At 35.7% G+C, this 1,153,433-nt stretch overlaps 3 protein-coding genes, 2 long non-coding RNA genes, 2 other non-coding genes and 2 pseudogenes across 23 annotated transcripts; 3 read left to right on the plus strand and 6 right to left on the minus strand.

The window, feature by feature from the left end:
- Positions 1–82,425: 82,425 nt before the first annotated feature.
- LOC141419961 (U1 spliceosomal RNA) lies at positions 82,426–82,589 on the plus strand. Its single transcript, XR_012444687.1, has one exon. It is a non-coding gene; the product is annotated as a U1 spliceosomal RNA (small nuclear RNA).
- Positions 82,590–101,759: 19,170 nt separating this feature from the next.
- On the plus strand, positions 101,760–937,666 carry LOC109686404 (teneurin-1). Of its 11 annotated transcripts, none has more exons than XM_074064014.1 (36): positions 101,760–102,281; positions 117,719–117,784; positions 231,092–231,121; positions 329,560–329,659; positions 346,249–346,528; positions 419,950–420,210; positions 422,321–422,377; positions 561,527–561,767; positions 588,908–589,146; positions 628,833–628,982; positions 647,959–648,158; positions 649,377–649,587; positions 654,392–654,493; positions 655,826–656,020; positions 658,829–659,029; positions 747,045–747,230; positions 749,286–749,309; positions 751,208–751,354; positions 761,271–761,487; positions 779,270–779,389; positions 785,946–786,207; positions 788,533–788,800; positions 807,190–807,333; positions 813,542–813,791; positions 832,797–832,817; positions 838,035–838,267; positions 865,126–865,280; positions 895,601–895,967; positions 897,375–897,885; positions 910,383–910,555; positions 911,568–911,803; positions 924,284–924,580; positions 927,997–928,384; positions 929,213–930,433; positions 931,001–931,143; positions 932,264–937,666. In XM_074064014.1, the coding sequence occupies exons 5-36, from the start codon at positions 346,312–346,314 to the stop codon at positions 933,020–933,022; spliced, it is 8,196 nt and encodes a 2,731-aa protein (XP_073920115.1). In that variant the 5' UTR covers positions 101,760–102,281; positions 117,719–117,784; positions 231,092–231,121; positions 329,560–329,659; positions 346,249–346,311; the 3' UTR covers positions 933,023–937,666. The 11 variants fall into 11 exon arrangements, with proteins under 11 accessions (XP_073920115.1, XP_073920114.1, XP_073920111.1 ...); XM_074064013.1 differs by having other exon boundaries at positions 101,760–102,277; XM_074064010.1 differs by lacking the exon at positions 329,560–329,659.
- Positions 179,074–190,285, minus strand: LOC141419889 (uncharacterized). Its single transcript, XR_012444612.1, has 4 exons — positions 189,685–190,285; positions 187,093–187,151; positions 180,866–180,913; positions 179,074–180,416 (listed from the first exon to the last, which is right to left on the minus strand). It is a non-coding gene; the product is annotated as an uncharacterized lncRNA (long non-coding RNA).
- LOC141420111 (small nucleolar RNA SNORD42) lies at positions 219,086–219,150 on the plus strand. Its single transcript, XR_012444801.1, has one exon. It is a non-coding gene; the product is annotated as a small nucleolar RNA SNORD42 (small nucleolar RNA).
- On the minus strand, positions 265,314–298,765 carry LOC141419888 (uncharacterized). 6 transcript variants are annotated; one of them, XR_012444607.1, is made up of 4 exons: positions 296,710–296,990; positions 288,891–289,010; positions 279,998–281,101; positions 265,314–275,563 (listed from the first exon to the last, which is right to left on the minus strand). It is a non-coding gene; the product is annotated as an uncharacterized lncRNA (long non-coding RNA). The 6 variants fall into 6 exon arrangements; XR_012444608.1 differs by lacking the exon at positions 265,314–275,563 and adding an exon at positions 298,660–298,765 and having other exon boundaries at positions 279,936–281,101; positions 296,710–296,822; XR_012444611.1 differs by lacking the exon at positions 265,314–275,563 and adding an exon at positions 298,469–298,518 and having other exon boundaries at positions 279,936–281,101; positions 296,710–296,822.
- Positions 937,667–939,851: 2,185 nt separating the features above from the next.
- Positions 939,852–964,919, minus strand: Sh2d1a (SH2 domain containing 1A). 2 transcript variants are annotated; one of them, XM_074064020.1, is made up of 4 exons: positions 964,688–964,919; positions 947,416–947,479; positions 942,514–942,646; positions 939,852–941,569 (listed from the first exon to the last, which is right to left on the minus strand). In XM_074064020.1, exons 1-4 carry the CDS (start codon positions 964,822–964,824, stop codon positions 941,532–941,534), a joined length of 372 nt encoding a protein of 123 aa, XP_073920121.1. In that variant the 5' UTR covers positions 964,825–964,919; the 3' UTR covers positions 939,852–941,531. The 2 variants fall into 2 exon arrangements, with proteins under 2 accessions (XP_073920121.1, XP_020019278.1); XM_020163689.2 differs by having other exon boundaries at positions 939,853–941,569; positions 942,505–942,646.
- A 14,594-nt stretch (positions 964,920–979,513) lies between these two features.
- On the minus strand, positions 979,514–981,142 carry Tex13d (TEX13 family member D). Its single transcript, XM_074062211.1, has one exon. The coding sequence runs from the start codon at positions 981,140–981,142 to the stop codon at positions 979,514–979,516; it is 1,629 nt and encodes a 542-aa protein (XP_073918312.1).
- An 8,964-nt stretch (positions 981,143–990,106) lies between these two features.
- Positions 990,107–990,287, minus strand: LOC141419977 (U2 spliceosomal RNA; annotated as a pseudogene).
- A 6,971-nt stretch (positions 990,288–997,258) lies between these two features.
- Positions 997,259–998,321, minus strand: LOC109686403 (ubiquitin-like protein 7 pseudogene; annotated as a pseudogene).
- Positions 998,322–1,153,433: the final 155,112 nt, after the last annotated feature.

Raw genomic sequence — 1,153,433 nt, forward strand, 5'->3', positions numbered from 1 at the left:
AGAGGCACCTGCACATCCATGTTTATTGCGGCACTATTCACAATAGCCAAGTTATGGAAACAGCCAAGATGTCCCAGCACTGACGAATGGATTAAGAAAATGTGGTATCTATACACAATGGAATTTTATGCAGCCATGAAGAAGAATGAAATGTTATCATTCGCTGGTAAATGGATGGAATTGGAGAACATCATTCTGAGTGAGATTAGCCTGGCTCAAAAGACCAAAAATCGTATGTTCTCCCTCATATGTGGACATTAGATCAAGGGCAAACACAACAAGGGGATTGGACTATGAGCACATGATAAAAGCGAGAGCACACAAGGGAGGGGTGAGGATAGGTAAGACACCTAAAAAACTAGCTAGCATTTGTTGCCCTTAACGCAGAGAAACTAAAGCAGATACCTTAAAGCAACTGAGGCCAATAGGAAAAGGGGACCAGGAACTAGAGAAAAGGTTAGATCAAAAAGAATTAACCTAGAAGGTAACACCCACACACAGGAAATCAATGTGAGTCAATGCCCTGTATAGCTATCCTTATCTCAACCAGCAAAACCCCTTGTTCCTTCCTATTATTGCTTCTACTCTCTCTACAACAAAATTAGAGATAAGGGCAAAAAAGTTTCTGCTGGGTATTGAGGGGGGGAGCGGGAGGGGGTGGAGTGGGTGGTAAGGGAGGGGGTGGGGGCAGGGGGGAGAAATGAACCAAGCCTTGTATGCACCCATGAATAATAAAAGAAAAATGAAAAAAAAAAAAATAAATAAATAAATTAAAAAAAAAAAAAAAAAAAAAAAAAAAAACATATAGACTCCAACACAGTGGTAGTGGGAAACTTTAATACCCCCATCATCAATAGATAGGTCATCAAAGCAAAAAATCAATAAATTCTAGAAATAAATAACATCATAGATCAAATGGAGCTAGTTGATGTCTACAGAATATTTCACCCAACATTCACAAATATGCATTCTTCTCAGCAGCCCATGGAACCTTCTCCAAAATTGATCATATCTTAGGGCACATAGCCTCAGCAAATATAAGAAAATAGAAATAATCCCATGCATTCTGTCTGATCACAATGTATTAAAACTAGAACTAAACAACAAAAACAACAGCAGAAAATACACAAATAATTGGAAGCTGAACAAAACACTGCTCAATGATCAGTGGGTCACTGATGAAATAAAAGAGGAAATTAAGTTCCTGGAAGTTAATGAAAATGAAAACATGACCTACCAGAGCCTGTGGGACTCAGCAAAGGCAGTCCTAAGAGGAAAGTTTATAGCCATGACTGCATATATTAAATGGACAGAAAGATCTCAAATAAATGACCTAATGCTACATCTCAGACTCCTAGAAAAACAAGAACAAGCAAAACCCAAAACAAACAGAAGGAGAGAAATTATAAAAATAAGGACCAAAATTAATGAAATAGAAACAAACAAACAAAAAATACAAAGAATCAATGAAACCAAAAGCTGGTTCTTTGAAAAAATTAAAATGATTGACAGACCCCTGACAAACCTGACTAAAATGAGGACAGAAAAAAACCAAATCAATAAAATCAGAAATACAAAAGGGGAGATAACAACAAACACCATGGAAATGCAGGAAATCATCAGAGACTACTTTGAGAACTTATATTCTAAGAAATTTTAAAATCCTGAAGAAGTGGACAAATTTCTAAATACTTATGACCATCCAAAACTGAACCAAGTGGATATCAACCATGTAAACAGATCTATAACATGAAATGAAATTCAAGCAGCAATAGTCTACCAAAAAAGAAAAGTCCAGGACCTAATGGAGTCTCAGCTGAATTCTATCAGATCTTTAAAGAAGAACTAATATCAACTCTCTGTAAACTTTTCCATGAAATAGAAAGGGAAGGAATATTGTCTAACTGATTCTATGAAGCCAGTATTACACTCATCCCAAAACCAGACAAGGACACCTCCAAAAAGGAGAACTATAGGCCAATCTCCTTAATGAACATTGATGCAAAAATCCTCAATAAAATAATGACAAACTAAATCCAACAATGTATCAGAAAGATCATTCACCACGACCAAGTTGGCTTCATCCCAGGGATGCAGGGGTGGTTCAACATACACAAATCTATAAACATAATAAACCACATCAATAGATGCCAAAACAACAACCACTTGATCATCTCAATAGATGCAAAAATACCCTTTGATATGATTCAACACCACTCATGATAAAAGTGCCAAGAAAACTAGGAATAGAAGGAACTTACTTCAACATTGTAAAGGCTATATATGACAAACCTATAGCCAACATCATACTTAATGGAGAAAAACTGAAACCATATCCCCTAAAATAAAGAATGAGACAAGGGTGCCCACTATCCCCACTCCTATTCACCATTGGCTACTAGAAGAATATAAAGCAAGCTACAAAGGAATGCTATATGTTACACCCACTGAAATGATTGTAATCAAAAACACAAGCAAAGCAAGTGTTAATGAAGATATAAAGGAACTGAAACCCTCATAAATGGCTGATAATAATGTAAAAATGGCATAACTGCTTTTTAAAACAGATTTTCAGTTCCTCGATTGCTCAATAAATTAAATATACAATTACCAAATAACCCAAGAATTCTAAACTTAGATACATACTCAAATTATGGAAAATAGGTGTTTAAAAACTTGGAAAAAATGTTCAGAGGGTCACTATTGACAACATAAAAAAAGGTGAGATCTACCAGATGTCCAACAACAGATGAATGCAAAAGCAAAACACGATATGTTCTGTTATAAATAATAATATATTATTATTTTAAAAAAGTGAAGGAAATAATGACTCATTACATCATGGACAAAACTTTAAGACAGGATACTATGTGGAAAAAGCCAAACACAAAAGATAACATGCTGTGTGATTCCATTTATATGAAACATGCGAAATACGCAAATAGTGAGAAAAGTGGATTCATGTTTGCCAGAAGATGACGGATAGGGGAAGGTAGAGTGACTGTTTATAGATATGAGGTTCCTGTATGGGATGAAGAAAATGTTCTAGAATTATATAATAAAGATCAATGTATAACTTTGTGAGTATGCTAAAAACCACTGATTTGTACACATTAAAATGGTAAATTTTATGATGTGAATTATATTCAATAAAACTTATATTAAAATATTATAATGTAATAATAGTTATAATTGAGTATGCTACATGAAAATTAATCATTTCAATATTAAAATATGTATTTTAGTCTTTAATATATATCTTTGCTATTGTATACTGAGGAAAATAATTTGCTAGTGCAGGAGATAATATCAAAACTTTCCTCTTTTTTCAAACTTTATCAGGTATTTAGTTGGAAATGCTTTCAGTTGTACATAAGAAAAAATAAGCCGGGCACCAGTGGCTCATGCCTATAAGCTGAGCTACTCAGGAGGCAGAGATTAGGAGGATGGCAGTTTGAAGCCAGCCCAGGTAAATACTTCTCAAGACCTTATCTCAGAAAAACCCTTCACAAAAAATAGAGCCAGTGGAGTGGCTCATGGTGTAGGCCCTGTGTTCAAGTCCCAGTACTGAAAAAAAAAAAAGAAAGAAAGAAAAGAAAAAAGAATTTCAACAATAGTAGTTTAAATACTGCCATTTAATTATCTTTCATAACTACAAATCAGGTTCTCTAAGAGTTGGTTTAGAAGTTCAATGATATTGCAATACTGCTTCTAGATTTCTATCACTTCTGTTCACTTGACTATTCTATTGTGATCAAAAGACTGTGATCATAGCTTCAAATACCTTATCTTTATACAAATGTCCAAAAAATTGGAGGAGTCCACAAAAAGAAATTTTTCCTTATACAGTTTTCACTCTTTTTGCAAAAAGGAAAATCTTTCCCATAAATCACCATCAGACTTCTACTTACATTTGATTAGCAGAATTAACTAACATGCCTCTAGCTAGACCAATCACTAGCAAAGCAAAAGGTAACTTGGAACACACATGACTCATTCCCTGTAGCTGGGAATAAAATAAAGGTTGACAGCAAACAAGTGGAGAATATATGCCACAGGGTAACCAAGATCATTTGCCACAATTTCATTGGTTTCAGAAAGGCTTAATCATTCTTAATAACTCTAAATATGATATGAATTCTGCCTTATTATAGGAAATACTGTTGGAGAAAATAATAAAATACATGCAGACAAAACTTTCATACAAATTTGACACGGCTATTTAAAGAATAAATTTCTATAAGTATAGTTAGTGCTTTTCCCAGATTATTCCCATTTTTGTTGAGTTCTTATTATTATTTAACTCAGCTCTAATTAATCTCTAACCAGAAGCAAATCCAAATTTTGTGGGGACTTAACTTATAGAATCATATTTTAGAAAAATATAAAATTAGAACCAAAAGTGAATATTTGTTTAGAATTAGAAAATCAATCATGACAAAGTGCACATTTTAAAAAGCTAACAAGCCGGGCTCTGGTGGCTAACGTCTGTAATCCTAGCTACTCAGGAGGCAGAGATCAATAAGATCATGGTTCAAAGCCAGCCCAGGAAAATAGTTAGCAAGACCCTATCTCAAAAAACCTTTCTCAAAAATAGGGCTGGTGGAGTGGCTCAAAGTCAAGGCCCTGAGTTCAAACCCCAGCACTGCAAAAAAAAAGTATACAACATTTTATTTCACCACATGACAGTTCATTCACTTGTTGGATCTATGCTCTTGATCATGTCTTCATATGACAATGATTCTGTAAATTATATTGTCTATGGAGGAAATAGAATAAATAATTTGGTCTTTCCTTAAGAAAATTGGTCATAATCAATGCTTTTTTTTAGTAATAGAAGCATAAAACACAGCACTTCATACACACATATTTGCTATTTATAATACTACCAAGATTTGTGCTATATAATCACAGAAATTTTGATAAATTATATTTTGTAAATTCCAAAGTGAAAAATCATAGTCTTTTAATTATGATATTATCAAGTAGATTCCCAACAGGAGAAAAATTTTAACTAGACTCTAATAAGAACCTCTCTTATAATTTTATACAATTAATGATTGGAAGACTTTTGCAGACAGGTTTCTTGCTTCAGAAATTTCAAATCTCACTTCTCCCCTACTACCTTCATATTTCTCTACTGGAAACTTTAAGTGTTCTTATCACAACATAACTCCAGCCAGCCATCTATGTAGATGTAGGCAAAGCAGGAGCCAGGGATAAGCCTATTAACCACCTCTACAAGGGCAGCCCATAATAACTATATGCAAAGCATCTCCAACTCAACTTCCCCTTAGACAGATACCTCAAATATCTCTGGCCATTCCAGCTGCATTCTATGAAAGGTGAAGGGAGTGGAGAGAAAAAGATGAAAAGAGACAGTGCTTAAAAATATCTTAATTTTTACACTTTAAAAAAAATGTAATTACTGGGCACCAGTGGCTCATGTTTGTAATCCTATCCTCTCAGGAAACAGAGAACAGGATGATCATGTTTTGAAGACCACCCCCTCCAGGCAAACCATTCGGAAGACCCTCTCTCAAAAAATACCCAAGAAAAAAGTACTGGCTGAGTGGCTCAAGCAATAGAGTGCCTGCTTGGCAAACATGAGTTCAGACCCTAGCACTGCCTCTCCCAAAATATGTGACCATTTAAATACATTGTTAATGACCTTTTTATTAGATAATTTTTCATAACTGAGACAAAATACCTGAGAGAATCAACTAAAAGGAGAAAATTTATTTGGTTCATGATTTCAGTCAATGGTCAGTTGGCTCCATTCTTTCTGGGTTTGTGCTAAGGAACAGCATTATTCATAATGAGGAGGGTATGGTGGAGGAGAGCTGATCACCTCATTGTTGCTGGGAAGGAAAGAGAGACAGAAGCCAGAGAAGCAGACAAGAAAGGACTGGTACAAGATTTCAAGATTTTCTCTTCAAAGGCACACACACCCCAGTGATCTACTTTCTCCAACCAGGCCCCACTTCCTATCATCCCATTTAGTATGAACTCTACAATGCATAGCACTGATGAAGCTAGCATTCATGATCTAATCACCCTTTAATTGTTCAAACCACTAGCTGGGGACCAAGCCTTCAAACACATGAGCCTTTGGGGGAGATACTTCATATACAAACCATAACAAGCCTGTTACGGGCCGAATTGTGTCTGCCCCAAATTCATCTGTAGAAATACTATAATCCAACATATTAGAATGTGAATTTATTTGTAGATAGGGATTTTTAAAAGTCAATTAAAATAAGGTAGTAAGCAGCCACAAAGAATGAAATTTTGTCATTCACAGGTAAATGGATGGAACTGGAGAACATCATCTTAAGTGAAGTTACTCAGACTCAGAAGGCCAAAAGTCTCATGTTCTCACTCATGTGGAATAAAGACCTAATACAAAAACAGCATTATTATTAAATACTGGTCACATTAAGGGAGGTCACACATGGAAAGGGTAGGGTAAAAGAAGGAAACTAAGAACTTGAATATGGTTGATATACTTTCCATACAAGAATGAATATAGAATTCTTAAACCAGCCATAAGAAAGGGACTAAGGTAGAAAGGAGAAAAATAAAGGAGATGAACCGTTGGAGTTATAATACATATATACATGGAAATATGACAAGTAAACTCCCTGTGTAGCTACCTTTATCTCAAACAAGCAAAAGTGTCATGTTTTTCTTTTTATCGTTTCTCTTTTTTCTTCTACAACATTGGAGAACAGGAGGGCAGAGCAGCTCATGCAGGGGCTGGGGGGTGGTGGCACCAGTTTGGGATGTAGAAGGAAAAGGGGGTAGGAAGGTGAATATAGTGCAAAAAATGTGTGCACATGCATATAAATAAAGAAATGATACCTGTTTAAACTTTTCCAGTATGATATAGTTTATTCAAGTATGATATAGTTTATACAATGTAAGAATTTTTGTAAAGGCCACAATGTACCCCACCCAGCACAACAATAAAGGAAAAAAATAAGGTAGATAGGTTAGACCCTAATGTAATATGAATGATATCTTTATAACAACAGGAGATTAGTGCAAAGACATACACAAAGGGAAGATAATTCAAAGACAAAGGGAGAGGGTGGCCATCTACAAGGTAAGGAAATAGGCCTAAGAAGAAATCTATACTGCTGATGTCTTAATCTGGGACTTCTAGTCCCAAGACTAGTGAGAAAAGCAGTCTATGGTACTTTGTTGGGATAGTCATAATACATTAATACAGCCAACATTAGGACCTTGTGAATGACCCATTCTAGTAAGGGTCCCCTGAACCTTAAGCTTCATTAGCTTTATATAATATCTCTATATTAACCACTCAATTTATCACTTAATTTGTTGTATTTTTTATCATTCTTTCCAATACTATTGTAATTGCCTTGAGGATACTCAAGTTTTCTGTCTTCAGCATCCACCCCTACCCATATCTTTCTTTCCTCTCTAGTATCTCAAAATAGGATTGAACACAGTAGGTATCAACTAAATAACTTTTGATAATTTATTCATTGAATCAACATGTAATCTCAACTGGAGTTATTAAAGGTTTATTAAGGACAGTATTTGTCATTAACTTTTCCCTATGAAATTGTGGTTATTGTTGCGTAGAGTTTCACATAAATATTTCTGTTGAAAGCCACAGTAAGTTTAGCATACTTAGGAGTGCTACAGTAGTCTGAAATTATTATATATATTGCTAAATATCAGATATCCAATAAATATTTAGTAATAAGGAGTAATCAAGAAGCTAAATTATATTGAGGAAGTACATAAACTTTCATGAGAGGAAATCTTCAGTAAGTTACATGAGTGAAGAGAGTGATTAACTTCATGTTTATTGAGGCAGAGTGCCTACTAAATAATTTAAAACAATGTGATGGTTAATTTTGATTCTCTGCTTGTTTGAATTGAGAAACAACCAGATTAGTAAAGCACCCTTGGGCATGTCTGTGAATTCTTTTGGATAGTTGATTTGACAGTGAAGGTTCTGACCTAAGCAATGGTTTAAACTATTGATCAATGCAAAGCTTGAGTAAACTATTGGGATGTGGTAAAACTGAGGAAGGTGGAGCCTATTTGGAGTAAGTGCTGCACTGGAAGTATACCTTTGAGCTGTGTATCTTGGCCTTGGCCCCTTCCTGTTACTCTCTTTGTTTCCTGGCTTCCAAGAGGTAAACACCTTTCCTCTGCCATGTCCTTCCTTTGTAATGTCTCTACTTTGCCTTGGGCATAAAAGCAATTGAGCCAACTGACCATGGACTGAAGCCTCTGAAAGTGTGAACCAAAATAAATCTTTCCTCCTTTGAGTTGTTTCTCTCGGATGTTTGTCACAGCTATAAAAAGTCTAACAAATACCCAATTTCTCAAGGACGATATCCCCAATCCACCCCATTCTTTAAATCAGAATATGAAAAGCATTTTTATATGTATGTAGAATGTTAGTTTCATTTTTCGTATTTACCCTCCTGTTGATTGCATGTAAATAAAAACTAGATTTATAAAGTAAATCTGCCTGCATAGATTTGAAAGTAACACAAACACCCTAAATCTTGTGTATTTGTAATGTGCTGCTGCAAATTTTGTTCTTTTTTTGATGGATTCTTAAAATTAGTCTGATTTATTTATTGTTCTTGTACATTACTATCAATTTAATTATTTTTCTGGTTAATAATTTAATAATCTTTATTCTCCCATTTCATTAAATGAAAATATGTAAAAATTTAAAACATAATTATTATTATTTTCATAATAATTTGCTTAATTTCACTGATTGCTTCTTAGGTATTGTCTAAGAAATAGAGTTTAGGGTATCTGGATCCATATTCAAATTTCTGATATCTGAAGGTAAGCTGCAGACAGACTTTATTATGACTAAATAAATACATGAAGTGAGATAACTGAGTAAGCAATCTGTTTCTTCTGAAATTGAACCTTTGAACTGTCTGACATATGAGAAATAGGCTATATGTGGTCCTGATGAAAGTGATATTACATTACTACAACTTTTATATTATTGTATGTTATTGCATATATTATACAAACAGATGTCATCCAAAAGAAGGAAAAAAAAGTAAACAAATACTACATATCTTGATATTATAGTATAAATTAAAATTATAAGTTTTGAAAATTTAGGAAAGGCGATGGCAACCTGAATTTTAATAAACTATATGGAAGAATGAAATGTACAATGAAGATATTGCAATAAGTGAGAAGCACTATATTTAATACGTATCTATACACACACTATCTCCTTTTTAGTCATGGGTCAATGTATATGATACAATGATAAAGTTCATGGATTTCTCAACAAAAAGATTATGGTACTAATTGCCAATTGCTTATTTAGTCAACATTTTATCATTGACAGTTTCTAATAATGGCTGTTCCAAACAAACAAAAAAAATCTTGCTTACATTTAATGTGCCATGCTAAAAGCCGAAAGTGTGTCTAATAAAGGGCTTCATATCAACCTATAAAAAAGTAAATGATGAATGTATTCTCTGAATCAGGTTTCATGATGTGAAGTGCTGAAATAATAAATTATTCTTTTATAGAGTCATAAACAAAATAAAAGTATGTTCTAAATGTTCAATCTTAATTGTAGCAATCCACTAAGGTCCCTTCAAAAAATATGCTTCCTGATTATAAAAATTATACATGTTTATTGTAAAAGATTGGGAAACCTAAAAAGTTCAAAACCAATACTCTGGCCAGTATATAGAACTTTATTTTTGCTTTTTAAAATTTTTTTTCTCTTTTCTGTATCACTGAGGTTTGAACTTAGGGCCTTGTAGCTTGCTAGACAAGCACTCTACCACTTGAGCTATAAGCCCAGTCCTGCTTTTACTGTTTTTGTAGATAGGGTCTTGTGGTTTTGTCCAGGTCAGCCTGGAACCATGATCCTACTCTCACTTAGCTGGGATTTCAGGCACGTGCCACCAGTCCTAACTTGTGTGAGAGTCTAAGTAACTTTTTGTCCAGGTTTGCCTTGAACCATAATCCTCCTGATCTCTGCCACCTGGGTAGCTGGGATTACAGGAGTGAGCTACCAGCTTCTGCCTACTTTTTCTCCTATATCACGTATCTTATGTACGTCCCAGTATTTTATAATTCTTCGCAAGCATCATGTTCAGAGTCCTGCTCTAATGGCAACTTGCAACAGTGGACTTAAATAAAAGGTTAAACTTTAAGAATTTATACATATAAAAACTAAGTATACCTACTATGGTCAAAAAGGATATTTGGGTTTTTATTAGCATATATTAGCATACAAAGCATATATTAGTGTAAAAAAGAGTTTCTTTATGATATTGCCATAGGTAGTTTGATCAAATTCACTCCCTCTATTATTCTTCCTTATCCCCTTTTGTTAAATCAATGATTCAAGAATTAAATCATTGTTAAAATGATTTAATGCAATTCATTATTCTATTTTCATACATGCAATGAAGCATTTTGATCATAATCACCCTCCTTCACCCTTGTCTTTAGCCTTCTCCCCTATTCACACCCCTAGAGAGTCTCCCTATTTTACACTTGTGTCATTCCTTTTTGTAAGTCTATATTCCACATATGAAAAAAAGCATGTAACATTTATTTTTTTCTGACTGACTTTTTTTTGATACGATGATTTTCAGTTCCATTCATATTTCTGCAAATGACATAATTCATTCTTCTTCATGGATGAATAATCCTCCATTATGCATACATATACTACATTTTCTTTATTTATTCATCAGTTGATGGACACTTAAGCTGATTTCATACTTTGGCTATTGTCAATAGTGCCACTATAAACATGGGTGTTCAGGCATCTCTCTTGTTTACTAACATATATGCATGTTTAAGAGTGGAATAGCAAGATCACATGGTAGGTTTATTCCTAGATTTCTGAGAAATAACATTTGTAACCAGAGACTATCTGCTGTTTGTTATCCAATGTTATATTTTTTAATAATCATTGATTTAAATGTTGTAACTTATTTGAATTCTCATTTATGGAAATAAATAATTGTGAATAAATGTGTCTAAAGTATATAACTAAAATATATCATTAATTGTTCCTCAGAAATATTTTAGCTGCAGTGGAAGTGGGAGTAGACTATTACTTTAGATTTCTCCTAACTGATAACTGTAACTTCTAGCTAAATTGATGTAAACATACAGTAATTGAAATGCTCAGCCACATGACTTTTACACCTTAAATTATGTCTTCCCTAATTAAGAAACTCATTAAGCTAAAGTTTCAGGTAACACGTGTTTCCATCATTTCACTAAACTTAGGTTAGTTGCTTGGGTTTATTTTAGGCACTTTCTATTCTGAGATATTTCCATTTTTTAAAATGTTATGGGCAAGACAAATCAGTGGACTGTCTGTCTATAAACCTGTCCAGAGTTTTTACCAATAATTAAGAAAAATATCCTACTTTGCTCTTGATGCAGTTCCCTTTTAGCAGAGAATATTCATAATCTTGAGATTATTTTTAGCAAAACCATTTTTGAGGAGAGAACAGGTGGCTTAAAGAGAAAGAATTTTAACTTATGAAAGTGACTAAATCCTTCTAAATCCATAAATAGTAGCTAGTCCTCCAATTGTACAATTCTTAAAATTTAAATGCTTTTGGCAAAAAAAATTACACCTAATAATTTTAAAGTATGCTTTCAGTAATGCATTTTTATTTTAAAATGTCTTAACACCAAAGTCGTCACTGTGACTTATGTAGCTTTTCTATATTTAATTTTATTCGGTGTGATGGGGCTATGAGGAAAAATTTTAGTGAAATAAAAGTTAATAATAACTTCACTTTAACCTTAATTATTTTTCTTTCTTCTATTTTTTACACTGGCTAATTGTTCTTGACTGGTCTTTAAATCAGGATACCAATGACACTTTGTTTCCAATTAACAGTGAAAACCTTCTTTGATCCTTTGACTTTTTATGAGATGAATTTATATTTTCCAGACTAACATGCGTAACAACATAATTCTCTATACTTATTAATATTCGACTTTGGTCCTTTAACGAGAGAAACCAGGAAAAATGTAATGTCATCTGCTTATCTAAGGCATTAATAATTTTCATAAATATAAAGGGACCAAAAGCCTTTTTGAATCATACAGTGCAATAGTTAAAATCAAATGAGTACTCACTAAATGTCAGATAATGCTTTAAGTGCCAAATATGTATTAACTCATTTGGTACACAAAACACCTTTATGATAGAAAAACTTTGAATAAAAACAAAAATAAATAAATATGCCTAACCTAATTCTGGGTTTATTCTTTTATTTATTTCATTGTTTTATATTACCATTAAAATAGAGAAAATAATCTTTTTAAAAACATTTAATGAAAAATATAATAAAGCTATTAAAAAGCATTTAATGACATTAAGTAATTTAATGCTTACATTGCATATACAATGCGATATTATCTCTATTATATAAGTGTATATATATATACATATGTGTGTATGTATATGTATAAGAAAGAGGAAATTAACCAAATATTAATAGTTTCCTATAGATAATGGAATTTCAGGTAATTTTCATTTTATTTTTTATACACTGTATTATGATTTGAACTCAGACCAAATTAATACACCAAACCTGATATAAGAATTATAACAAAAATCATATGAAAGATGTGTACAGGACTGACAGAAAAATGTTTTAATTTTAGTTTTTAATACTCCAAATCAGAAGAAAGACTAGGCTATAGAAATAGTTGACCCAGTTTCAGCTAATATTGTGGTTATCTGATAGGTGTATTTAAGTCAGAGTAAAATGTGTAAGGAGACAACTCAAACATTTTCCTTAGTTCTAATGAGGTAAGTGATCAAGTATATAATCGTTACTGATCAATTTCAACTCTTCTAAAATTAGGTTGAGGTATCCAAAGCTAAGGATACAAAAATAGAACCCAAAAGGACTTTTCAACTTTGTCCTAGATAAGTTCAAAGAGTTTCATTGAATTCTAATCCATATCTAAAAGGATTTGAGTGAAACATAATGAATTTGAAAGGGGTAATTATGTCCTTGGGAGAAGGTGTGTATTCATAAAATATGTATGTAAGTTTGAAAATATAATCATATATAGTGAAGGCAACATGTTTATCCTAAAAAAGAAAACCTACTATGTAAGCCACTGTTTTTCAAAGTATGATTTGCTAGATCATCAATATCAGAATCAATTCTAGTACTTGTTAAAAATCCATAGTCCTCATTCCTTCTCCCAGACTGACTGAATCAGAATGTCTACACATGGGACCATATTATATGAATTTTCTACAGGAGCCCTAAGTTATTCTAAAGCACACTACAGTTGGATAATCGCTGTCTTGAAGTAAGATTTAGTCTCTGAAAATGAGATACTGCTTACATTCTCAATACAGAACCATCATGAAGGATTCTGTTGCATGTTCCAAAATTGAATCATGTACTCAATTGTCTCTGAAGAACAAAGTACTGAGGACAAACCCCTGTCATTGTGACTCTCATATAAACTTAACCTAGTACATTTCAAATTTGTTTGGTTTTCAGAATTTCCTACATGTTTCTTTTTTCTTATCATCTATTACTTGTACAAAATAGTGAGTTTCTTTGTGGCCCATTTATTTCCATACATATATATAATGTACTTTGATCATATTCACCCTACCCTCATTAGCCCCACTTATCAGTACAGGTTTCCAGGCCCCACAAAACACTTACTCAATTAGAATCTTTGGGGGCAGAGCTTTTTTAATTTTTTTAAATTTTCCAGGTGGTTTTCACAATCAACTTTGTCAAAATCACTGGCCTACTAGTCCAAGGGTTTACTAAGAACTAGCTATCCTTTCTACCCAGAAGATAATATTTCTAGATTCCTGACTTTTCTATAAAATGAAGCTGTTTCTTTGCTATGTTTTGCATTTTTTGGAAACTGTTTTGAAAATACCTATTATGACATCTTGTAGAGGGTTTCTAGTGGATGTGGCAATCAATACATTGTTGGCTCCAACCCACTAACTCCCACTAACTGCATTGTGCAAATGGATTGTAGCACAATGATTTTATGAAACATTAATAGACAATAAGAGTTAGCTACTGTAATTAGTTTTAGTTTACATGTGTGTAAGACCTAAGATTAAATATTTGAAGCCAATTTGAGTTTAGTTTTAGTTATATTGAGGCATGGATTTAGGTTCATGAACTTTAATTATAATAAAAATTTCTATGAATTGTTTCATTTATTTTAATTGACATAGTAATTGTATATAGTTATGGTATACAATGTGATGTTTTTGATCTGTAAATACATTATAGAAAGATTCAATCAAGTTAATTAGCATATCTATCACGTCACAATTTATCTTTTTCATTTACCATTGATATATGAACTTACATAAAAATTAATAGTTCTCTCAAACACAGGAAATACAAAAACAATTATATAAGAAGCCTTTTGTTGGGCTCACTGGCACACATCTGTACTCCTCGCTACTCAGGAGGCTGAGGCAGGAAACGTAGCTTGAGTGTAGTAGTTCAAGGCCAGCTTGGACAATATAGGAGTATTCTGTATCAATAACAAAAAAAGAAGCCTTTTAATAAATATACCTTTACTCTTTCTGGTGCTTTGTGGCCTTAAAAAACCTTTTAAATGGTTTATCTCCTATTATTTAATACCAAGATAATGTATATGAGATAGGGATATTAAACATTAACTTCTCCATTTCATAGATATACAACTTATAAATATTAAACAATTTGTGTGTAAGAGACCTAGGAGTAATACAATCATAAATTCTAGACCAGAAACAAAGTCTTCTATGTCCTAGAGTTTTCCACCCACTACATGATGCTACCTATCTCCTTCAGTGAAACATGTTCGAGGAGGCAAAAACTAAACAGATTAGGTTTTGGGGTTCAAAAGTAGAGAAATTTCTGCCTGCATGAGGCCCTGGGCTCAATACCTAGTACCACAAAAGGAAAACAAGACAAATTATTTTTTCTCCTTTAGGAGAAAGGGAAATGTCATTAACTGAAATCTTCTCTAAGTTCCACCCTCAATGAATGCTGCCTTAGAGCAACTCATTTTCAGAATTTGTTCAGTCCAATCCCCCCTTGCAGATGTATCAACCACAAAAGCTACTATTATAGTGCACATTAGTCTTACCCTGGCACATCTCTAGTAATAATAATAAGTAGACAATAATATTTGTTGATAAACAGTTTCATATCACAAATACATTTCTTCATAAATACACTGGCAAGGAATATAACAAATAAAGAATGCTGTACAAAACTGCCCTAGTTATTCCCATTTGTGGGCAGCTAACAAAAAAAACCCAAACTGCTATGATCTAAGGGGGAAAATATCATTAGTCAGAATGGAAATATTGAGGATGAAGGAAGATTGCAATGATAGTCTTAATAAGGAATTGATATTAGGTACAAATATATTAGGTTACTGGTCCAAAGAAAGGGGGAGGGTATTTTGAAAAAGAACCTTTGTCCAAAGAGTGAAATAGAATGAAAGTAATCATTTTTATTTTGAAATCCTTTAAATTCTACCTACATTGTGACAGGGGCACCAAACAAATACAGGTCAACGTTTCCAACCCAACAAGAAATCTAGTGATATCATGGATATGTACATTGGTGGGATTTCAATAAGCTCATTCAATTCAAATTAAAGACATATTGGACCTTAAAAATCACTTCCATTGCTGAAGAACAAGCAAGCCCTTTATCTCATTTTGTAATTATCATTTCTTAGCCCATGATTGTGCAATAGAGGTTTCCAAATAGAGGAGCTAGATCTTAACAAAAAAGTACAAATGGGTTTTGAACCTTTTCACGAAGACTTTCCTTGATCAAAGCTGACTTTATCCAAACCAGATTTTTGTACAGTGTTTATATGTGCCTACAGGGTAACAAGCACTGTAAATGCAATGAATAAAATAAAATATATTTGGCCATATATTCTCGCGTGCCTAAGTTTCTCACTGGGAAGTGAGCAAAGTGGTTAAGGAGGTACATTAATGTTTTTAGGCTACTTATCGCGTAAATGCTGGAAGGGTCTAGTACTTTAGTGGGCTCCCTTCACCTCTAATTTACTCTAAGGCAGAGACTTACTAAGAATATTAACCTCCAAATTACATACAAGCCTGGATTGAGTGCTAAAGGTACAAAATATCATTTGAGATAAAGAAGGAATATAGTCTGCATAGCGTAACTTTTAGCCTATTTGGGAGGGGAAAAAAATGCTCCAGAAATTATAGTGGCTGTATTTCCCAAAGGAAGTAATAGTAGATAAGCTACATTGGATAAGTGAATGATCTTATTTTCTTGCACAGAAAGAATTATTTAATAGCTCTACTAAGGGTGGACCTCTTTTGCTCTGAAATGTGTCATATATACTGTCCCAAGTAAGTGTTTGTTATCATTGCTGTGTTTAAATTTTTATTATGTTGCTATATATTTACAGCATTATCATCTCCATTGTATTTAATGAAGGTACTGTATCTTTCAGGGAATTTTGTTGTGTTGTTTTTGTGCTTTGTTTATTCTTATATCTTTTATTTAGAAAAATAAGAATGAAAAAGAAGGAAAAACCATCCCTAAATCCTGTCACCTATAATAGCCACTGTTAACATTTACTGACCTTCCATTCATTTATCAGTATATTTTTTTTATTTTTAAATGCATGGTTTTATTATATTTTTCGTATATATTAATTGGGATTCACTGCAACATTTGATACTTGAATAATTGATATAAACTTAATCACTTCCTGGTTTACATGTTTTTTTGCCCTCACAGACAAAAATATTATATCTGTCCTTTGACATATATGGAAACCTCATTATAGAAATATTTAAATGAACATTAAACCATATTTTTCTTCCTATTACTATAAATCTGAAATGAGCATTGTGTGGTATTACAGAATTTTTAAAGTTCTACCAATTAATAGGTAACTGATACCCACCCCCCCAAAAAAAACAAGATAGCATTTGATGTCCTCAATGCAAAGGCACTAATGCAGAAACTTTAAAGCGACAGAAGACAATAGAAGAAGGGGACCAGGAACTAGAGAAATGGTTAGTTTGAGAAGAATTAGTTTAGAATGTAACACATACGTATAGGAAATCAATGTGAGTAAAGTCCCTGTATAGCTATCCTTATCTCAACTAGCAAAAACCCTTGGTCTTTCCTATTATTGCTTATATTCTCTCTTCAACAAAATTAGAGATAAGGGCAAAATAGTTTCTGCCTGGTAGTGAGGGGATGGGGGGAGAGGGAGGAGGCAGAGGAAAGGGAGGGAGCAGGGGGAAGGGGGGAGAAATGGCCCAAATATTGTATGCACACATGAATAAAAGAAATTTTAAAAAAAGAAAAAAATAGATAACTGATCACTAAGATAGATCCATCTTACCCAAAATGTAATAGTGCTTATAATAATTTTTCATAAAAGACAGGATTCAGCATTCATCTTGTACTGACCCTTCTTAGAATTTTTATCCTTATGATTAAAGAGTTGGGTATTTTGATTAGGAAAGAAAAAATGAGAAGGAGAGAAGGAACAGATGAAGGAAGAAAGGAAGGAAGGGAGGGAGGGAAGAGAGAAAAGCAGTTTTTTCAATTAACATGAGGAAATGCTTATCATTTGTAATTTGAAATAACATATCTGTGACAAAATATAAACTTACTAGCTTACTATGCACAAAAAATTGTGAGAGCTAGGAATGACATGTCAAAGTAGTGGAGCAATTGAGTTAAATTTTAAAAAGACACACATGAATGGAAATGACTTAATGAAAAGTACAAAAACAACTAGGACATTGCTGCTCAATGAAAAAATACACATACACTTTTGTTCTATAAAAAGGATTTTGACTGAGCTTTAATGTGCATGCATTCTTTTTTTTATTTACTAGTTAAGGAACTAAATTCAGTGAGATCTACTCTTCCATTGAGGCACGACAAAATTATATAATTAAGAAACTCTCAAATGAATCAATGAAAGAGCAAGCCATTTGGCATTTCACAATTCTCTTTATTCATTCATTCCATTTCCCAAATGACTATAACACCAAACCTCAGAATCAGAATCTATAAAATTATAACCTACAGTAGCATGCACTTTCCAGTAAAGTGCTATGTGCTAACACTTTGTGTATTTAGATAACTTATCTTAGAGGTTTTGGAACATTTAAAGTGCCCTATGCTTATAAACTATCCTTTTTGAGATGCACACTTTGAAATTATTGTTTTAAACCAATCCTTGCGGGGAACTCTGCTTTCTTCAGTTATAGGCCACACTTTTCCCTATAGCATTTTGCAAGGCTTTTACTGGCAAGGAATTTCACATGGCTTTCATATTTCAGATACTGGTTTACAGGAAATTCATACACCCTGGAACATTCTGGGAAAGAGCATTGCACACTTGTACAATTTAGTTTTTAATTTAAAATGTGTGCATTATATAGAGAAGTTAATCATGTTTCATACACAACACTGCTCCAAGCTGCAGGGTATTTGAAGGATATGAGAATGTGGCTAACACACACATTTAAAAAGTAAAGAATGTCAGGTGGTTTTATGATAGATCCTTTTATAGCAAAGAAAATAAAAACATTTAAATAAATTAGTAAAATAATAATTCTAAAACTACTTCACCTCATGTCAGTAACACAAATAAGAGATCCTTAGAAATTTCTCCTGGAAATGAAAATCAGCAACAGAATTAGGGACTGAGAAGATGTCTAACCTTAGGATCCTTAATGAAATTGGACTAAATTAAAATGAGAACTTATATACCATCACTCTAACCAGAAGCATTAACATTTCTTTCATCTGGTAATGACCAATTAAGAGTTTCTGATGATCTAGATAGATGTGGGACTGAAGTTGTAATAACTATGAAAGAAAGATTTTCTACATAACTGAGGGTTTGAATAAGATAGCAGAGGGAACATTGAATCTCATGGGCAGGTAGATTTTTCAAACCTTCCCCAAATGTTGCAAATTGTTTATATTTTCTTCATAATAAATGCAATATGAAAAACTTGGGAAAATACTAAAGTAGAAAGAGGAAAATAGAAATCGTCTTTATTCAATAATCCAGAGGTAAATACAACTGATATATTAGCCAGCAAGGGTTAGTAAACTTTTTCTGTAAAGTATCACATAACAAATATTTGAATATTTGTGGGCCACATAAGTTATTTATCACTTATACTGCATTTTTGTATTGTCTTACTTTGTTTTTAACAATCTTTCTAAAGTGCAAAAACAATTCTTAAATCAAAAGCCACATAGAAACAGATCCAGAGCGGGATTTGACCTGTAGTTTGCCAACACCTGTATATAACTTTTAACACACTTTTTCTTTCAAAGATTATTATTTTAGGTAAAAATATCTTGAATATTCAAAAGTAATATTTATAATATTAGTATTTTACATTTGTGATGTTCATTATTAGACTTTACAATATATTATTTTATCTAATTCTTCAAAAAAACTTCAATATTAGATACACCCTTTCCCATTAACCCAATAGCTAATGGTTCCATTATCCTGAACATGATTTTTAGGCCCTTACTATTCATATATAGAACCATAATGATACTGCTTTGTGTTATTTTTAAATTTATACAAAATAATATTTTTATATTTGCCTCAAATTTTTTATTTGATGTTTTCTTTTAGAGATGTTTGCAAAATTCTTCTTCTTATATAATCTACTTTGGTAATGCTTTATGTACTTGTATAAATTGTTAAAAGTCATTCTATTTTAGAGAACTTGTATTTGGCAATACTCTGTTAACAATTAGTCTCTGTTAGTGAATACATTAACCTCTTATCTTACATATCATTCTTTACAATTGAGGAACTCAGAGACTATCTAATCTAAATCCTTCATTTCACAAGCCAGGTATGGTGGTACACAACTCTAATCCCAGAACTCTGAACTCAGGAGACTGAGGTAGGAGGATCATAAATTGGAGGCCAGCTTTACCTAGATAGCAAGTTCTATTCCATCCTGAGCTGCACAGAATAATCTTGCCTCAAAGAAGTAAATAAATGAATTCTTCATTTTACAAATGAATAAACAGGCCTAATGAGATGAACTGTCAAGTCTAAGATCACACAACATGTGTATATCATATTCAGAATTAGATACATAATCTTCTTAAATATGTTATGTCATTTCCTTCCTCTGGCTGTTGTAATTGACAGTATTCCCCAGCCATTACAAATGCTCATATTGATAATGTCCTTTTTTGCTTTCTTCTTTATGCCCTTTGTAGGTTGACTTGACATGTTCACCAACATGTTGTATGCATTTTGTATTTTAACACTGACCACAAATGGAGAACATGTCTATTTCCTTGTTTTTTCTACCTAAGTCCTATAGAGACTTAATGAACCAGATTTAAAAAATTTTTTTATTCATTTATTCACATGTGCATACACTGTTTGGCCATTTCACCCCCCTGCTCCCCCACCCCCTCCCTCACACCCCACCACCTTCACTTCCAGGCAGAACCTGTTCTACCCTTTCCTCCAATTTTGCTGATGAGAAGACTTAAGCCATAATGAGAAAGACAAACTGTTTTTGCTAGTTGAGATAAGGATAGCTATAGAGATATTCTGTCACAACCCAAATTGATTGATCTCTACCAGACCTCTTCACTACTTCCAGTCACCTTCCCATATTGATCTCTGTTGCGTTAAGGTTTCTGTATTAGTGCTTCTGCATTGGGGACATCAAACGCTTTCATATTTTGGGTTTCCTACCTATCTCCATTCCTCCCTTATATGCTCTCCCCTTAGCGTGTGACCCAAGTCCTACAACATTGCTGTATTTTTTTAATGTTTATTTTATTCATATGTGCATACAATGTTTGGGTCATTTCTCCCCCCTTCCCCCCGCCCCCTCCCTTACCCCCCCTTACTCCTCGCTACCCGGCAGAAATTATTTTGCCCTTATCTCTAATTTTGTTGAAGAGAGAGTATAAGCAATAATAGGAAGGACCAAGCGTTTTTGCTAGTTGAGATAAGGATAGCTATACAGGGAGTTGACTTGCATTGATTTCCTGTACGTATGTGTTACCTTCTAAATTAATTCTTCTCAAACTAACCTTTTCTCTAGTTCCTGGTCCCCTTCTCCTATTGGCCTCAGTTGCTTTAAAGTATCTGCTTTAGTTTCTCTGAGTTGAGGGCAACAAATACTATCTAGTTTTTTAGGTGTCTTACCTATCCTTATACCTCCCTTGTGTGCTCTCGCTTTTATCATGTGATCAAAGTCCAATCCCCTTGTGTTTGCCCTTGATCTAATGTCCTCATATGAGGGAGAACATACAATTTTTGGTCTTTTGGGCCAGGCTAACCTCACTCAGAATGATGTTCTCCAATTCCATCCATTTACCAGCGAATGATAACATTTCATTCTTCTTCATGGCTGCATAAAATTCCATTGTGTATAAATACCTCATTTTCTTAATCCATTCATCAGTGGTGGGGCATCTTGGCTGTTTCCATAACTTGGCTATTGTGAATAGTGCTGCAATAAACATGGGTGTCCAGGTGCCTCTGGAGTAACTTGTTTTGCATTCCTTTGGGTATATCCCCAGAAGTGGGATTGCTGGATCACATGGCAGATCTATTTTTAGATTTTTTAAGAAGCCTCCATATTTTTTTCCAGAGTGGTTGCACTAGCTTGCATTCCCACCAGCGATGTCCCAGGGTTCCTTTTTCTCCACATCCTCGCCAACACCTGTTGTTGGTGGTGTCTTTGATGAAAGCTATTTTAACAGGGGTGATGTAGAATTTTAGTGTGGTTTTAATTTGCATTTCCTTTATTGCTAGAGATGGTGAGCATTTTTCATGTGTTTTTTGGCCATTTGAATTTCTTCTTTTGAGAAAGTTCTGTTTAGTTCAGTTACCCATTTCTTTATTGGTTCATTGATTTTGGGAGAGTTTAGTTTTTGAAGTTCCCTTTATACTCTGATTATCAGTGCCTTAATGCAGAGCTGGCAAATATTGTGATACCTCCAGCATTGCTCTTTTTGCTGATTATTGCCTTGTCTATTGGAGGTCTCTTGTGTTTTCAAATGAACTTTAGGGTAGATTTTTCAATCTCTTTTATAAATGTCATGTTGGGATTTTGATGGGAATTGCATTAAACATGTAGATTGTTTTTGGTAGTATAGCCATTTTTAATATGTTGATATCCATGAGCATGGGAGAGCTTTCCATCTTCTGTAGTCTCCCTCGATCTCTTTCTTCAGGGGTTTGTAGTTCTACTTATAGAAGTCTTTCACATATTTTGTTAAGTTTACTCCTAGGTATTTGATTTTTTTTGAGGATATTATAAATGGAATTGTTTCCATATATTCCTTCCCAGTTTGTTCGTTGGTGTATAGAAAAGCTAATGATTTTTATAAGTTGATTTTGTATCCTGCCACCTTGCTGTAGCTCTTTATTGTGTCTAGGAATTTTTGGGCAGAGTTTTGTGATCTTTAAGGTATAGGATGATGTTGTCTGCAAACAGGGATATTTTGACAGTTTCTTTACCTATTTGATTCCTTTTATTTCATCTTCTTGCCTAATTGCTCTGACTAGGAATTCTTAGACTATGTTGAATAGGAGTGAGCATAGGTGGAACCATTGTCTCTTTACTGATTTTAGGGGAAAGGGTTTCAGTTTTCATCATTAAGTATGATGTAGGCTGTAGGTTTGTCATATATAGCCTTTACAATGTTGAGGTACTTTCCTTCTATTCCTACTTTTCTTAGAGTTTTTATCATGATGTGGTGTTGGATCTTGTTGAAGGCTTTTTCTGCATCTATTGAGATGATCAAGTGGTTTTTGTCTTTTCTTCTATTAATGTGCTGTATTACATTTATAGATTTATGTATGGTGAACCACCCCTACATGCCTGGGATGAAGGAGGCTTGGTGACAGTGAATGATCTTTCTGATGTGTTGTTGGATTCAGTTTGCCATTACTTTATTGAGGATTTTTGCACCGATGTTTGAAGGAGATTGGCCAATAGTTCTCCTTTTTGGAGGTGTCTTTGTCTGGTTTTGGGATGAGAGTAATATTGGCTTCATAAAATTAGTTAGGCAGTATTCCTTCCCTTTCTATTTCATGGAACAATTTATGGAGGAATGGTATTAGTTCTTCTTTAAAGGTCTGATAGAATTTAGCAGAGAACCCATCAGGTCCTGGACTTTTCTTTTCTGAGAGACTCTTCATTGCTGCTTCAATTTCATTTTGTGTTATAGATCTAGTCAGGTAATTGATATCCTCTTGTTTCAATTTTGGATCATCATAAGTATCTAGAAATCTGTCCATTTCTTCTAGATTTTCAAATTTATTAGAATATAGGTTCTCAAAGTAGTCTCTGATGACTTCCTGGATTTCCATTGTGTTTGTTTTTATCTCCCCTTTGGCATTTCTGATTTTACTGATTTGGGTTTTTTCTGTCCCCATTTTAGTCAGGTTTGCCGGGGGTCTGTCAATCTTATTTATTTTTTCAAAGAACCAGATTTTTGTATCATTGATTCTTTGAATTTTTTGTTGTTATTGTTGTTTCTATTTCATTGATTTCAGCTCTTATTTTTATAATTTCTCTCCTTCTGCTTGTTTTTGGATTTGCTTGTTCTTGTTTTTCTAGGAGTTTAAGATGTAAGCATTAGATCATTGATTTGAGATCTTTCTGTCCTTTTAATATATGCACTCATAGCTATAGTTCTGCCTTTGCTGTATCCCATAGGTTCTGGTAGGTCATGTTTTCATGTTCATTAACTTCCAGCAACCTTTTAATTTCCTCTTTTATTTTATCAATGACCCATTGATCATTGAGCAATGTGTTGTTCAGCTTCCAATTGTTTACATGTTTTTTACTGCTGTTTTTCTTGTTGGGTTCTAGTTTGAATGCATTGTGATCAGATAGAATGCATGGGATTATTTCTATTTTCTTATATTTGCTGAGGCTTGCTTTGTGCCCTAAGATATGATCAGTTTTGGAGAAGGTTCCATGGGCTGCTGAGAAGAATGTATATTATACATAATTTGGATGAAATATTCTGTAGACATCAGCTAAGTTCATTTGATCTATGGTGTGATTTAGTTCTAGAATTTCTTAATGATTTTTTGTTTGGATGACTTATCTATTGGTGATAAGGGGCTATTAAATTCTCTCACTACCCCTGTGTTGGAGTCTATATATGTTTTAGGCCCTTAAGAATATGTTTGATGAATTGGGTGCATTGACGTTGAGTGCATATAGATTGGTAATTCTTATTTCCTTTTGGTTTATTTCCTCTTTTATTAGTATGGAGTGTCCTTCTTTATTTTGTTTGATCAACATAAGTTTGAAGTCTACTTTGTCCGAGATAAGTATTGCTACTCCTGCCTGTTTTAGGGGCCATTGGCTTGGTAAATCTTCTTCCAGCCTTTCACCATAAGTCAGTGTTTGTTTCTGTCGATGAGATGGGTCTCCTGTAGACAACAGATTGTTGGATCTTGCTTTATAATCCACTTTTCCAAACAATGTCTTTTGATGGGGAAGTTGAGTCCATTAACATTCAGTGTTAGTATTGATAGCTTTGTGGTGATTCCTGTCATTTAGTTGTTTTTGTTGTTTAAGGGTTTGATTGTGTGCCGCTGAATCAATGTTATTCTCTACTTTCTGACCTTTCTTTCTCCTGTGGTTTGGTGTTGCCTGTCCTCCCATGGTTTTGTTTGCTTTAATTTTCTATGTGCAGAATTCCCTGAGGAATCTTTTAGTGGTGGCTTGTTGGTCATATATTGTTTTAGTGTCTGTCTATCTTGGAAGACTTTCATTGCTCCATCTATTTTGAATGATAGTTTTGCTGGGAGAGTACCCTAGGGTTGAACTTATTTTCATTCAGTGCCCAGAATACCTCACTTCATTCTCTTCTTGCTTTTAATGTTTCTGTTGAGAAATCTGCTGTGATTTTTATGGGTTTACCTTTGTATGTTATTTGTTTTTTTCTCTTACAGCCTTCAATACTCTTTCTCTATTCTCTGTGCTTGTTGTTTAATGATAATATGTTGTGGGGTACTTCTATTTTGGTCAAGTCTGTTTGGTGTCCTGGATGCTTCCTGTACCTAAATGGGCTTAGCTTTCTCTAGATTTGGGAAATTTTCTGTTATTATTTTGTTGAATATATCACGAATTCCTTCTGCTTGCACCTCTTCTACTTCTCCAATGCCCAAGATTCTCAAATTTGGTCTTTTGACAGAGTTGGTGAGTTCTTGCATATTCCTTTCACAGGTCTTGTGTTGTTTGTTTTCTGCTTGTTCTAGTCTGCTGGAGTGGCCTTCCATTGTGTTTTGTATTTCTGTTTAATTCTTTTTTCTGAGGTTTTTCATATCATGGATCACTTCCTCTTTAATATTTTCAATTTTTGCTCTTAATTCATTTATCTCTCTATCTATGGTGTTTACTGCTTCACCTTGGTCTTTATTTAGGGCTCCTATGAGTTCATTTATTTGTTTTTGTGTCTTCTCATATTCTTTTTTTTGTTGTCTTGGAATTTCTTGAGTACCTCTTGTACTTTTTGGTTGGCCATGTCTAGTAACATCTCCATGAAATTCTCAGTTATTACTTCTAGGATTTCTTCTTTCAGAGTGTTCTCGTGGGCTTCGTTGGATTCCTTAATGTAGTTTATCTTTGTTTTGTTGGAGTCTGGAACTGGGTATCCGTTTTCTTCATTTCCCTCTGAATCCTGTATTAATTTATTTTTAGGGGAGAATGGTTTCCATCCCTTTTTCGTCTTCCTATCACTCCACGTTGTACTGTACCACTATGTTCTTGATAGGCTATTGGTGGTTTCAGTCACTTGTTTACTTTCCCTTGGTTTAATTTTGTTTAGTAGGTGTGTTGGATTTTAGGTCAGTGGATGTATGCTGTTTCTGTTCCTGGTCTGTGTGTAATTTAGTATTAGCTAACTTACAATAGTAAAACTAACAAAACAAAGAAAGAAAAAAAAGAAAAGAAAACCAAAGAAATCAACAGGGAGAGGTGGTGGACAAACAAACACATAAAAAAATTCCAGGTTAAGGAACAAAAGAATTTCAGTCTTAGTAGTTCTGGTGTTTCTCCTTCAGCATCAAGTCCTGGTGTTGGTATTTAAACAGAAGCTCTGTCTTAGTCTCGCCAGGTGGTTGGGGAGACTCGGCAGTTTTTTTTTCTTGTCTTTTGGTGGCAGGTGCTTAGTCAGCTTCTCCCTCAGTGAGGTGTGGCTTGTCTTCAGGTTCTGGAGATCAGCTTTGTAGCCCACCAGCCATCTTGCTTTGGAGTTGGGTTTCCACTGTGTTGGTTTATTGGGGGCTTGTTTCTTTGCTTTGCCCCCCTTTTCTGGGGCAAGGTCAGTGATCCATCAGCCAGCTCTCTGCTGTTGGTCTGCCAAATGTCTTCCAAGTAGATTTGGAGCCAGCGTCTGGCCCCACAGGAGCCCTCCTGTTTTTCAGTGTAATGTGGCATGGAGAAGCTTTGTACAGGCTGGTGGTTCAGGGTGTCAAAATTTTGATTTTTCTTGGTGCTTTTCTTCTGCCATGTGTGGTTGCAGCATCTCAGCAAAATTTTTGATTTACAGAGCTCATGCTGTCTTCTTCTGCACTCTAGTCTCCATCTTGGATCCTCTGACAATAAAGTTTAACCATCACAGACCCACATCTGGCCTCAACCATAATAGTCTCCCAGTAGTGGGAAGTCGTGGCCTTGGTCTGGCCTCACTCACCTGCTGTGCCCACTGACCACTCCACCCCTTCTCCTCCCCTCATGAAGCAGATTTTTAAAACTTGATTATGGCTTCTCTCCCTAGGCTTATAGCAGAAGAACATGAGGACTGGACAATGGAATAATGAAATTTACAAGATCACTCTTTTTGTATGGAGCTGACTATTGCACTTGGACAAGGTTTACTTTCCATAGTTTTTTCTTTACTGTTGAAGAACCCCACTTCTTCCTCCCAATGTAGGATGTGCCATGATCCTTTATGAAGGTTGCTTCCTTATAAATGTATTCCACCAACCTTTCAGAGATGCCCATATACTGTAGCATATAAGATGATCAGTCTATTTCTCAAACTGAAATATCCTGATATATCACATCTTAAAATTCTAAAAAGATTTTTAATTTGGTTCAGCCTTTCTTATATCCTCTTTATTCTGATATTAAAAATTTATAAAAGTTCATCTTCTTCCTCTAACCCAATCACTACATTCTTTTTGCTCTTTTTTTATGAAAAGTTCTTACATTGTATCAAATTTGTCATAGTTGAATTCACCCCCTCCATTGCTCTCCTTTATCCCCCTCCCCCATTCCTGGAATAGTTTCAACAAGTATCATTTTTGCATTTACATACATGTGTACACATTTTTTGCACCATACTCACCCTCCTACACCCTTTCCCTATAGTCATCCCCCTCCTGATGGTACAAACCTCCCCCTAGACAAGACCTGTTTTGCCCTCCTATTCTCCAATTTTGTTGAAGGAAAAAGAAAAACACAACATTTTTGCTAGTTTGAGATAAAGGTAGCTACAGAAGGAGTTTCCTTGTGATATATCCATGTATACATGTACTATAATCCCAATTGTTTTATCTCCTCTAATTTCCCTCATTCTATCTTAGTCCCTTTCTTATGGTAGTTTCAATCAGTTTAAGAATTCTATATTCATTCTTGTATAGAGAATATATCCACCACATTCATCTTCTTAGTTTCCTTCTTTTACCCTTCCCCTCTTGTATGTGACCTCCTCTAAGTATGACCAGTTTTTCATATATTCTTGATTCATAGGAAATAACATGTGAGATTTCAGTGTTTATTACTATGAATAAAAATTTAACTCCTATCAAAAGTTTTATTTTTTCCTTTTCTAAGTAACTTGTCAGGATAGTATGGTGAGGATAATAATGTCCCCCAGTATGTTCACAGCCCAATCCCTAGAATAGGTGCATATATAACCTTACATGGCATGAAGGACTCTACAGTTGTGATTACTGAAATTAAGGGAAGGGAAATTATCCTGGATTATCTGGCAGGCTCAATGTAATCATTGGGATCCTTAAAAGAGTAGAACCCTTCCAGGATATAATAAGAAGGATATATAACTACATAAGAATGATCAGTTAGATGTGACATTACTGACTTTGAAGATGGAAAATGGGACTATGAGCCAAAGAATGTAAGTAACTTCTACAACCTGGAAAAGCCAAGAAAAAAGATTCTCTGCACTACAACTTCCAGAAAGAAATCCAGCCCACCCTTCAGGTTATCTTGAGTTAAGTAAAGTATTATCAGCTGTATATAAAATGTCTTCCAAAAACACTCGTGTGTTGAAGACTTGGACCCAATGCAATGGTCAGAGGTGTGACTTTTGGGAAGTCACTGGATCATGAGGGCTCTGTCATAATCAGTGGATTAGTCCATTATGGATCAGTGGGCTCATAATTCAGTGACGTTACTGGGAGGTGGTGGAAACTAGGAGCTGTGGTCTAGTTGGAGGATGTAGGTCTGGTGGCATATCTTTGAAAGGTGTATCTTCTTGTCTCTGTCTCTCTTGCTCACTTTCTCTTCTCACTCTTTCACTCTATTGCTCTCCTTCTTAGACACCATGTGGCAAGCAGCTTTGTTAATGCCACATGTTCCTCACCATGATGTTGTGTTTCGCCTTGGGCCCAATAACAATGGAACTGGTCAACCATGAACTAAAACCTTTGAAACTGAGAGCCAAATAAAACCTCTGAAACTATTGGCCAAAATAAATCTTTCCTCCTTTTACATTTTATTCTTAGATATTTTGTCACAGCAATGGAAGGATGACTAACATATCCAGTAAGACTGGCCTACAGAAATGTTTAAGATAATTTTTCTTGTTTGATTCATTACACAAACTTGTTATACATCTGTTATAGCATGAGTAGAAAACTGATCCAGTTAACCTCTTTCCAAACTATTTTTATTTCTCTATAACTTGCTTTGTTTCTAAAAGATTAAAGCAACACAGAAGGATACAAACCATAAAACAAGAAGTATTAATTAAGTGTAGGCAAGATCTGGGAAATGAAATCAAGAATAAGAATATAAAATAAAACATAAAAATGATGTTAATTTTAATGTGTGTCCCATAAATGCTTATATTACAGTGGGCTTTAAGTTTTCTAACCAAAGTAAAAAGGAAAATCTCATCATTTTCATGAATCCACTTTACCTTAGCATTCATTATGTAACAATGAACTACTTGCTGAAAAGAAACTTATTTTTACCTGGAACTCACACTACTTGTGAATCTCTTCTGAAAGACTTTAAAATATATTATGCAATGATAACATTTCCCACCAAATTTCACATGTTCACAAGCCTCTACAAAATGATATCATTAGTGTTAAATTTCAGTGAATCCAACCCAATTTACAACTTCCCAAACCAGATCTTTATAAGCATTCTTGATCCACAGATAATGCACAGATTTTACCTTTGTCTCTTTCAAAATGACAGAGTTAACTGGAAAAAGAATTTTTTTCTTTTTTATTAGATTTATGATCCTCCCATAGCTAGATTCTTTCCTTCCCCATGGTACAGATTTTCTTTTCCCTTGCATACTTTTATAGGTAAAAAAATTCTGTATAGTTTAAGTAGAATAGTCCCTTGATAGGGAAAAAAAGGTGAGGTCACACTAAAGAAATGTTAGCTACTCACAATTTATTGAAAAAATGCTTTTTAGGTCAGAAAAATCACTGTGCCTTCATTTAGTCACATAATTCTGTCTCAAATCCTCCTGTTAAAATAGCAGCACCAACAGATTGGCTTCAACCAGATTTCAAAAATATCTTTGATCTTCTCATAGCTATCTCTCTTCTGAAAACACAAATCCCTGTAGAAACAATAAGAGCTTAAAACATAATGGGAGAGAAATGAGTGACAGATCAACTAAAACAATATTCAAAGATTTGTTATTAATTTATATTACTGGATGCCATTCCTTAGTTTTTATTATGATGTTTGATGGGTGAAAATTCATCATTTTATTGAACACTTAAATTCTGATGGTACATGTCTACTTCAATACTGCAAGTCATTGACATATTTAAGTGCTGGAAATTCATAAATGAAATCTAGGAATAAGTTATAATCTTTTAAAATATGGAGCCATATTTTCTTACTTAGAAAATTTCCATTCTTTCTAACTAAAACAATATTGTTTTAGTAACTAAAACAACATTGTTTAACATTCTGAAATCAGAAATATTGCATCAATGATGCAGATGGTGAAAGCATTAGTCTATACAATAAGATTTTAAAAGCAAAAGTAGTTACCAAAGAGCCATAGGGATGGAATGCACACAGAAGGTCCAGACATGAATTGGCAGATTATTAAGAATAAAACAATATTCTTTTTCAATATTTTTCCTTCAAGTCACATTTGTACTTATAGACTCTGACATGTTTTATAGGTATCCCTGGTCAATTTCCAAGCATGTCCCAGGTGCCAAACAATGTAGAAACTATTGTCCTACGTAAGGTGACATGTCTGTCATAAAGCAGGCCAAATCAGCCCTGGGAAAAGCAGAACACTTGGAAAAATTTCCAGGAACCTTAGACATAGTAGCTTTTTCAAGAAAAAAAAATGTACAGTTTTTTTTCCAGCCACCTGGCCTGATTCCAGGCAGTATGCTTTCTGGGGATATCCTGCCTTGTTTCCTATCAGATACAAATGCACTCTTCTATAGTCATTAGTTTTGGGTCAATGAACCTTAGTGCTGCCCTGGTAGACTCACATCATTTTTGTTTTTGTGGTGTGTTAAGAAGCTCCTAATGGGGCCTAAGATCCTTCAAAGTGTTCTTGTCTGGCTTCATAGATATAGTTTCTGAATTCCCTAAAACTTTCTGCAAATGTATAGGAATGTATATTTCTCTGATTGAATTTCTCTGATCTGAAATGAATCTTTTTCAGATTCTGGAAGAAATATGTTACTTTAAAACCTTTAGTATAGTTGACTAAACATCTTTGGAGATTAAAAAAGACATAGAATAATGACTGTACTATTTGTAAAACCTTACACACTATTACAATTACCTATGTTACAATTTCCATATTAGTGCCTATCTTTGAAAAGTTTGCAATGAAGTTGACCAAAATATATACAATACACTTCAATTATTTATTAAATATTATGTTCATACTATATATGAAGCTCTTCTAAGCACTTGAGATACACCAGTAAACAAAGCAAACATCTCTGCCTTAGAAAATTATCTTATATTCTTCAATTGACAAATGTAAAATATGGGAAGAGTATGAAAACAATATAAACTCACAAAGTGAATAGCAGAATGTAAAAAACTTTAATTTAAAACTTTACTCTTAAAATGCATCTTGTAGCTGGACATGGTTGTGCATACCTGTAATCAAGCACTCTCAGTTGAGTCAGAGGAATTGTGAGTACATCCCAGCCTGTGTTTCATAGAGACACCCTGAATCAATAAAACAAGAAGAAAAAGAACATTATTTTATATGTCAGAAGTAACTTGCTTTGAGCACTGCTTCCCACTTTCAAAAAGCTTTATAGAATCCAGTTTGAAATTGCCTGGCCTTGAATTCTAGATTGACCTTAATTTTGTTTTTGACCGTAATCTTCTCATTTACAGTGATTGTAGATACACCTGTTCTATTTTTACATAGAAATGTAGAGGTAAAATTGGGGACAATTTATTTTTTCGAAGCCCTTTCCTAGAATAACACATTATTTCACACTGTTGCACAATTATACCATGTATGTAATGGTTTGTCCCTTCTTATTTGGGTTTTATGCCCTGTTGGCACTGTGCCTGGTACAAGTGGTAAACAACAAAATATCACTTTCATTCTAATTAATAAAAGATGGCAATTTATTGTTAGCACAAAATGTAGAATGTACACATTTACATAACTTGTGAATAAGACTAAGAAAAAAATCATTAGCTGGCAAAGCCTAAGAAATTTGGATGATGAGGTATATTAAACAATAGAGATGAAAGGAATTTTAATCAGACATTGTATTATTCAGCATGCTGTTTCTGTGTTCTTAAAAGAAATGCATGCTACAGGAGGAAAAGCTTATATGTTAAGATAGTATAAGGTTTAATTATAAATTGTATTAATAAATAGTCTTACTAGTGGACTTTCCATCTCTTAGTCTGGACTAGTTATTTTAACTTTATATGAGCTTTAGTATAAAATTACCATTTTGTTCCTTTAACAGTCTGTTTGATAATCAGAGAGAAATTCTTATCTTGTCACAAGCTACACCTCTTACCCACTGTGCAAATGTATGTATTTACTGGGATGTGGAGGGCTCAGAACAGCGCATCACCTGGACTTGGAAATTTTTTTAAAACTGAAACACTTCACCTTATAATTAGCCAGAGATACCATCTTCATACTCAAAAGATGGCACGTATTGTCTGTGAATCACATTCATAACTTTGAGATTGCCAGAATCTTATGGTTTTTATTCTTCCTGCTCACCCCTCTTCTACATAGAAGATATATTCATTTGTGTCTGAATTTTTCAATTCCTGATATCACAAGAGGTGTTAATCTTTTCTCTAAGGGTTAGAATGGGTTCTGGTAAATCATAAAACTTATGTTCTAGGAAGAATTGCTGCACTTGCTGATCTAACAGAGTTCTCTGTGCCTTTGTTATGGAGGGAAGGAAAAATATTCCCTTTACTAATTGTATTTCCTTCTCCTTAGAGTGTCAATTTCATTTAGTGGTACTATTTTAAAATTATTCTCTAGAAAACGATTTCTGTTGTTCTTTACAATATCTCCTTTTTTATTTTTGTGCTGAATGGGGGTACACTGTGGCATTTACAAAAGTTCTTACCATATATCAAATATATTATGCTTGAATTCACCCCCTCTATCATTATCCTTTATCCTCCCTATCCCCATTCCTGCAATAGTTTCAACAGGTATCATTTTTCCATTTACATACATGCGTACACAGTATTTGCACTATAATATCTCATTGTTGTGGGACTCATTGCACAGGATTTCCACTGCCTCTTTCTTTCTGTATGATACACAAACATTTTCTACTCTCCATTTTCACAACCATAATATGCATATCCTCTCTACTACAAAACTGTATGTACTTTTCTTTTAATCATCACCTCTTTTTTCATTGTCACCTTGAATTTTATCATGAAATCACTTTAAATACACTAAACAAAAACTTGTTTTAAAAGTGCTCACTTTAGAGGAATATTATTATTGAGGAAGTGCCTATCAGAATCCATCCCACATGACCACAAGGCACGTCATACCTAATAAACCAGAAGAATCAGGGGGAAGAGCCCCCAACTCAGCACTTAAGAAGAGCTCATCATCAGAATCAATTATCTCTGTCTCCTGTCCAACTGCTTAGGTTCATGGATTACGTACTTATAGTAATCTGTTGGGGTTACCATAATAATATACCACAGACTCAATGGCTTCAGAAACCTAAATTTATTTTCTCATATTTCTGGAGGCTGTAAGTCTATGTTTGAGGTGCCAAGGTAAAAGTTCTTTCTTACCTTTCAGATGGGTGCCCTCATGATCTCACGATGTAACCTCACATGGCCATTCTTCTTCTATACATGATAGGAGACAGAGAGAGAGAGAGAGAGAGAGAGGCCTTAATGGTCTCTGTATTCCTGGTTCTTGGTCCCTTTGCCTACGTTTTAAGTACTATTTCTATAAAATAAGACAGTGTAATTAAATTATCCTGTATGTTGTCTTCCCAGCTCTTTCCTCAGAAGGGAGACTTTTCTGAAAAAGGATGGAATTATTTTCCATTTGATGGTAATGCTGTAGTTGAAGTCCCTTGTAAATTTGTGAAGCACACCCACTACATACCTCCTACATACTCACCCCTCCCAAGTATAGGCCAACACATGTCTTATCCTTCCCTGTCCTGGCCAGAGTCAGATAATGGAGCACTAAACTCCAGTGAGCAAACCCTTCTACCTGAATTTTATGAATCACACATAAATTTCAAATAAACCATATACCTTATAGTTTTTTTGTATTTGATTTTAACCATAAGGTAAATAACAAGTACCACTGTCATTTAGTGGTGACCCATAAAACCTACAAGTTCAGTGCTATGGTTTGAATATGAAATGTTCCTCACAGGCTCATGTTTTGAACACTTGGTCCCCAGCTGGTGTCACTATTATGGAAGGTAATGGAACCTGTAAGAGGTGAGACCTAGCTGGAGAAGAAGGTCATTGAAAATGTGCATATGAAGGTTATACCTAGTTCCTGGTCCTTTCCACACTCTCTGCTTCCTGTCTATCATGAGGTGAACAAGCTTATACTACCTTAACATACCTGTACTCTCCATTGCTATGACCATGATCCAAATGACCATGAACTGAACCCTCTGAAACTGTGTGCCAAAATAAATCCTTCCTCTTGTTAATTTTTTGATGGGGTATTATGTCACAAAAACTGATTAATACTTTCAGGGTTTTGGAAGGATATAATGAAGTCCTTTCTATTATTGAATCTGAACCTTAAGAGCTGAAGTCAATTACTGACAAAACTCATGACATTTTTTAAAAATAATTTTTCATGTCTTCCATTAGGATTTTAATACACCGTTGTGCCCACCCCATCAATTATATTTTATTTAATTTGTGCCATATGTATTAGATGGTACATATCCACACATTAAACTTTTACATAAAAACTGTCTGCAAGGTTTTATGATGTACTTTCTTCCATGTTAGTTTTTGAACTCTTTTTCACTATCGACTTTTATAAAAATTCCAGATAAATGGATTACAGTTTTTGAGGGATACGGGGTGGGTTTGGTAAAGAAGAGAATGTATTTCAAGTGAGAAATAGAATCCTCTGAAGAATTTTTTATTCTAGTGAATCCCAAAGAGAGAATTGAAATTGTTATCTCTAGGGCAGAACAGCTCATGTTGCTATAGGCAAAATTCTACCAACTTTTCTGAGCAGATCTACTTGATGAAAGTCTATATTGCCTAATATTCTTCTATATTCCCAAATGTGCTTAACTTAGGTTTCTATATCCTTTGTGCTTTTACTGGAAATACTCTAGGAAGAACTGATATAAAAATAGATGCTGGCCACACTTTTCTTTCCATATTTTGTGGCAAGTGACTGAAAAATAATTGAACAATTCAAATTCTAAAATATCCTAAACTTTCACTGAAAACAAAACACAAAAACCTTGAGTTTTGTGTGTTCAATGCTAATGCACAGTCCATGAAAAACAGAATTTCCAGTGTCTGTCACAAAAGCCAGAAAAATCAATGCCCTGTATAGCTATCCTTATCTCAACCAGCAAAACCCCTTGTTCCTTCCTATTACTGCTTATACTCTCTCTACAACAAAATTAGAGATAAGGGCAAAATAGTTTCTGCTGGGTATTGAGGGGGGGAGCGGGAGGGGGTGGAGTGGGTGGTAAGGGAGGGGGTGGGGGCAGGGGGGAGAAATAAACCAAGCCTTGTATGCACATATGAATAATAAAAGAAAAATGAAAAAAAAAAAACAAAACAAAAGCCAGAAAAATAAAATCAGTGCTTAAGGCTTCAGAATCTAAATGGCTGCCTAATGCTGAAGTATGAATACAATTTCTCTCCAGATTTATTCTTACTTTTCAGCATATTACTTCTTTAATTGTAAATATTTTTTGGAATAACATATATGTTACAAGAAGACAAATGTTTTGTGTACAGGTCATTTTCTCTTTTTAATATCTTCCATATAAAAATAATGCATACTCGTTTTGTAAATTTTGTTACATTTTTAAAGTGGAAGAAATGGTCTTTTCATAGTGCCAAGCATGGTAGCTCATGTCTATAATCCAGCCACTCAGAAGGATTACAATTCAAGGCCAGCCCAGGCCAAAAGTGAGTAAGACTCCATCTCAACCAATAAAGCTGGTATGGTAGCACACACCTGTCTTCCAAGCTACAAGGGAGGCATAAATTGGAAAATCACAGTCCAGGATTACCTGGGCAAAAATGCAAGACCCTGTTAAAAAAATTAATGCAAAATAAGATTAGAGCCATGGTTCAAGTAGAATACCTACCTAGGAAGTGTGACTCCCTGATCTTTTCTTAGTCCTACCATTTTTAGAACATCATGACTAACATTTAAATAAGAGTTTTTGTCACGAGGGAATACACAGTCGTGCTTGAAGGTTCTTGCTCTCAAAACACTTTTAAGAATAAGAGGCTGGAGCATTGGAGTTACAGACAGAAAGGAAACTTTATTAATAGAGAAAGACTGAGCAGAGAAAAGTACAGTGGGATCCAGAAACCGGGTGCCCCCTGAACGTGGGAGGGCTGAGCTTTTTATATATGTAAGGCTTCCACCTTAACACAAAGAAAAGAATGTGTTGTGATCTTATAGGTTCATTCTTGGAATGCACAGGGTTTCTGTATTTCCTGCTTTCTCTCACCTGGGCTGGTTCCTCTGCTTTTCTCAGTCTGTGTGGGTTCTGCATTCCTAAGTTGGGGCTGATTTATGTTATGGGACTGCTACAAATCTCCCCTTTAGGTTGGAGCCTCTAACTGCTGTTAGGGAGATGGGACATTGAGATCCAGTCTTTAGCTACTTCCTGCTGAGAGGGGGCAAAGAGAGGTCCCAATAGTAGTCAAGGGTCCAAACCCAAGGGGATGTCCAAAGGTCCACAGTAGTAAGAGTGGGTGTGGAGTAAGATTTGGAGTTTGACAGAGTATAGGCAAGATGAAATGAAACGATGAGATGGTTAGGGAGGCATAGACCAAAGCACAAGACAGCTCCAATAATGGCAAAGGTCCCAGGAGAGGGAGAAGGCATGAGAACCAGTTGTCAAGTCAATTGTTAGGTTTCCATCAATCCCAAGTTTGTACAGGGATGTGGACAATTTTTCTGATGTTAATGACAATGTTTGTTATTGATTGTCCATTATCATCAATTTGAAGGCCACAGTCTGAATGGTTGAATTTACCACATATGCTCCCTTCCTCAACTTGAAGATTGTTTAAGGCCAGGCTATTTTGATACATAGTGGCACACATTTGGATCTGTTGTCTGGCCAATAATTGTAAGGAAGAAGCAGTCTGGTTGGTGATAATTTCTACCACAGCTTGTAACCTAATGATTTGATTGAGCATGTAAATGGGAGTCTGGTAACCCCAACACCCATCTTGTGCCCAAATGGCTGGTCCATATGTCTCAATGATCCTCTGGGAAGGCCATTTGTCTTCTCCCCACCTCTGATCTCCTCTGACAAGACTTCTGTTTGTCCTGGTCCCCAGAGTTTCAAAAAGAGGGACTCCCAGTTGTTCTCCTTAAGAGTTGGGCAAAAGGAAAAACCTAGGCTGGACAATTCCTATAATACAACTTCCTTTTCAAGTGGGAGAGAGTCTGGAGTAGACCTGTTTTCCACATATCCAGAATAACCCATCTGGCATTTTCCACCATCCTGGGGTAGTGCTAGTGAGGTTATCCCAATATTTGCCATTCTCAGGAGTACCTCAAAATGGATTTGCCTCATTAGTATTAGAACAATTTAAGAGAGTGTGGTTGGTTAGAGATCTGTAGCATTGGGAGCCATTATTGGGTGGGGATGATGCCAGTACCAGGTAGACTTTTTGGACCAGGTTAAATTTGTCTCATTGTAAGGGAGTACCCATTTACAACGGGTCTCTCCCACCCATTTGCCATATGTGGGCCCAGTTCATTTGAGACACTCTTCCCTAATCACTTCTGATGTAAGAATCCAGGATTGGGGATAGTCACCCTCCTTTACAGTTATAGAGTTATTCCATAATAGAAATTGGTAAGCATTGAAACTAGACCTTTTCCAAGGCCATTCCCCACTTATGAGGGCATATCCAACAATTTGTAACATTTAATTCTCTGCCAGGTCTATGAAGAGATTCTTTCCTATTGCCAGGAGTTTTAACCTTCTCCCTATCTTGCCCCTCAGGTCATCATATAAACTGGGGCCTTGAGTGGCCATTGGCTTTGGTTGGGGTGAGAGTTCTTTACTGTCTCCTTAACAACCTGTTCTTCAGCTAAGTCCTGGACTCTTCCACCATCTGACATTCCCCAATGTCCCAGATAAGTCCAACAGACCCATTCTTCTAATCTCCCATTGCAAATATAGCCTGTTTTGTTTCCCAAGCTCTAGGGCTTCCAGTACTGCTTACAAGAGTGTATGCAAACCTGAGGGGTATATTTACCCAAGTAACATCCATTTGTTTGGTGGATGTAGGATGTAAAGTAAGAACATCTGGAGCCCCCAACATAGGAAGTTTTAAAACATTCAACACATGGAGGTGGCTGGGTGAGGGCCACACTGAAAAGTAAGAGTTCAAGTGTGTAGAGGAGAGTTGTGGTGAGTCTCATGGTTATCTGTCCCAAGAATGTGAGGCCCTGGAGGAGAAAGCAGGCAAAGTCACTTATCCTGAGGGACTTTCTTGAAGATGAGTCAGAGGTCATCTAGAGGCTCACAGGAGTACTGCACTTTGTCTGAGACTTGAGTCTTGAGGAGAAGTGTCTTTTGAGGAGTTCCAGAGCTTGATTCTGGAGTTGTGGATCCAAGATTCCAGTCCAACCACTCGGACTCCTGTTGGGGTGTGAAGAAGCACAGAGTATGGCCTCTCCCATAGGGGCTCTGAAGTCTCTCTGGATACGTGAGGAATGTTAACAAGCACTAAATCACCAGAACAAAAGGGTGGAGGATAAGAAGAGGGGGCATGAGAGATGCCTTGGTGTAACTCAAGATTTATTGGAACTTAGCTAGCTGGGTGATATGGGAGGTCAGTCAGGCTGTTTCACCATGCAGAATGAGGTCATTAGTGAGAAATGGATGACCATAAAGAGACCCAAAAGGGGTGATACTTAACTTGCCTGGGATGTTTCTGAGGTAGAAGAGGGCCAAAGGCAGGAGTCTGGGCCAGGGAAGATGTGTTTTCTGGGCCAGTTTGGCTAGGTGGCACTTGAGTAACCCATTGGCCCATTACAACTTCCCTGAGGACTGGGGCCTCTAGGCACAGTGATATATTATGCCTAGGGCCTTGGATACCCCCTGAGTCACTTCAGTTCAGAATGCTGGGTTGTTGTTGATCTGGACACTGTGAGGGAGACTGAATCGGGGAATGATTTCCTGAATTAGAACTTTGACCACTTCCCAGGAACAAGGAAAAGCCTCAACCTATCCCGTAAAGGTGTCCACTAGCACTAGAAGCAAATAGGAATAAGGGCTACCTGGCATGTGGTTGAAAGCAATTTGTTAGTCCTCTCTGGTATAGGAGCCTTGTCTTTGAGTCCAAGCAGAGGGAAGGGGTTGGTTGTGAGGGTTATTAAGCTGACAGTCTCATATCCCTTAATTATGTCCTGTAGGGTCTCCCTAATTTTTCTACTCTCAAACACGAGTTTATCCAAGGACAGGGTATTATCTACTCCCAAGTGGTAGGTTTGATGTAAAGTTTTGAGGACCTTCCACTGTAGGCTTTGGGATAGGAGAAGCTTGTTTATAGGGGAGACCCACCATCCTTGGTGGTCTAGGTGGTAGTCCTGAGATGAGGACATTTGGGCCTCAGAGGGGAGGTAATGAGGTCTCTTGGGTGAAAGACAAAATTTTTCCCACAAAAGAGGACCCAGTATATAGGGTCATTGAGCTGCTTCTTTTGTGGCTGCATCTGCTTTTTTATTGCCCAAAGCTATGGGGTCATCAGTCTTTTAGTGTCCTGGACAGTGGATAACTACAACTTGTTGGGACAAGAGGACCACATACAAAAGTTTTAGGACTGTCTCAGAATGTTTAATGGGAGATCCAGAGGCAGTGAGCATTCCCCATTCCCTCCAGATGGCTGCATGGGCATGTAGGATTAGAAATGCATATTTGTAGTCAGTATAAATATTGACTCTCTTGCCCTCGGAGAGTTGTAAAGCTTTGGTGAGGGCAATAAGTTCAGCTAATTAAGTGCTAGTGTTTGGGGACAGGGGTTCCGGCCCACAAGATTTGAGTGGACGTGACTACTGCCACTCCAGCCTGTTGCTCTCCATTATTAATTAAGGAGCTCCATCAGTAAAAATGGTAAGATCTGGATCTGGAAGAGGCTTATTGAGCAGGTCAGGTCTTGGGGTGTAATTTTCAGCCAAGACCTCCTCACAGGAGTGACTGACATTCCTCCTCTGTGAGGAGGAGGAAAGCAGGGTTTAGATGAGGGCAGGTTTTGAGGGTCACCTCTGAACAGTCCAGGAGCTGGGCCTGGTACCTGAGTGGTCAGTTATCAGAAAGCCATAATCCTCCCTTAGGGTTTATGATGCCTCCCAGATTGTGGGGGGTGTAAACAGTAAGAGGCTTTTCTAAAACAAGTTTTTGAGCTTCTGGTATCAGCATGCTAACAGTGGTGATGGCCCTTAGGCAGCCAAGCCATCCCTTAGCTACATTGTCTAGTTCCTTGCTTAGATACCCCACAGGTTGAGGAGTACTTCCTCAAAGTTGTGTTATGACCTCCAAGGGCTAGTCCCCCTTTTTTGTACACATATAGCTGGAAAGTGTCTTGAGAGGGTAGGATCAAGGCCAGAGCTGAGCCAAGGGACTATTTGAGCTTAAGAAAGGCATCCTGGATCTCTTTGTCCCACTCAAGAAAGGACTGAGAATGTTGTTCAGCCTCTCGCTGAAGGCAATATAGGGGCAAGTGAGCATAGCTGAGGATCCAGATTCGACAGAATCCATGACTCCCAAAAAAGCTCTTAGTTATTGAAGGGTTTTAGGGAGAGGATAGTCTAAAATTGGGCAAAGTTGCTCTGAGCCTAGGGACCTAGTTTGCTTTTCAAGAACCAATTCAAGATATTTGACCTTAGGGCTACATAACTGAGCTTTTTCTCTGCAGACCTTATAGACTCAACTGGCCAAAAAGTTTAATATGGATTCTGTAGCCCTGGAGATTGTGGGTTCAGTTGGACTACAGAAGAGAAGATCATCTACATATTGGAGTAAGATGGATCCCTGGAATTGCCAGTCCATTAGATTTTGTGCCAATGTTTGACCAAAGATGTGAGGGCTATCTCAAAACCCCTGGGGCAGGACCATCCATGTTAATTGTCCTGCAGGTTTTTTGGGGTCCTCAAAAGCAAGGAGAGGTTGACTATCAGGGTGGAGAGGTGTGCAGAAGAAGGTATCCTTTAAATCTAGAACTGAGTAGTACAGGGCATCAGAGGCATTCTGAGCCAGGAGAGTATAAGGATTAGGAAATGCTGGTTATAGGGGAACTACAGCTTCATTGATGAGTCGGAGGTCCTGTACTAACCTCCATTTATTGGGACACTTTTGTACTGCCAGAATAAGGGAATTGTAGGGACCAGAGCACTCAACAAGGAGGGTCTGTTGTTTGAGGTTTTTATGATAGGCAGGAGGCCTTTCTGGGCCTCCTGCTTTGGCAGGTATTATTTTTGGTGGAGGAGCTACAGGGGATCTTTTAGGTGAAACCAAACAGGAGGGGCTGTTTTTTGACCTCCCAGTAGTTGAGCCATCCATCCAAACTGACTGGTCCACCTGTTCCTCAATTAGGGGCATGCAGAAATACTCTCTGGAGGGGAGTAGTATTTGGACTTTAAGTTTGGACAGGATATCCCTTCCTAACAAGGGGATAAGGATCTTGGAGACTAGTAGAAACAAGTGGCAAAAGTGGAGTTTCCCCCAGAGCATGCCAAAGGCTGGACAAAATATCATTCTAGAGGCTGACCCAATATGCCCTGAACACTGACTTTGTTGTTAAATCTGGGACCTGGAGAGAAAGGAATGACTGAGAAGTGGGCTTCGCTATCCAAAAGGAAGATGACCTTGTTCTTCTCAACTGTTAGGACCTATGACTCCTTGGTCTGGATGTTGAGAACTGAAGCCTGGACAGGAGGCCCTGGGACCTATCATTCAAGGGAACCATCTGGCCTCTTCTCTGAGTGGAGATAGGGACAGTGTGACTTCCAGTGGTTACTCTTACAGAGAAGGCAGGATCCCAGAGGAGACTGTCTCCCAGGCTGCCCCCCTTGTGGACACTCCCATTTGAAGTGTCCCTCCAGTCCACAATGGTAAGAAGTCCTGATATTCGGTCCCAGTCTAGAAGGGAATTCTCTAAGAGCTGTCACTAGGTCATGATGCCTTTTGTCTTTTTCTCCCTTTTAATAAGGTCCCAATTATAATGTACAGAAATAGCCAACTGTACCTGCTGGTCTAACATTTTGTTGACCTTGGCCACTAGCTTTTGAAGTTTTCTACAAATGTCTGGGGCCAACTGGGTAAGGAATTTATCTCTCAGGAGAACCTCCCTGACCTGCGACTCAGGATCCACTGTGGTGTTTTGTAATGGCCTCTTTTAGATGCTGTAAAAAGGCCATGGGGGATTCATTGGGTCCTTGTTGGACAGCAGAACCCTGGGAGTAATTAAGAGGTTTGACCCTAGGCCTTTTTAAACTTTCAATGGTGAGGCAAATGAAATGTTGTCAAGCCCATTCGTTGACCTCACTTTGGGGATCCCATCGGGGATCTGTCCTGGGAACCACTTGGGCCCCTATCAGGACTCCAGGGCCCTTGGCTTCCCCTTCTAGGGGTGCAGGCTTAACAGAGGACTTTTGTAGGTGATAATCATTGTCCAACTGAGTGGCCTGATCAAGGACTCTTTGCCACTCCAGGGAAGTGAGGGTTTGATCTAGGAGCAGCATGACATCTTTCCAAGCCAGCTCAAAAGTTTGGATAACAGTAATAAAGGCTGAAATGTATCAGTCTGGGTCATCAGAAAAGCTTCCCAAGTCCCATTTAATTTCCTTAAGATCATTTAATCTGAAGAAGATATGGATTATTTCCAGGTGGCCATTCCTCCTCCAGGGAACTGGCTGGAGGGAGTAGCAGCTGATGGTTGCTGAGTAAGGAAGAAAGGGAATGGTGGGGGTTGAGGGGCCACTCTCCTCACTACTCTTGGGCAGAGGGGGAGAAGTGGCTTTTTAGGGTCAACTGGGGGTGTCTTAGAGGTATACCTTTCTTTACGTGTGTTTTTACAAACCATAGTCAGGGTTTGAGCATCTCCCTTACACTGTTTCACCTATCGGGGATGTTCTTTATGGAGAAAGAACAGCTGCACATAGGTTATTTCTGTCCATCTGCCTTCCCTCTTGCAAAACAAGTCTAACTGGAGAATAGTATTGTAGTTAAGAGTCCCACCCTCAAGCCATTTTTCCTGATGTCCAAGGAGCTATTGGGGCCAGAACTAAGTGCACAAGCAAATCAAAGCCTTCTTGTGACGGTTATCAGGATTGATATCCTTCCAGAACTTTAACAGGCAGGCATGGGGAGATCCCTCCAGAACTCAAGAGAAAGAAGCTCCCATCTGGAAAAAGAACATGTGGTCTACAATGGAGGGTTCATTCCTACTTATCGGTATTTGGATAAGGAAATCCCTCTCCAGGGAGAGAGTCCTCACCCCTCCATTTTGTCCCTTCTGCCATCTGTGACTAAGACCAAGGGAAAAGTTGAAAAAGTCTTCTGGGTTGTGGTCACCTTACTGAGGCGGCCTCAACCACTGGCAATTCTGCTTGCCTTAAAGCCCAAGTACTTATAATGTCACCAGTTAGTGAAGATATCCAGTTCAAAGAGAACCTGCTGGAGTAAAGGCTCAATGAGAGACATAAGGGCACAGATGCCTGGAGGGTGTTGGGTAAGCCTGGGGTTAGTCACATCTTCTAGAGAAGACTGGGAGGAAAGGGTGTGTTTTTGGAAAATATGCTGTCTCATGCACTCTGAGGGTGGACATGGGAGAAAACCAAAGTGGTGTATGCCATGACAATAGTGCAAATACATTCCCTGGGGTAGTCCTCAAGGATAAAGTTGGGGCAGTGGGGGTGTAAGGGGGAACAGTGCTTGGTTGAGTGTCATAAAACCCCCCAAATTCACACTCAAGGGGCATACATCATACCAGGAAAACCAGGGGAACAAAAAGGACAGGGAACTTCCTGAGAGTAAATTTGCTTTATTATCTCCCTACTAAATGCAGGGATGGTGTCCTGCTATATGTCCCTGAAGAAGGTCACCCAGCTTTGTTGGAAGAAAAAGGGCCATTGGGTCATAGTGTAGAAATGAGATAGGGAGAAAAAGCCTGGCATCTGGAGGGATTCAGACTCACCAATGTGGCAATAGGTAGTCCCATATAAATCCTGGGACAGGCTCAGCACACTGCACTCCAAGGAGGGATGTGCTGGATTCTGTTGGAAGCCTTAGTGGGCTCACGAAATTCCACCTCTGCTTTCAGGGGAAACCTTCCTACCAACAGAAGGGGAAGGTGGCCAGAGAGTTCTGCTTTTGACTACTCTGCAGCAGGGGCACTTTCCCAGTAGACAGAATCCATAGGAGTGCTGGAGGATCACAGTCACTTCCCAGGCAGACTGTCTCTGGTTAGGCACAACCAACACTGACCTTTCACTCTGAAGAGAAGAGGGTCCTGCCAGAGTCACCAAGATATCATGGGGAAATCCATGGATGTGGATGCACTAGACAGTTTGGTTTTTTTTTCTTTTATTCATATATACATACAATGTTTGGGTCATTTCTCCCCTCTTCTCCCCACCCCTTCCCTCCTCCCCCACCCCCCTCACTACCAGGCAGAAACTATTTTGCCCTTATCTCTGATTTTGTTGAAGAGAGAGTATAAGCAAGAATAGGAAAGACCAAGGGTTTTTGCTAGTTGAGATAAGGATAGCTATACAGGGAGTTGACTTGCATTGCTTTCCTATACATGTGTATTAACTTCTAAATTAATTCTTCTCGAACTAACCTTTTCTCTAGTTCCTGGTACCCTTCTCCTATCACTATATGGTTCTTGCTCTTAGAACACTCTTAAGAATAAGAGGCTGGAGCACCAGAGTTACAGATAGAAAAGAAACTTTATTAATAGAGAAAGGCTAAGCAGAGAGATGCACAGGAGAGTCTGGAAACTGGGTACCCCCTGAGAGTGGGAGGGCTGAGTTTTTTATATACATAAGGCTTCTACCTTAACACAAAGAAAAGAATGTGGTGTGGTCCTGTAGGTCCATTCTTGGCATGCATGGGGCTTTCTGTATTTCCTACTTTCTCTCACCTGGACTGGTTCCTCTGCTCTTCTCAGGTTGTGGGAGTTTCCACATTCCTAAGATGTCATGCAGCTGATGTATGTTATGGGACTGCTACATTTTCAAATATTCCAATAAGTTTTTATGTACTATAATAATATGTGTTTTTCTTATATCATTTTAGTTTATGATTATACAATAAGTATAGACTTATGTTATTGAGAGGATTTAGAACAATATTAAAAGGCCATGTATATTCTGGAAATCAATCATTTATCCAATGAATAGTGGGAAAAAATTTTTCCCATTCTGTGAGTCATCTCTTTATTCCTGTAATTGTTTCCTTTGTTGTGCAGAAGCTTTCTAATTTGATGAAATCCCATTTGTCAATTCTTGTTCTTTTTTCCTGGGCAACTGGAGCCTGGTCAGAAAAAAAAATCATCTGTGCCTATATCTTCAAGAGTTTTTCCACAGTAATTTCAAGATTTTTATGAATTACATTGAAATGTTTTATCCCTTTTCAATTGATTTTCATACAGGGTTTAATTTCAGTCTTCTACATGTGGATATCAGTTTTCCCATCACCATTTGTTGAGAAGCCTGTCTTTTTTTCCAATGTATGTTTTTCATTCCTATGTCAAAAATGAGAATGCTGTAGCTGTGTGAGTTTATTTCTACATATTCTATTCTTTTCTATTGGTCATGTCTTTCTTTTGTGCCAGTACCATGATTTTTGTTTTACTATGGTATAATAATTTGAAGTCTTGTATTGGGATATCTCCAGTGTTGTTCTTTTTGCTCAAGATTACCTTTGCTTTTGGGGGTCTTTTATGTTTCTATATGAATTTTAGCAACAGTTTTTCTATTTCTATGAAGAATTACATTAGGATTTTGGTGGGAATTGCATTGAATCTGTAGATTGCTTTCTGTACAATAGCCAGTTTCACAATATTAATTCTGCAGTTCCATGAACACCAGAGGTCTTTCCATCTTCTGGTGTCTTCAACTTCTTTCTTGAAGGTTTTATAGCTTTTATTATAGAGGTCTTTCATCTATTTTTTTAAAGGTCAGAGAAAGGAGATTTTTTTACCATGGACAAGTCATGGGAAGAGGCAAAGTATGCATTCAGCCCATCTTCAGACATCTTTGAGGTACAGACATGAGCTCTTGCTTAAAAAAAAACAAACAATTAGGGCAGGGGACAAAAGGTATGCATAGCAAAACCGTCCCAGCCCCAGGCATGGCCTAGTTGGTCATTATCTCAGTCCTTGTTTTAGGAGAGGTTGCTGAGGAAGTTGTTATCTAGAGTCATTGACACCTGGCAGGTGGTTCATCCTGAGGAGGTTGTTTCAGTCCCTTGTTATTAGTTCTGTTCTTCTTGGAATCCAAGGTGATTTCAAACTGAAGAGTTTTATAAATTGTTTCTTTGTTAGCCAGTCCTTTAACCTTGTATAGAGGCAGGTGACTTGAAAGATACTTATGACCTTTATGCTGGAAAGTGTAGCACTGGTGTTACCAGAAAAATGACCTACAAAATTACCTCAGTTCCTGCATCCAACAGGAGAAGAATTCAAGCAAGATGCAAAGATTCAGCAAAAGTAATAGTAAAGTTTATTAGGAAAGGATTACACTTTCAACAGACTGAAAGCAGGTTGTCTCCAGAGTGAGAGCAACAGTGTCAGCTGGGAGAGAAAAAGAGAGAAGCATTTCTTGTTCCCCATGCAGTAAATGGAAGCAAAGATTCAAAATGATGGTCCCCATCTCTTAGTCTTATACTCAAAAGCTTAGAGAACACATGTGGTCAAAGATAATGGATCAGGGTGCCTGAGATGGTTGTTAAAACAGGGAGGAATCATCCTCCCAAATCACATCCCAAATCATACCCAATCACACCCACATCCCACACAAACCACAGAGACAATAGGTGTGCTTTAGAATTTCTCTTTCATTACTCTCTACCTATCCAAGGATCCTTACAGTTTCTTAACATCTCAAAGAGGACAACAGAAGCAGGTAGCTCCTCTTTGTTTCCCTATTCCTGTAACTTAGCATCTAAAAGAAGATGAGAGGGGGCTAGCTGCTCTGACTCTATTTGTTCCAATGTCAGAGTCTGGCCTTTTAAACATTCATTGAAATAATATTAATTTCTCTGTGTTTTCATCTATCTATCCTGCCTCACTGGTATATACCTTGGTTCTTGGGTTTGGTAAGAGAAGAACTCAGGAAAGATGTGAAAATGTAGTAATAGAAGTAGTGAAAATTTATTAGGAAAGGAATTTAATATAGCAGGATAAAAGTGTGGAGAATTATTTCTTGCTTTCCAGGCAGGAAATGGGAGTACAGACTAGTTAAGTTTATTTTTGAGGGTATTTTGAATGGAATTGTTTTCCTGATTTCTTTATCAACTGTTCAGTGTAGATATATTGAAAATTTATTTTTGTATTTCCTGCTACATTGCCAAAAGTGTTCATCAGATCTAAGAGGGTTTTTTTTAGTGGGGTATTTAAGGTCTTTTAATTATAAGATCATATGATCTGCAAATAGGGATAATTTGACTTCTTTCTTCCCTATTTGAATCCCTTTTATTTCCTTCTCTTGTTTTATTTCTCTGAAAAGAAATGCCAGTAATATCCTGATTAAGATTGAATTTACAAAAAGCTCAAGAAATTAAACACCGAAGAACAAATAATCTAATTAAAAAATGGGCAAATAAATTAAATAAAGAGTTCTTAGAAGAAGTACACATGGCTAACAAATACATGAAAAAATGTTATGGCTACTATCCTTACCCATAAGAAGAATGCAAATCAAAACTATATTGATTTTTCATCTCACCCCAGTCAAAGTTGTTATCCCTGAAGAGAAAGTGAAGAAGCAGAAAAAAAGACAAAATGAGAAAGAATATGTGACCTTCATAAGCAGCAGGTCTTTATTAGGGAGAAGAAAACTGAGAGGGACCTTGCCATCAGAGTAACACTCTGAGGGGGGTAAGAACATGCCTTTCTTACAGGCTGGGGATTTTAGACATCCTGTGGTGGGAAAAGGGAGGTTTGAAGGGATGGGCATTAGGTAAGATGGTTGGGAAGGAGGATGGGGAGGTGCTGGACATTAGTGGGAAAGTCATTGGGGTTGAGTAGATATGCCTGTTGTTTTCTTGACATTCCAGCAATTCCAGTATTTGCATTGTTTTAGTGTTTCTCGAAATTCCAGCATTACAGGCTCTTTGATTGTATATATATCATGCATACACATATATACATATATATGCATATATACACATACATAGAGTGGCACAGGGGGAGCCTCCTGTCTTGTGGCTACTTCCTGCTGGCTCGGTGTGATGTGGGGGGTCATTGATTCTGGAAAGTTTGTAGAAGCATGATAACCTTGAACTGCTCCCCTGAGGTAGCCCAAGAAATGGCAGTAATACATTCCTATAAAAAATTTTGGAGGATATTAATGAGGCACGGTAGGAACATTACAGCCAGACAAACAAGGATGAGAGGGACAGCCAGCAGGATGAGCCATGGGTAAAAGGAAGAAATAATATTAGGAGGCTGTGAGGATGTTAGCTATTGTACCCTATCCCTGAATTTTTTTTTAATTCCATCCCTAACTATGCCATAGTTACTGGTGAAGAAACAACAATCCTCTCCTAGGAAGAGCCATAGCCTACATTTTTCAGCTGTGAGATCTAATCCCCACCTGTTTTAAAAGCAAGGTCACAATGGGAAAAATAAGGGATCACAGTAGAGGGAAGACCCATGGCACCCACTTAGCCCAAGAAGACCACTGTTCCCATCTGTCTGTTGTTCATTGTCAGAGACTGGCATCGAGTTCCTGAAGTCTCTTAGTGACATCATGAATGATTCTGGACTGGTTGACATAAAAGCAGCATTAACATAAAAACATTATTCTTTGTGCACTGTTTTGAGTGGCAACCTGTATAAACGAATGTAGCCTTTGGGAGATAAAGTAAGACACGCAGTTAAATACGTATGGTCCAATGGTTATCAGTATGCAAAGGAAAACCAAAGGCCCTTGCAGTAAAGACCTTGGCTACAGGTTTAAGTAGACAAAAGAACTGGAGGCAGGGGACCAAGTTATGTATAGTAAATGGTTCCAATCACAGGTGTGCCTGGTTGGTCATTACCTCAGTCTTTGTTTTGTAAGAGGTTCCAGAGTTGTTGTCTGGAGGGCATCTAGAAACACTTTTATCAAGTAGAATACAGAGGAAGTAAAAGAATGTTCCCAGTTAAATAGACTGCCTAAGGGAAAATAACCCCATGAGCATGGACTACTAAAAAGATAGTTTGGAGCCAGCAAAAATAATGATTTTTTACTTAAATGGAAGGCCTGAGCCAAAAATATGAGTTTGTCTTCTGTCAGAGGTGGCTTCAAGGACTTGAATGTCCAGTAGCTCTGTGTAAGATTACTTCTTTAAAACCTTTCATCTTTAGTAACTTTTGTGGGGTCTGGCACAGGTGAGTCCATTGGATTGTGACAGCTTTCCCCTCTTGTCTCCAAACTGTCTCTGAAGAGTTTCCTCTGAAGATTTTGTCAATTAACCATTCTGGTTAATGAGAATCTCTTGGTGCAGGAAAGCTTTTCCTGGATGTTCTTGGCATTGGAGAGGAAGCTTCAGGCAGGCCAGGTGGGAATCAGTGCCAATTAAGTCCCATTGGGCCAAATTATAAGTAACAAAAGAGGTTTAGAAGAAGTGAGCTTACCTGGCATTCATCTTTAGTTCTGTTTGGAAAATAGATGATATCCTGACAAATTAAAATGGTGTAGAATGTCAACAGACAATAGTTAAAGGTTTTAAAAGAAAGCCAACAAAAGTAAATATCTAGAAGGCTGATTCAATTGAAAAATAGGTACTGGGTAGAGTTATTTTGGGGATTTAATTGCAAATGCTCTGAAGAAGGACCAAGACTGAGAATGAAAAGACTTAGAATATCCATGGTTAAAATACTGAAAAGTAGTTTGGGAATTGTCAGAACATTTAGTTATTTCCATTGCAGATGGCATTTTTAAGAAAATAATTATGACTGACAGTGTTAAAACAGCAGCACTAAATGCTCCTTGTTACAATTAAGAATACATGGACACAAGCTTGCAAAAGTCTACCATCATTAACTTTAGATCTCTTATAAGTTAAGGGGACAATGCCTGTGATCCCAAATAGCCTTATTTTCAAATGTCCAAGTACATTTCATATATATATATATATGTATATATATATACAGTAACACTTATTTGACTAAAACTAATACAGGCCAGGTCTTAAGTAGCAGGATTGCCCAAATGGCAAGGTTTTTGTGAATGTTACTGATTACAAACCACACACCTGCCAAAAGTTTTATTAACCATTTTATATGTCAAAGGTTAAATGTAACACTTTTGGATAAAGACCTTTAGTCAGTTAAATATAATGCTTTTTGAAAAAAGAGAGCTTTAGCTCATCATTTTACGTAAAATAACACTTTTAGCTTAAAATGTTTGTACAATATTTAGATGAAGTCTAGACAAAGAACACAGTTATAAGGTGGTCATTTAAGAGACCTTTGCATGAGCAAATACATAAACAAACCCTGATTTAGCAGTACTTAAAGCTTTACAAGATCAACAGAAAACACAAGTAATTACTTTGATAAAATCTGTCCCTATAACAGTTTTTTGCAGATATTAGAGCAGAACAATATTAAGACAGTCTTGTTATTTTGTGGACATAGAGGATTAGATTTTAGCTTGACATGACCCTAGAAAGTCTTTTAGGCAACTCTTAGATTATAGTCAACTTTAACTTTATCACACACCAAAGCTTTTATTATAGACTTTTAAGACTTACTCAGAACCTTCATATAACATTCTGAACCCTCTGATGGTTTGTCTTTACCTCTTGTCTCCATATTTGGAGCAATCTTTAGGACAAACCCATCTTTACAAAATCCTTTCTCATCCAAAAACACTCATTTTTCTCTTTAACTTTTCCCAAAAAATACACTCATCTATGTCCTTTGTATTTGTTCACTTTGTAACTTGTATTTTAAAATAACTTTTATAAGAATTTTAAATTTAAATAAAATTGTTTTTCCAATTAGCCTTATTTTAATTATATAGACCCATATAGAAAGGTAATTTGAAACTGTGTTTATACAATAAGTAACTTATAAAGACACCATTTGTTAATAGATCTAATTATAAAAGAATTGAATGTACATTACTTATGATGAAATTAAGCAGATTAAGGTTACCATCCATATAATAATGCCTATAATTTAGTTAGACCTAATTGACATCACCTCTTAAAAATCTTGTTTTTCTTAAAAGTAGCAGCAGAACAGGTGGGGGAGAGAAGAGACCAGAAGCCTTTCATTTGTTTACATTAAATCTATAATAAGAATCATCCTAAAGATGTTTAAACACACACATACATAAAACAGTTTTAAATTAGGCATGCCATAAATGTCAATTTAAGTGCACATAGATTCAAGAGCTCTAGAACATGTAAAAATTAATTAAGTGGACACAAGTGCATTGATTAGTTTTTTTTTAATTTTTAGGAGCAGATTGAGATGTTTCCCATTCTGTTCTTTTAGGACTCATTTTAGGCATTTAACAGCTGAGGTAAGAGTCAATTCTAGGAAAGTGTTTTGACTCAGTCTCAGTCTCTAATAAGTTAATCATACAATAGCCATACACAAAATTTACACAATGAAATACAAAACAATTACATTAATTTCAAGTGCACTCTTAGATATTGAAGGCTTTATATTTACCTCTAGAGGGTTTTTTAATATTTTTTAATAATAATTTTCCTTGGGCTACAGTAACTTTGTTATAAGCCAAATCTTTAAAGTAAATTTAGGGAGCCTAGTCTTGGTGTATTGTTGGCATCCCATATCCTTGTCAGGACAAAGGATACAAGATGCATGAGGGGATGTACAAATCCATCCTCTTATTTTATGCTAAAAAATTTGGTTTTAAATTAGAATTTGTATGACAGGGTAGGAAGAGGGAAGAGTACCAGGTAAAAAGGATTATATCTCCATTGAAGCTGGTGATAGTAAGAATGAAAAAGGTAGAATGAATTAGCCCCTCAAGAGTTAAAATTTAGGTAAGGAGCCTAATGAAAAAAATCCAAATGCCTTATTGAATCTGTAGCAGAACTCTGGAAGGTTGCCCATTTACCTTTTAGTTTATGCCATAACCTAGAAAACAGATTTTAATTTTAAATACATGGGTATTTTAGACAGAGAATTGAAATTTTATCATTGGTTTATCTAGCCTCTGCTCACATGAGGCTGAGGTTGTGGGTCCATCATTCCAACTGTATGGTGCCTTGGCCAGGAGAGCAAATGGGCCAGTCCAGGGTCACCACCTGAAGTGACCTGGGTATGACCTGATCCCTCTCCTAGTCTTAACATGTCTGAAATGGGAAAACTGCCCATCTCAAAAGCAAGACTTAAAGGAGAAAATTGTTAGTAAAGTACTTAGGCAGACCTAGAGGCTTAGTTTTTAGCTGGGAGACCAGGAGGCCAGCACAGAAAAGTATCTCCAATCATTGACCACATGTCACTTAGATTTCCAACTGATTTTGTGGTCCTGGGACCATGTGAGTCACTCAGGATGCTGAGAGAATTGATTATGTGACTTGTGCAGGACTTTTCTTTCCCTTTCTCTCTGTCCATTTCTGTCTCTATTGTCCTCACTTGGATAGCCAGTCCAGGAGAGGAGATAGGGGCTGGACATGGAGTAAGATGGGTGAAAGTAACCTCTGCTATGGCTGAAACATATTTAGAGAGAAATTTTAAAGTTACATATTATTTATATCTTGTTAAATGAGGAAAAAGGGAAGGATGACATAGAGCTGGGTTGAAGTGAAAGGAGGAGGTTTTTAATGGTGATGTAGCTTGATGGTAAGGTGTTGGGTGGAAATCCAGCAGTGGATGATGGTCTCTGGTGGAGACATCAAAAAAAGGAAAGGGTGGAAGAGTGCTGAAAAAAAGGACAGAGACAGCAGAAACAGGGGAGGAAGGCTCAAGCCTCCATTCAGGGACCAAGAGTGAACCTGGGAAGAGCTGCTGCTGTTCACCACTTTTCAGGTTGTAATAGCAGAAAGCTGGAGTCAAACCTACAAGCTCCAGCACTTTGAACAAAGGGAGGGACAGGACGTGAGCTAAAAGAAAGCCTGAAGGCAAGAGACCTCTTGCCATTTGCCATTTCTCACAATAAAGTTGTCAAGGTCTCAGAGGTCATTGGGATTAAAAGTTTTAAATTTGGGCCATTTAGAGTAATTACATAATTTGTATTGAAGTCAAATTTAGAAAAATGGATGAGGATTTTTGGTTTTAGATTGCCCTTTAGGCCCAGTTTTGTAAGATTTTATAAAAGACACCCTGGGGGTGAATCAGAGTATCTTTGAGTGAGTATTACCCATGGCCAAGGAAGTCTTCCCTAGGGTATACCCTGGAGAAAACTTAAAAACCAGGAAAATGAACCTAGGGTGGTAAAGGTCTCTAACCTACATAGCCAGGGGCCCGACTTGCCAGGGGCCAAATGGCCAGAGGATGAGAGGGAGAAATAGAACTACCACAGGTTAGAATGGCTGGAGTCCAACACACAGAGGCATCACAGAGTGCTGGATGGAGAGGCTAGTTCTTATCTGTCCCTGTAGAAATTGGAGCTGGTATTTTGTGGAGTGAAATCAGCAAAGGGCCCTGTAGGCAGTCACAGAGGAATGGGAAGTTAGGGGCATATGTATGACCAAAATGTCAGGCCCGGAGCAGTGTGGCTATTAAATAGAAAAGGCAACTAACAATATTTTTAGAGCTTGAGTCCAATCAGAAGGAGCAGTTACTCCTAATCCTATGCCTAAAACAATTGTCAGTATGATGGAGAGGCCCAGCAGAAAATATAGTCATATAGTGGTTAGTGAGGTGGGAAAGAAGAGAGAGAGAGAGAGGCAGAGAGAGAGAGGTTCAGAGAGGTTGGAAGGTTTTGGAGATAGAGGTGGGCACCCTGATAGAACAATAATGTCTCCATTTTGTGAATCACAGCCAAAATGGCAGTGCCGCCCCTTAACAGAAATTCCCACACTCTAAGACAGCCCCACCCCTACTAGAGATTACTGTGCATGCACTGACTTCCTTGGCCTCCCTCTTCTTTAAAAGCTACACCTGGCCTAGAGTCTGTGCTGTGCTATCTTTCTCTGGCCAGCCTGGCAGTTTGGGCCTGCCATTAAACTTTGCTCTTGGACGTGAGACATTTCTCATGAGCTTTCTTTGTGAGCAGCATTTTTCCTAACATTTTGGTGCCGTGACTCGGATCGAGGTGCGCCCCTGGCACTGACTGCTCTCCCGGCCTCCCCCACCCCATCCTGCTCTCTCTCTCAACTCCCATTCCCTTCCTCTGGGATCTGAGCTGCTTTGCCAGAACCCCTGATCCTAGAAAACACCACTCCCTCACTGCTCACAGGGAATTTCCTCTGCCCCAGCATGCCTCCAATTGCCATCCACCACCACCCAATCCTCCCTCAAGGTCCTCTCTCAGTAAGTCCTCCTTACATGCAGAGATGTGATCTCTTTCTCATTTCCTCGAAATCCTAGTGCTAGGTCTCAGCTCGCTCCCATCCCTGGGAACCAGGTTCCCTAGGACTGTGGGTCCCCGTGATGAAGACATTCCTCCTGGGTGTCCCACATCTACTCTCTCCTGAGGAACTGATATTTCGGGGATGCCTGCCATATCTCTCCTCAGGTCAGGCCTCATTGTGGGAGTTGGACCATTCTAAATTCCTTCAGACTCCTCGTTGGGATGTCTCCTGGCCAACCTTGGACCCCTCCGCCTAATGCTTGATCGTAAGCTATGGAAGCTCATTTTTCTCTGTAATCAGGCATGGCCCCAATACCCCTTTGACAATGCCTCCAAATGGCCACTTAATGGCACTTTCAATCCCAATATTTTAAGGGATTTATACAATTTCTGTGAGTGTGCTGGTAAATGGAAGGAAATACCCTACACCCAATCCTTTTCCTATCTCTGCACCAAACCCTCCCTCTGTACTTCCTGTTCCCCTGTCCAGGTTCTATTAGCCTCTAAACCAGCTTCTAAATGAACCAAATCCTCTCCCTAACCTCCTACTCTCCCACGTAAGCAGACCTCTTGCGCTGCTCACATTGCCTGTCTCTTCCTATCTTCCTTAGGGACTTTCCCATCATGGTGTCAAGCCACTCCTTGCCAACTCTGACCTCAAGGTGGTTCCAGCTCTGGATGCCAAGACCAAGCCCAGGGTTTATTCAGGTACCCCTCATGCTACATTGGGGGAGTCCTGTTTAATTATGGCATCTAACGACTGCTTCTCTTTCCCCTCATCTAATGCCCCTTTTTCTTGAGACAGTGACTGGAGAGTGGAGGTTTTGTGAAAGTGTTGAAAGTGTTCCAGTACCAGTCAATGGGAGTGACCTAGAGGCACGGGTGATGGCTACACCCTCAGGCATGTGTTGTGCCTCCAGGATCTGCCTTTCCTTGCCTTACCTAAGATGTCAGGACACCTTTTCTGCTTCCTCCATGGTCTCACCATGTGTCCATTGTCTCTGTCTGCCTTCCCCTCCCTGGGCTTACTGGGACACTGCCTCCCATGAAAAACTTGTAGCATGGTACCTTATGACTTAAGTTATTCCAACTAGTTTGCCAGGCCTCCCAGTCTAAAGTAACTTTAAATCAGCAGCAAGGCAAAAGTGCTTACAAAAAACTGCAGCTGCCATGCTACTGCCCTAACTCCGCCCCAAAATGAGAGGAGGGAAAGCAAATAGGCACACTTGTGCACAGTGGGAATGCCTGCCATAGCTAAGAGATCCATAGGCCAACCCCATACACATCCTAGGCCACCAGCCGCACATGGTGGTGGCTGCTGCCTGCTGCCACTTCCCCTAGAATAAACGTGCTCAGGTACAGGTACACAGGAAGGGAGGAAGGGCAACAGGCCGCCGGATCAGGCCTAAGCAGTCAGGCTTGCTTATCCCAAGTGTGTGTGGAGGGGGGTCAGCACCTTGTGCACACCCTGCCTCTAGCCCCACCTCACACCTTGGGGCACCAGACCCAGCCCTTGTAAGCCAATCGTTATCTTAAGGTTATAGTCCCAGAAATAACAAAATGGACATTGCTGTGGTCTCTGAACTTCTCATTTAAAATTTTCTATACTTTCGGCCTCATAAAATTTTCCCTCCAAATATTAACACTAGTTGTCCCGTATTGTACTATTATTGGCCCAGGATTCCCTATGAATGTCTTTCTCTAACTTTACAGACCATTTATTCCTTTGTTAAAAAGGTAGCCTTTATTAAAGAGACTGCCTGCTGTTAGCTAAAAGGCAGGATCCTAGCATTTTCTTCTTTCTAGATAGGACCTGCACCTTCCAGTCTTCTGGCTTGTAGATGTTGTAAGCTTTGTACTAAAGCCTGCCCTCAGTATGCTTTGGGTGACCAAGAGAAGTAGACTTCACAGGGTTCCTTAAATTACAATACCATACTCCAATTAGACCTTTTCTATAAAAGGGTAAAAAAGTGAACTGAGGTCCCCTATACAAACATCTGGACAGCTATACTGATGCTCAGACAAATACATTCAAGCCTTTATCTCTGTAATCCAAACCTTTCAATTGGAATGAAAGGATATTATGTTTCTACTAGACCAAACTCTTTCCTCATAAGAAAAACAATGGATTCTGGCCCAGACCACTCAGGTTGGAAATGATTACCATTTACGATGAGCCCCAATATTAGTGGCACCTGGAAATGAGGGAATGAATGTGCCTACCTACACAGGCACAGGCAGTTCCCTTGACAGACCCACACCAAAAGGGGCTGCTGATATTGCTCAATCTGTAGAGTGCCACTTTGGAGACATAAAGTCCTGAGTTCAAGCCCTAGTACAGCCAAAGGAAAGAGAAAAAAATATTTGGGGATAAGGATGTAGCTCAGTGGGATAGTGTCTGCCCAGCATGTGCAAGGCTCTGGGTTCAATTCCCCAGCAGTGCTAAAAAAATGGTAATGAAGATAAGTGGCATTAATGTCACTTCAGCCATCCCATAGTGGAAGAAAGTAGTTTAACCTAGACCAAATCCCTCATTCTTCAAGTGAGGAAACTGAAGCCCAGAACGGTTCAGAGACCTGCTCTCTAGAGTATCAGGTGTCAATGTGAAATAACAACTTTGCTTTACAGCAACATCCTGAAGAAAATCCCCTTACCTTTCTGTAGCATCTTGAGGATGCTATCAGAAGGCATACCACAGTGGAACCAGAGTCACAGGTGAGAGAGGTTCTCCTCAAAGATAAATTTCTAACAGTCAGCCCCAGATATTTGTAGAAAACTCAGTCTGTGGCTGAAGAAGAAAAGTCATTGGATCAACTAATACAACTAGCCATGTCTGTATACTATAACCAGGACATTAATAACAGAGAGAAAGATAAGAGACATCGTGACCTCATTGCTGCCCCCACCTAACTGGGGCCTGTATACTGAACTTGCTACCATGGTGGACAGGAAGGGCATTTCTGCAGAGAATGCTTAAGGGGGACAGCCCAGGAGTTAGCCCCACCCCCAACTGGGACCCTGCCCTCTCTGCAAAGGTAACCACTGGAGGTCTAAGTGCCCCTGCCTCCAGATGGAAGGCGAGGTGCCACCCCCTATGGATTGATGGGTCCTGGCCTCCTGTCCACTCTCCACTTCTTGGCATTGATGTTGAGGAGCCTCATGATAGCCATTATGGCAGAAAAACAAAAGATCATTTTCCGGCTAGACAGTGGAGCTCATTTCTCTGTTATACTTTTCTTTCCAGCTCCCTGGTCCAATGACAAAAGTTATCATTTGGGGCAAATCTGGCCAGACCCTAGAGCACTATTTTACCTGGCCTCTGGCCTGCTCTTTGAGAGACCTCCTCTTCTGTCACCCTTTCCTCATAGTTCCTGAAACTCCAGTGCCTCTGCTGGGAAGGGATTTACTATCTCAACTAAAAGCTCAAATTCTCCTCCCCCAAGGCAGCTATTTCTGCTGCCCCCTCCTTCAGGTCCCACAGTGTGGACTGATGAGATGAGTGTAGGGTAAGCCAGGCTGGCCTTCCCTATTCAAATAAAACTCAAAGATCCCTCACAGTTTCCACGCCCAAAAACAATATCCCCTCAAGTCTGAGGGATGATGAGGCCTTATGCCTATCATAAATTCCTTAAAACAACAAGGGCTACTAATTAGTTGCTTCAGCCCCTGAAATAAATCTAAAATTCTTATAAAAGTTAATTTTAAAATACAAGTTATGAAGTAAACAACTGGAAAGGATATAGGTAGGTAGTGAATGTATTTTTTGAGAAGTTAAAGGAAAAAGGAATGTTTTTGGATGAGAAAGGATTTGTAAAGAAGGGTTTGTCCTAAAGATTATTTCAGATAGGAGGGATAAGGACAAGCCATCAAAGGGTTTAGTATGTTATATAAAGGTCTGAGTAAGTTTTAAAAGTGTATAATAAAAGGCTTCAATGAGTAATAAAGTTAAAGTTGAGTATAATCTAAGAGTTGCCTAAAAGATTTTTAGGGTCATGTCAAACTAAAATCAAATTCTATATGTCTATAAAATAATGAGGTTATCTTAATATTGTTCTGCTCTGAGTAACATCTATAGAAAACTGTTATAGGGAAAGATTTTATCAAAGAAATTATTTGTGTTTTCTGCTGATCTTGTCAAGCTTTAAGTACTACTAAATCAGAGTTCATTTATAAAAGTTATGGCTCATGTGTCTTAAATGACCACTTTGTAACAGTGTTGTGTCTATACATTATCTAAATATGATACAAACATTTACAAAGTTATATAAAAAATGAGCTAGAGCTCTCTTTTATCCAAGAGTGTTACATTTAAATCCTGACAGCCCCTGCCTCCCACAGGTCACTTACCTAGGTGTGTCCTTAAAGGGACAGACTCACTCCCTGAGTCATGAGTGCATCAACCCAATCTTCCATTTCCTTCTCCCCCATACAATAAAGCAGCTTAGAGCTTTCTTGGGAGTTATAGGATTTTGCAGAATCTTTATTCCTAGATATGAAATCCTTTAGCAGACACCTTTTTTGCTCCTTCTAATAAACCTCCAACAGACCCTGTTCCTCTGGCTGACTATCTACCTTACCTTAACCTTCTCAGGGATCTTCTCAGAGAACATGCAGACCAGATCCTGCCCTACCCTACAACAATTTCTGTTAAACCAGGGGATCTTGTTCTCCTAAAGGATCTTCTACCATCTCCATTGGGACTTTGGTGGACCAGCCCTCGTCTGGTCATTCTCACAACACCCACTGCTGTCAAGCTCAATGGAATACCCCAGTGGCAGCATCTCTCAAGGAACAGTTAGAAAAATGGAGAAGGGAGGTGGAGGACTCTTTGAATCCTCTAGGAAACAACATTTCACAGTGGTTCTCCTAGCTAATGCCCATCCTAACGCCTATGTTTCTTGCTCTCCTATTCTTAAACTTCCTCCCTTGTATCATACCACATGTCTGCCATTGCTAATCAAAAGTTTAACTAGTTGTATCTCCAGGGATACCAACCTCTCCAAAACTGTCCAGAGGACTGCTATGAGGGCCCCCACTATGATGCAGGAGTCTGAGGATCTCACCCCCATACAGTGCCCCCTGCCAGCAGGAAGCAGCTACGAGGCTGATGCTTTGCCCCAATTCCCGATCCTCAGCCCCTACCCTCATCATTATTAAAGAAAAAAATGGGGGAATGATAGAACAATAATGTCGCCATTTTGTGAATCATGGCCAAAATGGCAGCTCCACCCCTTAACAGAAATTCCCATGCTCTAAGGCAGCCCCACTCCTACCAGAGACTACTGTGGGTGCGCTGACTTCCTTGGCCTCCCTCTTCTATAAAAGCCATGCCTGGCCCAGAGTCTGTACTGCAACATCTTTCCCTGGTCAGCCTGGCAGTTTAAGCCTGCCATTAAACTTTGTTCTTACATGTGAGACTTTTCTCATGAGCTTTCTTTGTGAGCGGCATTATTCCTAACACACCCGCTGTGCCTCCTTGGGAATTGAGGCACCTAAATTCTAGCCCAGACCACCAGAGACCCCATGGGGTACACCATTGACTGTATAAGGATTACCACAGAATCACAGTAACCCAAAAAAGGCATTCCCCCTGCTCCCTCTCCCAGTTTTCTGCACCAAGGGAAGGGAAAGTAAAGAAGCAGAAAGAATATGTGACCTTCATAAGCAACAGGTCTTTATTAGGGAGAGGAGGAGACCTGAGAGGGACCCTCGGCCATCAGAGTAACACTCTGAGAGGAGCAAGAGCATTCTTTTCTTGCAGGCTGGGGATTTTAAACATCCTCTGGCAGGAAAAGGAAGGTTGGAGGGGGATGGGCATTAGGTAAGATGGCTGGGAATAAGGATGGGGAGAGGTGCTGGACATTAGCGGGAAGGTCATTGAGGTTGAGCAGGTATGTGTGTTGTTTTCTCAACATTCCAGCAGTTCCAGCATTTGCATTGTTTCAGTGTTTCTCGACATTCTAACAATCATCAAGAAAACAACAACAAATGTTAGCCAAGTTGTGGAGGATAAGGAATCTTTATGCACTGTTTGTGGGAATGCAAACTAGTGCAATTGTAGAAGGTGCTTAAACTGCTTTTGCTGAAAAGCATGGACTCCTTACTGGGGCCTATGAATTAACTTAAAGCAGGAGAAAAGCATGGCATCTCTACTCCATATTTGTGTCATTGCTCTAAGCCATTCTCTCTGCAGTGACCTTGTAACCATCATGCAATCAAGGAAGGACAGGAATGATCCATAATATGTACATGACAAGGACCCAAAACTACCCCCAACAGTAGACCCTCTTTTGGATGGACTACCTACCTGGATCCAGATAACTACTCCAAAACCTCTCCTAGATTAAGTACTAGAATGACCAACCAGATTACACCTGTAACTGAACTTTTTAGCTATGTATATTTTCCCCCTGTCCCCAGTTCTTTGTCTATTTAAATCTATAACTCATGTCTGTACCCTGAAGATGGCTGAAGATGATCTGAGTGGTTACTCTGCCTCTTCCCATGGCATATCCCAAGCTGAGTAATTAATCTCCTTTCTCTGCCTTCACCATGCTTCATTTGGTGTTTAGGGTTGAGAGGCTGGACCTGGCATACAGAACCTCAGCAGTTTGGGCCCTGGGTCCAAAACTCAGGTTTCACAACCACTGTGGAAATCAGTATGGAAGTTCATCAAAAGACTAAAAATAGAACTACCTTATAGCCCCGCTATATGGCTTTTGGGCATATATGTTAAGGAGTGTAAATCAACATGCAAGAGAGATAATCTACACACCCATGTTTATTGAAGCACTATTCATAATAGCCAAGCTACAAAATCAGACTAGGTGCCCAACAACTAATAAATGGATAAATAAAATGTGGAGTACTAGTCAGCCATAATAAAGAATAAAATAATGTCATTTTCAGCAAAATTGATGGATCTGTAGATCTTCATGATGAGTGAGATAAGCCAAGCTCAGAATGACAAATATTGCATGTTTTTGCTCATATGCAGAATATAGACCTAAAATTATAATAATAACAATTAGAATGGGGCATCAGTGTAACACAGGGACTGTTTGGGAGGGAGAATCAGTTGGAGGGGGAAAGGGGAATGAAGAGGCTAGTGGGGGATGAAGAAGCTATATATGCATACATATACATTTTTGTGTGTGTGTGTTTATACATATATTTGAAGCTAGCATAACAAAACCCACCAAATACTGTCTGAAAAAGTGGGGGAGGAGAGAGAAGGATTAAGGGAATATAATATAGGTAGTGAACTTGTTCAATGTACATTGTCTACATCTATGAAATTATCACAATGAATCCCTTGTACTATTAATGTATGTTGATAAAAATAGAGGCTGTGTAATATTCTATCATGGACATTCTATATACTTTTTAAGCATTCCCCTAATGTTGAGAATTTATGATGGTTTTAATCATGCCTTTTTATAAATAACACTATGATAAACATCTTGATACTTAAATTTCTGAGCAAATTTGTCATTATTTCCTCAGACTAAATTCTTAGAAGTATTAGACTAATAAATTATGGTTGTTGAAGCCAAGAGAACTTAGTGCTGAACTTCCTAATATTACTCTTTGGGTTTGTAGGCCCCTGTGAGAATCTGACATGTAAATTTGTCCTTTCAGAAAATGCTAATAATTATAATTTCCCTCACACAATATAAAGTGTTATTTTAATGAATTACATCTCTCATGCTCATAAAACATACTCAAATTACAAAAATAATACAAAAGGCAATGTTTAATTTTGCTGAAATGTAAACTTCAATAAGAATGTATTTGTTTTGAATAACACTTTAAATTTTACATGGAAAGACATGTAGTTGAGATCACATGCTTTTTGATGACCATCCATGCTAGAAACCCTAACTCACAAAATTATGTAGTACAAGAAATTGAATCAGAGCTTATGGAGCTTTGTCAGATGAGTGTAAACTTTTGTCTAAGTCTTAGCCTTGAAAATTTCCAAGATTCTTCCAATTGAAATCATGTCCTAACATGTCCTTTGTTCTCATCATTACTGTTGGTATCCATTTTAGCAAGGGAATATTTATAAATTGATGCTCAATTTTGAAATTATCTGGGCAAAAAGATTTTTTTTCCAATATTTGAGAAGATCCCAGTACATTGCCCATGCTAGCCTCTAACTCAAGATCCTCCAGCTGGCATTAAAAATGTATGGACTGTTCCCACTCCTTCACAGATGATTTAAGGGCAAACTTTCAGGAAGTTTATCAGGCACTATATCATAGATACAGTGAAAAAGAGAACAAAAGAGGACATAAATTTCTGTTGCCAATGTACAGGTGCACAAAACAGAATCTGAGGCAGGAGGATATCAAGTTTGAGGCTAGCCTGAGCTACATAGAGAGATCCTCTCTCAAAACGTCAAAAACAGTTTTGTTCTTCACCAAAGTGGAAAAGCAGATGTGTGGTCAAGTGCTATAGATAGTCCAATTGTATGAAAAGAGTCAAGACTATTTTCTGCATTGAAGTGATACTTGGAAAATAATTTTTCCTTTTAGACATAGCAATGGCATCTGAGTTTCTAAAGGGGTTTAAAAATATGAATTACTTTATGCCATTAGCATGCATATAACATAAACACTAAATAGGTCTATAATAAAAGATGTGAATGATGCTATCATGTTTCAGTTCTTGTTATAGGCAAACATTTCAGCTTCCTCCTTCATATCCCATTTCAAAATATTAGAAGAAAAATTATGAAATGGATGGACTTGGCAGAAACACTGCTGTCACTCAAATCATCAGGTAACCCAAGCTATTGTTCTAATGAATAAATGAAGGAAGGAACGGGTAAACAAGCCAACAAATAACCCCTGTGGATGAAATGCCTTATGCAATTTTCAAAAGAAAGGAAAAATGTTGAATATATATAATAGCTTACATAAAAGTACAAATGCACATATATGTTAGTCATATGTGAACATATTGACATATATACCTTATCACATCATTCTTAATACATTACTTGAATGCATTTTTCCAATTTCCAAAGCAACAGGAAAAATCACTGAAGTTATATATATAAATACATATATAGAGAGAATTATGTATTTATCTACAATATAGACTACATATTTATGTGTACAGTGATGTATACATATATATGATTCAATGCTAATAACAGTGAACAAAACTATTGTATTTTTAATAGTACCTATGAGCATGACTATATCTATATCATAGATATCACAGAATATGGGTTTTTATAATGAGGACGAGGACATAGACTCATTACCTAAATTAGAGTTATGTTCATTAGTAGTTCAGCTGTAAAGTCAGGGGCTGGGTAATCATTTCTATAAATAACTCCACCCAAATTAAGTAATTTCAACTTCCATTGGTAGGATTGTATCTCGTTAAAGTTGCCACACTTTTTGTATTCTATCATGCCCAGAAGTGAAAGGCGATATCAATGGATATTTAGATATTACCATGTTTTCTTTCTTTTGAAGGTTTATTGTAAGCAAAAGTAATTATCCATAATTATATTAACTTGACACCATTTCTTTTATTCATAAGAAGGAAAATAATTCCAGCTCCCATAATGTGGTAACAATAAGAATCAAACTGATAATACTTAACATACTTTTCCATTTGTATTAGTCCAACTGATAAAATTATTAGAGGGAGCTATTGGAAAATATCTGACAAATGTGAGACCTACCCATAAAGACTCTGATTCACTTGGTCTATTATGCTGTCAAATCTAGGGGTAATCTACCCTAGAGAAATCTCCAGAAGTGGGAGTAATAATAACCCAGAGAGGGGTCACATGAGAGAACACCAGAGTTGGAATGTGGAAGCCAACACGCAACAGAAATTAACAAGTGATCTATTACAAGCACCAAAATCCCATGATTAGGGTAGGTTGGACAGGTACTATGTTCAGTGTTCTTGCAGTAATAAAGTAAATTATCTGAAGAAAGTGTTTAGTATAGAGCTTGGCTCAGAACCAACCCTCAATAAATTTTTCTTTTCTTTGCCATTTCCCTCCTTCAAGAAGTTCTTAAGTCATTTCAGGAAGATGTAACTGATTTTAAAGTGGCATATCCTACTCTTTTAGGTGCAATGAAGTGGAAAGTCTCAAAACCAAAGAAAATAATCTAGTAATCAATCTGTACAAACAAAACAAAACAATAAGTATAATTTCTTATCTTATTAAGCTATAAAGCTTTGAAATTATAATACCAAGCCACCAGAAGTGCACAAGGTTGCAGAACCTCATGATAAACAAAAACGCTTAGCTTCATTTATCAAAGCTTATAAAGGTTAAAGTATGATCTGAAGACATTTCTGTAAAGAAGACAGACAAATAGCCAAATATATGAAAAAAAAACTCACCATCACTAACTATCAGGGAAATGTAAATTGAAACCACAATGAGATATAATCTCACTCCAGTTAGGATGGCATTATCATAGAGACAAAAAATAGCAAATGTTGGTGAGGATGTGGAGAAAGGGGAACTCATATACACTGTGGATGGGAATGTAAATTAGAGCAGTCATTATGATAAACAGCATTCAATTAAAAACTAGAAATAGAACTACCATATGAGTCAGCAATACCAATACTGGCTATACATCAATAGGAACTGAAATCAGTATGACAAAGAAAAATCTGAATTTGCATGTTTATTGTAACACTATTTACAGTATTCAAGAATGGAATCAACTTAAATGTTCTGCATATATGTGATATATAGACAGATTGGAATATTAGCTCTAATAAAGGATGAAAACCTGTCATTTGTAACAACATGTATGTTAAGTGAAATAAGCTAGGCACAGAAGGATAAATATAGTATATTCTTATACACTTGTGAAAACTAAAAGAATGCATCACATGACATTAAGAAAAGAATAGAAATAACTAGAGGCTGGAAAGGATGAGAGGGTAGAGGTACAGTGAGGGTAGATAATGGTTATCAAAATATATTTAAGGAGAGGGAATAAGTTCTAATGTTTGATCACACAGTCATACAACTACAGTATACAACTAGCTACAAATTTCAAAACAAGTAGAGAAGATTTCTAGCACATCTAAATAATAATATTTGAGAAATGAAAATGCTAATTTTCTTGATTTGATTATTACATACCGTATATGTACATTGAATTATCATTCTGTACCTTATAAATAAGTAAAACTTTTATGCCAATTAAAATTAGAATTAAAAAATAAAGGTATTTAAATATTAAAAATTCAAGGGCTGGGGATGTAACTCAGTGGTAGAGTATTTGCTTTATGTTTGGAAGGCCATTGGATTCATCTACAGCACTGAAAAATAAAAATTCAAGGCAGTGAGATCAGAGCTTTAAAGCAATTGTTGGTCCCTTTTGTGCCCTGTGTAAATGCTTTCAAGTGCCTTGCAGGGCTAAAGAAACCTTGACCTTGAAGGCTGAAGGCCTAAAAAATATGCTAACCTGTAAACACATTAGCTGCTTGAATTGAATTCACTCATTTATTTCCATGGGTATTAATTTCCACACCTGTAAAATAAGGTCTGGTATGCTATGGCTCTACGATACACCTTGCAGTTGCTCAGAAAATATGGTGCTTTAATTTTTCAATCCATTCAATGTTTTTAATGACATTGAACCCATGGAACAAAATCTTTTAGCTTTTTATTTCCCCCTCTGACCTGTCTTTTATGTAATGCATATTACCCATCAAAAGAGAAAGGAGTGCAGGGCTAGTACAACTGTTAAAAAAATTAAAGGCATTTTTCCAATATCTGAATATAAACAATTCAGATTTTCAGTTAATCTGTGTTATTGGAAGTAGTCATGCATACAGTTGCAGGTCCATTTCATCAGTCGGAGAAACGTGCAGAGTTGCATGGAAAATCAATGAAGATAGACACTAAGCTCTGATGATAATGTGATGCATTATTTGGACTCCTTTCAATTCTCTGAAATATTTAGTCTTCCTAATAGCAATAACTTTTTCCCCTTTACATTCAGTTCACAATATATTGAAATAGTAACACTGTTTCAAAAATTCAGGGATACATGAATGTTTATCCTCTTCCTCATTATCAAAGACCTACACTCAACAGACTAATCAAAGAGGGGCGTTTGGAAAAGCACAAGTGAGACACAAGCTTGGCATGTATGATCAAGATTAACTCAAAATTACTACAAGAGAGACAGGAAAGAAGTAAATTAATCTGCACCCCCTGCAAGGGATGAAAAATGAGCAAAAGGCTTTATTTAAAAAACTCCATGTCAAAAAGACTGTTTGAACAAAAGCAGCACTTGAACAAGATGAAACAGAATACCCCAGGCAGAACAGAAATGGTTTTCACTGGAAAGCTGATGTTCCCCAAAGAAGGAAACTCCCCAGAAATTCAGAACAAACGTAAAGGAATAAAGAATCAAAGTGAGCATTAAGAATATTAAATTCTACTAACTGAACAAAGCAAGCACAGTAAGGAAGGTCTCTATCAAGTACCACATTTTGCCCAAAAACATGAGCAATGAGTCCTTTCAAACAGGCATACATCACCTCCTGGAGACTAATGCCTTACTAAAATGTTTTCTTTGGGAATTCACATCATGAGACTACATTGCAAATTAATAATCTTACAATAGGGTTCTTTTGGTGCTCTGAGAAATAGCACCCCACCCTCAAAATTAAGTGACATAAAGATAGAGCTAACTTAAGCTGCATTACATGGTTTTGAAATTTTTTGTTGAGTAATGTTAATTTTTATGTTTGCTTCAATTAACCAAATATTTATTGAGTACCAATTATGTTCCAGGCTTTATACTAGAAATAATATATATATATATATATATATATATATATATATATATATATATATATATATATATATATATATATATATATATATATATATATATTTAACCCCATTTGGTTTATCTCCTTATTTTTCTCTTTTTTACCTTAGTTCTTTTTATGGCGATTTCAGCCAGTTTAAGAATTCTGTATTCATTCTTGTATATAGAGTATGTCAACCATATTCATCTTAGTTTCCTTCTTTTACCCTACCCCACTCATATGTGACCTCCCCTTGGTGTGACCAGTATTTCATAATATTGCTGCATTTGTATTAGGTCTATATTCCACATATGAGAGGGAACATGCGGCTTTTGGCCTTCTGAGTCTGGCCAACTTCACTTAAGATGATGTTCTCCAGTTCCATCCATTTACCTGCAAATGACAAATTTTCTTTCTTCTTTGTGGCTGAGTAAAAGTCCATTGTATATAAATACCATATTTTCTTAATTCGTTAGTCAGTAGTGGGGCATCTTGGCTGTTTCCATAGCTTATCTATTGTGAATAGTGCTACAATAAACATGGGTGTACAGGTGCGTTTCCTGTAACCTGATTCACAGTCCTTTGGATATACCCCTAGGAGTGGAATTGCTGGATCATTCGGCAACAGAAGTTCTATTTTTAAATTTTTGAGGCGTATCTATACTGTTTTCCATAGTGGTTGTACTAATTTACAATCCCACCAGCAGTGTATGAGGGTTCCCTTTTCCCCATGTCCTCACCAATATTTGTTGTTGTTGTTTGTGTTCTTGATGGTAGCTATTCTGACAGAAATGAGGTGGAATATTAACATGGTCATTTTTTTTCTTTTTTCTTCTAGAGGTGGGGAGAGGTTGGAACCAGTGGGAGGGGGGAGGTGGCAGAGAAAGGGAAAGGGAGTTGGAGGGTGAATACAGTACAAAAATGTGTATACGTGTATATAAATGCAAAAATGATACTTGTTGAAACCATTTCAGGAATAGGGGGAGGTGGGTAAAGGCAAGTGGTGGAAAGGGTGAATTCAAGTATGATACATTTGATACACGATACATTGTAACAACTTTTGTAAATGCCACAATGTACTCCCCACCCAGCACAACAATAAACAAAGACAAAAAAAAGAAAGGCAGTCTCTCAGGTGTGCAATAGACATAGAAATAAAGCCAAGAAACAAATGAAAGAATTGGAATTGCATAATCTATAATACAGAAAAAATAAAATTACATGAATCAAAAATAAATAAATACAGCATGACCCCTACCTTAATATACCTTAAAATTTTGTAGAGGATGGTATTAGAAAACTAGTTATATATATATATCACCAGTAGAAAGATAGACATTAATATCAACAAGAGAAATATGAAGCCTGTCCCTGAATTAAGTTTTTCAAAAGTAGTCTCCCTAGTTGGTTTACAATTTAAAGCCTTTTGGTGTCTGTGTTAGTCAGCTTTTCTTTGCTGGGAGAAAATCAACTTAAAGGAGGAAAGATTCACTTTGGCTCAGGGGTTTGGAGGATTTAACCCATGGTCCCTTGGTCCCAATTGACTTGAGCCTGAGGCAAAGCAGAACAACATGGCAGAGAGTGCATGGTGGAGCAAAACTGTTTGCCTCATAGTAGTTGGGAAGTGGAGAAACAGACAGGAGGATGGGCCAGGGGGAAGATATATTCCCTTCAAGGCATGTTTTTCAGTTACCTACTTCCTCCAACCAAACCCTAACTCCTAAGAGTCCATTGAGTATGAACTCATCAGTGGACTAATCCATTGATGAAGTTAGCATCCTTATGCTGCAATCACCTCTCAATAGCACCACCAGCAAGGGATCAAGTCTTCAACACATGAGCCTTTGTGGGGGGGACACTTCATACCCAAACCACAGCATTCTCTTATCCATACATGTATGGACTCTTTTTTTTTTCCCCATACATCCTTTGCTGGGTAAAGTTGTTGCCGACGTGAACTGGAAACCAACCTCTCCAAAACAAATTTAAAAAGTGCCTTAAATAGGAAAGCTAAAGCATTTTAAATATCCATGATTAATAGCCATAAATAAATAAGACTGAATTTAGGTAACATTTTTAGTGTGGCTCCTTCGTTCTCTTTTCAGAATACACCATCCAGACTCTTGGTGCCCTCTTGTGCCTCTCAGGAGCCAAAATTCCACCTTAAGACCAATCTTTTCTTCTTCACCTGCTCTTTTTCAGAACTAACAGTTTGCCAGATACTATTGTAATAAAAATTAGAGCTACCCTTTATTGAGTCTTTACTAAGTATGACATTTACATATAATATCTCATTTAGTCTTTACTAAGTCTTTACTTAGTCTTTACTAAGTATGACATGTACATATAATATCTCATTTAATTTTCACAATGCCGGAAAAAGCTGTTCTCTTCCTTCATTTTAGATAAGGAAAATGAAGATCAGTGAGGTAATTTAACTAATATTCCATAGTTCCTAAAGGGAATAGTATGCTTTCAACCAAGTCTATTTCAATGTTTCTTTATACTAAATGACCCTGAGTTTACAGAAAAATTCTTGTCATTTTGTTAAGGGTTAAGCAAAGTGCAATCTTTCTCTTAGGTATCTGCTTTTCCAAAAGCAGCATTGGAGTGAGTATTGGGGAGGGAACTCTTGTTCACTGCTGGTGGGAATTAAATTAATCAAAATCTTCTTCCTATAGAGATACCTATCACACCACTCTTCACAATAACCAAATTATGAAATCACCCTAAGTGTTCATCAAAGAACGAATGAATAAATAAGGAAAATGTGGTATACATACACACTGGAGTTTTACTTAGCCATTAAGATAAATGAAATTGGATTATTTTCTGGAAAATGGATGAAACTGGAGATCACCATATTTCTCTCGAAATAAGCCAGTCCCACAAAGACAATTGTCACATTTTTTTCTCTCATTGGCGGAAGTTAGGGGGTGAAAACAAAAACAAACAAACCAACAATCACAAAAAACAAGGCCATGATAATAGAAAGAGCACTACTAGGGAGGTGGCCAGTAAAGGGAAAAGTTGGAGAGGAAGGAGATAAGAGAGAATAATGAAGGGAAGCACATGATGATCAAAGTATATTCTACACATGTATGAACATGTCATAATGAAATTCAGTACTATGTGCAATTAATTTATACTGATAAAATACGGTTAAAAGTCAGCATTGGGAACAGTAAACCATTCATTTCAAAAGAAATATTCTCTAATTATGAAATTACTAGTACTAAAAGTGAATGAGTGAATGCCATTTTCAGGTACATGTGATTGTTTTTTACTGTACTCCTAAAATAATATTGAGGTGATGATTTTAGGCACTTTCTGTGCATGTGTAGAGGTTGATGTCTAGTTATTTATATATTGCATCTTTTCACTATAAAATCCACAATTACTAGAATGGCAGAGTTGTTGTTTGGTTAATTTACTTATTCATTCATTCACTTAATTCATCATTCATATTAAGAACCAGATGCTGTGCTAGGCACTGGAGATGTAATAATCAAAACCAGATTGATATTGTCTTTGTCCTTAGGGTTAGAGGATAATTAGAAATGATTTCTCTCAAAGATAATATCTACAAAATAGAGAAATGGCTATTTTTGTAACATTTACATTATAGGCAAAACTATTCATGTCACCTTGCTTCAAAATAATTTAAATCACACAAGATACATGCTTGTTTTCTTGAGAAGGTAAAAATTGATGCCAAAACTCTATAAGGGAATACTGTGAATTAGAAAGTATTCTTCAATGAATTATATTTTGACTGAGTAACTTTGGAGAACGTTCATATCAATGTGGTTTGTTGGGTCCTAGAAGGGAGAAATGACTGGATTATTTTAGAAAAATAAGGGAACTACTCCTACACTTCTTGATAAACTCTGAAATACACATATCTTTGTTTAAAGATGAGGAAAAGGACAGGTATTTTAAAAGTTATTTAGCCTTTAAATGAATCAATCTCAAAACCTTTGAGATTCAAAGATATTAAATGTTAAAGCCAAGATATAGTTGAATGCAGAGCCTACAGTAACAGATCTGTAGCAACACATTAAGACTATTTCCTTGACATATCACTTTTAGTAGATGCTCTTTCTAGAAGACTATTTAACTCTGTCCATTTAACAATCCATTCCTTGCCTTTGCTTTTAAAAGAGCATTGACATTTGCCCCTCTTATTTCTGTAAGCTATGTCATGAAGTTTAATTTTAATCACAAGGTTCAGCAGCTCAGAAAATTTGTACCCTTCCATTCCTCTTGTGATGAAAAGAAATGTATATATATTTTTTCTAACAGGGAAAGGGGTAATGAGGTAAAAGCTTAATGTTTATGATCATGATTTGTTTCTGAGTTTAATCATCTTAGTTTTTTTTAAATGTGGTTTTGCCTATGTGATATAGGTATAACAGATGTAGACATAAAGCATGCTTTTGAATTTCTGTTAGTTTTTATGACTTTTTATAACTTGTTATTTGTCATAAAATATGAATTACATTCTTGAACCATAATTTATATTAATTTAAGCATTGTTTGATACTTTCTTTAACTACTATAAGTGGATCATTCTTTCATCAATATTCATTATCTTGACACACCATTTACTTTTTAAGTAAAAATGAGAAAAGTGTATTTAAGGAATAAGCAATCAAATTAAAGTTGAACCCCCTTTTATTAGTTTCCTATGGCTGCTATAACAAATTACCTTAAACCTAGTATCTTAAAATAATACATGTTTATCTCTTTCAGTTCTGGAGACCAGAATTCCACAAAGTTTCACTGGATGAAATAAAGGTGTTTGCAAGTCCTGCTTTTTTTCAGATTCTATAGTGAAGAATCAATCCTTTGCCTCTTCCAGCTTCTGCTGGCTTCCAACACTTCTTGACTTGCAGCCACATCATGCCAGTCTCTGCCTTCCTGGTTGTGTTGCCTTCTTCTTTTCCATGTTTTAAATTTTCAACCATGTTTCTCTTATAAAAATATGTGTGATTATGTTTATAGCCTTGCCAAGCCATCCAAAATAGTCTCCCTATCCCAGGATCTTTAAGCACATATGTGAAATCTTTTTATTATTCTGATAATTTATTTTTATTTTTTACTTACTTATTGCAGCTGGTATTAGATAATATTCATAGACTCCGCAAACTAAGAATCTTTTGATTCCATCATTCAGTCTACCATACTATCTTGAAGTATGTACAAGGTCACATTATGACTTCTGTGGGCCATAAGCACTTTTGACTTTGTAATCCATTTCACTGCATTGGTACAAAAATGAATATTCGCTGTTATCTGGAATGTATATGAATTATTAGTATATTCATGATTTTTCTGATATAAAAAAATTCAAAGTGAAAACATTTTTTGTGGAGCCCCAAAAGTATTGTAGACCCTATGCAGTATTTCTAATGAAAAAGTCAGGTCTGCATGCAGAAAACATGCAGCTGATACAATTTTGAAAGTACACAAGAGCAAATTCTAAAACATATATGTTTTACATATATGTTTTATATATATCTTGTTTATAAACATATATCTTGTTTTCAAGAGCAAATTCTAAAACATATATGTTTCTTAATTGCACTTGGATTTTTAAAATTCACAGGATTTCTGTTTCAGTTTAGAAAATGGTTCCATTTTGTAAATTCTATCATATTTCTGTCATCTGACTTTTTAAAACAAGAAATACAAAACATTTTTTAAAAAGTTATTTCTTGCATTCCTCATTGAAGAAAAAATTACTGTGCAAGAACTTTTAAAACATGAAACAATGGTTTAATTCTGTCATCCCACTGCAGGTTCTATAAGTAACAATACATAGCTCATTGCATATATTTTCTTTTTAATTTTTAAAAGTTGGGATTAAGAAATATGTAACACTAATAATATTAAACTAAATCACATGGCTTCAGTGTGACCTGGTTGGATGCCACCCAATTTATGCCTCTTTCAAATTAGGTTTTAGAATAACAATAACATTATTCTACTGTCAAATTGTTTATAATTGTTAATGCATTTCATTTGTGGTTTGCAGATCTGCATTTCCTTTGGCAATACAAGGAGAGTGAGAACTCATACAAATTTTTATTTTTAGTGTGTTATGAAAGATTATGTTAATCAAAGAATTCACAGCTTGGGTAGCTAAGAACAAATCAAAGTTCAGTTTTTCTCCTTTAGTAAGGAAATAGTATTATTTTCATGCACTGTTCTTCAATTAGGAATTGTACAACCAGACATTTTCTAAAATATAAACTTTGTTTCACAAACTCATTTCATTAGTTTTAGTAAACTCCTTATGATATAGATTATGCAGCAGATGATATTTTGTATTACATTTTATTACTTCGACAGTTTTGGGTATACCTACACTAAGATTCCTTATTGCTGTATACATTCATTGCTTTCTTTGGGAGAATGGAATTCATAATTTAAAAAATATGAAATGGCATAAATAAGCATATTTAAAAATATACCTAATAATTACTTCTGATTTTATTTTCAATCTGAATTAAATGCTTCATATTATATAGTACTCAGCATTTTCAGTTTTACATATTTATGAAATACCAATAATGATATAACAATTGTAAAATTATTGGTGTTACATGTGCAATCTCATTCACTGCTCATAGCAAACATTTGAGACTGGAAGATCAGGCATGGAGGCACACACCTATAATTCCAGCTCTCCAGGAGGGGAAGATAGTAGGATCTCAGTCCATGACAATGTAAGCAAAAATTATCAAGACCCTATCTCAAAAATGAACTAGGCATGATGATGCATTATTGCTATGTGGGAGCCAAAAGTAGGATTACTGTCTGAGGCCAACATGAGCAAAAGTGTGAGAACCTATCTAAAAGACAATCTAAGAGCAAAAGAACTAGGGGTGGTGCTTAAATGGTAGAGCACTTGCCTAGCAAGTACAAGGCTTTGAGTTCATTCCCCAGTATAACAAAAAAATTGAGACAGGTACTTTTTTTGAGACAAGTACTTTTATTATATCATTTTATAAGTAAGGACACTGAGGCATAGAGCACTTTAAATTTTCCAATATTGCAAAGCTAGAATAATAAAGTCAAGGTTCAGACCTCAACTTAGGTCACATGAATCAAAACCTATACATGCAACCACCATATTACACTGTCTCTACATAGACTATTTTTCCATGCCTATATAATATGATTATTTTTGCAAAATTCTAATGCTCATTAAAAAGTTTGTGATGACTGCAAACCATCAGTTAAGTTGAATTAATGATACACAGTATGCCATGAATCAAATACAGAATACACTCAGAATGTTAACTAGAGTTTGCATAGGGTAGTGTGTGTTCAGTTTAGTTAACTGAAGAATGTAATTAAAAAATGTCAAAGTTTTAATACCTTCACTACAAAACCACAGACTTAACCAGTAAATTAAATTTGTTTCATAAATGTATGGAAGACACTAAGAAAACTTGGGTGGAAAGAGTGAACAACCCATAGCAACTGTATTCTTTCTACCACAAAGAAAGCCAATCAAAGACTATGCCCTACTGAAGAGGAGACAGTGGTGACACATTATATTGAAGGCCAGTATTAAAAAGTAAGTTAACTATAATGTTTAATTGAAAACCTTGTACTGTGCATTGATGTTTTAAAGATGGAGGGGTCTATTACTACACTGTATCCAAAGAAATAAAATACTACTATTGCTACTAAAATAATAATAATATATATGTAAATGTTTGCAGCATGCCAAATACTTTTTGGCTCACTATTTTACGCTGCCCAAATTCACAAGTCATTTTGATGCTATACAATCCAGGAGTTGGAAGGGACTGTAGGAGTAACCAAGCACAATTTATGAGCTGTACTTGTATACTACCCCTGACAGTGAACATTCAGTTTCTGCTTAATGCTACCAGTGATGAAAAGCCAGCAGTGCAACATGACAAGTAGTCTATTCCATTATTTTACTGTAATAATTTTTGGATTTTGTTGCCCTAACAGACTTTATGTACTTTCACTCATTTGATCTTATAAACTTTTAAAAGGATAGAAATAAGCTTGATCTCTTCTACACATGACAATTTTAAGATAGCAATTATGTTCTTTCCTTTGTTTAGCTGATAAGTTTTGCATTACTGTAATAAAACACCCAAGATAAACAATATATAAGGAGGAAACTTTTGTTTTGTCTTATGATTTCAGAGGTTTCCATCACAGGGTTAGTTGTTTCCATTTGCTTTTGGGTGGGTGGCAAGGTGGTAAATCACAGTGGAAACAGATGGTGAAGCAAACTGCTTACCTCATAGAAGCCAGGAGGCAAAAGGGAAGGGGGCAAGGTCCCAAAATCCCCTTCAAGGATTCATGGACATGCCTCCTATTACCTAACTTCTTTCCAGTAGGCTCAATCTGTCAAAGGGTCTACCATCTCCAAAAAGTCCATGGGCTGAAAACCAAGCTTTGAACACATAGGTCTTTGAGTGACACTTCCAAACCATAGCAGGAATGTTTTAATAGAAAGAACACAAAATTCTTAATTCACTAATTTATTATGGGCCAAAGAGCACATGCTGAGGGTTGTAAATGTGACAAAAAGGAGTTTCATTACTGCAGTTTTCCAAAGTTATTATCTATTATTTTTCTGAACCAAGTCTTATGAGGAAATCATCTTCCTCTGATGTATTTGTTCTTAAGCATCTGAAAACATAATGTTTTCACCAAAATTATTTCTTTTTTTTTTTTTTTTTTTTTTGTCTTTTCTTTTTTGGTGCTGGGATCGAACCCAGGGCCTCACGCATGCTAGGCAAGCGCTGTACCACCGAGCTACATCCCAGCCCCAAAATTATTTCTTGATTTGAAGCATTTGAATTTTTTGTATCTGATTATAAATCCAACCATTCAAAAGGTTTTCCACCTCATGTATCAATCCAACATGTTTTCTTTTGATCATTTATCACATTGGTTCTGTGCCTACACAATCAATTTTATGCATGTATGATGAATAGTCACAGTTATAAACATGAATGGATATCATGAACATGAAATTTTTTCGAATATTTCAAACATGAGATATTTTGAATAAGAAAGGGTGGGAATAAGGCTTCGAAGTCAAGCATTCACAATTTAAGGATAATCTGAATGTTTTCCCCTTCCATCTTTCTCATAAAGGAAATAACATTGAAGCACCAGAGACCAAGATTGTATTTAGAAATCTGAAGCCATTTAACTTATTTTCATCACATTGTTCTCAAACTTCCAAGACTATACTTATACAAATTTCCACCTGCCTCTGACTTTCAATGGGGTTAGAATTTTCCTGTCCATTTTTCCAACATCATCTTTCTTTAAAATGCTTTCCACTAAGCCTGTATTTCATGATAGACAGGATACTTCTCTTCATGAACCCCCTGCCATCTCTCTGATTCAATTGAAATCTTTGCTCTCCCTCAGTGACCTTCCCCAAGGAGTCTCCTAGAGGGAAAGTTACTCACCATTATGCCTTGGGTAAGGGAAGGCAGAAGGGTGTTCTTGGAAGTTGGTATGTTTCTAGCTCCCTTTTACCACTTTCAGACCATTACTTCTTCCCTCTCTTATTTATTATGCTGTCCTTCAAGACTGTATTGCTGTCATCTAACTCTTCCATCAGTGATATCTATCAATCTGCTTGCTAGTTTATTGCTATTAAGATTTTAGATGCCAAATCAGCTTATATCTGGAATATAAGATAGCTATATCTGACACAAGGGAGGGGTGAGGATAGGTAAGACACCTAAAAAACTAGCTAGCATTTGTTGCCCTTAATGCAGAGAAACTAAAGCAGATACCTTAAAGCAACTGAGGCCAATAGGAAAAGGGGACCAGGAACTAGAGAAAAGGTTAGATTAAAAAGAATTAACCTAGAAGGTAACACCCACGCACAGGAAATCAATGTGAGTCAATGCCCTGTATAGCTATCCTTATCTCAACCAGCAAAACCCCTTGTTCCTTCCTATTATTGCTTATACTCTCTCTACAACAAAATTAGAGATAAGGGCAAAATAGTTTCTGCTGGGTATTGAGGGGGGGAGCGGGAGGGGGTGGAGTGGGTGGTAAGGGAGGGGGTGGGGGCAGGGGGGAGAAATAAACCAAGCCTTGTATGCACATATGAATAATAAAAGAAAAATGAAAAAAAAAGATATTTAAATTTGCTGGAAAAATAAATAAATAAACAAAGGCAATACAACTTTCAAAAAAAAAAAAAAAGATAGCTATATCTGAAAGCCAAGATAAAAGAATAAAAAATTAATCAGATTGAGGTGAGAGTCTATTTCCACCTGCTACTGCCTGTCCTAATAGAGTATTTACTCATTGTCTCCATATCATCTTCCTTGCCTCCTTTTAGTAAACTAAATGTCCTATACTATACTGAAGCTTTTCACTAACATTACAAGTAAGTATTCTCATCAAGGTCCCAATGACTCCTTGTTGACAAAACCAATTAATTTGATATAACAGTAAAAACTGCAGGTTATTCTTCATTCTTAATTTCTTATTTTGTATCCCAATACTCTATTTCTCTCTATATTTACCTCCTATCTCTTGTAGCACTCGAACCATCTCTTATATGTTGGTGTTCCTCAGGATTGTCCCAGGAACTATTTTCTTTTTTGTTTAAAATTTTTATGTTTTAGAAGTAAAATGCCTTTCTTCTCATCTCACTCCACCTACCACTATTACACCTAACTCTGAACCTAATTTTGTCTGCTCCTTCATGGTTCAGCATAGGAAGTGTTTCTTCGGAGGAATCTCTCTTGACTTATTTCCCTCCTACATTTAAAGTATCTCATACTTCTCTTTCAGAATATATATTCATTGGGTCTTACCTTTATTTTCCCTCAACTTTTAAAATGTCACTTTCCTAAAGACTTGGATAAGGGGTTGAATTTTGACATTTCCACAAAACATTTTAAAACAATGGAACTTCAGATACACAAATGCAACAAACCAAAATCTTCCAACAGCCAGTGAGCATTTATTTCAGTTCTTGGGGGATTCATTCTCTCCACTGTTCTGAGCCTATCACTACTACATACAGCTTAAGTATTGCCAAAATTTCCCACATAAGAATTCCCTGAGATGCTTGCTAAAAACAAATTCCAAACCTCACCCCACACATATTGAATTAAAAAAACTTGAGAAGTTTTATTTATTTTTTTACTAATAATTCCTTTTAGTGCAACTTATCTGGGAAATGTTTATATCATGGTACAGAAAAATAGCTCCTAATATTTGATACCAGCTATGGAACCATCTAATAGAAAACCATATCTTTTATTTATATTTTTAAATTGTACAAAGTAAGGGGTTTAATTTTTTTTGTGTGTGTGGTATTGGGGTTTGAACTCAGGTCCTATACCTTGGTGAAGGGCTTCACCAGCCCTTTTTTGTGATCGGTTTTGTTCGCGATACGGTCTCGGGAACTATTTGTCTGGGCTGGCTTTAAACCACCATCCTCCTAATCTCTGCCTCCTGAGTAGATAGGATTACAAATGTAAGCCACCTGCACTCAGATAAGGGGTTGATACTTTGACATCATATTCACCCTTTCTATTACCATTTCTTATCCCTCACTTCATTTTACCTTCATGTCCTTATTTTCCCCCAAAAAATGTACATATGGAAGAAAACAGAATGTCTTTGCAAAACTGGCTTATTTCATTTAATGTGACAATCTTCAGCTCCTTTTTCCTGCAAATGACATAATTTCATTTCTCTTTATGGCTGAATGGAACATCATTTTATACATATATCACATTTTCTTTATCCATTCATCTATTGGATACCTAGGCTGATTAAATAATTTGACTATTGTGAATAGCACACTGATAAACGTGAATAGCATTTATCAAGCTGACTTTGATTCTTTATGTGTATATCCAGTAGTATAGCTGGATCATATGAAAGTTCCATATTTAATTTATTTGAGGAACATCCATACTGATTTCTAAAGTGGCTGGACTAATTTACATTCCCACCAGCAGTGTATGAGTTCCTTTTTCCATACATCCTCACCAGCATTTGTTATTATTTTCTTGATGATAGCCATTCTGAATGGAGTAAGATGGACTCTCAATATTATTTTAATTTGAATTTTCTTTATGGGTAAGGATTTTGAATATATTTTTCGTGTATTTATTGTAGTGAAGCAATCTGGTGGAGATAAATGAATGTAGGTTGTAATACACATGTGCATGGAAGCAATGCTAGGAATCTCTCTGTATAGGTATCTTTCTCTCAAACTAGCAAAAATGCCATGTCTTTCTTATTCTCTCTTATGTTTTCTCTTCAACAAAATCAGAGAACAAGAGGGCAGAACAGGTTCTGCCCTGAAGCAGGGTGGGGGGGAGGAGTGGGAAAGTGGCCCAAAAAATGTATACACATGTGAGTAAATGTAAAAATGATAAAATAAAGAAACAAATAAAAGTGTTCAGTCCATTTGCCCATTTATTGGTTGGATTATTTGTTCTTTTGGTATCTACAATAGCCTCAAAAAGTCTAGGCACAATTGTAACCAAAAATGTTAAAGACTTCTACAGTGAGATTCATAAAATGTTGACATAAGAAATTTTAAAAGACACTAGAACATGGAAAGACCACTCATGTTTGTGGATTGGCAGAATTAGTATTGCCAAAATGACCATATCACCAAAAGATATCTATAGATTCAATGCAATTTCCACCAAAACTCCAATGACATTCTTCATAGAAATAGACAAATGATCTTATATTCACATGGACACAAAAAGATCCTAAATACACAAAAGCAATCCTGAGCAAAAAGAGCAATGCTAGAGGTATCATAATAACTGACTTTAAACTACGCTACAGAACCATAGTAACAAAGTATAAAAGTACTGGTATAAAAATAGACACATAGATCAGTGGAGTAGAATATAAGTTGCAGAAATAAGTCCACAAAGCTTAAATCATCTGATTTTCAGCAAAGTCAACAAAAACATACTTTGGATAAAAGACAGTCTCTTTAATAAGTGGCACTGGAAAAACTGGATATCCATATGTAGAAGACTGAAATTAGATCCCTACTTCTCACCCTACCAAAATGAACTCAAACAGATCAAAGACCTTAATGTAAGTCCTGAAACATTGACATTATTAGAGGAAAGCAGAGATGAAACAATTTAAGATATAGGCATAGGCAATGACTTTCTGAACAGGACTACAATAGCTTAGGAAATAATAGCATGATTTGGCAACTGAGATTACATTACATCAAAAGTTTCTGCACATCAAAAGAAATAATCAACGGAGTGTGAAGAGACAGCCTACATAACGGGAGAAAATCTTTGCTAGCTATTTATCAGCAAGGGAAAATCCAGAATATATAAATGACCACATCCTTTTAATTCTTCCAAAACCCATGATATTCAAATAGGATGGAAATGAAAAATCCATCTGTATCCTAACTCCTTCCATTTCCCACCAAAAATTTCAAAATTGTTAGTGATTTATTATTGTTTAGCTGTGGTAATAAAACTTACTCTCTAGTACAGCACTATATTTTGATTGCCTCCTCTTTACCTCATTGATGAGAGAAGGATTCCCATTTTAGAATTTTGGATGTGGTTTAACACATGACACCTGACACTAGACAGATGAAAATGATAGCAATTTATCAATTACATATATTCACAGCCTTGAAGAGGAGGGTATAACATGCCATCCAGGATGGTTATATCAGGTTTGCACTCTGGACCAGAGTGAAAAATTGGGGGCTGAGGGAAAGCCACTTTGTAGTATTAGGATGGTGGGTGACTCCTAGTTGTAACAGGAAGATGCAATTCTCTTGATTGAATAAATTTATGGACTACCAGAGAACTGAAACCTGATACTCAGGGATAATTAAGATGCTCTCCTGGCCTCCTTGATATGGAAGGTTGTTAGATTAGGGAGTATTTATCATTGGGAGCAAAGTGGTGGAGGTGGGGGGAGCTTGTGGTTAGGCATATTGAGGCCCTCTCAGTTTCACCAGATGTCAAGGAAGCATACAATCAGGGGCCTTGATTTTAGGTAATACACAGCAATCTGCCTTCAATGAACAGTGGCAAATACGACCCTCAACATACCTTGGGTATTTGTACCTGAAAGATAGCTGATGTTCCACTTAACCATGCTGGAGGGATGATTCTTTAATGTATATTTACATGTAATCACTTCCTAAGTGTAACATTTATAACAATTAAAAACTATGTTCTTGTATTTTTAGCTGACTATATATTATGCATTTATTACTTATTAAAATATAAAATTGTTAAATTTCTTAATAGGAGAGTGATATGAAACTATGGTAATATCATCCCTTCCTTTCCTTTCTTTCTGTCCCATTATATAACTTCCTCCTAGGAGTGGATGTTTCTTGATCAAGAATCATTACTATAGTCTTGGGTGTAGCCATGAGTGTATCTGGAGGCAGAGAAGTTGATAAACCGTGTCCAACAGTATAGAGTATTTCCCTTTTCTTCCCTCTCTTTTCCTTCCTTTTTATTCCATTTTTCTTTCCTCTTTCTACCTTACCACTATTGTAAGTTAATTAATTATACAGAATTAGACTTCATAGGCAGATTATGGAATTAATCCTACAGAAAAGGCTTCATCAGCAGATTATAAAAGAAGGCAGATATTGTCTCTTTAGGCCCAAATTCTTATGGCCAAGAGTTGGAAGAGGCTTAAAGATTGAAGTACTAGAGCTATAGAATCTCTCTAGGATGGATATAATTCTAAACGTTATTGAGAGTGATATAGAGAGTAGTCTAATCAAAGTGATCAACCTGATGATTAAGAACAGGGTTAAATTAAAATGTCATTTCTAATACTTACCTGGGAGGGGAGATACCATGATCACAAAGGTGGTTTTCCCAGGGCAAGGCTTATCCATTGCACTCCGGATGTGCTGATCCCTGCAATTTCCCCAAATGTGGGAAACTCAACTGCATAATTTGTAGTAGTGGGGAACTGCGTTCATGCTGTCTCCTGAAAAAATAAATAAAAAAATAAAATGTCATTTCTGTTAAGGAATTCTGTGATGTTAGGGATTTTCTTCCAAACAACCTTACTTTAGTAAGTATAGTCTTTACATACTATTTGTTTAATGTCTATCTATATATATCCTTTAAAAAGAGGAGAAAGGTGTATCTATCTAAGACTCAGGGGACACAAATATTTTCTGATTCATTGTACCTCTGCCAACTGTGAGTAGTGTATCATATTTGCAACACAAACAACTGAATGAAAAACCCTTAACTCTGTTGAGCTGAACTTGAAAACCTCAGGTTACACAGTAATCACAAACATCATGTATGTCAATGTAATTGTTGCAAATGTGAAACATGATCTAGTTTAAATCATATTTAATCAGAAATGTGCAATGGTTCACATATGTAATGTTTCCATTTTAAAGATATTAAAATTCATTACTATATTAGATTAATGTTTTTAAAACTTTTTGGACGTTGGGCTGAAGCCCAGAGGAATTTTAAAAATCAAAATTGACAGTACATATTTAACTATCATAACCACTCCGCAATTATGCTTAGCTGCTATATTTTCATCCAATAACTCCACAATCTAGGAACTCATGTGCATATTGCAATTCCTATGGAAGTTATAGCATTAATGAAATTGAGTTTTAAATTTCCCTAGGCTCAATCTAGACATTAAGAATATAAATGTAAATTAACAGAGAAGAACTAGCAGCCATGAATACTAACACTCAAATCACATTCATTTTCATTTAAATTTTACACAGACATCAGGGAAACAATTTCTCCTCCTTTCCTCCGAAGAAATTATATTAATAATTCTGGCAGGCTTTCCTGTGATGGAACAACATGGAATGCAATATCTTTATATTACTTAGAAAACAGACATACTGAAAACTAATGCTTGATAGACCGTGCTTGTGTTGTTTGTGGGACAATTTTAGAGAATTAAGAGAAGTAGTTTATTCCTAAGTTTAAGGATTTTCTAAGATTTAAAAGTATAAGTTGAATATACTTACTATCCAGTACTCTGTTAATGAACATAGTACTGCCATGTATTACAAAAGGAAGCATAAATAGCTGGCAGTCCCCCTTCTATTATTCTAGATAATTCCATTGTGATCAGGGAGAGTTGCATGTCTCTTATGTGGATTTGCTGGACTTACCTTCTTCCTACTCTTCTTCAGATTTGAGTGAAAGGAAAGGAAGACAGAATAATAAACTGCCAGCTATTTCATGTTTAGTTTACTTTATTTGTTGAAGGAAGGTGTCCCCTACAGGTGGAAAGACAGGTACAAGGAGTTTGGAGCTCCTTGATGGATAAGCGAGTAGCCAGGGTCAAACCCCGCAAGAGTAAAAGTAAAATTTGTCAGTTGAATGGCTCCATTCTGAGGCTGTTTATTTGGAACATATATTTATTCAATTGAGGAGGTTTGAGTAAGGCAACAAGAATGAGTACCTTCCGTATCCTAACTCTCAGGTCCTTTGTTCAAGATAAGGATTTAATTCCTCTTCATTTACCTCATAGGGCCTCCCCTACTAATTTCTATGTGGGTTTCTCTTATGACCTCTCTCCCCTGCCATAATGCTATTCTTGGTACTAAAGACAAATTTCCTCTCGGAAGCACAACTATATCTCTAAATTTTAATTCTCTTATGATAATAACCTAAAGTCATAATCAATTTCCATAACACTCCCAAAGAAAGGAGGTGTCATTACAAAAACTCTAAGTGGTAAAAAGATTTTCTTTGAAGTTCATATAAGTGAAAAAACTACAAAAATACTTTAACCAAGAAAATGTAAAAAACAAAAAAAATAGACTAACAGAGAAAGAAGAATGTTTCATGTGAGAGGGGTCAAAACAAACTAAGAAATAATAATAAAGTTCAAGGAATGTCACTAAAATCAGTGGAACAAAAGTGAGAGTTTTATAAAGATATGCTAATTTGGTTTATGATAAACTTCAGATTACTGAGCAAAGAATGGACCTGTCATAAAAGAAAAATCAGCCCATAAAGTGGAAGAAAAAATATAGGCTGTACCTATAATTGAAACTATGAACAAAATAAGACTTTGAAGTTAGGATTTTTAAAATATTAAAAATAATAGAAAAATATAGGTACTTTAAAAAATAATAGGGTGTTAAGGTCTTCCTAAGCAAAGTACAAAACCCAGTCTCCACAAAGGAGAAGACTGATAGATTTGACATCAAGTGACAGACTGAGAAAAAATCTGCAATATATAAAATAAAGGAGTAATATCCCAAATATATCAGACTTCTAATAAATCCATGAGAAAAATGATACAGTAGTCATTATAAGAAATGAAAAGAGCTAACTATATAAAAAATTTCAACACTACTAACAATCAAGCAATTTTATATTAAAAATTCAATGAGATACTTTTATCCAACAAATTTAAAATGTTTCATGGTGGGAAATGTTGAGTATGGGAGAAGTGGATCCTTTGTTACACTTGCTGAAGCTTTTGTGGAGGGATATTTGGCAATATCTAACTCACAGTATTTGATCCACAATGCATCCACATTCTAGGGATGTATTTTAAGGATATTCTTCATAAGTGCACAAAGATTTAAAATGAAAATATATGAATATTTTAGAATAGTTTAACAATATTTATTTTAGCATTAATTGCACTAGGAAATACTTGGAAAGAACATATGTGTCCATTAATAGTGAAATGGTTAAAGAAATTATGGTATAGCCACATAATGAAATACTATGTAACTATTTTTAAAATAATGTGAATCTACAATTATTGGTATATCATTTTTCTATATTTTGAGTAGAAAAGGCATGTTTCAGAATCCCTCATATAATGTGATCAAATGTGAGTAAGGAAATGCATATTAATATATTATATCTATAAATGCATAGAAATAAGATTAAAGAAATGCATACCAGATTCTTGTAAGGGCAAAACTAAGGAGCACTAAGGCAGAATAATTAAGAACATAATTATGCAATATTTGGAAACTCGCTTAAAATCTATCACAGTTCCTTTGTCTATAAAATTTTCATGATATTATTTATTTCAGACTTATTGTAAGAATAAAGTGAAACAATGTATGTGAAGCCCACTAAATTAAGTCTGTCACATTGTATCAGCTTACTACGTAAGAATTTGCTGTTGTTTCTCAAATATTTTTCAATAATAGTACATTCATAGATTGCCTATATAACAAAACAGAAAAAAATGAGAAATTAAAATGAGTGTGGAACAGAAATGTTTCTAAATATAAAAAGAAGAAAAAGGAAAATAATTAGTTTAATAAATTAATTGGAATTTATATCTCAACATAGAAGAACAACAAATTTATGAGATATACCTTAAAGTATGCCTTTAGTACAAAGAAAAACATGGCCACAATATTTTGTGGCACCTCTTAAAGAAAGATGAAATCCATTTCTCCACCCTTTGAATCTGAGCTGGTCTTGTGATTACCTTTGACCAAAATGGCAGAAATAACACCAGGTATATTCTGGAGCTTAGGCCTTTTAAGACCTTGCAACTTCTGTCTTTGCCATCATGGTATGTTGTCCTGACCTTGGTGTAGCTTACTAGAGAATAAAAGACCATGTGTGGAAAAACTGAAAACTGAGGCATCCAGGCAATATACCCAGAACCTGTTGCCAGTCATGAGAATGGGACCAGTTTTTTTATTCAGTAGTAGGGTTTGAACTCAGGGCCTTGTGCTTGCCAAGCAGGTGATTTACAATGTAAGCCATGCCTCCAACCCTTTTTGCTTTAGGTATTTTTTGGATAGGGTCTTGTGTTTATGTTCAGAATGGCCTGGACCATGAGCCTCACACTTTCTGCCTAGTTGGGATGACAGGCACACACCACCACATCCCGATTTTATTAATTGAAATGTTGTCTCAAGGATCTTTTCTCTCAGGCTAAACCCAAACTGCTATCCTCCTGACCACCTCTTCCTGAGGAACTAAGATTATAGGAATGAGGCATGCAGCATGGCACACAGTCTGGGGCCACCTTTTACCTTCCAACCCAGCCAACTATCCAGATAAATGTATCAATGCGTCACAGAAAAAAATTAGTAGGGCGAATGTGCAGTTAACTCAGAATCATGAGAAATAATAAATTACTGTTGTTTTAAGTTACTAAGTTTTAAGATGTCTAAAACTAAAATTTGTTATGCAGCAATAACTGGTAACAGTAAATATGAGATCTCATGCAGAGAGACCACATGGAGAGAGAGGTCAACAAAATTCAGTTGTCTGAGCCATCATAGCTGATACACCAGACTAAGTGGGAAGAACTCAGCCCTAAGTGACCTATGAGCTGAATGCAGCTATTTTTGTGACCCCAGACAAGACAAGTAGAACAAATTCCCACCTAACCTACAAAATTGTAAGCAATGTAAAATTGTTTTAATCTGTTGAGCTCTCCAGTAATTTGCTAAGCAGCAATAGATAATTGATGCCATATCCAAGAAAGCTAATTTATTAGTTATGAGGAAAATGTTATGGTTTGGCTGTGGTTTGTTGCCCAAGGGTTCATATACTGGGAGCTTCGTCCTCAGTGTGGTACTATTGGGATGTCGTACGGAACATTTACCATGTGAGGACTAGTAGGAAGGAAATAGGTCATTAAGGTTGCAGGTCTTGGAAAGCATTAATGTAGTTCTCCTCTGATGCTGATTAGTTCTTATGAGAGCATTGTTACAAGGGAGCAACTCTGTTTGCCTGTCTCACCATGTGATCTCTCCCTGTTGTACACACTCCCACCATAATGTCATCTGCCATGAGATCTTGACCAAAGCTGAACTGCTGCCTGCCCCATATTATCTGGGCTTTCGGCCTCCAAAATTATAGACTAAACTTATTTTCTTTATAATTTACTCAGCTTCAGGTTCTTTGGAAAATGGACTAATACACAAAGAAGATTTCTTAAATTCAGTATTATCTCTTAGACATTTCCATGGCATTAACATGATGGTGTTAAATCAAGGCAACAGGTTTTAAAGAAAATTTCCTATATTGGGTAGGAAACATGAAAATTGTATTTACTAAATCTTAATTAGAAAATTAGAACATATTATATATACTTAACCTTAACTTCATCACTACTCTAATCCTTTGTTTTAGCAATAAAGTTCCTACATTCAAAGCTTATACTTTACTATTTCTAGATGTATAATCAAAACATGTAAAAGGTCATGTCCCTGTCCTCAGGTAGATAAAACTATATGAGAAGTAATCATCTAAATAACTATGATACAAAAGAGAATGGGATAAGAGCTTTGAAAGGAAAAGTGCTTTAGCAGTTCAGAGGAGAGCATTTCAGGACAGAAGTTCAAGGAAGGTGTCTTGACAAAGGTACCAATGGACATGATTCTGACACATATAGATATACAGCTAGAAATAGATAAAGAGGCACAATCCAGGAAGATGAAAGTGTTTTGAACTATACTTTTTAAGTGTTATTCATGATAGTATTTAAACAAAATGACAGACTGTTCTATTGTACCCAAATATCTTTCTGATGGCCTGTGGGATAAACTGTATTGCATACAATTTTGAGATAGACAGAGAGAACAGCAGAATCCTGCAGCATCAAAAACTTCAATGAAGGTATCAAGGGTCCTAGAAAATTGATGAGCTTACTTTTTGGTAACAGGCCACTCCTGCCTATGCCCATCCTGCAATTGGAATTCCTTTAGTGATAAAAACAAAGTTGTCCTGGAATCTACATTAGCAAAATTATATTTATGAAAAAGTATTTCATAGGCAATTTTGAGATAAATACTATTACGCCTTTAAAATGAAAGGTAAGGATAGGTAAAGGATTTTTTTGATACAAATATTTATTCTTTTTTCTATTTTTTGTTATGTGCATACATTGTTTGGGTCATTTCTCCACCCTGCCCCCCTCCCCCCCATCCCCACTCCCCTCCTCAGTTTCAGGCAGGTCCTGTTCTGCCTTTGTGACTGGTTTTGTTGAAGAAAAGACATAAGCATAATAAGAAAGAGAAAGCGTTTTTGCTAGTTGAGTTAAGGATAGCTATACAGAAAGATTCCTACTATTGCTTTCATGTACCCATCCGTTACAACCCATGTTGTTTCAAGTCCAACTGATCTTCACATTGGTTCCTGATCCCCTGCTAGTGATAACCTGTCGTTTTAAGGTTTCTGTATTAGTTCCTCTGGAGTGCGGATATCAAACTCTTTCATGTTTTGGGTTTTCTACCTATTCTTATATTTCCCGTATGTGCTCTCCCCTTTTCTTGTGATCTGAGTCCAATAACATTGCTGCATTTGCCCTAGATCTAAAGTCCGCATATGAGGGAGTTCATACGATTTTTGGTCTTCTGAGCCTGGCTGACCTTGGTCAGAATGATGTTCTCCAATTCCATCCATTTACCTACAAATAATAAGATTTCATTTTTCTTCATGGCTGAGTAAAATTCCATTATGTACAAATACGACATTTTCTTGATCCATTCATCAGTAGTGGGGCACCTTGGTTGTTTCCATAACTTGGCTACTGTGAATAGTGCTGCAATAAACATGGATGTGCAGGTGCCTCTGAAGTAACCTGTGTTGCATTCCTTTGGGTATATCCTCAGGAGTGGGATTGCTGTATCATATGGCAGATCTATGTTTAGATTTTTAAGAAGCCTCCAATTTTTTTTCCAGAGTGGTTGCACCAGCTTGCATTCCCACCAGCAGTGGATTAAGGTTCCTTTTTTCACACATCCTTGCCAGCACTTGTTCTTGGTGGTGTTTTGGATGATGGGTATTCTAACAGGGGTGAGGTGGATCTTAGTGTGGTTTTGATTTGCATTTCCTTTATGGCCAGAGAAGGTGAGCATATTTTCATGTGTTTTTTGGCCATTTGAATTTCTTCTTTTGAAAAAGTTCTATTTAGTTCAGTTGCCCATTTATTAATTAGTTCATTGATTTTAGGAGGGCTTAGTTTCTTAAGTTCCCTGTATATTCTGGTTATCAGTCCCTTGTCTGATGTATAGCTGGCAAATATTTTCTCCTACTCTGTGGGTGGTCTTTTCAGTTTAGAGACCATTTCTTTTATTGTGCAGAAGCTTTTTAATTTCATGAAGTCCCATTTATTCATCTTTTCTCTTAGTTGCTGAGCTGCTGGGGTTCTATTGAGGAAGTCTTTGCCTATAACTACTTGTTCCAGGTGTTTCCTGGTCCTTCCTGTAGTAACTTCAGAGTTTCAGGTCTGATATTTAGGTCCTTGATCCATTTTGAGTTGATACTAATACAGGGTAATAGACATGGATCTAGTTTCAGTTTCTTGCAGATGGGTAACTACTTTTCCCAGCAACATTTGTTGAAGAGGCTGTCTTTCCTCCATTGTATATTTTCGGCACCTCTGTCAAAAATGAGATGGGTGTAGTTGCATGAGTTCATATCTGGATCCTCTATTCTGTTCCATTGGTCTTCATGTCTGTTTTTGTGCCAGTACCATGATGTTTTTATTGCTATTGTTTTGTAACATAGTTTGAAGTCAGGTTGTGATACCTCCATCATTGCTCTTTCTGCTGAGTATTGCCTTGACTATTCATGGTCTCTTGTGTTTCCAAATGAATTTTAGGGTAGATTTTTCAATCTCTGTGATGAAAGTCATTGGGATTTTGATGGGAATTGCATTAAACATGTAGATTGCTTTTGGCAGTATAGCCATGTTTACTATGTTGATTCTACCAATCCATGAGCACAGGTAATCTTTCCATCTTCTGTAGTCTTCCTCAATCTCTTTCTTCAGGAGTTTGTAATTCTCCTTGTAGAGGTCATTCACATCCTTTGTTAAATTTACTCCTAGGTCTTTGACTTTTTTTTTTGAGGCTATTGTGAATGAAATTGTTTCCATGTGTTCCTTCTCAGTTTGTTCATTGTTGGTGTATAGAAAAGCTAATGATTTTTATAGGTTTATTTTATGTCCTGCCACCTTACTGTAGCTGTTTATCATGTCTAAGAGTTTTTGGGTAGAGTTTTTTGGCTCTTTAAGGTATAGGATCAAATCGTCTGCAAATAAGGGTATTTTGACAGTTTCCTGACCTATTTGATTCCTTTTATTTCTTTTTCTTGCCTAATTGCTCCGGCTAGAAATTCCAGTACTGTATTGAATAGGAGTGGGGATAGTGGGCATCCTTGTCTCATTCCTGATTTTAGGGGGAATGGTGTCAGTTTTTCACCATTAAGTATGATGTTGGCTGTAGGTTTTCCATATATAGCCTTTACAATGTTGAGGTACATTCCTTCTATTCCTAGTTTTCTTAGAGCTTTTATCATGAAGTGGTGTTGGATCTTGTCAAAGGCTTTTTCTGCATCTATTGAGGTGATCAAGTGGTTTTTGTCTTTCCTTCTATTGATGTGCTGTATTACATTTATAGATTTGCATATGTTGAACCAACCCTGCATCCCTGGGATGTAGCCAACTTGGTTGTGGTTAATGATCTTTCTGATTTATTGTTGAATTCAGTTTGCCATTATTGTATTGATGATTTTTGCATTGATGTTCATTAGGGAAATTGGCCTGTAGTTCTCCTTCTTGGAGGTGTCTTTTTCTGGTTTTGGGAGGAGAGTAATATTGGCTTCATAAATGAGTTAGGCAGTATTCCTTCATGTTCTATTTCCTGGAACAGTTTAAGGAGGGTAGGTATTAGTTCTTCTTTAAATGTCTGATAGATTTCAGCAATGAATCTGTCAGGTCCTGGACTTTTCTTTTTTGGGAGGCTCTTGATGGCAGCTTCAATTTCTTTTTGTGTTATAGATCTATTCAGGTGATTACTATCCTCTTGGTTCAGTTTTGGGTGGTTGTAAATTTATAGAAATTTGTCCATTTCTTCAAGATTTTCAAATTTATTAGAGTATAGGCTCTCAAAGTAGTCTCTGATGATTTCCTGTATTTCCATGGTGTTTGTTGTTATCTCCCCTTTTGAATTTCTGATTTTACTGATTTGGGTTTTTTCTCTCCTCATTTTAGTTAGGTTTGCCAGGGGTCTGTCCATTTTATTTATTTTTTCAAAGAACCTGCTTTGTGTTTCATTGATTCTTTGTATGTTTTCTTTTGTTTCTATTTATTGATTTCAGCTGTTATCTTAATTATTTCTTTCCTTCTGCTTGTTTTGGGGTTTGCTTGTTCTTGTTTTTCTAGGAGTTTCAGCTGTAGTCTTAGGTCATTGATTTGAGATCTTTCTGTCCTTTTGATATATGCACTCATGGCTATAAATTTTCCTCTTAGGATTGCCTTTGCTGTGTTCCACAGGTTCCAGTAGATCATATTTTCATTTTCCTTAACTTTCAAGAACCTTTTAATTTCCTCTTTTATTTCATTAGTGACCCATTCATTGTTGCATACCATGTTGTTCTGCTTCCAATTGTTTGTGTGTTTTTTACTGCTGTTTTTGTTGTTGAATTCTAGTTTTAATGCATTGTGGTCCGACAGACTGCATGGGATTATTTCTATTTTCTTTCATTTGCTGAGGCTTGCTTTGTCCCCTAAGATGTGATCAATATTGGAGAAGGTTCCATGAGCTGCTGAGAAGAATGTATATTGTGCAGAAGTTGGATGAAGTATTCTGTAGCCATCAGCTAGGTCCATTTGATCTATGGTGTGACTTAGTTCTAGGATTTCTTTATTGATTTTTTTGTTTGGATGATCTATCTATTGGTGATAGGGGGGTATTAAGGTCTCCCACTACCACTGTGTTGGGGTCTATATATGCTTTTGGCCCTTCAGTGTATCATTGGTGAAATTGGGCGCATTGATGTTCGTGCATATAGGTTGATAATTGTTATTTCCTTTTGGTGTATTTCCCCTTTTATTAGTATGGAGTGTCCTTCTTTATCTCATTTGATCAAAGTAGGTTTGAAGTCTGCTTTGTCAGAGAAAAGTATTGCTACCCCTGCCTGTTTTCAGGCACCATTGGCTTGGTAAGTCTTCTTGCAGCATTTCACTCTCAGCCAGTGCTTATTTCTTTCAATGAGGTGGGTCTCCTGTAGGCAGCAGATTGTTGGATCTTCCTTTTTAATCCTGTTTGTCAATCGCTGTCTTTTGATGGGGGAATTTAGTCCATTAACATTCAGTATTAGTATTGATAAGTATGTGGTGATCCCTGCTATGTAGTTGTCTTTGTTGATTAAGTGTTTGATTATGTGTAGCTGAATCAGTGTTACTCTTTACTTTCTTGCCTTTCCTTCTCCTGTGGTTTGGTATTGCTTGCCCTTTCATGGTTTTGTTTGCTTTCATTTTCTGTGTGCATTATTCCTTGGAGATTCTTTTGTAGTGGTGGCTTGGTGGTCATATATTGTTTTAGTTTTTGCTTATCATGGAAGACATTTATTGTTCCATCCATTTTGAATGATAGTTTTACTGGGTAGAGCATTCTAGGATTGAAGTTATTTCATTCAGTGCTTGAAGACCTCACTCCATTTTCTTCTTGCTTTTAATGTTTCTGTTGAGAAATCTGCTGTGATTTTGATGGATTTGCCTTTGTATGTTATTTGTTTTTTTCTCTCTTACAGCCTTCAATATTCTTTCTCTAGTCCCTGTACTTGTTGTTTTAATGATAATATGTCATGGGGTAGTTCTATTTTGGTCAGGTCTGTTCGGTGTTCTGGAGGCTTCCTGTACCTGAATAGGCATAGTTTTCTCTAGATTTGGGGAGTTTTCTGTTATTATTTTGTTGAATATATTATGCATTCATTTTCCTTTCATCTCTTCTCCTTCCTCAATGTCCATGATTCTCAGGTTTGGTCTTTTGATGGAGTCAGTGAGTTCTTGCATTTTCTTTTCACAGGTCTTGAGTGGTTTAACTAATAGTTCTTCAGTTTTTCCTTTAATTGCCATTTCTGAGATTCCGTTATCTGTTTTTTCTATTCTGCTAGAATGGCCTTCCATTTTGTTTTGTATTTCTGTTTCATTCTTTTTTCTGAGCTTTTCCATATCATGGTTTACTTCCTCTTTAATATTGTTAATGTTTGACCTTAATTCATTTATCTCTCTGTTTGTGGTGTTCTAAGTTTCAGTTTGTCATTTATTTAGGGCTTCTGTGATTTCATTTATTTGTTTTTGTGTTTCTCATATTCTTTATTTTTGTCCTCTTGGAATTTCTTGAGTGCCTCCTGTACATTTTGGTTGACCATGTCTAGTAACATCTCTATGAAATTCTCTTTAATTACTTGTAGTATTTCTTCTTTCAGGAAGTTCTTGTGGGCTTCGTTGGGTTCCTTTGTGTAGTTTATGTTTGTTTTGTTGGAGTCTGAGTCTGTGTATCTGTTTTCTTCATTTCATTCTAAATCCTGCAGTACTTTATTTTTTGGGGGGGAATAGTTTCCTTCCCTTTTTCTTCTTCCCATATTTCTACTAGGTAACGTTTCTATCCCTGAACTATGTGTATTTTAGTATTAGCTGGGTAGCAATATTAATACTAACAAAACCAAGAGAGAAGGATAAAAGAGGCAGAGAGATGGAAAGATAAAAGGAATAGAGAGTAAAAGAGAAAAAAAATGGTAGAGATAGTGGATGATCAAACAGTAAACAAGGCACCAAATCCCTTAAAGAAGGGAAAAGAATAAAAATTAAAAATTAAAAAAAAATCACCAGTTCTGGAGGAGTAGAATTGCAGTCTTAGTTGTTCTGATGTTAGTTCTTTAGCATCCAGACCTGTCTGTGTGTGTCTCTTAGGTGGGTTTGGAGCCTTCCTGTGGCAAGTAGATGGTGGGTGGAGTCCCACGGGCCTTTGGGTGGAGGCCTTTAGCTGAGGTGAAGTAGCAGGCCTTTGGAAAATTGGCTTGCTGTGCCTGAAGGGTGCAGGCCAGTGGAATGGAGATCCTGCATGTCTATGGATCCCTGGCTTGACAGGCTTGGGGGGTGCAGTCAAGCAGAACAGAGATTGTGTGTGTGTGGGTCCCCGGCTTGGCAGGCCTTAGGGGCACAGCCTTGCAGAGTGAATATTGTACAGTGCTGTGCAGGCTTTGGGGGCATGGCCAGCAAAGCAGAGATTGTGCAGTGCTAGGGAATGCAGCTCAGTGAGATGGAGCTCCTGTGGGGTTGTGCAGGCCTTGGGAGCATGGCAGGCAAAGCAGAGATTGTGCAGGGCTGGGGGAGGAATTTTAAACAAGAATAGTTTTGGGGGGCTTTGTTGTTGCTTTTTGATTTTTTTGAGATAGGATCTTGCTGTGTAGCCCAGGCTGTCCTCAGACTGTCTGTCCTTCTGCCTCCACCTCCTGAATGCTGAAATTGCAGGTGTGGGCCACAACACACCTATTTTTTAAATAATAACTTCCTGATAATGAAGTGAGGCATATTTCTTATGGAAAATAAAAAGCAATATAAAAAGAAATTTTAAGTTGTTATAGAGTTAATTAATTACCATTAATATTAGATTTTCTTTTCCCAGTCCTTCTCCCATACATCTATTCTTAGATATTTTAGTTTTTGATTAGTCATAGAAATATGAGGGTATACACTATTGCAACCTCTCTTATTTTTCCTATTTAAACAAATTGATCTTGAGGTAATTGTGATATATGAATAATGAGATGTCCAGTCAGTCATTAGAAATGGAGCCAAGGAGGAATGTTGGAACAAGGGATATGTTCTGGAAGATGTCAATCTAGAAGTAATTATTGAAACTTGGAAATAAGGTGAGATCATCCCTACTTTTCAAAGTGTGAATAACAGGGTTCAGAAAGCAATTGATTGAGTTGGAATAAGATAGATAATTTCAGAATTCACCACATAGTTGATGTAAGTACTCATACTTGATATTTCTATACTTGCAGTATAGAAATCAATTTCCTATTGTTAGTCTAAAGATTGAGATTATAGGAATAATAAAGACAGACAGGAGAACCACAAATAGATTAAAGAAAAGAAGATCAATGATTGACCCCTTTTACACTCTTGATAATTATTGATAACCCCAAAGTGCTGTTGTCTCCATAAGTTATATCTACTGATATTTTTGTATGAGAAGTTAAGTGACAGAAATTGAATATTTATGTACTAAATCACTTAAAATAATAGTAATATAGTACAATTTTTCACAAAATTGCTATATTTTCCAAAGCACAATATTATTGAGACATGGCATTGTTATCTTTTATGCCTGATTTAATAGAATTCAGCTGTATTTTCATATCTTTTTCTGCATTAAATTAACTAATCTCTACATGCAAGAAAAGGTGAGTGAAAGGTAAATAATACCTTAGTATTATTATGAAAATAAGTTTGACTGCACATCACATACACTCTAAGAAATCTCTAAAGGAACCCCCAGGAGCCTTTAGACCACACTTTGAGACTAGCTGGCACATGATACACAGAGGTTGAGAAGAATAAGGATAGGAAATATTTTATTGAGAGTTGATGAATATAGGATTTTATTAACTTGGCTAAAGATCTTTTGAATTATATATCAGATATGAACACACCTTCCCTGACTTCCCATTGTCCTTAGAACAAAATCCAAAATCTTTTCCAAGAGTTTAGCCTTGGATGATTTGACTCCTTTCTGTCTCACCTGCCCCATTTTATGTCATTTCCTTATCCTCATTAAATTCTAGATACACAAGTTGTCCTTGTAATCTTTGGTATGTCCAGATATTTTTCATAGCACTTACTCTGTTCTTTCTGCCTGGGATGCTAGCTACTACATGTTATCTAGACCTCAGTTTAATAGCACTGCTTCAGGGAAGCCAACCTAACCACCTCAATTTTAATCTAAATCAAGACTTCTCTGTTCTTGTGCAGACACAGTGTTCTGTTTCTTCAGAACAACCCATTAGTTTAGCACTATGTATTTCATTGTAGAATTGGCTATGTGTGTTTTATGCCAACAAACTACAATCTACACAAGGGTAGAAATAAGTCTGCTTTGTTTACCAGTCTCTTCTCTGTACATAGAACTGAGTAAGTCTATATTAGGTGTTTGTGAACCTTTGCTTAGTGAAAATGTGAATAAGAGAATAAAAGTACATATGGAGAGTCTGCTTTCTTAATCTGAGAAGAAGTCATTGATATTTATTACTCTACATAGAAAATGCTAAGACTCTACTTCTCAATTTTCATATGCAGTGCATTTTAAAATCTGTTTATGATAGACTATCTTAATAATTGTCAGTATCTAATAGTTATGTATTATCTAATAGTTATCTAATAGTTAATGTATATGACTATAAAGTCTTATTATGGCCATTATTAAGCATGTATTTTAGAAGCATTAAATGCTTTCATTATTTCAATATAAATTAACAGTTACCTGTAAGTCGATCATAATAATAATTCACTTAAAAGGTTATGATGATGATGTCACAAAGTCAGAGAGAAGTTCAAGTGCATTTAAATGCCAACAGAACAATCTTAATTGTTCTAAGCTCTTTTCATGTTCTTCTTTCTGGAGTATAATTTCATTTCTCAAACAGAAATCATGGTACATTTTGTAATCAATTTTTCTTCTTTTCAACAACTGTAATAGTTAAGTGCCAGAAAGTAATATTCTTAAAAGTATTTCCAATAAAAAGACAAACACTATCATGAAGCCAGCTTTCAAATCTGCAAGGAAAGGCACTAATTATCCTTATGAGGGTACAAATTATTATTGTTGTCATATTTGTTTATGCTCTAAGAAAATCAAATATATGTGAATTTTATATAAAGACTAAGGTACCATTCTTTCAACTGTCTATAATTTTAAATTTAAGCAGTCATTTGAATCCATTATAGCAATAATATGAATGAATTGCCAATGCACCCTATTGAGAAGCCTTGGTTTCTGAAGGTTATGATCAATCTGTGTTACGGATGCATTGTATTTTGAGAGTAAGGTGAAGCCAATTCATTGATGGAGCCAATGAAGGGTATTCCATACTAATGTACACTTCTTTGAGTAGGGCTTTGTATATGGAATATAAAGTGACTTGCTAAAGTCCAGTGTTAAAAAAAATAAAAGCATTTGGTTCTCCTTGGCACTTGGGGCACAGAAGTGGCTCCACAGGGTCCATTTGAATACTAAATAGGAATGGGTAAAGAGAAGACTTCAACTGGCTTGTCAGTTGTTCTCCTGAGCCTTACTTGAGAAGGTGAAAAATAACTTATCTGACTCTGTTGTGAACAGATGGATGCAGAATTCTGGCCATCAGCTGTTCACATCCAGGCTCAAGTGAGTATCCTCCAATGTGGAATGTGGCTGCTTTCCCCAGAGAGGCCCACAGCCTGCCGGAAATGGGCATTCTCTGGCAGCAAGCTGGTGACTGCAATTTTACAGGCTTGTTTATGGAAGCTATTTGGAAGCAAATCATCAAGCTACCTTTCCTGCTTCCAATCATTGTGGCCAGAAGTTAAAATGCCAGCTCCACTCATAACCTCTGATAGCTCATCTTTGGATTGTATTGTTATCAGTTGCAACAAGAAATAATGGTTCACCACAACAAGTACATATTGAAAGTATGCCTTTGAAAACATTTTTCCATTAGACGAGCAACCAAACAAAACTCTTTCATTTGAGATGGTGCACATTGATTTTCTTCATGTAATTGTTATTGACTTTAGTCTTCTAATATTATTATACTTATAATCTTACTTATGAGGGTACTTAGAAACAAGATTGAAATGAGTGATATTTTCCATTATGCATTCTTCTCACAAAATGCAACCTATGGATTAAACGAATACATTTAGAAAATCAAAGCCAGAAGATCTAAATATTGTTCTCTAAGACTGAATTGTTCTAGATACATGGTAATAGCCACTCAATAGATACTTGTTGATTAGTGAATTGTTCAAAACCCTTTGAACATCTCTTAGCTTCTTTAAGTCCCAATTTTGTTGTTATTCCCAGTGCTGGCATGGTTCCTGGAATATAGTAGATACTCCATAATCACTAGCTGAGTTGAATTTATGTAATTACATTAGTTCTGGGAATAAGCATATAAAGGTAAATGAGTATGAGTGTATGTGTCTCTGTTAACAAAAATGTATATCTCTTAAAATCCCTAGCAAATTATTTGAATAATATAAACTAGGCAACGGGGTAACTGTTCTATAGAGATTGCATGCTCCATTACAATCAGTTATATTACCCTTTACAATGGCCATTCTGAAACTAGTAATTTAGTGGGCCTTCTTCCTGATATCCGTATTTGAAATGGAAATTCTTGGTCCCTTGAGCAAAACTGCTTGAAAATTCTACAATTTCCTGTTGCTTAAATGTGTCTGGGAAATATCTAAGGTTGAATAAATGCTTTAGGAAATCCACCTATAATATCAGGATATGGACCTCTAGAAGCAGTGAATCAATTGTTAGAAAAGGAGAAAAGTAACACAGCCCTCTGTACTTTGGAATTAGGACAGGAAGCAATGTTTTGAAAGAACTAAAGGGAGACAGGTGCAGACCAAATGAATGAAGTACACCAGGGAGTCATTGGAGACCTGTAAGGAAAATAAGAGAGAAGAGTGTGAGAGAAAATATAAAGAGGCAGTAGAGATTTTCCTTAATGATTAAACAGATAATGTGAAATCGTAATCACATTTAAAGGTAATCCCCTCCTGGACTACTTTTAAACAGAGAAGCAGAGAGACAGCCAGAGCAGTGGTTTTAAATCTTATATTCCATGTTCATGGCTGTCATGGGTTGTCCACTTCCTATTTTGCCATAATTTTCTTTTTGTTTGTGGGGAGTACTTTCTTTAATCGCTGGATGTAGAATTTCCTTGGATTCTAGGGTGTTTCCAGTCATTGAAGTCAAGGGCCAGATGTTTCTTTTTTCTCTTTCTGGACTTCTGAGGTGGAGATGGAGGATATGTCCTGAAAGTTTTTCACTCCACAGTTTAAGGTTTGGGCAGTTCTTGTTTGGAACCCTTCATTTATTTAAGGTTCGTGCAATTATTATTTTGCATATTAAAGAACTTGTTTTTGTTTCAAAAGAGGGTACTGGCTTTTAGGAAGGTTCATTTACATACTGGTAGAAGGACACAGATTTTATAATCATCCCTTCTCCACAGCTTTTTCAACAGCCCAACAGAGAGACCACAGAAGAAGCAGTTGCTGTGCCCTTATAGAGGCTAGCTGTCATCTTTTGTTTCTTTGTTGGCAGGGAGGTGGGGCGGGCCTGGAGGGGGTAGGTTGAGCAGCAGGGATCCAAATGATTCCCTCCTGTAGCTGAAGGCAGCATTGGAAAAGGGACAAAGGGAATAAACGTGCTTTTGATTCACTGATTCTTCCCTTGAGAATGTTCAGCTCGGATGCACTTCGTTCTCTCAGCAGTGCAATGTACTTATAATGCTCCCTCTTTACAAATACCTGTATCAAAAGCCAGGAAGATGGGAGCACACGGTTCTGAGATCTCCCCCTGGCATCACCCTATACTACCTCTCTTTCGGAAACTGAACGCAGTACCCCTGCTCAGGAGCTCAGAGACCATTCAGCCAGGAAGCCCTTCTTGGGCAGCTGCGGCCAACCAAGGATGGGAAGGCTGAAAGCTTTGGTGGGAGGCAAGAGAGAAACTCTTCCTCATAATTAGCGCCAGCCACCGCTCCAAATACGCTTTATTGCAACCCCTAGTGGGTTCGCAACTCTGCAATAGCTTCTCGCTCACCTGTCTCTGTTTTGGGGGAAGAAAATTTAAAAATATGCGTGCATACATACGCATTTGCACACGTCCTTCTTTCTTCACTCAAGAAAACATCAGTATACGTCTTTCACCCAAAGAAGGTTTGACTCTTCCCTACATCATTTCTTTATCTAGAGGACTAACAGTCCCTGGGAATACACGCGGGGCTCTCTCTGGTCTGCATGTCCCCTACCTGGCTGTGGCTTGGGTGGTGCTGGGGGGTAGGGGCTTGGGAGTTTGCAAGACTCGTGTTTTTTTTTTCCAGTCGGTGCTGCTCCCCTGGCTCAGCACTTGGTATCTCCCATGGTTTTGCTCTTGCTGGGAAGCCGGGAATAAGGCTGCTGTGGGCGTCGCCACCGCCCTTCCCGGAACAGAATCCTGCTTCTTTCTAGAAGCGGGAGCCAATGCCTCCCATTTCTGTCACATTTGGCTCCGCCATGCAGATGTTAGCAGCCAGAGAGTGCCTCCAAACTAGGCACCCCCAAGTCCTGAGCATGCCCAGTCGGACTCCTAAGGTTTCTGAAGCGAGTTTCTGGGCTTGCAGATTCCGCTTATCCGCTTTTTCTAGGAAGCTGAAGAGGGTGGGAAGGGAGCGATCCTGGGCTTAGGGCAGCGCACTGGGTTTGCCCGGGTACGTGCCCTCTTGCCTGGCTGGGTGAGGGGCAGGGCTGTTTGGGGAACCTAGAAGCCAGTGCGGCCAGCCAGGCAGGATTCAGAGCGCCTCCTTCCTCCACAACCTCCTCCTTGGGGACTTTGTCAGTGCTGACCTGATGCGCCGCGCTAGGGTCATCCTGTCAGCAGCAGGCAGTCTGTGGGGCTCTCTTACTTACGGACTCAAGACATCTTGTGGGGAGCTTGGCTTTATTGGAAAGCGAGAAACAGAGTAAAATTAAAAAAAAAAAAAGGAGGAAGGCAATAAAATTTCCCCGCTCTCCTTTCTCCTTTTTTGTCCCTCACTAAAGTTATATTGGCAAGACTTCTCATTCTAAGTCAGTCCTGAGGCTTTACATATCAAAGCAGTGATCGAGAGCTGTCCTGTGCGTGTGTGTGTTGTATATGTGCATGCATTCGCGTGTTTGGGTATGTCATGACTAGAAAACACTGTCCCGGGTTGATCCTCGGATTAACAAATACTCCTCTGAACTCCCCACCCCATCTCACCCTTGGGAGAAATAATGATAAAAACTAGTCATGGGGATCCTTTGATCAGGAACCTACCCACTGTGATACGAAATCAAAATTTTGTTGGTCGATGTTTCTTTCTTCTGCTCCCATGCCCAGATTTCTCCATCCCTCTTTCGACTCTACAACACTCCGATCTTTCTCATCTTGACTTCCCTTCCTCGGCGGGCTACCTGCTCTTTCAGACCTCCTCCTCCCCCTGCTCCTCCCCCTTCCCCCCACCTCATCTCAGCTGCGGCTAAAACCTGGAGTCTTGGGGAAAAAGAGAAAAAAAAAAAAGACCTTCAGCTGTGGAGCCGTCAAACCGGGCATGCTCAGTAGACAGGGCAGGTTTTTTGGTCTCTAGTAGCAGAGAAACATTTTTTGCACCACCGCGACCAGCCTTAGAGCGCGGCGGCAGCGGTCACAGCAACATCAGCACAGCCATCAGCGGTGCAGACGCCCGGCACCCGGGAGCGCGGAGGGCTCTGGCTCAGTCCGGAGTTCACCTCCGAGTGCCCGGGGGTGGGGACTGAGTTTACCTCTTCTGCTTTCACATACACGCACACACACACTCTCTTTCACACACACGTACACACACTATCCGGACGCAAGCACGCTCTAGGCAGCGGTGATCCGCTGGCGCTGTAGTAACCAGGTTCGGTTCCTGCCCCCGGCGGCAGCGGACTGAGAGCACCGCCGCCGCCAGCCTGAAGAGAGCGATGCGGGGGCCGGAGCGGCAGCTTGAACAGTAATGTGGATTTACAGTCGTTTCCCGCAGGAACCGGCCAAGACGCCCTAAGTCCTGGACACTAGCAGCACCCGGCGGAGCTGAGCACCTGGCGAGCGGGCGGGAGACCACACCTGAGGACACCACGGAAACTTGCGCCTGGACTAGGTAGGTGCGTTTCTTCCATCTCTTTTGCTCCCACCTGCCCCCCACCACCACCCACTTCCACCCCAAGGACTCTGGGCGAACTTCGCCTTGAGGCTGCGGTGACAAACAAGAAGCTCAGGCTGTGGGGTTGTGCCCGCTCTGGGACTCCTGACCAAGATAAGAGAGCCTCCGAAATATTCTTCTCCTTGTCTTTGCCCGCCTTGGGGCTTTGGACCACTTGGGGGAGATGGGAGTTTGGCCTTGTTTGCAATTCAGGCTTCCAGCAGGCCCTAGGGACACTGCCCTCCAGGGCTTGCTGGGCTTCCCAGGCGGCACTTTTGCCAACCAACTCCTCCAATTCTGAGAGGACCCTTCACCTTGGCTCTCGCACAGACTAGACGCTCTAACAAGTGGATCCGGGCGTTAGGGTGGCGGTAAGGGACTCTAACCAAAAAAAGAAAAAAAGGGACACATCTCCTCTGGCATCCCTTCCATCTGGAGCGTGCACCTAGGGTTTGGACACTCAGATTCAGCTCCTGTCATTTCCAGGGGAGAAGATATCTAGGGACTAGGACTCATTTCAGTACCTGTTTGCTTCTGAATTTCTATTTGAGCCTCAGGTAGCCCAGATTCGAGAGGAACTACTGAACCCTTCTAATACATGCTATTGAAGGCCCCACTCGAGGTGTCCTCCTTATACCCCAATCTTTGTCAAAAGAAATAGGCAGTACAGGGAAGTCCGTGCTCCTAGAGCCGTCGGTGTTGCCTTTCACCACGCGCTCAGTAGCGCGGGTTTGTGTATTTTCTCATTTCATCCTGAGACATGGTCCCTGGAATCCAGCAGCCGCCAGCACATCTGCCAAGAGCCAAGCACCCGCTAGGCTTGCCTAGGGAAATGCAACCTCACTTTCCTCTACTCCACAATGAGCAGATTGCCAAGTGGGTTTTAGGATGCTTTGCCTAGAGGTGGAGAATGTGAGACTGTTAGCGCTACTTGGTGAGTGGATGTGTTTGCAGTCAGGATTGTATTTAAACATCTCAAGGATGGTTGAGCTGGTTGTTTACAATCGCAGAGACTGACAATCTCACTCCACTAGTACATTTCTTCTGGACGTCTATTTTTGCCACTGGGAGAGTAGGGGCGCGGGTGGGGACTGATTTGCAGCTCCTACTCACCCACCGAGGGCAGCTTTGAGTTTAACAGATCTGCATCACTGCTACTGACGATATGCTAATATGGATAGAAAAACACCATGTCTTCAATATGAGACAATTGGTCAAGGGACGCCTTGAACTTTACCTTTTTTCCCCCTGGGTTGCTAATCTAGAGGTGTATTTGGGGTTGGTCAAAGAAATACAAACAGAAGTTTCCAGTGTCATAAAAGGGAAATTAGATGCTATTTGGTTTTAGAGACCAAAAAGAAAGGAAATACCCCAGTGGACTCTAATAGGTACTGTTAGATTAGTATTTAATCATGTTTGTGGTAAGAATCATAGACAGCTTCCTTGAATTTTGGATTTTTGTTCCATGATTATAATTAACAAGCCAGGTACACTGTCGTGTAAGAATCAATTGGTACTTTAGCCAGTTTTATGAAGACATTGCAAATGCCTGCTCTATTATGTATTTTGACTGAAATATCCTGATCCACCTTCTTCTTCCCAAGCCTTCTGATCTGGAGCAGAGTGTACACTAGTGCTACCAAGGAAGGGTACAAGCTAAGAGAGAAAAGCTTTCTTTATTCTTTTAATGAAAAGATCCAAAGCTTTAACTTCTGCTCCATGATTTGCATGCTTACTCACCTCTGCACTTTGCTCTTCATATCTGCAATGTGGGGGGAAATGAATGTTTATATATGTATGACCCTTAAAGTAAATAACTGGAAAAACAGAATCTTAATTTTGTATTTTTGTCCAAGTTCATAACACTTTTTTGTGATGTGCTAAATAATTTACTATTGCAAAGTTGGTTTATTAAAGGATAGGGTTTTCAGGTATGCTAATATAATGTTGGAAAGTTTTAATGGCAATAAAATAAAGTCACAATATGCATTTGAGGAAAGGTCCATGTAATTTCTAAAATGAATCCATGTTATAATGTTATTTAAAAGTTTCCAGATTGTCCACCAGAATGTTTTTGAAAAACAGGTGTTTTCGGAGAACAAGTCTATGAAGAAATATTCAGTATTTTCATGATACTAAATATTGTTCAGTCCCTAGAACAATGCCAGGTACTTAGTTTAAAAAATAAGTATTTATAATATATGAAGTTGTGTTTACCATTGGGTCTAGGTCCCAATTGTGAATTAGAAATAGTTATGCCATTTGGCAAAATATACAGTATAGCTAAAGGAAAGAATGTTTTGTAGAATCACTATACTATAAGGATGATTATCTGAGATACCAAATATTCAAACCTATAGGTGTAAAGAAAGTAAAATCATATTTTATGGAACCATCACATAATTCAAGGGCCTAATTCTAAGTTTGGATACCCTAAAAGTCCCAGTGTTTCAATCTATCTATCATATGTGTAAATAACACTGACATGATGACAGCTTTCCTCAGTCATTGTACCTTTCTGATACCTTTAATACTAAGATTCTTGCTGAAACGGAACAGTCTAGTGTTCAAGTTTATTCTATACAATATTTCCTTAAATTATCAAAATGCAAAAATGGTATTTGACACATTACTTCTGAAAACAGAAGGCTTAATGGACATTTATTTTTCCATGACAGCCTTAAAAACTTGGAATTGGTGAGGAATTTTAGTATTAGTTAACAATTGTTTTTACTTCTATGTTAGAGATGGGATTTTAGAATTCGTGCAATGTGTGCTTGAAGCAAAAGTCCATCCATTTCATATTTAAGTATAGTTATCAAGTTCTTGGTATACATTTTGATTAATAAATTCCTTTTGTTTTCCCAAATGTATCAATTTATTATTTATGTATTTATTTGTTTACTTATGAATGACCTTAGGTAAAAGAAGTCCAGTGTATTGAATACCCCACCCATTGATTAACTTTTTAGTCAAAACAAATTTTCTTATAATACTCATACCTGTCCCCTTTCTCACACTCATATACACACACACACACATACATACACACACTGCAACAGACAGACACACACACACTTGCAAGTAATCTCGTATGGATGTCACTCATTGTATATAAAATGTGCAGGATAATTTTATTAAAATTATATATATTTCTTAAATTGTCAATTTTAATCTCAAATATAATAATATTAGCATACTTTGAAAAAGCTTCCCATCATTTGCCTTTTGGAAGAAAGGTTTGAATTGGATTACTAGTACAACTACAGGCAAATTAAATGATGAAAAATATTATAAGATCCAGAATTTAAAATTTGTGATTACCACCATATATCCATAACTAGAAATGGGGCTGTTAATTGATTGTAAGAATTAAAAACAATCAAATTTCAGAATTGTTCACATATACAATAACTGCTTCAAATTATTTGGTGACTCTGAGTATGAGAGTAGTTCACTATTTTGAATGGGTTGCTATTATTTTTCTTTCCTTTGAAAGATAAGATGTCCTTCTTTACCTAAATTAATAATTATGCTTTATTAATATAACATAATTAATATTTTACTCCTGGTTTAATATATTATTTCTATTCTTCCTGTTTTCCATTGATTTTTGTTAGAATAGAGAAAAGTAAACGTCAAATAGAACCAGCTAGAACCATGCTTAGTTTGAGCAGGTGAATGTTATAAAAGGCTTCACATAGCTTTCGATTATTCTTAACAACCTTGATGGCTCAACCAGAGGTGTCTCTTTAGTACTGATGTTCTGTTATGAAAATTTGCACTATGTATAGAGATTGTTTTAGTTTTCTAGGCATGTTGAGGTACAATTTAGCAAGACATGGAGATTGCTTACATTTAGAACTCATAGAAAATGTGGCTGAGAATATTGGAACATGATGGCATAACTGAAAATTATTATAAAACAATATTCATGTTAATTGCTTTGGTAGAATTTTTGTAAATAATTAAAGCAAGCTGATTTTAATTGGAGGCATAAAATAACTTTGCAGATTATGTGGATCTCTAATATTTAAAAAAATAGTAACATGGACTGTAATAAATGAGGTCTGTTAAATGCTTGTGTAACTTCAGGACTCATTTCTAGACCTGGAAGTATAATCTTGGATAATTTACAACTTTAAAAATTATTCTGAATCATACTTCCTGTCCAAGTATCTACTTTAGATAAACAATAGCATATGGTGAAATGTTCATATATGCCAACTAACCACTACCTCTTGGATGATGTTTTCAGGGTGATGTAATGATTCTGAAACATTGGGTTCTTTACCCTCACTCTACTCTAGCTGCTAAAGTGAAGAAATTAATTGTAAAATCGACATATGAAAATGTGTTTAAAATCTCTTTTCATATTAGTGGATCATCCTTGTGAAGGTCTTACTTGGAGCCTGCCTATCTGTGGTTACATTAGGTGTATGCAAAGATTAATATTTTTTCAGGGTACTTATGATAGATCTCAATGACTGTTTCTAGGTGACACCTAAATTCATAAATGCCAAATTCTATCAGCCATCCAGCTGTTTGAGATAATACCAAAACCATCTGGTTAAGTTGCTTGCAAGAATATTTTGTTTAGTGTCTAGATGTTTTGGATTAATTTATTAGGCTGATGACTATATATATGTATATATGTATGTTTGTATGTGTGTGTATCAAAAAAGAAAAAATAAAATATAACTTTAAAATGAATGTAAAGTATCTTAAACACTCCTGAGTTACTATAAAATACATAATGAACTAAATGTCATCTAGAATCTGCAACCTTACATGACATGTTGCTTGCATCCCACAACAATTATAAAAACAGAAATATATACTGGACTTTTCAACAAGCCAGAAAATTAAAAACTTTAATTTCCATTCTATAGTTCCCCACCCCTTGCCCATATTGATTCATCAGTTTAAAAAAATCAACATAAAGGGTTTGATATGTTGGCTTCTTACAATTTCCTCTACCTAATTTTCTACCAGTTCTTCTACTGCCATGGAAACTAGATGGGACAGACAGCTGGGAGTCACTAATTCAGGATGGGAACCTGCTTGTTAATTTAATTTCATGCCAGTCTGTTGGTCCCTGAAAGTAACTGTAAAGAGCTGGGGAATTGAATTTGCTAGAAATAAATGATTAAGCAGAACAAAAATCAGTCATTTTCCTGAAGATCTTACTGCAGTCCTCTTTGTCCCTACTCAAGCAATTCTTTTGAAATAGGCAAAGAAATAGATATTTGATTTGTTCAATCTTGTTAGTATTTATGTATTCTACAAAGTATTTTTGTGTAATAGTACATTCACAGCTGTGAAATGGTTTTATAATAGCTATTACATTGAAAAATGTGTTCTTTCAAAATTATGATTTTGTTGACTTTGAAGGACTCTACTTAGCGAACATAGTAAAACTAAATATAAATGATGCTTGAATTTTCCAGTAGGATAGGTTATTTTTCCTTTCCAAATAAAAAATATTTTGTTAAAATATCTATGCCCCACTTTTTTTATTAGAGTCTAAATGAATTTGAATACATTTATTTGAAATCTGTAAAAGTTACTTTACCCTTCACCATAAAGCATACTGATTGTTTTAATTTTAATCACCTAAGTTTTCAGTTGATAAGTAGTCAACAATGAGGAAGTTGCCTTTTAATGTTTCTCATATTTTGTTGTAACATTTTTGTGGCTGATTATGACTTATGAAATTGAATTTTGGAATCACAATCTCTAATATGAGCTGAATTGCTATCCATGTTAAGCCTTTTGCAATACCAACTATAGGTTCTACAAAACAAATATTTTTTCCCATGAATTATAGCTGCAAACAAATTTTTATATTATGGCTAAGAAAAAGCAATTTCCTAAAAATGATTCTGGTGATGAAAAAAAGAATGTGTGTGTGTGTGTGTGTGTGTGTGTGTATGTGTATGTGTGTGCGTGCATTTCTATTCCTATAAATGTCAGAAGGTCTTTTTCCATTTTAAAGTGAATATGATTTCAAAATATAAATATCCAAGGCAGAATTATTAGAGATGGTCTAGGAAATAATTATTTACGTGTTTATATTATAAGTAATGTTGGAGATATTAGCATGTAGTTACTTGGTATTGAATGGTGTGTTTTTTATTAGCTGGGTTTTTTGGTGAGGTCTATCTTTGTGATACTAAAATATCTGATAAAAGCAAAGAACTAGGTCAATAATTAAGGTTGAACATGCAGGTTCCTAATATCTGTATCTTCTGTCTCATGTCAATTTCCTCTAACCTTTCAGGAAATGCTTAGCATTTGGATGAACAATGAAAAACATGAGTCAATAATCTGGATGGTTCCAAATAGCTCATCAATAAGATTTGTTGTTCATATAAATGCTTAGTTTTTGTGGAGTTATAGCCTCGGTTTCCCCTTTGAAATTACCTTATTATTACTTTCCAATTTTTTCCTATTTAGATAAAATGTATTATAAATATTCTGCATGTTGGAGCAGATATAGTCACTCTCCCTGGAATGGTTATATTAAAAGAAGCCCATTTTCATTTGTTTGGAATCAGTTTAGTGTTTTAGTTGCCTATATGAATGAGGGTTTGCAAAGCAGCCAAAATAAAAAGTACATGGATATCAGTTTGCATACTTCAGGGAAAATCTGATTACTGACTAAGGTCAAAGAGAAAATTTCCCAGTTGCATGGTTTGCATAATTGATGGATTCTAAGTGTGTATATTACCTCTAATGCCTCTATCTGGTTTAGACACCTGTCGAAGATAAGGTGCCAGGTTAGATGAACAATTGGTTTATTAGATATCACAATCCCTACATTCCAGTTGCATACAGACATTTAAAAAAAAAACTTTTCAGTTGGTATGAGAAAATACAAAAAGATACTCAGATGGCCTATCTCAATAATCCATTTTATTCAGGTACATTTAAAATTAAATGTCCTAAGAAATGATTAATTCAGGAAAGTTATTGATAATGAACTCATCTTGTGCTACACATCCTTTGCATCTATGATGATGCCTTATTAATAATGTCTTAAAATCTTGCTAATTACCACCTGTGTTTAAATCTAGAGGTGTATAAATACACTACAACCACACGGTGGCTGGAAACATTCTAAAACTGAAATTTTGACTCTGTTCTTAGTTAACTCAGTTCCTATCAACAAAGTATTTCTGATCAGCATTGGGCGTTTATACTCTATGCATTATGCCCACCCCTTGTCTTTAATATTAATGATTTTGTAAAGCTGTTTTGCTTAATTGCAAGCATTTGAGTGATATTGATGTGTAATTTCCATGTCTTTTTTTTTTTTGACGGTACTAGGATTTGAATTTAGGGCCTCACGCATGCTAGGCAGGCACTCTACCACTTGAGTGTGTGATTTACTGTTCCGTTAAGTAGCCCAAAAGTTTGTTTGTGTGTGGTGATGGGATTTTTCTGAAAGAATATTTATTAAATGTATATGTACATTTTGACATGATTTTCACAAGCATTATGCACATATATATATATCACCTATTTACTTATTCTATGCTTCAAATGAATATATTTTTGTGACTATGCCTCATGATATGTTTAAAGCTTTAAGCAATCAATGTAGGAAGGTATTGACAAAATTACTAAGCAAGTAAAATAAAGAAATTACTTTTAGATAGATAGTACTAATTTCACTAATGAGATGTAGTGACCTCTAAGAGAGAAGGCTGTGCAGTTGATTGGGCAATTGATACTTATTGCTTAGACTTGAGAAGATTCTTATATTGTGTAACCAATAAAAGTCATTCTTCCTTCCTTCCTTCCCTTCCTCCTCCTTCCCCTCATCCTTCTTTCTCTCAGTCTCTGTCTCTCTCTTGTCCCTGTTCACAGGTTATGGTAGTACACCTTTGATGAGAAAGGAAGAATGTTTTGAGAAACTCACTAAACAATTCGTATTAGTTACTCTTCTTATTCTTTTACTGATTCTGACCAATTCTTTATTGATCTCCTAGAAAATTAAAGGTATAATGTGGAACATAATTCTTTATATTGTTTTTGGCTTACACATTCTTTTGGGTAGGAGCTCAAAATGACACACCAATTTCCTGAATTGGTATTTTTTATTATAGGTTTACCCTGTGCATATATCCATGTTTTTAGTACATTTGTGATTTTTGTCTCATGTTTATTACAATAAAATCTTAACACTTAGGTGTGACACCATTTATTTTTGGTTTGGAATCCATGAAGTGTTAACACAAGCGTGCTACATTTTTCATTGTTTTGTTCTTTCCCCCTATTTGATATATTGCCGTGATGAAACACTTGACAACTTGTGAAAGTTAGGTAATTTTAATGTAAACAATTAGAATTCAGTGCAAGGGAAATATTTTAACAGTTAATTTAACACTGAAGACAGGAAGTTTTAACAATATATTTCTATAAAACATGAAATAAAACATGTTTAAGATTATGTGTACAACAACAGTAGACACAATGAAAGAACACTGGTCCAAGACATTTAGCAAGAGTATTTGGTATTATTTTTTGTTGAAAAGAATCAACATTTACACAGAGTTCTGTAACAATAGGTCTTAAAAATCTCAAATATTTTCCACAAAAGCTCTTTGAGTATCATATACTGGCCTCTTCTTTTATTGAAGGCTCAGTATTGCACAAATTTGGTCATATATTATAGAACAATTTTCATGAAGGAAAGTCTTCTAATCTTTCATTCATTCCATTTATTCTTTCATTTATCAAACCTTTATGAATGCTTCTGTTTTTTCAGCAATACAAGACATTTAAAAGACTTAACATCTATTGACAAAGACAGAGATCTAATCATATTTGCTTATGTAACAAATGTTCCAGTAGAGGAAAAAGTAGAATGTTCTCCAAGTTCAAAGGCTAAATCATTTAAATAAATTGTTACTGAGTGTTTTTTTAATGTCAGAGAATATGAACAGTCACATTCTTCATGGTATAAGGACCGTGAAAGGGCACAAGGCTAAATTAGCAACAGAAAATATCTGCCCAGGAAAACAGTACATTTTTTATTTCCTTTCTAAGTATGGGTAAAAAAGGTAGGGGTAATGTCCTCTTTTATTGTGTGTTTGACATGCAGAATGTATATATTGTGTATTTGCTGAATGAATGAAGTATTACTATATTCCTGCATGAAAAGTTGTCCTAGAAAATGCAGATTTTCCTTATGGTTATACAAAATCATGCAATGTACTATATTGTAGCTGAGTTCACTAAACTATATGGGGGGCTTTGAAGTGAGGGAGGTGTGACCAACTTTGAGTTTTAAAAAGATAACTCCAGTATGCAGGGTAAGGTAAAGTGGATTAAGAGTAGTATCCATGAGCTAAATAAAGATACTGTATTGCAAATGTGAAAAATTATGAGGGTATGGACCACACAGTGACAGTGATAGTGGAGAGAGTAAGACAAATCTAGGCATTCAGATAGAGATGGATTGTAACAGATAGAAATTACAGATCTGAAGTTCAGGTCTGGAGATGGAGAATTGGATGCCATTAGTCAATATAATAAGTTGAAATTATAAGGTAGGTGAGGTCATCTAAGGAATATAGAGTAAGAGAAGCAAGTACACAATAGAGTAAGGGAAGCAGTATAAAATCTTGAGAAATTGTAATTATATTGTTAGTGAAATAAGGGGAGCCTTCAGGAAGGGAAGTCATATTAAGAGCAAAGTAGATGAATAAAATAATGAAATAGAAGCTCAGGAAGGAAAGGATCTTAAAAAAGCCATCTGTGGAAAGACGTGAAAAGATAATTCACAAGAGAAAAAATAGAAATAGACAATAAATATGAAAAAAGCTCAATCTTCAATAATCAAAATAAAAGTTATACAGTTAATAAGTTCTAAGGATATCTGTGCATCATGCCTATAGAGAGTAATACTGTATTGTACACTTAAATTGTATTAAGTTGGTGGATGTCATATTATTAGCAACATGATGGAATACATACATGCATACATACATGTATACATACATACATATGTATATATGCATTCATACATATGTACTTACAAATTAGAAACAATAAATATAAGGGATTTGGGTAAGATAATGCTCAGTGCAATTGTTTGAATCCCAAATCACAGTCATTCAACCAATGAGCAAATGATTGCCTGTGTTGATTCTGCCTTCTATTTTATTTGACTCATTTTCTCCTTATCTGCCATTAACATCTTAGACCAAGACACTATCATTCTTTCAACCGGACTACTGAAATAGTATTCTCATTGATGCCCCTGTATTGATTTGTGCCAGCATGTGGCTTTCCTCAAAGCAACTAGGGTGATTTTTAAAACTCAAAATAAGATCTTGTAATTTGCTTGCTTTCTGCCCTTCAGTGAGTTCTTCTTATCACATTTAAAATAACAATTTCACAAAAATATTAAACATCTTTATCATAGCCCACATGATTTTTGTCCTTGACTATTGACTGGACTTCATGTCTTATTATTCAACTTCTCAAACCTTCTTCATAATGTCCTAGCCACGTGGATCTCCATTTTGTTCCCTAAACATGCAATATATCTTTTCTCTCAGGACTTTTGCACATTTTTTTAATTTGCCTGAAATGAACTGTTTTTCCAAGAGTGGTACAGAACAGCTTTCTTTCAGATATTTAATTGAGTACTCCTTCCTTATAGAGGCCTACCTTGATCATCCTTTGTAATGAGTACTATTGTGCTACTTCATTTTCTGTCACGCTTTTGCTTCTATCTTTCTTCATATTACTTATTACTCTCTGTGTTTTTCTTCATTTACAATTTATCAACTCTTCTAAGCATATGAATTTCACAAGGGCACGGACTTTTTGCATTTTCTCTTCACCACATCGTGCAAATTTCTACAACAGTGCCTGGCACATAGTAGGTACTTAATAAGTATTAATTGAATAAATAAATGAATAATAATACATGAATAAATGGTCTTCATCACCAGCACCACAAAAAATTGTTCATACCATTTATTTCAATAATTCTACTTCTGGGAATTTGTCCTAAAGAAGTAACATAAAATGTAGAAGTAACTTCATTTATAGAGTTTCACTAAGCATTATTTGTAATAGAAAAAAAATGAAGGAAACTAAATGTTCAACAAGGGAAATGTTTGTGACACATCAAGAAAATACAGTCTTTTGTGGCCATTAAAGGTGGCAGTTAAAAATATTTTGTGATAAAAGGAAACTGTTTATGTTACACTGTCAAGTGATAAAGCTGTATAGAAAATTGTATATATTCAATCTGCAAGAAAGAAAAGAAGACTGGAAATAGATGCACAAAGGTACTAAAAAAGAAACTTCCTATTATTTGTTCCTAAGTAGAGAATAGTATTCTACTTCCTTCCTAAAATAAGGAGGTTCTCATCCTCTTGAATATCACATAGCCTTCATTATCAGAGTATATTTACAAAGTAAAGAGGGAACAAAAAACACAAAATAAATATTTCCACAGCAGAAGTGAGGTTTTGATGATAAATAAGAAACCCATTCTTGAGTGATGATACTGTGGGGAGAGAAATATACTAGTTGTAACTGGAATCAATTGTATTTTGTTTGAATAATTCCACAGTCTGGTGAAATAATTGAGATCCACTGATCTAATCTAGTCTTCATTCACTAGAGAACCAAAGAGGGCTGAGTATCCCGCTGGATTTGAATAGGATATTCAAAGAAGATTAGGCATGTTAAGCCTTCTCCTATCACTGTGGAAAGCACTAGCAATTTGCCTCACATAAAGCAGAAGTGATTACTCACTATATTTCTTCATGTCATGTACTAAAAACAATTAAGTGAAGTTAGACTATAGATTACTTGGCTATTCAGCCACAGTCACCTCTAATGGAAAAGAAGAAAAATAGCATTGACAACTTTTGGCAGGATTCATCATTAGAAATGCCCATGTTGCCAGAAAGAAAAGAAGCTGCAGCCAATAATGAAAACCTAGAAGTTCTTTAGGCCACGAGGAAGATAGTGACAATACAGAGTGTTGCAGCATTAATTGTCTAAGAACATTGGTCACTGTTACGGGGAAACTGTCTTTGTTATTAACACAATTATTTTTTACAAGGTCTTTGAGTAAATGTCCCATTAGAAAAATAGGATTAGGGATTTCAAAGCATGTGTAGCAATATGTAAATATATGCTTATTTGTAAAATATAGTTACCTATATGCAACCCAAGTTCCCTTGAATATAGAAATAGAGTTACTATAGATATTATAATTAGTATATGATTGAATGACTATTGAAAAACAAGAAAAAATTGTCCTTTGTCCTAAACTAATACAAATTATTTTAAAATCCATTCAAGATAGCTATCCTTACATGTATATGAATAGTAACAAGTATGCATATTCATATATTTATAATTTTATATCAATGTCTTGAACCAGACTTTTAGACTCTTCTGCTTACCTCCAATTTATGCATTTCATCTCAATAGCCAATCTTGATTGATCATTTCAAGAGGCTAAGAACTTCTTTCCTTTGTGAAGGAAGTAGAATATTATTCTTTGTATGTCCAAACAACAGGAAGTGGCACTACTTGAAGTCTGGGCAAGTCAATCTCTTGATGAGCTGTCTACATTTGGATCTAGGACCTTGCTGGCAGAATTTAGCTTATTCCCCAAACAAGCAGTCAGTTCTGTGAGATATATTTCTGACATGTGTGGCTCCTGCTGTTTTTGCCTCTGTTATGCATTATTTGATTGAGTCCAATGATGGTGTTCTCAAACATTCTAACTTCTTTACCTTAAAGGGTCGTTAACCTACATGCTATAATAAGACACTCAACAGTTTCTTTTTTAGAAAGAACTCTTGAGTGAAATATAGAGGTTAAAACTGTACAGGTTAGAAACTGGTAAATGATAACAAGTAATTGGGGTATCTGATATAGATCAATTTATGAACTGAACTTCTCTAATCATAAATGTGGTGATATGTTCCTAAAGGCTCAAGTTTGAAGGCAATCTAGAAGTGAGCAGGGAAGAGGTTAATCTTTTTAAAGCCCTTTTGCCTCCCATTCCTCTGTGTATCACACCAAGGCAAAATGCTACATATAGGGCAGCTTATTTTTTAAAGCATTTTTTGCTAGCTTCCTTGCAGAATCAGCCTGATGGGTATGAAGCCAATTTCTACAGACTTGCTCTGGTATATGTAGCACAAGAGCCAGAAATATATTTTGTAGTCTGGATGTGAGTACTTTCTGAAGTGTCTTCTCTTGAAAGAATCTAACTTAGAACTATTATGGAACCATATCAACACTTGAACAGAATTATATCTTTTTTGAACAACATTAACAGTGATGAAAAATGCACATCAGGCAATTAGGTTGCAAATAATCAAGAGCACCACTTCAGTCTGTTATGAATGATTTATATATAGTGCATTGGATATGGAGATCATTGGTAATAATATGATACTCTTTACAAGGCCACCTTAGTGATCTTTGTCAAAGGTGACAATGATGTTATTGACCTACATTTTAAAAAATTGCATTTAAATATTGTCTCCTGTCTTGATTTACTGGTACAAATTTAAAGATGTTTGTTCTTACTACTGAGGTTTTTCTTCAAATATAAAATAATAAGTTTGGGGATTACTTGATTGATAATTTGGGGCCATAATGTTAGTTAAATGCCAATCATAAAACATTGGAATGTTAAAGTTTAAATTTGCCATTTTCCTTTTTTTTGCTCACCACACTTCCTTCTGTAAAATAGAGTTTGTAAGAATTTAAATAACATTTTAAAATATATAAGTAATATAGAAAAGTTAGAAAATACAGATATATGGAAATAAGAATCATATATATCTTACATACGCATTTTCCTACAGTGGATTTACATAGAAATTACTTTATAATGTATTTTTCATTTATCAATATTTTGTGAACATTTTATGTTTATATATATATATATATATACATATATACACATATATGAGAGAAAGACAGAGAGAGGGAGGGAGAGAGAGAAACAGAGGCAGCGAGACAGAAGAGACCGAGTTGAAAAACAACCAAAAATGTAAAGAAAAATATATAGTCCTACCCTTCCTCATCTGTTTCAGAATATAGCTTAGGGACCATAGGTCAAAATTATAAGAAGTGACAATTAACTGTTCCCATACTAAAGATCTGCTTAGTATTTCATCATCTGGTAGTGCTTTGATCTATTTCACCAAATTTTAATTACTGAATATTTACACAACCTCCAATATTTATTATTATTAAGAATCATGAAATTTTCTTCTGTGTTTATTTTATTTTATTTGGCAGTACTGGAGTTTGAACTCAGGGCCTCAAAACTTGCTAGGCAGGTGATCTATCTCTTGAGCCATGCCCTCAGCCCCCAAATTTCTGATATACAACTCTTTGTATACATCTCTGGTGACTCCTTTATAAATGTAGATTACTGGAAAAAGTTTGATACCTACTGATGAGTTCCTTTCCATAAATATTATATCAGTTTACATCATTGGTGAAGGACTTTTTAAAGTTCAAGTGTTAAATATCCATCTGACTTCACATTGGGCACTATGTAAACTGCAAGAAATATATCTCTCTGCAAGAAGTATAAATTAGCAAGGATCATTCTATAACAGCACAGCTCATGTCTTAGTGCCAAGCATGGGACATGGGACACATATTTTATGTTCATTTTTATAATTGTTTGGTAAGGATATTGTTGAGGAAAAAGGAATGGACTAAAAGTTAGAAGACATAAATTCTAATCCTGGCTCAATCCTCTACCCCTACCATATACATGACTTTGTCCCATGGTGCAAGCCATTTAACCTTTCTTGTCTTAAGTTTCCTAAACTCACAGCAGAGTTGTTTTGAGAAATAAGTGAAATTTGTATATGAAGGTTTTATGTAAACTATAGAGGACTATCTTAATGTAAGAAATGACAGTTACTATATACTTTGCATTGGGGCAATCTTGAAATTGTGGGTGTTTCATAGCAAAATTAGTAGTATGCTGAGTGAAAATTAAATAGTGTTAAGTTTGTAGAATGAGTAAAAATTCCTTACTATTCTAAATATACTCTTCTAAAATTTATACATTCTATGACTTGGAAATGTAGCTCAGTGATAGAGTGCTTGCCTAGAATGCATGGATTCCATTCCCGTGCACCTCCAAAATTCTCTATTAGCAGTATAGTTAATATAATTTTTCAAAGTTTCAAAGCAAACTTTAAAAATACCTCATTCTTTGTGAATTACAAAATGAATTGTCTTATATTCAAAACCCCCATCTCCACTGATACCCTTATCCTACAGGTATCTCTTCCCTTCTCTCATGTAATGACGACTTTGGACTTCTTGGTACATATGTTTGGAGGATAATTTGGCTTAATTTGTTTACAGGAATTACAGGGATGACCTTTATTCAGCTGTCTCCTTTTTGATTCCCTTAACTTCTGGATGTACAAGGTATGTGCATTCTACACTGAACCTTAATTTGGGAATTGAACACATAGCTACATAATGTGAAAATAATGGGCTAGTCCAGCAATACAATCCATTATAGCTATTGAATGTCATGTAAATGAAATGCATGGTTTTAAACCTTTAAAACCTATTTTTCTATCTTAAAGTTAAACTTGTTCTTGTACCCCATAATGCTTAGAGTACTTGCAAAATTAAATATCCAGGCTGTCCTACATTTTTGAATAATTATGTGACCTTTTCTCATATACAGCATCTAAAACCAGGGGACCCCTTGACTAATGTGACCATCTGCAGAGTGTATAAGAATAATGGTAGCCAGTGAGGATGTTTGCAAAACTGTTCAATAGCTCTCACTGACTACAAATAAATATGGTGTTTCTCCATATCAATGGAACAAATGTTTCATTCACAAGATTTACTGATGAAACAATATTTGCCTCCTGTAATGATGTTCTGATTCTTTGGAAAACACAAGTGAAATATTTGTATTGACATAGGTATTGCATTATTTACCCTTCCATTCTTCTTTCCATCAACGCATCTTACCTATCCATATACCCAAAAAATTCATTGGGCAACTACCAGAGAAAAGTTATTGTGCTGTTTTTTTCTGATAAATGTGCAAATATCAATGGAATTTAACTGGAATATTAAGAAAGTGTTTCTCTAGTCAGTCTTCTTTTAGGTGGAATATGTAAGAACATGTGGAAAGATATCAGTCTTAATTGTTATTAAAATATTGGGCAATATTCAATTATGAATAATGACAGAATAGAAAGCATTGCTTTTTATACTTTGATCCTTATATCTGGCAGTGCTATGCATTATTAATCAAATATGAATTCTATTCCAAGTTGTAAAAAGTCAAAGGATTATCTGAATTTGTGGTAAGTTGTTAAGCCTTTGGCAGCACAACATAGTTTTTTTAAAAAAGTACACAAAATGGTAATATATAAAAAAGGAATCCCAGAGATCTTAGAATTTACACTGCCCTTTGAACAATATAGATAAAATATCTCATTAAGCATTTCATCACTTGGGTTTTACTGCAATGGAAATTTAAAATATATCTGCCAGTTTTGACTATACTGCACATAGTTCTTTTGCCATTCTTCTGGTTGTTCTGTCTTTAAGGGAATAATAATGCCAAAAGGTTCGAATCATTATAGAACAAAAAGTAAGATCAGAAAATAAAATGATAGGTTTACAAAGAAACTTACTAAGGAAGAAAGTCATCATTTTCACCTATTATATCATTTGTGAAAATTATTTTTGTAATTTGGGAATTATGTATCTGCCTGTTGTGTGATATTAACTGAAAGATATTTTTCACAATAAGAAAGCTAATGTTAATGAATAGATCAAAATGAAGAGGAAAAATGCCTGACAGGGCCCCAGAATGAACTCTTATAAAAATAATTGGCACTAAATATTTAAAAGGATCAGAGAGCAGCTAGTTTTCCTTTTATATAGAGACAACATGACATAGTAGAAAAGTTCTTGCCTGTCAATCAGCCAACGTGGACACTACTTCCAGTCTTATATTAGTAATATGTTCTTCCTCAGTTCGCTTATCCTTTATGATCCTTGGTTTTCTATGTCTTTGCTAGAAACCCTGGACTGGATAACTTTAACTTCCTTTCTGCTCAAAGTTCTGTTTTTTCAAATATAAAATTAAGAATTCTTCTCAAGTACGCAATATGGAATTTAGATTGGTAGTTAAATTATAATACACACACTACTTTTTTAAAAAGATTGCTGCTTGTTTAAGTGGCTTAGTGAGTTGATAATAGGAAATTTAGTTTTTTTTACTTAAAGCAACTATGTATCCTAACACCACTATCACTCACTCACCCACATCCCCCCACAACAGTACTGGCATTTTACTAAATGAATAAAGTCTAAGTTTAGCTAGTAGTTTAAAGTTTTCCTCCTTGATAAAAATGCTTAACTGTGGGATGCTTCCTTGCTGCTCCTCTGTCAGGCTCTTAAACATAAGCAAGCTGTATATTTTCTCCTTCTTGCAAGGTGGCCATTCAAGGTCAAGCTTCTCTCTGTACCTTGAAATTAGCCAAGTGCATAACCTGACGACTTCAAACTCCAATGCTTTCAATCTGGCACCTTTCATGAGTATTGAGTTCATATTAAAACACTTAAAATATAGTCTCCTTCATCTACATATCATAGCAATAACAACCTGGGCACAGGAAAGTGCCTGGGAGCAAATAACCACTTGGAGTTAATGATCTGAGGGGCAGCTGAAGGGCCATTGACTCTTCCTAGTCAGTCCTTCATCCCTATAAAATACCTATTCTGAGGTTCCAAACCTTCAGTAATTTTTTCTGTCTTCCATCAGGTTAAGTAATGGCCATAAATAATAGTGTTTAATACATAATAATGAGATGAGGCAATGCAATAAAATATCAACAGTTCTAATACTATAAAAAGATGGTTATTCTGATCAAACCAAAAGAAGGAGCACTAAATGAAGCTCATGAATTATATTTTAGAAATGACTTTCATCTTATTGATTTGAAGTGAAATATAAGTAAGAATTCATTTGGCTGGGGGAGGCAGTTCCCTTTCTTTTGCTCTATGAATGTAATAATTTAAAAATAATAAAAATGCCTCTGACATCTATTTTAAATAGATCTTTAAAATAGTATATGTTCAGCTTCCTCTCCCTTTTTAATACTAAATTCATTTTTCAAAATATGCACTAAGTTACAAATACAACTCTACAAATGTTCTTTTCCAGAGGAAGCACTTTTCATTTATTTATTACTGTGACAAACATTACTTCTCTACAATGTGCCAGGAAATGTTCTAGGTGCTTGGGAAATAAAAATCAACACAGGTTGTGGTCCCCATGTAGAAGCTCATGGTAGAGAGTTGAGGACTAACGTATACACAGAGAAATAAAATAATCAATGTTGTAAGTGTGGAGTGCATATGAATGTGTTTGCTGTGGAATTTATGTTTCTAAACATAAAAGATTCATAATTCAAAACCTATTTGGTAGGGCAACCACATATGTAATCTATAATAGCTCCCCCCAATAAAAAATTTTTAGGAATCCCTGGTTATGATAGGCAGAATGCACCCCAAAGATGTTCATGTCTTAATCTCTATAATTTGTGACTCCATTGTATCACATGATAAAGAGGAATCAAGATTGCATATGGAATTAAAGTTACTAATCAGCTAGACTTAATTATCCTTGTTATTTGAGAAGGCCTAATGTAACCACACAGGTCCTAAAAAGTGGAAGAAGGAAACAGAAGAGAGAGAAGCAGAGAGATGGTAGCAATAACTTCACCTGACATTGCTACCTTTGAAGATAAAGGAAGGTGACAATGAGTATGAGCGGCCCCTAGAAACTTGAAAAGGCAAGGACACAGATTTTGTTTCCCTAGAGTCTCCAGGAAGGAATTCTACCATCCTGACATCCTGATTTTAGCCTGTCGAGACTCATTTCAGACTTGTGACATCCAGAATTCTGAAATGAATTTATGTTAGGTGTTTGGTGTTATCAAACATCATTCCTTTTGCACTGGCAATAGAAAACTAGTACAGTGAAGTTTAGCCAGTACAGAAAATTTGAGAAGTCTTTGTTAGCAGGTCATGGTTGTTAAAAGGCATGACTCATACTGATCTTAAAATATCTTGTCTAGTGGCCATTTCCCCTGAATATACATATCAGAGCCTTCCATTAGAACTATATTTGTTAGGTTCCTGAAAATCCTTAGAAGGCTCTGTCACTCTCATTCTCAGTCTCAGTGAGAACTTTTCCTGTTTTTCTATGGACCACTTGTACTCCTCCTCCTATTGACTTGTCCTGTATCCCTTTCCTTCCATGTCTAGGGGATAAGATTTGTGGGTAGGTGAGAAGTAGAAACTTACTAATTGGGACAACTACAGCAGTGAGAAAGATGCAGGCACTACTATCTTAGTAGGTTATTCTGACTTGGATTGCATGACAAGCAAAACATTGAGAATTGAGGGTAGTGTGAAAAAATAGTCTCAAACTACTTGTCTACTGCTCCGAACTAATCCTTATAAATGTTTTGTTTATAACCCAGGATTGTTCCTCCTCTTCCTTCACCTCCACCTTCCTTTCCTCTCCTCCTATACTCTCCTTCCTTTTTAAAAATATCAGTAGCTTGAGTGTGCACTCTTTAATTACATAATATGTGTCACCCCTTATTGTCTTATTCCCTGCTTTCCTTATTTTTGTGTTACCAGCGTGGTCCTTGTGGTATAAAGGTTAAATCCATATGCTTTTGGATTTAAACACATGAGAATATCCAATTTTGCCAAATATTAGCTAGATGACTTGGATGAACAGATTAAGTGGGACATTCCAAAGCTCATTCTCCTTAGCTCTAAAAATGAAATAATAATTACACTTAATACATCATAGGGATGAAATGTTTAAAGTGATACATGGCCCATAAATATTTTTTGCATATTATATATATATATATATATATATATATATATAAGTTCCCTTTGAACACTCCTATGTCTCTACATTATTGCTTTACCAAAAGAAAAGTATGACAGAATATCCATGCTGAAACAATGTATACACATGTGTGTAAATGCAAAAATGATTCCGGTTGAAACTGTTCTAGGAATTGGGGGAGGCAGGATGAAAGAGAGCACAGGAGGGGATGAACTCAAGTATGATATATTTGATACATTGTAAGAACCTTTGTAAATACTCCAATGTACCCCCACCTATCACAACAGTAATATAAAAAACAAATATATAATAACTAAAACATGTTTTTGAACTATTATTAATGTGGAGAAATAAATACTTTGAAACTTTAAAAAAAGGAAGAGTAAAGGAGTAACATATATATATATATATATAGATATAGATATAGATATATATAAAATCAGTAACTATTAACTATTACTCCCACTACTATTATTGCCAGAGTAAGGGCACAAAAGGAGGGTCAATTCTATCTTGTAGAGAATGAGGGGCAGGCATTAAAAGTCTTCATGGAAGAGGTAAACTCGCACTACTAGAGCCAGGTCTGCAAGTGTTGGCCAGTGGAAAGTAGAGAATGGTAATTGGTATTATCAGAACAAATAGCAAGTATGGGAAGATATTCTGAGCAAAATCAGCAGTGGTTCAGAAATATCAAATATCCTGGTCTCTTAGGTAGCTGAAATCATTATATACAGCTTGAGGATATGGAAATTAGACATGAGAAAAGATACAAAGTATGCTGAAATCAATATAGAAAGACTTTTATGGCTTGAGTACTACTAAGTTGAAGCTCCTTTTTCTTGTAGGCCAGTGGCTTTCTAATGTTGCTTATGAAATTTGATGTTCAGTGTACTGAACATCAGTGTTCAGTGTACTGCCCTGAGCCTCTGTCTTGCCATAAGGCAACCCTTGAAAAAGTCCACCTAAGAACACAGTTTAAAAGCCACTGCTAAAAAGTAAGAAGGATCTAGCAAAAGATTTTGACAATCACATTTGGAATATAAAGAATTTGCCCTGGTGTTACTATGGATGATAGATTGGAGGAGTCAAGATTGAAGACCAAGAAACCAATCAAAAGGTTATTGCTATACACCAGATGAGAGATAATAAGGGTCAGAAAGCAATTAGCAATAGAGTTAGTGATGATTTGATGGTTCTCAAATTAGAGTTTGCATTACAGTTACTTAGAAGGCCTGTTGAGGCACAAACTACTGGATCCTACACCTGAGTTTCTGCTTTTGTTGGTCTAGGTTGGAGCCTAAGAATTTGCATGCCGACAAGTTCCCAAGGGATGCTTATGCCACTAGTCCACTGACAACACTTTGAGGATAATGGGTTATAAATATTCTAAGTATGTAGAGGTAACAGTCATGGGACACTCAATACATAAAAGGAGAAAAGGAAAGGTGTGGAAGGCTAGATGGATGGTGATATAATTTAACATTACTAAAAGTAAGTCTAGGCTGTGTTTAAAATTGTCCATGACCCTGGTAAGGGTAGGGCAAATAAAATTCTTTAAAAAGGACTTATTGTCATATCTTCAGCAGCCATCTGGACAACTTGACCCTGTACTTTTGTACTAACTTCTGCTCCTCCCACATACCCCACTGCATCTTTCTTGGTGCCATTCACATTCAAGAAGTGAAAGTACAGCTCTGGCAAGGCGGAAGAATAATTGGTTCTGTTTTATACGTATTGAATTTGGGGAACATATAGAATATTTAAATGAGAGAGCCTGAAAAGAATATTAGGCCTTAGCATTTATATTTATTTATTTTTAATTTAAAATAAGTTCATTCCCTTGTTTCAGTTTGGTCTTAAGCTCTTTCTTTTCCTACAAAATCAAAATTAGTCAAAACATCAGCCCAAATGTAGTTACACTGAGCTTTAATCTAGTGACTTTCTGTATATTTGTGGTCAATCCCATAAGGACTTCTGAGTGTTAAATTTGTTCATAGCTGACAATAATCCTTTTCATGCCATAGATCAGTGAATCCAAACATGTTCAGTTTTAAGTTCCCTTTGAACACTCCTATGACCTAGCTTTCTCTACTTTACTGCTTTACAAAAGGAAAAATCAAAGCATGGCAGAATATCCATGCTGTTAAGAAGGGAAGAGTAAGGGAGTAGCATATACGTTGCCCTTTTTTCTTTCGTTTTCTTTTTTGTGGCCTATTTCTGTAATGGTCAGATTTTCACTGAAGCTACAAGATAGCTCTCTAAGGTCAAGAGTAGGTAGAAGAAAATATCTTACAAATAGTATAAAATACATGTAATGGTGAGATGAAGAATAAAATAGGGACTATTTTAATTTAAAGAAATAATAGAAGTCGATACTAAGCAAAAAAGATTAAATTGATATATTTAATTTTGTTGCAAGGAGACAGTTGAACTGGTATGTTGATGTTTCTGGCATACACTATACCCTTCCTTTATTTCTGGCATACACTACACCCTTACACACACACACACACACACACACACACACACATAAACACATATGTATATTCTAACTTATTAAATTTCTCAATTCAGTTGTCAGCTTACAGTTCTATGAAGCTATAGAATCATTTTAATATGGAGAGCAGAAATATGGTAAGATGGTCAATTATAGATATTCACTGCCAAAAACTTCCTTGAAAAGATACATTTAACTGTGCCATTCATTCTCCTTTGAAGGCTGCTCATCTTAAAGACTGATTACATGCTTGTAATTTGCAAATATGACACTCATACACTTCCATCTGCAAGGCTCATAATGAACCTAACTTTTAGATTCAATTTGAGTTTCTTGTAACATTCAGCTCTGATATTTCAAGGAAAATAGAAACATTGCTCAGTTGATACTTACTCCTGTAGCCTAGAAAAAGATGCACACCGGCAAAGCAACCAAAAAGCTGAATACAAAGCCGAGGGGATTTGCTAAATGTTTACAGATAAGCCATAATCTGAAAAGTACCCATGTTTACCAACAAGCCCAACATGGATGCTCATGAAATGGGATAAGAGTTAATATGGCTCTTGTAGTTTCTAGAAAATCTCTCTGAGTAGAAGTTCCTCATTAGGAGTATTATTTCAGCCCCATGATATTTCTACAAACAGCTAAATGCAGCAATGTATTTTTTGGGTGGGCAATGTACAACTTTTTCATAAACCTCCATTTCACCTTAATAAATTTGAAATCACTACTTCTTTAGCCTAGCACACTTCCAAAGGATGAGAATCACTATATATTGTTTTTGATAAAAGAATAAAGAACAAAAAACAATGACAAAAATTCTAAAATAATTACTAAGAGGAAATGTAATCCAATGCCATTTGGCACACAATCTGAAGTAGCAAGGGTCTCTTCCATAGATGCTGAATTAGTGACCTTCAAATATTGTCCTATTTTCACTAGATATCTGACAAATGTCAACTGAAACTATTCAACTTATATGACTTTAAATGAATGTTTTCTGAAAATGCATCAGCTACCTATTTTTGTACCAGATTAATCATACTTCTGCATATGAACTTTAATTTTAAAAGGTATACTTTAAGTGACATGGCTGACTGTCACTGTGAGTAATAAATGACTAGCTTTTTGTTCTGTTGTTTGCAAAATGCTCACCTAGTTAAATGAGGTTGGAATAATAGCGTTGGTGTAAACCTTTAATAACAAATTCATATAAGTAATATAAGTTTTCAATGTCTATCTTAGTTTTATCTAATTTTACACCTTGCTTTGTTCAAAAGCACCTTGATTAGGGTTTTAATGTTTTTATTGCATTTTTATTCAGTGTATGAACAAAAAATGAAAGATATATGTATGCCTATGCCCTGATCCAAACTTATGTCTACATCCTGTAGGATCTGAGTGCCATTTATTAGTATTAATTTGCACCAAAATTATAGTTTAATCAAAAAAAAGAGCACATGAAGTTACTATTCATTTTACTTCTGACAATAGTTTGAGGAGGCAGAAGAAGGACTCAAAGACAATCCTGTAGTAATTCTAAGAAAGGCTGATTTTCAGTTAAGTACATTTTCATAAGTCATTTTTGTCATTTGGTAAACATACAGTGATTATTCCTTCAGATTGATGAAATATTCATTAGAAAGTGAAGTGAGGAAATCACAGTACTATTAAAAAATAGCAAGGAGTGGGAGGCCTTTCAAGAATATTCTGACCCTAGGAAAAATAAATCAGAATTACCATAGAGAGGGACCATAGAATGAAAACTTTTTAAAAGGTTATTTCCATAAAGTCTGAGGAAATCTTGGCCTCCATTAAGATTTTTGTCCCCAAGAGCCTAAACTATAAGTATGGTATCTGCTTTGTCTGCAGAATAAAAAGAAGATCTTCACTTAATCATTATCCTGGGAGCTGAGCATCCTGCTACATTTGAATGAAAATGCCTACTTTATTACTGATGGGAACACAGAGTTCACTGTACCAGATGATTTACAGTAGAGCTTACAGACTGACTATCTTATAAATGAATGGTCTGTTTAAAGAATAATATGTCTGCTAACTGGTTCATTATCAAATGAACCACATAATACCCACAAATTCTAAGAAATCTGCTAAATGAATTCTGGCTGATAAAAAATATAGTCTTATTATTTTTAATTTTTCATAAAATGGAAAGTCATAATGTAGAAATTAGAATTCTGATGTGTCGACAATATCAACAGTTTTTTCCTTCTAGTTAAAATCTCTTAAAATAACAGGAAACAGAACTATGATATAACAGAGTTCAGAGAACCTTGAAAAATCTCTAGGCTTCACCTTTCAAATTATCAAAGGATAAGTAAGGTAGATAAAATTATAAGTAAAAAATTCTTTACTTAGTAAGTGTATGCAGAAATCAGCTATGTGTCTGTCATTGTGCTAAGTACTTTATAGGAAATAACTGGGCACATTTGACATGGAACTATTTATCCTCTCCTTTTTCCGTCTTTCTCTTCCCCTTATTTTTTAATTTACACATCTTTTTCTGTTAACCTTTTCCACTCTTTGGCCTTTCTTAGTAGTACTATTCCAGGCTTGTTGAGTAAGTACAACCTGGTTATTGAACTCTTGTGTAAGTCTCTTTTCTAATTATTTTTTAAAGTATTATGGAATTCATGTCAAATTTCTTATAGAAATCAAAGTTTTTAAAAGTTATTTTGCCTTCATCTTTTTACCTTCTTGTTTTATCATAAAAATAAGCAAAATTGGCCCAGAATAGTTTGGTGTATACATACTATCTACCAATGATTACTTCCAGTATTTTAATATCACTTACTTCATGATGTTTTTGGATGAGCCTAACAAGGTAGGTTAGATGCAGAGACTTACACCTAGAATCCTAGCTACTCAGAAGGTAGAGATTGGGAGGACTAGGATTGAGGTTAGGCCAGGCAAAAAGGTAGAAAGACCCTATCTCAACAATCTTGATGTGGTAGTTCCTGCTGGCAATACCAGCTATACAGGATGTGTAGGTAGGTGGATGACAGTCTGAGGACTGCCCTGGACAAAAGCACAAGACCCTATCCAAAAAAGTAACTAATGCAAAAAAGGGCTGAGGGCATGGCACAAGTGGTAAAGTGCTTGCGCAGCAAGTACAAGGCTCTGAATTTAAACCCTAGTACCATAAAAAAAGACTAATGTTGTAAATAGGACTGTATATAGAATATTACTTACATAATAATTTGCCAATTTGAATATCCAGTTTGCCTAACCACAAAAGAATTTTGAGTCTCATTCCTGAAAGGGTGGATAGTCTTTCTTAATTTTGTATTTACTCTTAATCTTGAGTCTTTTTTTTTTAATTTTATATACTTACTAGGTCTTTAGAAATGACTGTTAAACTTGCTCTTTCCACTTTTCTCTTGAGGACAGATAATTCTATGAGATGAAATATTTTATATAAAAGTAGGAAAATCAATTTTCAACCCACTCTTCATTATTTTTCTTGTGTAGGCTTCTTTATGTATTGTCCATTGACAAGTGTACCTGTCTTGTATGTGTGCACATGTGCATGCATGTGTATGATCTTGAAAGATATGAGATAGTACTGTGTGCCAAGTACTGTGCTACTCATTTTACAAGAGTTATCTCATTTGATTCCCACAATAACATTATAACATTTGTACAGTTATCATCTCTACATTTCAAGTTTAGAAAACTGAGGCCAAGAGAGGCTAGGTCATTTGGCTAAGGTTGCACAGTGAGCAAGTGGAATAACCAGTATTCAAAGTGTGTTTTTAGTTACTATTTCCTTAGGTCCATTTGTTACTAAATCCATTAATGAGAGACTTCTTGTTTCTTTCAAAGTGATTTATTTTTTTTGTCTGGGTGTTCAAATTTAGGAATTCGTAAGTTAAGGCATCTGAAGTTTGGACTGAGCCTTTAGATATGGCAGACAAATTTCAGGTCCCCACACAGAAAGTGCTCTTATTGTTGGTACCGTGACTAAAGGAGCTAATGTGACTCTCTCTCTCTCTCTCCCTCTCTCTCTCTCTCTCTCTCTCTCTCTCTCTCACACACACACACACAAACATACACACTAAAAGTTTAGTGTGGCAGATTTATTTTGCCATAGCAGAAGGAAATCAAAGTAATCCGATTTTTCTGGTTTGCCATAATCTTTTGGCTACCTATATCATCATTCTCAGCAGAACACATTTGTCTTTTCTTTGTCTGGTATCAGTATTGTTCATTTCCTATAAAGTTTCCTTAAGTAAAGAGCATGGACACTTCTTTTTGGCTTAGTTCCCGCTTCCTATATGCAAACTATGGTTGTACTCAAAATCCATTATTTGTTTTTCTCCCTTTGTTTTTGTCCTTGGGGATTCCATCTATCTTTATGACTCTATCTTCTATTTTTCATATAAATGATTTTTGAAAAATATTACTTATAGTGTAGTACAATATCTCCAACCTCCAGTCACACTTGTACACTTGTATATTCTGCTGATCTTTGAAATTCTTTGTTTCTAAATGTGAGTACATCATGTTTCCAAGGCTGGATCTCTGTCCACCTTCCCAGTTTTTGTCATCATTCTTCCAGCTAACCAAGTTGAAAACCTTGAGGTTTTCCTTGCCCCCTTCTTGTACTTTGCTTTCCATATATAATCAGTCATTAAGGCCCATCAGTGCTTCATAATGTTCTTCATTTCCCTGCTTCATTTTTTTGCATTACTGCCATAAACTTACCTCTAGTTTAGACAGTTTAATATCTTGCTTATTAACTCCCTGCTAAAGCTTAGTATATTGTATTGCCTTAGTCATAACAGGAGATTAGTGTATTTTGGTTTTCTAATTGATTGAAATGCAGATTACCTCCTATAACAATGAGCAAGTCACTTTTGGAAACAGACTTTCCAGAGTCCATCATTCCTGAATGTGTGCATTATCTATCTATCTATCTATCATTGGAATCAGTCCTGAATACCTGTGGTTCATGAACTAGAATAAAGGGGCTGAAATTGATCCTGAACTACTGAGTTCCAATGTTGCAGAAAGATAATTAGTATATTTTATCCAATGAAGATGAGAAAATAAGCTCCATGATAATGGTAACTAGATAGGCTTTCTCATGGATGAGTATCCAGCAGCTACCACTGTACCTCACATTTGCAGATAGTTAGGAAATATATATTGAATGCACTAATGAATAAATGCCAGTGATAAAACTGTGCTGTTACAAAAGAGGAAAACAAAAATCTCCTGATGAGTTGCCTTATTCATGCTAATATGTTACACTGAAGGTATTATACCTAACATGCTGAGATTTTCCCACATGGTCATATATTTAAGGCTATAATTAAATCTTTAAGTAAAATTTATGCCCATATTAACTTATACTTCTTGTGTGATGGCAGGGTATGATTCTGCTTGTGTGCCACAATTTATATCAATAAATTTGTTTGTAAAATGTAGAATATTGTTGAATTACTTTAAGCGTCATGTTTGAGATGAGCTTAGTCGATTTCTTTGGATTTGACACATTTCAGTCTGTCATCTGGTTCTTAGAGATCTTGAAAATTAAATGGGGATACTTAAATAATTTAATTTATAAGCTTGCTTACAGCTATGTGGTTTATCAAGCCAGATGTCGGTACCCTCAATTTCTTGCAGCTCAGATGCTGCCAGACATAAATTAAAATTGGTGCTGCATATCAAGGATCAGCATGTAAAAAGAAGGAAACCTTCTTTCAAACAGCCAATATCAGTGTAGTCTCTGCTAGCCAATACCAAGTTTTTTAAATCATTGACTAATTTTGGGAAAAAGGAATCTAATTCATTCATGAAATATGCTCAATTACATTTCAGGGGAAATCCTGTTCCCTGTGTATATGATGATATAACTCACATCTCTGTAACACAAATTCTATAATAGATATGTTATTCTAGTTTCATGCCTCCCTCTCCTCAGAAGACATGTTCTGTTGTTTTTCAAATGCAGTAGATTTACTCGAGTTTTCATTATTATTTTATCAACATTTTCAGTTTCTCTTTTAAAAATTGGTTTAGGTGATGTTTTAACAGTGTATTTTTCCTAGTGAGAAATTATGCATTTGAGCTCATCTTCCCCAACATAAATGGAAAACAAACAGCCTCTATGTAATTTAAGACAGGTTGTGGGAGACAACTTGAGGTGATAGGAACAATGCAGAGTCTTTGCCAATACTGCACATACCCATAGAGGGACCTTGGGTAAGTCAATTGCTTTATCTTGGTTTGCTTCTTCTGATACAAGATAAGGAGATTAAATTGAATCATCTCTCAGTTTCCTTGCATAATATAGGATACTTTGAGATGTTTTAAAGTCTTAAGGCAGCCTCTCTTTGCATTATTAAATGCTATCCATTCTTTAAAGCCAATGAAATAATTCAAGGTTCATAGTTTCAACTTGACTTTTCAAATTCTTGCAGATTTATATAGTCACAATGTAGCATTTTGCATGTGTATATAGTTATGCTTATCTCATTATCTAATTATTTTTTGTACATTAAAATTATCTCCCCAAATAGACTACAAAAACTATCTTATAACTCTCCTATTCTCTTCATGGGATCTGTTACATTAGTTGGATCAGAATAGAAAACAAACCACAAAGCTTGTTTGTAATTTAAGTGAGGCTGTGGGAGACAACTCAAAATGATAGGACTATGAACTAGAATGTGAATGAGGGTAACTTCTTTTCATGGAAGACCAAATCAGTTGGTCTTTGAAAAATAATATAGAATAAAGTAAAATAAAATAATAAAGAATGGTTAAAAACGCAGACAAAAGCAAAAGAAAAAAGGCCTCCTATGTTAGTATCTTTAGGCTTCTATAACAAAAGTACAATCAACCATGTGGCTTATGAACAATAAAAATTTATTTCTCACAGTTCTGGAGGTGGGAAGTGCAGTATCCAAGATCAAGGTGCTGGAAAATTTTGTGTCATGTGAGAAACAGCATTCTGATTCATAAAAGGCTTACTTTCTGGTTCATAGATGACATCTGTCTGTATTCTCATATGGTGGAAGGAGTGAGGGATCTTTCTGGTATATCTTTTTAGGGGCATTGATAATAACTCATGAATCTAAAACCATACGGTTTAATCACTCCGCCAAAGCCACGTCTCCTAATAATCACCGTGGGTTAGGATTACAACATGTGAGTTTTGTGGGGAATGATGCAAACATTCAGACCATTTTACCTCCTCTGAAATTATTTCTGTAGAGTCCTTAAATTGAAGTAATGTTACAATTAAATGATTTTCTGTGTATTTAGAACTGAATATTTTATTTGTGAGAAGGAAGCCCTTATTTGACAGGACAGAGTTGTTTTGGTCATTTTTTCTTTTCTGGACCTCTAATGTTAACTGTCTAATCCAGTCTAGTCAGCACAGTATACTCACTATGTGTCAGGTATTGTGATAGATACTGTGGTGGGCTGGAGGGAGATTAGTGTGTGTAAAGAATAATTTTTGCCCTCAAAGAGATTGCAGTGAAATTGAGTTATAATAGACAAAACAAGCAAAAAAACTCTCTTACATAATATTATAAGAATAATATTAGAGCTATATATGAGTGATTTAGAACCACAGACAAGGAATTGTCTATTTTATGGTTTATATGGAACTAACTACTGAAGTTTGACAATTATTTGAGCTTTAGAATACTAAGGAACTTGGCTTTTAGGAAAGATAAGGAAATACATCCATGCTTGTTGTTTTAGAATAAATGAAAACACAAAGTCATGCAACCTATGCTATATGTGAGAGACCATTTGGTGTAGTCAGATGATAGGACATTAGGAGAAGCATTTCAGAAGGGACTGGAATTGGCAGGCCAGCTTCTTATCCTATCACTGACCTTACAAGTTCATTTACTTCCCAACAGGGGAAGTAAATGAGTAATGTAAGTAATGTAATGTAAGTAATGTAAGTAAATGTCCTTGAGTATTTCTAAAAGTAAGGAAGCCTTTGAGAAAGGATAAATGATCTGTACAAGGAACTTATAAAATTATATTCCTTCTTTAATAAAATTTTCAGGGTTGGCCTCTTCAAACATCGTATCTATTCCAGGAAGTAAGTTTTTTTGTCCTTTTTTTCTTACAAGTGTGTTAGGAATGGTAAGATTATCTTAATTCATTTTATGACTAATTAAAGTAGGAAATAACCTAAATATTCATCTGAACTAGAACTTCCACAATTTGCAGCAGTAAACAGCAGTGTAGACAGCTGCCACAACGTTGTTTTTAGGCTTAAATATGAGAGATATTTTGGGCAAGTTTGAAATGTAGACTTTTTTTTTCATATATTATTTTTCAAGTTCCAGTGTTCCGGATGTGTCTGGTTCCTTTCAGGTAACTAGGGATGGTGTGTGTGTGTGTTTATCCTGTGCTTTTTGGGTTTACTACATTCTCCCTCAAATAAGTCCTGCTCTAAGAAAAGGAATGGACAAACTTAGTGATTTGGATCTTCCAAATCTCTTATAGAGATTCCTATATATGCCTCAGTGAGAGAGTTTCCCAGTACTATTCACATTTTAAGAAGGAGAGAAAGATGATACTTAAATAATAAGCTTCAGAATTTCCAGCATCACCTCATCTACCAAGAAAGGAATTTTGAGTCTGATTTTAATGGCAGTGACTACCTCAACATTAACATCATTAAATCAGTTATACTACCTCATGTCTTTATCTTAACCAGTAATATTAAGCTATCTAAAGTGGGATAGTTCTTGGAGGCTACTTAAAAAGCTGGACATCGATCTACCATTTGATCCAGCAATACCACTCTTGGGGATATACCCAAAAGACTGTTACCCCAGAGGCACCTGCACATCCATGTTTATTGCGGCACTATTCACAATAGCCAAGTTATGGAAACAGCCAAGATGCCCCAGCACTGACGAATGGATTAAGAAAATGTGGTATCTATACACAATGGAATTTTATGCAGCCATGAAGAAGAACGAAATGTTATCATTAGCTGGTAAATGGATGGAATTGGAGAACATCATTCTGAGTGAGGTTAGCCTGGCCCAAAAGACCAAAAATCGTATGTTCTCCCTCATATGTGGACATTAGATCAAGGGCAAACACAACAAGGGGATTGGACTATGAGCACATGATAAAAGCGAGAGCACACAAGGAAGGGGTGAGGATAGGTAAGACACCTAAAAAACTAGCTAGCATTTGTTGCCCTTAACGCAGAGAAACTAAAGCAGATACCTTAAAGCAACTGAGGCCAATAGGAAAAGGGGAACAAGTACTAGAGAAAAGGTTAGATCAAAAAGAATTAACCTAGAAGGTAACACCCACACACAGGAAATCAATGTGAGTCAATGCCCTGTATAGCTTTCCTTATCTCAACCAGCAAAAACCCTTGTTCCTTCCTATTATTGCTTATACTCTCTCTACAACAAAATTAGAAATAAGGGCAAAATAGTTTCTGCTGGGTATTGGGGGGGGAAGAGGGAGGGGGCGGAGTGGGTGGTAAGGGAGGGGGTGGGAGCAGGGGGGAGAAATGAACCAAGCCTTGTATGCACATATGAATAATAAAAGAAAAATGAAAAAAAAAAGAAAAGGAGAACATACAGCTAGATTTTTTATAATAAAATTGTATAAAGGTCTTGAATTCCCAGGCATATTGTTATCCCTTATAGTAATGAGTAAACAAATGGCCATTCTCTTAGTGAGAGTAAAAATTGAAAAAAAAAGAATAAATGAAGAAATTAATTCCTGGGCCTGCAATTCTTTCCTATGGGACTATAATTTTGGCGTCTCCTGGCACTGCATTTAAGAAACTGACTTTCCACTGGGAAGGAGATTTTTTTAAGGTTTCAAATAGAAGATTAGCTATGGAAAAAATTATATTTTAGATGAGAAAATTAGGATGGGCTATGGGTGTTAGTTTTGAGATAAAACTAATACTATTTAAAATATCTAAGAGTCAGATATAAACTACACATTTCAGTTCCATCAAAACCAAAGCCAAATCCTGACTGTGAAGCAAATTAAGGAAGAGGAAAATAACTCTGATTTATACCAGCCAAGTGTGGCCACAATAGCCAGTTTGTTAGTCAGTTCATTGTAATTGCATTTCTGAATTATTTTTTTCATCCTACACTATTGCCATCTTTAAAAGGAATGTGGTCATTTTTCAGCTTCATGCATTGATAAATAGGTACACAATTCCCTCTGTTTTTCATATGTGTCTAATTTTTGCCACTCTGCTGAAAAATATGTGACAAAACAGAAGTCAGTGTATTGCATTTTACTCCTTAGTAGAAAACAGCTTCAGCAGGAAGCACAGTATAATACCTAATATACCCAAGTAGAAGCAATTCATTTAAGTCTTCAAATCTTCCTATGGTGTATTTGATCAAGCACTCAGCCTTCAGAAAAGGCAAAGCAAACAATGTAGCTTCTCCCCTCAAAATACTTACCCTCTAAGATGACAAACATGACCTGTATACACATAGGTTGTACTGGTTTTCTCTGACAGTATAAAGACCTCTCACAAACTGAATGGCTTGCAATTGTACCTGGAGATGACTTAAATGATTTTTCTGCTTAGAGTCTCACAGCCTGTAGTCAAGGTATTGTCTGGGATTATTCTCCTATGAAGGTTGACTAGGCAAGAATCCACATCCAACTCCCTCAGGTTGGTGGCAAGATAAATTTCTTTGTGAGTATAAATTTCATGGCAGCTCTTAATGAAGAGAATTTCTGCTTCTTCAAATCTCTAACTTCAGGGATGACCTTCACTCCCTTTCAATGTACTTTTTTGACTAGGCTAAGATAACTCAAGGTAAACTCTCTTTTGATTAAGCCAAAGTTGACTGGTTAAGTCCCCAATTACATCTGAAAATCATTTGCCTTTGTCATTTTCTGATGGTTAGAAATAATATGTTCTGCCCACACATAAGGAGCAGGCATTACATGAAGGCATGATTTATTATCAACCTAGTATGTGTTTTCCACAATGGTACACACTAAATATAAGCAATGGCAATGTAAGTGTCTTGGTATGGACAACAACTGTAAGTGAAAATTATATAAGGGCACTGAGAGGACACAGGGTGATTCCTATGGGGTACTGACTTACTTATTCAGCAAAAGTTTACTATACACTTACCAGAAAGTAAATGTGTACTTACTATGCATTTACCAGGTCCTGTGCTAAGTTTTGAGACTGAAGTAAATGTTGAATGGCAAGTGCCTTTGGCAACTCTTGAAGACAATGTCCAACCTCAGAAGACTTCAGAACCCTAGTAGACTTTATTGTCTGAAAAAGACACACTAAAGACATGGATGATTATATACTTACCTACAGCCATGAGTTCCTTATGGTTGGCTGTCCAGGAACAAAACACACACACACACACACACACACACAGAGGGAGAGAGAGAGAGAGAGAGAGAGACAGAGAGAGAAAAGCATGTCTACAAAGCAATGTATGTGAGTTCAACTAAATACAATAATCCCAAATATATCCCCATGACACCAAATTGCAATGGATTTATTCTGACTTCTTTGTTTACTTTGCATTGGGAGGTGGAGAACTGTAATGATCAATCCCAGGGTTTAGAAATCTCACTCTTGAATCCATTCAGATAATGCATATGATAAACAAAGCAGCTTCTCAGTGCCACCAATACATTTGGCTATCATTTACATTTGATTTGGATCTTTTTCTGCTTACCATGTTATTGTATATGAACACCAACCATACTACACATAGTACAAAGTTACCACACCTGCTTTACAAAAGAATTATTTGTTCAGATTTGGATAAGTAAGATGGTAGAAAACACAAGCTAAAACGTAGGTTTTGCAATATGGAGAATCCTTAAAAAACTAAACATAGATCTTCCATATGATCCAGCTATAGTACTCCTAGGGATATACCCAAAGGAATGTGACTCAAGTTATTACAAAAGCACGTGCACACCCATGTTTATTGCAGCACTATTAACAATAGCCAAGTTATGGAAACAGCCAAGATGCCCCACAACCGACAAATAGATTAAGAAAATGTGGTATTTATACACAATGGAATTTTACTTAGCCACAAAGAAGAATGAAAGTTTGTCATTTGCAAGTAAATGGATGGAACTAGAGAACATCATTTTAAGTGAAGTTAGTCATGCTCAGAAAGCCAAAACTTGCATGTTCTCCCTCATATGTGGATTATAGATCCAAAACAAATGCTGTAATATTATTGGACATGGGTCACACACTAGGGGGAGAACACACATGGGAGGAAGAGGGAAAAAGGAAGGAAAATGAAAACTTGAATGTGGTTGATGTGCTCACCGTAGAGGAGCAAATATAGTAATCTTAAACTGGCAGAGGTCTCTATGGGAAGGGGAAGTGGAAATAGTGAAAAGGTCTGGCAGAGATGAACCAATGTGGTTTGCAGTACACATGTGCATGGAAGCAATGCTAAGAATCTCTCTGTATAGCTATCTTTATCTCAAACTAGCAAAAATGCTATATCTTTCTTATTATCTCCTATGTTCTCTCTTCAACAAAATCAGAGAAGAAAGGGTGGAACAGGTTCTGCCCAGAAGTGGGGATGTCATAAACAATGTATACACATGTAAGTAAATGTAAAAATGATAAAATAAAAAGAAAAAAGAAAAAAATGTAGATTTTTGTCACTCCAAATCTATAGGTTTCTGTACCATGTTTATGAGTTGGCAATGAGGTAGTGGAATGGAGGGAAAATTAATACAGAGAGAAAGATTATCCAGTTTTATGAGTTCTAGAATGTAAGATTTCCCTTCTCTGTTAATTTAAAGCTCTAAATCATGGAGGCTTATAGAATCATATATATATACTCAAGAGTTTATGAAAATAAAAGTTGTTGACCCTAACAGGTACCCTTGGACTCACACAAAGTCCACTCACACAAACTTCCATTGAATAGATTTTCTGTGCTCCATTAGTTAGTTGATCTCTCTGAGAGCAACAAGCTTCCCATTTCCAAAATTATTGTAATGATGTGGACATTTGCTCATTGGGAATGAGACTGCAATCACCAAATCATTTCATATAAGCTATTACTCAACTGAGAGGGTAGTAAATTTCAGGATGCTGCAGACTTTTCAAATCTACTTTGGAATGTTTACAGTTCATCTGGTTTTCTCCCAGATTTTATATTCTTTCTATTATTCTGAATTCTTTATGCCAAATGTTTCATTTTTCATTTTGTAGCTGTAGCATCTGTACTTATGTTTTACATGGTGCACTGAAGAGACTCCTTGGTCACCTAAAGTTGCTTGTGAATAGAAGAGTATGTTGTTCACTGAATGTAGAAAGCCATGGACATTTGCTTCATATAGACATCTCACAAGTTATTTGCAAAGCTCTTCTCAGGAGTCTACTGCAATGTTTGTTTTCTGCAGGTGAAACTCAAAGGGAGAACAATGGTGTCATTTGTGACTGAAGCTAATGGCCCCCAAACCAAAGTATTGACAGTGGTTTGATTTTAGGTAAAATGGACTTTTATGACACCATAAACTTTTAGATATCAGCTAATCTGTAATTTTATCTCTCTTTAATTATTTGTAAGTCATTTCATAAACACATTAAACGTATACCAACCTTCTTATCCAAACATTTTTAATACCCAGTTAATCTAAAAATCTCTTTATAAGATTATTTTTTCCAGTATCTCTGTATTTAATATGCACAAATACCATAAGCCTCTCATTTTACACCCTAAGTACATTGCACTAGTAATCTTGAATGTTAGTTGCAGGCTTTGTTATAGCCAGTAGTTATGTGATAGTGAGAAAGTCACATACTTGCTTTAGTTTGTTTTTCAAGTCTCTCCTGTCAAAAAAAAGCCCCAAAATATTGTACACAGATAAACTTCATAGGAGATGAACTACAATGGGCATAGTTATTAATAAGAAGAATAAAATGTTGTTAACTCAGATGAGGTTGCTATTTAAATATATAATATGTTAAATCTTTTATAACTGATCAATCTCTAGTGTGAATATTGACAATCTTAAATTAAAATGGCTTCATGTGGACTTAAATGTTGTTTTCTACGGAGATTATGATGCTTTAAATTAATAGGTGTAAGTCGCAAGAATTTCATAAATGAAGCATTACATGTAATTAGAGGCTACACCCTAACAAGTGAGGTACAAAAGGAGGAACAGGTATTGATTTGTTCTGCCTGAAATGCTGTTATATATCCTAATACAGTCTCAAAACATACTATATCAATATATATTACATGTTCATACCTGGAGTGCCATTGACACTGAATCATTAAAGTTATTATTTACTAAAATTATTTTTCTCTCCAATGGCAAGAATTACTGCTCTTAAAAGCACTCAGAAGTAACTCAGGACAACCATGATGGCTTAAAAGTGTGACTACTTTATTAGTCATAGCCATGATAAAATATATGGTGTACAAGAAGATGACAAAATGTTGCTCAAAAGAAACGTCCATGTAATTTTCACTACCTGTGTTCTCTGTTTAAACAAAGTGGAGAAGTAAGCATAATGTTCTTCCTGAATTGTGGGCCTAGTGTCACCCAGTTTTCAAAAGTTAAGCAGAAAAACAGCTCAGATTTTACATTCCTACTATCATTCAAAGACTCTCTGCATCTCTTTTTCCTACCTGTAACCATGGGAGTCTCACAACATCAAGGAATATTATCTGTCATTGTGATGCATTTATGATGCAGGGTGTCTAAATTTTTCTTCCCTACTTTCTTATTCCATTTAGTGTAGTAAAGTAAATTTAGACTTTATATGGAGAGAATATCTTATAAATAAAATAATGTCTCAAATATGCATATGTATTTCTCAAAGTTAGTGTCTAATTGTTTTGAATCATGGGTATATTGCCTACTCATATAGCCAGAGAATATAGCAAAAATCCAATTTCTTCCACATTTCTGTTTAATATGCAAAACCAGTTCTTCTCCATTCTATTCTTTCCTGCCTTCTCTTTCTGTGTCTCCTTCCATCCTCATAATGGTGTTAAGAACTGGTATAATTTCATTAACTAGAGGTTATGCAAATTGATATAGAAAGTTTCTTTTGATAGCCTAGATAATGTGAATGAGAATCACTTTCTCACTGTAAAGTAATTTGTAATGACAGATATTCAATGTCATTTGTGTCACTGACAGTTTTTTGTGCCAGCCCTAGCAACCTGTACCCTACTGTAGGTTGTTTGTTTTTTATAGTCATGAATATGGTATTCAGCCATGATCACCTTTTTTGGAAGAAGTTGAAGGGAGGAGATGGTTGGTTATTGGAAATAAGACATACTTCCTTTCCAGAAACTTCCCATAATCAGGACCAACACAGATTAACTCCACTGTGGTATATTTACAATAGTTCCTATACCTATAGTTGTCCAAACTAGTGAATCAGCGGAAAAGAAGAGACAAATATAAAGAGATTTTCCCTGTTATTTATACAATGAAGTACCATTTGAAGATTATTAGTGTGCCTTAGGAACATTTTAAGTCCAATGTTAAGTCAGTCAAATGGCAAGTCCATAAGGTAAGTTTGCATGTGTTCACCTGTGTGCTAGGTGGTCTGCCAGGTACGAACTGATAATTTTGACATTTCAAATGTTAGTTTTATGTATGTTAGACTTTAAGTGCTATAGGAATTCAGAGAAGAGAAACATAGTGCTGTCTGTAGACCTTATAGATGGCTTTGTAAGGGACCTGAAATGGTAGGGTTTGAGGAAAATCTACAATTTGGAGAGGCTGAGTTGAAAATATTTCATTCATGAATAATGTCATAATTAAAAAATCAGATTTTTATTTGATAGGCAAGAAGAAATTATTTGACAGTTTTAAGCAGATATGTGACATGGTAAAATAACATTATAGAAGGCATTGAAAATGGCTGGGATAGATAGTTTTATCATTTAGAAGAGCATTACAGTAAGGTATGACGATCAGTCACTTAAAGAAATGGCTCATTCAGGCTTTGTGTACATATATTGCTGAAATCAGTCAAAGAACTAGTAGTTCTGAAACTACTTGACTTGGAACTGTTGTGAAAACAACCACTTTGATTGAATTCAGTTATGTCTCTCCAAATCAGCTCATTATTACAGAAGCACTATGTGTTAATTACATGAAGAAAAAATTCCTTTGAGCTTGTTGTTCAGTGGCTTATTGGCAGACCAGCTTGTAGATTACCTAAAAGATTGGCTTTTCAACTTGAAGTTTCAGTGTTGTACTGATAAATTCTTTCACGAGTTGTATAGATATTGACAAACAGTACTAAGATATGTTAGAATTAGTAGGTGTTAAGTATTAGACTTAAGTTATCACCCAAGGCAAAAATAAATCCTTAGGCAAAGAAATGACAAAAATCATATGTTATATGTTATTAAATTATCTTCAGTGATTTAAAATTTATCAACCTAAATTAAAAATTAAAAAATTGATCACAATGAGAAGGTAAAAGTAACCAAAAGTTACTTTTTTATGTATAATGTTTAAAATAACATATATTGAAGAAAATGGCAATTGTCAGCTTTTCTGAAGAGACGTTGTGCCCTTATCAAACACACAGTCCAAATGGTTAGTATCAGGCTTAGCATAAGCATGCATTATGAATATATGTTAAATGTTTATTTTCTCAGATCTGTATGTCATTTTGAACTTACTTTTTCTGAAAGAACACTATCCTTAATGATACCCTCCTTAGATCCAAACCAAATATAATAGTTATATTGATTTCTCTTAATCATTAGCTACTAATAGTTTCTAAATAGCTATTATGGTGGAATTAACAAAACTGAGTAAGTTATTTAGTTGTGACAACCTGTGGTGAATGACATTCAAAATGGGACAAAATGAGGCAAGAAAGTCCCTTTAGAGAAAGAACCACTTCTCTGTGTTAGTTCTTACCCCAAAACCACATAGAGCCACTACTGATTTTTCTTCAGCTTCTAGTTCATAGCTATACCAGTAATAGAGCATCCAGAGAGACTGTAGTCAGGAATGCCACTTAATCAGCCATTAGCACAATCCAGGAAAAATTGATGGTACCATGAATTAAGGTAGTGTCAGTAAGGGTTGTAAGAAATGGACATATGGAAAGGACACTGATGCAGTTAAATTTTCAAGGGTTTGTAATTCTTATAAGATGGAGTACTAAGAGTGAGTGGAGGGGGAATTAGAATGATTCCAATATTCCAGTGTTAGAGACTGGGAGTGCATGTGCTGTTAAATCAAATTGAATGTTCAGGAGGTACAGTAGGCTTTTAATGGAGAAAGATTTTCTGTTCTTGATGTGTTGTCTTTGAGGTATTTGCAAGGGCAACTAATGGGATTGCATGATTGGAGTTTAAGAAAGAGACTTGAGGTTGTGGATGTAGATATGAGAGTTATCAGTATCTTCAGAATTTACAGTGTTTCACTATGTGTCATGCCCAATCCATGGAACTTATCCACCATGAATTCAGTGAAGCAGTGAAATTCTGTGAATCATAATAATAGTTTTCATAGCAAAAATATTAAGCATGAACTCCCATCTTACTTACAACATTATTCACAATAACCAAGTTTTTGAGTATCCACCAAGGGATGAATACATAAAGAAAATGTAGTGTGTATGTATAATAGGATAGTATTCAGCCTTTAAAAGGAGGAACTTCTGTCATTTGTGACAATGTGGATGGAAATGGAAGACATTATTCTAAGGGAAATAAGCCAAACATAGAAAGATGCATGCCTTATGTTTGCATCTACTGGACTCTGAACCAATTGAACTTATATAACCAGAGAGCAGAATCTTGGTTACCAGTCTAGGGGCTGAGGGTAATGGGAAGATTATAATCAAAAAGGACAAAGCATCAGTTAGATAGGAGGGGCACATATGATTATTCTTAAGATCAATGGCACAGCATGGAGATTGTAACTGTTATTTGAGCAATGTACATTTAAATATCACTGAGAGGGTAAATTTTAAAAGTTTTCATCCTAAAAATGCTAAATGGTTTAAGTGATGGAAATTTTAGCTTATTTAATCATCTCACATTTTATTAAAATTATAACAGAAATTTATAATATATATGTATAATACACACACACACACATATATATAGGCATGACATAAAGGAAGCCAATTTTTTATTGGTTATTCATTTATTCATATGTGCATACATTGTTTGGGCCATCTCTCCTCCTTGCCTAAAAACCCCTCTCTCTCAGCCTCACCCACCTCACTTCTGGGCAGAACCTGTTCTGCCCTCTTCTCCAGTGTTATTGAAGAGAAGACATAAGCAATAATAAGAAAGACGTAGCGTTTTTGCTAGCTTGAGATAAAGATAGCTATACAGGGAGATTCTTAGTATTGCTTCTATGCACATGTGTATTACAACCTGAATTGATTCATCTCTGCCAGACTTCCTCACTACTTTCCAGTCACCTTCCCATAGTGGCCTCTGCCAGTTTAATATTACTATATTCTCTCCTCTACAGTGGCCATATCAAACACTTCAAACACTTTCAGGTTTTAGGCTTCCTTCCCTTTCCCTATTCCTCCTGTAGGTGTTCTCCCCTTAGCAGGTAACCCAAGTTCAATAATATAACTGCATTTGTTTTATGGCTAATTGGGAGGGAGAACATACGATTTTTGGCCTTGTGAGCCCGGCTAACTTCGCTTAAGATGATGTTCTCCATCACAATGATAGTTTTCATAGCCAATATTTACTTACAAACCCACTTACCTGCGAATGACAAAATTTCATTCTTCTTTGTGGCTGAGTAAAATTCCATTGTGTATAAATACCACATTTTCTTAATCCATTCATTGGTAGTGGGGCATCTTGGCTGTTTCCATAACTTGGCTATTGTGAATAGTTCAGCAATAAACATGGGTGTGCAGGTGCCTTTGGAATAACCTGGGTTGCATTCCTTTGGGTATATCCCTAGGAGTGGGATTGCTGGATCATATGGCAGTTCTATGTTTAGTTTTTAAGAAGCCTCCATATCTTTTTCCAAAATGCTTGTACTGGCTTACATTCCCACCAGCAGTGTATGAGGGTTCCTTTTCCCCCACATCCTCACCAACATTTATTGTTGGTGGTGTTTTTGATGATAGCTATTCTAACGGGTGAGGTGGAATCTTAGTGTGGTTTTGATTTGCATTTCCTTTGTGGCTAGACATGGTGAGCATTTTTTCATGTGTTTTTTGGCCATTTGAATTTCTTCTTTTGCAAAAGTTCTGTTTAGTTCAGTTGCCCATTTCTTTATTGGTTCAATGATTTGGGGAGAGTTTAGTTTCTTAAGTTCCTTATATATTCTGGTTATCAGTCCTTTGTCTGATGTATAGCTAGCAAATATTTTCTCACACTCTGTGGGTGGTCTCCTCAGTTTAGAGATGATTTCTTTTGTTGTGCAGAAGCTTTTTAATTTTATTTAGCCCCATTTGTCCATCCTTTCTCTTAGTTGCTGAGCTGCTGGGGTTCTATAGAAGAAGTCCTTTCCTATACCTATTGCTTCCAGAGTATTCCCTGCTCCTTCCTGTAGTAACTTCAGAGTTTCAGGTCTGAAATTAAGGTCCTTGATCCACTTAGAGTTGATACTAGTACAGGGTGATAGGCATGGATCTAGTTTCAGGGTATTGTGATAACTTGAGTGAGCATTGCTCTTTTGGCTGAGTATTGCCTTGGCTATTCGTGTTTTCTTATGTTTCCAAATGAACTTCAGGGTAGATTTTTCAGCCTCTGTAATGAATGTCACTGGGGTTTTGATGGGAATTTCATTGAACATGTAGATTGCCTTTGGTAGTACAGCCATTTTTACTATGTTGATTCTACCAACCCATGAGCACGGGAGATCTTTCCACCTTCTGTAGTCGTCCTCAATCTCTTTCTTCAGATGTTTGTAGTTCTCTTTGTAAAGGACATTCACACCCCTTTTTAAGTTTACTCCTACGTATTTGATTTTTTGAGACTATTTTAAATGGAATTGTTTTCATATATTCTTTCTCAATTTGTTCATTGTTGGTATATAGAAAAGAGAATGATTTTTGTAAATTGATTTTGTATCCTGCCACTTGCTATAGCTGTTGATGGTGTCTAGGAGTTTTTGGGTAGGTTTTTGGGTCTTTGAGGTATAGAATCATATTGTCTGCAAATAGGGATACTTTGACAGTTTCATTACATATTTGTATTCCTTTTATTACTTCTTGTCTTATTGCTCTAGATAAAAATTTCAGGACTGTGTTGAATAGGAGTGGGGAGAGTGGGCACCCTTGTGTCTTTCCTGATTTTAAGGAGAATGGTTTCAGTTTTTCTCCATTAAGTATAATGTTGGCCATAGGTTTGTCATATATAGCCTTTAGCATGTTGATAGAGTCCTTTAATGGGTTCTTTTAAGTCTTACACTATCTGGCACATAGTAGGCACTCAACAACTTTTAGTCAAAGTAAGTAAAATTCCTTGAGAATTTTAGTTGTTTTTTTGTGGCCAGGGCTACACATGTTACCATATCCTTCGCAAAACAAAAGGTGACATTTTAACTCTTCAGTGCCAGTGTTTGATACTTGACTAATAGCAAAATGTCCCTAGTTTCTTCTTTGTATGATTTCGAAAATAATTTCAAAAACTAGAAACTTCATGTGTACTCCCAGAAATCTCTTCACACACACACACACACACACACACACACACACATGCATTTATGTACACACAGCCTTAATGTCTATTGTGAAATAATTAATTTTCTGTCTGGAACTGAGGATGACTTAGAATATTTAATTAAACATTTGTTGTGGTTTCTCAGATAAAATATTGCTGGCATTATTTCATCTAATTGGCTTATCATCCAAACAGGCACATGGACTAAATCTACTGAACTTGATTACTATGATTATGACTACTTTCTAACTTATCCATTTTAAATATTTATAGTTTATAAACTTCATGCTGATGATGTTTTTGTACATGGCTGTATCATGTTAAGCTTTTTCACATCTGATTATGTGCAAATGAACTTCCTGTGAGTCAAGTTAAACACTGAAAAGTAATGGAGAGACATAGAGATGAAGAAAAGTGCATGCTTTTCTTAAAGTCTAGTAATGGTTTAAATAACTATTTCTCTGACAAATGGATTCAAGGGCTGCAGTCACATAGTGTTGCTGGTCACAGAAATATGACCTCACATGGACTTTTTCCATCTTTTTGACTTTAAATGATTACTTATCCACTTGAAGACATTTGGGATTAAAAGGAATACAAATAAATTTTATTATTTAGGGTTCTTTTGACCACAAGTTGTAAAAACACAACTAAAATTCTTAAATCACATACCCAAAAGAATCAGAGTCAACTTACTATAGCTCTAATTGCATATACATGTTTATCAATGCACTATTCACAATAGCCAGGTTATTGAATCAATCTCAGTATCTGTCAGTGGATTGATGGATAAAGAAAATTAGGGACCTATACACAGTGGAGTATTATTCAGCCATAAAGAAGAATGGAATTATATCCTTTGCTGGATAATGGATGGTGAAGTTAAATGAAATATATCAGTTTGAAAAAGAGAAATATTTCATGTTTTCTCTCTTTTGTGGAAGCTAGGAGAAAACAAAACAAAATAAATTAAAAAAGAAGATCTTGAAAATTAATGGGACCTATTAGGGAGGTGGAAGGGAAAGGAAAAGTAAGGGGGAAGAGCAATAAAGTGGGTGAATATAACCAAAGTACACCATTAACCCTCTTACTTTGTACAATTTCAATTATGCTAATTTTTATAAATGAAAACAAAAAGAAAATGGCTTAAACAATAGAGATTTATTATCTGACAGAATAGAACCTTCTAATGTAAAATTAGTTACTTCTTTGGCTTAATGACATCATTTTATTTCCTGCTGTTCTATTCACAGTATTTAGAATAGTTTGCCCCTCATAGTATCTGTATTGTTGCAACAGCTTCTGGCATGACATTCTCATACAACAATGTAAAGAAGAGCAGGAAAAAATAACTATTTGCTTCTTCTGACTTTAAATGCTAAGAAACCTTTCTCATTCATTTACCCCAAGAAGCTGTTCCCTCACATCTCATTGGCCAAAATTAGGTCACACAAATCCTTATCCAATCACTGGCAATAAAAATAGCATGGAATTACCATAATTCATTTACAATAAATCAGATTAAAACCTTGGGTAGGAGGCTGTAGCTTCAGCTTCAGCTGGGACTAGGGCTGGGACTGGGAATAGATTTTCCTTTGTAAACAGCTTTATTGAGATACAATTCACATACAATAAAATTTACCTATTTAGATGCATAATTCAGTGGCTTTTGGACTATTCACAGAGTTCTGCATGTAACACTACCATAAATTATAGAACAATTTCATCAACTATAAAGGAAAGCCCACACCCACTAAAGTCACTCTCCATTCCTCCTTCTCCCAGACTCTGAAAACCACTAATACAATTTATATCTCTATTTTCCTCTACTGGATATTTCATATGAATCATATAATATATGGACTTTGATGTCTGACTTCTTTCTATTAGTACAATGTTTTCATGTTGCACCCACATTGTAGCAGATTTTATTAGCACTTCATTGTTTTAATCTTCCCTTGTGTGGATATAGTACATTTTGCTAGTCCATTTATCAGCAGATGAGATTTTGGATTGTTTATACTTTTTGACTATTGTGAAAATGTTTCTGTGAACACTTGTATATGATTATTTATGTAAACATATGTTTTCAATTGTCTTGGACATGTACTTACAAGTGGAATTGCTGAGTCACATAATAATTCTGTGCTTAACATTTGGAGAAACTACCAGACATTCTTTTTCACAGTGCTTGGATAGTTTTACATTCCCATAAGCAATTTAGGAGATTCTGATTCCAATTTCTACACATCCTCTATAACACTTGTTATTAGCTTTTCATTACAGCTATCCTAGTAGGTTTCAAGTGGTATTTTATTATGACTTTATAGTATTTCTTGAAGCATATGGGCAAGTGTAGGAGCAAGTGTACCTGAAAAAAATCTGACATAATATTAAGGAGAAAGGAGGGGAAATTTTCCTTTGTAAGCCAATAACAGAATCTGGTCACAAGTAAATGCAAAAATATTTTTATTTAGCCTAATTTTATAAACGTTCTCATTTTCTTTCAATGTTTGTTATATTTTTGGGTCTTCAGAATTTGTCTGTAAGGAAGAATATTTGAATATAATCATCAATTCTATAATTAAAATATGTATAACTCTTCAAATTCGTTTGCCATAATCTATTAATTATTCTTATAGTTGATATGACTGATACAATAGATGACTGGTTTTATGACATCAACTCTTAGAGGACCAAAATATTTTTCAGCCTCTGAGTTGGGTTTGCTGAAGAAAAGACAGAGTAAAAAAAATTTAGAAACATAATAATGAGTATAAGACTTACTTAGGAGATATGTGTGTGGTTCTATAAATTCAAGGTTAAGGCTAAGTTCAGACTGAGGACATTCAGAAGAATGAAGCTGAGAATCTACAGCTTCATCCTTCTGATAAGCAACCATACTTCTATGGTGCTGTTGTGTGGATCTCTCTGACCATTGTACTCAATTTCTTTTTCATCTGAACCCAGTTTTCTGATAGTTAGTTATGCCTCTTTTGCGTTTCAAAATCTCACTTCTTCATGTGTTCATGGACTGTTTCTGCCTTTGCTCTCCTATGCAGTTTCATTAGCTAGAAGTTGATTCTAATCTTCCTTATTTAAATAAGCATAATGCGTCTATATGGGATTAGACACCCAAGAAGCATCTTCTCTTCATCTATTTTTAACACAATATCAGATTTTTCTCATGTATCCAAGAATCCTAGAGTTATAACCATGCTTTATTTTATAAATGGAAAGAAACTTGAAAGTCATTTTGTCCTGGTTTTCTTTATGTTTCTAACTGTGGAAATTGCATTCAAGCCTGTTGTACCCTTCATTTGCACTTGATACATCCAGCACTAATTTCCATTAGTACTCATGTCCACAACAAAGTTCCTTGGTTTCTTGACACCAGTCTGAGCTTCAGTGTGGATGGTTTGTCTACTAATAACATATTGGTCATTCTTCTATCTTGGGAATCTGTTAAATCAAAATTTCTCAATATGAAACCCAAAAGCTGATATTTTACAAGCTCCCAAGAATATTTAAAATGTGCATCTCATGTTGAGAACATGTGGACTACTCTAATTTACCAAAATTGCTTTGAGAAGCATAGATAGTACTTTCATGAATCACTGTTCTTGGGTACAGTCCTAAATTTTCTGATTGATATCATTTAGACAACCATGACCCTTTATTCCTGCTCCAGAATGCTCCTTCACATCTCCATAAAAACCATCTTGACTCGAAACGATCATGATTGACTTAGTTTTATATTTTTGTATGATTTAAAAATATGTGTTTATTATCTATGTCAAGATGTAGGGAGTAACTTATCAAAAAACTATTCATTCCCCCTTATAAATTTGATACTTCTACTTCCAGTTTAAGGATATGTTTCTTAGAAAGTTAAATATCTTCACATTAGTGTGATATATGCTACATACAAATAATTATATAAATATTATATATTATATATAAATATGTATATATTTGGTGTAAAAGACCAACTATCCATCTCTTTTGTCTTTAATAAGTTAGCCAGTTTATTCAAATGATGACTTTCCCCAAGATTTAGTGAGATTATTGCTGAGATATCTGCCCAAATGAAGTATCTGGGGTAATATCCAACTTTTCTTCCATGAACTGTACACTAATTAAGTTTTGAATAACACATGATGCATTTTTATACCTTGGAGCAGAACTCCTTTCACTTTAGAAATGCATTCTAACTATGGAAATTGGTTTTAAATTTATAATGCAGTTCTTTGGAAATTGAGGTATGTTAGTTTGTTCCCATCAATTACACTTGTGAAGAGGTCAGTTATTCTTGGAAATTGCCTTCAGAGAAATCAGTAATTATGAGGTTTAATTACATGTGCTTAGTGTAAAGTGCCCAACACATCTATACATAACAAAACATGGTATCAGTTGATAGATACAAAAGCATATGTAATGTGAGTCTGTCTGCAAGCAGCATTGTGATAAACACTTGGGTTATGACATCATGATTGCACTTATATTTTCAATCTGCCTTGAATATGGGGTTGATAGTTATAACAATCTAGTTAAACAGAAGCAAAACCTGTCCCAAAACTTTAAATATAAAGCAAACAGCAAATCTCTACATGTGTGACTATGAAACCACTTTCTAAGCGATTAAGTAAAATGATCAGCTAGACCAAGAGTTCTCAACTCTGGCTACATATTAGGATCATCTGGGATATTTCTATTTTTTTAATTAATTAATTTATTTTTCATTTATTCACATGTGCATTCACATTGTTTGGGTCATTTCTCCACCCTGCTCCCCTCCACCACCTTTCCCCCCTTTCCCCCCTCAGTTCCCTTATCATTATTTTGTTGAAGAAATGACATAAGCATAATAAGGAAGACAAAGCGTTCTTGCTAGTTGAGTTAAGGATAGTTATACAGAGACAGTCCTACTATTGCTTTCATGTACCCATGTGTTAAGACCCATGTTGATTCAACTCTAAATCAATGATCTTTACATGGGTTCCTGACCTTTAAATGGGTTCCTGATCCCCTGCTCATGATAACATCTGTCATTTTAAGGTTTCTGTATTAGTTCCTCTGGAGTGGGGATATCAAAAGCTTTCATGTTTTGGGTTTTCTAGCTATTCCTATATCTCCCTTATGTGCTCTCCCCTTGTCATGTGATCCAACTCCAACCACATTGCTGCATTTGCCCTAGATCTAAAGTCCGCATATGTGGGAGAACATACGATTTTTGGTCTTCTGAGCCTGGCTGACCTTGCTCAGAATGATGTTCTCCAATTCCATCCATTTACCTGCAAATGATAAGATTTAATTCTTCTTCATGGCTGAGTAAAATTCCATTGTGTACAAGTACTAGTGGGGCATCTTGGTTGTTTCCATAACTTGGCTATTGTGAATAGCACTGCAATAAACATGGGTGTCCAGGTGCCTCTGGAGTAACCTGTGTCACATTCCTTTGGGAATATCCCCAGAAGTGGGATTGCTGGATCACATGGCAGGTCTATGTTTAGATTTTTAAGAAGTCTCCAAATTTTTTTCCAAAGTGGTTACACCGGCTTGCATTCCCACTAGCAGTGGATTCAGGTTCCTTTTTCCCCACATCCTTACCGACACTTGTTGTTAGTAATGTTTTTGATGATGCCTATTCCAACAGGGGTGAGGTTGAATCTTAGTGTGGTTTTGACTTGCATTTCCTTTATGGCCAGAGATGGTAAGCATTTTTTCATGTGGTTTTTTTTTTTTTGCCCATTTGAATTTCTTCTTTTGAAAAAGTTCTATTTAGTTCAGTTGTCCATTTCTTAATTGGTTCATTGATTTTAGGAGAGTTTAGTTTCTTAAGTTCCCTGTATATTCTGGTTATCAGTCCCTTGTCTGATGTATAGCTGGCAAATATTTTCTCCCACTCTGTGGGTGGTCTTTTCAGTTTAGAGACCATTTATTTTGTTGTGCAGAAGCTTTTAAATTTTATGAAGTCCCATTTATTCATCCTTTCTCTTAGTTGCTGGGCTGCTGGTGTTCTATTGAGGAAGTCATTTGTTCCAGAGTGTTTCCTGCTCCGTCCTGTAGTAACTTCAGTTTCAGGTCTGATATTAGGGTCCTTGATCCATTTTGAGTTGATACTAGTACAGGGTGATACACATGGATCTAGTTTCAGTTTCTTGCAGATGGGTAACCACTTTTCCCAGCAACATTTGTTGAAGAGACTGTCTTTTCTCCATTGTATATTTTTGGCACCTTTGTCAAAAATGAGGTCGGTATAGTTGTGTGGATTCATATCTGGGTCCTCTATTCTGTTTCACTGGTCTTCATGTCTGTTTTTGTGCCAGTACCTTCCTGCTTTTATTGCTGTTGCTTTGTAATATAGTTTGAAGTCAGGTATTGTGATACCTCCAGCATTTCTCTTTTTTGCTAAGTATTGCCTTGGCTATTTGTGGTCTCTTGTGTTTCCAAATGAATTTTAGGGTAGATTTTTCAATCTCTGTGATGAAAGTCATTGGGATTTTGATGGGAATTGCATTAAACATGTAGATTGCTTTCGGTAGTATAGCCATTTTTACTATGTTGATCCTACCGATCCATGAGCACTGGAGGTCTTTCCATCTTTTGTAGTCTTCCTCAATCTCTTTCTTCAGGTGTTTTTAATTCTGTCTGTAGAAGTCATTTACATCCTTTGTTGTATTAGCTGCTAGGTATTTGATTTTTTTGAGGCTATTACACTGTTTCTATGTATTCCTTCTCAGTTTGTTTGTTGTTGGTGTATAAAACAGCTAATGATTTTTGTATGTTGATTTTATATCCTGCCACCTTACTGTAGTTGTTTATGGTGTATCAGAGTTTTTGGGTAGAGCTTTTTGTGTCTTTAAGGTATAGGATCATATCGTCTGCAAATAAGGATATTTTGACAGTTTCTTTACCTATTTGTATTCATTTTATTTCTTCTTCTTGCCTAATTGCTCTGGCTAGAAATTCCAGTACTATGTTGAATAAGAGTGTGGATAGTGAACACCCTTGTCTCATTCCTGATTTTGGGGGGAATGGTTTCAGTTTTTCACCATTAAGTATGATGCTGGCTATAGGTTTGTCATATACAGCCCTTACAATGTTGAGGTACATTCCTTCAATTCCTAGTTTTCTTAGAGCTTTTATCATGAAGTGGTGTTAGATCTTGTCAAAGGCCTTTTCTACATCTATTGAGATGATCAAGTGGTTTTGTGTTTGCTTCTATTGATGTGCTTTATTACATTTATAGATTTGTGTATGTTGAACCACGCCTGCATCCCTGGGTTGAAGCCAACTTGGTCATGGCAAATGATCTTTCTGATGTTTTGTTGGATTTGGTTTGCCATTATTTTATTGAGGATTTTTGCATCAATATTCATTAAAGAAATTGGCCTGTAGTTCTCCTTTTTGGAGGTGTCTTTGTCTGGTTTTGGGATTAGAGTAATATTGGCTTCATAAAGTGAGTTAGGCAATGTTCCTTCCCTGTCTATTTTGTGGAACACTTTAAGGAGAGTTGGTATTAGTTCTTCTTTAAACGTCTGATAGAATTCAGCAGTGAATCCATCAGGTCCTGGACTTTTCTTTTTTGGGAGGCTCTTGATGGCAGCTTCAATTTCTTTTTGTGTTATAGGTCTATTCAGGTGATTAATATCCTCTTGGTTCAGTTTTGGGTGGTTGTAAGTTACTAAAAATCTGTCCATTTCTTTGAGATTTTCAAATTTATTAGAGTATAGGCTCTCAAAGTAGTCTCTGATGATTGTCTGGATTTCCGTGGTGTTTGTTGTTATCTCTCCTTTTGCATTTCTGATTTTACTGATTTGAGATTTTTGTTTCCTCATTTTAGTCAGGTTTGCCAGGGGTCTGTCCATCTTATTTATTTTTTCAAAGAACCTGCTTTGTGTTTCATTGATTCTTTGTAGGTTTTTTTTTTTTGCTTCTATTTCATTGATTTTAGCCCTTATCTTAATTATTTCTTTCCTTCTGCTTGTTTTGGGATTTGCTTGTTCTTGTTTTTCTAGGAGTTTGAGCTGTAGTGTTAGGTCATTGATTTGAGCTGTTTCTGTCCTTTTAATATATGCACTCATGGCTATAAACTTTCCTCTTAGGACTGCCTTTGCTGTGTCCCATAGGTTCTGGTAGGTCGTGTTTTCATTTTCATTAACTTCTAGGAATCTTTTAATTTCCTGTTTTATTTCATGATGGTCCATTCATCATTGAGGAATGTGTTGTTCAGCTTCCAATTGTTTACATGTTTCTTACTGTTGTTTTGTTGTTATGCTGGTGCTCGACCACTTGAGCAACTCCTCCAGTCCAAGTTACCATTGTTTTTGTTGTTGATTTCTAGTTTTAATGCACTGTGGTCAGACAAAATGCAGGGAGTTATTTCTATTTTCTTATATTTGCTGAGGCTTGCTTTGTTCCCTAAGATATGATCAATTTTGGAGAAGATTCCATGGGCTGCTGAGATGAATGTGTATTGTGCAGAAGTTGGATGAAATATTCTGTAGACATCAGCTAGGTCCATTTCATCTATGGTGTGATTTAGTTCTAGAATTTCTTTATTGATTTTTTGTTTGGATGACCTATCTATTAGTGATAAGGGGGTATTAAGCTCTCCCACTACACTGTGTTGGAGTTTGTATATGTTTTTAGGTCCTTCACAGTATGGTTGATGAAATTGGGTGCATTGATGTTGTGTTCCTATAGGTTGATAATTGTTATTTCCTTTTGGTGTATTTCCCCTTTTATTAGTATGGAGTGTCCTTCTTTATCTCATTTGATCAATGTAGGTTTGATGTCTACTTTGTCCGAGGTAAGTATTGCTACTCCTGCCTGTTTTCAGGGACCACTGGCTTAGTAAATTGTCTTCCAGCTTTTCACTTTCAGCCACTGCTTGTTTCTGTTGATGAGGTGGGTCTCCTGTAGGCAGCAGATTGTTGGATCTTCCTTTTTAATCCAGTTTGCCAATCGGTGTCTTTTGATGGGGGAATTTAGTCCATTAACATTCAATGTTAGTATTGATAAGTACGTGGTGATCCCTGTCATGTAGTTGTCTTTGTTGATTAAGTGTTTGATTATGTGTAGCTGAATCAGTGTTACTCTTTACTTTCTTGCCTTTTCTTCTCCTGTGGTTTGGTATTGCCTACCCTTTCATGGTTTTGTTTGCTTTCACTTTCAGTGTGCAGAATTCCTTGGAGAATCTTTTGTAGTGGTGGCTTGGTGGTCATATATTGTTTTAGTTTCTGCTTATCATGGAAGACTTTTATTGTTCCATCTATTTTGAATGGTAGTTTGGCTGGATAAAGTATCCTAGGATTGAAGGTATTTTCATTCAGTGCTTGGAAGACCTCTCTCCATGCTCTTCTTGCTTTTAATGTTTCTGTTGAGAAGTCTGCTGTGATTTTCACAGTTTTAACTTTTGTATGTTATTTGTTTTCTCTCTTACAGCCTTCAATATTCTTTCTCTAGTCTCTGTACTTGTGATTTTAATGATAATATGTCACGGGGTAGTTCTATTTTGGTCAAGTCTGTTCAGTGTTCTGGAGGCTTCCTGTACCTGAATGGGCATAGTTTTCTCTAGATTTGGGAAATTTTCTGTTATTATTTTGTTGAACATATTATGCATTCCTTTTGCTTGCACCTCTTTTCCTTCTTCAATGCCCATGATTCTCAGGTTTGGTTTTTTGATGGACTCAGTGAGTTTTTACATTTTCTTTTCACAGGTCTTGAGTTGTTTAACTAATAGTTCTTCAGTTTTTCCTTTAATTGCCATTTCATCTTCAAGTTCTGAGATTCTGTCTTCTGTTTGTTATATTCTGCTGGAATGGCCTTCTATTTTGTTTTGTATTTCTGTTTCATTCTTTTTTCTGAGGTTTTCCATATTGTGGGTTACTTTCTCTTTAATATTGTCAGTTTTTGCCCTTAATTTATTTATATCTCTGTTGGTGGTGGTCTCAGTTACAGTTTGGTGTTTATTTAGGGCTTCTGTGATTTCATTTATTTGTTTCTGGGTTTTCTCATATTCTTTGTTTTAGTTGTCTTGGAACTTCCTGAGTTCCTCCTGTACATTTTGATTGACCATGTCTAGTAACATCTCTATGAAATTCTCATTGATTACTTGTGGGATTTCTCCTTTCAGGGTGTTCTTGTGGGATTCGTTGAGTTCCTTGGTGTAGTTTATCTTGTTTTGTTGGAGTCTGGATCTGGGTATTCATTTTCTTCATTTCGCTCTAAATCCTGCAGTACTTTATTTTTGGCAGGAGAATGGTTTCTCTTCCTTTTTCTTCTTCCCATATTTCCACTAGGTACCATTTCTTTCCCTGGACTATGTGTAATTTAGTATTAGCTGGGTAGCAATATTAATACTAACAAAACCAAGAGAGAAGGATAAAAAGAGAAAGAGATGGAAAAATAAAAGGAAGAGAGAAGAGAGGAAAAGAGAAAATACAATGCAAGAGATGGTGGGTGATCAAACAGCAAACCAGGCAGCAAATCCCTTAAAGAAGGGAGAAAAAAAAATTCACCAGTTCTGGAGCAGTAGAACTGCAGTCCTAGTTGTGGTGATGTTACTCCTCTAGCATCTAGACCTGTCTGTGTATGTCTCTTAGGAAGGTTGGGAGCCCTCATGTGGCGGGTGGCAGGTAGGTGGGGTCCCATGGGCCTATGAGTGGAGGTCTTTTGAGTCGAACTATCAGGCCTTTGGAGCCTGGGCCTGGCATGTCTGAAGGGCATGGGCCTGCAGAGTGGAGGTCCTGCATGTTTGTGAATTGCTGGCTTGGCAGGCTTTAGGGACATGGTCCCAGTGGAGATTGTGCAGGCCTGTGCAGGCATGAGGGGTGCAGCCCAGTGGAGAACATGGAGGCCTGTGCAGGCCTGAGGGCATGGCCTGGCGGAGATCGTGAATGTCTGTGGCTTGCGGCATGGCAGGTCTTGGGGGCGTGGCCCGGGAGAGAAGAGATCATGCAGGCCTGTGCAGGCCTGAGGGGCGTGGCCCAACAAAGTGAATATCAGTGCAGACCTGGGCTGCACCGCCCAGTGGAACAGAGATCAGGCATGCGTGGATCACCAGTGTTGTAAACCTTGGGGATGTGGCCTGGCAGAGCCGAGATCATGCAGGCCTGTGCAGACCTGGGGGCGGGGCTGGTGGAGCAGAGATCGTGCATGTGTGGATCCCCGGCTTGGCAGACCTTAAGGGCTCGTTTGGCAGAGATTGTGTGGGTCTGAGTGGTAGGAGTTCTGGGTAGCACTGCCCTGGCAGGGCTAAGGAGCAGGGTTGGAGGATTGGAGATCCCACGGTGTGCAGAGCATCAGCTCCTTGGGCCTGTGGGGTGGGGCTTGGTGCGCAGTTCCTGCTATTCTTTTAGTACGTTGTGGCCTGAAGCCTTCCACGAGCAAGGGGTTCAGAGTGCTGATGTTTCAGCTCTCCCTTGTGCTTTACCTCAGACCAGCATGTCTCCAGCTTCTCGGCAAAGTCCCTGGCTCACGGAGGTCAGGAGGTCTGTGGCTGTATCCTGGTCGCCATCTTGAATTTTTGGGATATTTCTTTTTAAATAATGATTGGTAGTCTCTACTCTCACAGTTTCTCATGCATTGGATCTCCACCGGGGCCCAGACATCCATATTTTATGTCCCCCAGGTGACTGTAATGTTCAACAAAGTTGAGAATTACTGATAATTACTATATGCCTTGTGAAAATAGGAGCAATTATGTGTCTTGTTTACCACTATATTCCTTCTGTCCAGGCCAGTGCCTGGCATAAAGTAATTTAATAAATATTTGTTTCATCCAAAGTTACCAGCTGTAGAATTTGTGGAGAGCTGCACATTTACTTCGTTGTTCAGGCATTCAAATAGTAACATTTGCTAAATGTTTATATATACTAAGAGGCCTGTGGATGGTTACAGAGGATATGATCTCACAAAAGCCTTCCTTACGGTTTCTTAACTAATGGTAGATATGGTTATCTCTTTGCTAAAATGCAAAATCACTCAAACAAAATGCACACAGGTTCTGCTCTGAAGACTACTGATTTCCCGTGTTCTTTTTGCATGTTTTGTTTCTTGCATATAACTCCATTAAGAAATGTGTGGAAGGCACAGAAAGAGTCCTGGCAAATGATTGTACTCATATGTGAGTGAAATCAACAAAAGAGCTGATCACATAGAAGTTGAGAATAGAATAGTAGTTACCAAATGGATGGAATTGGAGGACATTATGTTAAGTAAGCCAGCTTCAGAAACACGTTTATGTGTAAACATGTTTGTAATAGTGGAACTATTCTGTGTAACTCGGGGGAAAAGGGAAAGGAAAAGAGAATGATAGACACTCAACTATATTGAAATACATTGATTGCATCTGTGTAGGTAAATGACATAATGATAAGCACTAAAAGTTATTGACTAATAGAGGGTAAGAGGGAAACGTAAGGGAGAATAATAAAGGGGGTTAAACTGGCCAAAGCACAGTATGTTCATAGCTGAGATTCAGCAAGAAATCCCTATTTACACTGATTTTGGAATTAAAAATGAAGGATGGGACTGTAAAAAAGTCCTCTGAGGGGATGGGGACTTGTGGGAGTGGGGAGGGTGAATGGAGGGGAAAAAGGAGGGTGAATATGGTTGGTGTACTTTATGTACATATATGAAATAGAACAATGAAACCATTTGCAATTGTATTAAGTAGGGGGAGGGGGATGAAGGAAAGAGATAGGGTGGTGAACCTAACCAATATGCAATATAAGCATATTTAGAAATGTCACAATGAATCTCCCCCGTGTAACTAATGAAGTAATATATGCTAATGAAAATGCTTTGAGGAAAAAAAGAATAACAGTTACCAGAGGTCTGGGTAGAATAGAGGTGGGGAGGGATGAGGAAAGATTGATCAGTGGGTACTAAATTACAGTTAGAAAAGAACAAGAAGTCAGCAGACTGATTATAGATAACTGTAATGTACTTTACATTTCAAAAAGTTAGAAGAAAGGATTTGAAAGTTTACTTCATAAAAATCAACAAATGTTTGTGGAGATTGATAGGCATACCCTGATTTAGACAATACACAATGCATACCTGCACTAAAGCATCATATACTACCTCATAAATATGTGCAATTTTTATATTTTATGTTAAAATAAATTTAAATAAAAAATAAACATAATAAATGTGGAGCAATGCTACATTAAGTGGATCTGATTTTTCTTTTCATAATAATGTGAAAGAGAGGAAAGCATATATTTGTTAACAGAGCATTAAACCTTTGTGGAATTTTCAAAGACGTTTCCAGGCATGTTTCTACAGTAATGTCTCTCATTTATACTCATTGCTACTTTGTCTCAAAAACTTATCCAAACAGAAAACTAAAACTAGTTTCCATCTCTTGCACTTTGTCATGACTTCTATGACTTTGGTGTCGTATTGCAAACCCCAGGGTTATGACTCCAATTTAAATATGTAAATTTAAGAAATGTAATTCCAGTGCCCTTTCTTCTTAGGGTAGATTGGCTCCAAACACTGGCATGGCTGGGATTTAATAATTACTTTGGCCTATAGTAAATCTAGTTGGGTAGTGAATCAGGTAACATTTAACTAATTGATTGTATTTTCTTTTTATTAATTCCATGTTTGCAATTGAGTTGTTATGTATGAAGCAATAAAAACATCCTGCTATTCTTTGAAAATGGTGTTATACTTTATTATGCAGTGTCTTAGGAATACTAATGTTTAAGGACTGGAGATGTAGCTCAGTGGTAGAGTGCTTATCTAGCATCTGTAAGGCCTTGGGTTCAATCCACAGCATAGAAAAAAAAATCTAATATTTAGAAATGACTCAAGGATTAAAATGCAGCTTTAGCTGATAGATGAAATACCCCTTAACAATAGTTGATACAACATACATGTAGTGAAAATGACAATCAACTGATCTATTAAGCATAGAAACAGATGTCCTGTATAAGAGATTTCTGTGTCATTGCTGGGAAACGTGTCTGTGCATTATTCATCTCTGCTCAGTCACAACATTCAAATCATTTCCAAGTGAAGTACTTTCATGCTGAATTGCTGTCTGTGAGTTTGTTCTTTACATTTAACAGCCAATTTGACTCCTCACATAACCACAGTAGCAAACTAAGTTAGAAACCAAGGGTCAAAGAACAACTTAATCTGAAAATCCCAGCTTTAATCAGTTGGTCTAAAAGGATTCCAGTGAGGAAATGCTTTGTGAAACTGAAAGCTCTACAAATATTAGATGGGATTATTTTTTACTCAAGTATGCTTGGCATTTAAACACCTTATATTTTCCTGATTATGAAACTTTCTCTATTTATCTGTCAAGACAAAAAGGAAAAAAAATAAATAACTTTCAATTCTGTTTTAGTAGTCTCACCTGAAGAATTTAAACTAGTGAGGCTTTTTAATTTTGACTCAGGAGATTAATTCAGTTTATGTGTATAAGAGCAAAAGGCCTTTTTCTTAAAGGGCTGAACTAGTGTAGAAAGATCTATAATTAATGCAGTAAATGATTCTGGAAATTGCATTTGAGTAGAATTCCTCTTTCCCTCCACCCCAGTCATATACCTCAAGGGCATTCTAATAGTTGAAGCTCGAGGAGAAAGCTCTGCTTCCTTTACCTTTTCTGTGTTAAAAGAGAACACTTGGTGGCAGTCCTCTTTAAGCATCAGATGTTCTTGATTTAGCTCTTTCTTGAGGGAAACAAAAGAGTTTCCTCAAGCTTCTCTCTGGCTCCTGACAGATTCCTTTCTCCTTGAATCAGTAACTGAATATTACTAAGACATTTGCGCTAGTGAAGAAACAGCAGCTGGGATGCTACCTTTATGATTGCTTTTTCATTTGAGATTGGCTTGCTTAGGAAGGAGCTCTATGGGGGGGATTTGAAGACACACCTCTTCTTTGCACTATCACTGATTTAATTGTACTCTCTTCCTTTTATCTTCACCCTTCTCACAAGCAACTCTTCCAGCCAGTGTGATTTAAATTAGCCTTTTCATACTGCCCTATTCAATAGCATCTGCCACCCTCTTAATTCTATAATACATCTTGAATCCAGAGGTATTTTTGGGTGGTAATAATCTTGATTGTCACAGGCTTCCTTCTTCACAGTGTCATAGTTTGCACAAACTGTTCAGACACATCTTGTTCTATATGTTCTTAGAATTGTATGGCTATGGCTTCCCCCTTAGAAATTTCCCTATTGGAAGAATGAGAGTTATGCTGGAATCCTTTCTCTGAATACTGTAACCAGAGAGTGTAAGTGTGCGTGTTGTTGTTGACCAACTGAACAAAATCAAAGTTTTTTTCTATAATTCATACCCTTTCCTTTCATTGTGTTTGTGTGTGTGTATGTGTGTATATGTGTGACTTATTCCATTCAACTACACCTTCATTGGTCAAATCATTTCTTACCTTCTTAAACCTATAGGCATCCACCTACATTCCTCTGAACACACACTTACTCTTCACTGTTCTCTGTGTAGCATAAAGCTTCACTAGGTGAATATATAGAGTAATTTTATTATAATGTTCTCCAGGAAAACCCATAAATTCAAAGCAAAGTCAAATTATAAGCAAAAGCACCTTTTAATATGGCAAAAAGGGCATGGGCATGAGATCCAAGATGATTTTTTTTTATAATTTTCAGTCTATGCTAGCTAAGATTGTTGTGAGTACTCAGTATATTTACTTTACAAAGTTTATCTACCTTGACACTATTGTCATTTGGGGCTAGATTGTTCTTTGTTGTGAAGGAGCTATTCTGTGCATCGTAGGACATTTAACAGCATCCCTGGACACTAACTGCTGCAAACTAGTCACACCTCTTCTCCAAAGTCATGATAGTCAAAAATGTCTCCAGCATTGAAAAATGCCCCTGAAATGGGGTAGAGAATTTTGTCTTCTCATCCCCAGTTTATAAATACTGGTTTATACTCTCTGTGGCTTGGACTTTCATTGAAAAGACCCAATAACTTTTCAATATAAACCATATATTCAATTTTAAATTATTGCTAATTATACTATTTGTACCATTCTCATGATCCTCCATATACTTCCTCTACTTAAAAATAACACTGCCTGTTTTCTATGATTGTGACATAATTATTCAGTAATCCATAATATCCTCACCCAGTCTCCTTTCACAAGCCTTTTCTCTCGCAACGCAATAATCTATAATATGCTACACACAGTTCATCTGCATTGTTTCTGATCCATTGTGTTATACTGACTTGCCATTAATTTTAAGGCAAGGATGCTAACTGTTTTTGATACTTTCATTGCTTTGAACATTGCTGTATTTTAATATTTGAGGGATTTCTTTTCTACTAAGGATTTTTAGCTGGCATTTCTTTTTAAGATACCCATGCTCTGATTTATTTTTTAAGTTTACTCTTTCAACATAACTGCTGCTATAAACTTGAGATGTGTCATACATTTTCAAGACCCTTAGGTCCACTGAAATTTTGATTTTTTTCCCTTGACATTCACAGGAATATTACACAGACAGATTTTCTATTTAAATATAACTTTGATTTTGTATAAACCTCACTGTGCCATTTAAGTAATAAATATTGGTGTATGAACTGGTTTGACTTTCTGCTGAGAACTGCTAAAAGCCTTTTAATAGAAAACAATAAGGAATGTCAAACATTGAATCACGATCTCAGTGAAGCAATTTTTCTTAGAAAGACTTTCATCACCAGTTTTATTCTTGCTCAAATTTTGCCAGAAATTGTGTCTAGTTAAAATCTTTTGTGACGCCTTGTGAAGCTTGTTACCCATGTTTTTATGAATAAAATGCATATTTTTAATATGTTGCTAGTTTCAAATCTGATTAAATTTTATCTATACATGTATTTAGAGACAAACAAAAGTTTATAACTTGATTTTGGGCTAGGTAATCACTACAAGAGATTATTAATAGTCACATGTATGCTTAATAATATGTGACTGCTTGCTTTGAAACAAATAAGTTAGAATTCCCCCCAAATGAGCCACTAATTTTCATTCTGTCTGCTTACCAGTTTGTACCCTTCTAACCCAGGCCAGCTGTCTCACAACAAAGACAATGTGAAAGTAATGTAGACTTCTCAGAGTTTAGTGACCACTATAAAAAAATTGCCAGAATAATATAAACTACTAAGTTTATTTATTTTAGTGTTTTTCAATCCTAATGGGCTCTGTGAGTTTTGACTGAGCATTAGTTATTACAACTGATATAGATGTATTTGGGAAGGGGCAATAAAAATCAGAAACAGACAATAATTCACATTACCTATTCTGGCTTCATGTAAATATAGTCTGCATATGTGAAATGTGATAAGTCCCTTTTAACAGCTAACCACCATTTTTGTTGCTTTTTTTTTATTGTTGTACTGAGCTCACCACCTTTTTTGGACTTGTCATTTCCTTCCTTCCTTCCCCTCTCCATCACTCCCTCCCTTCCTTCCTTCTTCCTTCCATTATTCCTTTCTTTCCCTTCCTTCCTTCCTTCCTCTCTTCCTTCTTTCTTTCCTCCTTTCCTTCCTTTCTTCACAGCATTATTTAACTGGTTGTGGTCCTCATTAATTCTCTTACCATTAAATGTTATGGGAAGATTCTGAAGTCCTTTTCTTGGTGCTAAAAATATGTGTTAATTGCTGAAATTAAAAATAAGAATGTTGTCTGTGTTGGACCATAGAGAAGGTAGGCACTAAGAAAGTTAAAAGATTTAAGTTCTGTTTTGATTATATTTTCTCATTTCACACTCTTCCTAATTCAGTGTCCTACATATGGAAAGTTATTATTTTAATTTTTCTTTTGATCAGGATATCCTTACAGCAGAAATAATGAATATCCTATCTTCCCCTGTTTTCTTCAGTGATCTTAACTGCTATTTCTTCCTATATGGAGGCAGGAAATTCAGACATGCAAGTACATGACTAGTTTGACATATGCATCATATGCTCCAGTGTAGCATTGGGACAATTTGAAGGATAGAAGAGAGTCTTGAATGCCTATTAATGAGTTTGGAAATTATTTAAGCAAAGGTGACTCATTGCAGTATTTTAAGCAGGTTTTTTGGCTTAATATGATTTTCACTTGAAAAAGAAAATTTGGGAGCAGTATTAAGGATGGATTGGAAGGGAAAATATGAGATATAAACTAACCAGTTAGGAGTTTAGTACAATTATCCAGATGAGAGATGATGAGTCTCTGGATTAAGATATGGGCATTGTAAATGGAAATGAAGAAATATTTTGTAGTTCTGACAGGTAGAACTTAGTAACCAACTATGTATGAGGAAAAAGAAGTAACACGGAATAATCCCAAGGCTTCAAACTTTAGCTACTACCCAGAGAAGAACAGGAAGAGGATTAAGGAGCAGTTTTTATTAGGAAAGGTGATGTTGGATGTGTTTGTTGTAAGATCACTATAAGATGTGGGGCACTCTGAACTATGAAACTTCAAGAAAAAATTCGGAGTTTGAGGTACAGATTTGAGGGTCTTTAACGTAAAACAAGTTGGTTACAACCATGAATTGGAGTGAAATTCCTCAATGAGAGCATATAGAATAAAAATAGGGAAAAGACAGGTTTTAAGAGGATGGAAGAGAAAGAAAAGCAAAGAGATCAAGTTGTTGGGCTATGGATTTAGTAACTAGTCCAGAGGTCAACTAAGATACAATAGTGTTGAAGAACTCAAAGAAGAGAAGGAGCAGAAATGGAAGGAGAGAGAAATTAAGAAAGAGAGAAATTGAGCTATTTAGAGAGATTTAAAAGTGAATGAATGCTGGGATTAGGGACAGAGAGAAGAAAAGAGGGAAGCAGAGAGAGTGAAGAAGAAAGATACAGAGACAGAGGCAGAACAAGAGAGACTGAAAAAGAGAGATAGAGAGGGAGGGGTAGAAACACAGGACTGTGAGAAGGAATACTGAGCACATTTTTAGAAGAGTCAGTACAGATTAAAATCACAAATGAAGGTTAAAAAGGACAATTGAGAAAAATTCTTGGAAAATTGAAACCTTTCTCTGATGCAAAAGAGAAAGGAATAAGAATAAATTAAGGTACACTTCGAAAGTATTGTTAAGAGAAGTTGAAAGTTCATACCCAGTAACATGATTTCTCCATGGATAAAAGAAAATATCATGGATACCAATAAGATTGAGTTGGTCAAAGTGAAGTAGGGCTTAGAAAAGCCATCGATGATATGGTTTTGAAGATCAGTGGTGCAAAACAATTCATAAATCTGCAGTGGGACTGATCAGAAAGATGATATGGGTTTTCTTTTGCTCTCAGCTGCTATGCGCAGAAAAGGCAAGTACTGGAGGAAGAATGGAGGAAGGATTGTAAATTGGTAGGTCAGATATCCTATCAGGTAAGGTGCATAAGAGATCTGGAATCACCGATCAAGGTCAGGTAGGCATAGAAGTGAAGTCAAAGAAAGCTTGATAGGCTACAACTTAGAAACAGGGATATGACTGGAGATCTCATTGAGGTTGAAGAACAGATTCAGTAGGAATGAAGTGTATTTTAAAGTCTAATTATAAGGTTTGAGTCTTACAGATTTAAATAGATTCCATTATGGCTCAACTAATTTTTATAACTAAAAAGTAATGTTGAGTAAAACATGAAAAGAATCCTTAAACTCCCATGAAGCATTCACCTGTGATCAGATGTCTGAAAGCTTATAGGCTTAAGATTCAAAAAATCTGAAGCTGGCTGGGGAAGAAGGGGAAAGGAGATGGTGGGGAGGGGTAAAGAAGACAAAAGTACATAATATATATATGAATATGAAGATAGCATAATGGAATTCACCGAATACTGTTTTCAAAAGGGGAAGGAGTAAGGGAGTTATGGGAATATCAAAAAAAAGAAAAAGTAAAATGGAAGGTAGAAATGCAATGTGCCCTTTCTCTAACATATATGCATTGTATATAATATAAATGATTTCTTCCAACCTATTTAAGACAATATAAATGTGAAAAAATGGATGAATCTATGTTTAAATGAAAAGTGAAAGGTTGGACCTGTGATGCAATAACACAAATTCATTAGGGCTATGTTCAGGTCCTTTATAGGTAGGCCCAGAATTCAATGTGACTTTAATATATTCAAGAAATGGTAAAAAAAATCGACCAAATTAAACTAGGGTATGTTATGAGGGCTTCCAGAGGTAAAAAAAAACAAAAACAAAACAAAAAAATGAAGAAGACAGACGTGTTAATCATAAATACTTAAACTTTTTAAATGCTTTAATGCCTTACTAAATCCATGTTATCTGAACTTCAAATGTGAGTCAGTTCAATGTATTAGAAATGCATTTCTTAATTAATAGGAAACTCTACCAATTAACTCTATCCTTCACTCTATTTACCCTTAACTCTTTCTGTACCTCAGAAATTATCTTATGAAATACAACTTTATGCCTTTATTGGCACACATAAGTGGTTCTAATCCAAGCGCCTAGCACATCTTTTGGCACCTAATTAGAAATATAAGTAAATACTTAAATAGCAATAAAACATTTTACATGCTACAATAGCAGTATGTAAAGTAATCTGGCACCAAAAGGAGAAATGGCCAATTGTGTACAGATGTGTTAGGGAATACTTATCTTTAATCCCAAGATTCTTAAACTTCTTCTTTTGCCCCTCAGATCCTTAAACTATCCTTCCTCCCAGATCTTCTTTCATCTTCATCAAAATTTACCATGTGTTTTACACAATTCTATAATAATTTGGTATTGGTACCAATGAGTTCATATATTGACATATTGATGAGAGCCTTCAGAAAAACTTGTTTCAACCCAAAGAAAAGGCACAAGTGACATAAGTCTTAGCAAGGCAAAAACGTGAGAAACATTATTTCCTTTAAGCAGACAGGTTTTCTAATAACTTCAAAATCTTATTACATTAGTGCTTATGGTACTTATAATTAGAACTGACCTTGTGTTTGTATATAATTTACATATATTGCCATGTAAAATTTTGTAGATTGTTTTGTGACAATTAAAATTTAGTTTTCAGGGCATAGGCATTCTCCTGAATGGGCACAATGTCTTAGTTTTTACTACCATAATTTCCTAATGTAATATGGTTTCCCTGACTAAGAAAGTTAGAAAACAAGCTGTAAAAATTTAACTTTGTCCTATGTCAGTGAATTCAACCTCAATCAAACCTAACACAAATTCTCAGCTCCAAGAAGGCATGTTTTATGCTTGAATTCCCTCAGTTGAAGTGAAATGGATGAAGAATTTTAATATGTCTTTTTCCATTCAAATATAAAAAGTCATTGGGTATTGGTTGAAAATTTATGAAATGACAGTCTTATTAATAAAGATAAATGAGCTGCCTTGTTTTGTTAATAATAATGTTGCCCATAATATAGCTTTGCTAAGCAAATACAGGGTTATATTTTTCAAACTTTGCAAATTAAATATCTATAGCAATTATAGAGTTTAAGGCCAACTTGTAATTTAAAGGTGCATTTTATTTTATTCATTTATTCACATGTTGTTACATTGTTTGGGTCGTTTCTCCCCCTTGACTCCTGCCCTCACCCTCTACCTCCCTCCCCACTCGCTTCCAGGCAGAACCTGTTCTGTGCTTTTCTCCAGTTCTGTTGAAGAATAGAAATAAGCAATAATAAGAAAGACATAACGTTTTTGCTAGTTGAGATAAGGACAGCTATACAGGAAGATTCCTTGCATTGCTTTCATGTACAATGTGTTACAACCCAGGTTGATTTATCTCTAACTGATCTTTACACTGGTTCCTGATCCCCTTCTCATGTTGACCTCTGTCACTTTAAGGTTTCTGTATTAATTCCTCTGGAGTGGGGACATCAAATGCTTTCATGTTTTGGGTTTTCTACCTATTCCTATATCTCCCGTATGTGCTCTCCCCTTGTCATGTGATCCAACTCCAACCACATTGCTGCATTTGCCCTAGATCTAAAGTCCGCATATGAGGGAGAACATACGATTTTTGGTCTTCTGAGCCTGGCTGACCTCACTCAGAATGATATTCTCCAGTTTCATCCATTTACTTGCAAATGATAACATTTCATTCTTCTTCATGGCTGAGTAAAATTCCATTGTGTATAAATACCACATTTTCTTGATCCATTCGTCAGTAGTGGGGCATCTTGGCTGTTTCCATAACTTGGCTATTGTGAATAGCACTGCAATAAACATGGGTGTGCAGGTGCCTATGTAATAACCTGTGTCTCATTCCTTTTGGTATATCCCCAAGAGTGGGATTGCTGGATCATATGGCAGATCTATGTTTAGATTTTTAAGAAGCCTCCAAATTTTTTTCCAGAGTGGTTGCACCAGCTTGCATTCACACCAGCAGTGTATGAGGGTTCCTTTTTCCCCAATCCTTGCCAACACATGTTGTTGGTGGTGTTTTTGATGATGGCTACTTTATCAGGGGTGAGGTGGAATCTTAGTGTGGTTTTGATTTGCATTTCCTTTATGGCTAAAGATGGTGAGCATTGTTTCATGTGTTTTTTGGCCATTTGAATTTCTTCTTTTGAGAAAGTTCTGTGTAGTTCAGTTGCCCATTTCTTAATTGGTTAATTGATTTCAGGAGAGTTTAGTTTCTTAAGTTCCCTGTATTTTCTGGTTCTCAGTCCCTTGTCTGATGTATAGCTGACAAATATGTTCTCCCACTCTGTAGGTGGTCTCTTCAGTTTAGAGACCATTTCTTTTGTTGTGCAGAAGCTTTTTAATTTTATGAAGTCCCATTTGTTCATCCTTTCTCTTAGTTGCTGAGCTGCTGGGGTTCTGTTGTGGAAGTCCTTGCCTATACCTATTAGTTCCAGAGTGTTTCCTGCTCCTTCCTATACTAACTTCAGAGTTTCGGGTCTGATTCAAAGGTCCTTGATCCATTTTAAGTTGATACTAGTACAGGGTGATAGACATGATTTAGTTTCAGTTTCTTGCAGAAGGATAGCCACTTTTCCCAGCAACATTTATTGAAGAGGCTGTCTTTTCTCCATCATATATTTTTGGCCCCTTTGTCAAAAATAAGGTGGGTGTAGTTGTGTGGATTCATATCCGGGTCCTCTATTCTATTCCACTGGTCTTCATGTCTGTTTTTGTGCCAGTATCATGCAGTTTTTATTGCTATTGCTTTGTACTATAGTTTGAAGACAGGTATTCATACCTCCAGCATTGCTCTTTTTGCTGAATATTGCCTTGGCTATTCGCGGTCTCTTGTGTTTTCAAATGAACTTAGGGTATATTTTTCACTCTCTGTGATGAAAGTTATTGGGATTTTGATTGGGATTGCATGAAACATGTAGTTTGCTTTTTTGTAGTATAGCCATTTTTTCTATGTTGAATCTACCAATCCATGAGCATGGGACATCTTTCCATCTTCTGTAGTTTTCCTTGATCTCTTTCTTCAGGGATTTATAATTCTCCTTGTAGGGGTTATTCACATCTTTTTTTAAGTTTACTCCTAAGTATTTGATTGTTTTTGAGGCTATTATAAATGGAATTGTTTCCATATATTCCTTCTCAATTCATTTGTTGTTGGGATATAGAAAAGCTAATGACTTTTGTAAGTTGATTTTGTATCCTGCCACCTTGCTATACCTGTTACTGGTATCTAAGAGTTTTTGGGTAGAATGTCTTGGGTCTTTAAGGTATAGGATCATATCATCTGCAAATAGGGATATTTTGACAGTTTCTTTGCCTATTTGTATTCATTTTATTTCTTCTTCTTGCCTAATTGCTCTGGTTAGAAATTCCACTACTATGTTGAATAGGAGTGGGGATAGTGGGCACCCTTGTCTCATTCCTGATTTTAGGGGAAATGATTTCAATTTTTCAGCATTAAGTATGATGTTGGCTATAGGTTTTCCATATATAGCCTTTACAATGTTGGGATACATTCCTTCTATTCTTAGTTTTCTTAGAGCTTTTATCATGATGTTTTATTGGATCTTGTTGAAGGCTTTTTCTGCATCTATTGAAATGATCAAGTGGCTTTTGTGTTTGCTTCTATTAATGTGCTGTATTACATTTATAGATTTCTGTATGTTGAACCACCCCTGCATCCCTGAGATGAAGCCGTCTTGGTCATGGTGTATGACCTTTCTGATGTGTTGTTGGATTCAGTTTGCCATTATTTTATTGAGGATTTTTGCATTGATATTCATTAAGGAAATTGTCCTATAGTTCTCTTTTTGGAGGTGTCTTTGTCTAGTTTTGGGATGAGAATAATGTTGGCTTCATAAAATGAGTCAGGCAGTGTCCCTTCCCTTTCTATTTTATGGAACAGTTTAAAGACGGTTGATGTTGGTTCTTCTTTAAATGTCTGATAGAATTCAACAGTGAATCCATCAGGTCCTGGAGTTTTCTTATCTGGGAGACTCTTAATTGCTGCTTCAATTTCGTTTTGCATTATAGATCTATTCAGGTGATTAATATCCTCTTGGTTCAGGTTTGGATGATCGTAAGTATCTAGAAATCTGTCCATTTCTTCAAAATTTTCAAATTTATTGGAATATAGGTTCTCAAAGTAGACCCTGATGATTTTCTGGATTTCCATGGTGTTTGTTGTTATCTCCCCTTTTGCATTTCTGATTTTATTGATTTGGGTTTTTTCTTTCCTCATTTTACTCAGGTTTGCCAGGGGTCGTCCATCTTATTTATTCTTTTCAAAGAACCAGTTTTTTGTTTCATTAATTCTTTGTATGTATTTTTGTTGTTGTTGTTTCTATTTCATTGATTTCATCCCTTATTTTAATTGCTTCTCCCCTTCTGCTTGTTTTGGGGTTTGCTTGTTCTTGTTTTCTTAGGAGATTGAGCTGTAGTATTAGATCATTGATTTGAGATCTTTCTGATCTTTTAATATATGCATTCATGGTAAAGATGCATTTTAATTGTTGCCAAATTTTAAAAAATTTGAGAATAGCTTTTATTTATTTGAAATACTTGTGAGGAAATTTAGTAACAAACTTTATGAATTCCTGTATTTTTTGTTATACCCCAATCATCATTCTTATAGCAATGAGAGCTAATGGTAATAGAGGAGCACAATCTTGTGTGTAATACAAGTCAATGCCATCACTATGTGCTCCATAGAGGAGCCATTTGTTCTGGCTGTAGTGAAATGCCTGTAGTCTCCTAAATAAATCAGAACCAGATTTTCTGTACAAGAAGGGCATTGGATAAGTAGGCAGAAAATGGAAAGTGGGAAAGGAGAAGGACTTCCACATTCTGTCACTTCACTTATTCATACACTCATTAAATATTTATAAGCACTTGTCATGTACCAAGTCCTGTGTTACGTCCTATGATTGAGATAAATAAAGTCCTTGCCCTAATGGTTCACTTTCCTTCTCAGATGTGGTGTGCTCTTTTGTTCTTATGGTGCTCTGTTAGTTGTTGGGAAAAGTTGGCTGAGTCTTTCTGTTTCATATCCTGACTTAGTTAAGATGATTAAGATTTTGAAGTGAAGAGAGAGGAGTGTTGTACCTGAACAAGAGTGGTGAAGATCTCAACTGCTCTGTACTTACTTCTTCCCCTTGTCACTGCTGCCTAGGTTTCTTGGATTAACAAACATAAAAGCCTTTTTAGGTAGCGTATGAGTCTATTCCAAATTTTTCATGATAATTTTGTAAAGTGGCAGGAATCAGAAGCACAACATTGGCAGCTGAGGAGGTTAGGGGTTACCTTTATTTCAGCTAATTTTCTTTAGTTTCAGTTTTATGATGTAAGCTATGATTACTTGTGTAAGTGTGTTATTCAGTGCATAAATTTCTACATTATCAAAACAAGTATTAGTGTATGAGATGGCAGAGTGGCTCAGGGGTAGAGTGCTTGCTTCACAAGCCCAAGTTCCTCAGTTCAATCTCCACTACCATCAAAAAAAAGTATTAGTATCTGAGAAGCATGCAATGTAAAATTGAGCATTTATTGAAAGGTTACTTTTCACAACTTACATTTATAAATGACTTAGTGTCACTGACAATACTAATGAATTTGACCAAAAAGTCATAATCAGAATGAACTTCATACCTTGTGTACATCATCTGGATTTGATGAGGCACAATTTCATATTATATTTTGTAATAAAATCATTTTGAAAACATTCAAAATCTTTTTGTCTTGATCAGTTTAGTTACTTCTTGCTTCCCTAAAGGAAAAGGTTTGCTTTATAACCAAAAATTCCTCTCTGCCAATGAGATACAAGAGCTATCTATGACAGACAAAACTGTAAGAGTTATGAAAACTGAAATGTCCATGTTTCATTAAAAATTACATGAAATTTATATTTTTCTACCTAGCATCATGGTATTGGGAAAGAATCATTTCTAATCAAAGTTGAGTGCCTTTTAAAGATTAGTTAATTCACCTTTGCCAGGATTTCTAACTTATAATACATCTATATTAGTATATAGGTATTTGTTGATAAATGCTTTAAAAGAAAGCCACACATGGTTGCACTTCTTTTAACTTGTAGCTAATTAACATAAGTTTTCATGGCACAAAGTGTGCAAGTTATTGTCAGTCTTGACAATATAGAAGTAGGATCAGCTTTCTCTAGAATGTTTTCCTTTCAGTGAATATTAGCATAAATTCCCAACTGAGTCTCTATCAGGAAATCCTTTATGCTATGATATTACACATTCGAGAATAAAAACATTTCCTTTAAATAAAATTAGAGGCAGCTGATTTGAAGCTGTATAAAATATGTATTGGAAAACTGAGTAGAGTGGAGATATATAGTCTTGCTCTGTTGGGAATCCATTTTTCTCTTACTCTGAGACTAATCATATTATTAATAGACATATGCATTCAGGGCAACTTGAAAAATAGTAAGTTTGTTCAGTTCCAGAAGGACCATCTGAGATAGCTCTTCTTTCCTGAAAACTCTCAGTTTAACTCCATCATTTTATGAGATTATCAAGTATATTTTTAAATATTTTTTGCTTTTGCATAAGTATGCATCCCATGATGGTGCTTCATACTGGAATTTTTGTTGTTGTTCATATTCTTTTATCTGACTTTTTTCCTAGGTAGTCTCTGTCAAGCATTACCAGATGTTCTTCTCTTGGTGGGCCAGTTTAGGGACATATGTCTTATTTCCAAATCGTTCCCACCTAATCTCATTGCTATTTCCTTTGGGAGAGTTTTTTTTTCCTATCTGTGTATGGGCAGCATAGAGTACATTGATGCACTTAAAATCAGTTATATTTTCAGATGGAAGTTTGGATCCATGTTAGAATAACCTGAAACTTTCTGGTTTCACTAGGATGAGATGACTAAAGAAGTGGCAATGTCAGACCTAAGTAGAATTGCAATTCAGCCTTTACTGTCCATGCTAATAGAAAAAGGCAATATAGTACAGCATTGGGGATTTACAATTTTTTTATTAAAGAAGTATGATCTTATTTTAAGTAAAATCTGTTGTGGAATCCCAATATAAAGTAACTTTAAAAATGGAGTTGCCTGGATTGCAAAGATGGCTGAGGCCCCATCTCTCATCTGATGTACTTTCTGCTTGGCCTTCCTTTCTTCCCATGCCATAACCACTCAAAAACTTCTCTGAAGTCCTAGTGCCTTGAAGAATGAGATGGAAAACCCCTTTGGTACAATTGATTTAAAAAACTCATTGTTACTGAGTTTAGATTTTTTTAGTGTTTTATTTTACCTTTCAAAATTGGGTTATTAGCAATTTAGGCAAATCGTATCAGTTCAAATAAAAATAATCCTGCTCTACAAACTTAAATTAGGAAGAATTAAAAACCTATTTGTTTTATCATCCTAACAAAAATCAGATAAACATAAAATCAATGAATATTTAAGTAATTTGAAAGTTAGATTCAATTCCACATTCCACATCCACAGAAAGGAAATTAATACTTGTTGGGTATTTATCTGCTGTCCATCCATGTACATTATATTCTTTAATTCTTAAAATGTTCACAATAACCTTGGAAGGTGGCAGCTATTTGTATTTTTACAAATAATACATAGTTTGCTGATGGAGATAATGAAGCATGCCTAAGGTCACAAAACTAGGAAGTGGAAGATCTGAATGCTGAATCCTAATGTAGCTGGTTTAAACACTCATACAGTTTCTCCAATGCTTTGCTGTCTTTCCAATAATATAGTGAAGGTAGGCAAGGATATCATGAAAGGGCAACACAAGGTCATTCTGTGAAATATGCATGGAGATGCCTTTGATCATAAATTTATTAATACTAAAGTCTTTTTCTGTTTTATTCCTCAGAGCTCTAGGGCATCTGAAAGTTTTTCACTTACTACCTGTATACCACTGTGCCTCTTCCTTTTATTTTATTTGCAATTCATTTAATATATTCTTTCCTCACCTCTCTTCTCCCATGCCCTGACCCTCTTTTCTCCTTTCCTTATCTCTCTTTTGACACCTGCACATTTGTGCAGTCTGAAGGGAGCTGGGCTCCCCTCTCCTGTAGTCAAAGTTCTTTTAACTGTAAGAAATGAAAACTCACTTAAGATAACAAAATGGGAGATGATTAAAAGACTATAGAGACTCCTAACAAAGTGCAAAGACATGATATAACTGCCATGGCAGGAAGTGATATGGTTCTTTCCAAATCTCTAAAAATATAGCTTTTCCTATGTCTGCTTTTCTCTCATGGCTTCTCACTATCCACTTGCTGTGAATCCCGGTCACACCATTGCTTTTAGTTGTCTCCAATATTGCTCAGTATGGATATCCTAGCCCTAATTCTGAACGAACTCTCATCTCAGATTTAGTACCTTGAACTTTCCTACACATATATATAGTTTTAAATACCTGTGGGCATAGACTTGACTCAGCCCAGCTCATGAATGACTTTGCTTTAGGTATTCAGCCCTGCTCCAGCCAGCTATATTGGAGTGACATGTCACGGGTTCAAATGTGGTGGTCCCGTCAATAGAGACTATAAGTACAGTTTAAACCTAAAGACACATCTACAGTATTTTGCTTGATACTGGATTTTGCTTCTATTTATACTTTCTTCCCTTTTATCTTAATTATTCTAAAAAAAAAGAGGGAAGAGACCCCTGTGGTTAGGAGGACTTTATCCTAGAAAAGATATCAGATTACTCCACTCAAGACTTCACAGATATGTTTAACTTAACCACATTTGGAAACCCCACAGTATGGTAAAAGTTTAAGAAATTTTGTAGGAAAGTAAGTATAAACAGTTTCCTTGATAATCACTTTTACATAAGGTCAACACTTGTTTTAAAAAAAGCTTTTTGAATTTGAATGAACAACATGAAAGGCCTTTATCATGGGGCATACTTGCTTTAGACATGGATCAAAAGTATGGGTATTGGCTACCTTGCCTGAAATTTTCTAACCAGGAACGAGGTTTTTATGAATAAGATATGCTGGATACTTTGCACTCAGAAGAGAAACACCTATGATGCTTGTATAGTTCAAGTCCCAATAATACATTGCAAAGATGATTTTAAAAGCACTTCAAAGATCATCCTTAAAAAACAGCATGGCTTTTTCATACTATGTACATGTACATCTGTGTATATGTGCTAGGGATGGATAATTACAGTGTATATTAGGATAATGAGGTCATATAAAACTATGTCTTTAGGAGTTATGACTTGGATAGATGTTAAGGATTACAACATAGGATTTGGTTAAAATTATTCTAAGGTGCATTATTCTACTCGTCATGTATCACATTGTGAGAAAGCTATTCTCAGTTTTCTATAAAAAAAAATCTAAAAAGCTTTCCTTGAGACTCTTCAGCTATTCTTCATTTTGAACAGTTAACTAAGCAAGTAAAAACTAAGTTCATAATCAAATCCCTAAATATGGAAGCATCTCATTTTCAGGCTTGAAAGATTTTTTTTCTTGGAAATGCTTTGTTTCTAGATGACAGTGCTTATCTTCCCCACAATGTTAGCACATTTGGTGATAGCCAATCTGTGATTTCTTAAGCTTTTATACCTCAGGGCTTCACATATTGTGATTCTCTAAAACTTCATGAATGCTAACCTCTTACTTCAGGGAAACCCTCCCTGATCATCTTATTTAAAGCAGAACTCCTTTCTCTCATTCTCTCACTTTATACTTCATTTTATTTTCTACATGTTACTTATCACAATGTAAAATTATTTTATTTAATCATTTTATGTTTTATTGAATATCTTTCTCCTCCAACTATAAGATCTCATAGGGCAAGGACCGTAATTATGTCACTCTCCATTTGTGTTCCCAGTGCCTCATACAGTGCCTAGCATATAAAAAGTGCTCAATAAATATCTGAGAGGTTAAGTGACTGAAGAAAGCAAAAACACACCATTATCCATGATCACAAAAGAGCCACATAAGCTGTTGTTTGACTTTGGAAAACATGTAAGAAATGTATTGGCATATTTCCTGTGTTTCTTATGTTTACTTTAACCAAGTATTAGGATCATCCATGGAGAAAAGGGTAAGATATTTGGGCAAAACATACTATATACTACATAGAAAGACCCCACACCTACATTTTAAAGTAAATAATTTCAATGTTTAATATACTTATATAAATGTGTCTTGATATTAATTATACAGAATGGTAACTTTTCATACACTGAATATACTCAAGTATCAAACAACTTTATCAAGAAACTAAATATTCCCGATATCTTGGAAGCCCTCATCATGCCTGTTTCCAATCATTGTCCCTTCATGATGAATCACTATTCTGTCTTTTATCAGTATATATTAGTTTTCTCCATTTTTACTTTATATAAATGGAATCATACAATTTCTACTCTTTTTTTTTTTTTTTTTTTAGTGTACATTTTATTTTATTTTTTTTTTTCATTTTTCTTTTATTATTCATATGTGCATACAAGGCTTGGTTCATTTCTCCCCCCTGCCCCCACCCCCTCCCTTACCACCCACTCCACCCCCTCCCGCTCCCCCCCTCAATACCCAGCAGAAACTATTTTGCCCTTATCTCTAATTTTGTTGTAGAGAGAGTATAAGCAATAATAGGAAGGAACAAGGGGTTTTGCTGGTTGAGATAAGGATAGCTATACAGGGCATTGACTCACATTGATTTCCTGTGTGTGGGTGTTACCTTCTAGGTTAATTCTTTTTGATCTAACCTTTTCTCTAGTTCCTGGTCCCCTTTTCCTATTGGCCTCAGTTGCTTTAAGGTATCTGCTTTAGTTTCTCTGCGTTAAGGGCAACAAATGCTAGCTAGTTTTTTAGGTGTCTTACCTATCCTCACCCCTCCCTTGTGTGCTCTCGCTTTTATCATGTGCTCATAGTCCAATCCCCTTGTTGTGTTTGCCCTTGATCTAATGTCCACATATGAGGGAGAACATACGATTTTTGGTCTTTTGAGCCAGGCTAACCTACTCTTAACTTTATGTCTTTTAGATTCATCCATCAGCTATATAATTGCATGTTTCACACTTAAAATTTTAAAACAAGTGGAAAAGAATTCCAAGACCAAAGAGAGTACAAAGTAATGAGAAAAGAAGGCTGGTCATATGGAGTGAAGAATGGAGATTTCTATGTTGAAATGAGTCATGTTTTATTAAATTCACTTTGTCTTTCTATGCTTCTTCTAGCCTTGCTTCCCAAATCCTAAAAATTCAGCTTACAGATATTTGCCCTTAGATGAATATTTGCTGAACCACTGAAAATCCATCTCTGCTACCGAGAAAAAAATCTTTTGAGTCCATGCTTTGTCCCTAAAGTGTGTCAGTAGTGCCATTCCTTTTTACCAGGGGCGGCATTTAATTATTGATTCTTCATGCATATGTCCTGAAGGTGTTTATTAAACTGAGTTTAGGGACATTGTTCTTTCCATCTCAATGCATAACATTATAAGAAGACCTACCAGGGAGGGGTGATGAAAAAACTGATTAAGTTTCTGGATTTTAGACAGAAACATAGAAATAGGATACTATTCATGATTTAAAATTGGCAAGGATAGGCATTCAGCATGAAGAAACCTTTTCAAGTTATTAATCATGAGTTATATATTTTTGTGACAGTGAAAGGGAGAAGCTTTAATTAAATATACCTTAATCATTTTCCCTTAGAATATCCCTTTAAAAAAATAAATGTGGCATCAAATAATCTATGGAAGGTGCAGAATGACTCTTCTGTAGTCCTATATAATGAGAAAGCACTCCCTGACAGAGAAGGTTGCCAAGCACTTGCACAAATTACTAAAGAAGGCTGGGGAATCAATGGACATCTGTTCAGCATGGTTCTCATACAAGTATGTCTGGAGCCAGGGGGGCTATATGACATGATCTTTTAGAGGGAAAAGATCTTTTATTTTTCCTTTCATGATTATCAGGTTGAGAACCTTGTCTATTTCAAGTAAGATTCAGAAACAAGCACAACTTCTTATCCAGAAGACTAAAAAAGTGCCTTAAAACTTAAGAAACAAAATAAAGTGTTTCTTTGGCTCATGCAGTGTATCTATCTTTTTCTTTAGCATTTTCAGACTTCATGCCAGAGACAACTTGGAGGCAAAAACACCATTTATTTCACTGCCCCCACTCCTAGCACCACACATTAAAAAAGAAGAGGAAGAAAAAAGTATTATGCTGTTATTTGAGTAAAGAGCAATTATTTACTGGCCCTCATTTTAAAATGTTTTTATTGCTTTTTGAAGGGGTCAAAATGACACTTTTAAAACCCGCAATTTTGTGTGACCTGCATATCGAGCTAGTCCAGACACCACTTGAAAGTTCTTTGCGGGCCACTGTGGCTCCATACACAATAATAATCAATACCACTTAGACTACTTATTGGGTGTATACTAGGTACCAGGAACTGGTAGGCACTTTATATAGATCATCTCATTTAATTCTTTCAATGATCTGGCAAGGCAGATATCACTGTCATTGCACTGATAAATGAGGGAAGTGAGTGCTGACCAAGATGCATAAGTAGCCTTCTGTCAAATAGCTAGTTAGTACAAGCACTGAATTGTGAACTAAGATCTGTCTGATTCCAAGGCCCATGTTCCTGCTTTATATTATACTTTTCTGTACTTTCTTTGAGAACCTTGTCTATTTCAAGTAAGATTCAGAAACAAGCACAACTTCTTATCCAGATATATTTCTAGGTTCTTCTGTTTCCTTGCCTTGTCATGTTTGCATTTAGAATTGTACAGTTCTAGGTTTGAACCTTGCCTTTACCACTTGCCACCTATGTGAATTATTGGCAAATTACTTAACCTCTCTTCATTACTGTGACAAATACCTGAGAGAAACAATTTAAAGGAGGAAAGATTTATTTTAGTTTATGATTTCAGAGGTTTCAGTCCATGATTGACTGACTCCATTGTTTATGGGCCATGGTGAGTCATTCATCATGGGAGAAGGGCATGAAGGAACAAATATCTCACCTCATGGTAGCCAGGAAGAAAAGAGAAAGAAGTAGCTAGAGACAAGATACACCCTTCAAAGGAACACTCATCAAGTGACATAATTCCTCCAGCATGGCCTCACCTAAATTTTCCACCACCTACCAAAATAGTGCCACTAGCTCAAGACACAGCCTTCAACACAAAAACCTGTAGGGAACATTTCATATTCAGACTGAACAAAGTTCCCCTTCCATGAAGTAGATCAAATAACAGAACTAACATCATAGAGTTGTTTTAAAGATAAAGGAGATGATGCAAGTAGAAGCATATATTAAAATAATAAGAGCATGTAGTAAATGTTCAAGAAATATTAATAACCATGCTACTAGAATTTTTTTGTAACTTATAAGACCATGGCATTCTCACCTTCCTTGCTCAATAATTAAAGCAGTTATCTCCTGCAGAAGCCATCAGGGCCAGAAAATTTTCCTTCCATCCAGTTTAGCCTTTCTAGTTAAATAGAGGCTCTTATTACAAAAGAAACTTGATACTCATACTTGCATTTTTAGAAGACTTTTCTTTCACCCTTAAAATCCAAAGAATAACCACAAAAGTAAAACCTAATTTCAATCAAAGCAAATCAGATATATCCTAGCATCTCAAACCATTAAAATGTCATAATAGAAGAATGCCTTTTCACTTAGCCTTACGATTGTCATATATTCCAAGCCAAATTGGCACATGTGGTACAGCAAATTATTTTTATTTTGATGTGATATATATGGAGGATTTTTTAGTTAGACATTTTATAAATTGCTTCTATTGAGAAGAATATAGGACTCAATAATGTTGAACTCTCCTAAAGATCAGGAACATGTGGTACTCCACACTTTTATTTCACATAAAAACGTGTCATCAATCCTTTGAGTATCCTTGAAAAGTACTAAGGTAGAAGGTCATTAACATTAAATTGCTAATAACTTCAATCCAGAATTTACTTTGGTTTCAGTTATTTAACATCACTTGTAGAAGTCTTATTAATGTGAAACTAAGCTTACAGAAACACATACTTTATGTAGTTTTGGATAGTCATAAAAGTGATGCATATTCAGAGGGGGAAAAGATAATTAGCCCCAGGGTTTGATAGATATCATTTTGCTCTTGTCCTGTTAATCTAAAAATCCTACTTATTAACCAATTACCTTTATAATAAGAACTTTAATTTTTAAACTTCCTATCCAATTTCTTTCAATCATCACTGGAAAACATTTGAAAGCCAGCAATAAAGGAGGTGCTTTACAGTCTGTATTAGAAAGGGTCACATTCCCCAGAGAGCTAAAATTGAAGCAGATCACACATGCATACTGATCTTTTTACTTTGGGCATTATGTAATTTTAACTTTGGAAAAATTGTGCTAAGAAAGGAGGAATTTAGCAACTTTCAGTGATAAAATTTAAAAACACACATTTCACAACCATTGTTCATAAAGTACATACACAAGATCATTTTTTCCTATGATCTTTGGGAAAAATTGTACTATCTGAAGTGAATCTAGAAAAAAGTGGTTGAAGGTAGTGCTTGTTAGTAAGATTCTTCCTTTGGATTCTGCAAGTGCCTGTGTGGTTTCTGCTATGCTGGGTGCTGCAACACAGACAGACATGAAATGAACTCTTATAACCTTGTCTTTGAGACAACATTCATATGAACAAAACATTCATTTGAAGGTCTAATGATCTCTAATGTCTCAAGATTACCGTGAATGTGGACCTTTTCTTAGGATTCCTTTTTTTCTAGAAAATAGAATATAGTACATAGACTGATTCCCATAAAAGCAACTTTTAATATTTATAACTAAAGAAACCAATTTCTGTTGTAATGAAACTTTTTTTACGCCAATATCTTAGTCTCTAAGGGTAAAACTTTCCAGAAAGGAATTTTGAATGTGGTAAATTCCAGTGACCAATAAATTATTTTATAGCAAAATACTGGGTGATTTCAGGAACAGAAATTAATCTTTTCTTTTGCAGTTCTTGAGTCTAGAAGTACAAGATCAAGCTCTGGTGTATGCAGTTTCTAGAGAGGATACTCACCATGGCTTGTAGGCAGATGTCACTGTTTCTTCACATGGCTTTTCCTCTCTGTGCAGCATGCATGTAGGAAGAGAGAGAGTGAAGCTCTTTAGTGTCTCTCCTTATGAGGACACCGGCCCCATCAGATTAGGGATCATTTAACCTACATTACTTCCTTAGAGGCCTCATCTTCAAATACAGCTGCACTGAGAGGTAGTGCTTCACCATGAATTTTGGGGGAACAAAACAGTCAATATATAACAAATACCAACAGCATCACCACATTTCCACACGTATCACCGTTTTTTTGTCTTTATGCCAGATACAGTGATAAGCACTTTATATGAATATCTCATTTTATTAGTCAAATATTTCCATGGATTTAATTTATCACAATCCTATAAGTATCACTGACAGAGACTCTTCTCCATATAATTATTTAACCCCCAGGTTCTTTCCATATTGTGTTTCTAGCTTCCTCTGAGTCCTAGGAGTTCCTTTCATTTAACCAGTGAATGGGTAAACAAGTTGAAGATTACACATGGGAGATTTTTGTGGTCCATGCCTAAAAGAGGAACATTATTGCTTTTCATTAGTAAGAACTTAGTAACATGGTTGCACCTAATGGTTAAGAAATACAGTCAGACGGTGTGTTGAAGAAGAGAACAGGAAAATACACATACCAGAGAACATTGATAATCATTTAATGAGCACACTCATTTAATCTTCTCCACAACCTGGAGGTAGGTACCTCAAAGTAGGTAATATATTCAGTGTCACACTACTAGTAATTTGAATCTGAACACAATGTAGCTTCAGAAGTTAGCTCTTAATCTCTATGTTCTTTTTTATGAATGTTATCTAAGAGTATTATTTTATTATTATAGAATATTGAAATATTTGATTATTCTTCAAAAATGTTTTAACAAAGCAGAACATTTAGCTAAGTAATAGATCATTTTTTTTCATTATATATAATGAAAATATATATAAAATGAATCTATAAATAGATCATTTTGTTTCATCTTTATTTTGTTGATAAATGAAGGAAAGAAAGAACAAAAAAGTAGAAGGAAGGGAGGGAGGGTGGGAGGGAGGGAAAGAGAAAAGAAGAAAGAAGAATGCACTTTTTTTAGAAGTATTTAATGTAGTTTGTTATATGTAATCTTAATGTATACTTGTTAATATCAGTTTATTCACCACTATGGTCTTTTCTCTCACTGGCATATAGACATACTTTGAATGTACTTAAGGAATGGTTGTGATTTCAAAGTATATAGAGTCTTTAGTCTGTCATAGCATAACCACTTCTTCACCATGGAGGATGTACTGTAAAGAGATCATATAAACTCATCTCAGAATTGAAATGCATCCGTCCCTATTGGACGCAAGTTATAAGGATAAGGACTAGGATACTACTTCCCACTGAACTGAGGAATTCCTGAAGTGATCCAGGACAATAGAGATGGGAGATAGCTCTTCTCTTTTTTCTAAATATTTACAGTGATGAACATGACTTACTAGGCTGTCACTTGTTTGTTGGGTCTTGGTAGAACTTATAGCCACCTGGATCATGTTCCTTCTCCATTATACCACATTAAATGGTGTATTGACTGGTTTACAATGTTCAATATACATTGTTTTTCCTCTATTGTTATATTTTAGTTGAAATTAATTTACCCTAATTCTGGCTAATTTTCATTAACAAACTAGAGTATATGAAATTCTAAGCTTCTAAAAGTTAAGTTTCTGTGATTCGGATAATATGCTTCATAAAATGCCAACATGTCTCAAAGACTATTTAATTCAGCTTTCCTGGAGTGCAAGAAGGAATTATTTCTCCAGAAAAACTGTTTCCTACCATATTAAGTCAAATTTCTCTGGTATTCTGATAGTCCTGGTGGCTTTTGGAGGTGATGGTGGGGGTATAGACTGTTTAGACAGAGTATGAAAGAGCTTAAATGTTTCTTTCTTAATTTAGGGAGAGTAGTACTCTGGAATGATTTTATCTTAAAATAAATTTACATTCGGTAGTTGATGTTAAAGGAGTAGAGACGTATACTTGGCTTACATATTCCACTATTAAAAGTCAAGTCAAGATTGTTATGTGTGAATATATATGTGGCCGAGTGAGAGTTCTTAGACAAAGATATTATGTTATGCTTTCATCTGGCATTGTTAATAATGTCAATAATAGAGACCAAGCCTGTTTTACTAATCCAAAATGCCCTATAATCTGAGAAGCCACTGAAATCAGAATTGTAGAACTGAATTAGAGATGTGTGGCTATTAAAATACTCCATTGAACCCATTTCCACATGCACCATCTGTTCTTTCCAGCTGCAATGCTTCCTAGAGGCAGTTTTCATGAGCATGGTATTATAACACCAAAAATCAGCATTCCTAGTTTTGTGCCTTAATTCCCAGAAATACAAATTTTTATTGGCTACACTTCAGGGAATTAGACTCTTCTATGGCTACAGACATGCCATCACCAACCATGGTAACAGAAATGACCAATTCAGAGCTTATAAAATAGCAGGGAGCATTCAAATTGGCAGCAATACAAAGTTTCTCTGTGTCTGTAACTCAAGATAAGTTAGTACCACTATTAATGCTATCCCCTTGATGATTAGATATGCCTAGCCCATTGTAGATAAGGTGTTGGAGGTACCTCTTCTATGTTACATTTAATAAGGGAAGTTAGAAAATGCTCCAAAGACTCTAGAGTATATGCTTAAAGCTATATTATAGTCTAGCACCTTAATCTGGTGCTGTCTGTAAAGCAATGGGCTGTCACCTCCCTCAAGACCACTCCTTGCCTCATTAATACCACTGGAACAAATTATCACTTCATAGTCCAGAAATCTTCTATAGCAGTTGTGGTGATTGATGTAACAAGGCTAAAAAATAATGATGAAATGCATGTTCCAGAAGACAGATTCAAATGGCAGGAGCTTCAAAGGCAATTAAATGTGACACAGAAGGAGTCTTCCTGGAATAAAGTATTTTCAAATAAATGGTAAGATAAGTATGATAATCTCCTAGACTTGCATTATACATAAAATTAGTTTGCTATGAATAATTATTTCTGAAGGCTTAGTGTGCATTGAAGTCAAAGTTTAGAAACAGCTAGTCTGAACTATTTAAAAATATATTTTGGTTTAAGATCAGGGAAAAAGACATTTTGGGGCTGGGAAATATGGTAAGGATGGAATTTATTTTTTTGTAGTCAAAATATTTAAATGACATCTTCTGATACACTTTAAAGTTTCTTGCTGGTTAGAAAGTAAAGAATCATGACTACAGATGTCAAGCTTAACTGCCTTCCTCCAAAGTGAGTAAATTAGTTTTATGATGCATTGATTCTATACCACCAAGTTACTAACTATGCTGTGGGAACAACCTGCCTACTCAACAGAGTGAAGCTGCACATTAAACAGGCACATCAAGGTCATTGTGAAGGGGAAATTTAAGATGCACTGTCAAAGGCAGGGAAGCAAAGCGTGTGTCTATATGTTTGCTGAGGAGGTAGAAACTTAAAGCCTTGCACTTCTTTCCTGCGGAAAAGGCAAAGATCAGACTCTCATTTTGGATCTGCAAGTACTACTCCCTTGTTTTTAAAATTTGGACCCAGGACATAAGAGGAAAACTGGCTTAGATGTAGCAGGAGATAGGTAAGCTCTTTTTAATAGAGATTCTTGTCTAAATGTTTAGGTAACCATTGGATTAGACTTCCAAAGAAAGTTTTAAGAATGAATGCTAAAGAGTATTTTTTTTAAATCATGTTTGGGTTTTATATAAGATGATCAGAGTTTTACTGCATATTTATTTCAATTTATTTCTTCACTAATCTATATTAGTCAAAACTGATGAAATTATGTGTTGATTTGTTGGATCAAAGGAACGTGCATATTTAAGGCAACATATATGTTGCTCTCACCTAAAATTTGGTAGATATCAGTCAATGTAATTTAACAACCATTCATTCCACTTTAGTAATAATTTTGATATTTACTTTTTACAATATGTTGATCACCCATTTCAATGACATGATGAAGTTACTCAGAAGTTGTTTCTAATTATACAGACCATCATTAACACAGCTGTTTATTCTGACAGGGTTGAAATGTTCTTTTGAAATAAAAATTAAATGCTATTTTGACCTAGTTCTTTAAAACAAGTAACACTTGGTTAATTTGTAGGCTGTAGACAGAAATATTCATCAACTGTCAAAAGAAGCTGAGAAGTTATTTCCACTCTAAGATGTCTACAATTCACTAGGTTAGTCAAAAAGGCACACACACGAACAAGTGACTTGTCTTTTTTAAATGGGCTTTCAAAAAATTGCCTTAACCTCTTAAAAATTTTCAGTTCAGACTTGAGAAAGTCTGCCTTTTATTTACCTGTCTTATTAATTGGTTGGAGATACTGAAAATACAAACTTACACATCGTGGATGACAGGAAACATACATGACTAATATGGCAGCTGCTTGAAATAGAAAAGCAATAAAATGACTTTGTTCTTTTATGACACATTTATAGATTGGTAATAAAGTTCCTTCCTACTCTCATTCTCTCACACAGCACCCAGTGATTTGTGTAATTATCATGTTATCTATCTTTTTAAAGAATGGAAAAGCCAGAAGATGAACCTAATGACCCAGCATTCATTTTTATTGTTGCCATTCTTTAACTACATGCACAGTCACAGTTATTTTGTAAGGAAGCCCTGACTTTTTTCTATCTAAAAAGCATATCATTAAGTTCCCATATCTTGTGACACCTGACAAATAATAGCAAGAATGTACTTTTCCATTAATTGTGATTTTATTTTTATTAACTAATGAATTCATTCATTTATTCATTCATTCATTTTGCAGTACTGAGGTTTGAATTTAGAGCCTTGCCCTTGCAAAGCAGGCACTGTACCACTTGAGCCATGCCCTAGCCCTCTTTTGGCTTTAGTTATTTTTTGAACAGGAACTCACACAGGGCCAGCCTCCTACATAGCTGGGATTACAGGTATGAGCCCCCACTCTTGGCTCCTAATTATGGTTTTTAATCAACATTGAGAATTGGTTGCTTATACAGAGTACATTAGAATTTCTAAATAAGCCTTTTTAATTGAATACTTGGAACCAGCCAATTCAAAGTTAGTCATATATTTTAAGAAGAGAAAGATACTTGCGTGCTCTGAGTGCTTTCTCTGAGCCAAACACTGTCACATATGTAAACTTACTTAACAGCGACTTCACAAAAATATTGCTCAGTAGTTATTTTTATCCCTATTTTTATGGAGGAAGAAACCCAATCTCAGAGGCGTTAAGTAGCTTCTCCAGTGTCACTCTAGCTACTCAGTGGCAAAGGCAATATTCAAATGTACATCTGCCTAGTTTTAGCTACTACATTACATAGCTTTTCAATAAATATGGAAATGGTTTTGATAATAATGGCTAAATCAAAATACATGGGAGTAAATCTGCAATATTATTTATCAAAATAAAAATATGCATTCAGTTTATTAAATTGTATCTAAACACTAGGATAAATTAAATGCATAAGTGATGTAGGAATTTAGAGAATTGTGTTTATTATATTAAAGTTGTTTTATAAATTTTTATAAAGATTTAATTTATTAACAGTTTACACAATGATTCAATACAAAAATAAAATTAATTAAGGTTATTTGCACTCAGACATTCATAAAATTATGATTTTTAAAACTAGTATTTCTCTTTTTTGCAACCTTATATATGAAACAAGCCAGCTACCAAAACTGAAATATGATATGGCTTCAGATCTATACTATCTGTTGCTAGATATGAGGGCTGTTAAAGTATTCTAGCACAAATTACTTTTTAAGAAGAGTGCTTCAATTAAGTATGTGCAGTTGTATAATATACTTTTGGCTTTAGGGTACAATGCAATCAATTATTTGACTGTGATTCAATATTGACATACTTCAGCTGCAAAAAAAGCTCAGTCACTATGGAAAGAAATTGTGTGATTCTATATGTATATAAACATTGCAATATAATTGCATTCTTGTTATTTTTCTACTAATCATTTGTGAATATTTGTCATTTTACTAGTTTTTATTTTAATCCAAATGATTTTTTGCAAAATAACAGAAAGACTAACCTTGAAAGTGACTTATTATTTACTATAAATAGGAACTTTTCCAGAGTGTAGAGAAAAGTAAGTTCCAACTTCTTCACCACATAAGTCAGTGCTAAGTACTTACCTTTTAATTCCATATGACCTTGTAGTTCTGGAACCTCCCTGATCCCATAGTTTACTTATCTGTGAATAAGATAATAATGACTTTTCAATTTACCATGATAATTAAACAATATAAAGTATGGAAATGATGATGAACAGTATTTGGCAATGAGTAGGTATCAGATTGTTACTGAATCAATTAATGTGTTCAGCATGGAATTCAGAATTTTTGAAGTAGGATTTAGGAGCATTTTATAATCTGACCCAGAAATTGATTTTAAAAATGAATGAAATCTCAATTACAGTGGAGCTGCTTATCAGATTCCTTTGAAGGCTTCCTTAAACATTGATCAAAATGATATAGACCTCTCAAGAGCATGCCTCCTTTGCTACATCTTACTCTCTCTCTCTCTCTCTCTCTCTCTCTCTCTCTTCACTAGTTTCCCTGTCAAAATATGACTGTTTGATATAATTATTTTGATAAAGCAACATTGGCATAACCACATCCAAATAACTCAATCAAATATAAAAATCACTGTTTTTTCTTCCACAATTTGTATTGAGTATCAGATATTTCTAAGCTTAGGTCTATCTCTAAGTATCACCCAGTTTGTATGCTTTTTTCACTTCTTCCTTTATTCATATTTGTTTGTTTTTGTTAAATGTATTGCTTCTATGTTTTTAGGATGTGTACAGTTGAGTTAACTTTCAAGGGAGGGATGGTTTCTCCCCCTAAACCATCATCATAAAAAAGTTTTACTCATAATACATGTACCCACTGTAGAAATTGTTAAAGTATTCTCATACTTCATCCCTGTTGCCTTATGGGATTCGAAATATCAAAAGCCCTACTCCAAAAATAGGTAGGTATTAAATTTTTTTTCCACTAGAAAATGGGACAAAATGTACAATTACATTGCTAAATATATATTTCAGTAGAGATTAAATAAATATGAAAATTGTAATTTTAAAAGATCAGATAGCTTGAAATGGTAACCATTAGGCAAACAAAATGAATTATGACTGATCCCCTTTGTGAGAAATTCATGTGTGATAAGCATGTGATTCCTAATTTTCTGGTGTGAAAATGCCAGATGGTGCCTAATCCCAACCTCATTCTTTACCCCATTTCTGAATTTCTTTTCATGCCATGCTCTTCTGGCAAGGATAAGGCAAGGTTCAAAGATAGGATAAGGGATGTTGCTTCATGCATTGCTTGATTTAAAATAATCTGAACATAAACCTTATCACATTATCAAAATATCAGGTACCCCACCTTTCTTTTCAAAATGATTATATTCTCTCTCTCCCAAAATATAAAGTAATAGAGAAATGTACTATATGTCAGTGTATTTTGTCTGTGTTTGTATCCTGGGGCATGGGTGGCAAATGGAAGAGACAGTTAGAATGAGTCTGGGCATCATTTTCCTCAATTGTTTTTCTCTTAGTATGTTTGTATTTTTGTTATAAAACAAATTTAAAAACTTTAAACCTTAAATAAAATAGCTTCTTGGTATTGCTAAATCATAAGTAATAAAGAGTACCTAGACAGAAATGTCCTTTTGAAACTAAACATTAATTCCAATTCAAAGTTAATATCTTGAATAATACAGTAAAAAGGCCAGAACATCTGAAAAGGATACAATTTACTCATGCCATTATGGAAAAGATATGATCAATTGGAGACATTGTTGTATATATAACAGGCCCTATTTTTTCAAGAACTTGCCTGAATATACAGATAGGAATATATGCATATTTGAGTGAATAGAATAATAACAGAATGCTTCAATATGGTACAAAATGGCAGTATAGTTTATAAGGCCACATTCACCATAGCATATTCCATACAACAGGCAGATGTTAAGGTAGTGTCAGTAATTATTTGTTGAATATCCATGAGCAAAATGTTTTTGTCCTTTTTAAAAAATAATGCTTATAGATATTTTAATTCATGCCTTTAGAAGATTTGTAGTCCAGAGGGGACCATCTGACATGTTGACATACTAATTACAAAAAAGAATACATTTTTAAATGCTCCTTAGACCTTTATTTAAATATTGTCAGTGCATGAACTAATATAGGCTACGTTAATCTGAAAATTCTGACCCAAGTGAACCTTAAGATGAAATGTCTCACCATCTTATTTTTGAAGCAGAGGTATTGAAGACTGCTCAAGGGACCCTAAAATTTATATTATTTTCTACATCTAAAGAGGAAGAATGCTGTCATCAGAAAAAATTCATGAAGACTGATGGAGGATTTAGTTAAGTTCAGTGCACACTGACATTATGGTAGCACTGTGTCATAAACTAGTACTAAAAAGACTTGTTACCTGCTACTCACACAATTAGCATGTAACAACTATTCACTTCCGTTTTGATCATCTTCATTTTTCTAGGATATTTGTAGCTTATAAAATAGGATAACTTGATTAAAGTTAGTCCTTTGAATCACAAGGAATTCTACATTATTTCCTTTTTAATTCTGGGAGAACTTAAGCCATCTGTTGCCTTGAAGCAGAGAGATTTAGTAATCAGGCACAGCAGTAAGAAGATGTTTGTCTAGGGATGCTATTAATTAACAAACTTGGAAAGAATTCTGAATTTCTTACCTTAAAGTTAAAGCACCAGTCAAAAGTACATCGAACAATTAGATTAGAAAACCTGTCTTTGGTAAGATGCTCTTTATTCTCTGAAGAAAAAAAATGTGAATGGAAGGCATTATGTCTATTACCATATAAAGCAATAATGACAAGCATAGTTGACTGTGAGGTCCCAAATAAGTGTGCATTTAGAAAATCCCAGTTTTTCTCCATTGTCCTTTCTACTTAACTCCAAATTTTAAATTAGGAAATCTGAACAACAAATTTGAGGGAATTCAAATAAATTTTTGTTTCTTTTAAAATCAATTTTATTTAGGTATAATAACTATGTGTTAAAATGAACCTGTCTTAAATGCATACACTGTTTTGACAAATACATATTATCTCCAGAAACATAACCACTATTCAAGACATAGGATTTTACATCACTCGTTTGGCTTCCTTTTGCTCCCTAGAGTTAATTGTCACTATCGCCAGCCTCTGTGAATTTCTGATCTTATTTCTGTCACTATAGATTAGATTTATCTTTTCTGGAATTTCATACTGGTAGGACAATACAATATTTACTCTTCTGTGTATGACGTTTTATAGGCAGAACAAAAATTTGCTTTGTCTTTTGTTTCCACATCCTTGTAACACTTGGTATTATTGGTCTTAATAATAGACATTCTAATGGTGTATATTGGTAGGTCATTATTGCTTTAATTTTGACTGTACTAATGATTAATGATGTTTAGCATGTTTTTTGAGACACAGTCTTGCTATGTAGGCTGGCATTGAGCTCACTATATAATCCCAAATGACTTGGAACTTGTGATTATCTGCCTCAGTCTCCTGAGTCCTGGGGAGACAGGCTTGTGCCATCATGCCCAGCTAATGTTGAGCATCCTTATTGTGTTTATTGGCTATTTATGAATCTTTTTTGATGGTGTGTTCCTTCAAACATTCTATTTTTTAAAAACTGTATTATCTGCCTTATTATTGATGTGCAAGAGTCCTTTATATACTCTAGATACAAGTCCTTTGCTAACTATGTATATTGCAAACATTTTCTCCCAGTCTATGGCTTCCCTTTTTTATTTATTTTTGAATTATAATAGATTAATAGTTAGAGGAGATTCTTAATGTTATATTTGAAAACTTAAAAAAATTTAATCTTGAAGTTCAACTTAACCTTTTTTTCTCTGATGTTTGGTGCTGTTTATATTGTCCTGTGTGCTTTTGTATACACCAATAATTATGATAGTTTTCTCCTATATTTTCCTCTGATAGTTTTATAATTTATGTTATTTACTTATATTTATTTATAAGTATGTAATACATTTTGAGGTAACTTTTGTGCGCCTTGTGAGCAAAGAGCTGAAGTTCAACTTTGCCAAATTATTATCCAGTTGTGATAGTATCCTTTACTGAAATATCCTTTCCATACTGAATTTTACCTTTAACTTTCATTAAAAAATCATGACTATATATATGTAGATCTGTTTGTGAATTTTCTATTTTGTTTCATTGATTTTCTATTTTGTTGGTAATCATACCAAGACAAAACTATCTTAATTATTATAGTTTTATAGAAGTCTTAAAATCAGTGCCCTAAATTTGTTCTCCAAATAATTTCAGCTATTTTTCATATAATTCTGAAATTTCATATAATTTTACATAATTTCATATAATTTTGAAAACCGGGTTGCAAATTTCTACCACAAGAGCTCAATAAGGTTTTGACTGAGTTTGCTTAGAATTCATTGATCAATTTGAGGAAAATTGGTATCTTAACAATTTAAGCCTTGCAATCCAGGAACTTGGTATATTCCTTCATTTAATTTTAATTTACAGTGTTTTCTGTTTTCCAGTGGACAATCCATGTTCTCTTTTTAAGTTCATGCCTGTGTATTAGAACAAACTTTTGGAATCAGAGGGCACGAGAGATAAAGAGAGAGGGAGAGAAAGTTATGAAAGAATAACATCTGCTTTTGTGCATTTGATTTAATGTTTATGTTTGGATGATAGTACAACCTTTCTGATCTAAAATTTCAATGAGTATTCTCATGAGTAACTGTGATTTGTGCATATAATTTTCATGCTTTTAAAATTATTTTTCAAAGTATCTGACATATATTCTCCTTACAGGGACTCTCCAAGTGAACCTTTTGCTTTCTCCAGAAGGGGTTTACTTATGTTTGATTTCTGTCTTATGTGTGCTATCTATTTAGTGTCCTATTAACATACAGACCATAAGAATATTTCCACTGCTTTAGACTTCTCTTTCACATTAAGACCTTTAACAACCAACTCTGTTATGGATACTTGTAAGCTTACAACTCCAGCTCAATATTTTTTCAAATTTCTAGTTCTAGGTTATTTTCACATGTAAACAGGATTTGTCAGTTTAACTGTAACCAAACACCTCCCTTCCCCCCATAGACACACCAACAGACACACACAAATATTGTTATTATCTGATATACACAGATGAGTTTATAGCCTAAAACAAAAGACATAAATGTAAACAGGGCTATTTTATAAACTGATGAATTGCATAATTGAGGAAAAGAGAAATTTTTATATATGTATCCAACCATGATGGGTGTGTTCGGGCATTTCACAAGAAGGTTATGTGTAGACTAGGACCCCTCAAATCCATTTTTGTCCATCAGATAGAATAAATCATAAAGTTTTATTTTGTCATTGGTGCTGTTGGTCTACTCCATGATTGAAAACTTGAAATTATTCTTGATTCCTTTCTTTTCTTTTGTACCTCAAGTTCAGTGACTCATACCAGTTTTATGCATCATAGCACAGTTATTAAAAGGACTGACACTACAGATAAACTGTTTAGATTTGAATCCTGGCACCATTTGGCAAGTTACTTACCTTCTTTGGATATCAGTTTTCTTATCTGCTAAATGCTAATGATAATACCTACCTTATAGGGTTATTATAAGCATAAAGACTGTGAATATTAGTCATTTCAGTACTAAGCACACAGTGAAGCATTGCATAAATGTTTGTAATTATCAATATTATTGTTGTAGTTGTATCACAAATGTTTTACTTCCTTTCTAGAACCCTTAAAACTATTTTGACCACTCTGCCTTCACTAGTGCATCACTGAGTCTACATTTCAAAAGTTCATAGATAGGTTGGTTATTTAGTATACTATTAATGTTTTTTGATACAAAAATTTTGTAAATGATGATGACCTTATCAGACCTCAATCCAGCAAAAATAATGCAAAATCAGTGAGCTATATTATTTGGCTATTATTCTATAATCCAATTACTGCGTAACTTTTTTCAATTATTCAAGGAATGTTTATTGTGTGCTTAACACATGTCAAGTTTGATTACATGCTTATAATACATCAGTGAACAAAACTAAGATTCTTCACTTAAAGAGTTAATGTTCTAGAGAGAAAAGGTAGGCATTCTTCATAACCATTTTACAACTTTCTGCTCCCATGTTCCAAACTTAATATAGGCAAACAGCTCTTTGGAAAATCCATAGGGAGTTTTCAAGATGTGGTAATGAGAAAAATAACAGTTTCAAGTAAACTCCCTTCCATACTTTCTGGTTCTCATCCCTACCTTTGCTTCAGGAGAAACAAGTTGGCACATAAAAACTAGCACTGGGTTCTGGGATACTTAAGAGGAAGTTAGTTTTAGCTTCATTTGAGAGAGAAAGTAAAGTATTTGGATGGGGCTTGGACTGTGGGTGGGAAGAAGTTGGTGATGTGGAAGAAGAAAAATTAGATTAGGCAAAAGCGTCTAGCATAGTGTTTATGAGAACAACTGTTGGAGGTTTATCAATTCTTGCCTTTCTTTGCCCCTCTCCTTTTCCCACCATATCACTTCAGACCCTTTTATAAAATACCCCAGTGAAAAGACAAGGAGAGAATAATCCCATAGGCCAGGTAATGACATTTGATTTCAGGATGGAAAAGGAATGAAAGGAAGTTCTAGCAATATATACTAATGAAGAAAGGGATTTACTGTGCTCAAATGATTCCCAGGTACATACATAAGTCAAACTGGGGTTTGAGTCCCAGCTAGTCTATTTGCTTCCTTTTAACTTTTGGCAAGTTATTTAATCTTTATAAATATCTGTTTCTTCCATTCAGAATTAATGAAAGCACCTTATGGACATGGTTATTGCTAAGATTGAATGAGATAATATTTATAAAGTCCTTACATGAGTGACGGGCAATGAAAGTTCCTTGTAAATGTTACTCCCTTTTTTGTCTTCTGGTCCCCTAAGAATTAGCTGGATTCTTGAATAAATGGCTATGCATCTTGTCCCCTCACAGTCCAAGCCATGCTACATACTACAACCATAGGGAATCTTCTAAAATATCTTTTAGATTATGTTGTGCCCTAACAAACAATCCCCAATTACTCCTCATTACCTACAAAATAACATCAACACTTCTTCACATGGTCCTTCACAACCCGAGGCTATTTCTTTTCTGCCATCTAACCTGAACATTTTACCCATACCTGATTACTCAATAGCACTTTTTCTTTAGTAGGTCTGAGAACTCGTTGTTTAAGAATAGGAAGAAGTTTGATTTGGGAGGGGAGTCTGGTGATGACGTGGTATGGGTGCTAATAACATTTCTGCATTTCAAGGGAGGGCAGTATCAAAGAAAAATGATTTCTTTTTCTCTCTACTCACCCTCCCATTAAAATAAGCTTCCATGAACTATGCCTTAGACATGAAGTATTTATTTCAAAACTCAGTTATTAGGCACCAATTCTGTTCAAGACATTATCCTAGAAGTGAGGACGATATAGTAACTTTCTTATAGTTAATCACAAAGAGGAGGAGACAGACATGAAAACACAAGTACTTTTAACAAATTGTAATATGATGTGATACTGCCATTCTCAGTGTATATGTATATGTAAACATGTGTGCCTCTGTGTGTGTGTGTGTATGTGTGTATCTCCTGTGGAAACACAGAGAGAAGTGTGACAAAATGATGTAGACAATCATTTATTAAAGAAGCAAACAGTAGAGTGTGACTTTGAGGTATGTAACATTTAATGGCAAACAAGAACACTGAGTAATAGTTGGATCGGGAGGACACTTGAGACTGGAGGAGCAGAAGATGTAATGGGATAGAATTGTGAAAAGATGTAAGGTTGTCCAGGGAAGCACACAATGTCTAATTAAGCTTTAAGACAGGGTTGAACTAAGGAGGAAGTGGAAAATAATGAGAAATGAATTTCTGAGGGTAGGTTGGGGATTATCTTACAATAATTATTATGATTGATTGAATACCTAGTATGTGTGAGGCACTATGTAAAATGCTGAATTTATCTTATCATTTTCAAGGATTTCTATAAACCATATGAGGTATAAGAAATAGTATTATCCCCATTTTATAGATGAGCAAACTGGGGAAAAAAATACATAATTTCCCAAGTTCATTAGCTGGAAATGACAAATACAAGACTTAGGTTTACATGAGAGTTCATGAACAGGAGTGAGTAAGGTATTGCTGGTGATAAGGTTGAGACAGAGCACAGGTATTACACTCTGAGGCAAGGCCTGAGATGCAAAGATAGTGTTAATGTAGCTTGGTAACTTGTTTGATGTTGGGGTTAGGCGTAATGAGGCCAGAAAGACGACTCTAGTTTCTTGTTTGGAGACACTATTTGGGGGATATAGTAATCCCATTAGCAGTGATGGAGAAATTAGGGAAAAAAATACATTTACCCCTTTAGCAGAAATGGAGAACTTAGAAAAGGAAGAATTGCAGGTGGCATTAATGAATTTGGATTTAGATGTTTTGTGAACTTTGAGATCTGAAACATTGTGAAGGTAGTCAGCATACAGTTATAAATAGAAAACAAAAGATTTGTGCTGGACATACAGACTTGAAACTATCAGCATATGGGCAATAGTTGGAAGTGTGATCATGGATCAGATTACCCAGGGAGAACATATAAAGGTGAAACAGAAGAGCACCATGGATAGAGAACTCCTTCCTATTAAATCTTTTAGCACTTCCCTTACTAAATAGTATAAGCTTCCTATGTTCTGTAGGTTTTTTTAACCTCTCTGATCTCTATTAGATTACTACTACCTGAGGACAGGGACCTTTCTGATGAATTTCCACAAGTTAGCTACATTTGGCAGGAAGCTTATGTGTGGTATAAATTCATTTTATTGTGTTGCCTCAGATCATGGAATGGTGGTAAGGATGGGACTCAAAGGGACCTATAATGAGGGGCTTTGGGTTGTCAGCTATGAGCCAGAGTGAGAGCTATGCATTGGGAGTAATGGAAGTGAGAAGGAAGTACATACCTTTGGCCCAGTCTTATCAAGGGCTGAGTTATTTCTCCTATTTAAATGCGGCAATAGAGTTATGTAAACAAGTATAAGTGCTGTGTTTTATTCTTAGGTTGGAGATTTTATAGAACATAGTGGAGGCAGGGAAAATTCCTTCAACCTAAGCTTCCACATTCTGAAGCAAACTTCCCATTGTAGTAAGTAACAAGCTTAGTTCTTAAAATTTAAGAATATTTCAACTGTGCATCACAATACAACTGTTTGAATGAACTACTCACTGATTATTCTGGGATTTGAGAAGACACAAGGCACTGAATAAAAGCCAAGTATTGTTATTTCATTGTTGCTAAAAGACAAAATCAATACTTGATTACTCTGAATTAGTGTAACCAGCCATGCAAATCTTTAACCTCAGATTAACTAAATGTAGGACCATGACCTAACCTACAATAGTAACATTAAGAAATAGAAAATTAACTGTTGCAGAGCCTATTTGTAAAGCATGGAGTTGTACTGCTGCCCAAGCTAGTTTTGCAAGCATCATTCTGTCTACAGCAGCTGCAGAATTATGGCAGCACAATTTTAACTAATTGGCATTTCTGTGACCCTACCCTTCCTACTACTTCTACTACTCATTTTATAACACATCTCATAAATCAGGCCTTCCTGCCCTTAGTGGTACTTTTTATCAAATAACAAAGTTTGTTTCCTTTGTCAATTTCAAAATAGTTTTACATATTGCCATTTCTTATATTGCTAAGTATTCATAAATCTTTCAAAATTTAGCAATAATATATTGAATACCTGCTATGTGTTAAGTAGTACACTATCTAGTGGAGCTGAAGTAGTTGATACAATTGGTAAGGATACCTACCCATACATTTTGTAACAAGGAAGATAGAAAATATACAAACAAATACATAAGTAAACCAGATAATTTCAATAGTGATTTATGCCATAAATGCAATAAAACAAGGTAATAGGGTAGAATGATTTGGTAGTGGTGATTCATGGTTAGCTTAGAAACATAAGCTAAGATTGTCATCAGAGAAGGCCCCTCTGAGGACGTGAAATTTGAGCTGTAACCTGGGTGATGGGCAGTACTTTGAGGAGGTGAGAGTAAGGAAGAATTCCTAAACAAAAGGAGCAGCAAGTGCAAAAGCTCTAAGCTTGGGATGAGTTGGTAGGTCTAGAGAACAAAAGAAGGCCAGTGTAAATGGAGTGTAGTGAGGTAAACAGGGTTGAGTATATAATTTGAAGTTGGTGAAGCAAGTGAGTTCAAATCACTCAGAGCTTCATGGAGGATAGTGGGAGTCCCTGTTGAATTTTCTATTTGGGTTTCTGAAATATGTCTCAGGTCCCCCTTATTGTCTTAAGTCCTGCTTCTTTCTATGGTGAGTGATGTGTGGCTTTTACTGTCCCAGAAGACTGATTAGATCTCTAGTGGTTTAGAATCATCCTTTCTATGCTGTCACTGACCAGCTCCAATTTCACTTCTTCCCTACCCTTGCACTGAGTAGAATTTCCTGATTGATCTTAACGGAGGGCAAGTCCAGAACTTGTGAATCAGGTGAGAAAAAAACTCACCCAGATCTGAAAGGCAATATGAACTTTACTGGTGTAGATCATTGCAATTTCTTACAGCATCCCTCCCCTCAAGCACATATGTAAAGGTGTAGGTGCCAATGTGGGGAAATGCTCCCTAGGAAGGCATTCATCTTGGAGGGAATCATAGGAGGTAACTGAGGTGTCATAAGTTTCAACATGTGCTTAATTAGGAAATGTCAGGTAAATGGAAGCTTTTAATGTCTAAAAAGCTGAGCTAGAAATCTGGAACTTTGTCACATATCCAGCTTCATCTAAGGGAGAGAGACTGTATGTGGTGGCTTGATTCTTATAAAGGCAACCTCCATTGTTACATGGGATTCTATCAGAGTGGGTTAAAATTGCTTACAGAAATCCCTGGTTCCCCCTTTACAAATTCTGTGTGCACCAAATTGCCTTCTTATTGTCAAAAATAACCACCTTCATGTGTACTAGGCTCTCTAGTTTAGAAATATTTTCACATATGGGATATAAATCCATTATCAAAATAACCCTACATGGTATGTTTTATTCTATGTTAAAGATTATGAAGTTGATGCCCGTTGAAAAGACCCCCAGAAAAAATACCAATCTTTACATTAAATGTAAGGAAATGAACAAATATGGTGAATACTTTGGAAATGGAGCCAATAGGACTTTTATACTTTAGGAAAGATGAATGATACAGCTTTCTTTGTCATTGGTGCAGATAAAAAATTGACTTAGGTTAGTGTTAGTTTGTAGTTTTTATGAAGTAGATGTTAATTCATTCAACAGTTTGTGGTGTTTGAGTTTCTCTCAGCTAAAACAATACTTTTTAGAAATGCATTTCCTTTCTTTCTACATTTTTCTTTCTAGTTACTTCTCCCTTGATTGTGGGAAGCCAACAGGTATATTGAATAAGCTGCCTGTTTGAGTTTGGCACAGCCCCAACCCACAAAAAGGAACAAGTATAGCTATGCCCAGTAAAATTGAACACTTGATTAGCACAGCCTCAGCTGCAGAAGTGGGCAAGATGTGTACAGCTGCTTTTTTCTTTAAGGGATACTGCCTGGTAAGGGTGAGGCCCACATCCTACCTTGAATACTGAGGAGGCTTTATGTGAGGGAGTATGCCCCAAACAATCTTTAATCAAAGACCACAAAGCAAAAGTAAAAAATGTGCAGGCATTCCAGCTCTTCAGCCACATAGTGTGCCCTCAGCCTGTCTCCTACCTTGTTCCATGTTTCTAAATTTACAGTGCCTTCTTCAAGAAACCACAGGAAGGTATCCTGTACAAAATCTAAAATCTGTGTAAGTTGAAGCGACCTGACTCTTCTTCCTCTAATCTTTAATATAACTTTTAAAGCCTGTATACAGAGCTCTTGGTCCTTAGACTCACCCTGTCCCATGGTTTTATACCTGGCTGTGTTAAACTCATTCTTCCCCCACACATTACTTGTTTCTTATGTGTGCACTTCTCAGTGAGTGTCTCCTTGTCTAAGGCTTCAAGTTCCCCCTTAGTTTCCTGTCCAGCCATCACCTTGCTCTCACGTCCCTGGTCAGGCTCCACCTCTCATGTCCTGCACGAGCTTGTCCTAGAAACCTGATGGTGATGGGAGATGTAGGAAAGACAACAGACAGAAGACAAAACATGCATAAAGCTGGGGCCAGATAGGCTTGTGTGCTCAGATGGAGACATACCAGCACCCCCCACCTCCAGTGTATTTATTATATAAGCAACAGAAGGTGGGGAGGCATTTCTCGGGGGAGGGGGAGTGACATCGTGATCCTTGGGAACAGGAGGAACCTGTGACAGCTTCCCTCCAAACGTAAACATTAAAGAAAAAAACAGCTACAGTGCATCTTGCCCACTTCTGCAGCTGAGGCTGTGCCAATCAAGCATGCAATTTTACTGGGCATAACTATACTGTTATACTTGTTCCCTTCTGTGGTTTGGGGCTGTGCCAAACTCAAACAGGCAGCTTATTCAATACACCTGTTGGCCCTCCACACTTGGTGTAGTTCTTACTTAGGTCATCCAATTGTGAATATTGTGTATTCTGATATTAAGTACTCTATTTAATAATGTAAAATGAGTTCTGTTTTCAATGTGAAGAAAACCTGACTATTTCCTTAAGTGGATCAGTAGATATGGTTGAGGATGGAGGGAGAAGGACCTTTGAAATGGGAGGAAAAACTTTTACTAATGAAAAGTAGACTCCAGTTATACAATGATAAATGGGAGGACCAGAGGAGGTCTGGAAATTTGTGAAGGACATTTGACAATGTCTTATTTGGAGGGATAGTGTTAGAGTTAGATCTCAGTTTCAAGGCATTTGTAATCAGTGATATGCAAAATCATATCCTTTACATAGTGTTGTTGCTTCTAAGGAAGAGTTTGGAATGTAATTGTGATGAAGAAATTGAAGCAAGATTTTTCTGAATCCTACCCTATCTACTCTCCACAAATATACTGGGCATGTGTACAAAGCCCTTTTGACAGAGGAGAGGATGCCACTGACCTATAAAGAAGTTACATACATTGTTTAAGGGATAAAGCTGGTAGCCAGTTTCAAGATTAAAACTCAGGTGACTCCAAAGCCTATCTGCTCTTTCTAATACAGCTCTTCTGGTGAGATGAACAAATTTCTTAAATGTAATTCCTAATTTATTTGTAGTTTTAAATGTGCACCATAAACTAGCTTCTATAAATAAGTCATAAATTTACATTAAGCAAGCAAGATTATCTCCTTTAATTCTAAAAATCAAATGTTTGAGTTCTAGAAAGATTCTTTATGAATTATTTTTATCTGATACTTTCTTATACGATAGATCTAGCAGTCCCTTTTAATATTATAGTTTCTGGCTATTGGATTCTTTTTTTGGGGAGGGGACTGTCAGAGCATCTAAATGGTTTTAGTGAAACAGCGCCTTAAATGGAGAAAAATCCCACCATGGGCCAAACAGACTCCAAGCACTCATCAGCATGGTAACCAAACTGAGGTATGACATTAAGACCTATAGTGTTAGCACCAAATGAAAGCAAAATAGGACAAGAAATGTGCAAAGCTTTCATGATGAATTTATACAATTGAAACCAAGTTAATTTAAGATGATCATTTTATAATATCTATGTCTAAAGGAAAATTACTAGAGCTAAAATAATCTAGGAAAGACCAATAAGAACTCAAAAGGAAAATTTTTTTCTTTGTTGTCTCTTTTTTTTTATTTATTTATGTATTCTTATGTGGATACATTGTTTGGGCCATTTCTCCCCTGCCCCCTCCCCCTCCCTTTCCTTCCCTCCCACCTCACTTCCAGGCAGAACCTGTTCTGCCCTTTTCTCCAATTTTGTTGAAAAGAAGACATAAGCAACAATAAGAAAGACAAAGCATTTTTGCTAGTTGAGATAAGGATAGCTATACAGAGAGATTCCTAGCATTGCTTCCATGCACAAGTGTGTTACAATCCGAATTGATTCATCTCTACCAGACATCTTCATTATCCTGGTCACCTTCCCATAATGACCTCTGTCACTTTAAGGTTACTGTATTAGCTCCTCTACAGTGGGCACATCAAACACTTTCAAGTTTTGGGTTTCCTACCTTTCCTTATTCCTCCTGTATGTATTCTCCCCTTAGCATGTGACACATGACCAATAATATTACTGCATTTGTTTTAGGTCTAAAGTCTGCATATGAGGGAGAATATATAAATTTTGGCCTTCTAAGCCTGGCTAACTTTGCTTAAGATGATGTTCTCCAGTTCCATCCATTTACTTGAGAATGACAAGATTTCATTCTTCTTCATGGCTGAGTAAAACTCCATTGTGTACAGATACCACATTTTCTTAATCCATTCATCAGTAGTGGGGCATCTTGGCTGTTTCCATAACTTGGCTGTTGTGAATAGTGCTGCAATAAACATGGGTGTGCAGGTGCCAATGGAATAACCTGAGTCTCATTCCTCAAAAGGGAAATTTTTATAATTGGAGTTTTAAAATTCAGAAGTTTATAAATTTAATACATACCTTTCATGTACATTACAATCATAAAAATTATATATTTGTAATGTCAACTCTGCTACCTCAGTGAGACTATTATTAGATTCAAAATGTAGGATATTAAAATAATTTGAGATTGGATTTTTATCATGGATATTTGTTAGTTTCTTATATTTCCAAAGACTTTTCCTCACAATTTTAGCTTAAATTTCCATCTGTAGGATATACTCTTGCAAGATCACCTCTTACCTTTATCTCTTGGAGACTGGGTACTGATATAAGACATTATGAACTTGATGTGACAGCTTAATAAGATGTAATAAGACCTGAAATAAGGGCAGTGCCCTTTCAACTGAGAAGATCTAGATAGGTACAGAATCTTTTCAAGGGTATGTCTAACTGATTTCCCTTTAAGACTTTCCTTTAAAACATTAAAAGTCTTTTCCTATTTCAAACCAGAATGTGATCAGTTGGAATATTGGCAAGGAACAGGTCATTAGCAAAACCTCCAATGGAGACAATTGGGTTTGGGTTTGATTTTCCTGTTTTTGTGATTAGCTTAGCACCAGATGGTGTCCTAGTGAGTTCTGTATAAATAATACAATCATAGGGTTGAGTGATTCTTTACTAGTCACAGACTCAAGCAGAAAATAGCACTTGTCTTTCCACAGGAGCTCATGTAGATTCTTTTATTACTGCATTGTTCTTATACAGCTTTAATTGTTAAACTGTTGTTATGATTAGTGGGATTTTTTTTCTGTTTACTTATTGGGTAGGCAAGCAGCCAAATTCTCACACTGACTCAGAGGGAAGGGATGCTGGATTTGAAGTTATTTAGCAGATATATCCACTCATTGCAGAGAGGAGAAGCAAAGAACTAGAAATCTCTGCATTCCCTCCAGAAGGGTGGCCCTAATACTCCCTTGACAGTTGGTGCACACTAGGGAGTGATGGAACTGGCTTTGCTTAAGAAGCCCTGTGGCAGCCTCTTACAAGCTTTCAAGCTCTAACTCAAATGTCAACTATAACCCATGATGCTCAATAATCTTTTTCTGAGTTCAAATGGCAGTCACAGTCTGAACTTCAGATCTCACTCTTCTGTTTGTCATTTCCCCAGGCATCTTCCTTTAAATGGAAGTCTTGTTGCACCTACACGATTGTCAATTGCTCAAACTTATTTTCTTCCAACCCACACTAATTAACAAAGAATTGGCATTTAATAACTATTTGTTTACTTATAGCACATATATAGGTAACAGTTCCCACACAATGGGTCAGTATTCCATTGAATGAATAGAATTCATGTATCATGACATAAATGATTTTAGTTTTTTAAGTTGATAAATTAAAAGTAAAAAGGCTCCCTGTTCTTCCCTTTATCTTTAAGGTCCTAAAGATTTGGTCCCTATAGTAAGGAGACCACAGTAATGGTGATATAGCACACTGAGGGGAAATAGGCAGAATAACTAACAATCTTTCTTCTTTTGAAAACAGCAGCTACTTTTACATTAAAGCACAAATAATCATACAATGTGTCAAATCTTCACAGAGATCTACAATAAAATTGACCCATTGTAGTGACTTTGTTAGCAAATTGGGGTACATTTCTCAGCAATTGTTATTTCCTATGTTTTAAATATTTGAGATGACCTCAACAATGTCATTAAAGTCATTATTCAGACCAGGTTATTTAAACCAGTATTATACCAATCATATATAAAAGATGCATTTCTTATGACTCTTGAAGCATTACATGTTCTGCAGCAGAGTTCTCAAGAGTGTCCTGTGGAATATTAGTATTCCATAAGATATGAATAGATATCCCTTAGAAAAAAATGGTTATTTGGTTGTTTCAAAAAATTTTACATACTCTGTTGGTCTCCTGGGTCAAAAGGCTCCAAAGAGTCTTATAGTTTAAAAAATCTGTTTAATTTGTTTAACTTGGCATTTAGCAAACATATTTGACCTTAAGAAGACAAATAATGTTTAGTGTGTATTCTATGCCAGGCATACATTAGTTTATCAAATCTTTATGCTAAGATTCTAAATTTGGTATTATTATCTATATTTAAAGATGAAGATTGAGATTTTGCTGTGTTCAAGGGCACGTTCCCTATCATACAGTGACATTGACTTACCTACCAATTATCTGTTTGTGAACATTTTGGACAAATAAGTCAAACTTGTCTTAATTTCCTTATTTGTTAGTCACAATTAAAGAATAGGTTTTTCAAAAAAAAGTATCATATCACTGTTGTATTGTGGGCACATTGTAACATTTATAAAAGTGCTTACAATATATCTTAGTCAAATTTACTCCTGCCATCATTCTAGTTATCTCCCTCCTCCCAATTTTTGGAATAGTTTCAACAGGTCCCATTTTTTCCATTTTCATACATGAGTACATAGTAATTTTACCATATTCACCCTCCTTCATCCTTTCCTTTTATCCTCCCCCTTCCCATTGGTACCCAGGCAGGACCCATTTTTATCTTCTTGTTCTACATTTTTGAAAACAGGCATTTTTGTTTGTTTAAGAGAGCTATATAGGGAGTTTCATTGTGATAGTTCCATGTTTATGTGTATTATATCCTGAATTGGTTCAGTTGAATTTATATTACTGTAGATTGGGGAGAAAAAGGAGCTGCAAAAATAGCATTTGTATTTTACAAAATTAGAGGAGGAACATAAAAACTAATCCTAGCAAACAACAAACTCACACAAGCATATTATGCTAAATGCTACACTTATAAGAACCCAAGCAAGCAAACAATCAGCTACATAGTTGTAGCTGGCCCAAATGATCACTAGAACACATACATTTTCATTTCTAATACTGTACTTTTGTATACTCAAACACTTAGATTTATGGACTGATCAAATTGGGTAGTACAGTCTAAGGCACCCAATAGTGCTGTTAGGAAATGTTAAGAGTAGAAATATTTTGTGACTAGATATTGGAACATAGATCCTTAACTGCCTTAAGCCAAAAGCTGCAGTACTTGCAGTTTATTTTTGTATCATTCATTAATTAATGAGTCAGCACTATGTAAGCCATTTGTGACTCTGCCTCATGTTCACTGTCTCTCTAAACTTGTCAAATTCACCATATGAGGTAATGCCATTTCTACCTGTCCCTTCATAAGCTTAAATTTTAATGACTTTGATGTTTATACATTTCCCTTAATGTTTGAGGCTTTAAAATTGTTCTAGTTATAAATTCTATAAATTAATAAATAACACAGTATATAACTACTAATTCTGGCTGTCTCTAGGCTTATTCTACATATCAACTTCAGTGTGGCAAAGGGTTTATGATAAAGGGAAAGATGACTGCTAATACACATCTACCTTGCAAAATTGCAAACTGATTTCCTTGTTACCCAAGTTGAACCAAATCCCATTTTCAATCTAGAGGTAATTACCTAGGCAGTGCACAATTGAACTGAGGCAGACTGCATTTTGCATTCTGCATTCCTGAACTGTCATTAGCTGATATTATAAATATTGGTATATAGTTTAATACTTCACCAAGTTTATTAAAAGAATAATTTAGAAGTCCATAGTGGCTTTATCATCCAGGTTTCTACCATTCTCAGAAGTGTGATGAGTGTTTCTGTAGATTTCCTAGATTCTGTATTTATGAGTTGTTTATGGCTCTGACATTATTTTATGCCAGAATTCATTAACCTTTAAAAAGTTTCTGATATAGTAAAGAACTATTGTCAACTCTGGTTTCTAGACACACAGAATGCATTTTAAAAAGAGGAGATGGAACTGATAGCATTCACGTTCGGTGTAAACTGCTTTCTTTGGCCACTTAGTCACTGAGGTGTAATGTTGGATGTGCTGGAGACAGCAGAACTGTCTGGGACATGATGACATTCCAATTTTTTGTTATAGCCCCAAATTACAAGCTTCATTCTCTGATAATTATAGTTTCTTGAAAGATGTGTATCCATCTCTTTATTGTAAAGAATAAAAGAGAAATAACACCCCTGTTTAAATAATGGTTTTAATATATAAGAAAGGGTAATTGTCACAAATCTGTGCACAGGCTAAATGAGTTTGTATTCCAATAAAAGCATTTCTTTAACAACAACTCCTCAGGCAGTTAATGCTTCCGTCTAGGTTCTGCTCAACAGAGCTTAGGGGACTGAATGGAATAAAAAATAAAAACCAACAGATGTATAAAATATTCCTCTATTCCTTTCAAAAACTCTTTATAGGTTGTGTAGCTCCAAAGGTGATGCAACTATTAGAAGTACTTCTTAACACATTAAATACTGAACCTCTCATGATAAATAGTGACTTTGGAATGACTGAATCTGAAGCTAGATCTATTCTAATATTGACTCTGGCCTGGAATAAATGTTTATGTCCTTGAAATAATTTGTTGGTGGTTGTTCATTCATTATTGTCTTTGTATATTAAATGGGAAGTCCTTTGGTCTCCTTCAAGTTCTGCATGGGCTAATTAGCCGTTTTGTAAACCAATATAGTACAGTATTTCATCTCGATAAATTAATTTATAGTCTTGCATTGAAATGTAATTAAAATGTTGTTGTAACTAGTTTTTAGTTCCTAATCAGCAAATACCATTACTCTGTATATGAATTGGATGGTAAATTTTGTTAGCTTGTCTTCCTGGGCAAAAGATAGAGTCTAATCACAGTCTCTGATCCATAGAGCTGTGGAAAAAGTTGTTGACCTCAGCTTGCTAAGCAAAATTTGCCCATACCTCATTTTTAAGGATGTAATGGTGAAGATGCTCCTTTTTGCATTGATAGTACATTTTTCATTTCCTTGTTGTCTCTATGCTTGACATTTCCTAGCTTATGCAATTAAAAAATGCAAGGCTACTTTTGTTGTAGTTTGAGTCAATGTTCTTTTATTTTGTCCTTTCTCCATAGTACCAGGTACATTCATGATAAATACATTAATCTGTCACTGCTACTGAAAAGTCAGTTTCAGCTAGGCACTGGCCAGTAGCTCATACCTGCAATCCTAGCTATTCAGGAGGCTGAGATTGAGAAGACTGTAGTTTGAGGCCAGCATTGTCCAATAGTTCACAACACTCCATCTCCAAAATAACCAGACCAAAATGTACTGGAGCTAAGGCTCAAGTGGTAGAGTACCTGTTTTGCAAGTATGAAGCCCTGAGTTCAAACACCAGTTCCACCAAAAAAAAGTAAATTTCAACATTGAAGTTTACTCAAATTTAAAAAAATTTATTCTGTCACTCAGCAAATATTTATGCATGCCCACAGTGTTCAACATATTATGCTAAATACACCTTCTTGTGTTATTTAAGTGCACAGCAAGACAAAAATAATGTGAAATTAGTAGAATTAAAATTTTAAATGTCAGGTTTTTAGCAAAAAAAGGCCAAATTGATGCTAAAGTATCGGTAAGCATAGTGTATTTTCACAATTATAATAGTAAATAATTATGAACATGACACCATATTTGCTGAATTTTTGACTTTATTGGAAATTTAAATTGTTTGACTGATAGACTGATAGACTTTTCTGTGCAGTGGTCTGTGCAATCATGTGATTCACATTGATAAATCTTTTCCTGGGAAGAACATTACCTCAGGCTCAAAATGAGAAATATTTTACTATGTTTGTGTGTCACATACTTCATTTTTAACACATTTAGTAAATTCTATTAAAGGAATTAAAAATCAGTGGGACTTGGGTTGTGAGAATGTTATTTAGAATCTTTGGTAACAGCTCTTCACACCCTAGGTGAGATTTAATAAAAAGGTTTGTGTTGCTTTTACAATGTTGCTTGAATTTGCAGAAATGAGTTCTTGTAACTGTTTCTACACACACATACACACACACACACACACCACTTTCAAAAAGATTTGTTCTATTATGAACTAGTAGTGACAATGTACTTAATGAATCCATATATCTAATTCAATTATTACTTTCCTGACTGGTTAAGGGACAGGTCTGCAAAATATTCTGGAGTGTGAATCAGTTTACATTATTCTGAAAAGGGTAATGAAAGATCAAAAAACACTTCATTGAAGTTAGTCTCAAGCATAAGGTCATAGCCATCATTCAGCACCAAAGACTCAGTCTTTAGTTGGTAGGACCAATTTCCTAACATGAGGGTTGGGTGATCGTAGTTAGTGTTGATGGAGACTGGTCTGTCCTAGAGAGGCTCCAGTACTATCCAACCTCCACCCCCTACCCTCATGTTAGGAAGCTAGGTACCCATCTAATGATATGCCATCTGAAGCACATACAACAAGATGTCACTCTTTAACTTCTCTGTCTCACCAGGATTTTGTTTACACACCCCAATATCTAATGTCTTTTACCAAAGTTTAAAATGTTGAAAATACAGTCAGTATGAAGTGTGTGTTCATTGAAGTCATTTTTTCTCTTCATTGGGCTACCACTGTGGTAGTGTGCTAAAGAGGCATTACTGACCAGAAACTCTTTTCCAAGTGGGAATTAGGATTGTTCATTTGGTCTAGGTAACCTAATACTACAGACAGGCAGGGTAGGAGAAAACCTGATGATCATACAAGCCAATACTTTTTTGATATTTTGATCTGTTGTGTTTTTAAACAAAGTCCCAATTACAGAGAACTCATTATTCCTATCCTGCGGCAGCCCATATTTAGTGTTTTTTGAAAGATGTTCTCTTTAGTGCTAGTCCCAAGTGGTACTCTACAAAAAGAAGTGTTCCAAATGTCAAATAAGTTTGAGATGTAATCATTATCAAATAAGCTCTGAGTATTTTGTCAGAAAATGAACGAGTCTAAATTAATCTGGAGTTTTCCCCAAATGATTCAATCATGAAAACTTTCTCCTCTGTATCCTATACGAGTATTGTATTGCACTGAAAATATTTATGTATATGTTTTTCTAGATATGAATACCAATTAAAGTAACTTAAATTTGCATTGGGTTTTTGGACTCATATCAACCTGATATTGCCTCCTTGAGTCTTATTATTTTGGGCAACTTACTACTTAGTCACATCTTCATGTTTTTCTTTGCTTAGCTTCTTTGCCTTACCTATTGGTCTTCCTCCTCCTCCTCTTTTTTCCTTTTTCCTCTTCCTCTTTCTCCTCCTTCTCCTTCTCTTCTTTCTTTTGTTCTTCCTCCTTCATGCTATTCATTGATATCATGAGCATGCCTTGTACTCTCTATACTAATTTTTAGGTAGAGGTTAGGAACATGAATACACAAGGTTGGTATCATTCTATATAAGATCATCCTTGGTTCTGACTACTAATCTCCCTAATCAGTCACAAACTCTTAGGAAGAGAGTTTCACAAAGTCCATGACTCTAGATTTTGTGGACTGACAAACTTTTATTCAAGAAACAAATAAATCATCTTTTCCTATTTTAGCTCCCCCAATTTTCTATAGCAAACTTGATACTAATATGGCTTATAAATATAGTGGCTCTTCATTTCATAAGACTTATGTTTTTTCTTTTAAAGAAGTAATAGTCATCAAAATATTGCTTTATATTTAGAAAAAATTTGTAGAATGTGTTACAAACCCATATTATCTATCAAAGCCTAGGTAATTTAGTTTGTGTGGTTTCAGTACATTTTTATTGTAATTTTCTATCTGAAGGAATAGTCACACAAAGTTATATATACTAATTACTGTAGTTTGTAAAATAATATACTTTTGAATATGTGGGAGTAAAGCTTTCAAATAAAACATTTACATGTAATTGCTGCTTAAACATTACTTCACTTAAAAGATATGTATTATTTTTTCTTAAAACTACACTTTGGAATGGTCTATTGTTAATTAATCTCTGCACAAAGCAAAAACAATTCCAATGTGTTGCTCAAACTTACCCCAAGTATCCTATTTGAATGTAGTTTGTTTATATTTATGCAAGTATACTTACAAAGGTTCAATACCAAATATTCATGTCTTCTAAATTGAATCCTAGAGAAGAAATTTTGCTTTCTTTGCAAATCATCAGGTAGTATTATTGAGATCTTGAATCTACTTTTAAATATCAGAGCATCTTTAAATTCTCATTGTTAACGTCAACTTAGAAAAGAATCTGTCAGAACAAGTAGAGAGCTCAAGTTCTGAGACTGAAAAGACTTGAGTCTTGCATGATTGACACTATGCAATTATCTAGTCGAGGCACCTAGAATAAGTTATTTCATGTGTCTAAACCTCAGTTCCTCATTTATAAAATGGACATTAAGTTAATGATGGATACCTATCTTTTAAGATCATTTTGAAGAAAATGAGGGGTATTCAAGTAAAATGATTGCCACATTGCCTTATACACATTAAGAGTTGGATAAATGATTATCAAGCTGTTAAGTTTTATCTACAGGCAAAACTAAAAATGTACAGAAAAAGTTCTCATGTTAAAAATCAAAAAATTTTTTTACACAGGGCTCTGGAAAACCAAATAAACCAAAGCTTTATTTTTAAAAAGCTTTCTCTTTTCATGATGACTATGGATTATATTATCTCACTCATATATATATATAATGTCAGTATATTTTAAATCCAGACCATTCCAGAAAGAATTTCACATAACTAACATACCAATAAGTACCCAACACATTTTTCAATCATAAAACTTGCCACATTGGGCTGAAATGCATATTGTAAGCAGAATGGTAGAGTCTAATGCCATCGCATAACCCAATCATGGTCCAAAGAGTCTACAGGTAAACAAACGAACAAAGCAAAACAATGATCTCTTCTCATTGGACACACGATGATTCTGAATGTTCAAGGTAGAAATGAGCTTCTATAAAAGAAGTTAAGGATATGATTGGATATTTTGTTTCCTTATCAAAGACAGTTAATTTCATTAAAATTTTGTCTGGACAATTTTCGTGTCTTATGTATAACCAAACTTACAAAAAATACAGCAGGTTATACCATGGCTTTGAATAAAATGTCTTAGGGTGAAGTGTGCTCCTATTAAATCTTAAAAGCACCATGGGGCTTAATGAGGACAATCCTGTAAGGACCCAGATAAAGAGACCAACCAGTATCGTACCTCTGAAGTTATAGCTTCAGAGAAAACTCTGTAAATGACACGAGACTGTCATCAGACTCTTAGGGGTGCTTATGCAAATTATTTTCAGCACAAGGAGGCCCTGTTGGATGGATGTGAGTTTTGGGCCTTCACTCTATTCACTGTAGACTCTTTGTAGTTGCTCTGCCTGAAGGTGGCTCCCTGTGGTAAGTCTTTTACCCAGAGAAGATGTTCTATTTTGTGCAAAGGTGCTTCATGGAGAATGCAGACCTGACAATCAGTCTCTACTCAGCCTTTGGCTCTGCTCTCATGTACCTTCCAACTATACCTCAAAGAGACAGACCTGTTTAATAGAGAAGTTTCTCTGTGGTAGGAACTGAAAAAGAATAATCTGTTCTCTCCCAGAATGATGCACTTGATTCCAATGCTCTTGGTTCTAGGACATTTCTAGAAATGATGCAAAGATTATCTTAGTAGAACTGAGACTTTGTAGTCAGGGTACAAGATTTTAATCCTAATTCCAACACTTACAGGCTTTCTGACTTAAGTTAATGAAAAATGTGGGATGCACAAATAATCAGATTGAGTATAATATTTCAAATGGTCACATACATTTTAAATGTTATTAAATTAAATGAAAATTATAACATGAGTGGAAAGACGTGAATGATTTCTGACACAGGAAATTCTTATTTCTTGTTATTTTAAAGCAAAATAGTCACCCTACCTACAATACTTACATTAGGTAAAAATGATTTCTGGTCCATGGTGATTAATAGAATATATATACAATTCTTTACAACTGTGTGAATTCAGAGAATCATTTTCTATGTAAGTCCTCTGGGAGTTAAAGGAAATGAGCTTTAGAGAGGAGACACCCCACACTGCTGCATTTTGAATATTATCAGATTTGGGAATAGCAAATGAGATCACAAAAATCAGTTGATGCTCTGCCCACTGTGCTAACCCTACAAATACATTTCAGAACTCAATAGGTGGACTACAAGAGTCCTATTTTTCTAACGAAAATTTTTTTCTTTGATTTCTCTGTGGAGAACAGACCACTGTATATGGAATATACTTACCAGCAATAATATTCCAAAGTTGTTATTCACATAGGAATACCATGAGAAGCAGAGGTTCTTGGTAGCTTCCACCGTTGGAACATGCAGTATATTAATAGGTTCCATAGTGGTTAGTCATGAATAAGGTATTCTGTCTGAATCCTAAAACATAGCCTAAGAAGAAATAAATACAAAATCAAGCTCTAGTGATATCTTTATAATTCTTATTAGAATTATGGGAATACATTGGAAAATGATTTCCTTTAATTATGAACAGTTTAGTGAACATTGAATCATAGATGTTATTCTCTGTGTTGTTTGCTATATGATTCATGTATTTCATTCTTCTTTATCTGTTCCTTCTTTTCTGGTGGGAGTTGGGTCAGAACCCATATTAATGTATGATTTCACTAGATCCCAAGTTTCTACTCCTCTGGAGCTCTTTACTCTTAAATTGGACCACAGAATTAAACTTCATCCCCAAATTGTTTGTTTCTTGAATCTACATTCCTTGATATCACATCTGCTGTTGGATTTTACTTTCCTAAAGGGTACTGTCATTCATATGGCACCTTTTAATGTATCTTTGGGTTTTTTTATTATGTTTAACATTTTTGAAAGTAATGTAAAATTAGTTCTACAAATTTTTGGCTGCTACAAATGTGGCAAGTCTTTCCTTGTGAAATAATATCAATAATAATAAGAAAAAGAAGAAGAATAATCTTACACTGCATAACACACTCAATCAAGTTTACCACAACCTTTCCTTTTCCTTTTTCTGATTGAACAGCTTCCTTCTGTTGGGATCCTTAAATTGACATCTAGTTAAACAGGAAAGTATTTGATAGATTGAGTTGTGACATTCTAGAAAATTTTGCTGATGTGAGCTTTGATTACATTCACAATGTCATATTGGCAAATAGTGATGTAAATCTGTCCCCCAAAAAACCAAAACTTTTAACTATCATTTGTCCTAATAACTTCAGAATCCTCCATTTCTCTCCTTAAAATACAACTCATGTTAGATACTGAGGAAAAATTTTCTCTTCTGTTTTATTTCAGTTTTTTTTCTCTTTATTTTTCTTGGTGTGCTGGGTGGGGGTTCACTGTAGCATTTACAAAAGTTCTTCCCATATACCAAATATGTCATATTTGAATTCACCCACTCCACCATTCTTCTTTATCCCTTCTCTCCCCTATTCCTACAATAGTTTCAACAGGTATCATTTTTCAATTTACATACATATGTACACAGTATTTACCCTATATTCACCCTTCCATGCTCTTTCCCTACCTCCTTCCCCCTCCCACTAGTACCGGTCCCCAGACAGGACCTGTTCTGCTCTCCTGTTATCAGATTTTGTAAAAGAAAGCAAAAAAATGACATTTTTGTTTGTTTAAGATAGCTACACAAGGAGTTTTCTTGTGACAGTTCCACGTATATATGTATTATAACTTGAATTGGTTCATCTCCTCTATTTTTCTTCTTTCTGCCTTAGTCCCCTTCTTATGGTGGTTTCAAGAGGTTTAAAAAATCTATATTCATTCTTCAGTTTTGATTTTGGGTTCTCAAGCTGATAGATTTGGAGCTTGTAAAACTATATTCTGATGTCACAATGGGCTAGTACTTCTAATTCCTTTAAAAAATTAGCAGTACTGAAGACTTCAAGCTTGATAGGCAGGTGCTCTCCCACTTGAGTCACAACCCCATTCCTTTTTGTTTTAGTTTATTTTCTTGGTAAGGCATCAGATTTTACTTGGGGCTATCATTGGACCACTATCATCCTACCTACGTTTCCTGCATAACTTTGAATTATAAGTGTGCACGAGATGGGGGTCTTGCTAACTTTCTGCCTGGGCTGTCCTTGAAACACCATCCTTCTGATCTCTGCCTCCTGAGTAGCTGGGATTACAAGTGTGAGCCATCATGCCTGGCTTTTAGTCCTCCTAATTCCTAAATGGTTTTCTTGGTTTTCTGTCTGCTGGGAGAAGGTTTCTAGCCACCTGTCTTTATACTGCCCCATGGAGCTATTCTTTTGACTTTCTAGTGTCATTTCTTGAATAGATCAAGTATACTTGATTTCCTGTTAGTTTGTTATACTACAATTGAAGGTGTGCAAACTTAGCTGGGCCCTTGCCATTTCTTTGTATTCCTCCACAGTCATCTTCTCCCTTTTGTCCTAATAGATGTCTATCTGTGTCTTACTCCTTCACAATATATGATTAGACCTCCTTTTAAAAAAATTATTGTGCTGGGTGGGGGTACATTGGAGTATTTCCAAAGGTTCTTAAAATGTATCAAATATATCATACATGAATTCACCCCCTCCACTGCTCTCTTTCATCCCCCCTTTCTTGATTCCTGCAACAGTTTCAACCTGTATCATAGGCCTCCTAATTTCATTGAGAGAATGCAAATTATCCATTGTGAACTCCCTCAAATTTACTTATGGTCATCTTTGAAATATCATCAGGCATGTTCTCTTTCCTCCTATTTTTGAAGAACAAGCTTCTTTTGTCAATATTTTTATCTGTTCTTTTTCTTTCCGCTTTTATGCCATAGGTCCCTTAATAATAACAATAAGCTGTAATAATAATAATAGTAATTATTATTATTAATAATCAATATATTATTAATAACCATTACTACTACTAACAATAATAATAGGCTGTAGTCATCTGTCATCTCTTTACTTTTTATTATCTCCAGGTTTGTCCCTAAATCAGCCAGTCCATTCTCCACAATTTGGCCCAAACAATTCACCACTCATCATCTTCCAACTCTTCATTGCCTACAGATTAAAATCTAAATTAATTCATAGAGCAAACAACATCCTTCTTAATCAGGTGTGCTATAATCTCATTTCCCACCACTCTACTTGATGCAGTCACTGTTTCCTGGCCATACCATGTACTGTTATATAGTGGTATTTTTCTCTGTGCAGCTATATCTGTTCCCTTCACACAGATATTCTAACAATTTTCTCATCACAGTGAGCTCTTGCAAGACATACATGAAATATTATCCATGTGAAGCCTTTTGCAGGCAACCTCTAAGCAGCATTAATTCCTATATATTACCATGGTTGTCTCTGCATACGTTATCGTATCTTCATATTATCTTCCAGTTACTTGTATTTGCCTTTCTCTCTTTACTAGGTTAATGAACATTGTGATTTAATCAACTTTTTTTCTCAAGCTTCTGCCATAATTCTTGACATATAGTGGGTGACACGCTGTGCATATTATTGACTGAAAAAGTGGAAGAAGGACATGTAAGCAGCACAGGCTTAATTTTGGATAGTCATACTTAGCTGAAAGCCTCAAATGCCAGACATATGAAAGCACAAATGGCATTACAAGAAAACAGGTAAAATCAAAGAGGGAGGTATCATGGATAATGACAGAGGTTACTACTGGGTTGGTAATGACATACACCAACTGACACTTTTTTGTGCTGGTAGAGGAAGTAGGAAAGGCAAGGACAGAAAGGGAAGCAGGTAAACAGAATGAGTTGGTTGCAATGATGCACACACACACACACACACACACACACATATCCCTAGATCACCAAGCACCTTCTATTATCCTCTTAAGCATGAGTGCAATACATTAATATCTTTCATTTCTGCCCAGAAGTGTTTTTCTCAAGTGGACATGTTCATAATTTGACTATGTTCCTGTGCTCTTCTCATGGCAGAAACACCAAAAAGAGAATGGTTCAACTTCATCTTTTTAACAACCACAGCTATCTTCAGTCCCATTTTGGCTTTATTTCATACAGCATACTAAATATTTTTTCTTGTATCCTGTTTACCTCAAAAAGCTCTAAATATATTCAGCCAGCAAATAACAGGCATGACATCAGGTCTGGTGAAAGACTTTCCATTTATTATTCATTTATGAAAGCAACCATTAAATAATGAGAGGTTACTGTGTGCTAAACCACAGAGTACTCAGAAATATTCCCATCATGCCTTTAGCTGATAATATGTTCTCAATATAAAGTGAAATGACTCATATCTTGTGCCTTTCAGTTTTTAAGCAGTTTTTTTAGAGTTTAGTTATTATCTATGTATAAGGATGAATAAAGTCAGGTGTTCTTAATCAATAATCTTAAAATCAGAAATCTCTGACTAAAGATAACTTCAAGAAATTTTTACAAAATGGAGTATTAAAATTAATCAGTTTTAATGATCAATTTGGGAAAACCATAGCAGAGTTACCCTTAACTATGACCTTGAAAATTTATGGACTTTCGCTAAAGATCTTTATGAGAAACCAACACCCCAATACAATGTTATAGACCATGAACCTGGATCGATTGGTCTTCTTAAGTCATCTAAGCATTGAAATCTTATGGTTAGAATTTGTGTCTCATATGTCAGATTCTTAGCCAAACCACTGTGCAGAATGCTGATCCCTTTTTTGCATTCCTTTTAGAAAATGAACTAAAGAAAAAGGCCTGTGGCAAATTTGGATTAACAATGAGTTCTTTTTACGTCACTGGTGATTGTAAAAGAAGTGTATTACATCAATATTTTACTGTATATAAGTATTTTTGAGGCTATGAGTTGACTTGAGATATCTCATTTGCTAATATAATGATCTATGTTATTACACTGACATTTAGATATAGTGGATGTGATCTTAAGAAATGTTTACCTGGAGTTGTCTCTATACCCATTTGCCTCCAAGGGTTCAGTTTTTCTTTTTTCTTCTCTGAGCACCTTAATTTTTCTGATTTATTTGCTATTTTTTCCAGCATGAACTGTTACTTTAAAAAAACTATTTGTAGATTAGTTTGAAATTTGCATAAAAATTAAGCAGTACAGAGATTTGCTGTACCCTTTTGCAAAGTTTCCCTTATTCTTAGTATTTTACATTATTATGATATATTTGCCAAAAATAATTGATTCATTATAATTAGGTAAATTTATATGGAAACACAAGAGGCCGTATTGATTCATTATAATTAGGTAAAATCCATAGTCTACTCAGTTTCCTTACCCAATGCCATTTTTCTGTTGTAGGATTCCATCCAAGATACCACATTATAGTTGGTTGTCATGTCTCTATGTTCTTGGTGTAATAGTTTCTTGATCTTGAGGACCTTGCAGTTTGAAGAGTACTGTCAGGCCTTTTGTAGAATGTCCCTGGATTGGGTATGTCTGATGTTTTTTTCTTTTAATAACTTGGATTTGGGTTTCGGGGAGGAAGATCTCAGAACCATATAAAATGCCATTTACTTCATTATCAGTACTACTTATCATTATTGATGTTGGTCTTGAATCACCTGGCTGATGTAGTGCTTGTCAGAATTCTCAACTATAAAGTGACTCCTTTTCCCCACCTTTCTGTATAGAACTCTTTGGAGGGAAGTCATTATGGGCAGCCTACACTTAATGAGTAGGGAGTTATACTTCACCTCCTTGATGGAAAAGTATCTAAATAAATTATTTGGATTATTTCATAGAAGATTTGTGTCTTTATTTATCCAATCATTCATTTATATCAGTATTGACCTGTAAATATTAATAATTTGGGTTATAATCCCACTTTACCTATTTTTGTCCCACCTTTGACTTTTTCATTTTCTTCTTGTGTCCCTTGTACATACCTCTATCAATGCAGGGGTCTGAGGTTGTAATTGAGCATTTATTTTATATTATAACAGAATGCTCCAGGCTTCTTTTGCACTTCTTTGTTTTTAATCTCAATGGTCTTCATGGAAGCTGCTAGAAGATTATGGATGATCAGTAAAAATCTGAATAATAGCTAAGAAAACAAGTGTGATCTAATGCTTTTACTTGTCTCTTATCTATGAATTCAAGTTTTAGTTAACAAGAATTCATCTTGTGTTTCATATTGATTGCTTCCCAAATTTAACTGTTTTATATACTAGAAAAATGAAATTTGTTGCTGAAGACTTTCATACATTTACAAAGCTTTCAATGGCCTTTAAATTCACTGAATCCACACTTATCTTTAGAATGATGTAGTTGATATGTTTGCACCCAGATAACATAGGCATGATTTTATATATTGAAGAGTTAGAAAAGAACCAAACTATTTTAAAACTACCTTGTTACCTATATAAAATAGTGAAATATGATTTATTTTTAAGTAATTTAAACATTATGAGGAGTATATCTAAGAACAGTAAGCAATAAATGTTGAATATGAAAAATAAGACAATGATTTTTAAAAAGTTACTGGTTTATGTATTCTGCCTTTGTATGCAAGAATTATGTTATTTTACTCATAAGTAACATAAGAAGTCCTCATGATACTACAATCTTCTCTAGTAAGGACTGTCAGCATTTTCATTATAAACTTGCTTTTCAAAGGTATATAATGCTGCCTATAAAATTTCATTTGGGATTTAAACTTGCTAAACAAAATTGAAGACTAAAATTTTCTTTTGAAAATTTAATCAGAATCATTGGGTTTTTTTCCCCAGTGCTTTTACTTGTGTGAGAGCTGATTTCTTTTTTTCCTGTGTCTTGATAAATGTTTCTCTCTCATTTGAGAATAATGACTTTTGAATGAGAACATGGCCTTAAATTCTCTGAGTTTTATGGGTAGTGTGTAGTATCATAATTCTTTGATTCTATGGCAGGTAACTTACAGCAGAGAATATGTTTCCTAAATAGCAATGTAGTCCCTATGGGTTATGCTGAACTTCTCTGTGATGTGCCAGCAATAATTAATTAGATATTATGAATGTGAACAAATGTTATTGATAGTATTTAAAAATAAATTTCTTAAATTATAAGAGAAATTTTAACAAGAAAAATATAAGGTTTAGGGGCAGAGTGGGTGGTATGGGAGGGGGTGGGGGCAGGGGGGAAGAATGACCCAAGCATTGTATGCACATATGAATAATAAAAAAAGAAAATAAATAAATAAATAAAAAGTAATGAAACAAAAAAAGAAAAATATAAGGTTTATATTTTCTTAAAAGCTACCAAGTTTCCTTAAGTAATATTAAAAAAATTGTTTTCTTGACTAGGATGCCTCAATATTTTTAAATTACCAGTTTTTCCAGTTTTGCTGGTTTATAAGCATATGGCATTCCAAATTTATAGGTTTCAAATAACTTCAACAAAATTTCATTCTCTTCTACAACAATGGTTTTGAAGTTCATTTAGGAAGAATAAACATACATATTTAATAGGTAAAATATGCTTTAGAAACATCAATGAAAGATATTAAAAGATTTATGGTATTTACTAGAGTGATAAGGTTGTAAGAATGGAGAAGTGAATAAAATCTACCAAATCACCTTGAAAAATTATTTCTTAAAATAAAGGAAACATGACAAACAATGGGAAAACAGTCATTCCATAAATAGTTCTTAGAAAACTAGTACTTGTTAGATTGGAATAAACTATAAAAATCCCAGTTTAGAGTCTTAATTTACTGTGTACCCAAATAAAATTTTGATTCATTTAAGAATTAAAAATTTGATACAGATGATGGAAAACTCACTATTTGGAAAAGAATGGCATGAACAAAGGAATCACTGATGCACCAGAAGGGGAAAAAATTAAAAATTTGAAGTGTTTGGAAATAAAAACAATTGACTTTTCAATTGATTTTAAGATGAGCATGTACTTTCTATTCATAAGTATCTAGAAAAAATCACAAAAGAAAAGAATACTGGATTTCTATCTGTTACAACTAATATTTTTCTTAGAAAATATTATTGGTAGAATGAACAGACAAATGATAAACAGAGAAAATTCATGAATAAGTCTGCAATATATAAATAGCTCTCATCAATCAATAGGAAAAGGTTAAACATCCTTTTAGGAAAATGGCAATGATATGATTAGGAAATTGGGAACAAATATGCAGGGAAAATAAGCATTCAAAAATACAAGTTAAAATCTTTTTTTAGCCAATCATATTCATAGACATTAGAAATAAATTAACTTCTTGTGAAGGTGCTGTGAGATAAGCACCCTCACAGTCAGACTTCTGCATAAGTGTAAATTAGTAAAATCATTCTGGAAAGCAAGTAGCAATATGTACAAAGAGCCTGAAAATGCTCTTTTTTTGGTTGTTTTTTTGGTGATATTGGGGTTTGAACTCAGAGCTTCGCTCTTGCTAGGCAGGAGCTCTACCACTCAAGTGACATCCTAAGCCTGTTTTGCTTTTTAGTTTTCTTCTTTTGGTAGGGACTTAAGATTTTGCCAGATGCAGCCTCAGATTATGATCCTCCTACCTATAGCCTCCAACATAGCTGAGATTATAAGAATGAGCCACCAAGCCGGGCCCATTAAGCTACTAAACTTCAACCGAGTAATTTTACATATAGAAATAAGAGTATTTCAAAAAGAAATAGAATATGAACAAATATCAATATGAAATGAAAATAACTTTATTATGATTACTGATGATGAAAGACTTGAAAAAATATAAATGCCAACAATATGGAAGCATCCAAACCATTATGGCACATCTATTATTATACAATCTGGTATTTAAAATCATGTTGCATACACAATTTCAATTGTGATGTGACCCTCTAAAAATAAATAATAGGGATTTGAATCCATGAGACTTCACAGAATTTCCAGAACTGCATAGAGACACTATTTCCTGGTTTCCAGTTAGTCTTGTTGGCTTTGAGGCAAATGATGCTTTCTATAGGTCTGACAACATACTTGGTATGTACTTTGAGGACCTAACCTTGAAAGACCTCAGAAACTATGTCTATTAAAGAACTCAGGTTTCCCTCCCAAATAGGCATATAAAAAGACTGGTTTTAGTTTTCTGAAATTCTTTCCCCTTGACTTCTGGGTGACTACTCTCTCCTGGTTTTTCGCCCTTGTTATGGGGGAGTTAAGCATGTAGGTCCCTTAAACCATTCTCAGCCAAATCTGCCACTAAATAGTATAGTAAGTATGGGACTTGGGGATCTGATACAGTTCATCTCTGCTACTAGTTGTTTGAGTGGCTTTGGGCATATGACTTTACCTCTCAGAGCCTTAGTTATTATGGATTAAGAGGTGAAGAATACATAAAATAGTTCATTGCCAAGAATATAGTAGACTGTTAAGGGGTAGCTATTATCATTATTACTATTATGTTTTTGGGGACTGTGGGAGGCCAATGGATTTGTGAAGGAAATACTGTTGTTTTTAGGAAAAGGTACTTTAACTTAAAGCTACCAGAGAGGAAGAATATCAGCTGAGCTGCTGTATAAAATAGAAAAGAAAGAATTAGTTCTCAGGAAACATTCTAAGCAAGTTGTACTTAGGGACTAAACTTTATCTACTTCTCAATCTTCAGCACTTAACTCCATGCCCAGCAGAGCATAGTGCTTAGATAGGGTCTAAGACCTACTCTGTTTTCTAGTGTTCTCCAGATAGGCTTCATGCTACTCAAAATTTGGTTCACATAAAGCAGCACCAGAATCAGTATCACCTGATAACTTGTCAAAAATTAAGAATCCTAAACTTATGTCAGACTTAGTCAGGATCTGCATTACAAACAAGATACCCTGATGATTCTTGTGCTCACTAAAGTTCAAGAAAGATGACAAGATATCCAGCTAAAGAAAATATTTTATTTTGTGCTAGACAACTGACAAACATTTATGAAGAGACCTTGACCAATAAACCATGTAAAGCAAAGGGGTGAAATTAACAACAAATATGAAATCAGATGTATTTAAAAAGCATAGAATGCCTGTCACAAGTTCAGTACTATGTAGCAAAGGTTTCTTGATTGACAGACCTATGCCTTTATTAACACCATTTCTTCTCTTGGTTCCTTTAGAGGGAATATCAGCCTTACTGCTGTGGAAGATTCTCAAATTCTTCTGTCATCACAATCTGTATTATTATAAGCTCACATTTCCTTAGTGTTTATTATATAGCAGGCATCTTGTTAGTAGCTTTCATTACTTTTCTTCCCAGTTTTGAAGGTGGGAAAACTGGGATGCAAAAAGAGCAAATTGCCTAAGTAACAGCTAAAGTTTTCAAATATAAAGTCATGTATGTCTGCCTTTGGAGTCTGAGCTAATAGTCATTTGCTGCTTTTTGGTCCTTTCTCTACTTGTCACTGCAGGTTTTCTTTTCTGCCATTTCTTTTACTGTTTAGAGAAAGACATTTTCCCAGTAGGCTCAAAAATGCCTACTGAAGGTTTCAGTTTTGCTTCTATGTACTCTAGAGGTTTCTAATTCCACTCCTAGAGGTATCCCTGGCTCTTATCCTCTCTTGCTTCCCTCATAATTTCATGCTCATTTTTTCTGGCCTATTGGCTCAACTGGAGAATATTGACTTATAGTCATTAGGTTTCTTTTATTTTTTGTAAAGGTCAACATTTTAGTTTATTTTTCTCTGCTACACTTTTGCCCTGATTCTCTTATCTGCCATGTGACTTTTTATTCTAAGCTCTGTAAGGACAACACCTTTACCTATCTGGTTTCCCACTGTATCCTCAGACCTTAGAACAATGCCTAGCATATAATAAGCACTCAAGAACATTTTTAGCTGAGCAAAAAAATTTGGTGATAGCAATTTCTATAGAATGTGTATTTGTTGTGCCTCTTCTGTATCTACACTCATTCCCTAGATGATCTGATCTTGTCTAATAGTTTAAATACTATGTTTGTGTCCACTTCTCAAATTACAACTGCAATCTTGACCAACTGCTTACTCCTAATCACTATTTGGTTATAGTATAGACATCTCATATTTAATGTGTAAAACTCAGTTTCTTATATTCTCTCCAACTCTACATATGTAAATGTCATCTCTACTTATCTAGTTACTCAGACCAAAAGTCTTTATGTATTCTCCTACTCTACACTCAATCAACCAATTATATTGACTTTATCTTCAAAACACATTGTGAATCTTATCACTCTTCCCCAACTCTACCACTCCTAGCCTTGTCCACACCACTGTCAAGTTGTATCTGTACTTTGGCAATAACTTCTTTACTGGCCTCACTGTTTTAGTTCTTGCCTCAATAAAATCTCTTTTTGCCTAACAGCCGTGGTAATCTTTCTAAAAACTATAAATCATATCATTTGACTCCTCTGCTAAGTTCCCAATGGCATTGCAGCCTACTTTAAATGAAATGAATTTATCATAGTTTCTTACAGGGTCCCACACAAAGTGGTCCCTGACTCCTTCATATTGCTAAGATTCAACCACACTGGTTTGCTTTCTGTACTTCTATACTCCAATAATCCCTCAGGGCATAGTCAACTAGTAATCAATCTGTTTGGATTGTCAACCCTTCTTTCCAGTTTGTATGGCTGGCTCTTGTACTCTGTTCTTGTCTCTTTATGTGTTGCGTTTTTAGAGAGAAGGCACCCTGATAAATATAGGTAAAAATAGTGCTTCAGCTGCACTACACTATCATTTTTTTGTCATGGTTTATTTTTCTTTATAGCATTTGTCCTTACCTAACACATTATATGTGTTTTTATTCATCTATTTTTTGTTCTATGATTAGAATGAAAGATCTGTAACAGCAGGAAATGGGCAATCAGGTTCACTGTTATATCTCTTGCACCTAGAATACTATCTGGCTCATGGTAAGCACACCAAAAATCTTTCTTGAGTGAATGAATAGTGGTGGCCACCACCTTTGTTTTTGGAACTTTCCTCATTCTGTTCCTTTTCAATCCAACTGGATATGTGGACGTTTGCTGTTTCATAAAGCCCAACATTTCCTGGAGTCTTTCCACAAATATTCAGGCTCCCATTGAATAAATTACATCTATTGTTGGCTTATCTACATAACATAAATAATTATCGTACTTCATTCTGTTCTATTATTGTTTTTATTTCTGAATTTCTGAAGTTTAGATTCTACATTTTACCTTTATCAGTCAAGCCTACTTAATACCACATCTACTGTCCCCTGCTCGTTTGTCATCCCTGAGAATGCATGTCTCACTTAATATCCTTACCTGGTCTTCTGTATCCTGCTAATGAGAATAGGAAAAGTCTATGAATACAACATCTTGACAGACAGGACTTCTCACAATAATTGTGTGTGTATGTGTGTGTATATGTGTGTGTGTATATAAATATAAAATCTGTTAGATTACTGAATATTTGAAAGTCACAAAAGTCCTTATAGTTTAAAAGATTTCAAAAATCATTTCAAACATATGCTTCCAATTTTAAATAAGAGCCCTAACTTGAAGAAATGTTACTGTTTCCAACAATGGTAAAACACTGGAAGGTAATATAACACATACATCTCTTGAGACTATTAACATGAATCATCCACATATTGGGAAAAATCTTTGGTTGAACCATGTATCTCAATTTAGGGCTCAGAAAATAGGTCACTATAGCCATGGTCCTATCGCCCTGTTAGCCTAGATACTGGATCCCCAAAGACTTCAGAAATAGCTCCCTGGAATAGTCTCTGCCTTGTCATCTTGTCACTAATTTTCACTAGGAAGGTAGAGGTGAAAGGGGGAATCTTCAAGGCCATCAGTGAGATTATGAAAGCTTACTTTTCTTATTTGTTATCAGAAATTTTAGTTGGGTATAAAAAAAAGATTGCAAGGAATATAGAAGACAGAAAAGATTCTAGCTTTGTCTTATCCTTCCTTTCCCTTTACCAATACATTTATCCTCTCTTCTCCTCACACACATGCACTAGATCCCTTTACATTACTCCTTGGATACTAGCAGCTTTGATTTTTCACAACATACCTATCCAACAAATTATTATTGAGCACAATAAAGTCTCAAATAAGTGAGATTGTATAGCCATGATGACCCCTGCTTCTCATTTCAGTCTCAAGTGGTTGTCTTACATTATACCTAGTGTAAAGATAATATTTGGGAATGGGTAAAAGGGTTAAAAATGCAGGAATGCTGCACGTGATTCCTTACAGCTTCCAGGTTGTCCTGAAACAGATGTGAGTGCACAGCTATCTACTACAAAGAGAGCTTCTGAGGAAAGTCTCCATAGAGCAATATACTTTGCTTTTATCATTTTCCTCTTCATAATGTTTTCTTTTCTCAATCCCATGAAAAATCACATAATATGATTTTATTGTAACCTGTTTGTATGGATATGACAGTGGAGAAATAGTGTACTCAAGAATGTGCTTCCCAACTAAAAGAAGTTTTATCTAAGAAATGTTTGTGGAGAGCACAAGCAACTATTAGAAATGAAATTTGAAGAAGATGAAAAATCCTTCAATATAAATTGTATATTGCTTATCAAAAATACTTGCAATATACAGAAAGATTTTCATTATGATTATTGAGATAAAACATGGCCTTCAAACCTGTTGTTCCAATATGACCAGCATATTTTATTTTAAAAAACAGTTCTTCCACAAGACTTTGATAAATAGATTAAAATAAATAGTATATCCAGATGCTACTGAGTATCCTCAGACATCTTGCTTTTCACCAAGTTAACCAGAAATTGATGGTGACGGTGTTTGTCATTTTCTTTTTCACTGTGATCTCCCCATTTTATGAATGAAACATTGAGTTTCATTTATCTTAGATGCATTTATCTTTATATCTTGTTCAGTCTTTCACTGCTATATAACTTCACTTAGTATTCAATCCACAGCACTTTAGGTATTTTGTCTGTACTTGACTGACTGATTGATATGAGAGGCAGGGTAGTGACTTGTCTTAAGAACATGAACTTTAGAGACAGATTTATACTGCCACTTATTGCCTATGTGACTTTGGAGGATCTACTGAAGTTTCTTCATCTATAAAAGGATAATAATAGTAGTCTTTTCTTACATGTTCATTGTGGGGGTAATAAATGAGTTAATATATGTAAATCAGCCAAAACAGTGACCAGTATAGTTTGCAAATACTTACTAAGCATTCAGAATATATTGGCTAACTTTATTAATGATGTATAGTAGACTATTTCATATCAATGGTCATGTTTTATTCCCTTAGCTAGACTACAAACACATTTTAAGTACAGGATCAGAGTATTGACTTTCTGTATCTATTTTCAAGCATTTAGTATTCCTATAAAGTTTATCATCATCACTATGGATTTGGTTTATAGATGCAACTACTAAGAGGTGTATTATAAGTGAAAAAAATGGAAGCTACAATTAAGGAAAATTGCCACCAATAAGTAGTAGGTAATGAGGTAGAGTAAATAAAAAGCACTTATTTTCTTACTAATAATTAATGCTAATTATAATAGCACCTACTTATCAAGTATTTATTTTACTGTGTTGACACTTTATTTTATCACTTTTATTCTTCAAAATAATTCTGTGAATTAGGAAACTGAAATTTATATAGGATTAACAACAAGTTTTAGGACACTAAGCTGGGATTTATACTCATTGCTCTCTAATAGCAAATACTGTACTGCCTCAGTCTTTTTGAAGCACATTAAAATAGGATTCTTGGTTAAAATAGCTGAATTGGATTCACATAACAGTTCTCCTCACTAACCATGTGACAACTTGGAATTGAGTACTCATGTTTGCTCAGGAAAACACTAAATCTAAATCTGAAGCTTCTTTGTAAAACACTTCATACTCTGCCATTTCCCTGCCAAACTGCTGCTCCTGCCTCCAGAGTCACATGAGTTGATTATTTCCTGAAAATCCCCTAGTCATTGCCAACCTAACACTGCCTACATCCTCTGTTGGCATGCTTGAGGACTTGTCCTCCTTTCTTTAATAGGTATGATTTATGATGATGCATTTCTGATTTTGCATTCAGTGAGAATAAGGCAAATATGAGAACATTGACTTTCTCCTTCTGTTTCAACACTTAGGCACGCTAGCACATTTTAATTAGTAAGTACTACTCTGAAGCAGTGGTCCAGAACAGAGAGAGAATGATCAATACTGCTGCTTTAAGTCCAGGTGTACTGTAATGAGCATCTTGGACTTAAACAGGATTACTTCAGTTGATTTATAGTTATACAATTGGCAGATTACTAAACCACTAATTATCACCTAGTTCTACTTTGTGGAAAAATAATTTCAAGGGATTCACTTCTCTCCCTGATTACTTCTATTTTTACTTACTCTTATGGCACACATGTGTATTGAGAGGAGGAGGTAGCTACGTGTAGGAGCAGAAATGGTATTAAGTTGGAGGATCTGTGAATGTACTTCCTTAGTACTAAGTATTCTTGACATTAAAATACATTTTTCCTTACATTAATTCAGCCACCTGAGTCATACACATCTTCAAGGTTTGGATTATGGTTCCTTCACCTTTGCTTTTCTTCCAATTCAAGTATCATTTGCAAACTAAGAAATGTTTTCAATATCCTCATCCAAATAATTGCACTCACATAAAAATCTGTTAATGAAATATTAGAGCTAAGGGCTTAATTGCTGAAAAATCAACCTTTGGAGCTATAAAATTCAGTTAAGTTTCCATGGCAACAGGATCTATTATTAACTGCATAAATGTTATCTAATAACACTTTAAAATAAACATGCTAGTTTACGTACTTTTAAGACTATATATAAAGGAAGATGCTGTTTAAAAGTAAAATTGTTTAAGTAATATCTCTGGATGAAAATTATGGGGAAATTTTAGTTCCTTCAATTATTTTATTGCTTATCAAATTTTAGGCTCATTTTTCTGTCAGTTAATGAGAAAATACTCCATTGCTTTTGAAATACGACAGTATTTAATGTCCATGAGTAATATTTCTGTCTTAGATTTTTTTAAGAAAAATAAACCCAAGCTTCCAGAAAAGGAAAACTCAAACACAAATTTAATGAAGTCAGAAAGATACTGTAAGATGTATCCTAAGCATGGAATCCAGCAGAGCAGATTGCCCTATGAAGGAAGGAGTTCTAGACATGAGAAAATATTTTTGAAAAATTTGAGTATGATAAAGATGACAAAGGCATCTCAAGATGAATAAAAGATATTGCACACTTAGTTGCCATAAAAGGTGAAAACTATTTCAGATTAATAAAATGAGTATAGAAGGGTCATGAATTTTTAGTAGGCATATCATTAGTATCAAGGAAAATATGATTGAATATTGAAACTACTGCATGTATGACTGAGAGCATGCAGTGTCCATATTGAGAAGATGACTCAGGAGTGGGAATAAATGCTGAGATTTTCTCATCCAAATACTGCCCATATTGAAGATTGCAAAACAGAGTCCCATAGTTGATCAGCAATATTCCCAAAGATATGTAGAAAAATGACAGATTTTGCTATTCCACTTTTTGGGAGTAAGAATACATCATTTTGAAAGACTCCATGATAATGCTTCAAACACTAAAAGAAGGGTTTATTAAAAATTTATTTATTTTTCACTCCATTGGTTAACACAATATCCAAAATAAAAAGAAGCAGCATTTATCCCTGATAAGTTTTATTTTTTGAATCAGTTTTGGAAGACAAGGTCTAGCATAAATACATTAAAACTTAGAGGGCAAGTCCAGGTTCAGGTACAATATAAGGACCTAAAAGACTATATCATCCAGACCATGCTACAGGAACAATGATAAATAAAGGACAGATTTTTATGAGGTGACTCAGGAAGTGCTAGAGCTTCAACAGCTGGTGCTTTATGGACACTGCAGAAAAAGACTAAAAATGACCTTTATAAAAGTATAGATTTAGTTTAATCATAAGAAATAACTTCATTGATTTTAAAAACAATATGGACTCTTTCTCTACAGTACTTTTGGGACTAAAACGTCATCAGAAATATAGTACATATTCCTTACTGTCCAATAGCCTATGGTGTAGTTGTGGAGAAAAGATATTCATTTTGAGGTGTAATATATAGATAAGGAAGTTGATTACATGGCAAAGAAGAGATGTAGGCAGACAATGAAATGAGAGTTCTGAAATGACCTAAAAGAAGAGGTACTCTGAGGATTAGAGATAGCATGAGGATGTGGAAATGTAAGCTATGGAAATGTAAGCTATTCTACATTCTATCAAATGTAGAATCTGACACTTATCAGGTGTGTGATATTTGCCATAAAATTAACATGAATTCACTATATGAAAAATACCATATGATCAAGTACTCCCACTCCTATGTATTGATACAAGAGTAACAAAAACATATTTTCACATAAAACCTACACTCAAATGTTTCTATCAGCATTACTCCTAACATCTAAAACTCTGTTTCGTCAGTTTTTTTCATTGCTATGCTAAATACCTGAGGAAACAACTTCAAGAGAAGAAAATTTGGGGAGGGGGATCACAGTTTCAAAAGTTCATGGTAACAGGCTCCATTGTTTCTGTACCTGTGATGAGGAAACACATTATGGTGTAAAGAAGTGGTGAAGTAGAGCTGCTCACCTCAGGACAGCGAGGAAGCAAAAAGAGGAAAGACAGGAAGGGGTCAGGACAAGATATAGACCTCAAGGATAAGCTCCACAGTGACCTACTTGCTCTGGTTAGGCCCCATCTCCTAAAGTTTCCAGCAACTTCCAAAGTAGTGCCACAGCTGGGAACCAAGCCTTCAATACACAGTCCTATAGGGAATTTTTCATATTCAAACTATAACAAAATCCATATGTACCTTAACTGATAAATGCATAAACAAAATATAGTGTGTTTAGGCAATAAATTATCATTCTGCCATAAAATGCGTGAAGTTTTGACACATGCTACAACATAGATAAATCTCTAAAACATTGTGCCAAGTGAAAGAAGCCACAAAAGAGGTTTCTATGATCTCATTCATGTGAACTTTTCTGAAAAGAATAACATATAGATAGAGAAATCAGACTGGTGGTTAACAAGGACTGGGAGTGGGAGTAGGTAGTGAGTGAAAATGAGCACAAGGGATATTTTGTGGGTTGCATCAATATTCTAAATTTCGTTTGTAGCAATGGTTGTACAATTCAATAAGTTATCTAAAAATCATTGAATTGAAGATTTTTAAGTGGGTGAATTTTAAAGTATGTCAATTGTATCTCAACAAAGACATAAAGTACTCAAAGTATCAAGTTACATATGCCTATTAAACAGTAGCTTTCACCATCATTGAAGTAGTCAAGGAAGGCCTCTGAAGCAACAGGACCAATAATGGTAGGTGATGGGTAGAGTTGACTAAGTGATGAATAAATGGGAAAGGAAAGAAGGAAGGATAGATAAAATATATGATCAGTAGCCTGTAGTAAGAAATAATCCAGATGTTAATTTGTCTTCCTATAGATCTGACTAGAAGAAGGAGTTCATACTAGAGAATGTTAGGGTATTGGGATGTAAGAAATTATTAGAATTATACTTAAAATTAGAAAAGGACTAGTAAGACATGGCTGACATAAGCCATTGATAAGTAAGTAGAAATGAAGATGTTCAAGTAATTGAGGTCTCAGTGGCAGAGAGAGGTGGCGTAATGGGGTTGACAGGTGCTAGACATAGAGCTAGCCTAGTGACAACTGGCTTGTACTATCCAAACCATTTAAAGACCAAGTTCAGAAGAGTTTAGGTGGTAGGATGTGATGGGGTATCCTGTGGTGTGGCATGGTATGGCAGGTACGTAAGCAATAATTAGTATAACATCAGTTTTGCATCTGAGCAAGGAGGCTAGAAGGGACAGGCTGAGTAGCCAGGCACAGAGTGGTCATCTTGGAGTCCTTAGGGTAAATGTGGTCCTGGGGAGCCATGTATGTAGCAGAAGTGGTAATCCCACTGTCTATCTCTTCTCTGGCTGCTTGGGTAATCATATAAGCACTGACTGAGGATGCCTTCCAGTCTTATGAGGTATTTAAGTAAACAACCCTGTCAACATCATGCCTTTCAGCTTTCCAACAAATTCAATGAGGTCGCTGGGGGGAAGAAATCTCCAAATGTCTTCTGAAAGTTGTCTAGAATTTTAAAGATTTCCCACCCAACTTGAAGCAGTGTTTAATCCAAGTGATGTGATAAGATCATGACCTTTTCAGAACTGCCTTTGATGTCAATCCTAATTCTGATAAATTTTACTTGACAGAGTAAGAATGAAGCATTTTAAGCTCATTTGTCAAGCATCTCAGTAATCTGTTGTGGCAATAATCTGCTCCAACACAGCCCTGTAGTGATGGAGTCTGGTGAACGATGTACCTTGACTTGGAAGGAACTTATTAAGTGTTTGACCATTGATTAATGAAATAAAAATGCATTAGGTAGACCTTGAAGTGATAAACTGGACAGGAACCTTGGCAGAAATCAGTGCCTCCTGACTACTATCAAACTATGATTTATTTTGAGAATTATGACTACTCGTTTTCTTACCCACATACTTACAATGCCACAGGAAAAAAAGAGCTGTGACAATCAAAAGATACAGAAAAGAAAAATATTGTAGGTAATTCCTATTTTGAGTTTTAATCATTATAAAAGTGAAAACATATTCATAAAGATTAGAGTTATGAAGGCCCGTTTTTCCTCAGATGACCTTTCTGATGTTAAATTTAAAAACTATGCTATCATTTCTTATAATTTAAACATGAAAGATCAAGGAAATTTAAATTGCATTTTTATTTTTTCAGGTACACTTTATGATTGGTCATTACAGCAAAGTAAGTATGTAATATTTTTAGTTGATCATCCATTAAGTTTTACAATAGCATTAATCTTTTCTTCATCAGTGTTTACCATTTCTCCAAAGACCAGACACAGCAGTTCACAAACTGAAGAAATGGGATTAATTTTGTCGTTATTGATTTTCTTAGTATTTTCATAAGTTATAAGGTTTCTTTCTTATCAAATTTACCTGTGTTCACAGAGATTATTGAGTGTTTATAGGATTAACAGCATACAGCATACAAATTTTCCTGTCCTGTGCTTTTATACCTCAATATGAGGCACAAAGTTTAATATGAAATATGATGCTCATGTGTCCCTTTTGAAGCTTCTTTTCCATGAATATATTTATTTTATTGTCTAGATAAAAATTTTGCCTGAACATTTCAGGCTATAGATTTTGAAATTTCTTTTTTGTTGTTTTTGTGGTGCTAGGGTTTGAATTTAGGACTTCTCACTTGCGGGCAAGAACATTACCAATTGAGCCACACCTTCCAGCCCTTCTTGCTGTGGTTGTTTTTGAGATAGTGTGTTGCTATTTGCCCAGGCCAGTCTGGATCATAATTCTCCTATTTATGTTTTTCTCAGTAGCTGGAATGACAACTATCAGCTGAGATGGGGTGTTGTGAACTTTTTGCCTGGTCTGGCTTCAAACAATGATCCTCCTGATCTCTACCTCCTGAGTAGCTAGGATTACAGGCATAAGCTACTGGTGTTCACCTGAAGTTTCTTTTTATAGATAATCTCTTAATGTTATGATAAGGCAAATGACAAAGATCTCCCACTTTAACAGAAATAATGGTATTTTATGTTCATGGTCTTCAAAATAAAATAAGGTATCAAAACCTGGGGTGTATGACAGATTCCATCAGACCTGATAAGTGTTGCTTTATAATTTCTTCTCTCAACTTCTGAAGACTTCCTATTCAATTCACCCCTGAAATGTTTTAATACTACAATTCCAAACTTTGCCTCATGGTAGTCTTTTTGTAAGCAATTCATTTACCAAAAATTACAATTTCTTAAAGATGAAATGAGAAGTTATTAGTTTTTAAACACAAAGAAACTCTTCATGTTTCATCCCCAACAGGTACTCTTATAAATTACTGACAGATTATGGTTGATGGCAATTCCTGCACTGGTACCACTGATAGATAAATCTATGCCACATTATTTTGGCTTTATTGTCTCTTAAACCATTATCAGGTTGATTTTAGTGAAGCAAGGATATAAAATAAATACAGAAGTTACCTTTACAATAAAGAAGAGGAAAATTATCTTTCTTTGTGCTTGAGAATTTTAACATTCAAAGGGTCTGAGTACCACCTTCCTATTTCAGCACAAAACTTGTATATTTGCTTCTAATTTGATGTTAAAGGATATAGAGCTAGTTTGTTGTGTAAGAAAAATCACAGGACTCAGAGAATGAAAGCCTAATATTTTATCATACATTTATGTGACCTTAAACAAGTCATCCAAGTAACCTTAGTTTCAACCTGTATAAAGTTAAATGGTTCAATTTGATGACTTTTAAGATAACTTTTAGTTTTAATGTCCTATATTTTAATAAGATAAATGCATATAATACTTTATGTACCCTATTTATAATTATGTATCTTATTTATATGATTTGGTAAAAATATATGAATGTAGATCTAGCAACTTTTTGAATATGAAAAAAAGGAATATGGTTACTGAGATAAGTAACAATATCAATTAATATTTGTATATTAATTCACTCAAAATATTTATGAAAATCTAAGTACCATATCAGTAGTAGGTTTAAATGAGAAGGTTAAATATTCCTTTTTCCTTCAAACATAATAGTGAAGGATATAGATCTCTAATTTAGAAAAGACTTGATTAATTATAATACTTATGAAAGGGGTATTAATTGAGGCTTTTTAAAAATTAAGTAGCACATCTATCTTTTATTTCAGTCTTTGTGTTTGAAATATCTTATAAAACTGTAGTCCAGTTTATGACATCATAAGTAAAGTTTAGTGAACATAATTGCATTTTACTTTAGTATTCAAGGAATTTTCACAGGGTCTCAGGCAACTCATTCTGAAATCAGTTCTTATATAGGGAAAGTAGGAATTTGGGATGAATTTCCCAAATTCTTGGGAGATGAATTTGTTTTTCTTTGCATAAAGCTAAGATATCTGCTTGCTTCATTAGCATGTTTCTATTCCTGATAAAACTTGAGTGTAAAACATGAAATAAGATGTTTCATTTGTTGAGTTTGAGTTAATTAAGGTATTACAATACATAAAATCTTAACTAGTAATGTAGACATCTGGATGCCTTCTGGAGGAAGTATTATGTTTTCAGTTTAGTAGGTGAGATTTGTAGAGAACCATAAGTTGGCTACATGATGGTATTCAGAAAAGATCAGTCAGATAGGTGAAGGTAAAATATGTAATATGCAAAATGGTGAAATAAAGTCAAATTGTTTATGGTGAAGAAAAATGATGATCAAGAGATACAACTATTTGATGAGCTCTTTTTATGGAAGAGTGAGTACAAGGCTCAGTTTGAAAAGGACCAGCAGTCTTTCTGATCCAATTCCTGCCCTTTTGTGAATATTCGTATACTTATAACTTGAATCCCTTTTTACAATATTCTTTTTGGTGGAGGAATATGTGGAGAATTTCTGAAACAGCCATTCTACTATGACCCCTTCAGTCATTTTTCATGTGGAGCTCACATCTGTCATCTACTGGGGTGCACCATATAGGATACATCTAACTCCATCCACACCACAGCCTTTTAAATATTTTAAAACAGTTAATACTGTTGTCTTTGGACATGATTTTTATTCCCTTCAATCTCAAAAAGTAAACTTCTTATTCAGAAAATGGAGATACTACCAAGATCACTCTATTGCTTAAAAGCTACCATTGGCCCTCTGTCACCCACAACATAATATATAAGTTCTTTATCATGCCATTTAAAACATATCCCCAATATGTTTTTATGCTCCTAATTATAACCAATACTTCTATTAAATCATTTTTAATTTTGATGTATTTTACTAAGTAGAATGTAAACTGCTGATATTAAATACCAGATCTGGTTCATATTTCTTTAATATATTTGAAAAAAATAATGTACAAATGACATATCATTTCATTGTCATAAGCTACATTTGTTGATTTCATAGGATGTTACCTAATTTCACCTTTGTGAAATGTAATGAGCTTTTAGTCATTCAATCATAACTTCATTTGGTCAGAATTTCATCATATACCTTTTGTCTTAGCCTTTGCCTTTCCAGGTTAAAGAAAGAAGCAGAAGTTCTTTTTTTCTGGTCCCTATTTCACTATTTTCTGGATCTTTTCCATATTTACCAAGACACTGAACTTGAGAAGGTATAATTAAGGAATAACATGGAAACTGAAAGCACCATTTATCTTATATGAAAAATCCTAACATTGTCATACCACTATCACCACCCCTTTTCATTCTAAGTTGCTTCTTCAAAGAAAGTTCATAATTCTCACTGAATCACATAACAGTTGTGATTATCTTTAGGTCATTGACTTATAATTAGTTTGTATTTCTTTGCTTAAGAATGCAAATCAGAGAATGTTTTATTTAAATTAATACGCATTTCAGTGAATGGTACTAGACTGTTATTACTCTTGCTTTGAACAAGCTTCCTTCAAAACATTGTAGGTCAATTCTGAATCAACATTACACTGGAACTTTAGAAAATTACATGATATTTCAAAGCTAACTTTTATTCTCTTAAAAAAGAGAGGAAGTATAGGAAGGAAAGTATAAATGATTGAATGGAAGTTTTAAATAATTTTCTTTAAGTAAAAGTTTGAAAACACAAATAAACCTCTTCCAAAACAGAAAACAAAAACAAGACACAACCACTTAGAGAAGCCACTTCAGAATTTAGTAGCACTAAGAAAGCCATGGCCTGCTGCCTAGTTCCATCATGATAGACATTGGACTGCCTCAGCAATAGTCTTTGAATGAATATTGCCTTTGATGACTACACTTGATTTACTAAAAGCCCAGAAAAGTGATAAATAGATCAACTAAGACCCAAGATATGATGAGTAGAAGTTAATGATTTTTATAGTAGAGGGAGAGTAATAGGAAAAACGTTCATTAGGTAAACTATATATAACCCCCTCCCTGTCAACAAATAGCATTTTATATTCTCTCCCTTGTCCTTTCTTGCCAGATTTCCCATACCAGAAGTCTCCAATATAACAAGGTGACGTCTATTTGAGCACCAATGTTACTTTGGGAATAAATGGTTTAAAGTCCTTGGAAAGCTGTTCCTGTCATTGAATTTTTGATAAGATTAGATTTTTCCAAGGTATCTTGATTTAGATTCTAAGGAAAATTAACCCTTTCTGTGGAGTGTTGAGTAAGTGTGAGCTGTTAATATGTGCTCTGCATCTCGGCAAATCAATGTTCTCATATAGTGAGAAGTAAACATTGATTCTCTGATCCGCCATTTCTGTTTTTAGAAACACTACATTTGAAAATCACTAAAAGTGAGGCATTCATGCCTTAAATCTTATATCTATAAACAATATGTATTTGAGCTTTCTACTTTTTCTTTGTGCCAAGTATTTCTGCCTTTAAATAAATGACACATTTTAGCTCAAATATAAAAATGAAATTAAAAGCTAGAAGGAGGCATTTTAATTTGAAGAGCCCTTGCTTGGAAATTCATGTCAGAGGGTTCCAGCCTCACTCCTCTTCTTAAACATGGAATTTGGGTCATTAGTTTCTTTTTGCTTGATCTGGTATTTTCCATGGAAGGATGTAGCTCCTTAAAGAATCATTATGTGTGGTCCTACCAAATTGAACTAATGTTTTTATAAATGGACCTAAGTTTATTCAAACTAACCAAATAACACACAGAGCTTGCGAAACAACTTGGACTTGAAACAAAACTATGTTTCCATGGATCTCAGCACTTAAAATTTTTTGAACTGAATATGTAGCATGGCAATATTCATTTTAATTCACTAAGTGAAATGATAGTTAATTCTCATGCTTTTTTATTCTCTGAAAAAAATCATAACTTGTTCTTCAAAATTTACCACAATATCAATAGAAGTATTATATTTTCAGTCTGAAAGTGACTTTAGTGACTGTTTAATCTGACTTCTTCTATTACTGATGGCAAAACTGAGACCTAGAGAAAATAGACCGATGCAATTCTTATATAACCTTGATATTCTCTCAGTTCAGTGAGCTTGCCAATAATGCAAAATGTTCCCTATGCAAATAACCCTTTGGGGATTGTAAAGAATTAAACAACAATTAAGGAAGTTAAAAATTGATGCATGTTTTCTGTTTCTGTTCATTAACATAAGTATCAGGATCTTACTTATTGCAGAAAGGGACTCTAGGATAGAAGCCAATAAGAAATAGAAATGGGGCATAAACCAGACCAACTGAGTTTTAAAAAAGCCAGACCCAGACAAAAGTTATCCATGGATTACCAATAATCTTGTGGCACCTTTGTGTTCCAGAAAGCTTCTGACCAGCTTCTCCTAACTCTTAGCTTCCTGTCAGTTTGCCCTCTTCTAGGCATAGATTTGGGTTTAAAAGGATCCTTATAAGAAAGTCATCTATTCTTGTTGCTTGTAACTTTCCCACATATCTGTCACAAACAGCTATTAAACAAATGTAGGGATGACATATCTTGTGCCATTCAACTATCCCAATCTCTCTTCTAAACATATTCTATTTGGTCCATGGCATTTTTAAATGAGGATTTCACAATAGAACACTAGATTGAGGTATAGTTTGGTCAGCCTAAATCAGATTAAGAATCCATTTTTTAGGGCTGATGGCATTGTTCAAGTGTTAGAGTACCTGCCTAGGAAGCATGAAGCCCTGAATTCCAGCCCTATTACCACCAAAATAAGTCTATTTTTTTAGTCTACATTTCTACTCACACAGCCTATCCTCACATCAGCCTAAATTATCTTAGTTTCTATATACAGATACCATAAGCAAACTTCTCCAACTATGTATTTATGCAGTATGTGTTTTAATGCAAATGTAGAACTTTATATACTTGCCTTTAAAATTATAACAAGTTGTATTTGGCTCATAGTTCCATCCTAGCATGAATTTGAGGTATCATGATTCTATTATACTACAAGTTAGATATTCCTTCTAGGTTCTGTGTTATCTACAGACTTTATTTTCTTGACCTTGACATTGATAAAAATGTTAAATAGAAGAAAGGAAGAAAGATCACTTGGGACAGATTGATCACCTACCTTGGTATGGTTGTTCATTCATTTATGTGTCAACCTAATTGTACCATCATTAAAACATATATATATTTCAATAGTACTTCATGAATGACTTTACAAAATGCCTTCCTGAGTATGAAACACATCTACCCATTCCTCTGTCTTGTGAATTTAGTCAAACTGTACCAAAGGAAGTAAATTTGTCAAGACTTATTCAGAGTACTTCTAGTCTAGTTTCTGATGCTCATTGCTTCCTAGTCTCAGTGCTAAGTCAATATTCTTAGAAATCTTTCATGAGCGCTCAGAAGCATAAATGTTACTGAATAGTATCTCCTTGTGAATCACTACCTTCAATTTATTCTTACTGAGGATTCTGTTATTCTTTCCAGTCCAAAAATAAATCACTTTGACCGAAAAGTTAGGTACAAAATAGGGATTATCTATTTATTGATTTTAGGATTTGTTTGGAGCTATCACTGGCTGGCAGGGTCCTTATTCACCCATTTTGAATCTTGCCTTGAATGTGCCTAAGAAAGCCTCTGCTCCTGCCTTTTCTGACCTCCACATCTTTCATAAGTTGTATTAGGCTTAGACAGCCAGGCCTTCCTCTTGGTTATATGAAATTATTTTTTGTCTCTTAACATCACCTCTAAAAATATGACTTTGCCAAAAACTTCCATGTTGAAGCTATATCTTAATCTTGTGGAAATTTCCCATTTATCTCCTGTCCATATTGCTAAGATAGTGATGATGATGATGATGGTGGTGGTGGTGGTGGTGGTGACAATGGAGAAGGCAATGTCAACAACGAAAGTATTAAAATAGCTAACACTTATTATGAGTCAGGAACCATTTAAAGTTCTTTTGCCATATTAATTATTTTAATTTTTACAAAAACCCTGTCTTTTGTGAAAAGGATCATATTATTATGTCCATCTTGTATACGAGCATAAACAAGTCAAGCAGTTTGTTCAAAGTCTCATAGTTTAGTTAGTGTCAGAACTGGAAGCCCTGCATTCTGATTTTTATAGCTCAGCATCTAAAATTTTCACTTTATTGCTTAAAGACACTGGTTAAACACTGAAAGATTAAATTGTTAGGATAATCACTTTGCAGTCTCGGAATATACCACAGGCAAACTTGTAGAGTATGCAGAATTTCATTTTGGGCATGCCTTCCTTCTACTTCTGCACACTTAAATCCCTTCACTGTTTCTTGTTGCCCACCTCTAGGTTTTCTCTACTTGTATGCTTATCTTTTTTTTTTAAATGGTTCATTAATCATTTTAAGACAACATAAACATTATACTGAATGGCAAATTAGGGACACTTCATTTCACTTGGGGTTCTAATGTAGTTCAAAATGAAAGGAAACAAACACATTACTGATTTGATTTCAAGACACCACCCATTAAACTCATACACTTTTGCATAAGCAAAATGTACACAATTAGGTCACTTTCAAGGTTTATTTTCAAGAGTGAAAATAAGAATTACACAGTCCACCTATGTACTGCAGGAACAAACCACAATATGTATTTATACATTGTAAAACATTTCCTTTAGGGTGTGAATTTTCTGGAGCTTCCACTGAAATCATTTTTCATCAAGCTTTTCATATTACTTTTGTTTATAGTATTCTGCTACATAAGGAATGTTGACAGGACTTTGAAAATATTTGTAGGACTGACAACTTTCTTGTATGTTTCACATTCATAAGTTTTAACTCGACCTACATTCCTACAGGTACACCCAAACACCTTGTTGTCACAGTTTCTCTCTTTAACATGTCCTTTTTTATCTATGAATTGGTCAGTGGTGGCTATGGGTGTTTCCACATGCTTTATTTATATTGATGCGAGTACTCTCCACTACACCTTTTCCTTAGTGGCAGAAAGACTGTGTGATCTTCAAGATACTAATACAAACATTTCTTGACCAGGAATTCAACTGCTTAGTAGATAATAGAATTGACAAATAGGATTGCATCAAATTAAATAGCTTATGCACAGCAAAGAGAACAATGAATAGAATGAAGAGATGACACAAAATCCTTACGATCTTCCACAAGATTAATATCCATAATGTATAAAGAACTGAAAAACTGTTATCAATTAAATGGGCATATGAACTTAACAGACACTTCTCAAAGGAAGTACAAATGGCTGGGTGCTGGTGGCTCACACCCGTAATCCTGGCTACCTAGGAGGCAGAGATCAGGAGGATCGAGGTTCAAAGCCAGCAGGAGAAATAGGTTTGCAGGATGTTATCTCAAAAATGCCCAGCACAAGTAGCTCAAGTCTACTTGTCTAGCACCTGTCTAGTATGAGTATACACCCAAATATATCATTATTAGCAACTTTACAGATGCTCACATACCCATGTTTGTAATGTACTATTCATAATAGCCAAGAGCTGGTGGAGTGGTTCAAATGATAGAGTGCCTTCCTAGCAAGCGTGAAGCCCTGAGTTCAAACCACAGTACCATCAGGAAAAAAAAAAGCATAGTAGCCAAGATATGGACTCAATCTAGGTGTCAGTCAGAAGACGAATGCATAGAGAAAATGTTGTATGGATGGTATATATAATCACAGCTACTTGAGAGATGAAGATTAGAGGATCATAGTTCTAGGCATTCCTGGGCAAAAAGTTAGCCAATCCATTTCAACAAGGTGGGTGTGGTGAGGCAAACCTGTATTCCCAGATACACAAGAGGCAGATAGGAAGACTGTGGTCCAAAACTGCTCAGGCAAAAATATCAGACCCTATCAGAAAAATAACTAAAGCAAAAAGGGTGGGGGATGTGCCTAGCAAGCATGAGGTCCTGAGTTCAAGCCCCTGAACCGACTTCCCCCCACAATAAAAAAAAATATGGCACATAACACAATGAAGTATTAAGCCCTATCATTTGCATGAAAATGGATGGAACTGGATGCCATCATGAAAGCATCCATGACCCTTTAGCTAAACTGTAAGGCTCTAGAGAGTATGATCTATGCTATAACTACTCCTTGTTTCCTACATATTATCGCCAGTCATGGTGCTAAACACAGGGCATATGTGAAATCTTTGTGGAAGTAAACAAGTGATGAATTTTGCAATTCATGGTTTTAGAAAAGACAATGAGTCATGTTCTCCTATAGGAAGTGTATGTGTGTGTGTGTGTAGGTGTGTGTAGGTGTGTATAGAGTTCAGATGAACTGCAAGTAATGAGAACATGATGCCTGCCACAGAGCAAGTGTTCTGTGACTATCTGGTAAAAGAATAAATGAATGAGGCAGAGAGGCAAAGTGTGTTGCCCAGGAACAGGATCAATTTCAATTGCCCTCATGCCTTATTTCTACATGATATACACCCTTTTTTTCAGATCTGAGTTGAAGTAGTTGTGCCAGCAATTTTCAACTATTTCATTAAAGTTAAAGACATGAGTGTGTATTTGTGATATACATACATATATAACCTATCATTCAATAGGTTAGATATTCCTACTAAGAATAAAAATATTCTTAGTATATATATATATATATATATACATATATGCATACAGAGAAAGAGAGAGAGAGAGTCCAAGACCTCCTTCAGATCTCAGATACCAAAATTTGTGTATGAGCAAGCCCCTCATATAAAATGGCACAGTATTTGCATATAAAACACACACATCTGCCTATATATTTTAGATCATCTCTAGATTGCTTATATGGAACAAAATGCAAATGCTGTGTAATTGCTATACTGCATGTTTTAAGAAATAATGACAAGAAAAAAGTCTGCATGTGTTCAATATGGGCACAATATTTTACAATATTTTTGAGCTGTAGTTGGTTGAATCCATAGATCTGTAGAGAGCTGGGTGTGTATTTATACATGTATGTGTACATGTATATGTATATATGTATATAGATATATCCAAAGAAAGGTAAATGTAATATACTTTATGTTTTTTTGTTTGAGTAAACAAATTGACTCCTTGTATCCTTCAGCTAGGTGAATTTGCTTTATTATCTTAATATCTGGGTAAATCTTTAGGTGCAAATTGACTCACACCTATTCAAATTTAATATCAGACTTTAGACAAATCCATTCATAACAAAAAATAAATGGAGAACATATGATGGCTTAGGTCTTTTATATATAATTATATGGTTCCCAGAGGGGAATTATAATTGAATCATAAGCTACCTCATGAGTATTCTAGCCTGTATTTAGAGAACCACAAAGCAGAGCTGAGCCATTTTTTCACCAGCTAGAATGTGAACAAGACGCCCTATAATTCAATTATAACTAGCCTCCAGGAACCATATAATTATATTATAAAGTAGTTTGGGAGAACTAGTAATGTGAATGTTTTTCGACACATTGTATATATTTTAAATGATAATTTGATAATTTTACTTTACCTCTCACCACAGAGGTTGGGGGACACCTTTTGTGACCTTATTCCCATGTACTTTTTAAAACCTTATAGACTAATTATTTTCCTAGGAGGTCACTCAATTACTTTCCTTTCATTGTCATCTGTCTATGCATAGAGACAGAACACTTAAACCCTTTGATCATCAGTTTTTCAACTATAAAAATAATTAGCCTTGACTTAGACGATCTATAAACTCCTTCCTAATACCAGTACTCATTAACTTTTGTACTAGTCAAACCTTCAGAGAAATAGACCAATGATGTGTGTGTGTGTGTGTGTGTGTGTATCTAAATATATATGTATAGCAAGATGGGGGGTGAGAATCAGTGTAATTAACTTATGCAATTTTGGGGGTTGTAAGTCTGAAATCTTCTGGGCAGGCTGTTAGACTGGAGACTTAGGGAAAAGTTGACATTGCAACATGAGTCTGAAGACAGTTTAGAGGCAAAATTCTTTCCTCTTGGTGGACCTCAGTCTTTCCCTTTAAGGCCATGAATTGATTGGCTTAGACCAATCCACATTCTAAATGACAATCATCTTTACTCAGTGTTTTTTTTTTACTTAAATTTGAATCACATCTAAAATATTCCCCCATGGCAACATCTAATCTGGTGTTTGAGTGCCATGGCTTAGCTAAGTTTTCACATAAAACTAATCATCACAAATCTTGGTAAGAGAATGTAGTTCTTTTTTCCTGCTTTTCCAGATTGAGGATCATGTTTTAGGGACATGAATATAAATTAGGCAGGTGAAATTTTAGCATTGAATCTTTGGCATAATTTAATATTTTTATTAATACATTATAATGAACTAAGTACATGTTTTATTTTTAGCAAATAGTTAAAAAAATAAGTTCTCAGGACTTATTTTATTGAATGAAGTGCTGCCTGATTCTAGGACCAAAAAATAAAGCCAACTAAGGTGTTTTGAAAAAGCTTTCAAAAACTTAAAAATTATGTGCAGAAATCTCTTTCTCTTTTTTTAAAGTCAGTGGGTGTTTCTTTTATTTTTCTTTTCTCCTTTTATTTTACCATTTTTACATTTACTTACATGTTTATACATTGTGCCACCTCCCCCACTTCAAGGCAGAAACTGTTCTGCCCTTTTCTTTTCTGATTTTGTTGAAGAGAAAACATAAGAGATAATAACAAAGACATATAATTTTTGCTACTTTGAAGTAAAGACAGCTATCTAGGAGAGATTCCTAGCATTGCTTCCATGCAATTGTGTATTGCAACCCACATTGGTACATTTCTACCAGACCTCTTTGCTTCTTTCTGGTCCCCTTCCCGTAGTGACCTCTGCCAATTTATGATCACTTTATTCGCTCTACAATAGGGAGCACATCAACCACATTCAAGTTTTAGGTTTCCTTTCCTTTCTCTATTTATTTCGTGTGTTTTCTCCCCTTAGTAAGTGACCCATGTCCAATAATATTACTGCATTTGTTTTGGGTCTATAATCCGCATATGATGGAGATCATGCAATTTTTGGCCTGAGCCTGGCTAACTTCGCTTAAGATGATATTGTCTAGTTCAATCCTTTTACTTGCGAATGACAAAATTTCATTCTTCCTTGTGGCTGAATAAAATTCCATTGTGTATAAATACCACATCTTCTTGATCCATTCATCAGTTGTGGGGCATTTTGGCTGTTTCCATAGCTTGGCTATTATAAATAGTGCTGCAATAAACATGAGTGTGCAGGTGCTTTTGTAATAACTTGAGTCACATTTCTTCAGGTATATCCCTAAGGGTGGGATTGCTGGATGAAATGGCAAATTTATGTTTAAATTTTAAAGGAGCCTCCATATTGTTTTCTAAAGTGATTGTACAAGCTTACAGTCCCACTAGCAGGGTATTAGGGTTCCTTTTTCCCTACATCCTCACCATTTGTTGTTGGTGGTGTTCTTGATGCTAGCCATTCTAACAGGGGTGAGGTGGAATCTTAGTGTGATTTTGATCTGCATCTCCTTTATGGGCAGGGATGGTGAGCATTTTTCATGTGGTTTTTGGCCATTTGGATTTCTTCCTTATAAAAATTTCTGTTTAGTTCAGTTGACTACTTCTTTATTGGTTCATTGATTTTTGGGGAGGTTAGTTTTTTGAACTCTCTGTGTATTCCAGTTATCAGTCCTTTGTCTGATGTACAGCCAATGAATATTTTCTCCCATACTGTGGGTGGTCTCTTTAATTAAGAGACCATTTATTTCGTTGTGCAGAAGCTTTTTAAGTTCATGTGTCTCAATCGTCCATCCTATCTCTTAGTTGCTGGGCTGCTGGAGTTGTACTGAGGAAGTCCTTACTTATACCTATTGTTTCCAAGGTATTCCTTGCTCTTTCATGTACTAACTGCAAAGTCTTGGGTCTGATATTAAGGTTCTTAATCCAATTTTAGTTGATATTAGTACAGGGTGACAGGCATGGAGCTACATTCAGTTTTCTGCAGGCAGATAGCCACTTTTCCCATCAACATTTGTTGAAGAGGCTATCTTTTCTCCATCATATGTTTTTGGTGCCTTTGTCAAAAATAAGGTGGCCAGAGCTGTGTGGATTCATATCCAGGTCCTCTATTCTGTTCCACTGGTCTTCATTTCTGTTTTTGGGCCAGTACCATAATGTTTTTCTTGCTATGTCTCTAGTATAGTTTGCAGTTCAGTATTGTCTACATCCAGCAATGCTCTTTTTGCTCAATATTGCCTTGGCTATTCGTGGTCTCTTGTGTTTCAAAATGAATTTTGGAGTAGATTTTTTAATCTCTGTGATGAATGTCATTGGGATTTTGGTTGGAATTGCATTAAACATGTAGATTGCTTTTGGTAGTATAGCTATTTTTACTATGTTGATTCTACCAATCCATGAGCCTTTGAGAACTTTCTATCTTCTGTAGTCTTCCTCAATCTCTTTCTTCAGTAGTTATCCTTGAAGAGATCATTTACATCCTTCATTTACTCCTATGTATTTAATTTTTTTGAGGTTATTGTAAATGGAATTGTTTTCCTATATTCTGTCTCAGTTTGTTCATTGTTGGTGTATAGAAAGGCTACTGAATTTTGTATGTTGATTTTGTATCCTGCCAACTTGCTATACCTGTTTATGGTGTCTAAGAGTTTTTGGGTAGAGTTTTTTGGGTATTTAATGTATAGGATCATATCATCTGCAAATAAGGATATTTTGACAGTTTAAATTCCAGTGCTATGTTGAATAGGAGTGGGGATAGTGGGCACCCTTGTCTTGTTCCTGATTTTAGGGGAAATGGTTTCAGTTTTTCACCATTAAGTATGATGTTGTCTGTAGGTTTGTCATATATAGCCTTTACAATGTTGAGGTACATTTCTTCTATTCCTAGTTTTCTTAGAGTTTTTATCATGATGTGGTGTTTGATCTTGTCGAAGGCTTTTTCTTCATCTAATGAGATGATCAAGTGGTTTTTGTCTTTGCTTCTATTAATGTGCTGTATTACATTTATAGATTTCCATATGTTGAACCACCCCTGAATCCCTGAGATGAAGCAAACTTGGTCATGGTGTATGATCTTTCTAATGTGTTGTTGAATTTGGTTTGCCATTATTTTATTGAGGATTTTTGCATCAATATTCATTAAGGAAATTGGCCTATAGTTCTCCATTTTGGAGGTATCTTTGTCTGGTTTTGGGATGAGAATAATATTGACTACACAAAACGAGTTAGGCAGTGTTCCTTCCCTTTCTGTTTCATGGAACACTTTAAGGAGGCTTGGTATTATTTCTTCTTTAAATGTCTGATAGAATTCAGCTAAGAATCCATCAGGTCCCAGACTTTTCTTTTTGGGAGACTCTTTATTCCTGCTTCAATTTAATTTTGTGTTATAGATCTGTTCAGATGATTAATATCCTCTTGGTTCAATTTTGGATGCTCATAAGTATCTAGAAATTTTTCCATTTGCTCAAGATTTTCAAATTTCTTGGAATATAGGTTCTCAAAGTAATCTCTGATGATTTCCTGGATTTGTGTGGTGTTTGTTGATATCTCCTCTTTTGCATTTCTGATTTTACTGATTTGGGTTTTTTCTGGCCTCATTTTAGTCAGGTTTTCCAGGGGTCTGTCAATCTTGCTTATTTTTTCAAATAACCAGCTTTTTGTGTCATTGATTCTTTGTATTTTTTGTTTGTTTGTTTCCATTTCATTAATTTCAGCCCTTATTTTCATTATTTCTCTCCTTCTGCTTATTTTGGGTTTTTCTTGTTCTTGTTTTTCTAGGACTTTGAGATGTAGTATTAGGTCATTGATTTAAGACCTTTCTATCCTTTTAATATATGCACTCATTGCTATAAACTTTCCTTTTAGGACTGCCTTTGCTGTGTCCCATAGGTCCTGGTAGGTTGTGTTTTCATTTTCATTAAATTCCAGGAACCTTTTAGTTTCTTCTTTTATTTCATTGATGACCCACTAATCATTGAGCAATGTGTTGTTCTGCTTCTAATTGCATGTTTTCTACTGTTTTTGTGTTGTTGAGTTCTAGTTTTAATGCATTATGACCAGATAGAATGCATGTGATTATTTGTATTTTCTTATATTTGCTGAGGCTTATTTTGTGCCCTAGGATCTGATCTATTTTGGAGAAAGTTCCATGGGCTGCTGAGAAGAATGTATATTGTGCAGTAGTTGAACTATTCTGTAGACATCATCTATGTCCATTTGCTCTATGATGTGATTTAGTTCTAGAGTTCTTTATTGATTTTTTGTTTGGATGACATATCTATTGTTGATAGGGGGCTATTAAAGTCTCTCACTACCACTGTGTTGGAGTCTATATATGCTTTTAGGTCCTTGAGAGTATGTTTGATGAAATTGGGTGCATTGACATTGGATGCATATATGTTGATAATTGTTATTTCCTTTTGTTGTATTTCCCCTTTTATTAGTGTGAAGTGTCCTTCTTTATCTCGTTTGATCAGTGTAAGTTTGAAGTCTACTTTGTCCGAGATAAGTATTGCTACTCCTGCCTGTTTTCTGAGGCCATTGGCTTGGTAAATCTTCTTCCAGCCTTTCACCCTAAGCCATTGCTTGTTTCTGTCAATGACATGGGTCTCCTGTAAACAACAGATTGTTGGATTTTCCTTTTTAATCCAGTTTGCTAGACCATGTCTTTTGATGGGGAAGTTAAGTCCATTAACATTCAGTGTTAATATTGATAGGTATGTGGTGATTTCTATCTTTTAGTTGTTTTTGCTGTTTAAGGGTTCGATTGTGTTACTCTCTGATTCCTTGTCTTTTCTTCTGCTGTGGTTTGGTGCTGCCTGCCCTTCTCATGGTTTTGTCTGCTTTCATTTTCTTTGTGCAGAATTTCTTGAAGAATTTTTTGTAGTGGTGGCTTGGTGGTCATATATTGTTTTAGCTTCTGCTTATCACGGAAGACTTTTATTGATCCATCTATTTTGAATGATAGTTTTGCTGGGTAGAGTATCTTAGGGTTGAAGTTGTTTTCATTCAGTGCCTAGAAGACCTCACTCTATGCCCTTCTTTCTTTTAAGGTTTCCCTTGAGAAATTTGCTGTGATTTTGATGGCTTTACCTTTGTATGTTATTTGTTTTTTCTCTCTTGTAGCCTTCAGTATTCTTTCTCTAGTCTCTGTGCTTGTTGTTTTAATGATAATATCTTGTGGGGTAGTTCTATTTTGGTCAAGTGTGTTTGGTGTCCTAGAGGCTTCCTGTGCCTGAATGAGCATAGCTTTCTCTAGGTTTGGGACATTTTCTGTTATAATTTTGTTGAATATATTATGAATCTCTTTTGCTTGCACCTCTTCTCCTTCTTCAATGCCCATCATTCTCAGGTTTGGTCTTTTGATGGACTTGGTGAGTTCTTGCATATTCCTTTCATAGGTCTTGAGTTGCTTGACTAATAGCTCTTCAGTTTTTCCTTGAATTTCCATTTTATCTTCAAGTTCTGAGATTCTGTCTTCTGCTTGTTCTAGTCTGCTGGAGTGGCTTTCTGTTTTGTTTTGTATTTCTGTTTCATTCATTTTTCTGAGGTTTTCCATATCATGGGTCCCTTCCTCTTTAATCCTGTCTATTTTTGTCTTTAATTCATTTATCTCTCTATTTATAGTGTTTTCTGTTTCACTTTGGTGTTTATTTAGGGCTCCTATGAGTTCATTTATTTGTTTCTGTGTCTTCTCGTGTTCTTTGTTTTTGTTGTCTTGTAATTTCTTGAGTGCCTCTTGTACGTTTTGGTTAACCATGTTTACTAACATCTCCATGAAATTCTCAGTGATTACTTGCAGGATTTCTTCTTTGAGAGTGTTCTCGTGGGTATTGTTGGGTTTCTTGGCATCATTTATCTTTGTTTTGTTGTAGTCTGGAACTGGGTATCCATTTTCTTCATTTCCCTCTGAATACTGTATTAAATTATTTTGGGGGGAGAATGATTCCATCTATTTTTCGTGTTCCCATCCCTCCACTTGGTACTGTGCAACTATGTCCTTGATAGGCTAGTTGGTGGTTTCAGTCACCTGTTTTCTTTCCCTTGGTTTAATTTTGTTTTGTAGCTATATTGGTTTTGTAGCTAAGTGTGTGTGTGCTATTTTTTCCCTGGTCTGGGTGTCATTTAGTATTTTCTAATTCACAGTAGTAATACTAACCAAAAAAAAAAAGAGGAAAAGAAATCAATGTGGAGAGATGAACAAATAAACAAGAAACAGAACAAACAAACAGACAAAAAACAAACAAAAATTCTAGGTTCAGGAACAATAGAATTTCAGTCTTAGTTTAAGTTCTGGTGTTACTCCTCCAACATCTAATCCTGGTGTTGGTATTTAAGCAGGAGCTCTGTCGTAGTCTCTCCAGGTGGTTGGGTAGTGTTTGTGTATTTGTTTTCTTCTGCCTTTCAGAGGCAGCTGCTTGGTCAGCTCCTCCCTCTGTGAGATGTGGCAGTTTAAGTTTGTAAGTTTTACTCAGATTCAGGAATCAGCTCTGTAGCCCACCAGCTGTCCTGCTTTGGAGTTTGGTTTTCACTGTGCTCTATTACTGGGGCTTGTTTCTTTGCCTCACCCTCTTTCTCTGGGGCATGGTCAGTGATCCATCAGCCAGCCCCCTGCTGTCAGCCCTGTTGTGATTGTTTGCTGATTATTTTTCAATTTTGCAGTTTCTTTTGAATTTGGATGTTGCTCACTGGCTCAGGAGATGAGCTTTGTGGACTGCTATCTGCCCTATTTCAGGCAGCGGCTTATCACCTACCCACTGTCAGCCCTTCTGCCTTTCCAGCCTTTATTTACTGAAAGTTCACACGGAGATCAACTCCTTGCTCTTCCCCCCTTTTCCAGTGCACTTTCAGCAACTGCGCCCCTCTGCTGTGTGTTAGTTTTCAGTTCCTTGTTTATTGTTCTGTTTTTTTTTTTTGCAGGGGTGTGGGTCAGTCTGCCTAAGGTGCTATGCTGGTTTATCCCAGGGATGGCTGGGAGAATACTGCGTGATGCTTGGTTCTCACCTGTTTGGTCTGCTGATTGTCTCCCAAGCAGGTTTGGAGCTGTCATTTGGCAGTGGTGGGAGCCCTCCTGTTTTCTCAGTGTAACATGGCATGGAGAAGCTTTCCGTGGGCTAGGGGTTCAGGCTGTAGAAGTTTTGATTTTCCTTGCTGCTTTATTTCTGCCAAGTATGGCTCCAGCATCTAAACAAGGTTTTGGAGTCACGGAGCTCACACTGTCTGCTTCTGCGCCCTAGTCACCATCTTGGATCTCCCCTTGTAAGACATCTTAACATTAAGGAGTTTACCCCCTTGTTTATCACAATATTTTCCCAGATTCTCCAGTTTTTTATTCATCTTTATATTGTATTTATGGTAATTTGGGGGCAGACACTTTTGAAGATGTTTATTTTGTTGTTTTCAAATGGATTTTATTGTACAATAGGAAATATTGTCCATGCTAATATCACACTTTATGTGAATTATTTTTCAAATAATTGCATAAAGTTCCCTCTGGAGGAAACCTTCAAATTGACAGTGGTGCCAGTGTTCCACTGCACATACCTCTATCCTCATGAATATCAGGTATCACTCAATTTCCATCCTAAAATTTCTATTAAAAACAGTAAATTTTTGTTGTTTATTTTTAGTCACACATTGATTAATAAAACATTATAACATTGAACAGATTTCAGATTATTATTCCTTTGACAGGGCATTCTCTCTTCACTCAGCATAACAGCTGTCACACTGCTTATATTATTTGCTAATTTAACTGTGTGACTCTTGTCTTATATACCACTCAAGGGCCTTTATAACCCACAATTTTAACTTGGAGAGAGAATGACACATAAAATCATTTAATGTGGAAAATGTAACTAAAAGCATAAAACACCTGACAGTAGGGTGTCAGTTGTTAAAACTATCTTACCTTTGTCTTCCTCCCTTCTTTCCTTCCTTCTACTTTCTTTTCTGCCTAATCTCTATTTTCACTTTTTACTTCCATTTTTCCTTCTTGTCTGCCCTGCTATGAGTAAAACCATACCTGCTAATTGAAAAAAAAATACAATATAACACATGTGTATTGTTACAGACATATCATTGCTAACAGGGTATATAAAGTGAAAGTAAAGGCTCCCCATTCACCCTCTCAGAAAGTTTTCTTTATGTATTTTCTTTAAGTATATATTTGAAATTTTCTATGAGATTACAAACATGTATGTGAACTATAACAATATATGCATACAAATGAGTATGATTCCCTTAGGAATAATCATCTCAAGCTGTTTGCTGATCCCAATGCTATCATTGTTTATGCCTTTGTTGGAACTTTTTCCTTGATATTGTTTTTTGACCTTGAGAATTATTGTTAGATACTTTTAGTGGTAGATTTTTTTCTTTGAGCATGCATTTGATTTGGAGAAACAACCAAACACTATTTGGAGTCAAGCCTATTGAATATAGGCAGTCAATATATCTAGTATGCCTTTTGACAAAAAACAATAGGACTGAAAACCTCATTGTCTCAAGAAGTCAGTAAACAAACATTACAGGTAATGATCCATGAGAAATTCCAAAGATGTTTTTGAGTGTGTTTGTCTGTTTATGGCATCAAAAGGTGACAGAATCAATTAAGCAGCTTATTTACATTTGAACATATAAATTCTGCTGTGCTAGTTTGTGGCTGTCAGAGTTCTGCTGTTCTGGTTAGGTTCACCCTAGTTCCCTTTCCGAAGAGCGTAAGAAGCATCATTCTAGGTCAGCAATATAGTGTATCTAGCACTATACTTTTGCTTCTGACAACAGCTTCACTCAGCTGTTATGCTGAGTGAAGAGAGAATGCCCTGTCAAAGGAATAATAATCTGAAATCTGTTCAATGTTATAATTTTTTATTAATCAATGTGTGACTAAAAATAAACAACAAAAATTTACTGTTTTTTAATAGAAATTTTAGGATGGAAATTGAGTGATATCTGATATTCATGAGGATAGAGGTATGTGCAAATCACTGTGGCAGCTGCTGGAAATGTAGAATTGAAGAAGATGGCATCTTCCCTTTAGAAATTCTTAACATGAACACAGATGTTGCAGTAGGGAGAGATGTGGTAATATGGCAAAAATTATAAAAATATGCTAGGAAAGAAGTGTCTCATAGCACTGATTTGTAATTCAAAAAGTTTTCTTAATCTCTTCTTCCTGTACTCAAATCCCAGCCCTGCCTGCCACTTAGTAGCTGTTAAAAGCTCCTGCAAGTTACCCTATTTCTGTGGTCAAATTCTTTCTTTGTAAATTGCATAATAATAATAATCTTACCAAGTTGCAGTAAGCTTTATAATTTATGCACATATCATGACTAGTCTTTCATGAATACTCAATAAGTGACAGAATGCTCCTTATTTATGTATAATTTGCTTATATGGGTTGCATGATGTGTGACTGAGTTTTGTCTTTTTTTTTTCTATCCTGTAGCAAGATTTTTCAAAATTTAAAAAGTGACAGATACTGGAGAAGAAAATGACTGTATTTCAGCAAAGCCTTATGAGCACTTGTAGAACACATAAAACATACTTTATGGTGATACATTTTGTGTCTGTCCAGCTTGGCATGCATATTATACTTGCCTTAAACACAATAATTTCCCTTGCCACTTACCCTCTGTCTCACACATCTTCCCTTCATATTTCCCTGCAAGGGTTATGCCAAGAAAGTCAGTGCACAGAAAAATTGTACCCTCCCCTCCTCCACATGTCTCTTTTGATCCTCTGATGTCTTCCCTGTCAAATTGAAGCCTTAAAATTGGACTCCCTTTAAGACATCAAAATACAACATTGAATAAAGATACAAAATACTTCAGCCTGATTTATGACAGAAACTTACTTCTCTTAATGTTTTCTTTTCTCTGTACTTCAGGTGGTTGGTTCCATGTTTTCTCGACATAATGTTGAAATATTCAGCAATTTGAAAAAACTCACTAAATTAAGTAGGCAGTTATAGACAATTTTTATAACTAACTGAACTTCTGGAATTTTTAAAGTTTATGCTATACTGGTATATACTTAAATGCCTTTATTCAAGTGAGATAACATTTGCTTGGATCAAGAATGTCAACATAATCATATTTTTGGTCAACTGAATATTAAACCAAAATACATTTTAGTTATCCATAATTTAAAGTCCAATAAGTGATTTTCCTCTGTTAATAAGTTAAATAAAGGGCTAGACAGCATATTGCATGTGTGCATGTTAAGAAACATAAGTCTTGTGTGCAAGCTATTGTGGTACTTACTAAGTTAGCTGATTAGATGTTTCCTCCAACCCCATCCTGAAGGAAGGTCATTTTATAAATAGAAACTTATGATAGAAAGTTGATGAGTATTAGGAATACAAACAGAGAGGATGAGACTATTAACTAACATTCATTGATATAACAAATATTTGGACATTTACTACACTAGTTATAGTACAAAGCACTAGGAATATACCAATGAAATTGACAGACCCAATGTCTGCCTTCACTGAATTTGAAGAAACAGGTGAAAATAGCTATAAAATTTAAATTTGGTAAGTTTGCAAAAGGATAATTGCCAGATGCTATGAGAAAATATATCAGAGGCCTTAAATCTAGTCTTATTTGATATTTAAGTTGAAAGGTGAAGGAAGGGAAAGAGTGGCACATGCAAAGAATCTGGGACAACCCTTTGGAACAGTAGTTCTCAAGCTGGGGCAATTTTGCTGTCACCAGGAGACATTTGGATATTCCTAAGGACATATTTGAGTGCCACAGCATGGGGAAAATGCTACTAGGATCAAGTGATAGAGGTCAGGGATGCTGCTAAACATCTTACTCTTTCAATAAAGAACACCCCCAACAATAATTTCCAGCCCCAAATATCAAGAGTACATAAGTCGGAAAACTCCATTCTACAAGAAGGGAAGGTTGGTATCTTGGTAAAAGGGTAAAGAAATAGTACAAAAGAAGCCTAATTTCATTTCATCAAACATTTCTGAGTACCTATCATGTACTAAGTGTTGGGGAGGAGACATCACTGTGATCCTCATGAGCTCAATCTTGTAAAGAAGAAATAAACTCCAGGAATGATACAATAAGTGTTATAAATAATCATACTGTGCTTAGGAAACATTAAGAAGGAATGCCTAGTACATCCTGAAGAGATCGTGAAAAGCTTCTTCATGGATACGACTCCTTAATAGATTTTAAGTTGTGGATAAGAATTAATCTTTCTGAAACATCTAGAATCCTTTGAGCACGGAGTTGTAGGTATAGAAGGTTAGAAATCGACTATGGAGACAAAATTAGACATGTCATAACCTGCAAGCAGGCTTATCACAGTGGGTCTTGAGGGGCAATTTTTTTCTTTCCCATCCCCTACCCTGAATAAACAATTTGGGCAGGGCATTGTGCTCTACAACATAGTCGGGATGAAGGGAAGAAGTAGGCTCAGTGTGGGCATAGCTTTTTGGGCTCTATGGAATTCTCTCCCTGTGAGCAGAAGAGTGTCCAGATGAATGCCAACTCAGGATATACTAAGCAGGAGGACCAGGGAGACCCTGCCATCTCCTGAGACCCAAAAAATAGAGCTAGATGTTTGGAGACAGATGAGGAGTTAAATGTCAGTACAGGAAACAGTGGTTAGTTTTAGTTGATTGATATACTCTGGGTTTAGAGTAACTTCAGGATAATAAACATGACCTTGCTAACAAGGATATCTTCATCCTAAAGCTCCAAACATTGAAATGTTTGTCTCAACCGGAAACCTTGTGTATACCTTCTGTTGGAAAAGGAACCAATGCAAAAGTATAATCAGATAAGTGGGTGTGACTCCAAAACAATTCCAAATTTGGAGTATCTAATTCTTCTGAAATTCTATTTTTTGCTGTAAACGAATAATGTAGCTAGTTATGGTATAAGAGCTGTACTTGATCTTGAACTTATACTGTGACTAATCTATGAAACTAATTTATTTACCTTATTCTAGAACTATAGAATTTTTAAAACTGAAGAACTCATAATTTAAAGGAGTTTACAACTTTACCTTTTATTTTGAGACAAAAGAAATTTTAAAAAAATAATGTATTTCAGTGGTAATATACCTAAACAGTGGAGCCAGAATTCCTGGGTTCACCTTATGTGTCTCTCACTAGCTTTGAGAAGTTGGCCAGATTAGTTAACTTTTCTGTGCCTCAATTCTCTCATCTGAAAAATGGGCATCACACATTTATATCCATTAGCAGTTTTTTTGAAAATTAAATCAACTGATACATAAAAATAGAACAATGATTAGCACAAAAATGATCACTTAAATATTTGATATGTTTCATAAAAGGTAATATTTTATAGACACCAAATGTATTCAGCAAGCAAAAGAAGAGCTACTCTCATTGAATTGAAAAGAGTAGCAGAACTAACAATGCTGGCTAGCCACAAGCTACACTCCACCCTGCAGCCACTATGACTCTGGCTCCATTCACTTTTCCTCCAGTAGACAGCCTGAACATTGAACATACTGTGAAAATCACTATCTAAGCCAATCACCTTTTTTTCCTTACAAATGAGAAAATTACTTTAGGTACATTAACTCATTTAGTCTTCAGAATAATTGCCCCTTTTCAGATAAAGTTCAACAATTTGCTCAAGCTCATACTGCTTGCAAACTGCAGAGATGGAATTTGAAATAACACAGAAACCTAGTCAAAGCATACAGACATTTCTACAAGTTGGTTTCCACATCTATCAACAGCAAAGAACACAGGAACCTTCCAGAAAGAGGAAGTCAAATTAATTATTTGACTTTGGAGTCATCTCTTAGTTGTGTTGAATCTCAATTAAATTAGAGCACAGTAAACTAGAAAAGAGTAAAGGTTAAGTCATTGTTCTCTAAGATTTTCAAAGTTTACTGTCTTTTTGTCATAATCTTAGAAACTATCATGTCCACATACTACCTAAAAAGTTCTAAATTTAAAAAGGTAACGATGGGTAGTTTTGGATAATTAACTTGATTGTAGTAACCATTTACCAATATATACATGCATTAAAACATTATTTTGCAAATATACCTAGAGTATACATAATTTTTGTTTGTCAGTTACACCTCAATAAAACTCAAAAAGCAAAAAAGTTTAATTAAAATCCTCACACTTTTGAAAAATGTGCTTTAAGGAACAAAAATTTCTCTGCTTTTGTTTTCTTTTAGTCACACATGGAATATTCATCCTCCTCTTGAAAGTACGTGGTGCTTGTGGACTGAGGAGTGGATGTTACATTATTTGTTTTGAGGGATTTGTTCATTGGATTTGGCGTTTTATAAAAAATATTTTAATATTACCGGTCTTTATGTGTAAAATAAAGTAAATGTTCTTTTCTCATTATTAGTGTGCCTTTAAAGAGCTAATAAATGTGGTCTTTTCCTTTGATTAGGTATTTGGTTGTATGGAACTGTGGTAGAATTTCAGTTTGCTCCTACAAGAGGGCAAGCAAGATTTTGGTGATTTGGGTTAGGGTCCTGCTACACAAAGTGTCTTCACTTAAACCAAATGCATTAAATTTCTTCACTGCATCCAATTACTTTGTCAATTTCAAAGGACAGCATTCCAGTTTAATTATATGTTCTTGTTTCTACATTTCTTTTAATTTATGGATAGATAAAAAGTAAAGTTATGCAAAAGACAACTATTTAAAGAACTATTTGATACTGTTTCTCTGTGAACCTGTCCATTTGAGATTTCCAGATTTTCTGTGAATTTTGTCCATCTCCATAAGAATGGTTCGTTAGCTTCTCTGGTTATTTTCAACACCACATTAAACATCCCTTGAGAGCCTGCTTTCTGGCTGACATTTGATGTTATTTCTGCTGTCACTTTTAAGATTTTGTACTTCTCCAGCTGTCAAGTTCTGGACTAATTTAATTGTGTCCCCTGAATAATAACCATTGAGAAATTACAAGCTAATATGAATGAGAATTGATACTTCTAGTGAGCTAAATAATAATAATTATAATAATAATAAAAGGAGGAGGGATGAGAGGTGGACATCATCAAGAAAGTAAAACTATAAGCCATAATGGGAGAAAATACTTACAAACCATGTAGAGAATTTGTGGCCAAAGTATATAAAGGAATCTTACAAGTCAATAATGAGAAAATAAGACAAAAATGGACAAAAGATCTCTAAAAAGACACATGAATGACCAGAATGGACATGAGATAAATATCATTAGCCCGCAAAGAAATGCAAATCAAAACTACAAGGAGATGCGATGTCACACTCAACAGAATGGCTATAATAAAAAAGGCAAAATAACAAGTGTTGGTGAGGATGTGGAGAAGCTGGAATCCTTCATATATTGCTGGTGAAAATGTATGATAGTGTATCCACTGCAAATAACTACTTGTCAATTCCCCACAAATCAAAAGTTAAACATTTTTACCATATGTTAAATTTATTTCATAGGTATATACACAATTAAAAACATATGGCCACACAAAAATATGTACTCATCTGTTCAGAGCAGTATTACTTATAATAGACAAGAAGTAGAAATCCACAAAATATGCATATGATGGAAATTATTCAGACATAAAAAGAAATGAAGTACTTTTACATTCTACAATATGAAAAAAACTTGAAACATTATGCTAAGTGAAAGAAGTCACAGACAAAAGACTGCATGTTGTATAATTCCATTTATATGAAATGTCTAGAATAGCTAAATACATAGAGACAGAAAGTAGATTAATGCCACTACAGGGAGAAGGGAATGGGGAATGACTGCTAATGTACTGCTTTTTGTAGTGATGAGAATGTTCTGTAATTAGATAGTGAGGATAATTGCACAATTCTGTGAATACACTAAAACCATTGAGTTGCACACTTTAAAAAGGGGAATTTTATGACATGTGAATTAATAGATAAAACTGATGTTCAAAAAAAGGAGGAAGAGATAAATAGCCCATATGTATCACTTATTGGGTTCCAGATATTAAACTAAGCACTTTTGCACACAGGGTCATATTTGATGTTTACAATAACTGTATATGTGTACATACTGTTTATTTCTCCATTTTAAAGTTGAGAAAATTGAACCTTAGTAACATTACCCAAGTTACTTAAAAATGTTCAAGGTATGTAGAGTTAAAAGTTCAAGAACTAGAATTTAAAATCTAGTTATCTATCTTGAACTACATTTACTTCCTATCTACATTTTATGACACCTTTATTGCTATAATTATAGTGCCATACAATTCATCCATTTAAATGAACCATCCATTCAATGGTTTTTAGTATATTCACAGATATGTGAAACCATCACTACAATCAATTTCAGAACATTTTGATCATCTTCAAAACAACCCTCACTTTAAATGGGTAAATTTTATGTGAATTATGCCTTTAAAATATGCTTAAAAAACCATCTAGTACTCGTTAGCTATCACCTTCCTACTCACTCATCTCCCCATCCCTAAACAACTATTACTCTTTCTATAGTGGTAAAATTATCCTCCTGCCTATCTAATACCATTGTATTTTCTGTTCAAACTGTTAGTGTAGATAGAAACAAGGAATTATTAGATGGTAAGATTCCTTTGTAAAAAAAGGGGTTAGAAACACCTGTTGTAAGAAAATAGAATAACTGAATATAATTTCAGTAGACTCCTGAAGGCAAAGGGGGAACGTTACAGGTTTTGATTTGCCCTAAAATTACCTGCATTGTTTTTCTGAGGAGCTGAGTCTACCCAAGAAGGAAATTGTGATTGCAGAAAGTATATTTTTGCTTCTGGGAATGATTGCAGAAATTGTCAGGAACTTCTTTTGCCTTTAAAATTGACACAATGCCCTCTAGATAAATAGCTTTGCTAAGTGGCTTTGCTGGAAACCTTTCCTACCCTCCTTGTCCTGAAGCTACTGCTTTTCCTTCTGACCCTCTTGACTTTAGTCTGAGTGTATGTCTTCCAGTTAACAAGTAATTTAAGGGAGTGTCAAAAGGTAACTAGTGTCCCCTGGGTAACAATTAACCTAAAAATTAAAAGGTGGAGTTTAAAATCCTCATTAAGTATAACAAAAACATAAAAGGGAGCTTCTGAATTGCAGTTGGATTTAGAAAGTCACCTTTGAATTAATGAAACTGACCGTACTTGACTATGCACCAAGCAAGGTATTTGAGAAAGAATCTATGTAGCATAGTTTAGTGGTGATTAGTGGCTAATGCAAAATGAGCAGAAAAATTCTTTCTAGGAGCCTTTTGCTGTGATACCACTCACTCACACTACACATAATAATGACCTTCAGTTTCAATTAGCACTAATTTCTGAAATATGGTTGTGAGTGTTATATTATTTGAATTAGGAATTAGTGCTTTTTCATTTAACCTGGTCAGATGTTTAGCAATATCATATTTCCATAAAATATTTCTTTGATGATTTGTTTTTAAAGGAATCACAATAAAATCAGCTGGGGTCTCTAAAAATGATTTATAGTAAACTGTTACTGCTTAGTAGTAAATTCTGACTAATATATATTACTTATAATAGATACCTACAGCTTGTCAATTTGAGCTAAAAATGGGAAACAATAATGTTAATTGTTCTTACTATATAAACCTTAAACACACATATTGTGCTGGATGTCTTCAATGCATAGTGGATGTTTAAAATATTTATTAATTCAGGTCTGCTAATGTCTATTTTTAAATATTTCTAAAAAGTGGTTCTAAAAGCAACGAGCTTCTTACCGTAAAATATCATTTAGAATCCCATTTTATCAAAGTCAGTTTGAAGCTGCTAGAAGAAGAAGTACCTAAATGTCATAAACATCTACTAAGAAGGAAATTTTGGGGAAACATCACTGATTTTTGGGATATTCAACCCTGAATTGTTCTCACAGATATGCATACACCCCCAGTATTTCTATTAAATCGTGCTTAGGTGGTAATAAGCCTCATTTTCTTATTTTATTGTATTTCCTTGCCCTCATACCCTCAACACACACATACACAAACACATACATACACACGAATGAGTAAAGTTGCTGTCTGCTGTTGGTTGCTTTGTCTTAACCTCTTCAGTTTCCTGGCTTTTATGGAAATTAGTTCATTTTTGTTTAGGGGTGAAACAGTGATGAGCCCACTGACCCACAGGCAGCATAGCAAGTCTTTTAAGTTGTTTAGAAATACAGATAGTCTTGCTCATTTCTTTATGACCCATGCCACACATTTATGCAGCTGTTGGTTAAACATAGATTTTCTGTATTCATTGAACAGAGAAGAGATATCTGGCCCATTTGAGGTTTGGACACCACTCTTGGTCTCATCAGTGCTAGGCTTTCGCCAATGGATACAGGATTATATTGAAGAGAACAAATAGCACAGGATACCTAAGAATTTTATGGCTTTTGACAGAGGCATATTATAAGAATCTAGGATATTTTCTTTCTCATTAGAAATGCCTGTGAAGGTTCAAACACCAATTCTTTAACAAGCCATCCAAGATCTTTCATGTCTAAGCTTACTATTCTATTCAAACAGACTGCAGGAGTTTTCACTGACATCAGAAGACTTTTAGCTAGTGATCAACCTTGACTTTTTTTTGAAAATGTACGCATATTAGTAAAAATAGCACCTTTTCAAAACATAGTGTATGTGTACCTATTTCCTTCATTCTCTAATACACCTCTATGAAGTGAACAGATTTAGTTTTGTAGTGAACAGCCTCTTTTAGTTTATAGCACCAGAAATGGATCAAAACTATTTAAATTTCCTTTCTTATGTTGGAATACTGCTATTTCAATATTTTGGTTTTTCTGAACTACCTCCTACCATGAGGAGTTCAAATGAATGAACTGGTTGTTCTGCTTGTTCAAGAGAAAAAAAAAGTAGGGTATTTTTCCCAGTGTTTTGTAAATGAAAAATGATTTACTAATGCATATGCAGGGGGTCTTTTAATTGAAATTAATTGGAGTAACTGTTTTTTGCTTAGGCTGAATGACTCACTCGTGCTTTAAACTCTTACAATAAATGAATTGATGTTTCAAAAAAGGATTTGGAACTGACTGGTGATAATAATTTACTGTCTCGATTGCTAGGAACAGATTATTTTCTACCTACACTTAGGTCACAAAGATGGTTAGAATATCCATGTGAAAGAATTATGCATAATTAACAAATTCATTAAGGTACAGCTTTTCTGAATCCTGAATGTACATTTCAGATTTTCACTGGCATTTAATATAGATGACTGTAGCTACAAGTAGTAAAAGTATATCAGAGTAAATAAAAAAGTAAACACAAATAAATGTAGTTTCAATTATCCCCACAGATACATGGATATGAATTGATTATGTCTTTATTTAGAATCTAGTTTGTTTTCAACAAGTAATAAGAACAGCCCACTTTACGGCTTTGGGACTTAGTAGGATATCATTACTTTTAGGTATATTTTGTAAAGAAATGAAAAGAATAACCATCAAGAAGTGAATCACTAATAGAATACTAACATTGTATTAAAACTATAAAAAGCAATTGCCATATCTTCTCACAAACTTGAAATCATTCATCAGAATGCCATATTTGGTGCCACATTTGCTATTTATTCTCACATATGGTTTTCTTGCCATTCTTAGAAGGATGTCTTTGTATAGGACTTGACTTTAATACAATAATCTGAAAGTTTTCTTGGCTGACACCACAACCATGAATTTACATCATATTTATTGATAAGCTAAGTGTATGTATCTGTATTTTAACTTGGTTTTATTAAGGAAGATTCCATAGAATGTGATAATTTTATATATTTTTAATCTCTGAGTTGATAGATACCAAACTCAACCTTTTTGAAAAAAATTGTAGTGGGTTTCATTAGTCTGTAATTCTATATTCACACATTCATGTAATGTACTTCAATCATATTCAACCCCCATCACCCTCAACTGTTACCCTCTCCTCTGGGTAGTTCCTCCCCCCCACCAAGAAGTCTCCCTTTCACATTAATGTCACTTTTTTCAGTTTTTTAAGGTCTAGATTCCACATATGAGAGAATACATAATATTTACCTTTATGAATCTGGCTTATTTCAGTTAATATATTGATCACCCACTTTCCTGCAAATTACATAACTTAATTCTTCTTTATAGGTGAATACCCCATTTTGTATATTTGCCACATTTTCTTTATCCATTTATTGGTTGATGGACACCTATGCTGATTCCATTGCTTGGCTATTGTGAATAGGACTAATAAACATGGGTGTCCAGCTACCTCTACTCAATATTGACTTTGATTTCTTTGGGTACATCCCAGGAGTGGTATAACAGGATCAAATAGTAGTTCTAGTTTTCATTTTTTGAGGAACCTCTGTAAGGATTTCAATAGTAGCTGTACTATTTATATTCCCACCAACAGTATATAAGAGTCCTTTTCCCCCCCACATCTCCACTAGCATTTGTTGTTTGTTTTCTTGATCATAACTATTCTGACTGGGGACAGATGGAATGTTAATGTTTTCATTTGCATTTCCTTTATGGTAAAGGATGTTGCACATTTCCTCATGTATTTACTAACCATTTTTGCTTCTTTTTTGAGAAGTTTTTGTTCATTGCATATGCCCAATTATTTATTGGGTTATTTGTTCTTTTGTTGTTTAGTTTTTGAACTCTTTATATATTGTGGTTATTAAGCCCTTGTCTAAAGAATAGTTACCAAGGATTTTCTACAATTCTATAGGTTGTCTCTTGATTCTAGTAATTGTTTCCTTTGCTGTGCAGAAGGTTTTTAATTTTATACAATCCCATTTGTTAATTCTTGCTCCTATTTCCTGAAGTATTGAAGTTCTATTTAAAAAATCACTGTGTATGCCTATGTCTTCACAGTTTTTCTTTATGTCTTCCTATAGTACCTTCAATGTTTTAGCTCTTTAATTAAAGTCCTTGACATATTTTTTTAGTGGTACTGGGATTTGAACTCAGAACTTTATGCTTGCTAGGCACTTGAGCCACACATCTCAGCCTCTTTTTGCTTTAGATTTTGCTTTTCAGATACGGTCCTAAATTTTTACTCTGGGCCAGTCTTGGACCTCCATCCTCTTACTTTTACCTCCTGCTTAGCTGAGATCATAGCCATGCTGGCTTATTTTTGAGATAGGGTCTCGAAAACTTTTCTGTACAGGCTGGCCTCAAATAACAATCCTCCTATCTCTGCCTCCCACAAAGCTGGGATTTAAGACCTGTACCACTATGCCTGACTCTCTATATTTTCATTTTGAATTGATTATTGTACAGAGTGAGAGACAGGCATCTAGTTTCTGTTTTCTATATGTGGATATCCAGTTTTTCCCAATATCATTTATTGAAGAGGCTGTCTCTTTTACAAAGTGTGTTTTTGGCACCTTTGTTGAAAATCAGACGTCTGTACCGTGTGAGTTTACTTCTGGGTCTTCTATTTCGTTACACTGCATGTCTGTTTTTGTGCCAACACTATGTTATTTTTGTTACTATATTTCTGTAATATAATTTGAAATTAGGTATTATGATATCTCTGGCATTGTTCTTTCAACTCAGGATTACTTTGGCTATACTTAGGATCTTTTATGCTACCATATAATTTTAGAATTGATTTTTCTATTTCTATGAACAATGACATTGGAAATTTGATGGGGATTGCATTGAGTCTTTAGATTGCTTCCAGTAATGTGGCTATATTAATAATATTAATTATGCTGACCTATGAACATATGAGGTCTTTTCATCTTTCTTTCTTCAGTGTTTTATAGTTTGCCCTAGGGGTCTTTCACCTCCTTAATTTTGAGGCTATGTGAATGGAATTTTTTTCCCTGATTTCTTTCTCAGACTGTGCATTATTGTATATAAAAAAGCATCCAATTTTTGTATGTTAATTTTGTAACCTCCTACTTTGCCGAAGGTGTTTTTCAGATTTAAGTGTTTTTGATGGACTATTTAGGCTCATTTAAATAAGATCATATCATTTGCAAATAGAGATAATTTGACATCTTTCCAATTTATATCCCTTTTATAACTTTCTCCTGCCTTATTGCTCTGGCTGAGAATTCAAGCACTGTATTAGATAAGAATGGGGATAATGGACACACTTTTCTCACTCCTGAAGTGCGGAGACTTCAGAGGAATTGCTTTTAGTTTTTTCCTTTTTCTAACTAGGTAAGTAACTTACCATAGTAAAGATGTACTAATCTTTAAAGGTAAATAATTCAAGTAAACTCTTCCTAAACTTTCTACCCAGCCTTGATTTTCTGGCTGGTAATTGCTCTAACTTTCACAGTGTACTCACAAACTGTTGTCTAATTTTAGGTCTCAATCTGACTTTTGACATCAATTATCTACCTAGATATTTTTAAATATTTCCAATATCTAGTAAGACCTTTGAACTTTGTTATCTGATTCTGTCTATCCCTTGCCTAATGTTATTTTTTAGTAAACGATCATTCATATTTCCTTTATCAAGATTACTTTGTATATTCTACATTCCCAAAGAGGAAGGATTTCACATCAGTGCCCTCCCCTTTGCTATCTACATATTTTGTTTTGTTTATTTGTCCCCTCCTCACTATGGTAACTGAAATTCCTTCTTTAGTGTTAAGACATTATTACCAGAAGAGTCACATGCTAAAATTACCTGCATTAACATATTTTTTCTAATTATATCATCCAGGTCATTTTCAGGTTTCTTATTTGAGAGGAAGTTCATAAAAGATAGGAGTAGGAAAGATGGGCTTGGCACAGGATGAGAAAGAGGCAAGTTCTTAAATTATTTTGTGGTTAAACTGTGTAGATATTCACATATTACCTACGAACATAAACAAAGCTATGGATATGGAAATGGAGAAAGAGGATTTAGAAAGGAAAAGTACAGCTACAAAAAACAGAGTCACCAACTTTACTGTTCTTTCTAAACCAGATTCAAACATTTAGAATTAACTCAGCTCATTGCTGCCATCCACTTCAAGGTATAGTACTGCTTTTAAACTTAAACTTTGTCTAAACCATGATGAAGAGACATTAATGAATGAGCTTAGCTTTCAAGTAGATATTTTTCCTCTAACAGCACTGAAGTCATACTTAAAGCTGTTGAATAAAAAGTGCACATTAATTGAAGTATAGGATATATCCAGATATGAGAGGTTTTATTATCCAGTGAACAGTACAATGAATAACATAGTCTTTAACAGTCATTAAAACACACAGATTCTACTTGACTTACTGTATTTACATAAACTTAGTGAGCATTTATACTTGTAGTTATATCCACTTCAGTTTTTCTTCTTCTACTTTTCCTCCTCTTTCCTGCCTTACTGTTTATCCACACTTCCTTAAGTTATTCATAACATCACTAAACTAAGGAAATATATAATCCTGTAGGTGTTACCATTTGAAGTGTTGTTACAAGATCTATTTGCTATAAAGTGTCTCCCTTCTACCTACACTGATATCATAATTGCTCAACATTTTGGTTATGGTTTGTGTTAAGGCACTAGACATAACAATATGTAAGAAAAATCATAGGGCAAGTGTCCAAAGAAAATATGCTGACATTTATTCCTTAGGAGATGGAGAGAATATAAATTGTTATACTTCATTAAGTCTTATATAACCTAGTGTGTTAGAGTAGGAAAGAATCTTTGAGGTCATCTCCAGTTTTTAATTAAAGTTGAATTGTTTTGTTTGGTTTGTTTCAGAGTTCTTTTTTAAAATGATATTTGACATAAAAGTTCAATGTGAGTGTGAGAACATTACGGCTCACATTCTCTGCTCATTGTTTGCTCTATGGAAGCTTGGAGTTTTCATGCACTTTCTTTTTCTTTTTTTTTAAATTTTTTTTTATTATTCATATGTGCATACAATGCTTGGGTCATTTCCCCCCCTGCCCCCACCCCTTCCCTTACCACCCACTATGCCTCCTCCCTCTCCCCCCCACCCCCTCGATACCTGGCAGAAACTATTTTGCCCTTACCTCTAATTTTGTTGAAGAGAGAGTATAAGCAATAATAGGAAGGAACAAGGGTTTTTCCCAGTTGAGATAAGAAGAGCTCTACAGGGAGTTGACTCATATTGATTTCCTGTGCGTGTGTGTTACCTTCTAGGTTAATTCTTTTTGATCTAACCTTTTCTCTAGTTCCTGGTCCCCTTCTCCTATTGCCCTCAGTTGCTTTTAAGGTATCTGCTTTAGTTTCTCTGTGTTAAGGGCAACAAACAATGCTAGCTAATTTTTTAGGTGTCTTACCTATCCTCACCCCTCCCTTGTGTGCTCTCGCTTTTGTCATGTGCTCAAAGTCCAGTCCCCTTGTGTTTGCCCATGATCTAATGTCCGCATATGAGGGAGAACATACGATTTTTGGTCTTTTGGGCCAGGCTAACCTCACTCAGAATGTTCTCCAATTCCATCCATTTACCAGTGAATGATAACATTTCGTTCTTCTTCATGACTGCATAAAATTCCATTGTGTATAGATACCACATTTTCTTGATCCATTCATCAGTACTGGGGCATCTTGGCTGTTTCCATAACTTGGCTATTGTTAATAGTGCTGCAATAAACATGGTTGTGCAGGTGCCTCTGGAGTAACCTGTGTCACAGTCTTTTGGGTATATCCCCAAGAGTGGTATTTCTGGATCATATGATAGATCAATGTTTAGCTTTTTAAGTAGCCTCCAAATTTTTTTCCAGAGTGGTTGTACTAGTTTACATTCCCACCAACAGTGTAAGAGGGTTCCTTTTTTCCGCATCCTCACCAACACCTGTTGTTGGGGGTGTTGCTAATGATGGCTATTCTAACATGGGTGAGGTGGAATCTTAGTGTGGTTTTAATTTGCATTTCCTTTATTGCTAGAGATGGTGAGCATTTTTTCATTTGTTTTTTGGCCATTTGAATTTCGTCTTTTGAGAAATTTCTGTTTAGTTTGCTTGCCCATTTCTTTATTGGTTCATTAGTTTTGGGAGAATTTAGTTTTTTAAGTTCCCTATATATTCTGGTTATCAGTCCTTTGTCTGATGTGTAGCTGGCAAATATTTTCTCCCACTCTGTGGGTGTTCTCTTCAGTTTAGAGACCATTTCTTTTGTTGAGCAGAAGCTTTTTAGTTTTATGAAGTCCCATTTATCTATGCTATCTCTTAGTTGCTGTGCTGCCAGAATTCCATTGAGAAAGTTCTTACCTATACCTACTAACTCCAGAGTATTTCCTACTCTTTCTTGTATCAACTTTAGAATTTGTGATCTGATATTAAGATCCTTGATCCATTTTGAGTTAATATTGGTATAGGGTGATATACATGGATCTAGTTTCAGTTTCAGTTTTTTTGTAGACTGCTAACCAGTTTTCCCAGCAGTTTTTGTTGAAGAGGCTGCTTTTCCTCCATCGTATATTTTTAGTGCCTTTGTCAAAGACAAGTTGGTTATAGTTGTGTGGCTTCATATCTGAGTCCTCTATTCTGTTCCACTGGTGTTCATGTCTGCTTTTGTGCCAGTACCATGCTGTTTGATAAGATCCAACACCATTTCATGATAAAAGCTCTAAGAAAACTAGGAATAGAAGGAAAGTTCCTCAACATTATAAAAGCTATATATGAGAAATCTACAGCCAGCACTATACTTAATAGAGAAAAACTGAAACCATTCCCTCTAAAATCAGGAACTAGACAAGGATGCCCACTATCTCCACTCCTATTCAACATAGTACTGGAATTCCTAGCCAGAGCAATTAGGCAAGAAGAAGGAATAAAAGGAATACAAATAGGTATTTCTTTACCTGTCAAAATATCCCTATTTTCATGGACTTTAAAATGATCTCAGTTTCAGGGCTATTTTGTGAAGAAAGTGTGACCAGAATCCCAGTGTGATGATTCCCCTATCCAAGGTTCTTTATATCCATTGGACTAGTCCTAGTAGTTATTTTTTTGAACTTTGCTTTTTTTTTCTGTTCTGGAAATATTCTTGTAAGTATGGCTGCATCATAATACTGCAGCACAACCATATAGTGAAATGATTATCTTAAGGAAAATAATTCCAAAGGGGAAAACTGAAATGTGATTCTGATACAGAACCCTCCTGGTGGTAGGTCCTATAATTTCTATGAAAATATCTGAAATACTGCTGAGTATGAAGATTGTGTAGTGGTATTATGTTATTGATAATTCTTGTTTTAATGCCCCCCCCCATTGACATCAAAGCAATAGTTCAGTAAAGTGGCCTTTAATATAAAGGGGAATGAATTGTAGGTTAGATTCTTCCAACTCTAGAAGATTACTTTCTGAAAAGAAATAGCAATATCTGGTGAAATCCACTTTACTGAGGTCATGAGTAGCCTCAGTAAAAAAATTTTAAATTTTATTGTAAAACTCCAAATGATGAATAGAGTCAACTACTTTTATTTCAGCTCAGATTTTTAATATTAAAGAGAAGGATGCTATATATGGCAAAATAGACATAACCAGTAAAGCAAACTTGTTTTGTGCAGTGAAACACTGGATCTAAATAGAATTTTACTAATCAGAATATGTTATATCAATTAGGATGGTATAACCTATATCTAGTGATTTTAAAATACTGTAAGTGATGAGAGTTGCCTATACTAAGCTTATGAGTGGATTTTCCATTTTATTGACTTTTCAATTTCCCAGTTTGTGTGAACTACAATATGAGTGTTAGAGAGGTACTTGACCATGAGGCAGAGAAATAAATGTTATATTATGACATTTTATTGTGTTAACTTCAATATAGTTCCAATTCTTTCATTTTTTGTGTGAAGTTTCTATAGTTTTTCTTCCAGAAAGCCTTCTCTTTCTGGAAGACATGCAGGCAGGTAAAGATCCAGGTTTTGTGGGAGCCTCAAGTTTATACAAAAGAAAAGATACTTGATTACAAATATAAAATTAAGTATGAAAGTGAATATATAGAAGGGTTCTATGCAAGTGAGGTGTCCTGAAGTTTAAGCAGCAAGGTAAATCCACTCCTGCATGCAGAGCATACCACTAAATAATTTAGTAGTTGATCAGTGAAAGAGAAGGAATTTCTACATAAAATACAATCCTTTGATATTGGAAGGGTTTTGATATGTTAATGACATGTATAAATAAAAGTGACAAGATTGCAATCATTTGGTCAAAGAAAGACAGTATTATAATGCACAATTTGATAAGATGAGCTCTAAATTAGATCAAGTAAACGTAGATAGAGCTATGACAATCTGGTATCTCTTTATGCAATACATCTTGGGAAATTTAGTTACACTTATTTTAAATCACTAATAGCACATTTTATAACAACTAAATGAAAATTACCAAGAAATATATTCAATCTTGTCAAAGTCAGTAAGAAAAAGCTCAACATTTTCATACATGCCTTCTAAACAGATGGTCTTCTGTAACACATAAGATGAAAACTAGGATCAAAATAATAATTTGTTTTTTAATTTGAGGTATAAACTACAATGCAATTTAGAGTCATTATACTTTTAAGCAAATTATTTCACCTGGTCACTAGATAACAACATATGGCTATCTTTGCCCTCACTAAGAATCTTCGTACACATACAAATTTTCTATTCTATCCTGATTCATCTGTCTGTTTTTTAATTTACTGGAAGTTTAGTTTAAAGTCTGTTTATATAATTACTAGTGGACAATTAAAATATATGCTGATAGTATACTAATGGTGAATGAACGCAATTGAATCAGGCTTTGGGAAACAGCAAAAGAAGTGAGGGAAGAATTTGGCCCACTGAGTGGTTGCATTTGAGGGGTGCCATAAGGTCTACTTAACAAGTATCTGCCCATCTTTCCTACATTGATGTCTGAAAATTCTCACCATTCTAGTATGGTTTAGTTTAAAAACACTAGCTTAAAAATACAAATGATTAGAAAAATTAAACCTGCCAGAATTTTTAAAAACTCACCTATCCATGTCAAATATAAAACTGATAAGAACTTGGCCTTAGGTCCAAGGTAAATGTGTATAGTCAAGATGAAGATAATGGGTCCATAGGTGCACAACTAGAATTTAGGGATATAGGCATAATAAACTGGCTCATTGGATAGGAGACCTTGCTTCTAATCCTTCTTGATGTAATTATTAGCAAATTGTATGACTTCAGGAAAATCACTTGAATTCTGTGAGTTGTTTTTCTCTGTAACATAAAGGAGTTGGTTCTTTTTAGTACCAAAAATCTACATGGTGAGCATCCAATATTTTTTGTAATTTACTCCTTTGGAATATTAAAGCATAGTTCTTTAAATGCAAGTCTGTAAGCTGCTCAGCACTAATGGCCCTAGTCACCACCTTTTACTGATTTACTCCTAAATTCATATTAACCTCCGATTTTCCAATACTCACTTTGGGTGCAGAGGTCCACGTCAGTTACAGTTGTTTTATGAGATGAGAAATAAATGAAAAAAATAACAAATTTATAAGCATCTTAAAATTGTAACTTGAAAATCTATTACAATCTATCTAGTTGGGTGTGGCCCTGAGACAAAATTTTCCATAGAGGTCCCAGCTAAAATAGTGGAGTAATTGCTGTACTTGCAATCATTTGGTCAAAGAAAGACAGTATTATAATGCTCTAAATTAGATCAATTAAATGTAGATAGAGCTGTGACAATCTGGGATCTCTTTATGCAATATATCTTGAGAAATTTAGTTACAATTATTTTAAATCACTGAGTACATTTTAACAACACCATTTGCCTGTAATTGCTGTTATAAACAATTTTTGTGAAACAAATAATATGAATAGCGCTCAGTGTGAGTCAGGAACTGTTTTGAGTGCTTTAACATAATTTAATATTCACAAAAATATTGATGAAGTTTGGTGTTAATATTATTGCCATTTTACCGATGATGAAATTGAGCCAGCAAGACAAAGCAATTTGCATAAGGTCACAGAGCTCAAAGTGGCAGGTGGGAGATTGGTCTGCCTGCACAGACCTACTGAATGGAGTAGGTACAGTAAGGAAAAATAAGACTATACTGTTGAAAGACATAGAAACATCTCTGTACATCTCTACACAAGGCAATTTCACACCTAGAAAAATATATGCTAAAACACATACAGTGATTAGAAGCTACTTAAAGCAGTAATTTACTAGAATGCCTGGTGTGAGCTAAAGCAGAAATGTGAAACAAGTATGGCTGCACTGGACTAATGTGAAAACAGGTAAAACAGACTCACATGTCATTTGTGGTGACACGGCTAGAACTGGAGGACATTCTGTCAAGTGAAATAGTGATCACTAGGCTAGGAAGGGCAGGGGCAAGGCAGACTAGGAGTGCTAAACCTCAGGAGAAAGGGATGTTAGATAATGGATACCAAAGTATAGTTACCTAGGAGAAATAAATTCTAATATTCAACAGAGTAGAGTAACTACAGCTCACAATAATTTATTATATGTTTTAGAAAGAACAACAAGGGAGGATTTGGTAGGTCCCCAACACAAAGAAATGATTAAGGAGATGGAAATGCTAATTACCCTGATTTGATATAACCGATTTTGTATGTGCATCAAATTATCACACTGTACCACATAAATATACACAATTATTGTGTGCCAAAAATTAAATTTTAAGTATGTTAGAAAAACTGAAAATCATCACCATGAAGCCTGTGGTCTTACTGCCTGTCTTGAATGTGGAGTTCCGCATACCAACTTGAGACAGATAAGATTCATTCCTGCATTATTCTGTTGGAATAGCATGTTGAATACATGGCATAGTGTAATAAAACTCTTGGGGAAACTTAGGAAACGTAGTACACAGTACTGAGAGCATTCTTAATAACTTAGACTAATTTATGAAGAAAGATTAAAAGGATTAATTATATACAACTTGGGTAAATAGTGAATAATGAGGAACATGAGAACTATCAATAAGTATCTGAAGAACAAGGAGAAAAGAGATTTACTTAGTGGGCACAAATAGATGAATCCAGAAACATTTGTTGAAATTACAGAGAGGATCATTTTCACACGATAGCATATAAAACTTCTTGACAGATAATATCTGTTATATTTTAAAGTAGATTCAGAACATAAAACAAAACCAAAAAAGGGGCCCAGTGTAGCCTTTAACAATATCAGCAGCTTATAGGAAGTTCAGTGATGTACAGTAAAAAGTACAGCCTAGGTTGAATACTTTCATTCTAGAATCTAAAATCCCTTACATTTGGGAAGTTCTCTTCCCATCCCATCTCTTAACAGTGTTAGACTATAAGTTAAAGTTATGTTTGCCTTCTTATTGTCTAATAGCATGTGGACTATTTTTGTGCCTAGTCCTCTGAATAGGTGTTGCTTCAGGAAGATAGAAAGCACCAGTAAGAATCAAAAGCTTTTCTCATGATGGATGGTGTATTGTTTCAAGCAGAGAGCAAAGGCTAGAACTCAGGAAATTAGATAGTGCAAATTGGATACATTGTATAACATAGTAGACATTTACTTACTATACAGTGAATAAATGGATGGATGAGCAATCTCACTGAGTCAAAATATTCTGATGCCCATAACTAAATTTTCTAGTTAAGTAGTGTATATGAAGCCTGAGAAAGGTATATGTTCAATAAACAGTGGCTATTGTTATTTGTTGCTCAGTGTAATAGTACAGAATGATATTTACACTCTTCCTTTGACTACTCCTTGTTCATGCATCCCTTGTTATACCTACCTCACTAAAAAGGTGTGGACAGGGATCATAATACTCAAACAACTTGGAGGAAGAGAGGAATCCAGAGTGAGCCACCATTGAAGCATTCACTTTTGGATTCAAATTAAGTCATTTTGCACATATTAGAAACCTGATGGAAAATAAATTAGCATATTTTACAGTACCAATCTTGTGGAAGATACAAAGGTTTTATGTTATAGGTTTCCAAAGAGGTGTTCTATCCTTTTGATTCTCTATCAGTAGAAATCACCCATGATCATAAACTGAAAGTACCAGTTAGCCTTTGGAATAGTATCATTAATGCTCCAAGTTTTGGGTGTTATTGCAATACAACTGAATACAAATGTACTGGGTTCTAAACTTTCTATACCACTCTGTATTATAGTTGAACTCCACATAGTCTTTGTCTTTAGTGCTTCCCTTTTATAGTTCCTTGTACATTTTGACACTAACATACAAGCATTTCAAATTTAACTGTTTTAAATTCTTATCTGTTAAAAATCAACACAAATATATTGCAAAGCCATGATGCTATATTTATAGTGAAAAATAATTCTTTTAAAATATATGGTGCTTAAACAAAGGCACCAAAAATATATGATGGAGAAAAGACAGCCTCTTCAACAAATGTTGCTGGGGAAAATGGTTATCCTTCTGCAAAAAACTGAAATTAGATCCATGTTTATCACCCTGTAGTAGTATCAGCTCAAAATGGATCAAGGACCTTAATATCAGACCCAAAACTCTGAAGTTAGTACAGGAAAGATCAGGGAATACTCTGAAACTAATAGGTACAGGCAAGGACTTCCTCAATAGAACCCCAGCAGCTCAGCAACTAAGAGAAAGGATGGACAAGTGGGACTTCATAAAATTAAAAACCTTCTGCACAACAAAAGAAATGGTCTCTAACCTGAAGAGACCATTCACAGAGTGAGAGAAAACATTTGCCAGCTATACATCAGACAAAGGACTGATAACCAGAATATACAGAGAACTTAAAAAAGTAAATTCTCCCCAAATCAAGGAACCAATAAAGAAATGGGAAACTGAACTAAACAGAACTTTCTCCAAAGAAGAAATTCAAATGGCCAAAAAACACATGAAGCAATGCTTACCATCTCTAGCTATAAAGGAAATGTAAATCAAAACCACACTAAGATTCAACCTCACCCCTGTTAGAATAGCCATTATCAAAAACACCACCAAAAATAACAGGTGTTGGCAAGGATGTGGGAAAAAGGAACCCTCATACAATGCTGGTGGAAATGCAAGCTAGTGTAACCACTCTAGAAAACAATATAGAGGCTTCTTAATAAATTAAAAACAGATTTGTCATAGGATCCAGCAATCCCACTCTTGGGGATATACCCAAAGGAATGCAGCACAGATTACTCCAGAGGCACCTGCACACCCATGTTTATTGCAGCACTATTCACAATAACCAAGTTATGGAAACAACCAATATGCCCCACTACAGACGAATGGATTAAGAAAATGTGGTACTTATACACAATGGAGTTTTACTCAGCCATGAAGAAGAATGAAATCTTATTATTCTCAAGTAAATGGATGGAGCTGAAGAACATCATTCTGAGCAAGGTTAGCCAGGCTCAGAAGACCAAAAATCGTATGTTCTCCCTCATATGCAGACTTTAGGTCTAGGGCAAATACAGCTATGTTGTTGGACTTGGGTCACATGGCAAGGGGAGAGCACATACGGGAGATATGGGGATAGGAAGAAAACCCAAAACATGAAAGTGTCTGATGTCTCCACTGCAGAGTAGCTAATACAGAAACTTTAAAGCAACAGAGGTCAATATGAGAAGGGGATCAAGAACTAGTGAAAAGGTCAGGGAGAGAGAAATCTACGTGGGTTGTAATATACTTGTGCATGGAAACAATGCTAGGAATTTCTCTGTATAGCTGTCCTTATCTCAACTTGCAAAAATGCTTTGTCTTTATTATTATTGCTTATGTCTTCTCTTCAACAAAATTGGAGAAAAGGGCAGAACAGTATCTGCCTGGAATCGAGGGGGTGTGGAGGAGAGAGGGTGGAGGCTGGGGGCAGGGGGCAGAAATGGCCCAAACAATATATGTACATGTGAATAAATGAATAAGAAATTAAAAACAAATAAAATATACAGTGCTTGAACTTGCAACAAATGCATCCTAACATGAATAAATCAAAAGCAATACCAAGCATAAATTGCATTCAAAGAAAAATCAGGTGGAAATAGAAAAATTTGACTGAGTGCCAACTGCTACATAGTGTTGCAATGAGTTAATTATATATTTACATTTATTTAGTGAAGATTAAAAGCATGTCTATTTGTGAAATATCAATTATTAAGGACCTGCAGTTTTGTTGGAGAAAGCATGCAATTTAATATTCCTGAGGAATTTTAATTATGATTTGATTGTCCTTGTAACCAGATAACAAACCCTCAGTCTCCACTGTAGCCTGAGAGACAACACATGGAATAGTTCCCACAGTATTTTTTAAATAAACTTATCTACTGAGAGTTACATGCTATTGTTCCTAATAGCACACCATAATGGGAGGACAACTCACCTCCATTCACAAGGGATATGTGACTTTGTGACTTAATCCCCACATCCTAAAATATCACTGTAGCATATAATTTCCCTCATAAAATATAACTGAAAATTTTAACAGACCCTTTTCAGACCATTAATGATTCTATAAATACAAGACTAAAGTCATTTACAAAGACATTTTCTGGCTAATAGCTAGCACTTTCTTTTCATTGCCAGTACTAGCACTAGCAGTTGTTTTTCTCTTTTTAAGGTCATTCTTCATGTAGGAATAAAGTTAACTTTTTCCGGGTGCCAGTGGCTCACGCCTGTAATCCTAGCTACTCAGGAGGCAGAGATCAGGAGGATCACAGTTCGAAGCCAGCCCAGGCAAATAGTCCATGAGAAACCCTATCACAAAAAATTGGGCTGGTGGAGTGGCTCAAGAAGGCCCTGAGTTCAAGCCCCAGTACCAAAAAAAAATAATAACTTTTCTGTCATTACTTAGAATTGTTGTATATATCCCAATAAGTATAGCAGAGCACACATAGAGTTTTGATGATGCAAAAACTTCACCAAACAGTTTGTATCTGACCAACTCACCCATTAGATATCCTAACTAATAAACCAGCCTCTTACCACCAAATATCCAAATTCTGGCACCAGCAATGTTACCAATTACTACAGATCATGAACTCACAGATTTACTTTATGAATAGTTATAATTGCAAAGGTGAAATCCATAAATTCCAAAGATCAACTATGTTTAATAGCTTAATGAGTTTGGAAGTAGCTTTTCACTGGTTGTTATATCACAGTATCAAAAGCATTTGAGCCTTAATATATTCTTGGTGCTCTAATCAATTCTATAGAGAAATCTGGGAGATAGGTTTTCAGTCATAGGTGTTAAAGACCATCACTGGAATTCATGCTAACCCATACTCACTTTCTGATACTCCCAAACGCAAGTACAAGCATTTCTAGTTAGTACATTTCACTTATTGTATTATTAAGAATTTAAAAAGTGTTCTACTTACTCAAAAGTTAAATACATTGGCATCTAACAGTAGAATGTGTAGGCGTTAACCACCTGCTATACAGAACACTGTGTTGGCACTATAATGAATGAAAATATTAATATAGAAACATCCATTTGTTGATCATTTATCATATGTTAGATATTGGGTAGTCACTCTACATGCATTATCTCATTATTGCTAATGATGGGCCTATGAGGTATTCTCCTTGTCCTTAAAAAATTATAGTCTATTTGTAGTGACAAATCACAAAGGTTAGAATTGCTTATTTCTTTAGGATGGCTTAAGAAATGAACAATTTTCTTCAAAAATGTATATATGGTTTGTCAAGGTAAAGGGATTTCCCTTTTTTCCACAATTTAAATCAGAATTTCTGTACATTCAGGTATACATCTCTGATGTTAGCCTTTTTTTTATTCATATGTACGTACAATGCTTGGATCATATCTCCCCCCTGCCCCCACCCCCTCCCTTACCACCCACTCCACCCCTCCCTCTCCCTCCACCTCCTCAATACCCAGCAGAAACTATTTTCCCCTTATCTCTAATTTTGTTGAAGAGAGAGTATAAGCAATAATAGGAAAGAAGATGGTTTTTGCTAGTTGAGATAAGGATAGTTATACAGGGAGTTGACTCACATTGATTTCCTATGCATGTGTGTTACCTTCTAGGTTAATTCTTTTTGATCTAACCTTTTCTCTAGTTCCTGGTCCCCTTCTCCTATTGCCCTCAGTTGCTTTTAAGATATCTGCTTTAGTTTCTCTGTGTTGAGAGCAACAAATGCTAGCTAATTTTTTAGGTGTCTTACCTATCCTCACCCCTTCCTTGTGTGCTCTCGCTTTTATCATGTGCTCAAAGTCCAATCCCCTTGTTGTGTTTGCCCTTGATCTAATGTCCACACATGAGGGAGAACATACAATTTTTGGTCTTTTGGGCCAGGCTAACCTCACTCAGAATGATGTTCTCCAATTCCATCCATTTACCAGCGAATGATAACATTTCGTTCTTCTTCCCATTCATCGGTGGTGGGGCATCTTGGCTGTTTCCATAACTTGGCTATTGTGAATAATGCCACAATAAACATGGGCTTTGCTTCTTTGCTTCTGTTAATGTGGTTTATTATGTTTATTGATTTTCATATGTTGAACCACCCCTGCATTCCTGGGATGAAGCCTTCTTGGTCATGGTGAATAATCTTTTCAATGTGTTGTTGACTTCGGTTTGCCATTATTTTGCTGAGGATTTTTGCATCAATGTTAATTAAGGAGATTGGCCTATAGTTCTCCTTTTTGGAAGTGGCTTTGCCTGGTTTTGGGATAAGTGTAATACTGGCTTCATAAAATGTGTTAGGCAGTTTTCCTTCCCTTTCTATTTCATGGAACACTTTAAGGAAGATTGGTGTTAGTTCTTCTTTAAAGGTCTGATAGAATTCAGCAGAGAATCAATCAGGTCCTAACTTTTCTTTTTGGGGAGACTCTTGATTGCTGCTTCAATTTCATTTTGTGTTATAGATCTATTCAGATGATTAATTTCCTCTTGATTCAGTTTTGAATAACGTATGTATCTAGAAATCTGTCCATTTCTTTAAGATTTTCAAATTTATTTGAATATAGTTCTTGAAGTAGTCTCTGATGATTTCCTTGTCTTCCATGGTGTTTGTTGTTATCTCCCCTTTTGCATTCTTGATTCTACTAATTTGGGTTTTTTCTCTCCTCATTTTAGTCAGGTTTGCCAGGGGTCTGTTGATCTTGTTTATTTTTTCAAAGAACCAACTTTTTGTTTCATTAATTCTTTGTATGGTTTTTTTGGTTTCTATTTTGTTGATTTCAGCTCTTATTTTTATTATTTCTCTCCTTCTATTTGTTTTGGGATTTGCTTGTTCTTGTTTTTCTAGGAGTTTGAGATGTATCATTAGGTCATTGATTTGGGATCTTTCAGTCTTTTTAATATATGCACTCATGGCTATAAACTTTCCTCTCGGGACTGCCTTAGCTGTGTCCCATAGGTTCCTGTAGGTTGTGTTTTCATTTTCATTGACTTCCAGGAACTTTTTAATTTCCTCTTTTATTTCATCGATGATCCATTGTTCATTAAGTAATGAGTTATTCAGTTTCTAGCTGTTTGCATGTTTTTTGTCTTTACTTTTGTTGTTGAGTTGTAGTTTTATTGCATTGTGATCAGATAGAATGCATTGTATAATTTCTATTTTCTTATATTTGCTGAGGCTTGCTTTGTGCCCTAGGATATGATCTATTTTGGAGAAGGTTCCATGGGCTGCTGAGAAGAATGTATATTGTGTAGAAGTTGGATGAAATGTTCTGTAGACATCAACTAGGTCCATTTGATCTATTGCATGTTTTAGATCTTGGATTTCTTTATTGATTTTTTGTTTGGATGACCTATCTATTGATGATAATGAGGTGTTAATGTCTCCCACAACCACTGTGTTGGCGTTTATATATGCTTTTTGGTCTTTCAGGGTTTGTTTGATGAAATTTGGTGTGTTGACCTTGGGTGCATACATGTTAATGATTATTATTTCCTTTTGGTCTATTTCCCCTTTTATTAGTATGGAATATCCTTCTTTATCTCGTTTGATCAATGTAGGTTTGAAGTCTACTTTGTCAGAGATAAGTATTGTTACTCCTGCCTGTTTTGGGGGGCCATTGGCTTGGTAAATCTTTTTCCACCCTTTCATCCTAAGCCTATGTTTATTTCTATCGGTGAGATGGGTCTCCTGTAAGCAACAAATTGTTGGATCTTCCATTTTAATCCATTTCATCAAACAGTGCCTTTTGATGGGTGAATTAAGTCCGTTTACATTAAGTGTTAGTACTGATAGGTATGTGGTCATTCCTGTTATTTAGTTGTGTTAGTTGTTTGAAGGTTTGATTGTGTGTACCTAAGTTGAGGTTACTCCCTACTTTCTTGCTTTTTCTTTTCCTGTAGTTTGGTGCTGCCTGTCCTTTCATGGTTATGTTGGGTTTCACTTTCTGTGTGCAGAATACCTTGAAGAATCTTTTGTAGTGGTGGTTATTTTGTCACATATTGTTTTAGTTTCTGCTTATCATGGAAGACTTTTATTGCTCCATCTATTTTGAAGGATAGTTTTGCTGGGTAGAGTATCCTGGGGTTAAAGTTATTTTCATTCAGTGCCTGGAAGATCTCACCCCAGGCTCTTTTTGCCTTTAATGTTTCTGTTGAGAAGTCTGCTATGATTTTGATGGATTTACCTTTGTATGTTGTTTGTTTTTTCTCTCTTACAGCCTTCAATATTCTTTCCCTAGTTTCTGAACTTGTTGTTTTAATGATGATATGTAGTGGGGTAGTTCTATTTTGATCTGGTCTGTTTCGTGTCCTGGAGGCCTCTTGCATCTGTATGAGACTTTCGTTCTCTAGATTTGGGAAATATTCTGTTATTATTTTGTTGAATATATTACACATTCCCTTTGCTTGCACCTCTTCTCCTTCTTCAATGCCCATGATTCTCAAGTTTGGTCTTTTGATGGAGTCAGTGAGTTCTTGCATTTTCTTTTCACAGGTCTTGAGTTGTTTAATTAATAGTTCTTCAGTTTTTCCTTTAATTACCATTTCATCTTCAAGTTCTGAGATTCTGTCTTCTGTTTGTTCTATTTTGCTGGATTTGCCTTCTGTTTTGTTTTGCAATTCTGTTTTGTTCTTTTTCTGAGGTTTTCCATATCCTGGGTTGTTTCCTCTTTAATGTTGTCTATTTGTGTCCTGAGTTCATTTATCTGTTTATTCACTGTGTTCTCTCTTTCACTTTGGTGTTTATACAGTGCTTCTATGGTTTCCTTTATTTCTTCTTTTGCTTTTTCAAATTCTCTTTATTGTTGTCTTGGAATTTCTTGAGTGTCTCCTGTACATTTTGGTTGACCATATCCAGTATCATCTCTATAAAATTCTCATTGAGTACCTGTAGCATGTCTTCTTTTAAATTATTCTTGTGGGCTTCATTGGGTTCTTTGGCATAGTTTATCTTCATTTTGTCAGAGTCTGGATCTGAGTATCTGTTTTCTTCATTTCCCTCTGGTTCCTGTACTAATTTTTTGCTGTGGAGAAACTGGTTTCCCTATTTTTTCTGTCTTCCCATCATTGCCCTTGGTGTTGTTATTGTCCCTGTACTGTGGTCAATTAAGTATTTTCTGGCTGTAATAATAGCACTAGTGATATTTAGAATGGAAGGGTGAGAGGGGATGGAAAGCAAAGAAGTTAAAGGAAAAGCAAAAAACAAATAATCAAGTAGAAAAAAAACCAAAAAACAAAACAAAGAAACAAACAAAACATTTTTCAAAGATATAAACAGGGAGAGACTGTACTAATCAACAGTAAGGTGAAAAGGCATTAGATAGACAGAGAGAGGATTGAAAATAAAAAATAAAAAGAATAAAGATAAGAATAAAAATAAAAAATATGTAAATGAAAGAAAAAATATGTGTATATGTAAAAATAAAATAAAATATAAAATAAAAAATAAATAAAATAAAAAAAATACCTCTAAGTTCAAATGCAATGAAGTTTCAGTCTTAATCATTTTGGTTTCATCCCTCAGCCTCCAATCCTGGATATGGTGCCTCAGATGTTGTTCTGTAGTTGTCTCATCAAAGGGGTAACATAAGAAAAGAAAAAAAAAACCAAATATACAAAGTGTCCCAAGTTGAAATGCAATACCGTTTCAGTAAGTTTTTCAGCATGCAGGTGTAGTTCAGTTGTTTTCTCATCAAAGGTAGGGAGAGAGAAAAAAAGAGTCTGGAGACAGGTTTGTGAAAGGCTATGTGTGGCTGTGGCTTGCCTGCCCACTGCTGTCAGCCTGCTGTAGCTGGAGACGTTATTTATGCAGATCTCTGGGGTGAGCTTAGCACTCACCTGGCCCCACAGGCTTTGTTTTCTCAGAGTTCTCCTGTGCAGGAGCCACTGCTACAAGCTTTCCCCTTTCCAAGCACACTGGGGGAGGTGACACTGCACCCACTTTCTCATGCCGCCATGTTTGTTTACAGCTCACGTGGGAGGTGGGTCTTCCTCCCTCTCCTGTGGAGTTTTCCTCCCACCGCCAGTCTCACAAGCTTTCCCGTTCCTGGTTGCTGGACATGTGCCCCTGCTCCTGCCGGCGCCTCTCTGGCCAAGCCCGGCTTGTTTACGGTTCCAGGAAGGATTCCCCTCCCCCCCTCTTCGGAGCTCAGGGCACCCCACTCTCTTTGCTATGTGTCTTTATTGTTCTTATTGCTTATTACTCAGTTTCTCTTTTTTCCCTGGTTGGGGGTCGATCTGTCCAGGGGGCTACGCTGATCTGGCCCAGGGTTGTCTGTGGGAGTAACGCGTACCATTTACCTCACCTTGTGGTCTGCATCTTCCCAAGCCGTCTGGGCGTGGGCGACAGGCAGCGGCCCAGGGGCCCTCTTGGTTTCTCCGTTCAACGTGAAGTGAGATGCTCTGTGCAGGCTGGAGGTGTGGAGAAGTCAAAGTTTTGCCTCTTCTTGGTGGCCTTGCCTCCAAGGTGTGTCTCCAGTATCTCTCCAAGATTTCACTTTAGGAGACACGCTTTCTGCTTCCTCCCTTTAGCTGCCATCTTCTCTCCGCTCTGATGTTAGCCTTTATATATCTAATTTTAAGGATTTATTAAGAATACCAATAGTAAGATGTGAGTAAAAATACAACCTCCAGATCAATCTGCTTTTATGCTTTTTAGTCAAAACCATTCTGTTTCATGTAACAGGATCTTTATTGTTTATGAAACAATATTTTACAGTCCTGTTGGACATGCATTAGTTTGTGAATCTGCTGTTATTTTACCACTGATCTTTGATCAAAATTTTCATTATTTCCCCTGGGAGTTGCAGTTAGGCAGCAGTCACAAACTTGTTCCTGTATGACAAACCAAAGTTACTGAGCAAGAATTCAATGAGCAGTGCAGAGTGATGCCAAGTTTCACAAATGACAATTTTTGGTCTCCTGCTTCCTTATCTGTAGAGTTAGCTAAGAACAGTGTAATATAGAAAATCCTGCAAAACCAAACAGATTGCAGAAGTCTAGCATCTTAGATGGTATGTAGATATGCTGCTTTGCCTGAAGGACTCTTCCTATCTGTGAAGCAATAATGGTGGTCTCATGAGTAATATATTGTCTAGGGAGTCAAGAGTTTTGGCTTCTAGTCCAGGTGTTGACATGAACTGTGTGACCACTGGCAAGTGACTTTATCTCTGGGGGCCATGGTTTCTACAGGTATAAAATGGGGTCATGTCTATCTCACAGTGCTGTTATAAGGACAAATGCAAAAAGGTTATATTCCCTTCAGAGAGGCATAATATACATCCAAAGCAGTGTTATTGGATATGCAGGCATATGTTCCCTCACTGTTGGCATATATAATGACAAGTATTTGTCATTTTATTTAACTGTTGCAGCCCAACAAGAGGCATAGAAGAATAAAATTTGATAATAAACAAAGAATATTGTATAGATGAGCTGAGTAAATTTTTCTTCTGCAATGTATGCAGTTTATGATTGTTATAGTCAGGATGATATTAAAAAGAAAGCAAATCTAGAGCTATTCAGTACCAATCTGTACAAGGTAAAATGTTCTGTAGCAAACCCATGATTCAAGAAAAGGGATTGTGGCTTCTAATATTTTATCAACCTTCTTTGTTCACTTTTTCCTGCTGATTACTATCAGAAGCTGTTTTTTCCACTCCCAGAATTCCACAGCTGCCCCTAGGGAGGTTTAACAGACCCTATTGTCATGCTTTGTCATCTCCATTGATTTCTAAATGAGTGAGTATGCCAGGGTAATCTGTGGGTCCCTGATGGCACATTTTTTTGTTAAGATTTATAGTCTCATCTATATTGCTCCAGTCAGTAAGATTTTTCCTAGTCCCTTCTGTGTGCCAAGACTAGTACTTGACACCACTAGGGACCAATGGAAAATAATCAGCACAGTCCTGACACCAAACAGTATATTTGTTGGAATAAAACACTTTCATGCATGATGCTTGTGCCATCTTCCCTTTGAACCAATATGCTCTTTGTGGCTATGAGCTATGCCCAGTTCCTTTCAGAGTCTTAAACACATCTTGAAAGTAAGGATTCTTCACATTATGAGACTATACCACACCATTGCATGACAATTGTTATTCCTACCCCTTACACACAAATATCATGAGTACCTCTTAGCTATTTAACAACCCAAACATCTCCAATAGCATTCCAAATTTGGAAGAACTGCTCCTTCAACTGAGAGCCATTCTTTTTATAGCATCATAGATGTTAACTTGCACATGATAGTAGTGCCATTAACATTTCCTGAAAGAATTAATTCATGTAATGTAGTAATTATAGAATACTTCAGCAGAACATAATTACGTGCAAAAATCTTTGGGACAGAACACTAGTTCATTGAGGCTCTGGTAAATGAGATTGTTGTGTAAATCGTGTGGGTTACTATTTTGGTGTGTGCCTTAATGGATAAGCAGGCTTTCAAAATTTAGTCTGAAGGAGAATAATGGTGGGGATGAACCAAACCAGGGTATATTATTTGCATGTATGGAAATGTCACAATGAAACACCCTGTACAGCTATTATATACTAATGAAAATATTTTAAAATGCACTCCCATTAATTTTCCAAAATATGAGTCCATTTAATTTATTGCCTTTCAATGTACAGTTTAAAAAATCAATAAAATGTCCATGCTCTAAAAAAAGTGAATCTGAGAGTGGCAATGCCTATAATTTTTGGTTAACAAGATAAACAAGAACAGTGTTTGAAGGGAGTCATGCTAACTAGTTGGATGATTGCTTGGGATCCAAGAAGTGTCTGGATAGGCAGTGGTGCAGTGGGAAGACTGTAGAAAGCTGGACTTGATCCCATAATCTACAGTTTATTTCCAAGTACTTTTGTACAAGAATAGAATAACATGGAAGCATATCTTATGAAGAAAAATTAGATATTGAACATATGATGATTTAGGATGACACATACTGGAGACTGGTGGCTGGTCATGGAATTATTAGCATAATCTTATTGCAAAATACTAAGGTTCTCTCTCTTTGTTTTCTCTCTCTCTACCACACACACATATCAGTTTGTTTATGTTTTTGCTCACATTTTTTCCTTTATTGTTTCTTAACCTCTTTAGATACTAGAATATTTTGACACCTTAAATACATTAATGTTTATTTCCTTTTCTAGCCTTTCTTGTATTAATGGAACTTATTCTAATAGTTTTATAATTTTCAAATCTGCTTAGTATTATCTTCTATCCCTTAGATTAAAATTCAAAAACTTTAAAATTGAAATACTAGAAAATGGAACTAGAATCAACTCAATGATTAATCTACTTTTCTTTTAGAAGTGGGACAATAAGAGGAAACAACTCTAAATTCAGTGGTTCTAAACTATGAATGAATGATGTTTACAGAGAAACTGCCTTCTAGTTTGTGAAAAGAAAAACCTCATGAGATGTAATTTGGATATCATCTGAATGTCCACAAACAAGGGAGGATTAGTATTTTTACTCAATAGACCAATAAATAGACTATTTATATATTATATTTATTTATATATTATATTAAATAGACCAATAAATAGACTATTTTTATAGTTTAGTAATGAAAAAAAATCCCACATATTAGTAAAGTTAAGTCACAGAAACTATAATGAGACAAAATAAAAATGAAGGAAGATATGTATTTAATGAAAACCTTTATGGATGGTGTAAAAATACACCTACGAATGACAAATATCAAACTCCAGATTGTGATTATATCTAGGGTGATAAAGGAGGGAAATGTGATGGAGGCACAACATAAAAGATTTAAATTTTGTCTGTAATATTTTATTCCTGAAACTAAATCTAAAACGTATATGGTAACATAGATTTGAAGGAACTGATTAAAAATGTGATGAGCATGTGAGAATTTGCTATATGAAGTCTCAATACATTATACATATTTCTTCTAAAAGCAAAATGCTAAAGTAAAATAAAAACTATTTCATCCAATGTTCCTGAAAATTTCCCTCCAGTTTAGGAAAGATCCTGGCATTAAAAGTGCACATAGCTTCAGGTTGTTCTTCAGGCTGTTTGACACTGACCTTCTAGATAGTTCTTTCACCCTTCCTCTGAAAACTCTCTAGCTCTAGTCCCTTGATGCCTTATACTTACCCTGATCTAAATCCTGTTTAATTTTTCTTTAATTTATTTGTAAGATGGTTGTTAAGAATTCTAATTTATCCATTAGCTAAATCTCAACAACAGGTGCTAATTATCCTTTCCTAGGACCAGTTTGCTTTACATCAACTCTTTCCAATAACCAGAAGAAGTCCCATCTCTTCTCATCTCTTGCTGCATTTTAAAACCAACATATCTGAGTAGAATTGTAGTCATATGTTTCTAGCCATTTTGCAGAAGAGAAGTCAAGTTTCAGAGTGGTACAGCAGCCTGCCTGAGATAACACAGCAAAGGTCATGTTTATCAAACCTGGAAATGGAATTAAGGTTGGTTTGATTGCAAAGTCTGTATTCTTTCTACTGTGCTTGACATAACTAGTGAACCTCAAAAGTCTGTAGCACATTACTCTGTTCTCTTTATTTCTTAGAATTCATGCAGCCAATACAGTAAAGGGAAGCCACGAGTTCCCCATTAGAGAACACAGGCCCAAGTTCACTACGAGCCTCATTTATGAATCCAAGAAAAAACTGGTGGGGCTGCATATAGCTGTAGTATACACAGGACCTAGGCAAAAATAGGTCCTTGGAGTTGAGACATAGTCCAAGCCAGTTAATGAGGGTGGGGTTTTGATCATAATTTAGGACCACAGGTACTGTACAGGGGAACTTGGGCCATGGTAGATATTTGGAATTGGATTAGAGATCATTATCCTGGTCCATTTTCTGGTATAAGAAAAACAGACTTACCTGCAAATTAGATCCATGCCATTTGTGCTTGCTACATGATTGAAGTTGGTAAGTAATGGTATATAGTATTTCTGTTACTATTTAACTAATGTACAGAACATTTTAAATAAATTCATGTAGCACATTAATTGGTTAATGAAATTAATGTTTTGAGAGTTCACACACAGTAGGAGACCTCTCTTTCCCCCTTCAAAGCAGAGAATTCAAATTTGCAAAACATCATCAAACTTAAATCCTGAAGTATTCATTGAATGTTGGTATTTAGGAACCTATGAGGCTCAAAAGGACTCTTATAGGAAACATACATTTCTCATTCTCTCCAATATTGTTTTCTTTGCTCCATAAATGTTCTTTACTTGCCTGTTATAAAATTTCACTTCAAAAAGACATTGTTTATTTATTTATTTGTTTGTTTGCATTAGAGTATACATCAAGAAGTGGGATTTCTGGGTCAAAGAGCATGAATATCCGCAACTTTACTAGGTATTACCAAGTTGCTTTCCAAAGTGCACAAGATTAGACTTCTATGACTAGAATGTGAAATGTCAAATTCCCTACATCCTTATCAGCATTTGATTTGGTTAAAAAATTGCCAGTCTGCATGTACACTATAGTATTAACTAATTTAATTTATATCCTACTGATTGCTTATATGAAGCAAAATGCTTTTCCATAAGTGTATTTTTTTTAGAATTCCTTGTCTGAGAATTGCCTATTTGCATCATTTGCTCATATTTTAATTTTCACTTAGTTGTCAATTTTGAAAAAATTATCTTTGTCAGATACAATTCTTACAATATTTTTCCACATTTCCTACTTGCATTTTCAATTTGTCTCTTACATCTTTGGCATCTCATGAGATTTATAGGTATAATTGAGTACAGTTCATACCTTGATGATTTTGACTTTCTAATTCATAAGCATATTTATTTTCTCTTTCCTTTCACTCAAATCTGTTTACATCCTTCAGAAGCTTTTGTTCACCTTATAAAAGTTTTTGCTAGATTTATTTTTAGGTGTTTTTCAGCTTATTAATAATATAAGTGGAATCTTCAGGGATTTTTTTTGTTCCTATTGGATTGTCTAATTGGTTATTATTTGTATAGGAGTTTATTACTGATTTTAGTACACTGATTTTGTTTCCAACAACCTTGCTAAACTTTCTTGTTAGTTAAAATAGTTTGTATTCATGCTTGGATTTTTCTATGTAGATATTTATATTATTTGCAAATAATGACAATTTTGTCTAATCTTTTCCATTTTTATAACTCATTTATTTGCCTAGTTTTATTGCATTGTCTAGTACCTCCACTAAATTTTTAAATAGAAGTTGAGTGTATGTCTTTGTCCTGACATTAATGAGAGCATGTCTAAATTTATAACATCAGCTACATTTACTGCAAGGTTTAGTAGGTATCCACTGAAAAGTCAAGGGACTATTGTATTTCCAATTTTCTATTTAAAATATTTTAAAACATGAGTGAGATGCTGAATTTTGGTAAATGTTACTTCTGAATCTATTCACATAACACCTTGCTGTGTTTTTGTTATTTTGTTAATTAGGTTGCTTACACTGATAACTTTTTCTAATGTTGAATCAGACTTTTGTTTCTTGGCTAAAATCAACTTGTCAATTTCTTATAAATCTGTATAACTTTTGTTATTCACCTTTTATACCTCTGAGCACTTATATCATGGACATTCCTCTGGAATGGATGTCTTGAGTAATACTACCTGTTTCTCGACTCTGAATGCAGCATATCATTTGATTCAGATTTTTTCCAGTTTCCCTTCTGTTCCTGTCCCAGGACGATATAAATCTTGTCTTTGAACACAGTTATGTTTTCTAGCTTTTCTCTTTTTATCATTTTTATGTATTTGGAGTGAAAGGATGAATTATTTTGAATTTCAATATCTTTCATAGCTTAAAAACATTAACTCTGTAGAACTAAAGAACTCGTGTAACACTTCTCTAACCTTCCCTCCCCCAAAAACCCACTATAATATGTGTAATTAGAGGATATCAATTAATATTTTATTTTGACACAACACCTCACTTTATGCAGCAATGAGATTTTCTCTTTGCTTTATGGTTATGCAATATGGTACATATTCACAGAAATATTGGTCTTTGTTATTTGAAACTTCCAGAACTGACTATTGCCAAATGAAATTCATAATTTTGCCTTGTGTTGAATATTCTTGATGACTTTTTAAAAATATTTTAACTTTGAGGTATAAAACTGAAGGTCACACAGCCTGTTGATAAATAGCTCACTTATGAAACAGTGAATCATAAGGCCAAACAGAATTAACTGGAAATTGGCAGGCCACTCTGCATTCTGAGGGCTAAAGAAAGCTAATCACTTCACAGCTAAAACGTAAATATCCCCTGTACTTTTGGTAGAGCATATTTACAGTAATTAGATGAGAATAATAAAGCCAACTAACTGCTTCATCCTAAACATATTTTAATGTATGGATTTTGGTTTAAGGGAGGCATTGAAGACTACATCTTCTTTACGAGTCTCCATGACTGGAGTAGTGGCTACATACTTTCTGCTGATCTACCCAGGAGAACTCTCTCTACCTCTGACTGCTCCACAGAACTTTTTTACATTCTTCTGTCCTTATTCATGCAAAAATAGCTCATCAAAATTTTATACAAGTCATCATCTGTTATCATCAAATATTACTCTTCTCTAGCACTAGTTTCTCTTGTTCCTTCCAGAATCTTACCTGCCTGATTGTTGCAGAGCCATAAGATCTAGACCAGTTCTCTAAATTTAAACTCTGCACATGTTATGCCTAAAACTTACTCAAATGGGTATTTTACTGTTTCCTATGTGTGGCTTTCAGAACTAATATGGTCAACTCTTAGTGAACCACCTTTTCTTCCTGCATTTCCATATCTCAATATGCAGAATGTACAGCAGTAATAAATTGACATTTTAAAAAGATGATTACTAAACACCAAAAAAGAGAAATTAAAAAAGAGTTATAAAAGAAAGTTGAATTTCATGAAAAATCACAAAGAATATATGCACAATTTTGGTAGTCTTCAGCTTCTTGACTATAAAATCAATTGTACAGTAATTCATACATCAGAGACATAAAGTGGTCTGTTTTAGTATGAATTGCCTTGTATAAATTAGTCTCCTTGATGCTTGGGATATTAGAGAAAAAGTTTTTTAAATACTGTAGTTACAGAAATGTATTAAAATTGTTAATTATGTATCATATTAGAGGTTGGAGCTTTTGAAGCACTGGACTATAGAGTTGCTAAAACCAAAAACTAAAGTCTATTTATAGCAACAATTTTGTTATTTGGCCCCCACATGATAATGCTACCTGAATCTCTAAGGAATTAATCAAAACTAAGGTCTATATTCCACATATGAGAGAAAACATGCAGGTTTTGGCCATCTGAACCTGGTTCATTTCACTTAAGATGGTGTTCTCCAGTTCCATCCACTTACCTATAAATGATAAAATTGCATTCTTCTTTGTGGCTGAGTAAAATTCCATTGTGCTTAAATACCACATTTTCTTGATCCGTTCGTCAATAGTCGGGTATCTTGGTTGTTTCCATAACTTAGCTATTGTGAATAGTGCTGCAATAAACATGGGTGTGCAGGTGCTTTTGTTGTAACCTGACTTACATTCAGGGGGTGAATTCAACTATGATATATTGTAAGAATTTTTATAAATGTCACAATGTACCCCCAGGAAAACAATAAAAAATATTGGATCAGATATTTCATACATTTTGACCTGAAAGTTTTTGTTTTGTTTCCAGCCTAATTTTACTGAATGCTGAGCACCACTCCTGCTGATTTCTTTCTCTGCCCCCTTGCACAGGGACACTAGGGGAGGTAAATATACAAGACTGAAACCTATAAGGTTCAAGTTGTGTTTATTCCTACAATTTCAACTTCTTTGAAAAACTAATATGGATCTTTAAGTCAGTGAGTATAGAGTCATTAAGCTCTAAAGCAAGTCCAACTTTCTTGTGAAGAAACTTATTATTTAACTTGTTGGGATGAGACATAAATATGTGAAAGTTCAGGTATTGAAAGTATTGATGTTCCTTATGAGAAGTTGGCAACACTTATTTTTAGCCAAATAAGCACTCAAGAAGTATTTATGGAATTAGTGGGCGGTCATAAATTTTTGAAGAAGTAGGTAACCACTTTCACAACTTCTTAGGGTATTTGTCATCATGAGGGAAAAAGAGATAATTTCTCTCATCTATAAGTATCATGAGACAACTTAGAGCAAAGATTGGAAAAACTATAACCCTCAGCTAAATGTGGCCTGCATTGTGTTTTTGTATAGTTCTTGAGCTAAAAATGTTTTTTACCTTTGTAAATGGTTAAAACAAAAAAATCAAAAGAAAGAAAATGTTTTGTAAAATGTGAAAATTATGTCCAATTCTAATTTTCAGGGCTCATAAAACAGCTTTATCACAACACATCTACATTTGCTTACTTACACATAGCTTTTGTACCACAAAAGGCCTAAAACATTTACTGTCTGACTCTTTATAGAAAAAAATGCTTGCCAATCCCTAACTTACAGGATTGAAGAAATGGTTTTTATAAGGGAACCTGCTAGGGGAAAAACAGTGTGACTATTTCGTTTCTAAATCTGCTTCTATTATTTCTGAGCTATTTGCTTACAGACTTTATAACAGTAACAGGTGCTAATACACACGAATAGAACAATAACTCCTACTATAATCATCCACATTCATAGAAAACTGCAGGTATAGCTACAGCCAGATGTTTAAAGAATGAGGACTGAAATAAAAATGTAAAAGTCTTTATGGAAAAAAACAGAAATGATACAAGAATTGCACATGTGATCTAGTAAGAAGCACAAGCAAAAGAACTATTTGTCTTTAATTCATGTGTGTAATTGCTGGGATGGATTTTTAATAGACAGCCTCACAAAAACTCAGGGAATTTTATAAAGCCATGAAACATTTTTCTCTTGTAAGGCAAAACTTATTTCCTCAAATTTACATAAAATCAACCTGTGCAAGTAAAAGTTACATTTTATTTTACTAATACTGAGTCATATAGAAAAATGTTCGAAATTTACAATCATTATATAAAATTTTAGGGAAATGTTCAAATCCCTATGGGGTAGATGTAGAGTCTTAAGTCAGTAGTGGAGGAGGAAAAGGGCAAAATAGTGAAGTTTGAATACTGTCAGAAAATTGGAACAAACTATAGAAATACAGCCATTTTTAGGGCTAAAAGCTTACAACAGGGCCATGTTAAAACAGCACAAATGGAAGTGAAGTTTAACTAATGGAGTTCATTTATCTAACAAAGACAATCAAACAAGGTATTTCACTCCTTGAATAGGATTACATTTTGGCAGTTATCTAGTTAATTTGATTCATTGGGATTTGTAAATTGGATCATTCAGATTCCAAAGTGAAATGGTGATTTAAATGCGGCTCAATGGCCTCTAGAATTCATCTGAAGAATTAAGTTTTATCCTAATTACTCACCTGGAGAATTAACTCGAATTTTCAAGCATTTGAATAGTAAAAAAATAAACCTGGGTCTTCCATTTAGAAAAACCCTCCAGGGGAAAACGTTGGGAAAATTTGATACTATTAACAATAGTCATGATGCCTATTTTCTTGATAAAAAATGTATTCAATTATATTACTACATTGAGTTAACAGATCTATTCACTTGTTCACTTAATAAATACTTATGAAACCCTACTATGTATCAAACACTTGTGAAACCAATGAAAGTACAAAGATGAACAAGAGAATAATGAAATCAGGTTCCATGAATTCTTAAAACCAACATTCTTTGTGTGAAGTATTTTTATTTTATTTTAGTTTTTTAATGTGATTGCTGCTTTTTTAAAAAAAATTTTATGCATTTATTCACATGTGCATACATTGTTTGGGCCATTTCTCCCCCTGCCTCCCAACCCCTCCCTATCCCACCCACCCACCTCACTTCCAGGCAGAACCTGTTCTGCCCTTATCTCTAATTTTGTTGAAGAGAGGACATAAGCAATAACAAGAAAGTCAAAGCATTTTTGCTAGTTGAGACAAAGATAGCCATGCAGAGAGATTCCTAGCATTGCTTTCAAGTACAAATGTGTTACAACCCAAATTGATTTATCTCTACCTGACCTTTTCACTAGTTCCTGATCCCCTTCTCATATTGACCTCTGTTGCTTTAAGGTTTCTGTATTAGCTACTCTGCAGTGGGGACATCAGACACTTTCATGTTTTGGGTTTCCTTCCTATCCCCATATCTCCCGTATGTGCGCTCCCCTTGCCATGTGACCCAAGTCCAACAACATTGCTGTATTTGCCCTAGACCTAAAGTCCGCATATGAGGGAGAACATACGATTTTTGGTCTTCTGAGCCTGGCTAACCTCGCTCAGAATGATGTTCTCCAGCTCCATCCATTTACTTGAGAATAGTAAGATTTCATTCTTCTTCATGGCTGAGTAAAACTCCATTGTGTATAAATACCACATTTTCTTAATCCATTCGTCTGTAGTGGGGCATCTTGGTTGCTTCCATAACTTGACTATTGTGAATAATGCTGCAATAAACATGGGTATGCAGGTGCCTCTGGAGTAATCTGTGTTGCATTCCTTTGGGTATATCTCCAGGAGTGGGATTGCTGGATCCTATGACAGATCTATGTTAGATTTTTAAGAAGCCTTCAGATTTTTTTCCAGAGTGGTTGCACTAGCTTGCATTCCCACCAGCAGTGTATGAGGGTTCCTTTTTCCCCACATCCTCACCAACAACTGTTGGTGGTGGTATTTTTGATGATGGCTATTCTAACAGGGGTGAGGTTGAATCTTAGTGTGGTTTTGATTTGCATTTCCTTTATAGCTAGAGATGATAAGCATTGCTTCATGTGTTTTTTGTCCATTTGAATTTCTTCTTTGGAGAAAGTTCTGTTTAGTTCAGTTTCCCATTTCTTTATTGGTTCCTTGATTTTGGAAGAGTTTACTTTTTTAAGTTCTCTGTATATTCTGGTTATCAGTCCTTTGTCTGATGTATAGCTGGCAAATATTTTCTCTCACTCTGTGAATGGTCTCTTCAGGTTAGAGACCATTTCTTTTGTTGTGCAGAAGGTTTTTAATTTTATGAAGTCCCACTTGTCCATCCTTTCTCTTAGTTGCTGAGCTGCTGGGGTTCTATTGAGGAAGTCCTTGCTTATACCTATTAGTTTCAGAGTATTCCCTGCTCTTTCCTGTACTAACTTTAGAGTTTTGGGTCTGATATTAAGGTCCTTGATCCTTTTTTGAGCTGATACTAATACTGGGTGATAAACGTGGATCTAGTTTCAGTTTCTTGCAGATAGATAACCACTTTGCCCAGCAACATGTGTTGAAGAGGCTGTCTTTTCTCCATGGTATATTTTTGGTGCCTTTGACAAAAATTAGGTAGGCATAGCTGTATGGATTCATATCCAGGTTCTCTATTCTGTTCCACTGGTCTTCATGTCTGTTTTGTGCCAGTACCATGCTGTTTTTATTGCTATTGCTTTGTAATATAGTTTGAAGTTAGGTATTATGATACCTCCAGCATTGCTCTTTTTGCTGAGTATTGCCTTGGCTATTCATGGTCTCTTGTGTTTCCAAATGAACTTTAGGGTAAATTTGTCAATCTCTGTGATGAATGTCATTGGGATTTTGATGGGAATTGCATTAAACATGTAGACTGCTTTTGGTAGTATAGCTATTTTTACTATGTTGATTCTACCAATCCATGAGCACAGGAGATCTCTCTACCTTCTGTAGTCTTCCTGGATCTCTTTCTTCAGGGGTTTGTAATTCTCCTTGTAGAGGTCATTCATATCTTTTGTTAAGTTTACTCCTATGTATTTGATTTTTTTTGAGGCTATTGTAAGTAGAATTGTTTTCTTATATTCTTTCTCAGTTTGTTCATTATTAGTGTATAGAAAAGCTAATGATTTTCGCAAGTTGATTTTATATCCTGCCACCTTGCTGTAGCTATTGATGGTGTCTAGGAGCTTTTGAGTAGAGTTTTTTGGGTCTTTAAGGTATAGTATCATATTGTCTGCAAGTAGGGATATTTTGACAATTTCTTTCCCTATTTGTATTCCTTTTATTTCTTCTTCTTTCCTAATTGCTCTGGCTAGGAATTCCAGTACTATGTTGAATAAGAGTGGGGATAGTGGGCATCCTTGTCTTGTTCCTGTTTTTAGGGGAAATGGTTTCTGTTTTTCATCATTAAGTATGATGTTGGCTGTAGGTTTGTCATATATAGCTTTTATAATGTTGAGGTACTTTCCTTCTATTCCTAGTTTTCTTAGAGCTTTTATCAGGAAGTGGTGTTGGATCTTATCAAAGGCTTTTTCTGCATCTATTGAGTTGATTGAGTGGTTTTTCTTTTTGCTTCTATTAATGTGCTGTATCACATTTATTGATTTGAATATGTTGAACCACCCCTGCATTCCTGGGATGAAGCTGACTTGGTCATGGTGAATGATCTTTCAAATGTGTTGTTGAATACAGTTTGCCATTATTTTATTGAGTATTTTTGTATCAATGTTCAGTAAGGAGATTGGCTTATAGTTCTCCTTTTTGGAGGACTGGTTTTGTGATGAGTGTAAAACTGGCTTCATAAAATGAGTTAGGCAGGTTCCTTCCCTTTCTCTTTCATGGAACAGTTTAAGGAGGGTTGGTATTAGTTCTTCTTTAAAGGTCTGATAGAATTTAGCATTGAATCCATCAGGTCCTGGAGTTTTCTTTTTTGGGAGACTCTTTATTGCTGCTTCAATTTCATTTTGTGATATAGATCTATTCAGGTGATTAATGTCCTCTTGGTTCAATTTTGGATGGTCATAAGTATCTAGAAATATGTCCATTTCTTCAAGATTTTCAAATTTATTAGAATATAAGTTCTCAAAGTAGTCTCTGAAGATTTCCTGTATTTCCGTCGTATTTGTTGTTATCTCCCCTTCCGCATTTCTGATTTTGCTGATTGGGTTTTTTTCTGTCCTCATTTTAGTAAGGCTTGCCAGGGGTCTGTCAATATTATTTATTTTTTCAAAGAACCAGTGTTTGGTTTCATTGATTCTTTGTATGTTTTTTTCGTTTGTTTGTTTCTATTTTATTGATTTCAGCCCTTATTTTTATTATTTCTCTCCTGCTATTTTTGGGATTTACTTGTTCTTGTTTTTCTAGGCATTTGAGATGTAGCATAAGGTCACTGATTTGAGATCTTTCTGTCCTTTTAATATATGTACTCATGGCTATAAACTTTCCTCTTAGGACTGCCTTTGCTATGTCACATAGCTTCCAGTAGGTCGTGTTTTCATTTTCATTAACATCCAGGAACCTTTCAATTTCCTCTTTTATTTCATCAATGACCCATTGATCATTAAGCAATGTGTTGTTCAGCTTCTAGTTGTTTGCATTTTTTTTACTGTTGTTTTTGTTGAGTTCTAGTTGTAATGCATTGTGATCAGATAGAATGCATGGAATTATTTTGTTTTCTTATATTTGCATTATTTTAATTTTTAAATTTTATTTTAGCCAATATATAAAAAAATAAAAATTGTACATATTGTCATTTAATGTTTCAAATGCATGCATACATTGCATAATACACAAATTAGGTCAAACATATTTATATCCTCAAACATTGGTCACTTTTTCATTATAAAAACTTTCAAAATTCTTCTAGATTTTTAAACATATGGTGCATCATTATCTATAGTTATTATTAAAATGTCTTACTCCTATCTAAGTGTAACTCAGGACCTGCTGGTCAATCTTTCACCATCCCTCCCTTACCTCTATTCTCCCCAACCTCTGGTAACTACTACTCTAATCTCAACTTCTGTGACATCAAGTTTATATTCCACATATGAATGAAAACTTGTCTATGTCCTGATCATTTTACTTAATGATCCCCAGTTCCACCGATGTTGTCATAAATGACATAAAGGTGGATTGTATTTCATTGTTTATATGTACCAATTTTTTATCTGTTCATTACTGTTAAAAATAATTTGGTATAGGAGCACATCCATGTAATAAACAGGGTAGTTAGAGAGAAACTTAGAAGAGGGGCACTACTCCAGTTAGTGTAGTCAAAAGAAGTCCTTCCTGAATAGGTGGCTTTGAACTGAAACCTGAATAATGGGAATGAACCAGGCATGGGAATGTGCTAGAGAAGTACATCCAAATATATAAAATTAATCCCAGGATAGAATCAGATTTAATCCCAGAGATTATTTCATTGTGCTCATCATTCTGTGCTTTTTCAGTCAATTCTCAGATACACCTGTCAAGGACAATTATGATGTGTATTTATTGCCATCATTATTTTTGTTATATTATAATTAACATTTTCATAATTTGTAGAAGGTATGAGATATTTTTATACATATTATTTCATTTCAACCTCATGTGGTATAGGTACTATTAGTTTCTCTGCTTTATAAGAAGGAAGGCAAAGAGTTCAGAAAGACCAAGTGGCGTGCCCTAAACCACACAGAAAGTAGTTTTGCAATTGTGGAGACAGGGCCTGGAAGCCAGACTGTACATTCAAAATATCCAAAGTGCTCATTTCATTACACATTCTGACTTAAGTCATACCTGTAGTACACACAGCAGGCAATACATTTCTGTTCAATAAATTAGGACTATTTAATATATGCTAAGAATAACCAGGACAGAATTTTCAGCCTAAACCTTCATGCTGTTTATGATCAATAATATAGAGGATTAATTAAGTTTGTACATTATCACACCTGATGATCCAAGTTTAATTTTTGTACCCTTTTTTAAAAAGTAACTCAACTTTGAAAATACCATAATTGCTAATGGTTTATTTATTTATTTATTTATGTGGTGCTGAGCATTAAATCCAAGGCTTTAGATGCTAAACTTTCACTGTACCATTGAACTACATTCCAGTCATTTAACTTATCTTGAAAAGAAGAATTTTTCTTTTAATATAAAATTTGTCATAGTGTACATAAGTACAGATAAGTTTGCTTTGTTTTCTGTTCAGTTTTAGTTTTTAGCTGCCCTACTACTAATGCTCAAATGCCCTTATGCACTGGCTTGAGCTGGTGGGGTATTCATTGATTTTATGATATAGTAAAGTAGCCCACATTTTCTTGTGTGCAAAACATACTCGACTATGGCTGACAGGATTTTCATTTTCCATTCACGGATGTAAAGCATTTTCTAAGAAACACAATCCTCAGCACAAAAACGTCAACAATTTATAAAAAGCACACAGCTCTGCTTACCTTTCATTTGTCAAAAGTTGATGAGAAACATCCATATTGCTTGTTCAGTCTGTTAATTGTATGTTGTCATCTATGTTGAACTGACCAGCTAAGGTCTGTCCGTTCATATTAGTCTGTAGGAATGTGATTATCAATAAGGCCTTTAAATTGCTTTACTTGTGACCTATAACTCAAGTAATTCTTTATCAAACACTATTTGAAAGGTTAGCTACACTTTGACATTATATTTGTGGCACACTTTAGATTGAGTGCAGAATACAAATTCCAAATGCTGCAGTTTCATAATCTTAAAGGGTTGTGTTTTAGTTACTTTTAAATGAGTGAACATTAACTTTCAAGAAGGAGTTAGGAAATTTGTCATCAAAATAGTATGCTTTTAATTAATTATTAAATTACTCAAACTTTTACCAACAATTTAGGGAAGTGGGGGTAAATAACAATGATTTTGAGAGAATTTTCCTCTAATTAGGACGTCAAAACAGGTTTCCACTGTATACATTGTACTGTCATGCATTTTTAAAGAAAACCCAACTTGGATAATATATCTTAAATAAAAATGAAATCCATGGTTCTCTTGGTGCTAGTTTAACAGAATAACCAGAAACTAAAAAGCAAATGTTATCAAAGGCAAATCATTATGGTAAAACTTAGCATCTGATTTCTGTGAACCTGTCTCTGGATCTTCAAAGGTATCTTGTCATGATCAAATGTGTTGCCCTAGTAATGTTCAAAATCTGAGTGCCTTCAACACAACTCACTGCCTTGATTCATTCTGGCTATGAATTAAGCATAGAAAACAGACATCAGACATAATGAAATTTAAAAGCGCTGAATTCTTTTGATTTAAAGAAAACCTTTGGGTTTTGACTATTTTAAAGTTAAGATATATTAAACATGATCCCCACCTATAAAAAAACAGGATAATGCTGGTGCTCTTCACACAAGACTGCCCTTATTTCTTCTAGCTACTAGCAACCACTGCAAATATATATATATATATACATATGTATATATATATATATATATTTGATATATATATATTTATATATATATGTATATATATATATATTTGATATATATATTTATATATATATCAAAGTAGATAAAATAATAATCCTTGGAAGGACCCCCTCTTCAAGTTTAAATGCAGAAGAACCCAAATTGTACAATGTTCAACCTACAAGATAATGGACTATAAGCTTTTTGAGAGACGTATCTCAACTACTTAGCTCTGGGTCTAGTGTATAATAGGTGCTCAGTAAACAATGTATGAGTAAATCATCAATCTCACTTCTTAATTTTATTATTTTAGAATCTGAGACTCAAGATAACAGTAAAGGAGGAATGAGAATTCTTGTCACCTGAATCCCCTGTCCATACATTGTCCCTTCCTCTATAATACCATATTTCTTCTAATTTATTGTTCTTACTCCTTCAATTCTAATTTTAAGTGACTTGGGTTAAGAAGGGGGATGGCTGGATAAATTTTGTCCCAAAAGAAGGATGCACTCTCAAAACAAAGTGTAGTAAGTATATCAAAGCGTGTATACCTACCTTTTGAGATTAATAAGCACTTCTCCAAAAAGCAGGCTAGTTTTTAGTTATCTCCCTAGTATAGGTTGACTCTCAGCAGTAAGAACTAAAACTAGTCTGCAACACAGCCTTTTCTCATTAAAGAGCTATTGGGCAACATTTTGGGGAAGAATACTGTCCAAATAAATTATTAAGTTGAATTGTTTGCTCTGGTATTATTACTTACCTGCCTCTGTGACATTGCACAGCCCTTTCAGAACTGTTATCTCACTGATGTGCTGGAGGTAAAGTTTCAACTAAGAGTTGCCAGATAAAATACATTCTGCTTAGTTGAATTTTAACTTCAGATAAACATTTTTCTCAGAATAAGTATGTCCCAGATGGGAATTATTGCTAAAACTAGCAGCCCAAGATTACCTGTCATGCAAAAACTCCCAAGGATGTCCCAATTTGCTTTCTGACAGTCTGACAGCCTGACAGCTTGCTCTTCTTGCTTGGTTTTAGTAATTGTGATTGCTTTGCTCATCTCTCTCTTTATTGCATGTTAGTGAATCTTCAGAGCATTACTGTGGAACAATTGTTAATGCTTTCAATTTGCATGACTTGTTAACAGGTTTGTGATACAAGCATAACAGAAATCTTTGCCCAGAGTCCACTGGGAGCTGGGACTGAGACTTCTACACTATTTTTCAGCTTATTCAAGCATGTAACTCCTTTTGATAAACATAAAAACTTCTGTCCCTAAACTCCATTGAGAGTGTTATTTTCTGCAGCCTCTTTATGAAAATATTTTATCTTTTCCATTATAAAATTATATTATGATAATAAGCAAGCTCTTTTAACCTACCCTCCATATTACACTACTCTAGAGATTTTGAAACATTCACCTAAAGACTAGAGCCCTTAGTTGAGAATCTGTTGCCCATGAGTTGCCAAAACAAATCAGTGAAAAATGAATTATTCAGTCATTCTACCCAGATTTTAATCCTTAAAAAATATTTTTGCCAAATCAATGTTTCTCAAAGTGTGACTTCAACAAAACCTAAATAATTATATAACAATTTGAATGTGCATTAGAAAATTCTGTGCACAGTTTGTTGTAGTGATAAACAGTTTCAGTTTGCAAACCACTGGTCCACATAAAAACAAAGAAAATAGTTTGCCCTTAAGGAAATTTTAACTTCAATGTTTTCCCCCTAAATTGACCAGATTTTTGGTCATTTTATAGGTAAACTAGACTGTCACCATCAAAGATGGCAGTTCACCTACAAATCTGAAAGTTTTTATGTTGTTGTCCAAACTATAACATTACAATATCTTGCATTTCCTCTTGTTCACTCTTTCAACATGGAAATATAATTATATCATTCCAATTTTGCAGATGATAATATCAAATTCAGAGATGCCTTGTTTTGCTATTGAGCATCAGATTATAACCTTTGTTATAACTCACAGCTTGCTTTAATTTCTCTTGAAGTCATTTAAAAACCTACATTATTGTACATTTCTATGCCTCAGGTGTCTATTGATAAATGGATTATTAGATTTAAAAGCATAAATTTTTATGAGAAGATGAATATCTAGGCAATTACAGCCCTAGGAAAGAAGCTTAAAAATATGTATTGGTTCTCCTTCTAGATATTTGTTTCATTTTCACACAAATGTTACGTTTAACATCATGCAAAGAAATGTTCAACAAAAATGTTTTGTATTGCATTATCCACTTGTGGATTAATCTTGCTGAGCTTTTGTAGCAGACCAGGGTTCACACACTTAATCTTGCTAGGGTGTTGCCTGCAGATTAACTAGGATTTAGTGATTTTTTTCAAATTGGAGAATACAATGATTCAAAGAAATCTTTAGCGTCTGACTTAATCAACCTAAAATAAATACCAAACTTAACGTTCTTTCTCAGTTTATCACATAATTATCACTCAAGCACAGATTATCATTTACCATTGCAGCATGCTGACCCCTGGAAAATACAAATTATCTAATGAAAGTTTTTGGTGGAAATGAATGAAAACACCATTTTAATATTAAATTATACATCCAATATTGGTACTACTTGGTGACAAAATGCAGAAATGAATAATCAGGGCCTTTCTTGGTCACTGTAATACAAATTATGTTTAAGGTTGTTGCAGATTAAAGTATTAAGCACTGATCACTAGGAAAATTAAATGCTAAGATATTTATCAGGCTCACTTTAAAATGCATAGTATGTCTTGAAACAAAATCTCTGCAGCAATAAAATTTAGGTAAAATGTCAAAAATCCTAACCAAAAGCAATCATTTTGTAATTAGTCTTCATTTATGATTGCGCACCGCTGTTTGCTTAGACATCTTGATTTTTGAAACAATCAGTTAAATCTTCTCTGTTTATCCTCATAGAACATCTAAATGGGGACAGTGTGATGCAGTCTTCCTCAGCCAGCACTAGATGGAACTGTAGATGTTGAATGATTTGGAGTTCTGTCTTCCTGATAGCAAAACCATTCACAGAAAACAATAAACCATTGGCTATTAACTAAGCAGTTGCTCTACATAAGTCTAACTTATGTACTTTTAAAACATCTGGTTGATTGTTTTCACCTATAAATCAAATAGTTGACAACCTTATAGAACTCTATCTATTTATAGAAAGCTAAAATGCCATGTTAGCTAGTCAACTAAGTGCTAAATGATTTCAACTAATACCCTTGTATTGGTTTGTTCTCACATATAAACATGCTTCTTCTTGAGCTGTATCAATGTTTTCATTTTTCCTTTTTTAGCCTTCATTTAAATTAATTTTAACAATAACAAAGGATAATTAAGTATATTTGTCTCTTGATTTAGAGTGTTTTTTTTAATCATTTTACTAATATGTGTATACATTGTTTGGGCCACATCCCTTTCCCACCCTTCCCTCCCCACTCTTTCCAGGCAGAACTGCCCTCTTATTCTCTGATTTTGTTGAAGAGAAAACATAAGAGATAATAAGAAAGACATAGTATTTTTGCTAGTTTGAGGTAAAGACAGCTATACAGAGAGATTCCTAGCATTGCTTCCATGCACATGTGTATTACAACTCACATTGCTTCATTTTTACCAGACCTCTTCACTACTTCCCAGTCCCCTTCCCATAGTGGCCTCTGCCAGTTTAAGATTACTATATTCACTCTTCCGCATTGAGTACACTAAACCACGCTCAAGTTTTTGGTTTCCTTCCCTTTCCCTATTTCTCCGATGCACATATTCCCCTTAGTGTGTGACCCATGTCCAATGATATTACTGCATTTGTTTTAGGTCTACAATCCACATATGAGGGACAACATGTGATTTTTGGCCTTCTGAAATTGACTAACTTCACTTAAGATGATGTTCTCCAGTTCCATCCATTTACTTGCAAAAGACAAAATTTCATTCTTTGTAGAGTGTGGTTTTTTAAATATAGTTATACTATTCAGCAAATATCTATACCACTTCAATTAAATTTAATGAAATGTTGAGATCTGTATTAAAAAATATTTTCATTAAGTTATTATAGCCTACAGAACTGGCTCAGGGCACGGTAGTGTCATTAAATTATTATAATTATATGATAGTTTTATATGAAAGAATAATGATAAATATATTTAGTTTGACTGTCTACCTTAGTATTTTAAACTTGTAATGAGCCAATTTACTTCTAAATGATAGTCTTATTTTAACATTTAAAAGTAGGTGGAAATCTGTTCTATTTTCTATGAATAGAGTATTTGCATTATTTTTCCTGAAAAGTTTTTTTAAATTTGTAAAGCAAACCATAGATTATTCTAGGGGAGCATTTATCAGAATGTGTTTTATAGAACTGTTCCTCAAACAATTAAAACATCACACACACAGCAGCAGCAATGATAATCAACACATTCATTGTTTTATACATTAAAGAAATACTATATCATTAATGTAGGATGTTCTGGAGACTTCTGATGCATATAAATTCATTAGATCTCTAACAAAGAGTTCTTAATAAAGAAATCTATCTATTTAACTCAGAAATTCCCAGACTGATTTGAACAAAAAGCTATATAAGGGCATGTGTGTACCTATTCACATCCCAAGGAACAACTATTATGAGGAACCCACTTTGAGTTAGACCAAAATTTGAATAGCAACTAAATTTTCTGGGAAGAGCATGGAGCTAAGAGGTAGATTTCTCATTCCATATTCCTAATGTCTGACACAAAATAGTTGCATAATTCTTAAGCAAATAAATCAATAAATAAGTGAGTGATTAAAAAGACACTCTCTTCTGACACTAACTTGCTTTAGAATCTTTTGAATACTGTGTTTTATTCTTAACTTTCCTTAAGAAAGCAAAATCACTTGCCTTAATTTTTTCAGTTGATGAAAATAATAGAAGCTAAAATATTTCAAAATAAATATAAAATGTGCTCCTTTTATATACAGAAATATCTGGGGATAAATATCATGATATGGGAATATTACTTTAAAATACACCAACTAAAAATAAAAAAAGCAAATTTAGCAAATTATTAATTATTATTCAATCCTGGTGACAGATGTGTGCCTGCTTACTATATTAGTCTCTCCATATATATGTATATTTGAAATTTTTCAGAATAAAAAATTTTAAAACATTAGGTTATTGTTACATAAAACTGCAATTGCTAATCCAAATACATTTTGCATCAGTTTTAAAAAACAGCATATAGGATTGCAAAAAGTATGACTATTTTGCTCTCTCATCTTCCCTATGACCTTGGGCAGACATTTGTTGAAATGTCATGGCTGGTTACAGTGGTCACATCAAAATTTTCCTCTCTTTAAAACCTTCTGGCTGAAGTGAGATTTTAATTTTTATCCTAAAGCACATTATGATCATGCTTTTAGCACAATAATTCTCAAAGTATGTTCCATGGACCAGCAGCACTAATTTTCCTAGAATCTTTCTCAAAACACAAATCAACAGGCTTTATTCCAGACTTACTGAATCAGAAACTCTGGGGGTAAGGTCCAGCAGTCTGTGTTGTAACACTTTCCCAAATGATGTTGATGCTTGCTCAGTGCTGAACACTGAATGAACCTATTGTTCTCTAACCTATTGTGTTGATCTACAACACAAGACTGAAGTGCAATATGCAAAAAACATTTTCTGACGTTAGCATTTTGGTTATTATACATGGTGAAAATTCTCTCTTACCTGTATAATGAGAAATAGTTAAAAGGAATTCCATTGTTGATTGACTTAACATGTCTCTTCTTCATCTTTAGAGCATTACTTATATAAGTTAAGTATAAGACTGGGTTAGGGCCTAAAATAAGTGTACTTTGTCCATTACCTGAGAGCCATGATGCATGCCACAATGGCCCAGTCCACACAAGATATGCTTACCTGTAGAAGGACTTTTTATTGTGCAGATGCATTTAGACACACCATTTCAGTTGGTTTTGGTGCTTTATTATCTTGGCTTTGGAACAAACCAAGTGGTGTTCATTAATCTGTGGATGGTGCATGACAGCGTATCGCCATGACTGCAGCATGTACAAAAGTACACAACTCACTGGACTGCAGAGTTTGGCTCAGTTGCCATTTAACTAGGAGCTAGTCACTGAAATGGAACGGATCCTTTCAGTTTTGTTAAAAAGCAAAAAGAACCCATATATGATCAGGTTGAGGCTTCCAAAAATTTCTAAAGCAGCCTATAAACTCTTTCCCCATGAGGCTTTGTGATAGAGATGGATAATCAAACTTCTTCAGAAGAATTCATAAGCTTTGCACTCTACTATTAACTTATTATATTCAAGAACAGGACAATTATTTCTATACAGATAGAAATTGATGGATAAATGATAATTTGGGTACATTTCTCTTACTGAATACTTGGCATTATATATGTATACTAAATTCAAACTAATATAACCCTCTGGTCTTATATTTTTAAGTGAAAAAGGCCATTTTGTTGCTCCTATTTCTCTTTGTATGCTAACACTTGGCAAAAGTTCTTGCTTAATGACCACAGAAACACAGTATCAGGTATAACATCACAGGCAGTTTCCTAAACTTCTTTCCCTACTTCTTTTGACCTGCCCAAAATGGCAAAAGTTTTCGGTTGAGCAGAGACCGTGGCTGTTTATAATCCAGACAGCTGTAGTATGAGATTCACTGGCACTGCCTGCTGGCAAATCAAGGGTATATTTTCAGTGTTGTTCATTGTATCAGTATTTCAGTAGGTTTTTGGCATTTCCAATGTTTCCTTTCCTGCCAACTTTTAATTTATTCAATTCTAGAGTAATTAAGAACTACAAAGTACCAATCACATTTAACAAATCTCTTGAGACAGTTGGGAGTTAAGGCAATTTATGAAGAAATAAGGATTAAAAACAAGAGGGCCCTTTGATTTATAAAGACATGCCTGTTCCTGGGTCTTTATCTGATTACAACAGTTTTTAGTGAGGAAGCAAGTCTTAAGGAAGTGGTCTATTTTCTTCCTTTGCTTTATTTTCATTAAATCTGTATGAAACATTTTAACTGAAAACCATCTGTCAAGAGCATGATTTTGTGTGTCAAATACACAGCAATAAGTGTTGAAGCTATTTTGATTTAGGAACTCTGCGCAGGAAGCTGAGCTGTCAGTCTAGGACAGGTTAAAGGCAAATTTGTGATGAATGAAGATAAGGTTCAGAAAATCCAGAAGTACCACGATACTTTTGATCATTGGATGAAGCAGGAAGTGATTTCAGATTCTCAAGGGAATATAAAGTGACTCAAAAGATTGGTCGTATTGAGGGACAAGGACTCTTCTCTTGGTTCCAGATGTTGTACACTTACATTATTAAAAAATTACCAAATTCAGACATTGATTAAATAAGATATTCATGGAGTACTTTATTTTTAGAGAAGACAAACATCATATAGCAATTATGAAGTGATAGGTACAATTCACTCTTTCTTTTGTGGTATTATTTGTTTTCTTTGCATGTTTTGCTTTATTTTTGTTTTTTAAAATAAAGCCTGACTATGCCCAGAAAGCCTTTAAATTCATGATTCTCATGCCTCTGCCTCCTGAGTATCTGGGATTGTAGATACATGCCACTGCTCTTGGCTAGTGATAGATACAACTATAGTGCAAGGACATGGTACTGCAGGAGCCCAGCTGAGAAGCATTATACAACTAAATACCTTCACTCATTACACAAATATTTACATACACCTTCTATTTTCTAGGCACTAGGTACAGATAATGCAATGGTGAATAAGAAAAGATGTGATCCCTGCATTCCATAGACTTACAGTGTGGGGAGGAAGTAAGCAGTTATACTACTGGGTACCACAGAGGGATTTTCATAATGGGAATGATAAGAGGTAGGGCCTCATCTTTGACCTAACTTGGGTGTGTGTGTGTGTGTGTGTGTGTGTGTGTGCATATGAATATAGGAAAGCAATACTAACTGCTGTAACAAACAACACTCAAATCAAAGTGACTAATCATAGTGAAACCCCCTAGCCCAAGTGGATCCATGATGGTGCAGATAGAGGTTGAGGGATTCTGATCTTTGCAATTTTGCCTCTTATTTCATGTAACTTTTCCCTATCCTGCCTTGTTGTGTTTTGTTTTAAGGATATATTTTACCTCAATAACTGCCTTTCTCATTTCCTTTGGAATCTTATGCCTCTTTATTTCTCTAAGACCTATCTTATGTTGGAGATAATTTTCTAGAAATGTATAGATTATTAGATGAAATAATGGAACAGATCAAAGTAAGTTGAATCATAGATGTTTAAAATTGGGCATATTGCTTCATTTTTTATTACCGAACACTGCATAACTTATAAAGAAAAGATGTTTATTTCACTCACAGTTCTGGAGATTCAAAGTCATGGTACCAAAATCAGTTTAACTCTGGTGAGGGCCTGGTGGTGGATTGCATCACAATGGCAAGAATGCAGCACATGCAAGAAAGAAAAGTCAGGTGACCAGGCACAAAGTAAAAATGAACATGAAAGAGCAGTTTGTGATCTCTCACTAGGCTCTACCTCTTAAAGGTCCTACCATTTTCAATAACCCCACACTGGGGACCAAGCTGCCAGGATGTAAACCTCTGGGGGAAAATACTCAAATCACATACACACCTTGGCACAAGAGAAAGAACCTGAGGATCATATAATCTCAAGTATCTCATTTTACACATGAGGAAACTGAGATCCAGAAAATAATTGTGAAACTGTCAGTTGTCTCAGTGAATCTCAGCTGACTGAGTCAGCCCGGTGGTAGCCACATCTCATATGAAAAGGGCATTGTGGGATCAGAGGAGATAATAGGCAGTCAACTATGCTGTGCACTGTTTTTATTAACTTGTAAATTTCAGTGGAATTTTAGCTAATACACATTATTGACTGTTTTTGGTTCCTGGATGTCTCATTTCATAAACCTATCTATAAAAGTGTCCTTTCAAATACACAATAGAATTTTAAAAGAATTTAATATAGAAAAGATAAATAAATAAGAGCAATGCTACACATGTACTTAAGGGATATCTAGAGTATAGACTCTTATACAAGGTAAACCTTTGGCAATTGTTATGAGCAAAGTATCATAATTTAATAAAGATATTAATTTGAATGGAAACAAGTTAATAACTAGAAAGCTCATTCAACTATAGTAAATTGAATTCCAAAGACTCATTCTCGGTCTGTGATTGGAAGTCTCTGGAGGCCTCAAAAATGAGAAAGAGTAATCATAGCCTCATGGAATTAGCAGCTCAAGCTGAGTTTGGGAAAGGTTTTAGTTCAAAAGTTAGCTCTTATATGGCTGTGCTTATTGGCCAGTAAAAAACCATTTGGTTGCAACAAGTCCAACATGTGCACCATCATTTCTCATTTTTTCATTTTATGTAAAAAAAAAGACTCAGATAGTCTTTAGAATTTTCCACACAGTTTAGTACTCAGTGCAAAAAAAGTGACTTAACTATTTTGCTGTTAAAGGAAGCATCTTCTGTTTATGCCAAAATCTAACTTGATCTACATTAACATGTCTCCTTTCATATTTTAGCATGTGCATTTTAGAAATATGATGCTTTTAAAGGAATTCTGGAAGCATAACTCCCATAAAACAGCTTAGCCTTCCTTTGTTCATTTACTAGTATTTCTTCTTGACATAAATAAAAAGATGGTTCCAGTATTCAGGGAATTCTATTATTCTCAACCATAAGTTTCAGGAGAACATTGAAGTTTCAACATTTTCATTGCTCTAGGTCAAAGCATTTTCAATTATTAAAACTATAATCTTGAAGACAAACATAATTTTTTTTCATTTTTCTTTTATTATTCATATGTGCATACAAGGCTTGGGTCATTTCTCCCCCCTGCCCCCACCCCCTCCCTTACCACCCACTCCAACCCCTCCCTCTCCCCCCCCTCAATACCCAGCAGAAACTATTTTGCCCTTATCTCTAATTTTGTTGTAGAGAGAGTATAAGCAATAATAGGAAGGAACAAGGGGTTTTGCTGGTTGAGATAAGGATAGCTATACAGGGCATTGACTCACATTGATTTCCTGTGCGTGGGTGTTACCTTCTAGGTTAATTCTTTTTGATCTACCTTTTCTCTAGTTCCTGGTCCCCTTTTCCTATTGGCCTCAGTTGCTTTAAGGTATCTGCTTTAGTTTCTCTGCATTAAGGGCAACAAATGTTTATTGCGGCACTATTCACAATAGCCAAGTTATGGAAACAGCCAAGATGCCCCAGCACTGACGAATGGATTAAGAAAATGTGGTATCTATACACAATGGAATTTTATGCAGCCATGAAGAAGAACGAAATGTTATCATTCGCTGGTAAATGGATGGAATTGGAGAACATCATTCTGAGTGAGGTTAGCCTGGCCCAAAAGACCAAAAATCGTATGTTCTCCCTCATATGTGGACATTAGATCAAAGGCAAACACAACAAGGGGATTGGACTATGAGCACATGATAAAAGCGAGAGCACACAAGGGAGGGGTGAGGATAGGTAAGACAAACATAATTTTTGTAGCTTACTTGTAAATTTATAATTTTAATGACTGAGTTTATGCTGAACATGAATAGTAAACTATCATCTATTAATATGATTTACAATGTGCTGCAAAAATGGTATTCATTATTATCTTACATTTTACAGATTTGCAGTAGAGTAGTGTAAATAAGTATTTACTTTAATTAAGGAGATAGCAGGGATTTTGTAGGGAAGTATTTCATGTAGAAAATAATTCTCTAATAGCCAGAAAGTTCTTACTTGGTTAAAAGAATTGTTGGCATTTACTGACTTCTACCAGAAAATCTGTTCATCCATTTGAAAGACAATAAGGCATTTCTAGAAGCTTATCTACATGCTGTGGATAGCCCTTTTCAGTTCTGGCCACCTTGCCCTGTCTTTAAAGCAAGGTCAGTAGGAGGGCCTTTACTCAAGAGAGAGAGAATTTGAAGTATTCATGTTACTTTTCTTTTCTTTTCTTAAATTGCGTTTGCAGAGCAAGACATTTATTAGTGGGCCTTGACAGATCCTTGAAACTTACAAAATCACCTGTGGAGGGATAATAGGCTAACTTTAGATCATGTTCAAACTACTCAGTTGGTGTTCATTCAGCAACTCCCTCCCCCCTGCAATCTGGGCCCACCATCCTATCTATGCTTCTCTCATACTGCTCTTCCATATTGACATCTGCTTCGGTTAGTGCCTACTTTGAAAATGAGTTTTAAGAGCACTGCTGTTTTACTTGAATTATAGTCTTTTTCAAGTCTATTTTCATTTGCTAATCAAATCAGATTTCTCTATCCTACATAGTAGGCATAAAACTTAACTTGTTCTTTAAGTGTAGTTCATCTACTTCCTTCCATGAAGCCCTTGTCAACTAATCTATTCATGCTCACCTCACATATTCAAATATCCATACTACTTAATGTAAGGAAATATAGGCCCCAAAGTGACCACATGGAGAGGAGTGATCTGGCCAAGAGATTCTTTATTGCCGGGTGGGAGAGGGAGAGAGCAGAGAGCCAAGAGAGAGAAGCAGGAGGGGCAAGGGCTTAAATACCCCTCAGTGGGACTCAGCATGATCTGATTGGTTAGGATCTTATGGTTCAAGCTGATTGGAGGTTGGGGCAGAAGGAGGATTCAAGCTAGACTTGAGGCAGGACTGTGACCCTGGGAGGCAGGACCTTGACCCTAGAAAATAGAAGCTTAAGGGTGCAGTAAGAACTGAAACCTATCGGCGCCATTATTGCCAACATTCCTCCCTTTTTTGTTTGCTAAGGAAGGGGGGCGTTGTGTTCGCTCTGGCTTCTTTGAGCTGGCAAGGGGCGGTGTAGGGGAAGGGAGGGTTAGTTGGCAAACAATGTTGATGTGGTGAGCCTCATGATGGCGTACACCCAGGCTCCAAAAATGAAGATTTCCTCTTCCCTGAAGTTGATGAAGGTCCCTTGTAGCTATAGGTCGTAAATGGCCTCAAGCCAATCCTCTGAGCATGAATGGCAGGTATCAGCCAACTATCCTCCCATTTTGGAGAGGTTGGTATCCCTGGAAGTACAACTGGTTAAATTTTTGATTAGCAATAGCAGACATGTAGTAAGTGTGTGGCCATACATTATCTAAGACCCAAATAGGAATATTAGGAGGAGCATAAAAAGGTGTCTGTTCAGGGACTACCTACCTAGGGATCTAAATTCTGCAAAATCCTATAACTGCCAGGAAAACTGTAAGCTGTCTTATGGTATGGGGGTTGGGAAACAGAAGATTGGGTTGATGCATTTATGACTCAGGGAGTGAGTCTGTCCCTTTAAGGCCACACCTAGGTAGGTGACCTGTGGGAGGCAGGGGCTGTCAGGATTTAAATGTAACACTCTTGGATAAAAGAGAGCTTTAGCTCATTATTTTATATAAATTGACACTTTTAACTTTTTAAATGTTTGTACCATATTTAGATAAAGTATAATATAACACTGTTACAAGGTGGTCATTTAAGACACATAAGCAAATATGTAAATGAACTCTGATTTAGTAGTACTTAAAGCTTGACAAGATCAGCAGAAAACACAAGTAATTTCTTTGATAAAATCTTTCTCTGTAATGGTTTTTTATAGATGTTACTCAGAGCAAAACAATATTAAGATAACCTTGTTATTTCATAGACATAGAGGATTTGATTTTAGTTTGACATGATCCTAAAAATCTTTTAGGCAACTCTTAGATTATATTCAACTTTAACTTTATCACACACCGAAGTTTTTTATTATGCACTTTTAAAACTTACTTAGACCTTTATATAACATACTAAACCCTTTGATGGCTTGTTTTTATCCCTCCTATTTGAAACAATCTTTAGGATAAACCCTTTTTTACAAAATCCTTTCTCATCCAAAAACATTTATTTTTCCTTTAACTTTTCAAAAAATACATTTATTACCTACCTATATCCTTTCCAGTTGTTTACTTTGTAACTTGTATTTTAAAATTAACTTTTATAAGAATTTTAAATTTATTATAGGGGCTGGAGCAACTAATTAGTAGCCCTTGTTGTTTTTAGGAATAGGCATAAGGCCTCATTGTCCCTCAGGCTTGAGGGGGTATTGTTTTAGGTGTGGAAACTGTGAGGGATTTTTGAATTTTATTTGAATAGGGAGGGCCATCCTGGCTCACCCTATACTCATCTCATCAGTCCACACTGTGGGATCTATTTGTTCCTGAAGGATGGGGCAGCAGAGATAGCTGCCTGGGGGGAGGATAATTTGAGCTTTTAATTGAGATAGTAAATCCCGTCCCAACAGGGACACTGGAGTTTCAGGTACTATGGGGAAAGAGTGACAGAAGAGGAGGTCTCCCCAAGAGCAGGCCAGAGGCCAGGTAAACTAGTGCTCTAGGAGCTAGCCAGATTTGCCCCAAAAGATAACTTTTGTCATTGGACTGGGGACCAGGAGAAAAAGGTAAAACAGAGAAACAGGCTCCACTGTCTAGGAGGAAAATGGCCTTTTGTTTTTCTGCCATTATGGCTCCTCAACATTGATGCCAAGAAGTGGAGTGTGGACAGGAGGCTTGGACCCATCAATCCATAGGAAGAGGCACCTCGCCTTCCATCTGGTGATGGGGTCACTTAGACTTCCAGTGGTTACCCTTGCAGAGGGCAGGGTCCCCATTGGGGGTGTGGCTGTCTCCCAGGCTGTCCCCCCTTAGGCATTCTCTGCAGAAGTGCCCCTCCTGTCCACCATGGTAGCAAGTTCAGGATTCAGGCCCCAGTCGGGTGGGACCCTCTCTGAGAGCAGCAATGAGGCCATGGTGTCTCTTATCTTTTTCTCTCCTGTTAGTAAGGTTCTGGACATACAGACATAGCCATAAATACAGACATGGCTAGCTGTATTACTTGGCTCAATGACTTTTTCCTTCAGTCACAGTCTGAGGTTTTTATGAATATCTGGGACTGACTGTTAGAAATTTATCTTTGAGGAGAACCTCTTTCACCTGTGACTCTGAGTTCACCATGGTATGCTTTCTGATAGGTTGTTGCTGTAAAGTAAAGTTGTTATTTTACATTGACACCTGACACTCTGGAGGGCAAGTGTCTGAGCTGTTCTGGGCCTCAGTTTCCTCACTTGAAGAATGAGGAATCTGGTCTAGGTTAAACTACATTTTTCCACTATGAGATGACTGAAGTGACATTAATGCCACTTATCTTCTTTACCATTTTTTATTTTTTTTTTTTTAGTAATTCTGGGGAATTGAACCCAGGGCTTTGCACATGCTGGGCAGACATTCTCCCATTGAGCTATTTCGGCAGGCCCAAATATTATTATTATTATTTTCTACTTTGGCTGTACTGGGCTTGAACTCAGGACTTTCTGCTTGTAAAGCGGCACTCTACTGCTTGAGCCATATAATCATTTCCAACCGGAGTGGCCTGGGCCAGAACCCACTGCTTTCCTAATGAGAGAAATTTGTATAGGGGACCTCAGTTTACTTTTTTTTTTACTTTTATAGTAAAGGTCTAATTGGAGTATGGTATTGTAATTTAAGGTACCCTGTGAAGGCCACTTCTCTTGGTCACCCAAGGCATACTGAGGCCAGGCCTCAGTACAAAGCTTCCAACATCTACCAGGCAGAAGACTGGAAGATGCAGATCCCGTCTAGAAAGAACAATACGTTAGGATCCTGTCTTTTAGCTAAAAGCAGGCAGCCTCTTTAATAAAGGCTATCTTTTTAACGAAGAAATCATTTGTAAAGTTAGAGAAGTGCATTCAGAGGGCATTTCAGGTCAATAACAGTGCCATATGGGACAACTAGTGTTAATATTTGGAGGGAAAAATTTATGCTGAGGCCAAAGGTATAGAAAATTCTAAATGAAAAATTTAGAGACCACAGTAATGTCTATTTTGTTATTTCTGGAACTATAACTTTGAGCTAACAATTGACTTACAAGAGTCTGATGCCCTGAGGTGCGAGGTGGGGCTAGGAGCAGAACTCGTGCAAAGCGCCACTCCCTCCACACACACCTGGGACAAATGACCCTGACTGCCTAGGCCTGATCCTGCAGCCTGTCACCCCTCCCCCCTTCCTGTGTACTCTGTGCGTGTTTATTCTTGGGGAAGTGGTGGTGGGCCACAGCCATCGCCATGTGTGGCTGGCGGCCCAGGATGTACTGGGTCCTCTCTATGGATTTTCTTAGCTATGGCAGGCATTATTGCTGTGTCCAGAAGCCAGCATCCTGTGCACAGGTGCACCTGTTTGCTTTCCCTCCTCCCCTTGTGGGGGCAGAGTTAGAGCGTAAGAGTCGCAGCTGCAGGTTTTTGTAAGCGCTTTTGTAAAGCAGCTGATTTAAAGTTACTTTAGACTGAGAAGCCTGGCAAACTAGTTGGAATAACTTAAGTCATAAGGTACCATGCTACAAGTTTTTCATGGGAGGCAGGGTCCCAGTAAGCCCAGGGAGGGGAAGGCAGAGCCTGGAGGCATGATAAACGCTTAAGGGATTAGCCATCACCTGTGTCTCTAGGTTGCTCCCTTGACTGGTACTGGCCCACTTTCAGCAAAACAAAACCTCCACTCTCCGGTCACTGAATAAAGCATGAGCTCATTCAGAGCTGGAACCGCCTCGAGGTCAGAATTGGCAACGAGTGGCTTGCTTAACTCCATGACGGGGAAAGTTTTTCAGGAAGATAGGAGGAGATAAGCATGGTAAGCAGTGCAAGAAGTCTGTTTACATAGGGAAGGAGGAGGTTTGGAGAGGAATTGGCTGATTTAGAAACTGGTTTATAGGCTGATAGAATCTGCGCAGGGGAACAGAAAGTACAGAGGGAGGATTTGAAGTCAGAGAGCCAGATTTAGACAGAGGTATGAAAAGGCTTGGACATAATGGAATCTCTCCCCATCTTCCCGATCTCTCACAGTAGTTATATGTCCCGTAAAAGGCTGGGACTTAAAGACCCGAAAAGGAGCCAGTGATTTTGGTTGTCTAAAAGTTAAGTGGGCCAGATTTGAGTGCAAAAGTGGATTAAATTTTTTGGTTTTATGTCTGGGGTCAAACCCAAGATGTCTAAATTATTGAGGAGGCATCTCAATGGGGAGTCAGACGGCAAAGAGGAGGTGGCTCCCATAGTGGGAGCTGGTTTGAAGGATATATGGAGTCACAGAGCATCCTCACGTGGCTCGAATATCCTGAGAATGGTACAAGGCACACGAGAAACAGTCGTCACTGCGTCAAGTGTCTTGTAGGGCCCCCAGGGCCCGGAGGCTGTGGGTCACCAAGTGCATATGGGCAGTCCCCGAGACCGACAACAAAAATAGACCCAAGCCGAACAGAGGGAAGGGAACCCCCCTCTACCATCTGAGTCCCAGAGATATCCGCAAAGGGGGTTGTTGAAACCCCAGAGACACCAAAGGGAAAGACTGCAAAGGGAGCCCAATAAGGATATGTGGACTCACCAAAGAATGTCCGGTGTTGGATGCAAGCAGGGCAATCAGGAGGATGAGTCCTGGCCAGTCACATCCTCAGGGTGGTCATGGGGTGAGTTGGAATGGGGGTCCGACCAGGATTAGTGGGGAGCCCCCATCTGAATGATAGCACCAAATGTAAGGAAATATAGGCCCCAAAGTGACCACATGGAGAGGAGTGATCTGGCCAAGAGATTCTTTATTGCTGGGTGGGAGAGGGAGAGAGCAGAGAGGCAAGAGAGAGAAGCAGGAGGGGCAAGGGCTTAAATACCCCTCAGTGGGACTCAGCATGATCTGATTGGTTAGGATCTTATGGTTCATGCTGATTGGAGGTTAGGGCAGAAGGAGGATTCAAGCTAGACTTGAGGCAGGACTGTGACCCTGGAAAATAGAAGCTTAAGGGTGCAGTAAGAACTGAAACCTACACCCATGTTTATTGCGGCACTATTCACAATACCCAAGTTATGGAAACAGCCAAGATGCCCCACCACTGACGAATGGATTAAGAAAATGTGGTATCTATACACAATGGAATTTTATGCAGCCATGAAGAAGAATGAAATGTTATCATTCGCTGGTAAGTGGATGGAATTGGAGAACATCATTCTGAGTGAGGTTAGCCTGGCCCAAAAGACCAAAAATCGTATGTTCTCCCTCATATGTGAACATTAGATCAAGGGCAAACACAACAATGGGATTGGACTATGAGCACATGATAAAAGCGAGAGCACACAAGGGAGGGGTGAGGATAGGTAAGACACCTAAAAAACTAGCTAGCATTTGTTGCCCTTAACACAGAGAAACTAAAGCAGATACCTTAAAAGCAACTGAGGCCAATAGGAAAAGGGGACCAGGAACTAGAGAAAAGGTTAGATCAAAAAGAATTAACCTAGAAGGTAACACCCACGCACAGGAAATCAATGTGTGTCAATGCCCTGTATAGCTATCCTTATCTCAACCAGCAAAAACCCTTGTTCCTTCCTATTATTGCTTATACTCTCTCTACAACAAAATTAGAAATAAGGGCAAAATAATTTCTGCTGGGTATTAAGGGGGTAGGGGGGAGAGGGAGGGGGTGGAGTGGGTGGTAAGGGAGGGGGTGCGGGCAGGGGGGAGAAATGACCCAAGCCTTGTATGCACATATGAATAATAAAATTAAAAAAAAAAAAGAAATCTCACTTAAAAAAAAAAAAGAACTGAAATGAAACCTATCGGCGCCATTATTGCCAACACTTAAAATGTGTTTGTGCTTGGATATCGCATATAATATTATTGTCTAATGGTCTTACATAAAATTTGTAATTTAAAATGTACAACCTGCTAATTTTAATACAAACAATATTTACATTTTAATAATAGCACACATACTAGAACCAGAATTGATAGAAGTTTTCTTCTGTATAAGTTATTATCCAATTGAAAGATTTTGCCTCTGCTCCAGAATTTTGAGGGAATGCCTTCAGAAGAAAACTTCCATTTCATCTCGTCGTGCCACATCATGTCCTTAGTCCCAAATGAAATTTTCTAGCTTGATAACTCACTTCATTTGACAATTTGATTTCAGTGTTTTGGAGATATTTACAAAATTCAAATTCAACTTCAAAGAAATATTTTCCACTAGTAAATGGAATAAGACTATGTTTCAGGTTCAAATCACAATTACTAAAGAAGAGGTTGAAAAATGTTTTCAGCAGTGGGAAAGTATATGGTTCCCTAAGGTGAATACATTGAAGAAAACAATCTTTGTTTACATAAATTCTTTTATATTGTTAAAAATAAACCCATGATCACTGTGTTCACAGGAGGCATGTATTTAAAGTGTATATACAAGTCTTACTTCTTCAACCAGTATGTAACCTCATACTTCAACCAGGCATGTAACCTCAGGAAAGTTATTTAAGTTACTTCATTATGCCTCATTTTCCCATTAATCAGTTGGTTATAATAAGGCTTATCTCATAAGTGCTATTCAGACTAAATGAGACTGCATGGAAAGCAGTTATACATTGAACCTGCCATGTATTTAAGTACCTACTCAGTAAATGCTATTGTTCCTGTTAATGCTTTCAATTATTTCTGTGCACATACTTGCTCATGTTCACTATCTTTTCTCAAATCCTGTGGTTAAATTTCCTGTTTTGGAACCAACTCTTATATTTTGATGAACACACAGAGCACTCCTGCTAAAATCATCTATAATTATTTTCAAGTTTATTCCTTTTCTCAAGACTTCTTACTAGCTTCCTGTTTAATTCTGTTATAACTGCAAACCCCTTGAAGCCAGTTTCAGGCTTATATCCTGTTACACTCCTTTAAGTAAGGAACTAAACTTCTTTAAAGTGTCAAATATCATGTAAATTGCACTAATAATTAATAATAACACCATATGGGCTACATCAAAGAACTAGCAGGAATCTCAAAGGCATTTAGGGGAAATCTCCTTTTTTCCCCTAAAATAAAACTCTGTTTTAAAGTTACCTGGTGATTAGCTATGATGCAGAATCACTTGTGAAGCAAATGGAAAACTCACTGCTTCTAAAATAAACATGAACAACTGATACTGTTAATAAACAAACACAGGATCACTGCCTTGACCTTGCATAGATGAAAACAATAGTTTAGGAGATGGAAGCTTTCCAGTGGTTTAAAAAATGGTCAGAGGTTGTTCTACTTGAACAACCTTACTATCCATGTTGAAAATGGGCCAAGGGAGCAATCAAATCTAAAGTAGAAAATTACAGCCCAATTTGTTTTCAGGTCTTCTCTGTGTCTCATTTTGGTGTCCAGAGTCACTGACTCACACCAAAACAAAATGTACCAGGGAATGAGGGACTTTGGGAATTGTCAGAGCATACTGCCCAAGTTCTTATTCACTTGACCTAAATTAACGGCAGAATTCATGCACGAGTTTATCACAAATGTGAAAGCACATTAAATTAAGACCTTTTGTCTCTGCAAAATAATGTTCCATTTTGAGATTTCTCACTACACAAAGTAATGAAACAACCAAATCTCTATGTACATCTGTGTTTGTTGATATTTGACATTTGGTTTAAAAGTGAGATTTAGGAGGACCCTCATTTAATCTGTTGGACTCTCCTGTGATCCAATTTATTTGCTGCCATTTGGATTTCATTTCTATTGTTGAGCATCTAGTTGCCCCAACATAAAATTGAAAGGCCTTTTCCTTTAATTACTTATATGTACCCTATTCTGGACCAATATTCAGCTCATTCACCTTGAGGAGTTGGAATTAACAGTATCTCAAGGCCAGAGAGTGTCAATGGCTCCAATTCAAGCTCCTTAGTCTGTCATTCAAAGTTTTTCATAATCTGGCCCTGACTTGCCTTATCATTTCATAAATTTTTCTTGCTTATGCTCTTGCACATGATAGTTGCTTAATAAATCTGTAATATTCTTCCTTCTATCTGGCCATCCTCATCATACTTTAATCAGGCTGGTGTCTCTACCCATCTTTTAAAGAATACTGAAATTCCACCCTTTCTTTGAAAATTTTCCTTGGGATTAGGTTCCCTCATGGTCTCTCTCTTTTCTTTTTAATTTCTTTGGTGCTTGATACTAAATGCTGGTATCAGTTGATAAATGTTTCACATAGAACTTTTCAACAAGAGTATAATGGGAAAGTGGGTAAGGAATACATCCTATTATAGACTTATATATACTCCAAAGTACAGTACTAAGCTTATAAACAACACTTAGTGATCTATAATTAAGATACTGATTATCTGCTATAACTCTGAAATTATTTATTCAATGAGTATAGATATATTCCCTCTCATGAGGGGTTGTTTCACCATGTGGGAATTACATGATGAATGAAATATGGGTAGAGTTTCATTTGAAAGTGCAATTACTCTATTCTGGGAGAATAATAGTGTGTTTGAGGGATCATTTGCCTTTTTTGCTGTAAGAATCAGTAAATCCCTTCCTGATTTTACAAGAAATCTGTTGGTAAGTCACTGTTGGGTTTCTAATTCTGAAATCCAGAACACAAAATTCGACTTTCAACTGGGATATCTACTTTTAGGAGTGCTATATTACACATACTTTTTCTTACAAACTACTCAGGACCCAACTCCATCTGTAAGAGAGTTGCTAACATAGGACAATTTCAAGAAATTGTGGTTTCTTGTCATGAAAATATTTTCAGAGACTTAAGAGTGTTTGCGAAAATCTAGGTCAGAAACTTAATATGAAGAAGGATTAAAGAATTTGAAAGATCGGGCACCTATTAATTGATTATAGTACTTCAGGATTATAACTTGGATTTTCTAAAGGATGTGCACAATTCTCAGATTTCACCACTAAAGTCCACTTATTTGTTTAAAATAAAGCCTTCTATAAGTACTTTTTCCAGAAAATCATTTCATAAATTTTATTTATTATTTCATTTAGCTTTAAAAGTATCAAATGAAAATATTTTAGCTTACTTTCTCAAGGAATAGTATTTTGTCTGCTTTTAGTTTAAATAAGTAACAACTTAGTCCATGAAAGGATATTTGTGATATTTCTATAAAACATTAAGCATTTTAAAGAAAAATGTATTCAGAAACCCAGGTCAGTAAACTGAAAAGTGTTGGGAAATTTTTTTCAAAGGAATTTAAATATTCTTGTAACAGTACCACACATTTTCCCTTTGTAGTTAATGGCCAAATGCATTTCCCTTCAGAATTCACATATATACTACTTTGATTATAATAACAATACTCTGTACTTGCCTTCTTTACAGCATGTGATTTATTGTTCTGGTAGTGGGACTGAGTTGCTGATGCATTCATACATTCCCTTTGGTGAAAAATGTCATGCATATGTGTATCAGCTGGCAGAAGTTAGGGGGTTAGTTTGTAGCCAAGGAGTAGAAAATGCTAAATGTCCCAATTCTGTGTTGTTGACCTAAATAAAAGCAGCATTGTACCATGAAACGTTCTGCCTTAGGACTCAGGAAGCTTGAATTCTAGCTGTATGAACTTCTGTAATTTCATGTATTCATTTATTAAATTACTAGTTATTGAGCTAAGGAAAACATACTGGAGTAAGTATTGGGGATATGGTAAAGTAAAATATACAGGGTTGTTGTCCTGCCCTAATGGAACTTACAGTGGTGAAGACTGACGTTATTGAAATAATCACACTATAGAATCACACTATAGTATAGTACCCATAATAAGTGCATGTGAGGAAAGATATAGTGTTATATCTAAGCATATGGTAGGAGAATTTGACAAGGTCATAAAAATCAGAACATATTTCCCTGAGGAAGTGATGATTTTCTAACGTCTGGAGACACAACTAAGCAAAAGGGGTGGGGATAACATTCTAGGCAAAGGGAAAACATGTGTGAAAGTCCTGTATTGTGAGGGAGTTTGCTGAGCTTAAGGGACTAAAGGCAGGTTAGAGTGGTTAAAAGAGAGAGAGTGAATAGGCATGTGGCATAAGATGAGTTCGAAGCCACAGGTATCAAAAGGTGTAAGTTGGTATAGTACCTATGAAGTCATATTTAAAAGTTTTCTGCCAGGCACAAATGGCTCACACCTGTAATCCTAACTACTCAGGAGGCAGAGATCAGGAGGATCACAGGTTCAAAGCCAGAATGGGAAAATCACTCATAAGATCCTATCTCGAAAAACCTTTCACAAAAATAGAGCTGGTACGGTGGCTCAAGGTGAAGACCCTGAGTTCAAGTCCTAGTACTGTGAGAAAAAAAAGTTTTCTGTTTATCCTAAGATCAATGAAATACCTTTAAAGAGTTTTAGGCCAAGATATAATACAACCAGATTTGCAGTTAGACAGTGTGAAGAGCAAATCAGATAGTGGCTAGAGAAAGACCTGCATATCATTCAAGAAATTGGGGCAATTTCCTAGGATAGTGATGATGGCAACATGGACTAGGATGGTGGCAGTGGAATGAAATAGGAAGATTCAATAGGGAAGATGTAAAATTAGAATAGCTTAGACTAGATCTAAGCATGGTGATGAGAGAAGAAGCTGTCTGGGACAAGTCATAGATTTCAGGCTTAAATAATTTGATGGTTTGTCATTTCTTGAAATGAAAGCCCTATAAAACGGTTACCATTTTGGCAGGGATGGGAGGAGTCAGGAAGATAACAAAGACCATGCATTTTTAATTATATTTGTTAAGTTTGAGTATTTTTAACCTCTTTAGCCTCTAATTTCCTGATCTATAAGATAAGGCAATGAATTTCTGAGGTCTCTTCTAGAGCAAGGGCTGGTGAACATTTTATGTAAAGGGCAGATGATTGTTTGGTAGTACTGGGCCTCATGCTTGCTAGTCAGGTGTTCTAACACTTGAGCCATAGCCTAGTCCATAGTTTTGGCTTTGTGGGATATGAGTTTCTGTCACTACTCCACTCAGCTGTTGTAGCTGGGTTAAAGCATTGAACCTCAATTATCAGATCTAACAATCCTTAGACCATGTCAACACAAACATGCCAATTAATTTGATCAATGACATAAAAAATCATTCAATTCAACAGAGAACTGATTATGCCTTGAGTTAATAAGTCAAGTCAGTAAAAGTTCTTGGTTCAGTATACTTAAGAAGACATAACTGTACATATTATGAATATAATAAACACTGCCAGTAACCGAAGTGGTGACAATCAAGAGAATGTAACTTACTCACCAAGGCAAAAAGTAAAAAAAGCAAATCTGAGCAATCATCCTGAAATGAGGGCAAAACACAACACTTCTCTTACTGTTATTATTGATGTGCCTCCTGTTACAATTATGGATGTTATCACTGTCACTGCCTTAGAGTAGAACATGTGACCAGTGAGAATGGCCTGTAATGGAGACACTGTGTTTATGTGTGTGTGCACATGTAGGGACATAAAATTATATGATAAATATTATAAAATAATCTGCTTTAGTCACTCAAATGTCTTTAATCTTCATTAATTTCATTAGCTTTATTGAAGTTAAATTTTATAACAACTTTGTGGGTTATCTACATTTAATTATTATTTGCCCTTTTTTTTTGCCTCCCAATACTTATTTGATATACCTTCCTCTCATCCTCTATTGGCATGTAATTTGCCTGTGGCTAATGCTCAATAAATGCTTTGCAAAGGTAGGGTAGAAGCATCATATAAAGTACTCAAAAAAGCTCGACATATTTAGGTTTTGAATATGCCATTTTGGATGAAATGATTTTCTTCCCCTCAAAATTAATAGGATGATCAAGAGTTAACCATATTTGAACATGACTAACAAAATAGGTATGCAAAATGAGCATTCTGAATTCATGCATGAATAATTGACTATCTCAGAAAAAGCAAAAATTTCAATCAAATCATACCTATAATTCATTCTTATATAATACTAGTTCATTTCCATTCTTTACAACTTGTTATGAATGAATATATAAAAGCTAAGCCTAAAGCCAAATATTTTTCATAAAATTATTTCAAATTGAGACAGATATGTTGACATTTCTGTGATTAATTTAATAAAAAAACCTTCTCTCCTGTGCTATATTGTTGTTATTTAATATTTATTGAACACTATAGCATAGGATTAGGAGAAGGAGAGAAACAGTTTGTCAAATTTCAGTTTATACCATTTATGAGCAAATTTTTTGTAAAAAAAATGTAGCTGTAGCATTAAGTCAAATCTACTAGCCCTACTCATTATGACTCATGGCTGGCATCAGAGGAGACCCTGTTAGTCAGCTTTTCATTGCTTAGAAGGAAGAAATATTTATTTCATTTCATAGTTTAAGAGGTTTAAATCCATGGCTGACTGGCTCTACTGCTTTTAGGTCTGAGGCAACACAGAAACATCATGGCAGAAGGGCATGGTGAAAGAAAGTTGCTTACCTCATAGAAGCCAGGAAGTAGAGAGAGAAGGGGGCCAGGCATACAATGATATAATTTTCAAAGGCCTTCCTCCCAGTCACCTGCTTCCTCCAATTAGGTATCAACTCCTAATAGCCCATTCAGTTCTGAACTCATCAATGTACTAACTCATTGATGGGGTTAGCACCTTCAAGATCCAATCACAAATCAATACCACACATAGACCTTTAGGGACATTTATTATCCAAACAATAACAGAGCCCAAACTAAGAGTGGCCAAAAATTAGAAGCCAATAAGACAGATAAGAGATAAGCAGAGTATTATAGATTCATGAAGCTCTTGCAGTCCAGAAGAAAAGCACATAATTGCCCTCAAAGGAGGTTGACAATAAATGAAAAACCTAACAACTAGATTAAATGAATAAAGGAAGGATGCTGGAAGATACTTAGCTTCTGGTGGTCAGTAAACCTCATCAGGAGATGATAAGGCCTGAAACTGGAGCCAGATTTCCATTCCTTATAAGAACTGCAGTGAATCTTTGGGGAACTATAGTTTTAGGCAAGGGAGTTACAAGGAGACAAGACAAGGGCTTGGTTCCTGGAACTGGGATCAAGGATGAAGCTTAATATTAGAGAAACAATGCAAAAATATTGAAAGAGTTCACAGAGTCACAGCAGGTGCACCAAAAAAGCTAATTTGATGTAAAACAGTTGAGTCACTTAGAGCTTACCCACTTACTGTGTGACTGTGAGGAAGTTACTTTGCCTTCTCCAAACTTTGGTCTCCTTATGTATAAAATGGAGGTAATAAATGCTTTCCTTGTAAGGGGTTTTGTGAGAATTGAATTAGATAATCAATGAAAAGTTCATAGCACAATGCCTCACACATAGGAAATGCTCAATATGAAGCATTTATTTTTATGATCATATCTTAAATGTTCTACATCTTTCATGAAATGTTGGCATTATTTCATATACTTTTTCCCTATTTCAACATACCCCCTCCACTATTAGAAATTCTTTCCTAATTTTCATTCAGTGATAGTAGGTAATAATAATAGAAGTAGTCATTTCCATACTCTTGTTTTATTCCAGGCAGTATCTGAAGCACTTTATAGGCATTCTCATGTTCACACCTTACCAGTTCTATGAAGGAGGTCAAATAGTTGCTCCATTTTACAGATAGGCAATCTGAGGTTCAAGGTCCTGTGCACCTAATTTTGTTCCATGTCTGTATATAAAGTTAACATTTAATTTATTTTTGTCTGTAGCCTTAGTGACCATCATAGTGGCTGCCATAGTATAGGCACTCAAGGGGCTTGCTGGTTGAATGAATCAATGCTCTTCCCTTGCTGCTCAAAGCCACCATGCATGGTGGCATGGTGGGATACCTATGCACGAATACCTGAGATCATCTCTGGCCTCTCCCACATTAAATTTTACCTTTTTCACATTAGATACCCTCAGGGCCTTACATATACTGGACAATTGATTAATCTTGATAGGCTGATAGCAGCAGATAATGACTGTATGTTAACTCGTCACTCCTCCTACATAACTTATTTGCATTTTAATGGATCAAATCTGGAGATAATCCCTTAAGGCAAAGGAATGAATCTTGAGGGTGAGAAAGCCAGCATCAGTGCCAAGCTGCACTTGTGGGAGTGGAAAGAGAAGGTGGTGATATGCAGGTCTCAGAAGTGACAACACTACTTATGTGTGGTGCCAGCTTTGGTGAATAATTTTTATAAGCCAAAATTATGATCTATTGCCATCTTTTCTTAATTTTATATTAGATTCCTTGATTCTCTAGAGCAAAACCTCAAGTCCTTTTGGGCAAAGACAAATAGCTAAGCCTAATAAGATGCATGGTGCTGTGAAATTAGATTAATTAACCAGGATTTGAATTAAAGTTGTTTTTGAGATAAAATTGTATTCAAAATGTATCTTTATGAGCTATTTGCTTGAAGTACCTACATTGGGCCACACAGAATGTAATTCTGTGGAAACTGGCAACGGGAGCAAATAATGGGAGATCTCAGGAGAATAGGGAAAAATATTTCATTTTATACTCATTTCTCATGCAGGCCTCAGTTTAACTCATCATAGCATGTTCCATTTTGGTCAGCGATTTCTGAAATATGTTACCAAAATCTTTTAAATATTTACATTCAACTTTCTGAGACATATACACATACTCAGTTCTTTTACACAAATGATAAATTTTCAAGTAACAAAATGCTATAATTCATCACAGAGAACTAATGAAAGAGCTCCCAAATGGCTTACTGATATAGAGTGAATGTTTAAGATGATCATTTATTCAACAAATATTTAGTGAACAGAAATTGTTTGCCAGAACTAAAATATACAGTGGGAAAAATGTTATTAATAAATATATTTTATTTATTCTCATATCAGATCTGGGGTTTCAGACTTTTTTTTCCTGTAGAAGACTTCATTTGGAAACTGCTTCCATTTAGTTTGAATGCTCTGTTTCTGTATTCTTACATCAATACCAAAGTTTCTTGATTGCTGTCATTTTGTATAAGTCTTGAAATCAGGTAATATAATTTCTTCAATGTTGTTCTTTTTCAAGATTGCTTTAGCTATTCTGAGTCCTTTGAGTTTTTATGCCAATATTTCAAATTCAACTTGGTGAAATCTCTACAAAATAAAGCCTTGTGTAATTTTCATTGGGTAGGAAATGTGGAGAGAGTTGACATCTTAATGTTGAGTATTTCAGTTGTGAACGATGCATTTTTTCCATTTAACTATATCATACATAATTTCTCATAGTAATGTTTCATGTTTTTAGTAGAGCTCTTACAAATATTTATTAAATTTTTTCTTAAATACTTTATGTTTTGATGCTATTATAATTGACATTTTAATTTCAGTGTTTGTTTGAATTATTCATTGCTATGTATGGAAATACAACTGATTTTCATATATTGACTGTGAATACTGTAACCATCCTAATTTCACTTAGATCTATTTGCTAATTTTCAACACCTTAGGATTGTCTGTGTAGATAGTCATGTCATTTCCAGCGAAAGGCAGCTATAGCTCCTTTAAAATCTGTACTTCTTTTATTCCTTTGCCTTACCTTATTATGTAGTATAGAACCTCTAATACAGTATTGGGTAGAAGTAGTGAGACCACATAACCTTTCTCTGTTTCTGATCTTAGGAAAAAAATTGCCTTTCTGTTGAAAGTATATTAATGATAAGATTTTTTATTAGATACCCTTTATAAGTTGATGAAGTTCTTCTATATTCCTAGTTTGCTAAAAAGGTTTTTCTTTAATCCTTAATAGGTATTAATTTTTGCCAAGTATTTTTCTGCACTTATTTTGGGTGATTATGATTATTCTCTTTTATCTTCTTCATAATGTGAATGACATTTTTAATGTACCAGCCTGGCATTAAAGTGTTAAGCCTTTTTTTATATGTTGCTTGATAATTTGGGGTCTATGTTTATGATAACTGAGTGTAATTTTTTGTTGTAATTTCCTTGTCAAATTTGAGAAACAAGGGTTTGTGGCTTTGTGCCTCTTACAATTAAAGGATTTTGAGGGCTAGAGAGTAGAATCATAGTAGAATACTTGCCTAGCTTGCCCTAGTTTCCAGCCCCAGCACCATACACCCCAAAAATTTAATTATTAAAACATTTTGTAATGATACACACACATGTACACACATAATGTAGAGCATATAGTCAGTATATGTGATCCATAGTTCCATTATCTTAACTGCTGTCATTTTAATGTATTTATCATTTGGTCCTTTGTTATGGATTTCCATTTTGTCCTTTCAATACACAGATTTGTTTTGACTTAGTTGTAACCTATAGGGTATATCTATTTTTCCTTTACTTAGCATGATATCTAAACATGTTTCCGGGCTTTTATATATTTTTCTTTGACTTCACTTTAAGTGATGACACAATATTCAATTGAATGACTATAATATGTGGCTATTTCCCTACTTTGACCAGTGGATTTTCCCACTTTCTCATTTTCTCAATGCTGAGATGAATATCTTCATACAAATAACCTTCTCCCATATTTTGTGTTATTTAATTAAAAGGGATTCATAGAAGTGGAATAATAATACAGCATAAAGAGGAAAGACGTGATTTTTTTTTTTAAGACATGTGATTTTTAAAATTTAACTAACTTCAGAGACTTTCTAATCAGGAACATTCTATTGGAATTCCCCACATGTTCGGGGTAATCAGTATTGTTCTTATGGAATGTTAAATTTGGCATAGTAAAATAAAAATGCTTGAGATCCAAAGACAAAGTATAGTATAACAGAAACAGGAAAACTTGAAGCTTCCCAGGAACATAGATTTATAAATAACCCAAAGCTAAGAGAAGGATGTAGTGAAGGACTGATGGAGCAGAAATGTGTAGTTAGTCCCACATCTAACAGCTCAAGAAGTCCTCTTCAGAGAGAGCTGAGACACAACCTCTAGGAAAGGTCCATGTGCAATAGTAAAGGCACTTTAAATATTAAGTTATTATAAGAAATCAAAGCTACAATCAATTTAATTGCTTTAAAAATTATTGGGCATTGTATTGTCTTATACACAGAGGGAATCATGGCCATGGTTCTATAAGAAGATGCCTCAAAGAGAGTATGGTATGATCAAATAAATTTTAAAACAGCAGCCTCCATGCTTGAAAGAGTTAATGGGTCTTTCAACTTTTTCCTAAATGTAAGCATTAAGTACCATATGAGAGTGAAAACTCCATTACATTTTTTAGTAAGAAAAGAAAGCTTACCCTGACAATCATTCTCAGATAGATTTGTGAAAACAGCTCAGATGTATATGACATGATACCATTGAATTATCCCTGCCCAAAGAAATCACCTACCTTAATATTTCATTTTCATTGACTGAAAGGTGTTAAGATGAAAAATGAAGGGATGTAGTAAATAGAACACGAAATACTTCCTTATTTAAGGTATGTCTGATATTGAGTAGAATTATAATTAGTATTAATATTATTTCAAATAAATAATAGTTAATACCTCTCCTTATGTTCTCTCATATGTCAGCTTGCATTCCATTCTTTATAACTTATGCTCTGGCTATCAGTTAGAGATTGAAAACTTTTAACAACCAGATTTCTCCCTCAACCCCAAACTGGCACAATAGCTCAATATGATTAACATGTCACATTTAATTTTTATTGCTTTTTAAAATAATGTTTGAATTGTGATGTTGCATAGAAATGTCAGGGCTTCTGAGTTGTTAACCTCATTATATTGTGCCCCAGTGACTGTTTCCCAGACGTTAATTATATTGCATAGAGACCATGTCAATAGTTTTTAGGACTTTTCTGTAAACTATGAAGTTTATATTGACTTAAAAATTAAATGCAGCTAATTAGTGTTTACAATAGTCTCTTAATTAAACACAGTTGGAAATTCAAGCTATATATTATACAAAACACTAACAATATTGCCAAAAGATAGTCCATACCAACTCATTTTCTGTGACAAGCTGTTTGTAAATGACTAAAGCTCATACCACATTTGTCAACCTATGTTCTTTTGATGTCAAGATACCTCAGAGATATAAATGACTACTTATTGCCAAACATAGTGGATTTTGTCTATGTATTAGTCACATTTGCCCATAAGTAAATTCTTTAAGGTAGCAGTGTGTCAAAGAAAATGATAGTAGGCCTAGAAGGTGATTCGAAGGTGTATGCATTGATGGTAGTGTTTATACACATTCAGTATGATTGAGGAATCAGGTGCCCCACTTAATGAAATAATATGCTTTATGCCACTTACAATGAATGAGAATTTAGTAAACTATAAACTACAATGAATGGAGACTGGATACAGTGGCTCCCACCTGTAATCACAGGTACTTGGAAGATAGAGATTGAGAGGATCACAGTTCAAGGTCAACCCTGGCAAAAAGTTAGCAAGACACCATCTCAACAAATAAGCTAGGTATGGTAGTGTGCATCTGTAATCTCAACTATGGGAGGCTTAGGTAGGAGGATCATAGCCCAAGGCTGACCCCAGGCAAAAACATGAGATCCTATCCAAAAAATAACTGAAGTAAAAAAGGACTAGGGGGTATTGCTTAAATTGTAGAGTGCCTATCTAGCAAATACAGACTCTAAATTCAAATACTAGTATTGAAAAAAAATTACAATGAATGGATTATAGTCACTTCTAGTTTGTGTTATTCTTCCAATCATGTTTAGTAATATCTATTATTGTACTTACTGAATCCCCAATCAATAGAGATTCCTTGATGACAGAATGTCAGAACACAGAGTGTTGAAGAAGAAAAGATACTAGTCTGTTACTGTAGGCATTTAATCTTTGATATTTGAAATAAATACCTATTCTTTTTCAATAACTTCAAGCCTGGAGCTTTTCAAGCACTCCTACATCATTGGCAGAGGGAGAGAAAGAACCTGAGCTTTGTATTACTGAATCCTATTAAAGAAATTTATTTCAGGACATTAACACTACAATTTGTGAGAAATTCCAAATTCTTAACCTCTCTAGTGGTATTAATTCATATGTTCAAGGTACAAATGATGTACCATTGACTTGTTCTGAGGCTGTGGAGGGAAAAACAATCATTGTTGATTTCTATCTGGGGAAGAGCTCAATTCTCCTCACTTAATATTAAATCCTCAGAAGACATTCCATAAGTATTTAGGCCAATCCTTTTTATTCCCTAAGGGTCACAGAATCAGGCATGGAAAGAACTCAGCCCCATAAAATCAGTGGTTCCTGTAATACTTTAACTTTGTGAACATAAAGAAAAGCACTTTCCAGTCATAAGCTATCTCTTTTACTGGTCCATTATGGGGCCAGTAAACTACTAAAGTTTCAAAACTAAAAATTAATACCTTTAATCAAAGATGCAGAATTTCCAGATGACGTCTATAAAAGTTAACTTCTTTTGGGAGAGATAACCCATTTATTTCCAATTAGTCATTAATCACTTCAAATAAATTGTTGACAGGTACACATCTGGAAAACTCATGAGAGGAAAGATCATAGGCAGATTAACTAAACTTTTGATGAGAAGGGGGAATAGATGTATAGTAAGGATAAAGGAAAGGTGCTATATTACAATCTTTTGTTTAGACTGGAATCAGCAACACCTGTTGTTAGTGGTGTTGCTAATGATGGCTATTCTAACAGGGGTGAGGTGGAATCTTAGTGTGGTTTTAATTTGCATTTCCTTTATTGCTAGAGATGGTGAGCATTTTTTCATGTGTTTTTTGGCCATTTGAATTTCTTCTTTTGAGAAAGTTCTGTATAGTTCAGTTGCCCATTTCTTTATTGGTTCATTAGTTTTGGGAGAATTTAGTTTCTTAAGTTCCCTATATATTCTGGTTATCAGTCCTTTGTCCGATGTATAGCTGGCAAATATTTTCGCCCACTCTGTGGGTGTTCTCTTCAGTTTAGAGACTGTTTCTTTTGATGAACAGAAGGTTTTTAGTTTTATGAAGTCTATTTATCTATGCTATGTCTTGTCTTAGTTGCTGAGCTGCGGGGGAAAAAGGAACCCTCTTACACTGCTGGTGGGAATGTAAACTAGTACAACCACTCTGGAAAAAAATTTGGAGGCTACTTAAAAAGGTAAACATTGATCTACCATATGATCCAGCAATACCACTCTTGGGGATATACCCAAAAGAATATGACTCAGGTTACTCCAGAGGCACCTGCACACCCATGTTTACTGCAGCACTATTCACAATAGCCAAGGTATGGAAACAGCCAAGATGCCCCACTACTGATGAATAGATCAAGAAAATGTGGTATTTATACACAATGGAATTTTATGCAGCCATGAAGAAGAACGAGATGTTATCATTTTCTGGTAAATGGATGGAATTGGAGAACATCATTCTGAGTGAGGTTAGCCTGGCCCAAAAGACCAAAAATCATATGTTCTCCCTCATATGCGGACATTAGATCATGGGTAAACACAACAAGGGGATTGGACTTTGATCACATGATAAAATGAGAGCACACAAGGGAGGTATGAGGATAGGTAAGACACCCAAAAAACTAGAAGCATTTGTTGCCCTCAATGCAAAGAAACTACAACAGATACTTTAAAGCAACTGAGGCCAATAGGAGAAGGGGTCCAGGAACTAGAGAAAAGGTTAGTTTGAGAAGAATTAACTTAGAAGGTAACACACATGTGCAAGAAATCAATGCAAGTTATCTCCCTGTATAGCTATCTTTATCTCAACTAGTAAAAACCCTTGGTCCTTCCTATTATTGCTTGTACTCTCTCTTCAACAAAATTAGAGATAAGGGCAGAATAGTTTTTTTCTGCCAGGTAGCGAGGGCTAAGGGGGGATAAGTGTGGGGGGTGGTTAGGGAGGTAGCGGGGGAAGGGGGGAGAAATGACCCAAACATTGTATCTACATATGAATAAAATAAAAATTAAAGAAAAAAAGAGAGGGGGAAAACTAGAATGCCACCCAAAATTGGCAATCAACTTGGTGCCACACTGTTGAATACAATAGCCACTAACTGAATGCAACTATTTCAATTAAAATGAGATTAAATTCAGCTCTACAATTACAAAAAAAAAGTCACTGGGATTCTGAAGGCGAGAGGAAAGGATTTCTTCCATTTGTATGCGTATATGTGTGTGTGTGTGTAAACATCCACATGCCTGATTGAGAGTGATTGAAATAAGGTAATAAGTTCAGAGAAAAGCTTTTGCCCACTGGTTATTGTTTATAATTTATGAGAATTGTCAAATTATTATTGAAGAGCATTGTTATTATTTAATTTTATTACTGAAAATTTCCTCCTTCATATCACTTCATATCACTCCTTACATTACCCTTCTGTCAAAAATTTGCTCCATTTTAACAGTCCGATTCAAAAAAGGTTTATTTTTTGTTGGACAAATTTGGGTTGATGACTTGTTCAATCAGATCAACTTATTCATGATTCACAAAATGTGTCTATCTGTAAGCCTGTTTGCAGCTAATAATAATGATGGTGTTAATGACAAGAACAGTAACCAACAATGAATAAGTAAGTGCTTATTTGGTGAAACACATCACACTAGGAACTTCATACAAATTATTTTAAAGAGTACTTATTGTTCTTTTTTTCAATATAATATTAGAAAGCCTTTACTGATTAAAAAATGATTAAAATTATCCTTGTGCCACCATCTAATAATATACCTAATAACTCTGTCATCTAAGCATTGTTAATACCTTGGTGGAATGTACAATTTATTTTTTGCTACAAAATATATATGACATATGATTTTTTTAATTGTCACATAAATATGGTGAGGTAGATAATGTTGTTCTAATTTTATAGATGAGGAAACACCAGGTTAAGTGAATAGAGAAGCAGTTAGTAGAAACCATCACTCTGTCCAACCCAAAAACTTTCTCCTATACATTGCATATCATTCTTCTGTAATAGAACTTTTCAAGGGCTCATACTCCTCCCTTTAGAGCTATAAATTAGAATTAATGCCAAGGTATTTCTTCTTTTAAACAAACCAGCTTCCCAGTGGAGAGTATTGGCATGTAAGACAAAGTTTACTGAATGAAAACATTGGTATTTTCCCCAAACTGGTAGCAAAGATTCTTGTAGCACCAAATTAAAAATTGTGTTCTTAAAAATCTACAAAAAAATGTCTTCTTCAAACGCACCCTGGTTTCCTGCTTCCCAGTAGCTCCCTTTCTTTGTCCATAAGAGGTAGACTCACTTGCAAAGAGCAGATCCTTTGGCCTAAACGAGGGTTGGGGCATTTTGCAATTGTTTAGGATAGAAAGGGCAAAGATATTATTCTTCAAATGATAAACTAATTGCTTTTGATGTACACTTTTGGTATATTTGATTCACTTGATCACTTCCACTTTTACCTTTTATTTTCTTTTCTAGGGATTATTTTCATTCTCTGAAGTTAAAACAAAAAACATTCTCTAGCTAGAAGTAAATTCACTTGTATTTCCCTGGACTGATAGGGATTCCAGATGAAAATTTATAGTCCTTCCACACAGTGGCTAATCTGGGTAGTTTGTATCCACAAATGGATCAAACACATTGCATTCAATGTTCCATCAAGTCATGCCAAGTTTATGCTCTCATAGGTTTGGGCTTCAAAAGAAAGGGCTATGAGGTTGTACATTTCCTGGCATGGAGTATACTTCTTCGTGAAATGAAAGACACCACAGACAAAAAGTTGGCATGAAACATACCTTTGATTTTACCAGCAAGCATGCCATATGTCACAAAATTCTACTGCTTCCTCCCTGTTATTTCATCTGAGTGCTTCTTTCCTGCACATTGCTCTCAGGTGCAGTTAAGTGAAATGGACAGTACATTTATTTGAGGTAAGTAACTTGAATTTAGCTGATCTTAAGTTACTTATTTGATAAATGAATAGATATGTTAAATTCGATAACTCTTCATGGGAGGCTGCATAGTGTAGCAAGAAGAGCATCATTCCAGGAGTAATGAAACCTGGGTTCTTGTCCAAGTTCTAGTACCACCTTGTTATGTGACCTTTGGCAAATATCTGAGCACCGGTGGTTTCATCTGAAAGGGGGAGTAATAATGTCATCCTAAACTACTATGTCAGAGACGTGTCTGGCATGTAAACTACAATATTATTTGTGAACATTAAAAGTATGTCTTTTCTTCAACAAAATTAGTGATAAAGGCAGAACAGGACCTGCCTGGAACTGATAGGGGGGAGAGGTTAGAGGAGGGGGGTAAGGGGGAGAAATGACCCAAACAATGTATGCACATGTGAACAAATGAATAATTTAAAAAAGTTTGAAAAACCTGTGCTTTGTAACATGTGTGGTACTGTTAATATATACCTCTTGAACAGCCACAAATTAGAATATGAGCATGGATAAGAAGGGCAGAAAGGAGAGTGAAAATTTCAAATTTTTCATCTAAAACTTATAATTGTGTTTTCACAAAGGAAAGTATAGAATGGGGAGAATATAAAGAAAATAAATATCATTCATAATCACACAACAAAACCATACTTGTCATTAGTATTCTGATATTTCTTTTCATCTGTTAATATTAAATAATTGGTAATAAACCTCTGTGTATATTTAAGGGATCCTGTATTTTTCTGATGACACATTAACATAAGTTCAATATAGAAAATTTAGTAGAACATTACCCACTTCTTCCCATGAAACTAATACTAATAATTTTCAATATTAAATTAATTTTTAATTTAACATTGTATTCTAATATTTTCTCAAATCACTAAAAATTCTCCAAAACTTTTAATGTTTTATTATCTAACATTTTGAATACACACAAAAATAAAGCACATGATTAAATGAACCCAACACTTAGTCATCACATAATTCCATGATTTTCAACACATGGATAATCTTGCTTCCTTTCCATGCTTCCTAAATCCTTCTCTTTTCTCTGTAAATTTTTTAAGAAAATTCTAAATAAACTTCATATAATTTCATCCACAAAAGATTTGTATATAAGGTATAAAAATGCTTATTTACCCTAATTATAGTACCATATTTCACCTTAAAAATGAACAGTAAAATTTTAATGTCCTCAGATATCATTTACATTTCTTAATTTTCTAGGCTATCTCATAAATGTTTGCAATTATTTCTTTATCCAAATGTGAATCCACTTCAAATATACACATCGCAATAAGTTGATATATTGATATATCTTGTAAGTATCTGTATTTTCCTTTCTTTTTATATTTTGCCTTGCAACTTATTTGGTAAAGAAACTGGGTCATCTTTTCCATAGATTTTTCTCACATTCTAGATGTTGTCATTTGCATACCCATTGCATTATTTGACATGTTTTTTGGTACCCGATATTTCCTATAAGCTAGATGATAGCTTTAAACTATTGTTGCCTAATAGAAATATAATGCACAATACATGTAAAATTAAAATTTCCAGAAGCCACATTAAAAAACTAAAAGCTATAAAGTTAATTTTGTTACTATATTTTTCAGGCCCATTATATCCACAATATTATCATATCAATATATGATCAATATAAAAATCACTAATAAAACAGTTTACTTTTTCACACTAAAATCTTTGAAATCCTAAGCAAAAAAAAATTACTGATGTGTAACATTTCTATAGAACCTTGCCAACAAAAAAATCAGTCATTCAAGATCTTCTGGCTGTGGTCTTTTGAGGTGATCTACAAAAGCTCTTTCCAAAAAAAAGTAATTATAAAGCTTAAAAAATTGGCAAAACAACCCTTGGAAATCAACCAAAAGCCTACAGCAAACCAAGAATCACACTTGAGTAAACTATTGAGTTTTGTGCAATGAAAGTAAGAATATTTATTATTTTGTCTTAGGGCTGGATGTTCATGATCCCCACCTCACATGCCAAGATTGGTCAATGCCAAGGTTCTGCCATGGTGGAATAATCTGCAACAATAGTAGCTGCACTGTCATAGTTGAAGATGGTCCATATGATTTGGTGATGTGCATGATGCCCACATTCAATGTCATTGTTGGTAGAAGTAGAGTTAGGCTTCTGGGGAGGGACCACAGTTCTCATAACCTGTGGTTGTAGTTGTAATTACAAAATGTATTTTCCTGATTGAGGATGTGCCAGTGTGCTGTAGAAAATAGAAACCTGGTCAACACTGGGACAGAGGAAGCATGAGAAGGGCCAGTGGAAATTAAAAGCTGTGGCAAATTTGAAAATGGTATGAACCTTAAATATGCTCCCCTCCTGCAAACTGAACGATTGGCAGAGGGTAGAACTTTTTCAGCCTCAAGGTTTTTAAACACAACCCCTCAGCAATCATTGACAGAACCAATTACAAGGACACAAGGGTAACCCATAGGAAACCAGGCTTAAAAATTAGCATAATAATAAAACTGACTAGGGATATCAGCAGCTACATATAATAGTTTGTTGTATTTTGCAGAATTAGCTCAAACAAGTTAGTAAAATAAAAAATAACAACCATAACCTTTAGGAAAAAAAATCAAAATCCAGATTTTCTATATATTATCTAAAATATACAATTTTCAACAAAAATATGAGATATGTGAAGAAATAGGGGAGCACGACTCATTCTTAGCAAAAACAGCAACAAAAATAGTCAATATAAACTGTGTCTTAAGTGTCTCATGATGTTGCAATTAGCAGACAAGGCTTCAAAGCAACTGTTTGAAATAGTAAGCTAGATCATTAAGGAATTAGTGGAAGGTATGACAAAATGAACAAACTAGCCATTTGGGGGAAGGAAAAAACCCAACTGCAAATTCTAAGTTTGAAAAGTACAAAATTTTAATGAAAATTTAGTAGATATACTTAAGTCTGAGTAGATATACTCAGATTCGAGATGGCAAAAGAAATAGTTAACTTGAAGATTATCTGTAGAAATTATCCAATCTGAAAAACAGAGAATGAAAGGTTGAAGAAAATTGAACAGAGCCTCAGTGATATGAGGGACAACGTGTGAGACCCAAAAGGCAAAAGAGAAAGGGAAAAAAATAATACACGTGAAAAGGATTGCACTTAGAAGTAAAATGGATGTGATACTGTTACACAATGTGGATGAATCAGAAGAACATTATGAAAGCATTGAGAGAGAAGCCACATGGACATATCATATGATTCCACTTGTAGACAATGTCCAGAATAGGCACATCCATAGAGATATGAAGTGTATTAGTGGTTGTCAGGGGTTGGGAATATGCATATTAGGAGTGAATGTTTCATGGATGTTGGGATTATATTTAGGGTGATGGAAATGTTTGAAAACTGAATAGTATAATGGTTTCACAACTATAAATTAATCTCAAATATTGAATCTGATGCTTAAAATTGGTGAATTGTATGTTATAAAAATTATACTTTAATAAAGATGTTTAGAAAAATAAACGGTATGTAGACTGACCACAAAACCATAACAACAAGATCAGTAATTTGCTCTAGTGCTTAGTCAATCCAGTATGGTCACAACATCTGACATAAATATTGATGTCCTTAGTTGTATTTTGTCAAAACAATACAGTCCAGTTTTGATACATTTTTAACTGTAAAATTATTAACAATCATAACTGTACAAATTATCATTTACCTGGTACCTCAATATATATTCTGTTATTAGAGTCTTCTGTCAGCACTCTGAGGAAGGAAGGGCATTTGGCCTTTGGTGTGCAAAAGAAAGGGAAGTTAGCTGGTTTATCCTGTGTCATTCAGTAAGTGACACAATGGATCAAAATTCAAGCTTCTTCCTGACTCCAAGTTGAGAGCCCTTTCTGCTACATTATGCCAACCCTACTCTCTGTGGTAGCAACCTATTTACAATTACATTATATTACTCCCTGTAGGTGAATATGAAAACTTACATATAAGAAGAGGAAATCGCAAAGGCAAAAAGTACAATTCCATCTGTGCTGTATTCTTATTATTTGTAGATAAGGAGGTTGAGGATGTTCAGCAAATTTCCTGCTTGTGACCTGAAATGGTGCATTGATGTGTATCAAACTGATCACACATTGACCCAAGATCACCAAGTCAGTTGTAGTCCCCCTTCATGTGAGTAAGTCTAAGTGCAAAATGTGGTAGGCAGGGGAAATTATATTGTAGACTGATTCCTGATAAACTTATGAAACAGCTATGTGTTTATAATTTTTTTGCTTCTACTCATAGCATCTTAGGATGCTATGAATGAAATCAGATTTTCATTTCCTCTTTCCTGAGCATCTTTATGGCATGCTTGATCAATAAGATTATTCTCTTTGTTACTTAAGCAAGCCCAACTACCTTTCAGCTTCAGTAGCTTCCAAAAGTTCCTTGCCCAGTTTCTAAGCTGCCTGAGCTATTTGCTGTGGTTCCAGCAGCTTCCGTTATTCCAAAAAGTTGGTGACTATCATATTACAAAGAGATTAAGAGTAGTCTAATATTAGACCTATTGGATTTGAATTCTACTTTTAATAGTTTATTGTGATCTGGGAGAAATTATTTAACCTCTCTTGTGTTTTTCTCTTTTGCAAAATTGGAAAAGCTATCTCATGACATTTTTGAGGATTAAATTTTAGTCAACATTGCTTAAAAGAATATCTTACCTTTCTATTCTTTTTACTTTTGATAAAATAATTATCAGTTATTAATAGTAACTAATTATATTATCACATAATATTAATTATTATTAACAATAGTATTTAATAAAGCTGCCAACTTGAATTTATACAAGGGGCTTTCCTTTGCTACTTGTTTTTTTCTAAGACTTTCATTCTTATTTTCATTTGCTAACCATGAGAGCATTGTGAGGTTCATGGGATATGGGATTCATAATATTAGGTATTTTCCCCACATTATAGATATGAAATGGTGGCACACTACTTTGTCATAAACATGGTTCTAGCACTTGCATTTTAGAACTCTTATATAGGCCTTTTTCTGATATTTGCCTACACCCTTTGACATAGTTACTATTTGCCCACAGCAATCTTTGTTACTCCTATATCCATCTCACGAATCAGTCTCTAAAGAGATTATATCTTTGTAGCATATATTACATTAATTCTCAGTCTAATCTTTAGCATAGTTGAAAATGAGGTTCTAGTTGTGAGCAGCAAAAATGCTACTATTTCCAGTTGTTACACATGAAACTTGAGAGAGTTACTTATAAAAGTGCCAGTTTTGCTAAACTAATGCTGAAGATGGATAGCAATAGAGGACTTTGATTAATACTTGCTATTTGTAAACTATGGATGAAAGTGATAGCCATGATTATATAAGACCATATTTAAAACATAGTACTTTTTAAGAGTCTATATTAAATTTGATTCTACATTTTGGATAAGTATGTTAATGCTAAAATTACTATGAAATTTATAAAACCCCCGATGGATTTCACTGTAAGAAAAATTAGTACTATTATTTACTTGGGGAAATAAGCAGCTATTGCTCTTCTCTAAAGAGTAAGAAGGCTTTTATATATTGAGTTACCTTCAATTTTCTTTTTTTTTTTCCTTTAACTTTATATTTTTATTTTGAATTTTTCAGTGTTATTATAGCAGGGATGAGGGCCAGAAAAGAAGCAAGCAAGTCTGTGTTCTGATAATGCAGCAGTGGGGAGGGGATGGGATAGCAGGGTGATAAAACTTAAAGAATCTGAATGTGAAAAAGGTCACTTAGCACTGAAAAAAAGGTATTCAATGAAACAGTATGTAACCATATGTGGATTAAACTTTGCTTCTTGCTTCCTTTACCTACCTAGAATGGTATATATGGCAAGGCCCCTTTGTTCTCAGGGCTCAGCCTTTGGATGTAAATCCTCTGAGCCACTGCCAGCATGCTAATAAATATTGCTTCCCGAGAAGCCTTGGTGTCTCGTTTCCCTGCTTGAATATCCTGCAATACTACTAGGGTTTAAACTCAGGGCCTTGTGTTTGCTAGGCAGGTGCTGTATCATTTGAGCCATATCCCCCAATCCTCTTTAATTTTATTTTTTTTTTCTTTTATTATTCATATGTGCATACAAGGCTTGGTTCATTTCTCCCCCCTGCCCCCACCCCCTCCCTTACCACCCACTCCAGCCCCCTCCCTCTCCCCCCCACCCCCTCAATACCCAGCAGAAACTATTTTGCCCTTATCTCTAATTTTGTTGTAGAGAGAGTATAAGCAATAATAGGAAGGAACAAGGGGTTTTGCTGGTTGAGATAAGGATAGCTATACAGTTACCTTCAATTTTCTTGAAGATTGTTCCCTCTATTAAGTATTTAGAAGATCTACATAATCTACCACAAAGGACACTGAGAAAGTAATAAGAGACAAATAATTTGAAATTACTTTAGTAGGCTGTTCCAAAAGAGATGCTATAATGGTGATAGATGTCACTGCAAGTTAAATATGAATTATTATTTGCAAATTACTAAGGGATATAAATGTGCTGTATTTACACAATTACAAAATATAATTGCTTCCTCAATGTGATTCTGAGATTTCATTTTGGGATGCACTAAGCAATTGCCATTTATTTAATAGTGTGATATGAAATACTCAATAAGTCTTCAAAATCATAATATGTGTAGTGCCAGTCCCTAAGAAGTTTGCCCAAACTTGTGCATGTGTGTGTGTGTTATTTATGGAGGGCAGCAATAGAGAATACTAAATTAGAGTAAGCCATCAGTCTCCAAAATAACTGGTTAGAGTTGTGGAGCTCATGACATCACCATCTTTCCAATTCACTAATTTTTTTCCTCTCTCCACTTTTCTCATGTGATGTGCTATTGGTGTCCATCAAAATATTTGAACTTGTAACAGAAATAAAGAGAAAAAAATTAAAGGCACAAGCAGCCAGGAAAACCAAGAATATATAGAAAGAGGTATGAGATCATCACTATTCAGTTGTAGAATTAAGCAACTTCCATTTTTCTCTTTCATAAATGGCCTAAAGAGCTTATCAAGTCACCATGAGGATATCAGCTGCAGCTGTTCTCACAAATGAGTCAAATCAGTTTTGGAGGAATACTTTTCCAGAAGGAACCTTTCATCTTTTTATTGTAAGAATTTTTAAATGCTAATAGAACAATTAGCTTAAACAAATACATATGAATGAATGCAGTAAACAGAATTAAATTTCAACTCTGGAATATTATCTCCTTGATACAATAAAGTACTGTATACCACAAAAGTAGTCAACTTCAAAAGTCAACATTTTATGTGTAAGAAGACCTATATTCAATACTTAAAATTATCACCTGTATCCTAAAAGATTATTAACTATTTCTCTTTTCATTGGCTAAAATGTTATGTATATTCATGACACAAAAGAACTGGCCAGTTCTATGACAAAAATCAAACTAATGCTTTGACCTTATGAATCTATCTAGGCCATGATCACACAAAAATTGGTAATTTTGTTAGAATTAGGCCAATGTGCAGTACATTTTTGTGACTAGCTAAATGAATTCAACCAAACAGTAACTTAGTAATAAGATGGTAACAAATTATTTTTGGAAAAAAATTAATGAGTTTAGCAACTTTATCATATTTTTAAAGCAATTTCCTTATGTGCAGTCAGTGACTGTGTTTTCTCTGTTATTGCCATGCTCACTAAAGAAGGAAAAAAATCATAATTACAAAGAACAGACTGTGAAAGATAGTTTCAGCAAATACTATAGAAAAGGTTAATTTATTTGTTTTATTGCAGAAGTAGAGTTTAATTTTTTAAAACTCCCCAAGGTTTCCAGTAGGCAACAGTATAAAATCTATAAATAGTTCGAAAGAGAGGACATAGGATTAGCAAATGTGCAGAAAAATATTCAGCCTCACTTATAATCAAGGGAATGCAAACTAAAAGAAGGCACCATTAATTTACTTATTTTAAATAGACATTAAAATAATACTCAATGTTGGCAAGGGTACAATGAAAGGAGAGAGTATATTCACACACATTGCTAATGGCAGTGTATATTATTACAATCCCCCAAAGCCACAAAAATTTCAAACCTTCTGGCTCATTAACTCAACTTCTTGGAATCCACCCTAAGGAAATAATAAAAATATTGAAGATGTTCATAGTATCTTTATACGACCTCAGTTATAATACTCATAAATGCAGAAATATCCAAAAATAAAGGAATGGATATGTAAATTATGGTACAGCCACTATGCAGAGCCATTAAAAACGGTGGTTGTAGAAATTGTGTAAAAATATGCAAAAAAAAATCTAAATCGAAGGAAGCAACGTGAGTAAAGGGGAATGGACCAGATGACAGCAGTCATTTTTACAGGCTGGTAAAGTTATGAGGGAAATTTCTCCCTCAATTTTGTAAAGAATCAAGTGATTCTGTTACTTTTACAGACACACCACCATTGCAGTTTCCTTCAGGGAAAAAAAGGTGAAAGAAGAATCAGTTATGATATCACATTCCTTTTAAGAGCTATCTAAGTCCCGTATTATCTAATCAGTTAATCCACATTAATGCAAAAGGTCTTTGTTGAGTAAAATTGTATTATTTTGAAAGAGTACTATCCCTCTTTGCTACCTATTCTCTGGGTACTGTGTGGCCTCATTTCCTGTATTTGTTAAAAAGTCTTACTGCCCTTAGACAATGTTATATGTATCCCACTGCTTTTATTTTCTGGAGTGAAACTTTTTGATAAAGTCTCCAACTTATAAGCAGTCACTATGAGTCGGGTTGGCCTCTCTGGGTTGGGGATAAACCAGGACCATGTTTCTATTTTGAGAGGGCAATATATATAATTAAGAATGAGAAAAAGAAAGAAAAAAGATAAAGTGCATATATGTACAATATGTACATAATGTAGAATATGTACATATATACACAGACCCATGGATTTAAAAGTAATATTTTAGTTCAACTTCTCTATAATGGATTGGAGTGTACGTGAGAGGGTAGGAAGAAGAAAGGGAGAATAGGAGACATGTTGATTAATGTAAACATGCCCTTTGATATGCCCACTAATTTTTGGCAAATCAATCTAAGATTCTCTTCAATTTTATATACAATCATAGAATTTTACAGCTAAAGTGGTTCTTTGAGATAATTCAGTCTCATAATTTTGCATTAAGAGAAACAAGCCCTGAAAGAAAGGAATAATACTGCAAGGTATTCTTTTGAAAGACAATGTGGAATAGTTATTATGAGTGTGACTATTGGAAACAGAGTATAGGAATTGCAATCTTAGTTCTGGAGCTTACTACCTTTGTGATTTTGGCAAGTCACTTAACTGCTCTGTTTCATGGTTGTCATCTGTAAAATAGGGATTGAAAATAGTACCCACTTCATATGGTGCTATCAGAATTAAAGAAGTTAATATATGAAAAGCACTACAACAGTGCCTGATACCTGGTAAGTGCCATATGAGTTAGGTGCTGCAACCACTACCACTATTGTTTTTATTGTGATAATTCTGTCATTCTAAGGCCAATGACTTCCAAATACCAGGCTGTCTTTCCCTAGCTGTATAGTGACTAAAAAAAACAAGCATAGACCAACATGGAACTCTTTTGAAGTCACTTGGAGTTCTTCTTTTAGCTAATGGAAGTCAAAAACACAAGGGCAAACCACAGGAGTAACATTTGAATTTAGACCTTGTGAATTATCTGAATGGTCTGTTGCAGTATCTAAGATAATTGATTGACTTCTTTGCTTTTTCACGCTGTGTCACAACAGCATGTTTTTACAAACTCATTTGCTTTGCTAAAAAGTTTATCATCATTAAAGTAATAGAGAAATAAAAATTGCTTTGATGTGAATCGCATTATACATTTCATATTTCTGTGAGTTGACAGTATCATCATCGTGTCTAAGTAATATTAACAGTGAAGCAATTATGAGTCCACCCTTTACCACAGAATGTTTGGAACAAAATCTCTTCACAATTATTGTGTTTTCAAATTTTGTTAGATTTAAAATATCACTATTTTACATATTATTTATTTACTTTTTGTTTTCAAGAACTGTTTGCCATTGAATTCAAGTTCTGCATAATGAATTTTTGACAAATATCAGAGTTATATACTTCCAAAACCCTAGGCACAGTATATGCACCTCCATCTCATGTGCCTAAAAAGATGTGGAAAGTGTCTTTAGTTACTAGGATCACTGATACACATTTTAAAACAAAAAGTTGTATTAGAGGTCTCAGAGAGCTTTTGTCAGTTTGGGAGAGCAGTTAAATGAAAATTTCTGTCAAGGACACTTAGTAACCTTGAATAGGTATGATATTCCTAGCTGATTCATGGCTACAAATAGCTGCAATTTGAACTTTGAAAATGGATTATAATGGTTATATGTCTGTCTCTTCCTCTTCCTCTCTCTCTTCCTCTCTCTCTTTCTCTCTGTCTCTCTCTCTCTCTCTCTCTCTCTCACACACACACACACATATACACACACACACAAACACTTTCTGTTTGTGTCTCTCGGGAGTATACATGTTGCAAATAAACAGACTGAGGGAAAAGACGATGCATATGTTTCCATACAAAATAAGTGTAGATTCCAAATCAGCTAAGACTTAAGGAGGAGCATTATTCTGGCCACAGTGAGCATTATTCTGATCAGTGTGAATCAAAGACTCTACATTACAACTGAAAACATTTTATTACGTTCTTTTTAGTGATAAGGACCTTGATTGACACTTCTGCACTATCAATGTCCTTTCCATCTCCAACTTGTTAAATTCTCATTCATCAGTGAACAAAGAACTGCATATGACTATATATATGGGTGAAAATTAAGTTAAGTAAATTTTATTGATGCTTCCTTTTCTGGATGAAAGTCCAATCCTTGGCTACAAATATGCATCTCTGGAATTTTACAGTATGTACAGTTCTCATTTTTCACTGTTTATAGCAAACTCAAGGTCTAAAACTCAGACAACTGTTCACATTCTGAAGTATATGTTTTGGGACACTAAGAAAAAAGAGATTAAAATCGATCTGATAACATGGGTGCTCAGTGGACTTTCAGGGGTTGTGGTGACTGTACTGTTGATAAACAAGCTAAATCAAGGACAATCCTTTTCTGGTACCTTAATCCATAGAGCTCAAATGCAACACATCTTGCATAGAGTAATTTGCTTCTCCTTTGTGCTTCAGTTTTTTATTGCTTACATTAGGCTGTTGCATCTTGAGAGCAGAAACTATGGCCTATTCATTTCCACATTCTCTCTATGCCCTCTTGAGAGTGTTCAACAATTATTTATTTGCTAATTCAAAATGTGTTGATCAAGTGTCTACTATATGCCACACATTTTCCATATTCTGAGAAATGTAGCAATGAATAGAACAGATAATGCCTACTCCCATGGAGTAGAGGGGAAAGACAGATGCAATATAGCAAACAAATAAGTAAAATATAAAGTGTGTTTTTTGGTGGCAAGTTCTTTGAAAGACATTAAGGTAGGTAAGTAGTAACATTTTTGGTGATTTTTCAATGGTAGTTTCCAAAAGTCCTGAGGTGGGAGCGTGCCTCATGTTTACAGAAAATAGCAAGAAATTTAGGGCAGCTGCAGAGCATCAACTAGGGTAAAAATATTAGGAGATGAGTTTGAAGAGATTAAGGCCGGGCCCCTATAGGCCATTGGAAGCATCTTGGCTTTTATTTTGAGGGAAATAGGACACCAATGTTGTTTCTGAGCAAAGGAGAGACATAAATGACATGTTAAAACTTTCATTCTGGCTGCAGTGAGAAGAATGTACTATCAGAGGGTACAAAGGTATAAGCAGCAGACCAATTAAGAGATTATTGCAATAATCCAGGAGGGAAATGATGGCTTGATCCAATGTGGTGGTGAGGAAGTTGAGTGATATGGTTGGATTCTGGAAATTTTTCAAATATAGCACTAATAAGGTTTATTGATAAACTGCATGTGAAATGTGAAAGACAGGAGCCAGGGATGACTTTACCTATTTTGGCCTAAGCAAGGAAAAGAACAGAATGGCCATCTACCGATATAAAAAAGGCTGTGAAAGGATCAGGTTTTGGAAGAGTTGGCAATCAGGAGCTCAGTTTTAACATACCAAGCTTTAGATTCCTTGTAGATAACCAAGTGGAGATGTTGAATAGATAGTTAGATACTTAAGTCTGTGGCTCAAGAGAGAGATCCTTACTGAAGCTATGAATTGGGAAGCTGTGAGTATATAGACAATATATGAAGTCATAAAATACCATTAGATTAAAATAATGCAGAATCCTTAGCATTTATAGTTTATAATATTGTATCTGCCTTTTCTCTAAGCATGCTCAAGGCTGATGTTATTCAAACCATGTGTTCCCTTTAACAACTGATTGTATTTATAAGATTAAAGGTTAAATAGTTTCTATTGTGTATGTGCCTAGAATAGTGCAAATAGGTATAAGGAATATCAGGAGGTATGAAACAGAAGTGTTACCTTCAAGGATTTTAATATTTGGCAGGGAAAGAACACCCAAATTTATAAAATATTGTTCACACTTCAAGATAGGTGTACCATTTAATACATATCAGTCTGCCCATCAAACTTTGCTGAGTGATTTTTGTGTTCTGTGTGCTTGCCATAAATGCAATTGGAATTCCAGAAAAAGAGATACTGTGTATGATAGACAAGCCACTATCTAGATGTCTGTAAGTCTCTTTGAAAATGCATATGGAGAAGGGCTAAAGAAAAATAAAGGAGCCAATTTCACTGCAAAGGACAGTCAGTTACTCAGTTTCAAACTAGGTATTTAGCATTATATGAAAAGAGCAAGTAGTGGAGTTGCAACAGTGGGTAGAAATGATGATGATAAAATAACTTGAAGGAGGAAAATAAGAACCTTTTTATAGGTCTTTTAACTTTCCAGATGACTTTGACAACTTGGTTGGCACTTGATCTTTTCAAACCTTTCTGTGCTAAGTAGGGCAGCTAATGCCACTACTGACCTTAAGAACTTCAGGAGCTCCTAGATCAGCATTCTGTGGGGAAAAGGGGTTCTTTCAGTGATTTATCATAGAGTTTAATATTCCATTTCTAAACCTGATTTAGGTCCTGTTGCTCCTATACCAGTACAGTCACCAGAAGTATTGTTTAAATCCTCTCACTAATATGAAGAACACAATTTTACCACTACCTAACTCACTAAAAATTCTCTGTAGACCTGAGGCTCAAAAGCCACAATAGGAGCACAAAGAACTCAGGTCCCCTCAAGGACACTTTATTTCATGAGCTCCAGTAGCTACCTCTCTCACTCAGAATCCGTCCCTTCATCAGAGCCTCTGTCTTAAATATAATATTAAACCAGAGGCAAGAATTTGTTCTTTATGAAGGTAGTTCACTTACTAGTTTTCATTTCAAATGTGTATTGTGCTAGGCTAATATTTGTACACTTGATCACTTTCAAATCCGGTAACATTTTTTTAAATCTAACCACCTACTTTAACATTAAAAACACATGTAAACCACAAAGTTTATTATATTTGTATTCCAAAACAAATATTTTTAGGCTGTCTTACTTTTACTTTGAGTATTTTCTGATGCTGCAACCTCTGGTTTAATTCTAAATGCTTGACAATGTATGCATGTAACACATTGTTATTATTGCCTCCAGCTACCTTTGTGTTATCTAGTTTGTCTTTTGCTTCATTCCTTTGATAGTATTGTCAAGACCAATTGTAAGTCTGCCAGGTGTGTTTCCTTGCAAAAGGACAAATCTAAGACAACTTGTGTTTTTCACTCTCTTCCAGGACTGCTTTCATTAAAGGACTTCCTCATCCTTTTTTTCATGAAACTGAGCTTGATAATCAGAGATGGAGCAAACAGACTGCAAACCCTACCAGCCTCTATCAAAAGTCAAGCATGAAATGGATCTAGCTTATACCAGTTCTTCTGATGAGAGTGAGGATGGAAGAAAACCCAGACAGTCATACAACTCTAGGGAAACTCTGCATGAGTATAACCAAGAGCTGAGGATGAATTACAATAGCCAGAGTAGAAAAAGGAAAGAAGTAGAGAAATCCACTCAAGGTATGTTTATATTGAATTTTGACAACTAATATTTTCTATCAGGGAATGCTTATACACATCAACCTATGTTTCAAAAACAAATTTGCTGGTCTTAACTGGTTAGTAATTTCCACTGCTTACATATGTTCAGTGAATCTCTTTCATATGCTAACCCAAATGAGGTTATAGGTTACATGTGCTTCTTAAGGATTATGCTTGAATTTAGATGCAATGACCTTCTTATCAGAGCTTTCAAAATTTTTCTAATCCTACAAATAGCCATTTATACACTGAAGGGTAAATTATTTATGGTTAGATAAAAAGTAACAAACTAAGTGCTTTTCAAGCCATTGCTTATATGGGACAAAAGTCTTAAGTAAATATTTGCCCGCTGAAAAAGCTAGCAGATTAGTGCAAACCTTGAGTCAAGGGTCCAAAAACTCTATCAACAGAATACGGAAACACAATCCAATGGGAAAGTGAGAAGTTTCTGGAACCTTTCTTAAGCTTAGTCATAGTGTAATATATATTCTTTGGGCAGTCTTGCCTCTCAATTATGGATTGAAGAAATAGTTTCTAACAAATAAAAACAAGTAGATAGAAATATGATTTCTATTTATTTTCAATTGAGAGATAAGCAGTATTAAATACTATTTTAATACATAGAAAACTGATACTGACATTGGCACAGATTATTTGTTATGAATAAACCAGGCTGAAATTTAGAAAACAAGATTTGTTTATCTAAATGATGGATTTTTAATGTGTTTATGCTGACCCAGCACCTTCAGCATAACCTGGGAACTTATTAAAGATGCAAATTCTCAGCCTCTATTTCAGAAATCCTGAGGGTGAGACCTAGAAAATATGCTTTGAAAAGCCTTCCAAGAAATTCTGATGCCTGCTGAATTTTGAAGACCTGTACCATTCCTCTGAAATCTCTTTTGCTCAGATCCTTTCAATGATCATATCTATTTGGGGCGTTTCCAAATTTATATTTATTTTCAGTCCTCACATCCTTCCTGAATTCTAGTCCTAAATTTTCAGTTACCTGCTAGAATTTCTGAATGAATGACACACTGGCCACTCTACATTCAATGCATCTTAAATCATCTTAATACCCTCAAACCCAGTTCTCTTCTTTGTTTCATCACACATCTGTTATGTCCCCCTTCTCCCAGTTAACTACAAAAGTATGTTTCTAACAACTTGCCCATCTTTTACATGTTTCCTCCATTCTCATCAGCCTTACTCTCATTATATATTTTTTTGGTATTAAAATTTTGACTTTAATAAGAAGATATTAACGAGAATATTACAAACCAAAAAGTTCTGTTTCATTATGAGGAGCCATTCGTAGATGCTCTATGAGAATCAGATGATCTGTTTTTTTAATTTTTTAAAAAATTTTATTTATTTATTTTGTTCATTTATTCCCATGTGCATACACTTTTTTTTTTTTAAATTACTAACTGCTCTGTATCTCACCACATCCTTCTCTAGTCTTCTTGCTTCTTGTTACCTATTTCTTGGCAGAGGAAGATTCTTTTGTGGTATTAAGGATGGAACCCAGGGCTTTGTTAGGCAAGCACTCTACCACTGAGTTACAGCTCCAGTCACAAATAATTTTTCAGAATGTCCTTCTCTGTTAGCCTCCTTTACTCCTGTCCAACCTTCTTTCAAGGCCTAATTTATATGCATCTTTTGTCACTAAACCCTTCCTGCATCATCACGTGACCCCCATCAACAACACTATCCCATGATGTAGGTGGTCTCTTGCTCCATAAACTTTCAGGATACTTTATTTGCAACCCTTACCTCTTATTATGGTTGCATATATCTTCCTAGATTGTACACTCAATGAAGATAAGGATCATGATTTGTCTTTTGATGTCTGTTTTCCTGTAAGATTTGCATGTAGTATATGCCATATAATTATTTTATTTGTGGAAATAGTTGCTATGAACTGAAACCCAAGTGCTTATTATGCATTAAAAACTGCTGTTTAAATATTACCATATCAAATGCAGTTATTACAAATGAAAATTACCGTATTCTAATATTGCAATCTTGCATTAGAAAAACTTTAAATTGAGTCAAAGATTTAAGACATTGTTACTGACATTTAAATATACACTAAGTGCATGATGTTAAATATATTATTCGTTTTTATCTTTTGATATAACTGGTAAAAGTTATGTATCTGTTTTTTCAAGCAATTCATTTTAATCTCCCTTGAATTTTTAGCTAAAGATCATGTACATTTATTCTAAAATAGTTTTATACTTCTATGTACATGAAAATTGGTAAATGTTTTCCTATGTAAGTTTTGTAGCTCTGTTACACTTTAAAAAATGCATAGTTCCCATTAAAATATTTTGCTATAAGATTATCCTTACAGAATATGAACTCATAATTGTGAGTTATGAGATATGGATATAATATGGTTGATTTATGAGTTTATATTTTTAAAATGTTTTTAATAGTTTATAATAGTTGCACAGGGCATTTCATTGTGACATTTCCATATACGCATATAATGTACCCCAGTTTGGTTCACCCCCTCCATTGTTCTCCCTCTTCCTCCTCCCCTTCTTAAAATGATTTCTACAGAGTTCAATGTTCCATATTCATACACATGTAGAAAATACATCTTAAGAATGAACTCTGAAGATAGTTTTAAAAGTGAACAATTTGTGCTGAGTCAACATCAAGAGCTAGCCATCCTCAGATTTTGTCTCTGCAGTGTGATTGAAAGGAATTTGGAATGAGGGTAATTTGTCTTGTATGATGTCATGCTAACTTCCTTTCAATAAACTATTTTTATGCAATAAGCTTTTATTTAGCACTTAATATGTATCAGGCCTTGAGTCCCATGCTAGAGATGAAGAATTATTGCTTATAGGAATTGCATATGTGGTGAAAAATATAGGTATTCAAATAAATCACTGCAATTACATGTAATGAGTGCTTTTGTTATTGTGCCCCCATTCATGCCTTGATTTTCTATGGATTTTAGTTACCCAGTCAACTGACATCCAAAAATTTGAAATAGGAAATTTCAGAAATAAACAATTTATATGTTTTAAATTGTGTGCCACTATGTGTAGCCTAATGAAATCTAACATTATCTTTCTCTGTCCCATCCAGGACATGATCATCCTTTGTACTGTATGCTACTCATTCCTTAGTCATTTTGCAGCTGTCTCACTTATCAGATCATCCATCTGATATTGCAGTGTTTGTGTTCAAATAATTCTTACTTTACTTAATAATGACTCCAAAGCAGAAGAGTACTGGTGCTGACAATTTGGATATGCCAAAGAGAAGCCATAAAGTATATCTTTATGAAGGTGAAAGTTCTTGACTTAAGGAAAGAAAAAATAATATGCTAATTCTTCTTTCGGTTGAACTCAGGGCTTATACCTTGAGCCACTCCAGCAGTCCTTTTTTTGTGTTGGGTGTTTTTGAAATAGGGTCTTACTAAGGTGCTAATTTTGCTTAAGCCTATTCATGAAATTATGAATGAAGAAAGAAAAAGAAAATTATGATAGCATTGCTATTGCACTTCAAACTACAAAATTAACTGTCACAATGCATGATAAGTGTTTAGTAAAGGTAGAAAATGCATTAAATTTGTGAGTAGAAGACATGATTAGAAAATGTGTTCAGATTGATGGCAACATGCTAAGCCAAGAAGTATTGAGTCTGTACAAGAACTTCAGCAAGGGATTCTCAGAAACAAGTGACACAAAATCAGGGGTAAGTTTGGACTGAAAAGTACAAAAATTTCTAGAGATGCTGCTTCTATTGCTGAAGTTTCTTCCACATTCCTAGCTGAGTTGAATAAGTTTTTACAGAAAGGGTACCATCCAGAGCAAGTTTTTAGTTGCAATGAAACTAGGCTGTCTGAAAGATGTTCAGTAGAACCTATGTTCATAAAAGGCACAAAGTGTGGAAGGACAGGTTAATGTAGGTATTATGTGGCAACACTGCAGGGCACATTATAAATTCAGCAAAGAACTTATGCTCCCTCTAAAATAAAAGCAAAATTATCTGCTAATGATCAGGTAAAGTAATCAGGAAGTATGGGTGACAGCTATCTTGATTATGTCTGTTCACCAATGTATTCGTCCCAAAAATGAAAAAATATTTGGAAGAGAAAAGGTTTGAATTTAGAGTCCCATTAATAATAGAACAGACACCTGACCATCCTCAGTCCATTCCCTATGAAAGTGAAAATGTCAAGGTTATGTTTTTACCTCCAAGTACAATCTCTTGCTTTAGCCCCTTGACCAAAGCATTATTTGGCACATCAAAGTACATACACACTTGGTATTTAATCTCATTGGATGAGCTATTGTTGTTTTTGTTTTGGTGGTGTGTGAGAGGGAGCTAGCTCATATGCATGTTTTTGGGAGGCTGTTTTCCACTACTTTCCCATCCCTGGTTCAGCTTTGGGAGCTAATCATAATCTGGAAATAATATAATGATGGAAATCCTTCACTGTTGCTGATGCAATAACATTCATCAAAACTACAGCAGAAAAATTAAGACTGAATCTTTAAATACCTGTTAGAAGAACTTAGGAAGTCATGAATGATTTTAAAGGCTTCTCGAAGATTGATGGAGAAGTTGGAAAAATCACTCACACAGCAAAACAAGTTGATGGAGAAGGATTTTCCAATATGGTTGTTGAAAAAGTTCAAGAACATACTGAAGACCATTGAGAAGACTTAACAAAAAAATAACTTGTTGAGTCATCTACAAAGGAAGAGGAAGATGAAGAAGAAACTGAGGCAGAACCCATAATATGAACAACACTGAAATTTACCATGTTTCAAATTGCACAGATATTTAATGACAAAGTTATAGAATGTGATTCTCAGCTGGGACATATCAGTAAAGTTATATTGTACTTTCTACAGCAACCCTTTGATAAGTTACAAAGAGATAGCAACTTCCAATTACAATATTCTTTCAAACAGTTCCAGCAAAACTTAAAAACAAAACCTTCAAATATCAAGGATTTTCAACCACCAACATTGTCAGACTCCTGACTTATAATTATTGATACCATTATGGCTCAATGACCCAAGATCATCAAAAGTAGATGATCTTTCTTCTGACCTATCATCTGAAGGCCAGTGGTAGCCTAACACTCATCACAATGTCTATATCATTCACTTCATCTCATCATGTAAGCATTCTGTCATGTCACATCATCACAAAAAGTAGAAACATGAATATAGGGTGGAGACAGAGAGAAAGAGAGAAAAAAGCAGTAAGGCCACCCCAACATAACTTCTATTATAGTATATTGCTATAATTTTTAATCCTATATGTAATTACTGTTAATACCATACTGTGCCTAATTTATAAATTAAAATTTATACTTGTATGTAGACAGAAATATTATATGTAGGGTTTGGTATTATTGATGATTTCAGGCATCCACTGAGGGTCTTTGAACATGTTTAAGGTGTTTCTTGTAGATAAGTGGGAACTACTGTGCTGATAAACTGCCATGGAAGTACACAGGATGAAACAACTAACTTCTTCAGGGAAATCAATGTCCATAGAAAGACAACATTCGACATGGGTCTTAAAATGTGAATAAGCATTTACCAGAAAGGTACTCCAAGAGGGCAGATTAGTAGGTCAAAAGTAAAAAACTATGAAAAAGCCAGGGATGGCTGAGGAGATAAAGGGATGCATTCAAGTTATCTTAATGTGGTCGAATTGATAGGCCTTGGTAACTGATTGCTGGCCAAGATTGAAAGAGATGTCAGAGGTAAGGATGTGTCTAAAGCTTCAAATTTGGAAAACTGCAAAGATGGTGATCCATTTACCAAGAGAAAGACTAAGTTTGGAAGAGAAAAGGGTGACTTTGTTTTTGTACATGTTAAGTTTAAAATACGATGTTGGTGCGATTTTCCATCAGGCAGTTGGAAATGGGTGTCTTGGGCTCAGGAAGGATCTGGGGTGTGAATATAAGAAGGTTTGATCTCATCAGTGCTTTAGAGCAGGAGCTGCTTGGGGATGGATAAGATTATTCAGGGAACATGTGTAGAGTGGCCCTGGAAAAAGCCAAGGACAAAAATCCTAATCTATCATCCATGAATTTACGTAAACACATTTTAAACATATTTATATTTTAGCTAGTACCATCCTTCAGTGCACTACCTTATATAAACTAAAATATAAAGAACAACAAGGTGAAAATCTGGAAAATCTGGATCTCATCTGCCATTGACTCACTGATCTATAAAAATAGCTGGGAGGGAAAATATGCACTCCTTTGGGGGAGAAATGAGTTACTCTATGCAAAGCAAAACAAATGGGCCCAATTATTTTTTCTTTTAGGACTGAAATATTCTTTGCTATTTTATTCCATGTCTTATTACCTATAAGTCAAAGAAAATACTATTAACTTTCAAAAATATATGTCAGTGGTTATATCTTGTATTGGCTTAGCAAAAGCTCAGCCTAAATCATTATTTCTATTATTTTTATTTTTTAATTAACAAATACAATTGTACATACGTGTCATGCACAATTACATACATATACATTGTAGGATCTCAGAAAATCATTAATTTCTAGGTTAGAAAGGAAGAACGCAGACATAACATTGATTGGTCACCTGATAGTGTCAGGTATGCTAGATGGCTTTTTGCTAACTGTGTAAGATTAAGTAGGTTACTTCAGCTCTGTGTCCATATTCTCATTGGCAAAATTGACTTGTCATCATCAGCCTTGAATTCTATCCATTCTGTTCTAGGGCACTGCTAGGTATGGAACTTTACAGTTGTTCTTCATGTGCACCTTATGTGGTGTGAGCTATTATCTTCCCTTTCAGATGAAGCAACTGCAACTTTTCACTTCCTTCCACAACATTGCCAGTCTCCTTATGTTCCAGTGACCAAGGGTTTACAAGGAGTTTAAAAGCCTTTCCATTCTGATTATGATTGGAAAAGGATAAGTGATAGACTATATAATTTATCATGAAATATTTTTGTTTCTTTGTATCTATTAGAAAAGTTAATATTTTATCCAGTTAAGGACTAGTTTAGAGGAAATACTTTAGGATATACTTTACTACATCTGAAAATATATTCACAGTCTTATCTTTATTTGCCAAGAAAATAGCTACTTCCACCGTCACACACATGTGAAGGGTTGGATTCTAAAGATGATTTTGTTATCTTCCAAAAGCCTTTGAATGAGAAGATGGTTAATAATCTAATATTATTCACAACTCTTTATTAACATGATGAATGAGCCCTAGGCAGGCTGGGTTCATGGGATTTTTAGCAGGTTGCATAGCAGGGGCAGATTTCCTGGAGGCACTCAGACTAGCAATTGTTTCCAAGCAAGCTCACTTCCAAGGGGAGTATCACCTAAGAAATTAATATAAAACAAACTAAAATGTAAATATATGAATATATAAACCAAAGGTAATAATTTCAGTTATGATAATTGCCCTATCATTTTTATATAGATAAGATTAGTTTTGAATTTAGCCACTTTACTGGAAAGTAATTACAAATGAAAAGTTACCCTTGCATAAAAAGGAGGTATGGTGCGAAACTGTTTCAAATCAGACAAGATCATAAATTCTTAACAGTACAGCTGACACAGCATTTCATTTCTCCCTTTTTAACCTACTCCTTTATAGCTTCTTTTTCTCCTATATGATTTTTGTTTGTTTGCTTGATTTTTTTATTTTTCACTACTACAATCTAAATTTGTATCTCATATTATCACCACCTAGTGGAAAAAAATAAAACTTCTGAGTTGTATTTACTAATATTGCAAAACAAATTATTTTCCATCTATCCACCCATCCATCCACCCATTAATTTATTTATTTACACATCAACCTTCATTTAATGTCAACCATGATCCAGGTAATGTATAAGTGGATGAAGTTCACCTTGAAATAGATGCACCTTCATGTCTGTTATTTCCCCCCTCCTTGCCCCAGGTTAATGAGTCATTTCATCCCACACCAGAAGCCACTTAATCAGGGTTGCCATTTGTGGATTGAAGGAGTAGACGGAACGTTAAATTTGAAAGATATATTTTCTATTCTTATCAGTAGTCTAAGCGATTGTTTATATCTAGGTGATTTGGATAATAGTGCCTACAAAAATCTTAGAAGAACTCAATCTCAGAGTCTATATTTATGTGTTAAAAGTCACAGATGGTAAGTGTCATATAATGTAGCAAGACCTATAAAATGAAAATTTCAATAGCATTTGATCACATGTAATGAATTTTCTTCTGTGAGCATGTTAGGCTTGTTGTTGCCTCACATTGCTAGTGTCAAAATCAATAATGACTGCCCTGAAAGAACTCAGACTCTAAAAGAAAATTAACCAAATTATTTAATAATGACTTTAATTAGCTCATTTCTTTCAGCTACTAACAGTTGTTCATGAAGACTTATTCAATAAAAATGTTCCTATGAAGCATCTAAAATTGTAATGGAATGCCCATGACACTTGTGTCACTGCACAAGTGTATATCTGTTCCTTGGAAGATATCTATAATTAGTCATGGTGTTCTTGCTTGTTGAGGCCAGCTATAGCCTCACATACTCCTTCAACACAGCATCCCATGAAATGCTTGCCAATTAATTACAGTTGGTAAAAGGTGAACCTATTTCTAATCTGTGGTGTGAATGTTTAGTCAAGTTCCATGTGAAACTCTGAAACTACATCAAGGAATAAAAAGCAGTCTTTGCCCTCAAAAACTTCACAGTAAACATAGAAAGCACATACACAACATCAATGGTGATGCAGTACATTTAGTGCTATAATAGTGATGTATGTAAAGTGCATACTGTGAGGGGTCTGGAAGCTAAAATGATGCATTCTGCATAGAAATTGATGAAGATTATGAGGGAAGTAGTTAATATTTATTAAGAATGAGTAAAACACTTTAAATGGATTATGTTGTTTATTTTTCTCAACAATTCTATGAGGTTGGATCATTATTATTCCCATTTATCAAATGAATAAAGTGAGGCAGAGAAGTAGTAAGTGATAAAACTGGAATTAGGATCTAAGCGTTGACATAGAGCCCACTGCCATAGCTACTAAGCATAAATTTCAGATCTCAGGTTTAAGGAAATTGTGCGTGTGTGTGTATGTATGTATGTGTGTAGTCATTTAATATTGTTGAACTTTCTATACTGCCCAATGTGAGGTACAGATTCAATGCAATCACTATCAAAATTCTGCTGTCATTTTCACAGAAATATAAATAGGTGGCTCCTGAAGTTGTAGGAGCAGGAAGGATATGTACAATCAGAAATAGAACCACATATGATACCATGAAAATATCTGCATTAAAGATAGTGGGGAAAAGAAAAGTGGTCTTGAAATGCACAGAAAATCCAAAAGGAACATATATCACATAAAACAAGCGGGGAGATTATCCAGTAAGAAAATGTGACTAATATTTTTAAATGCTTCAGAATTAACAAGTAAAATGAAAACTGACAAAAGGCATCAAGTCAGGCACTTTAGCAGAACATTGTTGACTTTAGACCAGAGATTCTTCACCTAGACTGGATATGAAAATCACATGGGGAGATTTACAAGTCCAAGTGCCAAAACTCATTTTCAGACCAATTAAATCAAAATTTCCAGGGGTGGGGCCCTAGCATTAAAAATATCTCCTCACAAGATTACAATGTACATCTGAGATCCAGATTCACTACAAAGAAGTTTTAGTAATCTTAAAGAAAGAGGCCAAGTCACAAGAATTTGAAGAGAAAATGCAAGTGAATATAATTAAGTATAATAAGGTTGTATTGGAGGGGCCAGGCATGATGGTGCACACCCGTGATCCTACCTTCTCAGGATGCAGAGACTGGGAGGATAATGGTACAAGTACAGCCCAGACAAAAAACATTAGCAAGACCCATTTCAACAGATAAGATAGGCATAGTGGTATACATCTGTAATCCCAGGAGGCATAGGGAAGAGGATTGCAGTCTGAGGCCAGCCTCCACCAAAAATATGAAATCCTATCCAAAAAATAACTAAAGCAAAAAAGGACTGTGGACATGACTCAAATGGAAGAGGGCCTGCTTAGCAAGCTCAAGGCCCTAGGTTTAATCCCCAGTACACTCAAAAAATTATTTTTGGAAAATGACTCTTTTAATGAATGTTTCAGGACCTCAGGTGGAAGGAAAGGCTTTTAAAGGGGAATATTTGCTGTATCCTCTCAGACAGGAAGTAGGTTCCAAAACAGAGTGGCAAGAAGTTAAAAAATTCATGTCTTGATGTTTTCAGTTGTCTTTGATAAAGAACAGACAAGGTTATCTGCTGAATGTAGGTCAAGACCTTCAAATGAGTACTGAGAATTCTTAGACAAGACAAAGAGGGAGTTATACATGAATTTGTGGAGCCTAGGTAATGTGGGACTGAAAATGGAGGTATGGGAACATCAATGACAATGAATCTTATTGACCATGGCTGTTAAGTACTCTGCTAAGTGAATTTACATATAGTTTTTTTAGTCCTCATCACAACTCTATGATAAAGAAATAATCATTAAGACTATTTTCTTAATTTTATTTACTTGTTTAGATACTCATGATTTGGGGCAAATATTTAAATTTTTATTGATGATCCCAATTTTTCTAAAGTTATACAGCTTAAGTAACAAAGCTGAGATATATACCCATGGTTTTCTGAATAAAACCTGTATTCTTTCCACTACGCTATTAGGTACATCTCTAGTAGATAATGTCCATGCTGTGTTTTGAGAACATTTAGAAAAACATTTAGAAAAATGTTTGCCAAATATTATTCAATGTCAATCTGAAGTTGGCACTTTTGGAGTGCTATTCTGAATAGCTTATTTAAAGGATGTTATGATATACATTTTGTGCGTTAAACTTTCTTCTACTGAATGATGAACTTCCAGTCTGTCTTCCATCTTGTTGCCAGTGATCTTTCTAAAACACAAACAGATCATATCATTCCTTTGAGAATCCTTCAGTGTCTCCCAATGCATAGAATAGTAGTTCTTCATAGCATGGTATGGGAGGAGTATAAGATTTTTTTATATATAAACTTTTATTAGGATATATTCATTATACAGGGAGGATTCATACTGACAATTCTGATTAGACTTGTATTGTATGTTATGTACATTGCCCCCATCATCTCTCCCCCTCCGCCCCCTCTCCACCCCATTTAAAGCAATTGCAAGAGGTTTCTTAGTTCTGTATATGAAGTCCATCAACCAAATTTAAAGATGGTCTGTGTTTATTTTATAATAAGGAAGTAATATTTCTTTATGTAAACATTTATTATACAACATAACTATATAAAATGATAATTTTGAGTTATGTTGAGTATACACACACACACACACATATATATATTTACAGTGGTGCAGTATAAAAGTTGCACTTTTATACATCTTTTTGAAAGTCATCATTTCTGTAATCTCCCCTTTTCCTCTTTATCAGTGAATTAATAGTATGATTAGTCATTGTCTCCAAGATACCAATTTATTTACAGATGGTAGGAATCGCCTAGTAGGGCTGAATTTGTTTGCAATAATTCTCTGTATAGATTCTTAAACTAATTTTATGAAACAATATAAAATTACAGCTCATAATTAACATATTACAAAATTGTGATATTTGGTCATCAAGTTTCTTGATGGTGGACATTCTTTAGCCAGCCAACCATTCTTTAGATTGTTTTTTCAATTCTTTTGACTTTCTGCTGCTGAGGCCATATGGCTTTTGGCTCTCAATCTGAAAATATCTTTTACATCTGCACTGCCTATCTCTTAGCCCACTTTACTTAATGCTATGTTAAGCATATTAAAGCTTCTTCCCAAACCTGGATTGAAAACTACACCATAATATGAAGAATGATTTTGGTGTTCTCTTCTTTAAAAACTTTATTCAGTAGAATTATGTTTCCTTTAAAGATGTACACAATTTGAAAAGGAAGACTGACTCCCTGGCTAAGTGTCACATTGATAACTATTTCCTGGGAAGCAAAGCAACTCTCCTTTTTGAGGATAGATGATTTGGTTCCTCCTGAACTGATTCAGCTACAGGGCAGGATCAAATAGGGATATTTGTCTCTGGGATTGTGTAGACTGGTGAAAAAGTTTTTTGTCCTTTTAAAACATTGGGGCTCATTTTTTATATGGCTTACACAAAGACACAGAGACGAGTTAAGTCAGATAATTTGAATGTCAAACAGAATAGATAACATTGCTGAGGCAGACAGACTGCAGGTGATGCAAAAGGGAGGTTGGTGAAATGTAGAAGGAATCAGTGGCTAACCCTAAAAAGTGAAGTGAAAAGTCAGGGATTTTGGTTCAGTAGATAATGGAGAACCTCTGTAGCATCTTGAAATGTTTTAGTTCCTAGGGTTGATTGGGATTATATCTGTATTACATGCTGATTCTCTTTTATTATAAAGATTTGAGAAAGATTCAGAATTAGCCTTTAGAAATGTAGCTTTATATTCATTCGAATAGTCAAAATCAGTTTTAAATATCTGCAACAACATAAGTATGAGGTATGCCAACATGTCCTGTCAGGAAATTGTCCTGTCAGAAAACTGTTACTCTGTTTTTTGGTCATCTATAATGCAGAACTGGCATCTATACAAATAAGTTCTATTTATTTTCAGCCCTTTACTTTCTCATTTTAATTCTGAGACAGTCTAGATGTGGTAGAAGATAAATCTTGAATCCCCTGGAACCTTGGAAATATTTCCATTTGAAGCTTTTATACTAAAAGCTGAGGATTGTGTTGTCCCATCAGCATAAACTGAACCATATGCGGTTCTATTTTGGTGCCAATCATTCCTGTAACACATGAAATATTTAATTTTATTGCTCTTGAATCTAACTGAGTGAATGACCCTTCATTCTTTTGTGTCACAGAATAAAGCATTAGAAATGAGCTCGAGGCAAAAAAAATAAGGACACGTCCAAACCTTTCATAGAATTTAAAGGTTTGAATTAAGAATCATTTCTCAAGCTTCAAGTAAGACATTTACAAGGCCTCACTATGGAAGTCCAATTATGTCTTCTCATTAATGGTTCAAGTCCAGAATTTTAAGAACACTTAAAATTATTACACTGACATATAACCAGACTGAATGCTAATGTATCTCAAATTCATCAATAAATATGGTCCAAAATCACCTTCATTAATTGGGAAAAACATAATCTGTGACTTTGATAAATGGCATGGTCACAAGAAATGCAAACATTTATTGCATGTTTTATAAGTATACACGCACATATTTCTGTCATAATTTAGTAATCATAGATGTATGTGTGGAACAATGAGGTGGATCAATTTGTAATGGAATTGTGCTCTGATTTTTTTCCTATTGATTGCATTTTCTTATACAAGGCATACCTGTATATAATAATGGTAAGTAAAAAAAAAAAAAAAAGAAGAGAACCTCTATGGAGCCAGATATAAACTTCATACATGGATATTTATGCTCCTTATCGCTCTTATACCTTCCACTGTCAAACCTCAGGTATGCTTGCCAAGCATTGGCTTTTGGAAGCTGTTTCTTAGTGGTTGCCTTCACACCAGCTTTTGGAAACAAAGCAATAAAGCTGATTTCTAAAAACGTAATACACAGTCAACATGGTCAGTCAGCATGTTCTTTCCAATCCACGTTTTGAATTGGCAGGATCAGTGCATCTTTCCAATGGACCATGGAAGATATCTGATCAATACCATTTAAAAATACAAGTCAGCCATTTGTGCCATGTTTCTGCCTCCATGTTTTTGGAATTTACTTTAGAATGAATAATCATATTTGACACATAATAGACATTCAATAAATATCTATTGAATAAATTTATTAAATATATAACACTGAATGTTCAGTAAAGTAATTGAAAGGGGCTTTGAGTCTCTTGAAATTTGATTTGAATATTGGACACCTGGATTGTTATATACTTTATTTTTACTTTTTATAGAAATTTGCAGAGTTCTAGTATTGTTACTTTGTCTGAATGGTCTGTCTGAGAAATATATGTGGTAGTTTTAGTATACAAAAAATAAGTTTAGATAAAATAAATGCACAGCTAGATTATAATTTCATAATTTTGGCAGTTAATAGTATTTAGCCTAAAATTCACACACAAAAAGCTTTCTAAAATGTATGAGTGCTCTTTTCCATGTCTTTATCTTTTAGACTTGGATCCAAATGTGAAATTGGTTTAAGACTATATGTGTGTAGGAGAATGTTCTGGTCAGTTACTTCCACTTATTTCACTATAGACACAGAATCCATTGAAGAACAACCTCAATGTTAGAATAAAGAGAACCTGAGAGCTTAGAGGTAGCTTTGTATTCTTAATATCTGTTTCATCTTTATCCACTCCACCTGCCAGGAGTAAATAAATGTAAAAGTAGATGTTGTAATTCAATGAGATTCGCTATTATTTTGGTTTTTGTTAACAACTATGGTTGTACTGTACTAATGTGATTATCTAAAATGCATATTTGCAACCCTAATTTGCATGTATTTCTGTACTGTGCAATTGGCACCTATGTTTTTAGAATTATACCTCCATAAGAGCATTGTGAAGGCTGTCACTCTGGAATCTGGATTCACCATAATCCAGAATTACATGACAACTGGGTTCAACAAGAATGCCATCAGAAAGTTACCTTTTCAAGAACCTAAACAGATTTCTATAAGTCATTGTTTTTATTTAAATACTTGCACCTTTGCTAAAATAAGGCTTTAAAACACAGAAACTATAAAAAGAACACAATTAACTAGTTTTTATTACTTGGGTTCAAAACCAAAGTTCAAAGGACTTAAAATGAAATCACAAAATTTCTAAGGACCTTCACAGAACATGCCTTTCAGGCAACAACATACTAAGCCTGCCCCCCTAAAAATTACCTAAAATTTGATTCTGATTCAGTCCTAACACCAAACTTTTGTGATAGTGTGCCATTCCTAAAGTATTACAATTCTGGGTTTTTATTCTATATACCTTTCTCATCAGCATTCAACTTGGCAATTACTGTTTTTCACAAGAAAAATTCAGTAAGTATTGGTTGATTTTGAAGCCACCAAGAAATTTCTAACATTTTCTAGCATATTTTACAAAAAAAAAATCTCCCAATAGTACTGCAAGCCCTTTCCCTCCTCCCCTATCCTTAGAGAACATGGAGCATAACCATCTACTAGTAACCAGTAACTGGACCCTGTGATATCGTGCAGCACTTTCCTTAAAATAGATCAGACACTTAACACATGCTTAGTAAACTGAATGAAAAGCGTATTGGTTTTGACTTATTTGATGCTGAATTATTTAGGATGATATAATAGGGAGAATAATAAGTAGCAATTTAGATTGAAACTGCTCTTTTGCTTGATATCCTAGCACAGTGTCATCCCAGAATAAGTGCTTAGTAAATATTTCCTGAATGAATAAATGAATTGAGTTAAACCAAATCAGATTGAGTTGAATTGAATGAAGCTTGGAGCAACCCTACATCAGTTGGTGCTTCTTACTTTTCAGCCTGCCTCAATCATGTTTCTCCAACAGTCATTCCTTTGGATCCTCCTCTTTATTGTTTCACACTCCATAAACTTAAATCTCTACCACATTACTGCAACTCATCTACTCTCATGTTAAAAATTAATAATCATCAATAAAACAATAAACCTACTATTACTTGGTGAATGCCATCCAACTCTACCATTACCAGACCTACAACCATGGTCCCTCATGTCTTTAAGGCTGTGGATCTGATAACATTACTTGTATTGATTCCAAAGTTTGCTACCCTTCCAGGTACATTTTAACAGCTTTCATGTCTCACTGAAGCACTGCTTATAAACCCATTCATTCCCTCTCTGCATCTGGCCAAGTCCTTCTCAGCCTTCACACGTACTCTTAGACACTGCTTTTTCTGGAATGCTTTCCTTGTTCTTGTGTAGTATTGGCTGATATCCCTCCTAGATGCTTCTATAACACTTTACTTATTATTACTAGAGCACCAACCACTCTCAATTATAATCAAATATTACTTGCTTGTTTCTCCAACACAACTATCAACTTCTTTCGATACTAGACTATGTCTTATTTCCTTTTATAAATCCTGATATATCATAGGTGCTTGATGATTTTTTCATTTAATGAAATAACTTTTACAAAGTTTGTTTTCACTTATATAAAGTGAAGCTAATATTTCCTTCCTGTGGTGAAGAAAATTAACTGAGATTCTAAATGTAAATCATTCTGAGAACTCAGGAATAAATATTATTCCTGAAATCATTTCTCAAGTATCCTCAACTCACATAGTGCCTTTTATATACATTTTCAAGAGTGATCTTTTTCCCATTCTTAGAATCTAGGAAATTGTGATATTGGAAATCAGAATGAATTGGAATTTTATACATGGGAATCAGTACCTCCACACCAGTCAGTCTGATTTCATTATGGATCATAAGCTCCCAGGCCTTTGTTCCATAGCTTAATGAAGTAGGTGAGCAACAGGATAAACAGGTTTAACAACATACTTAGTCCTGTATTGGTGAATATAATTGTAATGCCTCCAATTAAACTGCTGTGAAATGTCACAGAATATCTTCATTTCAAGTTTTCTCAGTTTGACAGGTACTGCTCTTAAGCCACCTTGTTCAGAGCCCATGCACCCTATTCCTTGAAGACTATGCTTTCTTGTTTTCACTCACTCTTTTTTACTCTCAATAAAACTCTGCTGCTAATTTGAAAAAAAGGTTTTGCAAGAATATCTTTGCTAAAATGACATTATTAATATCCAATAATGAAATTTAAAATCCTGAAAGTGTATTGATGAGAATCAAATTTCTAAACATCTCTCTTTTACAGTCTTGTAGTCATGCACGCTGACCAATTGGATTAGAAATGTCTTACTTTGCTGCAACTTGCCAAAAGCATCATAGCTTTTATAGATTCAGTAAACTTCAAGCAAGCCAGATGGGAAGAGAACATGCACTTCAATGCTTGCTGATAACTTTGAGCCCCAGTAATGGAGTTTTAGTGAATCTTCAACAGTATATGAGTGTTTGTCAAGTTCTTAATACCTCCTTTTGCCTTCATGTCATAAACTCATTTGAGAGTTCATGACCCAATCTTATTTCAGTTACTATCATTATAAACCCATATTTTTTTCAAAATTCTGTATATTCTAATGGATCTTCATATTTGGAAGGCCCAGGAAATGAACAAATTAATGTGAACAATTTTCTTCATTGGTAAACTATAGGAGACACATTTTATTTATTCTATAGTTTAAAAAAGTGGAAATACTGCTTTTTAGTTTGTGGTCCTGATGGTCTTCCTAACTAAACATCCACTGGATTATTTTACAACTAAGTCTACTCAGAGTAAGAATGGGAGAGTTTCTAATCTTCTAGGGGATTTCTTTTCTTCCTTGAAACGTTATGATAACTCGAATTGGTAGCTCATAAAATGCCCAAATCAATATTGCCATTGACTTAATCCACGTAAGAGGCTTAACTTCATCGGTGACTTCAGAGCAGCAAAAATAAAACAAAAATCAGTCCCTGGTGAGTTCCCAAGTTTAAAATAAAGTAAAAAGCTGTTTCAGAAAAATGCTTTTGGCCTAACAAAAACAGCAGAGTAGGACTTTGCAAGCAACTATATTTCAGCAAACAACTCCCCATGCTTGCCATTTTAAAATAATAATAGATAATATTTATTATGTATTGTGCACTGTGCTAAGCACGATCTCATCCAATCTTTAAAACAACCCCATGTCAATTGGGCATACTGCTAATCCCATTTTACAGGTTGCAAAATTGAGGCTTGGAGAAGGAGGTTAACTTACCTAAAATGACACATGTAGTAAGTGGCCCAGTTGAGATTTGAGCATGTCTATTGGACACTGAAGGTCATGCTTTTAATCAATATACTATATGTGTAGATAGGTATTTATAACATGTACTATTTTATGTTCAAATAAATCTATAATAGAAGATAATGCTCCCTTTTTATTCCTTTCAAAATACCTATTAGTAGGGATTGGTATACACTGAGGCTTCTGCACTTTAATGCCAAGAACCCTCTGTGATTACCATCGGACTAATATAATTTACAAGATAGCTGTGCGAGACTAAATTGTATTCCATGACCAAATGACAATTTCCCTTTCTTCCCAGGATAGCAATCTATGACAAAGTTCAAATTCTCGACCCTGCCCTTTCTAAGATTATATACTAACTACCTGAATTAACTGAGTCAGAGAAAATTTACTCAATGATAACCTATTTATTCCAAGGTCTTCTGTTTAGCAGCTTCACTTCTTTTGAAATTTATACCATGTGACTTTTGTTTTCTCCTGCTTTCATTAACATGGCTTGTCAGTCTTCAGACTGACAGGCAGTTTTTTAGGATCTGATGGTTGCATCATAGTTACCTTCATTTCATTCCCTACTGCTATGTGCAAGAAACTCAACACTTAAGCTTAATAATTTTTCTGATGTCTAAACCTTAGAGTTCCTTGTTATCCTTAGCAACTACTCTTGTCAAGATCATAAAGGCCTCCCATGGTGGTAAAGTCAATGGTCAATTCTTAGTTCTCAGTTTGAACTTCCAGCAGCATTTAATGGCATTCATCACTCCTTCATTTGGTTTTCAGAATATCATATTCTCAGTTTCCTTCTATCCCATTGACTATCTCATCTCACTTCCATATGTTGGATTTTCCTCATATCAACCATTAAACATTGTAGTACCTAATGACCCAACCTTCAGACCCCTTCCTCTTCTACGTTTGCTACAATTGCTCCTTTGATCAGGGAATCCCATTGCATGATATTAATAACATATATGTGTGAAAAAAATTATATTTGCAGGTTTAACATCTCTCAAATTCAGATTCATGCACCAAGCTTGCTATTTTTGATCACTTCTTGGATGCCTGGTATTTCAAATTTAACATATATGTATCAGACAATTCTTGTTCTCCACCCCATATGATCTCATCCCACCTTTTCATTCCAGCTATTATTGCAATTACCAGCTGTGTGCAGACAAACACTAAAAACACTTCTTCTCAGCTCATCCAGATAGCTGTCATTTCCTGTATTTTCTTCTACTTGTATGTAGAATGTCTCAGTCATTCTGAAGCATGAGCAAATCTGGAAGTATGAGAGAATTGACACATCTTGGGGACAACCTTTCACCTATGAGAGAAAGAGCAATTAATGTATTGCTCTCGTTTCTGTATTCCAGTGCACAACTTTCCCCAGGCATTTTCCAAGCTCTTCACAGGGGCCCTAGTAAGATCAAACTTAAGTTACTCAGAGGTGTGAACAGCTCAAAAAGTAAGCAATGGATTGACTTAATTCTCCATTTCACTTTTACTTGTCTCCCATTCCTGTTTAGAAGATTACTTCCCAAGGTTCACTCACTGTGCACAATGCCTTCTCTCAGTTTTTATTTTTGAGATATCCGGGATGAAACAAACTCAAAACCAAACTCTTGACTGTCCTTTCAAAACCCGCTTCCCTAATCTTTCCCATCTCAAATTCTGGCAACTCTTCAGGTCCTTATATCTGTACTTGACAAAATCCCTGAGCTCATTTATTGTACCAGCAAACTTTTTGTCATTGCTACCTTCAAAACATACTCAGAATTTGACTAAATTCTCATTACCTCCTCTGCTACTGCCTTTGTCCAAGCCACTGTCATTTGTCATACTGATTTTTGCAGTAGTCTAACTGATCTATTTCTGTCCTTACACACCTACAATTTACTCAAAATACAATAACCAGAATGATATTTTTAAAAGCTAAGGCAGATTATGTCACTCCCTTCATGAGTACCTGTAATGGCTCCCCAGCTCACTCAGAACACAAGACCCTACATAATGTGGCTTCTTTTTCCATTTGTGACCCCATCACCTGCTGTCTCACCCTTATCCATTCTGTTACTACCATTCTGTAATATTTCTTGAAAATAGAGGCATATTTCTGCCTTTGCAGTCACTATTGCCTCTGCCTGAAATGTTCTTTCTCTTGATAGCTACCTGACTTGGTCTCTCACCTAAGGCAGATCTTTACTCAGATGTTTCCCTCTCAGTGAGGCATTTCTTGAGTGTATTATTTCAAATGATCATCCTATCCCACAATTGCTCATCATGTTCTTTCTTTTTCCATAATGTTTATCACTTAGATGTCCATATAATTTATTGTCCACATAGAAATTTTTCTGAGAGTAAAGGAGTGCACTAGAAATAAGTACACTAGAACCACAGGTATAAACCAAGACTGGGAAAGCTGAGACTTTAAGGTTACCCTACTTATCATCTGAAATATGATTTTATTTATACTTTATGTATTTATTTATAGTATATATTTATCTATAGTATACTATAAACTTATTTTTATTAGTATATTTTGTTTTATTTATTTGCTGTCTTTCTCAATAAAATTAAATTCTGTGAGACCAGTAATTTTTGTTTGTTTTGTTCTCTGCTGAATCCCAGTAGTTAAAACACTGAATGAAACACACTAGGCATATTGTAAATATTTATTTAATTAATGCAAACCAATAGAATACTAAAACAGTATCTAATACATAATTAGATCTCAATTAATGTGGATTATTTTTATCAATACTTATTATTCAATGTCATCAAACAAAGGGGAATGCTTTTAGCACTAAGAATGGTGTTGCTTGGAGGTAGTCTCTATTTTATTTACTCCTCAGTAATATTTTGATGGGCTACCTATGTATAGATGCTGGCAACTGCCAAATAATTTTTATTTAAATAATCTCTCCTACAGTTTTTGAATCATGATACCTGATATTTGAGTGACTTACAATTTTTTGTGATTCATAACATACTGATGGATTTTTCTTTTATATATTAGGGTAGGTAAATAATGAGCTGGTAAAGTCTAGTATGAGTTTGAATTTTAAAATATCTTGGATTAATTTATTTAAAGACCAATTGTGAGCATTTTTAAGATGTTTCAAATTTCTAACTGTACTAAAAGGCAGCACAAATATTGTATACTTTATCCAGTGGGGAACTGTGGCTAAAAATATCTTACAAGAGTGATTTCAAGTTCTTTCGGTAGAATTCTAGAAATGCAAATTCAGATAATTGTAATGATCAATCATTTACTGGTATGTTAATTTCTTAATGCATTCAATTTATCAACAGCAGGATTTTCCTAATTCTAAAGAAGCAATGCTTAATTCTTTTTTTACTGATTAATTGTAGAGAATTATACTTCTGGCAGTTGACAAAGGGACTTACATGGTTTGCTTCAATACCATTCAAGACATAGGTAAATAATAAAAGTAAACAATTCATGAGAAGTGGAAACATAATTAACAGCATTCTTACAAATGTTTGTCTCATCTTGCAAAAACCCTAGTAAGCTATGACATGAGCCTCTAGTTTTCTTTGGATGAGAAGTACTTGTTAAATAATCAATGTATAATCCCAAATGATCCTTAAACATTAAAAAATTGACATTAGCCAATTAGCTAATTCAATTGGACAAGCATTTACAGGGCATTTACTATTCAAGCAATTTTCTTTTGGTCACAGACACAAATAGAATATAGCAGCACCCCTTTATAAAGCTTATGTTAGGAAACATAACTGAGAGCTTTATATTTTGGCTTTTGATTGTTGAGCTTTTATATTTCAAGACACAGGATTTTTTCTATAGTACATCTGTAGCCTTATAATTGTGGGCTGTGTCATAATAGGATTGTGCTTTATTGAGATAGAATGCATGTATTGAAAGTTCACTTGGTAAGTTCTTTCATTTTAACACTGAATTCCATGCTGAGAAGCCTTGTCTTCTAACCTTTTGTGCAGATAGTGTCCCTTATTCCCATTTGCCCCTGTTTTGATTACCTCTACTATATGGTCTACTAGAAAGACTACATCACTGTGTCAAGACTCATGCTTTCATTTTTGCTTCATTCACTGACTGAATGACCTTAGGTCTTCTTTTAACTGCCTTTATTAGTATATTAATAGTCACCTGGGGTCTGTTGGCAGAGTTAATCAAAGTCCTAAAAATAATTTGAAATGTACAGACCTCCCTTCTGTCCCTAGAGAAAAATCTTTGAACCAAGAAAGAAAAGTAGGATGGAAACAGAGATTTGCTAGGATAATCAACAATATCTCTGTGTGATGATTTCCCTTTCAGCATTGTCCTGTCTGATCCTCCTTAGTCTCCTAAAACTGAAATAATCCCTTTTGAGATTCTTCTTTATAATTTTTCATTTAAAAACAGACCTTAGAAAGTGACAAGATTGACATCTATTTGAATTAAAAATAATAAAACTGGTGGCATTTTTAGGATTCTTATGTTGACATAAAAAGAAGAGAAATGACTTCCAAGTTACAGGCTGATTACATATAGTCATGTAGACATGGTTTGGCAGAACCATGTAACAAGATGTCGGATAAGTTACATTCCCATCTCGTTTTCTCCATTGTTTTTACCTTTCTGGGTAATGCTATTACCAGCACTCAGTTGCTTTGTGTTGCCATTAATAAACTTTTATATTACTATATTAATCATAATCTTATAAAAATAACTAAAAAATGCAAAGGTATTTTTAAAAACTATTCCTAGTAAGCCTAGTGGGAAAAAATGTTTAAAGTCAACTTTGATATGCTTTAAACACATTCTTCTAAAGCAGAGAAGATTTCAAAACATTTGTGGTTTCTGTTTAGAATGAGGTACACACATCGGAAGAGTGAAAAATGGATTGGAAAGTGACCAGCTAATCTAGAGGAAAGAATGAGAGGTTTATCTTAGGCATTTAATCATCAAATAAAGAAAAAGAGACATACATGAAAGATAAATTAGAATTGGCAGGACTTAGTAATAACTGGATGTGAGAGATAGAAAGGAATCAAGATTTCTATCTTTGGTAAGTCAGTAAAAGGAAAGGGAGGTAGCAACCAAGATAAAGAAGGAAAGGAATAAAAGGAGAATATTAGAGAAAGACTATTTTATTTTGAATATGACTTTGTAGGAGCTGTAGATTCTTTAGGTAGAAATTACCTAGTATGAAGTTTGATATAGAGGACATGAAGAAGTAGGGCTAGTGTCTGATTTGTAAGTTGTTAATGCAGAAATGATACATGAGGCTGGATGTGATCCAATAGGAAGAGCATACACAGTGAGTTGAAAACATAGAAAAAGAAGGAAATGGACAAAATCCTGGGGTTAATAGTCATTTAAAGTACTGGTAAGAAGAAGATCTTAGAGAAAGTACTGAGAAATACAAAATTAATGGGGAATAAATAAGTATACTAGAGTATTACAGAAGTCAAAGAAGAGTACAGAAAGACAGATAATGGTATCATATACAAAGAAAGGTCTAAAATCCTTACCAGATTTGACATTTAGGAGTTCATTGCTGACTTTAACAAAACTGTTAAACTGTTTAACTGTAAAGGTAGAATGAAGAGTTCAATGAGTTGAGGAATATACTGCAAGGAAGGAAGTAGAAACATGAAGTATAGGCTTTTAAGATGCTTGGCTGAGAAGAAATGGTATGGTTGAGGACAGAGGCAATAACTAAAGAAAAACACAGGTTTCAGGAAGGATTTTTGTTGTTTTCTCATTTATTTGTTTCTAGATAGAAAAAAAAACCTTGAATATGTATGATGTTCTTGTTCTGTGTCTTCCACAGTGGCAATGAATAAATATTTGAAATATGAATGAATGAATGAATACTTATAGACTGAGAATGAAGGACTAATGAAGAAAAATAAGTGATAGGAAATGTAGTATATGATGGAGAAAAGTCCTAGCAAAAGCCTAAAGTGATGGGACACAGAATACAGATGGAAAATTTAGTCTCTCAAACATGAGAGGAGGGATAATTGAAGGAGTTTGTCATGTCTCATAGCATCTGTTTTCTATGTTAAGTAGGAGAGGATGTGTCATCTGCCAGGTTTTGATGAGAGAAAAGTCATGAGTGGATTAAGAAACATTAGCAGAGCAAAAAACAAGAGATGGAATAGACTAAGAGCAAATACACTAAGTGATAATAGGACTTTGCGAAAGGTTAATATATATATAGATATAATATATTGAGGTTTATATATACTTACCTTAATATATTATACACACACACATATGTTAGGATCTTGGGGCTAAGTGACAGAAAAGTCAACTCAAACTAGCTTCTGCAAAAAGGGGGGGCTTATTGGCTCTTAGAATTTTAGAATATTTTGAATATCAAACTACAGAAACGGCAGGGATATGACTCACATCAGAAAAGCGCTGGAGCAAGCAGATCAAATACTACTGGCATACTTTTTAAATCTTTTCAGTGGTCTTTGGATTTAAGCTTCATTTTCTTTTACACACAAGCCTTCTCCACAAAGTGAGAAACATGGCAAGTAAAAGTTCTTAACCGTTTTTTCTCTTACAGTTATAGCCACTCTGATAGAGCAGGATTCAGTTCTATAAGACCCATGTTCTAATATCCTAAGCAAGAACTCTGTAGCTCTACTTTGTTCAGTTTCCCATTCATGGGTCAATCAAGGGTAGGATTTACAGAATGCACTTTAATTGATAAAACACAGGTTAGGTGTTGACAGTGAACTGATTGACTGTGGCTGTTCATCATTTGGCAATTATTTGTTTGGTATTTACAGTGTTTTATGTCATATGGTAGGTATTGGGAATACAGTGATGGAAAACATAGCTATGGTCCCTAGTTTGGGGCACTCACACTGTTTTTTTCATTTATTTTTATTTTTTTATTATTCATATGTGCTACAATGCTTAGGTCATTTCTCCCCCCTGCCCCCACCCCCTCCCTTACCATCCACCCCACCCCTCCCTCTCCCCCCACCCCCTCAATACCCGGCAGAAACTATCTTGCCCTTATCTCTAATTTTGTTGAAGAGAGAGTATAAGCAATAATAGGAAGGAACAAGGGTTTTTGCTAGTTGAGATAAGGATAGCTATACAGGGAGTTGACTCACATGTGTGTTACCTTCTAGGTTAATTCTTTTTGATCTAACCTTTTCTCTGGTTCCTGGTCCCCTTCTCCTATTGGCCTCAGTTGCTTTTAAGGTATCTGCTTTAGTTTCTCTGCATTGAGGGCAACAAATGCTAACTAATTTTTTAGGTGTCTTACCTATCCTCATATCTCCCTTGTGTGCTCTCACTTTTATCTTGTGATCAAAGTTCAATCACCTTGTTGTGTTTGCCCTTGATCTAATGTCCACATATGAGGGAGAACATGCAATTTTTGGTCTTTTGGGCCAGGCTAACCTCACTCAGAATGATGTTCTCCAGTTCCATCCATTTACCATCAAATGATAACATTTCGTTCTTCTTCATGGCCGCATAAAATTCCATTGTGTATAGATACCACATTTTCTTAATCCATTCTTCAGTAGTGGGGCATCTTGGCTGTTTCCATAACTTGGCTATTGTGAATAGCATTGCAATAAACATGGGTGTGCAGGTGCCTCTGGAGTAACCTGTGTCACAGTCTTTTGGGTATAACCCCAAGAGTGGTATTTCTGGATCATATGATAGATCAATGTTTAGCTTTTTAAGGAGCCTCCAAATTTTTTTCCAGAGTGGTTGTACTAGTTTACATTCCCACCAACAGTGTAAGAGCGTTCCTTTTTCCCCGCATCCTCGCCAACACCTGTTGTTGGTTGGTGTTGCTAATGATGGCTATTCTAACAGGGGTGAAGTGGAATCTTAGTGTGGTTTTAATTTGTATTTCCTTTATTGCTAGAGATGGTGAGCGCTCACACTGTTAAAGAGAGATTACAATGGGCCATTTATTTCTGGCTTTTGACATATTATCTGAAGAAATTAAAACAGATTTATAATGTAAAGAAAGTGGTGGTGGAGCATACTTCAGATTGGATGATCAGGTAAATCTGGGTAGTTAGTTGATTTCTGAATCACAAAAAGGAACCAACTATTTGAAGCTTTGGGTGAGGATCATTGAGGCAGAGGGAAGAACAGTTGAAAATCCCAGAATAGGGAATGAGCTTGGCATTTTTAATTAACAGAAGGTCAGTGTGAATGGATCTTAGTGAGTAAAGAGGGGCAGAAGCTATATCCTATAGGACCTTTTATCCACTGTAAGGAACGACTGCTGGGTTTGATCCACTTAAGCCAAAAAGTTGTTTTTACACTAAATAATCACTTAAATTAAGGGCAATATGCCTAGAAAAGGGATATGAAGCACAAATATATGAGTTTTCTTATCAGCCCAGATTCAGGAACTGGGCAAATTAAGGTAAAACCTCTTAGAGGTTTGACAGGACAAGTTGAATAGAAAGATAAGAGGGAAGAGAGGTAATATTGTTTGGTGACTAGTTGAAACAACAGATCCAGGATTCAAGATCACCATAGAAAAATAGCCAAAGTTAGGGGGGAGACCAATAGACTGGGAGAATAGAGAGAGGTTATTGATCTTAGGAGCTTTGTCAAGGCTGAACAGTAATGTTTATATCCATGAGAAAGTCAATATTTAGAAGGGTAAGACTGGCAGAGAGATATTTCCTCATCAAGGTATTGGAATGTCTTTTTTTATTTAGATGAAAGTTTGTTTTTATGTATTTATAACTAATCTAAGTCCATGAATATCTTGTTAATACCCTAGTTTCCAGGGACTTGCTGATATGAGTTCAAAATACGCTCTTTCCTACTCCCCACTGAATTTTAAAATTGTGATCTTTTCCATTATTAACCATTGGCTTTTTTCCCAGGGATGGCACTGAAGAAGGAAATCAATGACATATCTAGCCAGCCAGCTTGGACTGAATGGGCATCCAAATACACTCTGAGGGCCAAGTACAGATGGTGATTTATTGTGCATACAACTTCTGCAGAATGCCTTCATTTGAGCATTGATGTACGTACAATTACTCACCAGAATGCTGCAGTTTTACAATTTAGCCAGCAATATGTGGACAGATCATGTTCACCAAGAAATCCACAAATGTAGTTTCTACTCTTTTCAGCAATTCTACAAACTCTCAGTAGTCTTCTGCATGAAAAAAAGAGATTTCAAAAATTGTTCTTCCATTTTACCATATTTCTCACTATTGTCATCCTTACACAATTCCTATTTCAGAGCCAATTCAGATTTGTTAAACCATATTCCTCTCCTGACATGTAAGTAGATGGAGTTGCTAGAGGCAAATCATTTACTGTGGCTATTGTGAAACTCAAAATTGCAGTAGTCATCTACACGTATCATAGCCTTGCTCACTGTGAAAATCATTTTTAGGCAATGTTTATATGATATTGAAGCAACCAATTGAATCTCGAACAGTTTAAATAAACCAGACACTTGACATTGCATAGGCAGGAAAAAAAACAGTGTACTTCTAAATCGCATTTTTCTTAATAAAAATAGTTTGAGTGACCAGTTTGCCCTTATAATTTGAACTTCAATTAAAATTGTAAGGAGATTATTACCTTTCAGAGAATAATTTCCAAAATTCTTGCTTTTTCTCTCTGGCCAAATATTCCTTAATTGCTGTGTTATTTGGAGAATGGCAGTATGTCCAGACATTTATGGGTTTATATTACATTTCTGTTTTATAATATTATGGAGAATGAATTGTTCTAGTTTGCGACTGGAATTGAATTATTTTCTCTTTGCACCAACATACATTGAATTGTGTCAAAAATGTTTTCCTTAATATTTTTGCTAAATTTCAATGAAAATGTTAATCATTTTAATAGAAACATTTCAGACCTCTCTTTAATACAAAGAATACACAGTCAAGATTAATAGAAGCTATAAATAAAAAGAAGCTGTAATAGTATTGATAAAAATCAGCTCAGCAAATGAAAATGAGGAAGTTCAATAACAAATAATATACTGCAATGACATAATCCATCGAATTGCTATATGAGGCAGCGTGAGTAATAGCAGTTCAAGTTATTTATGTACATTAGACTGTAATCATCATCTTGGATAGTAAGCTACTAGAAGGGATAAACAAACTTAGCTTGTATAGTGCTAAGCCTAATACCATCCTCAAATTAAATATGAGTATGTACATTTTACGCTGCATGATAGTGCTTCTCTATGTGATTCTGCCCATAATTATTGACAGACTTTCCAGCTCTAGTTACTGGGGGTTTTTTTCATCCATATTTTTTCTTTCCTTTCTCAGGGAATTTCTCTGTATTAGTATGGTTTTTTGTTTTTCTTGTTATTACCAAAACTAAGGCAGGGTAAAAGTAAAGAAGTTTATTTTAGGTCACAGTTCTGGAGGTGCATGGTCTAGGGTCCTCACTGGAGATGGCCTTTTTGTTGTCATCCCAAGGTAACACAGAGTATCACATGGCAAAAAACAGGGGACATATATGTGTTCCATTCTCTCCCTCTTTTTATAAACCCACCAGGATTCAATCACAGAGACTTCATCAGAATGGCTTTTGTAATCTTAATCTTTTCTCTGAGACCCCACCCACTAAACACTACAGGTGAATTAAGTTTCCACCATTTATATGAAATAAACATATGAGTTTGAAGATTAAATTACTGCATGAGGGGGGAGGACAAACAATAGTATTTTACATCCAGATCTCAGTGTGAGCTTTACATTGGATAAACTCGAGGTCTATATCTGTTGTTACAGGGAAAATCATCTATTGAGCATTGCAATTGACATGCTTACAGTAATAAAAATAAAATGTATGAACACTTATCTCCACGTAGAGATAATAGACAGGAAAAATTTATGGAGAAGTTTAAACATGAATATAAATTACCAAAAAATAAAATTAGCTGATAGTTCCATTTTAATTTAATTTAATTTTGCTTTATTTTTTGAGTCAGTTTCTCACAAAGCAGGCCCAGGCTGGCTTCAAACTCACAATCCTCTTGCCTTAACCTCCCGAATACTGGGATTATAGGCATGGACCACCACACCTGGCTCCATTTTATTTTTAATTGGATTGATTTATTTATGATAACAGTATTTTTATGTGTAGATTCTCATAGTCATTATTGATTCTGTATTATACATCATTTATTGAATAAATGAGTAAAAATAATGGGTGAATGTCTACAGTGGTTCTTGCCAATATATATGGGCGAGATGGTGATACATAAATGTTTAAGACTTATGTACACATTTCAAGAATTGTGAATAGCTAGTAAAGATCTATTTATGAAGACTGCATCCCCATGATTATGCATATATTGATTTTTATCACAGACAGCACAACATTGCCATTACTTGCACTCTCAATTATCATCTATTCTTAGCATTGCATTCAAGAAATATAGAGAAAATACCTATTATGTACCAAGCATTGTGCTAAGTGTAGAATACAGTGGCAAATGAAACAAATATAGACCCTGGCTTCATTCAGCTTATGGTTAATTTGGAAACAGTGTTATGAAAATAACCAACAATATATATTATTAGAAGATAGCAGGATAAGGGTAGGGATCTACACATTATATTTATGGAAAGTTTAGCTAAAGAAGTAATTTTTCAGCTGAGATGAAAATGAAAAGAATGAGCCATGCATAAGAAGAGTCAGAGACTGAGTATTCCAAGCAGTGAGCGAGAACACAACATATGTAAATTCTGAACATATGAAAGAGTTCAGTGTTTTTTTTAGTAACCACAAGGAAGCCAATATAGTTATATTGTAGAAAGGGAGGGAAAAGGTGCTATTTGCTGAAACTAGAGAAGTAGGAAGATACCAGACTAGGACTCTGCAGATAATACTAAAGATTTTGTCTTGCTCTTAAAGGTAAGTGGAAGATATTGATGAGTTTTAATCAGTAATAGGAGTGAAGCTTATACATTTAAAAGATTTCTTTGGCAGTTGTTTGGATAAAAAATAAAAAAATAGAAAAATGAGTAGAAAAAGTTAATTATAAAATTATTGCAACATTCTATGCAGCAGGTGAAGGTAGAGGAAAGTGGGCTAATTTGAGATATATTTTGGAAATATATCTCAAGGACTTTTTGTTCAGGTTTATATTTGAGTGGAGAGAGAGGGAAAAGAATCAAGAATAGTCAGGTTTCTGGATGGAGAGACTGATGTGAAGAAAATTGAGAAAGGAATGATTTCAGGCTGGTAATCAAGAATTCAGGTTTAGCTGGGTGCCAGTGACTCACGGCTGTAATCCTTGCTGCTTGGGAGGATGAGATTGGGAGGATAGCAGATTGAGGCCAGTGAGGGTAAAAAGTTTGTAACCAATAGCTAAACGCAGATTCCAAGATAAACAGGAGGCTGAGATCTGGAGGACTGCAGTTTCTGTCATCCCAGCTACAGCGAGAAGCATAAAATAAAAGCATTCATATCCATACCTGCTCCAGGGAAAAAAAGACCATATCTCCAAAATAACCAGAGGAAAATGGGCTGGAGGTGTGACTCAAAAGGCAGAGTGCCTATCTTGCAGTCATGAAGCTCTGAGTTCAAACCTCAATATTGCCTAAGAATAAATTCAGTTTTAAACATTTTCATTTTGAGATACTCAGGAGATATCTAAAAATATAAATAGCTGCACTCACCAGTCAATGATGTAGCAAATTTAGATGTTTCACCATAAATGTACTTGATAAGAAGCATTTGGATGTCATTCTTTAATTAATTAATTCAACCAGAATTTTTGAGTTTGTACAAATAAGAATTTTATTATAATCAAGTTTGGTTATGGAAAAAATAGATAATTTAAAACACAATGTGATAATAATAGAAGGAGGAGCATCTAACTCAAATAGGGTTTAGAAGGTTCAGAGAGGAATTCCTGGAAGGTGTGGTATCGAATTAAGTTCAAAACTACAATCTAGCCAGTCATAGAGAAGCAAAAGGAATCCAAAACTTATCTTTATTAAAAAAAAGTTGTATTAACAATGGATGTAAGAAAGAGCTGAAATTTTGAAACATCTTAATGCTTCTGACCCCAGAATATTTTGTATATACAATATGATTATTAAATATGTCTATAACATCAGAATCATAGAAATGGAATAGCTATTAGAAATTGTCTAGTGTAGTTGCATAGCTTAACAGATGGTTTATTCATTGAGAAATTACCTACCCAAACTATGAATTCTGTAAGATTTCATTTCAACTTTTCTGTTTTCAAATAGTGTAAGATTACTGTCCATATAGTAAATTACTGCATGGAACACCAAGCATTAATTTAATCCTCCAAATTGCTTACCTATCACAAGAGAGTATTTTATTCTCACAGAGACAACATTACCATCAACTTTCCTCAGTTATTATTTCCCTCTTAATTTATGATGAACAATGTGAAGCAATCCTTCAATAAGTGATATCCATAATTAAACAGCCTTCTGAAACATAAGGAGAATTTTAAAATATAATCTGTCAAAAGAATGGTTGTGATCACATTGTTTTAATGTCCTAAATCATTTATACATCTCTGTTTTCTTCCATCGAGAATACCAGTGTTTTGGTATAAAGACAAAAAAGTTGACTACTCAGAATTCAATTATATTAGATTATCTCATAGTCCTATTTCTATGGTTGTTATCCTTTGCCAAACTGAATCTGATCCCCTGTACCACTAGTTTTCCACCTGTTCTACCATGTTTGTTTTTAATATTGTGCATACTAAGAACATACCCACTCACAAACCATGTAGGCACTAGTTAAAATGAATAGGAAAGTAGAAAACATAAATCATTTCCTTTTCCTTCTCCAACCTGCAATGCCAAATACACAGTATAACTGAGCTGAAAAGTTCAGCAAATGCACCAAATTGTACCGTACCAATAGTAGCAGTGTCTTTTCAAAGTCAAAGGATGGGATTTTATAGTAGGAAAGAACTAATTTATACCCAGTTGAAATGAAACTTATCTTAATGTTTGAATACATAAGCGAGAACTGCAATTTTATTAATTTAAAACATGTAGAGTCAAACACTCACTTGCAATGCAAGCCCATGCAATCTCTTTGTAGGACCATTGTGATAATATCTTACAAAAACAAACTGGGAATGCCTGAAATTCCTATCGTAGAGACTGGTCAAAAATCAATTATTCATTTATGTAGTAGTTAAAAAGGGTATAGATATATACATTGATGAAATATTACTTTGTTGAACAAAATACACCGAGCAATCTGTCAAAAGCTCCCAAATTTCATTGAAAATGAAATTTTCATACATGGATATGCACACATTTCACATTATATATATTTATAACCATATAAATATATATTTATATATAAAGATGCATGCACAAACATAATGATATCTATATATGTGTATATATATGTATAAGAGATACATAAATATTTTTGATTGCTACCTCTAAGGACTATCTCTTGGGGACGGGAATAGAAGGAAGGATAACAACTTGTCATCACACACACATACACACCCTTGTTTACCAGATGCAAATATTCTTTTTATCATAATAAACTGTGTAGGATTACATATGAAAATAATTATATGGAAAATAAATTATATGAAGTAGTGTATATAGTATTACATAGTCATATAAAAATTACAGAGTAAAAATTTGTAAATATGGTTTTAAATTCACTAGGACTTTAACTATATAAAGTGTGGCCAGGTAGACATCCTTTGACGCCTGCTTTTATGGACACATAAGAATGATTACTAATTATTAGAAAGTAAATACATGCTTTTAAAGTGCTTTTTGAAAGCTTGTTTTACATAGCTTAAGTTTCTCTTTTCCAAATTTTAATTTTGAAATTAATTTGTTTCATGCATATTTTTAACTAACTGTAAATTTCTAACCAAAGCCTGTTGAAACTTTAACAAATTCTAGGCTTGTAGAGCATTAATGAAGATTTTATACATCCTTTCAAATTAACAATGGATAATATCTCATCCCTCTGTTTAAGCAATCTTTTGAAATACTGAATTAAATATTATCTATAAATTTCAAAATCATTCTTGATGAGTCTTTAGGTTTATTTATCCTGATGAACTCATGGACATGTTTCATTTGCCTGATGATAAACCAAATGTTCATAAAGTTGAGTTGTTAAAGAAGGACTTTCCCAGTTGTATTTTGTTTGCTTTTCCTTCTCCTTTGACAAATGGCCTTTAGGACTTTTCACTGCTCATTAGCACCTTGAAAGTGTGGGTAACTGGGAAGAATGGTGAAATACAAACCGATTGACAGTGCTGCCCCAGGATAACCTGACAGCAGGACATCATGAAAAGCAGAGGTTAGTTTTCTCTACAGCAACCACAGGAATGATCAAGTGTCAGAGCTATAGAGTAGGAGGATTTGGTTTTAAGGTTATCCCTGGGGTTATTTTAAAATAGAATTTATGATTGGTTTGAGTGTGAATTCACCAAGTGCAGTGACTTTATTATGGAATGCATTCAGAGGCACCTCTTGGGATTTTTTGTTCTAATACTGATTGTGATCTTATACCCATGTATGCAGAGATGCCTGAAATTTAATTAAGGGAAACATTTTTAAAAAATTATTTTTCTTTTGGCATTATATGCAAGCTTAGAAAACTACACACATATTATGATTTATTTTTCTTTAATCTGTAGGGACTTTAATTTCCATATTAATAGGAACATCTATACTGATTCTTATACTCAGGAGTAAATATAGTGACTATAACTCATGCTGAAGGTCATGTTTGGAATATCATATTTCCTTTAAGTCTTAGTTATAAACATTCTGAAATATTTTGTAGCTTTTACAAATCCTGTCTGTCTTCAAGGCCTAACTCAAGTCTCCTTTCTTTGATCGTCTTCCTTCAACATTTCTGACTTCCACATAAACAACTCCTTGCCTTTTGTGAGCTCTTACAGTTTTTAACGTCTGACATTCACAGTCTTGCAGTTGACTATTTACTGGCTTAAGGATTATTTGTAAAGCTTGTCTCCCCAATAAAATAGTAAGTTCCTTTAAAATAGTGACTGCAAACTTTTTGTCTGTTTTTGGTGATACTGGAGTTTGAACTCAGAGCTTCATGCTTGCTGGGCAGGCACTCTACCACCTGAGGTATATCTCCAGCCCTTTTCTTTCTGGTCATTTTTTAAAATAATGTCTTGCTATTTCCCCAGGATAGCCTGGACCATACTCTTTCTATTTTATACTTCCTGTCATAGCTGGAATGACAGGCACATACCACAACACTCAGCTTTTTCTGTTGAAATGAGGCCTTGCAAACTTTTTCACCCCTGTTGGCCTCAAACCTCTATCCTCTCAATCTCTGCACCTCAAGTTGTTAGGATTACAAGCTTAAGCCACTGCACATGGGCTAAACATTTTTAATTGTGTTGATAAAGTATTTCTTGAATACTCTACAATAGAATGCAGAGTACCCAGAAGGTACTCAAAATAGTGGATTTTCAAAGTCCATTTTGGGGTTCTACACAAATTATATTTAAAATTCTTTCTTTCTTACTATTTTTCCTCAATTAGTCCCATCCCTTACTGTATCATTTTTTGCAGGGCAGGCCAAAATATTGCCACTGATATTAAACTCTAGTTTGGCTTATCTGCTGGCAGCAGGCTTTCCTGTAGGGCATTGTGAATGTTTACAAAGCTAGTATAGCTAATCTGTTACAGAGTTATCTTGCCCTTTTGGTCTGATTTATTTTCATGGGGCTGCAATATTCTCTGGATTACTGTGGAGGCTCAGAATTCAACTTTTGCAAGCATCACTGATCAGGTAGCAACTTTGTAGGAGCAGAAAGTATGGCATATTCATAAGTGACCATCCACACTCAAAGGCCAAGCAATTCCCATGGGAGGTTTGACTTTGTGACAAGAGGGTCTATGAGAGGGGTGGAAGAGAGATGACAGAGTGAGAGGAGAGAGAGAGAAATAGAGAGGAGAAACAGAGAGACAGAGAGAATGTCTGCCCCTCAACCTCTATCTATCCAGCAGTTCCAGTGGGCTTCATGTTACCTAAGATCCAACACCTTTAATATTTTAATATAGCACATAATAATTTACCTGCTTTCTTTGAGGTAGGCCATAGAAATTATTTGCCCCACTTCCTTTGTTCAGGGCTTTAAGGAATTTTATTCTATCTGCCAGAAAACTGATTTGAGTGACTATGAAATTTGAAAGACTTGTGTGGAATCTTCTGTATCTCATATGTAGTCATTCTTGCCAAGAAAATAACTGAAAAGGAGTCAGTGATAACATTTAAGGGTCAGAAGAGTCATGCTATCCTGTTCTTGAGTGTTTTCTGCTGTTTCAGCCTCATCGTTTCTCTCCCTAAAAAGAACAGGTGTTCCTGACAGCAGGTGTGTTTGTTCTATTTTTCCTATGGCAGCTGTCACTCCCCAGGTAACTCCCTTTTCCAGGTGGTGAATTCTTACAACCCATCATCTTCTTTCCTGGGCACCATTACTTAAAAAAAAAAAGGTTTGGCTATCAACTGTGCCTTGTTGGTCTTTAGATTCTGTTGAAATGTTATAATTGTTTTTCTTTCATGTTTTGGGAAGATTTTTAAAAGGGAAAATATGTCTTCAGATGGATTCTATTTATAAATAACACAAACTTAACATTTTTCCTTTTAAATGCCTCCATGAAAGTCAACAGCCCTCTTTGATTTGAATGGAGTTTTGAAGCCTTCATCTGTGATAGCTTTGCGTTTCTCCATTATTTTGCATTCTTCAGTAGATCTTGGGGTCTATCCTCAGTCAAGACACCTGCTGCTGGGACTGCCAGTAACCACATGCTTGGCTTTCATCCTCCTTCGTTTCCATTCCTAGCGTGCATTTCTCATAACTCTAAAGGACTGTTTGATGACCCACATTGTTTAATATGTACATGATTAAAGCAGCTGAGAGAATTAGCACATGTCCTAAGCCTAAGGAAAAATCCAGTCCAAAAGAAATGTATTGAGGACCCAGATCATTTTTAATAAGCTCTGCTGCTCACTCTTACCTATTCTTCTTTTGTGTCACCTTGGGAATTTTGTAGATATTTGAGAATTAAATTGAAAAGAATTCTTTCAGGCATGTGTTTGACTCTCAATGTAACATTTACTAAACCCCAACAATGTACAGCACCTTTACAATGATCCATAGTAAAGTACGAAAGAAGCAAGCTTACACTTAAGGAATCAATCAAGTGGTCTGAAACTTAGGATAGAGTGAGGACAACAAATTGCATGCACATAAAATACTTGTGTGCATTTTGAAGACATCAGATGAGTAGGTGCAATATGAGTACTAAGTGGGTACATAAGGGTGCATTAAAATGAATGAATGATTATAATTGAAAGGAGGTAGGCATTTTGAATGAGAGTTTCAGAGGAGTGAAAGGGTGTGAGCTCAAGAACTTTTACCATGAGGGTCCTCAGTGATTTCTGGAAAGCAATGCAGAGTGCAGAAAACAAATTTGTATTCTGATAGAATTATGTAACAGTAATAAAAGAGAGAGAGAGAGGGAAAGAGGGAGACAGATATAGATAAAAAAAAGAGAGAGAGTTATGGAGTAGAGCAAATTAAAGCAAAGCCTGGGAATTAGAGTTTATGGTTTAGCCTGACAGTAATTTAAGTGAAATAGAAACTGTTCAAAGAGAAGGGTTTAGAGTTCTATATCATGGAATTAAACTATTTGCCTTCTGAATGTGTTTTCATTGAAAACTTGGGCTTACTTTGCTCATTCATAATAAAATTGACCATTTAACTATGAAAATAGTTTGTACAGAATGAAAAGGTTTTCTTTAAAATGCTTGTTTTTCTTCATGAAGAAGAATGAAATGTTGTCATTTGCAAGTAAATGGATGGAACTGGAGAACATAATTCTGAGTGAGGTTAGCCTGGCCCAAAAGACCAAAAATCGTATGTTCTCCTTCATATGCGGACATTAGATCAAGGGCAAACACAACAAGGTGATTGGACTTCGATCACATGATAAAGCGAGAGCACACAAGGAGGTATGAGGATAGGTAAGACACCCAAAAAAAACAAGATAGCATTTGTTGCCCTCAATGTGGAGAAACTAATGCAGATACTTTAAAGTGACAGAGGCCATTAGGAGAAGGAGACCAGGAACTAGAGAAAAGGTTAGTTCGAGAAGAATTAATTTAGAAGGTAACACACATGTATAGGAAAGCAATGCAAGTCAACTCCCTGTATAGCTATCCTTATCTCAACTAGCAAAAACTCTTGGTCCTTCCTATTATTGCTTATACTCTCTTTTCAACAAAATTAGAGATAAGGGCAAAATAGTTTCTGCCTGGTAGCAAGGGGTGGGGGAAAGGGAGGGGTGAAGGGGTGAGGGAGGGCGCAAGGGGAAGGAGGGAGAAATGACCCAAACATTGTATGCACATATGAATAAAAGGAAAAAAAATAATAAAATAAATAAATAAAATGCTAGTTTTGTTCCCACAGTTCTGTGGTTTAATGTCCAACACTCCCTGCCTCACAAAAAAAAAGAAAATCTCATGTTGAAGCAGTGGGTGTGGAGTTCATGCCTGTAATGCCACCTCTTGGAGGAGGGAAGCAGGAGAGCATCCAGTTTGGGCCAGCTCAGACTACATAGTGAGGTCAAGGCCAACATGAACTATATGAGACCCTGTCTCAAAAAACCTTGGGCTGAATGTGTACTTTCATGGTAGAGTACTTGACTAGTATGTGTAAGGCTCTGTGTTCATCCACATCACCACAAAAACAAAACAAACAAAAAACTCATACTGAAGTGTAACTGCCACTGAGATAATCTTAAGAGATGGTAACATTAATGGGTGATAAATCTATCAGGCCTATCTCTTCATGAATGGATTAATATAGTTACCAAATGAGTGAGTTCTGAATAAAGAACTCTCACACTGGCTTGCCCTTCCACCTCCCACCAAAGAATGAAGCAGCCCAAAGGCCATCCCCAGAAGCTAGTGCAATGCTCTTAGACGCACCTGCCTCCAGAAAAATGTGGCAAAGAAACTGTTTTTCAAAAATTACCTAATATTTGGCATTCTGTTATAGCAAGAGAAAGTGGACTAAGATAGAGTGTGTCTATTTTCCACAAATTTGTAATCTGGGTAATTCTAGGACATAGCCTATTAGAAATTGGAATGCCAAAACCATTTTAGAAAGTAAGTTGGTAGGTAAAGATTTAAGTGAATTATTTGATATACTCACATCATCACATAAGTACATGGTTTATCTGTATTGTGACAGTGGAAAACCTGGCATAAGAACCTTCTAGAGCACCAAATAATATGCCTGAGGCCCCTTTCCTGCAGGTGAATTCTCTAGTGGCAGTTATCGCAATTTATTCCAGAAGCTTATTTTTATGCAGACATGATCTCTGGTAGAATTTTCATGGCCTCTGTTGACAGAACTGACAGTGTGCATAGACCCAGTCTATAAGGCAACAGCAGCAATTGGTTAGCAGTCAGCAAGTATTTTTTATGCTTTAACCATGTGCCTAGCACCTAATTAGAATCAAGGGAGAAGTAAGAGACCTAAACAATTACCTAAGGCATTTTGTGACACTGACATACATAAAGTAAAATAGCAATAAGTCTATATTTAATCAAATGCCACATTGAGGGGAAGGTGACTATTTTGAGATGTTATAAAAGGGAGAGATCAACTAGAGCAGTAGATTGACAAAATCTTCATAAAGGATTTGGGACTTGTCCTATAACTCAAAAGATAGATAGAATTTAAAGAGACATTGAAAAAGGAAATTTATTCAAATTGAGAGCAATTCAGATGAAGCTAAAGATACCTGATATTTTTATAGTAGAAAAGGATACCAGCTTGATTGGTGTGGAAGACATATTTCATTTATTTATTTTTTGGCAGTACTAGGGTTTGAACTCAAGGCCTCATGCTTGCTCTTGCTTGCTAAGCAGGTACTCCATCACTTGATCCACGCCACCAGCCAGAAACCATGTCTCAGAGCAATAGAAAATAAGCTAGCCAGAGCCAGATGATTAAAGAACATTGAGAACCAGCTCAAATACTTTGAATTCAATATATTAAGAAATGAGAACTGGAGGCACAGCTCAAGTAGTCAAGTACTTGCCTAATAAGCACAAAGCTCTGAATTCAAAAACCCAGTATTGCCGAAAGAAGAAATGAGTAACCTTTGCTACGTATAAGATAGGAGTATAGCATGACCTTTGAGGGATAAATACAGTATATATGTATTAGACATATATAGGATATGCACATATTTGGCTTCAATCTCATCCTTCAAAGTCATAAACCATCCTCAACAAAATCATAGATGACATTGTCAGAGTCAAGTAAATGGCTGAAGCAACTATGTACTTGCCTCAATGGAGAACATCTTTGTCTTTCAAATTTCATTCAGTCTGTACAGATGTTCTTTAAGGAACTGGCATTCATTAAATCCACCTCTCAAATCTTCTCGGAATATCTTGGAAACTTCCATTGTCCAAAATGTGGAGCATATAAAAAAGATGGAATCTTTAAAGAGAAATATGTATAAGAAGAAAAATAAGTAAAACAAAATAATTTATATGGATGACCTAAAATCTAGGAGAAAGCTGAAAATAGAAAAGTAAGCAAGTGCCATCCCAAATAAAGACAAACTAAAATAAGAAAAAAAGGCAATGCAGACAACTCAGGACATAAACCAAGTTTCACTTGATTTGTATTTAAAAATTGAGTCATTTCAGGTTTGATTCATTCACTGATTATTTTGCTGTCAAACTTCGTAAGTATAAACTTGGTCAGATTTATATCATCAAGGGAAAGTAATTTCTAGACTTGAGAGAGGAAATATTTTCTTTTAAAAAATTGAAAATTAAGACACAAGAAATCTACTTCTCTAATGAAAATTTGTAAAATACAATTGGTGTCAAGAATTGTGAAATTAAATGACTGACACAGTAAAGAAAGAGAAAAGTCAAGTATAGTTTCACTTATTTGTCTTTTGCTTTCCTTAATTATCTCTCTACATCATGGTTTATTTTCTTTAGACCATTGGTTCAACCTTGGCTGTAATTTGTATGGCAATGAGAACTTTCAAAAAATCTCCTGCCCGGGGTTGAGTGGTAGAGCACTCACTTAGCATAAGGGAGGCTCTGGATTCCATTACCAGCATTGCCAAAATAAAAAAGTCCACTACCCAGATGTTACCCTAAATTAATACAAGCTTTACTGTTTTCCAGAGCTCACCATAGGTTTCTAATAGGTAGGCATAGTTGAAAAGTGCTATTAGTTTAGTACTAGCATCTGCCCCCTTTCCCTCCTTATATAGTCTCTTAAGGCATAATACTTCTTGCAATGTGTACTTTAATTAGAATAAAAATTAATGTTACACTGATGATTGAAAGCTCCAGAGGTAAGGTCGTTGTTTTGTTCATTTGTGTATAACTTTGTTGAATTCAGAATAAGTAAAAGTGTAAATGGTACTGGGGATTGAAAATAGGACCCAAGACACTGTAACTTTTTATGTAAGAGGTGAGGGAAAGGAAAAAACCCAGATTATAGGACACAATAGCTATTGCTGTAGCAGTAAAATCTTGGTTTGGTACTGTGAATATAGAATACAACCTTAGAACTGCGGTTTATTGCTGAATCTCTTATTTATATTGTGACTTTTGGTGAGTTGCTTTGCCATTGTTTGTTGCTGCTATCTGTGTAAAATGAAGAAAATACAGTCTCATCTACCCCATGTGGTTGAGGTGAGATTCAATTAAAATTTCTAGTTATTAGTGTTCATTTGGAAGTACTTTGAAGTAGAATATGATAAATACCTGCAAAGATATTTTTACTATAATTCAGAAAGTTAATGGTCATTTTTTCTCAGGATGAAAAACCTTGAAGAAAAATTAATATAACACCACAAGTGCCTTTCACCATGAAATTCAGCAGAACTATGAAAAATAGACTTCCTTTAAAAGGCTATTTCCACAAAGATTACATTCTTTATAAAATTGAAAGATATTTATGTTCATGTAGAACATTGCATAATTTTGGCAGACATAATAATTCAATGGAAATAATCATACAAGAAATTTGATATGAATCCAAATTTCAGTTAAAGTATTAGCTTGGTTTATGAACTGGGACAACATGTACAGACACATACTTGCATTTGTTCATTCATTTAAAAAGTGCCAAAGCATTATCAGTTGTTGAAATCATTAATCTACCCAGCATATATTTATTTGAGCACCTGTTGTGTTAGAACATACTTTTGAAGCTGGGAATACAGAAGTGAAAAGAAAAAAAAACACAGATTCCCTGCTCTCATGAAGCAGTAGGAGACAGGGCCTAATATAATTCCAGGTATAAAAAATTGGTATTTAAAATAAAAAAGCAATGTTGGGCACCAGTGGCTCACACCTGTAATCCTAGCTACTCAGGAGGAAGAGATCAGGAAAATCACAGTTCAAAGGCCAGCCTGGGCAAATAGTTCACGAGACCCTATCTCAAAAAAAAAAAAACCCTTCACAAAAATAGGGCTGGTGGAGTTGCTGGAGGTGAGGGCTTGAGTTCAAGCCCCAGTACCACAAAATAAATTAATAAATAAAATAAGAAAAGAGGGATACAGAGTAGTGGCTATGTAAGGCCTTTATTTAATTTTGATAAGTATCTTATGCAGTAGATATTAATATCTTCATCTTTAGGAGAGGGGAACTAAGCCTCAAAGTTTAAACAACTTGCCTAAGGTTGCTTGCTAGTTCAAGTTAGAACTCAGATTTGCCTGAGTTCCTTTTTACTATGTGGCCAGCCATAAGTAATTTAATCTGTGTTTCCATATTCCTTTCTGCGAAATAAGAGTATTGGACTTGATTACAGATTTAAATCTTGCATTCTCAAGTGCTCTGTATGTCCTACAGATGCATGTTTTGTGTAGTATCATTTTAAAAGTTGAATTAGTCATCAGAATTTAAAAGTAAGAAGTTTCATATAAAATTGCTGATTTCCAACTCCCTCAAAGTATTGGAAAGTCTAGTGACCTTGGGCCCATGTTCCCACATAGCAATAAACAGCTGGAACTGAGAAGCATCACTATTAGACATAGAGTGTACTTTCTAGATCTCTATATCCCCATAACCCAGGTGGTCATATTTGACCAATTTCACTCATTTCTATTACATACCGAGCTACTATAAATGATAATTAAAACTATATACTAGCTCCTTTTTTCCATTTTAAAATATGATCCATGACAACACACACACAAAACACACTTTTTGGGTCTTTATTCAGAAAAAGGTAAAACTTGTTAAAATTTTAAAAGTCTCAAGTTGGCATATAAAACATAAACAGCATAATTAACAAGTAATTCATAATGGCAGTTACATTCTTCCAATGTGGAATCATGCAAGCTTGTTTAGAAGTCCATGTTTTAGTTAAGTCTGCAATTTACCATTGCCTTTAAAATTGAAGTAATTTATTAATCTAATATAGGTCAACAAAGAAAATCCAGTCATAACAGTGAAGGGGGGTATAGAAAAAGATTTTGTGGAAATAATTCAAAGTATAATTATTTTTAAGCACATTATTAAAATGTATTTCTATAATATGACAGTTTTTATTAGTGTTCTGTGATATAAGATGCTTTATGCATCATCATGTTAAATTCTTTCTCTTTCCATATTTATAAGTTTTATGGAGTTTATTTTACAGCAATAAACAATGAATGTCTGCTAGGCTCAGAGTGAATTACAGTTGTTTAGTAGTGTGGGTACAAGTTGTTCTCTCAGCTCACAGGCCCAATTATCTGTTCGTATGGTTGCCCTAGAGCTGCCCTGAGGCATTATAGCCTCTATGGCTAGCATATCTAGCTTGTATGGTGGCTCATACTCTGTTGGTCTTTGTTTGATTTCACACAGGTAAAGTAAGAACCCACTTGTATATTGCACAGTGAAGTATAGCACGTAGTCTTCTTCCTGGTCCCAAGTACAAATAACTCACTATATAGTCTCCCATAACATCTGTCATTCCCAGCTTTGAAGCATTATTTCTTTGGATTAAGTGATTGTCTCCTACTGGAAAGAAAAATCACTTAGTAAATGTTAAGCCATTGTCCCACATATAAACATTGTTATCTTCACTAATGATACAAAATTGTTCATTTGTTTGCATATCAAAATATCATGGTCCCTCAAGGAGAGCAGGACACAAAGCAGGCAGGTAACTCTAAAGGAAGTAGATAGAAAACTTAGGTTTAAATGCAAAGTATTTGCCACAAAGGTCATGCATGGAATGAAGCTCTATGGTGCAGAGCCTTGAAAAGTATGCATTTGGTTGTAAGATAGAGGGTTGGTGATTATGGAAAAGAGCAATAAAAAGGGGAAGTGTAAGTTTAAAGTTAACCTATTTCCTGTCACCCACTTCTTGTGACTAATCCTCATACTACCTCTTGCTTATAAATTAAAGGTTAGTGCTGGGTGGGCATGGTGGTATAAATCTGTAATCCCAGTTGCTCAAGAGGCTGAAGCAGGAGGATCACGAGATCAAGGCCAGCTTGGGCTACATAGTGAAATCCTAACTCAATATAAAATAAATAGGTCTTCAGTTAGCATGAGTTCTTGAGGGATGGTGCATTATAATTGTAATATTTGCTAATTTAGACTGAAATATGTATTACATATAGCAGTGAATTTGTAAATTGTTGAACAAGGGGAGATGAAAGAGAAAAGCTCAATTCAAAATGAAAGAAATGGAAAGAAGAATGAATAACAGGAGAATATTAATTTCCTTATTTGATTTTTTAATTGACTTTGGCCCATTATCATCCACTGCCCTCAAGAATTTGGAAATGTATTGGTATTTATGTTTTACAATATTATATTATTTTTATGTTGTCACTGAAAAAAATTACCATGAACTGAGTAGCTTAAAACAATGGGACTTGTGTTATCCTATAGTTTTGGAAGTCAGAAATTTGAAATGAGTCTCACTAGGCTAAAAATAAAGTATCACCAAGATTATGCCCCATTCTGAAGGCCCTAAGGAAAAAAAACCTGTATTTTTGTGTTTTCCTGCTTCTATAGTCTGCCCACATTCCTTGGCTCATGAATTCTTTCTCTACCTTCAAACCTAGCAATGTGATATCACTTTGATCCTTCTTCCAACATCATATCTCTTCTAATTTTTCTCTTCTACCTTAATTGTCTAAGTGCATTGTGATTACATTGAGTACATTTAGATAATCCGAAACAGTCTATTTTAAAGTCAGCTGATTAGCACCCATAATACCATGTGAAGCCTTGATTTTCCTTTGCCATGTAACTTAACAAATGTACAAGCTGTGGATATTAGCACACATTTCTGAAGTATTATTCTGTCTACCACAAATACAATAAGCATAAATTATTGCAATATGATTAAGACATGTTTGTCACAATAGACTAAATGGGTTAATATCTTTTATTTGCAGACGAAAGGACTCAGCTATACAAATTTTAGCTGAGTGCACATACAAGAGACAAAGATTAAATTAAATCATGAATATGTTTCAAAATAAAGGAACAGACAGGGATATTTTAGGAGATTTTACACTATATTGTTATGAGTTTTCTCTTTTTTGTTAGTTACTGTTTTTGATCACTTTCTGTGATTAATTTATATATTAAACTTTGTCTTTAAGCATGTGTACATATAAAAAACATAGTATATATATATAACTTGGGTTTGGGCATCCATTGAAGGTCTTGAACTTACCCTCTGCAGATAAAGGGAAACTACTGCTATATATGTAATTTTAGATGTTTCTAAGAGGCACATTTTTAAAAGTAAAAAAGAAATAGGTGAAATTAATTTAGTAAGATTTTTTTAGATACATAAAATATTTCCATTTCAATGTGTAACTAAAATAAATATTGTAAATGATATTTTACATTTTCTTTTTATGTTGTCTTAAAAATCTCAGATATCCTTTATACCTGCAGCATATTCCAATTCAGAGTACATGTCATGTAGTCAATAGTTATCTGTAACTATTATCTACCATATTGGCTCACACAAGTCTATAACTACAAAATATGGTAATGGAAGTGAGAAGAATGGGGGAAGTAAAAGTATCTAGGAAATCTCATGGGTTTAGAAAGAGAAGTGAGAGGGATGATGAATGCAACATTATAGACTTAGCAACAGCAGCAAAAGGAAACATCCTCAAAGTCCAGCAATAGGGTATTGGTTAAATAATGGCATATTTATAACATAAAATATTTCCAGATACTGAAATAATGAGTTGAAAGCATATCCTATCTTAGAGAATCATCCTTATTATATTGTTAGATAAAATTAGCAAGTATAAGTATAATGCATAAAATATCTCGTGTTTAGAAAAATAAAGGGAAAATCTATATGTGGTTACAAATTTGTATATATATTTTACAAATCTATAGTAAAGCATAGAAAGATACTCTAAAGTGAATATCAGTTGTCTTATAACAAAACTGGAGGGGGTAGAAAGGGAATTATTCTCTAATTTTGTCCTTATAAACATCTGTATTGTTTGAATTGGTATAATGAGGATTATTTGGTAATTTCTAAAACATTTTGCATACATATAAATGAGAGTAAGAAAGAAAGAGAAATAAGCATAAGTATCTCTTAATGTTTAAAATGTACTTGATCTCTTTTGATGGAGTTGGACAAAGCCTGTGTTCACAGTAATATTCAATTATTAATAATGAGTGTGTGATTCAGGGAAAATAGAAGCAAGATATCTTTTTAAATAATGTTGTTGCATAAAAAAACCCAGAATGTATAAAGGGAAAAATGGCAGATTTGACATAAAAATTGAATATCCATACACAACAGTAAGAGAAAAGCAATTCGTGTAAAATGAAATAACTGCAGATTACTAATAAATACGTGAAAATGTCAAAAAGAATGTAGATAGAAATACATATAAATAAAAAGAAAACAAAATTAAATACATTTTTACCCTTTTAATTTGTCAAAAGTGTAAAACAATCTTTGATAACATCCACTATTGGTAAGGATATACAGAAGCTGATATTTGCATGCACTATTGGTAAAAATGTAAATTAGTACAATCTTTTATAGCATGATTTTTGAGACTCTAATAAAACTCAAAAATGCACTGTGACCCAAGAATCAGACCTTGAAGAATTTATCTTACAGAAAGAATAGCAAGGATAGTCATTGGTCATTGCATTGTTTGTACTAGCAAGTATTTGGAAACAAGCAAAAGGTATGGGGCTGGTTAAATAAATTTTGATAACATTAGACAATAACATTCCTTACAATGTTAAAGAGAACAAAGTAGATCTGTATATTCGGACATGGAAAATATCCATAACATAGAATTGAGAAAAAATTGCAGAACAATATATATATGATGCAATACCAGTCTTACATGACACAAAACTGCATGTTTATGTGTGTGTGTATGTATGTTATGTTTTGTACATTGTTCAAATAAATAAAAACAGCAGAAGTTAGTAAAAGTTCAGTCAAGATTATGCTTAGGGAATGAGGAATTATAGTTAATATGTAAATTTGGTTGATTCTGAATTAGTTGTATTTTTTATTTTTGCCTTTGTTAAGTCTTTTTAAAATTACTCCTTTTTTTCCTTTGTGACACTAGGAAACATTTATGAGCCTTTATTTTATGACTGTAGGTCTTTTGTTTTATTCATTTATTCACATGTGTATACATTGTTTGGGCCTTTTCTCCCCGTGGCCCCCTTCCTCTCCCCCTCACCCCCTCTTCACTTCCAGGCAGAACCTGTTCTGCCCTTATCTCTAATCTTGTTGAAGAGAAGACATAAACATAATAAGAAAGACAAAGTGTTTTTGTTAGTTGAGATAAGGATAGCTATGCAGAGAGATTCCTAGCATTGCTTTCATGTACAAATGTGTTACAACCCAAGTTGATTCATTGCTAACTGACCTTTTCACTAATTCCTGATCCCCTTCTCATATTGACCTCTATTGCTTTAAGGTTTCTGTATTAGTTCCTCTGCAGTGGGGACATCAAACACTATCATGGTTTGGGTTTTTTACCTATTCCCATACCTCCCATATGTGCTCTCCCCTTAGCATGTGACCCAAGTCCAACAACATTGCTGTGTTTGCCCTAGATCTAAAGTCCGCATATGAGGAAGAACATATGATTTTTGGTCTTCTGAGCCTGGCTAACCTTGCTCAGAATGATGTTCTCTAGTTCCATCCATTTACCAGCGAATGATAACATTTCATTCTTCTTCATGGCTGAGTAGAATTCCATTGTGTATAGATAACACATTTTCTTAATCCATTCGTCAGTAGTGGGGCATCTTGGTTGTTTCCATAACTTGGATATTGTGAATAGTGCCGCAATAAACATGGGTGTGCAAGTGCCTCTGGAGTAACCTGTGTTGCATTCCTTTGGGAATATCCCCAGGAGTGGGATTGCTGGATCATATGGCAGATCTATGTTTAGATTTTTAAGAAGCCTCCAAAATTTTTTCCAAAGTGGTTGCACTAGCTTGCATTCTCACCAGCAGTGTATAAGGGTTCCTTTTTCTCCATTTCCTGGCCAACACATGTTGTTAGTGGTGTTTTTGATGATGGCTATTCTAACAGGGGTGAGGTGGAATCTTAGTGTGTTTTTGATTTGCATTTCCTTTATAGCCAGAGATGGTGAGCATTTTTTCATTGCTTTTTGCCATTTGAATTTCTTCTTTTGAGAAAGTTCTATTTAGTTCAGTTGCCCATTTCTTTATTGGTTCATTGATTTTGGGAGAGTTTAGTTGTTTTTTTTTTTTATTCATATGTGCATACAAGGCTTGGGTCATTTCTCCCCCCTGCCCCCACCCCCTGAGAGTTTAGTTTTTTAAGTTCCCTGTATTTTCTGGTTATCAGTCCTTTGTCTGATGTATAGCTGACAAATATTTTCTCCCACTCTGTGGGTAGTCTCTTCAGTTTAGAGACCATTTCTTTTGTTGTGGGGAAGCTTCTTAGTTGGCTGTAGGTCTTGAATGACTTAGGTTCATCATTCTGAACATCCATTTTTCTGTGACTAAAACCCTAATAATAGTAACTATTCTATATTTATAAAGCCAGTATTAAAACCCAGATGTCTCTGATGACAACTATTTTTTAATTTTTATTTTGTTTTCTTTTACCACAGCAAAACTCCTTGTAGCTGCTTTCACTGATTAAATCCCTGACATGAAAGTGTTCTCTTGTTTCACTTGCCTCCTCTTTCCCATAGTAGAAGGCTAAAGAGGAAAAAGACATTTGGTTGAAAATTTAGGTCTATTGAGTTCCAATATCTAATGTTCTTCATATCCACCATTTAGCTTAAGAAACAGAATATAATCCACATCTTTTGGGATTCCCCAGATCCTAAATTTCCACACTCCCTTCCCTACTAGGTAACCATTACTCTGAAATATATTTATCATTCTCTTGCTTTTCTTGGTAGTGTTACGGTTTATATATACACTCAAACAATGTATTGGTTAGTTTCGTATTTTTGTAATTTTTATGAATAGAACCACATTTAGTTTTCTGAGAATTGGTTTTGGCATGAAATTCATCCATGTAATGTGAACAGATTATTTATTTTAAGGATTATATATTATTTCATTGTACTATAATTTATCCTATAATCATTTTTAATGAATATCATGACATTGCTTTAAATAAATGGTACTGTAATGGGTACCACAAGCTAATGAATATCTACACAGTCCTTATTGCCTGTCACCTCAGTGTCATAGCAGAAAAAAAATAACAAAGCAAAAAACTTATACAATGTATTCAATAATGAATATCATATCACAAATCTAAATAAAGGATTATGCAAGAATAGAGGAGAGTCACATTGACTCTGGCCAGAACAAGCTTTTGAACAGAAATAATTTTAAGTGATCCTTGAAGAATAGATAGAGCTTTCAAGATGTAGATATAGGGAATTAGAGGTTTTTATTTATAGAATTTCTTGAACACTAAAATGCAGGATCATATTTAGATGTTGATTAGCACAAATGTGGCTGGAGTGTAAACACCACTGAAGGTCTTTCTAACCCAGTCTCAGAAGAAACGGATCTATGATCAAATCCTAGCTCCATATCTTTAAACCTGGCAATGTTATTTAACTTGACTCTGTTCTGACATTTGTAAATTGAATAATGTCCATGTCATTGTAATGATTTTATCTTCAAATGGAAATATATGTAAATATATGGCTTGGCATAGTATCTGACACAAAGTAGGCATTAATTTAATGTTGACTCCCTTCTTCTCTTTTATATTGACTTTAATAAATTCACTTTTATTTTTATTTATTAAGGGAGTTACTGGGTAGGTAATGTATCGAATATTTTTCTGGGAACTTCTTAGTCTCAAAGTCCCACAGTGATACTTTCTTTACTTCTCTTAGAAAACTGGCTATTCTCTGTCTCATCTTTTCAACATCTTCTTATGTTGTCTTCCTTTTCCCAAGTCCTACATGTAAATATTAATTCCTAAATTTCAAAGAAATCCCAAGTTAAGATATAAACTCAGGCCAGGGAGTCTGTTCAGAAGGAATAAAGAATCTAGACACAGTTTAGGTTTGATTAACCTCATCTAAGAAACCAGCATCAAGAACAGGGTTTGAGCGGCTGACAGAGTGACTCAAGTTTTAGAGTTCCTGTCTAGCAAGTGTGAGGCCCTGAGTTCAAACCCCAGTAATGCCAAAATTCAAGAAAAAAGATAAAGATAACAGGGTTTGAAGCTGAGTTAACATCTTATTAGGTACATATTGATTGTGAATTTAATTTCTAGGGACAGAGCTGATGTCACAGCTTTCAGAATTCTGAGCCTGTAGATTTACCTTGCTTTTGTGAACAAATGATGAGCAAATCATGACAAAGTGGCTTTATTTCACTTCATAATGGTGAGAAAGCTAGAGGATTCAGTGAATGCACTGTGAAGAAACACAAAGTTACACAAAGAATGAATGCATAAGTTAGAAGTATCCAGAATCAAATTATGTTAAGAGGGAGTAAAACAAGGAGTGACCAATTAGAAGGGCAGGCATGTAAATAAGGCATATTGGAGTCAAAGAGGCGATAAAGTTAAAAATCTACAGAAGGAATCTGTTTCAATTCAATAGACAGTCAAAAAGCAGTGAATATTGTTCAGGCTCTGCTTTTTGGTCCTGAGAATGTAAAAGTGATATAGAAAAAAGAAAATTTAAAATACACGTCAAAAAACAGGAGCCAAGAAGTTTTTGTGAAATTAAGCAATGAGGTCTAAGCACACAGTAGCAGAGTATTAATCAAAAAGACACTTTCTTAATCCAACTCCAGATTATTCATCTGATTTTTTTATTAGTTAAGACTCTGGTTACAAATACGGAAAACCAAATCCAAGTAGTTTAAGAGAAAAAAAGTTTTTTCAACCTATATGTCTAAACAAGGTGAGACACGATCTTAGCAAAAGGCAGGAAATAAGCTGGAACCATGGACTTGAACACAGCCAAGATTAACTCTTATACTTATTTCTCTATACTAATCAGCTTCATTATGTATAAGGTGGATATCTGGTTACTGCTGACTGATATAGGTTATCAGTTATAGATTAGCTAACTGAAAGGAAAGTGGTTCTCTTTTACCTGCTTTCAGTAAACATTTTGAAAATAAAGGAAGAAAACTTGAGGATAAACCTAGATTGGTGTTGTCTATCTATGTCCTATGCCAATATCTTGATAAGTCTCTGGGGACAAACAGTTGCTGTGATTAGTCTGTTTTGTGTTTTTATAGAATAACATGGATTGAATAATTTATAATGAACAGAAATTTTTCATCTTGTAGTATGTAAGCTAGAAATCTCAATGTCAACAGTGCTAGTATCTGCCAAGAGCATTCTTGTGTGTCAGTGTGACATCACATAGCAAAAGGCATCTTAAGACAGAAGGGCAAAAAGAACACAAATGTGGGGAGAGAGGAGAAGAAGAAGGAGGAGGAGGAGGAGGAGGAGGAGAGGAGGGGAGAGAAGGGGAGGGGAGGGGGAGAGGAGAATGGGAAAAGAAAGGGGGGCAAACTTGCCATTTTATAGTGAGTCTACTGTCATAATAATGAACCCACTCTCATGATAATGGTATTAATCAATTCATGAAGGAGGAATCCATATGGCCTAATTGCTTCTTAAAATCCCACTTTATAATACCTTTACAAGTGTAATTGAATGTTATCATGTGTGTTGGAGGGAGCAAACATTCAAACCATTTTGAATTGTGAGATTGGTCTAGACTGGACCAGGTACCCACCCCTTGAACAATCACCGTGGATACTAAGACTGCAATACAAAGTTAGGAGCTTCTTTATAGATCACAGGCTAAAATGGAGATAAGAAGAATAGTGTCTTCAATAACAGTGTAGACATGGTCACTGGGGAGAATTACTGGAGGCCAATTACTCCATTCCAATATATGGAAGTTTTATTGAGCAGGAACATCTTTAAATATGGATGAGCTAAAGATACTGAAGGTAAGGATTGGTTTTTGGAAGCACAAGGCTGAAACAGAGAAAACAAGTGCCATTGGGATGGCCACAGATTCTTTTTAAAAATTTTTTTTATTGTGCTGGGGGTACATTGTGGTATTTACAAAAGTTCTTGCAATATAACAAATATATCATACTTGAATTCACTCCCTCCATCATTCTCCTTTATCCTTCTCTCCCCCATTCCTGGAATAGTTTCAACAGATATCATTTTCCCATTTACATACACGTATACACATCATTTGCACCATATCCACCCTCACCCTTTCCCCACATCTCCAGGTGACTTTCTGGCCACTAGCTCAGTCTCTTCCAAAACTGTACTCTCACTGAACACATTTTCAGTTTCTGATTAGCAGTTCTGAGCCACATTAAACCTTCCTAATGTGCTTTCTATTATCTTCAACTAAATTCTGAAATACCTACCTTAATATTATAGCTTCTTCATAATCTTTTTTGTAATAGTATCTTCATTTTTGTTCTCTATATAGACTCTCTAAATGAGTCAGAATAGCATATTTATTGAACGATAAGCCCTATGCTGAAGATATACACATGGTATAGTCGGTCCTCCAGATAGAGCATCCACATTCCTGTCCATGTGCTATGCTTTCATCTTTGCTCAGAAAGCTTTTGCAAAGCACTCCTTTATTCACCAAATATTTATTTATGCTTCTGTGTGTAAAATGTTATTTTGTATACTTGATATACAATGAACCAGACAGATATGGTTCCTGTTCCCAAAGAATTTACATTATAGTGGAAATGCACAGTCTGTGCATAATATGTTCTCCTAATATTATATTTATAATTAGTATTCTAGAGAAAGAAAGACACTCTTGTCTGGAGGGTCAAGAAAGTGAGCTGTAAAGGACAGGAAAGAGAAGGGAAAATATCACATACAAATGCCATGAAGTAAAAAAGGAGGATGAAAAATTGAGAACCTGAAAGAAATATTGTGTTGCTAGAGCCAAAGAATAACAGGTCAGAGAAGTATAGAGGGAGCCAAATGATATATACCACCACAAACTATACAAGTAATAAGAGATCTATTCACCCATGATGAAGTGAATGCACAGCCTTTCTGCCACAAAATTGGTACTAGAAGCAAAAAGTGTTAAATATAAACAAACTTTTGACTTCACCTCTTACTATCAATAGTGATTTAGTTGACTTTGTTGCTGTTATTATTAATTTTGTGGGAATCAAAGGTACCATAATTTAATGATAGCCAGTGACTATAATGAGGCAACAAGTTAATAAAGACAAAACTTGGTAAAATCATGTCTACTTTTCTATGCTTGTTACTATAGTAAGATTTCCTATCTTCTCTGCTTCAGAGAGCAGCCAATAATTTGTCCCTCATATCCCTAGCTAGACTTTAGCGTCTGGTTTTGAAGAAAATTATACTAGGAGCCTCCTTCTGTTTTCATAAAGCATAAGTTAAGAAATAGCCAAAACTCACACTGAGTGAGCTGTGTGCACATGTATATATGTATACACACACATATGGACAGACATATGTGCTTTTCAATGATTTTTATTAAAAAGATTCATTGCTAGGCAGACACTTACTGCTTGAGCTAGTTTTCTCTCACATGTGGAAAATAGACCCAATACAAATACAAGCAATACTATGAAAAACAGATTACACTAAAAGGAGGTCACATACAAGAGAGGGAGGGTAAAAAGAAAGAAGTTAATAAGGTGAATACTTCCTATGAAAGAATGAATACAGAATTTTTAAACCTGTTGAAATCACTATCATAAGAAGGGGACGAAGGTAGAAAGGAGAAAAATAGAGGGGATGAACCAATTTGGGTTATGATACATATATATGTGGAAATGTCACAATGAAACACCCTGTATAGCTCTCTTAAATAAAAAAATATTTTTTTTTACAAAAATAGAGAACAGGAAGGCACAACAGGTCCTGTCTGGGGGTAGGTACCAGTAGGATGGGGGAGCATATAAGGAAAAGGTGTAGGAAGGATGAATGCGGTGGCAATATTCCATATACATTTATGTAAATGGAAAAATGAGACCTGTTGAAACTATTCCAGGAATGTGTGTAGGGGGATAAAGGCAAATGATGGAGGGGGTGAATTCAACTATGATAAATTATAAGAAATTTTGTAAATGTCACAATATATCCCCAGTTCAACAATAATAAAAATAAATTATAAAAAAGATCCATTGATTATAATCTCTACCATATATTGGTCATTATGTGACTGCCAAGTTAAAAGAAATTGTCCATTTTGGAGAGAGAAATACATAAACTCTTTAAACTAGTAAGGGGTGCTTTTAGTAAATTACCTCTTGCAGTTACTTTAATGGTGTTCTACTTACCCTACACTATGCATCTTGAATACAAAATAGTTTTCTGTCACTTCACCAAGAGAACTATAATATTTCCTTTTTATACATGAAAATACTTGGGAGGGCCATGGAAGATTTTGTAATTTACTTACATTAATGAAAATTTTATTTATGGAATCATGTTGAGAATGTATATGTGTACAGTAGATGTAAGTTACTACTTATAAAACTAGCATTATTTAAATGTATGATAATAAGAAAAATTATAAGTATTTTCCAAATTTTACATACCAATGCATATCATTGTTAGTTAACTTATTTTGTTTTTACTTATTGTAAAGGCAGACCTTTTATTTTAAAAATGTGGCCTTTGAATTAGTGATATTTTAATATATCAGTAGATTATGTATATTTCAATTTCATATATGAACAATTAGAATTCAAACTGACCGTTCAGGTTAGTTTTCCTTTCATACCTCTCATAAGGCCCGTTTGAATTTTATGTCGGTTAAGAAATAAAACTGATTTCCTACATTAATGAAAGTTATCTTTCTACAATTTTACCCTAATGCAAAAATTAAGCTTCACAAGTAGACTATTTTAAACAATGCTTCTAAGATTTGGAATTTTAAAGCAAATATTATTTGGCATTTATATAGAACACCCTATCAAGATTGGGCTTTTGTTCATTGATTATACCTCATGAAGTAGAACAGTGATATACTTTTAATTTTATAGATAAGCTGTGGTGTTTCTCAATTTTTCTTTTCCTTGCCCTCTCTCACCCCTACCTCAGGTCCCAATCTATAAAGGCTCCAATGATTACATTGATTGAGGTGGGCTCTGGTTTCGGTAAAAGAGTTCTGCTTAGAAATAAAAATCTCCTTTCCAAACTTTCCCTTCACTCCTCTCCCTTTATACTTCCTTTACACCTCGCCACAACACATTCCCTAAAGATATTAAGTTCTCAAGTATTTCTGGGAACTTTCTGGAAGCAAATTGAACATGGATCCTCAAATTCCCCTAATGGAGGTTACACAAAAGACATTGACATGGTTTTCACCTAGTAGATTTCAGTTGAGTGGGAAAAGCGACATTCCTGTATATCACTGCTTGCATTTAATATTCAGTTTCCCTGACCTTAGGAAAAAGTCCCGAATTAATATCCAGATGAAACACAGACATATAGCATGTAGATTAATGTACACATCTGTGTGATTCTGAAACTGAATTGTCTGAACACCATTATTAGAAATTTATTACCACTAGAATATGAGTTCTGTGATGGCCTAGATTTGTATTTCTTTTGTTCATTGATTTTTCTCTAGTTTCTGAAACAGGTTCTACCACAGTAGATGGTTAATAAATATTTTCTGATAATGGATTTTCTAACATTCTGTATTATGAACTCAGCTCCAAAATTTCCAGGCTGCTTTGTAGACCTATGAAAAATTCATTTGTGGTGCTGGGGATGGAACCCAGCATGCCAGACAAGTGATCTATCTCTGAGGTACATTTCCAGCCTAAACATTTTATTTTGTTTTGTTATGTTGTGTTGTATTTGTTCTTAGGTGGGGTTTGACAGTGTTGCCATAATGGCCTCAAACTGATAATCCTCCTGCCTCAGCTTCCTGAGTAGTTAGGATTATAAGCATGCATAGCACAGCCCTCTAAGAAGTCTTAAGACTCAGTTATCTGTGTTAAGATTAATGATCCTGGACCCTTGCATACAAGGATATAATTTGAGCCATGAAAGGCCCAAATCTTATATGCAGTGCATATAAGATCCTTTGTAAATTGACTCAGTCTTACTTTATTGGGCCCTCAGCCCTAATATCTATAGTACAGATGGAAAAAATTGTTTCTTATTCTTTAAATTCACTATTCCTTTGCATGTCCTTGTCCTTGAATATGTACTTAACTGTGTTATAAAAGCTCTTAACCCTTTTTAACACATGGGAGGCATATTCATCCTTTAAAATGCAACTCAAAATATCACCTCTTCTCTGGAGTCTGTTTCAGTCTTACAACAGTGAGTACCTCACTTTCCTTGGACTCCACAGCCCTCTAAGCATAGATCTATTATAGCACTTACCTCCTTGTCCTCATCATTTCCTTGTCTGCACTGGATTTCCAGCCCTTCTGTAGCAGGGGATATTATTTTCCTTCTCTCTAACATGCCTGGATCCTATCATATCATATCACACAATAGGTGCTCAAAAGTGCTTATTGAATAATTTATAAACTATGTGCATGAAAACTAAAGACTGAGGTGCTTTATTAAATATTATATAATTTGGCATGAATTTGGGAAGAGAAGATATAATAATCTTAACTTAAATTAATCAGATTTTATAGCAGTACTATACTCTAAAGCAATTGTCCATGAAATAAGAATGTTGCAAAAAGAAAGAGATTAAAACAAATGGAGCTAGGGTTCTAGAAATAAAAAGTGGTAACATAAAAATAATGAATGATGGGTATGTCATGGGAGAGAAAGTAGATGGACAAAAGGAACAAAAGGAACAGATCTCCCTTTGAATCATGCCTGGGAAAAATGGTGTAATGAGTAACAAAGTAACTATGTTGAAAGCAAAAATTTATTCAAGCAGGTGTTTTCTGAATATAACATAATTTTGGCTCTTTGTGAGTCTTTTTTCCCCCAAGGTGATAATTGGGAAGCAAATGCAGTCAACCTTCCAGGCCTTGTGTAGACCCGTGTTACATCTGTCCTCTGTATCATTAACATCCTTGGGCAATTTCATAGATTGGCCTTCACATCTTTCCAAATTCTGGAAAATGAACATGTGTTCATGTATATAGATTGTCCATTTTTAAGTGCCTAAAATGTTAATTTGATTGTTTGGGTTAAATGTTTAGGGGCAGTGTTAATAAGGATTTGGACTGTATGTATTTCCAAATTCAAAAGCACTAATGTTATTGCTACTGCTTGTATTTGCTTTCTAGCTTTAAGAGGTTTTAGAAAATACATTTGGCAGAAATCGCCTGCAGTGTTAGCACTAAATGATAGGATGTGAGCTAAGGAGAAGCATACCTTAACCAATTTCATACTTCCTTGACAAATTTAAAATAAAGAAAAAATGATCATAAACATTTAATTAGAACCTGCAGAATATTTTGAACTCAAACCCTTTCTCCCAATTTTTGATCCAATTGTCTCCCATGGCTGGATGGAAATGTACTGAAGTAATGCCCCAGCACACATTTCCCAGTGAATAATATTTCTCTCATCTTTGTTAATGTTGTTAAATAATTTCAAACCTCTCTTCAAGGCAGTAGCTCTGTACTAGAGAGCTAAACACAGGAGAGGCCAACGTTATCTTTTATTTGTCTGCTTGCAGACACAGATGTTTTTTGTGTTCTCTGGGAGCACAGAATATGCTCTAAAATATCATTGCTGCTTTCAAAGAGTCAAAGTGACATGACAATAGTAAAATTAATCCATAAGAATTAGTACAAAGTGGAATAATATTTCAAAAGGAAGTACAAAATAAATTAAAGTCACATAAAAACAATGAGTAGTTAAAGGTGCTCTCTTCATACTGTCAGTGACAGAGAAAATGCCCTTTGTCTCCTGGCTGCCATAGCCCTCAAAGTATTTTGGCCACTGACTGTGGAAATCCAGATGGAAGTAGCAGCTAACTGAATGAAACCTGGGAGGTGAGAAACAGGAGTTCTAGCTAGCATCCAGCACATGCACATTGCACAAATGAGAACTAATCTGTGAATTTGAATGTGCTACTTATAACTTCATATGCTAAATGAGGTGATTAGGACTTGGTGTTAAAGTTGTTCTGAGTTAGATTTTATCACTTAGTAACTATGCAACCTTGGACACTTTATTTAATCTCTCTTTGAGCCTTGGTGGCTTTATTTGAAAAAGCGGAATAATAATAACTTTTTTCACAGGGCATACTCTGAGGATTAATGAAATAATGTGTGTTTTGGGGCCTGGTACATAGAAGATGCTACCTATACATTTGGATTTACTTTCTTCTTTCATTAATATGTAGAATTGCATGTTCCTTGGTAGCTTGACCTCCATTCACTTGTGCCCCAGGACTGTGGAATGTGTGCTTTAAAATCAGAGCTAGTAGTATAAATTCTTCTTAATTTACAAGGAATTTCTTGGTAACTGAGGTAAATTAGCGTCTCAATTTCCACAGCAAATAAAGAATGGCCTTTCTTTCTAAATAGAAGTTTATAATGGTAGTCCTGCAATGTAAGCATCACTATAAAAGTTATTTTGCACAATAAAATACCCTTGTGTTATTAATATATGCTAATTCAAAATTAAAGTAAAATTTGAAGAAGAAAACTTATCTTAGCCCCCCCAACATAATATGCATATCCATTCAGAACTACTATACCTCAAAATGAGACCAACCCTGATTATAGGAGTGTTTGACTATAATGTAAATTTTTCCATATAATGTCATTTCTGCTCAGTAAGCACTGAAGTGTGAAATACTTGGATCATGTATTAGGTTTGCATGTAACTCATTCTGCCATTGTTCATACAACTACAGCTATCTATCTCTATATAAATATTGTATATATACATTCTGTCATTGACTATATATATATGTATATACATATATATATATATATACTATGCTCCAAAAAGTGTAGAAATTAATAGTAAACAAAAGGAACATTACTAACCTGTCATTATTGAGAAGCGTATTTTGTTTAGATAGTATGCTACATTGAATTTAGTTAACCAGAACCTCTTCTCTGGTCTTCTTGAAACAAATAGCATACAATAAATAGCATGCAGTTAGTATACAAGGTAATGGGAGACATCTGTAAATATTGAATAAAAAAAGGCACCTCACATCTTAAACTGGAAATGGTAAATACTGCCACCAATATCATCAAATCCACTTAATCTGTCATGGTACTTTGTAATTGAACTCAGATTGGCCCATGAATTCTTCCTGTAATAGTTAGGATCAAAGTTAATTTGTTAGTCATGTGAGCATCAGCCTATAACAATCTAAACTTTCAAGATTTCAGTGTACAGTGTTTAAACTCTTCTGATTCCATTGGAGTGCCAGAAAATGGCAGACAAGTTGAAAGAAATCTGCCATTTCCCTCATTCATGACAGTTTATGAACACAGACTGGATATTGTTCTTTATCAATCTTGTTACTTTGTTTCATTGCTCCCAGTTTTCTGCTGGTCCCAGAAATTAAGCACACAGAAACCATTCTTGTCTTCCCCTTATATTTTCTAAATCATCCTTGTGAATAATAATTGGAATATAATAAATTATACATATTTAGAATGTGCAATATGAGCCTACCTATTATCCTCAAAAGATTTATTTCTAATCTTTTTGTATCACCTTTCTACCCTTCACTCATTACCCACTCCCCCCAGGCAACCACTTATCTGCTTTTCTGTCATCATAGATTACTTTGCATTTTCTAGAGAGTCTCATAAATGGGAGCATATATGGTGTAGACTTCTTGTCTACCCTGTTTTTTTTTTTTTAGACAATATTCCACTGTGTAGCTTGGGCTGTTTAGGAACTTGCTTTTTATCCCAGCATGCTGGTACCATGAATACGAGATCCTTCTTCTTCAACCTCTCAAATGCTAGGATGACACACATGTGCCACCATGCCCAGCTTTGTCTGGCTTCTTTAACTTAGCATTATTCATTTTGATACTCATCCCTGTTGCTATATGTATTAAATGCTGCATTCTTTGTTATATCTCAGTAGTGTTCCATTTACAAATGTATCTGATATTGCCTTCCTTCACCAACTGATGGCTTTTTGAGTTGTTTCCAACACTCAGCTCTTCTACATAAAGCTGCTATGAGCATACATATACAAATCTCTGTATGGAAAGGTGATTTCATTTCTCTTTGATAAATATTTATGGGTGGAATAGGTAGATTATGAGGTAGGCATACATAAAACATTCTAGGACATCAAGGTTTAATTAGCCCTAAAATCAATACTGTGCTCAACCTACTTAACAAAGCATAATAGCAAAACCCAAAAGGATAAAACCATTTACACATAATTTACCCATGTGCTAGAACAAACCTAAATTATATATATACATATATATACATGTATTGTGCATATATATAGAATACATGCATATATATGTACATTATATATTCTAGAATACATAGAATATTAATATATTCTACATATGTATGTGTATATATATGCATGCATACATATATATATATAGAGAGAGAGAGATAATATATAAGTATTCTACTCAATGCCCATAAATTAGAGTTTTCCACTGTAACTGTTTTAACAGGAACTATTTACAGCCCTATTTTAGATTCAGAAGTTGTTTTCTTTATTGCTTTTGCTAGGTCTTTGTACAGTCTTAAGTGTTTTTTTCCTTGCATGTGTCTTCAGAATGCAGTGGAATATCCAAGAAGACCCTCCAAAGGTCTTGGGTGTTTCCTTTCTGTGTAATTGTCCTCTGGAGTACTCTGTATTGCAAATCTTATCTATCTTGGCCTTTCTGGACTACAAAGTCCATCTTCTCAACTCAGAGATACCACTAGGCTCCACTTATGTCTCCCCCTCCTTGACCTAAGTCCTGCAAACTTTGCAAGTATTAAGCTGGAGCAATTATAAGAATTATTTCTTTCATTTTGCATATTTAAGGATTACTGTCCTCCATTAACTATTGCCCTATGTCTGAAAACTATAGTTTTGTGTGGTCTTTGTTATCATTTCAGGCAGGAAAATGAATTTAGTTCCTGTCATTCTGTCTTGAATGGAAGTGGACGTCTTCTCCATAATTCGATGTTTTCCTGTAAATAAAATTTTAAACTTTCCAATGAATGTCCAAAGAGTCATTTCCTTAATCTTACTTACTTGAAGAGTCTCTTCTTCCTGTCCATGAAAAATGTTTTGAGTAACCTTCTCTGAGTTCCTTAAAACAGAAGCACTCAAAAGAGCTACATACATACCCACTTCAGAGCACTCTACAAACTCACAGAGATAGTGATACCATATGTTATATGTCTTGAATCTTACTGATGAGAAGGAAAATAGAAGTTTCTATTCGAGGCTTAAATATTATCTTTTTATGAAGGCTTTGTGACTGGTTTCAGTAAAAGCCCTTGAAGTCCTATACCCTGGGGCATATTTCTGAAGAATGTTAATAGGGAGTCATTTCCCAACTCATTAAGCCAAAAAGTATAGTAAAGAAAGCTCCCTTTGTGAAACTATCTCAGAAGACTATCCAGGGAAATTACTCTCTATTAGTCTAATATTGCTATAAATTGATTATTTTCCTGAATCCACAGACAGTGGGATGCTCTCTTGCCAAATTTGCAGAACATCTATTATTTGAAACACACAGCTAATTGACCAAAATAACAATTTTCAATTTGTATTAGTAGGCATTGTTTTGTTAAGCAAATTCATCTCATATGTGTCAGAATTGTATTAAAGATATTAACCCTTTCAAGAGTAGTTTCATGTTAACATTGATTTTTAAAATTTGGTTTTTTTTTTTTTTTTGCTGGTTAGCATCACTTTTAATAGTTCAAACAAGTTGATAGAAGTTCGACCAAGGCAAAACCTTGTAGTGAATCTCTGTCTTTTTATATTATTATTATTCATTTATTCACATCTGCATACATTGTTTGGGTCATTTCTTCCCCCTGCCTTCCACCACCACACTCTTCCCCCTTCCCCCTCGCTTCCAGGCAGAACCTGTTCCATGCTTTTCTCCAGTTCCGTTGAAGAGTAGACATAAGCAATAATAAGAAAGACATAGCGTTTTTGCTAGTTGAGATAAGGACAGCTATACAGAGAGATTCCTAGCATTGCTTTCATGTACAATGTGTTACAACCCAGGTTAATTCATCTGTAACTGAGCTTTACACTGGTTCCTGATCCCCTTCTCATGTTGACTTCTGTCACTTTAAGTTTTCTGTATTAATTCCTCTGAAGTGGAGACATCAAATGCTTTCATGTTTTGGGTTTTCTATCTAACCCCATTCCTCCCATATGTGTTCTACCCTTGTCATGTAACCCAAGTCCTACAACATTGTTGTATTTGCCCTAGCTCACTATCTCTAGCCATAAAGGAAATGCAAATCAAAACCACACTAAGATTCCACCTTACCCCTGTTAGAATAGCCATCATCAAAAACACCACCAACATGTGTTGGCGAGGATGTGGGGAAAAAGGAACCCTCGTACACTGCTGGTGGGAATGCAAGCTGGTGCAACCACTCTGGAAAAAAAAATTGGAGACTTCTTAAAAATCTAAACATAGATCTGCCATATGATCCAGCAACCCCACTCCTGGGGATATACCCAAAGGATTGCAGCACAGCTTACTCCAAAGGCACCTGCACACCCATGTTTATTGCAGTGCTATTCACAATAGCCAAGTTACGGAAACAACTAACATGCCCCACTACTGACGAATGGATCAAGAAAATATGGTATCTATACACAATGGAATTTTACTCAGCCATGAAGAAGAATGAAATCTTATCATTCTCAAGTAAATGGATGGAACTGGAGAACATCATTCTGAGCGAGGTTAGCCAGGCTCAGAAGACCAAAAATCGTATGTTCTCCCTCATATGCGGTCTTTAGATCTAGGGAAAAATTTGGTATTTAATAATAACTTTACCTAGAAATTTTCTCGGTTTTGGAATGATCTCAATGCTATTTATATTTCTATAGTCCCTCATAGACTACAGAACATTTTTCATTTCATTGTAAACATTTAAATATACAAATGTTGTTTTGATATATTTATCTTGATATTTATATGAGTAGTAAGTGACTACTACTGTCATGCAAATTAATATATCCCTCTACCCATATAAGTACTATTTGTGTGTTCATAGTATTATTACCAGAGTGGTGTCCCTGATCATAAAGCCTGGCTGTGGGTCTGAATGCTCACACCCATAAAGAGAAAATTACACTATATAGAGATCGAAATAGAAAAGTGAATTTATTTACAATTTTGGCTAAAACTAAAGAGAAAAATTCATAATCTGTCTCTGCCTTGCCTATAACAGTGTTACAACTGATACAAACAATTAAACAAAAGTCAGGAAATATGCTTATGTAGGTCCCAGTTAGGGAAACTGGGAGATCATCTTTCTCCTGGGATGATCCATTTTCACTCATAATATGTGATTTCCTGCAGGGATCCTACATCCTAGGGCTTCTATTTTACAGTATGAGCACCTAAAATCTACCCTTTTGACAAATTACCAATATACAGCTTTTAATATTGAGATATAAAAAATTTAGGACATGCTATATGAGCTAGAGGTCTAATTAAGGCGATAATACATATGATACTAAAGAAATATACAATAGGGTATAAAAGTATATAGTAAGGATTAGAAGTGTTATAAGGAAGGGTAAAGTTAATGGGATGGAGGAGAGGAAAATTGGAAAATACTTTGAGAGCATTCATACAGATATGAAACAGGATGGATATTAGGTAGTAGATTAGTGAAATATCAGAGGGAAGTATTCTAGGTGGTTGGCAAGAGATGTTCAAATATAAAAAGGAGGCAACAATTAATGAAGTATTTTGGGAAGGTGTTAAGAGGAATACCCCAATACAGTAGAATGTATTTTATTCAGTAGCTCTTCATGGACACTAACTCTGGTGCACAGTTCTATCTTGGCATCTTTACTCATTCACCACAAAATAAATGCTAACACAGAGGTGTAGAATGTTACAGAAATCACATTGTTTGCCTTTATGAGTGTATGTGTGAAGCACTCACAAGTGATTTTAATGGTTATTTAACTCTAGCTCATAGATCTTACTCTTCCACATGGAATTGTGCAGCAGATTAATGTACTTTAAAATTTCAGACACACATTGAGCAAATAGCTTCACATCTTTAGTGAGCATAATGGAAATACACAAGTATACCTGGAAGACCACAGTGGGCAGTAAGCATTCAGGTTCCAAAATGTTGTGAACAGCCAGAAAATTGAACCAACACAGATAAGAAATGAGAAATTTTTAGGGCCATTGAACACCATGCATTTGCAGTGTTCAGTAGCCCTGAAAATTTCTCATTTAGGCCAGGGAGTCCCTGTCTTGTTTGAAATTTGAAATAAAGGCAACATGTGCAGGTTCCCATTGATCTAAATTTCTGCAGTAGGCCAGGACTTCCCATCATCTTTTCTGGTTCCTGGCTCTTTTTCCAGACTCTTGTTACAAAGATTATAGAGCAGGCATTCCCCTTTGTCACTGTAGTAGTAACTGTTATATGAGTTAGCTTGAAAACAAGTTCTCCTATCTTATGTGAATACATTCTAAATCCAGGTAACCTTTAAGGTGACAGTTAGCAGTTATTTACTCCCACATCAAATTTCTTTCCTTTCCTTAGATTGTGGATGGATATTTTAACCTCTAAATATGATTGGGGTTTGTTTGGATTTCTTCCAGGTTCCTATCTCATCTTCCTTCTTTTAACTTTGTGCTACAAGTATTTATCCTTCTCTAATTTGGTCCTTTTTACAGATTAGCAATTTAGTGTAATTCTAAGAAAATTCTTTTTGATATTAGCATAGTCTTTTAACTATGTTCCGAGATATCTAAAGTTGCCCATTATTATCTAAAGTTACAAAGCTTAAATGTTTATATTTCCGGCATTTAACTGTGCTTAGGTTGCTTAGGTTGATTTCAGTATACTGAAAGATGGAGAAATCTTGAAAATTAAATAAGGCATAATTGGTAGGACCTGAGTGCTGAGATAATGGGTGCATTTAGAACTGTGAGGAAGATTAAGCTTCAGGAAGCTTAGTTATTTTATTTAAGTTCTCTGATAACCACAGGCCCCAGTCCTGCACGTTGGGAACATTTATCTTTCATTTCTGTGCCCCAGGAAAGGCTGATGAGCCCTCAGTAGAAAAACAAAGGTCAGGTTTGGGTGATGTGCCTTTATTACTTTGTTATCACTAGGCCCTTTAAGAAGGCTCTCTGTGAAACTTCCCAAAGGACATGATATGGTACTGTTAACACACTCTGCTTACTGCCTAGTAGAGCACTGTTCATTTGATAAAGCTTTTTCCCTGAACAGAAGAGGAAATTAAGTTGAACTAACCTTTTAAGATGAAGAAAAGTCAGAGATTATTTTGTTTTGTTTTCTTGACTTGAAATTGAGTAGGTATTCAGCAAAGCTATGTTTAAGTAAACTTACATGAACTGATTTGTTTGACAATTTTATATCATTTCCTTTTTAAAGCCCCCAAACAGAGAAATTCAAAATAGTATCCAGTAGTGAAAATTATTTGTTTCCTATCTACTGTTGCTCATTTTTCTTTCTTTGTATTTTTTGCTCAAGACTATAATAATACATTGCATTTTGCCCTGAAACCAGTAATGAATTAAGTGGTCAATAATATTTTTAATATTTCAATAATTCATTATGTCATAGAGCACTATTTGCAATTACCATTTTGTAAACTGATAATTTTATGTTTGATGAGTAACATTTACTGTTGCTTTTTTACATTTTCTATTTTAAATACTCTATTCATCTATTTAGAATCTTATAATTCCTAGTGGTTACCTAGCGTGTGTCAACATTTTAATGTAGCAGGATTTATAATCATGACACAGTTATTTAACTAATATGTATGATTATCCTTCACAATAGAAGTATGAATAATATCTTGATTCACAAAACAACTGATGCTCCTTTTGAATACTGACCACCCCACATTTTGTCATAACAGACTGGTAATAATTACAAAATTTTAGAGCAAATCAGCTACTTGGAGATTGGACATTTCACAAGTGAAGAAACTGATACCCACTCCTTAAGTGACTTATTCAAAAACACATGGGTAATTAAGAATAGTTGCTTTTGCATCTCATCCATGAGTTATTATGAGTAATAGTAATTAAAACTAATAATTTCATCTACCTTCCTTATTTGGAAATAATCTACACTCTTTAAAAATTCTATCCTAATTTTTTTCAGGGCATGGCTGAGATTAATCTTGCTTCTTGACCTCTGATCATTTACCTGGAACATGATACCTTAAAGCTCCCTTTCTTTTTTTTTTTTTTAATATGCATAGAAGGCTTGGGTCATTTCTCCCCCCTGCCCCCACCCCCTCCCTTACCACCCACTCCGCCCCCTCCCTCTCCCCCTACCCCCTCAATACCCAGCAGAAACTATTTTGCCCTTATTAAAGCTCCCTTTCTAGAGGAAGTCTAAACTAGTGAAATTTTAAGAAAAATAAAATCTTGAGCTTATCAGAAACTCAGAAATGGCATCTCTAAAAAATGCAGATATAGATAGCTGTTTCTTTCCCTTTCAAATTTTGATAAATGGCTTCTCCAAACTGAGCACCTAAAGATCTACCTCTACATGCAGACAGAAAATACAGTGGTTCATTTTATACTACTCTTCATAACATTTTTAAAATTAGTTTATTAGCATTAATACAGGTAATCTAAGGTGATCCTGTGTGCCAGAAGCATTCAAGTTAGTGTCAGGGTCCCCAATTACAGGACACTGCCTAAGCTGCTGAAATTTCAGCAGTGGTCAGGTTGATCTTAGTTTCCCAACTAAATTTGAATTACATCTGCTAATGTCCCTATGACAAAAATACTCCCTAGATGATCACTGAAAGATCATGCTGCAGTTAGTCTTGATTGCTTCTTGGCTTAGGTATAGACAAGATCACATTTGACTACCCTTTTGTTCATGTTACATGCAATTTCTTTGGGGTGTGGGAGCAGATCCTTCCTTCAGCTCTAAAACTCTTGGCTTCACCTGTGAAAAGGGACTAATTCAGAATCTCTTCAGAATTTTAATGGCTGATATACAATCCACTACAAAACCTTTATAGAAGTGTAATTGAAGTACAATAAATCAGACATCATTGAAGTACACAATAAGATAAGTTTGGGTATGTGTATATCAGTGAAATTGTTTTCACCATTAAGACCACAGACTTTTAGATTGCACACAAAGTTTCCTTATGTTCTTTTCTTATTTATCACTCCTTACCCTCTTCCCAAGGGAACCAGTCACTATAGATTATTTGCAATTTCTACAATTTTGCATAAGTGTAAACATGCAGTATGTAAACTTTTTGTCTGTATTCTTGCAGTCAGTATAATTATTTTGAAGTTCATCCATATTGTGCATCAAAAAATCATCCCTTCTTATGAATGACTAATATTTCAGTGTGTGGTTATACCAAAGTTGGTTTACCCATTCATCTATTCATGGACACTTGGATTCATTTCTACCTTCCAGCATTATGAATAAAGCTGCTATGAACAAACTTGCACAAATTTTTGTTTGAACCAATTAATTTTTGTTGTGATTAATGTTCAAGAGTACAATTGCTATCCTGTTAAGTATGCCTTTAACCTTTCAGGGAAATGCTAAACTATTTTCCAAAATGGTTATACTGTTTGCCTTTCCACCATTAGTATGTAAGAAATGCAGTTGCTCTATGTCCTTCTCAACACTTAGGTTTGGTGAGAATTTTTAAAATTCATTCTAGTAGGTGTGTACTTGTATCCCATTGTGGTTTTAGTATATATGTTCCTGGTAATTAATGATACTAAGCATCTTTTCATTTGTTTACTGCCAATTCCCAGCTCTTTTGTTGTGAAATGTCTCTTCAAAACTATTCCCCATTTTAAATAATGAATTTAAATTCTTTATTAATCTGCTCAAATTTAGTCTCTCAAAAGACCTCAAAATAGCTTCCTTCAAATAAAAATTAGATACATGTTTGTGAGATTGCAAATAAATCACTTACTTGAGCACATATCTACCTGTATATTTTTGAAATGTAGTTTCTCATGGTACAAATATGTGCATTTAAACCATAGATATTATAAGATTGTACTTGGATTTCTCTTGTGAATAGCTTTTTGGTAAGAATAGATCTGTACTAAACCCAGTTGAACTTTATCTTCTCTAGGGAAAATGTAGTATTTTAGATAACAAGGTTATATATCCAAGGCTAAAAAACAACTACTTAAGGTATATTGTAAGTGCTTGATAGATAATGCATCCTATGGGAATTTTAAGCACCACCAAGACTTTTGTGCCTTAGAAAAATATTTTACAAGAATAAAATTGCTTTCAAGAAAGGGATGTAATGCAGTTCAATGAACATCATTTGCAGTAAATAAGTAGAATATTTTTCTTTCTTCTTCCCACCCTCCCTTCTTTCCTTCTTTCCTTCCATCCTCTCCTTTTTTTTGTCATCACTTTTAAAAAAACAACTGATGGTTACCTTGGATTGTTTTTTTTAATTTTTTTAATTATTCATTTATTCATATGTGCATACATTGTTTGGGTCATTTCTCCACCCTGCCCTCCTCCCATACCCTTTCCCCACTTCCCCCCTCAGTTCCGGGCAGGTCCTGTTCTGCCTTTATCACTGATTTTGTTGAAGAAAAGACATAGGCATAATAAGGAAGACAAAACATTTTTGCTAGTTGAGTTGAGGATAGCTATACAGAAATATTCCTAGCATTGCTTTCATGTAACACATGTGTTATGACCCATGTTGGTTCATCTCTACCTGATCTTTACACTGGTTACTGATCCCCTTCTCATGATAACCTCTGTCACTTTAAGGTTTCTGTATTAGCTTCTCTGGAGGGGGAACATCAAATACTTTTTTGTTTTGGATTTTCTACCTATTCCTATATCTTCTGTATGTACTCTCCCCTTGTCATGTGATCCAAGTCCAACCACATTGCTGTGTTTGCCCTAGATCTAAAGTCCGCATATGAGGGACAAAATATGATTTTTGGTCTTATGAGCCTGGCTGAACTCACTCAGAATGATGTTCTCCAGTTCTATCTATTTATGTGCAAATGATAAGATTTCATTCTTCTTCATGACTGAGTAAAATTGCATTGTGTACAAGCAGCACATTTTCATGATCCATTCATCAATAGTGGGGCATCTTGGCTGTTTCCATAACTTGGCTATGATGAATAGTGCTGCAATAAACATAGGTGTCCAGGTGCCTCTGGAGTAACCTGTGTTGCATTCCTTTGGGAATATCCCCAGGAATGGGATTGCTGGATCATATGGCAGGTCTATGTTTAGATTTTTAAGAAGTCTCCAAATTTTTTTCCAAAGTGGTTGTACCAGCCTGCATTCCCACCAGCAGTGTAAAAGGGTTCCTTTTCCCCCACATCCTCACCAACACTTGTTGTTAGTGGTGTTTTTGATGATGGCTATTCTAACAGGGGTGAGGTGGAATCTTAGTGTGGTTTTGATTTGCATTTCCTTTATAGCTAGAGGTGGTCAGCATTTTTTCATGTGCTTTTTGCCATTTGAATTTCTTCTTTTGAGAAAGTTCTGTTTAGTTCAGTTGCCCATTTTTTAATTGGTTCATTGATTTTAGGAGAGCTTAGTTTCTTAAGTTCCCTGTATATTCTAGTTATCAGTCCCTTGTCTGATATATAGCTGGAAAATATTTTCTCCCATTCTGTGGGTGGTCTATTCAGTTTAGGGACCATTTCTTTTGTTGTATAGAAGATTTTTAATTTTATGAAGTCTCATTTGTCCATCCTTTCTCTTAGTTGCTGGGCTTCTGGGGTTCTATTAAAGATGTCCTTGCCTATACCTATTAGTTCCAGAGTGTTTCCTGCTCCTTCCTGTACTAACTTCAAAGTTTCAGGTCTGATATTTAGGTCCTTGATCCATTTTGAGTTGATACTAGTACAGGGTGATAAACATGGATCTAGTTTCAGTTTCTTGCAGATGGGTAACCACTTTTCCCAGCAACATTTGTTGAAGGGGCTGTCTTTTCTCCATCATATGTTTTTGGCAATTTTGTCAAAAATGAGGTGGGTGTAGTTGTGTGGATTCATATCCGGATCCTCTATTCTATTTCACTGGTCTTCATGTATGTTTTTATGCCAGTACCATGCTGTTTTTATTGCTATTGCTTTGTATTATAGTTTGAAGACAGGTAATGTGATACCTCCAGCATTGTTCTTTTTGCTGAGTATTGCCTTGGCTATTTGTGGTCTCTTGTGTTTCCAAATGAACTTTAGAGTAAATTTTTCAATCTCTGTGATGAATGTCATTGGGATTTTGATGGGAATTGCATTAAATATGTAGATTGCTTTTGGTTGTATAGCCATTTTTTCTATGTTGATTCTACCGGTCCATGAGCACGGGAGATCTTTCCGTCTTTCAACATCACGTCAAAAAGGTCATATACCATGACCAAGTCGGCTTCATCCCAGGGATGCAGGGGTGGTTCAACATATGTAAATCTATAAATGTAATATAGCACATCAATAGAAGCAATGCAAAAACCACTTGATTATCTCAATAGATGCAGAAAAAGCCTTTGACAAGATCCAACACCACTTTATGATAAAAACGCTAAGAAAACTTGGAATAGAAGGAATGTACCTCAATATTGTAAAGGCTATATATGACAAACCTACAGCCAACATCATAGTTAATGGTGAAAACCAGAAACCATTCCCCCTAAAATCAGGAATGACACAAGGGTGCCCACTATCCCCACACCTATTCAACATAGTACTGGAATTCCTAGCTAGAGCAATTAGGCAAGAAGAAGAAATAAAAGTAATACAAATAGGTAAAGAAACTGTCAAAATATCCTTATTTTCAGATGATATGATCATATACCTTAAAGACCCAAAAAGCTCTACCCAAAAACTCTTAGACACCATAAACAGCTACAGTAAGGTGGCAGGATACAAAATCAACTTACAAAAATTATTAGCTTTTCTATACACCAACAACAAACAAACTGAGAAGGAGTATATGGAAACAATTCCACTCACAGTAGCCCCCCAAAAAATCAAATACCTAGGAGTAAATTTAACAAAGGATGTGAATGAACATCCTTTGTTCATTCACAAGGAGAATTACAAACCCCTGAAGAAAGAGATTGAGGAAGACGTGGATTGTTTTGATTCTGACAAAGGAAGTGTACATTTATCTGGCTGTACTTAATTATAAAGTTTGTGATTTAGTCCTTGTTTTCAAAGCAAGGTATACTTCCAATAGAAAATAAGTTGTTTATCCTATGTATTTTTGTCTTATTAAATGACATTTCCTTAAAGGAAATGTTCAATTCCTTTGAATCAGAAAAAAGACTATTTAACAAAAAGGGGTTTTGTTTACATCTATTAGTGGTCTTTATAAAGCCTTATCTAGTGTTTTATTAATCTAGAATGATAAATAACTATATATTATTTTTATTTGCACATCCTTTTCGAACAGATGTCATGACTCAGATAATCATATTAAAAATCTTAGGAAAGTCACGTCTCATATAACATTGTTTGAGTGAAACTAAACACAAGTCTAGGCTTTGGGAAATAAATTTGCTAATTATACTCTGAACCCATGAAAAATAAATGGAGCAACTCAGAGAGGTATCTCTTATGTCTCAAAATACAATTAGAGCTAGTGTGGCAAAACTGTGGTAATGCCATGATAAGGTTGTACCTTCATCAGTGCCCATTTATTGGTTTCCATTAACTTCAGAGAAGTATGATGCCTGTCCATCAGCATGGGTCTGACCTAGAAACTCATTCAAAATGCAGATTCTCTGGCTGTAGGCCACATCAGTTGCATAAGAAATTGAAGTTCAATGCCAGATATGGTCATGGGGGTAGAGCATAGCAACTTATCTTATATTAAGCTATCCAAGTGATTTCTGATGCAGGCAAGTTTGAGAACCAGTGGTCTAAGTGCATGAAGGAAATTGAGAGCACAAACCTATATTATTATAGCTACAAACTGACATGTTACTATAGCAACAACTAGACAGTAGTATTGCATAATGAAACATTGTGCAATTAAGAAGCATGAATATTAATTGAAACCAATATTCTAAATTGCTAAAATTTATATTGGGCAAATGAATGTTTACTTTTAGCTTTATGGCATGAGAATCATAGTTTGATTAGGGAAGAGCATTTGATAAGTGGAAACCATGCCTGTTTTTTAAACATCATTCCTTTGGAATTTAGTTAAGTTTTTGTAGAAAAATAGAATCACTCTTAAAGACATTCATCGCCAAAATCACAAAGTAACTTACTAACCAGTGACTTATAACTTTGAAAGAGTTAATTTTTAATTGAACTCCTATACTACATCATATTAGACTTGTCAGTAATATGTTTTACAAAATACAGTGCTAGGCACCTAATGGCTGTTAAATGCACATTAAGAATTTATTTGTAGATCACTTGTTTGGGAATTTATGTGTCACAGAAAGTTATTATAGCAAATATATTCACATTCTGTAATTTTTTCTTTAGTATATGGTCTAAGATCTAGCATTTGCTGTATCCAAAGAATTAAATTCATGTTGGGGTTTGCATTTTATTGATATGTGCTAAGGATTAGATGCACTCAGTTAAGCTTCTTCCTGGCCAAATGACCAGATGTCAGTCTGAGAAAATCCTATATCGTGTACTACATCCCTGGATTATCTTATCTAAGTATTATGTGGACATTTCAGATGATATGCCTTGGCATGTGGTCATGTTTCATTAACTTATTAAGGATTGTTAAAGCATCTTTTTCCATTTTGACACCTTGCCACAATTGGATGTAAAATTGACTATAAGACTAAATACCTGATATTCATGCAGTAAGTAGAAGGGGCTTCATTGGTATCTAGGAGAAATGATGTCCAAATGGGTGTTTTAGAGAAAAGGGCTTGGTTGTCATATGATGTGGGATATGAAAAACTGGTGTCTCTAGTCTGCACTTTATTTTCCTCAACTATTAAAAGAGATGATTGGATCATGCTCATCCCCTCTATTTACATTATAAGCATATATAGAAATATATGAAACCCTTTATTTTGTATAATTAATATACTCAAATAAAAAGAAAGGATTTGTTACTCATCTTCAAGATTCTAAGTATTTTAAATTCTAAGATTTTGAAAGGAGGATAGCAGAAAATGAAAAACATAAAGCAACTCCATTGTGTCATATATGACTGGGTATTTTGTAGGTATTTGTTAAAAGAATAAATTAAACAAAATAATTAGTATAAAGTAGGCCTTAGCATGCTTTGCACACAATGGGAAATAATAATATTAGGTACTTGTAACTTTAGAGTTTAAGTTACATGTTTTAGGAAAAATATTTCTGTAATGTATATTTGAATTAAATACATTTCTCCCCTCAGGGTTTTCAATTTGATTTATTTATTCTTAACTACTATTCATATGAAATACTTAGAAAAACAAATAATTTTAATATTGTAAGTATAGGTGTGTTCTATAGATCATATATATTATATATTGTTTCTAGAAGAATGTCTTTTAAAACACTCTACATGTTATACTCTTCTGCACCTACTTATTTCATTATATTTTGTGTGACCAAAAATTGTAACTATAAAGCTATTTTTGGCATGCTTTTCCCAGAACCTTGTAAGAAACAGCAGGAGCATAATTTTAAGCTACAGAATTACAAAATAAGCACAGAATCCTAGCTACCATAAACAGAAGGACAAAATTCTAACTTTGCAAAAACTCATAATTACTAGCAATGGGGAAGGGTAGACATGAGGAAAAAAGTAGATTTTATGGAGTATTTTTTCATATTTCTAAACTTTTCTTTGAATTCTGTTTATTCTCAGAGATCGAATTCTGTGAAACCCCTCACACTCTATGTTCCGGCTACCAGACAGACATGCACAGTGTTGCTCGGCATGGCTACCAGCTAGAGATGGGATCTGATGCAGACACAGAGACAGAAGGTGCTGCCTCACCTGACCATGCCCTGAGAATGTGGATAAGAGGAATGAAGTCAGAACACAGTTCTTGTCTGTCCAGCCGGGCCAACTCTGCATTATCCTTGACTGACACTGACCATGAACGGAAGTCTGATGGGGAAAATGGTAATAAAACTACCTATAGTGAGAATAGTTGTTAACCTTTGCTTTGTTCTTTCCTGTATCTGCCCATCTTTCTTTTCTCTTTTGTTTTTAACTGGGGTTTGAACTCAAGGCCTCATGATTGCTAAGCAGGCACTCTACAACTTGAACCATGAGCCCAACCATTTTTTGCTTTTGCTATTTTTCAAATTGGGACTCCCATATTTTACTCAACCCAGTCTCAGCCTACAATCCTCCTACCTATGCCTTCCACATAGCCAGTATTACAGTTGTGCACCACCATGCCTAGCTTGTTTGTTGAGACAGCATCTCATGCTTTCTGCCTGGGCTGGCCTCAGATAGCTGGGATTACATACATAAACTGGGTTACAGTCATTAGCTACTGTGCCTGGTTCTGGATGGCTACTTTTTGAAGTGTTCATTTTGTTGCTTTCAAATAGATTGTAATGCAACATGGAAAAAAACTGACCATCTTTTATTTAATATCCAGAAAGGAAATGCAAATTAGTGGTGTCCAATGAAGAAGCTATATACCTGGATATCTGGCAAATAGACACATTTATTTATCATGATAGACAAAATATTCTTCCTTTCTAGGGAACCCCCAAGAGAAATAACCTCTTAGAGTGAGCAGCATTGTGCATTACTTATTCATTATTCATACTTTTCATTTTCATCTTTGCTTTCCAGTGTAATATCAGTGGTATTTATTACAGAAAGTACTCATTTCATATATTTGGAGTTTAAGTGCATGAACAATGATATGAACAATTGTATACCATGTATATATGAGCTTTCTTTTTTGATCCAGATTAACTTGTTGAATGTACAAACAGATTCAAATTGGCCAGGCTAAACTGAAATGATTTGAAAAACAGGAAATGAATTAACAATCCACCATTTGCAGACAATAAGTACTAACAATAGTATATATCATTATATTGTAATTATATATTATTTTATTTCTTACAACTTTTAGAAAAAGAAAGGTTTTGTCTTTTTGATTTTGGGGAGAGGGATTGATTTATTTTATTTCTTTTCTTCCATTCTTACTAAAGAAATAAAATCATTTCATAATGGGCACATTCATGAATATTAAATACATTAATCTAGTCTCTACATTCTGTTTGTCTAAATTTTATGACCTCCATCATGAAGAGCACAAAGCTTAGTCTGTAACAGTGCTAATTAGCATTTTCTCAGGTGGCAAAGAGGTACCAAATCACTTTGTACTGGCAGCTTTTGTATTCTATCCTCTTCTGCCTCCTTCTGCTCAAAGTAGATACTAGATACAAGATTATAAACAGGAATGTGTGGCTGCCCCACTACAAGAAATATTATCTGCTAAATAATTGGCTATAAACACCTTGTAATATCACCAAGTATCCTGAGAGCTTGATTTTTTAATATTTTCATATATATATGATATATATTTTTTTCATATGTAAGACATATATGTGTATATATATATATATATATATATATATATATATATATATATATAAACATGTGTGTGTATTTGGCTTTGCCAAGAGTGTAAGAGGTAATGTATTGAAATTAAGAAGGAACATATTTGCTATATGTATGCATATTCATGTAAGTGAAAAAATACTAGGATTGATATTAGGAGACTGGGTTAGTCACCAAAGTTTTCTGGGATTCATCTTGTCAATCAAGAAAAGCAATAACCAAAATTGTGTGAAATGGAGTGGTAAGTGATCTCCTATATCGCTAAGACTGCTTATACTGCATCATCCCACTCCTAATATGAATTTATAATGAGTCACTGGGTTGAAACATTAGAATACAAGACAGAAGTTTCTTCATTGGACTCTTTAATTCTTTTATCACTTCAGGACTCACAATGTGAGTTTTTTTTGGGATAATGAAAATATTGTAGCATTAAGTAGTTTTAACATTTGTACATCTCTGAAAATACTAAAAAGTATTGCTAAATTGTATGCTTCAAAAGTTGTGAATATTAAGTTACATGAATTATATTTCAATAAAGCTGTAATTTTAAAAAACCCTTGATGAAAAATTGTGGCTGTAGTTTCAGGAATTCCCAGATGACTTGGACAGGGATTAATTAGTCATATGCTTGCCATTACAGGTTTTAAATTCTCTCCTGTTTGTTGTGACATGGAGGCTCCAGCTGGCTCTACTCAAGGCAAGTGTTTCTAAATATTTGACTACAAATTGCTTTTTAACCTCACCCCATCTCCTAGTACCTAGCACACAGAAAGGTGAATCTTGCTCCACTGACAAACAACAACATACAAACCTGGTCAATGACCTTGTCAGAGATTAGTTCAGTGGCAGCTGATTGGTTTGTGTTCCTCCTTCATTGTGTGTATTTTCATGGTGAAGATAAAGCAAAGGTGAAGCTAGGGAGACACATAAGACATGATTTCAGGTGGAAACATTGATTTGGTTTGGGGCAGAGATTGAAATCAGGTTGTGTTGAGTTTAACTTCATGATTTCCTACGTATCCACCATTTTTGAATGATTTAACATTCACTCAGTAAAAATCTGATATTGTCATAACTTTCCAACGCCACCCAGCAGAAGTCCTTGGTCTTTTCCTTTAGATGTTCCTTGCTTGGCTTTATAATCACATTGTGTTTGTGTCATCAATTATAAATAATACCTTAAAATGAAAACAAAAGTTCATTTTTTTCTGTAAACTTGTGTTTATAGTGTCATTTTTCAGTGATAGGGTGTTGATGTTCTTGTAATTTTGCCTTTGTTGTACTCTTTGGGTTTTGCCACATTGAGGAAGGTTACTAAAAGCAACATTTGTAAATGATTTTCATTATTTAGTCTGTTCTGGGCCTTTCTTAAATGACTTGTAGTAGGGTCATCACATCCAACCACAGTGATTCAAAATTAGGAAAAGGCTGGTGTATAAAGGTTTAGAATAACACTTGTAAACATATATAGCATGAATATTCGCTATTATTAGATCATCATTTAAAAATTCCCTAATACACTATTTGTACTTTTATCTCATTTCATCCTCATGGCCACCTGAATTAGATCTATTATCAGTTCCCATTTTGCATGTAAAGAAGTATTAAGAAACAATTCAGAAACCAGGTAACTAAGTGCAATAGATTATTTTCTAAATAGTCATTTATTCATCATTGGGGTGGTACCTTTTCTTGGAGAGGACCCAGGTAGATATCAAGGCCACCTGTGGGATCCAAGTTTCCAGGTTTTGGAATGGTCCTCCAGAGGGACTTCTGACAAGCAACCCTCTGGTCATGACCTCCTCCATTGTCCTACCTAGTCTCACATTTCGTTTTAAAGCTGTGTGTCATCTCACAATTGTACTGTCCCCAGAATGGTCCACTGTAGATGGGAACACCTTTCAACATGATGTGAACTTGAACATATGGCTCTGTATGTTTTGCTCTGACTTCTATTACTATTTTCAATAAGAAGTATATAATTTGGAATCTTATCTATGATCTGTGGTAAGTTTTCATGGATTTCACAAATTTTCAATAGCTGATAACCAGGCCTGCCCTGCATTTAGCGTTCCCATGGGTTCGTATTCAGGAAGTTTGAGTTGAGATGAGTGTTTTCCAAAAACCTGTTAATTTGAAGAAACATGTTCTTTTCAACAAATTTAACTTGGTATCTGTATGAAATGCTGCTGTTTATTTCCCAGTGTTATCATTCATTCATGAACGTATGTTTACCAAGGCATCCATTTCATTAACTTTATATATACTATATTTGAAAAGTAAAACTGCTTAAAATATTTTGATCTATTTGCTTCACTATTTCAGAGTCTGTATTACCCTATATCTTTGTGCCTCAGTTAGAGTCAGTGACATTTTATTTTGTTCTGTTTTCCTATACTTTCTGATTTTTTGATTATTGATGAGGCACAATATTATGGACAAGTTTAGGATAAATTAACCTCCACTGCTGTGACTGTGGATAAATACGAAGGCAGGAGAAATTCTTAATTTGGGTGAGTTGTCCAAGTGAGAAATAATCTCAGAAGCAATTTCAAAGTTGCTTACAATTCTGTCTATCCCAGTAGAATACAGTATGACTTAGTTTTTCTAGTTATCCTTCAAAGTCATGTCTAAAATGACTTATTTCTTTCATTTCATTAATTGGTCGAGTCTTTCAGAATATTTAATTTTTTCTCATTGCATCACTTCTATTTGGTTGTCTTTAATTCAATTTCACTTCTTTGCATGTTGTAACCCCTGAAGAATTATAATAAACTCAACTTCAGAATTGGAGCACTTGGACCAAACGATCTAAAGTACAGGGAAGGGAAATTATCAGGTAACAGAAGGTGATACTCATTTCTAGGCTTTCACAGGACTATCATAATGTTGATATATATTGTTTCCAATGCCTCACATTTGTCCTAGGTAAATCCTTCATCTATTGATGGTTAATTATATATTAAGAAAATGCATATTCAATCAAGTTCATCCGAGGACCTATGGGCAGTCAATACCTGGGTGCCACTTTGGTATCAACCATCATGCTTCATTAATTCTACACTTTCCACACTCCCATTTCACCTTACTATTAATCATAAACCAGGGCTTGAGTTGTGTATTTTCTAACCTCACAATGGTTGTTCATAAGTACTAGCCTGGAAGCTACTTAAAGACAGAACCAGGTTTATTAGTGTTATAGCTTCAATACTTAGCCACAGGATATAGTATGCACTAAATAAATGAGAAATGCACATTGTTTTAAGAAGAAAACTAAATTAGAAATAATATATATATCATGGATCATCTATGATCTTATGAGACAAGATTTTGTAAGGTTAGAAAAACTTGGGTGGGTCAGATTTCTGGCCATCTAATGCACAACTCTACTTCTGATGAGTGATCCAATGGGCATTTCTTAGAACTTGGCACCCCTACCTGACTATCAATATCAGTGATCAGAGTATCATATCCTAAGTAATTACTTTTGACTGTACGTTGGGCTGAAAGAAAAAATTGTATCAGCAGCTAAATTAGACTAATCAACTTCCAAAAGCATTTTTCACATGTGGCCTAAATGAAAAAGTTAGAGTATAAACTGAAAATGAAAGTGTCAAGAAGCCAGAGAGAAATAGGTAGAGGAAAAACATTCATAACTTTTAATAAAGTATAAATTCTGAAAATATTACTTATATCTATATTCTTGATGATAATGACATTTTTGTTCAAGCAGTATTTATTGAGGACCTACTCTTTGCTAAGCTCTGTATTAGATACTAGGGATATATAAAAAATGAATAGTACACAATACCCAACCTCAAGGAATTTACAGACTAGTAGGAGATATTGATGCCCTATTAGTTAGAATGGTTTATTACAGTAAACCAACTTAAGGTAGCTTAAAGAAATACAAATTTATTAAATGGACATGGGAATGCTTCGTGGGAATCAAGGCAAGAGTGTGGCTGGACCACAAGTAGGGACCAGATCAAAAGAATTGCTAAGAGTTTTCCTTTTGCTTCTGAATGCATTTCCTTCAGCCCTGTCTCTGCAGATTGACATTTCTCTAAATCTCCATCTATAAAACAAGAATAAAACCTCATATAGTCCCCCAGTTTGTATTTCTTTCTGTTAGGAATAAGGTAAGATGAATTACATGTTTTATAGAACCATTGCTAACTTCCAAGGACACAAAATCATTTTCCTAGCTTAACTCAGATGTCTACCACTATCTCATCAGCTACAACCAGGGGATATGGTCAGTAATACAAATGTTGCCCACCCATTTGATTCCTAAAGCATTTTCCCAATGTAGGAGAGTCAGTGTCAAGTAGGCATATGTTTCCAAAGAGGTCAACTAAGTAGAATAAAAACAATTTAAATACAATTTAGTTTATACCACAAGATTGGAATTTATAACCTGATCTAAGAGCACAAAGAATGTAAAACCATCTACTAAAGTAAAAATGATTATGTTAATATAATGTAAATGAACAATACTCTTAATATGTTGTTAAGAACAGCTATAGTATAGGATAGATCCAGGCTTGGTCCCTATTTCTGCAACTTAACTGACGCTTGTCCTTGGACATATAACCAAAGCTCTCTTAGCCCCAGTTTCCTGGTCTGTAAAATAGAGATAGTACGTATTTCAAAGTTTTGGGGTTTTGTGAAGATTAAATTAGAAAATGGATAAGTAGTACTTTGTAATGTGTTTTTATAATTAAATGTGGTTATAATCAATCACATTCATTTATGGATGCACATATTGTGGGATAGGTGCTATAGTGTGCATTTCTGTTATGAAGGATTAGACAGACACAACTTCAACTTCTGAAACATCTGGTATCATAGGGAACTCACTAGTCTACCTGAGCCATCCTGTTTTTTACTCATTTTAAACTAGGTAAAAATCCTTACACTTATATTAAATAATACATCATTTCAATAGCAAAAAAAAATTGTTCTGCTAAGTGTATAAGACTGTTAGAGGAAATTCACTTCATACCTGGCTAAGGATTAACTCATGCTATTGTATTTCTTATTGTCATTGTAGAAGCCCTTTAAGGTAGGGCTAGAATCTGAAAATTTCAGAAGCCATGTTGATTTCCATGACTGTTGAGCAACTGGGCTACTTATGTGTTGTGCAGGATCTTTACAGGTAAAGGAATATCTGATACAATCTCATGACAGCCAAAGAATACATTAGTACTGTTTCTTGTTGCCTCTGCACTGCATACCATAGAACCCTGCTTTAGCTACCATGTGCTATGCATGTGCCATTCTAAGACCCTAAACTGCTTTAAGGGAACAGTTAAGTTGTGGAAAAAATGCCTAGACTAACACCTGGTTTTTTTTGACTGACATGTAATAGTTATACTTAAATGAGGATTTATTCCTTCTGATATTTTACCATATGGGGCCATTCATGTACATTTAGTGGAGGGAGTTTGTTTGTTTTATACTTCTTTCCTTTGCATTTTTTGTTTTCCCTTGGTAGTGTAAGTTACACAGGACACTTCCATAGCAGTAATAACAGTTCCTCAGGAACCATCTGAATGTCAAAGGAAGTGTGTGAAACAACGCAATGATTTGGTAATAGCTTTGGCAGGAGCCCTGCCATATAACTGACATCCTAATGGCTCTGTTGGAACCATTAGGCATGTATGAGACTGTGCAGTTGACTTTTGTAACAGCTCTTTTGGACATGTTACACTATCAGAGGAAGTGTATAAGTCATTGGGACTACTTTATGGGTGGGTGAGACACTTCTGTGGTTACTGCAATACTCTTACAATTGAAAATCATTTTGATAATACTGAACATCAAGTTATTATCAGGATAGATATAATAAGATCATATTTTTTCAGTAGATAATTTTTAACTAGTATTTTTATTATTAAAATAATATCAACTGATAGTTTAAATTAAAACAGTAAATCAGGTTTAAAGTGAAACGTCCTCTTTCCTCTTCACCCTTTAGATGCCACTGGTGTTAATAGTGTACTATGTGTCATTCCCAAATTTGTAATTACATATACAAATGACAGTACTTTGATCTTAAAAATTGTATTACCCGTAACATTTGTGCACACATCTTTTTTGCATATGTCTTGGATAATTTCTTCCAAGTAGAAATGATGGACCAAATATATATGCATTTAATGTTTTTATAAATATTACCAAATGCTCCTCTGAAAAAAGAATTGCCAGTTTATCTTCCTACTTATACTGTATGAACAGTGTCTATTTCCCCATATACTTATTAATTAGCTATGATGAAAAATATTTCTAATACATAATATGCTAGATAAAATATAATATCTGTTTGTGGTACTATTTTTTATTATAAGTGAGCTTAGGCATCTTTTTACATGGTACAAGCCCATTTATATCTCTTTTTCTCTGAAGTGTCTGTTGACATCTTTTGCCCACTTTTCTACTTATAATTAATAAAAAAATCGCAACAACAGAATATAAGTCACAGTAGAGAAAATAAGAATGGTTCTTGAAAATATTAAAAAATAATCTCTCTCTTAACAGAAATTCACATTAAAACTATAATGTGGTCTCATTTAGCAAATATAATACTGGCTATAAAAAACATTTGATAATATAATTTTTTGAAAAAATGTATATTAAGTATTAGTCACAGGAGTATAGTCTGTATGAAAGAAAATATTATAATATTTAGCAAAAATATAGCTTCTTTGACCCAGTGTTTTCAATTCTTAAAACTTATCCTATAGCTATTGGATGACATGAAGTGATGTATATGAGGTTGTTCACTGCAGCATTGTTTGAAATATTGATAAGTTATGGATACCAATCAAAATATTTAGCAACAGGAAGCCACTTGAAAAATTTATAGTATATTCATGCATTGGAATACTCTGTCACCTTCAAAAGAATGTGACATGCATGGTAGGAGAAGCTGGATGGTTCAAGTAGGGATTGTATGGTAGGTTAAATTCCATTGAGACTATTTGTATGGATTTATAATTTTTTATTTCTTAATCTAGGTAGTAGGGTACATAGGTGATTATATTATTAATCTTTATGCTCTTATGTTTGTGAATATTTTAATAAATTTAACAGAAACAAAATAAGAACTCTATGAATTGAAGTGGGACAATCTTTAAGATGCATCATTAGAGAAAAACTACAAGTTTTGAATCATTGTGTATAGCAGTGGATTTTTTGTCTATAATCTTTTATAAGAAATACATTTTACATCATAACTCAGTTCACAATGAGTCTATAAATAAAAAACAGAGATGAAAATTTCATAAGAAAATACCTGCCCTTACTATGAACAGCATACTTTGACATATTCTATTCTGTTCTATTCTATTATTTCTTTGTAACATTCATTCAGATTCAGTAAATTAATTTTATGACTCACTATTAGGTCACAACCTGAAGTTTAAAAACTATGAAGTCCAGTGTGCTACACTCTGTGTGTGATTTTAATAGAGATGTATGCATACATGCTTGTGTATGCATAGAAATTCTCTGGAAGTATTAATAGTAAATGAAGAATTTTAATGGAATTTATGGAGGGGAACTAGTTGGTTATGGAACAGAAGTTAGAGGAAGATGTTTTCCTGTGTGCTTTTTTGTCCTTTACAACTTTGTATCATATGCTATTATTTTTATTTGATATTGTTATAAAAATAAATGAAATGAAAATGATGTCACAGAAGAATGATCCAACTCACCTGCTTTCTGGACCACTTCTTTAAATGGCCAATAATTGCTGCTTACAGAACTCTTTCCAATGTTTAAAATAAATTTAGAAACAAAACCTTCTCTGAAATAAAAAAGAGACCAGGGTTATAAAATGCTCTATGGCAATCCTCAGCTTTAGCTCTTGATTTATTTCTTTAACATAACTATGTGTGTGTGCTTGTGTGTGTTCCTTTTGAAAATAAAGTGAAAAATCTATTGCAACATATTATTAGATGATATTCTGCTGTTTGCATCACTGCGAAGTCACCTGTTCCTTTTGATGTTCCTCATGAAATTTGAGCTCCATATGTAGAACGTACATACTTAAAAGAGCTATGTTTAGAGATCAAGTTTCTGACTTACAGAGGAAATAGGGCATGGGAAGTGTTGTAATCTGGTGGACAAGCAAGTCTTTAAAAATTAGCAGTTGTAAAACAAAAAGACAGCTGCAAATTAAAAACCTTTCATGTTATATATACCATGCTATTTTCCTTTGAAATGAAAAACATGTATTTGTCATTTCACAGTTTTAATAGTGCACACATAATTGTGCTTCTATGAACAAATGACTATTATCCTAAGTGGTTGATTTTAAGTAACATTTCCTTTTTTTCACTGAAGTCCATACTTTAAAATTTTTGTTTCTATTTCATAGCCAGTACAATCTGGAAATTTGTGCTTAAATACTGTCTATCTATCTATCATGAATTTATTTATGGTGCTGAAGTTTGAATGCAGGGCCTTTGAAAGCACCCTACCATTTGGGCCAAGCCCTTAAGTCATTTTGCTTATTTTAGTTTGTTTTTCAGATAGTGTCTCATGCCTCCTACCTCTGCCTCCCAGGTTGAACAATAATCCTCCTATTTACTCCCCCAGGTGGCTAGGATTATAGATGTATGCCACCATGCCCAGCACACTTTTCATTTATTTTGATTTTTGTAAGTGCAAAGCTAATTTTTCTGAGACAACTTATCCTTTATTTTCATTGTTACCTGACAAGTTTATATTTGCTCAAACATTTCTTCTTCTAACTCTAGAAAGATTTTGTGGCCTATACAAGAAATATATGTATGTCTTTAATCCCTTTACCATGAGAAAATTGATAGTGTTGTGAAATAATCCAAATTTTTTTCTTCTACTACATGCTTTACAAACCTGGGTTACCACTGCTAAATCAGGAGCAAAACAAAAATATAGATATCTCAAGGGTATCCTATTCCCTGAAGAACTTGTGCGTTCTCTACAATTTTTTCACATGGTTTCTGGGTTGCCATGCTCTCTTAGTTTTTCTTATCTGACTATTTTTAGTCACTTCTCTATCTTATTTGCTGATTCTTCCTGTTTTCCCCTGACCCTTTAATGTTGGAGTACCCCAGTGTTCAAGTCTTTGTTGTTGAGTCTTCACCATTTATACTCACTCACATAGTAAGGCTTAAAACACCACCTAATAATATACTGACAACTCTTCGGATCTTTCTTAACCAAAAGCCTGTTTCCAACATCTGTTTTTAACTACTTACACCATAATTTCATTTGAATGTTTAATAGGTATCTTATCTCAACTTGTACAAAACTAAGCTTCTGATCTTCCCTACTACCTGATATTTGTTCCACTTGCAAACTTGCCCATCTCAGTTGATAGATGCTCAATACTACTACTTAGTTGCTTGGGCCAAAAACCTGGTGTCATCCTGAACACTCTGTTCCTCTCAAACCTTTCTCAGCAAACTGTTTGCTCTACTACTGCTTCCACTGTTACCACCTTGTACAAGCCACTATCATCTATCATCTAGATTAATTCATAGACTCTTAATAGGACCCCATCTTTCTGAGAGTGATCTTTTTTTAAAAGTGGAGGTCTGCTCTGCTAAAAATATTACAATCCACTTCTCATTTCACCATCAGAATATTTACAGCAGCCTAAAATATCCTCCGTGGCTTACATCCCTCTTGTCTCTCTCACCTCACCTCCTTCTACATTTTCCCTGTTAAACTCTGCTCCAATCAAATTGACATCTTTGTCAACCTCCAGAAAAAGAACCTTAAACACATTTCTACCTAAGAGACTTCACTCTAATTGATCCCTCTGCTTGAAACTTTCTTCCTTCATATTTTGCATGCTTAACTATCACATTTTCTTCATCTTTGCTCAGATGTCTCCTACTAAATGTTTATTCTGACACATTCTATGTAGTACTAGAATTTTTATCCCAACCCCTGAACTCCCAATAACTTTACCCTACTCTACCTTTTTTTTTCCATAGCATGTATCATCGACTATATAATTTCCTTGTGAACTGTGATTATTATATATTGTCTGTTTCTCTCCCAGAATTGTTTTATGAAGACTGGGTTCCTTGTATGTCTTGTTCACTAAAGTATGTAAAGTTCCTAAAATACATTGGAACACTTAGCAGGTGTTCAACAAATACTGATGAATGAGTAAATATGTATAAAAATTTATTTCTTGATGTATAATTTCTGGCTTTATCTTTATGCAGAACAAAATAACTCTTTTTGGTTGATTTGAAATATTATTCCTCATGCAGTTGATTTTTAAGGGTGTTCTGTAAGCCTAAGCCAATTTGGCTTTTCAATGATTTGGTCAATCAGCTCAATATAATCAATAGTTTTTAAACCTCTAAGTTAATTGTTGAATCAGTCAAACACTATTCTCCTGTTTCCTGTATTTGTTTAGTTTTAGTTTTTGATAAGTGTGCTGACCTTCAAATATAAAATATTCAGTCTAATTTGTGCATGGAGAAACACATATGATTGATATGCTACATCAATGCAGGTAGACTTACTCATATTCAATCACAATTAGATCACAAGTCAAATGAGTATTACAGGAGAACTTTATATCAGTGTAGTTAAAAGCTAAGATACAGTAAATATAAATTGACTTAGTATCAATAAATAAATTAATAAATCACATGCATGTGTTGTTTTGAATGATTTATGAAAATAAACAAGCCAATCAAAATTGTCAAATAAGTTGATTTATTTAAGACATTTCCTAAATTGATATATTTTCTGACTGAATTGCCTGGTCATTCCAGTGGAAACTATTGAACCTTTTGTTTATGAAGACACAACCATATTTTATCAAGTATGAATCAATTGATTTTTTTAAAAGTGTTCAAAATATAACTGTATTATCCAAAGTTGTTAAGAAATGTGAATCTATAGGACAGTCACACTATCATATCACTATCATAAGAATAATAAAGTATAAGAAGATGTTACAGTGGGATTTTACTAATCCCAAATCATGTTAGAGTTTGAAGAAATGTCTGTAAAAGTTAAAAAAGGAATTGCTAATGAAAGTCTAGCATTTCAGCCTTACAGGAATTATAAGCCCATCAAGTCGTAACATTTTTACCAGTCTTGCCATATTTTTTTAAAGTTAAAACAACGCTGACAATGAGGTACCTGTATGATATACTTGAAACATTGTAAGAACTTTTTTAAATGCCACAATGTACCCCCACACAGCACAACAGTAAAGGGAAAAATTTTTTTAAAGTAAAAACAAAAAAGAAATCCAAAAGCAAACAGAACAAAACAACCACATAAAAGGCAAGGCAAGGAAAGGAAACAGACAATATTAACTTCTTAGATTAAGTACCTATGTATTTTCACTTACACTTGATATATGTGCATAAATTATTTTAACCTCTGACTGTTTTCATTGTATTCCTGGATCTATATGATGGATGTTTTGTTAATTTGTATACCTTGCATTGGGGGCAATAAGGATTTGGAAAGAAAATGTACCAAGTGCAGTTTTGTTCATAAGCTATGTCATTTGTACATCAAACTAAATACTGTCATTTTATCAGTTTTAGCCATAAGAAGTTTTATCAACATGTTTCTGTTTTATGTCTCATTCCAGGCAGCTTCCTAGAACTGGAATCACAAGTCTACTAAATTGGGCAGGCATTTGGAACTTTTTTTATCACATTCTCTAAGAACCATAATTTTATAAAAAGAAATTAGCCCAAGGTAAATCTCAGTAGAAAAGTGGTTTTCTCTGATAACAATTTGCCTCCAATGAAGGGATTGGTCTTTATCCATAAGAACTAGGAAGAGTAATATGGACATATTTTGTTGTACCTTATACCTTGGGCTCATGAGACTTAAAATAAAGAAATATCTTGCTTTCCAACAAGTTGGGTTTCAGTTGTTCCAGATTGAATTAGTGTAAATAAAATAGAAGGGCCCTAACAAATCAATGCTGCATTGGTAGTACACTGGAAAATACTGACAAATTATCCTTTTAGGCCTTAGCGAGGTTTAATCTAACCATCGTTTTCTCCTGACAGTATGAGAGAGAAGAGAGTAATTTATTACACTGTCCTGATATGGATGAGAAAAGACTGCTGCTTGTTCTTTGCTGTTCTAGCCCTGTCCCTTTCTATGCCAGTTCAACTTTTGTTTTACTCCAGAAAATCATTCTCTAATAGTACACTTATCAGTCTTTTAATTTTAATACCATAGCATCACTACCTTATCATGTATAGTGGAGTATTTACTAGCTTTCCTAAAAAGAATGTGGATTGTTATGTGTTCTAGTGATAGATGTCTCGTACTATGTCAAGCATGTTCCTGAGGTGTTGCATGCAAACCATTTCATAGATTTATATGCTGTATGAAATCACCATATAAATGAATCTTTTAGAAAATCAAGTAATATTTAACATGAATAAGTAATATTTAACATGATGTTCATAACTTGGGATTTCTGCTTATTGGGATTATTTAGCAAGCCTTATCTCTGGTGCAATTCAAACCTATTACACACAATTATGAGAAAGGGGAGATGTTTGTTTTTGCATGAAAACTATTTCACATTGTTTCTTTTCTACTTTTCTACTTTTTTATGGTTTTTAATTACTTCATTATTTAACTTATTCCATATGAAGTACCATTATGAGAACTATTTGGCAGAAATATTAGGTCAGCAATTTGTTCATCTTTCTCTTTTACATAAGTTAGTTGTGCTAAATATCACATTTTCAACATGGATATGATAAAACAGCATTTTTAATTAACCCAAGAGGGGCATGAACATAAGAAAACCAAATACTTTCTCCAGGCAGGATCTTTCTCCAGGCACTGCATTATAAACAATATTTAAATTACTGGTTATATTTATCCCCCATATTTTGCAAAACCTGAAGTCTTATTATATTACTTCAACAGTTATTATCAAAGTAATAAAGAAATGAAGCTCAAAAATTTTACATGTGTCAGAAATGGTATGCATATTAAATAGTAATAAGTGTTTTTCTATATATTGTACATTATACTGAATTGTAGCCTCAATATGTTTAACCTGCTGATCTAAACTAGAGAAATAATTGAGTTTCCAGGTACCTCTAGACAAAAGGTAAAAAATATTAAGTCAGAAATGGTGACCATATTTACAAAAGAAGGAATTTAAATTAGAAATTCGGTTAAACCCTGTTTTATTGGCTCATAGGGAAATGAATTTCTTCTGGAAAACATTTTCTAAATGACCAAAGTTTATTATAGGTATATGATTGAGACTATTAAGTATAAATGTTGTAACCTTAATCTACTACAGACCATGCCATGGTAACACAACTTTCCTGCATAAGTTAAAAACTCATTGGATAGGCCAGTGACTTAAAAAGAAACAAGAATATTTTGAAACCTTACAATATATGAATTTGCCACACTTCAGATATTGTATGGAACATCATTACCATTCTGTAAGACTTATTACATTATTAAACATTTTTAAATTACTTGTAGAAGCAAGTCAGTGTTCTTGAGAAAAGATAAGGAGATATGGGAAGAGATAAAAATTAAAAAGCCATGGTTTTTTTTTTGGCTGGCTTTTATTTTTATTAGTGTAAATTAGTTGTACAAAGGAGTTCCACTCTGTATTTCCATACATGTGTAAATTGTGTTTGATCAGATTATTTTTTAGAGTAGTTTCAATTTACAGCAAAGTTAAGCAGGTGTACAAAGGGTTCACATATACCTTATATTATCACACATATACATCCTCCTCCATTATCAACATCCCTCACCAGTAGTTCATTGGTTACAATGAGTCTACACTGGCACATCATCGTTATCACCCTACATCCATGGTTTACATTAGAGTTCATTTTTGGTGCTGTATATTCTATGGGTTTTGACAAATGTAAGTTGACATATATCCATCATTTTAATTTACAGAATGGCTTCAGAACCTTAAAAATCCTTTGTGTTCCACCTATTTATCACTCCATCTTTCACTGGCCCCTGGATACTTTCTCTATACTTTTGCCTTTTCCTGGATGTTGTATAGTTATATACAGTGTGTAGCTTGCTAGGCAGGCACTCTGACACTTGAGCCACACTTCCAGAACTTTTTGCTTTAGTTATTTTTAGAATAGGATCTCACATTTTTACAGGACCAGCCTGGACTGTGATACTCCTATTTATTTTTTTAATTATTCTTTTATTCACATGTGCATACATTGTTTGGGTCATTTCTATCCCCTGCCCCCCTCCCTCACTCTCTCCCCCTCCTCAGTTGTAGGCAGGTCCTGTTCTGCCTTTATCATTAGTTTTGTTGAAGAAAAGACACAAGCATAAGGAAGACAAAGTATTTTTGCTAGTTGAGTTAAGGATAGCTATACAGAAATATTCCCATCATTGATTTCGTGTACATATGTGTTATGACCCATGTTGATTCATTTCTAACTGATCTTTACACTGGTTACTGATCCCCTTCTCAGTTTTAAGCCTTCTATTCAGCAGCTTGCTTACTTAGACTTAATGGTGCTGATAAAAATAACATCGATGGCATTATCAGCTTGTTCCTATACAATTTGGCCAACTGACCAGAATAATATCAATGTTTTTTCCCAGTTGTCAAGATAGCCAGAAACTACAGTTTTGGTTGGATCACTGCATTGTTGATCCAATTCATTAAGATTACTAAAATAAAGCACATTTGGAGAAACTCAAGTGCAAGTTAATGGGCAATGCCAAATAGTACAAGAATTCTATAAGAGCAAGCTCATCAAATGATTTCTCCAAGCCATTATAAATGTTCAGAATTGATTCAGTGAATGAAGTTATTTGAAGGATCTGCAAGATACAAAGTAGAAAAAGTGCTTTTCAGACTTTAGCATGTGAACATTTGATAGCATTCATTACAATTTGTTTCAACACTGGAGTTTATTCAAACACCTATGTAAAGGACTAGGGACTCAGAAATGAATAATTTCACGGTTTCCCTGACCTTGAGAAGTTTACAATCAGTGAGAAAATTGGGGAGAAGACATACAAATAGATAATTATGGTGCAATAGAGGTAAGTTTTATAATAGAGATACATGCAAAATGCATGTAGTAGAAGCACAGAAAAGATTCCACATAGGTGTTTTTTGAACTATACCTTCAAATATGATGAATTCACTATGTAGAAAAGGAAGGACATTTCAGTCAGAGTGCACAGAATGCACATAAACACAGAGACATTGAAGGGCATGACATATTCTAGAAATCGCAAAAAAAATTGAGCTAGCATGCTATTAGTTAGCATGCTAAATGAGATAGGTAAGATGATGTTTTATGATAATTTGAAACCAGATTGTAAGAAAACCATTTACCACACTGAAGAACTTGGACGTATTTCTCTTGTAAAAGTAGAACCACCAAATTGTTTGTCAACATGAAAAAGTTGTACTCTAGATACACAATTCATAAGACATTTCAGAATATGGATTGCAACTTACTCATTAGTTTGACAAAATTTTATTGAACACCTACTATTTGTCAAGCAGTGTTGCAGATTTCTAAAACCCAAAGAAATCACAGTCCCTGGCCTGAAACTCTGATTGGTAGAAAGAAAGTATATGTAAACAATTACAATTCATTGTGATATGTTCTATACTATGATTATGTCCAAAATACAATGAAAATACAAAGGAAGTAGTATCTAAATTAACTTGAGGAAGTCAAATATAGCTTCATAGAGTGAGACAATAGAGCTGTGGTTTAAGGAATAATAAGGTGAATTCCAGTTTTAGGATGGCAAAGTAACTTTGGCCCTGCTCCCTCTTTTCTCTGAAATTTCACCAATACAATAATGGGGACCACAGTAGATGAATAAAGGCTTCCGAGTTCAGTTTTGAACAGGGAATGTAGGAAAATGCCTAGAGATGACTATTTTTCAGGTAAAGCAGAAACATACTTCAAAGTAATTGTCTCACGCTGTGGAATTAAGTTTACATGGGCCAAAATGAAGTCAGATCTGAAGAAGGGGAGCAAAAATACACATCACCTTTGTGGGAATAATTTTAAAGAATGATAGAAGAGAGAGGCTAAATATTGACTAACCCTACAGCTTCTGGTATTTATTGAGTCGAGGATAAAAAACTAAAACTCTCTCTCTATCTCTCTCTCTCTCTCTCTCTCTCTTTCTCTTTCTCTCTCCCTCTGTGCGCACGCGCGCACACACACACACACACACACACACACGCACACACGCACACACACACACATCCCATTGTCAAAAGAGGCTTCAATCTAAACCACAGAGAATCTGTGTCAGTCAGGAACAGATTTGGCCTGTCTCCTATGTCTCCTATGTGAACCTACTACAAATAGCTGGTCTAGGAAGAAAAAACTCATGTAAAGATGAATAGTAATCAAAAAGGAAAAGTAACAGAATCCAGACAAAGAAACTATAAGGAAAATAAATAAATAGGAAAAATAAATAGCAGATAAGCGCTTATTTCAAGAGAAATGTTGTCCCAAGCAGAAACAAATGAAATAAAAAGACATAGTATATAAACCAGAGAACTCAAAGCTCCCTTACTTTATTTATTCAAACACTATCATTTTAAGTCTATATTTCAAGCACAGTTTGTCATAATAGCTCTACCAAGCATCCAGTTACTTAATATTAAGAATTTCACACAAAACAATGCTTTTAAGTCATGCCAAATAATGGCTCAAAAAGATGGTTTCATATATAATCTTTCTAATTTATTTGGCAACCCCCAAATCAAGCAAGGAAAGACAAAACCACAGTTGAAAGTTTAGTATATGTTTCTGTTGATAAGGCTTATCTTGATTTTAATTAAGCATTATGCTCTCATACAAGTAGAGAGTGGAATAGTGGTTACCAGAAGGGGGGACATGTAGAAGATAATTAAAGGGTAGAGGAGTGTATTTGGATAGGAGGAATCACTTCTAATACCTATGAAATACCTTCATAGACCTATGAAATAACAAGTACAGTTGCAATTATTTATGGGCAGTAATAAATTTAATTAAGCCAGAATGTCTCAAAAAGAACAATAATGAAAATTACATAGGAAATAAGACTATATGCTGGACTTGAATTAATGATTATATTTTCCTTAGGGATCTTAGCTAACACAAAGTCTTCAAATATAAAAAATTCTTTACATGTCCATTTGCAAATGGATAATTTTAACCCATTCAATTTTACATTTTCTGTTATCCTACCAGCCAGGGTTGAAGGTAGTAGAGCTGGCGTCAGGTTATCTTTTATTGAATAAGTTTATCCTACTTGCACAGAGTTAATGCATTTTACTATTTTGAAAATCATTATTTAAGCTTAAATGTTTCCACTATTTTGCCTAACAACAGTTTAGAGTATCTATTTAGTTGAAGTATGTCTTCATATTTTGAGATTCCCTCCCCAAATAGCATGCACAAAATGCATTTTGTGCTGTTCTGTTGCAGTAATCTTTTTTATAATTGCAATTTAATGTTTTTTAGACCATGAGAATGATACTACATGTTCTAGATTTATACTTATCCTATTTTTGGTTTAGACAAGTCTACTTTGCTGATAGGAGAAATATCTACCTGCCATTGTTTTCTGACTGATAACTCATCTGAAACCTCAACTTCATGGTTCCTTGTCCTTTTTTCAAGCCACCTCATTTCCATTGCTTCCACTTTTTCACTCCCCTAGATCATCTCTGATCATATCAAGGCCCTCACAACTCCCTAGCTACCAAGCTGAGGGGGTCAACCCTTCAGACCATTTTATGCTTTATTTCTTACTACTTCTATTTCAACTGTGAACTTTTTGACACTTTGTGTTTGTTACACCATCTTGCCAGTCCTCAGCCATGGATCATTTTCACTTGATGTTTTCTTTCTTCTTTCTCCCATTGTGCTGATCATAGTCAAAGAAAATCACATACCTGATGCACCGTGCAAATTCACAATATCCAACTTTATCCATGACTTTAAGACTGCCTACCTGTCCTTCTTTTCAGGTCCCCCATTCTTCCTGTCCCCTCATGAGTAGCTGGAATTATAGATATATACCACCATACCCAGTTGTTTTTTTGAGATACTCACAATTTTTTTTGTGTGGGCTGCCCACAATTTGCAACCATCCTATCTCTACCCCCCAAGTAGCTGAGATTACAGGTGTGAATCACCATTCCTGGCACCTCTCCCCCTTTCTTGCTTTCAATTTTCTCTTTAATACATGTCACTATCTAACAATGTTCTGCCTTACTTTTCTTATTCATCATTTTACTTTTCTACTAGAATATAATTTCCACAGGGTAGGAATTTGTATATGAATCTTTATCAACTAGAACAATGTTTGACACATCATAAAGGAAAAATAAGCATTTATTGAATAAAATCAATAAATTAACTGTAATTTGACTTCTATATTCTATTACTGTATTATAGTCATAAAGATCACGATGGACATTATGGCTAAATCCAACCTTCAATATAGTTCTCATCCTACCTTCAGAAGAAGTTAGTGCTATTGTCCAATTGTTCCCTTCAGAAAATGATTTGTCTGTGTTCTTTAATCTTTTTGAACTGCTTCACTGATGTCCACCTGTTAAATATCAATGTTCTCTAGGGATCTGTCCTGGGACCTTTCTTCTTTTTTAATACACCTTTTCTGAGAAATATTATTCAAATCCATATTTTTAAGCACTGCTAGTAGCTTCCCAGTTTAAAACTCTCATCACTACTTTTCTCCAGAACTATTTCTAACTACTCATTTATCATATACTGATGTACATGTTCTTCAAACACAGCACAACAAATGCCAGTTCATTATCTTCCCTTCTTCCTCAGTGCTTCACTTTAATTAGTGGCATCTCCATCTATTCTGCCTTCTGGGGCATACATATATTTAAAAAAATTTATCCCAGGCTTTTCAGTCCTGCCACCACTTCTGCTTCAAGTTCTAACTAATCTACTTCCAAATTACATTTCTAATGTATCCTTTTTTCCTCCATCTCTACCACCTCTGTCTCACATCTAGGCCTGGTGATTTTTCACAGGTGATGTAGCAGTAGTCACTTAACCAATTTTCTACCTTCATGCCTGCCCACATCCAATCAAGCTTTTACACTGGCAACTGAAACACTAATGCAAATTTCTCCATGCTGGTTCCCTCTTGAAACTTTCCATAACTATCCATTATACTATGAGATAGGCTGTTATGTGCCATAAAATTTACTTTCAATATACCTCCAAGCTCTTAAACTCTATAGGCACATTTAGTTCTTCAGTTTTTCTCCAAGTACACCAAGCCCTTTCTCAATTCTAGACATATCATTCCTTTTACTAAGAATGTCAATTTCCTTCCCCTATCTCTGACAAACTTCTGAGCACTTTTCAGTTTTCAAAAACCAGTTCAAGGTCCTCTGTAGATCTTCTCCAAGTCTCACAGAGTAAATCACTTTGCTCTTTCATATTATAGCATTTTGTATCACACATCTCTATTAAAATATGTGTACTTTGTGTTTTAGAAATGCATTTAGATGACTATCTTTTTCACTGGACTATGAGCATTCAGCTCCCATGTAAAGATTTCCTACCTGAGAAGACAGAACATATATTTAAAGAGTAAATAGTGTTAGGTGTGAGTAGTGAGTATTATATGATAGCCATCATTGATTGAAATGGATAAAGAACAGAGAAATGGAAGCAATCAGAATTGCTTCTTGTGGATAGATGGTCAGGAAAGACTGCATAGAGAAAGCAGCTTTTGAAGAATGAATGGATTTTAGTCAAGAAGTAATGACTCAGTATGTCACTTGAGAAAAACATAGGGCTGCAGCATAAAGTTAAAATACAAGAGTAGCAAGATGTATATTTGGGACAAGGAGATTGTAGGTTGATTGTATATTTCCTGATTGTCATGACTTTATTGTGTTGTGCATGTATGTAAGGGACATATGCACACATATGTCCCTTAGATACAAGACATTTTTGATATACTACTTATCCTTCTCTACCCATTCTCATCTCCAAATAATCACATCTAAACTGAAAGTTTTCTGAGGTACTCAGAGAATATATCTGATTTTCCTCTTGAATTATCTACATTATTTAAAGGAATCCTCCTGGAGTCAACTTAGTTCCTTGTGGTCTCAGGCTGTGATTTCTGGGGCCAAATTAGAGAATGTACTGAATCTGATGAGATAACAGAAACAAAGAGCGGTTGTAAATGGGATGCAGTTTGGATTACAGAGATTGTTTTGTTGACATGGCAACAATTTTTTGGCTGATAAGAGTCAATAAAAAAGGTATTGCATGTGGTTCTGCACTTTGAAAACCAAATTATAGCTATCAGATTGGAAGTACTTCTTGCTGTCTGGTTGTCTCTTTATTCAGAAGTTTATGTTAACTAAACGTGGCTCTCCTAGTTTTTGAATGCCAGTTCTAAATGCCTGTGGTAAGAAAATTCACAACCTATAAAATCAGTCAAATGCACATTCTAGAAAAACCAACACAGATAATAGTGATATTTCCTCATGTCCTTTTGTCCTACTCTTCTTGTTTTTCTGTACTTTTTTTTCCTAATTATTATCTGTTGAGATTAGTGATTTGCCCTTTGTTTTCTGGCATGGCACACTGTAAAAATGCTTTGTGGTAGGACTTTAATTTGTTCATGGTGACACTATTTCTGCCTTTGCCCATGGGAAAAATAAAATTGAGTCATTCTTCCTCTGTCTTTCTTCAGCTACATGTCCTGTCAGTATGATGTTATCTCAACTTGCCTACTGATGATCACATTGATTGTGGTGTATTCTAGTATGCAGTGCTATGCTTCTGGCTTTTTAGTTTTGTTGAGTTTACTTCCTTTAAAGTCTTGTGAACTTAAAAAAAGTCACTGATTTACTGATATGAAAGAATAGAACGGCCCCTGACATGGTTTATTAACTATTACTATATCACGGTATAACTCAAAGGGGAAATTGCATGAATGGCAGAATATAGAAGCTGTGTGATAATGAGTTACATTCTAGCCAGACTGTACTATAATAACTGAGTTTTATTTTTACTCACTTAAAATGACTGCTGGAAAGATAACATATTTGGGAAATGAGAAGTAGGAGGTGAATGTCAAGACTACCTACCTGTTTTTGTCATTGATTTTTTGGGCAATGCTGGAGTTTGAATTCAGGAATTTGTGCTTCCTAGGCAGGTGCTCTAAAACTTCAGCAACATATCCCTAGCTCCCCTTTTGCTTTAGTTATTTTTTGGATAGGGTCTCAAGTTTTTAAGTGGGACAAACCTTGGACAAGAATTTTCCTGCCTATGCCTCCCGTGCAGCTAAGATTATAGGTGTGAAACACCATTCCCAGCTTATTTTTGAGATGGGGGGATCTCACTAACTTCTTGCCTGGGCTGGCCTTAAACTCTGATTCTCTTTATCTCTGCCACCATGCATAACCCTTTGTCATTGATTTTTTAAGTATTTTCTGAAAGAAAGGTGATATTTTAAAGCATAGATTATTTATTTTTTTCATTTTTAATGTCCTGTTAAATACAGGTTATAAATATGAATCTTGACTTAGCTACCCACTACCTTTGCGACCTTGAACAAATTTTGTCATCCCCTAAAGCTATGGTATCCTAATATATGGCCACTTCACAGGAGTTTTGTGACAATTGTGTGAGATAGGGAATAGTTCAAGTGTATGCACTTGGCAGGGGTATGGCATGAGTCAGTAGATCAAAATGCTGATCAAATGCTTTCTTTTGTTTTCCACTAGTGAGTATGACATTAGACAGATTGCTAGAACAAGGTAATAAATTATCACAAACTTCAGGACCTAAAACAATAATCTTATTTTATATTCCAGTTATTCTGAATCAAGGGTCTGGATATACACAACTGAGTTTTCTGCTTGAGGTCTCACCAGAATGAAATTATGATGCTAACATGAGGTCTCATCTGATGATCCTCTTATGGGTGTTTGTGTTCATTGGCAGAATTCCTTTGATTGTAGGACCAAAGTTCCCATTTTCTTCCTGGCTGTTAGCCAGATATCACTCTCAACTGCTAGAAGTAGCTTTTACCTCCTTAACCCACTCACAGCATGGCAGCTTCTTCAATGCCAGCTTGTGACACAGAGAGAGAAAGATAGAGAGTAAAATTAGTCTTATGTGTATATATAGTAATTTAATTATAGATATAAGCACCTTTGTCATATACTATTGGCTAGAAGCAAGTCACAGTTTGCACCCACACTTAAAGAAGGTTATATAATGGCACAAACCATGGGGAGTCTGTATAGTACAGTACTCAAAGAAATAACAAATAATTCACTGTCCTAAGGACTGAAAGAAATAATAATTAGTATCCATTGACAACAGTTAACATGCCTAATGAGAACTAAATATCATAAGCCTCACATTTCCGTTTTCTGAGTGTGTGATTTTTGAAACTAATGTTTTAGACAATATTGAAGAAGTATGTTACATAAAAATATTGGTTACTCAAGTAATACATGATTGTATGCTTATTATAAAAAAGAGAAATTAAGCCAAACAACAGTATTAGAAAACAGTCCTTTATTCTTCTTTCATATTTATCCCAACACATTTCCTTATCCAGAAATGATCAGTGATAATGCTTTGTTATTTATCCTTCTGTAATATTTTAAAATTGTAAATTGGATCATACTATATGTATTGTTCTATTACTTATCTTTGAACAATGCTTTTTGGAGACTTTTCTATGTCATTGTAGAATGATCTACCTCTATTTCATTTTTTCTTATCATCTTTCTTCAGGTATTTCATAGCAGTGATATTACAAATTACAGTAAATGTTCAAATTCCAGAATTCAAAAATTAAATAATTAACTTCAAACTAATGTAAAATGTAGTCAGCTGCAAAACATCAATTTAACACAATTCTAACTTAATTTACAAGCCCATGTTTGATAAAGTCTACTTAATCTACAAAGTAGACATGCATGACTGAAACCAAATATGACTCTCAAAGTCTAAGTAACCAAATATACAAAATACAAAAGATATAGGTAGATACAAACCAAAATCAAGCTTACAATATGATTACAAATAATAATAATGGCGTTCAGCTTTGCGACTTGACACTGAATATATCTACTGAATAGCACCATAGCTAAAACAACTTAATAAAAAAGGAAGGATAAGAATATTACCCCCATTCCCTAAAAATAAAATCCAGTAAACCTATAAATACATTGGCATATGAGAAAAATCAAGTCATGAAAGGGCGTTAAAAAATAACTCACAGGGAAGATTCAAGCTCAAAAAACAATTTACTCCACATCCATTAGTTCCGCCTCTATTTCTTTATATTCCTCCACGTGTACGGCCAATTAGGCGATTTCCAATATCTTATTTCAGTGATCAACACTATAATGAATTCTATGTACATATGTTTTTATTGCATCTTTAGGACTTATCCTGTAGGAATAGTTTCCCTAAAAGAGGAATTGAGTCAAAGGTATACTTTACACATTTACCATTCTGATGGAAAAATAAATGGAAGATAATTGATATTCAGATATTGCTAAAATATCCTGCAAAAGGAGTATGAGTTTACATTTCTACCAAGAGCTCTGTTTTCTTTTCCCATTGTTTTTTCAAAATGCATTACTATTAACAACTTGACGGGAGTGCAATAGAACTTAGCTTAGGAATGAGGGACAGGGGCCATTTGGCTGGCCACAGAAAATGTAAACCCACTAATAGTTTTGGAAACTACTTCCAAGGCTATATTACATCAAGAGATGCTATTTCTCATGGTATATAAAATTAGAGTACTCATTCTAATTCACCCCACATTATGTACACATACTTACATTTAAGGAGAGGAAGGAAAAGAGAGTGAAAATGAGAACAGTTCATTTAAAGAGTGAACATTTCAGAGATATAAAAAATATCATGGAATGTTGGTAATGCGTGTTATTAACTCAATAGCTCTAAAAGTCCTTCTTCAAAGGCATTTCCAAATCACCTATGATTACATGATTAGAGACCTCTTAAAACAAGTAAAATAGTTCTGTAAACTAGGTTACGTATCAGAGTACTAAAAAGTCTGTTGAGAGCTATCAGGTAAAAATGTCACAATTCATACCCCCCACATACAAAGGAAACACGATTGCCTTGATAATATGTAATTATGCCAATGTATATTTTGTAGGATGATATTGCTATGGTTGCATGGAGACTTCAGTTTGCTGATTACAAAACCTAATCAGAATCTCTAGGCTTATTTCTAACCATCATGATTAGTTGAGAACTGTATTTCTTTTTTCTTCACATTTCACATTATGCAATTTATTTCACATCAGCTGTCAATGTATTTAAGAAATGGTGCTTACCATTTCCTTCTTGGTGATTTACAATATATACCAGCATATGAAAAGTTCTGAGTAGTATAATGAAGAAACCTCTGTATAGGTATATTTAACACAAATTTCCTCAAATTTATTTGTATTGAGAATTCTTTTCTATTAAAATACTAACATTCCCATGAATTAGGAAGTGATGATTTAAAAGATATCATTCCTACCATTAGCATTATTTAGCTGTACAATTTTTATTTCAACATTTATCATGATAATTTTACATCATTAGTCATAATTCACTTGATGACATTTAAATTCCTTTTAAAAATACAAGTATGTTTTAAAACTATTAAAGTAATACATTTGGCTGACAAAGTAATGGCAGATTTGTTTATAAAACTCAGCATAAAAGGCTTATTAATTAAGATGCCAGAATTACTCATTAGGTGGGGAAAGAAGATAATCCTGGATAACCATGCCTATCTTTTCAAAAGATTGTTTGATTCATGTTTAATAAAAATACAGCTTTCAGAATATGGTATTTGATAAATCCTCATCTTTGAATTAATTTATTTTTGCTGTTATCACTGTTAACATTTTTTGTAAAGATAATTTGAGGGCACCTTAGGAATTAGATAAAAGAGGACTATAGGGTCACCTTCATTCAGGTGATGAACTGATAACGGTGATAGAAAATCATGGTCAACTTAAAACAACACAAAATAAAAAAGGAAATTACTGTCAAATAGAAATATAGTTTTAGAAGTTGAACCCTTATAAATTCTATTGGCAGGAAACCTGCACCTGAGCCACGGTGAATCACTTCACATGGATTATGTTTAACAGCAATTGGAAATATCCTTGTTCCTTATGCTTTTATTGTATGGCACTTTTTTGTGGTTCAGCTCAGAAAGTCAAGTTTATTGGGAAATAAATTTTCAATGTTTCATATGTTGTCTTTAAAGAAACTGTGTTCACCACTTGCTGCCTGACACGCACTGATGTTTTTCTTCCCAATCAAACAAAGCAGGTCAATTTCCTACCATGACAAAAGTATTAAGGGTTACTTCCCACCCCGCCCCCCACATTGTGTCATGGATAAGACTGATATACAGTATGACGTGGGGCATATATTTTCCTAATTTCCTTCCAACTACCTTACTCCCCCCCCCAAGAATGAATATAAAGTATACTGTTGTTATGTTGTCACAAGGTCTGAAATTCCACTCTGTCTTCTTTAGTTATGAATATAGTTTCTGTGAAGGTTACAATTTGGCCAAATATATATTTATGGAAATTTTTCATTATTTCTAAGCTTTTGTATGAACTTCTTCCTGTGCCTGGAACATTATACTCTCCTCTCTCCTTCCCCCATCCATTCACCTATATCCTTCCCAGCTTACCAAACTTCCATGCATCCTTTATATATGAACTTACATGCCTCTTTCTCCATGATGTTTACCCTAACACACTCAAACATACCCTGCAGTTCCTGCATACTTTCAAAAGAAGCATAACTCCTAGTTTGTTTTCCTTGCTTGACTCTGGGGTCCTATGTTTATCTTATAATCCATAATCATTCAGTGTATTCAAGGCACAGTTAGCCTCTCTAGGTTACTTGTGTCAGAGAAAGATCAAACCAAGGGATTTATGTGATGCTCTAAATATAAGAGCTTCATGCAGCAGCTTTTTGTTCACAAAAAATGTTACATTACATTACATATTGCAGATCTCCTGCAAATTTACACAAACTAAAAACCATATAGTCCCCTTAGATGCTATAGGATCTTGTTCCTCAAAGGATGATACACAAACAACAGCATCTATGCCAATTGAGACCTTGTTAGAAATACAAAATATAGGGCTCACCCAAGACATTGAATTAGTATGGATTTAACAAGATTCCCAGGTGATTTGTGTAGACATTAAAGTTGAAAAATCAGTGGTCCAGGAAAAATGCTAGCTGTGTGTTAGTTTTGTGCCTTAGTTAAAAGCATGAAAGATTGAAAGGGGATTACCTTTTATTTACTTAGCATAGAATTACTCTTTTAGAATCTCAGGTCCAAAATTAACCTCATTGCTGTTTTTGAAAATAAGACAAAATATAATTTTTAAATTTTAAAGTAAATACTTCTTCCGTTTTTATAACAACTGTTCAAAGATGCAGTGATTCTCCAATAGTAATGGACCTACTTATCACCTGAGGTGATTATTATACATATAGCTTTTCAGGACACAGCCCCAGAGATTCCATATGAGGTATCCTGAGATAGGATCTGTAGTTTTTAAGAAGCTGCATAGGTGATTCTGATACAGATAGTTTATGGTTCTTATTTTGAAAAACATTGGGTAGTCAAGAGTGATAGGAAGAAACAATGCAATATAAATATATTAAAATGAACACTATCTACTTCACATCAATTTTATATACTTCACTAAAAATACAACACCAGTTGGCAGATAGTCTATTTTTAAGAGACCCAGTGAAGAGCATATTTTACCTCCAGCACAATTTTTATTCATGTTTGCCAAAGTTCCATAATCAGTAACATATTATTTTTCAACATGAAATATTAGTTTTATGGAAGGACCTGTGGTTAAAATCCATAACTACCATTAGCTATCAGAGCATATATAGTCTTTTACTGGAAGCACTCAAAACATAGCACAGAAATGATCACCCCTTTCCTTCTACCATCAACCACATAGTCCATCAAGACTAAGAGATTGCTGGGGAGAACATAAAAGAGAATGTTGCAAAAGGAGAACTTTCTCTTAATAATCCAATGTAAATCTACAGACTATAACCCATGCATTTATAAGAATTTAAGAATGTCTTGAGTCCACTTTTTGTGTGTTGCCTGGCAACTGATCCTGGAATTTAGTAACTAGACACACTGGAAATGGTAGTCTGGAATGCACATTGACAATAGTTTGTACTATAAGAAGCAAAATAGTTCTTTATTTTATGCCCTTAAAATGGTTTTCTACTGTGCATAGAAGTTCTACTGTCATAAAATCTCTATACATCAATAATAAAGGAAAAGATTTGCCTATATCTATGTAAAGATTCTACAGAGCAGTACATTAGAGCAAGGCCTCTCTTACATAAACTGCATCTGGAGGGAAGGGTGAGGAGAGCCACTCATACATACTGTGGTTCCCCTGTGAACAGAACGAGAAAGTGGGGAAGTCAAGGAAGATGAAGTTCTTGAGTCTGCTCTGGTTGCTAATGGTAATGAATCGCTGAATGCATCTGTTCCTTGTATTCCTGTGGCATCCCAGGAGGAGAAGAAAATAAAATATAAAACTTCAAGGAAGTTAAACAACAACACAAAACACACACATACTAAAGAAGATAGACATCTCAGTGAACGGTCCTACAAGCATCAAATGGAGGTAGGATAGCACAGCTAAATTGTGCACCATGACTTATATGAATTTATAAAGAAGAAACAGAATCAAGCATGGATACCTCCTGTAAAACAGGAGCATTATTTGTTGAAAGGAAAGTACTATAAGTATCTGAATTTCTTCCCAACAGGCTGCTGTAATATTTTATGAAATATGTGAAAAATAAATTCATTAGCTTCATTCAGATTGATGCATTGTTTAAATTATCTAAAGAATCACTAAAGAAGATTTGTGATGTGAGCAGTAGATCTCTGAAATAAAGGAAATGGTGAAAATGACAAGGGAAGTAGACAGGCAACAAGAATCAGCTGTAGTTAATGTATTTCTAAGCTCTGAATGAACTGGGAAACCACATTATTTAAACTCTCAAGTATTGAAAGTATTGCAAATAACAGTAATAACCAGGGGTTCTAGGTGAACAGAATGCTTGGCAAACCTGCTCAGGAAATTAATGAAGTTGATATAGGACTGGTATGGCCATAGGAATACCTAGTACATGATCTATTGCATTCAAGCTTGGACAAGGAAAAAAGGTTACCCTGAATGATAGCATATCTCTATTTGAAGTTTTCACTACTATGGGCATATTCATGTTTGAGGAAATATACTGAGTTTTAAAAAAAGAGGTGAGATTGTGCAGAAAATGGCACCAATTCACTCAAGGGAACCCAATTGAATAACTGAAAGTAATAATGTCAAGAATTCTGTGCAGTTTGATGGACTCAAGGAAAAAATTATTTTTTTTCTTGGAGAACATAGTCCCCTTGCACTCCAACCTTTTGGTCTGGAAATCCTTGGTAATTAGCCTAAAAATGAAAACAGCATACTATGGACAATTAATTGTGTCCTTCTCAAAATTTATATGTGGAAGCCCTTACGCCTGATGTGATAATCTTTAGAGATAAGGCATTTGGTAGGTAATTAGGATTAGATGAGGTCATGAATGTGAGCCCTCATCATGGGATCACTGCTCTTATAGGAAGAAGAAAGACTGTCTTTATCTCTCTGCCACTTGGGGGCACAGTAAGAAAGTGGCCATGTGCAACCACAGAAGCAAGCCCTCCCCAGAAACTTGATCATCCCTAGTGTCCTGAGCTCAGACTTCCAACCTCAAAAACTGAGAAAATGAATATCTGTTGTTTAAGCTTCCTAATCTATGATATTTTGTTATAGGAGCTTGAGCTAAAACATAGTATAATTGTCATTCAACTTCCAGTCTTGTTTCCTTTTCATAAATAGAGTATCAGCAAAGGAATTCACTGCTTATGGGTAAAGATGAGTGACATTTGCATATTGAACTTGATTGTTTCAAGTCTATGAGTTTATCTGATTTCCCTAGCCATTTAGCAGATCCCTGAAGAAAACTGTCAGGCCTTCAGGGATTTTCCTAAATTCATGTGTTAATTTCACAAAAATTTATTTAGCATATAATTTTCACCAGAATATATACTGGGTATTGGGTCATGATAATTTATACCTGTAGACAGTAGAAAAAGAGTTCAGCACTCCCAAGGGTGAAGAGGAAGAAATATTAGAAGGTACAAAGAAAACTGAGTGAGAATGAAGAGAAACATTTATGTCATGATTTGGTCTACACCCATCCCTGATTATACTACACTCTGACATTGAACACTGCAAACTTTGGATATGGGGATATTTTCTAGGGGCCAATTTTATTTTTTTGGTGCAACTAGGGTTTGAACTCTTGAACTCAGAACCTTGCAGTTGTTAGGCAAGCACTTTACCATTTAAGTCATGGCTCCAACCCATTTTGTTTTAGCATATTTTTTAGATAGTCTTGTTCTTTTTGCCCAAAAAGGCCTCAAACCTGGATCTTCCTACCTAGGTCTCCCAAGTAGCTGGGATAGCAGGAATGAACCACCATGCCCAACTTATTTGTTAAGATCTGATCACACTAACTTTTTGCCCCGGCTTTCCTCAAACCTCATGATCTCTGTCATGCCTAAAACCAATTTGACTCTGTAAAAGCCAAATGCTCAATAAAAAAATATAACTTGCTATTGAAAACGGGACCACAGAAAAGCCAACCTAAGGTGAAGATGCATGAGAGACAATGTTACTCTACATGGTCTTGGTATGTGTCTGTAGGCTTTTGTGTTAAGTCAATTTTTTGTTGCTGTGACAAGTACCTGAGAAAAATCAACTTAAAGTAGAAAAGATTTACTTTAACTATAGTTTTAGAGGATTCAGTCTATGGTCAACTCTGGCTCTGGTGTTTCTGGGCTATGGTGAGGCAGAATATCATGGCAGAAGGACATGGAGGAACAAAGTAGTTTCAACTGATGGCAAGCTGGAAGCAGAGAGACAGAGAATACCTGTGCTGGATGAGGCTTTCTCCTTCTTCCACTTTTGTTCCATCTGGGCCCCTAGCTTATTGGATATTGCCACCACATTCAAGAAAGGTCGTTCCACCTTAGTTAATCTTCTCTGGAAATACCATCACAGACATACCCAAAAGTGTGCTTTCTGAAGCTTCTGGGCCTTCCTCAATCTAATCAAGTCGACAATCAAGATTAACCATCACAGCTGTGTTTACAGATCTTCAGGAGTTTGTCTAATCTCTAGCAAGATCCCTGTTTCTGTCAAAGTAATGTTGACACCATATTCCTTCTTATTCAGTAAGTAGACAATAGTTTGAGAGTCTCTGAGGTGATAAAGTCATTGTGAACCTTGAGTAAGGCAAAAGGGCCAGTAGGTGGCATGTTGATTCTATGTCTATGGAATCCTCTCCAGATCCAATTTTTTTTCCATTTCGTCTTTCTCAGAAAGATGTACCCTGATTACTCACCTGCTAGACAAGATGGGTCATAACCTATGTTCTGCATGCAGAGCTTTTGAGACGCTCCAGTTTACTGGGAATGGTGCAAAAGCAACTGTTTATGATTGGTACTCCTCTGTGCTGAGTATTGTCCATGCTTTCCTAACAACAGAGAACACATGTCGCTTGCTGAGGGAGTCTTTTTGCCTTTGCAGGAGTCCTTGCTTTAATTTACAGAAGCCATGCTCCCCCAATATTGTTCCTGGGATTAGCTGTAGTTTAAATTCTATTGCTTTCGTGTTTCTTCCTGTTTTCCCTTTCTTTCTGTAGCCAAAGGGGCAAAAGATGATGTCCTTATCTAAATGTGTGTGCTCTCCATTGAAGGAGAAAGGCACAGGGGAACCCGCTTTCTCTACCCAACTGAGGTAATGTTTAGAGATTGCTAACTCTTTTCTGACCATTTTTGTGGCCTACCACTTTACTAAAAAGTATCTAGTTACATGACAAGATTTTACTCTTCTGAACCCTTGGGTACAAATCCTCTGAAGGTAATTTTAAGCATAGAAGTATTTTTTCCATGATAACCGTGTCCCTATTTTGATCAACAGAAAAGTGTAAATTACCTTGAAATAAGCAAAGCAAATAATAGTCTAACCTCACTCCTATTTTGCTAAAGAAATTGAGATGAAATGTAAAAGTAAAATGGTGCCTTAAATGTTAATATCTAAGTAAAATTATATATAAACAAGTATTATGAAATTATAGAGTATATAATTATTGTATAAGCTATGATATATTAGAAAATTATATATATTATATGCATATCTACATACATATATCCAGATATTTTTTAGCTTTCTTTCACAAATTTCATTAACATTGAACATCTGGAGCTAAACGTGAGGTGGTCAAATAGGCAATTGGGTTCTGATTAACACATACTTTAAGCTTTTTGGAAGACAGGACATTTCAGAGGTGTTGCATCTATGTATTTGCAGATTGATGTAGTTTTTAAGCTATATGACAGCCTGTCTTTATTTTTGTGCATTTATATGCAAATGTACACTTAAGAAGTTAGTCTTCTTAACCACCTAACTTAATGTGTACACGTAATTTATACTCAGATGCTTGAGAATTCATTCTGATATCTTTTTTATTTTGTTTTGCATTTTGAGATGGGGTCTCATTGTCTTGCCCAAGCTGGCCTCAAATTTTCAATCCTCCTAGCTCAGTCTCCCAAGTCTCTGGGTTTACATACCACCATGCTTGGGTGAAGCATATCTTTTTAATATTTTTAAAGTTTTTTTATGTTGTTGGAGATCAAACCTAGTGCCTTCTGCATGCTTGGCAAGCAGTCTTCCACTGAGCTACATCCCCAGCCATTAAGCATTCATTGTGGAAGTTAAATAAATATTTGAGTATTTTCCAATACTTCTTCCATGTTTATTACTAAATTTAATTGCAAGTTGAAATATTTCATAATCACAAACTCTCAAAATATTCAGTGTGAAAGAGATCAGTTTGCACTTCTCTCAACAGTGTTTGTTGATAGGACTACCAAAAGAACTTACATAAGTGCTTTATTTTTCTGTAAGAAAAACACATACTACAGTCCCAATGACATCGTTATTATAAGGTTATTGTGTAGCACCTTACATTTATCTAATGGTGAGCATCTAAGAAAATAAATACTATATTTTAAAAGTAATGTTTGGTGATCGATGTTATTACCCTCATTTGAAAGATAGAAAAAGAAAGGTCCTGAGAGGTCAAGCCACATGTCCAAATTATAAGAAGTCATTGCCAGAGATTGAATTCTCAAGGCTCCAATCCTATACTCTATCTACTCCTGTCATTCAGCTCTGAGCCATCAAGGATTTACTATAAGCAGAACTAAAAACAGCAGGACCTCCTTCACTTGTGATGTACCAAAGAGATAAGATCCAATCACTTGACAGAATGGATTGAGGCTGATTGCATCTGAAGGACATAGGCCAGATGATTTGAAAGGACATTTTATTTTGTCCATGCCTAAAATGACTACTAAAATAGTTCATTTAAAAAATGTTGTAAAAATGACGTTTCATTAATTTCCCTGTTTTGAATGAGGTGCACTTTATGACTAGCTGTTAAATATTTTCTTTGGTTGAACAAAGCTAACTATGTCATTTCTGTCTAATCAACAATTTTCCATTACCCTTTTATCCATAGGGGCACTCTGTTTTCTCTCCCTGGTCATTTCTAAAAACAGATGAGGAAAAGGGGAAAGAGAAAGAGATACACAAACACAAACTTATGTTCTCATAACCAATATTAAACATACATATTCTTTCTTTTTAAAGAAACAGAATGTTAAAGAACTGGATAAAGCTCTACTCCCTTATTTCTTTCCAAGAATTAACCACACTCTGGAAGCTGATTTTGGTTTTTATCATTTCATGAATGTTTTAATAATTTTACTGTGCGTGTGTGTTTACCCATTACCAGAAATTTTTTTAAATTGATTTTGTTCCTAACTTTTTCATAAATATTAAACCTTTTTCTCTCTTTCTTTCTTCCTTCCTTCCTTCTTTTCTTCCTTCTTTCCTTCCTTCCTTTCATTCTTTTGAGACAGAGTCTTCCAATGTAGCCCAGACTGATCTCAAATTTAGATCCTACTGCCTCCCAAGTGCTGACATCACAGGAGTGTGCCACCATACCCAATGTGCAAATTAGTTTGAGCTGACTGAAAATAAACTTTATTCCTGAGATTTCTTCCATGTTCATACAGACAGATCTAGACAATCCATTCCTATGTGAGACCCTATTGTACGAATAATCAAGTTTATTTCTTCTACTGAAAGATTAAAAATATCTCAGTCTTTATAGGGTTTCAATGAACTTCCTTATGCCTATTTGCTAGTAAAAATATCCAAGTTTCTCTAGGATACATACTGAGAAATAGAGTTCTGTTTTCATCTTGAAGTAAATATATAATTACTTTGACTTCAAAGGAATTATATCTGTTTTACTCCTACCAGAGATACATATATATTCCTGCTTCCCCATATCCTCATCAGTTGTTTGTATTATGAAACATTATTTTTTTCCATTCTAATGGATGTGCAGTAGAATCTTTTTGTTTTAATTTGCACTGGCCTGAATTACTGGTGGGGTTACATAGCTTTTCCTAGTTAAATGCTGTTAGTGTTTCTTCCTCTATTAATTGCCTCATTTTATCCTTTTCTAGTTTTTATTTTAAACAGCTTGTGTTTTGCTAATTGATTGGTAGAAATTCTTTATATAGCCAAGATACTGATCCTTTGTTAGTTAGAGACATTGAAAATATTTCAGGCTGTGTCTTGTCTTTACAATTTGTTTATGGTTTTCTAATCTATTCCGATCTTTCTTTTACTTCAATTTTCAAAAGAAAACAAGCAAATTATGAAAAACTCAGGTCCATTCTCTACTAATAGGCAAAGTCAGATACCTGCTGTAAATACAATTGTTTTCCTCTTCCTTTCTTCATATAACTTCCAACCTAAATTCTGAAAATTCAGTGCAGCTCTATGATTACAAGGCCATATAAGATTTATTATATCCTACTAATGTGGCATGCATTTATATTCCCCTTGAATTTCTTTTGCCTTCAGCACAAAGCTAGTTGCTTATGCATTTACCAGGCCCACCTGCCGAGTTGAGGGTAGAATCTCTATCTAGCTAGATGACTGCTCTTCTTCACAAGTTTGACGAGGTGGGTGCTTGCGGGACATGTCTGGTGTCTTCCTATTCATGTTTTATCCTGTTCAAATTCTTTTCCTTAATTATTAGCTATGTATTTTCTGTTTGTGAATAAGGTTAGGGAGAATACTTTTCAAACACTATCTATAAAATGAAAAATGTTTAGCAATGCAATTATGATGTTTTATATCTAACTAGGCAGCAGCTGCTATCCATCTCTGTGATATTGTCAAACTCTACCTTTTTTTCCTATCTAAGCTTTAATTAAAATAGTGCTGCATTTAAAGTATTTTTCCATTGTCAACATCCTTGTGAGTTTTAGTAACTGCCTTTTGTCAACCCATAAGACCCAGCAGGTATTTTATATATGGTGGAAGCCATGTCATATCCACTCAAAGGTGATTAATGTTCCTGGATTAATGGTAATATGATACATTCAGAGGCAACATTTATATGATTTGAACATAACCCATTCTACTCTTCACTAATTTTCAACAAGCTGAGGACATTTTTTGCCTTTGTTTCTTGCACCAATGGAACCTCTTTAGAAATAATTGTCTTCAAGTAAAGTAAGAAGTTTTTAAACTCCATTTTATAAAATTTGGTGTTGCTGAACCGATTAATCAGAGAGTGATGGAGAAAACAGGATCTCTGTATCATATTTGGATGCCAAAACCTAGGGCTCAAACTAGAATTTAGATTATATTATCTTGAAGCAAGTGAGTGACCCTGGAACAAAACTTAACTGAAATCACAATTCATAAGATGAACAAACTGGAATCAGTAGAGTTAGAATCAAAATCCTGATGGAGAGCAAAGATCCAAAAGAAATACTGTGTGAATGAGAGTAAAGAACTGAAGTGAAAAAGCTAAAGCAGGAGGAAAGCAAAGATCAGGTAGTAGCAAACCAAGAGACTTCTTGAGGCTCTTTGTTTTCTTAAGCAAAACATTTCATTTCTCTGAGCCTCATTTCAACATCTCCAAATATAAGGATTTGATTATTAACAAGGGCTCTTCCAACTTTTATATGTTTGATTATAATTCTAGCATGCAAGACAATACAGAGGATGAATGATTAATCCAGATATCAAGGTGCTATCTATTTTATGAGTGAATACACCAACAGCCAGACAAGTAAGATACTAATACAGAATATGTAGGTGAATGTGCTGCATTTTGAACCTTTACAAATTTTCCAGGGCTTGAGAATAAAAGAGATAGAAGAAAACAAAAATAGGAAAGTATTCCCCTTCTAAAAAATAATCAAGCTGGGAGCCGATGGCTCACACCTATAATCCTATCTACTCAGGAGGCAGAGATTAGGAGGACCGAGATTTGAAGCCAGCCTGGGGAAATAGTTCACTAGACCTTATCTTGAAAAAACACAATACAAAAAGGGCTGGTGGTGTGGCACAAGATGAAGGCCCTGAGTTCAAGCCCCAGTACCACAAAAAAAAGAAAGAAAAAAGAACCAAGAATTTATTTGCTTTTAATATGAAGGATAGTGATCAGACTTGCAAAGAGTACTAAAATAAGGGGTGTGAGAAAAAGATAAGGCAAGAAAAAGAAGAAGATAAAAAATTTTTAAGTAGGAGTTTCGGGAATTTTTTTGGCAGTAATGGGTGTTGAACTCAGAGCCTCCCATTTGCCCTAATGTAGAAAGAAGAAAAATAGAGGAAATGAACCAATTTGGGCTATAATATACATATATATGGAAATGCCACAAAGAAACTCCCTGTGTAGCTATCTTAAATAAACAAAATGTCATTTTTTCTTTCTTTTACCAAATTGGAGAACAGGAGGGTAGAACAGGTCCTGTGGCTGTGGGATGGGGGTGGGGGGTGGTACCAGGGGAAGTGTGGAGGTGGTGGGGAAAGGGAGTAGGAGGGTGAATATGGTGCAAAAATGTGTACACATGTATGTACATGCAAAAATGATACCTGTTGGAACTGTTCCAGGAGTTGGAGGAGGAGGGATAAAGGACAGCAGTGGAGGGAGTAAATTCAAGTATGATATAGTTGATATATTGTAAGAACTTTGTAAATGCCACAGTGAACCCTCACCCAGCACAACAATGAAAAAAAGCCTCCCATTAGCTAAGCTGGTGCTCTACCACTTGAACCAGCCTTCAGCACATTTTACATTGGCTATTTTTGAGACAGTATCTCACTTAATGCCCAAATGGCCTGAACCACAATCCTCCTATTTGTGCTTTCCAATATACTTGAGATGATAAGTGTATGCCACTGTACCCAGCCATTGGTTAAGGTGAAGTCTCACCAACTTTTTGCCTAGGCTGGTCTTGAACCACAATACTCTGGATCTATGCCTCCTGAATAGCTAGAATTACAGCCACCATGTCCAGCCTGAAGTGGGAGTTTAAAAGATGGTACAGGTGAGGTTCAAACACAGTGAGCATTGTATAGGACCTGAATAGTTTGTGCTTTTATAAAGGGAATGGAGTTATTTTCCTGCATAATCATGAATATATTTCTCAGACATGCATGTATATACTCTCCTATAAAAAGTATTGGTGTAGACCTAGGGAGTGATGTAGCATATTATAGCCAACAATTTTTAATATGAAATTGTGGAGAGCAGAGTAAGAGAAGCCTATGAGGACATAAGCACAGTTGTACTCAATGTTCTGCAGGCTGATTTCAGAACAGCCCTAGTCTCAGAATAGGATGAGAATAAGATGCAGAGCAGCTGCTTTTCCTAAAATGTTTATGTCAAATAATATGTAGGCTGAGATTTGGCACAGCCCCAGCCACAGAAGAGAGTGAGAAGGTGAGATGAGCTCAGCTGCTTTTCCTAAGTTGTTTAATGCAGGTTTCTCTTGTTACAATGTCACGTCCCACCCCAAGAACCATTGCTCCACCTCCTTGTTTACCACTGGATATAAAAGACTTGCTGAAGGAGAATGTGAGGCTTTTTGGATGAATGGAGGCTTTTTGGATGTGGGAGGTTTTTTGATGGAGTTTTTTTCTGGCTGAAGGGAAATTGCTGGAGAGAGATTGCTGAAGGGGGAAAATAAATTGCTGAAGGGAGGATTGTTGAAGGGAAAAGAATTGCCAAATGGGAATTGCTAAAGATGGATTGATAGAATTGGTTGGCAGCTTGTGATGGAATGGCTGCTGTTGATTGTCTGCAAGCCTGAGGGCCAAGACTTTAAGAAAGCTAAAGAAAGAACATGGGACAGTGCAAGTCTGCACCGAGAACTTTATACATAAGCTTTAGAAAAGCTAAGCTAAAGAAAAGCTAAAGAGAACATGGGACAGTGCAAGTCTGAGCACCAAGGCTTTAAGAAAGCTAAAGAGAGAACATGGGACAGTGCAAGTCTGATGGGACAGTGCAAGTCTGGGGACAAAGACTTTAAGAGAGAGATTATGCTAAAGAAAAGCTAAGAGAAAACATAGGACAGGGCAAGTCCAAGGAAAGAGAATAAAGAGTAGAAAAGCAGCAAGGTTTTAAAGATTTGTAAAGGAGTAAGGCCTTAAAGATTAAAAATAGAGAAGAGAAGCAGAGTAAATGAGGAGAGTAACAGAGATAAGAAGCAATGAGGCTGCTATGCATCTCCACCCAAGCACCCAACACAACTGGCCCCAACTTTCTGTCTGTCAGTCTATCCTGTGTCCGTGTCCTTTCTGCATCTCCCATCACCCTCAGTTAGGCCTAGTTATGTTAACACAGGAGTGAGAAAAAGCAAACTCCATGAAATTATATTGAGTATTCATTAATGTTCTAATATGGAGAATTGTAATTAAATTTTCACCTGATTTTTTCCCAACATCACCTGTGGTCCATGGAAAAATCACTTAATTGACAAAGTCATCCTGAGCCTTTCCCTAGTATATGATATGTATTTTAAACCCATCTTGATATCCCCCAAAATGCTCCTATTGTATATGCAAAACCTATGCCTCTTCCCCATGTCCTTGAAGCTGCTTTTAACAAATGATAAAGCAGGATAATTCCCCTGAAGAGAGATATTCCAAAGACCATTTCTCACTTGTGGAACACCATTTTTGATGTTATTTCTTTAATTTTAATATTTCCCATTAACTTGAATCATTTATGAAGGTAACTGTGCCAACTCTCGGTGACCAGACAAACTGGAAACAAATCAGTGACCTCCTAGAAGCTAATGTGGTGAATATGTCGTATTGTTCCCAATAGGACAGGAAAGATTAACATTTAGGCTAAGAGGTTAATGAAAACTAGATTATAATGTTGTAATGAATTCATTCATGGAGCAGAAATGTATTTTAACATTTTGTAATATATATAAAACATTTATAAATATCAACTAATGTATATTTAATGAACACAGCAAAGATTATACTGCCTAATATTCAAACATTGTATTTCATAATTATGATCCACTCACTGAGCAACATTTCACAGATGAGAGGTCAAGGCTGAGAAAACAATTTCTAGAAGCATAAGCCCCAAATGTGCTTTTTATAACATTTTAACATATCACATTACTGTATTTACCCATGTTCATTTCTATTCCTTAATTTTAAAAAGGAGTTAATATTCATTATTGTTGTTTTAGTTGAAAGATATTTACTAAATACCTTATATGTGCTGATGAGTCTTAAAGGACAGATAGAAGTTTGCTTGGTCATAATATAAGATTGACCTTTTCAGGAAGTGGGAATCACATGTTAAAAAAAAATACCAGAGCATGAGAGACTATGGAATTATTGGAGAAACTAAGGCTTGTTTAGTTTAACCAGAGGAAAAATGCCTAGAGGGGTGATATGATGTTAAAAAAGGTAGCCATGGGCTATTTTGTAAAGGGCCTACTACATCATCTGTAGAATTCAAACTTTGTTCTGAATGCAGTGGGGAGCAAATGACATGATTGCATTTGCATTTCAGAAAGCTCAACCCACCAGCTGCCTGGAATAGACTGAGTGAGGTATGGTTAAGTTTAGCAGCAGATAGCCAATTAAGACGTTATTTCATTGGTCTAAATGAGGAATACTGATTTGAACAAAAACTGTGGAAAATGATGAGGTGAAACATCAGAAGTGATAAACAGAGGTCACATAGTATAAGCATGAGCTTTGGCATCTCCCAGAAATGATTTTTAATTCCAGCAATATGATTTGCTATTTCTGTGGCTTTTGGCAAGTTATTGGTTTCCTTGACGCTACAGTGCTATAGTACAGTACCTGCTGTGAGTGCTTAATAAATGTTTATATGATTATATTATTCATATGTTATATACAGGCCCTGGTGGCCATGTATATGTGGGGATTAAAAAAAGAACGTAGGGGATTCCAAGATGGCGGCTAGAGGGAGGAAGCAGAAAGCGAGCCTCCTATAGTGAAATCTTGGAGAGAGGCTGGAGACACACTTTGCAGGCATAATCACTGAGAAGAGGCATAATTTTGACCCCTCCACATCTCCAACCGGCACAGAGAATCACCACTTCACGTTAAACGGAGAAACCAGGAGGGCCCCCGGGCCGCCAGTCGTTGGCACCCAGACGGCTTGGGAAGATGCGGACCAGGTGAGCTTTGCGGTACTGCGGTACTCGCACAGACAAGCCTGGGCCAGAGCAGCATAGCCCCCTGGACAGACCGACCTCCACCCGGGAAAAAAAGAGAAACTGACTAGTAAGTAATAAGAACAATAAAGACATGCGGGAAAGAGGATGGGGTGCACTGAGCACCGAAGATTGGGGGTAGGGAATCCTTCCCAGGACTGTAAATAAACAAGCCGGTCTGGCCAGAGAGCCTCTGGCAGGAGCAGGGGCACACGCCCAGCAACCAGGAGTGGGAAAGCTTGTGAGAGTGGCAGAGGGAGGAAAACTCCACAGGAGAGGAGGGAAGACCCACTTCCCACATGAGCTGTAAACAAACATGGCAGCTGGCAGGAGCAGCAGCACTGCCCAGTAATCAGGAGTAGGAAAGCTGGAAAGCGGAGGTGGGAGGAGAACTGCACAGGAGAGGGGGGAAGACTCACCTCCCACATGAACTGTAAATAAACAGACAGGCCTGAGAATGCGGGTGCAGTGTTACCTTTCCCAGTGCTTGGAAAGGGGAAAGCTTGTAGCAGAGGCTCATGCACAGGAGAAATCTGAGCAAACAAAGCCTGCAGGGCCAGGTGAGTGCTAAGCTCACCCCTGAGATCCGCATAAATAACCCCTCCAGCAACAGCAAGCTGACAGCAGCAGGCAGGCAAGCCACAGTTGCAGATACCATTCTCAGAACTGTCTCCAGACTCTTTTTTTTTCTTTGTCTCCCTACCTTTGATGAGACAACAACCGAATTACACCTGCAAGCTGAAAAACTTACTGAAACTATATTGCGTTTGAAGTTGGGACACTTGGTGGGGTTTTTTTTGTGCATGTGTGTGTAGTTTTGTTCTACTTTATGCATCCCCTTTGATGAGACAACTACAGAACAACATCTGAGGCACCATCTCCAGGATTGGAGACTGAGATGGACACCCAAATTATTAAGACTGAAACTTCATTGCATTTGAACTTGGAGGTTTTTTGGTTTTTTGGTTTTTTAAAATTTTCTATTTTTTCATTTTATTTTAATACATTTTTATCAATAGATTTTTCTTTCATTTACTTATTTTTTTAATTCTTATCTTTATTTTTTTTATTTTTGATTTTCAATCTTCTCTCTGTCTCTCTAATGTCTGTTCAGCTTACTGTCGATTAGTACACTAAAGCTCCCTGTTTATACCTTTGAAACCTTCTTGTCTGATACCTTGTTCTGTTTTCTCCCTCCAGTCTGTGTATTTGTTTTTCCCATTTCTTTAACTTCTTGCTTTCCATCTCAGCTCATCCTTCCATTCTAAATATTACCATTGTTATTATTACAAGCTAGAAAATACTTAATTGCACACAGTACAGGGGCAGTAACAACACCAAAGACAATGACGGGAAGACAGAAAAAACAGGAAAACCAGTTTCCCCACAGCAAAAAATTAGTACAGGAACCAGAGGGGAATGAAGAAAACAGGTACTCAGAACCAGACTCCAACAAAATGAAGATAAACTATGTCAAAGAACCCAATGAAGCCCACAAGAATAATTTAAAAGAAGACATACTACAGGTACTCAATGAGAATTTTATAGAGATGATACTGGATAGGGTCAGCCAAAATGTACAGGAGACACTCAAGAAATTCCAAGACAACAAAAATAGAGAATTTGAAAAAGCAAAAGAAGAAATAAAGGAAACCATAGAAGCACTGTATAAACACCAAAGTGAAAGAGAGAACACAATGAATAAACAGATAAATGAACTCAGGACAAAAATAGACAACATTAAAGAGGAAACCAGCCAGGATATGGAAAACCTCAGAAAAAAGAATGAAACAGAACTGCAAAACAAAACAGAAGGCCAATCCAGCAGAATAGAAAAACAGAAGACAGAATCTCAAAACTTGAAGATGAAATGGTAATAAGGGAAAAACCAAAGAACTATTAATTAAACAACTCAAGACCTGTGAAAAGAAAATGCAAGAGCTCACCAACACCATCAAAAGACCAAACTTGAGAATCATGGGCATCGAAGAAGGAGAAGAGGTGCAAGCGAAGGGAATGCGTAATATATTTAACAAAATAATAACGGAAAAATTTCCCAAATCTAGAGAAAGATATTCCCATACAGATGCAAGAGGCCTCCAGGACACCAAACAGACCAGATCAAAATTGCAGTACCCCACAACATATCATCATTAAAACAACAAGTTCAGAAACTAAGGAAAGAATATTGAAGGCTGTAAGAGAGAAAAAACAAGTAACATACAAAGGTAAACCCATCAAAATCACAGCAGACTTCTCAACAGAAACATTAAAAGCAAGAAGAGCCTGGGGTGAGATCTTCCGGGCACTGAATAAAAATAACTTCAACCCCGGGATACTCTACCCAGCAAAACTATCATTCAAAATAGATGGAGCAATAAAAGTCGTCCATGATAAGCAGAAACTAAAACAATATGTGACCACAAAGCCACCACTACGGAGGATTCTTCAAGGTATTCTGCACACAGAAAGTGAAACCCAAGTTAACCATGAAAAGACAGGCAGCACCAAACCACAGGAAAAGAAAAAGCAAGAAAGTAGAGAGTAACCTCAACTTAGGTACACACAATCAAACCTTCAAACAACTAAGACAACTAAATGACAGGAATCACCACATACCTATCAGTACTAACGCTTAATGTTAACGGACTTAATTCACCCATCAAAAGGCACTGCTTAATGAAATGGATTAAAAGGGAAGATCCAACAATTTGTTGCTTACAGGAGACCCATCTCACCGACAGAAATAAGCATAGGTAGGGATGAAAGGCTGGAAGAAGATTTACCAAGCCAATGACCCCTGAAAACAGGCAGAAGTAGCAATACGTATCTCTGACAAAGTAGACTCCAAACCTACATTGATCAAACGAGATAAAGAAGGACATTCCATACTAATAAAAGGGGAAATAGACCAAAAGGAAGTAATAATTATCAACCTGTATGCACCCAATGTCAACGCACTCAATGTCAACGCACCCAATTTCATCAAACATACCCTGAAAGACCTAAAAGCATATATAAACGCCAGCACAGTGGTTTTGGGAGACTTTAACACCCCATTATCATCAATAGATAGGTCATCCAAACAAAAAAATCAATAAAGAAATCCAAGATCTAAAATATGCAATAGATCAAATGGACCTAGTTGATGTCTACAGAACATTTCATCCAACTTCTACACAATATACATTCTTCTCAGCAGCCCATGGAACCTTCTCCAAAATAGATCATATCCTAGGGCACAAAGCAAGTCTCAGCAAATATAAGAAAATAGAAATTATACCGTGCGTACTATCTGATCACAATGCAGTAAAAACAGAAATCAACAACAAAAGTAAATACAAAAAATATGCAAGCATCTGGAAACTAAATAATTCATTACTTAATGAAGAATGGATCATCAATGAAATAAAAGAGGAAATTGAAAAGTTCCTGGAAGTCAATGAAAATGAAAACACAACCTACCAGAACCTATTTGACACAGCTAAGGCAGTCCTGAGAGGAAAGTTTATAGCCATGAGTGCATATATTAAAAAGACTGAAAGATCCCAAATCAATGACCTAATGATACATCTCAAACTCCTAGAAAAACAAGAACAAGCAAATCCCAAAACAAATAGAAGGAGAGAAATAATAAAAATAAGAGCTGAAATCAATGGAATAGAAACCAAAAAAACCATACAAAGAATTAATGAAACAAAAAGTTGGTTCTTTGAAAAAATAAACAAGATCGATAGACCCCTGGCAAACCTGACTAAAATGAGGAGAGAAAAAACCCAAATTAGTAGAATCAGGAATGCAAAAGGGGAGATAACAACAAACACCATGGAGTCCAGGAAATCATCAGAGACTACTTTGAGAACCTATATTCAAATAAATTTGAAAATCTTAAAGAAATGGACAGATTTCTAGATACATATGACCATCCAAAACTGAACCAAGAGGAAATTAATCACCTGAATAGATCTATAACACAAAATGAAATTGAAGCAGCAATCAAGAGTCTCTCCAAAAAGAAAAGTCCAGGACCTGATGGATTCTCTGCTGAATTTCATCACACCTTTAAAGAAGAACTAACACCAACCCTCTTTAAACTGTTCCATGAAATAGAAAGGGAAGGAAAACTGCCAAAAACATTTTATGAAGCCAGTATTACACTTATCCCAAAACCAGGCAAAGACACCTCCAAAAAGGAGAACTATAGGCCAATCTCCTTAATGAACATTGATGAAAAATCCTCAACAAAATAATGGCAAACTGAATTCAACAACACATCAAAAAGATCATTCACCATGACAAAGTAGGCTTCATCCCAGGAATGCAGAGATGATTCAACATTCACAAGTAAATAAATGTAATAAAGTACATTAATAGAAGCAAAGACAAAAACCACTTGATCATCTCAATAGATGCAGAAAAAGCCTTTGATAAGATCCAACACCATTTCATGATAAAAGCTCTAAGAAAACTAGGAATAGAAGGAAAGTACCTCAACATTATAAAAGCTATATATGACAAACCTACAGCCAGCATTATACTTAATGGAGAAAAGCTGAAATCATTCCCTCTAAAATCAGGAACCAGACAAGGATGCCCACTATCTCCACTCCTATTCAACATAGTACTGGAATTCCTAGCCAGAGCAATTAGGCAAGAAGAAGGAATAAAAGGAATACAAATAGGTAAAGAAACTGTCAAAATATCCCTATTTGCAGATGACACGATCCCATACCTTAAAGACCCAAAAAACTCTACTCAGAAGCTTCTAGACATCATCAATAGCTATAGCAAGGTAGCAGGATATAAAATCAACATAGAAAAATCATTAGCATTTCTATACACTAACAATGAGCAAACTGAAAAAGAATTTATGAAAACAATTCCATTTACAATAGCCTCAAAAAAAATCAAATACCTAGGTGTAAACCTAGCAAAAGATGTGAAAGACCTCTACAAGGAAAACTATACACTTCGGAAGAAAGTGATTGAGGAAGACTATAGAAAGTGGAGAGATCTCCCATGCTCATGGATTGGTAGAATCAACATAGTAAAAATGTCGATACTCCCAAAAGTAATCTACATGTTTAATGCAATTCCCATCAAAATTCAAATGACATTCATTAAAGAGATCGAAAAATCTACCGTGAAATTTATATGGGAACACAGGAAGCCACGAATAGCCAAGGCAATACTCAGTCAAAAGAACAATGCAGGAGGTATCACAATACCTGACTTCAAACTATATTACAAAGCAATAATAATAAAAACAGCATGGTACTGGCACAAAAACAGACATGAAGACCAGTGGAACAGAATAGAGGATCCAGATATGAAGCCACACAACTATGAGCAACTTATCTTTGACAAAGGAGCTAAAAATATATGATGGAGAAATAGCAGCCTCTTCAACAAAAACTGCTGGGAAAACTGGTTAGCAGTCTGCAAAAAACTGAAATTAGATCCATGTATATCACCCTATACCAAGATTAACTCAAAATGGATCAAGGATCTTAATATCAGACCACAAACTCTAAAGCTGATACAGGAAAGAGTAGGAAATACTCTGGAATTAGTAGGTATAGGTAAGAACTTTCTCAACGAAACCCCAGCAGCACAGCAACTAAGAGATAGCATAGATAAATGGGACCTCATAAAACTAAAAAGCTTCTGTTCATCAAAAGAAACGGTATCTAAACTGAAGAGAACACCCACAGAGTGGGAGAAAATATTTGCCAGCTATACATCGGACAAAGGACTGATAACCAGAATATATAGGGAACTTAAGAAACTAAATTCTCCCAAAACTAATGAACCAATAAAGAAATGGGCAAGTGAACTAAACAGAACTTTCTCAAAAGAAGAAATTCAAATGGCCAAAAAAACACATGAAAAAATGCTCACCATCTCTAGCAATAAAGGAAATGCAAATTAAAACCACACTAAGATTCCACCTCACCCCTGTTAGAATAGCCATCATTAGCAACACCAGGAACAACAGGTGTTGGCGAGGATGCGGGAAAAAAGGAACCCTCTTACACTGTTGGTGGGAATGTAAACTAGTACAACCACTCTGGAAAAAAATTTGGAGGCTACTTAAAAAGGTAGACATTGATCTACCATTTGATCCAACAATACCACTCTTGGGGATATACCCAAAAGACTGTGACACAGGTTACTCCAGAGGCACCTGCATACCCATGTTTATTGCGGCACTATTCACAATAGCCAAGTTATGGAAACAGCCAAGATGCCCCACCACTGACAAATGGATTAAGAAAATGTGGTATCTATACACAATGGAATTTTATGCAGCCATGAAGAAGAACAAAATGTTATCATTCGCTGGTAAATGGATGGAATTGGAGAACATCATTCTGAGTGAGGTTAGCCTGGCCCAAATGACCAAAAATTGTATGTTCTCCCTCATATGTGGACATTAGATCAAGGGCAAACGCAACAATAGGATTGGACTTTGAGCACATGATAAAAGCTTTAGCACACAAGGGAGGGTTGAGGATAGGTAAGACACCTAAAAAATTAGTTAGCATTTGTTGCCCTTAACACAGAGAAACGAATGCAGATACCTTAAAAGCAACTGAGGCCAATAGGAAAAGGGGACCAGGAACTAGAGAAAAGGTGAGATCAAAAAAAATTAACCTAGAAGGTAACACCCACGCACAGGAAATTAATGTGAGTCAACTCCCTGTATAGCTATCCTTACCTCAACCAGCAAAAACCCTTGTTCCTTCCTATTATGGCTTATACTCTCTCTACAACAAAATTAGAGATAAGGGCAAAATAGTTTCTGCTGGGTATTAAGGGGGTAGGGGCGAGTGGGAGGGGGCGGAGTGGGTGGTAAGGGAGGGGTGGGGGCAGGGGGGAGAAATGTCCCAAGGCTTGTATGCACATATGAATAAAAAAAAATAAGAACGTAATCTACAATGACTCCCATAATTTCCCTTCAGATAAAATCATCAATGATAGTCAAAGCTCCATAGAAGTTGAAAAATGTGTACATCTCTGTTTCCCAATAATAAAAAAATGTACAATCTGATTTGTTCGTTTATATCCAAGGATAGGTTTAAAAATTGAAACAGTTGCTGTGACTGTAGGTAAAGAACTGTGTTGGGGGGAGAAAAGCTAAGGAAGATAGAAGAGACAGGACTGGGGGTATAGCTCATGGATAGAGCACTTGTCTGGCATGTAGGAGGTCCTGCATTCCATCTTCAGCACCAAAATAAAATAAAATGAAAAGATTGGTGGGACATCAGATGGTAATGAGTTAGGTTTTAACTGAAAGCTGATGTAAAGTTTTAAGGATGCAAGTAATGTAATAAAAATATGAGAAATGCTGTGAGTCATAAAATCATAGCATTCTAAAGCTGAAATGGCCTGCAGAGTCCATCTCATTCAATCACCAACACTATAACTCCCAAGATCTTACTAAGAACATAAGCACTGCTGCACAAAAGCTACCTTGTGGTTCATTCAATTCATTATCTTCCTGGACAGAGCCTTTCTGTAAACTATGGTGGTGATTTTCCATAAATTTGTTTCTCTAGACTCAAAAGGATCATTTGATAGCCACTCATACATTTATCATTTTTTTCTTTTTTGTTTTGCTAGGTGGGAATACATTGTAGCATTTTAAAAAGTTCTTACAATGTATCAAATATATCATACTTGGGTTCATTCCCTCCCCCACTTTCCTTTGTCCACCCCACCATTCTTGGAATAGTTTCAACAGGTATCATTTTTGCATTTACATACATGTGTACACAGTATTTGCACCATATTCACCCTCCTACTCCATTGAAAAATGTTGGTAAACACCTCTTCAGTTGATTTGGCCTGTCTATAAAAGTCAAATTCTTCAAAATCTACCAATTTAACCTACAATGTGTAACTTTTAGCTGTTGGCTGTTGCTCATTTCCACTTGTCCTCACATGACCTATAATTTCCTTCGAACTTTCCTCCTGTCATTATTTTGTGTTACTCTCCATGAAAATGTGTTTTGATGATCAAAATGCATGCAACCAAATTTTTATTACATCTAATAAGGACTAATAAAAACACCTAATGTTTATTATATACTTACTATGTGCCAGACACTGTTTAAAGAGCTTTACATATAAGAACTCCTCTAATCCTTACGTGAAATAGGCATTATTACCATTGCCATTTTAAAAAGAGAAAACAAAGTCTTAAGTTCCTTGTCCAAAGTCACTCAGCTATTAATTACAGAGGCTGTATTCAAACATAGGCAGTGGCAATCTAACCTCAGAGCCTATGCTCTGAACCACTTCATAATACTGACAAATAACTTTTGCAGGCTAAGAAAGTGACACTATGTTGAACATTACACAGCACTGCTCTATTCAGTTGTAATTATAACTCCCTTAATATTTATTTCTCTCATTTTGCTTCTGCTAAAATCCTCATTCTGGCAGTTAGTTCTGCTTTGACAATTGTCTGAAGATGTATATGTTTTCATGTGTCCTAATTGTGTTTAAGTTTACTATTATGAATATACACCCAGTAAAATGGCCAGGATTGCATTTTAAAAGGGGAGAAGGGATAACTAAGTAAATAAATAAGGCCCACTTATTGGATCTTGAGGGACTGTGGGATGTGATAAAGCAAAACACTGTCAAAAATTCATACTGATAACTTGTGTTGTATATTATGCATGGCAACTAAATTTTTAGTGTCTTGGCAAAGCCCTGGGGCCTCAGAGAGGTACGTTAGAACACAGAAAGTGCATTTGAAATGGTAATAAGATGTGAGCCTTGTGACAAAGAGCAAGTCAGCATAATATTTCTCTGAAACAAACATACATTTGGAAAGGATAGAAAGTCATTGACTGCTGCCATACTATGACCTATTTCAATGTTTACTCCCCCAACGCACACACACACACACACACACACACACACACACACACACACACACACACACAATGCTTGGACAGCTACACAGAGGGCACAATTTTAATAATTTGATAAATGCTCATTGATATTAATATCAATATTGTTAGTTCTCAGGATGCCAACTTTGGGTTTCATCATCTTAAAACAGCAATAGACTCCACATGAAAACATTTCCAAGATTTAGTACCCTTGAAGTACTGCTTCAAGAAAATTTGAAAGAAAATTCCAAAGGTCTTCTTCATCAGCCCCTAATAGACTGTAAACCTACTTTTTCTGTGGACTGTCGGATAAACAGTGAGTGAAGTTCCTTACATAACACATTTTTGTTTGTACAAAGTTTGTTGAAGTCTCAGCCTTCTGTTTGCTGATGAATAAATATAATGAAAGAGAAGTCGTTTCCAAATTTGCAAGAGTCATTGAGTACCATTTCTCATCACACAATATACATACTTTGATGTTCAGCACAGCCTCTGAGATAGTGGTGGTACAATAAGATCTCTTAGTTCAGCTGGAAATTCTAGATGCTCTAGGCTTTTTTGAGACCTTTTGAAAGGATGTCTAGGGAAGTTCTCCAGTCTCAGGCCTTAAGAAGAAAGTTAGGAAGGTTGAGTGGGAAAGTTGCAGTGAGTTTTGAAACTCAAGAAAGAGTCTCTAGAAAGAGGACACTCGGGTCAGAGAATGAGGTTATGGGAAAAATTTTTGCAGAACAAAGACAAATGCAAGGGATGTAGAGATCTTCAAAAATTGTCCTTCACTAAAGCAAACACAACTTTGACTGGCCACATACTAAGTCATCATACCCCATTAACTCTTAAAAGCTATAAGCCTATTTGGAATTGTCATAATGAATTCCCACTTTACAATGAATATATCTTAATAAAAAATTTAAGAAAGAAAACACCTAAAAACTTGGAGCACTGGTCAATAAAATCCTGTAAAGAACACAATGTCTTTTGGTCATATATGTGAGAGAGCTTGTGGAGTTCAGTATCCAAACTTTGCAACAATAAGAAGTGAGAGTGATTGTGGATAGGTTCAACAGTCTGGTTAGAAAATGATGTGATTTTTTTCTTCATTATATAAATACATTAAGCCTTCATCCATTTGAGAACATATGCGGTCACACAAATGTCAGTACTCATATGTCCCTAGCATCCTGGAAAATATAGACTTCCCCTGCAATTTATAGGATCACAGCTTCTCACAACCTGAGCCTCCCCAATTATTTCTGGGGTCACCAAGGTCTCACAAGTTCAAAGGCAGTTCTTTCATCGTTTTCTGCTTTAAAAATCATGTCAATAGTCACTACATGGCAGGAAATGTGAGATGCCCTTACCATTGTCATTGCTTCAATTAATGGAACTCTCTTAGAGTAGACTATTTCTATTTCAGGGCTCCCAAAGCTGCCTTCCCATCAATGTTCCTAATGCTGTTATTGCTTCTCAGCCCTCACTGTGTTGCTAGAGCAACTATGTTCCATGCACAAATGGGGAACTGCTCCCTCCCAAGTTCTGTATCAAATTTTGTCACCTGGTCTTTGAAGCAGCACCACTTATGCTCAGTTTTTTGTAAGCATAGCTCCTTCAACCTTTGTCAGGAGTACTTCAACTTTTGTACAGACCCAGGGAGCCAGGAAGAAAATATCAGGTGATTCTTAGTTCACCTTCTCTAGTCCCAAATATCTGCCACTACAAATTTGCTTATAGTGTATATACTCAGAGATCTTTCCCCCATCCTCCATATTCAGTTAACACTAATGCAAATAATATCCCCTGGAAGTTGGTATATTTCTTATTCTCACTTTCAATTTACCCTAACCCAGAACCACCTAACTCCATAGATATTTCAAGTTCCACTAATATTTATATGCATAAGAGGTAAGGGACAAATGGTTTTCATAGGTTTTATGTCCAATCAGAAGACACAAGGAACGATTGTTTAAGAAGATACTTAGTATTTTATATTTTGGGGAGGTGGAGTAGAGATAGAGTTTGTGATGAGTATTGCCCACAGATTATAACATAATTAAGTAACGGGCACTATGCAAGGATGAGCCTAAGCAGTTATCCTAACTGTTTAACTTTACAGAGAAAGAACATTTTCAGGAAACAGTAAAGATGTCCAAACTGAACTCTGCTTTACCCTTCTTTGGAATCCTTTACTCATCAGCTATTGTGTCCCGGTCCCTTTTAAAATAGAGGCCACTAGTCTTGTTTATTATACTGTCAAGACTAGGATGAATGTGGCTTGAAGAATGTAATATCTTAGAAGACACTGGCTGTGTCTCATGTGTATCTTTCTATCATCTAGCATGTGTGTACTCTCGATGAATATTAAACAATAAGGTGTGAACCTCTTAACGATAAAAGATGATTCCTTGTTTTGAGATGACGTGCACTGGGAATAAAGAATGCTTCCTTCGTTTTCCAAGGCTGTCAAACTGGCATCTTTCATCAACACTAAATTCCCTTTTAAGTAGTCGAATGCCTTACACAGTTTTAACAGGAAATCTCTCAGCACCTCTAGCTATTTGTTGAAAAGCGAAGAATCTCTTTTTTTCAGATACTTTTTGCGGAAAACCATTTCCCAAATAAAAATTTAAAAGTGGTATCACATTTAGAGGGAAAGAAATAAGCTCCTGAATCATAGTGCCAGTTTCATGTTTTCCGTAATGTTGCAAAGGTGATTATTTTTGCCATAATCTTCTTCTGGCTGTTAGCCCAGGATGGCAAGCTGCATAGCTTCTTTGTTAAACAAAAGAGAGAGGAGACTTTCTTGAAACCATTTTTTCAGAGGATTTGTACATATGTATGTAGGAAGACTGTGGGTGTAATCCTCAGGACAGAAATTTCTCATCTACTACTTTCATAATAATTCATGAAAAATTGAATTCTATCACTTGTTGCTACTACAAGCCCTGGAAATACACTTCAATCATCAATAGTGTTTTCAAACATCATATAAATATCGTGGTGTGTTTCAAACCATCAAATAACTTACACTTATGACGCATTTTGGTGCTCCTTTCTTATTTTCTTTCTTTTTATTTTTAGTTGGAAGTTTGTGTTGCCTCAATAAGGATAGGAATAGGTACATACAGAATGAGTTAGTTCTTACCCTTGGCCTCTGTGATAATAATTTACCATTTTTGGTCTGTTCAAAGGTATACAGTTCTAAAAAGAACAGATCAGGGCTGGGATGTAGCTCGGTGGTACAGTGCTTGCCTAGCATACGTGAGGCCCTGGGTTCGATCCCAGCATCAAAAAAGAAAAGACAAAAAACCAATACAGATCATTTGAAAAATGTCTAATTGGCATAAGCTGCTGCTGCAGTCATGCTGAAGTCCTGCTGACAAGGCTAAGGTTGGCAGAAAAACAAATAAAAACAACTGATAAATGTCAAAAATGAGTTGTAGTAAAATATACTGTTTGTTTAGTATTGCTAAAAGGGCAGGTAGAAAGTACATCAAATTCTCTTCTTATAGAGTTCTTGACTTATAAATTGCAAATGCTCACTAGAAATTAAATTTATGTCTTATTTAGTCATGGCTAAAACAATACAATAGCAAGGATAACAGATGAATAGCATATGCAGCAGGCATTGCTACTATTCCATACGTGTTCCTAACAGATCTGAGAATTATTAAAAACTGTGTTTCAAAAATATGATATTCCAGCATATCCATTAGTCATTATTAACACTTAGGTATTAATATCAGGTCACAAGAAGAACTGTGGTATTCCAGAAAATTAACCTAAAATAAGATAATTCACTGCTTGAAATGAAAACATTGTTGGAAAAATTTGAATAAATGGTTGTTAATTAAAGCCTGTTTTAAAATTGATTTTATTATACTCAGTTTTGAGATCTCTTGCATTCTTTTCTGGTCACTCTTAAATTAGCCATGATTCCTAATGTTTTACCCTAAGTTTTAATTCTCTACATTCTTTGTGACATCCAATGGTACTAGCACTGGGTCCTTCATATTTAATGGCTAGCCTATTGTTGAAGTGTATACATTGAAAGGATTTTGCTTATTCATTAAGTCTGTGTTAGTATATTAACTTTTCTTAAAGAAGAAAATTTGTGAAGAGTTAACTCAGGCCAGGTGCTGGTGACTCACATCTGTATTTCTAGCTACTCAGGTGGCAGAGATCAGGAGGATCGCAGTTTGAAGCCAACCTAGGCAAATAGTTATGCGAGACCCTATCTTGAAAAAACCCTCCACAGAAAAAGGGCTGTTGGAGTGTCTCAAGGTGTAGGCCCTGAGTGCAAGCCCCAGTACTGCAAAAAGAGTTAACGCAGCTCAAAGGTATTTTAAGTTACATGTTAATGCCTTTAATGCAGTAAGGCTGTGAAGTTCTGAGCTGGCATTATAACCACACTCTTCTCATAGCAATATGAGCACAAGCTGCTTATCTGTTTGACATTCCATTCCAAAGCAGGAGATATTTTTATTGACTTTGGTTTAAATCCCATAGTCAGGGCTTCCTTCATACAAAAAACAATAATGTGAAAGTTGGCTGCTGGGAGGGTCATAGACCTTGGATCTAAGCCAAAGATCTATTTTATTTAGGTCCCCAAAGCAAAATTTTCACACAGGATCTCCTCAAAATCACATCACTTGCAAAATGAAGGCACTCCCTCCCAGGTTTAGCATAAGCAACCTTTGTTGTATGGGGGTGCTGGGACAGTGTTTACACTTCCATATTGAGTACCTGTGAACTTCTAAGCTTAAAAGTAAAAGTAACTCAGGTGGGTTTGATAAAAATAGGAAGACCCACCTAAAAGTTTTAGCAAATTCACCCTTCTTGACTTGCTTCATTCTTGAACAGAATCTGCAATTCAGAGAGAACTGATGCATTTTTGCTATTGGAAATATTTCATTTTCATTCTCAACAATATTAATGTAGGAAACAACCAGGGGATGTACCAGAAGGCAAAATATGTAACATTTACAAATACAGATCCCATTAATAAACGTTAGATTATAAACTTTTGATATCAAGTGATTTTTAATGTTATTTCGCCTGATTTTTCAGAAAGTAAACGATCATTGTAAAGAATTTCAAAAGTGCAGATTGGTAAATTTTGAAAGCACAGTAAAGTATGAAAATACAAGAAGGAAAACTATTCTCCCACACCTAGAATGAATGCTATTAACTTTCTTATTTTCTCGCAAACTTTTTATTTTTTACATAATTTGTATCATATTATTTAGGTAATATTACAGCTATCTTTTGTTTAAAACTAGTTATATACAAGTTATAATACCAGTAAGTAACTTTTTAGCAGTCATTTAAATGACTCTATCATGGTCCCTAATTTACATAAATACTTATGATAGATATTTAGGGTGTCTTTAATTGTTCAGCACTCTAAGAAATTCTACATTGAGTATTTGCCTACATTTCATAGTATTTTCCCCAGTACAATTTCCAACAATAAAATAATAGATCAAACAGAATGAATGTATTTAAATGTCTGTTATATGGTTTCAAATTAATTTCCAGAAAACAACTAACACATTAAAACCAACAGTGAATGAGAGGACCTACTAATTATTCACTTTAATCAGAGCTGAATTTTATCCTGGTTTGCAGCTGGGTTAATTTGGTTGGTAAAGGCTGTTCCGTCTTTGAATAATTTTCAAACTAATATAAAGTCAATGGCAGACATAGGATCACATGCACTGTAGACTCTTCCGCAATAGATAAGACTCTTTCTTTATAATAAGAATTACTTTTAAGCACTGATACATATAAGAAATTATATTTAAGAGTACATAATGCCAATATATTTGATACAAGTTAAATGCAAAGAATGGTTAAGGTGGAATTAGAAAGGCTCAAAAGGAAAAATACTTGCATAATTAATGCTTGATCTTTTGGTATTTTTGATCATGGATATTATGGCCCATAGTCTTGAAATTTAAAAAAAAATTGGAAAAGTAGTAAACCTAAATTGCTTGGATCTGTTGGGTTGACATTTCCTGCCCAGTATTTTACCTACAAGCCCCCAAAAATCGACTTGTGCATGAAACAGAAACTTGTCAATTTCCACTAGTAGAATATCATTCAATCCAAAATTAATCTATAAGATAATATTTTCCTTACTTTTCTGTGTCTCATCATCTTCCCCTTTCATCATTTTTACTTCTGTGGAAGCAACATTTCTATGACAAGAAGAGAATCTCTGTCCATTTTCCAATTGTATTTTTGGAAGGGGACAGGTTGGAATGTGAAATTAATTTATTTCTAGAAATCTTTTAGTTAGAAAAATTTCTGCTCTTAAAAAGAATATAATTCTGACCTTAATGTGTGCAAAGGTAAAAGGTAATATTGCACATCAGTAAATGGCTTATGTTTTTAATTTTTGAAGTTATATTCTCTTATTTTATCTAGACATTTTAAGAATAGCCTCACAATGGTTAAAGGTGCTGGTGGCTCACACCTGTAATCATAGCTACTCATGAGGCAGAGTTCAGGAGGATTGCAGTTCGAAGGCAGGCCTGGCAAATCGTTCGCAAGACCCTGTCTCAAAAAAAAAAAAAAAAGCGTGGTCTGAAGCCAGACATGTTTCCAGCTCTGGTGTGCCCTTACCAGCTGTGTAACCTAAGATACTTTAATATTTGCCTTCTTGTAAAGTAGGCTTTCTTTTTTTTTTTTATTTTCCGCTGAGTACGGAAGGCAGGGTATCTCCCATGCTAAGCATGTTCTCCACCACTAAGTTATACCCCAGAAAATTTTAAAATCTGTTAAATGTAATTACTTATACTTCTCAGGGTAAGTGTAAAGATTATTAGATTGTTGGAAATTAAGTACATCACACTTTTCATTGCAGTTTTCCTATATACAGGCATGTATTTAGCATTCTTTTTTGTTGTGTGCTGGGTGGGAGGTACATTGTGGCATTTACAAAAATCTTACAATGTATCATATATATAATACTTGGATTCTTTATACTTACCTATTTGGTGCCCCAGCCTGAGTGGGTATGCTGCATGAACCTGACTAAGAGTGGTGAGGAATGAGAAATATGACACACACAGACATGTAGACATACAACAGAAAAGCTGGGGACCGGAGGCTGCACGTTCCTGATGGGAAACTTGAGTGCCCACCTGAGCCAGAGTGTTTATTTTATAGGTCAGTACAAGGAAAAGACTCAGGTAAAAATCAAGCTTCAACAATTCTTTGATTTAAGGTAAAAGGAATGAGGTTTGGTGGGCTAATTTTCCTTAGGCTATAGAAGTTTAATTACAACACATCAGTTCTGGAATCATCAAGGCACTCAGGACACCTTATCTAAGGTATTGATGAATCTTGCATCAGGAAGTCTCCTAACAGTTCTGGTACTTTATCTAGTTTTACATCAGGGGGCTGGTATGCGGACACAGCAGGTTGTATTATTCAAGGAGATGTGAGAACAAAGGTCAAGACACCAGGTACTGGGATAATTATGGTAGAAGAAGCTGTGCAAACTTCTACATGGAGAGGCTGTGCAAACTCCATTATATCCCAGTCCAGGGTTCATGCCTGGTCCACAACAATTTGTATATTAGTTTCACCAAGTGACTACTAGCCACACTTAATGCTGTGCTTCTGTGACTCCCTTGAAGTGCGTGAAAAAATGTCTAAAGTGGATACAACAACTAAGAAAAAGGGTTGCTGACAGGTATGGCAACCACAGGTCCATGACTTTTGCCTCTTTACTTTTAAACTGCTGAGCTAAGAGCTATCACTTTTTTAAAACCCTTATTAGGAAATTTTGGACAAAAAGAAAATTCCTCATAAAACATTTTATTAATTAACTGACAAGTATTTTTACTGCTACGTTTTTTGCAATTAGGTATATATGAAATAAATATGAATGCATAAAGATAAATAAAGAAAGAAGATGGGTCCTATAGTGTAATATGATTAAATAAATTATGGTGTATCTATACAGTAGGACATGATGCAGTGTTAATCATGATGTCTTATAAAACTACCCTGAGACATTCTTCATGGCATGTTAAGTTGAAAAAAATCTGATAATAAAACAGTATCTATGTGATGTTTATCATTTAAATCAATGGAAAGAATGTATACTAGATTGATTAGAATGGTTATCACTAGTGAGATTTTTCATTCATTATGAAAATGTATTTGTAGTATAATAACATTTTAATATTTTCTAAATTTGCATCTGAAAAATATTATAAATTTAAAATATTTTCAGTGAAAAAAGAAGAAAGCTAACACTGTAAGAATAATATATACACATACTACTCTTTGGGGCTCATAGATGAAGCTGCTTTTTAGTGTTTTATGGTTTTGCCTTTTAATTTCCATTTTTGCTTAGCATAAGGAATTAAGAAATGTTAATGGATAATGATATCTCAAATACATTGTTTGATAGAGTCCTTTTCTCCAACCCTTTTACTTTATGCTGATTTAGAATGACAGCAGAAAAATAATAATATCACCTCAAGGTCCTGTGTGCAAATGTGTAAGCCAATTTGTTTGTAAATAATTGAGTGTCAGCTTTAGCTAAAAGTTACTTTGTTCTCGATTGCTCATCTATGCAATTTCTTTGGCAATCTCAAGTAACATCAATGACTATTGCTCTTATTACCAAATACAGCATATAGATCTCTACCACATCATACAAGTAGTGGTGAGATGGGAAGACAGGTAAAAGAGAAGCACCTTAATGTAACACTGTAGGTGTTGGCTCAAATGGTACTTGTCCTGTTAGTACATGGCTCTAGGAAAATTTTTTAATAGGACAAAAGTTGTTACCAATGAAGACTTTTCCACAATAAGGTTAAGACTAGCTCATTAGCAGCATAAAACATAAGATAGCAGGACTTTTAGGAAAAGTTGTTTTACGTTCAACATTTTATCAATCCAAGAACCTGGATTATTTTCTGTTTCTGTTGCCCACGTCAAATGTGTACTTGCTCCAGGCTTACACAGTCACAACAGTAGATTATATACAAACAGCGTGAAGCTCAAATGTTTCAGTCCTTCGTTCAGTCAATAAGCACTTCATGAGAGGCAGTACTGGCATTATAGAGGTTATACAGAAAATAAGACATGAACTCATGCTCATGAAGTTTTTTGCTCCTGTAGACGAGATAAGACATACACAAACAGAACTTACAATATGAGGTTAGAAAATGAGAAATCCTGTGAGAAAGGGACAAATAAGATAATGTTCAGCTGGGGGAAGCATCCAGGTAAATCAGGAAAGGAGTTATAAAAAAGTTACATGTCAGTTATGGCCTAAAGTATGAGCAGTATTTTGTCACAAGTGGATGGATGCCATGGACACATGTTATAATAAGCTCTTTAGTCAGTTTCTGGTATATAATAAGTGTTAACTAAATTTGTTCTGGTAAAAGGCTCAGTCACTATAACAAAATAACACAATAAAGAATACTATTGCACTATTATGTAATAGGCTATAGAAGGTGAGCAGACACCTCAACCATGCAAAGTCTTTGACCATGCAGGAGACCTAATTCATGTATTCATGTCTTCTCTTCATCCTCTTGGGCCATTGATATGATCTAGGTGCATGAAATTCTTTCTATCACATCGTGATTCCAGCAGACATGAAAGAGAAAGAATGGAATACTATTGTTTTGACGTGTTAAGGCTTCCATGGTCTCCTACCTGAACCAGGACTAGAGAATATATTTTCTGAATGAGTAGACATGTGAGTTCCATAACTCTACTACTAAAGAAGAATGGAAGAACAGATTTTGGTGAATAGCTAATAGTCTCTCTCCCAGCTATTGTCATTATTGCTATCACTATGTCATAAATGTATCCTACTAATATGAGATGAGAAGTTCAACTCCCTAAAGGAGAGAATTTTCTATTGTAAAGTTGCTTAAACCCAAGATAGTCCTGTTTCAGTTAGTATGGAATGGAATAGGTTTCAAGCCATTCCAAAGGTCTCAGTTAATGCCCTAAACTATTTAAGCCTCATATCTTTATACCTAGGTAACCTGGGCTGTGAAGAAATGGATTATAAAGGAGTAATTTACAAAACTAGTGCATACACCTGTACTGAATTCTCTGCTTTTTAAATCAATACCTTTCACAATGAAGTGGCAAGGAAAAATGGGTTGAATCATTTTATTTTACACTAATTTCTCTTTTGCAATTTAAAAGTTATTTACTGAAAAAGGCATTCAGTAAATTCATTTTGAAATTTCAAATAGTAGTTCGCTTTTGTGAAATATATTGTAGAAGACTGAATGAGTAATAATGGCATGGCAAGTGTATAATTTCACAATATCTACTTTTCTAGTTGTTTTAGTTTTTCTTGATAATCTGCTCTGTGGTCCAGGCTGGCCTTGAACTTGTGATCCTCCTGCCTTTGCCTACTGAGTATTGAGACTACATCCTGTGCCACAATGTCCACCTAGTGGCATGCTATCTTAACCAATCTGAGGAATTGTACCAGTTAGGAATTTTGAATGCTGTACAAAAATACCTATTTTTAAACAACTTTCCATTCTATATCCTACTGACATAATGATTTATTTGTGAATCAGAAAAGGAAAGACAAGGCTATCTGTAGTGATCAACTGTCTTACAGATCCTTAATTGCAATGCTAATTCAATCCTGGAGTTAGTGATACAGTCAACTAAATGATAAGTACAACTAAATGATATTGATAAGTGACAGAACAAGTATTTATAAGTCATTGGAAAATCTATTTAATGTGTTGTCAAATTTGAAAATTATAAGATAAAATAGAATATTTATGAAATTTTATAAATGAATTAACTCCTGTGCCCCAGATATTTTTCTAAATTCTTTGGAGTATTCCTAAAGAAGGAAATGAAATGTAGCCTTTGGTCCATCTTTGCCCCTTTATCAACAAGATGAGACCCTGAGCAGGTTCCTCCATCTAAGCCTTAATTTTCACCTGAGAATGAGGAACTGAGATAAATTGATTGGGTTTCCTAACACATTATGTGATTATTTGAATTATGTAAATATATCCATAGTACAAACTACTTGCTTACATTGTGAAAATGCAGAGTATAGAGAGTAAACAATAGAAGATTGGAAGAAAACAAGTATGAGAAGTTCACACTCCCAGTAATGACAAGTTTATTTATTTATTTATTTATTTATTGGATATGATTTTTCTTTTTATATATTAGTATATAAAAAGGGGTTTCATTTTTGATATTTCAATTCATGTATAATGTGCTTTAATTGTGTTCATCCACTGTATTCCTGTTTTTTTATCCCTTCTCTCCCATTTTTATACCTGTTAATGGATTTCACTATGTTATTTTCATAAGTACATATAATGTACTTGGATCATATTCACCCTGTAATCTTACCTTTTCGAAAGGTAAGATCCTTTATGCCTCCTACTGGTTTCTCACAGTCTCCCTTTTACATTCATATTATATATGCATATATTTGGGTACAGATTCTGAATGTGAGAAAAAGTGTGATAATAGTCTTTCTGAGTCTAGCTTATTTTTCTTAACATGATGATCTGCAGTTGCATCCATTTCTTGCAAACAACATAATTTTATTCTTTACAGCTGAATAATACTCCATTGTATATATATGCCACATTTTCCTTTCTAATGACAAGTTTTAATGGGCAAAGATTAGCAAAATGATTACCTTCAATGACCTTCAAGGACCTTTCTAGTGCTTGGATTTTATGATTATTGGTGGGCAAAAAGGGAGCTCTGCCATGCTTTCTCTAAAAGTCCCTAGAAGACCTATATTAGATGCTATTTGCAAATCTGTATCTATTCCTCAAGTGAATTAGAACCCAAATGAAACAAAAAATGAAGATGTGTGTGTATGTGTGTTTGTAAGGGGGAGGGATTCTTTCACTTAGGTAAGATTAAAAATTTTAATTTATATGAACAATATAAGGAAAAGAAAGAAAATAATATTTGACTTACTAAAAAGTGTAAGTAAAAGTCAGCAGGAAGAATTCCCTGTCTGATAGAGGGAAGAATTGCAATGACCATGATAAATTGAATGTCATAGAAATGCAATCATTGCAGAACACAGAACAAAAACTTATTTCCCCATGTATAAAATGGTAATGGAGCTGAGAGATTTTTAAAGTCACATGGCTCAATATCATTCAGATTAATTAAAGAACTTGGAGCTTGAGAATTTCATGGAGTTAATATGTGAGAGAGAGCTAAGATTAGAAACAGTAAAAGAAAGAAGTTTCCTACAATTATATAGATTAGTAACATTTTCCATTAACCTCTCATGCCTTGTGTTCTCTTGCGTGTTGCCCTAAGAAGAGACTATACTGGTAAAGTTTCATTCACACAACTATGTAGTAAAAACAGAATTAATTTAAGACTGTAAGCACCAAGCCATTAGTCCATACTCTGCTAATGACATGGCAAGCAACTTTAGTCAAGTCGCTAAGCCTCTCTATGTAAGATTTTTTTTATTTCTTGTAAACAATGGGAATAATTGCTTCATGGAGAAATCACTGAGATTTTTAAGATGCTGTAGAAATTTGCTAGTTTCCTGTAGCTTCTTCTTTGCTTTTTTGTCTTGTATTTTAAGTGAATTGGTTCACAAGGCTGAGGAATGAAAACATTTTTAAATTTTAGGACTGATTGCAGTGCCCAGACGGTTTGAAATTCAAATGAATTTCTAGACTTATTTTCATGTTAGCCTTTATTGATTTTGTTGTTAATAAGAACTAATTTATAGTCTGCTTAATCCAAAAGCAGACACTGAAATTTGTGGTTGAATTGTTTAATATTTGTTAGGTTATATGAAATTTATATTGTCTCACCAGAATCATCTCATCATTGGCTTATATTGTCTGATATATGCCTGGGGTGCATACCCTTGCAATAACCTTACTCCTGCTTTATTCAACTTGCTCTTAGGCAAATTGTTTAGTTCCTTTTTAATACTTTTCATATGTAAGTCAGTGACTTTCTGTCATGGATTAGCATGAGCCAATTGGATGAGGCAGAAGAATCCTTAGATTCTTTTGTATAAATGATGGTAGCCTCTGGAGAACTCAAGATGTTGAGGGTTACTCTCTTCAAAGCCTCATTATTTGAATATAATAAAACCCAATCTCAAACAAATTCATATCAGACACATATTTATTGTTTAAACAGTTTTCACAATTTGGCATATAAAGCAGCATATTCCACATCTTCTGTAAACTCAAGAAAATCTCCTTTTAGGTGCTTTATAGATTTAGAGAGACAGCTTCTCTGAAGGGGAGCTATAAAGAGTGTATTCTCTTTTCTTGTCATGTAAAAAATACTCCTAATAGCGAGAAGATGTATGTAGTCATAGTATTAAGTTCTGAGATGGTGTATCTTTGGATATTGGTTGGTTGATAAATGATATTTATGATGATGATGACAGTGATAAGAAATAATAAAAGTAATGATGGAGGGGGTGAATTCAAGTATACTTGATATATTATAAGAACTTCTGTAAATGCCACAATGTACCCCTAGCACAACAATAAAAAAACAAAAGATGGTAAAAAAAGGATTACCTGCTATAGCAAAAAAAATAATAATAATAAAAGTAGCAACTGCATAAATGTATTTACATACCTAAAAGGTAAATTTCTCAAAGGCAGGAACTTTGTTTTATTCACAATGTTATCTCCAACATCTAGAATTATACCTAGAACATAGGAGGCACTTGGCAAATTTTTGTTGCATGACTCAGTGGCCAACAATGACAATGCACAATTTGGGTAATTGATGAGTCAGGCCCTGTTCTACGTTCTTTACACGAATTAACACACTTACTCATAGTATATATGTACGTAAGGAGCTGGAATGTATTGCTCTAGAGGTAGAGCACTTGCCCAGTAAGTGTGAGGCCCTCAGTTCAATCCTCAGTACTGAAAAAAAAAACTAATAATATTCTATGAGAAAAGCAAGTTAAATAGAGTAATGTCTTTATTAATATAAATGTTAAGTAAATGAAGTATACTAATTTAGTTTCTTAGTTAACTTCAATTCCTTTTTATTTTGGTCTTTTAAATTCCAATTTTTTTTAATGGTGAATTCCCTGCCTCAGTATATAGAATATAGAGGACATTCTTGAATTTGTGCTTAGCTGATTAAAGATTTTCCTGGGGTCTTAGGTTTTATGCAGAGTCATAAATTGAGGAGGTATCATCTATCAAATAAAATGCATAAATAATCCCAAAACATTCTCTAGAAGTTTTTTTCCTTTTTTTTGTGGGTGTGGAGGTATTATGGTGTTAAAGTCTTAGTAGAAAGTATACTCTTGTTTTCCTCTGCTAATTCTCTCATTTGCTTATAGATATTTCATAAATAGCCAGTAGTAGGTCATAGAGAAAAAAGCACATGCTTTGGAGGATGAAATGACTACATCAAACTCCTCATTGTTTCATTTAGCTTCTGTGTGATTTGGGCAAGTTTCTTAAGATCTTGGAACTTTAGTTTCCTTTTTGACGAAATTAGGATAAAAGTACTTAGTATAAAGTTGGTTGTAAACAATTGAATGAGGTTGTGTATGGGAATTTTCTCTCAAATAGTGCCACAGCTATAAGAATCCCATGCTGTGCAATCTGAAGTCAACTGAAAAAATATAAATTGCTTCAGAAATGCTTGAAAAAAATGGAAAAATTGGTTGATTTCATATGGAGTGTAAAAAAATCAATTAGAAATGTACTTTATTCTGTAAATAACAAATGATGATGATAAAACACTAATCCAAAATAACATGTTTTTTTAGCTCATATTATAAATTTTCTGTAGTAGAATGTATTCATTCTGAAACCATTAATTATTTATGATTATGACTACAGAGGTTGGGCTACATCTCCTTGCTCTATTTAAGTTGTGGAATGATAAACAAATTTAGACTTGAAGTAAGATGGCAGAGAGTATAAAATACTTGAGAGAAACCAAAGTGTTTTCAAATGCTTTGTAAGCACTTATTTACATATAAATAACATATGTAAATTATAAATCATTCTTCTGTATTTCTAATAGCAAGTATTTAAAGATATTTCATTAGCCTATGTTGAACTATTATACACTTTGAATGTGTTGTAGATGCATATAAACACAAAGCACGCATGTGTACATGCATATACATACATGCATATAAGTATACATTTCTTTTTAAATGATCTGTAGTTCTTATAAATTTTTTGCAAACTTGCCTGAGAAGTGGTTTTTTTTTGTATTTTATCAACACCTACTTATCATCTTCCTTTCTTTCCAGTATCACTAACGTAACTGCCCTTTTATGCCTAGTAATTGGTTGTCTTTATGACACCTGTACAATTTTTATTGTTATAAGTATCTCTTAAATGTATTCACACATAGAAAAATTTCCAAAATATTCTGGAAAACACAAAAACATGTTCTGTTCATTTTTAAGCCTTAAACATAGCTCCTGTTCACTAACATGCTTTTACAATGTTGTAAAATACTTTTACTTACCTTCTCGCTTATATTTTCTATAGTTGCATAGAAGTCTTTCTAGTCTATCTACTAATTCAATAAATATTTGACAAGTCTCTTCAGTTTGTTTCATTCGGCAGTTCTATTTTATTGAAAAATTCATAATGCTTTAAATTAGCTTTATTTTCCTGACCACAGTATTTAGATAATATTTTCTTTATTCACCTAAAATACTTTTTTAATTAACAGATATTCTTTGATTATTGATAAGTATGTCTAAAATACAAAATGATATATGTACATAATGATAGTATTTTAAAGAAAAAATAGAACATATTTAGCTTCTGCACATTTTTCTGGCAACTATTTCAAAGAACACTAGTTACATAAAATTTGATATTGTCTAGTGTTTTGGAAAGTTCTAATTTGAATATTATCATTTGCTGTATAATAAAATTAATGTCAGTATAAAAATCCCCAGCTTTAACAGCAGCTCATCTGTGTTTTAAGAAAGTTTCTTTAATACATTTTTATGCCACCCAACTGAAAACTGTATTTATGAATGTTGAAAAACACTACAACTTCCCTGGTTTTATTTTATAACACATTTGCGACTAGGTTATAGCATGTATTTTGATGGAAAATAGGTAGAGAGCAAGTCTTTTATTCTATGCATATTAGCTTCATGAAGTGTATAAACAAGCATTTCTAAAACACCAGGCTGACTCTGTAAGACTCAAGGTGTTGATGTAGTAGCCTGCCAGCCATCTACAGCTATGCATAGCCTCTTGAACTCCTCATTAGGAAATAATGAGAGAACAGTCATAAATACATTCAATTGATTATGCATTACTATTGATGCTTGCATTTGCTTTCAGTACTGGTTAGGCCTACTCTAGACTTTTAATTAATAGTTTGCAGCACTTGCTGATAGAAAAATTGAATGTGTAACATCAAGACAGAAATAATTTATCTGCTTGGTTTAGTGAAAATGTTAAACTCTGTTAAGGCATGGCTACCACAACTTTGACATTGGAAGTTACTTTCAGTTTGAGCTCATACCTATATGATTCAGTTAAATAAGACAGGTAAGGAACTGGAAACATTCCTGGCCATTAGTTCCAGGAGTACCTTGCTTCTCCTTCATCCTGATCACACTTTTTGCATTTGCCCTACTGTTTCAGTTAGTCTAACCAGGAAAAGAGAAATAGAAATCAAAACAATGATGTTTAATATTGGAACTTGGTTGCACAGGTCATGGAAGAGTTGAGAACAGGAAGCCGTCACTCCTCTAAGGTAGAAAGACAAGGGAAGAGTACACTGACAATGGTCTCCTGGGAATCAGGGGTGGGGATAAGGATCAAAGGAGAAGAAACATGAATACTGGATCTGAGGACAAGCAAATGCAAACAAGCCCATTTACAGTGGGCTTTTGGAAAGAAAAGAAGAGATCAAAAGGTGAAAGTGAATTCAAAGCCCTGGGAATAAACCATGTCAATGATAATAATAATAATGTAACAGTAACAATAATTATGATGATGATGAAAGCAGCAATCACTTGTTGAGCACAATGTGTCGGGCATTGTTCCAAACACATTATATGAGGTATCTATTTTATCACAACAGTGTCTTGATGCCTTAGGCACTATTAATATCTCCTTGTACTGATGAAGCCTGGCTTACTTCAGATCACATAGCCAGGATTCAAATGTGTAGGCACTCTGACTCCAGAAATAGAGCTCTTAACCTCTATGCTACAACTTCCTTTCCCCCAAAAAAACTATACTGTTTTCCTCTTGGTTAGCCCATCCTTCAGCCATGTGCACAATTGACCATATTCTAAGTTCATTTGATAGCACTATACTAGTTCTGTTAAGAAATAACAGAATATTTTGTATGCAATACATCTTTCATTAAAACACTTCCTTTTCAGTACTCGGCAGAATATGCACATGGTAGAAATTATAATTGAATTTTTGAACCATATGAAATTTATGGCTTAGTATGTCAAAAATTTGAGTACTGGCCATTTCTTATCATCCAACTTAATGTAAACAGTATACAGTTAAGGTAAATATCTCCCTCACCCCAATTTCAATTCAAACCCACTCTCTCCAGTTTCTAAGGTATCTTTCCAAACATATTCTGTAAATATACCATTATATATGCAGATATATACACTATCTTTTTGCCAAATAGCACTTTGTACTCACTGTTCAGTACCCTGTGTTTTTTCATTTAGCAGAATCTTTTTCATTGCTATGACAAATACTTGAGAGATATAATCTAAAAGGAAGGATTTATTTTGGCTCACCATTTCAGAGACTTCAGTCCAAGGTTGCCTTGCTCCATTGATGTGAGCCTGTGGTGAGGCAGAGCATCATGATGACAAGAGAGTGTGGCAAGCAAGGAAGCACAGAGGAGAGAACAACAGAGGACTGGGCCCAGGACAAGATATAGCCAGGCAAGAACACATTCCCAGTGAACTACTTCCCCAACTAGGCCCTACCTCTGATTTTCAATGAATTCCAATAATGTCATTGGATTATGAGTTCATCAATGGATTAATCCATTAATGAAGACAGAGCACTCATGATCCAGTCAATTTCCAAAAGCCCCACCTCTGAAGGCTTGCCTCAGCTAAGCTTTCAATACATGAGCCTTTTTTGGAGGATACTTCATATCCAAACTATAACATTTCACCCCTGGGCCCCAAAAATGTCCACGTCCATCTCATAATGCAACATACATTCACTCCATCTTGAAGAGTTCTCATAGTCTTAACATTTCGCCATTGCTAAAAAGTCAAAGTTCAAATACTCCTCTGAGACTCAAGGCAAATTTTTAGATTTAAGCCCTTGTATTATACAAAACAGGTTACACAGTTCCATGATACATTGGCATAGAATACGCAAAACTATTCCAAAATAGAGGAAATTGGGCATAAAAAGAGGGATGACAAAGGAACGCGACAGAGGTTACTCCAGAGGCACCTGCACACCCATGTTTATTGCAGCACTGTTCGCAATAGCCAAGTTATGGAAACAGCCAAGATGCCCCACTACTGACGAATGGATTAAGAAAATGTGGTACTTATGCACAATGGAGTTTTACTCAGCCATGAGGAAGAATGAAATCTTATTATTCTCAAGTAAATGGATGGAAATAGAGAACATCATTCTGAGCGAAGTTAGCCAAGCTCAGAAGACCAAAAATCGTATCCTCTCCCTCATATGTGGACTTTAGATCTAGGGCAAATACAGCAATGTTGTTGGACTTGGGTCACATGCTAAGGGGAGAGCACATACGGGAGATATGGGGATAGGTAGAAAACCCAAAACATGAAGGTGTTTGATGCCCCCACTGCAGAGGAACTAATACAGAAACCTTAAAGAGACAGAGGTCAATATGGGAAGGGATTCAGGAACTAGTGAAAAAGTCAGGTAGAGATGAATCAATTTGGATTGTAACACACTTGTGCATGGAACCTATGCTAGGAATCTCTCTGTATAGCTATTCTTATCTCAACTAGCAAAAATGCTTTGTCTTTCTTATTATTGCTTATGTCTTCTCTTCAACAAAATTGGAGAAAAGGGGGGGGAAGAGATGGGGGGCAGGGGAGAGAAGTGACCCAAACAATGTATGCACATATGAATAAATGAATAAAAAATGAGGGATGAGACCAAAGCAAGACTGAAACCCAGAAGGACAAACATTGGATCCAACGTTTGGGGCATATGGTGGTATAATTTGAGCTCCAAGAGCTTGGGAGACACATCCCTATGGCCTTGCTATATGTGGTACACATGACCTCTCTCCTGGGATGACTTTGCTCACTGCCCTTGGCTTTTCCTGATAGATATTCATGTTCCCATCATCTCTAGCTTCCTGAGATCTCCACTGTATCTTTAGCTTTACTCTCATTACCTTTTCAGGGACTGCCTGCAGGGAATCCAACCTTATTACACATTGCCTGGCTTCCAAGGCTTTCCTTTGAAATCTAATGGGAACTTCCACAACCCAGTAACTCTTGTATTCTGCATGTTTGCAAAGCCAGCATCATGTGAATGATGACAAGGTCTGACTGACACTAGCTCAAGCAGTGGCTGAACTCCCTTAGACCACAGTTGCAGCAGCCTCTTAGTGTCCGGGCTGCTGAACATGAAACAAATCCCAGAGAAATAACTTCTTAGGCTGTGAGGAGTGTACCCAAGTTGTACACTCTTCTCCAGGGAAAGTCTTTTAAATGAATTTCAATTTTATCCCCTTAGTCATGTGGTGGGTAGGATCTTGCTGATGTCTAACATGCAAACTCAAGTTATCTTTCCTATTGTTCTGGTATAAAATACTTGGCTTCGTTTTAATGGCGCAGATCTCTTCAGAAACCATGATTTTCTCGGCCTTAACTTTGAATGTGCTCCTTTTCTGGCACAAATGCATGCTTTTCACATCTTTATTTGCCTTTTGCTCCCAATTCTCACTGTAAATCTGGCTAAAATCAGCTAACAATACCCATGCCACAAACTGAATGCTGGTCTTGCATTAAATTTCTTCCACAACATTAGTCCATCACTTCTAAACTCAGTTTCATATACAGTCTCAGGGCAGGGATAAAATGTAGACAAGTTGTTTACCAAAATGTAACATGTATGGCCTCTAGTCTAATTATCAGTGTGATCCCTGCTTACATTGGAAACTTCATGAGAACAGTTTTACTGTTCATATTCCTCTCTGCATTCTGGTCTTCTGAGTTCCCACCAGAATCATCCATTAAGCAATTTTGATAGCATTTTGGCCATCTCTAGCCCACTACTCTAAATTTTTTCCAAATTTCCTCTACTAACCAGTTCCAATGTTTTCAGAACCACATGATCAGGTAGTGATACCCCACTTCTCTAGTACTGATTTTCTGTAGTAGTCAGACTTCTCGTCACAGTGACAAATACCTGAGAGAAATAGTATAAAGAAGAAAGATTTATTTTGACACATGGTTTCTGCTGGTTCTATTGCTGAGGAGAGACTGAATGTCATGTGGTAGAGCAAAGCAGCTCACCTGTAGAGATGGAGAGAAGGGGTGGAGGAGAAAGACTTGCCCCCAGTGACCTACTTTCTCCCATCAGGCCTCATTTCCATTACCTCCTAATAATGTCATCAAATTGTGAATCTACAAATGGGTCAACCCATTCATGAAGTTAGCCTTCATCATCCAATCACTTCCCCAAAGCCCCCCATCCCCACCCTGCACATTTTTTGCATCAGAGACCAGGCCTTCAATACATGAGTCTTTTTGGGTGGATACTTCATGTCCAAACCATAAGAATCTTAGAGGTTATTATTTTTAACAGCCAGTGATTTTCCAATTGTACAAATATACTATAATTTGTTTAACCAGTACCACTGTGGTAGTCAGCTTTTCTTCACTATAATAAAATATCTGTGATAATTAGCTTATAAAAAGAACAGGTTTATTTTGGCTCATAGTTTTAGAGGTTCCAGTCCATGATTGCTTTTGGTTTTGTGAAGAGTCAGTATATCATAGTAGTAGCATGTGGCAAAACAAAATTTCTCACTAATGGCAAATTTCTCACTAATGGCTGAAAATCAAAAGAGACAGAGAGAGAAAGGGGCCAGAGTCTTAATATCCCCTTCTTCGACATGCCCCAAGGACCCAAAGACTTTACACTAGCCCCTATCTCTTAAAAACTTCACCATCTTCTAAATAGTGCCTCTCTAGAGACCAAGTCTCCAACACATGGGCTTTTGGAGACATTTAAGATCCAAACTGTAGAAACCAGTTGATGAAGACTGAAGTTTGATTCATTCATTTGGTATTATGAAAACATGCTAAAGTTAATATGTTTATGTGTGTCCCTTTATATGTGTAAATTACTAGAAATAGAGTACGTTCCAAGGTAATTAGAATTTATTTTTAATTTTGGAAAGTATTGCCAATATTTGACAAATAGTGTCAAATTTCCTTCCATAGAAATCATACAAATTCAAATTCCCATTATCCATGTATGAGAGTATCTCTGTTTCCTCAAACATTTGCAAAAAAAGGTGTTGTAAATCTTTTTTGATTATACCAATCTGACAGACCTTAAATCCAATATTACTCTGTTTTTATGTTCATTTATCTTTATATGAATTAAAAGGGTCAGTTTTCATATGTTCAAGAGACATTAACATTACATTTTTTGTAAACTATCCATACTTTGTCACATTGCATTTTAGTCTTTTATTATTGATTTGCCAAAACTTTTTATATAGCAAGTAAATTTCATTTATATGATATTTGATTTACAATTACTTTTCTCAGTTTCTTATTTGTCTTTTTTGTGCTTATGTCTCTTTTATGCTGTATGTGTGTGGATAACTATCACTAAAAATGTTCTATGTGCTTTTAAAATGCCCTCACTAATAAAAGCCGACTATTCCTACTAATCAAGAGCTCTGAAGGGGAAAAAGTATTATGAAGAGTTTTAAAATTGACAAGTTCATTCAGGATGTAATTGGGTAAGTTGTAGTGTGTGTATTTTTTTACTTAAAGCTATTTACTTATATCCTTTATTTCAATTTTGAACTTGAATCTTTAATTGTGTGATGATTTTAGATGTATGCTCATTGATTGCATGCTTTGGAAACCATTATATCAAATGTATTCGTGTAAATGTAAAAAGAGAATAAAAGGGAACAAGGAAGCTCTTCAGTATCTTTTTCCAAAGGCAATTAATAAAATCTTATCAAATTTCATAATAGTAATTCTATGCTAATACTAATTCTGTTGACAATGTCATGACATTCATTAGGTAGACATCAGAGTTGTATGTACCTAAAATAAAATCTTCTTATTAACCAATGATTTAAATTGCCTATATCTTTTCATTTCTGCTAAATATCAATACTTTAAATAATTGATAATGATATATCAAATGCTCTTATTTTACCTTGTTTAAATTTTGAATACTATTTGGAATACTCAATATTTGTATAGTAAGCCTAGTTTATAACTAATATTCAGTAGTTATAAACCTCAATTTCATTTGGATCCCATAACATTTTCTTCATGCAAAGATAAATTTCAGTTTGGTATATGTTTATGATGTCACCAATATCTCACGTAACTATTTCTTAACTTGTTTATTCATTACTTAAGTATTGTTTTATTGAGCACTTACCATAGGTACTCTGCTGGGGCTGGAGATACAGGTCCTTTAAGGAGCTTATATTCCAGCTCAGTTAGTGAAGTTGTCTTCTTTTTTATCATACACCACTGACTCCATTCCTTTCTCATCTCTCTTTACTCTATCAGCCTCTGAAAAACTGGTATGTCCATTTTACCATGTAACTCATTTGACTTGTATATCTGTCTTTTCAAGCTCTTCTTCCAGACTTTCAAGGTTAGAAATATCATCTATAACTTTCTTTAGTGTTGCTTTGATGTTATTTCTTGTGATTCCTCAACATATTTGCTATTTCAATAACTTCCACAAGATAGCACACTTCAAAATAATTCTCTCATTACTCATATCATTCTTCTTACCTTATCTTTCCTTTCAATCCTTCAGGGCTAGCATGTAGCTGAGTGAAAAAGGCACATGATGGCATATCTGGGTTCTTGTCCCAACCCTTACCAGTTCTTAATAACTGTGTGACCTTGAGTGAGTTGAATGAGATAAAGCAACTAGTCCATTTCCTGGCACATAATTGACACTAAATATTTTTCTCCCATCTTCACACTACATGGTTTTCTATGAAGGCTTCCTTGAATATACACTCTCTTGTCTGAATTTCTCTCTCGCTCCTTCTCCTTCCTTTCTATCCTCTGAATTGAAAATACTCAATAGGTCACACAAATCAGTGCTATATCACAATGGTGTTCTTTGTAATATTTTCTCCCTCACCTGACCATAAACATCTTTATATAAAACTTTGATCCTTTTACATTCATTTCCCCCCCTGTGTAAAGCACATGCTATAACACTAAGTATATCAGGTACTCAACAAATACATGGTAGTTGGTGTGTCTATATTTGGAAATGAAGTAGTGGTATCAAACTTTCTTATAATTATTAAAAAGTATAATTCTAGGAACACATAATTCAAGGACTTGGTTCTTTTTTCACCTGGTTATGATGATATACTGAAATTTAGCAAAAACCATTTTATGACTCAAAAAATGTTTATTAAGAGTCACTTTTCAAAATCTCTTACTTGTTTTAGGCTTGTGGGGGAAATAGAATCAAAAGCAAAATATCATAAGATAGAAGAAACAGGAAATTAATACGCTTAATTATAGATTTTGAGTGACTTCAAAGGAAAATCAGTTTTTTCAAGGGATTAAGCCAGGAACTAGGCCCTTATTAGAGGAGGCCACTTGGGCTTCTATTTAGCCAGTTTCTGGCACATTCATTGACAGGAATAATTTAATGATTGTGAATAATCACCAAGTATAGAAAATAAGGTCCTCTTTGAGTCATAAAGCTTTTAAACATGAAAAATATTATGCATTTGTTTGAGAATGATGAAACATGTGAATGAATTACATATTGTCCTACCAATTATGAATGTATTATTTCTGGCAAGCAGGTCTCTTTAAAATTGCATATGCCTAGTTCCCTGCCAGGGAGGTGAGAGAAAAACATTGTCAGCCTCTTTATACCCAGCTGGGGCCAGGTGTTGTTCATTAACATGTAAACAGTACAATTACTGCCAATTAAGATTTTTTAAAACATTAAAATCTGTGGGAACACAGTTATATCTCCTATAAAAAATTTAAAAATATATATACATCTTAGTGCTTTAGGTTCCTACAAGGCATATAGTAAAACTTGTAGTCTTAAATACATAGTGCTTCAAGTTGCTTTCCTTTGCAGAATGCCATGTATGTGGTTAGAATGGAAAATAAAATTATATTGCTAAATTTGTGATCATAGGCAAATACTGAGATTTTGTCATTGATTCTATTGTCAGATTATATTGATTTTTTTCTTCAACAAATATTTATTGAGCTCTTACTATGTGTAAAGGACTGGGTTAGGTATAAAATATTCAGTGATAAATGAGACAGACATGGTCTCTGCCCCCATGGAGCTTGATGAACTTGGGCTCTACAAATAAATGCACAATAAACATAAAAATAAGTATACAAATTGATTAGTATTGTTACAGGTACTCTTATGTAAAATGAATTAGAAACCATGATGTGAAAACAGTGAGCACTGTTTGGATAGAGAGAGTATAGGAATAAGCAATATTTCATCTAAAACCTAAAGGAAGAGTGGATGGCATCCAAGTAAAGATGAGAGGGCAGAGCATAACAGCAAGAGATAATAGCACACAGGATGCCTGGAACCAAGAAAATGCTTGGTGTCATTCAGAAACTGACAAGAATACATACCTTCTTCAATGTAGTAGTTGCCTCTGAGGAACAAGAGAGCAAAAAAAACACCTATTATCAAACCCATTATCTTTGATGACATCAATAGATGTAACTAGGCAATAAGTACATCTTTTGCAGCACCCTAATTTGGGTAGAATATCTTGTTTTCATAGTAATAAGGCCACTTGGTGCTAAAACCGTACAGCTTAGAATGATAGGTTTACAGCGAACTTTATCCAGTAAACAAATCCCTTTATTAAAAACAACTAAATTATCCTATCCTGAATCAAACACTGTTATCAACACTATTATCAACTAATGTTAACACTTTAATTATGTTTCCAGGGAAAAATAAGTCATGCCACAATCTCTAAAAACACAAGCAAGTATATAAGGGTCCTTTGAAAGGAGGTTCTTGAATTGCAGTGTTTTAAGCTTCTGCCTTTTCAAGGTAATATTGGATTGAAAAGTCTTTAGGAATAGCTAGTGTCTGAAAAGCCATGGGAGAAAGGGATCCTGAAATTCATATCAGGCATCCCCAAGGAGCTATGTGATAAGGAAAACCATTGGAAGAATAATCAACCTTTATTTACCTACTGGGATGACTGAAGAGAGGAAGCCTGACCTACCTATCAGTCACTTTAGCACTAATGCCAGTTCAATAAATATTTGAGTCATTCTCACATGTAGGGCACTTCATGGTCTACAAAATTGAGTAGGATACATCACGAGTACATAAAGAGTTTAATGTCTACTTTGTGGGATAAAACAAATACAAATCTGACCCACCTCAGAATGGATTCATGGCAAAGTTGTCAGGAAATAGTAAATGACTGTTTCTATCATCTCACAACATAAATTGATTCAAATTAAGCTGATGTTTTTTATTCTTATGACATTATCATGGAAGAGAATGTTGTAGAAATCTACGAGTACTCATTGTAGTCAAATGGCTGTTTTAAATACCAAGGTGAAATTCAATTATACAAGATTATCATTCACAATTTAGGAAGTATATTCTTTTTTCATAAATTGTTCAATTATAATAATGAGTGTCAAAATTCCTTAAGTGTAAATCTTAGAATTGAGGTTTAAATAACTGAGGTTGTATTTAGTGCTCCAGAAACTGTAGGTTGATATGTTGTATAGAAATATTATTCTGTAGGATATACTGTATCTTCTATGTTTAGTATAATAATGAGCTCCTCCCAGCAGAACACAATATTCTTGAAATCTAATGTTTGTTGCTGGCCTCAAGATAGTGATACTCAAGGTATTTGTTTTAGAATGAAGGAAACAGGAAGATTATCCTGTGTTTTAAAGTTGACAAGTCCTGGTTTTATAAATTGACTTAGCTAAAAAAAAGTGCATAAAATATAATGGGAAGGTCATAAGGGTTTGTTATCTGTTCCAAAATAGTGATCCCTGGTGGAAAAGCAATGTAGTGCATATGGCCATGTGCTGCAAAATGAAAATGTGTTGCACCACAGTTTACAAGTAAGACCTGCTGAAATGAATAAACACAGATGTACTTCAGATTAATATTTAATCTGATACCAAAAGCACTTAAAGGAGTTAGGGATATGAGTTGCTCATAAGAAGTTACTTCTTTCTCACAGACAGCAATTACTGTACTGCAATGATAACACAAATAAGATTGTCCTATTCTCCTTAGGCTTAAACAGTAAGTATGGAGGTGAAAGTATATTGTTAGCTCTCTTTTTAAGTTTCTTAATATTATTTTGTTTAAAAATGAAATTCTGTTTGAATGTCATGGTATGGATCAAACTAAAGCTAATAAAATGATTTTGATTGAAATCACTATCTCAGTCCTTGAGAATAGATGAGAGTAACTTTTAATAGACATCATGAGAGTATTATTAGAATAAAATAGAACCAAGCAACCATTTCATTATTAATCTTTAAAAGGAAAGTGCCTATAATCAAGTTAGAGATCTGATTTCTTCCTGTTGCTTTTCTAGGCCATCTTCAGAGCCAATCCCAAGAATAAGCTTGAGTCCAGAGCTATTTCATCCATGCCTTTCATTTTAAAAAAGGCTATGATTGGCCTGAGGAAATTTTTAACATCATATTACATACTGAGTACACAGAGACTACCACCTAAAAAAAGGAAAAAAAAAAGAAACTACCACCTTAGGTTAAAGTGACATTTCATCTCCCAGAATTCTTTTTTCTGATTATATATAAAAGAAATGAATAAACATATTACTTCAATACGAGTTTTAAAGCAAAGATATTTGCAAGTATGGTAGGTATTAGCTGGAACACATAGTATGATGAAGAAAGCAGTCTGTTGTATACTTACTGTTATATTTACCCCCTAAAACATGAGCACCCTCTGCAAGATAGTTCACTTTTGTGTGATTAAAATGTCACATAGAAATTGTATTAAGGCAACTAGTTTTAGGTGACGAGGGTCAGTCTTATATGTTGTGGCAATTAAGCTTCGATATCTTTTTAGTTTGATGAGGTAAAAAGGCATCCCTTCACAGTAATCCAATTAACAAGTTTTGAAACTAATCCATTTTCATGCATCCAGTATATATTTATTGAGAATCTACTGCTTTCCAGGCACTGCAACTGATACTGGACATATGGCATTGAATAATGTTATTTATGGAGCTTATATTTTAATGGGAGAAAGAGAAACAGATCAAATAAACAAAGAAAAATTTTGAATTAACATTGTAAGTGCCTATGATGGAAATATTTAAGATATGGTGACATCACTAATTTCAGAAAATAAAGTTGGTGATTGTGGAAACTACTTAAGTGACAAGGAGAAAGCAGCCCTAGGTGGTAATAGTTAAGGTAAAAATATTCAAAGGTTGGTTAAGGGCGGGAATGACCTTGCCAGCACATGGCAAACAACCTGTTTTAGGAAGAGAAACTGCAAGAAGGTCACTGTGCCTAAAATGTGTTTTGCTAAAGGGAGAAGAGCTCAACAAGAAAATGTGAACTAAATAGCAAACAGGTGACATTGGTTTTGGAGTCCATGATGATGAGTTTAAACGTATTTAAAGTACAGCAGGGAGCCATTGAAGGTGTTAAAGTTTTTTCTATTTTTTCTTTTTAATTTATTTTTTACAGTATGTAGTTCAATACATGTATATAATATGTACTGATCAAATCAGGCTTTACTGTCTCCACCATTTCTTTATGTTTGTAGCCTTTGAACTCCTAGTTCCTCATAAAATATATGATAATTTACAATGAATTATAGTTGCTTTACTGTGCTATAGAACATGAAAATTTACTTTTTCTATCTATACTTTGTACTCATTATCCAATCTCCTTCTATACTCCCTCCTCCTACCTTCTAGCAACTACCATTCTACTCCCTACTATTTCAGTATCAACTTGTTAGATTCCACATACATGAGAGAAAGCATATAAGAGAGAACATGCAGTATTTGCATTTCTGTTCCTGGTTTGTTTATTTATTTTATCACTCTAGTTCCATCTATGTTGACACAGTGACAAGATTTTCTTCTTTTCATAGTTGAATAATATTTCATTCTGTATATATGCCACATTTTCTTTTTCCACGCATCCATAGATGGGCATTTACGTTGATCTCATATCATGGATATTATGAACAGTACTTCAACAAACATGGGAATGTAGTTATCTCTTTGATTTGTTAACTTCATTTTGTTTGGATATATACTCAGATGTGGAATTTCTGGATCATATGGTAGATCTACTTTTAGTTTTTTGAAGAACTTCCTCAATCTTCTCCATATGGCTCTACTAATTTACTGTCCCACAAACTGCAAATGTGAGTTCCTGTTTCTTCACATCCTAGCCAGACTTTGGAGTTTCAATTTTTGGGTTTTGATTTGTTTTGTTTTGCTTGTTTTTTTTTGATAATAGCCACTGTGACTATGTAAGATATCTCATTGCAATTTTGATTTGCATTTTCCTGATGACTAGTGATGCTGACCATTTTTTCATATATTTGTTTGCCATTTGTATTTCTTTTGCGAAATGCCTATTATGATGATATGCCTTTTTACAATGTTTTTGTTGCTGAAGGTTTTTTAATTTCTTTATATGTTCTGCATATTAATCATTTGTCATATGATCAGTTTGTAAATATTTTCTCTCATTCTATAGGTTTTCTCTTCAGTCTGCTGTTTCCTTTGCTGTGCAGAAGGTTCTTAGTTTGATATGATGCCATTCATCTGTTCTTACTTTTGTTGCTCTTACCCAAAAAACATTACCTATATAATATAAGTTTATACTACCTATATTGATACCTTGAAGTGTTTCCCCTGTTTTCTCCTAGTACTTTCAGAGTTTTTGGTTTTACATTTAAGTGTTTGATCCATTTTGAGTTAGTGTTTGTGTATGGTGAAAAATAGTGGTCAAGTTCATTCTTCTGCATACAGTTATCCAGTTTTTTTCAGCACCATTTATTGAAGAGGCTAATCATTCTCCAATGCATGTTTTAGTGCCTTTGTTGAGAAGCAGTTTGATATAGGTGAATGGATTTATTTCTGGGATATTGATTCTGTTACATTTGTCTATGTTAGTTCTGTTTGTACAATGTTGTCTTGGTTACTATAGGCCTGTAATATTTCTTAAGATCAGATATTGTGATATTTCTAGCATTGTTTGCTTTGCTCAAAATATATGTGCCTATTTGGAGTCTTTTGTGCTTCCAGATGAATTTTATAGCTTGTCTTTTTCTGTTTTGTGAAGAATGCCGTTAGTATTTTGATGGGAGCTGTATGAAATCTATAAATTCCTTGGCTAATATGGATATTTTAACAGTACTAATTCCTTCAATCCATGAACATAGGAAGTATTTCCATTTTTGTGTCTTTTGTCAGTGTTTTGTAAATTTTATTGTAGGGGGTCACTCATTTCCCTGGTTAAAAATTTTACTAGGCATTTAGTTTTATTTCTTAGCTATTATGGATAAGATTGTTTTGACGGGTTTTTTTAGCAAGTACATTATTAATGTATAAGTTTCTACTAATTTTCATTGGTGTTATATCCTACAACTTTCCTGAATTCATTTATCAGTTCTAATAACATTATGATGGAGTATTTAGGTTTTTCTATACCTACAATCATGTCATCTCAGAACAAGGATAATTTGACTTCCTCCTTTTCTACTTGCATGCCTTGTATTTCTTTCTCTTTCCTAATTTGTCTAGCTAAGACTTCCAGTACTATGTTGAATAAGAGTGATCAAAGTGGACATTCTTGTCTTCTTCCAGATTTGGAGGAAATGCTTTTGGGTTTTCCCCCCATTCACTCTGACATTGGGCATGAGCATTGTTGTATACTGCCTTTCTTATGTTGAGATATGTTTCTTCAGTAGTATCTAATTTGTTCAGAGTCTGTAATCATGAAGGAGAATTTGTTGGATTTCATTGAATGCTTTTGCACCATCTATTGAGATGATCATATGATTTTTGTCCTTTTTTTCTACTAATGTGGTTTACTGGTTCGTGTATGTTGCCCCATTATTTTATCCCTGAAATAAATCCCACTTGATCATGGTGAATGATCTTTTTGATGTGCTGTTGGGTTTAATTGCTAGTATTTGTTGAGAATTGTTGCATCTATGTTCATCAGGGATATTGGTTTATAGATATCTTTTTTATTGTTTTCTTGTCTAGTCTCAGTATTAGATGATCTTGTCCACATAGATTGAGCTTGGATAAGTTCTTCCCTTTTAATTTTTTGGAAGAGTTTGAGAAGAATTAGTGTTAGCTCTTCTATAAAAGTTTGGTAGACTTCAGTATTGAAACAATCTGGTCTTGGGCTTTTCTTTTTTGGGAGACATTTTATTAATGATTCAATCCTGTTACTCATTATTGGCCTGTTCAGGTTTTCTATATCTTTATTGTTCAATTTTGTTAAGTTATATGTGTCCAGAAATTTGTTTCTTTTAGCCTTTCCACTTTGTTGCTGTATAGCTATTCATAATAGTCTCTAATGATACTTTTAATTTCTATAATCTCCTTTTCATCTTTGACATAATTAATTTGGGTCACCACTCTTTTCCTTGATTAGGCTTGCTAAGGGTTTGTTGAGTTTCTTTTTTAGTCTGTAAAACCTAATTATTTTATGGATGCTTTCATCTCTATTTCATTTATTTTACTTCTGCTCAGACATATGTTATTTCTTCTACTAATTTAGGATTTTGCTTGTTCTTACTTTTTTAGTTTCTTGAGGTATATTATTAAATTATTTATCAGAAAGCTTTCCATTTTGTATATAGTTGCTCATTGCTATAAAATTTGCTTTTGCATTGCTTTTTGCTACAACCTTGAGCTACAACTACAAGTTTTAGTATGTTGTATTTCCATTTGAATTTGTTTCAAGAAATATTTTTAATTTACCTTCAAATATCCATGAGGAAAAGACATGTATTTTAGTTTCCATGTATTAGTACAATTTCTGAAGTTTCTATTGTTGATTTCTACATTTATTCATTGTGATTATGTTATACCTGATATGATTTTCATTTGAATTTTTGAGAGTTTTTTGTCCTACAGACTGTGTGTTATGGTCCATAGTCCATAGTCTAATCAGAAGAATGTGTACTCTGAAGCTGTTGGGTAAAATGAGCTGATAAGAGAGTTCCATGTCCTGATGAGAGTTACATGTATTCCACATCCAGACTGGAGCAATGGGCAATCAATGCAATACATCTCACTCATTTCTTTACTGAACTACTGGGGCCTCCATGTTCTATAATTTCTCTGTTTCATTTGCTGTATATTCCCACACTCTCCTCTAATAAACTTGCTGAACAGCAGCTGTTTGGTCTTTGTTTCTGATCCTTATTTTCAGGGAAAAGTGCGCTGGTGCCTCCAATCAGCCATGTTGCCAGAACTCCAGGAATATTTTTTGAAGATCACTTAACTGCTGATTATTATATAGGAAATAGATTGTGGAAGGTAAGATTGGAAGTGGAAGTAGGAAGACCAGGAAAGGGACTATTGCAGTTGAGGAAGAGATGACAGTGGAAACAAAAAGAAATTTATAGAGACAAGATATATTTCTGAAGGAAACCAATAGAAGTTGATGATGGACTGAATGTGGAAAATAGGGAGAAGAAATATAAGATGATTCCATTTTCTTGCTTAAGCATCTGAATATTTTGCAGTGTCCTGTAGAAGACAGAAAGAAAAAAAAGGTTACTAAGAGTAAGAGAATCAAGAGGTTTAGGTGTATTAAATGCATGTCTATGAGATATACAAACTATATGTGGAATTCCAGCTGAATATATGAACCTGGGCACTAGAAGCACTAGAATTAGCCTTAGAGTAACTGGGAGGAGTCAGAAAACAACATATAAAGTTATCACAGTGCTTGATAACCCCTGAATATTTTTGACTCAGGCATTCACAATTCTATTCAAAATAGCAGTACTACCTCACTGGTGGTTCAACATATTAGAAATTGTCTCCTGATAATGCCTTGAGAGAAGGTGCCAGAGAATGAGTGATCTTTGTTGGGATACAGAGGGTTTTACAAAAGAGATCAGTATTGTACAGTTCTATTTAAGAAGTCAGATTTGAGTGGAATTTCACAGTTCAGAGGGAAATGGCCACTTGGAGAAGAAGAAACTGTAGCAGAAAGGGAGTAAAAGAAAGAAGAGAAAGGTACTATGAAAGAAAACTTTATTCATTTCTCAACTTTGCAGAGAACTGGACCTACTACTAAATATTTATCTGTAAATTTTTCTGAGTTCCTTTTTACTAATAAAAGCCATAAATTTTAGTGAGCATTCAGTATCTGCCAGGCACTGCTCCCAATATATTACATAAACTAACACATTAAATTGTTTTCGGAAAGTTATGGGATATTTGTTATTTGACCACTTTTGCAGACAAGGGAACAGGCATATGGAGTCTAGTAGTTCCTAAATTTGCCAAGGTATTAAGTGGTATGCTTTGACTTTAGTCTTAGCAGTCAGTTTCCAGATCTCTGTTCTTAACTCCTATAACATGTACTTGAATAAAATATAAAATGTGGATGCAAGTGGCTTTTTGTATCTATAATAAATAGATCTTTTGCCATAAGTGATATTGACATCTTATATTCATTATTTTTGTTCTACAAATTCCACATATTTTATGGTTTGGAGAATAAATTATGATGATTGTTCCATAATACTAAGGTATCTATTTCCATTCTATATATGCTGTTATTTTGTTCTATTTATTTTTGTTTTTATTTTCTTTTCATATTTCTTAGCCCCTTGCCCTTTAAAAAATGTGCCAAGAGCAATACTTTTATCATAATATAAACCCCTACCCAAATCTAAACCTTTTTATATTGAGTGTAATTTATTAATGAGGTCTGGCATCTCAAATTCTTCATCCATATTTCCTTCCATGAGTGCCATGAGTGAAAGTCTTTTAAATTATTTTCTTCATTGGCACATTTACTTCTAGAAATTTGTATCTAACTGCGATTGTGTATACAACTCCAGCAGCTGTTCCAGGTTCAAAGCCATTTTACCCCACAGATAAAAATAATGTGTGTTAATTGGCTAACCTATATATTATAATATTTGTTTTTGTTAATGATATGCCTCTAAGTCGGCCTATGTTTAGAAGTCAATCTACTTTCTAACTAGACTAGAAATACCAAGTAGAGAGGAAAATCTTGATTGATTAAAGTGGCTAAAACAAGCCAAAAATTATCTTTTATTGAGTTTCTAGTAATGTTAATGACCAATTATTTTGTATCCTCAAAAAACTTCAAAACCTCATTGGAATATAATTATAATAATTGATTTTCCATTTAATAATTTGAAAGTTTTTTGACTTTTTGAAAAGTTTTTTTTTTCATGGCTAAGTCCCATCTGTCATTGTGCATATGGGCTTGCCCTTTTCCTTCTGCAAATAGTCTATCTCCCTTTTAACAAATATGTTCCAAATTTTCATAACAAATATGAAACAACATTTGCTCTTATTATCTGGCTGAGAAATGGCATAAACTTATGACTCTCAAGAGTTTATTACTGAGACAGTCTCTCTTTTAAAGAGTTATAAGTGGACCTTTGCAAAAAGAACCAGAAAGTTTTCTTTCCTCTGATTATCTTTCAACTGATTACTTCAGTTGAAGGTGGGTTTAGAGGTAGTAATTCCTGTGTCACTGGCATGATTTTCTAATACACTGACCAAATGAAAGACACAATTTAAAAATGAAATGACCTATAGGTACTAGAAGGTTGAAGAATGTGTAGACTCTGGAAATATACCTATGGAATACCTAGCACATGATTTTTGCTTAGCATTTGATACCAAAAGTAAAATGAAAATTCTTTTGCAGAAAAGAATGCATCAAGGAAGGTTTGGGGGAAAAGAAGGAGTATAGGATTTGGGTGATGGTAGAAATTAGATTACTTGAGTTATTGAAATGATTGAGGCTCCCAGTTTCTTTCTGAGATAATTTAGGCTTCCCAAAGATAGGCCTGGTGTTTCCTAGACAGAGGAAATATTGTAGTATCTGAAAGAAATAATATACTCGCCTGGATCTATCCTTCATCTGGAGGTTAATATCTCCCTGAAGGTTTTCTATCACCTCTGGGGACATAGTGTGGTGTGTCTGGGAATATATCTTACAAACATATGTGGACACACACATGTGTACAATTATTCACATATATGCAAACCTCTAAAATAAGACAGAGAAATAATGACTCTATTTATTGCCAGCTTCTGACTGAAGTGTACCATTCCCATTGCTCTCATAGTTGAAAAAAATTAATATATCCTGTCAGGACCACATGATATGAATAGTGAAATGCTGTGAAGTGGCTGCATATAGAAGAGTTAGAAAATCCACCTTGATCTACATTTTTGATGTTTGATAATTGCACTTATTATCAAGTCCTCTCTGCTCTTTTTCTTTGACATGAAATCCATTATCAGTGACAGCATGAGTGTGAGTATGGGTTTGATTTTTAAAAAAACTACTTATGATGAGGTAATGGAACAGAAGGGTTTTTTTGTTGTTGTTCATACATACTAATGAATGTAAGAAAATTAAGTCTCATCATACAGTAGCTCACTTGAATTATTTCTCTTTCACGTATGCTATTGTCTGGATACCAACATGAAGTTATTTTTTAAAAAAGAAATGATTCTTTACTGAAATATTTTGGGTATATATAGACTAGTATTAGTTGCTTTGATGCTTTCATTCTATGAGAAAGAAAGCATTGAGTAAAGAGATAAATGATGGTTACAAAGAATAGGACAGGTCATATAGCCAAACCTCTGTATCTTCAGAAATCATTAAAATGGAATACATATTCATATGTGGATAGAATAGGACTAAAAGCAAAACATGAACTCATATTTAGATGATATTAAATTCGTATACAAACATTTACATGAAATAATTGATAACTTCACTAATTATGATTTTTGTAACAGTTGATTTATTTTTAACAACATGGGCTAGATTCAAGTTATTACTGACAATTAATATATGATAATGTATTTAAACTTTTCTGCTTGCCTAAATTTTACAAGGGCCAAGGCTAACTTACCACTTTAATGTTGCTCCTTGCATATTAACAAATTAGTATTCTTCACAGTGGAAATCTAAGTAAAATGCTGATCTATTTACTTCTTAATTCTTTACTTCTGTTAAGGGCATTACCTATGGTTTGGTCTTTGGTTATAAATATTACATGTATGAATATGCATCAAATAAATAAAACATGGTTAAATGATAAAATTATGAAGCTATTTCAGCCCAAACTACATTTTATTCTTACATGCTTTCTCATGAATTTTCCTGCTTTGTTTAATGAAAAATAGATTGATTTTTACTCAAGCAAGTTAACTTATATTCAATTTCGGGACGCTAATAAAAGTACATGTTTGATGTTCCTCTTTCACATTAACTGTTCTTGTTTCAGATATATTCTCAATGCAAAGTTACTAACGAAAGAGTATTTTCCACAGCTTTTGGAGAAAATTGCAGTGCATTTGAAAGTGGTTTATGAAGTAGTTTTTGGTGGCTTCTGACATCCTTTGAATGGCTTTATACCAATAGATAAACTGGTGAAAGCATTTTTGTAAAGTACAAAATGCCATAAGAATGTCATCAAGCGTGAGGAAAAGTAAAAGAGTGTGGTGAGGTGCAAACACATACTCTCCAAATTAAATCTTAACCACATTTGAACTACATTTGTGCTACCTTTAAATAACTAGTTCACCTACTGCTGTTGAACTACATATACTGTCTTATAGAATCTATTTCCTATTTGTTCGTTGTTCTCTAGAATTCTGAAATAATAATAATTTATCACAGCATTAGTGAGCTAAATTATTTTCATTGAAAATTCTTAAAAATTACGTTAAATGTTTATTTTTCATCCAACTTTAGAAAATAATAGAAAAATATACACTATTGTCAGAACACATTTGGCCCAAGAAAGACAAAGTTGAATGCTATTATTGGACTATGATCACTAGGGACAAGAAAAAGCCTGTTGGAAATTGTTGCCCTGCAATACTTTTTTTGATGGAGATCAGCCTAGGTACTAAACATTGAGTATCAGTCTACAATAAGAGCATCACTAAAGGCAGGGCCTGAAATCAAAGAACTGAAATGGAAAGAGACAAAAAGCAAATTTATCTAATCCCAAATATTGCCTATTGCCAATATCAAGAAAACATTTATAAGATGATAAAAATTTCCCAAAGTTTGTGAAAACCTTTAGCTTTAGCTAAATCAATTTCATATAGTGAAAGTACACAAAAATGTGTATAGCAATACATTGCTAAGAATACCCTGTATAGAGATTTTCATAGAATATTAACTTCAATGCCTGACCAATAACATACCTGATGACTTCAGATCAGTTACAACTAATATGAATCTTCTTTATGCATAAAAAGTGTTAACAAATAGCACTGTAATGAAATGCTGCATAATACTTTCAAGTGAGAGGTGTGTTGGCAGTAACATTGTCATTTAGATGACATAACATGGTATTGAATAAAATTACTAATATTTTCAAGAATACTGAATGGAAGATATAGAAGCCTTGTTTTTGTAGAACTATAAACTCCCTTCAAATTGACATTTGGTATCATGTTTTCATATTGAGTTATATTATTTTTAAAATAATAGAAGGTAGTCTCTTTATTACATATTTTAGTTGTTAGGCCATGTTCATTCCTTTGCTTTGTCTTTCTGGGCTTGCTTTCTTGCCTAATCATGGATAGGGATGGGAAGCATTCTGAAATAATTTGCTATGTCCATATCAACAGCATCTCAAATAAAAAAATCAACAAACCATTAAACCATAATAATATTATATTCCATATTAAAACTCAATCACAGGATCACCAAGCCTCCATTCTATTAAACTCTTTTATTTAGATACAGTTGATTTCCACAACTGTTCAATTGTTCAATTTGTGAGTAATGCTCACTTCAGATTTTCATGAGTGTTTGAGACAATAATTTGAATGTTAACTAATAGTCCACTAAATCCTTTGAAGTTGACCACATAGTCCTCTTGCATGCTATAAATCTATATTGGTGTAGGTAGATGTTAGAAGGGGTGATTTACAGAAAACAATGAGACTGTTTTGTAGAAAGGTTAACTACAAGTTTGCTTAAATCATGTAGCTAAAATATAATTTAAAAGCACACTGATTTAACAGAGCATATATGTTAGATGTAAAAGAGATATATCTGAAAACTCAATGGCAGAAGCAAATACCCATTTATTCATTTGTCTTCCTATAAAATATCACTTGTTTCCCATTTTGAAGGATGGCTAAGGTAGAGAATACAGAACAGTTTTTCTTCTAGCTTAAAAATAATATAGTGAATATATCATACTTTATATTTAAAATTCTTACAATGTGCATTTACTAATTTTACTTGGACATTCTCCAAAAAATTTGTACATATAAAAAGTTCTGTATGTAAGCATAACATTGACATATTACACTAATAATAAAATACATGAACCCTTTTGCAGTTGCAATTTGAGACAAATGTGTTCACCATATGACACTATGACAAGATGTACCAAACATTCATGAACCATTCTAAACAAGAGTAAATACTATTGAATCAAATACATTATTTACAAATAATTTGAGCATTCAGCATCGTAGATATTTGTCAGAGAATGACAAAATAGTAACTTTGTATAGAGGACTGGCTGGAAAATCAGGGTCTCTTGGGGGAAGAACTATTCTGCTCCACAATCTGGTACTTCAAATTCATTTTGTTTTGTTATAGCATCTTCAGCTATTTGACAACCAAGGGTCTGCCTTACTCTAACCAAACTCATAAGAGACTGATTGATTTAAAATATGACATACAGTTGACCTTTAAACAAGATAGGGCTTAAGCTGCACAAATCCAGTTGGACAGACTTTTTGGATATTTGGAAAATTTGTAAAAACTTGAAGATGAACCACCATAGCCTAGAAATATTGATAACATTAAGGAAAGTTAGGTATGTCATTAATTCATAAATATATGCAAATAATAATCTATTTTATAATTTATTATCATAAAATAAGCAAAAATCTATTATAAAAACTTGAAATTTATCAATGCTTACACAGACCTTTACTGAATATATATATGGCACCATTCATTGTCAATAGCAAAAACACAAATACAAAGATGCAGTGTTAAATCATAACTGTATAAAATTAACTGTTATGTATACAGTTCTGTGGTAGGAATTCCATAGCCACCACTTACTGCTTTTCCTTGAGAGTAAGTGTTGTGTCTGCTGTTAGTCTCTCTAGTAAATTGCATATCACAGAAAAAAATGATTTCTCATGGTTCTCATGTATTTCTCACTGTGTATACTTATACCACATGAAATATGTGTTGATTGACTATCTAAGGCTTCGAGTCAACAGCAGGCTATTAGTAGTTAAGTTTGGGAAGAGTGAAAATTTTAAGTAAATTTTCCACTGCATAAAATGGGATTGGCACACTTAACCCCAGAGTTGTTCAAGAGTCAACTGTGTAACTTTCAAGTAGGTCAAAATATTGTCAGTGCATTTCTTTCCATTGAGAAGCTACATGGGAAATCAAATGATAACCAGTATGTTCCTTGACAAGGATGGATATGAGAGAAAAGGAATTATCTGGAATATCAAACTCAGAATATACCAACGTGGGATGGGCCTAGACCAATACAGTTACTTAGGTTCCTGAATTAGAGCACTCCTTTAACTAGACAAAACAGGAAAAAACAACAACAATACAGTCTTTCTATGATTCCTCTTTTCTATTTCTCATGTTAATGGTAACACATTCTTTCTTCAAACTAATATAACTGTTAGCAAGTCAATTTAATTATATCTGACTGTTCAAAACATTTAAGTACTCACTCATTTACAAATTATTGTTTAGAAAGGGCTTGTTCTACAGGCAGCTGATCTTATTTATTACATTTTCTCCTGAATTTCATTCTCAATTAATGGCCTAAACTTTTGAATTTGTGAGGGTGTCTTATTTTCATGTCCATTTTGCATCCAATATTCAGCCTTGAACCCTTGCCCTATCCAACACTTCCAAAGAATAGAAATATACATTGCCATATAATAAAGACTTATGATGGAAGGCTGTAAAAATATAAATGAAAACAGTAAGGAACTGCATTAATTATAAGAATATGGGAAAATATCTGAACTCAAGGACAGAATTCATCGTAAGGCCTAATGAGAAGATGGAACCAGGTATTGGAAAGAAATCAGTAACTCCCAGTCTCAATTTTTCTGTATATTTCTTTATGTATGTTTATTTTTTTTCTCTCTACAGCTGAGCTCTGTTTGCTTCCCACTGTACATGGCCAGAAAGGTCCACATCTCTGATCTTGAATGGACATGACATCTCAATTTTAAAACTTGATTGAGTCTGACTAAGGCTCTGTCTTAATTCTGAAATCTTAGGGAAGATCATGTTATTAGCAAAGCTCAGATCAGGGGCCTATTGCCAGAATATCTGGCTCTGAGAATTTGGGAATAATCACATAACTGCTACAGGAGGTCTGTGGGTGGTGGGCAATTTTCAGAGAAAGGGGAAGGTTAGATTAGCAAATACCACTAAATTGGATGCTATTTATGGAGAAACTAATAAAAATTAAGCATGTTCTTGACTTGGATTTCCTCATTTTTTTTATTTCAAGTATTGTGATTTTCATTTTAGAAATTTCACTTGACTTTTTAAATATTTTCGATTACTCTAGTAAGATTTCCTTTCTTCCTATATATTATGAGCATATTTTCCTTCATATCCACAAGCACAGTTGTAGCAGCTACTTGAAAATCCTATACTGCTAACCTTAATATCTGGGTTATTTGGGGATTGGTCTCTACAGATTATTTTTATCTCTTGAGGATACATCCCATTATCCTGTTTTTTCATATGTTGAATAAGTTTAGATTATATCTTGGACATTGTGATTATTATTTTGGAGACAATTGTATTTTACTACTCTTAAGTTTCAGTTGTTTTTTCTCTTTTGAATTAATTAGAAGGGTGACAGAATTTTTTGGACACAAATGGCAAACTCTTGTCTCTTGAGCTGCAATTCAAATCTAAATTCAGTTCCTTCATTCTCATTTGGAATTTTCCTGACACATACATGGTTCTGATGTTAGCAAGAGGTTGACGCAGAGTTTTTACACAGAATATGTTGTGTATCCTCTCTCTCTCCTGTTGGGGATGTCCCCTTGGCTTTCCATTGGCTCTAGTTGCCTGAACTCTGTCCCTTGGTCCTTTAAACTGGAGAGACTAGAGTTTTCTGTAAAGGTATTTGCCACCTTGTGCATTCCTGATTGTTTTCCACCCTCAGGTTGAAAAAAAAGCACAAAACTAGAAATTCATCCTTGCCTTCTATTCTTCCAAGTCTTGATTCCCCATCACACCCTCCTTCTTTTTTGTTCAATCTACAGTGCCTGTGGGTCATTGATTTATTTTTTATTGAATTGTACTTAGTGGTTATTATCTGTAGACAGGCAGGTTGTGGTAGAAGCATGCTCAACTAAACTCTTCTTGTTTAGTCATTTCCCAAAGCTCTTTGTAAGTTTTTTTAGAAAATTAATGTAATATATGCTCACTATAAAAATAATATAATAAAAATAGCTAGCATTGTTGGGGTCCAGAGTTGACCACCCCTCAGAGGAACAAAAAGACACTCACAATAATGTAAGCCACAAAGCGAGGTTTATTTCCAGCCAGCTGGGGTCCGGGTATCCGCCCGATGCAGTGGGTTTCAACACGGACCCTGAATACAAAATTCAGCTGCTTTTATATTTTTTTAGACATTAGTCACGGTTACACAGCAATTTTTATGGTCCCTGGGGTCACATATTTCTGATATCACCCACATCCTGGTGGTGGGGCAAGATTACTTGAAGATTATTTATCAGGAATTTGATAAACACCAGGTGTCTCAACTCATTGACTCAAGAGCAAGATTAACCAGAAACAGTCCCTGTTCCCAGAAACCGTCCCACCTCCCTTTGTTCCAGTAAGTGGTGGCTTGGGTCATGTTAGCCATGGCGGGTTTCAGGCTGAGTGGGCTGCAAGCCTCAAAGGTACCCTAACGTTTGTACCCTAACATTCCCTCCTTTAGTTGTTCATAATGAGGAATCATGCTCATCTGGGCAATGAGTGTAAACATCCTCAGGGCTAGGTAATTGTTCATATTGCTGTCTCAGGACCATGAGTTGGACTGTACTAACTCGATCTTTCACGAAGGTCACTAGCTTATTCAGAATACAAGGACCAAAGGTTAAGATAAGCAGTAGTATGACCACAGGGCCCACCAGGGTAGAGACCAAGGTACTGAACCAGGGGGACCTATTGAACCAAGCTTCGAACCAATTTTCTTGGGCTTCCCTTTCTCGTTTCCTTTTTGCCAGTCCTTCCCTCACTTTAGCCATAGAATCCCTAACTACCCCTGAATGGTCAGCATAAAAACAACATTCCTCCCCTAAGGCAGCACATAGTCCCCCCTGCTGGAGGAACAATAAGTCTAGGCCCCGTCGGTTCTGAAGCACTACCTCAGATAGAGAGGTAAGGGATTTTTCTAGGTGACTAATGGAGGCTTCTATCCTCTCTTTATCCTCGTCTATGGCTGCGCGCAGTGAGGACATCCCTTTATGTTGAGTAGCCAGGGAGGCTATGCCGGTTCCTGCCCCAGCCACCCCTAGGCTAAGTAGGGTAGTTAATGCAGAAATAGGCTCTCTCTTCTTTCTCTCACCTGTTCCTATATTCCAGTATAAATATAGGCTCTCCTCAGAATGATAGATGATGCGGGGCAGCACAGCCACTAGGACACAGAATTCTTTAGAGCCGTTAAACACATTAGTTGATAGGCAAGGGGTGAGCCCGGACTGTGAGCATACCCACCATCCATTGCCTTTTGGAATTACCCACTTAATACCATCACCCCAGGTGGGGTTGTCTTTTACAACCATACATAGGTCCTGTTTTCCCACTGGCACCTTCCCTAAGCAGGTTCCTTGGCTGCTCACTTGTTGTATGGTCAGACCTCTCTTACGGTCTCCCCAGGAACATTGGGTAGGGTTTTCACTAGTTGAGATATCGTAGGTGACATTTAGCCCTATTGCCTCATAGAATGGGGGCCTCACATCATAGCACAGCCAGCAGGAGGTAGTCATATTAGGGTTGGTGTGGTTCAATGTTAGGAATGCAGCATTTACCAGATTCCAGAGGGGGTCTGTGGACCCGGTCATGAGACTGGGCTTCACCAAGGGAGGGCCGGTGCCTAATGGTCCTGGAGTTTTAATACTAGCCTTTGTGTGAGGCTGGGTAGGGACTGGGATTGTGCGAGGTCAGAGAGGTGGCTCTACATAGGGCGGCTTAAGTACTTTGTTGGGGCCTACCATTTTGGACGGTGGCCCCATGGGCTCAACTTTTAATCTGATTACTATGGTCTAGCCAGAATGTCCACCATATTTATAAAACACAAGTCCCACACCTTACCTTGTATCCACCCGGGGGTGTCCTCTTTGCCACTGTCAGTGAAGGTGACCTTGATTCTATCTGTATCTGTGGGCTGGCACTTATGGGTGGGTGACTGAATTCTGCGCCCCCAGGATACCCCGTTTACAAAGGCAAATTTGACTAGGTCCGGTTTTGATATCCCCCACTTCCATTCACCGTCGTTGGATGTGACACATGCCCATGACTTACAGAAGGAGTGTTGTATCCCCCCACTGTCCTTGTTCTTTTTGTGGCCGGGGCAAGCATAAAAACCATAACGTCGGGCTGACTCTGGGGCAGTAGACTTGTAGGCAGGATTGATGTCTCTGAAGCAGAATTGAAGCTCCAGCCACCAAGTTCCTATGGGGGCAGTGCAAGTAGTCTCATTAAGGGTGGTATGAGTCTCCCCATCGGTGAGTATCCAGGTTTGCTTATAGGGATGGTGAGGGTTGGTTTCTCCAAGGCTCCTGCTCTGGGCATTGAGCAAGATCAGAGCAACCAGCCAACCCATTCGTGGCTGCTCCTGAAGACTCTGCATGTTCCCGGGGTCGCAAAAGCTTCAGCTTCAATGGGTTATCTGGGTGTTGCCGCACGGTCCACTCTCTAGCCTCTTTCTGTTCCTGATGATTGGCTTGATGCACATGGGAGTGATGGACCCAAGGCCCAATGCCGTCAACCTTAAGAGCAGTGGGGGTAACCACAATGACCAGGTAAGGGCCTTTCCATCTTTCTTCCAGAGTGCGGGCTCTGTGCCTCTTTACCCATACCCAATCCCCTGGGATGATGCCATGTTCCGGGTTTGATGTGTCCTTTGTCTCATACAAGGCACGCACTATGGGCCAGATTTCACATTGGACCTCCTGTAAGGCTTTTAAGCTGGCCAAGTAATTTGGGGCCATACTGGGGTCTTGGTCCGGTAGGTTTCGGACAATAATGGGGGGCAGAGCCCCATATAGAATTTCAAAAGGTGTTAATCCATGTACATATGGTGAATTTCAAACCCGGAAGATGGCATAGGGTAGGAGGGCCACCCAGTCTCCGCCAGTCTCGATGGCTAATTTAGATAAGGTCTCCTTTAGTGTCCAATTCATTCTTTCTACCTGTCCTGAGCTCTGGGGGTTATATTCACAATGCAGCTTCCAATTAGTCCCCACTGCCCGGGCCAGCCCTTGTAGGACGTTACTGATGAAAGCCGGATCATTATCAGAGCCTAGAGTTTCAGGGCTGCCATATCTGGGTATGATTTCCTCCAGCAAAACCTTAGCTACAACCTGAGCAGTCTCTCGTTTTGTAGGAAAAGCCTCCACCCAGCCTGAGAAGGTGTCTATCAGAACCAACAAATACCTATACCCATACCTTCCTGGCTTCACCTCAGTGAAATCCACTTCCCAGCTCCGTCCTGGCGCCCTCCCCCATACCCATGTACCTGTATGTAGGAGTCCCCTTTTGCTGGGTTTCATAGCCTGGCACCCGGCACATTGGTCCACAATCTTTTGAACCTGGGCTGTTTGATGCGGGAACCGGAGGCGGGACGACTCAAGGAGGGCGAGTAGTTTCTTCTTGCCTAAATGGTTGGCTCGATGTAAATTGGAGAAGAGAAACAGTCCTAACTTTTCAGGAAGGATCAGCCGCCCTTCGATATCACGATACCAGCCTTGCTGATTGGGCTCTGGGCACTGGTGATCTTGGATCCACTGTTTGTCTTCCAGGGTGTACTCAGGTCGCAGTGGCAAGCGTGGAAGCTCAGGCATGGGTAAGGTCAGTGCTAGGGTCGTGGAAGCCAAAGCAGCATTTTGGGCCGCTATGTCTGCACGCCGGTTTCCCGTAGCTTCTGGAGGCTGGGCAGATTGGTGACCAGGAACATGTACTACCGCCACAGCTTGGGGCTTCTGCACCGCAGTCAGTAGTCTCTGGATCTCCAGGAGATTACGTACTTCCTTTCCTTCCACTGTAATGAAACCCCTTTCCCGGTAGATGGCGCCATGTACATGGACGGTGCCGAAAGCATAACAGCTGTTGGTATAAACAGTCACTCGTTTTCCCTCAGCCTGCTTGAGTGCCTCTGCCAGCGCGATCAGTTCAGCCTTCTGGGCTGAGGTCCCCGGGGGCAGCGGGGCACTCCAAATTATGTTCCCACCTTGGTCCACCACCACTGTGCCTGCCTTACGCACCCCATCTGAGACGAAACTACTCCCATCTGTATACCATACCAGCTCACTGTTGGGTAGGGTTAAGTCCTGGAGATCGGGGCGCACTTGGGTGATTTCAGCTATAATCTCCTGACAGTCATGTAGAGGGGCTTCCAGGTCTGGATTTGGCAGCAAGGTGGCCGGATTTAGAGAAACCAGGTCAGAGAAGAGGATTCGGGGAGCATCCAGCAAGAGCCCTTGGTAATGAGTCAGTCGGACATTGGTCATCCATCTACCTGGAGGGTGCTTTAGGACTCCCTCTACTGCATGGGGGGTTACCACCTTCAGATGTTGTCCAAAAGTGAGCTTCTCTGCGTCCTTTACCATTAGGGCAACTGCCACTATGATCCGCAGGCATGGGGGCCAGCCCGCTGCAACTGGGTCTAACCTTTTGGATAGATAAGCAACTGGCCACTTCCAGGGCCCTAGGCGCTGCATTAGTACCCCTTTCGCTATCCCCCTTCTTTCGTCTACAAAGAGGGTGAAGGGCTTTAGAGGGTCTGGCAGCGCCAGGGCCGGGGCTCTCAGGAGGGCGGTCTTGAGCTCCTCAAAGGCCTTTTGTTGATCTGGCCCCCAGGCCCAAGGGGCCTTGTCCTTAGTTGCCTCGTATAAGGGTTTTGCCAGTTCAGCATACCCCAATATCCACAGCCGGCAGTAGCCTGCTGTCCCCTGCTGTCCCCAGGAACTCGTGGACTTCTCGAGCCGAGGTGGGAATGGGGAGTCTGAGAATAGTTTCTTTCATAGCATTCGTTAACCATCTGGTTCCTTCTTTTAGTTCATACCCCAGGTAGGTGACTGTTTGTCTACAAATTTGAGCCTTCTTTGCACTGGCCCGATAGCCCAACTTCCCCAGCTCCTGGAGGAGGTCTCCAGTGGCTTGCCAGCACTCAGCTTCAGATGCAGCTGCCAGAAGCAAGTCATCTACATACTGCAAAAGTGTGACGGAAATGTGGCTCCGGCGATATGAGTCCAGATCCTGATTAAGAGCCTCATTGAACAGAGTAGGGGAGTTTTTGAAACCTTGTGGAAGTCTAGTCCATGTTAACTGTCCGGGGGTTCCCGTATTTTCATCATGCCATTCGAAGGCAAAAATGTGTTGACTATTGGGTGCCAGGGCTATGCTACAAAAAGCATCTTTTAAGTCCAAAGTGGTATACCAAACATGGGAGGGGGGCAAATGGCTCAGCAAGGTATAGGGGTTGGGGACTGTGGGGTGGATGTCCTCAACCCTCTTGTTTACTTCCCTTAAATCTTGGACTGGCCTATAGTCTTTTCCCCCAGGTTTCTTAACGGGGAGGAGTGGAGTGTTCCAAGCAGAACAGCAGGGCCGTAATATTCCAGCCTCCAGGAGACGGTTTATGTGAGGGGCAATGCCCCTCCGTGCCTCGGAAGACATGGGATACTGATGGACTCGGATGGGCTGAGCTGAACCCTTGATCTCTATTACCGGGGCTCGATGTTCCGCCAGCCCCACACCTGCTATTTCTGCCCAAGCCTGGGGGTAGGTTTGAATCTAATATGCCATTTCAGGGGACCACTCAATAGGTTTCGGGGGAGGGTCCCGCAAGGAGAACAAGCGATGTTCATCCTCGAGAGACATGGTCAAGATGTGGAGGGGCTGTCCTTGTCCATCTGTCACTTTGATACCATCCGGCTCAAAGTGAATGTGAGCCCTCACCTTAGTTAGCAGATCACGTCCCAGAAGGGGGGCAGGGCACTCAGGAATGACCAGAAAGGAATGGGTCACCTGATGTCGGCCCAAATCCACCTGACGTTTGCTAGTCCATTGATATGCCTTGGATCCAGTGGCTCCCTGCACAAGGCTAATTCTCTGGGACAGTGGCTCAGTAGGTTTATTAAGGACTGAATATTGGGCCCCTGTGTCCACCATGCATCTCACGGGCTTCCTCTCCACATATATGGTTACCCAAGACTCGGGGAGGTGGTCCGACTCCCATGCCCTCTAGTCACTGTCCATTCCAGCTAACAGGACTCAGGCATCATTATTAGGCTGCTATTTGGTCCCGGGCGACCCTGGAGTTTGGGACATTCCTTCTTCCAGTGTCCATATTCCTTATAATAGGCACAGTGTCCCTGGTCTAGCCTGGGTCGATCTCTTCGGGGACGTTTGGGGCCGGCCCGTCCAGAACTCGGTCCGGCCAGACCCTGGACTCCTGCTAGCAATATCTTAGCCATCTCTTTTTGCTGTTTCTTGTTTTCCCTACTCTGGTGTTCCCTGTCCTCTTTCCGAATCCTTTCTTGTAGTTCCTGATTCTCCTTCCTGATTCTATCCTCTCGTTCTTCCGGGGTTTCTTGGGTGTTAAAAACCCTTTCAGCTACTTTCATCAGATCCCAGGTAGTCATCTCCCCAAGCCCTTCTTGCTTATATAGTTTCTTCCTAACATCAGGGGCAGCCTGATTTATGAAGGACATTATCACAGCTGACTGATTCACCTCCGCTAGTGGGTCTAGGGGGGTATACTGTCTGTATGCATCATAAAGACGCTCAAGGAACGTGGCCGGGCTTTCATTTTCCCCTGCATTATTGCCTTTACCTTAGCCAAATTGGTAGGGTGGTGGGCTGCCACCCGGAGGCCTTCCATAAGAGTCTGGCGGTAGACCCGGAGATGCTCCCTACCTTCTGCAGTCCCATAGTCCCAGTCAGGTCTGTTTAAAGGAAAACGATCATCAATCAGGTTTGGCAGGGTGTTCGGTCGCCCATTGTCACCGGAGACATTCTTTCTGGCTTCAGTGAGAATCCACTCCTGTTCCTCGGTGGTGAATAGGGTCCGAAGGAGCTGCTGACAGTCATCCCATGTGGGACTGTGAGTATGCAAAATGGACTTGAACAGATCAGTCAGGCCTCTAGGGTCCTCAGAAAAAGGAGGATTCTGGGCTTTCCAGTTGTACAGGTCACTACTTGAAAAAGGCCAATACTGATAGGTGCATCCCCCATCGGGACCAGCACCACCCAGGGCCCGCACCGGGAGGATGGGGGGGCCCGGTGGAAGTGGGGGAGGGCTCCTCCTCTGGGGTTTCTTCTCGCTGCCTACGGGGCCTGAGTCCCCTCGCCGGTCCAGAGACCAGGGCAGGGGGTGCAGATGGGGAGGCTGATGAGTGGGGAGGCTCAGAGGAGCCAGCTGCCTCTGGCTGGAGTGGCGCAGCAGCGGCATATGGCGGGGGAGTTACTTCACAATCTAAGTCTATCAAGGATGGATGGAGAGTTGGGTCTTCCTGCAGAATAGGCTTCTTAGGGGAATTAATGGGAGTGGGGGTGTTCCCCAACACGGCCAGTATCGCGGGCCGGTCTGTAGGTGCTCCATGGATAAATGGCTGCAGCCAGGAAGGGGGGTCTTCTACTAAAGTCTGCCACATAAGGACGTAGGGATATTGATCAGGGTGGCCATGAAGACCGGGTCTATTAATGACATCTTGGACCTTCTTAATCGTGTCCAAGGAGAAGGTACCTTGAGGAGGCCAGCCTACATTAAAGGTTGGCCATTCTGCTGAGCAAAGGGTGTCAAACTTACCTTTCTTAATTTTCACGCCATAATTGTGTCCCTTAGTGCGGAGTTCTGAAAAATGACTCAGAAGAAGGGTCTTAGGAGTTACCTGAGCCTGTCCCATGATGATCAGGAGAGATGGACAGAGGAGACAGCAAAGAACAAAAGAGACAATTCCAGCAGACAAACAAATTCGCACAGGACTCTCTAACATAAACAAATACTGGCCGGTCAACCAGACCACTCTCACAGGTGCAATTCCATTCACACCAGACTCTGGATCCTTACCCAAAGACCGCCCAAACGGCGTCTACTGAGGATGCCGGCGCGGCTCCTGACCGTCGGGGATGTCTCCCACGACTTCCAATAGTGAAGCCTCCAGGGCTGTAACCCCTTCCTTCCACTCAATGAGAATTCTCAACCAAATTCAGACAGGGACTCTAAGTCCCTCCAAACGGAGGTGGCCAATCCTCCTTCCGCGGTCTTTCCCAATTAAACCTCGGTATCGGAGGCCATTTGTTCCTCTCAGGGAGGGGCTCAGATCTCGCTGGGGCCTCCAGATGTTGGGGTCCAGAGTTGACCACCCCTCAGAGGAACAAAAAGACACTCAGGATAATGTAAGCCACAAAGCGAGGTTTATTTCCAGCCAGCTGGGGTCCGGGTATCCGCCCGACACAGTGGGTTTCAACACAGACCCCAAATACAAAATTCAGGCTGCTTTTATATTTTTTTAGACATTAGTCATGGTTACACAGCAATTTTTATGGTCCCTGGGGTCACATTTTTCTGATATCTCCCACATCCTGGTGGTGGGGCCAGATTACTTGAAAATTATTTATCAGGAATTTGATAAACACCAGGTGTCTCAACTCATTGACTCACATACCATTTTAGCAAGATTAACCAGAAACAGTCCCTGTTCCCAGAAACTGTCCCACCTCCCTTTGTTCCAGTAAGTGGTGGCTTGGGTCATGTTAGCCATGGCGGGTTTCAGGCTGAGTGGGCTGCAAGCCTCAAAGGTACCCTAACGTTTGTACCCTAACAGCATGTATATAACACTTCACATGTTCCAGGCCTCTTCTCAGCAATTTATATATAACCAAATAGCATGGAATCAAATAATAGAGAATTATGTACAGTATAATTAAAAGTTCTACCTCTGTCACTATTCTACTCCCCTAGAACCATGCATTGTTCCCCATAAGGAAGGAGAGAAAAGAAAAGGAAAAACAATTATTAGAAAATAAGGTAGAAATATTTGATATGGCCTTTTCCCTCAAGGGCTTTATTTGAAGTTTGGATTGTAGTCTTTTATTTTAAAAATATGTATTAAGCTTATTAGATATGCTAGATAACAGTACTGTCTAGTTTATAGAAAAGTTCAATAATATTTGGTAAATGCAACAGTTCTTTAGTGAGACAAATAAAACACAACCTTTGCTTTTGAGAGACTAACTGGAAGTAAGGAATGTTCAGAAAAAATTTGCAGAGAAGGGGCCTTGAGCTTGTCCTCAAGTAAGAATGCAAGTGCTCACACAAACCAAAGACAAAAGCTGAGAAAAAAGTTCTTTCCAATACAGAGGCAAACTGGAAAGAATGACAAGAAGGAAGGGACCATGTCATGTTAATATCTATTATCATGTTAATGTCTGTTAATATTTTAATGCATAGTACTTAGCCATTCATAGTAGCTCAGAAAATATTATATTCTCTCCCTATTGCTTTCCCACAGTCCTTGCTACTGTGTCTAGTTTACTTCTCTTCAACCTCAGACATCTAACTAATTAACAGAAGCAGTGAAATAATGATTTTTCCATCAGTGGTTGAAGGCTCTACTTGTCCCTGCTGGTGACCTCACTTTGCATTCCCCCAAGGCTACAAAGTCATTTGCAGAGGTATATGGTTGCTGTAAATCACAGTTGCAAACCATCACTGATATAAGCCATCTAAGCCCCAAATTCTATTCAAAGTGAGATGTCTAACTGAAATAATAGTATCAGCAAACACCATCTTGAATTCAAAATCAGACTGAGGCAACAAATAAAGTTTTATGTAATGTGAATCACCAAGGGTTTGGATATCTCTTGCTGTATCAGAACTATATTTCTTAAAAGCTAACAACCATATTTTCTTAGTGCAATTTACCATTTGAAATGTATAAGTACACTTTAGTCCTTGAAGGGTAGTAATTTTAACCTGAAATATTTCAGAACACGATAATAAATTAAGAAATAAGAGCTTTGGCAAGGAGTCTGAAAGTGCAATTTTAATTCATTGCCATTTTTGTGCCTATCCTCATTTGTATATTTATGCATAAAATAAATATCTATTATAATTTAGACCTGTGGTCTAATTCTACATAAATCCAATACCTAAACCACACTAGTCAGAATGATACTCTTTTAAAATAAAGGATTTCTAAGACTCTTTTATGCTTTCTAGCTAATAAAACCTTACATCAAAATAAAAAGTAGGTCAGGTGGATATTTGAGGTCAGATAAACGTAAGTTCATTTCCCAGGTTTGCCACTTCCTAACCGTGTGGCCTTAAGCAAAGTTACTGAAAATCTCTGAGCCTTGATTTTTCATCCATAAAATGGGAGTGGTATCTGCTACTCCCTTGCAGTCTACTTGAGGGAATTAGACATTATATTGTGAGAATTACTATGTATGAGGTATTTAAAGAACTAAAACTTTTATTGCCACCAATGTTGTTAGCATTTTGTTTTTATTTAAGCCATACTTCCAGCGAGGACAAGTATATTTGCAAGTGCCTTTTGTGCATATACTACCCTCCTCCATCCACAGAGGATATGATCCAATACTCCCCAAGGGATGCCTCAGATAGAACTGAAGTCTCTCTCTCACTCTCTCTCGCTCTCTCTGTCTCTCTCTCAATAAGCAATACCTGATAAGAAAATAAAACAATATACTGTAATAAAATTGCCAGCATCATTATACTTTGGGGACATTATTTTGTAAAGTAAGAGTTACTTGAACACAACCTTAACAGTTGATCTGATAACTGAGATGGCTATTAAGTGACTAATGGATGGCTAGCATATGCAATGTGGATATGCCTGACAAAGGTGTGATTCACATCCCAGGCCTGATGACATGATATTTTATCATGCTATTCAGAATGGCATGCAATTTAAAACTTATGAATTGTTTATTTCTGAAGCTTTCCCTTCAATACTCACAGACCTCCATTTACCACGGTAACTGGAAACATGAGAAATGAAACCATATATAAGTAAGAACTGCTATAACAGTTATAAAACTGTCCCCTTTGCACCAAGTTGTTATGTCTGGATCCTATGTATATAACAGGTAAAAATGAGGGACTCAAAGCTCCAGCCTCTATCCTACTCCCTAAGGTATGTTTTTGAAACACAATTTGAAAACAATTCCTTCATTGACACCTTTCTAAAAATACTAGGGAAACTTAAAATATGATTAAGAAAGCACTGTATTGTTTCTGATAGATTCCTATGTGACATAAATATTTATTGTATGGTAAGTGTGATTTTAAAATTCATGGCATTAGGACTTATGAGAAAATTGTGCACTACCCCTGTTGATCTACCACTTCAGAAAGAAATATATGGGAAATAGATGCTCTTTGGATAAAAGAGAAATATAAACTTTTCATGGTTCCCTCAATTTCCTCCAGTCTTGCTAAGTAGGTGCCCACAATTGTTGAATGACAACCTTTCCTGAAAACACTTCACTGCAGTCCATCAGAAAATTACTGCAAAATACTGGCTGTTATAATAAGACTATGTACAGCTTTCTTCTAGAAAACTATTTTAATAAATCTGTTGATTTTCCGTGTTTCCAATGTGAATGGCACACTCTGAGATGAAGCGTTCCTACACACTGTGCAATCTGCATCCATCATAACATGACCCTGCCAATATCCATACTTTTTAAAAATGAAGATGAATTCTTTAGGTAATTATAAATGGCAGCTAATGAAAAATATAATTGTTTCTTAAAATTTTATACAGATGCTTTTAAAATTGAGTTTAAATAAAGCAGTAAAACCACATAGAGATTCTTGAATTTCAAGGGCTTCTCTGAAGGTAGATAAAATAGCAAAACTTCAGATGACAACAAAATTATAAGCAGATTAGGTGCTATCTATGAATTTAAATGCAAAAATTTATAAACAATCTTTCTCAAGGTGTTTGAGTTCAATATGATTTACTCACATTGACATATGAAACTCATTATTTCACCTTTTCATGGCTTAAAATATATTGAAACTATAAATGAGTCCCCTTAACTACTAAGCTGAAATACTTTTAGAATATTGGAAGACCAAGGCAGCATTCTTTTATTTCACTTCTCAAAAGCAACTTTTTGAAAAAGTTCCACTCATTGAAACAAAAGTAGTTTAAAATTTAAGAGAACAATTAAATAATCCTTGTAGTAAACTCTGTTTTGTGAAATGAATCCACAGAGTAATGAGAACCAAGCTAATACAGCAGGGGTCAGCAAACCATGACTCATGGGCCACATCTGGTCCTTTGCCTGTTTTCAGAAATAATGTTTCATAGGAACACGACCACACTCATTCATTTATGTATTTTCTATGGCTGCTTTGGCATTACACCAATAGAGTTGAGTACTTGTGAAGTGACCTTATAACTTGGAAAGTCTGAAATATTTACCATCCATAACTTTACAGGAAAATTTGGCTGACTCATGTAACATAAAATTATTTTATATGGCAAATTAAACATTATGTATGTTTGTGTGAGCAAATTCATATAGGGAAGGCTATACTATTCTTCACTCTAAATGTTATTGTTATCTCAAAAGATATCAGAAGTTAAATAGAATACTTCATCCTTCCCTGTTATACAGCTCTAATGCACCCAAACTCTTTCAGTCATACCTCAAGATGCAGAAAATAGAACTGAATAAAATTCAGAGAAGGAAAAATGAATTTAAGTACACTAGAAAAGGACCCTTACAGCAGGGGTAGTAAAAGATAAGTGGTGATGTTACAAAAATCTTCACAGTCTAAAAGGCCAATAATATGATAAACACCAGCCTTCTAATAGAAACCCTGAGTATGTGATAAAGTACCCCTAACACAGAACTCAGTATCATTGAGGACCAGAGGTAAAACAACAGTTTGCCAGACTCCTTTCCTGTTCTTTATATAACTGTATTGAATAGCTGGAAGTCAGACATAGGGTCACTAAATGGCCCAAAAAAGAAAGAAAAAGAAAGGGAAGGAAGGAAGGAAGGGAAAGAAGGAAGGAAGAAAGGAAGGAAGGAAGGAAAGAAAGAACTAAGTAGAAAGATGGAGAATACCAACACTGATCTCGAGTCATCCTACAGAAGACGCTAGTGTGACAAAATTTGAGGGCAGTAAGCAGAAAGCCACTTTTACTCATGGAGCTCATTGTCAGGAAGACTTTGGATAAGGAGGAGTGATCTACTCACATTGATAGATGAAATTTTTTCTTTTACCTTTTTATAGCTTACGGAATATTGAAAATATAAATACGTCACCATATAAATGCATCACCTTGACTTTTAAGCTAAAGTATCTTTATTTTGCAACTACTGAACCCTTTCATAAAAAATATTTTAATTTGAAGCTGAAGATATGAAAAATGAAAAGTAAAGGTACTGATGAAGGTAGAGTAGATGAGTCTTAAAGTTCTATTGCTTGGATAAAGAAATTGTGATATATATACACAATTGAGTTTTATTTAACCATTAAAAGTGAAATTGTTCCATTTGCAAGAAAGTGGATGGAACTGGAAGTCATCACGTTAAGCAAAATAAGCCAGACTCAGAAGACAAATATTGCATTTTTTCATGTGTGGAATTTAGACCTAAAAATGACATGAATGCAAAAGGGAGACTGTTTTGGAGGACAGAAGTAGGGAGTAAAAAGAAAAGGTAATGAATATGATCAAAGTACATTGTATATATATGCACATATGAGAACAGAATAATGAAAACCATTAAAATTGCAAAAAAGATCGGAGAATAAAAGAGTAATCGAGGAGATAAATATGATCAAAATACATTATGTGCATGTATAGAAATATCACCATGAAACGTTTTTGTACAATTAATATATGATAATGAAAATGTTAACAAAATTAAATAAATAGAATAGCTCTACCTGCTTGGATTTCTCTCCTATGTCTGTTTCCTCTGTGTAGAGGTGCTATGTATTTTCAATTAGCAGACTCAGAAAGAATATTTTTGTTTCCAATCCATCTAACTCCATCATGCTTTGACACATTTCATATGGAGAAATATAGATAGATGGTAAATTAGATAGGTAGATAATAGATAGATAAAATGAGATAAGATGATGAGATGAGATGAGTGGAGGTGAGGTGAGGGGAGGGGAGAGGAGAGGAGAGGAGAGGAAATGAGATGAGCCAGAACTGGGTGACACATCCAATTTCTAATCCAGTCACTGGCAAATGAAAATGATATACTATTATTTGTCTAAATCAGTAATGGAGGTGGAATAGGGTACATCTTTTCATACTTGAACAACATAAGGAAAAAGATCAATGGCTGTTAGATAGGCAAAAAACAATGTTATCCACACATTATCTAGTAATTCCTGTGATACAATTTTGAAATCTGCTTTTACTATATCATTCAAGAAACAGATGCCAAGACTAAATAAAATGGGCAGGAGTTTTTTGGAGTACTCTGGTGAATAATGGAAAGGGAGCAGGTGAAAGAAGGGAAAACCTTCAAAACATGATGTAAGATCTTACACTTAGGAAGAATAAGGAAAGAGGGAAGACTGAGGAGAACAGTTTCAGACTCCAGTAAAGACCCAGGAAAGTTTTAGCGTTACTAATGGAAACTACTTATTGGATAAAGGAATAATATCCAGACTACATAAATAGCTCTAAAAATTAAACAAAGAACAATCCAGTTAATAAACTCGCAAACAAACTGGACAGTTCTCAATAGAAAAAAGTACAAATGGGCAATAAACACATGAAGAACTATTCAACATCTTTAGCCATAAAGGAAACATCACTCAAAACTATAGTGAGATTCCATCTTTCCTCGGTCAGAATGGCTATCATCAAAAAATAAACAACAGCAAATGTTGGGGAGGATGTGGGGGAAAAGGAACCCTCATATACTATTGGTGGGAATACACATTAGTACAACCACTATGAAAACCATTATGGAGGCTTCTCAGGAAACTAAAATTAGAACTACCATATGATTCCCCACTATACCACTCCTGAGCTTATATCCAAAAGAATGTAAGTCAACACATAGTAGAAATATGTGCCTGCATATCCATGTTTATAGCAGCACTATTCACAATAGCCAAGGTGCTCACCAAATGATGTATGGATAAAGAAAATGCGGTATAACTATGGAACTCATGGAAGGAGGGAATTATAGAGCATCAACAATATCATAATTCATAATGTCTGTGAAGGTACATGTTATGAAGATATGTATTGAAAACTGTTGAAAAATGGAAGGGTGGGAGGGAAAGGGTAAGGGAGAGTAATGGATGGGGTTGAATGAACCAAAGTAAAGTATATTCACAGAAAGGGGGATAGATGGGGGAGATCTAACCATTGTACAATGTAAGACTATTTGAAATTGTCACAATGAAATCCCTACCCTGCATACTATGAATATATCCTAATTAAGAAGAAAAAAATGGTATATGTACACAATGGAATATTTTTCAGTCATAAAGAAGAATGAAATTATGTCATTTTCAAGAAAATGGGTGGAATTGGAAATAATCATGTTAAGCAAAATAAGCCAGATGGCAAAAGACAAATATCACATGTTCTCTCATTTGCAGAACCTAAACCTAAAAACAAAAAAAGAATGACATGAGTGTACAACAGTGGGACTCTTTGGGAGCAGGAACCAGCATGAGAGGGGTGAAGGTGAAAGAAGAAGGTGAAGAAGGGGTGAATATGATCAAAGTACTTCATACACATGTATGAAAATGGAATTATGAAACCCATTAATTATTTTAAAAGGGTGAAGGGGAATAAGAAAGAGTAATAGAAGAGGTGAATTTGATCAAAGTATATTATATGCATGTATAGAATATCACAATGAAACCTTAATTAATATACACTAATAAAAATATGTAATTTTAAATGTTGCCCATGCCAGGCACCAGTGGCTCACACCTGTAATCCTAGCTACTCAGGAGGCAGAGATCAGGAGGATTGCAGTTCATAGCCAGCCTGGGCAAACAGTTCATGAGACCCTATCTCGAAAAAACACATTGCAAAAATGGGGTTGGTAACTCAAGATTTAGGCCCTGAGTTCAAACCCCAATGTTGCAAAAAGAAAAAAAAAGTTGCCCATTAGTGTCCTTCATCTTGCAGGAATGGTATGCATTAGTATTCTAACCATGTTTAATTGTTGACTAGAAGCAGCCCGTAAGAAGTATACACCCAGAATGAACCCACTTATTGGATTCAAAAGGTCAAGAAGGCTTGACTGTCAATAACACATGCTCAGTAAAGCTAAGTAATGCATTTTCATGGCTGCCTCAGATATTCTGAAGGTGTTCATTTATTTTTATTTTTTCCTGCTTTGGGGTTGTGCTTTTGAATTTGAGAAATTTCTGAGATTGTTGGGTTTTTTAATCAATCTTGACGTATTATCAGTCATCATTATTTCTTCCCATTTGCTTTATTTCCTTTTCCTAGAATGTTTACTAGGCCTACATTATATCGTGTCATTCTATCTTCCATGACTCCTAACTTTTCTTTTAGATTAGTCATCCCTTTGTCTTTCTATGCTTCATTCTGGGTAATTTCCTCAGATCTACATTCAAGCTCACTAATCTTTGCTTTGTCCCTTCCTTGCTATTTAACTTGCCCTTTGAATTTTATTATCCATTGCATTTTATATTTTCATACTGTATTTATTATTTTTAGAATTTTTATTCTTTTACAAATAGTGCTTTGTCTAGAATATGTATAATATACTAGACAAATAATATGTCTAGTATAATAATATATGACTGGAATTCCAGATATGCAGGAGGTATCCAGTAGGAGAATTGCAGACCCAGGCCAGCCCAGGCAAAAGGTGAGTCCCTAGGTGTGGCTCAAGTTGCACAGTGCTAACATAACAAGCTCAATACCCTAAATTCAAGCCCCAGTATTGCCAAAAAAAAATTGTTTTTATGCTTTTCATTTTCATTTTCATTTAACCTTTTTAAATATATACATTTTAGAGTTTCTAACCAAGAGCATTATATGAAATTGTCAGGAATCTAATCTTATAACTGTTTGAGTCTTTTGTTTAAGGTAAATTCTTTCTTTATATAATTTTCATCTTTGAATTCTGATCTCATTTGCATTTTCCCTGCCAGTCTTTGGTATGAGTTTCTCATATTGGTGGTTGCCAGACCACAGAGATTATATAAACTCTGCTTAATATAGGCCTTTACTTACAAATTCTCAAGAAATACATTCCATTTTTTTAGCTACACTTCTGGCAATTAATTATTAATTAATTAATTTTTTAATTATTGTTGTACTGGGGTACATTGTGACATTTATCAAAGTTCTTACAATATGTCATAGTTGAATTTATCCTTTCATCATTCTCCTTTATCTCTCCTCCCATTCCTGGAACAGTTTCAACATGTTTCTTTTTTCCATTCTCATACATGTGTACATAATAAAGAAATACATTCTTAATTTTCACATACAACCAAGTCTATTGTCTCCTTGTGTAAGTGGGCCAGTTCTTTTTTGAAGTGTAGCATTCTGAGGGTAATATATAGGGCTCTCAATTGCAAGTCCCTGCCTTGTCAAGAACCAAGACATCCTCTCCCAGTTCTCCAACTTTAGCCTTAAAACCTATGCCCTTAGATCACCCTCAAGCAGAGGAACTGTAACACAGACTCCTGGGCATGCTAGGCTTATTTAGAGTTCCCACCTTGGTTTTGGCTCTTGGATCTTTATTTTTTCTTGTCATTATTCTTGTGACCTCTGTTTTCCAATTAAAGGATAGCTGTATGTTTAATGAGCACATCTAGATGTTTTGTGGTATCAGTGTTTTGAGGTTTTCTGCTTTACTATTATGTCCAGAAGCTGAATTTTTAATTCTTACTTTGTACTGCTGCACTGTAGTTTAACTTCCAAGTATCAAAGTTTGCTTGCCACTGACAAACCTTCTCTTTACAGCCTAAGAAATCATGATATTAGAAAAAAAAGTGATATATGTAGCTTCCAAGAAAACTACAGTGTTTCCAGGGCAACTAGAAGTCACAGACATGCTCAGCAGAGAGATACTAGAAAATGTTTTGACCAACCTTACTGTTGTGTCACTGAAGGAAGAGCAGGGTTCCTATTTAGATAGGCTACTACAAAAGCATATTGCTCCTTTTTTAGTGTAGGTCATTGTTTGTTTCATTTGTAGTGTAGGAAATTGCTCTAAATGTTATCTGTTTTCTATCATCTGCTAAGAAATGGTAAGGAAATAACACTTCAGTGACCCTGCTGGCTAGTTGTATAAGTTATAAAGTTTTATTTTGTCAATAAAAACTTATTTTTCTTAAAAAGGTTTGTTTTCCTGAGTCCTAAAGCTGGATGAAAAAAAGTCAGCTGCTAGATTATTACCACAGATGCAAGGTCCCATCTAGTGGTAAATGTCATGCAAAGTTAGGTCAGTACAACTCATGAAAAATTTTTAAAAGGTTCGTTTGTTTCATGCAAAGAATGAAATATATCACCCTTTCAACATCAGTTTTGTAATGAAAACCTCCTTTATGGTATGTTGTAATGTGATTTTGGAGTTTCCGTTAAGGTGATTTTAAATTATCTGTTAAGTATCTATTCTAAATTGGAGATTGGCTATTCAAAATGTTAACACCTTTTATATGCCATTTAAGGGATGAAATTTTGGTTAATATAACATTACAAAATCTCATGATTTTAGAACTTATCAACAAGCTGAAACTGAAACTTACCCTGAATTATCCCATGGAAGGGGTACTATGAAAACTGCAGAGGATTTGTTTTACTTGCTTAAGAAAATAAACTTATAAAGCAACAGTAAGAATACAAGTGGCATATTTCTTGCTTTTCTTTAACCTAAAGGACATCAGTAGTAGTATCATTCATGCACTGCACTACACATGCATATGTTAATTGTACAAAGGAGTTTCATTGTATTATTTTTCATACACATATGTAATGTACTTATTCAAATTTACCCCCTCTAGCACTCTTTTTTATCTCCTGCTTTTGAACAATTTAATGGGTTTCATTGCTCTATTTTCATACATGCATATGAAGTACTTGTATCATAATATCATAATCACCCCCTCTCAAGACCCTCTCTTTTCACCCTCTACCCTCCCATGATTCTCCTCCCATTAGTCATCATTTTAAATTCATGTTATTCATTTCTTGTAGTAACATGCAATATTTGCCTTTCTCAGTCTGACTTCACTTAACATGATGATTTCCAATTCTACCCATTTTCATAAAAATGACATTATTTTGTTCATCTTTATGGATGAATAATACTCTATTGTGTACATATACCACATTTTCTTTATCCATTCATTGGTTTTGGGCTTACAAATATAAGTTATATATACCCAAGAGTGGTGTAACAGGGTCATAAGGAAGATTTATTCTTAGTTACTTTTATTAATTTCCATACTGATCTGCACAGTGTTTGCACTAATTTACATTCCCACCAACAGTATATAAGGATCCTAACGACCTCCCCCCTGCCCCTCACCACCTGCATCCTCACTAGAATTTGTTTTCTTATGATTGTCATTCTGACTGGAGTAGGATGGAATCTCCAGGTTGTTTTGAGTTTTATTTCCTTTATGGTTAAAATGTTGGACATTTCTTCATGTATTTATTAGCCATTTACACTTTTGAGAACTCAGTTTAATTCATTTGCCCATTTATTAATTGGATTGTTTGTTCTTTTGGTGTTTAATTTTCTGAGCTCTTTATATCATCTAGATATGAATCCTTTATCTGATGAATAACTGGCAAAGATTTTCTCCTATCACATACTAACTTTTAAATATTATTTGGACTTAACAATTAATAAAATTTGCCTCTCCCAATTATTCTGATTTCATAGTGTTTTAAAAATACTTCTGCACATTTTCTTAAATTTAATACTTTTTATGCTGAGGGAAAGCACAGTTTCTTTTTCTTAAGCTGTTTTCCTAAGCAATCATTACATTTTTCTGATATATCTTTTAATTCCATTTTTACTTATAATTCCAAAGCAGGCTGTTCATATCTCTTCTCTATTTGAAGCAATTATTTGCCCCATTCATTTTGAAGATGTGGCCAGAGACAGGGGGTGAATGGATAATATTCAATCCAAGCAACATAACTATACATAATTTAAAGCATTCACTGCATTCTAAACTGACATTTAAGGATTGCTCTGGACTAATTTATCCTACTCTCTTCAGTCTATATATTTCTTCTGTGCATAATTTCTTTTTGAAATTAATGGGAGTTTGGCATGTGGCAAAGTATATGTTTCATGAAATGGGAATCTTGGATCTGTCATTTAATAAGAAATCTGCTTCTGCCTTAATTGGTCTGTCTTCTTAATGTCTTTTACTATAGAATAGCAAGGTAGGCAGCCCTTCTATTCTAGTGTGAAATGAAAACTATTTTAAAATGCAGAATATATATGGGCTACTGTGGACAGAAGGCAAGTAACTATGATCTATTGAACTGAAGATGGAAGGATTTTGAAATGTTATCCTAACTGAACATAAACTAGTATAGAAGTGAAAAGTTCTATATGCCACATTGTAAACATGTTTGATAATAACACATAATAAACTCTGGAAAATATCTTACTTATGCAATGAACTTTAAAAGGAGAATCTTAAATCCAAGAGTAAGTAATAGTTTTCTAGTTGTTCCTCAGTGTATGCACACTATACTGCACTTTAGCCTTCACTTTAATATCTATATTTTCAAAGTTTCAGTTAAAGTGCATCTTATATATGTAGGGGGAAATAATTTTTAGTATTTAAAAGATTTTCAAATATTTACTAGTAATTTAAAAACACATTGAATAAAGTGTAGTACCTATGCAGGGGAATATTATGCACCCTAAAAGAAAAAAATAATAAGAAAGATTCTATACACTGAGTTAGAAATATTTCAAGATGTATTAAGTGAATAAAACCAAGATGTAAAATGTGTATATTATGCTTTGTGTACAGATAATGAGTAAATAATATATATTCTTATGTTCTGTGGTGGTATTAAAAATACTGAAAAGATAAATAAAAAATTAGTAAAAATGATTACAGGGAGTATAGGAAGAATGGGAATGAAGGAGAAAGCAGGTAAAGATTCTAAGTGTGTACTTTCTAGACACTCTCTTGTTTTAGTTTTGAAATACATTGATTTAATGAAATGGTAAGAAACGGAATTAACACACAAAGAATTTTTTTTACCTGCTGATCATCAGGAATATAAGTTTATTTATTTATTTTTTCATATATTCATATGTGCATACAGTGTTTGGGTCATTTCTCCCCCCTCCACCCCCTCCCTTCCTCCCTGCCCCCTCCCTCTCCCCCCTACCCCCTCGCTTTGAGGCAGAAACTGTTCTGCCCTTTTCTCTAATTTTGTTGAAGAGAGAGTATGAATAATAATGACAAAGCATTTTTGCTAGTTGAGATAAGGATAGCTATACAGGGAGATTCCTAGCATTGCTTCCATGTCAGGAATATAAGTTTAAATGTTGGATCTGAATTTTGTCTTCACTCTGCCACTTATTAGCTATATGACCATAGGCAAGTTATTTAACCCATCTGGACTTTGAAATCTGTTAATTAAGGAAATTAGAATAAATGTTTTCCAAAGTTTCTCCTAGCTTTACCATCCTGTGACATAGAAACAAATGAATGTATAATATAGTGATCAATTTCTTAAGGACTGGGATTAGAGAATTTATTGCTATTCTAGAATTTTTCTATTGTGGCTAATTTTTTTCTCCCAGTGAAATAATAGTTAAAATGAATTTTCTAACTCAGGCAGATAGGTACATATTGGATATAAATTACCTTTTGAAAACCCAATTTTACTGACATGCTAAAAAGAATTTTTCTTTTAACCTTACGTAAAAACTTTGTACAAATATTTGCTAAAGTATCTTCAATGTACTAACACCAGATGAACTCAAAACATTGACTTTTAATTGCTAATCAGTATTTTGATAAGCTTCTAAGTCTATTAAATATGTGTGTGTTTGATATCCATTCTATTTAGGCTTCAATTATTTAATTACAGGTCTTGATATGAAACTAATCATGCATATATCCATATGAAGCTTGCATACTGACAGGATAAAATCATTAAACAGTCATTACTGTAAACTGATGTCGGTCTGAAATTTTTGCAGTTAACGGGGGAGTTGATGCTTGATGAACAATCCAATTAAAACTGGCAACAAAAGACCTAAATTGTCAGCCAAATTGCTTTTTAATAGTCAATGCAGCCGTCACAAAACATAAACATTAAAGTCCCCAAAGAAACATAAAGCTTCATGATAAAACAACTCTAGAAAATGAATAATAATTACAGCATCTTGAGGATTCTTTTATTTGATGTGCACTCATTAAAAATATTTTGTTCATTAGAATAAGATGACAAAGTATGTTTTTCAGAATACTTCCTTATATACGTCATATTAATGGTTTTATTTAACATTAGATAGGTGTTTTATTTATTTTAAAAGCAGTTTAATAACCTAGAAGGTAAGGTTTTGGAAAGAGACTTAAGATAGATAGATAGATAGATAGATAGATAGATAGATATACTATATGACCTGTTAGTTGACATCTACAACTATAAAGCTATAATGAATACTCACTTACATGACTTTTTTAAAACGTAAATTTTGCTTATACATTTAAGATACATAACATGTTCTTATAATATACATATACATGAAAAAAAGGAAAGCCAGTTGTGATTTTTACATGACCTGAAAACGATAACTAACATTTAGACTCTCGAAGCTGTGAGTGTGCAATTCTCAGTAGATTAGTCACCCAGATGTTTCTTACTATCCAGCAGTTTGATTTTCAGTTGAAGATACAAATTCAAATGTCTTACTACATTTTTTGCCTTTAATTCAGATGTTTTACACAGGGAAACCAAGATACTAGATTTTCATGAAAGATTATCTTTTGTGCTGTGTATAGTCCAACTTCTCCCTACGGCACTGCTGACATGTTTTAATGGGCAGAGAAAGAAATTGTGGAGTTTTATCTTTCTGGCATTGTAATGCAAGAGAAAAATGACTCCTGAGGGGAATGTTTTAAAAATCAGGATGTTAATAATGTATTCGTTTATTTTCTCAATGAACATTTGTAAACACTTATAATGTGTCAACACAGTCTTAACCATTCTGAGAACCTGGAGATGTGTAAGATTAGACACTATCCTAAGCTCACTATTTAGTTGAAGGTTAGACATGTAAACAATCAATGGTAATACATGAGAGAACAGTATGAAGAAATCAAACCAGAAAAATAAAAAAAGCACTTATCTCCCAAATTCACATAGGATTCTCCTTAGCCTATCATATATTTTTAAAAACTACTTTGTAGCATAGATGTACACAGTAGAGCCCTCAAACAGATGGTGTCCCAATATATTTATGTATTAAATATCTGTCCATTAAATATAGCCTTCCACTACAATCATAGAATGCAATTTTATGTGCTATGGAGGGTAAATTGATGTTAACACTTCTCCAGCTATGGTTCCTCTGTTTTATTGGTTGAGGAAGATAACATATGTTTTCAGAACAACACTTTTAAAAATTCCTCAAAAGAGTAATAGACATATTGGGACTCTGAAAGAGTGAGGAGAAAACCTTATAGGAATATAAATGAAATTTTAATTGTACCATACCAGAAACTATTAAATGACCCAAATATCCATTAAAAATTGCTTATCTTTTTTCATTTTCCTCATTTTTCATATTACAATGATGGCTAAACTATATAGAGAAAATTCTAACACTTAGGCTAAATCTCTAAACCATCATTTCAGCATGTGGGAAAATAAAAATGCCTTGGTCTCTTTTATACACATAACCATATAAAGTCATGACAGTAATTTGACTAAATGTTAGCTTTAACAAACTAAATCAGCCAACTTTTTTACCACTGTACAGACTACATAATAATAGATTTAAACTTGATTTTCTAACCCCAAATTAATATTTAATATTTAGACATTTAGAAAAGAATTATAAAGTATGGAAATGAATTGTAAATGATGGAGATAGATAGATAGATAGATAGATAGATAGATAGATAGATAGATAGATTTATATATAGGTAGGTCCAAAAATTCTTGTGACTACATGTAAAATTGCTTTATGTATGTTTGGGTTTACCAATGTAAATTCAAGCTAAATAATATTTACTGCCTTATTTAACAAAAAATTGAACCCTATTATGACCAAATAATTTTGTTGGGCACTAATGGTTCAAAATTGAATAATATATAGATCTGACCACACTACCTAGCTGAAGAAACACATACATTGAAATGATAATGATAGTTTCTGATAAGTAACTGTCATAAGTGATATGAAAATACAAAAACAAAATGGATAAAGTAATCATAGAGGAAGTAACATTGCCTAAAAGACATATTTGTTCTTCAAGACCCATTTCTACTGAGGATGGTGAGAGGCAATAGTATTCAAGCATAGGCAGCATATAGTGTGGAGATGTGAAGGTACATGACTTATGTGGGGTAAAGGGACAGGAGATAAGGCTGCTGGGACTTATCTGTCTACTAAGGATTCTGTACCACATTTTATAGACAGTGAAGATCCATTGCATTCATCATAATTAAGAAAACATTTGTTGATTCATCCATTTTGATTATTCATTAGTAATACATATAATTAAATAAGTTGTTCACAAATTCCAGAGATAACAGATATTCTTATTTTCACAAGAATCAAATCAGGGTGTCATTTGCAGTCAAGGTTTCCAGCATTCTCATGAATATATTTGTCAGGTAAAGATTTTATAACATGATTTCTCTATAAAGCACAATTACCACTTTTTCCCATAACAGCAGAAATAAAGTTAGTATTACAATACATAAACCCTAATTTTTAATATAGAATATTGAAGTAGAACTCTTAAGTGTTCAAACCATGAAATTACCCCACATAATTAATTCTTAACTCAAGAATTACAGAGAATATAATTTTATAATCCACAATTATGTTAATGTTAAAAATAGTAACTTTATGACTTTTTAACCATCATAAATTAATTTTGAGTAACTTAATGACATTAATCAGTAACATGGTATAGGTTAGTGTCTCTTAATTATTTTTTAACCATTTTTCTTACATGATCATGTAAAAACTGACACAAAAGTTTCATGGAACAATTCATACCATTGCTAAATGTGATGCTCTCTGATATATTATATTCACTTTCATTTTTTAATGCTGGTTAAAATTGGTTTCATAACCCATCAGTTGATCATAGTCAGACATCTGAAAAACACTGTCAAAAATAGAATAGTTGAAAGAAAACTGGATTCAAAGTCTAAAGAATATCAGATTAGAAGTTGAAAGACAAGTTCCTTTCCTGGTTTCTTTTCACTACTTATTATCTCTATGACCTTGGTAAAGTCAGTTAACTTCTCTGGTTTTTTATATACAAAATGGAATGATACCTTCTGTGTCTATTTCACAGACTCCTGTTGCAAGGAGAAAATGATATAATATATTTCAAAGTGCTTTGCAAACCATAAAACACTATATAAGTGTAAAGAGGTTATATCCATAAAATGAGACTATACTTCATACTTACATATTTCATATGACTTTGGTGACTTTTTAATCCTTCAAATTCATTCTTGAAAAATAATTTCCTTGAGGATATCTAGTCACACTAGATATGTATGAAAATAAAGTTGACAAAGTGCTTCCCATTCCTAATAAGAGACAACAGTGACATTAGTTCTAGTACAGTTTACATTTTAGCCTCTCACAAAAGAATCTGGTACAGATTGCCACCCTTTAAACTAAGAAGACACTTGTTAAAATAATGGGAGGAATGCATGGCTTTATATTACATAATTTGCTTATATGTCATCTTGCTTTTGATACATGGTGCTGCTGCTAAAGTTAGCCTTTGGCAAAGATATGTCATAAACACATTTGCAGAACTCTAATAAAAAGAAATCTGTAACAGGGAAGAGGAAGGCAGGCAAGTCATTCATTTGAAAAAGAATGTTTAGTAAAATATTATTATGAACTATCTGTGTTCAGTTTTTGCCTTGCTAAAAGTGACCTGAAATTCAAAATGATTTGATGATGAGTTGTCTAGTTTTCTCCATTCATTCTTTCAACAAAAGTTTCCTGAATACTGACTGTGTGCCATACTGGAAGTACTGTGGGAGTCGGTGACTTTCAAAGAGCTTTATCCTCTATTAGGGAAGGTGGAACAAGTTTAAAAACACAAGGCAAAATATTAGGCCTTTTGGGTTGCATGAACCTGAGGCTTTCTCAAACTAGCTCAAGATTTATTATAAGCATGCATGTCCAAAAGCTGAAAATCAATCCAGTTCAAGAAACTTCAGCAGCAGGAGTTTGTGAATCTCCATCCTAGGATTCTGCTATTCATTTAACACAGTGGCTAAGCTTATGTGTGTGTTTTTCTATATCTGTCTTTTCTCCCCTGCTATGATGTGACTTCATGTGTCTTAGGATATCTTGTTGGCATAACAGGAATACAGTGCTCTAGTACATCAGAAGAAAAAATGGTTGTTTGTTTCTTTAGACTTCAAGGAATGTTTAATAAAAGATATAGCACTGGTATTGGTCCTTGAGGAGTGGGATATAGACAGAATATGAGACAAAAAGACATTCAAAGTGGCAAGTTAAGTATCAGTGTAAAGGTTCAGAGATAGAAATTATAAATTATGGTCGTTGAATGGCAAGTATTGCAATTTGGCAGGATAACAGGAAGCAAGGAAAGTTAGACTGGGCCCAAATCATGCCTTTTTTAGCTTATCAAAAATTTTTGCATTTACTTGTAATGTAATCAATTTTGATACATATTTTAGAAATATCTGATGCTTTCTAATTTAAGAAACACTTCAAAGCATTCTTCAAAAATGTCTTCCACTGGTCTTTGTTTCCACTTATTTTGCAGAAACTGGAACACATTTGTCACTCCATTGACAAACTTATGTAGTAAGTCATGGCATTAGGTCATGTGGATTGATAATATAAGAAATTCCCTGTCCTTAGAATTTGCCATTTAGTTGAGGGACAAGACAAACAAGCATGAAAACATCCATAAATATACCAGATACAGGTATTTGTATAAAACTGTCACTAAGTGCTTTCTGGCATTAACTCCTAACCATTGTACACAAGTAGTACCAACCAATATCCCCCACTATCTTTCTTGTTCTCTTATTTTGTTAAAATCCCTATTCCTCAGTCTTCCCTAAATTCATACTGCACAGACATCTAATTGGTTCTCAAATTGAAATGTCTACTCAAAGGTTTAAATGTCTATTCAAGTGTCTCTCTGTCAATTGCTGTCCTGCCACTATACTTGTCTGAATATGTCAATTTCTCATTTCTACCTAGCCATGCTCTCCTTTCCAGGAAACCAAACTAATTTCTCACTGGAAAATACTGTCTTTTGAGAAGTATCTCAAAAGTGTCTTTTGAAAATCATGATTTTAACAGAAGACAGGAAATCAAATAATGAATAGCTAATAAAATTTGATTGCCTATGATAAAGTAACATGAATCATTGTTTAATACATAAATCCCTTGGTAAATAATGGGTCAAAGCTTAGCTAAATCCTGAAAGTAACAGTTACATGTTAAATAATCAATATGTACCAGCAAAAGTCTTTCCCCCCCTTATTAGTCCAAAGTGGCGTGGTTACAATGGAATTCAACAAGGTTCTGGTCTGCTGCATAATAGAAAAGTATCTTTTGATCTTTTTGAATGCCCTCCAGAAAGAAAAAGCCACATCCAAGAAGAATATTTCAATCTAATCCCCATCCAAGAGATACCACTGTACCTATTATATGATCCAACTGATCAAATGTTTTTAAAAATAGAGACCTTTCTTCACACGAAACCTAAGTATTTGCAAAATGATTACATATGGATTAATGATATGACAGTAGTGGTAACTCTACTGAACATAGAAGATGGACTCTTGGGGAGATAAAAGAAGCTTCATGTCTCATTCTGTCTTCCCACTGACTCTTAACCTTTCAAATATGTGTATGTGTATGTACATACATGATAATAGAATTTAGCTTTGCTTCATAATCTGAAGATTTATCATTTTTTTTTTCTATTCAACTTCTTTCCAGGAACCTTGGATTAAGAGTACTTACAAGGCAGGAAAACAAAATACTTCTAGGAAAAAGCGTAATGCATGATAATAGATTCATGATGAAAAATAATTTGCAACAGCAAGACAAGATATCGAAAATGAATGGAGTTGGCACCTGAAAAATGTGATGTGCTTTGTAACGTACTTTAACTGTATATACAACTTACCCCATGATGCAGCCAGCACTTCAACCATGAGCTCTTGAAACAAATGACACTCACTTTCACCAAATCTTGGGTACATAATAAACCAAATACTTAATAACAGTCTAAAAAACTCTTGTTTAGGGAATTAAATAACAACTTTTGTGCAGGCAGGTATTAAATTAACATTAGCACATCTATCATTTTTCTTTCCCAGTGTTTATTCCTTTGTTTGCATTTGCTGCCTTGCCATTTTCATGTCATTCATTCCCCCAAGCCACCAAGTTACCCTGCTCCCTCTCAATTGGTCCACTTTTCTTCCCTGTTTATCATTCAACTTCTTTATGAAATCTTATTGACTAGTCTGCTCTTTTTCTTTTTCAACTGTGCCACTATTTACTATTCCTTGCTCATTCTGTCAAATGTGTTAAGATGTATTTGCTTACCCACTTCCCATACGACTTTCTTTTTAGATGACCGCCCACTGTTGCTTGTGGTAATTTTTCAGGAAGATGCATCTGTTAGGGAAAGAAGAGGAAAGGGTGAACACAATTACAATTACAATTTCTGTAATTTGGGGAATGAGATTAGTTAGTAAAAAAGATACAAATATATCTTTTGCTCTTCTAGCTCCAACAAACATATAGTATATTTTCTGACACATATACCCTACTGACCATTTAGTATAAAGGTGGAAAGCGATTATGACTTGAAGTAAAGGCATGCTCATTTCAAATGCCACCACCAGTAGACCATGTGATCTTAGGCAAATATAAATTTTTCATGTCTCATTTTCCTCATCTTTTATATAAATGTATTTATTTATTGTACCAACAGCTTTATAATCACAGTAACTTACCATATCTTATAATGAGAATGGTGATAGGAATGATAAATAGATGGAATGATATTTGCATCTCTCTGTCAGAGAACTGAAAGTAATTAAGTACAGTAAAAACCATTTACTCTGAATGTCTGAGACCTGATCTGTTCTAAATTAATTATATTAGAATTTCAATATATTAATTCCAAATGAGCATAACAATTTTTAAAGGCATGTTAGCTCATAAATTATGCTATGTAGTGTGGGATGCAAAGTACAATAAGAAATAAGTTTTAAAATCTCCTGTGCCTTAGAAAGTATGATGCATAATATAAAAATACAATTTGGTAGAAAATAAACAAGTTTTTAAAACACATCTTAGAAAATGTTTATCTTATGTTAATACGTTATCCAGATTACTTGGTGGTGTGTACTGAATTGTATTTCCCCAAAATTCATATGTTGAAACCATAGCAAGGAAGATACCATGATCATGAAGCTTGAACCACCAATGTGATTTTATTTTAAGGTGGAACCTTTGGGTGATAATGATAGTTATGCTTACATAAGGCCATGAGAGAAGGACCTTAAGATGTGATTAGTATCCTTTTAAAAAAAGATTCACACTTTCTCCTCACCATGTGAGGTCATAGCAAGAAGGCCACCATCTAAAAGCTAGGAATAGAGCTTTCATCAGAAATCAATGATGCTGGCATCTCAAATTAAAACTTCTAACCTCTAGGCTGTGAGAAAATAAATTACTGTTTTTTTAAGCCACTCAATCCATGGTATTTTGTTATGGCACCCTGAACAAAGTTAGTAGCTATTTACCATGTCATTTATTTAAATGTATAACCTTACACTTTCAGTTTTTGGTGTCTAGTAAGCACAAGTCTTTTAGTAGTCTCACTTGAAGCAGTCCAAATTGTTTAAGTACAATAAATTTGGTTTTTTTCTTCCCATTATGCAAATTAAAGAATAGGCTGTATAATATGCTTACACAATTCAATGCATTAAAACTTTTATTACTCATTAAAGCTAATAAATAAAACCAGCACAATTCTTGGATTAACCAGCAAAATCCCTGTTTATAACCATGTTATCATCTATTATAATTTGTCTGCCTCTTCCATAATACTTGCATTTAGCCTCTGTTCTGTCACTCCATCATAATATGATTAAAGTAAAATAAGTAGCTCAAGTAACAAAGGAACAGAATGACCTTTTATTGTGATAAAAATGTATACTATAAAGTGGACCATATTTGCCAACTTTAAGTGCATAGTAGTGTTAATTATACGTACAATGTTGTTTAACAGATCTCTAGAACATTTCCATCTTTCAAAATTAAAATATATGCCAACAGACTAACTCTATTTTCCCCTTGTCTCCAGCCCCTAAAAGTCACCATTCATTTTCTGTTTTGACTGCTTTAGATTACACATTTAAGTGGTATAATGTAGTATTCATCCTGTGTCTGGCTTATTTCACTTAGCATAATGTCCTCCAGGTTCATCTATACTATCACAAATGACAGAATTTCTTTCCTATTTAAGGCTGAATATTATTCCATTATATGTATATACCACATTTTGTTTATTCATTAATCTTTCAAGGGACATCGGAGATGCTTCTACCTCTTGGCTCTTGTGACTATGTTGCAATGAGAGATATCTGCACACCCATATTCATGGCAGCCCATGAGATTCTGTTTTCAGTATATTCCCTTAATATTTTAGGAGCCTTTGTATTGTTTTCCATAGCAACAACACCATTTTACATTCTCACTAATAGTACAAAAGTCTCCATTTTCTCCACATTCTCACCAACATGTTTTTTTTTATAGTTGATCATGCTAATGAGTGTGAGGTGCTATTTCACTGTGGTTTTCATTTACATTTTCCTGATGATTGTGATGTTGCACATCTTTTCATATACCTACATTTTTGGCGAAAATATCCATTCAGGTCCTTTGCCCATTTCTTAATCAGTTTATTTATTTTTTTGCTATTGAGTTGTATGAGTGCCTTATATGTTCTAAGCAATAACCCCTGATTTAATATATGGTTTAAAATATTTCCTCCCATTCCATATGAATCTTCACTCTGTTGATTATTTTCTTGGATGCACAAAATGAAAATTCATTTTCAAACTCATTTTAGAAAAATTCTGTTGTTCAGATAGTTCCATTCATTAGAATACTATGTAAACAAACTTGTGATGTTTAGTGATACGTTTGTCATACATTTTCTATTCTTTCAAATGTAATTGATATGCAAATCAACTGCATTGCCATGTTGCATTCTAAAGAATATAAGAATTTATGCATAAGACCTCATCATAATCCATAAAATATAAAATACCATTTGCATCTTTTAAAAACATGACTTTTACTTTTTAACAAAGGATGGGATACATGAAGGTATATAGACCTCAGGGCCACAGAAGTTATATCATGGCCATGCTGGGCACATTGGCTCATGCCTATAATCATACATCTCAGGAGGCACAGATGAGGAGGTTTGGGATTTGAGGCAAGCCCAGGCAAAAAATGAATGAGACCCCATTTTAACCAACAAAGCTGGGTATGGTAGCATGTGCCTGTTATCCTAGCTATGCAAGAGGTGTAAATAATAAGATGTGGTCCAGGTCATCTCAGGCAAATACCCAAGACCTTATTTGAAAAATAACTACAGCAAAACAAGGCTGAGATGTGACTCAAGTAGTAAAGCACCTACCTAGCAAGTACAATGCCCTGAGTTCAGATTCCAGTACCACAAAAAAGTTATATCATGGCCCTGATCATATTCTTTACATTATCATATACAATCTAGAAGAGAGATTTTCTGTCTCTACACCTCTTCAAGTTATTTCTTTTACATAACAAATAAATTCATATTTTTTAAACTTTAAGTATTGTGTTTTTATTGGGGTACAATTAACAAATGTACTTATGCAGTACAATATAATCTTTTGCACCTGGTTAGTGAGTCCCATAATTAACATACCCATCACTTTACATAGTTACCTTTCTTTTTTTTTTTTTTTTCATTTTTCTTTTATTATTCATATGTGCATACAAGGCTTGGTTCATTTCTCCCCCCTGCCCCCACCCCCTCCCTTACCACCCGCTCCGCCCCCTCCCGCTCCCCCCCCTCAATACCCAGCAGAAACTATTTTGCCCTTATCTCTAATTTTGTTGTAGAGAGAGTATAAGCAATAATAGGAAGGAACAAGGGGTTTTGCTGGTTGAGATAAGGATAGCTATACAGGGCATTGACTCACATTGATTTCCTGTGCGTGGGTGTTACCTTCTAGGTTAATTCTTTTTGATCTAACCTTTTCTCTAGTACCTGTTCCCCTTTTCCTGTTGGCCTCAGTTGCTTTAAGGTATCTGCTTTAGTTTCTCTGCATTAAGGGCAACAAATGCTAGCTAGTTTTTTAGGTGTCTTACCTATCCTCACCCCTCCCTTGTGTGCTCTCGCTTTTATCATGTGCTCATAGTCCAATCCCCTTGTTGTGTTTGCCCTTGATCTAATGTCCACATATGAGGGAGAACATACGATTTTTGGTCTTTTGAGCCAGGCTAACCTCACTCAGAATGATGTTCTCCAATTCCTTCCATTTACCAGCGAATGATAACATTTCGTTCTTCTTCATGGCTGCATAAAATTCCATTGTGTATAGATACCACATTTTCTTAATCCATTCGTCAGTGCTGGGGCATCTTGGCTGTTTCCATAACTTGGCTATTGTGTATAGTGCCGCAATAAACATGGATGTGCAGGTGCCTCTGGAGTAAGGGGGGAGTCAGCACTGAATTCAGGGCCTCACACTTGCTAAAATGGCCCTCCACCATTTGAGCCACTCTGTCAGCAGTTTTTGTGTTGGTTATTTTTGAAATGAGTCTTGTTTTAGTCCCCAAGCCAGCCTAACTGCAATTCCTATTTGTGCTTTCCTGCATAGCTGGGATAACAGGCATGTTACTACATCTAGCCACCGGTTGAGTTGAGGTCTCATGAACTTTTGCCTAGGCTGGCCTCAAATGCTATCCTCCTAATCTCTACCTCGCAAGTATGTATGATTGTATGGCTTGAGCCACAATGCCCAGCCTTAATTCATATTTTTAAAAGCCAGATCTAATAACCACAAGATTGTTAGACTTTAGATTTTTGCATATCTATGAGTCGTTACACTATGGGTTTGTATAACATAGCTAACCATTAGAGTTATTTTGCTAACATATGTACTGCTACTATTTGTAGAGTTACTATTTAAATTACCATAACCCTAAACCATCCTCATAATTACCCACTGTTGCAATTCTAAAATGAACTTAGGTAAGGAAAATCTGCACACATGATTCATAGTTTATGAAAATCCATTTCATTTTAATAGCATTTATTTAAAACCAATTTGGTACAGTCCATAAATAGAGATGATCATATAAAATAAGAATTTATTTTATTCCCTTGATAGTTCATAATATGGTTAGGCTTTAATGTACAGAAAGAAAAATAACATGAACAAATGACTCAGTTGTCTTTTTAAAGAGGATCTATTAAGCAATCTTTTCTGATGTCAACTTGGGATCAACTTAGGATAAAGTTACACATCATATAAGTTAAAAACTATTGCTGATCCAAGATGGTGACTAGAGGGAGAAAGCAGACAGCGTGAGCTCCTTAAAATCAAAAGTCTTGCTGAGACACTGGAACCACACTTGGTAGAAGAAAAGCCACCAAGAATAAGCAAAACTCCAACACCCTGAACCACCAGCCAGAATAAAGCTTCTCCATACCACATTACACTGAGAAAGTAGGAAGGCTCCCTCACTGTCACACGCTGGCTCCAAACCTGCTTAGGAGACACGGACCAACAAGTGAGCAAATAAGCGGCACATGGTACTCCCACAGCCACCCCTGAGATAAACCAGCATAGCCCCCTGGATAGACTGACCCCCGCATTGCAAAAAAAAAACTGAATAATAAACAAGGAACTAAAAAGGACACGCAACAGAAAAGGCAGGGTGCTTTGAGAATTATAGGAGAACTATAGGCCAATCTCCTTAATGAAAATTGATGCAAAAATCCTCAATAAAATAATGGCAAACCGAATTCAACAACACATCAGAAAGATCATACACCATGTTCAAGTCGGCTTCATCCCAGGGATGCAGGGGTGGTTCAACATATGTAAATCTATAAATGTAATACAGCACATCAATAGAAGCACAGACAAAAACCACTTGATCATCTCAATAGATGTAGTAAAAGCCTTCAACAAGATCCAACACCACTTCATAATAAAGCTCTAAGAAAACTAGGAATAGAAGGAATGTACCTCAACATTGTAAAGGCTATATATGACAAACCTACAGCCAGCATTATACTTAATGGAGAAAAACTGAAACCATTCCCTCTAAAATCAGGAATGAGACAAGGGTGCCCACTATCCCCACTCCTATTCAACATAGTACTGGAATTCCTAGCCAGAGCAATTAGGCAAAAAGAAGAAATAAAAGGAATACAAATAAGTAAAGAAACTGTCAAAATATCCCTATTTGCAGACGATATGATCCTATACCTCAAAGACCAAAAAAACTCTACCCAAAAACTTCTAGACACCATAAACAGCTACAGCAAGGTGGCAGGATACAAAATCAACTTACAAAAACATTATCTTTTCTATACACCAATAACAAACAAAGTGAGAAAGAATATATGGAAACAATTCCATTTGCAATAGCCTCAAAAAAAACCCAAATACCTAGGAGTAAACTTAACAAAGGATGTGAATAACCTCTACAAGGAAAACTACAAATCCCTAAAGAAAGAGATTGAGGAAGACTACAGAAGATGGAGAGATCTCCCATGCTCATGGATAGGTAGAATCAACATCGTAAAAGTTGCTATACTACCAAAAGCAATCTACATATTTAATGCAATTCCCATGAAAATCCCAATGACTTTCATCACAGAGATTGAAAAATCTACCCTAAAATTCATTTTGAAACACAAGAGACCACGAATAGCCAAGGCAATACTCAGCAAAAAGAGCAATGCTGGAGGTATCACAATACCCGACTTCAAACTATATTACAAAGCAATAGCAATAAAAACAGCATGGTACTGGCACAAAACAGACATGAAGACCAGTGGAACAGAATAGAGGACCCAGATATGAATCCACACAACTGTGCGAACCTTATTTTTGACAAAGACACTAAAAATATATGATGGAGAAAAGACAGCCTCTTCAACAAACGTTGTTGGGAAAAGTGCTTATCCATCTACAACAAAACTGAAACTAGATCCATGTTTATCACCCTGTGTTAGTATCAACTCAAAATGGATCAAGGACCTTAATATCAGACCCAAAACTCTGAAGTTGGTACAGGAAAGAGCAGGAAACACTCTAAAAGCAGTAGGTATAGGCAAGGACTTTCTCAATAGAACCCAAGCAACTCAGCAACCAAGAGAAAGTATGGACAAATGGGACTTCATAAAACTAAAAAGCTTCTGCACAACAAAAGAAATGATTGTTAAACTGTATAAACCACCCACAGAGTGGGAGAAAATATTTGCTAGCTATACATCAGACAAAGGACTGATAACCAGAATATATAGGGAATTCAAAAAACTAAACTCTCCCCAAATCAATGAACCAATAAAGAAATGGGCAACTGAGCTAAACAGAACTTTCTCAAAAGAAGAAATTCTAATGGCCAAAAAACACATGAAAAAATGCTCACCATCTCTGGCCATAAAGAAAATGCAAATCAAAACCACAGTAAGATTCCACCTCACCCCTGTTAGAATAGCCAACATCAAAAACACCACCAACAGGTGTTGCTTAGGATGTGGGGAAAAAGGAACCCTCTTACACTGCTGATGGGAATGCAAACTAGTGCAGCCACTCTGGAAAAAAATTTGGAGGCTTCTTAAAAATCTAAACATAGATCTGCCATATGATCCAGCAATCGCACTCCTGGGGATACACCCAAAGGAATGTGACACAGGTTATTCCAGAGGCAATTGCACACCCATGTTTATTGCAGCATTTTCACAATAGCAAAGTTATGGAAACAGCCAAGATGCCCCACCACTGATGAATGGATTAAGAAAATGTGGCATTTATACACCATGGAATTGTACTCAGCCATGAAGAAGAATGAAATCTTATCATTCGCAAGTAAATGGATGGAACTGGAGAACATCATTCTGAGCGAGGTTAGCTAGGCTCAGAAGACCAAAAATGGTATGTTCTCCCTCATATGTGGGTTTTAGATCTAGGGCAAATACAGCAATGTTGTTGAACTTGGGTCATATGATAAGGGGAGAGCACACATGGGAGGTATGGGGATAGGTAGAAAACCCAAAACATGAAAGTATTTGATGCCCCCACTGCAGAGGAACTAATATAGAAACCTTAAAGTGACAGAGGTCAACATGAGAAGGGGATCAGGAACTAGTGAAAAGGTCAGTTAGCAATGAATCAACTTGGGATGTAACACATTGTACATGGAAGAAACGCTAGGAATCTCTCTGTATAGCTATCCTTATCTCAACTAGCAAAAATGCTTTGTCTTTCTTATTATTGCTTATACTTTCTCTTCAACAAAATTGGAGAAAAGTGCAGAACAGGTTCTGCCTGGAAGCAAAGGGGAGTGAGGGTAGAGGTAGATGGCCGGGGACATGGGGGAGAAATGGCCCAACAATGTATGCACATGTAAATAAATGAATTTAAAAAAAAAATCTTACTATGGATCACACAAATTATCTAGGTACCACATGAAATTAAGTTATTTGTTTCTGAAAATTAAAATGAAATATTTAATCATATGTGCATGAGCATATTGAACTGTATTTACAAATAAAGTAACCCGTTACATGCATTTCATTATAAATTACTAGAAGACTGTATGAGATTCAACATTTTAAAAAATTTTCATTGTATGCACATATGAATAAAAATAAATTTTATTGCTGTGCTGGATGAGGGTACATTGTGGCATCCACAAAAGTTCTTACAATATATAAAATATGTCATACTTGAATTCCCAGATTCAACATTTTACGTTCATTGAATGCAATAAAAATTAACAAAGGGCAAGTGTGGTATAAGGACAGTTAATGAGGTTTATTCTGAATCCCAGGACAGATAGCTGAGAGCCAGAAAATAGAACTAGTTTCATGCTACATTATGCAAGAATTTGGACTAGTTCTTCACTTCTCTGACCTTCATATTCCCCATCTCTAAAATAGGCACACTATATGATTTTAAAATACTTTTTTAAGGTAGCAGAAATTATTCATATTCTCAGAAGATTTAAAAAATCCCACATTCTCAATTTTTTTCAGATACTGCAGTTTTGTAGCATATTAGTTACATGAGCAAGAAAGTAAAACAAGAAAGAATAGAGGGCCAAACATTATGACACTAAGATGTAGTAAATAAAGCTAGTGGTTCCTTGATAGTGTGTATGAACTAAAGTTTTTGTGGTGCTGACAGGATTGATTTTAAAAACTAGGTCAATACTTGTTTGAGTTGTAAAAAAAAGTGCCTAATTTAATTCTGTCCACCTCCCGAAAAAATTAGCCACATGCTTTAATGACATACCCAGAGCCATAACCTCCATGACAACAAAACTTTGTAAATTACTTGAGTCAGAAAGTGGGAAGAGATCTTAACATCTGAATAGCTTTGCTTCTCTCCATCCTGAGTGACTGTTTCTAAAGAGAAAAGGGAGGTGGTGTTTTTTTCTTTTATTCGTACTTCAATGACAATATATTATCTTAACAGATAATAGAAAAAGTAGTAGTTAGTAGCAGCAGCAGCAACAAAAAAAGGTGAATTTATGACTGTCTGCACCAAATTCATTGAAATAAAATTGGTTTCCTAATCTAAATACATAGTTGAAATTACAATAACAATTATATTGCTAACTAGCATTAATTAACTTTGTCACATGTACTGGGTGCTATACTTGGCCCTCAACATGTAGTTCTGATCCAATGCCCCTGTTCTTTGCATACAATATAGATTATCATTAATATGCAATGTGTTAATAATTATATTTGTGTGCATTGTGAAACAAATCATCAGCCCAAATTAGTTTGATACACCATTATAAAATTGATCAAATACTAGCTTGTAATGAGGCTGTTGGTCTTGGTGCCAATATAATAAAGCTTCTGTTTATGTGTTTACTATGAAAACTCTACATATGGAGCATCATACTTCAAATATATGTTTCTAAGTCATAGTTTTTTGGTGGTATTTTTATATGTACTATTTTTAAATGGTTTTGAACATTCTGACACTAACCAGCTATCCATAACTCCTTCCTTCATGGGATTTAATGTTCTTTAAGGGAATTCTTTGAAAGGCAGTTTTGCTTGCAGCTTGACCCAGTGAATAAAGCATCAGATAATATTTGTGAAAGTCTTTGAGGGAATCAGATGAAAGGTGCTTCTTAAATACAAAACAGTAATATTCTATTTATAGAAGTGGTTTTCCCTCACATCCTTTGCTCTGATGTCTAAGTCCTGAAGTGTTATTGCCATAGATACTTCAGAAATGCATGCATATACCCAAATCAGTTATGAAAGGGAAAATGTAAGTGAACACATTCAGAGCCTTTAAACGAGAATCATAAAACACAGAATGCTATCTGAAGTAAAAGGAACTGAGAACATAGTAAGAGAGTGTTTGATGTGCTTGCAAGAAGAGTAAAGGATAGGAGACAACTGTTTGTATATTAACTCACAACTTCAATGATAACTTCTTGGATCTACGTATTGGTAGAAAAATGAAAAACCTGTAAAAATTCTAAAATGTTTTTTAAACTATAATAGAGAAATTTTAGATAACCAAGTATCTTGGAGTCAGACAGATTTCGTACCTGAATTTTATAGATCTTGGCCTCAATAATTTGTTACTTATTTAACAATATGATTTAATGTTTACTATATGCCAGACACGGTACTATTTTATACACACAACCTCATTTAACTCACAAAATATTAAAAGATGCTTATTACTATCCCTGTTTCATAAATGAGGAAACAGTGGCTTGAAAAAGTTTGGCTGCTCTTTATCAAACTGATAGTAAATGGCAGAGCTGTGTTATAAATACACATTGATCTGATTCTAATATTTGTAACTTAATCACTGTATCATTTTAAAATGTCAAAATGTTCTTCTAATTTAAACAAGTTATATACAGAAGATATTTCTAAGAAAGTAAATTAGCAACACAGAAAATACTCTACAGTTGATTCACCTTATTGAAAACAAAGAAATGAAACCAAGGCATTTCTGTCTTTGTCTTCTGCTTCTGAATACAGGTGTTCCATAACTGGTTAGGTTGATTCATTTTTTAGGTTCTCCATCATTTATTTTGAAAGTTATAAATGGAAATGACATTAAGATATGAGTCCTACTAAAGAAAAGTAGGCAATAGTTCAATAGTAGATGTCACTTGATCTTTTATCCTGTACATATGTATATCTTGTCCTTCAAGAGACTTGTTATGATTATTACTAGAAGGTCCCATGGCAAACTAGGTCAGATCTTCCTATGGAAATCCTTAAGTAGAAATGAGTGGGGAATACGTAGGCTCTGCACTGTGAGTACTGACAAGGAGAAATTGCCCTAGTGCTGCCATAGCAAGAATTTGAAAACCATGGAGCTGGACATTAAGTTTTTATTTTATTTCTATCCTTTGCAGTGCTTATTTGCCATTCAGGAGTAAAACCAAAGTAAAAGCTAAGTTGAGTCAGATCCAGGTTGTCATCATCTCCATTAATGAACCCAAATCATACTCTATGGTCTAGGTGGGTACAGACCTCCAGCATTAATACACAAGAAGAAGCTTTTGTGCAGTCAGCCACTGATTTCAGCCACTACAGGAGATCTCTTTGAGAAACTGCTTCACATAAGCAATGTGTGACTAATCTTCTGACCTTCTCAGCATCTTACCTATTATGGATGAAATGTTTTCTCTGAATAACTTTTGAAATTTTATTTAAATTGACTAAACTAAAAATTAACTTGCTCAAAGGAAACATTTACCAGTCCCTTCTTACAGACAGATTTCTAGCACCACCTATATTCATTACCACAGTCTGATATATTGTTTCCTCAACACACATTCTTATTTTCTTTTCTGTTTATGTAGATTGAGTGTTTTTCCCTTTGAGACAAACTTTTTTTTCAGTTTTCCAAAGGCATCATCAATATATTACTTAATCTTAATGTGGAGGAAGTTGTCTAAAATCAGTGGCTCAGTCCAGTTTAATATTATATTAGAAGATTCCACTAATTTGCTTATTTGATGGACATTTTTCACTTGATCCACTAGCAGACACATCTATATCAACACATCAGTATATTTCCTAATTGAGCTTCTTTCTCATGACTTCATTAGCTATCTCCCAGTTAATGAAGTCTCCAGTGCAATCTATATGTAGTTTGAGGCCACATGTGAGAAGACAGCATTATAAAAGAATTTATCAGATAACATTTTTGTATTCTGGGTGATGTTCACCCAGAATATTTCATTTTGTTTGGAGAACCATAAAGATATAGCTAAATTGGAGGGAGTCCAGGGAGATAAGCAGTAACATAAGTGAGGGAGTGAGTCAGATGTTGAAGGAAAAATAAAATGAGTTAAATATCCACAGCTTAGTATAAACAAAATTTTTAAGGTGGGCTTAACAATAGATCTTCATGTTGGCACTTCTCCAAAAAACTGCTCTATTTAATATCTCACTTAGATATTATGCTGAAAAACAAGAAAATGAAAATTTGTATTAATCAGAGAATCAATCAATGAACATTTCAGGCAGAAAACTTTTCAGACACAGGCTGTGTGCACATAATGCCAAAACAGCTGGTAGGAAAGTGAAGAATTCAGCCAAATAATTTATTTGACATCATAAAACAATATCTGCAATCACAGTTGCTATATTTTTCACAAAATAAAAACTGAATTCAAATTTAAATTCACATAAAGTAAGTGTGAAAATAAAAATAATAAACATTGAATAAAATTATAGTCTATGTGCAGGAGATATAAAGATGATTCATACCCAGATCCTGATACAAGATGAGGATACACAAAGCTTGAATACATGACAGGAAATAAAACTTTCTCTTTACTACAAAACTATTACTTTCATGCTCACACTTCTTAATTGACACCCTCAGTAACAGAAAAGATATCAGGAAGAAAGATTAGTATTGCTCTATCAGCAGCTAGCAAGATCACAATTCACAATTTTTCATTGTGCTGGGTGGGGATACATTGTGGCATTTACAAAAGTAATTACCATGTATCAAATTGTATCATACTTGAGTTCACTCCCTCTACCATTCTCCTTATTACCCCCTCCCAGAATTCATGATTTTTTGATCCAAACATTTTAATAACATGTATGTGTGTAAAATACTCCCATGAGAATGTTTTTGAATCCTCTACATTTCCTATTTGGGGGAGAGAGGGATAAGCAAACCTTCTGCATTGCCATTGTACGTGTAGAATCATTTCATAAGCACGCAGACATGGTATCGGCTATTAAAATGGTTTATAAGATCAGGATTGTACTCAATTCCTGCCACTAGCTATCAGCCTTTTTTTGCACACAGTAAAGCACATTCAAATGTAACTCCATATGAATGGTACTATTGGAAGTATCACCTTGACTCCATTCACATATATCCTTTTAAAAATAAATCATTTGTGAAGTTCAGTCCTCTATCATAGTAATAAGCAATCACACAACATTATTTTGATGCTATAGCTAAGAACTGCTGAGCTAAAGCAATAGGTCAAAACATGACTGAAATTTGAGAATCCTCTGGATTTTGTGAATATTGCTATAACACTGCCATCTGTTCTCATTGTCCCATATGGCAGTGTATGTACACTTTCAACCCTCAAGTACAGATGCCAGGACTCCTCTACACCCCTCCACTATGTGTCAACACAGCCCCTTTGTCTCTGAAATTGTTCTGGTAGGGAAGAACTATAGAACACTGGGCACCTTCCTCATACATAGCCAGTTGGTGGTTAGATGGTGATATTAAGAATCAGAACTTTTTCTTTGGTCATTATTTGAAAAGTTTGGGCAGGGCGTGAAGCCTTCCCTAGGCCTTCTTGGTCTCTGTGCTTTGCTTTTATCATCTAGAACAGATTTTTTTGCTTTTTTCTGTTACTATTAAAATACCGTGGATGCATTATTTAACATATGGTAGTTTGAGAAATATTTTTCTTAGAACTTTACACACAGTCATAATGTTTCCTTCATTTGTGTTTCAAAATTCATAGTTCCATTTTAATAAATAGCATTAGAAATATTTTCATTCATTGCTTTTTGAACAAATATAGGGTGACCATTCATGCACAGTGTAATAAAAATGAAGCTCTGAAAAGAAAACTTCATAAAATTCCACAATATCTGTTATTAGCTAATTTATTAAATAATTCACTGTCAATTAATTCATAACCCTCCATTACCTACTTATAAATAAATAATGAACTTAGGGATTGAAAATAATTGAAATACTTACATTCAGCTTTATTTTGAGTACAAACTAAATACGAAACTTTTAAGGATCATTACTTTTTTATATTTTCTTTTTGATATACTTCACTGGCTAATAATGGGAGCCACAGTATTATTGTCAGCATAAGATGAAACAGGGCAATTATCTATTTAATGTTTCATGGTACATAATGGATAATAGTTTCCTTCAATACCATAGTGAAAAAGCTTTAACCACAGGCTAATTTTAATAGTCAATTATACTATATATTAATATTTAAATATTGACACTTAAAATTCCAAATTATGTCATAAAGTAGAGCCCTTTATAATTCTACTTGGAAAATGATAATTTTCTAAATTAAAAAATATATTGGCACCAGTTTTCTTTTTGTTAATATTGCCAGACTACTCTGGAAATATAAGCAAAGATGCATCCATCCTGTATTTTCATAACAAGGAAAATTAAGTAGTTTGAGTACTTCAGTAGTTAAAACAAAATGGCATTTACCATAGCCCTATCTTTTTTTCTTGCTTATAAAGTCCTATGTTGTTTATCTTAACCAATGTCACTTGATTGAGTTAACAAACCAGCCACTTATTGACAGGAACATTGACTATGATTGCCTAACTGCTCTATATAAAACCAACACAGTACACAGCACAGTTGTATCCCCCCTATATCCAAAGCAGGGAGAAACAGGGTGAAGGAATGTTGCTTTGTGAATCTTTGACTCATTGTTTTGCTTGTACAATACACTGGGGAACTGGAAAAGAGATGAATGGCACCTAGGAACTAGAAAGTTTAGACTTTCTGGAGGTAGAACAGAATATCCTCTGAAGATAAGTGTCAGTTTATGGAGAAAATGAAGTACAAATATGAGTTTTAACACAACCATGTCAAAGGATTATGGGTACTTCAGTACTGAGCTTTACTTCTAGTTGTTATGACAACTATCAACTTAACTGGCAGAAATTAACAGAGCATACTAACTTACTTGCTGACTTAGTGAGCAGACCAAAGACCTCAAAGAGTTGTACTCTACAATGTTAAAGACAGTACCTAGTGTTATAGGACTGCGTGAGCCTGCAGAGTGCAGTAATCCAGAGCCAGATTGAACCCATGTAAACTAGAAAATACCAGAATTTATTGCTAGCCTTCCCCCAGAACTTCTGTGAGTCTTCTGCAGTTTTCTGCTTTAATTATGAATTCTCCTCTGTGTTCCTTCCATTCTGCCTCTTTCTGTTGTTGACTGTGTCTGGCTCATACACATGGCCATACATACACAAATATTTATTAAACATTTAATAAATATTAAATGCTCTTTAATAGATTTTATTTCTGTTCTCAATCCAATGGTTTATTTAACTGATGAATCTATTTTTATTAAGGATTGTTTGTACATTAATATTAAAAGCAGCATTATTTCATCCAGAGAAGTGATAAACTATATTTGTTTACTCTATTTTCTTCTTAAAATCAATTTTCTCACCTTCCTATTCTTTAAGTGTCTAATAATTATTATAAGGTTTAGAACAAAAGTGTCCACATCCAGATATACTTAAGATTAATTTGATGATTATTGAGCACTATGAAGTTAATGGTAGAAACCGTAACATGCAAACTTATGAATCACTCCCTCGTAGGTTATAAAAACTCCTTGTGACAAGCAAATTACTATAAAGAAGAAATATATGTTTAGAATGTGTCATAATTGTTAATATTAATAATAAACCTCTCCTCTTTCCTTTATGCCTGTTTCCTTTTATCTCTTCTCTTGCCTAGGAGCATAGCTCAGAAAGCAACCCAAGGAACCACAGTTTTATAATTGTGCTTGAGAGACTTGACATAAGTAGTTATGGAAATAACCTTCAGTGCCCTGATGTTCTTTACATTGTAATGTAGATTACAATGGTCATAATAAGCATTCATTAATACTGTCTTATTTATAAGAGTTCAAGAAGGTGGTTAAATACTAACACAGATCCATAATCCCTTATTCAAATCCTCTGAGGCACACTTGTTTCAGAATTTCAATGTTTTTCAGATTTTACAAAGACAGTGTTTTGAATAAACAATACATTATGCAATACTGCAAGAGTACAATATGGGCCAGCACCCCTTAATAAAATGCATTACTACTGTCATAGTTAAATATGTGTACATTCACTAAAAGAAATAAAGGCTATAAATAGCCTCACGTCACTTCTGGTCAGGTTTTGTCACCAAAACAATTAGAAAAAGAAATCAACAATGTCCCAGGAATTTTTTTTTTAATCCAGAGTTACACATAAAGAATTCTGGAACTTGATGTGTCCCTGCTATGAGTATACCTTACTTTGGTCCATTTAACCCCTTCCATTACTCTCCCTCACCTCTTTACCTCCCATCTGCCCTTTTTCAACAGCTTTCAATACATATCCTTATATCCTCTACCTTCACAGATGTTGTTTTACAATATTACTGATGCTCTATCATTCTCTTTTCCTTTGCCTCCTTCCCTGACCCCAGAGTAGTTACCTTATTACAAACATGTTCTATGTAGGAGTTTGCATATGATTATGTTTGTTTTGTGTATATGTTTATCTTTTGATCACGATGAATCCCCTCACACAATGAATATATCCTAATTTTAAAAATTTTAAAAAAGAATTGTAGAACTACCCTTCACCTTGGTCAGTGAGATAATGAAACACACTAAGGCCAGGAAGTACAGACAATGGTTTCTGACTTTTGTGATCTTTTTCTTCAGCAATAAGAACATATGTGCCTCTTTTGTCAATATTCACTGCATGGTAAATTTGGGGAAAAAACATATTTGAAAGAGTACTATCATAGGGTCACTAAAGATAAGAATTATCAATTTAGTACATGGATCTATGAAAAACTGGCTATTTGTCTACCTTGACCAAGTTTTTCAAGAAAATCTACCATTACTATAATACTGGCAATACTTGTCTTTAACACCTATGGAAAATTATTTTGTTTATACAGTTAGTTCTGCCACAGCACTTGTTTTGAAAACATTAATTTGTTCCCTTGCTGTTGGCATGTTTTGAGAATAGTTTGAACTTAAGAAAAATTTTGTGTTTTCCATCTGTTAAAAGCAGTAGATGAATACAGAAAACTGCACACAGCAGAATGAGCCACATAAGAATACACAAAATTGGCACAGGTGTAGACATGAAATATCCACCAGCAATCTCAGCTAACTATGTGTGCTGCGAGTCTCTTCCATCCACATGTAGCTTTAGAATTATCTGTCCTAGTCAGATAACCCTCCTTCCACCACTTTTATAATAACTCACTATTTATAACCCTTCCAGCACCCACTTTCACAAGCAGACTTCAAATCTTTTTAAAGATAAAATTTCATATTTATCATGGCACTCATGTATTTCTTAACCACCAATTATATATGAACTTATGCCATCATTCTTGCAAGGTTCCTTTTCTTCCCATGTGTCATTGATAGAGTTTTTGAGTGTCGTGACCCAACCATTTCTCTCAAGTCTTTTCACATGTAGATTTTTATATAGTTCAAAGAATTTTAGAAATATACTCATTGCCTTGTAGCAGAACTGACTGAGTGTTTTAATAAAATGGTAGTGCTACAACCCTTGATAGACACCCTGATAGGTTCCCACACAGTGTTTCTGAGCAGAGACACTCTAATATCTGGTGAAAACTTTCTTCTAACATATGATTCAAATTAGGGTTCATTTGCAAAAAGAGAAAAAAATACTATGCATGATACTTTCTTTCCCACTTATCTTTTGGAGACAAAGGCAATGTTGTTTCTGAAAGCTTGTACTTCTACTACGATTTCTGCCATACCTCAAATGCCTTACATCTAAAGTTTGGAAGAATTTTCCCCCTGAGGGTTTATCTTGCCAAGTTATTTTAGGGCCTCAAACTTAAAACTGACTCCTGTCCAAATATATTATGTGAATTAGACCTTTCTATCTAAAAAGTTAATTTACTTTCAGAAAGCTGTAGATGTACGTCTGGATACCCACATTTGCATAATCATCATCTCCCTACTTACCATACCTCCCACCTCCACCCTTTGTTCTGTCTCTTGGGCACAGAAGTATATAGTTGCCAGATACATTTGGAAGTAAATGTATGTTACTCTTGACTCCCTGGAATTGGTACTCTAGAGCTCCTGATACTGAACACTAATGTATTTTTTCATTAGTGTTTAATGTTGAAAAATCCCATTTCATGGAGCCCAAGGATTAAATTACTTCATTTGGGAGGGAACAAGTGAATTCCCTATCTTCTTCCTGAGGTGAAAAAAAGAATGAATCTGAGATCATTTGCATTTCATAAGGGTTTAAGGTCTGGATGTATTCTACTCAGTGCAACAATCCAATATTGTGAAAGCATTTAAAGATAATATTAACTAGTAGGAATAGTTCTGCATATAAAATATGGAAATAAAAATGCAAAGTAAAATAGATAAAAATAAAAATATACATATATATGTATGAATACATGTTTGTGCACATTTATACACACATACATAATCAAAATGACTATAAAAAGCAATTCTACCTGCACTAAAAAATATTACAATGTCATAATTGTACTTTTTGTTGAAATAAAATTATCATATTTCATATTAAAAGAGATTTTAAGGCCATCTAGCAAGCAGTAAATGCAGATGATCATAAGTGATTTTCTTTCTTTTGAACAAGTCTATTGAATAGAAACTTTCCTTCAACAACTGTGCTGAAAGAAACACTGATTACACTAATAGATGTGAGACCTGTTGTTTGGAGGTGTTCTGAACATGATTTAATTGGATTCCTCTACTTCCACTGATCATGGATTCCCACAGTTTGTTTCCCTGTCCTTAGGTCGTTAAATCTTTTCCTACAGATTTGGTGACAAATCTGTAATATGTCTCTATTGCTCTTTACACATCTTGGAGGGGCATTATTTCAAATGCCCAATTTAGGATATCATTGCTTTTTGCATTGATTCTGGGCTAGAGTTCACTAAGACCACCAAGGGAAAAACCAACTTCTCTGTGAACAGTTGAATACATATCTGGTGCTGTATCAGAACACTAAAGAAGTTACCTAGGTCTCATAAATGATTCAAAAACTTTTCAGATCTTGTTCTGTATCCAGCACTGTGCTCAGTGTTGTATGGCATAAGTGAGAAGGAGAAGATGACCCTGCTCTAACAAATGTCAGAGCAGATAAGACAAAACACATGAGATATCAAAGGAATGCCATAATATTGAAAACTCTAAGTTAAAATTTACAGTAAGAACATCAAGTGTGAAAGTCAAATAAGAAAGTCATATTTATTTTCCAAAAATAGCATAATAAAAGAGTACTAAGCTAGGAATCATCAGACATGAGAAGTCAGATTCATACAAGTTGATTGACTTTGAGTAAGTCATTTTACCTCTTTGTGCCTGGAATTTCACATATGTACTTGAACTACATGATGGCCTGGTTCTTTCTAATCTTAAAATTTTATACTTCCACTGCACTCAATAAAGAAACAGTCATTGACATACTATGTTCAATCACATTTTACTTGAATTAAATTTAATTGTTATGAAAATAATAAATTATTATCTCCAACAGATGAGGCATTAAAGCCTCTGCATGACAGAAAATGAACTTAAATTCAGGTTTGTCATTCCTGCAAATTCTGCTGTTTCCATTATGAATAGCATTATGCCACACTGCCTTCCTTTCTACATTTCAGGAGTTATGGTCTAAGAGGGAAGCAGAAAGACATATAAACATAGGTAAAAATTTCAGAAATTGTGGAAGATCTATCTTGTGCCTCTAAATTATAAGGAAAAGAGAAGCTATATTACAGAGATCTCCAATACAAAGAAGAAAGCATTGGTCAGAGAATCAGAAGTGCAAAGTGTTGGCTATTCCACTAATTTGCCAAATATCCCTGGATGAGCTTTCTCATTTGCAAAATGAAAGGATCTCCAAGGTCCTTTCAGTTCCAACCTTCTATGCATCTCTGTATCCCAAAAATGGAAAGCATATTTCTGGTTATGCTTATGGGCATGAGCACAGAGGTTTAAAAAAATTAATGAGATGTTAAGTACTAGTGATGACTTTTTAGTGGATATGGGATTTAAGCTGAACCTGGAATAATGGGGGTGATTTAGAAAATTCATGAAGCATATTAAATACCCAAGGATAGCTGCCCAAATAGAGGAATCCTTTACATAAAATGAATGAACACCACTCCCTTCCCTATCTCATCTTTTGTACAATTCAGATTTTCATGTAGCAAGCTTATTTAAAGAGGGTGCCACCTGTACTAGAAACTCTAGCCAAGAATGTATCATGCTTATGCTCTTGGGACAGTAATGTTGTTTTTAAATATGAAAACCCTGCCAATGTCTTTAAAATTTATGTCTGAGGTGGAAGGATTGAAAGAAGTGGTTTTTCTGTGATCAGTCACTGCAAAGTGAGCCTCAGCACAAACCAGCTGAGCTCTTTGCTAGGCATCAAAAGCCTCCAGCATTTTTCTGCTTTTTAATTTTCAGTCACTGGGGAGGTGGGACAAAGCCATGCTGTCCACAAAGTTTATCCAGAATGGGCTGGTGTTACAAGCAATCACTTGACATCTATTACGTTTCTCCAGTGAAAGAGAGGTGGACTATCAGCTACAGTAATGGTTTCTTTTTAAATGGGTTTAATTGGGGTATTTCTCATGGGCCAAATTTTAACTTAGTGTCTTTACATGTGCCTCACAGGAAAGCAGTGGAAAAATACCAAACAATAGCAACAACAGAAACCTAAGGACCACTGTTCCAGGCTGCTCCCTCTGCAAACATCAGGGGGAAAAAACAGTCTCCCTGCTGCCTAAACTGCTGCTAATGTGGCAGAGCTCCTAGAAAGGTGTGGCAAGTGGGGAGAGGTTCAGAGGTTGCTTTGCATGACCACAGAAATGTGTACAGTAACCAGAACAAACTCCTTTTAGCCAGCCTTTTTACAAGTAGTACTTTGCGATGGGGAGCTGGTGAAGGGATTAGATTCGTGCAGTTGAGTTACACACTTGTGAGCTGTTTTTCTGAAGTATGGATTTGCTCCTGTGTAGGCAGGCTAGCATCCTTTCTTGAGGCAAGCCAAAAGGTGGCCTTGTATTTTTATTTGAAGTGCTGGCTGATTTTTCCCTTGCCTCAAATTTGTGCCTTTCACTGGTATGTTCAGAAGTGAGATTTTTGCAACTGATGGAAATCAGCTCACTTCTGTTCTGTAACTTAGTGTCTTGTTGATGATTTATTTGTTCAGTAGCAGAAACTATGACAAATTGTGTGAGCTGGCCTCATTTACTTTCTAGTTGCTATAGCCCTGAAAAATTTACATGCAAATGCAACTGTGAATGTTTTACATTTCATAAGCATGCGGCACATGCTTTTGTAAGTTAAGTGACATTTTTACAGACAGAATGAGCTTAAAATTCTCCCACCCTCCACCCAACAGTTTATATTATCTGAAATCCCAGTAAGTCTGTCACACTGTGTTTTCTTGACTGTCAAGTGGGAGAGTCTTTATTTTGTGTTTTTGTGCTATCCTTTTCAGACATGCAGAGCAGCCCACACAACCAGTTCACCTTCAGACCCCTCCCACCGCCACCACCGCCTCCTCATGCCTGCACCTGTGCCAGGAAGCCTCCCCCTACAGCGGACTCTCTTCAGAGGAGATCAATGACTACCCGCAGCCAGCCCAGCCCAGCTGCTCCAGCTCCCCCAACCAGTACACAGGATTCAGTTCATCTGCATAACAGCTGGGTCTTGAATAGCAACATACCATTGGAGACCAGGTACTTGAGCTATTATTGATCTTACTAAACTTAAGTATTGACAGAGGGATGACTCCAGTGATTGCAGAAACTCTTTTCACCACAGTTATCTGCAGAGAAACACAAATGCACATCTACAAACATACCCACATGCATGAAAAAAAATGAAGAGCCCTCCACAGACACACAGGCATACACATTAGGGCACACTTACAGATACAGACAGGGGCCAAAGCAGGTGCATGTATAAAGGTAAAACCACAGGTGCATAAACACCTCACTTCAGGCACCAACAAAAAGATGAAATGAGGCAATTTCTGAGCTGTCACTATAGTCTCAAAGTAAAGAGCAATTGTCCCTTGTTTTAAGAAACTGTGAGATTACAGGAAAATCCTAACACATTTGGAAGAATAGTGATGGTTTCCATTTTGTTTATCAACAGATTATTTGAAAAAAGTAAATTGTGCTCCAATATATTTTTAAAAGATTTACCTGATGAAGGGGAAGTATGTGTAATTTTAACTGCATTCTGCCATTAGGGTAAATCTTGGTCTCTTGGGTCAAAAATGCCACTGTTTTTCTATCACTTCACATATTTAGGTTTCTGGATTCACTACTCAAAATTTTGTCATTTGAGTAAAGTTCTACTCCTCCACAATTCTAGGTCCCTTGATAATGATATACATTAACACCAGATGGAATTAGTTGAGATATCGCTCAATATTTACTCATTCTTTCTTAAATTTCTAGTCACTTTTACATAAATAAAAAATTACGGCTTTCTGGGTACTGTATGTAGCTCTGTGGTACAGTGCTTGCCTAATATGTACAAAGCCCTGGTTTCAATCCTCAACACCAAAAAAATTGACTTTTTATTAACAGAAAAATATGAACTAATAAAACATAGCCTTCTGTTTGCGTTTAAGTTCAAGTTCCTGTGGTCTTCCATATAACCTTCACTTTTTTCAAAAGATATTTGTGTGTAAAGAGTGGGCATGATATACCACTTGATAAACAATGTCTGGTATCAACTTCAATTGTAATATCCTCTGGGAATCAGAATAGAAAGAGAAGTCTAATAAACTCACATTGTAAGACTGCTTTTTCCTTAGCAGCATGTTAAACTAAATGCTAGCCGTTGTATCAGTGAGTATGTCACCACCAACAAACTGAAAGTACTGTGGCCCAAGTCCAGGAAATTGTATATCATCTATCACTTGCCTGATTAAATGGGTTCATAAACTGCTTTTTCTGCTCTCTCCCAAGAGAAAATATAGTATTCAGCACCTATGGTGAAGATTACATAATTAGTGCAGTACTAATGATAGGGTTTATGCATCTTTTGTTTTAATTGAAAGGAGAAAGTAAGTAAAGTGAGACAAGCAGATAACAATGTATAATTTCTTCAGAATTTTCAAATAGTGGTGACTTCCTCTATCTTCTTTTGATTCATTTGCAGAGATTAGTGATACAGATCGGAGGAACAGTGGGGCAATATGGTTAACTAGCAATTCTGATAAGCAAACACACTCCTTTCCTCTACAAAGCCAGATAACAGGAAATCTGGAAGGAGGGTAGGAACGGGCTTAGGCAAATGGAGAAAGAAAGCCATTCTTATTTGAAATGTACATCTAGGCATGTTTCTACAAACTGCACCCATGAACCTTCTATATGCAAAGAATGCATTAATTGGTCTCAGTTTCATAAGATGCAGAGAACATAAGTTTTCATGTGAGACTGAGCAAAGAACCTTTTTAGTGTACTTAAAATATACTCAGCATCACAAAAATGAATTAAAAAATATCTAGATGCTCTATCGGCCTGATCTACTAGAATTTTCCAAATATGTCCTTTAAAATGTTCATTTCACATTCAATCAATACAAAGTAACTGTGGGTACACTGAAACTTATGCTGTGTTATAGAACCTCTCTGAGTTTCTTCATGTTTAAAAATGAATATAAAAATGCTTACCAGAGCTACAGATGTAACTCAGTGGTCAAGCAAGTATTTAGCATGCACAAGGCCCTGGGTTCAATCCCCAGCACCCTCAAAACTGCACACCATGGCCAGCTGTTAGAAAGATAAAATGAGTAGGCTAAAAAGTGCCTCATACATTGTAAAGCACTATACAATTGAAATGTAACATTATTATCTCTACTAAATGGTCACTTGCCTCTGCTTAAATATCTTCAAAACAGAGAACTGAATCCTAAGGCTATCCATTCTGCCTCAAATAACTACTGGAGACATCTTTTTGAGCTCAGACTGGCCACTTCTAAATCTGCCCGTTTTTCTCATACAATTTTAGGGTCTCACAGAATAATAAAATCCCTCTCACACCTAATAGGTCTTCAGTGTTCCTGAGTCTGCTCTTCTTTGTGCTAAATTTCCTTCACCTATTCCTCACATGTACTGGTTTCAAATGTCCCTTCCTGATCTCTTTCTTTAGAACACACTCCAGTTTGTCCAAACTGTTCTTGAAATGTAATGTTCAAAGTCGAATTCAGCTGTGAGTTCTCATAAGGTTCTCTGATTACAAGGAGGAGAGGACATTTAGGTTACCTTGAGTAATGAGAACATCATTTCAATGTGTGTGTGTTTTAGTCCCTGGAAACCCAAGAAACACTAGTCAACACCCAAAGAAAGGGCAAAGTTTATAGCTCTCTTACAATAATACTCAGAAGTGTTCTGTATTTTTGTTTCTCCCTATCTCCTTTTTCACCCAATAGCTTATTCTTACCATTGGCACAACATTTTTTTGTCCAGCAAATAGTTTCTATTTTCTCATAGCAATATCTGGTTCCATTGCACCACAGGACTCCAAATTTACCTCCTGACATCTCTCACCTTATTCTTTAGCTGCTTGTCCCATTTCTAACGTCTTAATATTCTTGGTAGCTCTGGGTTCAAAAACCTAGGGAAGAGAATTTGATTAGCCCAGTTGATCTCTTTTGTACCACACTGTGTTTATGTTTCTTAGGAAGCCCTGTTAGTTATTTATTGTCTCTTTCATCTGAGACTAGGCCAGAGAGAAAAGGCATGTGGTTAAAAGGAATAACAACATGGCCACCTATAGCTGCTCCTTGAGGAAGGGATAGAAGCAGATCCAGTGCCCTTTTGATGGGACTCTCAGCACTCACCTTGACTCACTCATCAGTGTCCAGTGGTACAACCAGCAATTAGTCACCTCCCTTAACTATTATTTGTATTAATGTTGTCTACTCCAATATCAGCTTCTTAAATAGTCACATGACACTACTGATACACATTGAGAACACTGGTAACTACACTCTTAAAGCTTATTAACAAGTTCTGAGGCTAAGCCCTATTTGGTTTATTTTATAATTATATAGTTGAATGTTCTTAAACTATATGTTTAAGAAGAGGAGTGTTGGTGGAAATACTCTTAGAGTGTTGATCTGGACTAGTTTGAGTTCATCTACTGAGCATCTAGATTTGTAGGTAAATTCTAATTCTGCCTTACAAAGTACTTGCTTTGCTCTTATATGTGTGCAATATGTTCATTAGATATATACTCTCATTTTTATGTAAGTTACTAATAAAAATCCTACATGACATCAGATGAAGGTCAAAGTTCTATGGCATACCATAATGGAAACTTTTCTACAGGCTGACCTTTACCTGTCAGGTCACATCCTTTTATGAACATAAAGCCCACATTTTCCATCTTATTCAGCAATATACCATGAAAGAGCTTGTCAAATGCCTTGATGATAACCATGTCAAAAATAGAAAGAAGTAGTATTTGTCTCATATGACTTCTTAGAGACTCTATGCTGTCTTCTCATGGTTACTACTTTTTCTTCTGCCTAATAACTCACAAATCATCCTTTTAATAACCTGCTCTAGAATTGTGCACTTAATCCTCATGATGTTTTACAATCTAGTTTAAGAAGCCTATGTTTCCTATGCCTTTTGAAAACTAAAACCTGTGTTTACCATCTCTAGTCTTCTGACACATTTCTTCTACACCAAAGTCTCTGAAATTTCACAGCTATGACTAGGGAATTCAATCTACAAGCCCCTTTTCCATTCTGAAACAGAATGGTTATTCATTTAGAACACTCAAATGTCTTTTTTTTTATGGTACTTGGGTTTGAACTCAGGGCCTACACCTTAGGCCACTCTAGCAGCCTTTTTTTGTGATGGGCTTTTTCTAGATAGGGTCTAGTGAACTATTTTCCCAGGCTGGCTTCGAACCGCAATCCTCCTGATCTCCTCTTCCTGAGTAGCAAGGATTATAGATGTGAGTCACTGGCTCCTGGCTCTAATGTCTTTTCATGAATGCATTGCCTATCTTGGCCTTCATTTTACAGTTATCAATATTTACTTATTTTATTATCACATTATTATTGTACTGGGGGTACATTGTGACATTTACAAAGGCTCTTACAATATATCATAGTTGAATTCACCTTCTCCATCATTCTCCTTTATTCTCCCCCCATTCCTAGAATAGTTTCAACAGGTCTCATGTTTCCATTTTCATATATATGTACATAACATTTCTACTAGATTTACCCTCCTACACCTTTCTTTATATCCTCTCCCCTCCTATGGATACCGACGCCAAAACAGGTCCTGTTTTACCTTCTTGTCTTCCATTTTTGAAAAAAAGACATTTTTGTTTAAGATAGCTATACAGAGAGTTTCCTTGTGACATTTCTATGCATGTATTTATTATAACCCAAATTGGTTCACCCTCTCTATTTTTCTCCTTTCTACCTTAGTCCCCTTCTTATGGTGATTTCAAGAAAGCACATCAACCATATTCACCTTCTTAACTTCCTTCTTTTACCCTCCTTCTCCCGTCAGTGACCTCTCCTTAGTGTGACATGTTTTTCATAATATTGTTTTTATTTGTATTGTGTCTAGCTCCCACATATGAGAGAAAACATGTGGCCTTTGTCTTTCTGAGCCTATTTTACCTAGTAAGTCTATGATTCTTTTTCACAAAGAAAGCTAGCAGATGAGAGAGGTTCTTACTGACTTTGGTCATCCAATAACAATTACATGAGTTGCGTGTCTTTCTATCCTTGCTATTCTTTCTCTAAAGATTTTTAAAAAACTTTTCTGTCACCTTTTTTTTTCATTTTTCTTTTATTATTCATATGTGCATACAAGGCTTGGTTCATTTCTCCCCCCTGCCCCCACCCCCTCCCTTACCACCCGCTCCGCCCCCTCCCGCTCCCCCCCCTCAATACCCAGCAGAAACTATTTTGCCCTTATCTCTAATTTTGTTGTAGAGAGAGTATAAGCAATAATAGGAAGGAACAAGGGGTTTTGCTGGTTGAGATAAGGATAGCTATACAGGGCATTGACTCACATTGATTTCCTGTGCGTGGGTGTTACCTTCTAGGTTAATTCTTTTTGATCTAACCTTTTCTCTAGTACCTGTTCCCCTTTTCCTGTTGGCCTCAGTTGCTTTAAGGTATCTGCTTTAGTTTCTCTGCATTAAGGGCAACAAATGCTAGCTAGTTTTTTAGGTGTCTTACCTATCCTCACCCCTCCCTTGTGTGCTCTCGCTTTTATCATGTGCTCATAGTCTAATCCCCTTGTTGTGTTTGCCCTTGATCTAATGTCCACATATGAGGGAGAACATACGATTTTTGGTTTTAGTAGTATTTTTTTAAGCTTCAGGCTTATTTTGGCTGTAAATTTTCTTGGCATGACTTAATTTTGAACTGGAGTTGAAATATTTCAGTACATGTTTTCAGAAATTGGAACTGAATGGAGAGCACCCAATATAGGCACACAAGTCTCAATAGTTAAGAAACTCTCAAATTTTATCTCCATTTTAAAGTATCTCTGGGCATGGAATCACACCTACTTCATTTTAGAGAGCTGCTTTTCTAATGTCTAGGATTTGCACTACATAACATACTCATGGTTACTTTCTCTAAATGTGTCCTATCACCTTCAACTCACCGATTTCCCTTTTTTTAGTCTTCAGAGAGGCATGTCTCGTCATAATTTTCACTATCTTCTGGGAGGTACAGTGATCAACAAGAGAAGTTGAGAGCTTACTATGTATTTGTCTTTAGCTAAATAATACAACTAGCAGATGTCTGTGAGGTTGAAATCACTCATGATTGCACACTTTAGTCCTATGACACTTTTGTGTTCTGTGTTGAAAATGACTATCCATTTCTTCCATCTGGCCAAGTGGCTTATTGTAGACATCCTAATCTACCACCTATTAGCTGTGTGCCCTTGGGTCCATTACTCAACATTGCCATGCTCCTGTTTATTCATCTGTAAAGTAAGGGTGATAGTAAAACCTACTTCATAAGGCTGTTGTGAAGATTAAATGAGTTAATACTTGCCATATGTTTAGAGCAGCAGTGAACATAGTAACCACTTGATAAATACTAGCAATAATAATAGCAATAATAATAAGGACTGAGTTTATTTTTTGACCCCCCCTCTATTTCTACCTTCATCTAATTAAACTATTTCTATCCTTATGTTTTTAATATCCCTCAAGTAAACATACACAAGATCACTCCACTTTCTTTCTTGGCATGCTTTTAAATAGAATAATACTCTTTCATCACCATATTCCAATCTTTAGAGCCATCCTCCTTTCCTCGTGTTTTGATGATACATGATACATACCTGTGTAGCTTTGTGAGACTGTCCTGTGATCAACCTCCAAAGCAGCTTTTAGATTGCTGCCTGCCTTCTGTCATTCAGAGAAGCAATACCCTGACTAACCAGTACATTCAGAGTTGTCCTCTGCCTTGAGTCTGCCCTTACTCAGATATAAGCCTTTTTACCTCTTCCAAGCATTCTCTTAACATTCTCAATACCTGGATTATCTTTTCTGGAGTGAGATATCTTTTTCAATTTGGAAAGATAAGCACATCACCAAAGCTGGAGAGGCTGACTAATGTGTATGGACGTATGTGCTTCAACATTCATGGAATAAGTTGCCTATATTGTTGTGAACCTTTTATGGGCCCCAATTTCCCTATCTATTATGTATAGAGAATGAGACTATACCATACAGATTTGTCTGAAGAACTGAATGAGAAAATATATGTAAAATATCTGCTCAGAGCCAGGGACATAGAAAGTGTGTGATAAATATTGTTTTCAATATTGTGTTAAGATCCTGACATAGACCAGCTAGTGAGGAGAAGAATTCAGAGTCACTACAGTTCAGAGAGCCACATTAGCTTTAATCTGCTCTAAAAATATCCAGTATTCACATATATCTCCCAGTCTGTGGATTACTAAGCATGTCTGGCACAGTGAGTGAGGCATAGCAGGAGCACTTAATTGATTACCACTTGTTCTCTGTGGTTTCTATGAAGAATAAGAACCCAGAAACTTATGGTCTAATACCAGTAACAATAATGATACCTACATATATATGTGTATGTATGTGTGCATATATATAGAGAGAGCATTATTACTTGCCAAACATGTTCTCAGCCCTTGTGAATCATTTGTTTTAATCCTTATACTATGTGGTAGGTACTATTTGTGTTGCCATCCTCAATTAAGAATTGAGGAAACTGAGGTGCAGAGAGGTCAAGGAACTTTGTAAAATTCCACAGGATAGGACATAACAGATCCATGTCAGGTTTTGAATGCAGGATGTGGGTCCAGGTTTTACACATTTCACTGGTAGTAGAGGTTAAGCAAAATAAATAACGATACCATGATAGCTGCTTTGTTATATTTATGTAATCCTAAGGTAGAAACACTTGCAGGCAGTGGATCTAAGCAAGGTGGGAATGTGGAAGGATTAAGGTAGGTAGAGGAGGAAAAGTAGAAACTTCACTGAGAAAATGGCTTAAAATCATTTTGTTCTAAAATCATGGGGAGGTGATAGATGAAAAATGGAGGAAAGGGCATTCTGGGAGAAACATATCATACTCAAAGTCATGTATAGTCATCAGCTATGCATTTAAGTGATATCAGGCACTGTTCTTCCTATTATTCTTCTACCTTCTCCATTGCCACTTAAACCATCTTGATCAGGTTGTTCATTCGATGATGTTCCTTCTAGAGCCAAAACATCATCATTCTTAAGCTAGGAGCCAGAAATAGAAATTTTATGCCCCAGTCCTAGCTGTTAAACTGCTATATTCTGCTTCCTCATCCAGAGGGCCCATCCTTTGTTATACTAGTGTTTGCATATCCTCTTATGCTTTAATTCTCCAAAAAGTCTCTATCAAATAAGCCTCTTTCTCAAAGCTATCATATGGCTTTGGTGGTACAGTGTTGTACCTTCTTAATACAAGTTGTTAAGAATGGTTTAGAAATTGGATTCGAGAAGCCATTAGATACTGGTTTGGAGTTCAGGTCTGTTCCTTATTAGCAGTATAAATTTAGGCAAATTTCACAATCCTTCTTTGCCTCAGCTTTCAAATCTTAAAAATGGCTTAATGGCACTCACTTCATTCAACTATTACAAGGAACATTCTAAAACCTCACATGTGATTTGCACCCTCATTTTAGTTTCCTCCCCTCTTTTATTCCTCTGTATCACATTCCTGCCATTTCCATCTCTGTGGCATTGGTTTTGATCTTTACTAGCTTCTCAGAATCCTCATTTATGGCTTTCCTTTCTGTATCTGTTTCTCCTTTCTATCTAAACACTTTGGGTGCAAGTGGCCTGGCCTGTCTTTAACACCCAGTTAAATGAGCTGGAGCTTATTTCTATCAGGAAGTCAAAACCTAACCCACTCCCTGCAGAGCACTGAAACAGTTCCCTTTGCTTCTCAATCTCTTCATGTGGATTTGATTTTTAGTGGAATTGTAGCGATTTTTGTTTCCCCTAATTATTCTCTTTTTTCCCTCATTTCAAATTCCTAACTAAATGTTTACCTGATAAACTATCATTCATTAGAATTTTTGGCCAAGTGTTTCTTCAAAACCAACTAAGATTGCTTGATCTGCTCTTTGATGGTAATTTTTCTTTTTCAGGACAATGGCAATAAACACTAACCATGGTCTATTCATCAAAATGAATTCTACTTAATGATTTTGCTGTAATTTTTCAATACTGTGGTGAACCTGCACTTGAGATTAACATGACCACTTCAACTAACAAAAACAAATCACAATCGTGTGAAGGCATTGTGCCTGGCCAAGAGAATGGGTAGTCACTATCTTCATTGATTTTTAGCATATTCTGACAGATGGCTGTAGCTTGGTATGAGGCTAACTGTCCTTGCTGGCTTTAGGCCAATGTGACAATTAAGCAGAGTCTACAGGGTTAGCTTTATGAAAGAAAAGCAAAGGCCATTAGTGGAGGAGATGTTGGCAAGGATTGAAAGAGGAATGAAATCTGTATGATTAATGCTTATTACATACTTTTGGCTCTAGTGTCTATCTTGGGGAAATAAGAATCATTTAAAAGAAATATTCATTAATGATGATGGCAATGATATAAATATCTGTGGAATAATACCCTTTTCATATTAACCCATAAATGTAAGTTTTCTAGCAGTAGTTATATTTATTTATTATGTAGTACCCACTAAAATCTACATAACATTTATGAGTAGCTTTTTCTTAGGACATTTGCAATGAAAAAATAGATTTACAGACATAATTTTTCCTTCAATAATGACTAGAGGGAAAAAAAGCTCAAATTGTACATACACAGTGCTTAGATTCAATAATATCTCATGCTTTAATCCTTTAACAGCACAGGGGTTAACAAAATCTATCTTCAGTCACAGGTTTAAAGATTCTTTTCAAGACAGGAAAAGACTTCTTAGAACTAATCTATGACCTATAAATCCTGTTTGCTACACATGAACAGGAATCATCCATGCTTTTCAGCCTGTACCAAATGATGGATGTAGAATATGTAAAATTTAAATGAAAGAGAATTATGTAGTCTTAAAAATGTACTTCACATATATCTGTAATAGTCTATCATGCTTAGGTAATGAAGAACAATACTTAGTAAACCATTGAGGTACAATCTCTAGTCATTTTGGCAGTGATATTATTTTTAAACTTGCTTTTTAATTGAACTATCTCAGGTTTATTTCAAAATAAAACTGTTGGCAAATGTAATGTTTCATTTTATAAGGAAAGGAAGTTTCACCAGAGGTGAGATTAAATCTGATTTAAATGTAGAGAAGATTTATTTAGCAATCCAAATGTGATTGTAAACAGGTGTTCTAGGGAATTTTAAAAAGTGAATTGATATAATAGATGAGCCTAGCAACCAAAAATTGTATTTCAGAGGATTTGCTATACCTACATTTTTACTCTCCTTCATCATATACTTATACCCTTCCCTGCCCCAGATTGTACACTTAAAGCAGAAATACATGGTTTTGAACAAGAGAAAAAAGAAGTTTTTAACAACTTCATTGACTACAAATCTCTTACCTGGTTAATCACAATAAATATTTTCATTACTATGTCAAGTTAATAAACACTTGTCTTCTATATTTTACTGAATGTATGAAATATATTTGCAGTAGCATAAAATGGTTTTCCTGTCAGTTCTTATTTTCTGCAGGTGTGTGTGTGCATGTGCACGCGTGTGTGTGTGTGTGTGTGTGTGTGCATCAGGCATGCCACTATACATCTCCTTTTGGCAGACTCCAGCTGGTTCTTTATTAATTCCACAACACAAAAATGTTTCCAGAGTTAAAAGCAAAAGATAAGATCATGTTATCTTTTGAGGTCTTTGAAATGTCTCTGCAAGAATTATGAAAGTACCGAGTATTCCATTTAAAGAACAGGAAAGCTCAAAAAGAATTGCCCCCTTTGGCAAACAGATAAGCAAATACACAGTGACATCTGCTTCTCCATTCTGTTACATTTCTTTTGATGAAAGGGTATAAGAAAGTGTATAATGCAAGCACTTTCAATGAAAAACAGTTCATTATAAATTCGTTGATGAATTAATTTTAATATAGATAAGTTTAGACAAATATTTATTATGCACCTACTATGTGCCAGCAATGCTCTAGTTGCTGGTGCCACAGCAAGGAACAGAACAGAAAACAACCTTGCCTTTAATGAGCTTGAATTCTACTGGGTAAGACAGCTTTTCCTCTAAAAGTGTTAATCATATTGAGACATATAATTGCAGGACTTGGAGTCTGGCTAAATGTGATCTGAAAGAATGAGGAGAGGAATCAAAGACACCTCTTAAAACTCTTCCCTTGCTTGCCTTCAACTCTGCCTCACACAATTTGAACTGTTTTAACAAAATTCCTAAACTGGATGATTTATTAACAACAGAAATTAATTACCCACAGTTCTGGTGGCTAGAAAGCCTAGGTTCAAGGTACAAGTATATTTGGTGTTTGGTGAGGGTCAATTCCTCATAGATGACAACTTTTTGCTGTGTCCTCATATAGCAGAAGAGAGAAACAGACTCACTCAACTCTCTTTTATAAGGCCACTAATCTAATTCACAAAAGTGGATCCCTCATGATCTCATCAACTCCCAAGTGCCCCACATCAGGGGATTAAATTTCAACATATGAATTTTAGAGGGTCTCAAACATTCAGACCATAGCAACTTCCCTACCTCAACTTTCATATAGAAACCCCTTATCTATGGCTTCATAGTACCCTGTGCATATGTCTACTTGTCTTTGTTCCCCATTGCAAATTGAGTAAAAGAATTTGATTCCCCAAATACTTACTCTGCTCAACAAAAGTTTTGTAGAATGCATAGACAGATAGTATAACTGAGCTTGAAACTGTAGAGTAGATATTTTAAATCAGAAATAGAAGTTAACATAAGCAGATGATGAGTTTTATTCTGGAAATATTGGATTGTTTGTGTAGAGTATCAATTCAAAATGTTCAGTATCCAATAAATAGTTGAAAATATGGATATGGGTCCAGGAGAGGAAGAAAGAGGAAAAATTTTTTTCTACTAGTCTCTGAATGCTATGTGCTAAGCATTTTATCACAGGTGGTTTTGGCAGTACTGGGGTTTTATCTCAGGACCTTGTGCTAATTAAGCAAGCACTCTACCACTTGAACCATGCTTCCATCCATCCAAATTATATTTTTTAAACCAAAAACTAGAAAAGTTGAACAACATGCCATACGATCAGGCCGGATGCAGTATAACCAGTTGAAACCTAGGTAGGTCTGATTCCAGGGCTCAAGAAAGGCAAGGATAATTAAGAGTTTCATTGGGAGACATAATAATTGAATTTCTATGAATGTTGAGGGAAATAGTTAATAACTCAGAGAGTTTAATGGAAGAACAAAACAAGACCTTAAACCAAACCATGAGAACACTAGGATTCCAAGAAGGAGGAAAAGCCAGTAAAAGTAAATTAGTAGTATTCATGCAAGAGCACAGACAAAAGAGGAGAAAATTTCAAAAAAGTGGTGATCGTGGTTTTCAAATGCCACAGAAGAGTCAAAAAACATGTGGATGAGAAGAGACCATTGACTCTGTCAATTATAAAGTTGTAAGCAGCAAATTTTAGCAAAATAGTGAAATTGAAGCTACACTGTGTTAGGTTTGAAAAATCAGTAAGAAGTAATAACAAAAGATAGCTATACCTTTGAAATGGGACTGTAGGTTGAAATGAAGCTGAATGAAGGCAAAACATTCATATAAATTGAAAGCAGAAATAAAAGAAGAACCACATTCCATGAGTAGGTATACCATAGTCACCAGGATGGTGAGGTAAGTGACAGAAAGAAATTGACAGATCAAGTTTTTTTTAATGGTAAATAATGTGGACATGTGCAGGAATGGTCACATAATGCTTAAATAAGCATCATAATCCCACACAGCAGCTCAGGCTTTCCAAGTTTCCAAGCCACAACAAGGGAATTAATACATCTCTTATGTGCAAAAATTTGACTTTGTTATTCTCATAGTAAGAGGCAATATTGTACCCTCACAATCTTACTTAAAGCTGGCTCTCAAACATAAGTCATATTCCTAAATACAAGCCATGATTATGACTCAAACTTCTTATCTCCTTTTGACATACACAAAACACTAGGCAGTCCCTTGTTACTTATGAAATGCTATAATAGTGACTAGGTACACATTAGGGCTTGCATTTACAAAATAGATGCTAACTTATGACTACTTCTAATTAAACTATGAAAATATTAAACATGACATAATGTTACCCTTCTGAGTAACTTGAAATTCTTTTAGCATATAATATTCACAATATCTATTTCCTCCCACTTCCAATGAAAATATTTGTCTTTTGTCTGTCTAACCTTTCCAATTTTGTCACTTACATAGAAAATAGTATTATTAACTTAATTTTATGGCAACATGACTGGTTGCTATAGTAGCCAAATACTTTTTGTAAAAATCAAAAACTCAGATTTTAGATAACATATGGGTATGTACATATAGCATGGGTGCATATATAAAGATGTATGCATGATTTTGAGTTGCCCAAGGTACTTTTGCTTGTTATCTCATTTCAAACTGTAAACAATCCTTGTAAATTGACATAATAGAAATTATTTAGGTCTTGGGAAATTTCATTAGCAGATCCAGTTGCCAGTTGGAGTAAGATTTGGAACTAGAATGCAAGTCTCCATACAACCAATCCAATGATCTTTGAAACTATAAACTTTGTCTCTGATATATTAAGAATCCCAAGTCATTACTTTTTGTCTTCTGGTGAATATTTATGATTCAGTTAAATTTTCCTGCCTAAAGACATAATCTAGTTTTTATTCTGTTCGTATTAAAATCTTGATGAGCCTAAATGCCCTGAAAACTGTGGGCAAGGGGTATCTGGGTAATTGGATTTGGTGATTAGCTTAAGGGTAAAGAGAACTTTTTAAAAATTATCATTCTGGTTGAAAACTGTTCTTAAATATGGACCCACTGTCCATTTTAGTCCAAATGTTCATAATTTAATCTTTTATAATTGAAAATGTTAGAGTATATCAGTATTGTCATTGTGAACATGAGTTTGTATTGCACAGTGCCCTAGATATAGAGGATATTGTATAGTGGACAAAACATCTAGTGGTCCCAGGATAGTTTTTCACAAATTTGAATGATCTCTTGTGAGTAGTTGAAAAAAAAACACAGGATTTAGAGTGAGAAATCTTTGAGCCCAAGTCCAGTTCTGTCACTAAATAGGTAGGTGATCTTAATAATTTCTTTCTTCCTCTGGACCTTCTTTTCCTCAATAGTCAAATGAGGAAATGCAGTTAAATATTTGAGATCCTTTCTTGTTTTACAATCTCTTTCATTCTATGTCTTATCTTCCTGTCACTTTGCTCTTCCACTAAAAAATCCTGATCAATTGAGCTTTCCTTTTAGTTAGATTCTAATTAATTGCACACTTAATAATTATAGTTGAAGTTCCCAAACAAGTGAAATAAATTTAAATTGAATAGTTGTGGTTCCTTCAGAATTTCCAATAGCCAAGTGCATACCTATTTGTCAGGCAAGTACAGTTAAAGAAGCAAACTTAGACCAGTACTAGACTACTCTGTGAAGACATTATCCTGGATAGGCATTTACTCAATAAAACTTAGTTAAATAAAAGCATATAGGAAATAAAACCCTTAAAGAACACAAGATTTAATCCACCTTCTATGGAAATCTACCCTGCCTTGGTTGATACTGTGAAGCTGCAGAAGAATTTCAATGTCTTCCCTTATATTGTCATTCTCAGCCTAATTATGAAATAAATACTTCATTCTATGTTTTCCATTGAAAGATAAATATATAGTCGGAGTTGAATTTAAGTTCGAACCAACCATTTCTATATTGCATCCTGTGAATCCAAGATGATACATTTTTCCTCAGTATTGACAATGATGCTTAGAGAATATAAATTCAGATTTAACATTGTATTTGCCAAATATAGATGCATACTTAGAAGTCAAGGAGGTACATGAAATCACTATACTCTTGAAGTTGTCCTTCTTGTTTATCTCCCTGTGTTCTCCCTAAATAATTAAAGTGAACCAATGTGTCTCTCTTCTTTCTACTCTGAAATCTACACAACAGGGAAGCAGGGGGAAAGTGGAAGGAAAGCCTGGTTCCCACAAATTCTCCTGTGCTCAAGTAGGATTATAGTTACTGAGCTTTAAAGAGCAGCACAGGGCTGAAATTGACTATTTCTTAGGTGGCCTAACCTGAGAGGAGTTAATGTTGTTTCAATTGCTGTGATTATTATATATTCTGCATGTTTTAATCAGTAGTGCAGGTTTTGGATTTATGCTTTGTGACAAGTTCATGAGGGGTACAATTTGAAAAGCAATTTTTAAAATGGAAGTAGAAAATGTTTTCTATTCTCTATAACTTACAAAGATTTCCTTGCTTGGTAAGTGAGGGTAAATGTTTGAGGCACTTATGAGTAAGTTGTATTTGCTCTTTGAATCTAAGGTTCAGAGTATTTGTTTAGATAACAGACCAAGTCCATGTGGAAATAGTCTCAAGGATGAATAGTTGTGAGGTTGGGGGGAAAAATAAGATAATGAGTACCTGATAATAAAATCTTTCTCTGGAAATCTTTAAAGAACAACAGACTCCCTCCCATAGGGATATTGAATAGTCAAAACTGCATGTTCCAATGGGATGATAGTTTTAAAACAAGGTTTCTCAACCTTAATACTGCTTAGATTTCAGGCTAAATAACTTATTGTTGTATATGTCTTGAGGAGGTAACTGTCTAGTACCTCATAAAATGTTAAGGAGCATCTCTGGCCTCCATCCACTACTTGCCAGTAGCCAATATACCCTCCTCCCAGTGTGACAACCAAAATAGGTCTCCAGACCTTGCCAGATGTTCCCTGTGATCTAATTCATCCACAGTTAAACACTTTTTCTTTAATATTTCCTAATCTAGTATTTGTACTGGTGAGACAGAATCTATTGTTATCTGCTTACTTTTTAATTCTCTCAATCCTTTAGATCTTACAGTTTCATTTTCACCTTCTCACTTTACCTCTTCACATTCATTTTTTTTTGAGGCCTTTGTTGGAGGATTTAGATAAGTCTCCAATCATGGTGTGACTCACCATAGAAACCACTAAACTGCATCTATTTAGTTCCAAACCGCCTCCGCATTCTTTCCTCTTAATACAATGGCAACTTACATAATTTTATCTCCAATTAACTTGTCATAGCTTGAATTTCCTCGTGAAAATCTTAATCAAGAGGAATATATTTTTGGCACATTGCATATATACCCTGCTTTTAATATTTTAATTGGATTGCTTGCTAGAAGTGCAAAAAAATGGAAGAATATAGTTTATCATTGCTGACATCAGATCTAGACAGCCTATAGCAAAGGAATATTGTGACCCCTGAAGCAACAATACTCTAACCAGGCAAACATGAGCATTTTCTCTCTATCTATCTATCTATCTATCATCTATCATCTATCATCTATCTATCTGTCTGTCCATCTATCTATTTCTATCTAACATCTATGTATCTATCTATCATCTACCTATTTATGAATTTTCCTTTCTTATCCTATTCCTTTGTCTTCTCTTACATACTTCATTCTCTTTCTGTTCACTATTCTCTCTCTTATGCCTTGCTTTATACCACAACTCTTTTGGGGAATTCTTTGGCTCTTCTGAAATTGTTCTTTGCTAAACAGCTTAAAAGAACACAGAAGCCTAAAAAAGTGGCATATTTGAGAAAATGCACATGACATTGGATGGCTAGTAGCTTCAAGAGGGCATTGGAGACAGTAGCAGTGGTGAAGCTGACAGGCCCACAGAGGACAGGCCATGAAGGATCTTATTTAAAAAGTAGTAGTGTACCTTCACTTCAAACATAGAAATAGCCCAGATAATCATCAAGAAAAACGACTACACATTCCATCACCCAAAGATAATTACTATTAAGATTTGAACATTTTCTCCTAATTCAGATCTCTGTGAAGTACGAATGTAAGGTTGCATGTTTTAGTTTGGAGGTGTGAGAACATCTCTCTATATTCCTCCCATCATGGAAAATTACTACTGGTTTAGAATTTTTCTGGAAATTGAGAGCAAATAGCTTTCATTGGACACTGGTGGCTCAGGCCTGTAATACTAACTACTCAGGAGGCAGAGATCAGGAGGATTGTGATTCAAAGCCAGCACAGGGCAAATAGTTCACAAGACCCTATCATGACACCACTGACACAAAAAGGGGCTGGCAGAGTGGCTCAAGTGATAGAGTGCGTGCCTAGGAATTGTGGGGCCCTGAGTTCAAACCCAAGTACTGCCATTAAAAAAAAAAACTTCCAAACTATAGCAAACAGAAAGAAGACTTTTTAATAAAAGGTAATGGGTAATAGGACAGTACATAAAAGGACAATCAGTATAGATGGGCATAATAAAATATGAAAGTGTATCAGTCTATTTCTTTTGGAGGCCACATGATTGTCTCATCTCTGCTTCTCTCTGCACATATGCTTCATTCTCAGATTTCACTCTATATGAGACCAGGAAGTACTGAAGAGGTCTGGTAGAGATGAACCAATGTGGGTTGCAATACACAAGTGCATGGAAGCACTAATAGGATGCTCTCTGTATAGCTATCATTATCTCAACTAGCAAAAATGCTATGTCTTTCTTATTATCTCCTATGTTTTCTCTTCAACAAAATCAGGGAACAAGAGGGCAGAACAGATACTGCCTGGAAGCAGGCAGGGAGAAGGTGGCACAAACAATGCATACATGTGTAAGTAAATATAAAAACAATATAAAAGGAGAAAAAAAGAAAAGTTTTTAAAAAACAGAACAAAAATAAAAAAGAGATTTCTTTCTCTGTTCCCCTATTATGTTGTAATGCTAGCTCTGGATCAACATGACCTTCAACTTGGATTTCATAAATGACTGTGTGACTGTGTCTAGATTTCTGAGAAAGAAAGAGAATATTATAGCCTCTGAGATTGGATATCCCATTTTGGTTCAACTAACTATAGCTACAGGCAGTGGGAAGTGGAAGTAGCAGGGTAGGAATCAAGATAGAGATGTCTTTTCAAGGAATCTGTGCTAAGAGTTAGTCAGTATATCTAATATGCTTACATGATTACAAAATTTTTGGATTTTATATGATTGCATAATGGTCCATTCTTGGGTATGCTGTGTCTTCAAGTCACTGAATAAAGAAAGAGATTTAGAATCATGGTTCATAAGGCTTTAGGGGCCAAGTCTTGAAGCATCATATATCACTTTTGCTCACACTTTACATTTCATTAGTCATTAGTCATATGACCATACTTAAGAGAAATGGTGGCTGTGAAATGGAGTCTATATGCCCAGGAAAAGAGGAGAACATGGATATTTATTAGAGACAGGAAATCTCTGCCTCAGGCTACCCTTTTGATTTTGAGGTTGACATTTTGGAGGACAGTCATACCTTTTGCAAGCTTGTCTTCTAGAGAAATGTAATGATGGATAGGTTAGAGGACAAACATTTATAAGACTTTCAAAAAAATGAAGACTGATTTAAGGCAAATGTTGATCAACAGCCTTTAAAAGTTGCATAGAATAATAATCTAGATTGTTAACCTGAAGAGTTTAATGAGAAACTCTTAGACTCTGTCCTTCTTGTACTCCTTTGTAATTAATTTGAAGCATTCTTTTTGTGAAATAAGATGTCCTTGCTAATGCAGATGGAAATTCAATAAAAACAAATGATACAGAAAAGTATACCATGCCAACTGGTTCATAAAATAAATGAGAAAAACACGTGTCTATAGAAAATGAGGATGAATAAAAAAGAATCAAAGGGTACTCTGCCACTACCCTCTCCTTTAAAAGAAAGAAAATGACCTAAGTAACCAGTGAAGATAATTCTATAAAATCAACAGGTTGCTCTGAAGACTCAAATTGGGAACTGACTTTCAGCTTTAACAAAGGGAAATATAATTGACTATCTATATAAAATAAAGAAAGAATTTAATAAGTCTTAGAAATATGGGATCTGGACTAGTTTGAAAGGTGTGGACACAAATTATTCCCAAGTTACATATTTGTTCCCATTTTAAGCATTCCCTGCTACAGAATGAAGTACTGAAAACTGTTGGGTTGCATTTATTATTCCTTCATGGAATATTCATCTTTTCCATGATTAATCCTTCCAAATCAAATCTCAAGACCTAAATTCGTCTTAAATATAAAGTTAATGAAAATATACTAAGCTTGCTTATCAAAATAAATTTTTATATCTTGGTCTGAGCCTGTTACCACAGGACATTTGCATTAATGGAAAATATTAATTTGATATTTACCTTTCAGCTAATGTAGAGTATTTTTACATCAATTTTTAATTTGAAGTTAAACCTACAGAAAATAGATGAAATGTGAAGAAAGAGAATGAGAGGTTCACTTCAAAGGACTTTGTTATGAAGTGGTACATACTTGTTTAATTTATTTTGAGCCTACCAAAACAACTTGTTCAAACATGATTGACAATGTAGTATCTTTGTTCTTTAGCTTTTATATATCTATACCAACATTCTTAAGCCAATTTTACCTCTGAATATCCTGTATTACAAATGTTCAATTACTATAGCAAAATTTGATACACTATTAACTGAAGTTTCTGATGTCCCCTACATTCTAAACAAAGAGACACAATAAGTCTTTTACTTTCATAATGATTTTAAATATGTACCACTCCCCTAATACCATTTTGTCATTTCTGTAATTTTAAGAGCTGGAAGAAATATTTCCATAAAAATATATTTGGTGGACTAGTTAGCACTAACAAATATATATTCATCTTTGCAAAGAGAAATATCAGATGATCATGTGAATTAAGAAGATTGTATTACCTTAATGATTAACATTATGAGTGATATCATTAGCTAATGTGTGCATGGGGGAGTAAGTGAATGAGTTTTATATTCATGCATGGATTTTGAAGCATTTGTTGGGCACCTGGTTTCACTGGTTATCATTTTAGATGCTAGCAATACAGCAGTAAATAAGACATATAGACCTTCTAACTCTTCTGTAGTTTATGTTCCAGTAATCAACAAAATTGTACTTGATTTCTAATTATTTCTTACCTGTTGTGTGAGCTTTGGGAATGTACATAGTCTTATTAATTGATCCTTGGCCATACCATCTATAAAATGCAGATACCATCTATCTTATAGGGTATTGTGAGAATTCAGTAAGAAAAAACATGCACAGTACTTTATCAGAATGCCTAGCACATAATAGATGTTCAGTAAATGGCCCTTGCTATTGCAATTAGTTTTACAGCAACTATTTAAAAATTATTAGTAAATATTAACAGCAGTTATTTCACTGTCAAAACATCTCACAAGGAGTTGAAATGTGAATCTACTATTTCTATAATTTCTCTCTTTGGTTTAGGTTATGTGAAAGGAAAAAGAGAGCTTTTAGCTATTTTACATTCAATAAACCAAGAGACACTTGCTTACATGCTTTTGATTTTAGAGTCTCCAAGCTACACTCATTCTGAAAAATTGAAACAAGACCCTTTTTAGAAGAAGCAAACACATTATGCAAATCATATATATTCCTGTATACCTGGTAGCTGCTACCAGTATGTATTCCAAGCTGATAATGCCATTAAGCCCAGGAATAATTTATATAAATATTCTCTTAAGAGTATTTTTCTAAAAAGAAAAACTGGGAAAGGGTCATTAAGGGAAAATGAGATGCTGAGGTTGACATTTCATCAGTAGCCACACTTTTCTTCAAAATGATACTAGGGGTTCTCTTCCGAGAAGAAAGTGGGACTGATTCAAAACAATATTTTCTGTCACATTCATATGTTTGTTGGAGCCATTAGAATAAATACCTATGAATAGACATTGCTCCAAAACCATTGAAAAATGGCCAAAAAACATATAAAAAGATGTTCAATATCACTAATCACCAGAGAAATGCCAATCAAAACCACGAGATATTATCTCACACTCATTATGATGGCCACTGCCCAAAACAAACAAATGACAAACAGAATATAACAAGCATTGAAGACAATGTGGAGAATTGAAACCTTTCTACACCATTGATGAGATTGTAAAATGACAGCCACTATAGAAAACAGCATGAAAGTTCCTCAGAAAATTAAAAATAGAACCACCATATGAAGCATTAGTCCCACTTCTGGGCATTTATCCAATAGAATTGAAAATGACCTTGAAGAGATATTTGCTCCCTTCTATTCATAGTACTGTTCAAAACAACCAAGAGGTAGAAGTAACCCAAGAGTCTGTCAGTGGATGAATAGATAAACAGAATGAGATCCGTAGATGCAGTGGAATATTATTTGGCCTTAAAAAGGAAGGAAATTCTGTCACTTGTTACAACATAGATGAACCTTCAAGATACTCTCTTAAGTGAAATCAGCTAGTCATAAAAATACAAATACCATATGATTTCTCCTATCTGAAGTAGAATGGTGTCTTCCAGGGGAAGTAGAAAGCAGGAGTTATTTAATGGGTATAGTGTTTCAGATTTGCCAGAAAATCAGCTCTGGAGATCCGTTGTACACCAAAGTGAATATAATTAAAACTACTGAACTGCATACTTAAAAATACTTAAGATAGCAATTTTTATGTTATGTGGGGTTCTTATCACAATAAAAGTGCATTTAATAGTTTAAAAAATAAGCAAATACTTAAATTACACTATCCTATCCAAATGTGATTTGGACCTATTAAGTTGTAATCTTTTTTTAAATCAACTTCACCTTCTACTAGATGCAAGTTATATTATTTCCTCTGTGTGTAAAAATGAATCAAGTGTTTATAGCTACAAGAATATAGGTTTAGACATGTGTCTCATAACAATGTTCACAAAATGTAAAAGAAAAATTGCTTATTTATGCATCTGTTGTTAAAAGGCTGTATGTTTCTGTCTATTTCCTATAGAATTTGAAGTGTCACATTAAATCACATTATTTAATGCTAACAGATACCCTCAGCATTATTTAGTGTAAGGGTTTAAGAAGAGAGATCACATTTTTCCTTTTTTTATAGATGATTTTAAAATCCTTACAGGGCATTTATTATATTTCCATTTACCACCACTGGGTCTCATCAGTCTTGAAGACTTTTTTTTTTCAGTTTCCTTATATGCTCAGATCTTTTCGTCAATATCTTACTTTCCCTTTTTAAATTTGAACTTGAATATTAAAACAGATGCAAAGAAGAGTACTTCTTACACATAAACTCTTGAACTGCATTTTTATCATTTGCTCTGTGGAAAAAAAACCAATTGTACAAAATTGATAGCAGTATATCCTCAGGTGTCCAGGGAAAAGCAATGTTCTTAGACAGATGATTTGATTTTATGAGCACATAGCTGAAATCTAGCATTGCGTATTTGTCTTTATGCTTCTACTTTTTTCAAGGACTATGAAATGCGTTAGGTACTGGTTTCATATTCCAACAATGGACTGCAAAGCCTATGACAATATACAGCATTTGTGTTGCTGTTTTTCATGATGCACATCAAGGTATAACTCATGTTCAGCATAGAATCTTATTCTGAGCTTGTTAATAAGAAAACAAGAACCTTAGTATATGAGCTCATTTTATTATCTACCCTCACTGAGGACTGTGATTTGGATTCCACTCAAACATGAATTAGTTTAAATGTTGCTCTGCTGTGACTGTTGAATTTATTCATTACACTGTAATATTTTACAGTGCATTTGGAAATCCTTTGGTGTACATCAGATGAAATTACAGTGCTCAGGGATATCAATTATTGCTTGTAATTGCCATCATAGTACCCAACAATTCTGTCTCTCTTTGTCTTTCTTCTACCTCTTGATATACCAAACCAAATCAATATCCAACATATTGGGCCACTTACATTGTTGCAAAAATCCAATTGTTCTCCTTCATAAATATTCAAAGGATTGAAGATTATAGCTCCAAACATTGAGTAAAAGAATGCCACACTGTGGAGTTTCTCCTTTACCCCTTAGAAACACTACCAGAATGTTGTTTCATAGAATTAGTCATGTGTAAGTGACATTTTGTCAACTCCAAAGTAACCACAAAGCAGAGGTGAGAAGTAAGGGTGTCTAGTCCACTCTGCTGCCTATAAAGTGCTGCACCTCTTGCTCACTAGTAAATTAGATGGCCAAAGGGGAAAGCACAGACTAGGAGAACTAATCAGACATTGAAGAAGAAATCCACCTCTTTATGGCTCGGAGGGGATTATTTCAAAGCCTTACAGAGGAAGCACAATCAAATGAAAAGACTGCAATGCTATGAGTCAGTTATTCAATAAAATATATCTATTCTTATTACTATTTATATACCGTATCTCTCTCCTGATGATAAATTAGGTGCCATTAGAAGCAGCAATAATTCTTTTAGGGTCTAAAGTCTAAAGGGTAGCTTTTTTTTAATGTTTCTCCTCACATCTAAATAGTTAAAATGGTCTATAAATCTTATTACAAGAATATATAACATACAAAAGAATAGACATGTACTATGTAGTTCTGTTTGAACAGATGCTCTTTGTTGAGCCTGGGTCATTTAACACAAATAATTGGAACTTGGCGGTAACCCACTGAAGTCTGTGGTCATAGGTAGCATAGGGAAATTGAAATATACTATTTTAGAAGTCCCAGATTCAAATTTTATCTATGACATTAACTATGTTATGTTTAGGTAAGTCACTTTCATTCTCTGATCCTCAGTTACTCTAACTGAAAATTGAGGGAACTGGACTACCACTAGATGATTTCCAAGAAGATCCCTTCCAACTTTGTGATTCCATGGTTATCATTCTCACATTCTTATCATTAGTCCCAAACAGAACAGAGCAATACTGTGGTCTTATTCAACATCATCCACGTGGCAAATTAAACACAAAGCATGCTTCTTTGTGCCTTAACAAGACTGGATTCAAAATAATGCATACAAAGTCCCTAACTTGGTGCTTAGCCCTTCTAGGTGCTCAATAAATCTGGTTCATTTAAATAGAGCCAACTATTTCTATAGTTGGTACTGTCCAGTAAATTTTCCATTCCTCTCCCTACCAATCTCTTTGATCTTAGTTATAAAACTGACACAGTCTCAAGAGAGAAAAGTTAAAAAATACCTCTACAATCCAAACATAACACAAATTACAATTTTTCCATGAATGCATATACTTTATTTTCTTTGAAAAATTATATCTCATTGCCTGTACTCTTTGAGGACTGCCTTCTTTCACTTGGTAATATTTGTCAACACTTTTCCTAGTGAATGGATATTCTTTTACCCTGTAATTTGTAATGATTGTATGTTATGTGTTTTTAAAATAATTTACTTAATGAAATACTAATTATTAGGCATTTTGTATGTATTAGTTTTTGCTATTATGAATAACATTGCAATGAATGACTTCTTATACACATTGTCATGTGTATAAGATCAAGATCAACCCCTATAAGAAAAATTATTATGTGAATAAATATGTATACTTAAAGTCTTTTGATACATAATTTTAAATTGCCCTCCAGAAGGAGTTGGGAATCTCAACTCTCTTTAGCAACTTTACCCTTTAAAAAATCTTTAGCCTTCATGCTACTAGAGCAAAATTCTCTTTTGTGGATATTTTTCATTAACTGGCATGTAAAGTTGTGGGCTTTTTATAACTTAAATGCATATGCTTTTGTTCCTTAAATATGGAAACTGGAAATTAGTATTATGCATTTGGGCACGTGTTTCATGCAGAAGGTGGTGTTGGCTTTTTAATTAGTGAGAGGTTTTGTGTTATACATTAAAATGCAACACTAGAATGTGCTTTGTTAGCAGTGCATTGTACTGCCATAGATAGCAGAGTACAGTGATCTTAAGCACTTTGACTTTGAAGACAGAGTGACCTACGTTTCAATTCTAGTTCTGTCAGTCACTTGCTCCATGGATTTGGGCAAGTTGTTTAACCTCTGTTGGCCTTCATGTCCTTAAAAGCACAAAGAGGATAATAATGCAACATATGAGTGAAGACCAAAAGAGATAATTAATATACAGCAAAACACATGTCACTTAGCACGTAATAAGTGTAAAAAGTACATACACAAAAATATACTATTTGTTTGTTTTTGACAACTCATTCCGTGTTAACACATCACTACTGTTTATGAAAGGTCCATACTATAATAGTCAGGAACAGTCAAAAATCATCAAACATGACAGCATCACAACTCTGTTTGTATGAAGTCTACAAACAGGCAAAATAAATTTATTGTAGAAAAATGGAGGACAGTATTTGTCTCTGGGAATGGAGATAGAGATTTACTTTAGAAAGGTAAGAAGGAACTTCCTGGGGTAACTGTAATACTCTACACCTTGACAAGGGTTTTGTTTGCACAAGGTATTGCATTTGTCAGATCTCAACAAATGTACACAAAAATTGTGTTTAATCATATATAAATTTTAAAGTGCAAAAATATGCAATATTATCAAACTGTAGATAAAAATAAGGGTGATGACATATATGAAGGATATGTACACTCATGCAATATATTGCAAAATGCTTAAAAACTAAGTTGGGCTGGTGGATAGAGAAAGGAATGGATAGGTAGATACATGATAAAATGAGTATAGTGAAATATTAACTTTAGAATGTGGTTGGTGAGTATATGGGTGGTTATTAATAAAATTATTTCAACTGAACTGTATGATAAATTTTATAATTAAACTTTGGGTGAAAGTAGCTCTCTAAAATTTGGCAGTGAAGAAAACCTCAAATGGTAGCTAGGCCATTCTTACCATTGAAATACTTGATCATATGTCTGTTTCAATTCATGAGGATCATATTTAATGAATGGGAGGAGTACAGTGAATAATATTAAATGTGGAAACACAAGAGACCTATCTTTCTCTTAAAGGTCAAACTGAGAAAATTGCTAAATGAAAACAGAAAATAAGAGAAGGACCACCAAGGGCAATTCAGAGTTACCTCTTGGATATATGAAAATTTTGTTTAGCTCCTACAATTCCCCCCGAACTTTGTCAAAGCCTGATTGTTTGAAATTAGAGCAGCAAAAAACTAAACTCTCCCCAAATCAATGAACCAATAAAGAAATGGGCAACTAAACTAAATAGAACTTTTTCAAAAGAAGAAATTTAAGTGGCCAAAAAACACATGAAAAAATGCTCACCATCTCTGGCCATAAAGGAAATGCAAATCAAAACCACACTAAGATTCCATCTCACCCCTATTAGAATAAGTATCAAAAACACCACCAACAACAAATGTTGGCAAGAATGTGGGAAAAAGGAACCCTCATACACTGCTGGTGGGAATGCAAGCTAGTGCAACCACTCTGGAAAACAATATGGAGGGTTCTTAAAAATCTAGCCATAGAACTGCCATATGATCCAGCAATCCCACTCTAGGGATGTACCCAAAGGAATGAGACACAGGTTACTCCAGAGGCACCTGCACACCCATGTTTATTGCAGTGCTATTCACAATAGCCAAGTTATAGAAACAGCCAAGATGCCCCACTACTGATGAATGGATTAAGAAAATGTGGTATTTATATACAATGGAACTTTACTCAGCCATGAAGAAGAATGAAATTTTATCATTTGCAAGTAAATGGATAGAACTGGAGAACATCATTCTGAGCGAGGTTAGCCAGGCTCAGAAGACCAAAAATCTTGTGTTCTCCCTTATATGCGGACTTTAGATCTAGGGCAAATGCAGCAATGTGGTTGGACTTAGGTCACATGCTAAGGGGAGAGCACATGCGGGAGGAATGGGGATAAGTAGGAAACCCAAAACTTGAAAGTGTTTGATGGCCCCACTGCAAAGGAGCTAATACAGTAACCTTAAAATGACAGAGGCTACTATGGGAAGGTGACCAGGAAGTAGTGAAGAGGTCAGGTACAGATGAATCAATTCAGGTTGTAATAGACTTGTGCATGGAAGCAATGCTAGGAATCTCTCTGTATAGCTGTCCTCATCTCAACTAGCAAAAACACTTTGTCTTTCTTATTATTGCTTTTGTCTTCTCTTCAACAAAATTGGAGAAAGGGCAGAACAGTTTCTGCCTGGAAGCAAGGGGGTGGGGGGAGAGGGAGGGGGTGGGAGAGGCAAGGGGGAGAAATTGCCCAAACAATGTATGCACATATGAATATATGAATAAAGAAAAAAAAGAAATTAGAGCAGTTTGGTTTTGTAGCAATGGGATTTGGTATTTATAGCCCAAACTTCTGTGTTTTTCTACTTCAGGCATTTCCTGTTCAAACATGGATCTGGTTCCTCAGCTATCTTCAGTGCAGCCAGTCAGAACTACCCTCTGACGTCCAATACTGTGTACTCACCCCCTCCCAGGCCACTTCCTCGAAGCACCTTTTCTCGTCCTGCCTTTACTTTTAACAAACATTATAGATGCTGCAATTGGAAGTGCACAGCCTTGAGCGCCACTGCAATCACAGTGACTTTGGCCTTGCTACTAGCCTATGTGATTGGTAAGCCCTTTATTCCATGCTTCAGTTTTCTTCTTCATCAAAGTCTTGTTTTGCTTGAGGTTGGGGGCTGGAGTCTCTCTCTCAACTCTTGTATGCATGAATTTGGACCAATACTTAGTATTATAAAAAACATGGATTTGTAATTAGTTTTTTCACTTAAAAACCTTAAATACTGCTAACCTTAAATACTGCTTAAACCTAACCTTAAATACTGCTGTGGAGAGTAAGGAATACTTTTTGAGAAGAAATATTTATGCCACTAACACAGTCTTATTGATTGCAATTACTGTAGTTAACCATTTTCCTTTCAATTAAAAGGTTGTTATGGTTTTCTCATTAGAAGTCATAAGTACTAATCTACAATAGTTTCTTAAATTACAGTTAAACAATGATACTGCTACTGAATTTTCAGGTAACAGTTTCATTAAAGTAGTAGTTATTCGGAAACTATCTGAAAATCCAGTGCATAATTTCATCCCAAGAATTCACAGCTTTACACTGGAGCCAAAAAAAATATATCCTTATTTTTACTAGGTAGTTGAAAAATTGTGTAGTTACTAATTTTGGGAAAGTAAAGCAGAAAACAGCTGTAAGGCACCGTTTTTCAATTTTAAGAAAAATATTGTTGCTGTTCTCGAATATCCTGATTAAAATCACCTTTGTTTAATAGCAAATTGTATTGATTTTCTGGATGGTATTTTATTTTGACTGAATATTAATTTCCTTGCTTGAGTGACTCTGTGGCCTAAAATGTAAATTAACTTAAGAAAGATGTGTTTTGTTGAAGCATTTTTCCTAGAATGAATAGAATATCCTGGTAGGAAAAAAATCTATCCAGATATGTCACTAGTAACTTCTCTTCAGAAGGAGAATTACTCACTAACACTTATATATATATGATTCTGAAAAGTAGATAAAAAAGATTTAGATTTTCCTATAATTGTAAATAATAAAGTATACTTGGTTGGTTTTCATTTATCTAAAGTGTAAACATTAGGAAAGTTCACATAAACAGTTTCTGTAGGAGTCATAAAACAAAGTGGTAAGTAAATAAACAGGAAATATTTTGTAGAGCGGTCACTGATGATGTCAACAATAAAGAGTCATAGTCTCTACTGATGTTTTTGATTTTCTCTTTTGTAAATATTTCAATCACACATCTGAATATATTTGAACAATGCTTCTATTAAACATGGATGATATTACCTGGTAATACAAAAAAATGTGTCTTTTATCTTAGGCATTTCAGGATAACCCTGTATGTGAGGATATTTAGTTTACAATAACCTATAATGAGAAGTATTACTGAAGGCATGGAAGTAGGGGGTGAGAAAGAACTGCAACTCAAACATGGTTTTATTATGAAGTCATTTAAAGCAAGAAATAAACTGAGCAGTTTAAATATACTAAAGATTTTTTAAATACTCTTGTTCAGTTATGAGATCCACCTTTCTCTTTTAACTTCTGTATAGAGAGATGTTTTAGATATAAAACTTAACACCTGGTACAAAAAATCCAGGAAATAGCAAATTCTCTATTAGTAGGTTTATACTGTATTCAAAACAATGTTTCTATTTAAATATACTGTGATGGTTATTTCTGTGTCAGAAGTTTCATTATGAATTCTTGGACTTGTTTGATTAAGTTTATTTTCATTCATAAGTGAAAGTAGAATTTTCAGTCATTTGAAGGAGTGCCTTTTTGTATAGGTAAATAATGGCATTATCAGTTTGGCACAACAGTAAGACAATGTAGTATAATAATTATGAGTGTCGATTTTCAAACCTCTGCCACTTATTCAGTGCATCATCTTGGGCAAATTATTTAACATTTTCAGGACTCCACTTTCTCATCTGTAAAATGTGCTTAACTCATACCTATAACATAAGATTGTGCTGAGAAACAAACAAGTTAATATAACCAAAGTAATTGAAATTTGGCCTAAAATACAGTATAAGTAACATAAATGTTAAATATTGTTATGGTTATCATTATATTCATTATTTATTACTGTAATTTACTCCTTCTAAGAGTTCATTGCTGATTTATTGGCAGGGCCTGACATAGCCCTGTATGTATGCAAAAATTTGTTGAAAAGAATGAATTATGGTAAGTAATTTATTTGGATTAGCTCATTTAATTCTTACAGTGATCCTTTAGGATAGGTATCAGTACTATAAGGACACTGAGGAAGAATAAATTTATGAGGCCACATGACGAAGAAGTGAATACCTTGAGCTTGAAGAGAGAACAGACTGAATACAAAGCACACACTTTTTATTAGGTGGTACTGGTGATTGAACTCAGCTCCTATTGCTGTCTAGACAAGTGTTCTACCATTGGAGCCACTTCCCGACCCTTTCCTTTCAGTGTGTTTTGCAGGTAGGGCCTCATACTTTTGCCTAGGCAAGTCACAGACCAAGACTCTCCTATCTCTACCTCCTGAGTAGCTGGGAGTACAAGCTTATGTCACAGTTCTTGGCCCTGGACCACATCCTTTTATCCAACACCACATAATGTCCAGATCATGACAAAGCAAGGAAAAAGTTGCAATGTACACCATAAACATTTCCTTATTTTGAAGCTATTCAACCTACTGTGCCAGCATTTTGCTGATATTTCTGCATCAAGAAAATTTCACAGTAAATAATTTCAAAAGGTATCTCTTGATTTATCCCATCAGTGCCATATTGCCAACCATCTCATGTAGAGTTAAGAATTCATAAATACGCATTCAGTTGAAAGATGCCACATAAGAACTGTAATATATAAGATGATTTTTAAATGGCCTTCTGTGGTTGAAATAAAAAAGTATTATGTCATAAATACAGAACCATTTCGCTCTCTACTCTTGTTGAGTCTGTAAGAGTCATTGTTGTTTTTTTTCAATCCCCTTTGCAGTGGCTGTATAACTCATGTGAGATTTTTCATTGAAACTATTTACTGCTACTGTTTCTCATGCAAATTCCTTTCTGCTATTTCATTTTCCTATATTATCCATTATATAACCTTTATATACTAATGGCTGTATGCTGTGCTGCCCTCAATCCACTAAAGAAAATCACATCAATAGACATTGGACATCAATTCACATTCTGTGCATTATGCTTCTGTAAGTTGTCATTGCAAAGCAGTGGAAATCGAGTATGTAAAAAGCCAGAGCCAAGTTGTTCAGCCAACTGGCCCCATCCTCATATCTTCTCACTATGTCTGTGGGTCAGCAAGAAAATAATTCCTTTGAATAAGTTTAGAGGTCAAAAAATTTAGTAAAGAGAGGCCTGAAGAGATACTGATTACACAAAAATATCATGGAGTGGCTATTGTCATCACTTCCCTATAAATCTGAAATATTTTTCATCTGAATCAAAAAATATGTCCTTATGCTTCATCTTCTCTGATATTTTTGCATCAGTGATATATCAGTGCCAGTCAGAAGCATATTTGCTTGAATTTACAAATAAGCCATATGAAGCACTAGTCAGGAAGACAGATGACCATATGCAAGGCATCAAGAAAAGGCAAGGCTAAAGTACTTCATCAGTAGTTGCAAAGGGCACAAACAGAGCTTTTCTGGCAATCTGATGTTTTGATCAAGTTTCTCCATGATCAGCAGTTTGTATAAAAAGCAGTAGAAACACACAGGCAATAGAAATTCACGAGAATACATTCTACCTGTGGTTGAATGGGCTGTTGCGTGGAATGAGTTGAAGGATAGAAGTTTCTGGCTCTTGGACTCAATATCATCAGTTAATGACATGGATGATCCTTTTCCTTTTTAATACTGATTCAGGAAATGCAAGTGGTGTCCACAGTGTTTGATGAAATAATTTAATTCTATAAATCTTTCCATGAGATACTATCTAGCTCATATATTTTTTTAAAGTTGACCATAGTGGATATTAACAATACAGAAATAGGAAAAATACAATATTGAGTCCAGTTCTATGGCCCAAAGTTTACAAGTAAAACTATTCAAGAAGGTAAAGGTCCTTCTTCACATTGCTCCCTGCTGCAAAACTGAGTAACATTAAGGTTAGTGCTCTCTTCTGCCTCCTTACCTTAGCCCAAATTGCCTTACTTTCTATGGCTCTTATTATGGTGAAGTAAGAAAGTATAGAAAATGAGAGCGACAAAGGAGTGAAATATGTTCATGTTACCCTCCTCACAAAGACAAAATAACTCACTGTAGAAGGAAGAAATAAAGTGGAATGTGATAAGATATGATCCTGGAAAATTCATGAAATTTAAATGCAAAGAATGGAAAGGGAGGTTTTTCCCGTTAACTCTAAATACATAATGTCCCTTCACACAAAACTTGCTAAATGTAGCAAGTGAATCAAATATTGTATGTTTACCAAAACCATGTCTTTCAATTCCTAGCTACTTCATTAACATCACTATGCTTAAGTTTCCTCATCTGTTAAATGTGAATTTTGATGATACCTTCCTCAAGGGTTTTCTTTATAGTTAAATGAGTCATAGTTTGTAAAATACCCAGGACAATTTTTAGCTTCTTCAAGGGTTTTCTTTATAGTTAAATGAGTCATAGTTTGTAAAATACCCAGGACAATTTTTAGCAGATCTAAATAAAGATTATTAATTGTCATTAGTGAAACAGGATTATTATGGTGATTATTAATTTCAGCTGAGACAAACATAATGTGCATATAATTTATCCTAACATGAACTTCTTTTGTTTCCTTTCTTTCCAAAGTCATCTAAACAAATTTTTAGAGCCTAAATGTCTACCTCTTATGTCTATACAGTAATCTTCTAATGAGTTTGTCATTCCTTCTGTCTGATCTAAAATAGTTGTCACTTTGCCATCATTTTATTAATTTCCCTCTTATGTTGGTGTTTTGGCCCTTCAAATGATATTATATTTCTATCTGGAGGCCATATCTAGGTTAAGACATATTTTCATTAAAACATATTATAGCTCATAACATTCAAGAAATGATTCAACATAAAATACTAAAAAAGCATTTACATTATTCTGAACACCATTATCTGATGGTGTTCTTTCTGATGTCATGCTTAATACTTAATTCCTTCTTTCAGTTCACTGTCATAGAACAAATAATTATAATAATGGTAGATTTTGTGTGTCCTCCCCCCTTTTCTCCTATTTATGAACCTACCAACTTTCTAGCAATCTCTCTAAGCATGGATCTGGAAAATGGTGGTACAACTTCAGTTCAATTTTAAAACTTCCATCTATGCATTCATCACAATCTTTTATAAGATTTATATATTCATCCTACATCAACTTTTGATGTAATATGTTCTGTAAGTTTTATCTTCCACTGTATTAAGTGGCAATTTTACCTGCCATAAATAAAAGTAAAAATCCAATCCAAATTAAATAAAATGGCAAGATGAACCCATGTCACATACAACTAATTTCCGGAACCATAGTTTCTGTTTTTCAGTGAAGGCATTTTCATGAAACACAAATACTGTATTTATTTTTTTTCTTAGAATCCCAGCATGCTATGTATTTAAGACTTAAAGTAAGAGAGAAAAATTCTTGGTCAATGAATAGTAGGAACTAAACAATTGCTTTGAATCAAGACACACAGTCACCTACTAAGTACTTTTCACAGAGGACTTTCTTAGCCTGGATAGGGAAGTTAAAATGAGACTGCAAAATAGATTAATATCCACTGGAAGGCATAATAAAAGGGGCCTGAATAATAGGTTAGCAATTTTGGAGTTTTGCATGCTTAAGAAATTTTAGAACAGCAAGAGTCAATCTTAAATATTCAGAAAAAATTCTCTCTCAAGAAGTTTATGTCTTCAGAGTAAATGATTTGAATTCTACTGTGTAAAGAAGAACTCTTGCTCCTGTTTAACACAGTTTCTACCCTACCCACTTTATATATAATCTATATATAGAGAGATAGATATGTGAATATTTTTAGACCCATATTACATAAGTTGCTAAGCTATACTTATTCTCAAGTGAATAAAAATAAACTAAATTAGAGCAATGGCTTTTAAACAGAAGGCAGGTTAACTCATTTTAAACTTTGTAAATGTGACTAAATTTTCATATAAAATAACCAGAGGGAAGAGTCAGTATCACCAACATAATATCTGATTTGTCTCAGCACTGAGAGGTGGCATCTTACAGGTTGGAGGCTTATCCATTTGAGGTTCAGCAATATTTCCTTCACAGAGAGGTGAAAAATATATGTTAATAAATTAAATATGTTTAATTTGCTTATTTTAAGCAAATTAAAATATATTAGAATAGTCAAGGAAGCAAAACAAAATGGAGGATAGAGGAGATTGGCAAAAAATGAGGATAATAAGCAACAGTATATCATGAAAGGCATTTTAAGCCATGGTAAGGAGCTTAGAACTTATTCCAATAACAGATGATGATGGGGTTGTTTTTATGGTTTTTCATTAGGGTAAGACAATGATTTACTCAGTTTATACTTAGGAAAATCACCTTAATAGGAGGTTATAACAGTAATACAAGTGAGTGATACCGAGAGCATAAACTTGTGGGACTATAGTAGAAGATGCAATTGAGAACTATTTAGAAGGTCAAAAACCATTTGACTTAGTCTCTGATTAGATGTTTCAGGAGAGAGAAGAGTTGTTGTCTGATTTAGGAACTGGGTAGATAGTGATGTTGTTATCCAAGGTAGAAAATGGAAGAAAGAGATAAAAGTATAAAGAATTATGAACAATCATGCACCATCAAACTGGATCATCTAGGAGATATAGATAAATTTTCTGATGCTTACTACCTACCAAGTCTGAACTATGAAAAACTAGAAAATCATAACAGACCAATGATGAGTAAGGATATTGAATCAGTAATAAAAAGTCTCACATCAAAGAAAAACCCAGGGTCAAATGGTTTTATTGTTGAATTCTACCAAACATTGAAAGAAGAAATAATACCAGTAATTCATTTGTTTTATTGTTAATACAGGCTCACACAATGTAGCCCAGGATGGCCTGAAATTCACTATGTAGCTCATATTATCATGATCCTCTACCTCAGCTCCCAAATGCTGGATTTACAGGTGTGTACCATCATGCTTGGCTCCAATTATTCTTAAATCATTTCAAAAATTGAAGACAATGAAATACTTCCAAACTCATTTTATAAGGCCAGAATCACTCTAATACCAAAGCCAGACCATGACACTATAAAAAAAGGAAAAAAAGAAAAAAAAAGTGCAGTAATATTTCCTATGGTCATAACTGTAAAAAGTTTCAATAAGCAACTAACATACCAAATTCAACACCATATTGAAAAGATCACTAAGCATGATCAAGTGGGATTCACCCCAGTATACAAGGATAATAAATCAATATATGTGGTATATTATATTAAGAGAATGTAGGACAAAAACCACATGATCATAAAAAGCATAAAAACAGACCCATAAAAAACATTTGACAAAATTCTACATCCTTTTATGATAAGAAGTTCTCAGACAATTGCATATTAAAGGAATGTATTTCAGCACAATAATGGCCATATATGATCAAACCACAGCTAACAACAGACACAATGTGGAAAATTTGAAAGAGTTTCCTCTAAGATCTGTAATAAGACAAAAATGATCACTTCTTGCCTCTTGTATTCATCATAGTACTGTGGATCCTAACCAAAGCAATTAGGCAAAAGAAATAAATGAAAGGCATCCAAATTGGAAAGGGGAAGTCAAATTTCACTATTTGCAGATGACATAATATTTGTTCATATTTAATTAAGTTTATTTTTAACATAAACATAAGCATTAGTGGGATTTCAATATATATATGCATTTATACATTATACATACATACATTTATACATTTAAAACAGATTAAACACATTGATCTCCTTAAATACGTCTTTATTGTAAAAACTTCAAAAAATCCTTTCTTCTATAGTCATCTTACTGTATCACCCCAGAATTTCCTGCTCCTATACTTAGTACACTTTGATCAACCTTTCCCCATCTCCCTCTCTCCTCTACTCTTCTCAGCACTACCAACTCTCAACTTCTTGGAGATGAACTTTTTAATGACTGCACATGAGTGAGATCATATGATACTTGTTTATTATGCCTCACTTACTCACTTATTTTACTTAACACTAATCTCTATTGCCATCCATGAAGTCATAAATAACAGTGTTTCATTCTCTTTTTATGGCTGAATAGTATCCATTGTGTATATATACCACATTTTCATTAGACATAGTCATATATAGTAGTATAGTAGTTCCTCCATATTCTTGGAATATATTCCAAGAGCTGCAGTGGATAAATTGAATCTGTAGTACCGGAATTTATATGCCATGTTTATTCACATACTATGATAAAGTTTAATTCATACCTTAGGTACAATATGAGATTGACAATGATAGTACAATAAGTAATATCAATATATTATAATAAGTGTTATAAGAAGTAGTTTCTGCCAAAATTTCTTAATTCCTCATTATACTATAGTAATATTTTCAGGCCACATTTGACAAGTAACTGGAATTGCAGAAAGTGAAAACACAAAAAAGGGGAAACTACTATATAGAAAACGCAAAAATGTACCAAAAATGTTAGAAGTTATTCATGAATTCAGTAAACTGACAGGATGCAAATTCAATACACAAAAATCAGTAGCATTATTAGACAGCAGCACTGAATTATCCAAAGTTAAAAGCAAAAGCAAGAAAGCAATTCCTTTTATAGTAGCTACAGAAAATAAATTAAAATACATAGGAATAAATTTAACCAAGAAAAAAGATTTCTACAATAAAAAGTGTAAAACATTGATGAAAGAAATTCAATAGGAAACAAAAAATTGAAAGACACCATGTAATCATGGATTAAAAGCATCAATATTGTTAAAATGTCCACTCTAACAAAAGTGATCTGCAGTTAATGCAATCCCCAAAATTCAAATGGCTTTCTTCACAGAAATAGAAAAAAACCTTAAAATTTGTACAGAATCATAAATTCTCCGAGTAGCCAAGGCAATTCTAAGCAAAAATATCAAAGCTGGAGGCATCAAAATGCCTGATTTCAAAATATACTACAAAGCATATTAACCAAAATAGCGTGATGCTGTCATAAAAACAGACATTCATATACCAGTGGAACAGAAAAGAGAGCTTAGAAATAAGTCTATGCATTTACAACCAACTGATTTCCACAAGCACCAAGAACACATGATAGGGAAATGATTATCTCTTCTATAAGTGAGTTTGGAACAACTTGGATACCCACATGTAGAATAAAATTAGACCCTTATCTCAAACTGTATACAAAAAAATCAACTAAAGTGGTTGTTAAAGACTTAAATTTAAGTTGACAAACGATGATACTGGTAGAAGAAAACCCAATAGTCTTCATAAATGCTTGAGGACATTGGAATGGGCAAGGATTTTTTGGACAAGACCCCCAAAACACAGAAAACAAAAGCAACATAGACAACAGAGTAAAGAGACAACCTACTTGAATGGGAGAATATATTTACAAACTATGAATCTAGTAGGAGGTTACTATTCAGAATATATAAGGAAATCAAACAATTCACTAGCAAGAAAATTAAAAACCCAATTTAAAAATAAGCAAAGGAGTAGTCTGGGAACCACTCGGGATCCTAAGACCTATAGGGGGTCCATAAAGTAAAAATATTTTCATAATACCACAAAGAGGTTATTTATCTTTTTCACTATTATTCCCTCAGGAGTATATAGCATACTCTTCCAGAGACCACATAACATGACAATTGTAAGAGACTGCACACAAAAACAGAGAAAAGAATCCAACTATCTTTTATTAAGCCAGACTTTTAACAGATTTTTCAAAAACATAAAGCAATGCCACTCTTTAGACTTTTTCTTTTACTTTCCAAACTGTAATTATCACAAAATGTGCCATTTATGTTAAAAATGTAGTGTTTCTTTTTACATTTTTACTAGCATATAAAATTAGTTGTAGGGGTGGTCTATTGTTGCATTTACATATGTGCTTATAATATATCTTAATTAGATTCACCCCTCCATCATTCTCCCTCATACCTCCTCCCCCTTTCTTAGAACAATTTCAACAGGTTTCACTTTTTTGTTTTCATACATTTATACAAAGTACATACACCATATTTGCTCTCCTTTACCCTCTCTGTTTACTCTGCCCCCTCCTACTAATACCCACCATGGACAGGTCCCATTTTACTTTTCTGTCCTTCATTTTTTAAGTGTATATTGATTGTTAAATCGGTTTTGCTATGGTATTTCACACATGTATATATTGTATATAGCCCCCCTTTTCTTAAAAATTAAATTAATAAACACTTAAAAAGTTATCACCTTAATTTTAATACAGTAAATATAAAATAACATGCATAGATATAAGATAAATAAAGATACAGATAACCAAACAGTGAAAATTATTCAGCAGCTTCAGTAATTTGTAGAGGCAGAAAGAATTTCTGAGATTAAAATATTTGTAAAGGGCTAAGATAGAGAAAACAAGTACATAAAATGTTTCAGTAAGAGTAAGTGAAATAAGAACTACTTATTGTTTATAACAACATAGAGGCTTACAAGGCAAGTATAGTAAGAAGAAAAAAGGCATAAAGGCACAATAGTTGCTGGTTCTAAAATTTTTGAAGTGATCAGCCAAAAGATAAAACTTATTAGGGAAAGAAAATAGAGGGAAGAAACTGAAGTGTCTAGAAATCTTGAACATATTGTTAGGGTAGTAATGTCTGTTAGTGGGCTGAAAAGCTTGGAGATTGTCATAGGGTAATATATCAGAATTTTAGATTTCAGACTCAGAGCACAATATGTGATTCTCCTATATATTTTGGACTTAAGTAAGAAATAGGTATGAAGAGCTCTTTCCAGATGAATCAATTGTTCTGAGAAAGTTAGATTCTTGTCTAAGTGTGATCCCACAAGGTGGTATTCCTTGGTTAGACTCATGAGCCCATTATCAAGTTACACCAAAATGCAGAGATCATTTGAATAACAGTATCACATTGTATAGATCTTTCATTCAGGCAAGATCTATCTGAAAACCCAGATAACAGTATGGGTTCTCAAAAATTCTTTCCTTAGTGCTTCTATTGCTCTCTAAAGGACAATAATGAACAAATTAAGAGGGTCCCAGATGACCCACCATAATTTGTTACTGATGAAAACCTCATCAAAGCATTGCCAATCTAGTTAGTGTAGAATTTATGTAATATGTTATAGTTAACTTTCAAAGTAATTGCCTACCACAAGATTTTCTAACAACAGTCTTCACAAATGTCTAATACTGGGTTGATATGACAACAAGAATAATTGGAATATGCACGATCTGATGCTTTGTAAAGAATTCTTGATTCAATTTTATTTCTTTTACATTAAAGGAGCTCTGTGTGCTGATCAAATAGTCAGGAAACAGCAGGCTAGCATATGTACATTGAACATTGGAAGAGGTTGGTAAGCTCGCAGAGAAACTAGTCATGTCCCTGGCCAAAAATCAATACAAATGTGACTTTGACAGCAACCATTCTGTGTTGCTCTACTACCTACTACAAACAAGACAGATTTTGCTCTTTGATGGTCTTAGTTTTTATCAGATCAACTAGCTCTTTAATGATGTTGTAGATAAGGGTTGTAATTCAGTTTTGCCTTTGTTCATTTAAGAAAGAACATAGATTCCCTTTGATCTTGAACTTTAATTTTAATTACACACAGATATTAAATATAAAAATAATAACACACCATTGTCTTTTATATACAACATATCTGCAAATATTATGAAGAGTTAGCTAGCAAAAATATGGAGTCAAGTGAAAATTATATTAGAGAGATCAGAGAAAGTGTTTTGTATTTTACTAATAGCAAATAACCAAGTTAATACTAATTGACAGATGTCAAAAAGTTAGGAACAAATTTGCAGTAAGCCCTCAGTATCCATGTAGAATTGGTGCCAGGACCCCTGCAGATACCAAAATCTGCACATACTCAAACTATAAAGTGATATGGTATTTGTATATAAAGTATGCATATCCTCCAGTATACTTTAGCTCATCTCTACATTACTTATGCTACCTCATACAATGTAAATACTATGTAAATAGTTGCTAGACTATTGCTTAGGAAATAATGACAAGAAAAGGTCTTAACTTGTTCGGTACAATTTTTTCCAGTTAATTAAATTCACAAATGCCAACTGTGAATATGGAGGACCAATGGTATTGTGCTAAGAAAGGAAGTAGGAGATTTTGAAATGAAGTGGTTTTATTGTAGGAGATAATTTGCTACCCCCAGACATAGAATCCTAACAAGCCAAATGCTTGGAAGTTAACAAATAGTTTACTCATTTCCCCAACAACTAACAGAGAGCCAAAAAGGTTTTTAAAATACTTTTGAACTTTGATCATGGTGATAAAGCTAGCCTCAGTCAGTTCTTTAAGTAGTGGAAAGATCAGATCACTTTTTCATAAGGTAAAGGTTCTTATGTCAGTGGGAAAATGTGGCAAAGAAGCAGGGCACATACTCAGTTCTACTATGGGCTATATAATAGCACATGCTCAAATATTATCATATGGAATATTGTAGAGATAGCACTAGTTAAGGTTTACCAGCATAAGAGGCTGTGGGAATATTTTAAAGCCAGATGGAACAAATAGATCCTTTCTTTTTCATGCCCAAAACACAGCCTGTTCCAAGATTGAACAAAACCCAAATAAACCATTAGTATCTTTGGTTTCTCTTCTATTCTATTGTATATGTTTAGTTTAGTTTCCATAACCAAATCCCACTCTTGGATTAGTCAGCATTTGAATATTCTTGCTGATAGTCAGTAATCTATTCTTTTGAATCAGTGAAAAACTAAATGTAGAACCCATGAGAAGAGGGTAAAAAGCTAAATTTAAAAACTAAGAGGTTCAACAGACAATGAATACACTTTTAAAAATGACGAAATGAAGAAAATGGAGTCTAGTGATGGGGTTCTCTTTTGGACGAAAATAAACATAGTTCATTATTAGCATGCATAGCAAGCTGAACAATATCATCTTGTTTTCATAGGCAATTATAGTACACATGTCTTTTGTGATTTGGGTCAGTACAAATGAAATAAAAATATTTAGATATTCACTATCTCAGTTGCATTCCTGCCAATGAGGCCAAGGTCATGGGCTGAGTTACTATATCTGCCTATTAGCTATATTCTGTTTCATTACAAAAGCCCACAGTTTTAATCTCCCTTTGTTTTCTACTCTCCAAGTCATGAAACCTAGTCTTGCCTTTTTCTCTCTAACAAAAACTAAATTCAGAGATGAATCTGATGAACTGGACAGGTTTTTATTTTGGCTTTTATAGAATTAATTGAATACTGTGAAAAATTATAAACAAGATATTTTACATAAAAGGTGTGGTTTAGACAAAATTTCTGGTTTCTCATGCAAAATAGAAAAATCTGGCATCCTCAGACCTGCATTCACCCATTTCCCCCCAACATTTTTTGAGTACCTACTGTGTACCAAGCATTATTCCAGTCTTTGACGTGGCAAAGTTTATGACACATTGCTTCACTTTTTTATATTACCTGCTTTCTTCTAGATAGACATTTAAGTTTGAAACCATGTAATAATTCAAATACAATGAAGCATAAATGGCATGACAAAGATAAAAGTAACAATATTTTATCTTAGGTTGTTTGCTTTTTATCAGTAGGCAATCTCTTAAGCCAACAATGGCAAATTCCTAACATTTATGTCATCATTTTCCTGTTCCAAACCCCTGTAATATATAACTAATCAAATACAGCAAACATTCTATTGTGTTGAGTCTAGATTAGTTGCTGAGCCTATTATAGTTGGCTCAGAAGCTAAAATACATTTGCTTTGACTACTTTAAGCCAAGCATGATACTCATTGTGAATTTTTGAGTCTTAGAAATCTAGATAGAGGAAATATGTGAAAGGCAGAAAAATACACCTGAAAACACAATATACTCATCCTACTAGTAAATCTGGCCCTGCTCACAGTTAAAAATGAAATTCTTAACCATTACTAACTATCTTTATGCAATTGAATAGAAAGAGCACCAGGCAGGTGACAGTACATTATGTCCCCGTTATTAGACACTCATTTCACATGAATACTGTAAATACTGAGTACACAAGGTTCACATGTACATGTCCTCATGTATATTATATAAATGTAAAAAACAAATTAACAATGAATTCAAGTTCCTACAGGGCAACATTGACCTCTTAAATCCAAATCTCTCTCTCTCTACTATCTTCCAAAGAAAAATTCAAAACAAGGACAGGAAATAAAACCACTCATAATCCACTTCAGTAACCAACTTGGAGATAAGAGAAACCTGCAAACTTTAAGTTACACCTAAGTAAATCAGGAAACACTCAAATTATGCACAATTATTTAGCTCTGTATCCCATAATAGACCCAAGTGTCAGACAGAAACTAAGAAGGTAGAAGAAGTTCGTCCTAGGTGTGGCAGAATTGACCAAATAACTCCCATTAAAAAGACGTTCTATCCTTGGTGGTAAGATACTAAGAACATATTCAGACCTAGTTATGAAGGCACTTACTACTGACAATTGAAAGGAATATGCTTTAAAGTGCATAGAACTAGAGTTGGTTTCTTTGGAAAGGTACAACTAAAACAGGAGGCAAGAAGTACAATTTCAGGATATTGTAGAAATAAAAGTGAACACAAAATTAGAGAATATTTCAAACCTTCTATCTAACAGACATCATTTAAAAAAAAAAACTGCACTTTAAGAACTGGGAAATTGAGTAACTTAGTTAATCAGCCAAACTCCTCACTTCTGTCTGCATACAACTCTAATTACTGACCCCCCAAAATGAAATACTTCAAAATAAACACAAAAGGCAGATAATATTCTCAAAAAGTTGTATAAGAAGAAAGTAGAAAATAAGAATCGGTCATTTCATCTAATGAAAAACCTCTCCAAATAACCAAACTTAAAACAGCACTATTCACAATAGCCAAGTTATATAATCAGCCCATGTGCCCATCAACAAATGAAGAAATAAAGATGTGGTAATATTCAATGGAGTAATGGAGTATTATTCAGCTATAAGGAAGAATTAAATTATGTCATTTGCAGAAATATGGCTAGAAGTAGAGATCATCACAATAAGCAAAACCTGCCAAATTTTGCACGCATGAAGCCCTGAGTTCAAACCCTAGTTCCACCAAAAAAAAAAAAGTCACACTCAGAAAGACAAATATCTCTCAGATGTGGAATCTAGAATTTTTTCAAAAATACATAAACTATAAGGGTGATTATGTGGGAAGAGGAACAGCACTAGGGGGAAGTGGGAGGAACTAGAAAGGGTAAAGGGGCAAATATGATCAAGTACTTTATATGCATGTATGAAAATGTCACACTGAAACTCATTATTTTGTACAATTAACATACAGCAATTTAAAATAATACTTAAACAAATATTAGAAAACATGAAAAGATTCAAATAATAAATCTTAAAACTTAGAACAGAAATGTGAATTATGAAGAAAAAAGATAAAACCATCTTGAAAATGAAGACTATACTGAATGGTGACCAAAGGACAAGAGATTTTAAAATGTAATGAAATGTAATGATTAAATGCCCTAGAATAGCAGAGAGAATTAAGTTGAAATGAAGGAAGAAGTATAAAAAGGAGCAAATAAAATCATTGATATAGAAGATATACAAAAAGTCTAAACCACATATAATTCCCAAAGAAGGAAAACAAAACAATGAAATAGAACTAGTATTTTAAATTATAATCAAAGAAAACTTTCCAGAAATAAAAACTCTACTGTAAGCATTGAAGGGAACAACCTTTAATATCTTGTAACTACCACCAAGTACCTTGGGAATCTCACTTAAAACACTCAACCTGAGAACATATCCTAGTAAAAATATTATACTTCAACAGTAAAAAAACAATAATTCTTTGGGTCTTATAGTAGGAAGAATCATTTATGAAAGAAAGAAAATTGAATTGTAGTTAGACATCCTGACAACAAAGTAAGAGTAGAACAATATTTTCAAAACTCGTAAGTGTTTGATGTGCCCACTGCAGAGGAGCTAATACAGAAACCTGAAAATGACAGAGGTCAATATGGGAAGGTGACCAGGAAGTAGTGAAGAGGTCAGGTAGAGATGAATCAATTCGGGTTGTAACACACTTGTGCATGGAAGCAATGCTAGGAATCTCTCTGTATAGCTATGCTTATCTCAACTAGCAAAAACGATTTGTCTTTCTTATTATTGCTTATGTCTTCTCTTCAACAAAATTGGAGAAAAGGGCAGAACAGGTTCTGCCTGGAAGCGAGGGAGGTGGGGGAGGGGAGAGGAGGGAGAAATGGCCCAATGTGTGCACATATGAATAAATGAATAAAGAAAGAAAGACTGAAGGTGTGATACTAATGGCAACTAAATTAGACTTTAAAACAAAAAGGATCAATAGAGATATAAAAATTCATTTAAAAATATCAGAAGAAAGATTGTAAGCCAAGGATTTTATTCAGATCAGTTGTCCTTTAATTTTTAAGTATATAGAAAAATTATTTTAACATCCAAGAACTTAAGGAACACTGTAATTATAAGCAGTACTAAACTAAGAGTCATCAAACTTTCTATAAAGGACCAGATAATATTTTAACCTTTTCCGACCATACAATCTCTGTCCCAACTACTTATAATCAAAATCAGCCATAGATATTATGTAAATGAGTGAGTGTGACTGCATTCTGATAGAATTTTATTTATGAGTAAGAAAATGTGAAATCCACAAATTTTTCATGATTTCTGAAACAGTATTATCCTTTTGAATTTTTTCAACCATTTAAAAATGTAAATTGTTTTCTTGACTTGCAAGCCAGACATACTGTGGAGCACATTTGGCCAAGAATTGTAGTTTTGGAGCTGTGTTCTAGAGGATTTTTTTGTGTGTGTGGTACTGGGGCTTGAACTCAGGGCCTACACCTTGAGCCACTCCACCAGCCCTTTTTTTGTGATGGGTTTGTTTGAGATAGGGTCTCACAAACTATTTTTCCCAGGCTGGCTTTGAACCACAATCCTCCTGATCTCTGCCTCCTCAGTAGCTTGTAGGATTACAAGTGTGAGCCACTGGTGCCTGATGAGGATGAGTTTTATTCAACTAGAACATGAAACAGGGAGCTCTGGAAAAAGGACTGATAGTGAATACTAGATCTACTTAATTGTAGATTTAAGATTAAAACAAAGGACAATAGTGAAACAATAGTATGTGAATGCCGTTTTTTTTTTGGCAAGTAGCAATAATGCAATGAATGGAAAGAAAAGGGGGGAAAGAGGAAAGTAGAGTTAGTTCATATATTGTCACAAAATTAGAGTGTAATTTCAAGCCATCAAACCAAATAGTAGAAAGTCAAGGAAATTAGAAAAGACAGTAGTGTAAAAGTAATCAGTAGAAAAGTAAAAGCCTTAAATACAAAAAGATATTTTAAAACAGAAAAAGACTACAAATATACAATAAAATTAGCATAATACTGTAAACTAATATCATAGAGTTGAAAATAATATCATAGAGCTGAAACCAAATATATATGTCACATCAATAAATGTAAATAGACTTAACTGATCTATTAAAAGGAAAATATTTTCAAAATAGCTCACAAAACCATCAATTCTATGCAGATTTTAAGAAACATGTTTGCAATGAAGGGAGTCAGAAACAGCTAAAAATTAAAAGGTATGCAAAGGCTTTACCAAACAAACAGAAGCAAATAAGAAGCTAAAACTATAATCCTCTCTCAGCAAAGTAGAATGCAGGTTTAAAAAAATCCATCATCAGCCAACTGTGGTGATACATGCCTATAATCCCAGAACTCAAGAGGCTGAAGTAGAATGGATCACAAGTGTGAGACCAGCCTGAGCTATATAGAAAGTTCCAGGCCAGCTTAAGCTACATAGTGAGACCTTATTTCAAATAAAATAAACTAAAATAAAAACCCCATTAAACACAACTAAGAGGTTACTTTATGCATTTAGTCATCTTTCTGTTACTATGACAAAATCCCCAAGAGATACAATTTAAAGTAAAAAAAAAAGGTTTATTTTGGCCCACAGTTTCAGAGGTTTTAGTTAATGGTCACTTGGCTCCACTGTTTCCAGGTCATGGCAAGGCAGGATATCATGGCATGGAGCATGTAGTGGAACAAAGCTGCTCACAAAATGGTGGCCAGGAAGCAGAGAGAGAACTAAAGGGTCCAAGGACAAGATATATCCTTCTAGGCATGTCCCCAGTGACCTGCTTCCTCCAACTAGGCCCTATCTCCTAGTTTCTACCACCTTCCAATAATACCATTAAATTATGAATCCATCAATAGATTAATCCACTGATGAGGATACAGCTCTCATGATCCAGTCACTTTCCAAAGGCCATCAGCTATCAGCCAAGCATTTATGCAGGACATTTCGTATTCAAACCATAATCTCTTATAACAAGCTATGACTATCTACATGCCAAAATACCCAACAACCAGCTTTATAAAGCAGAAATAGAAGAGAAATGCAAAAAACTACTGAGATAAAAGTATAAATAAAACACATTCGCAATAGGAAATTTTAACCCACTCTCTTATTTCTATACATATCTTGTGAATAAAAACTTAATAAGTATGTAGAAGACCTAAAAAAAAGCAAAATCCGTAAGATAGATCTTTTGGCTACATATTGTTTTTAATACTCTGATAACATAGAATACACATTTTCTGAAGGTTTTATACAACATTTACAAAATACAATCCTGTATTAGGTCACAAAAGATACTTAAGTGACTTTCATAAATTCCCAGATCATGGTGAAATGAAACTATAAATTGATAAGAATATTAAAAATCAGAAAAACTCTTCTACCTGGAACTGTTTCAAATTTTGAACAACTGTTTGAAAATAGGGAAATGAAATGTAAAATTAAAAAATTTCTAAGAAAAATTATAACAAACACACCACTCATAAGAGGAAATTTCATATCAATAAAATGAAAAAAAATATTAAAAAATCAGTCAAATTAACTAAAAGCACAAGGGAGAAAACAAAGATAAAGCAGAAATTAAGTTTCTGTTAAATACAGAAAAATAAAGTATTATCAAAACTCAACAAATAGGCAGAACACAAACAATATTAAATCAAGAGTAAAGCAGAAATGTATACAAAATACAAAACGAGGAGATAACTGTTGAAATGGAAAGTTTCAAATAACTTTAAGTTCTTACTTTTCATAAATCTCCATAGTGATTGTACCATTTTGTATATCTACCAGCAATTTATGAAAATGCCTATGTCTCTATGGACTTTGCCACCAAACTATGTTGTAAACTTTTGAATCTTTGTCAGTTTGAAAAATTATAAATGTGACTTTATTTTGTACTTTTCTTATTTTGAATAAAGTTGGGTATCTTGTCACAATGCTTAAGGATCATTTTTGTAAAATATATGTTCATATTTATTACCCTCTTTCTATTTTCTGTTCTTTGTCTAAAGATTTAGGAGTTCTTTACATATTAAAAAGATATACCCTTTTAAATGCATAATTCAGATTATGTCTTCTAATAAGAAAAGCATGTAACCTAATTAGTAGGTTTAGTTCTAGTAGAAGTTTTAGTTTAGGATAAGAAAATGAATAAATATATCAATGTTGTTTGGAACAGAGTTTACTGTATAAAAAAGGAAATAAGTATGGAATAATATAGAGGAAGAACTGTGTGGTGTTGGATTAAAATTGATTCCAACAATATGAACTTGTGATTTTAAAAACCATATGTATAATGCAGATTATAAAATCAAAGAACTTTGCTTTACATATATATCCTTGCTCTGACCCCTGAAAGAACTTAAAAGCAGTGACAACTTAGTAGTAATGATCATACCTCAAATCTTAACTTTGGTTTCTAAACACATTCCTATAGAAATGTCCTTGATGAAATATGTGTTCCTAGGTCAAGCTTAAAAATAAGCATTTAAATAAGTTGTTTAAAATAAGCAGGGAAAAATTCAGGCATCTCAAAATAACACAAGAGACAACTGAAGGGATTTCCATGGGCCAAACTGCAGCATCAGAATGAACAACACTGGGCAAAAATAATAAAAAGAATTCAGTGTTTTAGGAACAAAGTTAAGTACTTAATTTCTCAATATGGGCATGAATTGTTCTTTAACTCATGAAGGCCCCTTTATGCATAATCAAAGTATCATTCGAATTAAGTACTATTATTTTTAATTTACATGTGAGGAAGCTGAGACTCAGAGAGGTTTTTTTAAGTAGCTTATCTCATATCCCAGAGCTAGTAAATGGAAGAGCCATTATTTTTCAGATTTTTCTGATTTAAAGAGAGTCAATGTCTTCACTTACTACACTAAATAGTCTCTAAAATTGAGATGTTGTTATATACTATTTTAACACTTACTTTGTTAACATCTTTCCCTATTATGAAATATCTTCAGCAATATTATTCTTAATTACAGCACCGTCCTCTTTTGTATATAGTTATTGAGTAATTTTAAACACCTTGCTATTATACACAATATCATGATGAATGCCAATGTTTTATATATGTTGTAAGTGTTCTTTTGGTTTAAAATTTTAAATATGGAATTACTGGATGAAAATATTTTTAAAACATTTCCAACACTGTGGATATATTGTCAAATTGTCCCAAATATTTTATAAAACTTTATACTACCAGCCCTATATAACAGTGCTCTGAACTCTTCCACTCTTGAAAACTTTTGATATCATAGGCATATGGGTATTTCAGTGTCTTAGTATACATTTCACTCCAGATTTATTGAGATATAAAAGACAAATAGAATTGTGTACATGATATTTTGATGTATGTATACAGTGTGATATGAGCACCACAATCAAATTAGCTAACACATCTATCATCTCATATAGTTACTTTTTTGGTGGTGACAGCATAGAAAACTTACTGTCTTGAAAATTTCAACTATACAATACACTATTAACTATAACCAATATGCTATTTATTTATCTTGCATGACTGAAACTGTGTGCTCTAACCAATACCTCCCCACTTCCCTTACTCCCAGTGGCTAACTGCTAACATTCTTCTATATTTCTATGAAGTTGACTTCTTTAGAGTCTATGTATAAGTGAAATCAAGTAGCATATGATTTTCTGAGTCTGACTTATTTCATTTATTCCTTCCGGGTTCATTGATGATTTTACAAATGACAAATTTTTTTTATTAAAGATGAATAGCACAGCATTTTATGTATGTGTATTTGTATGTGTGTGTACATATGTATGTTTATATATCACAATTTCTTTATCCACTCATTTGCTGCAGGCAGTAAGGTTGTTTCCCCATCTTGAACTGTACTTTATTTTGGGGGTTGTTTTTGAGGTAATTTTAAAAACGTTTTTATTAGTATATGATAGTTATACAGGGGGTGTTATTGTGACATGTCCATGTATACTATATATTATATCCCAGTTTCATACTATTTTGTCTGCAATAAGTATAGCCACCCATGTTCTCTTTTGGTTATCACTTGCAAGGACTATCTGTTCCCTTCCCTTCCCTTTCAGCCTATGTATGCCCGTAAGCTAACATGAAACTCTTGTAGGCAAGATAATGTTGGATCTTGTTTTTCCTTAAAATCCATTCAGCTATACTCTACATCTTTTGATTGAAAATTTAATCCACTTACAAATGATTGGTGGATGACAACTTAATATTATTTTGTTAATTATTTTCTGTCTTGTAGTTCCTTTCTTTCTTTGTAATTTGATGATTTTTTGTAGTCATATGTTTTGATTCCTATCTAATTTATCTTTTGTGTGTCTATTTACAGGTTTTTATTCTCTGTGTACTATGAGACTTACATAAAACATAGTTATGACAATCTATTTTAAGATGATAACGTTTAACTTCAACTGCATACAAAACTAGTGTTTAACTTCTTTCACAATGTTTCTTATCAATGTGACATTTTGACATATTTTTATATTGATACCTATTAATAAATTATTACAGCAGTATTACTAGTACTTTTGCCTTTTTACTTTTATACTAAAATTAAAAGTGATTTTATACCATTATTATGGTATTAGAGTAATCTAAATATGACTATATTCTTACCTTTATACTGAATTTTATTTTCCTCCATTTTTTCATTTGTCTATTTAATTGGCAATTTGAATGTATTTAGTGTGTCACAACATGTGAAATATGGATACATTGTAGAATGATTTATTAAAGCTCGAAAATTTGTACTTTTATGTTTTCATATCTGTTTTTAGTTACTAGTTAGCATGTTTTCTTTTCAATTTGAAGAATGCCCTTTAGTATTTGTCTTAAGGCAGCAATAGTGGTGATGAACTCCCTTAACTCTTCTTTCCCTGGAAAAGTCTTTATTTCTCCTTCATTTCTTTTTTTTTTTTTTTTTTTTTTTGCTATCTCATTATTGTTTTATTTAACATTCTTTTTTTTTTCATTTTTCTTTTATTATTCATATGTGCATACAAGGCTTGGTTTATTTCTCCCCCCTGCCCCCACCCCCTCCCTTACCACCCACTCCACCCCCTCCCTCTCCCCCCACCCCCTCAATACCCAGCAGAAACTATTTTGCCCTTATTTCTAATTTTGTTGTAGAGAGAGTATAAGCAATAATAGGAAGGAACAAGGGTTTTTGCTGGTTGAGATAAGGATAGCTATACAGGGCATTGACTCACATTGATTTCCTGTGCATGGGTGTTGCTTTTCCAGTTACAATATTGCTGGTCAGAGGGGAATTTTTCCCCTTTTAGCACTTTAAGTATATCATCCTACTCTCTCCTGCAAAGGTTTTGCTGAGAAATCCACTTGTATTTTTATGGAGGTTCCCTTTATATAATAAGTCACATATCTCTTGCTACTTTCAAACTTCTCTTTTTTAAAAATACATTTCAGATTTTGCTTATAGTATGTCCCAGTGCATGTCCTTTATGTTTAATCTGTTTGCAGTTCTTTGGGCTTTATTGAACTGGATGTTCATTTCCATCTCTAGATTTGGCAAGTTCTATGTCATTATTTCTTTTTAAAAAAATACAAACACTTTATCATCCTTTGATCCTTTTGGAACTCCAATAAATCATATGTTGGTTCAGTTGTTTGTATCCTGTATGTCACATAGGCTTTATTCATCTTTTTCATTCTCACAGTATACTTTCAAATGACATGTCTTTGAGCCCCCTGATTTGTTCTGTTTTACAAAGTCAGTGGATGAAGCTCTTAATGGAATTTTTCTGTTCAGTCATTATGTTTTTCATTTCCAGAATTTCTGTTTGGTTCTTTTTTATAGTTTTTATCTTTGTTGAGCTTCTAAGAGTATTTGTACATTATCTTCTTGATTTTATTTAGTTGTCTATCTTGATTCACTTATAGTTTACTCAGCTTCTTTAATTTGATTCTTTTCAATTCTTTGTTGGGAGATTCATATATACCCATTTCTTTATGGTTGGTCATAAGTGCTTTTTTTTTGTTCTTTTGATTGTGTCATCTTTCCCTGATTATTCATGATTCATATGGCACTGTCACCTCTTCTAATCTTTGACAAGTTTCAGCAGGGAAAGCCCTTCACCAGTCAGCATCTCTAGAGTTCCTGTGTGGGTGATCTGGGAGGGTCTACAAGCAGGCTTGTTGTTGGAATGCTTGAACAAGTGGGCCTGATATCTGTGTAGGTAGGCAGGCAGACATAAAGTCTGGGTCCATAGGTGCCAGACATAAGAAATGGCCTGACACTGGACAGACTAGAGCATGGAGACTCAGTAAATCTGGTGCTTGGAACTATGGGGCCTGCCTGGTACTGACATGGGCTTTGGGCTTGTTTCCATAATAGCCAGAAAAGAAGCTGGATCATTTGGGCCCTGTGTGATAAATCATCAGGCCTAGAACGGAATTTGTGGGGGCTGCCTTAAGCCTGAAGTCACAAGGATCAGCCAGGTCCAGGGGCTAGCCTGAAGCCTGGGTCTGTGGGGGCTGGCCTAGATCCTCAGGCCATAGGGGATTACCTAGCACTGAGGAATGCCTGGATCCTTGATCAATGGAGGCCAAACTTGTACCTGAGTTCTCTGGGGTGGAATTGGTGCTAGGTTCCACAGTGAAATCGTATGCTCACTTTCTTCTTCTTTTCCCACACTGAGAGTAACTCCCTCTGCACTATGCTGCATGGGCTTGGAGGAGGGTGATGCAGATAATGTGAAACTGTCCTTTCTACACACATTGATGCATCTTAAAAAATTTCTGTGCTCCAGTCAGGATTCCTTTGCTGTTGTGAAAATATTTTTAGGCATGGATTATTATTCAAATTAATGTTTTTGCTCCTATTCCACCATATTGATGAATCACTCCCCTAAGTGACATTATTAAATTATCATTCTGTTTAAGCACCAAATTACCACTGTTAATTTGCTTTTCTTCTTTTATTATTTGCTCTTGATATCTTCTACCTATATTTCTACTGAGGGTCCAATTTATTGATTTATGAAGAATTTTATAGCCAGGTGCCAGTGGCTCACACCTGTAATCCTAGCTATTCAAAAAGCAGAGAATAGGAGAATGGTGGCTCAAAACCAGCCAGGAAAATAGTGTGTGAGACCCTATCATATAAAAAAAATACCACCACAAGATAAGGGCTGGAGGAGTGGCTTACGTGATAAGAGCACCTGCTTAGCAAAGCATGGAGCCCCAAGTTCAAATCCCAGTGCTGCCAAAACAAAATTTTTTATACATGAACAATTTTAGCATAAACTTCTTATTTTGATGCTGTGAAAAGAATCAAAATTATGTTTTAAAACCACAGGAAAATAATGAAAACAGAGACTGTCATATTCTTTTTCTATGTCTGTTGATATCATGGCAAGACATTTCTGGAAATACTAAGAAAAATTTTAAATTCATTTTCAAGGATCATATAAAGTTTACTAAACTTGCTACCACCTACCTTTTCTTTAGAGAGAAACATTAATCTTTTTCGAAATAATGCAAAATGGTTTTGGATAAAAGATTGATTATTTTTAATAAAAAATATATTAAGATTTAGGTAAAAAGAGAGGATATTATATACATAATGGAATATAAATAGTGCATATTTTACTTCAGTTGCATATAGCCCAATAATCCAATAGCAGTGTAATACAAGTATCCTTCCAAAAAGATTATTTTAATGAGACGCATGTATTTTGATTTGGGGGGGGCTTTTATAGAGTTTCTAGTTATGTCTTATATACTTACCTGAGATGGATAGACAAAATGAGTTTGAATAATAAGTCTGTGGCAAAGACAAAGTTTTTCTCTATGCATTAAAACTTAACCTATATCATTGAACTCATTAGCCAAATATTTCAGCCAAATTACTACTGTAATAAATTGAACAGAAGAAATTGATCACATCCTCTCTTGGCCTTGAATAAGACAGAAGTAGTGTGGTTTGTAGAATGAGACCACAGTAGAAAAATAAAGCATCCTAGTGTAAGCAATCTCTGTCCTAGAGCAAAGTTTTAGTTTCTTATTTTATAAAATGAAAAGAGTAAACCAAATGTTTTGTCTGTGGCATTTTATTTCTAAAATAAACTGTTGCTTATAAACTACTTTTCTATTTAAAGAAACATTGCAAAGATCATCCATTGTTAATGTCCTATGTAATTACAGCTCATTTATCACAACTAAGAAACCAACATTGATAATTACTACTAACTGAACCATTGATATAAATGTTGATAATTTTCCCCAAATGTCTGTTTTCTATTCTAGAATATGATATTACATAGTGTCATGCCTCCCTGTACTCTTCTGGTTTATAACAATTTCCAGTACTAGATGACATTGACAGTTTTGAGAAATATTAGTCTGATTTTATTTTCTGCAGAATGCCCCTCAATTTGGATTTCACTGATGTTGTTCTCACGATTAAACTGGAATTTCAAGGTTCAGGGAGGAAGAGTACAGGATGTCATTATCATCACATCATTTCAAGGGTACATGCTATCTGTACATGCTATCAACAGGTGAAGGTAACCTTGATCACCCAGCTGGTGTTTGCCAGGTTTCTTTACTTTAAAGTTACTTATGGCTGGGTGTGGTGGCTTACATCTGTAATCCAAGATACTCAGGAGGTAGAGATCAGGAGGATTTTGGTTCAAGTGCAGCTAAGACAATAAATCAGTGAGACCCTATGTCAACCAATACAGCTAGGCATGGCAGTGCTCACCTGTAATTCCAATGACACAGGAGGTGCATACAGGTGGGTAGAAGTGCAGACTGACCTGGGCAAAAATGTGAGACCCTATGTAAATAATAACTAAACCAAACAGGAATGGGAGTGTGGCTCAAGTAGTAGAATATCTGCCTTGCAAGCATGAGGCCCTGAGTTCAAAACCTGGTACTGCCAAAAATTAACTAATTATTGTTACATTGTACCCTTTCCAAACTACACTTAACTGGTCAGGGCCTTTTTGAGTTCTAGAATAACCATGATCTTAGTGTGTTGCAGATAAATTCCCTTATCTGGAGAGAGCAATTTTAGATCTGAATCTATCACCCAGGATTTCATATATATGCTAGGTAACTCAGCTGATTTGTGACCCATTTCATGCTATATGGCTGTATGAGAATTCTTAGTTATGTTTCATAAAATGAGACTAATTGTTTTATGCTAACCTTTGTAAAATGTGTGCTCTACAAAGAAATAATGGCATCTTTTAAAATGGTAGGAATGCTTTAATTTCTGAAAACATTTTACCAATAGAATCCAACATCTGTAACTTCCAAACCCCAGTGACCATGATCATGGAGAATAAGAAATGGGCAGCTTTAGGGGATGTTGGTGAGGAAAGAGAAATGAATACCTGTTATAAATTTGGATTTAGAAAAATAGGTGAGAGTTTTAAAATCTGCTACTTAGCTATGTGAAGATGGCAGTTAAAGTTCATTCAAAGACTTGAACCAGTCTGTATTATACTATCCAGAAAAAAGCATAACTGTAGACTTCTAGTCTAAATCCAGAAAGTGAAGATTCAATGCAGAAATCACCTTCTGCCTTACATCACTTCCAAGATGTCTTGAAAAGACTAACATGAAGGATAATTAATCAGACCTAATGATAATGACTAACATTTATTGGGAATTTAGTATGAACCAGATATTTTCCCAGGTACATTACTGACTCATTCAGTCTTTGTAATAATGGCATCATCTCTATGTAGTTCTACAAGGACTGAACCACGTAGAGATGACACCACTATTAGACACATTTTATAATGAAGCTACTGAGACATGGAGATTAAGTAGCTTGCTTACGGACACACAGCTAGGTAATATCTGAGTTAGGAACCTTGTCTCAAGAGTCCCAGCTGTCTACTACTATACCACATGACAAAGGCTTCCCTTTAGTTAAAAGAGTAAGCTTCAGAAAGGGCAGGAATTTTGTAACTAAACTATTAACTGTTGTATCATTATCAGTTAAGACAATGTGTAATGCAGAGTAGCCAGCCAACAAATAACAACTGCATGAAAGGAGAAGGCTTGAGGATCATGATCATGAATCAATCTCATTCTAATACACTGGTGACTCTTTCAAAAGAACATTGTTATTGTGCTGTTCAGAAAACCCTAAGCAAATTGGGTTACTATAACCACTACCACTCTGTATTTTCTCATATGATCAAATCTTAGAAAGCAGATACAAAAAGGTTCAACTGTTTTTGACCACTTGTTTGCTTTATAACATCTATATCATCTCTCCTGCTTCCTCAGCCTCACATAAGCCCTGTTCTTTAATATTGACTGTGAATAACCAGGTTAATAGAAGTGGCTTGAAATGCTGAACACCCAAAAGTTTGCATAAAGATACATGCCATGTATTATGTATTGCTATTACTACATGATGCTTAATCAGAAAAGTGAGTTTCAAGGCATCAGGAACCAGGGATTATGAATACATATCAATAAATGCCTGTCCATTTAAAAAAATTTTAAATATATGGGACAAATGAGTAAGAAGAGGAAAGAACTATATAGATCTCTTACTCTTTATCCTCACCAGTTTTAGTTGGAGCTTATTGAAAGAACCCGTATATTATTTCCAACATGTACTCAGGCCAGAAGGTGAAAGACTGTTTTGCAACCTAAAAGACTCCTAGCATCGATAATGATGAAGTGATAGACAGTGATTTGAACTATCATGAAAGGAAAGATTCATTGAGCAAATAATGAAGTAAAATGGGAATGAAAAAGAAAAACTTAAGGAAGAATCAAAAGTACTGATTCCTGGCAAAATTGACATTTCTGCTGCTTTATTCATTAAGCCGGTTTTTAAAAATTTATCCATCGTTATGCTGTTTATTCCTCCTGACTCCACAAAGCAAATAATAATATGAAAATAAATAAGATTTGAGTTATAGAGAGCACTTCTTGGTACTGTGACTTGAGATGAAACCACTAAATAATTGTGTCTGTCTGATAAGGAATACACAGATGGGCCTGTTATGCAACTGCAAATGGAGATCATATATTAAACCTGTGATAAGGTACCCAAATAGACATGTTATTTATAAATATGGCTGCAGCCTTGGAATGGAAAATACAAAATGCATAGTAAATGAAAGTTTTAAGACAATATAATATAGAACTAGGATGTTAAAATGATTTATTACTTTGGTAGAATCTTTTCTAGCCTGGGTATTGGATAAAATTAGGGCCACACTAGGCCAAAAAAAAAAGCATGCTGCAATGGAGAATAATTCTTTTCATTCAGAAAATAAAAAGTAGGGATTCAAACATGAGCAGCAACAAGAAAGGTGCCCTCATTGCCTCTGTTATACTGTCTCAATCTTAATTGGCATTTTTCTATTTCATTATGACAGACTTGCAAAATGTGTTCTGTCTGTTCAGGTTAAAATGATTTTTCTTTCTTTTTTTTTAAATTAGTGAAGTCCTCACTTCCAAAAGAAATTCTACCTATACCTGACACAACAGCTTTTCAGGCCTTTAAAAATGTTTGAAAAGGATCTCAAAGCCACATTGTCTACATTCAAATTGCTTGGAAAAGGAACATTTAAGTATATTTTATTTATGCTCATGCTGTAGTGCAAGCACAGATAATATTTTTAGTAGAAAATGTATATGTATAACCCTAGGAAAAAATCAGAAAACTTAAATGAAACTGCTGAGGCAAAAAGTTAGGTACCATAAACAAACATGCATTACTTCCTTTATTTAGTTTTTGAAAAATGCTTCACTGAAAACTAATGGTTTTCAATCCTGCATGTAATCTGGTTATTACCAGGATGAAACTGAGATCCGAAGGTAATTTATCAAAGGCTATAGTTCACTCATATACCAGTTTGATGTTTAATGTAATAAAAATGGGATTTACTTTAAGATGGAAAGATAACCTGGTTCTGTAATGTTTGTAGTCACTGCATTTAATTTAAGTAGCATTTATATTTTCAGAGATATTCCTTATTGCAGAAGCATCTAGTCCCATAAGATACTCACTAAAGTATTGGTTTGATAACATTGTTTCCCATAGGAGCTAGGTTGAAAGTCTGAAGTCATCAAGGGTCACCATCTGCATAATATACATGGAGTATTTTTTCAGGAAGGAAACTGTCCAACATACAAGTATATCTGTAGATTGGATAAGCTTTGGAAGTAAAGTACAAAAGCTATACCATTCCCTAGCCTGAAGGAACATGAGGAAAGATGTATATAGGAACTGGTACGGGTAAAATGCTCACGAAAGGGAAAACAAATTATCTCGAAAAATATCACATGCTTTTAATCTTAGCATAATGACATCAGCCATAATAGTCAGACTTTATTTATGAGACAGATTTCAAACTTTCTAAATAGGTTTATTTAGTAGAATTAGAAAATAATCCCCCCCCAATTCTTGCAACAAATAAATACAACATCCTTAGCTGAATGTGTGCAAATTAAGATGTAAGATGAATTGCTTAGAAGCAGTTATATTTACCTTGAAAATCTCACAATTTCAAGGTTCACTTGTATATTTATTATCAAAAACTTACTTTGTCATTAAATAGCTTCAAATATTATCTGTAAGAGAAACAAAACACCAAAGAATAGCATGAAAAATAGTCCAATCTCTTAAAGCTAGTGCTATAAATATAGTTCAATAAATTTAAATACCTGAAAGGAATACTTCCCAGTATCCAAGTTTCCCTTATTCAGATAATTTGAGGGTGGATTTTTAGGTCACTAGATTTCAAACTGTATTCTATGGATGTTTGGAGCAAGGCTTTTGGGTTCTTTACCCACTCAACTAAAGGTCTTTTGTCTGTTCTATGTGTTTTGGTGTTACTCATATTTGATTGCTGAATTGGTTCAGGTTCTTAAAAATGTTTGAAAATCCCTATTTTAGACACAAAACCGCAATACAAGAGATGGAATAAAATAATGTGTATATCCGTTCAGCATAACAAAAGTTTTCTGATCATCTAGTTTTTATTATACAATAATAAAATGAATATTTTATCATTGTAAAACATTCAAAGAATAATACAAAAATGTTAGAGTGTGCCTTTAGTTCCCCCAGCTACTCACAGTAAAGATCAATAGTTTAGTATTCATTCTTTTCTATTCTATTTGTGTGTATGTACATTTGTACTTATGCAATTTTCAACTTTTGCAGTATCATAGGATTTGCATTTTTCTACAACCTGTTTCATACAAACCTCCTTTCATGTCAATACATATTGATCATTCAATGGTGTGCTGATAAAAGTTTAACAACCAGATCTCACGGTAAATGGGTCCTGATTTGCAATACTTGCTGATTCCCAAGAATAAGTGACACCTAACATGGATGATTTCAACTGTTAATATGAGGTCAATGAAGGTGGAATTAGGAAATGATGCACCAAATCACCAAATTCAGTCTTAGTTTTTCATTGCATACATTAATTATACAAGCGGATTTCTTTGTGATATTTCCATGGATGTGTGCAATGTACTTTGAACAAATTTGTCCTCCTCTTTTATACTTCCTTCACCCCTTTTTACTCCCCCTTTAACAAACAGTATTTAGTGGGTTTCATTATGATATAGATAGATAGATGATATATAGATAGATAGATAGATGATAGATAGATAGATAAAATTCATTTCAAACCTCTTTACCCCCTAGTAGCCTCTTCTTTCCCTCTCCTTCCTCCCTCTGACTCTCCCCTTCAGGCAATCTACCTTTGTTGCTCATGTCTCATCATTATCATCAAGGTTGTCATCATAGTCATTTTAGGTCTATATTCTGCATATGAGCAAAACCATGGTATTTGACTGTTTGAGCTTGGCTTAGCTTATTCAGTATAACAATCTCCAGCTCTATCCATTTTCCTACAAATGACATAACTCCATTCTTCTTTATGGCTTAATAATACTCCATTATGTATATGTACCACATTTTCTTTATCCGTTCATTGGTTGATTGGCACCTAAGCTGATATCCCAGCTTAACTATTGTGAACAGAGCTGCAATGTGCAGGCATTTTTCTTATATGTTGATTTACACGCGTTCAGATATATGCCCAAGAATGATATAAAAGGGTCAAAAGGTAGGTCTATTTTTGGTTTTTCAGTTAACATCCATACTGATCTGCATGGTATTTATACTAATTCACATTCCTGCCAACAGTGTATAAAAATCCTCCCCACACATCCTCACCAGCATTTGTTGTTTATTTTCTGGATTATTGCCATTCAGACTGGGGTGCGATTGAATCTTAGTGTAGTTTTGATTTGGATTTCCTTTATGACAAAGGCTATTGAACATTTCTTCATGTATGTATTAGCCATTTGTACATTTTCTTTTGAGAACTGTCCAGTTTGCTTGCCTATTTGTTAACTGGATTATTTGTTATTTTGGTGTTAATTTTTGAGCTCTGTATATTTTTGATATTAATCATTTATCTGATGAGTAGGTAAGGGACAAAGTTCATTCTTATGAACTAGTATAAGCACTTCACTTAATCAGTATTTTTCTCTCTCTTTTTGGCTTTTTATTTTTAAATGATTTTATTTTTCATTATCATATTATTTTTGTACTAAAGGTACATTGTGACATCCACAAAAGTTCTCACAATATATCATAGTTAAATTTATGCCTTCCATCTTTTGTCTTATCCCTTCTCCCCCCATTTCTGGAATAGTTTCAACAGTTCTCATTGTTCCATTTTCATATATGAGTACATAATATTTCCATCATATTCACTCTCCTACATCCTTTCCTTATATCTTCCTCCTTCCCACTGGTGCCAATCCCCAGACAGGACCTGTTGTACCTTCCTGACCTCCTGTTTTACCTTCCTGTTTTCCAGTTTTGAAAAAAAGATGTTTGTTTAAGATAGCTAAGCAAAGATTTTCATCCCCTCTATTTTTCTCTTTTCTACCTTATTCCTCTTCTTACAGTGATTTCAACAGTTTTTAAAATTCTATATTCACTTTTGTATAGAAAGTACATCAACCATATTCTCCTTAACTTCCTTCTTTTACCCTCCCCCTCCCATTAGTGACCTCCCTTTGGCATGGCCTGTTTTTCATGATATTGCTTGTATTTGTATTAAGTCTGTATTCCACATATGAGAGAAAATATTCAGCTTTCAGTTTTCTGAACCTGACTAACTTCACTTAAGATGATGTTCCTCATTTCCATTCATTTACCTGCAAATGACATGACTCAAGCAGTAGAGTGCCTACTTTGCAAGCACAAAACCCTGAGTTCAAACCTCAGTACCATGAAAATTGCTTTAGATGATTTTAGACTTAGAAATAAGTTGAAAATGGATAAATTCCCATATACCTGTCACTGAGTTTCCCAGTGTTAACATCTTGCATAACAATAGTACAATTCCTAAAACTAAGAAATTAACATTGGTATGATGCAATTAACTAAGCACAGAGATTAATTCAGATTTCTCCAGTTTTTCCATGGTCTTTTTTCTGTTACAACATCCTAACTAGTATCCCATATTGCATCTAGTTCTCGTGTCTCCTTAGTTTCTTTCAAAATGACAGATTCACAATGAGTCCTTTTAATCATGACATAGGATTTCTTTTTGCAAGGTAATTTGTAATTTAAATTTGTTTTTAACTGATACATAAAAATTAAAATTGGATTGATCCCTAGTACCACAAAATGTCCATATTAATTGGGTCATGCAATCATTCAGTACATGTATACATTATTCAATGTTTAAATCAGATTTGCATAGGACTTCGTAGCACAAGTATATCATTCTATCCCATAGAAGAATGTATTGATTGTTCAATATATTAGTAGTGCTGTAACGAATTTCTTTACATATCACTTTTATGCACATATATGATTATCTCTTTGGTATAGACTCCTAGGAATATAATTCCTTAGTCAAGGAACATTCCCTAATTAAGTTGTGATAGATACCAAAATTGCTTCCAAATCCACTTTACCACATCACATTCCTGTCAATAGTGTATAAATAGAGTACTTACTAACGACAAAGTTCTCAGTTAAACACAAGGGACAGAAAAATGAAGAAAAGGTTTTTGCATTTTGAGTGCTTAATAATTATGAGGCAAACATATAAATAGATATCTTCAGTGTAATTTGGTAGATTCTATGACACAGTGCTAAAAAAGAAATATATCTCTCTGTGAAATGTTCTAGAGAATTGAGATCATCACTGTCCAATAGGAATGTAATATGAACCACAATTGTAATTTAATATTTTTATGCTATCCATATTCAAAGAGTAAAAAAGCATAGGTCAGGTTAATTTTAATAAAATTTTTTCAGTGTAATATAGCTAAAATATCATTTCAATATGTAACCTGAATAAAATTATTATGTGCTATTTTGCATTCTTTCTTTCATATGGTCTTTGATTCTGACTAGCTAACCTTCAAGTGCTCAATAAATATACATAATGAGTGACCACCCTGTTGGACAGCATAGGCCTAAGTTATTCAAGTTTTACTTCCCACATCTACTTTCAAAGCACTCCTGTGGCCTTCTTCATATAAATGAATATTTATCCCTTGAAGGGAACTGAATAGGGATATGTTACTGGTTATAAATGTTACTAGAGACCACTTAAGAGAAACAAAGTCCAATATCCTAACAGACAGTGCAGTGATGTAACTGCAGAGAGACTTGAAGAAGTGAGCAAAATAAAAAGAGCTTTTGCTCATGGTGTCATCCTGCTTTGAGTTCCAAGACAATTGACTGAGTTTGGCAATAGAGAACAACGATATAATCCATTCTTACCCTAACTTTGTAATGAAGATGGGACACAGTAGCTCACTCCTATAATCCTAACTCTTTGAGAGGTGATCAGGAAGATTTTAGGTCAAGGCCAGCCAGGGAAAAAAGTTAGAGACACTCCCATCTCAATGAATAAGCCAGGCATGGTGGTACATGTCTGTGATCCCAGCTACTCAGGAGGTATGGGTAGGAAGATCACACTCCCAGGTAATAAATGAGACCCTCTCTGAAGAACACCCTAAAAGCAAAAAAAGGGGAGGCTGTATGCATGGTTAAGTGGTAGAAAGTTCCTGGTTTGGTAGTCCCCAATACTAAACTCCTTTGTAGTGAATTTATAATTTCAGAATGTATCTCTTTGCAATTTGGATTGAACAAGAATGCTAATAATTACAAAATGGACAGTGCTAAGCCACAGAGAACGTTTGTCAAAAGATCCTTAGGGACTGCCATTCTTAATCAGCTGAAAAAATACTATTCCTGGGATATCTGAATAGGCATACACATTCTGTCCAGCCATTGGATTTCAATTAAATTCAATAATGTCCCTGGTATTCTCTTCAAGAACAGGACAGTGTTCATGTCTACTCATTGCATATGTATGTCTTTAAGAACTACATATTTAACCTTGTTTGGGCTCAGGAGTGTGTACCTTACATCCACTTTAACTAGTGGTGCTCATTTGGAGATGTTCTGGTATGTGAGATTTTACTTTTGTTACTTTCTGTTCACTTCTTATTTATTGATGACCAGTTTGTGAAATGGGTTAGAGCACTAAGACAGTAGGATTATGTGTTCATTCCTGATTTATATGACTTTTTGTACCACTTTTACCTCTCTGACTAAGCTCACACTGGACTCCTTAGTATCTCTCACACAGCTCATGAAAGACTTTAGGGTTCTTTGTTATTTCTCTTCTCTCAGTCTGGGAAGTTCTTACACTAGATATTCATAATGACTTCACATCATTTCAATCTTGGTTCAAACATTACCTCCTTTGAGAGGACTTTCCTGACCACCCTTACATATTTTTTTCCTTCATAGTGCTTATAACTACCTGACAATATCTTACTTACTTGTTTCTTTGTTTCCATAACAATTATGTTCTACTTTATATTTTATATCACATATAATATGATTGTATTTTCTTAATCTATTACTCTCTCATGTAAGTTGTAGGAGGATAGACATTTTTCCTGTTGCACTCACTGCCTTAAACTTTTAAAAAGAAACTATTGCTGGCACAAACTTGAACCTCAAAAATATTTTTTAACTAACATGAATATAACTTAGCATTTCCCTGTTGTTTCATTACCAATTATGCTCTTAATTCTATTCAGTTAACTTATAATGCCTACCCTTGGATTCACCTAACTAGTGTGTCTTTGAATAGGGATCTGCTAGAAGATAAAGATGCCATGTATTCATCCTCTTTCCAAAGCTGACAGCTAGCAAGTGTGCACTAATTAGGCTATATTAGTTATTTGCATCTGATACCCATTTTGGTTGGTCAATACCTATCCTATCATGACTGTTATATATTTTTTAATATTACCCTTGCTTATATCTCCACATTCCCAGTGTGCTTGGGACATTCTTTGAAAACATTTGTTGATAAATCAATACATAATCCCCACTGGAGAACTACTACTATATCTTTCTCGTGATGCATTGATATATTCCACAGGTCAACATAATTTTATTTATCAACTTGGTATGGGTAAATTGTTGTTGTTTCCAGCAAAACTCTGGAGTTGTTTAGTGACTACAGTCTACCTTGCACATAAACATTTGGCTTCCTTTCACAATTTAAGATATGGAAAATCAATTTGGGAATAGACCAGTAACCTTGCCATGGTATCCTTAATCTGTAGCAAGTAATTAAATTTCATGATGTATTCATACAAACATACATTCCAAGCAGCTTGTTCCCTAGGAAACGTAGTAAACACAAACTTGTAAAGCTTCACTGCTCTCAAAGAGTGTTCTACTAAATATGCCCACACCTCTTTATTTTCTTTGCTTGTTTGGAAGCAGTCGATTTCATTTATGGTGAAAAATTAATCTTTACCTTATGTATTTTGAAATGATTCTCTCACCACATGGATTTTTTCTTATTTTCTTGTGTGTTCAGGAAACTGGTTTAACTTAAATAAAACATAAAATAGTCCTCTTGATCTTCAAAATGAGAACCACTATGTTGTTCATTACACGTGTCAAATCTAATTTTACACAAGTAATTCAACCAAGGAAATGAAACATACTTTCAATATGGTTTGTAATATTCATAATATTCAAATTATTTCAGAGAGAGAGAATAGATCAAATTTTCTACAATACTGATACACACCTTTAATTGAACATGTATATTAGATCAAACTTTGAGTCTTTTGCCAAAAAAATCTCAACAATATCACTAATATAGTTTTATTACCATGCCATGCCATATCTTACTCAAAACCACTATCTTTTGGTTTCAATTGTTTCCAATAATTGCAAAAGAAATTTATCAGGCACACTGGTCTTAATCCAAAGAAAAGGGTAGAAACCAATTAAATGCTTAAAAGTTTTAAGGATAAATTAGAAAGTAGGTATTACAAATGCGTTTAGCTCCAACTCAAAGTGGAAGAATGATTTTTAAATAGACTGTCTGACTAGCTTCTCCGATCTCAGTCACTAACTCAGTCACTGTATAAGAGTATTCAAAATACAAATTAGCCCCTATCAATCTACCTGGGAATACAAAGAAAAATATGACATAGTTTATGAGGAGATTCCCTTTTTTTTGCTTTTTGGTAGGATTCAGTTGATGTTGAAAAATACAATGATAAAACAAATAAGAGGATTTCTCCAGCTTCTGCTCTAGGCACTATTCTCTCCTAACATTCTCTCTTTTCAGTTACCTCATTTATTTTCACAAATTCAACTATTGCCTCTGTGCATACATGACCTTGCCTCCTTGTTCAAGGCTTAATATTTCTCCAGAACTTCAAACCTCCTGTAATTAACTTTACTATCTAGATGGCCCATCAGTCCCTAATCTCCCCTCAAATCATATGTTCAACTAGTCATCATTCAATAAACACATATCCAACCAACTATTTACTAGTTATGTGAATAGTTCCCTAAATCTATCAATGGATACAGCATTCTTTCAGTTACTTAGGCTCAAAATCTTAATCATTATGAAATACCCCTTTTCCCTCACATTTTCCTATACCCTCCTCTAATAAACCTACATACATGCAGATAATTACACACATATCATGAACACACACAGAGTTGCTATCAAATCAACAATTGCCATCAATGCACTTTCTCCTTAAGGACTCTCCTTTGCCATCTCCCTGCAAATATTTGAGGCAGTCTTGTGATCCCACACCAATTGGTTTCCTTGACATACCTTCAGACCTCCAATCTGTTCTTATCCAAACTATAACCAATCTACCTTTCTACCAAGGTATTCTGATGATATCATTTACTTGCCTAAAACCTGATGTTCCCCATAGCTATCCAATTAATCTTCCTAAAGAAAATTGATCGAGCCAGGCACCAGTGGCTCATGCCTGGAATCCTAGCTACTCAGGAGACAGAGATCAGGAGGATCATGGTTCTATGCCAGCCTGGGCAAATTGTTCACAAGACCCTACCTCTATAAAACCCTTCATAAAAAAGGAGGGGAGGTGGCGGAGTGGCTCAAGGTGTAGACCCTGAGTTCAAACCCCAGTACTGCAAAAAAAAAAAAAACTGATCATATCTTTCATCTGCTCTCTGTTGCTAAATAAATCTAAATATCTTAGTGTGGCACTCAATGTCCTCCACAAAATTGCCCTAATCTACCCTTCTGGCTTTAACCTCCACAACCTAAACATTGCTAAGCTCCACAAACTGTAAAACTTCCATTGCCTAAAATGCATTCTGTGTTTTTCAAAGTCATATTTTGTTAAACCCACATCTCTCTCCACCTATTATTGTAACCCATCAAAGCCATGTACATTCTTAAAAGCTCCTATCTAATCTTGTTTCCTTCATAAAATCATCACTGATTACCCAAGGCAAAACTTAACCTTTTTTTCTATGTCCTCCCTACACAATCTCTTTCTACACATGAACACATGCACACACATACATACAATTCAGATCATAATATTCATAGTTTTTAGGGGCCTGATATTTTTCATTTAATGCATTATGTAAATATTTCCATGTTATTGCGTGGTCTTCTGCAACGTGTTTTTTGTTGTTGTTTTTATTATTTATTTATTTATTTATTTATTTTGTAGTACTGGGGCTTGAACTTAGGGCCTCACGCTTGCTAGGCTTGCTAGTCAGGTGTTCTACCACTTGAGCCACTCCACAAGCCCTGTTTTGTAATGGGTTTTTTCAAGAGAGAGTCTCATGAACTATTTGCCTCAAGCTAGCTTTGAACCATGACCCTCTTGCTCTCTGCCTCCTGAGTAGCTCGGATTACAGGCGTGAGCCACCAGAGCCCAACTTCCAAATGATTTTTAATAATCATATATTATTTAATATACCATCAGTGATTTAATAAAATCTCTCTTGATGAATATTTAGATTGATCACAACTTTTTCATATTATCCTCAAATGTTACAATGAACAATCTTATAGTTTGAAACACTTAAAATTCATTAAAATTGAATTATACACTCAAAGTATAAGTCAAATTTTAAGGTTTTATATTTGAAAACCAGTGCTGTATCATCTTCCAAAATGATCACTTGTATTTGTATTCTCAGAGAAAGCAAGCATGCCCATTTTCCTGTATACTGACCAATATCAAGTACATTTTTATCTTCTGATAGAAATTTAACCTATCTTATGTTAAGTCTTCTGCATAATATTATGGTTATTTTGTATTTGTAACACCACCAAATCCCACCATAATAGGCATCTATAGTTTAACACCTGCAGCAGCTATCAAGGATCTTATGCGTACTAGGCATTCTGGAAATATTTGCTGAAGCAAATTGAATCAAATCCATACAGGAATTCTCCGGTGTTCTCATGATAGTTTATCCACATTACTCTGCAGTAGTTTCAATATGCAGACTAGAGTTACATGACTAAGAGAAATCGAAAAGAGAGAGGTTACAGCACTCAAGAGCTGAGTTCAATCCTACTATGACTGGTTAGCAAACCCTCCAATTTCTAACACTGTCACAGGGATAGCTTTAGCCTCGAAGTGAACACTTGCTACTTGAAAAAGTAGCTACATATATAATGTCGATATGAACTTCTTGTCACTTGGCCTAAAAGAGAACTGGTCTTGACATTTTTAGGTACAAAAGGCTAACTGATTTGGAACCTTCCTCAATGAGTCAGAATAAGTTAATATTTGGCTTGTTTTCTTGCAGCAGTACATTTGTTCGGCCTGACTTGGCAGTTGCAACCAGTTGGACAGATCTATGCGAATGGAATTAGCAATGGGAACACAGGGACCGAATCCATGGACACTACTTACTCTCCAATTGGAGGAAAAGTTTCTGACAAATCAGAGAAAAAAGGTACAGTGATCAAACTGATTGACTGATTATTGATTCCTTTTCTTCTCATTTGGCTATTAGGACCATAGCAGGAATGGTTTCACTTCACATTAAATTTTCATGATCACTTGAAGGAAGTATTATATGTGAATAGAAAGAAAATGTTCTTTTTCTCTAATGCCTTCAGTATAAACCAATTAAACTTTTCAAATATGGTGGGAATTTTGAAAATAAATATTTACAAAATGGAGCTTTCAATACAACAGAAATTGCATTTCCCACATAACTACCCTGAAGCAATATGGGATTTTGATTAACTCTGTATGTCCAAGCCCAGCATTTATATATAACATTTTACAAAGGGTATACAGAAATTTCTTCTGTTTATAAAATAAAAAGACATTTTTTTTCTGCTTAATGTAAGAGTGAATATATATGTCAAAGAGGAAGAACATGATTTTTTCTAGTTGGGAAACATGAATTTTTCCTAGTTTGCAGAAAAATCACTTTGCGTCCTGAATTGGAAAATTTAATCAACATGAGTTTGAACTACCAGACTTATTTACAATAAAAGTCACAATATGAGCACTAGCAAGTTCTTATTCACATAGAATGATCTTAGTATTAATATGCAAGCACTGAAAATAACTAGATACCTATATTACAGCTTCTTTTGAAATACAATTTAGTGTAAGGAACTGAAGCTTCGTAAAATTTTGAGAAGTCAATTTAAAAAGTAGAAAATGAGAACAACAAGTGTAGTTGACACTATCCTAGTTATTTTTAGGAGATCAGTAGAAACAAATGCATAAACAAATGATCCAAATCCTACTCTCAAGAAGCTTACAGTTTTATAGGGGTAATAAGACAATTTTATTTTGATTTTTACTTGGAAATAAGATAGTTTCTTTTATAGTTGTTTGAGGGCTTCTTTTTGAAACCAGAGTTTTGGACCCCAGGCCCCAACTCCCGGGCTTTCACATTTCAGGTCTGGCTATTTACCCCTATATCCCAAATAAACAGACATGCAAAGGGTAGATAAAGGAGATTTAATTGCATGGCCTGGAATATCCCATGGGAAGAGATAAAGTAAGCACTCAGTCCACCCTTAGCCATCTTCCAGGGAACAGACATGAGCTTTAGCTTTAAATAGACAAAGAATTAAGGCAGGGGGCAAAAGGTATGCAGTTAAAAAGACCCAGTCACAGGTGTGGCCTGCTTGACCAATATCTCAGTTGAAGGGTTCCGGAGATGGGTTCTGAAGATGTTATCACAGTCATCACTTGAGAGGAGCAATCTGGTTCCCAAGAGATGATTTACTCCCACTCCAGGGTGCAGCCTCATCTTTATAGGTAATTGTCCTCATTTGAAGGGGTGATCTGTCCTGCAAGGCTCCACTGTCCCTTAAGGATGGTTTCCAGTCCTTTGTCATAAAGTTGTTATCCCTGTCCTTTGATTCCAAGGTGGCTGCAGGAGAGAATGGCTCAGAGCAAAGGACAACAGGTACAAAAATGGAGACAGAGATGCCAAGCTTTTCTCCTGTTTGTAGTTAATGGCTTAAGTAAGGTGTCGGTTCTTTTCAGGAAAAGCAGTTAAAGTCCTCCTTCACCGTTAGGGGTTGTGTGTGTGTATGTATGTGTGTCTGTTTTACTTTGGTCTGTGTTCCAGTAAAAATCAGCAGTTAGAGTTCAGGAAAAGATACTGATTTTGTTTTAATTTTCAATTCAAAATGCAGTTTGTGTTACATTTCTTACGAAAATACTTGTGTCTAGCCTGAACTCACCTTTCCCAGAAGTTTCATTATTACTGCTGAGAGGTGCTGAGGACAAGATAAGGGGTCAGAGGTGGAAGAGGAATGGTCTGAATATGTTCAGATTTTTCCTAACCTCCCTTACTTACTTTTTCTCCCTTCTCTTCTTGCTTATTGATTCCTTTATATCTGAAGGAATAATAGCCAACATTTGGCATTTTCTGCTTAGGAGTTTCTTATAATTCACATTAAAAATCAGAAATATCTGTTTAAAGAAAATGATAATTGAAGATAAAAAGGTCATCGCATAGTTATCATCAAAGTGTATTTAATTTTTTTATTTGTATTCAAATCACTTATGTTTCCTTTCTGCAAAATAGGCTGATAATAAGGGTTAAAACTTATTAAATGCCAATTATATGCCAAGAATTGTTCCAGACACTTTACATGGATTATATCATGAGGGTAACTTTTTGGTCCTTGTTTTCCAAATAAGAAATAGAGGCACAGAGAGGTTAAGTGATTTTTCCAAGGTCACAGAGCTACAAACTAGTGGACTTATTCCAGAACCTATTATCTCAACTTTTACACTGCATTGACCTTTAAACAACATATATAGATTTGAACTGTGTGAATCCACATATAATGCAGATTTTTTGAGATTTCTGACAATTGCAAAAAACTCACATATAAAACATGTAGTATAGAAATTTCAAAAAATAAGAATTTGAGTGTGTCATGAGTGTGTAAAATATGTGTAGATAATATCTTTATTTTGTTATTTGTTGTCATAAAATAAATACAAGACTATTTAAAAAGTTAAGTTCATTAAAACTTATGCATACAAACACAGACCAGACATGATCCCATTCAGAGTCAAGAAAAATGTAGACAAATTTAAAGATGCAATACTAAATCATGACTACATAAAAGTCACTGTAGTGCATACTATACTAGTGTAATACCTTCACAGCCACCTCCTGTAAGCTACTGTGGTCAGCTCAAGCATCCACTTAAAATGCACCATAACTCTAATCATCATGTGAACAGTTTGTCTCTCCAATAAATTGCATATCATAGTAACAAGTATATTTTTCACCACATTTAACATGTATAACATAGAAAATATGTTCTGATCAACTATTTATGTCATTAGTAAAGCTTCCAGTCAACAGCAGGCTCTTAGCAATTAACTCTGGGGGGAATCATAAGTAATACACGGATTTTCAATCATGTTGGGGTTAGGGCTCCTAACTTCCACATTGTTCGGGGCTCAATTTATCCTGAAATCAACACAGGAAATGTATATAAAGGCCACAGAAGACTGTGCACACAATGAAAGCAAAGCTCTACAGTCTATTCATGATAGATTTTAGAGTGATTCTATTCACCTATGTTTTTAATGTGTTGTGAAATGTTTTATAAATGAAAAGTGTTTTTTGTTTCTGAGCAATTATAGCAACAAACAAGTCAAACTTATTTCAGTTTAATACTTTACTAAGAAAAATTATTATGGGTTGATGCCATATATACCAAGTTGTTAACTTCTACTGAGTTTTTATGGGAACCTGAACAAAACCTTAACTATAACTGCACATCATGGCTCTGCTGTATTAGATCTTTACCACATATTACTCACCAAGTAAATACATAGCCTCTTTTTATAATGTCATGTGTATACTAAACCATACATTACAGAAGATGTAATATAGTATAAGGACATTTTCAAAGTTAGCTAAATCCTTTTATGATTTTCCAGACAACAAACACCCTATATATGCAGTTCTATAAGCTTGCCTTGATGCTTTATGGCCTAAAATATGAGACTGACAACTAGAACTTGTTTTTGCATTGTTTTCTTTAATCTTCTGGATGATTAAGCATTGTAGCACTCTGGTTAAGAGCGTGGACTCTGGAGTCAGATAGATGTGGTTTTGAATATTGACTGTGGTATTTATTGGCTCTCCAATCCCAAGTAATTGAAACAATCTCTCTGAACCAGTGTCCTCATCTGTAATATAAGATGATAATAATAGTACCTGTCTTATATGGTTATAGTGAGGAGTAAATGAAACGTTGGATATAAAATATATCTACTAGGGTCCATGGCACATTGTTTAATCTAGCAGTACTTATTATTGGGCCAAGAGATTGGAAAATTATCTTGAGTTTTTAACTTCATTGACATTCAATTAGGCAGATTCTAATTTCAAGCAAGTATCAACTTTTCTAGGTATGCTGACCTTCCTGGAAAATGATGTTTTCTCTTTAAAATTTGAACTTAGTTTACTTACCAATTTATCATCTATTATTTTTTAACTATCCTTGTCATCAAATCATGAATAAGTAGAATATATGAGGATAGGTAGTAATCCAAAAAAAAAAAAGATAGCATTTGATGTCTTCAATGCAAAGGAACTAATGCAGAAACTTTAAAGCGACAGAGGCCAATAGGAGAGGGGACTGGGAACTAGAGAAAAGGTTAGTTTGAATGTATAATGTTAAAATCTTGACATCCTTATTTTAAAGTAAAGAAAATGAGGCCTAGAAAGATCAAGATCACACAGAGAGAACTGGGACCAGAACCAAGGATACTTGGTTCCACTTTTTATGTTTTTCAACTATTATTGTAATAATGTAACACAAATTAAATATATAAATTGCTGAAGAGGTTCTCAATAAGATAGTGTCAAAGACAAAAACTGAACAAGTAAGGAAATTGATTTTATTCAGGCTACTGAAATAAGGAGGTTTTGCTTTAGCCTTTTACAGGGAGAAAGGCAGAAGTTATGTGTGCAATGATTTATAGAAGAAACAGTTTTGCAATCATGAGAAGTCTCAGTCAGTTAGCTGTCAGAAATTGTAGAACTCCACATCTGGCTTGTCTTAAGGGAACAAATAGTTTTAATCTCAGCTTGTTTCAGAGGAAACAGTTTTCATTTCAGCTAATTATTTATGAGACAATGAACAGGAATTTGGAGGGTCTATATCTGGTCTTTCAATAGGTTCAGGCAATAGGAGAAAAGTCCAGATGAGTCTTATGAGAGCCGTGGGAAAGAATGGACAGAGAGCTTTATCTCATAAGTCATATAAGGAAGTTGTTTGTGTTGGCAGTGTTGTGTGTTTTGGGCTGTGTGTGTGTGTGTGTGTGTGTGTATGTGTGTGTGTGTGTGTTTTCAGTAAGCTGTTTCCAAGAACACACAAGGGTGAGGGAATTTCTTAATACTTTTCTCCAAAAGCGTAGGGCTCAGGTAAAGTCCAATATTTTCATTATCCAACTGAATGAGGAGGATAAAATTTATCACATAGTGGAAGACTGAATTCCTACAGGTTGGATGCCAAAACAGAACACCAAGAACAAAGAAGGGTGATAGGGAGAGAGAACTGAAGGATACTAAAGGCAACTTTTATCTCCTTTACAGTTTTGCAAAAGGCTGACCTTGAGGAAAAGTGGCATTTGTTTGAAATTCATCCTACAAGATCTATCTCCACAAAGTTGAAGAAAAAAATGACACTTTCTAGTCAATTTCTTGTGACTATATGACCATGTAAACAATACTCGATTGATATGACACAATTTATAGCTTGTCATGAAGATGCCTTAGCCAAGACCTGATAGATTCACCTCTTTGGGTTCTACTTTCCCATTTAAAAAAAGAGAGTTGGCTTTCAGCCCTTTTTAGGACTGAGGAGGGGATATAGAGTGCAGGGAAACCTTTTTTGCAAATTAAATTTTACCCAGAAATTATAGATTCAAACATAAATCAGTTAAAACCCAGATTTCTCCAGATAAGATAAGGGAAGGGGAAATACATTCTTGCCAGATCTCATACTCTTTTCCTCTTTCCATTCTATGGCATTCATTCTCTTTGACAAATGTGAGGTGATGCTCACTAGGTTTAGCTTATTTATATGAGGTTCCTTCCAGCTGCATCTTTTATGAGTCACTGAGTTTGAATTCTGCAGTTAAGAATGAACAATTAGCCAACCCAAGTAAAATATGCACCTATCTTTTCAAAGGGGTTATATTACGAGAAAGTGGTTGAAAAGTATGTAAAGTTTATAATTTGTATTTGCCAGTGAAATACTTGCTGACAATTCTGTTGTAATTCAAAGAATTAATTCCCAGTCTTCTGACTCATAAGTTTGGATCTTTGATGTGTATATAACAATAAGAGCCTGCACTTAGAGAGCATTTACAATTTCAAAATGCTTTAATGTCTTTTATCCATATAACAGTTTTAAGATGTGGCAGCTATCGTTCCCCCTGCTTTATAGTTGAAAATGAAAACAGGAGAAGGTTAGTAACTTGTCATGCATAATAGACATAACTACAGACAGAGCTGGATTGAGATCCAGTTTTTCCTTACTCTTACTTCAACACCCTTGTTTAGGTCTTTTCATTCCTTTGTTTTTAATAAAATTCTTTTCTCAAGGACAATTGTTTAAGCAACAGATATCTTGATTAAAGACACCAATGCATGCAGTTCAAATGTGTATCCCTCTTCTAAGAGTACATTGCAAATCTTAAAAAATATACCAGCGATCTCCATTCACTGAGAATTCTCCCTCCTCTCCAAAGCACCTGTGCACTTGAGAATTTGAAAATCAAATAATAGTGAAAATATACCTTTATCACTGCTAGTCATTGTGGACACAGTGGAAGGGGTGTGAATTTGTATCTGTGTGTGTGTGTGTGTGTGTGTGTATGTGTTGCTTTCTTTTTTTGTTCTTTTTTGCTTTGTTTTGTTTTATCCGAGTCATAGATACACTGGGAGCAACTTAGACAATGGCAACTGTAGACCTTGAATGACAGGTTAAATTTTAAATTTGTTCAGTTTTTCACAAATATTAATTTCACAGACCCAATCAGTAGATAAGATTCATTTTGTGGTACCAAGCGAAAGAACAGTACCAAATGCACCCGGGTAATCATTGTGCATTCACATGGAACACAGCTGCAGTATAATGCTGTGGTTCTTCAGCATTGGTCCATAGAATATGTGCATATTAAAATGCACTTTGGCTGCCCTTTGAGTCAACTCAGAGTTGCAGTATCCTTTAGTTAAAGGATATCAGTGTCCAGAACATTGTGATAGAATTGGGAATAATTCACATAAGCACAACAAACCACATGAATAAAATAGTAGTAATGCACTAACAAAGAAAACATTGTTGGGAGCTTAATATTATTATTTTTAAAGATTGATGGCAAATTACAGTAAATGCTTCCTATAATGCTATATAGATGCTTCTCTAGCACAAGGTTTCAGAGAGCCCAGCTAGAGTGCTGCAGCTTGTTTTCAACTATATTAAATCACTTTATCAATATACTTCAGTTTTAACAAAAGCTTTTCTAAAGCATAGCTGAGATCTGACTTCTAAAACAGATTTATGGAACAGGTTCCCTATGCTAAAAGGCAAACTTATTTACTGTATAAAAAATTCATGCAAAATGTTCCTGGTCATATATGTTTAATGTTTCATTCTTATTTCCTTTTGATCTCTACTTTACTTATTTTTAACTAATACACACCTCTCCCGTGATGCCATAAGAAATAGGTTTATCTTTTGGCCTTTTGTGCCCAATAGTCTACATGTGACAGGTGTACTAAGCAGTGTTCTACAGAATAGCATATTTATTCTGGACTAGTCCTTTCAAAGCTAGGAGACCCTCCCATAACATCTTTATAACATCTTAGGTTTGTGGAAGAATCAGCTAATTATAGGAACTTATCAGCCACTATATATCTGAATAGATCATTTATATCTTTCAATCCATATTATTTTTGGAGGAAGTTCAACATTTACCAGCATTTTTCACGAACTCAAAGCTAATACTATTTATGTGAAATTTACTTTTGAAAATGAAGTCCTAGAGTTTCAGAATTCAATGTTCAAGTTTGCATTTCCCTGTGCATAACTTTTGTAATTCCATAGATAAGAATCACATATCCTTCCTTTGTCTGTTTGTTACATTAAGAGTCTTTGGTTTTACTTCTGTACTCTTCTTTTACCTCTTATTTTTCCTTAGTCATCTGACTTGTATTTTCCTATTTCCATTGTATATCCCATAGGGTCTTGATCAAAACTACACACAGGTACCATTTTTGCTTCTTGGTTCTTGGAGAGGAAAGATAAAGAGTGAAAATGATGGATTGACAGAATAATGATGCCTGATCACTTAAATCTTCCATTAAAATAACCACAAGGGAAGTAAAATAAAAATCTTGGTATTGGGAAGCACAGAAACTCATGATCTTTAATGTTATATCAACCCAGTTGGTGTTTTAACTGCACTAAATAGTGTGGATAGTTAATAAATGAAACAGAAGACATATCTTTTGCCCTTGAGAGCTGAAAGAAGCATGCATACATATACACAGAATGTAAAGTAGTGTGCAACCAAGTGTTGAGCATAAATAGAAAAAGATGATTAGGTATCTAAAGGCTTAAAAGAAAGAAGATAATAAGATGACTGTTTTGTAGTTGTTTGAGCAAAGCCTCAAGAAACAAGAAAATGCAATCCTGGTGACCCTTATTTTAGAGAATGGAATAATAGACTGGTAAGGAAAATGCAGATGGTAATAGCCTAAGTGATAAGTACATAAAGAGGCAATAGAGATAGCAGATAGAGACAGTTTGGCAAAGAAAGGAAGGAGATAACAGTATGATAACTAGACAAAGGGCTAGTCAGTTATTTTATTCTTTTTTCAAAAGAAGAGAGATTTGTGCTTATATGAAGATAAAGAATAAGAAGTCAATAGAGAGGGAAAGATTATTGAAAGGACACTGGTAAGGGATAAAAATCCTAGAGGAACTGGAAGAGCCTCAGAGATAAACTGGGACATCAAATTGCATTACATATTGACTGAAAGAAGCATAGTGTATTTCAAAAATAAGAAGTAGGAGCTCAAAAATAGAACATAATAAGTGTTCAATAAGTATTGTCTATTTTGATTAGCCTTGTTATTATTACTCTCTGCAATGAGTTTTGTCTGCCAGTTTTAATTTCATATTATTGAATATTTTCTGGGTTCTTAAAAGGAAGACATCAAAAGCAATATGGCAATCTGTGAGAACTGGTACCTATGCCCACTGATTCTCAGTCTAGAGGCCAGATATAAGAAGTTCTACAACTCCCTCATTACTCTTGACTATGTTATAGGTAGATTATCATATAATTGTTTTTATTAAATGCCCAATAATTAAATGTCAAGAATTTACACAAAGTATCTTGTTTTCCAGAGACTTATATTCCAAAGTAAAGAAGGAGCTGGATAAATTGAGCTATAAATATCCCTTCTTCAATCATCTCTAAATCCAGAATGATGAAATCTTAATAGCTATGCATAACAACATCTATCATTGTATAAAATATAGAAAATGGGCATCCCTGTGCTATGTACTCCCAATTCACACATACTAAAAGTGCTGATTGGGGACAGTTCAGCTTCTAGGTAGCAGGTGACATACCACAACCACTTAGAAACACATCAAAACTCTTGGGCCAGAACATTATATTTTGTGTGTATATGTATGAGTATGTTGTGTCAATTTATACCTTCTAACCATATTTTTATAACACCTTTGTTGAGATATAATTCATATACCATACATTCATTCACTTAAAATGCATAATTTAGTGACTTTTAGTATGTTCACAGAGCCATGTAGCCGTAACTACTATTTAGTCCTAAACACTTTATCACCACGTATCGCCACTTTCTCCCAACCCCCCAAATCACTAGTCTACTTTTCATCTCCATAGATTTGCATATTCCTACATTTCACATAAATTGAATCATAAACTATGCAATCTTTTGGGTCTGACTTATTTCATTTAAGTGTTTTCATAGTTAATGCCTTAGTAGCATATATCAATACTTTATACTCTATTTTATGGATGAGTAATATTCCACTGAATGGACATATCACATTTTGTTTATCCATTCATCCGTAGATGTATCTTCTATACTTTTTCACTTGTGGCTATTATAAGTAAAGCTGCCATGAACATTCATATACAAGTTTTTGTTATAACATATCTTCTCATTTCTTTCATTTATACACTAAGCAGTGAAATTGCTGGATCACACACATTTTTGTGTAACTTTTTGAGGAATGACTGAACAGTTTTCCAAAGCAAGCATACCATTGTACATTTTCATCAGCAGTGAATGTGACCACAAATTTCTCCTTATCCTTGCCAATATATTTTATTCACCATCGTTTTCATTTTAGCCACCATACTGGGTAAGAAGTGGTATCTGAACATGGTTTTGATTTGCATGTCCTTAATGGATAATGATGTTGAACTTCTTTTTTCTATGCTATTGTCCATCCATTTATCTACCTGGAGAAATGTCTATTCAGATCCTTCGCTCCTTTTTTCAATTATTTGTCTTTTTAATTATTGAACCTTTTAATGTATTTTACATAAAAGTCTTTTACCCAGTATATGATTTGCCAATTCTGTAAGTTGTGTTTCCACTTTCTTAATAATGTCTTCAAAGCAAAAAAGTTTTAAATTTTGATGAATTCCAAATTTTATACCTTTTTGTTTTGCAAATCTAAGGTCACAAAAATGAGAATTGTATATTGTTAGCCCATACATTAAGCATTTGATTTGACCAATTCATTCCTTATATATGTTGTTGAAGGAGGAATTCAACTTCATTCTTTTGTATGTGGATATCCTGTTCACCCAGTATCATTTGTTGAAAAGGCTATTCTTCCACCCATTAAATTGTCTTGGCAACATTGTTGGAAATAAGTTGACTATAAATGTGAGATTTCATTTCTGGATTTTCAATTTTATTACATTAATCTATATGCCCTAATGCCAATGTCTTGGTTAATGTAGCTTTCAAATAAGTTTTACATTCAGGTAGTGTGAGGCCTACACATTTGTTCCCTTTTTTAAAAATTGTTTTAACTATTATGAATTTCTTGCATTTCCATATTAATTTCAGGATCAGCTTGACTATTTCTGTAAAATGAAAGCTGAACTCTTCATAGGGATCACATTGAATCTGTAGATTAACTTGGCAGCACTTCCATCCTAACAGTAGTCTTTTGTTGCATGAACATGGAATGTATTTCAATTTATTTAAGAAATCTCTGATTACTTTCAATGATGTTTTGTAGTTTTCAGAGTACTAATCTTACAACTTCTTTAGTTAAATTATTCTTAAATATTTTTAATATTTTCTACTGTAAGTAGAAAACATTTTTTGCAATGTCAGGAATTGAACCCAGGGTTCAAACATGCTAGGCAAGTGTTTTACCACTAAGCTACATTCCAACCCAGAAATCATTTCCCTAATTTCATTTTTGGATTTTTCATTGCTTATATTCATATTTATTCATTAATCTTTGACTTTTTTCAGATATCAACATTATTTTCTTTTAAGAAAATATCTTATTCCTGTGTTATTGACCCATGACTCTAAGTAAATGCATGAATATGTAATAATGTGATGATAAATTTGAATTTTGTATCAATTCTAGTTTTTAAACAAGGAAATCAAAGAGATTGGCTACTTCATGTTCCATTACTAATCAGCATATGGAAATTCTACAATTTTTATTATACAATGTGAAATCATGTATCAAGTCATAAAACCTTACATTTGGAAACCAATGTTTGTGAATGCTACTAAATGGTCAGTAGATCACATGAGAAAAGTAAAATTTTAAAGGTGTTTAGGGAAGGTGGAAGTTTTTACATGAAAATTTAAAGGAATCCTTTAAAAAAGAGAATTATTCTTTTTATATTACACAAGTTCAGCAAACAAATATACAGTCAAAATGCAATTCAAAATAAGTCCTTTAATTAAGGCTAAGATTTTAATGATACTATTTCAATTCTACTTATGAAGACGTTTATTACTAGGTAAATGACTATAGAAGTATATGAAGTCTTTAAGTGTCTAGACACAATTATTTACACTTTTACAGTAATATATTTCTCAAGTGTAAATTACCTAATGGACTTACAGTCAAAGCCAGCAATCTATTATCAGTGTCACTAAGACAGAAGGATTTTATTTATAAATGTATCTTATTCACAGTTAATTTCCAAAGGCCTAAGTATGTGGCTAGTTTCAGTTCTTTATCCCTCCAAACCTTGCACTGAAATATCAAAATAGACAATCAAAATTGCTATCAACAAAATAAAATTTTGATGTTGCTACTTTTTTAGTCCATCCAAACAGTATTTCCAAGTGCTTACTATGTGCAAATTTCATTCTTCTTTTCATTTCTCCTGACTTCTCTCGGGTTATACAGTAGATACAAAAACATGCTTGATAGATAATGTGGATAATCAGCCCCTGAAGAATTGAGAGTTGGGGCTGAGGTTGTAGCTCCATAATAGAGCACACTTGTCTAGCATGTGTCAGGCCTTGGGTTTAATCCCCAGTACTACAAATAAGAAAAAAAAATTGTCAGGCCCTGAGTTCAATTCCCAGTACCACAAAAAAAGAGTTGCATACATGCTTTACTTCAACAGTTCCTGTAAGCAAAATTACATAAGGCTACATAGATGAAAATCAAAGATATTTGCTATTACTTTAAAAAATATTTTTATTAGCATGCAATAGTTGTACAGATAGGATACATGGTGTCATTTACATATTTGCTTACAATATATCTTATTAAATTCACCCCCTCTGTCATTCTCTCTCATCCTTTGCCTCCTTCTTAGAACAATTTCAACAGGTTTCATTGTTCTACTTTCATACATGCATATAAAATACATCTGCCGTATTTGCCCTCCCTCAGTTTCCTTATGCCCTCCCTCCTCTCACTGTTACCCACCCTGAACAGGACCTGTTTTATCATCCTAGCCTTCATTTTTTTAAGTGTATATTGATAGTTTAGGAGGTTTTTCTTTGGTAATTCAGACATATATAAATCATACTTTAATCAGATTAACCCCCTGTTACATTTATTCTATCACCTTGCTCCCCTATTAGCAACAACTTACAGCACATTATTATATTATCTTCATACACAGGTGCAATGTTTCAATATTTTTTCACTCTCTAACATTCTCTTTCCCCCTCCTACCTCCCAGTAATCCCCTCAGACATCCCCACTAGTATAATCACACACTCTTTCTCTCTCAACATAAGTAGACAGATAGATAGATAGATACAGATATGATCATGTATGTATTTATGTGTATATTTATCTTATAGGTTTAACTAGAAGAAACTAGGAATAGAAGGAACATTCTTCAACATTATAAAGTTTATATATGACAAACCTATAACCAACATCATACAAAATGAGGAAAAACTGAAACTACTTCCTATAAAATCAAGAATGAAGCAAGGGTGTCTGCTCTTCCCACCCTTATTCAGCATAGTACTGGAATTCCTAGCCAGAGCAATAAGATAGGAGAAAGAAATAAAAGGAATTCAAATAAAGAAGAAAGAAGTGAAATTATCCCTTTTTTGCAGATGATATGAACTTATACCTGAAAGACCTTAAGAACACTACCAAAAAACTCTTAGGTCTCATAAACATGTTAAGCAAAGTGTCAGGATACAAAATCAATTCACAAAAATAAGCAGCATTTCTATACATAAACAATGAATAGTCTGAGAAAAAATTAGGAAAACAATACCATTCACAATAGCTTCAAAAATTAAAATACCTAGGAATGAATTTAACAAAGGAGGTGAAAGACCTATACAATGAAAACTATGAATCACTAAAGAAAGAAATCAATGAACACATTACAAGTTAACAGGACATCTGATTCTCATGGATCGACAAAATCAGCCCTGTGAAAATGGCTACACTCCCAAAAGCATTCTATATGTTCAATGCAATCTGTGTCATAATCCCAATGACATTCTTCACTGAGATATAAAAGTCAATCCTAAAGTTTCTATGGAACCACAGAAGACCTTGAATAGCCAAAACAATCCTGAGAAAAAAGAGCAACTTTGGAGGTATTGCAATACCTGACTTCAAACTACAGAACCATAGTAATAAAAACAGCATGGTACAGGCCCAAGAACAGACATGAAGACCAATGGAATACAATAGAAGACCCAGACACAAACCCATACATATCTACAGTGACTTGATTTTCAACAAAGGGGTCTAAAATGTGTGTTGGAGGAAAGAGCCTTTTCAACAAATTGATATTTATCTACAGAAGACTGAAATTAGATCTTAGTCTCTCACCTTGCCATATTCTCAATTCAAAGCAGATCAAAGTAATTATAAGGCATAAAATTACTCCAGAAACAAATAGGGAATACACTGGATCATATAGGCATGGTAATAACTTTATAAATCCAACTCTAATAGCTCAGCAATTAAGAAAAAGAATTAACAAATGGGACTGCATGAAACTACACAGCTTCTGCACAGCAAAGGAAAGAGTCACTAGACTGAAGAGACAGTCCATGGAATGGAAGAAAATCTTTTCCAGCTATAAATCTGACAAGGAATTAACAACCAGAATTTACAGACTGCTCAAAAAACTAATCCTGCAGAGAATCAACAACCCACTGAGTAACTGGGCAAATGTACTGAATGGACAAGTCGCAAAAGAAGACGTACAAATGGCCAATAAATATGAAGAAAGGCTCAACATACTTGGCCATAAAAGAAATTCAAGTCAAAACAACATTGAGATTTCACCTAACTCTAGTCAGAATGGCTACCATCAGTAACACACACAACAACAAATGTTGGCAACAAGGATGCAGGAAAAATGAACTCATACATTTTTGGTAGGCATATAAATTAGTGCAACGTCTTTGGAAAACAGTATGGAGGTTCCTCAAAAAACTAAAACTAGAACTGCCACATTTTTCAGTGCTACCACTCCTGGGCATATACCCGAGGGAATATGCTCCAGAATACAGTAGGGACACTTGTACACCAATGTTTATTGCAGCACTATTTACAATGTTCATGCTTTGGAAACAGCTTATATGCCCCCACATCTGATAATTTTTAAAATTTGGAGTATTATTCAGCCATAAAGAAGAATGAAATTATGTTGTTTGCAGGTAAATGGACAGAACTGGCGAACATCATGTTAAGTGAAGTAGACCAGGCTCAAAAGGTCAAAGCTTGCATGCTATTCCCTTTTAATATCTCTGTAGCTTTTGATTACAGAGAATATAGATTGATTTCACATGTCCATTTTGCTCCAAGAACTAATATTCTAAATTTTACAAAGATTTGTTACTATAAAACTAATATTATATTTGAAAGATCACAAACAATATAGTACTTAAAGCATGGTACACACAGTAAGAGTAATTCACCTGAAAAATGTCTTTTCAAGATTTTGAACATGCTATAGGATGAAATGAAGAATTAATACTCATTAATCCATATTTCTATTTCTTCTTTTTGGACAATAGAGCTAAGATACTTTCCATGGAATTTTCAAATCCCTTTAAAATAATACTCTGTTTATTGTTATGGGCAACACCATACCATTTATCCAAGCCATTATTACATGAAGGCCCAATAATTGGCTCCTTTAATGTTCTTCTTCCAATGTTTCAGTTTTGTATATAATTACTCAATGTGCTATGGATAGCTATATTAAGTAGAAAAATACCTATATATTTCCAGAGTGCAGTTATTACTCCAATATATATATATATGAATATATATATATATATATATATATATATATATGAACAATGCTATTAATGATTATGTTGTTTGTATACAGGTGTGTGTCTAGGTCTAGATATACGACACCTTGGTTTAAGTCAGGCAGTCACTGCACACAGTCTGTCATCAATTCCATACCTCATGTTTTACCTTCTAGGTAGCTTAACCTTCTCTTTTTGAACTAAGCTACCATCAATTAGTGTGCCATCCTTCAACACAGCCTACTTGACATTGGTTTTCCCTGCTCAGCAGTTGATGCTTTTGTAGAAACCTATACAGAGAGTATTTAACTCAAACTAAATTGGTGGATATTGGGAGACTGTGATAACTATAGTATCGCACAGTGTGATATGATTCATGGCTATCTGCACTTTATTCTGAATTTGTACAAGGAAAAATGTCCTGTTACTGGACAGTATGGTGTCCTTGGACCTTTTAATATGCTTCCAAAAAATGGGTGATTAAATAATCATTAAAACATGGACATTACAAAAGCTGTACCTTCATGCTCTGCTGTTGACAATTTGCAAGCAAAGGATTAGAATCAATGTTAACTTTGGCCAGATACATTTCACTTATATTTACACAGAATTTCTTACACAAAATCACACTTATACTGTTTTTTCCTGCATATAATCCTTCACTTTAGAGTCTCTACCTTTGAGCTACAATAATTAAAATGAAATAAATGAATTCATAATCACTATATTATAATCCATAACTAATTTTGAGAGATAATAAAATGAAGCAGGCTATTTAGTGGTATAGATTGCTAACAGGGAGCAGCCTTCTTTTCTGATGCACAAAGCCCTAAAAGGTTAGATGTTGAGAACTTTTTCCATCTGCAAGTTATGAGAAGAATTGTTCTTCTCTAATATCAAATCACCACAACTGCTTTGCTAATTTTATTTAAATTATGATCCACATGTTCATTCCTATGTTGTTGTATCTGTTCACCTACCTTGTTTTAACTTTAATGTAAGTTCTTAAAGAGTAAGACCATCTTCTTTTAAAATCATTTTTGTAAATGATTTATGCATATGTGATTCAAATATATACCTCAACAATGCAGGTTCATGAGTTTCTCTTGATTTAGTGAATAACATTTACATAACCTCATTATTTGATACATGATGCTATAAAATGAAGGAGGAGATGTTCTAGGATTTGATAAGAATTGTACATAAAGGTTAATGTCAACCAATCAGCTTTTCCCTGATTTTTTTAAACATAAGAACATCTATTCATTGAAAACTGTTCTTAGCATCTAAAGAACAGTATTTGGACCTTATGACATTTTAATTTGTTCAGATTTATAATATTGTTCACACAAACAAATGATGCATTTTAATAACTGTTAAAAGCCTCTCATGAGGATAACAGTTGAATAAATTGAACATTAAGATGAGAACAGGAATGTCCACATAAACATAGTCTGTTACTCTGCTGCCCAATTAAGTCATTTGTCAGTTCTAGGACCTTAAGAGTTAAATGTATAATCAACTCTTTGGGAACCAAGTTGTTCTGTCTTACATGAAAAAACATAACTTTCAGTGAAAAATAAGGTCCTTGGTTGGTCATTTATTATCTCAAAGGGCATATCTTATTATAAATGTCAATTCGACAAAATTATGTGTCCTGTAATACATAATTATGTTCAAAATTGCATTTGAAATCTATTATTAACAGTTAACAGTGAACATTCTTAAAATAGTTATTACTCCTGGCCTTAACACAAAAAGCAATAATGGAGGTATTTTAGGGAGTTAAAAGCTGCAAGGCACTGGCCTTTGAATAAAGCCACCACAGGTGTGTTTCTTAATGGGCTGTTAATTTTATATCGGGCAAACACAAAGGACAGAGACCATGTGTGTTTTTAAACTGTTTGGTGTGGGGACGCAGTTGATGGCTGAAAAATACAAAGGTGTTATGAAACCAGGCCAAGTTGAACTTTCCCTCCTGAGGTGTAATCTTCCTTGCTTAAAATCAAGTCAAACTAATTCTCTTTCTTCCTCTTATTTTCCTTCTCTCCCCACTACCAGATAACAAAAGATTCCATAGAAATATAAATTAAATTAGGTTATCATAAATTATTGGAAAATGTGACAATAAATAATAAAGTTGTGATCGTCTCTCACAGACCAGCTCCTTCTGAGTTTCTCATTTTTTCTATTAGCACTGCCTAAATCACCCAAACTTGTAATCAAGTGGTCAGTTTTGACCCTTCCTTATCCTTCAAACCTAATGTTCTCTAAAACTTTGCTCCTCAGGGTTTAGATGATGGATCATGCAACATGGACATCACTTAGAAACTTGTAAGAAATGTCTGATTTAAGACCTACTGAATCTGAATTTGTATTTTAACAAGACTCCCTTTCTTATACACACTAAAGTTTGAGGATCTCTATTATATAATCTTCCTTTGCATTGTATCACATATCTTCCTCTTTCTTTCCATTCACACTAAATTGGACTCACCTTAAACTCAGATCGTCATGTCATTTCACCTGAATCATTGTTCTGTAATTCCTAAAGTGTTCTTGTGTCTTCATGCTCTAATTCAATCTTTATTTTGTCTCAAGATTAGTGTACATACCTAATATACTCAACCTCCTCTCTTTTGGGATCAAACCCAGGGCCTTACACATACTAGGCAAGGACTTTATCGTTGAGCTACACCCCCACCACTTCCCTATTCTTAAAAACTTTAATGGCTCTCTCCTTTAGTAAACAAATCATTTTTACTGGTGCTCAAATCATGGTAGAATATACCATTCTTTCCCTCTATTTTTCCAACTGCTTCTGTATATATCCAGTACCTCATACTTAACTTTACAATTTCCTCATTGTAGTTAGTTCAAACTTCCCTTTCCATGTTCTAACACCCTTCCCAACAACTCTGTTGAAATCCTATCTTTCTTATGTTCAATGTCATGCCTTATAATAACCTTTTTATGATTCATTCATTGAATAATTATGTATTGATCACATACATTCTTTGCCCACATTTATCTACATTCTTCCAGGTGCTGAGGATAAAGCAATGAACAAAGCAGCCCCAGTTCTTGCCCTCATAGTGGTTACATTCTATTGGGGAGAAACAGTTAATAAACAATAAATAACCAAAATATATGGCATCTTAGATTGTGAAAAGTACTAAGGAGAGACAAAACACAATAAAGGGGATGGAGACAGGAACAAGTAGTATTCATTAACCAGTTTTCCCTCTTACTTTCCTTTACAATGTGTTTGTTTATGTAAATGTCCCATTTCCTCTGTGATTTTCAAAGATCTTGGAGAACAACAACTGCATCTTATTCATCTTTGTAACTCTTACAGCTACCAAGATAGCACTCAGTAAATAATGGTTAAAATGAATCAAGTTGATTGAAATAAAAGCAATAGGAGTTTAAGAAAAAGGAGAGACTTACATAGCAATTGGTCAGAGAAGGCTCCTTAGGAGATGTTTAATTTGTACAAGGAAAAAAAGCTGACTAAGTAGTTCTTTAAAAGCTAAAAAAACATTGCTTTATAAATTAAGATTAATATAATGTGTAATTTTTTTTCTACTTTTACAACCAGTGTTTCAGAAGGGACGAGCAATTGACACTGGAGAAGTTGACATTGGCGCACAGGTCATGCAGACCATTCCACCTGGCTTATTCTGGCGTTTCCAGATTACTATCCACCATCCTATATATCTGAAATTCAATATTTCTTTAGCCAAGGACTCTCTGCTGGGAATTTATGGCAGAAGAAACATTCCACCTACGCACACTCAGGTATTTGATATAAATAGGTATTTTCATAAACCCTTTTAGAGGGTGGTGGGTTGAGTAATTCAGAGGCTGTGATTTGTAGAGTATGTAAGAATCAAAGGTGAGAGCAGAAAAATCTTTGCAACAAAGAAATATCCAAAATAATCACACTCAAACTAATGAAAAATGGTATGTAAAAATAAAGAATACATTTAGCAGAACAAATTCAGGAAAGAGAATTTAAGAAAATATTCTTCAAATTTGATCCCTGCTTTCTGGAACAGGGTGATCATCAGCTTCCCATTCCTTTCATCTTAGCTTCATTGCTCTCGCCATCTTCACTGGTTCCATATATCCTCACCTACTTGTCCCAGTGAAGGAATGTGCACATCAATCAGATGTTAGTGGGAGATGAATTGAAAAGGCAGTTTATGTTTTATAGATAGAAATTTTTCTTTCTGTGAACAGTAGTTCGTAATAACTCAAATATATAAAACTTTTGTAGTTTACATATTCCTTTCCTAAACCTTAGCCACCCTGTTTCTCTTTTTTTAGTAAACTTATTTCTTCCCTACATTAATCCATTTGGGACTCTGCTCCATCTAAGAAGTAGCAAAAAGAATTAAACTTCCAGTCCATATTTTTTTTTCTCACAGACATGATTAGAGTCAAAAGCTTACCGTATGGCCCAGAATAGGCAGGGAATCAGAATGCCATTTAAGTGTGACTATTAAAAAAATGAATGTGCAAAGAAATATATGTGCCATGTGCTGATTAGAGAAAGTGAGTCCTTTGAATATTTAAATATGTAACTACAAAGGTAGTAAATTATGATGGATGCTCTCAATTTAGACTGTTCATTTATTTGTTTTAAAAACTAAAATTGATTTTAATTTGTACAGAAGGTCTTATTTGTAAGCTGAATGTGTTTTCAAGTATTTTCTATTAGATATTTTAGTAAAATGTCAAGAATCTCCCACGTAATACCAAAAAATTTCTGTTTTAGTTCTCTTCTTTTTAAACAATTGTTCTGAATATTTCCAAAACAGAAATGTTTACATTTATAAATATAGTGAGAGATTTTTTCAGAATTAATAAATGCTTTTGAGTTTAAATATACTTTCCCTTATACTTTGCCAACCTCCAAACCAAAGAAATATGGAATAAATTGAAATCAGAGTTGGTTATTAGTCTAGAAGTTTAAGTAGTCCAGGTTCATATTTGTGTTTGTATTTGTTCCAGTTTGATTTTGTGAAACTAATGGATGGCAAACAACTGGTGAAGCAGGACTCCAAGAGCTCTGATGATACCCAGCACTCCCCTAGGAACTTGATCTTAACCTCACTGCAGGAAACAGGTTTCATAGAGTATATGGACCAAGGGCCTTGGTATCTGGCATTTTACAATGATGGAAAAAAGATGGAGCAAGTATTTGTATTAACTACAGCAATTGGTAAGCTGCTTTGGCTATTATTTTGAAATTGCCATATAACTCAATAAAAACACAGATGATGAGGTGTTATTTAAACTTGCTGCTCATTGTATCTTAAAGTCATTATTGATCACTATGAGAAAAGTTTTCTCACTATGAGAAAAGTTTGTGTTGCTGTTCCATCTGTGTTGTTTGAATACTGATTAAGATTTTTTTAAAACATTCTCCAGTATTTGCTGCTATTCCTGGAAACTTGTCATGTACCTTTTTTATATGTTCACAGCAAGAATAATTACCTGGAAATTTTATTACCAAGGCTACATAGATGAACAAATTCAGAGAAGGGAATAAGCAAGAGAAGCCCTGTTAATTCAAGTCTATTATAAAAGAAAAAGCAAATACCTTTTAAAATAGAAAAACTGGCATCAATACAGTTCTTTAGAAGAACTAATTCTGAAACCATTAAGGCTTCAAAATACAACATGAGTATTTAGAGAAGAATATTAAGGATAATAACTTGAGTCATTCAAAGCCATTTCTTACAGAATTTTTTAGTTTGATAATCATCACAATGGCTCTTTCAGTGTGCTCAGGGCCTTTAGAAACATGTTCTTTGTAAATACAATGCCTATACACTCTCTTATTCACTGTCACCCTAGTTAGTCTGAGACATCTCAGTCTTTTGTCTTTCTTTTTTTTTTGGCAAATTCATTCCACATGACCCTTTGTGTGAATAAAGCTGAGCTCTTTAACAATTTTAGAATACTGAGGGTAAACAGCTCATAGAAACCGTATCGTATTGTGTGAATTTTTCTAAAACACATGTCTTTTAAAAGGAGGGGAAATATTTTACAGCTGTCAGTTTTCTACACAAATCTCACCACTTTATCCTTTAGTTAACCTGCCCAGCCATATGTTTATGAAGATGTGTTGACTGTTAATAGATATACCATCTGCTCTTTATAACAATTATGTTCTATTTTTACTTAATGCTGAAGACCTTGAATAGAAAATGGTATTCCAGCCATAAGATTACTAAAAACTTTCCTCTAAAGTAATCACAAAGGCAATGAAATTGCACTGATGATTTTTCCCCTAGAGAAAAACCACTGATGATCTGTCTTCAGAGACAAAGTATTTGTTTGTGAAACTAGTAAAAAAAATTTTCAGTCACATCACTGTTTTGTCACTTACAGCACAACCATTGAGCCTGCTGGACAAAAAACATCAAAGCCTAATTTCGAATTATGAGAGATAGAATTTCTCCTAAGAAATTAAAAGAAATACAAAATTTGTGAAGATTTTCTCTCTTCCTTTTATTTTAATCCTTCAGCTCAAGTTAAAAAACACTAACTAAGCTATTAACCTTTCAAAAATCAATAGACCCAGAAAAATGCTTGGACCTCTTTCTTGTACTTTCTTCATCCCAAAGGATACTAACCTTTGAGATTCACTCCTGTCATCCAGATATCAAGCTGCCAGTTTCATTTGCAACAGCATATTTGCTTTTTGCTTATGCAAATCAGTTTCTTTACTCCTCTGTTGTCCTTTTAAGATTAAAAACAACAGAATACTTTCTCCTATTGTTTCATATAAAGAAAATTCAAATAAATTTCTAAAAACAATGAAAGACATGTGAGTCATTTGCCTTAAATTCTCATTTTTATGTTCTTATATTTTACCTTAATCAAACTAAAAAGAGGCTAATATATTTCATTAAACAAAGTAAGGTTTATGTGAGTTTGTACTAAATTCTGCTCATTCATCTATTTCTTTTTTTATATATCTTTTTTAATGTTATATTGGGGGTACAGTGTGGCATTTACAAAAGTTCTTACAATATATCAAGTGTGCCATACTTGAATTCACCCCTTCCATCATTCTCCTTTTCATTCATCTATTTCATAATTTTAAAATCAGTTGATCATAACTACATTGGTCATCTACTAACAAAGATCAAGATAGAATTAATAAGTATCATTTTAATGTAAATATCATACATTAATATTTATTATTTTTCAGTAATATTGGCAGAACCATCAATGTCCCCTAATTCCAGCCAACTTGATCAGCAATTTGATAATGTACACCACTTTCAAACTGCTACTCTTCTCAAGCTCTCTGCTATATACTTTATACTCAGTTATCTTGTTGGACTCTCATCACAACCCTGATAACTTACATATAGTAATTCTTAAATTATAAGTAAAGAATTGGAGACTTGGAAATAGTAAATAATTTGACAAGTTTTCTCAGACAGCAAGTGGCAAAATTAAGATTTGAGACCCAGTATGTGTGACTTCAAAAGCCATGACTTTCAGACTATACTCATTCCATAAAATTATCCATAAAATTCCATAAGGTTTTTCCTCATATGAGAAAAACTGCTGAAAGAAAAATCTGTCTTCAGTGATGTGGCTGTTGAGGGGCTTTCTACTCTAGCATATGAACAGGGTTTTCAGCATGTAATGTTAAAATTAATCTTAACTCTAATGAACTGGAGTCCAAGAAGTGACATGAAATAAGTTTAAAAATATAGAAGGCAAAGCTGACTAGAAACCAACCTAAATAGAAAACACTTTCTTTTTATTGATAGTTGTTAATATTTTCTTGCTATATCTATCTTCCTCTTGGATTTCCTAGGTTATCCCAATATCTACTTTATGTCAAGTAGAGGTGGTAATTTCCCAAACCTCCTTTATTGCATTTTCTTCTCATTTGCATTGCTGGGGTTAAGCTCTGTGTAACAATGGCAACCCAAGCATGGATAGTCCTTGATAAGACAATAAAATGCACAATTTTTATTTATTTTGATAGGAAACATTATTAAACCTTTTTTCAAAATAGCAACATTCCCCAAGGCTGCTCATAAAATTTTCAATGAGATCTGGCTTGAAATTAAATTCAACTATATTTACTTTTGCAAGCTTCCTCCATGGCCTCCCATGAACCATCCATGACAGGGTAAATCTAAATGTAGATTTAAGATCTGCCACTAGGACTTGGCAGATAAGAAATCTAGATAAGTAGAAAATAGAGAAGCAATTGTTTCCTCTCTGAAAAAGCACTATATGACTTCATAATTATTTATTAAATGATGAAATTTTCTGGCAATAACTAATATTTTAATGAGTCAACAATGATTCTATTTTTCTGACTATGATATCTGGTCAGTCTAATTGTAGGTCAGTTAATAATTTGTGTCGCTTGCTTATTGGGTCCAGTTTTCAAACACAGTGATCACAAAACAGGCCATCATAGGCTTGCAAAGGGTGATATTATGTGTTCACATGGAGATGAGAAGAAGAATCTGCTCTGATCAGTAACAGGGTAGCTATCCATGCAGCCACTGAAATCATTTTCAACTTTCTTTCTCTTGCCTTTGCTATGCTCAAGGCAGAACCTAACATATAGATGTTCCATTCTTTAGCTGTGGAATATACTATTTAAAGCATTAGCTCTCAATGCTTTAATGTGGTGAGCACCTGCAGTTTCATCCAGGGTGTTTGTTAGAATGTAGATTGCTGGGCCATATCCCTCAGAGACAGACTCAGCATATATGGAGCTGAAACCCAAACACATATACTGTAAGTGCCCCTAAGATGATAATATTAATATAAGTCGTTAATAGACAATTATAGAAAAGCCATTTATCAACCCTCATTATAAATATTCACTCTCACTATTCAAAGGAAGATGCCAGGACTCTCTCCTAGAATCTCTCTTTCTCATAAGAAATAGCTTGTCCAAGTGAAACTTAGTGAAGAAAATAATTTGTATCAAATAAGGAAATATTGTTATATAAGAGAAGCATGAATATAATAGACCAGAACATAAAACTTTGGGTCTAAGGATTCTAGCCATGAAAATTTTATGGAAAAGAGTAGTGGAAGAATATATATATATATATATATATATATATATATACACACAAACCTGCAAGAATAAATCACAACACCAATCATGGTTCAAGGATCTATAAATTGGTCACTATTATATTCAAATACAATTTTAAACTTCAAATAGTTTTAAAGTCATTGTCAGAGACTGATATTTAAAAACTGTAGTTTTCAGAGAAGTTACTATAATATTTATCAAAGTTGTGTTGTATTGCATATTTTTATATCACCAGTCCTACCAAAGGTTACCTTCAAAACCTTCTCAATTCCTCTGAAAAGTATTATCCTCATGGATTGAAAGGAAATTAGTGATAGAGAACTGATAAGCATTTAAAATCAAGAAGGCATTTCTCAACAAAATACTTAGGTTCTAATGCTTTTAGTGGTGGTAAATGTAATATGAACACTTACTATAAAAGACTTCCATTGTCAGTTATTAATAAAAAAGAAATACTAATTATCATATTTAAGCTGTCAAGATAGTAGATTAAATATCCGAGTTGCTGGAGAAGAAACTTTATTTGCAACAACTTAGGTTTAAAAAAATAAACAGTAGTCTTTGTCTTCTGGGTTGCATTTTAAGCTTGTTTTTGCTTTTGAGAAATGTACTATAATCCTCATACATATTTAGCTTTATTGTGAATGTCTCTTAAGAATACAATTCATCCAGACCCTTTATGTACTTAGACGTGAGGTTGGTTTTTAGCTCTACTTTTAAATAGCTGATTTAGCAAATCCAGAACCTTTTTAATAATCTTCTATAGCATGTGACATCTTACGAAAGTCTTTAGCATCTGATTTTGAGCAGTAAGTGCTCTATAGATAGCAGAGGACATGATTGTTATAGGCCCAGAATTTCTTCAACTTAAAAAATTAAAGACTCTGTGGTCTGGAGGTTTACTCATTTTTTTTCTTCGTATTAATAGAAATAATGGATGACTGTTCAACCAATTGCAATGGAAATGGAGAGTGTATCTCTGGCCATTGTCATTGTTTCCCGGGATTCCTTGGACCTGACTGTGCTAGAGGTAATGTTGCTCTGTTATTCTGATTGGTTTAGGGAAATAGATGTCATTTGAATCAGTAGTAATAATGATAGTAACAATAGTAGTGGCAGCAGCAACAGTAGCAGTGTCCCCATCACTGCCATCAAAAGCTGAGCACTTACCATGTCAGGCATTGTTCTAAACACTTTGTACTACCTCTTTTAAGTCCTATTTCCTACAATAGCCCTTTATGATAGCTTCTACTCTTGTCTCAGCTTCATGAACAAGGAAATAACATAAAGAGGTTAAGTAACTTAGCCAAGGTTACCTAACAGCTGAGATGTGAACCCAGATTGTCTGAACCAATCACTTTGTAATGCTTATATTTCCTTCATAAATTAAATCATAGAAAACTGAGTTCAAAAGGTAGCAAAGTTAGTAAGTGCTTATACACACCATTGTATCTGGAAGGGGTAGTTAACCACCAAATGGATTAAGTAGCTTAGAAAGTAAAGAATGGAAAGTCAAAGTTTAAATTTAGCAACCTGTACTGTTTCCTATGCTAGTCCATAGTTTAATTCTTGAAAAAGCTTTTAGAGCTATTAGTTTAGAAATACTTTCTGTTCATTTTCAACGTATTCATAAAGTTTCTAGTCTGCTACTCCTTTAATCTCAGGTTTCTCAACACACTCAGTTTCTTTAAATTAAATTCCATTCAACAGAGAATTCTAAAGTACTTGCTACATTCCCAGCATCACGACAGATCTTGAGAAATGGAGGGAATGGATAGAGGCAATAGTTTGTATTTAACAAGTGAATCATACAGAAGATACAGACTGTTCCCTCAGAAAGCCCGGAGTTTTTATAAGGAAACATGCAATGACAAAGAAGGAGTGCTCTAATTAAATTTTGAACACTATGTTATGGAAATGGACATCTTTCCACTATAAGTCTAATTACACAGCTTTTTAAAGATAATATAATATGAATATCTCACTATTTATTACTTTTTTTTAATTTCAGGGTTTGCTTCCTAAAGATGATATACATCTGCTTGAGGAATAAAAACTGTAAAAGAGAAAACCGCTAAGAAAGAAAAGACCTTAGTTAAAATAATAGTTACAATAGTTTAAGAGTATGATGCAATCAAAAGCAAATACTTACTCTCCGTTCAGAGTATCTTTATAATTTATTTTTAGCATACTCATATAAGAGAGAAATTCTGTTTGTAATCATGAACATTATTTAATAAACAGTAAATCAGAAATAGTATAATTTTTGGCTGAACTGTTACACGAGAATCAAAAGATAATTGCTCTTTGGAGCTATTGAAAGTATTATGAGAACATTACAAGTTCATTTGTCAATCTTCAGATTCATGCCCTGTGCTGTGTGGTGGGAATGGAGAATATGAGAAAGGACACTGTGTCTGCCGAAATGGCTGGAAGGGCCCAGAGTGTGATGTTCCAGAAGAGCAATGCATTGATCCAACATGCTTTGGCCATGGCACTTGCATCATGGGAGTCTGCATCTGTGTGCCAGGATATAAAGGAGAAATATGTGAGGAAGGTCAGAACTCCATTTTAATCTATTGCTTTGGGATTTTCTCTCACTGAATTATCCAAGGTGTCATTCTGTGCTTCTTGTAGAAATGCAAGTGGTGTTTGCAAACAATAAATGCTCAACTTGTCCTTAGTATTCGATCAAGGGACTGGGATTAGGAAAGCTCATGTCTCTTCTAGACTTCTAATATTATACATGAGACTGTATTTAAGACACTCACAACAGTAATGAAAAATAGTATTTTCCTCTTCATTTCCTTCAATACTGTTTTATAACTTTAGAATTTCCACATTGATTTTAGCTGTTAGTTCATATGCTTTCATTATTATGGAGTGCTTTATGCTACATCTCACTTTAAAGAATACAATAAAAATAATGATATATATATATATATATATGCACATTTGGAGCTATTTCGTAAATATTTTCTTTGGGAATGATTTTGTAATTACCACTATTATTATTGCTTTATATTATTTACTTTTACATATCTCAGCTGATACTTGACCTCCACGCCTAAGGAAGCAAGCGTACTACTAATGAGCTTCAAAACAGTGCCTTTACATTAAATTCAACCCAAAGGAGTCTTTACAAAAATATTTTGAAATAGCAATAGTCTTATTATTTAAAGAGGCACATTGGAAAATAAGTTTACTAGCAATCAGACCTTTTCTTGCCATGTTCCTCAAACAAGACTGATTTCAGAAATAATATTAAACTATTACCATGGGAGATGGTCTCATCACAACTGTTGTTCAGGAGAGAGGCTGCTGAAAATGCACTATAATTGCTCTTTAAAGATGTCTCATTAAAACTATTACACAGCATTCTAAAGGGTTTAATCTCATTCCACTCCATGAACAAGCAAGATGTTAGTTTTCTACCTCCCATTAGCAGCAGCAGACTTTTGGTGTGAAGATTATATCTGTTCCAATGAATGGTGGGCCTTTACAAGGTGCTGGAGTGCTTAAGTTACATTTAGAAAATGTTTTTATGATGATCACACTGCAACCATTATATTTAACTTGTAAATTCAGATGCTGTATGGACACACACAGTTAACAAAAAATGATGTCTAGCACATCTACAACTTGCCATGAAAATCATGTAACCTAATTCATTTACACCCTTCTAATTTAAATTTTGTAAGCAGTTAAAAAAAGATTTAGTTTAAATTACCCTCCCTGGGCTCACTAAGGAAAATTTTAGAATAACCAAAATAGTAAGGAAAAATGTTTACTATACTTAATGGTATAAGTTTTACAAATACTACAAAAATATTATTTTAAATCATACATCACAGAACAGACATCAGGGTTTTGTTTGGGTCAAATACATAGTGTAGTTATTGTTATTGTTCAATGTTGACTTAGTTACCAAAATTTCAAAATCACTATTTCTAGCTTCTCTTTGCCACTAGAAAATTTTGTGACCCTGGGCCTACATTGCTACATGGTGGCAATCAGCTGGAGCTAAGTAGCAGCAGCACCTTTTAAACAGGACACTTGATTTCAGTTTTTTTCCAACACACACTGTTTTATTATATCCAACTCATTCATCCTTCCCTAGTATGTGACTTTGTGCTTCTGGTTTAAGTATATCTTATATGATGTAAATTTGACTTACATGAATACAATGAAGCAGGCATCATCCTAAATCATATTAAGGTAAATATTTTTTGCTTATTAAAATTGTACTTTAACAAAATGGGAAAGTTTGGACTTTCCCTCTCCCTCTAAATGATGAATCAAATTAGATGTACCTTTGGGTATTTATTTGCTGATTAGCTCAGGTATTAAAGTATTGTGCTAATGACCCTGAGATCTTGGGCTAATTACAATGGCAATAACCCTAGTTAGAATAATGCTTAGTTAGACTTAGGCTATTCCATAGTAACAAGCCACACCCTAAAACTAGGCCAGTTTTGCAAATGCAAGCTGGCTGTATTAATCTATTTCCATTATTGCATAATCCACATTATGATAAGTTATTTTTAGTATGATCTTATTTTTATAGGAAAACCAGAAATCTGGAAATCAACCTTATTTCTCATAGAACAGTTACTCCGTTAAAAACACAAAATAATTTTTCCTAAAGACAAGTATAGTAACATTCCTCTAAAATAATTTATACATTTCTTAAAATGCATACAAGAATTTCCAAATTTACAGAATCAGAGGCAAGTGGAATTGGTTCTGTGATGTCTAAGACATCGAAAACTGTCACAGTGTCTGGCTAGAAGGAGAAGCTATAAAGAAAAGAATTTTAAAATTAGGTTTAAAATATTGCATTTTCTGTGCTTCTAAGGAATAAATAAGAGATTATAATAAACTGATGTAAATTTTATTATTCCATGCAACAGCATTCACCTCACACAAAAACTTGAATAATCAAAGCTTAAAATTTTTATATAAACTCAGACACATCAAATAAAAGCTGTGATTCCAATTTCAGAAAGGATAAGGAATAACTTACCAAAAATTCTTGGGCTGTTTTGCAAAGCTGCACAATTCCTACTGAGGGCCCATACTGGTCCACCCACCCATTTGTGTGGGGGTACTGCATACTGTTTGCAATTTCACACAACATATTTGTGGCTTTCTCCTAAATTTAGGTTACAACCTTTATGATACTCTACCATATTTTACAGTGTTAATAATCTGCTTTGAACACAATGTTTGCATGAGTCATTTTATTGCCTAATTAAAGCAACATTAATGATATAATTCTAGGAAATCAGTGTGAGTATTTCAGTTCCATTATCCCATACCTGTTCCCTATTAACCTTCCCTCTCCCCTTTTTTGGGCTTTCAGAGGACTGCTTAGATCCAATGTGTTCCAGCCATGGCATCTGTGTAAAAGGAGAATGTCACTGTTCTACTGGCTGGGGAGGAGTCAACTGTGAAACTCCACTTCCTATATGTCAAGAGCAGTGTTCAGGACATGGGACTTTTCTTCTGGACACTGGAGTATGCAGCTGTGATCCCAAGTGGACAGGCTCTGACTGCTCCACAGGTACTTTGGAGTTATTTCCTTCACTTGCTTCCTCTATTCCCAAGTTCCAACTGATCCTTCCCCTAGGTAGTACTCCTTAAAGTCTGATGTGTATGTCTTCATGAATCCTAAAAGGCTTCCAGGTATTTCTTATATTAGTATTTTACTGCAATTTTGTTCTTATCTGTTTGTTGTTTTCATGTTATATTTCATTATGGTAAGTCTATGTGTTTGATTTTTTGTTCTCATTCTGTATTCTCCTATAATTATTTCAATAATTCTCAAATCCCCTACTATCAGTCCTATGAAGATTCTTTCAAGTCTCTGTCTCCCTAAACTTGAATATTTGTCATTTCCACTGGGTGTCCCTTCACCCAAAACCACAACTTAGCCCTGGAGCGCTACTCCATTTTATATAGTACTACATTGGTACCAATTACTATTTTTACAATATTGCTTTTCTTTTCCCATTCCCACCCTAAAATTTTTCATAGTTCCCCATTGTCTTAGAAGAACATCAAAGATCCTATCTTGTTATCAAAAACTTACCACAACTGTTCCACAACACTTATTTCTAGCCTTCTATCTATTTATGCTTCCTACATAATTTCTTCCTTTTGCTTAAGTAATCCATATGCTTTCCTTATCCCCAGAGGGTCAGATCTTTCACCCCTTTTCTATTCCAGTTCCTCCTTTCCACCTAGGAAAATCCAATCCGTCTACCAAGACCAAGTACAATTTTAGTCCTTCTATAAAACTTTCCTAATTACCAATAGGGATCATGTGAAATGCATCCTATATGCATTGCTGGAGAACACAGAAGGCATTGTAATGTAGGTATTTGTGCACATAGCTTGCTTTTTCCACCCTAATTATAAGCACTGAAAAGACTGGGTCATTCTTTATACATTTTTCTTATCTTCAAATTATGTGCCCATTAAATGAGCAGAATTTATAAATGGTAATTCCTATGAAGCCTCTGACTATGAATTTGGTTTAGGGTATAAAAGGGCATGAGGAAAGCAGAAAGAATCAGTGCACTGTGGAACTTTTGGTTCCACTGAATTAGCTCATGAACTGAAGTTTGATATCCCACACTGAGAAAACAGGAGGATCCCTTAGTTAAGAAAATAAATTCTGATATAACACTATGCTGTAAATCTAACCATTCCTCACTGAAATTTCATTGCCTCAAATTGACATAATATGGGAGATAGGATTACATTTTAAATTTTCAGAAAATTATCAATAAGATAAAAGTAATTTAATTATAACAAAATGTAATTCTTAAAACCCATTTGTTTATATACCTAACAAATATGCATTTCTCTGCTATGTACTTGGCATGGTACTTATTGACAGGGGCATAGTGATGAATGAGATGGATGTGGTCCTTACACAAATAGGTCTTATAGTCTAGTGGAAAGACACATTGGCCAAGTTACAAGGGGATTACAAAATCAAACTAAATATTTTGGACTGCATAGTAGAAACCTAATCTGATTATGAATTTGTTTACCAAATTTTACTGAACAACTTCCATTATTCCATGTGTCAGATAGATTATTATGGCCCAGAGATGCAATTTTAAAATAATATTAATGTTATTATTATAGCAAATATATACATAAAATTGTTATGTATTAGCCACTGTTCTAAGTGTTGTACTTATATTAATTCACTTTGAGGTAAGTACAATAATTATGCCCACTTTACAGATGAGGAAACTGAGACACAAAGAGGTAAAATAACTTGCCCAAATTGCCCATATAACACATGCTGTAATCAGAATTTGGTCTATGATATTCCTGCTTCTCAGTACCTGCATATAACCACTACACTGTACTGCCCTCTAGGACTCTGTCTTCTAATTCATCATATATAAAAAGTATTATTTTTGGTCCATGTCCAGAACAATGAACCACAGAGCATAAAAGAGGGAGCAGTAGGTTATTTTTAGGAGAAGAGGCTTTATAGTCTGGTAAGGCATTGTCAGTCTGCACACTTGAATTAATGCTTGGAAGATGATGCATGCTCCTCAGGTGCATGAGAGAAGAAAGAACATTTCAGGGAGAAGTAGTAACTTACAAAAAGAAATAGAGATATGAATCTAACTGGCACACTTGGAGAATGGCAAGCCATTGGATTAGTTGCAACCTAGAAGTACAGAAGGGATAAAAATGGTGAGATGAGCAGAGACCAGAGCATAGGGATTTTTATTTAGACACCATGCTAAGAAATTTACACAATAAGAGTGCACTGTATGGTTTGCAACAAACTGCAAACTGTATTTAAAATTGATCACTCTAACAGTAACTGAAAAAAACAATTGTAGATGCACAGCAAAGAGAGCTAAGAGACAAATGCAGTATGAATATTGGAGTGGTCTAAGAGCATGATGGTAAGGAGGGCCTGAACTGAAACCATAATTGCAAGAACAGTGAGGTGGAGAAAGCAGAGAGGAGCTACCACGGTAGATGAGAGAGAGAGAGAGAGAGAGAGAGAGAGAGAGGAACCAGGGATAACTACTTTCAGTGACTGGGTAAAACAACCACCAACTGAGGAAGAAAAAGCATAGAGGCAGAAAAGTCGGTTTAGGGCAGAGGGGCCATGCAAGGTGCTGAGTTGGTAGTGTGCTGTAAGAGGCAACTGCAGATCTAGATAGATATGTCCAGTGAGTGGTTGATAGTCAAGAAAGGAACTTATAGAAGAATCCTGAGTTGAAGTCAAATGTTTAGTACTTAGCTTGGAATATAGCAATGCTTATGATTGTCCAAGGAGAATACAGAAAATGAGAATACAGTTAGAACCCTATAGAATACCAATGTGTCTTTACCATGGTAGAGTTCTTAACATTGAGTTAAAAACTTGACTCTTCATATATGGCTGAATAAACATGTATTGACTGGTGATTCCATGTCTTATAATTGTTCCCTTAGACCACACATATCCTGCATATGTCTTTCCTAATGCCTTAGAATTGGGCAAACGTCATAGTAATGTATTGCTTGCCAGTTGTATAAATTCAAATACTTACATTTCCAATGTATCAATATTAAATTCAATGTATGAAGAGTTTCTCTATCCCTCTCACTCATACTCTCTAACATGCAAAGTCATGAACCAGTACTACTGGCAAAGAAAATCACAGGGGAAGAAAATGCTAACTGTGACATTGACCCTACAATCTTTTTCATTCTTTCTTCCAGATTTATACCCTCAACACAAATCCACTCTTCCTTCATCCCAAATAACTCTTCCTCACCAAAATAAATCAATCAAATAATGAGAGAAAAAAATGATATCCCCTGCTATACTTGGGCTCTGAAATGTCTCCAAAGGCCCATGTTTTAAAGGCTGTTCCACAGCCTATGGCGCTATTGGGAAGTGGTTGAGCCTTAAAGAGATGAGGCCTAGTGGAAGGAAGTTAGGTCACTGGAAGGGGATTGTAGGGAGCTAGACTCTTCTTTCTTTCTCTTTGGCTTCTTGGCCACCATGAAGTGAATAACTTCTTCGGCCACATACTCCAAGAACCATACCATAAAACCAAAAGCAATGGAGATGCCAGCCATGGACTGAAACCATAAGTCAAAATAAACCTTCCACCCTATAAATTGGCCATCTCAGGTATCATATCAGTTATTTATGGGACCATCACAACCCACAGAATATTAGATCTGGAAGTAAGTATGAAGGTACCTGATCCAGTGTTCCTCAAATATGATGGTGTCTAGTACACCTTCCTCAGCATCCCTGAGGATTATAATGTACTGAGATTCAGAGAGGTTAACTAATTGGCCCCAAGGTGTGAGAACAGCTGGACTGCACTAACCTCCTCATTTCACTGTTCGTTTGTTAAATAATTATTGAGCCCCAATTTTGCCTCCATCAACAGTTGAGGCAATGGTATATAAAAAAGTGTGAAATGTACTGTCTTTAACTGGGGACACAAATGTGAACAAACATATAAAATATATTGCACTAAGTGGTAGATGAGAGAGATACAATGTGCAAGGAGTACTTAGTATAATATGAATGCCTAATGAGTAATCACAAATCTTTACAAATCATGAATGTTTGGGAATGACATGACTAAGAGTTTGGACTTGATCCTAAGGACAATGGGAAAGTCATTGAAAGGGTTTAATGAGTGTAAGATCAAAACCATATTTGCATTTTAGAAATAATTTGAGAATATTGTTAAAAATGATGAAAATTTGGTATAAATGAATTTAAGTACAGATGGAAAAGAAAGGACAGAAGTGAACAACGTTAAGAAGTAGAACTTGAGACTGGGACCGGCTCAAGTGGTAGAGCGCCTGCCTCGCAAGCATAAGTCCTTGAAATCAAATCCCAGCACTGCCAAAAAAAATAGAACTTGATAATTGTATGGGTATAAAGGGAGGCTGGGATTTGCACTGACTGATTTCTACATTGGAAGACAACATGAATGATAACACCACTAATATATACAATGTTCATCTATTAAAGAAATTTTCATTGATATGCTACGATCTTGGGATACATTGGTGAGGAAAATAAGGATTCCTGTAATAGTAGAACATACAGCCTGACAGGAAGAGACAGACAGTAAGCAATCAGAAAGAAATATATGATTTTTTTAAACAAGAGAAAACTGAGAACCCAAGAAGTTAAATAACTGGCCCAACATCATAGACTTTGCTGGTTGCAAACCTGCAAGTAGAAACCACATCTGTTATGTCTTGTGTTCTTTTCAGCCACATATGCCTACCCCTATCAAAGAAAGAGACAGGGAGACAGAACTCAGGTGAAAAAGTTGGCTTACTAAAAAGGAGATGAAAGGCATCACATAACCATTGCATGAATGGCACATTTTTATCTTGAAATTCTGAACCAAAGCCACATCCGTCCATTTTGCACCCAAGAGAAAGAGCTCACTAGAAGGATCTCTTGCTCATATAAAAATAAGGTAGATAGATATGATCCCAAACTCAGCAGCTTCTCAAGCAAAAAGCTTCCTAATAAAACTACACAATTTAAAAATAGAGAAAGGAAATGACTTCCAAATCTCCAGTGTCATGGTAGGAATAATCCTTCTGTGATTTCTAAGCTCCATAAAGGTTGTTCCCACAGAGCATATTTAACCATTCAGATGATCTCACTGTGCAGACTTTTAATTGAGTGTGCTCAGTACAGGAAGCAATTTAACATCTGATTCTTAAAATGGATTGTGTCATTTCAAAGGTGGATATGCTCTTTGCCATTGATCATTTTCTTCCTCTAAGCTCATGAAGCTTAGCTGTTAGCATGTTAACTGTGCTGCTCTTATACCAAGGGGACTGCAGTGAATAGTTTACTAATTATTTTCAGTCTGTTTTTCTAAGTACATTCAGTATTGTTATCATCCCTAAATTGACATTTGGTACAGACTTCTTTTTACCTGGTAGTCTTGTGACACATCACATTAACTCATTAGTCTTTAAAAATGCCTCAAGAAATCTATGGGAGGTGGGAGAGAGAAATAAAATGTTGGAGAATGAAAAATATTGAAACAACCCATATATATGTGAATATAATATAATGCACTGTACAGTAAGCTATTGAATTTTAAGAGAGCATGGTGATAGAGAATGAGTAAACAACAGAGGGGAGGGGGTTAATTTGATAAAAGCACAATATATGCAGACTGGAAGTACCAAGGAGAAACCCCCTTGGACATATACACTTAATTTTTTTTTTAAAAATGAAGGGCAGAAAGGAAAATAAAATCTTTTCTGTGGGTGGGTACCAGTGGGAAGAGGGTGGGCACAAGGAAAGGGGGAATGAGGGTGAATATGGTGGATGTATTTTGTATCCATAAATGAAAATAGAAGAATGAAACATGTTGAAATGATTCTAAGAAGGGGAGAAGGCAAAAGCAGGAGATTGATGGAGGGGGTAAATCCAACAAAGATACAGTTTTAAACACATATGCACATATTACAATATATTCCACTGTACAACTATTATATGCTGATAAAATCATAAATAAAAATGTATAAAAATACCTCAAGAGAACTACAATAGGAACTTATTTGTTTTTTTTTTTTAATTGTGGTTCTGATTTGGATATGTCACAGGTCAAATCATGCTCCCTTGAAACATAACTCCTCACTGTAAAATCTCAGTAATATATTTAGCTTGTTCAAAGGGTATTGGCCCTAGCCTTTGATATCAGCATTGTAAAATGTGTCTACTATATTTCTTTGGTAAAATCTGGTTTCTCATGGTCACTTAATCTCTGGGGAGAGCATAAAAATAGAGGTTAGAACTTTACATTTCTCTCTTCTTAATGAAACTTCCTCTGAGACACTCCCTGTGTTGTTCTTTACAGATAACAGAAAACAAATTTCATGAGAGGTAAGCATTTAAGTAGAGAAGCCAACTCTTGCCCTTTCTCTACCATAATCTCTTCTTTTGACAGTATGTATTAAAAGTGGATTAATTGGCTAGAGAGATATGAAACATTAGGCATTGAGTTGTTTCTAAACATAATATTTGTTATATAACAGGAATCACATGAAGTACTATCACTAGGTACCACATCCAGGAAGGATTAGTTCCTGAATATGTCATAAGGCTTAGTTATGAAGATATTTATTTTTAAATAATCCTATGACATGTCCATCTTGCCTATCACAGAGATGATAGTGTGTGTGTGTGTGTGTGTGTGTGTGTGTGTGTATGCATTCATAGCACAGTGACTTTGACTAATTCGCTTAATTTTGTTGTGTCTCAGCTACCTCATTTGTGTAAAGGTAGAAGATTAGCCAAAAGGCCCTTGGGGTCCTATCCAACACTGAGATCTATAATTCTTGATCCTGTATGTTAGACTATTGACACTGATTATGAATGGTTTATAAAATTCTCATAGCTCTGTAATGCTTATAATAAGAATATATTAATTGAAAATAGTTTATTCTCATTATGAGGACATCAACACTTTGATATATAGACCATGTTGTTTAAGAATTTACCTCTATATATGGATATATGTATGCACACAAGCATAAACATGTGTGTATGTATATATATATATATATATATATATATATATTCATTATAACCATGTCTTGTTATGTTGTTAAGTTCTCCTTAATGAATGGTGATGTGCATCTACTAATAAAACAGATAATTAGAGGAGGAAGTTGTAAGAGGTTGATATAATTATTGTTGCTAGGCAAACTTTCCTTGATTATACAAGTGCCATATGCTTTAAAAACATTGTTGGCTTCCCCCTTTATTAAAAGTGCCAATAATCAAAAGATTTTCATCTGATTCAGCATGTCTAGCACATACAACGTATTACTTTCCTGCAATTTGCAGGAATTGATTAGGCCTTTTTAAATGACTCATGTGCACAGAATTTTTCCTCCTCATACTACAGTTACAACAGCATTCTATATGCCATTTGAAAAAGAAGTTTTATTAAAAAGGCATTGTATACGCTATAGGAATAACTGTATAGCCATACATCATGCCACTGAAGGGAAAAGTCCATTCATATATAAAGGAACTAGAAGTTGGCATCTTCAATAGAAAAGTGATCATTAATGTAACCAGGTCAGGAACCTAGGACTGCAGGTACTTTTCCCTCTGTAGTTCTAAATCCACACCCAGATTTCTTTTTTATTATTGTTATACTGGGGATGCAATGTGACATTTACAAAAGTTCCTACAATATATCATAGATGAATTCACCCCCTTCATTATTCTCCTTTATTCTCCCCTCCCCATTCTTGGAATAGTTTCAACAGGTCTCATTTTTACGTTTACATACATGTATACAGAATATTTCCACCATATTCACCCTCCTACAATCTTTCCTATTGCCCCCCCACAGACTGGACCAACCACCCAGACAGGACCTATTTTGTCTTCCTATTCTCTGTTTTATTTTAAAAATGATATTTTTGTTTAAGATAGCTATACTGGATGTTTCATTGTGACATTTCCATATACATATGTATTATAACCTAAATTGGTTCATCCCCTCTATTTTTCTGCTTTCTACCTTAGTCCCCATTCTTATGGTGATTTCAACAGGCTGAAAAATTCTATATTCATTCTTGTATAGTGCATCAATCAGAATACTGATTAAATTCTCAGAAAAATAAAATACTTCTAATATTAGCAATAGTTTCAATATATCATAATGATATAGATTCCCTAAACTTAAAGAAAAACTCAGATATAGACAGCTAGTCACTAAAATATGATATGGGAAGGAGGGTTATAGTGGTTTTCACTATAAAAGGAAAAAAGGCTTGTGACTAATTCATATGTAGTCTTAATTATCTTTAACTTAATGTTCAAGGTATAACAGCCCATGCTCAAATTTATTTTAAATTAATTCTTTTTCTTCTCACTAAAAATAAAACTTTAAGCTGACACTGATATGATTGATTAAATAAAATAATACCTGAAACATGGTACCTATACCTTTAACACTAAAGTCAGATCAACACATTAATACTAGATTATTGAAGTAAGTGAATTTCATTGGTGAAACTAAAAAAGCAAACCAAAATCATCCTTTAGAGAATTCTAAGCCTAATTAAGTGTGTAAAGCTGAATACACAGAAATATCTTTGGGAAGTAGATATGAAACAGAAAAAAATCACACTATAATAGTGATTTCCTATGAACACATCCTACCCAGATATGGTTTGTCACCCCCAAGCCTTTTTTTTTTTTTTGCTTAAGTGAAAATAGAAACGGAACCCAAAAATAGTCTCAGATTTTAAATTTTCCCAATTTTACAAAAGGCTAATTTAATGGCCCTAAGATTGTGTATATTGTGAGGTTATTCAAATTACATCAAATATCTAATGTTTTCAAAAGACATCTTTTACATTTTGTTCCAAGACAATAAAATCCACACCTGTTACGCTATCATTAGCAGGCAGCAATGCAAAAATATGGTGAAACTTTTGACAACTTGACAAGTCTGAAGTAAGAAGTAAATTTGCAGATGCCTCTCTGTAAATCTGAGCTAACTCTACTGTCTGTTTCAGGACATTAAAGCTTTAAAATTATTTCTCAAACCAAGGACATATTTAAATAAGGGGACAATTGCAAAATAAGAAAACGTAAGTAAGGCAATGTGAGGATGCATACTTATTTATGTTAGAGTACGCTGTACCAAGGAATGCAGTTGACAGACCAATAGGCACATAGAAACAAAACAAGCAAATTTTGTGCTTTACGATTAAATGCATTCCTCTCATTGACTCAAACTTTTTACCATTTTAATTAGCATATATTAGTTGTACAAAGGGATTTCATTGTGATATTTTCATATATGCATACAATGTACCCGAATCAAATTCATCCTATCACTCCCTCTCAGTCCCTCCCACTTCTTAAAATAATTTCAACAAGTTTCCTTGTTCTATTTTCTTGCATGTGTATATAAAGTACTTAGACTATGTTGACTTTAACTTTTATTCTGAAATCCAGGTTGATTTTGCTACATGGCATTTTTCTCAATTCATGTTTAACCACATGAGGTGAAAATAGACCCAGAAAAGGATTTATTTAAAAGGTGTATCTGTCCCTGTATGTGAGGTCCTATGGAGAAAGTGTTTACCTAGAAGCCCATCTTTATAGTGAGCCTTGCTGCCATGGTACTTTTCTGACAATGAAGAAGAAGGTAGAAAGGCTCTGTGGTAGAGATGACTGAGAGAGGTGAAAGGAAGGCAGGATTCAATTGTACAAAATCAGCGTCCACATGGAGATGGATCAGAGTGAATTGTCACAGCCTTGCATGGCAAAATGAGATTATTGGAGAATAATCTGATAGAAGAAAGCACCCAACACCCCCCCAACAAGCTAAATGATATCATTCCTATAACAAAAAAGTATTTTGGACTTATTTAGGGTTTTTAACTTTTCTCCAAATGTTTATAGATCCATTTTCTTCATTTCTTCCTTATTGCCATAATCCAGGGTCATTATTAGAATTGGGATTAGATTTTGAACTTTGATTATATAAAATATTATTAAGACTGTTCCAGGACTTGATTTACATATAGATTTTTCTGAATCATTGGAAAGAAGCGATAAGAATAACAGAGATTAATTTGTAAGTAAGGAGAGAAGATAATATGCTTTTGCTTAGAAACCTTGACACTGTCAAACTCAGAGAGACTATGCACAGGTGCTTCAATCTACTGTAAAGAACTTCTCTGGTGCCTTTTTCACCAAATTTCCAGTAACCCAGTATAGAGTTTTTCCTGTTGCCTATGAGATGTAAGTAAGGTAGATAATGGTTTCCTCATTTTACAAGTGAAAGAAATAATACACTGTGAGAAACAAACCAAGTTATTTTATGCACATGCTTCAGAGATGAAACCAGCAGTAGAATTCATACCCCTATGTCCTTTATTAAAGTTCACTGTGGAATATTTTGTTATCCTGTTTGTGATTTTCTAAGCTTCTTGAATGCAAGGATCCACATCTTAAATAAATTATAGAAATTTTTCATTCATTATTTTTTTAATCTTGATTTGGTATTATCCAATTGGTATTATCTCCTTTGGAAGCCTCCTTTGATCTTACCCTCCCCACCAGTCTATAGGTCTTTTACATTTTTTCTTATTTTCTGTTATTTTGCTTATCTATGTTATGTTTTTTAATTCATTTATTCATGTATGCATACATTGTTTGGGCCATTTCTCCCCCATACTCCCAATCCCCTCCATCTCCCCCCAATCTCCCTTCGCTTCCAGGCAGAATCTGTTCTGCCCTTATCTCTCCTTTTTTTTTAAATTTTTATTGTTTTATTATTCATATGTGCATACAAGGCTTGGGTCATTTCTCCCCCCTGCCCCCACGCCCTCCCTTACCATCCACTCCGCCCCCTCCCTCTCCCCCCGCCAATACCCAGCAGAAACTATTTTACCCTTATTTCTAATTTTGTTGTAGAGAGAGTATAAGCAATAATAGGAAGGAACAAGGGTTTTTGCTGGTTGAGATAAGGATAGCTATACAGAGAGATTCCTAGCATTGCTTCCATGTACAAATGTGTTACATCCCAAGTTGATTAATCTCTAACTAACCTTTACACTAGTTCCTGATGCCCTTCTCATATTGACCTCTGTCACTTTAAGGTTTCTGTATTAGTTCCTTTGCAGTGGGGACACCAAATACGATCATGTTTTGGGTTTTTTACCTATCCCCATACCTCCCTTGTGTGCTCTTACCTTAGCATGTGACCCAAGTCCAAACACATTGCTGTATTTGCCCTAGATCTAAAGACTGCATATGAGGGAGAACATACAACTTTTGGTCTTCTGAGCCTGGCTAACCTCGCTAAGAATGATGTTCTCCCGTTCCATCCATTTACTTGTGAATGATAAGATTTCATTCCTCTTCATGGCTGAGTAAAATTCCACTGTGTATAAATACCACATCTTCTTAATACATTCATCAGTAGTGGGCCATCTTGGCTGTTTCCATAACTTGGCTATTGTGAATAGCATTGCAATAAACACAGGTGTGCAGGTGCCCCTGGAGTAACTTGTGTCACATTCCTTTGGGTATATCCCCAGGAATGGGATTGCTGGATCATATGGCAGATCTATGTTTAGATTTTTAAGAAGCCTCCAAATTTTTTTCCAGAGTGGTTGCACTAGTTTGCATTCACACCAGCAGTGTACAAGGGTTCGTTTTTCCCCACATCCTCACCAACACCTGTTGGTGGTGGTGTTTTGATGATGGCTCTTCTAACACGGGTGAGGTGGACTCTTACTGTGGTTTTGATTTGCATTTCCTTTATTGCTAGAGATGGTGAGCATTTTTTCATTTGTTTTTTGGCCATTTGAATTTCTTCTTTTGAGAAAGTTCTGTTTAGTTCAGTTGCCCATTCCTTTATTGGTTCATTAACTTTGGGAGAGTTTAGTTTTTTAAGTTCCCTATATATTCTGGTTATCAGTCCTTTTGTCTTATGTATAGCTGGCAAATATTTTCTCCCATCTGTGGGTGGTCTCTTCAGTTTAGAGAACATTTCTTTTGTTGTGAAGCTTTTTAGTTTATGAAGTTCCATTTGTCCATCATTTCTCTTAGTTGCTGAGCTGCTGGGGTTCTATTGAGGAAGTCCTTGCCTATACCTATTGCTTCCAGAGTGTTTCCTGCTCATTCCTGTAGTAATTTCAGAGTTTCAGGTCTGATATTAACATCCTTGATCTATTTTGAGTTGATACAAGTACAGGGTGATAGACATGGATCTGGTTTCAGTTTCTTGCAGATGAATAACCACTTTTCCCAGCAACATTTGTTGAAGAAGCTGTCTTTTCTTCATCATATATTTTTAGCGCCTTTGTCAAAAATGAGGTGGGCATAGTTGTGTGGCTTCATATCCGAGTCCTCTATTCTGTTCCACTGGTCTTCATGTCTGTTTTTGTGCCAGTACCATGCTGTTTTTATTGCTATTGCTTTGTAATATAGTTTGAAGTCAGGTATTGTAATACCTCCGGTATTGCTCTTTTTGTTGAGTATTGCCTTGGCTATTTGTGGTCTCTTGTGTTTCCAAATGAATTTTAGGGTAAATTTTTCAATCTCTGTGATGAAAGTCATTGGAATTTTGATGGGAATTGCATTAAACATGTAGATTACTTTTGGGAGTATAAACATTTTTACTATGTTGATTCTACCAATCCATGAGCACAGGAGATCTCTCCACCTTCTGCAGCCTTCCTCAATCTCTTTCTTCAGGGGTTTGTAGTTTTTCTTGTAGAGGTTATTCACATCCTTTGTCAAGTTTATGCCTAGGTATTTGATTTTTTTTGAGACTATTGTAAACGGAATTGTTTTCATATATTCTTTCTCAGTTTGTTTGTTGTTGGTGTATAGAAAAGCTAATGATTTTTGTAAGTTGATTTTGTATCCTGCCACCTTGCTGTACCTGTTTATAGTGTCTCGGAGTTTTTGGGTAGAGTTTTTTGGGTAGAGTTTTTTGGGTCTTTAAGATATAGGATCATATCATCTGCAAATGGGGATATTTTGACAGTTTCTTTACCTATTTGTATTCGTTTTATTTCTTCTTCTTGCCTAATTGCTTTGTTAGGAATTCCAGTACTATGTTGAATAGGAGTGGGGGTAATAGACACCCTTGTCTTGTTCCTGATTTTAGGGGAAATGGTTTCAGTTTTTCAGCATTAAGTATGATGTTGGCTGTTAGGTTTGTCATATATAGCTTTTATAATGTTGAGGTACTATGCTTCTATCTATTTCTAGTTTTCTTAGACCTTTTATCATGAAGTGATGTTGGATCTTCTCAAAGACTTTTTCTGCATCTACTGCAATGATCAAGTGGTTTTTGTCTTTCCTTCTGTTGATGTGCTGTATTACATTTATAGATTTACATATGTTGAACCACCCCTGCATCCCTGGGACAAAGCTGACTTGGTCATGGTATATGATCTTTGTCATGTGTTGTTGGATTCGGTTTGCCATTATTTTATTGAGGGTTTTTGCATCCATTTTCATTAAGGAGGTTGGCCTATAGTTCTCCTTTTTGAAGGTGTCTTTGTCTGATTTTGGGATGGGTATAATACTGGCTTCATAGAATGAGTTAGGCAGTTTTCCCTCCCTTTCTATTTCATGGAACAGTTTAAGGAAGTTTGGTATTAGTTCTTCTTTAAAGGTCTGATAGAATTCAGCAGAGAATGCATCAGGTCCTGAACTTTTCTTTTTTGGGGGACTATTGCTGCTTCAATTTCATTTAGTGCTATAGATGTATTCAGATGATTAATGTCCTCTTGGTCCAATTGGGATGGTCATAAGTATCTAGAAATCTGTCCATTTCTTCAAGATTTTTTAATTTATTAGAATATAGATTCTCAAAGTAGTCTCTGATGATTTCCTGGATTTCTGTGGTGTTTGTTGTTATCTCCCCTTTCGGATTTCTGATTTTACTGATTTGGGTTTTTTCCTATCCTCATTTTAGTCAGGTTTGCCAGGGGTCTGTCAATCTTGTTTATTTTTTCAAAGAAGCAACATTTTGTTTCATTGATTCTTTGTATTTTTTTGTTTCTATTTCATTGATTTCAGCTTTTATTTTTATTATTTCTCTCCTGTTTGTTTTGGGATTTGCTTGTTCTTGTTTATCTAGGAGTTTGAGATGTAGCATTAGGTCATTGATTTGAGATTTTTCTGTCCTTCTAATATATGCACTCATGGTTATAAACTTTCCTCTCAAGACTGCCTTTCTTGTGTCCCATAGGTTCTGGTAGGTCGTGTTTTCATTTTCATTAACTTTCAGGAGCCTTTTAATTTCCTCTTTTATTTCATCAATGACCCATTGACATTGAGCAATGTGTTGTTCAGCTTCCAACTGTTTGCATGTTTTTTACTGTTGTTTTTGTTTTGTTGAGTTCTAGTTTTAACGCATTGTGGTCAGATAGAATGCATGGGATTATTCCTATTTTCTTATATTTGCTGAGGCTTGCTTTGTGCCCTAAGATATGATCAATTTTGGAGAAGGTTTCATGGGCTGCTGAGAAGAATGTATATTGTGCAGAAGTTTGATGAAATATTTGGTAGACACCAGCTAGGTCCATTTGATCTATGGTGTGATTTAGTTCTAGGATTTCTTTATTGATATTTTTGTTTGGATGACCTATCTATTGATAATAGGGAGGTATTAAAGTCTCCCACTACCACTGTGTTGGAGTCTATATATGTTTTTAGGTCCTTCAGAGTATGTTTGATGAAATTGGGTACATTTATGTTGGGTGCATATAGGCTGATAATTGTTATTTCCTTTTGTTGTATTTCCCCTTTTATTAGTATGGAGTGTCCTTCTTTATCTTGTTTGACAAATGTAAGTTTTAAGTCTACTTTGTCTGAGATAAGTGTTGCTACTCCTGCCTGTGTTAAGGAGCCATTGGCTTGGTTAATCTTCTTCCAGCCTTTCACCCTAAGCCAGTGCTTGTTTCTGTCGAGATGGGTCTCCTGTAAACAACAGATTGTTGGATCTTCCTTTTTAATCCAGTTTGCCAAACATTGTCTTTTGATGGAGGAATTAAGTGCATTAACATTCAGTTTTAGTATTGATAGGTATGTGGTGATTCCTGTCATTTAGTTGTCTTTGTTGTTTAAGGGTTTGATTGTGTGAAGTTAAGTCAATGTTACTCTCTACTTTCTTTCCTTTTATTCTCCTATGGTTTGATACTGTCTGCCTTTCAGGGTTTTGTATGCTTTCATTTTCTATGTGCAGGATTCTTTGAAGAATCTTTTGTAGTGGTGGATTGGTGGTCATATATTGTTTTGGCTTCTGCTTATCATGGAAGATTTTTATTGCTCCATCTATTTTGAACAATAGTTTTGCAGGATAGAGTATCTGGGGTTGAAGTTATTTTCATTCAGTGCACTGAAGACCACACTCCATGCTCTTCTTGCTTTTAAGGTTTCCGCTGAGAAATCTGCTGTGATTTTGATGGGTTTACCTTTGTTTTTTCTCTCTTATGGCGTTCAATATTCTTTCTCTATTCTTTGTGCTTGCTGTTTTAATGATAATATGTTGTAGGGTAGTTCTATTTTGGTCAAGTCTGTTTAGTGTCCTGGAGGCTTCTTGTACCTGAATGGGCATAATTTTCTCTACATTTGGGAAATATTCTGTTATTATTTTGCTGAATATATTATGGATTCCTTTTCATTGCACCTCTTCTCCTTCTTCAATACCCATGACTCCAGGTTTGGTCATTTGATGGAGTCAGTGAGTTGTTTCATAGTCCTTTCACAAGTTTTGGGTTGTTTGAATAACTGTTCTTCAGTTTTTCCTTTAATTTCCATTTCATCTTCAAGTTCTGAGATTCTGTATTCTGCTTGTTCCAGTCTGCTGAAGTGGCTTCCATTGTGTTTTGTATCTCTGTTTCATTTTTTTCTCTGAGGTTTTCCATATCATCAGTCACTTCCTCTTTAATATTCTCAATTTTCATCCTTAATTCATTTATCTCTCTTTTTATTGTGTTCTCTGTTTCACTTTGGTAGTTACTTAGGGTTCTTATGAATTCACTTAGCTGTTTTTGTGTCTTCTCATATTCTTTATTTTTATTGTCTTGGAATTTCTTGAGTGCCTCCTGTACATTTTGGTTAACCTTGTCTAGTGATTTCTTGCAGGATTTCTTCTTTCAGTTTTTCTTGTGGGCTTCGTTGAGTTCCTTGGGATAGTCTATCTATCCCAAGGAACCCAACGGGAGGGTCTGGAACTTGGTATCTGTTTTCTTCATTTCCCTCTGAATCCTGTCCTAATTTATTTTTGGTGGGAGAATGGTTTCCATCCCTTTTTCATCTTCCCATCATTGCACTTGTTGCTATTTCTGTCCCTGTTCTGTGTGTAATTTAGTATCAGTTATCTCACAATAGCAAAAGCAATGAGATCACGAAATAAAGAGTAAGAAGAAAAAGAAAAGAAGGAAAAAAAGAAAAAAAATAGAGAACGAATGAAATCAGTGGGGAGAGATGGTGTACTAACCAACAGTGAACTAAAAAAGCACTTAGATAGAAAGAGGAAAAAGAAAAAAAAGAAGTAAATATCCCAGGTTCAGGAACAATGAAGTTTCAGTCTTGGTAGTTCTGGTGTTACTCCTTCAGCATCCCATCCTGGTGATGGTATTTAAGCAATAGCTCTGTTGTTGTCTTGCCAGGTGGTTTGGTCAGGTGACAGCTTTGTGAACTGCTATCTGCCCTATTTCAGGCAGTGGCTCATCTGCAGTTTACTGTCAGCCATCTACTTTTTCAAGTTTATTTACTAAAAGTTCACGTGGAGAGAAGCTCCTTGCTCCCTCCTCCCTTCTCTGGTGGAGGAGCTTGCCTGCTGGCTACTATTGCGGACTTTGTTTACTAAAAGTCACATAGAGAGCAGCTCCTTGCGCTCTCCTCCCTTCTCAGGTGGAGGGGCTTGCCTGCCAGCTACTATTGCAGGCTTTGTCTACTAAAAGTTCGCATGGAGAGCAGCTCCTTGCTTCTCCCCCCTTCTCCAGTGCATGCAGAACACCCCACCCCCTCTGTTGTGTGTCCTTTTAAGTTCCTTGTTTATTATTCAGTTTATTTTTTGTGGGGAGGGAGTCAGTCTGTCCAGGGGACTATGCTGGTTTATCCCAGGGGTGGCTGTGGGAGTACCACATGCAGCTAATTTGCTCACCTGTTGGTCTGTGTCTCCCAAGCAGGTTTGGAGCCAGTGTCTGGCAGCGCATGAGCTCTCCTGTTTTCTCAGTGTAACATGGCGTGGAGAAGCTTTGTGCAGGATGAGGGTTTGGGGTGTCAGAGTTTTACTTCTTCTTGGTGGTTTTTTTTTTTTCTGCCAAGTGTGGCTCCTGCATCTCAGCAAGATTTTTTATTTACAGAGTTCACACTGTCTACTTCCTCCCTCTAGTTACCATCTTGGATCTACCCTAACTCTCTTTTTAAAATCAGAGGTTTCATTTTGTGCTTACTTGATTCTGTTGCTTTGGGCCTGTAGTGGCACAGTGTATCATGGCAGGAATGCATGGGAAGGAGGCCTGGTCATCTCATGGCAGCCTGAAAGCAAAGGCTACTTATGTTATCTTATGGATAATTTTTTCGTATTGGTCTTCTAGCTTACTAAATCTCTTGATTGCACTTAACCTGCTTACTGATGGATACACTGAATTTTTACATTCACTGACCATTCTTTGATTTTAAAATATTTGTTCAGGTGTTTTCCAAACATGTCTTATTATTTTTCAGTAATTCTTAGCTCCCTAATCCAGTTTTTGGTTACTTTTCTGTAAAATATACTAAACATGGTTATTATATGTCCTATATCTGATAAATATAGCATGGAACATCTATATGGATCTGGGTCTATGGTTTCTTATTTCTCTCAACTTGTAGATATGAATCGTTTTCTTGTTTCTATTTCTATTTTAACTATGAGGTCAAGTGAGCTGGAATTGTTCTAAATGCTGTGTGAAGGAAGTATTTTTCTGGAGAGGACTTACATTTATTTCTGTTAGGAACTTGTCTTCAGTATAATATTAGGGCAAATTTTAAATAAAAATCTCAGGTTACAGTTTGGGGCCACAAAGTAAAAATTCAGATCCCAAACCCACATGAAATCAGGCTAGTGGTCCTGAAATCTCAGGGGAAACTTGTTATTCAACATCTTCATAGACCCAAACATGAAACAGATAATTTTTTCTAATCTGTCTCTGCATGTTATATTTTTTTCCATATTTGCTTCCAGTATAGATCCTTAATCCTCCATAGGTCCAAAGTGTAGCTAAGTATCTGTTGCCCACTTTTGACCCTCTTCAGAAATTTAGGTCACCCAGATTAGCAGATGGCCTCAAGTACCCTTGGAAATCTTTGACTCACCAATATAATCTTCACTAAGCATTCTCATTTACACACCTGCAAGCTGTGTTTATAAGCTAAATTCACATTTCAACTTATTTCCATTTTATATTTCAATTTTTCCATTAGCATTTTTCAGTACAAATAGAGAAAAAATCCTACAAGTTCCACTTAAATAGACAATTTATCTTACTAAGGTATGAATAAACATATTATAGTTCAGCAAACTCGAAAAAGCTCATTTCATGCTAGCAAAAACAGTTCTGTTAGTGTGCAATTAGAAGAACATCCTGAATATTGTTCCAAAGATAGTTTTGAAACTATAGCAGTAAAGGCAGTGAGGTTAACAATGGAACCAGAGTAAGCCTCCCACACTTCTCTGCCAGGCTCATTCATTTTTAAAATTGAATTCTGCATGTCAGGCAATTAAAGCTCAGGCACTCTAAGGACTATTACCTACTTCCTTTTCCAACTGTCTTCCTTTTGTTCATTTATTCTTTGACAGACTTTTTGTCATACTTGTAGAATACTGGCACTAGATGAGATTTTAGATAGTACCTAGTTCTGCCTTCTACTTTTATAGATAAGAAAACTGAATTTCAGAAAGGTTGAATGACTTATATATGCTCCTACAGCTCACTAGGCACATAGTTTAAGTTGCTGTGTGACCTTAAGTAAGTTACTTGGCTCTCTGAACCTCTCCTGTAGAATGGGAAAATAATTCTTATCTTGCAAGTTAGTGGTGAGGGGCAAATGACATAAAATACCATACTAGACACTAAATTATAATAATAAATGGTAGCTATTATTGTCACTATATTTCAATTCTCATTGTAAAGACACATTTCAAAGACAAATCTTCTGTAAGTGGGAGATAAATTAGTAGCTGTCTCAAAGAAATTCATTTTCAGACACTGTAAAGCTGAATTAATTTAAAGGGATGTGAAAATTCTTTCTACTCCAAAGTCATTGCATTCTCTTATCCCTACCCAAATTGTTTGTGGAACCCAGGTAGATGTTGTATTGAAAAATTGGCTAAAAGTAGTTGCTCTACCTCTTCACTGCCTTTATTTCAAGCTCTGCTGCTCATTACACAATCACATCTAAGGAAAATTTATGTGGTTTGTTTCTGAGCTAACATTAGAGTTTAGCAACAGGAATTAGCCCCCTCAAGGTAAAAATTGGCTTAAGCAAGATAGAAATATGATTTTCTCCCATGCAAAAGAAATCTACTCTCAGGCAATGCAGAGTTTGTCTGTTGACTCCAACAAAAAGTTTCTTTCAGCTCACCATGACTCTACAACCTGTAAGAAGAGGTCCTTATCCCAATAATACACAGTGGTAGCCAGTGCTCCCACTATTAGATCCTCATTCTAAGCAAGATGAAGGAATGGGGATAAAAAGGCTTTCAACAATCTCTTAACAGAACTTCACTGAAGCCATTTCTAGAACCATTCACTTATGTCTCACTCACTAATAACTTAGTCATGTGAACACACCTAGTTGCAAAGAAAGATGGGAAATATGATCTTTATTTAAGCATATAATTTCACCATAGCATTGTAGTTCCCTCCCAATGAGCACAAAACACCAATTAGATTAGTTATGTGGTTTACTGTGTCCTCAAAAAAAAGACAAATGAAAATAAAACTTTAATTTGCAGTGAAATCAGTGAGACACATCACCTTTGGACCCTCTTCAAGATATGTACAGAAAATTCAAGTTTTTCTTTATTAATTTTAAATTGATCACATGTTGAAATTATATATATGGAGTTTTTGTTTAAATAAAATATATTACTAAGGTGAATTCCACCTGATTTAGTTTTACTTTTTAATGTGGGTACTAGAAAATTTTAAATGAATAAAATATGTGTTTTCTATTTGAAGCTCACATTATACTTATACTGCATATTCCAGTATTAACTTTAGCCTGGAAGATATAACCAAACGTATCTTCTGAATTAAACATATTAAATTCAGATACCACAGTAACTGAATAAGTTTACTTGTGGGATAGAATTATTGATATCAGTAAAATATGAAAGTCTACCAAAGCTGATGATTTGGATTTTAATGTAATTGACAAGCAGTCCTTTTGGGCAATAATAAGACATCAAGGGTAACCATTATTAAATCCATTTCTAGTTTATGACAATACAATCATATCAGCATAAAGAATGTCAAATATAAAAGAATGCTTATATTTATATTTCCTAAGATAAGAGAAACATCAAGTCAATAAGATTCAGAGTGCTGCATAAGATAATAAAGAATACAGTATAGAATAATAGCAAAATAATTAAATTCCTACCAGTAGTGTACTTCTTGTATTGAACATATGCTGGGGAAGCCCAGGGTTGTAATTCCTCAAGAAGGAAAACAGCATATGCTTTAGATAAAATGAATAATAAAGTAATAGACTTATAATTTGGATGGAGTAAAGAATTTTTATGTCATAAAATGAGTTAGACACACTCTGGGTCCAGCCAAATAGAAGACCTATAGAAAGAATAGCAAGAAACATACTGGCAAAGCTTATAGGTCATCATTCAGGAAAGTTCTTGCATGGTTCTCAGGCCATGCAATCTCTCTTAGATGTTTTATTTAACTTGAGTGTTTAAAACATCAAGTGTACTCTATAAGGAGGAATTACTAGTGCATAGAGGTAGCTCATCATCACCAAGTTGTCAGTTGGCATCTGAGCTGCTATGACTTTATTCATATCTTGTGTAATTGCTTCTTTATGGGATGCAGCAACCAAATTCATATCTTCACATACAGTTATATTAAACCCAAGGTTTTACTTAGCAATAAGCTTTTGATAAACAGACTTGACTCTGATAAAATTCAAATGACCTCTTTGAATTTTATTTTTGCAAGTCACTACACTAAGATAACCAGAATATTTTCCTTTGTTTTTCTCTATCCAACATTCTTATCACATCTGGTACTAGGTCAATAGGACAGAAAGTGAGTACATTAATCTTAATTATCACCAGTCCACCCATAATGAGCAAGCCCTCACCCCCAAACAAGTGAGCTCAAGGTTGAAATGGTCCCCAGGAGTCAATGGACTGACAATAGAGTGTGAAAGCCTCTCAGTTCATTTCTCATTCAGCCCTCTTTCATTGTTAGTCCAAACATAAATGCAAATAGGCTCTGAAGCAGCTATGCCAAGGGTTAAAATAGAGAAGAAATGGTTAGTTTCTTCTTTTCATAAATATTCATCTTAAAAATGATAGTTAGAAAGAAGTTAATCCTAATCAAAAATTTCATATAACAAATAAAATCTATAATTTTTGTGCCCAAGCTAGATATAGGCAAAGTATGTGCAGATTTAATCTGTATCTTATCATTCAGTACCAGAAGGTTGAATGTATAAATACTTGTTTATATTTGCATGAGGAATTTTCATTTTGGGTTAATGCATCTCTCTCTAAAAGATTGGTTCCTAGGGAAGCAATCCACAAAGTCTCTTAAGATTTCTGGTACAAAACGATAGGTTCTAGCACCATCCTGGAATTCAGTTCCTAGGATACAATTAATTCTGCCATAAGAGCAAAGAATGGATACAAATTTAAAGATGGTTTTAAAGGGGCTATATAAATCTAAGCCAACATGTGCACCATGACAGGTGATATACAAGGGCAAAGGCAACTTACTTCCAGATCTCCAGGGAACTGAATCAAGACCAAAAAAAAAAGGTAGTCCAATTATGTGTCAGGTATCCAACAGCAGTCCACCTTACATCTTCCATGTTTTCATGTTTTGCATTCTTAAGTAAACGGAGAGGGAAAGAAGCAAAACGCTCATGTATGGGAAGCTACCTGTGCTAAAAATAAAGTCTCAGGAGCACATTAAAAGCAATCAGAAAACGCAATGCAATACCAGAGCATTTACCTGTGAAATTCCAACCTGAGATGTTTCAGAAAATCTTAGTCATCAAAGAACTCTTTGGTGACTCAAGAAGTTTATTTAAACTAAATAAATACACTCAGTATAATTATTGAGTAGTATATTATCTGCAAAAGTTTCTAGCCTCCATTGATTTAGCTCATCCCAATCTAGCAAATAAAATCCTCTGGCTGTAGACTGTAGATCTCTATTTCTAGGAGTGTATTAGACTTACATTTTCTGGCCCAGAATATCTTCACCATGGTCACTATTTTTAACGTACTTGATTTTTAACTGATCACTAATGCTTTGCCATTTGATGCACTGTGCAACTGCAAAATCAGGCTATTCAAAATATCCATTACCTCGCACACATCATTTTTATGGTGAGGACACTTAAAATCTACTCTCTTAGCAATTTTCTGGTCTAAAATATATTGCTATTAACTGTAGTCACCATGATATATAGTTTATCTCTTGAACCTCTTCCTCCTATCATATTATTCCATCTTAATGATGATTCTGGTAATGATATTAACAATGCTGTTGCATTTATTGAGCTCTTACTATGTACATGTTTTGCAAATATTAGCCATCTAATTTTTATGACAAGTAAGTATTTGCAATGTATTTCTCTTCAAGCATTTTACTGCAAAATATTACAGACAAATATAAACCATTCTGAAGTGTGATAGATACTACATGTGCTACCTTCCACTCGGAAATTCACAAAGTACATTCTCACATTATAGATTCTGAAAAAGTCCTACAGAGAGAAACATGTAGACCAGAATTTTCCACAAATCTTTGATTTGGAAACCCAGTTGCTGGCTCACATTTCTCCATATCTTATAGAGATAATAGTATTCTTTGAAGCACGCTTTGGGAAAAGATGCTATAAAATGGTACCCTTATTTTCTTATTGAGGAAATAAAGACTTATAGGCATTCAGCAACCTTGAATTGCATAGTCTGTAGGAGGCAGAACCTTTGAAGCTAACTAAGTTTATTTGGTGCTAAAGGCCATACTCATCAATTGTAATGATTCAGATAATAACTACCATGTATTAATTAGCTGTTGTGGTCAAAGTGCTCTCTATATATTGTCTCTCATCCTTGTAACTTCTGTAGTAAGAGTACCATTGTTGTGATTTTATAAATGAAGAAACTAAGGTTCTGTTAGACCCACTGACTTACCCAGATCTTGCCAAACAACAAAGCATATCCAGGACTGTCAGCTGGGATGTAGAATTGGTTGGTTCTGGTTATGTATTGTTAAGCAAATTACATAACCACTTGAAATTTCAGGGCTGGTGGAGTGGCTCAAGTGATAGAGCACCTGCCTAGCAAGCACAAGGCCCTGAGTTCAAATCCCAGTACTGCCAAAAAACCTCATTATAAAAAGACCAGAGACTTGGCACGAGTGTCAGAGTGTCTGATTTGCAAGTGCAAAGCCCTGAGTTCAAACCCCAGTCCCACCAAAAAACCCACAAAACCAAAGGCATATTATCTTTAAAAAAAAAGAAATTTCAATGTCCATGTCTGCACAATGGGTGTATTATGGGCACATAATAGTTATCGAGTAGATAATACCTATCACACAAACAGTAATGAGTTTAATTAAGCCACCATACATTAAAATAAGCATACAGTGAGGCTTAACTTTGGAAGTATGGATCATGAATTTATTCATTGTCTCTAAAGTAGGTACATGAATTTGGTACCGGTCAAGTTGTTAAGCATTGTTAGAGGAAGCAATTGAGGGGCAGAGAGTAAGCAGGCAGGCAAATAACCCTTGTTTCCAGTGAAGGAAGATACAAAGTCTTCAAAAGCCATCCTTTCAGATTCACTCAAAAAGATTCAGCACTGTATAACACAAAGAAACAGTTACAGTCTTAGAATGGATATTGATGCCAGCATCAAATTAGCCCAGTTAGCCACATGACTTTAAGCAACTCATTTTTAACCTCATCAGAAAAACATAACTAACAAGGTTGCAAGGTTGTGGTGAAGATTAAATGAGAACATGTATGTAGAGTTTCTAGCCCTGAGCCTGGAACTCATTACATGACAACTTTGGTCCTTGTGCTTTCTAAAGCAGTAAGTTTTAACCAACAAAAGGGAAATTAGTCAATGAATATCAACCTGGGTTCCAGAAATGTGCCTGATGCCCTCTGCAACTTCAAGGGTAGTGTGGGGGTAAAAATGGATGGTAATTACAGTCTCAAGTATTAATTCCAAAGTATCCTCAATTGCTGCAAGAGTGGCATGTGTCACTATGAATGAGAAATCCTGAGAGACTAAAGTAATCAAAGAAATTTTTAGTGATGAAGAAAGAAGGTTTCCCAACTTTGGCAGCTGATTTACATCTATTTAACTAATATAATCAGGTGCAAAATCCTGGGGAACCTTTTAAATATAGCTATTTTTCTAAGCGCAAATATCTTGTAGTTGTGTTACAGACACAGTTGGGAAGGACATTAAGTAAAATAATCCTTGGGGCACACTCTAATGAATGCCTGTGTAAAAGTGCAAGTAACATTTACTCTCTTGCACACTCAAAAACACCATTACTGTCACACAAATGTACAAACACACATACACCCCAACAAATCCATGCACACACTCTTAAAGACACTCAGGTATATGCAAACAGTCATTCATGTACAATGGTATATTCAGACACTCATACTTTCACATGTTCACACTCTCACTCAGTTGTTCATACAATTCATGCAGGACCTCAAGCACACACTTGCCCACTCGTACACACCCATGCACATTTTCATGTAAATATACACACTCATGTGTGGCTATACTTACATATGCACACAATACCATTGTTCATATTTATTAAGAATATTATCATTAGTGTCAATAAAAAGAAAATTATTTTATAATAATGTCCTCATTCTAAGCTGATTTTAAATGCCCATTGAGCGCTTGAGTTTTTATTTACTTACATTGGAGAGAGCAGAGAAATTTAAAGGCTCAAAATTATATTCATGCCCTTTTAAAAGTTAACTCTCATTCTATCTTGAAAAACAGAACATCTTTAAAACTGAAGTGCTTTGGGGAAAATGTAAAATTTTGTAATAGTTGTAAATTGGTATGTGCACTGTAGAGTAATTTAAAATCATTAGAATGATGCATTTTTTAAAGTAAGTGCTTTGCTAGAAAATGAGTGAAGCAATATCACAGTGTATTAATAGAGCTCAAGACATCTTAAATTGATTTTGAAATTAAACATCAAAAATTGCAACTTGAAAAAAATAATTAGATAAGCCATTATATAGCAATCAAAAAGGAAAAAAAAAACTCTTGAAATTTAGGAAATTGTAAATTAAAGGTGTCAGTCATCCTGATTTGGCGAGGGCAAGGATTGTCAATGCAAAGAAAACATGTGCTACTTAAGATATTCTTGAAAACTGAACTACGTCCAAGGATTACCACTCTATCTTTGTTTCTAGTTTGGGATCTTTTGCTCATTTTACATATCAGAATGAGGGTTTCATTAAACAAAGGACTTGCAAACCTATTATCATTTGATTATTTGACCCTGTGAGCCTTTTGCAAAGGAAGCAGGTTGTACTAGACTGAAGGAAATGGTCAGGCTCTGTATCACCTTCTCTTTCCCTGCCCCTAATATTAGATTGAACTTATGAAATTGCTGATATTTGACCTATAAATGTGATATTTTCATTCTGTTTAACCCAATATTTTCAGTTAAACTTGATTTTGGAAGAACAGGAGTTGTAATTATCCTTCTTATTATGATCCCAACAGAACAATGAAAAGTGATCTGAAAATCATTTCTCAGACATGTAGCTAGTTATATATCTGATGTTAATTCATTTGTTTATAAGAAAGGAATAACTGCATAGTTATCTCTATCTCAAACTAGCAAAAACATTATGTTTTACTTATTATCTCTTATGTTTTCTCTTCAACAAGAGAGCAGAACAGGTTCCACCTGGAAGCGGGGGGTGGGGGGCAAGTGGCTCAAAATAAAAAAAAGAAAGGAATAATCCCAACCTGCCATACTGAACCCAAAAATTACTGGGATAAAAGAAAATAACCAGCAAAAAAGAGAAAATAATGGGCATGTTTTAAAATAGCCTAAATTATAAAACAGACCTAAGTGCATCCTTACCTGCGTGGGTCTTTCATTTATTCAGACTATGCTCAGGTATAAGCTAGCTTGCACAAAGGGCTTCTTCATTTTTAGTATCAGAGCCAAATACTTAAAAAAATGGAAATATATCCATGCTAAAAACATTCATCTCGGGTTATCTCTGCACGAAAGGGATTTATGAAATTTTCTTCATCATTATCTGGGTTTTTCTGTTGTATACTTGAATACAGTCTTCATCAATACAGATGGTTGTAATTCTGATCTATCTTTCCCCTTCTTATCTCATTGAGGCTCCGGCAACAGCTTATCAAATGCAGTGACAAGATATAATCTACCTCTTCCTCTTAGGTAATTCTTTCTATTATACATTCTTCAATGACAAAATGATTATATTTCATACTTTGGTTGCAGCTTTAATCATGTATAATAATTATTTCCATAAGAAAGAAATAATGATTTCAACCTTGGAGAGAATTTGACTCAGGTTCTATATGTGGAAAGAAGGATATATTAAGCCCCTACTGTGTGCTGAATTCTATGTCTTATGGGAACATGATATACAAATAGAACAATAATTCTACAGTATTTCTAGATAGCAGTTTGCCAATTCAGCTATCCACAGCAATTACTCAGAGTAAGAAGAAATGAGACACATATTAAATAAAGAACAGTGTCAAATGGTTGGGTGAGTTAGGGTGCATTTTGGAATATCACGTAGCCATTGTAAGTATTTCCAAAAATTTTGGTGTATTTTAATGGTTTTTATGACATTTTCACACATGTACACAATGTATTTTGATCATATTCCCACTCCCACTACCATAAATAATTTTTAGTTTATATTAGAAAGTTCTTAAGATATTGAAAGTCCAATGAATAGCTTGCAAATTTTTTTACCATTCTGTGGGTTATCTCTTCATTCTCATAATTATTTCCTTTGATTTGTTTAAACTTTTCAATTTGATGCAATTCCATTTGCCAATTCTTGTTCTTATTTCCTAGGCTATTGGAGCGCTCTTCAGAAAATAATTGCCTATGTCTATGTCATCAAGTGTTTTTCCTATGTTTTTCTGTAGTAGTTTCAAAGTTTCAGGTCTTTCATTAAGATGTTTGATTCATTTTTTCCCGTATCCTCACCAACACCACTAACAACAGGTGTTGGCGAGGATGCGGGGAAAAAGGAACCCTCTTACACTGCTGGTGGGAATGTAAACTAGTACAACCACTCTGGAAAAAAATTTGGAGGCTACTTAAAAAGCTAAACATTGATCTACCATATGATCCAGCAATACCACTCTTGGGGATATACCCAAAAGAATATAACTCAGGCTACTCCAGAGGCACCTGCACAGCCATGTTTATTGCAGCACTATTCACAATAGCCAAGTTATGGAACCAGCCAAGATGCCCCACCACTGACGAATGGATTAAGAAAATGTGGTATCTATACACAATGGAATTTTATGCAGCCATGAAGAAGAATGAAATGTTATCGTTCGCTGGTAAATGGATGGAATTGGAGAACATTATTCTGAGTGGGGTTAGCCTGGCCCAAAAGACCAAAAATCGTTATGTTCTCCCTCATATGTGGACATTAGATCAAGGGCAAACACAACAAGGGGATTGGACTTTGATCACATGATAAAGCAAGAGCACACAAGGGAGGTATGAAGATAGGTAAGACACCTAAAAAACTAGAGAGCATTTGTTGCCCTCAACGCAGAGAAACTAAAGCAGACACTTTAAAGCAACTGAGGCCAATAGGAGAAGGGGACCAGGAACAACAGAAAAGAAGAATTAAAGTTAGTTCAAGAAGAATTAACTTAGAAGGTAACACATAGGAAATTAATGTGGGTCAACTCCCTGTATAGCTATCCTTATGTCAACTACCAAAAACCCTTGGTCCTTCCTATTATTGCTTATACTCTCTCTTCAACAAAATTAGAGATAAGGGCAAAATAGTTTCTGCCTGGCAGTGAGGGGGTAGGGGGGAAGAGGGAGGGGTGGGGGGGTAAGGGAGGGGGTGGGGGAAGGGGGGAGAAATGACCCAAACATTGTATGCACATATGAATAAAATAAAAATTTAAAAAAAGGTGTGTACGACAATGAAAAAAAAGATGTTTGATTCATTTTTAATTGATTTTTGATCAAAGTACATTTTATGTATCTATGAAAATATCAAAATGAAAAACATAATGCATTCTAGTAAAAATGAATAAAAATAAATGCATATGTTAGAGAGGCTGTCCAAAAGTAAGCTAAAAAATGTGTGTCTTACATCACAACAAAGTGTATAGAGTACATAATGGAAAGAAAAATGCCAAAATATCAGCAGCAGGTTTTGCTAAATTAGGAAATTTTTTTTTGCTTCTTTACTATTTTTGTGTTATGGACTCAGATTATTTGGAATATAGAAAGCAACATAATTTAAAGTCCTGAACAAAAAGATCTTTTGGGACAGATTAAAGCCCTTATTCATTCAGAGAAAAGAGAGTTCAGAAGAGACTTAGTAACAGTCTTCAAATACTTGAAAAGATTTCAGACAGGGCATGGTGACTAAGTTTTCTCCAGTCCCTTAAAAAATAGAATGAAAATAAGTAAATAAAATACAGAGAAATCAAGTTTGGCTACGTGGGAGAATCTCCTTGGGGAAGAGAATAATTTAAAAATTAGAATAGCTTATGTTGACAAATAATGGAATTTCCTTTTTAGAAGGTATTAGCAGCAGCAGAAATGTGACATGTGTGCATAAGTATTGTCTACAATAGAAAAAAGTTTAGAAATAATCTTAATTTCCACTCAGGTATTTATGCCTGAAAAGAGAGATCATAGAATAAGATAGAAAATCTTAAAGATTAAACTATAGAGATCTGGTGGAGTGGCTCAAGTGGTAGAGCACCCACCTAGCTAGCATGAGGCCCTGAATTCAAAGCCCAGTATAACCAAATAAAAAAGATTAAACTATAAAATACATCCAGAACTGTGATGTCATGCATTGAAAGAGTTTAAAAGAGGGAGTTCTACGTGGGCTTAACAATCTGTTTTGGAAATATTTTCTAATTCTAGAAAAATACATACAATATTTTATCATTCAAGCTAAAATAGACCCCCAATCTAGTTATGTATCACTATGTACATATATTAATATAAATGTATAGGATGACATCAAGTACAAATATGAGATATTAGTGGTTACTGTCTGGGGAAGGAACTGTGACTGGCAGCTCAAAGTGGATTATTGTTTCATCCATGATTGAAGGTTTTTCATTATGAATTTATTTTTATTTATGTATTATAGCATATAATTAAAGACAGACATAAATACAGATTAGGAAGCAGATACATAATATAGAAATATATAATATAGAAATAGAAACAAGTGATTAAAATAAATGTTTGTGGCATTTGACAAGAAAAAAATAATTAGGCCAAAGTTAGAATGGGTGATAGCAACTGAGTTACAGAGGAAGATACAAAATGTAATAGAAAATATCACACCTACAAAAGCAAAAATGTTTAAGATTAAATAGTATAAAATGTTCAGAACTGTAAAGAAAAATATAAAATTCTACTGAGTAATGAGTGAGGACTTGCCCTAGCAGCTGTCAAATGTGTTATGAAACTTAAGTAAATGAAACAAGTTGGTATTGATGCCTGAAAAGACAGATCATAGAATAAAATAGAAAATCTTAAAAGCCACCCAAATATGCATAAAAAATTGAAGCACGATTTTTTTAAAAAGGATGGATAACCCAATAGATTCCAAAAAGCTTCATCCTAGCCCAAGCAGCATGAAGACCTGACAATCTCTCTGAATAAGAAGAAAAGTGATGAGTGGAATAGGCATATCACAGAAATCCCCAGAATAAGAGTAATTCCATGGGATAAAGTATGTACACTAATGATTTAAGTGCACAGGGATTTCATAGTTCTTTGGGTTCATATTTTTTCCTTAAAGGTTTTACTTTCCTGTGATGATACAAGCAAGGAGGGGAAGTTCTTAAGGACCATTATGGTTATCAATTGAATGCAGGTATTCATTTCCTTTAATTATTGAATCTTCTCATTTATTTCATTAACAGCCTCTTGCCTCTTTCAGTGAATTTATAAAGTCTTTTTGTCCAGGAATCTTAGTATTTCTTATAGACTCAAAAAGAACTCTGGGGAAAAACTAACTGATGAACTAGTTTTCTTTCTGGGAAAAAAAAGAAACATCATCTTAACAGGAAGAAAGGCTTAATTCAAGTCCCAGAGGTATTTAAAATAAAAATCATAGGGCAGCAGGATGGAAACCCCTGGGTTTTTGGAACTAGTCCAAGCTGAACCAGAAGGGCCTAATGCAGTCATTCATTGATTTGAGAGATAGGATATGTCAAAGGTATTAGAGTTACAACAAGGCAACCTACACGGCAGAGGCTAGCCTGCCAACCTTTGCTTGATCATTTGCTGCTTGATATTACTGGCAGAAGGGTCAAAAATATTACCTTTTCCCTGCCCCATTTCCTCTCTGTTATAGCTAGTCAATTCTCAATTCCCCTCTGCTTCAGCTCCAGTTACCTCAAAAATAAACCTCCAGAAAGTCTACCTTTATTACATATGTATCATTTTCCTCACCTTTGCCACTGTTCAATCGGGTCAGCTATGAAAATTGTGGCAGAATAATTAGAAATCCATTAGTATCCTTTTGTCTCAAGTCACTTTTGTTATTCTGATTTAATGATACACATTCAAAGACACCTCTTAAGGCATATGGTAAGCCAGGCAACTCAATTTTCACATAAAAAAAGGAAACCTAATTAACATCAGTAGCAACACACTCAAAACTGGTACCATGAAAGAGTAATAGAAGGGGTAAATTTGGTCAAAGTACATTATATGCATGAATGAATGAAATCCCTTCATATAAAGAGTTTACACTAATGAAAAAAACAGGAAACAACAACAGGAAATCTAAAAAATTATGGTAGCTTAATATTTAGGATCATATTAACAATGAAATTTCATATTTTTGGGAATGTCACAAGATTCTTCATCTTTCTAAATACCACTTACCCTTGATAGATGCATTTCTTTCATTTGCACCGTGAGCCAAATGTGTAGGGGAGGACCCTTAACATATCACCTTGTAGAGTCCCTCCCCTCCGGATAGGAACATCTTGGGCAGGTAGTTATCTTTTTTCTGTGAATTCCTGTAGTTCTCTAGTATACATACATGTGAAGTCAATTATCCATGAAAGTTCTTACACTGATCCATTCTATTGATATTTCCCAAATACTCACCATGTCAAGTCTTGTGCTTAAATGCTGCAGATAAATTGTGAAAAACTCCAAACTTACTTCCTGCCTTCATAGAACTCATACTCCATATATTCTATTTCTATTACAGCATTCTCACAAAGAATAAGCACTCATACATTTGTTAAATATGTTTCTTTTTAAATTTTTTTCAGAGCTAACTGGATGGTGGACATTTTTTAATGTAGCATTTTCTTTTTATAGAAAGATAAGAACTCCAATTTATAAAATCATGTGTTATATATGCATAGTGTATGTAGCATATTATAAACAGACATTTATATCTAGCACATATGTGAATATATCATATGATTTTTTTTGGTGATGTTGGGATTTGTTTTGCTTTGTTTTTGGTGGTATTGGGGCTTAAACTCATGGTTAAATATGCTTCTTAAAGCTATACAAGAGCACAGATACTGCAGCAGTGTTTCTTAAATTTGGTTATGTGTCAAAAATAGCTGGAGTGGGGCTGGAGGTGTGACTCAAGTGGAAGAGTGCCTATCTAGTAAGTGTGAGTCCTTGAGTTCAAACTCCATAGTGCTAAAAAAATATAGCTATAGTGTTTATTGGACACACAGATTTCTGCCTCCCTCCCCATCCCAAAATTCTAATAATAAGGAGTCTGGGATGAGATCAGGTATCATTATGTTTAACAAAATATCCAGATGATTGTTATAGAAGCGATACAAGCACAACATGTTGAGAACACCCCATCCACTCCTTTCATAGCTAAATAGTATTTCACGTATTTTAATTTAAAGCTGTTGCCTCTTGTCTCTGGACACAGAAAGCAGATGTTCAGCATTTTATTCATATAAGTCTAGACATACTCTAAAATTGACAGTTTTGTGGTTAATTTGGTGCTTTTGGCCAGATTAATAGCCAGTTACTAGACAATTGATCAGAATAGATATGTGGTCAGTTCAGCCATGAAGATGGTCAAGCATTATCATTCCTTTCTCACTTCCTACAAATTATCACTTTTTAAAAAGTTTGGTTAAATATAGTACAACCTTATCTTTTGTATGACATTGCACTTTTTAAGCTCTTCCTAGTCATTATCACATACAATACGGCAAAACTGTAAGCAAATGATATCACCATTTGACAGATGAGTAAACCAAGGCACAGAAAGGATAAGTGATTTAATCAAGCTCACCCAATCTTGAAGTGCCCAGAAGAAATACTAAATACCTTCAATTAATACATTTCTCTCTGCATAGGATATTTAATAACTGGGACCATGCTTGAGTGTCAATAAGTGAATGTGAATTTTAGCAACCTTTTAATTCAAGGTTTAAAGTCAAGACAATTTTCATGCAAAAATACCCACTTATCTATACATTAAATGCTACCTCAACCACATTTAATTGACTGTTTTCTTCTGTCCTATACCTAAACTACACAATTTTAAAAATAAGCATAAATAATTGTATTATAATCAGGACACATTTCTTTCTTCTTATTTTGTGAGAGAAACAGAAATCAAGAATGCTGTTGACAAGATGGCTTCTAGACGAAACATTGGGTAGTTTATAGCTTTCAGCATGATATTAAATCTTGTGCTTGTTCTTAGAAAATACTCTGTTTTGCTTTCTAGATACATATACATATATATATATATATATATATATATATATATATATATATATATATATATTTGGTGATACTGAGCTTTGAACTCAGGGCCTTGCACTTGCTAGGCAGGCACTCTACCACTTGAGCCACTCCACCAGTCCTCCCATTTTGCTTTTTAAAATTTTCCTTATCATAACTTCCTGGGTTAGGACATTTGACCTAATGAATTAAGGAAGCCAAGAAACACAAATTACCAAGTCTTTGCTCAGATTTTAGAGATTTAGATCCTGAACCATTTGACTTCAGTCATCTCCTACCCCAATCCTTGATTCTTTCCTTTCAACTTCTTTAATAACAATATCTATATCCTTTCTATATTTACAACTTCAACCAAATCCCCTCAAGTTTGAGGCATGATCAATTCCTCTTAGTGTCTATCCTTGGTTCTGCCTTCTAGTTACTGTTCATTACTTCTAAAATGCTTGAATAAACTCTGGCTTCTCTCCTTCTGAATGCAATCCCATGGGCAGCCACCCCATTTCAGTTTAGACTTATTTTATATGCATGACCTAAAAGGAGAAGAATGGGATATTGCTTTCATGGACCAGCAAGCATAGCATGGAGCTTCCTGGGAGGTAGATATGTTAACGTCTCAGGTGTAATGATGTATGCCATGGCTAATTTCTAGATTACTGTGAGATTCCACACACTGGGATATCAGGAGAGAATGTCATGTAAGACTACATTCTTTCCAATATATTAGGGTCAGAGAGGGCCACCTGTAGCATTGTGGAGCCTAGAGCAAGGATTCAAATGGAGACCTTCTACCTGTATCCTGACCGTTTTCTCCCCCGAGCTCTGACTTTGTTCCACATTATCAAGGGCTTCATACACATAAGTGTGGCCACACCAGTCAAACTCTATCTACAGACCATGTTGCCACACTCAGAAAACAATTGTCATTTGATCATCCCTCAAGCCTACAGATTTATATATGATCAACAAAACCCTTACCTGGCAAAGAGTTCCACATAGACCCTGGAAGAAATGCTTAGGATTATATAGAAAATTCTGGGCACTGAGATACCTAGGGAGGGGTATAATTTGGGGTTAGGGTCCTAACTCCAAGTAGGCATATACTATTGAATCAGTGAATTTTTCACCTTAAAGCAAGAGTGTACCTAGAGGAAAGCCAGATGAGGCCATTTAAAATAGTTTAAAGGAGACCAAAGTTGTCCAGATCTTAGGACAATACTGGGGTCAGACATAATAAACTGTCTTGGGAGAAGGGAGAGAGAAGAGAGTGTGGGCTACAAGTAGGGAGGATGGACACAATCAATGCACATTATAGATGCATGTATGGAAATATCAAAGTGCATCCCATTAATTTGTATAACTGTTATTTTGAAAATAAGTAATACACTGTCATAGAGTTTAATATCTTTAGGTCTCAGTCATTTAGAGCTTTAGGAAAAACATAAGGGAAAAGATTCTTATGATATTATCAGGCAAGATATTATCAAGGTGTGAAAGAAATGAAATAGAAGATGAGACAGACAGATTTAAAGGACACAAGAGCAATTTGAAGAATGAAATACTTTATTGATGCTTGATCAGTGTTATACTTGGATCTCCCATTTCCCAGTGTCTCTTCATTCCATCCAAGGGTTCAATCTGAATTTTCAAAAACATGTAATTGCTTTAATGGTTTCTTGATGTAAGAACCTGGGAGACCACTCTGTTCTTCTTTTGTTTATCATAGTAAGTTTGGCTTACATATACATTAAAACCAAACACACTGGTGTCAATAGGTGTACCTTTCCTGGATTTTCTTGACTTCCTTTCTTATCCTGGTCATTTCTATTATTTCTTCATAATACCTCAGGGTGGGAAACAGGAAAAGTTTAGGGTGGTATACATGACTTGAGTCAAATAATGGATCAGAAAGTGCTTTACAAAGGGTAAAGTTCTACATAAATGTCAGTTGTTGATCACCTCAACAGGCAGCATCTTTCTTTTTTTTATTGTTTTATTATTCATATGTGCATACAATGCTTGGGTCATTTCTCCCCCCTTCCCCCACCCCTCCCTTACCACCTACTCCGCCCCCTCCCTCTCCCCCCGACCCCCTCAATACCCGGCAGAAACTATTTTGCCCTTATCTCTAATTTTGTTGAAGAGAGAGTATAAGCAATAATAGGAAGGAACAAGTGTTTTTGTAGTTAAGATAAGGATAGCTATACAGAGAGTTGACTCATTAATTTCCTGTGCGTGTGTGCATCTTTCTATAGCAACCTTATTTCAAATGGTACCGTTCACTAAACACCAAAAGAGAACTTTGAGCCAACCCTTCACCTGATACAGATTGTAAAAGGCAAAAACAGTTAACATTCAGTTAATAGGATGGAAGGTGGATTTAATTTTCCTTCCAGCTGTGGTAACAAAATAGATTTCAGGACTTGTAGATTGATTTACTAACCTCCAGGATCATGAATTATATATGTGTTATATTTCAAAAGTCTTTTCATTCATATGTAAACATGAAATCGATGTTGAAATATGCTCTGGTAGATAGTAATGGTAGGTAGGTAGGTTGGTAGGTAGGTAGGTACATAGGTATGTAGGTAGGAAGAGATTAGAAAGATAAATAGATAGGTAGATAGATATTAGACAGACAGTAAATAGATGGTAGATAGATAGATAGATAATAGATAGGTGAGTGAGTGGATCAGTAAGTGGGAGAGAAAAGAAAAGAGAAAGAAAGAAGTTCATTCGGGTTAATAGGCCCTCCTCTTCCCTTTATCTTCCCAACTTGATGACCTTGAATGAGAATATTCTTATTTTGTTTATAGTTGTGTGACCAGTTGTCATTTCAAACATGTACCACAAGAAGAAATGTCTTCTACTTGAGAATTTGTTGAATAGAAAATGTTAACATACTTTTTATAATCATAGTTAGGATAAATGACATTGCTGGAAGGAGAAGAATTCTTATTTTAATTCCTAGTAAAAATGTTGCCACAGATGTTTACACTACTGTATACCACCAAACCAATAGATTTCCACCTTTTATGCTACCAAGTCCACCAGAAGACTGTAACAGACTCTTTCTATCAGTAAGGGTGACTTTTTGCAGTACTGTGTTGATTCTCTATTGGAGTGATTATCAGAATGAAAGATGGAGTTTATATAGTTTGAAAAGCACCATGAAGGTGATTTAGATTTACCCCTAACACACACACACACACACACACACACATTTTGAGATCACTATTCTAACCATTTTTTATTCTATGCCTAAACAAATATTCCTGAAAAATACAATTTTATTTTTCTGTCTTGATTGAAAATGTTCTTCATAAAAACTGTGGCAGTGAATATGACTTTGTCATATTCAAAAGGATCATTTTTCCTTCTAGTCATAATCCAATAAAAGAATTTTCATTTTCTGAACAAATCATATTTTAAAATTCAGCAAGGCTGAAAATTTACAGGCATATTATATTAAAACATTTACTCTTGCATGCAAGTCAAGTTGCTTAGTGGTAAGAGGCAGCTGTGGAGTTCAAAATGAATCTAAAAATGTGTACCTCCTTTAGAAATTAGTTTCTAAACCATGCTGTGCACTTGAGACTTAGCATTCATTATGGGTAACATTATGTGCACCTAATATATTGTGACATGAAAAGTCACAATATTCTTGAGGATTTTCTGTATCACAGTGGGAGAACCAAAGTCTAGTGAGTAGAACAAGAGACAAAGAATGGATCATTCTGTGATATTTTCCCATTTTAGATTCTATTTTATCTCATGACCCTGAAAGATATTATTTGTCTTCTTATAGTTAATATAAAACTTCTTTTAAAAAATCTTATTCCTTATGCCTACTTTCTATGCATATTGAAGGCAGTTGATGTTTAATTGTGTTCAACATCCTGAGGCTCTTTAAAGGTATCTTAAGAACTTCCAAAGAAGCAAGGGTTGAGTTAAGCAAGTTTGGATCTCCCTGATGCTTTATTTCTATTTTATATAATGGAATTATTAGTAAGATTTCATTTTAACAAAGGGAATTATGGTATATACATCAGTGCTCTTTGAGATTATAATTCTTTTTACCTTTGGGGAACAAGGCCTTTGCGCAGTTAGGCATGAACATGTAACTTGTTTTGCCCAATGAAATGTGAGCGCATGTTGTGTATTGAATTTCTGAGTGGAAGCATTTAAAAGCATTACACAATGCTCTGTGTTTATTTATCCTGCCTTGTAAGACCCTAAAAGTCTCAAGTTGAGATGGCGGTGTCCTAAATGTTGGTCAGAGCATCACCTTCAGAGGCATTGTGGGCATATGGCTCAATGAGAAATCTCTGTTTTTACAGCTACTGCCACAGATTGTTTCCTAATCTAAACTATACTAACTGCAATGAGTGTTCTTTATAAGCCACTGCTATTTTGGAAAGAGTCTGAAACTGAGGCAGGTGTCCTAGATCTACTACCAGCTCTGCTACTGACTAGCCCTGTGACTTTAGTCAGGTAGCTTACTTCTTTGAACTTCATTTCCTTCTTCTTTAAGCCAGGAAAAACAATCTGCATGCTTCCTAGAATGTTAAGAATTAAATGGTGCAGTAGATGTGAAAGAGTGATAATTTAGTTACAATATTATTTTAGAATTAATAACCAATGTAAATGTTTGCAAACAAATACAATGCTCAAAATTTCTAGGAAGGGGAAGACAAAAACCAAATTTCTAAATTTTCTCCCTTAAGTAACTAAGTGCCTCCCTGGCAGAAAAGATTTCATACTTTAGCCTAAAGCTGGTTGACCCTTTTTACTGTGTAAGGATCCACCAAAACCTACTATTTCTTATTGAACTTTGGTTACACACACTTAGTAGGAATACATTCAATACTTATTTTAGTCAAACAGTTCAGATAACTGTAAACTTTACAAAGCTTGTTAAAGACCAGAAGACTAAAGTATAATCTATTTTTTTTGTATTATGACATTTATTTACTATAAACTAGATTCCAAGGGCAATGAAATTTGGAATTTGAAATTTATGTTCCTCTCACAGTGGCTTCATATTTTCAAAGGTAAAGAGTGAATACCTACTCTCTAAACTACATAGATTTGTATTGCATGAAAAATGATCATTTTTCTTTATTCATTTCTGAAGTATTACCTCCTACTATTGCAGTATAAGCAGAATCTTGTGGTATTTAGAGCTGTCAGTTTTCTAAAAGGTTTTAAAGTAATACAACCAAAGTGCTACAGAATATTGGACAAATTATTCTGAGCCTATGATTCCCAGTTATCAAAACAAAAATTCCTACCTATCTCCTGTCCACTGAGGTTATTTTTCCTTATGTTAACTTGGGCTAGTGAATTACAAAGCCCCCGTGTAAACTGGTTATAGGACTTATTGATTATTATCTTCTGATCACCTGCAGTGATCACAACATGTGCTTACTGCCAGTACCTTTATTACGTAGCCTGCCCTTGGCTGATTCCAGGGTACAATATATATATATATATATATATATATATATATATATATATATATATATATAATTTTTAGTATATACCTACTATGGTGACTATATATTTATAGCAATAGCCATATATTTTCCTTACCTTCATGATTCCTTGGCTTTAGGAATCAATCTTATATTCAAGGGCTAGAATCCTTGGGGACAATGTTGCTTTTTTTCTGTACTCTAGCTGAATTATTTCTCCCGGTCTTAAGGCTTTGTATGCTCCTGCACAGTAGGTTTTCACTACACTTTACTCCAGTAAGGGCAACCAAGAGTTACATGAGCACTAGGGAGAAGCAGGTCTGGGTTATATCTCTTGATTCATTTCATTCCTCACTCTAAGCATACTAGAGATGATTAAACACAGTTCCTTTCGTATTGCCACAGTTTTGATTAAGCATGTTAAAAAGGCTTGTTGGCTGCAATGTGAACCTCTGGCAACTACGTTCTTACAATTTCAATTGTAACATGCCCTGCTCAAAGCCAAATGTTTTAGATGCTTGTGAGAAAAAAGAAAGCAGTCCTGTTTCAATGATCTGCAAATCTATTGCTTCTAAAAGCTTAATTTTTAAGGAGTTGATCTTAGAAGACTTTTATTTCTTCAACAACTATGTCAGTCTAATTTTCCACCCTATCAGATTAAGCTATTTTTCATTTATTGTAAGCAATTTCCCACAATATCCTTATTTATTCTGCCAACCTGCGCAATCTATGAGCCTTAGGGGGAATGGGGGAGAGCTACTATTCAAAAACCCCTTGTCTTTTCGCCACAGCATAATTGTATTTCTGCTTTACACTTATATCATGGTTGGGTAAACAAAGTTATACCCCATAGTGAATGAGTAATCCTTTTTAGTAGTATCAATTTCCAGATCTTTGGCCCCATGAAATGAAATATCTGTTAGTATGTTTACCATTACCAGTCCAACTCATAAGATTGTATTGATTAAATTTTTACTCTACAAAAATACCATTTAAAACTAGAGTGAAATCAATATGGGTGTGTATTTTTATATACAAATTGGATTTAGCTCAAAAAAATATTCTTCATTGGAGTAGGAATAAATCTGGAAAAAAAATCTGATAACGCATCCTAAAATGAAAAAAAAAAGTTACCTTTACTGGTGCTTCAATTCTTTCCCCTGACTATTAATCTGAGCTCAATTCTCACTGTCTTTTCTGCTCAAAGCAGATCAATGTTTGCACAAATTAGGACATCAGATAACATCATCAGTGTGCAAATGCCTTCTTTAGATTTAAATGACACAATAGCATTCCATTCAGCTCTTTGGGAAGTGCACAAACTGAAGTACAAAGTAACCAGTGAGGCTCCTGATGGCAGTGTGCTTACTGTAAAGCACAGAAGCTCTTTTTCCTGGAGCACTTAATGCTTCAGAAACATCCCACCAGATGGAGTAGAATTATTTCCAGAAAGCAATTAAGGCAGTTACTGGAGCGATGGTAAGGCGTCACTGTGAGTAAGCAAATAGCAAAGTCGCAGCTCCTCGACTTATACTAGTTTTCGTTTGATTTGGTTAAAGCTGAAGTTCAGAGATAATGAATATGACTTTGGAAAGCTGAAAAGTGATGTATATTAACTCTGAATGTGGACTTCCCATGCATGAGAGGAAGATTGCAGCTTATTCCCGAAATAATTTTACAAGCACTCAACTAAAACTAAAGGCAGTGTTCCCTGGATCCCTTATAATACTAACAAAAGCACTTTTCTAACAAAATCTCAGAGCACCCATTACAAGGCTCCTTGCACAGAAAGTACTCGCTAAATGCTAGTTGACTGACAATTTTTACTGTCTCAACTGAGTCACACTTATACTTTATGCTCTCTATACATGCTACTGCCACAATCTTCCTCATCTCAGTAAATACACTCCATCCTTTCAGTTGCTCAGTCCAGAAACATTGGAGCAATCATTTTCTCTCACATCTACATCTAGTCAATCAACAAATAAAACTGGCTTCATTCTCAAAATATATCCAGAGTCAGACCATTTCTCACCACATACACTCCTACAATCCTGGTCGGAGGACACAATAACCTCTTGCCTGGATTATCACAATAGCCTCCTAGAGTCTATTTCAAAACAGCAGCAGAAGTGATCCTTTGTAAATCAGATCATGTCACTCTGCTCAGAAACTTTCATAGTCTTCCTGTTTCACTAAGAGTAAAAGCTTGAATCCTCACCATGGTCTTAACAAGGGCTTCTCCAATCTGTTCCTTCCCATCCCATGACCTCTCTCACACTATCTCCAACATCTACTACCTTCTCTTCCCCCTTTTCACTCTGCTCCAGCTACATATTTTGGACTCTGGATTCCTTTTTAGTTTTTCAACACTCTGGCAGGCTCCTAGTTCAGGACCTTTCTGCTTAACATTCTTTTTGCCTTTCCCCTCAAGTAGCTACAAGACCTTCACATTCATTTCAAGTCTCTCTTCAACTAATATATTATTAGAGAGGCTTTACTTAATGACCCAGTGTAAAATAGAAACCCTCCAACCTTCCATCATCTTGTGTCCCCCTTACACTGCTTTCATTTTCTTCAAGACCATTATCACCATCTGAAATAGCCCTTATTCACCTATAGTTGTCTGCCACACTCAAACCCCCTTTACATACACATACATAGTATAAGTTTCCCAAAAGTAGAGCACCACTGTATATCCTGTTTCAGAACAGTACCTGGCACATCATAGTTCACCCCAAAAAAAATTTCCTTCAGAAAAATCTACTAGGGTACTAAATGCCCACTATTTTGTCTAATTCTCTGTTGTTTCCTCTGTCTCTCTCTCCTCATTCACTTCTTCCTCCTGTCCTTTCCTTTTCTTCTGTACCATATCTATTACTTATCATGCACCTATTCCTGGATATTGATGTACATACTATACTATCTCTTTTAATCATCAGAAGAACCCTATGAGGTATGTATTATTCCCATATTAATAAATAAACTACAGCTCAAAGGGTATAATTTGTTCTCAAGATGACATAATTAGTATATCAGTGCTATTATGCAAACTCTAGTCTGTCTGATTCTAAAACCCATGCTCATTCTATCCTTCCAAATGTCTTGACTTCTTGAGCTTATCTTCCTGTCCTCTTTTATCTCTGCTACTCTCCCTCTAGGAGAATGCTAGATCTAGGATAATGCTGGATGCAGACAAAATATTAGACCTTAACTAATCTAATCATGTTCCTTCCTACTCTTTCTTTCTTACTTTCCATTACATTGCAGCTGGTAAAACTAAAGTTCAGAAATATTAAGATTTTTCTAATGCCACATGGGTTATAAGTGACAAAATGAAGACTAAAACCTTCATGTTCCCAGTCCTGTGTTCTAAATGAAACATTGAGAAATGTTTACTCAGCAGGAAGCTTAAGGTACTGAGAAAGGAATCAGGTTAAGAGACTGTTAAAGGTTCTTAGAGAGTTTTGAAAAGAAAAGTAAAAGAATGCCCACTCACCCTTAGAAACACAGGAAAATTATCTAGACTATTGTTAAAAAGTAAAATCCTCAGGCTCCACTCCCACATTTTGATTTGGTAAATATGGAATGAGGCCCAGTAATCTAAATTTTTTACTGTATCCCAAGCAGGTAGTCTTTGGGCTATACTTTGCAAAACCCTATACATTCCAAATACACTAGGTTTAGGTTAAGATCATATGGTCTTGTTGCAAAGATGCCATAGAAATTAGTTTGAAAAGGAAAATCATTGTGTTGCTCCATTTAGAAGGCTTGGATAAAATGGAATTGTCATTTAGATACTGAAAGTCATTTGAAGTCTTGTGCAAAGTTCACGCTTTAGTGTACACTGCTTACAGTAAGGGCTCAAATTTTCAAGTCAGGAGAAGCAACACAACCAGCCTACATTGATATATGATGACAAAACCATGTATGCTAATTAAAAGCCTCACACATAATGGGAAATGTGCATTTATTAATGATGCATGACACTGGCATTCCAGTGAAATAGTAGATCATGTCCATATTATCCAGTGTATTGTATTATAGTAAAGACCCCAAGGATTAATAATGTTTCATTATGAAAAACATCAAGTTTAAAATCATTGTTAAGTTGCTGGACCAGTGGCATCAGTCCTCAGAGGCTGAAAGTACAGACAGCACTGAAAAGCAAACATTACTGAAAATGAAATTGGCAAAAACAAAACAAGAAGGATGTTTGCAAATGTTGGGTAGCTGAGCTTTACATATTGGGAAAAGATATTGGAGATTAGAAAATGGAATTTTCCTCCCCAAGCTTCCCCAATAATTCCCGTGCCCCTTGACTTTGTATATAACAGGAAGTCCTATAGATCACACCTGGGGTTATTTGAGATAATAGACCAAAGGAGAAGAGAGTATTTTTATGTGTGATTTTTAAGTTAAAACTTTCTACAGGATCTAGAAAAAGAAAAAAAATGGTTCTTATACACATGAAGTCACTTAGTCAACAGTAGTAAAATTTGCCCCTTTCATTACCATTATTGAAAAACCTATCCAGTATGGAGAAAGCAGTATTAAACTTTAGAGAACACTTTGAACACTAGTATTCTAGATACTAAAGGTCAGTTTTCTGAAATGCATCCTCCTTCCTCATTGGACTCAAATTGATTTTTGTAAGAAAATTTGGAGCATGATACTGAGTTCACAGCAGAACCTAGGGTTTTGTCCTTGGAATGTTTGCTGAAAAGCCCCATGTACAGAAATGTACCATTGACCCTAAATTGTATAACATGTTTTCTCTAGGATTGAAGATATTCTTCAGAAGTAGAAAGGGCATGAGAGGGAAGGATAGAGAAGGGAAATAAAAAATGCCTGTCAGGGTATTAAATACATTCATGGATGTCATTTATTTAAAAAAAACTCTCCCAAGTAGGTATCTTATCTGATAGGTTAAGGGTTATCTGTTTGACAGATTGGGAATTTAAGATTAAAGTATTTTTCCCATTCAAACAGCCATATGTGGCAGATTTGGAATTCAAATCCATGTCTATCTGTCATGAAAGTCCACACTTTCCTATATATAAAGATGGTTTGGGTTTACTGCTTGAATTTTCAAAGTGTTTTCACATATTTACACCATATTTTCAATGCTTCTGTAAGTTAAGATGGATGACAGCATCCTTTGCAAATGAGAACAGAATCAAAAGAAAAAACTAGATAACATATTAAGGTTTACATGGTTACTAATTAGCTGATCTGGGACTCCCAGTTAGGTCTGTTGATTCTATCTCACACATTAGAGACTTTGCACCTGAAGATGAGTTTCTGCCCCAACAACTTCAAGCTGAACATTCTAGGCATTTTCATTTAAGAAAAGTAAAGAACTCTGTACCCTGAAGGAGTGAAATTTGGGAAATAAAAGCAATGTGGTTCTGTTTGAATAACACAACATGTTAGGAAATCTCAAACATAGAGAGATATTTAAAACATGGGATTGAACCTACAACATTTTAGTGCTCTTTATGGGATTGTTAGCTTCTGAAATAAAAATATCATAAAGAGATCATACCAATGGAATCGAGGGTGTTTAAATAGAAGGGTTTCCTATGACAGTTGAGCAATTCAGATATCGAGAGAGAACAGAACACGATTTTTGAGGAGACACTGCTAATTTTGAGATGGTACCATATTAATGTCTTTTCCCATTATGCTGATTAGTTTATGCAAAATAACTTAATTTATGACAGACATTAGTACAAAGGTGTGAGAAAACTGAAAAAATACATTCAAATTAAAGGATGAAATGTTATAGTAATAAAAATAATAACTACTTAATAAGGCATAATGATTTTATTAAAGTACTCTTTGCTGTATTATACAGGACATAGATTAAATGCTATAAGAAAATTTGCACATTTTTCTTAGAATAACTTCCCAAGTTAATGCTGGCTAGATGAAATATAGTATTGCAGAATTTATTTTTCTTGTACTCAACTCTAGTCACTCAAAGTAAGTGAGAAGATGTCTCCTGAAAAGCTTCTCTGTGAAAGTGAGTTGTCTGAATTTAGGTTGAACTTGAAAACAAAATACTCATTATTGTCTAGCCAATTGGATTTACTTAGTACAAAAGCTCTTACCAACTACTGTAGTGCATCCAAACTTCTCCTGAAAGTAGTCCAGTGTAGGGGTTAAAGTACAGGCTTTAGAGGTAGGCTATCTAGATTCATATCCTTGCTCTACTATTGCTGACTATATGATCTTAGGCAAATTGCTGAACTTTGATCTATCATCTGTAAAGTGAGGTTAATAATACTTCTATCACAGAGTTGCTGTTAAGATTAAGGAAAACAATTCATTTGTTATTTAGTAGAGTGCTTAGTACTGAAAACTCCCAGTAAGTTTTACCAATGTCTACTACTGTAATTATTGCTTAATTATTGCTTCAGATGTACAGGTTCAGAATACATCATGTGGCTTTGGTAACTTTATTGGAACCACTGTATGCTTAAATGATAAGCCCAATATCTTGGACCATCATAAGAAATTATGCCAAACTGGGTAGCTTAAAATCATAGAAATTTATTTTCCCACCATTCTGGACACTAGAAGTCTGAAATCAAGAAATTATCAGGGCTGTACTCCTTCGTAAGGCTCTATGAACAAAGCCCATCTTGCTTCCTCCAGCTTCTGATGGCTGTGAGCATTCCTTGATTTGTAATTTTGTGATTCCAGTTTCTACCTGTGTCTTCACAAGAATTTCTCTACTTATCTTCTCTGTTTCTGCTTCTTATAAGGAAACTTCTCGTTGGATTTAGTGCCTTCTAAGGTTGATCAAGGATGACCTCATCTCAAAATCCTTACTTTAGTTACATCTACAAAGTTCTCTTTTAAAAAAATGAAGTGGGGGTCGGGGGAGGTGGCACAAACAAGGTATACATAAATAAAAGAAATCCCAGAAAAAAATAGGGTTTCATGCACAGGTTCTAGGGATTATGACATGGATGCATCATCCAGCCCACTAACATTTGCTAATACATCTTTAGTTTCATTTTCTCTATCTCATCATCTCTTTAACACATCCTGGGAAATGGTTATACCATTTCATCTTAGATTCTACCATGTCAAAAAAAATTGTAAAATTAGCAAACTTTATCTTCAGTTGTTTGTCAACTCTCTTTGGTCTCCTTTTGTACCCTGTGTGGCTCCTTTGTCCTTGTTCCTCCCCCTTGCATGTGGCACCCTCATTGAATGTATGCCCTCAACTACCACTTCATCCAAGTTAATCTTACCCTGAGTAGTGCTTCAAACTATAAATTTATAATTTCCTTCAACTTCCCAATAATTTCCTCATATGTTTTAACAATATTTCATTAGCTCATACTCCCAAAATTCTGGTAAGTAAAATATAGATATTATAATAGAAATTTTGGAGGAAAACTGACTGAAGGTTCTTTTCAATAGGCCAGTCAGTAGTTTTGAACTGCATTTTTTAAATTCATTTATTCATATGTGCATACACTATTTGGGCCATTTCTCCTCCCCAACCCCTGCCCCCTCTCTCTCCCCCTTACCCCCTTGCTTCCAGGCAGAAGCTGTTCTGCCCTTTTCTCCAATATTGTTAAAAAGTACACATAAGCAATAACAAGAAAGACATAGAGGTTTTGCTAGTTGAGATAAGGATAGTTATACAGAGAGATTCCTAGCATTGCTTCTATGCACATGTGTATTAAAACCCAAATTGATTCATCTCTACCTGACCTCTTCACTACTTCTCGGTCACCTTCCCATATTTACCTCTGTCATTTTAAGTTTACTGTATTAGCTACTCTGCAGGGGGACATCAAACACTTTCAAGTTTTGGGTTCCTACCTATCCCCATTCCTCCCATATGTGCTCTCCCCTTAGCGTGTGACCCAAGTCCAACAACATTGCTGCATTTGCCCTAGATCTAAAGTCCACATATGAGGGAGAACATACGATTTTTGGCCTTCTGAGCCTGGCTAACTTCACTCAAGGTGATGTTCTCCAGTTCCATCCATTTACTTGCTAATGATAAGATTTCATTCTTCTTCATGGCTGAGTAAAATTCCATTGTGTGTAAGTACCACATCTTCTTAATCCATTCATCAGTAATGGGGCATCTTGGCTGTTTCCATAACTTGGCTATTGTGAATAGTGCTGCAATAAACATAGGTGTGCAAGTGCCTCTGGAGTAACCTGAGTCTCATTACTTTGGGTATATCCTTAGGAGTGGGATTGCTGGATCATATGGCATCTATGTTTAGATTTTTAAGAAGCTTCCATATGGTTTTCCAAAGTGGTTACACTAGCTTGCATTCCCACCAGCAGTGTATGAGGGTTCTTTTTCCCCCACATCCTCGCCAACACCTGTTGGTGGTGGTGTTTTTGATGATACTTATTCTAAAAGGGGTGAGGTGGAATCTTAGTGTGGTTTTGATTTGCATTTCCTTTATGGCTAGAGATGGTAAGCATTTTTTCATGTGTTTTTTTGGTCATTTGAATTTCTTCTTTTGAGAAAGTTCTGTTGAGTTCAGTTGCCCATTTCTTTATTGGTTCATTGATTTTGGGAGAGTTTAGTTTTTTGAATTCCCTATATATTCTGGTTATCAGTCCTTTTATGTATAGCTGACAAATATTTTCTCCCACTCTGTGGGTGGTCTCTTCAGTTTAGAGACCATTTCTTTTGTTGTGCAGAAGCTTTTTAATTTTATGTAGTCCAATTTGTCCATCCTTTCTCTTAGTTGCTGAGCTGCTGGTGTTCTGTTGAGGAAGTCTTTGCCTATACCTATTGATTTCAGAGTATTCCCTGCTCTTTCCTTTACTAACTTCAGAGTTGCAGGTCTGATATTATGGTCCTTGATTCATTTTGAGTTGATACTAGTACAGGGTGATAAACATGGATCTAGTTTCAGTTTTGTTGCAGATGGATAACAACTTTGCCCAGCAACATTTGTTGAAGAGGCTATCTTCTCCATCATATGCTTTTGGCGCCTTTGTCAAAACTAAGGTGGGCATAGCTGTGTGGATTCATATCCAGTTCCTCTATTCTGTTCCACTGGTCTTCATGTCTGTTTTTGTGCCAGTATTATGCTGTTTATATTGCTATTGCTTTGTAATATAGTTTGAAGTAAGATATTGTGATACTTCCAACATTGCACTTTTTGCTGAGTATTGCCTTGGCTATTCATGATCTCTTGTGTTTCCAAATGAATTTTTGGGTAGATTTTTCAATCTCTGTGATGAATGTCATTGGGATTTTGGTGGGAATTGCATTAAACATGTAGATTCCTTTTGGTAGTATAGCCATTTTTACTATGTTTTTTTCTACCAATCCATGAGGATGGGAGATCTTTCCACCTTCTGTAGTCTGCCTCGATCTCTTTCTTCAGGAGTTTATAGTTCTCCCCGTAGAGGTCATTCACATCCTTTGTTAAGTTTACTCCTAGGTATTTGATTTTTTTTGAGGCTATTGTAAATGGAATTGTCTCCATATATTCTTTCTCAATTTGTTGGTTTTTGTTGTATAGAAAAGCTAATCATTGTTGTATGATGATTTTGTATCCTGCCACCTTGCTGTAACAGTTTAAGGTGTCTAGGAGTTTTGGGGTAGAGATTTTTGGGTTTTTAAGATATAGGATCATGTCATCTGCAAATAGGGATATTTTGACAGTTTCTTTACCTATTTGTATTCCTTTTATTTCTTCTTCTTGCCTAATTGCTCCGGCTAGGAATTCCTGAAATATGTTGAATGGGAATGGGGATATTGGGCACCCTTGTCTCATTCCTGATTTTAGAGGAAATGGTTTCAGTTTTTCTCCATTAAGTATGATATTGGCTATAGGTTTGTCATATATATCCTTTACAATGTTGAGGTACATTCCTTCTATTCCTAGTTTTCTTAGACTTTTTATCATGAAGTGATGTTGGATCTTATCAAAGGCTTTTCAGCATCTATTGATGTGATCAAGTGTTTTTTGTCCTTGCTTCTATTAATGTGCTATATTACATTTATAGATTTGCATATGTTGAACCACCCCTGCATCCCTGGGATGAAGCCAACTTGGTCCTGATGAATGATCTTTCTGATGTGGTGTTGGACTCTGTTTGCCATTATTTTATTGAGGATTTTGCATCGATGTTTATTAAGGAGATTGGCCTATAATTTTCCTTTTTGGAAGTGTCTTTGGTTTTGGGATGGGTGTAATACTGGCTTCATAAAATGAGTTAGTCATTGTTCCTTCCCTTTCTATTTTGTGGGACAGTTTAAGGAGAGTTGGTATTACTTCTTTAGAGGTCTGATATAGTTCAGCAGAGAATCCATCAGGTCCTGGACTTTTCTTTTTTGGGAGACTCTTTATTGCTGCTTCAATTTCATTTTGTGTTATAGATCTATTCAGGTGATTAATATATCCTCTTGGTTCAATTTTGGATGGTGATAAGTATAGAGAAATTTATCCATTTCTTCAAGATTTTCAAATTTATTAGAATATAGGTTCTCAAAGTAGTCTCTGGTGATTTCCTGGATTTCTGTGGTGTTTGTTGTTATCTCCCCTTTTGCATTTCTGATTTTACTGATTTGTGGTTTTTCTCTCCTCATTTTATTCAGGTTTGCCAGGGATCTGTCAATCTTGTTTATTTTTTAAAAGAACCAGCTTTTTGTTTCATTGATTCTTTGTATTTTTTTGTTTGTTTCTATTTCATTAATTCTGGCCCTTATTTTTATTATTTCTCTCTTTCCATTTCTTTTGGGATTTGCTTGTTCTTGTTTTCTAGGAGTTTGAGATGTAGCATTACATCATTGATTTGAGATCTTTCTGTCCTTTTAATATATGCACTCATGGCTACAAACTTTCCTCTCAGGACTGCCTTTGCTGTGTCTGATAGTTTCCTGTAGGTCATGTTTTCATTTTCATTAACTTCCGGGAATGTTTTAATATCCTCTTTTATTTCATCAATGACCCATTGATCATTGAGCAATGTGTTGTTTAGATTCCAACCGTTTGCATGTTTTCTACTGTTGTTTTTGTTGTTGAGTCTAGTTTTAATGCATTGTGATCAGACCGAATGCATGGGATTATTTCTATTTTCTCATATTTGTTGTGGCTTGCTTTGTGCCCTAAGATATTATCAATTTTGGAGAAAGTTCCATGGGCTGCTGAGAAGAATGTGCATTGTGCAGGGGTTGGATGAAATATTCTGTAGACATCAGCTAGGTCTAATTGATCTATGGTGTGAATAAGTTCTAGAATCTCTTTATTAATTTTTTGTTTGGATGACCTATCTGTTGGTGATGGGGGATATTAAAGTCTCCCACTACCACTGTATTGGAGTCTATATGTACTTTTAAGTCCTTTAAAGTATGTTTGATGAAATTGTGTGCACTGACATTGGGTGCATATAGGTTGATAATTGTTATTTCTTTTTGGTGTATTTCCAGTTTTATTAGTATGGAGTGTCCTTCTTTATCTTGTTTGTTCTATGTAAGTTTGAAGTCTACTTTTTCTCAGATAAGTATTGCTACTCCTGCCTGTTTTCGGGGGCCATTGGCTTGGTAAATCTTCTTCCAGCCTTTCACTCTAAACCAGTGCTTGTTTCTGTCAATGACATGGGTCTCCTGTAAGCAACAGATTGTTGGATCTTCCTTTTTAATCCAGTTTGCCAATTGGTGTCTTTTGATGGGGAAGTTAAGTCCATTAACATTCAGTATTATTGAATGTATTTGATACGTATGTGGTGATTCCTGTCATTTAGTTGTTTTTATTGTTTAAGGGTTTGATTGTGTATAGCTGAATCAATGTTACTCTCTACTTCCTTGTCTTTTCTTCTCCTGTGGTTTGGTACTGCCTGTCTTCTCATGGTTTTGTTTGCTTTCATTTTCTGTATACAGAATTCCTTGCAGGATCTTTCATAGTTGTGGCTTGGTGGTCATATATTGTTTTAGTTTCTGCTTATTGTGGAAGACTTTGATTGCTCCATCAATTTGAATGATAGTTTTCTGGGTAGAGTATCCTAGGGTTGAAGTTATTTTCATTCAGTGCACGGAAGACCTCACTCCATGCTCTTCTTGCTTTTAAGGTTTCCATTGAGAAATCTGTTGTGATTTTGATGGGTTTACCTTTGTATGTTATTTGTTTTTTTTTTTCTCTTACAGCATTCAATATTCTTTCTCTATTCTCTGTGCTTGTTGTTTTAATGATAATATGTCATGGGATAGTTCTATTTTGGTCAAGACTGTTTGGTGTCCTGGAGGCTTCTTGTACCTGAATGGGCATAGCTTTCCCTAGATTTGTGAAATTTTCTGTTATTATTTTGTTGAATATATTCTGAATCCCTTTTGCTTGCACGTCTTCTCCTTCTTCAATGCCCATGATTTTCATGTTTGGTCTTTTGATGGAATAGGTGAGTTCTTGCATATTCCTTTCACAGGTCTTGAGCTTTTTGACTAATAGTTCTTCAGTTTTTCCTTTAATTTCCATTTTATCTTCAAGTTCTGAGATTCTGTCTTCCACTTGTTCTAGTCTGCTGGAATAGCCCTCCATTTTGTTTAAAATTTCTGTTTTATTCTTTTTTCTGAGTTTTTCCATATCATGCATCACTTCCTCTTTAATATTGTCAATTTTCATCTTTGATTCATTTATCTCCCTATTTACAATGCTCTCTGTTTCACTTTGGTGTTTAGTTAGGGCTCCTACGAGTTCATTTATTCGTTTCTGTGTCTTCTGGTATTCTTTATTTTTGTTGTCTTGGAATTTCTTGAGTGCCTCTTGCCTGTTTTGGTTCACCATGTCTAGTAACATCTCTATGAAAGTCTCAGTGATTACTTTCAGGATTTCTTCCTTCAGGGTGTTCTTGTGTCCTTTGTTGGTTTCCTTAGTGTAGTTTATCTTTGTTTTGTTGGAATCTGGAACTGGGTATCTGTTTTCTTCATTTCCCTCTGAATCCTGTATTAATTATTTTGGGAGAGCGGATGGTTTTGATCCCTTTTTCTTCTTCCCATCACTCCACTTGGTACTGTGCAACTATGTTCTTGATATGGTAGTTGGTGGTTTCAGTCACCTGTTTACTTTCCCTTAGCTTAATTTTTTTGTGGGTATATTGGGTTTTTTAGCTTAGAGTATGTATGCTATTTCTGTCTCTGGTCTGGGTGTAATTTAATATTAACTAACTCACAATAGTAAAACTAACAAAGCTAAACAAACAAACAAAACAAACCCAAAGAAATCAGTGGGGAGAGATGAACAAACAAACACAAACAAACAAGAGAAAAAACAAACAAAAAAAACACACAAAAAAAAAGTCCAGGTTCAGGAACAATAGAATTTCAGTCTTACTAGTTCTGGTGTTACTACTTCAGCATCCAGTCTTGGTGTTTGTATTTAAACAGAAGCTCTGTCTTAGTCTCTCCAGGTGGTTGGGGAATCTCACCAGTTTTTCTTCTGTCTTTCAGCAGCAGCTGCTTAGTCAGCTCCTCCTTCAGTGGGGTATAGCAGTTTAAGTTTGTATGTTGTCCTCAGGTTCCAGAGATCAGCTCTGTTGCCCACCAACTGTCCTGCTTTGGAGTTGGGTTTTCACTGTACTGGTTTACTGGGGGCTTGTTTCATTGCCTCACCCCCTTTCTTGGGTCAAGGTCAGGGATCCATCAGTTGACCCCCTGCTGTCAGCGTGTTGTGGTGGTTTGCTGATTGTTTTTCAATTTTCCAGTGTCATTTGACTTTGGATGTTGCTCACTTGCTCAGGAGATGAGCTTTGTGGAACACTACCTGCCCCATTTCAGGCAGTGGTTTATCCCCAGCTTGCTGTCAGCTCTTCTGCCTTTCCAGCCTTTATTTACTGAAAGTTCACGTGGAGATCTGCTCCTTGCTCTCCCACCGCACCCCATCTCCGGTGAACTTACAGCACCCCACCCCCTCCACTGTGTGTTAGTTTTCAGTTCATTGTTTACTCTTCAGGTTTTTTTTTGCAGGGTGGGGGTCAGTCTGCCTAGGTAGCTATGCTGGTTTATCCCAAGGGTGGCTGGGGGAATATTGCATGATGCTTGGCACTCACTTGTTTGGTATGCTGAATGTCTCCCAAGCAGATTTGGAGCCAGCATCTGGTTTAAGATGATATGGTGTGGAGAAGCTTTGTATGGGCTAGGGGTTCAGGGTGTGAAAGTTTTGCTTCTTCTTGGTGATTTTTTTCAGCCAAGTGTGACTCCAGCATCTCAGCAAGATTTTTGATTCACAGAGCTCATGCTGTCAGCTTCTGCACCCCAATTGCCCTCTTGCATCTCCCTGAACTGCATTTTTTGACAACAGAAAATTCCAATTAAATCTTTTCAGAACCTCAATAAAAATGAAGTTTTGCAGGTAGAGATGCAAGCATATGAATTGTAATGAATATTATCTTAGTTTTTCTGATTTTAGTCACTATGGACTCAGTGGTTTTTTTATTACAGAATCTATATATTTAACGTATTTCAAATGACACTGAACAGATAGGTCCTTCCCAACCAAAAGTCTGTAATTATGTGACAACACTTTAACATTTTGATTAATAATTTCAAATGATGAACAAACTAGAGAACATTATAATTTATTGGGAAGAATAATATTTTCAGCTTGGAGAATATTCAACTTTTTATTTATTTTGACATCTCAGAAGTTTACTGTTATAGTTTCGTTGCTTTTTCTATCAGTAAAAGGTTATAGTATTTTTGTATAAATTGAAGTTGCTTTCAGGGAGGAATGTAGAAAAACTTTTCTCTCAAGTTCCAACACAAATAGTCTAATCACATCACTCTGTCTTGCAACTACCTTAAAATCTCTTGTCCCATTGGTCCTCCTTGGCAAAATACAAATACTTAATATGTCAACTGTCAGCCTTATCTTTTCCTATACCCAGGAATCACTTCCTATTGGAGAAAAATTATGCAATTTGGGTATATGTTACCAGTAGAACTTCATGATCACTGTGTTAACTTTCCACCTGAGATAATCATCTTTAAAAGAATGGTTTATTTTAGCTCATATATTTTTAGGTTTCAATCCATAGTCACCCTTATCATTTCTACACATGTAGCAAGGCAGTGCATCATAGTGGGAGCACATGGCAGAGAAACTTACTCATCTCATGGTCAGAAGAAACGAGAAGAGGAGGAGAAAACAGATCCTTGTAGCTCCTTAAAGGGCATGCTCTCATATTCCCAGAAGACTTCCAACTAGGTCCCACCTCTTAAAGGATCCACCACCTCCCAACAATGCCACAGGCCAGAAACCAAGCTCATAACATATGGGCCTTTGGTAGACAATTATCCTAACTATAGCAGTCACCAAACTGGCTTGGCCCTCAACATTTCTCAAGTTACCCCATTCTGTCATGCTCCACATTACTTTTTCAGAGTTTCTCTACTTTTCTCCAACTTCCAACTTTACCTCTGTTCATTCTCAATGGAACCCATCTATCCAATATCACATATTTTATGATAACTGTTGTATGAGAATGCTCTCAATTTCCTGTCAGAATATTTAAAATCAAAATATGTCTCTATCCATGCTGTCTTTCTTGTTCTGGTTACAATGCATGAAGTGTCCTGTTAAAGGTCAGTAAACCAGTGCTCTGGATGACACCATTGTCAACTTTCTCACACATTTCTGTTTAACACACAAAGTTTATACTAGATCTTTACCAAGGGCTTTTCAACATGATCTTGCTTCTCCCATTTGAAAAAGTAATGCCTTTTTGGATCCCATATATTCCTTTAGCTACCTGAAAGGTAGCTAAAGGTATCTCTTCCCTCCTATTAATGGTTCTACTTCACATCATCACTTTTGTACCTGATATTTGCCTTTCATTTTTCATTTCAAAATAATCAACAGCTTACTGACAAGTATGAGATAAAGAGTTTTCTCCTGAAACATTTAAGAATAAGTTGTTGGCCCATTTTCCCCAAATCGTTAATTGTCTATCCCCTAAAAACAAAGGTGTCACTCTATGTAATCACAATTCAGCCATCAAAATCAAGAAATTAACATTTATACAATACCACTTCTGATGCTGACTCCATTCATGTTTTGCCAGTTATCCCAGTAGTGTCCCTTATAGCAAAAGAATCTGGTTCAGAATCAAGCATTGCTTTTCAGTGATCAAGTCCCTCTAATCTCCTTCAACTTGGAATACTGTTTCAATCTATCCTTGACTTTCATGACTGATACTTCTAAAGATTTTGCACCACTTATTTTATAGAATCCCCCCAATTTGAGGTTCTCCAATATTTCTCATAATTAGATTCAAGTTATCCATCTTTGCCAAAGATATCACAAAACTAATGCTGTATTCTTTGCACTGTTTCCTATCAGGTGGTGCCCATTACTGACTGGTTTCACTACTAATAATGTTAATGTTCATCCTTTAATTAAGATGATATCTGCCACATTTCTCCATTGTATTCTCTTACAGACTCCACTTGTAATCAACAAGTGTTTTCATGAGGAGAAACTTTGAAGCTATGTAAATAATCCATTACTCATCAAACTTAATTTTTGTGTGTTTTTAGCCTTTTCTAACTCATTCATTCAATTTTAGAAATAAATGCATAACAAAAGAAGCTTTGACTCTACGAGATGAATTCCTGTGTACAAGTTGCAAACTTTTGAGCTTTAACTCCCTTCTATGAATCTGGAGTGAGAAGTTATGTGAGCCAACATGAATCCTCAACGAAGGCAATTTATTCATTCCCTTATTTATACCAGTTTGAACTTATGGTTTCTCATGTTATTCAATGGGTTATATTTTCTCTGTGTTTATTTTGATGCTTAAATTGTCTTATTTTGGCCAGTGATCATCCCTGAAAGGTAGCTGGCTTTTGCCTCTTTTTGACATGTCTTCATCATTCTTTGAGCACTCCTTTACTTTCTGTCACAATAAGATACTCCAGTCTCATGCTTTTTCTGCCCTGTTCCTGGAATTAGGCATTTCTCCAATGAACTTGATACGTTTTGGTGGAACAATATTGAGAAAACAGGTTTGAAGAACAAGGTGTGTGGGGTTTTTCTTTGTTTGTTTGTTTTTGCTACTAGGATACAGCTATTTCCAGGCCTTCAGAGTGAACACAGATAGGAAATATGAATATAATTTACATATGAAATATACTCATTGGGTGCATACAGATTGATGATTTCCCCTTTTATTAGTATGGAATGTCCTTCTTTATCTCGTTTGATCAATGTAGGTTTGAAGTCTACTTTGTCAGAGATAAGTATTGCTACTCCTGCCTGTTTTGGGGGGCCATTGGCTTGGTAAATCTTCTTCCAGCCTTTCATCCTTAGCCTATGCTTATTTCTGTCAGTGAGATGGGTCTCCTGTAAGCAACAAATTGTTGGATCTTCCTTTTTAATCCATTTCATTAAGTGGTGCCTTTTGATGGGTGAATTAAGTCTGTTAACATTAAGTGTTAGTACTGATAGGTATGTGGTGATTCCTGTCATTTAGTTGTCTTAGTTGTTTAAAGGTTTGATTGTGTGTATCTAAGTTGAGGTTACTCTCTACTGTCTTGCTTTTTCTTTTCCTGTGGTTTGGTGCTGCCTGTTCTTTCATGGTTAAGTTGGGTTTCACTTTCTGTGTGCAGAATCCCTTGAAGAATCCTTTGTAGTTGTGGCTTTGTGGTCACATATTGTTTTAGTTTCTGCTTATCATGGAAGACTTTTATTGCTCCATCTATTTTGAATGATAGTTTTGCTGGGTAGAGTATCCTGGGATTGAAGTTATTTTCATTCAGTGCCCTGAAGATCTCACCCCATGCTCTTCTTGCTTTTAATGTTTCTGTTGAGAAGTCTGCTGTGATTTTGATGGGTTTACCTTTGTATGTTACTTGTTTTTTCTCTCTTACAGCCTTCAATATTCTTTCCTTAGTTTCTGAACTTGTTGTTTTAATGATGATATGTCATAGGGTAGTTCTATTTTGATCTGGTCTGTTTGGTGTCCTGGAGGCCTCTTGCATCTGTATGGGAATATCTTTCTCTAGATTTGGGAAATTTTCCGTTATTATTTTGTTAAATATATTATGCATTCACTTCGCTTGCACCTCTTCTCCTTCTTTGATGCCCATGATTCTCAAGTTTGGTCTTTTGATGGAGTCGGTGAGTTCTTGCATTTTCTTATCACAGGTCTTGAGTTGTTTAATTAATAGTTCTTCAGTTTTTCCTTTAATTACCATTTCATCTTCAAGTTCTGAGATTCTGTCTTCTGTTTGTTCTATTTTGCTGGATTGGCCTTCCGTTTTGTTTTGCAGTTCTGTTTCATTCTTTTTTCTGAGGTTTTCCATATCCTGGCTGTTTTCCTCTTTTATGTTGTCTATTTTTGTTCTGAGTTCATTTATCTGTTTATTCATCGTGTTCTCTGTTTCACTTTGGTGTTTATACAGTGCTTCTATGGTTTCCTTTATTTCTTCTTTTGCTTTTTCAAATTCTCTATTTTTGTTGTCTTGGAATTTCTTGAGTGTCTCCTGTACATTTCGGTTGACCCTATCCAGTATCATCTCTATAAAATTCTCATTGAGTACCTGTAGTATGTCTTCTTTTAAATTATTCTTGTGGGCTTCATTGGGTCCTTTGACATAGTTTATCTTCATTTTGTTGGAGTCTGGATCTGAGTACCTGTTTTCTTCATTCCCCTCTGGTTCCTGTGCTAATTTTTTGCTGTGGGGAAACTGGTTTCCCTGTTTTTTTCTGTCTTCCCGTCATTGTCTTTGGTGTTGTTACTGTCCCTGTACTGTGTGCAATTAAGTATTTTCTAGCTTGTAATAATAACAATGGTAAAATTTAGAATGGAAGGATGAGCTGAGATGGAAAGCAAGAAGTTAAAGAAATGGGAAAAACAAATACATAGACTGGAGGGAGAAAACAGAACAAGGTTTCAGACAAGAAGATTTCAATGGTATAAACAGGGAGCTTTAGTGTACTAATCGACAGTAAGCTGAACAGACATTAGAGAGACAGAGAGAGGTTTGAAAATCAAAAATAAAAAAAATAAAGGTAAGAATAAAAATAAAAAATAAGTAAATGGAAGTAAAATCTATTTATAAAAATGTATTAAAATAAAATGAAAAAATAGAAAATTTAAAAAAACCAAAAAACCAAAAAACCTCCAAGTTCAAATGCAGTGAAGTCACAGTCTCCAATCCTGGAGATGGTGCCTCAGATGTTGTTCTGTAGTTGTCTCATCAAAGGGGACACATAAAGAAGAACAAAACTACACACACACACACACAAAAATAACCCCACCAAGTGTCCCAAGTTCAAATGCAATACAGTTTCAGTAAGTTTTTCAGCTTGCAGGTGTAATTCGGTTGTTCTCTCATCAAAGGTAGGGAGACAAAGAAAAAAAAAAGAGTCTGGGGACAGTTCTGAGAATGGTTTCTGCAACTGTGGCTTGCCTGCCCGCTGTTGTCAGCCTGCTGTTGCTGGAGGCTTTATTTATGCAGAGCTCTGGGGTGAACTTAGCACTCACCTGGACCCGCAAGCTTTGTTGCTCAGATTTCTCCTGTGCGTGAGCCTCTGCTACAAGCTTTCCCCTTTCCAAGCACTGGGAAAGGTGACACTGCACCCGCATTCTCAGGCCTGCGTGTTTATTTACAGTTCATGTGGGAGGTGGGTCTTTCCCCCTCTCCTGTGCAGTTCTCCTCCCACTGCCACTTTCACAAGCTTTCCTGCTCCTGATTACTGGGCAGTGCTGCTGCTCCTGCCAGCCGCCATGTTTGTTTACAGTTCACGTAGGAAGTGGGTCTTCCCTCCTCTCCTGTGGAGTTTTCCTCCCTCCGCCACTCTCATCAGCTTCCCCTCTCCTGGTTGCTGGGTGCGTGCCCCCGCTCCCGCCACAGGCTTTCCGGCCCGCCCGGCTTGTTTATTTACAGTCCCGGGAAGGATTCCTTCTCCCCAATCTTCGGCTCTCAGTGTGCCCCACCCTGTTTCCTGCGTGTCTTATTTGTTCTTATTGCTTATTACTCAGTTTCTCTTTTTTCTTGGGGTGGAGGTCAGTCTGTCCAGGGGGCTATGCTGCTCTGGCCCAGGCTTGTCTGTGGGAGTACCGCGGTACTGTGAAGCTCACCTGGTCCGCGTCTTCCCAAGCCAACTTGGTGCGGGTGACTGGCGGCCCTGGGGCCCTACTTGTTTCTCTGTTTAAGGTGAAGTGGAGATTCTCTGCGCCAGCAGGAGGTGTGGAGGGGTCAAAGTTATGCCTTTTCTCAGTGATTATGCCTGCAAAGTGTGTCTCCGGCGTCTCTCCAAGATTTCACTATAGGAGGCTCGCTTTCTGCTTCCTGCCTCTAGCCTCCATCTTGGAATACTGCCCTTACAGTAGTTTCTTAAATGATCTCCTTGAATCTCCCCTATTCCTTCCACCCCATTCTCTAAGTTATATACAGAGAAAATTTTTTTTTATTTTATTCATATGTGTATACAATGTTTGGGTCATTTCTCCCCCCTTCCCCCACACCCTGCCTTACCCTCCCACCCCCCTCCCTCTCCCCCCTTACCCCCTCACTACCCGGCAGAAACTATTTTGCCCTTATCTCTAATTTTGTTGAAGAGAGAGTATAAGCAGTAATAGGAAGGAACAAGGGTTTTGCTTGTTGAGATAAGGATAGCTATATAGGGAGTTGACATGCATTGATTTCCTGTACATGTGTGTTACCTTCTAAGTTAATTCTTCTTGAACTAACCTTTTCTCTAGTTCCTGGTCCCCTTCTCCTATTGGCCTCAGTTGCTTTAAAGTATCTGCTTTAGTTTCTCTGCATTGAGGGCAACAAATGCTATCTAGTTTTACAAACAAATTTTTAATGAAAATCTGATATTTGTCATTCTCTACTACCTTTCAATATTTTCCATTGGTATTACAATTAAGTCAAAATTTTTTATCAAAGTCTGCAATATCCTAAATTGTCTGACCTCTGTTTCTTCAGTCCCATCTCATACTATCCTATACCCATTTAATTTCTTTCATCACTACTTACATATACCCCTCATCTGACAGGTTTCAATTCAAATGCCAGTGCCTCAAAGTGGTCAAAATCCTGATTACATTCCTCCTTTGTAGTACTTTTCATGGTTTGTAGTTACATATCTCTTTGAGTACTTATGCCATAGATTTCATGCCCCAGGAGGGCAGGGGCCATCTCTCTCTTTTTTGTTATATTTCTGCACAATGTAATGCTTGGTACATACCTAACAAATATTTTTGATATGTATGAATGAATAGAAAGTTGAAAGAAAGGATAGAATGATAGACTGTTCATCTTCACAATGACAAATATTTGGGTAGAACATAATTATTTCAGTCATAATTTCAGATGTATCCCAATTGCCACATATTTTAAGTTTACATCAATATATACAAACTACTTTTTCTTTTAAGTCAAGCATCAGTGTCACTTGACTGGCTGGCTTAAAATCATTTCAGTTTGTATTACTCAGAAATTGCCTTGTGATTTTGAAAACTTTTCTTAACTTGGTTGCTCAAAAGTGAAATTGGAGTGTATCCTGGACACAGCAGGAAAGCAATTTAAAGATGCCATGAACATTATTGAGATTATCATGCAAGCTTATTAAATGAAATGTATATTTAAATTGAAAAAAACTTTCTTTATTAAACCTAGATAGGTGAATTTTTACAGCTTCCAGCATTAAACTATATTAAGTTTGAGAGTCAGGTTAGATTAATTTCTAATCTTTATGGAAATCATTTTTATTAAAAACTGAAAAGTTAAGATTTTGACAGTTACAGGGTTTGGATAACTCTAAAAGGGTCATCATTTAAATATGCAGGGGAAGTAAAATCAGAGTACTTCCATGATAAAGATGATTTGTTTATTTTATATGCTCATTTTTAAAGCTGTTTTAATATTTAAGCTTGTTACAGAAAATCTGAAATGTGGTTGAATATATTAAAACCTAAATAAGAGTTTTGACTTTTATTACTTTTTATTAGAGCCAACCAAATAAACTTCAGCTTAGACTTAGATACTAAAATGAAGAAGATTAAGGGGATATTTTCATTTCTAATATAAATGATCAACATATTTGACTTTTAATTTGTGAGCATATTCTATGATTTTCAAGTGAGCACAGATCTTCCATTTTATAAGTGTGTCACTTAACTAGAACTTAATAGTTGATCACTTACATTTCTAATTGTTTCTTTTTTCTTTTTTGTTCCAACTTCATTGAGATGTAGTTCACAAATAAGTTTGTACATGTGTAAGATGTACAACTGATAATTTGATACATATATGTGAAATGATATGTATGTATGAAAATACATTAAATGATTAACACAAATTAGTTAATATTCCATCTTGTTACATTACCAGTGTGTGTGTGTGTGTGTGTGTGTGTGTGTGTGTGGTGAGAGCACTTAATATTTACACTGTCAGAAAATTTAAAGTCTAAGAAGAAATGAAAGGAATAGAAATAGGCAAAGAAACTGTCAAAATATCCTTATTTGCAGACAATATGATCCTATACCAAAAAACTCTACCCAAAAACTCTTAGACACCATAAACAGCTACAGCAAGGTGGCAGGATACACCAATATCACAATAGCCTCAAAAGTAATCAAATATCTAGGAGTAAATTTAACAAAGGCTGTGAATGACCACTACAAGGAGAATTACAAACTCCTGAAGAAAGAGATCGAGGAAGACTACAGAAGATGGAGAGATCTCCCATGCTTATGGATTGGTAGAATCAACATAGTAAAAATGGCTATACTACCAAAAGCAATCTACATGTTTAATGCAATTCCCATCAAAATCCTAATGACTTTCATCACAGAGATTGAAAAATCTACGCAAAAATTCGTTTGGAAACACAAGAGACCGCGAACAGCCAAGGCAACACTCAGCAAAAAGAGCAATGCTGGAATGATCACGATACCTGACTTCAAACTATATTACAAAGCAATAGCAATAAAAACAGCGTGGTACTGGCACAAAAACAGACATGAAGGCCAGTGGAACAGAATAGAGGACCCAAATATGAACCCACACAACTATACCCACCTCATTTCTGACAAAGGTGCCAAAAATATACAATGGAGAAAAGGCAGCCTCTTCAACAAATGTTGCTGGGAAAAGTGGTTACCTGTCTGCAAGAAACTGAAACTAGATCCATGTCTATCACCCTGTACTAGTATCAACTCAAAATGGATCAAGAACCTAAATATCAGACCTAAAACTCTGAAGTTACTACAGGAAGGAGCAGGAAACACTCTGGAACAAATAGGTATAAGCAAAGACTTCCTCAATAGAACCCCAACAACTAAGAGAAATGATGAATAAATGGGACTTCATAAAATTAAAACGTTTCTGCACAACAAAAGAAATGATCTGTAAACTGAAAAGACCACCCACAGGGTGGAAGAAAATATTTTCCAGCTGTACAATCAGACAAGGGACTGATAACCAGAATATACAGGGAACTTAAGAAACTAATCTCTTCTAAAATCAATAAACCAATTAAGAAATGGACAACTGAACTAAACAGAACTTTTTCAAAAGAAGAAATTCAAATGGGCAAAAAAAACCACATGAAAACATGCTCACCATCTCTGGCCATAAAGGAAATGCCAATCAAAACCACACTAAGATTCCACCTCACCCTGGTTAGACTAGCCATCATCCAAAACACCACCAACAATAAGTGCTGGGGAGGATGTGGAAAAAAAGGAACCCTAATCCACTGCTGGTGGGAATGCAAGGTGGTGCAACCACTCTGGAAAATAATATGGAGACTTCTTAAAAATCTAAACATAGACCTGCCATATGATCCAGCAATCCCACTCCTGGGTATATACCCAAAGAAATGAAACACAGGTTACTCCAGAAACACCTGCACACCCATGTTTATTGCAGCACTATTCACAATAGCCAAGTTATGGAAACAATCAAAATGCCCCACTACTGATGAATGGATCAAGAAAATGTGGTACTTTTGTACACAATGGAATTTTACTCAGCCATGAAGAAAAATGAAATCTTATGATTTGCAGGTAAATGGATGGAACTAGAGAACATTATTCTGAGTGAGATTAGCCAGGCTCAGAAGACCAAAAATCGTATGTTCTCCCTCATATGCGAACTTTAGATCTAGGGCAAATGCAGCAATGTGGTTGAACTTGGATCACATGACAAAAGGAGAGCACATATGGGAGATATAGGAATAGGTAGAAAACCCATAACATGAAAGCGTTTGATGTCCCCACTCCAGAGGAACGAATACAGACACCTTAAAATGACAGGTTATCATGAGCAGGGGACCAGAAACCAAGGTGAAGATCAGTTAGAGTTAAATCAACATGGGTTGTAACATATGGGTACATGAAAGCAATAGTAGGAATCTTTCTGTATAGCTATCCTTAACTCAACTAGCAAAAATAATTCATATGTCCTTTCTTCAACAAAATCAGTGATAAGGACAGAATGGGACCTTCCTGAATCTGGGGGGGGGAAGAGTGGGGTAAGGGAGAAGGATGGAGAAATGACCCAAACAATATATGCACATGTAAATAAATAAACAATAAATAAATAAATACATAAATAAATAAAAAAGATTTTGACAGTTACAGGGTTTGGATAACTCTAAAAGGGTCATCATTTAAATATGCAGGGGAAGTAAAATCAGAGTACTTCCATGATAAAGATGATTTGTTTATTTTATATGCTCATTTTTAAAGCTGTTTTAATATTTAAGCTTGTTACAGAAAATCTGAAATGTGGTTGAATATATTAAAACCTAAATAAGAGTTTTGACTTTTATTACTTTTTATTAGAGCCAACCAAATAAACCTCAGCCTGGACTTAGATACTAAAATGAAGAAGACTAAGGGGATATTTTCATTTCTAATATAAATGGTCAACATGTTTGACTTTTAATTTGTGAACACATTCTATGATTTTCAAGTGAGCCCACATTTTCCATTTTATAAGAGTGTGTACTTAACTAGAACTTAATAGTTGATCACTTGCATTTCTAATTGTTTCTTTTTTCTTTTTTGTTCCAACTTCATTGAGATGTAGTTCACAAACAAGTTTGTACATGTGTAAGATGTACAAGTGATAATTTGATACATATATGTGAAATGATATGTATATATGAAAAAACATTAAATGATTACCACGAATTAGCTAATATTCCATCTTGTTACATTACCAGTGTGTGTGTGTGTGTGTGTGTGTGTGTGTGTGTGTGTGTGTGTGTGTGTGTGTGTGGTGAGAGCACTTAATATTTACACTGTCAGAAAATTTAAAGTCTACTCATATTGTTTTTTTTTTTTTTTTTTTTCATTTTTCTTTTATTATTCATATGTGCATACAAGGCTTGGTTTATTTCTCCCCCCTGCCCCCACCCCCTCCCTTACCACCCACTCCACCCCCTCCCGCTCCCCCCCTCAATACCCAGCAGAAACTATTTTGCCCTTATCTCTAATTTTGTTGTAGAGAGAGTATAAGCAATAATAGGAAGGAACAAGGGGTTTTGCTGGTTGAGATAAGGATAGCTATACAGGGCATTGTTTTAGCCTGGCTCAAAAGACCAAAAATCGTATGTTCTCCCTCATATGTGGACATTAGATCAAGGGCAAACACAACAAGGGGATTGGACTATGAGCACATGATAAAAGCGAGAGCACACAAGGGAGGGGTGAGGATAGGTAAGACACCTACTCATATTGTTTTGATTTAAATACTTCTTGGAGTGATTGGCTTAGAGGTTCATACAAACACTAGGAAAGGGCTGGGACTGTAGTTCAGTGGTAGAGTGCTCCCCTAGCATGTGTGAGGCCCACCACCACAAAAAAAGGAACGATTTCCCAAGGAAGTAGCTGAAAATAGAGTGAGAAGATGTTGTTTCTCTCTTTGGAATTTGAAATGTTTTTAGTGTATGTGTTCTTAAAATGTGGAGACAAAACCTCAAAGGAGTACAATACCTTGTCCTCCAAGTGAATAAGGCCATTTCTTTAATGTGCTTATTGGTAGCTTGCAAATAGCTAAGAGATTGTTACTTGTGATAACTGACCTTTGAAATCTAAGCAAAAATTGAATAACTAATGCCATATTGCAGGACTTTCAAACCAATTATTCTATGGAATGAAATCTTCATTGAATGAAGATATGAATGAAAATGGAAATTCAGATGTTTAATTTTGAGTATCAAACAGAGAAAAGAATTTCTAGCCAGGTGTTGTGTTTTATGCCTGCAATCCCAACTAGTTGGGAGGCAGAGATTGGGAGGATCACAGTTCAAGGCCAGCCCAGGTGAAAAGTTAGAGAGACTCCATCTCAACACAAAACAGTGGATGTAGAGATACATACCTGTCATCCCAGCTATGCAAGAGGCATAAGTAGGAGGATTGTGATCCAGGCAGGCCCAGGCAGAAAACACAAGACTCTACCTGAAAAATAATTAAAGCTAAAAGGGCTGGAAGCATGATTCAAGGGCTAGAGCACTTGCATAGCAAGCACAAGGCCATGTGTTCAAATCCCAGTACTGCCTAAAGGAAAGGAATTTCCCAAGTACATGAGAAAAGGCTATCTCCGTCCCAGCTACCAGTTCATTTCTTTGGTGTTTTTTGTAATAAACTTTATGAATATTTGACATTTACAACATGATGCTATATGTATACATTGGTAGTAAAATAGTTACTGTAGTGAAGCTAATTGATATAGCTATTGTTCAAATACTTACTATTAATAACAAGAGAAAACAAAATCTACTAATTGAATAAAAATCACTAATACAATACAATTTTATTAACTATAGTCCTCAAGTTGTACATTACATCTCTTGATTTGTTTATCCTGTAGGTCTGCTACTTTGCATCTTTTCATCCCCACTCTTGCGCCTAGTTAGCACCATTTTAGTCTCTATCTCTTTATGTATATGCATGAATGTGCATATATTCATTTATATATATGCCTGTTTGGAGATACATATCATATCATATCATATATACATATATAGATTCCACATATAAAAGTAAGATATGTAATATTTTTTCTTTCTGTGCTAACTTTTTTCACTTAGCATAATGTAATCCAGATCATATGAAAGGACTTCTTTCTTTTTGAAGACTGACTCATATTCCATTATGTATATTCATATCTTTCACTTAATACACACACACATTTTCTTTATCCATTCATCTAGCAATAGAAATTTAGGTTGTTCCCATACCTCATAGCCACTAATTTTTATATTGTTATTTTGATTTAGTATTAATCTCAGAGAAGTGCCCAAGAATTGACACCACTCACTTTCTTGTCTTCCTTTTTTAATTGTCACATTAAAATTGTGCATATTTGCAAGGTACCATGTGATGTTTTAATACATCTATATTTTGTGTAGTGTTCAAATCAGGATATACATCTATCTCCTCAAACATTCACCATTTTGAGGTGAAAAACATTCAATTCCTTTCTTAAAGTTTTTTTTGAAATACATAGCACATAATTATTACATATAGTTACCCTAGCATGCAATAACACACCACAACTGTTATTTAACTATAACCCATAACCCAATGACCAGTGGTTTTCTCCCCTCTGATATCCTCCATCTCTGATAACCTCCATCTCTGATAACCACTATCCTACTCTCAACTTGTTTAAAAGAATTTTTTTAGATTCCACATACGAGTGAGATCAGGTACTGTTTTTGTTTCTGCTAAGTTTTTTCACTTAATATAATGACCTCCAGTTCCATACACATTTTCTAACAAATGACAGGATTTCATCCTTTATATGGTTGAATAATATTCCATTATGTATATGTACCACATTTTCTTCATCCTTTCTTTGTCTATCAATTGGTAGATATTTAGGTTGTTTCCATTTCTTGGCTATTGTAAATAGTGTTGCAATAAACATGGGAGTACAAAAGTCTCTTCAACATACTGATTTTATTTCCTTTGTTCACATACCCAGAAGTGAAGCTACTGGATCATATTGTAGTTGTATTTTTAATTTTTTGAGGAACCTCCATACTGTTTTCCATAATAGCTGTATTAATTTACAATGCCAACTGCAGTGTGCAAGGTCTCTCTTCTCCACATCCTTGTCAGCATTTCTTACCTTCAGTCCATTCTGATTGGAGTGAAGTGGTATCTCACTATGGTTTTAAATTACATTTCCCTGATGACTAGTGAAGTTATATACTTTTTTCATATATATGTTGGATGCTTATATGTCTTCTTTTGATACATGTCTATTGAGGTCTTTAGCCCATTTTCATTGGATTATTTGGGGATTTGTTTTTTATTTTGCTATTGAAGTTTTTTGAGTTCTTTAGATATTCTGGATATTAAGGCATGGTGGTACATGCTTATAATCCCAACACTCAAGAGGCTGAGGCCGGAGGATTGCAAGTTCAAGGCTAACCTGGGCTATGTAGAAGGGCCTTGTCTCCAAAAAATTCTAGATATTAACCTGTTGACAAATGTATATGTTTCAAATATTTTCTCCCATTCTGTAAGTTGTTTTTTCACTCTTATAATTGTTTCTATTGTTTTGTAGAAGTTTTTTAGTTTGATATAATGTTAACTGTCTATTTTTGCCTTTCTTTCCTGTGCTTTTGCAGTCTTAATCAAAATTTTTTTTGACAATTACACCATCCTGAAGCAATTCCTCTATGTTTTTTCTAGCAGTTTTATAGTTTCTGGTCTTACTTTTAAGTGATTAATCCCTTCTGAGTTGATTTTTATAACTAGCGACTGATCAAGGTCTAGTTTCATTCTTTTGCGCATGGATATCTGTCCTTTCTCCAATGTGTGTTCTTGGTACCCTTGTCAAAAATTACTTGGATGTTGATGCCTGGATTTACTTCTAGGCTCTTAATGCTATTCCATTTTTCTATATATATGTTTTTGTGCCAATGTCATGTTATTTGATTAATATAACTTTGCATTATATTTTGAAATCAGGTAACATAATGCCTCCTACTTTCTTATTTTTTCTCAATTGTTTTGACTACCCAGCAATTTCTGGTTCCATATCAATTTTAGGATTATTGTCTTCTAGTAATGTGAAGAATATCATTGGTATTTTGATAGTGATTGCATTGAATCTGTAAATCACTTTGGGTAGTATGGACATATTAACAATATCAATTCCAGTTCATGAACATGGGGTATCTCTAATAGTTATGTCCTATTCAAGTGTCTTTCGTCAATGTTTTGTATCTTTATTGTAGAGATCTTTCACTTCCTTAGTTAAATTAATTCCCAGAGATTTTATTACTTTTGTAGCTGTTGTAAATGGATTGCTTTCTTAATGTCTTTTTCAGATAATTTGCTATTGATGTATATCAGTGCTCCTGACTTTTGTGTGTCATCTTTATCATATAACATTGATGAATTCATTTGACCTAATGGTTTTTTGGTGGTGTTTTTGGAGTTTCCTGTATATAAGACAATGTCATCTGAAAACAGTGACAATTTGACTCCTGCTTTCCCAATCCGGATGCCTTTTATTTCTGTCTCTTACTGATTGCTCTGGCTAAGACCAGTACTATGTTAAATACAAGTGGTAAAAGTGGGCATTTTTGTCTCATTCCAGATATTAGAAAGTTTTCTCTTTCCCCCATTCCATATCATATTATTGTGTGCTTGCTCATATGACCTTTATTTTATTGAAGTATGTTTTCTCACTGTCTAGATTATTCAGAGATTTTACAATGAAGAAATGTTGAATATTATCAAATGTTTTTTCTGCATCTATTGAAATGGTCATATGGCATTTGTCCTTTATTCTGTTGATACAGTACAATATTGAACAATCCTTTCTTCTCTGAATTAAATCCCACTTGATCACAGTAAATTATTTTTAACATGTTGTTGGATTCAGTTTGTTAGTAATTTCTTAAGGATTTTTGTATCTATATTCCTCTATGTTATTGAGGAATATTAACCTGTGGCTTTCTTTTATTTTGTGTTCTTATCTGATTTGGGCATTAGGGCAATTCTAGACTTATGGAGTAAGTTTGGATGAATTCCTTTCTCTTCAGTTTTTGAAATAATTTAAGAGATGTGGTATTAGTTATTCTTTAATTGTTTTGTAGAATTCAATAATGAAGTCACCTGGTCCTTGGATTTTTTTTTTTTTGATGAGAGACATTTTGTTACTGATTCAATCTAATTACTCACTACTGGTGTATTCAGATTTTCTATTTCTTCATGATTTGATCTTGGTAAGATGTGTCTATCCAGGAATTTGTTCAGTTCTTCTGGGTTACCAAATATGTGACATGTAATCTTTTAAGATTCTTCATGTTACTATGGTGTCAGTTGTAATATCTCATTTTCATTTTTGTTTTATTTTAGTCTTCTCTGTCTTTTTCTTAGGCTAGCTAAGGGCTTTTCAGTTCCATCTTTTCCAAGAACCAACTCTTCATTGTTCCTTTAGGATTATCCTATTAGTCTCCATTTCATTTGATTCTGCTCTGATTCTTATTATTTCTTTCCTTCTACAAATTTGGGGGTTGTAGTGTTCTTTTTTTCCAGTTAATTGAAGTGCATCTATAGGCTGTCCATATAAGATTGTTCTACTTTTTTGATGTAGGTATTGGCTGCTATATAAACTTCCCCAGTATGGTTTTTGCTGTGTTTATGTATGTTTTGATATGTTACATTTCCATTTTCGTTGGAGGTGGTGAATTCAAGTATGATATATTTGATATATTGTAAGAATTTTGTAAATGCCACAGTGTACTCCCACCCAGCACAACAATAAAAAAAATTCTTAATTTACTCTTTTATCCATTGGCTGTTCTGGAGTAACTTGTTGAATTTCCATGTATTTTTGTAATTTACAATGTTTTTCTTGTTATTGATTTCCAATTTTACTAAAGTGTCATTAATAAAAGATATTCTATATCATTTTTTTATTTTTTGAGACTTGTTTTGTGTACCCTGAAGAATGCTCCATGTTTTATTGAGAAGAATGTGTATTCTGCAGCTGTTGGATGGATGTTCTGTAAATTCTGTTAGGTCCATTTTGTGTAAAGTGCAGTTTAACTCTGCTCTTTCTTTACTGATTATTTGTCTAGATGAACATCCATTAATGAAAGTGTGGTGTTAAAATCCTCACCTATTATTGTATTGAAGTATATCTCTCCCCTTATGTGGATTAATGTTTACTTTATATATTTAAATTATCTGATATTGGATTCATATATATGTATATAATTTATAATTATTATTTCATCTTACTGAATTGGCAATTTTATAATAATACAGTTGCTTTCCTTGTTTCTTTTTAGTTATTATGATTTAAAGTATATTTGTCTAATATGAGTATGTCTACTACTTTCTTTTGGATTCCATTTGCCTGGAATATCTTTTTCTACTTCTTCACTTTGTTTATATGGGCTCTTAGATGTGAAATGAGTTTCTTGTGAGCAGTATATAGTTAGGTCTTATTTTTTGTTTAATCCATCCAGTTATTCTTTCAATCAGTAAGTTTAAATTATTTAGATTTAAGCTGATTACCAAGAAGCAAGGTCTTACTACTGCCATTTTGTAAAGTGCTTTCTATATTTATTGTACTTCTTTCCTTAGTTTTCCCTCTCTTACAATATTCTTTTATAGTTAAGTGATTTTTCTCTAGATGTATGGTTAGCTCCCTAGATTATTTTTGGTGTGTCTACTACAGATTTTTGGTATTTTGAAATGATAGCAACTTAATGCAACTTAATAAAGCAATCACACTTGCTCTCTATTCATCTGCACATTTTGCATTTTTGATGTCCCATGCTACATATTTTATATTGTATATATCCTAACATATTAATGTAGTTAATTATCAGTTTTAATTGTTTTGGTTTTTCATCTTCATAAGCAAAGATATGCATGGTTTATGTACCATGTAATCAATATTTGAGCATTCTGAACTTTTTTAGTTTTCCAGTGAATTTCGTACTTTCCTGTGTTTTCTTTTTACTCATTTGTGTCTCTTTCTTTCAGTTTGAAGAACTCTCTTTAGCATTTCTTCTGGGATAAGTCTAGTGGTGATAAATTCTTTCATGTTGTTTGTCTGGGAGTGTCTTTATCTCTTCTTCAGTTTTGAAGGATAACTTTATTGGATATGGCATTTTTGTTGACAAGTTTTTTTTCCTTCAATATTGTGAAAATATCATGCCACTCCCTTCTGGCCTATAATGTTTCTCCTGAGAAGTCTTATGTTAGGTGAATTGAAACATTCGTAGGCACTATTTGTCTCTTCTCTTGCTGTTTTAAGAATCCTCCCTTTCTTTTTAACCTTGGAGAGCATAATTATAACATCTTATGATACTGAGGTGGGGCGAATCCAGAGGATCTGTCCAGGGACATTGGCTTAGAGACAGGGGCTGTTGGGTTCTGCCCAACACTAGGTTTAACTGGCCCACTACTGAGTTATAAGGCAAACTCTTGTGCTCAATTTCCCATCCTACCCCTCAGCTGGTGGAGTTCTATTCTGCTATACACTGCCTGAGATTGGGGAAGAAGTAATGAAAGAAATCCCTTGACCACAAAGGCTTTTAAAAACTGGTTTACACTTGAGTTTCATAGCCACAGGGACCCAAACAGTCTCAGGATTGTGCCCCAGGCTTACATCAAAGGTGACAGCAATGCAGGCCAAAGCACAAGTCCATTCCACCAGGGCTCAAGTCTCTAACAGTACCAAGGCAGATCCATCTGTGGACATTAATCTGGTAACAGAGGCCCTGGGGTTCTACCTGGTGGTAGGCTTCACCACAATGTGTCCAACACTGACTTGAAGACAAAGTCCTATACTATTATCTCCTCTCCCATCAAGTGTAGTCCTGCTCTATGTTATGTTCCTCTGGGTGGAGAGAGATGGTAGAGATAGTCCCTCAGCCACCAGGACGGACGCTCAGTCTCGGGACACTGGCTTTGGGGCAAGGGCTATAAGGCTGTACTCAGTAGTGAGTTTTATTATGATGGGCCTGGTCAAGTATAAGTCAAATCCAAGACTTGGACTTAATTCCCTCTTCCTCCCCCAAGCAGGAGGACTCTCTCCACACTTACTTGCTTAGAGTTGAGAAAAGTGTGACAATAAAGAACTCTTATCTTTCTGCCTTCTTCAATATATTTGTTCGTATTATTCTAAACTCAGGTCCTAGTGTCTCTCACCCAATTTCCTTAGGTCTTGTGAAGGTAGTTTGAAGCATGAATAACTACTAAAATTGGTGTTTCTGTGAGAGACAGTTTGTTACAGGGTCCTTCTGCGCTGCCATGTTACTCTACTCCCTCTCTTGCCATCTTTTTGTATCCACAGCAGCATCTACTTTAAAGCTTTCTCACACACAACTATAAACTAGAATAACAGAATTATAGCTTAGTAAATGCCTATCATTTTGCTTGTGTACCAGAAATTTAAATTCAACACATCCAAAAACCAAATGGCACTCTCAGTCCCAACCATTGCCTTTTCTAGACCTCCCAGTTTCCCTCAGTGGTGTCAAAATGTTCCAGATACCTAGACCAAAAATTTCAGGCACTTTTATATTTATTATTAATTTATTTACCCAACATATATTGAGCTCCAATTTACCCTGAGCAAATTGAAAGCCAGAAAACAAGAAAGGTGATAGAGTACATGGGGTACTCAACAAACGTTTGCTAAATTAATTGGTGAGATAATTCTACAAACACGTGAGTGTTTATCACATAGTAGAAATATGAGAGAGAGAAAAAAATGTAACGCAGCTGCTTCCTTCCCCAGCCTTATAGTAAGGAGAATAATTTATGTGTATAAAAAGCTATAGTGAAAAGTTAAATGGAATAATAGCCATAACATATGTATGAACAAGGCTCTGTAAGAGTACAGAAGAGGAGGGATCATCCTTGTTTTGAGCATCGTGGACCATGAACTGTTGGCTGCAGAAGGTGTCACTCAATCTGAAAGTTGAAGGATCGTATGAGAAGATGGAGATAATCTGTGGGAAGAGTATTGAAGAAAGGAGGAAAAACATGACAGAACCTCAGATGTATGGAAAAGAGAAGGTGATTCCAGGACAAGGCAAGCAGTCAAATTTGTCTATAGAAAAAGACACAAATAGGAGAATAATGAAAGCCTACATCAGAAAGCTATGATTGGGGTTTGGATAGGAAGAGTTCAGATATCTAAGCTAAAGATTTTGGGCCTCAGTATGCTTTGAGAAACTATAAAATATTTTTTGGTAGTGTGTGACCAAAGCTGTGTTTTGTCCAGAGAAGAGTAACCAAGATGTTAATGGAAAGTTACATCAATGTAATGAGAGCTTGAAGAACTCAAGGATAGTTAAAAGAAAAACAGATTAAATAGCTATTTTCAATAATCTAAGTGGCTGAGCTGTGGAAGAGAGAGTATGCTACTTTGGGGGCAGATCAAAAGGACAGAAATAAAACCAATTAGTGAAAGAAACCAGCAGATATCAGTTCTAATCAACAAATTAATTTATAATATAATTGTATAAAAATAGAATTATAATTTACTGGCTTTGTAAAGCAACAACTGAACTTTAGGGAAGATATTGGAAAGGCATAGAAGGTTTGTATGTCAAAGTGAGGGTTTGACTAGATGAATGTCGGTGTTTTCCCAAGTGCTGCTACTATCATAGCTTATAGTTGTGGGACAAGAGTATTTAAAATGAGAATTGAGCATTTATAAAACCAATAAGGAGGCTTTTGTGGGACTCAACACAAAAGATAACAAAGATCCTGATAAGTGTTTTGGAAACAGAGATAATCATAATTGCTAACAATAACAGAACTTTTTTTATTATGTTCTTAGAACTACTATAAACACTTTACATATATTTAGCAATTTGATCATTGCAACAACTCTATCTTATACATGGGAAACAAAAGCACAAAAATATTTAGTGTCTTGCCCAAGGTCACTAAAAATATAGCTAATTTAGCTAAATAAAGGATTTCAGCCAAGAAAATCAGACTTCAGAGGCAGACTCTTAACCACTATGCTTTTCAAAGAATTAGTTAGATAAGAATATAGGACAAAAGGAAGATGAAAGCACATTGCCAAGGTTCTTAGCCTTGGAAACCAGGCATTAACAAAAATAGTGAAGTCTGAAGAAAGAACTGGTTTATTAGTAGAAACTAAAAGGTAAGCTGTAAACATGTTGAGTTTAAAACCTTAGTGGCTTAGCCAAGTAGAAATGTGTAGCATGCTAATTATGAAATTGAGTGCAAATCAAGAATGTTTAACTTTGTCTAAATACTGCTATATAATATAATGCCTACCCATAGCTTTCTTACTATATGGTGCAACCTCACTAGAATGTTAATATCATGGGATGAGACAAATGTGAAGTCAAATTCTTTATTCCATTATTAATCCTTAGAAAAATGGGTATGAGCCCAGTACCAATGGCTCATGCCTGTAATCCTAACTACTACCTGGGAGACTGAGATCAGGAAGATCACAGTTTGAGGCCAGCCTGGGGAATAGTTCACAAGACCCCATCTCCAAAAATAACCAGAGCAAAATAGACTGCATGTGTGGCTCATGCAGTACAGCACCTGGTTTGTAAGTGTGAAGCCCTAAGTTCAACACAGCTCCACCAAAAAAAAGAAGAAAAAAAAGAAAATTAGGTATGGCAACTTTCAGCAAGTATGTACAATATCTCTTAAAGTGTATAGTCAAGCATGGTGGTGCACACCTATAACCCCAAAATTTGGGAAGTTGAGGCAGGAAAATTGTAAGTCCAAGGGCAGGCTGGGCTACATAAACAGTGCAAGACTAATCTGAGCTACATAGAGAGACTCTGTCACAGAAAAAAGGAGTTCACATGGTAATAATAACCATGTCACCATTTATATATTTTAATGATTGCCTTAGAGTAAAATTTTGAATTAAATAAACACTAAATGTATTAAATGGCTAAATGGTTAAACTGTGCATTCAAATGCCATATAAGGATACTTATATGTCTTTGTCTTTATCATGTGGAGAATTTTGTTGACTCTGGGTTCTTTGTATTTCATTTCTCCTTGTCATATTTATTTATAGGAGTAAAACAAATTGTAGATGCAGTGTCTGCTGGGCAATGATGGCAGCTTTGTAAATATATCTACAGTCCTTTCCAGGCCTTTGGCAGAATGCTACCTTCCATGCCTTGCAATGCCTTAAACATACTTTCTGCCTTGAGGCAGGAGCCTACCACTGAATTCAGGAGCCTACCACAGTGGAAGAGGTTGCTTGATGATTGCTGGTATTACCTCTCATAGACTGCATTTAGATTCATTTTCTAAAGCATGGAGAGCCCTCAGAATGGTGGGAGGGGGGAGAAAACTCCATGAGCTCTTTTGCATTCAGAGTAAATTTTTTCAGTCTGCATGAAGTATTCTTCTAACAAATAGCTTTGGCTTCTCCACTAAAGTATGCATCAGATGTGTTCTGGGGCATGGGAATGTCTTTGAAGACCTCTCAGTCTGTTGTTTGTAGAGCTTCAGGGAATATGGACACTTGTGTGCTAAATGGGGAGGCTTGTTGCCTTAGAAAAACACCATGAAGGAAATTATATGTGCATGAAGGGAATTAACAAAACATTTTTCAGAAAAGAAAGGTAACATTTTCAAAAATTTTTGAAGAAGGAAAAACACATCACATATCAGTCAGGGAACAGAGAGAAAATTCTCCTTAGTGCAATTTTAACATTATACCAAATCATGACAAAAAGATTGCAAAACCCTGTCTATAAAGAATAGGTTTCTCTAAAGCAGATACCTTAAAAGCAACTGAGGCCAATAGGAAAAGGGGACCAGGAACTAGAGAAAAGGTTAGATCAAAAAGAATTAACCTAGAAGGTAACACCCACGCACAGGAAATCAATGTGAGTCAACTCCCTGTATAGCTATCCTTACCTCAACCAGCAAAAACCCTTGTTCCTTCCTATTATTGCTTATACTCTCTCTTCAACAAAATTAGAGATAAGGGCAAAATAGTTTCTGCTGGGTATTGAGGGGGTGGGGGGGAGAGGGAGGGGGCGGAGTGGGTGGTAAGGGAGGGGGTGGGGCAGGGGGGAGAAATGAACCAAGCCTTGTATGCACATATGAATAATAAAATAAAAAAAGAATAGGTTTCTAACTTACCAAGAAATACTTTTGAAGTAACCATTCTGCACCAAGATGTAGCAATAATTGTTCCAGTAGTTGTTGTATGCAGTTTTATAAGGGGGACTACTGTTTTACTGCAGTCTGAGACGTGAGTTTCTTACTGCTATGTGTCATTGAGGCTTGCCTTTTTTTTTCTTTTTTTATTCATATGTGCATACAAGGCTTGGGTCATTTCTCCCCCTGCTCCCACCCCCTCCCTTGCCACCCATTCCACCCCCTCCCTCTCCCCCCACCCCCTCAATACCCAGCAGAAACTATTTTGCCCTTATTTCTAATTTTGTTGTAGAGAGAGTATAAGCAATAACAAGAAGGAACAAGGGTTTTTGCTGGTTGAGATAAGGATATTTTTTAGGTGGTCACAATCTACAAGTAGACAGCAAAAGTGATTGATTTTTTTTTTAAAGTCTAAGCAAAACACTGTGGCTAGACCAAAACAAGCTTGGCCTAGTACTAATGATAGGTTAAGAGCTTCAGAAATTTGTTCCTTGAGGGTGATCATTTTACCCTGACAATATGGAACTTATTGTGATAAGTGATAAGCATTTTGAGAAAGTATCTGGATTCTACATTCTTTGGCAATTGAGGATGCTGTTTTAGTAGGTTTTTTTTTTGACAGTACTGGGGTTTGAACTCAGGGCCTCATGCTTGCTAGGCAGGCACACTTAACCCTTGAGCCACTCTGCCAGCTTAGGGATGGTTTTGGATAGGCAAGAGTGTTAGACTCACGATTAAAGACTTGAGACACAGTCCTACAGTCCATAGTTTCCTATTTCTGATCATTAAGCTAAGCAAAATGTGACATTTAGAGTTAAAGAGTATTTCATTTAGAAAACAAGGAAACAGAATTCACTGCAAAGGAACAATTCCATATAGTGAAAAATCCAGCTGGCTGTTTTATTGAGTTAAAAAGTTGTAGCTGTGCACCAGTGGTTTTTGCCTATAATGCTAGCTACTTGGGAGGCTGAGATTTGGAGGATCATGGTTTGAGGTCAGCTCAGGCAAAGTTAGTGAGAGCCCACCTCACCAGAAAAAACTGGGCATGGTGGTTCATACCAGTCATCCCAGCAACGACAGGAAGGATAAAATAAGAGTACTGTGGTCCAAACAAGCCTGGACAAAAAGTGAAAGCCAGGCTTCAAAATAACCAGAGCAAAAAGGGCTGGAAGTATGGCTCAAGTGACAGAGCACCTGACTAGCAACTGTGCAGCCTTGAGTTCAAACCCTAGTACCAAAAAAGAAGTCATAAACAAGGTTTGGATTTTTCTGTCTTGTCAGGTTTTTCATACCTCCAAAGAGCAGTCCACCATTTTTTAAAGGAAATCCAAGACCATGTGTGATAACCAAGACCCATGAAACTTAAGCCAAAAGTCATTACAATCTTAATCTTCAAAAACGAGATTCCATAGGATTATTTTTCATTTCCATCAAGAATTTGAGACTCAAGATTGTGTATAAGCTGGAGTATATTGTTGTTGCTATTACTGCTGCTTGTATGTTGGCATTTGTACGAGAGAACTAGCTGATATTTTGAGCTCTTTTTAGTTGGATTGTTGTTTTGATGTAAGATAACATTAAGACTACTAAAATATATTGAATATATTCAATACATTGTAATGTTGAAGCTGAGGGACAAGTATTATGCTGGTGTCTGTGTAAAAATGAGGTATAGTATTATGCCTCAAATGCAGTGAGTTAGTTAATTTTCTATCACTGCACAAGATTATACCTGAAATAATCAACTTATAAAGAGAAAATAAGTCATTTTTGTTCTCAGTTTTGGAAGTTTCAGTCTATAATTGATTAGTTCCATTGCTTTTGTGTCTGTGGCAAGGCAGCACATCATGGCAACAGCACATGGTGGAGCAAATCACCTCATGGTCAGATAGTAAAAAAAAGAGAAAAGAGACCAAGATCTCACAATCCCCTTAGAGAACATGTCCACAGTGACCTAAAGGCCTCCCACTAGGCCTCACCTCTTAAAGTTTCCACCATCTTCCAATAATACCAGTTGGAACCAAGCCTTTGGGAGAAATTTTAAATCTAAACTGTAGCACATAGGAAATGTGGTATATAGCTCTCAGTGAAACCAAATCTTTGTCATAGCAAGATAGTTACAAGTACCTTGTAATCTTTCCAAAGATTAGGTCATAGGTTTCATTGAATTTAACTCTATGCAATAACATAGATATGATACATCAACCAATAACATTTTTTTCAAATTAATTTTCAGACATAGGGACCATAACAGCATTTGTATGTGTGTACATATGCCTTCATATATGTGTGTATGTTCTATAAAATTGACAATTATTTATAATAGTCCCCACTCTGTTGTATAATATCTGCTTCTGAGGAATGGAAAGAATTTAAAGTAGTACAATGAAAATGAAATGGATTACCAAATATTTAGCAATCAATTTAGACTATACACACTTTTTTCCTAACAATATGAATTATTCTTGTTTGATCCATTGCTTGATTTTAGTAAAGAGCCTGATATATACACCGTAAAAAAAATTTCCATGTCAAATTTAGGTTGCAACTGTCTACAATTACCAACCTTACATCTTTTTCTTTTTATTTCACACATTCATTACATAAAACAATGAGAAAATTCTGTTTCCCTAACAAAAATGCTAGTAAGGTTTAACAAAGATAGCATCTCTATCATGTTTGTTCATTCTTACTTCTTGATTTTTCTCTCCCAGCATGATGTCCTTTGATGTTTAACTGATCCTACTAGATGGTAGACAAATATGCAATAATTTGTTTTATAAATTTTTACATCAGAGCTATCCTTTATTTACAATGCCATGTTGCAGTGTTAAAATTTTTACAAAAACATATAGTATAAACCCCAATAACCAGACTTAATATGTTGGGGTCCAATATTATCATTGTCCAATATTAGGCAGAGCTTAAATGCCAAGAATAACAGAATTTACTTTACTAGAAACTTCTGTCTAAAAAGTAAATCTCAGAGAAATGGTTTTCAAGGAGACTCTGAAGGATTTACTGTTTAATCAAGTTGTTCTTTTGTCAGCATGCAACAAAGAAGTGTTCTAGTTGTATTATACTCCAATTTATACAAGTTGTTGTTCATTGTTGACATGCGTAAAGAAACTTATTAAATATGAAATGTCTCAATAGAACTTTAAAGTACCTGCTTATATTTTTCATGGTCTTTACCAATAATTTTTCATAGAAGAATGTTTATATTTTAGCATTCTTCTGTCATATTTTGTAGTCTGCAATGTTATTGTATTTTTAATCAGACAGAAAATACTGTACTTGCAATAGATCTATTCATGAGACAAATATGTATTAGAGCAACTATTATTTCTATGATGTTTTTAAGTTACATAATGCCAGCATATGTTTTCTGTTAGTCTTTCCTCCAGACCAACCTACTGTGGATTGAAAAATATCTTAGAATCTGTCCATTTGAAACTGGATGCAATAGCAGAAATACTGATGCAGTTCAAAATGAGGAATGTTTATTGTTTAAGATTTGCTGTTCCATTTGTGGTAATTTATTCCTTAGAGGATTCTCTTACTCATGAGAATGTTGCTTCCTACCTGGATACTTGTGATGCTCAAGCTGTAAATCAGACTGATGATTGTGGCTTTTATCTGTGATGGGCTTTGTGTTGAGGAGTGCCAGAATTGGGCCAAGCCATGTATGCACATAATTATTCAATAAACATGGTTTTTCCTTACTGTTTTTTTTCACTTTTTCTTTTGAAAATTATTATGCAGTATCTCAGATATAAGAAATAGCATAGTGAAGAGCTATAAACCTACAACTTTGTTTTAAAAATTAAAAGTCCCTATTTCATTTTTTAAATAAAATTTGTATTAATCATTTATTTGTACATGTTTATTGGCCACAGTTAATAATTCAATACATGTATACAATGTGTAATCCTCAGGGTAGTTAGCATGTGATCCAATCTGCCACGATTCCCTGCACCAGAAACCACTATGCTAAATTTAATCATTTTCATACACATTTTAGGCTTTTCTGGACATGCATATATATAAAATATATTGTTCTGTGTATGTTTAAATTTAATATGAATGATTTGCTTTCTTCCTTCATCATTACATTTTTGCAATTTATCCATATTGAGGCATGTATCTCAAGCTAATTTGGGTGGGTTTTGCACTGTATGAATATATTGAAATGTATTATCCTTTTTCCTACTGATGGACACCCACCAAGTAACAAACTTCAAAATGTTCTTTGGTATTCTTGGTCTTTTCACTGTCTCATCGGGATTTCAGAATCACATTTTCAAGCTCTAAGATGATGTTAGGATGTTGACTAGAACTACCAGAGGAAAATTGACATCTAATGATAGTGCAGCTTGTGAATTATGGACACAGTATAGTATATCTCTCCAATGATTGACTCTTTCTATGTGTTCTTCAATAAAAAGTTTAAAATTTCATTTAAAAGAAAGTTGAACTGTTTCTAGTATTGCTATTACTGTGAGTGAGGTCTTTTAAAAACTTTCATGTTCTAATTGATTTTGCCTGATGTATGGGCATGGTGATGATTTTTTTTTAAATTTTGATCTTGCATCCAGAAATCTTGTTATCCTCTCCTCTCTTCTAGTTTTTGTAGTTTAACTGTATATTCAGTATTATCTCTTCCTTTCCAGACATTACACATTTTATGTTCTGTGTTGCTTTATTGTGTTTACTAAAATTTCCACACATTGAATTAGAATCAGAAGTTAATTTTAGTACTTCTTCTGACTTTAAGGGTAGTATCTCTGTTATTTGTTACTAAGTATGATGCTTACTATAGGATTTTGATAAATCACTTTTATCATATTCAAGAAGCTCTCTTATAGTTCTATTTGCTAAGAGATCCTATCAAAAATAGCAACTAAATTTTAGAGCACTCTTTCTGCAAATAAGATGATCACATTTTTCTTCAATCATTGTAAAATGAATTAAAGTAAAATGGATAAGTTCATTGATGGATTACATTGATAGATTTTCTAAAGTTAAAGCATCTTGGCATTTATGCTTATGGTTACTTGATTGTGATTTCTGTAGTAGGGAGTGTGGGGGGGTGTGTATATTATTGGCTTGATTTTCAGATATTTTATTGGAAAATTTTGTACCAATGTTTATAAGTGAGATTGGTCTACCTTAAAAATCCTTTTTTTTCTTTCCCCGTTTTGGAACTATATTATAATAGTCTCATAAAATAATTCCAGAATCTCTGCCTACTTTCCTATTCTCTGGTATGGTTTAAAATAGATGTTACCTGTTTTCTGAAAACTCGGCAAGATATACCTATAAAGCCATCTGGGCCATTTTCAATATCCTTAATGGACATCCAGATTTTCTATTTCTTCTCAAACCCATTTGTTTTCTTGCAAAATATCACTTTGTATAAGTTTCAGACTTGCTGGCATAAAGTTATTAGTAGAATTTTCTCATTTATTTTTGAATTTTAGTTTTAAATCTGTATTTGTATATTTTTCTTTCTGTCTTTTTCATTCTCTATCTTGCCAGAATTTCTCAGTCTTGTTTTTTTGTGTTCAATACCCGAGTTTTGGTTTTATTGATCTTCTCTAATGTTTTTTGTTTCTAACCTCATTAACTTCTGCTCTTGCCTTCATTGTTTCCTTCATTTACTTATATGTAACCCTTTCATATCTCTTTAATTTGGGTAATTGCTCACTAAATTTCAATTGTCCTTAATTTCTATTAAATTAATTTAATGCTGTAAGTTTCCCCTAAGATACTAAGCTACACTTCATAATTTTTATAAATAATATTTTCATTATTATTCAGTTCCTAATTTCCCATATAATTTTAAATGTACTATGAATTATTCTAAAGTAAATTTAAAAAAAAACTTTACCTTTGAGATTTTTCTTTTATCTGTTTATTAATTTTTATTTAATTTTTATTGCATTTTTCTGAAACTGCATGATCTGTATGGTGTGGAATCTGCCACTTGATAAGACATGCTTTGTGTACTAATCTTTTTATAGTTCTGTGGGTATTCTCTATGTGTTTGACAAGAATATATATTGTATAATTATAGATTTGCCATTATATATATATATATACATTACTTTAAAATTGTTAGTTATGCTATTCAAATTTTTCACATCCTTGTTAAGTTTTATCTTCTTATTACTGATTGTGAAATTATCTATTTATCTTATTATAAGTCTGTAAGGATTTATATATTTTCAAGCTATATTTTCATATAGAGTCTGAATTGTTACACATTCCTGGTAAATTATTCCTTTTTTATTGTATAATTACTGTCATTATGGTTAAAAATGCTTTATGCCTTGAACTCTACTTCATCTGAAAATGCTATAGTGACTTCACATTTCCTTGATTTCCATGCTTCTATTATGCTTCTTCCTTTTATTAGTAACTTCCCTGTATTAGTAAATTTTTAGCCTGTCTATTCTTAACAGAAAGCACACTAGATTTGTTTTCTCATTTAGTTCCAGATTTGCCCATTTAAATTGCAAGTTCAATTGGTTTATATTTTCTAGGATTACTGATCTGTTTAAATATATAACCTATTATCTTCTTTTGTGTCTCCTGTTTACAATATTTGTATTTTTCTTTGACTTTCGCTTCTTTCTACCTTCTCCTTGATTAAAGGAGTAATCATTATTCTTTTTCACCTTCTTCCAGTTAGAAAGTCACATGTTCTGTGCTGTTCTTTTGGTGGTTACCTTAAATTTTTAACATTTTATTAAAATGTAACACAGAGAGAGAAAAGTACAAACACAAAAATGTACAGATTAGTGAATTATCAAAGTATTAAACACCTGTAAACCACCACCCAAGTCAAAATATATCACCAGAAGAAATTCCCCTCTGTGCCCTTTCCCAATTTCCTTCACCTTCCTATTTTTCCCTAGGTAACTGCCTTGCTTTCTAATACTTCCTGCTTTTTGATAATTTTAATGGGATATTATAATTTTGTGTCTCATTTCTTTCACTCAGCATTATTTTTGAGATTTATCCATATTATGGCATGTTTCTATAGATTATCCATTTTCATTGTCATTTTTCACATGACTACTACAATTAATTATTCATTCTGTTGCTGATGGATATTTTAGGTGTTTCTGTTTTTTCTAGTACACATAATTCTACTCTGAACATTATGGACATATCTGTACTATGGTCTTTTCCCACTTGTCCATAGTGCCATCTTCACCACAAATCAAGTGTTCTTATATGTGTGTATTTTTGGTTTGTTTGTCACTGTGTCAATACCTACTATTTAATTCAACATAACTTTGTATTAAGTTTTGCTGTCAGCTACAGTGCATGTTCTCACCTTATTATACTTCTTTTTCAACTGGCCAGTATTCTCACAAACATGTAAACACATACACACACATACAAAGCTTCTGATACTGATTAGTATTGCACTGAATCTACAGAACAATTTGGGAGATATTGGCACCTTTCAAAATTGACTTTTCTAGTCCAAGAATGTGATATAGCTTTCCATTTATATAGGTCTTCTCTAACTTCTCTCTTAAAGTTTTCAGTGTAGTTCTTGCACATATTTTACTAGGTTAGATATTTTACTAGGTACATGATATTATGATGCAATTGTAAATGGTATTTTAAATTTCTCTCCATTTTGCTGCTAATATGTAGGAATATGGACTAACCTAGATAGTGTCTTAAATTCATATATTAATTCCATGAGCTTTGCATATAGTACAGTCCTTCCTTGAGTAACGACAGCATTTTTCCTTTTAAAATTTAATACACTTTTATTTTTCTTATAGTACCTCACTGTCTAGGACCTTTAGGATTACATGTTGTATATACAATCATAAGCATCTTTTCTCTTTCTCAACATCTCAGTATTAAATATGATGTTTCCCATAAGTTTTTGTAGCTAACCTTTATCAGAGTTAAAGTTCCTTTTAGTCTTATTTTCTTATAAGTTTTTAGCATTAATGGATGTTTAGTATGATATCAGATATTTATACTATTGAGATGATCATATGATTTTTCTCTTTCATTCCACATATGTAATTACTTACATTGATTTTCAAATGTTAACTCAGTCTTGTATTCCTGGAATAAACACAAATTGGTCATGATATTTTTTCTTCCTATTTAATGTTAGATTTACTATGTTAATATTTTCTTTATGATTTTTGCATCCATATTCATGAGAAAAATTGGCTATATTTTTTCCTCACAATATCCTAGTTGAAATTTTATAGCCAGCTTATACTGACCTCATAAAGCACATTGTGTAGTGTTTCCTCTTTTTCTAGTCTTTGGAAAAGTTTACTCAAGATTTGCAATTTTTAGCCTTAAAACTTTGGTACATTTACAAGTTACGTCATCTGAGACTGGAGTTTTCCTTATGAGACCATTCTTCATTGTAGATTAAGGTTCTTTTTGAAGCTATTCAGTTTCCATTTTCTTGTATTGTTATCATTGTAAGTTGTGTTTTACTGAGAATTGTTCATTTCATCGAAATTTTCAAATGTATTGACAAAATGTTGTTTGTAGTTGGGCATTGTGGTTCACACCTATAATCCCAGCACTTGAGAGGGATATCATTATTAAATAATAGGTTATTTCTACCTTTTTTTCTAAATACCAAGTTTTAAATGATTATTATTATTATTATCATTTTTTATCAGATAGTCAACATTCTCTTGCCATCTCTCTGGCCTACTGGGTTGAGTATGCTAGTCACTATTTCAGTGAGATTATAGCCTTTCAAGGGTCCTTAGTCTCTGCAGAACTGTCAGTCTAACACCCCATTTTCAATTGGCCCAAGGTCTCATCTCTTTTCCTTCTGTTGACATAAAAAACAAGCCTGTTCGTCATTATTGGGTTTCATAACACTCAGGCCAGAGTACTGATTCATGTGCTTACTGATTTAACCCTTAGCACCCTCTTTGCCTCTAGCACTTCAAAATTTCTCTTTCTTGAAAGCTGTGGCATGCAATTTTGAAAATTGTTGCATTATATCCAAAATTTCCAGGGGTTTACTTTGAAATGGTTTTAGAATAGTCTAGTCTGCCATTTTGTTTATACTGTTCATCTAGTTCCATTATTTTTCAAGCAAAAGCAAGAATGATATATTTCTTTATGTCTAATATTTATAGTTGTACAAAACAATATATAAAAAATGTTTCCTTCCAATTTTCTAGTCAGTTCTGACTTGACTGGCTTTGACCAATTATCTCCCTAATCTTAGAAAGGCTCTTTCATTTCAATTTCTAGTGTCTTAAGGGAAGCCATTAAGGGGAGCAGAATTATAATATCAGGTTCACTGTAAAAATTGAAGTTATAAATTGGGATTATCAATCAGTTTCAGAATCAAGACAGAGTGACCAGGGGGTATTGTAATATAATTCTATCTGAGGTACCACTTATGACAACGTTTCACCTTTTTATATTTTTCTGTGTCCTAGACTTTTCTTACAACCTGGTTCTTCCTCACCCAGCTTTCTACTCACTCTTGTACCCATTCCAGTCTGACCACTTTACATACAGCTCTTCCTGTAGTCACTAACAATTTCCATGGTGATAAATCCAATGGCCACTTTGCCTGTGGCTTACTGTGGCTTACTCTCAGCAATATTAATTACAGTTAACAACTCCTTTCTTGAACAAATGTCTTTTTGAGCTTTAGTCACACCACATTCTTATTGGGTTTCCTCCCATCACTCGTTGCCTTCTTCCCAGTCTCCTATGATGATAGTGCCTCCTTTTCTACAGTATCATTTCTTGTATTTTACTTTTAATTAATAAATCATAGTGATTACTTCAGGACTCATTCCTGAGGCTCTGTTTAGGGATATTAACCAGTTACATGCATTTAAATGCCACCTATATGCTAAAGAGTGCTAATTTTATACTTCCAGCCCTAGCCATCTATCCTTAAGTGACATTTTCACTTAGCTCTCTATACATATCTTAAAGTTAATCTGGTTTGTCTTCTACCCTCATTATTCCCCCAGCCTTTCCCATTCCATTACTAAGAGCATTATCCATTTACTTAAGACAAAAAAAATTATTTTTCTCTTCCCTTCATCCTCTATGTGTAATCTTGAGGAATTCTTACTAGTTCTAACTCTAAAATATATCCCAAGCTGGGCATGGTGGCTCACACCTATAATCCTACCTAGTCAGGAGTTGCAGAGCAGGGGGCTCACTGTTAGAGGCCAGCCTAGACAAAAAATTAACAAGATCCCATCTCAACCAACAAACTTGGGATGGTGGTGCATGTCTATCATCCCAGCTACACAGGAGGCATAAATAGGTGGATCCCAATCCACAGTAAACCCTGGCACAACTGCAAGACCCTATCCAAACAATAACTAAAGCAAAATAGGGCTGGGAGTGCGGCTCAAGTTGAGGAGTGGCTGCCTAACAAGCACATGGCTCTGAGTTCAAAATCCCAGTACTACCAAATAAATCAATAAAATATATCTCAAATAAGCCAATGGTCCTTTGAGGTGTAAATATTATTCCTTCTATTGTATACTTAACACAAGTCAGAAAGAGCATGCTACTAACTTGCTCAAGGGTATATAGCTATTAAACAGAGGTATAAGCCATGTTTATTACTTTATTTCAAATCTACTACAATTTCCATCATACCCTAACCTTCAAAGAATATTTGGAAATAATGTAGTGGAAAAATTGATGAACATTATAATAAAATCCAAAACCATGGTTTCATCAGAAAAACAATGTCACCTACTGAAAAATTATGCTACCTATTTGGTTGATTAATATTATTGTATATGAATACCTCTTAATACAGAAAACCCATTTCACAATTTGAGGCTATGTAAAAGTCAAGTTGGCTTCTAGACCACTCTTTTCCCTCAGGTATATGTAGCTATTAAACCCCATATCTATTGCAATAGGATGTTATCTCCCTTCTCCTCCAGTAAGGGGATTAGCTCAAGAAAGAGCCTTGCCAAGCTTTTATTTTGGTTTCCCTAGTGTCATGCTTTTATAAATATTAAACATTTCTCATCAAAAAGTCAAGGATACAAAGGAAAGAAGTTCAGCAGAGCTAGTACACACCATCATTATATTGACTAAATACTGAATAACATTTTAGGATAAGAAGACTATATACTTTAATCAACCAGGAGTCATTTCATATGCTAAAAATAAATGCAAATATTGATTGTGTGATCAGAAAAACCAGTTGATTACTGTCATTGGGAGCTTTACCTTTTGTATATTATGAATTTTATTAGAAAGTTGTTATCGTTCCAATTACTGAAGTTGTCTTCTTGAATGAAGTTAGAACACTATGTTACTGCATTTTCCCCCAATGATTTATTGTAGTGTCATAAAATCCCTGCAACATTATCAGTGTTCTTAATGATTTTTTAAGAAAACCTCCTTGGCATTCATTTCATAATCACTTCATTTTGAAACTTTGAACGCCGGTAGCATTCTATGGACTTCTCAAAGCAATTTGGCTTAGAGTTTATTTTATACTTAGAAACTGAACTATCTTTTCTACAATACTTCTTTTATACTTACTCAGAGATATTTGTGATATTTTGTTTCTACATTTTGTGAGTATAAACATCATTTTGTTTAAAATGTAAGTATAGACACATGCTTTTTGACTCTAATGTGTTTTAAAAAGAATGGATGCTGTTTAAAACAACACATTTTAATGTACCTAAGTTTTGTTTCCGTCATTTTGTGTGGGTTTTTCTTCCTTTTTATTAGCATATAATAGTTGTACAGGGGAAATTCATTGTGACATTTGCATATGTGCTTACAATATATCATAACTAGATCATTCTTGTTCATCTCCCCTCCTTCCTCTTCTTGGAACAATTTCAACAAGTTTTGTTATTCTATTTTCATTCACATACACAAAGTACATCCACCATATTTGCCCTTCTTCACCCTCTCCATTTACCCTCCACCTTCCAACTGATATGCGCTCCCCTGACAGGATCTGTTTTACCTTCTGTCTTTCATTTTTTAAGTGTATATTGATTGTTTGAAGGGAGGTTCTCTTTGGTATTTCACACATGCACATATTATATTTTAATCAGAATAACCCCCTCTATTATTTACTCTTCATTGAATTCTCCACAGAGCTCTGTACCGTGGAGTGTGGTAGCCATGGGGTCTGCTCAAGGGGAATTTGCCAATGTGAAGATGGCTGGGTAGGACCTACATGTGAGGAACGCTCCTGCCATTCTCACTGTGCTGAGCATGGCCAATGCAAAGATGGAAAATGTGAATGCAGCCCTGGATGGGAAGGCGACCACTGCACAATTGGTAAGTTTCTACATTCATTGACCAATGTAAATTGGACTAATTAAAGAAGTAAGAGAAGCCTAGTGAGTCAGTCCAGATTTTAGTAGAATTTGAAGTTGGAGAATAGGTTAAGGAAGAGGGTTAGCTACAAGTTTGAAAGTTCTGTGAACTGTGAGGTTTCTTTTTTTGTTGAGAATATCCTACTTATTTCTTGTCACTTCCTTTCTCATTACTTCAGTATTTATGTTTTCTGCTTTCAAGTGCTTTGCATTACTCAAATGTAAGATGTTATGCTGGAATAAAGTGTCATTTGTTAATAAGAGAAGTGCTTTTGTTTCGAAGGTAATATTCACTGCCCATTTTTCCTCCTGAAAAGTATAGGTTGTTTTAGTTGAAAGCACATAAAGGCAATTTCATTAAATGGGACTACTTTAACAGAAGCTATTTGATATCATTAGAGGCTGTCTTTAATGTATATGAGGAGGGCGCTCCTGACCTATCATCAATAGAACATCTGTGTTGAATTGTTTATCCTTATTCAGTAGTACAGAGAATTTGTACTGAAGCACATACCCTCTCTCACCCCTTGTCGTCAATTTCACAAATTTTCAGGGCACTCTCTGAGAGATCAATCTATAAGCATGGGGAAGCCTATGTAATAATCTACCATGTGTTGTTCTCACTATAAAAAAAACTAATGATAATTAAGAATTCCACTATAAAACATTCTTTTTCTATAGAATAAATCAAAGCCCTTGATACATACACATGCCCACCACAAAGGGATATACAGAGGGATAAGTACAATTTCCATTGTTCAGCCAAAGAAAATGGTTACACTATTCCAGTGGCATTTCATGAGTAGACAGAAAATGCATGCAGAGCAAAGGCAAGAGTGGGCTTCTGTATACAAAACTCATTGTTTGTGAGCTTTTCCCCCAGGAAACCACACTACAACTTTCATTTTTAGGTAAAAGTATTTTGTTATAATGGTTGAAACTTGCCAAAGCAACATATAGTATTTATAATATATGTAACATGTAATCTTAATAAACTGCATTACTACTATATTAAAGGTAAAGTAACTCTTGTTCTGTGACTGTGGAAATGTTTAAGATTCATTAAAAAGGTGGTGAGGGGTGAGATTCAGATACCACTTAAGTAATTATAGTCCTGTACTATAGTAAGTTTATTGTATTGTCTTCACATAAGAGAATTTAAATATTGTGATGATTACCAAAGGTGGTTACTCCAGAACTTCTTTCTAAAGATATTACTAATAAGAAGTTGAAGCTAGTGCTTTTTCACCAAACTCATTTCTGAAATATAAGAATGAAGTTTTATTATTTATTTTTTTTTGGCCAGAGATATATTTTATTTTTTTATTATTTTATTATTCATATGTGCATACAAGGCTTGGGTCATTTCTTCCCCCTGCCCCCACCCCCTCCCTTACCACCCACTCAGCCCCCTCCCTCTCCCCCCTACTCCCTCAATACCCAGCAGAAACTATTTTGCCATTATTTCTAATTTTGTTGTAGAGAGAGTATAAGCAATAATAAGAAGGAACAAGGGTTTTTGCCAGTTGAGATAAGGATAGCTATACAGGGAGTTGACTCACATTAATTTCCTGTGCGTGTGTGTTACCTTCTAGGTTAATTCTTTTTGATCTAACCTTTTCTCTAGTTCCTGGTCTCCTTTTCCTATTGGCCTCAGTTGCTTTTAAGGTATCTGCTTTAGTTTCTCTGCGTTAAGGGCAACAAATGCTAGCTAATTTTTTAGGTGTCTTACCTATCCTCACCCCTCCTTTGTGTGAAGTTTTATATATTTAGTGAAATATGACACTTTTTTAAGGAAGCCTAATAGAGTTTCTTGCACAAAACCCTTTAATATCTTTCCCACCAAAAATATCATTCAGTAATTCCACAGACCAATGTACAAACTTTTGAGCTGCAGGCATTTCAGAAGTTCATAGTTTGTTCTTCTCCTCCCAGGCAATAGTTGTAAACCATTAGAACATGTTGCATAGTTTTGATCTCTAGAAATTCACTCAATCACTATTTTTCCCACTTTTAGCTCACTACTTAGATGCAGTTCGAGGTAAGTCTTTTCTCACCAGTTTTATAGCAGAAATATATTTTAAGCAGAAAATATGCATGTGGGAGACAAAGGGTGGCATTTTGGGTTTATTTGTTTTCTTGTTTTATGTTTTGTTTCTTTACTTTAAGCAACTTTAAGTGTAATGTTGTGAGATTTATACCTCACAATATTAGAAGAACATTTGATTTTTCAAAATCCAAGTCTTACTTTTTGCTAAAGTATATAATGAACTGATGAATAGTTTTAAGAACTACTGTTGCTTGTCTTTATACTGAGTTGGTTTTGTGTGTGTGTGTGTGTGTGTGTGTGTGTGTGTGTGTGTAACACAAACAGATAATTATTAAATAAATCAGGTTTGGACATGCATAAGAATTAGTTCTTTAAAGCTACAATATATCTTTAAGTTCATTTACAAAGACTCTTCAATTCCTACAAGGGCAGAAGAATTATCCCCTTAGAAGCACATCATCATCCATCCCTCCAAGAATCTGCCTGTGACAGAGACAAGAAGGGATTTTCTGTCAGATATACTAGTGCCTTTCATTATCTCAGCTTCAGAAGTTGAATATGTCCCAAATTATCCTTAATTTTCATTCTCAGTTAAGTAGTCAATATAGTGGAAGTGGATAAATTCCCATTTCAAGTCTATCCTATGTCATAACTTGAGCATATTATATACATAAAACTTTTCATATTTTCTAGTGGCTGTGTGTCATTTTATCTTAAAGTTTTTTTCTTCCTCTGGCCTGTTGATAATTGCTTGGAAAACATTTGGAAGGAACATTGACTTACTTTCTATAGATTTTTTTAAACTTATTTTTCTTCTCTTTATACTTCTGAAATTTTCTTTCAAAGGCAGAAAATGAAATAAATGTTGATTGTACTATCCTCAGCAAAATGAAGGTCTGGTTTTCTATGGCTATTGGAAAAATACCCAGAAGATACAGGCTGTTAATGCTGTCTCCAATCATCTGCCACTGATCACTTGACACATGTCCAGTTACCCTTTCATAAACCCTAGCCCTGAACTACTGGTAGACAGAGCAGAACATTTTTGAAAGACTATTAAAGAAAAATAAATTAAAAGTCTAAAGAGGGACTATTGTCAGTGTTGGTGCTTTATTAATGAATAAAAGTCATTTTAAGCATTACACTTCCTTCTTGACAATATTTTTCCAGTTAGAGAAATATCTAGTTTGAAAGTCTAAATCTGGAATGCTTTAATTACATAAGCATTTGTTGATCACTTAATATTATTGTTACAGGCAAACTATTATGCTAGCTTCTGTAAGGATACCACAGAAGTAAAAAATTTCAATCTTTAGCTCTGGGATCAATAATAATCTTGAAAAGTTAAATAGATGCAAAGCAATTACAGCACATTTCCAAGGAACCATATGAGAAAATACATAATGGTGTAGTCTGAACTGTATACCAACATACCTAAGCCCTAAAGCAATACATCACAAGGGAAAAAAATAAGAACAGGCTAGAAATAGTTAGGAAGTTCTCTTCATAGAAACAGCTGTTTTTTCCAAACTTATTGGCCATAACTACATACAGCATCATCCATCCAGTTTTGATTAAGATAAGGAGACATGTTTTACAAAAAACATTTCTTGTCCCTACCATAGTTTTCATTCTATCAAACCAAAAGTTGGGAATTGGGGTTAGCATTAGTAATGCTTAATTGGTTCTCTAAGGAAAAACACTGCAAAGCAAGGGATAACAAGTTCCCTGGGAAGGTTTTGCAAGTAAGCAAGCTCCTCTTCCATTTATTCAACACCTCATCTGAATGGAGCCCAGATGATTAGATGTTTCCCTGTAGGCAGATATATTATTGTTGGCCAATCCTGTTCTGATGTCTTTGTGATTGTTGCTGTCTGCTGTCTTTTCAGATGGCTGCCCAGGACTCTGCTTTGGAAATGGCCGATGTACCCTGGATCAAAATGGTTGGCACTGTGTATGTCAGGTGGGATGGAGTGGAACAGGCTGCAATGTTGTCATGGAAATGCTTTGTGGTGACAACTTGGACAACGATGGAGGTGAATCATTTATAAAATGTTCATATAAGAAAAAATACCCCAGCCATTAAGCACAGTAGAAACCAAACTGTACCATAGAAAATTAGGGAGCCTCAGTATAAATGATATTGACGTATATGGGACCATACTACTTTTTATCTCAATAATAAGATAATATTGAAATATACTGTTTATTGAATATTTACTAGGACTAGAAAATACTCCAAATTCTTTGTTTTTATATATCATTTAATTATTGTAATAAGTCTATGAAGTATAGGTACTATTATTTTCCCTATTTGTAGATAAGAAAACTAAGGTTCATGCTAGGGGTGGTAGGTGATTTATCCAAGTCCACTCAGTTAAAAAGTAGCAGTACCAAGGTTTTAATTCAGGGTGGTAAGACTTCAGAGTCAGTTTTCTTTGCTAATACACTGTACTGCCTCCCATACCTGCAGGATTTATTATGCCAACTTAAATTAACCTACCACTGGTTCAAGCTGTCAGAAGTTAGTGTACTTTACACTATACACTATATATACTATAAAATATTTTCTTTGTTTTTAATTATGTAGGGCTACCTCTCGTGTCTCTATCTTTTAGTAATATCATTCTGAAGATACAGTATAAAGACAATTCATTAATGAATTTTTAATATTTTTGTAAAGACCTGCACATATTTTATTTATATTTTTATTGAGACATAATATTTATACTTACTTGTGGATTGCAGTATGATAATTCATAATGACAAAATCAGGGTAATAAGCACTTCCATCTCCTTAAATATTAATCATTTCTATGTTGAGATCATTCACACTCTTCTAGTTACCTTGAAATACATCATCGATCATCATAACCAATAGTTATACTACTGTGCTATAGAAAACCAGCACCAATTTCTCTCATCCAACTGTGTTTTGGTGCTCCTTATTGAACTTCTTTTTGTCCCTCTCCCTCCTGTCCTCAGTCTCTAGTGATCACTGTTCTTTTCCATTGTTTTATGAGAGTGACTTTTTAGTTTTCATGCACATGATATTTTAAAAAGTCATATGTGGTTCCCAGATCACAGAGCAATGACTTTCATTTTAGTTAAGCCAACAGAGGCATCTAATACATTCTACAATCAGATCTCAAAACAGCCTGAACTACCTCTCAGTGGGCATAAAATAGCAAATCCTCTTTCCCCATACTTTCTACCCAAGAATATGTGAAATTAACAAAAAATTCTAATTTCAGTACATTGGCTAAAAATGAAATAGATTATTAAACTTGACTCCTAAGTTTTCTGTATTTCTGAGACAATTGCACTCCTTGTAGTTTAAATCCTAACCTGGGGCTTAAACCAGTAAGGTAGAAATCATGGCCTAGGTACTAAATTAAATTTAGGAGTTTCTTCACTTGACTTGTTCTGAATAGAACACACTAAAATTGGATTAATAATAACATTAACTGTCTAAGAAGGTGGTTATAAGTATTAAATGAGATAATCAAGTAAACTACTTAAAAGATAATAAAATAACACACACACACACATACACAGCTTAAAACAGATCATTTTCAGAAGATAATATTTACTGCCCATAAAAATTGAAAACCTCATTTAGGAATCCAGAGTGAGATTTTTTTTCAATTAAATTATACACTGATCAACTACTAAGGTGACTTTTATGGCCCTCCAAGACTTGCCTTTACTTTCCTTTTCTTCCTTTTCATTATATGCCTCTTACCTGGGATGCCTTCTCTATACCTATTAATTGCCTATAATTTCTCAGCTAACACTCAAGCCACGAGCCACATCTTCCATGAAATCTCTGATACACACCTACTCAGAGCCTCCCCTGGTGCTTATAATGTGTACAATACAACCAAGCACTTGATTATGTTCCATCTTTAATTTTTTCTTGATATATGCCAAGCATGATCCATGTCCATATTCATATGCCCTGTATAATATCTAACTTCTATTCAGGGTTTACTATGTATCAGACACTCTGCTGACCTCTTTATGAGAATTATTTCATTTAATCCCCATGATGTAGGAACTACTATTGATACTACATTACAAAGCAGAAAACCAAGGAACAGAGGAGTTAAGTAAGTTGCTAGAGATCATATAGCAATCAAATGATAAAGCTGGGGTATAAACCTAGGTGATCTGTGTAGTAATACAGATTTCTTAGCTGATGTATTGAGGAAAGGTTGTATTCAGAAAATATATTAACAGCCTATGCAATTATAATTTCAAGCTCAGGTAAGGTTGAACCAAAACAAGTTTCCAAGTAATAAAAATAATTGAATATTTAATTATCAAGCATTTTTATGGCCTTAAGATCATCTAAAAGCAGACAAAAATGTTTAATGAATAGATCAACTAAATGTTAATGAATTAATGGATTGTCAATTCTCTATGTCTGTGGTATATGTGGGTATAGAAGATACAGATGATTTTCCTGAATATGTATTGACCTCTAGACATTCCTTAAAAACTGTGTATCTATATGCAAATTAAAAATCCAACACCCCAATATGAGCTCAGTGTATCTTTATGATTGTTGCTTTAGGGAACAGGGATAGAAGGTTCCTTGAGAGTTTCAATTACCATTTTTTCCTTTAGTAGGATTAAGATAATGTTAATGACAAATATAGATTCATGATTAAGATATTAGACTAATAATTCCATTCTTATAATGTTTATATATTACCACTAAGAATACATTAAATGCCTTTCATTTGGTGAGCTGAGCCTTCCTGCTTACTAAAATGGCTGGATTCATTTAGCTGAATATGACTAACGATTAATACTTTCATACTTGTTTGTATATATGTGTGTTAATTAAATCAGAAAATATCAATTGAACCTTTTTTAAAGGGATTCTAATTTTTAAAATGTAATTCTCAAGAAATCTTCCAATCAAAAAAATCACTTTCAAGCAGTTGTTTCAAGTAGCTGCTACCTGATTACTCCATATTACACCTGATACTTAAACCATGTCAGGATATTTTGAATCCTAATCAGCTTTGAATATTCATTAGCCTCACTGCTCCTTCCTGCAGTTTTGACTTTAGTTACACTCTGATTCAGTGCATTGTGACTCTCATATACTAATTGGGCTGCATTGAATATATAGGTGACACAGCTTTTCTATAAGCTACGTAAGAGTTCCTTGAATATTAAAACAAAACAGAGAACCTTTGGATTTTGTCTTAACATGCAAAAAAGAAAGCTCTTTTACTATAAGGAATAATTGCTGAGCTGAGTATGGTGGAGCACACCTATAAACCCAGCACTCAGGAGGCTGAGACAGAAGAATTGTGAGTTTGAGGCCAGGCTGGGCTACCTGGTGAGTTCAAGGCTAGCCTGATATACATAACAAGACCCAATCTCAAAAATTTATTGAAAAAACTAATTACTATAGAAGTTACAAGTCTTGAACTCATTTATGCCTTTTGTCAATAAGCACCTACCATGTGCAAAGCCCCATGCTTAGAGGAAATTTAACATTATGATGACTACATTTTCATTTGCTAATCATGTGTCCTAATTTTGGGTTTGGAAAATATGATCACCAAGCATTACATACATATATGAAGTGATATGAGAAAAAAAGTTTAAACATTTTATTAACTAAGAATAAGTAAAACAAAGAATAGTGAGGGGACCTATCAGACATCAAAGTATATTTCAAAGCTATAATAATTAAAACAAAGTGGTATTGATGTAAGGATAGAAAGATCAACACTACCAAATATAAGTTCTGGAACAAACGCAAGCACAAATAAAAATTTAGTATATCATAAAACTAGCATCAAAAATCAATGGAGCAAAGAAGCATTATGAAATAAATGCTTCTGGGAGAACTATTAAGAAAAATCTTAGAGGCTCAGGATGTGGTTCAGTGGTAGACTGTTTGTCAAGTATGCACAAGTTCCTGGATTCCATCCTAAGCACCACAAAAAAGAACCTTTGATTTTTAATTCATACCATATACCTAAATAATAAGAAAAATTTAAATGTTCCAGCTGGATTAGTGAGTTAAAGGTGAAATAAAATTCAAATACAATTAAAAGAAAATGGAGTTGGCAGACCTTATAATGGGGAAAGAATTCTCAAACACAAAAGAATAAATGATAAATTTGACAGTGAAAATTTAAAACTTCTGTTAATGATGTTTAGCTAAATTTGTAGATTATCCAACATCCAAATATTTGTAGACATCAGAACTTTCACTGTCTGGTACAGTAACTCCTAACCACATGGATTTAAATTTATTAAGAATTCAGCTTTTTAGTTGCAATAGTCACATCTCTAGTGCATGATAGCCACATAAAGTTAGTGGCTTACTACATTGGACAGTGTAGTATTGAAGCATACATTCTCAACTTTGAAGATTTTGAATAGTGCTATAAAAATTTAGGGTGTCATAAATGTGTATGGGGGACTAACCAAGTTTGAGTGGCAGCAGAAACTGCACATGGTTCAGTAGAATAATGTTTAAGACCAAGAAAAGAGCATGAACAAATGCCCTGAAGTAGAAATGTACTAGACTCTTCTAGAAAGCCTTTCTTGCTGGAACATAGTAATTTTTGTAAGATCTTCAGTCATCACATAAAGATTCCATTTTATTATACAAGTAATATGCTCTCTGATGTTATAAAAACAATAGTGGAGGTTAAAAATGTAGAGTAAGAGAGTTTAATCAAACTGACTTTTTTCTCTAATGTTTTAAGTATTTGTCACGTTTGTCGAAACTTCTTTTATACAAACTCTTCCAGTGGTCTGTGTTCATAATTATTGACAAAATCAATAAATTAATTGCCCAAAAGCAAATGATTTTCCAAGAATCATTCTTCATAACAAGTCACTATTCATTTAAAGCAATAGCTATCTGCAAACCTCTTTTATAATGTAGCATTTCTACATCTAGAAAAAAGCACCATGGGTGAGTTATAAACATATATAAGCTCGTGGATCAATGAATCGCATGTTTTGAATGTCACCAGCATGGTGTTGTGTTTAATAAATAAGAAAATAAAAGACAAAAGCAATGAATTGATACATTTGCTCTATTTAAAGGCCCGACACCCTCTCCCCATTTGGTTTTCTATTTGGTTTGGGATAAAAGACAACATCAGAAAGCATATTCCTAATTATTCTGTTCTGACCATATCCCTCTCATTTCTAAGCAACCTATTTATTAAAGGATTGTCACTCAGTTATGAGAACCTAAACTGCCACATGCTTCCAAATAGAAATGAAAGATGGAAAATCTAAATGGTATAACTGAGTTCACCACTCTGTGACTGGGCCTGACACATTATCTATCAACTAAGGCTGATAATACTTGACATCCATGTGCATACTTTGCAATAGTGAAAATTAATGAGATAATGCTTGGAACAAAATAACTTCATGCAGGCAATTAAACTGTGGTACCATTGAAGACATATACATTAGTTTCATGTTTATTAATCTCTAGGCAAATTTGCAAATGTCATAGAAATAGGACATTTAGGGCTTGGTAGACCTCTATTCTATAACTGATAAAAAGGTTTAATCTGGCCCCTATCCAAATGGTGACAAGTTCTGAACAGGTAAGATCCAATGAATAAAAAGTCTCTGTACTGTCTGCCTACTCAGAGTTACATAGGATCTTACCTACACTGATGATTACCTTTCCAACTTTATTGTTATTAATGGAATAAAAACTGAACTGAACATAATAAATGTAAATAATTTGATGAGTTTAGAGATACATACACACTTTGGTTACCATGACCACAATCAAGGTAATAAATATATCAATCCAAAATTTTCTTTCTGTCTCTTTTTGGGGGAGTTGTTGCTTAGATTTACCCTTTTAAAAATTTAAGTGCACAGTACTTTATTTATTGTTAACAATAAGCACTATAACAGGAACTTACTGGTCTTACATAACTAACTTTATACTCTCCTTTCCCCAACTCCTACAAACCACCATTCCATTATTTATTTCTGTATGTTTGATTACTTTAGATGCCTCATAAGACAAATTATGGAGTATTTGTCTTTCTGTGTCCAGCATATTTCACGTAGCATAATGTCCTCAAGTATGGCCATACTACCCTAACTTCATCTAGTTTCATCTTTATGATTATTATCACAACTCTACAGAGTTGATGTTATTGTTACCGACATCTTACATATGTGGACACTGAGAATCCAAGAATTGAAATAATTTGTCCAGAATCACATAGATTGTTCATATTTCCTTCTCCTTTCTCTTCTTCATTCAATGGCAAACATCTAACAGGGGAAAGCTTAATAGTGATGACTTCATCAAAAAGCAAAAACAATGTCTTTGATCTTCATCAGTATCAATTGGGCTAATTGGCATAGTCCCAAGTTAGTTGGCAAAGCTAGGACCAACAAATGCCATGTTTAGTCATTCAAGACAATGTAGCCTCCCTCTTATTAGCTACATTCTATTTTTATTCCTTTAAAGGGAATAGCCCAAATGTAAAATCAGTTAACATTTGAAATGTTCTTATCTAACACCCTGAGCTTGACTGTCAGTAGGGTGCCACAGCTTCCAATTCAGAACAATAAAAGAACTGTTAATGGCCAAAAAAAAAAAAACCCACATCCAGTGTGACTGTCATTTGCACTTTTTCCGTAACAGTCTAGACATACTGTTTGGGGTGTTATCCAATGTGATAATTGGTAAGTAGATCTTTGCCCATGTACTGGGTTTGCCTATGAATTATAATTTAGGGCTGCATGCCATTATTGGTCAGCTTGCCTACAGTCTTTCTAGCTCAACAGAAGCCTTGCTGTTTTCTCAGAAAACAGAGGTCTTAGAGGGTCAGCAGTGTATAATAGGCAATTACTAAATATGAAGCATTAACTTGAAATCTGCAGCACATAACTAGATGAGAATGCGAGTTCCAATTTTGAACTGGTTTCTATGTTTACTTTTAGAATCCAATTTTGAAGATCACCTTTGCATTAATATTTATTTAAAATCTATTTCCTTTCAATAATAACTTGGAGTTGTGTCACTGATAGGATAAAACCTGTGAATGCCAAAACTATATTTGCTAATTTTTGCCAGGCATGACACTTGGTACTTCCACATATACTATTTCAACAATCACAAATCCACTATTCAATAAAAACGTGAGATAAGGGTAAGTACTCATTTAAAAAGCAGTTTCTAATTGTATAGGATATTATGCACAAATTCCAGATATCAAAGAACTCTTAATCAGCCTGTTACTTTTGCCAGCTTTTCAGTGCATCCAGATGTTTAATTAGCAACTAAAGAGATAATATGCTAATAAGAAGCTGAGAACAATGTATTGGAAGGAGAGGTGGTAGCAGCACCTAAAATCCATATAAAATCTGTTAATATTTTTTGCTGAATGAGGGAAAAAGAAGGGAGGAAAAGGGAACTTCTTTTTATAACAAATCCACACTTAAAAGTTAGTCATCAGTGAAAAAGAAATATGTATACAGAAGAAACAGAAACCAAAGGCAAAAATACACTGAACAAACAGGGAAAGCAAGAATGAAGCAAACTGCATTTTAAATCAAACTACTGTCTATAGTACAGGGAATTTGAAAGAACCACATATGGGGAAATATTTCTTGGGTGCCCTGGGACTACAGTTCCAAATGCCTACTCTCTTGGTTTTGCTGGCTTTCATTGCCCCCAGCTGTGGTACATCCCCCTCTAGCTCAATGAGAGCAGCCAAGTTGGGGAGAGAGATCAAGCTAAAAGAGCTGCAGGAAATCAGTGCCAGTAACTTTCATCAGCAGCCTTAAGGAGCCACAGATCCATCTGAACCTCCTTATTCTACTGCAAGCTAAGAAGAAGATTAGCATCTTTATGTTTACCCTTGTTAAGCAACTGAATTAGAGACACTTGTCTACTTTTCAAGGCCCTTGGAAGAACTTTTATTTTATTTTATTTGCTTATTGGGTGTGGAATGAAGTGTCCATATGCTCAGTTTCATTCCAGTTCTTTCTCTTTGCTGGAACAGTCCTATCTATAGCACTTCTTATATTTCACTAGTATAAGAGTCAGTTGTTCACACACCTATTTTCCTATGAAGTGCTAAGTTCCTAAAAAAATCTTTTTCTCTCCTTATTGTCCCAAGAACCTAACAAAGTATTTTGCACCTATTAGATTCTCAATAGTCTTCCCTCCTTACATAACCCCTGTGCCCTACATCATTCCTGTACCGTAGAATGAAGCTTTTATGGATTTTTTTTTCTTCATGCAACAGTGGATTCAGGAGTCTGGTGCAAATGGTGAAGGCTGAGAAAATGAAAGAGAGCAATTCATCACATTTATATATCCAGATTTATCATTAATTGCATCAAAAATCTATCCTAAGAATGGAGGAAGGGGGAAGAGGGTGAACGATGTTGAGGGTAAAACCAACTAAGATATATTTTAGGCACATATGTAAATATCACAATGCATCCCCCTGTGCAATTATTATGTGCTAATAAAATTATTTTTTAAAAAACCTGCTATGAGCTATACATAAATGCTAGTTGCTTCTACAAATTCCTTTTTAAAAAAGAAGTTCTGCAACTTTAGTGTGCTTCAGAATCACCCAGATTAAGTGTGCATGATCTGGCTCCTGGAAATCCTGATTTAGGAGGTGGAGCCCAAGCATATGCATACTTAATAAGCTCCCCACATAACTGACTGCACATTTAAAAATCACTACCCTATATATTTTGGCACCATGAAAATCTCAACCTCTGTATTGAGAATTACCAGTAGACAATAACATTGGTAGGATTTTGGTTTTTTTTAAGTACAAACAAATTCAGGTTGGCAAGTACTTGTTTTTTTTTTTTGTTGTTGTTGTTGTTATTGTTCATTATTCACATGTGCATACATTGTTTGGGTCATTTCTCCACCCTGCCCCCTTCCCCACCTTCCCCCTGCCCCTCAGTTTCAGGCAGGTCCCATTCTGCCCTTATCACTGATTTTGTTGAAGAAAAGACATAGCATAATAAGAAAGACAAAGCATTCTTGCTAATTGAGTTAAGGGTAGCAACTATACAGAAAGATTCCTGCTATTGCTTTCATGTACCCATGTGTTACGACCCATGTTGATTCAACTCTAACTGATCTTTACATTGGTTCCCTGCTCATGATAACCTGTCGTTTTAAGGTTTCAGTATTAGTTCCTCTGGAGTAGGGACATCAAACGCTTTCATGTTTTGGGTTTTCTACCTATTCCTATATCTCCCATATGTGCTCTCCCCTTTTCTTGTGATCCAAGTCCAACCACATTGCTGCATTTGCCCTAGATCTAAAGTCTGCATATGAGGGAGAACATACGATTTTTTGTCTTCTGAGCTTGGCTGACCTCGCTCAGAATGATGTTCTTCAGTTCCATCCATTTACCTGCAAATGATAAGATTTCATTTTTCTTCATGGCTGAGTAAAATTCCATTGTGTACAAATATCACATTTTCTTGATCCATTCATCAGTAGTGGAGCATCTTGGTTGTTTCCATAACTTGGCTATTGTGAATAGTGATGCACGTACTTGTTAATTGTGTGCTCATACTAGATGCGAGGAATCAAAAAGTACTACAAGAAATAGTTCCTATTCTGAAGGAGTGGTATTATTGAAGAAGAAGGAAATTTCTCAAGAGTGATACCTAATGGAATACTTTACCTAAAATCTAAGCCATGGCTACATAAATAATATTCTCCAGCTGACAAATGCTAGAGAATCCCAAACAAAATGTTTTGAATTTCTCTGAGATGCCATATAAACTCAGTGAGTAATAATTCATGAAAAAACATAAATTTGAACAGATTCTGAACTCAAAATATGATTGGTTAACTTTATATTATATATTTTTTCTCCATTTTGCATAAATAAAGCAAAATATCAGTATTTGCTTTGTTTTTTATTCCAGATGGTTTGACTGACTGTGTGGACCCTGATTGTTGTCAACAAAGCAACTGCTATGTAAGTCCTCTTTGTCAGGGCTCACCAGATCCTCTTGACCTCATTCAGCAAAGCCAACCTGTCTTCTCTCAGCATACTTCAAGACTCTTCTATGATCGAATCAAATTTCTCATTGGCAAGGATAGTACTCATGTCATTCCACCAGAGATCTCATTCGACAGCAGGTATATGTGTATTTATTTATTCCTTAATGAACAATGGCCATTAATAAAATTATCTTCAAAAGATCAGATTCCTTTTGGTTCCACATAATCCATATTGATATATTTCTTAGGACTTCTCTGGAATGCTTAAACTGTTATCACTTAGATAAAGGAGGAAAGACTCATTTCTAGAGATTTTGTATCATAAAAGATATATATTTATATACATGGGTTTTTAATGACAAAAATATTAAGGAAATATAATTTCCAAATTTATTGTTTCACTTCTGGATTGACTCCTTGAAAAAGTGTTGAATTCCAAAGCTAAATGTTAAGTTTTATTCTGTGATAAAAAATGGTTCCATATGAAAAAGTTGAATGAATTTGACATCTTAATATGAAATGCAAAACTTGTGAAAAATCTGTGTTCAAGGAAAGCTCAAATGCATGAATTGTTACTAAAGATATGAGACCAAAGCCCAAGCCATTAGACAAACAATTTTTAAACAACTTACTATTTGAAGTATAATAACATGAATTTGCTCTTTGGTATTCAATGCTTCACATTAAGCAATGATATAATTTACTACTTAGCACTAAATACAGACAAGTCACTAAAGTTGACATTTCTGATCTCAGAAAATGTCTTCCTCTCTTCATTACATAAGTTTTTCACTGACTTTCTAGACTATTGCAAATAGGAATTTCTTTAAAATATGTAAAGTATTTGTTTAGGAGCTCCTGTGTATATCCCACTCTCTCAGTTGCAGCCTGGTGGGCATTATTAGCCTCAAAGAATAATTTGGTCAAGAGTTTATATCGACATCAGTGACAACCTAAGAAAATTACAACTCAGTCTTAACCTGCACAGAGAAGAAAAACAAAAAAAATATGTTTATGAAAACTGCAGATGTTCAATTCCCTTCATTTCACTTGCATACTAGAACTCTTACTGAAACTAAAAACTTTTTATTGTTTATCATGCAGTGTTGACCTTTTAGGTCTCCTACAGTACGCAAAATCCAAATGCCAATCTATCACAAGAGCAGGCTTTTTTCCTCCAGGGGATCTAGTCAAAGTTCACCTTCTAAGAGATTCCCGATTTTGAAATGTTTCTTCCAGCTCCAAAAACAACTCTGGGGTAACTTTAGATGGGATGTAGTTAAAGAATTTAGATAGTGGAGACTTATTTATTGAGCACCAGAAGAACAAAAAGTAGCCATTCTCCCCATTTTTTTATTTAAGGTAATGGTAAGTTATCAACTCTGTAGCTTTCTCCACATTTAGGAAGAAGTCAGACCAAAAACAGTAAGAGAAATAACAACCACCATGGCATGAAATGAGACACTGGACTCAAGTAAGGGGAGAAAGTCAGGACCTAAGAGAGACAGGAGACAAGTCATTGTGACCCACAGTAGGGCATTTGAGCAATAAACTTAGAAAAGTCAGGACAAACTTAAATCCCTGTGGTTCAGCTTCATGCTTCAACAGCACTTGCCAGCCGCTCACAGAGTGAACAAACCTATTACTTCTGATAGTTAATGCCCTTCTCCTCTGCCTGGTTTGATTGAGTTTTCCCATTCCTTTATAAAATGCTCCAAGTTATCATTTGGCTCTGTAAGTCACATTTAAATTCAGAGCAATGGGTCTCTTTCATCCAGTGTCTCAGCTATTACAGTCCATTCTGTCAGAAAAGATGCAAGCCTTTTCTCAGGAAAGTAGTTGAAGACAAGCCATCCTTTAATTTTTTCTTGTGGTATCCTAGGGCAAAATAAGTTCAATTCTGATCACATATATAACTAATAATAGTTACAGCCTCTTACATCTGTATTGTACCTTTTAGTTTGCAATATGCTCAAGCATACATTATTTCATTTTATCCTCACAGTATCCCTCTGAAGTAGGTAAATGTATCAGTTATATTTTATACATAAGAAAGCTCATGTTCAGAGAGATTAAACATCTCTAAAATCACACTGAAAGCAAGTTTGCATTGTAGCATATCTTGTAACCTTTCCATTATGCCACAGCTGCCCCATTTTGACTCGTCCTTAAATAAGTATGGTGACATGAACCAAATTTATCCTAGGTAAACCGCATCTGGGTCAACACAAGAAACTTGGAAACCAAGCAGTATTTAAAACTCCAGTTCGATTTAATATATTTCAATGTCATCATTTACAAACTGAATCAGTGTTAATGAGCTACTTCTTTGTAGAAGAACACAATTAAATAACATGAAATTTGTGTTTTGCTGCATGTAAATTGTTACGGTGCACTTGTGTGTGTCACACCTCACACTAAGCTGTTACATGTGTTATTTAATTTAATCCTTACAAAAACTACATAGTATGGACTATTACTATCTTCGCTTTTCAGGCGAGGAAGTAAAAATGTAAATGTTAGGTTCTCAAGGTTACAATTGAGTGTCAGAGACAGAATTTGAAGCCAGGTATACTAATGTTGAAAGCCTGATCTTATAACCTCTGTGCTGAGCCACTTTGGCTACTTAGAAAGCTGGGGTGGCTGATCCTAAAAAGACTTTGGCTCTTATACATCCCTAACTACAGAATTGCTCTCCTCAGACAGATCTGGGACACTTATGTGTCATAATCAGGTAAACCACTCTTTTTGCTTTTGCTACATTATTGAGAGATAGCTAGATAGGCAGGTAAAGAAAGCATTGCTAAAGTGCTCATTTACCTACTGGCAAAATATGACCCACACAGTGAACTTGCTTCTGAGCACTGCCACAATCAGAAGCCTTTGAAACTGAAGACAGTGGTATATAGGTGACTAAGTGTTGCAAGGACACACAAAGGTTAAATAACTGTTCATATTTGTGCATCCAAGAAAGACTAGACTTTTCTTGTTCTGAGTTTGCTGCATTTGTATATGACAGCATGTGAAACATACTTCCTGTGCCCAATGATAGTGTAATGTCAGTGTGAATATTCAATTTGCCCACAGTAAAGTGTCAAGCAAACTCAAGTTAGTTGCTGTTTTTTCCTAAATAAAGTTTACCTTATAGCCCAATGTTTCTTTCTTTCTTCTCTTCAGAGTATACCAAACATGACTACAAAGTAAACCACATAGTCTCTGGGCCCTGTATGACTTATTACTTTTTAATAATGTAAATAAGTGAACAGAAGCATTATTGATCTTTAGTGTCTAAGCATTTAATCACTATTAATAATGTAGAAGGTTTTTATAAATATGTAAAACCAAGAGTACATTAAACTAAATGATAGCAGTAATTTGCAAAGCCAAAATTTCACTCACCATCACTAATGGAGAAGTGCATTTAAAAAACAAAATCCTACCAGGGTTAGTGTAATCACTGACAACCAGGTCTGACCAAGCTCATTTGTCTATTTTGTAACCATGAGAGACTGGTCCCCACGTCAATCCATGTCAAGTGTCTGTATCATAGGTTGCTTAAAATCAACCCACATTTATATTTTGCTTGACCTGACATTTAGGGATTAGGAAATCTAACAAAAATTGGAATATCTTCCTTTTCTAGAAAATTCACAAATCTTGGCAACCCTGGGCCCATGGAAATAACATAGGTGGTCTAGAGCTAAGGGCCATGTCATGTCACTCTAGCTCACTATTCACTGTTTCCCTTACACCTGGCTCACTTGTCTCACTTCTAATGTCATGTATAGTCCTGCTGGCATTTGAGTAACCTTTGGTCTACACAATTTCTATAGCTTTTCTTGGGAAGAACACAAGTGTGTGTGTGTGTGTGTGTGTGTGTGTGTGTTCTAACATCCCTCCCTAAGAGATTTTACATTTCTGTTGTCATTTTAGTTAGTTTTGAACCTTTGTTATGTTGGTTTCAGAAGTGAGAAAAGATGACTAAAAGTGAAATAGAATTCACATTGATGGAACAATAGTTACACAGTTAGTTCACTGAGTACTCATGTATTACTCATGAAAAAGTCGAAATACACTCTGCCTCACACCTTAGACTAATTAAGACCCCTTGCAGTAAGGAGATCTTAACTTAGAGTGTCTTATATATCATCAAATATGATATCTGTTAATCCAGATCCCACCACAGTAACGAAATATCCACATTTTATGAGAGGAATATGTACTTGAAAGGCATTTGATTATTATGCGTATCACTTAGAGTAAATTTTAAAAACAGTGTAAAGATCTAAAATTTCCCTACATTGCTGCTGAATGTAATTGTAATGTCCTCTTCTGCCCACTGCTGGTGGAATTACCCTTAGTTGAAAAGTTCTAGAATGGTTAAACAAGACAATAGGTTTCTTTTAGTTGCAGCTTTCTATGGAGTTGTTTCATTTCACTTTCTTGGTTCACACTGGGATGTACATTGTTAACTTTGAATTGTTCTTATTGATCAGTTGTAGGTTCTGTAAAGACAAGGCTCAGTTCTGATTTGTCCTCGTATTGTTAAGACTATCTCTTGTTGTGTGGCAAACTATTTCAAATAGTAGATTAAAATAATTTACTAGTACTATTGTATCTCATGGTTCTGTGGATCAGAAATTCAGACAGGGATATCCAAGGCAACTTATCTCTACTCCAAAATGTTTGAGCACTCATCTGAGATGGGTAAAATAGCTGGGGGCAGAAACAGCTGGACAAAAGCTAGGAATCTTTTTCTCCACATACAATACTTCTATTGGCTACTTGGGCTTCCTTCTGACATGGTAGCTAGCCTTGGATTTGTGATAGCTCTTACATGGTGGCTCAGCAAAGAGTGAGTGTTCTAAGAAACAGAAAATGCCAGTCTCTTAATTATTGGGCCTAAAAATTGTCACCGTATCATTTGTGTCATATACTATTGGTCAATTCACTCAAAGAACTTGCTCAGATTCAAGAGTAAGGACATGGATTATACCACTTGATGACAGAAGTATCAAATAATTTTTACCAACTTTAGTTTATTATACTACTATACACACAGATCTTAACCCAGTACCTGGCATAGAGCAGGTAAAAAAATGAAGGATGAAACAAATAAGTGACTTAGTTGCTGTGATTTTGAAGTATAAATTCTTTTATCACATTTTGCTAATGAAAAACTCATCTGGGTTATCTAGAACATCTAGATGATATGAGGACATAAAGTTAGCCAGTTCCCAAATTTAGAACTAGTCAAATGTTAAGATTAAAGTTCTCCAAATAGGACAGGAACAAAATTCATAAAAGATAAAGTGATTATATAACAATACCAAAGTAATTACTCATTTTTAACTTATAAGACCTTCCACCACTGTCACAGCTTGCCAATAATTGACATCATTTATAACTCTGTATAAGCATCAATACTTCTCTCTGCCTTCAATGGACTAAATAATCAAAATTTAGTACCAAAAGGAGGAATTAGAAAATAAGGGGCAACATCAAGAAGACTGCTGTTAACTGGCTCTCTTTGATATGCATCATTATTGTGTCTCACTATAAAACCAGAGCAGTATCTCAAAACAAATTGAGGTCCTACAACTGCCTCAAGCACAGACTTTTTGGCAAATTATTTTCTTACACAAGCTGTCTTCCACTTTTACTACACTCCATTCGGTAATAAATTCTTGATTCTTCCTCCTGATTAGTCAAGATACTAGGCAATAGTCATAATTACTTATCATAATTTGTTTGATAAAACATACTTTTCTGTACTTGGTTGAGCTGCGAATGTATAGCATTAGAAATACTGTGGATGGCAAACTAGTTATTGACCCAAGACTGAGGGTAAAGGAAGGTTTCAAATAGATGGTCATTGCTACAAAAGCTCCCAATCTTGAATAAAGACTGAAACTTTAGGATAACCATACTTGTATATTATAAAATAGAAGAGATAATTTTGTATGTTTCACTACAAGTAAATAATAAATGTTTGAGGTGATGAATATGCTAATGTCCCTTATTTGATCATCATACAATGTGTACATATATTAAATGGTATGTTGTATCAAATTATGCTCCATAAATTTAGTTATTATATTTTAATTAAAAATAAAATAAAACAAGGAACAAAATGAAGAACCATACTTCACAGATAATTACTGTTTTAAGTTTATATTTTATTAAAATTTTAGTATTTCCAGAGTAAATGATGACTTTATATGTCCTCAGAAGTAGATGATAGAGATTATCAGAGTTCTCTGCCATTCTTAAGGCAATATAATATTCTTTTTTATTGTACTGGGTGGGGTGCATTGTGGCATTTACAAAAGTTCTTGTAATATATCAAATATACCATAGTTGAATTCACCCCCTCCATCACTCTCCCCCTCCCCCATTCCTGGAATAATTTCAACATGTCTCATTTTTCCATTTGCATACATGGGTACAAAGTATTTGCACTACATGCATCCTCCCACACCCTTTCCCCACCTTCTCCCCTCCTACTACTACCACCACCCCAGACAAGACCTGTTCGGCCTTCCTATACTCCAATTTTGTAAAAGAAAAAAAATGTTTTTGTTTAAAATAGCAACACAGGGAGTTTCCTTGTGACATTTCCATGTACATATGTATTACAACCCTATTACACCTCTATTTTTCTTCTCTCTACATTACTCCCCTTCTTATGGTGATTTCAACAGGTTTAAAAATTCTATATTCATTCTTGTATAGAGAGTACATCAACCATATTCACATTCTTAACTTCCTTCTTTTACCCTCCCTCTCTTGTATGTGACCTCCCCTTAGCGTAACCTATTTTTCATAATATTTGTTGTATTTGTATTGGGTTTATAGTCCACATATGAGAAAACATACAACTTTTAAAAAATATATAACAAATTTGTATTTATGCATTAGTAAATTTACAGTTTAATCAATTATCAAATGGTTCAATAAGTTGAAATATTAAAATCCTATCATTTACCTTTTTAAATTCCATCTCTTTCTTCTTTTCTTGCTCCACACTGTATTGCAAAGATTTAGTTGACTCATCCACTTTCTTTAATTCTTCCTTCTTGTTTTCCAAGTTTGAAAAATTGAAGAAAATTAGCTTTTAATATCCAGAGACTCACTCTTCTAAAAGATTACTTCTCATGAATATTTGAATGGTATATTCTTAGACAAGTTCACAGAAAACATTTTTTAAAACTGATGCCAGCAAGCACAGACTTCAAAACTAATGACTAATATTTTGATACTGACTTATTTTTCAAAAGATTGATGAGAGTATGAACTCATTCATTCAATGAATACTTCTTGAGAAACTACTCTTCACCAAGAATTGTGTAAATGGAGCAAAACAAAAGAAACAGTCTCCTTAGAGAGTTTACCAGAAGTAGTTAAATATCAAGATTTAATCATTATATATTGTGTGTATCAACTTGTCATGCTGAATCCCATAAGTATGTACAAATACTAAGTACCAGTTAAAAATAAAAAATAAGAAAAATATCAAGTCATAAATAATTTAAATGATTAGAAATTTCAGTACATTCACTAGGTCATGGACCAACAGGTTTCTAAGGGAGCTTAGAGTTCATCAACTTGGGATCTCAAATTCAACGGATATGATGAGGCAACCATGTTACGTAAATTGATGTAAAACAAGAGTTATTCTAGAAGATAAGACAAAGTCATTAAGCAATTACAGAAATGAGACTAACCTGGAAGTTTTCAGCAGTAACCCAGAAATGGAATTAATTGATTCAGATGAATACAAAGAGCTGCTAAAATTGACACACACTAAAGACTTTTGATGGTTTGCAAGAAAAATACAAAGCTTATTTAGATAGAAAGCAGCTTAAAACATATGCAAAAAGTTTCATCCTTTGGTATTTAGGGCTACAAATAATTTTTCTGCAATTTAAATTGTTTGTGCTAAACAAATAAATTCAAAGAAGAAATAATCATTTAAAAATTCCTATTCATCACAATTTTTAAACCCATTAACTCTACTTTAGAATCATTTCATAATAATAGATCCTATAATTTCTTTCAAGATAATCCAAGCTAGGGAAAACTGATAATCAATTCTCTTTGAGATGTATAATCATTGCTACATTTACTTGGTTCATTTCTCCATTCTGTAATAGTAGCAATTTATGGTTAGGGCTAGAAGAGACAACATCTCTTCAGTGTGGCAAGGAACACAGACAATAATGAAAAAGGTAAATGTGAGGAAAGTATTGAGTACTACCAAGTGAGATAAAGAAGGGTTAGGGACAGAGAATGACAATTTTAGGCAGGGTAGTCTGGTAAAGCTTCTCTAGCAGGTAACACTAAAAGAACACTAATAACATTTATCTCTATGCTACATGATTGGGCATGAATATTTCTTGCCAACTGAACACTTATGCAATAGATTTTCACAGAAGCTGAGCCTGTCATTAACTTTTAGAGGCCTGTTGAATTAAAATTTTGTGACATTATGTACAATGGGAAGGTAAAACAAAAGTTTCTCAAGGAATTACTACCTACAAATTACATATTAGCTTTCACTGATAAATGGTTGGGGTGCCTGCCATACACGAGTACATTGAGAGAGCATGAATACCTCAGACAAATTGAATAGGCTTTAGAAAGAAAAATCAGCAGCAACCCTAGGGCACTTAGTTATAAAAGAGAAAAATAGCAGATCTTCATAAATTAATTGAACCTAGAGAAAATCCAATATTTAGCAAACACTAATTTGAAATTTTAAAATGAAGAGATAAGGGAAATGCTGGGGTGGAGGCAGAAGGATCTGAAGTTCAAATCCATCTTGGACAAAGCTAGTGAAATACTGCCTCAAAAACAAAATAAAATCAAAAAGGCTTGGAGCATGGCTCAAGTGGTATTGCCTAGCAAATGGGAGGCCCTGGGTTCAATCCCCAGTACCAGAAAAGAAAGAAAAAGAAACACAATGTTATTACAGCATTCAGGCAGTCACACAATTAACAAATTCATAGTTTTCTGTATCTACAAGCAACCCCTAGAAGGTCCATAACATAATCACTTGTAATTTATCTTAGGAACAAATGTAAATCCGTATGCACTGTTTTAATTTTTCACAAATCTATTTGTTAAAGAACTCTAAATCAGTTTGCTAATAGGCTATTTTCATGTATTTTCAATCTAGGAACAAGACAAACATTATATCAGGCATACAAATCATGGTTGAGAAACACCAAAAGCAACAATTGTTGAATAAATTGAATAGACTAAAGACTGGGGAACCTCTTCATAGATCACCAATTTCCTCAAATCTGCATACTGTTCACCTTTCTTCTTAAAACGAGTTACTAAACATGCCCTGCCCACATTTGAGGAAACTAGTGCTTGGCCATGATTCCTTGTGATTTTGTCTGTATTTCCATCTTAATTTTCCTGAGCAGCCTCATTTGTTTATTGCCTCTGCAGTTGTTGTCCTAAGTGGGAAGTAAGGTTGTCGATAGTTGCTGATAAAGCACTTTCATCTCATTTTTATGAAAGGTGTTATAGGTGTGAAGGCAGCATCTTCTGATTTTCAGACAGCTATTTGGTCTCATGTTAAAATTCAGGAAACACATGTTCAAGACACATTTAAAAAATTACAAAGTGCTGAAGGATCCCAGATTTATAGTGCTGATTAGCTTCTGTAATCAGCAGTCAACACTTAAAGGTACCAACAAGAATGAATGTGTGACTTCCACTTTTTTTTAAATGCTCTTAGGCAAAGAATGAAAATAAATCAGAATATAAATCTTTAAAAGGTTATTCAATGGATTATTAGTATTTTAAAACTTAGATGCTCTGACTTGCTTACTTGTAATTAGTAATACCAGTAACTATGTGGTACTTAGCATAAGTAGGTATTTTCTAATATTTTATCAATTCTACTTTCTATTCAATTAAGATCAAAAGTCAAAAGGCTTAACCCCTACCTCTCAGCCATACCATGTGCTTTCTGTTCCTGTCTAGCTGGTTTAATCAGCACATTTTGTCCCTAGGGAAGAAAAACAGAGTAATGCAAATTTGGGGCAAAAGAATGAACATTCTGCAGCTAATCTCCACTACATGCCCTGCACACAGAAAGTGCTCAGTAGTTGATTAATGTGTACAGGTAATGATTTCCTATGGATAGCACCATCTTTGTAGGAGAGCACTTTCATTTCTAGCTGCATTACTTACACCTCAGCTCAGAAAGATCTGTGATACAGCTCAGGCTCCTCAGAATTCAGGTCAAGAGATCAACACCACTCTACTACTTACTAGCTCTGTTGTCTTGAGCAAGTTTTTTCTTCTTTTATTATTCATATGTGCATACAAGGCTTGGTTTATTTCTCCCCCCTGCCCCCACCCCCTCCCTTACCACCCACTCCACCCCCTCCCGCTCCCCCCCTCAATACCCAGCAGAAACTATTTTGCCCTTTTGTTGTAGAGAGAGTATAAGCAATAATAGGAAGGAACAAGGGGTTTTGCTGGTTGAGATAAGGATAGCTATACAGGGCATTGACTCACATTGATTTCCTGTGCGTGGGTGTTACCTTCTAGGTTAATTCTTTTTGATCTACCTTTTCTCTAGTTCCTGGTATCCTTTTCCTATTGGCCTCAGTTGCTTTAAGGTATCTGCTTTAGTTTCTCTGCGTTAAGGGCAACAAATACTAAGCCTGGTTTCTTCATTTTAAAAACAGCTCTAATAGTTGCACCTACTCAGGGTTGTATGGATATAAAACGAAATGAAGTGAGAAAGTGTCTGGCATAGTACTTAGCTCATCATAAGTGCTTAATGATTTATTTATACAAAACATATATTTAGTAATTATCAGGGTACATATTTGAAAGGTCCAGTTCAAAAGGTGGCCATTTTACTGGGTAATTAAGTTGTTATGAAATTTTTGTGAGGTTATAAAGGAAAGGACAGGAAAAAAACTATTATTTCTACTTTACATAAAGAGCAAAAGAAGCCAACAGTAATTCTTGTTCTTAGGAAAAGTCATAGTGGTGATTACAGGCAAGCCAGAGCTATAATACAGTGGTGGCTACAGGTAGGCCAGATTTCCTTTGTAGAAGAAAGAGTAATCCATGCCCAACAGATAGCCAACAAGAAGGACTGTCCATTATTTGAAGGGCAAATCCACAGAGAAGTGACAGGAGAGGTTAATAAGGTTAACAAAACCTCATAAGGCTGATAACAAAGGTAAACCATTTAAGTAATGTGTAAAACAAGCAAAATACAAACAAATTTTAAAAAGAAAAAAAAACCTTCAGCCTATTCAAGAGTTGTAAGGGCTTACAAGCCAAATATTTCAGGATTCAAATTCTGGACAAAAATAATCGTGTGTCTAAATGAAGCAAACTGGCACTTATGCAGTCCTGAAAATGTGTGACTGTGTCGTCAGTTTTCTTACTGCTTCAAAACACTTGATCCATTTCCCATTTTGGGATCTCAGTCATCCAAAGCAAGCCTACTTTTGACAAGCAATTACCAGGGCAGATAGGAAAATAGCCACTCTACCTCGAGGTGAGTGCCCCCATTTTGTTTTACTGGAAACATCACTAGCCATGAAGAAAATAATTCTCCTTAAAAAGCTATCTGCATTTTCAGTAGCACCACCTTTCCCAGAGTCCTAGCTGCTTTTAATGTTGCCCACTTGATAGGTGTCATTTATTTGAGCTAACAGAGTAGGATTAAATCAGCCTGCTGTATTTAAGTAAAAACTAATGAGATTTTATTGGATTTACATATGAACATTCACTGTGTTCACATTTTTTGAACAAGAAAATGGGTTTATGCTATACCATTAACAAAATTCATGGTGCTGTACCAGCTTAGATAACATATATTGAAAACAGCATGTGTTCTATGAAAAACCTCCATAATCTAGGTATTAGAAACTTCAGATGTATTTAAATTATGAGATGCCAAATTGTAATTATATGATATGACTATATTATATAATATATAAAGGAATAATGAGGTTAGAGTGCATAAAATTAAAGCATTTCAAGAGGACTATTCATTCATTATTCTTGATTACTAGATACTATTTAATTCCCTGAAATACTCAATTATCAAACAAAGCTATCATGATGAGAATGTCATAATGCACCATACAGAATGTTGGCGTCAAATAAATGAACTGTAAGGCATCTTGTCACACAAGAACCTCAAAGTAGATACTTGAAGAAATGCTGTCAGGATAGAGTACAAGTACATTACAATTTTATGTAAAAATATTTAAGTTGAATTCTATTATTCTTTCTTGGGCACATTCTGTATACTCCAGGCACATGAAAACTACACAGTCGTTGTCCTGGAGTGACTTTCTAATAAAATCAGACAGACAGATCTTTAACTGTCATCTAAAATAGGCTATGGCAAGTGCAATAACATGGATACAAGCATTGTATAATGGGAATAATAGGAGTGAGAGAGAAATGGAAATTTATTTAGGACAGATAAATTGGGTCAAAATATATTTCTATTTTATGACTCCTGGATTTGAAGGGACCCCACAGTGCATTTTATAGTTCGCCCAATAGTTTGTTTTGGTAGGAGTAGAATTTGAACTCAGGGCATGCTTGCCAAGCTGGCACTTTTCACCCACTAGTTTGTCATGATAGTTTCAATATGATTCCCCAAACAATGGTTCCTGCAAACATTTTTTCAGAAGTTTATATGGAAAAGATAAAATTCATGTTACAGATTTTGTAACGGTAAGACTGTGAAGTAGTTATTGATTTGCCTACCTTTATGTGGTTTACACTTTCTGCCTCTCTCCTCAGGAGTTCATACACCGTTATTGGCTTATTGTGCAATGATCTTTCTTTTACTAAGGCAACAATTCTCAAAGGTTGGTCTTTAGACCAGCAGTAACTGGGAACTTATTAGAAATGCAAATTCTCAGGCCCTATACCAAACTGACTGGATCAGAAATTCTGAATGAACTTGGACATTGGACAAGTTCAATCGACATTCTAATGATTCTTCTAGGAAATTGTGATGCACAATCAAGTTTGAAAACCACTGGCCTATTGGAGAGAAAGATTACCAGAAAGGAGTTAAGACCAATACCACAGTCCCAAAATTGTTCTCTAAAGACACTTTTATTCACAGCATGATGGTGATGGATAACAGAAACATCAGATACCCTTTGTTCCAACCACTCAGAGATATTTGAATAACAAGGGTCCCAGAAGCAGCAATGTTTTACCCCAATTGGCACAATCTCTAGCTGTGAGATTTAGAGTATGATAAGCCAATGGAAAAGATGTCAGGGGAACCCTCAGAACATGCCTCATGTACAGTAAGTTTATGTCCCTTGAAGATGTAAACCAACTGATAATTCATGAAGGAACTTACAGGGCAAGATTCAAACCCTAGTGAACAGAGGATTCTTGTAGTCTCTCCTATGCCTATGCCTTCTCAATACTGTCTGTTGACCAGACTGTCAGCTTGTGGAAAGGAGAAAACCTGTCAGCAGGTTAGGAGAAAACCTGTCAGCAGGTTAGGAGAAAACAACCTAACTTGCCCACCTGCTGCTATATGCCCTGCTGGCTAGGTCCTTAATTTTGCATGTTACCCTTCAGAGCTTGGTTTTGCTCCTGTTAGCAACAAATAGCTATAACTTCTTTAGCCCTGAGCCTCATTTTCCTTGGGAAAGATTTTAATCAGAAATACAATGCAGTAAATTACATCTTCATTCAGCAATTTAGTTTTCATCCTTGTTTTTCACCAACTCTTGTGCTTGAAGTTAATGTTATTGCCTGAGGTATTGAATGAATATAGGAAATTTGACACAGAAGAAAAAAGACAGCAACTAAGGGAAGAGGAGAATGGAACCAAGAGTTGATTGAAAGCTAGCAATAATTTGACTCTGGCATGAAAATAGTAAATACAAAATGAATTAGACCTTTTGCATCAGAGCTGTCTAACAAGCAGCTTGTTGTTAAATAAGACTCTCAGTAAAGTGTATTCTTGCTTGCATTTGCCAAGATGCCCTGTTGTTCTGACCAAGCTCCCAACACTTGGAGGATTCAACATTTAGTTAAAGAAGCAATTCCTTTGGGCTTCCTTCTTTATCATAGTGACAGCAGGTAGACAGCTTGGCAGCAGCCAGTAGTCTCCAAGGAATATGAAAAGAGACAATTGTGAGGGATAATCTTCCCCATACATGTTTTTAAAGTCACATTGGCCATGCCCATCTAAGTTCAAGTTATCTTGCTCTAGCCAACAACAGCAGGAATAAGTTCACTGCTTTGAAAGGTTCAAGGAAGCAAAGCATCCTATCCATACCTGTGAATCAAAGGACATCCCCAGGCAAAGATGGAAAGATGCAATGCCTGCCCTTGAGAATACACACACACACACACACACACACACACACAAGGATTATACTAGACACAGACTTGCTGGTGAAGGACCATATTCATGATAAACCAGAAAGTAGTTTCTTGTCATATGGCTTGAAAGATTTTGTATTTATCTGTATTATTTGATTGAAAAGTTTTCAAAACAAAAGATGGGTCCTTGAAGGACTCAACTCAGGTTGAAGGAAGTTTTAATGTGGTAAGAATTTAACAGCTCAAGATGCTTCTCCAAAGTAGGCCAAGGACAGGCCAAAGAGGTCTGCTCAATTAAAATCTAATTTGAGGACAGTGGGGACTCTGAGATATAAATGGGGAAACACCACAATGAGGATGAAGAAAAGCACAGAAAGTAGGATTGAGGTACTACTGAAGATAGACCCCTGCCATATATACCTGAGCACTCACCTAGGGTCTAGCTTTATAAAAAGATGAATTATACAGGCTCCCTTTGATCTGAACAGGATTATCAAAACAGGTTATATAAATGAAGGAGAAATTAGATTTTAGTAGCTGTGTGAATCATGAAAGACAAGGCAAATACCAGGCTACCATCTAGAATTAGAAGGCAAATTGAGTTCAAAATGGCAGCTGAACTGAACAAAGTGGCATGATACACCATACTTGCCAATGACATATAGAAATGGTCCCTAAGGAATATTTGAATCTGGGGTGGCCTGGGGGAGGGAGTAGACAAAAGAGCTTTCTTTTCGAAATGGAGAGTTTGCCTGAGAAGTATATTTCTGCATGCAGTATCAGTCAAGATTACTGCAAATTAAGAAGCATACTTTAATACCAAAATGTAGACAATTTATACTGACACAGGATGACTGATATTGGTCAAAGACTATAGTAAGTACTTGGTAAGTACTAGTAATCCAGGCATAAAAAGAACTAAGTTATTCTTGGGAAAAATGGATGATATGGGATGTGTAACTAATGAGAGAAAATGCAGCAAGATACAGGGGATCTTAGAACATTTAAAGTCTAATACACTACAAAAACAGTTCAATACTGATACATGTAGAATAATAACTTTTATGGGGCTTTATCTTATGTTGTAAATTGGTGTGGGTCATAAAATATGAGAAATAAAAAAGTAGGGGAGTTGAAAGACAAGTCTGTGCACATTATTTATGAATGATGAAGAGTGAAATGAATGAGAAAAAGAATAGGTAGACAATGTCTTGAATAATGATGACTTTGATGAGTTGTTATCAGACAAATCTGTGTGCAACATAAAATATGAGGAATATTAAGGAGCAGAAGAGTCGAAAGACAAGTCTACTCAGAATGAGATACAGAGTGAAGGAAGAGAGGAATACAAGGGAAATACAAAGAATAATGATGACTTTTATGAGCCTTTCACTCACCAGACTGGATCCTTCATAAATATAAGCCATAGAGAAAATAAAAGTACAGCACAAAGATGAGACAGATCTGTGTTTTGTCATAAAATATGAGACAATAATGCCAACTAAGCTTGACAAATAAAAATGAAAATAATTGAGCCTAGAACAGCTGTGGAAAGACACAATGTCCGGATTAATGTGAACAAATAAAATGGGTGAGTGTAGAATTGTCTTGCCAATAGGGAATCAGCAAGCACTAGGAAGGCATTATTGTCGCAAAGGCCACCTTGTTGACAGGTAAGACTTGGCAAATTTATAATTAGCCCCTCAACATACTCCCAACATAAGCAACAGCATTAGGGCTCAGAAAATAGTGTTTAATTTCTAAAATGATTTGACCCTACCAGCACAGTCTCTTCTCAGCCCCTTGGATCCAATCTGGAAGTAGATTGTAGGAGTTTTTCATAGTTTGTTTCCATTTAATCTCTACCCATCTCTTCAAATATTGCTTTGTTAAGACCTCTAAAATGTTACTGTAGAAAGAAATGTTCTTTACTTTCATTTCTTCTTACATTGACTTTAGAACCTGAAATCAGATTTGTTAAGATTAGTTCAAAATCCAGAACTGAATGACTTCAAATGTCTTCTGTATTAGAACACATGGGATTTCAAAATGATATAGAGATTGGGAAATCCTCTGCTCTATGTCACAGACTAGGAGTATTCATCTGAGAGCTCAGAATACACACAAATATTAATAACAATTGTATTAGTTTACCTTTGTGTAATACTTAATGGCTTATAATTTGTGTTAGGGAAAGGCCTTAGGATAAACCCTATTAGTATAATTTAAAACCAATTCCTCTGATTGAAATAGAACTTAGTAATGGGGTTTATTGGATAAAACATACAAAAGAAACTTTGGTAACTATCTTTTGCTTATTTTGAGGTATTTTCCTTTATCATTTTTGTTGCTGATTCTGTAAGAAGAATATATAATATAATATATATATATAATCCCATGGTGAAATTAATAGAGTTACTCAGAATAGCCATGTTGGCCCAAATAACATAGCCCCATTTACTTCAAGATTGAGCTGCCAAGGATACCCTAAATTCCATTTGGTCAAAAAATGGCATTTATGCCCTAGGGAAAAAAATCATTGACCTTGTTCAGCCTTCCTTGACCCTGCCAGCTTTAGCTATAAAATTCATGGCCAAGAGCTCAAAGCTACCAAGACTAAGATTGGATGGACTTGGGTGAAAAAACTCCCCCACAGATATTGGTAGACTGGTGAAAATTTTTTGCTTGGAATTTGTCCCAAGGCAAAATTCTTAACTGCCAGGCTCCTAGAATTTGTTACAGCATGTCAACCAAGTTAGAGATGAAAGTAATGAGACAACCTTACTTAGGGGCTAGTTTAATGGAATTCCACATCTAGGAAGAATGGAGTCCCATTCTTTGGCAAAGATGAGACTCATTTGTTTAAAGCGGAAATGTGCTAAAATATTTTATATAAATTAGGCAAGAAAATTAGGATACCATAGTCAAGGATCATGCTGCTTTGCACATTTCAACTTAAAATTCACCCAACTAAGTTTGTTTGGTAGTTTCTTGGTTTTTCAGAGAAAGCAATTTGGCAATGTATATCAAGAGCCTTCAAAGTGTTCATACCTATGCATGTTAATGCATAGAAAATGCACACAACAAATTGATACTCCTGATCTCCTCTGGTGAGACCAGGAAAAAAAAGTAAAAATGAGGTGTTCAACAGGGATCTTAGTCATAATGACAATGTATCTCTGTATTAACTAATGTAATTATTTTGATGAGAGAAAAGTATCCTTCCAACTAGGACTCTCTCCCAAGAAAATAAGAAATTCAATGCAGAAAACCACAAGGAACAAATAAATATCCTAAAATAAGGGGTGGGTTAAACAATTCAAGGTGTTGATAATATGTTAACTTAAAAATACCAGAATTCATAATTTTTCCTAAAATGATCCCAACTTTGACGGATAAAAATATCTTCTCCCAGAATGTTATTAGGACTTATTACTGGTTGGTGAAAATATTGTTTTCTTCATTATACCTCACTGTTTTTCAAATTTTCTATAACTCAACATTTAGATTATACTTTCAACATTATTTTTATTTCTCTTTGATCTTATTGCAGACGTGCCTGTGTGATTCGAGGCCAAGTGGTAGCCATGGATGGAACTCCTCTTGTGGGCGTGAATGTCAGTTTCTTGCACCACAGTGATTATGGATTTACCATCAGCCGCCAAGATGGAAGGTATGTCAATACTGCTTCTGATCCTTGTAAGAGCCAAGTACTGATTTCTAGCTTTGAATAAAACCAGGGCTCAAGATGATACAGTGATAGAGTAGGCCCATTTTGTCCCAGTTCTATCTAGAAAAGTCAATGGTGATATTTATTTATTTTACTTCCCATCTAAGTCAAACAAAATCTCTCTTCTAATAGTTCACCATTATTTTCAACTTTTCTTGAAACCCTAGCCATATGTAAAGTTTTGTGTCTTTCATCTATTTTATAAATCCAACTTGAAAGCTCAGTAATATGATGCAGATAATTTACTATGGAACACAGGCTGTTATTCCACAACAGGTCCAAAATATTTCAGAAATGAACATGTTCAAAAGGATTTTTTCTCTAAAAGGTCAAAATTCAGTCACACTAATTAAGAATGTTTTTTAAAAAAAAATAATGTGTCTTCTCAAGGGCTGGGGAAGTAGCTCAGTAGTAGCATGCTTACCTAGCATAAGCATGGCCATAGGTCCCATTCCCAGACAAAAATAAATTAAGAAGGAGAAAGAAAGAAAAGAAATATACTCAGTTTCTTTAGTCTGAGGATGTATCTCAGTGGTAGAGCACTTGCCTACCATACTTAAGGCTCTGGGTTGACCCCCCAGCGACACACACACACACACACACACATATGCATGCACACACAAAAATGTATCCTCCCTAAGTTACCTATTTCCTTAGTATTGAAGTTGACTGACAAAGATGGCTAACCCATGTAACTGTAGTAATTTAACCTTAAGCACTTACCACCAGACTTCTAAGGGCTTCTCGATGTTTTCTGATACTTGGGAAGCATTTTTGCTGCTGTCATTTATATGTACATTTGTTCAGAATATTTGAGTAACTGCCAGGCGCTAGTGGCTCATGCCTGTAATCTTAGCTACTCAAAGGCAGAGATCAGGAGGATAGCAGTTTGAAGCAAGCAGGGGCAAATGGTTCTGAAGGCCCTATCTCAAAAAAACCCATCACAAAAATAGGGCTGGTGAAGTGGCTCAAGGTGAAGGCCCTGAGTTTAAGTCCCAATACTGCAAAAAAAAAAAGAATATTTGAGTGGACTAAGTCTGTATAGCTGTTTGTGGCTCTCAGGAACACTGTAATAATAGCCTTGAGGTTCCTTATTCTCTAGATGACTACCCCAAAGTGTTCTACTCATACCAAGCCATGTCAATACTCACAAGAAAGACCTGTTCACTTAGAGCTTTATCACAGTGTGAAAGACTCTCTCATTTCAAGAAACTACAATCAAGCCTTATTAGTTCTAACCTCTTCAAAAATGTTAACTGTTCAACTTGAGCTAGCTGAATTTATTTTTTTCAATTGTCTGACAAGATAATGATTGTGAAAATTAGTCAAAGAAGATAAGGAAGAGTTTTAACCTATTTAAGAAAATGAACTGTTTTAAGGACTTCAGTGAATTATTTGTATGTAAATTATACTGCTAATACTAACTAGTCATATATTCCATATAACAAACTACTTTGGTAAAAGGTAATCTAAAGATTAGATATATAGATGATAGATAGATAGATACTGTATTTTCTGTCGAGTATTCCAGAGTTGGAACCCTATGTTAATTCTTCAAATTAGACGGTTCTTCCAATTAGAGTGAATAATGAAATTTTGGTTGCTCACTCACCAGTAACTGGCACACAAAACTATCCTTTCCATCACCAGTATCTTCAACCAAGTGCTATAAATTGAGAAACGGATTACTTCTTCAAATAGAAGTTCTCCCTGAGACATATGACTCCTTAAGACTTATGGAGGACTAATGGGCCCTCAGGTGTTTTTTAGTAAAGCTAAAAAATAATGAATTATTTGATATTTACAAAATAACTTAAAATAATCTTGATGTCTAAAAAGTCTAAATATTTCTACTTTCAGATTACAGAAAAATTAAAGAGAACAATTTCTGCTGTTATTTCTGTGCTTTGAGTTTTAAGTAAAATGGCAAGATAGTCCTCTGCTGAGCTCTCTGTGAGAACTAGGTTTATGTAAGTGACAGATACTAGCCAGAGTCCCCTCTGGCAATAACTCTCCTCTCAAGCTCTATAAAGGGTGTAAGTGTTCAAAATACGTGCCCTAAATGCCAACCAGACTGACCCACTGTCGTTTCTTAGACATAAAGTGACAGTGTGATGAGATTTTCCATTTATATGCTCTCTGATTGTTTCTACCTCAGATCGAGTAAGTACATTTCAAAAGTAGAAAATCATAAGGAAAATATACCTGACAGTAAAAGATTACAGAAAGGCTGACATTAGCATTTAGATACCTAGTATACAAAGTATGATAGGTGAGATACTGAAAAGGCCATCAAAAGACTCTTTGTATCCAAATATGAATCCCACTAGTCTTCTGTAGTCCTTGTAATTTGCACCAGGGTATCATTGCATTGGGTTAATCTATCAGCTCTCTCAGAGTCTATGTCAAATACAACATGGTATGTAAGATGTAGAACTATTTATAACCCCATTGTCAACCACTTGCTAATTTCACAGTTCCCTACAAAATCAGGAAACTTATAGGTCATGGAACCAAAGGGATACATACAAAACATAAAGAAGGATGGCAATGGAAGACTGCATAAAAATATGAAGATTAGATATTTAGATAGAGAAGGGCCCAACAGAAAAGAAAAGGCAAGCCTAAAGAAAACAAATGTTTATTAATATCCCCTATTTGCCAGGCACTATCATTATATCATTCTGTCTCCATCCACACAACAATTCTATGAAGTCAACATTTTTGTCATTCTCCCCATTTGACAGATGAGAAAACTTCTCCAGATTAACAAAGCTAATAAGGATAGAAGCCAAGATATGAACCCAAATAATCTGACTTCTTAGTTTCTGTGGTATACCACCTTCAATTTGGATATATAACTGATGCTCAGTACAGTGGTGAAAGAGAACTATTTATAAATAGTTCAGCTAATGATAAGCAAAATAGGTAAAGTGATGACTTTCTTGGAAGTTTCCTGAGAAACATTAAATGTCTCAAGAACTTCATTCTGAAGACTAGAAGATGAAGAGAGAGTTCTCTCTGATTCCCTTCAAGTCAAAAGTTTGTTCATTTATGGATATCATAAGGCATTGCAGAAGCTTCAGTAATCTTCCATCTATGGACAAGACTGGTTTGAAATATTATGGATTGCCACCAATCTACAAACAAATAAATATTGTCCCTTGAGTGTTTTATACCCACTTCATAGGACTTGAAAACCTGTTCTTAATGACCCATGCAAATGGAGGTGATTTGTTGTAGGAGAAATCCCAAAGACTTAACCATTCAGAGAGCATTCTATTTGGCACTAGAATGATTTAGATAGGCTTTTGGCCAGAGGTATACCTTACACCTCCATGTAAATTAATGAGTAAGCCAGGCAGTGTTTACTAGGAATAAGAGCTATGTGGGAAGAGAAGTGTATCAGTCAAGGCTCTCAAGGGAAATAGAAAAATAGAATGTATATATGTTTTGGCATCATAGAAGTTCTATAGGAATGAGAAAGATTTTAATTTATTTCAAGGAATTGGCTTGACTTACATGGTTGTAGGAACCAGCAAGTTTGAAATTTGTAGGGCAGGTTGGCAGATTGAAAACTTTCAGAAAGGAGTTGAATCAACAGTCTTGAGGCAGAATTTCTTGTTCCTCATAAAAAGTTTAGTTTTGTTCTTAAGGCCTTCAAATGATTAGTTTGGACATACCCAAATTATAAAGGACAGTCTCCTTTACTTAAAATCAAGTGACTGTAGATATTAACTACATCTACAAAATACCTCCACAATAACATCTACTTTGGTGTTTGGTTGAATAACCAAGAGTATAACCTAGCCAAGTTAAGTCATAAAACTAAGCATCATAACAAACCTAGAAGGTCAAAGAAGAACTTAAAAACTAGTATCTTCTGGATAAGCAGAAGCTGGCCTACAGTAATTTGAACTACAAGAAAAAAAATGTTGGTTGGCACTGGTGGCTAACATCTGTAATCCTAGCTACTTGGGAAGCTGAGATCAGGAGGATTATGGTTTGAGGACAACCCAGGCAAATAGTTCAAGAGACCCTATCTCAAAAATACCCAACATAAAAAAGGACTGGCAGAGTGCTCAAATGGTAGAGCACCTTCTTTGCAAGTGCAAAACCCTGAGCTCAAACCCCAGTCCCACCAAAAGAAAAAAGAAAGAAAATAAAACGTACAGTCAATTTAGTAGGGCAATGTATATCTGATGTGTAGGATAAAGTTAACATGTGTTGATCTCTCCTATGTTCTTGACCCTTAAGTCTTTATCACATTTATTCACTTACAATAGAAGCTAAAAGATAGATCATACTGGCCCCATTTTACTAACTGCAGTTAATGGAGTTTAAGAAAACTAGCCCAAAGAAACAAATTTAATATGATAGAGGCAGAACTTAGATAGGTTTGAAGCCAAACTCATATTCTTCCTATAAAAAAAGATGACTGCCCTGTCTGCTTAACCTTTCTGGAAGTAGAGGATAATTCCAGGATACATATGTTCTTGTTTGAAAAGTTTATTTAGTTTTTGTATTTGTGTTTGGTTTTTATTTTTAAATAAATAAAAACTTTAGCTTTAAAGAGTCAAGCATCAGTGTTTGGGCAAAACAAACACACTTTCCCAAGGACACAGCGTTAAATCTATGTAGAAGATGAACTAGAGGAAGGTTTCTTTTCTTTTGTTTTATTTTTTTATTGTTGTCCTGAGTGGGAGGTACATTGCAGCATCCACAAAAGTTCTTACAATATAATAAATATATGATAACTTGAATTCACCATCTCCACCACTTTCCTTTATCTTCCCTCCCCCCATTCCTGAAATAGTTTCAACAGGTCTCATTTCTCCATTTACACACATGTATGCACAATATTTGCACTACATTCACACTCCCACACCCTTTCTCTTCCCCCTCCCCCCTCCCACGAATACCACCCCCCCAGGCAAGAACTGTTTTACCCTCCTGTTTATCAATTTTGTAAAAAAAGAAAAATCAAAAAAAGAGAAAGAAATGACATTTTTGTTTATTTAAACTAGCTACACAGATAATTGTGAAAAAATTCCTTCACAAGTAGTGTTACATTTTCCCCATTGCTCTTGCCTTAAAACACTATTTTATTATCATGAATTCAGGTCTGTGTCTTAAACCATAAGTTGTTTGGTTTTTCTTTTTTAGTTCAAATCTAGATTATTTTCTACAGCTAATGCAGTTCTTGAAATCCTCTTTTTTTGGAAGTTGCCTTAATATTACGACTACTTCATTGAAAAAGCAACAATAAAAATACAGTTTTATCCAGCCTTTATTACTGTCCATATATCTGGAAGATTTCTGCAACAAAAGATTATTGGTAATACTATAATAAATATAAAATGTCATAAGAAGAGAGTGATGAGATGTCCATAATTAAGTCTGATTCCCTATCAAGGCTTTTAATCATTGAAAAAGTGATTGATTGAAAGATCTTTTATAATGTGGGGAAATGCTTACATCTCTCTCCTGTGGATTTACATTATATTGGATATTAAGGGGCATCATATTGCCCTTTATCCATTTTTAACATATAACGATAATAAATTATTACCTTATTTTTATACTGTATTTTATCTTTCTGAGTGTTCTCAAGTATATTATCTCAAAGACATCATTATAGTTAAAAGAGAAGTAAGATAAGTACCATAAGTGTAGAATGAACTGAAATCTGAGACTTTTATGCTTCAATACAATAGTTTTATCAGAGACCACATCTACAGATAGACAGTGTTGACTTATAGGAGAGGTAGTCTTGCTTTGTTAAAAATATAGAAGGACTTGTGACCAGGGTCCATTATGGTTGTCCAACAGTAGGAAGCCAAGGATCATGATGGAGCAGACCAGAAATCCTAAATACAGGGATCAACCAGAACAAGGAGCCAAGGAGAGTTGTCAGAAATGGGGAGGAGAGTTTTCATGCATAATAATTCAACCAAATTTCACTGAACAATTTTTCCTTTGCTAGTATCTTTTTCCAAAAGTTATCTCAAAGACACTATCTAATTTCTGACACTATGTTTGTGACCCCAAACAAGATATTTAACCTTTTGACCCTTTACTTTTCTTATGTTACTTTATAAAATTTGAGGATGAATAATGCATTAAGGATGTTGCTGAATATTAAATGATCATCTTTCTATTATCTTTAGTACAAAGGGGAGCAGTAATGTCAGATTTGGCTTTGCAAAAATACATGTAGTGATTCTGTTTAAGATAGTTTTAAACTTGATTTTAGAATTCTGAGCAAATATCAGCTGATGGTATGAAATTTATTCTCAGAAGTCTACCACATAATGAAAAGAAGCCATCCATGGAATGAAGAAATTTAGTGAGAGGGAATTTATAAAACAGAAAATACATGTGGATATAACTGAGTCTTGAAGGAAGGAAGGGGCACTAAAATTTACCTATTTTTAAACTTCAGTTCTATTTTGATTGCTCATTTGGTTGACACCATCTTATTTTTTTTCCTTCTCAGTTTTGACCTTGTAGCTATTGGTGGTATCTCTGTCATCTTAATTTTTGACCGATCCCCTTTCCTGTCTGAGAAGAGGACACTCTGGTTGCCATGGAATCAGTTTATTGTGGTGGAGAAAGTAATCATGCAAAGAGTTGTATCAGACCCCCCATCCTGTGATATCTCCAACTTTATCAGCCCAAACCCTATTGTGCTTCCTTCACCATTCACATCATTTGGAGGGTCCTGTCCAGAGAGAGGAACTATTGTTCCTGAGCTACAGGTAAGTATATTGACCTCTGAATATATAAAGTCACAGTATCATGGTGTATTTGACAGTATGTAGTGACTAAATTCCTTTCCCTTCCTTTCTTGCTGGCTCTGTAATGTGTGTCCCTTCACTTTTCAAGAAAAGCCTTCAAATGTAGTCTCTCTAGCACATTTGCAAGGTAACTGACCAGGGCATTAGTGTACTATCTATGGCCATGATAAACTAGCTGTCATGAAAATTAAACCCCAACCTTGACCTAATGAACAGTGAGCTCTAAAAAACAAAGCTAGCTGACTTAATAGTGATAACAATATAATCAATGAGCTCGACCTCTTTGTGGTTCTGAAATTAAAGCTTCTTAAGAAACATAGCTTGCTTCCATTGCCAGCATGCATCCATTGTTATTGTTATTAGAAGCCATGACAATTCCTCTTGTTTAGATGTATCTAGTAAAGATAATTTTCAGGCCCATGGGATTTATTTTAAAACTCTGCTTCTGAATATTTAAGCTTTATAGTTAGGACCTGAATATTTTAGCATTCCTATGAATTATTTTTTATTGAACATTCCACATCAAGCCATGCAAATAGGTGTACTACAATTCTTTCACCACATTATAGAAACATTTTAATAATAGTTGCATGTGGATACCACCAAATGAACTCAAAAGTCTTACAGACCCAGAAATCAGGAAATATACTCAAAAAAGAGGTAAATGGACACTCAAAGACTGAATTGATTTTTCTTCTGTCACAACATCCCCACCAGCTGTTAGCATTGCCCAGAGAATACCACTTAGGAAAAAACTCACACAAAAATAGTGCCTTCTGGGAAAAAAGCAGTCCATAGAGTTGCCCCTACTGGATTTTCCATTGATTTTCCTTAGGAAGATATAGAAACAAGACAGTAGGTGAGTATATTTGATTGGCATACCAGTTCCTTCACAGAAGTCATTAGGAAGTTTGGGTCTTATTTCAACCCCAGAATTTCCAAACTTATCAAGAATTGCATGTTTCCTTAGGGAAATGATATACTAAGATGGCAAGTGTTATGTTATCCTTTAATATTGTACTTCTGGCACTGTTAGAAAAGAGTGGACAATTCTATTATCAAATACCTAATGTAGAAAAAGAAAAATTGGGCAAAGGGTACAGAAGAGGGATTAAGTTCTTGGAAACAGCAAAATGACCAAAAATCCTGGGCAGTATGAGATGATGTGTTTAACAATCAGTTCTACTGACCATATTGCACATAGGTTTGGAGAAGTAATAGGGGACAAGATTCTGATGTGAAATGAATGAAGGCACAAAAATATTGACAATATCCATGTCATTTCATTTATTTTCTGTTTTCTTTCTTTTTTTCTTTTTTATTATACTATTGATGTACTGGGAATACATTGTGACATTTACAAAAGTTCTTACAATATAGCATAGTTGAATCCACCCCATTTTAAATGTGTTGAATAGGATGGGCATTTTCTTCAGATGTCTTGTTTTGAAGGATGAAAGTCATGAAACACAAGATTCAGTTTTAATTATTACTTTGGGTCATTTAACTCTATCTGTAGTAATAAAGAAATAAGCAATAAGTCAACTGGTATTTACACTTTGAGACCAACATGTAGTGTAAAATTTACAAAGCAAATGAATGGAAGTTATTTGCTTTTCATTCACAGGTACCAAATGACACTTCTTCACAGCCATTGGCACATATAGTCACAGGGAAAAATGTAAGAAAAATTTGATTAAAGATGTAGCCTCAAGGTCATTCCAAAACTCCAAAGTAAATGAATATGAATATCAGTAAAGATTAATTCTAGTGATACCACAATTTTTGTCATAAAATATCACTTGCTGGGCCTGCTTCTTCAGTTCTTAGAGAGCCTGACCTAAATAAGGATTATAGCAATGGTTTTATGACATATGACTTAACACCAAACAAGATTTTGTGTATGTATACGTAAGAAAAGGTACCCCTTAATGGAGCTCATACACAGAATTGCTTGACATTAAGCAGTGTGATCTTTTCCAACTCCTACTAAGCGATTTTTGGAACATGGTTGAAAAACTGAAATTGTTTCTTACAGTCTTTCCTGGTAAGGGAAAAATGAGAACAATCCCTAGGTTTGGCTGAGTATCTCGTCCCCATGCAAAATTGGTACAAAATTTGAAACATTTAGTCATGTTGTCTCACAAAGGTCCAAGAACAAATGACTTAACATTTATAGATCTCATTAGGCTTTCTATTTTGCAGTGTCTCTAAGACAATAAAGCATTCAATATCCTCGTCTATCTATGATAACTGGTGAGACCCAGTTTGGCTTTTTTTTTTCAGGTGGTACAGGAGGAAATTCCCATTCCTTCCAGTTTCGTGAGACTGAGTTACCTGAGCAGCAGAACTCCAGGATATAAAACCCTGCTACGGATCCTTCTGACACATTCCATAATCCCTGTGGGGATGATTAAAGTACACCTCACAGTCACTGTAGAGGGGAGACTCACACAGAAGTGGTTTCCTGCTGCAATTAATCTTGTCTACACATTTTCTTGGAACAAGACTGACATCTATGGACAGAAAGTTTGGGGCCTGGCAGAAGCCTTAGGTATGTTGGATTAATTCCATGTAAATAGCAGTATTATGCTCACAAAACAGAAAATACCAATTGCATATTGATTTGTATATGGAATAATGCTTGATTTTCTTTTATTTAAAAGATCTAAAGCCACTGTATTTAAATACTCCTTCTGGACCTGTTTAGACTTCCCTTTTGACACATTTTTGCTTCAAAATGATTTTAGTTCCTCCTCCATGGCAGCAGCATACCAGAGGAATCCCACAATATCTGCCTTGTAACTGTCTCCAGAGCTGAATATTGCCTTCTAACTGTGACCTTTGGTATGGAGTTCTTTAGGCCATGTTATTGGATTTGACATTTAGACTGTCATTTCCACTTAGAAACTATAAAATTTTAACTTATAGGCATCTCCACTTATTTTTTTATGTCTAAAATGGTTAGATTCCATTAACTTGTTACTTCAGAAAGTTAAATTTAAAAAAAATCCTTCCTCCCTATTCCTATTGCTTTTCTGTACTCTTAAGGCTTTAAACCCTAGAATCTTTTTTTTATTTATATGCACATACAATGTTTGGGTCATTTCTTCCCTCTTCCTCCCCCTTTACCCCCCCCCACATCCTCCCTTTCCCCCCCTCCCCCCTCACTACCAGGCAGAAACTATTTTGCCCTTATCTCTAATTTTGTTGCAGAGAGAGTATAAGCAGTAATAGGAAGGACCAAGGGTTTTTGCTAGTTGAGATAAGGGTAGCTATACGGGGAGTTGACTTGCATTGCTTTCCTGTGCATGTTTGTTTCCTTCTAAATTAATTCTTCTCGAACTAACATTTTCTCTAGTTCCTGGTTCCCTTCTCCTATTGGCCTCTGTTGCTTTAAAGTATCTGCATTAGTTTCTCCACATTGAGGGCAACAAATGCTATCTAGTTTTTTGGGTGTCTTACCTATCCTCATACCTCCCTTGTGTGCTCTCGCTTTATCATGTGATCAAAGTCCAATCCCTGTGATGTGTTTGCCCTTGATCTAATGTCCACATGTGAGGGAGAACATATGATTTTTGGTCTTTTGGGCCAGGCTAACCTCACTCAGAATTATGTTCTCCAGTTCCATTCATTTACCTGCGAATAATAACATTTCATTCTTCTTCATGGCTGCATAAAATTCCATTGCGTATAAATACCACATTTTCTTAATCCATTCATCGGTAGTGGGGCATCTTGGCTGTTTCCATAACTTGGATATTGTGAATATGCTGCAATAAACATGGGTGTGCAAGTGCCTCTGGAGTAACCTGTGTCACGTTTTTTTGGGTATATCCCCAAGAGTGATATTGCTGGATCATATGGCAGATCTAGGTTTAGATTTTTAAGAAGCCTCCAAATTTTTTTCCAGAGTAGTTGTACTAGTTTACATTCCCACCAGCAGTGTAAAAGGGTTCCTTTTTCCCCACATCCTCCCCAACACCTGTTGTTAGTGGTATTGCTAATGATGTTAATGATGGAATCTTAGTGTGGTTTTAATTTGCATTTCCTTTATTGCTAGGGATGGAGAGCATTTTTTCATGTGTTTTTTGGCCACTTGAATTTCTTCTTTAGAAAAAGTTCTATTAAGTTCACTTGCCCATTTCTTTATTGGTTCATTAATTTTGGGAGAATTTAGTTTTTTGAGTTCCCTATGTATTGTGGTTAGCAGTCCTTTGTCTGATGTGTAGCTGGCAAATATTTTCTCTCACTCTGTGGGTGGTCTCTTCAGTTTAGAGACCATTTCTTTTGTAGAGCAGAAGCTTTTTAGTTTTATGAAGGCCCATTTGTCTATGCTATCTCTTAGTTGCTGTGCTGCTCGGGTTTCGTTGAGAAAGTTCTTACCTATACCTACTAACTCCAGAGTATTTCCTACTCTTTCCTGTACAAACTTTAGAGTTTGGGGTCTGATATTAAGATCCTTGATCCATTTTGAGTTAATGTTGGTATAGGGTGATATACATGGATCTAGTTTCAGTTTTTTGTAGACTGCTAACCAGTTTTCCAATAAGTTTTTGTTGAAGAGGCTATCTTTTCTCCATCATATATTTTTAGCGCCTTTGTCAAAGATAAGTTGGTTATAGTTGTGTGGCTTCTATCCGGGTCCTCTATTCTGTTCCACTGGTCTTCATGTCTGTTTTTGTGCCAGTACCATGCTGTTTTTATTGTTATTGCTTTGTAATATAGTTTGAAGTCGGGTATTGTGATACCACCAGTGTTGTTCTTTTGACTGAGTATTGCCTTGGCTATTCATGGCCTGTTGTGTTTCCATATAAATTTAACAGTAGATTTTTCAATCTCTTTAATGAATGTCATTGGGATTTTGATGGGAATTGCATTAAACATGTAGATTACTTTTGGGAGTATAAACATTTTTGCTATGTTGATTTTACCAATCCAAGAGCATGGGAGATCTCCCCACTTTCTGTAGTCTTCCTCAATCTCTTTCTTCAGAAGTGTATAGTTTTCCTTGTAGAGGTCATTCACATCCTTTGTTAAGCTTACACCTAGGTATTTGATTTTTTTGAGGCTACTGTAAATGGTATTGTTTTCATATATAAACCCTAGAATCTTATAGATAGCAAGGACCTTAGGAGTTTCTTTGGGCCTACATTTTTTAGTATTTGATTTTCTCAGAAAAATGACATTTTTTTTTAATGAGCCTGAGACAGACTTGCTATTTTTTTGCCAAGTAAGAATATTCTTAAATTTAAACACATCATTACCACCTACTATATTCCATAATGACCATAATTTCATAAAGGAAGGACACCTTACTTAACAAAAAAGTAAAATAGTCTATTTTAATAAATGATAATAAACAATCTAACACTGAGAGAGAGTATGTTGAGTGTGTTGAGAGAGAGAGAGAGAGACTAACTGACAACAAAGGTATTATTTTTTTCACTCTGTAGAAAACAGTAAAGACTTCGTAAGTGACCTAGGACAGGTCTGTGGACCTGCATATGGGAACCATTGATCCTTATACAAGCAGTGTCTCATAGAGACCACCCTTGAACAGATTAGAAACCCATTTTAAAGCTTTCTAGAGGAGCTATTTTCACATCATTCCTTGGAAGTGTCTATCATGATACAACAACCATATAGATGACCTATGTGTCTTAGACTAGAGTTTGTTAGTTTCCTTTCACAGAGCAAATTATGAAGAAAAAGAGAAAAAAAAAGTAACCTTTCTTAGCTTAGAAAACTCTCACATGTTTAAATAACTATCATCTTTGCTGGACTTTATTGGAATGCAAAGAATATAGACATGTTCAGATTTCCTCAGTCAATGGAGGGTTCCTGAGAAAATAAGAAAGAAGCAGCAGCAACAACTTCACCGGCAAACATCTAGAACTACAGGATACATTGTAGTCCTAAAAGGCCAACATTTGCTCTGTCAATTCAACACAGCTCTGATTGTCCCTTCTGAAGGAAGAGTTCACTGTCTCACAGTCACAGCAGTGACTGAGTCATATGACTGAGCTTATTTCTTCTGAGATATCAACTACCCTCCATTTCTTTCAGCTCCACACTGACTTACTACTGTTGACTTACTCTACCATGCATTGAGACTCCTCTTAGAGAGAACATCAAATTTTGTCAGCCATTCACCATATACCACAGAATATCCTTGTAAACAAGAATTCTACCATTAGGCCAACTACCACTGAGATTGCTGGCCAGCCAACAGAGCCCTACTCTGTCCCTATTTCAGTGAAGGGGTGGTTAAAAGAAAACTCTGGAGCCAGACTCCCTCCCTGAGTTCAAATCATACCTTCTCTACTTACTAGCTGTGTGATATTGTGTCAATTACTAATCTCTAACTGCAACTGTTTCTCTAGCTATAAAATGGGTATTATACAGATAATGTTACTCATAGAATCATTGTAATATGACAATTAAATAAAGTGAGTAGTGTAAAGTGCCTGGCACCTTGTAAGTTTACTAAACAAATGTTGGTTGCTACTATTGTTTTATCAATGTTGTGGCTGGGAAATTGTGTTCATGTGGTATAAAGCATGGAGTATATTCAAGTGTTTGTTGCCTTACCTTCTCTATTCCCCTTTCACACACACACACACACACACACACACACACACACACACACACACTTCTCTAGTCCTTTCTGTGCTCTGAGAAGCTATCTTTTATTGACCACATTTCCTAAATCCCTTTGATCTCTGGCTTCCCATTTGAGTTGCTCAATGGGTGTTATCATCTGGAGACTTCAGGATAGAAGGAAAGTAAGGTCAGGGTACTTAATCCCTTTCCTTGCTTCACTTCACTTGTGGTAGTACATTAGGAGATAGGAGCTCCTGGTGAGTAGCTCCTCCTGTACATCTCCAGACTCACTCTGGTCTTGATATCTTCATTCTCTCCCCTTGCCTCTACTAAGCCCAGAAGGCCTCCCAGATTTGCCAGTTCCCTTGTGGGTCTTTAACCCTGTTGATTCCCCCCATCTTCGTTCAAATTCTCTGTATTGAAGACTTAATAATATGATATTGAAGATTTAATAATATGACATCTGATTCTTTCTTGGGCATACTCAAAGACTCAAGTCTTTGTACCAGAATATTAGTCTATCACATTGATTGGCTTCATTCTGCAGAATAATCTAAAATTCCTCACACTTTTCTCTATAGCTCTTTTTCTTCCAGTTTTTACTACTCTCCTCAGACCCTTGCTCTTTTTGTATTTGTTTATTATTTTTATTTATTTTTTTCTTGAGCTGTAACACTTAGAAATTTACCCAGTATCCTAATGGAGAGCTGACTGGTACAATATCTAGCAAACGTTTCTTGCTAAGGCTTACATAAATGCAGCTAAATTTTATTTTTTTGGGATATAATTCATATACCATATAAGTTCATCCATTTAAAATGTACAATTAGTACAATTGACAAGGTTGTACAACAACTAATATCATCTAATTCTAGAATATTTTCATCATCACCCCATAAATTAACACCATGCACACTCCCACATTTTCTTTCCCTTTGGCCCTGGTATCCACTAATTTTGCTTCTGTCCTTATAGACTTCCTTAGTCTGGATATTTCAAACAAATTGAACTGTATTCTTTTTTGTAACATTAAATTAATCACAGATTTGTTCATGAATATTCTACACAAGTTAGTCATAATAAATCTTTTTGATATTACATTAGACAAAATTTTGGGGGCAGAAAAAATATTTTAAAAACACAAAAAGTTAAATCTTTTGCTTTTTAAATAACAGTTAAGAAAATATCATGCTGAGATGGGCAAAAACTATTTTATATTTTTACATAATGAAAACTCAGTTTTATATTTTTTGATATTTACTTTTTATTTTTATACATTATTTTTATTACTGTTGTACTGGGGGTAAATTGTGACATTTACAAAAGTTCTTAAAATATATCAGTTGAATTCACCCCCTCCATCATTCTTTATTCCTGGAATAATCTCAACAGTTATCATTTTTCCATTTACATATGTGTACAGATTATTTGCACCATATTCACCTTCTGAACCCCTTTCCTTATATCCTCCTCCCTCCCACTGGTACCCACCTCCTAGACAGGACCTGTTTTGCTTTCCTGTTCTCTGTTTTTGGATAAAAAATGGCATTTTTGTTTGTTTAAGATAACTATACAGGGTGTTTCCTTGTGACATTTCCATGTATAGATGTATTACAACCCGAATTGGTTCATCCCCTCTATTTTTCTCCTTCCTACTTTAGTCCCCTTCTTATGGTGATTTCAACAGGTTTAAAAATTCTATATTCATTCTTGCATAAGAAGTACATCAACCATATTCACCTTTTTAACTTCCTTCTTTTACCCTCCCTCTCTTGTATGTGACCTCCCCTTAGTGTTACCTGTTTTTCATAATATTGCTTGTATTTGTATTGGTTCAGTATTCCACATATGACAGAAAACTTGTGGCCTTTGGTTTTCTGAACCTGGTTAACTTCACTTAAGATGATGTTCTCCAGTTCCATCCATTTACCTACAAATGACAAAATTTCATTCTATTTATGACTGAATAAAATTCTTTTTATGTACATACCACATCTTCTTAATCCATTCATCAGTAGTGGGGCATCTTGGCTGTTTCCATAGCTTGGCTATTGTGAATAATGCTGCAATAAACATGGTTGTTCATTTGCCTTTATTATAACCTGACTTACATTCCTTCAGGTATATCCTTAGGAGTGGAAATGCTGGATCATGTGACAGTTCTAGTTTTAGTTTTTTGAGGAGCATCCATATTGCCTTCCATAATGGCTGTACTAATTTGCATTCCCATCAGCTGTATATGAGGGTTCCTTTTTCTGCACACCATTTCCAACATTTGTTGTTGTTTGTGTTCTTGAAGGTAGCCATTCTAACAGGAGTGAGGTGAAATCTTAATGTGGTTATGATTTGCATGTCCTTTATGACCAGGGATGTTGAGCATTCCTTCGTGTGTATTTTGACCATTTGGACTTCTTCCTTTGAAAAAACTCTATTCAGTTCATTTGGCCATTTCTTCATTGGGTCATTGATTTTGGGGGAGTTTAGGTTTTTAAGCTCCCTGTATATTCTAGTTATCAATCCCCTGTAAGATGTATAGCTGGCAAAGATTTTCTCCCATTCTGTTGGCTGCTTCTTCAATTCAGAGAACATTTATTTTGTTGTACAGCAACTTTTTAATTTCATGTAGTCCTGTTTGTCAATCATTTCTCTTACTTGCTGAGCCATTTGTGTTCTATTTAGGAAGTCATTGCTTTATATCTATCAATCCAGTGTATTTCCTGCTCTTTCCTGCACTAGCTTCAAAGTTTCAGGTGTAACACTAAGGTCCTTAATCCACTTTGAGTTGATACTTGTACAGGGTGAAAGACATGGATCTAGTTTAAGTGTTCTTCACACAGCTATTCAGTTCTCGCAGCAGCATTTGTTAAAGAGGCTGTCTTTTTTCCATCATATGTTTGCCAAAAATCAGGTGGGCATAGCTGTGTGGATTCATATCTGGTCTTCTATTCTTAGAATCATATTGTTTAATTGGCATAAAGCTCCCAGTGTCCATCCATGTCATAGCATATATTTATACTTCATTCCATTTTATGACTAAATAATATTCTATTGTACAGATAAAACACATTTGTCCATTTATCAATTTACAGGTATTGGAGATGTTTTTATCTTATAGCCATTTGGAATAGTGCTGCTATAAAAGTTAGTATACAAATATTTGTTTCAACACCTGTTTTCAGTCTATTTGTATATATATATATATATATATATATATATGTAGAAGTAGAACTTCTGCATTATACAATAATTTGATGTTCAAATTACTGAGGAGCCACAAAACTATTTTCGTAAGTGGCTGAACTATTTTTTTCAACCTCAATGTATATATAAAATGTGCTATATCCATTCTTTATCAATACCTCTGGTGCTAAAGATTTTAAAATCCCCCCGAGGTTGGGTGCAGTGGCACAAACTGTAATCTTTGCTACTAAGGAGGTAGAAATCAAGAGGATCTTGGTTTGAGGCCAGGCTGGGCAAAAAAATGTTCACAAGATCCCCATCTCAAGCAACAAAAATTTGGGGGTGGTGAAATGCACCTGTAATCCCAGCTATGTGGGAAGCTGGAGGATCCTGATCCATGCTGACTTGGGCATAAACAGAGACACTATCTCAAAAAAAGAAATTAAAGTAAAAAGGGCCAGGGGCAAGGATGAGGCTCTGAATTCAAACCCCAGTGCCACAAAAAAACTCCCCCCTTGTTCTTCTTAAGCACCTTCAACAAATTTCTAATATGTCTATGAATGATTAAGTAAGCATCTAAACTACAAATATAGACAAAGACTTTCTAGTATGAACACTAATGGTGAAACCGGCATTACTATTGTTTATCTACAGGTGTCAGTTTACTTTCTCTTTATGAAATTGTGTTCCTGGTCAAAATGTTCTCAAGCATTCTGACTATAAAATGACCTTAATTAAAATACTAAAATAGATTTTTGGTTCCGTTTTATTACTATTATTAGTAATAAAATAAACAGACAATGGACCCACTCAGAATCATGCAAAGAGGAATGACATATTTTTTTAGGATAGGTAAAGAAAACTGGCAAGGCTGTCAAGGAAATTAGTCAAAATAATTGCACAAGGAGCAACTAAGTTGGAAAATGATTTTCCTTGTAGGAAACAGCCTTGAGAACCAGACCATGATTTAAGTCATTGATGGTTATAGGGATTTTATTTACTACCTAGCCTTCATCTCCATCTCCACAGAGACAAAGAGAATTTTCTGACAATGAACAGATGGTAGAATGGAGTTGGAGAACCTACTACTCTGAAGTATTATGAACCTCTTAAAAACACAATAGACAATAAAAAGTTCAAGTGATAAATGAATGGGGACAAAAGTATCAAATATGTGATCAATTGAGCTGATATCTTAACATCTGTGACTGACTGAATAAACAAACACCTGTTTGCACTCCTAATAATATTTCATGATCACCTCACTGATATGAGTAGAAACAGACTGTTTTGCACTAGCATGACATTAATAGCATGACACTTTTCAGATTGCTTTGAATTCAGAAACCCTAATATAGCTAATTTTGTAGGTAGAACAATAGCTACCCTCCTCCAATATGTCCCTCCTTGAACCTATGACTATATTATGTTCCATGCCAAAAGAGAATTAGGTTACAGATGGATTTAAGGTTAGTACTCAGCTTTAAATATGAGATTGGAGATTAACCTGGTTTATCTGAGTAGGCCCAATATTATCACTAGGGTCCTTAGAAGTGGAAGAGGGAGGCAAGAGGGAAGGTCAGTGTTACATGAAGATATAACTATAGAAGAAAGGCACAGAGAGATAAAATGGTGCTGGCTTTGAAGATGGAGCATAGGAATCACAAAACACAAAATTTGGCCAACTCAAAGCTGGGAAAAGTAAAGAAATACATCCATGTGATCATTTGAAACAATTTGGTCTTAATATTTTATTCTCTGGCTCTAAATAAGGCACAATGTCTGGAAACCATTGTATTTTATTTAGTTTCTGTCCCAACTCTGCTACTTGCAAAACAATGTAAAAAAATCATATTGATAAGTTCATAGTGCTGTTAAAATTCTAGAGGTGGCTTATTTAATCTGACAAACTGGCTTGTTCAGGGCCTCTGATCTGCATCCATTATGTGAATTTTGTCAAAATAATTCCTTATGTCTGCCTGTGTATGCATATATTATCAATGTGTAATAATGCATTCTGCCTGGTTTTCATTTTAATTAAATTAAATTGCAGTGGTTTGGAGTCCTGGAAGTTCAGGAAATCAGCCATCTGCCTTTAGTAGCACTGCTATAAACAATTCTATTTTTCTTCAAGGTGATTGGCAACAACAATTGCATAATTATTTAGTACAGTAGTTTGGCAAGAAAGAGTGGTGTTTCTGGGAGAACTAGACTTCCTAAAGGTTCATGATGCATAGGTGTCTGTCTAAATTGTGTTAGAGAGGAACAGGGGAACATTAATAGTAATAGGTGCTAAGCTATGGTTGCTTTGTACACACAAAACATTCCTGAGAATGATGCTTTAGTGTTCATAAGTCTCCTTTCAGTAAAACCTAAGCAGGCTGGGCAGCCACAAAAAATAGCAGCCACTAAATATTTTAATAATAAATGGGTAGTGCTTTACAATTTGCAAAGTATTTTCACATATATTATCTCATTCTAATCCATATAACACTCTTGCCTAGTAGGCAGGGCAGGGTTAATATGATCTTCATTTTATAGAGGGAGAAACTGAGGTTCAGAAAGAGCAAGTGACACAAAATCCTGTACAGAACAGAGATTCCAACTCATGTCTCCCAGTTCTACATGCCTTTCACTGCTATCTCTCTTCACTAAAGTGACCAGCCCATATTCCCAAGTATTCAGTTTGATACCCAGCCCTGTGGCTTTCCATCACAGAAGATGGCAAAGATAATAATCTTTCATCACTTCTCTGTACTTATGAATTCATAATTGTTAACTGAGAATAGAGCTGTTTTGGGTAAAACAACTTTAAAAGCACAGTACCAAAATTATGAGTTTTTCAAGGAACTACTAAATGTTTGAAAGCAAGAAAAAAGTATGAAAGAATACCAGAAAATCATCTTTAAGAGATCTTAAACAAGTGTTTGTAAAATCAAGCATTATGTCAGTTTGTCTGCTGCAACTCAATTTTCACACACATCTGAAATGTTTAATGTATTATAGAGTTGTGTCCATGTTAATATATCTGATAAGATATGAGATAGGACCTTTAAAATAAGACAGCCTGGGGACTACCAAGGTTTTCAAATGCCCTAATACTCTGCTAACCAAATAGTCTGTGCCCATTTTAAACTTCTGGTAGATTGTGAAATCCATTTAGTGAGTCAATCAGCATTTTTTGAAGATTGGAATATAAAATAATAGAACAAAAGTGACCAGAATAGAGTAGAAAATATCAGAATATGATGCTATCAAGAAAGTGTTGCTTGTGTGTGTGTGTGTGTGTGTGTGTGTGTATGTGTGTGTGTGCCCGTGTGTGTACATATCTTCCCATGTATATGGTGGATCACAATTAGCAAATTCTGTTGCTTATCATAACTTTCAGGCATAAAAGTTTAAAAGCCATTTGGAAGATGGTAGGGCCAAGAGACAAAAATTAAATGATGATCAAACCATATGACTTATTTTTCAAATCAGCATTTATGATTGTTCTAATTTCCCACTCCTCTCTACCAACCCATCCAATGTATTATAGAGATAGTCCTTTTTTAAACATTTATTGTTATATTATTGTTGTACTGGGGTTACATTATGACATTTATAAAAGTTCTTACGATATATCATAGTTGAATTCACCCATTCCATCATTCTCCTTTATCCCCCTCTCCTCCCATTCCTGGAATAGTTTCAGCAGGTCTCATTTTCCCATTTTCATACACGAGTACATAATATTTCCAACACATTCACCCTCTCACACCATTTCCTTATATCCTCCCCCCTCCCACTGGTACCAACCTCCAAGCAGGATCAGTTTTCCCTTCCTGTTCTGTGGGGTTTTTTTTAATGGCATTTTGTTTGTTTAAGATAGCCATATAGGATGTTTCATTGTGACATCTCCATGTATATATGTATTATAACCCGAATTGGTTCATCCCCTCTATTTTTCTCCTTCTACATAGTCCTTTCTTATGGTGATTTCAACAGGTTTAAAAATTCTATATTCATTCTTGTTTAGGAAGTACATCAACCATATTCATCTTCTTAACTTCCTTCTTTTACCCTCCCTTTCCCGTTAGTGACCTCTGCTTGGTGTGACATGTTTTTCATAATATTGCTTGTATTTGTATTGGTTCAATATTCCACATATGACAGAAAACTTGTGACCTTTGGTTTTCTGAACCTGGCTAATTTCACTTAAGATGATGTTCTCCAGTTCCATCCATTTACTTGCAAATGACAAGATTTCATTCTTCTTTGTGGCTGAGTAAAATTCCATTGTGTATAAATACTACATTTTCTTAATCCATTCATCAGTAGTGGAGCATCTTGGCTGTTTCCATAGCTTAGCTATTGTGAATAATGCTGCAATAAGCATGGGTGTGTAGGTAAGAAATAGTCCTTCATGACTGGATGACCAGATAGTTTTGAGAGTAAAAAGAAATACTCTTAATAATTACATCAAGACAACAACATGCTGAGTCACTAAATAGCAGAACCTCTCTTTCCATTACAATATTGCATCCATTTTAATCTATCACATTGTTTCAAAAGATAGCTATCCCATTTTCAAGATGAATCTATTTCTTAATCTCTCACTCAAAGGGAAATGCCAGAATACTGCTAAAGGATAGTAATCTTTTGGTTTTTTTTTTAATTAGATGGGGACAAGAAAGACCACTGTTTTTCACTTATTTTTGATGCACTAGAGAAGAGGAGACTCTGTAACTACCCTGACCCTCTTTAAATCTCACAGAGATAGCAGTATCAATGCCTTGCACACAAGCTGCTCTTTCTGCCTAAAATTCTCTTCTCTAAGCAGACAATTCCCAACTCAAGAGAGGTCGAATTGAAATTTTTCAATTTAATGACAGTGCAATGGTATGAAAGCAATATGCATTCAGTAGGTACTCTTCTTTGTATCTTGAATTTTGATCTTTTCCCCGGTAGTGATATGCAATACTTTACTCAATCGTATTCACTCCCATCACCCTCTAAAAAGAATACTTCATAAATTTTAAATTGTATGCTATTCTGAGTAGTGTTATAAAATCTCCCACAGCTCCACTGTATTCTGCCTGGGATATGGATCATTCCCTTGTCCAACATACTCATACTGTATATGCTACCAGCCCATTAGTCACTTAGTAGTGTCTCAGTTATCAGATCAACTATCATGATATTGCAGTACTTGTGTTCAATTAAGCGGTTTTTTCACCTAACATCCCTAAAACACAAGATCAGTTATACAAAGGAGACACCAAGACATAAAACATAAAGGACAGATTAACTGTGATACTATGTGGCAATCCTGCAGGGCACATAAGAAAAGACAGTATATAGAGAGTTTGGTACTATTCATGGTTTCAGGCATCCAGTGGGGGAGAGTTGAAATTTTCTCCCACAAATGAAGAATTACTCTTTTGTTCATAAGGCAAACCCCTCCTCTACTGAGAGGGCAAGGGGGCAAGGCTACTCCTTGCCTCATCAATCCAACATAAATCTTGTAATATCCCACATTTTCTCATTATAATATTTAGCACAATTTATGTATGTATGTGTGTGTTAGTTTTTTTTTTCTTTTACGTTTACTTCTTTCACTGCAATGTAAATTCCACCAGGGAGAACACTGTCCTATTCTGTTTTCTTCATATTCACATCCCCAGTGGTCCTCACAGTGCCTGTCAATAGGAGGTACACATGAAATATTGCATATTTCTTTAGTGACTGAGCAAACAAACAAATAATGACAAAGGCAATACACCTTAGCCTTGCTTGTATAATGGGATGGTGGGTCTGCCCAGGAAGAGGAGTACATGGATACACATGCAATTGCAAATGTGTATACACAAGCTCAGTACATCATTCTACTTTCTATGGCACATGGGCCATCCACATTACTTTTATGTAGCTAGATTTGAACAAAGCAGCCAGAAAAAGAACTTATAACATTAGGTTTCATTGTACAGGACCTCTTGGCACAAATGTTACACAGTTACTCTCACTACTGGATGCTTTTTATTTTTCTCCCACCTGTACTTTGTATTCATTCAACTCCTAACTCTTGCTACTACTTTGTTTAACACATATTTTTGTGAATGGGTAGGGTAAACATCCTAAGTAAAACATTGCCAAATCAAATCCAGTGATTCACTGAAAGGATAATAAATAACAACAAGGAAAGTTTAAGTTAGGACCATAATGATGGTTCAGCATTTGGAAATCTACTGCTATAATTTACTATCTCAATAGATTAAAGAAGAAAACTATGTGAATATCTCCATAAGTTAATAAAAATTCAACACCTGAAGTTGATACTCTTAGTAAGCTAGGAATAATAGGAAAACAAGCATTTCAGACCACTGGTCAATGTGTCAAACTGAGGAGCCTCTGAGGTCATCCTATCCTATGATAAGTCACTAGAGAGCAGGAAAAGCTAGAACTCTGAGAGCAGGCACTTGTTTTTAATCCATAACATTTTATCTACTTCATCTTGGTTTATTGTTGCCATGGCCTTCATTTGGTTTTTAGGTCTTTTGCTTTTTGTTGTTGTTTCTGCTATTGCATTAAACTAGTATTTTAAAAAGTAGGAAATACTTATTTTTGTATTTAGTGACTCCTTTTGAAGAAAAAGATTTTCATAGCTGGGTACTGGTGGCTCATGCCTATAATCCTAGTTACTTGGGAGGCAGAGATCAGGAGGATCACAGGTTAAGGCCAGCCTAAACAAATGGTTTGCCAGACCCTATCTCAAAAATAGCCAACACTGGTTGGAACACTGGTGGAACAGCTTAAGTAGTAGAGTGCATGCCTAGCAAGTGTAAGGCCCTGAGTTCAAACCCCCTAACACCAAAAACAGAAAAAAGTTTCATTTGTTAGTTACCCTTTAAAAGTCTTCAAATTATTTTTAAATATACCTTGAGTTCATGAAAGTGACATATGTTTCTCACACTATCAGACTATTTTTAATTATATATGGCTTTCCCAAATATAATCTTTATGAATTCTGAAGCCTTATCCTGAAGTTATTGAAAATCACCTGCTTAATCTTTTCATATTTCACATATCGTCTTCATTGCATGACATCTTCACTTTGGCTACTTAAAGTCAATCTGTTCCAGCCATTGTAGATGAATGATATTGTCATTAAATGGATGTCAGTGACACTGTGGCCCTCAGTCTTCTTACATTCCCCATGTTATACAAATATACTGTTGCTTGGGTAAGAAGAATGAGTATTCAGAGTTATTTCTCCTATGTAAAATGGCTTTTGGAGAGCAAGCTGCAATCTTTCAGTCTTCTTTATAAGCTGGTATAATATTTGCAAGATGAATAACAGTAAAGTCAGAGGTGTATCCTACGAACAGCAGACCAAGTATCTTGACAATCAGTGACTCTTGATTAAAGAACATTCCATATTTCTGTGTGGAGGTAAGAGAGAGAATACCAGAAGATGGAAATGCAGATGGAATTAAGGGTGTTACAAAGAAGTTGGTCTCATAGCTCAAAAAAAGTATTCTTCCACATTAATAACTCCCTCTCAACTGCTTTCCCAATATATATGCACTCCTACACTGGCTTGGGACCATATGCCTGGCCCTGGGAAGTATAGACTAGGACCGTTACTTACCTATCCCTGCTCACTGTCAGTCTAGTCTACATTCTACAGTCCTTTTAAAATACTGATGATCATTTTCCTTCCTATTACACTAATTTTCCTAGTCCCCGTTCCAGAGTGCCAGAGGTTGAATCCATGTCCTATACTATGTTGCATTGATGATCAGACATGATATGTAACAAGGCACCTGGGATTTGGTAGTGGTCCACTCTGCTCATTTAGCTGAGTTTCAGCTGTCACAGTATATCAAGGCTCAGCATTTTTAGCACCAGATCCAATATAACCCTTTTCGCACATTTTCAATTATGCAAAAAAGAGTAGGCATTTAGTGCATTGCAGTCTGCTTCCATGAGAGGAAGTCTAGGATTGGTTGCTACTGTATTTGCCAGTTCCTATGCTTTTGGAGAGCAGCTCAGCTCCATGGGGTGAAACTTCTGGGCCTTCTCAGAAGCCTATTGCAAGTTCCAGGATCATGTCAAAGTGGGCTGCTGTCAGAAAGAAACCTTACCTTGTTACTCTGAGCAAGGATCCACATTCAAAAATACCCCAACACTCAGCTATTCTCATTAAAGTCAGTTGGAATTTTGGACAAGTCTTAAGTATAAATTAAAACTTTATTAGCTCATAGAGCTTTCTTGGGAAAAAGTAAATCTAATAAAAATTAGAGCAAACTTATTAAGTGGCTGCCTGGTTGCTATTTGTTGTGACTGGGGAGGAAAAAAGTAATATAATTGTGGGGTTTGCAGCCAGTGCAATTTTTTGTTGTGAACTTGAGAGCAATTCAGAGAGCAGATAGGAGAAGGTGAAAAGAGTATGTGTGTGTCATTACCATTACATTGAGAACTCTTAATTGATGCTTTATGTAAGCATTTCCTGCTGCAGAGCTGAGATGATCTTTAACTGTTACTGAGAGGGAAAAAGCAGCCTCCAAACCACCATCATAGGTCACCAGGGCACACTACTTATTTGCAAAAGTGCACAGTCACCTTCCGGAGAAGGGATTCTAGGAGAGCTCACCAAGCTTACACTGTACAGAAGGCAGACCCAGCAATTGCCAGGAATATTGTGGGGAAGGAGATGATGGCTTTAAGGGAACTTGTAGTTATTGTTGTTGTGATTATTTATTAATCAAGACTTTTAAATGTTGGCAAGAGAAGCAGAAACCATGTTATTCTATATACCAACATGGCATTTAATGTGCTATCTAACCACCTGATTTTTTCCAACATGGGATACAGTGCTCTATCTGGCTTGTGGGTTTCGTCCTCAAGTTGAATTTAGTAAATGTGATCTGAAAAGAACACAGTTAGAATCATAGAATCATGCTAAAGTAGGATGAAAACAATTATCTAATACAGGGATGTTTAATCTCAGATTTTTATTTGGATTTTAGGAGATCATTGAACGCCCCCCCCAGACAAAATTTTTTGTATATTTGCACCTTTCTAGGAAGAATAGCTATAACTTTTACAAGATTCATGATAAAATTCTACCTGACTCAAAATGTCTCAGAAAGGACCAATTCTAGTCACCCTCTCCCCACTTTGGTACCAACGAAGAGAACTACTCCTGGAAATGAAGAATAATTTGCCTGTGTCTCTTGGTTTACCAACTCTTTTGAGCTGTTTTAGCAAAAAGAGGGACAATGGTGAGATATCAGGGAGATTGTATATACCATTGATTGGTGCCAGGAGTGTGATTTAAACTAACCTACCTTTTGAATTCCTTTCATCTCTGATGTCCTATTGCCACCTACCTTAATGGAGAAAAGCATTGTACAGTTTATCCCAAATAATTTCCATTCAGAAATTATTCCCATTTTATGACCAGACTTCTCCCCTCCCTACCAATCTCCCTTGCTAATATGTGTGGTTGAGGCTAATATTAATATTGGGGCTATTGTAGTGGCTCAAGCAATAGTATACCCGCCTAGCAAGTGTGAGGCCCCGAGTGCAAACCCCAGTACTGCAAAAAAAAAGTTTGCTTTCCATGAGTCTTCACCAACCGATGAAGAAGTGTACTTCTATTAGGAATGGCTACATAAATTGCAAGGTCCTGTGAAATGAAAATGAAAATACAGAATGTCTTATCTAAAAAGCATTAAGCGTTTAAATATGGTGACCGCAGAGCATTATAACCAGTGAAGGGCCTTTCTAAGCATGGGCACACCCATAAAAACCACCCTTATTTCTACTATAGCCTTCGGTGTACTGGAGGACAAAGAGAAGGCAACCTGATATCTTAAAATTGACCACAAATGATCTACAAAGTTAGAGAGTTGTGTATTCACAATCAAAAGAAATTTTTGGCTTATCTGTGCATGTATTTTCACACACACATGCACACACAAACCAGTTTGACTAAAATTAACATTTTTCCCTTCACCTAATGCCAATAACTAAAACTAGTCTGCTTTCATTTTTCATTTTTGGACTACTTCTTTCAAACATTTCTTATGCAACTATTTTCATTACAAATTTTGTACTGAACAACAAAGGAAAGACTGAGTTCTCCCAGGGCATCGAAAGATCTGGTAGAGGCAGGTACTCCAAAGTAGTGTCAGACTACAGACCAACTGGAGTCATTTTAAGATGCCAGGAATGGGGAAGCAGCTTTGGGATATACAGTATAAGGCAGTACTCTCAGTTTTATAACATTATGAGAATAGAAAGCGTTTTAAATTCGGAAATCAGAAATTTGGGGTTCCAACAGGTAAGCAGATTTACCAACTGGGAAAATGAGTAAGGCTTGGTTTACTCAGGCTATACATATTTCATAGAGCAGAGACATCCAAGATACCCCATTCTGTACTTCCCATTTTTAATGGCATACCAGGGTTCCAAGTTTAATGTACAACATCTGTGCTCCATAAGAACTGAAGCCAAATGCTGCGTGATGTCCCATTGGTTAGCTAAATGCAGAAACCAAAACATAATGTGTACAAAGTAGAATTTACACTTGCAGCACTCTAAGAAAACTCAGCCCTCTTGGCAAACTAAAGGCCAGTTAGCACACAAAAAATATGAATAGGGCAAATAAATTTTTGTTAGTTTCATGTGTAGTCAGTTGTTCTATGTAGCCCAATACTCCAAAGTCAGTTTCTTCAGTGCATTTTTGAACTCTAAAACATTTTTTAAAAAAGCCTTTCCTGAAATCCTCCTACAAAGGTACAGAGAGAAATTATACTACTTCAGCTTAATCTTGCAGAGGGGTTCTCTCTTCAGTTTTACAACACAACTTCCAATCCGAAAGCTCAGAATAAAGCTTAATGTCAATAAATATATGTAGCTATCTAACAGCATACATTCATTCACTCATCCATATATCTATCCAATATGCACTGACCAATAGCTTTTGGGTAACCAGTGCCATTTTAGGTGCAATGCTATATTATATCAGGTGGAAGGCATTCGCCATCAAATTTCAACCCAAATCAAAATTCAGTAGAAAATACAATATGCACAAGAGTTATCAACCTGTGTAAATGTGGAGCAAATATTTTACAATTTTCTAACACGCTGTTAAATCTTTATTTACAGTGTCTGTGGGATATGAATATGAGATGTGCCCAGACTTTATTCTCTGGGAGCAAAGGACTGTCATTTTACAAGGTTTTGAGATGGATGCTTCTAACTTAGGAGGCTGGTCCTTGAATAAGCATCACATTTTGAATCCTCAAAGTGGTAAGCAGCTTTTAAATTTTGTATTAACTCTGTTTTCCTAAAATTATTTAGTACATATTCATTACAGAAAATTTGGAAAAGTACAAAAGAAAAATCACCTGTAAGAATACCAATGGGAGATGACCAAGTTAGTACATTTCCTTTCCAGTACTATAATTTGATTTGGAATTAGTGTTAGTATATAACATCCAGAACACTCTTGTCTTCAACCTCTCCCTTATTTGGACCACTTTTCCTGCTGTCATTTCCACCTAGTTTATAATTAAAATGTTAAATAAATCAGGAGAAGGAACCACATGTGGCCCTTGAGCCTCTGCTTCTCCCGAATGGACTGGTTTTTCTTTGTTATAACTGCTTCAGCCAATTCCTCCACCTCCTTTTGCATCCTACTAGGAAACCAGTCATTGGTGTTTCCATTCAGCTTTCCAATGATAATCTACAGGCAACTTTTCACTATGGAATCATATTCCTTTTTTGTCTAAAGAGGCAGATTCTGAGCAAGCTTAGCGAGAATGTGTACGTTGGGTTACTTTTCCACAAAATGAGAATGAGTATATAAAGGTAACTACACTCTTCCATGTAGTCATCCTTGTATCTATTCTACCTTTATGGATAAGCTGGCTAAGGCATAGTTATCTTGTAAGGCTAAGAGATCCATTTTATAATCATGTCTGTTTTCTCACTTCATTTGCCCATAGTTAAATCAGCAATGCCAACCAACCTCACAGGCTGGGATATTTTGATTGGCAAAGCCAAACAGGTTGGCTTCAACCACAGAATGAGACCAACTACCATAGTCCCAATTTGGGCTGCTGAAAGTGAATAAGTCCATTGGTTATATGCCCCTATTGTACATTTTCCCCCCTTCAAGAAAAATTGTAAATTCCATTTAAAATTGCTTTTTTTAACAGCAAAGATTCAAGCACAGATATAAAATGTCAAGATTTTTTTTTTAGTTCTGTTGTCAGAAGAGCCACAATTTTAAAAGTACAAACAAAAGGGCAGATGCCACTCACTAAATTATTAGTTTTTTTGGTTTGATTTGAAAGAGTTTGACATTTTAAGCAGCAGTTTCTTTTCTACTCACTTTTATTGGTGTATATAGATTCTCTGTTTCAAATGCCTGTCATTGACATTAAATACAAAGTGGGAAATGACCTCAATGGAGCCAGCCCCCCCAGCTGTGTGTTCCCAATCTGTATGTTCTTATCATTTGATCCACACAGACATTAGAAAAGAGGAAAGCATTCAGAAAATTGGCTAGATTTCAATAAATGTGTTCCCTGCACCAATTCACCCATAATAAATTTTAAGGTAGTAGGTCCCAAATTACTTCTGAGATTTTTTAACAGCTTTATGAAAGTACAACTATATAGCATAAAATACACCAATTTTCTGCATATACTTTGATAAGTTTTTAGTAAATGTATAGTTGTGCTATCATCACCAAATCCTGGTTTTAGAATAGTTTTATCATACCACAAAGATCTCTTGTGCTTACCCACAGCCCCACTAAATCTGCTTTTTGTCTCTACCTTTCTGATTATTTTATTCTGAGAATAGAGCTTCACTTTAGATATTTTTTAAAGGAACATTTGTTCATTTTATCATCTGATTTGTAGAGACACTGTTTCAAACCAAGAACTGGTCATTCTTGCCAGGAAATAGATCTGAAGCTAGCTCTGCCATTGCCTTGCAGCCTGGCCTTGGACACAAATACCTCTCTAGGGACATTTGTGAAGTTTGAATCCCACCCACAAAGGCAGTATTAGAAGTAGAAATGATAAGTGTGAGGGAGCAGCTTTGGGAACACCAATTTAGAAAGCAGTGCTCTTTCCCCCTCAGGTCAGACAGTCTTTTCTGGCTGATTAAGGCAAAAGCAGTCTTTCCAAATTCCCCCACTCCACATCTCTTGGGAAAAAGTCTAACTCTTTAGGCACCCTGCCTTTTTGATCTAAGATGGATAGTAGATTAAAAACAAGAATCTGTCTTCTGCCAGTCTCTTCTCACTGGTTAAAAAGACACCTATAATTAAATTGGATGTTTGCTGTCATTCTATTCTTCGGTTTTTCTTTGGATCTAAAATCATTATGCAGTGGGTAGTTTCCAGTAGCAGTGTTTTCAGACCATTTGTCATTTTAGTTGCAGCAATTATATTTACCTGACAATTAACTGTTGGTTGTGGAGAGTTGTTTCCAAATATTATGCTTGATATACATATAGATGGTCCCTACTACTTTCACTGAGATTAAAAAAAGACACTAGGAACTTGTGTTTTTCACCACCATCCCCTCAAAATACATCTTCTTAGTGATTGTAGAGAGTACATATTCATTGTTTTTTAAGAAAACTTAGTTCTTTCAAATTATAAAAAAAATTCACCATAAATTCTCTATTAGAGAGCTCAGTATACCTTTTTATCAAACTTATCCCATGTTGTTTTCTACCAGTTGAGTGTTTAAAATTATTAGAAAATATAATTCAGGGAACTAATTGGGCATAGTCATCTATCTAAAGTGAATAAAGAATTTCCTTTAGGTTAGCCTGCATGATAGGATAGTAGTTTGTCAACAAATGGTTTTACTGGGAAAGGAAGTAAATTCTCATTGATCACACTGGCATATCTCCCAGTTTGTGTTTATGTCCTCTCAGTCAAGTAGTAAGAGAAATATGTATTGTGTCCCTTGTTGTTCATAAGTCTAAAAAATGGTTTCGTCTTTGAAATCAGCATAAAGCACCACCCACTGGCTTCCAAGGGAATTTTATTTCAAACTTATTCATAAGCTTCAAAAGAAATTTTGAGCAAGGTAGCAGGAGGGTATGAGTAGTGTGTTTAAAGTGTGCTTACCTTATTACAACACACACTTAGCTTTCTGGCAGAGAAAAAGGAAAACTTCAGGGAAAAAATATCCAGCAAGCAACATTCAGTAGGGTTTCATCATTAACTATAGACAAGACACCCAATCCTTAGCAGGAAGGTGGCCTTCATATAAATAATGTGTGTTGTTATAGGATCATTTGATTCCATTTTCAAAATGAGCATGTGTAGCAGAATAAACTCGAAGGGAGGCAGCAGTAAGTGATCAAGATTTCCCCAAACATAAACAAAATATTTTCAGAGCAACATTTTGCAAAAGAAATGGTGTTAAATCATTGTTGCTAGATGGTATGGCCGGGTTCTGTGTAATGGGAGGTTAAACAGATTCTTGAAACAACAAAAACACCCTTCAAAATGATCTATTTTTCCAGGGCAATGCAAAAAGAGTTTACCCATTTTTATTTTGATTGCTTCAGATTTAAACAGAAATGGTAATTTCAGTACATGGGCATTTTAGTACCTTGCATGAAAGCAAGACATCAATTGTTGAGATGTAATCAAAAGTACATTGCCTTATGTTTTATTTCCTTTAATCATTCTTTTTTGATGGAGTACTGAGCTTTCTAATCGAAAAGGGGAGTTTTAGAATTGCAGGTTTAGAAGAATGGTTTAGAATAGCCATCTTTAGTTTTTAAATTGCCAGGAGGCTGGTAATAACACGTCATTTTGAGGGTAATTGTTAACTATACCATTATAGTGATATAAAAAAATGGAGATCTACCTGTGAAAATAGATGTTAATAGCAAATCTGGTATTTCCAAGCCAATAATTGTAAAGATTTTTGAATAGCATACCCTATAGTGCATTGCTGAAATACTGACATGCTAAACAATGATTTCCTCATTTATTAAAGAACATATCATAGTCTTGTTGGTAGGATATTCATTCATCAGATTTCTTTTCAATGATGTTGTGCAACTGTCATTCCAATTCTCATCTACTTCATGATTCATTCAAATTGTGGTATTGATCACAATGTAACATAATTGTTTTTTGGGAAATAAAATTTATTTCTATTAATCTTACTTAATTAACTATTCCAAATATTAAGAATTTTCCTTATAAGCTAATAAAGTTATTAATAAAATAATAAAGCCATGATCCTCAAGTATCTCATAGTTCTGTAATAAAACACCAGTTTGTTGGAGTATAAATTTACAGCTGCTCTTGCAAAAGATATATTTGAAAAGTAGCCAGAATCACCCAGGGAGAGAAAATAAGAACATTCAAATTTTAAATTCAAATACCATATGATGGGTGGGATTTTTGTTTCCTGGAAGGCTCCTTCCAAGTGTATATTGGTGACATTGTACGTGTGTTTTACCCTCTCACTTATTTTTGGCAGCAATGCTCCTATCTCAGAGTGATTAATAGCTTCTATTGCAGGGAAGTAGGACCAAAAGTTGTAAGAAACTGAGGAAGACATTTCAGGAAATTTTTAGGGAGAGGTGCAGGCAGTTTGAGGAGATAAGTAGCAAGGGGCTAGGGAGAAAAAAATAAGGCCATGCAGTGTAACTGCATTTGTTCATTTGCTGTCAGTTACTTCACACTGACACAATGATATGCCTTCTACAACATGGATGTTTTACCTGCCCTGGCTCATTCTGGACTGACTTGAGCTATTTAGCACAGCAGCACTTGTTCCTTGGATTTTCTGCCCAGGCTCAGCGGGTTTGCAAAATCATTGGGATTTGGACAAGGAAACTACAAGAAACTCAAAGCCTATTTTCAACATTTACTGAGCAGTTATAATGACTTGGCCACAGGGATTGGCACTAAAATACAAAAAGGAGTAAGACAGAGGGTCTGTCTTCAAGGAGCTCATTCATGTTCTAATGGGGAAGATAGAGAAGTAATGAAAACTGTATCATACAATGTGGTAAGTGTTATAATAGAGCTATGAAAAACAAACGATGGGCTAACAGAGAAGGGAGTGACTAACTGCCTGATTGGAGCCTTGGGGAAGATTTGAGCTGAGCTTTGAAGGATAGATAAAATTTCCCCAAGCAGACAAGATGAGGACATTCATAAGAGATAGAATAACATGTACAAAAACAGAAAGAAATGGAAGTATGTGAAGTACCTATAATAGTTTGCTATGGCTGGATATCAGGATACAAATAAGAGTGTGATGATACAGGAGACCAAAAAAATAAGGAAGAAATCATGAAAGACTTTGTATGCCTTACTAAAAAGGAATGTGCTCATTAACCTATAAGGGATATGGAGTTGTTGACTGGTTTTAAGCCACCAACTGAAATAATCTCTGTGGCAGGGGTGTAGACAATGGTTTGGAGATAGGTATACATGGAGATCAGGAGATCAAGAAGGTAAGAAAAACTAAACTAAATCTGTAGTAATATGAATGGCAAAGAAAAACTTGGTTTCAATATGTTTTAGGGGATAGGTACAATGGGAATTAGAAATTAATTAGGTTTAAAGAATGAGAGGAAAAGAAGGGTCATGGTGATGATCAGATTTCCAATTTAGGTAACTACATGGTGGAGATACTACTCATGGGATGAGTACAAAACACAGGAGGAAGATAAGAGTTTGGTAAAGGGTGCAGAAAAATAATGAGCTCAGTTTCAAACTTTTTGAGTTTGAGGTACCTGTGGGGCATCCAAGTAAAGAGGCCAAGTAGGAAATTATATGCAGGTGAAATCTCTGTACAGGAGAAAGTTTTAGCATATAGAGATGGGAGTTAAAGTTGTGGGTATGGATAAAATTACCCAAACAAAATGAGTGCGAAGCATTTCCATAGTATGGATCTCTATTTCCTGCACTGCTGATAGTGAGATATGGTCCAAAGGAGTGGGAAATTCAAGTCCCTTTCATATATCTTTGAAGTGCACTCTAGCAGTAGGATTTCCTTTTCATAAAAGTAGATTACCTTCCTGATTGTGTTTTGCTAGAGTTAGTATTAAAAATTGACTCATATTCTCTTTTCTAGGACCAATTGTGTAGTGAGGGTAATTTGAAATCACACAGGTGTGTGCTAGGAATTAGGAAAGAACTAGCCAGCGATGAAAAATTAGCCACAGAAGATTCAGAAAGCCCAGAGTGAACAGGAGATCATTAAAAATTAGTATATGCAATCAGTATTAAAGGGACTAGTTGTATTTCCCTACTTCACAGATAGACAAACTGAGGCAAAATGTTATACTACTATTTGTTGTAATTATATGGCTAAACAAATCTAATGGCAGTGTGTTTCACTATCAGGCCAAAGCTCCTTCCTGTGCTGAACTTGAGAGAGAAATTTAAAGTTGCCGAGATTTCTGCATATCAATTTCTTTTTTTAATTCTCTTTTTTTTCCTTGTGCCTAGGCATCATACATAAAGGGAATGGGGAAAATATGTTCATTTCCCAGCAGCCCCCAGTCATATCAACCATAATGGGTAATGGACACCAAAGGAGTGTAGCCTGCACCAACTGCAATGGCCCAGCCCACAACAACAAACTCTTTGCTCCTGTTGCCTTAGCTTCTGGTCCTGATGGCAGTGTGTATGTTGGTGACTTCAATTTTGTAAGGCGAATATTTCCCTCGGGAAACTCCGTAAGCATTTTGGAATTAAGGTAAGAGGTCTCTTCTAATCTCTGTTTGCTAAGCAGATAAAGAAAAAACAAGAATAAGATAATTATGAAGACACAAGGTGTTGCCAAAAGGAACAGAAAATGTATATGCCCGAAATGCAGCACCAAGTTAAGATGAAGAAATAGGAATAATGGTCAACATGCCCATTCCTCCTACTTCAGGGGGACTTTGAGCACTTCTTTGGAGAACCAGGAAGTGTTGACATCCCTGTATGTGAGGCTTCCCTTGTGTTCAGTGCTATCACTACCATGGATCTCAATACTTCCAAATTTTACTCAGGTAAGTCACTAACATACTGTTGATGACTATGAACATTAATAAATACTGTCTACTCAATTATAACAGATAGAGGTATTGCCAGAACCATGTCCAACCTTTTGAAGTGGTCATTTCATAATGAAGAAAATGAAAGTCTGTTTTTTCACGGCATGGTAAGAAAGGAAGGACTAGTTCTTTACTTTTAAAAGCTCAACTCCATGGTGACTAAAGCATTGATCTTTAGACATTCTTTTGTATTTTTTATTTTATTATTGGATGAGTTGTCATTGGGTTCCTATATGGCATGTTTGCTGCCTTTACCACCAACTTTACAAAGCCATCATGGTCATTGAACCCTTCTTCATCATTTTTAACTTGCCCTACATTACTTGTGCAAAGTGGGTTCAATATGTCTGCATATGTACATAATATACTTTGATAATTTTCATTCACTCTATTACCCTCTTATCCTTATCCCCCTTTTTGTTATAATTTTAATAATTTTCATTGGTCTATTTTAATACAAGCATATAATGTACTTTGATCATATTCACCGTTCACCATCCTTTCTTTTCCTCCTCTCCCCTCCTGCTGGTTTCTGCTGGTTCTTCCATTTATGTTCATGTTTTCTTTCTTCTTTTCTTTTTACTAGATCTAGGTTCCACATATAGAGGAAACATGAGATATTTGTTTTTCTGAATCTGGCTTATTTCACTTAACATGATGGTCTCTACTTGCATACATCTTCTGGCAAACAACATAATTCCATTCTTTTTTATGACCAAATAGTACTCCATATAATATATGTATTTATGTGTGGGTGTATACCACATTTTCTTTATCCATTTATCCATTGATTCCGTAGCTTGGCTATTGTGAATAGTGCTGCTATAAACATAGATGTGTAGGTATCTCTATTACAGGTTGACTTACATTCTTTCAGGTATATGCTGAGGAGTGACATAGCCAGATCATTCAGTAGTTCTATTTTTTTATTTCTTGAGAAACCACCATACTGATTTCCATAATGGCTGTACTAATTTACATTCCTACCAACAGTATATTAGAGCTACTCCCACCCCACCCTACCCCACACACATTTCCAGCATTGCTGTTGTCTCCTTGATGATAGCCATTCTGACTGGGGTGACATGGAATCTCAATGTTGTTTTGACTTCCATTTCCTTTATGAATAATGATGTTGAATGTTTTTTCATTTATTAATTTATCCTTAGACTTCCTTGCTCTATTTAGATTGTTTCTTTTTTTTAACTTACACATAATTTATTTCATTCTGTAGGGTATTTTTCCACTTTCTTTTCTTCTCTTTTTTCTTTTTTTTAATTCATTTATTCATATGTGCATACATTGTTTGGGCCATTTCTCCGCCCTGCCTCCCACCCGCTTTCTCTCCCCCCGCACTCCCCACTCGCTTCCAGGCAAAACCTGTTCTGCCCTTTTCTCCAATTTTGTTGAAGAGAAGACATAAGCAATAATAAGAAAGACAAAGCATTTTTGCTAGTTGAGATATGGATAGCTGTACAGAGAGATTCCTAGCATTGCTTCCATGTACAAGTGTGTTACAACCCAAATTGATTCATCTGTACCTGATCTTTTCACTAGTTCCTGATCCTGTTCCAATATTGAACTATGTTGCTTTAAGGTTTCTATATTAGCTCCTCTGCAGTGGGGACATCAAACACTTTCATGTTTTGGGTTTCCTACCTATCCCCATACCTCCCGTATGTGCTCTCCCCTTAGCGTGTGACTCATTCAACAACATTACTGTATTTGCCCTAGATATAAAGTCTGCATATGAGGGAGAACATACGATTTTTGGCCTTCTGAGCCTGGCTAACCTCACTCAGAATGATGTTCTCCAGTTCCATCCATTTACTTGAGAATGATAAGATTTCATTCTTCTTCATGGCTGAATAAAATTCTATTGTATATGAATACCACATTTTCTTCATCCATTTGTCAGTAGAGAGGCATGTTGACTGTTTCCATAACTTCACTATTGTGAATAGCTCTGCAATAAACATGGGTGTGCAGGTGCCTCTGGAATAATATTCCTTTGAGTCACATTACATTGGGTATATCCTCAGGAGTGGGATTGCTGGATCATATGGCAGATCTATGTTTAGATTTTTAAGAAGCCTCCATATGGTTTTCCAGAGTGGTCGTACTAGCTTGCATTCCCACCAGCAGTGTACGAGAGTTCCTTTTTCCCCACATCCACGCCAACACCTGGTGGTGTTTTTGATGATTGCTATTCTAACAGGGGTGAGGTGGAATCTTAGTGTGGTTTTGATTTGCATTTCCTTTATGGCTAGAGATGTTGAGTATTTTTGCATGTGCTTTTTGGCCATTTGAATTTTTTCTTTTGAGAAAGTTCTGTTTAGTTCAGTTGCCCATTTTTTATTGGTTCATTGATTTTTGGGAGAGTTTAGTTTTTTTAAGTTCCCTGTATATTCTGGTTATCAGTCCTTTGATGTACAGCTGACAAACATTTTCTCCCACTCTGTAGGTGGTCTCTTCATTTTAGGGACCATTTCTTTCATTGTGTAGAAGCTTTTTAATTTTATGAAGTCCCATTTGTCCATCCTTTCTCTTAGTTGCTGATCTGCTTGGGTTCTATTGAGGAAGTCCTTGCCTATACCTATTACTTCCAAAGTATTCCCTGCTCTTTCCTTTACTAATTTCAGAGTTGCAGGTCTGATGTTAAAGGTCCTTGATCCATTTTGAGTTGATAATAGTACAGGGTGATAAACATGGATCTGGTTTCAGTTTTTTGAAGACGGATAATCACTTTTCCCAGCAACATTTGTTGAAGAGGCTGTCTTTTCTGCATCATATATTTTTAGCACCTAAGTCAAAAATGAGGTGGGCATAGTTGTGTGGATTCATATCCAGGTCCTCTATTCTGTTCCACTGGTCTTCATGTCTGTTTTTGTGCCAGTACCATGCTGTTTTTATTGCTATTGCTTTGTAATATAGTTTGAAGTCAGGTATTGTGATACCTCCATCATTGCTCCTTTGCTGAGTATTGGTTTGGCTATTCGTGGTTTTTTGTGTTTTCAAATGAACTTTAGGGTAGATTTTTCAATCTCTGTGATGAATGTCATTGGGATTTTGATGGGAATTGCATTAAGCATGTAGATTCCTTTTGGTAGTATAGCCATTTTTACTATGTTGACTCTACCAATCCGTGAGCACGGGAGATCTTTCCACTTTCTGTAGTCTTCCTTGATCTCTTTCTTCAGGGGTTTGTAATTCTCCTTGTAGAGGTCATTCACATCCTTTGTTATGTTTACTCCTAGGTATTTGATTTTTTTTGAGGATATTTTAAATGGAATTATTTCCATATATTCTTTCTGTTTGTTTGTTATTGGTGTATAGTAAAGCTAATGATGTTTGTAAGTTGATTTTGTATCCTGCAACCTTGCTGTACCTATTTATGGTGTCTAGGAGCTTTTAGGTAGAGTTTTATGGGTCTTTAAGATATAAGATCATGTCATATGCAAATAGGGATACTTTGACAGTTTCTTTACCTATTTGTATTCCTTTCATTTCTTCTTCTTGCCTAATTGCTCTGGCTAGGAATTCCATTACTATGTTGAATAAGAGTGGGGATAGTTGGTACCCTTGTATTCTTCCTGATTTTAGCAGAAATGGTTTCAGTTTTTCTCTATTAAGTATGATGTTGGCTATAGGTTTGTCATATATAGTCTTTACAGTGTTGAGGTACTTTCCTTCTGTTCCTAATTTTCTTAGAGCTTTTATCATGAAGTGGTGTAGAATCATATCAAAGGCTTTTTCTGCATGTATCGTGATGATCAAGTGGTTTTTTCTTTGCTTCCATTAATGTGCTGTATTACCTTTATTGATCTGAGTACGTTGAACCACCCCTGCATTCCTGGGATGAAGCTGACTTGGTCGTGGTGAACGATCTTTCTGATGTGTTGTTGGATTCAGTTTGCCATTATTTTATTGAGGATTTTTGCGCCAATGTTCATTAAGGATATTGGCCTATAGTTCTCCTTTTTGGAGGTGTCTTTGTCTGGTTTTGGGATGAGTGTAATACTGGCTTCATAAAATGAGTTAGGCAGTGTTCCTTCTCTTTCTATTTCATGGAAAAGTTTAAGGAGGCTTGGTATTAGTTCTGCTTTAAAGGTCTTATAGAATTCAGCAGAGAATACATCAGGTCCTGGACTTTTCTTTTTTGGGAGACTCTTTATTGCTGCTTCAATTTCATTTGTGTTATAGATCTATTCAGGTGACTAATATCCTCCTTGATCAATTTTGGATGGTCATAAATATCTAGAAATTTGTCCATTTCTTCAAGGTTTTCAAATTTATTTGAATATAGTATCTCTGATGGTTTCCTGGATTTCTGTGGTGTTTTTTGTTATCTCTCTTTTTGCATTTCTGATTTTACTGATTTGAGTTTTTTCTATCCTCATTATAGCCAGGTTTGCCAGGGTTCTGTCATTCTTATTTATTTTTTCAAAGAACCAGCTTTTTGTTTCATTGATTCTTTGTATGGCTTGTTTTGATTCTATTTCATTAATTTCAGCTCTTATTTTTTATTATTTCTCTCCTTCTGCTTGTTTTGGGATTTGCTTGTTCTTGTTTTTCTAGGAGTTTGAGATGTAGCATTAGGTCACTGATTTGAGTGCTGTCTGTCCTTTTAATATATGCACTCATGGCTATAAACTTTCCTCTCAGGACTGCCTTTGCTGTGTCTGATAGGTTCCTGTAGGTTGTGTTTTCATTTTCATTAACTTTCAGGAACCTTTTAATTTCCTCTTTTCTTTCATCAATGACCCATTGATCATTGAGCAATGTGTTGTTCAGCTTCCAATCATTTGCATGTTTTCTACTGTTGTATTTATTGTTGAGTTCTAGTTTTAATGCATTGTGATCAGACCGAATGCATGGGATTATTTCTACTTTCTTATGTTTTCTGAGGCTTGCTTTGTGCCCTAAGATATGATCAATTTTGGAGAAGGTTTCATGGGCTGCTGAGAAGAATGTATATTGTGCAGAAGTTGGATGAAATATTTTATAGACATCAGCTAGGTCCATTTGATCTATGGTGTGATTTAGTTCGAGAATCTCTTTATTGATTTTTTGTTTGGATGACCTATCCATTGGTGATGGGGGGATATTAAAGTCTCCACTACCACTGTGTTGGAATCTATATATGTTTTTAGGTCCTTCAAGAGTATGTTTGATGAAATTGCGGCCTTTATGTTGCGTGCATTTAGGTTGATATTCCTTTCACAGGTCTTGAGTTGTTTGACTAATAGCTCTTCAGTTTTTTCTTTAATTTCCTTTTCATCTTTAAGTTCTGAGATTCTGTCTTCCACTTGTTTTCATCTGCTGGAGTGGCCTTCCATTGTGTTTTGTATTTCTCTTTCATTCTGTTTTCTGAGGTTTTCCATATCATGGATCACTTCCTCTTTAATATTGTCAATTTTCATCTTTAATTAATTTATCTCCCTATTTATAGTGTTCTCTGTTTCACTTGGTGTTTATTTAGGGCTCCTATGAATTATTTATTTGTTTTTGTGTCTTCTCATATTCTTTATTTTTGTTGTGTTGGAATTTCTTGAATGCCTCTTACATATTTTGGTTGACCATGTCTAGTAACATCTCCATGAAATTCTCAGTGATTACTTGAAGGATTTCTTCTTTTTTTTTTTTTTTTTTTTTTTGTGGGTGTTACCTTCTAGGTTAATTCTTTTTATTTTTTATTTTTTTTTTATTCATATGTGCATACAAGGCTTGGTTCATTTCTCCCCCCTGCCCCCACCCCCTCCCTTACCACCCACTCCACCCCCTCCCACTCCCCCCCCTCAATACCCAGCAGAAAGTATTTTGCCCTTATCTCTAATTTTGTTGTAGAGAGAGTATAAGCAATAATAGGAAGGAACAAGGGGTTTTGCTGGTTGAGATAAGGATAGCTATACAGGGCATTGACTCACATTGATTTCCTGTGCGTGGCTGTTACCTTCTAGGTTAATTCTTTTTGATCTAACCTTTTCTCTAGTTCCTGGTCCCCTTTTCCTATTGGCCTCAGTTGCTTTAAGGTATCTGCTTTAGTTTCTCTGCATTAAGGGCAACAAATGCTAGCTAGTTTTTTAGGTGTCTTACCTATCCTCACCCCTTCCTTGTGTGCTCTCGCTTTTATCATGTGCTCATAGTCCAATCCCCTTGTGTTTGCCCTTGATCTAATGTCCACATATGAGGGAGAACATACGATTTTTGGTCTTTTGGGCCAGGCTAACCTCACTCAGAATGATGTTCTCCAATTCCATCCATTTACCAGCGAATGATAACATTTCGTTCTTCTTCATGGCTGCATAAAATTCCATTGTGTATAGATACCACATTTTCTTAATCCATTCGTCAGTGGTGGGGCATCTTGGCTGTTTCCATAACTTGGCTATTGTGAATAGTGCCGGAATAAACCTGGATGTGCAGGTGCCTCTGGAGTAACAGTCTTTTGGGTATATCCCCAAGAGTGGTATTGCTGGATCAAATGGTTGATCGATGTCCAGCTTTTTAAGAAGCCTCCAAATTTTTTTCCAGAGTGGTTGTACTAGTCTACATTCCCACCAACAGTGTAAGAGGGTTCCTTTTTCCCCGCATCCTCGCCAACACCTGTTGTTGGTGGTGTTGCTGATGATGGCTATTCTAACAGGGGTGAGGTGGAATCTTAGTGTGGTTTTAATTTGCATTTCCTTTATTGCTAGAGATGGTGAGCATTTTTTCATGTGTTTTCTGGCCATTTGAATTTCTTCTTTTGAGAAAGTTCTGTTTAGTTCACCTGCCCATTTCTTTATTGGTTCATTAGTTTTGGGAGAATTTAGTTTTTTAAGTTCCCTGTATATTCTGGTTATCAGTCCTTTGTCTGATGTATAGTTGGCAAATATTTTCTCCCACTCTGTGGGTGTTCTCTTCAGTTTAGAGACCATTTCTTTTGATGAACAGAAGCTTTTTAGTTTTATGAGGTCCCATTTATCTATGCTATCTCTTAGTTGCTGTGCTGCTGGGGTTTCATTGAGAAAGTTCTTACCTATACCTACTAACTCCAGAGTATTTCCTACTCTTTCTTGTATCAACTTAAGAGTTTGGGGTCTGATATTAAGATCCTTGATCCATTTTGAGTTAATCTTGGTATAGGGTGATATACATGGATCTAGTTTCAGTTTTTTGCAGACTGCTAACCAGTTTTCCCAGCAGTTTTTGTTGAAGAGGCTGCTATTTCTCCATCGTATATTTTTAGCTCCTTTGTCAAAGATAAGTTGCTCATAGTTGTGTGGCTTCATATCTGGATCCTCTATTCTGTTCCACTGGTCTTCATGTCTGTTTTTGTGCCAGTACCATGCTGTTTTTATTATTATTGCTTTGTAATATAGTTTGAAGTCAGGTATTGTGATACCTCCTGCATTGTTCTTTTGACTGAGTATTGCCTTGGCTATTCGTGGCCTCTTGTGTTTCCATATAAATTTAACAGTAGATTTTTCAATCTCTTTGATGATTGTCATTGGAATTTTGATGGGAATTGCATTAAACATGTAGATTAGTTTTGGGAGTATAGACATTTTTACTATGTTGATTCTACCAATCCATGAGCATGGGAGATCTCTCCACTTTCTATAGTCTTCCTCAATCTCTTTCTTCAGAAGTGTATAGTTTTCCTTGTAGAGGTCTTTCACATCTTTTGTTAGGTTTACACCTAGGTATTTGATTTTTTTGAGGCTATTGTAAATGGAATTGTTTTCATACATTCTTTTTCCGTTTGCTCATTGTTAGTGTATAGAAATGCTAATGATTTTTCTATGTTGATTTTATATCCTGCTACCTTGCTATAGCTATTGATGATGTCTAGAAGCTTCTGAGTAGAGTTTTTTGGGTCTTTAAGGTATAGGATCATGTCGTCTGCCTAATTGCTCTGGCTAGGAATTCCAGTACTATGTTGAATAGGAGTGGAGATAGTGGGCATCCTTGTCTGGTTCCTGATTTTAGAGGGAATGGTTTTAATTTTTCTCCGTTAAGTATAATGCTGGCTGTAGGTTTGTCATATATACCTTTTATAATGTTGAGGAACTTTCCTTCTATTCCTAGTTTTCTTAGAGCTTTTATCATGAAATGATGTTGGATCTTATCAAAGGCTTTTTCTGCATCTATTGAGATGATCAAGTGGTTTTTGTCTTTGCTTCTGTTAATGTGGTTTATTACGTTTATTGATTTTCGTATGTTGAACCACCCCTGCATCCCTGGGATGAAGCCTACCTGGTCGTGGTGAATAATCTTTTTGATGTGTTGCTGAATTCGATTTGCCATTATTTTGTTGAGGATTTTTGCATCAATGTTCATTAAGGAGATTGGCCTATAGTTCTCCTTTTTGGAGGTGTCTTTGCCTGGTTTGGGGATAAGTGTAATAGTGGCTTCATAAAATGTGTTTGGCAGTTTTCCTTCCCTTTCTATTTCATGGAACAGTTTAAGGAGGGTTGGTATCAGTTCTTCTTTAAAGGTCTGATAGAATTCAGCAGAGAATCCATCAGGTCCTGGACTTTTCTTTTTGGGGAGACTCTTGATTGCTGCTTCAATTTCATTTTGTGTTATAGGTCTATTCAGGTGATTAATTTCCTCTTGGTTCAGTTTTGGATGATCATATGTATCTAGAAATCTGTCCATTTCTTTTAGATTTTCAAATTTATTTGAATATAGGTTCTCAAAGTAGTCTCTGATGATTTCCTGGACTTCCATGGTGTTTGTTGTTATCTCCCCTTTTGCATTCCTGATTCTACTAATTTGGGTTTTTTCTCTCCTCATTTTAGTCAGGTTTGCCAGGGGTCTATCGATCTTGTTTATTTTTTCAAAGAACCAACTTTTTGTTTCATTAATTCTTTGTATGGTTTTTTTGGTTTCTATTTCGTTGATTTCAGCTCTTATTTTTATTATTTCTCTCCTTCTATTTGTTTTGGGATTTGCTTGTTCTTGTTTTTCTAGGAGTTTGAGATGTATCATTAGGTCATTGATTTGGGATCTTTCAATCTTTTTAATATATGCACTCATGGCTATAAACTTTCCTCTCAAGACTGCCTTAGCTGTGTCCCATAGGTTCTGGTAGGTTGTGTTTTCATTTTCATTGACTTCTAGGAACTTTTTAATTTCCTCTTTTATTTCATCGATGATCCATTCTTCATTAAGTAATGAGTTATTTAGTTTCCAGCTGTTTGCATGTTTTTTGTCTTTACTTTTGTTGTTGAGTTCTACTTTTACTGCATTGTGGTCAGATAGTATGCATGGTATTATTTCTATTTTCTTATATTTGCTGAGGCTTGCTTTGTGCCCTAGGATATGATCTATTTTGGAGAAGGTTCCATGGGCTGCTGAGAAGAATGTATATTGTGTAGAGGTTGGATGAAATGTTCTGTAGACATCTACTAGGTCCACTTGATCTATTGCATATTTTAGATCTTGGATTTCTTTATTGAGTTTTTGTTTGGATGACCTATCTATTGATGATAATGGAGTGTTAAAGTCTCCCACAACCACTGTGTTGGCGTTTATATATGCTTTTAGGTCTTTCAGGGTATGTTTGATGAAATTGGGTGCGTTGACATTGGGTGCGTACAGATTGATGATTATTATTTCCTTTTGGTCTATTTCCCCTTTTATTAGTATGGAATGTCCTTCTTTATCTCGTTTGATCAATGTAGGTTTGAAGTCTACTTTGTCAGAGATAAGTATTGCTACTCCTGCTTGTTTTCGGGGGCCATTGGCTTGGTAAATCTTCTTCCAGCCTTTCATCCTAAGCATATGCTTATTTCTGTCGGTGAGATGAGTCTCCTGGTCCGCGTCTTCTTTCAGAGAGTTCTTTTGGGCTTCTTTGGGTTCCTTGGTGTAGTTTATCTTTGTTTTGTTGGAATCTGGAACTGGGTATCTGTTTTCTTCATTTCCCTCTTAATCTTGTATTAAATTATATTTGGGGAGAGAATGGTTTTCATCCCTTTTTTGTCTTCCCATCACTCCACTTGGTACTGTGTAACTACGTTCTTGATAGGCTATTGGTGGCTTAGTCACCTGTTTTCTTTCTCTTTGTTTAATTTTGTTTTGAGGGTGTTTTGGGTTTTAGGTTAGTGTATGTATGCTATTTCTGTCTCTGGTCTGTATTTAATTCAGTATTAGCTAACTGACAATAGTAAAACTGTTGGTCTCCTGGATGTCTCCCAAGCAGGTTTGGAGCCAGAGTCTTATGGTTTGGGAGCCCTCCTGTTTTCTCAGTGTAACATGGCGTGGAGAAGCTTTGTACAGGCTGGAGGTTCAGGGTGTCGAAGTTTTGATTCTTCTTGTTGGTTTTTTTTCTGCCAAGTGTGGCTCCAGCATCTCAGCAAGATTTTTGATTTATGGAGCTCATGCTGTCTGCTTCTGCACTCTAGTCACCATCTTAGATCCTTCCTTAGGTAGTTTCTTGAGACTATAAAGAACTTTAACACCTTTCATAAAGAATTCATGCCTTTCTGTATTCCATATCCTGAAGTTAAATAAAGATTACAACTAAATCAACCATCCTCAATCAGCTTATTCCCTCCCTTTCTGAAGCTCTGAGACACAATATATGTCCTCTGGAATTCAAGAAAAATAAGTATCCATTCTCATTTCATTAGGGACAAACAATTCTGCATTCTTTCCCCTGGGTAAATTAGTTGAGCTTTACTTCTAATTAGTTGTGACAGCTTTATTCCTGACACATGCCTCTGGAAACTTTGGCTGAAAACCACTCTGTGTTCCAGAAGATTTTGATGTTATCTATGGACAATTCCATAAAACAATTTTTGCCTTGGGTGTCTCCTTCATGACCTCAAAAATATTGATTGGGAGGGCAGACACATTGATAGAACAACTATATGCACAGAGCACTATGAATTCTGGCCAGAACACATGAGAAGCACAGGGTCATTTCATTTATTACTTATGTTCACACTAGCATGGAAATTTGAATTTATAAGGGCATTCCTCAAAATATTTCACATTTTTCATGCTTGCTTTGGAATCTACCTCCTTTTTCTCAGATTAAGTTATTCCCTCAAAACTACCTGAGGAAATCTAGTCCCAATCCCCCCATTCATTTTTCACATTATTTCACTCCAGTTTTAACACATTTCTTAATTATAATTGCGAACACTGTCACAGGGAAGAAAGCTGTTAAATCCCTTGGCTAATAAAAAACAGACTGTAAAGTTAAGACTTTATAAAGACAAAGCACACCCAGAGAGTCTAGAGAGGTACTAATTCATAGCACCGTACCCTAATCAAGTGTTCATGTATCTAACAATGTCACACCTCACAGGGACTTGTCATTTTCAGAAGTACATCTCTTTGGGCACCTACTTACTGGAAAGAAAACAGAAAGGCAAAAATGGTTGTTTGCCTGGACTTAGAAATGATGTATACAACAGTCTACATTGTTTTCAAAGCCCTATGGGTATTCTATTTGCATGATGACAAACATGGATGGGAGCACTGAACAATTAATTCAACATCTAAACATTTCCAGTCATGCAGATACTAGCTGTCAGGTAGATAAAAACCTGATCTTGTGAGCTTATAAAGTTAACCCTATGAAGACTACACACCTAGTTTTTATGGCTAACTCCTCAAAGAAAAAGTACTAATATTATCTGTGAAAGCAAAACAAAAAATTAATTAATATAAGGAAGATCCAGCTAAGTTTACTCCTTTCTTTTGTAATTTATATGGAAATTTACCTAAGGTGGAGTAATTGTCATTCATTGATGAGATTCTTTCTTGGTCAAGGATCCTTAACAGTTCAGAAATTTTCATATCAGTCCAAAGCACCTTATGACCTTCAACACAAAGTCATTTGAAATATATAATAGTATAACTTGGACCCTAATTGTAAAGAGATTTTCTCAGTATAAAGAAAAAATAGTTTCTAGCAGTTTGAAGCATTATCCAATGCCTCTATTCATTCTTACTCCTGCAACAATGTTTTCTTTTATTTTTATAGCTCTTCAAACTCATAGGCATGTACATGCATGAACTCACACACTCAGGCTCTCTCACTTAACCTAAGCCTCCTTACCTGACTTTTTTGAGCTATACTCGTTTAGAGTTTCTTAACATTTTTTGTTTATCTCAGATATCTTTGCAAATCTATTTAAGACTATAGGACCTCTCCCAAGAAAGACCATATCACCCAAGACTGTACATATGATTTAGGAGGCCGCATTTCCCTCCCTTTACATCCCACACACTCTGCCAGCAATCTGTCTCTATAGTGAAGCCATAGCCCAGATCCATCATTAAAATATCTTGCTAGATTAAATTCAAGGAGAAAAATAATTTTCCCTTCTCTATTCCAACACTCCTATCACTGGCCTTCATAGAAATAATCTGATTGAATGTACATGATCATTTGATCTAATTGACAAATAACTCCCATAACTATTTGATTATAGTAAAAAACATCAAATCAATTTATGTCAGCATGTATATTTGGCCAGAAAATAATATAGTTCTTATTAGATTCACTTAAAAATTTATCCTGATCAATAACCTATATGTGTATAGTGAATCTCTTATATAATTAGGGGCCTTATATATTGCTTTGTAACTTTTCCAAGTTTAAACTTCTGGGGAGAAATAAGTTGATTTACTAAGGCCATATTATCTATATTTGATACAGTGAAAGAACCTTTGTAAATGCCACAATGTACCCCCACCCAGCACAACAATAAAGGGAAAAAAGAACTATAATGTTGATTGAATTCTATTGTGTTTAGTTAGAAACTTCATTTTGTAGCAGTTTGTTGTTGTTTTTAAGATCAGTTCATTTAATTGCTCACATTCCATACACATTAGTCATTTTACTTGGTTAAGTTATGTTTCCTTGGAAATACAGATTAATATAGTCATTAGGTTGGTTATATTCAAAATTGTAAATGAAGGTTCATTATTAATAGGTTATTTTACAAAAAGGATAGTGAACCTCCTAATCTTGACCTTCTGTCAGATTATACATATGTATCTTAACTCTCTGCTTCCTTATCTATGAAACTGAACTTAGGTTTATGTTTGAGCATCCTCTTATGTGTCCCATACATTTTAACTTGTTTCAAGATTCACAAATGTGTGATTCTCAGTCCAATGTTTGATGACATTTTGGAAGACAGAAAGTTTGCCCCTAATAGATAACCTTTTATGTTTTCCTCTTTTCCATCCTTTTGTACCATACATTGGTCAAATTGAGTAATTCTATATACTCTTGGACATTTCAAATATTATAAGACTATAGATTTTTCTAACCTCAGCCCTTCTTATCCAAACTATCCCCAATCAAACTTCTTTCATCTGACCTCAAAAATAACCTCATTTTTATTAGTTACCAATCTTTTATTTTCTCTAACTGGTCCCCCATTGGCTGATTTTAAAAAAGAAAAGATAAATAATATCATTATCATCAGAAATCTGCAAAGAGAAACAATATTTCTTGTTATTTAAGTCTATAGTATCCCTTTACTTGTTTCCTGTAAATTTTATCCACAAATACACACCTTTATGCTTCCTTACAATGAGAGACTGAGTTAAGATAATAATGCAGTGAGATGAACAAAATCAGGTAATTAAACCTAAAGGACTTTCAAAAAACATTCTCTGAAGACTTTTTTCACTTTTTATTACCATATATAAGTTGTACAAAGGAATTTCACTGTGGTGTTTCCATACATGCATATAATGTATTTGATTATATTCACACTTCCCATTACTCTTTTTTTTATTTGTATGTGCATACAATGTTTGGGTAATTTCTCACCCTTCCCACACCCTCTCCCTTACCCCCTCCACCCCCTCTCTCTCCCCGCCCAGCCCCTTGATACCCAGCAGGAACTATTTTGCCCTTATCTCTAATTTTGTTGAAGAGAGAGTATAAGCAATAATAGGAAGGACCAAGGGTTTTTACTAGTTGAGATAAAGATAGCTATACAGGAAGTTGACTTGCATTGCTTTCCTGTGCATGTGTGTTATCTTCTAGGTTAATTCTTCTTGATATAACCTTTTCTCTAGTTCCTAGTCCCCTTCTCCTATTGGCCTCAGTTGCTTTAAAGTATCTGCTTTAGTTTCTCTGGATTGAGGGCAACAAATGCTATGTAGTTTTTTAGGTGTCTTAAGATGTATTTATTTCTATGTAAGATAGTTTAAGTCTTGATTTCCTTAGTAATTTGCTTCTCATGCACCTCCCCCCCAACACACTCACATATAAATAAACTAAGTATAAAAGCACATTAGCAAAAAAAAAAGTGATGCATGGGGTTGTGGGCATGGCTCAAGTGGTAGAGTGCACCTGAGTTCAAACCCCAGTACCACAAAAAAAGTGATATCAGATTTGTAAACTTAATGTTAGAAGGATCCATGAAGATATGAGGTCCAACATCATGCTCTGTTGTGTGCTTGGCATATTTGATTTCTTTTGATACAGTACCCCTCAAGAAAACCCATTGCATATTTGGACTTCTATGTTAAAAAGAATTCTTTCTTGTGTTCAACTTACATCTGTCTTTTTGAAATAGCCACTTAGTAGTGGCACATTCTAGCATCTGAAGCAAAACAGGGGTTTACTTTCCTCTTTTACTTGACAAACATTCACAAGTATGAAACAGCTATCATCGGTTCCCCCTTTGGTTTAAACATGCCCAAGTCTTTTAAATTATTTCTTATCAATTATGACTGCTTCTTTTTTCTTTGGTCATGACTTTGGGGCCAGTTTTCAGTTTTCTAAAACTAATAGGAATACTTATATAGGTAAAAATAGGAGACACCCTATCAAGTGCTTTGCAGGAATTCAAATACGTAATGTACCCTTGTTCCCCTCTCATCTTCTAATTTCTCAGTTCTATTAGAAAACCCATTAAGCATGACTGGAAGTGATTTATTCTTTATAAAAACTTCATTCTGCTATTTTTTGGAATTCTGTTATTCTCCAGATTTTTATTTTCTCCTTCCTTTAAAAATGAAAGAGAGAAGAAAATAAGAGGCTGGTAAATGCTTCTTGGTACCTTGAGTAATTTGAACTCAACAAATGTCAATGTGACATGAAAATTTCTCTACAGACTTTATGATTTCTTTTCCAGTGACTGGTTAATATTTCTTACATTGTTCTCAGGACTTAACTCCTGTCATTGACTGGAAATGGAGTAGACCTGGAATAGCATCCACTTAGGGGCAGTTAGCATGCTGAGGGGTAGTGAAACTTACAGAGCACTCCGCTGAAGGACAAAATGGAAACCAGGCTTTGTAGAACTCTGCAAATATCTGAGAAATTGTTATGAGACATCATCTTGTCCACAGCACTGGGGCTACAAACCCTAGGAAAGCACTGCCTATAGATGAAATAGGTGGCTCCTTCCCTAGTTTGGTCCCATGTACTAGCAATGGCACTCAAAGGTTCCTGCTGCCTTACTCCAAAACATCTTCTACAGCCAGACATGGTGGTACACACCTCTAGTCTCAGGACTCAGGAGGCTGACATCAGCAAGAGGATAGCATATTAGAGGCCAGCCTGAGCTACACAGTAAGACCCTGTCTCCAGAAAAAAAAGAAAGAAACATCTCTGCTAGACTGCCAGAGTTTTCACTATAAGAAATGTGTTCCTTTGAGCTGAGACATTACATCTCTAAGAGTCCTGAATGTAAGAACTTCTTTTAGAATGGCCCATTAAGCTAAAATCATACATTAGACTCTTGATATGGATTCATTTAATCAAATTGCTTTTCAAAAGGACCACTATCAGAAAACAGGGCTCTAAAACACAAGATGGGTAAGTTGTGATAAGGGTGAGGGACTAAGCCAGAGCATGGGAGAAGGTAGTCTTAGATGACAGTTGCTAGAGTTAGAAGCTCTAAGAAGTCAGTGACAGGCAAGAGTTGGAAGAACCATGGAAGATGAGCAGGGAAGGGAATCCATTTTTAAATACCAAATATTTCTGGCCAAAAATAAGGAAATAAGCTGATAATAGCATGAGTAGTTACCACTAAACAGGTCATTGAAATTCCCATGACACCAAGCCACTAAACAATAGTTTCAAAACTGGCATGCCTCCTTTTTCCCTCTCTCACCTCACAAAAATAGAAAAGAATAAATGGAACATTATGTTAAGTGAAAGAAGGCAAGTACAAAAGGACAAATATGGCATGATTCCATTTATGTGAAATATCTAGAATAGCAAATTCATAGAGAAATGACCCAAGCCTTGTATGCACATATGAATAATAAAAGAAAAAAAACACTTAAAAAAAAGGAATCAGATTTTTGGTTGTCTGAAGGAGGAGTGAATGGGAAATGACTATTAGCAAATAAATATGGAATTCCTTCATGGACTTATGAAAATGTTCTGGAATTTGATGATAGTAATGGTCACACAACTCTATGGTTATACTGGAAAGTGCTGAATCATACATTTCAGAATGTGAATTTTATTTATAAATATTGCCTCAATAATTTTCTTTTAAATTATAAAAGAATAGATGGCCCTTTTCATCATCTGGATCCTGAGAGAAACAAAGATCAACTCACAGACCTTATCATTAGGAACATTTCTTACTGTAAAAAGATTTGTAGTTCCACTCTTTTATTCTCTTAATTCATGATAAACTTCAAGATAGTCAGTTACCAGGTAGTGATGCCCATTTATGGGCTTAAGCACTAGTGAAGAATTCACTCGCTACATGCTGAGGCATGTAGTCAGTTGCTACTTACACAAGCAGACTGATTAGGTGGTGGTTTAATCCTAAATCCTTAACTAAAAATAATGCTGAGACAGAACAAGGTCACACAGTGGAAATAAATTCAGTCATTTTCACTTCCTTCTTCTGAGATGTTAATGAGAGAAGCTGCTTTGCATATTATGGGACATCTTTCCAAATTCATAATGACATTATTGGCAGGATCAGAAGCAGCTGCAAGAAAAATCAAACTGTCCCCTCCCTACTCCTTGCCATCACTTAAGAATTTTAAAATCCTTTGTAGCCAAACAAATGGTTTTATACTATGAGATTCTGTTGTAGATGAAACCATATTTTAGTGAGATCATTCTAATATTTTCACAACTAAACTTCCTTCAGGAGGATCAACTATATTACAGTGATTAGATCCAGTCTCAAATACACTTTTCCTATAATTTAGAGGCTACAAAAACAAGCAAGTGTCTAAGAGACAAAGAAACTAGAGAAGGTGCAAATGCCTGCAGCCAGGTTTCTAATCAAAGCTTTGTATCCTTACTAGTTGACCTTTGTGTCAACCCACAGGATATGAACCTTTTGAGATAGGACAGGGAAACAAAAAAGTCAGTGGAGCCTGACCTTCGGCCCAGCTAGTAAAATCCCAGAAAGGTTCTTTTTCAAAAGACTTGAATCCGTTTTAGCAGATAGTTTCAAGTGAAATAATTTTGTATCTTTTCTTTTCCCTGATGTTCCAAAGAATAAGAACATTTTCTAGTTTCCATAAAAAGGTTTGTTATCTTCGTGTTTTGAAATGACAGATTTAAGAGGATTTTAAATTAAAATGACTGTGTTTCACAGGTGATTACAGCCATTTAACTCCAGGCAGAGTTGACCCAAAATCAGACCTGCACACAGACTGCGGCCCCCTGTGTGAAAAGCCTCATACTAAGTCACAGTACAATGCTCTAAGCAATACCCTCTACCAAGAAGCTCACAGATCAAGGGCTGCCAAAGTCTTCTGTTTCTACTTCTCAGCTGATGATTTTGTTTTGTCCACCCCAGTTGCCCCCTTGGAATATGAATGACTGGAAGACAGAAGGTTTTAATACTTGATCTACATGATGTTTTATTGAAGTTGTTTTGATGCAGGAGTTTTGATGCCAGGGACATTCTGCCATAGATTAAGAGAAAACCCTCATACTTTTAACTTGTTAAGAGGCTTTTTAGTATTGTTAAAGAATGCACAACAGATGTCAGTATCTTATCTCTGAGATCAGATAAGTGGCTTAGGCTTAGGGTTGGGATGCCTGTCCAACACATCACTTAACAATAAGACACAGTGGTTTTACATTTTAATAGAGTGGTTAAAGCTATCAAACCAGAGCCTAGAATGGTCAATTATAACAGCTGCTTTTTCAACGCCTAACCTAGTGGTTTTTAACTTTTTTTCTCTTCAGTTTGCATTAACATTAATTCTTATTAAAACTTTTCTTATTGTTTTTACATTTACTCACATGTGTATACATTGTTTGGGCCACCTTCACCTTTCTCCACCCCCCTGCTTATTCTGCATCAGAATCACCAGCTGAGTTTGTGTGAAATAAAAAATCCCAGGCCCCACTCCCATACCAGGATTCTGATTTAGTAAGACTAAGGAGGGCATGGGCAAAAACCCAAGTGATTCTGCTGCACATGGTCCACGGAGAACCTTTTCAAAAACCTGCTGTAGAGCATTGCGCACACACCAAACAAGATTTACAACCACCTTGACACCATCTTAGGAGAGGAGTGGAAAGACTGAGTCAACTTTGGCTTCTACACCTGACTAAATGATTTCTGTGGAGTCTCTCTAGTTGCCACAATTTGAATTAGGAATTGATGTATCTAGTTAGATCTGGCTTATTGAATGATACTGATGACTCTCTATTTGCTTTTACTTGCTACTCATGGATACCTTGTGCACCCTAGAAACAGAGATACCAGACATAGGTAAGCATCATATGGGCAGCACCTGCTGTTCACTCTTGCCTAAGAGGCCACTCCCTAATAATGTACTCACAAGGAAATTTTGCTTCTTAAATAAGGTTAAAGAAATAATATAAAAGTGAATTTAAAATTATGATCAGGTAAGTATCTTCCAAAAAAAGAGGATCCTCCTGTAAATAGGGAGTAATAGAACATACCAAAAAGAAAACAAGGTAAGTGAAAGTTAGAAATTCAGTATTTCATGGGAAAGCAAGGCTGTAAGTCTCATTATGTTTCCCTAAGGTGATGTCCCAAATGAGTCTGTAAGTTCAAATCAACTTGATGTTTTCAAGTTGCAGGTAGAGAAGTAATGCAGCAATCTCCCTAGATCCAGAAATATAGTCAATATGTGTATTAAGAGATAGTGACCACGATGACCTTCTTTTTTTTCAACAGAAGATTGCATGTTTTTATTTGATGACTTTAAGACATCTTCTTTGATATAACCTCATGGTTTCTGTTTCTTCCCAAAAAGGAAATAATAGGAAAGCTCTAAACTGACCATTTCCCAATAATACTGTGGTATTGAAATTAGCTCTAAAATTAATCATAATGAGTATTTCTATTCAATTTGGCTATGCATTATACTTGTCAAAACTATTCTAAATTACTGAAATGCAAGGGAGAAAATTGAAATTTGTTCACTACCAACTGCAAACTGTCATCAAAATGGCACCAACAGGGGTTTTAAGTTGTATTTCATTTGGGAGATGCCATTTCCTAAATGCCAATCCACAAGATCAGCCTTGCTACTTTAGTATAACTGATTCATTAAACAAATTAAGTTGGTTGTCAAATTGCTTACTGGTAAAGTGTTGCCCACTTAACAATCTATGTGATTTTAACTAGCATGAATGAAGTGATCTTTGCTAAGTTGAAGGGCATTGCTTGAATGTAAAACTAACTAGAAGTTGCAAAAGAAATTTTCACACAGCTCAAATTGCAATATGCATTTAGACATGAAGTATTAAACCATATTGGAATTAGTACAGTGGTTTTTCTTTCTCAGGTATGGCATATTTTCAGAAACTATAAAGAAATCACTCTAAAAAGAGGCATAGTACACTTGGGCAATGGCATGAAATAACAAATTACATATCAACATTGGGGACATTCTTGACTGTTGATTGTCAAGAAAATAACATTAATCAGATTTGAATTTGATATGTTGGGCTTCTCATTTACTAAAAGTCAGTTCACAAAGTCTGAGAATAGCCTTACTGAGAAAAATATGTCATGGTACTGTTTTAGAAAAAGGCAGGAGCACTGATTTTTTCCCACCATTAGAACAAAAGTATTCCTGATGGCATTTTGTGCACACACAGTCACATATGGTCTAATCTAATCTCATCTCAGTAATGACACAGACTTGTTAGTGAGCCTAGACAAACACCCTATGGTTCTGGGTTTCCCCAGATGAGATTTGAGAAGAATGCTAATTCTAACTTCCCTCACAAACACATTGAAGATATTCAATAATGAATGAATATAATGCATTCCAAAGTACTTTTGTGCGAATAACATTTCTCTTGGAAAAATCGCTTATGAACTCTTCCTAAACAAAACATGGTTAATTTGGTTCAGTTGAAACTCCACACACTGGCTACCAAACTATTGAAGGTTGTTTGGGGAAAGGATTGTGACCCCACCTTTATTCTAGGAAGAGCTAAGCATACTGGAGAAATTTTATTTTGAAGGTAAAATTTCAGCTGTTAAAAACTATCACTCAACCCCTTATTTAAGAAGTCTTTGCCACAGAGATACCTCGTTTAGTTAAACTTTCAAGTCAATTCTTGAGTCTGTTTGGGCCCTTTACAGTTTATTTACAGCACCTGTCATGGTGGTTCCAGGGTTGAAGATGTCCCTGGAATCTACCGGGTTTTCTAGATCAATAAAGGTAAGTAGGAAAACATTAAGTATTTCAATTGGATCTGATTTTTTTCCAGTGAAAACTATAAACTGAGCCTCAAATTAGTATTTGCCGACCTTATTTATATTAACATGCATAAATATGCTTAGAGAGCAAATACAATTAAAAGCATGCCAGTCCTTAAAAGTTATCTTTCTTCCGATGACCCTCCCCCCACTATTTTGCTTGGCTAAGTAAGACAACGCCTGAACTCTTTCATGTCTTACTTTTATGTCCTACAGCCCAGTTTAATTGAGCAGTTATTGAATGCTGACCCTTTTGGGCACTCTGTTTGACACCAGAATAGAGAGATGAATATGGTTCTTGTCTGCAAAGAGATCACAATATATAGTTGGAGAAAGAGAGAGAGAGAGAGAGAGAGAGAGAGAGAGAGAGAGAGAGATGTGCAAAAATATTGCTTACAACCAAGACCTGAATCTTGGTTTCTAATACCATTCTTGAAGAAAAGGAGCATGGGTCCTTGGTAAAATGGCTGATTCTAGTATTAGGGCAGGTAGTATACAAGATGACCCTAGATCATCTTGCAGTATGAAAAAGTAAGTAAGTGCTAACCAACACACACACACACACACACACGCACACACACACACACACACATTAATGGAGGTGTGGCAAAGGAGCACACAAGCCAGAAAGAGGTCCCAATGGTGAAAGCTTGAACTATTTAAATAACAAAATTAGGTAGCATTGTATTTAATGCAAAGCATCAATAAATATCCATGAGTCCATGCTAATGAAAATGGTTGAATTCATAAATAAATGAAAAAGCAGTGGACTTCCTAGCTAGAATTCAAAATACTTTATGTAGGTACTCCACCCTCAAGGAAGTGGACTGTAACTCCCTAGGTCTTAAGTGTTGACTGTATGTAGTTACTTCCCCTAAAAAGAAAAATATGAAAAGTGAGAGAGAAAGGATAACTTCGCAGTAGAGAAGTACTGATTCAGCCAAGAGCTCAAGATCATCCTCATTAGTAATAAGTCATATTGACCATTTGTACCCTTGATATGATTTTATCAAAATGGCACTTTACCACTGGGGTCTTCCTCCAAAATCCCACAACTACTGTTCAACTGTGAGAAAAATATTAGACATATTCCAGTAGAGGGGAATCCTATAAAATACCTGACCAATACTCCTCAAAACCATTAAGGTCATCAAAACAAGAAAAGTTTGAGAAATTGTCACAGCCCAGAAGAGCCTAAGAAGACATGATGCCTAATTATAATTTGGTATCCTGGATGGGATCCTAGAACAGGAAAAAAGACATTAGGTAAAAACTAAGGAAATCTAAATAAAGTACAGACTTCAGTTAATATTTTTTTAATACTAATATAATGTAATAAGTGCTGTTGCATCACTAGTACCTCCTCTCTGATCATGTCTCTCCCTGTCTACTTGTTTTGTGATAATGCTTATGAAAGTCATACTCTAGTTACTGTTCTGATTCCCCCCATCTACACAGAGTTTCATGAAGAAAGATATATCTTCCACACAAGTAGATCTGCAGTCCATAACACAGTTCTTGGGCACATTTTAAGCACCTAAATGCAAATACACAATGCAGAAATGGTACCAAGGAAGGATTTCAAGCGAGATATGATGGGAGTTTGAACTAATGACAGTAGGAATGAAAATAAGAGGGCAGACTGGAGAAAAAAATCAGGAGGTAGAATAATAAACCATTTTGTTTAACCAGATCTGAGGACTGGTGGAAAGGAGTTGGAAAAGAATGGCTTCTTGTTTGGAGATTAGACAACTGGGTGCTAGACAGAGTTCTGAGCACTGAGCATATTAGAGATAAATAATAAAACATAGCTCTCCTCCAAATTTTCATGATTTATTGGGGAGAGACACTGACATATGAACAAATAATTTAGGGCTGGTGGAGTGGCTCAAATGGTAGAATGCCTGCCTAGCAAGCACAAGGCCTTGAGTTCAACCCTGAGTACCACAAATAATAATGCTAATAATAATTTAATGTAATATCTAATGCCCTTAAGCATAGTACAAATGATCCAAACTTCTTAAGGAGATTGATGCCTGAATAAAGCTTCAAACACATGTGAGAATGAATGAATGAAGTAAAGAATGGTTTATATGCCACCCCAAAGATTACAAAGGTTTTAAAGATGAGAATACATGACCAGACTAATCATGAATGCAGTAATGCAAAAAATGGATTTAAGATTTTAAAACATCTTCTATGTGCCAGGCTACAGAAAGATTCAGGCCAGAGATGATGAAAGTTACAACTAATGTAATCACAGAAGGGATGAAATAAGAGAATGATTCTGTAAGCTAGTTTGCAGTCACAATTGCATATGGAGAGAAAAGAATCAGAGACTTCCAAGTGTGAGGGTTGAATGATTTCAGTAGTACATGAACCTTAAGTTCAAGTAAAATATCCCCAAATCTAAAATTACTGTAGCCATCCAAAAACAAAATTAGCAGGAATCAAAAATAACAAATAAGTTAATTTACCTACACAGATAAAAATAACATGATATCCTATTGAACAGCTAATCAAAGTGTTTTAGAATGCCAAAAATCCAATCAAAGTAACTTTAGTGTCACCTTTAGAGGGCATAGCTATGTGACTACATAAGCATGTGATCATGATTGTAACTTTTCAAAATATTAAATATAATCAGTTCTATTCTGCTATGTCCTGAAAGAAGGAAAAATGAATTAGAGAAGTGGCAGTCAGCTAAAAAAGAAAGAGAAATTTGGATACATAAAGTTTGACAGTGTATCTCTGCACAAACATTCTTCAGCAACACTCCTCTAACTTTGGACATGCCTTTTAATTGCCAGTAGAAGGATAGTATCCTGAAAAGAGGACGAGGTTTACGACAGATGAGGAAAGTAGGAAAAAAAAAACTTCTGTTTTGGATTTGTTGAGTTTGAGGTGATGGTGAGATATCCAGGCAGTCATCCACTTGATAATGGGATAAAGAGATATGAAAAGTTATCTCCTGGGATTTTTTTCTCTTCTGTTCCTTTCTAGTCTCAAGTGGATAGTATTGAAATGCCAGCATATTTACAGGTTAGCAGTACAAGATGGATTTTTTTCATACATACACCCATTACTAGAAAAACAAAGAATTGTCTGTCCTCTCAGTACATAAGCAGGAAGATACAAGAATTCTTTGATCTATTAAGAGATTTTTCCATTTCTGACAAAAGGCAGATCCCAGGGGGTGCATGTTGTACAAATTGCTTTAAATAACTTTTCTTTTCTCTTCCTTAGCACAAGTCCTGCTCACAAATACTATCTGGCTATGGACCCGGTGTCTGAATCACTCTACCTATCAGACACCAATACCCGAAAAGTCTACAAGTTGAAATCTCTCATGGAAACAAAAGATCTGTCTAAGAATTTTGAAGTGGTGGCAGGAACAGGTGATCAGTGCCTTCCATTTGACCAGAGTCACTGCGGAGATGGTGGGAGAGCATCAGAAGCTTCACTGAACAGCCCTCGAGGTAAAAAAAAAAATCGTTCTTTAGTCAAGTAAAGATTTCATTTGACTTCACAGAATCCAAAGACTTGTTGCATTGTACTCCATCGATCCATCTAAATATTCTGCCTCTGAAAGACACATTCTCTAAGGTCTCTTCCAGAAGAAAAGCACATCAAAAATGAATTTTTAGCCAATGTACATTAGTATGATCATAATAATTACTAAAAGGTTGAACTGTTTCCTTTCTGGTTGATAAATTACTATCGCCCAAAGCCCTCAGAGTGCCCCTCTGGCGCCCTGACCTCTCCCAGAACAATCCAGCATATAAAGGGTTAAATAGGACCACACAATCCAGCATATAAAGGGTTAAATAGGACCAGCAGAGATCCTCCAGTTCCCTCCTTTAACTCTGTGACCTACACTGGGTGGGATCAGATCTCTGCCCTCTTTCTACCACAGTCAAATATGTTGAATATCTCACAGACCCTCAACATTCCTATATTTTGCTTAACAACCTAACCTTTCTTCCATTAATTTATCCAAATCATTCTTGGAGCTAAATATATTTTTAATTTATATCACCTCTAGTATAACAATCTTCCTTTTTTCTTATGCCTTCTATGAAAGCTCAAGCTGATTTAATTTGTCATAAATCTACTTCTCAGTCTTCAAGGACCAAACTTCAACTCAATTATCTGGAATTTAGTGAACAAATCTGTGTTTCCCAATTAACTTCATGATTTTATAGACTTGAATCCTGTGCCCATCTTAGGCTAGTAAACTGAAGGATAGACAACGTTTAAGTCTGTTACCATGTATCATCCACCCTAACTGCCTAATTATTTAATCACTCTTCTCTTTTCCTTCTCTGAGATGTTTGTGTGTGTGTCTGTGAGTGTGTGGATTTGTTTTAATGAGCTTTACAAAGTATTCATTTTTTCAGGTTTTAGAAACTAATATGTTTTTTAAAGAATTATATAAATAATTCATATTTGTTGCAAAAAGTTAGAAAAGAAAACATGAAAGAAACTTTAATAGAAATCACCATGAGCCTACCACATATTGAAAGCCACAATTATCACTTTAGTACTCATCCTTTTGCCATGAATATCATGTTTTAATTTGCTAAGAGTAGAATAATATTATACAGTGCTGTTCTACAACCTGCTTTTATGAATATCTTTTCATGCCAATAAATATAGTGAGGTCAATTTCTTAGATGATCATTTATTATTTCAAATATTAAGGTGTTCCTCTTTAGCCATTTGACATTTGCCCATATTGGGATTAAATTCCAACTACTATCAGCGTTTAAAGCCTTCACTTTCTTCAAGGCCTTTGGGCTTCATATAGCCCTTTTGGCTAACCCTGGCCATTAATTCTGAATTTCTTCAGTAGTGTCTTCACTACCCAATTAGTACTTGATTATATTTTGCCGCCTTGTACTTTGAAGTTCTTTTGTGAACAGGAGGGTTTTCCTACAGTACTAAATTGCTTGAGAAGAGAAACTACAACTAATATTTTTTAACTTTCCCCATACCCCACCAACTTTTAACACAGGGAGATTCACTACACATGTTTATTGTATAATTATTCAATTAAGAAACTCTTATTTATGTCACGTATTCCTAAAAGGAATTTCAATGATGTTTAAAGGGAGTAACATTTTTCTTCCTAAGATAACATAAATCTCCAAGTATGGTAAAGGGTATCTTTATTCTCTCTGCCACTATCAACCCTTACACATAGTAGGCTCACAATAATATATTCGATGAAAACAACTCACGTGCATCATATACTCTGTTCCTCTTTCCAAAAATGCACTGGGCTGACTTCCACCTTTTACACAGGCTTAAAACTCTTGAGGGTGTTACAGGGATTTCTGCATAAGAAATAGGAAGGAATCAAACTTGTATTGTGCCTGAAATTGACATCTTCCTGAGTTGCTGCTAGTATGAAAACCACTCATCTCACCTACCACATTCAGCCTGCCACATAGGGAATGAATATCTCAGCTTTTCCAAATAAAGCAAATAATTGGTTCAGTGCACCTTTTTTGCTTCAAAAGCAGCAGTAATAGAGTTCTGATGAACAGGATTTACATGAACTTAGAAGCATCAGTAATGAGAGTGCCAAAATTTATATATCTATTAAAGCTAATATTAAACTAAGTTTTTCTTCTCATCATAGCTAGTAGTGTATTTTCTTTTGACTTTATTTACTTGTATATGTCTATCCAAAAGTGGCATTTACCATAATCTGTACACTTTATTCATCCAAAGCAGGAAGGGCTCTAAAAACATCTAGCTTAGGATACAGACAGCTGAATCTAAAATTGATTCTGAACAAGTTTCACATAATTTTTCTGAATCTGATGTCAACATCTAACCTGATCCAGTGAGTAAACTGCAATACTTAAAGGAGTGGGATATGTGGTTTGCACTAGGTATCCACCACATCTCTTTCAGCCATGCTAACAGTGTTTGAAGACCCTGCTTATGATCTTTAAAATCATTCAGATGACAGAACCTATGCTCAGACATCAATTACTCTGAAAATGCCAGTTAGACCACTTAGGTGCCCAGTACAGCATCTATCTCTATGTTCAATATAGACAGCACTCACTCTTCTCAGTGAATCACAACTGAGATTCTCATTATATGGAATGCTGCAGGGCAATTTCATAGACTTTCGTAAAAGGCAGAAAAAAAGCATGCAAGAAGTTATTAAAGTACACTGGGAAAATTGAGAGGAGAGTATTACTAATTGCTAATTTTATCTTCGAGGTTCTCCTGAAGGTTCTTTGTCTGTCAAAAAAAAAACCCAACTTAATTTGTTTTTTGCTTTGCAACTCCCATGCATACAGTTCCTTCTTTCTTCCCCCTTAGAAGATAGCAACAGTTTAATGGATTTCTTTAAGGAATGGCTTGATATTTTTCTTCTGCCTATAAGCTCATAAAGAAAAGCTATACATCAGTAGAAAATGTAAATGTACATCCAGGGAGTACCATTTCAAGGTTAGAAAAGAGAGCTTGCTCTAAGACTTTAACAAGCAACGTATTACAATTATAGGTAGAGTCTCCAACATGTTCTTACTTATGCAAGGTAAGTCAAGTAAATGTTAATCTACAAAACAGTTAGTTAATTTACTTTCTAAATCTATTCTAAAAATAAGATGAAATACCATTTGCTTTTGACATCATTCATCCTAAAGTTGTTGTAAATTACCAAATCAGATTAAAAACCAGTAAGCAAAAGGTAGAAGTGCAGAAGCCATGGGGTGTTTTGTTTTCTTTTTTGTTTGTTTGTTTGTCTGTTTTTGAGAAATGGAAGCAAATTGTGATGAATACTAGGCTAGGAAGCCAAGACTTTCTTGTTCCATCCATGTAATGTTCATGTTTCTTGAATTACTATTCAAGTCACTATACCTCACTGTGGTTTCCTTTTCCTGAACACTAAAAATGTGTGTTCAGAAAATGATATCATTAACGGGTTCTGTGACATCAGGCATTTTAACACTTGGTACTGAGATTCCTCAGTTGAAAACTGAATGGCTGGAGATGATCTCTTCCAAGCTCTAATGCATTATAGTAACCATAGCTGTAACTTACTGAGTGCCTACTGGTACCATACACTGTGCAAAATATTTTAGACACAGTATCTCTAATCTTTACAACAATGCAAAAATGTGTACTATAGTATTATTCATATTGTATAGAAAAGGAAACAGAGACACAGATAAGTTTAAAAAATTTACACACATGGTTGCATGCTTTACAGGGAACTACATTAGACCTCAGACCAATTTGACCTGATTCCAAAACACCCATGATGAAACAAACAAGGCCTCTACTACCCCACACTGCCCACCTTTCAGCTAAAATCCATGATCTCTGGGAATTATGGAAATGTTGGAAAATAGTTTGCAATCTAATGACATGTATTCAATGGAAACAATAGTTTTATTTGCAAGACAAATAACTTTTAACCTAGTTTCCTTTTCCTATTAAAACTATTTCTTTGATATTTTTCTGACCTTAGAGTATACTGATAGTGCAGTGCATAGCATTTACATAGTCTGTAAATGTAATTATTCAAATAAATCTCCAGGAAACCTTGTCACTTCTTTTTGGAAGATTCTGCAATTAGGAACTTCTCCAAATTTTTCTTAAGGGACCAAGGCAGAAAACCTTCATTTTTATTAAATTTCTGGGCTATGATAGTAACTACAAATTTTGTTTGAAGGAAAAATGGAAGTGTCTCCTAATAGAATTTCATATGATTGCCCCTGGGTACTTCTCCTGGGAAGATCTCTTTATCTGATCCAGTTTTATGCACTTTGATTTGAGTCCCAATAAAGAGAAACATTTGCCATTTTACTCCTCAATATTTTAATGTAATGGGACAAGGAAAAAAAGTTTAGCAAAGAGGTTGATGGTGTGCTAATCCCTGACATTGTATATGAGTTTGAATTGATTTTGAAAGATGTTCTTAAAACATGCATAGATGATGTAGTTGAAACATAGGTTCCATTTATTACTTTTACTGAAACTTTCTTTAATTCTACAGAGAATCAAACTAATGAGTTATCTAATAGATGACCAAGTACTTCAACAGAATGTGAAATGATACTAGGTGGGGCTATAAAATAAGAAATTTCTGACAAGCTCAATGCATTTATTTTTAAGCAGATACAAAGGGTGAAAGAGTGATAGACAGAATGAAATTAATCAATGACTTAATTTGACTTTCTTGGACCTCACCAAGGACTCTATTTCTGCTTTCATGTATGTCTCTAAGCAAACGGACCTCAGAAGTCAGCAGGACTTAAGCAATACCAAGTTGAGTACAGTAGTTCCATATGAGAAAGATGATCCTTAAGTCTTGACAGCTTCCAAAAGTGGATATTTATGACACTAACCATACAGTATTCATTTTAACTTTATTGGCAGTTATGAAATATGGGTATATTAAAGTCTAGACACAAATTATCTAGTTTTGTTCCTTCTTGGATTTAGCTTAAGTACATCCTTAAGCTCTTCTCCTTCCCCTGGCATCTGCATGCTATTCTTGAGTTATATTTGCAGTTAATGAAAATATGCTAAGACTATAATCAGTGACTTTTTGTTGATGTCAGTAGTATCTATAGTACAGAAACAGGAATAAGAACGTTCTTTTGGTTCTTCAGTTCAATGAGGGCAGTAATGTTTTCCTAAATTCCTTCAATGTATGATTTATCTTAATGACATAACCATTTGGATAGACACTAAGAACAGTCCCAACAAAATTACAGGCAAGCCACAACAACAGTGAGAGGAATAGCATCTTTAGGAAGCAAAAAGAATTCAGTATTGTTAGAATAAAAATATTTCAGGTTAATAGCAGAGGCAGGGACAAGAGTAGGAAGTTAAACAAAGATATGAAGAGAGAGAAGAAACCTTGACAGAAAGGGAGGTGAACCAAGAAAGCCCATGGTATCCTGGCAGCCAAGAGCAGAGTTCTTTTCAAGAAAGTGTGGAAAACAGTATCAAATACCACCCATTTATATCCATTGGGTTAGGCAGTGAAGTGTTCATTGGTGACTCTGCCATTGGTGGTTTGGATGGTTTGAATGGTGGTATAGGTGGAAACTACATTTTACTCATTTGATGAGCCTATGAGAAGTGAGAGAGTAAATATCACTAGTAAAATTCATTCTTTAGAGAAGCTTGAATGTGAGGTAGAATGATAAGTACTGAGAGGCTAAGGAACTCAGGGAGGCTTTTTGTGTAGGTGAAATGTGGCAATACTTATAGATCAATGGAAAGATGCAGAAGACAGAGAATAATGATGAAACAAGATCTAGGTAAATGGGAAGGAAGTAAGTCATGAATATGAGAGGAGAATAAAGAGATGACACTAAGATTATGTGTACATACAGGAATGAGAATATGTTCGTAGGTAGAAAAAGATAGGTTCATGTTTTTTCATGTGAAAACCTCAGTGTTCTAAGAGAAGTGTATCTTTTCTGCTGAAAACAAGGTCAGGCATTGGAATAAGCAGGAAAGATTTGCAAGAATCACTTAGTAAATTCTGCTTCTTGGATTATGTCAACATTGTGACATCCATGACCAAATTCCCATCTAGGTTTTAAGGTACCTGCCATGAGAGTTTTCCTCTAACATTCTTGTTTTAGAACCAGAAGCATGTTGAGAAAAGTATATTTGACTAGGTCTAAAAATTTAAGCAAAGTATTTGTTCTTTGTCCTTCAGCAATCCTGTACTTGTTCATTTCAGGAGATAGTCATTGGTCAACCAGCTTACTGTAGCTACAAAAAAGGACACATAGTGCCTATTATGGAAACAGAATGAGAACTTAACCTATTTCTTTACACAGTTGGTCTAATGCATCTGGTTATAATGGTCAAAAGATTTTAACCTTAGATTATGTCAGAACCTGGAATTTAAGAACCTTGCTACCTTTTCTGTTGCAACTCTGAAGTCATAAATTGTCAGTGAGAAATGGGGGACAAGAGGAATACACACATGGCCATGGTTAATTATCTATTTAGTCTAGGGAGCATTTCTAGTTGAGAAGGCCTCTATTAAGTTCATTCAAGTTTTATAATGCCACAGATGCTTTACTAAATGATTTTTTTCTTCACATTTATTTTATTTTTCATGCATGTATTAGATTCTATCAAACATTAGCATTTTAGAGGCCAGATAACATGATAGATAATCTACCAGGTTCAGGAGTCAAACAGAACTGGATGCATATCCCAGATCCTCCACTCATTAAACATGTGTTCTTGGGCAAGTCAACTTGCTTCCCTGAGCTTCAAATTCCTCATTCGTAAAGTAAGAATGCTAGAAAAAGTGGCCACTGTAGAGTTTTTAGATAATGAATGTAAAATGCCCAGTGTAGTACTCAGCATGTAGCATGTACACAGTAAACATTGCATGTTTTTGTGATCAGTGTTGTTCTTTTGTTGTTAATAGTGATAATGATTATAGTGGTTACCCACACACAGAAAAAGTTATTCAGGAAGGAGACAAGTTCCATGACCTAGGTAGGAATAATGCCGCAAAAGAAGCAAGAGTTGTGGTCGGGTGGGATTCAAGTATAGTATGTAATTTGACTAACTGATTCCTCTCAACCTTCAGATGCAGGATCTTTAGTACTAGTTTCTTAGATATGCGGTGTTCTGGTGAGCACCACAAGGCCCACCTAAACAAAATAATCCCATTTGCAGCCAACCATTTTACCATGAAATTCATTCTGTAAGAATATTTTTCAGATGTGAGCTCAGTGTTCAGTGCAGGGAATTGCCTGGGAGAACAGCACATTAATTCCTCATTAAAACACTTTATGGGAGCCTAGAGGGCATGGAGTACAGAATGGATACGTTTGGATAGAAAAAATCACCTGAGTAGGGCAAGCCTAGTTGAGATCTACTCAAAATAAAATGGGGAAGTGTGGTGCTAGAAATCTGGTAGAATAGCACAAAACTGCAGAGAGGTAGGGGAATAACAATGAAATAAAATAATCCCTTGGTATCCACAGGAGATGCTCAAGTCTCATATAAAATGGCATAGTATTTGCATATAATTTATTCACACTCTCCTGTATACTTTAAATCAACTCTCGATTGCTTACAATGTCTAATACAATGCAAATGCTATATAAATGGTTGTTATACTGTATTGTTTAGGAAATGATGACAAGTAAAAGTCTGTACTGTTCAATACAGATGCAATTTCTTTTTTTACATTTTCAATCCACAGTTGTTTGAATTCAAGGGCGTAGAACTTACAGAGGTGTAGGGTTTACTGTACTTCACCTCTGCAGTACTGTCTAGAATGAAACATGAACCCTACATTTACAGAATGATGGCATAGAATTATGATTCTTCTTTTTATTTAAGATCAGTATCCAAAAAATTCCACTTTCTTATCACAGCTCCTCAGTATCACACCTTTCTTATCTATTCATTTAAGAATCACCTGAGCTGATGAAAAAGACAACTCCATGACCCAAAAAAAATGACAGAGATCACACACTAACAGGCTACAAATCACTTAAATCATATTTTGAGTGGTGTATTATGATAACCTATAAATAACTAATCGTGTAAAATTGCTGTAGTAGTTTCTAGATGGCAGCTTTAATTAAAAGCGCCAGAGACATTTAGAAATTTAGAAATGGCTGGCATGTAATTTGCCCTTTTACCAACCATAAAATGGTAATTAAGGAATTTGATTCACTTCTTCCTATTAAAAGTTTTATGAGAATACCAAGTTCCTTCCAAATACAGTGTCTCTTCAGCAGAAGGTAGTACATTTGCTTTATCAGTCTTCTCCAGCAGAGTAAGATATCTTAATGTACAAATTCTTCAGAAGGTAATTAGGAAATTTTTTTCAATGCAAAATGCTTATTTTTAAGGCTCTAAAACATAAAAATGTATTAGTGAAAGCTGATCATGGCCTTATACTGCTCCAACATCAGTACAAGATGGTCCAATAATTCCAAGTTTACCAAAATCATTGAGCTGACTATAAAAATGAGGAAGTCATTTCCTGATAAGTCTAACATGCTTTGCTGATTTCTGAACAAATCTACAGTCTACAGTGCATTGACATTCCAGGAATTCCAGAATATTCACTCCACAATAGAATAGTCATCAGAAGATGTTTTTATCTTCATTTATCCTGGATAAATGAGCAGGTGTATATAGTAAAACTCCAAAAACATTCATCAAATCCAGATGTTGTTGGAAATTTCATGAATTTAATATCACCATAGGGTAAAACACAGCTGGAGATGTAGTCAGGAAGTCTATTTTTATTTTATAATTGAACAATTGATTGCATTTTTGGCCAGTTCAGCCTAAGGATTATAGATGGCAACAAACAAGGCATTTATAGCCCAGTCACTAATGACTTAAGTTATATATGCACATGAGAAAGACAGCTGCTGTGTTTTTTAAAGTCAAACAGAAGCAGAGTTTTACAAATTATCTAGGGTGGATGAATCTAAGCAGCAAACTGGTAAAGTAGAGGATGTTTGAAATGTCTCCTCTTCATTCTGTTATTCAGTTACTCCCTGCAGTCTCCCTAAACAGAAATCTACACTTTTCTATCACCTCTAATCAGAACTGAGTGGACATATGGTAGTGTACTAAAGGAGAATGGGACTATGGGAGGAGTATTTTATCACTGATATTGTTTAAAATTTCCAGTGAATGGTGATAGTAAAAACAGACTCACTATTCATCAGGTTTATTATTGCTTTCAATAGTTCTACAGAAAGGTCACTTCCCCTTAGTGTCTGTACCCAAAGACAGATCACTCCCAGCCGCCACCCAAACCCTAGTCTACCCCTCTAGGCATAAAAATACTCACAAAATAATGTTCAATGAAAAGTTCAGGACACAAAGCTGTATGTGCTGTGTGCTGCTAAATCTGTAAAGGTGCAAGGGTAGAATGTACATACAGGGAAAAGGTTTGGAAGGAAGTATGTCTAAATGTTAGCAATGATAACTGCTGCATAAGGAATCATAAGTGATTTTTGTTCTCTTCAATTTTCTGAGCAGGGATGATGACGTATCTTGGTGACAATGTACTTGCCTAGCATGTACAAAGCCTTCAGTTCCAACCTCAGCATCACAAATAATTCTAAGTGTTTATTATTTTTATAATTCAACAAGAAGACAAAATGTTATATTTTAATTGATCAAGTGCTTAGTTATGAAATAAAATATAGCCATTGTGTTATTCTCAATACATTATATATATATATATAATTTTAATGCATACACAAACTATCCTGTCCTATCACTTTATCTGTGAAGAGTTAGGTTTCTATTTTAATGAATGAGAGCTCTCCAAGTGGGAGTGTCAGAGTAGTGATGGTTGACTATGTGTTATTCTCATCTGAGCATGTTACAGGACACCTGCTGAAGAAGTCAAAACATAAGTCAAGGAAGAAACCTAAATGTAAGACCTTGGAATCCTGACAGGCTAATAGTAAAAGACACTTTAATTACATTTATTTTTAAAGAGTAGTGTATTGAAAAACAATGCATGTCTATGGTTTGAAAGTTAGAACTATAGAGAAAGATATAAGGAAATCTTCAGGCTTCTTTACCAAAAACCCAAACACCTCAGTCCCTCTCACTATAGGTAACCCACATTAACAGTTTGTTGAGATTCCTTCTAAACCTTTAAATGTATTTTCCTTCCGCAAAAGAAATTATATTATAAAATCACTCGTTGCCTTACTTATTTCATTTAATAATATATCTAGAAGATTCTTCCATGAAAGCATGTACATATGCATCACTTTGTGTTTAAGAGCTGCTTGATATTACAACATATCATTGAGCCAATTTCCTTCTGATGTCCTTGGATTTGTTAGCATATTTCCTAAACACATCTACAGTTTGTGTCCTACAAAAAAACCTTCTTAAAGTAAAGGTAACTTTTTTTTTTGCTGTACTAGGAATATATTGTGACATTTACAAAAGCTCTTACAATATATCATAGTTGAATTCAATCTCTCCATCATTCTCCTTTATCTACCCTTCCCAGTTTCTGAGATAGTTTCAACAGGTCTCATTTTACCATTTTCACACATGTATACAGAATATTTCCACCATATTCACCCCCTGACCCCCTTTCCTTATATCCAACCTCCGGTCCCCACTCCCCAGAGAGGACCTGTTTTGCCTTCCTGTTCTCTGTTTTTGTAAAAAATAATGGCATTTTTGTTTGTTTAAGACACTTATACAGGGTGTTTCCTTGTGACTTTCCATGTATATATGTATTAAGATCTGAATTGGTTCATCCCCCCTATTTTTTGCCTTTCTACCTGAGTCGCCTTCTTATGGTGATTTCAACAGGTTTAAAAATTCTATACTCATTCTTGTATAGGAAGTACATCAACTATATTCACCTTCTTAACTTCATTCTTTTACCCTCCTTCTCTTGTATGTGACCTTCCCTTAGCATAACCTGTTTTTCATAATATTGATTATATTTGTATTGGGTCTATATTCTACATATGAGAGAAAACTGCAGCCTTTGTCTTTCTGAATTCAACTAACTTCACTTAAGATGATGTTCTTCAGTTCCATCCATTTACATGAATGACAGAATTTCATTCTTATTCTTATTCTTTTTTTTCCTGGAACTGGAGCTTGAGCTCAGGGCCTACACCTTGAAACACTCCACCAGCCCTTTCTTCTGATGGATTTTTTCGAGATAGGGTCTCGTAAACTATTTCCCCAGGCTGGCTTTGAACCACTATCCTCCTGATCTCTGCCTCTTGAGTAACTAGGATTACAGGCATGAGCCACCAGTGCCTGGTTTCATTCTTCTTTATGACTGAATAAAATTCAATATATTTCCTAAATACATCTGTAGCCTCTTCTCTAAAGAAAAACCTTCCTAAAATAAAGGTAGTATCGAGACAGACCTTTCAGTAACCCTTAAAATCATACTGTGCCTTTCCCATTTAATGCTTGTGAAATTTGAAAAATTTAGACAGTGTTTAGAATATTTAAACCCAAAAACTTTGGAATCATACAACTGGGTTCAAATATATTTTGAACCCATCTTTGAGACACTTCCTTTACATCTATAAAATGGATATTGTGTCCACCTTTTTTATAGAGTTATAGAAGGTAAAATAACAAAGGATGAATTAAAATAATACCTAGCACAGATTAAGTTAAATAAAATGTGATGATGAGACTAAGAATTGAAATATTGTTTAAAGTTCATTGCATTATTAATTGGTTTGTTTCAAGATTAGTAATAAGTATTTTGTTCTCAAAATTGTTCATATTCAAATTCTCTTCTTCAAAGTTCATTAACTATATATATTCATCCCTGATTTAATCCTAGTAACTTGGAAAATTTACATCTAACTAAAATGGCAATCATGTTAGAGAGAAGTACTAGAGAGTGCTCAACTGAAGAAAATGGAGACATGTGATAGTGTACTCATTACAGTATAAATACTGGAATCTACCTCATAATCTAATAATAGGAATTTAGCCAAATACTGGAACATTACACAACAGAAAAAAATGAATGAACTAGATCTATGTGTAAAAGCATCAATAGTCACAAAAATATGATTTGTATGAATACAAGAGAAAATCACCAAGGGTATATACATAAGTTATACATAAGGTGTGATATAATTTACATATTTTATTGTGGTAAGTTATACAGTATATAACATTTGCTATTTTAGCCACTGTAAGTGTACATCTCTGAAGCATTAGGACATTCACAGTTCTGTGCAACCATCCCTGCCATCTATTTTATATATTATTATTATTGTGGTGCTGGGGATTAAACCCGGGGTCTCATGAATACTAAGCACACACTTTTCCACTGAGCTATACCTCAGGACCACCTGCATAAATTTTTAAGGCACAAAACATAACTATTTTATTTGTGAATACATACATATGTAAAAATGTATTAAAACATGCACAGGAACAATACACACTAACTTCAGGATAGTGGCTACCTCTGAAAAAGGGTATTAGGGATAAGGAAATGAGGAGTTGTCTATATCCATAATATTTCATTTTTTGAGATATGGAAACCAAATATTAACATCTGTTAAGTTTGGGTGATTAATGCATGGATATCTGTAGTAGTATTTTCTGACTTGTCTACCATTTGAAATATTTCACAATTTTGAAACATTTTAAGTCAGAAAGAGTGATTAGAAAGCAACTTGAAAATTCATACCTAACAATTTCATTTCAAAAAGTGGTTTATTTTGCTTTGTTTTGTTTTGTTTTATATAAGACTTTCACCCATACGGAAATGATAGTCAAAATATTTAGCAACATGTAAATCACAAGTACAAACATAACAGAACACACACAGCTCTGGCTTTGGAAAAGGGTCTTCAAAGCCCCCTGCAGTGACTACTATTTATCTCTTATTTTCCAAATGGATTGCATTTAAGCTTCTTCCATTAGCTGAAGAGCTCACCAGCACTTCTAGCATGTCTCCATATGTGGAGTTCTCCAAATGGCTGACTATGAACTTTCTTACAGAGCCTCAGTGTAATGAATCAACTTTATCTTTTACCAAAGAAAACCAATTTGCTTAGGAGTGTTTTCTGGCCCATTTAAAGTTTCTCGCTGAGAAGTCACAAGCTTAACAATTTAAATGTGAGGTTATCCTCTAGCCTCAAATATCAACTCCTAGTCAGGAAACCCCGATGTTATTTGCTCTATTTTTCTTCCATTTTCATTTATTAGCTATTCCATTTAACTTTTCCAAAATCTTGTTAGACGGTGTAATGGGTTTGGGGGAAAAGGAAGTCAGGTAGGCATCCCCATTTTACCAGTATTTACTCAGGAAAGGAAACTAATTATAGCAGTAATTTCCCTGAGTGAGCAGGAATCATTTCTCATTTTGCAACCCATCTCTAACCCAAGGAAATAGAAGCCATACTAACAGATCGATAGGTCTTCTTTGTCCCAACCCAAGCTAAAATCCTTCAGAATACAGTCTTCCAAGACTACCTATATTGTTTTCCATAATCCTTTCTCTGCTGTGTTGAACAAAGTAAAATCAGAACAGCAAGAAAGGTACTGCTCAGAACTGCTTTAGGACTGAAAGTCTCACAAGGTACCCCCTCACCTTTCCCAGAATAGTAAAACTAAGGGCATTTCTAGGAAGAGTGAAGTGAAAAAAAGACTAGTTTTATGTCTTCTGATTTTACCTCATTAACCTTGAAATTTTTGAGAAACCACAGATCAACACTTAACACCCTTTAAAAAAAAAAACTATTGTTAGGCACCATTTTATTTCCCAAATATGTGTGGTCCATTTTTAACAATATGAATTTATTCAAATAATCAGTTTGAATATTTATAGAAACTAGTTTACAAATGACCAAAATCATTGGCTTCTGAATTGGCCATAAATTGATATTTTCCATTTCCTGGAAATGCTGAAGATATTGGACAGTTGTGTTAAGGAACCATTGCAGTTGCAAAAAATGGTATATAGAAATATTTTAATATGCCTCCATTTGATTTTATTTTAACTCGTTTATAAGACTCACTGATTGTTATTACTCTTTTTAATTGCTCAAATTGTTCTGTTTCAAATAAAGACCTTAGTCATATATTCTGTAAACATATGAAGTATTCCCATATGCAGTAACTATACTGAGGCTATAATCAAACACTGTGATCATCTCTTATTACAGGAAATCCTCCTGGTTATCAGACAAGTATCCATAGGTGTCATCATCTTAATATTTTCAATATATTTAACTGATGTCAATAAGGCACTAGCATCAATTGACCCCATGTTGCTAATCATAAGACTACCACTGGTTTTGTCTACTGTCAAATCCACATCATGTTCTCAGCATATCTTGTTAGAAAAAGAACTATGTTCTCTGACTTTCACTGTTTTGTTAAGTCTTTCAAGTCACAAATTCATATATCATAAGTGAAGTAAAAAGACATATGACCATTTGTCTTAAGTGGAATATGACCTGGAGAAGCAAGGGATGACTCATTAGAGAAGACTATAATCCAGCATTTGGTTGTGTTATGTGAACTTTAAACATCATTTGGAAAATGGAGAGTGGATCAGGATTTGGATCAAAGGGGATGGGGCAAATAAGCAAAAGGAAAATGGGGAGGAGAAGAAAGGAATCTGAAAAAAGACTGTATCTGAGGGCAAAGAAAAAGTGGGAACTAGACTGTAACCTCTCTTCCTTATAGCTTAAGTGAACTTCAAATGGAATAAAAAATCAAAGAATAAAGTAAAATAAAGAAGGTAGGACAGTAGAGAATAAGAAATGACTCTAAATGGAAAATGACTGTCTTAGCCCTTTATGTAAGGGGAAGATGGTCTTGAAAAGGATTCATTAAACTGGCCCTAAATTAGTATAGAAAATGTATTCTTAAACCTAATCAAAATTTGCTCTCAATTAGCAACTTCATGTCTTATTATATCTCATTCCCAGTCACTAGGATTTGTATTACATATGTCTTCTAATAGGATCAGAAGGTCTCTACCATCAGAAAAGACCAATGAAGTTCTTTGGTGTAATTGACAAAGAAATACCTCCATCAAGATATTTTCAAGTATCTAAGTCAGTTTGTATATTGGAATTCTTAAGGGTAGACTTGTGCTGCACCTTGAAAGATGAGCAGGATCTGAATACTAGCAAAAAAAAGGGCATTCCAGGCAAAAGGAAATGGTGCAGGAAAATCTATGGCTGTGGGATAGTGAGTAGTGTGTTTCAAAGCCAATGCATAGACTGGTTTAACTACAGAAATAATACAGGATCCTGTATAGCCTCATCATTACTGCCAGCAAGATGCTGACAGAATTGCACATAGGGTTCCTGGCATCTAAGTCGAGCTATGTTAAAGCAGGTAATCATGTAACATACAAACTACAGCATGTCAGAAAACTAATTGTTAATCAAAACCATAAATAAATATTAATATCACTTGTGTTCACCTTTAAGAAAGAGTTTGCAGACAGACAGCTATTATTTTATTTGGCTTTTACAGTAATCTGCTGACATGGGACTCTCAACTATTATCCTCACCACTACATAAAGGCAAACACCCAAGCACTGGAAGATTAAATTTGTTCAAGGCACAGTTTCACAACCAGATCTATTTCTACTACCAGACTCTTTCCTCCTCCTTTCATATCTCTCATGAACTTATCTGTGTGATTGAATTTAGAGGGAAAAAAACTAGGGAAATCACATTGGACAACCCAATCTCAATCAAGAATAAGGTAAAAAAGTCACCAACCCCTATTGAAAAGGCATCCAGCCTTTTTAATATCTTTTGGTATAACCTTCTTGTTCCCACAGATTGCCAAACTTGTAAGTCAGAGAGTGGAAAAGAAACAAAGAACAAGAACAGGGAGTTGTTTTTCTCATGAAATTGATTTCCATATTTTGCTTTCACTCAGCTGTCATATTTGTGTTTGGGTGCTGTTATTGTATTTATATAATATCAATGAAGCCCAAATCAGTCCCCCTAAATAACTCTGGAACTTCCATTTTAAGGGTTGAAGAACTATATTCACACAGGGCTCATTACCTTGCCTTCCCTTTTGCAAATGACTGTTTACCACTCTTTACTGAGTGAACTTCTCTATTGGCATTAGCTTCATTAGTCAAAATGTACGGATGTTGGAAAAATTTTGAAATGGGCCTCTGTGTAGTTTTGAATGGGCCCTGCATGGAAATAATTATCTTAAAAACATTTTCATTATTCTTGAGTTTGCCCACTTTTGTGAATAGTTAGCACTCTCAACTTTGTTTCTCATATCCTGTTTTTATAGAAAATTCAGGCTAGAGTATCCTACTTAGTTTGTTTTTTTTGTTAGAACCTCTTGGTTACTCACACACCTTGAGAGAGGCTCATTTTCCCTAGAGTATAACAACTGCGATTAGTTTTTTGCTCACCCATGGGCAATAAATGAACTTTCCTTCCTTGTGCTAATTGTTCACATAAGGATTTTGTGAGGCGGTTTGTTTTCTTGGTATGACAGAGACATTTCTTCAAAATGTATCTGAGTTGTGTCCTATATATAACTATTTGATGTTTGAAGAAATTTTTAAGGGGAGGGGACATAATATACTCAGCTCAGATTTAGTAAACCTCATTTATTTTAGCACCTATGTACTGAGTCCCCTTAAATCTCACCCTGCAGGTGTCTTTTGGACAAAAATTCTAGCACAAAAATAAAACAAGAGATAAACATTTCAATTTGAACTAGAATGATCTACTTACCACCAATCTCTCTTACATACACAAAAAAACACACACCAACATAAAGCAAGGAAAAAATAACTGCATCATTATTTGTGTCTGGTTTCACTGTAAAATGTTGATATGCCCACTACCACCCTTGACCCAGAGTCCTCCTTAACAAATTTCATTGCATGGAGCTTCACTTATTTGATTTTTCCATATGAAAACTTTAACCATCTTATAAAAGCTTGAAGGCTTTTACCTCAATAGTTCAATAGTACACTATCCCAGGCTAACAAAATTCTTTTCAACCACTACCTTGTATCTATAGTGAGTCTAACATAGGGCACTGTGCTGACAAAGGTTACATAACACTTTATGGACTTAAATTTTATACTATTTGTCTGCCCAATATAGAAAAGCCTAAAGTGTTGAAGCATGGCTTGTGTGGAAATCTTTGTCTATGATTCTAAGCCTTGTAAGTCACTTTCAGAAATCATTATAGCAATGATTATGCAATTAGAACACCTCTTAGCACCACCATAATAGTTTATCCTCTTCAAAATTCTTTCATTTCCTTGGCTCTTGTGAGCTTCATACCATTTTGCCCTGTGTAATAAGTAATATATGGGCTAAGAAATCAAGACAGTGTGTAGTTGTATGCCTTAACCAAAGACTTACAGCTAATATATAACAAAAGTTGGTCTGAAACATAGATCCTCAGCCTTACCTTAGAAGCCAGTCTTTTCTCTGCTTTCCCTTATACAGTCCATAATGAAAAAAATTAAGGCAAAACCTTGAGGCATGTCTGTTTGTTTATGACCCCAGACATGGTAAAAGTTGGACAAGATTATAAGATCAAAACCCAGAGATATGTTGACAGAGCAAAGTAGATTTGTTGTGGTGGGGCGAGCACTAAGCTACTCGGTATTACTATCCACATAGATCAAATTCATTTGCAGTTAATTTGATCCATGTTCCTTCGTCTATTTGTTCTTGGCTGCCAACTTCCCTTTTCCCATACTTCAATCATCACTAAGTTATAGAGACTGTACTTCTCTTAAAGTTCTTTAGAGAAAAAGATTATCATTGCATCCTCTTTCTGAGTTCATTTTGAGAGAAATTCATATGTAGCTTTTGACCTGCCTGCATGCTTTATTTCATTCAGGTTAGATATCCTTCAATATAAACACATGGAAATTTAGTCTATAATTCTGAAAAGTTTATTGAACATTTGCATCCAAGTCTCCTAGATTTGTTGAGATATAAAAATAAATCATAAGGGGATGGGGGACAAGGGGGAGACATGGCCCAAACAATGTATACACATATGAATAAATGAATAAAAAAAATCAATCATAAACTGGGCATGGTTACTCATGCCTATAATCCCAGCTACTTAGGAGGCAGAGGCAGGAAGAACATGAGTTTGAAGCCAGTCCAGATTCAAAGGTAGCATTGAAACTCTGTCTCAAAAACAAAATAGAAGCAAAAGGGCTTGGGCATAGCTCAAGTGATAGAGCACTTGCATAGCATGTGCAAAGCCCTGTAAACAAATAATAAAATCAAGTTCTTACCCTCAAAGAACTTACTGTCTAGACAGAGCATGACTGGAGAACTCACGTTAAAAACACATAAGTAAAATGACAACTTCTGTGATATAGAAAACAGAGAGACCATGATGAATTGGAATTTATCATGAAAGATAAGCAGCTTGATCTTACAGAAGTTGAGAGTAGAACAGTGGTTACCAGAGGCTGGGGAATATTGGGGATGATGATTGGTCAACAAGTATTATATTATAGTTAGAAGAAATAAGTTCTGATATTCTATTGCACAGTAGGGTGACTATGAAAAATGATAATCTATGTTCAAAGAGAATGATAGAAGGGATAAATTCACCTATGATATATTATAAGAACTTTTGTAAATATCACAATGTACCCCCAGTACAACAATAATAAAAAATAAAACAATAAAAAAGAAAGAATATTTTTGACACAAAGAAATGACAAATGTTTAAGGAGATAGATTTACTCTGATTTGAACATTACACAATGTATACATGTACTGAAACATCACATTAATGGGTCCCCATTAATATGTGAAATATGTATCAATTTTTAAAATAAAGAGAAATTTCTTACCAAAAAATTTTAAAAGATGACTACAATTTAAGTTCATGAATGTAATATGAAAAGCTAACAACTATATTAAACACATACACATACAATATAAGTGGTTTAACAAAATAGTAATATATTTCTTGTTCATATCACAATCCCAGTATGAGTTTCCAGGTATTATAGTGAGCTTTCTATATCTATGACAAAAATACAGATTTATCTTGGCTCATAGTTTTAGAGGTTTCAGTCCATGGTTACTTGGCTCCATTGCTTCTGGTCCCATGATGTGGTAGAACAACATAGTGGGGAGCATATAGTAGAGCAAAGTAACTCATCTCAGAATGGTAGTTAAGGAGAGAGAGACAGAAAGAGAAAGAGAGAGGTGTGTATGTGTGTGTAAGAGAGAAATACAAAGAGAGAGAAAGAGAGAGAGAGAGAGAGGTGTTTGTGTGTGTAAGAGAGAGAAAATTCTAGGGACAAAATATACTCTTCAAAGATCTATTTCCTCCAATTAGGCCCCCCCTAGTTTCTACCACCTCCCAATAATGCCATCAAATTATAAGTCCATCAGTGGATCAACCTACTGATGAGGTTAGAGCTCTTAAATCCAATCGTCTTTCCCTAAATACCACTAGTTGGAGAACAAGCCTTCAACACATGGACCTTTGGGGACATTTTATATCCAAATCATAACACTGGAAATGGGAGAAGTAATCTCTGTTCCAAATGCTGATTTAAGGAATGAGTCTCCTTGCATCTAGTGGGTCTTCAGTACCTTAGGCCTTATAATACTAGATGCTTGCATCTAACTAAGCTACAGGGGAAGGGGGTGATTTATAAAGGAGACAATAAAGATTTTGTTAGGTGCCATGCCTACAGGTAGCATACATTCCTTCTATCCACTCTTAATTGCAGAGGAGGCTGGGACATGTAATCTAACTCTATTCTCAGAAAGAAAAAGAGGATGACCTGAACACATAGCATTGTTATGTGCTATCCTAGTGATGAAATGACTTTTGGAAAAGGGTATGAGGAAGAGAATGAGGGAATAGCAAAAGGAAAGTTGAATTCAACTTAGAAACCTACTTTTCTGGTTTTATTTGACTAAATTTGAGGAACTTGTCACAAATTATGAGCTTTTGTCTTGATGAAAATAAAAGAGGCTGTTGGGGGTGTAACTGGGGTTTGAGCTCAGGACCTTGTGTTTGCTAAGAAGGCACTCTACCACTTGAGCCACTCTGCCAGCCCAAAGGGCTGTGTTCTTAAAATGTATTGTATCATCAGTTACCCAACTATTTGATTTTCCAGTGATGAGAATCACAACTAAATTTGGTTACCTTTGGTTTCACAACAGTTATAACAAGACATAACTTTTTACAGCAGTCTTAAATTTGTTATTTAGATTTAATACAAGTTCACAGATATCTGATTACAGCAGCCTTTTCACTGATGATGCATTCCTCCACAATATCCTCTAGCAAGCATTGTAACTGACAACTCAAGGATAAGTCCAATTCAAACATATAATTCTTTGGGCCTATACTGTATGTATAATTTTTTAATTGAAGGCATTTTGGTGAAAAAAATGTTCTCTTTAGTTAATCGTAAATTTCCCGAAAACCTATGCCGTCTAACACCTAGCTTAACTTTTATACTTATGTTGCCTTCCAGGCCCCTGAAGACATGTGATTTATGGGCCTCCATTTTAGTTGGCAATTCATGTGATAATAGCTAAGTTATCAAACTTTCTACCACATGAAAACTCTCAGTACTTTCACCAAACTGATCAACTTTGTAAGGGTGAAGCCACAGGATTTCTTTGAAAACTAATTCTAAAGAGGTCTAGGAAATCTAAAGGATTCTGAACATATTTTGGGAAGGGTCATGGTTTCCCTGAACAATCCAAAAAACAATGGGCCCTCTCTCACTATGACAATATCCATACACATAACATTTTGCAGTTATTTTCATGGAGTTTCTCTCAATGTTCCTTAACCAGTCTATGTCACTCCTGCAGTAAAGCAATTGATAGTCTCATTTAAACTATATTTAAAAGTGATTAAGAGAATGGACATTGAATTAAAACAAACATGAGCTAAATCTAACATTTTCTAGGTATGTAACCTGAAGTTGATCAATTGAACACTTCTTCATCTAAAAATCACAATATCTACTCTACAAAGCAATTATGAGGGCTAAATGAGAAAATATATATAAAGAACCCAGAACAGTACCTGGAGCATCATAGTATTCTCAGCAAATGGAAATGCTTATTACTTGGTAATATTCATCATCCTTCCTGGGTCTTCAGTGATGTTTACTTGGATTTCATACCAGACTCATCAGGAATTCAACATAGTTTTTCAGATTTCAGCTTACACATCACTCTAATCACTTATGACCTTGATGTCTCCAGTCTAGCCCCCAAGGCTACTCCCATAAACATACCCCAAAATAGTGCTTATCTAACAGCGTTTTAATTGCCTGGTTATTTGTCCATTTCCCCCACCAGTTTCTGAACTTTGCAAAGGCAATATTGTACCTGCTTTATATTGTTCTGTACTCCCAGTGCCTAGCACAGTGCCTAACACATAATAATTGCAAAATAAATCTTAAGCAAATCAATGTGTAAGGGGAAAACAGCTTCCTCAATAAGCTTTTATAAAAAATAGTTGGCATAGATAGGAGAGCTGTTCATTCACTTTGCCTTGAAGCAAAGTCTAAAGGTTTGAATGCTAAAGAGAAGATAAAATGCTAATAAACTGGCCTTTTCTGTCTTTCTTTCAATCTGAATTATTGCTTACCTAGCCCACAAGTATATTGTTCCTTATGATGACTCTGAAAGCCTTTAAAATACTATTTGAGTCATCAATCAGAGAAAGAGGACATTCCAGACAATAAAATATTAGTTTGAATACTTATCATTTTAACTTTGTGTTTAAGTTCTCTATAAATTGACTTTGGTGTTCAGAATATACTATAACTTTTTATTAAACTAAATATTTGATTAGGACCAGGCATGGTGGCCCACACCTGTAATCTCAGATACTCAATAGACAGAACTAAGAGGAACACAATTTGAGGTAACCAGCCATATTTAGTATTAGACCCATCTCACAAACAAGACCGTCATCATGGTACACACCTGTAATCCCTGCTACATGGAAAGTGGAGGTGGAAGAACTGCAGTCCATAGCCATCCCAGGCAAAAAGAACAAGACCCTATCTGAAAAATAAACTAAAGCAAAAAGGGCTAGAGACGTGACTCAAATGGTAGACCATCTGCCTAGCAAGTACAAGGTCCTGAGTTCACACCCCAGTATCACAAGTAGATACATAGATGATAGATGATAGATAGATAAATAGATAGATTAGATAATGCGATAGATCATATATAGATTAGATAATTCATGCCATTCCCTGTTCATGCAATATTACAATGAGTTTATTAGTGTCTCCTATTGGAGAAATTCTGATTCCATTGTTAACCACACAGTGAAATCATCTCAGCTGTTCATTAAACTCTGCCTCCTTCCAACCCACAGAAACACACAGGAATCTAGAACCTCCAAGTTCTAGAAGCTCCATTTAGTGGCTACTTAGCGAGAGAACTTAACATGCTTATGGTACAGAAGTAACTTGGCGCTTTCTGATCCCAGTGAGTAATTAAGAGGACAGTAGTCATATCAGTTGAAGAAAGGACTTTCTTACCTAGAGAAGAGTTTCCATATATACTATACATATGATACCAATTACCAGAGAATCAGAATGCACATGAACAAAACAAAATATTTTTATCTCTCTTTGACTTAAAGAATACTTTAGGATCAACTGGTGAATGTCAGTTACACAATTCAGCACTCTCAGTACTAGAGATTGGGTTGACACCATGCTAAGCTTAGGACATCTCCTAGAAGTTGATTTTAGCCATTTATTTCTGTCTCATAAAATTAAAGAGCAGATTGTAGCAGGGAAAAAAATGCCAGTATTTCAGTTATCTAGTTGCCTGGGCTATAGATGAAGGGAATTTTATGACTACTTTCCAAAGCTTATATCCTAAAAGGAGCTTCATTTTTCACATAGAAATAATAAAAATGTAAGTGTCCTCAACAACTATAATTTTTTAAAATTAAGTACAGGGGTGCCTTCTGCCAACATCAGAAACTGGCATTGTGCACAGCCAAAAACTCTGATGTTTTCTGCTACCTAATTTGAGATTTTAACTATTATTTCCAGGCTATTAAGCTCCACATCTGGACTCCCAGTGATCACATCAGCATGCCCCTGTTCCTTCAGTATTGATCAGCTTCCCCAAAAACTGATAAATTTATTAGTAAATATCTAGGCTGCCCCAGCTTTAGTCAATTGTCTTCTTAAGAATTATAGTATTTATTCATTGGGGGATAATAAGACAAAAGAAGAAATCAAAGAATTTTGCCAGGATTTGCAGACATTTCATACAGAGTGATGCCCCACGGAGAAAGGAACCTGCAGTTCAGATATTATATAATGTTCTCTACTTTGCATAAGACATTGTGAATAATTTCTTTTATAAAATGTACTTTATTTATGGGCAGGTCCCTCCATAGAAGAAGCTTGTTAAGGCTTAATGCTGATGAATGAAGATAGCACCATTCACACTTCCAGGTTATGGGCTGTCAGTGCTTTCATTATATGCACTAATTTACAAGGATTTATTTATTTTCTCACAAATGTAAAAATGTGCTCCAAGCAAAACATGCTGTATGGGCATCTGAGCCCAGTGTTTTCCTTGGTAGAGTTGGGTGGTTATGAGGACTCAAGCTGTTATTTGCTGTTCTTCACACTTCTACCCCCACCCACCTGGTATCACTGTCTAAACTGTGGTAAAATCAGGGATATATATTTTATTACTTGCTTTAAAATGAATACAGGTTAATGTATTAAATTCTGGAAGTAGTTTTCTTAACATAGCTTAAATCTTTTCTTATCCAAACTCAATTGTATTTTAAGTGTTTAACGAAAACACTGCCAGTAAGCACATTAATGGACATAACTATTGGAACAAATTATGCCTACAGCATTGGGTACCAACTTTTGGAGCTCTCAGTATGAGAAAATCAAAATATGAAAGTAAACTGAATCTGTAGATACTGCTAGACCAGATGGCTTTGTATGATCTGAAATCAGTCACATCCCTATCTTTAAAGAATAAAGCTTAAAATACACTAGGTATATGTCACCTCCTCCCACTCAGTCTAACGAGCAGTAATAGATCATACTGCATCATCACTATCCCTGAGTTATAGCAGTACTCATTATGGGAGGAAAAACCTCCCCAATTGATGGACAAAAATAATTTTCTTTTTCCTGCCGGAGGTTTCCAATTTGATTTTTACCCTTAGTGATAATTAAATACCTCTTAGACCTCACCAGTGAGGAGTTTGTTAAACTAGTTACTGGAATTTATTTGTGTTTCGTTGTTTGGTTGGTTGGTTGGCTGGTAAGGAAAAGAAAATGAGAGGAAAATTTGTACACATAAAATATGCCTAAGTGCATTTATAGAACACCTATCACACAGTCCCCTCAAAGCCCTTTCTATTATTTCTTTTTCAACCCTAAGCATAAATGTAAGCCCATCAAAGTTAATTAAAGTGTCACAAGGAAAAAGAAATGTGTTTAGAACTTGGACTATGATGAAAAGAAGTTGCTACACAAATATATGAAAGAATACTTTACAAATTCAGCAGAATAAGCCCTGAAGGCCAATACAGTAGTGGGTATTTAATAAGATGAAACAAATTTCAAAGGGCACTCATCTGTGAAACTCAGATGGCATGAACAGAGGTAGAGACAAGTTCACAGTGTTTACAACTTCACAAAAATTAAAAGTGGGAAAACCATTAAAAGGTCAAGATTATAATTCCTGGATCAGCTCAAATGTTGTACTCTGATGGGGAAAGGAAGTGTGATAGTCAAGGAACAGAATTGCCTTCTCTGTTGTCAGCATAAACTGCAAAGACCTCCTGCTGCAGTTAGGATCTGAAATGTCCCCCAAAGGCCTATGTGTTAAAAGCTTAGTACCTAACATGACACTTTGGGGAGATGGTGGAAACTTTAAGAGGTTGGGCCTCCAGACTCAGAAAGACAAATATTGCATGTTTTCTCTCATATGTTGAGTCTGTATGTTAAAGAAAAAACATGAAAGTAGAAGGGGGAACTACTTGAGGACCAGTAGAAGGGGGAGGAGGAACAAGAGAGGGGAATGGAGGGTGAATATAATCAAAGTACATTATTTACATGTATGAAAATGTCAAAATGAAAATTTTATATAATTAATATGTGCTAAGAAAAATTTTTAAAGAGGTGGGACTCAGTGTGGGGGGTCTTCTGGTTATTGAGAGTGTGCCCCTGAAGGGAATATTGAGAACCTGCCCTGTCTTCCTCTTTTACACTTGTGGCCAAGAAATAAAGACTTCCTTTGCCATGCACTCCCACCACGATGAACTGCCTCACCACAAGTCCAAAAGCAATGGGGCCAACCAACCATACACTGAAATCTCCAAAGCTATGAGTCAAAATAAACCTTTCCTCATTTTAAATTGATCATCTACAGTATTTCATTAATGGGACGCTAACTAACACAGCTCCCCCAAATGCATTGGTTAAGGATACATGTATTTTTCTAGACATTTTATGAACCTACTCAAATTTCCAGAAGATCAGATTCTCTTAACTTTACTACCTCCTAGTAAGATCATTACATCATTTTGTTTTTAATACCCTTAAATTACTAAAGTTTCTTTCTCCTAGTCCTGGTTTCAGTATACTCAGGAAGTACATCAACCATATTCACTAATCTCCAAAAATATCAAATGGAAAATTTCATACTAACAATTCAAAAACTTTAAATTGCACACTATTCCAAGTAGCATGCTCAGATGTCATACCCTCCTGCTTCATCCTGCTGGGATTGAATCATGCCTCTATTCAGAGTCACTTACTAGCTACCTCAGTTTTCAGATCAACTATTATAGTACCATTGTCAAAGGTACCAAGGGAAACAGGAGTTGAGTCATATGTTCCGTATGTAGATCTGATGTGTTTATATATATTATTTCATATGATACAACCACCTAGGCATATAATGACCAACTCATCCCAGTTTATCAAGGATTGTCTGGGTTTTAAAACTGATCCCTGCTTTAGTTGGCCTTACTTAGATAAGGCAGATCATCTATTACCTGTTTTACCAAAGAAGAAGCAGAAATTTGAAATTTGAAGACAAATAACTCAATCAAAATCATACATCAGTTATAAGAGGTGTGTTCAGTATTAGAATCCAAACCTTCAAACTGCTATTATAATATAGTTTCCAAGAAACCAAACTGTAATTAACACAGTATGTAGAAACACTGTGAAAGTTTTATTGACTTTTAATTTCTCTAGAAGTTTAGCCATTCCCTGTGTAATGCTATAATTTTTCTCTCCAGCCCCCCCCTTACTAGATAATACAGAGGAAAAAACTCAGTCTAGTTTACCAAAATTATTATAAACCCTCTGCTAATTGAATGTGAGCTGATTAAAATAATTCTAATACTTTCCAAGTCAATTATTTCCTAATGCAACCATGAAAATAAGCAGTGTACTCAGTATCTATATGATAAAAGAAATGTAACTTACACTACCTCCCCTGTCTCTCCCTATTTATCTTAAAGAGGATTTTTTTCTGTATGTGAGAGCAAGCAAGTATTGAGAGAATGGCAATGTAAAACTGGATAAAACAAAATTATTAGACTGGCTTTATCTCTATGAATTAGTTTTGTCATTTCTTTTCAAAACACAAAGAAATGAATGTATATCCCAACAAACATCTCCCATTACTGTCTTGTCTGTGATGAGCAAAATTGAATCCATATGTCTTTAAAATGTCTTTCCATTTCTATGACTTCTTTCAAAATACTGATCTTAGTGCAAATGACCATTAATGCTCATTTGCTCTTTCCCAACAGGCATCACAGTTGATAGGCATGGATTCATTTACTTTGTGGATGGGACTATGATTCGGAGAATTGATGAGAATTTTGTGATCACGACTATAATTGGCTCAAACGGTCTGACTTCCACACAGCCACTGAGCTGTGACTCAGGAATGGACATTACTCAGGTAGGCACCGCTGGTTTTCAAGTGTTATCACCATTTGGCATCATGGAAATGGACAACAATTTTCTCATGCAGAAATTAGGTAGAAAAGAAGCCTGGGGTATCTGTAATAATGCCAGATAGCAGAAATTTCTCTTTATGTAAGTTCCTTTTTTCCTCAGAAAAACTTAGTTGAGAGAAAATGATAAGCTAGGATGGGAGTAATGCTACATGGAATATTGACATGATAACTGAAGTCTCCCAAATTTGAATTAATTAGAGGTTAAGGACAATCTTGTTTATTGAGTATTTCCTAAGACATATAATTGTATTATTTTTAAATGAAATAATAACTTAAACTTGGAAAAATAGTGATTACTAAAAGTCTTTAGAAATCTTTTCAATGAAGAATCAGGCATGGTAGGGCACATCTGTAATCCTAGCACTTGGGAAGCCTGAGGCATGGGGATTGTGTTAGTGGCAAGCCTGGGTCACATAGTTAAGACCAAGTCTCAAAATAACAGAAGAGAGAGAGAGACAGAGAAAGAAGAAGAAAAAAAAGGAGGAGGAGGAGGAGAAGGGAAGGAAAGAAGGAGAGAGAAACAGAAAGAAAGAAAATCTTTTTAATGGATATGTGAGTATGACTTGATTTTCATGTGAATATAAATAGTTATTTCTAGGATGTTTTATACTTTTTTCTAAATAAAAGCATATCTTCTCTGAGATTTGTTTTATATTTATTTAGCAAAAATTTTGACCAGTGAAAATAAACAGAAAAATTCAGTGCAGCATTCATTTAGGCCCCAAGTTCTTATTTTACCACCATTCTACAAAATCAATATTAGACATATAGAGAGATTATAGAGTATACATTACAGTCCCAGCACTATCTTGATGTCTTTCTTTGTCTTTAGACACAAGAGTATGAAAAATGAAGTAAATAGACTAGACATCCCTCAAAAGAACTTTCATGCTCTAACATTCCATAAATCTGTGACCCTAATGAAGTACATTATTACATAATCCTTTAAAGTAATTCAAGTAGAGTTTGGGAGTTTTGAGATTGGTTAGTGTTTTGGACATGACAGTTTCAGCTGCAAGTAATAAAACACTTGTCTAAATGTAGACAATAAGGCTTAATTATTTCACACAATGAGATGTCCAAAGGTACAGAAAGATGCCAGCAGATTGCTTTCTTGTGTCACACTGCCCAGAATTGAGTCAAAGGCACATGCCTTAACTAGTCACTGACAATGGGGAAACAGAATTTTCAGAATGAGTTGAGACCCTCTGGAGCTAGATCATTTTCCTTGAGCATATTTGCTACTTGATTCTTGAACAAAAAGCAGGGATCTGTTAGCAAGGAATGTAGTGTTGCTGCTGCATGGGCAACTACTGGTATCTTCCATGGTTAGAATATTCCTGTTCCTTAATTTCTTTTTTTAACTTTTTTTTATTATTCATTTATTCACATGTGCGTACATTGCTTAGGTCATTTCTCCCTCCTGACCTCCTCCCCTGTTCCTTAATTTCTTATAGTACCTGAAATCTAGGATAATAGGAAAGTTAAATTAATCCATTGCCCAGAAGCTTTGCTTTAGTCATTAGCTCTAATATCTCCTTCCACCTCTACCCACCATGAGTACATATGCCTATTTGGGATTTCTCCTTCTTTTTGTGCCCCTACATCACCCCAGAATCTGGAGAATTGGCCAAATATGATCAACTATAAAAATGAAATGGCTAAACATGAACTATCACAATATGGATTGAGAAAGTTAGACAGATTAGTGAAATATTGGAGCTAAAATTAAAGAACTTGTTGACTGACTTAATTTCAGACTTAAGTACATGGATGGTAGTACCATCCACTGAGGTAGAAAACACAAGAAGAAAAGAAGCAGGTTTGAGCATGGGTTTGATCATGGTCATGGTTGAATTTGGGACATGTTGACTTTGAGGTGCCTACATGTGTCATCCAGGTAAAGATGCCTGGCAAGAAATTGGAGAAAGGTCTAAAACTCAAGGTCTGAAATGAAGGCTGGATCTGTGGTTATTAATTTGCATGTGATAATAGCAAATAGGGGAGTGAATAAGATCTCCTAAAAAGGGTACACAGCATAAAAAGAAGAGAAGATTTAATACCAAACTCTGTGAGGCACCAATATTCAAGGGAGAGATGAAGACTGGGAACCCACAAAGGAGGCTGAGAGGAAAAAAACCTCACAAGTAAGAAGAAAACCAAGAAGGCATATGGGCAAAAAGAAAAAAGCAAGCCCAGGGAAGCAAGCTTTTCTTTCTTTTTTTTTCTTTATTCATTTATTCATATGTGCATACATTGTTTGGGTCATTTCTTCCCCTGCCCCCTGCACCCTCCCTCCCCCAACCCCTTTTGCTTCCAGGCAGAACCTGTTCTGCCCTCTTCTCCAATTTTGTTGAAGAATAGACATAAGCAATAATAGGAAAGACATAGCATTTTTTCTAGTTGAGATAATGATAGCTATACAGAGTGATTCCTAGCAATGGAAAGCAAGCTTTTCAAGATGTATCAAATGCTGCTTAGAGGTCATGGAAAATAATGTGTTTTTTAAAAGCCATTTGATGGAGAACATCCTATTAAGTGAAGTGAGCCAGGTTCAGAAAGACAAAGGTACCATGTTTTCTCTCATATGTGGAAGTCAGATCCAAATACAAATATAAGCATTATCATATATACATAGAGAGAGAGAGAACATGTTTCCAAAAGTGGGACTGTTACAGGAGACTAACGAAAGAAGAAAAGAACAATACAGAATTCAAAATATTGAAATATATCAGATCTGTGTAAGAACAAGACATTACAAAATGCAGTGAAAACTGTTGAGCAATACTTGGTGGGGGGAAAGAGTGAAGAAGAGTAATAGAGGGGGCTAGACTGATTAAAGCAAAATATATTTACAAGTAAGATACCAAGGCATAATAGCCACAGAACATTTAAACAATGAAAGACAGGAATGTGAAACAGGTCATGTTAAGGGAAGGCACAAGTGGAAGAGGAAATGAAGAGGGTAACGGTGAGGGGTAAATATGGTTGAGGTACTTTTTATACACATATGAATAAGGAACATTGAAACCAGTGGAAGTTCTTCTAAGAAGGGGGTGGGAAAAAAGGGAGAATAATGGAGGGAATGAACCAAACCTGGATATAATATATGTGTATAAGGAACAGTCACAACGAAACCCATATATAACTATTATGCACCAATAAAACATTCTTTAAAAAGCCAGTTGTTTTGCAGAATTAGTAACTCTAGATAAGAGTGCCTTTGGTGGAGTGCTAATTGATGAGAGCTAGATTGCAGTGGTAGAGTGGGAGGTAAGGAAATAGAGAAAGAAAAATGACATCACTTCTTATGTTTGCCAGGAGTTGGGAGGCTTTGGCTTTGAAACAAATCAGCATCCAGGTAGGAGTAAATCAGCCCCACTTTGGGGCACAGATGGACAAAAACGGGAGAACATTGAATGCAATCAGATAGGTAAATGGATAGAATATTACCAGGAAGAAGCCTGTATGTTGGCATAGTTTCTTAGATGCTCAGCCATTATGACCAATGCTTCCTGTCTATTTAGACGATGTAGTAGATTAGCAGCCAATGTTTCCTGTAATTGTCCTTAAATACCTGGGCAGTCCAGTTAGAAAGAAGAAAGCTTAATAAGGAGCTTTGTAACACCTTCCAAGAGCAAAGATTTAGTTGTTTATAGTAGTACTTACAGTCATCCTGCTGAGCTTACACAGTTCTCAGTTTCATATTTCAGTAAGTCAAAATATATTGATGGATGAGGGCAAAGACATATATCTAAATGAGACTGCACAGGTTTTGCTGACAGGAATAGACAGGAAAGAAAACAGAGGCCTGTGCTGCAGCATGAAGATTTGAATCTTCTATGCTTCATGCATAGGAGATTAGTAATTCTAACACTATGCGCAGCACCATACATTATCAAAGGGTTTTGTAGAGTTCCCTATCATTCTGAGCAAGGTTAGCCAAGCCCAGAAGACCAAAAATCATATGTTCTCCCTCATATGCAGACTTTAGATCTAGGGCAAATACAGCAATGTGGTTGGACTTGGATCACATGACAAGGGGAGAGCACATACGGGAGATATAGGAATAGGTAGAAAACCCAAAACATGAAAGCGTTTGATGTCCCCACTCCAGAGGAACTAATACAGAAACCTTAAAACAAAATAGGTCAACATGAGAAGGGGATCAGGAACCAGTGTAAAGATCAGTTAGAGATGAATCAACTTGGGTTGTAACACATTTGTACATGAAAGCAATGCTAGGAATCTCTCTGTATAGCTATCCTTAACTCAACTAGCAACAAACACTTTGTCTTCCTTATTATGCTTATGTATTCTCTTCAACAAAATTAGAGATAAGGGCAGAACAGGTTCTGCCTGGAGGTGAGGCAGGGGTGGGGTGGAGAGGGTTGGAGAGGGGAGCAGGGTGGAGAAATGACCCAAACAATGTATGCACATGTGAATAAATGAATAATAATAATAAATAAATAAACATCATTGGACAAACAATATGTTCAAAAAGAAAGAAAGAAATTTCTCATGCAAATGTTGGATAACAATAATCCATGAATGCTTGACATTCAGGACTTTTCTGGAAGGAAGGTAGACCAACTAGCTATTCCCATCCTATGAAGGTTTCTCTATAAAAATAAAACATGCCTAAAATTGCATGTTACCTTCCCTGCATTTCAAAACCAAAACATCTCCAACAAAGAAAGTCCTATTCATAATACCCATAGAGGTTGGAAGTGATAAAAGAGAATGGTCCTTTTTCTCTTATTTGCCTTTGTGTTCTGCACTTGATGAGACAAACTGAAGCTTCAGAAAGAAACAATCCTCAATAACCTGTCCTAACTCAGCAGATATAATGTCTTAGTATTTCTAAGAATAACTACTACCACTTATTGAGCACTTGCTATCTGCCACAAATTATGCTGAGCATCTTATTCATACTATCCTGTTTCAGCTCCACAATCCAACCACCCTTGAGAGGTAGATATTATTATTCCCATTTATGGGGGAAGAAACTGGTAGTAAGGAGTTCATATTTTGCTATAAAATATAAAAATAAGAGTTATTGTGTAATAGAGGCAAGATTTAAGCATAAGCTTTCCAACTTCAAGTGTGTATTTTTTCAACTTCCACATTTTCAATGACAATTGTAGTTGATCAAATATTATGAGCTGAGTGACAAATGCTGCTTGGTTGAAGACTATGCTGTTTATTCACAGAATGTGTGTTTAGTGACACATAGGAAATAGTTTAATAAAATCTAATCATCTCAAGAAATGAAATTTGCTTTGACAATAAAATCAGCCATTTGTTCAAAATCAATATCCTTTTTTTTATTTACTGAAATGTAAAACTGAACTCTCTATATAAACTCTGAAGCATAACTTCCCTTTGTAAGCACTGCTATAAACAAGTAGACCTTTCATTTCAGAAGAGGAGTTGCTAATGAAGAGATTGGGCTCTTTATTTCCATTGCTGTTTTTAAATCTTCCTGTTCTGCATTCCCATCTTGTACCTGCCTAAAATGGAATTAGAAGTTAGACCAAGTCTCTCAGTAGGAAAGCAAATCTGAGAGCTGCATTTACTCTTTGGAGTCAGCTTAATGCTCATCCAGATTCAACCAACAGTAGATATGCAAGCAACATGCATACTTTGCCTCCACAGGTACTCCTGTTGACCCGTGTCCATAAGGCACACACTTTGATTTATTTGTCTAGAGCATCCAGTGCTCCATAAATACTTGTTAGATGATCTGTATACTCCTTACTGGTTCCCAGTATCGCCCATTCATCAAATTGAACTAATGGAGGGCAGTGGGAGATTATCCATGGTTATGAAGGAAGGAAGGTAGCTGGATCTTTGAGGAAGCAAACCTTGGCTGGATGCATTTAATCTATTGAACTAGTCTGTTAACAATCCTACTTCTCTTTCCAGTCATTTGATGCTGGACTCCCTTCCAGAATTTTCCCACCAAATAGTACCAATCCAACCTCTCCTCAAATGCTTCTTTTTTAAAAAAGATTTTTATTAGTATGTGATAGTTATACAAGAGGTTTCATTGTGACATTTCCATATATACACATATTGTACCCCAATTTGGTTCATCCCCTCCATTATTCTCCCTCCCACTCCCCATCTCAAAATGACATCAACAGGTTTCAATGTTCCATATTCATCACATTGGTAACTCTGTTTAAAAAGGAAATAAAAATGGCTTGACAAAATCTGTTTGCAGTCATAGTATCCATAAACAACACTTCCTCAACTAGGAACTAAGAAGCAACTGCTTCTTCCAGGCTCTTTTCCAAATCAAGCTCCCTGCATGCAGTTTGTGGGACACATCTTCTGATCATTCTTTACATTAGATCTATGTTAAACCATCTGCCAGCACATCTTCAATTTAAAAAATGATTCTAAAAGCCAATCTGCAAGTTTTAAAAGGTAGCTCTTCCTGGTCAAAAAACTTGAAGTTAGTTAAAGAAACTAGGTTCTCTTTTAAAATCTCTTCACCCATCTGAGATTTGATAACTTTGAATCAATATTCTTTGTGGCCGTTTTCCTTAACCGAGAAAACCTTCCCTTCTTTCTTATCCATCAGCATTATACCACGTGCCCCAAGCAGCAAACCTCTGCTTTTTCTGGCTGTCTTCCACTCTCCACATAACTGAACAAACCATTTTCTGTTGTCCTTAGAACTTTTTTCAAGCTTCAAATAAACTAACCACAACTGAATAGAAAGGGAAATATAAAGCCTCTTTTTAAAAATCTACATGTCAATTCAACTTTATGCAAGTAAATTCAGCATTTCTTGTTGTTTTAAAAATATATAACAGCCAAACATGAAAAAAGAAAAGAAACAATAGCTTAAGAGGAGAAAAAAGCACTTTCTTTTCCCTCTTCTTAAACTCTTGCCAAACATCTCTCTCTCTCTCTCTCTCTCTCTCTCTCTCTCTCTCTCTCTCTCTCTCTCTCTCTCTCTCCCAACCCCTTTCATATCTATAGAATGTCCTCCATCACCCTGAGTGATACAGATGATATTGCAGCTCAAGTTTTTCAGGTATTACTTGCCTTTCTTTGTACATTTCCATCACTCTCCTATGTGCACACTGAAAGAGAACAGAATTAGATCTCTCAAATGAAGGCTATTATAAGTGAAATTCCCTGCAGGGACAGACTTCTGAGTTTGCGAAGCTCTACAGGGAATCAAGAAAATCTGAATTATAATAAGTTTTCTTGAATAAAGGAATCTCCCGGGAAGAAAAAAAGAAAGTTTATTTTAAAATTTCTTGCCACTAGAGATGAAAATCTCACCACCTCCACCCTCATCACTCTCTCAGTGCTTCAGTAACTGAAGAGCCAAGCTCATTGTCAATGCAAAGAAAATGTCTGTGGCCACCTTCAGATATTCAGATAGAGGGATGTGTGGTAGAGGAAAGAGTGAGTTTCAGGTAAATAGTAAGTCAGGGAAGCTGAAACCCAGGTATCTAAAATATCTGAAAAACACATCTCAGGGGCCAGCAATACAAGTGGGCAACAGGCTCAGCAATGTAGAAGAAAAGAAGAGATAATATTAGAGAGTGGAAAAAAGAACAAACAAAAGATTAATGAAGACTGAGGAATAGTAGAATGGAACCAAAATGTTATTTCATAACCCTGGTGCCAAATATTTTTCTCAATTGGTCATGGTAAGTTTAACCAACTGAATCAAACATTCACACAGTAACCATCAAGTAATGGATCAGATAACATTAAAAGTCATACCAACCAAACCTCCAATGGATTTTTCTATTTTCTTTCACTGTTACAATGCCTGGACAACAATAGTAGAGCAAGCTAACTGCTCAGCAATTGGTTATTGCAGTAGTCCAAAACATAAACATCCTAAATCAATGATGTTCTGCTCTATTCATTTGTGCCACATGCACTCAGTAAAATCACCAGTCACAAAACAAAACGTGCATGAAAGAACTTTTTTTTGAGCTAGAGTTTCACCATGTAACCCAGCCTAGTCTCAAACTCAAAATCCTCCTGCTTCAGCCTCCATAGGGCTGGGATTACAGACATGTGCCACCATGCCTAGTTCAAGAACTTTCTTTTTGTAAAGGGACTTGCAAATGTAAATTGTTGGATTGAAGCAAGAGACCATATGGAATTACATATAACCTTTAATTTTATGTATTCATTTGCCACACCAGTTAGATGGGCATGTAGAAGGAAAGGGCCACAGACCTCAATGGACATAGCAATCATACTATGTTGTTACATAATTTAAGATGGGAGCTAGAGTTGTTTAGACTCTGGTTTTATAGCCCTGATGAAAACCATTTTAAAGGTTTTATTTAGGAGTTCCTAGTAGCTTTCTATATTTTTCACCTGTACATGAAAGATATGTTAGAGTTAATGGCTGAAATTGCATAATAATGCTAAATAAACACTACTTTTAGTTGCAATTTAGGTATTTTAGAAAAAAAGATATCTCTTTCTGAATCATTTATTCTGCTGTCCTCTGAAATATGGTAATATAGAAAAAACTCAATCATTTTTGTCTATTTCTTGACCCAAAAGAGGATTCTCTGTAATTTCAGATTCAGTACAACACTTAAAAAACTAATGCAACAATTATAGAGCTGGTTAATTATTCCTACTTATGAAGCTTAATTCAATAAATTACACAATTTTTGATTAAGTGGCCTCTCTTTTTTAATGTGAAAGCACTTGGAAAAGTATGAAGTTCTTTACAAATATAGGGGATGATGTAAGATGCTAGTTGACAGGAAATATTTTCTGCTGATTCATCATGCACTTGCTAAAATGGGAGGAAGAACAAAATAAGTCTGCAAGGTGGTTATTCTGATTTTGTAATATCAGTCATTGTCAGTGTCTAATTTAAATGCATTCCTGGATAATGTTATTTATTGCATATGCAGCCCAGACCTGATCTCCTGGCTCTGTCATATGCAGAAAAAACACCTTCTGGAACTGCAAATAGGAGCCAAACCTTTCTTTAAAGGATGCAATAGACAAACTCAGGTTTTTAGAGTGCACTCTCCTTTACAGTTATACTAATATAGAAAGTCCATAAAGCATAGTGGCTGAGAATACAGATTGCCTACTTTCAAATCCTGGATCCACACTTGATGTATGCCCCTAGGAAAACATTCTTTATCTATAAGTGGGGGGTGATGTTGTGAAGATTCCATGAAGGTAATATGCACAAATCACTTACCAAAGTGTTTGGCTCTTTACTACTACTACTACTACTACTACTACTACTACTACTACTACTACTACTATTCTTCTAGTAAGTAGTAGTAATAGCAGCAGCATTTGACCTTGCACTCACAAAACAGAAAATTAAACTGATAATTTACCAAACTGGAGTAAAAAGAACCTAGAAGAAGTTTAGAGCTGATAAGGAATTTATGTAATCTTCCCTCTTGTCCTTTCCACATATGTGTACCCTTTGCAGAAAGGCATATATCTGTATGTGTGTTTGATGGGCTGTAGAAAACATATGCTCCAGAGACTGGTCTTAACATGCTTTAACTTTCACAGAAGGTTTCATCTGCCTAATTCTGATGTGAAGCTTTATCTAGAGTACTTAATGGGTACTCATGATAGTCATTGAATGGTGCCCCAAATCTTTCATTTTCTTTCTGCTTTAAGAAGTGACATGCTGATTGTGTAACAAAGGTTAGAATGTACTGTGAGTTTCATACATCTCTGAATTTGAGATTTTAGACCAACTTCCATCTCTGAAATCAAGAAGTAAAAGAGTAGCTTGTTTAGTGGGTGGCCTGCAGTCATTCTACATGGGTCAATTTCACACACAAAAAAAATTACAGCAGATAATAAAGAAAGCAGTTTATCTAGGTCAATATGAACCATATGACTGTCCCAAGACAAAACAAAAAGGCTTCCAGCTAAATGTAAAATCAAAAGGAAAAACATTATGAAGCTGATGTGTCATAAGAAGAAAGGAGCATCCTAAGATTTTTGAAACATGTTTAGTCCCTTCATCTATCCAATGACTTTTATATTTTTATCAACATATTCAGACCAAGTGTGTCTACCAGTTTTTTAATCTAACATATAAAAACCCAAATTTAGCAAAATGATAAGCTGGAAAAACAGCGCACTAAGATAACCTTAGTTCCTTTAAATATTGTTTCCCTTCTCTAAATTTACTTAGACTCTTTTTTTAACTGCACTTTTTAGGCCTGCTTCTCTTTAGGTAAAATCACAATCAGTAAAATCTATATAATACCCTGTTGTCAGAGATATTTGCCTTGCTTTCCTCCACAGTGACAGTGCAGATTGTTTATTTAAGAATCAGAGGACAGCAGGCCAACATCAACTCCAGCATATCCAAATTCTGCTGAAATGTCTGCACACAAGCAAATAGCCAGAGTTGTCAGGGGCCTTAAAATAAAAGTCAAGTACCGTGCTCAATGCTATATCAAAAACTTAATTTATCACCTAAATAAAACTCCCTCAGCAGTGTCCTCTTTCTACACAAAGGACAATGGCACGTTAGCTCTTATTAAATCTTTTAAGCACCAGAGGAAAAGCATCTTCAAAGTACAGGGAGAGTCATAAGGTGCAAAGCTTGCAAACTACTTTTGAGCTACTCTTCTTCCACACATTTTGTTCAGCACACTCCATGACCTGAGATGAACCTGAAGCTCTCTAAAATGCAGAAATATCTGGTTGGTAAATTCAGTGGTTACTGTCTGGATGTTTTAAGACAACAGCCTTTGCTAAGCTCCAACATAGATCAGTTTCTATAACTAAATTTCTGACTGTACCTTTGATCATAGCCCCATTCTCTATTCACTATGGGAAGGGACAGTACACAAATCAATGCCAGCTCTTCTTTATCAAAGGAAAATACAACTCAAAGATGGCACTCCATCTAGCAAGATGGTCCCCTAGTCACACAAAAGTTAGTGTATTTGGAAAAGTGAACAAGAAGATGTATAAAGCATTTATCAACAGACTACACTTGTTGAGACGTGTTTATCCTGAGACATGTTCTTATGTATTCATTCAGTCCACCTCAGAATACATGTCCAATGCCCAAATCCAGGAGAAGCTGATTCTGAAGGAGTGATCTTAATGTCTGACAAAGAAAAACTACCAAGTGGGAATACAAAAGAAATTTAGAAGTAGATAACCAATATATTATTGTTTATAAGTAAATTCTGAACACATAGGAAATGCTGTTGTAAGCCGGCCTCATGAAATATTCAATACAGAGTTGTGACCCAAAAAGGTATGTGGAAGAATTACATGATCCTCATAAAAAAAAACCCACACGAATCAAAAGTTTCCAGAGAGTAGTGGCATATCCAGAGATTAGAGAAACTCTAGTTAAAGTTAAGCACAACTAACTTCGTAATATCCAAGCACAGTAGTTTATTTGGTATGGATATTTTCTGGACTTTCATGCCAATTTCAGTACCTATTACCTAGGAAGTGTCTAGGTCAGTAGATATGTAGAGGAAGCTTTGACTAATAAATAACAGGGTAGTCCTTATTGGTACTTGCTCACCTATACTAGTTTCACCTTTAGTAGTTTACTATTAACACCTACGTACATTAGTGTATTACTGTTCCTCTTTCCTTGTATATGAGTTCATGCTATGAATGCTAGTCAATATTCAATCAGAAAAACAGAAACCACATTTGTTATTCTAACAGGATTTAATATAGGGAATGGGCTGCACAAGTGTAAGAGAGTTAAGAAAAAAAAAAAGAATATCTGTGACTATCACCTCTAGGCTTGGGGAAACAAAGGGAAGAGGTTGACATTGTCAGAACCTCGAATCTTCAGGGACTTGCTCCATAGAAGTAGGACATAGTCCTTTGAGAAAAGGATGCCAGTCTTCTTATGATAACAATGTTCTTTTTGCAATAATAGTCAAATTTGTATCTGGTACCTCTGAGGAGTCATGATGAGACAGATTCTTAGAGTATGCAAATGAGCTGGAAAGTACAACCAGCTACTGCTATTAGAGCAATGTAGAGAGCAATAGAAAATGAGCAGGAAGAACCAAGTCCCTTCTTACTCCTCTAGCCTCCTGGAGTCATTTTTTCCCATATTGTCAGAATCTATCATAAATCCAGCTGACAAAAGAAAAAATGTAGATTACAGAGTCCCAATCTCAACATCACAAAGCAAATGTCTTTAAAAAGGTGATTCTGGAGCTGTGAAATAGTAGCTTAATAACTAGCATACTGTGCAATGAGGGGTTAGATTTTCATGTCATTGTTGCTACTGGAGTCACTCAGATATGCTTACAAGTTTGGATGAAACATCAATTAGAGTAGACTGTTTGCTACAGAGAATTTCATCATTGCTGATCCATAAGAAGCTGTGATTAGGAAACCTTAACCAGAGCTTCTCAATGTGTTTGTGAGAGTGATTTTGACTCCTCTCTTATTGAAACTCAAGTATTCAATATTGATCACCATTTTTGCTTTTATTCAAGTCTATAGGCTATATGCTTCCTTAAATGATTCTTAAATGATAAGGGGGTCAGGTGGCCAATCTTCAGAGTTCTGGAAGCATTAAGATTGAGCTGGGCTATCTATTGAGTGCATGCAATTTTATGTCTCACACAGGGAAGTAGTGGGTAAAACCTGGAAGCACACTGGAGGCCTAAATCAAAATACTACTGGTAAAATCCTTCCTCTAAATGTTCATTAGGCCATCTGCTCTTATTAATATCCTTATCATTTGAAAACATTACAGTTAAGATGAGAGAGAGAATCTGTGGAATTCTAGTCTAAGTTGCAACGAATTCTAAGTTAGAGCAATCATGAGTTGTTATGTTTCTCTTCCCATTCATAACCATGCCCACTTATATCTTAACATCTCTGTGGTAAATTTTTAATAGTACTTTCCTGAAATATTATACCCAAAGAAGGGTTAGCAGTAGCCACAGAAATGAAAACATAATCTCAGAGTGGCTGATCAATGAAATCAGACCATTTCATAAAAGCCTTGCAGTCATACTTTTGCCCTGTAAATTGCTTTAGGTGCCAAAGGGAATTGGAAGCTTGATCTATCCTGTCCAGCCAATACTATAATATTAACAACCTGCAGCAGACAAGTTTCAGCAACTTCTCAGCAGGAAAGAACAGCAAAATGATTTTAGGGACTTCTTTATAAATCCCTAGCTTCTATGCAAGTAAAGCCTTGGCTCTCTGGAGGATATAAGTCCTGCATCCTACTGCATGAAGACCCATAGTGGTTCTATCCTTAGTCTGAATTATCACAGAACCCATGGTCTCATCACCTAGCCTCACATATGATTTCATATTACCTTGGGCTGTTCTCTAATTACTTCTCCTTCTACATCTATATCCCCTACAGCATTGAGTATACAATAGGTATATATTAAGTATCTGGAAAATTAAATTGAAATGGAGACTAAAAAGTGAAAACAGTAAGGCTTCCAAGTTGCTCTCCCTACCCAAAGTGCTGAAAGGGTTAACTTCTTTGGCTCTGATGATAAAATCCAAGATACAGAAATACAAATAGTAAATTAGCAAATAGCATCATGTAAGTAGCATCATGTACAATATGTTCTTCTTACAATAACAATCAAATTTACAAACAAATTAGCTGTGGAGTCTGAAGGACATTCTGTAGTTTTCACACTGGGCCTTCATCTCCTGCTGATAGACGACTTGACTGTAAATTGAAAACTGGAAGTGGTTAAACATCCTGTGTATTCACAAGTGCCATTTCCAAAATTGAGGCTTCAGAAAGGAGATGCAAGAAAGGGTCGACAGAAACTCAGAGCAATTATGTCTGTTATTAAGATGAGGTAGTGGCAATTACACAGCAGACTCATAGGGAGTGTGTACGTGCTGATTGTTCTGAGGGATCCTGTAAGAACAAACTTTTATAGCACCCATCAGGCCTTAAGTCTCACCTAGAGGTGAGGATTGTCAGGTGCTCTATCAGTTTGCTTTTGGACAGGGCTTATGGACCTGGGTATCCTTTTGGAAGAGATACATGCTTTTTATGTTTTTTTATCTTAATGAGCTTGAATGAAACCCTTATATAAGAGAATAGCTAGCATCTTTTCATTGTTTCTTTCCTCTGCAATAGCCATTCTCAAGCTTTTTGGTTTCAGAATCCCTTTGTACGTCCTAAAAATTGCAGAGCCCATAAAAAGCTGTTATATGAATAGGTTTTATCATGTCAATAGTTACCTTGATAGAAATCAATACTGTAAATTTTTTAATTAAAGAAATACTACCCTCAGGTAGCCTTTGGAAAACCCTACTGTACACCAAGAACAAGTATAAAAGGCAAATCATTTTGTTAATAGTTTTGATGTCACAGTCTTCCTGAAAGAGCCTCAGGAGTCTCCAAAGTCCTTAGACCAAATTGGAAATGCCAGTGTCCTTCATTCAAGACACCATGGACTGAAAGAATAGTGTTAGGTAAATAACCTTGGGAGAAATGCTCCATTAAACATGCATTGATGCCAGGCACTAGTAGCGCACGCCTGTAATTCTAGCTACTTGGGAGCCTGAGATTGAAAGGATCATTGTTCAAGGCCAGCCCAGGCAAATAGTTCTCAGGACTGGAGGTGTGGCTCAAGCAGTAGAGCACCTGCTTTTCAAGTGCAAAGCACTGAGTTCAAACCCAGTCCCACAAAAAATGCATTAATTATAAGACACATGATCATTTTAGAAAAGTCAACATATAGAAGGAGTGGAAACATACTTCTTGAAATTGAGGAAATATGGCAACTCACACTATCATCAGTGAGCCTCTGGAAACCCAGATTTACTAACTCAAACATGTTGATAAAAAATAATTTTCTTAGAAACCATTTTCATGTTATAATTTTTAAATGCGTTCATGGACTGAAATTGTTACAGTCGATGAAGCACTAATGTTTTCACTCAACATTTGCCAACTGTAATACAAGATATTGTGAACATAAAAGTGAATTAGTCCTCATCCTTGCCCTTGAGGACTCATAGACCTGGTAGGAGACATAGGAAGGCAAACAAGCATTTATAGTTTAATGGAGAAACACTGGATATGAGTGAATCATGGAGCTGGAAGAACAACTTCAAGTGCCCAAAGATGGAACCCTGGGTATTCAAGAATGCTTGAGGCTAATTACTGATTTTAAACAATTAATCATCCTCTTAACAAAGGACTGCCCTACAACATGTATGGAATTGGAGGTCATTATGTTAAGTGAAATAAGTCAGGCACAGAAAGACAAGTATTGCAGAATCTCACTCATATGTGGAGTATAAAAAAGTTGATCTCAGCCAGGCACCAGAAGCTCATACCTATGATCCTAACTACTTGGGAGAATGAAATCAGAAAAATTGCGGATCAAGGTGAACCTGGCCAAAAGAAAAAAAAGTTCGCAAGACCCCATCTCAAGAAAAAAAAAGCTGGGCATGGTGGTGTGTACACCTGTCATCTCAGCTATAGGAGGAAGTGTAGCAGCCAGACTGACCTGGGCAAAAAGTGAGATTTTATCTCCAAAATAACCAGAGTAAAAAGGACTGAGGCATGGCTCAAGTGGTAGAGTGCCTGCCTAGCAAGTGAGAAGCCCTGAGTTCAAAATCCCAGTACCACAAAAAAGTTGATCTCACAGAAGTTGAGAGTACAATGGTTACCAAAGACTAGGGAGAGTAAGAGAAAGGAAAGGCTGGAGAAAAGTTCATCAATAGGTACTAAGTTACAGATAGTTAGGAATAAGAAATTCTGGTGTGCTACTGCACAGTAGGGTGAATGTAAATAATAGTAATGTACTGTGTGTTTCAAAAAGCCAGAAGTTTTACTATAAAGAAATAAATGTTTACCAAAAAAACTCCACCCAAAAACTCCTAGACATGATAAACAAGCTTCAGCAATGTAGCAGGATACAAAATCAACTTAGAAAAATCAGTATTCTTTCTATATACCAACAATGAACAAATTGAGAAGGACTATAGGAAAACAGTTCCATTAACAATACCCTCAAAAAAATTAAATACTTAGGAATAAACTTAACAAAAGATGTAAATGACCTCTACAAGGAGAATTACAAACCCCTGAAGAAAGAGATTGAGTAAGACTACAGAAGGTGGAAAGATCTCCCATGCTCATGGATTGGCAGAATCAACATAGTAAAAATGGTTATACTACCAAAAGCAATCTACATGTTCAATGCAATTCCCATCAAAATCCCAATGATATTCATCACAGAGATTGAAAAATCTACCCTAAAGTTCATTTGGAAACACAAAAGACTCCGAATAGCCAAGGCAATACTCAGCAAAAAGAGCAATGCTGGAGGTATCACAATACCTGACTTCAAGCTATACTACAGAGCCATAGCAATAAAAACAGCATGGTACTGGCACAAAAACAGATATGAAAACCAGTGGTACAGAATAAAGACCTGGATATGAATCCACACAGCTGTGCCCACCTTATTTTTGACAAAGGTGCCAAAAACATATGATGGAGAATAGACAGCCTCTTCAACAAATTTGCTGGCAAAAGTGGCTATCTGCCTGAAAAAACTGAAACTAGATCCGTGCCTAATACCCTGTACTAGTATCAGCTCAAAGTGGATCAAGGACCTTAATATCAGACCCAAAACTTTGCAGTTAGTATAGGAAAGAGCAGGGAATACTCTGGAAGCAATAGGTATAGGCAAAGACTTCCTCAGTAGAACCCCAGCAGCTCAGAGCTAAGAGAAAGGATGGACAAATTGGACTACATGAAATTAAAAAGCTTCTGCACAACAAAAGAAATGGTCTCTAAACTGAAGAGACCACCCACAGAGTGGGAGAAAATATTTGCTGGCTATACATCAGACAAAGGACTGATAACCAGAAAATACAGGAAGCTCAAAAACCTAAACTTCCCCAAGTTAATGAATGAATAAAGAAGTGAGCAACTGAACTAAACAGAACTTTTTCAAAGAAAGAAATCCAAATGACCAAAAAACACATGAAAAAATGCTCACCATCTGTGGCCATAAAGGAAATGCAAATCAAAACCACACTAAGATTCCACCTCTCCCCTGTTAGAATAGCTACCATCAAGAACACCACCAACAACAAATGTTGGCAGGGATGCAGAGAAAAAGGAACCCGCATACACTGTTGGTAGAAATGTAAATTAGTACAACCACTATGGAAAACAGTATGGAGGCTTCTTTTAAAACTAAACATAGATATGCCATATGATCCAGCAATCCCACTCCTAGGAATATATCCGAAGGAATGCAACTCAGGTTATTACAAAAGCACCTGCACACCCGTGTTTATTGCAGAACTATTCACAATAGCTAAGCTATGGTAACAGTCAAGATGCCCCACTACTGACAAATGGATTAAGAAAATGTGGTATTTACATACAATGGAATTTTATTCAGCCACAAAGAAGAATGAAATTTTGTCGTTCACAAGTAAATGGATGGAGCTAGAGAACATCATCTTATGCGAAGTTAGCCAGGCTCAGAAGGCCAAAAATTGCATGCTCTCCCTCATATACGGTTTATAGACCCAAAACAAATGCAGTAATATTATTGGACATGGGCCACACACTAAGGGGAGAATGGGCACAGGAGGAATAGGGGAAGGGAAGAAAACCTAAAACTTGAATGTGGTTGATGTGCTCACCGTAGAGGAGTGAATAAAGTAATCTTAAACTGGTAGAGGCCACTATGGGAAGGGGACCAGGAAGTAGTGAAGAGGTCAGGCAGAGATGAACCGATGTGGGTTGTAATCCACATGTACATGGAAGCAATGCTAGGAATCTCTCGGTATAGCTGTCTTTATCCCAAGCTAGCAAAAACTCTGTCTTTCGTATTATCTCTTATGTTTTCTCTTCAACAAAATTGGCAAAAAGGGTGAAACAGTTTCTGCCTGGAAGCGGAGGTGGGGCAGGGGAGGTGGTCCAAACAATTTATACATATGTGAGTAAATGTTAAAATGATAAAATAAAAAAAATTAAAGATTTTTAAATATAAAAAAAGAAATAAATGTTTCAGGAGACAAGTATGTTTAACCTGATTTAAACATTATGTAACATATGTTATGCAACATTCACATGTATTGAAACTTTACATGGTACCCCATTAATAAGTACAGCAACCTATATGTTTTATATATCAGTTAAAAGACCTTGCCATATATCAGTCACTTTCAGTTACTAATTTATTTAAATTAAATTAAATTTTGCAAACACAGGTTGTTTATCCAGAGATGTAAAACTAGAAATTTGTTAGACTAGTTCAACTATAATACTTTAGTCAGTAGCTCCAGTCAGAACAGAAATCCTCAGTTAGAGCATTGTATTCATTGTGATTTGATACCACTGAGAATAACAGAAAATCTCAACACACCACAGATGTAAACAAGATAGCAGCCAAACTTTGTGTACAGTTAAGGGTTGAGATGGCAGCTCTACACATCACTTGGGAACCAGGTTCCTGTATTTCGACCCTGTCATCCTAGCACATAACTTCCATTTTCTATGCAATCTCATGGTCCAAGTTGTCTACTGAAACTCTCACCACAGCATCTACACTGCAGACTGGAAACAAGTACAAAAAGAGGCTTCTTCCAATTGGTTCAATTCTCCTTCAGCTGCCTTTATAGCATACATTTGATGAATGTTTCCACACTTCCCCTTACCTCATATTACATGGAACTTTATCAAATAGATACACATAATTTCAAAAAGTCTATAATGGGACCAGAGATGCAGTTCAAGTGATAGAATGACTGCTTTGCAAAAGCAAAACCCTGAGTTCAAAGTTAACAAAAAGTCTATAATGTCTTTTATTCTAGATAGCATTGTGCCCAGATAAAAATTGGGTGGGATCTACTATTAAGAAGGGAATAGTGAATGAATGATATGCTATGCCTAGGACTAGGGGTTTATGCCACAGGAATCTTAGAACCACAAATTTAATATTTTGTTTTGACCCTGGTACTGTCTGAGCTTCTTCATATTTATACAAGAGACAGAAAAGCCACCCAGAGAAAATTTGATTTTCTGCTATTGGAAAGCATAATGAAACTTAAAGCAGTAATGGTTACAAAAAGTAGAAATTATTAGAAGATGAAATATATTAAGACTACTCAGGGAGTTTGTTTTGTTTTGCTATGCTTTGTTTCCTCCACCTCCAAAATATTGTGGCAACTTTGGAGTAGATGCAATTTAGTCTCTATCCTCTGTAGTAGAATGATTCTAAAGAGTAGTCTAATTGTAACTCTTAATTAGATTGGTACTAGCTAATCATTTGCAATGAATGATGCAATCTAAGTGTCAGTTTTTCTCATTGGACAGCAATGGAGACAAACTGGGCTGATGCATTTGATCAAAGGTTGCAAAGTTCTTCAAACTCTCCAGTCATTATGCAAAGCTATACATGAGTGTGGATCTGAGACAATGGGAAATTACTTGTTGACAAGGCCATGTAATCTTGGTATATTTCATCTTCTAATAATTTCCTCTTTTTTTTTACCTTTTTATTTTATTTATTTATTTTTCATTCACATGTGCATAAATGTTTAGGTCATTTCTCCCCTTTCCCCCACCCCCTCTCTTACCTCCACACGTCTTCCCTCTCACCCCTCTCTACCCAGCAGAAACTATTTTGCCCATATCTCTAATTTTGTTGAAGAGAGAGTATAAGCAATAATAGGAAGGACCAAGGGTTTTTGCTAGTTGAGATAAGAATAGCTATACAGGGAGTTGACTTGCATTGATTTCCTGTGCATGTGTGTTACCTTCTAGGTTAATTCTTCTAGATCTAACCTTTTCTCTAGTTCCTGGTCCCCTTCTCCTATTGGCTTCAGTTGCTTTAAAGTATCAGCTTTAGTTTCTCTGCGTTGTGGGCAACAAATGCTATCTAGTTTTTTAGGTGTCTTACCTATCCTCATATCTTCCTTGTGTGCTCTCACTTTATCATGTGATCAAAGTCCAATCCCCTTGTTGTGTTTGCCCTTGATCTAATGTCTGCATATATGAGGGAGAACATATGATTTTTGGTCTTTTGGACCAGGCTAACCTCACTCAGAATGATGCTCTCCAATTCCATCCATTTACCAGCAAATGATAACGTTTCATTCTTCTTCATGGCTACATAAAATTCCATTGTGTATAGATACCACATTTTCTTAATCCATTCTTCAGTGGTGGGGCATCTTGGCTGTTTCCATAACTTGGCTATTGTGAATAATGCCGCAATAAACATGGGTGTGCAGGTGCCTCTGGAGTAACCTGTGTCACAGTCTTTTGGGTATATCCCCAGAGTGGTATTGCTGGATCATATGGTAGATCAATGTTTAGATTTTTAAGTAGCCTCCAAATTTTTTTCCAGAGTGGTTGTACTAGTTTACATTCCCACCAGCAGTGTAAAAGTGTTCCTTTTTCCTCCCCGCATCCTCACCAACACCTGTTGTTAGTGGTGTTGCTAATGATGTCTATTCTAACAGGGGTGAGGTGGAATCTTAGTGTGGTTTTAATTTGCATTTCCTTTATTGCTAGAGATGGTGAGCATTTTTTCATGTGTTTTTTTGGCCATTTGAATTTCTTCTTTTGAGGAAGTTCTGTTTAGTTCACTTGCCCATTTCTTTATTGGTTCATTAGTTTGGGGAGAATTTAGTTTTTTAAGTTCCCTATATATTCTCGTTATCAGTCCTTTGTCTGATATGTAGTTGGCAAATATTTTCTCCCACTCTGTGGGTGTTCTCTTCAGTTTAGAGACCATTTCTTTTGATGAGCAGAAGATTTTTGGTTTCATGAAGTCCCATTTATCTATGCTATCTTTTAGTTGCTGTGCTGCTGGGGTTCCATTGAGAAAGTTCTTCCCTATACCTATTAATTCCAGAGTATTTCCTACTCTTTCCTGTACCAACTATAGAGTTTGGGGTCTGATATTAAGATCCTTGATCCATTTTGAGTTAATATTGGTATAGGGTGATATACATGGATCAAGTTTCAGTTTTTTGCAGACTGCTAACCAGTTTTCCCAGCAGTTTTTGTTGAAGAGGGTGTCTTTTCTCCATCGTATATTTTTAGCACCTTTGTCAAAGATAAGTTGGTTATAGTTGTGTGGCTTCATATCTGGGTCCTCTATTCTGTTCCACTGGTCTTCATGTCTGTTTTTGTGCCAGTACCATGCTGTTTTTATTGTTATGGCTTTGTAATATAGTTTGAAGTTGGGTATCATGATACCTCCAGCATTGTTCTTTTGACTGAGTATTGCCTTGGCTATTCGTGGCCTCTTGTGTTTCCATATAAATTTAATGGTAGATTTTTCAATCTCTTTGATGAATTTCATTGGAATTTTGATGGGAATTGCATTAAACATGTAGATTACTTTTGGGAGTATAGACATTTTTACTATGTTGATTCTACTAATCCATGAGCATGGGAGATCTCTCCATTTTCTATAGTCTTCCTCAATCTCTTTATTCAGAAGTTTATAGTTTTCATTGTGGAGGTTGTTCACATTTTTTATTAGGTTTACACCTAGGTATTTGATTTTTTTGAGGCTATTGTAAATGGAATTGTTTTCATATATTCTTTCTCAGTTTGTTCATTATTAGTGTATAGAAATGCTAATGATTTTTCTATGTTGATTTTATATCCTGCTACCTTGCTATAGCTATTGATGGTGTCTAGGAGCTTTTGAGTAGAGTTTTTTGGGTCTTTAAGATATAGGATCATATCATCTGCAAATAGGGATATTTTGACAGTTTCTCTACCTATTTGTATTCCTTTTATTCCTTCTTCTTGCCTAACTGCTCTGGCTAGGAATTCCAGTACTATGTTGAATAGGAGTGGAGATAGTGGGCATCCTTGTCTAGTTCCTGATTTTAGAGGGAATGGTGTCAGTTTTTCACTGTTAAGTATAATGCTGGCTGTAGGTGTGTCATATATAGCTTTTGTAATGTTGAGGTACTTTCCTTCTATTGCTAGTTTTCTTAGAGCTTTTATCATGAAATGGTGTTGGATCTTATCAAAGGCTTTTTTATTGAGATGATCAAGTGGTTTTTGCCTTTGCTTCTGTTAATGTGGTTTATTATGTTTATTAATTTTCGTATATTGAACCACCCCTGCATTCCTGGGATGAAGCCTACTTGGTCATGGTGAATGATCTTTTTGATGTGTTGTTGATCGGTTTGCCATTATTTTGTTGAGGATTTTTACATCAATGTTCATTAAAGAGATTGGTCTATAGTTCTCCTTTTTGGAGGTGTCTTTACCTGGTTTGGGGATAAGTGTAATACTGGCTTCATCAAATGTGTTACACGGTTTTCCTTCCCTTTCTATTTCGTGGAACAGTTTAAGGAGGATTGGTGTCAGTTCTTCTTTAAAGGTCTGATAGAATTCAGCAGAGAATCCATCAGGTCCTGGACTTTTCTTTTTGGGGAGACTCTTGATTGCTGCTTCAATTTCATTTTGTGTTATAGATGTATTCGGTTTATTAATATCCTCTTGGTTCAGTTTTGGATGATCATATGTATCTAGAAATCTGTCCATTTCTTTAAGATTTTCGAATTTATTTGAATATTGGTTCTCAAAGTAGTCTCATGATTTCCTGGACTTCGATGGTGTCTGTTGTTATCTCCCCTTTTGCATTCCTGATTCTAATAAGTTGGGTTTTTTCTCTCCTCATTGTAGTCATTTTTGCCAGCGGTCTGTTGATCTTGTTTATTTTTTCAAAGAACCAACTTTTTGTTTTATTAATTCTTTGTATGTTTTTTTTTGGGTTTCTATTTCATTGATTTCAGCTCTTATTTTTATTATTTCTCTCCTTCTATTTGTTTTGGGATTTGCTTGTTCTTATTTTTCTAGTAGTTTGAGATGTATCATTAGGTCATTGATTTGGGATCTTTCAGTCTTTTTGATATATGCGGTCATGGCTATAAACTTTCCTCTCAGGACTGCCTTTGCTGTGTCCCATAGGTTCCACTAGGTTGTGTTTTCATTTTCATTGACTTCCAGGAACTTTTTAATTTCCTCTTTTATTTCATCAGTGACCCATTGTTCATTAAGCAATGAGTTATTCAGTTTCCAGCTGTTTGCATGTTTTTTGTCTTTACTTTTGTTTTTGAGTCTAGTTTTATTGCATTGTGATCAAATAGAATGCATGGTATAATTTCTGTTTTCTTATATTTGCAGAGGCTTGCTTTGTGCCCTAGGATATGATCTATTTTGGAGAAGGTTCCATGGGCTGATGAGAAGAATGTATATTGTGTAGAAGTTGGATTTAATGTTCTGTAGACATCAACTAGGTCCATGTGATCTATTGTATATTTTAGATCTAGGATTTCTTTATTGATTTTTTGTTTGGATGACCTATCTATTGATGATTATGGGGTATTAAAGTCTCCCACGACCACTGTGTTGAGTTAATATATGCTTTTAGGTCCTTCACGGTATGTTTGATGAAATTGGGTGCTTTGACATTGGGTGCATATAGGTTGATAATTGTTAATTCCTTTTGGTCTATTTCCCCTTTTATTAGTATGGAATGTCCTTCTTTATCTCATTTGATCAATGTAGGTTTGAAGTCTACTTTGTCAGAGATAAGTATTGCTACTCCTGCCTGTTTTCAGGGGCCATTGGCTTGGTAAATCTTCTTCCAGCTTTTCATCCTAAGCCTATGCTTATTTCTGTTGGTGAGATGGGTCTCCTGTAAGCAACAAATTGTTGGATCTTCCTTTTTAATCCAGTTTGTCAAACGGTGCCTTTTGGTGGGGGAATTAAGTCCATTGACATTAAGTGTTAGTACTGATAGGTATGTGGTGATTCCTGTCATTTAGTTTTCTTAGTTGTTTGAAGGTTTGATTGTGTGTACCTAAGTTGAGGTTACTCTCTACTGAGAACACCTGGCAGAGAGCATTCAGTCCCATCACTGTATCTTTCCCAAGGCTGGCATACTACAGAAGAGATAATCATACAGTTCCTGAAAATTCCTACTAAAGAAACATCAGAGATCAAAATCAAACAGTCACTTTTTTAAATGAGTTACAATGCCCAAATGTACTAAAGGAAGGAGATTAGAAGTGTCACGTTTGGAACAAAAAGAGGCAGAACTTTTGAGAAACAATTGATATCTTTAATCCACTTGAACTTTGAGGAAAGAACTGTGAGCACTTGATGGCAAATGTAAAATAGTGTAACCATCACACTATGTTTTTGAGGTTATTCCATGCAAGATAATTTCTTTAAATGAATAGAATGTAATCTATTGTTTCCTTCCACTGGTGCCCCTGTACACACTCAAAAATAAAAGAAATGAAATCAGCAACACTGTAGACTGTGAGGGGAAGTATTCCCCTCCACATTCTGTCTTGATCAGAGCTGGTTTCTCAGTGCCTGGCATAGTGTGTAACATGGGACAAATAGACATTTATTGACAGAAGAAAGGAAATAAAGCAGTACAATTCTAAGCACAGAACATGATCCACCTAAAAATAGTCCCTAACAAGCATCTAGACCATCATTTACCACTAATAATATCCTGTTATGCCTAAGAAATCCCAGACTATAGTTGGTTCCCATCTCCTGTATGGTTTCATGCTTCTGTGCTTTTGTTCATTCTTCTCCTTCTGCTGACATCACCCTTCCCACCTTGCTTCTTCTCTATGCCTTTGTTTCATCATTCAAGAGAACTTCACATTTCTCTTCTAGGAATCTTGCCTGAACTCCCTCCTCTGTGCTCCCATGTCACCCTGGGCATACATCTATCATGGCACTTAACCACACTATATTGAACAACATATTTCTGTGTCTGCCTTCCAGAACTTAACTGTGAACTAACAAATGGCAGGAAATTGTTTTATTTGCCTTTGTAACAGTGCCTGGCACACACTAGGCACCCACAAAACATTGAACTGAAAGATAGCAGACTGCAAAGAGAAACACAAATCACTGAACTCCCAACAAGCTTTGACCTTCTTAGTTGAAATGAGCAGCAGCCTTTAGGTTGATTCATATGGGGTACAGGGGAGGCCAGACTTGGTGAGAAGAGAGTAAAGAATGTTTTGGTTCTTCTGAATGAGGAAAGAGATGATATAGGGACTAAGAGTATATCTGAAAATGGGGATAGTAATCATTTTTCTGAAGTATGTAAATAATCCACAAAAAGTGCCTGACACCTAGGAAGCACTCAATAAATAGTAACTTTTATTAATACTAATATTAGTGACCCTGTAATTTCATAGGTGCTATAGATTAGGACCAATTCATAGAAAGGGGCAGTACTTATTCACATCTGAAAAGTAAGAAAATTTAAAGAAAAATATTAAGCCAATTATAGTGTAATTGATATGGGGGTAAGATAAAATTCATGAAAGTGGTACATGGACAACTGAATTCTGGGAAACAGTTGAAAGGGAACTAAATTGAGTGGTTACTGAACTATAATGCTTCCAACTCTGAAGGTCTGTGACTATGAAATTGTTATTAATGTTATTCCACTTACCATCCCTTACTATGTGCTGGACACTGGGCTGAGCACCTAATATCACTACAGAATTTAACCCATAAATATACATGTACATATACATAATCCACTATCATCATTAACCTCCTTTCCTTGTTATAAATGAGGAAACTAGAGATAAATAGAGGATAACTTTACTTGCATAGGTCATACATGGTTAAGAGAGAGAACCTGGAGTAAAAGCATTAGAGAAAGCCTAAGTGTACAAATGATGGCTTGTGTCTACAGTGTGGGATTAGGTTTATAATTGTGGAAATTTCTAACTTAGTGTAATCAAAGAGCTCATATTTAGATATTGCTTTTACACACAGATTTTTCCCTATAGGATTATGTTGCTTTATAAACTGCTACTTAGGTCAAAATTAGCTGGATCTTTAAGCCAACCATGGGACTGGTTGACCTAAGAGTCAACTCCCTTCAAGGCAAGTTTTCAATTAGCAGAGGAAGACATAGTACTGGCAAAGGCTGACAACCTGACCAAGAGCTCCTTTCTGTTCAGGGTTATTTCTCAGGGAAGGTTGGTGGGAGATGGGCACATTCCACCAGCTGGCAGCTACACCAGTGACCTTTAATGCTAGCTTAGCTTAAACACATTTTGACATTTCAAACAAATTAATGTATTTTTACAAGGTGGAGCAAGCACCACAAATTAGGCCAAATGGTTTGCCTGTAGGCCAAGTCACTAGGCAGAGTTTACAGAGCTTTACTGGAGACCTTCAATCTCTTTCTGCTCCTACCCCAAAAGGAAGTTTTATTCCACCACTGTCCCCCTGAAACCACTTGGACAAATGCCAGCAGCTCTCAGAAGTTAACCTTCTCTCTACCTCAGTAGCATATAATTCTGGAATCTCTCTACAACTAATAGATGCTAATTCTTCCTGCCTGCCAGAATCAGCTAAAAGATTCCATTCTGTATGTTAGGTTATATGTTACGGAAAAGCCTCAGTAGTAAATGCTGTGTTTATATTATACAGATGTAAGGCACTGTTCCTTGAAAAAATTACCTGGAAATGAGAGTATTTAACATGAGAAGGACATAAAAGGAAGTGACAACCTAAAAGAGGTGAAAAGGTCCATGAAACGGCAGCCCTTGACTACTAAGTAGCCACACATCTTTCATCTGAGCAGATTGCATAGGCAAGCTGCTCTACCAAACCAAATGGGAATTAAAGGGATTCTGTGTAGTTGGTATAGAAAGTGTCTCAGAAGCACAAAGGCCACTTTAGTCACAGAAAACTGCCAGAGGGTGGCTTATTTGATGGAAAAGAAAACAGACACAATAGCTGGTGTATTTCTGAGACAATACTAAATCTAATAAACATGACACCAATAGTATTGGCTTAAATCAGGTTGGGTGACTTGAAGAATTTAACAGCTTATTTTCCCACTACCAGCCTTTATCTGAGAGGCAACCTTGATAGCTGAGAACAGAGTCAGAAACATGTTCTTTCTCTTGCTCCCACCAGGTATGTGCTGTCCCTGTCCTCTGTCCTGGACTTAACTCCCAGAGTGGAGATAATTAGAATGTCATTTCTGCCAGGTTTGTTTTTTCTGGGTCACTGACTTCAGACTCGATCAAAATAGAAGTATTGTACTGAAATAAATTCATTTCCTCTTCCTCAACCAGCCCCAGCTCATTTCCTAGGGGACCATGCTCCATAGTACCAGTGCACACAGGCAGTTTCTGTACAAGCACAATAGTGAATATAGAGGTCCAAGGCAGGGGCACATGGAGGAGGAAGAGTCAGCAGCAACAGCAGGTGCTCTCTCTCTCTTTCTCTGTCTCCTGTCTCTCTCTCTCTCTCTCTCTTTCTGGCAGGGCACTGACATGCAAGGGCCTCAGACAGATGTGCTGTGGAACACATCACTGCAAACTGCTCTGGGAGCTGTTAAGGCTGATGTTTAATGTTTATCCAATGGCTTCAGTCTGAAAAGCTCTGTAGAACATGCATAACACAAGCTGAGCTTTATACCCCATTAGCACTCAAATTTCTAGCTGCCCAGAGGCATATGGTACTGACCAGAGAAGGGCAGCCTATGTGGGGGTAGAGGTGGGTGAATATGAGACACTCAGAAGTAGGGGCAAACGCCCCTATGGTGCAATAGAGGTCAAATGCTACCTTTGTCCTCTTCACAACATCACCAGTTTCCCTCCCTTATGGGAAACAAGTAGAAGGAGGGCATTATCTGAGAACGCAGACCTGGCTTTTTTCCACTTCATTACTGGCTGCACATAAGGCCTCTTCCAGCTGAGGAAGTAGTGGACCTCAGAATGCAATGACAGTCATATCTCATTTCCAGACATTCAGATTCCATGAGAAAAACAATGTCTTCCTGAGACTTTCACTCAAAGCAAAAAAGAATAACCATATTACTATCTGTTATTTTGGCCATGCACTGACATTTTTTTTCTGCCTTTGTCTAGGCTAAAAGGAAAGAAGTAGAAACTAATGAGTGTTGAAACAAAGGGTGGCATGGAACACAGTTCTCTCTGAGAAGCGCCCACAGATAAATAGTCACTATCAAGGAGATGTCAGGGCAGGCATTGAGCCAAGTCCTGTGTCCAGAAAGGAGTTAAAGTGGAGCCATATTTAGTTGGCATGTATAACCACAGTGTCTAGCATAGCACTTAGCACAAGGCACCACACACACATACACACACACACACACACACACACACACATGCACACACACACGAGTCCTTTTGCTTTTCTCTCTTTAACATGTCTCAAATATATCTACTATCGATGCCCTTCATTGCCATCCTAGTTCAGGCACAATCATCCCTTACCTAAGACACTGAAGAAGCCTCCAAACTCTCTCTCTGCCTGCCTCCATCAAACCTCCAAAATGGTCTCAAAAGCAGCCAGTGTGATCAGTATGATCCATCTAAAACCCAAATATTACTGTCACACCCCTATTTATAGCTCTTCAATGGCTTCTGACAGTCATCAGAATAAAACTGGATGTGTGCTTCCTTCCTTTACCTGCTACATTAGTTTTCTAGGGTTGCCAAAATAATATCACAGACTAGGTGGCTTAAACAATTGAAATTTATTTTCTCACATTTCTGGAGGTTCAGAAATCTAAGATCAAGGTGTTGACATATTCAGTTTTCTCCTGAGACCTCTTTTTGGGCATCCAGATGGCCAGTTTCTTGTCATGTCCTCAATATAGTTGATCCTCTGTGTGAGTGCATCCCTGTATCTCTTCCTCTTATTATAGAGATGCTTGTACTTTTGGATTAGGGACCCGTTCTTTTTTTTTTTATTATTCATATGTGCATACAAGGCTTGGGTCATTTCTCCCTCCTGCCCCCACCCCCTCCCTTACCACCCACTCTGCCCCCTCCCTCTCCCCCCCACCCCCTCAATACCCAGCAGAAACTATTTTGCCCTTATTTCTAATTTTGTTGTAGAGAGAGTATAAGCCATAATAGGAAGGAACAAGGGTTTTTGCTGGTTGAGATAAGAATAGCTATACAGGGAGTTGACTCACATTAATTTCCTGTGAGTGTGTGTTACCTTCTAGGTTAATTCTTTTTGATCTCACCTTTTCTCTAGTTCCTGGTTAGGGACCCGTTCTTATGACTTTGATTAATCATAATTTATTCTTTAAAGGCCCTATCTTCAAATAAATCACATTGGGAGTTGGGACTTCAATATATGAATTTGAAAGGGCATAATTTAATCCATAACACCTGGCCACTGTTGATTCCCTGGTTCACATAGCTCAGGATTTTTATACACTGAACTTATATTAGCCTTACTGAACTATTTGTGGTACTCTGGATAGGTTGTCTCCATCCCCTGGGACTTTACCTACACTGTTCCCTCTACCCAAATTGCCCACAATTCTGCCCTCTCCTCAATTTCTGTCCCATTCCTCTCCTACTGATCATTTTAACTCCCTACTTAGGTATCACCTTTCTGCCTCCTGACTGCCAGTCCAGGTAAAGTGCTTTTGCATCCAGGTAAAGTGCTTTTGCATCCTTCTCTGCTGCCTCTGTCCCATAACATGGAGAATAATTGCTAATGGTTCTTCCAAAGATTGTACTAGACCATAATTCATTTGAGGTCAGAAGCTGTGTCATAGTCATTTTTTAATCCCCAAGCCTAGCACAAGGTTTAACCCACAGAAGGTACTCAACAAGCAATGAAAGAACAAACCAATCTGTTTCTTTGCTGAGGAAGGAGACATGTGGAGTGAACCAGGCCAAGCTAAGTGAGCAGTATCCTACAACCTAAGACTCCAATTTGGAGCATACACTGCTGTCCAGAGGCCTCTATGACTTTGCTTTTCTATGCATCTCCAAAACAGTGGAGAGATTTGTGTATTATAGCAAGCCCAGTCATCCTCAGAATCACCATATTAAAACACAGATGACTGAGTCCCTAGACTTAGGGTTTCTTGTCCAGTAAATCTAGGGTAGAGCCTGAGAATTTGCATTTTTAACCAGTTCCTAGTTGATGATGTTGCTTCTGGTCAGGAGACAACATTCTGAAAACCACTGCTATAGTGGATCCTTCTGAAATTATTGAAAAATTTTACATTCTGTTGGAAATGGTGTAAGTGATAAATATGTTTACAAGATCATGTCATTAATCACCCCCCTCTTCACAGCTAGAAAACAGCAATATTACTAAAATTCATTACAGGGGGAGAAACAATAAGCAAATTTTTCTTTTAAGGTAAAACTGTCTCTGGAAAGATATGGTAAGCTAATAGTGTGTGTTCTGTTCTTTTTCCAGGTGCGATTAGAGTGGCCAACAGACCTTGCAGTCAATCCCATGGACAATTCATTGTATGTATTGGATAACAATATTGTGCTGCAAATTTCTGAGAACAGACGTGTGCGGATCATTGCAGGACGCCCCATTCACTGCCAGGTGCCCGGCATCGATCATTTCTTGGTCAGCAAGGTAGCAATTCACTCTACTCTGGAGTCAGCTAGGGCCATCAGCGTCTCCCACAGCGGGCTGCTCTTCATAGCTGAAACAGATGAGAGGAAAGTAAACCGCATTCAGCAAGTGACCACCAATGGGGAGATCTCCATCATTGCTGGTGCCCCCACTGACTGTGACTGCAAAATTGATCCCAACTGTGACTGTTTTTCAGGTATGACCTTTTCAGCAATTCACCAGCTCCCCCTCTCTGTTTTCAAAAGTAAAGGGTGTATCAGAAAACTCAAAAGGAAAACAAAAGGGTTTCTTATAAACAATAGCATGGCCTAGTGGAGAAAACAATGGATTACGAGTCACATCACCTAGTTGCTCTGACAAATGATTCCCTGGGTGATCCTGGGAAAGCCCCAAAAGATCTTCATGCCTCATTTGCTTTATTTTTTAAATAGATATAAACATATGTCCATTATATTACCTTGCTGCCCTGAGAATAAACTAGTATAACAAATATTTCTAGACTCTTAAAAAATTACAATCATTATACAAATATAAGATCATGAAAATAGGTAAAAACCCACATTTAGTGATTTAGCTAAGGAAAATGTATCTCCCCTAAGTAATTGGTTTCCAGATTAAGGGCTGGTGCTTTTTGAGATTTACAGGGACCCAGAACAGACTGCTTGGAGATACATGGGTAAAATTAAATCCCATAATGGAAAGTTCTCACAACTTAGGCCTGCTACATACCTTGTTTTTAAAAAAAATTTAAATACTCTCCATAACAAATAGTGCCCTTTACTTTTAATTGAAATAGGGGGAAAAAACCTTTTCCCCAAAACACAGAGTGGGTTTTTCAGATAGAAAACAGTCCTCTAAATGTCAACAGATGTATTTATCACTGGGATGTGGAAATTACTCCATACTCTGTGCTACCACAGGCAGCCCTACTAAACTACTCAGACAGGCCTGAATGGTCCTCTTAACTTTTGCCTTTCCTTAGGCCAGGGAAACCAGGAGCCAGCAAAAGTCGATATGACTTTTGATCAATATTTCCAATGTTTTCCTGGACAATGAATTTTATAGATATTTTGCTAATTTGTATCTTTCAAGACAAATCTAATGTTTATTCCAGTTATCAAATTTGATGTTCTGAATAATTGTCACACTTACAGACTTAGTGTACTTTGACAGCATAACAATGGAATTAACAGAAGAAAGGGCCTCTAGGCATGGTAGGACTGGAAAAATCTGAAACAGATCCTACAAGCAGTGATAGGCAGTAGTCTCATGGATTTCTAGCCAAATTTTGTGTGGCTATCATTATTTGCTGCTCTTGTATCTTGCAATACAATAGATTCCGAACAGCAGGAATGAGGATTTCACAAAATTGGTGTAACTGAGATAATTACATCTTACTGTTCATCTTTAGTGGTACTGACTCAAGAATTACAATTTTTTCAATAAAGGGTTTCAAAATTGTCAAGGGGGGCATGCAGAGAATGTTAGTTCACTGATTTTTTTGCTTTGAAATGATTCTTGATGCACAGTGCTTTCTGTCTGTGCTATGTTCATATAAATGCTTTTGATGGCAATTATTAAAATCAGGGTCTTTCTCCCACAGGTGATGGTGGCTATGCCAAAGATGCAAAGATGAAAGCCCCTTCTTCCTTAGCAGTGTTGCCAGATGGTACCCTTTATGTGGCAGACCTTGGAAATGTTCGGATTCGTACCATCAGCAGGAACCAAGCCCACCTGAATGACATGAATCTTTATGAGATTGCTTCACCAGCTGATCAGGAACTGTACCAGTTCACTGTCAATGGAACCCACCTACACACCCTGAACTTAATAACAAGGGACTATGTGTACAATTTCACCTACAATGCTGAAGGTGATTTGGGTGCAATCACCAGCAGCAACGGCAATTCGGTGCATATCCGTCGTGATGCAGGTGGCATGCCCCTTTGGCTTGTGGTGCCTGGTGGACAGGTTTACTGGCTGACTATAAGCAGCAATGGAGTCCTAAAAAGAGTGTCAGCCCAAGGTTATAATCTGGCTTTGATGACCTATCCAGGAAACACAGGACTTCTAGCTACCAAAAGTAATGAAAATGGATGGACAACTGTTTATGAGTAAGTTTCTAATTATCAGCATAGTCTGTGTTAGGTTTTTATTTGAAATTGTATCACAGTAGGAAAATGGCTTAGTAATTGCTACCTGTTGCATGCTATTTTCTCCTAACAATCAAGTTTAAAAAATAAATAGTCAAGGAGAAAATCCAACTCCTAGGGTTTGCCCCCATTTCTCCAGAGCAGTCTGTAGAGCATAATAATAAAAGCACAGAATAAATGAAAGAGGAATCAAGTGTACCACTGCAGGAGATAGGAATGAAGTGGAAGTCCATATACTCAAAAAATTTACAGCAAACCTGGGAAGACAAGGTAAAACTGCATTTAAATAACAAAACTAAAGAATAATTCTAAAAGAGTAAAGAAGCAGTGTGATTTAACAAGTATTTATTGATCTCGGTGGGGTTTAATGAATGAATAAATGAATGTGTGCTCAGGCCAACTTAGTATAAGTTGCCATGGGAGATAAAAGAGAAGTTAGAATACAAGAAGTGGACCCTAAAAAGCAATTGTAAAATTATGTGGAACAAATGCTGAGTAACAGCTCCATTCTGGGAAATGTGGAGTCAAATGCTCCTGTAAAGGCTTGGGCTTCCTCAGTGTCCCTGTACAAGTTAAGGAATCCAGCACATGTTGACAATTACTGACTAGTTCTGTTTGGGAACTTACACAAAGTGTGTCTGACAGCTTGCTACTAGGAGGTATCATGGCACAGAAGTAGGAACCATTGTCCTTGCCTTTTCAAGCATGGACAACCTTGTTTGCAAGTCAGTCTGTTTAGCAAGCTAGACTGCCAGCACTCAGGAAGCATTTTCCCCACAAAGGAAAATGCTAAATTTTTAACTGATATACTGAGGATAATCCATGGAATCTGAACCAAGAGACTGGAATAGCATAAAAGTTGAAGACTACAAAAAGTAAAGATTTTAAGTATGAGGGGTTCCAAGTGTGACTGCCCTTGTGAGGATGTAGAGAATATATCCAGTCCCACAAAAGCCTTCTGAGGAAAAGGACAAAACAATTGGCCTTCAAGTTTTGGATCATTTCCCAAAGAAATGCCATTTATACAAAAGAGCTAGACAGCTATTCTACTTTCTTTAGAAAAATGTATTCTGTTGTTTCTGTTGCAAGTCTTCTTCTGTATTTTTTGAAAAAATTCTTTTACATCTTAATAAGAGTAATAAAAACTACTGTTTGCTAATGATTTGCTAACTGCTAGGTACTAAACCAGGTGATAGCATGCATTACTTCATTTGACTCCCATAATAACAACGTGGGCTAGGTGCTGTTAGTATGCTTGTTTAAAGGGTGAAGAAATTTGTCCTGATTCACAGAAATGTTCAGAATTCAAACCCTAACAGTCTAACTAAAGAGTCCACGTTTTAAAATATTCTACTGCTAGCAAAGTTAGTTTCTATTGAGAAACTTCAATATCTTTTTTTAATAACTTATGCAAGATCACACTGAAGCTGAAATAGGCAAACAACTGTTTCAAAACCTATTGGTTCAATTCGGTCCTCCCAAAAGAAATAGCTGAAGTATTAACTAGTTTTCAAAATAACAAGTTAAACCAGGCACCAGAGGCTCATGCCTGTAATCCTAGCTAATTGGAGGCTGAGATGGGGAGATTGCTATATAGGCCAGTTGGGGCAAATAGTCTGTGAGACCCCATCTCCAAAATAACCTGAGCAAAATAGAATGGAGGGGTGGCTCAAGTGATAAAGCACCTGCTTTGCAAGTGTGAAATCCTGAGTTCAAACCCAAGTCCCACCAAAGAAAAATAGCCAATTAACCCATTCTTTTGTTTACTCAACAAATGTTTATTGAGCACCTGCTATGTGCCAGACAATGTTCTAGGTGCTGGGGATATAGCAACAAAGAAAAAAATGAAAATCCCTACCTTCATGGAGCTTACATTTTACAGGAAAGATACAAGCAAGGTATGGAACTTCACATGGTGATGTTGTATGGAAGAAAAATATAGATATGGTAAGGGAGATCAAGTGTTTGTGGCAGAAGAGATTTTTATACTAGACTGGAGCAGGGCAGCCTCACAAAGAAGGTAACATTTGAGCAAAGACCTGTAGAAGTTGAGAGAGTAAGCCATATGAATATCTGGCAGGAAGTGGGTAGAGAGTAGTGTAGGCAGAGGAAACAGCAAGAGAAAAAGCCCAGCAGCAGGAACAAGCTGTCATTTTCAAGGAATAGTAGGGTAGCCATTTGTGTCTGGAGTGGAGTGATTAAGAGTAGTAGAGAAATGACATCAGTTAACTGGCCAGAGCTACTTCATGTAGGACCTTGTAGACCACTATAAAGACTTTTCCTTTTCCTCTAAGAGGTTGGAGGTACTGGAGAATTTTGAGTACAGTTTTCAAAAATCATTCTAAATTGAAAACAAACTGTGTAGTGAAGAAGGAATCCTAATTGAAGGCTCCAGAGGTATTGTTGCAATAATCCAGGGTTAACATGGTCACTTGGACCAGAGAGTAGGGGCAGTAGGAAGTATTCAAATTCTGAGTATGTTTTGACAATAGAGCTATCAAGACAGATTAGATATGAGATTTGTGAGGAAAAGGAGTCCAAGAAAACTCCAAAGGTTTTGACTTGAGTAATTGGATGTTGGGGTTTCTGTTTTCCCAAAAGGAATATTATACAAGAAATATGTTAGACTAGAGACTTGTGAGTTGGGAGGTTATAAATTCATTTTGGGATATGATCAGTTAGTTAGACATCTAAGTATAAATATCAAGTAGGCAATTGGATAGATGAGTCTGGAATTGAGCAGAGAGGCTGAAGAGTGACAGTTGGGACCCACTAGTATTTAGATTGTATTTAAAGCCATGAGATGGCTGAAATCTCCACAGAAGAGGGTATGGACAAGAAAGAAAATAGATCTGCAGACCAGTCCTATAGCACTTCAGAGTCTAGAGTAGGGAATATAAAGAGGAAGCAGCAAAACAGACTGAAAAAGAAAGGCCAATGAAATCACCATAAGAAGGGGACTAAGTTAGAAAGGAGAAAAATAGAGGGGATGAACCAATTCAGGTTATAATACATATATACATGGAAATGTCACAAGGAAACTCCCTGTATAGCTATCTTAAACAAACAAAAATGTCATTTTTTTTTACAAAAATAGAGAACAGGAAGGCAAAACAAGTCCTATCTGTGGGATTTGTACCAGTGGGAGGGAGGAGGACATAAGGAAAGGATGTAGGAGGGTGAATATGGTGGAAATATTATGTACTCATGTATGTAAATGAAAAATAAGACCTGTTGAAACTATTCCAGGAATGGGGAGAGGGAGGATAAAGGAGAATGATGTAGTGGGTGATTTCAACTATGATATATTGTAAGAACCTTTGTAAATGTCACAATGTACCCCCAGTACAACAATAATAATAATAAAAAAGAAAGGCCAATGAACTAGGAAGAAAACTACAATAGTGAGACATCCTGGAGATAATTATCTTAGACTGTTTGTACCACTATATCAAAATACCTTAGACTGGGGAATTTATAAACAATAGGAATTGGTTTCTCATAGTTCTGAAGGCTGGAAAGTCTAAAAGCAGGATGACAGCAGAGTCAATGTCTACTGAGGGCTAATCTCTTCTTCCAAGATGTCACCTCTTTTTTTATCTTTTATTCATATGTGCATACAATGTTTGGATCACTTCTCCCCCCATCTCCCTCCCTTCCCCCCTTGCCCCCTCCCTCTTCCCCCTACCCCCTCACTACCAGGCAGAAACTATTTTGCCCTTATCTCTAATTTTGTTGAAGAGAGAATATAAGCAATAATAGGAAGGACCAAGGGTTTTTGCTAGTTGAGATAAGCATAGCTATACAGGGAGTTTACTCGCATTGCTTTCCTGTACATATGTGTTACATTCTAAATTAATTCTTCTTGAACTAACCTTTTACTGTCTGTCTTCATATGGCAGAACAAAGGAGGGAGAAACAGGGCTAAGCTAGTTCCCTGCAGTTCTTTTATAAGATCATTAATCCCATTCATTAAGGCCTCATGACCTAGTCACCTCCTAAAGGCTCAACCTCTTAAGCTATCGTATTTATGTATAAATTTGGGGGACACAGTCAGGGTTTATCACCATGTAAAACAGATGATTCAGGAAGGAGAGATCAGCTGTGTCAGATATTCATGATAAGGAAGATGGCACTGAAAACTGAACTACAAAGATCATCATTTACCAAAAGAAGAACAAGAGCTGTGGCACAGTGGGGGACTGAATAGAACAGGTTTAAGAGAAAATAGATCTGCAAATGTTCATAGCACCATTATTCATAATAGCTAAGTACAACAACCCAACTGTCCATCAAGTGAATGGACAAATAAATTATGCTGCATCCTTACTATGAAATATTTTTCAAGCATTAAAAGAAATGTGTGTACAAACTACAGCATGGACAAATCTGGAAAGCATTATGATCAGTGAAAGAAGGTAGGCACAAAAGGACAAATATCATGCATGTGATTCCATTTATATGAAATGTCCAGAAAAGTCAAATCCATCTATACAGAAAGTAGATTAGTAGTTGCCAGGAGCTGTGGAGAGAATTGAGTGGGAAATGACTGTTAATAAGTACAGGGTTTATTTTTAGGGTAACGGAAATGTCCTAGAATGGTGATGATGGTTGTATAACATTGTGGATATACTGAAAGTCACCAGATTGTACCCTTTAAATGGTAAATTTTATGGTGTGTGAATTATATCTCAATAATAATAAAAAAAAGTGACTAGGAGGAGAGAGATTGGAGACATCCAGTAAAGAATTATTTTGAGGAGCTTTGCTGTACAAAGAAGCAGAGAGATTGAAACTAGAAGGGAAATGGAATAAACAGAAGGAATTTTTTAATGCAATATATTTGTTTGCTAATGAAAATGATACAATATGGAGATCAAAATTTATGGTGCCAGAGAGAGAAGAGGATGTTACTGTCAGATGAGTTTGGGTGCCTGTTTTCCACTGGTAGCACATTGATGCAGGCACTCTGATAAGCAGGATTCTCACAGTGAGTAGAATCCAGGCCTGTTACCAGGACTTGGCCAGCACTGAGTAAAAAAGTATTGACTAACATCATTGTTAAATAACCAGTCTTGAGTTACCAAGACATAGGAAACCCAGGCATCCACATAGGAGTACTCATGGAATTTTATGGCCACAAAGAGACATTAGAAGTCATTTTACAAATGAGCAAACGGGTTTCACATTGCTAGTTGGCTAGATGTAGAGTCAGACCTTTGAGCTTCTGTTTCAGATCTTTTTCTGCAATGACCACACTGCCTTGCAGAAAAAGGAGGCACACTGGGCTTACAAGAATGACCATGTGAGCTGAAGGTTGTGGCTCAAGTAGTAGAGTGCCTGCCTGACAAGCACAAAGCCCTGAGTTCAAACCCCAGTACCACAGAAATAAAAAGAGTAACCATGCAAATTCTAGAGTGCTAGAAATGGGTATCAGGAAAAGAATAATACGGAAGCTCTATAAAATCAAAAGGGAAGCTGAGAAACTATTTGTTCCTTCTTCTACCTGCTTAACTCCAACCAGAAAAATGCTGAAGCCCTCATGGCCAAATAGCATCTGTTTACAGGAGAATGTACCTCTTTCTTTCTCTTGAAGCAATCCATTCTGATACTGAAGAGTAGTCCTTAACAAAATATAGCTCCTGTCCCTCCATTCCTATACATATAGGAATGCACAACCTTTATCATGTGCCTAATTCTTCCTATACTATGCTGTGTCCAAACCTGGTTTCTTTCACTTATATCCTCCAATATCTTAGCCAGGTTTGAGTACTGCTTCAAGTGTTTCTTTGTCCTGCTAAAGTTGGAGAATGTAGGATTGAACCTAGTATTGGATTCAGGGTAAGAGGAGGGCAACAGTTGGTAGAATTTTTCCAGGCCACAGATATCAGGCCCTCCAAGGAAAACAAACCTTAAGTATTTCTGTAAGGTAAGAGGAAGGCTTCTTTTTTTCTTTCTGTGACTAGAGAGGACAAATTATTTGCCACAGTAGAAGTAGAAATTGTCTTCTTAGATGACAGTGAGAGAAACAGAAACAGAAGCAAAATTTTGCAGAATGGACAACTACTGTGTAGAGGGAGCCAAGCCATTAATCCATTCAACTTTCCATTATCTGCAGCTATAGGAGAAATGACCCCAATGACCCTGAAGAGTGGATAACCCAAATGAGACTTTAGAATTCATCTTGTGCAGTGGTGGTGTGTGGCATGATGTGCTATTATTTAAATAGTTAATTGATTTTCATAATTCTGTTTGACTTGGTCCAGGGTCAAAATTGTACACTCCAAATATTAGTATTTGATGCCTCACTACCTATAAGCATCCTGTGGGTCAAAAAGAAAAGCTGACCACAGAGAAATAGCTAACAAGGAAGTAACTGTCAAGACAAGAATACTGGAACAATGAGGCAGGCTTTCTGGCCTGATGAACTAATATGCTCCTAATTGTAATAACCTTACCACAATTGAAATCCACATGAAAAGCCCCATGACTCACACAACAGGCAGGCCTTCTTCTCCCACAGACTGCAAGAGTAGCCATGATGCCTTTGTTTGTTTCCCTGGCATTTGCCTGACAAAAGATTTTGGTAGGCTAGGTATGGTGGTACATGCTTATAATCTCATCTACTCAGGAAGCAGAGATAGGAGGATTGTAGTTAGAGGCCAGCCAAGGCACATAAGGTCTTAGTGAGACTCTATTTCAAAAACAAGCCAGTGTAGTGGTTCACATCTGTAAACTCAGCTACTTGGAAATGACACAAAAGGCAGGAGTATTGTGATCCAAGGCCCATCTAAGCAAAATTAGCACAACACGCTATCCAAAAAATAGACTAAAAACTAAAAGAAAGGACTGGGGATGTGGATCAAGTGGTAGAGCACTTTGTCGAGCAAGCAGGAGGCCCTAAGTTCAGAACTTAGTACTGGGGAGTGAGGAGAGGGGGAACTTCTGCTGTACTAAATGGAAAAGTTCCCAGACTGGGGTCAGAGCATCAGTTTTGTCACTGCTGCCAGTCCAAACTCAGGTGACAGTTCCTTAGACCCTTTGTGGGAAGCCCTCCCACTTGAAGAAGACTCTGCATTTACATGATCTCTTATCCTTGTTCTTCTGCATTCTCTGTTTCTGAACTTTGTTAGTGCATCTCCTCCTTCCACAAACACTCAAAAGATACCCATTGACAAGTTAAAAAGGACTTTATAGTATCTGCGGGTGCCTTCTAGGCTGTTTTTTTACAAATGTCCAATTTTATGAAGGATGGTTAATAAGAGATTTCCCCTTCTCCCTGATAGTAGAAAGGAGGAGGGGCAAGGTAAATAAGTCAAGTCTCTGAATGAGATATTTGCCTAGGAATAGGGTATGATTCCCATGCAGAAATGCTATGTAATGATCAACCAATTCAAACACATACAATATTTCCTAGGCCTCCAGTTTCCTCTAGAAAAGAAACTAAGGCAATGCTTCCAGACAGATGAGTGATTTCAGTTAAACAAAAATATAGAAGTGTAGAGTGTTCCTTCCAGTCTCAAGATATAATAGAAATTCAACACCTTTCCAAAACACTTCTGCTTGTGCTTCATGCCCTTGATAAAGCTCAAGAATGAGGCAAGCAGAATTGTGTTAATGCTGGGGAAGACTGAAATAAAGATAGGAAGAGTAAAGAAGTAACAGAGGCAGAAAAAAAAAACTTTTAGAAGCTTCTTAAGAAGTTTAGCTGCACCTCACAGGACATCTTAGTAAGTCTCCCAATACCATTTTAGATGATTCTGTATGTTCTATAACCCCACTGACTCTCATATGTACCCCATCCTTCACCAGCAGCATCATATTTCCACTCAATAAGTCTATGTAGTGAGAATCTATCCTTTGCCAGTCACTGAGAATACCAAGATGAATGAGACACTGTACCCTTTTTTGAAAGATGTGAGTTTACCGTCTAGTGAGAAAGAAATCTCAGTGATAGGTGATCACAGTACATTTGATCAAGACAGGACTCAACTATCTTCTCTCACACAAACTGAGGTTTCAGCTTCCTAATGTTTTCCCTGCCCACGTGTGTCTTCTTCTATGATTCACTGCTACCAAATCACTGCTCAGATCATCCTATCCTCCCCCTTATAAGCTTTCTATGCTTCTCCACTGTCTACTAACTACATGCTTACTTCCAGAGCCTGGTCTGCCAGTTCCTCCATATTATGGTCCCAGCATACCTCTCCAGCCTTACCTCCCACTACCTTCCTAGAGGAACCCTGTACTCAAGCAATGCTGTTCCCCCAATAGACATTCCACCCACCTGTGTGCTTTTCTTCCTGCCCTTGCCTGTGTTTGCAATGCCTTCCTCCCCTCACTAGTCTCTACCTTCCAGGATTCAAACACTACCTCTTCTCATTCTTCCTCCTCTTCTGCTCAGCCCAGCTGAAAATGACCTCTGCCTCTTCCGAGCTTCTATAGCTTTCATTACAGAAGCACATGGCCATTACAGAAGCATTCTGCCATTGGAATTATTTCATATATGTCTTATGTGCCCTACTAGACTCTGAATTTCATTCAACACTGTATCCCCAGCACCCAACACATAACTCTGATAATTGTTGAATGAAGGACAAATGAAGATAAAAGACACTTATGGACTTGGAACTGAATCACAGGAACCAAATGAAATGCTTAGTGAGAAAAGGGGAATCCAGTATTTCCTAAAGAGTTCTTATTAGGTTGGTCAGTTTTCTGACAGGAAAGTGTAAACAGGGTCAGACTCTTCTATATTTCCTTTTTTAAAAAAGTAATGAATTTTCCTTCTACAATCTGAAAGTTTTCTTAAAAGCAAAGGTGGAGGAGCTTCTAGTTCCTACTCTGAACACTTTAACTCTCACTTAAATGGTTCTCAAGGGAAGAATCAGAATGTCCTTTATGAGAAAATATCAGACCATATACATATTTATACAACATTTATACATATTTTAATAATGTATAAACATAATTTTCCCAACTAAACTTTATGCTCCTCAGGGACAAGAATGAATTCTGAATTTCCTTTGCAAATGATTTCTTTGCTCCACTAGGACACACAGATGCACATACAAACACACACACACACACACACACACACACACACACACACACACACACACAGGTGCTTATGCCCACAGCCTATCACAGTGCTGAGCCAAAGGAAAAGTGTGCTCAATACTTCACTGATGAGTGTCCTGTAGAACCCTCACAGTGGAACTCTGTAAAATCATTCTGGAGGAGGAGGCAATTTAATATCAAATCTCCTCTAATAAAACCCACTTCTGATGACAGAAGTTGTTGCCTGATGGTATAATTCACTGGCCAGAATTTCATGCCTGGTCAGGTGAGTGCTGCAAGCTGCCTGGGGTAAGTAGAGGGGGCTGCTTTGTGTTGTGGCCTGAGGGAATCAGTTGAGGCGTATTGGCTTGTACTCTCTGCACCAAAGGATACAGGCACCAAAGGGAAACATACAGCATGAGATATTTTGATTAAACTTGTTTCTCTGACATTCAGTCTGGATAGATGTGTTCCCCCTGTGGTGAGAGAGGGGGGAAGAATTTAAGCAAGGCATAGGAAATCAAAAGTTCCCCTTCTTTCTTATCCACTTTGAGCAATCTTTCCAAAGTTGTGGGTCTTATCCACTGATATGTACATCTTCCTCTCTTTGGATATGACCCTACAGAAGAGAGGTAGGCCTTTATGTTTTGATTCTGAACTAAATAAATGATTGAGCACATGAGAGACACCATACTGTGGGCACTATCAAATGTGACTTTTACTGAGACTGGAAGACTTGGGATTTGTGAGTGCATTGAGGGATGGAGTGCTTTGTTTATGATAGACTTGCATTTTGGAGCTGGTGGAGTGGCTCAAGCAGTAAAGAGCCCATGCCTAGCAAGTGTGAGGCCCTGAGTTCAAACTCCAGTACCCAAACATACACTTTGAAATAAGGATACTTCTGTGGCCACAGAAAGAAAGTTAGGCAATATAACTTTCTAGCTACTCAACGACTGGACAGTCCTATGAGAAATGATGCCCTATTCCCAAACCATCACCCCTTTCACTGGAAAATGTGCCAGCAGAAGCCTCCAGTTAAATCTGTCTGGGTAATTGCAGTCTTATGCAGGATTCTAGCTTTCCTCTCCTATTGTACTACTGTCAACTTGGAGAGCAGGGATGGGAACAGAATATGTAAGAATGCATCTTTGCTCTTGGTGAAAATCCTTAAAATGTATGTCAGAAAAAGAGCACCAATGACTTAGCTTAAAGGAGTTTGGTAGATAGTTTAGGAAACCAGATTTACCCAGATGCCTTTGCTGAGGTTCATTGGTACTTTCCACCCTTGCACCTCTGCACATGGATGGCTCAATTGCTTTATCATCTTGTCATCTTTCTGTGATGAGTGGATGCAACCACCAAACTCCCCTTTATATGAAATGTTGCTTTAAAACAAGGGGAGGGCTGAGGGTGTAGCCCAGTACTAGAACATTTGTCCAGGGTTCAACCCCCAGCTCCACTGTGTGATTGGGAAAGAAGGAAACTGCCCCAAAACTATAAAGTCAATTGGAAACCTGCATCCACAGTGTCTTAGAGCAGATTTCCTGGGTGAATGATAAAGAGTAACATTGACCAAGCACTGAGGAAAGCCCTTAGAAATCAGGAAAAGAAAACCAATGAGGCAGAGTGGCTGGTGCTCAGTGTAAAACAGGAAGGAGCAGCCTACACAATCCAGATTGTTGGAATCACAAACTCCCTTGAGAGAAGACATACAGACGTTTTCTTCTATCTGCTGCCTGGAAACTTCTCCCTACAGGGAAAAGCAGGTTGATACCTTGGTAGAGTAAAAATTTGACATTGTTTTCTTCCCTTAGAATGAACACCAGGCAAACAAGATTGCAGCTATAGTGGACATTCAAGTCTTTCTATTCATCTTTCTCACCTGCAGCCTGCTTCTTATACTGCAGTGCCCTAGAGCCGGCTATGGGCAAAAAAGCTGTGCAGAGGAAGAATTTTGCCATTGACTCCAGGCACAAATAGCACCCTTTGGTCTTTCTTTGATAATGAGTCCTTAGCTGCACAGTAGCAAACGCCAACCATTTTTACTGAAACCCATTTAAACAAAGGGTGCACCCAATTAAAAACTATGGATGTCAAATGACCAATGATTATTTTTATTCACATACATGACCATTTTAACTGGTAGCCTGTGTAAGTGTACATAAACACAAGCAGTTACAAACAGAATCCAAATTGAGGCAGCACTAAACATAGCCTCAAGTTCAATTCTATCTTGTAAAATAAGGCCTAGACCACATTCCCAAGCCTACTAAAGGTTGGTATAGGCTTTAAAATTTCAACAACTACCCAGGCTGAGTTCTTTAAAACCTAGTGGATTAATACTGAATTACTATACTATGCCATTTTGCATAATTATTGGGGAAAGGGATAGTACAGCCAGACTCCGCCATTGTGTCTGGCCTGTATTCTGTTCACTTTGGCTAAAAAGAATGTAATTGTTTAACATTTTAAAAGCAAATAAAAGTGCTTAAATATTTTGCAATTTGCAACTTGAAAAGAAAACAGTAATGGGTTTCCAAGTGCATGTCTTTACTTTTAATGAAGTGTTTATTTTTCATGGTTCTACTGGCAATAAAAGAACAACTTCACATCAAAAGCCTTCAGGGAAGCAGTTTCCATTTGGAGAACAGAGAGATTGCCAATAATTCTTATTTTTTTTAAAAAGTAAACTCACTAGACTATGTTTCTAGATATGGGTTATTGCCTATTATCTCAGGTAATTATTATTTTTGTGTCTTACTCAATAGGCAAATTACAAAATATTATGTATTATACTCCAAAAAGATAAAAAGAATGTAAGTGACACCAAGATCAAAGGGCTCCAGAATGTTTTAATGAACAAGTTTCCATTATCCTCTGTACTTCCTCATTTTGTTGGAAGAATGATTCATTCATCTCAAATTTGGCAACTTAAATAGCAGCAAATTATAATTTCTCATCATAATGCAAAATCAGTTTATTGGCCTTCTCAGACTTTGAAGGAGCTTTTGTGCCTCCCTTTTCTTTGACAGCAGCACCCTCTGCTGGTTTTTGTAATCCGTCACATCTATTGGGATCCACCCAAATTGCAGAGGCCTCCCTGCAACATTGCACACAGCAGGACATGATTCATAAATCCATTTTCCACCCTGATGATTCATTACCAGATATATTTTTCTGTAAAACAGCACAGCTCAAGGAAGCTGCTCAAGGAGCTGCAAAAATACCTTTGTTTGATTAATCATCTCTCTTGACCTTTTTCTTCTTATTGAACAAGGTTAATAATACTTGTTATCACTCAAAGTTAAACTATATTAGCTGCCAAGTGATTTTTATTTTGCAAAGGCACATTATCACTGCCAAGATGATTCAGAGTTAGAAATGGTTACATTCCTCAGGTATGACCCAGAGGGACATTTGACCAATGCAACATTTCCTACTGGAGAGGTCAGCAGTTTCCACAGTGACCTGGAGAAACTGACAAAAGTGGAGCTAGATACTTCCAACCGTGAAAATGTCCTCATGTCAACAAATCTGACAGCAACTAGTACCATATATATTTTAAAACAAGGTAAGAATGTTTGCAACTTCATTTGACTAGAATGGCACCTATCTTACATCTACCCTCAAACCTGTGAACATCGTTAATAAATAGAATTTCCCTCTGACTGAGAAGATGGATTCTTCTCCCTGTTTTCCAGCTGAAACCAAGACAGCTTCACACCTTTTACTAGTTCACATATTCACTTTGAGCCACATTTCTTTGGGAGCAATGAAGTTAATTCCTGCCAAGTCTGCTCTTCCATCGAGTCTTTTCCCAACATCCAGCCATTTGTAAAACTCTTTTAAGGTCTGACTAGCTTATATGAAAGCAATAACATCTGTGTCTCATCTGAGCTTAGTATTCTAGATCAGTGCTGTCTTGGTTGAATGAAAAGGGCAAATGAGGACACACACCACGGAAGAATATAAGTCACATGAGAGAACTAAATAATGTCACTATACAAAGTGAGGAAAGTAAAGAATGGAAGAAGAAAGAAGGAAGACGTGATTTGGAAGGAATTTGTTGGAAGCTAGAGGGGAGGTGGACAAAGAGAAATGGCTTTCTCTCTTCCCAGTCATTAGAGACTCATTTTGTTATTAGGTTGTGGAGCCAGATGCTCTAAGAGGAGAGCTGTACCCACTTTTTTCAGTGTTATCACTTTGTGGGCTACAGCAACTGTGATGGCATCCCCAGGTGGTAAGGATGCTGAGTTGAACTTCATACTAGCTTCCAGCATATTAAACTAAGGTGGCCAATCTAAAAAGTCAGAGAAGGAATTTGTGAGGGAATGCTTTAAAAAGAAAACAAAAGCAGCTTGCAATTTTAGGAAGCAGTCTTTTATCCAGAAAATAAGATACCCCAGCTGTGAAAATAACAAGACGCACATAGATAGAGTGTCTAGCCCAGAGGGCAGTCAGGTCCACAGTGCCCTACCTGCTCATCCCTTCCCAAATGCACTTCCTGAAGCTAAACTTGTCACTTCCTGGCTTCTTGCTCTTCCTTTCTTCCCCCTCTTTCTCCTTTGCTCTTCTGTATACAGAAAATACTCAAAGTGCCTATCGAGTAAGTCCAGATGGTTCGCTACGTGTCACCTTTGCCAGCGGGATGGAGATCAGCCTCAACTCAGAGCCCCACATCCTGGCTGGGGCAGTTAACCCCACTCTGGGCAAATGCAACATCTCATTGCCTGGAGAGCACAATGCAAACCTCATTGAGTGGCGGCAGAGGAAGGAGCAGAACAAAGGCAACATCTCAGCTTTTGAAAGAAGACTGAGGGTAAGGCTTAAACTTATAGAATATATCAAACTTTATGAGTTTCTTTTAGAAACTGCACATGCTTTCTGATCTGAAGTCCCATTTCTCCAAAGCTTTTCTAGGTGACTGACTAGCTTATATGATATACTAATTCAAGAGAGGGTGCTAATGGCTGATAATGGTTCAGTATCCTTAAAGGAGCATTCTAATAGGAGCTTTCTTAGTCATTAGCCAGATAAAGTGCTCTAACATTAACAATTTCAGGCACCAAAACAGTCTGGCTAGAGGAATATATTCAGTCAGTAAGCCCTCTAGTACCCATACCAGTAGGCTCTAAAGGTACTTATCAGGTCCTCCAGGTAGACCGATGCCCCTGCCTTTGGGTAGTTCGTAGAAAGACAAGGCAGGCACACACAGAACAATGTGAGACATAAGGCAATATTCAGACAAAGGCAAGATAGGAGGGAAAAATCATTGCATGATAGCATTGTCATGAATACATATTAAAAGCCAGAGGGGCAAAAAACTAGAACTAAGATTGGGCTGGAGTACTCAAAGATTGCCGCCTAGAAGAAATAAAATACTTGGAAGTTTTTGAGTCCTGACCAAGCATAGTTCACCACAGTTAATCAGCACTCTCTGTCAAAATCACTGTTCTCCAACACACAAAGACTGCAAACACCACAGGACTCTATCTACTGGTCCTTTCTTAAACATTAATTGATGTTAGGATTATGTAACCAACTTTCCAAATATAGTAACATTCAGTTGCAGCCCTAGAGCAACTGCCAGCCTGAAGAAATACTCACTATTGAGGCAAGGCCTGCTCTGGCACCTGTATCATGCCTAGGATACTGGGGATGCTTGCATTTTCTTGACCCATGATAAAAAAAATTGGTAACCTTAAGGCTATAGAAATGCAACTACTGGGCTGGGTGTGATTGTGCATGCCCCTAATCTCAGCTATGTAGGAGGTGAAGATAGTAGGAGGTGGTTCAAAGCTAGCCTGGGATTTCTTTTTAAAAAGAAAAAAAGTTAGCAAGACCCTATGTCAAAGAACAAGCCAGGTATGGTGGTACACACCTGTAATCTTAGCTAGGCAGAAGGTGTAGGTATGAGGATTGTGGTCCAAGGACAACTCAAACAAAAGTGCAAAATGCTATCTGAAAACTAAAGCAAAAAGGACTGGGGACATCAGTCAAATGGTAGAGTGCCTGACTAGCAAGCCTCAAGAACCTGAGTTCAAATTGTAGTACCACCAGAAAAAAAAAAAACAGAAATTCAACCACCAACCAACCATCCAATTCAAGGGAGAAGCAGTCAAACCACTTATATGGCTTGGACAAAATAATCTCCACTGTGCTCACTTTTCAACCAGCTCTGTTGGTTACATATAGACACAAGCTGTAGTGAGGTGTTTTTTATAATAGCCACTGAAGTTCTCTGGGCTCGCAAGTCAATTCAAATGTTTCAATTCTATTGATCAGTCTCTAACAGCACATTTACCATTTGCACCACTGAATTAAGAAGTGAAACCAATCCAAATAGTCAAACTTATGTATGTTTGCAGCAGCCAAGGTATTTATTAGAGTTCTTCAAGAAATGGGAGCTCCTGGGTAAAACCTTGGATGGGAAATTGATATAACTTGCCCTTGATACCCACTTTTTTTTGGTAGTACTGGAGTTTTGAACTCAGGGCCTTACACTTGCTAGACAGGCACTCTTAACACTTGAGCCACACCTCCAACCCTGATACCCACTTTTATGCATAGCTTAACAATGCATTTTTTAAGACAGAACCTTGCTATGAAACCCAGCCTGGCCTCAAACTCACAATCCTCCTGCCTCAGCCTCCTGAGTGCTAGGATGACAGGCAGGTGCTGCCTGTCACAGGTTTTTTAAACCTGTGAAATTAAAATGTGTTAGAGAAAAGTAAGAATCATCCATAAAAATGGCTTATCAAACCTCATGGATTCACCAGAGAAAAATGGCATTGACTAAGTGATTGGTAGTGCTTCCCCTACCTTGTAGCCTCAACAAAGCATTACTGATCATATACTGTGTGATTTGGGAATTTTCAATTCTTTAAGATAATTTATTTTGTCTAGGATAACCTACCCTATATTTCCCACTCCCATATGCACAGCTAATGGAGAAAAACTATAAAGTACAATTCGCAGCCCAAGTTGTTTTTCATGTTGAAAAGCTAATGGCCACAAAATGTTGAGGAATGACGTGTTCACCAATACGAATAATAATTTGACCCATTTTCCATCCTGGGGTAGAGATGAACAGATTCATGGAATGGATTATAAGGGCAACAAGTTCAATTCCTTCTCCTCTATGTGAGGTCCTGGCCTGAAGAATGGAGCCCCTTATTGTCTAGGTGGTGGTACTCTGCATGTCTCTAGAAATGTAATAACAATAACAGTCCTTTGAGCATACTTAGTGCCTAAAAATCGGCAAAATGCTTTCACAGCCAGGATTTTATTTGATCACCACAACCATCAATTGTTATTCCCAATTTACACATCAAGAGACCAAGGCCCAGAGAGGTTAAGTGATTTGCCCAGAGTCAAACAGCTATTAAGGATCGGAGCCAGAGCTAAAATGCAGGTCTTCACCTGGTTCAGCACTCTTTACATTGCATCACGCTGTGCTGCCTGGTTCCTTAAATAATTAATCTATAAATTATAGAGTAGAACCCACTCCGTAGAGCCACCTTGACAGGGCCTGAATCCTCATTTCAATGCCAACAAAAAGAGACAATCGTGTCTAATGTACTGGCAAGTCTGGGTGGTACAGGACAACTGGCTGGCCTCCAGGCAGGAAAAGCATGAAGGAGACAAAAGGAGGAGGATGATTGTTTAACTGCTTGATTCTCACCTGCCCTTCCCATTTGTAAGGACGTTTGTATATACTGATGTCTCAGTTTCCCCAGACTAGGCAAGGGATAGAATGCCTAATGGTGTGAATATGCTCCCAGAAGATAGCTGTGAATGCAATTTTGACAAAGCAAATTTTCTTTCCCCACTGACTGTATTATTTCAGAGATGAATAAGACTCTCTAGTGCCCACAAGTCCTTGATACGTTAACTAAGTCATTTCTTTCTCTTGCTAAAGTTGCCACTACAAAGCATGGGCCAAGGGGATTAAAAGAACTGTTGGGACAGAATTCAGATACTCACACAACATACAAGCCTTTGTTGTACTGTGGAAAATGGGACTCCTCTGAAAACCCACACAAAATTTTGGTTGTCATTTGTAAATGTGGTCTGGCAGTAAGTCATAAAACACGTAATTGTTCTGGCACAAAGTGACAGGTTCATTTAAGGGTCCATTTGGTAAGATGGTCGACATCACATGTTCTGAAAAGCCATTGATCACACCTACCCTAGACCATCTAGCTGGAAAGAAAAAAATCAGAAAGGGAGAGACCCCCTCTTTGAGATAAAGCAGAAAGAGCTGTTTTTCTCCAATGATCAGTGATTTTTCTCCCCACACAAAGTCAGGATCCCCTTCAAGGTGAGGGAGGCAAACTGTTGGGAAACATGATACCCTGCTCAGCCTGAGCAGGCAAGGGATTTGTTAGCTCTGAGCCATCTTTCACCAGCACCATTAAGTGAAATAAATCACATTAACATCCTGAAATTTCATTTATTTTAAAAATCCATTTCCCCCAACCTGAATTGTGTTTGAATCATCTTCCTTGCAAAGTACTTTTGTACCCAATCCATGTATCTTCTCATCTGCTGTATCAATCTGTCCCCATAAATACATTTCCCTGGACAATAGAGAAATTAGAGTGCAGATAACAATAGAAGCAATTGTAAAAGAATTGGACATTCACCAAAAGCAAACTGGTTTAGGAACTACAACCAGATTGCACCTTTCGATGTCCATGGATAATAATGTCATATGAGACTTATCTCAGTATTGGATCCCATAGCTCTTTATAAGATTTTACAGACTAAGATGTAAGGTCACAGCAAAACTCCAGAACTGCAGCCTACTTTTTTTTTGAAAAAATGAGGAAGCTTATCACTTAAAACCAAACTCATAAAATCAACTAGGATGATTATATATTTACAAGCAAAGTGAAACAAAGACAAAAACCCTTACAGTTGATTTTTAACTCTACTGAAAGATAACTGCAAAGGACACAGCATGGCTTTTAAGTGCAATATGCAAATGTTCATATGTGATCTGAGCTCTAGTGGGGGAAACAAGCCCAGTTGAAACACAGGGTCCTAGGCTGGAAATGATGAGGAATTTGGGAGGTAATCAAGAAGGTTCTAGTAACCCCCTCTGTTCTGAGAAGTTGCCTTTGCTGACAGGGCCATCAGGGTTTTCTGAACTGGAGTTCTCATTTCACACTTCTTTCTTCTCGGATTTGGTGGGAGCATTCATTTTGTGAAAATTTATACAAATTGCTGCTTTGGAGATAAATTAGCCTATTTAGAAAGCACATCTGTAGTTTTCTCCCAAGCAAATGTGTTTGTATCCCTAAGGAGTCACCTAAAGACAGGCAATTTTAGGAGTCAAGGCGTCTGGGCAGTATTGTTTTTGGAGGTCAGGGGATTCTCGCACCCTTCAATTCATAGAAACCACTATTTTTGCTCATTGTGGGTCAACCCTACTTAGATAACTAAAAAAAAAAGAATTATTTCACCAACTATTTCACCTATATGTAAACTTTAATAATTTGATATATTTTTAATATATGTTGTAAGGTTACACAGATAAATAAATCAACAGAAAAGTACATAATGAGAGCAAATTAATACAGTGCAAAAGTGTCAAAGTTAAATAATATGATCAAATTAAGGTGAGAGGAATAAGTAAGATTAGAAAAACACCTGGCATGCCAAAAATTTCACACTTCTCCCACCTATAAAATGATGAGTATGGAATGTGTAATCTCAATTATTAATATTAGTATTACCACTAATCATAATAACAGCAGCTAACATCCTTTGAAATCTTTCTATGTGCATTACCATGCATTAACTCATTTACTATTCATATGTTTTTGTTTTCATTCAAATTTATTTATTTATTTTAGTTTTTTAATTTTTTATTGTTGTGCTGGGTAGGGATACATTGTGGCATTTATAAAAGTTCTTATAATATATCAAATATATCATAGTTGAATTCACCTCCTCCACCATTCTCCTTTATCTTCCTACCCCCCATTCCTGGAATAGTTTCAACAGGTCTTGTTTTTCCATTTACATACATGTGTAGACAGTATTTGCACTATATTTACCCTCCCACACCCTTTCCTACCTCCCCCCCGTACCAAAACCCCCATGCAGGATTTGTTCCACCTTCTTGTTCTCCAATTTTGTAAAACAAAACAAAAAAATGACAGTTTGTTTGTTTAAGACAGCTACACAGAGAGTTTCTTTGTGTCATTTCCATGTATATATTATATATAATTTATATATATAATAGCATACCTTATTTATATATATATGTGTATATTATATATATATTATAACCCAAACTAGTTAATCTCCTCTATTTTTCTTCTTTCTGTCTTAGTCCCTTTCTTGTGGTGGTTTCACCAGGTTTAAAAATTCTATTCATTCTTGTATAGAAAGTACATTAAGCGTATTCACCTTCTTAACTTCCTTCTTTTACCCTCCCCTTCTTGTATGTGACTTCTTCTTAGCATGATCTGTTTTTCATAATACTGCTGTATTTGTATTAGGTCTGTATTCCACATATGAGAGAAAACATGTGACATTTTGGCTTTCTGAACCTGGCTAACTTCACTTAAGATGACGTTCTCCAGTTCCATCTATTTACCTGCAAATGACAAAATTTTATTCTTCTTTGTGGCTGAATAAAATTCCATTGCATATGAATTCCACATTTTCCTCATCCATTCACCAGTAGTGGGACATCTTGGCTGTTTCAATAGCTTAGCTATTGTGAATAATGCTGCAATAAACATGGGTATACAGGTGCCTTTATTATAAACTGACTTACATTCCTTCAGGTATGTCCCTAGGAGTAGACTTGGTGGATCATATGGCAATTCTATTTTAGTTTTTTGAGGAGCCTCCATACTGTTTTCCATAGTTGTACTAATTTACATTCCCACCAACAGTGTATAAGGGTTCCTTTTTCTCCACATCCTTGCCAACATTTGTTGTTGTTTGTGTTCTTGATGGTAGCTATTCTAACAGAAGAGAGGTGAAATCTTAACATGGTTTTGATTTGCATTTCCTTTATGGTGAAGGATGTTGAGCATTTCTTCATATGTTTTTTGGCCATTTGGACTTCTTCCTTTGAAAAGTTTCTGTTCAATTCATTTGCCCATTTCTTCATTGGGTCATTGATTTTTTTTGAGAGTTTAGTTTTCTGAGCTCTTGTATATTCTAGTTATTAATACCAGCTGTACAGCTGGCAAAAGTTTACTCGCATTCTGTGGGCAGCCTCTTCAATTTAGAGACCATTTCTTTTGTTGTGCAGAAGCTTTTTAATTTCATGTAGTCCCATTTGTCTTAGTTGCTGAGCCATTTGAGTGCTATTTAGGAAATCATTGCCTAGGCCTATTAAATCCAGTGTATTTCCTACTCTTTCCTGCATTAGTTTCAAAGTTTCAGGTCTTATATTAAGATCCTTAATCCACTTTGAATTGATATTTGTACAGGGCAAAAGACATGGATGTAGTTTCAATATTCTGCATGCAGATATCCAGTTTTCTCAGCGACATTTGTTAAAGAGGCTGTCTTTTCCCCATAGTATGTTTTTGGCGCCTTTGTCAAAAATCAAGTGGGCATAGATGTGTGGCTTCATATCTGAGTCCTCTATTCTGTTCCACTGGTCTTCATGTCTGTTTTTGTGCCAGTACCATGCTGTTTTTATTGCTATTGCTTTGTAACACAGTTTGAAGTAAGGTATTGTGATCCCTCCAGCTTTGCTCTTTTTGCTCAGTATTACCCTGGGTATTCTCAGTCTCTTGTGCTTCAAAATGAAATTTAGAGTTTATTTTTTAATCTCTGTGATGAATGTCACTGGAATTTTGTATCATTTCCATTTTACGGATGAAAAAAATGAGACACCATGTGATCATACAGCTAGTAAGTGGTGATTACAGGATTTGAACCCAAGCAACCTGGCTTGATAGATCTGAACCATCTCCTAAAATCACCTTGTTACTAAGATTTTGTGCACTGGCAAGCTAAAGAGAGTTTCTTGGAATTAGAAAAGGAAGAAATTGCAATTTAGAAATTTCAAATGAAATATCAGTGACTGATACACTAAAGACATGCCCTGTTCATTTGTAGGGAATTCTTGAAACAAAAGCAGACCTAAGTAAGCTTTTGATTGTCAATCTAGAGATATCAATAAAAGAAAAAATGTACAGAATTAGTGTAGTGATTGATTTCTAAAATCCAGTACTAGTTACCTTAAAACTAGTGAGAGTCAAGTAGCAGGTGCTACTTTAAAATCGGCTATAATTTTTCTATCCATTCTTATAACTTCACAAAAATTAAATGCAATGCATCTTCCAAACTGATGCAGCTCTTTGGTCCATCTCTTTTTCACCTTCTTCTTCTTCAGCAAAAATTAAAGAGGTAACTCAGTTGTATTGTGAACTGAAATATTAGACAGTGTCCTTGAAATTCTGCCTTTTCCTCCTCATAGAGGAAAGAAAATCAACCGCCATGATTGTAACTCAGAATTCAGCTCCTTTAGGGTGGCGGGGAGGTCAGTTTCAGCATAACAAATTTCCCTTGGTATAGACCCAAAATAGTCAGATATCACCAGTTGCCTGTATAGCAAGCTAATATAGCATTATTCTACTAATTGAATGAGTCTAAACCTGATAGGCTTGAGAGGGCTTTCTCTTGAGCAATTAGAACACTGACTCCTAAGAAAGAGCAGGAAAAGGAGGCAAAGAGCACTTGCATTCCATGCTTCTCCTTGTACCCATCTTTCTCAAGCACTTCTGCTGGCAACGTTATCCGTGGCTCCGTAATATACACTCTCGTCTCTTTCCTCTCTGCTCCAAGTGTAAACAAAAACCAAGCTTCCACCCCCAAAAATTTTTTTTAAAAAATAGATAAAAAAGACAAAAAAACAAAATCCAAGCCCTTCTCCTTAGTGTACATGAAGAAAAAACTTAAGGGAAAACAAAAGATAAGTTATGGCATGGGTATATATTCCTATATTTAAAAAATAAAAACAAGTCTAGCTTTCTTACCACAACATACAACTTACCAGTTGCCAAACTCAAAGGCCTTATTCAATGTACAACTGTCCAAATAAGACCCATTTTAAACTTGGGGCTATTCCCAATTTTCGATCCTTTTTTCCCCTCCCTCTTTTTTACAGGAGAAGGATTAGTATAGACTGTTTGGAGAAAAGGTAGAAATAAAGATTGTTGGCTCACAGTTAGTGTAAGGGCTATTGTCTTCCAGAAAAACAAGCACATGTATAAATATGGAGCTTTCTCAAATTTGCCCATGACCCCAGAAGTTCATGGCCTTCAGTCTAGCTCTGATGCCTTCCATAGAGACTGGCGTCACATATGCACTTCGGACATAGGTTTCGCAGGCTTGCCTGGAAAAACATTCAGCTCCCCAAATTTCTCACATGTGGTTTCTACATGCGAATGAGTGAATGGGGGGACCTATGGCATCTTTGATCCCCTTTCAGCCCTTAGTGAATTTTACATTAAATTCCAAATCTGACTTTGAAACTAGTATTTTAGCAGCATTAGAATATCAGGGTACATTATCCTAAAACACAGAAGCACAGTTGCAGAAGTCCTGACAGGCATAGAAAGAACATTAAGCAGTCTTCCTCTGCTTGTTTCATAGTGGATTTTCAACACACTGATCCTTGTTTGTGTAGCTGTAATGACTTCATTAAAAATGTATTCCTTGCATGGAAGCAAGGGGGTGGGGGGGAGAGGGAGGGGTGGGGAGCAGGAGGGGAGAAATGGCCTAAACAATGTATGCACATGTGAATAAATGAATTTTTAAAAAAGAATCTAAAAAAAAAAAGAAATGTATTCTTCAGTAGTAAACTTAATCTATCAGACAACTAAAACTACAAATTTAGTTGAACTGGAAATCACTTGTTACTTTGACTCCTTAACTACCATTATAACATAAATTATAACAGTTACAACCATCTCTGGAAGTACATGGATATTTTACAGCTATTGTAAATGAACAGTATTACAGTTGGAGATATGTGGCTATAAAGCCACAGGAAGGGTGACTGAAGAAAGAACACCTGGTTTCCTATAGGCTTCCAAGCCCCAAGTATCAAAAGACAGGAAATATGTGCTTTTCTATCACCTTTTAGGTGATCACAGCGGGTTACTGTATATTTATGCGATACAACACTGCATGCCTTTGCTACAGATGGTTTAAAAAGTCATGATTCCTGATCTATGGCTCTATTTCCTGAATTAAACCCACCTCTGAGACCAACAGCACTTTCCTGAAATAAGTTGAGTATCTAATCACCAGTCTTCTGGATAGAATTCATGGCATGGAACATTTGATAGGTCTTTTTTTTGCAGAAGTTCAAAATTAAGGGCAAATATCATTAGCCCCAGCTGACTGAAGAAGAAATTGAAACCAAAAGAGGATTAGTAAAGATAGAATGAAATGGGCTCTTCTACTACTAGTTAATGGGAATATGAATTTGTACAATCTTGGTGCATGATAAAGTAATCTCTTAAACTCTTTTAATATGCCCTTCTCATCTGACCCAGTATTTTCACCTACAGGTTTCTGTATTAAGGAAATTATTTATTTGTAAAAATGTTCAACAAAACAGGAGATATAAAAGAAAAATGGAAAATAAAAGCTCTAATTTCCAACTATGGGAGAATGCATAAATCAATGTTTACCATGTAGTAAGATTTTATGTAACCAATAAAAATCATATTTTAGGAATATGAGTAATACTCATATTTAGGAACATAAGGAATGCTGGAGATAAAGCATTGATTGAAAATATGGAATACAAAACTTAAAGTACAATCCTAGTTGCATGCTTTAAATGTGTGAACAAAGATTGTGCTAAAAATATAAGATAAGTGCAATGAAATGCAGCAAAATGTTAACAGCAATTCTTATTGGAGAGATTACAGAAAATTATTTTCCTAGTACATTTCTATATGTTCCAATTTTCTGCAATGAAAAAGTCACCACAGTTTTTAATCAAGCAGTGGGGGGTGGAAGAAATTATTTAAAAAAAAAAAAAAAAAATATATATATATATATATATATACACACACAAGAGTACTGACCAAGGGAAGACCAGAGTCTGATATGAGAATGTTGGCTTTGCAGTCATCAGGCCACTAAAATAAAAAATTTTTGTGAACCAAGATTTTGAACTTCAATTCCTGAGACTTCTAGAGGTTTCATGTTTGGGTTTCAGGGTAGTTCATAGGTTGCCTGAGATTATATCTAAAATGTTTGTGGATGTGCTTATGCACATTTTTCTGGGGACATAGTGTAAAACTTTCAGGTATTTAAAGGGATTCTTGACCTCAAAAGTTAAAAATTAGGAAAGTTTAGTTGACTAGTGAATCAGTTTAGTCTAACTATAATTAATGTAGTCAAATCCTACTGTAGAATTTTTTCCTCCTGCTCCATTAACCTGACATTTAATTCTGTTTGAGATCAAGTCAACAATTCTTAGATATAAATCTAGTACACTAAACTAAAATCACCTTGGAATTTGACACAAGGACCTATTCACTGACCTAAATAAAATGAGAAAAGTAATCATTATATATTATAAAATAGCACCTACTAATGTTTCACAATTTACCAAGTACCTATACATATGATCTCATTTCAATCTTAGCACAACTCTGTAATGTAAATAGTGATATTGCTCCCATTGCACAGATAGGAAAACTAAAGTCCAAGTAGAAGAAATGACTTGTATATAGACAAGTGGCTAGCTAAATGTCTCCTGCTTCCCCTTCACTGTAATTCACACTTCTCAAAGTCTCTCTTTTTTTATTCTTGTTTTTGTTTCTGCCCAGATAGGCTTGGACCCTCTCCACCCAAATCAAAAGTCTGTCCTCTGAGAGATAGTTGAAGGGTACTTGGTGACTCTACTACTGTGTGTGTGTGTGTGTGTGTGTGTGTGTGTGTGTGTGTGTGTGTGTGTGATACTGGGGTTTTAACTTAGGACCTCACACTTGCTAGGCAGGTGTTCTACCACTTGAGCCACTTCACCAGTGACTCTACTATTTTTAAAACTAAAACTTAACTGAACTAAACTAAAATTAAATAAATTTTAAAAGCCCTTCTCTGAGCTTTCCACCTACCCCTCCTTCAGAGATCCTCTTTTCCACAGAACCTTCTTCACCATACAGACGAGAGGGAATTGAACTTCCTTAATGACTAAAAGCAAGAACAGCAACTTTTTTTTTGGAACAGAAGAGAACTGTTTGAGTATTGTGTTTTCTGAGTGGTTATGCTATAATCAGTAAGCCATCATAAAGTTACTGGTGGATCTGCCTAGCACTGGCATTATTAACTGAAAAGTGGGGAATATAAAGTCAGTTGTCCAGTTGCTTTGAAAACCCACTAAGTCTTGTTTAGTTTTAATTATTTTTCTCAGTCATTTAATTCTTTGGTTACCTCATGTGGACTTGAATTTTATCAGAACATAGCACCACTGAGTGCTGTCTTTCACAGAATCCAATTAAGTTCTCTTGAATGAGGATCACTGGGTCAACCGCAAGATTTCAGGGTGCCCAGAAGGAATGTTACCATGCAGTGGGTGATGCCTAAAACCAGAATCAAGCCAAACTGTTTTTTCTAAACTCAAAACTCCAAATTTAACTCCATGTACCACACTTTGTGGTAGCACTCTTGCAAATGCTGGGGGCCTTACTGACATCTACATTGTTTACCTGCTGGCATCCATGGAAATATTTTTCAGTGGAGTTCCATCACTAGAGAATCTGAGTGCTGCTGTGATAGGTGTGAAGTTCATCGAGCCTACATAAACAAGAAGTCAAAAAAGGGAATCTCTATAAATTAGAAAGGGCTCACTGTGTTCCTTTTTTCTGATTTCTAATTATGTAAATAATTCACCATTCTATGTTTCAGCTACTCAATTGGTTAAAAATAGAGATGCAAGCCAGGAAGCCCTACTCCTTAAGAGGTATCCGAGTCACATAAAATATCTCATAATTATTTAAAAATATGATAGTTCATCTGAGTCTTTAGCTAGGGAAGAAATAATCAACAACCATACATTGAAGGTCAAGAGTATGACAAGTACTGTCCTAGGAATTAAGACATAGCCTCAGCCCTGTAGGAGTGTACACTCTGATGAAGAGATAAAGATAACTGGCATCTTGAGGAAGGTGAAGCCATGAAGATTCAGGAATGAGAAAGACTCCGCTATTGGAGAATCAGGAAAAGCTTCATGAATGCACTACATTAGGAATCAAGGCAGTGCTTAAAACATATTTTATATCTCTTTTTGTAGGCCCATAACAGAAATCTACTCTCCATAGATTTTGATCATATAACACGTACGGGAAAGATCTATGATGACCATCGAAAGTTCACCCTTCGAATTCTTTATGACCAAACTGGGCGACCTATTCTGTGGTCTCCTGTAAGCAGATATAACGAAGTGAATATCACATATTCACCTTCAGGATTGGTTACATTTATTCAAAGAGGAACATGGAATGAAAAAATGGAATATGACCAGAGCGGAAAAATAATTTCAAGAACTTGGGCTGATGGGAAAATTTGGAGCTATACCTACTTAGAAAAGGTAAGTATGTGGGGGAGAATGGATGACAATATTGAAAGTGGCTCTAATTACCCACGTTAAGGGCCTGTGGGAGAAAAGCTTGCTATTCTGTAGAAGTAACAAAAAATGGTAACCCTGTAAGGATAAGCTGTTTTATCAGCTTTATGAAATGGTTCCTTAATTTCCAAAAATAATTTATCATGAAATTGATTTTATTAATGCTATTATCACCTGTGTTAATAACTAATTCACATAATAGGTTGTAGTGATTAAATTAAATAACTTAACATGAAGCACCAAACTTGAGAGATTAAATGATAGCTGGCACTTACTGTCACTTGAACATAAATCAAAACAGGAAAGAACAAAGGAAGGGAGAGAGGGAGGTAGAAAGGAAGAAAAGAAAAGAATTAAAGCATCTTTGAAATTGTGATTTAAACGGTAGAAGATTGATTTACATGTAATTTTTTCAGTGACTTGATGTTTTTGGACTTTGTCCTTTCACTAGAACAGGGGCAAAACAGGAACAAGGAGGATAATTCTGAGAGTGTGTTTTAAAGTAAAAATTCTCAACTTCACAATATACCCAAAATACTTCTGGTATTACCTCTGTAAATTTGCTTTCCATACCTATGCCACGATATATTAAAAAGCAGTAGCACATTTTTCACCTTAACATGAAGAAATTTTGTAAAACTACTTTGACTTTCTCTAGAGTAAGTGAAAGTTATACATATCATGTTAGTGCGCAATGGTTTGTAGCCATTAGGAGAAAAATAATTATTTGGGTAAATGGCTGTGGTTGCTTAAATGATCTCTTCTCTATTAAAAAAATCAATTATTGTTTCTTAAATTTTCTCTATGTGGTCATTAATTCTCGATCTTGATTTATGACACTACTCTGAGTTAATTATATTTTGAAGACTTGTGAGGCTAAAATTTTGTATTACAGTAAATGTAAATCTTTCAGTTTCCTAAAATCATTTTTAATAATTTCATTTGTTAAATGCATTTAAATATATTTTATAATCATTTAATAAAGTACATTTACATGAAATTGCCTATTTGAGGCTGAAGTTTTCAAAGATTGCCTAAAGGGAAAGAATACAGCCTTGGGCTTGAGCTTCCAGGTGGCCCCACACTGCCATCTGGTGGTCATTCAAAGGCTTTACCTTTTCAAATTTGTAACTCTAGAAATGAACAGTAGAAATTTCTTGTTCGAATATGTATAGAGCCATGATTGTTCTTTTTTTCTTTACAAAGATCTCTTTTAGGTTATAATAATCAATTAAAAGAATAAAAGTTTCATACTCTATTATTTGAACTAATAAGAAATGGCTTTTTAACCCTGTAACAGCACTGTGAACTTTGGATAGGCTTGTAAGCATTGTTTTTGAACAAACTGATAATAATGACCACCAAAGTGAAAAGGCAGCCAGATAGAGCAAAATAGTATTCTGGAAACACAGTGGTTGCATTCACAAGATTTCTAATTACACAATCCACATTCTTGTCATTGGCAGGGAGCTTTAAAAAGACTGGGGGAACTTTTGAGACAGCTCAGTATCCATATCACCTAGGAACAGGGTTTAGGCAGTGGGGCATTCAGTCTAGAGGATGAGAACAGAGGAAATAATATAATAACAATACGCTACAAATTGTTGGCAAGGCTGGTACAACTATTGGAAAAGACATGTCTCAGGCAGGATGGCACTAGATAATGTGTGGGGGCCATATGGCAATTTTTCCCTGACCCACATCACAGGTGACAGATGTCATTTGTTCATGGTGAATTGACAGAAGAGAGTGGATAGGAACTAGGAAACCTGACTATCAGCACAGAGATAATGCAAAGGCATTTTCCACCAATTCCTGTATAAATTTCCCCTGCTGTACCCCACTCCCACCCTGGTTCTTATTCCTGCTGATTCTTATTGAGTTCTGCCTGGATAAAGGAAAGTAGTTCCCCCTAAATATTCTTAAGCCCAAATAGGATTTCCAGGTCTCATGCCTTTTATTCAGGAAGGTTTTCAGAGACCACAGTGGTGGGACTACAGCCTGTGGCAAGCTGTAGGTTATCCACAGGTGACAAGTTGACAGAATTTCTACATTCACCTCTGGATCCCCAAGTATAGTGTTGTTGGGAAAGAAAGAAAGAATGAATGAAAAAGCAAATAATCACTGACTTTGACTACATGGTGCTGACATGAAACTCAAAATCAGTAATTCTCAGAATAGTATGGACAATATATTGTTTCAAAAAACACCTTCAATGTTAGGATATAATTTCATTTTAGAATATTTAAATGTACATTATAAATGTTTATGTATTTCACACTCATAAGTCTGTAATTTGTATTTTAAAAATGAAAATATACCTGTTATTTTCATAACATGAGGTTCAGGAAAAAAAGCTCAACTAAATGGTTTTGCTTGATAAGATAATTCTCAAGGGAAGGGTAAAGCTCCCTTAGAGTTATACCAGAATGTTCAAGTGTGATCTTTTTTTATTTTTATTAAAAGATGAGACTTAAATGCCAATGAGTTAGAGTCCTCCCTAAAATTATGTTCCTTACGTGTATATAATAAACTTAAAGTAGCCAGTGTTTATTAAACGTCTATTATGTACAAGGCATTATACTTCATCAAATAACTTCCTGAAATATAGGTTGGTTTGGGAGAGAGGGTTGCATAACCACAGAATTCACTTTTAGTGCCAGGCTCCTCTAATATTAAAACATGAATGGAAATATGAATAGTTAAAAGATGAGTTAATGGCAAAAATCTATAAAATATTTAATTGTGCAACTTTTCAGGAAAACAAGTCAATACTTTTTGGTGGCTGTAAGTTAATATGTGACGTGATGTCCCTTCCATTTGCCTCCCTCCAAGCCACCTCCACATTGAAGCAATAATGACCTTTATAAAATACCAACATGATCCTTTCTCCCACCTCTGCAAGTACCCCATCCATCAATAGCTTAAAACTTTACAATGGCTCCTGGTCACCAACATGCTCAATCCAAACTCCTTAGCATGGCTTAAAAACCCCAGCATGATCTAGACCCAGCCTACCTAGCTGTATTCATCTCTTGCCATTCACCACCCCCCCACCTATGCTCTGGCCACACAAAATCCCTCCCATTCTCTGAAAAAGCCATGTTCTCTTTCATTTTCAACTATACTCCCCTTGTCATAACACATTTCAAACTATACTGCAATTGCTTGGTTACTTGCCTTTTTCCTACATTAAACTTTAAGACCACGGGAATAGACACCACTATTGTACAGTACTGTATCCACTAGGGTCTCCTATAGTTCTTGCACATAGTAAGTATGCAATAAGTTTATGTTGACTGGACAAATGTACATTTACTTTAATATGCTTAACTTTAGTGGTACATATTATGGTATATTTTGCCTTTGTCTCGTTTCAGTCTGTGATGCTTCTCTTGCATAGCCAGCGGCGTTACATCTTTGAGTATGACCAATCAGATTGTCTGCTCTCAGTCACCATGCCTAGCATGGTGCGCCACAGCTTACAAACCATGCTTTCAGTGGGATACTACCGGAATATCTATACCCCGCCAGATAGTAGCACTTCTTTCATCCAAGACTATAGTCGAGATGGCAGATTGCTACAGACTCTGCATCTGGGGACAGGACGCAGGGTTTTATACAAGTACACAAAGCAAGCAAGGCTATCTGAGATTCTCTATGATACCACTCAGGTCACATTAACATATGAAGAGTCTTCTGGAGTGATTAAGACAATACACCTGATGCATGATGGATTTATCTGCACAATCAGATACAGGCAAACAGGTTTGTTATGAAAGGGTGGTGATATGTTCATCAACATCCATATTTTCTTATATGACTTTAACTGACCACATTTGGAAACGGAAGTGTTAACCTATGTTTGATTCAACAAACTTTGGCTTTAATTATCAAATTATCTTCCATTGAAAATTTAAAACATATTATCGTCTGCCTGAAGTTGATTTCTTAAAGCATACAGTACATTTCTCTGTCTTTCTCTCAGCTCTCAAGAATGTTCCTAAGTACCTAGTCTAACCATACACCTGTTACTACTCACCCCCAAATCTTCCCAAAGATGCAGCTGTAAGATATGAGTCTCAAAAACTAGCTCAAGCCCTGTGTAACCTCTGTAAACTTCAGCTGATGACAAAAGTCAGAGTATTCAAGTTTGTTTCATCCTTTGGGTTTATAACATGCCCAAATCAAGTTACTTTAATGCTGGACTTTGTGAAAACCTGACCCTCTGACTTTGTAGCAAAGGTTAAATGATATGAAAGCATTTTGGTCAGTAATTATAGCAAGAAAGTATATTCATAATATCAATTTCATCACTCCAGGCTACTGAATGGGCTATTACATGTGTAGTTTCCATAATTAAATTGTTCTATAACTGTGATATACAACATTTTTTTCTACACTTGGTGACTACCACTATAAGAATATATATCTATGAGATAAAATGCTCAGGAATCAGACCTCAGAGCCCAATCTATAATACTTTGTTTTGAATATAAAGTGTCATTAGTAAATGCAACAACACTGGAGCTTTCTGATTGTTCCATATATATCACCTGACTTTTTTTCTCATTATTTTTATTTTCATTGCTACAGGACCCCTTATTGGACGACAGATTTTCAGATTCAGTGAAGAAGGTCTTGTGAATGCACGCTTTGACTATAGCTACAACAACTTCCGTGTCACCAGCATGCAAGCTGTGATCAATGAAACCCCTTTGCCCATAGATCTGTACCGATATGTTGATGTCTCTGGTAGAACAGAGCAGTTTGGAAAATTCAGTGTGATTAATTATGACTTAAATCAGGTCATAACTACTACGGTGATGAAGCACACCAAGATCTTCAGTGCCAATGGGCAAGTCATTGAAGTCCAATATGAAATCCTAAAAGCAATTGCCTACTGGATGACTATTCAATATGATAATATGGGCCGTATGGTCATATGTGATATAAGGGTAGGAGTAGATGCCAATATAACAAGGTATTTCTATGAATATGATGCTGATGGGCAACTTCAAACTGTATCTGTAAATGACAAAACCCAATGGCGTTATAGTTATGATCTGAATGGAAACATCAACCTCTTGAGCCATGGAAATAGTGCTCGTCTTACTCCTCTCCGATATGACCTCCGAGACCGCATCACCAGACTAGGAGAAATTCAGTACAAAATGGATGAAGATGGTTTTCTGAGGCAGAGGGGAAATGACATATTTGAATACAATTCTAATGGTCTACTGCAGAAAACCTACAATAAGGTTTCTGGCTGGACTGTGCAGTACTACTACGATGGGCTTGGGCGACGTGTTGCCAGTAAGTCCAGCCTAGGGCAGCATCTTCAGTTCTTTTATGCAGACCTTGCTAACCCCATAAGAGTTACTCATCTGTACAACCATACAAGCTCAGAGATTACATCTCTGTACTATGATCTCCAAGGTCACCTAATTGCCATGGAGTTAAGCAGTGGTGAAGAATATTATGTAGCCTGTGATAATACAGGCACCCCACTAGCTGTGTTCAGCAGTCGAGGTCAGATCATAAAAGAGATATTGTACACACCTTATGGCGATATCTATCAAGACACTTACCCTGACTTTCAGGTCATCATTGGTTTTCATGGAGGACTCTATGACTTTCTTACTAAATTGGTGCATCTGGGGCAAAGGGATTATGATGTTGTTGCTGGTAGATGGACAACTCCTAATCATCACATATGGAAACAGTTGAATCTTCTTCCTAAACCATTCAACCTCTACTCCTTTGAAAATAACTACCCGGTTGGCAAAATTCAAGATGTTACAAAGTATACAACAGGTATTTACACAGTGTAAAACTAAGCTTAATTTGAGCTAACTTGGTGCTGTCTATTTTATCACATAATCTCAATGCCTTTGTGTATGTGTTACCTCTTCCTGCCAGTTAGCCCACAAGTTAGTGTGTGTTAACTCTCTTCCTTTGTTTTCTAGAGTGAGCAAAATGTGAAGTTAACATAAAATACAATGTTTTTGCATCCCAGTACATTTTTATTTTCTTATAACCCATTCTGGTTTCTATGTTTCATTCTTAAAAGTTTATGGAAGTAATTTCATGAAAGAAAACTTCAGGATATGTCACATGAAATAAATATAGTACCATAATCCATGTGGTCTTAGAACCACTACTAATTAATAGTTTCAATGTAGAAAACTGAGTTTATTTCTGGGATTATCTATGAGTCAAAAGGTTTCCCTGTAGAGTGAAGAACATGTGTTTTAGAGTGAATCATATGGGGAGGGGTTATCCCTACCTTCCCATTGTTTAAACATGCTAAAGACAGAAGTACATCTTTCAAATTTGTATGTATTTTAAAATGTTTTTTACTTTGAATGTTGTATCTTACAGACATTGGAACTTGGTTGGAGCTGTTTGGTTTCCAATTACACAATGTACTACCTGGCTTTCCCAAACCAGAATTAGAAAATTTGGAACTAACTTATGAGGTTTTACAGCTTCAGACAAAAACTCAAGAATGGGATCCTGGAAAGGTTAGCAAAAGCTTTATCATTTGTATTTAGCTGATAAAACAGCAGAGCATATAACATCAGGATATAGTATTTACATATGTTTACATATATTCACTAAGAGACATGAAAACATTGTATTTCCAAGGTCAAATAATTTAGGGGATAATGCCTTAAGAGCATGAGAATAACAGAATACAATTATTCTGATAAACAAGAAATATACAAGTATAATAAACAAAGATAATAAATACTATAGAGATAAAGACTCTGAAGAAAATAAGAACACTAAAACATTCAAGTCTTAGCAGGTGACTTCATCAGGACTATGGAGTACAAAATAGAAATAAGAAGGAACTAAGAATATTTATGTCTGTAAAAGGTGGCTTTAACAAAATAAAACTGAAATTTGAGTAGGAAGACTTGAAATTTAAGTCATCAAAATTATAAGGGAAAGGAAATTCTAAATGAATACTGTATACATATCCCTCTTTGTAAACATATGTAATACATAAATGCTTTTTGTAATTTAAAGTCCTTTAAAAAAGATTATCAAAATGTCAAAAAATGCTAGATACATGGAGGTGTGTTTGTTTTTCTATTTACTCCTTAGCATGTTTGAAAATTGCACAAATAAAAAGAGTTTTGTTTTTAAATACATGTAAAAAGATCAGTGAACATATTGCTGTTTTTCCATAGTTATTTATAAGGTCATAAGCGGTTAAGAGCAGGAACTATGCCTTATGCATTTTTATACCTCACTGTGCCTAATGTATTATTCTACATACAGTAATAACATCTAGTTAGTGTCAGTTAAATTGGTGAGAATAAAATATTGATTTTAGCAGGGAGCTAGACCCACTTAAAGTGCCTTCCAACTTGAAATTCTATGAGATCAAGTTTGAACCTATTTTCTTATGCTGATCTCAATCAAGATAGAAAAATTCTGGGTAATCACTTACCTGTTAGCCTTTTTGCTTCCCAATCTTTGATGATAGACTAGATTTGGCTTGTTTTTAATAATTACCACTGGAAAATAAAAGAGAGAAGGATGCAACCTGGCCATCCATTCCTTTTGACTATTACCAAGCATATGGCATGTGTATAACCATGTGCTACATTTGTACTCTGCCTTCTTTCCTAGACGATCCTGGGCATTCAGTGTGAGCTCCAGAAACAGCTGAGGAATTTCATTTCCTTGGATCAACTTCCTATGGCTCCCCGATACAATGAAGGACGGTGCCTTGAAGGAGGGAAGCAACCAAGGTTTGCTGCTGTCCCTTCTGTCTTTGGAAAAGGTATAAAATTTGCCATCAAGGATGGCATAGTAACAGCTGATATTATAGGAGTAGCCAATGAAGATAGCAGGCGGCTTGCTGCCATTCTCAATAATGCTCATTACCTGGAAAACTTACATTTTACCATAGAGGGAAGGGACACTCACTACTTCATTAAGCTTGGGTCTCTAGAAGAAGACCTGGTGCTCATTGGTAACACTGGGGGGAGGCGGATTCTGGAGAATGGTGTCAATGTCACTGTGTCTCAGATGACTTCAGTGCTGAATGGGAGGACTAGACGGTTTGCAGATATTCAGCTGCAGCATGGAGCCTTGTGCTTTAACATCCGGTATGGGACAACTGTCGAAGAGGAAAAGAATCATGTATTGGAGATTGCCAGACAACGTGCTGTGGCCCAGGCCTGGACTAAGGAACAAAGAAGGCTGCAAGAAGGGGAAGAGGGGATTCGGGCATGGACAGAAGGGGAAAAGCAGCAGCTTCTGAGCACTGGGAGGGTGCAAGGTTATGATGGGTATTTTGTTTTGTCTGTTGAGCAGTATTTAGAACTTTCTGACAGTGCCAACAATATTCACTTTATGAGACAGAGCGAAATAGGCAGGAGGTAACAAAAAAATCTCTGCCTTTGCGTCACCAAAGACTGCCTGTTTTTAAAACATAAAATGGTTTATTGTATTGGTTTTCTAGATCAGAACTCTGTATATGTAAATATGGAGGAAAACGTATCCAACTGCCTTTCAATGTGACGGAAGATGGTATTTTAATATTGTTTGTTTAAACTCTTTAAGAAAAGACAGAGATTTTTAGTTCTTGTGTGGCAGTATTCAAAAGAACACAAGCTGAACTCAAACAGCTAAAAAACATTTTCTGAAAGCACCACTTTAAATTTGTGGAGCCATGCATATGTTCAACTACATAGAAAGAACCCAAGGTTCTCTATCTCTACTGTGACACCAGGTTTCATATGTAACTGTTGGCAGAAGTTGCAGGCTAGTTGAAAAGGTGGTGCAATAGTATCTGAAACTTCCATCTCGAAAGACTGCCAGCACTTTCAATTTTTCAGATCTATTATAGGAAACTTAAAAAGAAGTGTAAAATGTCCTCAGCCACCATCTCCTATAGTCAGGACCCATTTCCCTCCTTCCCTGATTATTCCTCCTTGCTTGTTAAAGTAAATGCCATGTTGTTGTGCTGTGTTTTGGCGTGTGGTGACTTGATTCAGTCTACCATGACTCCCTGTGGGTGTGGTAAGCCAACTGAAGAGCCACTATTTGCTTGTGTGGACATAATACCAAAGCAGCTGGCCAATGTGACCTCTCTCAGATTACCTGTTTTGACTCAGTTTTTTACCAAATTGTCCAGCTGTATTGGTGTTGTGTAAACATAGATTTTATTAACCTGGGTAGGAATTTCTCATTTATATATAGGGTGTGTTTGGGTCATACTTTCACATTAGTGATTCAGTATTTATACACTAATCCAATGGTTTTGTGCACATGAAAGGTAATTTACTAAATGTAGGATTTTGATATAAAAAAAGGCTTTCACAGGCATAAGTGCCTGAGATGCTGATAAATACATTAACTACTACTGCAGAAATTCATAAGAGCCAAAACGTTAAAAAGAATAGACCTAGTACTAAAGTGAAAGGAAATTACCAAAGGGAAGACCACCAATGAAACATAAGAGTTGTCACTGCCACATTATTTCATCCCACTTAGATTCATCTTTCAAATATACAATTCTGTATCGAACTTCTCCCAGCCATATTCAGAAAATTGAATTAAGTGAACCCTTTCCAACCTAAAACATTTCAACTAATTATAGAAAGGCATATAGTTTTTACTAACACAATTTATATGGTTATTTTAGTTACCTGTCTTTAATCCATTTATTTTTATTTAATCATTCCTTCTGCCTAGGAAAATACAGTTTTGCAAAATGGGTTATTTATTCCATAATCATTTAAAATTTGGAGAATGGTCAGGATTGGTATGAATATCAGCTGCAGTTTCTTAATCTTTATGAATCCTGCAGTAAAATAAGCCCTTTGGTGAGTTGGGAGATTTGTGCCCAGTGACAGACAGTTTATAAAATGCTGTGTAATTGTAAATTACCACAAATGAAAATACATGACTGTTCAATGTGGCCAGTAGAAAATTCCCCTGAGCCAGCTTCTGCACTTTCATCACAGAATCTGAACATTTGCTATGTCTGAAGGACAATTTATGATGGACTATTCGCTTGGATTCTTTCCAGCTACTACCTAAATGCAGTATGGGGTCATTGCCACCTTGCTTTGTGATGACAGTTTCATTGGAATTGTGCAAAGTCAGAATCCTGGCTCATGTTAAGATTTTTAAAGAGACTGCCTCTTACTATACAAAGAAGTATGAGGGGGAAAGGATAGGACCCCAGCAAACAGTAGAGGAGGGTGTATTCAAACTTTTCATTTTAAAAACCTTCAGGTTGGGATTATCACATTCTTACACATGTATTCTGAGAGAGAGAGAGAGAGAGAGAGAGAGAGAGAGAGAGGAGAGAGAGAGAGGAGAGAAGAGAGACAGAAGATTCATGATGAGCTCATCTCTCTTTGTAATTGGAAGCACAGTGGCTCAAGATATTGGTGATCCAGAATAAAATCATATTATAGGGTTTCTCCTGAATCAGGCCTGTGTTATCAGTACAGTATTTATTCAGGATGGAATTCTGAAATTACCCACAAACATGTTGAAAATTTGAATACCTCCACACCAACCTAAAACAGACCTTAATTTCCTAGAAACTCTGATGTTCTTTTAAATCAATGGGAAAATAATTTGTTAACTGTACATAAAGAGTGCATTCTTAAGCGTGATGATGTATTTTATCACTAATCCAAGATGTCAATATTAGAATCTATTTTGCTTATATTTTAAGTGATTATACTTTTTTGCAATTCACTGATGATGTATCATTTTCAAACTGCTTTAAATATCCACTAGAAACAAATATTTGGAGCTTTTACTTAATAGTAATTACCTTGAACTGTGCATTTCTAGTTTGTAATACATATTTAGTTAGTTCGTGCCTTTAGTTTCTTAAAGTGGTATTATATCCAGGAAATGCACTTTTTATCACTTACAATTGTGGTTTTAATACTGCCTTGAATTATTATTCTCTTTACAACTCCTAAAGTTTTGGGGAGAAAATTTTTAAAAAACCACCCAAAAATTCAGTACTATCTAGTAATAAATCTAAGAGAAATGTTTGGCATTTCTTAATAACATGAAGATATTGAGTACATCACTTCTTACTCAGCAGAATAGAAAGAATGCCTTCACTGACTTGTTTCTGAAGCTTAAATTAATGACAATTCATTTGCATTTTCTGGTGAACGTTAAAGCATTTTAAGAGAAATATACGTATTTCTCACACCCAGAAGACAAGTGGCTGACACTGCACAGCCACATACCACTCAAGTACGCTAAAGTGAGAGCACAGTAGTTGGACTCTGCTATGAAAAACATTCTGGGCTGGAGACAGAGAATACTCTGTAATCATTTCTTTTCCTTAGATCCATTTCATTTGTGCCTTTTTATTTTGTTTTGCTTTTAGTCTTGCACTATGGTCTAGAAATCCAAATGAACTAAAGAGTTCAAAGTATAAGAGATAGTTAAATACATTTACTTTTAGTTTTCATTCTAATCATTATAGATTAGAAGCATGAGTTTGAAGGAAAGGGAAATAAAACTCAATTCATACTTTCATCACTTACCATAGAAAGTATATGTTTTATTTTAACCTAACAAAATAATGTATAAAGTAAGTATGTCATTTACTGTCAATTTATCTAGAAGATCTATAATATGTAGACTATACATATATAACATAATATATACAACATAGCCAAATGTTTGACAATTTATAATTTGGAATTCACATGCTACCTACATAGAGAGGTATAAAATTAAGTTAAACTTTTCATAAGACTTTTTTCATCACTGTTGACAGGCATTCCATCATGTTATATCTACAATCTTTCTTTTTCTTTTTCTTTCTTTCTTTCTTTCCATTTTTCAAACTACATTTTTAATCAGACCAGGCTGGCTCCACAGTAATATTACCTGAGAAAGTCAGGGCAAAATTTTTACATTTATGTGTTTGTTTTAAAGGCAATTTAATGAAGGCCAATGGTGATGGAAGCAAAAGTACAGTAATCAAGTATTGAAAGAAAATGTTGGAGAGATTGCACTGTATTATAACTTGTGGGAAAACAAGGCTACAGATTGAATGCAAGTTTCTTGTTTTCTTGAAGGAACTCACATACACATAGCTGACCTGACTAGTACTTCAGATCTCAGACTGCTGTTCCACAGCCTTCTGTAAGGTTCTTTATTCTGCAAAGTAAACAAAAATAAAAAAGCAAAAAAAAAAAAAATCAAAGCAAAATAAACCAAAAAAAAAAAAACAGAAAATAAAAAATTTCAAACACAAAATAGTGACTATTATTTCAGTGTGGCCTTCATATGAAAGCTATTGAGGACCAAATATACTACTGTGTATAAGAAGAAATTACTTCCTAAACAGTAACTGAAAATACTTAGTGTTAAACTTGCTGTGGATTTTGTCTTGGCAGTTGTCACCTTACATTATTTGTCAAAGGAAATGTGTTTGGCAGTTAAAAATCTTTCCTTAGATTTAGTGGTGGACTTTAACCTCTCAAATAAATGTTAGTATATCAGACTGTGTCCTTGAAAAATATTTTAGTATGAATCATGACAATGTCTAAATCCTTACTATTCTTCTGGCAAACACATCAGTAAGAGAGATGAAAAAAAGAAGTATAGACTTTACATCAGAAAAATATTCTTTTTAGCTGCTTACCTTCTCATGAAAAGTAAAGATGTTTACAGTGTATGCCAAGATTTTCAGTTTCTATATAACAACAGTTAGAGGTTCTAATCATACTGAAAATTGTGTTATAATGGCCTGAGCCATGTTGCTAGGAAATAATAGGTTCCAATTTTGTATTCCTGCTCTCACTCTTGTGCTGAAAAGTGACTGGATACTGTACAGGTTCATGTTTTCTGGCTGCAGTTAAATGGTCTTTTGCATTTTGCTCTGGCTTTCAGGCCAGAAGCATGCATTTTTCTACAAGAAGCATCACAACAACATGCTGTAAATATTTAAAGTTAAACATTATGTGTCGATATTTGAAAGAAAAGTACTTTGAATATTTCATTTTTAAAAAATAAAAATGCAAATGAGCACTGTGTCCCATTTTATTCATGCGCCAAATTGCATTCTCAAGTCAGTCTGGACACCTGAGATAGGAAAAGTGACTCCCTGATGGGGAACAATAAAAACCACATCATCTTGAAAATGTAGGTGCAAAATCCAAAAAGGCACAAATCCTAGGCAGACATCTCTTCATTTTTACTTTTCATACAAACAGGATCTCTGACACAAATGACTACTTAATAAACAAAGAAAAGTAGCTGCTATGAATTTTAAAAGCTCTAGGCTATGACTTTTTAAAAGGTTTCACTTTCCTTTTGGTGCCTTTCTCAGAAATAAAGAAAAAATTTAAATTTAAAAAAAAGAAAAGAAAAGGAGGGGGTGAGGGAGAGCTAGGAGACAAGAGCATTCTGAATGCACTGGCAAAAAACAAAAAAACAAAAAACAGCTCTTCTGAGGCCCTACACTATAGGCAATTACAATTGCCATTTGTCACTTATTTTTCACAAGAAGACATTTCCAGTTGACACTAGGAAAGTTGGCTGATAGCTCTTCAAACATTCAACCTGATACTAATGGGGCACATATACTCCAAACTGCCTCTTACTGAAACTTGGAATTTATACCACTTCAAAATGCCCTGCTGCCTTTCTATTCAAAATTGATACAATAAAAAGATTTATAGAACAGAAAACACCCTTGATTGTCTCAATACAACCCATCAGCAAAAGGGGGTGATTATTAGTATCATCTGTGGATTTTTTTCAAACTATTCATCCTACCCAACCCAAAGAGGGCAAGAGCTCCTACATTTACAGAATTATTAAAGGAAATAAGAGTTTTATCTATATTCCTACCCTGTTCACCCTCACTTTTAGAGGTTTTTAAATATCAACATCATCAAAGATTTAATAATTTAATAACTAATATCTTAAGGTTATATAATTCTTGTGCCTCAATAATCCTGTAAAGTGAGTAAGATTTAATTATTCCTACTTTGAAAATTCAATAACAGTAACAGACTGACTTACCTAAGGTCATATGAATGACCAGTGACAAAGCTGAAAAGAAAATTCAGGTTTCATGCATTCCTGCTTTCACTATCTGTCCAATACTAAATGTTATATTACCTTCTGTCATCTTATGAGAGAGCAATTCAATTTCTGAGGAGTTGAGGGAAACAATCAAGTGGTGTGGGGGGGGGTGTTTCATGTTATGTTGATGGCCTCTATCCAGTTTTTCATGTTTGTTATATCTTTCTACATAAAAAAAAGTTCACTTAAGAACCAAATGACCTAATGATAAGAATTCAGCTTTTACTACATGTTTGGCCAATGACTCCAAATTGTAAAACTGTCTAAACTAGGTAGTTTAACTTCACCCCTAGCTGCAAACTGAAAAATAATGGATTCCTATTTACTACAAGGGCAAACAGGTGACAACATTAAATTTACAGCACCTGAACAGGAAACCAGGCATCCTGTAACCTTGAAATGCTCAAGGACAAATCTGGGTTTTATTATTAATAGACAGATTCTGAGCTCAATAAAGTGACTCAAATAAACTATAAGCTGATATTGAAGCAATCTTAGTAGATATTAAAAATGTTTCTCACATTTTTTAATTCTCTATCCATTGTAACTCAAAGAATACCTTCGGTACAGACCTTTATTTATACCAGATGACTTAGAGATACTCTGTGTAGAATTAGTCTACCTGTGTGCTACTATAAGGTTCCCTGCCTATAACAGTCAAACAGACAATTATTTAAGCTTGTCTTCCTCCTGACCTTACCTCTTATGAACAAGTTTTAGAGGAAATGGATAAGTATTTGATAAGCTGTCTTGTTCTTTTGGGCTTGCCAACAGCTTTTGCCCCACCCCCACCCCACGAAAAGAAGCTTGGAAATATACGTACATTTTTCTACCTTGACTCAGCAACTTACAGGTACATGTTAGCATGGCAATATTTTAGATATGTATGTCAAGGATATGATTTTTCTGTAAAAGTGCACCCTATCACATAGGGTGGGAACTAGCAAAGATGCTCATGTGGAAAAAAAAAAGTAAAATAAACTTGATGAATAAAAGTCCAGCGAAAGGAGATGGAATTAAGCTCATCAACTGGAGAGTTTGACAATACTAACATCAGAAAAGCACCTACCTTTTCCAGGCAATCAGTCCAATAAGATAAGTAAGACAACCTTCATCAATGCTTTAGTTTATTAATAGCATCTCTCTCTCTCTCTCTCTCCCTCTCTGAATATTTTTAAGGATTATTTTAATACAAATTAGGTGAATAAATCTTACAAGTACTTTGTTACAATGTGAAAGACTGCTAATGATACCAGAAGGCTTTTTCAAAAGACTCTTATAAAAGAACGTGCAAACATCATTCATTTATGTAGGATTATTTTAGACATATTAGAATAAAAATTAACTTCATGAATTAAAATTTAAACTCAAACTAAAAGTAGTTAAAAGTATTTAAGCATATGCATTTTAATTTGCAAGTATATTCCTGAATTCCCTTATAATGGTGAACTGCCCACAATACATTATTGTGACCATACTCTACCTTTGCACTCCCATATCATCCATGTTACATGCTCAGCACAAATAGTAGCTCTCTCAGCAGTTCACTAATTATTAACCAAGCTCACATTGTGTACAGCCCAGAATTCCAATGTTTTAGTTTACCATGAAACTTAGCCTTTTCTACAGACCATAGGCCAGAGTATTTGTGTTGATTTGTTCTGCCTCTAAAGACAGATCACCTACACATTGGGAACCTCACTTATGTACTTATCAACATTTATTGTTATTGTTTTCTTGTCTTTTATTATTGCTGTTTTCTCTTCCAACTGGATCGCGAACTACCTGAGGGCAGCAACCAGCTATTTTTACTTCTCTACCCCCAGTGCCTTATTATGTTTGTTGAATGAATGAATTCTGTGAGCCCTGAAGCAACTAAGCATATAATAAATCACAATAGTGATGAAAATATAAACATAAGAAGAAAATACTACATAAAAATCTGACTCTCAGTTAGATTTCAATCAGTCAAAATCATTAAAAGTTAATATAACCATAAGTTTCTAATGGTTTTGTAGGGTTGCCGAATAGGAAGTCTGCTTAAAAAGTTAGTTAATCATGAACTACAGCTGCTGAAAATTCCCTTTTAAAAAAGGTTTTACATGTAGTGGAAACAACTGGGGCAAAGATAAATGATTAGAAGAAAACTGAGCTTCATCAGATCCCCAGCATAATTTCAAAGCCTGCATAAAACAAAAGAAACATTAATAGCATGTCTTAAATTATAGGATTTTAAACTCCAGATTGGCCTATAGATTTTACTGTCTAACATGAGAACTCTAGGCAAATAGATTGCTTTCAGATTTAAACAAATTCTTTACTCTTTATCTAGTACTTGTTTTAGCACACAGCTTCATAAGTCTCCCATAACACCATTGCTAGCGCAGAACTGCATATGATAACCACCTTCCCGCCACACAATCAAGCAAGACATTTAAAAATCAGTAACTATCAAGTAATATTTCACTAAAAATGGTGCTTTTGACGAAAGCTGAAGATTATTTTTATTTATATTTGGCAAGAATTGACCTTAATCTTTTATGAAGTACTCACTACATTCCCATTTGTAAATGTAATAACTGAAAATAACCTAAGGAATTATTTTTCCCAATCCTCATTTCAAGGCCCTTCATTCTCTACAATGTCCATTTCAGCTTTAACATCAGACTAGATGCGTTCATCACAGGACTATGATGGTGTTAGAAATACATTTGTAGCTCGATGAACTGGATTATCTACAACATACAAAACTTAGCATAAATTTAAATTATTAAAAGTAAAGTACAAGGTGTTTTATTTCTCTTCATGGTGTTTTCAAGAAGACATCAGAATCTCTTCTCCCTAAAGAAAAAGAATAACAAAAATCAAAGAAAAGGTAAATTTACAAAGTAATAAAATTATAGGTTAACTCAAACATATAAAACTTCTGGCAGAATAAAATAAAAGCACAATACAATGATATGTCTCAAGCAACTATTATTTAAAACTGACTTATAAAGAATGGAATACTGTGTAGAAAATAAAAATTAGCCAATTTGTAAATTAGAAAAGGATATAAAAACTCATTTTATTTTATCATAAATATTTATTGTTTTAATCGAGGCATATCCTCTCATTCCAAACAAATGATTAACCCCTTTCAATAGATGAGTAAACAGATAACTACAGCAGTTGGATGTAATTCACTCTTTAGCTTGACACATGCACTAAAATAGCTTTGCTCAGGAAATGTAATAATTTGTTCCAGTGGAACAATACAGTTTGCTAATTTAATCTCATCTGCTATAGTAAAATTTCATTCATTCAAACACCATCAATTCAGAAATCAGAATCACGTGGACTAGGCTAACATTAGCCTATTCCCAGTCCCTGAAAGGAAAAATAGCTTAATAAGCAAAAGTAAAGGGCATCCCAGGTGTTCTCTGAATTACTGCGCCTTTCAAATCATTTGTGTCTGGATTAATGAAGTGAAATGGTACTTATATATCTACAAAAGGGATATATAAGAACAAGATGGGAAAGGAAGCTTGAAATACTATGACCTCATGTAATTTTTTATATGTTTGCACATTTTATTATCAGCTTTTATTAAAAGCTGATAGTATAGCATATTGAAATTAAAGCACATAAAAAGTTACCTCTCACTTGATTTCTGGCTACATGTACTTTCTCACTGAATTTTTCTTACAGAACATCCAATTGATTGAATATTTATGAATAGCTTTGCTATAAACCCTAAGCTTCCAAACTCTGTCAAAAATGAACATTAACCATACCTGTAGTACCTTGTGTGTTTCTTGCTGAGGACTTCTCAACTGGATACTGCAAAGGTATTACAATGCCTTGATCTGGCTTCTGAAATGCTGAAATGAGATTTTTTATTTTCCGGAAAAATCTTTTATGTACCCCGGGTGCTGTCTGGAAAATAAAAGGCCAAACAAATTATTTACTTTCCTTGTAATGCTACAGAAAGTCCTACAAAAATGTGCAAGGGATGCTTAGAGAGTTAACATTTGTATAACTTGCTCAAATATTTGGAAACATAAGGAAGAAGGAAAAACAACATTCCAGAAGAGCTTACTTTGGTTGGCTGAATTTCCCTGCAAGAGGAGCTAATGAGCTGTCATTTCAGTTCTCCCAAGGGTGGTATTAGTTTGTACAAGCTCTAGCTTATAGCCCTGCCCTTCCTGCCTGCTACCCATCATACATCCCAAACCGCTAAGGGTATACAGACCATTACCCATGATGAATTCAGCAACTGAGTGGATGCAGTTAAACATAGAAAATGCACAGATCCTACAGGTCATTAATAAAAAGCCTGAGGAATCAAAAAAACAAAAACAACAGACAACTGGTCCTCCCTGACAACATTTTACAATATAAAATACTACACAGGAAATTAAAAATTGATTGCTAAGATGCACATAATGCATGGCTAATTAATTGGTCCTCATACCCTTTTATCTCACAATATGTCCTGCTTCATTCTTCATATTACATTTTTCTTCGTTGGGAAACTTCCCTACCCTTCCCCAAATTGCTGTCAGCACTACACAGTGACAGGATTTTCTCTATGACATGAAAATGAAAGACTATATAAGGTCACTTTTATTTATTTGTTCGTTTGTTTTTAAAGAGATCATTATTTGCAGGTAACTATTAAAATGTATTCCTTCTCTGACATAAGTTCTCTTGCAAAAACACTGCCTGAAATCAACAAAAATTACCCACAAAAGCTTATGAGACAAGCGTTAGGCATCAGCTCAAAACTGACATTTTACATAAAATAAAATAGTACTGCTACAAGCAATTGAACAATGACTAGATTTTTTTTAGAAAGTTGTTTTTCAGTTATTCCATCTGGAAGATTTTTCGAGATGGAAACTGTTTTTAGCATTTAATGAAAAAACATGGCATGCAGAGTTCTGTCAACTAGACAGTAAGCTGGATCCATAACTAACTCTCAGTCACTGCCTACTTTGGGGTAAGTAGTTTCTCATTGAAAACACTGCGAATATTCTTTTTGGTTCTAAATTTGTGTCCACTCATATCCTGAGAGTAAATGTAAAATGGTCTCCCATACAGCTACATCCTCGAGATCAAAACACCTTCCTAAAACTCTATTGAAACTTCATCCAAAATAACATGGCCATTTTTGCAGAGGTCCAAACAATTCTTGGGCTCCAATTTGAAGAAATTGAAAAGACAGGCCATAAGCACAAAATACCTCCTTGTGCCTTCCAGAGGGCACTTTTTGACTTTAAAAGCACTTTCCCATCTCTTGCCCCCACTATTTCCTTACAGATTGGCAGTTATTGGTCAATTGGGTTATCATATGACAGATAAAAAATGTAAATTAATCAGCATACTTAAGGTCACACAGACAACCAGAGGCAGAAAAATTGTCTCTGTATCCCTTTCAGATTAGGACTAGACAAAGAAGGTGCTAGTGAAGCTAGAGTCAACAACCAGAAGCAAAACTATATACTCACCAGATGTGGAAAGATTTTAAACCACAATTTCTTTAAGCTGTTCTTGTGGCTTGTAAAACCATTTTCAACAGAAGCATAATTTTTATGGGGACCTATATGCAGTTAATACTTGAGTATCCATGATAACAGAGAGGAATGATAGCCCTGGGTATACAGAAGCAAAATGAGTTTGGGATTTAGGGTTTCCTTAGCAAATGACTGATCTAATTTGCAGTGTAGGCTAATAAGTAAAATTGTTTATTATCTGCTGAACTCCTGCAATCAAATACCCATAAAAGCCCAAAGGCACAAAAATTAACAGAAAGAAGTCAGTACATTTTTTACAATGTACTGATGATAATTCACACATTAATAAATGATAGTAAACTACATATAGATTCTCTAAATTAACAATTCAGCAATAGCCAGAGCCACATGAACTCCCTTATTTCACTATGCTATGATCTAACGTAAAAGTCTATCTAAAACTGAAAATACACATAATAATGGTCCTTTAAATTTAGGAGATCCAAGGTTCAATTTCATCCCACTCTTTGAAACAAGTCTCAGACTTACCTAGGTTTCTAGCACAGTCTTTGCACAGAGAATGCAGTGTCACTGCCATGATTTTCCCTGAAGCATGGCAAACTAAAACATTGTTTCAGAAAGCAGCATAAATATCTATCATTTACCCAATTTTGAAAACACAAGAATTATACCACTGACAACTCCCATCCTGTCACTGAAATCATCTATTGTTCCAATTTGTATATTTCCCATACTTTCACCTTTTATTTATCTGAAGAAACATGTTTTGGATCACAGCTGGTCTTCCATATGCTCTAGAGAAATTTTTCCAATCAGATGGTATGAGCTCTGAGAATATATATTAGTTTTATATTCACCTTAGCAAAACATAACTAAGAGGGCAAATTTAATAGACAGAAAAAATGCAATATGCACTTTCAAAATTAAAGAATTTTTAACTGTTTGCACTTGGGGATACAGCAATCCACACCAGTTGTCAGCTCTCTTGATGTAGATGATTGGCAATATTATTATAAAAGTAGGGTCAGATGAGACAAAACGATGAGGAGACAGTTATTTTCAATAAGCACTCTCCTCCTTAACGTGATCACAAGCATGTAACAATCTGTATATGATGTTATACTTCAAATGGAGGAAAGCAAGTTTAAAAACAAGGCTGTGAAAACTTATGAATCCAAGGTCCTTTCTATAAAGAATATTCTTCAGTACCTGAAGAGTACTTTGCTAGGAAAAAAGGCTATTTCTGGCCAAATCATATGCATAAATATTATATATTGTACATAACTATTCTTCATGATAAATTATGTTTAATTTCTGTTTAATCATTTCTGCAGTGATACAAATAAATCTTAAAATAAATAAGTATAAATAGTTTTGATTAGAAATGGTATTGCTAGGGCTGGTGAAGTGGTTCAAGTGATTGAGCACCTGCTTAGCAAACATGAGGCCCTGAGTTCAATCCTCAGTACCACAAAAAAAAAAGAAATGGTATTGCTTTTCTTTTAGTTAGTATTACAGTATCAATAATTCTGATATAAATCAACAATGTGGCCAGTCAATGGGCTTATGTCTGTAATCTTGGCACTTGGAAGGCAAAAGCAAGAAGACTTCGAGTTCAAGGCCATCCTAGGCTGCATTGTAAGTTCCAGGGCACCCTGGATGGCTAATAAGACCCTTTCGTAAAAATCAAAAGTAAGTAAATAAATGAAATAATAATACGATTGAAAACTTTTCCCAATTGATCTTAATAGTTCAAAATGTTTGTAATCTGCAACTTGCACCTTCCAGTATACTGTTAAATTTGTAAATCTCAGAGTTATTTTAATTTTTAAGTTGAGACTTCAGAGTGTCTTAACTGCATAGATTAAATTATTAATAAAGGTTGATATTAGAATTCATGTTTCCAAAAGCTTCTAATTAAATACTTTCATTATAAAAATGGACTTTTTTAAACAGTTAGAAACCAGAGAAAACATCTGAGGTTGAAAAGTTCAGTTGTACAGACCTTAATGATTGGCAAGATGTGATATTCCATACTACCCTGATCTGTGAAAATAGACTTCACTCTACAGGCATTTCTTAGGATAGTACAGTGACATTCAAATGTTTTAGAGGCCACAAGAATCCTTTGTTCTAAAGAAATCTTATTCTCTAGAGTCCTACTTTATAAGCAAAATAAATAGGAACTACTCAGATTGAAAACAAGGTAGGTACCCAGAAAATTCCCCACTTACCTCTGCTTCTCTTTCTGCCGCCCATAACCTCACCAGTCAGCCCCAAGGTAGAAGGGCACCATGATTCTCTAGAGCACAGCTTAAAAGCACTGCAACATGCCCTCTTTTCTATTCCAACTATTCATAGCCTTCCAACATGGTTCAGCTGAAAGTCCTGCCTCCTCACACAGACCAGCCAACAATTACCCAACTACTTGGGAAATCCTCCATTCTTTGAACTTATGTTCTAGATAACCTAGCACTGAAGTAACATATATAATCGTACTATTCAGCAATTTTCAGCAGTGTGCACTTTTGCAGGTTCACTATGTGCCAGGTCCTGTGGCTAAGAATTCTCTACATACATTATCTCATTTATGCCTCAGAATGAGACCTGTGAGTAAAGGACTACTTTTAGGCTTATTTTACAAGTGAAGAAATGGATTGGAAATTATCCTGGCCAAATTCATAGACCTAGTGGGGAAGAGGAGGGACCAGACATGGAACCTAGATGCACTTGACAACAAAGCATAGAATCTTACACTGCTATTTAATTTTGCATTTTTAACTCTTCAATAATACTATAGACCCTTAGAAAATAGGAATCATATTTTTAATACACAGTAGTACCAATGATCATGTCAGTATCATTCAGTAAATAAGTCTGATTCAATTATTTTATATATTTTCAAAAACTTCATATGAACATAATCCTTCCGTGTTTTTATCTTTCCCCAAATTCATACCAGTCTACATAGTGGTTGCTGAACAGAACTGGAACCTAAATTTTCTAAAGGCTTCCTAATGATCCATGAACAATTTTGGAGAAAAGCTTTAGTGATTTAAGTAAGATGAATATTTTGGTAATGTATGATATGACTTCTCTTTTATCAAACCAGCCTAAATATGAAACACTCAACAGCCACAGAAGTAAAAATAAGTAAAAGAGCTATACCTCAGCACTCCAAGAACCTGTTTCTGTCTGGGACACTCGGTATGTATAAATGTAACCTTGATACCTGTGAAAAAACAAATTTCTATTACTGAAAAATTCCAAAAGAATTACAGATACTCTAAATTTGAGCTTGCTACTACATATAAAAGTTACATATACATGGACAGTTCCATTGCATTCATAGGAAGCAAAGTAGGTGACTCTAATGCACACACATATTATATCAGCCTAGGTCTCCAGTGAGTCTTCTTTATCTTATCAGTTTTTGAAATGTGGGAATTAACAAACCTGACTTGTCTAGTTGAAAGATTAGACAGAAAGAAATCAGAGAATTGTAACTGGCAAAACTCTTGAATTAATAAACAGTTCTAACAAGAGTCTTATTTTTAAGTACATGTAGAGTCTAAAGGTGAAAATATTTCACTGGAGTAAGGCATTATCAGGTCCACTGAAATTAGTAGTAATATTGATAATATTAATTATAAAAATTAATATTATATAATACAAATTAACCTCTATTTTTGTAATATTACTATTATAATATATAGAAATAAAGAATTATTACAAGGCTCTATAACATAACATAGTAGCAATAGTAATGGTAATTTGTATTTAAAAGAGGTACTGTACCACAGACTATTATTTATCCTTAAAAAAGAATTAAATTCTGCCTTTTGCAGCAACATCAGTGGAACTGGAGGACATTATGTTAAGTGAAATAAGTCAATCACAGAAATACAAAAATCGCATGTTCTTACTTATATGAGGAAGCTAAAAAGTTGACTTCAAAGAAGTACAGAAGAGAAAAGTGGTTTCCAGACTCTGAGAAGGGTAGGAGAAACAGGGGTACGGGGAGAGGATTGGAACAGTGGTGCCAATGGATGGGAGGATTAAATTCTAATGTTCTATAGCACAGTAAGATAACTATGGCTTACAGACACTATAATTGTATATTTCAAAATAGCTATTGAAGGGGATTTGAAATATTTTCAACACAAATGTATATGTTTGAGGTGATGGATATGCCAATTACACTCACCTGATCATTACAAATTGTAGACATGTATTAAAATATCACATTGTAGCCCATAAATACGGACAATTAGTAGGTCTCAATTAAAATAAAAAATTTTGATGAGAAAAAGGAGACTGCTAATGTACTTGAAAGCAGTTTGTCCTTTCAAATGCAGTAAACATTCTTTCCCATAACTAAGCTTATATTCATATTGCATATCTATATAATTTATTTCTACTATATGCTAAGAGTTTTACATGCTTGGCTGCCATAAAAATACCATTGACTGAATGGCTTAAATAAAAGAAATCTATTTCTGTATTTCTGGAGGCTAGAAGTCCAAGATCAAGGTACCAGCAAGGAAGGTTTCATTCTGAGGTCCCTTGTCTTGACCTATGAGCAACTGACTTTTCACTGTGTGCTCTCACGGCCTTTCCTAAGTGCATGAGCACAGAGAAAGAAAGATTTCTCTCTTCCTCTTCTTTTTCTCATGGTTATTTGACATAGGATCTCACTATGTACCCAGACTGGCCTCAAACTCATGAAATTCCTGCCTCAGCACCCTGAATGCTAGGATTACAGCTGTGTCACCATGCCCAGCTTCTTCCACTTTACGTAAAGCAACCAATTCTATTAGTTTGGGGCTCTACTTTTATGACCATCTAACTTATAGATATCCTATACCCCAATATAGTTACATTTGGAATAAGAGTTTAGACATATCTTGGGAGTACACAATTCAGCCCAAATCCTCTCATCCCTGGCCCTTCATTTAGACTAAAAACTTTCCAAATCTTTAAGCTTGGTAACTTTTTGCTTAACAGTTCTTTCTTCAAATCATTTCTCTCCTTTTGCATTTTAGTAGAAGCAATCTGGAAGAACCGTATCACTCCTTCAAAAGTTCGCTTAAAAATCTCCTCAGCTGGGGGTTTGGAGGTGTAGGTCAGCCTAGCATACATGAAACACTAGGTTCCATCCCCAGCACTGCAAAAGAAGAAGAGGGCAGAAGAAGGAGGAGGAGGAGAAAAGAAGGAAGGAAGGAAAGAGGAAGCACCTGCTTTGCAAGCATGAAGCCCTGAGTTCAAACCTCAGTCTCAACAACAACAACAAAAAAAACACTAGAACTTGGTTTAGCCAAGTTCTTTTTTCCTGTTTCCAACAACAGGTTTCCATTTCCACCTGAGACCTCACCAGAATGACGTTTAACGTCCATAATTCTACCAACATTCTCTTCATGGCAATCTACCTTTTCTTTCTAGCATGCATCTCAGAATTCCTCCAACCTCTACCCATTACCAAGTTCCAAAAGCACTTTCACATTTTTAGGTTTTGTTTTAGCAGCATCCATATTCTTAGTACCAAAATTTTACTTGTCTGTTTAGACTGCCATAACAAAACATCATAAACTGGATGCCCTAAACAACAGAAATTTGCTTCTCATAGTTCCAGAGGTTAGAAGTCCAGAATCAGGGTGTCATCAGGGTTGGTTTCATTCTGAAACCTCATTCCTTGACTTGTAGGCAGCCACTTTCTTGCAGTGTGATTATATGACCTCTTCTTTCTTCATGTATTCTTCCTCTTCTTATAAAGTCACCAACCCTACCAGATTGGGGTATCATATTCATAAACTCATTTAACCTTAATTACCTCCTAGAGATCCTGTTGCCAAATACAAATACATTTGGGCAAGGGTTTGAATATATGAATTTTGAGGGAACACAATTTAGTCCATAGTTACAGGTTGTTTCCATCTTGGCTATTTTCTAAATAACACTGAAATGAATGTGGGAGTGCAAATATCTCTTCAACGTATTGATTTATTTTCCTTTGGATAAATACCTACTAGTGGGATTGCTAGATCACATGGTAGTTCTATTTTTGATTTTTGAGGAACTTCATTACTGGTTTCTTTTTCTTTTCTTTTTTTTTTTTATGGTACTGGGGCTTGAACTCAGGGCCTACACCTTGAGCCACTCCACCAGTCTTTTTTTGTGATGAGTTTTTTCAAGATACGTTCTCATGAACCATATGCCTGGGCTGGCTTCAAACTTCGATAATCTGATCTTTGCCTCCTGAGTAGCTAGGATTACAGGCATGAGCCACCAGTGCCTGGCTCATTACTGTTTTTCATAAAGATTATCCTAGCTTGCATTTCCACCAACAGTGTGTAAGGGCTCCCTTTTTTCCACATCTTTACCAGCACTTTTAGTCCTTTTGATAATAGCCATCTTACTTGAATGAGGTGATATCTCATTGTGGTTTTGATTTGTATTTCCCTGGTGATTAGTGATATTAAAGATTTTTTCATAATTTGTTTAATAAACACTTACTTCAAAGGCTACAACTTTGTACTAAATTATTTCTGTGAATCTGAATATAACTCACCATGATTTTTAATACATTTTTGTATTGCTGTTTTTTGTTACAAGTTTTGATCAGTTGAGATCTTTGGTTAGGACAAATACCAAACTCTGTTTAAAATCAACTGTTTAAACTTAACAGATGATGCTAGAGAATTATAAAAAGGTTATGCTCAAGTCGTTGACCACATTTGCTGTTAACTCCCTTTAGAATTAAAAGTCTTTAAATACGTGAATTAGATTACTATACCTTTAATCAATACCCATCAATACTGATTATGTAAAGGACAAAAAATATTCAAAATACTTTAATCAGGTCCATTTTATTTGTGACACTGAGCAAAAGGTTAATTTAACTGCTGATATAATCAGAGGAAATGTTTTGTTTTTGTTATGAAGATTTGCCAGACTATTTGGATCCTCTATAAAATAGCTTGCTATATGCTCATATGTAATATGCTGAAAAAATACAAAATATTACACTTATTAAATCTTGTTTTTTAAAGCAATTGAAATCTACCTTAAAATCCACTGATTTTCATAGGTATTCTACAGGGAACAAGGCAAGAGCTTTGTGTTCCATTTTTCACAATGTGAGCTTGAAACACAGACATTAAGGGACTTTCTTTAAACCACACAGAAAAATGCAGATGGAAAGAGGGAAACAGCACAGGTCCTTGGTTCCAGTATCCCTGTGAGAAGCAATTAATGGAAATAATTCAATAACATTAAGGGTGGATATGGAAACTTGTTATTTAACATTTCAGCATGGATGGAAGTAAAATGGTACACAACCCGTTTTCTACATTCTAAAGTAGCAGGTCTCTAAAAAATACAATGACTTTGTCACCTTACCATAATTCAACCACATTTAGTCAAAATAAATGAGTTTGTTTTGAAAATTGTTTCCTAACGAATTTGATCTTATCTCAGTTTCAGTTAAGCAGCAGGAACCTGAGTACCACTTCAAAAGTTCTTACCTCCTTCAGTCTTTGAACAAGCTGATGTCAATGGCACACAAAATTTCTCATGATTAATGCATGTAATATTAGCAAATTTCCTACACACACCAGTCCCTTGCATTTCTGAATGAGCAAAATTGTTTCACCCCTCAAATAAGCCAGCAGTTAGGGACTTCCCCTTTTAAGTAGCAGAAATAACTGACCAAGGATCCCCTGTAACTAACTCTCATTATAATATGCCATGGATAGAAGATATCTAAAACAGTGAAGCTCAAATTGTATCCCTAGGGTAACAGCATTGGCATCACCTAGGAGATGGTGAGAAATGTAGAATTTCAGGCCCCAGCTGAGACCTGCTGAATCAGAATCTGCATTCTAACCAGATTTCCAGGTGATTTGTATAAAATGAAAATGACAAAAAGACTGATTAAAATGCAAAGAGAGAGAGTCCCAAACATCACTGGGAATATTGATGGAAACTTCCCTAGCATCATACTAGATTCACCCATCCAGGGCACTTCTTTACCACCTCCCCCATAGTCTCTCAGTCTGTAGGTAGGCCTTAAGAATGCAATTTTATTTTTTAAAAAAGTTGAGGATTTGTCAATTGTTTTAGTCTTCATAGAATAGTGTTTCCTTATTCCTCAACAAAAGTTCAGAGTTGTATTTTCCATAGCTTAAGTTATGAAACAGTAACTTTATAACATAAAATTAAACTAAAATATTGGATCTCCTTTTTCAAACTACACATACCCTTTGTCTGTAGAAAATCACTATTCTAGGAAATGAACTGGTGAGAGTTATAATAAAAGCTATGCATATTTTTGACAAAATAACCTTGCTTATCTTCATACACTCCAAGGAAACAAGTCAAAAGTAAAAAACAATTTGACAACAATTTTCATAGTAGTCTTAATCTAATGGTGAAAAAATGATATTAACCTAAATATCCCTAAATACAGAATGATTATGCAAAATAAGGGAATCGCTTTTGAATATGACCCTAAAGGCATAAATGACAGAAGTAAAAATAGACAAATGAGATTATATCAAAAATGAAAAGCTTCTTCACAACCAGGAAAATAGTCAACAGAGTAAAAAGACTACCTACTGAATGGGAGAAAGCATTTACAAACCATGTACATCTGATAAGGGGTAAATTTCCAAAATACATAAACTATTCAAAAAACTCAATAGTAAGAAAACAAATAACCTGATTTAAAAAATAAGGAAGGGCTGGGATGTACCTCACTGGTAGAGTGCTTACCTAGTATGTGAGAGGCCCTAGGTTCAATCCCCAGCACCAAAAAAGAAAAGACGAAAAAAAGCAAAAACCTGAGTAAACATTTCTCAAAAGAAGACACACAAATGGCAAACAGCTATATGAAAAATGCTCAACATAACTAATCACCAGAGAAATGGAAATGAAAACCACAATGAGGTATCACTTCACACCTGTTAGAGTGGCTTTTATCAAAAGGATGTTTGATAGCTGTTATCAAAAGGATGAAAGAAATATTCCACACTGTTGGTGGGAATACTAATTAGTGCACCCATTATGGAAATCAATATAGAGATTCTGGGAAAAATTAGAAATAAAAATACTGTATGAGTCAGCAACACTACTACTGGGCATATACCCAAAAGAAATGAAACGAATATGTTGAAAAGAAATTTCACTCCTGTGTTCATTGCAGCATTATTTACAATAGCCAAGACAAAAAAAATCAATCTAAGTGTCCATCAATTCATGAACAGGTCAAGAAAATGTGATATATATACACAATGAAATACCATTCAGTCTTAAACAAGAATAAGATGCTGCCATTTGTTGGAATGTGATAAACATGGAAGATACTATGCTAAGTGAAATAAGCCAGACACAAAAAGACAAATGCTGTAAGATCTCACTTATATGTGTAATCTAAAAACATTGAATTCATAAAAGTAAAAAGTAGAATAGGGTTACCAGAGGCTGGGGGTGGGAGGACAGGACTGGAATATGTTGGTCAAAGGATATAAAATTTCAATTATACAGGAGGAGTAAGTTCAAGAGATCTATTGTACAACATAATGGCTATAGTTAATGAATTGTGCTTTTGAAATTTGCAAAAAATGAGTATATTTTAAGGGTTCTCATCACAAAGAGTATGTGAAGTAATACATGTTAATTTACTCAATTTAGTCATTCTACAATGCATACATGTACATATTTCAAAACATCATTTTGTGCACAATAAATACATAAATGGTTTACTTATCAATTTAAAAACAATTTTTTAAAAATTAGAGAAAAATAGAAGAATCAGAGTAGAAAGAATGGCTCCAAATTATACCAGAATTCAAAGGTATTAGAGTACTATTTTTCTAAGGAAAATTTAAATACATGAACCATGTTGACAAAAACTGACAGTATGTGTAAAATGTAGACACAAGGAGATACTGCACTGATTACAACTGTTCAAAACTTTCTTTATATGTGTACAAATCAGAAAAAATTAAATTAATATAAGTGCATTCTTACATATTTATTTTACCTATAAATTTATAAGTATATAGCCAGGCATGGTTGTGCACAACTATAATCCCAGCATTACAGAAGGTGAGGCAGGAGGATTACAAATTTGAAGCTAGTCTCAGCTACATAAAAGTTCAAGGCCAACCTGAACAACATTATCCTAAAAATTATTTTATTTAAGTGCCTAATAGTGTTTTTAGAAGAAGAAGGAGACAATATACACTAAAAAAAGGAGAATTACAATTTAGAGCTTTACAAATTACAAATCAGAAAAATATAATTAATTTTTTTAAATTGTTCAAGACTTTTAAAATTATATTTCTTTTGTCTCTCTCCATTAATATAGATAAATTAGGAATGTAGTATCATTTTAACTTCCTTCTCCTACTAAAATACATTTTTGGACTTGGTGATAAGCCAGAAATTTAAAATTTATCATGAAAAAAATCAGAAAGTGAGTAATTAGTAGAGAAAGGCAGAGTATTTTAATTGTTGCCATTAATATATTTTCATAACTAATATTTTTCATTTTAATGACTAAAAACATGTATTTATTTCATTTCTGCTCATATTAAAATTTGTTTTTATTTCAGCAAAAACTGTCCTTAAGCCTTTAAAAAGTGTTCAAATTAGAAATGGACAAGAAAAATGTAATCAAGCCTACTTATTTTCTCAATGGGTCAGTGTAAGGGACAAATCTTGGTTTCAAACAGATAAAACCACATCAATCCCTTCTTTATACCACTTCAAGGACTACTCAAAAGAAAATCTGACTTTTTCATGACACTGCAAATAAAACAAACTAGCTCCCATGCTCTCTATGACTACACTAAGTAATGCTATGTGCAAAATACTAGACACAATTTTGTGACTTATTTTTAAATAATTATTTTATATCCAGAGGAATGCTGTCCTATGCAAAGTCATCATCATTGAGATAACACCCTGATTCAAGTGGTTTCTGAACTTCCTATGGCCCAAACTTCACTCTTTTGGAGAGAAGTTGAATTTTCAGAACAGTCAAAAGTTTGAAGACTTAGTGGTAAAACTATGCTAGTTTTTATGAATCATGACAATAATCTCCTCTTCTCTTGAACTGCCACAAATGTTTTATTTTCATATACTTATGATGATTTAACTTTGCATTGCAATTATAGATTTTTTATTTACATTAAAACATATTAGATTTAACTTTATAAATATGAATCCATGTAATAAAAGTCATAATGACCCTATCATTATCATCATTGTCTATTTTACAGATAAGAAACCTCAAGCACAAAAAGTTCAAGGTAAAATAGCTAGCTAAGGGTCAGAGCTGGGATGCATACTCAGAATATCTGAGTATGGAAGACCTGGGCTTTTATTTACCATTCTATGATGCCTATCTTATATTAGAAGGAATGAATTAACAGATTGGCTATTCCAGAAGTATAAATCTGAAAAAGAGAGGGAGTCTGCTTAGAAATAGGGCTTGGGTAATCCACTAAGGGAGAGGAAGCAGAAGGGAAAACTCTGGGTGAGGAGGACCCAGGAAGGGAGAGCCTAGACAAAGGTCAACTCAGACTCCCCCTTTGCTAAAGCTAAATGACATCTTCAGACTAATCTTGCTACTACAATTCTACATCATGAACCAGAGTCAGCACTTTTTTTATTTGCCTGTGAATTGTCCATTTGGTTTATGTGTGGCTAATATAGTCTTAAGCTAGCCTTCAAGATTGCACACAAGGGAGGGGTGAGGATAGGTAAGACACCTAAAAATTAGCTAGCATTTGTTGCCCTTAACGCAGAGAAACTAAAGCAGATACCTTAAAAGCAACTGAGGCCAATAGGAAAAGGGGACCAGGAACTAGAGAAAAGGTTAGATCAAAAAGAGTTAACCTAGAAGGCAACACACACGTACAGGAAATTAATGTGAGTCAACTCCCTGTATAGCTATCCTTATCTCAATCAGGAACACTTGTTCCTTCCTATTATTGTTTATACTCTCTCTTCAACAAAATTAGAGATAAGGGCAAAATAGTTTATGCTGGGTATTGAGGGAGTGGGGGGGAGAGGGAGGGGGCAGAGTGGGTGGTAAGGGAGGGGGTGAGGGCTGGGGGGAGAAATGACCCAAGCCTTGTATGCACATATGAATAATAAAACAATATAAATAAATAAATAAATAAATAAAGATTGCTCTGCCATTAACAAATTACACATACTCAGAAAATCTCAACAAATGAAGTTAAGTTATAGTCTCAAGTTCTTTTCCATACTGTTCTCTGTTACAACAGCTATGCTAGAATTTTATTTCATCTCAGTTCCTCTCAAATTTCTTGAGTTTGGTTGTTTGATAGAAACTTTATTTTTAGTCATCGCTTTAAATCTTAAATGACAAAAAGATAATTATGCTTTTATCTAAAGGCTTATCAAATGACTTCATTACATGTCCTTGAGGCAAAAGAATTACAATAGTATTTCTTCTTCCAATTCTTTCATCAGATAAGTAGCAAAGTCAGATATGTACAGAAGTATGCTAACTATGGAAATAAGCTATTTTTCAAGCTAATTTCTAAAGTATTTTAAATTACTTCTCCTCTTATCATCACCAAACAATCTCAGTGGGTAGTGAGGACTTTCCCAATGGCTATCTATCTCAAGGATGAGAAGGGAAGAAATGTGAGAGCATATATTTATCTCAGTGAAAAGAAACCTGATATACTAAGAAAACCAAAGAGAATAAAGTAAAAAAAACTGCTTGAGTAAGAGAATTCTGTACACTAGATGAACACAAGTACATAAAATAAGAGCTTTACTATGCAACAGAAAATATAGTGGAAACAGACTCCATTTAGGATAAAAACAAAAAAGTCTTTTTTTATTTTAGTGGGACTAGGGTTTGAACTCAGGACCTCATGCTTGCTAGGCAGGAGCACTACCACTTGAGCCACTCCGCCAACCCGACAAAAAGTTTTGACACATATTTTCATACACAAATAACTACAGATAAATGTGTAAGACCTACAGAAAGAAAACTACAAAACTATTGATAGCTATGAATGAAAAAATTGTAAAGAGAAAAATATTATGTACTTGAAAGGGAAGAGTAATTTCTTAAAGATGACAATTTCTCCTTAATTTATCAATGAGTTTACTGTAATCCCAATGGGATTTATTAATTTAAAAAATTATTTTGGATTTCACCACAAAAACCAGCAGGTAAGAATCGCAAAAAATTTAAAATGTATCAGAACACTATGATGTTATAGTACTATTGTTACAAAAATAAAGAGATCAATTGAGCCAAACAGATTTTTCAGGAACAATATATATTAAATTCTTCTCATATATGGTAAAGTAGGCAGACAAACCAATGAAAAATGGAAGTTCTGTTTAACAAATTATATTGGGACAATTGCTAGCTATGTCTGACAAAATCAGATCAGATACTTATCCACATAAAATTTAAATTCCACATGGAATTAAGGAGTTGAAGGCAAATTAGCAAAACCAAAATTTAAAACAAATCTGATGTGAAGTTTTATAACATCTCTGAAGGAGAAAGAACTTTCTAAGCTGAGAAGCAAAGGAAGGAACCAAAAACAAAGAAAATGAGTGATGGATTTGACTACTAATGTTAATTTTGTGTTTGTTTTTTCATCTTATTGTGATGCTGGGATGGAACCCAGGGCTTTGAGCATGCTAGGCAAGCACTCTATCACATCTCCAGCCATAAAAATGTTAATTTTTTTTTTGCCAGGCCCCAGTGGCTCACGCCTGTAACCCAAACTACTCAGGAGGCAGAGATCAGGAGGAACATGGTTCAAAGCCAACCCAGGCAAACAGTTTGCAAGATCCTATCTCGAAAAAAAACCATCACAAACTAGGGCTGGTGGAGTGACTCAAGGTGTAGGCCCTGAGTTCAAATCCCAGTACTGCAAAAAAAAAAAGTTAATTTTTTTGTGTGTCAAAAAAAATAATAGCAAAGAGAAAGTATACCCACAACAGATCAAGGATTTCATATATGTGTATGTGTGTGTGTGTGTGTGTTATAATAATATATAATAATTAAGAAAATTATATTTATATAATAATTAAGAATAACAGAAGACCCAAATTGTTAAGTGAGTGAAGTACACAAATAGTTAATTCATGAATGAGGAAATACGCAGCTTAACAAAATTATAAAAAGACAACTGCTAATCAAAGAAATCTAAAATGTGAAAAATATTAGAGGTAGAGTATAAATATAAGATAAAGAATGAGACATCAATTTCAAAGAGAAGTATTTTTAACAAGATTACCCATTTCTAGGAAAGGTGCAGTGAAATGAATATTCTCATGCACTACTGAGTATACAAAGCGGAGTAACCATTTGAAAAAAATTAGTGATCATGTACACATAATAAATTCTAAATTATTTATGTTTTCTGACCTAGAAATCACATAAAGAAGTAATCATAAATACAAGGAAATATTTATGCTCTGAAATATTAATCATGATGGAATTAATAATTTGGAAAATATAATAATTTAAATGGTGAAAAATAGGTGAATGGTCAAAAACTATGATATACTCACCAGCTAGCTGAATTATTGTGCAGCTATTAAAAATAATACTTAAAAACATTTGTAACCAGGCACAGTGGCTTATGCTTATAATCCTAGCTACTCAGGAGGCAGAGATCAGGAGACTCAAGGTTCAAAGCCAGCCCAGGCAAAGAGTTAGTGAGACCCTATCTCGAAAAAATCCATCATAAAAAAAGGCTGGTGGAATAGCTCAATAGTTCAAACCCCAGTACTGCAAAAATAGAAAAAAAAATTTATAAGAAGATTACATTTGAGTGAGTTTTTCATATTAAGTGATAAGTATAGCAAACTATAATATCATGAGAGTATTACATGCTCATAATAAAATGTAGAAGAAAATTCACTTATATTTTAATAGTAGTTGTATTTAGATTATAAAACTATAGATGATTTTCCTTCAGTTCCGTTATCTGTGCTTTTCATATTTTCTATTATGAATAAGTATAAGGAACTATTTTAATAGACATACAAAAAAATCTTGATTTGCTTGGAGAAAATAATTGAAAGGAAAACTTCTCACTTTAAATGAAGGCAAGCAATCTTAAAAATGGAAAACTTCTACAGTGCAGTGATTTTTTTAGATTCTGTTTTATAAAACTGAACAGAAGAAAAGACTATCTGAAAGTCATGATTAGGGGGTTCAGAACTAGGTAAATGAGCAAGCATAGTTTGAAAGTACAATTTAAACCATAGTTTGAAAGCCATATGAAATGTGTTATCTCTACAATAAAAATACAGAAACTAAAGCTCAACCAAACCTTCTTAGTCAATAGGAATAAACAAAAGATAGAATGAGAAACCATTGAGTAAACTCTGCAATTAATGCAGTTTGTTAGCTATACCTTGCTGTTCATGCGTATATGACACCATTTGCATTGTTAGATGTACTGTATATCACGAGCATCAATGTTTTGGTTTAAAGTGAACACATGGGATATACCAAAAAAAGGAAATGAAATGTTTATGTGTATCAAAAGGGACACTCTTCTAAAAAACATGGTTGAGAAACTATGATAAAAGACCATTTCTCCTTGTGTTTTTTTCTCTGCAGCAGTAACTATCACTCTAAAACTCCTGAAGACTTTGAAGCCCCAGGGTACCATTCAAATGACACAGAAAGGGATTTTCCAACTTGCTTATTATCTTCTGCTACTTCATAAGGAGGTTTTCTTCATGAGGAGGTTTTCGTGGAGAACTAAGAGTCAAAAAACTGCCTTTACACAACATTCACTTGGGTGGAAACTTAAATGTTTGAGAATTTCCCACCTGCCTAAGTTAATTCCTTATGTAGTTCCAGCCTATATGGTCAAAAAAAACTAAAGGCTTTTTCTCTTATATGTTTTACTTATGGTAATCTTTTGAAACAGGTAAGACATCAGTTACTATTCCTGTTTTATAAACATGGAAACTGAAGCCCAGAGTATTTGAATGACTCTCCTGAACCTACACCCTGGGCTCTTCATACCAGTGGAAAGACCTTTGCAGTAAAGAACACAAATTTGCCTTAACAGTTCATTCACTTAATTTGAAATTATTTGCTTCATGCCTATTACATACCAGGCTATGTTCCTGGTACTAGAGACAATGTTCCTGGTATCATAAAGATGATATTTTTGTAGGAGAGCCCACAATAAGTAAACAAGCAAATGTCAGAGAGTCTAAAGCTCTATGAATAAAAGTAGTTTAACAACAAGAAAAGACCACTTATTCTAGAAGTCCTATCTCTGCAGAAAGAGCCAGTTGAATAAATATATGAATTCAATGTGTGTTTGAGGAAAGAAACCATAAGTGCAAAACCCTAAGTGGAGCCAGGTGCCAGTGACTCACACCAGTAATACTAGATACTTGAGAGGCTGAGATCAGGAGGATCAAGGTTCAAGGTCAGCCCAAGCAGAAATTTTGAGAGACGCCATCTCAACCAATAGTTGGGTATGGTAGTGTGTACCTGCCATCCCAGCTCCAGCTATGCAGGATGCTGAGATCAGAAGGATCACAGTTCCAAGCCAGCCCAGGCAAAAAAGTTCACAAGACCCTCATCTCAACAGAAAAAAAGCTGGTGCAGTGGCTCACAGCTTTCATCCCAGCTACAGTGAGCAGCATAAAATAGGATCATGGTTCAGGCTGGCCTGTGCATATCTACAAAATACCCAACACAAAAAAAGGGCTGGCAGAGTGGTTCAAGTGACAGAGCTCTCCTAGCAAGCATGAAGCCCTGAGTTTAAACCACAGTACCACCAGAAACAACAAAAATCCCAAGTGCAGAGCATGTTTGGCAAACTTCAGAAATAGCCAGGTTACCCATGAGGCTTCAGCCTTAGGTGTACCCTGCCACATGGTGTCTGCTGCTCTCTCTCTCCTGCTTAAGCTTCTTTTGAATTTTCATTTTTTTTATTTTAAATTTTTTATTTATTTTTTTATTCATATGTACATACAATGCTTGGGTCATTTCTCCCCCCTCACCCCACCCCCTCCCTTACCCAGCCAGCCCCCTCCGTCTCCCTCCCACCCCCTTGCTACCCGGCAGAAACTATTTTGCCCTTATCTCTAATTTTGTTGAAGAGAGAGTATAAGCAATAATAGGAAGGAACAAGGGTTTTTGCTAGCTGAGATAAGGATAGCTATATAGGGAGTTGACTCACATTAATTTCCTGTGCATGTGTGTTACCTTCTAGGTTAATTCTTCTTGATCTAACCTTTTCTCTAGTTCCTGGTCCCCTTCTCCTATTGGCCTCAGTTGCTTTAAAGTATCTGCATTAGTTTCTCTGCATTGAGGGCAACAAATGTTATCTAGTTTTTTAGGTGTCTTACCTATCCTCATATCTCCCATGTGTGCACTCGCTTTTATCTTGTGATCAAAGTTCAATCCCCTTGTTATGTTTGCCCTTGATCTAATGTCCACATATGAAGGAGAACATACGATTTTTGGTCTTTTGGCCAGGTTAACCTCACTCAGAATGATGTTCTCCAATTCCATCCATTTACTTGCGAATGATAAGATTTTGCTCTTCTCCATGGCTGCATAAAATTCCATTGTGTATAGATACCACATTTTCTTAATCCATTTGTCAGTAGTGGGGCATCTTGGCTGTTTCCATAACTTGGCTATTGTGAATAGTGCTGCAATAAACATGGGTTTGCAGGTGCCTCTGGAGTAACCTATGTCACAGTCTTTTGGGTATATCCCCAAGAGTAGTATTGCTGGATCAAATGGTAGATCAATGTTTAGATTTCTAAGTAGCCTCCAAATTTTTTTCCAGAGTGGTTGTACTAGTTTACATTCCCACCAGCAGTATAAGAGGGTTCCTTTTTCCCCACATCCTCGCCAACACCTGTTGTTAGTGGTGTTGCTAATGATGGCTATTCTAACAGGGGTGAGGTGGAATCTTAGTGTGGTTTTAATTTGCATTTCCTTTATTGCTAGAGATGGTGAGCATTTTTTCATGTGTTTTTTGGCCATTTGAATTTCTTTTTTTTTGAGAAGGTTCTGTTTAGTTCACTTTGCCTATTAATTTTGGGAGAATTTAGTTTTTTAAGTTCCCTACATATTCTGGTTATCAGTCCTTTGTCTGATGTGTAGCTGGCAAATATTTTCTCCCACTCTGTGGGTGATCTCTTCAGTTTAGAGACCATTTCTTTTGTTGTGCAGAAGCTTTTTAAATTTATGAAGTCCCATTTATCGATGCTATCTCTTAGTTGCTGTGCTGCTGGGGTTCCACTGAGAAAGTTCTTACCTATACCTACTAATTCCAGAGTATTTCCTACTCTTTTCATGTATCAACTTTAGAGTTCCCTTCCCTGCCCTGTGCCCCACTCCCTTCCTTATCCCCCCCTTACCCCTCGCTACCAGGCAGAAACTATTTTGCTCTTATCTCTAATTTTGTTGAAGAGAGAGTATAAGCAATAATAGGAAGGATCAAGGGTTTTTGCTCGTTGAGATAAGGATAGCTATACAGGGAGTTGACTCACATTGATTTCCTGTGCATGTGTTGAACCTTCATTTTTTACCTCTAGGTTAAGAAACACATTACCCTTTTTGTCAACTTCTCCAAAGCAGCCCCTTTTACCAATCCTCAGTTCTCCATATTCTTTTGATAAGAAAAGAGCTTAAGAATCTTAGTTGGCTTTCCTTGTCCTTCCCTAGGTTCTACTTGGGAAAAAAACAATCTTTTATAAGCAAAACATAAAGATTCAAGCCTCAGGCTAGGAGGTGTAGCTCAGTGGTAGAGTGCTTGCCCAACATGTATGAGACCCTGGCTTCCATCTCCAGTACCAACACAAATATATATATATAGAGAAAGAAATATAGATATATATAGACACATATATACATACATATATGTGTCTATGTATATGTATGTAGACATGCATGTATATACATATATAGAGACACATATCCAGTCCAAGAAACTCAATAGCTTCCACATATTTACCTTGATGCCTTTGTGATAAATATATTTAGCATGAACTGAGAACTGCCACAAACAAGGCTTGACCATTTTTAAAAAACTGATATACAATGAAAAACCTCTAACACCAGCCTCAGTATAATTTTTCTTCTCTGAACCAGAAAGTACTTCAAGATCTTGCAGTGTATCATCAGGTACTGAACTCACTACCAAGCGTCTTCCTTTGTAGTGTCTAAAAGTCTACTGTACAGGATGGTGTGTTCATAAGTGTTTTTGTCCTGCTGACAATGCTTATATTGGATCCTTCCTTAGAAATGCCCCATGAGTACTAAAAGAAATCAACTGAAAAGAAAAAAATCATAATAATAATATCAATAGCTTAGATTTACTGAACATTTACTATGTATTGTCTACTTCTTTACATGAGTGATGGCATTTAATCTTCCCAATTCTACAACTTAGGTTGTAATATGATATCCATTTAATAGATGAGAAAACTAAGGAACTAAGAGATTAATTTGCTGAGGTTACAAAACTAGCATCTGACTAATGAAAGGTTAGGTCTCAGATCCACCTGCCTTTGGAGCTCTGGAGCAAAGATACAGGTGTATCTGATTCAAAATGGGGCAACAGACTGACGCAGGCCTAAGCAAAAAGCAACACTGAATCATAACAAGGGGGTTTCCCTCCCTGCTCTTTACAACTGTTGTCAGTCCTAGCTTTTATCGAGAAGGGTCCTACTTCTGAAACCTCTTGCCCCCACACAACTCAGGTTAAGGAAGCTAACTCAGCAGATCCAGAGAGGCAGCTTTACTCTCTCTCTCTCTCTCACACACACACACCCTCAGCATCCTGACCTAACTGGTATTGCTTTCTTAAAGTAATGAGACTCCATTTCTTAGTTTGCCTCTTCTCCTGGAACGTGATGCTCTTCCTTTGTGATGACATTTCCAAACCTGCTTGTAGAGAACTGGAGAGAGACCTTACTTTCCCTCAACACATGGTGGCCCCAAAGCTGCACAGTCCACACCATCCCAGGGCTTCACCTCCCTGGCATCTACCAGATGTCAAAACAGAAGTCCGAACCCTGGGTCTTTCTCAAACTGAAAGTAAACCCAGGCCATGTGCTCCCACTCTGAAGGGCACTCCATAAAGCTGCCACAAAAGCCCTAGTGAGGTCCTTGTGGAAAACAGGAAGCCCACGGGCTGAATTCCCCAGTGAGGGACCTAGGCCAAAGCATGGTCCTACAACAGCCCTAGGCTGAACCTGAGGGAGCCATGGGGACCATAGGTGTGTGGTGGAAAAGGTATTGGCGAGTTCCTGCCTCCTGTGCCCCTGCAAGCCTTGGCCAAAAGCTGCCAGTGACTACTACCCACACCTTCAGCAGCCTCAGGCTACGCATATAGCTAGGCCACCGTCGCCGCCACAATGTACTCACAGCACGCACAGGCAGTACACCCCTGGGACGCTCTCGCTGTCCCTCAGCAAATAGCTGCCATCCAGTCCCGTGGCGAGCAGGAGCTTCTCCCCGGTCTCCCTGCTGATTTTGCCATGATACACAGTCACTGCATCCATGGCCTGAAGGACTCGGGTGGACCGAGGAGGGAGAAAGTAAAAGCGAGGTGCCACCGCTGCTGCTGCAGCAGCCTGGCACGAGTCAGCCACCTAACTTCTAGTTCAGCCAGATGTGCAAAAAAAAAAAAAAAAAAAGCGAACGCCCAAACAACAGGATGTTCATTACCTGCCTTAAACTGCCTTAAAACCTCCTTCTCACACTTCAATTAAAATCAGCTCAGGAATTTAGCAGCTAAGTTCCATCGAACTTGCCACAGAGTATGATCCCTGCTCACTCTCCAATACAAGGTTCAGATAGACTGGGGAGGAACATTGGAAGAAGGACCTTGCAGGATTTGGGCTGTACTGGCAACGCAAACAGGCCTTTGTCCTCCCCCACCCCCGCCCTCCCAACTCAGAGCCACCAAGGATGATAATAGAAGTAAATTGTACATGTCACCATGTGGGACAGAAACAGACTGACAAAAATGAAAGGACCAAAACTCTAAGACCAAAACACTGAAATTATGAACATGGCCGTGAGGCTTCCACAGAATCAGAATTAATAGGTGAATAATGGACTTTGGGCAAGTTATTCCTCTCCCACCTCCTCCTACCTAATGTGGTCATCTTGTCATCTTCTTTTTCTTCTTTTCTCCTCCTCCTCCTCCTTCTTGGTACTGGAGATTGAATCCAAGGCCAAGTACCCCTTGAGCCACACCCCTATCCTTTTTGTTAGTATTTTGTTTTTGCAATAGGGTCTCCCTAACTTTGCCTAGGTTAGCCTCAAGCTCTCAATCTTTCTGCCTCTGACTCCCAAGTAGCTGAGATAACAGCTGTGACCACCAAACCTGGCTGTCATCTAAAACAATCTCTTTTTCGTGTGAGTGTGTGTGTGTATGTGTGTTGCAGTGCTAAGAATGGAATCCAGGGACTGGTGCATGAAGCGGCCGTACCACTGAGCCACACCCTCAAGCCCTTTGAATAATCCTGGTTCTGAGCAAATATTAATTTTTCCAAGACCTTGTCCAAGATCCCAAAGTGCTGGTTAAGATACAAAACTTCATTGTGTGGGCTGGTGGAGTGGCTCAAGTGGTACAGAGTCTGCCTAGCAAGCATGGGGCCCTGAGTTGAAATCCCAGTACCACCAGAATAACCCTTAATTTATTTATTTGGCCTTAAAATGCAGAGAACAGTCATTTAATTGGTGCTTTGTCTTTATGTGGATTTGTATGTGACCTTTGGTATATAGGGCTGTTTTCAGCATTTTGACCACAAAACCTGTTTTAAATCATTGTGCAAGTATTGATCATTGTATTGTAAGTTTTATTCTCTACTCTATAGAATGATTTTTCCACAAGTGATGCTAAGCTGTCAATATTTTTTTAAAAAATTCCTTTCAGCCTTCATTTCCTTGTCTGAAATAAAGTGTTGCTTTTATTTCAAAATGTGATAAGTAATATTTCCCAACAACTTCCTCTGTTTTCACCAGAATAAGACTGTTTAAAGCCTGGAGTTGAACAGTCCTATACATATATCTTTAGATTATGCAAAATACTTTTTAAATTGGAGTTTAAATAGCTAAAGCTATGTTTTCTATTGTATCTCTTCCACAGCTTCAGCACCAAAGTCCTTGAGAATATGGCAAGGCTGAGATCTCAATAGGGAGAATGATATTAAATTCTCAATGCACAGTGCTGCCTTCCATCAAAGGCAGATATCTGCTCTCTACCTACCAGGGTTAAGAACAATTTTCTATGTCTTTGGTGATAGCCAGTAGCAACTCTCTTTCTTGATTGGAAAGTGCCTAACCTTAGTAGGTAAATTGTAAGGAAAAGCTTCCTACAGCCATTTTCAACACTAAAAATGAAAAATCAGATGGCATTGTTCAAAGTGACATTTGGGAATGGCTCTAAGAAATTGGGCCAAAATTATCTCATCACCTTCCTACCTCAGGTGTTTTTAACCAACTACCTTTCAACCCTTAGAATACTTTGGGTTAAGGCAGAAATTGATTCGATACATGAATGCATTGTTCAATTTTAAGGACTTCAGAAATTAGTCCACTCTGGATTCTTTATATTTTAAATAAGCAAATGGTTAGCCCAGAGAAACTAATTACAATGGTGGCATTTCACATAGGAAAATAGAAGACAGGGAAGGAGATTCTCTTATATCAGACCATATAGGCAGCACCACACCTGTTATGTAAGCTGTGAGAGCACTCAGTGTTACATAGGTTAAAAATAAAACCTAACCCTTTTGACTCTGAACTACTCAGAACAAATCATCCACAAACTTAAGAACACAGCAACCAGGATCTGACAGCACAAGCATACCATGCATTCTTATTTTCTTTCTCTGTTTTATTCTGTGTTGTTAAAATAGTACACCTGTCAAAGCATTCAGGTACAGTGGGATTCAGCACAACTAAAATTGTATAAAAAAAGAACAGATAAATTATAAAGTAATAGTACAACTCTCACATCCAGTACCTTCTTGTCATCTCACAAGCAGGCTGACAGGTGAGCCAGCCCACTAGTACACTGTTGATGAAAACTACTGACATCTTCACTCTCATGCTACAACAGTACCTGACTTTAGTAAATTCAAAACTTCATACTGAGCTTCAAGTATAGAGAAAAAAGGAATTGAAATGGCTCTCTTGCTATACCCACAAGACAGAAGATGGGTGGGGGGATGAGGCAGGGAAGGAATGGAGAGAATAAATACACCGATAGACAAAGAGTTAGAGAATGGACTCCAAGAACAAGTATACACCTATTAGGAGAAGAACAGTTGGACTATTTATCGACTATCTCTTAGAAGTTAAAGTCCGTGGTGGCAGGGTTATATATAGCTTGTTCATCACTGTATTCTCACTGTCTGGCACATAGCAGATGTTAAATACATTTTGAGTGAGTGAGTGAAATTAATGCTCTCAGGAAAATAAAAGAAGAAAACCCAAAATGGTCAAATGGTCTTTTACAAATAGAGAGAGGTTGAGAGAGAGAAAGAAAGAAAGAGAGAAATATTGGTTCTACATGCTTCTGGCCCACCTTAGAAACAGCAAGATGAACTGGAAGGAGCACTAGTCCATTAATTATGAGAGTTGAATAATACTTTATGTTTTTTGTTTGGTTGGTTGGTTGGTTTTGTTTTGTTTTGTTTGATGTTTCTTTTTTTTTTTATTCACATGTGCATACATTATTTGGGTGATTTCTCCCCCCTGCCCCCCTCCCCCACCCTCTCTCCCCTTCCCCCCTCAGTTTCAGGCAGGTCCTGTTCTGCCTTTATCACTAGTTTTGTTGAAGAAAAGAGACAAGCCTAATAAGGAAGACAAAGTGTTTTTGCTAGTTGAGGTGAGGATAGCTATACAGAAATATTCCTAGCATTGCTTTCGTGTACATGTGTTATGACCCATGTTGATTCATCTCTAACTGATCTTTACCCTGCTTACTGATCCCCTTCTCATGATAACCTCTGTTGCTTTAAGGTTTCTGTATTAGTTCCTCTGGAGTGGGGACATCAAACGCTTTCATGTTTTGGGTTTTCTACCTATTTCTATATCTCCCGTATGTGCTCTCCCCTTGTCATGTGATCCAAGTCCAACCACATTGCTGCATTTGCCCTAGATCTAAAGTCCGCATATGAGGGAGAGCATACGATTTTTGGTCTTCTGAGCTTGGCTGACCTCACTCAGAATGATGTTCTCTAGTTCCATCCATGATGGAACTGCAAATGATAAGATTTCATTCTTCTTCATGGCTGAGTAAAATTCCATTGTGTACAAGTACCACATTTTCTTGATCCATTCATCAGCAGTGGGACATCTTGGTTGTTTTCATAACTTGGCTATTGTGAATAGCGCCGCAGTAAACATGGGTGTGCAGGTGCCTCTGTAGTAATCTGTATTGTATTCCTTTGGGTATATCCCCAGGAGTGGGATTGCTGGATCATATGGCAGATCTATGCTTAGATTTTTAAGAAGTCTCCAAATTTTTTTCCAGAGTGGTTGTACCAGCTTGCATTCCCACCAGCAGTGGATTAGGGTTCCTTTTTCCCCACATCCTTGCCAACACATGATGTTGGTGGTGTTTTTGATGATGGCTATTCTAACAGGGGTGAGGTGGAATCTTACTGTGGTTTTGATTTGCATTTCCTTTATGGCTAGAGATGATGAGCATTTTTTCATGTATTTTTTTGCCATTTGAATTTCTTCTTTTAAGAAAGTTCTATTAAGTTCAGTTGCCCATTTTTTTTGTTTTGTTTTGTTTTGTTTAATAGTACTCTGGCTTGAACTTCAGGCCTTCAGCTTGAGCCACTCCACCAGTCCTTTTTTGTGAAGGGTTTTTTTGAGATAGTGTCTCACAAACTATTTGCCCGGGCTGGCTTCAAACCATGATCCTCCTGATCTCTGCCTCCTGAGTAGCTAGGACTACAAGTGTGAGCCACTGGAGCCTGGTTTATACTCCATGCTTTGCCACTAAATCACTTCTACTCTCTGAGCCTCATTTTCTCCATCTGTCAAATGGAGTTGAACAAGATCACCCTGAAGGTCACTTCCAGTCTTAACATTTCTGTGCTCTAAATGAAAGCCAAAGTGCTTCTTTAGAGAGAAATAAAGAGGAAGTGGCCTGAACTCACTTCTGTGAAAGAAGCAAGATGTATTTCTTCAAGTCTCAATCAATAGGGAAAGATCTTTGTTCTTGTTTAAAAAATAACCTAAGAAATAAAATCATAGAGTGGAGAAAGAAAGCTTCATAGTTTAAAGAAAACTGCAACCTTTTAGAATATAGATGCCATTTAAATCAAATACAAAAGCATTGAAAGCTAGAAAAGTTGTCATCCAATATTGAAGGTATCTTCTTATCTAAACTTGTCATCTTCTGAGGTCTCTGAGAGGTGACAGAATTTTGCATATGGATGCCTTGTCTGAGGTGCTAATTGACTTCATTTCTAATGCCCTAGGCTATTCTGGAGCCCAGGTAGATTAAAAGGATGATGTCAAGGGTGGTCAGTTTTATAGAGTAGATCTGACATTTCAAAATCTTTTTCTCTAACCTTTTGAAACTTTGTTCTTCCACTAGCTTATCTGTAAGTGTGAATTCTCCTGTGACAGCATTATGATATTGTCACATGTGGTGAGTTTACACATTCTCCCTGCACTTACTAAAATTCACTTCCTTTACAAAAATGAAAAAAAAAAATTAAATGCCTTTTAAAAAATAACAATACTGCCTTTTGATAATATCTGGGTTTACCTATGAAGCTATTTATTTCTAAATGTCCTTTTCAAAGTGAGAGGTCAGAGAAGGATATTGTGTATATTTATTTAAATCTGTTTTAAATATATTTATTCTTTCAACCATTTATGAGCATCTACTGTATGCCAGATAATGTGTAGTAGATACTTAGGTTAGAGAGCAGAAAAACATTGTACCAGCTCTCAAGGGGCTCACAGTCTAATGAGGACAAACAGATGACAATTCACTTTAAGGGCTGTATTATAGCTTCAATATAAAATGTCCCCCACAGGCTAATGTGTTAAATGCTCGGGCTTTAGATGGTGGCACTATTTTGGAAGGTGGTGGAAACTTTAGGCAGTGGGGCCTAACTAGAGGAAGTAGGTCACTGGAGTCAGGCCTTTGAAGGCTATACCTGATCCGTGGTCCCATTTTCTCTCTCTGTTTCCTGGCCACCATGAGGCGACCAACTTTGCTCCTCCACATACTCCCTGCCATGATCCCCTGCCTCACCATGAGCCCAGACATAACTAAGGTAACCATTATGGACTGAGGCCTCCAAAACCATGAAGCAAAATAAATGTTTCTTCTCCTAAATTATTTATGTCAGGCATTTTGTCACAGTGATGCAAAAGCAGCTAATACAAACTGTGATTGAGGAAAGTATGAGACTTTAGGGGCACAGAAGTGGTACATCTAATTCAACTTATACTCTGAACTTGTGCAATCTATTCAAGATGACAAATTCTTTATTGTTCTGTCTGTTGTGTTTAATTCCTTTCACTTGTCCTGATTTTACCTCCTTTAAAACTCTGCCTGCTTCTGAGGTTCTGAACCTCATTAGTTACTATGCCTTAGAAGGTTCTTAAAGAGTCAAGGTTTATTTTCCAGGCTTAAAGGCATGGAATCTGGAACACCAGTTTATCCATCCAAAGTAACAGAATGCTGACTAAAACACTGGAGTTTGTTTTATTTTTGAAGTGATCTAGCCAGGCTCAATGGCACATGCCTGTACTCCCAGCTACTCAGAAGGATTGCTTGAGTCCAGGCATTCAGGGCCAGCCTGAATAACATAGCAAGACCTCCATCTCTTAAAAACCAAAAAAAAAAAAGATATAAGCATCTTCTATCCTAGGAAGACCTGGATACACAGATAAGACCTTATTATCCAATTCTCCTTTTTGTCCCTTTTATAGATCAAATGAAGGCAACTCTGTCAGTTTTTGTTAATCTTTGCCAATGAGGATAAAAGAGATGGCATATGCAATTTGCCTGGAACTTAATAGATGCTCAAGATTTTTTTACTACTAGTTTGTGAACCTCTGCAAGATAGGGATGATGTCATATTCCTCTTCGAACACCTAAAGCTTAACACAGTGCCTGGCATCTAGTTAGCACCCACCCTCTCCCCCTACTCTTTCCTGTTATAGAGAGAACCCTCTGCAGAGTGTGGTTTCTAATTTACCTCAAGGAGTATGTCATTTCTGACATTGACTTCCTTCACATTCATCATTTACCAATGTCTACTCTGTGGTCTATTCATTTTGGTTTAGAGAAATAACTTCACATTCTACACCTCAGCTCCTGACAGACAAATAAATCATCCTGTAGAAATTTTGGCCTCATCAACCCAATTGCCTTTGGATAGTGACTGAATCATCTTTCTGACTCTCTTCATCCTGAGTGGGGGGGGGGCCTCAGGGTATGGTATTAGTACAAACAAATATCACTTGTTTGTAAATGAGGTTCCAACTTCCCATCTAAAAATCTGTTCTCCCCCAGCAGCTCAGCAACTAAGAGAAAGGATGGACAAAGGGAATACATGAAATTAAAAAGCTTCCGCACAACAAAAGAAATGGTCCCTAAACTTAAAGTGACCACCCACAGAGTAGGAGAAAATATTTGCTAGCTATACATCAGACAAAGGACTGAAAACCAGAATATACAGGGAGCTCAAAAAACTAAGCCCCACCCCCCAAATTAATGAACCAATAAAGAAATGGGCAACTGAACTAAACAGAACTTTTTCAAAAGAAGAAATCCAAATGGCCAAAAAGCACATGAAAAAATGCTCACCATCTCTGGCCGTAAAGGAAATGCAAATCAAAACCACATTAAGATTCTACTTCATCTCTGTTAGAATAGCTATCATCAAAAACACCACTAACAAAAAATGTTGGAGGGGATGTGGGGAAAAAGGAACCCTCATACACTGCTGGTGGGAATGCAAGCTGGTGCAACCACTCTGGAAAACAATATACAGGCTTCTTTAAAAATTAAGCATAGATCCGCCATATGATCCAGCAATACCATCCTTAGAGATATACCCAAAGGAATGTGACTCAGGTTACTCCAGAGGCACCTGCACACTCATGTTTATTGCAGCATTATTCACAATAGCCAAGTTATGGAAACAGCCAAGATGCCCCACTACTGACGAATGGATTAAGAAAATGTAGTATTTATACACAATGGAACTTTACTCAACCATGAAGAGGAATGAAATCTTGTCATTTGCAAGTAGATGGATGGAACTGGAGAACACCATCTTAAGCAAAGTTAGCCAGGCTCAGAAGGCAAATAATTGTATGTTCTCCCTCACATGTGGACTTTAAACATAAAGCAAATGTTTATTGGACATGGGTCACATGCTAAGGGGAGAACACATACAGGAGGAATAAGGAAAGGGAAGGTAACCTAAAACTTTAAAGTGTTTGATGTGCCCACTGTAGAGGAGCTAATATAGTAACCTTAAAATGACAGAGGTCACTATGGGAAGGTGACTGGGAAGTAGTGAAGAGGTCAGGTAGAGATTAATCCATGCTTGTGCATGGAAGCAATGCTAAGAATCTCTCTGCATAGCTATCCTTATCTCAAACTAGCAAAAACACTATGTCTTTCTTATTATTGCTTATGTCTTCTCTTCAACAAAATTGGAGAAGGCAGAACAAATTCTGCCTGGAAGCAAATGCATATATCTGAAGTAAAAATAAATAAATAAATAAAAATCTGTTCTCTTTCTTGGAAGCTCTAAAATAAAGTTCTACCACTGAAGTTTAATCTAAAAGATTCAAGTCCAAGAAAACATTATTTTTGTCTATGTATTTTTTCAAATATTTGTAAGAAACATCTGATGTTTTAAAACATGAATTATTACTTTGACTTATACATCACAAACACTAAGATTTGGCAAAGAACTGGAATGAAATGGACAATAAACATTTCCAGTTTTGTAAATGCAAACAAAATATTGTAATGCAGTAAATAAAACAGCTAATAGTAGATTTTTAAATACATTGTGCAGTTACATATGCAATATTGGCATTATTTTTCTTTTCCTTCTCGGTAATATTTGGTGAAAATGTTGGACTCTTTGATAAGTAGAAGGTTCAATAGTATGAGTCTTCTACAAAGTAAATCATACCTGTTTCAAAACTAGGTAATATCAAGAATTTTAGTGGTAATGATATGAAATTTTCAATTCTTTCTTAATCTGTTTACTTCTTGTAACCAACGTAATTCATCAAAATTATCAAGATAAATATATATCAAGCAAAAAATAAATGAGATTAAATCTCCTGAAACTTTTACCCTCAGAGTGTTCTTTTCATCATTTTATAAACACTGGGACATTATTTAATGCTGCCTACCACAAAAGTAGTCATAGGTTTCTGCATTGTGTGCAATTATTTTTGTAATGTAGTATAGAATGAAGAATAAAGCCTAAAATGGTAGATATGGACATAAAAAACAAAGGCCTAAAAATGTTTCAAGTGATACTGTACTATTACATATTATTTTGAAGTAAAGCAAAGTCAGCTTTCTTAACAATTTTTCTTGGAATGGGAGCACAATTTGAAACCACTTGGATACTGTGGAAACTTTCAATCCCAAATGGTACATATTGATTGAACTTGGACTGCCCTATAATCCATTAGCACTTACTGGCATTTACCATGTATTAAAACTATGAGCTGTCTACAGAGTTTGTTCCTAACTTATATTTCTAAACTTCATATACTTCCAAGAAGGTAGCATTGATGAGTTCTTAAGTATAGTTAGTATTACAAAAAGCCTAGTTTGCCTGTGATTCAGCTGCATGTAAAAATAATAACAGAACTCACTGAATTCTCACACAAAAAAACCTTGTGCTAAAATGGTAAGCAACTGCTTTTTGTTGGAATTGTATTAAATTTGTATGAGGGAACTTTATGTAGGCTTTTTAAATATTAAATGAGAAAATAATCATAAACTAATTTATACCACTTGACATACAGAATCTTTCAAAAATTGATATCTACAGGCCAGAACCATGATAGAACAATTGATGAAATGGCTGAGAACTACTGTTTCATACTTATCTTACTTACCTATCTTACTTCTTCTAATAGAACAGGAGATCATTGAGGGCAATAACAATTACTTCCACAGAGTAGAGCACATCATTGCCCACTCTATAGCAAGACTGTTCTGAATGTATACTGTTTGTTTGATCTATAAAGTAGTAGAAAAAACTAGAAATTCCCAGTGTCATGGCTTACCTCTGAAATCAGCACTTGGGGTGATATGGTGTTATTCCACAATTGCTAGAGGTGAGGCTACTGGGGCCAGGATCTAAACTACTGGTGGAATTCTTAGGGCCATTGAAGAGGGTGCTTCTAACAATGAACCAAACAAGGAGTTGTAATCAAAGAATTGTACAAAGTACCCTATAATTGATAATAAGTATAACAATTCCTATGCCTATTGCACTGTTTCAAACAATTTTCTTAAACATTAAAAAATAAACATTAATGACTATGAGAAAATCTGTTGAAGAGCAACCTCCTAAGGTCACAAGCCAGATCTGTGCAGTATTCTTAAGCACATTTGGAGTTTGGTAGCATTGGATATAATCACTCTATCATGCACCAAAAGTGAAGAAAGTGCTATGCACAGGAACTGTACCACATAATGAGAAGCCACTACCATTGGTGTTGAGACTTTACAAGGTTTGTGGTAGGGAAAATATTTATTTATTTGCCATTGTCATCGATTTTGCGTAAATGAATTAAAAAGCATCAATTCTATTCCCTATTTTTCAACAAGAGTCTAAAACTTTTGATGTCTCCCCCCAGTGAAAAAACATATAAACATATGTTAGACTCTTATAAGTGACACTTTTTTGGTAATAAATTTTTGTTTTATCTTTTTTTATTATTGTTGCACAGGGGGTACATTGTGACATTTACAAAAGTTCTTATAATATATCATAGCTGAATTCACCCCCTTCGTCATTCTCCCTTACCCTCCCCCCCATTCCTGGAATAGTTTCAACAGGTCTCATTTTTCCATTTTCATACATGAGCACATAATATTTACATGAGACACTTTTAAAACTATTTCAGACAACTTTACACAGGCAGTCAAAGATATGTTCTGTCTTCATCATATTAAACATGTATATAAACTTTTCATAAATTTTGCCTGCTGAATCAAACACAAGTCACTCCCCTGCCTAAATTATCACCATCCCTCTTTTTTGGCATCCTAATGACTAAGATAATAAATGGCCCTGCTGTCTGGCAGCCTAGACAGTCATATTCAAAAATTTGGGATATCCTAAAAGCAGTTCCATGAATAACAGACTGCCACTATGACTCAAACTCCCTCCATTTCAGTCATTTCATTTGGCTTAAGTATTGATGATTCCTGTTAATAACACAAATTACTCAGTAGGGGCAAATGGTTAAGGTAGTATGATATGATGGGAAGAGCACAGATGCTGAAACAAGTAAAATTTCATTTTGAAGCCAGGCTTCACTGATTCCAAAATTTGGATACTGACTTACCATATTTGTAAAATGGGGGTGATAGTACCCAGTTTGAAGAACTACTAATATGGATAACTATTAGTCCTATAGTCACCAAAGGCATAATATACTTAGAGAGTCTGGCTCATAGAAAAACCTCAGTGGTGGCTCTTACTATTAGTTCCCTAATAAATCCTGTACTCATTACCATAGCACCAAGAACAGAGTTCCAATTGTAGGGAAAAGGAGCTAACAGTTGCTGGGACTCAGAAAAATTCAGTAACTTATTTTAGGTTGTGTGGTTAGTGAATAACAGAGCAAGTATCTGAGAAGTGGGGAGGTGGATGAGAAAGAATGATGGAGGGAGTAAATCTAATTAAGATACATTGTAAGCACACCTGTAAATGCCACAATGAAACCTCATTGTACAACTAACTTATATATGCTAATATAAAAAGAAAAATGTCAGTTCTGAAAGACTGTACAATCATATTAAAATATATAGGTCTAAATGCATTCCAATGAACAGCAGAGTCTGTTTTGATGAGATCTACAATGACCTGCTAGTACATGAAAATAGATTATGCTAGAACATTCCCAAGCCTCATTGTTGTAGGTTCATATAGTCTTTGATAAGAAGATGCCCAAATTCTTTATGTCCCACATGGAAGCATCCAGGCAGAACACATGGATATAGTAAGGGAGATAATAGAGTTTATTAAAGGTTAGAGAAAAAGTTGCAAACAGCCATGATGGGCCAGGTATGAGGTGGAAGCAGAGATAGAAAACACTTCCAAGTGCTTTTAAAACCTGCACTAAACTATAGAAGGGGAAAAACCTGGGTGATTCTTGATCACCAGTAATCGATGAGTGGGGAGGGGATTGGGTGATCCCCAGGCTAGGGTAGTGGGTAGTGATGGTTTGATTTGTCCCTGGACTATGGTGTGAAAAATCTGCACATATTTGCAATTGAAAACATGGCTCAGAGAAAGAGGGGAAAATGTTCAATTTGAAATACAATATTAAGTCATATATGTTTTAAGAGTCCCAACCTTTTCCTGTCTTAGCTTGCCTCGTCATCTGTGTCTTGTCTTCACAAAATTCCAAGGAGTTCTCAAGGCACACAAGAATAGCACAAAACCTGCCTTAACCAAGTTTGGTATCTGATGTCTCTGGTGGACCCCTTCCTCTCTAGTGCTCCTCTCCCAAGTTACTAAGGCCCTCTCAATAATCACACCTCTGAGGGATGTGAGAAGGCTGGTAAGGCAGAGTTACTTTTGTTTTTTGCCCTCATTCCTATCCCCATAGGAAGCAGGTCACCAACCTCCACCCTCCTTAGCCTCAGGAATATTTGTCTTGTGAGCAGATAGTCTATAGCCTGGCTGCTTTTCAGATTCCTGAATTTCTTGATAGAATTATATGTAGGAGGGAGGGGATAGTGCCTTAGAGGGCAAAAAACAGGAGCGACATCAAGGAACCTCAGGCAGAAAAGGTACACAGAGGGAAGATGGACTGCAGGCATCAAGACTCTAGCATGGGCAGTAACACTCACCCCACCTTTTCACCCCTTTCCCCCTCTCTCCTACCCCTCTCCAGCACCCTCCCACTCCTGTGCCCCACCTGCACTGGAGCAGCAGCCATACCCACCTTCAAGGGACTGTATGGACTTGCACAGTGATGGTCACAGGGAAATTCATGATGGATTGAAGGCCCCACAGAGATGCCTCCAATTCTTGAGTAACTCATGGGAAGAGGAGGGGCTCTCCAATAATGAGCTAAATTTAACTCTCCTTCACCTCAGTAGGATGGAGGAAGATGAGGGTTTGAGCTGCCACTTCTGTGCAAACCCAAGATACACAATATACAAAACACACATGAGGCAAGTTCAACTCTTTATTACTAGTTAAGATCAGAAAAACCCTGACAAAGGTAAATCTTGGGGAGCAGAACAGGTTCTCACAGGGAATTCAAAAGCACCCCTAGTTCACACTGGAGGCAAATCTAACTTCCCACTCCTAGCCTCACACTGCCTTGCAGCAGCTGCCTTGGGGAAGCAGAGAGCCTGCAGATAACACACCGAGTGGAAAAGAAGGAACCCAGGGAAATTCCCAAGAGTGCTGGCCTTTGACCAACTCTATTTTTAACCAAATTAGTCCTCCCAAAAGAAGTACCATCCATCCATAGCCTAGTGGCCCTGATGTCTATCCTTGGAATCCATTTTGTTCTTTACCCACTGCTGACTGAGGGGATTTGTGATGGAGACAGCCTGAGACTGAGAGCAGGAGTGTATAGCCAACATTCTCCCAAGCACTGACTTTCTTCAAGACAGTCCCGTGGTCTTTCAGGCAGGCTAGTGGGCAGCCAGGAAGATAGCTGTGACTCTCAAGAAAGGAAATCAGCAGAGGATCAGAAAAACCCTGCCTGTACTTTCATGAGGCCATTTTCTGATCTTTACAAACACTGCTCATTAGTCTCACTTAGGACAAGGAGGGGAACATTTTGGTCACTCAAGGCTTTTCATGAAAGTCTCTTTCATGTTGCTTCTCAGAAATACAAAAATGGATCTGGATCTGAATGTTATTTCAGTTGGTTTTACCCAAGGCTACACTACACACAAGGCAAAGAAGACACTCCTGATCTAATTCGTATCCCAAATTATGCTCTCCTGTCATCTAACCAACTCACCAAAAATGATAATGATGTGTGCACCAGATAACACCATAATGTTTCAACTCTTAACAAATACTAAGCAATCAGTAGCTATTTGTTTGATAAATTAAATCAATCAAATTTGCTATCATATGTAAAATTAACACTACAGCCCTCCAAACTCCTTCAAGTCAACCCCTTGGCCAATGTGGATATTAACTTCTAACAAAACCATTTTCCTCTATAGCATCCCCCTAATGAGTGCCAAAGCATCTCTTCTTCCTTAACTTCTCATTCTTCTTGGTTCCAGGCAGCGGGGCTCTCACTGAAGTGTGGGTCCATCAGAATTAAGGTGTTATTTCTTTTGGCTCTTGGGAGAGCTAATGTCATCAGTTCAGCTTGGGACAAGCAAGTTTGGTGGAGCTAAGACACAAAAACAAGACTTTACCTATAAAACTTAAAAAACAAAAAAGTACATATGAAACACTGCAGTAGTTTCTGAAGAACAATAACATGAAGGAAAAGTTGTATTCCTAAAATTTAACATAGCTTACAACTTTGAAATCATATGACTGCTCCCAGTCAATACATGGCATTTTCACAAAAAATGAAAATTAAGAAGAAAAAAGAAAAGATGGAAAAAAAGGCTTCATAACTTCAGCTTCTTCAAGGAATCAACTAGTAAGCAATGGCCATTGGAAATCCACCACCTGCAAAATTTAAATGCAATTAGGAGAAATTTCTGACTTAAAAAGTGTGATACTCAAAAGTAGCCCCTCTTTGTTCAAGTAAATCCATAAGTAAGAATATTAATATGTACATTTTATTTGTATAGATGTGTGCCCACAATGATAAAAAGTAGTTAATTTGAGCAGGGCAATAATGGATTATTTAATTTTCTTTATAATAATTTTGCTTTCAAATTTTCTGTGTAATACATAAGCTACTTTTTTTTATCAGAAGGGAGTTTTAAGAAATTGGCTTCTCTTTGGAGTGTTTCCATTCTTTCTTACCTTTTTGAATTCAGTGAGTGTGTCCTGAGTCAACATCTCCACTCTCAACTGGCATATATACTCTCTTGCATTTATAGCAGAACGTGCGCCACGAAAAATTTATTGCTTTACACCATGGGCAGAACCAATTCTCTTGACTGTAGTGTGAGGCAGACTGGGATTCTGAGGTTTTTTTCCCTTGTGGTTTCTTGAACTTCTTCCTCTGAAGTTGCATTTTCTTTGGACTCACAGCTTGGCTCCTGCTCTCCCAGAAAGGGGTTTCCTGGAGCCTCTCTGAGCCTTTTTCTTGATTGTGGTTCCTGCTGAACACTGGAGCTGCCATCCCCTGAGCACTCTCTGCACCTTCCTCCAAGCTATGCCTCCTGCTTAGATCAAGGGCTGCCATGCCCTGGACAATCTCTACTCTTTCCCTGCTGTGGCTCCTTCTTAACCTCAGGGGGTGCAATCCTTGAGCCATCTCTGGACCTTCTTCCTGACCTTGGCTTCTGGTGCTGCCCAGGGGATCCAACCCCTGGGGTCTCTCTTGATCTTCTTGGTTGTGTAGCCCACTTTCCCCAAGGAGATCCATTCCCTGGGGTTTCTGTGGCTCTTCTTCCTGGATATGGCTCCATCTGTTCCCCAGGGAGAGCATTTTCTGGAGGCTCTCTGAACCTTCTTCCTGGCCTAGGTTTCTGTGATCTCCCAGGAGGCTGGACCCCTGCAGGATCTCAGATTGTTCCACTGGAATGTAGCATGTCTGGTCCCACTGAGGAGCCATCTCCCTTTGGAAGCCCGATACAGCCCATGGGCCAGGTGGGTATATCCCCATAGGAGGGATGTGCAGTGGGAATACTCCTGTTGCAGCTTCCATGAGTACCGCAGGTGGTTGAGGTGGCAAAAATGGAATATTCACTGGGAATGATGGATGTAATGTAAGTGGGTTTGGTATCGGGATTGGATGAGGGGTTTTCATGGTTGGAACCCAGGAACTTGAGGGTCCTGGTATGTAAACAACAGCTGTTGGGGCTGGTATCTGGGCCTGGAAATACTGCCTGCCATAGATGTCCATGACCCCAATACCCCCCACAGCCTGCAGACCCCCCATATCTGTCTGCTGCTCTGCATGTAGGAGCACTACTCCAGCCCCAAGCTGCTCGGCTTGAGTGGTAGGCACTATATCTTGGGCCAGTGGGATGATTTGTGCCGACCTGTTAGCACGGTGCAGCTTATGGCGAAGCACTTCTCGCTCATCTATTGCCTGCCGTAGTGCAGCCTGTGTAAAACGCAGCTGCGCAACCGCCTCATCTCTCTCCTCCCGCAACTCTTGCAGCTTTGAGACCAGAGCCCAGGAAGCGATATCGTGCTCCTCCACCTTGTCCTGCAGCCGCCGGACCCTTCGCACCTGCTTCTCGCGCTGCCTCACAATCATTCGCACACCCAAAGCTAGGCTGCTCCAGGCACAGGACCTCTTGAGGGCACGTGACACCTGTGGGTCTGCCAAGATGGTACAAAGCTGGTCCTCTACCTCAGTCCAGGGCCGCGAGCTGAAGGCCACATAGAACTCCGGTCCACCGCCGTTGGTAAGGATCTCATTGTTAATAAACTGGATCACCTCAAAATGGCGGAAGCCACTGGCCTGGTCCCCAAAGTCCACCGCCATGGCTGCTGCGGCCTAGGTAAGCTACGGCCTCACCTTTCTCCGCCGCCGCTGCTGCTGCCCCACCACAAACTGTCCTTTGTCCCCTTCCTGCTCAGTCTTACTTCTGTCCTTGCCCAGTCCCGAGCCTCCTCCTCCTCGTTGGTCGCCCTCACAAAGAAGAAAAAGAGCAAAGTTGATCCTCTCACTACACCAATCTCTGCTCGACGACGACGATAACCACGAAGATGACGACAATGAGCTGCGACAGCGTGACACGTCACAAAATGAGAAAGTGCTGACTCACACCGCATCGCCTGCTGGGATCAGCCTCCAAAACACAGCACCACCTATAGGGAGCACAGGCAACATGGCTGCTGCGGTGGGGACTGCAGTAACCCAACAGAGGCTTTGTTTCCAAAAGTTTGTATAGGTATAATACTCAGCATGGTGGAATGAAATCCTAGCCCAGTGTTAGAGATGAATAAATAGGTAAGTGCATAAGGGCTGCTCTTAGCTCAATTCTATCTCTTGTACTCTTAGTTACTTTTTCAAACCTTCTCTAGGGTCAGTCATGCTGTCTGTGCATTTTCCTTCTCATTCTGAGAAGATGAACTCAAAATCCCTGTCATAAAGAAAATCAAATGATTTAGCCATGAAATCCCCAAACTCTAGTCTGTAAATTCACTGCCATCTTGATCTAGTAAACCCTCATCTTAGATGATAGGTTTTCTTTTAGATTAAATGTTCCTCCTATTATTTGAATTTTCTCTGGGATAAATGCTAAAGGGAGATATCCAGACCACACTAGACTGCAATCCAAAGAAATAAAGCACATGGCAAAAGTGCTTTATATGAGTGAATATAAATTTATATAAATATAATCAATATAAATGTATATATATAATGTATTCTGGGAACGTAACTCCTCTTTAACATATGATTTAAAAACAACTGCATAAGACAATATAAATCTATGTTAATGGGCATATCATATGTGAAGATTTAATTTATGACAACAACATAAAGGGAGTGGAGCTATATAGCAGCAAAGACTTTGATAAACTATTCTAATCAAGTTGGTATTAATTTAAAGTGTATTGTCATAAGTTAACATGTTAATTGTAATCCCCAGGGCAACTACTAAGAAAATAACTTAAAAATATACAGAAAAAGAAATGAGAAGGAAATCAAAATGGTATAGTATAAAACATTAATGAAGCACAAAAGAAAAGAGCATTGGAAAAGATATGGGGGAAGACATGACAGATTAAAATATAAACCACAAAATTTCAGAAGTCCTTATCAGTAAGTATTTTAAAAGCAAAGATGAGGAAAAAAAGGATAGCAAAAAATGATCCAAATATTGGACTGGGCATGGGATAGTACATACCTATCATCTCCATTACTCAAGAGGCAGAGAATGGGAGAATTGCAGTTCAAGATCAGCCCAGGAAAAAAGTAAGACCCTCATTTCAATAGACAAGATACACATGGTGATTCATACCTGTAATCCCAGTCATGCAGAAGGCATAAGTAAGAAGATCACGTATGAGGCTGGCCCCAGGCAAAAATGTGAGACCCTCTCTGAAAAAATAACTAAAGCAAAAAGGGCCAGGTGTGTGTCTTAAGCGTGAGGCCCTGAGCCCAAAATCCCAGAACTGCCAAAAGAAGGAGGTTGGGAGTAGTTCAAGTGGTGGAGAACCTGCCTAACAAGTATGAGGCCCTGAGTTCAAACCTCACTACCACATAAATAAGAAATGTCCACATATATATTATCTATAAAAGTTCATTTCAGACCTAAAGACACAAATAGATTGGACATAAATGGGCTGGAAATGTTATTCCATGCAATCAAAAGGTACCTTAGCTCTACAGATATCAGAAAAAGACTCTAAAACAAAAGTGTTAAGAGATAAAAGGAGGGTACTATGTGATATTTAAAATGGTTGATTTATTAAGACATATCAATTATAGGGCTGGCAGAGTGACTAAAGCAGTAATATTACCTACTTAGCAAGCATGAGGTGCTGAGTTCAAACTTCAGTGCTACCAGAAAAAATTCCTTATTTTACATATATACAATGAAATGTCACAATGAAACACCATGCATAGTTATCTTCAACAAAACTGTCTTTAAAAAAACAAAACAGAACAGGAAGGCAAAACAGGTCCTGTCTGGGAGGTTGGTACCAGTGGGAGGGGGGAGGATGTAAGGAAAGGATGTAGGAGGGTGAATATGGTGGAAATATTATGTACTCATGTATGTAAATGAAAAATAAGATCTGTTGAAACTATTCCAGGAATGGGGAGAGGGAGGGATAAAGGAGAATGATGGAGGAGGTGAATTCAACTATGATATATTGTAAGCACTTTTGTAAATGTCACAGTGTATCCCCAGTCCAACAATAACAATGATGAGAAAAGACAAATAAATTATAAATATATGAACCAAACAGCAAAGCCCCAGTACAAATGTATAAATGTACAGATTATGGAGATATATGGCAGTTCTATAATAATAGTTTGAGATTTCAATAACCTACATTTAATAATGGATAGAAAAACTTAACAAAATATCAATACAAGACTTGAACAACACCATTAAATACACCTAACAGATATTTGTATAATAATCAACCACAAGACAGCAACCTACATATTCTTCTCAAAGTCATATGAATGATTATCCAAGATGAACCATATTCTGAATCACAAAACAAGCTTCAACAAATTAATTTTTTTTCAGGATAAAATGACATGAGAAGTTTCTTCCATGTGACTCCATAAATGAGAAGAGTCAGGGTGACAAAGGAGAAACTATATTCCAAAGAAAGAGAGGAACGCATCAGAAATCAAGGAAGATGTGACAAGACAACTAAAAAGCATGGAGAAACAGAAAGGCAATGCAGAAAAAAGTAGGAAATAGAATGCCACTCCAACCCCACTTCCTTGGTCGAGGGGAACCATAAGCCACAAGATAACAACCCTAGTGGCAAGAGATTGGCAGACCTAGACAAGGTGAAACCAACAGTTCATACAAACCATAAACCCAATATAGGGATTAAGCTTGACAGTAACTCCTCCTGCATGACAGGCTAGCACGGGAGAAGAAACCCATTGCATCACTCCCCATATCTGAGAATGAATACTATTGTTAGGTACCATCTTGAGAGGGGGTCTATTATTTGAGACTGAGCTACTCTGAGGACCTGAAAATAAGGGACAATCACTAGGCAGGGAGCTTGGAGATACCCTGCCTCAAGGTCTGGGTGGGAAATGGTCATGAGAGCAGTCGTGGAGAGGGCGAAGTTAAGATGTGGACCCACTGAGAAGTTTAGGCAACAGGGACCCCCAGCAACAGAGACGGCAGGGTAGTCGATGGACTTGCCCTTTTGTGGCAAGGAAGGAGCCCCTTCACCTGTGAATTACTGTGAAAACTAAGAGCTCCAAGCCCATGGACAATAGACTCCTTGGTCTCTGGAGCTGCCCTTCTCCCACCTGTGGTGTGCTGCTGGACAGGACTGAGACCTCTGACCCCAGGCCCAGCAGATCAACCGATTTTGGTAGCGTCCTCTTTCCCTCAAGGTAATTTACTGATGGGCAGGATCTGAAAGTGCTGAGATCCTCACACAGAGTGCCTGGTTCCCTTGGGTTATCCCCACCAGTGCAGAACTCCATGCAGTGCTTCCCCCACTCTCCAAATGCACTCAGGGGGGGAACCTTCAGCTTGGAAGTTTGCTGCTCCTGGGTGCACAAACTGATGGACTTCTAGAACCTGTCTGGTCCATAGGCCACAAGGCTCATTAGGGCCAGCAGCAGCTCCTACTATGCAAAGAAAGAAAGATTCTAAAGTGAATGCAGCCCTGTTACTGACAACATATTCTTGACTGACCCAGCCTTCAGTCCATACGTAGCACCAACCTGCACAGTGGGAAAAGACAGAAACTACAAGAGACTCCAGCTACTACTCACTACTCCCCCCACCCCATGTCCTGGGAGATTCCAATATTCAAGAACCCAGAAAGAAACTTCTCTATCATTTCCCTTTTCTGATCCTCTGATACCTCTCTCCCTCCCTCTCCCACTCTCATTCTTTCTCTTTCTAATGGATGTGAACTCAGGGCTTTGCCAAACATGAGTTCTACTGCTTGAATCATTCCTCCAGCCCTTTTATCTCTGCTTATTTTTGAGATAGGTTCTTTCTTTTTGACCAGGCAACCCTGGACTGCAATCCTCCTATTTTAGGCTTCCTGCTGTTGATGGGATTGCAGGCACACACCACCATGCCCAGTTTTTCCCATAGAGATGAAGTCTTGTGAATTTATTTTATTTTGTTTTACTATTATAATTTATTTATTTACTTATTTATTTTTGTGGAGGCTGGTCTGGGACTGTAATCATCCAGATCTCAACCTCCCAAACAGCTCAGATTACAGGTATGGGCCAACAGCACCTGGTTTCTCTTTTGTTCTTCCTTTTTTTAATTTTTTCTTTTTAGTATTGCTTTTACTTTATTGTATTTTCAAAAATCTTTTATATTTTTAGTCCTCCTGTTACTTTTACCTAATTTTATTTATGTATTTTTCTTTATTTTATAATTAGAATCTTTTAATCTCTTATGCTTTTCTCTTCCTTTCCCTCACATTCTTTTTTTTCCCTAACCCCTTGCTACAAGGCAGAAACTATTTTGCCCTTATCTCTAATTTTGTTGAAGAGAGAGTATAAGCAGTAATAGGAAGAACCAAGGGTTTTTGCTAGTTGAGATAAGGATAGCTATACAGGGAGTTGACTCGCATTGCTTTCCTGTACATGTGTGTTACCTTCTAAGTTAATTCTTCTCGAACTAACCTTTTCTTTAGTTCCTGGTCCCCTTCTCATTGGCCTCAGTTGCTTTAAAGTATCTGCTTTAGTTTCTCTGCATTGAGGGCAACAAATGCTATCTAGTTTTTGAGTGTCTTACCCATCCTCATACCTCCCTTGTATGCTCTCGCTTTATCATGTGATCAAAGTCCAATCCCCTTGTTATGTTTGCCCTTGATCTAATGTCTGCATATGAGGGAGAACATATGATTTTTGGTCTTTTGGGCCAGGCTAACCTCACTCAAAATAATGTTCTCCAGTTCCATCCATTTACCTGTGAATGATAACATTTTATTCTTCTTCATGGCTACATAAAATTCTATTGTGTATAAATACCACATTTTCTTAATCCATTCATCGGTAGTGGGGCATCTTGGCTGTTTCCATAACTTGGCTATTGTGAATAGTGCTGCAATAAACATGGGTTTGCAGGTGCCTCTGGAGTAACCCTCAGTCACATTCCTTTGGGTATATCCCCAAGAGTGGTATTGCTGGATCATATGGTAGATCTATGTTTAGATTTTTAAGAAGCCTCCAAATTTTTTTCCAGAGTGGTTGTACTAGTTTACATTCCCACCAGCAGTGTAAGAGGGTTCCTTTTTCCCCACATCCTCACCAACACCTGTTGTTAGTGGTGTTGCTAATGATGGCTATTCTAACAGGGGTAAGGTGGAATCTTAGTGTGGTTTTGATTTGCATTTCCTTTATTGCTAGGGATAGTGAGCATTTTTTCACCTGTTTTTTGGCCATTTGAATTTCTTCTTTTGAGAAAGTTCTGCTTAGTTCACTTGCCCATTTCTTTATTAATTCATTAATTTTAGGAGAATTTAGTTTTTTAAATTCCCTATATATTCTGGTTATCAGTCCTTTGTCTGATGTGTAGCTGGCAAATATTTTCTCCCACTCTGTGGGTGGTCTCTTCAGTTTAGAGAACATTTCTTTTGTTGAGCAGAAGCTTTTTAGTTTTATGAAGTCCCATTTATCAATGCTATCTTTTAGTTGCTGAGCTGCTGGGGTTCCATTGAGAAAGTTCTTGCCTATATCTATTAGTTCCAAAGTATTTCCTACTCTTTCCTGTACCAACTTTAGAGTTTGTGGTCTGATATTAAGATCCTTGATCCATTTTGAGTTAATATTGGTATAGGGTGATAAACATGGATCTAGTTTCAGTTTTTTGCAGACTGCTAACCAGTTTTCCCAGCAGTTTTTGTTGAAGAGACTGTCTTTTCTCCATCATATATTTTTAGTGCCTTTGTCAAAGATAAGTCAGTTATAGTTGTGTGGCTTCATATCCGGGTCCTCTATTCTGTTCCACTGGTCTTCATGTCTGTTTTTGTGCCAGTACCATGCTGTTTTTATTGCTATTGCTTTGTAATATAGTTTGAAGCCCTCACATTCTTTTTATTTTTGTCCTTTTTCTTTTCTTTAACCTTCTGTGTTACTTTTTCATTGCTATAACAAAGTACCCAAGAAAACTATTTAAAGGAAGGAATCATTTCTTTTGGCTCATGGTTTCAGAGATTTTATCCCATGGTCACTTAGCTTCATTTTCAGTCCATTGTGAAGCAGCACATCATAGCAGTGGGACCATGTGCACCTCATGGTGGCCAAAGAAGAGAGCAAGAATGCTTGTGTTCTTGCTAGCTTTTACCTTTTCAAGCTGGATTTCTCCCTTTCCCTCTTTTTTTTTCTATCCTGGTCACCCAACCCATTCAGGATTGGTCTTCCCCCTATCCCTATAGCTAATCTTCTCTGAAATCACCTCACAGACACATCCAGTGGTATGCTTTACTAATCTCCTAGGCAATCCATTCAACCTGACAAAATTAGCCATCATAAGTACACCACTTGACAACTTGACAACAAAACAAATCTTAAACTATAACTTTCCACTCCTTGTCCCCTAAAGACTCATGCCCATCTCATGAGGCAAAATGGCTTCAATCTATCTCTATGAGTTCCCATAGTTTTTTCAGTTCCAGATTTGTTCAAAAGTCCATGTGGGACAATTCCACTGAGACTCAAGGCAGTCTTAGCTGTGAGTCCCTATAAAAACAATAAGAAGTTGCATACTTCCAAGATGCAATGGCACAGAATAAACATTCCCATGCCAAAAGGGAGGAATCAAGTAGCAAGGAAGGATCAAGACAAAGAAAATCCAAAACCCAGATTGCAAACAGTAAATTCTATGGCTCTATATCCAGTATCCATGGTACACTGAATCTGAATGTAAGCCCTAAAAGGCAGCCCATATGGTGTCACTTCTGACCCCACTGACTGCAGCTTTCCTTGGCAGATGTTCTACATTTTTGGCATCAATAACTGCTTGAGTCACTCCACCAACCCTACAGCTTAGATTTCACTCTCACAGCTTTATCTTGCTCTCACAGTGGAAGCCTGCAAGAACTCCAACCATGTCATACATGGCCTGACCTCTCAGGCTTTCTTTTGGAATTTGGGTGGAAGCCTGCATGATTCTGTAATTCTTGTATTTTTGCATGACTGCAAAACCACCATCACATGGACAATGCTAAGTCTGCTGCCATCTCAAGTAGTAGCTAGGCTTGTGCCAGGAAAGCTAAACATGGTGAAACAAATCATTTCCCCTTTATTTTCTATACTTATAGGTAGTATAGTAACTGTCTTTAGTTGATTTTAATTGTATTTATACACTTGATTTGTTTTGGCATTGTAGTTGTTATGGCAGTTTCTTCCTCTCTGTTTGGTACTGGGAACAGAGTCCTCAAAGAAGGCTGCTCATTAAAAAGACCCCATCTAAAACCAGAAGTGATATCCATCCCAAAAGATGTGAAATCACAACAAAGAAGTATAAGAATTCTGAAAAAGCATAGAAATGTGACTCTCAAAATTCCAAATCTCTTCAGTAAGTGAATCCAAAGATAATGACATGATTGAAATGCAGGGCAAATAATTCAAAAGTTTAGATATAAAAACTGATCAAAGAGTCTTCCAATTGAAAAATGAAGTAAAGAAGTTAATTCAATACAATACTTGGATGAGAAATTCAGCAGAAGTACAATCCTGAAAAAAATGGAAATCTTGGAATTGAAAAACTCAGTAAATCAAAGTTTAAAACTTAATGGAAGTATCACCAATTTCTAATTTATTGGAAGAAAGAATATCAGGAATTGAAAACAAACGAGGCATTGTTATATTCAGATAGTAATAAAGAAAATAATGAGCAGTCTTTTTTTTCTTTTTGCAGTACTGGGGTTTGAACTCTTGATTTCATGCTTATTAGGTAGGTACTCCTTCACTTGAACCACACCTTCCAGCTCTTCAGCCCTTTTTACCTGCTGTTATTTTTGAGATGGAGTGTCACCATTTTTTTTTTTGGCCAGGCTGACCTCAAAGTTCAGTCCTCCTGATCTCAGTCTCCCATGTAGCTACGATTACTGGTGTGAATCATCAGCACTGACCTAAAAATAAGCAGTCTTAACAACAGCATTCAAGACATCAGGAATATGATTAAGACATTAAACCTACAAATCTTTGTTGTAGAAGAGGAAGCCAAGATATAAACTAAAGGCATAAAAAAACTGCTCAAGGAAATTTGAACAAAAAAATTCCCAAATATAGGGAAATATATGGACATCCAAGTACAGGAGTCATTTAGAAACCCAAATAGACATGGTCAGAAAAGACATATTCTCTACATCATTCTCTAAGTAAAATGTAAAGAGTACAGAATGAAGAAAGAATACTGAAAGCTGCAAGAGAGAAGCAACAAGTTACTTACAAAGGCAAACCTAGAAGAGTAACAGCAGGCTTCTCAGCAAAAATCCTAAAGACCAGGAAAGCATAGACTGATGTATTTCTAGCCCTGACAAAAAATAACTGCAAACTACAATTACTATATCCGGCAAAGTTATCCTTTAAGACCAAAGAGAAAATAAAGACATTCAATGATAAGTATAAATTGAAGCAATTCAAGACCACTAAGCCAACATTACAGAAGATAGTTGAAGGAATACTATACACAGAAAAAGAAGAAAGATAAACAAGAATTAAGAAAAAAACAAACATTATTAACATTATGAACCTCTATGATAAATAAGAGAGAAATTAGTACATAATTTTCTTTTTTTTTTTTAGTTCCCCTGGAGGGGGTGCACCATTCCTGAATACCAGGTCAATGTGTGGAGTGGGCAGAGCAAGCTCCTATTCCATCTCCCAGTCCCAAAAATTCATTTAATATATTGTCCTCAAATAGAGGACATATCAGATATTAAAGTGATAAGAACAGATACTACATTTGATCTTAGCCAAAAGGCCGAGAAGTGACAGTACATAACTTTCAATAATAACCTTAATGTTTAGATTAAGGGCAAACACAAGGGGATTGGACTTTGAGCAATATATTGCTTATATTCTCTCTTCAACCTAATTAGAGATAAGGGCAAAATAGTTTCTGCTGGGTATTGAGGGGGTGGGGGGAGAGGGAGGGGGTGGAGTGGGTTGTAAGGGGGGGCATGGGGGAGAAATGACCCAAGCCTTGTATGCACATATGAATAATAAAACAATAAAAAAAGAGGAAAAAAAACCCTTAATGTAAATGGTCTTTACTTTCTAATTAAAAGATGAAGATTAATGGAATGTGTTAAAAATAAGATCCAGTTATTTGCTGTCTGCAAGAAACTCATGTCACTGACCAACTCATACAAAGACAGAAAGCTAAAGAATGGAAAATCATAATTCAAGCAAACAGAATCAAAAGTAAATAAGAGTGTCTATACTCATAACTGACAAAGGAGGTGTCAAACCAAAATTAGTCACAAGAGATAAAGAATGTCATATATTAATAAAGAGAAATTAATATGTTAATAATAAATTTATTTAAAGTATATTAAAATATATAATATATAGTAATATAACAATATATAATATAACATAATATATTAAGAAGATGTAACAATAAATATATATGCATTGAACATTGGTGTACACAGTTTCATAAAACAAATACCACAAGGAATAAAGGAACAGATAGGTCCAGTACATTAGTAGTGGGTGACTTCAATACCTTACTTAGTCAATAGATAGATTACTCAAACCAAAAAAAACACAACAAATCTCAGGGTTAAACTGCAACATAGATCAAATGGACAAATCAGACATGTACAGAATATTCCATCCAACAACTATGGAAATCACATTTCTCTTAGCTCATAGAATTTTCTCCGAAATAAATCACATCTTATGGCATGAAGAAACCCTTAACAAAATAATTTCAGGAATCTTATCAGATTGCAGTGAAGTAAAAGTAAAAATCAATAGCAAGAGAAACTATACAAACACATGGAGATTGAGCAATACACTTTTGGGAGTTTTTTTGTTTTTTATTTGATTTCAATTACTACATAACAGTTATGCAGGAGATTCACTTTGACATTTCCAAATACACATATATTCTGGTTTGGTTCATCACTTCCATTATTCTCCCTCCTGCTCTATTCTCCTCCTCAAAATGGCTATGACAGGTCCATATTCACATGTGTATAAAATACATTAGCAATATTCACCCACCTTTCCCCTCTTCCTAATATGGTTTTGATTTGCATTTCCTTTATGGTCAGGGATGCTGAGCATTTCTTCATGTGTTTTTAGGTCATTTGTACTTCTTCCTTTGAAAAACTTCTTTCAGTGTATTTGCCTCTTTCCTCATTGGGTCACTGATTTTGAGGAGGTTTAGTTTTTTGAGCTCTGGTTATTAATCCCTTGTCAGATATATAGCTGGCAAAGATTTTCTCACATTCTGTGGACTGCTTCTTCAGTCTGGTGACTGTTTCCTTTGCTGTGCAGAAGCCTTTAGCTTCATGTGTTCCCCTTTGTCAATCCTTTCTCTCAGTTCCTGAGCCATTGAAGTTCTATTTAGGAAGTTATTGCTTATGTCTATATGTTCCCTCATCTTTCCCTCACTAGTTTCAAAGTTTTAGGCCAGTACTGTGTTGTTTTTATTGCTATGGCTCTATAGTATAGTTGAAAGTCAGATATTGTGATACCTCCAGTGTTACTCATTTTGCTTAGAATTGTCTTGGCTATTCACAGTCTTTTGTGCTTTCAAATGAACTTTAGGGTTGATTTTTCAATACCTGTGAGGAATGTCATAGGAATTTTAATGGGTATTGCATTGAACATATAGATTGGTAGTATAGCTATTTTCATGATATTAATTTTCCTAATTCATGAGCATGGGAGATCTTTCCATCCTCTGATGTTTTCTTCATTTTCTTTCTTCAGTGGTTTATAGTTTTCATTGTAGAGGTTTTTCATGTCCTTTGTTAAGTTTATTTCTAGGATTTGTGTGTTGTATGTGTATCTTATTCTTGTGTGTGTATGTGTGCATGTGTGTGTTTATCATACTGTTGTTCTACTGGGGGTACCTTGTGACATTTGCAAAATTCTTACTATATATCATAATTAAAATCATCCCCTCCATCATTATCCCTTAACACTCCCCATCCCAAAGGCTTTTCCTACATCTATTGAGATGATCGTGTGCTTTTTGTCCTGGATTCTGTTTCTGTGCTGTATTACATTTATTAATTTGTATATGTTAAATTATCTCTACAACCCTGAAATGAAACCAACTTGATCATGGTGTATGATCTTTTTTATATGCTGTTGAATTTGGTTTGCCAATATTTTGTTGAGAATTTTAGCTTCTATGTTCATTAAAGATATTGTCCTATAATTTTCTTTTTTTATCATATCCTGGTTCAGTTTTGGGATGAGTGTAGTACTAGCTTCATAGAATGAGTTGGTAGTGTTCCTTCCCTTTCTATTTCATGGAAACCCAGACTTAGTAGAAGGAACAACAACAACAAAAAAAAAAGAGTAACGATCAAGACAGAAATCAATGAAATGGAGACTAAAAGAACAATACCAAAGATCATTGAAACAAAGAGTTGGTTCTTTGCTGGGTGCCGGTGCTCACGCCTGTAACCCTAGCTACTCAGGAGGCAGAAATCAGGAGGATCATAGTTTGAAGCCAACCCAAGAAAATAGTTTGCAAGATGGTATCTCAAAAAATCCCTTCACGAAAAAGGGCTGGTAGAGAGACCCAAGATGTAGGCCTTGAGTTCAAACCCTAATACTGCAAAAAAAGATACACAAGATTGATAAACTCTTAAATACCAAAAGAAAGAGAGAAGACAAATTTTTAAATTAGAGGTGAAAAATAAAATTTGACAATAGGTAACACTGAAATCCAGAGGATCATTAGGAAATATTTTGAAAACTTGTATTTTACTGAACTGGAAAATATAAAAGAAATGAGTAAATTTGTAGTCATATATGACCAACAAAGATTGAAACAAGAGGATATAAGCAACCAAAACAAATCTATAATAAGCACTGAGATTGAAACAGTAATAAAGTCTCCCAACAAAGAAAATTCCAGGACCAGATGGATTTACTGCTGAATTCTATCTAGGCCTTTAAAGAACTAACACTGGTGTTCCTCAAACTATTCCATAAAATAGAAAGAGAAAGAATGCTTCCAAAATCATTCTACAAATTTAGTATTACCTTGATACCCAAACTGGATAAGGATACAACCAAAAAAAGAAAACTAAAGACCAAATTTCTTGATGAACACAGATACAAAAAATCTTCAATAAAATACTTGCAAATGAAATTCAACAATACATTAAAAAGATTATATACCACGATCAAGTTGGTTTCACCTCAGGGATGCAAATATGATTCAATGTAAGCAAATCAATAAACATAATATAGCACATAAATAAAATCAAGGAATAAAATCACATGATTATCTCAGTAGATACAGAAAAGGCCTTTGACAAAATTCAACATCCCTTCATGATAAAAGCCCTGAAGAAACTAGATATAGAAGAATCACAGCTTAACATAATATTAAAGGCTATATATGGCAAACATATAACCAACATTTTACTATGGTGAAAAACTAAAACCATTTCATGTAAAATCAGGAATGACACAATAGTGTACACTCATTCCACTTTTGTTCTTAGCCAGAGCAATAAGGCAAGAGAAAGAAATAAGAAGTATATAGATAGAAAAGGAAGGATACAAATTATCCCTATTTGCAGACAATATACTATTATATTTACGACCCTATGGACTCTAACAAAAATGTCTTAGAGCTGATAAGCTCTTTGGGCAAAGTAGCAGAATACAAAATCAACATAAAAAGTCTGTGTTTTTTTATATACCAGTAACAAATAGGCTGAGGACGAAATCATGAAAACAATGTACGATGGCCTCAAAAAATAAAATATCTAGGAATAATCTAACCAAGGAGGTGAAAGCTTCTATAGTGAAAACTAAAAAGCACTGAAGAAAAAATTAAAGACACTAGAAGATGGAAAGACCTCTCATGTTCATATATTGGCAGAATTAACATCATTAAAATGGTCATAGTATCAAAAAGTAATATACAGATGAAATTCATTGTCTGTAACAATTCCAATGACATTCTCCACAGAAATAGAAAAGAAAATCCTGAAGTGCATATGGAAACACAAAAGACCCCTGAATAGACAAAGCAATCCTGAGCAAAAAAACCAATGCTGGAGATATCACAATACCTGACTTCAAAATATACTACAAAGCTATAGTAACAAAAACAACATGATACAAGTGCACAAACTGACACATAGACCAAAATAATAGAGGACCCAGAAATAAACCCACAAAGCTACAGGTACCTGATTGCCAACAAAGGTGCTAAAAATGTATGTTGAAGAAATGACAGTTTCTTTAATAAATTGTGCTGGGAAAATTGAAGAAGACTGAAAGTAGATCCCTATCTCTTACCTTGTACAAAAATAAATTCAAAATAAAGCAAAGACCTTAATGCACAGATCAAAACTTTGAATCAATTGCATTCTATTACTGGAATGAAAGGGAAAAACCTACCTGATACTCTTACAGATTCAAAAAAACTGACAAAAACCAACACCTTGTATGAGTAGATAAGCTAAACAAACTAAAAACATAAGAGGAACTTCCTCAACCTGATAAAAGAACATTTATGATAAAGCCATAGCTAATATTAGACACAATATTGGCAGACTGCAAACTTCCTCCCTAAGATCAGGAACAGACAAGAATGCTGATTTCATCATTAATATTCAACATTGTTCTGGTACTTCTAGCCAGAGCAATTATGCAAGAAAAAGAAATAAAAGCCATCCAAATAGGAAAGGAATAAGTAAAAGTAGATTCTATCTATTTTTTGAGGACATGATCCCATATATAGGAGACCCCAAAGAATCCATAAAGAAATTGACAAACAAATCCAGAAAAGCAGCAGACTACAGTATCAACACATAAAAATCAATGGCATTTCTATGTACTAGCAGTGAACAATTCCGTTTCAGAAAACCAAGAAAGTAATTACATTTATAATAGCATCAGAAGAATAAAATATTTAGAATAAAATTTAATCAATGAGATGAAAGATATACATTAAAAAATTTCAAGGCTGTAAGGGTGAATATGATGTAAATACTGTGTACACATGTATATAAATGGAAAAATGAGATCTGTTGAAACTATGCCAGGAATGGAGGGAGGAGGAATAAAGGAGAATGATGGATGGGTGAATTCAAGTATGATATATTTGGTATATTGTAAGAACTTTTATAAATGCCACAATGTACCCCCAACACAACAATTTAAAAAAATACTATAGGACTAGTGGTATGGCTTAAAAGGTAGAGCTCCTGCCTTGTAAGCATGAGGCCTTGAACTCAAATTCCAGTACCAACAAAAAAATTTTTAAACTACAAAACAGTTAAAGAATATCTACAAAATAACTACAAAATAGTTAAAGAATATCTTTATAAAACCAGAAAGATATCAAATATTCATGAATTACAAGACTTTCTATTTTTATAGTAGCAATAGTCCCCAAAGTGAACAACAGATTCTATGTAATTCCTACTGTAATCCTAATAGTCTTTTCTGCAGAAATGTAAAAGCTGATCCTAAACTTGACATGGAATTAAAAGGTAGCATGAGTAGCCAAAATGATCCTTAAAAGTAACAGAGTTGGAGGATTCACACTTCCTGTTTTTAAATTTTACTACAAGGCTAGAATCCAAACAGAGTGGTACTGGCATAAGGATAAACATAGTTCAATATGATATAATTGAGAGAACATAAATAAAACCATGCAATTATGATTAATTGATTTTTCACCAGAATACCAAGACACTAAAATGGTAAGGAATAGTATCTTCAACAAAAGGTTCTACCATGATTGGATATCCACATACAAAAGAATGTAGGTGAACCACTACTTTTGCCCACATAACAAAAAAGATCTCAAAAATTTGTTATTTTGTTTGTTGCTTCATATTTAAGGATATTCTTATTTTAGTTGTTTTCCTAAATAATTTTTGTATGGTTTGTACTCATCATATGTGGCTACAGAAGTCTATATTCTGTTAGTTTAGGAGTCAGCTAGCATGTATTGACAGAGTTTCCATAAACAGGTGGAGCCCCCAAAAATATTTTTTTTAAAGAGAAATAATTTTTTTTAAAGCTCTCACACTCTGAAAATTGGCTCTGGTTTGGGACACTGCTTTAATGCTTACCCAGAACACTTATAACACTGTCTTTGCCCTTATTTCCTGCTTCTGCAGAACCTGAAAGTTAGTGAGAGGTGAAAGCTGAGGCTCTTCTCAGGTCTTTTCTGAGCGTATGTCCTGTTTGGGGCATAAGCATGGTTTTCTCAATTCCGATTTATGCAAGGGCCTTTTAAAGTCCTCATTTCCCCACATAGCTCCTTTCCCAGGTTTTTTGGTCTATTACTCCTCCTGACTATGTATCCATTGCCTGAATTTGCTACAAATGTTCCAGGTGACATTTGCCAAAAGCATTTAAAGCTGCCCCACCCTGAGAACACTCTGAGTTAGATGGGCAAACACAGACCCTTATACTAGACCTTCAGGGAGCTTCCAGGGTGATAGAACACATAAGCACAACTCTTTGAAACTAAGGCCCATATTGCTCCCTCTGCCACTGGGCAACCAGCACCAAGAGTACAGGCTACTGTCTTTATGGCAGCTGCTACTCTGGTGTGGAAGGCAATGGAAGGTAATTTAAAGCACCAAAGAGGTGCCTTATTGAAATATAGTAGTTTTTTTTCTTCATCAATATTTTCCCTAATTGTTGTGAGCCTTTTTTTTTCTTTTTTTGAGAGTTCACGATCAGGTGTATTGGGGAAGGGAGAGCTGGAGGCACTGTCACAAGTGCCTCCCATCAGCAGGAGCCTTTGCAACTTGGTGGTTGCTTAGAAGAAGCAGGGAGTTCATGGAGCTCCTCCAGCAAAGATGAACTCCAGGGCCATTTGGATGTCCCCTGCTCACCGTCCTGGATGCCCATGTCACGAAGCTGCTACAGCTAAGGCTGCCACTGTCTCTGAAGGCTGAGCTTCCCAGAGCCTTGCAAGGCATGCGGGAGGGCTTGGCTGAAGAGATGATTGGTGATGGGCATTCCTGACTGGACACCAGAGAACATTGGTGAGGTCCCTGAGAAATGGCCCTCGGTTCCAAGAGTAGGTGTGTGAGAGCTGCTCTGGAGTGCTGCCCTACAAGCTCACTCTAGGTTATGGGCCGGGGCCAGCAGCTCCACTATTCCCAGGGAGACAGGATGGGAGCTGGGTGTGCTGCTTGAGGGTATGGACTGGGTGCTTGGGTGAAAGTCGTCCTCATCATCTGAAAGCCCTTCAAACAAGAAGCCACCTGGCATATTCCAGTAGGAGCTGGAGGGCATGCTCCGGGAAGAGGAGTCGGCTCCTGGCATTGGGGTGCTGCTACCTACTACTGAGTGCAGAACCAGGATGATGGCATTGACTAAGGCAGGGTGAGAAGGCACCAATGTATCTAGCATGTTGGGATTGGCAAAACAGAAAAGAGGTCCTTTTCTTGGAGGACTCCTAGAACAATGAGGTTGCTGCTGAGGCCTGAGGTGGCCACAATGATCTGATCCAGAGATTCCTTATTGCTGAGCATCTTAAAGACCTGGTTTCTGATCAGGTTCAGGCCAGACTTGTGCAGAACATGGACTGTGGACCCAGGCTGAATGCCGTAGAAGTCAGGGGTCTGGGCATCTTTTAGCTTCTGGCCACAGTGGATTAGATCAATAAGCTCAGGGTCTGGAACAGACTCCTGGAGTTTGCCATCAATTAGCTGCTTAAGAAATGAAATACTATAGTTCCCTAGTGAATATTCTCCCAGTTCTTTCTCTGGCAACCAAAGAAGAGACTTTGGGCAAGTGGCTGATCAGCCACCTTCACTGCCAGATGTCAGTCTGAGAGAGACATCCTCTCTCTTTCGCACGCTCTCTTTCTCCCAGTCCAGCGGAAGGAAACTGGCCACAGAATTGCCAGTGTAAACTCACTCTGGCCTTCCCACCGGAAACCCTGTTGTAAGCTTTTTTTAAACTAGGTTTAAGGGTTCCCCAGTTGTTGATTCTGATCATTTTTGCCAGCTCATTAGTTGTATTTATGGAATACTAGCATTATCTAGTCTGCTATTGTTGGTATAAAGGGAGCTATCATACTTCAAAATCATTAATATTCTGAATAAGACTTAATTTTTTTCTCCTATCAGCTATCACTTGCTCTTCCAGCTCAGCCAATACTTCTTGAGGAATCCTTTCATGACCACTTTACCACCAGTTCTGCAATTCATTTTTTGTTCCTTCCTCACCAACTAATCTTAGTGCTTTGAGAGCAGAGATTATGTCCTTTCATCTCTGGATTCCTAGCACCTAACATGGTTTCTGTTACATATAGCACTTACAAATGCCAAAAAAAGGACACTAAGGAAAAATGGACGATGGAAAGCGGAAACAAGACGGAGAAACAAAGACTATGCCACGATTTCTATAATCTTAGTTAAAATTCAGAGTGATATGTAATGGCACATCTGTGTCATGGTTTCAATCCAGATAAAAGTAATTTTTAGAAGACATACACATTCCTTTAAAAAAATCACTGTATCTAAACAGACATGATGGGAAAGTGCTTTCATATACTGTTAAACTTTAATATAACGACTTCAAACTATTTCTAAGTTAATGTAACAAAACTTCATAAATTCAAAGATATTTTTAAATTATTAAGTTTAAAATACTTTGGTCCTTGAGACCTTTATGGAATCAATTTCAACTGCATTGAAATAGGAAGGTAATATATAATGTCTATAAAGTGAAGCTCACAAGGTAACTTGACTAAGTTATCATTCTTGAAACAATGATAATATCACAAATACCACCACACTTTATTTGGCAGGTGAGGAAGCTTGCAAAGTGTGAATGTATGTTTACAAGAGAGTAGAACAATTCAATTGTATAAGCTAATCAATCTGAGAAACCACATTAAAAACATAGCTAATTTGTACATGATTTTCAGTAAGTTCATATACTTTCAATTTTAGTACAACCTCTGTCACCAAGCCTTCATAACAACTTTAAATGATAATCATTGATGATAAAGAAAGGAAAATGACATTTTAAAGTTCATCATATTAGTATGTATCTACGCTTATGCAGATTTAATCTCTCAGGAGTCAAAAGTGGTAAATAGAATGAAAAAAAGCCATATGCAGTAAATAAAAGTTATATATGCTGAGTACTGAGGAACAGTTTCCATACTGCTTTAGGAAAATTTACACCTTTTATTACATATGCTTTTTTTCTTTGCACCCACAGTGACATTTTCAATACAGCTGCCCAACAGATGCCACAAAAAAATACAGGAGGCAGCTAGGCAGTTAATCTCAGAAATACCAAGGGAATGCTCCCTGAATTTTTTTTCCATGTGAGTAGAATACACAGGCAGAAGCCCATAGTGAATAATCAACATAAGTGTAATCATAGCTGAACACAGTATCACATTGTAAGTAAATGAAAATTTAAAATCAATTTCACCTGACCCATATTGATAACATGCATTTAATGTGCATACAGTAAAATTGGTGATAAAGAATAAACAGGCATAAATTCATTTTTTATGAGCTGGATTTTTTTAAATTTCCTTTTCTCCTTATTAGGTCTCCAGTATCTGTAAGTAGCATCACTAGGGAATGTTTTCATTGAAACCATTCAGAAACTTAAATCTTCCCACCTCCACTGCCACCAACAAACACACTCATACATACAATCTATGTCTGCTCACATTCCAAGGTGCTCAAAGGAGCAGGGACTCTGTGACATTAAGCTCTAGCCAATTAACTACCCGTCAAGTCATGCTTAGATCACCACATTCAAGGGGAGGGCAGATAGGTGAGTAATCAGCTATATATAGTGGTGTGAAACAAAAGAGAATGAACCCTGAATCTCAAAGGAACTAGAAGCTTAAGGTTTGGGCAGAATGTAGGAGACTGGCAGAAGGGGAAGGACCAGCTAGGTGGCGGATCCTTGAGCAGTTATTTACTTCTACACAAGCATAGACTGACTGGTACAGAATGACTGGGGACCTAGCTCTTTAGAAAAATTACTGGACCAGAATTGGAGGAAACTGACAGGCCCCAGCAATTCTGAGAGACTATCAATAATGCCATATCCAAAATACATTTGTATTATTAACATAAACACATTTAAACTACATCAATCATAAAATGACTGCTACTGGTGGCAAGAGAGAGACTTTGGAGGTCACTGGATACCCGAAGGGTCAATAAAGTGTATATAATGATTCAATACACGGGAAGGTGTGACTATTTTTCCCTAGTGAGAGAAGTATCAACAAGCTCAACCCTAAACCACCTCACAACCTCTTTTCGAAATGCCACTTAAGCTATCCTGATATTTTCCATTATCCTCTTGAGCCTTGAACAATGAACTTCAGATTACTTCCAGAAAGGAATAGCAAACAGAGAGAACCAGCAGGAGATTATCCAAATAACTAACCTAAGAAGGACAGAGTCATAAAGTCATTGAGAGATGTAATTGGTTTTCCTTCCAGACTTGGCTCAAGGCTGAGAAGATTGTGGTGACTGCTGCACCAACTCTTCCAGTACCTGCGTTCATACTCCAGTATTATCCTCCTGTTTTTCACAAGGCAGTGGCTAGGGTGGCGCCTCATTCTCTGTAAATTTGGGGTTGATTAGAGCTTAAAAGAATCCAGATCACATGGTGCTTTATTCCAGGTAAGGGCACTCATTACCCACCACCTTAATAAACATAAATTCACACACACCCTTCATGGAAGAAAGACCCTGTGCTCAATAAGGCAGCACTATAAAAAGAAAACTTTTCAGCCCTGCTCTCTCTGTCCAAGGGTACACTCAGGGTCCTATACCCTCATTGGAGGTGCTTCTCTCTGGAATGTATCTTATCCCATCTACCCATACTGATCCACAGCTGAATCAGTGCTTTGGACATTTTCTTGTTTGTCGTAATAACAGCTATGATTTTAGGAAGGCTTACTACATGGTTGCTAGGCAGTGAGTGGTACATATATTTCATTTTATCCTCAAAACAGCCCAATGAATTAGAGATACAATAATTATCCCATTTTACAGGGACACTACAGCTCATGAAGGTTAAGTAATTTGTTCAACATCACACATCTAGGAAGTGGTAAACTTAACAATTTTGTGGATACTTTGTCATGCTTCAGATTTTTTTTCTTTGAAGAAATACCATGTTAGTGATACAGCTAAAGTTCTCACTTCACCTTTTCTCATTTCCCTTTTCCTCCTTCCTTCTCCAAAAGTAGTTTGCCATGTATCTTTCTGTGTATGCTTTTATGCATATGTGTTTATCTATAAATAGTATACAGTATTACCTCTGTGATAAATAGGAACAATTCATTTCAAACGTGCATTCTTCACTTTACATAATGTTTTCTAGATCCTCCTATGTTGATACCTGTAGATTAGTTCATTCACTTTAACTGCTCTTTAGGAGCTCACTCTGTGGTGTATTTAGATTAATTACAGTTTTTTCACTATTAGCAAAAGTTGCAATTAACAATACTGTAGGTAACTCCTTGTGTACATCTACTTCAAAATAGAATTTCCCCCTGCATGCATTTACAATTTCATTAGATATTGCTAAGTTGTTCTTCACAATGGTCTTATATGTTTACATTTTAGTCTGCTTATAATAATAGTTTCTGTATTCCAGTAACTTACTGAGTAGGGTCATCTTAAATTCTATAGCACAGTTAAGATAGCTGATGCTTAAACAGTACAGGATAGTGGTCCCTGCCAGGCACTGTAGCTTACACCTGTATTACCAGCACTTGAGAGGCGGAAACAAAAGGATCATGAATTTGAGGCCAGTCTGGGCTACAGAGTGAAACTCTATCTATGAAAGATATATGTTGGTGTCTAAGCTTAAATGTCCATCAGAATCACCCTGTGGGCTTATAGAATGCAGACTTTCAGGCCTGGCCTCAAACCTACTAAATCATACTCTAAGTTTGACATTTTAAAATGTTCACTGAGTGATACTGATACAGTCAATCTATGAACCAGTTTGTAGATCACTGGTCTCAGTGATATTCTGACCTTAAAACATGCTAGGTTTTTCTCATCTCTAGCCATACATTAGACAATTAGAAAGTGACCCATGTAGCTGCATTAGCTGCTTCCCTTTACATATTACCACGGAATGTGAGCTTGGATTTTACTAACACCTCACTAGAAAAAAAAAACCACAAGATTAGAGAGGGGGAGGATTAAAATTATGTAATTATGTTTCATTCTCTTGTATTCTGTGCTAAAATTCCTAACTGAATTAAGAAAACACTTTTTTTGCCTGCCTAACCTACCAATAGCAGCCAGACAAGGAAGAAGGAATGGCCTTACAATGTAAACTTTAAAAAGAGAGAAACAGCTGAAAAGTTTCTAGTATGAGTCCATCTCTGTTTCCATAATTAATACTAAGGATAAGTAGTATTAACAAAAGCCTCATAATTTTCACTAATTTCCTTCAATTTATAGAGATATTCCCTATGAGTCAGTGAAGTAAAATTTCTTAATTTTTCTTGAGGCAGTTTTGGTAATATTTTCTATGAATTTTTAAATTTTGTTTGAATTTTACAATACAATAATTTATACTATACATTTATTACCTCTTTACTGCACATAGTATATGCAATGAGATGCCATTTTCATTTACAATATTAATTATTTAGGCGTTTTTAAATTTCTTGATCAGTCTTGCTGAAGATTTGTCAGTTTTATTGTCTTTTAGAAGGAAGAACTTTTGGCATTGGTGGTTTGTTGCATTATTATTTTGTATTCTACTTCATTAATTTCTGTTCTTACTGACAATGTTGAACATCATCTGAACCTTGTGTTCCCACCTTTTTCTACTTTGACTAACTTGCAAATGAATTCCATGCCCTCATATAGCCCAAGAAATGCTTGTATCAACTTTACCTCAATGTAGATAAGTTCCAATTCCATCCTGCCTCATTTACCATAAGACTTTCCTAGAATTCCTTTGTTTACCTACCTCTGTTAAAACTCCAGGTCCCATTCCTTTTACTTAAGACATTTCTTACTAAGAAATATTTACTTGATTGCAATAGCCTGAGTAAAATCATTATCTTCATTGACCAGTACATTTTGTCTTTCACATGATCCTTTATTACTTTCTTCGTTGTAAAAATCTTTGGAATTTTTTTAACTTAATGAATTAAGTTCATTAAATTTCAACCTTTCAAGATGAATGCCACATATTCTCACTTGTATATGGAAGCTAAAAAATGTTGATATTACAGAAGTAGGGAGTAGAGTAGTTGTCAATTTTGGATGTAACTCAGTGGTAGAGTACCTGCCTAGCATGCACAAGGTGCTGAGTTTCAATCCCCATTATTTACAAAACACCAAAAGGCCCTTCAATGAAAGTAGAGTAGTGATTACCAGCAGCTAGAGACACAGGGAATGGATGGAAAGAGGATGGTTAACAGGTGAAGTTGGATAGGAAATAAAACTTCTAATGTTATATAGCACAGTAGGAATGGTGGACAACATTTACTTGTATATCTCAAAATAGTTAGTGAAAGGTATTTTAAATGTTCCCAATGCAAAGAATGAGGTGATGGATCTGTCAGTTACCCAGATCTGATCACTACCCATTGTACACATGTATTGAAATATCACACTGTAACCCATAAAGCTGGAAATTATGTATCAATTAAAAATGAAAAAATTTAAAAGGAAAAATTCTTAATCTGCTGAAAGTAATTTGTCTTAAGTAATAAGCAGTTTATATAAGAGAAGTAAAGTTAAATTGTTCAATTCAAAGATTTCAACCTTTCTTTCTTTTAATACAGACATTTCAGATTGTGATACTCCTTCTAGGTAGTACTTTAGCTACATCCCACAAGGTTTTGTTTTCTTGTTGTTGTCATTGTTAATTTTATTAATTTGAGTATTTTCCCTTCTAGTCACATTGACTAAGGATTTATCAATCTTATTTATCTTTTCAAAGAACCAGATTTTTGTTTCTTTGATTTTATTTGTAGTTTTATCTCTACTTTACTAATTTCTTCCTTAATCTTTATTATTTCTTTCCATCTGCTAATTTTTAGTATGACTTGTTATTTTTCTAGGAGTTAAAGGTACATCAATAGCTATATATTTGAGATCTCTTTTATTTTTTGATGTAAGTGCTCATGGCTATAAACTTTCTCTTAGTGCTGCCTTTGCTGTATCCTACAGCTTGTGATAGGTTGTGTTTTCATTTTCATTAGATTCCAAAAACTTTTGGATTACCCTTCTCATTTCCTAAGACCATTAATATTCAGTGTTAATATTGAAAGATATGTAGTAGGGAAGGTGGAGGGTGAACAAAGGAGATTGAGGTGAGGGAATATGTTTGATGAACTTTATATACTTATAGGAAATAGAACAAAGAAACTGTTTGCAATAGTTTTAAGTAGGCTGGAGAGGGGTTAAAGGGGGAAAGATGGTGGGGGTGATCTAACCAATGTATAATATAAGCCTATATGGAATTGTAACAATGAATCTCCCCTGTAAAACAAACATATCCTATAAAAAAATTAACAGAAAAAAAAGTACATAGTAATTCCCACCATTTCCTTGCCTTTTTTAATGTTTGATGCTTTCCTGTTCTTCATTTGCTTATCTACTCGTCTGATGAGATTTTTCCCATATTTTAAGGTACATATAAATTTAATGGAATTAATATGTTTGAAATTATTAACTACTTATTTTATATGTGTGAAATACCTTTTTTAAATTAATAAATTGCTTCACCCATATCAACTCAAGACTATTTTTCCCATATTTTAATGTCTATATTTATCTTCATCTTCTGTGTAGTAGGATTCCTTTGAGCATTTTCTGCAGTGTTGGTTTAATGTTCATAAATTGCTTTGTTTTTATCATGGAAGGTTTTTATTTCTCCTTCAGTTATAAATGATAGCTTTGCCTGGTAAGGTAATCTAGGTTGGAAGTAATTTTCTTTGAGCATTTAAAATACATCATTCCATGTCCTCCTTGCCTTTAAGGTTTCTGTTGAGAAATTTGCTGTTATTTCTGATGGGTATGCTTTTATAGGTGACTTGGTGCTTCTCCCTTTGCAGCTTTCAATATTCTTTCATTGTTCACTATTGTTAATGTTTTAACTATAGTATGTCATGGAGACTTTATTTTGGTCTTGTCTGCTTGGATTCTTAACAGCTTCTTATACCTGGATGGACTTCTCTTTCTTTAGATTTTGGAAGTTTTCTACTACTATTTTGTCTTGTGTTGATATTATTTTGTTTGTATTAATATGTTTCCTGTGCTGTTAGCTTGTACCTCTTCTTCTTCAATGCCATGATTCATAGGTTTGGTCTTTTAATGGAGTTGAGAGTTCTTGAATATTCCTTTCATAATTCATCATTCTGTCTTCTTCATCTTCATCTGATTTTTCCAGTCTATCTACTTTGTGTTTATGCCCTGATATTCTGTCTTCCATTTGATTCACTCTGCTATAGAGGCTTTCAACTGATTTTTTTTTTTACTTAAGGAATCTTTCATTTCCAGAAAGTCAATTTGATTTTTTTCAGGATTTCTATACCTTTAGTGAATTCCCCTTTCATGCCTTACAGTCTTCCTTATTTTATTTATTTATTTATATCCTTGAGTTCATTCAGCTATTTATTTGTATCCTCTTGACATTTGTTTAGTTGTTTATTCATATTCTCTGTGGATTCATTTAACTGTTATATTCATGTTCTCTTTGATTTCCTTGAGGTATTTACAAATGCCTTCTTTCATCATCATTCTTTTGGGCTCAAATTTTGAGATTTCATTCCCTTCCTACTATCATTCAGATCCTTTGTTATATGATTTTTGACATTTTGAGGTATCCTATTCCTTTGCTTTTTCATATTTCATGTGCTTCTACATTGAGATATTCTCATCTGTAGTCAGTTCATTGATTGGGGGGTTTGGCCACCTAAAGTTGTTCCATTGAATTATTCTCTATGTTCTTGTAAGACTGGGTAGTGGCAGGGTTGATGTGTCATTTCTCAGCACTAGCAATACCAAACCAGATATTTACATAAAGTAAACTACCACTTTTCATTAAGTAAAACACCATTGGCAACATTATCTATATAACTAATCATGTTATATATGAAAGGGACTGATGTTCTTACATAGCATAGTAGGGGGTTAGAAAAATAAAAGTTATTTGCTTAGAAGTGAAAAATTTGCATAGGAGTGAAAAAATAAGTATTAAAATAAAGATTATGGGTAAGGGAGGGAATAAGGAAGAAGGAAGATGGGGAGAAGTGGTGTGAAGTATGAGGGCTGCAGGTAAAAAATACTTGTGTGGATGAATACAGATCTATTATTTTGGAGAAGGGTGCTATCATCAAAGATTGCAAAATAACAGGATAAGAATAATAAAAGAAGGAGATAGAATAAACCATTAGTAGAATAGTTTGTCAATAAAAGAAAAAGTGAAAGTAAAGAGAAAAAATGACAATATTTAAAGGAGATGAACTAATTAAAAATTTTAAAAAACAAAAAATGAAAAAGTCAGTGTTTCTTCCTTGGTGAGAAGAGGGTATGTCTTCTGTGCTCTATCAGTACAATGGATGTTCCCTTCTAATCTCTGGTCACTAGCTTACTTTCTGCAGTTCTTCTATTGTGTTTACTCACATATCCTCTCAAGGCACTGGAATGACCATCTGAAGCCAAGGAGGAAGGCTCTGGATCAGAGGCAGGTGCTGGGGTGAAGCAGAGAAGGTCCTGTAGATTAGTAGCAATTCCCAGGGTTTGGGCGCTTTACCAGGATTTAGTGGGATGGTTCCAGACATATGAGTTAAGAGTTGAAGATTGGTGGTGGAGTCTCTGCAAGATAACTAGTAGATCAGAAAGCACTTTGTCACTCTTGAAGCTCATGCTTTTCCTTTCTTAGGGAGTCTAGTGGCTGCTCTGGTTTTTCCAGAACTTTTTTCCCTTTTTCCATCTTGGCCTCTAATTTAATGTTTCATTTGGAGATTTAGGGAAAAATAGCTCCTATAAAGTGTGTGTGTGTGTGTGTGTGTGTGTGTGTGTGTGTGTGTGTAATATTCTGCTGGCTTGGGCAGTGAGCTTAGGACTCTAACCAACTGGTCAGCTCACTTCCATGTTCTTCCTTATCTTGGAATAGATAATGAGAAGCTGAGCTCTAGTCAGCCAACCTGCTTGCTTCTGTGCCCTTCCTTTAGTAGAGACCCAGGCACTGAGCAGCTTCAACCACTCACTGGTCCAGGGCCACATGTAGAAGCCTTTAATCAGCCTGCTTAACCAAAAGTTTTCTTGGGCATCAGTTGTATTTGGGTCCACACACTGGGTTTGCTGGGCAGTGGCCCTCAAGGGTAGCACTTGTTGTACTGAAGTTAGCTAAGCTTCAGCCCCTCCCTCTCTGGGACCATGTGTGGGGGCCTTTAATCAATCTGTTTAACCGAAAGTTATCTCAGGAGTCAGATGTATTTGCATCTGCACACTGGGCTTGCCTGTGCAGTGGTCTTCAGGACTGAAATCAGTTCATTCTTCTGGCTCATTTCCATGCCAGCCGTTTTGCCCCTGCCGGTGAGCACAGACACTCGTTGACTTCTGTCAGGTGGCCCTTATAAGGCTTGATGACCTGCTCTAAGCCCACCATGCAGTTGTTTTGTTCACAAGATGATCCATGCACATGGCTTTTGCCAGAAATAAATAAAAACAGAAGTGTTTAAAAAAAAGAAGGCTGGGAAGGTTGTGGAAAGGAGCAGATCTGTGTTGCAGTTCTGTGCTTTTAGAGGTTTAGTTAAAGCTTAGTATTTTTTATTTTCTCTAGTTACTGTCATTATACAGTAACTTTCCTCTAGCTTAATAACCTTCCCATCTCTCATTGCAGTTACGTACCTGAGGTTTTATTTCTGGTTTGTGGTGACACAGGAAAGTGGTGCCTGTCAGCAATCCGCCATCTTGGGAAAAACCCAAAATTCTTAATAATTTAATAAAGGGCCCAGCATTTTCATCCATCTCTGGGTGCCACTAATTATAATTATTCCCACCATCATCCTCTTCTTTCTTCACTGAGTTCCAGGGCCACCCCACCAAGACAGAGCACTCTTTAAATTTTTGTTAACATTATTTCTTGGGTCCTGTTGCCCTTTCCAGACATTAGGCCTTGAAAAGAACCATCATTTCTACCTTGATCAATTCCCCTAACTCCAAATCTCAGGAGGAAAAAGTTCCTTCCATGGACTTCTCACAGTGACTGGTCCATTCTCTCTCCAGGCCTCTGAATATCTGATTGGTGAACAACTGCAAATTGAGATGGTCTCTCCAAGACTTGTTCCTTGATACCCTTCTGACTCTGCCTATATGGAGAGTAACTGTCAGTTCTTTTCTCTGAAGGGAGTTAACTCATTGTCTCTAATAGGACAGTCTAGTGCTTATAGAACAGTAGTGCCTTAAGCTATTAAGAAGTGTTACAAGAGGAATGGAGGCATGGCTCAAGCAATAGAGTGACTACTTTGAGAGCATGAAACCTGAGTTCAAACCCCAGTCCTACCCAAAAAAGAAGTGTTAAAAGAAAAAAGGAGTCATGTGGTCAAGGACTTTGTCAAACTGAGTTTTAAAAATTAAATAGCTTTCCCCTTGCTTAATGTGATGAAGGACATATGAGCCTCCAAATGGGATAGAACTTTCATAAACATATTTGACAAGGTACCCCTTTTCTCCTAGCATAACTTTCCACTAAAAAAGCTTTCAGGAATGTTCTCCTAAACAAATTAAGTCCTTGCCAAGCAAATTGAGCCATTTTCTTCTGTTCCATCAAAATTTACAACCATGAAATCCTGCACATACCTAAGTAAAGCAACTTTCATTGCCCAATTCTTTCCTGCTCCTCTACTCACATATATACTCCCTATAGAAGGAAAGCCCCTTCAGGATATATTCAAATCTATGTTTATTGTGTGGGATATGGTGATAATGGTAGCTCACATTTATCAAGCACTCATTGTGTGCCAAAAAACACTGTTCTAAGCATTTTTATGTACCATTTCATTTAATACTATGACCTACTTTGAAAAAAATATTCTGCATGTATAATGCAATTAACCTCAATTTACAGATGATAAGTCTCCATGGACATGGTTGGTAGTAAACGCAGTATTTTTTGTATTTTTTTCCACTGGCACAACTTCATTTGATGGATTATGGAATTCCATTTATGTACATAAAACAAACCAATACCAAATTACTGATAGCTTAATTATAAACCTGTTGAAGATAACTTGAAATACCTGGCACTTTTCTGATTCAAATATACAACAATGAATAACTGATGATACTGCTGTTCAAGAAAACTAAGATTTGTTCTGGAAGCTGTGAGATAATTATTTATGGGAGGTCTGAAGCAAATGCTGGGAGAAATATGCTCTCAACCTCTGAAGTTATTCTCAGGTCATAAAAGATTTCTGTGTATGCATGTACATGTTTCAGTAATGGAATATTAAACATGACAAGGAGAGTTCACTTGTTTTTTTTTTCTCTTTTACATAAAAAAGTAATAACTCAGCACAGGGGAGGCCAAGACAAGAAGATTGCAAGTTCCAGGCCAACCTGGGCTACATAGTGAGACCTTGTCTCAAAAACAAAGGCAAACCTGATGGCTGTCACTCCCATAATAAAAGCTTTACTACCCAAATCTCTTCAGGCTTCTCCAGCCTGTGGATTAATATTACAAATAAGAATCAATTTTTACCAGTTTTGCTTTCAATATACCAAAATTCTAGGTTCTTCACTTAAGGCCCCTCCAGAGTGTTTCTAGGCATTCTTGGAGCATGCATATTATCTATGAACACAAAATAAACTAAGCAGCTAACGAATCAGCTACCATGGTTCATGCTGATTGTTCCTTCTGCTTCTACCTCCCCTCTCTCATCCCTTATCTGGACAACATGGCATCAGCCTGACACCACTATCCTCACTGAGCATCTCCTGCCATCTCCCACTAGGCTCCTCAATGTCTCCCTGCAGCTGAAGCCCTAGAAGTCTAGAGATACCACATTTGCATTGTGCTATGCTGAAAAGGGGGAAGATGAATACTTGTACCCTATTATCTTTTTTAGTGAATGGAGGAAACTTATACTCCTTACAAGCCTCTTTCTTATTGGGAGCATACATATAGCACTTTTCATTCTAAGCTACTCAATCTCACATGTAAGTGAACAGGAAGACAAGCTTTGGTGATTATATTTTCCTTAAGCAGAAGTTTCTGACCTTTTTGTGTGCCATGCACTCCTTTGGTAGTCTGGTGAACTCTATGGACACTTACCCAGAATAATATTCTTAAATGCTTAATACAAAATACGTAAGATCACAAAGGAAAAAAGATTACATTTATATAGAGAAATCAGGCTATCTTTAAACAAATTTTATGTCATACGTACACTCTTTATTATTAAATTAAATAAATGATCCAGTAGCAGGTCAAACACCACAAGTCAAAGGAGTGCATGAGTACAGAATATTTGAGACATCTGAAAGTATTGTAATGTTATATGAAAATATTTGTGATTTCTGTCAATGACAGAGTCATATATACTGCTAACACCATAGTGGTTTGTTGTCTATACTCATAATTGGGGGGAAATGCTGTTTCAAAGATGTAATTGTTATCCCTTCCAAGTTCACAGACCCTATGAATTCTATTCAGAAACTGCTGGTTAAGAAGCACTGCCTTGAATAAGTTCTCTTCAGGGAATCCTTACAGGGTTTAGTGCTAAAAGACTTACAGCTGAGTATCTCAACAGTTTATTGAATAAGCCCAGGCAATCAAAATCTAAACCAGGGACCAAGCTGGGAATCCTTCTATATTTAGCTGAAACATTTTAAAAAATAAATTAGTCTGCTATTAGGATATTTCTAGATAATCAAGAGCTCTCCTTGACTGAGTCAGTCTTATCCTGGCATTTCTTTCCAGTCTCCACAATCTCCACAAATCCACACACTACATTGTGGCAAAATAATACGGTTTTTGCTCAGTTGCTTATTTTTTTTACATTGTTGTTTTGTTTTGTTTCAAGATAGTCTTGCTGTGTAGCCCAGGCTGTCCTTGAACTCATGACCCTCCCACCTCAGCATCTCAAGCATGGAATAATGTTTCATAAAGTAAATATGACCCTGATAGTCCCCTACTTTAAAACCCCTTGGTCTTTTGACTCTCTGTCACTTATAAGAAAAAAGTCATTTCCTAGGCAGAGTTCTAAATGTTATCCTATTTCCTTTCCCACATAATAGCAGTTTACTCTATTTAATGATTATGAATACATAATCATTAAACCACATGCTGTTGCTCATACACATCTCTTACCTTTGTACATACTATACTCCCAGCAATGTCTTCCCACCTCATCCTCCTAAAACTCCTTGTTCTTTAAGAACAAGAAATTCAAGCATTGACTCCTCTGAAAGAAGGTATTAGTCATTCCTTGACCACCCTGGGTAAAGTTTATCACTTTCCCCCATGTGCTGCCTACTCACTGAACTTTGACTATACATATAGTCTGACCTTATATAAACTAGCTCATTGAATGAGCTAAACACAGTAGGGTGCAAGGATAAAAGAAATATAGTTCTTTTACACTACTGCTTCACATCACAAACTCTGTGGAATCATTTTTTTACCACCCTTGCCTACAATTTTAGATAGGTCTCATACCTTTTCAGTAACTCTCAGATTAAAAACAAATAGTCTTGAGTTTTAGGCGTTAAAAATTCCCATCTACAAAGACAGCATAAGAAGAAGAAAAGAACTTTATTAACATGCATATTGCATATTGCATATATACTTCCGAGTACTGTGGTCACCTCGTATCTCTGGTTTCACATTCTGTGGCTTCAGTTACTTGTACCCAACTGTGGTTTGAAAATATTAAAAGGAAAATTCCAGAAATAAACAATGCAAGAGTTGTAAACTGTGTTCTGTTCTGAGTAGCATGGTGAAATCTCCTGCTGTCCAGCTCTATTCTCTTAAAGTATGAGTTGTCCGTCCTTTGTCCAGTGTTTCCATGCTGTATATGTGACCTGCCTGAAGTTGTAATTATTCAGTGATCCATGATTGCCCAAGTAGATATCCTTCTTCTGATGTATTGTCAGAAGGTCAGTTGTAGCTTAAAACTATCACATTTACTATTAGGTAAATGTCATTTACCTAACTTCATCTCATCACATAGGCATTGTATCATCTCACATCATCACAAGAAGGATATATTATACTGTATTCATGGTATAATAACATATTTTGAGAGAGAAATTAAAATCATATAATTTTGCTAAATTATATTGTTATAATTTTTCTGTTTTATAATTAGTTATTAATCTCTTACTGTTTCTAATTTGTAAACTAAGCTTTATCATTGGTATGTATGTGTTGAAAAAATAGTAAAATAGGTAGATACATAGATACATAAATAGGCACATAGATGACAGCTAGTTTGGTACTATGCTCAAATTTAGTCATTCACTAGGGTGGCAGCGGAGGTGTGGGGAGGTCCTTGGAACATATCCCTGAGGATAAAGGGACTTTTGTGATGAGTAATTCAAGGGTATTTAGAATTTGGAATCTGTATACCTAACTTTGTAGGGGAAGGAAAGGAGGGAGAAAAAGGGCACTATGAAAAAGAAAATGACTTTTGGAAAAAGAAATGAGCCACTACGAAAATAGTTAAGAGATATGATAGTCTTGTGATGATACCTGTTTGACAGTGGACTTCTCTGAACAGTTGCTCTGGAGCAGGAGATTTATGAAAATTGAGTTCTTGTGGTAGTTTCTGCTTTCAGGTAGTTAAGAGATTTCAGGAACTCAAATGCTTTTGGCTAGAAATAATTCCTATGTCAATGTGCCATGTTTGGGGGTGGTATATTCTGATCACCTTCAAAGCCCAACACAATTCATTACATAATGTTTGATTCCTTTAATATGAAATTCTAGAAAGAGCAAAACTGTAGCAACAGAAGAGATCATTGGCTTCAGGAGCTGAGACTAAAGTGAGAGTGTTGACTACTAATGGGCACAAGGAGGGCTTTCTGGAGTGGATAAATCATTGTCTCTTGTTTTTTGGCAATAGTCACTTGAATAGGCATAAGGTGATATTTCATTGTGGTTTTAATTTGCATTTCCATTATGACTGATGATGAGCATTTTCCATAAACCCGTTGGACATTTGTAGGCCTTCTTTTGAGAAATTTTTCTTCAAGTCCTTTGCCTACTTTTTAATTGGGTTTTTGTTTTCTTGTTATTGATTTGAATTTCTTACATAATTGGGATTATAACTCCTTACCAGATATAACATTTGTATATATTTTCTCTGAATCTGTAGGTTGTTTCTTCACTTTATTATTTCCTTTTCTGTATAGGAGCTTTGTCATTTGATTCAATCCCATTTGTCTATTTTTGCTTTTGTTGCCTGTGCTTTCAGAGAATCATATAAAAAATCACTATCTAGACCAAAATCAGAACTATGTGTTTTCTTCTAGTAGTTTTACTGTTCCAATTCTTTCATTAAAATCTTTAATCCACTTTGAGTTGAGTTTTGTATGAAAAGTTTTATTAAAACACAATGGAATTTTACTCAGCCACAAAGAAGAATGAAATCTTGTCATTCGCAAGTAAATGGATAGAACTGGAGAACATCATCTTAAGCGAAGTTAGCCAGGCGCAGAAGGCCAAAAAATCATATGTTCTCCTTCGTATGCCGACTTTAGACCTAAAATAAATGCGGTAATATTATTGGACAGGGGTCACACGTTAAGGGGAGAACACATACGGAGGAATAGGGAGAGGAAGGAAACCCAAAACTTGAAAGTGCTTGATGTGCCCACTGTAGAGGAGCTAATAAAGTAACCTTAAACTGACAGAGGTTCGTATGGGAAGGTGACCAGGAAGTACTGAAGAGGTCAGGTAGAGATGAATCAATTCAAGTTGTAATACACATGTGCATGGAAGCAATGCTAGGAATCTCTCTGTATAGCTATCCTTATCTAAAACTAGCAAAAACTCTATGTCTTTCTTATTATTGCTTATGTCTTCTCTTCAACAAAATTGGAGAAAAGGGCAGAACAGGTTCTGCCTGGAAGCGAGGGGGGTGGGGAGAAGAGGGAGGGGTTAGGGGTGGGGGACAGGGGGAAGAGATGGTCCAAACAATGTATGCACGTATGAATAAATGAATAAATAAACTTTTAAAAAGAAATATCACATTGTGCCCCCCCCCAAAAAAATGAGGGACTAAATTCATTCTCCTGCATCTGGATATCCAGTTTCCCCAACACCATTTATTGAAGAGATTATGCCTTCCCCATTTTATGTTTTTGGCAGCTTTGTTGAATAGTAGGCCACAAATATGTAGTCATTTCTGAGCTCTCAGTTCTGTTTCATTAGTTGATATGTCTGTTTTAATGCCAGTACCATACTATTTTGATTACTGTATCTTTGCACTGTAGTTTGAAATCAGGTAGTATGATGCTTGCAATTTTGTTCTCTTGCCTAAGATACTGGGCTTCTTGTATTTAAAAAAATTCATAAAAATTGTTTCAGTGTACACTTGATACACTGTTACCTCCAGTTTGTATTACATGGTACCTAGAATTAAGCAATGTCATAAGTAATAAAACATGGAGAGAGTTCTTTTAACAGTTTCTGAATTCTTATTGTTTTCTGTCATTGAACTGAACTGATGTATTTTTGGGTCTATGGGTCTGCTTTGGATTTTCCAGGAGTGTTCAAAGGCTGTCTTTGTCATTTCCATGGCTACTGTTAAGTTTGGAAATCAGTAGTGTCCTTACAGTCTAATTTTAAAGTGAATGTGGTATGTGGCATGGGGATTATTTTTAAACTGAAGTTGCTAGAAAAAAAGTTTCAGCCCCATGAGAAGCAGCTCTGCTGTTTTGTGATAGTTAAAGGATAAATGACAAACTGCCTTGTCCTCAGACTTAAGCTGCTGAGAAAGTTTCTGCAGTTATATCTCCTTGTCAAAACCAAGTACTTTTCAAACAGGAATATGAAGTCCATAAACTGGTAAAACAATAATGATAATATATCATAATACTCATAATTATGTACTTTTTCTATACCTAACACAGAATGATCCAATATAAATTATTCCCACCATCCCATTTTCTGTTAATAGTAATATCATATATTTATAAAACTATAGTGAATGTTAAGTGCTGGAAACATAGAGGAATCTCTCATCATAGTTCTGCAAATTGAAAATGATATTTGATTGTATTATCATCAAACTAAGAGGTAGGAAAAGGAGAATTAATGATAGCACTTTAAAAAATAGTTTTCTTTTATAAATGATGATAAAATTAGTAAATTTTTTTCAATTTAAAAAAATTCCAGTCTAGTGTAACACCTTACAGTTCCAATCTGTTACCTATTTTCAAGCTTCATTCCACACCAGATCAAGCCGCACATAACCAGGATACTTGTAATGGGGTAAGAGTAGGAAACATGGTCAGCTTCCCCAGTAGTCCATTACTTCTTCCTGTACCTTACCTGGAACACACACACAGCAACACATTGTGCTGCCTCCAACCATACCTCCAGAATTAGGACATGAAGAAAGTTCTAGAATGTATGGAACAAAGAAAGCTTTCCTTCACTGTTTCAATTTTAGCCTGACATTGATTGAAGGATGTAGCAGATACTTTCAGTAAAGGGTTCTATGAAGCCCCCCTGTCACAGGACATCTTTCACTTGCAGTCTCTATAACCTGAGAAACCCAAATAGCCTCTTTCAACTACTCTGTCCTTGGGTTCCATCAGCCCATTCCTCTATTATGATCACTTCACACCTCTGAGCAATTCTCCTGGGGGAGATCTCTTATAAAATGACCCAACTCTAACTTCCTACTATGAGGACTACACCTGGATCTTTGGAAACAGAGAGAATTCCCTATATATTGGTGGTTGTATAGCTCCCTGCAAATATAGTCCTCTGTCTCTTTCCTTTGTTGTTATGGGCAGCTTTAGCCATACTCTCTCACACCTTTAGACCTTACTTTCAGATGTGGGTCATTTGCCAGTTCCTGAAAGTATTAATCCTCAGAGAACAAATGTTGAGCTCTTAGAGTGACTCTCATGTACCATCATTCCACTTGAGTGAGAAGCACCGCCTTTGCTCCTTTGTGAGAAGGAATAGTTCCATAGCACTCCCATACCTCTCTTCAAAACCATTCACTCCATTACTTTACCCTCAGCCAATCCCCAGCTTCTCATGTATAATATCCATGCAAGTAATAGACTAAGGAACAACATGTTTTGAAAGTTATCCCTTCATGCAAACAAGCTGGCAGGTGAAACAGATAGATAAAACCACAGCCTAGAGTGTATTATGAGGAAACTGCAGAACAGATGGGAGCCAATCTTCCTGGAAGAACCCTGGAGATACTCTGGGCTCTGAGTCATCATGAACAAAAGGGAACAGGAATGAAGACAGGGATTTAAACTGGGGAAATAATTGAGGATTTGTAAACAGAAGAGCTGCATCAGTCTCCGCCACCATATTCCTCCCAAATCCCTTGCCCAGAGTAATATTTACTAGCACTCACCAAGAAAAATCAGTACAAAAACTAAGGGACTTTTATCTGAGATTTTTCACGCTGTGGAGAAAATTTAGATTTCCACTTTCTATCTAAGCTTCCCAGAAAAACAGCAATCTTAATAGGCATTTAGAGGGTTCATAGCCAAACATCCAATTCACAGCCAGTTCATCCCAAAACAAAAGTTGCCATATAACCCTGCCTACCTCATAAAGCTTTCTTTGTCTGAAATCCCAGTCAGCCAGAAGAAGAGAGAACTATCTGAAAAACAACCTGTTTTACATGATAGCAAAGGAGAAATCCACAGGCAGGTACCCAGTAATTTTTCTTTTAAAAAATGGATAGGATAGTAGTATCACTGAAAATGGCAGGGTTGAGAAGTTCAGTGTTCTGTGCCTCCACAAAACTAAGTAATAAACTGACAAAGACTGTCAGAATCAATTTTTGCAGGACTATGAAATCTAGTCAAAAACTTCCAAAAACTAAGGAAGGTTTGGTAAAGAAAGAAGAGACTACAACATGGTAAGACAAGTATGTAGCATTCAAAATTGCCCACCTACCATCCTCTAATATCCAGATCCACAGAAGTGCTAATAATGGCAGTCTGAATTCCTAACATATTCTCTAACAACTGTGGTTGTCCATTTCTACCTTGTGTTAGTCAGATTTCTGTCAATGTGACAAAATACCTGAGAAAATCAACTTAAAGGAGAAACAGTTCATTGTAGCTCACAATTTCAGAAGTTTCAGTTCATGCTTGGTTGAACCCATTGCTTTTGGGCCTGTGGCAAGTCAGAGAACTATGTAGAGAGTTAGATGCTTAATAGAGCATAGCATCCCTAGAGGAAAATAGGCAGCCAAAACAGGCATTGCTTAACATATATAATTTTTTAAACAAGTGATAAGTGAGCAAGAACTTGAGGTTAATCTTCCAATTTTAAAAATCATGATTCCTAGTCCAATTTCTGGCATAATCTATTTTCATTCCCAGAACTCGCTGATTAAAAATATAGTCCCTAGGGGGAAGACTGCTGCAATATCAGTCTGCCCTGAGGCCCTTACAAAAGAATTCATAGCCATCTACTTAGGTAAAGGTATTGTGTTAGTTGAACCACTATTGTAACAAAAAAACCTAAGATAAATAATTTACAAGAAAGAAAGGTTTGTTTTGGCTCATGGCTTCATAGATTTCAGTCTATGGTTGGCTGACCCCATTGTTTCTGGGCCTGTGGGTGAGATGGAACATTATGGTGGAGATCACATGGTGCAGCAAACCTGCTTACTTCATGGCAGCTAGGAAGTAGAGAAAGAGAGACAGAGAGACAGAGAGGCAGGGACTAAGGACAAAAATACAACCTCAAGGGATTAATATCTGTTACTCACTTCTTCCAACAATGCCTCACATCCTAAAGTTTCCCCAACCTTCCTATAGTTCATTAACTACAAACTCATCAAAGGACTAATCTATTGATGTTGTAGCCCTCATGTTTTAGTCACCTCCCAGGGGCCCCACCTATGAACACTGCTGCATCAGGGACCAAGTCTCCAAAACATAGATTTTGGGGGACATTTCAAATCCAAACCATAATGTACCTGTCTGGTGACCTATGAAGAACAGGCACAAGGGTTTCATTCAGTGTATTCCCAGGGCTGGGGAAACTTGTTAGGCAGCATTTTCCAAAAGCATTTAAAAGCATGAGTATTTTGTTTATTTCTACCTCATGTCAAAAAAAAAACCCAAGCAGCAATGCTCAACTCACCAATGTCTTTCTGTCTTTGTGGTCACCTCAAACCTGCAAGATGACTGCTGGAGTTCCAGCCAGTATGTCTGCATTCCAAGCAGGAGGCTGGAGGAAGGGGCTGTGTTCACTTTGCTTTGTTTTTTGTTTTTTGGGGTTTTTTTGACATGAGGCAGAAATAAACTTTTATCCATGTTAAAAATAAATAAATAAAAACACAAGTATTGGCTGCAGAAAACTGTGGCAAGACACAACAGTGGGCACAAGCAATAGACTAAGAAGCATGGAAAGGAGGAGATTAGGAAAAAGGTTATGTGGGCATAATGGCTTTTTACAACTACCAGATAAACCGGGGAATTGAGAAAGTTATTAGCATATTCAGGGCTGGATACATGTGCAGAAAAAAGCAAAACTACTCTGAGCTTTCACTTATGGGTGATCTTCAGTCTCTGCACAACATGAAGTGAATGCCGATGCAGAGTCATAAACAATGTAGCTAAGCTTTGAAGGAATGCCCCAACTCAAAGGCAGTATGTCAAAAAAGAGCATTTTTTTTCTTCCTCAGGCTCCAAGCTTTTAAGGACGTGCTGTCAAAACACTAGCTACTACCAACATTATGGACCATATATGCCAAAGATCATGCACACAAAAATACCATCTCTAGTGTTGAGTGCATTGGCTGCAGTCTGTAATCCCAGCTACTCATGAGGTGGAAATGCAGAGGACAGAAGTACAGCACAGCTCAAGTAAAAACTTAGGAAGATCCCCATCTCAAGAAACAAGCTGGGCATGGTGGCACTTGCCTGTAATCCACTTGTTAGCTACTAGGGAGGCATAGGTAGAAGGAATGCAGTCCCAAACCAGCCCTGGCAAAAAGTGAGACCCTATCTAAAAAATAACCTAAAAGTAAAAAGGGCTTGGGGCATGGCCCAAGTGGCAGAGCACTTGTCTAGCAAGTCCAAGGCCCTGACTTCACACCCCAGTACTACCAAAAATAATTATAACATCTCTACAAAAAAGGTTTAGAAAACTCACCAAACAAAACTTTAAATAAGTAGCAACAAAAACCCATGGGAAAGGGTGAGAATCTAATCTCTAGAATTACTACATTATAATACTTAAGGATGGGTGTGGTAATACACATCTGTAATCCTAGCACTTAGGAGGCTTAGGCAGGAGGACTGTGAGTTCAAGGCCAGCCTGGGATACATAGGGAGATCTCATCTCAAAATTTTGTGATAATATTTAACATGTCTAGTTTTCAACAAAAGAATTATAAGGTATACAAAGAAGCAAGAGAGTATAAGCAGTTCCCATGAAAATATGAAATCAAACAAAACTGTTCCCAGACAATAGATTTACTAGGCAAAGATTTTTAAAAATTTTTATTTACATAAATTAATTCTACAAAGGGGTTTCACTGTAATATTTGCAACATACATATAATGTACTTTGTTAAAATTCACGCCATCCGTATTATACTACCTCCCTCCTCTCCCATCCTCTTAACAGTTTTTGGTGGGTTTTCGTTTTGTGGGTTTCATTTGGTGGGTTCCATTCTACTCAATATTTCCATCCTTATAGGTCTGTAATACTTCAGATATTTAAGTAATAACTATAAATATATGTATATATATACACATATTGTATTTCTGTAATATTCACTTCCTCCAGACAAAGACTTTAAATTAAGTATCTTACAGCTGTGAGTCACCAGTGCCTAACTTAACTTTCTTCATAAATATTTAATTGCTCCTAGCAATCACTGGACAATTTAAAAAGTTAATTAAATAAGTACTTAAACAATTCTAGTAAATATAATCCATGAAATGTATAAATATGTGTGAATTTTATCTGTGTAAACATTCTAATACTGTTTAGAAACTTATAATTCTTTTACTCTTTTTAAGCCAAATTCCCAAGTCTAAAATCAATTACTCAATTGGAGTCATAAAGCTAATTTGATAAATACTTTTGTGTGTTGCCAAATTCCCTTAAACATTACAAATATTTAGGGCTGGAAGAGTGGCTCAAGTGGTAGACCATCTACCTAACAAGTGTGAAGGCCTGAGATGAAGTCCCAGTACCACCCAAAAACACCCATTACAAATATTTTAAATATCATATGGAAAAATGCCCAAATGACTTAAAAAAAACACCATCTCTGAATTTAACATGAAATTGTTAGTATTTAAGTTATTTATTGATGAGAGTTTTGGTCTAGGATCTGAGATTCTGGAACTTTTCGCAACATAAATGGACAAGTTGAGTGCTATTTCCAATATCATTATGTCATACCCAGATTTTTTAAATGGAGTGCTCTCATAGCCCAAACACACTGAATTCAATTTATACACTGTGTTTTTCCTTCTAATTTGAGTCCACACCCCCACACCCAGATTACTTCGCCACCTGTCTGATTCTACTCAATATTTCCATCCTTATAGATCTGTAACACTTCAGATATTATTTAAGTGACAACAAATGGTATTTGCTGAGATTTCATCTGACTTTTTGGTCAAAATTATAATGATGAAAAAGGAAGAAGGGAGAAAATGAGGGAAGAAAACAAATGAAGGCAATTTAAAACACTACAAAAAGGTTTTGAAAGTACAGGAAAATCATGATCCAAACATTAACAAACTAAAATGGGATCAATTTTATTCAATTGATGGATTATAAGAAAATACCATAAAATAATCACATACAGAAAATCCATTTGATTCTAGGATCCATAGTGGATATGAGGTAATTTTAACACACTGAGTGAGTTCGCATTTTTTAGCACATTACAAGACTCAGCATTAATAATCATTATGCTATCATATATATATATGATTTTGCATATATACTTTTGTATATGGTTTTCAAATTTTGGAATTACCATGATTCAAGACATGAAAATCTTGATTATATTGGCAGGATTGCATTAGTCAGGATTCAATAGGGAAAGCTGAATCATTATCAGTATTACAGAATAAGATATTTGTTATAGGAATATTATGTAACTGTGAAAGAGTCTGGGAAAGTAAGGATCACAGAGAGTAGGAATATCAGAGGTAAGTCACTAAACAAACAGTCTTTTCCAGTTGCCAGTTAGGATGAAAAGAATTGCTGATGGAAAAGTCTGTAGAAAGCTGTTTCCTCTGCATCTGGTAATGGGCCTGGGATAGGGTTGCCAGATTTTTCAGGATTACCTGTGCACACAAACACACACACACACATAATACACATGATATACATATGTGTATTCATATACTATTTATACATATACCTAGATATATATGTGCAGTGTATGTAAAGTACAAGGTAAATCATATATTTGTAAAGCATATACCTGTACATATATGTATATATAGCATGTGCCATAGTTAGGCTAAAACCTTCATAGTTTTGTAAAATTCATATTTAACTGGGTATATGAATTTTGTCTGGCACCCATAGCACTGACCTGGGATCAATGGCTCTTAGCAAGGCTGGCAGTTGAGAAGAGTTGCTGGATTGTGAGCTGGATTGTGCTGGATTGGGGTGAAATAATGATAAGCTAGAATCCACAAGCACCTCTGTATCTGGCTCTGACTGTGTTGCAACAACCTTCACAGAGTGAAATAGCTGCTTTATTTCTGCCTTCCAAATCTTGCACAAATGTCTCTTTTGGCAAACTCTAACCTGACACCACAGAGGGAAAGGGATTCTAGAAAACATAATTCTTGCTTAGGCAAATTGATAAAAAATTATGAAGAATTTAAACCCACTTAACATTATATGAACTGCACCACTGAGTAACCCTATAGTAGATGAGGTAAACAGCTCTTTATGAAACTACAGCAAATAATAAGTAGAAAAATATATGAAATTAAAATACCACAATTTTGTGACGTCTATTACTTAATAAATATAGGCATTAAGCTTCAGGAGCTTCCAATATCTTAAAAAGAGACGTGACCAGATATTGTATTGCCTCCATGGCCTTGCCAAACACCTTACAATTTTGCTAAAGGAATCAAACCCAAGTTTGATTTGGTCTCTGGATCCACAAACCTATATTCCAGAAGCACAGAGGACAGAGAAATATGTTTGACCCCACCATAAGTGTGAAATCAGTAAACACCAGATTATGGGAAGCTACAGATTTTATTCTCTGAGCTCATGAAGAGTTAAATTTTAAAGAAAGGAACCTTCAGATTATGATAGACTTAAAAATATATATTAAAATATTCACATTTTAATGTTAAAACTTTTTAAAACACAAGAAAGTTATTACACTAAAAGTCAGGATCCTGATAACTTGTGATAGGATGGGGAATGTAGAAAGTCTTCTGGGTGACTGTCTAGGGGAGAATCAGCAGGAGAGAGAAGGCAAAAAGAAAGAATACTGAAGAGTGAAGAGGATGGAAGTATGCTACATATATACATATGAAAATAGCATAATGAAACCCACTAGACTCTGTTTGAAAAAGGGGAGGGGGAAATGGAAACGTAATGGAGGATGGAACTTGCTGAAGGTACACTGTAAACATGTATAATTCTAGCTACTCAGGAGGCAGAGATGAGGAGGATCACAGTTCAAAAGTGAGACCCTATCTTGAAATAACCCATCACAAAAAAAAGGGCTGGCAGAATGGCTAAAACAGTCAGAGTGCCTGTCTAGCAAGAGTAAGGCCCCTTAGTTCAAACCCCAGTACTGCCAAAAAAAAAAGAAAAGAAATTTCTTTTTAATTATTTGGAGGAAGCAAACTATTCACAAGAGACTTTTTAAATGTCATTAATGCCTTTTTTGTAGTGCTGGATATATCGTTAATATTTTTATAGGGATTTTTAAAAAGGAGATTACACACATGAAACAAAATAGGTTCTATAAAAAGAAGCATTCAGAGAACAAAAAAGAAGAGCTCTTACAAATTAAAAACTGGATTTCAAGAATGAATATACATTCTAAATATATATATATGGAGAATTTTTGAAAGTTGAAGAAATTAAAAGACTAGAAGAAAAACAACTAATTCTGGCTTAATGAGATATGAGTGCACTGTATCTTTTGAAAGGTAAATTGGCTGTCCCCTAGTACTTATTCCTCCTTCCCATGGCTGGCAAGAAAATGTGGTAGTGATTATTCAGCTTGAATAATATGGATACAGACAGCACCCTAAGGTAAGGTTCACCAAACATTTCCTGTGAAAGACCAGATAATAAATATTTTGGGCTTTGTGAGCAATATGCCTCTGCCCAACTACTCAATGCTGTTGCTACAGCTCAAAAATGTCCTTAGACAATATGAAAATGAATGGGTATGCCAGTATTCCAATTAAACTTTATTTATATACACTGAAATTTATATTTATATTTTCACCTGTGAAATAGTCTTCTGTTTTCCAACTACTTAGAAATATTATTGCTCATGGCAATAAAAAAATCAAGTGGTCAGAAAGATTTGGCCTAAGAACTGTCATTTGCAAAACCTGCTCTAGAAAATAAGACAGAACCTGAGTTCCTAGATCAGTCACCTCCCTGAACTAGACTCTAGACTGCTACACAGGAGAAATATAATTCCATTTTGTTTGGCCCAGTGTATTTATATCTGTGTTATATTGATTTAGTTTAACCCCTATTAAAAGGCAATGTTATAAATTCTCAGAAAAACTAAATTAAATAATTACTGATAAAAATAATAATTGCTGATAAGCTATTAAATCATTTGATGGAGTGGAAGGAGAGGGTGCACATATCCTACAATGTACTAAAAACCTCAGAGAATCTCTCTGACTAGCATAAGAATGTTCATTGATGGGTGCTTATAATAACAAAATCTTGGAGCCACTAAATGATGATTAATAGGAGAATAGATAAATTGTGGTCCATTCATTCAATCAAATTCTACAGAAAAGTTGAAATGAATGAAATAGACCTGTGTCAAGATGGAAACATTCACAAACACGAAGACGATGAGAAAAAAAAATTACAAGCTAAAAAATTCAAGACAATCCCACTATGTAAAGTTTTAAACAGAAAAAAACAATATTAAGTATCATTTATTGTCAAGTATACATTAAAAGTATACACATACTAATGAAAATGTTAAATATAAAGTTTAGAATAGTGGTTATCAATGGAGAGAAAAGGAGAGAGAACTAGACTCTTAGAAATGGCATAAAACTCACTTTTATGATATCTACAATGTTACTAATTTTTTAAAAATCAGAAAAAGCCAAATTAAATGTTCACTGAGTGAATGTTGAATTTATGAATATCCTGAAAATTTATGGTTTTCTGTTTCATCTTGAGGTTTACATTCATAGATACTTCCTGGCCAATTGTTCAAGGGTAGATAACATAAAAGCAGTAATAAATACACACACAGTCCTTCTATTTATACTTTAAGCTAGGTTTCTAGCCTGAATTACTATGGATGGGTAAACAAACATTTCTCCTACCACTAAGTTTTCTAACACAATTAATTAATTAGGATAGATGGTTTGCATCACACAGAACTATAAAAGTTATTAGCAAATGGTAAGCACCACATCAGAAACTATTACCTCAAGTGGGAGGTAGGGTACTCCTAGGATCATATCTACTCTATTTTTGGTGAACTCTGGTGATCTGACTGTGGTAACAATGGACAATGAATGATAAAGGTTATGAGGATGAGAAAGAAATTCAACCTAAAGAAAATGACAGAGCGAAACAGAAAGAAAAGCTAACTGCAATCAAAACCTGGATTTGCTCAATGATGTCTAGGTTTTTTAACTTCATGTTTAAATAGTTATATTTTTCATCTACTTTAGCATTCCAATAGAAAACAACCCACAAACTGGATAGACAAAATGCACAACAGAAAACTGGATAGACAAATTGTAGTATATTTATAAAATCAAATACTACATGTTAATAAAAAGAATATACTAAAATGCACAAGAACATGAATGAATTTCAAAAGCATTCTACTGAGTGAAATAAGTCAGATGTAAAACAGTGCACAGTATGTTTGTTTTTGTGGTACTGAGGTTTGAATTCAGGACCTCATATTTGCTAGGTAGGCATTCTACCACTTGAAACATGCCCACAGATCTTACTTGCTTTAGTCATTTTTTCAGATACTGTCTTGCATTTTTGCCTTGGGCTGGCCTCAGACTGTGATTCTCCTACCTATGCCTCCCACATAACTGGGATCACAGACACACACAACAACACCTGTCTTATATGTTGAGATGGAAGGATCTCTAACATTTTGGCCAGCCCTTCTTCAAAGTGTGATCCTCCCAATTGCCACCTCCCCAGGAGCTTCGATCATAAGCATGTGCCACCATGCCTGGCCCTAAGAGTGCCTACTGTTTGATTCCATTTATATAAAGTTCTATAACAGACAAAACTAAGCTATGGTGGCATAAATCAAAACAGCAACTGTGGTAATGGAAGGATTTGCCAGAAAGGAATAAGGAAATATTATTCATTGGGTTAGTAGTTCTACTGGTATATACATTTATTAAAACAAACAAAACCTTATTGACATATATTTAAACCATATGTATTAATTATATAAAAGTTACATGTAAGTAAAGCTGATTATTAAAAATACCTCTAGGAAAAATAGTATTGTAACTATGAGTCTGAAAAATCCAAAGACTGCGAACTAACAGTCCACAGGTCAAAATGAGCCAGAAATTTGTTTTCCTGAACACAATTTTTTAACTTCATTAGTTGTCAACATTTGAGAATTGACATGAAAGGTTTTTATTTTGAAACTCCAGCTTCTGCTGAAAAACCTTGGTATCTTATAATACTGGGTCTACATTTCTGAATAGCAATTACTTGCTGGTCTAGCCATACTCTCCATTCTCATAATTCTCATCAGGGTGCATCAAGTTATTGCAAAGTGAATTGTTATAACTACTAGAAATAGAGAAACTGTGGAGAAAGAAATGGGACTAAGTTGGTGAGTTCATTTGTACACATTGTAAATTTGGGTGAGTTAGAAAGATATCACAACAAAAACATTCAACAGTCATTTGGAAATTCAAAATTGAGGTTCAGAAAGAGGTAAGTCTAGACATGGATTTGAAGCTCAAATTGAATAACATTTCTTGATCATCTGCCATGTGATATTCATCATATGAGGAACTTTAACAGTTGGCATTTGCATAGCTAAAGACACAGAAATAAACTTAATTACTAAGGATGTATAGAGAAAAGGTTGAGATAAGGCCTAATGAAATCAAGGTTCTAATTGAAATGGTTTTAGACTGGGCATAGTGGTTCATGCTTGTAATCCTAGGCCCTTGGGAGGCAAAAGTAGGAGGATTGTATTCTGAAGCCAGACTGGGCAGAAGCACAAGACCCTATCTGGAAAAAAACACTAAAAAGCAAAAGAACTAAAGGGATATAGCTCAAGAAACAGAGTGCTTATCTTGCAAGTATGGGGTCCTGAGTTCAAGCCCCAGTTCCACAAAAAATTAAATGGTCTTAGAAAAGATGAGATTTTTTTAATAAGATAGTTGTTGGTACATATGAGAGCAAGGAAGGATAGTGCACAGTGTCAGAAATCAAAAAGAGAATTTAAACCAAGGTACATTGTAAATATGTATAGAAATGTCACAATGAAATGCTCTTTTACAACTATTTATTATGCTAGTAAAAATGTTTAATAAAAAAAGAATTTAAATTTAACTGCAGTATCAATTACTAGAGAAAGACAAGAGAGAGAGAGAAAGAGAACCAGAAACATGAGAACTGAGAGAATGTTAAGCTGGGCAATTAAAAAGTCACTGGTAAAAGCAGATTTGACTCATTTCAGTAGAGTAATGAGAATGTAGGTAATATTACAAAAAGTACAGTAAAAATGTGGTTAATAAATTTGAAGCACTGGGAAAACAAACATAAATAACCAATTCTAATATCTAAAGCCAATCACCAAAGTTCCCTGGGTTATGGAATAGACTATTACATGTTAATCTTTTATCTCTTCTCCAAAGAGCTAAATGCAAAAAAGGAAGCAAATATAAACCCTGTATTTACCCTTTTAGAGCTCACTGTCCAATGAAATGGTAGGTTATAGTCACTTTCATGGTGGGATAAAACAGAAACACAAAACTGAAGAATAACTTAAGATGACATAAACTTTTTAAAGCAAGCATAAAAATAGAAGCCTTCTAATTTATTTTTCAGAGTTATCATAATATTTATTCTGAACTGACAAAGGTAGCAAACATATGACCAATTTTAGTTATGAGCATAGGTGCAAAAAACCAAGATGAAGAACCAGGAAAGTGAATCCACAGCATATAACAAAACAATGGATTATTATTAAATATAGTTTATTTCAGGAACATGATCATAGTTCAATATAATGAAAGCTATTCATATTCATCATATCATTACAGTAAAGGTAGAAACTATTGTGTTTATAAGCACAAATGGCAAAATACATTTGATTAAATTCAATTTTAAAGGACAGAATAAAAAACTCAATAAACTTGAACTAGAAGGTATTTCTTCACTAAGATAAAAATATATTTATTAATCTAAATGTCAATATCTTACTTAAGAATAAAACACTAGAAGCTCATTCCCTTTAAAGTCAGGGACAAAACAAGAATGCTCCTCAAAATAGACATTATATACATTTTCCTAAAAGTACTATTAGTAAAACATGAAAAATAAATCCAAAGCATATCTATTTAGTGAGGATACATAATTATAATTCTTACATATTATCTGTTTATCTCCCTAAACTGAAAATCTACAAGAACTAATAAGTAGCTATAAAGTAACCATACAAAAGCAACAACTTTTCTATATAACAGCAGCAACCTGTAAGAAAATAAAAGAGAAAAAAAAAAAAAACCCACTCGCTTACATGAAGCAATGAGGAAAAAGCTGTCCAAGAAGTAAGCAGGACCTTTCTGATGAAAACAACATGAGTAAACTAAAAGATGAGAAAAAAATACTTGAGTAAAAGGAAAGACATATGAAGTGTCTAAATAATAAGCACATGGCAGATAACCATAGAAATGTCAATTCTTTCCTTTAATTCTACCTGTGATGAAATTTCAATCAGGTTGATAAAGGAAAACCTATTTATTGGAAAAACAGCATAAAGTGACTTTTCTTCAAAGTTTATACTAAAATGAATTTCAAGTGAATTCAAGAGTTACTTTTAAAAAATGGGTGTGGAGGCTTACGTCTGTAGACCCAGCTACTTGGGAGTTGATGCTAGAGGATCACTTGAGTTCCAAAGTTAGAGACTGGATTAGACAACAGAGAGACTGTATCTCAAAAACACAAAGAAAGTCTCACTTTTTTTTCGTGGGGAAAGGAGACTTGATTTGATGGCCATCCTCTGACTTATACCTCCCACATAGCTGGGATTATAGGTATGTGCCACCATTATTGCAGTGTATACAGTGACATGGAAGATCATAAAGGCTCATCCTGCAATTATTTACCATGGGCTTGTAAAGTCTTCTTTTGTGATTATACAAGAATTTCAGTGTAAGGTTTTTTCAAAGAAGATGGAGGATTGCAGACACACACCACATTTCTGTGTCTTCATGAACCAGAAATAAAACCTCAGGTACATGGGTAAAAAGGATAGAAGGTCAAGTTAGAAAGTAAGGGGAGGGCACCAGACAAATAATGGCTAGAAAAAAATTTAAAAAGAAACAAAGAGAAAACGTTGTTACAGTGGAGCCCAGACCACCTCCTGCACACAGGAAAGGAACTCCTCCATCCTTCCATCATGCAAAACCCCATAGAAGCAAGCAAGCCCTGCCAACATCCCTGTAGCTGGCTACAGCACCAGAAGAACCACTCCCCAGCACAGAGTGTATTCAGATTACAGCTATTCATGAGATCCAGAAGGTGCCGCACCAGTCTCTGGTCCAGTGGGTCTAGACCTGACCCAAGACTAAGGGCCGGTGCCTGTGGAAGTGAGGTAGCCTTGCTGGCTTTCCTCTTGCTGACTATAGCACTAGAAACACCTTTCAGTCCAGTGTATATCACAATTATATCTTCCCAAAGATCCAGAAGCTCCCAAACCAGTGTTTGATCCAGTGGGTGGGGGAAGTCACTCAGTGACTATACTCCCATGCAGAGACACCCCCAACTGCTGCTCCCATGCCTGGAATCACCACCACCAAACCATGCAGAGTAGCCCAAGCACTGAAATTTGATGTTACTACACCAGTCCTGCCCACTTCATTACAGCAGTTGCTCCTGGTCCAGGAACACAGAATAATCCATTCAACCTGTATCCAGAGGGAAATCCCATGTAATCTGGAGCCCAGGGGAGACATGTAAGTAAACTTACTTTCTGCCAACAGAAAGCTAAGGACCAGAGATTGGAGAAGAGCATTTAGTGTACTGATAGAGCATACTCTTCTCCTCAACAAAGAAATACTGACTTTTAAAATTTATTTTTTATATATGTATATATGTTTGGCTTATTTTATGTATTGTCATCTTTGTCTTTTACTTTCCACTTTTCCCATCTCTTATTTAGAAACTATCCTCATGGAGGTTTATTATACCTTCTTATCTTATTATTCTTAACCTTTCTATTACCTTGCAATCCCAGATAGCTCCATTCTCCACAATAATTGAACTGTATTCCTACATACTACTTTTTTTCAGTCCTTTCTCCCCATCTTCCTTATTTCTTCCCTCACACTATTTTAACTACCCAATTTTTAACCCTTATGCAAATAAATTTTCTATTTTTAACCCCCTACTACACCATATAAAAAATGCTAGTCATTTTCATAGATAATATGGTTGGTTGTATAGATAATGTTGGCAATGGCATTTTATTTCATGCAAATATCTGGTTCTGTTATTGCTGAGTTATACTCCCAGGACTGTGGTGAAAAATGGCACATTAACCCTACCATGACCTAGTCTTGCCAGAACATAGAGAACAATTCAAGGGAAAGACTTTAAGTGAATAAAACTCCCAACCAGCAAATTACAGATGAGCAAACCTCAACATAGAAGCACATGAAATATGAAATGCAAAGGAATATGACACCTCAAAATGTCAACAAAGGACCTGAATGGTAGTGAAGGAAATGAAATCTCAAATATCAAGCTCAAAAGAATGATAAGAATGATCAATGAGATGAAAGAAGACATATATAAACACCTCAAGGAAATCAAAGAGAATTATGAATAAACAACTAAATGAATTCAAAGACAATGCAAGTAGACAAACAAATGAACACAAAGAGGATATAAATAAATAGCTGAAAGAACTCAAGGAGGATACAAAGAAACAGCTAAATGAGATAAGGAAGATAAGGAAAGACATGAAAGGGGAATTTAATAAATATAGAAAACCTGTTTAAAAAAATTGAAGTTCTGGAAATGAAACGCTCCTTAAGTCAAACAAAAAATTCAATTAAAAGCATATTCAGGAGTCCTACCGAAGATGGCGACTACAGGGAGGAAGCAGAAAGCATGCTTCCTAAAGTAAAATCTTGGAGAGAAGCTGGAGATACACCTCACAGGAAAAACCACCGAGAAAAGGCAAAACTTTGACTCCTCCACACCCCCAGCCCACGCATAACATTCTCACTCCACGTTAAACGGAGAAACCAAGAGGGCTCCCACACCACCAGATGCCAGTGCCCAGACTGCTTGGGAAGATGCAGAAGGGGACAGACCGACCTCCACCCAGGAAAAAAAGAGAAACCATAATAATAAACAACAACAAAAAAGACATGTAGCAAAGAGGGCAGGGTGCCCTGAGCATCGAAGAGGGGGAGAGTCAGATATGAAGCCAAACAACTATAACCAACTTGTCTTTGACAAAGGAGCTAAAAATATACGATGGAGAAATAGCAGCCTCTTCAACAAAAACTGCTGGGAAAACTGATTAGCAGTCTGTAAAAAACTGAAACTAGATCCATGTTTATCACCCTATACCAATATTAACTCAAAATGGATCAAGGATCTTAATACCAGACCCCAAACTCTAAAGTTGGTACAGAAAAGAGTAGGAAATACTCTGGAATTAATAGGTATAGGCAAGAACTTTCTTAATGGAACCCCAGCAGCACAACAACTAAGAGATAACATAGATAAATGGGACTTCATAAAACTAAAAAGCTTCTGCTCAACAAAAGAAATGGTCTCTAAACTGAAGAGACCACCCACAGAGTGGGAGAAAATATTTGCCAGCTATATATCAGACAAAGGACTGAAAACCAGAATATATAGGGAACTTAAAAAACTAAATTCTCCCAAAATTAATGAACCAATAAAGAAATGGGCAAGTGAACTAAACAGAACCTTCTCAAAAGAAGAAATTCAAATGGCCAAAAAGCACATGAAAAAATGCTCACTGTCTCTAGCAATAAAGGAAATGCAAATTAAAACCACACTAAGATTCCACCTCACCCCTGTTAGAATAGCCATCATTAGCAACACCACCACCAACAGGTGTTGGTGAGGATGCGGGGAAAAAGGAACCCTCTTACACTGCTGGTGAGAATGTAAACTAGGACAACCACTCTGGAAAAATCTTGGAGGCTACTTAAAAATGTAAACATAGATCTACCATATGATCCAGCAATACCAGTCTTGGGGATATACCCAAAAGACTGTGGCACAGGTTACTCCAGAGGCACCTGCACACCCATGTTTATTGCGGCACTATTCACAATAGCCAAGTTATGGAAACAGCCAAGATGCCCTATCACTGATGAATGGATGAGAAAATGTGGTATTTATACACAATGGAATTTTATGCAGCCATGAAGAAGAATGAAATGTTATCATTAGCAGGTAAATGGATGGAATTGGAGAACATCATTCTGAGTGAGGTTAGCCTGGCCCTAAAGACCAAAAATCGTATGTTCTCCCTTGTATGCGGACATTAGATCAATGGCAAACACAACAAGGGAATTGGAGTTTGATCACATGGTAAAGCGAGAAAAAAAAAAAAAAAGAAACAGTCCTACCCAGAGGCAAGAAGGATGGGCATAGTTAATCCCTGGCCAATATAGGCAATCTTATAATGTACCCATGACTTTTCTATATCTCTGCCTTAGTAAGAATAAAAGGTTGAAAACAACAGCAACAAGAAAAAAGCATATTCAGGGGAGTTTCAAGATGGTGACTAGAGGGAAGTAGCTGACAGCATGGGCTCCGTAAATCTGGAATCTTGCTGAGACGCTGGAGCCACACTAGGCAGAAAAAGAGCAACAAGAAGAAGCAAAACTTGGACACCCCGAACCCCCAGCCCTTACAGGGCTTCTTCAGGCCATGTTGCACTGAGAAAACAGGAGGGCTTCCATGCCACCAGAAGCAGCCAACTCCAAACCTGCTTGGGAGATGTGGACCAACAGGTGAGCGGATAAGTGGCATGTGGTACTCCCACAGCAACCCCTGGGAAAGGCCAGTGTAGCCCCTGGACTGACTGACCCACGACCCTCAAAAAGGAAAAAAAAAATCTGAACAATAAACTGGAAATTGGAAAGGACATGCCGCAGAGATACAGGGTGCTTTGAGCATGCCGGAGAAGGGGGTGGGGGTGGAGCAGCTTTCCCTGAGTTAAGCAAGCAGCCTGCAGGAGCACCTGGCTGCTGAGCTTCTCCATCTGAGAAGGGAGGAGGGGCAGCTTTCCCCACTAATGTTAAGCAAACAACCTGCAGGAATACCCGGCTGCCAAGCTTGGAGTAACACTAAAACTACCAAGACTGAAATACCATTGTTCCTGGGAATGCAAGCAAGTGCAACCACTCTGGAAAAAAAATTTGGAGGCTTCTTAAAAATCTAAACATAAATCTGCCATATGATCCAGCTATCCCACTCTTGGGGATATACCCAAAAGACTGTGACACAGGTTACTCCAGAGGCACCTGCACATCCATGTTTATTGCAGCACTATTCACAATAGCCAAAATATGGAAACAGCCAAGATGCCCCACTACTGATGAATGGATTAAGAAAATGTAGTGTTTATATGCAATGGAATTCTACTCAGCCATGAAGAAGAATGAAATCTTATCATTCACAAGCAAATAGATAGAACTGGAGAACATCATTCTGAGCGAGGTTAGCCAGACTCAGAAGACCAAAAATCGTATGTTCTCCCTCATATGTGGACTTTAGATCTAAAGCAAGTGCAGCAATGTAGTTGAACTTGGGTCACATGATAAGGGGTGAGCACTCACGGGAAGTATGGGGATAGGTAAGAAACCCAAAACATGAAAGTATTAGATGTCCCTACTATAGAGGAACTAATACAGGAACCTTAAAGTAGCTGAGTTCAATATGAGAAGGGGATCAGGAACTAGTGAAAAGGTCAGTAAGAGATGAATTAACTTGGGATGTAACACATTGGTACATGGAAGCAATGTTAGGAATCTCTCTGTATAGCTATCCTTATCTCAACTAGCAAAAATGCTATGTCTCTCTTATTATTGCTTTTGTTTTCTTGCCAACAAAATTAGAGATAAGGGCAGAACAGATTCTGCCTGGAAGTGAGGGGGGGTGGGGGGGAAAGGGAGGGGTTAGGGGGTCGTGGGGAGCGATGACCCAAACAATGTATGCATATGTGAATAAATGAATATAAATTTTTTAAAAAGCATATTCAGCAGACTGAATTAAAAGGAAGCCAAAATGTCAGGGCTGGAACAAAAAGTGGATGTAACAGAAATTGAAATGAACATGAAGAAAAAAGACTGAAGAAATATAAACAGAATGAGCAAGAACTCTGTGACTATATTAAAAGACCAAACCAATGAATAACAAGCATTGAGGAAGAAAGAGGTTAAAGCTAAAGGCACAGGAAACATATTCAACAAAGTTGTAGCAAGAAATCCTCCCAAATCTTGGAAAGAGATGCCCACTCAGGCACAGTATGCCTTTAGAACACCAAACAGAAAGACCAAAATATAACCTAGTTACAGCATATTATTGCTAAAACATTAAGCATAGCAAACAAGGAAAGAATATTGAAAACTGCAAGGGAGAAATGCCAAGTGAATTATTAGGCAAATCCATCAGAATGACAATAAATTTATCAACAAAACCCTTAAAAGCAAGGAGGGGATAGAATAATGCATTTCAAGCACTGAAAGTAAATAACTGCCAACCTAGATTACTCTATCAGGCAAAGTTATTCATAACTGAAGAAGAAACAAACGTCTTCCATGATAAACAAAAAATAAAGCAATTTATGACCACTAAGCCAGCACTGCAGAAAATACTCAAAGTAAACCTACACACAGAAGAAGAAGGTAAATGTAGCCATTAAAATATAAAATTAAATAAATAAATCTCACTGAACAGGTAGATAAGCAAATGAAGAGTAGGAAAGAATCTAACACTAAAGAAAAGCACCAAAATGGTAAGAATTACCACATGACTTTTAATATTAAAACTGAATGTTAATGATCTCAAATCTCCAATCAATCTTAACATAGAATGGTGGGTTGGATTAAGAAGGAAACCCTGACCATTTGTTGCCTATGACAAATGCATCTCACTGACAAAACAAACATTGCTTTAAGGTGAAAGGGTGGAAAAAGATTTTTCAAATAAAAGGACCCCAAGGAGATCCCTCTGAGGAGGCGGCATAGAGTCAGACATGAGGAGATCTTGAAGATGTAGAGAGAATGTCAGGCAGTGAGAGCAACGGGGTGGCGGGGTAGAAGAGGGGGACAAGGGAGAGAGCCAAAGGTCTGGAAAGGGAAAGTTCAGAGGTGGAGACAGGGTTATTCCTGTTGGGCCTTGTGGCTGGATGGGGCACAGTGACTTGGTTCTGAGTATGTTCTGTGGGAGAGGCAATTGTGCTGTAAGCAGCTGAGTAAGGACTTGATTTCCATGCTGGAAAGGCCCTTCTGCTGCAGGCTGCTGGTGGACATGGGGCTCCAATGAGGATACTCAGAGCCAAGACCTGTCCTTCCAGGTGAGAGGTGAAGATGCTGCAGTGCCCACCTGGACCCTCTTCAGGACAGAGACTCCAGGAGTGTGGTGGCCTCACTAAGACTGGTCTTCAGCTGGAGCCCAAGCCCCTCAGCAAGATGGCCACAGCCCATGTCGCTTTGCATGGGGTCTCACAACCCATCCCCTGCCCATGGAGGCTCCTGCGCTCCATCATGACCCCTGGAGGTAACACCCATCACAAGGGCCGGGACTATAAGCAGCTCACTGTCACAAGAAAACCTAATGAGTCAGAAGAGCCACACACACAGCATTGCAACCCAGGTGACATTCTCCAGAAAGAAGAACAGAGAGGGGCCACGCAGGCCATGGAGCCACCAGTGGCCCATCCTGGATCTGCTCCTTTGCCACTTGCATACAAAGGATCCCAAATCTGGAAGGGCAACTGTCACAGAGGGCTGCACCCCTACATCAGAAAGCCACCACCCACTCATGCACTGTGGTTAGGGTTGAAATCATGTGCAAGGGTGGCAGAGGGTGGACCACTGGCTATCATTCAGCTGGTCTTTCTGAGTCGCCACCCAACTGGTGAGTTTTGGTTTCAATTTCCTATCCCTGCAGGGCCCTGGGGCTGCCCACTGTGCAAACCCAGACAGCAACAAGGTTCCAGGTGGGGCACAGTCCTCAGTCTCTTCACGGCACAACTGTTACTCAGGCCTGGCTCACCTGCTCACTCACTTGCTGCTTGCTCACTTATTCACTCCTCTCTCTCTCTCTCTCTCTCTCTCTCTCTCTCTCTCTCTCTCTCTCTCTCTTTCACACACACACACACACACACACACACACACACACACACACACAATTATGTATTCATTCATCAAAGATCTCTGATTAGGCTGAGCAGAGGCAAGATCTAAGATAGAGATGGAGGTAATGCTGCCTGCAGGTGGCTGATGACCAAGTTGGGATGGCAAGTAATTACTTGTTTCTTTTCTGGGAGTGCACTGAGCACCCCATTTGGGACCAGTTCAGAAAGCTTTGAACGTCTAGAAGATCTTGGTGCTTATCTTATAGGCAGAGGGGAGCCAAGGTATGTTCTTGAGGAGGAGAGTGGCAGTAACTGAGGTTCACTTATCTGGTTGCACATTCACTCATCCATTAAATATTTACTGAGCATCTAGTATATGCCAAGCACCCTATAATCCTAGCTCCCATCTACAGCAGGGAACAGGAAAGACATGAATCCCTGCCTTCTGGGGAGGAGAGGTGAATAGATAAGCATATGTCGGCCAGTAAATGAGTTTCACACAGTGCTGAGAGTTATGGGAGAAATAAACTGGGGGTGGGACTGGGATTGTCCAGGATGGTGAGGCTCCTTCAAGAGATGTCAGGGAAGTGACTGAGGATGCAAGGGTTAAGCTGGAGTTTATGAGGAACAGAGGCAGTTGTGGAAAGAACAGAAACACTAGAGTTACAGACATAAGAAACAAATGCAAAGACCCTGAGGCATGAGTGCACTTTCGCCTCATAGGCAAAAAATAAATTAAATAAAAAATAAAAAAGTAAATGAGCCCCAAAAACAGACAAGAATAGTTATATGTGTATCTGTTAATGTAGACTTCAAATGGAAATTAGTCAGAAGAGACAAAGAATATCATTTCGTATTAGTAAAGGAAACAATCCATCAAGAACAAACAATATTTATAAACATACATGAGCTAAATGTCAGTGTGCCCAACTTCATTAAACAAATACTATTGGACTTAAAAGCACAGAGTCCCAACACAATGATACTCTGAGAATTCAATACCCCACTATCACTAATGGATAGTGTTTTGTCATCCAAACAAAAACATTAACAAGGAAAACCTCAGAATTAAATGATACCATAAGACCAAATGGACTTAACATACATTTATATAGTATTTCATCCAGCAGCTTCACAATACACATTCTTCTTAGCAGTCCATGGAACTTTCTCCAAATAGATCACATTTTAGGACACAAAGCAAGTCCTAGCAAATATAACAAGGTTAAAATATCTTCCTGTATCCTATCATACCATAATAGAATAAAACTAGAACTCAACAGCAAAAGAAACTACAGAAAATATTCAATCACATGGAAACTAAGTAACACAATGTTAAATGACCAGGGGGTCGCTGAAGAAACAAGGAAGGAAATTCAAAAGTTCCTAGAATCTAATGAAAAGGAACAACCTACCAGAACCTATGAGATGCAGCAAAAGGCAGTACTAAGAGAAAAGTTTATAGCAATGAGTGCCTACATTAAAACATAAAGAAATTTCAAATAGCCTACTGATGCACCTCAAACTCCTCAAAAAACAAGAAAAAGCCAAACCAAAAATTGTCAGATAGAAATAAAAAATAAAGTGTAGGTTGCAAGTTAATAGAGACAAAAAAAACATACAAAGAATCAATGAAACAAAAGGCCAGTTCTTCAGAAAGATAAATAAAATTGATAAACCCTTAGCCAATCAGACTAGAAGGAGGGGAAAGAACAAAATTAATAAAATGTATATCACAACAAGTATCAATGAAATCCAGAGAATCTTGAAGGCTTACTTTGAAAACCTATATTCAAATAAACTGGAAAATTTAGAAGAAATGGATAAATTTATAGATGTATTAGACTTTCAAAATTGAAAGAAGAGGATATAAACTATTTAAATAGAACTATAACAAGCAATGAAATTGAAGTAGTAATAAAGAGTCTCTCAACAATGAAAAGCCCAGGACATGATGGATTCACTACCAAATTGTACCAGACCTTTAAGAACTAACACCAATACTGCTCTGACTTTTCCATGATATAGGACAGAAAGGAACACTATCAAACTCATTCTATGAAGCCAGTATTACACTCATTCCAAAACCAGACAAAGATACAAAAAGTGAATTATAGACCAACCTCTTTCATGAACATAAATGCAAAATTTTTTCAATGAAATACTTATAAACAGAATCCAACAACACATCAAAAAGATCATCCACCATGATCAAGTTGGTTTCACTCTAGGGATGAAGGAATGATTTGACATATATAAGTCAAAAATGTAATACAACATATAAACAGAATCAAGGACAAAAATCACATGGTGATCGCAATTGATGCAGAAAAAGACTTTGAGATAATTCAACACCCTTTTAATATAAAAGCTCTGAAGAAATTAGGAATAGAAGAATTGTACCTCAACATAATAAAGGCTATATATGCCAAAACTATACAAACAACTTCATGCTAAATGGGGAAAAACTGAAATCATTTCCTCTAAAGTCAGGAATGAGACAAGAGTGTCCACTTTTCCCACTTTTATTTAAAATAGTACTGGAATATCCAACTAGTGCATTAAGACAAGAGAAAAAATAAAAGGTATTCAAATAGGGAAGGAAAAAGTCAAATTATCCCTATTTATAGATTGTATGATTCTATACTTAAAAAACCCCAAAGACTCCATCAAAAAAAAAAAACTTTGATCTGAGAAACACTTTTGGAAAGTTAGCAGGATATAAAATCACCATACAAGAAAGTAGCTTTTCTATATGCCAACAATGAACAGGCCAAGAAAGAAATCAGGAAAACAATTCCATTCACAATGCCTTCCAAAAATTAAAATACCTAGGTCTAAATTTAACCAAGGGTGTTAAAATATTCTACAGTGAGAACTACAAAACCTTGAAGAATTAAATTGAAAAAACACACCAGAAGATGGAAAGACCTCCCATCTTCAAGGATTAACAGAATTAATATTGTGAAAATGGCTATACTACCAAAAGCAATCTATAGATTCAATGGAATGACCATCAAAACCCCAATGTAATTCCTCACAGAAATAGAAAAATCAACCCTAAAGTTCATATGGAAGCATAAAAGACTCCAAATAGCAAAAGTAATCTTGAGCAAAAAGAGCAACACTGGAGGTATCACAATCCTGGATTTCAAATTGTACTACAGAGACATAGTAACAAAAACAGCAAGGTTCTGGCACAAAACAGATACAAAGACCAATAGAACAGAACAGAAGATCCAGAAATAAAACCACACATCTACAGCCATTTGATCTTTGAGAAAGGAGCCCAAAAATATACTAGAGAAAAGACAACCTCTTCAACAAATGGTGCTGGGAAAACTGGTTATCTATATGCAGAAGACTGAAAGTAGATTCCTATCTCTCACCCTGTACAAAAATAATCTCCAAATGGTTCAAAAATCTCAACATAAATCCTGAAATGTTGAAAGTACTACAGGAAAAAATAGGGAAAACTCTGGAAGATATAGTTATAGGTAATTATTTTCTAAATAAGACCCCAATTACCAAGGAAATAAGAGCAAAAATTTTAAAATAAGACTGCTTCAAATTTAAAAGTTTCTGCATATCAAAAGAAAGCTTCCAGAATCAAGAGACAACTGACAAAATGGGAGAAAATCCTCACCAGATATTCAAAACAGATAAAGGATTAATATCCAGAAACATATAAAGAGCTCCAAAAACTAAACAGCAAAAGAACAAATAATTCAATTAAATCCTTAAAATTAAATACAGTTAAATGCATTGAACAGAAAGTTCTTAGAAGAATTGTAAATGGCTAATAAATTCATGAAGAAGTGTACAACATCCTTTGCCATAAAGGAAATGCAATCAAAACTACTCTAAGATTCCATCTCACCCTAGGCAAACTGGCAATCATAAAGAAAACAAACACCATCCAATGCTGGCAAGGATATAGGGGAAAAGGAACCTTCCTACACTGTTGGTGGGAATGTAAACTAGTGCAACCACTATGGAAATCAGTATGGAGGTTCCTCAAAAAACTATAGAGTTGCCTTATGACCCTACTATACCACTCTTGGGCATATATCTGAAGGATTTAAATCAATTTACAAGATACCTGCAAACCCATGTTTATTGCAGCTCTATGGAGTTAGCCAAAGTGCCCAACAAATGATGAATGGATAAAGAAAATATGGTATTATATACCATGGAGTAAAGTAAAACAAAATTATGTCATTTGCAAGGAAATGGATGCAATTGAAGATCATCATGTTGCGTGAGATAAACCAAGCTCAAAAGCCAAATATTGTATGTTCTCCTTCATTTGCAGATCTTAGACCTAAAATGATGACGACAACAATGATATGCATTATATTATGATATAATATAATATATGCTAATTCAAAAACATAATAAAACCATTTAAAAAGCAAACAAACAAAGCTTAAAAAGAAGAAAATTTAACATACATTATAAATACAAGGTTAAATAGCAATTTGATCTCAGGATGACGGATTTTTCCATTATACAAACAATGAAAAAATAACAAAAAGCTTTTCTAGAGAGTTAAATTTATAGTCTTTAATGTTATGAAAATTATAATGAATAGCTTGGTGTTGTGGCTCATGCCTGTAATCCTCACTACTTAGCAAGCAGAAACCAGGAGGATTGTGGTTAGAATCCAGTCCAAGCCAAAAAATAGCATGACCCCATCTTCCAATGTCTGTCTGCTCAGCAACACAAGGAGTATGAATAGAAGGATTGCATCCAAGCCAGCCAGGGCATAAATGCAAAGCTCTATCTCAAATAAATAAATAAAGCAAAAAAAAGCAAGAGCACATAAGGGAGGGGTGAGGATAGGTAAGACACCTAAAAATCTAGACAGCATTTGTTGCCCTCAATGCAGAGAAACTAAAGCAGATACTTAAAAGCAACGGAGGCCAATAGGAAAAGGGGACCAGGAACTAGAGAAAAGGTTATATCAAAAAGAATTAACCTAGAAGGTAACACACACACACAGGAAATCAATGTGAGTCAATGCCCTGTATAGCTATCCTTATCTCAACCAGCAAAAACCCTTGTCCCTTCCTATTATTACTTATACTCTCTCTACAACAAAATTAGAAATAAGGGCAAAATAGTTTCTGCTGGGTATTGAGGGGGTGGGGAGGAGAGGGAGGGGGCAGAGTGGGTGGTAAGGGAGGGGGTGGGGGCAGGGGGGAGAAATGACCCAAGCCTTGTATGCACATATGAATAATAAAAGAAAAAAAGGTGGAAAAAAAAAAAGACTGGCAGAGTGACAAGGGTGACTCAGGTGGTAGAGCACCTGCCTAGCAAGCACATGGCCCTGAGTTCAAACACTAGTACTGCCAAAAAATGAAGAAAATGCAAACAGGAAAAAGGTTTTCAACAAATACAATGGGCAAGTGATTCATATATAAAGGCCTTTTAATGATCAAAGGACATAAATCAAAAAAAAATAAGGTTTAACCACATACAGGAGGAATAGGGAAAGGTAGGAAACTCAAAACTTGAAAGTGTTTGATGCACCCATTGTAGAGGAGATAATAAAGTAATCTTAAACTGGCAGAGACCACTATGGGAAGGTGACCAGGAAGCAATGAAAAGGTCTGGTAGAGATGAACCAATTTGGGTTGTAATACACATGTGCATGGAGGTAATGCTAGGAATCTCTCTGTACAGCTATCCTTATCTCAAGTAGCAAAAACGCTATGTCTTTCTTATTATCACTTACGTCTTCTCTTCAACAAAATTGGAGAAGAGGGCAGAACAGGTTCTGCCTGGAAGTGAAGGTGGGGAGACGGAAGGGGCAGTAGGGAGAGATGGCCGGAACAATGTATGCACATATGAATAAATGAATAAACAATAAAAAATAAGGTTTACAATGAAACTTGTTGAAATTATTTTAAGTAAAGGTGAGGGGTAAGAAAAAATGATGGAGGGGAGAATCTAACCAAGGTATATTGTAAACATATATGGAAATGTGACAATGAAACTTCATGGTAGTCAGGCAAAAGTGATTCACACCTATAATCCTAGCTACTCAGGAGGCAGAGATTAAGAGGATGGAGGTTCAAAGCCAGCCCAGGCAAATAGTTCACAAGACCCTATCCCCAAAAAAAAGTTCACAAAAAAAGAGCTGGTTGAGTAGCTCAAGTTATAGGCCCTGAGTTCAAATCCCAGTACCAAAAAAAAAAAGAAAAGAAAGAAACCTCATGATAAAACTAATATATACTAACAAAAATGTTTATAAAAAATAAGGTTTACAAATGCTCAGTAGCATGTGAAATAATATTCAGGTACATCAATAAATATCAACATATCTTCTTTTATACTTATCTAGTTGTTAAATACTAAAAAAAGGAAAACAGGAAGAAAATGATAGCATTCAGTGCTTCCAAGAGTTTTATGAGATTGTCTACTTCACCCACTGCTGGTAGGAGTGTAAAATGGCATAATTTATGAAAAGAACAATTTATCATTATGTATCAAGGACATTAAAATATATTCTTGCTCTTTGACCAAGAAATTCTTTTTCTAAGAATCTATCTTAAGGAAATGAAGAGATATTTATATTTAAAATGGAATGAGAATATAATTTATCTTCCAAGCCAGCATAGTTTTGAGAGTTAAATAGGTCATTATTAATAATTATTCTAGGACCATAGTCATTAACAAGGAAGGTCCTAGGCAAACTAAGTCATAAATAGTTAAAGGCCATTGATTGCTCCCTTAGGAACAACTTTAAATATCCAAAGAAAAGCTAAGAGTTAAATAACATTAAATCCATATGGTACAATATTTTGTAATTAAAAGTCATATTTCAAACTAGGCATGGCAGCACACTCCTGCAATCCCAGCACTCAGGAGGTTGGAGCAAAAGAAACATGAGTTCAAGGTCAGCCTGGGTAACAGAGCGAATTCCAAGCCATCTTGATTTATACAGCAAGGCCCTGTCTTGCCTATCCAACATCCAATTCCCTTTTTCCCCTTCCTATAAATATTCAAGTTTCCTGTATTTTCATAGTTCATAGATTTAACCTAAGGCAAGAATCCACATAATTATCTAGTCACAGATATTAGTACATGTTGCTCCAATCAGAGTAGAATTTAGGACTTTTATTCAAAGTTTCTCTGTGTCATGGGAAGCTATGCTCTTTTTCCGTTCTAAATTTGAACCATGCAGGAAAGCAGTGCATCAAGGAGAGAGGAATGAAGTACACTGCAAAACTTAGCTGGAGTGTGGATCACACAATGTCAGACATTCATATTACCTCTAGACTTTTAAATTAACAGAAATGAAAAAAAAAACACTCTTGTGCTTTTTAAACCCGTTTCAGTGGTGTTTTTGCTCCTTACAACCAAAAAATACAAAGTGATACAATATATAGATATAGTATACTACCCAGGTTTTTTGTTACTACAACAAAATACCTGACAGAAGAACTTAAAAGGAGAAAAGATTAATTTTTGCTCACAGTTTCAGATATTTAAGCCCATAGTCCTTAGCATCATTGATTTTAGACCTGTGGTGAGGCAGAACATCATGGTGGAAGGAGGCAGAGATTGCGCACTTCATGGCAGTCAGAAAGCAAAGAGAATGACTTCACCAGCTTCTTTCTCCTTTTCATTTTATTCCATCTGGGCCCACACACAGTCAGTGTGTATCTTACCTTTTAGCTAATACTCCCTGGAAACACTGTCACAGACACACCCAGAAGTGGGCTTTTACTAATCTTCTAGACAGTTTTTAATCCAATCAAGATTGACCATCACTAACTATCTCCCACCCAGAATTTCTGATTCAAATGGTCTGAATGTAGGATCTGGCACTGGTATTTTTAAAACAATTACCCTGGAAATTTTAATATGCAGTTATTCAGTGAAGATTAAAGGCCATGAATATAGTATGTTAAGTATGCTAAAAGGTTGGAAGAAACTATATCAAAAAGTTAAGAATGATAATCCATGGATATTGTGATTGCAGAATTTTTTGTTTTATTATTTTTTAATCAAGGAAACAATTTTTAAAATTTATTTTGTGACAAAGTCTAACTCATCTTTGGGTCATTATGTATCATGTACCATGTATCATCTAGTAAAAGAAAAATGAGACATGTTGTCTTTTACTAGTTTTAACTACAAAATAATAGATGTTCAAAGTAATAAATTTAAGGATGGAAGTATAAAATGCAAAAAGTGAAAATTCCTCTGAAAAGCAAGCTTCCTTAATCCTTTTGTACTTTCCCATTTCTTACAAAGACCAAATATTTTCAGAAACAAAGCATTATTCATAAAGATAATGTGTATAAAATAAGTAGTACACGGGAAGGAGCAGGAAACACTCTGGAACTAATAGGTATAGGCAAAGGTTTCCTCAATGGAACCCCAGCAACCCAGCAGCTAAGAGAAAGGATGGACAAATGGGACTTCTGTACAGCAAAAGAAATGGTCTCTAAACTGAGGAGACCACCCACAGAGAAAGGATGGACAAATGGGACTTCTGTACAGCAAAAGAAATGGTCTCTAAACTGAGGAGACCACTCACAGAGTGGGAGAAAATATTTGCCAGCTATGCATCAGACAAGGGACTGATAACCAGAATATACAGGGAACTTAAGAAACTAAACGCTCCTAAAATCAATGAACCAACTAAGAAATGGGCAACTGAACTAAACAGAACTTTTCCAAAAGAAGAAATTCAGATGGCCAAAAAACACATGAAAAAATGCTCACCATCTCTAGCCATAAAGGAAATGCCAATCAAAACCACACTAAGCTTCTACCTCACCCCTGTTAGAATAGCCATCATCGAAAACACCACCAACAACAAGTGCTGGTGAGGATGTGGGAAAAAAGGAACCCTAATCCACTGCTGGTGGGAATGCAAGCTGGTGCAACCACTCTGGAAAAAAACTTGGAGACTTCTTAAAAATCTAAACATAGACTTGCCATATGATCCAACAATCCCACTCCTGGGGATATATCCAAAGGAATGCAACACAGGTTACTCCAGAGGCACCTGCACACCATGTTTATTGCAGCACTATTCACAATAGCCAAGTTATGGAAACAACCAAGATGGCCCACTATTGATGAATGGATCAAGAAAATGTGGTATTTATACACAATGGAATTTTACTCAGCCATGAAGAAGAATGAGATCTTATCATTTGCAGGTAAATGGATGGAACTGGAGAGTATCATTCTGAGCGAGGTCAGCCAGGCTCAGAAGACCAAAAATTGCATGTTCTCCCTCATATGCGAACTTTAGATCTAGGGCAAATGCAGCAATGTGGTTGGATTTGGATCACATGTCAAGGGGAGAGCACGTACGGGAGATATAGGAATAGGTAGAAAGCCCAAAACATGTTTGTATGTTCTCCCTTATAAGTGGACTTTAGATCAAGGGCAAACAGAACAAGGGGATTGGACTTTGATCACATGATGAGGCGAGAGCACACAAGGGAGGCATGAGGATAGGCAAGAAACACCCCGCCCCCCAAAAAAAAACAAGATAACATTTGATGTCCTCAATGCAAAAGAACTAATGCAGAAACTTTAAAGTGACAAAGGCCAATAGGAGAAGGGGACCAGGAACTAGAGAAAAGTTTAGTTCAAGAAGAATTAATTTAGAATGTAACACATATGTACAGGAAAGCAATGCAAGTCAACTCCCTGTATAGCTATCCTTATCTCAACTAGCAAAAACACTTGGTCCTTCCTATTATTGTCTATACTCTCTCTTCAACAAAATTAGAGATAAGGGCAAAATAGTTTCTGCCTAGTAGTGACGAGGTGGGGGGAGAGGGAGGAGGTGGGGGTAAGTGAGGGAGGGGGGAAGGGGGGAGAAATGACCTAAACATTGTATGCACGTATGAATAAAAGAAAATTTTAAAAACCCAAAACATCAAAGCGTTTGATGTCCCCACTCCAGAGGAACTAATACAGAAACCTTAAAGTGACTGAGGTTAACATGAGAAAGGGATCAGGAACCAGTGTAAAGATCAGTTAGAGATGAATCAACATGGGTTGCAACACATGGGTACATAAAAGCAATGCTAGGAATCTCTCTGTATAGCTATCCTTAACTCAACTAGCCAAAACACTTTGTCTTCCTTATTATGCTTGTGTCTTTTCTTCAACAAAATTAGTGATAAGGGCAGAACAGGACCTGCCTGGAACTGTGGGGGGGAGGGGGAAGAGTGGGTGAGGGGGTCAGGGTGGAGAAATGACCCAAACAATGTACACACATGTGAATAAATGAATAAAAAAAGAGAAAAGAAAATAAGTAGTACAGATCTCAGTTTATTGCTTTAGAAACAATTCCACCCGATCTCTCCAGTTTGAAGATTAGGAAGCATTGGCTCCATTAAAGATTAGAAAAATACAGCTTTTTCAGTGGCATGCACTTAGTGAGGACTTGAATCTCAATTAATCAAGAATATGAGTAAATCTTTGCTTACAATCATCCTGGTTCTATGGAAGCATCATCTGTCTAAAAAACATGCCATGTCAGGAATACACAATATACATGTGGCACTTTTCTATGAACAGATTTTACTTACAGTATTTCTTTTTACATAAATGTTTATTACAGGGCTTTTAAATGCAATTGATTGTAATTTTCTTTATATCTAATTCTAAAACAGAAATTTCCTTTATAAATATTTAGTTTACTCCAGTATTATTTATAAAATATAAATTTAATTCTTAAATTTATAAAATTCTTATAAATATAATTGTAAATTTAAAAAGTCTTATAAGTCTATATTCTTAATTTATTCTATAGTTATATTTATAATTATATATATGACTTTTAGATATTTACTTATTTAATAATATAGATAATATATAACTTATTTATAACATTTATTTCTGAATATAATTTTCTGTCTAAAATATTTTATAATGGTTCAGGGAAGAGGGAGAAAAGAGACATTGCCAGGCATTTCTTCTGGATTCCTGTTTTCCCATTTTGATCTCCAGAAAGATTCCTTCAGTAAAGAAGCCTAGCTCCCAATGGACTTCTAAAGCATGCTCAGGAACGGTCAGGCACACTCAGGAACACACAATATATGTATGGCACTTTTCTGAGAGCAAATTTTACTTATAATATTTGTTTTACATAATATGATGGGATTTTTTAATGCAATTGATAAGGCAAATAATAATTTTCCTTATGTCTAATTCCAAAGTAGAAATTTCCTTGATAAATATTCAGTTTATTCCAGTGTTATTTATAGAATATAAATTTATTTTATATCCTAGCCATAGGAACTAGGCTCAATCTAGGCACTCAGTAACAGATTAGTGAGGAACCAGGAAAATTAGTATGACATTTAACTGCTCTGTTCCTTTCACGCTAATAGTTGAGCCTCTTTCAGTAATGGGAACAGAAAACAGTAATATCATATATACAGTAGGATAATGTATCACCACTTCTCTAAGACTTTGATGTTTGTTAAAAAAAAAAAATATATATATATATATATATATATTCCAAACAATTTAGTAGTAGTTGTTGGTTTTATGGAGTATCAATGCAGTGACATGGATTTTGATAGCATGTAAACAAAGTGTCACTGTCAGAGAGATGTTTGGGGATTATGTAAACTATCCTGTTCACTTAACTGGGTTTTTTGTCTCATAAGTTTTTACTTTAATTTGATAGCAAAACTTAGCTATTTCTGAAAGCTATGCCTAGTTCATAAAAACATGTGACCAGGAGAAAGGAAGATAGTTGACTTATTGCATTTTTTCTGTGCATTTATTCAATAAGCATTAAGTTACTTAATGGGAAAATATAAGGGAAAGTATCCTGGACAAAGCCCTGTCTTATAACACTTCCAATTGAACTTAATTTGTCAAATATTTTTACCCACCTAAATCCTATAGAATTTTTTTTCTAAGAAATTTAATGTATACATAAATCTTGAAAGGATAATATAACAAATACCTGTTATTCCAGTATACAAAACAGAGGATTTCTAATATTGTTATCAAGGTTTTACACATACACACACAGAGAGAGAGAGAGAGAGAGAGAGAGAGAGAGGAGGACAGGGACAGAGAGATAGTGATCAGCCAGGTCTTACTTATTCTTGGCAAACAAATGCTAAACTTTTAGGAATTTGTCCAGCTGGTTGCCAAACCTTTGGTTGCTTGAAATTAGCGATGGTAAATAGGAGTATTATACCATGGAAGTCCTCAGATGCTAAAAATCAGGGGTTTTTTCATTCCCAGAAAACCAGTTGTTAAACATTTATTAACACATGACTCTTCGTATGTAAAAGAAAGAAGCCCTATATGTAAAGTCAGATCATCCCAATTCCACTTTCCTTCCTTCTTCTAAGAGGCAATCACATCATGAATTTTGTGTGCACTATTCCAGAGCATCTTCTATACTTTAAATACCCTCAGATACATCCAATTAATAATACAGAATTTAATTTTGGTATGCTTTAAAATGTACATATGTGTACATATACTGCAGTTTTTTTGTTCATCCAATATTTTGTTGCATGTGGATCTAGATTTCATCTGCCATTAAGAGATTCTTATATAAATATTCCTTATTTTTTCTATCCATGATTCTGTTAATGAACACCTAAATTGTTTTGAACTTTTATTCCCAAAAATGTTAACAATATTTAAATCTATCAAAACCCCTTCTTCAAACTACTATTATAAATCTCACTGTCATTGGAAAATAAAACCTGGGTAATGTAATTTTAAAATGACCAGCAAAGGGACTTCCAGAGAGAAAATATGAGAAGTGTTAGATCTTAAATAGGTATGTAAAAGCACATACAGTTATGCATCACATAACAATGGGGATGTGCCCTGAGCTACTGGGTGTCCACTGTTGTGCAATCATCAGAGTGTACTTATGAAAACTAAGATGGTTACATTTCTACATGATATAATCTTATGGGACCACTATTTGTAAATGTCACAATGTGCCCCAGTACAAAAATACAAAATGACTCTATTTATCCTTTATTTTTTATTTTTATTTTTATTACATTATTGTTGTGCTGGGGGTACAAAACAAAGCAAATAAATTCTTTCTCTTTTTCCTTTTTCTATTTCTTTTTTTGTGGGAATGGGGGACTGAACCTAGAGTCTTGAACATGCTAGGCAAGTGCTCTAGCACTTGAAAAAGCACATAATTCCTTAACCACTGCAAGAAAAAACAATCTTGAATGTTTAAATATTATACATATTTAAGAACAATTTCTAATGCATGCTAAGAAAGATATAGCAAAATACACAAAAGGAGACCTATCCACTAAATGTGTATATTAAAATTTAACTGTTTTGTAAAGCTATGTTAGCATAGGGTGTTTAAAAATCTTGATATTTTTGGATTGATGATTAAAGATTGCTAAAAAAGATATAAGTGGAATATAAGTTTCTGCACATAAACTCAGAATAGAACATTTACTTTCTGTGAGTGAAACTAAAACATTTTCAAGAGCAATTTATTATTAATATGTTGTGCAAGAAATAAAATATCTGTGACAAAAATATTATAAGCACTCAAGCCTATACAAGTTTGAAGAAATTATTGGTTCAGGGCTAAAGTACAATGTAGTAATTTATTAGATAGCAGTAAGAAGTTCTCATTTATCGTGAATAATTGGGATTGAGTGATCTCAAGTACCAACCTCTGGTATCTGAGAATTTTGAGAAACAAAAATACTATGAATAGCACTTAGCAGTTATCCCCATTTTCTATAAATTTTTATTAGGATATATTCATTATACAGGGGGGGTTCATAGTGACAATTCCAATTAGACTTATATTGTACATAAGTTACATTGCCCCCCATTGTCTCTCCCCCTAAACCCCCTCCCTGCCCCATTTAAAACAATTGCAAGAGGTTTCTTAGTTCTGTTTCATATAGGCATATGAAGTCCATCTACCATATACTGTCACCTTAATCTCCTCCATTCACCTTCCCCCTCCCACTTGTACCTCACACACACACACTGTACTTATTTTACAGTCCTGTTTTTCATTATTAATATTTAAGTTGATGTTCAAAGGGGTGTTCACTGTGGGTACACTTTACTTTGGCTCATTCAACCCTTTCCATTGCTCTCCCTTACCCCTTTATCTCCCACACCCAATTTTTCAACAGCTTTCAATACACATCCTTATATCCTCTACCTTCACATCTGATGTTTTACAATATTACTGATGCTCTATTATTCTCTTTTCCTTTCCCTCTTTCGCCTAGTTCCACAGAATAGTTCCACTACTACAAACATGTTCTGCATATGACTTTGTATATAATCATGGTTGGTTTTGTGTATATGTTTATTTTTTTGGATCTTCCATGTATGAGAGAAGATATGCGATCTTTGTGTTTCTGAGCCTGGCTTACTTCACTTAACATGATATCTTCCAACTGCATCCATTTATCTTCAAACCACATATCATTATTCCTTATGGCTGAGTAGTACTCCATTGTGTATATACCACATTTTCTTGATCCATTCATGAGTCGTAGGGCACCTATGTTGTTTCCAAAGCTTGGTTATTGTAAATAGTGCTACAATGAACATCAGTGTACAGGTGTCTCTATTGTATCCTGTCTTATGTTCCTTTGGGTAGCTGCCCAGGAGCAGTATCAATGGATTATATGGCTATACTACCAAAAGCAATCTACATGTTCAATGCAATCCCTATTAAAATTCCAATGACATTCTGCACAGATAGGAAAATCAATCTTGAAATGCATGTGGAAACACAAAAGACCTCAAATAGCCAAAGCAATTCTTAGCAAAAAGAGCAACGTTGAAGTTATCACAATACCAAACTTCAAGCTATACTACAGAGCCATAGCAACAAAAACAGCATGGTACTGGCACAAAAACAGATACGAGCACCAGTGGAACAGAATAGAAGACCCAGACATGAATCCACACAGAAATTCCCACCTGATTTTTGACAAAGGCACCAAAAACCATACGATGGAGAAAAGAGCCTCTTCAACAAATGGTGCTAGGAAAACTGGATATCTGCATGCAGAAAACTGAAACTAGATCCATGTCTTTCACCCTGTACAAGTATCAACTCAAAGTTGATAGGTACTTGATAGGCTTTTGTGTTGTTTTAACCTCTTCTCCTTAATGTAGCTTGCTTTATGCACCTTCCTTTGTCAGTTTTTCTGAATCTGAACTTGCTAAAGGAAGGGCAAAGGACTTGTTGATTAGAGGTATTGGCTAGGTTTTTGCATTGTTTTATCCTCACCAACAAAATGGCTTATTGATTTGTGGTTTGCCAGACCTGGAATTGTGACAAAAAGTTTGAGTTAGATGGGGAAAGCTCTCAGTAAAATGAGTGAACTCACCTTTGTACTACTGTCACAAAATACCATAAACTGCATGGCTCATAGGCAACAGAAATTTATTTCTCACAGTTCTGGACGCTGGGAAGCCCAAGATTAAGATGTCACTGGACTTAGAGTCTGCTAACAGCCTACTGTATGCTTCCAAGATGGCATTTTTAATGCTATATCTTACAAGGGATGAACTCTGTGTCTTTAAATAGATGAAGGGGCAAAAGGGCAAAAGGTTCCATTTGCTCCCTTCAGGCCTTTTAAGGTTTCTAATCCTTCTCTCTTGACTCAATCAGTTTCTAAAGACCCCACCACCTCTTAATACCATCTCATTGGTGATCAAGTTTTGAGGGATGCATTAAGACCAGACCAGAGCTTCAGTTCTCCTCCAGAAACAAGTGCATTTTAGTTTTACTAAAATGATCATCATAAGGAAGCCTACCTCCAAATCAGGAACAATCTGCAAGTTCTTGTCTTGTATTTTACTTGGTTTCTTCCTTTGGTACCTTTGGCATACCAGGATTTTCCAGGCATTTCCTCTGTGTTTAAGAACTTTATGCTATTCACAATAGCCAAGTTATGGAAACAACCAAGATGCCCCACTATTGATGAATGGATCAAGAAAATGTGGTACTTGTACACAATGGAATTTTACTCAGCTATGAAAAAGAATGAAATCTTATCATTTGCAGGTAAAATGGATGGAACTAGAGAACATCATTCTGAGTGAGGTCAGCCAAGCTCAGAAGACCAAAAATCGTATGTTCTCCCTCATATGCGGACTTTAGATCTAGGGCAAATGCAGCAATGTGGTTGGACTTGGATCACATGACAAGGGGAGAGCACATTTCGGTGATATAGAAATAGGAAGAAAACCCAAAACATGAAAGCGTTTGATGTCCCCACTCCAGAGGAGCTAATACAGAAACCTTAAAGCAGCAGAGGTTATCATAAGAAGGGGATCAGTAACCAGAGTAAAGATCAGTTAGAGATGAATCAACATGGGTCATAACACGTGTACACAAAAGCAATGCTAGGAATATTTCTGTATAGCTATCCTCACCTCAACTAGCAAAACTCTTTGTCTTCCTTATTAGGCTTGTCTCTTTTCTTCAACAAAACTAGTGATAAAGGCAGAACACGACCTGCCTGGAACTCGGGGGGGAAGGGGGAGGGGGGGAGGGGGGCAGGGGGGAGAAATGACCCAAATAATGTATGCACATATTAATAAAAAAAAAGAACTTTATGTCCTCCACATATGAAAGAAAACATATGGCCTTTGTTTTTCTGAGCCTGGTTTATTTTATTTAAATAAACCTCAACTGCATCCATTTACCTTCAAACTACATGGTGTCATTATTCTTTATGGCTGAGTAGAACACCATTGTGTGTATATACCACATTTTCTTGATCCATTCATCAGTTGTAGGGCATCTAGGTTTTCTCCATAGCTTGGCTATTGTGGATAGTGCTGTGGCGAACATCGGTGCACAGGTGTCTCTATTGTATCCTGATTTACGTTCTTTTGTGTAGATGCCAGGAATGGTATGGCAGTTCTAGTTTTAGCTTTTCAGGAATCTCCATACTGCTTTCCATAGTGGTTGTACTAATTTGCATTCCCACCAGCAGTGTATAAACGTTCCTGTTTCGCCACATCCTTACCAGCATTTGTTGTTATTATTGGCCTTGATTATGGCCATTCTAACTGGGGTGAGATGAAATCTAAGTGTTGTTTTGATTTGCATCTCTTTTATAATCAGGGAAGTTGAACACTTCTTCATGTATTTACTGTCCGTTTCATTCACATTTTTTTGGTTGTACATATTTCTAATTCATTTGTGAGTCTAAAATGCTTAAACTTCTTTGGTGTGTCCAGTAAGTCCACGAAAATCAACATTTTTTTCTCAAATCTACCAAATCTTCATGATCTGTATTACTGAGCAAATTTTTATCATTAGAATGCTCCCCAAACAAATCAGATTCTGTGTCTGAATCTCGTTTTTCATTTCTTGATGGCTTAATGATAAACAGAAGTTTACACTTCATGTTTGATTTCTCTTGCATTGCCCACATCACTTCAGTCAATTTTTGGAGTTTTGCTATAAGGTGCAATCTTGTCTTTACTTTCTTTCATATGGTTTCTCTACCATATTGCTGTGACTGTCAGAATTTTTACTCTGAACTGGTTTTATGAACGCAGATTCAAGGATTTTAAGCCATTCAGCTAGCTTCTTCTTTTGTCAGTCTTGTCATTCTGGATCCAGGGAAGGTGGGTTCACCCCCTGAATGAAAGCCTCTCTGTTATTGCTGTTGGTGTCTTCCTCATGGCTGCAACCACCCCTAATGCCACTGGAGCCAGGCTTGAAAATCATTTCCAATTTTTTGCCATTAGAAACCACACCAAAATGAATGGCCCTCTTTCATATGTATAAGAGTATATCTAAGTATATGCCCAGAAGAGCAGTTACTGGGTTGTTTTCATGTTGCCACACAGATATTATAAAATTCCTCTCTCAAGTATCTTAAATCAATTTACATTTCTACCCCTCGGTGAATAAGAACTCTCACTGCTTCACATGGGTAGCCAACATTTGATACTATCATGCTTTTAATATTTCTCATTCTAATAGGTATAAAATGGAATTTCATTGGGGTTAATTTGCATTTCCTTGATTACTAGTGAAGCTGAGCATTTTTTCTCATTATTGTCCATTTTTGTCTTCTACTTTGAATGTGCTTCCTTTTTCCATTTTCCTCTTGAGTTGCTTATCTTTTTCTTCTTGATTTATAGAAGTTCTCAAAAGAGTCTGTAAACTAATACTTGCTGTTTTGCTTTCTTTATGATAAATTAATTTCCTGTGTGTGTGTATGTGTGTGTGTTGGACAGAGAAGTAGGTGGATTGAGTTTCTGTGGGTTCTTTGAAAAGTTTTGGTGGTCTGTGGGCATAGTGGTCAGAAGGCTGTCTCACTCAGCAAGGATGATAGCCAATCCAGAACAGGTAGTTTCCAAGGCCACAAATTCTGAGTAGCAGCAGATCTAGAAACTATAAATTTACTCTACTCCAGCCAAAGTAATTTTTTTCAATCGTTCCGTATTGTCTTGTGTCCAGACCTTTTCCCATACTGTTTCTTCTGCCTGGAATACTCCCCATTTCCCTAAAGATTGTCCTGCCTGTGACTTTCAGTAAAATTTTTATTTCCCTCTCTTACAACCATGCTGCATGGCAGTATCTTATTAGCGTAGAATCACCTCCACTCAACAGTGAACACTGTGAGAGAGGAGAAGGGTATTTTGCTGACTGTGTGGCCCCAGAACTTAGCAGAAGGTTTGATTTGACATCAAGTAGTTACTCAAAACATGTGTGGAATGAATGAATGAGTGAGTAAGTGAAGACATGAGACAGTCATATTGAGAGTTGGACCACATTTTATTCATCATCCAACAACAAATCCCTAGCACTTGCCAGGCACCTGTTGGTAATGTGGTCCCTTCTCTAAGTCAGCTCACAGACCAGTGACGACAGACTCACAACTGCCAAACACAGTTCACTTACATACTTGTGTTGATGGAGGGAAGTACTGAGCACTGTGAGCATATAGAGAAGGGGTACCTATTCCACCCAAGGGTGGGAAGGGCTTTGAGAAAAAACTCTTCTCACACATGAAGATGTGTCAAGAAAAAAATGATTGTTCAATAATCTACCCCCTTATTAAAAGTGTAAATGAAATTTTCCCTAGCAATCCCCAGGGTTTTCTTTGATTATGATCTTAAATGAGTTTGGCCAGGTATTTTCCCCATTGGTTCAGGTTACAACAGGATCTACTAGTGAATTCCCAGAACTAGAGCCCAGCCATGTACTACAGAAACCTGAGGATTACCCACTGCCCCTTTCCTCCTCACTGTGTTCTACAGGTGCAAAAATCCTTCCATCCTTACCTTTATCATCATCTTCCATCTTCAAACTTAACCTCTCCACCAACCTTCTGAAGGTCAAAATAAAGTTAGCCTACTATAATCTGCTCCCATTCAGTGTTTCTTTGGGGACAATTATTTACGAGGCCCTGAGCACTGAACAATGACTAAGAATCATTCTTTAAGGATCTTAGGTAAGAGTTTTCAAAGCAGACAGAAGTTTGTACCAAATCCTTGCTGTAAGAAAAAGCCTAGATTATTCTAGAAATGATAGAAAGGGATAAAGAGCATATGAGATATAAGATCACAAGTGGGGGTTAAATGGTACAAGATGAAGCTAAAGAAATTGGCTATAGAAACACACCAGAAGATTTAAACCAAGGTAATGATAGGTTTTCTATAAGATTTTTTTATTAACTTCATGACATCTGTCAGCTATCACCATAAAGTCAGGTTGAGATAAAGTGTCCAGTCCAGTCTTGGGGTAGATTTATGCACTGTCAGGTTTTTCAAAAGAAATCTACAGATAAGAAAATTTCTGGGGTCTCATCAAAAAAGAGAATTCACCCATAGAATGTAGTCTAAGAAAGCATAAGACTGGAAGAGCTAAAAATATTTTACCCAAGCTCTATCACCTTCCTGAGGTTTTGGTTCTTCCTGAATTTCATTTCAAAGCTTTTTTAGTCTCTATCCCCAGAGTAATCATCTTCCGGGAGTAAAGGCCCAAACTCTACCCAAGAGGCATGCAGATTGAAGCAAACACAAGTTTATCTGTGACTTGCTTCTGGAATTCAGGTACCTGCACCTGCATGGGAATGCTCTTTTCTCCCAGGGCAAGGGACAACCCACACATCTTTAGTTAAGAGTCACTTCATTTCAACACTACATTATTGACATAGCATAGTAGCCTCTTGGGTCCCTTTGTTATTACTCAAACATTTGCTTCCTCCTCTTTCCCCTGCCTCCTTCTGGAGTCAGGAGCCCTCTTTTCCACATGGCCTTTCCTGAAAAAATTAATCATTCTTATTTATTTACTGGATAAATAATGACATGAATTGCAGGTGTGTCGCTCTCCCTCTCCAGATCTGCCTCTGACACTGCAAAGCCATTGGAAACAGTGGAGGCTTGTCCTCTCCTCCTGGGGACAAGAAACCCTGTCAGAGCTTTGCTTATACTTCTAATGTGCTCATAATACCTACTGCTTGCTTAAACTCCTGGGCCCTTGCCCAGGGTCTGGTTGATCTTTATATCTATCTAAAAATGCAAAAGCATATGTCTCTGTGGACACATTTTTCAGCCAGCTGAAGGCTCTGTTTAAGTGGGGTGTGCAGGTTGCCACAAGGCTGAAGAGCCTCAGGTTGACTAACCCAAGGAATCTGCCCTCCTTTCAAAAGGAGCTGGTGCTTTGCCAAGAGAACATGAGCCAAAGGCTTCTCTAAGATCTTGTCTGCAAAATAACAAAGCTCACACTATTTACCAATGAAATGTAATTTTAAAATAAAAAACTTAAAAAATGCTTACCTATATTCAATTTCAGATCTCTTAAAATAGAGGAATTATATTTTCATTACATGATTTTTAAAGTCAGTACACTGTTTCTTCCAAGTGTTTATATATCTAATATGAAGCCAAATACTTTCAATACTACCAGAGAAAAAACAAGAAAGAGGAAGAGTAGCAATAGATCAAGTAAGCATTTGTTTATGGGTTTTTTTTTTTTTTGGTAGCACTGGGATTTGAACTCAGGGCCTCTCACTTGCTAAGCAGATGCTCTACCACTTGAACTACTTTTCCAGGCCTATTTTAGTGTTGAGCATTTTTGAGACAAGGCCATTTCAAACTATTTGCCCAGGCTGGCTTCAAACCATGATCCTCCTGATCTCTGCCTCCTAGGATTACAGGCATGAGCTACCCATGCCCAGCCTTGTTAGTGATTCTATGTACCTAAAATTCTACCTTGTCACTCTCTTTAATTCCTCCCTGTATTAGGAAAAGAGTTAACATTAGAAGGAGGAAAATATAATCCTATCCCCAAAACAAAAAGCACTCTGATACGTCTGTCTTGCTTCCATAAAATAATTGTGTCTAATACTAATGGAGAGAATGCATTCCAAACCCTTTTTAGTTCCATCAAGAGCAGAGAGGCTGGTCATAGTGGCATATACAGGTAATCAACGAGGCAAAGAGAAGAGAACCACCCACCTCTCAAAATGGAATTTGATATAACTTGAGACACATTTCATTTCAAAGTGCCCTTAACCCATGTTTTTCTCTTCACAGACACATTTCTTTATGTCTTTCAACATACCCACACATATTCATAGCTCTCTCTATGAAACATGCCATGAAAGAAAAAATTTATTAAGACTGTATTTTAGAGAAACAGAAGGGGAATACTAAGTGAACTAATTGACTTTTTCATTTCCTTCCATCTTCCTTCCAAATTTTCACAAAAAGAAGAAAAACTCATTTATTTGAACATCCCTCTCAGTTCCAAGATATATAAGAACTTCTCATGACTAGTCACTTCCTTGTGAAAGCTCCTCCCACGTGATGTACCACTGGGTATCATGGTGAAATCTGACTTCCAGATGGCCTCAAAAACAAAACCTTCTTTGTTTAGCATGGTCAGAAGAATGTCTGGTTTTGATACAAGCCTAATAACTAGAATAGTAGTTTCTAATTTACTCAGAGTAAAGAAATGGGGCATTTCTGGGAAGAAGACAAAACTATCCCCATCTTTGCATGGGGGCAGAAAATCCAAGATGAGAGGAAGATGCCTATTTGTGTAGCCCTGGAACTAATAATCGCCACTATTTTTCAACACCTTCCATGTGCTAGCAACTTTAAATATGTTCTCCCATTGGATGTTTAGAACAACCCTGTGAAGGAAACCATGCTCCAAAAGTCTCCAGTGATCACTAGGTATGATTAACTGATTAAATCAAGAAAGGATGGAAAACTGGGGCCTCATCTGCTAGCCATTCACTAGTCTAGTGAAGTTCCTCGGACCCCTCAGTGCTCCATGAAACACAATTGTTAAAACTGGACAATTCCACTTTCCCCAGTCTACTCTCTTGAGTCTGTCAGCCTCTCCTTTTATTTAAGTTTATTAAGTTGAAATTCATATAACAAAAAATTAACCATTTTACATGGTATATTTAAACAATGAAATGACATTCAGTCATACCAATGAATGAAATCCTGTCATTTGTAACAACATGGATGAATCTAGTGAATATTATGTTAACTGAAATAAGCCAAGGGCAGAGAAAAAGTACTGCATGATCTCACTTGTAGAATCTAAAAATTAAAACTCATAGATGCAGAGAGTAGAATGGCAGTTACCAGAAACTGGGAGTAGTGGGAGTGGGGGAAAAGGGAAAAGGGGAAACTTTGGTCAGTGGGTACAAAGATACAGATAGATAGAAGAAAAAAGTTCTGGTGTCCTATCATATAGCACTTGTGACTTAGTTAAAAATAACATACTGTATATTTCAAAATAGCTGGAAGAGAAGATTTTAAGTGTTCTCATCACAACGAAATGATCAATGTTTTATTTGACCATTATACAATATATACATGTATCAGCACATCACATGGTACCACATAAATAGGTAATATTATGTAATAATTATAAATAAGATAAATATTTTCAATTAACTATCTTAAAGGGAACAATACAGTGGCATTCAGTGTGTTTTCAATATAGTACAACAGTCATATCTATGTAGTTCCAAAACACTTCCATCACTCCCAAAGGAAACTGCATATCCATTAAGAAGCTTTACCTTTCTCCAGCCTTTGGCAACCCCCAAGCTGCTTTCAGTCTCAATGGGTTTCTCTATTCTGGGTATTTCATACAATTGGAATCATACAATGTGCATTTGTCTTCTTTCGCCTTAGTAGGTTTATCTGCATTGTAACATGTACCACTGCTTCATTCCTTTTTATGAATAAATACTACTCCAGTGTATGAATGCATCATATTTTATCCATTTATCCATTGATGGACATTTAGATTAGCCTCTCTTCTTGATCCTCCTCTTTCAGTTGGTCATGAAAAGTCTTTGGGACCCCATCTGTCTAAGCAAGTGCAGCAGAACCACATAATCTGTAAGGGATTAAAATCAACTCATGGGAATTCTGAACCTGACCATACATTACCTTCTAACTCAATGGTTCTCAACTGGAGGCAGTTTTGCAAACTCCCCCTTCCCCCCAAACTTGGCAATGTCTGGAGACATTTCTTGTTGTTACATCTGGGGGTATTAGACTCTAGTGTGCAGAGGCCAAAAATACTATTAAACGCTCTACAATGCAAAGGATAAAACCCACAACAAGGAATTATCTGACCCAAAATGTCAGTAGCACTAAGGTTGAAAGAAACCTGTCAATCTGATTTAAGACATCAGTAGAGTTGCCAGAAGTTCAGAGAAATTTTATCAGACTAACAACTGCTATACATTTGATTACTTTGTTTTGAAGCTGTAGTTATGTATAAGACATTCATAAATTCAATATACATGTATTTTATGTCTATTTATTGGCCAGACTCTGGCCTGCCTCAAAGAATCCACAGCCCAAGCATCATAAAAAAAAATCATTCACTTAAGAAATGTATAACATGAAAGAAATGTTATAAAACTAATAAATTTGCTTCCTAGAAGTGTGAGGGAGTTTTTTGTTGTTGTTGTTGTTTTGATAGTACTGGGAGTTTGAACTCAGGGCACCATGCTTACTAGGAAGGCTTTCTACTACTTGAGCCATACCCCCAGCCATGAGTGTGAGGTTTTTGATGTTAGCTCCTTAAACTGTGGAAACATTGAGAAACTAGTCAATAAACCTACAGTATATTGTGTTAGTATCATTTCAATATTATAAACCATCTTATTTAATTTGGCATTCCTAAATTTACCTATTTCCATTCCTGTGTTTTAGTGCCCTAGACCTCAGCTAATTGTGTAAGACATTTCACAATGAACTCTATAAACCTTAAACCTCATATTTTTAGATGGAGTAGATTATTTCTTGTTTTAAAAAATTAGAAAAGCTATGCTTTTCTTGCCTTTACATCTTTTTATCATGGTGTTTTCTTTGTGTATTTTGAGTTTTCTTGGTTTTTCTTTGTTTTATTTTGTTTTAATGACAAAGGAGAGAAATTCAATGGCACAGACAAAAATGCATTATATTAAGACCCAAGGTGTTAATACAGAGTATGTAAAAAATGCTTATCCACACTGTACCCTCTGTAAAAAATAATTACATAAATAGGTAACACAGAAATGAAACAAGTCAACATGAACCACTCTCATTTGCCTTTACCCATGCCACATTTGTTTGTGATTAAAAGGAATGATTGCCAGTTTAGACCATACTCCAAGTGTTATTGCAAAGTAGGCAGTTTTTCCTGTAGATATTTATATCATTTATTTTACTTCTGGAGATTAAAAATTAAATCATAATTTTAAATATTTTCATAGTTAGGTAGGCATGTTTTATTTCTTTATTACTTCACTGAATGTCAGAAGCTAGTGTGTTCACAGAGGACTGACAGTGTAGAATGATGGTATTTATAAAACAAATGTCACTAAGTTTACCTTTGAACAAGATGCATTCTGGACTTCTAGGAGATTATGCACAAATTAATTTCTATGACAGCGCAATGTTTTTCCACACAACCATTATTGTACTTTACTTTTAAACCATAACAACAAAATACGTCTGAAACAGTCAATGAGTTCCATTACAGGGTTTCTTCTAAACTAGCACATGTGGAAGCAAGCCTTTGAACCTCAGAATCACCTAGAACTGCTCTGGCTTGCTCACACATCTGATGATAAGCAGTGAGGCCTTAGCAACACCATAAATTTTTTCTTTAGAGCCCAAATTTCAGGTTTCTGTATTTTTCATTCACAAAGGAAAAAGTGAAAGTCAGCCAGTCAGAACCTGGCCCAGTGACATAGTCAAAGCATTCAGCAAGGCTGGTCACATGAAGTAAGGATAAGAATCCTGAAAGATGATAATTCAGCTAGAGTATGGAACTTCAAAACAGAAACAAATCATAGAGATAATATGTGGGTGTGCATGTGTGTTTATAGAAGGTCTTCTCCAACTCTTTAATATATTAGTGTGCAGTGTGACTTGCTGTAAACACATTTGACCATTTAGCAAGATATATTCACCTCTATGGAACTCTATAGTTTCATGGACCATGGTTGACAAAATGTTGCCACAAATTATATCTAGAAGTCAGCAGAACATCTGATAATGTTCTTATAATAACCTTGTGAGTAAAGTATAGTACTTAGAACTATATGAAAACACTATTGCAAGGTTGCCAGACTAAAGCACAGGACATATTATATTAAAAATTTTATAAGGCTAGGGGCATAGCTCAAGTAGTCAAGCACCTGACTAGCAAGCATGGGACCTTGAGTTAAAACCCTTGAACTGCTAAAAAAGTTATTTATACTTGTACTAGTTCTCTAGTGCTGTCATAACTACAAACTGGATGGGTTGATCAACAGAAATTTATGGGCTGAGGGCATGGCTCAAGTGGTAGAGCACCTGTAAGCACAAGACTGTGATGTCAAACCCCAATACTGCCAGAAAAAAATTCATTGTTTATCTGAAATGCAAAATTAAAATTTAACTAGGCATCTTTTTTTTATTTGTTTTCATTAAGTTCAGCAATCCTGTACTCCCACTCCATGCTTCCTTCTACACTCTTTTCACTGAAGGACAGCAACTTAAGGGCTTAATGAAGGAAATAGTACTGGAAATAGGTCATAAAAGAACAGAGAGGCAAATAATATTTGACCATTAATACATGACAGAAAACATAAAGGTAGTGACTTAAGATCAGTGCTTTTCACTATATATAACCTTTATTTTCAAGGAAGTTCTCTAGAAGTTTCCCTCCCCAAAAATCTAATGTTATCTTTCAGATTCCCTGTCTCTGGCTTGTTCCTGGGTCAAAACATGCAGCAGTATCTGTACCACATGATTTGGCTCTGTGAAATTGAATGAAAATGATTCTCAAACCATTTGGTGACCTTGCTGTCCTTAGATAGAGTACCAATAATACAAATCCAGTAACTTTTCAGCCTACCTTGGGAATTTTTTAGACTTATTTTTAAATGACTACCAAATTATCTGCTCTCTGAAGTGACAGAATGATCAACTGTTCCCTCATACTTTGGTGTGGTTTACTATGAAGTTGCTAAAAGTAAAGAAGGTGGCCAACTGAAAACTTAAGTGTCAAATACCACAAGAGATGCAGACTTACCAACATTGGTTGCTTCAGAGTGGTATTTACAAAATGTATAGAGAGAATGTAGGCCAGATATAGAAAAGAAGATAAACTAAGATTCAGTGTTTTAACTACATATAAAAATGCATAAATTTTCTTTACTTTTCAGATAAGAGGAAAACATGTTGTTATTGCCAAAAGGGGTTTTTGAAGTGTTTCAAATATAAAAGAACAGATTGGGTGCTCTTCAAGAGCCTGGCTAGGTGTTTTCCAAGAGCTCTTTTGAGGTAGCAGCAACTTAGTAAACTTACCATTGTCTCACCTCCAGGCATAAAGGGGCCTTACTCTGTCAGTATACCGGAGTAAATTCAATTCCCCTAGAAGACTCACTGATCATTCAGCAGTGCTTGTTAAAATCCTTCTGTGTATCAAACTTTGTTTTCTAGGCACTAAGATACAACAATAAGCAATATAGATATTTAAAAGTCTCTTCTGAAGGGCATATTCTGCCCTCAAATAAGTTACTATGCTTAAAATCTAAGTATCTCTGATTTCATAGATCTGTGAGGTCACAAAACACTTTGATGACCACATCTGAGCATTCATGCCACTTGGCTGCAGAAAATCTACTCTTCCACCAAATTACCTTCCTCAGGAATTTTCAAAAGTCCCTAAGGAATATTTACATATTCCTTAGATCCACCCTAGTTATCCAGGTTCTCAGAAAATTATTATTATGTGCAAAAATGAATTTTGATAATCCTTTTAGGATGGTTAAGTGGACAAAATTCATGGGAAGCATTTAGTGAGGAATTTGACTCAACCATCTGAAAAGTAGGTAAAAGTATCCTCATTTTGTGGCTGAAGAAGTTAAGATTCAAAAAAAATTAAATTAGCTCCCCAAAATTGTTAAATTACTTGCCCTAGGTCCCAAAGCAAGCAAAATCATTCAGTGGAACCAGTATTAGCATTAAAGTATGCCTTATGTTCTTGCTTTTAACTTCTACTTCATTATCTAGGGCTTACATGCATAACACAATTAAGGAAGAATACAAACTAATACCAGCACTCCTCATTCCTCTTTGTGATTTTGCATGCTTTGTGTGACTGGAGGGAGGCTCATAAGGGGAGGAGATATTCTGTAGAATATTATTTTATGACAACCTTTCTGAGGTCTGAAGATGAGTCAAGCTGGAGACAGAGAGTGTCATAAAATTCCAATACCTCCATGCCTTAACTCATTTCTCCCCCTGCAGGTAGAAATTTCTACCACCTTTCAATCTCTACTTTTTCACCTTGACCCAACCTCAAAAAACCCAGATGAGTAGCTTTTCAGTGATGAAACCAAGAGTAGAGCACAAAATACTTATGGGAGATGGGGTATAACGTGTCCCTCATCTAAATATCAGCTCTTTCAGCCAGGTTCTTTTTGGCACTGGGGTTTGAACTCAGGGCTTCACACTTGCTCTTGAACTGCACACCTCCAGCTCATTTTGCTCTGGTTGCTTTGGAGATGGAGTCTCAGGAATTATTTGCCAAGCTTGACCTCGAACCAAAACCCTCTCGATCTTAGCTTCTCAATTAGCTGAAATTATAGGCATCAGCCACTGGTGCCCTGGCTGAGTCAGGTTCTTGATAGGAACCGCCACAAAAAAGTCAAGGTTATATACATTATCAAGTGCCTGGAGTACCTAATCTAGTTCAGTAGCCTCCAATTTTTTTAAATGCACAACATACTACTCCCCAATTAAATATGAATTTATGTACAAATCATACATATACATACTATATAGACTAATATGTTATATTTATATATTATGATATAAAATACATAAATACAGAAATTTTAAAGGATTAGAAAAATAAAATTCACAGTACTTAAAGCAAGACTATTTTCTATAAATGGCACAAAAATAATTTTTTCTCTCTTAAAATTATTATTCACTAGAATTTATTGAGAGTAATATGGCTGAACACTGTTAAATTTTAAAATCTTATGACACAGCAATTTTAAGGACTTCTCCTAAACTAGGTTATTTTGAGACTAGGTTTTAATGGATATCTTGGTTATTAAAGAGCTCACATAACAGATACAAACAGATGATGGACATCAATGTCCATGCTTAACATATCATCACAAATGCATTTTTCAATTTCATCCTCCAATTATTCCAAAGTATTTGATGTAATTTTCTATTGGATTTCCTTATTTCCTGATGACAGTCAGCTATGGCTACAAACTAAATCAAAGGTGTGATTTTTTTTTATCATTTTTTAATAGATGAATTCAAAATTTACTAAAATTCTTCATTTAGAAAACTCTTAAAGAGGTTAGAAATAGTCAATTTTTAAAATTTTGTTTTACTTTGTGAGACAAGGTCTTGCTATGTAGCCCATGCTAGCCTTGAACTCACAATCTTTCTTCCTCAGCCTCCTGAGTGGCTGGGATTTCAGGCATGCACAACTGTACCCAGCTCTTCATTTTTTTAAAAATAAACTTATTTTAAGTAGTTGCTTTTCACTCATTGCTAAAATTTACCTTGAAGAGATAGGTTAAGCCTTTTTTCAAAAAATAATACCAACTATTGCCAACTACTTAGCAAAAAAATCAGCAAATTTGGAATGTTTGTCTTTATTTAAAAGAAAAAATTCGAAGTTCAACAACTTTTAAATTATTTTCCTCAAGACAACTAGTGAGCCCTCTGGCTTATCCTCCATCTCCTTGCAAAATACTGAAAAGATTCTACTATTTAAGGTTATATAAGCCATAAGCTTCTCCCTGTACAGGTAAACCACAATATGTCGCAATGTACTGAAAAACAAAAAACAAGTGAGGCTTTTGGTGAAAACCACTTTGAATTATAAAACACCCACTCTTTCTTCAAGGTGCTGGCAGACAAATGTGACATATCTAACACAGAGATCCAAGTGAGTGGGCAGTCAATCCAAAGATTAAGTATTAGGAATGTTTAATCTCTTTCTTTTTTAAATTGAAAAGTAAATATAATTGTTGTTTTCTTTTTCTATTAGCATATATTAATTGTATAAAGTAAGGTCAGTAACTATAAGTTTTAATGCTTTCCCCACATCCAAATAGATCACCTTGCATACTCTCTGGGAGTCTATACTTCCCCCTCTTTGAAGACTAGTGGCCTAAATTAAATGACCACTGTTTAAGTGTAAATCATGAGATTTGAAGCCAAATGAGTAGGTGGATAGTAGGCAGCACATTGATTGAAGAGGGTTGAGAAGCTAGCTCCCTCGCTGCCCTAAACCAGAGGAAGGCCATCCCAGGTCTGCTCAGAAGTGATATAGGAACAGTGACTATTCTTAATACTATGCCATGCAAAGAATACTTTTTAACTCCATACTGTGAGACAAACTTGGGAAAAGTAATAGACTTATAGCTGAGGGAAAAAATAATAAGCAAAGAACGTTAATATAGGCTACAACACATTTAAAATACAATGATTAGTAATTACTAACATTTCTAGTATTCTCTATAGACTTGAAACAGCTTCCCATTGATTAACCTATTTAACATCACAAGAAATCAATGAGGTGAATAAAGTCTTATCCCCACTTTACAAGTGAGGAAACTGAGGCTGAAAGGGAAGACTTAACTACCCAAGGACACATGCCTACAAAATGGCCAAGTGGCAAAGGCACCCTTAGAATCCAAATGCTGTTGTTGCTCTTCCTTCTTACCCCCAGACTAACATGGCACACAGCAATGCTAATCTGAGAGCAGCAGCTCAATTCAAATATAAAACTAATGAATTTCACTTGAGGTACACCTCTGCTCTTCTTCAGTTCCCTGCCTTCAAATCCTATACCAAATAATATATCCTGGTTCCCTGACTTTCTAGATGCTATTAAATTCCCTGAAAATATACACTTCACTGTCTGAAGTCGTTCATCCTCCAAGGGACGGGAGCAACTATAGAAATGCACTTAGTTTACGAGCACCATGTGCAGCATTGCTTGCTTTCATCTGCAATGTATGCTTATGCTTATTCGCCCTACTAGACAATACAGTAGCCTACAGTCCATTCATTGGGGATATGCAATGGTTACCCTTAACTTCCACCTGACTGTCCCTAGGTCTAAGAGGCAATACACAAAATAGAAACTGCAGTAAAATTTTAGCACCTACAACATGTGGATAGAATAAAGGGGAAAATATTAAAATTCCTTTGGTCTTAGCACTTTGAAACTTAATGTAGCATCCTTCATAGAACTAATTTGCTCTTCAAGGCAGCATATTAATAGAAAAGAGAAATGAAATATTCCTAAAGGAATAATTTCAGTACAGATGAAGGTCAGATAGTCTTTCCTTTAAAAAGTGTTAATACCTCAGCACAGCATAAAGTAGCATTGCACACATTTAGCAAATTTGCCCACCTTCATTTTCCAATGTCTGTTTGTATACATGCATGCATGTATGTTTGCATATATGTGTGTGTACACAGTTTCTGTCTTTTGAACAAAACCAATTCATACAACCACAAAAGTGCATGTACACAGACACACACACACACACACACACACACACACACACACACATACACACACAATAAGCATTCAAGAAAGCCAGCATAGTGATCAGGGAAACTATGAACATCATAGAAAGATATGAGTTAAATTAGCAGTGTAAACCTGGGCAAATCAACTCTAAGTTTCAACTTGCTAATCTTTAAAATAGCAAGATAATAATATCTCCACTGGATTATCAGAAAGATAAAATACAAAATCCTTACCATACTTCCTGGTAATGAGTAAGCACTCAATAAATGTTAGCTTTTTTTAATGATGACCATTAGCTACTATTATTATCATTATCATTGCTGTCTAAGCAAGAAGTCTAAAGACTCATTTCCTCTGAAGTGAATTGAGAAAAACCTACATTATCACTACAAAAAGTTATTTATCCTAGGATTGAGGAATATGGTCCAGTAGTCCATGAAGGAATTTGATGAGAACAATGCTGAGAAATTATTCTCAATGTAAATGAAACACTAACCAAGGAGTAATAGGCAAGATTTAAGTAGGAGAGACATAGTTGGAAATAAAAAAGTTTCTCAACTTCTCTGGAAGCACAACAGGCTACTGAGAAAGCTAATGAGGTCCCCATCCCTAGCTACATCAAAAATGACAAACACCTGTTTGTCCTGCAAAAAGTGGGTCTCAGGGCCCAAGAATTCTATTTATGAATCTCCAATGCATCATCATATGCCCACAACCTATAATGAGAAATCTTCATTATTAATGTACAGGAAAATCATACTGGAACCCTGCTTTCTGCCCTTTGACCAAAGCCAATTCACACAGCCACAAGGGAAGCTCTCTGCCCCAGCACCATAAAGACTATGATCCTCAGTTATACCATCCCAGCACCATTATCACTTTCACCTTTAAATGTCATTATCTAAAGAAATTAACAGACACATTAAATTTTCCATTTGCAAATGAGCAAATCCAATTTTTTCAGATGACTCAGTATGAGTAGTCTGGATTTTCCATCTGACAATGAACTCAGAAAAGCTAGCACCTCACCCACATGGGGTTTTATCAATTTTATGTACCCCAAGGCCATCTAAAAAGCACATTGCTTTCTTAATACAAAAGACTCAGTTATAGAATTACCAAAATGAGAGAAGTCTGCGAGCTAAATAGACATTTTTTTGTCAAAGAAGTGTGTCCTGAGATTTTAAATTCTATGAAGCTCCTTCTCTGTAGCCCATTGTTCTTTCATATTCTAAGGGTTGGACAAGCCTCGAAACTGATTTTACTTAACACATTTTACAGAGCCAAGTCCAACATTTATTGAGATTCTGCTCATCTTCTTAGCTTCTTAGAGTACATTTCCAAAAGAAAAGGGGAGCTTTATGTGTTCTCCCAACTTAGCAAGGTTGGACTGATTGCTAAAAGTAACTTGGAAGGAGGACTCAAGGGACAATTTTGTTTTGAGAAGTAAGGTGAGTCCTTAGGACACAAGACAGAATCATAACTAAGGGTGCAGAGTATAGATGACACAATCAGAAAGTTCTGCAATTTGTACCACTTCACTGGTTTGTAAAGGGGAGGGCTTCGGCTTTCATCACATATGCCAGTCTTGCTTCTACCCTAAGTATTGAGGTTATTTCTAGAGAAGTATCAACTTCTTTAATACCTAATCTCCCCATTTATGTCATGGGCTTCACACCCTTGACTTTGTTTAAGAAAGTCTTTTAAGAGCCAGACATGGTGGCACACAATGTAATTCCAGCACTGAGGAGGCTGAAAAAGGAAAATCAAGAGTTAAGGACAAGCCTAGGCTATGCAACAAGACCTTGAGAAAGAAAGAAAGGAAAGGGGAAGGGAAGGGAAGGGAAGGAAAAGAAAGGAAAGGAGGGGAAAGGGAAAAAGAAAGGGGAAACAGGAAAGGAAAGGGAAAGAAAAGAAAGCCCTTTGGGATACTCAGACCAAGGTTGCCTCAGGGAGTCATCTTCTTGGTCTATTCTTAGTAAATCTCTATAGTCAACCTGTATCTTGGCCAATACTATAGAGACCTGCTACCTTGCGGAATAAACTATTTACAGGCACCCACCATACAACCAATGAGCTATAATACATACATGTGTACTTGAATATTACTGTTATGATCTGTATGGGGCCAGCTTTTTGCAAATGCACTGACCTTCAGCATGAAAGTACTTGCATACACAAGCACACACCCATAGGCACAAAAACATATCCCATGAATCCTATCCTTGCACCAGTTCTGCAAGGCTAATTAGAAAACTGTTCCACATAAAGACTCTGATAGATGTTTCCAGCTTACTGGGCTGGTGTTCCTTCCTCACCAACACCCAGCTTTGTGTATTGTAAAGAGGGTATCCAGAAACAAAATAGTATTTTGTCTCTTTCTTTAATGGTAACTTCAGGCCTTGAGGCCTGCTTCTAGGGAAAGAATTTGGCAAAGGAAGATCCTTTCCCCACACCCTACAAATCACAAGGTTTGGGTGACTGCCTACTCCCTTGACATAAAGCTGGCTCCAAGTCTAAACACACACATATGGTGTCCAGCTGCCTTTCACTTTAGAGTCAGAGACTTGGTCTTCTTCTTGCCTTCCCCAACCTACATTCCATCACCTACTCATAGATGACTGATGGGAGCCATATGTTCAGAATTTGCATGCACTGTGTTCATAATGGAAAACTCTAGTTGGACTTCTGCAGTAGATATCTGGATGTCAGCTGTGTTAAATTTCTCTGGACATAGAGCAAAGCCATTTGGCAGTCCTCTGTCTCTCCACATCTTCTAAAAAGTAAAATAATTTTTGCACTTAAGTAAACTTCCTTGACAGTAGATTCTAAAGACTTTTGTAAATACTCTCACAAGTATGTGATTTCCTTTTCTCTGTTTAGACTAGTACATCACTTTCAGAGGTGAAACTTAACTCTACATTTCTAAATACATTCTAGTATGTCCTCATACAGAAAGATATATATTACACACACAAGTAGTCTGTCATTCAGTTGTAGAAGACTATATTCTAAACTAGACAGATGTTTCCCCATGTCCTGATGTATGCCAATTTAGCACTTGCTTACCCAGTGTCTTATATGGTCCTCTAATTTTTTTCCCAGGTATTAAGCTGATGGTTCTGACTATATTGTAACCACCTTGAAACCCTGGTCCACGTATGATACTCTTTATATAGCCTGCAGAACCTACTGTAGTGGTATGTATAGAGTAGGAACTCCATAAAATGAATGGTTGAATCAAATTAATCTTCTTAATCTACTCTCATAAAATGCCTAAGAGTACATTTTTAAATAAATAAAAGTCAAGGCATATGGGTAGGTAGAGAATATGACTATAAAAGGAGAGTCAGAGGGAATTTTCTGGAGAGATGGAACTGTTCAGCATTCTCATTGTGGTGGTGGTTCCATGAATCTGTATGTTAAAACTCATAGAACTGTACACTCACCAAAAAGCCAATTTTAATACATTGTAATTTTAGGACAAAATTATACAATATAACACAAAATTATATTTTGGAATAAAATAAAATAAAAGCAAATAAATAAATAAATCTGAGTTAAGTTTAATTTTTTCACTAATCTCAACATGTAATCTAATCTTCTTTCTTATTCAGAATTGAGTAAAATGCTCCTCTTGAATCACACTGAATCTCTCAACTTAAAGTCGTTACTCAAAACAGTTTTAATATTTGGAACAATATTCACATAAAGTTTCATTAACCACTATACTCTTGAGTAAAAGCTGTCTTCTGAATTATGTCAGTTGTTTCAATATTCAATTGCTCAAAAGACACTAAAGTTTAGAGAAGTCTACTAAAATAGCAGTCTAGGAATTAGGATGCAGCTTAGTGGTTCTTAACATGCCCAAGGCCCTGGGTTCTACCCCCAGCACCACAGGAGTTAAAAAAAATGCCAGGCCAGAATCTCTTTATTTCATGTCTGGTGCCTTTTTTTTACTATACTACAAACATCAAATGATACAGGATTTTTCTATTTATATACATGTATCTTTCCTCATGCAACACAGGAATTAAGGCACTTATAATATATTATATATTATATATAAAAATATATATAAATCAAAAAGCAAGAGAAAAAAAGCAATAAGACTAGAGAGAAGAGTAAGACATAGATAACAAAGCCATGGATTCCTACATAGTTAAAAGTAGAAGCTGCAAATTTGGTTCTGGACATTCTTGCAATTGAAGCAAAATGATCATGTTTCCACATGATCATTTACTAGATTTGTATTGTCCATGAGGAATAAAAGCATACAGTGCCTCATAATAAACAATGATTTTCCTGGCCCTTAGTTCTAAAATTTCTCGTGTGAAGATGTCATACAGAGGACACTAAATAATAAAATGAATGAAGTCTTCAACAACATCTTCACAATGTATTTAACTAGTTCTTCAGGATTCCAAAAAAACATTCTGCACAAAATGTTACAGAACCAAAAATGTTATGACATTAAGCAATTTACCTCCCTTTTCTGAGCCTGCTTCCCCATCTGTGAAAATTAGGTATTGGACTGGTTAACCTCTTCTAGGCCACTACCAACTCTGACATTCTTTGACACTGTGATTTCAGAAATTAAATTTTTTTTTCTACCAACTTACATGATTTCTTCAGCTCTGTTTTTATGTATGTATGTATGTGTGCATGCTAGATATATCTTCAATGGCCTAGGATGCTCCATTTCTCTTACACATCTTCAAAAGGTACAAACCTCAAATACAAACATAACACACAGCTTGCAATTTGACATAACTATTTAATGGTGAAAAGTCATCTCATGAACCTGACATTGCCCTCTATAAAAAAGAAAAACATAAATAATAAGACCTTCTCTACAGACCCTTGTGCCTGAAATTGTGTCATTTCTTGGGAAAAGCATAGAAGGGAAGAAAAATGTATTGACTAGCTATTATGCAGTAGATACATTTATATGGATTAGTTCATTTATCCTTCACAAAATTCCTATGAAGGAGGTATTACTACTATCTCCATTAAGGAACAGGCTTGTGTTGGGTTTGTACTTTGTCAACCTAGCTAAGCTTGAACTATGATGTCCAAAATTGCCTCTTCTGTTCTGAATAGTTCAGGTTTAACACAGGCCACAAGAAATACTTTGAATAAGACTTGGAATGTAGAAATGAAGCAGCAGCCACCATCTTCTTATACTCAGAAGCTAGGTGGAAGGCACCAAGTACTGTTATATCTTAGGCAGGTCTCTTCTCTCCTGGCTCTCAGTTTTGGCATAGGCATGTCTCCCCTCACAGCAACTACTAACCTCCTCCTCCTTCAGCTTCTTAAATTCTGCAGGAACACACAAAAGCCAAAGCTTCTCTAGCATCCTTAGTCTATTCTCCTTCAGCTTCTCAGGCTCAGGGGCCAGGTGTGTATTTAGCTCCATGATGAATCACACTAGATTCTCCTGCAGGACGCCCTACCTTTGAGGCTGGAGACTTAGAGGCTGTGAAAGATTGATGTGAGCTCCAGTATGTCTTCATTGGTTTCCCACAGGTCCTCATAAGTTCTAATTTGACCTTGCCCTCTTGTATTTTACATCCAAGTTTCCTGACTATTTGCCCTGCTGACTTTAGGCCCAACACTAAACACATTAATGATTTAATCAGTTCTCACAATTGTGTAAGTCAGATCCCCATAATAAATCCTTTGCTTTATATAACTCCTAAAGGTTCTACTTCTCTGATTGAACACTGTATGATACAGGGCTCAATGAAGTAAAATTATTCACCCAAGGCCACAAAGCTAGGAAGCAGAGTCACAAATCAAAACAGATCTCTCTGACTCCAAAGTCCAAGCTTAATTGCCTGGGTGAAAAAAAATCTCTTATAACCTAAGCTTAGATGAGAAGTAGCACTGATTTTCTCAAGGAGATAGTAAGCAACTGTACCCACTCCCAAGTCCCCCATGCTGCTTTATTTTCTGCGGTAGAGTTTATTATCATGTAACATACTATATATTAAACTACTATATTTTGCTAATTGCCTGCTTAGCCAACTAAAATATAAGCTCCATGAGAGATAAATACATTTTTGTTCTTTTCACCAATGTATCCCTAGTCTAAAAAAATATTTTGCTCATGGCAGATGTTCAATATTTGTTGTTAAATGAATAAATGGAAGTAAGTCATAACTGCTAACAGGGATGGCATTTTGACACAAAAAGAAAAACTAAAAAAGCCAAAATTTAGTCTGGGAAAATTACATTAAACGTTCTGGGTTTCAACCTCTCTTAAAATAAAATTGAGTGGGTTAGACGCAGTGTGGGGAGGGGAAACGGTGAGTATCATAGTCCAGGCCAGTTCCGGACAAGAAAAGTGAGACACTACATGAAAAATAACTAAACAGCAATAAAGAGCTGGTGATATGGCTCAAATGGTAGAGCATCTACTTAGCAAGCCTATAAGGCCCTTAGTTTAAACCCAAGTGCTGTTCCCCCCGCCAAAAAAAAAAAAATGGCAATGGTGAGAACAAAATCCTTTAATAGCGTCAAGAATTCCAAATCAGTGAAATGAAAAACCACCAACAAAAAAATGTAAAAACCCAAAAAAACATGTATTGCCAGTGGAAACCTGCTATCTCTGACACTAAGCCATTTGTACAAATCAGCTACACTATGAAATATTCCTGCTTGCAAAGCAAACATTGTTGACTTCTGGTCTTTATCCCCTTAGGAAACAACACCCAGAGGATGTAGGAAGCAGCTCAGACCGATAGAATCATGGTTTGCCACGTCCAGAAGTACATTTAAGATATCCCTTCATTTTGATGGTGAGGACACTGAAACCCAGAAAGAAGTGAGATGCCTAAGGTCACATAGCCAGATCTGGGTCTTCTGCTACCTAGAAACAAATCTCCACTCTGACCTTGAGCACATTACTTAACCTTTCTAAGCAGTTAAAGAAGAATACTAGCATCTACTTTAGAATTGACATTATAATTAAATGAAATAATGTGTAAAAAAAAAACATAGCACTGTTCCTGACACTAATAAACACCAGTAAATGTTAGTTATCTCTCCCTGCCAGATACATACACAGGTGCACACACCACAACCCATCAATACAAATCCTTATCTCCTCCTTTTTCCAGATATACCTATAACTCATGGCCATCTAAATAAGCCTCTACACTTATTTTAAACATTTTTAAGATGAAATTTTTGAAATCACCTTAAGAATATAAGAAACTCCAACAAAATGCAAACTTCAAAAACAAAGACACTTTATTTGCTGAATGAACAGATTCATTGCTGGATTTCTTTAGCTAGCATATTCCACTGATACATTTAAAATTGTAATTGTTTACCAGAAGGGCATTCACTGACTACCATTTCAGGATGAGGAGTAATGGCAGAGTTCCAGGCACACCTGCAATCATTTCAAGCCATCTGGAAAGTTCCTGACATCCTCATTTCCCTCAGTGTAAGTTCAATGTTTCTCATGCTGTTTCCTGCCCTCTAAAAGTTGATAAAAAGGAAAAGAAGTCACTTTTCAGAGGAGGGTACTCTGAAAAGGCTTTAGTAGAATCCCTACCAAACTTGGCATTTTTCTAGAGTTTTTGAATAGGCAAAGAAATTAAGAAATTGGGAGGTGACTGCCCACAAGTTTGACAGAGGTAGTATACTACCAGGTGCTCTTTCAAATCTCATTCTGCAAAAGACCATATCTCCCACCACCTTTTAAAGCTAACCCTGTTGGAGTTAACTTGAAGATATTACTAAACAACTGAATATGATTTCTACAATCTGTGAAAAAAAGTCATGCTATGAGTAGATACCTGTCTTATACTGCAAGGAGAAAACTGAATTCATGTTTCCAACTACAGCTTTGCATCACTTAATAATGAGCATATGTTCTAAGAAATGCATCATTAGGGAAAAGTATTGTACAATCATAGAGTATACTTACACAAGCTAAGGTGTGACAATGTCACTAGGCAATATAATCTTAAGGAAGTACCATTATATATACTGGCCATCATTTACTAAAACATCATTATGTAGTGGACTACAGTATTTTCAGTCACCACTCACTAACAGCCTTATTAAAAGGCTATCCTTCCCTACTTCTATCAAACACAAGCACATCTCATCCTGTTTACATTCCCAGGGCCTGCAACAGACAAGAACTAAAATTCTGAGCAGGCAGTGCTATATTTCAGTGTCAGGGCAGAAGAAATAAAGACTCAAGACCAATTTCTGAGCCATTCTCAAGCCACACTAAAACCACCACTAAGGCTTCCTGGATACCCCAACAGAGAACACTGGTGCTGTTTCCCATAATCTCTCCTTCGACTTGAGACTTGCTATGTGCCAAACTTCTAAAAGGGCCACAGGCAGGTAATAAAACCATATAATTACATTCTGCTTATGGGCCAACTTCTGAAATTTCTCTTAAAAGCAGTCTTTACATGACAAAAAGTGAATACTTTTTGTATCCTTAGAGATGTAGATATTATAGATGTTGGAATCCAAGCTCTACAACTTATAGACTGGGTACTCTGAATTTCAGACTGTTGTATTAAATGAGATGAATATATGTGTTACAATGGCTACTTACTTTATGATACTTCTGCATAGACAATGTGATATTATCTCTGTGCCAGTGTGTTTTGGCTTTACTTTTAGAATCATTCAGCTATTCTCATCAAAATGCATAGACAGGGATTGGGAACCAGCATTATACCTGAAAGGACCACCTTCCTGTCATGAAGACCACAAGTGCTTCTGTTACTTGTATCTCAAACACAGAACTACTTACTCTTTGCTAATTAATACAATGAAAGCCAAAACTTGCTTTGACTAGCAGATTAACATGCATGATAAATATTAAAAATGGGCTCTTACTGGTTAAAAAAATGACTAAACTATTTTATACACTCTCCACCCTTGTATAAATAGGGTATGCAAATCTAGGGAAACTTGTAGCTTGTCTATACCCTTAGAAAAGCATGTGACACTAAAGCCCTAAAAGATCCCTGTTCCACCCACTGGTTTTATATTATTTTTAGAAGGCCAAAAAAGATTTATTTAGCAAAGCATGACAATTTAGAGGTAAATAGAAAAGGAAAAGAGGAGCGCTTTCTGACATACAGAAGATGAGAACAAAAAGGTTAAAACGGCAGTCTTTTCCCAGGCACCCATGGCTTATGCCTATAATCCAAGCTACTCAGGAGGCAAAGAGCAGGAAGATCACAGTTTGAAACCAACTCCAGACAAATACTTTGCAATACCCTATCTCAAAAATACCCAATACAAAACAGGGTTGGTGGAGTGGCCCAAGTGGCAAAGTTTCTGCCTAACAAGCATGAGACCCTGAGTTCAAACTCCAGTACTGCCCCCCAAAAATGGCGGTCTTTGTCCTGTGTGTATTTATACCCTCTGAGCCCATTATGTTTTAAAAAATTGTTTTCAGTATCTAATGTCTACACTAAGACATAAAAACTCTGCTGCAGGGAGTGACATCCCTGAGAATAAAAAATGGCTGACTCAAGTGGTAGAGCACCTGCCTAGCAAATATGAGGCCCTGAGTTCAAATCCCAATACCACCCAAAAGAACACCTGACAATAGAAGAATAGGGAAGGACAGGACCCTATCTTCCTTCAAAGCAACTAATGAGCTAGTTCTTTAACATCTAATCTGCAAGAATCAACTTTTCAAAAAAAAATCAACAACTGAGGAAGACTTAAAGAAGTGACTTCTTTGTGGTAACAACGCAGTGCTATTTTTAACTGCTCACCCACCACACCCAGCCTACATCTATAGGGGAATTTTAAAGCTGTTATTCCCACATGCAGCTCTTTTCCCAACCTCCTCCTTTCCAGAATTCTTGGTCTATCTGTTGCTTGCCGCAGGTTTTTTCTCTTGCTCTAGACAGTTGTAGTCAGTGCCTGTACCTTATATGCTTTTGTGTAGGAAACTTCTATAATACTGTGAACTCTCTGAGTTGGAGAGAATGAAAGGATAGCTTTTGCTCTGTTCCTTGAGGAAAATCACAGAACAGGTCAAGACCCATCGATCACACTTCATATTGTAAGTGGTTATGTGAACTATAGCCCCTATCTTCATATAGGTTGCTAGTGCCAGAGGGAAAAATATGTACCTTATTCTCAAAAAATTGGGTCTTGTCCTATTCTGTCATTTTCCTAAAGGAAAAGAGCATGTGGTTACTGCTACTGGGGAAGATATAGGGATATTTCCTTGGGTTCAGGAGTTTGAGGCCAGCATGAGCAACATAGTGAGATCACTATCTCAAAACAAAACTCTCCTGTGTATACTGGGGAATCAAGGACTGCACATACATTCCCCAAGAGGGAAGCACACTCAAAAAGACTTGACAAGGGCTGGGATGTAGTTCAGTGGTAGAATGCTTGCCTAGCATTCATAAGGCCCTGCATTCCATCCTTAACACTATAAAAGAAGAAGAGGAAGAAGAAGAGCAAGGAGGAGGAAGAGGAAGAAAAAGGAGGAGGGAGGAGGAAGAATAGGGATAAGAAAAAGGAAAAGGCCTAAAAAAAACCTTGAGCTTTAACCTCCAGCTAGCCTTCAGGCCCTATGAGAGTAGAAAGTGAAAACAAGAATGGAGTTGTAAATAGCCCAACTAAGCTCTGAAAGAACATCCCAACACAGAACCAATCTACAAAGACTGAGACGGTAGTATTTTTTGTATTTTCTTTTTTCTTCCTTTTAACTTTTGTTAGCTCCAAGCATTTAAGGTAATAGTTAAAACACCGGTTGACCACTAAGCTAATTGAACAGACTTTGCAGGCCACATATGACAAAGAACATAGACTTAACAAAAACAGCTTAGAAAAGCCACTAAACAAATAACAGCAGCCCACATTTGGTAACAAGAACAAACTCTGGTTAATATAAAGACTCTGGTTTCCAGAATTACCACATTATAATATTCAAAATACCCAGTTTTCATAATAGTATTTGATGTCCTCACAGCAGAGGAACTAATACAGAAACTTTAAAGCAACAGAGGTCAATATGAGAAGGGGATCAGGAACTAGAGAAAAGAACAGTTAGAGATGAATCAACTTAAAATGTAACACATTTGTACATGGAAACAATGCTAGGAATCTCTCTGTATAGCTATCCTTATCTCAACTAGCAAAAATGCTTAGTCTTTCATATGATTGTTTATACTATCTCTTCAACAAAATTAGAGATAAGAGCAGAACAGATTCTGCCTGGAAGCAAGGGGCGGGGTGGGGAAGAGATGGAGGGGGTAGGGGTGAGAAATGTGCCAAACAATGTATGCACACATGAATAAATGAATAAAAAAAACAAGCAACAGTTTTTTCAACAAAAAAAGCTACAAGAAATGCAAGCACACAGTAATCTATGGCCCATTTGCAGAAAAAAAATTATACAAATGTTCCTTAGTAAGCCCTGGCACTGTACTTACTAGACAAAGACTTTAAACTAACTATCAATATACTCAGAGACCTAATTGAAACAATAGGCAAAAATTAAAGAAAACCAGTAGAATAATGTCTCAACAAATAGAAAATATGAAGAAAAGAGGAATGATAAATAGAAACTGAAATGAAAACTTCACTAGAGATGTTTAACAGCTGGTTAAGAAAATATAAGAAAGAATCAGCAAGTTTACAGATAAATCAGTTGAGATCATTCAGACAGAGGATCAAAATGATAAAAAAATAGAAAAAGAAAAATGAACACCAGCTTGAAGACCTGTGAAATACCAATAAGTGCATCAACATAGATAGATTCCCAGTAGGAGAGGAGAGAGAGAAAAAAATAATTTTGAAGAAATATTGACAAAAAGTCCAAAGTTGGATTAAAAAAAATGCACCTACACATCCAGGAAGTACCACAAAATCTGCACATGATCAATTCAAAAATATCCACACCAAGTTACATAATAGTCAACTTGTCAAAAGACTAAGACAAAGAGAACAACTGGAGAAAAAAAACAAGAGAAACAACCAATCACATGAAGGATTTTCAAGAAGCTCCTTCTTCTTGAAGAAGAAGGCAATATATCTTCAGAAGTCATGGGGGCAATAGGATGGCATATTTTAATTTTTGAAAGAAAAATAATATAAGCCAAGATTCTACATCCAACAGAACCATCCTGCAAAAATGAACAAAAAATCAAGACATTCCCAGATAAACAAAACCTAAGAGAGTTCATCAGTAATAGACATGCAATACAGAATGAAACAAAAGCACACAAGACATTAACCTAAATAAATGCTATATGAAAAATAAAGCACAATGGTAAAGCTATTTACATAAGTAAGTATAAAAACTAGTATTATTGCATATGTACTTTGTAATTATGTCTCTCTCCTTCTCTCTCTCTTTCTCTCTCTCTCTCTTTCATCTTTGTCCCCAAATGATTTAAAATATAAGCAAATAAATAATTATGAAGCTATCATAATGAGTGCATAAAGATGTAATTTGTGAAAACAACTCACGAGGAAACTATAAAGGAACAGAATTTTGTGTGCTATTGAAACTAAAATTAATTCAAATTTTATTGATATAAAGTTCAGATGTAGAAAAAGAAAAGGAAAACTTCCAAGATAAAAACAAATAATATACAAGAAATGGAATAAAAATCATACACTAAAAAAAAATCACAGACACACATGCACAAAAACTCACAACAGGCAATAGCAGAAGAATCAAGGGACAAAAAGGGTACAACTCAACAACACAGGAGAAACAACTCAACTAAAATAATTAACAAAATATTTGAATGCAAATGGCCACTAATCACATAAGATGTTACTCAATAGCGTAAGTCATTAGGGAAATATAAATCAAATCAAAACCACAAGCTACTTCACATAAACTAGGGCAGTTATAATTTTTTTAAAAAGCCAGATGTGGTGGTTCATGACTGTAATCTTAGCTCTCAGGTAGCTGAGACAGGAAGATTACAAATTCAAGGTCAGCCCGGGCTACATAGAGAGACCCTGTCTCAAAATAAATAAACATAAAGTAATGTGGATGGGGCCTGGGATGGTGGCTCATGCCTGTAATCCCAGCTACACAGGAGGTAGAAATCAGGAGGATCATGGCTCAAGACCAGCAAGGGCAAAAGTTAGCAAGACCCCCATCTCAATCAATAAGCTGGGTGTAATGGTACATGCCTATCATTCCATGCCACACACATATCATCCCTGCTATACATGCATCATAATTAGGAGGATCGTGATCCAGGCCTTCCCCAGGCAAAAAATTTGAGACCCTATCTGAAAAATAATGGAAGTAAAAAGTGGCTCCAGTGATAAAGCACCTGCCTAGCAAATGTGAGACTGCGTTCAATGACCAAAAAAAAATGCTATTGAGGATGTGGAGAAATAGGAACCCCCATTGATCTCTGGCAAGATTCACCCTGGTCAGAGCCTTTAAAAGAACAAAGAACTTAGATTTTATCAAGCTTACAGAACACTTTCTATGAATAGTTTTAGTAAAGGCTCGTTTAGTAAATGTTAATGTGTATGACAAAATTTGGTCCAAGATTCACTTTCACAAATAGGTCTTTTCTGGTGGTGGGTACCAGTGGGAGGGGGGTAGGCACAAGGAAAGGGGGAATGAAGATAAATACAGTGGATATATTTTGTATCCATACATGAAAATAGAAGAATGAAATCTGTTGAAATTGTTCTAAGAAGGGGGAAGAGGGAGAACGATGGAGGGGAGTACATATAACTAAGATATACTATAAGCACATGTGTAAATATCACAATGTATCCCCCTATACAACTATTATATGATAATAAAATTTCAAAAGAAAAAAATCACTTTCATTTTGACTTTTTATTTTTGTAATAGAGAGATTACAAAAAAGTAAATATCCCTGCCCTCACTCATCTGAAACTGAAACTTCTTTGATGGCTATCAATATCCCAGAATAGATAAAACATGGATAAAATAAACTGATTAAGGTCAGTTTATAACACATGGTAGGTATTTAATGAGTGTCAATTATTGTTATATTTCAAAATACATTGTTATATTTCATTTAAGTTCAAAATGAACTTAAATATTAATCATTAAAATCTTCAAGAACAGTGGAAGGGATGAATTATTTATAATGCAACTAAGAGAATTATCAAATAAACCATATATATATGATCAGACAAGGTAAAATTATATGAAACACATATTTCACAAGCATACCTTCACACCACACATGCATAACTAGAAACACTGCAGGAAGGATTGGAAAGCTATCAAATACCTTTAGACAATATAAATCTTATGCTTAATCACAAAAGCAAAATTTCCAACTGCCTGTGGTTAAAGAATGTCCACTTGAAGCCAGACTGTGTTTAAATGCCATTTAAAATATATCTTTTCTGAAAGAAATGAAAAATACATCTGCATATCACTGCAGCACTAGTCATAATAGCCAACATATGGAACCAACTTAAATGTCTGTTAATTGATGAATAGATAAAACACAGTACACATACAAAATGGAATACTATTCAGACACAACAAAGAATGGGATCCTTTCATTTGTAACAGCATGGATAGAACTGGAAATCACTATTAAGTGAAATAATCCAGGCACAGAAAGTCAAGTACTACAGAATCTCACTCATATTTGGAATCTTAACAAGTTAATCTCAATGAAGTTGAGAGTAGAATGATGATTACTAGAGGCCAGATGAAGGGAGAGGGAGATTGATGGGTACTAAGTTATAATTAGATAAAAACAAGGTATTCTGGTATACTATTGCACAGTAGGGTGACTATTGATAATAAAAATGTGCTATGAGTTTCCAAATGCTAGAACAAAGAATGTTGAAAGTTTCACCATAAAGAAATAGTAACTGAGGAGATGGATATAGTTAAGATAATTTAAACATTATACAACTTATACATGCATCAAAACATCATATGTTACCATATATTTATATGATTTTACTGTTTTTATGTATGGGTTAAAAAATAAAAGGAAATTTAGTGCTGGAAATATAGCTGAGTGGTAGAATACTCATCAAACATGTACATGGCCCTGTGTTCGATTTCTAGCATTGAAAAAAACACGTTTAAAGTAAAACAATTCATCCTTTGTAAAGGGTTTTTACTTCCCTAAGCACATTTACACAGCCAATCATCTTTTCTCTAGACACCAATGTTGAGATAGGCAGGCAGGCATTATTTCTATTTTATAGGTGAAGAAACTGAGGTACAAAGAAAGGGAATAATTTGGCTAAAGGTACAACTAGACACAGGTCTTCTAATTCTCACTCCAAACTTTTTTCAACTCAAACTCCAATAATATAGATTCTAATTTAAATGGGTTACAAGCAAGGACAATATCACAATTTGAGAAGCAAAACAAAAAACTCAAACAATGTGAAACCATGGAGACAAAATATATGCTACTTTTTTCCAACAAAGAATTGCACTTTCCTCTATTCTTATTTGTATTATCACCTTGCAACAACTTTAGTAACAGTTGAAGATACCAGTCTAATGAAGATTGAAATAAGAAAATCACACCATCACCACTACATGATCACTCCATCCTATTGGAAACCAAAGATATTTTACTCTGTATTGAACAGAGTAACCACTGAGAGCACACCCCATGTACTCTGCTGTCTACACCTGCCTGAAATACCAGAGTTTTTTGACTCTTGCAAGACTAGCAGAGACAGTGAATCTCTCCAACTCTGATATAGTACATACTATGCCCAAACCCATTAATCACAACCTAGGAAGCTCAGGGAGATTATAGTGTCTTGTTGAAAATAAACTCAGCATTACACAGCAAACTGATACCCAAGTTATAACAGCAAGAGAAAGCCACTTACTAAGAAGGCTATCGCTTAGAAGCAGAAAAGTTACCCATTCCAACAGATGCACAAATATCAACATAAAAACACAAATATGGAAAAACAAGGTAAGATGACCTGGTAAAGTTCATAACTTTAGTAACAGATTCTTATTATATCAAAGTAGATGAAATGCCTGTCAAAGAATTCAAAAGAGTGATTTTTTTGTAACCTTAAAGAAATCAAAGACACTACAGATAAACAGTTGAATGAGGACTGGAGGAATGGTCAAGTGGTAGAGCATCTTCCTAGCAAATGCAAAACTCTGAGTTCAAACCACAATACTGCAAAATAAAAAGAAGTTGAATAAAATAAGGAAGAAAATGCAGACTATTAATGAGATGTTGAAAAAGAACCAAACAAATTTAACAATTGAAAAGATCAACAAGTCAGTTAAAAGTACAGTGAAAAATCTCAAAAAAAGACTACATCAGTGGAAGAAAGTATATCAGAACTTAAAGACAGGAATTTCAAAATATTACATTCTGACAGAAATAAAGAAAAAAAGAAAATAAAAAGAACATACAAGTTCTCTGTGAAGCCATTAAAAGATTGAGCATCCACATAATTGGCATACCCAAGGGAGAAGAAGAAAATGTTTTCTTATTTTTTATATTATTACCATATTATTGTTGTGCTGGGGGTATATTGTGACATTAAAAGAAAATGTTGATGGCATAGAAAAACCTATTCAATAAAACAATAGCAGAAAATTTCCCAAATCTTGGGAAAGATGTGGACATCCAAGTATAGGATATATTTGGAAACCCAAATAGACATGACCAAAAAGCAACCTCTCTGACATGTTATAGTCAAAATGTCAAAAGCACAGGACAAAGGAAGAATATTAAAATCTGTAAGAAAGAATCATGGAGTCACATTTAAAGGCAAATCCATTAGACCACCAGCAGATTATTCACCAGAAACCCTAGAAGCCAGGAGGGCATGGAATAATGTATTTTAAGTTCTGAAAGAAAATAACTGCCAACCAAGATTGCTATAATCATCAAGTCTATTTACCTTTCCAATCAAAGGGTAAAGGTTTTCCAAGATAAATATGAACTAAGTATACAAGCATTACAAAATATTCCTAACGGAAAACTACACCTAGGAAAAGAGGTAATCAATATTATGAAAGCACATGAAAGAATAAATTCCACTAAAGAGTAGACATACAAATGAGAAATAGGAAAGAACTCAACTATCAGAATAGTAAACCATCAAGCCATAAAAAGAAGCAAAGATTATTCAAAAAACTAGATGAAAACCAATTGATGACAAAAAAATCTATATCTTCCAATAATAACTCTGAATGTAAATGGTCTTAATTCTCCAATTAAAAGACACAAAATAGCTGAATGGATTTTTTTGAAAACCCAACAATATGCTCCAAAAAGAAGTTCACCTTACCTGTAAATACACAAATATGAAAGGATGGAAAATGATATTCTAAGCAAATTGAATCCAAAAGCAAGCGGGAGCAGATATACCTATCTCTGACAGAATTGATTTTAAGACAAAAGAGTAAGAAGAAAAAGAAAATAAATTGGAAAGAAAAAGCAAGAATAAAACAAGATGAATTTTTTTAAAGCAGTAAGAAGAGACAAAAAGGTCACTGCATAATGATTAAAGGATCAGTTCATCACAAAAATATTATGATTGCGAACCTATATGTGTCAAACATCAGAACACCCAGTTTTATGAAACAAACTCCACTAGACCTAAAAGAAGAGAAAGATTCAATACCCCATTCTCACCAACTGATAGATCATCCAGACAAAAAGTTCTTTAAAAAATTAGGGACAAACTACATTATATAGATTCATTCACAAAATATTCCATCCTCAGAATACATATTCATTTCATCAGCACATGAATCATTTTATATATAGACCATATATTAGGCCACAAATAAAATCTTAACATTCAAAAAAATTGAAATAATATCCTCTATTTTCTCTGATCATGAGGGAATGAAATTAGAAATCAAAAGCAGAGAAACTATAGAAATTATACAAATACATGAGACTGAACAACACACTTTCAAACACTGAAAATGTCACAGGCGGAGTTTAAAAATTCCTTGAAAGAAATGAAAATTGGAATACAACATGGCAAAACCTGTGGGATACAGAGAAAACAGTACTAAAGAGGGAAAGTTTATAGCAATAAGTGACTACAACAGAAATATACAAAGACCTCAAACAAATAACGTACTGGTACACCTCATGGTCTTACAAGTACAAGAACAAATCAAACCATAAATCAGTAGAAGGAAAGAAATAAATAAAATAGAGACCAGAATAACAATACAAAACATAAATGAATCAAAGAGTTGGTTGTTTAAAAATATAAACAAAATTGATAAACCAAAAGACTAACCAAAAAGAGAGAAAATACAAAAACAAATTAAAGATGAAAAAGAAGATATTATAAATAATAACAAAGAAATTCAAAAGATCATTAGAGATCACTTTGAAAAGCTACATGCTAATAATTTGGAAAATCTGGAAGAAATGGATATATTTCCTAACACATACAACTTACCAAAATTGAACCAAAAGGATATAAAAAAAAATCTAAATAGCTGGGCCCCAGTAGCTCACACCTATAATCCCAGCTATTAAGAAGGCAGAAATCAGGAGGATTGAGGTTCAAAACCAGCCTCAGGCAAATAGTTCACAAGACTCTATCTCAAAAAAACCCATCACAAAAAAGAGCAGATGGAGTGGCTGAAAGTGTAGGCCCTGAGTTCAAGCCCCACTACCACAAAAAATAAATAAATAAAATCTAAATAGATCAACAAGTAATGGTATTCAATCAGTAAAAAAACTCTTGAAACAAAGAAAAGACTAGGAAAAGATGACTTCACTGTACAATTATACCAAAATTTTAGAGAAAAGCTAACACCAGTAATTCTCAAAGTAGTCCATAAAATTGAAAAGGAAGGAACACTCATTCTACAAAACCAGAATTACCCTGCTACTGAAGCCTGACAATGACTCAACAAAAAAAGAAAGTCATAGACCAATATCCTTGATGACCATAGATGCAAAAACTTCAACAAAATACTTGTAAATTGTATTCAACAGCACATTAAAAATCATACACCATGATTAAACTGGTTTCATTACAAGGATGTCTCAACATGTGCAAATCAATAAATGTAACAAACAACATAAGCAGAATCAAGGATAAAAATCATATAGATCTGTATCTCAATAGATGCAGAAAAAGTATTTGATAAAATTCAACATCCTTCATGGTTAATGCTCTGAAGGATCATACAGCAAAACAATGAAGACTATATATATGGCAAACTCATGGCCAACATGATACTGAATGGGAAAAACTGAAAGCATTTCCTCTAAGATGAGGAAAAAGGCAAGGGTGTCCACTCTTACTGCTCTTGTTAAATAACAGTGCTAGAAACTGTAGCCAGGGAAATTACAGAGAAGGAAATAAAAGGCACATAAATAGAAAAGTAGGAGTCCAAATTATCCTTGTATACAGAAAGTACAATTGTATACATAGGAAAACCTACAGACTCCCACAGAAGTTCAATAAAATAGCAGGATACAAAATCAACATACAAAAGTTAGTAGCTTTTCTATACACCAGTGATTAACTCACTAAGAAAACAGCAGGTAAATAATCCTATTTGCAATAGCCACAAAAAAAGGAATAAATTAAGGATTTAAGCTGGGCACAGGTGGCTCACTTCTATAATCTTAGCTACTCAGGAGGCAGAGATCAGGAGGACTGTGGTTCGAAGCCAGCCAAGGGCAAATAGTTTGTGAGACCCTATCTCAAAAATATCCAACACCAAGAAGAGCTGGCAGAGTGGCTCAAGTGGTAGAGTGCCTGCCTAGCAAGTGTGAGGTCCTGAGTTCAAATTCCAGTATCACTAAAAAAAACCTAAGGATTTAAAGGATCGATATAATGAAAAATAAAAAACACTGAATAAAGAAATCAAAAAGATACTAAAAGGTGAAAGATCTCCCATGTTCATGGATTAAAAGAACTAATACTATTAAAATGTCCACACTACTTAAAGTGATCTACAGATTCAGTGTAATCTCCATCAAAATACCAATGACATTCTTCACATAACTAGTAAAAGCAATCCTAAAATTTATAGGGAAGCATAAAAGACTGAATAATCAGAGAAATCTTGAGCAAAACACCAATGTTAGAGGCATTACAATCCCTGATTTCAAAACATGCTACAGATCCATGATTAAAAATAAATAAATAAATACAAAACAAAATTTTAAAAAAGGACAGAGGAGAGGCTCACATAGTAGAACACCTGCTTAGCAAGCTTAAGCTTGCTGTGTTCAAACCCCAGTATAGCCAAAAATAAAAAGGAGAAAATAAAGTAAAACAAACAAACTAACAAAAAACAGCAAGGCACTGGCTAGACCAAAACAAAAGTATTCATGTCAGCTATTCATCTCACAGAGGATTAATATCAAGAATATTTAAAGACCTCAAAAAATTAATATATACAAGTAATGTAGTTAAAAGTGGACAAAGGATCTAAGTAGACACTTCTCAAAAGAAAAATTGCAAATGGCCAATAAGTACATGAAAAACGAATACCATTAGCTATCCAGAAAATGCAAATCAAAACTAAAATGTATTCCATCTCACCCCTTTTAGAATAGCTATTATCGAAAAGAGCATATGCTGGTGAGGATGTGGGAAAAAAGGAACCCTTACACACTTGCTGGGAATGTAAATTAGTCCAACCTCTATAGAAAAAAGTACAGAGGTTCCTCAAGAAACTAAAAATAGGAAACATAATTTAGGCATACATGTAAATATCACAGTGAATCCCATTAATTTGTACAATTAATGTATTTAAATTATAATAATATATAAATTAGCACCCTGAATTTTTTTTTAAAGTGGAAAAGATGCCAAGAATTTGATCCTGAAATTCTATGAGAATACTGGTCCCATGAAAATAGCATTATATAGATGGGGAACAGAAAGGGAACACTTTAGTCAACTCCATAGGCATTACCTTGTTTGGAGATTTTATTTTATTCCTCTTTAAAAGTAAGGCCTACTCTTGCCCACTTAGTACAGCTGGATTTAAGGACCTATATTATAAGCTGTTTATATGTTGGTGGTGAATGACCTTTCCAGGTTCTAATGAATATTCTGCATCTATATAAAGCAATGTGCTATTAAGTGACTACCACCCCATTTCAGGGTTTTAAATCAGTTGTAAATACTGGAAAGCACTTTTGTCTTCTTTAAAATAAAGCCTGTATCTGAGGTCTACAGCAAAAAAAAAAAAAAAAGAAAGGGAACACTTGTTTTGGAACAAGATGACCACATTTGAAATGTGGTCAAATAACCCAAATAGAAATGCCAGGAGACAGCTAAAGCCCAGATGAGGTCAGAACCATAATCATCAAACTCCACACAGAAGTGCTGACTGAAATCATAAATTCTGATTACCTACTGTAACAGACTTTGTAATTTGCCTACCAAAAAGCTATTCCTTGTTTCTTCCTTGCTTATAGACTCCTAATTTTGTTCTATTGTAGGTACTCATGTTCTTAATGGAGACTGGAACCTCTCCAGAGGAAAAAATGCAAGGGATTTGTCTAAATCAGTAGTTTAAAGCCTTGCCTACATAGGAAAAAACACCTGGAAAATTTTTTAAATGTTGATGCCTGGGTTCCACAATCAAAAATTCTGATTTAATTACTCTAGAATATACCTGGGCATGGGCTTTGGAAAGCCCTACAGGTGATTCGACTGTGAAGCCAACTGTTGAGATACACTGGTCTAAGTCAATTTCCATGGTCAGTAATTGCTTTTGGAAATCCTAGTCAATGGGTTCTTGCGGGGGCCGGGAAGGTCGAGGGGGGAAAGAAGCTTCAAGTAAAGGTTTTTCTTACTCATAAAATCAAATGCACTCTAGACAACACCTTTTTGTGAATATTATGATTATTACATACAATTCCTGGAACTGCTATAGCTTTCTTATAGTCCTGAAAGAGATGTGCTAAAGATGGATGGAAAACACCTAGGTTCTGAATGAAGCTCTTGAGCTACTGAATTGACCAACTCTGAAGCCTCTCTGTCCTCTTTGCTTAAGTCACCTTGAGTTGAGTTTTTTGTTACTTGTGGCTGAAAGCACTACAATTTTAAACATATATAGATGCCTCTGCCATGGAGTTTCATAAAGCGCGCCATGTATTTCATACTAAATATTATGCTATATTGTTTTCATCAATTTCTTGTTTCCTTACCCAGTTCGTGAGTTCCCAGAAGACAAGCACTGTGTCTAACACATTTCTTTATCTCCAGAGCAGAGTACAAGTTTCCAAACATGAATAAATATTTTGAAATGTTTAATGGATGCATAGATGAAAGAGTACATAAAGAAAAGAGGAGAATGTCAAGGGCTATCTTTAGGGGAATCCACAGGTAGACTGAAAAGAAAAGAGGAGCTGAAAAGTAAACAGAGGTGTAGTCAAAAGGATTAAAAAAAAAACTAGCAGAAGATTATGTCAGTGAAGCCAAAGTAAGGGAAAAAAAATTAAGTAGTTGGGATAGACTTCTGGGTAGGTACTCAAAAAAAATTAAGGGCAGCTAGCTTACTACAGAGACATCTGCATACCCATGTTTATCACTGCACAATAAGCCATAACCAAGTTATGGAATTAGCCTAGGTACCCATCAGTGGATGAATAGATAAAGAAAATGTGGTATATATGCAAAATGGAGTGTTACTCAGCCATAAAGAAGAATGAAATTATGTCATTTTCTGGAAAATGGATAGAACCAGAGATCATCATGCTAAGCAAAATAAGCCAGATTCAGAAAAACAAATATTGAGCTGGACATAGTGGTACATGCTTGTAATCTGAACTACTCAGGAGGCAGAAGCAGGAGGATGGGAGTTGGAGGCAACATCAGCGAGACCTTATCTCAAAACCAATATAAAACAAAAGGGCTGGGGGCATGGTTCAAGTGGTAGAGTGCTTCACTAGCAAACACAAGGGTTCAACCCTTAGTACCACAAAGAAAAACGAAACAGACAAATATCACATGCTTTCTCTCATATGCTGAATCTAGATTTAAAAAAAAGAAGAAAGCATGAAAGGAAGGGAGACTGTAAGAGGTGCTCAAACTGCTTTTGCTAAAAAGCACCGACTCCTTACTCAGGCCCAAGAATTTACTAAAAGTAGGAGAAAAACATGGCATCTCTCCTTCATTTTGTATCTGTCTTTGCCCTAAGCCATTCTTTCTGTAGTCATTTTACAATCACCTTGGATTCCAGGAAAGACAGAATTGATAACATCTTCATGACCAGGGACAGAAACCACCCCCCAACAGTAGAGCCTCCTTAGGATGGACCACCCTCCAGATAACAACTCTGGAACTTCCAGAACGAGGACTGAGATAATGACCAACCAGACCACACCTATGACTGTACTGTTTAACTATGCATATCATTGCCCCCTGTCTCCAGTTCTTTTGTCTGTAACCTGAAAATGTCTGAAAGTGGGTTGAGTGCTTACTCTGCCTCTTCCCATGATGTGTCTGGAGCCGTGTAACAAACCTCCATTCTCTGCCTTCATCATGCTTTTTTATTTGGCATTTAGGGTCAAGTGGCCAGACCTGGCATGTGGAATCCCAGGAGTTTGTGTCTTAGGTCCAAAATTCCAGTTTCAAGACTATTGAGGGAGTGGAAGTAGACCAGCAGGAGGAAGAAGGAAGGGCAAGAGAGAGTACCAGGGGGATAAATGTGATCAAAGACCATCGTATGAAATGTGATAATGAAACCCCGTTTTTTTGTACAATTAATGTATGTTATTTTTAAAACAACAAAATTATGTCATTTGTAGAAAAATGGATAGAACTGGAGATCATCATTCTAAGCAAAATAAACCATTCTCACCAAGACAAGTATCACATGTTTTCTCTTATATGTAGAATCTAAGGAGAAAAAAAAGACATGAAAGTAAAAGGAAAAAGAGGGAGGGGAAGGGAAGATAAGAAAAAGTAATAGCATGTATATGCATGTATTGAAATGTCATATGAAACCCATAATTTTATGATTAATATATGCATTAATAATTTTTTAAAAAGTAAAAGGATAGTGCCAGTGGAGACAAAATAAACATGAAAGTGAAGAAAAGGCTATTGAGATTTAGTTTTAAAACACCACATGACGAATTGTTTCTCAACAATCTAAGTTACTGTCCTTCTGCATGGAATCTTTGACATAGGTGCTTAAACTGAAATTGCTATTCTTAGTCAGTGAAGTATTTAATAGAATCTCAATAACCCCCTATCTGGTCTTCAGTTTGGTTTCTGGTGATTTAGTCAGCTTTGCAGACCCCATAAATAGCAGAGACTAGATCAAAGTCAAGAGTTATCATCATCATCATCATCATCATCATGAAATATAGTTAAATATCCTTAGAGAAAGAAAAAGGGATCACATTTTCTCTGCAGAAAAGCCAAGAACTTTGGGTGTCAATTTCTTCAAATACAGCATAGCACCTGTCACAAATAAATTGAATGGCATGAAAAGGTCACTTGCTTGCAGCCTTACTTTCATGCTTACAAGTCAACAGGGGGTTTCCCAAGGTGTTAACACTCATTTAAGACATTCTGGAGTCCTAATTTTCATTTCAAATGATAGGTTATGTCTACTTTTCATTAAACAAGTAACTTTAACCCACTGCCATGGAATTCTTCTCCATGACTTTGGTCTCTCTGAGAATGATGTAATTCTGAGAAGGAGCCCTGGCAAAAATCCCCTTCATCAGTGCATAAACCCTTCCCCCTTTGCCATCCAGGAACTTTTGCCACTACACTACTCCTAAAGAGCATTAGATATTTTTTGGTAATAAGTACCCTCTGAGAATTCTGTGAGATCTGTCAGAGCCCATTTTAGCTTCCTAACAAGTAGCTGAGAAGTGTCTGGAACTCTCCAAATTTGATCAAGTTTGATCCTGGCATAATCTCAGAGGAGTACCACTGTATTAACATGTTTAATATTATTCAGGGTTTCCTATTGCTCCCTGTAGTAAGTAAATTATTTTCCCCTCCCTAAAGATGTGTATACATTAATCCCCTGAAATTTATATACATATGACCTTACATGGCAAAAGAGACTTTGTAGCTGTGATTAAATTAAAGAATTTGTGGTGGAGAGATTAGCCTGAACCCAATATAATCACAAGAGTCCTTATAAAACAGTATCAGAGGCAGAAGATGTGATGGGGTTGAGGGAATCCAAAGACGCTATGCTGCTGGCTTTGAAGATGAAGAGAAAGAGATATGACCTAGGAGGTGATTTCTAGGAGCTAGAAAGACCAAGGAAACATTCTCCCATAGAGCCTGCAGAATAAATACAGCTATGCTAATTTTAGTACTTTAAGGATTTTAGAACTTCTGAACTAAAGAACTGTAAGATAATAAATTTGTGTTATTTTAAGCCACTGAGTTTGTGCTCATTTCTTACAGCAGCAATGAGAAACTAATACGTGCTCCCTCATGACTTTTTGATTTCAGTTTTTATTTTTAATTGACAAGCAATAGCTTTATATAGAGAAGAGGCAGAGAGAGAGAGAGAGAGTATATAGTGGGATGTTTTCCTACATGTATACATTGTGTAATGATTATTTCAAGCAAATTAACAGTTCCATCACCTCACATAAATGATAAAAATTATAATTTTTGTAGTGAGAACATTTAAAGTCTATTACTTAACAATTTTAAAATATACAATACTGTATTATTTACCATGGTTGCTATACGGTATAATAGATTTTGGAAATACATATCTCCTGTCTAACTGAAACTTTGTACTTTTTGGTGAATATCTCTCCATTCTACCTACTGTGACAAAAGGAAGGTCCTCTGGAAACCTCCATTATGACCTCCCTGTAACCTTAGAGGGTAGAAAGAAGTAAAAGCAGGAGGTCACATCATTTCTCAGGCACCCTCCCTTGGGACCCCCCCCAGGAGGGGGCTTTACTTCACACTTTTCTATTTCAATAAACTCTCCCACTTTACACTTTTCTCATTGTCCTTGAAGTTCATTCTTTGGCTGCATGGGACCTGAACCCAGTCTAGGTCCTACACAAATCTCAATTTCACTACTTCCCAACCTCTTATAACCATCCTGCCACTCTGTTTCTGAACTTGACATTTTGGGAACTGATATATTAATGAAATCAAGTGGTATTTGTCTTTCTTTGCATTGTTTATTCCAGTTAGCACAACTTCAGTTGAAAAGTACCAAGTGATCAAATAAAATTGCAGTCATTAGCCTTCTTTTGGAAATTCACTAAAGACTCTCAGAAGTCCTGTGGGAAAGAAACCTATTTAACTCAGTGTCAACCATGGAAACATTTTAACTGCAAAACATCAATTATCATTCTGCAGAATTCTGTTCCTTTCTCAGAACACCGTTTTGAGGTAATGCTGTTAATTCATTGCATGATAATTTGGACTTGTAGATACACATGTTAACCAAAGGCAAGGTTAGTGTAGAGATTTAGAAAGTGAGTAAAAGAACAAGAAGCTCTCAGTGTGTTGCTCAACTGGTCCAGGAGAGATCATTCTCACTCATGTAAAAATAAGTATATAGTCCCTGCTCTCTGATCTATCCTAGGCTGGGGCTGTCAAAGTGAATGACAGATACACTAAACTAATCCAAGGAGTTCTGTGGTTCTCATTCCTCACTTTAAATAAACAACCTTCTGCTTTCATTCAGTTTATTTTCTTTCTTTCTTTCTTTCTTTTTTTGTGGTACTGGGGTTTGAACTCAGGGCCTTCACCTTGAGCCACTCCACTATCCCTTTTTTGTGAAAGGTTTTTCCAGATAGGGTCTCATGAACTATTTGCCCAGGCTGGCTTCAAACCTGGATCCTCCTAATCTCTGCTTCCTGAGTAGCTAGGATTACAGATGTCAGCCACTGGTGCCCGGCTGATTAAAGTTTTTTAAGAAGTAAATTTTAAATGTTTTCATCACAACAAAATGATAAGTATATGAGGTAAGGTTCAAGTGGTAGAGTACCTGCTTTGCAAATGCAAAGCCCTGAGTTCAAACCCTACTCCCACCAAAAAATATCCTTTTTGTTTAATCTGTAAAACTGGGACAACTATACCACCCTTCTATGGCTGACTTGAAAGAATCTCTAAATTTTGTAAATTTAGAACCTTTAGAACCCTTTAGAAGCCTTTAGAACCCTGTTTGGCAAATAGCGCTAGATAAGGATTTATTTAAAAGTTTGTTTTCTGTCATTTGAAACCAAGAATATCTTAATAACAGAAGTATTCAGAAGTCACACCCAGGCTCAGTGCAAAAGAAAGCAATGATGGAATAACAGTGTCTGTCATGATCACAAAAGCAAAAGCGACATCATATCTATATCACATGTAATAAGTACACTCTATGCTCCTACAGGTAAGGCTGGAGGTGGAGTGGCTACACCCAGACAGGGCATGTAGGGCACACAGAGCCCTAAGGGCTCCCACACTGAGCGATCCTGAAGACCAGAAGACCCTCCCAACCCACTGAGTTCTGTGGTAGTGGGCAGAGCTCTGAGTCTACTCCAGGGCTCCACTGCTACCTGTACTGGCCCCAGTCATGGCCTTCTGCAGGCAGCCTTCACTGCCAGGGTGGTGCCTTGATCCCTACACTTTACCATATTTCTGTGAAATTTCTGTAGTGATTAGTTTTCAGAATTTCCAAGAGTTCTGTCTGTTCTGTTTTTAATTCGGAATGAAATGAATATTTTTAGTTCTGAGAAAAAGTGCATCCCACTTTACTAACTCAAGATACAAAATTTAACATTTCATTTAATGTTCCAATTACTACGACTGACTTTTTCCATGCCCATATTGAAGGAAATTCAGTCTTTATCATGGAGTCCCTTAGAACACAGAATATCAGACACACTCCTGAGACCACTACACAGCCTTGGACTCTGTAGAATCCTACAGGAATTCTGCAGCATGGTTACTCCAGACAAATGTTTCAAGATAAAGTAGACCTGGAGCTGCACAAGTCTTTCATACACCTGAATCCTTGCCACCTACCTCCTGGAGGAACTATGTTGAAGCAAATTCTAGTCTCAGCAGTATCAAAGACTTGGTACAAATCTCCTCCATACTTCTTAACAACTCAGATCCCCAAAGCAGTATCAGCCACCTGGTCCTGTCTCCTTCTATCTGACCCCTGGAATTGACCAGAACCACCCTCGTCTATTCCAACATGCTACAATAACTTTGGGCCTCAAATATAAATTCAGTCAGAAATTTGGGATCTCAATCTTAGTCTCAACCTGAAGTCCTAGTGTTCCTGATGCAAATATTCCCCTCTCCTTCTTGACAACTAAGGGTATCCCATGTCAACATAATTAAAGGGCCATTGTGACTGCCTGCCTAGGGAACATGAAGCTCTGAGTTCAAACCCCAGTACTAGGAAAAAGGGGGAGGGGGTCCTTCTGGTGACTTGCCCAGAACAAAGGAAGAAAGCTAGAATTGCCAGAAAAGACACAGAACACCTAGTTAAACTTGAATTTCAGACTGATGACAATTTTTTTGGTATAATTATGTCCAAAATATTGCCCAGGGTGCACTTATGTTAAAAAGCATTTGTTATATATCTGAAATTCAAATTTAACTGGGCATTCTGTATTTTTTTTGCTAAATCTAATAGCTTTAGGTGGGGGGACTCCAGAGAGGACAATGATGGCACAAGCCCAGGCCTCAGAGGATTCCCAAAATCAGTTGGGCATGGAAAGTTTCAACATAAAACAAATGCAGGACTATTCCAAATAGCATGTAATCAAGAGTGTAAAATGTAGATCACAGCTCAAAGAGCACCTTGAACTATGACCAATTTTAAGCAAGCCCCAAAACAACCAGATGTAGGATAAGACAAAAAGATGTTAGGAATTGAATCTGAGTTCACAGTTCAAACTCATGGGGTCCCAACTCTGTTGTTTCTGGCAATGGTACTTGTGTTGTTTTTAATCTGTTACCAAACTCCTGCTTTGTACTTATATAGCACCTATGTGTAAATGAGGAAAAGGCACCCTTTCCTTGGGTCAAATGCAGTGCTTAACTTGAGTGCACAGCCTAAAACAGGGAATCTGGACTGGAATTCAGCCCCTGCTCACCGCCTCAGCTAAAGCACAAGCTGCACAGCCTGGCTGTTCTGAACCTTCTTGCCCCTGTGACAAGTCCTCAAGGTGCCAGCTACTTGAACCCATTCCAATTGCTTACATTCTCTCTGTTTTGTTTCAAGGTCTCTGCCATCAGTGGGGGAAGGGCCTATCCCCCACCATCCAAGGCATCCAAGTTTTCTAAAGCCATGTTTGTCAAAAGCATCCATGTACAAATTCCTTTGTTCATAATGGTGGCATTCAAGTTGAATTGCGCATGAAATTGTCTCACTAAAGAAGCAGCTTTCTCTATGTAAAAGGGGGCAAGAGATATTCAAGGATCTGATTAGTTAGTAAGAATTCTGAGTAGTGAAATTCCAAATTAGCATAAGACAATTTCTTGTTCAGAGCACGTGCAGCACCAGAGCAAAAGAATTCTTTTCTTCCCCTCTTTTGTTAAAGCATTTAGTTCTAAAATAGTATAATCACAATAAGACATTCCAATGTGTGAATTATAGTATATTAAGTCATGACTAATTGCATTGATTTGCATTCAGGGTTTTTTAACATCTGTGTGGTAATTATCCTAATCCAATTTGTTATGCTGAATACAATCAACGTTATATATGTTAGTGTTTAGGGCTCCGACACCATTTCCTGCAATAAAATGGAATGACATACAAAGGTAGCTCAGGTGGAAAGACAAGCATAACTTTTATAGATATCAAGCTCCCTTTCTTTATTTTCAAAATTAGCTGGGGGAGGGGAGAGCAGAGATCAAGCAAATTTAATTAGCATTTTAAAAGGAGGCCCAAGAAAAGAAAGAAAGGGAGCAGATCTAGCAAGAGCACTCATGAGAACAAGTGAGAGCAAGCTGTATTAAGCTCTCAGGAAGAAGATTCTTTTTTGCTAACAGGCTATGGCTTTCAGAAGCTCTCAGAAATAATGTCCTGACCTGTCCTGATAATGAGCCAATGAGACCATGTTCTGCTGACATAGTGCTATTTCAGTAAGGGTTGCATATTACCTAGGAGTCAGAGTTTAGCTTTAAAGCTTTAAGGTTTTCATTTTTCTGTTCTTTTAGGAAAAGGATAGTAGAACTCTGCTAATATCTCCTCGAAAGTGGTATGAATCTAGGGCATAGCCAAAGTATCTGAACTGACTTTAGGCATAGGCAAAAAATCCATGTCTCCCTTCTCCCACCTCTGAACACATATACATACAAACACACACACACACACATGAAACCTTGTTGCCCCCTCTCAGATGTCTGAATTTTCTACTTTGGGGCATCTAGTCTTTTAGATTCTAGATTTATCATCTTTTTAAAATGCCATTCTTCCCTACCAATGTGAATCTTAGTGAGCAATAATTAACTGGCATCTTTCAAGAGAGCGGGTTATATTTAATTCAGAAGATAATAGAGAGAAGGGAAGGGCACCAGATGTCAGAGAGACAACAGAGGCCCCAAAGGGATTTAAAAAAAGGCCTGAGAATCAAAAGTACCAGATTTTACAAGCAGTCACTTAATTTGCCATTTTGATGAGTACCCAAGTGCTAGCACCCAACTCTGGAAGGACCCCATGTCTGTGGAAAGGCAACAAGATCCCTTCCAGCCTTCTCTATTTCTCCTACCCCAATCTATCCCCTCCCCAACAGCCAGTACTCATTCCCTCTTTATTGCCCTCTTGGTCAAACCGTATTTTAAACCTGTGGCCCCAAACCAGACTGATGATGAGAATCACCAGAAAAGTTTGTTAAACATATTGTTGCCTTATACCCTGTTCATTAATAAGGATTTAATAGTGCCCAGGCATAGGTATTTTTAACACTGCTTCCCAAGGGACTGTAAATCAGCAGCTCCATTTGGCAAACACTGACAGCTTCAGTTTCTCAGCACATATGCCTGCTTATGAATGGAGCAGGAAAATGGAGGTTAAAATGGTATGGCAAATGCCAGACATAATGAGCAACACTATGCCCCAACAGACTAGACCTTACAAAGGCTCCCTTCTTGACCAAATTTTTGTCAGTCTCCTTTAAGTACTCTTTTCATCCAGGCCTCATCCTTTGCCTTGTCTGTGGCTTACTTTTAGTAAAGAATCCTATTAAGTTGGTTTATTGAAAATATCCCCACCCTAGATATCTGATCAAATTCCTCACATTTCCTCCCACAGCACCACCACCACCATTACTGATGTCTAAGTCCTAGACTAGCCCTAGTTCAGTCTCTAGTATCTCAGGGGAAAAAAAAAAGTCCTACGACTACCTTTAGTAAGAATCCTGTTAAGTCAGTTTAGCAGGAATTCTTCTGGCTTGGATGTCTAATCAAACTCCTCTTAGTAATTTTCTACACACTGATCTTTTTACTCTGCTTATTGGCTATAAATCCCCACTTGTCCCGTTGTGTTTGAACTCGAGTTCCGTCTATGTTCCTATTGCAATAGTCCTAAATAAACTCTTCCTTACTTTCTTCCCAATAAGTTTCAGAATATTTTTTGTCTAACAGGCAATTTGGAGAAATTACCTCTGCCAGACACTAGGGCTTCATTTAGCCAACTACTTTCTTGTTAATCAAGGTCTGCCCCAGCACATTAAACAGGATGCCTGAGGCCCCGCCGAGATGCCATATATATAAGCAAGACACTCTCTTAAGGACTGGGAATTTGTTGTCAACTTCTGAAAGTAAAGTCCTAAGATGCCCATCATTCACATAAACATTTTATCTAGGTCTTTTTCTGTGGTCAAAATTGAGGAATAAGATGAGTCCCTTCTGCCCTCAACATTCACTGAGAAGTAGACAAGTAAACAGACAATTCCAACACATTTGCTGGAATGTGAAGAACCAATTATATCAATGAATTAGCAACATAATATGTCATTAAATCATATCTCTGATGTGATTCCTTCACCTTGTTTACCCTGCAGAGCTTCTTCAGCTTCCTATTTGCCAGTCTGCAGCAGCATTCCACAGCACACCCAGGGTTTCCTTCTAATCTCTGGCACACTGACCCTTCTATAACTATCCTCTGCCTGTTAGGTAGAAGTTAGCAATGAGTGATGAGGATACCTAAAGGAAACCTAAAATGGAGAATACTTTTTTTAATGTTTAATCTGTTTTATTTTTTTCTTTCTTTCCTTTATTTTATCATTTTTAAACTTACTTACATGTGTATACATTGTTTGGGCCTCCTCCACTGTCCAAGCAAAACCTGTTCCACCCTCTTCGCTGATTTTTTTGAAGAGAAAACATAAGATATAATAAGAAAGACATAGTGTTTTTGGTAGTTTGAGATAAAAATAGCTATACAGAGAGATTTTTAGCATTGCTTCCATGCACCTGTGTATTGCAACCCACATTGGTTCATCTCTACCCCACCTTTTCACTACTTCCTGGTTCCCTTCCCATAGTGGCCTCTGCCAGTTTAATATTACTTCATTCACTCCTCTGCAGTGAGCACATCAACCACATTCAAGTTTTAGGTTTCTTTCCCTTTCCCTATTCCTCTTGTACTCATTCTTCCCTTAGTGTGTGACCCATGTCCAATAATATTACTGCATTTGTTGTAGGTCTACAATCCACATATGAGGGAGAACATGCGATTTTTGGCCTTTTGAGCCTGGATAAGCTCACTTAAGATGATGTTTTCCAGTTCCATCCATTTATTTGCAAATGACAAATTTTCATTCTTTGTGACTGAGCAAAATTCCATTGTAAATAAATACCACATTTTCTTGATCCATTCATCAGTAGTGGGGCATCTTGGTTGTTTCCATAACTTGGCTATTGTGAATAGTGCTGCAATAAACATGGGTGTGCAGGTGCCTTTGTAATAACCTGAGTCGCATTCTTTTGGGTATATCCCTAGGAGTGGTATTGCTGAATCATATGGCAGATCTATGTTTAGTTTTTTAAGGAGCCTCCATATTATTTTCCACAGTGGTTGTACTAGCTTACATTCTCACCAGCAATGTATGAGACTTCCTTTTTCCCTCACATTCTCACCAACATTTGTTATTCTTTGTAAGATGGAATCTTAATGTGGTTTTCATTTGCATTTCCTTTATGACCAAGGATGGTGAGCATTTTTTTATGTGCTTTTTAGCCATTTGGACTTCTTCCTTTGAAAAGACTCTGTTCAGTTCATTTGCCCATTTCTTCTTCGGGTCATTGATTTTTTTGGGGAGTTTAGTTTTTGAGCTCCCTGTATATTCTGGTTATCAGTCCCTTGTCTGATATACAGTTAGGAATGATTTTCTTCCTCTTCAATTTAGAGACCATTTCTTTTGTTGTGCAGAAGCTTTTTAATTTCCTGTAGTCCCATTTCCCTATCCTTTCTCTTAGTTGCTGAGCCACTTGAGTTCTAATGAGGAAGTCCTTGCTTATGTCTATTGCTTCCAGTGTATTCCTTATTCTTTTCTGTACTAGCTTCAAGGTTTCAGGCCTTATATTAAAATCTTAATCCACTTTGAGTTGATACTTGTACAGGATGGCAAACATGGATCTAGTTTCAGTTTTCTGCAGGCAGACATCATTTTCCCAGAAACATTTGTTGAAGAGGCTGTCTTTACTCCATCATATGTTTTTGGTACCTTTGTTAAAAATAAGGTGGGCACAGCTGTGTGGATTCATACTCTGTTCCACTGGTCTTCATCTGTTTTTTTGCCAGTATCATGCTGTTTTTATGGCTCTGTAGTATAGTTTGAAGTCTGGTGTTGTAATTCCTCTAGTGTTTCTCTTTTTGCTTAGTATTCCCTTGGCTATTCATGGTTTTTTGTGCTCCCAAACGAACTTTAGGGTTGATTTTTCAATCTCTGTGATGAATGTCATTGGGATTTTGATAGGAATTGCATTGGTAATATAACCATTTTTACTATATTGATTCTACCAATCCATGAGCATGGGAGATCTTTCCATCTTCTATAGTCTTCTTTGATTTCTTTCTTCAATGGTTTGTAGTTTTCCTTGTAGAGGTTGTTTAAATCCTTCATTAAGGCTATTCCTAGGTGTTTGATTTTTTTTGAGGCTATTGTAAATAGAATTGTTTTCCTATATTCTTTCTCAATCTGTTCATTGTTGGTGTATAGAAGGGCTACTGATTTTTGTAAATTGATTTAGGATCTTACTATTTTGCTAAAGCTATTTATAGTGTCTAAGAGTTCTTTGGGGAGAATTTTTGGGGTCTTTTAGGTATAAGATCATGTCCTCTACAAATAGGGATAGTTTGACTTCTTCCTTACCTATTTGTATTCCTTTTATTTCTTCTTCTTGCCTTATTGCTCTGGCTAGGAATTTCAAGACTATGTTGAACAGGAGCAGGGAGAGTGAGCACCCTTGTCTCATTCCTGACTTTAGGGGGAATAGTTTCAGTTTTTCCCCATTAAGTATGATGTTGGCTACTCGTTTGTCATGTACAACCTTTATAATGTAGAGGTACATTCCTTCTATTCCTAGTTATCTTAGAGCTTTTATCATGAAGTGGTGTTGAATCTTATCAAAGGCTTTTTCTGCATCTACTGAGATGATCAAGTGGTTTTTGTCTTTGCTTCTCTTAATATGCTGTATTACATTTAATGATTTGTGTATGTTGACCCATCCCTGCATCCTTGGGATGAAGCCCACTTTGAGGGGCTTTCTAATCCCAGAGAAAAGAGAGACACTGGGCTCAGAGATAGTGGGGGGAATTTGAAGCACAAAAGTGAGACAGAGGAGAGACCAGAGAAGCTGCTACTACTGTCAAGCTTTCAAACTAATTCAATTCCTGGAAGGATTATTGTTGTGCTAGCTATGATGTCTCCCATCTGAACAACCAGACATCTCCAGCTCCTCCTAAAAATCCAAGAAAGGAGACAGCAGAATGAGCTACTAGAAGCTTCCAGAAACAGTAAGGAAACCAGCTTCCTGGGATTCCAGTCAGGTGCCCTTCAAACACTTCTTTGCAAAGAAACTTTGAGGCCTCTCTCAGTCCACATCTCTTCACCATTAAAATGGAGATGACACTCTTGTCTTCCCTACTTCATAGAAAGTTGGTGAGACTGAGTGAAATCAAAGATTTGAAAGTGGTCTAAACTTACAGCTGGCTATTCAGGCATAAGAGCTTGTTATTACTACTCTGATGGATCCTGCAAGGCATGTTGAAAAGGTTTTATAATACACACATGAAGGTAACAGATTGGTTCAAGCAAGAGGAACAAAAAGAAGGGCACAACACTGACTCACACATGCACTATCCCAGTTAACTCTCATCCAGGGCCTATTTACTTGATGGGATAGTTTCTATGACCATCCTCTGTCAATATGGCAACAAAGCACCTGCTATATGAAACACAGATGCTAGGACCTCACTTCAAATAACCACTCAGTGGTCTTCTCCTTGAAAGCTTGTTATTATCATTCTCTTTTTTTTTTGTGGTACTGGGGGTTTAACTCAGGGCCTATACCTTGAGCCACTCCACCAGCCCTTTTATGTGGTGGTTTTTGTTTTTTTTTTTTTTTTTAAATAAGGCTCCTCAAACTACTTGCCCGGGCTGGCTTTAAACCATGATCCTCCTGGTAGTTAGGATTACAGGTGTGAGCCACTGGTGCCCAGCTTATTATCATTCTTGAAATCCTGGTCCTGGTGTGCCCTGAAAAACCTTTATCTAGGGGAGGCAGAATCTTTGCAAACTTTCCCTCCTGAGTTTCAACCTACAGATGAGGGCACAGGCTAAACAGCAAGCTAGCTGAAGTATCTGCAAAGTTTCAGCAAACTACTTCCCTCTCATCCAAATGTCTGCACACTGCTCTTGTCTCAGGACTCTGGGGGAAAATTGGTCAATGCTATGCCCCTCTGATATGATATGTTAGCTAAAAGTAAACAGGATGCCTTCCCTCTGAAGGGGAGAATGTGCTATGCCCTACCCAGAAGACCCAGAGTGAGATTTATTTTAAGGGTAGAGGACCATAAAGCATTGTTGATTTCCCCCAAAACGCTACCCTATAGATAGCCACCTGTGATAACCCACAAAAGTGTCTTTTGGTAATCATTGTCAATCACACATCCTGCTTGCCTGAGACCTGGAGAATTTTGTGGTAATGCCAATAAATCAGTGTAGCTCAGGAGAACTGTTGCAGACTTCTCTTCTGTGTCCTTCATTTTTTTCTCCTTTAGGCAATACATCAGATTGATCTGATAAAAGCCAGAGTCTGGAGAAAGAAGTAGCAAGGAGCCCCAACATCTTTCCTTTCCCTGCCAGGACTTGGACCTTCCAGAAGGGGCCTACAGATCTAATGCAAAATCCTGAGAAGAGGCTATAGTTTTTCAAACATTAAATCCCCAGTAGGGATCTGTAACCAGAGTGGTGGTGGTAAAGTGGTTAGCACATGAAGCTTAAGTCAAACTTTAAAGCCTGGTTTCTAAAGGGCCCAAAATACTATCCTGTCCATCAATCAGGCTAAAAAAGGAACAGGAACAGAAAGATGGAGAGAAAAACAAATGGAGACCAACAAGGGAGACATACTCATATTGTCTTCTGAGCAGACTGTGACATGTAAGTGCCTTTTAAGGTTTTGTTTTGGTTTTTTGGCAGCACTGGGATTTGAACTCAGGACCTCACACTTACTAGGCAGGCACTCTTACCACTTCAGCTGCTCCACCAACCCTTTTTAAATTTATTTTTTGCAGTACTGGAGTTTGAACTCAGGGCCTTCATCTTGAGCCACTCCACCAGCCCTATTTTTGTGATGGCTTTTTCCAAGATGCGGGTCTCATGAACTATTTGCCTGGGCTGGCTTTGAACCACAATCCTCCTGATCTCTGCTTCCTGGGTAGCTATGTTTACAAGTATGGACCACCAGCACCTGGCCCCTTTTAAGTTTTTAAGAGCACAAAATCTAGCCTGGCACTGTGCAGTAGAATGTTCTGTGATGATGGAAGTGTAGTATATAGGCACCATACCCTACAGTAGACACTAGCCACATGTGGCTATTGAGTACTTAAAATGTGGCTGGAATCATTGAGAAACTGAATTTTTTATTTCATTTCAATTTGTTTAAATTTAAATAGCCACATGTAGTTAGAGGCTACTTTATGAGCCAGCATTCAAAATTCAAGTTTGGCCTCTTGCTAGGTAGGAGACTAAACTTAGCTGAATCTCTTTTGTGCCTCAGTTTGTCTGTGAAATGGAAAAAATAAGAATTCTCACAAGACCATTGTGAGGATTGTGTGTAGACAGTGATAAGCTATGTGTCTGGTGTATAAAAAGTGCATACATATATGCACACACACACATACATATGTTTTTATGTTCCAATTAGAGATAACTCTGTAGAACAACATTCACTAGCCATTGTGAGGTCTCATAAGAGGCAGAGAAGTCCCTCATGGCTACAGAAATAGCAAGTGAAAGCCACACATTCTTCCTAAGCTGACTTCAGAACAGATGCTGCTCTGCTCAAATCCCTGTCCTCCTGAGAGACTGAGAGGTGTGTGTGTGTGTGTGTGTGTGTGTGTGTGCACATAAAAAGGTACCTAGCATCTGTCTGCATCTTTACACTGTCTCCTAGTTTTTCTTACCTCATCTCATTACAGGTAAGTAAGATAATTTTTGCAGATAGGTGTCACCATCCTCAACAGTGACAGGAACAATGAAGTGTCATGGTAACACCTTGGGGTCAATAGCCAAGGGGATCTGAATTTGAATCCCAGCCTAGCCACTAACTGGAAGGGTGAGGTTAGGCAAGGGACTTACCTTCTCTGAGTTTGTTTCTTACTTTGCAAAGCAAAGTATATTAATTCATATCTTCTAAAATTAGTGTGGTGATTGAAGCAAAGCACTCAGCACAGTGCCTGGTAGGTGCTACTTTTATCATCTATACCTATATGTTGAAAATAGAGCTAATTCTAGGTATGTGGGTAAGTGGAGCTATTTCACAATCCATGTTATCAACTCTCTGAGCTCAGATGGGGATAAGGAAATCTACTTTCTAATGCCCAGAGCAGAAACCAATTGTGAAACCAGGACTAAAACCCAAACCCAAGGCCTCCTAGCCCAGGCCAGGCAGCACCACAGGCCCTTTCAAATAGCCTGCTGGCTGATAGTTTCTAATGCGGTTGTAAAGTATTTTTTCATCAATCTCAATGTAAGAAACAGAAGTGCAAGTTAATTCATTAAAAGCACTCACACATAGAGTCTCAGGCAACTGAGACTCTAATCTTTCTATTTTATGTACAGCAGTAATCATTACTCAGCATCAGAATGCTTGTTAAATACTCAGGGTACTATAGAGAACTCTCAAATCTCTGCTATGTAAAGGTGACAATTTGAAAGTACTCCCATTCACAAACAAGATGCAATCCTTCTTAGCATGCCTAGAACCCTGCTGACAGTGTTTGCAGCACTCTGAAATTCATTCAAGTAGACCTCAAGAAAAAAATGTGACTTTAAGTCTCTCCACCTAAATTTTGGCATCTCTGATTATCTGACCATCACATACAGGATACAGATCTCTGTTGTGCACCATTGTTGGCTTGTAAGGGGGGCAAAGAAGGGAGACAAAAAATTCCAGAGCTCTAACAAGCCAGGGGACTATTTGAAGGTTCAGTGTCATCTTCAGGTGAGAGAAGAAAGGTCAGCAATGTGGTTTTGCAGAGTAAAGGAAAGTAAACTCAAGTCTAAGAGAAGCTTGTCTTTCTTGTAAGCATTGTTACTTCAGATCAGAGTTATTGAAAAATAAATCTAATCCAAAACCCAATCTACACCACAACAAAGATATAAGAAAACTACAAACCAATATCCTTCATGAACAAACAAAAAAAAAGTCCTACACAGAAATCTTAACAAATCAGATCCAGCAACACATATAAAATGAAAATACCTCATGACCAACTATGGTTTATCCCAGGAACATAAGACTAATTAAAATTTTTAAATCATTCAGTATAATTCATCATGTCAACAGACTAAAAATAAGAACTAGATGGCCATCTCAATTGATACAGAAAAGACACTTGACAAAATGAAGATTCATTTAGGATTTTTTTTAAAGCAAGACTCAGGAGCCAGGTACTGGTGGCTAACACCTGTTATCTTATCTACTCAGGAGGCAGAGATTTGGAGGATCTCTACTAGAGGCCAGTGGGTAGAGGGGTAATGGGACTCCCTATCTCAGAAATACCCAACACAAACAAACAAACAAAAAAAGATTGGTGGAGTGGTTCAAGTGGTAGAGCTCTGACCTACCAAGCATGAGGCCCTCAGTTCAAATTTAGCACTCCGGAAACAAGGAGTAGAAGGGAACATCCTCGACCTGATAAAGGCATCTATGAAAGTCACACAGCTAACATCACACTTAACTAATAAATACCGAAACCTTTACCCCTAAGGCCAAGAACAAGACAAGGATAGCTCTTCTGTCTATTTCTATTAAACATTGTACTGAAGGTTCTATCCAGGGCAATTAAGCAAGGAAGAAGAAATAAAAGACATATATTTACAAGGAAAAAAAAACTATCTTAGAAAATCCCAAAGAATATACAAAAAAGCTACTAGAGGGCTGGGGATGTCTCTCAGTGGTAGAATGCTTGCCTAGCATGTACAAAGCTCTGAGTTTCATCCCAGCATCAAAAACAAAAAAGGAAAAAAGGCTACTAGAACTAGTAAATGAACTTACCAAAATTATAAGATACTAGATTAATATACAAAAATCAATTGCATACCAGTTAGAAATTGAATTTTAGTAAACAGTACCATTTCACCAGGTGCTGGTAGCTCATGGAGTGGCTCAATTGGTAGAATGCCTGTCTAGCAAGTGTGAGGCCCTGAATTAAAACCCTAGTACTGAAAATAAAAAGTACCATTTACAATAGCATAATAAAAATGGAATACTTAGAATGATAAATCTAACAAAATATGTGCAACAGCAACTAAGAGATAGCATAGATAAATGGGACCTCATAAAACTAAAAAGCTTCTGTTCATCAAAAGAAATGGTCTCTAAACTGAAGAGAACACCCACAGAGTGGGAGAAAATATTTGCCAACTATACATCAGACAAAGGACTGATAACCAGAATATACAGGGAACTTAAAAAACTAAATTCTCCCAAAACTAATGAACCAATAAAGAAATGGGCATGTGAACTAAACAGAACTTTCTCAAAAGAAGAAATTCAAATGGCCAGAAAACACATGAAAAAATGCTCACCATCTCTAGCAATAAAGGAAATGCAAATTAAAACCACGCTAAGATTCCACCTCACCCCTGTTAGAATAGCCATCATCAGCAACACCACCAACAACAGGTGTTGGCGAGGATGCGGGGAAAAAGGAACCCTCTTACACTGTTGGTGGGAATGTAGACCAGTACAACCACTCTGGAAAAAAATTTGGAGGCTACTTAAAAATCTGGACATCGATCTACCATTTGATCCAGCAATACCACTCTTGGGGATATACCCAAAAGACTGTTACTCCAGAGGCACCTGCACATCCATGTTTATTGCAGCACTATTCACAATAGCCAAGTTATGGAAACAGCCAAGATGTCCCACCACTGACGAATGGATTAAGAAAATGTGGTATCTATACACAATGGAATTTTATGCAGCCATGAAGAAGAACGAAATGTTATCATTCGCTGGTAAATGGATGGAATTGGAGAACATCATTCTGAGTGAGGTTAGCCTGGCTCAAAAAACCAAAAATCGTATGTTCTCCCTCATATGTGGACATTAGATCAAGGGCAAACACAACAAGGGGATTGGACTATGAGCACATGATAAAAGCGAGAGCACACAAGGGAGGGATGAGGATAGGTAAGACACCTAAAAAACTAGCTAGCATTTGTTGCCCTTAACGCAGAGAAACTAAAGCAGATACTTTAAAGCAACTGAGGCCAATAGGAAAAGGGGAACAGGTACTAGAGAAAAGGTTAGACCAAAAAGAATTAACCTAGAAGGTAACACCCACGCACAGGAAATCAATGTGAGTCAACTCCCTGTATAGCTATCCTTATCTCAACCAGCAAAAACCCTTGTTCCTTCCTATTATTGCTTATACTCTCTCTACAACAAAATTAGAAATAAGGGCAAAATAGTTTCTGCTGGGTATTGAGGGGGGGGAGAGGGAGGGGGCGGAGTGGGTGGTAAGGGAGGGGGTGGGGGCAGGGGGGAGAAATGAGCCAAGCCTTGTATGCACATATGAATAATAAAAGAAAAATGAAAGAAAAAAAAATATGTGCAAGATGTGAATATGGAAAATTATAAGACATTGATAAAGTAGAGACCTAATTAAATGGAGAGTTACACCATGTTCATGGGTCAGAAATTCAATAGTTTAAGAAGTAAATTCTTCCTAAATTGGTCTAGAGATTCAACACAATGTCAATGAAAATGATGGTGGCCTTCTTTGTAGAAATTGACAAGCTGGGAACTAAGGGCATAGCTAAGTGGTAAAGTGCCTGCCTAGCATGCGTGAGACCTTGGGTTTGATCCCCAGTACTGCAAAAAAAAAGAAAGGAAAGGGGAAGAGGTGGGGAGAGAGACAGAGACAAAGAGAGAGAAAGTGAACCACAGGGTAAAAGGAATTATTTGCAAAGTGATTTTTTTTCCCTTTATTCTATATGTTGAACCATCCGTGCATCTCTGGAATGAAACCAACTTGACTATAGTGTATGATCTTAGTAATATGATCTTGAATTTGGTTTTCATTAAGGATTTCTGCATCTATGTTCATCAATAAAATTGCTCTGTAGTTTTTCAACTGGAAATCAACAGCAAGAGAAAATATGGAAACTATGCAAACAAGTGGAAATTAAACAATATACTTTTGATAGTCATTGAAGAAATTAGTAGTGAAACTTAAAAATTCTAATAATCAAGTGAAAATGAAAGTACAATTTAGCATAATCTGTGGGATACAGAAAAGGCAATCTTAAGAAGGAAAGGTTACATTCAGGGTTATTATTGAAAGTATGTACTGGCCAGGCGCACATGGCTCATGCCTATAATCCTAGCTACTCAAAAGGTAGAGATCAGAAGGATTGTAGTTTGAAGCCATCCCAGGGAAATAGTTTGCGAGACCGGTCTTGAAAATACCCAACACAAAACAGGACTGGCAGAGTGGCTCAAGTGGTCAGAGCACCTGCCTAGCAAGTGTTAGGCCCTGAGTTCAAATCCCAGTGCTACTATAAAAAAATATGTACTAATTCCTGGTGCTTTGATTTCTCTCTCTCTCTCTTACTAAACATCATAATCTTGATTGGCAGTAATTTTCTTTTAGGGCTTGAAATACATCATTCCAAATTCTCCTGGCCTTTAAGGTTTCTGCTGAGAAGTCTGCTTAAGATATCCTTATGGCTGTGCCTTTGTAAGAGAGTTAGCACTTCTCTCTTGCAACTTTCAATATTTTTATTTTGTTGTGTACTCACAGCATTTTAGCTGTCTTCTGACGTAGGAAGCTTCTTTTCTGGCTATGTCTGTTTGGGTTTTAAGTGCCTCCTATACCTATTGGATGCCTATATCATTTTCCAAATTTAGAAATTTTTCTGCTATTATTTCATTGAATAGATTTTCTATGCTCTTAGTCTCACTTTCAACATCTTCTATACCAGAGATTCGTAAGTTTGGTCTCTTCATTGCAACCCAGAGGTCTTGGTAGTTCTAGTCATAATTTCTTTTTTTTCCTTTATTAACTATCTGATGTAATAATTCATATACATCTACCTTGTCTTCAAGTCCTGATCATCTTCCCCTTGATCTAGTCGGTTGATGATGCTTTCTACTGAGATTTTTATTTGATTCAATGAGATTTTCATTTCCAAGATTTCTTGATTTTTCAGAATCTCTCTTCACTGAATTTCTTGTCCAAATCTTGTATTGTCTTCCTTATTTCATTCAGCTATTTAATTGTAATTTATTTGAAGGCATTGCTCATTTCTACTTTAATATCTTTGTATTCAATTATTGAAGAATTATTCACATTTTGAGGAGTCATATTATCTTGCTTTTTTGTTGTGATTTGCACATCTCTTGGGATGGTCATCCCTTCTGTTTTTATGTAAGAATCTTCTTAATGAGCAGTCTCTGAGGACTCAATCCTCAATACAACTCAGGAGGGAGAAAATAAACTGCAGTAACATCAACTCAAAAACAAACCAGATACACAACTATAGTACAAAACACCTATAATTATATATAACCAATAACATTAGAAAAGAAAAGGGCAAAAATAATATAGAATAATTCAAAAGGGGTTGGGAAAGAGGGAAAAGAATGAAGCAGCAAACTAGGAAAGAATGGAAAAGAATACAAGCTATAGTTTTGGAAAAGGTAGTGAGGGAAAACATAATAATACAAACCCAAACAAACAAAAAAAGGGAGAAAAAAGTCAAAATTTCCCAGTCTTTTGATTCCAGAGATTTTAAGGTATTGGGTGGGAGGCAGGGTGACTGGTTGCTTATCAGATCAAGTCAAACAGATCAAATCATGCTAGGCAATATGGAGGCTGAACCCTGCTAGGCCTTGCCTACTGGCATGAAGCAAGACAATGTCCACTGGTGGGCTATATTCACACCCATGAGCTCTGTATGCAGCCCCAGGATACAGTGATCTTGCTCTCATCCTCTGAGCCTGAGGACCACTCAGGTTGGTGCCCTCTCAAATCAAGGTGAGGCATTCTGTCAAGGCACCACCAGGGGTAGAGAGCGTTCATGCAGCAGCAGGACACTTCCTTTAAATGTCTCTAAGCCTCTGAGCACAGAGAAGGTGACCAAACCAAAGCACTCTGCTGGTGGAGAGGAGCAGTTCATGAACACTGGGTTATCCCCTAGCCCTATCACAATAACCTCCATCCCAGTCCCAACATGAATCCACCACAGCTGATCTCATTCCTCCTTTCAGAAGTCAGACTACTGCTTTTTTTAAAGATATATTAATTGTACAAAATAATGAGTTTCATTATGAAATTGTCATACATGTATATAATATACTGATTATAGTCATCATTTTTTGTGATGGGGTTTTTCGAGATAGGGTCTCACAAACTATTTGCTTTGAACCATGATTCTCCTGATCTCTGCCTCCTGAGTAGCTAGGATTACAGGCAGTGGCTGGGCCTATATTTTTGAAAGATAGTGAATTCTTTGTAGGGCTGAGACTTTCCTTTTTTACCTGTGGCCCTGCTGAAGGACATTTTCTCCTTCCTCCACTATGCTGCAGGGCCATCCTTATCAGTACTGTCTGTTTCTTTTACATTTTCAAAGTATAATATTTCTGGATTTCTGATCAGTGACTACTGTTGCAATTCAGTGTCTTTCCATGACCCCCTCCCCCCCACACACACATACACATACACCTCTCCCTATAGTCATGCACCTGTTGTTTTGGTTCAGTCTTGTGGAGCTGCGTGTAAGTGTTGGGTGTCTCTAATCTGTCATCTTCTTCTTCCTCGTTTGTTTAAGATTTTATCTACTCCTCCCAACTAGTTTCTTATTCTATTTCTGTTACTCTAAAACAGTAATTCTCAAATTGTGCAGTTTCCTCATTTCTAAGCAGGAGCAGTAATACCTACTTATCTCTTGGTGTACCTAAGAAGCTCAAACAAGCTAGTATCTATGAAAGTGCCTGGCATACATACATAACACATAATAGTACAGAATATAAGAAGTAATGTATATAAAAGTACTTGATACGTGATAACCATTCTTATTCCTAAATTAAAAAGGTGGTTTGGGGTAGAAGGAGAGCAGTCCAGCTGGCTAGTAGGAAAACTATGTGGGTGGCATTGATGCCTCCCACCTGCAACCATATTCAACTCTACTACCCACTCATAGCATTACCTATTTAGTGGGTGACCTACATTCTGAAATGTCCAGGACAGCCACAATTCAATTCCTTTCCCTCAAGGGACCACATGTAGGAGTTGACAGCAATCAAAAGGATTCATTCCTACCCTCCTCATCAGTGAGGGATTACTCAGCATTCTTTCATAGTTCTTTCATAAGAAATCAAACAGAACTGGGAAGATAAATCTCCTGAGTAAGAAAAAAAAAGACAACAAAACCCCACAATCTCTATACAATATATTTGAACACCAAATAGAAATGGGTAGGAGATCACTTCTGTTCTATATATCTAAGACTCCTCACCCCTCCCCACCCTATCCCTTCCCCCACCTCCCCCATCCACTCTTTTCTCCTTCTTTCTCCAGAGATGGCTAGGGTTGAAAAAACATTTGTCTCTTAGCTGATCAACGGGGACTTAGAGAAAGGCAAATGAATTATTTCAGTTCGGCAGCGAGTGTGTGTGCATAGGTTTTTCAGTGCCTGCCTTATCCCCTTTTTAATTAATGAACAATCTGGCCCATTACTGCTCCCCTAGGTATGCAAAATAGCTTCTTGTTTGAAATCCCTGTTGTTTGATGTACTCTGTGGGGTACAATCACATTGCTGCCCCTGTTTTGCATAAGAAACCGCTGTTTCCAAGATAAGAATCTTTTCATTTAGCTGTCATGAGCTCATCCTTTTTCCTGTGCGTTGTGGCTCCAGATCCTTTGAGTCAATACCCAAACAATGACTGCTTGCATTCAGGCACCTTCCTGCCCCCAAGCCCAGAAGACAGAAGGCTGAGGCCTCCAAAAGCCAGCTTAGGCAACCACCCCAAGTTCTTAACAGACCTCAGATGTCAAGAGGGCAAGAAATAAGATCTGAGTCCTCTGAAACTCTTCCACTGGCTTTAAAGCAGACCCTGGGAAAGAAACCTTGAATGAGATGGTGTGTGGTAGGGGATGGACTGGCTGTGCCCTGGGATCATGAACTTAAAAAGCCTGGGACAATCTAAGGACAAGGAGTGGAGACCTACAAATGTGCAAAGCAATTTGGACCACTCCTCCTCTGTCCTTGATCATCAGACCGCATCCTGCCCCTGCCCTTTGGTTTCGGCACACAGCAGAAACCACACAATGGCACTGCACAACTAGAAGAAGCCTCAGATTCTATAGAGTGCAAACCCTTTCTTCCTATGTGGGTAAATTGCAGCCCAGAGAAGGGAAGCAGATTACCTAAGAGCACACAGTTGAAGACATGGGTGCTAAAACTTCAGTGTCATGCTGTTTATCCTACTACACATGGCTGCCTCTGGAGGGAATCAATAACATTTGTGTACAAAGCACTGAGGAAAAAGACAAGATAGGAGATTAAATGAGATCACAGCAAAATACAAAGCCTGTACAAAGAATAGGGATTTTATTGTTAGCCTCCTCATTTGTAAGAGGTATTTTCAAAAGATCTAGGAGAATAGCAAAATTTAACTTTTACCAATATGAGGGAATCTTACAGAAGTCAGTGAGTTTCTAGACAAAATGTTTACGGTTATTTTCCACTTTGGGAAAAGAAACTAGCACAAGAAGCTTTAATTAAACCATAGATAAGTCATGTGTATCCAGCAGGACGTCAGGCACACTGCAGTCCACAAGAATTGAAGAAAACAAAGGCCTTCCTGCCTTTAGAGAAGGTTGCACCAGATTTTGGACCCCAGGCCTAAACTCCTGAACTTCCAGATGTCAGGTCTGGCCACTGGCCCCATACACCAAATAAAGAGACATGGCAAAGGGCAGAAAAAGGAGATTTACTACACGGCCTGAGACCTGCCATGGGAAGAGGCAAAGTAAGCACTCAACCCATCTTCAGTCATCTTCGGTGTACAGACATAAGCTTTAGCTTGAGATAGACAAAGAATTAGGGCAGGGAGCAAAGGTATGCATAGTTAAATAGTTCCAGTTACATATGTCACCTGGTTAGTTATTATCTCAGTTCTGGTTCTCCAGAGTTTCAGAGAAGTTGTTATCTCTGTCATCACTTGAAGGGATCAATCTAGTTCCAAAGAGATGATTAATTCTGCTCCAGCATGCAACCTCATCATCATAGGTAATTGTCCTCATTTGATGGGGGGGGGTCTGTCTTGTAAAGCTTCACTGTTCCTTAGGGGTGGTTTCTGTTCCTTATCATAAAGACATTATCCATCAGTCCTGTCTTTCCTGGAACCCAAGGTTACTGCAAAGTGAATGTCTTTGAACAAAACAAATACAAATATGGAGGCAGGGATGCCAAGTTTTTCTTCTGCTTTTTCTCTTGCTTTTAGTTCATTTGTGGGCCCAAGTAAGGAGTCAATGCTGTTCAGCAAAAAGCAGTTTAAGCACCTGTTAAAAAGGTACAAATTGATTGATGAGCCTTTTTGTAGGCCCCAAAGTGACCACGCGGAGAGGAGTGATCTGGCCAAGAGATTCTTTATTGCCGGCCAGGCGAGGAGCGAGCGGCATGGGGGAGAGAGAGAGAGAGAGAGAGAGAGAGAGAGAGAGCCAAGAGAGCAAGAGAGAGAAGGGCAGGGGCTTAAATATTCCTCAGTGAGACTCAGCATGATCTGATTGGTTAGGATCTTATGGTTCATGCTGATTGGAGGTTGGGGCAGAAGGAGAATTCAAGCTAGACTTGAAGCAGGACCGTGACCCTGGGAAACAGAAGCTTAAGGGTGCAGTAAGAACAGAAACCTATCGGCGCCATTATTGCCAACACTTTTGGTCTGCAATATGATCATAAGCCACATCAGAACCAAGCCCATGGAGCAGATCCATGGTAACTTCCAGCACAGTGAAGAGCTCATGGTCTATCCTTGCTGGTTAACTAAGATGCCACATTGCCTCTGAAGTGCTCCCAGCACCACTTTTTCTCCATGTTTGGCATAAAGGAAGATTTATTACATATCAAGCAAACAGTTCTCCTAAAAAAGCTCTATTGATTCCCAGAATGTTTAGGGAGGCATTGTCCTCTCAAGCACCAGAAAAAGTAATGGCTCAATGTCACTAATGAAATTGATATTCCCCTTCCACAGTAGTCACTATTGACCCTGAGCCATTGGCCCCTCAGGGACCAACACCGCCAACATTGCCCTCAGCCCCTGCTATACCTTCACCCTTCTCTTCCCCAACTGCATTCCATATCCACTCCCATACCTCCTCCCAAACACACCCAGCCCATCTATACCCACTCTGGGAGGTGGCAGGAGCTGACAGCATTATCAGAGTTCATGTGCCCTTTTCCATGACTGACCTCTCTCAAATTGAAAAGAGACTTGGCTCCTTCTGTAATGACTCAGCCTCCTATATTAAAGAATTTAAATACCTAACACAAGCATATGATATGATTTGGCATGATATGTATGTTATTCTTTCTTCCACTTTAACTTCAGCTGAGAAGGAAAGAATTTGGTTGGCAGCCCAGGCACATGCCAATAATGTCCACCACACTGATCTCACTCTCCCAGTGGAATCTACAGCTGTTCCATGTGAGGACCTACATTGGGACTATCAGGACCCCACCATGCTAGCCACCCAGAATTATATGCTCACCTGCTTCCTTGCAGGGCTACAGACTGCTTCCCATAGGGCAGTCAATTTTGACAAACTTAGAGAAATTATCCAAAGCCCAACTGAAAACCCTGCCAACTTTTTGGGATGCCTGACAGAAACCCTAACCCACTATACTTATTCTCAACTCCCACTTTATTTCTCAATCTTCCCCAGATATTTGAAAAAAAAAACTTAAACAGGCAGAGGATGGCCCTCAAACTTCCCAAGGAGATCTTGTGAAAATGGCATTTAAGGTATTTAATAACCAAGATGAGGCTTGAGACCAGCAAAAGGCCCAGCTCTTGGCAACTGCCCTGAGGCTACCTCCTCCACCTTCAAGACAAGCCCGGACAACACTGCACGCCTCCAGGGGTCTGCTTCAAATGCAACCAGACGAGACACTGGGCAAAAGGCTGCACCTCACCTTGCCCACTGCCAGGACCCTGTCTACAATGTGATCAAAACGGACACTGGAGGATCAACAGCCCCTCTTTGTCTCTGTAGGTCAGTCTCTCACTCCCGTTCCCACCAGACTGAAGGCCTCTCAGACCTCTTGGGCCTGGGAGCAGAAGACTGACGTGGCACTGGGACCTTGGCCCCCTTCAAGATAATCTCGGAGGAGTCCGGGGTAACCGTGCAAGTAGCAGGTAGGCCTCAATCACTTACTTGGTGTTACCTGACTTCTCGGGTAAGCTTTATCTTTCACAGGTCTCCATGGTGGGTATGGACAGTCTCATCCACCAGCCAAAAAAGAACAATTTTATTTAGATTTGAAATTCTTATAAAGGTTAATTTTGAAATACAGGTTGCAAAGTAAACACGTGGAAAGGATATAGATAGGTATTGAGTGTAATTTTTTTTTGAGAAGCTAAAGGAAAAAAGGAATGGTTTTTGGGATGAGAAAGAATTTTGTAAAGAAGGGTTTGTCGTAAAGATTGTTTCAAATGAGAGGAGGGAGAAGGACAAACCATCAAAGGGTTTAGTATGTTATATAAAGGTCTCAGTAAGTTTTAAAAGTGTATAATAAAAAGCTTCAGTGTGTGATAAAGTTAAAGTTGAGTATAATCTAAGAGTTGCCTAAAAGATTTTTAGGGTCATGTCAAACTAAAATCAAATTCTCTATGTCTATAAAATAACAAGGTTATCTTAATATTGTTCTACTCTGAGTAACATCTACAAAAAATTTTTATAAGGAAAGATTTTATCAAAGAAATTACTTGTGTTTTCTGTTGATCTTGTCAAGCTTTAAGTACTACTAAATCAGAGTTCATTTATGTATTTGCTCATGTGTCTTAAATGACCACCTTGTAACAGTGCTGTGTCTATACTTTATCTAAATATGGTACAAACATTTATAAAGTTAAAAGTGTCAATTTATATAAAATAATGAGGTAAAGCTCTCTTTTATCCATAAGTGTTACATTTAACCTGCATCCTGACAGTCAGCCCCTGTTTGCCTTTGAAATCCCACAAACCCTTCACAGCAACTAACTTGGACAGTTTTGCCACAAGGGTTTAAAGACAGCCCTCATCTTTTTGGACAGGCCCTAACCAGAGACTTATTAGGTTGACACTACCCAGAAGCCACCCTTCTTCAATATGTTGATGACGTACTTCTGTGCAGAGCCACAGAGCCCCTCATCTGCAGGGCTACTGAGTCCTTTTTAAAACTTTCTGGCCTCCCAGGGATACAAAGTCTCTAATGAGAAGGCTCAATTATGCCTCCCACAGGTCACCTACCTAGGTATGGTCTTGAAGGGACAGACTAGCTCCCTGAGTCATGAGAGAATCGACCCAATCCTCCATTTCCCACTCCCCCATACCATAAAGCAGCTTAGAGCTTTCTTGGGAATTACAGGATTTTGCAGAATCTGAATCCCTAGATATGCAGCCCTTGCCACACTGCCTTTTTAATACTCCTTCTAATATTCCTATTTGGGTCTTTCATAATAAATGCTCTCTCCAGGTTTATATGTCAACAGGTCCAATGGCTCAAACTCCAGCTTTTAGTCAAGGAATACTCACCTCTGCCTAAGCATCAATCCTCCATCCCATTCTGTCGGGGGGCCCCTAGAGCTACACAGGTCAACCCCTGAGACAAGTACTCTCTCCCCTATCCTCCCATCACCCCATTGTCAGCACAAAGCAGCTAGATGAACCATAACCCCTCTCCCCAACAGCACTTGGGTGCTTATCTCAGAGGGGGGACTTGTTGGGTCTAGAGACCTAAGGCAGATGAGTTAGTATCCCATCCCCCATGGAGAGCAATATCATTCCTACATCCTGAGGAGATGGAGGCCTGCATTCCTGCATCCTAAAGGAGAGATAACAGACCCTGATAGATCTGCCATAGGGCTGATGAGCAAAATGCTCTCAAGATTGTTTCCCCTGCCCCAATAAAGGTGCAAACCAAACCAGTTCACCTGAGAAAGCCTGCGAATCCATGGCCAATGAGAAAAACCCACCACACTGGACCACTCCCAACCTTCTTAGCCCACCAACCTTCCAGGACTCTATACCTGGAGAAGACTGACAGGTCAATTTTACCCACATACTCTGCTTAACTCCACCTTCTGTCCAACTAAGGGATGCCAATCTTCTATCTTCCTTACCTTTGATATATTGAAGGCCTATTCTGTCAGTTGTGACCTTGGCATCCATTTTCTCCCTACTCCTTATCATCCCTTGCCTTTTTAGATGCCTCCAGGATCACCTAGGGGAGCTCAGCAGACAGACTTTCCACCAGATGCTACTACAACCTTCTCTGGCCTACCAACAACTGGCCTTGTCTGCAAATGAAGCCTGGGAAAAACCATCCACCTCCGCTCCCAGGAACCTCACAAATTTCCAAATTTTAGCCAGACATTCCACCCTTTTTATGATGCCCCCACTCAGCAGAAATCAGATAGATTGATTGGTGCCCATATTACCAATAAAAGGCTGGAATGTTGGGTCCTTGGAATTCTTGGGGTGGGCGAGGCTAACACCAAAACCTGACCCCTTGATTTATGACCACTTGCAAAACTCCCCTGCTTGTTTCCCTGCTTACAAAATTGCAGGAACTTCCAGTTTCTCAACTAGCTAGACATGTTGACAGGTTCCATCTGGTGATCACAGATAATCGGAGACCAGTGGCCCAGCTGTTCTCTGGGAGAAACACATTGCCTCCCTTACAGTGTAGCCCCTCCTATAAAGCCCATTACCCACTCTAGCCAAGTTGCTGCACTCTGAACCCGAGAGACACCCCGGCAGTCTGTGCTTCCAATAAATCTTTCTTTTCTACACATGGCGTGGTCTTTATTCAGCAGTTCCTTACATGAGCCACTGGCACCCAGCAACTGTGTGGTTTTATTTCTGGGAATTCTATTCCATTCCATTTGCTCTACATGTCGCCTTTTGTGTGCCAGTACCTTGCTATTTTTGTTACTATGGCTCTGTATTATAATTTGAAGCTATTGTGATACCTCCAGGATTTTCTTTTTTGCAGATACAGGGATTTTTAACTCAGGACCTCATGCTTGCTAGGAAGCACTCTATCACTTAAGCCACATTCCAAGCCCTTGTTGCTTTATTTATATTTCAAATGGGCTCTCATGTCTTCACTCTAGTGTTTTGGTTAGTATGGCTAAATGTTTGTCAATCTTGTTTATCTTTTCAAAGAACCAACTCTTTGTTCCATTGATTCTCTGTATCATTCTTTCAGTCTCCATTTTATTAATTTATGCTCTGGTACTTATTGTTTCTTTCAGCTTTTGCTGTATCCCAAATGTTCTGGTAAGTTGTATTCTCATTTATTCTGTTTTTTGATTCTCCCTACCCATTGACCCACTGATCATTCAAAATGTATTGTTCAGTTCCTTAGAAATCAATATTGTGGCATGATAAAATACAGGAAGTTATTTAAGTTTTCTTACATCTGTTGAGACTTTCTTTATGTTGTAATATATGTTGTATTTTGGAGAAAGTTCCATGGGTGCAGAGAATGTGTATTCTGCAGTTGTTGGCTGGAATATTCTGTAGATGTCTGTTAAATTCATTGGATCTATAGTGTCCTAAAGTTTTTTTGTTGGTTTTTTGTCTGAATGACCTATCTATTGGTGAGAGTGGAGTGTTAAATTCACCCTCTATTATTTATTCTGGTCTATATGTGCTTATGTACAATAGTGTTTGCTTTATGAAATTGGATGCACCAGCATTCAGTACATATATGTTTAGTTATCTCCTCCTGCTAGATTATCTTCTTTATCAATATGAAGTGCCTTTTTTTTTTTTGCAGTACTGAGGCTTGAACTCAGGACCTACACTTTAAGCCACTCTGCCAGCCGTTTTTGTGCTGGGTTTTTTTGAAATAGAGTCTCACAAACTATTTACCTGGGCTTGGCTTCAAACCACAATCCTCCTGATCTCTGCCTCCTGAGTAGCTAGGATTACAGGCAAGAGCCACTGGCACCTGGCTAAAGTACCCTTCTTTAGCTCTTCTAATTTTGGCTTGCTGTTTGCTTTGTCAGGTATGATTATAGCTACTCTTACTTGCCTTCAGGCTCCATTTGCTCAGAATATCTTTTTTTTAATCCTGTCTCTTAACCCTTTTGTTTGTCTTTGCCAGTGTGATGTCTTTCTTGTAAGCAACAAATGGTTGGGTCTTGTTGCTTAATCCAATCTGCCATTCTGTGTCTTTTGATTGGAAGATTGAGACCATGATATTTGGAGTTATTACTGAAAAGTATGTAGTAATTCCTGTCATTTTCTTGTGTTTTTTAAGTGTTTCATTCTTTCCTAGTCTTCATTTTCTTATCTTCTCATCTGTTGAGAATTAATTCTTTCCATATTTTCAGTTATGTTTATCTTCTTCTGCTTGCATGATTCCTTTATCTTCTGCAGTGCTGGCTTAGTAGTCATGAGTTCCTTTAATTTTTGTTTATCATGGAAGATTTTTATTTCTCCTTCAATTATAAAGGGTAGCTTTCCTGAATGCAACAATCTAGTTTGGCAGTTATTTTCTTTTAGAGTTTGAAATGCATCATTCCATGCCCTCCTTGCTTTTAGGGCTTCTTCTGGGAAATCTATTATCCTTCCGGGTTAGCCTTTTTCTCTTGTAACTTTCAATAGTCTTTCCTTATTCTGTTATACTCAATGTTTTAACTATAATATGGCATTAACAAGTTATTTTCTGATCTTGTCTGTTTGGTGTTCTAAAAGCCTCCTGTACTTAGATGTGCATCTCTTTCCTCAAGATTTGTAAAATTTTATGCTATTATTTTATTGAATACTTTCTATGCCTTTACACTCACAGGTTTGGTCTGATATGTTCCATTTTATTTTTTCCTTGTTGTCTGAATCTTCTAATTCATCTACTTTTTCTTCAAGTCCTGACATTCTGCCTTCAATTTGATCTGGTCTATTGATGAGGCTTTTAACTGAGATTTTATTTGACTTGTTGAACTTGTTATATGCAGCACTTCAATTTGATTTTTTTAGAATTTCTATATATTTTTTAATTCCTCTATCATATCATGCATTGTCTTCCTTTTTTTATTTGTATTTTCTTGGAATTTGTGTTCTCTAGGAATTCATTCAGGCATTTATTTGTGTCCTTTTTGATTTCATTGATCATTCATATAATCATTTTTTTAAATTATTTTGGATTTCATCCACTTCACTATCATTTTATTTTGGATTTCATCCACTTCACTATCATTCCATTATTGTGGAATTGTTGACATTTGCAGAAGTCATGCTGCCTTTTTTCATATTTCTTGTTTCTGCATTGGAATTTGCAAATCTGAGACCAATTCATTAGTTGGAAGTTTTAACCACTGACAGGTTGAAGTATTCTCAATGTTCAAGCAGGACTGAATAATGGCAGAGTCAATGGGAAATTTCTCACCACTGGATTGGGAGTACAGCTCTGTAGCGAAACATTTACCTATGTGCTCAGGGTACTAGCCCCAATCTCCAGCACCATTTAAAGAGAAGAAAACTAACTGAAGTCATTTGTAGTTCCTAGTGTACAAGTTAGTGCTATATGTGGGCTGAGGGCTGGGCTAGTCAAGGATCAGTTGTCCATATCTCTGCTGTTTTCATTTTGTAAGCTCCCAATATTGTGTTCTTAAAGCTGATGCTAGCTGCAAGATTTTCAGCCTATGGATCAGACAGGTTCTCACTTGCTCCACAGGCCCCTTAGGTTGCTCCCAAAGGCAGCAAGTGTCAAAATCTAGTGATGTCCCCCAAATCCGGAGACTGCAGGGAGCAAACAACTCTGATTCCTGGACTGGAGGTGGGATCTGAGATACTCACACACTCTACCTTCTAGTCTCTGTGCTTTCAGACCCTGCCTAGCAGTTAACCTTTCTGTGGGAGAGACAGGGCTATATAAATCATGTGGTTCATGGGACCTGGGTTCAGAGCCTTTATTTCTGCTATCAACTTCCACATAGCTTAGAAGGTTGAAGCCAAGTACTCTACCAGCTATGAGCTATTTCTATAGTGATCATCAGGCAATTGAACTCTCCCTTTACTAAAGATGGTGAGACCACTAAAACCACTGCATCCATCAGTTCCCAAGTTCCCTGATGTTTAAACTTCTTGGCAGGTCCATATCAGATCCTGTTCTTCTCCATAACCCCTCTTATGAACATCTTCTATCCAGACACTGAGGCAGTGTGTCCCCAGACTCCCTGAGCCATGATTGTTAGCTCAGTCTCAGACAATAGGCCCCCTCTCAAGATGGTGCCACCTGGCTATAGCACTCCAAAATGTAGTGTGCAAAAAAAGTCTTCTTTTTTTTAAAGAAAGACATAGCATTTTTACTAGCTTGAGATAAAGATAGCTATACAGAGAGATTCCTAGCATTGCTTCCTTGCACATGTGTATTGCAACCCACATTAGTTCATCTCTACCAGACCTCTTCACTATTTCCTGGTCCTCTTCCCATAGTGGCTTCTGCCAGTTTAAGATCACTGTATTCACTTCTCTACAGTGATCACATCAACCACACTCAAGTTGTAGGCTTCCTTCCCTTTCCCTATTCCTCCCATGCATGTTTCCCCCTTAGTGTGTGGCCCATATTCAATAATACTACTGCATTTATTTTAGGTCTACAATCCGCATATGAGGGAGAACATGCGATTTGTTCTTCTCTGATGCTAGCCTGTCATGCAGGAGTAGTCACTGTCACAATGAGTCCCTGCTCTGGGTTTAAGGCTTGCAGGAAGTATAGGTTTATCCTGCATCTAAGTTTGCTAGTATGTTGCCAAGGCTACCTGACTTACCTTTGTGGTTGTGTTTTCAGTTTCCCCCTCAAAGTATGGTTTATACTGAAAGGGTATGTTTTTTGCACCATCATAAAGTTGAAAAACCATTGTAAATCAGAGACTGTCTGTAAAAACATATACTTCCTAGCTCTGTCTACTAAAAGGACTTATATGCAGTGGTAACCCATTAGTACAAAACACACTAATTGTGTAGACCATGGTTTCTATATTGCACCCCTCCATCAAAGCAAGTACTTGAAACATAGTGGGACAACGTCAAAATGACACAGATAATATCTTTAAAAAGTCTCCCAAATCTGGAATTTGAACATCAAAATAAATAATGATAGTAATGCACTATAATCATTTATACAAAATAGGAATCCATGAGTTCACATTGCCATAAATAAAAAGGTAAATGGGGAATAAGACAGACTTTATTTTACAAAAATGCCCACCACAATATATTCTATCCTATAGGTTGTTCTTAAAGTGTAAAGTTAACAATATTCCCATCAAGTGGTAAGGGATATCTTCTCTCCTCCTGAGCCTATATAGGCATTTGTGACTGCTCCAATAGTGTTACAATTAAAGTAAAAGCGATGAGATTTCTAAGATTGTGCAAGAAAAAGGCCATGAACCTCCACATTGCTCTCTTGTAATGCTTGTTGTTGAATCTCAGTTGCAATGTTGGGATAAAATCAAGCAGTCTCATGTAGAGGTTTTGATTGACAGGCCCAGGTAAGGACCCAGTCATAAACCAGCACCAATTAGCTAACCATGTGAGTGAGCCAACTTAGGAGTGGATCCTTTAAGTCCAGTTGCCCATCCCAGCTGATGTATGACCTTGCCCACAGTGCATATTCAGGAACTACATAAATGATTATTTCTTTAAGCCACTAAATTTGGAGCTAGTTTGATATGTAGCAAGAAATAGTTGGAATAGAGAAGAATCCCTTCTCTTCCATTTGAATGCCAACTAATAAATGTAGAAAGATTAGTGAAAATAGAGAATCACTATTTGGCTACCATGATAATAGTGATTGATTTGGGAACCAAAAGGTTGTAGGGGGCAGATTGATGAGAAACAGGATGTTGGCTTGATCTTGGAAATCTTCCCACAAAATACTAATCATTTACAAAGAGAAAATTGGCAATTTTACGATGGAAAAACCTTCAGATGCCAACATATTAGGTGACCAGATCACAGGACAGGTGGGCATGATGGGCTCTCTGACATGATACACTGAGAAGAGCACAATATCATTTTGAGGATATTTCTGCCAAGAAAACATAGCCAGAGTCTAGTCAGGAAATATGTAGGTCATCCTACAAAATGTAAAATGCTAGCTTCTAAAGCTGTTGAGGACATTACAGACAAGAAAATGCCATGACACTGTCTCAGATTGGAGGAGTTTATAGATATATAGCAGGTAAATTCTGGATGGACATTATTGACAATCACTGACAACTAAATATTCTTGGATAGAATTCTGGTCCAGAAAAGAGACACTGGTGAGACAATTGGCATAGCTGTTATGGAGCCTGCACATTAAACAGTGATGTTTTACAAATGTAGATTTCCTGAGTTGGAAAGTTGTATGCTGGTAGATAGAAGAATGGACTTGGTGTAAGATTATACAATGTAATATTCAGGGTTGATGGAATATCAGGTCTTCATCTTACTCTCAATTTGTTTTAAAAAACTGAATCCATACATATAGAAGGGAGGCAGAGCAAATGTAGTGAAATGTTGACAGTTTAGATGAAAGGGATATGGAAAATTTTCATACTATACTTTTAACTTTTCTGTAGAATGTATTTCAAAATACATTCTTTCTTTTAAAAAAATCATACAATTGCTTATTTTATCAAGTCATTTCAGATCAAGGGCTCATTGCTTAATTTCAACCACTCAACCAGTTCTATTCTTCACAGCAAAAGGATAAAGGTATGGTAGACATAACCCTAAACCACAAATATGCAAATCACATTGCAAATGAGGACCCAATTCACACTAATTCATCAAAATTTTCATGTCCACTGCTACATCAGCAGTCTCAATTCCAACCAAGACACCAGGATTTGCTGAGTTCACTCCCAACATCACAGGTGCTTATTATACAAAACAACCCTACCCCTGATGTGATGTAACAAAGAAGTACTTCTTTGTGCTAATATTCTTTGTCTGCCCTCTGTTGATTTGACAAAAGAAGAACATCAGCCTCCAGTGCCCTTCCATTTTATTTTGTGTATCACTCTGCCTTCTGTCACCTCATTCCCTGTACCTAATGTCCTGATGGCTCAGACAGTTGTTTTGAGGTTTTCTCTCCTAGTTGACATGAATGGCCTTCTCTGTCTTTCTTCCAAATTGTCCTAGTCCACAAAGAGATAGTTTTGACAACTGGGAAATCCAAATAGTATGTAACTAAATGAAAGAAACTCAACAATATTAATAATTAAATAATACAAATTAATCTGTAATATAATAGTTATTAATTATAAATTAGTACTAGTCTTCAAGACAACATCATGGTAATAGAGATTGAGAATGATGAAAACATTTATGCCTGGTATGATACATCTTGATACAATAATCTTAATTTTAGGAATTTTACTAGAAATATTAAAAAGATAAAAGTGTTATTTATAATGGAAAGAATAAGATGTATGATATTCATGTATCCATTCAATAAGTACTTACTGAGAACCTACCATGAACCAAGTATATGTTAGAATAAAGCAGTGTTTAAGTATTATAGCAAATTAACACAATGAAATGTTGCATATCATTAAAATACTGAGTAGAAGCACTCACATAGGAAAGTGTTTATGAAATGATGTCAAATAATTCTACTTTATAAGTATAATGTAAGACTATCTACAGGCTGTAAATTATAACAAATAGTAAAATAAGTAAGTAATTAAAACTATATATGTACTAAAATATAATAAAATTAAGGTTTTTATAGACACTATGTAAAACCAGTGTACAGACTGTAAATTAAAATACAATAAACGCAAGTATTTAAGTATCCCATTTGAATGTTCACAGAAACTATAGTGTTATTGTCCCTATGGTACAGATAAGGAAACTAAGGGTTGAAGGGATTATAAAACAACACTGAACTGTTAGTTTCACAAACTAACATTTTTCTGTCTTGTTTACTGCTATGTCCCCAGCATCCAGAACAGTGCATCACATACTCAATAAATAGGTCTCACCTGCTTTAAGTGGCTGAGTCATAATTTGGCTCCAATGTCCCTATCTGAGCTCATACTATTGTCCATGTGATATAGACCCACACAATTGTGTATTTTACCTCAAGGGACTTCAAGGGGGGAGATGGGCTGAGATAGCCTGAGTTCTTTGTCCAGTTTCAAGAGCCTCAATTTCCTTTCCTCTTCTTTCCTTTCTCTTTTACTGCCTGCCCTCTGGTGGAAGCACTAATGATTAGCAAGAGTCAAGGAAGAAAAGGCCAGGCTCATCACTGACTGCATAGATCAAATATGTCTTATATATCTTAATATCTTATCTATATGTAATTAACATCCAGTTTTGTGGTTCCATGGTGTGGAACAAGCTAGACAGATTTTCACCAAATTTGAAAGTTACGTTTGAGATAATTATCTGACTTAAAATATATAGTATTGGCAAATTTTACTTGGGGGACAATTTGGGGTCCCTTGGTTATTTTTTTCCTTTCATTGTGAGTTTTGTGACCCATCATTTCATGGATTTTTATGAGCTAAGTTAGGAAACTTACTTCTGTTTTTTGCAGTACTGGTGATCAAACCCAGAACCCCAGATGTAATACACAAGCTCTCTACCACTGAGTTACATACCCAGCCCAAGAAGTTTACTTTTTGAGTTTTTCCAAAATGAAATAGATTGAAGAAAACATTCAAATTTTTCATTAATTTTTCAAAATGATAAATTTAAATTTTTCCACACAAGAAATTAAGTGCTATAAAATTCATCCCAAAGATGAATAAAACCTTAGTTTCAAATCACCAAAAGCATTTTTATTTTTACAGAGATGGAAACCCAATTTGAGAGGGACACCCATGCAAGCCCTGATAGGAAAGGCAGTTTCTTTCAAGGGCAAATGAAAGTGCAATGAGAAGAATGCTTGATAGATGATAAGGAGAATGATATTTGTTCACAGGCAATTGAAACCAAAGTCCAGTTCAAAAAGACATTTGGCTGCTGATCAGGAGATATGTGAGATATTAATTCAGATGCTTCTTTTAGAGGAAATAGTGCTTTTAAATTTGAGCTCCAAATCAATTGTACCAAAGTATCTCCACTAGTTCTATGTCTGGAATCTGAAAGGAGAGTCCAAATGTTCAAATGAAAAGCTCGTGTTAGAACCAATTATTAAGCCTCCAAAGTTGCTAAAAACATTATTAATGGAGCAGCATCCACAATCACCACATCTTTGAGCTAATATCAGAACTTATATTGCATATTTCAATTAAATGCAATACAGAGGAATTAGTATTTAATTCCCCCAAACCACTGATCCCCTCAAACTACCCTTTCATCTTTTAAACACAAAATACCAGTATTCTCCCCACCATAGCTATTAATAAATCTCAAGTGCAGATGCCTCAAATAATTGGCATTGGTTTGTGATAAAGCTGCTTCTCACATAAGCAACACCATGTAATGTGTTCCTGAGTGGAGAGCAACAGAGATTTGCTCCAAAACATAACGATAAGTATGACCTCCAAACACACTTGTAACAAAGTGGAAAAATATCACAACTTGGAATTATTTCAACTACACTACAGAAGATTATTACAATTTCAACTTCAAATTTCTGTTTCTATTAAACATTTTTTTTTTGGTGGTGGTGGTATTGGAGTCTGAACTCAGAGACTCACACTAGGCATGCAAGCACTCTACCACTTGAGCCAATCTACCAGCTAAATCATGATATTTATTTTTGTAGTGCACTATGAGTTTCTCAGAGATTCTTTTTTTCCTGGAACCTATAATGAAGGTATATACAATTAAGTTTTCTCTTTTATTGATAAAAGAGACCCACCTGCTAAGCACTTGGAAAGCCTCCTGCCCAGGCCCTTGGCAGATAATAAGTACCTTAGAAATATTTTTTGAATGATTTCATACATGAACAATATATGACTTGGGCTCTTTTGATTGTAAGGAACAAAATCCAACTCTGGCTAGTTTAGGAAAAAGGGTACCAGGCTCTGAGAAAAAACAACTCTTCAGAAATTACAGTGAAAACCAGGAAGTCATCAAGCAATAACTCTTTGACACCTTGTCTATTCTTTTTTTCACTTCATTTATATATAAATCAAAATCAATAGAAATCTTTTAATTGACCTAACTTGGGTCCACATAATTGCTCCTAAAATAGGAGAAGGCAAGCTACTAATAATCCTGCCATAGTTAACCCAGTGTAGAGAGAGATAATTTTCCAAAACGAAATTGAGGTGTTAGTGCCAAAATTGGATGCAGAACATGGAAGGAAGGAAAAAAGGAAGGGAGGGAGGGAGGGAAGGAGGGAGGGAGGGAAGGAAGGAGAGTGGGAGGGAAGGAAAAGAAATAAGGGGAGGGAAAGAGAAGGAAGAAAGCAGAAGGGAAGAGAAGGAAGGAAGGAGAAGGGAAGGGAAAGGAAGAGGAAGGGAAGAGAAGGGAGAGGAGGTCTTTGAAAGAAAAAATGAAAATGCCAGAACAATAGGCAAGAAGAAGAAATAAAAGGAATACAAATAGGTAAATAGTCAAAGTATCCCTATTTGCAGACGACATGATCCTATACCTCAAAGACCCAAAAAACTCCACCCCAAAACTCCTAGACACCTTAAACACCTTCAGCAATGTAGAATACAAATTCAACTTACAAAAATCAGTACACCAACAATGAACAAATTGAGAAAGACTATAGGAAAACAATTCCATTTACAGTAGCCTCAAAAAAAATCAAATACCGGCTGCCTCCTCTTCCTCCTCTTCCTTCTTCTTCTTCTTCTTCCACTTTCTTCTTCCTCCTTGTCCTCCTCTTGTTCGTCGGCCTTCTCCTCCTCCTCTTTCTTCTTCTTTCTTCCCTTTCCTTACCTAAAATAAATTTTAAAAAAAATCAAATACCTAGGGATAAATTTAACAACAGATGTAAATGACCTCTACAAGGAGAACTAAAAACCACTGAAGAAAGGTATCGAGGAAGACTACAGAAGGTGGAAAGATCTCCCATGCTCATGGATTGATAGAATCAACATAGAAAAAATGGCTATACTACCAAAAGCAATCTACATGTTCAGTGCAACTCCCATCAAAGTTCCAATGACATTCATCACAGAGATTGAAAAATCTAACCTAAAGTTCATTTGGAAACACAAAAGACTGTGGATAGCCAAGGCAATATTGAGCAAAAAGAGCAATGCTGGAGGTATCACAATACCCAACTTCAGACTATACTACAGAGCCATAGCAATAAAAACTCCCTGGTACTGGCACAAAAACAGACACAAAGACCAGTAGAACAGAACAGAGGATTCAGATATGAATCCACACAGCTATGACCACCTTATTTTTGACAAAGGTGCCAAAAACATACAATGGAAAAAAGAGGGCATCTTCAACAAATGTTGCTGGGAAAAGTGGTTATCTGCCTGCAGAAAACTGAAACTAGATCAATGCCTGTCACCCTGTACTAGTATCAACTCTAGGTGGGTTAAGGACCTTAATATCAGACCCAATGAGGTTAGTACATGAAAGAATAGGGAATACCCTGGAAGCAATAGGTATAGGCAAGGATTTCCTCAGTAGAACTCCAGCAGCCCAGCAACTAAGACAAGGGATAGACAGATGGGACCACATGAAATTAAAAGCTTCTGCATAAAAAAAGAAATGGACCCTAAATTGAAGAGACCACCACAGAGTGTGAGAAAATATTTGCTAGCTGTACATCAGACAAAAGACTGATAACCAGAATATAACAGGAGCTCAAAAAACTAAACTCTCCAAAAATTAGGGAACCAATAAAGAAGTGGGAAACTGAACTAAACAGAACTTTTTCAAAGGAAGAACTTTTTCAAATGGCCAAAAACACACGAAAAAATGCTCACCATCCCTGGTCATAAAGGAAATGCAAATCAAAACGACACTAAGATACCACCTCACTCCTGTTAGAATAGTTATAATCAAGAACACCACCAACAACAAATGTTGGCAAGGATGTGGGGGAAAAGGAACCCTCACACACTGCTGGTGGGAATGTAAGCTAGTACAACCACTCTGGAAAACATTATGGAGACTTCTTAAAAAACTAAACATCAATCTGCTGTATGATCCAGCAATACCACTCCTAGGGATATACCCAAAGGAATGGAACTCAGGTTATTCCAAAAGCACCTGCACGCCCATGTTTATTGCAGCACTATTTACAACAGCCAAGGTATGGAAGCAGCCAAGATGCCCCACTACTGATGAATGGATTAAGAAAATGTGGTATTTACATACAATGGAATTTTACTGAGCCACAAAGAAGAATGAAATTTTGTTATTCACAAGTAAATGAATGGAACTGGAGAACATCATCTTAAGTGAAGTTAGCCAGGCTCAGAAAGCCAAAAATCGTATGTTCTCCCTCATATGTGGATTATAGACCTAAAACAAATGCAGTAATATTATTGGATATGGGTCACATGCTAAGGGGAGAACACGCACAGGAGGAATAGGGAAAGGGAAGGAAACCTAAAACTTGAATATGGTTGATGTACTCACTATAGAGGAGTGAATATAGTAATCTTAAACTGGCAGAGACCACTATGGGAAGGGGACCAAGAAGTAGTGAAGAGGTCTGGCAGAGATGAACCAATATAGGTTGTAATTCACATGTACATGGAAGCAATGCTAGGAATCTCTCTGTATAGCTATCTTTATCTCAAACTAGCAAAATGCTATGTCTTTCTTATTTGTTGATTTTCTTCAACAAAATCAGAGAGACCAAGAGGGTGAAACAGGTTCTGCCTGGAAGTAAGGGATGAGCGCAGGAGAAGGGTGGATGTGACCCAAACAATGCAAGTAAATGTAAAAGCGATAAAAACAAACAAAAAAATAAATATCTAGTAAGAAAAATTTCTAAGTATTATTTTAAAGTATTGCCTTAGAGACTTGGGTTTCTGAGAATGCTTACTAGATAGACACCAGAACTGGGAAATTACTTTCAAGGAAGTGAGAGGACCTTTGCCATTTACTACTAGTATAATTGAAAGGAACTGAGAGGGGATGTGATTGGTTCAGAAGAATTAATGAATTATAAGACATTGACAGATAACAATATTATTATTCACTATGTACATGCTCAGCAGCAATGCAAAGTAGACAAGAAGCAGTAATCTGAAAGACCTAGTCTTAGTTTACAACTTACTTACTTTACAAACACTTAACCAATAAGATTTAACCTTTCTTGGGCTTCTGCCTGTCCATCAAAAAAATCTGAGTTAATAATACTTGCTTCACTTGCTGTATTAGAGTTCTCCAAAGAAACAGAACCAATAGAATGTATATGTAGACATAAATATATTAATTTTGAGTAAATGGTTCATGCAATTATGGAGGCTGATAAATCCCAAGATCTGCAGTCAGCAAGCTGGAGCTCCAGGAGAGCTGATGGTTTAACTCTAGTCTAAATACCAGCATGCTCAAGACCCAGGAAGAATTGATGTTTTGGTATGAGCCTGAAGGCAGTGTCCTAGTTCAAGGACATTCAAGCAGGAAGACTTCCCTCTTATCACAGAAGGAACACAGATGGCCAGACATTTGAGCAAATTTTTTTTCTGGGTGTATCTATGAGAATGATTCTGGATGATGTTAACATTTGAATTGGTAGAGTGAGTATAAAGTAGATATTCTTTCCTAATGTATGTGGGCCTCATCCAATCAGTTATAGGATTGAAAAGAACAAAACAGTTGACTTTTTGGATCTCTAGCTTGCTGTATGCAGTGTGGGGCTTTTATCCCCATAATTGCATGAGGTAATTCTTTATAATAAATAACCTATTGATTCTGTTTCTCTGGAGAAACCTAATACAGATTTTGGTGCTGAGAAATGGGGTGCTGCTTTTAAAAATACCTAAAATTTGAAAGCAGAAGTGGCTTTGGAAGTAGATAATGGGTGGAGGCTAGAAGAGGTTTATAAAAGGTGCATGCTGGAAAAAGCCTAGATTGAACTAAAGCAATTCTGGTGAGGGCTCAGAAAGAAAAAAGGAGGGCTAGAGAGAAAGTCTCCATCTGCTTATAGAATACTACCATACATAAATGATCATGAACACAGGCCAGTAGAAATATCGATGTTAAAGGCCACTGTGTTGAAATATCAACCAGCAAGGTTTCCAGAAACTGAAAGAAAGGTGTTCCCTGTTATAAAGTGGCAATTAATTTGGTTGAATTCTATTCTAATATTTTGTGAAAAATAGAACTTGTGAATAATGAAGTTAAATATTTCCTTTATATTTCAAAGCAAAATATTGAAGGTATGTCTGGGTTATCCTATCAATCCGAATGCAAGAAGAGAATGATGATTTTTAGAAAGGAATTATTAAGCAAAAAGGAACCAACACTTAAAGGTTTATAAAAGTCTCACCCAGTCCAAGTTGCAAAAAATGAGAAACTGTGTTTGGAGGAGAACATCAAAGGTCTGTCTGAACTATTACTTAATAAAGCAATTATAATATATAAGCAGAGACGCTGCCTGTTTGAACTGAAGGGGAAGGAGAATCCAGATTTCTTGGATTCTACAGAATTGGACCACAGTTACCCAGCTGCAAACTTTTCTTTCATGAAAAGTAAAGAATTGGGCCAGGCATCATGGTGCATGCCTATTATCCCAGCTACTTGGGAGGTGAGCCCAACCTGGGCAAAAAGATTGTGATAACCCTCTCAACAAACAAGTTGGGCATGGTGGCATGCATCTGTAATTCCAGCTACACAGGAGGCTCATAGTTGAATGCCTACCCTGGGCAAAAGAATAATTTTTACCCCAAAATACCTAAAATCAAAAGGGCAGTGGGCATGGCTCAATTGTTAGAGCACCTGCCTAGCAAGTGCAATGCTGAGAAAATGAGAGGGGGCGGGGGAGAGAGAGAGGGAGAGAGAGAGAGAGAGAGAGACATGGAAAGAATGACCTCAAAGGTGATTCATCAGGGCTGTCACTCCCACCACAGCACAGGGCAGGGATTCAAGGCTAATTCCTCCTAGGTTTCAGGGGATGGTCCCACCTCTGAAGTATCTATAGACCAGATTGCAACAGCCAAGAGACTGTTGCCAGTGGGGTCACCCAGCACAGCTTCGAGTGCAGTACCACTGTCTAGGGCTGTGGGAGCAATACTGTGGCCTCGGTGAGTTTTAAAGTTGGGTCTTCAAAGTGAGCAAGCATTATTTTTAAGCCTTAAGGTCTAAGTGAGTTTTCTTTGTTAGGTTTTGGACTTACTTGGAACCCTTCACTCTTTGCTTCCTTACAAATTCTCCCTTTTGGGATAGGAATGTCTATCTTATTCTTGTCCCAAAATTGTATTTTAAAGTTATATAATTTGTCTTGTTTCATAGGCTCACAGCAGACATGAATTATGCCTAAGATGAACAACATCTCAAATCTCACCCATACCTGAATAAATGGTATTTATATGAGACTTTCAACTTTGGAGTTGATGCTGGAATGAGTTAAATCTTTTGGGCCTGTTGGGATGGACTGAATGTTATTTTGCATGTGAGAAGGACATCATTTTGGAGGCCAGGAGCTAAGTGCTCTGGACTCAACAAGTTTGTGTCCAACACCCCAATTTCTTCAAATTCATGTATTGAAGGACCTACTCCCTGTGTGACTGTGTATATTTGGAGGTAGGGCCTCAATGGAAGTAATTAAGATTAAATGAAGTATTAAGAGGGGAGCCTTGATCCAGTAGGATTAGTGTTCTCATTAGAAAAGATACCTGCAAACATGAACACTCTCTCCCCCTGTCTCCCTCTGCCCTTCTCCCCCTCTCCCTCCTCTCCTTCTCCTCCTCTCCTCTCCTCTCTTTCTACTCCCTTTCCATACAAACACACCAAGGAAAGGCCATGTGAGTACACACACAGAGAAAGCAGCTGTCTGCAACCCAAGAGAAAAGCCTTCACCAGACACCAACCCTATAATCGGTACCTTGAACTTAGATTTCCAGTCTCCATAACTGTGACAAAGTAAAGTTTTGTTGTTTAAGCCTCCTAGTCTATGACGTATTTGTTATGAATGACATAACAAACAGATAAATATACCCACTACACAAAATTGCTGAGACAATTAAATAATTTAAGAGGCATAAAAATATCTCACAAAATATTTGCCTAGATATAAGCATCACTGTTTTAGTATGTTCATAATTAAATTAGAGTAGGCCATGCTGACCACAAATAATTAGAGAGGGATCTCTAAAAGACCTAAATGTGAAGGGCTACTACATTTTCAATGTTAATATTAAAATATGATACTGACAATATTTCAAATCAGTGGAGAAATCATTAAATTATTCAATTATTTGCATGATGCCATTTTGGAAAAATAAAGTTAAACTTTCACTTCACACAAAACACACTGATTAAAATTCAGATGCTTTTAAAACCTAAATTTTAAAATAAAAGTTCAACAGCATTAGAAACAAAAGTTGAAAACATTTTTATAATCTTAGGATAGGAAATAACTTCTTAAATTTCAAATTCAAAAGTCATAAGTAAAAAAACTAATAGATCACAGTATGTATAATTTTTCAACTTCTGTACAGTAAAAGGAAATATAAAATTTATTAGATAAGCAAAAGACTGGGGAAAATATTTTCAACATATAAAACAAAGGATTAATATCCACCATATATAAAGAGTTCTACAAATTAATAAACTATACAATAAAAATGTACATATTCATGTTATTGTACAACCATCAACACCACTTAATTCTAGAATATTTCATCACTCCAAAAGGTAGCTGTCACTCCCATTTCCCCATAGCTCAGCCCTTGGCAACCATTAGTCTACATTCTACATAAATCTACAATCTACATAAATATACATATTTACTTATTCTGTGCATTTCATGTACATGGAATAATATAATATGTGATATTTTCTATCTAGCTATGTTCACTTACCACATTTTAAGTTCAATTACATTGTACACTGTGTATTTAAGGTTCATCTAAATTGTAACATGTATCTATACATCATTCACTTTTATAACTGAAAAATAGTACAGAATCACCACATGTAGTTTATACAGTCCCTAATTGTTGGAAATTTTGTATTTTTCCATTTTGGGATGCTATGAATAATGCTACTATTCATGTACAAGTTGTATCAAAATGTATTTCCAATTCTCTCAAGCATATACCTATGATTGTTATTACTATATGGTAAGTCTATTTTTAATTTATTGAGGAACTGGCAAACTTTTCAACAGAAGCCACACTATTCAACACTCACATCAGCAATGTATGACCCTTCTCATTTCTCCAAATCCTTGCCTAAACTTACTTCCTTTACTTTTAAACTACAGCCATACTACAGAAATGGTATCCCACTGAGGCTTTCAAATTTGCATCTTGATGATGCAAAATGTTCATTTTGCTTATTGGCCATTAGTATATACTGTCTTTATGTTAAAAATAATTGGCTTCATTATGACATTTTTATACATGTATTCAATGTACTTCAATCATATTTGCACTCCATCACCCTCTCTTGTCCCCCTCCAACCTTCATGGTCGTCTCTCTAAATAGCACTTCCTTGTATGTTCATGTGTTTATTTGTTTTAAGTACAGATTCACATATGACAGACAACATGTCATATTTGTCTTTCTGAACCTGGCTTATGATCAATTTCCAGTACCATCCATTTTCTGAAAATGACATAATTTCATTCTTCTTTATGGCTGAATAATACTCCATAGTGTGTATATGCCACAATATCCTCATCCATTTATCTACTGGTGGGTACTAGGCTATTCCACAACTTCGCTATTGTGATTGCTACAATAAACGTAAGTGTGCAGGCATCTCTATTGTACACTAACTTACATGCCTTTGGGTATATGCCCAGCAGTGGTATAGAAAGATAATACAGTAGTTCTATTTTTTTGAGGAACCTCCATACTGATTTCCATAGCAGCCTCAGTAATTTACATTCCCACCAGCAGTGTATAAGGGTTCCTTCCCCACCTCATCCCTGAATCCTTGCCAGCATTTGTTTTTGTTGTTGTTTTGTTTGTGGTACTGGGGCTTGAACTCAGGGACTTCACCTTGAGCCACTCCACCAGCCCTATTTTTGTGAAGGGTTTTTTAAGATAGGATCGCCTGAACTATTTGCCCAGATTGGCTTGGAACCACAATCCTCCTGATCTCTGCCTCCTGAGTAGCTAGGATTACAGGTGTGAGCCATCAGGGTCCCAGCTTGTTATTTGTTTTCTTGAGGGGGTTGAGATGGAATCTCAATGTTTGTTTTTAATCTATGTTTTTTTTTATTATTGTGCTGGTGGGGGTACATTGTAGTATTTACAAGGTTCTTATAATCTATCTATCCCCCTCTCCGCTTCTCTCACCCATCACCCTTCCCTAATTCCTGGAACAGTTTCAACAGGTATCATTTTTGCATTTAAATACATCTGTGTACATTGTTTGCACCATATTCATCCTCCTATCCCTTTCCCGCCACCTCTCCCCTCCCACCAGTGCCAACCCACAGAACCTGTTCCTCCCTCCTGTTCTCCAATTTTGTAAAAGAAAAAAATATAAAAGAGAAAACAAGAAACATGACATTTTGCTTGTTTGAGATAAAGATAACTACACAGGGAGTTTCCTTGTGTTTTTCCCATGCATATGTGTATTACAGCTCCAATTGGCACACCTCTTCCAGTCCTCTTCACTCCTCCCTAGCCTGCTTCCCATGATTGCCCTAACCAGTTTAAAGTTTCTGTATTCATTCCTGTACAATGAGTACATCAACCTCATTGAAGTTTTAGGTTTCCTTCTCTTGCCCTATCACTTCCTTGTACAGCCTTCCCTTAGTGTGACCCATGTCCCATAATCTTGCTGCATTTGTTTTATGCCTGCAATCTGCATATGCGGGAGAACATAGGATTTTTGGTCTTCTGAGCCTGGCTAACCTTGCTCAGAATGATGTTCTCCAGTTCCATCCATTTCCCTGTGAATGACAAAATTTCATTCTTCTTCATGGTTGAGTAAAATTCCATTGTGTACAAATACCACATTTTCTTAATCCGTTCATCAGTAGTGGGGCATCTTGGTTGTTCCCATAGCTTAGCTATTGTGAATAGTGCTGCAATAAACATGGGTGTGCAGGTGCCTATGTTTTAACCTGACTCACATTCCCTTGGGTATATCAGCACCAGAAGTAGCATTGCTTGATCATATGGAAGATCTATGTCTAATTTTTTAAGGAGCCTCCATATTGTTTTCCAAAGTGATTGTACTAGCTTACATTCCCACCAGCAGTGAATGAGGGTTCCTTTTTCCCTGCATCCTTGCCAACATTTGTTGTTGATGGTGTTCTTGATGGCAGCTATTCTAACAGGGGTGAGGTGGAATCTTAGTGTGGTTTTGATTTGCATTTCATTTATGACCATGGATGGCGAGCATTTTTTCATGTGTTTTTTGGCCATTTGAAAAAGCTCTGCTTAGTTCAGTTGCCCAACTCTTTATTGGTTCATTGATTTTGGGGGAGTTTAGTTTTTTGCACTCCCTGCCTATTGTCTGATGTATAGCTGGCAAATATTTTCTCCCACTCTGTGGATAGGCTCTTCAATTTAGAGACCATTTCTTTTGTTGTACAGAAGCTTTTTAATTTCATGTAGTCCCATTTGTGCATCCTTTCTCTTAGTTGCTGTGTTGTGGGATTGAATGTTCTCACTGCTTCGACTCATACCCGGGAGTTCTCGCCCAATAAAACCTGATATCTGGCCACTCGTTCCCCAGTCATCCATCAACTGGCAGTGCCATTGAGCAGAGAGGTTACTTGGTGTGATTTGTTGTCCCAGAGTCAGTTTATCTGTTTCTTGTATTAAGAGGACTGCTGTTGTCAATGCCCAGAGGCATGGGGGCCAACCTGAGGCCACAGGGTCTAATTTCTTGGACAGGTAGGCTACTGCCCAGTTCCATGACCCCAGTGGCTGGGTCAGGACACCTATTCCCATGCCTCCCTTCTCATGGACATAGAGGTGGAAAAGGCAAGTGACACCCAGGAGACCCAGGGCTGGTGCCTCACCCAGGTGTCATTTAAGTTTTTGGAATGCGTCCTCTTGGTCAGGGCCCCAGTGCAACGATCCTATGGGGTTCCCCATTAGTGCCACATAGAGTGGCCCAGCAGTGACCAAGAATCCAGGGATCCATAGGGGGCAGAAGCCTGTGGTGCCCAGAAACTCCCGGAGCTGTCTCTAGGACTCTGGGCATGGGTACTGGAGGATCACTTCTTTTCTCCCAGTTCCCAGCATTCTTTTCCCTTGGCTCAGGTGATGTCCCAAGTATATGACCTCCTCTATACAGATTTGTGCTTTCTTTTGTGAGACTTTGTATCCTGCTTCCTGTAAAAATTGGAGTAGTTCTTCTGTTCCGTTTTTGCAGACCTCCAGGGTGGGGGCCACTAAGAGTATGTCATCTACATGCTGGAGGATAGTGCAGTCTTTTGGTCAGCAACTTTCAAAATCTCTGGCCAAGGTCTCCCCAAAGATAGTGGGGGAGTTTTTGGAGCCCTGTGGAAGTCTAGTCCAGATTAATTGTCCTTTTGTGCCAGTGTCAGGGTCCTCCCATATGAATACAAACAGGGGCTGGCTAGCTTCCTGTCACAGGCAGAAGAAGGCATACTTAAAGTCCAGACATGTGAATGCCCTAGCAGTGGGAGGAATCAAACTCAGCAGAGTGTATGGGTTGGGGACGACAGGATGAATAGTCTCTGTTGCCTCTTTCACTTGGCACAGGGCTTGAACTGATCAATAATCATTGGATCCTGGCTTTTTGACAAGGAGTAAAGGGATGTTCCAGGGCGATTGTACTTCCCTCAGGATTCCCTGGTCCCATAGGCACTGAATGTGTGGTGCGATTCCCTTCCAGGCCTCTAGAGGTATTGGATATTGTCTGATGCACCGGGTTAGCTCCTGGTTTGACAGCGACCAATATTGGGAGATGTCCTGTTGCCAGCCCAATTCACCCGTCCTGGTCCCAAATGCCTGAGAACTGCTTCATGAGGTGATCTAGGAATGGTTGAGGACCGACAGGTTTTATTGTCCGTGGGGTTATGTATGCACCACTCTTCTTCAAGACTGACCTCCAAGGTTAGCACCAGCAAGGCACTCATGTCAGGCAGTCCCAGATCCATAGATACTGTGGTGCCTAGTAAGTAAGTCTCTTCCCAGAAGGGGCCTGGAGCTTCTGGCACATACAGAAACTGGTGCCTAACCCAGTGTCTGCTGACCATGCATTCTCAGGAGTCACAGAACCAGTACTTCTTGGTGTTTCCGGTGGCCCCTATAATGGTGATTGAATCCCTGGTGAGTTAACTGGTTGGTGTAGTCAAGGTAGAAATTGCTACCCCAGTGTCCAGAATGAAGTCTATTTGGCAGCCCTCAATGTCAATCTTGACCATGGGCTCCTGAGAGCTGATCAAAAGGGATCCCAGTTGCCCTCAGTCAGACTCGTCTCCCAGGCTGTGTTTGTCTCTAGGTTGCAGACTTCCTTGGATTTGGTGGCAGCCACTGTCACTCTGGTTTTTTCCCAGAGGGTTTCTCCATTCTCTTCTGTTGGAGCCTCCCTTCCAGCCTCCGGTCTTCCCGTCTCCCTCTTGGAGGGCAGGATCTTTGTCTTTTTTTCCAGATATTTTTCTTTCTCTCTTTTGGCCATCTCCTCTGTTTGCTACTACCTTAGCCGCTATACTAACGAGTTGGTCAATATTGGCACCTGCAAAGCCCTCCATCTTTTGTAGCTTTCGGGGAACATCAGAGGCAGACTGTTGGATGAAGGCGGTGTTGATCATAGACCAGTTCTTGGGGGCTTCAAGGTCAAATGGAGTATACTGACAATAAGCATCCCATAACCAATCATAGAGTCATAGAATTGGCTAAGCAGCTCATCAGGCTTCTGTGTGACTTTACTGACCCTGGTGAAGTTGGTTGCTACTCATGCCCCCTGGCAGGCTCCCTCCAAGATGGCTTGCCTCAGACACTAGATGGATTGGAGCCCAGTGGGAGTGTTTGATCCCAGTCTGGTCTGGTGTCCAGGATCCTTTCATCTTCCCATAGCTCCAGATTTGCAGTCTGCTGTGGAGCTTGGGTAACTAGCCATGCTCTGGCTGCTTGTTATACTTGCCAGCACTCATCAGAAGTGAAGAGAGTAGACATGAGCTGACAGCAATCATCCCAGTTGGGTTGGTATCTGTGCATGATGTTGGTCAAGAGCTCTATTACAGCCTGTGGTTCCTCTGACTATGCTGGGGTGTGCTGCCACCCGTTCAGGAGGTGGGTAATAGTGAAGGGCTGGTACATGTATTGAATGTGTCCGGCTGCATATGACCTGTCTGCCTGGGGTAATGGCAACCCTGGAGCCTGGCTCAGGGGGCATAGCACTATAGCCAGGGTTCCTGCCTCCTTGCTTGCTAGCCTCCCAGAGTTCAGCAACCTTCCCCAATGGCTCGTATATTTCTCCAGGGTCATCAAAGGCAAAGGGGGGTATAATGAGGGAGCCATTGGATGACATGGGTGGGGGCTAAGCTCTGATCCCCCCTCCTTTCAGTTGGGGTCCTCTGAGTTGAACTTAGGTCTCAGGGAGCCTAGGGCAGTGGGGCACACTGGAGGAACATATGGTGGTGGGTCTGGCAGCTCAGGTTCTGAGGTATGGTAGACCTCAAATTTCTTTTCTTTTACTCTTCCATTAACCAGAATGGCTGTGTGTCTCCAGGGTGCATGAAAATGTAGCCAGTCAGGTGGGCGGGCAGCCAGGATGTACCAGGAGTCAATGTAAGGAAACTGGTCTGGATGACCTGGATCCCCAATGACTATGTCTCTCACATGGGCAATAGTGGCTAGGTCCACTATGAGCCATCCTACGTTAAAGGTGGGCCATTCTACCTCACAAAAGGTTCGGAGCTTTCCTGGCTTCATTTGGACTCCATCGTCACCTGAGAAGCCATCCCTAAAGTTAGCAAGTGTGGTCTGGAACACCATCGGGTGCTTTGACCCAGAAAAACCCATTTTATATGTACCTGGTGATTATTGGTGCCACAGGACAGACAAAGGGAAGGGGGTGCCTCTCAGCCACACAGGTGCTCATCTGTTTGCAGGTGTAGCTTGGCTGTACTGGGTTCAGCCCAACAGGGTAACTTACAATCAGACACTAGTCTGATCCCACCACAGACCATATGCCAATCACTGTGAAGTCACAGATCAAGCCCACTTGGACTCCATAGCCTTTAAAGGACCATAGAGGTGCCCAGCCATGGAGCCACAAATTCGAACTTGAAATGCAAGTGAGTCAAGGGGCTCAGTCACACACCATTCATTCAGAGTTTAAAACAGTCAGTTCCTATTTATTTTCCCTTAAAATCCTGGTCTGCTCTACTCCCAGTTGACCAGAATCACATTGGTCACGGAGAGAGGGGCTGTGTCACCCTGGATACTCTTCAGGGTTCTGCCAGTCCCCTACAGAAGATCAGTCCATGCCAGCTCCTTACACTGGCTACCCCGGGCTTCCTACCTGGTCTGGATGTCCAGCATGGTTCTCCATTTCACTCCACCAGTCCAAAGGCCTTGTCTGTGGTTCCACAGCCTCCTTTAGTGGTCTGGAAGGAGACCCCAGAATCACATCAGGGGTGTGCACTTCCCAGTTCCAGGGACAACCGCAAGCTGCAGAGCCAGAGAGCAGGGACCTGTTACCCAATGGGGCTCAGTGGTCTGATCTCGCTGGGGCCTCCAGAAATGTTGCAGAAAGAATGTCAGACCAGAGAGAACAAGACTCAAACCAGGTGGCTGGAGGAAAGGAAGATTTATTATGCTAGCAGGCCAGCACCTGGATCTCTCCAAAAATGGCACTGGCCCTGTAGCTCAGGACAGCCAGGTTTTTATGCCTCAGAATGAGAAAGGAAGCAAGCGGGAAGGACAAAAGCAGACTTGGCAGTTAGCCTCTCACTGGGAGGTAACAACATATCATACTAGCACAAGGTTACAACTTATCACACTAGAACAAAGTTACAGCATACCACACTAGCACATCTGTGAAACTTTGGCCCAGCCAGGGGAGATAGCATGTCTGTGAAACCAGGGCCCGACTGGGGAAGGGAGCACACCTGTGAATTCAGGCCCAGCCTGGGGAGGGAGCACATCTGTGAAACTGGGGCCAGGCCAGGAGAAGGAGCTTGCCTTCAGATATTTCTCCTGGGTTTATCAGCTGGACCACTTGTGTTCTAGTGAGGAAGTCCTTGCCTATACCTATTGCTTCCAGGGTATTCCCTATTCTTTCCTGGACTTAACCTCAAGGTTTTGGGTCCAATATTAAGGTCCTTAATTCACTTTGAGTTGATACTAGTACAGGACGATAGGCATGAATCTAGTTTTAGTTTTCTGTAGGCAGATAGCCACTTTGCCCAGCAACATTTGTTGAAGATGCCCTCTTTTCTCCATTGTATGTTTTTAGCACCTTTGTCAAAAATAAGGTGGGAATAATTATGTGGATTCATATCCGCATCCTCTATTCTGTTCCACTGGACTTTGTGTCTGTTTTTGTGCCAGTACCAGGCAGTTTTTATTGCTGTGGCTCTGTACTATAGTCTGAAGTTGGGTATTGTGATACCTCCAGCATTGCTCTTTTTGCTCAATATTGCCTTGGCTATCCAATTGAACTTTAGGTTAGATTTTTCAATCTCTATGATGAATGTCATTGGGATTTTGATGGGAATTGTGTTGAACATGCAGATTGCTTTTGGTAGTATAGTCATTTTTACTATGCTTATTCTGCCAATCCATGAGCATGAGAGATCTTTCCACCTTCTGTAGTCTTCTTCGATATCTTTCTTCACTGGTTTGTAGTTTTCCTTGTAGGGGTCATTTACATCATTTGTTAAGTTGATTCCTAGGTATTTGATTTTTTTTTTGAGGCTATTGTAAATGGAGCTGTTTTCCTATATTCTTTCTCAATCTGTTCATTGTTGGTGTATAGAAAGGCTACAGATTTTTGGAAGTTGATTTTGTATCCTGCTACATTGCTGAAGCTGTTTATGGTGTCTGCGTGTTTTTGAGTGGAGTTTTTTGGGTATTTGAGGTATAGGATCATGTCATCTGCAAATAGGGATACTTTTTGTATTCCTTTTATTTCTTTTTCTTGCTTTGTTGCTCTGGCTAGGAATTCCAGGACTATGTTGAATAGGAGTGGGGATAGTAAGCACACTTGTCTCATTCCTTACTTTAAGAGAAATAGTTTCAGTTTTTCCCTATTAAGTATGATGTTGGCCATTGGTTTGTCCTATATAGACTTTATAATGTTGAGGCACATTCCTTCTATTCCTAGTTTTCTTAGAACTTTTGTCATAAAGTGGTGTTGAATCTTATCAAAAGCTTTTTCTGCATCTATTGAGATGATCAAGTGGTTTTTGTCTTTGCTTCTATTAATGTGCTATATTACATTCATAGATTTATGTATGTTGAACCACCCTTGCATCCCTGGGATGATGCCAACTTGGTCATGGTGAATGATCTTTCTGATATGTTGTTGGATTCAGTTTGCCATTAATTATTGATGATTTTTGCATCAATTTTCATTAAGGAGATTGGCCTGCAGTTCCACTTTTTGGATGTGTTCTTGTCTGATTTGGGGATGAGTGTAATACTAGCTTCATAGAATGAGTTAGGCAGTGTTCCTTCCCTTTCTATTTTATGGAAAAGTTTAAGGAGTGTTGGTATTAGTTCTTCTTTAAAGGTTTGGTAGAATTCAGCAGAGAATCCGTTAGGTCCTGGATTTTCTTTTTTGGGTGACTCTTTATTGCTGCTTCAATTTCATTACATGTTATGGATCTGTTTAGATGGTTAATATCCTCTTGGTTCAATTTTGGATGGTCATAAGTATCTAGAAATGTATCCATTTCTTCAAGATTATCCAATTTATTGGAATATAAGTTTCTCAAAGTAGTCTCTGATGATTCCCTGGATTTCCTTGGTATTTGTTGTTATCTCCCCTTTTTCATTTCTAATTTTACTAATTTGGGTCTTTTCCCTCCTCATTTTAGTCAGATTTGCCAGGGATCTTTCAATTTTGTTTATTTTTTAAACTAACTCTTGTAAACAGCAGATTTTTTTAATCTTCCTTTTTAATGCAGTTTGCCAAACCATGTCTTTTTATGGAGGAGTTGAGTCCATTGACATTCAGTGTTAATATTGAGAGGTATGTGATTATTCCTGCCATTTAGTTGTTTTTATTTTTTAAGGATTTGATTGTGTGCAGCCGAATCAATGCTACTCTCTGATTACTTGTCTTTTCTTCTCCTGTGGTTTACTATTTCCTGTCCTCTCATGGTTTTGTTTGCTTTCATCTTCTGTGTGCAGAATTCCTTGTAGAATCTTCTGTAGTGGTGGTTTGGTTGTCATATATTGTTTTAGTTTCTGTTTATCATGGAAGACTTTTATTGCTCCATCGATTTTCATTGATAGTTTTGTTGTTAGAGTATCCTAGGGCTGAAATTATTTTCATTCAGTACCTGAAATACCTCACTCCATGCCCTTCTTGCTTTCAACGTTTCCATTGAGAAATCTGTTGTTATTTTGATGGGTTTGCCTTTATATGTTTTTTGTTTTTCCTCTCTTACTGCCTTCAATATTCTTTCTCTGTTCTCTGTGCTTGTTTTTTTAGTTACATTATTCTGTGGGGAGATTCTAGTTTGGTCAATTCTGTTTGGTGTCCTGCAAGCTTCCTGTACCTGAATGGGCAAAACTTTCTCAAGATTTGGGAAATTTTCTGTCATTATTTTATTAAATATATTACATATCCCTTTGGCTTGCACCTCTTCTTCTTCAATGCCCATGATTCTCAGGTTTGGTCTTTTCATGGACTCATTGAGTTCTTGCATATTTCTTTCACAGCTCTTGAGTTGTTTGACTAAGATTTCTTCTGTTTTTTCTTTAATTTCTACTTTATCTTTGAGCTCTGTGATTCTGATTTCCACTTGTTCTAGTCTGCTGCATTGGCCTTCCACTGTGTTTTTTGTCTGACTAAAGGGACTTTTTATTTCCAGGATTTCTATTTGATTCTTTTTTTCTGAGGTTTTCCACATCTTTCTTCAACTCCTCATTTATTTATTTTTATTTTTTATTATGTGCATACATTGTTTGGGTCATTTCTCCACCCTGCCCCCCTCCCCCACCATCCTCCCCTCCCCCACCATTCCCCCCTCCCCTCCTCAGTTTCAGGCAAGTCCTGTTCTGCCCTTGTGACTAATTTTGTTAAAGAAAAGACATAAGCATAATAAGGAAGACAAAGCGTTTTTTACTAGTTGAGTTAAGGATAGCTATACAGAAAGATTCCTACTATTGTTCTCATGTATCCATGTGTTATAGCCCATGTTGATTCAACTCTAACTGATCTTTACATTGGTTCCTGATCCCTTGCTAGTGATAACCTGTTGTTTTAAGGTTTCTGCGTTAGTTCCTCTGGAGTGGGGATATCAAACGCTTTCAGGTTTTGGGTTTTCTACCTATTCTTATATCTCCCGTATGTGCTCTCCTCTTTTCTTGTGATCCGAGTCCAACAACATTGGTGCATTTGCCCTAGATCTAAAGTCTGCATATGAGGGAGAACATACAATTTTTGGTCTTCTGAGCCTGGCTGACCTCGCTCAGAATGATGTTCTCCAGTTCCATCCATTTACCTACAAATGATAAGATCTCATTCTTCTTCATGGCTGAGTAAAATTCTATTGTGTACAAGTACCACATTTTCTTGATCCATTCATCAGTAGTGGGGCATCTTGGTTGTTGCCATAACTTGGATATTGTGAATAGTTCCACAATAAACATGGGTGTGCAGGTGCCTCTGGAGTAACCTGTGTTGTATTTCTTTGGGTATATCCCCAGGAGTGGGATTGCTGGATCATATGGCAAGTCTGTGTTTAGATTTTTAAGAAGTCTCCATGTTTTTTTCCAGAGTGGTTGCACCAGCTTGCACTCCCACCAGCAGTGGATTAGGGTTCTTTTTTTCCCACATCCTCACCAGCACTCGTTGTTGGTGGTGTTTTGGATGATGGCTATTCTAACAGGAGTGAGGTGGAACCTTAGTGTAGTTTTGATTGGCATTTCCTTTATGCCCAGAGATGGTGAGCATTTTTTCATGTGTTTTTTGGCCATGTGAATTTCTTCTTTTGAAAAAGTTCTGTTTAGTTTGGTTGCCCGTTTCTTAGTTGCTTCATTGATTTTAGGAGTGTTTAGTTTCTTAAGTTCCCTGTATATTCTGGTTATCAGTCCTTTGTCTGACTTATAGCTGGCAAATATTTTCTCCCACTCTTTGGGTGATCTCTTCAGTTTAAAGACCATTTCTTTTGTTGTGCAGAAGCTTTTTAGTTTTATGAAGTCCCATTTGTCCATCCTTTCTCTTAGTTGCTGAGCTGCTGGGGTTCTATTGAGGAAGTCCTTGCTTATACCTATTACTACCAGAGAGTTTCCTGCTCTTTCCTATACCAACTGCAGAGTTTTGGGTGTGATATTAAGGTCCTTGATCCATTTTGAGTTGATACTGGTATAGGGTGATAGACATGGATCTAGTTTCAGTTTCTTGCATATCAGCAACCACTTTTCCCAGCAACATTTGTTGAAGAGGCTGTCTTTTCTCCATCGTGTATTTTTGGCACCTTTGTTAAAAATGAGGTGGGTGTAGTTGTGTGGGTTTATATCTGGGTCCTCTATTCTGTTCCACTCGTCTTCATGTCTGTTTTTGTGCCAGTACCATGCTGTTTTTATTGCTTCTGCTTTGTAATATATTTTGAAGTCAGGTATTATGATACCTCCAGTACGGTCTCTTGTGTTTCCAAATGAACTTTATGGTAGATTTTTCAATATCTGTGATGAAAGTCATTGGGATTTTGATGGGAATTGCATTAAACATGTAGATTGTTTTTGGTAGTATAGCCATTTTTACTATGTTGATTCTACCAATCCATGAGCACGGGAGATCTTACCATCTTCTGTAGTCTTCCTCGATCTCTTTCTTCAGGAGTTTGTAATTCTCCTTGTAGAGGTCATTCACATCCTTTGTTAAATTTACTCCTAGGTATTTGATTTTTTTTGAGGCTATTATGAATGGAATTCTTTTCATGTGTTCCTTCTCAGTTTGTTCATTGTTGGTGTATAAAAAAACTAATGATTTTGTAGGTTGATTTTGTATCCTGCCACCTTACTGTAGCTGTTTATGGTGTCTAAGAGTTTTTGGGTAGAGTTTTTTGGGTAAGATATAGGATCATATCGTCTCCAAATAAGGATATTTTGATGGTTTCTTTACCTATTTGTATTCCTTTTATTTCTTCTTCTTGCCTAATTGCTGTGGCTAGAAATTCCAGTACTATGTTGAATGGGAGTGGGGATAGTGGGCATCCTTGTCTCATTCCTGATTTTAGGGGGAATGGTTTCAGTTTTTCCTGTTAAGTATGATGTTGGCTGTAAGTTTGTCATATATAGCCTTTACAGTGTTGAGGTACATTCCTTCTATTCCTAGTTTTCTTAGAGCTTTTATCATGAAGTGGTGTTGGATCTTGTCAAAGGCTTTTTCTGCGTCTATTGAGATGATCAAGTGGTTTTTGTCTTTGCTTCTATTGGTGTACCCTATTACATTTATAGATTTGCATATGTTGAACCACCCCTGCATCTTTTGGATTAAGCCAACTTAGTCATGGTGAATGATCTTTCTGATGTGTTGTTGGATTTAGCTTGCCATTATTTTATTGAGGATTTTTGCATCAATGTTCATTAGGGAAATTGGCCTGTAGTTCTCCTTTTTGGAGGTGTCTTTGGTTTTTGGATGAGAGTAATATTGGCTTCATAAAATGAATTAGGCAGTGTTCCTTCATGTTCTATCTTGTGGAACAGTTTAAGAAGGGTTGATATTAGTTCTTCTTTAAATGTCTGATAGAATTAAGCAGTGAATCCATCAGGTCCTGGACTTTTCTTTTTTGGGAGGCTCTTGATGGCAGCTTCAATTTCTTTTTGTGTTATAGATCTATTCACATGATTAATATCCTCTTGGTTCAATTTTGGGTGGTTGCAAGTTTCTAGAAATCTGTCCATTTCTTCAAGATTTTCAAATTTATTAGAGTATAGGCTCTCAAAGTAGTCTCTGATCATTTCCTGGATTTCTGTTCTGTTTTTTGTTATCTCTCCTTTTGAATTTCTGATTTTACTGATTTGGGTTTTTTCTCTCCTTATTTTAGTTAGGTTTGCCAGGGGTCTGTCAATCTTATTTATTTCTTCAAAGAACCAGCTTTTTGTTTCATTGATTCTTTGTATGCTTTTTTTGTTTCTATTTCATTGATTTCAGCCCTTCTCTTAATTATTTCTTTCTTTCTGCTTATTTTGGGATTTGTTTGTTCTTACTTTTCTAGGCGCTTCAGATGTAGTGTTAGGTCATTGATTTAAGATCTTTCTGTCATTTTGATATATGCACTCATGGTTATAAACTTTCCTCTTAGGACTGCCTTTGCTGTGTCCCATAGGTTCTGGTAGGTCGAGTTTTCATTTTCATTAACTTCCAAGAACCTTTTAATTTCCTCTTGTATTTCATTAGTGACCCATTCATCATTGAGTAACATGTTGTTCAGCTTCCAATTGTTTGTGATTTGTGTGGTTTTTACTGCTGTCTTTTCAACTGCTCTTTTATATTTTGTGTTGTCATCTTTAATCCATATATCTCTTTTTTTATAGTGTCCTTTGTTTCACTTTGGTGTTTGTTGAAGTCCTCTCTGAGTTCATTTATTTGTTTCTGTGTCTTCTCATGTTTTTTACTTTTGGTGTCTAGAAATTTCTTGAGTGCATCTTGTACATTCTCCATGAATTTCTCAGTGATTTCTTCCAAGATGTCATCTTTGAGGGTTTTTTTTGTGAGCATTGCTGGGCTTCTTAGTGACATTTATCATTGTTTTGTTGGGGTTGGAACAGAGAATCCATTTTCTTCATTTCCCACTGAATCCTCTATGAATTTTTTTTTGAGGAGTGTAGTTTCCATCCGATCTTCTTCTTGCCATCGCTCCACTTGGTGCTCTGTAATTATGCTATTGATAGGCTAGATGGTGGTTTTAATTGCCTGTTTTCTTTCCCTTGATTTAATTTTTGTGTTGTGACTGACTTGGATGTTAGCTAGGTTGATGTACTCTTTCTGTTCTTGGTCTGGAGTTGCAATTTAGCAATAACAAATTCACAGGTTCAATGCAAGAGCAGTTGTTTACATATTATATAGAAAACCCCTTGATGATAATATCTATAAACAGTGGGAATTGGAGGTTAATGGTTATTAGGCTAGCTATAGAAACTAGGGTAATTGGTAAAGGTGTCACTAAAAAGAGGGGTGTGAAAAGGGGGGTGGGAGGGAAAAGGTATGGAGGCTGCTGGGTTTTGTGTTTAGGTGTATTTCTGCTGCTGTAGTGTAGAGTGTTTGTGTCAGGGATTGCAGGGGCATGGGGTTGTGTACAGTTGGTACAGTAGGTTAGTCAGTGGGTGGTGAGTGTGTAGGAGGGAAGGATAGTGTGGTGACAGGGTGGGGAAGGATAGTAAGGGGAGGTGAAGATGGGGAGAGAGTGGATGAGAAGGGGCAGAAAGAGTAGTTGGGAGGAAGAACAATGGATTGTAGCACAAGAAAAGGAGGGAAAGTGAAGGGGGTAAGAATAGGGATAAGAAAATAGTGATGAAGTTAATAATACAGAAAAAAAATCACCAGGTACAGGAACAACAAAAAGTTCAGTCTGTTTAGTAAGGTTTCTGGAGTTATTCCTTAGGTGTCCAATCCTGGTATTGGTTTACCAGCAGGAGCTCTGATGTGTTCTCACTAGGTGACTGGCTTGTGAGTAGTATTTGGTTACTTCTGTCCACAGGGCAAGTTGCAATTGGGGGCTGAGGTAACTCACTGCCAATTCATGCAGGGTGGTCAGAGCTGTTGTTGTTTTCACCAGGAGGCAGGTGCGTTGCCCTACAGCTGAAACTCTGTTTGGTCAGCTCCTCCCCAAGCAAGGTGGGGCAATTAAGTTTTGAATACTGCCCTCTGTCCCATGAGACCACCTGCTCGGCTTTGGGAGGTTGGCTTTTCACCCCACCCCTGCTCTCAGCCTCTACCCACATTAGTTCACTGAGAGTTTGGTGCTGAGAGTTTGGCTCCTTGCCCTACCCCTGCTCTCAAGGGCAGGTTCAGTGTTCCACACCCACTTCCTGTGTCAGTTTTAGATTACAGTTCACTGTTTAGGTTGTTTATTTGAGAGCTTTCTGTCCTTTTAATATATGCATTCAGGGCTATAAACTTTCCTCTTAGGACTGCCTTTGATGTATCCCATAGGTCCTGATAGATTGTGTTTTCATTTTCATTAAATTCCAGGAACTTTTTTATTTCATCCCTTATTTCTTCTATGACCCACTGATCATTGAGCAATGTGTGTTCAGCCTTAAATTGTTTGAGTATTTTCTGCAGTTACTTTTGTTGTTGAGTCCTAGTTTTATTGCATTGTGATCAGATAGTATGTAGGTGGTTATTTCAATTTTCTTATTTTTGTTGAGACTTGTTTTGAACCCTAAGATATGATCTGTTTTGGAGAAAGTTCTGCAGAGTGCTGAGAAGAATGTTTATTGTGCTATTGTAGGATGGAATATTCTCTACACATCATCAGTTCCATTAGACCTATGGTGTCATTTAGTTCTGGGACTTCTTTGTTGATTTTTTTTTTGTCTGGATGACCTATCAATTGTTGATAGAGGGATATTAAATCTCCCACTTCCGCTGTATTGGGGCCTATATGTGGTTTTAAGTCCTTTAGAGTATACATAATGAAGAAGAGCACACTGACATTGGGTGCATATGAGTTGATAATTGTTATTTTCTCTTGACCTATTGCTCCTTTTATTAGTATGAAGTGACCGTCTTTATTGCTTTTGAGTAATTTAAGTTTGAAGTCTACTTTATCTTGTATAAGTATTGCTACTCTTGCCTGTTTGGGGGGGCCATTGTCCTGGTAAATCTTCTTCCAGCCTTTCACCCTAAGCCAGTATTTGCTTCTGTCAATAAGGTGGGCCTCTTGTAAACAAGATTGTTGGGTCTTCCTTTTAATCCAGTATTCCAAATGGTGTCTTTTGATGGGGGAGTTGAGTCCTTGACATTCAGTGTTAGTATTGAAAGGTATGTGGTGATTCCCGGAATTTAGTTGTTTTTGTTGCTTAAGAAATTGAGTGTGTGCAGCCAATTCAATGATAGTCTCTCTGAATGATTGTCTGTTCTTCTCTTGAGGTTTAATATTTCCAGTCCTTTGGTGATATGTTTGTTTTCATCTTCTGTGTGCAGAATTCCTTTCAGAATCTTCTGTAGTGGTGGCTTGGTGGTCATATATTGTCTTAGTTTCTCTTTATCGTGGAAGACTTCTGTTCCTCCATCAATTTTGAATGATATTTTTGCTGGGTAGAGTATCCTAGAACTGAAATTTTTTCTTTCAGTGTTCAAATTACCTTGCTCCATGCCCTTCTTGCTTTTAAGGTTTCTGCTGAGAAATCTGCTGTTATTTTGATGAGTAAACAATCATTACATGTTATTTTTTCTCTCTTACAAACAGCCTTCAATATTCTCTCACTGTTCTCTGTGCTTGTTGTATTAATGATAATATGACATGGAGGGGCTCTATTTTGGTCAAGCTTGTTTGGTTTCCTGGAGGCTTCCTGTATCTGAATGGACAACTATTTCTTGAGATTTGGAGAATTTTCTGGTATTATTTTGTTGAATATATTACATATCCCTTTGGCTTTCTCCTTCTTCAATGCCAATGATTTGCAGGTTTGAACTTTTGATGGACTCACAGAGTTCTTGCATATTCATTTTGCAGCTTTTGTGTCTCTTGTCTAAGAGTTCTTCTGTTTTTTCTTTAATATGTATTTTGTCTTCAGTTCTTGAGATTATGTCTTCCACTTGTCCTATCTGATGGAGTGGCTTGCCCTTGTATTTTTTATTTGACTTAAGGAAATTTTTATTTCCTGGGTTTCTGTTTGATTCTTTTTCTGAGGTTTTCAATATTTTTGTTAAATTCCTCGTTCATATATTGTGCTGTTTTCTTTATTTCATATATCTGTTTTTTTACAGTCTCCTTTGTTTCACTTTGGAGTTTTCCAAAGTCCTCTCTGAGTTCATTTTGCTCTTTCTGTGTCTTCTCAAGTTTTTTATTTGTTGTCTCTTGATATTTCTTGAGTGTACCTTTTATTTTCTGGTTAACCATGTCTTATAGCTTCTCCATGAAACTCCATGAGATTCCTGGTGATCTTGTCCATAGTTTCCTCTTTAAGAGATCTTTTTTGTGGCATCACTGAGCTCATTGGTGATATTTATCATTGTTCTGTTGGGGTCAAGAACTAGGCATTCATTTTCTTCATTTCTTTTGGGGGGTAGAATTTCCAGGCCTCCTTCTTATCCCCATGCTTCTATGATGTGCTGTGCTCCTATGTTATTGAGTGGCTAATTGGGGATTTTAATTACACTTAAAAGAAGAAGCAACAACAAGCTTTCACTCTCTGCAAGGCATACTTGTTACTGTTTTATTTAGCAAAGTGAGGAGAGGTAATTTGAATAACAAGGGAATTTGTCAGAATGGTATGGTCAGTAGTGTATCAACATGCTCTTCAGAACAAAAAATACCTGATTATAGTATTTGATGATTTCCATGATATAAATACACTATCAGTGACCTCATGAGCAGGCCTTCATGGAATAAGCTCACATGATGAAAGAAAGGTAGGGTGTTAGTCAGGTTTTTGTTTCTGTGACAAATACCAGAGAGAAACAATTTAAAGGAGGAAAGTTTATTTTGGTTCACAGTGTGTTTTCATTTCATGGCCACATGGTTCCATTGCTGTGGAGGCTGAACATCATGTAAGGGTGAGCATGTGATAGAGCAAAGCAGCTCACCTTATGGTGCACAATAGCAGAGAAAAAGACAAGAAGGTGCCAGGAACAAGG

This window comes from Castor canadensis, chromosome X (assembly GCF_047511655.1).
Source record: "Castor canadensis chromosome X, mCasCan1.hap1v2, whole genome shotgun sequence".
Lineage (NCBI taxonomy): Eukaryota > Metazoa > Chordata > Mammalia > Rodentia > Castoridae > Castor > Castor canadensis.

What these genes read in the sequence shown, in the direction of transcription:
- LOC109686404 (XM_074064014.1), top strand. Translation starts at nt 346,312, where the DNA reads ATGGAGCAAACAGACTGCAAACCCTACCAGCCTCTATCAAAAGTCAAG. An exon ending in AGGCGACCACTGCACAATTG is followed by an intron (nt 747,231 to 749,285) that starts GTAAGTTTCTAC and finishes TCCCACTTTTAG; the next exon opens with CTCACTACTTAGATGCAGTT. An exon ending in CATATATATTTTAAAACAAG is followed by an intron (nt 910,556 to 911,567) that starts GTAAGAATGTTT and finishes TTCTGTATACAG; the next exon opens with AAAATACTCAAAGTGCCTAT.
- Sh2d1a (XM_020163689.2), bottom strand. Translation starts at nt 964,824, where the DNA reads ATGGATGCAGTGACTGTGTATCATGGCAAAATCAGCAGGGAGACCGGG. An exon ending in CAGGTTCTTGGAGTGCTGAG is followed by an intron (nt 942,647 to 947,415) that starts GTATAGCTCTTT and finishes TTTATTTTCCAG; the next exon opens with ACAGCACCCGGGGTACATAA. An exon ending in AAACACACAAGGTACTACAG is followed by an intron (nt 941,570 to 942,504) that starts GTATGGTTAATG and finishes CTTTTTCTTTAG; the next exon opens with GGAGAAGAGATTCTGATGTC.
- Tex13d (XM_074062211.1), bottom strand. Translation starts at nt 981,142, where the DNA reads ATGGCGGTGGACTTTGGGGACCAGGCCAGTGGCTTCCGCCATTTTGAG.